At 47.5% G+C, this 1,153,433-nt stretch overlaps 1 protein-coding gene across 2 annotated transcripts; it reads left to right on the top strand.

Annotated features, from left to right (window-relative positions):
• The first annotated feature begins 201,926 nt into the window (after positions 1–201,926).
• Positions 201,927–920,384, top strand: BRD7 (bromodomain containing 7). Of its 2 annotated transcripts, none has more exons than XM_069604773.1 (16): positions 201,927–202,047; positions 262,609–262,874; positions 284,910–285,030; positions 313,667–313,721; positions 326,279–326,423; positions 373,354–373,464; positions 425,031–425,218; positions 465,938–466,064; positions 500,477–500,549; positions 574,515–574,622; positions 627,858–627,993; positions 657,909–658,020; positions 744,415–744,544; positions 814,811–814,954; positions 816,749–816,892; positions 920,167–920,384. In XM_069604773.1, exons 1-16 carry the CDS (start codon positions 201,984–201,986, stop codon positions 920,208–920,210), a joined length of 1,968 nt encoding a protein of 655 aa, XP_069460874.1. In that variant the 5' UTR covers positions 201,927–201,983; the 3' UTR covers positions 920,211–920,384. The 2 variants fall into 2 exon arrangements, with proteins under 2 accessions (XP_069460874.1, XP_069460875.1); XM_069604774.1 differs by lacking the exon at positions 920,167–920,384 and adding an exon at positions 831,232–831,770.
• The last annotated feature ends 233,049 nt before the right edge of the window (positions 920,385–1,153,433 follow it).

Raw genomic sequence — 1,153,433 nt, 5'->3', positions numbered from 1 at the left:
AGCAATCTAGAGAGGAATATATTGCTGTGTTATAAGACTGCTGACTGGCAACATGGGGGCAGTTGCTGGGAGGCCCCCTGGGGCTTGCGGCCTCTTTGAACTGAAAATCTTCAAAGGGCCTGATGCCATCCCTGCGGGGTGGGGGCGCAGAGGGGGTGACTCGGGATATTTTTCGGGATCCCAGACCCCATAAATAAACATTTATATTTCAGGACATTAATTCATATATTGTTAACCACTGGAAACTAACCCAACAAAAGAGGAGCTTTTCCATGTTGCAAGCAAATTATAAATTATAAATTATTATCCGCACAGTAGAATGTTATGAGGCATATTCACAAGGGTTCTAGTGGGTAAGTCTCTCGAGTTTGGTTCTGATTACCTGAATTCGAGTTTCAGTTTCAGCAGCAAAAGCAGATCAATTACTTGAAAGGGCGCAAGGAGATTTCCCGGACCTGCGATCTGGGGAGGGAACCCGGAAAATCCGGCCCATTGGCCAGCACAGCAGCACGCATACATGCAAAGAAAATATTGCAGTGCCCGGATATAGAAGTTACACGTGCACAGAACCAAATGACAGTCTCGCACGAACGCAGAAAGAAATAACAGGACATCCACAAAGCTCACGACAAAAAACAGCAGGAAAGGCAATAACAGCCGAAATAGTGTGGCCAGAAATGTGGTTCAACGCCAGCCTCGATCTCGTGCTCGACCACGGGCCCCTTGTTTGCAGGCCGTTATGTCACATGGTTGAGTCGCGTGCGAAGTGCGTGCATGAGGGTCTGTGACACGTTGGCTCAACGGGAGCGGACAAAGAACACAGAGGTGCGGCTTCACGCACATTTCATTCTATGTTGCAATGAAACCTAAGTTAACACAGCTCAGTTATCTGACTTGTGGTGTTGTGGTTCAGAGTCTCAGGTCTCTCAGAAATTGTGACATAAACAAATGAACAGGGACAATGAACCCAAGGCACACGCTTCGGTTAATTTTTACACAGTATTTTGCTTTTCAAATGATTTAAAGCACAACCTTAACTGTGTCTACATAAAAACATATTTTCAGGACACTGATCGATTCACAGAAAGTATCTACATATGATCCATTAGTGATAGTCTCAGGAATTGTGAGCGCAAAACATTTTGGCGCGAGTGATGAGATGCAGGCTTCCGGGGGTCCCGAACGCTTCCTCTTATCACTATTCGCTGTTGGTTCTGGGGTACCGGACCCTGCTTCTTATCAGTGTGCAGTAATAAAATCAGGGCAAAAAAAGTCGCTGTCCGAAGCTCTCTTGGTTGCACAGTTCGTAGTCCCCTGTTGCGCCTTCTGGCTTGCATTTACTGACTACTTACCCATTGCCAACCTCACCTGTTTCACAGATTTGGATGTGTCTTCCGCATTAACTTTGGTCACCGCCTGCATAACTACGACCTCGGCCTGTTCCACGGCCTGAGTTTGCCTGCCGCTCTTACCAATAAGCATTGTCTGCATTACGCTGACTTCGGCCCGCGTTGTGGGCTATAATTGCTCGCCAGAACTGCTCCAGAAACAGTTCACTCCTCTTGACTAACCATCTGCTCCTGGAATCCATCATCCATGTGCACTACTTCCTCCTTTACAAATTGAATGAACAACAAAGCCGAATAAACCCTTCTGCACAGGACTTTGGACGCAATGCTGATAACAACTATCTGTGCATCAACCCGTCACTAGTGAGTTCCTGGTGCCGCAAGGGTTTAGCCCCGTACTAACCCTTCCTTCCCTCGTCTCCTTTCCCGTCCTCATCCATCTACGCAGCCTACACTACTGGACGTCCCGAGCAGTTATTTGGAGGAAGATCAAGGCTGGGGACGCACGTGATACAACTATAGAAGACTTTACTGTCCAGGTTTGTGTTCGGTACTATAGTGGTTGGCTTGTGGTTGATTCCTTACGTAGTACTGACTCGTACTCCTCTCCTATTGTTACAGCCTGGTGCATCAACAATGTTTTGGATCCCTTGCTCTTTTAAGTGATTTGCTCCTCTAGCTCTCCTAATTATTATCGGCTAGTGGGGTATATCATTGGGAAGATCTCCCTCTTGTGAGGAGTCTTGAACCTATCTGGTCCAGGTTGTACTACACGGCAGAGCCCAGTCTGAAGTACCCCTCATTGTTCCCGGGTGAGTACAAATAGATAGACTCATTGTCCTCTGGTGAATACTGATATACACCTGAGTGTGCAGTCCTCTGGCTGTAGAAGCCTGAGTCCATAGGTCAAGGGTAACCTCAAAGGTAACCACCCCAGCACAGGTTGCCTTACGAAGGTACAAAAAAAGGATAGTCTGCAGGAGCCTGAACTAGTTGGCGCGAAGTGGAGAAAACTACTGGTAGGGACATAGTCACAGTGCACCCATCCGAGGAAAGCACAAAGAAGAAAGGAAAGAACTTCAAGGTGCATACTAATTGCAGAAAGCAACAGTTCTAAGAAGAAGAAGAACTAACACCAGCTGGATCCCATCAGAAAATAAAGGTAGCAGGCATGGCCAAAGTGGAGTCACAGCCAATCAGCAGGGCCCTGATTAACAGAGCAGCCAGACCTGGGCCACTACAGGCGTGTACAGAATCAAAGAGAGAAGTGAGCGTGGAACAGGATACCAGATGCCAAGGTTCCTGAAGAATCCACCTCAACTAATTTACCAACGTAAACAGAAGCAAGTTACAAAGTGCCAACACAAAAGGGTTATTCGAGTCCACAAGCCGATGAAACAAGCTGGTTCACATCACACCTGGCAGAAACAGTATCAATGGGCAATTCAAATGCAGGTCCAGGAGAAAACAGTGCCAGAGAGGTGCAGGAAAATCCCCAGAAAATCGGTGCAAGGTACATGCTACTCTAAACAGCTATAAAGCCATGCTGTGAAGCAGCGCAGTTCCAGGACCTACATTTTTGATGGTGCATCATTGGTTTGTGGGGTGTGCAGTTTGCTGGCTTCATACTGTGCCAAGCAGTAAAAGGAAAGGTTTGTTTGTTTGTTTGTTTATTTATTTGTTTGGTAATGCGCACCAAGCCCTTAGGTAGACGGGCACAACAGAAACAAGAAGTCTTAAAACATAGTTACAATGCAAAGGTAGCAATACATAGAGCAGTGATTGCAATAGGAGCAAGATACAGGTACAGGATACATTAAATACAAAGCAATGGTCTTGGTAAGTCAAGGAGGCATTGTCATGAATATCAGTATATGCACACATACATATATCTATATACAACCTTACATGTGTACATTATCGTATATCCATATTGCATGCAGATATGACAGAGCAGGCAACCTGCTGTTAACCAGACTACAGTGTAGTTGGTGGAAGCAAGGTCGTGTCGGGGCTAGAGAGATAGGGGTGTGGTTCATCAGTTAGGTGTCATTGGTGTGTAGCCAGTTGAGTATTTTATGTCTAAATTTGGGGTAAGGTTGTTCTAGCCCGAGGTCAAATGGTAATTTGTTCCAACATTGTGCAGCTTTAACAGGGAAACTAGTTCCTCCTGCTGTCGAACGTTTGAACCTAGGGATCTCCAACATAAATGAGTTGGCAGATCTCGTAGGGCGGGTGGCTGTGCTCCTAGTAATTTTATCCATAAGGTATGGAGGTGCTAGGTTGTTCAGGCATTTGGAGGTGAGGGAAGCTGTTTTGAGGAGAATTCAGTCCGTTATTTTCAACCAGTTTACCTCTTTCCTGAATTCGGTAATATGCTCTCTGTAGGGGATGTTCAATGCTGCCCTCAGGGCGTTATTCTGCAGTCTTTGGATTTTGTCTGTAATATATTTATTGGCTCCTGAGTACAGGGCATTACAGTAATCTAATCTCGACATAATAAGAGCATTGGCTAATGTGGTACAGCTCGCTCTCGAAAGGTATGGTTTGGAGGCTCTGATGAGTTTGCAAGCATACGTTGTAGATGAGGCGAGGGAGTTAACTTGCTTTTTGAGAGTGAGAGAGGAGTCCAAGTAGAATCCTAGGGTTTTAACTACAGACATCACCTTGATGGGATTGTTATCAATGTTAAAGGATGTGTAGTTTGGGCTGAGTTTTTGGATATTAGCTTCGGAGCCTAAGATTAGTAGCTCTGTTTTTTCATCATTCAGGCAGAGGCCATAGGATGCCATCCATGCCTGAATGAGGGTGTATATTTTGTTCACCAAGGCTGAGTCCGCCTCAAAGTTGCCGAAAGGGGTATGAGGATCTGTGTGTCATCTGCATAGTTAGTGTAGGTGACACCCAGTCTATCCAACTTGTCAAACAGAGGTGAAGATATTATACATAGTGGGGGATACGCAGAAACCTTGTGGGACCCCACAGGTTATTTTGATAGGGTCGGCAGAAGCTGAAGTAGAAAAGACTCTCATGGTCCTGTTGGCTAAGAAGGATTGGACCCAAGCTGTTGCATCATTAGTGAAGTTGGCGGCAGATTGGAGGTGGTTGCATAACACTACATGGTCCACCAAGTCGAACGCTGCCTACAGGTCCAGTAGAAGTAGCAAAGCTATTTTACCATTATCCTTTATTCTTACATTTGTGTATTAAGGTCTAGCAGCACTGTTTCAGTGCCATGGAGAGGACGGAAGCCCGATTGTAGTGAGCCGAGTAGGTAGTTGACCTCCAGATAGTCCTGAATTTGTATGTAGGCAGCTCTATCTAAAATTTTAAGAAGAAATGGCACAGTGGTGATGGGTTTGTAATTGGTAGGGATGGTGGGGTCCAGAGTTTGTTTTTTAAGTAGTAGTAGAACCCAAGATTCTTTAAGGTTTGCCGGTACTGTATTGGTTTTAAATGAAGAGTTTATCAATTTGGAGATAAAAGGGGCTAGGTCCCTAGCTGCATCCTTTATTATCTGTGCTGGGCACGTATCGCCTTTACAATTGGAAGGTTTGAGGGAGAGTATTATTTTTTTCTGTTTCAGCTATGGAAATGGTTTTGAATCTAAAGGGTGTGGTTATCCTAGTCACCGGGGATTGACCAGTTTGTTGGTCAGAGAGTGGTAGTGAGGCCTTTGTTTAAGCAATTTTACATTGTAGGGACACGATTTTATTCGATAGAGCATGTCATGATACCTGCCCCCGGAGCACCAGGACCGGCCCAGCACCCCCGGAAGCAGGCATCATGCCCTCGGGAGGAGTCTCAGCAGCCCCAAGTAGGGGCCCTGTGGACTCAGTCCTGGCGCCTTTGGCGCCAGGCTCATATTGGACAACAGTCCTGGCGCCGAAGGCGCCAGGCTCAAAAAAGATGACTTTGTGTTTAAAGGTGCTTGGTGTAAACTTACCTGATCCAGACCATGCTGCAACAGCCGGGCCATCTTGAGGCCAGAACTACTTTTCCTGTGGGACTCTTTTACCACCGGGTGTGGTCGGGGAAGGATACATACCTGATTGGAGGAAGGACACATTCCAGGAACTTCTTCCAAGGCTATTTAAACCACACCCGATCAGCCACACGTGCTTCGCGTTGTTCTGCATCTAGCAGCTGGACGCTCACCGTGTCTGCTCCTGCATCTTGACTTCTTCCACGCCTGCCAGCATCCTGATCACCTGCAGAGGAATAGAACAAGAGAACAGAAGAAGGAAAAGACCTTACCTGTTAAATCTGCAACCTGGAGACATTTCGCCAACGATCCTGAAAAGGAAGACATTTATTTTAAAAACTCATCGCATTGACTGCTGCAGCGCTGCATTTACTCACCTTTACAGGGCGCCTCCATCAGCAGCGACCATCCGGATCCACAGTCGCTCCCCAGCACCTAGGGAGAAAAAGACAAGAACAAAGGTGAGAGAAAGAAGGGAGAAGGGAAGCTAAGACTCCATGTTAAGACTTACCTGTTGGGTCATTCCCTTTTCATTTCGGGTCCGCGCCGCATCCAGGCAGTTCCAGACCCCGGCCCCTAAGGGGAAAAAGACATCAGCGTTAATGGGAAAATGAAAAGACATTATCAAAACGCTCATTAAAGACTTACCTGATTTCCACAAGGATTTCACCTTTCATCTCGGGTCGGTGCCTGTTCCCCGGCATTCCGTACCCCGGCCCCTATGGGGAAAAAGACATTAGCGTTAGAACATTAACACATGGACACAAGGGGAACCATTAATCAAAAAACTTACCTGGAAGCCAAGCAAGTTTGCTTCTCACCAATCGGAAAATCCAGTGAAGCAACTGGATATCTACGCGCCCCTGCATCAGAGGCAGGATGGAGAGCTCGCCCTTCCAGACCCTAAGGTGAGCTGTTGCGCTGAATCACAGAGGGGTGTCAAGGAGAGTGAGAGGGGAAAGAGGGAGACCGATTACTTACCCTGCACACCCTTAATCCCCTATTTTCGCCTACAGAAGGGTACTTCAGCGAGCCAGGCAAGCAAGAGTTGGGGGGCCTGGTCCAGTCCATCTTCCGAGTCCTGCGCACCACCCTGGAAGAGGCCACCGCAGCGCAAACCAGGCCGGCGCCTCCGTGGGAGTCAGGTGAGCGTTACAGAACGCGAAGCCTTCCTACAAAATCCCACCCAGGCGCTATGGACATGTCTGAGACTGATCAGTTGGCCCAATTACTGGGGGAATTACGGGCCGAAGTACATGCCTCTCGGCAGGAGACTAATGCCCTCAGAAGGGAACTAATAGTATCAAAAGAAAGAACTGATGACCTGGCCAGACAGCTTTTGCAGAGTCAAGCTGGACAGACTCCTCTACCCGGTTCCGGAGGGAACCCCGCTCCTGTGGTTTCCAGTAATCCTGTGCAGATAAATCTACCTGGAAACATGCCGCTGGCCCCACCCGAACGCTTTGCTGGGGACCCTAAACGATTCGCCGTATTCATGAATCAGTGTCGTTTGCACTTCCTGTGCAAACCTGGGGCCTTCCCTAATGATCAGACCAAGGTAGCCTTTGTTTTGTCATATCTCAGCGGCTGCGCTGCCGACTGGTCAGTTCCACTGGTTACTCGAGATGACCCAATTCTCCGTGATTTTCAGGGATTTCAAGCAAGCATGGAAAGGTTATTTGCTCGACACTTACAGGGGCAGGCCCTGGATGACGAACATCTCTCCCTGCGACAGGGCAATCAGGACCTCCTATCCTATATTGCAACCTTTAATAGACTGATTATGGAATCGGGATGGCCTGAGGATAAAAGGGTCACGTTATTTTATCGAGGTCTACGTGGAGAACTTAAAGATGTCTTGGCCCAAGTTGTAAATCCGCCTCAAGAGTGCACAGAGTATATAGACTTAGTGGTCCAATTGGATCACAGACTTCAAAACAGGAAAGCAGATCGGTCCAGGTTAGAAAACCGGGTGTTGGTCAAGACCCACGCTAACCCCAAGGGTGTTGATGTCTCTGAGCCTATGCAAATTGGAGGGGTTAAAGGACCTTTAACTCAAAAGGAACGTGAAAGGAGGCGACAGTTAAAATTATGTCTTTATTGTGGGAACTCAGAACACTTCCTACGAGACTGCCCGGCAAAACCGCCCAGAAAGGCGGTGGGAGCCGCTGATAAAAACCTCGAAGACTCTGTTTCGGGAAACGCCTCTGCCCGACAAGCGTAGGTGTCCGCTTGCCGAGCTTGAAAACTAACTCTCAGACCTTGCATTTCATCGTGCCAATGGTCCTCGTAGATCCGGAACAGCCTAAGCGCATGCATGCAATTAAGGCATACATCGATAGTGGGGCTATTGGAAACTATGTGGATCGAGAATTGGTCTCTAGGATAAACCTCCCACTCCGTCCTAAAACCAGCAAAGATGTCATCACCACAGTCGATGGAACTGAAATTGCCTCTGGACCGGTAACTCACTCCACTACTGAGGTGACTCTTATTGGTCCTGACGGCCATCGGGAGGCAGTTGTGTTTGATGTAATCAAGGCTCCACAGTTTCAGGTTATTCGGCCATCGGGAGGCAGTTGTGTTTGATGTAATCAAGGCTCCACAGTTTCAGGTTATTCTTGGAATCCCTTGGTTAGAGACACATAATCCTCGAATTGATTGGCGAGCTAAGAGAATAACTTTCCCGGAGTGTGCACAAACCTGTTACCCAGAAAACCCGAAGATTCATTTAGCATCTATAACCTCTGCCTCCATGCAATTACCTCCGGAATACCAGGACTTTCAGGACGTCTTCCAAAAGGAACAGGCAAATACTTTACCTCCTCACCGATCGTACGATTGCCAAATCGATCTGGTGCCAGGTGCACAGCTCCCTTGTAGCAGGATTTATGCCCTTACCGAACCTGAGAACCTGCATTTGAGACAATATTTGGATCAATACCTAGCCAATGGTTTTATTCGCCCGTCAAAGTCCCCGGCATCCTCGTCTTTGTTCTTCGTGCCGAAAAAAGAAGGCGACCTTAGAACTTGCATCGACTACCGCGCATTAAACCAGATAACGGTCAAAAACCGTTACCCTTTGCCTCTGATCCCTGAACTCCTTGACCAAGTGAAGGACGCCTGCATATACTCCAAGTTAGATCTCCGGGGGGCTTACCATCTGGTACGAGTAAAGGAAGGCGACGAATGGAAAACCGCCTTCCGCACAAAATACGGACTATTCGAATACCAGGTGATGCCTTTCGGGTTGTGCAACGCGCCTGCAGCTTTCCAGTTCTTCATGAACGATGTCCTCCGGGAACTCATCGATGTTTGTGTTGTCGTATATATCGATGACATTCTGGTGTACTCCTCTTCGGAATCTGATCACAAAAAGCATGTCCGTGCCGTCCTTGAGAAATTACGCCAGCATAAACTGTTTGCTAAGCTGGAAAAGTGTGTTTTCCATACCACCGAGGTTGAGTTTCTCGGATTCATCCTGACGCCAAAAGGGGTCCAAATGGACTCAAGAAAGGTGGAGGCCATCCTTAAATGGCTATCTCCTAGTTCGGTGAAAGGGGTCCAAAGCATGCTTGGTTTTGCCAATTTTTATCGCAGATTTATCCCGGAATTTTCGCATGTGGTACAACCCATCACAACACTCTTACGGAAAAATAAACGTTTCGAATGGACCAAGGAAGCGGAACAGGCCTTCCAGGAATTAAAAGCAAAATTCACCTCTGCACCTATTTTGAAGAACCCGCGTCCCGATCTCCCATACATAGTGGAAACTGATGCATCCAGTTTAGCCATGGGAGCTGTACTGTCTCAGAGAGACCCTGAAACCAACCAACTACATCCTGTAGCATTCTGGTCCAGAAAGTTCTCACCGCCTGAGGTAAATTATGCAATTACCGATAAGGAATTATTGGCCATTAAGTCCGCCTTTAAGGCTTGGCGGCACACCGGAACTTACAATACTTGAAGACTGCCAAAGCACAATCGTCACGTCAGCTCCGATGGGTGTTGTTCTTTGCTGAGTTTGATTTCGTAATCACTTACCGTCCCGGCAGTAAGAATGGCAAAGCGGATGCTCTATCTCGAATTGGAATGGGAGAATTGGACACTACTTCAGAACCTGTACCAATCATTCCCGAGCAAAGAATTTTGGGATTAACCTCACTACAAACCTTCAAGGACATTCAAGCACGTGTAAAAGAACTCATGGACGCTACCGCAGTACAGGATTGGATCCAAAAGGGGTCTTACTTTTCGGTCAACAATGGCCTACCTTACTTCCAAGGACGTTTATTTCTACCAGAAAAAGAATTGCAAGACCTCGTTATTTCCCGTCACCATGATGCCCTGATGGAAGGACACCCTGGCATTGCCAAGACGGAGGAAAAAATTAAACGACAATTTTGGTGGCCTTCCTGGCGCAAGGATATTTAGTCTTTTGTGATGTCCTGTGGAGTTTGTGCCCAAAACAAAGGCCAAAAGACAAAACCCGCCGGCCTTCTTCAGCCTTTAGACATTCCACCAGCGCCTTGGCACACTTTATCACTAGATTTTATCACGGACCTGCCCCCTTGTAACGGATACAATACCATTCTGGTTGTGGTGGACCTATTTTCAAAAATGGCTCATTTTATCCCGTTGAGAGGGTTACCTTCAGCTGCGGTCCTTGCCAAAGAATTCCTCGAAAATGTTATCCGTTTCCATGGATTCCCGTCCATATTAGTCTCCGACCGGGGAAGCCAGTTTATTTCCCATTTTTGGAAAAAGTGTTGTCAACTAGCACAAATCGACGTGAGACTCTCAACCAGCCACCACCCACAGACCGATGGTCAAACGGAGAGAACGAACCAGACCCTTGAACAATACCTACGGTGTATGTTGCACCAATCAGAGGGTAACTGGAAGGATTTGTTATGGGTGGCTGAATATGCGTACAATAACTCGGTGCACTCTGGAACTGGGCAAAGCCCCTTTTACACACTATATGGACACCACCCTAGTACTTCAGACCTGGACTCTCCTTCGAGTCTTGAAATGCCTGCAGTAGACTACTTGCATTCTACTATAACTCAAGCCTTCAAGAATGCAACTGCTCATTTGCAACACGCAAAAGAGAAATACAAGAAAAATGCTGATCTGCATCGAAAAGAGGCGCCTTCGTACCAAATTGGAGATCAGGTATGGTTGGCCACAAAACATTTATCGCTAAAGGGACCTCGAACTTTTAATCCAAGATACCTAGGCCCTTATTCGATCAAAGCTATCATTAATCCAGTGGCAGTCAAGCTCGAGTTACCAGCTAACATGCGGATTCATCCTGTTTTTCATGTGTCACTTTTGAAACCAGTGCAACCAGGAACCAGATTAATAAAGCCACCAGAACCAATTCAGGTAGATGGGGAGCCTGAATTCGAGATAAAGAACATTTTGGACTCCAAAATCTCTAAGTCAAAACTTTTCTATCTAATAGACTGGAAAGGGTATGGGCCTCAGGAAAGGTCTTGGGAACCCAGCAACCACGTTCATGCACCTCGGCTGGTGAAAAGGTTTCATCGGAATTTCCCAAATAAACCTAAGCCTCCAGAAAGAACAACCTTGGGAGGGGCCTTGGGGGGGAGTGCTGTCATGATACCTGCCCCTGGATCACCAGGACCGGCCCAGCACCCCCGGAAGCAGGCATCATGCCCTCGGGAGGAGTCTCAGAAGCCCCAAGTAGGGGCCCTGTGGACTCAGTCCTGGCGCCTTTGGCGCCAGGCTCATATTGGACAACAGTCCTGGCGCCGAAGGCGCCAGGCTCATAAAAGATGACTTTGTGTTTAAAGGTGCTTGGTGTAAACTTACCTGATCCAGACCATGCTGCAACAGCCGGGCCATCTTGAGGCCAGAACTACTTTTCCTGTGGGACTCTTTTACCACCGGGTGTGGTCGGGGAAGGATACATACCTGATTGGAGGAAGGACACATTCCAGGAACTTCTTCCAAGGCTATTTAAACCACACCCGATCAGCCACACGTGCTTCGCGTTGTTCTGCATCTAGCAGCTGGACGCTCACCGTGTCTGCTCCTGCATCTTGACTTCTTCCACGCCTGCCAGCATCCTGATCACCTGCAGAGGAATAGAACAAGAGAACAGAAGAAGGAAAAGACCTTACCTGTTAAATCTGCAACCTGGAGACATTTCGCCAACAATCCTGAAAAGGAAGACATTTATTTTAAAAACTCATCGCATTGACTGCTGCAGCGCTGCATTTACTCACCTTTACAGGGCGCCTCCATCAGCAGCGACCATCCGGATCCACAGTCGCTCCCCAGCACCTAGGGAGAAAAAGACAAGAACAAAGGTGAGAGAAAGAAGGGAGAAGGGAAGCTAAGACTCCATGTTAAGACTTACCTGTTGGGTCATTCCCTTTTCATTTCGGGTCCGCGCCGCATCCAGGCAGTTCCAGACCCCGGCCCCTAAGGGGAAAAAGACATCAGCGTTAATGGGCAAATGAAAAGACATTATCAAAACGCTCATTAAAGACTTACCTGATTTCCACAAGGATTTCACCTTTCATCTCGGGTCGGTGCCTGTTCTCCGGCATTCCGTACCCCGGCCCCTATGGGGAAAAAGACATTAGCGTTAGAACATTAACGCATGGACACAAGGGGAACCATTAATCAAAAAACTTACCTGGAAGCCAAGCAAGTTTGCTTCTCACCAATCCGAAAATCCAGTGAAGCAACTGGATATCTACGCGCCCCTGCATCAGAGGCAGGATGGAGAGCTCGCCTTTCCAGACCCTAAGGTGAGCTGTTGCGCTGAATCACAGAGGGGTGTCAAGGAGAGTGAGAGGGGAAAGAGGGAGACCGATTACTTACCCTGCACACCCTTAATCCCCTATTTTCGCCTACAGAAGGGTACTTCAGCGAGCCAGGCAAGCAAGAGTTGGGGGGCCTGGTCCAGTCCATCTTCCGAGTCCTGCGCACCACCCTGGAAGAGGCCACCGCAGCGCAAACCAGGCCGGCGCCTCCGTGGGAGTCAGGTGAGCGTTACAGAGCATTTTTTATGTTAGTACACCATGCTTTATCCTTTGGGGCATTGCCTATCGGTTGGATTGGGGATTCTAGTTCTCGGACGATGGAGAATAATTCTTTAGTGTTAGATTTAGCTTTCTCAATCCTGTCATTGAAGGTGTTCTTTTTGGCTTTGGTTATTTCTTTTTTGTACATTTTTGCAAATTCCGTTATTTTTGTTATTTTCAGAAGGTGAGTGGCGCCAAATAGACTGGAGTTTCCTTTTCTGTAATCTTAAGGATTTAAGTTGAGGGGTGAAACAGGCATTCAGGCGTGCTACTTGCCTAGCTTTGCGCAGTTTAGCAGGTAATCTGCAAAGGCGGGAAGTCTGCACTGTGCATACAACAAATGAAGGGAATCGCACTTGTGAGATCTCCATCACGCTCCTCCACTTTTATATCAGCTTACTAATCTTCTCTGCCAACTTACTGTTCTACTCTACCAACTTCTTGATTTCTCCTACCAACCTCCTGTTGTTCTCCCCCAACCTCCTGTTCTATTCCACCAACCACCTGTTGCATTGCACCACCCTCCCAGCCTTTTACACAAAAATATTTTTCTGTTCCACTAATCTCCTGATTCTCTCCACCAGCTCCTTCTGTATCGCAACTGCCCTTTACTGTCACCAATCTGCGTCTCCACCTCTTGTCTCAACACTCTCCACCAACCTCCTCCAAAGATATTCTGTGTTCACCAGTCTGCTCTGAACTCCTTTCTAGAGCTCTGGGTCCACTCTCTGAACTTCTTTCCAGCCAGACTGAGCTTGTGGGATTGGATTCCCCTGTGCTCCCTCTCCTTGGGCTGGGCTTTGTGTGAAGGTCTGCAAATATGACCCGGAATTTGGAGAAATGAAATGACTGACTGCTTTTCGCAGGCTCACCTTTACTTACTCTGGGGCTTAGATGCCAGACAAAACCGGCTGTGTGCCATATTGGAATCCACTTTCCATTCCCTGTTAGCGCACAGCACTGTTCAGTAAGAATACTACTCCCCTGCTTCACCAGCCCATGAGCCTGAGACTTAGAACTCCTCTGGCAGCCTTTTTAATACCACTGATTGTGAAAAGAATGCTTGCCCAATGTAAGATTGGAATTTTATATTGCTAGTAGACAGAGGGTTGATAAGTTCTATCCTTTTTGTGTAAAGAATACTGCCAGAAAACTGTGAACTGGCAATACCTTATCATGTGCAGGGGCTCAGGGAGAATCTTGCTCGGCCTCTGAAGTGGGTTATTCTCTAGGGCAGAATCTTTAGCAAGAGTAAAACAGTGATCTGTGTTTGGTTTTTTTCTCAGGACTTTAGGCCTGACTAGTTGAACCTTTAGGTTCTTTCATCAGGGGAGTGGCTCCAAATTGACTTCTCCTGTGCTTGTCCCCCGCCTCAATAAGGGGACGAAGGAATGGTGGTCAGGGGCTTGTCCCCATATTACCGCTCGGTCCATCATCTGCTAGCTTGTGGAGCTAACTAGCCCCCCGGGTTACCATCCTTGAGGACCTCAGAGCTAGGCAGAGGACATTGTCATATAGCTACCCTTCTTCTCCTGGCCCATTCCTTATCTAGACACAGAGCAAGGAGTGTAGGCTTGCTTTGCAGGAAATACTTTTCTTAGTTGGGAAATCCCAGGACACTCCAGAACCAATGGAGTTTCTCCCAACAAACCAATCAAATCCTTCTCCGTTACTAATACTTCATCCACCTCAGGCATCTTTAACCATCCGTTGAATTGGAGCGGACCATTGTCCAAGATCGCCTCTTCTGAGAGACCTGTGAGGACAGCCATCCCATCTTCGCTCTATCCCCCGCCCATTTTGAATTTTACGTGGGCCTTGGGATAGAAGTTGCAGTCCCCATAAACACAGGCAACCAGTCTCAGGAGAAGAGGACTGATCTGTTCTGCCAGGATGAAGTCTGAACAGATTGCCGTTTGGTGACGTGCTGAGTCCAGCATAGCAGAATCTGGTGTGCTGCCAACACAACGGGTATACAATAGGACCATCCATTCTTCCCAAAGCCACGACAGCTACCTCCTCAGTGGTATGGGTAGTATGTTACTCTGGCTCCATCGACAAGTTATGATCAAACTCTAGGGTCTTTTCTGGGACATACCTGTTCCATGTGCTCTGGTGGTGGGAGGGTTTGACAGGATCAAGTCAAGTGATGAGGTTGTTTGCATGCATAACACAATTGGTTGTGTAGTCATGGGAAATATCGGTTTCTTTGACTCACTGGGGCTGACCAGTTGTATTGGAAGGGCTGGCTGGATGCTGACACATGTTTTGGCATCTTCTGCAAACTTGTGTCATTCAGTATCACCCAGATAACCCCTGGGTAGACTCAGGCCTAGTTTCCTTGGTGTCCTTGGATGGGCTTGATGAACTCCTATGCAGTCCCTACGGCATCTTCGGGGTTAGGCTGATGGAGCTGTCAGACATGCTGCTGCAGATGTACCGCAAAGTGGTAATAAATTGTTACAGCATAAGCTCTGTCTTGATTTTCCCAAGACTCTTCCACCCAGCCACTACCCAACCAGAAACCGTATCCTGTAGGGCATCTGGCATGATATATCTTGGGCAAGTAGTCTGGTCTCTTCCAGGTATTGTTGGTGATATTCTGCATCCCTTCCCAGCTGCTCGAGGATGCCAAAATGCAAGGTGCCATAGTTTATGTAGCTGTCAGCATTTAATACTTGATAAGCAGTCACAACTGTCACAGGATGGACAAAAATAATAAATAGGGAAAGAAAAAACTCAAAATATGTTTGCCACTCAACGGTACCCCTTCCTTGGTTTGGGCTTTCCACCCACTCTCTCACACCTTTCCCCTGAGTGGGCTTGATTCACATTTCAATGTGGGGTCCAGGGTTCGCAAACCATTCTTATCACTATCTGTTGCATGCTGCTCTGCTGCCAGATTGAGCTTTATTGGCTTTTAAAGCTCAGTGCTCTGTCTCCTTCGGCTGGCCTCCTCCTTAATATCACCAATCACCTCCTTCTCCCCAAACGCTTCCATTCCCTTTTATCCCTCTCCATTGATCATTTATGCTTGCCACTCTGCTCTAAGCTCCTTTCCACTGCTCTATCCTGGCTCCAAACTACTTCCTTCAAACACCCACAATGCTACACTGAGCTTGTGAGATTGTACAACCTTGTGCTGCCTCCTCTTGAAGTGGGCTCTGTATAAGGGTCTGCACTTACTGAATTTCATAGTTTTTTATTAGTGCAACTTAACCATAAAGTCTACGAACATCTGACTTCATTGCAGTCCTTCCAGACAGTGCCACATGATCATATGCTGACGCGCGTGATGATGACATGTCCGAGAAGCCGTACGCACTTCACGATAAGTTCTGTGCTTTCAACTTCAAAATTTCCCTTGCACAGCTCCAACACCTATTCCTACTCATCCATTAACAATCTAGTACACAATACATACTTTTAGCAAAACTGCTATTTATCTTAAAATGGCATCAGCTAAAGCCATCCCTCATCCCAAGAGACACCACCACTGCTGTAATCAAGGAGCATGAGAAACACTGCCCCCTACCTTAGAAATAACACATGCGCAACATTTTCTCCTGTCCACCTGCCCCTCCATATTAGTGGTTGGTGTCTCTTCCCTCATTTCCCTCCCCACCCTTCGTTCTTAGCTCTCCTGCCAAAAAAAAAAAATACATCCAAAAACAACAAAAGAAATGTTTCTTTCGGAACCACCTTTCACAGTTAAAACATAGAATAAAAAAAAACATATAGACTCCATCTACTTTATATTTCTCGTTAAAGTACATAGACTCAATAAGATTTTCCAACATTTCCATTTGCATTTTGTGTTATACTAATGGCAATATTGGGGCGTTCATCCTCCGTTCCAGGGACTGGAATGATGGATACCGGCCTAGCAGCCCAAGTTATCAGCCCAAGCGAAGCAAGGGTGGATAACGAGGTCTCTGGACCATAATCCCCCCATTCCAGCCCCTGAAATGGGGGATGAGCACCATTAGCAGCCTAGGTTCCCAAAGCAGGAACCCGTGATTCTAAAAAAGAGGATTTTTCGTCCTATAGGAAGGAAAATCCTTTTTCAAGATGGCCACCATGTAAAGGGAAGGCGGGGGTTCCATACAGTGCCCCTCTTCGCTTTCCATGGCAGCCTGCAGATGGCAAAAAGAACACCCTATGACCATATTACCATGAGTTCATTTTTCTTCCCTTTCAAATCTATCCTAATTTCGAATAACCTTACCACAAAGCCAGTCCCAGGTCGACATGACCACTTTAATCCTATGTTTTGTCCCTTCTGGTCATGGCAGTAGCCAGATTCTCCGGATCATGAACCGGACATTCTGGCCACTGCCCATGGCCACAGGCTACCCCTCAGTCACTAAAGCTATACCGCTATTTTTTTAAACTACCTTATGACACTTGTCAAATAAGAAAACACTGCCACATTTGCAAAACCATGCTTGTAGATCCTTGCCAATGCGCCTTACGCAAGTTTGCTGGAAATCCACCCACGTTTTATTTTTGCAAAAGTGCCAAATGAATGCATATACAATCGTCATATGAGCTACCCCCTCTGCACAAAATCCCAACAAACTTTGTAAACTCATTCGAAATCAGCTCAGAAATATCCCACCCATCGTCATCAACCCTCACCTCCCCAGACATTATTTCATAAGTTTCACAAGTGCAATGTTCAGAAAATATTATTGTCCAGAGGGTTCGGCCATGTATTTTTATACATACGTTGATCTATCGCAAACATTTCCAATTCACCTAACCTCACTTTTCCTCTTTTAAAAACATACGAAATCTGGCAGCAGGGCGCGTCTATCTTCTACTATTCTTATGCATTGCTGTATCTGCCTAAGGTAAACTGGCCTGACGTCACTAAATCATATGCCCCGCCCCTGAACCTCACATCACCAAACCTAGTGATATTCTACACCTTTCTCTGTGACGTTCCTCATCAGCGTAGCCAAACATGCCCATAATCACCTACGTGACGTGACGCAGAACCCGAAAATCAACACACATCGACTAACAACACAGCACGTCACAATTCTGAATATTAAACTGTACTTTAAAAGGAAACCATAACACTGTACAATTTGTGAACTACTTTTATTTCACAATAAACGCTCCGAGAACATCCGACTATTGCCATATTCAATCAAATTGCAAATTTGTTTCTTCACTCGCGATCCAAAATGTTTATCGTGAGGCACACGTTGTTGTTTTTGTGTACACAAGGTGTTCGTTTTCGGTAAAAGAACTGCTTGGGTCGCATAGTGAATTCCAGGGCTTCTACATCAACTTGGGGCTAGACCACCGTAAAGGATGTTATGTTGCTCCTAATCGCTAGTACAGCGTAAGGGCATATGGGCACTGGGTGATCATCCCAAAAAAGAGTCACTGTGATCCAGGCATTGACAGCTACGTTCAGCTGCCGATTGAAGAAGCCGTCAGTTGGCATCTGGAATCTATGACAATCACAGAAAGGCAGAATATATCTGTTTCGAAAACATAACAGAAAATGTGTCTTAATACCCAAACTTTATTACAATGTATCTATTGACTTATTAATTTGGCATAGAGTTTAAACTAACGATTAGCACAGACATCAAACAATCTCAACAAAGAGAAAACAACGTGGAAACTGATACACAATTCTATATGGTTATACATGACATTTTAATGAAATATTAGCATTGAACCTGGGTGAACCTAGTGGTGATCTACATGCACCTCGATGCTGCACTCCCCATAACCACATAAAAAAGACAACTACACACAAAGGTAGTACTTGCGTTTCATTTCAATAAGCAACACAGAACAGACGAATAGAATATAATTCAAAAATAATCTTCAGATAATAATAAGTTAATGCTTGTTCCGGTATACAATCGTCAAAAATCAAAGTTACAATATATTCACCATTTCCATTCTCTTGGCGTAAGTCAGACCGTAACGCTCACTGCGTTTGCACCAAAGATTCTTCATAAACTGAATTTACATGTTCCTTACACACTTTTGGAATGCATCACCTTATCAAATCTTCATTATTACAAACCTTCTCTCATTGCATTCCTTACGGAATGGTCCCTTTCTCTCAAGGTCAAAAAACAATTGAACCTTATACTGTTTGTCCCATGCGTGGGCTTCCTTAGCTCGCAACCAAAAATTCAAAGCTGGTGACCTTCAATCAGAATCATAATACATTCTCACTTTGCAACAACTTGGCTCACCGCATCCATGACAACTCTTATTCTCAACCACGTCCATCAGACACTGCAGGTGGCTGCCTCAGATGCCAGACTCTAGGCGGCGCAAGTCTGACTCCATTATTATTTTAATTACATTTTAACACAGACACATTAGTCCTTTATTTGCCGCGCTCTGGTTGTAACACCAGCACATCAATTTATAAACATCAAGCGTTTTAATTAAGAGTGTAAAATAACCCGAAATTGCTTCTATTTAATATTAATAAATATTCGGCAACCAATATAAACAATATAGAGTAACGGGCATTCGGAATGTAGTATTACTCTGTAATACCACAAGATAAAGTTGGGTTGCAGACTACAGAGGCAACAATCTATATTTACAAATCCACAATTCCATGATTATACATCTCCATCCCTTGAATGCCAAAATGCAATCTCTTTCGCCTGTACTTTAGGCACATTATATTGTGGAACACCTCCAAATGTACCTTGTGACTTTCGTGACAAAAAAACACCAGTTTTTTGCTTTTTGCAGCCATATCCCATCCCATCCTCATCAACCCTCACCTACCCAGAGATTATTTGATAAGTTTAACAAGTGCAATGTTGTGTTTTTTAATATGTTTTTGCTACAATGTCCGTGGACACTAAAACACGGATCCAAGATGGAGGGCGCATTGGAACAATCTGATGCACTTCACGCTCTTCACCATCCAATCAGCGAACGTGTCACATGTCCGCGGACATGACGCGAGTGATTAGCCAATCGATATCCTGTCCATGGATCGAACAGGGAAGTGTGTCTGCAGAGCAGACATAGATATCACTAATTTTTTTAGACCTACTTTTTGATCGTTTAAAAAAAAACATGGTACGGATTTTCACCAAATTTACAAAAGCATGCTTTCGGGACCAAGCCACTGCTCCTGCCGCAAATTTGGTGAAAATCCGCCCAGAGGTTTGGGCTGTATTCACTCTATGGGAAAGAAAATAAATGTTGGGACCCCCCTATAACTTTGCCCCGCCCTTGAACCAAACCTCACCAAACTTTGCAAAAGAATTCAGAGTGGGCCATTTACTTTTTTTGCATAGTTTGGTGAGGATTCGTCCAGGGGGCGCGAGGTTATAAGCTGCCCAAAAAGTGCTCTTCCTATGGGAATAGCAACTTAACCATAACTACACAGCCACTACCATGGCTGTGTAATATATATTAAACTTATGTGTGATTTGAATATTAAATACATAAATAAATATTTACCTTTACAAACTAGCCTGATTCCTGGTTCAGTGTGACCTGGGGGGTATTTTGAGACGGCTGTGATATGAGTGGTATATCATTCAGAATAGAAGCAAGTTACAAAGTGCCAAAACAAAAGGGTTATTGGAGTCCACAATCCGATGAAACAGGCTGGGTTCACATCACACCTGGCAGAAACAGTATCAATGGGAAATTCAAATGAGTACTGAATAGGTGCCTGCAGAGTTGAAGGGGAAAGGCTGAGGACTCTTCTCCATATTAAGGCTTCAAGATATCGGAGATAATCCAAAACAGATGGATCATAGATCTCTATCCCATAAAGTAGTTTAGGGACCACTTTTCCTTCATAAAAATGATTGGATGGTATTACGGAACATTTCCCACATTTTGAGTCTACCCTCTGAAGCTTTCTTGTGTTTGAGAGCTGATGACCTAATTAACATGGATGATGGTTTAGAGCTAATCTTGAAGACAAGATAATTTCGAGAATCAATCCCCTCTACCGGATTCAACTCCACATGCCACTTAAAACTAGTCTGTTTCCTATGATTTGCCAGGTTCATGACCTTTGTCTTGGCTGCATTAATGGTTAACGAGTTTGCCTTAGCAAAGGCTAAAAATCTGTTCAAAATTCTTTGGAGGCCAATGGGAGTGTTGTCAAATACAATGAAATCATCGGCGTATCCTGTCCACATCAACCTAATGTTTCCAATTTTGGGAGTTGCTGTCATGAACCGTCACCTGCGTCCCTTTTGGACCTCCTGGTCCCTGACCCATAGAGCTCTGAATGCAGTAACGCTCCCAGCATGGCCGTCGTATACGAAACGTAACTTGCCAGCCTTTACATTCCGCGCTTCACACACTGTTAAACAGACACACCCCCGCGGCGCTGCGCATCTCAACGCTGCTGTTTGCCGTACCTGGACGTGTGCTGCCGGAGTTCGCTCAGGGCTATCCTCTTGAATTTCCCCTTTCCCGGTTCCTTGATTCCTCCTCCTTTCCTTACATCCTCTAAACTTACCCAACTTCCTGGATTTTCACCGCGCTCGAGTCACGGCTGCCGTGCCTCCGTGCGCAGACATTGTTCCTTCCTGGTCCCATCCCGGACAGTCTGAACGAAGCACGCTGGAATCCGAAGACCCGCGCACAGCTCTATACAAATCCTGGACTGTGCAGAAGAAGTCACGAACGAAGGTCGCAAGCCAACAGAAAAGACAGGTGAGAAGGGGAGAGACTTGCGACAGATTGAGACGCCCAAAAGTCAATATGGATACAGGGATGGAAGCCGCAGTTCAAGACTTCATGGGAGGCATGCAGGGACTTACCACCGAAGTTCAAAACCTTAAAGCTGAGAACGCTGCCTTAAAACAAGGAAAGTGTGTTATTAGGAGGAGTGGTGGACAAATATGATGCCTCTTCAAAGACCCTTTGTGCCTTCCTAGATTCATGCCTAGTGCATTTCACCTTCAAGCCCTACTACTTTTCCACCCCTAGAGCAAAAGTAGGGTTTATGATATCACACCTCACTGGCAACGCATTAACCTGGGCTACTCCCCTAGTCAATTCGGGCGACGCCCTCGTGGACGACTACAATGGATTCGTGGAAGCCCTAAAGGCCATGTTTGATCGTCCTGAGCAGGTCTATAGCGCTCAAGAACGTCTACTTGATTTTATACAAGGATCCCAGGATATTCTTACCTATGTCACCCGTTTCAAACAACTTATGAAGGAAGCCGATTGGTCCCAAGAGGCTAGCTTCACCCTCTTTAGCAGAGGGTTGAATGAAGAAATAAAGGACGAGCTAGAAAGGATAGCTCGCCCTAATTCTTTCCAGGCCCTCTTGAATCTTTCCTTACAAATTGATTTTCGAATCCAGGAAAGAAAGGCGGAGAAAAAGAAGTCGAAATCATCATTCCCAAAGACTGTCATCGATCATCCTACTAGTCCTGAATCCGCAGTTTCTCCGACCTCAGACCCAGAACCTATGCAACTGGAGGCCTTCCATATACCCATTACCCCACAAGAAAGGATGCGCCGTATTCACACTGGTCTCTGGTCTCTGCATGTATTGCGCCTCCGATAAACACCTTGTGTGAGAGTGCCCTATTGCTCCTCCACGGCGTTCAGGAAACACCAGCTCCCGATCCGAGATGGGGCACAGTTTCAGGAGAATGATGTCTGCTCCACATCAATTCCTTCCTTGAAATCTCCTGGACAAAATAACCTTGTGATTCAAAAGGCCTTTCTATCGCCTTCCAAGAAAGAATCCTACCCCATCCTGGCATTAGTGGATAGCAGAGCCATGGGCATATTCATAGACCAGGATTGGGTCACAACTCATTGTATCCCATGTGAAACACAAGAGATTATGCAACCTGTTGAAGCAATCGATAGAAGACCCCTTTCTTCAGGACCCATAACCCTTCAAACCAAGGAGCTTCTTCTCTCCATAAACCACCATCAAGATAAGGTTAAATTTGATGTTATAAGATCCGCCCACTATCCAATGGTATTAGGTATGCCTTGGTTACAGAAGCATAACCCCTACATCAATTGGGCAGCAGGCTCCTTGTTTCTTGGTTCGGAACATTGTATGTCCAGTGCCTTGGTGTAAGGCGCTCTATAAACAAATCAATCAATCAATCAATTGTTTGTCCCTGAACACCTTACCAAAAGCCTCTGAAGACTTCCCAAAGAATCAACAAATACCAATCACCGTCTCTAACGTCATCCTGATTCCCAGGGCCTATCAGGCGTACTCAGATGTGTTTTCAACTGCCATAGTTCAAGCTTTACCACCCCACAGACTGAAGATTGTGCCATCGATACTGAACCTTCAGCTGTAATTCCGTTTGGAAGAATGTTTATCTTGTCAGAACCTGAAAAGAGGGCCCCCCGGGAATACCTGGATACCAATCTGGAAAACTGAACTATTCGTCCATCCAAGTCCCCAGCGGGCACCTCCCTGTCTCGATTACCGTGGCCTTAATCAATGCACTCTTAAGGACCGTTATCCACTGACATCCTGGAAGCCGTCAGAGGTGCTGTCATCTTCACTAAACTAGACCTCAGGGGCGCCTACCATCTTATTCGTATAAAGGAAGGTGACGAATGGAAGACAGCCTTTAGAACACCCTTCAGCCATTTTGAGTATTTAGTTATGCCCTTTGGACTTGCTAATGCCCCAGCAGTTTTCCAACGCTTCATGGACTGGGTATTTTCTGATATGTTGTTCCTCTTCGTCATTGTATATCTAGAAGACATACTGATCTACTCCAAGGACCATCAAAAACATCAAGAACACATAAAGGCAGTCTTACAACGTTTACGGGAACATAAACTCCTGGCCAAACCCGAGAAATGCCTCTTTCACGTGTTCACTATCTCGGATTTGTTCTTAGCCAAAAAGGGATTGGAATGAATTCTTCGAAGGTTGACTCCATTCTATCTTGGCCTGTTCCCACTAGCGTTAAGCAAATTCAATCCTTCCATGGGCTTGCTAACTTCTACAGAAAGTTTATTCCAGCATTTTCGGAAATTGTTCATCTAATTGTCACGTTGTTAAAAAGGACACCCCCTTTCATTGGACCTCAGTCCAAGATTCAGTGTTTCAGCGATTAAAATCAGAGTTTACACAAGCCCCCATTCTTGCTCAACCTGACACAAACAAACCCTTCATTGTCGAAACTGATGCTTCCAACTACGCCAATGGGGCAGTCTTGAAACAGGATCTTGGAGACAAACTAGAACATCCCATCGCCTATCTCTCCCGCACCTTGACTCCCAGTGAAACCCATTATTCCGTCCTGGAGAAGGAATTGTTAGCCATCCGTCATCTCCTTCTGGGAGCAAAACACACAGTTCAAGTTCGCACAGACCATCAGAATCTCCAAGTATTACAATCCCTAGAATGCAGAAACAGTCGCCAAGCTCGCTGGGCCTTCTTTTTTGCCCAATACCAATTCCAAATCCATCATTTCCCTGGAACACATAACGTCATAGCCGATGCTTTATCCAGGCGTCTCGACTATGAGCCCCTTGAGGATCGTACCTTCCTAAGATGTTTCCCCACACAATATTTGTTGCCCAAGCAATCACCCTCTTGGAGGATATTCGAATTCAAACCCAGTCCTCTGAACTATGGAAGGAGTTTAAAAGAAACAATCGATGGAATCTCAAAACAAAGGACGGATACCTGTTCAAGGACAATCGCTTGGTCATTCCCACTCCTGGATTGAGACAAAGAATCACAAGCCTATGTCATGATACTTTCCATTCAGGGCACCGTGGCATCACCAACACTCTCCATCTAATACAAAGACAGTTTTGTTGGCCAAAGATGAAGGATGATTTCAAGATCCATATCCAGATGTGTGCAGTCTGCAATCAGAACAAACACAATAACAAAAAAAACAGCAGGTCTCCTGCTTCAACCGGTGATACCAACAAGACCCTGGGAAATCATTGCCACGGATTTCATAGTGGAACTACCCTCTTCCAGGGGCTACACAACTATAATGGTTACCATTGATTTGTTCACTCATATGGCTCATTTTACATCTATATCCAAACTGCCATCCTCATCTGAGCTTGCTGGAATTTTCCTGGAACACATATTCCGGCTTCATGGGCTACCTTCCAAGATCATTTCTGATAGAGGGCCCCAATACATATCCCAGTTCTGGAAACAGTTATTTCGTATACTGGAAATCCAGCATGCCTTGTCTTCAGGATATCACCCACAGACCAATGGAGCTACTGAGTGTGTTAACCAAAATTTAGAACAATATCTTCATTGCTTCGCCACCAAGGTCCAGGATGATTGGTCACTCTTAATACCTGTGGCCGAGTTTGCATACAATAATTCGGATCATTTAGCTATCAAAACCAGTCCTTCGTTTCTGTAGTCAAGGATTGCATCCTTCAGTCCTACCGTCCATTCTTCCACATCCAACCCCAGTTCCTAAGGTTGATTCTTGGATTGAAACAATAATCAATGTACATAAGGAAGCTAAAGAAAACATGGAAAAGGCTCGAAGAGACGTGAAACTTTATGCTGACTCCAAAAGAAGACCAGGACCTTCATATTCAATAGGTGATAAAGTCTAGATATCCTCAAAACTCCTTGCACGTCACTTACGTCCAAATAAATTGGCACCCAGGTATTACGGTCCCTTTACTATAAAAGAAATCATCAATCCAGTGGCCTTTCGACTCCAACTACCTGAATCTTGGAAAAGGATCCACCCAGTTTTCCATACCTCTCTGTTAAAGCCATATGTCCACCCCTCTCGAACTGCTCCAAGAGCTACGCCAGTGATTGTCAATGACCAACTCGAATATGAGGTCTCCAGAATATGTGATTCCAGGTACCGACGTGGTCAGCTGCAGTACTTGGTCAAATGGAAAGGATATCCACCTAGTGAGCAAACCTGGGAACCCCTTTCAAACATGAATGCCCCCAGGTTGATTCGAAGATACCACCTTATCCATCCAGGCAAACCCGGAGGAGCTGGGCTTCAGAGGAGGCATGCTGTCATGAACCGTCGCCTGCGTCCCTTTTGGACCTCCTGGTCCCTGACCCATAGAGCTCTGAATGCAGTAACCCTCCCAACATGGCCGTCATATACGAAACGTAGCTTGCCAGCCTTTACATTCCGTGCTTCACACACTATTAAAAAGACACACCCCTGCAGCGCTGCGCGTCTCAACGCTGCTGTTCGCCATAGCTGGATGTGTGCTGCCGCAGTTCGCTCGGGGCTATCCTCTTGAATTTCCCCTTCCCGATTCCTTGATTCCTCCTCCTTTCCTTACATCCTCTAAACTTACCCAACTTCCTGGATTTTCACTGTGCTCGAGTCACGGCTGCCGTGCCTCTGTGCGCGGACATTGTTCCTTCCTGGTTCCATCCCGGACAGTCTGAACGAAGCACGCTGGAATCTGAAGACCCGCGCACAGCTCTATACAAATCTCGGACTGTGCGGAAGAAGTCACGAACGAAGGTCGCAAGCCAACAGAAAAGACAGGTGAGAAGGGGAGACACTTGCGACAGTTGCTAGAGCCCTACATTGTAAATATGGTTCCAGGTCGACCATATAAAGAGTGTAAACAAAGGGGGCCAAAATGCATCCCTGCCTAACACCTCTAAATGTTTTTACCGGGCGTGACAGGTGACCTTCCTGATTTAATGATAATTGAATAGAAGAATTAGTGTGACGTGCTACCAACAGACTGAGCAACCCCAAAGGGATATCCCATTTCTTGAGTTTTGACCACAGCAGTGCACAATCAACTGTGTCAAAAGCTGCTGCCAGATCGATTGAGGAAAAGAAAACCTGATTCCCTCCCTTTGCCCAAGCCTGTCCCTGGATGCATTTCAACAATAGACCATTCAGTTGGGTGCCCATTCCCTTTCCAAAGCCAGTCTGCCATTTTGATATTAGGTTTTGGCTACTGGCCCAAGACTCCAAATGTTCCAGTAGCAAATATGAAAACATTTTAGAGTCTGCCTCCAGAATAGCAATTGGTTGGTAATTCATTTGGCTGGGACCTATACCCTTTTTATAGATTGGAATAATATGTGCCCGCTCCCAGGAAGGAGGATATTTTACCTTCTCGATGATATCTCCAAACAGAATAGGCAAAATGTCTCCCCACAATTCTGGTTTTGGCTTGAAAGTTAGATTTGTTAATCATTTTGGACCAGGGGCCCTCAAGTTACCAATGGCACCAATCAACTTCACAAGTCTCTCCTGTGACATAACAAGAACCAAAGGTACATCATGCAACATTTCTCTATACAGGTTATCTTTTCTTCTTATATCAGGTAGGGCATACAATGCCTCAAAATGGTCTATCCAATCCTTCTCTGCTACTACATTGACCAATTTACCCACTTTGACATTCCCAGAGGCATTAATCAATGACCAAAAGGTTCTAGAGTCTTTGTCCACCAAAGCATCTAATATGTGTTCCTCATCTGACTGAAGTCTTTGCATTTTAGACCCTTGCAATCAGTTTTTATAGTCTTGCTCAAGTTTCTTAATGTGAGTTATTTTGTCTCGGGAGGAAATGGAAGGGTCTTTGTTGAATTAGCCTCCTTCCAGCTCTCAATTTTCTTTGTCTAAGGACCAGTTCCCTATTGTACACATGTACATGGGAGGACGTCATAGACACTAGTCGACCCTTGCTGGTAATATTCGGTTCGATAACACTGGAGATAAAACATCCAAAATGATCTACCATATGGTCTGATTTAATTCCTGTGTGATTTTCTCCCAAATTGCTCCCAAAAATGATAGATTTATAGTGGCACCTTCAAGGTTTCATCCAAATGCAGAGACTGGAGGAGTGCCATTTTCATCACAATACACAATGTCACAGAGGGCAGAATAGTTACCTCAAGTCCTAGAGATGTTTCAAGGGACATTATTTTCTTCTTTGTGGATCAATAGCCATCATCTCTCTCTCATCTTGATAAGACACCCCACATTAACCCAGGCATCCATAACCCCTGATTTATGTTATTGAATATTGATCGCTACTATGTAAAATGCTAGTTTCTAACTATCCCTACTCTAACCAGAGATTAGTGTTCTAATGGGAATTTGGGATAGTGCCTCACAATCACACTGTTGAATCCAGGTAATTTCTACCATGCCCATGCTTGATGCCTTCCTTCTATTCTCAATTGCTCACCCCTCCAGCGGATTCCTCCCACCAATCTCACAGCTTACAATGTTTCACTACTCTGAGCAATCACCTCCAACCTTTGAAGTTACTCCTCATCTTTAACTACTTCCTCTACACTCCTACTCCTGCCTCTACAATACGACTACTCCTTCACACCACTACTCCCTCCTTCACATTACTACTCCCTCCTCCACACTACTACCTCCTCCTCCACACCACTACTCCATCCTACACACCACTACTCCTGCCTCCACATCACTATTCTCTCCTTCGCACTACTACTACTCCCTCCAACATACTACACCCCTCACCAAACCAGTATTCAAGCACTCTCCTTGTACTCAGATACAATCACTTCACAGTCCCTCCCTACACTACTTCCTCTAAACATTTGCCGCACAAACACATGTACGCAAAACGCAGTATTGCTTTAATTCTCTAGCCAATACCAGCTTCACAATCCAACTCCACAGTACACTGCTCCTTCCTCCCTCCTGTTGATCTCTTGGTCGTCCTCCACCTCCAACCCTGACCTAACCATGGTAACCCACACTTCCTGCCCCTTGCTTATACCTCCATGTCTATCCCAGGATTGGATAGCATTCCCCAGCTAATTTAGCCCTAACCTGCCCACCAGGGGCTTGTGTGTGTATCAGCAAGTCTTCAAAGCCCCACCCACTTTCTCTGCATGGGATTACCACATGTCAAAGATGGCTGCCATGGAGGGCCAATGTTTATGTTTGTGTTCCAGGACCCCTTTCCAGAGGCTCACAAAGTAAGTCTGTTTGGGAGGATCCTGCTACCACTTTTGTCCTTGGTTGTCTAGGGGAGCTTTAGATTCTTGTGCAAGCTCATCTGCCGGGGGTGGGAACTCTGGGTTGTTGGGCCATATGGGCGTCTCTCTCTTTCTCTCTCTCTCTCTCTCTCTCTCTCTCTCTCTCTGTTGCGGATCCTGGTTTATGTTGGCTGTGGTGCGGTGACTGTGTTCCTCTGGTGCAGTGCTCTAACTTCAGGTGGCTGGTCATAATTCTGCATGCAGGATTATGATGCTCTCTTCTTCTGCCCTATGACTTCTACCCTTTTGCCTTTTGATACTGGTGGGATGTCTCTACAAGAAATGAAGTAAACTGGCAAGTAACTTGCACAGGCATGGCATGCATTTGCAGTGGTCTGCAGACAAACATTTCAGTGCAAGGGGGGCAAGGAAGTGAGGCCCTCTCTGCTGCCACCGTCCATCCCAGGGGTAGGACTGGCATTGGATTTCTCCTTACATCTTTCACCACCCATGAAAAGAGGTTCCCAACCCCTTTTGACAATGACAAGGAAAAGGACTGGGCTTTGTCCCAAAACACATGCCTACATGTCCTTGCAGCTATTGTGGATCTTTGGTGATGGGACAGGAATATCCTGGGTATTCAGTAGCTCACTTGAATTCCAGTTTGATGTTTGAGCCTTAAGTGAGAATAGGCATTGTGATGAAATCCCCTTACTGATTCTGGGGATTTCTAGTGTGGTGAACAAGAAGGCAGGGTATCTCCCCAAGATAGCTCATGATGTGCACAGGGGAGAGAGGCAGAAGACCCCCTTGTTACAACCATTTGACCCTTATCATAGGGGAGGTGACAGTCACAGAGATGGCTACAATGACACTGGCCTAAAAGTCACACCATACAGGCACTCTGGTTCATGTAAGATCAGCAACCCATTTCAAGCATCCAAGCAATTCCAGTGCCAAGCAATCCGTCCCTTCCACAAAGCATCATCTTAGCGAAAATGTCAGTTTAGGAAACGGAGGCTCCAATTGAACCCAGCAAAATATAAAGTACATTGTGCAAGAAATGACTGTCCCATACCTTATTTAACTACATCATATGGGGACCTTTCAGGAACTCTGTGTGACCTTTCTCACTGACTCGTGCACACACAAGGAGTTCGCAGAAATCACTTGCATGGCACAGAGTGAATTTGTGTAGGATCACAGACTCAGTGCCCAGTATAACGCTTACCTCTGGGGCCCTGCAGGAGTGCCAGGTCCAGGTCGCTGGGAGTGTGTTTCGCAAGATGAGGTGATGAGGCCCCTGGAACAAGATGCAAGTCCAAGCCACTCCATACACACTGTTTCGCTGAAAGGCTACTGCCCAGCGTGCAATGCAGTTGGGAGTGGTTTGGCTAAATTTCCCAATGTTGTTAGGACGGATGACGAAACTTCTAGTTGAGCCTAGAGGCAAACAAGTGAAGTGTGTTTTTGCCTGCTGACCTACACCTTCCCCCCCACCTCCCTTCCACTACCCCTTACGTTTTACTGATTGAAGGGGGAATCAGGGCTCACCTTCATATTGCAGGTAGACTTGCAAGGGGTCAGGATAACATCTGGTCCAGTTCCGTCACTAGATGGCAGTGGCCCAGTCCTGCTCCGGTGCACAAGATGCTTCCTGTAGGTAAATCTTTAATTGCAATGTCTTTTGCTGCTTTGCCGCAATGCAGAGTTCTTTAATGTCTTTTGAATGTTCTCAATGCCTTTAGAATAGTGCTAAAGACACGTGATGCGTGCGTTATAAATTGCTGAGTACTTATCCCTCTTTGTCATTTTCCCTTCAGCCTGCCGAGATTCTGGAATTAGCCTTCAGCTGTGAGACGCCGCGGAATTTCGTTTTCAGGTAAGCAGAGTTTTAAGGGGGTTCAGGGGTGTGGAATGCTACGTTCTCAGGACTTTATGCCAGAATTCCCCTAAAAACTGTTGACCCCGTAGTGCAGAAGAAAATTCTTCCCACTACTGTACCTCTCTGGATGAGAAAACTAACATGCAGCGAGATCAATTAATTGAAAGACCGGATCCAAACGAGACAGCAATGGCTGCAAAGAAAGGCAATAGAATAAATTCACAATACACAGTCTCCTAAGAACCAGACCAACCTGTGCCAAGCTAGATGGAAGCTCAAAGAGTTCAGGAGTACAAAAAGCACAGCGACAATCGGTAGCAGGAGGAAGTCTGCAAATTACATAAAGACAGATAAGCACCAGAAAATAGCAAGACTGAAATAATAGTGTAGAGAGGAACGGTTCTTACCGTACAGGATCCTTATGAGTTCCTGGTTTTGAGTCGTGAATGAAAGCAGGTAGAATCCAAAATGCCCATACCGCTGGCACAAGGACGCCCAAGTTCCAGCCTATCACGACGGCACGAGGACGCCTACGTTGAAGCACACAAGGAAGTCTCTAGTTCGTGTGCTGTGAGACAAGCTGGTTAGTCCTGCAAGGATTGACGTCCAGCAATCCTTGGGGGGTTGATACCATGAGTCCGGTGTCGTAGAAGGTAAGCAGCAGTCTTTCAAGTGGAAGAGGCGTTAGTTAAACGCGATGCGGAAGGAGGACGTAGCAATCCGTTATGCAATCCGTGTCGGCAGGAGTCGAGTGATGTGAAGGTATCAGACGTTAACACAGCAGTCCAGTGGGCGGTCCAGGTCGGCAGGTATCGGTTGATGAGAAGGTACCAAACGTTAGCAGAGCAGTCCAGAGGGTGGTCCGGGTCGGCAGGAATCCGGTGTATACAAGACAAGAACGAGAGCAAGGCAGTCCAAGAAACGGTCCGGGTCGTAATGGTAACAGGTACATTTATTCAAAAGCAAAGCAAGAATTCACCAAGGCAGACAAGGATTAGGCGAGAGACAAGGTCGTAGCAGAGTGCCAAATGGGTTGGCAACATGAATAGCAAACAAAAAGATTTTTAGCGTAATTCAGAAGCAGCGCAGTTTGCATAGGAGGAGCTAATAAACACTAAGTCACATGGCCATTTCCCAGACACGACGTTCGGTCCATGTGCAGAAGACGCTATTGTTTCCATGGTAACCGTCAACAACCATGGAGCCTGAGATAGCCTGTATGTTTATTGAAACGGGAAGCGGCGGGAATCTGCAACCAGGATTTATGCCGCCTAGTGCTAGATGTAGTTGCCTCCCTCCCCAGTTTCCTCCTTTATGTAGATTTCCCACAAGACCCACCTGGGATCCTGACACTAAATGTATTGTCTTTCTTTGCAGATGCAGAGAGACGCTGCAGTGGTTTCAAATGAGCGTTCAACTCCGATGCGTGTGCGAGTAAGTATGAGAGCCGGCGTTGCTGCAGATGATCAAGGAAGCGATTGCTCCGGGTAAGTATTTAGGTCAGCTGAGTCCCGGGAGAACAAGCGGACTGCAGAGGGTCTGGAATCAGGTAAGCTGAACAGAGCTGGGAAAACCAGAGTCCTCTGGCACATGGAGCCAGAATAACGGCAAGCGTTACACCACTTGCAACTGGCTGGGAAAAAAACACTAAGCACTGGGTGTGGCCCAAGGTGGGGTTTTTATAGCCCTGGACTGCACCTTCCCACTAGACCACCAAGGATACTGTCAGTATGAGCTGCTTGGGGGCCATCTTGGTTCCCGAGTTGAGTCCTAACTTGGCGGCCATCTTTGAAGGGGCTATTAATGTTTGCAAATAGGCGCCCATGCCAGCCAGCAACCCTCACTGTCCATTGCTTACCAGTGTTGGCAAATCGTCCCTGGTGGTTGTGTGAATGAGTGGCTGGTGTTCTGCTAGGGATCATGACACCCAGATAGTGCTGGGAGCTCTTACTTCTCAAGTAGAACAACTATAACAGAAGCGGGAAACATTAAACAAATTACCCCATGTTTACAAACCTTTCCAAGTGTCAGCCTCAGTAGAGTATCATGTCATACGTTCCAAAGTTCCAAGTAGACCCTCACAATGACACATATGAAATCCAAGATGACAGGCCAGCCATTTAAAAAACTGCTCACCCACCACAGTCAGCCTCAGACAATCCCACTCCCTCATCAATTTGTCATCAAAGTGAGTCTGGCCCAGGGAGAAGGCTACAGGGCCATATAAACCCAGCCTCTCAGTCAGACAGTGTGTGTGTTTGATGATGGTTGAGGCAGGTGCTTGAAGAGAGTTGGCAATAATGGAAGGACGTGGTGACAGGAGTTTGGAGAGAAGGTTGCTGAGAAGAGGGAAAGAAGGAGGGGGCAGGAGAAGATAAGAAGGAAGTTGGTTAACATCAGAAGGAGGAGGTATGTAAACTTCAGGAGAAGGTGGTAAAGTATGGAAGAAGATGGAGAAGAACAGAATGAGCAAGCAGACAGAATAGTAATGTTTGAGGAGGCCACTTGAGCCCAAGTCAAGGGAAAGAGGAAAGACCCTGATCTGAAGGGGTTGGACCTACAGTAGACGAAGGAACAATCACATGGTGGAATGTCGAGGAAGGAAAAGGAAAATAATGAGAGTAGAAATGTGCTAAGAAGGGCAAAGGGCCACAGAAGGACCTCTCCAAGAAGTTCCCTTTATACCTGCAACTGACAGGAGATATCCAGCAACATCATTAGGAGCAGTCTAAGGGTGAGAGTAACCACAGAGAAAAGGTTGCAGGCAGCCGATAAGCCCAATACTGAGAGTAGAGCTAAGACAGACTGACAGAGGAGGATGTAGAAACCCATTAAGCCCAACACTGATAGGAGAGACAAGAAGGACACAACAAAGCCGGGTGTGGGAAACCATTAAGCCTGAGACTGATCAGATATTGTAAGTCATAGGAAGACTGCTTGGGGGTGGTTTGAAGAGGCTTGTAAATAACATCCTGTTGAGCCACCCTTCAGGTGTACTGGTCTTTTATTGACTATAGGATTGAATAATGAGACCTACCTACTTGAGGGAAAAACTTAGGCAGAAGTTACTGGGGTTATACACATGTCTCTGTCATGCACAAGCATGGGCAGGATCACAGTGAGGCTTCCCCATCGTGAGGTTGCTGCTCAGCTCCTTGTCATTATTGCTTATCATCAGACTACTGCTTCTTTTGATTGCGGATTCCTTGTTCTGGATAGACGCAGTTCCCAGGCCTAGACTTGCTGTCGAGTACAGGAGCAGTTAGTCAAGAACACAAGTTAGCATGGTGGGTCATTATAGGAGCACTGCAATGTAGAAGTTGCTGAGGCTGTGGATTGAATTTTGTAACTCGCACAAGTGCGCATAGGATCTTTGTCCTTATCAGAGTCTGCAGAAGCCTCCCCCTGTGTCTCCTCACCTGTGACTTCCGGTGTAAGAATTATGGTAGACTCTCTGTCTCTCCTTCTTTCTTTTCTGCATACCTCTTCACTCTTCTCCGCCTTCTTTCCCTTCCTTCTTTCGTAGAGAAAAGGACGCTCTCCACCTGAGGCCACCTTGACAATGTTTTGAGAATCGTCAGGCGGACCCAAGGGAGCTCGCCCCCAAATTCAGGGAAAAAGCCTGGTAAGGCGCAAAAAACCCTGAGCGGAATCAGCATGTAGATGCAGGTCTTGCTTCGGAAGAAAGGTCCAAATCCTTAACTGGAGTATGCAGTGGGACCCAGGACAGCTACGGCGTAATGGCGTAATGACTGTGGCTCCTGGAAGAGGCACAATCCAGAGAGCACGGAGTCCAATAGGTTCTGAAGGTAGGTTCCAACCAGGATGACAGGACAGCCTCCTATGCAGGTAAGATATGGGGAGCTCGAAAGCAAAGGCTAACAGAAAAGGTGGACGATAGGAAGGTAAGAAAGACAGTATCAGAAGGCAAAGCCAGCAAGGTGCAAGAGTGGAGGAAGTAAAGAAAATAAGAACAGAAGGGAAATAAACACCTGAAAGCACGGAACGAAGGAGGAAGGAAACGCTGGCGTGCGAAGCAGTCAATCAGCGAGAGGGGAAAGAGAGAAGGAAAGGCAAACACGGTACGCGGAAGGACGCGACCGTAAGAAGAAAAAAGGAATTAGAGCAAATAATCTTGACCGGAACAGGGAAAAGGCAAAATTAAGCAAGGAAAGAAGTAAGGTAAGGTAAGAGGGCTAAAAGCGTAGGGACGGAGAAAAAACCACAGGGAGGAAGAACCGGGCGGTCCGACGCGGGCAGTTCAAAAGAGTTGCAGCGCGTCTGGTAAGGGGGCGTGTCAGCCTATGTAAACAAAGGCACGTTGAACACTAGTATGCTGCTGCTGATTCCGCGGTGGCCTAATGAAGCCGCCATTTATTCCATATCTTCCACGGTCGAACCGTGACAGCCCTGCTCTATGTTCCCCTCTTTGGGACATCACATGTAATTTCTGTTTCTATTCCCTTTCTGGTCCTTTTATGGCCACTGGACAGTCACCGGTTTCTGTGCCAGCTGAATCTCTTCCAACCTCTTGCCTCCGCATTGGTGGTTTACTCGCTGCTCAGTTAGCCTAACCGTGTCCTCATCTAGGTGACGACCACCTATTACTTCCTGCAGTCTTTGAGATGTTTGCCTTTCAGCTTTGGTCTCCTTTGTCACGATTCGCCCACTTTGCCTCTCATTCCCACTACTTGGGACCTCGCTATCAAGGCCCACCAGCTTTGAGGCGTGTCCCCTATTTATGTGCCATATCCACTGCCTTTACCACTCTACATACATTGAGCCTCATTATAAGTTTGGTGGTAATTTAGCAATAAATCTGCTGAATTACAACCAAAATTGATTGCCGTTGCTGCCACTTGTCATGTGGGTTTACCACAGGTTTACAAGTGGTTTGGGGAGGTGTAATTCCCCATTTTTGAAATCAATAGGACACACAGGGACTTTTGGGGGATTTGCCACTGGCAGATTTACAGTGCGGTAAATCAGCTAATTTGGAGGTAAAGTGACAGATAAAATCTCCACATACCCTCCAAATTGTATAAATCAACGATGCTGGAAAAATAACAGTAATTCTGTTACCAACACAAAAAGTGGCGGTAAAGGAATTACCACCACTTTTTTTCTGCGCTGCCGAACTTGTGAGAAGGCCGATTATCTGCTGCTTCTTTGCCCCTTATAAATTTACATTGAACGTCTTTAATCAGGAAAGGAAGCAAATTATCAATTAGCTAGTATTTTTGCATACATCTTTGCGTCAATATTTAGCGAAACTATGGATCTATAGGAAGCGCATCATTCTAGGTCCTTCCCTGATTACGGCAATACAGTTATTGTAGCTCCCCCATGGTTGTTGTGACCTCTTTTTATCTAATTATTTTGTTGAATAAATCAGTCATGGGAGTCAGTGGCACCCTCTACAGTTTCTTATAGAGTAGGGAATATACCTGTCTGCTCTAGGGCATTTCCCCAATTTCGATGTCTTAATCACAACTATGACCTCTTCTTTACCTATTGGAAGGTCCAATTGCCTTTTCTGCTGATCAGAGAGTGTCGGCATATTAACCCTCCCAAGAAAGCTTTCTATTTCTAGTGGCTTCACGGCCTCACTTGCATAGATGAATTTTTTTACAGAAAAAAATCTTGCAAGAGGACATGCATCACAATCTCATTTTCTTCCAATGTGTTGGTGCAGTTTCTAAGCATTGCTATCCTGTTTGCCTTTATTCTTGCCTTTAGTTGATAAGCCAGCAATCTATTGGGTTTATTCCCAGACTCATAATAATATTGCAGTCTTGCCTAGCGGGAATCCTGCACTATTTATTTTTTATCACAGGTGATTATTTTCGTACCAGCTGAACCTAACTATGTACCATATAGGATCCCAACCTTCTATGAGCGCCTTCAAGGCTTTTAATTGTCTGCATAATTAACACCCAAGTCCTATTAGTTACAAATACACTACTGAACATGGGTTTTGCTCAGCATATTACATCACCTACACATGCTAAAGGAAAGATATTGGACTGGGTTCTGACTCAGAACCTCATTCTAGAAAATGGAGGCTGCAATGCTTGCCCTTGGTCTGTGCACTATCTTGTGGATTGGAGTCTGTCGATACCCATGTACCACAGAAATAGACCAGAAACGGGTTGGTCTTCCCACAGGAATCTCCGTAAACTGACCCCTGCCGCCATGTCCCCATTTATTCTGGATGTATTCGGTCTGCCCACGAACGCTTTGTTCGCGGGCAGACTGCCTGCATTAAAACTGCTCGGGCCCCCGTTTTTACCATTCATTGGAAACGGCGTCTTGAGCAATTTGTGTCCCCCGCCTTCATTGTTAAGGATGCAGGCGACATGGCCCTGCTCCTCATGTTCAAGTAATAAGGTCAAAAAGAAATACGGTCAGAAGTAAGACCTATAATTAGGTCAAAATGACCAAACAACCAAATATAAATGGTCAGATTGGGTAATTCATTTTATTCTAACTACGATTAAAAACCTACCAATCTTGAACACATCCAATGAGCCGGCCGCGGCATATTCCAACACTCTTGAGAGTGCCATTAATCACCTGGCCCCAATGAAATCACGCTTGTCGAGAATCCAGCCTAATAAAAAATGGTATTCCACTGATATTCATATGCTGAAAACTAATAAGATCAAAGCTTTGAAACAATGGAAATAAGCGTACTCCACTGAAGACAAAATACTTACTCCATAGCAGCTAAAACACACATGGAAGCCATTTCAAATGCTAAAAAATGCTTTTACGATCAGAGAATTTCAGGAGCAACCTCCAGTTCTAGGGAACTGTTTAATATCCTTAAAGAACTGGAGGACCCATGTCCGCCTGCTTTACAGGTTATAACATATTCTACATGGTGTCTAGCCAAGAAGCCATGATTAACAAGGTGCAAGATATTCAAAAAGATATGGGCCTCATTACGAGTTTGGAGGTAGCCATGGTGGTATTAGCTCCATGGCTGCCTCCAAAATCCGTTCCTTGAATGAAAAATTACCGGGTCATTCCAACCTTGGAGGACCCAGTAATTCCTCATTCAAAAAAACCCATCCCCATTCCCATTTGAGCCCCCATAGGGCTCAATGGGAATGGGGATGGAGCTAATAACGGGCCTGTTAATAACAGGCCCGTTATTAGCTCCCTGGTCCCCTTGCGGGACCTGCAAAGGACGTCTGGTCTGACCAGACGTTCTGAGCGGCTCCCGCAAGGGAACCTCGTAATAGGGCGGAATGGGTTTACCGGCACCGGCACCATTACCGGTGCCAATAAACCCATCCAGCCAACCTCGTAATGAGGCCCATTGCCGCCAAAGGAGGGATGAGAACGACATCCGCTGTGGATTAAGCACCCACAAATACAAAGGACAATTGTCCCAGATTTGAGTTTCAGCCCATTAGCGAGCAACATCTGGCTAAAGTCCTGGAGAAATTAAAGCCTACGAATTGCAAGGGGGACACATGCCCAGCCCTCACGATCAAATCATGTGCCCCACAGTTGGTCCTCCTGATCACCAAATTCATAAATGCTTCTTTTAGGGAAAGTTCTGTCCCAGCAGACATTAAACATGCTTGGGTCTCCCCAATGATTAAAAAAACCCTCCCTGGATGCTAGCATACCAGGAAACAATCAGCCAATCACTAATGTTCCTTATCACTTAAAAATCCTAGATAAAGCAGTGCAACTACAAATTGAGGAGTTCCTGTATCATTATGATATATTGGGACAAAAGCAATCTGGTTTTCGAGGTGCCCATAGCACAGAGTCAACCCTTCTTGATTTGAAAACCAACATATTTAACACCATTGGGAAGAGGAAACAGCTATGCTTATGCTACTGGATCTGTCAGTGGCGTTTGATCTCGTTGATCACTCCTATAATAGCAGACAGATTAGGTGATATAGCGTACTTCTCCACCTCAGATAAAGGGCCTCATTACAAGTCTGGCGGTAGCCGTGCCGGAAGACTTGAAATACCATTCCACCTCTGTGATTGCCGGAATCACCAGAGCATTACAACCCCGGTGACCCAGTAATTCCAGAAGCGGAATTCCGTAAATCCACATTCCCATGGAGTCCCATTGGACTGCATGGGGATGGGGACAATGGAAACACTGGTTCCGTCTAAACAGAGCCAGTGTTTCCATTTCCGCTTGCAGGCAGGTGGCGTTACTCCCGTAAGTCTTCTTTCAGGATTCCATGGCAGAGGAGTTCTCAGTTACTTGCGGGGATCCTCAAGGCTCGTGTGTCTCTCCGATACTTTTTAACTGCTGCTTTCTGGGGCCATGGCTCAGACTCCGACACTGTCAATCGTACCCACGGTCAGATCCAAATATGGATGTGAGCTAATAAACTTGCTCTTAACGACTCTAAAACTGAGCTCATGGTTGTGGGAACCACTGCACAACTACGGAAGCATATCAGCAGTTTGATATTGCAGGTTGTTCCATCAAGACCCAGTCCAAGGTCAAAACTCTGGGAGTCACTCTGGACCAAGATCTTTCCATGAAAGTGCAGGTCAATAGTTTGTTTTCCAGTACTTCATACCATCTGAAAATGTGGGCCCAGCTTTGTCCCTTTCTTGATATCACCAAATGTGCCACCATCGCACTTGCTGTTATAGGGGCCAAGCTAGATTACTGTGCCAGTCTTTTGTTGGGCATCACCAAGGGGGAGCTCTTCCAGCTCCAGATCGTCCAGAATAATGCTGTGCACATTGTGGAAGGACTGCAGAGAACAGACCACGGGCCTCATTAAGACTCCTGGCTAAACCATGGTGCTATTAGCACCATGGTCCATGCCGGAGTCCGCCATGGCGGAATGGGGAATTACCACCCCATTCCGAGGTTGGTGGGGCCGTAATTCCCCATGCCGCCATGGCCCTTCCTCAGTCCCATGTTTGCCCCATTGGGCTGAATTGGAATGGGGAAGGCGCTAATTACGGTACCGCAAATTGCGGTATCGTAATTAGCACCAAGGTCCCTTTGCGGGTCCCTACTTTAACGGCTGGTAAAACCAGCCGTTAAGGTCGGGTCCCACAAAGGGACCTCGTAATTAGGCGCTAGGTGTTTAACGGCGCTGCAGCCTTTTACGGCGCCGTTAAACACTTAGCGCCTGGGTCATAATGAGGCCCCATGTCCCTGCAGCAAGAAGAGCCCTGCACTGGCTCCCCGTGAGTAGTAGGATTCAGTGTCGCGTTCACTGCATCACACATAGATGCTTGTATGGGCAAGGGCCCAAGTACTTGACCAACTGTACTTCGTGGTTACCAGTGCGCAGAACACTGCAATCTAATAACACTTTCCTTTTGGCAACCTCACGGAGAAAACTGGCATGCGTGGCACAGGGGTCCTACCCCTATGTAGCCCCTGGACTCTGGAATGCTCTACCTGTGAACTATTTCCCATCTTGAAACGAGGGTTGAAAACTATTCTGTTCTGCTAGATCATCGACTTCCAGCCTAATCGGTCCCTCATCGTTTATGTTTGATTGGTGTTTCCTCCAGTTCAGCGCCCCTACGCTGCCGGGCTCCTGTACTGCGGTATAGAAATAAAATTAAAAATTAAATAAACTAAAGTGTATTTTCTTCCTTTGCTCTAACATTTTAAAGAAAGGCAGATTTGGCGATAAATGACCCCCTTATAGTCGCCTTCAAAATGTCCCAGCAGATTAGTGGTGACGTATTACCAGTTCTGTTATTTTTTAAGAACTCCCCAATCGCACTCTCAATTTCAGAGAGACACATGGGATCTAGTAATAGTTTTAGGGAGAGTTTTTTTTTTCTGGGATACTCTGCTGGGCGTTCAATGTTACAGATGTAAGGGCGCAGAAGTACGAGTGTTGACACAGTTGTGGTAGTTTAAGCAGTTTAATAAAAAGGCATGTAAAAACGGTTTTTGGTTAGTACTTTGCAATAAGTAATAATTAATATGCGTACTAATGTAATTATGCCTCTAGGTGGCTAACACAGAACAGCAAGCTCCTGACCTGGAATCATCTAAGCCAAATGCAACAGAGGGGAAGAACGCATTATAAACCTTAATGGTTAACTGATTAACAGTGTACGACAATCGGTGAGTGAAATGACGACCCGGTTATATCATTGTTAGCCATTCTGGTTGCCCTCTGCCCTCTACTGCATATCCTACCGTGCCCTTACACTAGAGCATGTTGATACCCTCTCCCTACAAGGTGGTATCCTTTACTAACTAGGCTGATTGCTGAATTACTAATCTGCCTTGTCCATTGCGTATTCTGTGTTGTTGCATCCAGCCGATGTTGCATCCCCCTCTGCCTCTGTACCTGCATGCACCTATCATCTGCTGCAGCCACCAGCCTCCTTTTCTCTTGCTCAAACAATAACTAAATTGTGTATATTTCTAGCTGCATCAGACCCAAGTCCGTCCCTATTAACTCTGCATCTAGCCATTCATGCATCACACCCAAGTCCGTCCCTATTAACTCTGCATCTAGCTATTCATGCATCACACCCAAGACCGTTCCAATTAACTCTGCATCTAGCTAGTCATGCATCAGACCCAAGTCCGTCCCTATTAACTCTGCATCTAGCTAGTCATGCATCACATCCAAGTCCGTCCCTATTAACTCTGCATCTAGCTATTCATGCATCACACCCAAGACCGTTCCAATTAACTCTGCATCTAGCTAGTCATGCATCAGACCCAAGTCCGTCCCTATTAACTCTGCATCTAGCTAGTCATGCATCAGATCCAAGTCCGTCCCTATTAACTCTGCATCTAGCTATTCATGCATCACACCCAAGACCGTCCCTATTAACTCTGCATCTAGCTATTCATGCATCACACCCAAGACCGTCCCTATTAACTCTGCATCTAGCTAGTCATGCATCACACCCAAGTCCGTCTCTATTAACTCTGCATCTAGCTAGTCATGCATCACACCCAAGTCCGTCCCTATTAACTCTGCATCTAGCTATTCATGCATCACACCCAAGACCGTTCCAATTAACTCTGCATCTAGCTAGTCATGCATCAGACCCAAGTCCGTCCCTATTAACTCTGCATCTAGCTAGTCATGCATCACATCCAAGTCCGTCCCTATTAACTCTGCATCTAGCTATTCATGCATCACACCCAAGACCGTCCCTATTAACTCTGCATCTAGCTATTCATGCATCACTCCCAAGACCGTCCCTATTAACTCTGCATCTAGCTAGTCATGCATCACATTCAAGTCCGTCCCTATTAACTCTGCATCTAGCTATTCATGCATCACACCCAAGACCGTCCCTATTAACTCTGCATCTAGCTATTCATGCATCACACCCAAGACCGTCCCTATTAACTCTGCATCTAGCTAGTCATGCATCACACCCAAGTCCGTCTCTATTAACTCTGCATCTAGCTAGTCATGCATCACACCCAAGTCCGTCCCTATTAACTCTGCATCTAGCTATTCATGCATCACACCCAAGACCGTTCCAATTAACTCTGCATCTAGCTAGTCATGCATCAGACCCAAGTCCGTCCCTATTAACTCTGCATCTAGCTAGTCATGCATCACATCCAAGTCCGTCCCTATTAACTCTGCATCTAGCTATTCATGCATCACACCCAAGACCGTCCCTATTAACTCTGCATCTAGCTATTCATGCATCACTCCCAAGACCGTCCCTATTAACTCTGCATCTAGCTAGTCATGCATCACATTCAAGTCCGTCCCTATTAACTCTGCATCTAGCTAGTCATGCATCACACCCAAGTCCGTCCCTATTAACTCTGCTTCTAGCTAGTCATGCATCACACCCAAGTCCGTCCCTATTAACTCCGCATCTCGCTATTCATGCCCTTTTACAGGTGCCTGTGAATGCTGATGCACTCATTGACTCTGCTCCCAGTTGCCCCTTTAATGTTAACGCATTCTGCTCCTAGCTGTTCCTTTAATGTAGCTGCATGCACTGCTTCTGAATATTATTGCTCTTGATATACTGTCACTAGCCACTCTCGTTATATGTCAATAGCCTCTGAATGTTCTAACTGCCTGAGCCTTTGCTATGACATGTCCCACTAGGCTCGCACGAATGCTGTTGTTCCTAACACTGCAACTACTAGCCCAACTCAACCACCATCAGCAGAAACGTCCACGCCTCAGTCCTGCTATGGTCATTTCCACTAGAAAGGACATGCCCTGCACAGCAGGCGCCAATATACAGTTAGGAATAGGCCTAGCTCGCCTGCGGTGTGACCGCCACCACCCTATCCCTTGGCTACGCCTTACCTTAATACAATATCACCCTTCCTGGACACCCCCATCCTACCTAATAGCCCCCCCTTCACAAATGACATGGCAGGGCCATACACCTATTTCAATGCCTATCCCCTAAATACCCTTCCACCAGACAGACTGACAAGATCACACCATCTATCTGAGTGTACAGCCCAGAGATACTCCCATACTTCCATAGTCCACTCACCTCCGGCCCGCCCCACGCATAAAATTGGGCCATATGACTCACAAATTACTGCACATCCTACACCGAAAACTATGCATATGACTCACATACTACTACCCCACAACCATCTTCACGTCCTAATGCAGGATTCATTCGAAGATTTAGACTATCCTCACGCTGCTATCAACAGATCAACAAGTCACAAACACCAGTCACCCTCAACCAACAAAAGCCAAAGGCTCACAGTTATCCTTGTGCAGCGCTAGCCTTGCACCTCAACAACAATCCAGTTATACATAAAGAACCCTCCACCCCTACTTCAATCCAAACAATGCCTCACTTATCAGAGAACTCAAAACACATTACAGATGCTCTCCCACATGCTAAGGTCCCAGCCAATGCTAATGAGACCCTTCTAAAAGGTGCGCTCATCAACGCCAGATCCATCACCGCACATGCACTGTATATTGCAGACGTCATTAAAACAAACGACCTTGATTTCATAGCAGTCATCGAAACGTGGCTCCACGCTGCCTCTAGCCCTCATCTCGCCCACGCCATCCCGGAGTGGTATACCATCTTCAGGAAGGATAGAATAACATCAAAAGGAGGCGGAGTAGCCTTATTAGCCAAGGAAGCCCTGAACATAAGAATCTCTACTGAATTACCTTTCGTGGCAGGTGAAATCGTCACACTAAAAATCTCCCTTTACACATACCTGCACTCTCACACTACACATCATTTACAGGCCCACAGGCACCATTTCCACCTTCGAAGACGACATTACATCTCTCCTGGCACATAACATGAAACCCCACTTAAAAGTCATCATTATGGGCGATTTCAACCTAGACCTGAACGACCCACTGGATACCCATGCTGGCCAACCTGCCAATTCCATGAAAGCCCAAGGCTTTACTCAAAGAATCTGCTCACCCACCCATGAAAAAGAACTTACGCTAGACTGGTTAGCGGACACCAATTGCATCACTGACATCCTCTCTAAAACCCCACGCCCTTGTCTGACCATAACACAATAATCTTCAGAAATCCTATTACTACTAAAACAGCCAAACATTCCATACCTGCACCTACAGCACCATCTAGAAGTATGAAAAATATTAACCGAGACAATATTCTGCCACCCCTAACACCTTTACTGGACCCCTCTCTTTTTGACAATGACCCCTGAATATTGGTCAGCAATTACAATAAAGTCATGCTGACAGCTATTGATAAAGTAGCCCCTTTGAAAAGTAAAAAAGCCAAACCCACCGCACATATTAACTCTTGGTTTACTCCTGAACTCCATACTATGCGTGCAACCAAAAGGACTGCAGAAAACAACTGGCAAAAGCTGCCAACATTTGCGAATAAAGCCCACTTCCAGACTCTAGCGAAAAACTACAAAAAGGAAATCATTAAAGTAAAGAGTGAAGTATACAACCAAATAATTTTGAACGCCCAGTCCAATGCTAGAGAGCTATTTACAATTCTCAGAGAACTGGAATCACCAGCTACAACCCCAGACCATACCATCAAAAATGAACAATGGTGTTCCAATATCCAATAGTCCTAGCAGACAGTAACTTTACTACAACAAAAAATAGCCCAAAAAAATGTAAACTCAACCTCAATCCCCCTCCCCAACGACACCTCCTTCATCGGAACTCCTTAAGGATAATACATTTGCCTTCACGCCACTGACAATCTCAGACACCATTAATATTATCAAAGGCCTAAAACCTTCTAGATGCAAGGGCGACATTTGCCCTGCAACCTTGGTAAAAGAGTGTGTGTCTGAACTTGGCCCCTCCTCTACCAGCCTGATCAATAACTCATTTGCCACTAACACAATCCCGAAAGATCTAAAAATGGCCTGGGTTCTACCATTACTCAAAAAACCTACACTAGACGCTAACATCCTTATGAATTTCCACCCTATCACCACGGTACCATTTTTACAAAAAATTCTGGACCGTGTGGCCTATCTGCAGATCCATAATCCCTGGAATGTAACAATCTCTTGGGCTTAAGACAATCAGGCTTTAGACCAGGTCATGGAACGGAAACAGGATTACAAGATTTGAAAACACAGATGGACCAATATAAAGACAAAGGCGACCTATGTATCCTCCTTCTGCTAGACCTCTCTGCAGCTTTTGACTTGGTTAATCACGACATCCTGTGCCAACACCTTGAAACTGTGACTCATTTCTCTCCTGAAGCCATTAAATGAATAAAAGCATTTATTTCCAATTGGACCATGAGGGTCTTTTCACATACGTCAACAGCACCCCCTGTTTCGGTGACATGCAGCGTACCTCAAGGATCTTGTGTGTCGCCGACACTATACAACGCATTCACTAAGATTTTATTTGACAAACTTGACAAAATGGGTATCACGTACACAAACTACGTGGCTGATACACGAATACTCATTCCAATCACTGGATGTTATGACAGACTCAAAATACTTAAACAAATGCTACGTTGCAATTCAGGCCTGGATGGCTCTCAACAAATTGTGCCTCAATGACGACAAGTCAGAGTTGATCCTAATCGGAAACAAAACTAAACTAAGCAATCTCCCACAAGAGTATAAATCATTCAACATCGATGGCAACACCATCATGGTCGCCAATTAAATAAAAACCCTTAGGGTCTATATTGATTCATGCCTCACCTTAAATAGACAGGTCAACGCCATAGTATCCTCTGCTGCTTATACAGCCAAACTGATAAGAGCGAGCAGGCCATTCCTTTCCCAGGTAAACTCCATCACTGTGGCCAGAGCATTGATACTCTCCAGGATTGACTATTGTAACTCGCTATTTGCTGGAACAAGCATTAGAAATATCACAAAACTATAAACCGTACAAAACAATGCCATAAGAGCAGCTCTGAATATCCCCATCAACGAACACATCTCGCCCACCAGGAGAAATAACCATTGGCTACCAGTCTATGACAGATTCAAATTTAAAATTCTCATGCTTACACACAATTGTATCTCGAACAAGGCGCCTGCCTACCTTAGTAACCTAATCAGCAAAACTCATTCCAATAGACCTACTCGGTTAACCTGCTTATCACCCCGAGATATAGAAGGAAAAAAGCGGGAGGCTCCAGCTTTCCGGTGATCGCACCCAAACTATAGTACCCAGCCTGCTTTTTGACACAGACACAGGGATATAGTACCTAGCATGCTCTTGACTCTCAAAGACAGCCTCACGGATATAGCATCCAGCACTTTCTGTCTTCCAATCCCAGTCACAAATGCTATGCTCAGCTAGCTATTTGTAATCCTTTTAGCAGTGGCAGCTGGTGAATTGTTTCATTGAGGTGCTGTACATATTTCCCACAAATATACCAGAACAACCAAGCAAAGCGAAGGGGTATTCATGGTCCCCCCTTGAGAAACGTTTTAAATATTGGGTTCAAATGGTGCATTATAAAGCACACTTTCTCTGAAAAACTGGGTAAAAAGCATGACAGTTTGCATTTGGTTTCATAGGGTAACTCCAATCACAAAATGCAATCGATGCAAGTCACCAACAATGCACAGGAGCATTTCCAAGCTCATTTTCATCACGCCTTTGCCCACAACATATGCCAGTATAAATACATTTTCACACTGGTGGTGCTCATACATTTCCATGCTGACTGCACCAATATATGGCAGAATTCAAATATAAGAACATAAACATTTTTGCTTTGCACATAATGGCAGAAATTACATTATAAGAAAACATGTCCAGATTGTCTCTGCCAATATTTGCAGTATCCCCACACAAGAACCTACTTCTGTTGGCTTTGCCTTTAAAAATGCCACGCCACAATAAGAAAACATTTCCAAACAGGCTGCAAAAAATAGTCCAGTCTAGACACGTAATAAGACTTATCATGTTTGCTTTATCCTTGATTTCTAGTTAAAGCTTCCATGCCAAAAAAAACTATAGCTAGACAGGCTGCACCAAAATGCCAGTCTAGCCACAAAGTAACACTTAAAATGTTTGCTTTATCTTAGATTCCTAGAATAAACTACCATGCCACAGTAACAAAGGGCTATCCTGATTGCCCCAAAATGCCAGTCTAGCCCAGTAATAACTAATACCATGCTTGGTTTGTCATAGATGCCCAGTAAAAAACCTCATGCCACTGTAAGAAATGGCTAAGCTGGCTGCCCTAAAATGCCAGTCTAGCCAAGTAATACTAGTTAACATGCTTGCTTTCTCATAGATATCTTGTAATAAATGTCATGCCACAGTAAGAAATAGCTTGACTGGCTATCCCGAAATGCCTGTCTAGCTACGCAATAACACATCCTCCTTACTTTTATCAACTTGCAGTTGATAAAAGAAAAGATGATAATTTTTACTAGGAATCTATGATAGATGCCCAGTAAAAAATGTGTTGATTCTTTTGATGGGCTTATCAAAGCCTTTACCTCCTCCAGTCATGCAACCAGATTAGGTGCCCTAGATAATACTCCCAACAGTGATTCCTCAAGAATATCTTGACTTTTGTTCATTCGTTCGTAACTGCTGCCTGAAACTAACCTCCACAGGCCTCATGTAGGCCATGCCTCTGCGCTGGCTGTGTTCACTCCCTGGTATTTTTTAGTAATGGTTTGATCTCCATCATCCACTTTTGCTAGCCCTAACTACCTCCTTGTTAAATAGATCTCTTCTGCAGCTCTTCAGTGTTGCTCAGAGGCTGTAGTAGCACTGGTGGCCGCCTTGGGATCAGCTGGAAGTCCTGCCCTGCCACCCTGTCTTTGTAGCACATCTCTGCATTCTCCCTGCATTCTCCCTGCTCCTGCACCAATCATCTCCTAGTTGTCTCTGGTCTTTCCAGCTCACCTTTTCTGCCACCATGGATCCCATGTGATTATGGATCCTGCGGGAAAGGCTGATACACCACCTCCAGCCTTGGCAGTGTGCCTCCTCTACAAGCAAAGCCACCTGAGGATCCCATCTGACATAAGGAACCAGCAATTTGGGCAGACTGGTATCTTGTTGTTATAATCTTCCAAAATCTATATTCTCCTAGCAGCATGTCTGTGAGGTTCCCATCTGGCACAAGTGACCCGGCAGACTGGGTTTACTGGTTTCTTGTATGTAGGTGTAGTCTTTCATGTCTCACGCTCTGAAACACATGTGTATGAGCGCTATATACATAATATATCAATATCAATGCCTGCTTTTCTCCTGGTGGTATGTTTGCCACTAGCATACTGAACCACTCAGGCTGCAAATGGCTCTGACTTTGATAATTCCACAATGGGAATAGGCTCTATGACGCCGTAGGATTCTGCTTTTATCCCTCTTGATATGGGATCCCTGCCACGGATCTCATGTACAATTGGCATGATGGCTGTTAGAGTAGGACTCTGTATCCCACAGGAAGCCACTTTCCTGCGGGAGTGCCTGCTTTAACCTGATGACAGGGTATAGACTAGGTGGTGGACCATGGTGGCTGGCTTTCCATGTTACAGAGTCCCTAGCATGCCCTGGGATGGGGTCACCATCCTGGCCTTGTCTTAGCATCAACCATTGAAGATCTTCATACACCTTGAATCCAAAACAATCAGGTTGCTGTATCATAGACCCTTCCTGAGATGGTATCCTCTCAAATGCTGCAAAGCTGCCCTGTGCAAAGAATATGGGAAGGTAGCATAAAGACTGAGAGTATAACTATCACTTTCCCTGCTCACCTCAAAGGGAAGGACTCCTTTCACAACCGCTTCCATGCCTTCCATACCAGCTTCACCTTTTCTGTTGTAAGTTGGAGATTCTTTCTCTACATACAACACCAAACCGAAGAAATATATTCTGTGGACTGGCACAATCGCTAAACCTTTGCTGAGCACAGTGGAGTCAAAGGCTGTCCCATGATTGAATGTTAATTTTCTCCACCAACCTCTAGCAATCTTTCATACAATGAAAACATTGGGCCTCATTACAACCCTATCGGTCCGGTAACAACGGTGTCAGTAGGCTTACCTGCACAGTTGTTAGCGGACCGGCAGAGTACAGGTTTGCGGGCCGGATGCCCTCCCGCCCGCCTCGCAGACTTTTATGGTAGCGCCGGCACCAGTGAGTCCTATGGGACCGACTCGAATGGGAATGGAGAGTTACATTTTCCGGCTGTAATGCCCCAGTGATTCCCCAAAGCCAGGCACGGGAAAATAAACACAACTCCGGCAGCAATCTGCTGTTTTTACCGACACGGCTACCGCCAGAGTTATAATGAGGCCCATTGGCTATATAAATAATGACGCAGACACTTCGCACCCTCGATGATGCAACCTTTAGTCTTAAATGGTCCATTCACCATTTTGAAATCAGGTGAAAGATAAAAATAAACTCTGTAGCAAGGTTTCTTGCTGCTCATTTACTGCTGGACAGCAGCAGTACAGGAGTGTCATGTTTCTCAAGCTGCAAGTGTGAAATACCCAGAATTTTATACCCAGAACAGGACTGTTAGAACCCTCTAGAATGCTGTGGATTTCAGAAGGCCAAAATGTGTAAGGAACTCCCCAATCCTACTGCAGTCTCCACTTCTCCTCTACCATCCCAAGCCCTCTGTACTGCACTGGCCGCTCATTTCACTACCAAAACTCAGGACATCCTGTTCTCACTCTTCTCTACTCCCCTCCCTACACCCCTACCTGCTCTCAGGCCTCCCTCGGCCCCCTCTCCTCCTCCCCCTTACTCTCCTCCTTTTCACCCATAGCACTGGATGAGGTCTCTAAAGTTTTCTGCACTATGAAAGTCTCCTCCAAACAAGTGCTCCCCTGCTCCTCCAGAACTATCAAGGACAACATTTCCTCACTTGCTTCTGCCTTGACTCATTTCTGCATTCACTCATTTGTCACTGGCTCCTTTCCACTACCCCTCAAGCACTCCCTTGTGAACCCCCTCCTAAAAATGCTGTCTGCCGACCCTTCCTGCCCAGCTAACTATCAGCCTATCTCCACCACTCCTTTCCTGGGCAAACTCTTGGAAAAGTTGGTCATCTCCCAACTGATCCACCACACTGAATCTGTTGGCTGTCTCTGTGACCACCAGTGTGGCTTCAGAGCATCCAGAGGCATGGAAACTGTTCTCTTGAACACCCATGAAGACCTGCTCCCAAACCTCGATTCCAACTCTCCTTCCGTTCTCATTCTCCTTGAGCTTTTCTCTGCCTTTGACATGGTCAACAATGCCACCCCCATATATATCGGCTCTGTGATACCCTTGGCATCATGGAACTGGCACTGTATTGGCTGACCTCCTTCCTATCTAATCGACTATCCCAGGTGCAACTGGGCCCTTTCCTCTACTCCACTTCATTCTCTACCTGCAGCGTCCCTCAGGGCTTTATCCTATCGCTGTGGCTCTTCAACATCTACCATGCCCCTTTGACACACTTGATCTCCTCCTCTGGAAACTTCCAGTGTTACACTGATGACACACAGCTCTCCTTCAAGCTTCCCTCTACCACCTCTTCTTCCTCCTCTCTCATTCCTGAATGTCTCACTGCTAATCAGGCATGGTGGTCGGCTAACGATCTCTGTCTTAATTCCAGTAAGACCAAGATCCTTTTCATAGGGACCCCTGCTCCCTGCTTCCCCTCTACTCTCTGGCCACCCTCCTTGAGTCCTCTCCCCTAACCATCCTGTGAGGCTAAAAATCGAAAAAATCTTCCTGTCTTCTTCGACTCCTCTCGCTCCTTCTCCCCTCACATCACAGACCTTGCCAAGAAGGCCCACTTTCAACTTCACCTCCTCAGAGGCATTCTCTTCTTCCTCACCTTTCCTCAGAAACCCAATGTTTGCAGAGCTCTGATTCTCCCTCGGCTGGACTACTGCAACAGCCTCTTCCTCAATCTGCCCCTTTCCTCTCTTTGCCCCCTTCAACTAATCCAGAATAGGACTGCAAGACTTATTTTTGGCCTCAAGCCCAGAGACACCATCTCTGAAGCCCTAAAACCTCTCCACTGGCAGTAAGGATAAAAATCAAGACCATCTGCATCATCCACAAGGCGTTCTGGGGCCTGGTACCCTGCTACATTCAACTATATCTCCCTAAATACCTCAATGCTAGAGCTCTTTGGTCCTCTAGCCCCAATTTTCTGCATATCAGTCGTTTCTCCAAGCAGAGAGTGGGGCGTAGATCTTACTCTTCAGCCAGTGCCTCCCTCTGGAATGGCCTCCCTGCCCCTCTCAGACTTGAGCCGGATCTCCTTGAGTTCCATAATCTTCTCAAGACGCTGCATTTCTCCACTTCCTTCCTTCACGCCCTCTCTTGTTAATGCCCCCATCTGCCGCTGCTCCTGGCGGCCTGGACCCTTATGAGTCTTACAAGGTACTAGGCCCCCTTGGCCAGTCTTACCAACACCCCTCCATACCAGCACAACTCTCCTGGGCACCCCTCCCTGACTAGTCTGGTTGGGCTGGGCATCCCTCTTGAGTCTGGTCCTTGCACTTGAACTGTGATCCTTGCTACCGGCATCCCCTGGCACTTGCCTCCTGCCCCCTTGGCTCCCCTCAGAACTTGCACCCCCCTGCGCTTTTGTTACTGCGCTTGCACGATCTGAATGTCACAAGGCCTAGTAGGACTGTTATTGTTACTTATCTCCCTTGCCCCCCCCCCTTTTTGTCTTGTGGTGCCTTATAAATGTTCAATACATTAATAAAATAGACACAACAGACTAAGCACCGGAGAGCATTTATTTTTATTTTTTTATTAAAAATGCATTTGGTTTACATCTTAAACCTTACATTTATGATTCACATCAATTTACATTGGCTTTTTAAAAAATACTTTGACTTTACTATTCTTCTTTGCTGCTACTGCTTTCCAACATAATGGTTTCCCAGAAGTGAATTATGGTAGCGACCATCTTTCTGTTATTTCCCATCAGGATTTGGCTCCATCTTTCTTCTTTTTCCATTTCTACCGGGGCACTTAGATATTTCTCGCTGAAAAGCAGTCTTTTTTGATTGAGTGCCTCACATTCCATAATTACATGGTATAAGGTTTCTGTTTTTCCCACTGTTAGACAGAATCTGCAATCTTTATTTGCATTTTTGTTTTGGCTCCATTTCCCTTGGACTTCTTTTGTTGGAAGTAGGTTCAATCTTAATCTTAAAAACATATCTCTAATTCTTCGGTCTGGATATAGATTTAGATAGTGTGGTAGTTGGTTAAGTATTCGTGCCTCTCCATTGCACTTTAGCGTCAGTTTATATCGGTCTTTCTGCTCTTGTGTCTCAATCCAATCTTTTCGGCTCAACTTCTTTTTTACAATTTGCGGCATCTTCGTCAATGTCTCTAACGCAATTCCTTTTTTGTTACATATGCTCATTGTCGCTTGTTTCCATTTGTTTAATATTGTATCATTAACGTGTAAGTGTAAGGTTCTTAATATTTCCAAAGCCGGTATCTTTCCTTTGCTGTTCAATTTTCTGAGAGCAATGTATCCATCAGGCAGTACGGACTAAGCTTCCCACAGTTTTTAGAGTTAGGTGACAAGAGGCCATTTTTCGAATCTAAATATCTGTATCAGACTCCACCCTTGAGTGCCCTGTTACTTGAAATCCTAAATCCTCATGAGAGCTTACCTTTTCTGCTTACTCCACTTGGTTCTTTTCTGGATAGATCTGTTACGCTCACCTGGCTCCCACAGGGGCGTCGATCTGAACTGGACAGCTGCGGTCTCCACCAAAGTGACGCGTAGTGCCGAGATGACGGACTGGACTGGCCCACCTAGCTTCGTTTGCTTGGCCCGTAGGAATATTCTTCTGCAAATGGAGAAAGGGAATTAACCACCCGTGGAGTTGAGCGTTAACCCCCCCCAGTCCCGCTGTTCTCCTTCTCCCCACTGATCACCTTTGATATCCCCTCTTATAGTCTCACCTGATGGCTTGGAAAGATGAGCTCTCCATCCTGAATTGAGCGCAGGGGCGCGTAGATAACCAGTTGCTTCACTGGCTCGAAGGAATTGGTGAGTTCCAGAACTTTATTGACTCTGAGATTCCCGGCAAGACGCCGTAAGTATGTAGTTCGTAAGAGTTCAAATGTCTGACTTTCACTCTTGTCTGATTCCTTGTAGGTTGCAGCTTGACCCTAGCGAAGAGTTCCTCGTGGCAACCGGTAATATTCAGGTAAGGATTTGTATTATCCAACACAGTTCGATGAAATAATGTCAATATGTAACCTGTTGCTTTCTCCCTTATTCAGGCGCTGAGAGAAAGTATGAAGTCTCGGGGAATAATGCCTCCGGCGGTAAAATCAGGTAAGTCTATTGTGGTGAGGAAGTTTCCCCTTGTTTGTCCCTTTGTTTCACGTTGCTGTCCTTTTGTTTCCCCTTAGGGGCCGGGGTTCGGCGAGGATGCAGTGGAAGCTGCGCCGACCCGTGAAGAGGAATAGTACCCCCAGTGGTAAAATCAGGTAAGTCTATGGGGGGTAACTAATATTGCCTCTGTGTATTCCCTTGGCTCACCTTGCTGTTCTTGTCTTTCCCTTAGGTGCCGGAGTGCAGCGGGAACTTGCAGAAGAATGCGTTGGAATGTGAAGATAATGCAAAGGCCGGTGAGTTCAGCGCGGTGGTGCAGCAGGTGAGGCGATGCGCATAAAATAACTTCTTTCTTCCAGCTCGAAGGCGCGATGGATCAGGAATTCAGGTAAGGATCAAAGGTATTGCTCTTGTTCTAGCCTTTTCTCCTTCTTTCTCCCTTTTTCTAGGAGCTCCAGACTCGAGGCGGGCGTGGCAGAAGACTGGATGCAGACTTGCAGGCACGGTGAGCTTTACACTGCTGGATGCAGAATAATGCGAAGCGTGTGCTGCTCTTCGGGCGTGGTTTAAATAGCCTCCAAAGTAGTCCCAGGTAAGTATTCCTCCCCAGCCCCACCCGAGTAAAAAATTGTCCCTAGGTAAAGTAGTCCCTTCCAAGCCTATTTTGGCTTGGAGCTCTTGCAGCATGGTCTGCATCAGGTAAGTTTGCAGCATGGTCTGCATCAGGTAAGTGTTAATGTATGAGCCTGGCGCCTATGGCGCCAGGACTGACTCTCCATATGAGCCTGACACCATGGACGCCAGGACTGCACCCAAATAGCCCCTAGCAGGGGTTGTTGGGCTTGCTTGGAATAACTTGATGCCTGCTTCCGGGGTTGCTGGACTTGGTCTGGGTCCCCGGGGGTAGGCATCATGACAGCACTCCCCCCCAAGGCCCCTCCTAAAGTCGTTCTTCCCTGTGGTTTCGGTTTGTGTGGGAAATTTCGGTGGAATTTTTTCACCAATCGGGGTGCATGAACGTGGTCACTAGGTTCCCATGACCTTTCCTGTGGTCCGTAACCTTTCCAGTTGATTAAATAAAAAAGTTTTGACTTTATCAGCTTGGAGTCCAGGATGTTCTTAACTTCAAATTCGGGTTCCCCGTCTACAAGGATGGGGTCTGGTGGCTTGGTTAGTCTTTTCCCTGGTTGCACTGGCTTCAAAAGTGACACATGAAAGACGGGGTGAATTCGCATATTAGCAGGTAAGTCCAGCTTGACAGCCACCGGGTTGATAATGGCCTTAATAGAGTAAGGTCCCAAATATCTGGGGTTAAAGGTCCGTGTTACCTTTAGAGGTATATGTTTTGTGGCTAACCATACTTGGTCTCCTATCTGGTATTGTGGAGTATCACTTACATGCCGATCAGCATCTTTCTTGTATTTTTCTTTCACCTGTTTTAAATGTGCAGTTGCTTCCTTAAAAGCTTGTGTAATCGTAGCGTGCAGATGGTCCACTGCGGGCATTTCTAAGTGTTGGGGTGAGTCAAGGTCTGAGGTTCGAGGATGGTGCCCAAATAAGGTATAAAAGGGGCTTTGTCCAGTTCCAGAATGTACTGAATTATGGTATGCATATTCGGCGATCCAAAGAATGTCTTTCCAATTACTCTCAGTCTGATGTAACATACAACGCAGGTATTGTTCAAGAGTCTGGTTGGTCCTCTCCGTTTGACCATCGGTTTGGGGGTGGTGACTGGTCGATAACCTCACATCGATTTGCGCCAGTTGACAACATTTTTTCCAAAAATGTGAAATGAATTGACTGCCCCGGTCAGAGACCAATACAGATGAAAATCTGTGTATGCGAACTATGTTTTTGAGGAACTCCTTGGCCAGGATTGAGGCTGAAGGTAATCCCTTTAAAGGAATAAAGTGGGCCATCTTGGAAAAAAGATCCACAATAACTAGAATGGTGTTAAATCCATTGCATGGGGGTAGATCAGTAATAAAGTCTAACAATAAGGTGTGCCATGGTGTAGGCAGAATGTCTAAAGGTTGTAAGAGTCCAGCTGTTTTTTTCTTTTGACTTTTGTTTTGGGCGCAAATGCCACAAGACATCACAAATGATTTAATATCCTTTCGCCAGGTGGGCCACCAGAATTGTCTCTTAATTTTAGCTTCAGTTTTTGCAATACCTGGGTGCCCCTCCATTAGGGTATCATGATGACGGGAAATGACTAGCTCTTGTAGTTCCTTGTGTGGCAGAAATAGCCGCCCTTGGTAATAAGGCAGGTCATTGATGACAGAGTAGTCTGGGCCTTTCTTTACCCAGTCCTGCAGGGCTGTAGGATCAAAGAGTTGCTGGATCTTTACCTGAATGTCCTCTAGTGTCTGTAGAGTAGTCATGCGAAGAATCCTTTGTTCGGAAATTATAGGTACTGGTTCTGGGTTCACTTCTGCCTCTCCCATCCCTATTCGGGATAAGGTGCCTGCTTTACCATTCTTACAACCTGGTCGATAGGTTATCACGAAGTCGAACTCGGCAAAGAACAATGCCCATCGGAGTTGGCATGACGATTGGGCCTTGGCTGTCTTTAAATACTGTAAGTTCCGGTGATCGGTGATTACAGTAATGGTATGCCTGGCACTGAGAAGATAGTGCCGCCAAGCCTTGAAGGTGGATTTAATGGCTAATAACTCCTTGTCGGTAACCGCATAGTTTAACTCGGGTGCCGAGAATTTTCTGGACCAAAATGCTACTGGGTGAAGCTGGCCAGTTTCAGGGTCCTTTTGAGACAGGACAGCTCCCATGGCTAGACTGGATGCATCAGTTTCCACTATGTATGGAAGTTCAGGGCGCGGGTGCTTTAATACAGGTGCACACGTGAATTTCGCTTTCAGCTCTTGGAAGGCATTTTCAGCTTCTTCAGTCCACATAAAACGTTTATTTTTTCGCAAGAGTGCTGTGATGGGATGTACAACATGTGAAAAATCCGGGATGAATCTGCGGTGGAAATTGGCAAAGCCGAGCATGCTTTGTACTCATTTAACTGAACTTGGTGATGGCCACTTAAGGATTGCATCCACCTTTCGTGAGTCCATTCGGACTCCTCTTGGGGTCAGGATAAACCCAAGGAATTCAACTTCTGTAGCATGAAAAATGCATTTTTCCAGTTTTGCAAATAGTTTGTGCTGGCTTAATTTATCAAAAACTGCTCGGACGTGCTTCACATGGTCAGATTCTGAAGAGGAGTATACTAGAATATCATCGATATGAACGACAACACAAACTTCAATGAGTTCACGAAGGACATTGTTCATGAAGTATTGGAAGGCTGCTGGTGCATTGCACAACCCGAAAGGCATCACCTAGTATTCGAATAACCCATACTTAGTGCGAAAAGCAGTCTTCCATTCGTCGCCCTCTTTTACACATACCAGATTGTATGCCCCCTGGAGATCTAACTTAGTGTATATGCAAGCGTCCTTCACTTGGTCTAGTAGTTCAGGGATCAGAGGCAATGGGTATCGGTTCTTAATGGTTATATGGTTCAATGCACGGTAGCCTATGCACGTTCTGAGGTCACCTTCCTTTTTGGGCACGAAGAACAAAGCTGAAGATGCAGGGGACTTGGATGGGCGAATGAAGCCATTAGCAAGGTACTGGTCTAAGTATTGTCGTAGGTGAAGGTTCTCTGGTTCCGTAAGGGCGTAGATCCTGCTACAAGGGGGTTGTGCACCAGGTATGAGATCGATTTGACAATCGTACGACCTGTGAGGTGGTAAGGTGTTTGCCTGATCTTTTTGGAAGACATCCTGGAATTCTTGGTATTCTGGAGGTAGTTGCACAACTGCTGTGGTCACTGTGGCCAGGCCTGCGTTCAGATTTTTCTTTGGGTAACAGGTTTGTGCACAAACCGGGAAGGTTATTCTCTTCTCTCGCCAATCAATACAAGGATTATGTGTTTCCAACCAAGGTATCCCCAGTATTATTTGGAACTGTGGGGCTTTGATTAGATCAAACACAATAGTCTCTCGATGCCCAACCTGACCCAATAGTGTCATCTCTGCGATGGAATGAGTTACAGGCCCAGAGGCAATTTCAATTCCATAAACTGTGGTGATGACATCTGAGGTGGTTTTTCGGCAGAGAGGTAGATTCATCCTGGAAGCCAATTCGTAGTCCACATAGTTTCCTATGGCCCCGCTATCAATGTATGCCCTTACTGCGTGCATACGCGATGGCTGCCTTGGATCTACGAGGACCATTGGTATGATGAAATGCGAGGTCTGAGTATCCTTCTTCAAGCTCGGCAAGCGGACCTCTACGCTTGTCAGGCGTGGTTGTTTCCTGAGTCTGACTCCATATGGCTTTTATCAGCAGCTCCTACCACCTTCTTGGGTGGTTTTACAGGGCAATCCCGTAGAAAATGCCCAGAAGTTCCACACTATAGACACAATTGCATTTGCCGTCCTTTAACCCCTCCGATTTGCATGGGTTCTGAAGCATCTGCTCCTTTGGGGTTAGCGTGGGTTTTGACCAACACCCGATTCTCAAACTTGGCTCGATCAGCCTTTCTGTTCTGAAGTCTGTGATCTAACTGGACCACTAAGTCTATATATTCAGCGCAGTCTTGAGTTGGGTTCACGACTTGAGCCAATACATCCTTGAGTTCTTCTCGAAGCCCTCGATGAAATAACGTGATTCGCTTTACCTCAGGCCATCCAGTTTCCACTATAAACCTATTAAAGGTCGTGATGTAGGATAAAAGGTCCTGGTTACCCTGTCGTAGGGACAAAAGTTTGTTATCCAGGGCCTGTCCTTGGGAGTGCCAGGCAAATAGTCTTTCCATGCTCATTTGAAAGTCCTGAAAATCCCGAAGAATTGGGTCATCCTGAGTAACTAGTGGAATTGACCAATCAGATGCACTGCTGCTGAGATATGACAATACAAAGACTACCTAGGCTTGATTGTTTGGGAAGGCTCCAGATCTGCATAAAAAGTGCAAGAGGCATTGGTTCATAAACACGGCAAACCTTTTGGGATCTCCGACAAAGCATTCGGGCGGAGCTAATGGAATATTTCCTGGTAGGTTTATTTGCACTGGGTTACTCGATGACGCAGGAGCTGGATTCCCCCGGGACCTGATAGGGGTGCTTGTCCAGCCTGGCTTTGCAGTAGTTGCCTAGCAAGATCATCAGTTCGCTCCTTTGACAAAATCAGTTCTCTCCTAAGAGCATTGGTTTCTTGACGGGCGGAATGCACTTCAGCCCTCAGTTCCCGTAGTAATTGGGCCAATTGGTCAGTTTCTGAGGTATCCATAACGCCCATGTGGGAATTTGTGGGTAGGCTTTGCGTTTACCTGGCTCCCACAGGGGCGTCAATCTGAACTGGACAGCTGCGGTCTCCACCAAAGTGACCCGTAGTGCCGAGATGACGGACTGGACTGGCCCACCTAGCTTCGTTTGCTTGGCCCGTAGGAATATTCTTCTGCAAATGGAGAAAGGGAATTAACCACCCGTGGAGTTGAGCGTTAACCCCCCCCACTCCCGCTGTTCTCCTTCTCCCCACTGATCACCTTTGATGTCCCCTCTTATAGTCTCACCTGATGGTTTGGAAAGATGAGCTCTCCATCCTGAATTGAGCGCAGGGGCGCGTAGATAACCAGTTGCTTCACTGGCTCGAAGGAATTGGTGAGTTCCAGAACTATGTTGACTCTGAGATTCCCGGCAAGCGCCGTAAGTATGTAGTTCATAAGAGTTCAAATGTCTGACTTTCACTCTTGTCCGATTCCTTGTAGGTTGCAACTTGACCCTAGCGAAGAGTTCCTCGTGGCAACCGGTAATATTCAGGTAAGGATTTGTATTATCCAACACAGTTCGATGAAATAATGTCAATATGTAACCTGTTGCTTTCTCCCTTATTCAGGCGCTGAGAGAAAGCATGAAGTCTCGGGGAATAATGCCTCCGGCGGTAAAATCAGGTAAGTCTATTTTGGTGAGGAGGCTTCCCCTTGTTTGTCCCTTTGTTTCACCTTGCTATCCTTTTGTTTCCCCTTCGGGGCCGGAGTTCGACGAGGATGCAGTTGAAGCTGCGACGACCCGTGAAGAGGAATAGTACCCCCGGTGGTAAAATCAGGTAAGTCTATGGGGGTAACTAATATTGCCTCTGTGTATTCCCTTGGCTCACCTTGCTGTTCGTGTCTTCCCCCTTAGTTGCTGGAGTGCGCCGGGAACATGCAGAAGAATGCGGTGGAATGTGAAGATGCTGCGAAGGCCGGTGAGTTTCTTCCAGCTCGAAGGCACGATGGATCGGGAATTCAGTAAGGATCAAAGGTATTACTCTTGTTCTAACCTTTTCTCCTTCTTTCTCCCTTTTTCTAGGAGCTCCAGACTCGAGGCGGGCGTGGCAGACGACTGGATGCAGACTTGCAGGCACAGTGAGCGTTACGCTGCTGGATGCAGAATAACGCGAAGCGTGTGATGCTCTTCGGGCATGGTTTAAATAGCCTCCAAAGTAGTCCCAGGTAAGTATTCCTCCCCAGCCCCACCCGAGTAAAAAATAGAGCCTAGGTAAAGTAGTCCCTTCCAAGCCTCTTTTGGCTTGGAGCTCTTGCAGCATGGTCTGCATCAGGTAAGTTTGCAGCATGGTCTGCATCAGGTAAGTTTTAATCTATGAGCCTGGTGCCTATGGCGCCATGACTGACTCTCCATATGAGCCTGGTGCCATAGACGCCAGGACTGCACCCAAATAGCCCCTAGCAGGGGTTGTTGGGCTTGCTTGGAATAACTTGATGCCTGCTTCCGGGGTTGATGGACTTGGTCTGGGTCCCCGGGGCTAGGCACCATGACAAGACCTCCACACTCAGCGTTCCTTGGATTCCCTGCAAACAGAAGAGGATAAGTATAACATAAGGCAGTGGCTCTGTGCAATTTCCTGTGTGCTGACTCCCAACCATGTACACTGTGGCGCCTTCAGAACCATACCTGACATGCTCTAAGCCTCCACACTCTTTGGGCTCTCCTTCCACAATTCATTAACATTCGCTATGGCCTGGGAATATCTCAATGTTTTTGGGACTCTATGTACAAGTGCAAAAGTCTCACCGGATAGTGTACTTTCTACCAATCTAATCTAATCCTTTTCCTTAACATTTCAGATACCCAAGTGATCAGTACCCCAGAGACCCATCGTTCCACTGCGTTGAAGCAGGCTGTGAGATCCTTGCTACAGCTCTCTTCTCTTCTTACCCTGTGTCTAACCAGGTGGGCTTTATCATTAACTCCCATAGATAGCACTGGGGCATTGGGCACAAACAACGCTGGCAAACCCAAAGTAGAAACAATCAAAGAGTGCTGTGATGTCCTTGGAGGTAAATGTTTATGGTGTCACAGGGAGCTAGATGCATGCATTAATTTCTTCATCATTATAATGCTTTTATTCAACAAGTTGTCATTTGGCATACATACAAAATATGCATATTAGAAATGATAAACATCATTATACTTAGATGATGCAATTCATTTCACATACCAATTTACAAATCATGTTGAAATAACACGTTTTAAAACATTTTAAAAAGTTTAAAACATGCAACCCCGTCGCTAAAAAGCCTCTTGGTCCAAGATATGTATTTATTTGTATTTGTAAATATGCATCGTTTATTAGTTTGTTCAACAAACTTTTACAACTTTTAAAATTTAGCAACTTTTCATATAGTACAGAACAAAACTTTAAAATAGTTACATTTTGATATTCCAAACATTTCATAAAGAGCATCACATCACATCATTTATTTGTATTTGTACAGCGCACTAGCAGCCCAAAGGCATCGAGGCGCTGTTACAGGAAATTGTATGTGAGCTTGATGCAAGGGTTACGTAACATAGGACAACAAAAGGGTCTCTTGGTTGCAGATACATTGGTAATAAACAGTAGTGAGAAGACAGGTTTCATTGTTAGCATATGATACATTACATTAATGGGGGAGATTGTTCTTAAAGGGTGCTAGCATCCGGCCACAATACAGCGAGATGAGCAGATAGGAGCCGGTACAGAGTCAAACAATCAGGCAAATAGCCTCTTTTTAATAGCTTTGCGGAATGCTAAAGGCCTCATTACACGGTCGGCGGTAAGGGTTTTTGCAGTACCGTAATTAGCCCCTTCCCCATTCCCATTGAGCCCTATGGGGCAAACATGGGAAAAATGGGAAAGGGGAAGGGCCATGGAGGAAGGGGGAATTACCGCCCCGCCAACCTTGGAATGGGGTGGTAATTCCCCTTTTCTCCATGGTGGTACCGGCATGGTACCGGCGGCAACCATGGTGCTAATAGCACCATGGTTTACTGCCTACCATGTAATGAGGCCCTAAGTATTATTAAATGCATAACTTACATCATTAGACGTGCAATCATGAAGCTTGAAAATTTTCGCTCTTATACGCCAAGAGCTATGCACATATGTTGCCAAATTATGCTCAAGTGTTGTATCCTATGTTTGCCTGACAAGAAACAAGGCCTGTTCAATGTGACGGTTAAAGACGGCATTAAGAAATGATCTCAAATATCTGGCCCGAGGTATCCTATAATTAATACATAAAAACATAAAATGAACCAATGTTTACTTTCCCAAGCCACATGCTGGACAATCATCAGTGCCTTCATCATTCCATTTGCAAGTAACACTCGCGATATTAAGAGTGTTAAATCTCAGCTTTAAGAAGAATGTACGTGCAAAACGTGGATGCCTTTAGGCTAAATATGTCTCAAAACCCACAATTAGCTTCCCTGAGATGTAAGTTGTGCCTATAGACAATCTACGGCATGCATTCAACAAATTCCTCCCAGACAACTCAACAGCCAACTTTTTCGCTGTCATTGCACTTGTCTTAGTGATAGATCCAGGGTCATTCCACAGGATGTCAAGGTTCAGTAGCTGCAAGTATCCTTTTACATGAGTAACCCAGTGCAATGACCTCCCTCCCTCTAAACTTAATACATGGGAGATTGATTCCCTATAATCAATTAGACCCAGGCCCAGGGGAGTTGCTAGGTCTGGAAAAGACCCGGGGCTAAACTGATGTCGGAACTGCTGGGACTGGGGGCTAGCTAGTCTTTTTGCTGTAGCTCCTGAGATTCTATCCGGGGCTACAACCAAAGGATCAGGGGCTATAGCCCCCTTAGCCCCCCCTAGCAACGCCCCTGCCCAGGCCACTGAATGTGAAATCCAGGAAATTCGAAATTGAAAATTCGAAATCCAGGAATCCAGGAACAAGAAACAAGGAACTACAACTAAAAACTATGTATAAATAACCAGGAACAATGGATCAGCCACAAACAGGAACACTGCAAGGGGACCAGTTATGAACTGAAGCAAACTGAGGCTTTCAAAGCTGGATAACGATCACATGCCTCAGGTGTGATGCTTGCTAGCACCTGCCAGCCACAGGTGTTCCTTATCATCCACCCAACCTTGTCCTGCAAGTGTGGAGATGAAACAGTGGGCAAGGAATACTGGGAAGCATAATCCTTTCTTAAAAGCATACTGGATGCCAAAAACCCCGAAATGGATCCGCAAGGGAAGTGCAATGGAAAATCTGGTTTCAGAGCTCTCAAATCACCACAATACTGAGTCGTTTGGAAGGTAAGTCCAACAGGGAACAGACCCAAAATCATTTGACCGGGTTGAGTGGGATACGTATGAGTGGTTCTCCAGGCAGTGGGTATAGAAGGTAGATTTCAGGACGCTATAATGGCAATTTATACAGCCCCATCTTCGACTTTTAGGGCTAGCTGACATACTTTGCAACCATTCTGATCAGGGAGGGGTATGCCACATCAGTACCCTATGTCACTGGTGCTATTTGCCCAGGAAATAAAGCCACTTGCCAAATATATCAGGGAGCACAGAGGAATCCAAGGGCTTAAGTATGAAGGGAGATTACACAGGATAACGCTGTTGGCAGATGATTGTTTTACTAGTCCTGTCTGACCCAACAGATTCCCTTGCTATTTTGCAGGTGGCTCTCCCTGAGTTTGCAAAAACCCCTGGGTTTAAAGTGAATTTAGAAATATATATATAAATCTCAATATAGAGTACTGAGAAGATCTTTCCCATCTGCCCCCCATTGTCAAGGCACAAAGCAAGTTGAAATAACTAGGAATAAATATTGCATCAAAAGTAACTGATCTGTTTGGAGCCAATATAATGGCTTTGTTGGCTGCAATCAAGGAAGATTTGGGGTCCTGGAATTGGTTAAAAGTATCAAGGCTGGGTAGCCTGCATTCGTTTATGATTCATTTCCTCTCTCGTCCGTTGTAAATGTTCCAAACTTTGCCCATAATGGTTCCTTGCAAGATATTGGTAGACATACAAAAAGACATTTTGAAATTCATATGGCTAGGAAAAGCTCCTGGAATCTTGCAGAAAGTCCTTTTCTTATCTCAAGTGCGTGGTGGGTTGGCTTGCCACTGCATACAAAAACTATCAGCCAGCATAGTTAAGAATTTTAGGCAACTGGATGAATCCTGGACCTAGAAGATCTTGGGTCACTCTGGAGAATGATGTGGTGGGCACTCCCCTTACTTAGTCAGGCTATGAGGGCCCTCATAGGGCAGACTGCTGGCCGTTTATGAAATTACACTCGATTGCGGTTGCAATGAGGGTGTGGGATAATTTAGCAGTGTGTAGCCATCTTACCATCTTCCCTGAAAGTATTGCTAGACATTTCTTTGTGGGAGAAACTATTACATATTTTGATACTTGCAAAAAAGAGTTTGTGGTAAGCAGTAATGAACATTTGCACTACATGCAACGTAGACATTTACTCATGCACAGAAAGGTGATGTGGTTAAATATAGTGATGTGAGACCATGTACCAGAATTGAAAAACATTTATTTTCTCTCCCCTCATCGAAAAAGCTGATTTAAAAAATGTATGAGCTGTTAACAACCTCAAGCACTTGGCAGGAGGTCGCTCCTAGCAAAGCATGGCACAGAGATTTAGGATGCACACTTTAACCTGAGCAGTGGGTGAGGATTGGATCTATGGCGCATGGGGCTTCCGCATGCACTCTATGCAAGATACAGCGTAACAAAATGCTCTTTCGGTGCTATAGAACAACTGACCTGCTAAAACATTATGTCCATGGGCAATCAGGCCTATGTTGGAGGGGTTGTGGATGTCCGGGTACCTTTCTACACATTTGGTGGTCATGCCCTAAGCAACCCAAATACTACAGACAGATTATAGCAATTGTCAGTCCAGAAATACTAAACACCACTTGGGCGGAAGGAAATGCATGATTACTTGGTTGGCCGAAGACCAATCGCCTCATTTACAGTGTTAAGAATATATACTCATTAGTTATGACGTAGCTATCAGTTCAACTAGAGTGAGGCCATTTTAAGATAACCAGAATCGCCATTTTGTTTTCTCTCTGCTCTCTCTAACGTTGCCACTTTGCCTCATGTAAAACTGCTTTACTGTAGATATTATTTCGCTTCAATGATCCAAGGCTAAGAAACATGTTGAAACATTACACTGGAAAGCCAGACAGAAATGCCCAATTCCCTCCCTCACATATCCTTGAAGGCAGGCAGCAAGGCATTTTAATCAGTACACGAACGCCAGCAAGTCTCCTGAAAGAATAGCAATGTATGAAACTAGTATTTAAAGAATTGAATTATGTTCTTCTTTACGGCCCCCCTTTCTGAACACAATGAGGCCCAGGAGAGCGGGCTGACCTCTAGAGCGAGAATTGAAACTAAGAGATAGTGAGGCCTGGTATGTTCCAGTCTCCTACGCGCAGCTTTCCCATGAAAACAGAAACTCTGTGTTCTCGCAAATAAAGAATGGTGTCTGTAAAATTGGAGATTGCAAACCGTTACTAAATATGGTGGTCTAAGGTGTCATATTTGTCACAATGGTCAATCATCGCCTCTAATTCAAAGGGAAATGAATTGAGGGCGGCATTGAATGTGTCATACTGTGTCATTGCTGATTGTAAGGTGCTCCTTTTGTATATATGTAACGGATGTACGTCTCTCATTCTCTTGTGTCCCCCGAGGTCTGTTAGACACAAGTCACGGGACGTGGGACCATTTGGCCAACTGGGACTATTTTGTATTGCAATAAACCCTAGATTTTGGGAACAGAACCTCGTGTCTGGCGTATCCATTAGTGTGTGGTGATTGTGCCTTGTTTCCACATCTGAGGGTCCCTCAGGGGCCCCTTCAAGATGGCGCCCGAATAGGTACCCTCCCACACTTGTTCCATCGTGTACGTTGCAAATAAGGAAGGCGGTAAGAACAGCGAGGATGGGAGTGATCGAGCCGGGATCAAGAGGTGTTAGGGGCGCCCCTGCAAAAGTGATGAGAGACTCCTTTGCAGATCTGCACACAGCTGATCCCTGATCGATGTCCCTGGCCAGCGAACAAGGGGGCGAGGGTCCCGAAACGAGGAAGAGCGAGATACGCAGACACAACCTCAATGGTTGCGTCAGTATACGGACGAATTGTGTCTTGAAAAGACAAATTGGCTAATCAGGTGAGTCATGCCCCGATTCGTAAGTAATCCTGATATTGGTTGAGAGTTGATTTTGCAAAATCAAACACCCAGAGTAAGTTTGATTAGCCATGGGTAAGGTTAAAACATGCCTGGGGTATTGTCCACCTTAGCGGGATTTTTCCGCTGTGGCGAACAATCTTTGGAAACTGGCCAGGTAGCTCCTCCAGGGGGAACGCCGGCTTATGATATGTATATAAAGTATGGTATGGGAGCGATAATGTTTTGTGAAACTTGGCATAAGCAAACCAGAAAGCAGACAGACCTTCAGTGGCCAAGGAATGGGAGTTTTGAGATGGTCCGGATAGATAACCTGGAAAAGGTTTTGATAAGTAAGAGAGCATGCCCTGGGGCACTTGATATCCTTAGGGACTGGAAGAGGGAAGCAATGCTCCAATTTAGAAGTAGAGAGAGAAGGAGGAGGAGGAGTGAAGTAATAGTTTGAGAAAGACAAGGCAGCGCGATGAATTAAACATAGAAAAAATATATCCACAAAGAGAGCTACACTCATCAGACGAATTAATAAACAAAATTTTAACTGAAACAAAACAGGGCCCGAGGAGTGAGACTAAAAAGACTACGTCAGTAGCTGCCGCTCAAACCCCTCCCGTTGCTCAGCTCCTCCCAACCACAGCACAGCTACAGGCTACATCAATAACTGCACTGCCCGCTAGCCAGCCATCCCCAAGTGTTTCACAATTACCAAAGCCCCAACAGATATCTCCCACTCTCACTGCCCCCTCCACACATCCCGACCAAGAGGGTGCCATTGTTCTGACCGCCCCTCCCATGAGTGGAATTGAGCAAAATGAATGTATGAGAGTGACTCGCAGCGCGATCAGCAAGGAGAGAAAGCGTGAGCTGCAAGAGCAGGCGGAAATGTATATAGACGAGAATGATGGGGCATCCACGCTAGCGTCACTATATGACTTCAGAAGGAACAATGAAAGACAGGTATTGTTGGAATGCATGGGGGAATATTTGTCGGGACAATGGAAAAAGTTAATTGGGAAGTTACCACCGCAACGATTGTTGGACTTAAATGCATTAGCCCGTTGTAGGGGGAGAGATGAGGAAATAGAAGAACATGTGAAGCGACTGTTTGAAATAAAGAATGAACTGGATGAAGAATATTCTGAAGTACTCGCCACACCGGGCAATAGGAGAAAAAATATTGAGAGGGGTAGACAGCAGCGATTCTCGTCACCAGCAGCGCAAACTAGTGCAGAGCTAAAAGTATGTATGCGGGAGGCACTAAAATGGATTTCAGATCCCAGTATTCCCACAATGGAAATACATGGAATATTTGATGAATACACTTTATCAATGAAAAGGAGAGAGTTAGAGACAATGGTTGAATATTTGATAAACAAAGATATAAGCGAGGAAAAGGTGAACCCTCCTGAATTGTTGGCGGTATACAAGAGAGCAATGGAACGGGGAACAGGAGAGACAGCTTTATCCCTCTGTCACACAGGTCAAGAATAGTAACACCAATAAAGGATACCAGAATTCAAAGGATACACGTAAAGTCTTCCTAAGCTGATTCGGAATACAGTGCCAGTTGAATTCAGAAATTCCAACTGATGTCACTCTTCGACTAAGTAATATTCAGTCAAAAGAGAGGAATCAGTGGAAAGGCCGTGTTATTGAAAGGAGCCGCCAGCCTGCTGGATAAAGCACAATAAGGAGTTTTAGGAACTGATTCAAGTTAATTGGGATAAATGGGGCTGAATGAATAACACTAACCTGTGGAATAGAAAAGTCACTCAGGAACTCCACACAAAATAACAAACTTAAGACCAGGGAAAGGAAGGTTAGTAAAGAGACTAACACGAACGGAATGAGGGCCACACTAGATCCGGGATGGTGCCCACAGGAGAGCGTCCAAAAGTCTAGTGCACTGAATCCTGTTGCCTTGGTTTGAAAGGAGTGGAAGTACAAATAATCTGGAGGAGTTTGTAGTTCAAGAAGTTCAAAATTAATGCAGAAACTGGTTGGGTCATTTAGGTGGAATGGGACTGATTTGGTGTAATAAACAAGGAGAACAGAAATGCTGAAGATTGCTGCTCTCACCTTATTCAGTTGTACAGGATAGCTCTTTGAATGAAGATGGTCAGGAGCAGGTGCCAGTAGATGGACGGCTGTGGCTTAAAACACTCCTCTTGGCAATGTCGGAACAGGAGCGTCTGCAGTAAGGATAAGCCGTTGCCGAAGTGCACAACCGTAGAATGCAGCTCTGAAAGCCAAAGAGAAAGGCTTTCCGATGGTGAATACAGGCCGCAAAGTAATGCGGTAGAAAGTCTCCACACTCCTTCGAAGAGGGCGGAGCGAGAGCGGACTGCTGCCGAGACAGGACTCCGCTGAGGAGCTCAGCAATGCGGCGACATAAGTGGCAGCTAAAGAAAGCAATGAGAACGGCTTTCTCCTCTGGTGGATGGGTACGCGAGGAACGCGGCTGGGCTTGAGCTGCTTGAAGACTGGACAGCTGACAAGAATTCCGCTAGGAAAGCGGGAAGGAGTTTTTTAGCAGCAGTTCCAGAACGTAGAAAAGTAAACGACGATCAGAAGCACCGAATCCCGGAAGCGCCGGATTTAAATACATGTCAGCTAATGATAACAGGTAGCATGTGATGACGTTACATCAGCTGACATTAGTATGCCTCGGAATCGACAGTATGCCTCTGCTGAATGCTGAATGGACGTTGTGCGCAATAAGGCAAAGGATTGCAACGTCCCTTAAAGCGTAAGGCGCCTGTAATTGTTTTAATGCAATTGTTTGCCTAAGAGGCGTCAGTGCGTAAAGAACGGCCTGGCTGTCCTCTGGGCTGTGCGAGTAGGCGTAGGATAGAGACCAGTTCTAGCAGGCATGACACCCTCGACCCTGGAATATTGTTGCATATGAGGGAAGGGGGAGGAATAGTGAGTGTGGCTTTCCCCATGAGAGAAGTGCCCCCTACTTTTGTACCGAAGGTAGAGACTCCCGCAGTAGTCAGTGCGCCACCTGTGGTAATCCCAGCACATTACACAGCCCAATATGTGCATGTTACCTTCTCTAGATAGGAAGTGAATAATATAAAACAAACAATCCCTGACATAAGGAAAAAATCCATCAGGTTTTTATAAAGAAGTGGAGTCTTTATTACAGTCCTCGGTGTTCACTATGGGTGACAGAGATCTAATATTCCCAGTGATTTTGCCAGCGGACATATGGAAACGAATAAGAAAGGTAGATGATGAGACAGCATATGGCGCCACGTGGGCAAATTTAATACTGGAGGATAAAAATAAAGAGGTGGGTGCACAGCCAGGGGCGAATATGTTAGCATTACCGACACAAATAGTACAGAAATTGAAAGAATTGGTCCCAGAGAAAAGAATTCAATGGGACAAGATGACTGCATGTGTTCAAGGTAAAGACGAGTTGGCCACAGATTATTTCAACAGATTTGAAGAAGTATTTACAGATTTCAGTGGACAGGATGTGAGTACGGAAGCAGGAAAAGGTTATTTGTGGATAAATATGTGAGGGGATTAATACTCCTGTTTCAAAATTTGATAATGACATCAGAAAGTGCATGGCAAGCAAAAACGCTAGGAGAAGTATTACATATGGCCCAATATTATGAGAACCGGGTAAATACCGAGAATGAAAGAGAAGCGAAGGACAGAACAAATTTAAAAACACGGGTGTTACTCACGCAGGTAGCAGGACACAACAGGGGAAGGGGAAATGCACAAAGCAGGGAAAATTCGTATATGCATGGAGGACCTTTGTGATTAAACCAATGTGCATATTGCAGAGAGGAAGGACACTGGTGGGCACAATGTCCACATTTGCAAAATAGAGGCGGATATAGTCAGAGAAGGCCTCACAGAGGGCACCCGGGAACAAATGATCACAACAGAAATCAGATGTCACAACACCAAAGTAATCAAGGGAATAGTGCACAGAATCAAGGTCAGGCTCTGAATCAAATTACTCCTACTCAAAGTCAAAATCAGCAGGGTATACAAACTGTAAATAGAGGAAGAAGGGGGAACATTTTTGATACTCAGACAGGTGCATACTATAATAACAGTGGTGATTACACATCAGAAGATGTGTTGTTACCTGTCATGATGCCTACCTCCAAGGAGCCAGGCCCAGCCCAGCAACCCCAGAGGCAGACATCATTTTCCCCAAGGACGTCTCAGCAGGCCCAAGTTGGGGCCTTTTGGACGCAGTCCTTGCGCCTTTGGCGCCAGGCTCATTCTGGACCCCAGTCCTGGCGCCTTAGGCGCCAGGCTCATAAAGCAAGACATGTGTGTAAGTGTTTTAATGTGCACTTACCTGAAGCAGACCGTGCTGCTACATCCAGGCCCTCTTGAGGACTGAATGGGACTACTTTATCTTTTGGACTACTTTATCACTCGGGTGTGGTCTGAGGAAGAATACATATCTGAGTGGAAGGATACATACCTGGAACTACTTTACAGGCTATTTAAACCACACCCGAAGAGCAGCACATGCTTCGCGTTGTTCTGCATCTAGCAGCTGGACGCTCACCGTGTTTGCTCCTGCATTCGGACTTCTGCCACGCCTGCCAGCATCCTGATCACCTACAAAGGAAGAGAAAGAGAGAATAGGAGAAGAAAAAGACTTTACCTGCAAGATCCGCATTCCGGAGTCAGCTCGCCGACGATCCTGCAAAGGAAGACACTTAATTTAAAAGCACATCGCATCGACCGCCGCAGCGCCGCATCCCACTCACCTTCACAGAGCGCCTCCATGTTCAGCAGCGATCACCCGGATTCGCAGCCACGCTTCCACGCCTAGGGAGAAAAAGACAAGAGCAAAGGTGAGAGAGAGAAGGGAATGAGGAAACCTAAACCTCCATGTTAAGACTTACCTGTTGGGTCATTCCCTTTTCATTTCGGGTCCGCGCCGCATCCAGGCGTTTCCGGACCCCGGCCCCTATGGGGAAAAAGACATTAGCGTCAATGAGCGAATGAAAAGACATTACCCAAAAACGCTCATCAAGACTTACCTGATTTCTACAGGGATTGCACCTCGCATCTCGGGTCGGTGCCTTTTCCCCGGCATTCCGTACCCCGGCCCTTATGGGGAAAAAGACATTGACATTAGCATATTGATGCAAGGACAAAAGGGGAACCTTTCAAGGAATTTACCTGGAAGCCAAGCAAGTTTGGTTCTCATAAAACCAAGAATCCAGTGAAGTAACTGGATACCAACGCGCCCCTGCATCAGAAGTAGGAAGGAGAGCTCGCGCTTCAAGACCCTAAGGTGAGACGCCACGGGAAGCACAGAAGGGTTTCGAGGAGGGTGAGAGGGGAAAGGGGGAGGCTGGTAGCATTCCCCGCAGACAGTTAATCCCTTATTCTCGCCTACAGAAGGATACTTTTGCAAGCCGGACAAGCAGGAGTTGGGAGTCCGGTCCAGTCCATCTTCTGAGCCCCGCGCAACACCTTAGAAGAGGTCACAGCAGCACGATCCTGGCCAGCGCCTCCGTGGGAGTCAGGTGAGCGTAACAGAACGTGAAGCCTACCCACAATTTCCCACCCGGGCGCTATGGAGACTTCTGAGACAGACCAGCTGGCCCAGCTGTTGGGGGAATTAATGGCAGAGGTACACTCAGCTCGCCAAGAGACTAATGCCCTCAAAAGAGAACTCATTCTCTCCAAGGAACAAACTGATGACCTGGCCAAACGATTGCTACAGAGTCAGGCTGGACAAATTCCTTTACCTAGTCCCGGGGGAATTTCCACTTCGTTGGGTTCGAGTAACCCTGTTCAGATAAATCTGCCGGGATCCATGACTTTAGCACCGCCTGAACGTTTTGCGGGGGACCCAAAGAAATATGCCATTTTTATGAACCAATGTCGCTTACATTTTATATGCAGACCAGGAGCCTTCCCTGATGATAGGACCAAAGTGGCCTTCGTGTTATCGTACCTAAGTGGCTGTGCTGCCGATTGGTCTGTTCCCTTGGTGAACCAGAACGATCCAATTCTCCAGGATTTTCAGGGATTTCAGGCCAGCATGGAAAGGTTGTTTGCTCGACACTCGCAGGGACAGGCCCTTGACAACAAACTGCTATCTCTACGACAAGGTAGTCAATATCTTTTGTCTTATATAGCCTCCTTTAACAGACTGGTGGTGGAAACCGGATGGCCTGAAAATAAAAGGATCACTTTATTTCACCGGGGTCTGCGCCAAGAGCTAAAAGACATTCTGGCCCAAGTAGTGAATCCACCCCAGGGCTGCGCAGAATATATTGACTTTGTGGTACAACTGGATCACAGACTTCAGAATAGGAAAGCAGATCGGTCCAAGTTTGAAACCCGAGTACCGATCAGAACCCTCGTAAACCCCAGGAATACCGAAGCTTCGGAACCTATGCAAATAGGGGGAGTTAAGGGGCCGTTAACTCAGAAGGAACGCGAGAGAAGGCGACAAAAGCAACTAGGCCTCTATTGCGGGGCTTCCGGTCACTTTCTTCGTGATTGTCCGGTAAAACCACCTAGGAAGGTGGTTGGTGCCTCTGACAACAACTTAATGGAACGTGTTTCGGGAAACGACCTGGCTCGACAAGCGTAGAGGTCCGCTTGCCGAGCTTGAAAACAAACTCTCTGACCTCGCATTTTGTCTTGCCAATGGTGCTCGTGGATCCAAAAAAGCCCCAACGGTTGCATGCCATCAAAGCATACGTCGACAGCGGAGCTATCGGAAACTACGTGGACCGCGAATTGGCCTCCAGGATGAACCTTCCTCTGCATCCAAAAATAAACCAGGATGTCATTACTACGGTTGATGGTACCGAAATAGCCTCTGGGCCGGTAACGCATTCCACCACAGAAGTGACACTTGTGAGTCAGGATGGACATCGGGAAGCAATAGTGTTTGATATAATCAAGGCTCCACAATTTCAAGTAATCCTCGGAATTCCTTGGTTAGAAACACACAATCCTCGAATAGACTGGCGAGCAAAGAGAATAACTTTTCCAGATTGTGGTCCCACTTGTTATCCTAGAAATCCAGCTATTGGTTTAGCCACAGTAACCCCCGCCACTGTTCAACTACCGGCAGAATACCTTGAATACCAGGACGTTTTTCAGAAAGAACAGGCTAACACGCTACCCCCTCATCGTTCTTACGATTGCCAGATCGATCTAGTTCCCAATGCTCAACCGCCGTGTAGTAGGATTTATGCTCTCACTGAACCTGAAAACCAGCATTTGCGTCAGTATTTGGATCAGTACCTTGCCAATGGCTTTATTCGCCCATCAAAGTCCCCGGTCTCTTCCGCTTTGTTCTTCGTGCCTAAAAAAGAAGGAGACCTTAGAACTTGTATTGACTACCGCGCTTTAAATCAGATAACGATAAAGAATCGTTATCCCCTGCCTCTGATCCCTGAACTTCTTGATCAAGTAAAAGATGCTCGTATATACACCAAGTTAGATCTCCGGGGAGCTTATCACCTAGTGCGAATAAAAGAAGGTGACGAGTGGAAGACAGCTTTCTGCACCAAATACGGGCTCTTCGAATATCAGGTTATGCCCTTTGGTTTGTGCAACGCGCCTGCAGCTTTTCAATTCTTCATGAACGATGTTCTGCGAGAATTTATCGATGTTTGTGTCATCGTATACATCGACGACATCCTGGTGTACTCATCTTCTGAGTCAGATCATCGAAAACATGTTCGAGCAGTTCTAGAGAAATTGCGCCAGCACAAACTATTTGCCAAGCTGGAAAAGTGTGTCTTTGATACCACTGAGGTTGAATTCCTCGGATTTGTTCTGACTCCTAAAGGAATTCGAATGGATTCACGAAAGGTGGACGCCATCCTCAAATGGCCATCTCCCGGATCAGTGAAAGGGGTTCAGAGTATGCTTGGCTTTGCCAACTTCTATCGAAGATTCATCCCGGAGTTTTCACGAATAGTCCAACCCATTACTGCTCTTTTACGTAAGAATAAACATTTTGAATGGACTCCAGAGGCCGAACAAGCCTTTCAAGACCTAAAGACCAAATTCACTTCCGCACCTGTGTTGAAGCACCCGCGTCCTGATCTCCCGTATATTGTTGAAACTGACACATCCAGTTTAGCCATGGGAGCTGTCCTGTCGCAAAGAGATCCGAAAACTAACCAGCTACACCCTGTAGCCTTTTGGTCCAGGAAATTCTCAGCTCCTGAAATTAATTACGCAATTACCGACAAAGAGTTACTGGCCATTAAATCTGCTTTTAAGGCTTGGCGTCATTACCTCCTCGGTGCAAGACACACCATCACTGTAATTACGGATCACAGAAATTTGCAGTATTTAAAGACGGCCAAAGCCCAATCTTCACGACAACTCCGATGGGCTTTATTCTTTGCAGAATTTGATTTTATAATTACCTATCGCCCTGGCTGCAAGAATGGCAAAGCGGACGCCTTATCCCGGATTGGCATGGAAGAACCCAATTCGTGTTTAGAACCTGTGCCGATAATACCTGAACAAAGAATCTTAGGTTTGACTTCATTGCAAACCATCGAGGACGTTGAAACTCGAGTCAAACTACTTTTTGACCCTTCAGCCTTACTGGAATGGACTCAAAAGGATCCCCACTTCACCGTTAAGGACAACTTACCGTATTTCCAAGAGCGGTTATTTCTGCCAAGTAAGGAATTGCAAGAACTAGTTATTGCTCATTATCATCAATCGTTAATGAAAGGACACCCTGGTATCGCTAAAACGGAAGAAAAGATCAAACGCCAATTCTGGTGGCCTTCTTGGAGAAAAGACATTAAGTCTTTTGTGATGTCTTGCGGAGTTTGCGCCCAAAATAAAGGTCAAAGGAACAGGCCAGCCGGCCTACTTCAACCCTTGGAGATTCCACCGGCACCTTGGCACACCTTGTCTATGGACTTCATTACGGACCTGCCTCCGTGTGGTGGTTACAACACTATCCTAGTAATCGTGGATCTGTTCTCCAAAATGGCCCACTTTATCCCTCTAAAAGGATTGCCTTCAGCTTCCATCCTGGCCAAGGAATTCCTGGAGAATATAGTTCAAATACATGGTTTCCCTTCCGTACTAGTCTCAGATCGTGGAAGTCAATTCATTTCCCATTTTTGGAGTAACTGTTGCCAACTAGCACAAATAGATGTGCGATTATCCACCAGCCACCACCCCCAGACCGACGGACAAACCGAGAGGACAAATCAGATTCTCGAGCAATATCTTCGGTGCATGTTGCACCAATCCAAGTACAATTGGAAAGACATTCTTTGGATCGCAGAATATGCATACAACAATTCTATGCATTCCGGAACCGGTCAAACTCCTTTTTAAACTATGTATGGTCACCATCCTCGAACCTCTGACCTAGATCCACCTCTGACCCTGGAAATGCCCGCAGTAAATCATCTGCATTCCACAATAACCCGAGCCTTCAAAGAAGCTACAACTCATTTACAGCAAGCCAAGAAAAAGTACAAAGAAAACGCTGATTTGCACCGAAGTAAAACACCTCCTTACCAAGTAGGAGACCAGGTTTGGCTAGCAACTAGACATTTATCTCTCCAGGGGCCACGGACTTTCAATCCCAGATTCATTGGGCCTTACCCCATCAAAGCCATAATCAACCCAGTGACCTTTAAACTGGATTTGCCTTCCAACATGCGTATTCATCCCGTTTTTCACGCATCACTTTTGAAACCGGTACAACCAGGAACCCGACTGTCCAAGCCTCCATATCCTATTCAAATTGATGGGGAATTAGAATTCGAAGTGAAAGACATTTTAGACTCCAAAATGTTAAAGTCAAAACTCTTCTATCTTGTTGACTGGAAGGGTTATGGACCTCATGAGAGATCGTGGGAGCCTAGTAACCATATTCACGCACATCGATTATTACGAAGGTTCCACCGTAGATTCCCGAACAAGCCAAAACCCCTGGAGGAAACAACCTTGGGAGGGGCCCCTTGTGGGAGCCAGGCCCAGCCCAGCAACCCCAGAGGCAGACATCATTTTCCCCAAGGACGTCTCAGCAGGCCCAAGTTGGGGCCTTTTGGACGCAGTCCTGGTGCCTTTGGCGCCAGGCTCATTCTGGACCCCAGTCCTGGCGCCTTAGGCGCCAGGCTCATAAAGCAAGACATGTGTGTAAGTGTTTTAATGTGCACTTACCTGAAGCAGACCGTGCTGCTACATCCAGGCCCTCTTGAGGACTGAATGGGACTACTTTATCTTTTGGACTACTTTATCACTCGGGTGTGGTCTGAGGAAGAATACATATCTGAGTGGAAGGATACATACCTGGAACTACTTTACAGGCTATTTAAACCACACCCGAAGAGCAGCACATGCTTCGAGTTGTTCTGCATCTAGCAGCTGGACGCTCACCGTGTTTGCTCCTGCATTCGGACTTCTGCTACGCCTGCCAGCATCCTGATCACCTACAAAGGAAGAGAAAGAGAGAATAGGAGAAGGAAAAGACTTTACCTGCAAGACCCGCATTCCGGAGTCAGCTCGCCGACGATCCTGCAAAGGAAGACACTTAATTTAAAAGCACATCGCATCGACCGCCGCAGCGCCGCATTCCACTCACCTTCACAGGGCGCCTCCATGTTCAGCAGCGATCACCCGGATTCGCAGCCACGCTTCCACGCCTAGGGAGAAAAAGACAAGAGCAAAGGTGAGAGAGAGAAGGGAATGAGGAAACCTAAACCTCCATGTTAAGACTTACCTGTTGGGTCATTCCCTTTTCATTTCGGGTCCGCGCCGCATCCAGGCGTTTCCGGACCCCGGCCCCTATGGGGAAAAAGACATTAGCGTCAATGAGCGAATGAAAAGACATTACCCAAAAACGCTCATCAAGACTTACCTGATTTCTACAGGGATTGCACCTCGCATCTCGGGTCGGTGCCTTTTCCCCGGCATTCCGTACCCCGGCCCCTATGGGGAAAAAGACATTGACATTAGCATATTGATGCAAGGACAAAAGGGGAACCTTTCAAGGAACTTACCTGGAAGCCAAGCAAGTTTGGTTCTCATAAAACCAAGAATCCAGTGAAGTAACTGGATACCAACGCGCCCCTGCATCAGAAGCAGGAAGGAGAGCTCGCCCTTCAAGACCCTAAGGTGAGACGCCACGGGAAGCACAGAAGGGTTTCGAGGAGGGTGAGAGGGGAAAGGGGGAGGCTGGTAGCATTCCCCGCAGACAGTTAATCCCTTATTCTCGCCTACAGAAGGATACTTTTGCAAGCCGGACAAGCAGGAGTTGGGAGTCCCATGAATCAGAAAGGACCCTACGTAGAGATGAAAATCGGGAATGAAGAGCATAGATTCCTCGTAGACGCGGGGGCACAAAAGTGCTCGATAGATCATCACTTGGTTCCAGACATACCTCTGTCAGGGCGACAGAATATCTCAGTAGGGTTCGCAGGTACCCCAGTAATAAACCCTGAGTCCAAATCAGTAGCAGTGACAATAGGGCCTTTTACTGGACATTGTCCATTTCTTTTAACAGAGCATTGTGGGGAAAATCTTTTAGGATTAAATCTATTGAAAAAACTAAGCGCAGTTATCTATTGTACACCAGATGGGGTATTTTTGACTATTTCTCCCCAGACTAGACTGACTTCTGAATTTGTGACGAAACCTTTAATAGGGGAATTGAGTGAGGTACCAACTTGTGTTTGGGCCGTGAATGACAATGATGTGGGATGCTTGAAAATAGACTAGAACAGAAATTGAGTCAAAGTTAAATGTTGTTTTAAGTGATAAAACATTTAGACAAGGCTAAATGTTTTATCACTTAAAACAACATTTGTAGAAAACTGTGTTTCTTCACTCTGCATACTGACCCACAAATATGCATACCCCGATGTACTCTTTATGCATATTTTTAGCGCCACGGCGCAGTTTGTAAAAATAGTTTTTGTTTCTTTGTTAGAGTAAAATAAAACCCTGATTTTGTTACTTTCACCTCTTCAGGTGCTTTTTGTCTATTAGAGCTAGTAGCTATCTAGTTCTACTGCAAACCTCGGTGACCCTATGTCACGCCATTGGTCAGGGTAGCTTTGACTCAATTTCTGTTCTGGTGTACCCATCACCCTCCCGAGTCAAGCCCCGATACAAAAAGAAGGTTCGGCCACCTATCTCTCATGCTTGAAAAATGAACCAAGGTTTACTTTCCCAAGCCACATGCTGGACAATCATTAGTGCCTTCATCATTCCATTTGCAAGTAACACTCGCAATATTAAGAGTGTTAAATCTCAGCTTTAAGAAGAGTGTACGTGCAAAACGTGGATGCCTTTAGGCTAAATATTCTCAAAACCCACAATTAGCTTCCCTGAGTTGTAAGTTGGGCCTATAGACAATCTACGGCATGTATTCAACAAATTCCTCCCAGACAACTCAACAGCCAACTTTTTCGCTGTCATTGCACTTGTCTTAGCGATAGATCCAGGGTCATTCCACAGGATGTCAAGGTTCAGTAGCTGCAAGCATCCTTTTACATGAGTAACCCAGTGCAATGACCTCCCTCCCTCTAAACTTAATACATGGGAGATTGATTCCCTATAATCAATTAGACCCAGGCCACTGAATGTGAAATCCAGGAAATTCGAAATTGAAAATTCGAAATCCAGGAATCCGGGAACAAGAAACAAGGAACTACAGATAAAAACTAAGTATAAAGAACCAGGAACAATGGATCAGCCACAAACAGGAACACTGCAAGAGGACCAGCGCTGAACTGAAGCAAACTGAGGCTTTTAAAGCTGGATAACGATCACATGGCTCAGGTGTGATGCTTGCTAGCGCCTGCCAGCCACAGGTGTTCCTTATCATCCACCCAACCTTGTCCCGTAAGTGTGGAGATGAAACAGTGGGCAAGGAATACTGGGAAGCATAATCCTTTCTTAAAAGCATACTGGATGACAAAAACCCCGAAATGGATCCGCAAGGGAAGTGCAATGGAAAATCTGCTTTCAGAGCTCTCAAATCACCACAGTACTGAGTCGTAGGGTTTGGAAGGTAAGTCCAACAGGGAACAGACCCAAAATCATTTGACCGGGTTTAGTGGGATACGTATGAGAGGTTCTCCAGGCAGTGGGTATAGAAGGTAGGTTTCAGGACGCTATAATGGCAATTTATACAGCCCCATCTTCGACTTTTAGGGCTAGCTGACATACTTTGCAACCATTCTGATTAGGGAGGGGTATGCCACAGCAGTACCCTATGTCACTGCTGCTATTTGCCCAAGTAATAAAGCCACTCGCCAAACATATCAGGGAGCACAGAGGAATTCAAGGGCTTAAGTATGAAGGGAGATTATACAGGATAACGCTGTTGGCAGATGATGTTTTACTAGTCCTGTCTGACCCAACAGATTCCCTTGCTATTTTGCAGGTGGCCCTCCCTGAGTTTGCAAAAACCTCTGGGTTTAAAGTGAATTTAGAAATATATATATATAAATCTCAATATAGAGTACTGAGAAGATATTTCCCATCTGCCCCCCATTGTCAAGGCACAAAGCAAGTTGAAATAACTAGGAATAAATATTGCATCAAAAGTAACTGATCTGTTTGGAGCCAATATAATGGCTTTGTTGGCTGCAATCAAGGAAGATTTGGGGTCCTGGAATTGGTTAAAAGTATCAAGGCTGGGTAACCTGCATTCGTTTACGATTCATTTCCTCTCTCATCCGTTGTAAATGTTCCAAACTTTGCCCATAATGGTTCCTTGCAAGATATTGGGGGACATACAAAAATAAATTTTGCAATTCATATGGCTAGGCAAAGCTCCTGGAATCTTGCAGAAAGTCCTTTTCTTATCTCGAGTGCGTGGTGGGTTGGCTTGCCACTGCATACAAAAACTATCAGCCAGCATAGTTAAGAATTTTAGGCAACTGGATGAATCCTGGACCTAGAAGATCTTGGGTCACTCTGGAGAATGATGTGGTGGGCACTCCCCTTACTTAGTCAGGCTATGAGGGCCCTTATAGGGCAGACTGCTGGCCGTTTATGAAATTACACTCGATTGCGGTTGCAATGAGGGTGTGGGATAATTTAGCAGTGTGTAGCCATTTTACCATCTTACCTGTGCCAACAACCCCATTACACAATGATCCACAATGTACTCCTGCATTAAGAAACAATAGCTTTAGGAAATAGAAACAAGCGGGGTTGAAAGTATTGCTAGACATTTCTTTGTGGGAGAAACTATTACATATTTTGATACTTGAAAAAAAGAGTTTGTGGTAAGCAGTAATGAACATTTGCACTACATGCAACGTAGACATTTGCTCATGCACAGAAAGGTGATGTGGTTAAATATAGTGATGTGAGACCCTGTACCAGAATTGAAAAACATTTATTTTCTCTCCCCTCATCGAAAAAGCTGATTTAAAAAATGTATGAGCTGTTAACAACCTCAAGCACTTGGCAGGAGGTCGCTCCTAGCAAAGCATGGCACAGAGATTTAGGATGCACACTTTAACCTGAGCAGTGGGTGAGGATTGGATCTATGGCGCATGGGGCTTCCGCATGCACTCTGCGCAAGATACATCGTAACAAAATGCTCTTTCGGTGCTATAGAACAACTGACCTGCTAAAACATTATGTCCATGTGCAATCAGACCTATGTTGGAGTGGTTGCGGATATTCGAGTACCTTTCTACACATTTGGTGGTCATGCCCTAAGCAACCCAAATACTACAGACAGATTATAGCAATTGTCAGTCCAGAAATACTAAACACCACTTGGCCGGAAGGAAATGCATGATTAATTGGTTGGCCGAAGACCAATCGCCTCATTTACAGTGTTAAGAATATATACTCATTAGTTATGACATAGCTATCAGTTCAACTAGAGTGAGGCCATTTTAAGATGACCAGAATCGCCATTTTGTTTTCTCTCTGCTCTCTCTAACGTTGCCACTTTGCCTCATGTAAAACTGCTTTGCTGTAGATATTATTTCGCTTCAATGATCCAAGGCTAAGAAACATGTTGAAACATTACACTGGAAAGCCAGACAGAAATGCCCTATTCCCTCCCTCACATATCCTTGAAGGCAGGGAGCAAGGCATTTTAATCAGTACACGAATGCCAGCGAGTCTCCTGAAAGAATAGCAATGTATGAAACTAGCATTTAAAGAATTGAATTATGTTCTTCTTTACGGCCCCCCTTTCTGAGCACAATGAGGCCCCGGAGAGCGGGCTGACCTCTAGAGCGAGAATCGAAACCAAGAGATAGTGAGGCCTGGTATGTTCCAGTATCCTACGCGCAGCTTTCCCATGAAAACAGAAACGCTGTGTTCTCGCAAATAAAGAATGGTGTCTGTAAAATTGGAGATTACAAACCTTTACTAAATATGGTGGTCTAAGGTGTCATATTTGTCACAATGGTCAATCATCGCCTCTAATTCAAAGGGAAATTAATTGGGGGCGGCATCGAATGTGTCATACTGTGTCATTGCTGATTGTAAGGTACTCCTTTTGTATATATGTAACTGATGTACGTCTCTCATTCTCTTGTGTCCCCCGAGGTCTGTTAGACACACGTCACGGGGCGTGGGACCATTTGGCCAACTGGGACTATTTTGTATTGCAATAAACCCTAGATTTTGGGAACAGAGCCTCGTGTCTGGCGTATCCATTCGTGTGTGGTGATTGTGCCTTGTTTCCACATCCGAGGGTCCCTCAGGGGCTCCTTCAAGATGGCGCCCGAATAGGGACCCTCCCCCACTTGTTCCATCGTGTACATTGCAAAATAAGGAAGGTGGTAAGAACGGCGAGGGTGGGAGCGATCGAGCAGGGATCAAGAGGTGTTTGGGGCGCCCCTGCGAAAGTGATGAGAGACTCCTTTGCAGATCTGCACACAGCTGATCCCTGATCGATGTCCCTGGCCAGCGAACAGGGGGGCGAAGGTCCCGAAACGAGGCAGAGCGAGATACGCAGACACAACCTCATTGCTTGCGTCAGTATACCGACGAATTGTGTCTTGAAAAGACAAATTGACTAATCAGGTGAGTCGTGCCCCGATTCGTAAGTAATCCTGATATTGGTTGAGAGTTGATTTTTGCAAAATCAAACACCCTAGTAAGTTTGATTAGCCAAGGGTAAGGTTAAAACATGCCTGGGGTATTGTCCACCTTAGCGGGATTTTTCCGCTGCGGCAAACAATCTTTGGAAACTGGCCAGGTAGCGCCTCCACGGGGAACGCCGGCTTATGATATGTATATAAAGTATGGTATGGGAGCGATACTGTTTTGTGAAACTTGGCATTAGCAAACCAGAAAGCAGACAGACCTTCAGTGGCCGAGGAATGGGAGTTTTGAGATGGACCGGGTAGATAACCTGGAAAAGGTTTTGATAAGTAAGAGAGCACACCCTGGGGCACTTGATATCCTTAGGGACTGGAGGAGGGAAGCAATGCTCTGATTTAGAAGAAGAGAGAGAAGGAGGAGGAGGAGTGGAGTAATAGTTTGAGAAAGACAAGGCGGCGCGATGAATTAAACATAGAAAAAATATATCCACAAAGAGAGATACACTCATCAGACGAATTAATAAACAAAATTTTAACTGAAACAAAACAGGGCCTGAGGAGTGAGACTAAAAAGACTACGTCAGTAGCTGCTGCTCAACCCCCTCCCGTTGCTCAGCTCCTCCCAACCCCAGCACAGCCACAGGCTATATCAATAACTGCATTGCCCACTAGCCAGCCAGCCCCGAGTGTTTCGCAATTACCACAGCCCCAACAGATATCTCCCACTCTCACTGCCCCCTCCGCACCTCCCGACCAAGAGGGTGCCACTGTACCGACCGCCCCTCCCATGAGTGGAATTGAGCAAAATTAATGTATGAGAGTGACTCACAGCGCGATAAGCAAGGAGAGAAAGCGTGAGCTGCAAGAGCAGGCGGAAATTTATATAGACGAGAATGATGGGGCATCCACGCTAGCGTCACTATATGACTTCAGAAGGAACAATGAAAGACAGGTATTGTTGGAATGCATGGGGGAATATTTGTCGGGACAATGGAAAAAGTTAATTGAGAAGTTACCACCGCAACGATTGTTGGACTTAAATGCATTAGCCCGTTGTAGAGGGAGAGATGAGGAAATAGAAGAACATGTGAAGCGACTGTTTGAAATAAAGAATGAACTGGATGAAGAATATTCTGAAGTACTCGCCACACCGGGGAATAGGAGAAAAAATATTGAGAGGGGTAGACAGCAGCGATTCTCGTCACCAGCAGCGCAAATTAGTGCAGAGCTAAAAGTATGTATGCGGGAGGCCCAAAATGGATTTCAGATCCCAGTATTCCCACAATGGAAATACATGGAATATTTGATGAATACACTTTATCAATGAAAAGGAGAGCGTTACAGACAATGGTTGAATATTTGATAAACAAAGATATAAGCGAGGAAAGGGTGAGCCCTCCTGAATTGTTGGCAGTATATAATAGAGCAATGGAACGGGGAACAGGAGAGACAGCTTTATCCCTCTGTCACACAGGTCAAGAATAGTAACACCAATAAAGGATACCATAATTCAAAGGATACACGTAGAGTGTTCCTAAACTGATTCGGAATACAGCGCCAGTTGAATTCAGACCTTCCAACTGATGTCACTCTTCGACTAAGTAATATTCAGTCAAAAGAGAGGAATCAGTGGAAAGGGCGTGTTATTGAAAAGGAGCCGCCAGCCTGCTGGATAAAGCACAATAAGGAGTTTTAGGAACTGATTCAAGTTAATTGGGATAAATGGGGCTGAATGAATAACACTAACCTGTGGAATAGAAAAGTCACTCAGGAACTCCACACAAAATAAGAAACCAACGACCAGGGAAAGGAAGGTTAGTAAAGAGACTAACCCGAACGGAATGAGGGCAACACTAGATCCGGGATGGTGCACACAGGAGAGCGTCTACAAGTCTAGTGCACTGAATCATGTTGCCTTGGTTTGAAAGGAGTGGAAGTACAAATAATCTGGAGGAGTTTGTAGTTCAAGAAGTTCAAAATTAATGCAGAAACTGGTTGGGTCCTTACGGTGAATGGGACTGATTTGGTGTAATAAACAAGGAGAACAGAAATGCTGAAGATTGCTGCTCTCACCTTATTCAGTTGTACAGGATAGCTCTTTGAATGAAGATAGTCAGGGGCAGGTGCCAGTAGATGGACGGCTGTGGCTTAAAACACTCCTCTTGGCAATGTCGGAACAGGAGCGTCTGCAGGAAGGATAAGCTGTCGCCGAAGTGCACAACCGTAGAATGCAGCTCTGAAAGCCAAAGAGAAAGGCTTTCCGATGGTGAATACAGGCCGCAAAGTAATGCGGTAGAAAGTCTCCACACTCTGTTGAAGAGGGCGGAGCGAGAGCGGACTGCTGCCGAGACAGGACGCCGCTGAGGAGCTCAGCAATGCGGCGACGTAAGTGGCAGCTAAAGAAAGCAATGAGAACGTCTTTCTCCTCTGGTGGATGGGTACCGCGAGGAACGCGGCTGGGCTTCAGCTGCTTGAAGACTGGACAGCTGGCAAGAATTCCGCTAGGAAAGCGGGTAGGAGTTCTTTAACATCAGCTCCGGAACGTAGAAAAGTAAACGACGATCAGAAGCGCCGAATCCCGGAAACGCCGGATTTAAATACTTGTCAGCTAATGATAACGTGTAGCACATGATGACGTTACATCAGCTGACATTTGTATGCCTCGGAATCGACAGTACGCATCTGCTGAATGCTGAATGGACGTTGTGTGCAATAAGGCAAAAGATTGCAACGTCCCTTAAAGCGTAAGGCGCCTGTAATTGTTTTAATGCAATCGTTTGCCTAAGAGGCGCCAGTGCGTAAAGAACGGCCTCGCTGTCCTCTGGGCTGTGCGAGAAGGCGTCGGATAGAGACCAGTTCTGGCAGGCATGACACCCTCGACCTGGGAATATTGTTGCATATGAGGGAAGGGGGAGGAATAGTGAGTGTGGCTTTCCCCATGAGAGAAGTGCCCCCTACTTTTGTACCGAAGGTAGAGACTCCCGCAGTAGGCAGTGCGCCACCTGTGGTAATCCCAGCACATTACGCAGCCCAATATGTGCATGTTCCCTTCTCTAGACAGGAAGTGAATAATATAAAACAAACAATCCCTGACAATCGAAAAAATCCATCGGGTTTTTATAAAGAAGTGGTGTCTTTATTACAGTCCTCGGTGTTCACTATGGGTGACAGAGATCTAATATTCCCCGTTATTTTGCCAGCGGACATATGAAAACGAATAAGAAAGGTAGATGATGAGACAGCCTATGGCGCCATGTGTGCAAATTTAATACTGGAGGATAAAAATAAAGAGGTGGGTGCACAGCCAGGGGCGAATATGTTAGCATTACCGACACGAATAGTACAGAAATTGAAAGAATTGGTCCCAGAGAAAAGAATTCAATGGGATAAGATGACTGTGTGTGTTCAAGGTAAAAACGAGTTGGCCACAGATTATTTCAACAGATTTGAAGAAGTATTTACAGATTTCAGTGGGCAGGATGTGAGTACGGAAGCAGGAAAAAGGTTATTTGTGGATAAATATGTGAGGGGATTAATACTCCTGATTCAAAATTTGATAATGACATCAGAAAGTGCATGGTAAACAAAAACGCTAGGAGAAGTATTACATATGGCCCAATATTATGAGAACCGGGTAAATACCGAGAAGAAAAGAGAAGCGAAGGACAGAACAAATTTGAAAACACAGGAGTTACTCCAGCAGGTAGCAGGACACAACAGGGGAAGGGGAAATGCACAAAGCAGGGGAAATTCAAAGATGCATGGAGGACCTTTGGGATTAAACCAATGTGCATATTGCAGAGAGGAAGGACACTGCTTGGCACAATGTCCGGATTTGCAAAATAGAGGCGGATATAGTCAGAGAAGGCCTCACAGAGGGCACCCGGGAACAAATGGTCACAACAGAAATCAGATGTCACAACACCAAAGTAATCAAGGGAATAGTACACAGAATCAAGGTCAGGCTCAGAATCAAATTACTCCTACTCAAAGTGAAAATCAGCAGGGTATACAAACTGAAAATAGAGGAAGAAGGGGGAACATTTTTGATACTCAGCCAGGTGCATACTATAATAACAGTGGTGATTACACATCAGATGATGTGTTTTTACCCCAATAGGACAGCCCAGAACAGGGGTCGGAACCAGTGTCAATTCCCATGAATCAGAAAGGACCCAACGTAGAGATGAAAATCGGGAATGAAGAGCATAGATTCCTCGTAGACGTGGGGGCACAAAAGTGCTCGATAGATCATCACTTGGTTCTAGACATACCTCTGTCAGGGCGACAGAATATCTCAGTAGGGTTCGCAGGTACCCCAGTAATAAACCCTGAGTCCAAATCAGTAGCAGTGACAATAGGGCCTTTTACTGAACATTGTCCATTTCTTTTAACAGAGCATTGTGGGGAAAATCTTTTAGGATTAAATCTATTGAAAAACTAAGCGCAATTATCCAATGTACACCAGATGGGGTATTTTTGACTATTTCTCCCCAGACTAGGCCGACTTCTGAATTTGTGACGAAACCTTTAACAGGGAAATTGAGTGAGGTACCAACTTGCATTTCGGCCGTAAATGACAATGATGTGGGAAGCTTGAAAATAGACTAGAACAGAAATTGAGTCAAAGTTAAATGTTGTTTTAAGAGATAAAACATTTAGACAAGGCTAAATGTTTTATCACTTAAAACAACATTTGTAGAAAACTGTGTTTCTTCACTCTGCATACAAACCCACAAATATGCATACCCCGATGTACTCTCTACGCATATTTTTAGCGCCACGGCGCAGTTTGTAAAAGTTGTTTTTGTTTCTTTGTTAGAGTAAATGTTAGGCAGAAACCTGTGCAGTTCCCTCTGGGACCACTGCAAAAGATTTAAGACTACAGGTGTTGGCAGTAAACCCACTTGGTAGCAGTCTGCACCACACAGATTCACTGTGGTAGCTGTGGCTGAGCAGCCAGACTTCCCTCAAGAAGAGTTAGGCAGTATACAGAGAATACAGAATAGGTACAGAGGCACAGTAGCACAAGCAAACATTAACCAGAGCTAGGTGTAAAAGTATAAACTTATTTATTAAAGGTACACTCATAAATTACACTAGCACACTAGAAAAGATAAGAAAGTCAAACACAGTTACTATTACTCATATGTACATCCCTAATCATTTATTGGACAATTCTAAGTTAACACCACTTATTTCCTAACAGAGGTGAGCGCTTAACGTTAGATGACACTCCAACAAGTATTACCAAAAGGGAGGGAAAAGGCAGAAATAAAGAGAGCAGTAAGGTAAAACACTTTTCACATAAGGTTAGCAAAGGCAGTCAATGGTGGAACAAGGAGAATTAGTTCGGGGCCCGCTTTAGAGGGAGCCAGGCGAAAAATGTGCCCAAGATCACACAATGTCATCAGTCTTTGCAGGTGAGAGAAAAAGGTTTTACTATGGTTCTGAAAAGTTTAGTTAGGGTGACCCAGGCCTACCCAGGTTCGAGAGCCGAGGGCTAAATCTACCCCGTACAATCGGTGGCAAGGGAGGCCGGGCGGATCACAGTACCTTTAAACGTGGAAAGATTCCTCCAGCGGTGGTAGTCGTTCCTGGTAGTGGGTGCAAGTCGCGGCATCGTCCCGAGGAAGAGGTGATCTCGACGGGGAGGAAGGCTGCAGGTCGTTGCACTACCAGGGATGAGGCCAGCCGTGGAGTTCTCCGGTCACAAAGGATTTTTACCCCTCTTTCGCGTTTGAGGTAAAAAGTGGTATCCCGGTTGCCGGGGTGCTTGGCACAGGCAAGGCGGCCACGAGATGCTTCGGGACGGCGAAAAGAAGGCAGCAACTGGTTGTCCCCACCAGTTAAGGGAAGAAGACTCTCCGGCGGGAGATCTCCTCTGTCGTCGGAAAAAGTGGTGAGACGGTACTGCAGGGCTTCACCGGTGGTGTCGTCTTGGCAGGTCGGCTCGGCTTCTCCCTCTTCGGCTTCTTAGGTCCTGTGGCGACTTCTGAAGTTCCAGTCCCCAAAGCCCTGCTTTTATGCAGCAAACCCCCATTCACCCAGCCTAGCTGTCACTCAAACATGCTAAGTGGTGAGCTGGCCGGCTCACCACTTGGGCCAATCAGGACGGAGTGCGACTTGAGTTACCAAGGTAACTCAGTCCAGGGTGCCTAAATCCCCCTCCACCCCTCCTAAGTACCCCAGACAGAGTGGCACCACTTTGGAGGGCTTCTGTGGAGAAGCCCGCCAAAAGTGGAACAAAGGGCTCCACTTTGGGTCAGAGTTACAGAGGTGAACACCAACGCCATTTTAGAATCAAGTTTTGGCAAAAAATACCAACCGGAGTTATAATAATAAAGAAATAACCCGGCGGTATGTTCAAGGCTACCATAAATAAATAGATAAAGGTATTAGCCTAAAACAATGGGAAATCCCATAGGAAAATATTCGCGGTCGAATATAAAAAGTAGTTTCCACTGCCACCAGCCAAAACTCGATGAGGGGGGACGGAGACGTGCCCCCCTCGACTAACAGACCCCGGGGCAATGGAATTGCCCCGGCCAGTACGTCCACAATATGATGGTTTGTACTGGTTCTGTTCAGGATTTGAGACTAGTAAAGTCAATGGGGACTTTACAGACCCTGGGAGACAGTAGTCAGTCCCAGGGTATGGAGTCTATGTTGGGGGGTCCCTAGGACACCCCTGGGTTACGGCACTGAGGGTGCTGTGTAACCCATTTCACAAAAACACGTGAGGCCCTATGGAGTACAAGACCCCATAGCCCATTCAACACAAGGCAAACCAAAGAAACACACTTCAAACATGTCCAAGAGTGAGGGTAAAAGAGTCTCACTCTTGGCAGGAGAGAAAAAATAAACCCAGAAAATCCAGCAAAGCTGCTGGGGGACTCAATAGGTTAGGAAATTCAGCCTAAACAGAGAATTCTTCCTAACACTCGCCCCCCCCCAGACTAAGGGACAGGAGGATTTAATCCACTCCTGGATGAACCTCATACCTCTAGTCGATGACATACATCCTAGAGAGTCCATCAGCATTTTGATGGTGACACCCTGACCTATGTTTAATGGGTAACCCAAAGGCTTTCCTTTGTAAGCTATAGGACCTACAAACCCTTTGAGGAACATCAGTCTTTTTAATGTTATAGGGGACCTGGTTGACCCGTCCCTCAGAAGTTGGTACAACTCCTGAACCTGTGTTAGGTGTTTTCAAAGGGTCCTTATAAAGGATTCCCTTAGATCTAAGGGGCCTCCAAGGTTCCTCACCACCTCTCTTGAGGGAGCAGGTTGGGTCTTAGGCCTCTTGGTTGGAGGGGTTGGGGTTAGGCAATGTACCTGCTTCCCCTTCCTCTTAGATCTAACCTTACCTACTTTAGGAGTTTCGCTCCCAATACTAGGATTTGGGTTGGGGTCTTCAGTAGAAGGTCCAACAGTTTGAAGGTTTTTGGCCTTAGACTTTTCTTTTCTGGTTTTCCACCAGCACTGAGAATTACCAGTCCTCTCAGGTCCAGATAGGGGCCTAGTTGGTCTATCCACCTCTTCCTCAGAAGCAGGGGAGTCAGAGACTCTGAAACTAGGGGAACAATGATTGAGCTTGGTTGGGGCTCCCATTTCCCTATTGCACTAGCCTGAAATGTGCCTGGATTAGAAGTCAACTTACTAACCCCAGGGCTTGTAGTGGGGGTCTCAGTAGAGGGTCCCACAGGCTTAGAAGGGTCCTTCAAGGTAGCCTCTCTAGCCAATTTGGTTAAGTTCTGCTTCTCCATCCTGGGAGGCCTGGGGGTATGTGACACTACTCCTAGAGTTCTTAGGTCATTCCCCAACAGGACTTTCCCAGGTACCTCAGTCTGAACACTGACAGGGATCCTCACTGTCATGTTGTTACACTGAATGAGGGCTGGTAGAATAGGAACCATTTGGACAGGGCCTCCAGACATCTTAGTGGGACCTTTGGGTGCTTTGGCCACATCCTCAGGTTGAAAGAAGCTTTCATCCACTACTGTTCTGCTGGCCCCAGTGTCCCTCCTGGCAGGAGTATCCTGGCCATTGACAAGAACACTGTCCACATAGTACACTTTCGAGTTAGCAGGTAGGGAGTTATACACTACCCTATTCTGGGAGCTAACCAGATCCATGGACTCTATAGATACAGTTGCTTGAAGTCCCAAGGTATCTTCAGCAAAGAGTTCAAAGTGAGCACTAGACATCTGTACTTCATCCTCAGGAGTGAAGGCTAAGGAGACTGTGCTGATCCCCGCAGGTTTACCCTTGCACCTGGGATCTCCTTTGATATGGTCAGTACCCTGACAGATATAGCATTTTCCAAAGGCTCTCTGAAAGGGTGGCTGGTTCTGACCTCCTTCTGGTTTGGGCCCAGAAGGTATACTAGCCTGACTGGGTTTCCCATGTGGCTTACCCTGGTTATTCTGTGGTTTGGGGCCCTCTTTGGAATAGGAATTATCAGAATTCTCTTTGGAGTCTTTCTTAGGCTGTCTTCCCTCATCCTTCTTCTGAGTTACCCCAGAATCCTTGTGAGTAGCCCTGTTGGCAACCCACAAGTCAGCAGCCTTAGCTAGTTTCCTAGGATCTAATTCCTGTGAATCAGCCAAGTGTTGTCTGAGCTCAGGAGAGCAGGCATCATAAATTGACTCCATCATTACAAGATTTCTCATTCCTTCATAAGTGTTCACCTTGTAACCCTTAATCCATCCCTCTAAGTTTTTCAACCCTTCACACACCCACGTAGCCCAAGGGGTACCATCATGCTTTTTGAGGCTCCTAAACCTCTTAAGATACTGGGAAGGGGTCTTCCCAAACCTAGCTATCAAAGCTAGTTTCACACATTCATACTCTTTCCTATCCTCCTCCCCCAACTCCATTACCACATCAGTTGCAACAGGGGGAAGCCTAGAGAACAACCAGGTGAGTAACTCATTACCTGTGATGTTCTGGAGCCCATGATTATACTCAAACATAGACAACCAATCCAACACATCCAACTTAGGCTCATACATACCAATCAATTCCTTAGGCATCCGGGGTCTTTTAGGACTGGAACTTCTAGAGGAGCCAGAGAGAGAAGCATTCTCAACAGACAATTTCTTCATTTCTAGCTCATACTTGAGCTCCATTTCCCTTAGTCTTAGTTCTTTGTCAGTTTGAGCATTAAGTTTCTTGTACTCTAATTCAAGTTTCATTCTCTCTAGTTCAAAGTTTTGAGGGCTAAATGTGGGACCTGGCAAAGGTCCAGTAGGTACAGCTGGTAGAGCAGACAGAGGCCTAGAGGGACTATCTACAACAGTTTCATCCTCCTCTTCTGGTTCTGACCCAAGATCATCAATACTTTGTGCCATTTCAAGATCATTGCTGCTTTCTACATTTGCTGGAGTGATAGGTCCCTCTGGACCATCCTCCAGACTTTGGTTTTCTAACAACCTTTCTATTAGCTCTATTTTTTTTCCTTTAGTCATGAGATTCTTATGCTTACAGAGAAGTCTTAGACAATAAGCAGTTTTTGTAGCAAGGGACTCTTGACTATAACTTTCCATAGTAGACAGGTTAAAAAATGACGTTTTCTTTCTTGTGCTTAAGCTTTGTGGTTAGTTGCACTAAGGTATCTCAAAAGTACTCTAAAGTGTATACTCAATACAGATCCCACCGCTGTACACCAGTGTTAGACAGAAACCTGTGCAGTTCCCTCTGGGACCACTGCAAAAGATTTAAGACTACAGGTGTTGGCAGTAAACCCACTTGGTAGCAGTCTGCACCGCACAGATTCACTGTGGTAGCTGTGGCTGAGCAGCCAGACTTCCCTCAAGAAGAGTTAGGCAGTATACAGAGAATACAGAATAGGTACAGAGGCACAGTAGCACAAGCAAACACTAACCAGAGCTAGGTGTAAAAGTATAAACTTATTTATTAAAGGTACACTCATAAATTACACTAGCACACTAGAAAAGATAAGAAAGTCAAACACAGTTACTATTACTCATATGTACATCCCTAATCATTTGTTGGACAATTCTAAGTTAACACCACTTATTTCCAAACAGAGGTGAGCGCTTAACGTTAGATGACACTCCAACAAGTATTACCAAAAGGGAGGGAAAAGGCAGAAATAAAGAGAGCAGTAAGGTAAAACACTTTTCACATAAGGTTAGCAAAGGCAGTCAATGGTGGAACAAGGAGAATTAGTTCGGGGCCCGCTTTAGAGGGAGCCAGGCGAAAAATGTGCCCAAGATCACACAATGTCATCAGTCTTTGCAGGTGAGAGAAAAAGGTTTTACTACGGTTCTGAAAAGTTTAGTTAGGGTGACCCAGGCCTACCCAGGTTCGAGAGCCGAGGGCTAAATCTACCCCGTACAATCGGTGGCAAGGGAGGCCGGGCGGATCACAGTACCTTTAAACGTGGAAAGATTCCTCCAGCGGTGGTAGTCGTTCCTGGTAGTGGGTGCAAGTCGCGGCGTCGTCCCGAGGAAGAGGTGATCTCGACGGGGAGGAAGGCTGCAGGTCGTTGCACTACCAGGGATGAAGCCAGCCGTGGAGTTCTCCGGTCACAAAGGATATTTACCCCTCTTTCGCGGTTGAGGTAAAAAGTGGTATCCCGGTTGCCGGGGTGCTTGGCACAGGCAAGGCGGCCACGAGATGCTTCGGGACGGCGAAAAGAAGGCAGCAACTGGTTGTCCCCACCAGTTAAGGGAAGAAGACTCTCCGGCGGGAGATCTCCTCTGTCGTCGGAAAAAGTGGTGAGACGGTACTGCAGGGCTTCACCGGTGGTGTCGTCTTGGCAGGTCGGCTCGGCTTCTCCCTCTTCGGCTTCTTAGGTCCTGTGGCGACTTCTGAAGTTCCAGTCCCCAAAGCCCTGCTTTTATGCAGCAAACCCCCATTCACCCAGCCTAGCTGTCACTCAAACATGCTAAGTGGTGAGCTGGCCGGCTCACCACTTGGGCCAATCAGGACGGAGTGCGACTTGAGTTACCAAGGTAACTCAGTCCAGGGTGCCTAAATCCCCCTCCACCCCTCCTAAGTACCCCAGACAGAGTGGCACCACTTTGGAGGGCTTCTGTGGAGAAGCCCGCCAAAAGTGGAACAAAGGGCTCCACTTTGGGTCAGAGTTACAGAGGTGAACACCAACGCCATTTTAGAATCAAGTTTTGGCAAAAAATACCAACCGGAGTTATAATAATAAAGAAATAACCCGGCGGTATGTTCAAGGCTACCGTAAATAAATAAATAAAGGTATTAGCCTAAAACAATGGGAAATCCCATAGGAAAATATTCGCGGTCGAATATAAAAAGTAGTTTCCACTGCCACCAGCCAAAACTCGATGAGGGGGGACGGAGACGTGCCCCCCTCGACTAACAGACCCCGGGGCAATGGAATTGCCCCGGCCAGTACGTCCACAATATGATGGTTTGTACTGGTTCTGTTCAGGATTTGAGACTAGTAAAGTCAATGGGGACTTTACAGACCCTGGGAGACAGTAGTCAGTCCCAGGGTATGGAGTCTATGTTGGGGGGTCCCTAGGACACCCCTGGGTTACGGCACTGAGGGTGCTGTGTAACCCATTTCACAAAAACACGTGAGGCCCTATGGAGTACAAGACCCCATAGCCCATTCAACACAAGGCAAACCAAAGAAACACACTTCAAACATGTCCAAGAGTGAGGGTAAAAGAGTCTCACTCTTGGCAGGAGAGAAAAAATAAACCCAGAAAATCCAGCAAAGCTGCTGGGGGACTCAATAGGTTAGGAAATTCAGCCTAAACAGAGAATTCTTCCTAACACTCGCCCCCCCCAGACTAAGGGACAGGAGGATTTAATCCACTCCTGGATGAACCTCATACCTCTAGTCGATGACATACATCCTAGAGAGTCCATCAGCATTTTGATGGTGACACCCTGACCTATGTTTAATGGGTAACCCAAAGGCTTTCCTTTGTAAGCTATAGGACCTACAAACCCTTTGAGGAACATCAGTCTTTTTAATGTTATAGGGGACCTGGTTGACCCGTCCCTCAGAAGTTGGTACAACTCCTGAACCTGTGTTAGGCGTTTTCAAAGGGTCCTTATAAAGGATTCCCTTAGATCTAGAGGGGCCTCCAAGGTTCCTCACCACCTCTCTTGAGGGAGCAGGTTGGGTCTTAGGCCTCTTGGTTGGAGGGGTTGGGGTTAGGCAATGTACCTGCTTCCCCTTCCTCTTAGATCTAACCTTACCTACTTTAGGAGTTTCGCTCCCAATACTAGGATTTGGGTTGGGGTCTTCAGTAGAAGGTCCAACAGTCTGAAGGTTTTTGGCCTTAGACTTTTCTTTTCTGGTTTTCCACCAGCACTGAGAATTACCAGTCCTCTCAGGTCCAGATAGGGGCCTAGTTGGTCTATCCACCTCTTCCTCAGAAGCAGGGGGAGTCAGAGACTCTGAAACTAGGGGAACAATGATTGAGCTTGGTTGGGGCTCCCATTTCCCTATTGCACTAGCCTGAAATGTGCCTGGGTTAGAAGTCAACTTACTAACCCCAGGGCTTGTAGTGGGGGTCTCAGTAGAGGGTCCCACAGGCTTAGAAGGGTCCTTCAAGGTAGCCTCTCTAGCCAATTTGGTTAAGTTCTGCTTCTCCATCCTGGGAGGCCTGGGGGTATGTGACACTACTCCTAGAGTTCTTAGGTCATTCCCCAACAGGACTTTCCCAGGTACCTCAGTCTGAACACTGACAGGGATCCTCACTGTCATGTTGTTACACTGAATGAGGGCTGGTAGAATAGGAACCATTTGGACAGGGCCTCCAGACATCTTAGTGGGACCTTTGGGTGCTTTGGCCACATCCTCAGGTTGAAAGAAGCTTTCATCCACTACTGTTCTGCTGGCCCCAGTGTCCCTCCTGGCAGGAGTATCCTGGCCATTGACAAGAACACTGTCCACATAGTACACTTTCGAGTTAGCAGGTAGGGAGTTATACACTACCCTATTCTGGGAGCTAACCAGATCCATGGACTCTATAGATACAGTTGCTTGAAGTCCCAAGGGATCTTCAGCAAAGAGTTCAAAGTGAGCACTAGACATCTGTACTTCATTCTCAGGAGTGAAGGCTAAGGAGACTGTGCTGATCCCCGCAGGTTTACCCTTGCACCTGGGATCTCCTTTGATATGGTCAGTACCCTGACAGATATAGCATTTTCCAAAGGCTCTCTGAAAGGGTGGCTGGTTCTGACCTCCTTCTGGTTTGGGCCCAGAAGGTATACTAGCCTGACTGGGTTTCCCATGTGGCTTACCCTGGTTATTCTGTGGTTTGGGGCCCTCTTTGGAATAGGAATTATCAGAATTCTCTTTGGAGTCTTTCTTAGGCTGTCTTCCCTCATCCTTCTTCTGAGTTACCCCAGAATCCTTGTGAGTAGCCCTGTTGGCAACCCACAAGTCAGCAGCCTTAGCTAGTTTCCTAGGATCTAATTCCTGTGAATCAGCCAAGTGTTGTCTGAGCTCAGGAGAGCAGGCATCATAAATTGACTCCATCATTACAAGATTTCTCATTCCTTCATAAGTGTTCACCTTGTAACCCTTAATCCATCCCTCTAAGTTTTTCAACCCTTCACACACCCAGGTAGCCCAAGGGGTACCATCATGCTTTTTGAGGCTCCTAAACCTCTTAAGATACTGGGAAGGGGTCTTCCCAAACCTAGCTATCAAAGCTAGTTTCACACATTCATACTCTTTCCTATCCTCCTCCCCCAACTCCATTACCACATCAGTTGCAACAGGGGGAAGCCTAGAGAACAACCAGGTGAGTAACTCATTACCTGTGATGTTCTGGAGCCCATGATTATACTCAAACATAGACAACCAATCCAACACATCCAACTTAGGCTCATACATACCAATCAATTCCTTAGGCATCCGGGGTCTTTTAGGACTGGAACTTCTAGAGGAGCCAGAGAGAGAAGCATTCTCAACAGACAATTTCTTCATTTCTAGCTCATACTTGAGCTCCATTTCCCTTAGTCTTAGTTCTTTGTCAGTTTGAGCATTAAGTTTCTTGTACTCTAATTCAAGTTTCATTCTCTCTAGTTCAAAGTTTTGAGGGCTAAATGTGGGACCTGGCAAAGGTCCAGTAGGTACAGCTGGTAGAGCAGACAGAGGCCTAGAGGGACTATCTACAACAGTTTCATCCTCCTCTTCTGGTTCTGACCCAAGATCATCAATACTTTGTGCCATATCAAGATCATTGCTGCTTTCTACATTTGCTGGAGTGATAGGTCCCTCTGGACCATCCTCCAGACTTTGGTTTTCTAACAACCTTTCTATTAGCTCTATTTTTTTTCCTTTAGTCATGAGATTCTTATGCTTACAGAGAAGTCTTAGACAATCAGCAGTTTTTGTAGCAAGGGACTCTTGACTATAACTTTCCATAGTAGACAGGTTAAAAAATGACTTTTTCTTTCTTGTGCTTAAGCTTTGTGGTTAGTTGCACTAAGGTATCTCAAAAGTACTCTAAAGTGTATACTCAATACAGATCCCACCGCTGTACACCAGTGTTAGACAGAAACCTCTGCAGTTCCCTCTGGGACCACTGCAAAAGATTTAAGACTACAGGTGTTGGCAGTAAACCCACTTGGTAGCAGTCTGCACCGCACAGATTCACTGTGGTAGCTGTGGCTGAGCAGCCAGACTTCCCTCAAGAAGAGTTAGGCAGTATACAGAGAATACAGAATAGGTACAGAGGCACAGTAGCACAAGCAAACACTAACCAGAGCTAGGTGTAAAAGTATAAACTTATTTATTAAAGGTACACTCATAAATTACACTAGCACACTAGAAAAGATAAGAAAGTCAAACACAGTTACTATTACTCATATGTACATCCCTAATCATTTGTTGGACAATTCTAAGTTAACACCACTTATTTCCAAACAGAGGTGAGCGCTTAACGTTAGATGACACTCCAACAAGTATTACCAAAAGGGAGGGAAAAGGCAGAAATAAAGAGAGCAGTAAGGTAAAACACTTTTCACATAAGGTTAGCAAAGGCAGTCAATGGTGGAACAAGGAGAATTAGTTCGGGGCCCGCTTTAGAGGGAGCCAGGCGAAAAATGTGCCCAAGATCACATAATGTCATCAGTCTTTGCAGGTGAGAGAAAAAGGTTTTACTACGGTTCTGAAAAGTTTAGTTAGGGTGACCCAGGCCTACCCAGGTTCGAGAGCCGAGGGCTAAATCTACCCCGTACAATCGGTGGCAAGGGAGGCCGGGCGGATCACAGTACCTTTAAACGTGGAAAGATTCCTCCAGCGGTGGTAGTCGTTCCTGGTAGTGGGTGCAAGTCGCGGCGTTGTCCCGAGGAAGAGGTGATCTCGACGGGGAGGAAGGCTGCAGGTCGTTGCACTACCAGGGATGAAGCCAGCCGTGGAGTTCTCCGGGCACAAAGGATTTTTACCCCTCTTTCGCGGTTGAGGTAAAAAGTGGTATCCCGGTTGCCGGGGTGCTTGGCACAGGCAAGGCGGCCACGAGATGCTTCGGGACGGCGAAAAGAAGGCAGCAACTGGTTGTCCCCACCAGTTAAGGGAAGAAGACTCTCCGGCGGGAGATCTCCTCTGTCGTCGGAAAAAGTGGTGAGACGGTACTGCAGGGCTTCACCGGTGGTGTCGTCTTGGCAGATCGGCTCGGCTTCTCCCTCTTCGGCTTCTTAGGTCCTGTGGCGACTTCTGAAGTTCCAGTCCCCAAAGCCCTGCTTTTATGCAGCAAACCCCCATTCACCCAGCCTAGCTGTCACTCAAACATGCTAAGTGGTGAGCTGGCCGGCTCACCACTTGGGCCAATCAGGACGGAGTGCGACTTGAGTTACCAAGGTAACTCAGTCCAGGGTGCGTAAATCCCCCTCCACCCCTCCTAAGTACCCCAGACAGAGTGGCACCACTTTGGAGGGCTTCTGTGGAGAAGCCCGCCAAAAGTGGAACAAAGGGCTCCACTTTGGGTCAGAGTTACAGAGGTGAACACCAACGCCATTTTAAAATCAAGTTTTGGCAAAAAATACCAACCGGAGTTATAATAATAAAGAAATAACCCGGCGGTATGTTCAAGGCTACCGTAAATAAATAAATAAAGGTATTAGCCTAAAACAATGGGAAATCCCATAGGAAAATATTCGCGGTCGAATATAAAAAGTAGTTTCCACTGCCACCAGCCAAAACTCGATGAGGGGGGACGGAGACGTACCCCCCTCGACTAACAGACCCCGGGGCAATGGAATTGCCCCGGCCAGTACGTCCACAATATGATGGTTTGTACTGGTTCTGTTCAGGATTTGAGACTAGTAAAGTCAATGGGGACTTTACAGACCCTGGGAGACAGTAGTCAGTCCCAGGGTATGGAGTCTATGTTGGGGGGTCCCTAGGACACCCCTGGGTTACGGCACTGAGGGTGCTGTGTAACCCATTTCACAAAAACACGTGAGGCCCTATGGAGTACAAGACCCCATAGCCCATTCAACACAAGGCAAACCAAAGAAACACACTTCAAACATGTCCAAGAGTGAGGGTAAAAGAGTCTCACTCTTGGCAGGAGAGAAAAAATAAACCCAGAAAATCCAGCAAAGCTGCTGGGGGACTCAATAGGTTAGGAAATTCAGCCTAAACAGAGAATTCTTCCTAACAGTAAAATAAAACCCTGATTTTGTTACTTTCACCTCTTCAGGTGCTTTTTGTCTATTAGAGCTAGTAGCTATCTAGTTCTACTGCAAACCTCAGTGACCCTATGTCACGCCATTGGTCAGGGTAGCTTTGACTCAATTTCTGTTCTAGTGTACCCATCACCCTCCTGAGTCAAGCCCCCATACAAAAAGAGGGTTCGCCCAATATTGAATATAGAAAATAGAGCCAGTACAAATTGCGTTAAACGAAGGAGTAACGCTACCGCGTATTCCGCAGTATAAAATTTCAGCAGAAGGAGAAAAAGGATTGAAAAGTATTGTTTCTGATTTGGTAAAATTGGGAGAGATTGAAAAAATTACAGGTAGTGTATGTAACAGCCCTATTCTTCCAGTGTACAAGAAAGGGGGTAATGAGGTACCGTACCATTTCATAATTGATCTCCGTGCACTGAACAAAGTAGTAGATCCCCAATTCCCATTAGTGCCAGACGTCACTACGATTTTGACAATGATCCCTGCTTCGGCAGAATATTTTAGCGTTATTGATTTGAAGAATGCTTTCTTCAGCATTCCAATACATAAGGAAAGCAGGTATTTATTTGCTTTCACTCTAGGAGGGCGATCATTCACATTCACACTCATTCCACAAGGCTATACTGAAAGTCCAAGCTTATACAGTAGAGCATTGAAAGAACAGCTGGGCATTTTAGAATTACCAGCAGACTGTATGTTGTTACAATACATTGATGATTTACTAATCACTGCTGACACGGAAGAGATTTGTAAAAAAGGTACTGTTCTGTTATTGACTCATCTGGCTACGCATGGACATAAAACACGCCTAAAGAAATTCCAGTACTGTCAGAAGGAAGTAGCTTATTTGGGTTACCTACTTTCAAAGGAAGGGATAAGATTTACACCAGAGAGGATAGAGAGTATTTCTGGTATGTCTATTCCAACGACACAGAAAGGAGTGAGAGCGATAATAGGTATGGCTTCATATTGCCGTCAATGGATTATAAACTTCGCTTTGATTGTGAAACCAATGGAGGAATTGACAAAAAAAGGATGCTGTGATGCCTTTGCAGTGGAATGAAGAATGTCAGAAAGCATTTGATTCGCTAAAAACCATTTTGAGTTCTGCTCCAGTTTTGGGCACACCGAATTATGAAAAGATATTTAGGCTATTTGTGCATGAGAACGAAGGATGCGCGTTGTCTTTTTTAACACACGAACAAGGTGGAAGAAATAGGGCGTGCAGTTATTTTTCTTCTGCGCTGGACCCTATAGTGCGCACACTACCACGATGTTTGCGAGCTGTTGCAGCGGCTCCTGCGTCAGTGAAACACACAGAAGGGATGGTATTGGGGCACACTTTAATTTTAATGGTGCCACATGCAATCGATGTTCTACTCAATAGAACGCAGACGCAACACCTCACTTCTGCTAGATTGACTAGATATGAAATTGTATTGTTCGCGCCCCACATCCAAATTATGAGGTGTGACGCTTTGAATCCAGCAGAATTAATGCCAACGGCAGGGGAAAACATTGGTGGGACTGAATTGCCTCCCCATGATTACTTAATGGTTACTGAGGAAGAAACAAAAGGGAGAATTGATCTAAGTGCTATACCCCTAAAACAACCAGAAGGGGAACTGTTTTGTGACGGCTCCTGTTTTAAACTACCTGATGGCACATCAACTGTCGCATACGCTGTTACGACATTAGAAAGTGTTGTGGAGAGTAAAATCATTCCTTATAACTCTGCCCAAGCAGCAGAGATAATTGCTTTAACAAGAGCTTGTGAAATTTTGGAGAACTTTACAGATATCCAGTACGCCTTTGGCGTAGTTCATAATTTTGGCCGATTATGGGCCGAGAGAGGTTTCTTAACATCCCAAAGCCTAAAATTCAACATGGCCCTCTGATTGTACGATTACTGTCTGCACTTACGTGTCCAAAGCACCTGGCAATAGTGAAATGCGAGGCGCATAAAAAGGTGACATGTAAAGTGTGAGAAGGAAAACGCATTTGCAGACAAAATTGCTAAACAGACTGCCACTGATTTGAATACAAAAATGTTGACAGTACTATCAGAGGAAGTGCCCTGCATGATAGACAACAGAATTGTAACTGTTAAAGAGATGCAGGCGGAAGCTACCGCCGACGAAATACAGGGATGGACCAAGGGCTCTGCAGAACTGGACTTGGAGGGTTGTTGGGTGGACAAGAAAAGCGGGAATTGGATGCTGTCAAATGCTTATGTAAACGCAATGGTTACAATGGCTCACAGTCCCACACACATCTGTGCGAAGAAAATAGTCCAACATTTAGCCACAGTCTGGGAAAATCCACTCATAAAAAAGAATGCCGAAAGGCTGGTACAAAACTGCATTAAATGCCTACAGCACAATGTGGGAAAGGGAACAGTGACTCCAACAGGAAGTTTTGGACCTCCCTCTATGCCATTCAAAGTAATTCACTTTGACTTCATAGAAATGGAGAGATGCCAAAATCTGAAGTATGTTCTGGTGATCATATGTGCATTCAGCAAATGGGTGGAAGCATATCCATTGAAAGACTGCACAGCCATTAGCACGGCGAAAGTAATGCTAAAAGAGTATTTCTCTCGCTTGGGTCTGCCCAGTGTCATATGGTCCGACAATGGTCCGCATTTTGTAGGTGCAGTTATACTGCAGATTTGTGCAGGATTACATATCGATACACAATTCCATTGTTCGAGACATCCGATGTCGGCCGGTCTTATTGAACGCCACAACGGAATCTTGAGGTCCAAAATCAGTAGGATCTGTGCAGGCAGCAAATTAAGTTGGGTAGATGCATTACCAATAGCGTTACTGTGTATGCAAACATCAGTGCAGGACAGAACTGGGCCCTCCCCATATAAAATCATAATGGGGAGACCGGCGAATGTGTGGTGCGCACCTCATCCGGATAGAATGAGAGAGGTAGAATACCCTGTACTCAGCATTTATTGTAATCTGTTAGTAAAAAAACTGTTTGATTCATCAGCAGGTGCAGGAGGCATTACTGGTGTGTTATACTGGCTCAGGACATGCATTGGAGCCAGGAACCTGGGTGCTGATCAGAAACTACGAACGGAAAACATCGCTGGCACCCAGGTGGCGTGGGCCGTACCAAATTCTCCTTACCACTCAGACAGCGATACGCGTGGGTGGACGGAAGGCGTGGATTCATGCCACGCACGGCAAGAAAGTCCCATCACCATTTGACACATCAACTGATCGGAACAAAGATCAGAAAGAGACAGCAGCAGTTCCAGAAACAAAAAATGCCATTGCCAGTCCCTTGCCACAGAAGCTGCCTGATCCTGAAACAAAGCCTGATGAGATTGCCATAAAAGCGGAAGGGCAAAGAGTGCCTCAACGTTGTCCAGCAGATTCTACACCCCTGATGGCGGACATCAAGCGCATACCTCTGTGGCGCCCACCATCTTCTGTTGCGCCACAGCCTGCATTGTCGCCTGGGTAGCCATCATCATCTGCCATTGTGCCCCAGGCTGATTCCAAGCTTGAGACCGGAAGTGCACCCGCACTATTTGTCGATCACACGATACCAGGAGCAAATCGGTACAACCTGCGGAGCAGGAAAAAGGAGTGATCACATTTTCATCTCTTTGTGATTTTCTTGCCTCTGTTTCCTATTTTCGGATGAAGTGGGAACCAGAGGCCTAGAGGAGGGTGGCGTAAGAGTTGTGCAAGTCAGACAGCTCACCAAACGCAACTCCTCGGTGCTAAATCCATGTGTCAGGAACCCGAGCGAACAAGCGGGGCACACGTGGTACAAAGGCAGCTGCTCTGAAATTCTAGAGCAATGTGCAAAATGCACGGAGGTCTTGCCAAATGAATAAGCAATCCAGGCAGATAGCAAACTGGCAAAGAAAGACTGGAGACATTGATTGAACTCTTTCAACATCCTGAGAAGCACATGAACAAAAGATATTCACGACGAGCACAGCAGAAGAAGAAGGACGAGAGAAGAATATGTCATGCTGCGCGGCACTTGGCACCTGTGGAACCGCTGGCGGCGCGGACATTATCCTGCCGTGCACGCTGGTAGCCTGTCACGCCCACCTGCAGCTCCGCCCGTGCGTATGCGCGCTTACGCGGCCTGGAGTATAAATACAGCTCCATCCGGGTTGTGTACGCGTTGCAACGCTTCCGGTTTCCTCCGTTAGTGCTGTCTGCCTTTTTGCCTGCTCTTCCCTCGCTCGCACTCGCTGCTGTAGCACCCGATCTCTATCGGGTCCTTGTCCTATTCCCCTTGTCTTGCCTACTGCCCCTTTTTTCCTTCTACTATTTTCCCTTCCTCTCTCCTCGCACCCTCCTTCTCCCGTCCCTTCTCTGTTTCCGTCCTTCCTCCTTAATTTTCCCCTTCCTGTTTTTTTCTCCTTCTGCCTGCCTCCTTGTGTACCAGACCTAGGCCTGTTTTCTTGGATTGCTGTTTCTTCTGATTCAGATACCTTCCTCTGTGATCTCCCATGTACCAGATCCCGGCCTGTTTAAGGACTGCCTATTCATTTGTGCTTCACCTATGGACTTGGTTCTCCTTGTGAGATTCCGTACTACTTACTGTCTACTTTCCTCCGGAGCCTCATCCTTTCTACCACGGAGTTCAGCTTCAGCCACTGCATTCTCCCAGCATACCAGCTCATTCCTTAGGAGAGTCACGCAGGTCGCTTAGGGGTTTTTTGTGCCTTTTGGCTTTTTCCCCTTCCCGGCGTTCCCGGGAGGAGGCACCGGAAACCCTTTTTGGGTGACACGGTGGCTTCCTTCCGTGGGCGCCCCTACCTACATTAAAAAAAGGAGCGACCAAGAAGTAAAGGAAAGAAGGGTACAGGAAGAAGAGACGAAGGTGAGGAGTTAGGGGAGGGTGGTGAATCGGATTCTACGTTCTCTGGCGAGGATATCACCGATCCTGGTGACAGTTTGCAACGCCAAATTGAAGTTGAAATGGCTACGCCACAGCAAGTACAGGAACTTGTAGCAGCAGTCCAGAGCTTAAATGTTGAAATGCAGAATCCCAAGGCTGCCAATGCCACCCTACAGCAACGGATAACGGAGAGAGAACGACCTTCCACCGATCTTCCACCGCTCCCCCTTGTGTCGGGCAAGTTTGATGGCACTCCAAAAAAGGTAAAAGAGTTTTTGGATGCGTGCCATTTACACTTCTCATTCCGCCCTCAGACCTTTTCCTCGGACCATGCCAAGGTGGGGTTTATGATAACACACATGTCAGGTAATGCCCTGGCATGGGCCACTCCGTTGGTGAACCTGCCGGATCCAGTCTTACAGGATTATGATGCTTTCAAGGGTTTGATGCAACAAACCTTTCTACGTACCGAAAGCACCTACTTGGCTTCAGAAGATCTGCTGGACATCCGTCAAGGGAATTCGGATCTGCTAACCTACATTACAACATTCAAACAGGTGGCAGCTGAAGCTGGGTGGCAGGAGCAGACTCAATATGCAATCTTTCGGCGGGTTCTGAGAGAAGACTTAAAGGATGAACTAGCCAGGATAGAAAGACCTGTATCCTTTGCAGAACTTCTTACGGCTACCCTCAGGATAGATTTCCGCCTGACCGAACGACGGATGGAAAGAAGAAAGACCAAGACAAATGCTCCCCCTCTCCTGGAAACACACCCATCTCCTTCTGTACCCTTCTCACGCTCCTCCAAAGAGGAGCCCATGCAAATTGAGACAGCGCCTGCTCCGCTCACCCCTGAGGAACGCAAACGGCGCAGGGACGGCTGCCTGTGCATGTATTGCGGAGCTTCTACTCATATGTTACGAGACTGTCCGGAGGTTCCACCCAGAAGGCCGGGAAACGCTCGCCCTCGGTAAGTGTTGGGACTCACTACCGAGGGGCTGGTCCAAGTCCTTACGCTTCTCTATCTGTGTCATCTCCCGAAATCCCTGAAGACTCTCGTCTTATGGTGCTCACTGTTACCCTCAAACTAGAATCTACAGAAGTGACCACATTAGCTCTACTGGATTGTGGTGCTGCCGGCAACTTCATCGACACTCACTGGGCCAAACAAAAAGGTCTTAAAAGGATTGCCAAACAGGAAGACCAGAAGGTTGATGGAGTGGATGGTGAGCCCTTGAGCCCAGGCATGATCACCCACACCACCGAGGAACTCACCTTGTCAATACAACAGCACACAGAAAGAATTATATTTGACATCATCAGAGCCGCGCACTTCCCCATCATTCTGGGAATCTGCTGGCTACGCAAGCACAACCCCAGCATTGACTGGTCTAAAAATCTATTGAATTTTCAATCTTCATTCTGTAGAGCTGAGTGTTTACCCGAGCCAAGATTCAAAACTGTCAAGACATCTAATAGTTGTGAGACCAAGTCTGTCCATTGCTTGCCCCATTACCTAAGGGAGTTCTCAGAGGTTGTGACAGAAAAGATACCTATTGAACTACCTCCACACCGGCCTGACGACTGTTGCATCAAACTAACTCCGGGAGCTTTAGTACCATTCGGCAGAATGTTTCCTCTGTCACTGGAGGAAAAGCAATTTCTCAGAGGTTATCTGGACGGTAACATGGCTAATGGGCTGATCCGACCTTCAAAGTCTCCTGCTGGAGCTTCCTTGTTTTTCGTTTCCAAAAAAGATTCGAAGGACCTAAGACCTTCCATTGATTATCGAGGCTTAAATAAAGTCACTGTTAAGGATCGTTATCCGATGCCTTTGATAACTGAGATCTTACAAGCCGTCCACGGTGTAACAACGTTTACCAAGCTTGATTTAAGGAACGCCTACCACCTTCTCCGAGTACAGAAAGGAGATGAATGGAAGACTGCCTTCCGGACTCCGTTCGGGCTCTTTGAGTATCAGGTCATGCCATTTGGGTTGGTTAATGCCCCTTCTATTTTTCAACGGTTTATGGACAGACTGTTCTCCGATTTGTTGTGCCAAACAACTCTAGTGTATCTTGACGATATTCTAGTATTTTAAAACAATGCCAAAGAACACGAGGAACATGTCAAGGAAGTTTTCTGTAGGCTTAAGAACAATCACTTATCAGTCAAACTTTCTAAATGTGTGTTCTCCGCTTCATCCATACCTTATCTGGGTTATATCTTGTCCAGTCAGGGTATCTCAATGGACCCCCATAAGGTGTCATCCATCCTAGAATGGCCTTCACCCTCTTCAGTGAAAGAAATTCAAAGATTCCTGGGTCTGGCGAACTTCTATCGTAGGTTCATTCCCAATTTCTCCCAGAAGATCCTGCCCATCACTACTCTACTCAAGAAATCTTCTGAGCCGTTCAGATGGTCGGCTGAGGCCGAGGATAGCTTTGGGGATCTTAAGAACGCCTTTTGTGCTGCACCCATACTACTACAGCCTGACCAGGAGCTGCCCTTCATCCTGGAGACCGACGCCTCTGCTGCTGCCATAAGAGCTGTCCTTCTCCAAGAGGTTCGGGGAGTAGAGCATCCTGTCGCCTACTTCTCGAAGACATTTAACGCCAGTCAAAGAAACTACTCTGTCATTGAACGAGAATTACTAGCAATGAAATCGGCTTGTGTGGAATGGCGGCATCTCCTTCAGGGAGGCAGGTATCCATTTACAATCCGGACTGATCACAAGAACCTGCAAGTACTGAGGCAATTTGAGTGCTACAACACCCGACAGGCCCGATGGGCTCACTTCTTCGCCCAATTTGATTTTCACATCACTTATATCCCAGGAAAGATGAATGTGTTGGCTGACTCCCTTTCACGGCGTTGTGATTACCTACCCGATTCCGAGTCTCCTCGTGAACACATGTTTCCCCGATCCAGAAGTATCGGAATGGTTTCGACGTTCCTCAGTCAGGTAAAAGATGAATCGGGAGGGCGCTTTGAAGTAGAGAGACATCCCAAAGGCTTGGCGTACGAAATTAGAGATGGTCTTTATCCGGTCAAGGGTAGACTCTGCCTACCCACGCCTGCCTTTCGCAAGATGGTCTTGAACTGGTGTCACGACACAAAACTTGCTGGTCATCGGGGCGGTACAGGCACCCTGGAATTCCTTCGTCGTCACTTCTACTGGCCTAAAATGAGGGAGGACGTGGATCGTTATGTTCAATCCTGTATCATCTGCCTCCGAAGTAAATCCCCTCGTCAATGACCTATTGGATTACTCGAACCATGTGCTGTGCCTGACGGCCCCTGGAGCTCAAACTCTACTGATTTAATTGTGGATCTCCCCATCTCACAGGGGTGCACATGTATAATGGTGGTGGTTGATTCATTTACTAAAATGGCTCACTTTTCCCCTTTGCCCGAAGTTCCCACTGCAGCCAACATGGCCGAAGTATTTCTCCAAGACATCTTTAGACTGCACGGTATGCCCTCTAAGATCATCTCTGACAGGGGAAGTCAGTACACCTCTCACTTTTGGAAGGCTCTGTGTGAGTGGCTGGGGATTGAAAGAGCTCTCACGTCAGGGTTTCACCCCCAGTCTAATGGACAAACTGAACGGCTAAATGGAACTCTAGAACAATACTTAAGGTGTTTTATTAATTCCCAACAAGACAACTGGCACTCGTTATTGGCTCTGGCCGAATTCTCCTAAAACAATTCTGTGCACTCAGCTCTAGGGGTTAGTCCATTTTTCTGTAATTATGGCTACCATCCCCGGTCTATTCTTCTTGTCTCCTGTCTTTCTACTAATATACCATCTGTAGATTCCTCACTCACCCGTCTTAGAGAGATACACAAGAAGGCTAGGGAAAGCCTTCAGGCAGCACAGGAACGCTATAGGTCCCAAGCCAACAGACATTGTCAACCAGTACCAGGTTGGGAGGTTGGTTCCAGAGTAATGCTTTCTACAAGATACTTACCTCATTGGGCCCATCCATCCAAGCTATCCTGAAGTTTTTAGGGCCTTATAAGATTGTACAAAGGATCAACACTGTGGCTTTCCGTCTTAAACTCCCTGCCAGCTTGAACAGAGTTCATCCTGTCTTCCATGCGTCTCAGCTTAAGCCCTTTCATGTTGATACCTGGAGGCGTCAAGCTGAGAGAGTTATATTCCTCAGGATTCCACTCTGGAAGAATACGAGGTGGCTCAAATATGCGACTCCAGGTATCGTAGAGGCAAACTATAATACCTTGTACGATGGAAGGGCTTCCCCTTCTCTGAGAATTCCTGGGAACCCATCTCCCATATTTCTGCCCCTACACTGTTGCGCAAGTTCCACTTTTACCATCCAGGCAAACCAGGGGGAGGGTCCCTTGGGAGGGGGCATACTGTCATGCTGCGCGGCGCCTGTGGAACCGCTGGCGGTGCGGACATTATCCTGCCGTGCACACTGGTAGCCTGTCACGCCCACCTGCAGCTCCGCCCATGCATATGCGCGCTTACGCGGCCCGGAGTATAAATACAGCTCCTTCCGGGTTGTGTACGTGTTGCAACGCTTCCGGTTTCCTCCGTTAGTGCTGTCTGCCTTTTTGCCTGCTCTTCCCTCGCTCGCACTCGCTGCTGTAGTACCCGATCTCTATCGGTTTCTTGTCCTCTTCCCCTTGTCTTGCCTACTGCCCCTTTTTTCCTTCTACTATTTTCCCTTCCTCTCTCCTCGCACCCTCCTTCTCCCGTCCCTTCTCTGTTTCCGTCCTTCCTCCTTAATTTTCCCCTTCCTATTTTTTTCTCCTTCTACCTGCCTCCTTGTGTACCAGACCTAGGCCTGTTTTCTTGGATTGCTGTTTCTTCTGATTCGGATACCTTCCTCTGTGATCTCCCGTGTACCAGATCCCGGCCTGTTTAAGGACTGCCTATTCATTTGTGCTTCACCTATGAACTTGGTTCTCCTTGTGAGATTCCGTACTACTTACTGTCTACTTTCCTCCAGAGCCTCATCCTTTCTACCACAGAGTTCAGCTTCAGCCAACTGCATTCTCCCAGCATACCAGCTCATTCCTTAGGAGAGTCACGCAGGTCGCTTAGGGGTTTTTTGTGCCTTTTGGCTTTTTCCCCTTCCCGGCGTTCCCGGGAGGAGGCACCGGAAACCCTTTTTGGGTGACACGGTGGCTTCCTTCCATGGGTGTCCCTACCTACATAAAAAAAAAGGAGCGACCAAGAAGTAAAGGAAAGAAGGGTACAGGAAGAAGAGACGAAGGTGAGGAGTTAGGGGAGGGTGGTGAATCGGATTCTACGTTCTCTGGCGAGGATATCACCGATCCTGGTGACAGAATATCAGAACCAGCGAATGCCCCCTCCTGCACCAATGCTGATAGAGAGTTAAACGCAGTACATAGTAAGGTGAAAAAAGGACATGGTCCAAAGAATTGTATGTTGGGTCTAATCATAATAATGTGTATAATGAGTATATTAGCCCCAATATTGATCATATCAGTATTATGGTACCTAGAAGAAACGCACCCTCTTGAAGTACTTTTGCCTATTGTGAACATTTCCACAACGGAAAGCCCAGTCCATGTGATTTTCTATACCTTGTCCCCAATGGAAGAGAAACATAGGGAGGGATATGGGAACAACACATTGCTATTAATAATGAATATGACACACTCAATCCTAAGAAAAAACAATTGTTGGGTTTGTGCCCACTTGCCTCAACATGGTGGCAAAGGAATAAGATGGTATGTACAGCCCCTGCCATTGACTTCCGCATGCTATGCCTCTCTAAGTGCTTTATACTATGGGAAATGGAACGAAAGTGAAACTGGTCAATTAGACAAAATAAACATGAATGAATTCGAGGAAGTGATTATGAAACCGGTGGGTTGCTCTATATATCATAAAAGACGATTAATTACACCAGCAATAATGCCACAGGATAGATTGTCTGTACCTTATAAAACTTCTGTGATCACGTTCCACATGAATCCTCAGGGGGATAATGATGCAGAACCCCCTTCATATACAGTGAATTATAACCCTCATTCTGTCCCATTCTGTTTAAAGAAAAAGGGTTCTTTCCAGGTAGGAACATTTACCAGATGCAGGAACATAGCATTCCTTGATAAAGAAGTGGAACCAATATATGTGGGAGATCCTGTGTATTTCATATGTGGAGAAAAAGCATATCCTTGGTTATCTAGGAACTGGGGAGGCACATGTTATTTGGGATTTCTGTTTCCTGGGGTGTTTCTTTTAAAAACATCAGATATAACCAGATTGACCAGGTCACGACCTCGCTGGAAAATTGAAAACGGGTTGATTGTAGGGGACATAGCAAAATCATTCATACCATTTTGGGGCCAGGCAATAAACTCTTATAATATAAGACGACTGTCTAGGATATTGGAAGAAACAATAAATGGAACCACTGATATATTATATAATATGTCAACCACGCCATCCTCATAAAGAGATTAGAAGGACTAGGGATAACAGACACTGCCCTACTATGGATCAAATCCTTCCTAACAAACAGAACAGAAACAATATGGATGAAACCTTGTAAATCCAAACCCAGAGTCGCAACGTGCGGAGTACCACAAGGATCATCCTTCTCCCCACTTCTATTCAACATCTACATGTACCTATTAATCAAACTCATCAAAAAACACGGCCTCACATGCTACAACTACGCCGACAATACTCAAATTATCTTCAACATACAAGACACCCGAGAAGAAAACACCACACTAGAGAATTACCTTCGTGACATATTCAACTGGATGAACCTCAACCATCTCAAAATCAACCTGAACAAAACAGAGATAATGTTTGTCTCAAAAAAGGGAGGAGGCATCAACTACATCCCCTGGCCAAGAGAGCTCGGCACCACACCAGAACCGTCATCAACTGTAAAAAACCTAGGGGTCCTGATGGATAACAACCTCACTCTGGAGGCGCAAGTAAACTCGGTAATCAAGAAATGTTTCTTCCTCCTGCGAGCAGCAAAAAGCATCCTACCGTTCCTGTCATTCGCCAACAAAACACTTACCATCATCGCTCTGATCATGTCCAGAGTGGACTATGCCAATAGCCTATACCCGGGCATGCACGAACGACCTCTAAAAAAACTGCAATGCATACAAAATGCAGCAGCCAGACTCCTCCTCAAGCAACCCAGAAGAGAACACATCACACCAGTGCTAAAAATACTACACTGGCTACCACTGAAACAACGAATATGCCTACACCAACCGACAAGAACACTAAGATCAAGCACCGACATACGCCTGGAACCAAAACCCTAAAAAAAGAAAAAAACTCGGAGGATCGTCTTTCTCTCACCAGGCACCCAAAACATGGAATGACCTACCCAAGAATATACGGAATACAACAAACCACCTAGCATTCGGGAAGCTCCTCAAATCATGGCTCTTCAAAGCGTAACCACGACAGAGACGCACTATAATGCCCAGACATTAAAACGATGACAAAATATCTCCAACCTCGACTACTCTCAAATTGGACAAACACCAAATAACCAACCAGTCGACAGAGCATAAGACATCATGGAAAATAGCCAATAAGGAAGGCAGCAGAGACTGACCACAGACCTAGACCCAGACAAAGGCCCCAAGTGACTCCCTCACTCATACGTACCAGACGAACACATCCAGACTGGCAGACGCATCTAGACAGACGTTGGCCTGCGTCGCATCTGGATAGGATCGTTTGAAGGATACAATGCCCGTGCCCAGAAAAACATGAATGCTAGCATGTGCCACGCCTGAATTGTGAACACCGGCCTGCGTGGCGCTCGGATGCAGTTGTGAATGCTAGCATGCCCAGACCTGAACGGGTCTCTAGACACTAGCCTGCTCAGCATCTGGATGGGTGTGATGGTAGGCACGACCACACCTGGATGAAGTTCTAAACATTGGCCAGCGCTGCGTCTGGATGGGAGTGTGGGGGCCAGTGGGTGTCACAATTGGACAGAGTCATGAATGTTAACATGGTAAAGATCAGGTAACCTACTAACCAATATAAGCTCAAACTCTGCATACTTATCTCTCTCAAAAAACTCACACAACCATCTCTCACACAACAAGCCACACGCACTTCACAACAATGCAACAACACATAAGCCAGAACAACAGCACACGTGGACTGACTCCGATCCGATACCCACACCAAAGCTCAGCACCCGGTGTATACTGAGCTGAAGCTGCCAACAGAACACCACTCCTCTCACTATCCTACTCCCTTCTTCACCTTACTAACCCATCCCACCTTTACCGTTTACAGATCCGCCTGGGGACCAATCCCGCTGGTGACGGTGCGCGGTACAAATACCTTTAACATTTAACATTTAACAATATGACTCTTGAAGAGAAAAGAAATAGATTGATGTCACTGCAAAAAAGAATGGCCCTTGATATAATCTTAGTTGATCGCGGCGGTGTTTGCAAAATCGTGGGATCAGCGTGTTGCGTATTTGTAAGTGACTCCTCCCCCACGATTTTTGAGGCGATAAGAAAATTGCATGTAGTAAGCTCGGATCTCCACCCCCCTGAAGGAGGCTGGGAATCGAACATAAGATCCTGGTTTTGGGAAGTGTTACGATCCTGGGGATGGAAGCTATTTGCAATCCTAGTAGCAATCCTAGGAATATTCGTGACATGTTGTTGTTGCATACATTGTCTCCCTATAGTATGTACTGAAATTACTGAAGAATGTGTACAAATGATGGAACGAAAAAACATTACTAAATCAAGCACTCACAATAGTAATGAATCTGAAACCATTAAAGAATTCAGCGCAATCAACATTGATAATAATAAGGAGGAGACAACAAGTGTATATGATAATTAATTGGTTGGAGGAGGATGCAATGTATGGATGAGGCATTTGGCATATGGCCAAGAGGAGGGTTTGTCAGTCCAGAAATACCAAACACCCCTTGGGCGGAAGGAAATGCATGATTAATTGGTTGGCCGAAGACCAGTCGCCTCATTTACAGTGTTAAGAATATATACTCATTAGTTATTGCGTAGCTATCAGTTCAACTAGAGTGAGGCCATTTTAAGATGACCATAATCGCCATTTTGTTTTCTCTCTGCTCTCTTTAACGTTGCCACTTTGCCTCATGTAAAACTGCTTTGCTGTAGATATTATTTCACTTCAATGATCCAAGGCTAAGAAACATGTTGAAACATTACACTGGAAAGCCAGACAGAAATGCCCGATTCCCTCCCTCACATATCCTTGAAGGCAGGGAGCAAGGCATTTTTATCAGTACACGCATGCCAGCGAGTCCCATGAAAGAATAGCAATGTATGAGACCAGCATTTAAAGAGTTGAATTAGGTTCTTCTTTACGGCCCCCCTTTCTGAGCACAGTGAGGCCCCGGAGAGAGGGCTGACCTCTAGATCGAGAATCGAAACTAAGAGATAGTGAGGCCTGGTATGTGCCAGTCTCCTACGCGCAGCTTGCCCATGAAAACAGAAACGCTTTGTTCTCGCAAATAAAGAATGGTGTCTGTAAAATTGGAGATTGCAAACCGTTACTAAATATGGTGGTCTAAGGTGTCATATTTGTCACAATGGTCAATCATCGCCTCTAATTCAAAGGGAAATGAATTTGGGGCGGCATCGAATGTGTCATACTGTGTCATTGCTGATTGTAAGGTGCTCCTTTTGTATACATGTAACTGATGTACGTCTCTCACTCTCTTGCGTCCCCCGAGGTCTGTTAGGCACACGTCGCAGGGCGTGGGACCATTTGGCCAACTGGGACTATTTTGTATTGCAATAAACCCTAGATTTTGGGAACAGAACCTTGTGTCTGGCGTATCCATTCGTGTGTGGTGATTGGGCCTTGTTTCCACATCCGAGGGTCCCTCAGCGGCCCCTTCACAATCACCCCCTTGTCAGTGGGATAGAGGTCACCGGGCCGATAACAAGAATCTTAAGGTAAGCATGCTTCAAATCCAGATGCACCTTCCAATCTACTTGACGAGGAACGCCATGAAGAGCAGTGTGACAGAGACATGGTCATGGCCCTAGCAGGGTAGGTGAGGGAGTTTGTGGAGCTCCTGTCCCTGCCAACCACTAATGTGCATTGTATGTGACCACTGGTATCACTGTGCCTTCCACAGTGCGTGTCAGCCTCTCTTCTAGCCAAAGTTCTCTTTTTGTCTTTTTCAGAACCAGAACTGCCAGAATGCATCTCAGCAATACCAAGAAGACCTGGACTGGAACACGAGTAACTGAATCAAGACCAAGCAGGGAATGGACTGGGGGTTTTCCAGCCCAACAGATATAAGACACCCAACACCTGACCCACCAAACCCAGACATCCCCCAGTGGAATGATAGAGCAACAGAACATGAACTAAAAGTGAGAAGAGACCTCAGGGAAGCAGGAACCTCACAGAAATCCTCACCAAACTGAGAAGGAATCAAAACTCACAAGCCCAGGAATAAAGTCACCAGGAAAACACGCAGCCTGAGCACATGGCTGTCACCACACAAATGAAGATTGGGAAGGGGCAGGAATAAAAGCCTTCCTACAGTCTTCAGGAAGAAGTCCCAACCCTCAGAGGGATAGCTTAGCAAGAGAGGCATGTGAACAGGAAGACCAATGGGAGCCAGGAGGAATATTGGAATGGGGTAAGCTGCACTCTAAAAGCTCACCCAGCACAGAGGAGATTGAAATGTGTTCAGCTGAGGTGAGGTTGAGCAGCAGTAAACCAAGAGAGTAAGTGGAGGGCAGGATAGTGTGGTAGTCACCCCACTATAGTTAAGTTGAGTATCAAGCTCCCTAGGAAACCTGAAAATTTAATTGCTAATTTCTTTTGGTATGCATGACGGATTTGGCTGATATTTTGCAAACAAAAGGTTTGGCACGGACCCCAACCCCCGCCCCCCATGACCCATGAACACCCCACTCTCATTCACCCTCTACCCCTCAGTGTGGACATTTTGAGAACGATTCATAAAAAAATGAAAAAGTTATTAAGAAAGCAAAAAAAAAGCTGTTTTCGGCCTACTCCTGTACATTTTCCCATAGAGAAAACGTTCACATTTGTGTGCCTTGCACAGCTAAAACAACTGGACGGAATTGGCCAGGTATGAAACAACTTGGGCCCGAAGCATTGTCTCAATTAACGGGAGGGGTATGGGGTTATTCCATCCAGTAGTTGTTAAAATATTTGACGGAGAAGGGAGTGCCCTCTTCTCGCAAACTTATAGCTATATTTGTGAACCACAATGCATTAGCTAGGCTTTTCAGAAATTAAAAAGCCGCCTTTATTTTGTTGCCAGATGTAAGAGATTACCACAGTAATTACCTGCAAAAATAGAAAGTGGAAAAAAAGCTATTTGGAAGAGGAAAAAGGATGAAATGGCATCAGGCCAGAGGTGGGGAGGGGTAAAGAGGACACCATGCGAATTTGGGAGTTGGAGGTTGTCTGGGAAGCCAGTTGCAGATCAAACATTTTCACATTATCGAGGTAATACCACAGTAATCCAGATTACCACAATAATTAATGCGGTAATGGTGGTGCAGTTATTTCACACTAAAGGGACTACAGCAATCAACAGTAATTGCTGTTAGATTATCGCTGTAATTACCGCAATACCTAGTTGGTGTTTCCATAGGAAGAGCACTTTTTGGGTGGCTTATAACTTTGCTCTCCCTGGACGAATCCTCACCAAACTTTGCAGAAAAAGTATTTGGGTCACTCTGAATTTTTTTGCAAAGGTTGGTGAGGATTCGTCCAGGGAGGGCAAAGTTATAGGGGGGTCCCAAAACTTTTTTTTTCCCATAGACCAAATCCCTGGACGGATTTTCACCAAATTTAGATCAGGAGCAGCGGCTTGGTCCCGAAAGAGTGCTTTTGCAAATTTGTTGAAAATCCGTCCAGTAGTTTTTTTTGAAATGACAGAAAAGTGGGTAACAAAAAATTAGCGATATCTGTGTTCGGTCCGCGGACACACTTCCCTGTTCGCTCCGCGGACAGTGTCCTGATTGGCCAATCGGCTTGCGTAATGTTCGCGGACATGCAACGTGTTCGCTGATTGGACGGCGTGGAACGTGAAGCGCGTCAGATTTTCGGTAGCGCCCGCCATCTTGGATTCACGGTCGTCCGCGGACAGCGCGGTGAAACTTTGTTCAAAATTTGTATTTAGTAGAGTGTGTTGGTGTGTAGGAGTGTTTGGGGAGGGTGGGAGTGTATGAGATAGGATGAAAGTTGTGTTTTTTTTATGTGTTAGACGTTCTTTTTGTGTTCGATTTGTCTGCGGACATCACGGGTGTTCTGAAATGTTCTAAATAAACTGAATGGGGGGTGTTCTGAGGACTCAATATGTGTCCGTTTTGTTCGCAAGCAAACTGAAACTGTTCTAAGAACACTCGCAGTGTCCTGAAATGTTCGCAAATAAACAAAATGGGGGTGTCCTGAGGACGCTGTCCGTATTTTTCGTTGTCAAGTTGAATGTGTTCTAAGAACACTCGCGGTGTCCTGAAATGTTCGCAAATAAACAAGATGGTGGTGTTCTGAAGACGCTTCTAAGAACACTCGCGGTGTCCGGGGAATGTTCGTAGGGGGTGTCCTGAGGACGCTGTCCGTATTGTTCTCTGTAAAGTTGAATGTGTTCTAAGAACACTCGCGGTGTCCTGAGATGTTCGCAAATAAACAAAATAGGAGTGTTCTGAAGATGTTTCTAAGAACACTCGTGGTGTCCTGAAATGTTCGTAGGGGGTGTCCTGAAGGCGTAGTCCGTATTGTTCGCTGGCAAGTTGAATGTGTTCTAAGAACACTCGCAGTGTCCTGAAATGTTCGCAAATAAACAAAATGGGGGTGTCCTGAGGACGCTGTCCGTATTGTTCTCTGTCAAGTTGAATGTGCTCTAAGAACTCTCGCGTTGTTCTGAAATGTTCGTAGGGGGTGTCCTGAAGATGCTGTTCAAGTTGAATATTCTTAGAACACTCATGGTGTCCTGAAATGTTCGCAAATAAACGAAATGGGGGTGTTCTGAGGACACTGTCCATATTGTTCGTTGTCAAGTTGAAAGTGTTCTAAGAACTATTGCGTTGTTCTGAAATGTTCATAGGGTGTCTCCTGAAAACGCTGTCCGTATTGTTCGCTGGCAAGTTGAAAGTGTTCTAAGAACACTCATAATGTCCGCGGACATTAAAAGTTTCCATAGACCTTAGTTGAAATGTTTGACTCTATGGATGTGATATGATGCGGTGGTTGTTGCCAGGGCATAGAGTCTTGGGTGCATGGCCATGGCCATTTGGCCATGCACCCAAGACTCTATGCCTTGGCAACAACCACCGCAGCATATCACATTCATATTTGCTTATAACTTTGGGTGAAAAACAAATGTATAAGGAACAAAGGTATTAGATACTATGGATGTGATATGCTGCTATGGTTCTCCTTATTACTGTATACCATGGGTGCACAACATACGGCCCGCGGGCCAGTTGCGGCCCGCCATGCCCTTTTGACCGGCTCGCGAGGCACAAAGACTTTCCTAATGGAGGGCGGCCCGCGGCCGGCCTCCATTAGGAAAGTCTTTGTTGTCTTCCGGGCCGGTGAAAACACTGGCCCTCATTGGCTCAGCACACACACGCATCACGTCGCTCCTACGAGCCACGTAATGCGTGTGTGCTGCACCAATGGAGGGCCAGCACTACGGCTGGCGTGGTCCATAAGGCTTGATGCCGGAAGGCATTTCAGCCTTGGACCACGCCAGCCGTAGTACGATTCCAGCAACTTCCAGCTTACCTGCTTTCCAGCACGTCTCCGGTAAGTGGTCTGTTTGTGTTTGTGTGTCGGGTTTGTTTTGCTTTATGTTTGTGTGTGTATGTTGCGGGGGGGGGGGTGTCGGATGTGTATGAATGTTTGTATTTGAATGTATTTTGTGTGTATGTTGAGATGCGGGGTGGGGGGGTGTGTCGGATGTGTGTGTTTGAATGTATTTCGTGTGTATGTTGAGATGCGGGGGTGGGGGTGTGTGTCGGATGTGTATGAATGTTTGTATTTGAATGTATTTTGTGTGTATGTTGAGATGCGGGGGTGGGGGGGTGTCGATGTATGAATGTTTGTGTTTGAATGTATTTTGTGTGTATGTTGAGATGCGGGGGGTGTCGGATGTGTATGAATGTTTGTGTTTGAATGTATTTTGTGTGTATGTTGAGATGCGGGGGGTGGGGGGGGGTGTCGGATGTGTATGAATGTATTTGAATGTATTTTGTGTGTATGTTGAGATGTGGGGGGGTGTGAATGTTTGTATTTGAATGTATTTTGTGTGTATGTTGAGATGTGGGGGGGTGTGTGAATGTTTGTATTTGAATGTATTTTGTGTGTATGTTGAGATGTGGGGGTGTGTGAATGTTTGTATTTGAATGTATTTTGTGTGTATGTTGAGATGCGGAGGTGGGGGGGTGTGTCGGATGTGTATGAATGTTTTGATTTGAATGTTTTTTGTGTGCTGAGTGGGGGTGGGGGTTCGGGTCTGTATGGGTGCTTGTTTGAGAGTTTGCTGATTTGGGGGGGTGGTGGGGTTCGGGTCTGTATGGGTGCATGTTTGTGTGTGTGCTGAGTTGGGGGGTGGGGTGTTCAGGTCTGTATAGGTGCATGTTTGTGTGCTGGGGTGGGGGGTTCGGGTCTGTATGGGTGTATGTTTGTGTGTGTGCTGAGTTGGGAGGTGGGGGTTCGGGTCTGTATTGGTGCATGTTTGTGTGTGTGCTGAGTTGGGGGGTTTGGATGGGGGTGAGGGGGCCATGGGGCATAGTGTTTGGTTGGGGGTGAGGAGGCCATGGGGCATAGTGTTTGGTTGGGGATGAGGGGGCCATGGGGGATAGTGTTTGGTTGGGGGTGAGGGACATGGGGCATAGTGTTTGGTTGGGGGTGAGGGGCCATGGGGCATAGTGTTTGGGTGGGGGTGAGGGGGCCATGGGGCATAGTGTTTGGTTGGGGGTGAGGGGGCCATGGGGCATAGTGTTTGGTTGGGGGTGAGGAGGCCATGGGGCATAGTGTTTGGTTGGGGGTGAGGGGGCCATGGGGCATAGTGTTTGGTTGGGGGTGAGGGGGCCATGGGGCATAGTGTTTGGTTGGGGGTGAGGGGGCCATGGGGGATAGTGTTTGGTTGGGGGTGAGGGGGCCATCGAGGATAGTGTTTGGTTGGGGGTGAGGGGGCCATGGGGGATAGTGTTTGGTTGGGGGTGAGGGGGCCATGGGGCATAGTGTTTGGTTGGGGCTGAGGGGCATGGGGCATAGTGTTTGGTTGGGGGTGAGGGGGCCATGGGGCATAGTGTTTGGTTGGGGGTGAGGGGGCCATGGGGCATAGTGTTTGGTTGCGGGTCAGGGGGCCATGGGGCATAGTGTTTGGTTGGGGGTGAGGGGGCCATGGGGCATAGTGTTTGGTTGGGGGTGAGGGGGCCATGGGGCATAGTGTTTGGTTGGGGATGAGGGGGCCATGGGGCATAGTGTTTGGTTGGGGGTGAGGGGGCCATGGGGGATAGTGTTTGGTTGGGGGTGAGGGGGCCATGGGGCATAGTGTTTGGTTGGGGGTGAGGGACATGGGGCATAGTGTTTGGTTGGGGGTGAGGGGGCCATGGGGCATAGTGTTTGGTTGGGGGTGAGGGGGCCATGGGGCATAGTGTTTGGTTGGGGGTGAGGGGGCCATGGGGCATAGTGTTTGGTTGGGGGTGAGGGACATGGGGCATAGTGTTTGGTTGGGGGTGAGGGGGCCATGGGGCATAGTGTTTGGTTGGGGGTGAGGGGGGCATGGGGCATAGTGTTTGGTTGGGGGTGAGGGGGCCATCGGGCATAGTGTTTGGTTGGGGGTGAGGGGGCCATGGAGCATAGTGTTTGGTTGGGGGCGAGGGGGCCATGGGGCATAGTGTTTGGTTGGGGGTGAGGGGGCCATGGGGCATAGTGTTTGATTGGGAGTGAGGGGGCCATGGGGCCTAGTGCTTGGTTGGGGATGAGGGACATGGGGCATAGTGTATGGGGCATAGTGTATCTAGGGTGAATAAAATATATATAAGTTAATTAAACAGGCGAGATACAGTAACTAAATAGAAATAAATTATAACAATGGAAAATGTGTAGTACAAAATGTAAGTTTGAAATGCAAATAAAAATCATTACCCCTCAAAAACATTCTTTTTCCATGTGTTTAGTACAAATTGGGGGTTTAAAAAGCCTCCTGCCACGCCCTGCCTACCGCCCCGCCCACATTTACTTTTCGGCCCACTATAGCCCTCATGTAAGGTACTTTCGGCCCTCTGTCAAAATCAGTTGTGCACCCCTGCTGTATACTTACTGTTTGGTCTAATAACCAGAGTACATGTATTTCTTGTTAATTTCTGTGATAAAAGAAAATAGCATGTTACTATTAGTATTTTGTAATGACTTATTACATTGTATAATCAATATACTTTTTTTTGGACCCTCATATTTAGTAGATTACAAATCAGAGTACTGTGCAATTTGCTCAGTTTCTGTATTTGTTGCTAAAGTCATTGGGTCTGTGGGAGAAAAAAAAATCCATGTTGGATTAAAAAAACATTTTCTGTTATGCTACAGTTTATTTGTTTGTTTGTTTTCAGTGTTCACTTGTTGTTTCTGGCTAATGCTTTATACTTTGGCTTGTTGTTTTTTCTTGGAGCAGTAACATATTATTTATTTGTTTTGATATTATAACATTTTGGAGCAGTTAGATACCAATTGGCGTATTCTGTCTATTTATTTGATATATTTTAGTGGTATTGATTTATCCATTTGGATATTGTTAAATTTTGGGACTGTTAGATACCAATTGGCGTATTCTAACTGTGTATTTTTTGGTCTAATTTAGTGGTATTCATTTATCTGATTAGTTATTGTAGAATTTTTGAGCAGTTAGATAACTTTTGGAGTATTCTAACAGTTTATATTTTTTAACACAAGTTTACTTAGGGTTTAAATACAGTTTAGTTATCAAATTTTGGTTTTAAGAACATCAAATAAGCGTTTGTAAGATTTCCTGGTAATCTCTGCTTTAGAGTAATGGTACTATCATTACATTCAAACCATCCACATTTCTTTTTTATATATGCAGTGTAGTGCCCTGAATTGGTTGTGGCTCCTGCGTGGTAGATTATACCTATTGTTGTGAAGGTTTTCTTACCAAATGATATTTGACCATGTGTGAATCCAGTCAGCTTGCAGTTGTTTTTGGTATCATATGCATTGTAACATAGAAGCATTAGTATTATGTATTTACTATGTGTTTGTATTACTAACGTGGAGTGATTATCTGAATTGCAGGTAGAGTATAATCTACCATGGTTTGCATTTTGTACAAGTCGCTGAAATGGAATGGATTCAGAATTTGGTATTGATATATATATGAAGCGTTCATTGGGGATTTCTTCTTGTGTCACATTGTTGCAGAGAGTGCAAGTATGTTTCCACATGTATGAAATCTGAAAGATTTCATTTATAGGTATGTTTTTGTTTTCCAGTACTTGTAGTAAGTACATTAGAAATTCTTGTGGATCTTCCTGTGAGTTTATAGTGAATTTCACCATTCCAGCACAGTAGTCCAATTGTTGTCTTATTCCATAAACACTATACGTGTTGTCAGGATTGTTTGCTGCATTTCTGTGAAGTACTAACATTTGCAAACACAATGGGTCTGTACTGTGTAAGTAAATGTTGTCAACAATTGGTGGTAATTGAAATAGAATATTCATTGCTACATTTGCGTAGCAACTTACACCAACTATATTTGTGAAATTAAATGGTCCAGATAGTTCTGTATCTAACTGCTTTTTTTGGAGTTTGTCTTCCTTCTTTAAAGAAGTACCTGGTTTACTTTCCCTAATTGATTCTTTTTTGCTTGTGGTACTTGATGAAGTATTAGTTTCTTTTACTCTCTTTGGAGGATTTGCAGTGACATCCTGTTGCATTTCTGTTTGATTTATTTTATTTTATAACGTTTTACTTTTTGTGGAACAGAATATGTGTTTAGGTGGGGGGTGTATAGTGAGCGAAGTCTATTGTATTCTAAAATGCAAGGAATATCAGTGTTTATTTTACTTGCATCAAAGTTGATTAGAAATAGACTGTCAAGTGTACATAAGCGTGATAGTGCTACATAGCTCATGCCTTCTTTAAATACTGTGTTACCAATATCTTTCATTGCTTTGTCTAGGGTAAGACCTTGAGATTTATGAATAGTGACTGCGTATGCAAGAGTTAGAGAAAATTGTTCTCTGCGTACATACATATCTTTGAAGAGAAGGAATCTAGCTGTTGAGCGTCCTATCCTTTTTACTTCTGAAAGTTTGTCAAAGAGTATATTGACAAACTGAATTTTGTTGTCGTGTGGGTATGTTTGAAAGCCAACAACTGTACCCAGTGCTCCATTAACTAGTCCTTGGTCCACGTCAAGGTTACGTTTAAGCATTACTCTGCAATTTAAGCATAATTTTAATATCTTTTCTAAGCCTGCTGTGTTTGAGATTGATTTTTCTAAACTATTTAGTCTTGTTGTGGCTTGGTCACACATGGGTAGTGTCATAACATGTACATCTAGTTTGTCTGTGGCGCTTATTTCCATGATTGGTTGCATTTCTTTACTTAGCATGATTTCATTGAATTTGAAACAGCTTTCAAGAGTTGGCATTAAGGCCATACAATTGACATTTTGTGGGCTAATTCTTCCATAACATCTGTAGCACATGCATTATCTCCATGAAGTGCATTAATGTGCCGGGTTTTCAATATTGCTTCGGCTTCTTTAGAAAGTATACCAACTCTGATACTTTTTAAAATGTTGGCATAAGTGAGATCTGCAGATTGCCGCATGTTTTCTGTTAATTGTCTGTATTGGAAATGTTGCCAAAGGTTGAAATTTCCAATGCTGCCAACAGTTTTACGGCAGAGTTTGTGTCCTAATGTTTTAAAAATAGGCTCACCTTTTACTGGTGTTAATTGAAGCAGATCTCCAAAAACAATAATGTGTTTTCCTACAAAGAGCTCTTCATAGTCTGTTTTGAGTACTTCTTGTAATCTGAGGTGAATCAAAGCTAACATCAGGTTGGAGACCATGCTCACTTCATCTATTAGTAGCATTTTCATTTGTTTCAATACTCTGCGTAATTCCATTGCAGCTTCTGCAGAAAGTTTGTAATAGTCTAATTTGTTCTGGTGTTCTACTGGTAATAGTAGTAATCGGTGTAATGTAACACCACCTATGTTATAGGCAGCTAAACCTGTGGGGGCAGTGACAACAGCTGACAGTTTGTTGTTTGTCAATTGTTAAAGGAACTTACTAATGATTTTGATTAGGAATGTTTTGCCAGAACCAGCTTCACCACTGACGTACAGTAGTATAGGTTTATAATTATGGCAGGACCATTCTTTATTTTCATGTTTTACACCATGTGCAATTTGTTTTGTTACTTCTTGAAAAATGCTACTTTGCTCATTGTTTAGTTTTGATTGTAGTATAGTGAAGTCTTCTTTATCTTCATACTGACACATGGTGTTTTCTACTTCTATCATAGCTAATTCTGCCTCATTTATTATTAGTGGTTCTCCCAGTGGTTCTTGGCTTCCTATTACAGAAGGTTGACTACTGTCAGGAGTGTCCTTATCTAGTTGGGCTTGGAGTTCTTCTTCGTGTTGCTGTACATTGTGCAACATTGTTTTCTACTGTGTAAAGTTTACATCATTTATAGTGCTTTCATTTGCTTTGAAAGCATCCTCATATGAGTCATAGTTATCTAATAATTGTTCTTCTTTTCTCCATGGTTTGAAGAGTTGTAGCAGGGACATGTAATATACTTATTTATGTTGAGGAGTCTTTAATGACAATTTGATATGATTAATTAAATTTGGTTTAATGAGTTTAACTAAGCTGCCTTCACAGTTTGTCACTCTATATTTACCTTTTTTTTATCAGTTTTCATATTATTTTTGCATGTGTAGTTTTGGGCTATGTGGTATAGACACATGTTTTCCAAAGTATTACTTTTGTTTGGGTAGTATGTGTCCAATAAATTGTTTTTTAAAATGTCTTGGCTGTTGGGATCATGTTTGGCTATTGTTTCTATATCTGCATATGATTTTAGAACTGTTTTTCTAGATTTAGATGGACCAAGACTTAGCTATACTATATTTTCAGATTTACCATACAATGCAGTACCAGTTAAACGGTCAGCTGCTTCATATGATCCACATTCTCTATGGGTGAGCATTTTTTTGCCCAAGCCGTATAATTTCTGAGATACTGTTTTATCTGATGACAGGTCATTCCAGAGGTCTTGGAGCTCTGTCTTTTCTGCTTTAGTTAAGTATGCTGTGACATATCGTGCAACTGCAGTAGAATTGTCTGCAATGTACTGCACATCTATGTTTGCATTCCATAAGTGGGAAACTATTGCATTATAATCAATGATATATTTTTCTTCTTCTTTTCTTTTTATGTAATATGTATTTTTAGGTGACTTACCTTTAACACTATGTCTAACTGAAGACATGAGGTTGTTCACTTGACCTGTATTTGTAACTGGTCTAGGGAAACCAAATCGGCATTTGGTGTAGTATTTCCCTTTGTTTTTGTATTTGCGACGACAATATTTTCCACATTTGCGTCTTTGGAATTGTAAAATTTGTGCATGAAGATCACTATTTGTGGATTCTGATGGAATTTCACAAGTGACATATTTTTCAATAAACTGTAAACAGTGGCATCACTGTCTTGATCAAATTTAGGAGCATCTTTAATCCATAAAAGCATGTGGATACGTGGTGCTCCTCTGGCTTGGTATTCTTTTCTCCAAAAGAAGTGTTGCACTTCTCCAAGGGGAGGAACAGTTTTAATACAAATAAAATGTAGCATAGCAATGAAGCGATGGTGAAAATATCTTGAAACATTAACAGGATCAAGAACAAAGTTCTCCAGGTGTTAGTATATCTATGTTTGTTTTGTTTTTATTTGATATGCATAGGAAATCATGTAAATCTTCCCATGCATATTCTGCACAACTTAATGTAACAAACCAAGTGGGTGGGCCAAGGTTTCTGATCATACAACGTACATCTCCATGACGTCGAAACCAGTACTCTTTAGTACCATGCATATTTGCTAATAGATTTGTAATATTTGATTGTAAAACCTCATCCTTTTGTTGCACTTTTTCTAATAATTGCGTAGCTGTCATATTTTGAAAGTGTGATCCTGATTTTAATATGTGTGCAACTCCGTAACAAAAAGTTGCTAGTTCACTTTCAAAGAGTAGGTGGAATATGTATTCGACATTTTGGCTAAATCTGGGATCTTCAGAATACATCCGTAATGAGCGGTATTCTGAAGCTGATATTTGAATAGGTCTATCATCATACCTTCCTCCTTTGCCAGTAGGAAAGAGTAGAGGAAAAGCATGTGCTTCTATACTTTTTTCCCATATTCTGATTGGCGATCCTTTTGTTTGACGCATTTGGTAAGTTTCCAGTACATCTTCTACGGTGTCATTACAGTGCAAAGGATGAATTGTATAAAGGTCTAAAGTATTTGATATTGTAGCAGGATCTAGTAGCTCAAATTGACCAGCTTCTTGTGTTTCTTGAATCATTTCAGTTGTATCATTCAAGTTTTCTTCAATATTAATTTCTTTGTAATATTCATTATTCTCTTTAAGATATTGGAAGGCTTGTCTAACTTTATATAAATCTACCAGCTGTTGCCATATTTTTTTGTCTTTTGTAGGTACTCCATTTACTAAGATAATTAAAGATTGCTGCATAGGACGTTGCACTCCTAGAGTATGCACATTTTCTTTCTACATCTAATGGTAAATAAACTACTTTTCCACAAATGCCTTTTACCAATTCAGAGGGAGGTAATTTTGCTGTTTTTGGTTGAAGGCGTATTATTGCTTGAAATGGGTGCACTGTTTGAATTATGATGCTCTCATATAAATTAAGTTGTTGTAGGGGTTTTGGTACTGGGTATAATTCCAAATTATTTGTGATGGCGCGTGAAGGAGTTTGGTTGTTGTCAAGTTTTGTAGTGCAGTAACTGCAAAGTATTAAGGGCTCAGTTATTTCGTATTTGTTTTCTGCTACAAGGTAGAGAGCTTATTCAAACCATTTAGAATCTTCATTGTCTTCTATTTTGTATGATAGGTCTACAGTTTTTGTGTTACTTTTATAAAAAGTTCTACGGCAACATACACATACATGGTTTGGTACTTCAGCTGATGTACTTTTAAATTTTAGTATTTATTTTTTGTATGTGTTTAGCAAAAGGTTGCCATGTGTAGAATTGTTGCTTAATTGGTTTAAAACTATTTCATTCTGTAAATGGCTTTCACTTCCAAAATATTTTTTCTGGATATAGTGAACTTCTTCAAGTAGGTCTTTTGCTGTACCATGTAGAAGGATGTTATTTAACTTTGCTAGTGCTAAAGCAGGACTTTTAGCATAGTACAGTTTATAGACTAGATTTCTTATAGTTGAATGATGTGTTGATATCCTTTTTATATCATGGAAAGTGGTTTTACAAGTAGGTCCTGTAATGCAGGCCAATTAATGTCTTTGTAGTCCTGTGTACTTGCGCACTGGACAGGTATTCATATTTTGCAGTAATTTAATTTTGATTTTGTCTTTGCTTTTTACATATTTATTGAGGAATTGGCGTAAAGATTTGAAACATTGTTTGGGAATGTTACACATTGACGTGCATAGCCATTTGTACACTAGACGTTCTGATTCAGTTGAATGGAGGGGTAATTCTAAGTTTTCAAGGCATATTTTTGTAAGGAGTACTTCTTGTTCCATTATGGTATTATTCACTTTTTCATAACCTCGACCACTGCTATGTATGGCAATTGTATTTGTTTGCTTTTGTTTGTACGCTTCTTCATTAAAATATGGTTCTGTGCTTGTAGAGTGATTCCATTCACCTCCGCAGATACTTAAGAAGTTCTTTCTGTTGACATTTCGCTTATTGAGAAGTCTTTTTTGTAATTTAGTTATTAATTTTGTTAGTGGTTTCATTTTATTTAACAGTAAAATAAATAACTTTCTTTTGAGAAGAATTGCACTGTCCATCAACGCTTCTAAGATTAATTTCCTACGATAGGTTTTAGGCATTGAACCTGATTTCGCTCCTGTTTTTATAAGATTTTGAAGGACTTTGTGACAGTACATTTTGGCTAAAACACTTTTCTTGGCATGCTTACTTTGCACTATATTAAAATTTGAAGAAGTAGTTTTATCTGTAGTGATAGCTGATTTTCTGTTAATTGATTTTTGGTTTATTTTACATTTTGATAGAGGAGGCAAAGTTTTTGTACTTGAAACTTCTTGTGTTTCACTAAATCACTGTATTAGCTGTTTTGTTTCAACTTTTTTTACAAATTCTGCTAGAGATGGATGCTTATGTTGGACACTTTTATTTTCATTTGCTCTACTTTTGCGTTGCTTTCTACGGACTTGACTTTTGGTAGGCATTCTTTAGGGTCTGTTGAAAAAATAAAGAAGATATGGGTTGGGGTGTTCTGGAATGTATGTGTGCTGTGTGCATGAGTGTTTGAGTAAGATGATAAAGATGTATGTAATGGTGTGTGATTGTGCATTGGGAACTACAACTAGTAGGGATAGGTATTCTTGAATTTATGTGTTACTAAACTGGGGTTCAGATGACAATAAAAAAGTAAGCTAGTGGTGTGGAAAAGTACAAATATTAAATCTAATGTATACAATTAAAACAGTTGTTTGTTCTATAATATGAAAATTGTAACGGTTCAGTTGGGTAATTTGTGTGTCCAAAAATAGGAATTTGTGGGCCATTCTGGCTGTAAATCGCTGTTTAAGACATGGTGATTTTTGGACAAAATGGTACACAATCTCTATTTTTAGGCACAGAAATAGCTTGTATTAACGTTATAGTATGTTTGAGTAATAATACAAATATTATGGTGATATTCTACTTACTTTTTTTCTTAAATTAACAGGTAACTTCTTAGTTCTTCTTTGTTCTTTGAATTCGGCTGCTTCTTTTCAGGAGACTGGTCTTCACTGCAATTGTAAAAGCTTCAAATTAGTAACTTTGTTTGTATATAGTGATGTTTTTAATTTAGATATTGATTTTTTTAATTGAAATCCTCAGTGCCTTCTTTAAAACCATTAAACTAATTTATTTACATAAGATACATTGCATCAGTTCAGTACATATGATATGTTCTTAATTAACAAATTGTATTGAATGACTAACTGTAGCAAAAAAATATCTTTTCTATGTCTTGTGAAATTTATAATATACCAGTGAATACCACTATTTCTGTAACTAAGCTGTTCTAGGTAATAGTGCCTCAATGTCATGTCTAAATTAAAGTAATTAAGTAAATAAATAAATAAAAACAAAAAAATATGAAATTGTATAAGTATTTGTTTTAAAGATTTAAACATAGATTGTGCTTGCATGCAATTTTGTTTGAATATATGTAGTCTATATATTTCATTTAAAAAATGTTAGTTTAACATGATGTGAGCGTGTGTGTATAAAGAAAGTAAATAGTATAAAGGTTTATAAGTGATAGTTGATTTTAGGAAATTGAAAAAAATACATTAAATTCATTTTACAGATTACACAAGTTAAAAGTCTGTTTGAAAATGTGTTTATCTACTGTACAGAAAATATGCATACCTGAAGTTTGTGTTCATGCATATGGATATGCATGGAGCTGCAAGTAGAAATCTTGGAGACTTGTACAGTATTTCTGGTAGATGGTGCTTGCCAATGATATGACACTTGTATTCAGAGAGATTCACAGTACATTTGCAGTGCTGATCTATGATGATGCAGTTAGATGTAGAGGTCTTGAATGTGATTGGTGCATGGTCATGTGATTTCTTAGCTACATCCAATGAGGGAATGGCAGAGAGAGTGAAGTGGAAATGGTAGAAGGGCTGTTCATGTTACGATATGTCTGCGGACATGGCATCCGGGGATTTTTGGGTTCAGAAGTCATGCAAATGAGAATGAGTACTAAAAGGGATTGGTCAGGAAAGTTTAGTGGGTGTGTTGTGCCAGAAGAGAGTTTCTCATATACTGTTTTTGCTGAGAGAACAACAGATAGCTATGTCTGTGTATTTTAGGAAAACGATTGTATGGAGTTTGGGAGATTCATGGATATATTGGTTGAAGGTGCATGCAGAAAGCTGTGGAGTAGCTGTAGATCTTGGATTCCCACATGTGGAAGTACACTGGCATGGAGTACGTGGAATGAAGTGGTTGGACTTGCTACCTCTCTGTGCTACTTTGGAGACAGAGCAACATCCAGACATAATTGTAATTCATTGTGGAGGGAACAGTTTAGGACATGTGACTGGAATTGTTTTGCAATTTGCTATGAAAGAAGGACTTGGGAAGGTTATGGACATGTTTCCTAATTCTCAAGTGATATTTTCACGGATTGCGCATAGACAAATGTGGCTTCGTTCTTCTTCATTTGGTCCACAAATGAAAAAAAGCAAGGCACAATGTTAATAAAGCTGTTTGTGCCTTTCTAAAAGATTTTGGCATGTCTTCTTTTCACAATGAAAATATTCTGTTTCGTAGTACAAACATTTTTCGCAAAGATGGAGTCCATCTTACTTATGGTGGCAATCAGATTTTTCTGAGAAATGTACAAAATGCATTGCAACCTTTTTTGGAATTACAACATCCATTTTGAAGTAGGTGTTAAGCATTTATAATTTTTGACTTACAAACACCCAAAGGCTCTTTTCAGAGCCACCACTTCCTCCCAGAGAAAATTGCAATGTTTGTGATGGGGTAGCAACCCAATTTTTTAAAAGTTTGCGAACTGTCCACAGACTTCTAAAAAATACAAAGGGCCCTGCTTCATTTATTTTCACTTCTATTTTTTAACTGTGAAAGGCGGCTCTGAAAAGAGCCTTATTTTTTTTTTGATTTTTGATATTTTGTATTTTTTTGTTTTTTTTATACACGACACACTAGGAGAGGAGGGGAAAGGAAGGTAAAGGGGGGACACCAACCACAGGGAAAAGAAAGGGCGAGCTGAGAGAGGAAGATGTAGAGTGGGTTTTATTTGGGTATTGAGCAGATCTTCTCGTGCTCTGAGACGATAGTCTCAAAAGCAGTACGAAGTCGCTCCCCCCTGCATAGTACTGTGTCACAGTACATACATATAACTGTGACCCTCGAAAGGTAAGGGTCATCAGCATTCTGTATGGCCTGTGAGGCAGCTTGAGGAAGACGCTGTCCCACAGAGGTGGTCCGTGTGGTGACAGGATCAGAAACAGAGGATGAAGTAGAGGAAATCAACCTGCTACGTTCTTCGCAAGGTACAACCCTGCGAATAGCCCCAGAGTGAAATGACCTCAAGTGTCGCTTCATAGTAGTGGTCCCAAAGCTGTACTTACCGTGCTTCCCGCGACTGAGTATCATTTTGCACTCATTGCAGGTAACACAGTTCGCACGAGGCTTAGGAACATTCCCATGAATGGTAAATAATCACCACACCCAAGACTCACGCCTAGTGCGGGTAGTAGGGTTTTCCTCTACCTCATTCTCATCATCCTCTTCTTCCTCCTCTGCATCCTCACTCCTGTTCCCCTCTTCAGGCCCTTGGGGAGGTGGGGGTGGTGGAGGGGGTGGGGGTGGTGCTAAAGCAGGTGCAGCACCGGGTGGCAGTTCACCAGCCAGGGATGCCATCTCGATGATGGTGTAATCTGCAGGTGGCAGCAAAAATCGCTGTGTTTCGAAGAATAGCCACAAACACAATGAGAATAAGATCTAGGGCGTGGTCTTTTATAGGGGTGCTTGTGCGTGGTCCGCGGACATGCGCGCTGTCCGCGGACAGATCGAACACTAAAAAAAGTTTGAAAGTTTCAAAAGGTATGTAGAAACTCAGGATTACTATGTGGGACTTGTGCCATGGTGAGATTTTATTGAAAAATATTATGGATTGATTGAAAATTTACTTTTAATTTGTTCGGGGACCCGAACAGTGTCCGCATTCAGAACACGCGATCAGCGTGGGCGCGGTCATATGATCCGTTTGCGAACAAGTCCGTGAAGGAAGCGCATGTCCGCAGGACACCAAATGCACAGAGATTGGCTAGCGCATGTGCGTTGATGTTCTACGGACACTGTTCGGGTCCTGAACTAATTAAAATTGCGTCGCACGTGAAACGAACATTTCAGGACACTGCGTGTGTTCTTAGAACAGTTTAAACTTACTAGCGAACACTAAGGACACATATAGTGTTCTTCAGGACACGTTCAATTTCGTTTATGTACGAACATTTCAGGACACAAATTGTGTTCTTAGAACATTTTCAACTTGCTAGTGAACAGTACGGACAGGTATAGTGTTCTTTAAGACACCTCCATTTTCGTTTCATTACGAACAATTCAGGATACTGCGTGTGTTCTTAGAACAGTTTGAACTTGCTAGCGAACACTACGAACAGGTATAGTGTTCTTCAGGACACCTCCATTTTTGTTTACGTACTGAAGGCAAGCGACCCCAGCCAGCACGATCCTCCCCGCAATGAGAGACAATGACGGACTCTCCCAAGTCGGGAATAAAGCCAAGACAGAGTGCGGGTGAGCTTAAATGGGAGTTTATCAATCAGAATAGGGCATGCAAAGAACTCTGCAACCTCCGAGAGCGCTCTGTCTGACAATAGCAAAGACAGGCGTATATATTTACAAAAAACGTCATCAGTACCTACATACTATAAGGGGCACAAGTTCAATGGGATTGGGTGGCGATGACTAGCTATAGGTGCTGCTGCGATGTGGTTGGCCTTGGCTGGAGGACGTCACTGGTCAGCCTCGTGGGTTGGGCTGGGCCTGGCAGGTCAGCTGAGTTCATCCGGGCGGTGTTGTTGTGCCATTGTGGCCAGTGTCAGAGATGAATGTCTTTTCCTGACTTATTTGCCCTATGCCATGCACACCGCAGTCATTCAGTCATTGCAATGTTATCTTCTTTAGTAAATCTATCAATAGGTTATTCTACAGGTTAATGCAACACAGGAGGAATGCACCTTGTGAGGGGTTTGATGGTGATTTATCCGTGCATGGTTACCAGTGTCCTGTTTGACCGGTACCATAGGTCGTGGGGCTAAGTCTCCGGGCATGGGACGGGCGGTACATGTCTTTCTGTCTCGTTAAAAGTTATTATGAATGGGCTGTTGTGTGTTGCCACAGTATTGGGTGTCTTCGTTGCACCGGGTCATAAGTCTGAGGTGTTCCGGGGGGTTGTGGGGTTTACGAGGGGGCGCCTTGGATTTGTGTATTCAAGCGGAGGTTTACTGCTGGGCTGTAAATAATGCAGGTGACAGGCCGTGGCCTTGGGTGCTGTAGCGGGGACTACAAATCTTTGAAGCGGCTCTAGCCTAGTTGGGGGAGGTGGAGCAGCGTGGCGCAGGCCTTAGCTCTCTTATTTGGCAGACTTTGCAGGGTGTGGGGGGGAAATGGCCTTGCACATATTCACAAAGGTATTTTTCTCGTGTTTTGCCGACTTTCGGTGAGAACATCATAAACATTTGAACATTCTTATAATACTCATTTGGATCACTTGAAAACATACATTTCAACTCACTACATGTCTCTCGAATATAGCCAGTCTGAGCACCTTACTAGTACATTATGTTTTAACAACTACAGCATTTAGTAATATGCATATATATTTGCATTACGTGAGGTAGTAATGTGGTTGGTGGAGCATAGAGAACGAGACCCACCATTGTACGCGGCGGTAATGGCATATAAGGGCATTAGATATGTACACATGACTGGCGCATTTGCCCACGTCTTTCCACATGAGCCTTATGCATAGTTGCATTCGTCCTCCCATGCACTCTAGCAGCATTAGTTCAGTTATGGCGCGGGACCGCGGGGTGTACGGTCTTCAATGATACATATAGAGAATAATCCCCCGGAATGCTTTTTATCATTTGCACACCCCTGCAGGGGTGTGGGTCCTTCATTGCTGGTGTCATGTAAACATGCGTTTCTTACAATAATTACACAATTTTACAGGTTTCTTTAGTAGAAGTAATTTTTATGGAAAGGATACACGTATTACAAGTAGTTTTTGACATTCGTATTTGGGTATTTTTCTGCTTTCATCGGATGACCATTCTACAGTTCTCCCCATCACCCAGGCCTCGCTGACCGGGTCATGCTGGGAGCAGTGATACACTGTGGACGGTGAAATGTTACAGTGTTAGTATCTTACACTAGCTCATGTCCGTCTTGTTCGTGGGAACGGGCTCACAGCGGATCTGCCAGGGTGCTGCAGCGACAGGGATAATTGAAACTCTCAGAGGGTGGGGGCCGCGCTACAGTGCGCTGAGCTCACACCATCTTTGATAGACAAAATGGTTTCTGGGCCTAGCTAAATTCAATACGTGTGGGCAATGTCTTCAGCAGGTGAACCCTCCACCACCTGGGCCCGGGTGGTCTGATGGGACGCCCAATGAGCCATGGCCCTCACCTGGGGAGGGGATGTAGGCAAGGAGGGTTTTTTGGACCACTCCTCCCCTACATTTCCCCCCTTTCGTTACTTAAGTAACGAATTCTTTAACTCAATCAATCTCCTACACTCTTCTTCGTCCATAATTGCCAATCCCATGCTGGTGTGCCTTTTATCGGCATCCAGGCTCTGCACACCCCCCCTAAGCTCTCACCCCTCCTAGCATATTCATCTGGGGTACAGGTTAGGTATATACATCCGCTCTCTCCTTCCAAGTCTACCCACACCTCCTGATACCATTCTAGTATACGGGGCTCTCTGATGGTGGTGTGCCATAATTTGTCTATGATATCCTTGTCATGATACCTAGGCACTAGTTGATACCTTGGTGTATCATCAGTTCCGGTTTGTACCTGCACTTCCTGCATAGTTTGCATTGTCCCACGGGTGCTGCCCATTGTCACCATCATCATTGCACCATTAGGTACTGCGTTAGCACAACATCGAAGACCCACCTGGCACATGCAAAAAATTAAAAGGACGAACACCACAGCTGGCATCAAAAATTTCACAGTCGTTCCAAGCCATGAGGGGACCCAGGAGAAGATGTTATCGAACCACGTACTGTCTTCTGCTCCACCTTCCATTTTCATTTTTTCTCCTAGGTTGTGTACTGCTTCGATCACATGGGACAGGGAGCCATTTTCTGCGTCTTCGGAAGGTACGAAAGTGCAGCAGGCACTTCCAATTTTTTCGGCAAACACCTCCATCCATCGCCATCAACAGGTCCAAGACATGCCTGTTTTGCATTGTCATCAGCCGTAAAGCCCTTAGTTCCACTTTTATTACGTTAAAACCTTCTTCAGTGTCATTTGCCAGCTGAATCAATTCCCAGCGTGTTATCTGGAGCCATTTTGCGTTTGCCCTTGCTTGGACACTTGAGATGAGTGAGGCAAAGAATGTTTCTGCTGAGCTGAATAATCGATATCTGTCTGGGATCTGAGCCAACAGTTCTGATGATGCCTTTGATATGTAGTTTGATGCTCGTCTGTTACGGGTCAACACCTCTCCCTTGCTCCCGGAAGACAGGACATACATTTGTGACTCTGCAGTTGGCTGGGCTGCACTCTGTTGTATGCGTTCCTGTGTCTTTTTGCTCCCATCGATGTGGCTTTCTGGTGTTACCATTAGGGCTGAGTGCAGAGTGGCCATTGAGCAGCTGCCCCTCCATGACGGGGGAAGGTGCAGGTATGCCTGGTTGCCGCATACCCAGTACGTGTCCATCAGGGCCGCTGTCCCTTTTCTCAGATCTGGGATGGTGAGGGTCTTGTTACAGTTCTTGTTTGTCCCCATGGAGGTTTTCCCCTCTCCTTTAAAACATAGTTCATAGTCTATTTCGTTCTGTAGTTTGAACGGTTTTTCAATGGCGGTTACCCAAGTTAGTTTTGAAATGTGTTCCTTCCATACTGGTGTGCATGTTTCTTCTATCCATTGCAATTTCTCTGGTGCCACACCTCTCAGTGCTTCAGCTTTACCCATTACTTCTTCATCCTTCCACTTGTTGTCCGAAAAAAGTGTACCTTGTATTACAAAAAATGGTTCCTCCAGACATACCACCCCTGCCGTCTTTGGATAGCAAGTTTTCTCGTTCTGCAGCATTCTAAAAGTAACTCCATGTGCCTGGAAGGTGTTCTTAATCCTGCATAACGTGAGATGAAGGAGACATTGGGCATCTATAATTGGCAACTCTTTGGGTAGCAATACTTTGGGTGTACCTGAAGCATGGGGAATGAGGGAGCAGACATAGCAGCTCTCGTTTGTTGTTTGTTTAGCTGTTGCACTCATATCCGCATACCATTTATTCGTCTGGTGGGGGTGTCGTGGGTCTTCCATTCTATCTAATCCTAACCCATAGTACTCATCATACTTCCTCCTTTCCGCTCCCCTTTTTCTTCTGTTATTTCTTTTCCTAATGTACTTCCCGGCTTCAAGGGTGATAGACACAGTAGACCCCCCTTTCTCCTTCCCGCCCCCCTTCACCCAATCATCATATAATATTTCATGTGTTGCTTTCATTCCTCCATTTTCTTCCATTCTAATATTTGACAATGTGTCTATAGCTATGGGGGCAGGTTGGCTGGTAGGGGTGTTATACAACCAGGATATGGCGGAGGGGTTTCGGTCGTTTAGACTGTGAGCATCGTAATTAGATATCTTTGGCGGGGACACTGTGTTATTTTGCATTTCACCCTGTAGCTCTTCGTTTTTTATCATGACAGCATTGGATGGTGTTGTATAATAACCCCATACAAGTTTCGTCCCGTCCCATACCAAGAAGTCACCTTCCTTAGTATTTACACTCGTGGTTGCATTACTTACAGTAGTGCTGTTAGTCCCTCCCCCCTTGTTTATCTCGATAGAGATGAACGCTATTAACCAGTATGTGACCAGGCCAAACATTAGTGTAAAAAACAATGTAATACACATTGATAGTCCACATTCATACGAATATCTGCATTTCTCAGTTAACCACTCTCTAACTCTAGTAAATGTATCCGTTGCAGGCTGCCCGTTAGATGCCATGGTAGTTCCTGTTCGAGATATAAAAGTGCATTAAGTGCATGAATGTAAACATTTTGTGGGCACTGCCAGTGCCAGTTATATATTGACGGGGAATGGAAGCGGGTAGGGTTGCAGGGAAGGGTATTCACAGACAAGGGTGTAAACACGTCATAATTTGATCACTTCATTAATTACATAGAAGTCCACAAGATAAAAAGAAAAAATGTTTTTTTTTCTTTTGAGCTTAAAAAGAATGCAAATATACTTATCAGTCATTTTCCCATTCAGGTCCATTACTGTCACACATACACAAGTTCATATTCAGACATTCTGCTCAGCTGCATCGTTTGCTGTTGTCTGTGCCTCCTCATCTACCTCCTCCTGCACATTACTATGTGCTTTTCGTACATCTGTCAAGTGTACCCAGTATTTTAGGCCCTTTACTTTTACTGCCGTGGGCGTGCAGAACACTACCTCGTATGGGCCATGGAACCGTGGTGCATTCCATCAACGCACAAAACTCCTGACATAAATGAATTCGCCCGGCATCAGCTGTAGCTGTTGCTCAGGCTCTGTGACAGACCCTGTTATGTTTCCCTCCTCTCTCGTGAAGGGTGGAGAGAGCTGCTTTGATATTGCGCGCGCTGCCCTTGTCAATTTCTTCAAATAGTCTGTGAACTCTTCTCCCAATATCGCGGCGCTTCTGTGTGCATCTGAGTGTTCGCGCAGTGGAGAGTGTGCTGTGTACATTCGTCTCCCAGTCACGATCTCGTGCGGGGACAAATGGTGGTCTTTGCTTGGCTGATTTCTGAGCTCAAATAGCGCAAGGGGCAGACAGTAAATTCAATTATTTTTCAATGAAAAGCATAGTTTTGATAACATGCCTTTTAACAGTCCGTTCATCTTTTCCACTACGCCATTACTTTGAGGATGATAAATCGAACACAATTTATGTTTTATTCCCAATAATGTAGTAACTTCCTTGAAAAGATCATTTACAAAGTGAGTGCCGTTATCTGAGCGAATAACGTCACAAATTCCCCAGCGCGGGAACACTTCCCTCACTAGGAACTTTGCAGCGCTTTTGGCATCAGGTCGTGCACATGGTCCTGCTTCCACCCACCTTGAGAATGGGCATACAACCACGATCATGTACCGTGCTCCATTACACCTTTTCCCCATGTCCGCATAATCAATATGTAGCTCTCTGAATGGGCCAACGGGTTTTGGAATTGTTCCCCGGAGCGTGCGTAATGTCATTCCTGAATTGTATATCTGACATGTTGTGCATTCCATCGCTAATCGAGATACGTGCTCCTGGGGACAGGGCACGAACCATTCTTCCTGTATTTCTGCTGCGATGTGCTGTTTGGTGTTGTGTGCAGGGAAGTGTAGTTGTTGAAACGCAATTTCCAATAACTTGATTGGCATTACCACTTTCCCTGAGTTGTTTTGCCGCCACAGTAAGTCTGTCGCCGACTTGCTGCACCCTCGTTTTGTCCACATTAATTTTTCGTCTGCACTAGCGCCTTCCTGTAATTCTAGTATTTGTGATACAGGCATCATGTTTTACCCTTCTGGGAGCTCTTCGTTTGTCTTGTGCTGCAACATGTACTCACCTGCTTCATATTTCTGAAACTAGGAAGCCTCCTTGGCGGCAGCGTCCGCTGCCGCGTTTCCCAAAGACACAACGCCTGTGTTGGATGTATGGGCTTGGCACTTCACTATTGCTACCGCAGTAGGGTTTTGTAGGGCCTCAATTAACTCTTTCAACAATTCTGCATGCTGTACTGGTGTTCCGTCTGCCCGTCGAAATCCCCTCCGCCCCCATCTCGCTAGACCTCCATGTACTGTCGTCGTCATGTAAGCTGAGTCTGTATATATTGTCACTGCGCAACCCTTTGCTGCATGTAGTGCTTCTATGAGCGCAATCAGTTCTGCTGCTTGTGCGGAGTAATGTGAAATGGAGGCGGTACTGTACTAGTGTTTCATACTCACCGTCTTCTAACCTCACCACTGCCATACCAACATGTTTTTCTCCCGTGTCCACATCAATCGATGCAGACCCATCCACGAAGTACACTTCCCCCTCGCTCAGAGCGTTCTCACACACCACTGTCCTCCCCTCGTTCTCCTGTGTAAGTTGCACAGTCGTGGTCCTGCATGTCCTCTAATGTGCATGCTTCTGTAATGAATGTTGCGGGGTTCACTGTCTTGCATCTCACCACATGGATATTGGCGCTAGACAATATGATCTCATAGGCTGTTGCCCGCTGTGTCGTCAGTGTGCTTTTTGACCTCTCAAGTATTGCAAATAGTGAATGTTCCACAAACAATGTCACAGGGCATCCCATTACTATTGTGGCACTTTTCTCAATCGCGAACGCGGCTGCAGCGAGTGATTGCTCGCACGCGAAATGGCCTTGCATCACGGCATCTAAAGTACCACTATAGTAAGCCAAAGGCTTGTGTCCTAGCGACGTCTTTTGTGTCAGAACAGCTGTCATGAGTGTTCCCTTGCAGTGTGAGAATAGGTAAAATTTGCGTCCATAATCAGGATTTGCTAGCACTGGAGCGCTTGAAATTAACTCTTTTAATGATTTGAATGACGCGCTCATTTCTTCTGACCATTCTATTTTTTTATTTTCCTGTTGTGCTTCTTTGAGTGCTTGTAGTAGGAGTCTCGTGTATGCTGCATAGTCTAATATCCATGCTCGGCAATAGTTGCACATTCCCAAGAACTTCTGCATGTTTTTCACTGTTGTGGGTTCTGCTACTGATCTTATCGCTTCTACCCTGTCGGGGATTATTCTTTTTCCATCTTTTGATATCAGCTGTCAGGCAGTACTGTAGCTTTTCATTGTCTACCTTGTACCCCTTATTGGCCAATAGAGTCAGGAGAGTTGTTGAATCCTTTCTACATGTTTCTTTGTCTTGTGCACACACTAGTAAATCGTCTACGTACTGAATGATCATACTCTCAACTGATAGGTTTCCCAAGTCTTCATGCAATATGCGGTTGAATATGCTTGGGCTCTCACAGTATCCCTGCAGTAATCTGCAGTGTTCATATCTCTTTCCCCCCAGTGTGAATGCTGTCAGGTATCTACTCTCTTCAGCCAGGGGGATTGAGAAAAATGTGTTTTTCAAGTCGACTACTGTGAAGTGTGATGCCGTTTTTGGGATGCTGCATAATATCGGTGCAGGGTTCGGGACCAAAGGGAACTCTTTCTGAATTACATCATTTAGGGGGCGTAAATCCTGTATCATCCTCCAAGGCCCTCCCTTTGCTTTTTTGATTGGATAAATACATGTGTTACATGGGGAGTTTGAAGGCACTATTATCCCTTGTGCTAGTAGTGCATCTATTGTCTCTTTTATCCCTTGTTCAGCTTCACGGGACAATGGATACTGTTTCACTCGGGGTAGAATTGCTCCTTGCTTTAGTTTTATTATCACAGGTTGTACTCCATGCAACAGCCCTACATCATGGGGGCCTGTTGTCCACAAATTATTTGGTACGAGTCTCATGTCATCATCAAAGAATGACGGCGGTGCTCCTACCACTGCCATCAGTTGAGCGGGGATTTCCCTAGCTTGAATCAAAATGTCACAGGGCATCGCTATTTCCATTACAATTTCACCATCCCCCTCTGCATCTGAAAAGAGATCCTCATCTGTTAAGTCTCTTAGGGCGATGTTGGCATTCGTGCACAGTACTGTACGCCACTCACATCCTTCCATATCTACTCCAATCACCGCAATCCTTTTCGCTGATACCTGTACAGCGTGCAAGTCTAATGATACCACTGACCCTGGTGCTGTGTCGGGGCACACTATGGGGCGGAAGAGGAACTCTAATGGAATCCTCCAATCCATCTTCCTCAGCTCTGGAATTATGAGGGCCAATGTCTTTAGCCCTTCAATAAACATTTCCTCGTTTTCCGGCAAACCTCGTATTTCTTGTGTGGTCGTGTGGGCTTGTACTACCAACATTGCACGCAATGGGCATATTCCGGGTGTTGAACACACTATACCTCTCTCAGTGAATGATATGGTCATGTTGAGTTTACTCAGGAGATCCCTCCCTAATAAATTTATTGATGAGTGTTCATAATATAGTAAGGGTGTCTTTACAGTCTTACCCCCCACTGTTACGTCCAATGCTTCTGTGTAAGGAACTTCAATTACAGCCCCAGAGAACCCCTGCGTCTCTAACTTCCGGTTAGATAACGGGAACCGGCCCTCCCTGATACATGATTTCTCCGCTCCCGAATCCACCATGAATATGAACTGCTTGTCTCCTATCTGCGCCCCTACCAATGGTTCCTCTGCTGCATCGTAGGTGATAGATAGAACTGGACACGCAAGTGTTCTCTGTGGGCTGTCCTATGCGGGGTGTCTCATCGCCCCCCCTTCATTAAAGACACTTCCTGAAACTACCGACATGCCGTTGTAAGGTGCTGGTGCGGGGGCCCCGTTTGCTGATGTTGCAAAAGGGTTGCCTGGCGTGTATTGCATATTGTCATTGTTTTGTGGGTGGTTCTGTGTTCTATACTGGTGCCCCTGTTGTTGCTCATTATTACCTTGGCCTGGGTTTCTCGGTTGCTGTTGTCCCATTGGAAGACCATATGGGCTCCCCGGGTGGGGATGGCCATACTGTTCTACCTCTTGGAACCCATTGTTGGGTCTGGCTCTGCACTCCCTAGAGTAATGCCCCCATCTTCCGCAGTTCCAGCAACTCCCTTGTGCACCTCTAGGGCCCTGCCATCCATTTCCTCCCATTCCCCCGTACCCCGGTCCACCTCCTCTTCGGCCCCTGTACCCACCTCGTCCCCCTCGAGGGGTCCACTCTTGCCACTGCGGAACTCCGCCTTGCTCCTGCTCGTTCCACTGCGGCTGTCCTGCTCCAGCCCAATTAGTTGCCATCCTTCCTTGTATTGCTACCAGCCCCTCCTCCTCCTCATCTCCCTCCCTGCTGTGGGGGAGTGCGGCTACAGCCGCTGCGACCTTCACCAATTTTGTCTGCACCAGTTTTGCTTCGTCTGCCAATCTCTTCTGCGCCACCTCCTTCTCCCTTTCCTTTATTCGCTTACAATGGTGTACTATTATGCTCTGAATCTCAGGCCATCCCTTCGCTTCAATACCTGCTATCTTGTCGAGCGCCTTTTGCACTTCCTTTGGGAGCCCTCTTTTTATAATGAAGTAAAATAAAGATGTCGATTGATACCAGGGCGTGTCCGTTTCTGCTCTCCACATCTCTTGGACCCGAAAAATGTAATCCATAGCCTCCTCCCCGTCATTCATTGTACACTGCATTACTGACTGTAAGTCTGGTGTATCTGGAAACGTTTCTCGCAAGGCATCCCACACCCTTGCACGCACTGTGTTAAAGGAGGCCCCGTCATGGCGGTCGCAGTCTAATGTTACTCCCGGAAAACCGGCCTTGACCCATACTCTATCAGCCTGATCCCCCACTGCTGATACAAGCAAGCTCTTCACATCTCCTATTGCTAGGGGTACCCTGGCAGTGTGTTTCTCAAAGGCGTATATCCACTTACTTGCCCCTCCCGATAACGGGGGCAATAGCTTTAATAAATTGGCTTTATCCATCTGAGCCCATGGGATATAATTCGGCCTCCCTCCTCCCCTATGTATCAATGGGAGCTGTAGCCTTCCTTTTGTCGTTGCATCTACACCCGTTTTGGCTGCTGATGTTCCCAGTGATGCCATTTTCCCCACCCTGTTCCTTAATCGCCCCGTCCACTCATCATCCAGTGTTCTCATTGAACATGTACCATCCACCCCTTCACTTCCCCCTCCCATTGCCATGCTCAACCTGTCGCTTTCTTCTAAATCGTCCCTTATATCACATAGTAGTTCCTCTCTGTCCCCTATAGGCCTTTCTTCATTATCAATACCTCCCTCTCGTGTCCCTACTTCGATTATTCACCTTTTTTCCACCCGTCTTCAAGTGTTCTATTCTCACTCGGCGCTCTAGACGTGCGCCCTGATCTTGCTGCATTAAGTGCTGTTTGTTCACATATGTCTTTTATCCTTGCGAGCTCATCTTTCGCTATTGAGAGTCTTGATTGTAAATCATCTGTTAGCTTTTCTATGTCCACCCTTTGTGTACATGCCTGGGCTCGCTCCCTTGTACTTTCATATGGCAGGGGTGCCGTTGGCCGGTGGGGTGTAGTAGTTGTCAGGGGAGGGACATAAGTGGGGTCACTGTACCCTTCTGCGGGCACAGGCTTGTTTAATATTGGGTACAAGCTTATTACCTCTATTGGTGGCTCTACATTTGACGATTTTTTAGCATCTTTCTGTATCATCAGTGGATTGTCAGTGGTGGATGGTAGGTCAGGATTTAATGCTGGTGCTTTAGGCGGTGGTATCTCTTCAAATAACCTCCAGAGATCTAATATTTCCCTCCTATTGTGCAACTGCTTCCCCTTGTATTTCAAACAAATGCATGTGGCCACCATGACCCCCCCTCGGGCCATATCTGGGGTAACCCCTCTCCCTTCAGCTCTGTTATCCATTGGTCATGATATTTCTTAATTCGCTCCGCGTACCCTGGTAGGTTCTTACAGATATGTGATAAGGGTGTTTCGGCCCCCATCTTTGTGTTTTCCTAGTACTTGTGTGTCTCTGTGTGTCCACAATTACAATGTAAACCTATTACCAATATGGGTTTCGTCTTCTACTTCACATTCAATAATGGGCTCCTTTGTGCTCTTCCCCCTGCCTGCGCAATACAAAACTGGCTGTACACAGTCTCTATTCTATTCTCTTTGGGGGGGGCACATACAAGAGCAAACCATCAGTGATTTTGACAATATTAACCCGGAAATCAAAAAGGTACACACTCACTTCACCTTGTCATTTTTGTCTTCAAGAAGCTTTATCCGGCCACACTTACCATGACCATTCAATTACTATACATTTATAACCATTTTACACACCCACAGCACCAAATTGTCTTCTGACGCATACGAGGTGCACACACCTCTCTCTAACACTCTATTCACAATTCACGCTGCCCTCCCTTTCCTCCCTAGCTGGCTGTCCCTGTCCGTTTTATTCAGATATATGGATGCGCATATATATATATATATTGGTCTGCTCTTCCCTCTTCTAGTAGTACTCTCTCTCTTTTATTTTCTCCCTAACGTTTTGTACTGATCTCACTTTTATTTTCCCCCAACCCTAAAGAAAAGAATAGAAAGAAGAAATAGCAGTCACTAATATATTTTCTGTGTCCCCCTTTGCCAGACACTTTTATCTTATTATCCACTTCTTCAGATATTCCCAGTACTAGTCAAGATAGCACTATGCGGCTCCGCCTTCCACCCCCTTTCGGAGCTAGGTTCCCGTCACTTTTATCTCTTATTCACCTCTTAATCCTAATGGCCATATGCAAAGAAAAAGCAAAGAAAGTTTAGGATGATCCTTAGTAGATCTGCGTACCCCCCTTTTCTACCCCTCTTCGTTCTCTGTCCTAAATTTCTTCCTCCAATCCCTTTATGATCGCTCGCACTCAATACTCACGTGCCCGTCTTGAACCGATAGTCTCCGAAACTGGGTCCGTCCAGGCAGTGTTGCCGTCCGCTCAACAGTCAGCCCCGGCTCTGGCGAGCGGTACTCAAAGGGGATTTTTCAACCGGGATCCCGTACCCTCTCTCTATTGAGTGCGCACTTCTTAGTGTACCGGTCGCCGTTGGCGGGCAGCCTCCTGGATCGGGCGCATCCCTTTTCGACCGGAGATTCTCGTGCCAAAAGGGGACGGTAATGTTAGGTCGGGAAAAAAAAATAATAATAATAATAAAAATCACGCTTTCGGGGTCACCACTGAAGGCAAGCGTCCCCAGCCAGCACGATCCTCCCCGCAATGAGAGACAATGACGGACTCTCCCAAGTCGGGAATAAAGCCAAGACAGAGTGCGGGTGAGCTTAAATGGGAGTTTATCAATCAGAATAGGGCATGCAAAGAACTCTGCAACCTCCGAGAGCGCTCTGTCTGACAATAGCAAAGACAGGCGTATATATTTACAAAAAACGTCATCAGTACCTACATACTATAAGGGGCACAAGTTCAATGGGATTGGGTGGCGATGACTAGCTATAGGTGCTGCTGCGATGTGGTTGGCCTTGGCTGGAGGACGTCACTGGTCAGCCTCGTGGGTTGGGCTGGGCCTGGCAGGTCAGCTGAGTTCATTCGGGCGGTGTTGTTGTGCCATTGTGGCCAGTGTCAGAGATGAATGTCTTTTCCTGACTTATTTGCCCTATGCCATGCACACCGCAGTCATTCAGTCATTGCAATGTTATCTTCTTTAGTAAATCTATCAATAGGTTATTCTACAGGTTAATGCAACACAGGAGGAATGCACCTTGTGAGGGGTTTGATGGTGATTTATCCGTGCATGGTTACCAGTGTCCTGTTTGACCGGTACCATAGGTCGTGGGGCTAAGTCTCCGGGCATGGGACGGGCGGTACATGCTTTCTGTCTCGTTAGAAGTTATTATGAATGGGCTGTTGTGTGTTGCCACAGTATTGGGTGTCTTCATTGCACCGGGTCATAAGTCTGAGGTGTTCCGGGGGGTTTTGGGGTTTACGAGGGGGCGCCTTGGATTTGTGTATTCAAGCGGAGGTTTACTGCTGGGCTGTAAATAATGCAGGTGGCAGGCCGTGGCCTTGGGTGCTGTAGCGGGGACTACAAATCTTTGAAGCGGCTCCAGCCTAGTTGGGGGAGGTGGAGCAGCGTGGCGCAGGCCTTAGCTCTCTTATTTGGCAGACTTTGCAGGGGGGGGGGGGAAATGGCCTTGCACATATTCACAAAGGTATTTTTCTCGTGTGTTGCCGACTTTCGGTGAGAACATCATAAACATTTGAACATTCTTATAATACTCATTTGGATCACTTGAAAACATACATTTCAACTCACTACATGTCTCTCGAATATAGCCAGTCTGAGCACCTTACTAGTACATTATGTTTTAACAACTACAGCATTTAGTAATATGCATATATATTTGCATTACGTGAGGTAGTAGTGTGGTTGGTGGAGCATAGAGAACGAGACCCGCCATTGTACGCGGCGGTAATGGCATATATGGGCTGTAGATATGTACACATGACTGGCGCATTTGCCCGCGTCTTTCCACACGAGCCTTATGTATAGTTGCATTCGTCCTCCCCTGCACTCTAGCAGCATTAGTTCAGTTATGGCGCGGGACCGCGGGGTGTACGGTCTTCAATGATAGATATAGAGAATAATCCCCTGGAATGCTTTTTATCATTTGCACACCCCTGCAGGGGTGTGGGTCGTTCATTGCTGGTGTCATGTAAACATGCGTTTCTTACAATAATTACACAATTTTACAGGTTTCTTTAGTAGAAGTAATTTTTATGGAAAGGATACACGTATTACAAGTAGTTTTTGACATTCGTATTTGGGTATTTTTCTGCTTTCATCGGATGACCATTCTACAGTTCTCCTCATCACCCAGGCCTCGCTGACCGGGTCATGCTGGGAGCAGTGATACACTGTGGACGGTGAAATGTTACAGTGTTAGTATCTTACACTAGCTCATGTCCGTCTTGTTCGTGGGAACGGGCTCACAGCAGATCTGCCAGGGTGCTGCGGCGACAGGGATAATTGAAACTCTCCGAGGGTGGGGGCCGCGCTACAGTGCGCTGAGCTCACACCATCTTTGATAGACAAAATGGTTTCTGGGCCTAGCTAAATTCAATACGTTTGGGCAATGTCTTCAGCAGGTGAACCCTCCACCACCTGGGCCTGGGTGGTCTGAGGGGACCCCCAATGAGCCATGGCCCTCACCTGGGGAGGGGATGTAGGCAAGGACACCAATTGTGTTCTTAGAAGAGTTTAAACTTGATAGTGAACACTACGGACAGCTATAGTGTTCTTTAGTACACTTTAATTATTTTTTTTATGAACATTTCAGGACACCGCGTGTGTTCTTAGAATAGTTTCATCTTGCTAGCGAACAGTACGAACAGGTTTAGTGTTCTTCAGGACACCTCCATTTTCGTTTATTTACGAACACTTCAGAACACCTGCACTGTCTGCGGACACCTACATTGTTTAAAAAAAAAAAAAAACTATTTACAACACAATATAAAAATTAAACTTTATTTAACATATATTAATAATTTATGGCAGAGAAGGTGAGGCAGAAACAGAAACAAAAACAGGAGAATTAGGGGTTTCAACATGATTGTTATTAGGTGAAGAAGGGATGGAAGTCTCATCAAAACGTTTTGGGTTATGGAGAGGGTTTGGGGATAATTGACTGGGATATGGTGAGGAGGGACAAGTACATGTGGGGCAATGGTACGAGGTTTTTGGTTTAAAATGATCTTCCACAAACGTTTTCATATTATTAAAATTAGTCAGCAATAAATCCATTTTTTCTTCTATACTGTGAAAGGTGTTATCCATAACAGGTTTTTCTGAAGTATTTTCTATTTTGGTATGCTCTGTACAAAAAAATATATATATATATGTTAAATGTATACAAAATAATAATAATTAAATGGTTTATATTATAAAGTGTTTACCATTAGTTTCACTATCTTGTGACATTTCTTCATGTGGGAAATGCTCCTCTAGCCATTCCAGAGTACTAGATATTTCTGTGAGAGAAAAAAAAAAGATAATATTTTTTGTATCTAATACGGAAAGTTTATAAATATATGAATACAATTAAGTACACTTACTATTTCAGGTAAGATATGTCCTATGTACTCAGTGGGTCTGCTCTTGTTCTCAGTTCTGTCGTGTTTGTGAGGTAATTATGTTGGAAGCCAATTTATTTTCTTGTGGTATATTCCATTTTAGAACATAGTGCATTTAAATGAATGGTTAGTGTGTTGTATATATGGGTTACAATTCCTATTTATTAGTACATAAAATGTGTTTGTGTGCTTCTTTTTGAATTTGTTAAATGTTCCTATGTTATGATATAACAATCAAACATACCCCCCCAGAGTATTTAGGTAGTGGTAATGTTCTTCGAACATGTCCGCGAACATTAAATGAGTTTGCGGACATCAAGTACAGTAGAAGAGATTCAGTCAGTTCCATATAATATGTATATAAAGTCAAAGGCCCTCATTACGACCCTGGCGGAATCCGAAAAACGATGGCGGAAATGCAATACCGCCATCGAATACCGCTCGGTGCGACTATGACCCGTCACCGCAAAGTACGAAGCCATTAGCGACACCGTAGTGAACGCCAACGCTAACTGCACCAAGTACGCGCGCGCGCGCCATGCCAAACCGTAAATACCACCATGGCGCAAGGGTACGCGAATTCCGACCCTAGCGGACATGTACCTAACGCCATCAAGCATGGCGGAAAGCACCAATCCGCCATGGTGAGAAGTACGGCATCGCGAATCAACCGTAAACGGCCCCAGTGAGTGCCTGTACACCGCTCCCTGCCCACAAAGTACAACTCCCCGTAGGTGCAATGAAGTCACAATGCAACCAGTGAAATGTACAAGTCACCCATGCATGCCAACGAACAAAAGAAACACAAGAGGGGCCAATGGGAGCTGCAGGGCACAGATGGCACGAATACAGAAGCCATTCCAATGGACATGACCACAGTCCCCCCCCCAGAAACGCACGCAAACACAGGCACCTGTGATCAGCAATATTCCGAAAATCACTGCGTGGCCTGTGACACCCCACCCACTATGGCACTTGTCCGCTGAAATGATCCTGTGGCCAAGAAGTGCAGTACATTGAGGACCTTTTCCAGGGGGCTGAGTGCTTGGGAGCGCAGGGTGGGTGATGTGAGGTCATCCTCCCACTCACTGACCAGTTCCAGTATTATGTGTGGTGGAAACCTGTACCTTCCATACACCTGGTCATCAGGCATCCCAAAAAGGCTGGTTCTGGGAGTGAAAATTCTGGCCCTCACTATCCTCCTCCTCCTCCTTTGGTAACCCACGGCCACTGCTGCTAGGAACGGTATATTCATCCTGGCGTATGAGCTTGTTTGTTGTTTGCTCGCACTTTTATGCTGCGCGGGTCGACGTACGCCTGCTTCATGCTGGCGTACGTGTTTCTGGATTGGACCATTTATTTTTTGGCACGTCGTAGGCGAACGTGTGAATCTTCCCGCCCACCCCAGGAATACACGTAGCACGCTATCCCAGGCCCAGTCGAGAGTAAATATTCCCGCCCACCCCTGGAATACACGTACCCCACTCTCACAGGCCCAGTCGCGTGTGGAAGTTCACGCGCACCCCGAAGTACACGTACCCAGGCCAATCGCGTGTGGAACTTCCCGCGCACCCCGTAGTACACGTACCCAGGCCAATCGCATGTGGAACTTCCCGCGCACCCCGTAGTACACGTACCCAGGCCAATCACGTGTGGAACTTCCCGCGCACCCCGAAGTACACGTACCCAGGACAATCGTGTGTGGAACTTCCCGCGCACCCCGTAGTACACGTACCCAGGCCAATCGCGTGTGGAACTTCCCGCGCACCCCGAAGTACAAGTACCCAGGCCAATCGCGTGTGGAACTTCCCGCGCACCTCATAGTACACGTACCCAGGCCAATCGCGTGTGGAACTTCCCGCGCATCCCGAAGTACACGTACCCAAGCAAATCGCACGGCTGGGGGGTGGGGGTGATGGGAGACATGAGTGGGGGCCTGGTGGAGGCTGCCCCTGCACTGCTGGGGGGTGGGGGTGATGGGAGACATGAGTGGGGGCCTGGTGGAGGCTGCCCCTGGTGGCTGGGGGTGGGGCTGCAGGGGGACATGTGTGGGAGCCTGGTGGAGGCTGCCCCTGCACTGCTGGGGGGTGGGGGTGATGGGAGATATGAGTGGGGGCCTGGTGGAGGCTGCCCCTGGTGGCTGGGGGGTGGGGGTGGTGGTGGACATTGGTGGGGGCCTGGTGGAGGCTGCCCCTGCACTGCTGGGGTGTGGGGGTGATGGGAGACATGAGTGGGGGCCTGGTGGAGGCTGCCCCTGGTGGCTGGAGGGTGGGGGCGCAGGGAGACCTGTGTGGGAGCCTGGTGGAGGATGCCCCTGGTGGCTGGGGGGTGGGGGTGATGGGAGACATGCGTGGGGGCCTGGTGGAGGCTGCCCCTGGTGGCTGGGGGTGGGGCTGCAGGGGGACATGTGTGGGAGCCTGGTGGAGGCTGCCCCTGCACTGCTGGGGGGTGGGGGTGATGGGAGACATGAGTGGGGGCCTGGTGGAGGCTGCCCCTGGTGGCTGGGGGGTGGGGGTGGTGGTGGACATGGGTGGGGGCCTGGTGGAGGCTGCCCCTGGTGGCTGGGGGGTGGGGGTGATAGGGGACATGAGTGTGGGCCTGGTGGAGGCTGCCCCTGGTGGGTGGGGGGTGGGGTGGTGGGAGACATGAGTGGGGGCCTGGTGGAGGCTGCCCCTGCACTGCTGGGGGTCGGGGGTGATAGAGGACATGAGTGGGGGCCTGGTGGAGGCTGCCCCTGGTGGCTGGGGGGTGGGGGTGATAGGGGACATGAGTGGGGGCCTGGTGGAGGCTGCCCCTGGTGGCTGGGGGGTGGGGGTGGTGGGAGACATGAGTGGGGCCTGGTGGAGGCTGCCCCTGGTGGCTGCGGGTGCCGGGGGACATGCGTTGGTGGGCAGTAGTGCAAGGTGACATGTGGGTTGGCTGGGGGGCATGGCCATGGTGGATGGGGTGCCTGCAGGACATGTGCAGGGTAGGCCCCTGTGGTGTGGGCCACCTGCAGGGGCCATGGAGGGTGTAGAGGGAACACCTGGGAGGACCCACACGTGCAATTCACGTGTGCTGCTCCCCGCGCACCCCTGTAATACACGTACCCTGATGGAATCGCATGTGATACTTCCCGCGCACCCCTGAAATACACGTACCCTGCTGATTTTGCGTGTGATACTTCCCACGCACCCCTGAAATACACGTACCCTGCTGCTTTTGCGTGTGATACTTCCTGTGCACCCCTGGAATACACGTACCCTGCTATTTTTGCGTGTGATACTTCCCGCGCACCCCTGGAATACACGTACCTTGATGGAATCGCGTGTGATACTTCCCGCGTACCCCTAAAATACACGTACACTGCTGCTTTTGCGTGTGATACTTCCTGCGCACCCCTGAAATACACGTACCCTGCTGTTTTTGCGTGTGATACTTCCTGCGCACCCATGGAATACACGTACAGTGATGGAATCGCGTGTGATACTTCCCGCGCACCCCTGAGATGCACGTACCCTGCTGCTTTTGCGTGTGATACGTCCCGTGCACCCCTGAAATACACGTACCCTGCTGCTTTTGCTTGTGATACTTCCCACGCACCCCTGAAATACATGTACCCTGCTGCTTTTGCGTGTGTTACTTCCCACGCACCCCTGATGCACACGTACACAGGACAATCGCGTGTGGAACTTCCCGCGAACCACTGAAATACACGTTCCCCGCTTGGCGTTTGCTGTTTGCCAGCCCTCTGAACTGGTCCAGGGTTAGCGCAGCCCTTTGCGATTATTTGGGGATTTTGAAGGCTTTTCCTTGCGCGAGGGCGTTCTTGGGGGCGTAACTGGCACTGCTGCAGGGTCGCTGCGCCACGCTGCGCCACGGCTGGTTTTGGATGCGAAAATCGATGAATACGCTGTGCACGGAAATCGATTTTAGCGCACGTGGCTGGCGCAGACATTTGCACGGGCACGCTGTGCGCCAGCCGCGTGCGCCACTTTTGTGCAAATTTCTATGAATTACCCTGTAAGTGCATTAAAAGAGAGGCTAAGTACACTCTAAAAGGGCTGCCTGCTTTGACAAATTGCGTCTGTAAGGACTTGCAAGGGGAAAAAGAGAGAACTTTTTGGGCAGAACCATAGAGATTGAGCCCATCTGTATTTAAAAGCACTGTATAACTCATTCATGTTTTATATGTGTACAAGCAACGGGAGCGTTGCGAAACGCGTCATATCATGTGATGCCTTTAATAAAGCTGGATATGGAACAACAATACTGGCTGATGATGGATTGATTTATTGGAAGGAGACATATGCTGACGTCCTGACCACCTCACGAGTGCCGCCCCTGTGTGGAGAAGTGCATCGACTTTTCCCTTTTCTTTGAAATATATATATATCTATATATATATTCAGTAAAACAACTTTGTTAAAGGGACGTTATGGTTCAAAGTAAAACCGAAAAACCCCTGAAATTCGGCAGTTATGGTAAGATAAGCAACCATAACTCGCGCCGCCACCGTGCACTGCTAAGACTAACACCCAGGACATCAAAGATGACATCACAAATGTCATTGATTGTAACATAATTGGTTTTAATTTTTTTCGTTTATATAAGTACTTACATACATTTATATAGGACAAGCAGACTATGACATTCACTCACTGTTACGTGCAAAAGCAGGCTATGACACATAGCTCTCAACTCACACGCTTTTGGCGGGTGTCACCCGCCTTGTAAAGGACTGACTCACCCGCCAAGCCTCCTGCACGCCCATTCATTCCAATGGGCGTCTCACCCGCCAAAAACAAAATCAGGTGATTTCACCCGCCTTTGCGACACACATGGTTGAGAGCTATGATGACAATGACTCACTATTACGTGGAAAAGCTTAGTTACAAGAATAGTGGTATACATTGGTAGATTATGAATTCCACAAACCATAGTAAAGATATTTTCTTTCCTACTCTTACTCATAATATAGTTTTAATGGTTTTCAGGAAGGCGCTGAGCATTTAAATTTTAAAAAATGTATGTCTAAAATGAAAACAGTGCTGTATAGCAACCAAATTACTAATTTCTTTCTTTTACAATTGCAGTGAAGCCCATTCTCCTGAATAGAAGCAGCCGATTTTGATTTACAAAGAACAACTAAGAAGCAAACTACTCATTTTTGAAAAAAAAGTAAGTAGATTGTTACCATAATATTTGATTTATAACACACACGCACTGTACAGTGCATTCATGGTATTTCTGTGCCTAAAAATAGAGATTTTGCACCATTCTGACCAAAAATCCCCCCCATCTTAAACAGTGATCTCCTGTCAGAATGGCCCTCAAATTCCATTTTCCGGCACACAAATTAACCAACTCAGCCGCTAGAATGTAGATGTTGTAGAACAAACAACTGGTTTAATTGTATAGCCTTACCTATATTATTTATTCTTCTCCACACCACCGCTTACTTTTTTCTGTCATCTGAACCCCAGTTTAGTAACACATTAATTGAAGAATACCCATCCCTGGTAGTTCAACTTCCCAATTCACAATCACACACCATTACATACATTTTTATCATCTTACTCAAACAATCATGCACACAACACACATGCATTGCAGAAAACCCCAACCCATACCTTCTGTATTTTTTTCAACAGACGCTACAGAATGCCCACCAAAAAGCAACTCCGTAGAAAGGGACGCAGAAGTAGAGCAAATGAAAAGAAAAGTCTCCAACATAAACACCCATTTATTGCAGAATTTGTAAAAAAACATTTGAACACAACAGCTAATACAGTCATGTTGTGAAACAGAAGAAGTTTCTAGTGCAAAAACTTTGCCTCCTCTATCACAAAGTAAAACGACCCAAAAAACTATAAACAGAAAATCAACTATCACTACAAATAAAACGTCTTCTATAAATCTTGATATAGTACAAAGTAAGCATATCAAGAAAAGTATATTAGTCAAAATGTTCCGTCACAAAGTCCTTCAAAATCTGATAAAAACAGGAGAGAAACCAGGTTCAACACTTCAAACCAATCGTAGGAAAGTAATCTTAGAAGCGTTGATAGACAGTGCAATTCTTCTCAAAAGAAACTTATTGATTGTTGTGTTAAACAGAATTAAACCACTAACAAAACTAATAACTAAACTTCGAAAAAGACTTCTCAATAAACGAAATGTGAACAGAAATAACTTCTTAAATATCTGTGGAGGTGAATGGAGTCACACTACAAGCACAGAACCATACTTTAATGAAGAAGCGTACAAACAAAAGCAAACAAATACAATTGCCATACATAGCAGTGGTCGAGGTTATGAAAAAGTTAATAATACCATAATGGAACAAGAAGTACTCCTTACAAAAATATGCCCTTAAAACTTAGATTTACCCCTCCATTCGACTGAATCAAAACATCTAATTTACACATGGCCATGCACGTCAATGTGTAACATTCCCAAAAAAATGTTCAAACCTTTACCCTATTCCTCAATCAATATGTGAAAAGCAAAGACAAAATCAAAATTAAAATACTGCATGTCCAGTACGCAAGCACACAGGACTGCAAGGACATTCGTTTGCCTGCATATCAGGAGCTACTTGCAAAACAACCTTCCATGATTTCAAAAGGATATCAACACATCATGCAAGTATAGGAAATCTAGTTTATAAACTATATTATGCAAAAAGTCCTGCTTTAGCACTAGCCAATTTAAATAACATTCTTCTACATGGTACACCAAAAGACCTACTAGAAGAAATCGAGTATATACAGAAAAAATATTTTGGAAATGAAACCCACTTACAAGATGAAATAGCTGTCAACCAACTTGCTAACAAATCTGCACATGGCAACCTTTCACTACACACATACAAAAAAGAAATACTAAAATTTCAAAGCACTTCAGCTGAAGTACCAAACCACGTGTGTGTATGTTGCCGCAGAACGTGTTATAAAAGTAACACAAAAACTATAGACCTTTCATACAAAATAGAAGACAATGAAGATTCTAAATGGTTTGAATTAGCTCTCTACCTTATAGCAGAAAACAAATACAATATAACTGACCCCATAATACTGCACTACCAAACTTGACAACAACCAAACTCCTTCACGTGCTATCTCAAATAACTTGGAATTACATCCACTACCAAAACTCCTTCAACAACTTAATTTATATGAGAGCATCATAATTCAAACAGTTCATTCATTTCAAGCAATAATACGCCTTCAACCAAAAACTGCAAAATTACCTCCCTCTGAATTAGGGAAAGGTATTCGTGGAAAAGTAGTGTATTTACCATTAGATCTAAAAGAAAATGTGCACACTCTAGGAGTGCAACGTCCAATGCAACAATCTTTAATTATCTTGGTAAATGGAGTACCTACAAAAGACAAAAAAATTTGGCAACAACTGGTAGATTTGCATAAGTTAGAGAAGCCCTGCAATATCTCAAGGAGAATAATGATTATTACAAAGAAATTAATATCGAAGAAAACTTGAAAGATACAACTGAAATAATTCAAGAGACACAAGAAACTGGTCAATTTGAGCTCCTAGATCCTGCTACAATAGCAAACACGTTAGACCATTATACAATTCACCCATTGCACTCTAATGACACCATGGAAGATGCACTGGAAACGTACCAAATGCGTCAAACAAAAGGATCACCAATCAGCATATGGGAAAAAAGTATAGAAGCACGTGCTTTTCCTCTACTCTTTCCTACTGGCAAAGGAGGAAGATACGATGATAGACCTGTTCAAATATCAGCATCAGAATATCGCTCATTACGAATGTATTGTGAAGATCCCAGATTTCGACAAAATGTGGAATACATATTCCACCTACTCTTTGAAAGTGAACTAGCAACTTTATGTTACGGAGTTGCACACATATTAAAATCAGGATCACACTTTCAAAATATGACAGCCACACAATTATTACAAAGAGTTCAACAAAAAGATGAGGTTTTACAGGCAAATCTTACAAATCTATTAGGAAATATGCGAGGTACTAAAGAGTACTAGTTTCGACGCCATGGAGATGTACGTTGTATGATCAGAAACCTTGGCCCACCCACTTGGTTTGTTACATTAAGTTGCGCAGAATATGCATGGGAAGATTTACATGCTTTCCCACGCATATCAAACAAAAACAAAACAAACATAGATATACTAACACCTGGAGAACTTTGTTCTCAGGATCCTGTTAATGTTTCTAGGTATTTTCACCATCGCTTCATTGCTATGCTACATTTTATTTGTAATAAAACTGTTCCTCCCCTTGGAGAAGTGCAACACTTCTTTTGGAGAAAAGAATACCAAGCCAGAGGAGCGCCACATGTCCACATGCTTTTATGGATTAAAGATGCTCCTAAATTTGGTCAAGACAGTGATGCCACTGTTTTACAGTTTATTGAAAAATATGTCAGTTGTGAAATTCCGTCAGAATCCACAAATAGTGATCTTCATGCAAGACACAAATGTGGCAAATATTGTCGTCACAAATACAAAAACAAAGGGAAATACTACACCAAATGCCGATTTGGTTTCCCTAGACCAGTTACAAATACAGGTCAAGTGAACAACCTCATGTCTTCAGTTAGACATAGTGTTAAAGGTAAGTCACCTAAAAATACATATTGCATAAAAAGAAAAGAAGAAGAAAAATATATCAATGATTACAATGCAATCATTGACCACTTGTGGAATGCAAACATAGATGTGCAGTACATTGCAGACAATTCTACTGCAGTTGCACGATATGTCACAGCATACTTAACCAAATCAGAAAAGACAGAGCTCCAAGACCTCTGGAATGACCTATCATCAGATAAAACAGTGTCTCAGAAATTATACAGCTTGGGCATAAAAATGCTGTCCCATAGAGAATGTGGATCCTATGAAGCAGCTGATCGATTAACTGGTACTGCATTGTATGGTAAATCTGCAAATATAGTATGGCTAAGTCTTGGTCCAGCTAAATCTAGAAAAAGAGTTCTAAAATCATACGAAGATATAGAAACAATAGCCAAACATGATCCCAACAGCCAAGACATTTTAAAAACCAATTTATTGGACACATACTACCCAAACAGGAGTACCACTTTGGAAACCATGTGTCTATACCACATAACCCAAAACTACACATACAAAAATAATATAAAACCTGATGAGCAAAACCGTAAATACAAAGTGACAAACTGTGATGGCAGCTTAGTAAAACTCACCAAACCAAATTTAATGAATCATATCAAATTGTCATTAAAGACTCCTCAACATAAAGAAATATATTACATGTCCCTGCTACAACTCTTCAAACCATGGAGAAAAGAGGAAGAAATACTAGATACCTATGACTCCGATGAAGACGCTTTCAAAGCCAATGAAAGCAGTATAACTGATGTAAACTTTGCACAGTACAAAACAATGTTGCACAATGAACAGCAACACGAAGAGGAACTCCAGGCCCAACTAGATAAGGACACTCCTGACAGTATTCAACCTTCTGTCACAGGAAGCCAAGAACCACTGGGAGAACCACTAATAACAAATGATGCAGAATTAGCTATGATAGAAGTAGAAAACACCATGTGTCACTATCAAGATAAAGAAGACTTAACTACACTACAATCAAAACTAAACAAAGGGCAATGTAGCATTTTTCAAGAAATAACAAAAGAAATTGCACATGGTGTGCAACATGAAAAAAAAAGAATGCACCTGCCAAAATTACAAACCTATACTATTGTATGTCAGTGGTGAAGCTGGTTCTGGCAAAACATTCCTAATCAAAATCATCAGTAAGTTCCTTCAACAACTGACAAACAACAAACTGTCAGCTGTTGTCACTGCCCCCACAGGTTTAGCTGCCTACAACATAGGTGGTGTCACTTTACACCGATTACTTCTCCTGCCAGTAGAACACCAAAACAAGTTAGATTATTACAAACTTTCTGCAGAAGCTGCAATGGAAGTACACAGAGTATTGAAACAAATGAAAATGCTACTAATAGATGAAGTGAGCATGGTGTCCAACCTAATGTTGGCTTTGATTCACCTCAGATTACAAGAAGTACTCAAAACAAACTATGAAGAGCTCTTTGCAGGAAAACACATTATTGTTTTTGGAGATCTTCTTCAATTGACACCTGTAAAAGGTGAGCCTATTTTTAAAACATTAGGACACAAACTCTGCCGTAAAACTGTTAGCAGCATTGGAAATGTCAACCTTTGGCAACATTTCCAATACAGAGAATTAACAGAAAACATGCGCCAATCTGCAGATCTCACTTATGCCAACATCTTAAAAAGTATCAGAGTTGGTATACTTTCTAGAGAGGCAGAAGCAATATTGAAAACCCGGCACATTCATGCACTTTATGGAGATAATGCATGTGCTACAGATGTTATGGAACAATTAGCCCACAAAAATGTCAATTGTCTGGCCGTAATGCCAACTCTTGCAAGCTGTTTCAAATTCAATGAAATAATGTTAAGCAAAGAAATGCAACCAATTATGGAAATTAGCGCCACAGACAAACTAGATGTACATGGTATGACACTACCCATGTGTGACCAAGCCACAGCAAGAATAAATAGTTTAGAAAAATCAATCTCAAACACAGCAGGCTTGGAAAAGATATTAAAATTATCCTTAAATTGCAGAGTATTGCTTAAACGTAACCTTGATGTGGACCAAGGACTAGTTAATGGAGCACTGGGTACAGTTGTTGGCTTTCAAACATACCCACGTGACAACAAAATTCAGTTTGTCAATATTCTCTTTGAAGTAAAAAGAATAGGACGCTCAACAGCTCGATTCCTTCTCTTCAAAGACATGTATGTACACAGAGAACAATTTTCTCTAACTCTTGCATACGCAGTCACCATTCATAAATCACAAGGTCTTACTCTAGACAAAGCAATGATAGACATTGGTAACACAGTCTTTAAAGAAGGCATGAGCTACGTAGCACTGTCACGCCTACGTACAACTGACGGTCTATTTCTAATAAACTTTGATGCAAGTAAAGTAAACGCTGATATTCCTTGCATTTTAGAATACAATAGACTTTGTTCACTATACACCCCCATCTACAAACATATCCTGTTCCACAAAAAGGAAAATTTTCTAAAAGAAAACTAAATCAAACAGAAATGCAACAGGATGTCACTGCAAATCCTCCAAAGAGACTAAAAGAAACTAAAACTTCATCAAGTACCACAAGCAAAAAAGAATCAATTAGGGAAAGTAAACCAGGTACTTCTTTGAAGAAGGAAGACAAACTCCAAAAAAAGCAGTTAGATACAGAACTACCTGGACCATTTAAATTCTCAAATATAGTTGGTGTAAGTTGCTATGCAAATGTAGCAATGAATATTCTATTTCAATTACCACCAATTGTTGACAACATTTACTTACACAGTACAGACCCATTGTGTTTGCAAATCTTAGTACTTCACAGAAATGCAGCAAACAATCCTGACAACACGTATAGTGTTTTTGGAATAAGACGACAATTGGACTACTGTGCTGGAATGGTGAAATTCACTATATATTCACAGGAAGATCCACAAGAATGTCTAATGTACTTACTATTAGTACTGGAAAACAAAAACATACCTATAAATGAAATCTTCCAGATTTCATGCATATGGAAACATACATGCACTCTCTGCAACAATGCGACACAAGGACAAATCCCCAATGAGCGCTTTGTCTATATATCAATACCTAATTGTGAATCCGTTCCATTTCAGCAACTTGTACAAAATGCAAACCACAGTAGATTATGTTCTACCTGCAAATCGGATAATCGCTCCACGTTACTAATACAAACACATAGTAAATACGTAATACTAATGCTTCTACGTTACAATGCAGATGGTACGAAAAACAACTGCAAGCTGACTGGATTCACACATGGTCAAATTTCACTTGGTGGGAAAACCTTCACAATAATAGGTATAATCTACCTAAAAAATGTGGATGGTTTGAATGTAATGATAGTACCGTTACTTTAAAGCAGAGATTACCAGCTAATCTTACAATCGCGTATTTAATGTTCTTAAAACCACAATTTGATAACTGAACTGTACTTAAACCTTAAGTACACTTGTAGTAAAAAAATATAAACTGTCACAATAATGCAAAAGCTATCTAACTGCCCAAAGATTCTACAACAACTAATCAGATAAATTAATACCACTCAAATAGAGCAAAAAATAGACAGTTAGAATACGCCAATTGGTATCTAACTGTCCCAAAATTTACAAATATGCAAACAGATAAATCAATACCACGAAATTATATCAAAACATAAACAGTTAGAATACGCCTACTGGTATCTAACTGGGCCAAAAGTTTACAATATCCAAACAAATACCTAATATCTTACTGCTCACAAAAACTGGAACAATCCAATGCATAAAGCATTAGGCAGAAAGAACAAGTAAAAGCGGAAAACAAACAAATAAATAAACTGTAGCATAACAGAAAAAGGTTTTTTTTTTTTAATCCAACATGGATTTTTTTTCTCCCACAGACCCAATGATTTTAGCAACAAACACAGAAACTTTGCACATTGCACAGTACTCTGGTTTGTAATCTACTAAATATGAGGGTCAATAAAAAGAAGAAATTGTTGATTGTACAATGTAATAAGTCATTATAAAATACTAATACTAACATGCTATTTTCTTTTATTACAGAAATGAACAGGAAAAACATGGACTCCCGTTACTAAACCAAATAGTACGTATAACAAGATAAATACAACCATCACAGCATATCACACCCATACAAGCTTATAACATTGTTCCTTATGAATTAGTTTTTGACCCAAAGTTAAAAGCCACTATGGGTGTGATATGCTGCGGTGGTTGTGGCCATGGCATACACTCTTGGGTGCATGGCCAAATGGCCATGTACCCAACATTCTATACCCTGGCCACAACCACCGCAGCATATCACACCCATAGATGCAAACATTGCAACCATTGTTATGTCCGCGGACAGGGGGAAGGTCCTAGGACACATTCAACTTGCCAGAGGACAATACAAACAGCATCCTCAGAACACCCCTATTTTCTTTATGTATGAACATTTCTGGACACCGCGATTGTTCTTAAAATATTTTCACCTTGCCAACGAACAATACAGACAACGTCTCCAGGACACCCCCTGCAAACATTCCAAGACCCCAAGAGTGTTCTTAGAACACTTTCAAGTTGACACCGAATCCATTCTGTTTATTTACGAACATTCCAGAACAGCCGTGTTGTCCGCAGACAAATCGAACACAACAAAAGCGTCTAGCAGATAAATAAAATACAACTTTGAACCTATCTCATACTCCCCCATCCTCCCCAAAGACTTCTACACACCAACACACTCTACTAAATACACATTTTGAACAAACTTTCACCGCGCTGTCCGCGGACGTCCGCAAATGCAAGATGGCGGGCGCGACAGAAGATCTGACACACATCGCGCATCACGCACCACGCCGCCCAATCAGTGAACACGTCACATGTCCGCGGGCATGACGCAAGCCGCTGGGCCAATCGGGGTGCTGGCCAAATGGCCATGTACCCAACATTCTATACCCTGGCCACAACCACCGCAGCATATCACACCCATAGATGCAAACATTGCAACCATTGTTATGTCCGCCGACAGGGGGAAGGTCCTAGGACACATTCAACTTGCCAGAGGACAATACAAACAGCATCCTCAGAACACCCCTATTTTCTTTATGTATGAACATTTCTGGACACCGCGATTGTTCTTAAAATATTTTCACCTTGCCAACGAACAATACAGACAACGTCTCCAGGACACCCCCTGCAAACATTCCAAGACCCCAAGAGTGTTCTTAGAACACTTTCAAGTTGACACCGAATCCATTCTGTTTATTTACGAACATTCCAGAACAGCCGTGTTTTCCGCAGACAAATCTAACCCAACAAAAGCGTCTAGCACATAAATAAAATACAACTTTGAACCTATCTCATACTCCCCCATCCTCCCCAAAGACTTCTACACACCAACACACTCTACTAAATACACATTTTGAACAAACTTTCACCCCGCTGTCCGCAGACGTCCGCAAATGCAAGATGGCAGGTGCGACAGAAGATCTGACACACATCGCGCATCACGCACCACGCCGCCCAATCAGTGAACACGTCGCATGTCCGCGGGCATGACGCAAGCCGCTGGGCCAATCGGGGTGCTGTCCGCGGAGCGAACAGGGAAGTCCGTCCGCGAGGCGAACACAGATATCACTGATTTTTTGGCCTTACATTTTGGTAATTTATTAAAAAACTACTGGACGGATTTACACCAAATTTGCAAAAGCACGCTTTCGGGACCAGGCCGCCGCTCCTGCCGCAAATTTGGTGTAAATCCGTCCAGCGGTTCGGGCTGTAGCCGTGCACAAAGTTTTTTCCCATTCAGTCTGTAGGGAAAAAAAAAAGTTTTGGGACCCCCCCCCCCTATAACCTTTCCCCCCCTGGACGAATCCTCACCAAACTTTGCAAAAAAATTCAGAGTGGGCCATATACTTTTTTTTGCAAAGTTTGGTGAGGATTCGTCCAGGTGGAGCTAAGTTATAAGCTGCCCGAAAAATGCTCTTCCTATGAAAACACCATCTTAACCATAACTACATGGCCGCTAGCGCGGCCATGTAATATTACATGATCACGTTAGTGGCCATGTAGTTATGGTTAAGTTTCTGTTTCCATAGGAAGAGCACTTTTTGGGCAGCTTATAACTCCGCTCCCCCTGGACGAATCCTCACCAAACTTTGCAAAAAAATTGTACGGGCCACTCTGAATTTCTTCGCAAAGTTCGGAGATGTTTGGGCCAGGGGGGGAAAACTTATAGGGGGGGTCCCAAAACGTCTTTTTTTCTCATAGACTGAATGGGGGAAAAACTTTGCACATGGCTACAGGTGAAACCGCTGGACGGATTTTGACGAAATCTGCGGCAGGTGTAGGGGCTTGGTCCAGAAAGCGTGCTTTTGTAAATTTGGTCACCATACCTGCAGTATGTTTCTTTATAATTATGAAAAAGTATGTCTGAAATAATTAGTGATATCTATGTTCGCTCCGCGGTCACACTTCCCTGTTTGGTCGACGAAGAAGATACTGATTGGCTAAGGGGCTGGCATCATGAGCGCGGACACGCAATGTCTCTGCTCATTGGCTGATGTGAGACGTGTTCTGCATCAGATGATTTGGATGCGCCCGACATCTTGGATACGCAGAAAGCGGAGCAACAACCAGCATACACATGCTTTTTTCATTAAACTATTTTGCTGTGCCACAGAGCATTGGGAAAGGTTCAGACAGTAAGAAATGGGTGACCTATGCATTTGTTCTTTGGTCGTCATGATGTAATTTCTATGGACACCTTGTACGTTCAGTAAATGTGGGGTGTAATAAGGATAGCACTTCAGTCCATGTAGTGGGCAGGAAATGTGTAACTGTTGAAAGCACACGCGTATAGGTAGGCAACAATGAAATTGACAACATGCCGTGAATGCATTATTTTTTCCAATGGCTATTATTATATTCATTAGTACACCGCCATGGGTGGCACATGCAATGGTGGTTGTGGCCAGGGCCTAGAGTCTTGGATGCATGGCCATCGGCCGAAGGCCAAAGGCCTTACTTCCAAGACTGTAGACTCTGGCCACAACCACTGCCGCATGTGCCACCCATGCATACACCCGTAGTGTTGCATTTTGATTGCCAAGTTGTGGGGAGTGCGTGCAGTGTCGGGTGCATGGCCAAAGGCCATGCACCCAAGAACAAAGTGGTTAGTATTAGATGAGGAAGACACTGCACATCCATCCCATGTAAGATCCACAGACATACAGCTAGGAGTGAAGCCTCTGGGCAGACGTACTGAAGGATAACACACCTACAGATTAACCCCCACTACCGAGGTGGTTGTGGAGGGACCCTGCACTCTTGGGTGCATGGCTAAAGCCCATGCACACAAGACTGAAGTCATAAGCAGTGGAGTTACAAGTAAATATGGGTGTGGTGGAATGTGGTAGTTGTGTTGATGCCCTAGTGTCTGAACGATACTCCTTGTAACTTGGTTGTAAGGCGTAGGTGGTAGGTTACGCACCGAAGATGGAAGGGCAGCCTACAGGTATTGCAGCATATTAGTACCATAGATTAGATGAGTAGATTCCCATGTGTAGAAAATGCCTGCCAATATACTTACTCCTTACTTTGTTCAGAATCCACATACTTTTTTTTTGTTGGATATCGAACTTGGCGGAAGTATCACTTTTTCCATTTCTGTGATGAAAGAAAAAGGTGTGTTAGTGTTTGCATTTTTTTTAATTTACTACATTGCATAATAGACAGTTAACTTTTGTTTTGGACCCTCATATTTAGTTTACAAACCAGTGTACTGTGCATTGCGCTCAGTTTCTGTGTTTGCTTTTCTAATCCTTGGGTCTGGGGAAAAAATCCATCTCGGATTAAAAAAACCCTTCATTTCTTATGGTAGCAAGTACTTCATTTTTTCCTTTCAGTGTTTCTTCATTTTTCTGATCAATGTTATGTTTGTTGCCTTCCTGGCCATTTTTAACAACAGTTAGATACCTGGAGGAGTATTCTAACTGTGCATTTGTTCCTACAGATTTGTGATGCTCATTAATTTGTGTCATTGTTATATCCTGTTTCCTTCATCTTTCCCATTAATGTTTTCTTTGTTGCCTTCCTGCCAATTTTTAACAACAGTTAGATACCTATAGGCGTATTCTACCTGTGCATTTGTTTCCAACGATCTGTGATAATCATTTATTTCTGTCATTCTTCCATCCTGTTGGGTAGTTAGATACCTGTGGGCGTATTCTAACTGTTTGCAGTCTTTCACATACTTTGTTGACAATCTTGAAGTACACATTATTTAGTATATTTATGCTTCAAGAAAATTAAATACGCATTTGTTAGGTTAGCTGGCAAGCTCTGCTTTAGAGTAATGGTGCTATCATTACATTCAAACCATTCAGAATTATTTTTAATGTATGCAGTGTAGTGACCTGCATTGGATGTATCTCCTGCATGATAGATTATTCTTACTGTTGTAAAGGTTTTCTTTCCAAGTGACACTTGACTGTGTGTGAATCCAGTCAGTTTGCAGTTGTTTTTGGTGCCATCTGCATTATAACGTAGAAGCATAAGTATTATGTAGGCACTATGTGATTGTATCAGTAAGGTGGAGCGATTGTCTGAATTGGAAATACTACATAATCTGCCATGGTTTGCATTTTGTACAAGTTGCTGAAATGGAATGCTGTCACTATTTGGTATGGAAACATACACAAATCCCTCATTTGGGATTTCTTCCTGTATCACTTTGCTACAGAGAGTGCATGTATGTTTCCACATGTACAATATTTGGAAGATTTCAATTACAGGTATGCTTTTGTTTTCCAATACTAATAGTATGTACATTAGAAATTCTTGTGGATCTTCTTGTGAGTTCATAGTGAAACTCACCATTCCAGCACAGTCGTCCAATTGTTGCCTTACTCCATGAACACTGTATGTGTTGTCAGGATTTCTTGTTGCATTTCTATGCAGCATTAACATTTGCAAACACAATTGGTCTGTACTGTGCAGGTAAATATTGTTAACAATTGGTGGCAATTGAAATAGGATATGCATTGCTACATTTGCATAGCAATTTACCCCATTTCCATTTGTAAATTTGAATGGGCCAGCAAGTTCTGTATCTGAGTGCATTTTTCGGTTTTTCTGTTGCTTCTTTGCCGACGTGCCTGGTTTAAATTCCCTAATAGGTTATTAAGGAATGTAATTTGCTGTTGCATTCTGTTGCATTTCTGTTTCATTTACTTTTCTTTTACCACGTTTCACTTTATCTGGAACAGGGTATTGTTTCAGATGAGGGGTGTACAGTGAACGCAATCGATTGTATTCTAGAATGCAAGGAATATCAGCTTTGACTTTACTTGAATCAAAGTTTATTAGCAATAGACCGTCAAGCGTACGTAAGCGTGATAATGCTACGTAGTTCATGCCTTCCTTAAATACTGTGTTTCCTATATCTATCAATGCTTTCTCTAGGATAAGATCTTGGGATTTATGAATGGTAACTGCATATGCAAGAGTTAGAGAAAATTGCTCTCTTCGTACATACATGCCTTTGAAGAGAAGGAATCGAGCAATTGAGCGCCCTATCCTTTTCACTTCTGAAAGTTTATCAAAGCGAATATTTACAAACTGAATGTTGCTATCACGTGGGTATGATTGAAAGCCAACAACTGTGCCCAGTGCTCCATTAAATAACCCTTGCTCTACGTCAAGGTTACGTTTAAGCATTACTGTACAATTTAACGATAATATTTTCCAACCCAGCTGTGTTGGAGATTGAATTTTCTAAACTATTTAGTCTTGTTGTGGCTTGTTCACACATGGGTACTGTCATACCATGTACGCCTAGTTTGTCTGTGGTGCTAATTTCTATTATTGCTTGCATTTCTTTCTTTAACATTGTTTCATTAAATTTGAAACAGCTTGCAAGAGTTGGCATTAAGGACATACAATTGACATTTTTGTGTGCTATTTGCTCCATAACATCAGTTGCACATGCATTATCGCCATAACGTGCATGTATATGCCGGTTTTTCAATACAGCTTGTGCTTCTTGTGATAATACACCAACTCTAATACTTTTTAAGATGTTGGCATAAGTGAGATCTGCAGATTGCCACATGTTCTCAGTTAATTCTCTGTATTGGAAATGTTGCCAAAGGTTAACATTACCTATGCTACCAACAGTTTTCCGGCAGAGTTTGTGGCCTAAGGTTTTAAAAATTGGTTCACCTTTCACTGGTATCAATTGTAGAAGATCTCTGAAAACGATAATGTGTTTCCCTGCAAAGAGATCTTCGTTATTATTTTTAAGTACTTCTTGCAATCTGAGATGAACCAAAGCCAACATTAGGTTGAAGACCATGCTCACTTCATCTATTAGTAGCATTTTCATTTGTTTCAATACTCAATGTAATTCCATTGCAGCTTCTGCAGAAAGTTTGTATTAGTCTAATTTATTTTGATGCTCTACTGGAAGCAGTAGTAATCGGTGTAAAGTCACACCGCCGATGTTGTAGGCAGCTAAACCTGTGGGGGCTGTTACAACAGCTGACAGTTTGTTGTTTGTCAATTGTTGAAGAAACTTGCTGATGATTTTGATTAAAAATATTTTCCCTGATCCAGCTTCACCACTGACGTACAGCAGTATAGGTTTGTAATTTTGGCAGGTGCATTCTTTATTTTTGTGTTGTACACCATGTACAATTTGTTTTGTTACGTCTTCAAAAATGGTGAGCTGATCGTTGTTAAGTTTTGCTTGTTGTACAGTTAAGTCTTCTCTATCTTCTTGATACTGATACATGGTGTTATCTACTTCTGCCATAGCTACTTCACCCTCATTTACTATTAGCGGTTGTCCTAATGGTGTCATGAACCATGGACATAGCCCCTTCTGGTCTTCCTGGTCCTGGTCCAGACGGAGAGTGTGGTCCTTGATACTTCCAACATGGCCGTGCCCAGTGCCGTGTTCTGTACTAGCCTGTACGTCGGACACGGCACGTTCTATAAATGGGCCACGCCCCCGCGCTTCCGCGCGTCTCAACGCTATCTCTAGGTAGTGTCTCAACGTGTGTGTGCTGCTCGGCGTTACCCTTCCAAGTTCCTGGCCAACTCCCTTATTCTTTCTTCCCTTTTCCCCTGTTTCCAGTATCTCTTACCTTTCTTCGATCCTCTTCCTGGACATCCTGGAACACGCGACTTCCTGGAACTTTGAACGTTCGCGCTGGAGTCAGACTCGACTCGCGCGCACTTATACAAGTCCCGGTCCGGCCAGGAGAAGGAGTCCTCTGCGGAACGCCACAAGAAGATAACTCAGGTGAGCCGGGGGGAAACTTTGACAGATTGAGACGCCAAACGATCAACACTGATACCGCTATGGAGAAAGCGGTCCAGGACCTCATGCGCGGCATGCAGGAGCTAACAACCGAGGTACAGAACTTAAAGGCAGAGAACGCAGCCTTGAAACAATTAGTGCTGTCACGTGACTCTGCCAATAAGGAAAGCGTGATACTGGGTGGAGTGGTAGACAAATACGATGGCTCGCCAAAATCCTTACGTGGATTTCTGGATTCCTGCTTGGTGCATTTTACATTCAAGCCCTATTATTTTTGAACTTCCAGGGCCAAGGTGGGCTTCATGATCTCCCATCTTACAGGGAATGCGTTATCTTGGGCCACTCCCCTAGTGAACTCTGGAGACGTCCTCCTGGACGATTATGATGCATTTATCCAGGCGCTCAAGTCTATGTTTGACCGCCCCGAACAAGTGTTCAGCGCCCAGGAACGCCTACTTGATTTTCGGCAAGGATCCCAGGATATGCTAACGTTCGTTACCAGATTCAAACAGCTGGTAAAGGAGGCTGATTGGGGTCCTGAAGCGAGTTTCACCTTATTTCGCAGGGGTCTAAATGACGATATCAAGGATGAATTAGCCAGAGTGGCTCGCCCCAGTTCGTTTCAGGCTTTGGTAGATCTAGCCTTACAAATAGACTTTCGTATCCAGGAAAGAAGGGCTAAAAGGAAAAAGGCTAAGACTGCCTTTCAACGAACCCCTCCGGAATCGACTGTGAAATCCGATCCTGTCTCAACCCCTGATAACGACTCCGAACCAATGCAAATAGGCGCCTTTAGCGGGCCAATTACTCCACAAGAAAGGATGAGAAGAATTCACACCGGCCTGTGTATGTATTGTGCCTCAGACAAGCATCTCGTTAGAGAATGTCCTTTAGCCCCTCCACGGCGTTCGGGAAATGCCAGCTCCCGGCCCTAGATGAAGCGAGGTGTAACGCTCACCTGATTCCCGTAGAGGCGCCGGTCTTGACTGGGCGTATACCGTATCTTCAAAGGTGATGTGTAACACACGGCTGGCTCTTTGGGCTGGACCTCTGTGCACTGTATGTCTGGCTCGAAGGGTAAGATGTCTGCAGATAGAAAATGTGGGATTAATGAACTGGGTTATTGAATGTCTCTCTCTTTTTCCCTTTCTCTTCTCCTGTAGAACCCCAAAGGTTAACGCTCTCACCTTAGGTAAGTGAACGCCGTGCTCTCCATCTGCCTCGAGGCAGGGTGCTGTAACCAGTTTCTTCACTGGATAAGGGGAGCAGGCCTCTTGACTTCAGAGGACTGCTGTCCGTCGTTTACTGCACGAACGGTAAGTTTCGAGTAATTCTAATGTCTTTAAAGTCTTTAGTAATGATGTCTCTTGTTTTGCAGGGTTCCGGCGATGGCGGATGGCGGGCTGAAGTGAGTTGAAGATGGAGCCCGTGTGATGAATAGAAGCGCCTGGAAGCACGTAAGTAAGCGCTTGTTGCCTGCTTCACGATGCGCTCTAACTGTCTTTTTATTTTGCAGGTACAAGTTCGGGGCGGCTGCAGGGTGCTGGAATACCCACTGGGTTAGATGTGGAAAGGAGTAATGGCACGTGAGTATTAAAGTTCCCCAATGTCTTTAAACGCACCTTGTTTTGTCTTTCAGATGCGGGATGCAGCGCAGAAGGCCTCCGGAGCGTGCAAAGAGTTGGTAAGCTTTTGTCTTTCAGATGCCGGAATGCAGTGTGAAGACCTCCGGAGCGCACGAAGAGTAGGTAAACCTTTGTCTTTCAGATGCCGGAATGCAGCGCGAGGCGTTGGTGACAGCCGATGGACCAGGTAAGTGAAGAGCTGTCACTGAAGACCGTAATGCTAACCTGTTCTTCCTTGTCTTTATAGGTGTTGCTGAAGACTGGATTCAGAATGGTAAGCCTTTTTCCTTAGGCCCAGGATCAGATGCAGAAGACACGATGAGCGTTCTGCTGCTGAGGATGCAGAATAACGCAAAGCAAGATTCATCCATCGGGTGTGGTTTAAATAGCCTCCTGTAGTGCTTAGGTGTCTCCTTCCACAGCCACGCCTAGGTAAGAAAAGAGTTCCTGCTTTCCAGAAGAGTTCCAGTGTTCTGAATCTAGGGAGTGGCTCCTGCCCCACGCAACAGGAAAAGTAGTTCCAAACAGAAGAGGATCAGAGACTCAACTGGCAGGCAAGTAAGCAGCATGGTCTGCTGCAGGTAAGTCCACCCAAGCATTATGAGCCCGGCGCTTCCAGCGCTGGGACTGGGCATATTTATGAGCCTGGTGCCACTGGCGCCAGGACTGGGTCCAAAAGGTCCCAATTGGGACTGGTTGGCACTCAGAACCTGGGTTATGGATCTGCTTCCAAGGGAGTTGGGAAAACCCTGACCTTTTGGAAGCAGAGATCATGACAGTACCCCCCCTCAAGGCCCCTCCCAAACCGGGCTTCTCCGGGGGTTTTGGCTTGTCAGGAAATGTTCGGTGAAATCTTTTGATTAGGCGAGGAGCGTGGACATATTCAGCAGGTTCCCAGGATCTCTCTTGGGGGCCGTAGCCTTTCCAGTCAATTAGGTAGAATAGTTTAGATTTGGAGATCTTGGAGTCCAGAATGCTTTTGACTTCAAACTCGAGTTCTCCATCAACTAGGATAGGTTTTGGAGATTTGGTTAGTCGGGTTTGAGGTTGCACGGGTTTTAATAGAGAGACGTGGAAGACCGGATGTATCTTCATGTGCGGGGCAAGTCCAACTTGACCGCTACTGGGTTTACTATGGTAGTGATGGAATAGGGACCAAGGTATCTTGGGTTGAATGTGCGTGGCCCTTTTAGAGGTAGATATTTGGTGGATAACCAGACTTGATCCCCTACTTGATATTGAGGGGCTTCCTTCCGATGTTGATCTGCTCCTTTCTTGTATTGTTCTTTAGCCCTTTGAAGGTGAGAAACAGCTTCCTTAAAGGCTTGGGTGATTGTAGAATGCAGGTAGTCTACTGATGGTGTTTCAGGATCTTGGAGGGGATCCAACTCCGAGGTTCGAGGGTGACTGCCGTACAAAAGAAAAAACGGGGTTTTCCCAGTTCCCGAATGGACAGAGTTATTGTAGGCATATTCGGCTATCCAAAGGATGTCTTTCCAAGTTTTTTCAGTTTGTTGCAGCATGCAGCGTAAATACTGTTCCAGAGTTTGATTGGTCCTCTCGGTTTGTCCGTCGGTCTGAGGGTGGTGACTGGTCGATAGTCTCACATCAATTTGAGCCGACCGACAGCAACTTCGCCAAAAATGAGAAATAAATTGACTACCTCGATCCGAAATTAGAACCAAAGGAAAACCGTGCAGTCGGACAATGTTTTCGAGAAATTCTCGGGCCAGAGTTGCTGCTGTTGGCAAGCCTTTGAGCGGAATGAAATGCGCCATCTTGGAGAATAAGTCCACGATTACTAGAATCGTATTGTATCCGGAGCATGGAGGTAGATCGGTGATGAAGTCCATAGAAAGCGTATGCCAAGGGCGAGGTGGGATGTCAATAGGGCGTAAGAGGCCTGCTGGTCTTTCCTTTTGACTCTTGTTTTGGGCGCATACTCCACAGGACATTATAAAGTCTCTGATATCTTTTTTCCAAGACGGCCACCAGAAGTAGCGCTTGATCTTTTCTGAGGTCTTGGCCATACCGGGATGTCCTTCCATTAAAGAATCGTGATAACAAGAGATTACTTTTTTCTGTAAATCTGTGCTGGGTAGGTATAATCGTTCTTGGAAATACAATAAGTTGTCCCTTACTGCAAAGTCCTTTCCCTGCAGATGCCAATTCAGTATGTCTGCTGGAGTTACAAGTTGCCTGGCTTTATCCTTAACTTCCTCTATGGATTCTGTGGCGATTACACCCAGAATTCATTGTTCGGGAATGATTGGTACAGGTTTAGGGTTGATCAAGTGTTCTTCCACTCCCATCCGAGAAAGGGCATCAGCTTTACCGTTTTTTGTACCAGGTCGATAGGTAATTATGAAGTCAAACTCGGCAAAGAATAATGCCCAACGGAGTTGTCTAGAGGATTGGGCTTTTGCGGTTTTCAAATACTGCAGGTTTCGGTGATCCGTAATCACAGTAACGGTGTGTCGGGCCCCCAGCAGATAATGCCGCCAAGCCTTAAAGGCAGACTTGATAGCCAGAAGTTCCTTGTCAGTAATCGTGTAATTGATTTCAGGAGGCGAGAATTTGCGGGACCAAAATGCCACGGGATGCAACTGATTGGTTACCGGGTCCTTTTGTGATAGAACTGCCCCCATGGCAAGGCTTGAAGCATCAGTTTCCATGATGTAGGGGAGTTCGGGGCGAGGGTGTTTTAAGATTGGTGCAGAGATAAATTTAGTCTTCAAATCCTGGAAAGCTTGTTCCACCTCGGTAGACCATTCAAAACGTTTGTTTTTCTTTAACAAGGCAGTGATGGGCTGGACTATTCGAGAGAATTCGGGGATAAACCTGCGGTAAAAGTTAGCGAAGCCTAACATGCTTTGCACACCTTTTACGGAGGACGGTGATGGCCATTTGAGAACTGCATCGACCTTCTTTGAATCCATACGCACTCCGCCAGGTGATAATATGAATCCCAAGAATTCAACTTCAGTCACGTTGAAAACACATTTTTCCAACTTAGCGAAAAGTTTGTGTTGACGCAATCTTTCGAGGACCATTTTCACGTGTTTCCGATGTTCAGATTCCGATGAAGAATAAACGAGGATGTCGTCAATGTAAACAACAACACCCACATCTATGAGCTCTCTGAGGACATCGTTCATAAAATATTGAAAGGCGGCCGGGGCATTACAAAGTCCGAAGGGCATGACCTGATATTCAAATAGCCCATACTTGGTGCAGAAGGCCGTCTTCCATTCATCGCCCTCTTTTACTCGTACCAAGTGGTAAGCTCCTCTAAGATCCAGCTTTGTATATATGCATGCTTTTCTGACTTGGTCCAGGAGTTCAGGGATCAAAGGTAACGGATATCTATTCTTAACGGTGATCTGGTTCAGGGAGCGATAATCTATACAAGTTCTAAGGTCTCCTTCCTTTTTTGGAACGAAGAACAAAGCTGAAGAAGCAGGGGACTTGGAAGGACGAATAAACCCATTTGCCAGGTATTGATCCAGGTATTGTCGAAGGTGAAGGTTCTCAGGCTCGGTGAGGGCATAAATTCTACTACAAGGAGGAGTAGATCCAGGTATCAGGTCGATCTGGCAGTCATAAGACCTATGAGGAGGTAGAGAGTTAGCCTGATCCTTCCGGAAAACATCTTGGTATTCTAGGTATTCGGGAGGTAACTGGGGAGTCTCTGAAGAAATTGCTGCCAGTGCAACACCAGGTGGAGGGTGACAAGTAGAGACACATTCTGGAAACTGGACCGTTCTTGCTCGCCAATCGATCAGAGGATTGTGTTTCTCTAACCAAGGTATTCCTAGAATAATCTGAAACTGAGGGGCCTTGATCACATCGAACACGATCTTCTCATGGTGTCCATCTTGACTTACTAGCGTCACTTCTTGAGTGGTATGCGTTACTGGGCCGGAGGCTATCTCCGTACCATCCACAGTCGTAATGACGTCCTTTACAGCCTTGGGACAAAGAGTTAGATTCATCCTCAAAACCATTTCATGATCCACATAATTGCTGATGGCACCGCTGTCGACGTAAGCTTCAATTGCATGTAATCGATCCGGATTATCAGGGCTAATGAGGACCATAGGTATCATGAAATGCGAGGTCACGGAACTGGTTTTCACGCTCGGCAAGAGGACCTCTATTCTTGTCGGGCGAGGTCGTTTCCCTGCTCAGAGTTTGTAACTTTGGTAACTGCAGCTCCTACTGCCTTCTTGGCAGGTTTCACCGGACAGTCTCGAAGAAAGTGCCCTGAGTTTCCGCAATAGAGGCATAATTGCAACTGTTTTCTCCTTTCCCGCTCCTTTTGTGTTAGAGGACCTTTCAGACCCCCTATTTGCATGGGTTCCCCGGAGTCTACTCCTTTGGAAGGAGTTGGCGGTTTGGAAAATACTCGAGCATCAAACTTGGAACGATCGGCCTTCCTGTTCTGCAGTCTGTGATCTATTTGAACGACTAAGTCTATATAGTCCAAACAATCTTGTGGGGGATTCACTACTTGGGCTAACACATCTTTGAGCTCTCCGCGTAGACCTCTATAAAACAGCGTAATCCTTTTGTCCTCAGGCCAGTGAGTTTCCACTATCAGTCTGTTGAAAGACGCAATATAAGCCAAAAGGTCTTGATTACCTTGTCGCAACGAAAGAAGCTTATTGTCCAAGGCCTGCCCCTGTGAATGTCTTGCGAACAGTTTTTCCATACTGAGCTGAAAAGCTTGAAAATCATGGAGGACCGGATCATCTTGATTTACTAGAGGGATCGACCAGTCTGCCGCATTGCCACTAAGGTACGAAAGCACGAAAGCTACTTTAGCTTGATCAGTTGGAAAGGCTGCTGGCCGGCATAAGAAATGCAACCGGCACTGATTGATAAATACTGCAAACCTCTTTGGGTCACCAGAAAATCGTTCGGGCGGAGCCAGAGGTACATTCCCAGGTAGGTTGATCTGCACTGGATTCATAGAGGATGTAGAAGGAAGATTTCCCCCAGATGCGGGTAACGGGGTCTGTCCGGCTTGTGACTGTAGCAATTGTCTAGCGAGATCATCTGTTCGCTCCTTGGAAATAATCAGTTCCCTTCTTAGAGCGTTCGTTTCCTGACGGGCTGCATGCACTTCTGCCCTTAGTTCCCCAAGTAACTGGGCTAGCTGGTCGGTATCCGAGGTTTCCATAGCGCCTGGACGGGAGTTTTGTGGTAGGCTTTGCGTTCTGTAACGCTCACCTGATTCCCGTAGAGGCGCCGGTCTTGACTGGGCGTATACCGTATCTTCAAAGGTGATGTGTAACACACGGCTGGCTCTTTGGGCTGGACCTCTGTGCACTGTATGTCTGGCTCGAAGGGTAAGATGTCTGCAGATAGAAAATGTGGGACTAATGAACTGGGTTATTGAATGTCTCTCTCTTCTTCCCTTTCTCTTCTCCTGTAGAACCCCAAAGGTAAACGCTCTCACCTTAGGTAAGTGAACGCCGTGCTCTCCATCTGCCTCGAGGCAGGGTGCTGTAACCAGTTTCTTCACTGGATAAGGGGAGCAGGCCTCTTGACTTCAGAGGACTGCTGTCCGTCGTTTACTGCACGAACGGTAAGTTTCGAGTAATTCTAATGTCTTTAAAGTCTTTAGTAATGATGTCTCTTGTTTTGCAGGGTTCCGGCGATGGCGGATGGCGGGCTGAAGTGAGTTGAAGATGGAGCCCGTGTGATGAATAGAAGCGCCTGGAAGCACGTAAGTAAGCGCTTGTTGCCTGCTTCACGATGAGCTCTAACTGTCTTTTTATTTTGCAGGTACAAGTTCGGGGCGGCTGCAGGGTGCCGGAATACCCACTGGGTTAGATGTGGAAAGGAGTAATGGCACGTGAGTATTAAAGTTCCCCAATGTCTTTAAACGCACCTTGTTTTGTCTTTCAGATGCGGGATGCAGCGCAGAAGGCCTCCGGAGCGTGCGAAGAGTTGGTAAGATTTTGTCTTTCAGATGCCGGAATGCAGTGTGAAGACCTCCGGAGCGCACGAAGAGTAGGTAAGCCTTTGTCTTTCAGATGCCGGAATGCAGCGCGAGGCGTTGGTGACAGCCGATGGACCAGGTAAGTGAAGAGCTGTCACTGAAGACCGTAATGCTAACCTGTTCTTTCTTGTCTTTATAGGTGTTGCTGAAGACTGGATTCAGAATGGTAAGCCTTTTTCCTTAGGCCCAGGATCAGATGCAGAAGACACGATGAGCGTTCTGCTGCTGAGGATGCAGAATAACGCAAAGCAAGATTCATCCATCGGGTGTGGTTTAAATAGCCTCCTGTAGTGCTTAGGTGTCTCCTTCCACAGCCACGCCTAGGTAAGAAAAGAGTTCCTGCTTTCCAGAAGAGTTCCAGTGTTCTGAATCTAGGGAGTGGCTCCTGCCCCACCCAACAGGAAAAGTAGTTCCAAACAGAAGAGGATCAGAGACTCAACTGGCAGGCAAGTAAGCAGCATGGTCTGCTGCAGGTAAGTCCACCCAAGCATTATGAGCCCGGCGCTTCCAGCGCTGGGACTGGGCATATTTATGAGCCTGGTGCCACTGGCGCCAGGACTGGGTCCAAAAGGTCCCAATTGGGACTGGTTGGCACTCGGAACCTGGGTTATGGATCTGCTTCCAAGGGAGTTGGGAAAACCCTGACCTTTTGGAAGCAGAGATCATGACACGAGGTTTCGGGAGAAAGATGTCTGCTCCACATCAATCACATCCTTGAACTCTCCTGGACAGAATAAACTGGTGGTGCTACAGGCCTTTCTATCGCCCTCCAAGCACAAGACCTATCCCATACTGGCCCTGGTGGACTGTGGAGCTATGGGAATTTTCATTGATCAAGACTGGGTTATCAGACATAAAATACCATATGAGTCACGGAACATTAAACAGCCGGTAGAAGCAATTGATGGGAGACCTCTCTCTTCAGGACCCATAACCCTACAGACAAAAGAGGTCCGTCTCTCCATAAACCACCACCAAGAGCAGATTACATTCGACATCATCAAATCAGCCCATTTCCCAATGGTTCTGGGTATTCCCTGGCTTCAAAGACGTAATCCGTACATTAATTGGACAGCAGGGTCATTGTTTCTGGGCTCTGAGTTTTGTATGTCCCACTGTTTATCCCTGGATCTCTCCTTAACACCAGCTATTGAACATTCAGGAGAGCAAAAAACCTCACTCATGGTTTCCAACATTGTACAAGTCCCAGAGGTCTACCAAAGATATACTGATGTCTTTTCGACTGCCATAGTCCAGGCTTTACCCTCTCACAGACCCGAAGATTGTGGCATTGAGACAGATCCCTCGGCAGTAATTCCCTTTGACAGAATGTTTATCCTTTCAGAACCTGCGAAAAAGGCCCTCCGAGAATACCTGGACATCAATTTGGAAAATGGCACCATAAGAGCCTCAAAATCTCCAGCGGGTGCCTCATTGTTCTTCGTTCCTAAGAAGGATTCCAAGGAACTCAGACCCTGCCTCGACTACCGTGGTCTAAATCAATGCACCCTCAAAGATCGGTACCCTCTGCCTCTGCCTTTCAGATATCCTGGAAGCTGTCAGAGGTGCCGTAATATTCACGAAGTTGGACCTCCGGGGTGCCTATCACTTAATCCGTATCCGGGAAGGGGACAAATGGAAGAGGGGAACGCCCTTTGGTCACTTTGAATATCTAGTCATGCCCTTTGGATTAGCTAATGCCCCTGCAGTTTTTCAACGTTTCATGGATAGGGTGTTTTCTGACATGCTTTTTCTCTTTGTAATTGTCTATCTAGACGACATTTTGATTTATTCCAAGGATCCCTTGAAACATGAAGAACATGTCATGGCGGTACTACAACGGCTCCGTGAAAACAAGCTCTTGGTCAAACCTGAGAAATGTCTTTTTCACGTGACTTCAGTTCATTACCTTGGATTCATCCTCAGCCCAGAAGGAGTTGGAATGGACCCTTCAAAGGTAAAGGCCATACTGGCCTGGCCTGCTCCTACATCGGTGAAACAGGTTCAGTCTTTCTTGGGACTTGCTAACTTTTATCGAAAGTTCATTCCTACCTTTTCTGAGCTTGTCCAACCGATCGTTGCCCTGCTGAAGTAGGATGTTCCCTTCATCTGGTCTTCCTCGCAAGAGAAGGCTTTTCAACGCTTGAAGACAAGATTCACGCAAGCCCCCGTCCTGGCTCAGCCTGACTTAGATCGCCCTTTCATAGTGGAAACGGATGCCTCCAACCATGCCATAGGAGCAGTCTTGAAACAGGTGCTTGAGGACAAGATGGACCTCTCAGTGGCTTACCTCTGTAGAACCCTAACAACCAGCGAAACCCATTACTCCGTCCTGGAAAAGGAGCTGTTGGCAATCCGCCAAGCCTTCACAGAATGGCGACATTTACTCCTGGTTGCTAGAAATCCAGTCCAGGTCCGTACGGACCATCGAAATCTACAAATTCTCCAATCTATGGAGTGCAGGAACAGTCGTCAGGCGCGTTGGGCCTACTTCTTCGCCCAGTACCAATTCCAAATCACTCATGTTCCTGGATCACAAAACGTGATTGCGGACGCCTTGTCCCGACGTCCTGACTATTTAACCACTGAAGTGAGGACCTATCCTACAATGTTTCCCAACACAATCTTTATAGTTCAAGCGATCAACCTCTTGGAAGAGATTCGAGCCAAAACCCAGTCCTCCGACCTCTGGAAGGACGTCTCTAAGAAGAATCCCTGGAACTTAAGAATCAAGGAAGGATACTTATTCAAGGACAATGCCACGGTCATTCCCACACCGAAACTTCAACATAAAATAATAACTCTCTGCCATGATACTTTTCATTCTGGACATCGTGGTGTAACCAACACGCTCCGTCTTATACAAAGACAGTTTTGGTGGCCGGAAATGAAATGCAACGTACAAGAGTACATCAAGACCTGTACTGTCTGCAGACAGAATAAGCACGACAATAAGAGACCAGCGGGCCTTCTATTGCAACCTACACTGCCAACAAGACCATGGGAATGTATAGCTACAGACTTCATCGTGGAATTACCACATTCCCGGGGTTACACGACCATCATGGTAACCATAGACTTGTTTACTCATATGGCACATTTCACGCCTCTCTATAAACTTCCTTCCTCTTCAGAGCTCGCAGGAATTTTCCTAGAACACATTTTCCGTCTTCATGGACTCCCTTCCAAGATCATATTGGACCGAGGACCACAATATATTTCACAATTCTGGAAACATCTCTGTCGTGTTCTAGGGATTCAACGCGCTCTTTCATATGGATATCACCCACAGACCAACGGGGGCACAGAATGTGTTAATCAAACCCTGGAGCAATATCTTCGTTGTTTCGCAACCAAGGTACAGGATGATTGGTCCCTCCTTATACCCTTGGCCGAATTTGCCTATAACAATTCAGGGTTACCAGTCAAATGGTCGAAAACATTTGGTCGACAGACAATTTGGTCGACACCATTTGGTCGAATGCCAAATGGTCGAATTTTTATTTTTTTTTTTTTACCCATTTTTTGTTTTTTTTTGGGGGGGTCCCCCCCCAACCCCCTTTTTTTTCTTTTTTATTTTTTTTCCCCACACGAAAACCCACAAAACACATATATATATATATATATATAAAAAAAAAAATTCGACCATTTGGCATTCAACCAAATGGTGTCGACCAAATTGCAGTCGACCAGTTTGTTGTCGACCAGTTGACTGGACACCACAATTCAGATCACTCAGCGATCAACGTTAGCCCCTTCTATTGAAGTCAAGGTTTTCATCCCTCCGAGTTGCCTTCAGTTCTACCACATCCAACTCCAGTACCTTCACTTCATTCCTGGATTGAAACTCTCCTCAATATCCACAAGGAAGCCAAGGAACAATTGGGAAAGGTCCAGATTCACACTAAACGATATGCTGATTCCAAAAGAAGACCAGCAGCCTCCTATTCTATTGGTGACCAGGTCTGGTTGTCCTTGAAACTATTACCACGACATCTACACCCTAACAAGTTAGCCCCCCGATATTATGGTCCATTTTCCATAAAAGAAATCATCAATCCTGTTTCTTATCGGCTCAAGCTACCAGACTCCTGGAAGAGAATACACCCAGTTTTTCACACTTCTCTACTCAAACCCTACATCCACTCCACCTGGAAAACCGGCAGACCCAGTTTTGTGATTGTGGACAATCAGCTGGAATATGAAGTATCCAGAATATGTGACTCCAGGTACAAACGGGGTCGGCTTCAATACCTGGTCGAGTGGAAAGGCTATCCTCCTAGCAAGAGAACATGGGAACCACTATCCAACCTAAACATCCCTCGATTGCTGAGAAGATTCCATCTCATACACCCTGGCAAGCCTGGTGGGACGGGGTTTCGGAGGAGGCATGCTGTCATGAACCATGGACATAGACCCTTCTGGTCTTCCTGGTCCTGGTCCAGATGGAGAGTGTGCTCCTTGATACTTCCAACATGGCCGTGCCCAGTGCCGTGTTCCGTACTAGCCTGTATGTCGGACACGGCACGGTCTATAAATGGGCCACGCCCCCGCGCCTCCGCGCGTCTCAACGCTATCTCCAGGTAGTGTCTCGACGTGTGTGTGCTGCTCGGCGTTACCCTTCCAAGTTCCTGGCCAACTCCCTTATTCTTTCTTCCCTTTTCCCCTGTTTCCAGTATCTCTTACCTTTCTTCGATCCTCTTCCTGGACGTCCTGGAACACGCGACTTCCTGGAACTTTGAACGCTCGCGCTGGAGTCAGACTCGACTCGCGCGCACTTATACAAGTCCCGGTCCGGCCGGGAGAAGGAGTCCTCCGCGGAACGCCACAAGAAGAGAACACAGGTGAGCCGGGGAGAAACCTTTGACAAATGGTTCTTGACTTCCTGTTACAGAAGGTTGACTAGTGTCGGAAGAGTCTTTATCTAGTTGGGCCTGAAGTTCTTCTTCCTCTTGCTGCTCATTATGTAACATTGTTTTGTACTGTATATAGTTCACATCGGTGATAGTGTTTTCATTTGCTTTGAAAGCATCTTCATAGCACTCATAATTATCTAGTATGTCTTCCTCTTTTCTCCATGGTTTGAAAGGTTGTTAAAGGCAATTTCACATGATTAATTAAGCTTCGTTTGTTAAGTTTCACGAAGCTCCCTTCACAATTGGTCACTCTATATCTACATTTGCTTTCATTGGGTTTTACATTATTTTTGTATGCAAAGTGTTGCGCTATGTGGTATAGACACATGCTTTCCAGAGTGGTACTCCTGTTCAGATAGTATGTGTCCAGTAAATTATTTTTTAGAATGTCTTGGCTGTTGGGATCATTTTTGGCAATTGTTTCTATGTCCTCATATGATTTTAGCACTCTTTTTCTAGATTTTGCAGGACCAAGACTGAGCCATACTATGTTGTCTGATTTTCCATACAAAGCAGTGCCGGTTAAACAATCTGCTGCTTCATAGGCCCCACATTCTCTATGAGAGAGCATTTTTATGCCTAGGCTGTACAATTTCTGTGATAATGTTTTGTCTGATGCTAGGTCCTCCCAGAGGTCTTGAAGCTCTGTTTTTTCTGCCTTTGTTAAGTAGGCAGTAACATATGGTGCAACAGCAGTTGAATTGTCTGCAATGTACTGCACATCTATGTTTGCATTCCATAATAGGGCAATGATTGCATTGTAATCATTGATATATTTTGTATCATCCCTTCCTTTTATGTAATACTAGTTTTTTTCAGTGATTTACCTTTAACACTATGTCGAACCGAAGACATGAAGTTGTTTACTTCACCTGTTTCTGTAACTAGTCTAGGGAAACCAAAGCAACATTTGGTGTGGTATGTATCTTTCTTTTTGTATTTGTGGAGACAATATTTGCCACATTTGTGTCTTTGAAATTGTAAAATCTGCCCATGCAGCTCACTATGTGTCTGTTGTGAAGGGATTTCATATGTGACATATTTTTGGATAAACTGCAAAACAGTGCTATCACTGTTGTGCCCAAATTTCGGTGCACCTTTGATCCATAACAGAATGTGAATATGTGGTGCTCTCGCTTGATATTCTTTTCTCCAAAAGAAGTGTTGCACTTCTCCAAGGGGAGGAACAGTTTTGATGCAAATAAAGTGTAGCATTGCAATGAAACGATGATGGAAATATCTTGAGATATGAACTGGATCTAGAGAGCAAAGTTCTCCAGGTGTTAATATATCTATGTTGTTTTTGTTGCTGTTTGTTATGCATAGGAACTCATGTACTCCTTCCCATGCATATTCTGCACAACTTAGCGTAACAAACCAAGTTGGTGGTCCAAGGTTTCTGATCATGCAATGCATGTCTCCGTGCCATCTGAACCAGTATTCCTTTGTACCACGCATGTTTGCAAAGAAATTTGTTATACTTGATTGTAACACCTCATCTTTTTCTTGTACTTTTTGTATTAACTGCGTAGCTGACATATTTTGAAAGTGCGTTCCAGATTTAAGAATGTGTGCAACTCCATAACATAGGGCCTCATTACACTGTAGGCGGTGGAGCAAGGTGCTAAGAGCACCTTGGTCCATGCCGGTAAAATACCGGCACTGCCTTGGTGGAAAGGGGAATTACCGCCCTATTCCAAGGTTGGCGGGGCGGTAATTACCCCTTCCCCCATTGCCCTTCCCCATTCCCATTTTTGCCCCATAGGGCATAATGGGAATGGGGAAGGTGCTAATTACGGTACCGCAAATTGCGGTACCGTAATTAGCACCCTGGTCCCTTAGCGGGTTGGTTTTTAACACCTGCAAAAAGCAGGCGTTAAATTCTCCAACCTGCTAAGGGACCTCGTAGTAAGGCGGTAAGGGTTAACAGTCACCGGTACCATTACCGGTGACCGTTAACCCTTACCGCCTACCGTGTAATGAGGCCCATAGTGTTGATAATTCACTTTCATACAGTAGGTGAATATGTATTCAACATTTTGTCTAAATCTGGGATCTTGCGAATACATTCGTAATGAGCGGTATTCTGATGCCCCAATCTGAGTGGGTCTATCATCGTATCTTCCACCTTTGCCAGTAGGAAATAGCAGTGGAAAAGCACGTGCATCTATACTTTTTTCCCAAATACTCATTGGTGACCCTTTGGTTTGTCGCTTTTGGTAAATTTCTAGTGCATCATCTATGTTTTCATTGGAATGCAATGGATGAATTGCTTAATGGTCCAAAAGAGTGGATACTGTAGCTGTATCCAGAAGTTCAAATTGTCCTGTTTCTGATGGCTCTTGAATTATTTCAGTTGTTTGCCTTAAGCTTTCATCAATATTTATTTCCTTGTAGTACTCATTATTGTCTTTTAGATATTGCAATGCTTGTCTAACTTTGTGTAAGTCCACCAATTGTTGCCAAATTTTTGTGTCCTTTTTTGGTACTCCATTTACCAAGACTATTAAAGAATGCTCTATTGAACGTTCCACTCCTAGAGTGTGTACATTTTCTGTTAGATCTAATGGCAAGTAAACTACTTTGCCACAAATGCCTTTCACCAATTCAGAGGAAGGTAATTTTGCTGTTTTTGGATGAAGGCATATAATTGCTTGAAATGGGTGAACTGTTTGAATTATTATGCTCGCTGACATGACTGCTGGCAGCTGGCGAGTCTGGCGGAGGTGGAAACTCCGACGCCATTAGACTGTTCCGCCACGTTTCCTCGAAACACTATCCCGCGGTCTAGTCTTTTCCAACATGGCCGCCCGTCGAGTATTTCACCATTCGTTACTCGGCGGCTCAGCGCGTTGCAACTGTGCTTCCCGTGTTGCGTGCACTCATTTTCTGAGTTTCCTTCTGCGGTCTTAGTCCGCTTCATTTCCCTCTCCCTTGCCTTCTATTTTTCCTTATTTGCTACCAGTGTACCCGTTTTGACCCGGCCTCTTTCTTCCTGGTTCCCTGTCTCTCCTACTTCTGCTATGTTCTGCCTCCTTCGTGGCAGTTGTTGTTTGCATCTTACACCCGTCTTGGAGTGCCACTCCGGAAATATCTGCTTCAGTAACGGCAAGTTAACTCTCATCGGATCAGCCTATCGACATCCTCTTCAGTGCATTGTGGGGGTTTTTTGTGCCCTAGTGGCTTTTTACCCTGAAACATATCTGGCTGTCGCGGAGAGGAGTCATTGTGAATTTATCTATATAGAGTCACAGTGGCTTCCTTTCGAGGCAGACCATATCTGCTCACAAAGAAGAAGTCTCCAGGGCGACACCCCCGAAGAAAGAAGCTGAACTATTCTACCTCATCAGGTGAGGAGGAGGAAGGGACTCTGGGGGTGTGCAGTAATTCTAGCAGTGAGGAGGAGATAGCAGATTCCGTGGTCAATCCAGTAAGACAGTCTGATAGTCTTGACAATCTCATACAAATTGAGCTGTTGCAGGATTTTTGGTAATGGAAACAATTCCAAATTATTTGTAATAGCACGTGAAGGAGTGTGGTTGTTGTCTAATTTTGCAGTACAGTTTCTGCAACATATTAGGCATTCCATTATTTCATATTTGTTTTCAGCTAAAAGGTACAAAGCTAATTCAAACCATTTAGAGTCTTCATTGTTTTCTATTTTGTATGCTATGTCCACATTTTTTGTGTTCCTTTTGTAAAATGTTCTGTGGCAACACACACACACATGGTTTGGTACTTCAGCCGATGACCTTTTAAATTTTACTATTTCTTTTCTGTATGTGTGTAATAGAAGGTTGCTATGTGCAGAATTGTCGCTCCTATGTTCTAAAACTGTTGCATTTTCTACGTGGCTCTCACTTCCAAAATACTTTTTCTGAATACGGTCCATTTCTTCTTGTAAGTATTTGGGTGTACCGTGCAGAAGAGTGGTATTTAAATTGTCTAATTCTGAAGCTGGACTTTTTGCATAGTCTATTTTATACACTAAATTTCTTACTTTGGAATGATATACTGATATTCTTTTGATATCATGGAAGGTACTTTTGCAAATAGGCCCAGAAATACAGGCTAATGAATGTCCTTTTAGTCCTGTGTCTTTACGCACTGCACAAATATCCATATTTTGCAGCACTTTCATTTTACTTTTGTCTTTACCTTTTACATATTGATTGAGGAACTGCCGTAAAGATTTGAAAGCTTTGTTTGGAATGGCACACATTGATGTGCACGGCCATTTGTATACTGGACGGCATGGTTCTGCTGAATCGAGAGGTAATTCTGAGTTTTCAGGAGATAGTTTTGTAAGCAGTGTTTCTTGTTCCATGATGGTAGTATTGATTTTCGCATACCCTCGTCTACTGGTATGGATGGCAATTGTATTTGTTTGATTTTGTTTGTATGCTTCTTCATTAAAATATGGCTATGTGGTTGTTGTGTGACTACATTCACCACCACAAACATGCAAGAAATTATTTTTGTTCACATTCCGTTTATTGCTGAGTTTCTTTTGTAGTTTGGTAGTTAGTTTTGTTAGGGCTTTCATCGTCTTTAACACTAATATGAACAACTTCCTTTTGAGAAGGAGTGCACTGTCCGCGAGTGCTTGTAGAATTAACATTCTACGGTACGTTTTAAGGGGTGAGGATGATTTTGGTCCTCTTCTTAGTAGATTCTGAAGGACTCTGTGATGAAACATTTTTGCTAAAATCCTTTTTTTACTATGGGTTCTTCTGGCACTATCAGGATTATTAGGAACATTGTTAGCTGCACTGGCAGACATTTTTTTGACAACATTTCTGTGTTTTGTGACACTTTTTGATGGAAGAGGTACAGTTTCGGTAGTTGAGACTTCCTTTATTATGTTACCCAACTGCATTAGCTGGTTTGTACCAAGATTCTCTACAAACTCTACAACAGGTGCATGCTTACATTGGGCTCCTTTATTTTTATTTGCTCTAATTCTGCGTTCCTTTCTACGGAGTTGCTTTTTGGTAGGCATTCTTTGGTGTCTGTTGAGAAAAAAAATATTATTTGATCTGTTGTCCAACGTATGTGTGAGGTGTTTATGTGTGCATAAGTTTGATGGGGAAGCTCTTTGGCATGGTGTATCAATGTCCAGTGAACTGTAACAATTATTTGGTAAAGCTACTTTACTGTTTGTATTCTACTACAATGTGCTTCGGATAAGAGTACGTACAAAGTGGCCTACTTGTGAGGAGAACCATTATTAATAACCGAAATGCCAAAAACTTGGTACAGTAACTTCTTTTCACAATCTGACCTTCTAAGGATTACCGATGTTATTTCAGTACCAAACAAACAGGGATTTGTCAGCCATTCTGCCTGTTATTCTTTGTTCAATAAATGGATATTTGTAGGTAGAATGGTTTACAAATCAATGCTTGCTTCGGTGCCCAAAATAAAGAAATAACCTGTGCAGCCTCTTTAAGGAGTAGTTACAATATAAAGGTTGTACTGTACTTACTTTTTTGTGCAAGATGACCAGGTTTCTTCGGATATGTCGTCTGCAGTGTAGATGCTGTTGAATCTCAGGACAGTAGTCTTCACTGCAAATTAAAAAAACAATATCAATTACTTTGTGTGTTTGCAGCAGTGATGATACTGCAGACATTACGTGTGCTTCTTTCGTCAGAGGATTGAACTTTCATATTTCAACCCAGTGCACGTGCACATTTCACTTCACTCTGTGCAGTCTCTGCCTAGTAGTTTCAATATGGTACTTGAAAGTCCTTCAAAATAACTAAATCTTTTAAGGGTATGGAAATGCCTTGTTCTTTACAAAGTGTACTATGCATAGGAGAGAGGTTTGTAAGCAATAGGGTAAGGTACTAGATGGGGAAACATTTTGTACTTGTTAATGAAAAGCACAATGTCAAAAAATCGGGAGACCCTCAGAAGGACATGTCAGCACTACAATCGGGAACTCTTACTATTCTCATACGATCACATTGCAAGTAGCATTACTGTAGCCAGTACAGAGTACAGAACTCTGACATTTTCACATACAAAATTGAGGTCTGCCCTAAATAGGCATGCTTGCAATGTATGTACAGGTTATGCGGATGACAGTAAGCAGTTGTGCGATTTTTGAATGACAAATCGGCAATCTTGCACTTTAAAGGGGGAGCGTTGTTATGTATTCCCCATGGACATTTAGCGGCATTATTTTTTCTATTTTAAATCATAAGGCTTCCACATGTTCTCTGATTAAAATATACATATCTGTACTCTATACTGATGCATCTGGACATGTATGGAGCTGTATGTAGAAATGTGCAATCCTTGCACAGTAGCTTGTATGCGATTTCCATTAAGAATCATCAACAGTAATTTTGAAGTGCGCAATGCTGATGACGGAGTTGAAATTAGCGATGTTCTATGTGATTAGTGGATAATTGCTTAGTTGTGTCCAATGAGGGACTCGCTTTGGTACCCCTGTAGAAAGGGTGGAAGGATTGGGTAAGAGTTACGTGACGCACATAGCCAACTCTTGTCCGCTGGTAGGGCGTGTCACATACGGGTTTCTACAGCAAATCCTGCATGGAAAGGCGACTGTAGGCATCAGCCAATCAGATAATCACATTACTCTTTTGCGTCGAAAGACGGTGCGCACACTGAAGATGGCAGAGGTGGAGAGGGTCAGAGTTTTGATGCTTGGAGACATTTTTGTACTAGACCTACAACCCTGTGCAGAGAGTAGGCATGTGGTGCACCATTTCGATGTGCGAGGAGTGGAGGTGGTGTGGAGCGCTGACACTGATGCCAATGCTGCGGCAGTTCTGCAAGTTTGCAGAGATATGCGTAGAATGACCACTCCTCATGTGGTAATTTTGCACTATGGTGCTTGCCATTTGGGATACCTGATTTCACGTACTTTGTTGGCAGATTTGGCACAGTTGGTTGAAGCACTCATGACCATCTTCCCAACAACGAAAGTAATTTTTTCTGCTTTACTCCCGAGAGTACAATGGAACAACACTTGTTTTCTGTCGAGATCAAAGCATCGGGAGGTGTATCATCAATCGCGGCATGCGTGCATTCATGCTACGCGTTGGTATGTTTTTTTGTAGCCACGATAACATTGTTCCAAGCAATGCGCTTTACTTTGAAGGAGATGGTGTTGCGCTATCTTCTTTGGGAAATGCGATGTTCTTTTGGAACGTAAGGCGTGCTTTAGAGAAGGTTCTGTAATGTTTGCAAGAGTAAAGCAAGGACAAAAAATACAAAAAAATACATAAAATACCAGACGTCTGTCCGGTATCTGGCCAAAAATTTTAAAAATGACTTTTTTCAGAGCCTACCTTAAAGGGGGAGAAGGGGAATAGTACTTTAATGTACTGTCGTCACGCTCTGATCCTGTACATGTCGCGAACATGGCGGTAGTTAGCAGCCAGCACATATGACCACTGGGTACTCAAGGGTGGAGGCGCATGTAAATGAGAATGAGCGGAGCTAGGGATTGGTCCATAAAGTTCAGTAGGTGTGTTCTGACCGACATACTTTAGTAAGACCGTCTTCACCCTCAAAGGAGACCACACAGCCATGGCTTTCCATGCTCGAAAACAGATTATCTGGATTTTGGGAGACTCATGGATACATTGGTTGAAGGTGCATGCAAAAAGCTACAGTTTATCTACAAATCTAGGATTTCCACATGCGGAAGTGCACTGGCATGGCGTTCGTGGCATGAGATGGCTGGACTTGGTACCTCTTTGTGTTACTTTACTGACAGAGCGTCCTCCAGATATACTGATCATTCACTGTGGAGGAAACAGTTTAGGCCATGTGTCTGGAATTTCTTTGCATTTTGCAATGAAGGAAGGATTCGCGAAGCTCATGGACATGTTTCCAAATTGTCAAATACTTTTTTCCCATATTGCCCAAAGACAAATATGGCTGCTTTTTTCTACATTTGGTCCACAAATGGAGAAAGCGAGACGCAATGTGAATAAGGATGTGTGTGCATTTTTAAGAGATGTTGGCATGTCCTCTTTCCACAATGAAAACATTTCATTTCGCAGCACTTTCATTTTCCGCAGAGATGGAGTCCACCTCACATATGCTGGCAATCAGATTTTTCTTAGCAATGTCCAAAATGCATTGCGACCTCTTTTGCAATCACACTAACCTATCCGACAATCTGTTTTCCCCAATCCACTATTTTTGACCAACACAACACACCACGAAAGGCTCTTTTCAGAGCCGCCACTTACTCCCAACGTACACTTTATTGTGTTTGCTCCACTTGCACCCTCACTTTTTTCCTCCACGACTGTCCGCAAACTTTTTCAGAACTCCTCAGGGGTCTACGGCCGGCACTTCATAGTTCTATTGTTATACTGAGAAAAGCGGCTCTGAAAAGAGCCTTTTCTGTAATTTGTGTTGTTTTTATTTTCATTGTTTAACAGCACACGACACACTAGGAGAAGAGGCGAAAGGAGTGTAAGGAAGGGACACCAGCCACGGGGATTAGAAAGGGCAACTGAACAGAGAAAAATTTAGGGTGAGCTTTATTTAGGTAAGGAGCAGATCTTCTGGTGCTTGGTGACTGCAGCCTCAAAAGCACTTCGAAAACTCTCCCCCCTGCAGAGTACTGCATCACAATACGTGCACACTACTGTCACCTTTGAAAGGTAAGGGTCAACAGCATTGTGAATGGCTTGTTAGACAGCTGCAGGAAGGCGCTCCCCCACAGGAGTGTCTCTTGTGGTGGGAGGATCGGATACTGAGGATGCTGTGGAGTAACTCAAACGACTACGCTATTCACATGGCACCACCTTGCGAATGTCCGCAGTGTAAAACGAAGTGAGGTGTCGCTTCATGGTTGTCGTACCAAAACTGTACGCTCCAAATCTCCTGCGACTCAACACCACCTCGCACTGGTTACACTTCACCAGGTTTGCACATGCTTTTGTTATGTTCCCATAAACGGAAAACAACCGCCACACCCACGACTCCCGCCAAGTGTTCCTAGTGCGGAGTTCCTCCACTTCATTCTCTTCCTCCTCTTCTTCCTCGATCTGTACATCCTCACCCATATATCTCTCTGCAGGCCCACTGAGGTGGTGGTGGTGGCAGGTTTGGGGGTGGTTCAGAGGCTAATGACCCAACCGCAGCCATGGAAGCCATACTGATTAGTTTCCTTTTGGTCACTACAGCAGTAAATGCAACACACCTCAATCTGCTATAGCTACAAGGACAATGAATATGCGCTCGGGGTGTGGCCTTTTGTAAGGGTGCAGGGGTGTGCCTCGTGACTGTCTTCATCCCTACAAAGCGGTACACAAATTTTACACAGCAACTCCTTAAGTGGCCTATTGTTTGGGATGTGTCCAATTACATTTTTACACTCTACAATACTTTGCCTTGTGTCTACAACTTCACTTTTATCATTGCAGAAGCATACCAACCACGGAAATTAGTCCCCACGCTCAGCGTAGGTGTGGTCACATGATGACGTCCTCAACACATCCGCCCCAGTAATGAAAGTCTCCTGGACAGCAAATGCAAAGAATCAAACGTGCACATGCGCACAAGTGTCCTACGGACAGTGTTCGGGTTCTCAAACTAATTCAAAGTGCGACACAAGTGAGACGGACAGTTAGGAACAGGCGCGATGTTCACAATACTTACGTTTCTACTGCGCATGTGCACGCATGCTATGTTCACTGTACGGACAGTTCCAGTGTCCTTAGGACAACTCCATTTTCTTTGCCTACGAACTTGCCGGCCACCGAGCCTGTTCTATGGACGGCACCATTTTGGCTGCGCCCGATACGGACCGCTATGCTGTCCTTCACACACTCCTATTTTCCTCATTTACACCCATTCCAGACATCTGGTGTGCTCTACGAACATGTATTATCTCGTTTCCAAGCAGTACGTCGAGGTACTATATCCTTTGGACACCAATTTCTGTTTATGTGCGCACACTTTCAACAGATGTGCAGTCACACATCACATCCGTCTTACTTAACATTACACAGCACCCACATTCCATTGCTTGCGGATAGGTCGAACAGGCGCGCTGTTCACAAACATTTTACGTCTTTTTAAAAAGAATTTTACACACAAACTCTTTCTCTACAACTACTGTACAAAAACATTTCTCGCACACACACACACACATCAATCTAAAGAAATAGTGGGGGAAGCCGACACTGAAACAAATATGGGGGAATTAGGATTCAACACGGGCTGGTTATGAGGAGAAGATTTGTGAGGGGAAGACGGGATGGATATTTCATCAAAACGTCTATTTTCCTGTTCAAGGTTTGCGGATGGTTCACTAGGGAATGGAGAAGCAGGGCAGGTGCAGGTGGGGCAATGATAACAAACTTTTCCTCTCACACAGTCCTCCACAAACTCCCGTAAACATTGAAAATTGTCGTTCAATATGTCCATTTTCTGCTCTATCCTTTTTATCCTGTCTTCTGTCTCATTTGTTGCCGTTTCTTCTTTTCTTTCCTGGTCTGTTAAAACAAAAAAATACATAAGTTGAATGCCTCTAAAGTACTGGTCACCATTTTCCTTATGCAGAGCAATGTGTACCATTCTTGTCGCTGTCTTCAGCCATTTCCTCATGCGGGAAATACTCCTCCAGCCACTCCAAAGTACTAGCCATTTCGGAGTGAAAATAACAGAAATAAATGATTATTTCTGCACCACATACCACAAAAAACCATCATCCATATCAAAAAATGAACTGCACTCATTCTTTTGCTGTAATGTCCCTTCGTCATATTGCGCCCGTCCACTGTCGTTCCAGGCTGCCAAGTTTCTGTGAAGTGATTATGCTGGAGGCATCCTTTCTTTTTTATGGTACCATCCACTTTATTCTACATGGTTACAAAATGTGTTGTTTTCTTTTCCCAGCTTCAGGTTTCCATATTTACTTATTACTACTTATAATACCTTTATGTCCTTCTTCTACGTTGCACATTTTTTGTGTAAAACAGTAGTACATTTTCAGCTACCCCCCGCCTCTTTGTGGTCATGTTGATCCTGTCCAACCCCGTCCGCAAACAAGCGTACAGTCTGTCCCTTTCAAATATCAAGAGGGAGGGAGTTCTGTATGTTCTATGTTAAATATATGTCAAGTATGTACATTATACTATATATCTCTCAAAATCACATGATTACAATGCACATTCTGCTCAACAACTTCATTGCCACAATTTCATGCTTAAGCTCCACCTTCCAAAAACCTATAAAATTCCCTACAAAAAAAACTTTGTTACGGGGACATTACGGTTAAGTTGCCCTCCCAAACACCAGTGAAATTCACTACAAAAAAAATGTGTTGAGGGGACGTTATGGTTAAGTTGCCCTAACAAAAACATGTACACTTCACTAAAAAAAAGCTTTTCTCCTCCCCTTTATGCTTCACATTAAAACCGAAAGCCCCCTGAAATTCGACAGTTATGGTAAACTAATCCCCCAACCCTGCCACCGCTCCTGTGCACTACTGTTAGGGAGAATTCTCTGTTTAGGCTGAATTTCCTAACCTAGTGACTCCCCCAGCAGCTTTGCTGGATTTCTGGAGTTTGTTTTTTTCCATCCTGCCAAGAGTGAGGCTCTTTTTCTCCCACTCGTGGACATGAGTGTGTGTAATTCCTTTAAATGGCAATGTGTTCTATGGGCTATGGGGTCTTTTACTCCATAGGGTCTCATATGTTTTGCTATGTGTGTTACAATGCACCCTCCGTGCCGTAACACTGGGGCGTCCTAGCGGACCTCCACCATAGACTCCATACCCGGGGACTGACTACTGTCTCCCGGGCATGTAAAGTCACCATTGGCTTTACTAGACCTAAATTTTCTAACAGAACTAGTACAAACCATCCTATTGTGGACGTACTAGTAGGGGTAATTCGATTACTCCTGGGTCTGTTATTCGAGGGGGCACTGTCCCGTCCCCCCTCATCGAGTTTTGGCTGGTGGCAGTGGAAACTACTTGTTATATTCGACCCCGAATATAACTCTATGAGATTCTTCCTATTGTTGGAGGTTAATAAACTTTCCTCGTTAATCTCTAACATACCACCGGTTTATTTATCCTAAATGAATCTATCGGTTGGTATTTTCTGCCAGAACTCGGTTTTTAAAATGGCGTCTGTGTTCTGTGACTCCTAAACCAAAGGTTGAGCCCTTTGTTCCACTTTTGGCGGGCCTCTACACAGAGGCCCTCCAAAGTGGTGCCATTCTGTCTGGGTACCACAGGGGGTGTGGGAGGGGGTTTAGGCACCCTGGACTGAGTTGCCTTGCCAACTCAGGTCGCACTCTGGTGTGATTGGCCCAAGTGGTGAGCCACCCCGCGTGTTTTGATTGACAGATAGGCTGAATGAATGGGGGTTTTCTGCATAAAAGCAGTGCTTTTGGGACTGGATCTTCAGAAGTCGCAACAGGACCTAAGAATCCAACGAGGGTAAAGCTGAGCCGACCTGCAACGACTACACCTCCGGTGGAGCCCTGCTGAACCGACTCACCACTTCCCGACGACAGAGGAGATCTCCCTGCGGAGAGTCTCTTCCCCTGACTGGTGGGAACAACCAGTCCCCTTTGCTTTTTCTTCGCTCCAGGACGCAGTGGTCGAATTGCCCGTGCAGAGCACCTCAGCAACCGGATAGCCACTCTCCCTGTACCGCGACCAAAAGGTGGTGCCTTGTGACGGAGCACTCCGTGGCTGGTCTCTTTCCTGGTGGTGCAACGATCTTCAACTTTCCTTCGACGACGAGATCATCTCTTCTCTTGGCAAAGACCCGACGTGCATCCACCACCAGGAACAACTGCCCCCGCCGGAGCTGTCTCTCCACAAACAATGTACCGTGTCCGCCTGGCTTCCCTTTCTGCCAGATAGAGTGAGGTGTCTTAATCCTCGCCTCTCCATTGGGTCGCCTCCAAGCTTTCTTAACTTTCTGTTCTGAACTGGTCCAATCTTTCGATAACAATTTGCGACAAAGACTCGAAGTGCATTTCCACTGTGATACTTTTTGTTTTGGGACACAACGCCTTGCCTCTCTCTGAGTGGGCCTGGCCTCTGAACTTTGCGATCTACAGTAGACCCTGCCTTACTTGCCTTGCATTTGTTCGTAAAAGTATTGGTACCGAGTTGATTTCATAACCTGCCTTATTTTTCTCTCCCGTCCTAACGAATACTAGAGTGCCATCTAGGTTAAAGCATACACCTCTGTCTGCAAATAAGTGATGCTGTTGAACCTAGACTTGTCGAACTATTGTTAGGGGGTTTGATCTTTTTCTTATAGTAATTATGATTGAAGTTGTTTGCCGTATTAGTGCCCGAGTGTTTTTCATAGATGTGTTTTTATAAATAAATAACTATATATCTTTACACCAAAGCCTTGTTCCGTGTTTACTGGTTCTACTGTGTAAATTGCCCCATTTTGTATACTCCACATACTGCCTAACTCTTCTTGAGGGAAGTCTGACTGCTCAGCCACAGCTACCAAGTGAATCTGTGTGGTACACACTGCTACCAAGTGGGTTTACTGCCAAACACCTGTAGTCCTAAATCTTTTGCAGTGGTCCCAGAGGGAACTGCACAGGTTTCCGCCTAACAACTACTAACACTAACACCCAGACCATGAAAGATGTCATCTCAAATGTCAATGATGACATCCATGATGACATCACTTGTTTAGCCCCTTTCTTTTCCTTCCCTGCCATACATACATATGTGCATTCAGTACAAACATGTCACTAAAAGAATGTTATACTTCACAGTGCAACCAAACACCACTGCACATTCCCGCATTATAATAAGCTAAGCAACCGTAACTCGCACCATCTACGTGCATTGCTAAGACTAACACCCAGGACATCACAAATATCATTGATGACATCACTGATGACATCACATGTGTGTCTCACTTATTTTGGTGCATTGAAAAATGTAAGCTAGGTGGTTTTATTCACTGACCAGCACAATATGAAAATTGAAAAGGTGCTGTATACCAAAACGTTACCCTTGTCGTGTGTTCTTAAAGCACTTTCCTTAGGGTCTGGTGTCAGCTCATGATGCACATGCATGGGGCAATGGCAGGCCTCAAGCACACAATTAATTTGTATACCGGAAGATAAACTGTGGAATGCTGCTAGTTCTTTCTACCCTACTTCAGTTTCCCTGTATGTGCCGCTCAGTTAGATGCATTGGGTTGGCATATGTATTGTTTGTATTAGCACAAGTGTGTATTATGTGTACATTTGTGAGCTAGTTATTACATGTGTAACATTACACAATCACCCCTGACATCTTGCTACCAACATAATTGAAAGAACCCCTTGTAGACAGGGACTTTTTAGGGATATCAATTTCACATATGATGTCATCAGTGATGTCATCAATGATATTTGTGATGTCATCTTTGATATCCTGGGTGTTAGTCTTAGCAATGCACGTAGAGGGTGTGAGTTATGGTTGCTTAGCTTATTATAATGGGGGAATGTGCAGTGGTGTTTGGGTGCACTGTGAAGCATAACATTCTTTTAGTGAAATGTTTGTACTGAATACACATATGTATGTATGGCAGGGAAGGAAAAGAAAGGCGCTAAACAAGGGATGTCATCATTCATGTCATCATTGACATTTGAGATGACATCTTTCATGGTCTGGGTGTTAGTGTTAGTAGTGCAGAGGAGCGGTGGCAGGGTTGGGGGCTTAGTTTACCATAACTGTCGAATTTCAGGGTTTTTTCGGTTTTAATGTGAAGCATAAAGGGGAGAAGGATTTTTTTTTTTTAGTGACGTGTACAGGTTTTTGTTAGGGCAACTTAACCATAACGTCCCCTCAACAAAGTTCTTTTTTGTAGTGAATATATATATATAGAGTGAAAAAACTTTGTTAAAGGAACGTTATGGTTCCAAGTAAAACCGAAAAACCCTTGAAATTCGCCAGTTATGGTAAGCTAAGCAATCATAACTCACGCCACCACCGTGCACTGCTAAGCCTAACACTCAGGATATCAAAGATGACATCACAAATGTCATTGATGACATCACTGAAGACATCACATGTGCATTTACCTTTCATGAAAAGTCTGTACAAGGGATTCTTAGTGTAATGTTAATAAAAAAAGTGTCAAAGATTATTGGAATAAATATCAAGTTCTAATCAGTGCATTAAGCTATGCATTGATATAAATAGCATTCTATTATTAACTTCAATCCAGTATACTAAGGTACTCATGTAGAAACATAGGCATTGTGTGCAGCATACATGATGGAGGTGCAATATTCATAAGCTTGCCATGTTGAATAGTGAAATGATAACTGTTTTCATACTAGAGTTTTGCGTGCAGTGAAACTTGTGATAAGTAGGTAATAAAACCCACTTACTACATAATTGCATTATTATAGACAAATCACGAAGAGACAACACCACATACAAATATGAATATATACAAGGGGATTGAAGTAAGAAAAAAAACAGCAATAGTAGCAGAAAGTGTTCATAACCTAACTGATTACCTTTATGCAGAGAAATGATTGCTCTGTTTCAAAGCTGTTACTTACCCTATATATATATATATATATCACATGATGTGTCTGGACCCTAAGGAAAATAGGGTGAGTACAACATATAAAAATATGAGCATATACAGGGAAAGTACAGTAATAAAAAAACATCAAAAGTATCAGAAAGTGCTGATAAATCTACTGATAATTTTAATGCACAAAAAAGGCATGCTGTCTTTCAAGGTTCTGTCTTCCCCTATGTATATGTTTCATATGATATGACTGGACCCTAAGGGAATTATTGTAAGAACATACTTGAAGGATAAGTCTACGAATATAGTACATTTACAAATTTTAGTTCCTGACTGTTACTGAAGAAAATCATGTGGCCTAGATATGTCATGAAAGGAAAAAAGGGGGAGTCAGACATGTGATGTCATCAATGACATTTGTGATGTCATCTTTGATGTCCTGGGTGTTAGGCTTAGCAGTGCACGGTAGTGGCGCGAGTTATGGTTGCTTAACTTACCATAACTGGCGAATTTCAAGGGTTTTTCGGTTTTACCATAACGTCCCTTTAACAAAGTTTTTTCACTGAATTTCATAGGTTTTTAGTAGCACAACTTAACCATGACGTCCCTTTAACAACGTTTTTTCACTGAATTTCATAGGTTTTTAATAGCGCAACTTAACCACAAGGTCCCTTTAACAAAGTTTTTTTTACTGAATTTCATAGGTTTTTAGTAGCACAACTTAACCATAACGTCCCTTTAACAACGTTTTTTTACTGAATTTCATATGTTTTTATTAGTGCAATTTAACCATAAAGTCACTTTAACACATTTTTTTTAACTGAATTTCATAGTTTTTTATTAGTGCAACGTAACCATAACATGCTTTTCAATGGAGGAAGACCACTAGCATCCTATGTTCTCAAAGTGGGAACCCGGGGTGGTAAAAAAAAGATTTTTCTTCCCAAAGCGGGACGCCACAGGCAGGCGTCCCGGTGTAGGAAGGAAAATCTTTTACCAAGATGGACACCAGGGAAAGGGAAGGCGGGGTGCATAAAGAGAACACAACAGGGCATCGGTGAGGGGTCGGGAAGACCAGGAGAGAGACACGGGGCATGAGTGGGGGGTAACACGATGGAGACACGGGGCATGAGCGGGGGTGGGGGGGAGAAGGAAGACACGGCGCATGAGCGGGGGGGAGAAGGGAGACATGGGGCATGAGCAGGGGGGAGAAGGGAGACACGGGGCATGAGCGGGCGGGTGGGGGGGAAGAAGGGAGACACGGGCATGAGCAGGGGGTGGGGGGTACAGGAGGGAGACACGGGGCATGAGCGTGGGTGGGGGGTACAGGAGGGAGACACAGGGCATGAGCGGGGGTGGGGGGAACAGGGCAGACACGGGGCATGAGCGGGGGTGGGGGAGGAAGAAGGGAGACACGGGGCATGAGCGGGGGTGGGGGAGAACAAGGGAGACACGGGGCGTGAGCGAGGGGTGGGGGGAAAGAAGGGAGACACTGATCATGAGCGGGGGGTGGGGGGGAACGAAGGGAGACATGGGGCATGAGCGGGGAGTGGGGGGTGCAGGAGGGAGACACGGGGCATGAGCGGGGGGTGGGGGGGAAGAAGGGAGACACGGGGAATGAGCGGGGGGTGGGGGGAAAGAAGGGAGACACGGGGCATGAGTGGGGGGTGGAGGGTACAGGAGGGAGACATGGGGCATGAGCGGGGGGTGGGGGGAACAGGGCAGACACGGGGCATGAGCGAGGGTGGGGGAGGAAGAAGGGAGACACGGGGCATGAGCGGGGGTGGGGGGAACAAGGGAGACACGGGGCATGAGCGAGGGTTGGGGGGAAAGAAGGGAGACACTGGGCATGAGCGGGGGGTGGGGGGAAAGAAGGGAGACAGGGGGCAAAAGCGGGGGATGGGGGTACAGGAGGGAGACACAGGGCATGAGCGGGGGGAGATGGGGAAGAAGGGAGACACGGGGCATGAGCGGGAGGTGGGGGGGAAAGAAGGGAGACACGGGGCATGAGCGGGGGTGGGGGGAAGAAGGGAGACACAGGGCATGAGCGGGTGGGGGGAAAGATGGAAGACACAGGGCATGAGCGGGGGTGTGGAAAAGGAAGACATGGGGCATGAGCGGGGGGTGGGGGAAAGAAGTGAGACACAGGGCATGAGCGGGGGGTACAGGAGGGAGACACGGGGCATGAGCAGGGGGTGGGGGAACAGGGCAGACAGGGGGCATGAGCAGGGGGTGGGGGGATCAGGGGAGAGACACACGGCATGAGCGGGGGGTGGGGGGAGGGGAGAGACACACGGGGCATGAGCGGGGGCTGGGGGGAGGGGAGAGACACACGGGGCATGAGCGGGGGGTGGGGGAGGGGAGAGACACACAGGGCATGATCGGGGGTGGGGGGGTGGGGAGAGACACACAGGGCATGAGCGGGGGGTGGGGGGAAGGGGAGACATGGGGCATGAACAGGGTGTGGGGGGAACAGGGGAGACACGGGGCATGAGCAGGGGGTGGGGGAACAGGGGAGAGACACGCGGGGCATGAGCAGGGGGTGGGGGAACAGGGCAGACACGGGGCATGAGCAGGGGGTGGGGGAACAGGGGAGAGACACACGGGGCATGAGCGGGGTGTGGGGGGGAGGGGGAGAGACACACGGGGCATGAGTGGGGGGTGGGGGGGAGAGGGAGAGACACACGGGGCTTGAGCACGGGGTGGGGGGAGGGGAGAGACACACGGGGCATGAGCGTGGGGTGGGGGGAAGGGGAGAGACACACGGGGCATGAGCGGGGGGTTGGGGGGAAGGGGAGAGACACACGGGGCATGAGCAGGGGGTGGGGGGTAACAGGGGAGACAGGTCATGAGCAGGGGGTAGGGGGAGGGGAGAGACACACGGGGCATGAGCGGGGGTTGGGGGATAGACACACAGGGCATGAGCGGGGGGTGGAGGGGAGAGACACACGGGGCATGAGCGGGGGTGGGGGGAAGGGGAGAGACACACGGGGCATGAGCGGGAGGTGGGGGAAGGGGAGAGACACACGGGGCATGAGCAGGGGGTAGGGGGGAAGGGGAGAGACATATGGGCATGAGCGGGGAGTGGGGGGCACAGGGGAGGCACGGGCATGAGCAGGGGTGGGGGGGATCGTGAGGGAGACATGGTGGATGAGCGGAGGGTGGGGGGGACAGAGGAGACACAGGGATGAGCGGAGACATGAGCGGAGGTGGGGGGGAACAGGGGAGACACGGGGGTTGAGCGGGGGGTGGGGGGGAGGAAGACACGGGGCCTGAGCTAACTGTGCAGGCGGCAGATCCCACTCCTCGGCCCTCCGCAGGCCACCGTGTGCCGATGGCGTGAGCGGGTGCTGGAGGAACAGGGGAGATACGGGGGTGGGGGTGGGGGGACAGGAAGGATACATGGACATGAGCGAGGGGTGGAGGGAACGGGAGAAAGACACGGGCATGAGCAGGGGTGGGGGGAACGGAAGGAAGACACTTACTATCCGGGCTCTCACTGCAAACCACAAACAAAGATGGCGGGCGTCTTGAAAATACGACGCACTGCACGCTGCAGTGCAGCCAATGGGAAAGCACGTAACATGTCCGCGGACACGACGCGACCGGAAGGGCTCCAGCAAACGCAGCTTTTAAGGCAGCGCTGCAAAGTGCAGATTTAAAGACCCATAATGAAAGAAATTAATATATTGCCTGTACCATCGGGGAAAGCTGGGAATTGTAGTCATGGTGGGGGCGGAACCTCAGGAGAGGGGTGGGAAGTGATGTAGCAGAAACATGTGAAAGAGTTCTTTGGAAGCTGTTGGTGAATAACATAGGTCTCAACCATTTCTGTTGCAAAGTTGGGTGAAAACACCCGATTTTGTTTTTGGCGGGTGAGATCGAGCCCATTGAAATGAATAGGCGTGCAGGAGGCTTGGCGGGTGAGTCAGCTCTTTACAAGGCGGGTGACACCCGCCAAAAGCGTGTGAGTTGAGAGCTATGGAATAAAGAAGGTTGTCCCCGTTACCCCGTCTTATTGAGGGAGACGCTGTGCAGAGTTCCCAATTCTAGGACATCCCCCATTGGTCCTCACAATGCTGTGTTATATGCATAGCTCTCAACTTTTCATGGCCTTTGTATTTGGCGGATGTTGCATGTCACCCCTGCCGGGGGGGGGGAGACATGGTATCCTACAGTGTGTGTCATGTTCACATGGCTTCTGTTAGGAATCACGGCGCTACAATGTCCAGTTCCAAAATACCTGCGGAGAGAATTGTGCCGACACGTCCGACGCTCAAACGGAAATCCCTGGGACTTCGTTTTTACACTCCCGACGACACCCTAGGCTGCAACAGCAAGCTTCGTTTCTTGCTTGTTACCGGTTACCCTGACAATGTAGGGAACACTTCTGGCGTAGGCATGCAGCCGTCACCACGTCACGTGACTTGGCACGTGACTTACACAGAATAAAGCCAGCCCACAGACTACGGCACAACGCTTCTGATTGAAGTGTTTTGGAATTCTCCGCGTATCTTGGAACTCTTGTTTTCTGGACCCGTGTTTTGCCTCTTGCTTTTTGATTCTTCCTGATCCCTGCATATTGCCTTCCTGCTTACTTCCGTTCCTGTTTCTGGGCTGCGCTCTTGTTGCTTTTGTCTTGCTTTTCGAACTTTTGTTTGTCCTGGTCATTGCCGAACCTGCTCTGCACCTTGGACTACTTTCAACTCACGATTTGATCTTGCACTGCCTGCACATTGCCGAGCCTGCCTTTCCCCGGATTGCCTCTGCCTCGTGATTTTTTTTTGGCTAGCCTGCTCGTTGCTGAACCTGTTTTGCATCCCGTACTGTCTTTGCCTAGTGATTCTGTCTACTTTGCCCGCACGTTGCCGAACCTGTCTTGCGCAATGGACTGTCTCTGCTTTGCAATTTAATTGTCTCCTGCCTGATCATACATCCTACAAAGTTGGTCCTTCTGCCTTCCCAGCACCATCCTGTCTACAGAAGAACATTTCCATCTGGACTCCCTATAGGAACTCTTCAAACTCCACCTCTTGGGATCTCAAGGACTAGAGACTTCTTTTGTTTTCGGCGTCCTCGTGCCGTCGGGGTAATCTTGGACATTGGATTGTTGGGACTTCTAGGCGTCCTCGTGCGGTCGGGATAGAACCTGGGACCTGGATCATCAACTGGGACTTCCGATAAACTTCAAAACACTGAATGGTAAGAACCATTTCTACTTTCATGTTCTATTACCTGAACCCTCCCTTTGCTTAGATTCCTCATTAGTTCTTGCTTTGTTCTTGTGTTGATTGGCTTAGGAACTCCCAGGCTACTGAGGAAACTTCACTTCCCGTCTATAACATCAACGCCGTGTACCATCATTCAGGTTGGTGTAGTTGGTATTCTGGTACTTTCAGTTTTACTAAGACCACAAAAAATACTGATTCTGATATTCTTTCTATTGCTCCTAGTTGGTGCAATCGGGTGTGTGTGTCTCCTCTTCCGACTATTAGATCCCTCTGTCTGTAAACCTTACACAGCAAAGGGTTACAATTGTAGGAAGAATTCTTCAGCGACTCCGAAATCTTCTGCGATCAAGCTCCTACCGTCCTTGTTACCTGGTGGTGAGTTCTAACAGTTTCCCATGTGACCATGTTAATAAAAGGGACGAGCTGCTTCCGGCTCGTCAGTCACAACGGAAACTGACTCAAAAGGGGGTGGGAAATGTAACTCGATGCATGACAGTGGGAGACAGCACCTCGAGTACCCTGCCACACAGCAGGCATCCAGCCCACCAGCATCCCTCAAGGGGGCCTGGAGTGTCCCAGCCCCAAGACAAGGAGAAGGGGGGCAAAGAGCCCGGCAACGCCTGCGCGCCCTGCCTCCCCCATGGCAGGAGGGGTCAGATGTGAGGGCCTGCACTCAGTGTGGCCCACAGAGCACTGGCCTGTGCCCCAGCGATCAACAAAGGGGGCGCAGGGCAAGAAGGGCAACTCCGCTAAGCCCACCACGAGGGACAGGCATGGAAGGTCCCCATGCCCAACAGGCGGAGGGGGCCGCTCATCCCACCCGGAAGAGGCTGCTGTGATCGCCCAGCCATAGGGTAGCGGCTCCCAAAGGGAGTGCTTGTGTGCCCTCAACTCAGACCGGCCAATGGGGCCACGCTGATGAGAGGGCAGGTTGCCCCGGGTGAAAAGGAAAGGAGTGGGTGTGAGTTACCCGGTGCGGTTATGCTGGCACCCCCCCTTTTTGGATTCTGGGGAGAAGAAGCGGAACGACGGGCCTGCTGCCAAGGTGCCAGTGAATGATCGCAGGCGCTCCCGACTATGGACCTGCCCGATGTGGCCCCTGGGCCTCCCCAGGTGCGGCTTTGCCGGCCCCTCTTTGACTCTGGTGAACGCGAGGGAGGACACAGACGGTGTCCAGATACAGAGGTGCAGAAGATGGACGTCATCACCAACGTCCTCGATGAACACTCCGGGCCTGCAGAGACAGACTGGTGTGAACTGGTTTGGTGGGTGGGAAGTGTGGTATGGTGCACATGTGAACACGCTGTATGCCTCAAATGGTGCCAGTAGTTTTAGTATTGTGTGATGATAGAATCACTCAGCCAGGTTAATAAAGGGTGTGACAATTAGCAGAGTGGTTTGGATAATAGTAGTTGTGTTTGTGTTGGGATTGTTGGGGTTTTGTTTTGTCGTTATGGAAAAGGAGGAGTGTTGCATGTCACCCCTGCCGGGGGGGGACATGGTATCCTCCAGTGTGTGTCATGGTCACATGGCTTCCCATGTGACCATGTTAATAAAAGGGACGAGCTGCTTCCGGCTCGTCAGTCACGACGGAAACTGACTCTGGTGTCGTTCTTGTGGGGGAAGCACCATGTTGGTGCTGCACCGTGCGTGCTGGGCCCAAGGACGGGGCCCAGCTTGAGGACGGTGCCCCTGCTGGGCAACGCCGTCCGGACGGTGCCCCTCCCGGGCAACGCCGTCCTTGTGTGTCCCCCAGCCCTGTGAGGCGGGCTGAGGAGGCGACCCCGGCCTGGGTGCCCCCAGAGCCGAGGCCGCGGTGAGCCGGGTGCCCCCTGGCCACGTGTGCGGAGCTCCGGTGATTCGGAGCGGGTGAGGTGTCCTCCCCCACCCTTGTGTGTGCAGCGTGAGCGCTGTACTGGCGTGCGCCGTCGGGCGTTCCCCAACATGAGCAATGGGGCTGCCCGGTGACTCGGGGCATCCCCCAACAGCGGATGAAAGTCCATTGATTCCTATGGGAGTGTTGGGAGCTTGGAGGGTGAGAGAGCTGCTTAAGTGCCGGGTGATATCCGCTAAAAGCGTGTGAGTTGAAAAGTATGGTTATATGACTGCTGACTGGCAACATGGGGGTAGTTGCTGCCCCCCTCCCTTGAGGGCCCTTTCATATGAAAATGTTAAAAGGCCCTGACGCCGTCCTTCTGAACCGATTTACTACATGGACGTTGTGCTTTAATATTACCAGTAGAAATGAAGTGGCGCTCGAGGTATGAATGGAACACAGACTCGGAGGCAACAGTAAGGAGAGATGAGTACAAGTCCGTGAGCACTAAACTCCAATAATAAGTAAATACAGCGAGCGATTTGGAAATAAAAGTTGTGCTAGGAAACAAGAAGAAATGCAGTATGTGGTTCGTATATATAAATTATTATTTTTTAAATAAATGTAAGAGAAATGTATACTACATTCATGCACTACTATATGGACTATGAATGTATTAGAGTCTTAATGACAACGAGAAATATACACTCCAAGATGGCTTCCTCGCTCACCTGCGCCCGTCTTCTGTTTCCTTACAAAATCGGTTATGACGACGGCCGGACAAGTGGGAAGCGCGACTGTTATCAGGCTGTTTTTTCCCCTCTGACCTGACGATGGCGCTGTTCTTCAGAGCAATGGTTCCAAGGCTTACAATGTCAGTAGCTCCAGTCTGCGCATGCGTAGTTTTCTTCTTTCACCTTACCGGCCACAGGATGGGAAAAAAGCACAAGAAACACCGGGGGGAGAAGGGTCCGGAGCCTGGCTTGGCAGGAGGAGGTACCTTTGGGAAAGGGGCAGGAGCACGGCCGGGAGGAGGAGGTACCGGTGGGGACCATGGCAGGGTTCTGTTTACGGGGGGAAGATGGATTTAAAAACCGGCTATAGGGGGATGAGTGAGGGCAGGCATTGAGCGCTCACACTGCTCATACAGAAACTTTAAGGGACAATGGATGTGTACCTCTTACGGCAAGGTGGACAGGTGAGGGATGGGGAGTTCATAGCCGGTGTAGAGGATCAGGAGTATGTGGCATGTGGAGTTGTATCTGTGTAGTGCTCACAGGCGATGATAATAGTGACCATGAAGATGGCAATCAGTGATGGGGCAGAGGCATATAAGTTAGGTCGTTAAAGCGAGCGACCATTACCTTGGAGGTGGAATATGTATAACCTGGGGGATATGGTGATCAGTAAGGGCCAACAGTGAACAGCGGAAGGGTTTATTTTAGGGGTGATCGGGTTCAGTGAGGTAGCACACTGTAGTGGGTAGTAGAGCATATATGTCCAGGTGTAAAATACTGGATCTGTTATGGCTTGCGATCTGATGTGCCATTGACGGGACTTTGACAGTGGTGAGGAGGGCCAGCACAAGGAATTCTACCACTTTTGGCGTGGTACCCTTTTGTTTGTATGACAAATATCCCCCTTCTTGATGAAGGCGCCCTATGCAAATACTCAGAAATGCCTTGCGGTATCACTGGTCCTGTAGTGCAGAGATATTATTGTGGTTGGTGGATTAGGGCTGGGTAGGCAGGAGGTTGAATCAGTCGTAGAGGGCTGCTCAGTGAAGCTGTTATGAGTGAGTAAGGCAGCTAAATTAGCTGGAAGCAATAGTATTAGTCACTATTGATCATTGAATGGTAGAGCAACTTAAAGACGCATGAGAAGGGATCAGTAATGGTCCGGCACAAGTATTGAGAGAAGCAGTGACTAGTGGTGTGGTATAGAGGAGAAACAGCAAGGCACTTTAGTGAGTGGGAGCTCAGAAAAATCTGTGCTGAATTGATTGATATTTTATTTCTATCACGCTCGTACACAAGTGTTTCAGAGCGCGACAAGGCAAGGGAGGGGAACAGGGGAGAACAAAACAGAGATCTTACTAGGCCCAGTAACATTGAGAACGCGCAAGTGCGTGGGAGAGGGGAAAAGAGCATGAAGGGGGGAGAGGTGGAAGGTGCGAAGCAGAGGAGAAACATAAATAACAATAAATAAATAATAAAGACAACAAACAGTGGTAATGCAGCCAGCAATTTGCAAATGCTAGGTTTAAGGCAGCAGACAGGATAGGTCTGATAAGTGCAGGAAGAAAAAGGGGGGGCTGTATGGGTACAGATACAGACCCCAGTGCAAGGGGTGGCCCGGAGGCAGTGCGGGAGGGTGGCAGGATGAGCAGGTACCTGGGCTCAAAAGACAGAGGGTGGCCAGGTGCACGGTGCCAAGAGAGAACAGATCAGCAGAGGAGAGGGGGCGCGAAGGCAGAAGAAAAGAGGAAGGTCTTGAGGTGTTTCCTGAACCGGAGATGGTTCTCCTCAAGTTTTAGAATGGCAGGGAGGCTGTTCCAGAGAGAGGCCCCAGCCGAAGATAGAGATCTACCGCCAGCTAGTTTCTTAGGAAACGACTGACCCTGAGTGAGTTGGAGGTAGAGGAGCGAAGAGCTCGCAGGGGAGGTATTTGCGGAGGGATAGCTGAAGGTATTTTGGACCCAGGCCCCAGAAAGCCTTGTGGACAATGCAGAGGGTTTTGAATTTAATCCTTGCATCCACTGGGAGCCAGTGGAGAGATTTCAGAGCTGGAGATACGATCCCAGGGCTTGAGGCCAAGGACAAGTCTTGCAGTCCTGTTCTGGATTAGTTGCAGAGGGTGGAGACTAGAGGCAGGTAGATTTAGATAGAGGCTGTTATAATAGTCCAAGCTAGAGCGAACCAGAGCTTGAGGTACCATGAGCTTCTGGGGGAAGGAGAGGAAAGGCAGAGTACCTCTGAGGAGGTGCAGTCGGAAATTTGACTTTTAGAGACCTCAGAGATGTGGGGCGGAGAAGGAAAGGGTGGAGTCAAAGATGACCCCGAGGTTCTTAGCCTCGCAGGTGGGGGTAGGAGGAGGGCCAAGGGAGGCCGGCCAGAGAGTGAGGGGAAAGGATGGTGAAGGTGTGCCGATGAGGAGGATCTCCGTCTTGCTGGCATTCAGACAAAGATCATTGGTGGCACACCAATCTTGAATAGCAGTTAGGCAATCAGAGATGGGAGAGGAGGTGGCAGAGGGCAGCCTGAAAATGAGTTGTCGTCAGCTTAGCACTAGAAATTTGAGCAGAAAAGGGCAATGCAATGGGCGAGAGTTGCCAGGTATTGGTTATTAATTCATGAAGGAGGAGATGCGTGAAGAACAGTATGAGTCGCAAGTGTGAAAAAAATACTAAACCAATAAATCCGGGAGTAGGAAGCGATGGGTAGATCAGAAAGATAGCGTAAAGGTGTAATGAGTTGGATTATAGAGTTATGAGTGGAATTTTGTGATTTGGCAGATCGGCGAGTGGGAAACAAATTGGGATTTCGGACAGCCTAGAAAGACTTAAACATTTTGCTAGCTCAGCCTTTTGTGATCAGTTGATGGATTAATTCCTAATTCAAAGATTGTTAAAAAATAATTGTTAGCTTCTGAGTGTATTGCCACGATCAAAAGAATGCGCAATTACAAAATGAATTCCTCTTTTTTTTTTTTGTGGTTGACAAGTCATTGGGCACTTTACCATTTTAATTTTGCAGGTTGCTGAGTGCCTACTGGCGAAATCAATTCCTGCGGTTTAGATTAAACCTATTGGACACTAGAGAGGTGCTCTCAGTGTGTCAAAACAATGAGGCCCTACCTAAGTATTGTGATTTATGTCTAAATCTGGATGAGGTGAAATAATTAAAGCATATTCTAGTCTTGTGTGAAGCATTACAGGAAATTAGGCTGCAAATGTGTGGGTGATTTGTTGACCGTATTGACTGGAGGAATACAGAAGCATACTGGCATAGACTTTGTTCAAGAGGGAGACTTTGTTTACAATAGATGTTTTAAAATGTTTAAGTAACGTTAATATCAGATGGTAATGAAATGGCTACTTAATGGCATCAAACTGATTAAGATATGATATAGATTTTTCTGATTGTGACTTTTGATGGATTCATTTATTATGAATGTTTTTATCCTCTAATCATGATGGTATGTTTATAATCGTCTGCCTTGAATTTTGTTTTATGTATTTACTATGATTATCTTTATTCATGTATGTTTTTTCCTTGGTTTTATCAACCAAACACAATAATAAAAAAAACAGAAATTGTCGATTGGTTGCATATCATTGGATTCATGTTATTATAACTGGGTGTTATGTGCACTCCTGCCACTTGAATGGTGGTCTGGTAATCGGGCTGATCTGAAAGTGATAGGTGTGGCTTAGGTTAGCCGGAGCGAGGGGGAAAAATGCGTGATAGCTTTGCTGTTATGTTGATCAGTGCTTCAAAGCCATAGTAATGGCAGTAGGCGCTTTACAAATATTAAATAACATATATATGCATTTCAGAAGTATCTGGGTACTCTGTGCAAATCTGATCCAGTGAATCAGTTGGATTGCAGACCTACCTTAAAAGTCCCCTAAATGAATTGTGACTGCTTCTTGAATTGTTCATGCTGTTACACACACAATTATCTCTCGGGCTAACTCAACCCACTTTGCTGTTGCTCCCATTCATATGAACAAATGCTCCGATCAATCTGTTAATTATTTTCCAAAAGAAAATGATTGTCACTGGACAAATTATTTGACACCCGAACAGAGAGAAGAATACAAATTCTGCCTTTTTTATCAGAAGACCTGCCATATAGCACCTTAGACAAATCCTTAAGATAGTAACTTTCTAAGTGGTTCTAATCTTGTGCTGAAAGTCTTTGTGATGACCATCTCCCCAACCACCGCATCTCCTTTAAACTGGGTCTCCCCCATAACGACCAAATTATCTTTCAGCCACTGCTTGAGAGAATCCCTGTTCTGGTGAAAAACTTTTACAAAAAGTCAAAGAAGAGTTTGCAGAGCAACTCCAACAGCGTTTATACCAGAATTATCTGTAAAACACTACCAAGAGCATTTTGCGTTTTGCAAAGTATTGCCACGTCACATACCACATCCTTCTGAGCCTTAGAATTCTTCAGTTAACATGGACCAATCTATTCTGTTGGACAGTCTGGGCCTGGTGGTCGGTCCGAATGTTTCAAAGTATCATCCGTTTTTGAAGTAATCTTCTCCAAAAATGGTGATGCCAGGGCAGGATTTCTTATTTCCAGGCCCTTTCCATCCATTTATCAATACCAAAATTGCTGCGCTCTGCAGTTTCTATTCCATTAATCAGGCAAGTGTAGACTATGATTGGTCTGTGGTGCTATCAAAAGGAAGATGTTTGCCCCCATAAAGTAAGTAGTGTCTCCAAAAATGGAAGAGGCAATGCATTGGTTTTAAACCATTGGTTAATATCTCTATCCAGTTCACTAGCCCATACAAAAATGTGCTTAGTCTTCAATTTACCTTTTTTTAAAGATAGTGTCATAATTCCTAGTGCTCTTTTGAGATGTATGAGTTTTAAAAAAAAAATTGGAACGACTGAACCTCACATTAGTTTTCTTTGGTAATCCTGTAAATACAGTGCAATCTTCTTTGCTGTATAGTTTTTCTCAAACTGTTTGCTTAAACTGAAGTTTCCCTAGCAAAGTGCACTTTAATATCAGCTTGTACATATGCTTTATGCTTACTGTGAAATGTTGTTATTGTCAAACAAGTAGTGGTAATTCCTGTATGTTGAGCATAGTGTTTGTAAACGGATCTGTTTAAAAAAAAAAGCTTTTGTTTAAGAATGGTATTTGTGGAGTGAGATCACCTGGAATGTTTTCTAATGAAAGGGAGAGGACGGTTCTAAGTTGTGACCTCTATGTAGCCTGAATTTTGCCATGGTGACAAGGTTGGTGAAGGACTTGATTATCTCGCAGGGTCCTCCACATCATCGAAGCAGCAGACCATAAACTGTAATGCAAGTCAATGACACGGGCATGCTGTTACTCCTTTGATAATCAGCCTTGCTCAAATCCATATTTTGGATCTAGAGAAGTTGCCTGTGGAGTAGCTTAGTCTCTTACAATTTTATCTGAGTCTAAGCCCCATGAAACTCTTTAGAGAGAGTCCTTGTGATTTCATGTAGGTTCCAATCGTTGATTCATTGTTGAGCAGAGCCTACATTTGAGGAATGTGCGTTGGTGAGCAGTTAGGCTATGGCCACACGGGATGATTGCCTTACTACATTACGCTGGACTGGGGTATTGGATTTTAATCTATAGCTTGCTTGACTTTCTCTTTGTTGTGAGCTTAGTAAATTCACAATTCATATGAGCAAAAGTGAATGAAAGCGCACATGCTGCACTTAAGGGGAAATTGACCCCTCGGCTGAGAGGAAGTCTCACAGTGAACATGTTTTTTCTGCTGACCGAGAATGTAGCTTCTTAAAGTAGCAATGCCAAAAGGAGTGTTTGGATGCTCTGAGTCTAGTAAATTGTCACATAATAGTTTGTTAGTACTTGCTACCACTGCTGACAGTTATGTAAATGTGAAATCTGGGGAAACGATCACATGTTTTCTTTACACACATAAAAAAACAAAGAGGTGGCTGGAAGGCTTAGAATGATTCTTAACCTCTGGCATTGCTCTGGGCAACCCTCCAGACCATCGTTCTTCGTCTGCCAAGCCATTACAGAAGGGAAAAGACCGGTTGCAAATCAGGCTTGGTCCCACCCCAAAAGGGGCAGTCCAGCCCGAACTGCTAGGCCACATCCCTTCTGCACAAGACCACAAGCATCCCCAGACATGTTTCAGTCTTGTTGGGTCTAATCCGTGAGCAGTAGCTTGGGTGTATAGGCCCAGCAGGCATGGGACCCACGTCTGGGCATACCCATCCCACTCGAGGTAACAAAGCAAAAACAGAGGTGATGGCTGGAAGGTTTAGAATGATAACCCTCCAGACCTGCCAAGCCATTACAGAAGGGAAAGAGGCCTAGAGACCCAAGCTACTCCTCACCGAGGACGCCAGCACCTCCTTTTCTTTCTTTGCACGCATGACGCACATGTTTGGCAAACTTTCTGTATATCTGAGTTCTTGGACATCAATGGGGGATTATTATGGAATGTCACAATGGAACTCGGAACCTTATAAGAAATTGCTAATTCCACTTATGTAAATGGAACTATAATGGTTCAAGCTACCCATGGCAATCTTTAGGCATCTGCTATAACTTGCCCCCTGTCCAGCACCATCTGCACCTCAGGCCCATCTGGCTCTGCTGCCTCCCATCTGACGATACCTTTACCACCAGACTGACAGGGCTTCATAAAATGCTCCCACTCCAAACCTTAGAGCTGTTATCGTTCCAAAAACACCTGTCTAACCCAGTGGGTTCCTGAACAGTGGAACGTTAAATGCAAGATCAGCAAAGCAAACCTGCCACCAACATCCACGAGCTTCTGGAAGAACTCTATATTGACTTCCTGGGTGTAACGTAGTCTTGGTTTACTGATGGTATTTCCTTCTTGGTTAATGCCTTATTGCCAACTGGATAGAAGATCCATTTTAGCAATAACATAATTAATTCAGGAGGTGGGTTATTCCTCATCTTTCCTACCTATGACAGTACAATATCGCAGTAATTACAAATGATGCCACGTCCTTCGAAAGTCTGGCTTTCAAATATCTGCAGAATGTTGATCTACAGACTACCAGGCTACTCCCACTTTTTTCTTCCACTGCAAAATAGATCACCAACATATAAACCATTTCAAAAGCAATATATATTGTTTGTGATTTCAATATGTTCTTTTACTTCCCTGCTAACATCTGCCTGTTTCCTCGCTACTGTGACCTCACCACAGTTACACTGTGGCCTTCCTCTCCCACGCACAAAGGGGTCTCGCACTTAATGCGCTTGTGTTCCACACACAGTGAGGGGCACTCACTGAATGCTTTTCAGTCTCTCATACAAGGGGGTCACACACTTAAATGATTTTCTCTCTTCCAACCTATCTCTGCCATATGTGCAAATGTACGCTGCCTTTTGCCCTGCACATTTGCATTCCGAAGTGCAAATGATAAAAATTTGCTGGCAGGAGGCCGTCTACATTAGTGTTAAATGCCGTCAAATTACATGAAGGAGAAAATTGTGCTCTTATGAGCTACAGATGCCCTAAACTGAACTTTACTGAAAATCATGGAGACAATGCATCATCTTAGAGTAGAAATAGTGTAATTATGCACATGTAACAACTCACATTTTTAGGAATAGAATTGCAGGTCTCTTTTAAAAAAAAATAAATAAATAAAAAGAATAAAGTTGACACATACAGAGAATAGTTAGCATAGTAAACGTATCATCCATATTACTTCTGGTTTGCAATTTTTAGAAAAATAACTTTCCTTTGCTAGCACTTCCACACAGGCGTTTGGCACTTTTAAGAGTGGTGGAAATGATAACTGCTGTACTTTGTAGCCTTTTGCCCCTTTCAACTTACAGTGAACAGAGAAAAGAAGGTGTGGAGAGCCCGGAGGAGGGCAAGAGAGGACTGAGTGAGCTGTGTTTTCATTAAACTGGGTAATTTAAATTGCCAGCTGTGCTATACAAGTGTCAATGTAATTAGCAAACGTACAGAATTGCATAGCAATCTTCTATGCAACACAGCTTATTTTATGCCTTGCAGTTGAAGTGGGTCGAGTGGCAAAAATTGCTGATTCAGTCCAAGACCTATCCAGATGTTAGGCATTATTTCTGGGGCATTGAGCATGAAAGTGGTTGGCAGTTCTGTAATCTTGATCTGTCAGACATCGGAATGTATGATTCCATCCCAGATACACCCTATCCATGGACCAGGAAATATCAGACTGGTAGGGGCCCACACTCCTTTGACGGACTCACTACCTTGAAAGGAGCTGTGTGGTCGCTGACTTCTCCAACTGCTGAATTTCCAGCGCAATCACCATCAAATTTCAGGAGGAGTCTCTACTCTTGTGCAAGTTCTCTGGGTCAAACGTGGTGTTGCATATTTTCCCAAATTCCTAGCAGCTGCTTGTTGAGAGAATCTTCTACTGCCGCACAGGCAATGTCCCATTCTATTGTTTCACCATTCCTGGTGACATACTAAATCAGGCTTTTCAGGAGTTCCTTGCTGACGGTGTGTAAATCTGAGATCATTTGGAGCTCCTCAATGTTCGCATCAACATTTTACATCTTTGCCCTAGTAATAATAAGACTAGCAGCTTTTACTAATGACCCGACCCGTCATCTACTGACTGGCCCCTGTAAAAGTGACAAGCTGCAATTACAGTATTTGCCCCATTTCAGACATGATCTTCTGTATCCAGATAACTTCTTGTGATGAACAACACTTTCAGCTGTGCCAGTTGTATAACTGCACCTTTGGAGCCAATCGACTACTGGAGAGTCAACTGCAAGGTAGATGGAGGCAATGAGAAATTGCTAGTGCCTAATGGGACATTTATAAATGACAGCCTGTTTCCTGGCTTGTCCTTTCTAGATGCTTTCTCATATCCAGCTCTTGGTTTACATGGTAATAACACCCTTCTATTCTTTTAGACTCTTTAACATAAGAGACTAAAAACTGCATGATAGAAAGACACATCAGGTCACATGTGCAATATAGGCTCTGTCTGTCAGAGCATACTCTATGTGGGCTGGTTTATTTTCCTTCAATAATCGTGTTAATAAGAAATAATAGGGTCAATTCACATTATCTATGTCCCTTTCTGCATTACAATAACCGCGCACTCATAGCGTATAGCAAGTTATTAGCACAATGAGAGTAAATTGGTCATACGAGGGGTTGGGCCAGATGACTTCATTAGCTTCAGTGGGTGCCATTTCAGAAACAGCAACAGCAGCAGCATTGTTAGTGAGAATGACCTGTGCGGCAGCAGTTTAGGGTTTTACAATGGTGGCAGTCATCGTTTTAACACTCTCTTCATCTGAAACCCCTTTTGGAAGTTGATTGGCAAGGAGGACTGGCCTTGTCCTCTGCATTGTGCTGAAGAGGCAAAAAAACCAAGACCCAATCTACTCCAATTTCAGCTTCCCATAAATCAGCAATTTCCTCCCTGTCATACTATCAAATTTCAGTTATTTTCACTGCGGCCAGCTTCTCACTTCGGCCATGGTGATATTACTCATATGACCACTTTTTGCCATATGTTTTAAATTGCTTTAATTTAAGTCACTAATACGAGTTAAGAGATAAAGAGAAAATAGCATAATACTTGTTGGCCTCAGTCCATGCTTAACTACGGAATTAGTTGTAATTAGGACCTGAAAGGGGCCCGTCCGCTTGGGCAGTAGCGACTTCGTCCTCTAGTGCACCTTGACATATACAGTCCCCTGGCTTCAAAGAAATGCACGTCTCTTCTGGTTCTTTCAGTAAGGCTTGTATCACCTAGATGAGGAGAAACCTTAAACTGGAGGTGAGCTTTAGGCACTATTCAAGACGCATATCGACAGTAAGGTGTATGTTCTAGTAAGCACCCTTCAGCATGGGCGACGAGAGAGTCGCGAAGGGTGCCCCCATTAATATTTCATGAGGACATGGTCCAATTTTCTGGTTGTTAGTGCTTTAATTGGGGGAGAAAGTACTAAAGGAAAGGCATCTGGTAATCTTAAACCGTTTTAGCACATTTCATGATCAACTTAGTCTTACTAGGTGGTGTGGGCAATGTAGATTCTGGTGTATGTGTAGCACTGTACATAAGTCTTTGATAACTTGTCCCTTGAAGTGCGTGTCCCTTTCACTGTTTATACTCACTGGCACCATAAAAGGAGTCACAAAATCCCCGAGTAGAAATGTAGCCTCTGTTACTTTCAGCTTTACCCATTCCATGCCTCATGTAAATGTGCCTGCTACAATGAATACATACTTGAATCCATTGCATTTCTGGAGCTCAAAGAAGGCCATCTGCAGAATTACAAAAGGGGCACTGATTAGAGGATGGGTGGCTATTCAGCCATACCCATATTAGGGCAAACGCTCGCAGATAACACATTGTTTGAAATAAGCTTGGTCTTTTGAAGAAAAGTCTTGTGTGTACCAATCTTGGTTGAGGGTAGCTATCGCACCCCCTGTGCCTACATGGATGAGTGCTTGCAATTGCTTGTTGGTTCAAGTCGTAGTTAGAACAAGTCTAAAAGTTAGGATTTCAGTTGGGGTTAAAGTGATCCCATACACAGCTTAACATCAGCTGAGGCCTCGAATGGATTGCGGGTTAGTGTTTGGACTTTGAACAAAAGGAACACTAAATAGTGACTGTTGTTACCAGGAATAATATGGTTGGCTGAAAACTGACACAGAATTTTATGAATATGGGTAACCATGCACTTTTATTTATTTATTTTTTAAGAGTCAGTTGTACCACACAGTCTAGCCGCTCAAAAATGATCTGTGTCTTATTGCATAACAGTGGTTGTAGAGGCATGAAGGAGTTACCGGCCGCTGCCTACTCTTTGCTCAATATACACTCCTTAAAATGGGTGGCAGGGCCATTCATGAATATAAATGAGCCAGGAGTTGGCAGTCTTCAAGCTAACTATACTTTTTGGTCAACAATTTACCTAACTATTTTGATGTCCAACATTGGATTAACTCCTCTCTCCCCGCCCCGAGGGAGAGGCATGGTACTTAGTGGTCACAAAAGCAGAGGATGTTATGGTAAAGGGGAAGTTCTCTCAGGAATTTTATTGGCCAAAATGGGATGGGGAATGTATTTTTGAGCATATATTGATCAGAAGTTTTTTACCAATGCATCATACCTTTTGATTTTCTGACATGTGAACCTCACGGGTCGTAAACTGTCATCTTGTGATCTTGTCCGCTGATCAATTGCTATAATTCAAGTGCCTTGGCGGCAGTAAATGCAGATGATTGCCATGACACACACCTTTATAGGACGTAACTATGTACATTTAACAAGGAAAAATATATTTTGGTACCTATTGTCAAAATAAATCAGTTAACTACATTTAAATAAAACAAACTTTCCATGTATACGTTCTATTTTAATTTTAAAACTTTTTTGTTTGCGTCAATTTGAAGATCAATGTAGCACATTACATTGTTTTGCGTCAAGCACACATTCGCATAAATATTATAATACTGATAACGCAACTTAAAGGAATTACTGCGTTTTCATTCTTGCAATGTAAAATACAGGTCGTTCTCTTTCGACAGCTCTTATGAATAGAAACTTGAATTTCAACCATTGTTTTTTTAAACTTTTTTATTTTTTTTATTTACTTGTGTATAATCAATATTAAAATGATTTTTACAAGAAGTTGTTAATAGCAGTTAATATACGTCAAAAAGAAGAGTACACAAGGAAAAATCTCAAAGTATCAAATTAAAAAAATGTTCACAAAAATGGCCATTGAAGATCCAAGACCGGCCGGTCGCTTTAAGTTACGCCACCAAGTTTGAGGAAGGCTGCTTCCAATATTTTAGCCGTGACTACCGCCCATCGGGACTTTTCGCCAGATATCAAACGGCACCACCAACTATACTCATCGATCTGTACCGAGTCAAGCCAAAGCGGTGTCAAAAATGGGGCACGAATTTCTTTCAAAGCCGGGCAGTTTAGGAGAAGGTGTCGAATGTTCTCCACAGAATCGGGGTCATTACACAGTCTGCATGCGGTTGAGCTGACCAGCCGTCTTCTCCCTAAGATTTCTCGAGTGTGGAGCAGGTTTAAACGAGCCCTTAAAAATATTGAGCGCAATTTTTTATCTGGAAATCTCAGACAGTATGCCATAGGAAGTTTCAATTTATTATAGGTTGGTGGGAGATGGTTTAAGCACTTGAAGGAAGCTGCTTTGTCAATAGTAGTGATCCAATCCTGCAGTTTTAGTTTTTCACTTACTCTTTGTGGGTTAGTTATCAAGTCGTTGAGTGAACATTGCAGGTCTTCCAATTTGGTTTTTTGACAGTGAACCCATTTTAGGACCGTCTTGGTGTTGGTTGATTTTAATTTCCTGCCCAATAGTTTGAAGGATTGGCAAGCTGTCTTTAATTAAGGTTTTCCTGAATAGGGCGAGTGCGGCCCCACTGACGGTGGCGCTTAGCGACAGGAGACCCAACTCTCGTCTGATCACTTCAATAGGAATAGCATTTGGAAGGCCTAAAAGAGACTTCCATATATAGGCCTCTAGTTTACGCCATAGTTGGAGGGGTACGCTGAACATGGCATTATATTTCATCCTTGGAGTTTTTACTATGAGGGATTCAGGGCCAGCTTACAATGAGCCTCTTCTTTCACTGTTGACAATTCCAAGGTCCCCTTTGCTTTTGATTTTTCCTTTACCGCAGAAATAAAACATATTATGTTCCTCTTTCAATTTTGACCTCTACATAAAAAAAATAAGACTTTTTTTGTCTCTTCACCAGAACATAATATTTACTTCAAATTTTACTATTAGTGCACAGATCCTTAATCTAACAAGGCTACATGCACACGCGGGAGGTTTTTGTAGTTTTATTTCTGGTCTGCCACTTTTACATTGCAAAGAGGTTTTCCCAGTCAAAAATATTGGGGTAAAATGAATAACTAATAACTTCTGTGAGCACAATTGAAACGGTGCCCTTTACTAACAACAAGAATTCAATAGCATTTTTACTGTTATTTGAATAAAATAGTAACGTATCACAAAATGATAATCTTGGTCTACAATTGCAAAAACAGAGTACTCTCTTACACAGTGTCGTCTCTAGGATAGGACCAAGGAGCGCCCTTGCATCACCTAAAAAATGTTGTGCCTCCCCTTGTGCCCAGCACACTCCCGCCCTGGCGGCAGTTGTGGGCCCGAGTTGCTATTCTGGCACCCTCTCTATAGATAAAGCCAGCACAGAATAGAAAGGGAATGCACTTCAGGGCTGAGAACACAGGACCAATATAATGAGGGCATTTAACCAGCAGTGCCCACAGCCGCTCCGTTCTTTGGGTAGTGGGGTTTCTACTGTTGGGGAGTGGGAGGCAGGGGCCAGGTATGGGACTTGCATTCTTGGTGGTAGGGCAGAATACCAGCTATGTGGCTTGTGCTTTGTGTAGTGGGAGCAGGACACCAGCTATGGGACTTGTGCTATGTGTAGTGGGTGGCAGGATGCCAGCTGTGGGGATAGTGCTCTGGGTAGTCGGGACATGATGGTGAAACAAGAAGTCCAGTCTATGGACTCTCCCGTTCCCCGCACACTTTAATGCTGAAAATCAGCCAAACTTTTAATGCATAATTTATACCTCCTAATTCAAAGCTCAATCAAATAATAAATAACACAGTACAAATAATCAAAAGACTGCCAGTAATTTATTGCTTCTGGTTTCCTGCAGAGGCCAAACAATCTAAGTTGTGCTCGACGTGTTTCGGGTAAGGTACCCCTTCTTCAAGAGTAAATCCTACTGAAAAGAAAGATCCAAACTAATATATAACAATTGCACAATGTCCAATGTATGTACATATATAATCTCAATCCAATTAATATCGTTAAACTACATGTTTAAACTTGACTCTCAATGCAATGTTCAAGAAAATACAGACATTTCTACTGATACACCATTGAACCAAAAGTTGTGACCATGTGGTTGTCCAAACGGACATTTAAGGTAAGCTCCATTTCCTTGACCCCTCTGCCGTGTTATGTACCAGACCCATGCACACCGTGAGTGAGCCTAATAGAAACCTGACAGGCAGGGGCCTACATGGCCTCAGTCTCAATCGCTTAAAATCCAGAAATGCAGTACTTTCTTATTTCTATGGAATTCCAAAAACAAGGAAAAGTAGACATTGGACTCTAGTCCCATATCGTCCATAACAATATAAAGTGGGTTGCAAAAGATGAATCGCTTACCCTAGCCACTCGTATTATGGGAAATCAACAAGGAAATCCTTGACTGAGTGTTGTACGCTGTATGCTCAAAAACGTATCTGTCTCAACACCCTCTCAATCAACCCCATCAGCTGCTTCGTGGAAGGGGACCGCTTCTGAGGGATGGAACGGCAATGCATATATCTTGTCACATATAAGAAATAACCTAAAAAAAAACACTGAAGCCTAGACTCGCAATGTGGTATTGTACGTTGGTCTGACCTGTTCAAAGTTATATCTAGCCTGTGGCAAAGAGTTCTCCTTTAGACAAACTCCTCCTGTACGGTGCAGAACTCCACGCCGTAGATACTCTTTATTTCGAGACGCCGTGGGTAAACTGGCAGTGAGTCACATGAGAGACTCGATGGTAACACGACCACGCATTGCACGGCAAGGAATGAAATGTTAAATAGCTGAGCCTGGTGCCATCTTGAGAGGGAGTCAGATGCCCATAAACACTGCCTTTCAAATGGCTAACCCAATATACTGGCTGTGGGTAAATGCAACCCCACTCTAAAAATCCTGAATATTCAATTAAATGTTCTCGTATATGCTAACATTCAACATGCCACCGTTGGTTCAATGTGTATCTTATAGTGTGAGCTTCATCAATCTAATAATTCCTGTACAGTCTTACTTCCATTACTACATTCAACGATCTTCTGTATAACATAACAATTCAAAACTGGTAAATTGCCACAATTGTACAATATTTTCTCCAAGTCCCCTTATGGCATGGAATTGATTAGTGGATAATCGATATCAGGTAATATTGGGTCGTCTGGAACGGCCATAGGCAATAGTATTAGTGGGGATAATTTCTGGGGTAAATGGGAGCAAAGGTTGCAGGGGGTGTCCCCTTCTCCCTTTAAAATAATATGGGGTTTGCAGGAGTGTCTCCCGCAGCTTCAGTGGGTTAATATTGCAGCAAAAATATAGGGCCATTCTTGTATGGCGATATTGTTGCGCGGATATGAACACATGGAACCTGTTAAGGATTTCAATCGGGCGACACACACCGGACCATGACTTTTGCCCTTAGCCTTGGATGTAGCGCGCAATTGGAATGCTTTCTCTTTATTTTCTGCGAATTCAATTTGAGATGGCACACAACCCGTCTCACACCCCCTTTTACAAATACCCCAGGTCACAATGGACCATGAACCAGGCCGGCGGGTGAGAATGTAATATTTATTTATTTTAAAATTCAAAGGAAATCGTACAATTTTAATATTGGGCAGCGATCACTAATGGGTGATAATTACAATGAAAACCACTGAAATACACTTGGGTAACCTTCTACAAGAACATATTGAAAGCACAAATGCATAGGAGCACTTTTTCAATTAGGATAGATAGCACCTAAGTTAAGGTTTCCCCCTGCAATGTTCCCTCAACCCACAATTACTCGTGGATAGAAAGAAGCAGCAGGTAGTCAGGGATATGAAGCAGCAAACAGAATGAAAACCTTCCCTCACAAAATAAGAGGCATAATCCGAGGCAAATCTGATTTCTCACAATAGCAGGAGTGTATAACCACAAGACAAGGTATCAACAAAAGGCATACAGTTCAAAATCAAGCTGAAAGTAAGAACACAATTCAGCCGAATCACACGTTGGAAAGTTACATATTTCTCAATTGCAGTTTTAAATGTGAAAAACGGTTTTTAAGAGGGCACACGCTGCAGAACTGGGGCCCCACCCCTCCCTGGGTGTGGTGGTCACATCTCCTCAGTCAGCTGGGGGTATGTGTCTCAGCCTGGGGGTTTGCAAAATTCTGGTTTATGGTGGGTTCCCAACACCACCAATGTTATTACTGAACAATGGTTGATGCAGCAGGCCCTGCAGGTGTGCGACCAGGTGTAGGGGCGCGTCTGCCTCAGTCATCCTGCCTTGGACTGGACCAGAAAGTAAACTGGTGGGACTCCACCCTTTGTGTCCGTCAGGCAATGAGGCTGTGTGAAGTGGTGCAGGAGCCGATAGGTCTCAGGCTGGGCTACAAAATGGTTGACTCCCCTCTCTGTGGTCACTGTGTGGGTCCTCAGGTGGGCTCACTCCACCGTGTTCTTCATGTTTGCGGGTTTACTACCTCAGGGCAAGTGTATGCCCTGGTGCATTAATTATTCAAGTCCTCCCGTGGACCCACAACCGGCAGCACCTGCACCGCCAAGGTTCTGTCTCCCCCTCTTCTGGGGCCTGTGATGGGAGTCGCACCCTTTTCAGCTCCCTTGCGGAATGGGTCACTGCCTCCAGGCACAGTGTATTTCCATGAGGGTCCTCCTGTGGGAGAGGGCCCTGATTTGGCTGTTCTTATTGCTTGCCAGTATATAGCGGGTGGGCCTCCGCTCACACCCCCACCGGATGGTGACTCCACGCTGTGGGCCCTTTCTTCGCACTCAGGTAGGCAAAGTTCCCTAGGTCCCTCCAGACGCTGACCTTTGTCGGGTGGCGAGGGGGCGTGCATGCCAACTGTTGCTGCCCACCCAGCTGGTTGGGGTGAACTCCTCACCTTCGGGGCTGCTGGGTGGATGTTGTTCGCCAATGACGCCGGCACACCAGGGATCCTTTCAGGCTCCACAGTATAGCTCGCCAGCCCCCGCCTCTCCTTGGGGTTGGCCAGCAACAGGTGCGCCTGAGCTCCGGGTGCCCAGCCGGGGTCCCACTAATATCTCTATAGCAGGGGAGCGGTCGGAGCAGCAGGGCCTCGCTCCAGCACTGTCCTGCCACCACGGATCATCACTCTGCCCAATGGATGTCTTTGACGCCACTCCTCGCCCCCATGCGTTTCTTCTTCGCACAGGTATTCTACTTTTGTTTTCGCCGCTGTGCGTGGCAGCCGTATCTCAGCAAATGCGGGGTAGATTCTCTGCCCTTGGAACAGTGGGTGCAAGCGAAGCTTGCACACCACATTTTCCACTATGTTAAGGGATGCAGGGGTTAAAGTGGAGGCTGAAACCACTTATTAGGACCGTTGGGCCGGCAAGCTTATTAGGTCCAGTAGACCCTTCCTTTCCACCAACAGCTGCCTCACGCTTGCCAAAGCCCTCATACAGTCTAAACTAGACTACTGCAATAGTCTGTACCTAGGTGCTAACCAAACCATAATTAACAAACTACAGGTACTACAAAACAACGCCCTTCGCGCAGCACTCAACATTCCCAGACAAGAGCACATTTCCAATACTAGGAAATCATGCAAATGGCTCTCCATTCGACAAAAAATAGACCTGAAAACCATCTGCCTTACATATAAGGCTCTAAACCACCTAGCCCCCCGCCTATCTCTCCAACAAATTTACCTTAAAAAACCTGCCACAAGAACCACCAGATCATCCAACACCCTATGCTTAACAGTACCCAGATTCTCATTAAAAAGAGCAGGAGGAACCAGTTTCACAGTACTTCCCTCCCAACTCTGGAACACCCTACCCCTTAACATAAAAACCATTGAGTCCTTCCAGGTTTTTAGGAAAAATGTTATCGGTTGGCTCCTGAACAAAGAGTAATACCCAGTTAGGAAGGCACACATCCCTTTACCTAACCATGTCTGCAAAATTTGCTCTGCAAATTGTTTACTTCACAACTGTATATATCACAATATGTAACTGCTGTATCCTGATTTTCTAAAATTGTTTTATTTTGCAATTGTATACTTCAAAATGTAACCTTCTTCTTTAAGCGCCCCTCTACCCCCGGGTCTGGAGCGCTATACAAATAACAAACAAACAAAAAAAGGCTTACGCAGTGGCTACCTGCATCTGGCACGCACCTTATTCTGAACGCCTCTTTTCAATCAGAATCTCGTGGAACCCTCAAGTTTTTGAACACCACCATAGATGGCTGCTGATGGACTGCAACCATTTTAAAATTTCTTCTGCCTTTTTACCACCAGCAGTGATTTATTTTGTGGATATTGATCTGACGACGTGCCATACAGCAAATTGATGTTTTATTTGCAGGAACTGCTCTTGCATGACCTTTGCTTATTCCCACATGCCTGTCCATGGCTATCAATTATATTTGCAATCCCCTTGATTGCAGAAGTTCAATAGATTTAATGAAATCCTATTCCTCCATTGAAACGGAGGATGCACATTCTGATAGGTGCACCACGACAGAACTCACTATTTTTCTGTGTCCATGTTCTAGAAGTGGTAAGTGCAGTACTTCACCGGAAATCCAGGACTGTCGCACTGTCCATCACCAGCAAGCATGACCCTTTCGCCTGCAAGAACATTGTCTATGGTTATCTGTTGGATATTCCATGCCTGACTAATAGCAGGGCACAAGAACAAAGCTATTTTTCAGCAGGTACTTTTCCAAGAATGGGTTGGGCGGACCACAAAAACAAATGGTCGTGCACACAGCGCTCCATGATCTTCAAGTTGGTGCCTTTGCCTTCTCAAGTAAACTTCACCAATGGCTCCCCTCAAATCTTCCCACGTGTCCCATAGATGCATGTAATCATTTTGATCATCTGTATCGAGCAGCTGTCAAAAACAATGTATTTTGGTTCACTTAATAGGCAATCGTCCTGAGATATAGTGGTTTGAGATTCTATGGTGATGGATAAGTCCTCCTCACTTCCCATGGTGTAGTCAGGGTCGTGCACGTTGTCATCGATGAATTCCGAAGATGCCTCAGTGATTTCAATCTGTGATATTTCTAGATTTTCAGAATGTTTTGGGGAAACAGGGTTAGGTCTTTCTTTGACAGAAATTGTTTTGAAGGTGTGGATTGGGTGAGAGGATCGACAACTAATGATAAAGCATCTTCTGTGTTGTTTGTCAGTTCTGGTTGACATGTGCAGTAACAATGACCCATCATTACTTTCCATTGCTCGCTGGTGATATTCAGTTCAAATTCCGTTCACTGAACATTGGTATCCCGATTCTGAACCTTGGGACGAGCACGCGCAACCTCAAACATTAGTTGCTCGCAAGTGACATCGGTTTGGCAAACAACATCATTTGTTAGTGGTGTGAGTCTTCCTGTTCTTCCTAGGCTTCTAATAGATCGAAAAACAAGCATTATTTCTTTCACACTTATAAAACATATGATTAATGGTGGCACTAGATATGAAGTTCTCTTGGCACACTTCTCATCCTTTAGGTGCATCATCAATGGAACAGTCATGGCCCACGGTTCTCAACCCATTCTTCTCCTTCTTTACCAGCGCCTGCCCTCTCTCATTAACTTCCTCCTTTCTCCTGCTGCTACTTCTTCCTCCTCTCTAAACTCTCCACCGTAACCAGTGGGAGTACCACGCCCCTGTACCCCTCTGCGGAAAACTTTCAAAGGTATTAATCGGCTTTACTTGGCTCCTTTTAAATGCTTGTTCTGTTGTCAAACACTCCTCTGACATCTGGAAATCTGGTCCTATCCCTCTCTTACTCTTTGAATGGGCAGACCTCACCTCCCTCTTGACCTCTACTTCCGAGCTCCACCTCCTCAGTGACTTCAACATCCATCTCGACTCTCCTGAATCAGACACTTCACAGTTCTATGACCTCTGTGACTCCCTCTCTTACCATTCTTCCTTCCGGTCTGACCCACTCGCCCTACAAACTTTGGATGACCTCATCTTTGACAAAATCCCTATCTCTAACGCGGTCACGACCCCCCCCTCTACTGGTCCGAACACCCTCTCCTCTCTTCTTTTGTCTGCTTCTCACTGAGAGTGAGGTCCTGTTTCCACCCTCCTGGCCATCTGTTGTTCTCCTGCACATGTGGAGTTTGTGCCTGGCTGCTGACCATTCCATTAAGTAGGTGCACTTTCTGTGCATTACTGCACCTCCTGGGGAATTATTGAACCTAAAAAATCGAAATTTGAAAATAAAAAAAGAGGAAATTTGCATAAAATTGTTGGAAAGGACTGTTTTATTTGGTATTTTCATCGTGCAGCCATTTTTTGAGCTTTTTAATACCTGGAGCTGCCTTGCTATTTTGAAAGCACAAGTTTTTCCCTACTATTGCTGCTTATTTGACTGTTTTTTGGCCCTTCCAAGATGGCCGCCGTGGTTTTCTTTGTTGTGTAGGCAGGCTGTGCTGAACCACATTTCCCTGTGCTGCACTCCCATTGGTTGCTGAGTGTTTTCTTCCATCCATCAGGGTCCGGCAGGCTTCAGCCGGCCCTCTCAGCAAGGGCCCACTTCTAAGGCCCCTGTCTGCTCCCTGTCCTCTTCCGGAACGCTAATTGGGGTCCTCCCTGCACCTTAACCACAATGATTCTGCCACCTCACTCCTCTACGAAATCCGGACTGCCTTGACTTTGCCACCTCCAGAACTATGGGTTAGTTCCCTCCTTATGGACTCCCTCCCACTGCCTTTGACGATCACTGTTCTTTCTGCTTGTTACTCCCATGTTGTCATCCTGCTGCGCAGTGCTTCCTAAAACCCTTTGCTAACATCCGATTCCAATATTGGAAAAAGTCAAATCTTGCTGTTTTTGCTTTGTGCTTAAAAGTCAAATCTTGCTGCCCATTGCAAAATTCTCTGTATTTTGCTTGTATACTGTTTCTTCTCTGTAACTTGCCAGCCCAGTGACCTCACCACTCTCTTTTGTCCCACACCTACCTGCCTTAGCCCCCCCAGTATCTCCATCCTCTCCTCACTTCCACTCCAATGGCGCTTTCTGTTTCTCCTACCTTTTCCAATTGCTTCTCCATTGACTATCCTTCCCTTCTCACTAAGTCTGGTAGGAAGAAGTTCAGAAATGATATCTTGGCCTCTAACCCTGGTCTTCCTATCGCCGATACCAATTCCAATGCTTCCGCCAGACAGACCCTTACCGACATCCTCTTTGTCGTTCCTTCGCCAGATCTATGGACTCCTCATATGGTCTCTGTGCTCTGCCCTATCTCCTCCTCTCCCATTAATGGTGGCAATCGCTGGGAAGTTCTCATGGTTTCCTTCGACTCCTCTAAAGTCATCATTAATGTCTACCTAAATGGCACGGTCATGGTCCAAGGCCCTCGGGCCAATCTCCTCTTTGATAGGCGTTTCCCTCGCCTCATCAATTTCCTCTCATCTCCTGCTGTCCCCTCCTCTTTCCCCTTGGCTACCTTGCCCTCTCTCTCCTCTGCCCCTCCTAGGGCTCTTTCTCCTCCGCAGGGCGTACCTCTGATCTGTACCCCTCCCCGGAAGGTCTTTAAGGCTGGCAACCTTCTTCATATTGCCACTCTCAACTCTCGCTCTGCTGTCAAACACTCCTCTGACATCTGCCACCTCCTTGAAGAACTATACCTTGATGTCCTTGGTCTTACTGAGACATGGTTCAAGGCCAGCTCTGTCACGAGCTTTGACACTCTCCTCCCTGATGGCTACAAGATCTTCTCAGCACCCAGATCCTCCCAGTCCAGTGGGAGGGGTAGCCCTGATCGTTCCTGAGTGGATTCCTGCCTCTATCATTCCCACTCAGACCTACTCCTCTTTTGAATGCCTTGTCTGTAGGCTTTCTCTCTCGCCTACCCATTCTATTACTGTGGTTGCCATCTACTGGCCTCCTGGTCAAATCACCTCATTTCTCTGAGTGGGCAGACCTCTCCTCCTCCCTCCTGGCCTCTACCACTCAACTCCTCCTCCTCGGTGACCTAACTATACATTTAAACTCTCCTTGCTCCTCACTCTTCAGTGACCTCTGCGACTCCCTCTCCCTGTCCATCCTCCCCTCTGGCCCGACTCACTCTGCAGGGCACACACTCGATGTCTTGATCTCCTCTGACCTCCCCCTCTCCATCCCTCTGACCACTCCACTCTCCTGGAGCAATCACTCCCTCCTCTCATCTTCCCTCCCCCCCCCCCCGCCCCCCAAGCCAGCACTATCCCAACACTGCCACCTACCTTCTCGGACATCCAGCCCATGAAGCGTTTGTCAGTTGAGGCTTTTGCCGCCACTTTCTCTCTCCCCCCTGCCCCCCCCACCTTTGGCTGTCTCACATCCTGACACAGCCCTGTCTCTGCTCTACTCTTCAATTTCTGATACGCTTGATGCTCTTGCCCCTGTCATGAGGATCCGTTTGAAGTCCAAAGCCAAGTGCAATTCCTGCAATGACTCTGACCTAGCTACACTCAAACGTAAGTGTAGGCCAGCTGAGAGGAAATGGAGGACTTCCTGTTCATCCTCTTACTGGCCTGTCACCTGCTACAAAGGCAATACCGACTCTGTCCTCACCAAGAATAGAGTCCACATTCAAGCTCATGTCTCTGTGGCCTCTAACAACTCGGCCGAACTCTTTAAAATCTGCAAGGAGCTGGCCAACCCTGCTGCAGTCTCTACCCCTCCTGTTGCCTCCCAGGCTCTTTGCAATGCCCTTGCCTCCCACGTCATTTAAAAAACCCAGGACATCCTGTCCACCCTCTCGACCCACACCCCTCCTCTCCCCTCTCCATCTGTGCTTGGTGACCCTCCTTTAGCCACCCTCCCACCATCCTTCTCGTCCTTTCCTCTTTTCACCCCTGACGAGGTCGCCAGACCAGTCCGATCTATGAAAGCCTCGTCAAAACAGGTTCATCCCTGTTCTTCTAAAACCATCAAGGACCACATTGACACCCTTGCTCCGGCCCTTGCTGATTTTTGCAACCACTCCTTTGCCTTGGGATCCTTCGCCTCCCCTCTGAAGCACTGATTTGTGCATCCTCTTCTCATGAAACCCACAGCTGATCCTTCTCGTCCAGCTAACTATCGCCCAATTTCCATTACTCCCTTTCTTGGCAAACTCCTGGAAAAGTTGACCATCTCATTCTAATTCTGTTGGCTGTCTCCATGACCACCAGTCTGGCTTCAGAGCTGCCAGAAGCACGGAAACTGCTCTCCTGAACATCCGTGAAGATCTGCTCTCCAACCTTGACTCTAACATTCCCTCTGTCCTCATCCTCCTTGATCTCTCTTCTGCCTTCGACACGGTCAACCATACCCTCCTGCTCAACCGTCTCCGTGAAAACCTGGGTGTCACTGATCAGGCTCTGGCCTGGCTGACCTCTTTCCTCTCAGATCGACCCTCCCAGGTCCAACTTGGGTCCTTCCTTTCATCTATCTTCCTCTCTACCTGTGGGGTTCCCCAGGGGTCTAACCTCTCGCCCTGGCCTTTCAACCAATACCTGGCAACTCTCGCCCGCTGCATTGCCACTTTCTGCTGAAATTTCCAGTGCTACGCTGACGACACTCAACTCATTTTCAGGTTGCCCTCTGTCACATCCTCTCTCTCTCTCATCTCTGATTGCCTAACTGCCATTCAAGATTGGTGTTCCGCCAATGATCTTTGTCTGAATGCCAGCAAGACGGAGATCCTCCTCATCGGCACAACTTCACCATTCTTTCCCCTCACTCTCTGGCCGGCCTCCCTTGGCCCTCCTCCTACCCCCACCTGCGAGGTTAAGAACCTCGGGGTCATCTTTGACTCCACCCTTTCGTTCTCCGCCCACATCTCTGAGGTCTCTAAAAAGTCAAATATCCGACTGCACCTCCTCAGAGGTACTCTGCCTTTCCTCTACTTCCCCCAGAAGCTCATGGTATCCCAAGCTCTGGTTCTCTCTAGCTTGGACTATTGTAACAGCCTCTTTCTAAATCTACCTGCCTCTGCTCTCCGCCCTCGGCAACTAATCCAGAACAGGACTGCGAGACTTGCCTTGGGATCGTATCTCTCCAGCTCTGAAATCTCTCCACTGGCTCCCAGTGGATGCAAGGGTTAAATTCAAAATTCTCTGCATTGCCCTCAAGGCTTTCTGGAGCCTGGGTCCAAAATACCTTCAGCTATCGCTCCGCAAATACCTCCCCTCTCAAGCTCTTCGCTGCTCTACCTCCAACTCACTCAGGGTAGTCATTTTTCAAAGAAACGAGCTGGGGGTAGATCTGTCTTCGGCTGGGGCCTCCCTCTGGAACAGCCTCCCTGCCACTCTAAAACTTGAGAACCATCTCCAGTTCCGGAAGCACCTCCTATTTTTTCTTCTGCCTTCGCTCCCCCTCTCCCCTGCTGATCTGTTCTCTCTTGGCACTGTGCACCTGGCCACCCTCTGTCCTTCGGGCCCAGGTAGCTGCTCACTCTGCCACCCTCCCGCACTGCCTCCGGGCCACCCCTTGCACTGGGGTCTGTATCTGTACCCATACAGCCCCCCCTTTTTCTTCCTGCACTTATCAGACCTACCCTGTCTGCTGCCTTAAACCTAGCACTTGGAAATTGCTGGCTGCATTACCACTGTTGCCTTTATTATTTTATTGTTATTTATCTGTTTCTCCTCTGCTTCGCACTATCCACTTCTCCCTCCTCCCATGCACTTTTCCCTTCCCCCTCTCCCATGCACTTGCGCGTTCTCATTGTCACTGGGCCTAGTAAGATCGCTGTTTTGTTCTCCCCATGTTCCCCTCCCTTGCCTTGTCGCGCTCTGAAACACTTGTGTACGAGCGCGATAGAAATAAAAAATCAATCAATCTTCCCACTTGGGGACCCTCGGCCCTCTGTCCAAACCGCCTCTCGCACTGCCAGCCTCCTTCGCCGTCATTTGACTGATGAAGCGACTGTCAGTCGCTGCTTTTGCCTCCAGTTTCATGCCCCTTCCACCTCTGCTTCTGACTCCCCCTCTGACTCTGTCCTCGCTAACCTTCATCTAACACTCTTGACATCCTTGCCTCGTCATGAGGATCCGCCTGAAGCCTGCCTCCAAGTGCAACGGATGGTCTGACTCACATCCAGCCTCTTGAGACGTAAGTGCAGAGTTGTTGAACGGAAGTGGCAGACCTCAGGCTCATCCTTCGACAAACTGGCTTGTCTCCTGCTCCAAAGGCAATATTGTTTTGCTATCCGCTCCAGAAGAGAGCCCACATCCAAGCCTGCATCTCTCGAGCCACTAATAACATGGCTGAAGTTTTCAAAATATGCAACGAACTCTCCAATCAAGCTGCATTCTCCACCTCTTTCCTTTTGTCCCAGGCTCTCTGCACCACTTTGGCCTCCCATTTCAAATCTAAAACTCAGGACATCCTGTCCTTGTTCTCCACCACCCCCATCTCCCCTCCCGCTCCCCTGCCTCTATTGGCTCCCCTCCTTCCACCCCCTGCTCTCTCCTTCCTCCTGCCGTTAGCACCTCATGAGGTCTCTAAAGTTGTCCGCTCTATGAAGGTTAACCACAAAGCCGAAGCGAGAGAGTCCCGATTTGGTCTTTGTAACTAAGTACTCGACACAGAGTCGACAAATAAAGGACAGCATTCTCAAGAGATAGACCATATTACAGAATGACAACAGAACAAAGGAACTTTTTACAAACCCGCCTGTGTTTGCCTATCAGAAAAGTAATAACCTACGGAACTTGTTAGTCGACACGCATAACAAAAAAGGTGGCAAATTAGGAACACCAGATAAACATCCAGGCACATATCCGTGCATGAGTTGCAGTAACTGCAACAATGTAATTAAAGGAGCCTACATATCCCATCCCAGAACAGTAGAGCAGATCAAATTGAAATGTCATGCCACATGTTTATCAGAGAATGTGATTTACGCCATCAAGTGCCCCTGTGCCCAGTACTATGTCAGAGAAACCGCACGCAAGGTGCGTGTCCGCATGAATGAGCATAAATCCTTTATCAGACTGAACAACAGAACATCATCAGTGGCAAGACATTTTCACTATTATGGACAGTTGCCCAGCTTAAATTTGCAGTGTTGGAAGTTATACCAGCTAAAGGCCAAACCTGCAATATGAAAAAACTGAGAGCTCAGAAAGAAGCACAATGGATATAAAGAATGGGATCCAATGCTCCAGAAGGGATGAACGAAGAGCTGGATCTGAGTTGTTTTTTTTATGAACCCCACAACCGGTTCTCAGGCGGTTTGTCCCTGTGACGTAGTCAAGTATTGATGTGCTTTCACATCATCACTACGATCTGCAGGACTATTTGTCAGTGTGTCGATTTTTATCATTTCTCTTATTATTATTTTTGTTGTATTTGTTTTTTTTTTCTCATGCAAATATTTTGTGCAGCCATTTGATATTGTTGTATTTGTCACTGTTTTCCTAATTTATTCTTGTCATTTTTCATGGATGTGTTTGTACGTGTTCACATTTACTTTGCATTGGTAACATATCCGGAGGTAATTCGCCCGGGTAAATCATGATTTTTTCATGTAATTGAGAAGTTATTAGGATCCACGGTTTTATATACAACAGGTCTGCAGACAGTATATCAGATAGTATTCACTTTTTGTGCCATGCTAGCATGGCTGCCCGATTTAGCTTTGTGCCATTCATTGAGTTTACACGTTGCAAAATGGCTGACGCGTACTGAGCAATGGTCGCCTAGGCAACCTTACAACAACATAGCAGGGACTCTGAGGGGGACGCGCATGATCGCATTCAGCATCGGAAGAGTGCCAGCATTTAGAACTCAAGTAAGTGCATTCTCGCTATGATGTGAGCCGTAGCATACTGACTTACATTAAGGCACTTCTTTATCTAATATACGCGGTTGATCTCTCAACAGAGATTTCAGCCGATTGCACTTCAGTCCCGCAGTTTCAACCGCTAGAGAGAATCTATGTTGGTTTTTTCTACCACATGATTTACAGGTTAGTGATGCAGTTCTAGCTAACTGCTTACACATTGCATGGAGTACGTATGATATTTGGGAATATAATACATGACGGTATAATGCATTGACGTTTTTGTGCACTTCTTCTTTTTGTTATTTTTTTCTCTTTTCTTTGTTTCTCTTTTTCTTTTTTGACCTTTACATATCTACGTGACTTGTGTTACACACAACACTTGATTGAAACTTTGGTAACGTATTACATTATACTTACTACATGTCGTTTGGATATGCCTTGAACACGCTTATGTGTTTTTTTATTTTGCCATGTGGTATGATGACCTTGATAATTTTGCTTTGAAAATCTGAATTAATGTCTGTATTTACAATGTGATGATTGTGACCAATTCATATAAATAGGTTTAATCACAGGCCCTGAGGCAGCGTTTCAACCCGAAATGCATAGGCAATCCGTGTGATTTTTATTTTTTATTTATTTATTTATTTATTTTTCTGCCATAATAATTCATTTTGGAAACTAGCATATTTTGCTAATCAAATCTAATTGAATAATAATAATACGTTTTTTTGAAAAAGGAACCAAGCTTGAAGAAACACATCTTTATTTGAATTATACCACTTCAGTGGTTTCAGGGTGTGCAGCCTGCACCGCTGGCCTCACGGCCAAGGTCTCTTCATTGCATTGCTTATTTGGTGCCAAATCACGGAGGCACTTCTTACAGTTGGTTTGCACCCCAAGTTTGACAAATAACTGACACAATTGAACAAAAACATGTTTTATAATTAGAGGAGTGCCCTACTCACCAGCAATTTTTCGCTCTATGAAGGTCTCACCCAAACAGGTGCTCCCCTACTCTTCTAGAGCCATAAAGGACAACATCTCCTCTCTCGCCCGCTCTTACTGGCCTCTGCAACCACTCCTTCTCCACTGGCTCTTTCACTCTATCCCTCAAGCACTTCCTTGTGCACCCTCTCCTAAAAAGAAATCTGCTGACCCCTCCTGCCCAGCTAACTATCGCCCTATGTCCACCACCGCCTTCCTGGCCAAACTCTTGGAGAAGCTGGTTTCCTCCCCACCTGACACTCCACACTGAACTTGTTGGTTGCCTCCATGACAATCAATCTGGATTCCGGACATCCAGAGGCATGGAAAACTGCTCTCCTGAACACCTGTGAAGACATGCTTGCAAATCTTGACTCTCCTGCTGTTCTCATTCTCCTTGATCTCTCCTCTGCCTTTTGACGCGGTCAACCATTCTACCCTCATAAAACAACTCTGTGATACCCTCGGCATCACGGACCGGGCACTGGAATCGCTGACCTCTTTCCACACTAACTGCCCTTCCCAGTTGCAACTGGGCCCTTTCTCCTCCACCACCAGACTCTCTCTACCTGCTGTGTTTTCCAGGGCTTTATCCTATTGCTGTGGCTTTCAATATCTATCTCGCCCCTCTTCCTCTCCTTCTCCTCATTTCCAGTATTATGCTGATGACACACAGTTTCCTTCAAACTTCCCTCTACTTCCTCCTCTTCCGTCCCCGATTGTCTGACTGCCGTCCAAGCATGTTGTACAGCTAACGATCTCTGCCTTGCTGCCATTAAGATGGAGATCCTTCTCATTGGGACACCTCTGTCCTGTTTTTCTCTTATTCTGTGGCTGCCCTCCTTGGGCCCTCTTACACTCATCGTCCCGTGAGGCCAAGAACCTCTGGGTCATCTTCGACTCCTCGCTATCCTTCACCCCTCACATCTTGGACCTTGCCAAGAAGACACACTTCCAGCTTCACCTTCTTAAGAGGCATTCTCCTTTTCCTCACCTTCCCCCAGAAGCTCAATGTCTCCAGCACTCTGTTCCTCTCTAGGCTGGACTACTGCAACAGCCTCTTTCTCAATCTCCCCCCTTTCCTCCCTACGACCCCTTCAGCTAATCCAGAATTGGGCAACAAGACTTATCCTTGGCCTCAAGCCCAGGGACCGTATCTTTCCAGTCCTAAAATCTCTCCATTGACTCTCGGGGGCTGCAAGGATCAAATTCAAGAACCTCTGCATCATCCACAAGGCTTTCTTGGGCCTGGCACCATGCTATCTCCAACTTTCCCTCCCTAAATACTCCCCTGCTAGAGCCCTGCGCTCCTTTAACTCCAACTCTGTTTGTCAAACACTTCTCCAAGCAGAGAGTGGGGTGCAGGTCTCCATCTTCGGCTGGCACCTCCCTCTGGAACAGCCTCCCTACCCCTCTGACTTGAGCCAGACCTCCTTAAGTTCCAACAACTTCTCAAAAGGCTGCTTTTCTCTACCTCTTTTGCTTCCTTGCCATTCACCCCACTGCTGCTGAGACTGGTGGCCTGGTCCTCATGAATCTCGCAGGATACCAGGCCCTCTACCCAGCAACACCAGCATGTCCCCCCTCCTGCACCTCCCTCAGCATGGCCTCATACGGGCCCTCTGCCTGACAGCTGTGCACTCCGCCCTTGGGATTCGTCTGTCCTAGAACCTAGCCTGAGGCCTCCTCCCTTGGCTCCTCTTGGCACTTGCCTCCCAGGCCCCCATCAGCACTTGTCCATTCCTGGATCCGCCCCCCCATCCCTAACTCCTGCACTTCTCTTCACTGCACTTGCACATCCGAATGTCACAAGGCCTAGTAGTACCACGATTGTATATTTACTGTTTTTGCCAATGTTATTTACTCCCCTTCTTCCCTCCCCATTTTGCCTTGTGATGCCAGGAAACACCTTTCTGTTGTTTAGGTGCCTAACAAATGCTCAATAATTAAATATCAATCTTACAATCTAACCCAAATGAACACATTTCCAAATAACCACTTTGAAAAAGAATTTAAAGCCTGGATGATATTTTCCCTGGTTTTCCGAGTGCGTTCTGATACAATCCATCTTGAACATCCTAGTTCATCTACCATCTGTAACAGAACAATTACAATACGTTGGAAACGACTAACTATTTTCAATTTCAAGAAACATAAATAAAATTGCAACAAGTCAACTATTTCCCTTTGATAAATACTTTACACAATGACCTGATGATGACTGTCGCTATTATGTATATACCTGTGGTCCTTTTGTCTTTTAACTCAACCGCTTCAGTAATAGACTCCTTGTACATAAAAACACATGCAATACACATTAAGCTGGTCAAGTGGCACAGCGAGTAGAGTGCTCGCTTTGACATCTGTGCAGAGCCTGCTAACGCAGGTTCGAATCCCGGCAGGGCCAAACTCAGCCTTTCATCCTTCCGAGGTCGATAAATGAGCACCACACACCGTGGGCAATAATAAGTGGCGCTCAGACACCTGAGGGTTCGTGGCACTATATAAATGCCAAATAATAATAATTATTATTATTATTATTATTGGATAATAATTAGCCAAACTAATGTTAACTTGTTTGATAACAAAGATTACGTCTTTATAAGTGATGTTGAAATTCATCAAGAATACAAGTAATGCCAAAGAAAAGGTAAATATATTGAAAGAAACTTTTTTTTATAATTGAAAATTCATTTATTTTTTATAAAGTTAAAGTCGACCATTATAACTTAACATTTTAATAAAAATTGATTTTGAAATGTACCTGTTAAACTTCACTGGTGTCATAGGGATTTGGCATTGGAGTTGGCACAATACTCCAATCCTTTAAAAGAAAATGAGAGCAGAATCTGCTGCAGAGTCTTTCGGTAACTGACAGAGGAAGTCTCTGTATTTGTGCTCCAGTACCCTTTGAGAGGCACACTAGCCTTTTTTGTCCTCTTTCTATTGCCACTGTTCAACTCTTCAAAATACCCAGGAAGCCGCGGAGTCAGCTGCAGAGTCTTTCGGTCTTTAGGCTCTACGGCGCCGCTCCGAGCCCAAGGTCTTCTCCAAAGCATCACATTGTGAAAGACACCTGGCGCCTGGTCCTTGGCACCTGTCTGTCTCAAACTTCTTTTTGGGACCTCTTCAAGCCCTTACGGGGAGTGCCAAGACACGGGATCCACGAGAAACAGAACACATCAAGAATACTCGGCTCCCTTGAAGCACAGGAGACTGTCGGGGCCACCTCCCCTTTGATCCTGTCCAGCACTACACAACTAGCTCTGCAACAAGCATCTCGGGAGCCAAAAGAGACAATACTCAACACAAGAACACTCGGATTCATCAGAGTACAGGAGACTGCAGGGGCTTTTTCCCCTTTGATCCTGCTCAGTACTATACAAATATCTCTGACACAGGAGATCAAACACGCCACAGTACTTTCTGAAACAACCAACATAATCCAGTGAAGACTGCTCAAGCCAAACTGAGCATAGGAGACTGCTGGGGACCCCCACTTTTTGATCCAACGCTCAGATAGAACCATGATACCAAGAGATCGCGAGGACCACACAACCTGAATCTCGCCCCAGAGAAACCCAAAACGTGCCATCCAAACTCCAAAACAGAGTATAACATCATGGTTTGGATAAAGCCTGCATCGACTGGAATATAAAAAAGACGACGGGCCAAAATACAAGACTAAGAGGGAAACTCGGTACAGACTCGTTGCAACCAACGATGGAACAAGCATTCCAAAAGAAGAAGTTAAACAACCCCGTCTCCGAAAATCGATCCTTTCAAAACAAATTGAAAATAAACTCAACAAAGCATCAACCCTCCAAACAACTTGCCGAGCTGGAAACGATAAGCCCTCAAAAATCACATAAAGCCCATATTCCAACTGAATGGGATCCAACGAAAAACCCAGACCCAGCAAACCAGAGTGAAACAATTCCTGAGCTGGAAAGGACAAGCATTCCGGAATCGCAGACCCCAATCAAATGGGACCCAATCGAAAACCCACAACCACTAAACGGGGGCGATTCAAGTGATAATAATCATTAAAGTTCACATAGACAAAAATCAGAACCAATCCGTGGACTACCAGACCAATAACCAACCTGAAACATCAAATGCAATTAATCACTACAACGGGATACCAACAGAATCAAACCTGGCAAAAACCCTCACAAATCCATCATCGCTAGCTATAAAAGAGCTCTGCAATGATCAAGGAACTAAACCAAAAACAGGCAATCCAACTCCTGATTCAACATCAAGAAACCTGCAGCAAAATACAAACCCTCTATCTGAGAAATTGCTGAATCCGCCAAGCCCAACCCAGACCACAAGACTGTCAACAGCCGGGATGACAAAGAGAGAAAAAGCAAAATTAGCAAAGCTATAATGGCTCCAAACCCATGCAGCTCAAAAACTATTCAAAGAATCCTTACCTCACCAACGTAAAGCAACAACATGCAAGGCCGCGCACTTATCATTAGACGTTACTGAAATAGAATCCATCATGAACAGTGCGGAAAGAAGGAAAGAAATCTTTGGCGATTCAATAAAATCAGTCAAATCGAATTGTACCTCCACGCCGTTGTTTAAAAACACCAACCCTCAGAACTGCGACAAACGTTAAAACAGAGACCCACCACATCCATTGATTAAAAAAGGAACAGATAACGACACAATTTACCTATGACACCGAAGAATCCCTCCATACCCCAGCACAGAACAGTGACAGCAAGTGCCCAAGACCCATAACAGAAGCCCCTAAACAGAATAGTGGCATAAATGATGACATCCATAACCAGAGACTACCAACAACAATGCTATAACTTCAAAAGATGCTACTGGCAGTGGTCTCCCAATCCATGATACCATTTCTCAAACTACATGAAACAACTAAAGACAACATACGAGATCAAGAAACACTATTGGCAATGATACATTCTAAACAAGTAAACACAGAAGACTTCATAACAACTATAGAAAAGCGCCTAGACTTAGAAGCCGAACAATCTCACATCTGGCAACAAAGACTCTTCGAGATTGCAAGAGGAGACAGAGAGGAGAAAACCCAATTAACCAAGGAACTCATGGCATGGCTCAAAAGCCAACAACAACAAAACACCTACAACACAGAATCTGGTAAAAGAACAAACGGATAACTCTATCCCTGTTTGCTTGGTACCAGAAAAACTGAACCTCGACCGACAGACGCACCCCATCAACAGCACCTGCCTCCTCACCAAACCAAATTGCAAACTTCTCAATTGTCCACAAAGCCAAAACAAGTACAACAGATGCCCTGGAAAAAACAACCACAAAAGACAATTTCCAGATCTTTGTCCCGGGAAAGAAAACTTCCAAAGAATCTGCCAAAAAGACAAACATATGGCAAAACAAACTGGCTCAAGAGCATTTCTATGAAACCTCACAATCCCGAAACGCACCGCAGAAAACGCACCAAAAAACCAAGCGAAGAATGCCACACTGAATCAGATGACACAATCGGTGTCAGCCACAAAAAATACATCTAAAAAACCAACAACGGCCCCAGCTACAAATTATAAAGAACTTATCCCAACATTAGACGATCTACTCAACCTAACGCACAAGGATCAACCAACACAAGAAGCCACGAAAACAAAAAGCCAAATAAATGATTCAAGTCTATTAATAATCGATGAATACAAACCGAGCCAATCTGTCAGCTCCATCCTTTCGTGTGAAGAAATTACAGACGGATCAATGACTTAGTCAAACAACGACACAAAAGATCACGTAACATACGATGAAATCTCCACAATTTCACTGTCTCATGAAACAAGGAATACTACTGGATCCATATATTCTGTAGTTCGACCAGTGCAAGAAAGAACCGGCATGAAAAATCAAAGAGAACCCATACAACTATCACAACTAATATTCACGAATCCATTTCGACAAACAGAAAACCACGGTGTGCAGATACAAAAATATCATTCACAGACCCACACCATTGGTGCTGAACAGAGCAAACATTTTAATACTCTTCCAAGCAATTCCGAATCTGAAACAAATACGCTCCAGAGACGTGGAGCTGGTTACCTTTGAAGACGAACTATGCAATGATAAAATATCATTGACTATGCAAGAAAACAAGCATGGAAAAGATACTAACATCGAAAGAGACATTATATAAACTTGGTTTCAGATGCAGTCTCAGTTCGAAATCCAAAAAAGAAGAAACTGACAAATCTGAAAAACAAACTTGGTCCGCTACATCAATACAAAGAGAAACGCACTCCACGAAGGGACCAAAGTCGCAAGACACCGATACAAACACTGATCGTCCAACCACATCACCTGGACACAATCCTCAGCCAATCAGGCACAACTTTGAAAGAGAATACACCAAAAACAGCAACCCTGAGAACGATCACCCGAATCGGGCACGAATATGAATCGGAAGACAGTGTAGATAACTCAATTGAAACAAACATGAGCAACCTCTCATAACCATCAACCAAGCCCAAGAAGACATGGACCTTGTGCTCTTGGAACACCAGGGGCAATGCCCATCTCTTTAACGATCCATCACCTGAACTTGAAACGCACCAGATCATCTGTCTTCAAGAAACTTGGCTGTCTCATACCCCATGCTGTGACGGCTTTCTAGCTTTCCTCAACCCAGCACCCTCAAGATCCAAAGGAAGACCAACATCAGGCTTACTCAAGATCGACCCGACATGGTCCATAATTCAATCTGCAAAAATCAACTTGTGGACACAAAACACTATCATAAAAATAAAAGGAAGCCTAAACTCCACCTGTCCAAACCAACCGCAAGAAAGAATAATCTCATGAATCTCTACCGGAACCCTGTGGCAATAAACACCAAAACCTTTCTTGACGGTGTCTTCTTAACAATAGACAAACTCATCAACAAGTACATAACAATTGAATTTATGATTTGCAGAGATCTAAACTTTCACTTATGGCACTCAGATGGACAAGTCATTCCACCCAAAGATCTGACAACACGCGTCAAAAGATGGACAAAAGAAATCATCATCCGTAACCTCTCACTCATCGATTACCCCACGGACGAAACGAATAAGATACTACCAACTTGGTCCTGTGGAAAATCGTCTGCTGTTATTGACTACATGTACCTTTCCAAAGAACTAAGATTCAGTAGAAAAAGTTAGCATAGTCAAAACATCAAAAAGTTACCACAACCAGCTCGTTATACATGGTCGAAACATGCTGCAACAACTACAGCCTCACCATACTATCCCACTGAAGTTTGCACAGCGGGAAGAAAACTATGCATAACCCAACAAGCAACGACTATGCTCACAAAGCAATTTCGCCAACACTGCCTGATGTCCAGAAACTAAACTATCAATGGCTACTAATTCCCTACGACAAGCAGACGACACAACAACCCGAGAAAACGCACCTTCACTCCTACAACAAGGAGCTTGCTGAGAAGTAAAAGATATTGAGAAACACCCTGCGACATTTAAAGAAAATGAAAGATAAAGAGTAATTCATAAAAATCAAAGCGGCAAAACAAAACTACAACAACTGGACTAAATCCCATTGTATGACTCTTCTACAAGCCGACGCAGTAGCCATCCTAGAAACATACAAAACCTACAACCTCAGAGAGTTATGGAACATACTGAACAACAACTCAACTAATCAACACAAACTCACTGGAAACGTGACAGAACAACGATGGATCCAACAATACTCGAACATATATAAAGCACGACACTCAAACCGACAACAAACCTCAGACTAAGAAGACAAAGTGGACGGTACTCTGCGACCATCCAGACATACTGGATATGATACAAAAACTAAACCTATTCCGCGCTCCAGGCCCCAATGGGACCTCAAATGCAATAATTAAGAAAGACCCACAATCGTGGGCCAACCTTATGAGCAACATCCTGTTACTAATAAACAATCTCAACCAGATACCCTTGTCGTGGAAAACCGCAACAATAGTACCCATCTACAAACAAGGACCAAGAGACGACCCAGCAAACTTTCGCCCAATCGCACTACTAGATCCTCTGGGGAAGCTGTTTGCATCCATTCTTCTACAAAAACTCAAGCAATGGGCAACCGTGACACACCAGTTTGCAACCAGACAAACTTGCTTCACTCCAAACGTTGGCACAAACGTCAGCTTACTTTTGCTGATTGAAGCAATCGAAAACAAAACAACCATATATGCGGCCTTCATAGATCTGCACATGGCCTTCGATGGTATCTCCAGGCAAAAACTATGGGACAAACTCGAAATATGGAAATGCCCAAACGACATCTTGGGACCAATCAAGCAACTCTATTCAAACACCTCAGTAACAATAAGACTTACAAGAGAAGGACAAACATCGAAGATCCCCACCTCTAATGGTCTAAAACAGGGCTGTCCCCTAGCAGCCACGCTCTATAACCTTTTCACAGCAGATCTCGAGACCCACTTCCAACAAGATGCCTTGAATCCTCCAAAGATCAACTCGACACCAGTGAAAATCATGATGTATGCGGATGACATCCTACTGGATAAGACAACTTGTGGCCTTCAAAATAGTCTCACAACTAGGCCTATACATGGATCTCAACGAACTCGCAATCAATACAAAGAAAATGAAAGTCATGCAACTTACCAAAATACACTACAAAAAGGATAAACAACTAAGAATCCGACTAAAGGCTAACCAGCTAGACGAAGTATCGACATTCAAATATTTGGGAATCAACATAAACCAATCAAAATCGGAAAGGAATGGACCACAAAATTGGAAGAAAAAATCCAATCACTAGTGAGACAAGGATGTGTAATACAGCGAAAGTACGGAAAATACTCATTCAAACCCATAACAACATACTACAAGCAAAAAGTGATCCCAACCATTTTCTATGGAACCGAAGCAATGATGAATGCCACCTCTTATGATTGGACAAAACTAGAAGCTTGCTTCTAGCGCAAGATCCTCCAACTCTCACCTTCATTCCCAATTCCCAGAATAAGATATGAAGTAGCAGTGCAATCAATCAGCTCAATCGTCCTATGGAAACGCCTTGATCTATACCGTAAGCTGCTAGCGGACAAAAAAACACCGGCAATCCAAATCTTAAAATCTCACCGAGCGCAGTGAACAACACAATCCTCTGCAAATGGAAAGACAATCTTGAACGACTTATGATAACCGAAGAGATCTCCCACGAAATGCTTACGTTGCGCCCTCAACATGGAAAAATAAAGCTGATGAGAAATGATTGGATAAAAACTAACAATCAAAAAATAAAATACAGCCTGAATATACAATGCAAAACGGATATAAGAGCAATCGACTAGCTTCCAGCCTATCTGACCATCTTCCCTGATAACCAGATCTTAGCAATATACCTGAAAATATGGATGAACACCATACCTACCCGCTTCTACTTAGCAAAAACAAGGCAAATCCTGTCTACAGATCAATTTTGCCGATTCTGTCCAGGGAGACAGATACCAGAAACATTATACCATCTCCTATTGGATTGCGACAACCTTTCAGCACAAAGACTCAATTTTGGCGCTTTCTACAAGATCGCAGAGCAAAACATGGAGGCAGAAGAAAGATGGACGATGATGCTCAACGTCAAATCAAACAAACTGATCTTCGAGATATGCCAATTTCTTCAAGAAATACTAAAGCTAGACAAAGACACCATAAACTAGAAATCCATAAAACGGAAAATCCGTAGAAACGGTGACAAATGAAAAGTTTAAAAATTAAACTATACCATTTAAATAAAAAAAATGTTTTACACCAGAAATGTGTAGTTTCAGTGCTCCAGATTAGAATTTGAGGTGGGAGTATTTTTAAACTTTGAGAGTATATGTGATTTCAAGAGAGTAAAAAGGACCAGCTGACGTGTGAAAAAACTGTATGGAATTCTGTTCTTGGTCCTCAGCGTTCTGACCATTCTCACTGGGTGACTTTCCTATTCCAGTGACTGTAGTTAAAAATCCTGGGTTCTATCTCTCTGCTTCTCTATCCATGGCATCACAGGTGAGTGCAGTGTGCCAGACTGGCCACTTCTTACTGAGGGTCCTTCGGAAGATCCTTCACTTTCTTCCTCCTTCTCTTCCAGTTGTGGCTTCTCTTATTTACAGCAGGCTGCACTATTGTAATGCTCTCTGCCTGGCCCAGCCCTCTGGCCTAATCCATCGCCTGCAACTGCTGCAGAATCTGGCTGCTCGGACAGCCACAGCCACCCCTTATGGTTCCCACATTAGCCCAGTGCTACGTTCTTTGCACTGGCTCCCAGTGAAACAAAGAATAGTCTGCTTGGTGAACAAGACAGTGATTTAAAGACTAACAGGCTGGTGCCGATTTCTTGTTGGATAAATTCACTCCTTGTATTCCTGGCCGCCCTCTTTGATCAAGCAGTGACTGTCTGGTCGTTGTCCCCCCGATTCGTCTTCAAAGAGAGGGCGGTCAAACCTTTTTCGGTGGCCGCTAGTAAGTTATGGAATGGTCTCCCTTTAACTTTGTGGCTGACCACGAATCGCCTGCACTTGAAGAGACGTTTAGCAATAGGAATTTAAAAAAGAGAATTAGTACTGTCGTATGATTCTATACTCTAAATATTGTCATAAAGATAAACAATGATGATCAATTTGCTAAAAGTGTAACTTGACCTTGCACATCTATAGTATACTTGCAGGCAAATTTAGAATTGAAAAAATATTCCTTTCTGTTGGCTTCAGAATAGTTGTCAGAATAGTTGTCGATGATGAAGCTTGATCCTTTAGTCAGTTGATATTTATTTATGTTCACATTTATTGTAGCACACTTAACCTGGAGGCATGTAGGCAGTAGTTACAGTTACAGAAGGTTACTGTCAAGTACACGATATGAAGCTTAAATCTATCAAGACATGAAAGACATTCTTTCAAGACCTGCCCTGCTTACTGGGTCCATACTAAAGCACAATTGGCGTGCAGGATCACAGCCAAGCATATTTGGGGACCAGTAACCTAATAGGCAGCATAGGGCTGTTATTTCACTAGTCCAGAATTTGATATAGAGTTCACGGATTGAAGATGGCCACGGTGGAGCCAGGGGCCACATCGGCTGCGCGGGGGCATTGGAGGCTGTGCTTGGAGAATGTTGAGGTCTCCTCAAAGCATTTTTGCTGGTGGCAAAGGTGATGGAGATCCATGGCGAGCAGCACTTGGGCCACTGGTCGCCAAGCTGTGCGCCCGCCCCACCAGCTGGTTCAGTAAGCACGGTGCATGGTTACACTAGGGTGAGCAGCAGTATTGGCCCAGCTGTGGGCATTTAGCTTGGTCACCTTCGCCATCTCTCAGCTGCCGCTACGGCTGAAGTTTCTCCCAATCCAAAATTCACAGCGAGTCTTTTCATTGGGTCGATTGTATCGTGCCTGTTGTGTTGCTGTTGTACTAGTTAGTGGGTAAGGCTATCACTGCCTTGTGAGAGTAATTGGCACCTACCTAAAATCATTACCCTGGAGAGTTGAGGCGTCTGACCCTAGTACCTAGGGATCATCCTCAGGCATCCCTGCTGATTTAAATGCTCCCGGGCCTTACTAAAAGTAGCTGTTTGCCGAGGCTCATTGTTGTGAGCGGCCATAGATGTCAAGATGGACCCTTTCCCCAATGTGTAACCAGCGTGGCCTCTCTATCCCAGCACCACGGCGGACTCTGCAAAGTGCCACCCTTCCATGTCCTGGTGCAGGCAGGGCCAGTCAGCTCACCAGCAAGGCTGTCCAGAACTGTGCTGCAGCGTGGGTGTCCAGTCACTCGCAAGAGCCCAGGAGCCAGGTTCTGCTGATCGCAACAGAAGCCGAAGCAGGGCAGGGCAGGGTTGGGGGGGGGGGGTACAAATCAAGCGCACCCAGTGCCGACTGCTATCTTCGTTCCTGGATCACAAGCCCCACCAGGCAGCCCCAATCGAGAAGGCGGATCCTGATCCCAGGGGGCCTGCAGTTATCTACCATGGCAGGATCGCCTCTGGCCGGGACCCAGTGGAGCCCCGGTGTCACCACGGTCAGGCTCCGTCACATGGAAGGCTGCTCCAACGGCTCTAAGGCCAGTCTGCCTCGCTCACTTTCCTGCGCTGGTTCAAGTCTTGAAACATCACCGGATGGTACCCGATGGCATCAACTAGGGGTAAAACTCTTATTTTGCCGAGGGTCATAATTGTCGCCAGCCCTTCTTCCCTATACTCTCCGGAGGCACACAAGACGATGCTGGCCTGAGGCCAAGCCCATGGTCAATAGGAAAGATATATTATTTCTAAAACATAGACATTTTAATACACTATATACCAATTTCTGTGCATGTCAGTAAGGCTCACCGTTTGGTTATTGGAAGTGTCTGTCGTTTCCTCAGAAGTAACAATCTGTACTTCCATCAGTGTGGTCTACCTAATGACAGACATTTTAATGAATACATTCTACCAATAAGCAAAGTACAGATACTGCTGTTAACTTTTCGGAAAGGCTCACATCACATTGACATTTTTGTGTACACAAAAATGATGTAGATATCCAGTGTAAAATGTAAAAACAAGTGTAAAAAGAAACATAATGAATATTGCCCAAGCTTACAGCGCGGGAAGGAGTGCTCCAGATAAGATTTTGAGGTGGGAGTATTTTACTCCCTATTTTTAAACTTTGAAAGTAAATGTGATTTTAAGAGAGTAAAAATGACTTTTCTCCTTTGCAAGAGAGTAAAATGTATGTGACATCCAGCCGACGTGTGCAAACACTGTATGGAAATCATTACTATGCGGCAGCTTTCGCCATTGTGACAGAATACACATTTCAATATTTCTGTAAGTTCTGGCCATTTGAATTCTCCTGTATATATTTAAATGTTGAAAACACAAAAACCCAGCCAATTACATAGTAAAGCAAACCTGAATTCTATTGTGCGTTTCGAGGTATGATGATAGAATTGTCTTCTGATGTTTAATGAAAGTCTACATTTCTTGGAGCCATTACTACATAATGGTATGCCAATGTTATGATACAACAGTTCTTGGAGGCAAGGACTCCATGCTAAATTATATATCTAATCTCATGGTCAAATGTTCATTTATATAGTGCTTTTGGCAAAGCGCTGTACATAGAGCATATATATCACAATTATCACCAAACTGAAGTCGGTACTCCTTTATCGACCTCGAAAGGATGAAAGGCTGAGTTGGTCTTGCTGGGATTCGAAACCTGCAACCTACAGACCGCAGCAATGAGGGCTCAACCGGCTGAGCTATCCTATTGGCTAACATCCTTCAGAGGTCGGTTAAGTGAGTATCGACTGAGGTATAATAATCACAGTGCCTAGATGTTGGACGAACCATTTATGAAGTGCTACATAAAGTTAAATACTTATCTGAATTATCACAGGGACAGGTTTTGCTGAGTTTCTAATTCAATTACAAATGTAACTTTAATTTGTTTTTAACAGTGCTTGCACTTCCTGGAGAGTCAGGTTTTGGATGTTTTAATTGTAGTCTTGAAGATTTGAGAGGCTAGAACACCAGTGATTGGTATAATGCCAATCACTCACCCTTGAGTAATGACTCTGCTGCCACTGACCATTTATAGTAATGTACCCCATTGACTGCAAGGTTGAATGGATGTAAACTAGACTGTGCATAGTCCTAATTTTACACACTGTTTTAATAATTGGAGTGTAAATTAAAAGTGTAAACATTATCTACCTCTGCATGATTATGCACACAGCACAGGAACTCTGAAAAATACAATTGTGAAATACTGGTTTGCTTTCACTGGAAAAAATGTTAAATTCTTAATTGGAACTTATTTTTCCATTTTATTAATCATACAATCCTAAAATGCTAGGAAACTAAATATGCACAGTGCTTCTGTTTGCTCCATGAGCATTAATACAGCAGAATCTGAATGGAAATACACCATTCCTTTAATCACAGTGTGCAGTTTCTTTTTTTGAAAGGCTTCAGAGAAATACATTCTGTTTGAGAGGCTTTTAATCAATGGCTTGCAATTGCATCCATGTAGATAACAATCAAAAGAAGTGTTCTGGTTTGGGTCAAGTAACCTGACCTTTGCACTGCCCTCTGCTCTAAATATGTGTGTAAATGTACACAGGAAAATAATAAAGCTGTCGTATTTACAAAATTTTCATGCGTAAAAGTCCTGGTACACCTTATCTGGAGACCTGGCGGCAAGTGTTGATTCTATTAAAGACACGGAGGTGAGCATTACGCTTAAACCTTTTTAATTACTGCTGCCTTTAAAAAAAAACCTTTTATTTTATTTATTTATTTATTTTTTAAATCAGCCACTGGTTGTATAGCAAAAAATCAGTTTTGAAACAAAAAGGGAGGAGAAACATACACATCCCCATGTTTCTCTCCTTCTTCGTAGTACTGAGGTGCTCTCTTGCTCTACTCCAATCAGGACACCCTTCATAGTACATAACATGTCCCCACTAGGTCCTTCCTCTTCTTTTGGATGCTCTTCTCAGGGATCTTGATCAACACTCTATTGAACCAAATAGGAAACTTCTTTTGACGTCTTCTGAGTTTTGATTTTGAATATTATAACGTGCTCAAGACGCACCTAACCGTTTAAAGGCGCAGTTGCAACAAAACACTTATAGCGCAAGAGTAAAGGAGGATAGGAAGTCACAAATGTGTATTCTGTTTGGTGCTGTTCCAAATGTAGTTTCCACATTTACTAAATTGATACCTGTACAGGAATACATGCGGACTTCATGGGAGACATTGAGAATGAAGTGGGTGACTGAGTTGGGGAGTGATTTATCGGAAAGAGATTGGGATACTGCTTGGAAGGTGATGGTGAGAGATAAAATGGATTTGAATTTAAGATATACTCATCAGCGAATTTTAGGGTGCATTTATTGGACTCCAGTGAGGATGATGGCGAGGGGTTTAATAGATTCAGATTTGTGTTGGGGCTGTAATCATTTAAGAGGAACTTATTTACATATGTTGTGGGAATGTGTAAGAGTGCTTGCTTTTTGGAAGGATGTTCTGGATCGAGTAGATCTAGTGTTGGGTGATTAATTTCCTACCTAGAACTTTTGAATCTGTGATTTTCCTCTCAAATGAAAGTAGAAGTCTGAGGATTTGTGGTGCTTCTGATTGGATAAATAGGGCCTTGGTGGTAGCTGTAAAACATATTATGAAGGTTTGGAAATCATGGAAAAAAAAACACATATTGATGGTTTGTTGGTTGATATGCGCATACTATCGAGACATGAAAAATCTCGTGCTTATCGGCTTCATCGGGAGGCTGAATATTGTGAAAGTTGGGAATCCTTCAATGATGTATTTGGGTAAAGTGTAAGTTTATCGATTTGGCTAATAACTGGGATAGGGTGGGAGTGGGTGGTGTGGTGTTGTGTTGTTGTGTTTGTGTGTGTGTATATGTTGTGCGTATCTTTCTTATGTTTTGGATTTAGGGTGGGAGTTCTGGATGAGGTTTCTTTGCTATGTAGTTGATATCTTGTATTTTATGAATTGTTGGAATATTGTTACTTTTGTGATTCTCACTATTGTAGTTATTCTTATATATGAGTTATAATTAAATAAAGATGATAAAAAAAATTTAAAAAAGGAAGTCACCAGGTAAGCTGGCCTGTTACTATTTGAACAGGAAGGTTTTTAGGGCCTTTCGAAACTGCACAAGTGTCTGACAGTCCCTAATCTCCAGTGGTAAACTATTCCAGAGTCTAGGACCGAAGACAGCAAATCTTTTGTCGCCTCTGGAGTCAAATACCGAGCGGGGACTGCTCAGCAGCAGCTGACCCCTTAAATGGAGTGTCCTCAAGGGGTTGGGAGTACAGATTTTAGTGCTTAGGTTCTCCGGGGCCAATCCCTTTACACACTTAAAAATCAAACATGCCTCCTTAAATATGATACAGTCCTCTACTGCCAACCGGTGCAGTGTTCTGCAAAGAGTGGAAACATGGGCCGATCTACCAAGCCGGCAAATCAGTCTGACTGCTGCGTTTTGGGCCTTCTGAAGCCTGTACAATTGTTTGGCAGGTATGCCCATCAGTATTACAATAGTCCAAATGGGGGTGTGTCATGGCCCCCAACACTGCTTCATGATCCTCCTCGGGAATGAATGGTAAAAACCCAAGGAGCATCTGCAGGGAGTAGTAGACTGACTGAACCTTAGCCCCAATCTGAGCTCCGCTGCCCAGGTTCTCCTGCCATAAGCAGCCTAAGTTCTTGATGTTAGTAGCAAATTGATGCTCCTCAATGAGGATACGTGGGGCAAAAGATTCAGAACCTGTTTCCCAGGTCCAAACATGATAAGCTCATTTTTGGCTGCATTCAACTTAAACTAGTTTTCTGACATCCGTTTGTTTTTCTTCCAGACAACGATTAACCCTCATGAAGACCTCCGCGATGTTATCAGTTTTAATAAAAAATGTGTGTCTCATCGGCATACGAGTGGTAACTCAAGCCATGACTTTCACAATGTTCAGCACGATCGTTCTTCTGACGAACTAACTTCTTATCCTCTGATGATCGGCTATGCTCCGTGTTCCAATTGTCTACAGTCACTCACAAGTGTTCGTCTGGTAATCACCGGCATTAATAGAGATACGTACTGTTAGGGAGGGGAATATACTATCAACTAATCCATGATATACTGTATAACGAGACATTGCGTATTCGCTGGGTGGGATAATGCTCGCGTCTGTGTCTTTAATAGAATCAAGACTCCCTGGACTGTGAGCTTGGGCAATCTTCATTCTATGACAAGACTGGAGGCAAGCATTATGCTTGCTCAAAGCTTTCTACGACAGCCAAAGCAATAGCTGAAATCAGCTTAAAGTAGAAAGTTCTGAACATGGAGTCACTAGACCAGTTTGCTGCTTTCATGATCTCCTGCAGCGGGAATCCCATTGTAAAAGCCTTGGAAGCCATAGCGCCTCTTGCGGAATGAGCTCCGCAATGATATGTCAATGTCTGCTAAGGTCATTATCTCTCTCACCCATCTTGCTTAGCTGTTGCTACCGCGTGATATGGTTTCCTGCGTGCTATCAATGATTCATTGGGCTACGCTCTGCCGCCGTACCCCTGCTGTTGCGGATTCGTAACTTTTAATGCACTGGGCTATGCATAACTTGCTCTTATTTGGAAAATAGGGGTACAAGATGACTGCCGAGCCGATCTTTGTGCACTGCGCAATACTAAACGCCACTCCTGGCTAAAAAACCTTCTTGTTAATCACTAATGCTTTTATGTCTGACACATGTCTACAGATACTAGACAAAGTAGGGTCGCTAGCTTCCCTGATTGCTGTTTTGTTGACAGGAGGTCGTTATTCGGCTATTGTTAAAAAGGTTTAGCAGCAAGTTCACATCCCACAAGGAATAATACATCGGCTGAGGAGGTTCGCTTACTTTCACTCCCTTAATTAATCTTGCTACAGCTGGATGCTCTTCTAATTGTGCACCATCGACTAACTCGTGTCCGGCCGAGAAGGCTGATATTTATACTCCTACTGTCCTGAAAGCTCTTCCTTGGCTGGGCAGGCTCGCTAGAAAGTTCATCAACTGCACTATAGGGGCTGAAAAAGGAGGAAAACCTTCCGACCCCCCACCGTACCATATCTCCCAGGCTTGCCTAGCGGTACTATAGTTCCTAATGGTGGACGGAGCCTAGGACACTCCGATGAGCTCTGTAGCTTCTTTTGAAAGTCCTGGCAAATGCCATCTGCACCTGAAACTCTGCATGCGATCAAGGCTAGGGTTTGCTCCTGCACTAGTGGATGTTCCGACCTTGACAGATTCGGTAGGAGATCCGCTTGCTGCGGAATCCTCTAGGGGAAATCTGAAGAAAGTTCCATCAGAACTGGAAACCATGCTTGCGATCTCCATTTTGGTGTCACTATCACTATTTCTGCTCTGTCGCTGCATACATTTGTTAGTACCCTCGCCAGTATCGCGAATGGGGGAAAAAGCAGAATGGACTTGATCTGCCAGTTGTGTAGGAAGGCGTCTGTTCCGAGTGTCTCTGGATCCAGCCTCCAGCTGAAGTACTGAGGCTGCTGGGTGTTGAGTCTCGATACGAAGTGGTCTGTACTTGATGGTCCCCACACCTGCTGTAATCTCGCAAATACAGACTTGCGTAGTTTCCAGTCGCTTGAGTCCTGCAGATATTGGGAGTTCCTATACGCTACTGTGTTCTGTTCCAAGCTTCCATGTTGTGAAGCCACCATAGCAGTTCTGATTTGCTGTCTTTGTCTAGCAGCACCAATTGATGGTAGCGCATACCTTTCGGGAGGCATTTGATCTTGAGCCTCTGAAGGGCTCGGTAGTGTAGGGGTCCAGGAATGATTGTTTAAATAGAGGCCGCGAGTAGATCCGCTTCTCTGGCTAGATTCCAAAGCGATATAACCGGACTCTTGAGAGCACTCTCGGATCCTTCTTTATCGCTCTAATTTTGGGTACGGGGAGTTCTAAAGTCGCCTTCTGGGTATCCATCACAAATCCTAGGAATTCTGTCCTCTTGCTGGGGGCTAGGGCAGAGTTTTCTTTGTTTACTAGGAAACCTAATCCTGTTATGGTCCAGATTGCCCACTATCATTTCTTGGTTAGCCTTTCTCTGTCACTTGCCATGAGCAGGATGTCGTTGAAGTATACATTCGAATTCCTTGTTCTCGGCTGATACTGGCCTCCTCAGTTTGGTAAAGGTCCATGGAACTGTAGCGAGGCTGAAGGGAAGACTCCTGAACTGCCAGGCTTGTCTCCTCCAGATGAACCTCAAGAAAGGTCGGTGCTCTGCTGCTATGGTTACCATAAGGTATGCGTCTTTTAGTTCTAGTTTGCTATCCAGTCATAATTCCTGAGCATGTCCCCTCGAAGATGGATCCCCTCCATCTTGAAATGCCTATAAAGCAGCCAACTGTTTGGTTCTTTCAGATTTATCACTGGGCGTACTTTGTCCTTGCGATTAACTAAGAACTAACAGAACGCTTTCTGTTTGCGATGTGTATGAGCGGGGGAGGACGCGATTGCTTGGGAGTCGCCATACATTTTAGCCGGAACCCCACTATGGTTTGCAGAACCCACGTGTCGCAAGACAGCTCACGCCAATTGGCTCACAAAAAGCCTTGTCCACCACCCTACTGGATGGTAGTGTGTTTTGCGCACTCTTACCTGAGGGGATCCCTTGCTGCCTGTAATATCCGCAACCCCTGCGTCCTCTATATCCTCGACGTCTGTGGGGGGGGGAAAGCATCTTATTGACTAGTTACCAATATTGTGCTCTCAGGCCTTGGGGCCTTCTTTGTGAGTTGAAACGGCCAGTTGGCTGGCCCCTGTGTCGGCCCGCTCCTGCAAAAACTCTCCTGGGAAATACTTTCAGTATGGAGGTTGGGGATTTTTCAAGTGCTGTGAATGTTCCTACAAATTTGTTCATCTCAGTTGGGGAAAATTCTCTGTTGAGGCTAATTTCCCAAACCTAGTGAGTCCCCCCAGCAGCGTTGCTGGATTTTTGGGGTTTATTTTTTTCTCCTGCTAAGAGTGAGACTCCTTTTCTCCCACTCTTAGGCATGATTTGAGAATGTCCTTTGACTGTAAATGTGTTTTATGGGCTATGGGGTCTTTTACGCCATAGGGCTTCATGTGTTTTTGGTATGTGTGTTACACAGCACCCTCAGTGCAGTAACACAGGAGTGTCTCAGTGACCCCCAAACATAGACTCCATACCCTGGGGCTGACTTCTGTCTCCCAGGGCATGTAAAGTCACCATTGGCTTTACTAGTTTCAAATTGTGAACAGAACCAGTACAAACCAGCATATTGTGGAAATACTGGTAGGGGTAATTCGATTGCCCCTGGGTCTGTTTTCCAAGGGCCAGTCCCCCCCTTGTCAAGTTTCTGGCTGGTGGCAGTGGATGCCACGCGAAATATTCCACCGGAATATTTCTTATGGGATTTTCACATTGATTTTAAACGCACCACTTTTTGGTGCAATGTTCAAGATACCGCCAGGTTATTTATTTAATATTTATTCCCCGGTTGGGTCTTTTTGCCAGGACACGGTTTTAAAATGGCGTTTGTGTTCGCCTCTGAAACTCTAACCCAAGTCGAGCCCTTTGTTCCACTTTTTGGCGGGCTTCTCCACAGAAGCACTCCAAATGGTACCACTCTGTCTGGGGTCTACAGGATGTGTGGGAGCGGGATTAGGCACCCTGGACTGAGTTGTCTTGGCAACTCAAGTCGCACTCTTCTGTGATTGTCCCAGTGGTGAGCCGCCCGGCTCACCACTTAGCATGTTTGAGTGACAGCTAGGCTGTTGAATGGGAGTTTTTCTGCATAAAAGCAGCACCTTGGGGACTGGAACTTGAGAAGTCGCCACAGGACCTAAAGAATCCGAAGAGGGGAGAAGCTGAGCCATCTACGACGACGACGCCACCGGTGGAGCCCTGCTGTACGAACTTACCACTTCCCTGACGACAGAGGAGATCTTCTTCCAGGAGAGTCTGCTTCCCTTTGAGCTGGTGGGACCAACCAGTTTGCCTTTTTCGCCTTCCTGGAACGTCTCGTGGTCGAATCGCCCGTGCCAAGCACCCAGGCGGCCGGATAGCCATGCTTCACCACTACCGCGAATAAAAGGGTCGTACCTTTTTAATCGGGAACTCCGCGGCTGGTTTCTTCCCTGGCAGTGCCACGACCTCCAGCTTTCTTCCTCGTCGAGATCATCTCTTCCCCTGGACGAAGCCACGACTTGCACCCGCTGCCAGGAACAACTGCCACCGCTGGAGCTTTCTCACCATTTCAGGTACTGTCCCGCCTGGTCTCCCTTGCAACAGATTGTCCAAGGTGTCCCGCAAATCCTTGACTTTCTAACTGGGTTGACCTCAGATCTGCTAAACTTTGCCTTTCTGAACTGATTCAACCTCTTTAACTTTTCTGCAAAGACTTTGAGTGCATTTTCACTGTGTGATCTTGGGCACGTTCTGCCTTGCTCTCTCCAAGAGTGGGCCTGGCCTATGAACTTTTTGCTCTACAGTAGACCCTGCCTTTCTTGATTTGCTGTGGTTTCTTAAAAGTCTTGGTACTGTGTTATTTTCCTACTCTGCTTTTTCTCTCCCTTTTTAAACAAATTATTAGAGTGCCATCTACGGTTACGCGCTCACCTCTGTTTTGCTAAATAAGTGGTGTCTTAACCTAGACTTGTCGAATAATTAATTGGGGAGGTGTATATACGTATAGTGACAGTGTTGGAACTTGCTTGATATATTAGTGCCAGTGTATTTTCATAAGTGTGTTTTTAAATAAATAATTCTATACTTTTATACCAAAGCTCTGGTCAGTGTTTGGTTGTTCTACTGTATTTTTAGCCCTATTGTGTATACGCTGTATACTGCCTAAATCTTCTTGAGAGAAGTCTGACTGCTCAGCCACAGCTACCAGGTAAATCTGGGGGGTGCAGACTGCTACCAATTGGGTTTACTGCTTACTCCTGTGGTCTTAAACTTTTTGCAGTGGTCCCTAAGGGAACTGCACAGGTTTCTGAATAACAATCTCTTTCATGAAGGCTTTGCCGAAAAGCAACCCTTGGGCTCTTTCGCCTGCTTCGTAGGATGCTAGGTCACCTAATTTATTGTCTATTTTCAGGGGCATGCTTCTGCGCCTCTCGGATGAAATTGCGCAATTCAGCTCTCTAGAACTTGAGGTCCAGTGGTTCTCCTGTATTTCTTGCCCTGCCTGCGAGGTCCATAATTTTCGCTATGGGCTCTGCCAGGTCTAATATTTTGTCTTGTCAGGATTTCCATGCTTGATCTATTCCTTTTCTGGCGTCTTTTCCTGCCTTAATCACGAAGGTGAGCATCTTTGGCTCGAGCTCTGGCGTATCTGCTACTTTCCTGCCAGCTCTGGTCTAGGACACTCCACTCTTAGGCAGAATCTGGTCTCTTTTTCTAGTGGTTTGCGCATTTTCTGTTCCATGTAAAGGGCTGCCCTTGGTGAAGGGGCCCAGTCTGTTGACTTTGGGTGCCTACGCGTGTCGACATCTCTTCTTCATCCTGAGGTACGTCCACACTGTTGGCTTCAGGCTCGCAGGTAGCTACTCCCTGCGTGTCGTTGCTTGCATCATCATCATCATCTTCTTCATCGTATTGATCGTCCTCATCTGTGGACGTCTCTGCTTTCCCTGTATTTTCTGCACCTGCGGTGGGAGTTTCGAGGCTGGACATGGCTGATTTCAGCAATAAAGCGTTCTTAAGTCTATTGAAAGCATGAGCCGCCTCCTGGGGCTTCTTTTTTTATCCCCATCATTGTGCCCGGGGGAGTAGAAGAGGCTTTTGTCTTCTGGGCAGTTTTTGCTCCCCTTATCACCCTCTTTTATGGGTTCTTTTGTGGAAGGTCCTCACCTGGGTAGTCTTTTTTGCCTGCTCTGTTGCCCAATATGTCTTCCAGGACTTGTAGCCTGTCCTGAAGGGGTTTAACATCTTGCCCGACTGCTTGTACTAAGGAGTCCCCTAGTACTTTCTTGAAACTCTGGGAGAGGTCTGCCTCCTCTTCCTCTGTCTTGCTTGCTGTCTTCGCCCCATCTCTAGTCCCCCTGTCACAGGCCATGGCCGCTTTATGGGCAGGCAAAGGTGGGGTGGTTAATGGTCTCTCACTTCCTTTGCGAGGGGTTGTGTGCTTTGCAGCCTTATTTTCCAAGACGAAGAGTATACCATGTTGTAAAATTGATTTAAAAAGAATACATTTATGATGCCTGAGGGGGCGTGTTGCAAGCGTTTTGAATTCCTGGCTTCGTAGGACTGTAGAAACGCTGGAAAAGGCTAGCGTTCTATGAGGAGCTCTTTGTCGGCTCCTTCGTAAGATATACCATTAATGCGCATTACATATTGTGTACTTCGCATCAGCCTTCATCCCAGGGGGCTGCGCACGCTGCTGTAGCCAACCTCTGAAGAGGAAAAGAGGTATGCCCAATCGAAATGAGTGTGCAGACCGGAGCCCTCAGGTGAGTGAGTTCACTCGCGGGCCCGGTCTGCTTCACTATGTTATTCAAGTCCTTTCCTATTGAGGTCGCTCGCCGTGACTATGAGGCACAAAATTAATGCGCTGACTATTCTAGTGAAAAGAACAGTGCGCTACAATTGATGTAACTCGTACTCTTACGTTTGTTAAGCTAATAAAAGGCAAATCAACACTATATAGTGTATGTCATAGGGAATCAAATAAAGGAGCACGTAGCTGTCAGAGAGCAGCAAAAAAGAAGAGGAAAGGACCTAGTGGGGGCATGTTATGTACTATGAAGGGTGTCCTGATTGGAGGAGTGCAAGAGAGCGCCTCAAGACTACCAAGGAGGAGAGGATCATGGGGATTCAATATTTCTCCTCTCTTGTTGTTTAAAACAGATTTTTCATTCTACAGCCAGTGGCAAATGTTAAAAAAATAAATTTAAAAAAAAGAGCATAAAAAAATGTAAGAGTTTTAAAAAGCTGTTGGAAGCAGTAATTAAAGAAGTAAGCACAATGCTTGCCTCCGGTCTTGACATAGAATTGAAAAATTGACGGTAAAATATAAATACCAATATTCCCCCAAAACCTCTAGCCTACAATCCCATTAGCAATTGGCACACACATTCAAGAGATTGTGTGATCAATATTAATCATTCATGTTTACTACTCACCTGACACTTTGTGTGATGATACAGTTGGAAGACCATTTTTAGTGAACTTTAATGTTTTGCACATATCTTCTGCAGACGTGGAATAGATTTCCTCTCAGTCTTCGAAGACATCCTTGGCTCTGCTGTCAATCTCCGATACTGGAAAGCCACAATTGAACAACCAAGTTCGTATCAACCACATATCTGGTATGCCGATAAGATAGCGCAGTGGGTTGAGCGCTTGCCGCTGCGATCTGAGTGTGATCTGCAGGTCGCAGGTTTGAATACGGCAAAGCCAACTCGGCCTTTCATCCTTCCGAGGTCGATAAAGTACCAATTTCAGTTGGGTGATATTGTATGTAAATAAAGCGCTTTGGATTAAGGCGCTATATAAATAACACATCATTATATCCTTTGGGAAAATGTGCATTACTTTGCCAGGAGTCTTATCATGGCAGATATTAGGGCACCCCAAAACAATACAAGGCATTGTTTTTTACTCTGGAAGATCTAGCAAAAACATTTTTAAAAAGATAACTATTAAAGTATGACAGTGATTGATTTCCCCAATAAAAACCTCGGAAAGACAAAGCGCATTTCAGTTTGGCAACTGCCCTGTAAGGTAGTCTGACCCAATAGACTAACCACGTTTATGTCAGTGGTCTGCCACACGAACCAACATATTACTGGTACTTTGATCATCAATTGTGCCAAAAAAAGATATGGGCGATGAAAAAACATTAGATATTTAAAAAAAGACCATATCATTTAATGTTGGAATTCAAGATCCACTAATACATTGAATACATTGAAAGATTGAAAATGGAGAAGTAATTAAGATATCGGAAAAGAAAATGTGGATGCAAATTGAGTAAAAAGCACTATAAATGTATCAATTTGAAAAAGATAATAGTGTAATAACCAAGAGTTCAATTCCCTGTAGCTGTGAAAATCTACGAGGAGATTCAGCAACAAAGAGAACAAGCCTTGCCATGATATCCGTAGTAGACTGCAGATATATTTTCTTGTTAAGGATTTGAAGTACTTTATAAACACTTTGAAAAGTGGGTGTGCATTTGAATTTGTTTGAACTTAAATTCAATTGGTATTTTTTTATTTTTTTTATTTAAATGGACGTGATATACTATCTGGAAAGCCATGTTTTGGGGGTATGTGTAAAGACTGAAAAGGTGAAGGATTGATGTTGTAAAATTTCATAAAGGAACTTGGGCACATACCAATGACTATTGCGAGTGCATACCCCAAGTGAGAACTGCCTTTTTAAGGGAGTGGGGTGGATGTGGAAGTAGCGAGCGCAGTAGGCCTGGCACATAGTCAAAGACCAGAGAGATATGTTGATTGCTGGGACAGGGTCTTCAAAGGGGAGTGTGGAGACACCGGGTCTGGGGTGAACATGTGGCCAATGATGCATAGTTGAAAGACCAATTTGCGTTGTACATAGTATTCGGCACCTTGTGCGTTCCCATCCACACAGCCCCGTTGCAAGCACAGGTCCCAAGTGGTAAGGGAGGGAGATGGATCTGGACATAGCAAGCGGAATAGGCATGGCACCTTGTTAAAGGTCACACTGATATGTTGATTTCAGGGATGGGGTCTTTTAAGGGGATATGTAGACACCAGGTCTTAGGTGGATAATTATTTCCTTTGACTGTCAAAGCGTGATGATTTGTTTTAAAAGACTTGTGTATTCCTAAATTGAATGTAATGAAGTTCAGAGCAACATGTGAAGACATAATAAAAATAAGAAATGCAATCCCCCTTATAATGCAAGTACTGAGTATTTTGTATTTTGACTTTAGGGTTTGTGCCTTGTTGCGGAACATATAAGAGAACCTCAAATTTGCAAGGAAAACAGCTTGAAATAATGAAAATAAACAGTGGCAAATTATTAGACTTATATATTTTCTATTGAAATTAAAATAGTTTAATGAAAACTGCATTTAAAAACAAAGGTTGTTGGTATATAGTAATGATCTGGTAGTGGTACTGTCTGTAAGAATTCATTGTATTGTCTGAAGGCACTAGGAAATTGTTCATGGATGGCTCGAATCACACAGGCAGGTATGGCACGTCGAAGATAATTTGGTCGTATTTTATAATTCACAAACATTATTTTGTTGACTCTCAAAATAGAAGATGGAATCATTTAGCATGAACAAAGAACAATACATTGTTCAGTATCTCAAGATATATATTGTGACTGAACCCTTGACATCGCAATGGGCTAGGAGAACCGCATAAAAGGCTATAGTGAAAGGTTGTCCCGGATAACGCGGATAGACAGAATACTTACTCATTACTAGGGCGAACAGTTGCTATAAGTTTGTGCATCTGAATCAACATTCTCAACAGGGATCTTGTAAGGCAGACAGCCCTCAAGTCATTCAGCTGGACAACATGTTGGTGCAGATGGTTCTTTGGCTAAGTAGGCCAAACAGCCAGAGTTTTCTTTGCAACAGCGGTTCTCCAGCAAAGTTGTCATTACCTCACATCGATGGCATGTACACCAAGTGGAAACATCTTCCATGCAACGAGGATCAGGATCCTGCAACTAATTGTCACGACTTTCATTCGATTTAACATCCTTTCACCGACTTTCTCTGTCACGCATTTCCTCTTCAGTATACTCGGGCTTTTGAAGGTATGGTTGAAGTGATGCCATAATTGAGGATTGAAAAAGTAGAAAATCAACTATGGGAGAAAACCAACATTTAGTACGTATAAAATGATGCATTGATGTTTTATTTTAAAATTGCACGTATAAGAAAATGATGAGGCGAAGAAATAGACACTTTATAAAAACTCATAGTCCAAATACAGCAGAAATAAGCACAAAGTTGGAAAGTTCTTTGGTGCTTGTAAAAAACAAATTATGTAAATATACAATTTAATATCTGGTTTAGCAAAGACATTTATCAATGATGTAGTAATATTGAAAGTGAACGCTTGTAGAGAAAAGTCATAAGAGGTAGTGTAAGTACCATTTTTGGTTCTATTCATCGTAGTTGTTAGGGAGCGGAACAGAGCAAAAAGGAGTCGTGGGGGCTCAGAATTAAATAGATGGACAAAAAGGTAGGAGAAACTCCCAGTGTTGTCTGATCAACAAACCCCTTATGATACAATATTTATCAAGCAAAGAGGCTGTTTTGGTCTCCCAAGTCTCGGTGCTTTTATATATAATATGTGTTTCCCCAATGCACAAAATAAACAGGAAGGCAGTTTGGAACACAAGAACTCGCTCTCTCATTTAGATTATAAACTAGCGCTTATCTGGCCGTTTATTAACTCAAATGTTACAGAATAAAATTACAGAATATAAGAAAGGATTACATCACTGTTAGTCTTTGTTTGCACCACTTCATCTTTTTCCAAGAACTTCACTGGAACCCTGGGTTGGCAAAGGGACGCTCACCACGGGAACAGACTGGATAAGAAGAGGTATCCCTACAAAATATCCCACCAAAAATATTCGCCATACATATGGCCGTTTGTCTCGCCATAGGCAATATTTTTGGGGAGGATATTTTGTGGAAGCAGGGTTTGCAGTGGTGTCCCCCCTCACATTTTAAAATAATGTGCAGGTTGCAGGGGTGTCCCCCGCAGGGCCCATAGGTTAATATTGCCGCAAAAATATGGCATATTTTTGTATCACGATATTTTTGCAGGGATATTAACACATTGAGCAATAAGAAGATACGTCTACCTTCTTTCAATCCAGCAGAAGCAAAAGAAGTGACATTCTTTTCCCAGCCTTGTCAGATATTTCCCACTCTGATGTACACAATTAAATCTCAGTACTTTTCCAGAGAAGTCTAATGCCAATACAATGCTGCAACTACCCGGCCGGTGTAGGCTGCAGAATTCCACTGACACCCTCTGTTTCACATGGAAGCCGAAATAACTTGCTCTTCGGCTCCTTGCGGGATGCAAAAGCAATTTTTTTCTCTTGCTTCAGCAAATGCAAACGGTTTCCAGAAATGAGCTTTCACTCGGGCTTGGAGTCAAATATTCACGCATAGCGCATAGAGGACGTTTGAATGAGACGTGCACTGGTGTGGTGACAACGGAGCACAAGCTTAAAGTTGGCGTCTGCTGATGTCAGCTTGAGGTGGGAGGGTGTTATGATTTACTGCGGCCAGGGCACTTTAACTTGGGGCGATTGTTCAACGGTTAAGATTGGCTGTTTACGACCCGTGAGGTTTGCATGTCTAAATGTCAGAAAATCAAAGGTAAACTGCAATGGAAAAAGAATTTGGCTCTATCAATATGCTGGAAAAATGGGTATGGTTGGTTAGTGAGGGAGAGATCGATAGGATAGATGTTGTGCTCATCTGTTGATACATGCAGAATCAGTACCAACTGGCGTATATGGTGCGAGTTTTCTGGATGTGCTTTGGTTTGTGCACTGGGCTTGTTTGGGCCAGAAGGGCGGCGTCCAATGTTTGAGTTGTTTGTTGTCTCAGGGGTTGTTGGGTTTGCAGCTTGGTTACTCTGATGTGCGGTTTGCGTGTTTTGGTGTGTTCATTCACTAACCCGCTGGGAGTATGTTATGAGGAGTGTGGCTTGAGTGTTAAAGAAGATGTGGTTAATGGGTTTTTCGGAGATCTCTGGTTATTTGTAGCTTTGCTGTTGTTTCCCATTCTAAATGTATCCCATCTTTTCCTTGTTTAGGGTTTGTAGAGGGAGGGATCGTATGGCTTGTGCAGTCTGTTCATGGAGTGATTAGTGGTTGATTGGCGTTTATATTGGCGAGTTGAAAAGCCAGGTTTTTAGACTTTTCCAGAAAGTGGGGCGGTCTTCCATCGGGATCAAAATCCACATTTTGGCTATAAGACGGGAAAAGTTATTTCCTCCGAATGTTGTTGTCTTGTAGTGTCTTGTTTCTATTTGGAGGTCGGTGCTGGATCTTGAGCCTCTCGGCTGGTATCTAGTGATTTTCGTTTGGATGAGTTTGGCTCCTTCGTGTAGTGATTTATGGGTAATGCAGAGGGCTTTGAAGTTGATGTGTTTCTTTATTGGTGGCCAGTGTAGACTTCTTAGGGCCGTTGCGATGTGGTCTCTTCTATTTAGTCTCAGGAGTAGTCTTGCTGCAGTATTTTCTATGCTTTGTAGTTTTCTGGGGAGGCGTTCGGGCATTCCCAGGTATAGATTTGAGTAGTCTATCCTTGATAGACTGGAGATGATTGTGAGGGTTCTGTGTGCAAAGTAGATGAAAGGGAGGATTCCTTTTCTTAATCGGAGGAGGTAAAACGTTTTTTTTTTTTTTTTTTTTTAAGCTCTTGCGTTGACTTGTGGTTCCAAGGTAAGGCCTTTATCCATGACGATTCCCAGATTTGTATCGCCGTTGACGTCTCCGGTGGGGTTCCCATGGTCGGGCGCCATGTGAGGGATGTCTCTGTTGGATTGTTTTCTTGTGGGTTGATTAATATTTCTGTTTTGGCTGGGTTTAGTTTGAGGTTGTTGTTTGCCAGCCAGGTGTTTGTCCGTGAGGCATTTATTGAGGCGTTGTCTGGGTCATTGTCGTTCGTTATCTTGAAGATGAGTTGGGTGTTGGCCATGTAGTTGTAGGCTGTCCGTCAATGGATTTGAATGAGTTTTGTTAGAGGGTTGTCGTATAGATCTTGAAGAGGACTAGGGAGAGGCGTGATCCTTGTGGTACATGTGATATTTTTTGTGCTCGATGTGACTGGTGGAATGTTCGGTCAGTGAGGATCGATTTCAGCCAACGTAGTGCAAAGCTTTGAATGCCGGATTGTCCCAGTCTCTTGATTAGGATTGTGTGCCTGATCGTATGAAAGTGCCGATTGGATGTTGTTTGTGTTAATTTTATGTCATCCGTATGGAGAGGAGTGCCGATTTTGTTCCTCCCCCCCCCCCCACCCCATGGGTCTGAAACTGACCTGGGATTGGTCAAGTATCCCGTTGCTTTCTCTCTGATTGAGTAGTTCTTTATAGACGTGGTTCTCCAGGATTTTCGCTGGGAATGGTAGGTTTGATATGGGCCTTTATTTAGTCGGGTCATTTGTATTTCTTGTCTCATCTATTAGGAGAGGTTTGATGTACCCTGATTTGAATTACTTTGGTACTATTCCAGTGTTTAGAGATGGGTTCGTTAGGAGGCGGATGTAGAGGGCTGGTGTTTTGTGAGAGGGTAGTTTTTTGTAGATATCCGGTGGGTCACTGGGAGATCCGGCTATGTTGGTATCTTTAAATAGATTGTCGAAGATTTCCTTGCTTATAGGTTCAAATCGATTGCGTGTTTTGTTGGCTGTTGTGGTGCTCGTTTCTGGGAGGGTGTTTGTGTTACTGCGGGATGTGGCAATGACCTGTTGTATTCTATTTTTTTTGATGCAAGGCTACAAATTTGTTGCATGAAGTTGTTTTTTTTTTTTAATTTCCTTAGTGATTTTAAGTATTTTTTTTTTTTTTTGTGGGTCTGACCCCTCCCACCTCTGTACCCGGACATATACCGGCTCGAACTTAGCCACGCTAACAGGGCTCTTAATTAACATTGGCTAAGCAGGAGCTAAAAGCAGCTCTTGGGTATCCAGCATTAACCAGTGACCAGGAGCTACCACAGGCGCTAGCACACAGTGTTCAGAGAATCTAACTTCCTCATAAGATGGAAACATAGAATATTGTTATTATAATCCCTTTATGCTTAAAATGTCCTATAGATTTGTGCTAATGTGTATTTATAGATTGTCCCAAACGCACAGAGTAAACTTCACATAAGCGTGTTCATTTGGCATCGGTTGGCCTGAGTAGCCAAAAATAGCTCCTTGTAGCTGTTGCTTTTAAGCTAACCAGGCTCTCCTAGAAGCAATAGCTAAATAGGTCCCAGCAAATCTGAACCCTGCATTGCCAAATATATAATCCATCACCAGTCAGTGCTCAAAATGTATACTTGCCATTAGCCAATGGGTAGTGATAATTGAATCTTGTCGAGAAAGAAATGGTGTGCTGTGTGTTTTTGTAGAATTCAGGTGGTAAGTGACTTGTTATGCCTGGCTTGTAATTTTGCCACTTGCATCACCTGTATGTAGAGAAACGGAGCGAGGGTGAGGCGCGCACTCTAGTTCCCAATGTTGAATACCTGCTGCATTTCAAGTTGCTGTTCTCCTCCAAGTGCTTTCATGTCTCTAACAATCTTCAGGGAGGCTGTCTTTTCAGGTGTTACAGATTAGTCTCAATTGGTCTCAAGGAATTCTGGTAGCTGTTTTTGGTAACCAGGAACCAACTCCCCTCCAAAAGCTCAATTTTTTTTTCCTGGTGTGGGGAGGGGGGGGAAAACCAATAATGTGGTTCTCCTGGGTAGGGCATGGTGACCCCGGTGCCGCTGCCTCTAAAGCCCTGGACTTCTGAACCAATATGTAGAGAGGAGAACAGCAACTTGAAATGCAGTAGGTATTCAACACTGGGAACTAGAGTGCACGTCTCACCCGCCCTCTGTTTCTTTAAAGTCCCACCCCCTTAGGAGGAGCAGAAGGTGAAAAGCCAAGCAGTCGGCATGGACCGAAGGATTCCCATGGCACGCTGCCTATTACGCGACCTATGGGTGAAGATGCTGCATACTGTGGCAGAAGTGGTACCGACCTCCTGCTCCTCCAGCACCAGCGGAGAGGACCAAGACAAAGCAACCGACACACAGTCCAAAGCCAAGACAAGAGCATAGGTCAGCGCCAGTGATAATGCCACCACAACGGAGCACCGCCACTCGAGCGAAGACATTGCCAGGATAGTGGGGTGCTGATGACCAGAATACCCCAGGAGGTGGGTAAGCAAAACCACAAACATAGCAGGGACCCACAAGCTCATATCCCTCAAAGGGCTGATACCAAGAAGACCCTGAAGGGTTGAGAGAAACCGCACCCACAGCGTGCCTAGCATACCCATAGACCATCCAGGGGTGATGACCAGAAAAACCCAGAAGAGGACGAGAGAGACTACAAACCAAACAGGGGCAAGCAGGCCTGTAGCACACATGGGGCTGATACTCGGGAGAGCCCAGAAGGGGGTAAGAGAAACTAAGACAAAAGCCAGAATCAAAGTTGGGCTAAGCAAGCCCGCAGCCTACTCCAAATCTGAAAGTAGGAGTATCCAATCAAGGACAAGATGAGTGGTGTTTTGTAATTTCCTATAGCCACACACGCGAAGAATGTATTTGGCTTAATATATCCACTGTATTGGGTAAATCAAGAACTGTTCGGACTAGCTGATAAAGCTGTAGGTATGGCTAACATTTCCTTTTTGTGTTGTTGTTTGTTCATTAGAATTCATAGAGTTCATTAGAATTCCTAGAGTAAATTTTGGAAAAGTCACTTTTGTTGGTTCAGTGAAACTATTAAACCAGAGAACTGGAAGTCTTTGGTGTGGTTCAGAAAAACGAGCCATCACCGATAAATGCTGAGCTATATGTATTTGTATGCAAATAGGACGAGCATAATAATCCCCAGCACTTAAGTGGTTAACTTGGGGGCGTGGGGGTGAGGAAAACTGTTAGTCTTTCTGTCTTTTTATAGTGGTAGGACTGCGTTTAGGATAGCTTGGGTTTGACAGGGGACTGAGTTTATTTTTTCATCCTCCTCACAAGCACCCATTTGGTGCTTTAAGGGAACTCCTTGCCTAGAGAAGGTTTTCTTTGACTTAAATAAAAGTGGTGTTGAAACATGTCCTCTTGTAAATCTCCTGTATCTGACCCACCACAGTTGTTAGTCGAGTAGTGGGAGAGGCAGACGCGAAACCTGTGGTGTTGATGGGTGCATGTTGGTAGTACCCAATTCTGTGTGTCGGTGTGCTTCTTCGGGATTGAGTAGTCACTTAGGAGTATGATATCACGAGTGGCCTCTCATGGACTGAAAGTGTAACAAGTGCATTGGCAGGTGTTGGCTGCTAATGTTAGGGAGTGTGATAGAGCTGAAACTTGGACCAAAAGCCATAGTTTGGTAGTCTTCCTATGATGTAGACTAGGCCTTTGATTGCAGTAAGTTGGCGTTTGAATGTGTTTTAAGGTGAAAGGGTGACATTTTTCGAGTATGGTCGGTCAGTTGGTGGGCAGAAAAATCGTTGGGGTGGAACTAGAAATATGGGTAAGTGTAGATATAAATGTAAAGGTGTAGTATGTGCCTGCTGGTGAAGCGGTTAGGTGCTTGTTGAATGTTGGTGGTCGTTGTTGGGTTCCCTTTTGATGGCATGTTGTGGGATTCTTGTAGGGTTCGTTATAGCTGGTGTGTCGCTAAGCCAGAGAGTGAGGACTGCTTTTTTCTGATGCCAGTTAAGCATTGATCTTAGATTTACGAAAGCAACAGAAAAGAGCAGTAGCCTTTGCAAACCTGTTTGAACATAATATTGAAACTATTTTAAAATCGTATGCAAAATGCCTGTTAAAACTACAAAGAAACTCATTTTTCAATTGCCTGGGTGGGTCATTGCTTTGTGTTGATATAGTCCTTGGCTATCATCTTGAATTACTGCAGAATATTTACTTTTCTCGGATACTTATTGTTCTCTTATGTTTTTCTAAGAATATATTGAAAAGCCTCTGAAACTGGTGCTTAAAGTGGGTGGCGGTGAAGTCAAAGAACTCTCTGCTTCAAGACTAGGGCATGATCCAAGCTTCTATGAGGATCGGCTGGAGCACGAAAAGCATAAAGACAAGAAGAAGAAGAAGAAAAAGAAAGAAGATAAGCTTGTTGTTGAGGATAAAAAGAAAGTAGACAAAATAAAGATGGAGAAAAAGAAAGATGGTAAAAAGAAGGAAGACCGAAAGAAAGAAGACAAAAAGAAGAAGGTATGGATTTAATTTTCAACATTGCTAAGTTTTATCCTTTTTGTTTCTTTAGAGCATTACTGTTTAGCATCCTTGTCTATAAGAATGAAGGTCTGTGCTAAATGTTATGACCAGATATCCACTAATCTTAGCTTAAAGTACTTCAATTGTGAAACTTAAAAAGTTGTTGTACTCTAGATTCTGCTTATGCGGTCTGGATGCAACTCGGACATGTCATGTGACTGTGGTTAGAGGTTATGTTTGTATTTTCGTTTTCTTAAGAAAATGGCAAGCACTTAGATGATCATTTCTGTAAATAGGGAAAATGACAGAGTGCAGAGCAGTCTCTATGCAGGGTGCTTACAACAAGGGTTAGTGATATGTTAACAAGACAGGTGCCTGGTCGTGGAGTAGTAAAATGCATTCTAAAGTTACATATATTTTTAGCCTTGGAGGCGGGATGTTGGATGGAAGGCAGAGGGTTAAGGTGGGGGGGGGCTGATGCCACTGTGCTTCTCTTGCACCCCTCTTGTGCCCCTTTTTCTGGATAGGTGATTTTTTAGAGCAGTCTTAAAGTCGTGTGTTGTGGCTATGTTTTTTTATATTTGAAAAAGGGTGTTGCAGTGGTAGGTAAAAGGAACAGAAGTGAGGGGCAGCACATTGGGACAGGATATTGACAGATTAAGTAAGGCTGTAAACTGCGGTGTGCTCGTTTGGCATTAAACATAGGTCTTAGCCAGAGAGGGAAGCAGACAGTGAATTGATTTGAAAACATAGGGGCAGTATTTAAAGAAGGTGAGGTATTGGAGTACTACTGCGCATGAAGGTGATAGACAGAGGTGGTGGGGGGGAGAAATGTGGGAAATCGTAGAAAGCGTAAATTGTAAAGGACTAAAGAGTAATGCTGAAGGTGGAGGAGGAGGTCAGAGCAGTAGTCATGAAGGCTGAGGACAAAAAAGTGGAAATTAATTTTTAATAGTGTATTAGATGAGGTGGATCCAGATTTTTGAGTTTATTTAATAAGTTTTTCCTGGCAGTGGTAACGGTAGACTAGATGATGAATTATTGACTTTTCTGTCAGAGGACCCCAAAGATAAAGCCATCTGCATCGAGGGAAGGTAATCTGGGTGAGGGAGAACGTTGGGGGAGAGGGTAGCAGTCCGTGGGCACGAGTTGAGAGCTCGGAGGTAGATAACTTTATTCTTAGAAGTGATGAGCATTAGGCACTGTGATTGCATTACTAGCAGATGTAATGTAAAGTGGTCTTATACAGCGCTCTTCTGCCAATAACGTTTGCCTCGCTGCACATGGCTCTATAAGAAAGGAGGGACGGAAGTAGCCTGTTGCCCGTGTGTCGATATGAAAATCTCTTAAGTTGTTTGTGGTTGGTACCGACTGGGCAGGTTAGCCATATGGGCATCCCCTCGATTGTGGAGTGCAAACATTGACAGCATGGTTGTTGGGAGAAGATGGATAGGGTCTGAATCTGTTCAGTACACTAGACCTAGTCTTCTGTAGGAGTGTGGGAAATGTAAGCATGCGCGATTTTAGTAGTGAGGAGTTGGTTGAGGGAGGACTGGCTGGTGATTGGCTACTAGGGTGTTGTCACTTCCTTGCTCTTTGTGGTAGATTACACTGGGATTAAAGGTGTGGACCAGTGATAGATATGCATGTTTGTAGTATAAAAAGCCATAAAAGTGTAATGATTCAAAGTAGCTCCATGTTGTGTGTATGTTCACGCCAACAAAGTCTTAATGGTTATGTGCTTGGTATGCAGGCTATTGCAGAGTGAAATTCAGCTGTGTGTTAGGTATGCAGTTGCACTATGGTGAGAAGCGAAGTTGCTGTGATGTCTAACTCCATGGTTAGCGGTTTATGTGTTATGTATGCATGGGGCAACTGTTGGCTGTGCAGATTGAGTCTTAGATAGTTGCTAGCCATACAGGCTAAGCACAACAAGTTGAAGATTTGTACCTGTAATTTCAGGCAAAAAACAGTCTGTCTACCTGTGTGTTATGGGGTCAATGGTATGATGAGCTATCTAGATGTATTGGTTGCTAGACATATTCACTCTGGATAAATGCTAGTCTAAACACAACATAATTGCTATTCTAGATTATAGTTTGAATTTCGGGGAAAAAGAGGGTCATTCTAGCTTTGTTATGGGGTTAGCATTATAGTGAGCTATACAGATGATGCAGATGTAATGGATGCTAAAACACAAAGATTAATTCTTGATAATTGCTAGTTGTGTGGTTTAACACAATGGGTCAAATATTTTATTGCTAGGATTTCCGACAAAAAAGAAACTATCTAGTTATGTGGTTTGCAGTATAGTTAGCTGTACCAATTAAAAATTGTTGTGTAGGCTAAGACAATGAGTCTATGCAACGTAGCGCTAGGTGTTCAAGGGCAAATATTAAAAGTTCAACAGTTGTGGTGTGCATACACAAACCAAGGAGTCTAAAAAGGCTATGTATAAGGTATACAGCAAAAAACACAGTGAGCCAGACCAGTGTGTGCGTTTGATGCGTTCTGTAGCGTAATTAACTATACACTTGTGGCTAGCATAGGAATTATTCTAGCTGCGTGCTAAGGTATTAAGGCATAGATATCAGGATCCAAACAGATTTACTTGTACAGATGCAGTAGATTCAGACAATTATGTGCTAGGAATGTGGGAGAAACTTTTAAGTGTCGATTCACCTTACCTGTATGATGTTTTTCGATGCTCAAACTGTCGTGGCACTATGAACAGGGCTAGGGCCGAAGGCCAACAGGCTAACGGGAGACACCCTTTGTCACTGCCCTTGGTCTGGCTCCCATAGAAGCAGTGCTTAAAAGATGGGAGTTTGGGTGGGAAAGGGAAAAAAAGCAGAAACTAACAAAGGACGACTTGGGGCCCCAAACACAGTGCCTTCTAGGAGCAGTCCAGTTAAAAAAGACAGATGACGGAGACAGTTGGCTATAGTGGAGTATAGCATGCATGTTTTGTTAAGATGTTGATTCTTGTGCTGATCCTGTTGATTAGATTGTATTTAATTATTTAATTCCATGTAGCCATACATTATGCTGGTGGCATGTTTGGCGTGCCTTAAAACTGGAACTGCAACTCCTAGTTACGTGCATGTCGGAGTTGTTGAACTAAGTCTTCTTTCTCACTGTGCACCAAGTGCCTTAATATTGAACATGGAAATGACAAATACTGAGCTGTTTTGTAAAGGTATGTATTAAGACTAAGATTTAAACACTATCTATTAGAATTCTTTGTTAAATAACCAATCATATTTTAAACAATAGACGATGATTATGGCAAATCCCAAATTTTTAAGTTAATCGAACATTAGTGAAATATTAGCTGACACATTGCCCATGTTTAGCACTTTGGCACTTTCTCTTGGCTGAATTTAAATTGCATGGAAATCAAAGTGGTATTTAATTTGTGAGGGAACTGAACAAACATGTATATTTGTACAGACCCATTTAGATAAATGGAAAAAGACAGCACAAAGAAAAATGTTCGTACTTTGCAAATATTATGAGATTAAAAGGTCAAGATCACAAAAGCAATTAAGTTCCCCTCAAACTTAAATATGAAATACATTGGGAAATCTTTCTGGAGGATATATCTTATCCATGTCGTCTTGTTGCATACAATTACAAGCCTTGCAAATTCTTAAAAATGTCACTAGCACGAAAGGGCTAGTTTTGTACTTCACCTACTGACCCCAAAAAATGATCTTGCCTCTCCAAAAATGTATTCAAAGAAAATCCAAGTTTATTTGTTAAATGGTGCACAGTGACCAGCCCTGCACAGTCAAATATTTATTTTCTGTATACTGCAAAGAACATAGCAATAAAGTTCCTACATCCCTGTACTTTCTGTGAAGGGCAAGGCCAATGCAAAATTGTCCTCACTCGCCCTAAAATCTCCTTGCCTTTGCGATTTTCCAAGACCTAACTATTCAAAAGATTTTTTTACATGCTTTTTCTGAACAGATTCGACTATTCATGTCATTTTGGCCTTTTTACCGCAGCAGCATGTATTATGCATTTTTCATGGTATCACAAGTCTGACACTGACACGAAATGTACAATTTGTAACATCTTTATACAGTTTTCAGGGGCTTGGAAAAACTCCTATTTTGCCCTATAGCTAGGATGGGATTAGTCTCTACCATCAAATAAATAAAACAGTCTTGGTTCCGTCCGTCAAATCAAAATGGCCTACACTAGCAAAACCTAATGCTTGCCCTATCTCTGTTACAAAAAGTGTTCAAAGGAGAATATGGATGCAAAGGAAAATCAGTGTTAGAATATCAAAAATAAATGTGGCCGAGTCGGCTCTCCTCCCCACTTTAAACAGCACAGAGTAAGGCGGTCCTCGTAGACAAGATGACACTCTCTGGCTCAGGTTCTCAAAACAAAAGCGGTTAAATAAAAGTTAATGTAGGTCTCCCTCAGTCGGGCTCGGACCTTTCAAACGCAACACTTGCACGGATTCCATTCCTCAAGTTTAATTCGCATCCTTTAGGGGTTCCCTTCTCCTAATTTATCACACTTCCCCTCTTCCTCAGTCGGGCTCAGACCTTTTCCTGATGTCGAAGACTTTGGAATGTGCGCGGCTTATACTATAGACCTCCGTAGGACAACTTTGACTTTCCCTTCGACTCACTCTATTGTGTTATTTGACCCAGTGTCTCTTGTTCTGAGTAGTTCGATGGCATAAACGCAAAAGTTCAACGTTCCCCTTTTTACTCCGCCCCTCCGCCCCCCCTTTCCCGGCTTCATTTTCATCGGTTTGCTTCTCTGTATCGCTGGTTTCACAGCTATCAGTACTTCAAAGTTCATCACAGGTCTGCCTTCTTTTGCATCTCATCCACACGTGTGCAGCGTTTACTTGTGCGATACACTATTGCAGCTTCAATCTTTCCTTCACACACACCGGTCTTTCATGTTGCTTGCCAACTCCCCGGCTGTGTGCATTTCTTTCTTGTCTTGGCAGTTTTTAATTCATGAGTCAAGGTTAATACCACAGCCTTGGCCTCGCCTCCCCAACTCTGCCGTTCACCCGGGAGGGTCGCTGGCGTCCTTGAAACACAATGCTGTCTTCTTGTCTGGGATTTGGGTTTTTCCACGTGTCTTTCGCAGTATTTTGGAAGCAAAGACCTCCTGCAGGGAACTTCTGGGGTACTCTACGCTTTGCTCCCGCCCCTCAGTCTGTCGCTCTGCTCCAGTATGTTCGTCTTTGCCCCAGAAGTTCTGCTCTTGCTCATGTTCTATGTTGCTCAGAGTGTCTCTTTGTTCCACCTTTTATCCGTGTGAGGAGAACTCATTGGTATCAGATGTATGCACTTAAAGTGAAGTGCCTGACTTTGCCTGACCCGATTAGCGGGACATGTCCGATGAGATATGTAAGGGTTAGCCTCTTTACTCTGTCGCCCTCTTCCTCGGCCCAGTGTTTGTGTAAAAAGTGGGGGGGGGGAGGGAGTTGGGGCATTGGAGAATCCTATAAAATAGAATGGGTCATGTGTACAGGAAAGGGGGAAATACTGCGTCTCACCCCCCACTACCGAAGACCTTTCACCGAAGTGATCTTCCTGCACTGGTCCACTCCCAGGGTCTTCTGGATCCAAAGGCGATGGCCGTGCCCTGGCCACCAGAGAGTGAGTGAGGGAGAGAGAGGGAGAGAAATCGATCCCCGGGTACTAGTAGGTGAGACACCCTTTGGTTTCTCACACATACCAAAGTTTCTCTTACATTTTTCAGTAATCCCAACATACAAGGAAGATTTTGTGACTACGAAATTAGGATGCTTCCTGCAAATGCCGCAATACAACAGTGCAATCTTTTTTTGGACCCATCTCCGGATCATACCCAGTTACCTATGTCTCAAAAGCAGCCCACTTAAAATCTTCGACCCATGCACAAGCCTCTGCCTCTTGGTTTTGTTGTATTTATTTTGCTTCTGATGGATTTCATCCAATGACTTCCTTTTTCCAACTGCTTGACTACTATCATCAACATCATTTGATTGTTTTTTGTCTGTGGGGCTTCCAAACCAGAGTCTCTCTGGTGTCTGCCATTATTTTGCTGATGCAGCCTGTCCATCCACAGTTTCTAAACCTTGCAAAAGGAACATAATTGGATTCAGTCAGAAGACTCATTTCATCCCGAATAATTTTGTGGAAGGTCAATTGTGCACTTAACAGCATAATGACATGTTTCGTTTTGTTGACTTTAAGTCATGAAATGAAACTGCCAAACCCCAGAGGAGACATATTTAGGCTTGTATTACTCTGTGAAAGTGTGTGTCCGGCTGGATACTTCAGGCATTGCCGAGGTGGCTGCTCCCAAGCTTTACTATGCAACAGGTCTGCTTATCATTTATTTCGTGTTTGGGCTATTAGGTGTTGCTTGTGAAACCGAAACGATTGCATTGGAGTACAGGTAGGGAGAAATGACATACGACAAGGGACACAATCTGTAGGTGTTGTTTGGTGGCCACCCATTGCCTACCAATAGCCATGCTAATCCTTACAGCCATCCCCACCTGTTCTGAGTTCTGCCCAACCAAAAACACTTCCTCATGGGTCCTCTGTAAGCTCGCTTTAATCAAGCCTTACCATCAGGCTTTGCATTCGAAGTGTCTGCCAGTGTTCGTTCAAAGCAATCTTCTGAAAGTTAATGACTTGTAAACATGCTTCTGGTGTAACAAAAATGCCTTACCCGGCCTGATTTTAGCCATTTGATTTATAAGCACTCTGCATGTCCTTCACTTTGTCCTGTTGAAAAAATAAATGGCAAAGCCAACATTTTTGGCTTGTGCATAGGTTTTAAGCTTTTGCCAGGCACTGCTATTCGATTCTCGTAGACTCTCAACATTTTGCACCCGCTACCAACAATGGGTAGTTAATACCACTAGAGCTGTGCCTGGCAAATGCCTTTCACATGCTTACTCAAAATCTCAAACTGTTGGCATTGCCAATGCTTGTTCTATCATACTCCCAAAATGTGAATCTGGTCGAGTGTTCATGCAAGTAGTGGCAAACTGTGATCTTCATTTTCTGTTTTCATGTAATGGCACAAATGAAGGATTGCATGCAGGTCTGTTGGGATTCTAACACCTGTATGCCACACATTGCATCTGGGCGAGAGCAGCACAGCCTGAATGCGGTTTGCTTTGAGACTACAGAGAAAGTTGGTGCAGGAAAGAGGATGGGGCATGGTGGGATGTGTCGTGCACAAGGCGTAAGGGATGGATAAAAAAAGATTACATTTTGAGTAAGGCAGCACGGACACTGAAAGACTGCAGAAGATTCTTGATCGATTTTTGTGAGGGAGGACAGACTCTCCAGTCCGACTGGCTGCTGCCTGAGAATTACACGGACAGTCTCCACTGTGAATACATCTGTTCATGATGAAAGGTTCATTGTGACAAGTAGTACATGATTATATTTTGGGATTCGACTGTCATGTCAGTGGATTCTCACAGCACCTTCGTGTACCTTGTTATGGGAAGGAACTTCAGCTCTGACTAGCTGGATAACCATTTCTTTGTGCGACTATCGCAGACATATGAGAGCTTTATCTACCGGCCCCAGTGCTAGTTATGTGGTGGAAATTGATGTGACCTCGAAAGCTATTTGAGAGTAGTCGCTTTATTTTTTTACTGAAAGCACAAATTCATAATTTGCACATCTTAAATCAATCAAATTCATCCTCACTGGAGTAGTCCGGCCAGTGAGGATTAATGAAATTTGACTTAAAACGTGTGTGCACATTGTGAAATTGTGTTTTTTACTAAACAGTATTTACTCAAAGCACAATTTGCACAAATAAAAATGTGATGCTCCAGCTGAATTAAGTTATTCAAAAGCTGACTCAACAGGTGCGAGGAGGATTGAACCTGCACTTTACAGTTATGCATCTATTCATGATGTCACCCCGCACTGATTGCCAAAGCGACTTATCACTGCCCTCCAAAACAAATGAGCGTATTAAGGTAAGTAAAGGAAAAATGGCTTAGTTCCACAGGTCAGGTCAATTGAAAACAGCAGCAAAAAATATGGAACGAGGGTCCCCATAAATGTCTACAGAGCGAAAGCAGCAAAAAGAAAATATTTCCTTACACAGGGCAAGTTGCAGGACCCGGTCACCCAGGAGCTTGCAAACCATACAAGACTACCCAGACAATCCAAAAGAATGATTGGCTTGCTATGAGACTGGCCCACCAGATGGGAGCCAAAGCAAAGACAAAGACACTTGGAGGGCATAGGAACCTGACCACCACATGCAAGCAACTAGGAGTGCAGCAGCTAGCTAGAAGAAACCGGTCCCACGAGGGGAAACAGCAGTGACCCCAGACTGCCCAGACGAAAAGAAAAGGCAGGGTATCACCCTCCTTCTAGACTACAACCCTCCTTCTAGACTATTAAGGCTTCCTACCTGCTAAGATGACTCAATGGGTTAAGCGTTTCTTCTGTGTTAGGGAAGATTTTGTAGAGTCCAACTGGTGTGGGACTTTACAAGACATATGAGTTTGGTATTGGTGACGCAACTTTTAACATAGGCCTGTACTACACAAGTCGGTAGAGTGGCTGAGCAGCCAGGCTGATTTTAGTGGTACTATCTTGGTGGTACTGTGAGCTGTAGAGCAGTACAATGAAATCAGTAAATGCAAGTATTCAAGTAAACACACCCTTAAAAGTTATATTACATTATTTTTTATATATACACAAAGCAAATTAATCACACTAAATATGTAGCAACTAATGGTAACATTCAATAGAATTTTAGAATCAAGTTATTCAAGCAGCAATAACGTAGGTGAGCAATTTCATTTTGTACTAAAACATTTACAGCACACAGAGTGACATCAATCAAGGTCAGTAGTGTAAAGAAGGCATGGTATCAACATTAAGACAGCCACAAGTGACCACAGTTTAAGGATGTTTATTGAACTTAAACAATTGTGTGGTAAACGCCTATCTAATCCTGAATCTACAGATGGGAGCCAGCTACGACCATCAAATAACAATAATGCAGTCCTATGGGGGCTTGTCAAAGTAAAATGGCCTATACTAAAAGAAAAACGATTGCCAATCCTTACTGCTGAATACAAATAGTGTGGGGTAGTGTTCATGAAAAAGAAAAGTGTGTACAAAATTATATGTCGGGATGTTTCAGGCCGTTGGCCTCCCTTCCACACATTTTCAGCACGGAACAAGGCGGTTCGCTCGTACAAAGCACACTCCATTTCCAGCATCAGGGCCTTCTGTGCCCAAGTCACTTTGATTCAAAGTCTCTTAATTCAGAGGGCCTGATGTATGAAAAGAAAACACAAAATTCCTTTCCTCTTATAGTACTCAATTTATGCATTCACCCTGGTTCCCCCTCAGTTGGGCTCAGATCCGCCTCTTACACAACTAGTCTCCCTCAGTTGGGCTGGGACCAATTTCTGTTCACATTAAACTATTGAAGACTTTCGAATGTGCCCAGGTTTAGCTTGCCCATTGCAGGACCACTTCGATCTCAAAATTCCCATTTCACAGCTGCCAACCAGTTGGATACCTAACAGAGCACCCATGTGGCGTCGGACCACTATCTCTACATTATCTTTCTTGGCCTCCAAAAGTTCATTCACTCCTGGTTTTCAATTCTATTTGTGTCGCTGGTTAAACACTTTTCACATACTGTTCTTTTTAGATTTCTTCAGACAATGTTGCTGCTTGCAATCTTGGTTCTAACACAGGCTGGTATGGTATCAGTCTCTCCGACTCACCGGCTGTGCTGTCTTTACTGGCGTTGCTTTGTTGTAGGAGCCAATGACAGTACCACAGTGGCAACCGTTCCTCCCTGCCATGGTTATCGGCATGGGAGAGCCCCGGGTACCTCCGACACACAATACAGGTTTGTTTAGCTTTCGTCCCCAGTCTTAGGTTTCTTATTTTCCAAGGTTTCACGAACGTAACGGTCCGAAAAGGTCAAGGGCACTTCCCTCCTTGCAACCCTCTCTGGTCTTGCTGTCTTTCACCTAGTATTAAAAACTGTCATCTTGGAACTTCTGCTCCTTGTGTGCCTTGCCTTGCTCAGTGTGTGCTTTTGTGCTCGCCCTTTTTTCTGTGTGGGGAAATGTGATGGAAGTCAGGCATGAGTAATGATCAGTAATTGCCTGACCTTGCCTGACCATGGTATTGGGACATGTCGGGTATAAAGCTCTGGTGTTAGTCCATTTTTGCTCACGTTGGGATGTCCGTGAGAAAGTGTTTGTGTCGGGAAAGAGGGTGGGGGGGCTGAGTTCCTAATTATGCTACCTGGTAGGATGGGGAAAAGGTGTTATAGGGAAGGGGATACCGCATCTCGCCATCCGGTGTCCCACTTCAACTCCCTGAAGACCCCTCACCCAGGTGATCCTCCTGCACTGGTCCACCCCACAAAAACTGGATCCAAAAGCGATGGCCGTGTCCTGGCCACCTGGATGACCGATACACAGGGACTAGCGGGTGAGACTCCTTCAGGTTTCTCAAAGCGGTAGCACTTATGTTTCACCATACAATGTTGAGTTTGGGGGAAGGAGAGTAGAATAGAACACTGTAGCACTGTAGCAATAGTCCTTTCTTCCAGAGGGATGTAGGAGGTCTTTTCCACAAGCAATAAGAGTGTAAAACAATTAAAACCTTTATAGGGAACAAACACTGCCAAAGCCAGTAGGGTTCAGAAAGGATGCCTTTAGGCAGCCAGGACAGCCAAAGTCAATAGGACAGTTGTAGTTAAGATGCAATCTTCTTAGAAAGCGTTAGTTGAACAGTCCATAGTTCTTTGAAGAAAAATCCAGGAGCTCAAGAGAGTCTACCTGATGTGCATAAGCTGTTAGGCCTGAACAAGTGAATTGAAGTAATTCAAAAGGATAGAAAGAAGCACTCATCAAGCTAGGAAGCTCTAGATTTGGCTAAAGGTGGTTAAACCTAAAGCCCCACAGTACCTCAGAATTGAAGCTCATGTTCCAGCTGACTTCCTCCTTGATGCAGTGTTACCGTTTATTATACGGTCACACGCAAGTCCGGGGTCTCCTTCCCCTACAATGAATGTGGCACACAATAAAAAACACTTGTATTTATATCATTCAGGTCCTTTTTGGTAAGGCCTCCAACCCTTCTCGCACACAACCCCAACAAATACCCGGTGCCACAATGGACTAGGAACCAGGACAGTGTGTGTTAATAAGATATTTATTTATTTATTTATTTATTTATTTATTTATTTATTTAAGTCAAATTAGAACAGATTACATCAGCCACCAATGTTGTGGCAACACAAAAACAAAACCACCTTTTCTAAAGTACAAACACAGATAACCCTAGAATATGTAATCGCAATAGTTTCCTTTGACATCACCTGCCAGTACAAGCAAAGAACAGTTCAAAGCTCAGAATGGAAATTAGTGCAAACAGGGTTATACTTTTGTCCCAGCAACCCTCACCCTCCAAACATCCACTAGGTTTGACTCTTTTGATTGGAAGGCAGTGGCAGGGAGTGAGAACAAGATGTGAAAATCGGAGTTTGTGGTATGATTCACAGAAACAATATGACTGGAAGAAATGTAAGGCGAAAATGTGTTTTGCTGCACCTGGCACAGGATTTTGGTCCGAACAGCATGGAAAAATCGGTTTTAAATTACACAGTTGAAATGGGAAATTCATTTTTGTTAAACCAAAAGGGCAGGCAAGACTTTGGGGTATATTAGCACACAACTGGAAAAATCGGTTTTGGGTTGGGATGACAGATGCAATATGAGAAATAAGTGCAAAGGGACAATTTCATTTTTACCTTGCACAATGGACACGGGGACAATTTCGTTTTTACCTTGCACAATGGGAACACACGCGGAAACATGGCTTTTTGGGATTCATTCTTTTGGCAACTCTTTATGACTATACCGGCTCACGACACGCTGTAAAGATTGTTGGTTTCGAATGCCAACAATACAGATCCCATGAATTCATTAATTTATGCTAAAAATCTACACCGGCAAACTGGATTTTTCAAAGGGGAAATAACTAAAACAATGCTAAAAGCATACAGGGCTTATACAATCTATGGCTTGGGGTAGCTCTACTTACAGGAGAGGTTTGGAGTGAGCATTAGGGAGCGTCTAGGCACACTGCTGGGACAGCCAAAAGGGGTCAGTCAAGGGGTCTCCTCTTTTTCCTGCAAAGAGCCCCAATCAGCTTCTCTGTCTCCTGGCTTCACTGCAGGGTTTGGCCTCTTTCTGCTGGGATGATCACACCAGATTTCGGTAGCAGGTCGCCTCATGGAATTGGTGGGAGAGCACCAGCTATGAGGCAAGCTGGCTTGGTTATAGGGCAGATGACATCAATAATGTGTCATGATTCTTACCAAAGGGTTTGGCTAGCCTCCCCTACCCCACTTCCACCTGTGTGCTGATAGGACAAGGGGATGGGGAAGTGCTTTGGGACAGCCAGGGGAGGAGAGGGCTTTATCATCTCATTTTGACAGATGGGCTCGGCATGCTTTGAGAACATAGAAATCTCACTACATGGCAAGAACCCATAATCTCTAAAACCTAGCATGTATGAATACTTTTTTTTACATCTACATTTTAATGCAAATCAGATGAGACTAGTCGGAAGTCTGTATGTCATTCCTGTGCAGAAATACAGTTTTTCTTCATTTACTCAAATCATATCAGTGAAAAATGTGCCATTTTACGGGAATCATATGAATCATAATTGGCATACTTTTAATAACTTTCACATCTCTGAGAATCACGAGAAAGCCCAAATCACATTTTCATTTATAACTTCAGTTGTCTTTATCTCACCAAAATCGTTTTTGCATGGTTAGAAGGGGTTAACTTTCACCTTTAATGAAATCCTATAATTACCCATGTGAGATTTACACTGTCCAATGTACATGATACAATGCATTTCTCCCATTGAAGAGCAATGTGCAGTTCCACCATTTGCTTATACCCTCACCTTCTTTTTTTTGTTTTGTTTTTAAAGTTTAATTTCCCCTCTTCAGGCCTAATGTCAGCAGAGGGATCTGTGTTTAGATTAGCCTGCCCCTTCATGGGCTAATGACTAGGCTAATGCACATTTTATGGGAATTGTGACACAGAGGTTACCAGTGCTGCCAGAACAGACCCAATCTTATCTGGTCCACACCATGTTTCAGATCTAAGAGAATATTATTTCTTGTATTTAGGCTTGGATTTTTAAGACCTAGTTCTGATTGATGACACCCCAGGCCTGTCTTCAGCACAGCAAAGGGGAGGTCCTGGAGTTTGGTTTCATGTTAGGAGAATCACAGTCCCTCTTTCCTGCAGCAAATGGCCTTTAAACTCTCACCTAATTTGCAATTTTAAATGACCTCGATCTATGGCACACAGTTTCAACTATATGTGCATATTGATTCTGAATGGTACATGTACATGAGAACACCATGCCCAGGCTTGCAAGTCTGGTGGGCATTTTGCTGAGCATATTAGTCTAGAGGGAAAAAATAAATTACACCATTTTATTTAATATCCATGAAAGAGAAAGCTCCATTTCCCTGCAGCTGCTTGGGCACACAATTCCGGTATTCTCTTTAAGATACTGTGGACTGTGGTTTCATGGAATATCCGCACAGCTCTTCATGGCTTTGTCAAAATATCCTTGCCACATGCCTTTCCTTCATGAGAGGTATTGCACACATTTTTGCATCTTCAGATATTTTGGCCCACTTTCTTTCCTTTTTGCTTGTGTTCCATAGGCCTTATGTTGGCCATCATTTCTGCGCTGGCCTTTTATTTTCTGGCATCCAGGGGCTAGTTTACCCCACAGCAGCGATGCAGACCTTTGTTCCTCGACCTTGGTCGTGGTGATGAACGTCTTGCGGGATTTTGGGGCAGCACTCTCGAGAGGGACTCTGTAGCAATAGATACCACTCATTTCAGCGGCTCTTTGTGGTTTTGGCGCCATTTTCTCAGTGCCAAAGTAGAATAAATAGCTCTGGTTGTAGTTTCCTTGGTCCTTCGGCCCTGGACGGGTCTGCTTGCTGAAGTTCCATTAAGCACAGGTGTGATCTTGAAAACAGATGTCTTGCGCCATGTTCGTCAGCACCCAGTGTTGTTCCATTTGTTGATCCTTCCTAGGTCTGTCTCTGATGCATAAGTGGCTTTGCAAGCTTGTTTTGATTGGGCTTGCGAGGGGTTGTGTGAATTAAAAATTGTTAACTTAAAATTCATGCCTCCCCATCAAGGTCCTCGGGTCCGTGAACACTCGTGGCAGCTGGTCCATGGCCCGCTGATGCCAAAATATTGCGCCTCATTACGAGTATGCTGGTCTGGAATTAATATGCCGGTAATTCCATTTACCAGTATGTTTGCAGACCGACATACTCTGAGTTTGCTGGTGCGGTGGCTGGATTTACCTGCAGCTCCAAGCACCAAATCTCCCCCCACCTCCCATGGAGCCCTATTGGATTATGCCCTATGGGGCAAAAATGGGAATGGGGAAGGGCCATGGAGGAAGGGGGAATTACCGCCCGGCCAAACTTGGAATGGGGTGGTAATTCCCCTTTCCTCCATGGTGGTACCGGTATGGTACCATGGTTTACCGCCTACTGTGGAATGAGGCCCATAGTCTGTACCCGGAAAGTAAGATTTTGGATACTATTGTCCCGCAAAAAGTTATTTCAGGACCTGGCTACGTTACTCATATGTGGTAGCACATTCACAAACCATATGTAAAAAATCAGCATTAGGATAAGGCCATCTAGTACAGGGCCTGGATTTGTCTGGTACGATCCCATGTACTTTCATTGGGGGCATGTAGGTTCTGTGTAAATTGTCAATTTGAATCATGCATTTATGGAAACCTCTTTTGTGTGGTGACACATAGACGCCCACTCAATGTCTGCTAACGTCTCTGCCAAGTCACCACCCCATTCACATCTGCTTTTCAAATGTACCTCACTGGCATGTGGACCAAAAGCTTGGTCTTCTTCCTGAATCCATCTACCACCATTCATTAGCACTTTAAGTGCAACAGCTACAGCATGTTCAGGTGGTACATCAGGGAAACCCGAGCAGGTCTTATGAATGAAAGTGGCCTATGTGGATTTGTTTTTCAGCATGAAAGTCCTAAAAAGTCAGTAATTTGCTATCCCTATAAAGAACCCCCTGCTGTACACTCCCACCTTATCCATGAAAGTCTTCCAGATGCAGGTGGGGAGCCTCAGAATTGCAGTCAACTCATACCAGAATGTCTAAAGCAAATACGGTGGCCATAACCCTGTGCAGAGCCGTGTGGCCCAAACATAAAGTAAGGTCCTAAAAGGATCTGATAACATCACCATTATACTATTAGTCTTCTCGCAAAGTGTCTCAGTGCATGGCATTGCAAATCCTTTCCCTGGTAAGTTAAGATGAGCACCACCCCTCCCCATGAGGCTGCATGTTGGGGTTGGGCTGAGCAATAGTTGAAAAGTTCTAGAGCAGCCAGCCCTCTGAGTGCATATGGCAGTTTTGTGTACTTGTTATGCCGAGAGTACCACCCTTTCAGAACAGCCAAAGAAGCAGTCCATCCAGCTTCTTGAAGAAAGACATTGGCACAAAAGTGGGGGCTCACCTGCAACAAGAATAACAGTTTAGGAACAATAACAATTTTAGCCACTGATATTTTCCCTGTTAATGGCGAGAGGAGTACAGCCCAACTTCTTACTGCTAGTAGCCTCCACAATCCGCACCACTGTCCTTTCCACTGCCTGGTCTTTGTGTGGGTTTTCCTCCTCCTCCTCCTGCCTTCACTTCACCCGAACAACGCACACTTTCCCTTCTGTTCGTCCCTTTTTATCCTGCTCCCCATTCCATTGGTTCACTGGCTCATCTGGTACCCCGCCCAATCTCCACATTGTTCCCCACCAGGGGTCGGGTTACACACTGTGTAAAGACATGAAGCACCTTGGAAGTGCTGCCCCCTTTCTGAACGCGGGTCTGCTGATGTTTTGCAATGGCGGGCTGGTACGGTCAATATCCATGTCAGACTTAGCGGTTTACCTAGCAGAAGTGTATAGATGGCCAGTCCGTAGCAAGCAACGTGCTGTCTGCTCTGTGATTGCCACTGCACCTCTTACCGGTGGGTTGCATTTTCAATCTTCCGTTGCAAGGGTTTCTGGTCTTGGGAGTTCTGCAACAGTGGAGAGAAAACTCTGGCCACCATAATGTATTGCAGGAATGGGATGAGAAGAGGTGTTCTTCTCACATGCAGTAAGGCACATTCAGGGGAACGGAGACCGGGGCTCTCCCAATTCCCTCATCCCACTACTGCCCCAAGTTGAAAGCGTTCCCCATTCAACCTTGAAAGGGTTAGGTCCTTGATATTGTCAAACCTTTCGATTTCTTAGATTCTTCCCAGTCCACATAGCTAGCTAGAATGAGGTGGGGAGTCAACCTGGCCTGGATGAGTGGTGGTTCACTGCTTCTCCAGCATGGGGTCTGCCATGGATTCACATGCTCATGAATATTCCCTGTCGTCAGGCTGGGAATCCTCGGTAAAGAAAAAATCAGTATCAGTTTCGTTTCTGATCTGTCTTTCTTAGAAGTAACCAATCACTGATCTCTGGGTCATACTGTCCCCAGCCAATGACTGCCCTCTCCCTAAGCCCCTCCCCTGGCAGCCATCCTCAGATTTTTACCACACGTTCAAGTGTTGGGAGTCCTTGTGCTATAGCTCTCGAGCTTTTTTCTGCGTTTCGTGCTTTCCAAAGAGATTTATCAAATTTTTCGGTTAAATCGAGCCTCGAGCTCCACCGGTTCTACTTCCGTTCAACGCTGACCCGTTTCGGAATTTTCTACGCCCCACAAGGGTGAAGTTTTCGTTGAGCTACGCTTCTTGGAGGATTTCAGAAGTTTCTGAAGTCTACCTCGTGGACCTGGCCCAGGAGAAAGGGAGCTCGACACCGGGCAAGCCGTTCAGGAACTGCCCTGGATGCAAGCTACAGAATCTGTTCAAGGAGGACGAGCACTCGAAATGCTTCTACTGCCTTCACGAAGACAAAACGCACGTGGAGAAGGACTGTGCGTTTTGCAGGAACATGTCGGAACGGACCATGAGGGATCGTCGGACCCGTCTCGGCAACTGGCTGGAAAGAAGAAGTCCGAGCGGTCTTCTAAGTCCAGTGAGGGTTCCCCCGGCGACGGGGGCCCAACAGAAGGCAAAGCACCGCGAGTCCGTGGGCACCGGGAGCGCCGAACGGTCGGGCTCCTCGGCTGCCATCGACCACGAGCCAACGCTCTGGCTCGGGGAAGAGAAAGGCAGAGAACTCGGCTAAGCTTCTGGAGAGGCCCTGGTCGATCTCGAAGGAACCGGCCGAAGGGGAGCGAGGCGGTGACCCTCCCCCTAAGGTGAAGGAGTCGCTGCGGCCATGGCGAATCCTGTGGAGGCTACCCCAGTGGAGGTGACCTCGGGGCCCAGAGTTTCCATGCCTCCGCGGAGGGAATCCTCTTTTAAGCCCATTGAGAAGACCCCCATGAGGACCCCGGTGGAAAAAGAGGGGGGGGCCGGTGGCCATTACGGACACGGACACAACCTCCGAGGAGGAGCTGGTCGAAGTCGAAGAGGGACTCAACAAGAATTTGGAAGAGGCCCGTTCCCACGGGAGAGATCCTGACGAGGGGGACGAGGAGAGCGAGGGTGGCGACGACGAGGCTCCCGTGGAGGAGGAGCAACTGTCACAGCCCGAGCCACAGGACAACTCGGCATCCATTTTGACAGCAATCCAAGCCTTATGCACAGAGATAAGGATGAGATTGCCCCTACCCCCGACAGAACAAACAAACAAGAGGAGGATTCATCCAACCCCGCCTTTTCAGCCCTCACGGCCCTCTCAGCCTTTGTCTCCTTCCCCGATCCCAAGGGAGAACACGGGAACAGATACGGCCATGACGGGGACAGATGACGACGGTGGTGACGACGGGACTGACCTCCCGTCGCCAATTCCTTGAGCATCCCCGCCCCACGAAATTGGCTCGTTTCACGCCATGATTGCCAGGGCGTCCGGGCTTTTCCAGCTCTGCCCCGAAGAGAAGAAGGAAGGCTTTCTCTACCAACGGCGCAAGACCAAGAGGAAGACGGTCCTCGCTCTGCCGTTTCTGGAGGACTTATGGGACGAGAGACTTGCTCTCCTGAAGAACCCGTCCACGACGCCTGCCAAGAGGGACCGGTACGAGAAAAAGTACTGGGTCCCCGACGCCGCCCCTTTGTGCCTTTTTAGAGCACAACCGACCCCGGATTCGGTCGTCTCGGCAGCGGCCAAGAAGAAAGCGGGGGGGGGCATCGACTTCTACTTCCCCGCCGGACGGCGAGGGAAAGAAACTAGATGCCATGGGACGAGTCATCTCGTCTGCGGTGACGATGATTAAGATGGCCAACGCCCTAGCGATCGTGGCCCGCTACGACAGGGAGTTGTGGTACAAGATCGCCCCCCTGTTGGATTTCCTCCCGGAGGACAAGAGAGCAGAGGCCCTGGCGATCCTGCAGGAGGTTGAGGTGGCGTCGGACCACGCCATAACGGTGGCCACGGGCATTGTTGACACCGGTTTCCGCCAATTCGGCACCGTTGAAGTTCCTGTCCTGGAAAACAGCATTTCTTGTGGCCATCACCTCCGCACGGCGTGTGGGAGAGATCCATGCCCTATCCCGCAAGCCTCCATACTTGACTTTTCACGACACAAGAGTAGTGCTGAGGACGCACCCCTCCTTCATGCCCAAGGTGCCGTCGGACTTCCATCTCAACAAGCCCTTGGTGTTACCAGTTTTCTTCCCGTCGCCTTTGTCGCGGGCCGAGAGGACTTTGCACTCGCTGGATGTGGCTAGAGCGCTGAAGTTCTACGTGGACCGCACAAATAGTTTTCGGAAGACGTCACAGCTGTTTGTGAACTCTGGACCTGTGAACCAAGGGAAGGCTCTCTCGAAGGCTTCCATTTCCAGATGGCTCTCCGGGTGCATCATACACTGTCACCGGTTGGCAAACCGGCCGTTGCCCGGCCGTCCGAGAGCCCATTCGACCTGAGCGATCGCTGCTACCACGGCGTTCCTATCTGGTGTGTGCCTGCTGGACATCTGCAGGGCTGCTACATGGAGGTCAACGCACACCTTCACGAGATTCTACTGCGTCGACCGGGATTCCAGGGAGGAGTCCAGAGTTGGCCAAGCAGTACTGCGCAACCTGTTCGCCTGAAGGTGGGCCTGGTGAGGAGGTAAGGGTTGCTTAATATTGAGTTTATGTAATGCTTAATGTTGAGCCTTTGCCACCTCCCGTGGTTGTGCATGTGTGTACTGCTATGTATTCTTATATTCATGAGCATGTGAATCCATGCCAGACCCCATGCTGGAGAAGGAACAAGTTACTTACCTGTAACTGTTGTTCTCCAGCATGGGTCTGGCATGGATTCACATGCGAACCCTCCCCCCTTCCCCTCTGCGGCTCTTCACTTGGTTATAATGCAACTGTACATGCTACCAAATCTGAGGATGGCTGCCAGGGGAGGGGCTTAGGGAGAGGGAAGTCATTGGCTGGGGACAGTATGACCCAGAGATCAGTGATTGGTTACTACTAAGAAAGACAGATCAGAAACAAAACTGATACTGATTTTTTCTTTACCGAGGATTCCCAGCCTGACGATGGGGAATATTCATGAGCATGTGAATCCATGGCAGACCCCATGCTGGAGAACAACAGTTACAGGTAAGTAACTTGTTCCTACTCCGCCTTAGCTCCATCTTGGGCCATCTTGGGTCACCTTCAGCCATTGCTCCTGTTGTGGGACTGATCCTGAAACCTTGGCCAGGTTTCTCAGTCTTCCTGGTGCTGTAGATGCTGCTGCTTATGCCTGGGTTATTCCTCCTTTAAGTTGTTTGAGTTGTCACTGGGCCAGAGTTCAAGTCCCTTAGTACACTAGCTTCTCTGAACCTGTAAAGCACCCACCATGCTTACTGAGTTCTTCCACCATTACTAGCCAAATTCGCAGTAACTGGAACTCTGAATGTTAATCCCTGGGGTCCTGATATATTCCCTGAAGTCTTGTAGTGGTGATTTGCACATACCCTCTACCGCATATCATTTGACTTTCTTTCTTCGAAATCCTTCTCTGCATCCATCCTTCTCTGTCTGGCAGGGTCTCAAGATTGAAGCTTTATCCTATCACCATGGGTTCCTGTGGACATTGTCCCTTTTTGTTTTTTCTTTGGCGAAAACATTTACACATGTATGAACTCAAAAAGGGCTTAACTGTACTTCGATATTGGTCATGGGCTCCCACTTGGGTCTCTGGAGTACCACACCAAAGACTAGATTGTTAGGGTTCCCTGTGATAATGTAGCTGGGGAAAAAGTCGCCGGGTAGGTGACTTTTTTTTTCTTTTTTTCTTTTTTTCTTTCTGGCCCCTAAAATCCTTTCCCCAAATACTCATGAACGGTGAGGTCTGGTGTCATTTTGCATGGAATATTTGTATTTCATTGCCAAATTAATGCTACTATTTCTGGCTCAATAGGTCATCCCGTTCCCGAGATAATTAATATTTTTGTTTTTTTGGCACAACGTTTTGTGGGGTTACACCGCCATCTACTGGTCATTTGTAGAAAGTGCTAATCATCGCACATCAAAGCTGAAAGATGATCAACATTCTGAAGAAGGAAGATCTCAAGACCATGAAGCTGATTAAATTCAACATTCTTTGAGACAGAACAATGAAAGTTCTGAAAAACCTGAAGTAAGATTTACTAATCAGAGAATTCATGCTGCTAAAAAACAAAGCAACGTAACTGCTGAAGAAACAGAAACACGACTTGCTGCGAAGAGAATTTGGTGCTGCTGAACAACGAAAGAATGAAACTGCTAAACAAACTCAAGCCACACTTACTGATCTGAGAATTTGTGCTGCTAAAGAATGAAGCAATGAAACTGCTGAAGAAACTGAAGTGAGACTTACCGATCAGAGTTATAAAAATCTGAGATTTGAAATCCCCGGCAAAGCCGGGTAGTTAAGCTACTTTTTATATATTGCCTCGAATTCTAGAATATTTGGGGAAAGTGTTTGATTTTTTTAAGGGAAGTAATCCGAGGGAAATGTCACCACCTGGCAGCTATTTCCTCGCACGTTATCACTGGATATTAATTTTAGCAAGTCATTTGATTTATTAGATACTTTGATGTAATAAATGACTGCTGCTCACACCTTTCCTTACAAAACAATGGTGCTACAAAAACTATTTTTGTTCTTTTGGGTTCCACCTGTTTCTCGAGTACACTGGCACCATACAGGGCTACATCCGAGACTTGATTCTATTGTGCTTTCAGTGGCCACCATCAGGGATTTTTAAGATCTGTTTTTAACCACCTCACTCACTGTAGGTGTTAAATATGTAGCAGATGTTCCTGTGCGGATTCTCTATACATATGTAAGTGTGTGTGTGTGTGTGTGTGTGTGTACTTGTGCGTTGTTTCAGTATGACTGCCTAGTGTTGTTGCTGTGTAATCTAGGGAACCTTTTTGTACTTCCCTACCAGCTGTCTGCCCTCCTCCAAGCAAAGCCAACACTGTTCTGCCACGCTACCAGTAAAGAGTTTGGACTGTCTTTGCTGGACACCCTGTATTCCTACACACATCCATCAGAGGTCTGTGGGGAAAAACACCCTAATAGAATTATTTCTATCGAGTAGAAGTGGCCTGTAGACTGCTCATCTGCAGGGCTGGTATGGATTTCCCACCTGTCACTCATTGGCTGCCATGCCAAAGTATGGCTGGGGCATATGTAGTTAGTGGCAAAAGAGCTGAAAGAAAGACCTATATTCGAAACGTATGCACTACACCATGTGAAAAGAGAGAAGATTGGGGAAAGCCTGATTTAAATATCTCGTTCACAGTTCGCACAGTTAGCTTCTAAATTAGATGCTTTACAGCTACCTAGTGAGATGTTTGTACAGTATATTCTACTTTACTTGGCATTTAAACATTAATTGCTGCCATTTTAATCACGTTTTTTCTTAGACAAAGTCTGAGAAAAAGAAGAAGGATCGAGGTTACCCTGATAGTGAGGGCGATACAGATTTGATGCTTCACAGTCCACTGAGATTGGATTCCCCACATCTGAAACTTTCAAAACCAGAAGGTAGGAATAACTCTAAATATTCTTTTGCTTTAACATGATGGATTCCTTCACCTTTTTATAAACCATAGCCTTTTGCCATTTGGTTGTTTGCAGCTATGATTGTCCTTCTTTAGTTAATGGGCCTCATTAGAAGTTTGCCGGTCCTGAAACAAGGGTGCCAGTAAGCTCACCGGCACCCTTGTTTCCGGGTCAGCAAACTCAGTCTGCCTTCAGTCGCCGCTGTGCCCAACAGGTCTAACCCTGCTGGGCGCAGTGGCCAAGGTAGGCAGACCGGTCAAGGAAGCACCAGCACTGTTGGCAACGGTGCCGGTGCTTCCGTGTCCCCACCCCCATAGAATCCGGTGGGACTCTATGCGAATGGGGACTTACAATTTACCGGCGCCTGACTTCCCGGGCTGCTGGACTCGTGATCAACAGGTGGCACCGGGAAGCCAGGTGCCGGTTAAAAAAAAAAAAGCAAAGGGATGGGTGTCCCCTAAACCGTGGACCAGGGGAACAATATATCTAAGAAAACAGGGAAAGGAGTCACACGGATCAATACAAAAATTATTCAATTAATAATTGACTCTGGTAGGTGTAGGGGGGAAGAGAGACTAGTCAGGTAAACAATTAAATTACGGGTCCAGTGGCAGCCTGCAGGCAGCATTGGAAGGGTTACCGCCAGAGCCATAATGATGCCCAATGTCTTTTTAATCTTTAGCGGATGCATATTTGGCTTTGGCAGGACCAATCTGTTGTGAAATATGTTGTTTATTCCCTAAGGGTAATAGAAAACTAATTATAATTTCTATTACAGAACCATTGTACAAATTACCACCATGAAGATCTCCCATGATATGTTGGATGTATGTAAAAAATAAAAACATGCATTTCTAATGTTTCCATTTAAAAAGATATAAACAATGTAAAATGAAATTGCATTTATTTCCATATTCTTGCCCTGCATGCACTTTTAACATTGTGGGTTAAATCAAAATGAATATTCTAACGCTCCAAAATCACCCTCCCATTTGTTTTCCGACAGTTTAATTGAAGAAAAAATATGTAAAAGAAGAATTTGCTGCCACTTCTATACATTCATATGTATAGTAATCCTTTGTTCTTGTAATTATCATGCCAGGACTCTCCTAACTCCTTTACCACTTGGACTCTCCAAGACTGTCCTCATGAAAACTTCCAACTACCCAACCGATATTTGTTTGTTCTGCACATATTTTTTTTTATCCTATCCCGAGCCTCCTCTGGGATGTTGACAACATTCATGTGGTGTGCAATCTACCTTAAGAAGCAGTGACAAACAGCAATCAGTCATTTGGCTCTCTAAAAATGTCTACTTGCATAATAAGGGTATTTCTGAGAGATGGGGAAATACAGAAAAATGATATTCTTTTCCCACTACCCATTCCATAATTGTACAATCAGCCATTAGTTTCACCATTTATGATCTATTAGTCAATTGTCTTTAGGTATTTAGAGCATTAACATATTGTGAAGTTGCATGCTTTCATAATTTCAATATCCAACTTTTTCTTCATAACAAAAACCTTCATTCAAATGAATAGTAATCACTTACTTCCCCCAATATAGAATCAAAAATACTCCATTCTCTTTTCTCTATATGCGCATATGATTTGGTTTACCATGATTGCGGCAATCATCGGGTAATTCCCCTGCAATTCCAGTAGAAATCAGTAAAGTTTCTAATTCCATGATTCCTCCCAGGGGTGTCCAGGACTTGCTGTGGGTGCATACATGCCTTGTTATCAGACTGCAAAGCTAACACTGCAAGTAACTGCTAATACATTTGGTTTTACACAAAGAATATCCTTAATTATTCATGGTGGTTATGAAGGAGATACCTACCTGCTCATATCTCCGCCTAAATGTAGTCCAATATACCTTTCTAATTATTCTCAATGAATTGCTAATCGAGATTGCTTGCTGCTAAATTTTTATATCATAATCAATCACCCAAGTCTGTTTCTGTCATATATGGGGAGAAGTGAATTATGTTATTACAGCTGTGATCTGAAGCTTATTCCCATTTTATCAACCTTAATACAATTACCAAACCAATATTTTGCTCTAACCTATGATAAAGCATTTACAGTATGGTCAGGAACGAACCTATTTCCTGTCATTAGCAGTTGCTGTAATAGCCAACTCTTGATCTAATCATAAAGCCATTCCAAAGCCCCCTGTAACAGGATCCCTCAAGCAATGTATTTTTTTCCCCAATAGTGTTTTTATTGAAATCTCAATGAACATGGCGTTTAGTCAACATCGACAATTGCTTACAGTAAGAGCATTGACATTTTGTTCTGTTTCTTATTTTCATATCCACCCCCCAAATTAAATTATAAATCAAATTAACAAGTATATGAGCATAATAAATATTATAAGGGTTGGTTCCATTGGTTGTCATGGCCTGCTTACTGCCTCCTCCTCGATGTCTCAGGTCTGCCTTCCTCTGCAACGTGCACCTCTGTCCTGAGTGTCTTTTTTGTTTTTGTTGTGCAGATCGCTAATCTTGTAACAGGTGTTTTCAATATTTGTGGCCTGAAAAACAGATGTTCCTTTTCCTGGACGAACTCGAAAAAAGGGGCCCAAATGTGTGAGAATCGTGTCACGGTCCCCGTCATACGTGCCGTCAGTTTTTTTTCTATAGCTACGATTTCCCAAATCTTAACCCACCAGTAGGACAAGATTCGTCCCTCGTTGGTTTTCCAGAAGCGTGCACGGGGTCATCTGTGTGGACAGAAGCCGCTTTGCTGTGAGCTCCGCTCTAGGGCATGATACGGGGTATGTGCCATCCTTGGGTACATCCCCTAGTAACACGGTGCACAGGCATTTTGGGAGAGAGACCCCGGTGATATCTTTGATCTTAGATTTAATTTCTTGCCAGTATGTATGTATTTTGGGACATTGCCACCACATATATATGAAGTTCCCCCAGTTGACCGCATCCGTGCCAGCAGCGATCTGAGTATTCTGGTGGTGATACTACTACTTGCCTGCTGAGATGAATGCTGATTCCTGTGGCTACTGTAACTTATAAGGATAAAAGTGCCTCCTTTACAATTGTACAGCTGTCTCCTGAGTGCTTGGACCTCAATCACTACATAACATTAGTGAGGAGTCTAACCATGAACTGGCGTGTGTTATGTCTGTGCCTGACCATGTTGCATCTGTCGCATGTACTGTCTTCCTGACCGGCAGATGCCTCGCTAATGCGTTTACCTAACTGTTCCTGCCAGGTGTGATGTGTTCTTGCCAAGCCTTTCTACCACAGTAAATCTACTTCTACCTCCCCTCTTGTTAACCTCGTCTCTGGCCCAGATAAACGGTGCTATGTGGGGATTAGCGGGTGCTTGCTGCATTCACCGCACTGGGCCCCATAGACTGTTTCCCAGAATATGTGCTACCTGCCCTTGTCAAATGGCCTGTGTCCTTAATCTGCACTTTGGGCCGCTGGTGAAGTAACCGTGAGGGAAGGATAAACTGCATTAGTTTCGGGAGAGCTTCTTATTGGCTTTGGAGCTCTGTGCCAGAGTCTAAATGATGTCACAAACGCTGAGTAGCAGAGCGTTCCCTCCTTCCCAAGTAGTTATGGGTGTTACACACTTGTTCCCCTGTGAGGAAACCTAGACTAGAAAGTCCTGCCGACTGGACCAATTGTTAGTGTGGTCTCCCCATGATCGCTGAGGACGTGCAGCATGCATGTACATTATCCTACACGAGCAGTGTGTTAAGTTTTGAGAGTGGTGCCAATCCAGGTGCTTCAGTAAATGTTCTAGTTTTGCACAGCTTCAATGAATGGCCAATGGCCAACTAAATGGCTTCAAAGCCGATGATGGGCCTGTGCCACACATATGAAGGCACTTGGGGAATCAATGGCCCTGGTTAAGAGAGATCTTCTTGTGTACTGGAGGGCCCACAACTCTGCCAATGTTGTGACTTGAACAAATTGGACATTTTAGAGATTGGACTATTTCAAATACATGAAATGTTGTGTTTTTTTGTGTCTTTAGACTGTTATGTGTATGTTTATATTATTCTTTTTTTAAAGGTTGGTATTTTTTGTTATGGGTATGTTGCATATGTGTTTTTTCTATGCAGATGTACCGTAGTATAATTATAATACTGATGTTTCAACCTTCTTCCCATATATTTTATTTTGTACAAGTTTCATTAAATAAATTATGACCTCGTAGGGAGGTTATTTTGCATTGATGAAGTTGTCTTGGGACTGTTTGCGGCTCTAGAAACGTTTTCCCATTGTGATGCATGCTTAGTCATGGGGCTAGCTGAAACCTCCCATTCCTTGGTCTCCTGATTTTAGTTTTATTTCTACTGGAGCTCTGGTTGGCATTTACAGTTATGATGATGGTGTGCATGTCCTCGTCCTCTCTTAGTTAGGATTGTTACAATGTTATATTTGGTTGTTCCTTGCACAAATATTCCCCCTACAGATTCTGGTCTTTTTGAGTCGACGTGAATTATTGGACTCCAAGATCTTGCTTTAACTAACCTGTGTCTGCAGTTAACTGAAACGTGCACCTCCTTATTACCTTGAGTCTTATGGAATAGTGTATACTAGCTATAGTACCCGGTGTTGCCCGTGTCCTGATCGAGTGGTGTCTCGTGCCCTGTAGGATGTTGCTCTTGTCCTCTGGTTGGCAAGCTGTGCTGCTGTTTGTTGTGTTTCTGAAGCTCTTGATTTTCGCTTTGCATCAGATGCAGCATTTCCAAGTGGTTTGTTTTTTGTGCTGCATTTTATAGTCACTGAATGGCTTCAGCACATTTAAGAAAATGTCCAAGAAAGATTGCTCTCTTCTTGTGAATGAACTCAAGTAAACTGTAACCTTGCCATTTCCCATGTTTGGAGTACTGTGATGAAAACAAATTTAAATTCTTTTTTTTTAAATTCCCTTTAAAAATGCTTTGATAAACACTTTCAAACTGTATACAGTAGTAATACATCTCAAAGGAATAATCAACACATCGAACATTTTGCTTCAGACACCTTTCCAATTGTGCCTCCTAGTACCTACTGTAGTGAAACAGGGTGAGCCTCAGTAAATGACGGTGTCTACGGAGTGAATTCTTTGCATCCAAGCATAGACTACAATCTTGCCCCAGACAAAAGAGGAATCCATGCCAAATTTGGTAGATGTGGTTTCAACGGTGTGGATTTGTGTAGCAGGACAAACATACACTCATATGTACATTCAGCTTGATATATAAAGATATGCATGTATATCTGACGCTTGTGGATCTGCTTAGAATCACATGCTTTGCATAGGCTGACATCTAGTGGTAGGTGCAGAGTATTGCATGACTGGTTTTCGAAGATTGAAAAGGGACATTGAAAGGGTGTGTTTTGTAATACTATCCTTAGTGTGATGTGTACTGTACCCATGATCCTTCACGCGTCAAGGTCCTTGGATTGTTTTGCTCCGCTATTGTGGTCGGTCTCACTTATGCAGATTTCGTAGTTCTAGCTACTTTTAGATTTTTTTTAATTATATTTTATAAATTTTTATTGATTCGTCTTTCAACGGATGCATCTTAGATGCCTGTCCCAATGAGCGGTTTTCATCAACAAACGTTCAAGTGACTGATGACTGAAGACTATACTCTCCTCTGGCTTCGACCTACACCAGGCTTCAGCCCTTGCAGTAGGGTTTGACAATTTTTCAATTCTCTTTAAAGAAGGACTCTTCTCACTTTTCCCTTTTCTTGCTACTGCCTGGTTTCCTTTATTAAGTAAATATGGAAAGAACGCCCTTTAAGTTCTGCCCTTCATGCAATCGTGAATTTCCGTGGAAAGACCCACATATCTTGTGTAACCAGTCTTCTCGGGATCATTCAGTGAAGCGCTGCGCAGTGTGTAAAGTCTTTCAGCTTAAAACGCTTAGAGAGATGCATTAAGTGGTGGATGGCCTACGCCATGCAGGCGTGTCTGATTCCCTACCAGCGCTTATGAAACGGAGGAGTTAGATGAAGGTAGCAACAGCACCTTTTTGGATGCTGAAGACATGGAAGAGGAGTCGATGGACTTCTGCGTGCCAATCGCCAGCCCCGTAGGGCAGGTCCCACACTCTGCTTTGGGGACAATTCTGTTGAAAGTGCCACACAGCCGCAGAGGGTACTTCGGGGTCTTGTAGCTCGACGTGTCCAAAGTCTGCTGCGCTTACAGCTCTGCATTTAGCGCATGGCTCTAAAGATAAAAAGATGCCGAGCGTTCCAAATGCTTTGCATAAAACAGCAACTGACCATGTTTTGCATTCGCCTTCATCAAAACAGGCGTTGAAACATAGTCAAACACAAAATACACCCAAAGACACAATATAAATTGAAAGACACATCTAAAACAGTATATGCTACCAATTTAACATCTACCCTGATCTTAAAGTTTGGGAAGACTCCTGCACAATACTTGAATAGATTCAGGGATTACACAAAACGAGAAGGTAGTACTTGGGTCACATATGTAACTGAATCTTTAAAGAACTTGACTGGTTGGGTGGAAGGTGATAAGGTTGCCACTTTTTGAAGGCATAATTAGTTTGGTCATGCAGGAACATATTTTTGCCTCATGTTCCCGTGATCCTAAGCAGCATCTGGCTGACTCCAAGGAGATGGATCCAAAGAAGTTAGCCACTGCAGCTGATTTATGGGTGTCCCATATGGACAATCCTGCTTCTGGTAAGCAGTAAGAGGGGAGGAAGCAGAAAGAGGAGGGTGGTTGCACTGAAAAGGTTTGATCCCAACAGGGCCATAAATGGTTTAAAAAGGGTAAGTCACATGACCATGTACAGGGTAGTGTCACTATTCATCCCAAGGACAACTCTGGTTATGCTAAGCCAACCTATGTCCCAAAACCCAGTTGATCTTGTGTGGCTTGTGGAGCAAACTACTATGTGAAGGGGTACCCCAGATGTAAGGTCAACACCTTGGACGTCCACTCTGTGAATCTAGCCTTGCACCATGAGGAGGTAGAAATACTTGTAGGGGCATCCTTCTCTTCTGACTCCTTCCACTCTGGGATAAGATCAGAAGTAGTCTTAGTGTCCTTGGAATCCTGGGAACCTAGCGTGTCTGAGGCATAGGCCTCGATCCCTGAAAAAAACAAGCATTATTTAAAGGATGGTGTAGAAACCTCTGCCATCAGGCACACTGAGGCCAGAAGACCTGCAGTGGATTCCACTTTGGTAAACTCAGAGGAGGTGGCCAGAGCCCCTCTGATGCCCACTAAGTTGGCTGATGGTCCCCCTTGCAGGTTTCCAGTTATGCCTGTAAATCTAGCTTTGAATGGTTCAATATGAAGGGATACCTGTAGGTGTTCAGAAGCAAGTAACTGGGAGAGTAATGCTGGGAAAGGATCTCGGAGACTCTGGTCTTGTGGCTGATACAGTAGAGAGACCATTCACGAAGTCTCAAACAAAGGCTGCCTTGGCCAAGTCCAAGGCTGAGCCAAAGGAAAAACCCAAGGCTAAAGGAGTAAAAAAGCAAAAGAGAGGGAAAGAATATCCCCCCCCCAACTCCTCTACCACTGAGGCAGTTGGCCAAGCTCCTGAACCTGACTAGGAAGAGGAGCTGCCTGAAGTATTTGACACCCATGACCATCCTGAGTTGCATAGTTTACTTGCAGAAGGTAATCCTAGAAGGGAAGAATTCAGTAAGGGCCAATGTGAGTGCCCATCTTTGGGAGGCCTTAGGAGACAGGCCTGTTCCCAGCTTGATGGTGAACCTCCTGGGAAACACGGAATGTATTGGGAAGGTGGGATACTATATAATGAGCCCACAGTGTCCACTAAAGCAGACCATAGGAGGTTGGTGCCCCCCCCTTCAAGTGAGACCATTCCTCCTGCAGTTGGCACATGAGGTCCCCCTTGCATGTCATCTTGCTATCAAGAAGACTAAGGAGAGGTTGTCCATGCACTTCTACTGGCCTAGATGGGGGTCAAGGTAGAAGGTCACTGCAGGAGTTGTGCTACTTGACAAATCTCTTGTAAAAGTGGTACAACAATTCAGGCTCTGTTGTTACCACTGCATGTGGCGGGTTTATCATTTGAGAGGGTAGGGATTGATATTGCTAGTCCCCTTGACCCTCCAATATCCTGTGGCAGCAGGTTTATTCTGGTGTTCGTTGACCATGCCACCAGATACCCTGAAGCTATCCCACTGAAGACAGTAACTGCCAGGTCAGTTGCTAAGGCTTTATTTGGCATATTCATTAGGGTTGGCTTCCTTAAAGTAGTTGTGTCTGACAGAGGCAGCAACTTCTTGTGCAAGTACATACAAGCCATGTGGAAGAAGTATGGGGTCTCCTGTAAGTTTTCATCAGCTTATCATCCACAAACAAATGGCTTAGTTGAGAGATTTAACAGAACTCTCAAACACATGCTTGGAGCAAGTGGGTTCTCCTTTTACACTGCTTACTCCTTGCCTACAGAGAGGTCCCTCAGCAAGGGGTTGGTTTTAGTCCCTTTTGAACTTCTCTTTGGTTGCCCTGTCAGGGGACCTCTAGCTATAGTTAAGGAAGGTTGGGTGCTCCCCACTCCTCCTGTCACTACAAATGTAGAGGACTGTGTGCTGGGATTGAGAAAGAGAATGGCCTTACTGATGGCTCAGGCCAGTGATGAGTTGATGGCTGGTCAGGCATTGGTCAAATATTTGTGTCACCAGAAGGCTTCACTTGTACACTTTCCCCCTTGCCAAGAAGTCTTGATCATGAACCCCGTAAGGCCTACGGCCCTACAGGATAAGTGGTCAGCCCCTTACAATTTGTGGAGCAACTTGTTGAGGTGAACTACTTGGAAGGCCTGGCCAAGCCCCAAAAGTGTCCCATGTAAATAGGCTGAAGGCATTCTTCCCTAGGGTGGAAATGGCTGCTCTTCTCTTGGCATCTGACAGATTGGAAGATGAATCTGAACGCCTCCCTGACATGTTCCAAGGCAGTCCTTCAGATGGCTCCTCTGAGGATGTCAATTTGGCCCCTCAGCTGTCTCATTAAGGAAGAGATCTTTTGAGGCACACTAGTCCTGAATCGCGGATAGACAGTCTGGAATGTGCAAGAGAGGAGAGGAGGCTGTAGGGAGCCAGAAAGAGCTGCATGTCATCCACATAACACCGAATGTTAGAGCAGAAAATTGAGATAAGGTGGGCCAGCAGGGCCACATAGAAATTGAAGAGCCAAGGTGAGAGGTTGAAGTCCTGTTATGGAGAATTCTCAAAAATGTGCTAATTCCCTTCACCTTAGAGACCCCCAGCAACTTTGCTGGATTTTGAGGACTTGATTTTTTTTACCTGGAGAGAGTGTGACACTTTTTCCCACTCTCTCATGTATTTTGATGTTTTACCTGCTGTTTTCTATGGTTATGGAGTCTAACCAACTCCATAGGCATCATCTTTTACGATTGTGTCACAAAGCACCCTCAGTGCAGGGACACAGGGAAGCCTTTCAGGCGTTCCCAATCTTTAAATACCTTCTCTGGGATAAACTACTTTTTCCCAGAGTAAGTAAAGTGAAATTGACTTTACTAGTCTTTTAAATTCCTAGACCCAGCACAAAGTATCTTACAATAGAGTGCTGGAGGGATTACTTAGTATCCCCTGTGTCTAGATACTCATGTAGCACAAATGCTACCCTTTCCTCTTAGAATGGATGGTGGCAGTGGTTTTACAACAAACTACCATGATTGTTCCCGACCGCAAACTATTCGTAGCTCCGGTAGCGTTAAATCGCGGGAGCCATGTTTTTCAGATGGCGTCTGAACCTCCTTTGTTAAAACATGTCCTGGGCTTCTTTTTTCGCCATTTCTTTTTGGAACAGTCCTTCTAGAGTTTTTCTCTGCGCGCCAAACCAGGTTTGGTCTCTTTGTCCATTCGCCTTTGGCGGGCTTCAGGAGTGAAGACCGCCTCTGGCGCCTGTCTGTCTGTGGTGGGCAGCAAGTGAGGGAGGTGCCAGAAACTCCCTGTGCTTAGTCTCCTAGGAGACCCAAATACACTCTCTTGATTGGCTGGCTAACTGTCCGGCAAGTACAGCCACCCTGCTGGGTGAGTCGCAGCTAGGCTGGAATGAATGGGAGAGAACTGAATAAAAGGCGAGTCTCTTGGCATGGAAGGCAGAGTCGACCACTGGAACAAAGGAACCGAAAAAGAGCTTGAAGAGGACGGCTGCTGCAACTCCTGGACCAACTCCTGGACTGTTGGTTTGCCCGGTGAAGCCCTGCTGCAGGTCCGAATCGCCAAGTTTGCATCGACAGAGAAACCCCTGCAAGGGCGACTTCTCCCTTTGAGTTGGTGGGACCAATCAACTCACCAGTAAGCCACCTGGATGCTTATCTCGGAGCTGGTTGAATTTCCTCAGAGTGCTTCAGGAAACCGTCGAACCAGGGAGAGACACCAGTTTGTGTGCTTTACTTACAGTCACCGGAATCGAAGTTTGGCAGTTGCAAGCTTTTGACTGTCCCAGTGCAGTGCAGGAGTCCCCCGACATCCTCCCTCTTGTCCCCACGACTCAGGTCCAGGAACAGCGAGATCTGTAGGAACTGCCAGGAACAGAAGTCATCAGCTGCCTCTTTCTTCATTTGTAAGGTACTGTAAAACCAGACTGAGAGTACTTACCTCTCGCGGTTGAAGTGCTTGAAACTTTTGCAACTCGCAGGCCTAATCCACTTGTGACCCAACATATGATTCTTCTTGCTACAAACTACTTCTGAGAACTTTGGCAAAGACTTTTCCGTTTACTTAACAGAACTGCTTTATCCTATACAAGGCTTTAGCCCAATGACTTTGGCCTAGCCTATTGAATTGAATTGAATCTTCTGGTGAACTCAAAATATGTGCACTGTCTAAGAATAATTGTAACCTTTCATGTTCTAATATTCTTTGCCTTTTACTCTTTAAAAAGTATTCTGAATGCCAATAGTAAGATATGCATATCCCCAGCCGCCTTGTTACTAAAGTTGCCTGTGATTGTAGGCTGTCTGTGTGCCATCCCCAAAAGGGTCCTATCTGATTCAGAAACTTAGTGTACAGTATTGAAGTATATTTGTGTGTTATATATAATTGCCTCATTCTAGTGAATGTTTTATAACTGATTGATAAATAAATTAATATTTAATCAAGAAACCTTGAGTGTAAGAGTTTAGTTGAACACCTGTGATTGTAGACCTCTGTAACATCATTACTGCTCACATTTCCCCTCTTGAGATGAGCCTGGCTGCTCAACATGCTACCAAAACTGTGTAGTACAGACTTATACGAAAGGTTGGTTTGCTAACTCCTGTAGTCGTAGTTGCTTGTAGTGTTCCCAGAGGGTACTGCATTCAAACTTTGCCTAACAAACGCCACATGTGGGGAGAGAGTTGATGGAGAGAAAGGACCCAAGTTGGACCTGGGACGGTCGATCCAGGAGGAAAGAGGTCAGCCACTCCAGGGCCTGATCTGTGATGCCCAGGTTCCATGGAGTCTGTTTATCAGGATGGTGTGATTGACCCTGTCGAAAGCAAAGGAAAATTCGAGGAGGATGAAGATAGATGGGGTGCTGCTGTCGAGATTGGAGAGCAGATCTTCACAGGTGTTCAGGAGAGCAGTTTCTGTGCCTCTGGCTGCTCTGAAGCCAAACTGGTGGTCTTGGAGACAGCCAACCGTGTCCGTGTGGAGAGTAAGCTGGGAGATGGCCAGCTTTTCCAGAGATTTGCCAAGGAAAGGAGTGATAAAGATCGGGTGATAGTTAGCCAGACAGGTAGGCTCGGCCAAAGGCTTTTTATGGAGTGGGTGCACACAGCAATGCTTGAGGAGAGTGGGGAAAGCGCCAGTGGTGAAAGAGTGATTTCAGAAATCGGCCAAGGCTGGAGCGTGGGTGTCAATGTGGTCCTTGATAGTTCTGGAGGAGCAGGGGAGCACCTGTGTGTGTACGACCCTTTCATAGATCGAACTTGTCTAGAGACCTAGTCGGTTGTTATCAGAGAGAAAGAGGAGAAAGGAGGAGTAGAGGGAGAGGGGTCGAGAGCAGTGGATGGAGAGGTAGAGGAGAGCGGGGACAGGATGGCCTGAGTTTTAGTAGTGAAGTGAGAAGCCAGGGCCATACAGAAGGCCTGGGTGGAAACGGGAGAGGTAGAGACTGCAGTAGGATTGGCAAGCTCCTTGCAGATTCTGACGTGTTCGGCTGTGTTGTTGGAGGCCGCAGAAACACAGGCTTGGATGTGAACTCTGTTCTTGGACACAACAGAGAGTCTGTATTGCCTCTGCAGCAGGCTGCAGAGCAGCTTATCAGAGGATGCACCCAAAGCCCTTTGCATCCTCTCAGCCACCCTGGACTTGTGTTTCAGGGCGGCGAGGTCGATTCATACCAAGGGTTGCACTTGGAGGTAGGTTTTAGACAGATTCTCATGACAATGACAATGGCTAGGGTGTCCGGAGTGTTGGAAATGGCAAGATGCAGATTATAGAGGGCTGTTTCAGGGTGTAGTCAGCCGCAGAGAAGGTGGAGGCAAAGTGTCAACTGGCACACATTTCATGGCTCGAATGACTGAGAAGGTAGGTGGCAGTGCCAGGGGGACAGAGTGTGTCAGGTAAGAAGAAAGTGCTCAGTCCAAGAGAGGAGTAGTGAGCGGGTAAGAGAGGGATGTCTGAGGAGATGAGAACATCCGGAAGTGTGTGTCGGACCAGAGGGTAGAATGGAGAGAGTTGCAGAAGAGCCCTGTGGAGGGACCAGAAGCATCCAGTTGAATGTTAAGGTCTCCGAGGAGGAGAAGTTGAGGTAGAGGCAAGGAGAGAAGAGGAGAGGGCAGCCTGGCCTGGTGGCCTATAAATGGTGGCCACAGTTAGAGAGAGGTCAGGAGAGATTAAGAGCCTGCAGACCAGGCATTCAAAGTAGGAGTAGACCTGCATAGGAATGACCGAGGCAGGGACCCACTCCGGAAAGATGAGTGTCTCCCCCTCCAGGTCGGTTGGTTCTGGACACATAGAGGATCTTGTAGTCATCAGGGAGGAGAGTGTGAAAACTTGTGAAGGAGGTTGCCGTGAACCATGTCTCAGTGAGAGCGAGTACATCCAGGTCAAGCTCTTAAAGGTGGTGGCAGATGTCATAGGAGTGTTTGACAGCGGAGCGAGAGTTGAGAGTGGCAACGTGGAGCAGGTCGCTACGTTTGAAAGACTTCCGGGGAGGGGTAAAGGCTTGAGGTGCACCCGGGGGAAGTGGTAGAGGTGCCCAAGAGTTGGCAGAGGGCATGACAGGTAGTGGCAGGGTAGCCAGAGCGAAGGAGGAAGGTGCCAAATAGGAGCCGGAGAAAGGAGGTGGCAGAGGGGCCAGAAAGGTGCAGGTAGGAATAACGGGCGAAGGAACGAAGTTGATAAGACGCAGGAGTCTCCTATCAAAAAGGACGAGATTGGGCTGAGGGCCCTGGACCAAGATTGTGCAATTCAAGTAGACATTAATTATGGTCTTGGAGGAGTAGAAGGCCACCCCACCATCCCACCGAGTACCAGCATTAATGGGAGAGGACCAGGAGAGAGAGTGGAAACCATATGAGGGGTCCATTGGTCTGGTGAGGGAACAACAAAGAGGATGTCGATGAGTGTCTGGAGGATTCACTGATGTAGGTATCAGCGATAGCCAGAGCAGGGTTGGCAACCAGGATGTCCCTCTTGAAGTTCTTCCTTCCAGACTTGGTGAGAGAGATAGGATAGGGGAGAGGATAGGAGATAGAGTGGCAGTTAGAGTGGCAGTTAGAGTGGCAGTTAGAGTGGCAGTTAGAGTGGCAGTTAGAGTGGCAGTTAGAGTGGCAGTTAGAGTGGCAGTTAGAGTGGCAGTTAGAGTGGCAGTTAGAGTGGCAGTTAGAGTGGCAGTTAGAGTGGCAGTTAGAGTGGCAGTTAGAGTAGCAGTTAGAGTAGCAGTTAGAGTAGCAGTTAGAGAAGATGGGAGAAACGGAGAGCCCCATAGAGGGTGCAGAAGGAGGAAGGTGGGAGGAGAAGGGCACAAGAGAAGAGTGAAAGACGCACAACCCAGTGCCTCACAGTACAGGATGCGCAGAGGAGGGAGGGCGGAGTCAACAAAGGAAAGACACAGGTGAAGAAGACAAGAGACTCGCAACATTATAACTGCACCCCTTTCGGGGGCAGGAGGTATCAAGAGGTGGGAGAGAGCCTAATGTGATGCGCTGCGGAGGGAAGAGGGTGGAGGTTGGAGGGGGGGGGGGTCAAAGTAGGCAACGCGCGTAAGTAGCAGACAGGCACACTCGGTAGTACAAAGGTACTCCCCCGGGGTGGGGTCCAGGAGAGCCTAAAGAGTCAGATAACAGTAACAGTTACCAGAATGCGCAACACCGATTCAACTTTCCTAGGGAGGGGCGAAAAGGCCTTGTTTTTAAACGCAGCAACGATGCAAAACACACAATCAACTTTGAGAACTTTGCTGAGGCAATTCTCCCCCTTGTTTTCACTCACTCCAGGTTTGACACTGTAGTGCAAACATGATATTAACACTAGAGATGGTGTGCCTACCAAAAGTAGGAGCTAGAGGATGTCAGACAAAGTTAGGTCCCACATGAAGTCTGAGGTCAATAAGATGTTGGCTCTTGGGGTGATTGGACCCTCCAGTAGCCCATGGTCCAGTCCTGTGGTTCTGGTGCCAAAGGAAGGTACCTTTTGTGTTAAAGTTCTGTGTGAATTACACAGCTCTGATTACTGCCACCAAGACAGATGCTCACCCCCTACGGTTCTATGTGATTTTAACTAAATAAAAAAAGAAAAAATAATTTTCACTGAAGCAAAAACAACAAAAAGAATCTCAAATTATGTTTGGCTTGGCCCCCCTACCCTAATCCCCCCCATTTCCCCATGTTTAAAACCTCACCTCAACCCCCTCCCCACCAGATTTAACCCTGTACCCCACCCCCACATATATATTGTTTTTAATTGGCATTTTGCTGTTGTTTTGGTTTCGTTACAAATTCATTCTTTTTTGTATTTGTTAAAATCACTGGATACCACCCCCTGCCAATAACAGACACATTGGTAGACAGGCTAGGTGCTGCAAAGTACCTGAGCACCTTTGAACTCACTGCAGGGTATTTTGAAAATATCCCTGACAGAAAAAGCCAAGGAGGAGACTGCATTTTCAACTCCAGAAGGGCTTTACCAGTTCAGGATAATGCCATTTGGGTTGAAGAATGCACCTTGCACATTCCAGAGGTTGGTTAACCATGTTCTAAATGGGTTTGATGAATGCTGTATTGCATATCTGGATGATATAGCAGTCTTCAGCCCCACTTGGGAGGAACAAGTAAAACACCTTGGGATTGTGTTGCAGGCTCTTCAGAAGGCCCCCATAAATGCTAGCAAGTGTCAAATTGGTCAGAGTTATGTGGTCAACCTTGGGCATGAGTTTGGTGGAGGTAGAAAACCGCCTTTTCCCAGTAAAATACAAGCAGTGCTAGACTGGTCTACCCCCACAACCCAAACCCAAGTGCGAGCTTTCCTGTGTCTTACTGGGTACTACAGAAATTTCATGGCAGACTATGCTAACATAGCTGCCCCCCTGACTGCCCAAAGGAACCCAAGAAGGTCTCTTGGACTGAGGAGTGGGAGAAGGACTTTCAGGGTTTAAAGGACTCCTTGTGCCAGGCTCCGGTTCTCAGCGCTCCTATCAGAAATCTTTTATTGGGCAGACAGATTTCTCTGACTCTGGGATAGGTGCAGCTCTGTAACAGCTTGATGAGAAAGGCAGGGGACATCATATTGGATTAATCAGTCGCCAGCTTAAGGACAGAGAGCTCAGGTGGTCTACTGTAGAAAAATGTTATATTTATTGTGTGGGCCCGAAGGAAGCTGAGGCCCTACCTCCATGGGACCCACTTCACTGTGCAGACTGATCATAAGCCCTTAAAGTGGCTGATGAACATGAAGGGAGAGAATCCTAAATTGCCCAGGTGGTCCATTAGCCTCCAAGGCTCTGACTTCACTATTGAGCATAGGCCAGGTGTCCAACATAGCAATGTTGTTGGGTTGTCTAGATTGTTTAACCGACGTGAACATGACTCATCCAGTGGTGGATTAAGTCCCCCTTTCCTTAGTCTGGGAGGGGTGAGTGTTAGGTAAAATTTCACTTACTACTGTTTTACCTCTAAGTTTGTGGCCGCCACAACTTTTTGCTTTTGTTTCAGCCTCCTTTCCCGACTTTCTGCCAGTGAAGTACAGCCTTCGGCTGCGCTCCTGGGCTTTCACTCATTGTTATGGGGAAACAAACTCGTCCTTCTGACAGTCAGTACTGGGAAACATTGTTTCCCTTAGTCATATGACTTAGTTGCCACTTTTGGCAACTGTATTTCAGTGCTCAAAGTACATTACTGTACCATGCACTGGGGTCCTTTCATTTTCGGGCCCTAGACATTTCTTCAGGATTTTTTTTGGTAACTAGACAATGTGCCTAGGAGTAGACTTATGACAGCAGAAGCCTTCATGTATTTTTATTAACTTTTACTGAGCCTTACTGTGTGTGGCTCATGACTGTGGCTAGTGTCCGTCGTGTCCGTGCCACAAGGTCTTTTGTCTTCTCCTTTGGGCATTTTGTCTGTTGGCCTTTCCCTTGCTCTTTGTGACCCTGGGGTCCTTATTTGTGCATGCTTTCTCCCACGAAATCCAGTGCTTTTCACAGGCTAATGCATGTCACATGGGTGGTTACCGTGGAAGAGGGCTCGGACTGTCTGGTCCCAATCCACACCACAGGTGCTTGAATGTCTGGTGTGACTGTGTATGTGAGAGCTGCAGTAGTCCCTGATTGGACTACTGTTGGCGGCATTAGTGGCCAGATCTCCTCATTGACCAGCTGGGTGCAAGCCCGCCCTGGACTTTTAGGCTTTGAGGAGGGGTTCTGAGGGCAGACCCGCAGATCACCCCAGAGAAGCAAAGCAGATCCAAGGACTGTCGGGAACCATGCAGAGAATGTTTGGCACCCTTTGCCTGCTGTTGCCCCTTTAGAGCCCTGATTTGTGCTTTAACTTCCAACCTGCAAAGGTGCTTCAACCCTTTTGAATGGTCGAACCAATCGCTCTCGACGCCTCCTTGGTGCCCTGCAAACAAGCCTTCCCGGACGTGTCCTTGGGCCCTCTAGTGGACTGACCAGCTTGTACCTTGGCGCCCGTGCTGGAGCATTGCTATATCGAGTTTCGGCTTGAGTTTTGGGAGAACCCTAGTTTGCACTGCAAAGCTCCTGTGTCACTGTGCGAAAGTGGCAGTTGCTGCTGGCGACTTTCCCGCCTTTCTTCAAGTGTCTTGAAACCAGCTGCATTGGTGCATTCTTTGTCCTACATTTGTGACAAGAGATCCAGCTCCAGATGTATATTGGACCCGCACCCACAGCGCCTGTGCTGTTTGAAGTGTAACCGAGGGGATTTGGTAGTGCAAGCAAATTTCTTCAAACCAGCATAGTTTTGACCCAGAGTGAGCTAAGGGTGGTGAGGAATCCTACCACTTACCGGTGGCCCTAGTTCATCCATCTGGTTTTTACGCACTAAGTATCCCTTGTGGTCCTTGTCTTGACTTGTGTGGCTCTTGATTCCTATAGTCTGAATGGTGTTGACGGCTTTTTTTTCTGTAGCAGACCCACCTCTGACTCTTGGAAGCAAATTCCTCACAGTCCAGTGCCCTCTGAAGGTTTTCCTTTGTGAGCTTTACGCATCAACAAGTGTTTTTGCACACAGACCTAACATTGAGCGTATGGCTCCAATCTTCGTAGGGCTGGACTCTGGAGTAGGCCATTGTGTTAAAGTTTGTTTGCTTTCCCTCCTCACAGGTTTTGGTGGGAATCCATACTTTACCGCATTTTGTTTCTTCTGGGCTTAATAAATTGTGTATTTTTGATATACTGCTGTCTAAGGGTAATTCTTATTGGCCTACTGTGTGTGCTCATCCAAGACCTCAGATCACCCCCACTACTCCTGAGACTTTGCCTTGACTGCTCTCCAAACTACCTTGAATTGTCTTGGCTAACTTCGCCGAAGTGTTCCCGATCTCACTAAACACTGGTGGCCTCCTGAACATCTGTTCACCAGAGCAGAGTTCAGAAATCCATTCTAACAGGGGCTAAGGCAGCAAGTGCCAGGGGGAATTGAGGGGGAAGGGAAGATGAGTGCAGTGGACAGGGAGGACCAGGTTAAGGCTAGTCCGGGGAAGGGAGCCCTTGTGCAAGTGCTGGCAAAGGATGCTGGGTGGACTGGTAGGGGGGTGATGGTCTGGCCCCTGTGTAAATTTGAAGGGACAAGGACCCAGTCGCAGCGGTAGAGGGAACGTTAGCACGGGAGGGGGAGAGGGAAGGAAGAGGAGAAAAGGAACGTCTTGAGAAGTTTCCGGAAACTTAAGAAGATTCGACTCCAGTCTGAGGGGGGCAGGGAGGCTGTTCCAGAGGGAGGTACCAGCCAAGGAAAGGGCTCTATCTCCCACTCTCGTTTGATCTGCAGAGAGTTGGAGCCAGAGGACCGAGTTATTTAGGAAGGGAAAGCTGGATGTAGAGAGGTCCTAGGCCCCAGACACCCTTGTGGATAATGCAAAGGGTCTTGAATTTGATCTTTGCGGTCACCGGGAGCCAGTGGAAATATTTTAGGGCTGGAGAGATGCAGTCCCTGGACTTAAGGCCAAGGATACGTCTTGCAGTTCTATTCTGGATTAGTTGAAGGGGGCGAACAGAGGAAAGAGGCAGATTTAGGAAGAGGCTGTTGCAGTAGTCCAGCCTAGAGAGAACCAGGGCTCTGGAGATGTTAAGCTTCTGGGGGAAGTTGAGGAAAGGCAGAATGCCCCTAAAGAGGTGAAGCGGAACGTTGGACTTCTTTGCAAGGTCTGTGATGTGTGGAGAGAAGGAGAGAGAGAGTCTAAGATGATCCCAAGATAATCCCAATGTTTTTTGTCTCACAAGGGGGTGAGGGGAGGGGACCCACGGAGGCTGGCCAGAGAGTGGGGGGAAACGAGGAGCAGGCGTCCCAATGAGAATCTCCTTCTTACTGGCATTAAGGTAGAGATTATTGGCAGAGCATCATGCCTGAATAGCAATCGGGCAGTCTGGTATGAGGTAATAATCTATTTTGCGCTGTGTTCCACTTCATTTCTGAACTCCAGATAAAATGGAACAATCTGCCTCGCGAACTACAAGACCCAAGGATCTTCTAGTTCTTTGCCCTATTTCTCCTCGGACCAGGCGCGTGAGCACCGGCGCATGAGGAGCAAGTCGGTCTGTGCCCGGACCGTGATCTAGATACGACATCTAACCGTGCATATAGGGCCCACAACGGTAGCATAAGAATACTGGAGGTACTAGAAGCCATCAAGGCAGCGAGAGACAGACTCGAAACGAATAGCCTCGCATTTTCACACCAAGGTAGGACTGGCACAACGGAAAAGGGCACAGAGCGAATACCCTCCGAGGGCTGGGCTAGGGCTAGTGTGGCAAAGAAAAACCTCACTCCTTAATCCCCACTCATAACATCCAACATCACGCTTTCAAGGCCCATGGGGAGGAAGTGCTGAGAGTTGGGAATGGAGAGCTTCAAGAAGCTCAAGAGCAAGGGGAGAAAGAGCGCCACCAGAATAGATAGCCCTACCCGATCCCAGCATGTAGTTCCGCACAGCGCCATTTTCCTTCCATCACTCGTTGGTATCAAATCTTTCGTCCCCCTTGAGGTTGCTTTCAAGGCCCATGGGGAGAAAGGGTTGACAGTTGGGAAAGGAAAGGGTCAATATCTAATCCAAAGGGTCAATCTGTCCAATGTGCGGCACCATACCCCAATAACATGAATGTAAACAGGGGTGAACTCCAGCCTGGCCATAGCAGGGAACAACAGTAATGGACCTGACTCAACTCTATCTAGCACCCTAAAAATACTGCTATTAAATAATAATGCTATTAAATACCAGGTCCCTGATTAAGCATGCCCTGGAGGTAGCCATGCACATCGAGGAGGAGAATATAGACATATGTGCACTCACAGAAATATGGAGCCACGAAGCAGCTAGGGCTGGCCTTTCCCTTGGGCTACAGTATCATGAGAACTGACAGAAAGGAGGCCAGGGGAGGAGTCGCCGCCCTCATATTCAGAGCGGAGTTCAAAATTTGGGAAACCAAAGTTAATGACCTACCAGGTTTGGAACTCCTGGTAATCAAAATTGGGATTAGCCCAGAAACTACCCTTAATTTATTGTTTATCTATAGAGCTCCTGGTGTGGCGACTGACTTCCTGGACCACTTCTGTAACCAAGTATTGCCATTACTTAAATCCAATACAACATTTTTAATCCTAGGGAATTTCAATCTTTGGCGGAAGAATGAGACAGATGCCACAGCGGGGACCTTAGAGACCACATTCTCCTCCCATCGGTTTTCACCATATAGTGAAAACTCCCAAACACATAAAAGGTAACACCCTGGATTGGGTGGCAGCCCACAATGTGATGACGTCAGAACCAGAGGTTTTATCATGCCCTTGGTCAGACCATTCTTGTATTTACTTTCATATCACTAATTAATTCTTAAGAAAAAAGGATAACAGTAAAGCCCTGAACCTAGCCAGAAACTACAAGAAACTAACAGCCGAAAACCTTAAACCTTGGTTTATGTCCCTGTCATCAGAGATCGGTCAATCAGAGACTCTGGATGGGATGACCAATTCATTTCTTAATGCTTTCCAAAATATTGCAGAAACACTAGCCCCTATAAAGAGGAAGTATTGCAAGGAGGGACAGAAGTGTAACAAATGGTTCTCGGCAGCGATCCAGGGACCCAAAACTTGTAAAATCAAGCACTTCTATGCGTGGAAGAAGTGCCGGGAGAGCTCCAATCTACGGCTCTACGAGAAATCATCTAGAATCTATAAAACAGCAATCCTACAAGCCAAAGAATAAATGCTCAATGATAGAAGCCAGGTCAACGTCTGACATGAAATAATTATTTAAAATCCTGAGAAAACAGGAAGTCCGTAGGGGACATAATAAAGAACTACTTGTGAAAAATGAGGCCTGGTGCACCTCTATTCAAGAGTCAATGGCAAATACATTGGCACTTATTAAAAAGGGTATTGAAGTGAAAAATGTTACCCTCAATCAGCTAAACCTAGAGCACACTCAGATTACAGATAACGCGAGTACCTCACAGCAATTCCACTTCTCACCGAACAAGAGTTGGCAGAGGACATTAAGAAAATGAAAGCTACCAGCTGCAAAGGAGACCCCTGATCGGCAATGATTATTAATGAGTGCCCTGATATTATTCTACCAGCGCTCACTCAATTCGTAAATACATCCTTTGAGGAAAATCATGTTCCCCAAGGACTTCAACAAGCATGGATCACACCCCTTCTAAAAAAGACGAGTCTCTGTCCAGTTACCCCTACTAACTACAGACCAATTACTAACACACCCTTCCTTCTCAAGATCCTGGATAGGGTGGCATACAACCAAATTGCACTACATCCTAACAGAGCCATTCCATCCTCATTAAGTTCCAGTTATGGTTTGGGCAATTTCATGGGACCAAGACTTTGCTCTTTGATCTGAAGTCCAAGCTATTGGAAAGAATGGATAGGGGTCATGTATCGCTACTAATGATCTTGGACCTGTCCGCTGCCTTTGACCTGGTGGACAATGACATTCTGACAACCAAGTTGAAAAAGGTTTCCCTATTTTCAGATCAGGCAACACAGTGGATTACTTCTTTCCTAAGTGAGAGACAATGCAGAGTGGCTAGCGGGGAAGCTGAAGCAAATCCAGTAGTGCTGCCTTTTGGAGTGCCGCAGGGGGCATGTGTTTCGCCAACCCTATATAACCTCTTTATGTTCCCATTCTTCGCTCTTCAGGCACAAAATAATATCACTTTTACAAACTATGCTGACGACACGCAGTGTCATCCCACTAACCGGTTCTCAGTCTGGATGAAAACTGCATTAACCAAGTCTATGGATAGTACAAAATGGCATGGCTCTCAATAACGAAAAAACTGAGCTCATGGTGGTCGGCAAGGAAAACAAATTGGCTAAGCTAGACCCCATGTTTAACAGATTCACCATTGCCAATGATAAGTTAGACGTACAGAAAAAAAGTTAAAAACTCTAGGTATAACACTGGACCAAAACTTAAACATGAAAGCACAAGTGAGTAGTATGGTCTCGGCGTCTACCTATTAATGTGCAGAGGTGTGCAAGCAATTCTACAGGCCTTGTGTGTGCCTCCAGGATGTGGGCTGGGATGTCTTGTCCCAATACACATCCTGGGTGCCAGAGAGTCTAGGGTGGTGTGAATGCCTGGGACCACCGTGGTCCGTGATAGGTCCACGTATGGTGTGAGTGTTGATGAGCGGATCTCCCATTGGGTCCCCTCCGTTTTGGCGCAAAGGGAACCGTGGATGAGAGGGGGCTGGAAACACCACTACCATGTCGATCTCCTGAGTTCTCACGAACAAAGGAATACAGGAGCCAAGTATCCTGCAACCAAGAGGCTGAACCGAGGAATCGCTGGTGACCTGCTGAAGGACTGCTCCTCTGCACTGCTGTCACCTTGTGAAACCCTTTTTACCTTTGATCGAACCAGAAGGCCTGTACTGGTACTTCGACCCTTGGAATAGCGGGAACAGCTATTCTTGGCATCTTCACCATCTCCTGCTCGTAAGCCTTCGGAAGTGTCTCTGGGCCATCCAGCAGACTGACGAGCCTACACAGGAGTCTTGCTCTGTAACCGCCGCCAGGTTGTGTAGTATTTCTAGTCCTTGTCACTCTCACACGATTCGTACACTTGGCGTTCCCAGGTCTGAAGTGAGTAGTGTACATTTAACTGAGATACACACGGCCTCTCCGTTGCCCTGCTGTGGTAACAAACTGTGCGGGTTCACTTCGTTTGGGACATCTTTAACTCAACTCTGCTGCTGCAGAATCAACACGACGACGAGACGTCCCCTGCTCTCCTGAACCTGCCAGCGACTGAAACTGACGCGGAGAAGCCTGGGTCTGCTTGCATCGGGGACCGGTGAGTAGCATAGCTAGGAACTGGTCGCCCTCCTGCAGGAGCCCATAGCTTTTCCCAGCTGTCAAAACAGCACGCCTTTCCGTACTCGCGCTCTGCTTCTGCCCACAGTGGAGGCTGCGCTTGAGTCGCGGAACTGTTCTTCATTTGTGCACTAAACTGAACTGCCTGATTTCCCTCGAAGAGACTCCCCTTTTTGCCTGTTGGCACCAGCGTGTGCAGGTACTTTTGAGCACAAGGCTCCACTCTTCGTAGGGCTCGGACTTCCTTTTAGTTAGGTGCCTCTGAAGGCGGACTGGGTCTAAGCATTATTTCGCACTGCCTGTTTTCCTTCCCTTTTAGGTGGACTACACATTTCGTGCATCTAACGCTTGAGACTTGTTTGTATTTGTATATATATTGTATTGGTATGGTATGTGTTGGTTTACTAGAGTTGTATTGTGATTTCTCGCTACGGTCATTGTTTTAAAGGCCTTGGAATAAATGTGTATATATTTTTAATATAACACCTGTTTGGAGTAGTTTGTAAGTGTCCTTGCTTTGTGTGCTCATTGCGGGCTTTCAGTCACCCTCACCCCTCTTGAGACCTAGTCTTGACCGCCGCGATCGCTACCCTGATTGGTTGAACTTGTCCAGAGGTTACCCTGTTCCAAGTAATTAGGTTGGCCTTCTGAACTTCTGCACCACCAGGACAGAGTTCAGAAATCCGTCTTAACACTGATTACTCATGAATGTACCTTGGGGTTAATGCCAGTATATCTAAGGGAATGCCTACTGGAGAAGCAGAACCAGAGGCATTCGAGATCAAATAATACATCCCAACTAAAGTTATGTCATTGTAAAACCAGTAAAGTGCTCAAAGGAGCTTTTAGCATAGCCGCACCAATAGCATGGGACAGACTGGAATATAAGAGAAATCAAATCGACCAGCATGTTTAAGAAAAAAATTGAAAACTTCTTTTCTGCTAAATTCTTGAAACTGCTCCCAACCAGATCGTCGCAGGGACTAAAACCGCCCCTGACATAGTGTATGTCCAATCCGTTATATGTGCGCCCTTAAACCCACGGGTAACTGGTTGCGCAGTATAAATTCGAAAGTAAAGGTAGGATCAGGGAGAAGGTAGAGGATGGTAGGCTGAAGGAGAGCTGTGTGTCGTCTGCATAGCACTGGAAATGGGGGAAGGTGGAGATCAGGAGGGCCAGAGGGCCCAGGTAAATGCTGAAGAGCCATGGCAAGAGGATAGAGCCCTGGGGGACACCACAGGTAGGGTGAGGTGGAGGAGAGAAAAGGACCCATTTGTTCTTGGGATGAGCAGGGTTAGTTGAAGTTGCACGAGTTGGTCTAATGTTTGCTACTAAGTATTAATAGTTTCCTTAACTTTGTGCTACTTTTTAGCTGATTTAAATGGTGCTACCTTTTATTCTGTGATTTGAAGTGCGATATCTTTTATCGCACTGTGAATTATTGTTTGAGTAGTATTTACTTACCTTACTTTTACAACCTTAGTGTATATAAGATAAATCACTGTTTTTATATAACTTCTAATGTGTCAATGTTTCATTGAGCTAAGTGTATGCTCGAAGTACTGTGTGCCTTTACTACAGCCATTCTCCCTCTTTAGATCAAGTCTGATTGCTCAGTCATAGCTACCAAACCTTTGGGTAGAACAGGCCTAAACTAAGAGGTGCAACCCCCCTCACCTAAGGTGGACTTTCCCACGTTCTGTACCAGACTTCTTGTTTAACCATTATGATATGTTGTTTTGGTTCTATGTTTATAGGCAGCGCACAAAAGGTCCCACCCGTGATGGCAGCACAGAAGGTTGCATTCCGCATGGTGCAACCTTTTGTGCACGGGCCTCTCTCAGTCCCTGCCAAGGGGAAGGGGTGCCCCCCCCCCCCTGAACTCCCTGTGCTACGCACTACCCTCTGCCCGCTCCCAACCCCACTTACCTGCCACGGGAGCCGGCCTCCCGCTCCCTGCGTCTGTGTTCCTTCTGCGCTCTGGAGAGCGATGTGCCGGAAGCCCGCAGCACAGCATAGCATTCTTGTGTGCGCAACCTTTTGTGCCCCAGGCTTCTGGCGCCACGCTCTGCAGACTGCGAGCAGCTTTTTTAGTAGTAGTCTACGGCTGAATAGGAACTTTTGCCACTACTCGAGCAGGAGTATTTTCAACAGTCACTTTCTGTGTCTTCCTACTTGGTTTCTGTGTCCTTAGGGGAAGAGAGGTTGTCCTGTGATATTATTCTTTGCTCTTTTGTATCCTGTGCTGCACGCTTGCTTGACTATATTATGTGAGTATTCTTGTATGAGCTGCCTAAATGTTTTTAGAGTGAGAGGCCGGCTGTGAGGTTAGATGTTCGTTGGTTGTGCCTATATACTGCTTATGTGCTGATCTTAATGCCGATTCTTACTGCTGCTGTATTGTAGAAGAATAAAAGGGCTTCCTTTTCTAGGGGTGTCTCCTGAGTCCTTGGCCATACATCACTACATAACTTTGGCCCAAGACCACTGTCCATTTTAAAAACGTAAACATTATTCTGAATACTTTTGCAAAATGTTCCCTGCAACACTTTGATTAACCCGTTCTACCTCCTCATAGCAGTGTAGCTTCCAAGCGCTATGTCTACCTAATCCCAATTGACTCATTAAGCTTGCTGGCTGCTGCGATAGTGGTGATCAATGCTGATCTTCTTTAGTCTTCACATAAGTGGCATGATTTTTTTCCCTGAGGTTTTATTTGATTTAGGTGCTGCAACAACGTTGGCTGGGTGAAGTGTTATGTCCTTTAATAACATGTTCCACCCATCGTTTAACTCTTGAAGCCCTGTTTTGCGGGTGATTCTGAGTAAGGCAGCTAAGGTCACGCATTCTAGCCACATTCAGACCGGACAGATGCAGTTCAACATGCTGTGGCATTACACAGCACCCTCCCACTAGTATGCCATTAAAGCTCACCCAAACATTAGACTTTTCTCATACCCGTGGTTCATAGTGTCACAATTCAGTTAACATCACAGCACCTCTAACCCTCCTCTGTCAGGATCTTGGGGGTGGCGGTCTTACTCCAGTGCCTCCTCTCATAGATTATCGGGTTATACAAATGTGTATCTCCAGGCCTCCTCACACAGCATCCTAGAATGAGGCAAACCCTCCAAGCATGCAGGATGAGACAGATCTACAGATCATATAGGTTATAGAAACCAACAAGCACACAGTTCAAGCCCTCCTCACAGAGGATCCTTTTTGCGAGGCACCCACAACTCCAACCCCATCTCATATATTCACAACAGAGGGGTGTCTGGGAAACTCTCTACCAGTACGAACACAGCCCATTGACTTGTTTTTGGGTGGAAATTTCTTCTCTGTGAACGGGACAGTGAGCTAAAGACTTGGTAGAGTCTCTCCCAGGAGTTATTCACCCAAGAACAGGTAATTGGGTTGTGTTCGTGCTGGAGAGATTGCCCGACCCCCCTTTGACACATTTGCATATCCAGCACCTCTTCACTCTGACTTGCAGTGGATACACAGACACACTGCTCAATTCCTCCTCCTCCTTGCATGGGTTCTGGAATAAAGAGTGTGCAGCTCAAATCCTTGCTTCACGCATTGGTGTTTAGACTCGCTCATTCACTGCCCTCCACTATGCACTGTCTCTGGTAGGAGGGAAAATGGATTCAACTGCAAACATCCCTTGCCAAGAATACGGTGATACAATCTCGAATCTTAAATTACTATGGACAGATCCATTGTCAGCAGGACAACAGCTAGGAGCAAGTATGCAACCATGGATCCCTGAACGGGAACCCTCCTCTGCAGGGAAACACCGAGTGCACCTTGGCTGTTGGAAGACATTGATTTTTCAACCCTAACAGTATTTGGAGTCTCACCTCATAGGCCGATCATGGAGATAAAGCTTGGAAATCGCTTTTCCTTGAGGATCTCTTTATCCAACAACTTTTCTATGAGGTGCTGTCTCTTAAAGGCTGATGCAGTGTATCTTATTCACCGTGCATCTCTTTTCAGCATACAGCTTTACTGGACCCTCTTCACACAGGGTAGTTTCTATCTGCCAGTGTTTCTGAATGTTTTTAAGCACTTTGTCCAGCTCTTGTGATGCGCTCTTCAGTGAACGGTGATGGGCCACAGAGAGACACTTTATTTCTCTACACCCCAAATATCCTTTCTTTATGGAGCAATGTCTTCATCACTTTTTCTCTCTATCCTTCTGTGACTGACTGCCTTGATTCCTTGCCAGCCTCATCAACACTATCCCTGTTACTTGCTATACTCTAACCCATCATACCACCTCAGCCTCACGATTCAATCAAGCCCCTGCATTAGTGCAGTTTACCAATAACAATACAAGCACATGGACACTAATGAGAAGTGCACAGCTTCTATAATGTTCCATTCTCTTATCATGCACTGTAGGCAGGGCCTTGTCCAGCCTGGCAACATCCTCTAAGGGTTACACTCTGACCAACAGGTGCACACCCAAGCATACCTTCAAACCCTCTCTGTAATGCCTCTCCTCTCAAAATGGACCCTGTCCCCTGTCCCATATCCCACCCAGGAAACACTGAAGAGCTTAATAAAATACTCGGTGTTGCGAAATGTGACACCCTAAGTCAAGAACCATAGGTCGGTGGCTTAAATGTTGATGTATTTATTGGACTCGCCAAGATATATTGGTATATAGTTTAGCGGTTTTCCTGCAATAAAAAGAGAATAATGTGGCTCTAAACTACAAAATAACATTTTGGAGGTCCTTCTGATTGGCAAATTCATCTGACGCAGGGGGCGCATGATTTACTCATGTCTAAACATTGTGGGCGCTGGTGCTTACTGCGTCAGATATCAATTGACATCGATCTGTCCGTCAGAAAAATCACAAAGGACTACATTTGATGCCTACAATTCTAATTTGTGTACTTTTCTAGCAACGTGTTTTACATTTGGCAGCACTTTTCAAAGTTACATATTTCATTTTTTGCGAATGCAAAATTTCTATAAGCTTTATGGTCTCATTCGAGATAGGATTTTGTAGTGGGAAATACTCCTTTTTGAGTACTATTCATTTCTATCTTTATGCATTCCTAATGTCTGTTGGTATTCCTTAATAATCGTGGTGAAAAGGACCGAAGTCATTAAAGTCACTTACTAGCATCAAGTTATCAGCACAAATGGGCTGCAGCTTTATCCATGTGTTTGCATAGTTTTGTGGTACTCATTGCAACCCGTTGCAGATATACCCCACCTATTTGCATTCTCCCAGTGTCGGCTGTGTATTCTTTAAAATGTGGATGCATCTACAAAATTCACAGCAAACCTAAATTTATCCTGATGAGCATATTGTAAGTCCTTGTTGCTGGTCTCCATTGTTTGGAATACTGAAAATGCAAGTGATGATACGTCCCGTATTCCTTTTAGCTTTGCATTTCTCTTCAAATGCTGCTAGCACGAAATATCCTACAAAGGTTTACAGGTTTGACAAAGTTCTAGCAGTTTTATACTACAATTAATGCATGACTACCTTTCAGAAGATTGTTTTATGTAAAATTCTTACTCCAAGCTGTGCTTTTGATTGTCATGTGTTTTTATTTTTTTATCTTTGCTTTTAAAGAGGAGCCAACTCCGCTCCAGGAAGCCTTGAATCAGCTAATGAGACAGCTGCAGAGGTGAGTGCCTGCTGTAACATTTCTTAAAATTAACTTTGACAACTGAACCTCTTGAATCGGGATTGGCTCTACTGTAGAAATGTCACGTAGGCTCCTAAGCATGTTCGTATAACATCTTTTTATCAGAATTATTTTTATGTAGGCGTGCAATATTTTGGGGCAAACTGTGTTGACAACTTTGGTTTAACTGACACCATGCACAAATTACTTCAGAAATAAAGAGCCTTTCAGCATCTGAAAATTGCATGAAAGTCACACACAGTGTGTTTCAAACAGCAAGATCACTTTTCAAGGGATTACTGAGACGCCATTTATAACTTTTAACCATAATGCAACTCAACTTGTTTTTACCATTTCAGGTATTGATAGAACATTAAGTTAATTGCTCAATTAACTTCATGTTATTTATTCATAATTTCCAGTTCAGTGAGATACAAATAGAAAGGTTTAGAGAAATAACAAAAAGTAATGCATAATTTGTAACCGCTTATGTAAATCCAATATACATTTTGCATAGCTGCAGTCTGTGCCTTACATTACTCGTTTAGTAGTGATGGTTTAACAACTTACTTCGTGCTATGCCTTATTGATTTAGATACATGTACAAACCTTGTTAAAAATTCATATGTTGCAGAGCCGTCGGTTTTAAACGAAATACTCCTTTGTACGCTAACCTTTTCAGCTTGAGCCCTCCGCTACCTTGACAGATGTGTTTAAGAAATAAATGCATTTTTTATCGTGTTTTGGCAACCAGGTAACCTTCCACAAAATAACCATCAATTCCAGTCAAAAAGAGAAAAAAGGCATAACTTCCTACATAATTCTTTCTCCAAAAACATAAAAGTAACGTAGGCAAAATGTACATCTGTACAATTTATTCCAATAACATATTTACTCCTAAAATGAGAGATTTGTCTTCGGAGTGATATCCTCAAACAAAAAGCAAACTGATTTAAAGAGGACACAAGCCCCTGCATCCGTTCATGGATCCTGCTACCATGTAGACCTGTCTGCAACATTCAAAACCTTACTTGCTAGAACCAGAGACTCCAGGCCAGCTTCCTCCTTTTGACCTTGAACCATCACATATAAGCCCACAAGAGACTTTTCAATTTCCCCTTGCTGAGACTCCTTGGGAAGCAGAAGACCATACATTACTCTCGAATCATGACATTTACAAATCGACTGATTTTTTTTTTTTCTTTTTCATTGGATTATGCAAGCCCTTTTTGTTGGTAATCTTGTATTAGATATAATTACGTCTATTGGTTTTCTTATTCTGGAGTTTACACAAGTTAACTGGTGATTTTTCTTTAGTCCACTTTTGCGAGCCAGAAGGACAGACATATATTTTCCATTCTATTGACTTTATTCAACAAAAATAAGAAAACTCCTGACTATCCCTAAGCTATGGGTGTCCCCTATCTGACACAAAACTAACTAGGGTGCTCGTCAGTCGTTGGGGAGTCAAAAGAAAGATTCTGTCCTCTGTCCAAAGCGAAGCGATTCTGTCCCTACCACTATCCAAAAGAACCTAGACACAGGAGAATAATTCCCTTCTCCTGTGGTCTGCTTTTCAGCACTGTCAATTTATTATCTTAAGGGTAGAAAGCTCTTGGTAACTATTTTGATCAGTTCATACAGTTCAGAAATAGGGCTCTTCAATTTCTCTCTCGTTTCTTTGACACCTTGTTTAACTCTTCTGAAGTTATTCCTCTCTTGCTCTTTTCAATACAGTTGATGCTTCTATAGACAATGTCCTGCTCGGCCAGTTATAAGGATTCTTACATGATCTCTCACTTTTCTCTTTATCTCGACAGTTATTGGGGCTAGTACATATGTTCCAATAATGATTCGGTTCCAAAGAGCCACGGTAATAGGTGGCTCTTTGGAATGTCTCCACCCATCCGCTTTCTCCACAGCTTTCTGCCGTTCGCCCAGTTAAAGGCAGTGGCGAAGTCTGCAAAGGACAGAAGTTCACTTTCCCTTAGCACATTTCTTCATCAGGAAGACAAGAGCCAGCTATTTGCTCAAAGTGATTGGCCACTTCAAAACCCGCTTGTGATGCCAGTTGCACATGATTATTAGAGTTCCCTTGGGATGTCAAATGCGCAAGGAGACATTTGGTGAATAGTTTTCTGGCACATCAGGAAAGTGGATCATGCTGTAGTTACTTGTTATACAATGGGGTTTTCTTATATATTTTGGATTGCATTGCTCTGCAAAGTACCTGGGGGGCTTTTACGGTGGTGACTTGAGTTGATGGGGGCTGGCAATCCAATACAGAATTTGAAAAAGGTTATCGTGTGGACACCTACCTACTAGCACAAGGCCCAAATGATTGGAATCCATTTTAAACTGTTGGCTGTTAAAGCGAAGAGAAGAAAAATGTATTAACTTCATGTTTTGTATTATACCACATTTGCACAATTGGAATTGTAGACTGTTTACACACCATGAACCTGAAGAGGGTGGAAACTGATTAGTCCTCCCTGCTTTTGATAGTTTTCAAGGACGGGCTTCAAAGTCATCATTGACCTTGCACTGAGTTTGTGTGTATCCACTAACTAGGTATCCTGTATGATCACAAATGTATAAAAGGATCGACCTTGACACAGGGTTCCAAATTGATCAGAGCTATTTAGCTCCTGCTTCTAGCCAAAGAGAGTCTGGTTAACTCGTCACCAACCGATACTAGGAGCTGCAGTTGGCTCCCAAGGCCAACTGGTGGAATACAAGCATACCTACGTCACATTAACTTTGTGTTCAGGAATGTGTATAACGATGCATTCAAACACATCTAGAACACATTTGAAACCTAATAATGAATTATATGGTGGACAAAATGTTAAAGATTGCATTTCGTGTACAAGTCAGAATTTCGGCATGCTATGTACTCGTTCCTGGTTCCCAAGAAGAAGATCAAGCTTACTGGGTGATGCCAAACACCCCATAGCTGGTTTCAGCAACCTGCTTGTCGCATCTTTAATTCAAACCCTGTAAAAAGGTTGAGCTTACTCGTTTATGTACAGGGATCAGTGGGTTTTAAGTTTGTCTCCCGCACGCTAAGGAAAATAAAGTTTATACAGAAGTATTCTGACCCAAAACAATCGGTGTTTTATTTACGTGACATGAGTGCTGGCATGAGCTACATTGCTAGTGCGAGCTAAGGTAGGTGGCCTATTCGCTGCTGTGAGTTTTAATGCTTGGGGTGGATGGGCTGCTTTGGTGAACTTGGGGGGGTGGGGGGGATTGGCAGGGCACGGAGCTATGTTACAGTCAGTGGGTGAGGTGCTTGGATGATCTTGGATAGGTGTTGTGCTGATGTAATATGGGGGTGGAAAGTGTTTTCAGTTGAGCCAGGTTGCCTGAATGAGGTGCTGGTCTAAGCTATGGTGGTCAGGGTGATGTCAGCCATTGGTGATGGGATGGGTGGGAAAACATGGAGGTAGTGTAGTGTATGCAAGGACAGGGTGGATGATGTGAGATGAAGTGCTGTAGAATAAATCGGGTGGTACAAGAGGGAAAGTGGTGATGTTCGGTTGGCTGGGCGGGGGGGGTGCCGCAGTGAGTCTGTGCCGCAGTGAGTCTGTGCCGCAGTGAGGTTTGGTGGTGAAGTGAAGTCTGGAGATACAGTGGGGTAATGTTGGGTTGTGCATTGAGTTTCGGTGAGATAGTGGTGTGAGATTCAGTGTGGGGTGGATGAGGTGGGACGTTGAAGTTGTTGAACTTTAGTTCGTTAAGTGGTCAGATGTTGGGGTGAGGTGATAGGATACAGTTTGTTGGGATGGGATGACAGGTTGAAGTGAGGTGTAATGCTAGGCTGGGATTTGGCGATGTGAGCAGCTACTGGGCAGAGGGTCACTGGGTGGGTGTTGTCTGTGGTGAAGGAGGTTGATGTGTTGACATGAGTGGGTGTGTGAGATGGTTGGTTGGCGTGAGGATTGGTTGAGTGGAGTGAGGATGGTTGATTAGAGAGCTGCTTTGTGGGGGTGCTATAGTGAAGTACATGGCTTGAATGAGCTGTGGTTATGTGGGTCCGTTAGGTGTTGAGTGGTGCTTGGGGAAGAATGGGGGTGGAATGGTGGGTGAGGTCATGGGGTGGTATGAGGTGCTTGGGAAAGGTGTGCGTTGAGTGAGGTACTGGAGTGAAGGTGAGTGGGGTGGTGATATGCTGGAGATGAGGGTTTAATGTGCTTTGGTGCGGTTGTGTGGTTGAGATGCTCAGGTGAGTGGGTGGATAAGGTGGTGCTGTACGCAGGTTTGAATGAATGCCCTGGGGTGGTGAGGTGCGGGGATGAAGCGAGATTGGGTGAGGTGCTGGGGTGGGATGGTGGGTGAGGTGCTGAGGGGATTTTTGGGTGGGGCGAGGTGTGGGGGTGAGACATTTTAGCAGTGGAGCGACTGAAACCTTTTTTGGACGTTCCCATGATCCCCGTCTTCAGCATGCCAACCCTCTGTCTATAGCAATTGTGGTAGGTCAGAATCAGGACTCGGACACTGAGGCTTTGTAATGGTTTTCTTTTTTTATCTAATTCACTTAATCTTACCCGATATATTCCATAAAAGAAAGTCCAATGGGTGCTTGTCAGGAAGTCTGTAAATTAACCAAGTTCTCTTTCCAGATTCCTATTGTAACCTAAAAACTTTCCCCACTCTGCCAAAAGAAAACAAAAGAATCAAAGAAAGACGTTGTAGAACTATTACTCTGGAAGCGATGGCTTCTAACTCCAACCCTGTTCCTTTTTAGTAAATGTCTTTACCCATAGTTTTTTTTTTTAAATTAAATTTGTTTTATTAAAGTTTTACAAATGCAATTAAAAAATAGTCGATCATCTTCCACATGTTTTGCATCTCTTGGTTCTTCTTCCTGTCATCCGCTCAGTGGAGTTTGTTCTACTGTTTCCGTGTCTGCCAGCCAGCTTCCTACATGTTGGAGTTGGCCTGCTAAATAATAATCTTCAAAATGTGGGAGGCGCACGCCGCCTTCTGCATAGTCTTTACATAGTATTTCCATGGCTACTCTTTTTCGGCCCCTTCTCCATATAAAGCTGCTTAGCACTGTGTTTAGGTTTTTGAAGAATGTCTTGGGTATAAGATACGGTACATTTATCAAGTGGTAAAATAGTCTGGGAAGGGCTATCATTTTTATCAGCGATATCCACCCTATCACTGACATGGGGAGTTGCTCCCAGAATTTTATGGATGCTACTAGGCCTTTTTTTGCCCCCAGTGTGTTGGACAGGTGGGTGTCTTGCATGCTGTGGCATGTATTTCTGTTCAGGTAGCAGAACGTGTGGGGGTTCCATCAGATGTCAAGGCTGGGGAGTTGGTGTTCTGTTATGCCTGCCCATCCTGCTATAGTTCTTGCTTATGGAGATTCCTGATAATTGTGCGAAGTTGTCTAGCACTTCTAGATACATCTCCAGGTTGTCCTCTGGGTGGTTCATATACAGTAATGTATCATCAGCATAGAGGGATATGATGTGTGTGGTACCGTCTGTGCTATCCTGTGTCTATAAATGATTCTCGTATGTAAATCGCTAGGGGTTCTAGTGCTAGGATATACAATAGGGGTGACAGCGGGCAGCCCTGTTTGATGCCTCTAGGGATCAGAAAAGGGTCTGCGATATGTTTACCTGTGCGGATTCTCGCCGATGTTTGTGAGTAAAGAATGCAGATCTATCTCATGTATCCATGTCCTATCCCATAGTGTTCTAGGGTAGCAAACAGCCATTCCCATTGCATTGAGTCAAACGCCTTAATGGCGTCTAGTGCTGCTACCGCGCAACCTTAAGGTCTAGCATGTGTCCCATCAATGACTGCCTGGAGTCGCCTCAGGTTTGTTGTTGTGGCCCTAATGGGGACATGCCCCGTCTGGTCTAGGTGGATCAGCGTAGTGATTACTTTGTCGTTCTGCCAATATCGCTGTGAGGATTTAAGTGTCCTGATTTATCAAGGCGATTGGCCTATAGGATTCGCACAACTTTCCATCTTTGCCTGGTTTTAGGATAGGAAGTATCGGGGCACGTTCCATTGTGTCTGGGAGGGCACGCGTTTTGTATGCTTCTTCCAGAACCTGTAGTAATTGTGGGGCTAATAAATCTGTGTATTCTTTATAAAATTCACTTATAAAACATCGCTACTTGACGTTTTCCCCGTGGGTAGTGAGGTGATAACTCCTTGTATTTCTTCTAAGGTGAGGGGGCTACCTAGCATTTCTCGTTGTTCTATTATTAATGTGGATAGTCCTATATCTTCTAGGGTTTCTTTTATTTCTGTTTCTCTGGATTGTGTGTTACCTTCATAGAGCTTGCTGTAAAAATGTCTAAAGGTGTGGTTGATCTCCATTTGTGATCACCATGTGTGTCCGCACTCACTTGCTATTTCTACTACCCCTTCTCTGGGATCTAAGCCTCGGACCAACCAGGCTAGGTGTCTGCCTGGTTTCTCACCTTGACCGTGTATTTCTTCTGTATACTTTGCAAAGCTGAAGTTGCCCCATTTTCCCCATTGTTTCTTGCATTTTTGTCTCAATGCCATAAGAGTATGTCCCTTACTCTCACCCGTTGAGTCATTAGTCTCTAATTCTTCAATCTCCTTCTACTTTTGATATTTCGTTTTCCAGTTCTTTTCAGACCCCTCTCGCTGTAGCTATAGTGGCCCCCCGTATGACCACCTTGTAGGCCTCCCACACTGTTTGTTTATTTTTGACACTTCCCAGATTGTGCTCAAAGAACTGCTTCATTTAGGATCTCGGATCTTCTCTGAAGCTGCTATCTTGCAGTAATTCTGCCCGCAGCTTCCATGTGGGGATAGTTGCTGGGCAGTCCGCAAGGGCCCACTGTACTATCATGGGTGAGTGATCAGACAGGGTGCTGCCCTCATATGTGGCTCCAACTACACTTCCTAGATGTTCCCCTCCAGTGAAGACAATCAATTCTTGTATATATTTTGTGCACTCCCGAATAAAACCAGAATTCTTGCTTATCTTGGTGTAGCCAACGCCATATTTCCTGGAGCTCCAGGTCTCTTACTAAAGTTTTCAGTGCTTTGGAAGAGTGGGGGGAGTGGACAGTGTAAATGTACTGATCTGTCTAGAGCCATGTCTAGTATACAATTAAAATGTCCTCCCCAGAGCCAATAGGTGCCCCTGTACGGGGATAGGACGGAGTACGAGTCCTAGAACGTCGCTGCATTTTGATTAGGCGCATATGTATTGAGTATGTATAATTATTTTGTATCTTTGTATCCATGCAATAGTATGAATTTGAGTGCGTGTGTAGTATTCAATGTGGTGCTCCTGGGCAATCCATATGAGTACCCCTCTCGCGTAATTGGAATATGCTGAGCCATATCCCTTACCTCTCCATTTACTAAATATATTGAACTGTTTGTCGGGCATCAGGTGGTTTTCCTGCAATAATGCAATTTGGATGGCTTTCCTGCGCAGTAGGACATTACTCTCTTCCTTTTAACGTAGTTATTTAGACCACGTACATTCCACGTAATCATTCTCAGTGCGTTTGCCATTCGGTATGTGTTGTTCGTATAATGTCACCTCCGTCAGATGTTGAGTTCCTTGCGCTGTTGTCCTCTGCTGCTTTGGGGCATATTTGTTTGTTCTTGTGTTTATTCTCAGCTGCTCGGCTATGTTCAGTTCCCATACTACGCTTCATTTCTGTAGCCTGTTTTTTTTCCCCGTCATGCTGTAACTTTTTCTTTGAGTGTTCTTTGTGACTGTGACCCATGATTTATTTGCAACTTGCTGCTGCAGTGGCGGCCTTGTCCGTGGTTTGTCGTGGTTTGTGATTTTAACAACTGAACTATAACATAACATTGAATTTGGTGCCCTCTGATGTAATTCCGTAGAGGCTTCTCCACCATCTTCCTACGGGTTCCCGGGAAGTGGGTGGTCGAGTACTCCAAGGTACTCATAGTCCATTGAGGTTTGGGTGTGGAGACTGGTGCCCTAGCCGGTCGAAAGAGGGAGTTGGAGACAGAGGAAGTGTTGTTTTTTATTCCCTTCTGTGGATCAATTTGGGACTTTTAGCAGGAGCGTATTGGTGTTATGGTTCCAAGTTCCCGCTTACCTTCATCTCCATTTCGGTGTGCTAGCAGTGTCCAGGGTTTAGTTGTTGCTGTTTTTTGGTTCATTTGTTGTGGCGGTTCATGTCTACTTGTTTCTCTAGGGTCTGGCCCAGATTTTGTTCATCTATCCAGTCGTTCGTTGCATCAGGTGTCTCGAAGAATAGCGATTTCCCTTTATAGAGTACTTTCAATTTTGCGAGGTAAAGGAGCATGTATTTGATTCCTTGGCGTCGTCTTTCTTTGGTGGGTACAAACTGTGTTCGCCTTTTTTCGGCTTGGATTGTATAATCTGGATATATCGCCAGAGTTGCTGAGTCTCTTTTGGATCATTCTGCCCGTTCTGGAGAAGGCCAGGATTTTTTTTTTCTTTGTCTCGGTAATTGAGTTTTTGCGATAATCGACCTTGGAGGGATCCTGGAGGGGGTTTCCTTGTGAGAGCACGGTGGGCTCTTTCTACCATTAACCCTTGGGACGGTCCCGTCTCTTGGAGGAGCAAGTTTTCGACATAGTATGTGGGGTCTCTCCCCTCTGCGCCTTCGGGCAGTCCTAGTATTCTAATGTTACTACTTCGCGCCCTTCCTTCTGCATCTTCTGCCCTTTCTTGGAGCATTTTAAGTTTGGTCGTCAACTCTTGGACTGTCACTTAATTCTTTGGTAGTAGATGCTGTCTCATTCATTCATTTTTTGTTCCGTTTCCCCCACTCTGCTAGCTAGATCACGCACGTCCTGGCGTAGGAGTCTCACATCGCATTTGATCTCCCCAACATGAGTTTCCATAGAGCTGCGCATAGCAGCAATTGCCTCCAGGATCTTATTTTCATTTGCTTTTTCTCGAGTTTCTTAATTAATCACTGCTCTTCTGTTTTTACCCTTGGTTTGTGGGGTCCGTCTTTGGTTAATTATTTTCTTTACATAGGTGTCCATTGTTGCCTGTTTAGATTGCGCCGCCGTCTTTCGTCTACCGTCTGTCATTTGGCATGGGTTATGCTTCCTGTTTCTGGTGTCGCAGCTGGTTGTCACTGCTGTGGGTGTTGTATCGTTTATGGGGGAGCCTACTTCGGTACTGATTACACAGAGGTTGTATTCCTAGTTTTTCAGATCATGCACCTGTTAGATGCTTCAGTCCTTGGAGTCCGTATTCCTGTTCTTCTGATTTGGAGAATGCCAGGCTTCTCCTGCTTCGCTTGTGATGTCATCCACTATAGCTCAGCTTTGGGTGTCTCATCAGAGTGGTGCCTTTTCTTGGTAGTGTCCAGCGTCTGTATGAGCCACGCATGTGGTTCTGGTATTTGTGAGGTTTCGCTCCCTTTTGCTGCCTTTCAGCGTTGTTTTGTTTTTGGGGGTCTTTTAAGTAAATACTCTTCTTCAAGTCTATGATGTATATTGTTTTGTTACACTACTGGCATGCTTTTTGTAGCCCTCTGTGTACTGGGCTGTGCAACAATCTAGGGTCCTACTGATTTTCGCCTTGTTACGACCTCTTCTCGTTCCGTGACTTGTTATCTCTTGTTGCCTTGTGTGTGGCGTCTGGTCTTGCTGCAGCACGTACGTTCTCCCAGCCGGTGGCTGTGAGGGGTTACTCACACTGTATCTGAAGGGCCTTCACAGCCCACATCTTAGTTTGCCAGGTCTTCTCCCTCCTGTGTGTGTGCGCTCCTTTGTTTGTGTGCTTGTTGGCGGGGCGGATTGAAGAGTCGCTGGATCGCGGTTGCATCCGCTGTATAATGGAGCACCATGGCTGCAGAGTTCCTAGTCTACTTGCCCGGCGTGTTTTTGATGGTCTCGCGCAGAGGGCAGGCATCGCTTTCCAAGCCTCTGCCCCTGCTTTGCTTTTTAGAATCAGTATATAACGCGTGGAGCCAGGGACTGCCGCAAGCTATAGGCTATTACTGGCGCTTCGCTACCGCGTAGTTTTTCTCTACGCACTACGCGGTTGCTGCCACTGTTGCGGTCTGCCTTTTCGCTCTTACCGCTCTCCTTCACTGTTGGTACTGCTACAGGTACTGCTACAGGTCTTCTTCAAATCACTTGCGGGCTGATACATGGGTCCGTCTGGGCTTTGATTGCTGCCCGGTGAGTGTTCCGTCTTCCTGATCACACGGGGCTCCTCGGCGCCATTTTGCAGGGCTCTTCTTCGCGTTTGCAGCAGGCACTCCTCCCGGATATTTCTTCCTTCCTTCCACAAAAGTTAGCAGCGTGTGCTACTTACATGCAGCTGAAAGCTCAGGGATCACTTTTGCTTTCGGTAGATCTAATCTGCTTTGCAGAGGATCACAGTATTTCGGATCGAGCAGGTGAGCTTGCTAGAGACACGTCCGCTCTACATGCCGGCTGGCCATGCCCCGTCTTTACCCATAGTTAAAGTTGAAGAAAGAGAGTTCTTGGTGTGCTAGGTATTCCAGCCCAGGCCTCTCTATCTTCTTTTTCTTTTTCTTCCTCCCCACTCTGGAACTCTTCTCCGTCTCCCTCCCGACTCTGAGGTGTTCAGTCTCTCACCACTCTGAGGCTCTTCTTACTCTCCCTTCCAACTCTGGGGGGCTCGCACACTGTCCCCAATTTGGGGCTCTTCCAGTTTCTCCCTCCTCTGGGCCTTTTCACCTTCTCGCTCCCCTCCTTGGGGTTGTTCTTTGTCTTTCCTCAATCTGGGCTTTTTTCTTTCTCTCTCCTCCACCCGCCACCCTCTCTACTGGAGGCACTGCATACTCGAGTGTCTCAATCAATGTTCCTCAGGACTGCTGTTGAGTCTTGCTAGTTTTTCCGGTCGTCAGGGAGCAGCAACCTTTCGGCCAGCTCTGTGTCGGCCCTCAGATCTTCTTCTTTCTTGGTCTTGCAGTTCGGTTCATGCAGAATCACTTAAATGACTTCTCAGCTGGGCTCTGTGTTGGCCTGCAGAGACACAGACTCAGCTCGGTTGGGGCATATTTTCCTATGCAGGTTTTCCACTGGGTTCTGTTCCGTCGGCTTGGTTGGTGCGGGTCGCTTATGCAGCTTCTCCACTGATCAGTTCTACCTAGACTCACGATCTTTCTCGCAGTTCGATTGGGTCAGAATCGCTTATGCAGCTTCTCCGCTGGTTTCTGCGCTTTCCTACCGAGACATTCTCTCGGCCTCCATGGGCTGCTCCAGCCAGCCACGCTACTCCAGTTGGCTCTCATTAGTCTTCACAGGAGATTGGGCATATGTAGGATTAGAAGGGAAGTCACCCATGTGCATGGTCATCACAAAATGCAACCCCTAAATATCCTATAAATGTGTTAGTTCCTGTGAGAGGAGGGATGGGGACTTATCCACCTGACGGAATCTCTATCCTCGAATGGGGAGACACCTCCAGAGGGTTACCACTTACCCTGTCCCCTGGGGGGTGTTACACATAGCAGGCTCACTTTCCTAGTCCCAAAGGGTGTGGTTCCCCCTTGGGGAGAGGGGACAATCTCTCTGGAATCGTCACACACTGCTTTGTTCCATGAGTCTGAGCCAAAACAAAAAAATAAAAGAATTACAAGGCACAGCTGAATATCGGATATTATTGAAAGGGGGATTTGTTTTCTTCTAATAAACTGTTTGTTCTGCATGGCTCCGGTGGCTTCCAGTGCACACTCCTTTTGACCTTCGGCACCTTGGAAATTTTATATGACCGCTTGTAGCCTCCAGACGAAAGATGAATCTCATGAGAATGGCTAGAGGTCACCTTGTTACGTTTATCTTTTTCTCTGGCTCTGTAAAAGGTTTTGGTTTTTACCTTCAAAGGGTGAAAGACGCAATAAAAAATCAGCTAAACTAAGCTTGATTAACTTTTTTGTTCTGTGAATAGTTTTGGATGTTATTTTTTCTTGCCCTTCCTTGATTTGTATTTCCATTGGAGAACTGCAATGCTATTTTGCCAATTCATTAATGGCTTATTTAATTTATTTTCCAAACCTTTACATGTTACACTTTTCCACCAAGGAGCGTGTTTCTATTTGCTTTACTCTACATGCTGTAAAGGCTGCATCCAGTGTCAAGTCGCCTTATTCTGCCCCCACTGGGGTTTTGCATGGCCGTACTCTGAGGCACACTTACCAAGTAAGCTATGTAGTAGATCCCACTGACGCTGCTAGGGAAAGCGAAGCAAGGAATTTAAGGTTTGGTGCTTGTGGTGTTTAACCCACGTTCTAAAAGCCAAATGACAGATTACCAAAGGCAAATGCAAGTTGAAATGAGGAGTAAAATGTATTTTAGGAGTGGTTTGGAGGGAAAGCCAAGGTTTTGTGTTTACCAAATTTACAGTTGTCTTTAAACAGCCCGATGGTGGGGTTGAAAGTTCTGTTTGAGGAACAGATCTGACTAAAGAATGAAACAAAACAAGAAAAGTGCATGAAACTATGATCTTCAAATCACTGACCTTTACTATCTCTGAACAATGATGTTTTAAAACCTAGCAGATTAAATAGGTGCCAACCTACGGCATTCTTTTTATCTTTTACTAGGAAGGACCCATCTGCTTTCTTTTCGTTTCCTGTGACAGACTTTATTGCTCCTGGATATTCCATGATCATTAAAAACCCCATGGATTTTAGTACCATTCGGGAGAAGATCCGAAACAACGAATACCAATCAATTGAAGAACTGAAGGTATGTTGAGGTTCTACTTGTTTTTTGGTCTTTACTTTGCAGTTGGAATTGAGGCAGCGGCCTATGCCTTGTCATTTAGAGTCTTTTGATAATTCCTGTGGTCTATGGGTGCTATTGGTGTGGGTTTCCCAATGTCTCATAAATTGAGTTCAATATTTGTTACAGGCTAGTCTTTTACATCCGTGTTTTTTTTTTTCTTCTGACTTTGGGAGACCGTTCAGAAAATGCATACTTTACAATTTCTTTTCTACAATTCACCTCCGTGAATGTCATGGCCTACCTGTACTGAAAGAGCAAGTTGCAGCGTCGCAAAGTTCAATGCTTCCAATGTGGTGCTGATCTCATACTGCCTGCAGTGGGATTTTGGAATTGTTTGTTCTACGTACGTTTCCAAAACAATGTCTGCATCCCTTTAATATTCGGTCTCGTCCTCCTGTCTCTATACTTATGGCAGTCCCTGCATGCAGGGACGGGACCGGAGCCATTTTTCAGTATCAAGAGAAATTCCTCAATTTAAGATGGCTAAGGTAATTAAGGTGTGTCCACTTATGCCCCCAGCCTCGCTCAACCAGTCCTTTTCTCTGTGACAAATGTGAAGGAGCCCTCTGTGCTAGCACGTCGTCCTTCTCTCTTTTTTTTTTTTCTCCATCATATTTATTTTTGTTCAATTTATTTTCTTTGCTCCTGCACCTGACAGCCCTTAGGTCCCTCACTTATACCAGATAAAGCCATTTACCTGGCCTGTGCATGCTGCGAAAAAGGATGTTCCTGCCTTAGACCTTCACTTGCTCCTGTTTTGAGTGTCTCCACCAAGAGGATTGTTGGAACCACTGCTAGTGCTGCAATGTGCTCTCGGTTTGCCCATTCGCTCATCTTTGCAGCTGTGAGAAGAGCAGTTTTCCAGGCCTCCTCCCCAATAGCCACAAGACTTCATTGAAAGAACAGCAAGAGGTGAGTTCTCTTCCTCCAGGGAGCTCTGACCACTGGCCAGGGAACTCTTTCTCAAGGGTTCTCCTGCTGAGAGGGATCCCTATGACCATTTAGCATCAAGATATTCCCTGTTCAGGGACTATTTCCATAGATGATCAAGATGTTACCCCTGCTGGGGCTAAACCTGAACACACTCCCAAGGTTCCCCGCTCAGGGGCTAAAACTGGACAGAAATGAGAGGATTTCCTGTCTCTCGGCTGAAGCCAGGGCAATGCCTGAGGGATCCCTCCAAGATGGCTAAGAAGGGCCTACATTGGCCAATTCCTCCAATTGGGTCGTGCCAGATAAAGATTCCAGCAATCGTGCTGTGGTTCCCTGCCTATCGTCAGACAAAGCTTGAACAGTTTTTCCCCTTCAAAGCCACAGGAAGCAGCCTGGAAAGATGGCAGACATGCTAAAAGCCATGATCTGGTAGCCAGCGCAGGAGGGACATCTGTGACACATTAACCCAAGGACCATGAGGTCTCTGGTCTGTTCAGGAAAAGGCATCAGAAGCTATGATGCTCCCCAAGTCGGCTACCCCCTTGATTACCTCCTTATCTCCTGCACCAGTTAGTACTCTGTGACACTCCTCTACATTGGGTGGCCTCCTTATTTTGGGTTCCCCACCTCCTCCTACCAGGTGCCCATGTCTCTGGCCCTGGTGCAATCTACTTTTCTGCTCTGGAAACTCATCCCACTCTGATGGATTCCCCCTAGTAGATACTGATCTTGTGGATCCCGATGATGAAATTGAGAAAGAACTTCTGTTATTAGCAAGGCCTTCCATGAAAGGGTCACTAGCCTACTGAGTTTCTCGACGTACCAATACCTGTAGCCCTTCCTGCAGGGACTGGGGCAATGGCTGCAGTACTGTCTTCCCATAGCTCAGATAAATTGAGGGTTCTTATGCAAAAGGATATTGTGGGCAAAGCCCTGAACATCTGGCAGAAGCTACTCTGTCGGTTGTAAACAGCAGGGTGTATATGCTTTGCCTTAATCAACCCTCTGAAACTTCTTGCTTTGCTTCTCAACCTCTGTGATCTGTTGTGGCTGCTGCCACTCTATATCCTAAGTCTACAGCTGGTAGTCCAGCTGTTCTGATTTGAGGGAGTAGGATAAATAATTCTGGACACCATTGGGCCCAAATCTATCCAAAGTCAGCTTTACATCTTTTCCAAGCCAACTGGACCATGAGGTCTCGGGCCTGTTCAAGAACAGGCATTGGAAGCTCTGATGGTCTACTTTGAAGACACTGTGGAAATGCATCACCAACAGGAGTAAGGCATCTGAGTCCCTCCAGCAGTTCACCGCATTGCAGGAGGAGGTAGATGCTGAAATTCACATGTCATTAACGGAGCACAAGCTCTCCTTGAAGATGGCCGCCACCAGCAGCCCATTACCACTGAGTCCGCAGCATGATGCAGCCTGCGACGCACCTCATCCTGATGCTGCATCTATAGCAGCTGTGCAACCCTCCGATTGGAGGAATACAAAAGAAAAGGACAGTTTTATATCAAGCCGGTAGGCTTGGCCAGCGCCGCCCACAGAAGACCCCATGAAAGGCCCATGCCTTTATGGGCCTGTCTGTACATGGCAGACCTGGAGGACCTCCCACCAGCTGTCCTACAATCACTTACCTCCGAACACTACAGCTGCATCATCTCCGAATCTCATTGCTGCTGCATTTCCAGAGATAAGAGCACCCCCAACTCGGAGAACTATAACATTGACTTTCCGATCACAATGGCTCTCGCTTCCGCACTCGCCAGCATCCAGACTACTCTACCCATGCACTCTGACACCACTCCTCCTCCACTCACAACAATGCCTCTTGATGCGGGGGGGGTGGTTTGGACAGCCATGGAATAGGCTGTGAGCCCCGTGTGCTCTGTGATCCGACATCCTGATCCGTTCAACAAACCCATGTATTCTACTTGAATCTGGAAGCAAAACACACACAAGCGTGTGGGAAGGTGCCGGGAAGAGCGTGAGCGGCTCGCGGGAGACTGGAGAACTGCCAAAAGGACACATTGTATCCTGGGGCGCGGCCGCGGACGAAAACACCAAAATGGCGGCGCCCCCAGAGAACAAAGGGATCTAGCAGGACGCGGCGGCGAAACGAAAATGCCGGCCCCCTGATGCAGTTACTGTATCGGGCGAAGGCCAAGGATTGAAGGGAAGACATTTGCAGCCGCGCTCGGCTGCTGACATGGCTGAGACATGCGAGTGTGTAACACACAATTACCAGGACATACCCCAGTCTGGCAAAACCTGCATGTGACTAGGCCATTGCGAAGGAGGTGAGCAGCTGTTGTGTTCTGTGTGGCACCTCGAAGTACATTAATGGTGCATGGATGATTGTGTGCAGCAGGAATACATGGGAGAAGACAGCCCATTTTAATACACTGCCGCGCTCTATAGCACAACGCAACCCGCCGCAACTAGCGCCCTAGAGTTTGAAGGACCTGAGCACGACACAACAGCATCGCAGTGTGGGGACCAGATACGATAGGGAACCGCAAGATGTCTGTGAAAGGACTGAGAGCCAAATCCAAACAATCCACAATGGAGGTCTTTGCGAAAACGCAGCGGACCCCCACGACGACGACGGCGGCGCAAAGCACGGAGGCGGCCTCCTCAGATGGTGCCGCAGAAGGAGATAACTGTCAGGTCCTGGCAGCCATAACGGATTTGAGCACCAAATGGGGCACAGTGATGGCGGACTTGCGGACGACCCTGGAGAATAAAATTGACGCTGTGGGAATCAAAGTTACCCTGCTGCGTCAAGATGTCCGTGCGTTGGCGGAGAGAACAAGTGGCCTAGAAAGCGCAGTGAAAATCAACACGGAGGTCAGCACGAGCAATGCAAAGGAGGTCCATGTTCTAAAACAGGTCGCCAACCTTGAAAATCGAGTGGAGGAGGCGGAGGGAAGAGCTTCTGTACCCGGCAAGGCTAAAGGTGCTGCATAAGAGCAAGGTGCTTTTTTTCGACACTCAGGAGGAGGCGGCGTCGTGGCTGGACCTGCAGGGCTGCCCGGAACAGGAGGCTGACTGAGATCGCCTCGAGCGTGACAAGTGAGGAGTCGGTGCCATGGACATTAAGGGGATAAGTGGGAAGGTGGACTTGTTTCGGGTACACGAAAGATTAGAGTGAATTTTTGTAGCCCTTGGACCTTGTGCTCTGGCCGGACTGGAATATAGAGTATCAACTGCATGCTGGAGCTGAATAGCATTAACATCATGCGTGATAGTATGGATAGAAGGAGCAATGGGATGATAGCAACCTACCCCCAAGAATTGGTAGTTAAGTAGTAGGGCGACTTTACCCTGCTGAGCCCTGAGTATAGACTTGCTAGGCAGGGCTAGATGTGGGGGTGCCTGAGATCTAGGGATGGAGCTGGGCAACGGTTGGGGAGGGTGTTGTTGGGTGTGGGTGGAGAGGTGGGTGGGGGGGAGGAGGGGAAGTTTGTGGTGTATATAGTTTGGGGGAGTTTTAGTTTGTGTATGAGCCTACAGGGAATGACGAACAAATCAATGGCATCGGGTAATCTCAGAATTGTGACATGGAATGTGCGGGGCCTTAATAGCTATCTAAAACGTAACAAGGTGATGATGTACCTAAAGAGGATGCGGATTGACATAGCTCTGCTACAAGAAACCCACCTCACCAAGGAGGAGTTGGAGGTGATTAGGAGGAAATGGAGGGGTACTGTCATAGGGGCCACATATTCGGCATATGCAAGAGGGGTGATTACATGGGTGGCACCGTATATGCCATTTCAGCTGCTTAGCTCGACAATAGACTCAGAAGGCAGAATGGTGGTGGTGGCAGGACTCCTGGAGAACAGAGAAGTGAATATCATAAATTTGTATGCCCCTAACCATGATACAGCGGTTTATATTAGGTCTTTATATAGTCCCTGGCGGGTGGCACGATGGTGTGGGGAGGGGACTTTAATTGCCCTCTGAACCCCAGGATAGATAGGTCCGATGACAAATCAGAAAAGCCGGCGCCAGCGGCCAAAGCGCTGAGGACACTGTTGATGGACCTCGGCCTAGAGGATGTGTGGAGGAGGCTACACCCAATGGATAGGCAATATTCGCACTATGCAGCACCACACGACCTGCACACAAGGCTAGATTACGTGTTCGCATCTGCCGAGAGAGTGGGAGAAATGGTGGGGGCGGAATACAAGGCCCGGGTACTTTCCGACCATTCGCCTTTGGTCATAGAGTGGCGACATCAACCCCCCAGAGCACGGATCCCGACGTGGAGGCACAGGACCGAGGCTCTACAGGATGCGGGCTTTCGAGAGGATCTGAGGGAGGCCATTGAGGAATACTTTGAGATTAATACGGGCAGTGTAAGTTCTGTGGGGACAGTATGGGAGGCATTCAAGGTGGTGGTGCAGGGAGTAGCAATATCTAAATCCAAAGGGCTCCAAGGGGGTATTGAGAGGGAACTGCAAGAGACAGAAAGAGAGCTAGAGGACCCGATACGAAATGAGGGGACCACCTGTGCGAACCGGGTTAAGATAAAGGACTTACAGCTAGCTTACAGTGAACTTTGGGACAGATTATGCAAACTGAACTATAAGAAATACACTGAGAGGCTGCATGCTGCGGGGGATAAGCCGGGTAGGTTATTGGCTTGGTTATACAAGAATGAGACCCCCCGCTCGGTGATCAGAGAGGTCAGGGACGCGGAGGGTCAAATCCATAATATCCAGGAGAGGGTAAATGAGGAGTTCCTCAAGTATTACGGGCGATTATACGAGGACACAGGAGAGGACATGAGTCAGGATATACTAGACACGATAGAGGACATAGGGCTGCGCACCTTGGATGACCTAGAAAGAGCGGACCTAGATGCCCCCATTATCGTGGACGAACTGGAGGCAGTGATCCAACACCTGCCCACATGTAAAGCGCCCGGGGCGGATAGGTTATCCAGCGAGTTTTATAAAAACGTATAAGCAGGAGCTACTCCAGCCGCTGCTGGCCATGTTTAATGAAGCATATGAGCGGGGGGAACTGCTGGCGTCCCTCCGCGAGGCAGTGATCATTCCGCTCCTGAAACCAGGCAAACCGGACACAGAATGCGGATCCTACAGGCCCTTGTCTATGCTCAATCAGGATAGCAAGATACTCACAGCAGTGCTGGCCAATAGGTTGAAGAGGGTAATTGGCAAATTGATACACCCAGACCAAACGGGTTATGTCCCCGGTAGAAATATTACAGACGACCACAGGAGGTTACACCATATCATTGACCAAACTGAGGGAGACTCGAGCGAGCTGTCTATCGTGTCGTTGGACGCGGTGAAAGCGACTCTGAAGGGATACGGGATGGGACCAGGATATATTAGATGGGTCCAGATGCTATATAGTACCCCGATGGCGAGAGTCAAAACCGGAACCACAATCTCAGATAAATGGCACCATAGCAGGGGGACCAGACAGCGATGCCCCTGGTCACCGATGTTATACATCCTGGCATTAGAGCCGCTGGCAATATGCCTGCGGCAACAATACGGGGAGGTGGGGATCCGCACGACGGGGGGCACACACCTGATATCATTGTATGCAGACGATGTGCTTCTCTACTTGCGCTACCCGGAGGAGAACCTGCAATATGTGTTGGAGGTGATGGGTCGTTACGCCACCCTCTCGGGCATATCGGTGAATCCCAGGAAGTCCAGTTTGTTCCCCCTGGGAAGGTATAAGAGCACCCCATTGGAGAGGCTGCCCGTCTTGCAGATACCCTGGCAGACCGTGACATTCAGGTATCTGGGCGTAAATGTTTACCACAAAATAGAGACAGAGCACAAACATAACACAGAGAGGGCGATGGAGGGAGTTAAAATAGCATGGTGTTCTGGTCTAAATTACCCCTAGCCATGATGGGGAGAGCAGCTTTACTCAAAATGGTGGTCTTGCCCAGACTCTTGCACTTTTTTGTGAATGTCCCGTAGTTGATCCCCAAACGCTTTTTTGTGAAACTTCATGGCATGTGCAGGGGCTTCATATGGGGCAACTCCAGGAATAGGGTGTCCCTGCGGAAACTACAGAACACATGTGATAAGGGGGGCATAAACCTACCGAATTTTGAGCTGTATTACCTGGCAGGACAGTTGTTGTATGTGGCTAGATGGTTGTCTGCAGAAGACTCGGCAGAAGCTAGGCTTTTGCAAGGTGAATCAGCTCCTTACTTCTTGAGGGAGACAGTATGGCTGCACAAAACTAAAATAGCGCGGATGGGGAGATTATTGAAGCTGGGCTGGGAAGTATGGCGCAGGACTTGGAGAACGGTGGGTGACCCAGATCCACTTTCCCGCAGGCCCCGCTGGCGGTGCTATGCGGGGACGACTCCCAATTGTTTGAAGCGGTCCGTAGATACTGGGAACCAGTGGGTTTGGCCACCCTTGGAGACATATTGCAGGAAGGGGAGGCGTTGGGATTCTAGAGGCTGCAGGATGAGACGGGGGTGCATAGAGGCCAATTTATCACTTATACGAGGCTCATGAAAAAGGTGAGAGAGAGGAGGCCAGAGACTGTGCTAGAGGAAGAGCCCGATGCCTCCCTAGAAACGATGTATGATGTCTCGGAGTGTGGGCACGAAATATCTAGGATATATGAGCTCCTGAGGGCGAAGGCGGGGAAGGAGCTGCTCCAATTGAGGCATGACTGGGAGGAGGAGGAGGAGGAGGAGGAGGAGGAGGAGGAGGAGGAGGAGGTGGTGGTGGGGGAACCCATGACAGAGGGACAGTGGGATAGAGCCCAAAGGTACCATAAAAAGGTGTCCCGGAATGCGAGACTCCAGCAGATCCAGCTGTATGTCACTCTCAGAGCTTACCTGACTCCCAGTAGAATAGCTAGGTTTGGAGGCTCGGCTGTACAAAAATGCCCCAGGTGCGGGGAGGAGGAGGCAGGACTACTGCACATGTTCTGGGCCTGCCCTCAGGTGCACAGATTCTGGGAGGAAATAAAGATGAAAATGGCTGGTGGGGGAGTGGTACTGGACGTAGGATCGGCTTGGGCTTGCATGATTGGGAATTTGCCTTCGAAGCATGTCAGTAAAATGAAGGACCTGGCCTATATTTTAGCCAAACGCAGAATCGCAATGTGTTGGAAAGCGGCCCACAGACCCAGAGTGGAGATATGGTGGGCGGACTTCTTGAGATGGGTGGAAGCAGAAACTGTGGTATGGTTTGAAGCGGTCACCAAGGGGGGAGAGGAGGAAGCGGACCCCCTGATAGCCTGGAGGCAGCTGGTGACCTCAATGGCAAGCCCCCACTAGGTCAATCATGATACAGAAGACTCAGATGAGTCAACGAACACAGAGATACCCGAAAATGCTCATGTAGATGATGAGGCTGAAATGGTTCATGTTTGTGGGGAGGACGGAAAATAACACTGTATAATGTGATGTTCTAATATTGATTATGTATGTCCTAAAAAGTTACCATGGTTGACGTGTTTGTTATAAAATAATAAAAATTGTTTAAAAACAGAAAAAAAACAATGCCTCTTGATGCCATTCTTTGCATCTCGCCCATTACGCCACTACCCACGGGGTGGGGAGAGAGGGGGTTCACCCTGCTTGGTACACAGCACCCATAACTAATATCCCTCACCTCCTGTTGCTACATGCCTTTGTTAAGGAACCTGCCGGTGGAATTCGCCTGGCACACCGTAACATGACGGAGGATCCTGCCTCTACATGATTCATGCCCGATGCATATGCCCAAGCCACTCATCCTGGAGGATGTCTTGCCTGCATGCAAACTTCAATTGGATGTTGCTGCTGTACAATATTTGACTGCATGCGCAGATCGTATGATCTATGCTCCATTGCAAAACCTGCCTGCATGTTTAAATGCCTTGAATTATGCTCCTATAGTATGTGTGCCCCTATGTTTAAATGCCCTGGATGATTCTCCTTTATAGAAGTAAGCTTTCCCGCTCGAAATGTTATTGCTAAAAATATGCCCGCCCTTTATGCTTTTAGAGGCGCTGCCATGGAAATATGTCTGCCTGTCTACAATTCCCCTAGAGTGTTGCCTATCCAACATGCCCGCTCCCTTGTAAGGCTCATGTGGATGCTGCCACGGCCCAATGCTTGCCTGGTTATACTGGTCCTGAGGATATCACTGTGAAAAGATATTTGTGGGCCCAATCTGCCACTGGAAGAGCTCCCAGTGAAGTATGCATGCCCAACCAACTACATGTTACAAAGTACGGAACAGCAGTGCCTCACCCACCTAAGCTGTATCACTCCACTGCACCATCCCTGCAAGAGATGCTCCTGATTCAGTTTACCTCGCCATCACCCCCACCTTTATCCCGCTCTGCGTATGCCCACCTTCATCTCCCTGTCCTACACCCTTCCTCCCACACTTAAAAATCACCAGCCCCCCCTCACCCAGCACATCGTATCACATACCTAGGAGAAACCCAGCCATGTTTGGGTTCATCACGGCTCTCCAGATTAAGAGCCAAAACAGCCTCTGTCACACTCCCCTCAGGGAGGAAGGATAGCTTTGGGGCAATGTGTTTGTCTTGGAAGGAAGACAACGCAGCGCAACAACGGTTCGAATACCGATCCCGCGCTTAGAAACCACTCATTGGTATTAAGCACGTTATAAAAGAAAAATTATAATTGTAATCAATGTTCGAATGGATTGTGTCCTCCCACGTATTCCTTATCTTTGATATATCCAAGCCTGCTTGCAGTTTGCTTCAGAATTATTTTTTCATAGGGTGGAGCCTTGTGTGGCGTTGAGTCATGGCCCTCAGCGGCCTCCATAACGTCCCTCGCTGTGACGTCGACGCTGGTATAGGAAGCATGCACAGTGACCATTACCTCAGTTCGTTTTTTCTTCATGCTGGCATGCTTTGGAGCTATCGCGTCAGCTATATTTCTATTGCGTTTTCACTTCAGAGCAAGTCGATAACCTATTCACTCGACATATCCTCAACATCGAAGAATGGATTGAAGTGGTGTGCAGACGGGCAAAGATGTCCATCACAGACCTGCACCATGTATGTCTGTGGTTATTGGGGATTGACCACAAGGTGGACGACTGTGACTTATGTCAATCCATGAGTGTCAAGGCCTTGCAGGAAAGAAAGGGGAAGCTTGAAGCAAGTAAGCCCTCTCCCAAATCCCCATCCACTAAGAAAGTCGTCCTCCGACTCAAGGGATATATCCCCTGATAAAAACGCATCCTAAACATCGAAGACGCTCAAGGTCGAGATTGTGACGCTCGTCTTAGTCTCAGAAAAAGAGTAAGAAGTGATGCCACAGATCCTCAACGTCTTCTTCCTCCTCTCCCGATAGTCTTTCCCTAAAAAATCTCTGAATTCTGCGGAATGGGAAGATTTCCGTTTAAAAATGCTTGACATTTCAGAGACTGGCTACTCAGTGTCCCCCTCTCAAGGAATTGGAGAAATCAAGCCACCCCTCTGTGTCTAAAAAGACCAGTAGATAGTCTTGTGTGTCTCCTCCTTGCGCACCTAAAAGCCTGGGAAGAGAGGCTCCTCGAACAAGACCAAGGAGTCTTCTTCGGCACATGAGAAAAAATCGACACCTTCTTCGAAGGAAAAAGATTCCGGGCTTTCATCTCCGGTCTCAAAGCTTTCATTAAAATTGTCAAAGCCGTTGAGTACATCGCCTGAACCGTCGAGGCCCATAATCAAATGTAAGCCTCTGAAGCATTTAAAGCCGTCGGCTCATTCACTGATCGCTTCTGCAAAGTCGTCGAGACCCTCGACGCCTTTGACACCATCGGGGCATTCTGTGATATGATATGGCATTTGTAACGCGCCTATACACAAGTGTTTCAAGGCGCGACGAGGCAGGGGGGAACAAGGGGAGACAGACAACGATCTTACTAGGCCAGGTGTCATTCAGATCGTGCAAGTGCAAAGGTTAGAGGGAAAGGGAAAAGTGCAAGGGGGAAAGGGAGAGGGGAAAGTGCAGTACAGGGTTAATAGCATACAGCAAACAGGATAAATAACAAGGGCCAGCTGGTGGCAATTGCGAAGTAAGTGCAATCAAGTGCTGGGAAGGGGGGCTGTAGGGATACAGACAGTCCCATAGTGCAGGGGTTGCCATGGAGGCAGTGCAGGGGAGAGTGGCTGGGCCAAGGACCGAGAACGGTGAGTGGCCCAGTTGCAGATTCAGTGCAGTTTCAGTAGTATTAGCAGGGGAGAGGGGAAGAGAAAGCGGAGGCAAAGAGGAAGGTTTTGAGGTGCTTCCGGAACCGGAGATGGTTCTCCTCAAGTTTCAGGGAGGCAGGAAGGCTGTTCCAGAGGGAGGCCCCTGCAGCGGAGAGAGATCGGCCCCCAACTCGTTGTTTGGAGAAGCGGCTGACCCTGAGGGAGTTGGAGGCGGATGAGCGAAGAGCTCGAGAAGGAAGATATTTAGGAAGAGAGAGTTGAAGGTATTTTGGCCCAATGCCCCAGATGGCCTTGTGGACAATACAGAGGGTTTTGAACTTGATCCTCGCAGTCACTGGGAGCCAGTGCAGTGATTTCAGTCCTGGAGAGATACGGTCCCTGGGCTTGAGGCCAAGGACCAGTCTCGCAGTCCTGTTCTGGATGAGTTGCAAAGGGCGGAGAGTAGAGGCGGGCAGATTTAGATAGAGGCTGTTACAGTAGTCCAGCTTCGAGAGAACCAGGGCTCTAGAGACAGTGAGCTTCTGGGAGAGGAAAGGAAGGATACCTCTGAGGAGGTGTAGCTGGTAGTGTGACTTCTTAGAGACGTCGGATATGTGAGGAGAGAAGGAGAGTGTGGAGTCGAAGATGACCCCAAGGTTTTTTGCCTTGCAGGAAGAGGGCCAAGAGAGGCCGGCCAGAGAGCTGCAGGGTTGGAGGGAGTGGGTGTGCCGATGAGTAGAATCTCAGACTTACTGGCATTAAGGCAGAGGTCGTTGGCGGCACACCATTCCTGGATAGCAGAAAGACAGTCAGAGATGAGGGAAGAAGAAGAGGCGGTCGAGGGTAGCCTGAAAATGAGCTGTGTATCATCCGCATAGCACTGAAAGTTGGGGCAGAGAGCAGCGATGCGGTGGGCGAGAAGTGCCAGATACTGGTAGAACAGCCAGGGAGAGAGGTTAGATCCCTGGGGGACACCACAGGTAGAGAAAAAGATGTCAGAGAGGAAAGACCCCAGTTTGACCTGGGAGGGTCAATTGGAGAGGAAAGAGGTCTGCCACGCCAGAGCCTGACCAGTGATACCCAGGTTATCACGGAGACGGTTGAGCAGGATGATATGGTTGACAGTATCAAAGGCAGAAGAGAGATCAAGCAAAATGAGAACACATGGAATGTTGGTCAAGGTTCGAGAGCAGGTCCTCACGGATGTTCAGGAGAGCAGTTTCCGTGCTTCTGGCAGCTCTGAAGCCAGACTGATGGTCATGAAGACTACCAACAGATTCAGCATGGAGATTGAGCTGGGAGATGGCCAGTTTCTCCAGGAGCTTGCCCAGGAAGGGGGTGATAGAGATTGGGCGATAGTTAGCCGGGCAGGAAGGGTCGGAAGAGACATTGTTGACTCGACAATGTCTTTCAAACCCCCACCTCAACCAGATTTCTTTAGGTCTTTGGGTTCCATCTTCGAGGAGGATGAAGAGGATGACCAAGCTCCATTTGGGTATGAGTTAGGAACGCCCAATGTCCTAGAGGAGCTTATATCTCCAGAATCAAAAATGCTAAATCTGGAGACACTAAAAGAGACCAGCAGTTAGGTGACCACTCTGGAAATTGACGGAAACTGACTTTGGGAGCCCAGAGTTGGCTGGATATTCAGATCCTTCCTATAGGTCAGTAATAAGTAAAGTTTCTGAATATCTCGGGTGGTCAAAACACGCTGCAATTGTGGAAACTGATGACCTTTCTGATATTTTAGATAGTGGACCAGTAAAGGAAGCTGTATTACCTTTTTCATGCTACTTTGAGTGAGGGTAATGGAACATTTGTTGAAGGCAGATTATATACCTCCTGTTCATAAGCTGTGGACAAAGAAGTAAAGAACAGCTTCTATAGGCCCTGCCTTCCTCAGCAGGCATCCAACACCAGAGAGCCTTGTGGTTCAAGAGGCAACAGTATGCTCTAGGTCCTTGGCTTACCCTTCAACTCCTGCTGACAAGGACGATATGAAAGTTGATTAATTGGGAAAGAGAATGTTTAGTGCAGGAAGCATGGCATTGAAATCGGCCTTAGCGAAGTACACACTCTCTTTGGGGCATAGCTGGCCTTGCAGCAAACCACATACCGGAAGGAGAAGAAAAGGATGGGTTTTTAAACCTAATCCAAGATGGAAAGGATACAATGAGGCAATCTTTACAGTCTAGTCTGGATACTGCACATTCTGTGAGTAGATCTATGGCTGCCAGTACTGTGCTGAGACGCATGTCATGGCTCAGTCAGGATGTTCGGCAGATGTCCAAGCACGTTTGCTGGACAAGCCCTTTGATGGAACTTTAGTTTTTTCGGTGAGAAGGCTGATAAAAGCTTGGAGAAACTGCAGGCCTCAAGAGCAGCAGCTAAATCTTTAGGAGCAGTAATCGTAGAACCAGTACAACTGTCACGACAAGGGTGGAAAGGACGCCCTTTTTGTTTCTATTTTTCCATCTCTAGAGGAAGTGGACAGTTCTCACAAAGGGGCCAGAGAAGAGGTCCTCGTGGAGGCAGAGGAGGTAGAACGCCTTGTGCAACATTCACTGAACTGCTCCTAGCTGCAACTTGTGCAGCAAAATGACTCTCTCACCCAGAAGTCTGTGGTAGGAGGCAGATTGTCACAAGATCTCCGGAGTTGTGAAGCATAACTTCGGATGCATAGGTGCTACAAATGGTAGCCAACAGTTACTGCCTCCCATTCGTAAAGAAACCCCCAGATTCCCCCCCGAAAGCCAAATCTACCTTGGTTCCAGATCCGCTTCTCCAACAGTTTATTCTCATCTTGTTGGAGGAAGGTGCAATAGAGCTTGTAGCTGCAGTGGAGGGAAACCAGGGTTGGTATTCTCCCTATTCCCTAATCCCCAAGAAGGACAGAGGAGTGCGACCCATCTTCTCAGGAAGGACAAGTTCAAGATGGTGACTCTCTCGCAGATCCTTCAGACCCTTCGACTACAGGATTTGTTGGTCTCATTGGACCTTCAGAATGCTTACTTTCATACATCAGAAGCACAGAAAATACCAGAGTTTGGCGGTTCTCATGATCAGTTTCATGTTCTGCCATTCGGACTCACCTTAGCTCCGAGAGTATTCACCAAGCTTATGGTAGTGGTGGCAGCAAGTCTGAGGGAGGGGATTCACATCTACCCATACCTGGACAACTGGTTAATCGGGGCTTGTTCTCCTAAACAGTCTGAGTCATCTCACTTGCACCTGCCACTTCCTCCACGAGCTGGGCTTCTCCTTGAACTTCAAGAAGTCCCACTTGACACCTTCACAGAAGCTTCAATTTATTGGAGCAGTCCTGGATTCAGCCTCGAGCAAAGCTTCGCCACCTAAGTTGAGGGCTCAACATCTCTCGCAGATGGTCCAGAAATCCTATCCCAACCTTTGACTTACTAAGGTTGCTCGGCCTCATGGCATCCTGCATATTTCTAGTGCCTGAAGCCAGCCTGAGAATGAGATCCCTTTAGTGGGCTCTCGGATCCCAGTGGTCTCAATTCTCCGGTAGAATGACAGACCTTTTTCAGGTCCTGACAAAGGCCGCTCAGGATCTCCTGTGGTGGACCAGCCGAGACAGATTAGGTTTAGCGGTCACACAACAAACAATTTCCAGATGGATTGTCATGTCTATAACAGAATGCTAATCTGGCAGGCAAAGATTCACCCAAGGGTTTGAGGGTGCATTCCACTAGAGTAGGGGCTGCTTCCTGGCTCTGGAAAGAGGAGTGCCAGTGCAGGGCATCTGCAGAGCGGCGTCCTGGGCGTCCCTTCATACTTTCTATACATTTTACTGTATAGATTATTTATCAGGTGAGGAGGCCATATTTGGCAAGGCTGTCCCCCATAATCTTGAATAGAAATTATTAGCACCCTCTTCACGCAAACTGCTATTGGAGTGTACCAAAGATGAGGAATACGTGGGAGGACACCATCCATTTGAAGAACAAGTTACATACCCGTAGTAACGTTCTTTCGACTGGATGTTCCTCCCATATATTCCTCATGACCCTCCCATCCCCCGATTCTCCCCCATGCTTTTATTTATTTATTTATTTATTTATTATATAGCGCCAACACCCGCAGGCATCATTGCTTGCCTAGAAGTACCATGTTTTACACCATCCTTTCTTGAAATGTGGAAAAAATCTCCTCCTATGGCAGAGCATGCAGATAAAAAGAAAAAAATAGAACCGAGGAAACGATCACACTGCGTGCTTCATATACCAGCATCGACATTGCAGCGGCAGTCAAGGGCCATGACGACGCTTCACGACCCCCAACCCTATGAAGAAAATAAAATCAAAGCAAGCTGAAAGCAGACTTGGCTATATCAAAAATGAGGAATACCTGAGAGGAACATCCAGTTGAAAGAACGTTACCACGGCAGCCACTGACTGAACAATCCTGACAGCCTTAAATGTGCCTTCAATGTGCTCTGATGATCGTAGTAACTGGGAGCCCCAAGAAATGGATATATATGACCTCATATTAGAGCACAAACTTTACTTTTAGCTATCATGGACTCCTGACTCCACAACGCCTCAGGGCCGCTCCTTTCCCTGGCAACCCCACCTAACTACATGCTTAGGGCTGACCGCCTGAATGCCATAGGGGGTGTGAGGGTCACACTCCTAGCCAAATCCCCCATGCAGGTCAGAGCCCCAGCCCTACCACTTCCGGATACGAAATGCTCCTATTAAAACTGTCAGACTGTCAACCAACCCAAAGACCACCTTTTAACATCCTCCTCCTCATCTATCATCAACCTAATAATACCAATCACCCTTACTTGGACATCCCATTACTGATCACGCCACTTTTGAAACCGGACACCAAATTCATTATTCTAGGTGACCTTAAGCTAGGATATAATGACATCGCTGACCCTAAAGCAATTGGCCTTAGAAGATATGAACTTCATCCTACAAATTAACTCCCCTACTCACCAAAGGCTGAACTCCTGATTGACCTCTCAACACCAATGTTACAGTTGACATCACACCCATCAACGAAATCCCTTGGTCCAATCACTTTTTGATCCTCTTCAACCTAATACTACTCCTATCACTGCCCAGACTCCCAAGCTCAGTCCCATATTTGTCAGAAACACCAGTAAACTAATGCATGAGGATTTGAAGCCCTCCCTGACGGCCATACTGGAATCGAGCCCATGCTCAAACATAAACCCCCATGACATTTTGAACCAGTATCACGACTGTCTGTGCACCACCATCGACGAGCACGCCCCCATCCGCGCAACAAACCCCAAACCATTCAAACCTAATAACTGGTTTAATGAGGACCTCATCTCCCTGCGCAGGGAAATAAGGGCCCTTGAACATCTTTGTGAAAAGAAACACTCTCTGGGCATTTGCAATGCCCTCTCCATAGCCTCACACACTACAAGTCTGCGGTTATCTCCATCAAAGCAAGCTCGTATAATGCCTGCATCAATAACGCAGGTTCCAACACAACACTCTTCTCTGTCCTGAGAGAGGTTGAGAGTCCCATTCCCACTACTTCTCCCACCTTTGCATACAAAACCTGGTGTACTACCATTCAAGACGCCCTAGCACACGAAACCACTACCCTTCATGTGAAAATGAGTGCCAAGAAAGCCAGTCTTGCCACTAAAGCACCTACACCCACCCCACTCACCCCCCCCCCCCATTGAGGCCCACCCCACCACTATTACCCACGTTTAATCTTTCATTAAAATCATCACATTTCAAAGGTGACTGCTGTCCATATTGTGAAACTCTGCTCCTACCCTCTCACCTATTAGCATAGAATTCATGAAAGCCTCATTCTTATCAGATGAAGTCCCATCCAACATTAAATCAGCATGGATCGCCCCACTCTTAAAAAACCTTCTCTCGACCCATCTAGTCCTACTAACTACCGTCCCATCACCACAGTCCCATTTCTCCTAAAGATTCTAGATCGAATTGCCTATACACAAGTCCAAAACTTTGCCTCCTTCCAAGCAGATGATTGAGCTATGCAATCAGGTTTCCACCCTGAACATAGCCCAGAAACAGCCCTCCTGATTTAAAAAAACCAAATGGATACCATTAGGGACTTGGGAAACTTAGGCATTCTTCTATTACTAGATCGATCTGCCGTCTTCGACTTAGTCGACTACGGCATCCTCTTTCAGCATCTAAGCCAGCATTGCCACTTCTCTCCTGACACCACTGCCTGGACACACTCCTTCCTCAGTGACTGGACCACTAGAGTCTTCATCGTAGAGGCTGCTGCTTATCCTATCCCCGCCTCACTAGGAGTACCACAGGGATCCTGTCTCACCCACACTATACAATACATATACCAAACCTCTCTTCGACTTTCTTGACTCTTTGGGTGTAATCTACACTAATTTTGCAGATGAAACCGGGAATATCGGGATATCTGGTGCTGTTCTTGCTTGGTTTACTTTGTTTCTTTTGGATCGCACACAGACCCTTGCTATGCCACCGTTTCTTTCCCCTTCCTGTTTTCTCACTTGTGGTGTCCCTCAGGGATCCTCTTTATCGCCAATTCTGTTTAACATTTAGGCCCTGATTTGTCTCATCCGCTCTTATGGGCTTAATTGTTAATCATATGCGGATGATGCTCAAATCCTGATCCGTCTGGATCAGGATCAGTCTGAGGCCTCTGTTTGCCTCCACGATTGCCTTAAGGCAGTCGGGATTTGGATGGATCAGAATTGGCTAAAGTTAAATGGTGATAAGACGGGGGTACTGTTGGTAGGCTGCCCCCCTAACCCCTCCTTGTGGACCCCTGCTTTTTGGCCCTCTGCCTTGGGCCCGTTACCCAATCCAGTTAGTAAAGTAAAGAATTTAGGAGTTATCCTTTCCGCTTCTTTGTCGATGTCTAACCAGGTCACGGCCGTGTGCCAGTCCACCCACCACCAGATTCGAATCCTCAAGAGGGTCATGCCCTTGATCCCGGAAGCCCTCCGCCCCCCTGTAGTGGCCGTGTTAGTCCTCACACGACTGGACAATTGCAATTCGCTCTATCTGTCTCAACCTATCGGCCTTATACACCGCCTTCAGCGTATGCAGAACCTTGCTGCTAGGCTGGCCACTGGCTCCCCTTATGGTGCCCACATCACGCCAGTGCTTCGCCAACTGCATTGGCTCCCGGTGAACCAGCGAATTCATTTTAAATCTCTGTGCATTGTCCATCGGGCAATTCATGGTCAGGGAGCCGAATTTTTGCAGCTTAAATTTACCCGATACCGTCCGGACAGGGACCTCTGCTCTGCTACTTCTAACCTGCTTACTATCCCTAGGTTTAACCGGGCAAGGCTCGGAGGTACAGCCTTTTCTGTCACCGCGGCCAAACTTTGGAACAGCCTCCCTGTATCTCTTAGGGCCACTGTTAACCATCTTGGATTCAGAAGAGCGTTGAAAACTAATCTGTTCTAAGCCTGATTACTCCATTGGTCTTCTTTGATTGGGTAGCTTCCTTTCCAGCGCCATGATGCCTTTGTGCGAACGTGCGCTTTACAAATGTTAATAACATAACATAACACCCAAATACTAATTCCCATTACGGGAAACTTCGCCCAGGACAGCAACACAATCGACTCCACTTACAGCACTGTACAAAATTGGATGGTGACTCACAACTTGTGCTTGAACGACAAAAAAACAGAGCTCCTCAATGTAGGCTTCCCTTTCCACCTAAAAAACTTGGACCCCTCTTTCACCTCCCTCTGCATCAATGGTACCATCATTTTCTTTTCTTTCGGGTGGTGGTCAATTGCTTTCTCTTTCTCCTTTCCTGTCAGTATCTCACGCTCTATCGTGTGGTGTTCCCCAGGGTTCTGCCCTGTCCCCCCCCTCCTATTTAATATCTACGTTCAGCTGCTGGTTGCCCTGATCCGCTCTCGCGGCTTCAGATGCTATGCCTATGCGGACAACACAGAGATCCTGATGCGGCTGGACCTCGACCAGGCTGAGGTGTCGTTGTTGGGGAGAATTTTCATTTCTGTGCCAGTTCCCTTTAACCTTAGAGACCGCCAACTCTTTTGCTGGACTCTGGGCTTTTTAATTTTAACTCCTGAGTGAGTGGGACTTTTTTCTCGCTCCCTCATGTGTGTTCCTGACTAAGAATGTCTATGTTCCTTACTGTTTTATGGAGTCTGGTAAACTCCATAGGCATCTGCTTTTGCATTGTGACACAGCACCTTTTGTGCAGTGCCACTGAGAAGTCCTTTGGTCTTCTCTTAATGTTTAACTACATTTTCTCAGGTGAACTACTGTTCCCAAGAATAGTAAAATGACCCCCGTCTTACTTATCTTTGCTTTATGGGTCCAGCACACACCACCCTATCTGGAGTGCTGGGGGGGGTTTACATAGTAACTCCTTTAACCCATTACTCATGTAACATTTTGTTACACTAACTCACTTGAATGGCTGGTGGCAGTGGTTTCTTTTTTACTACCTAGTGACATGTATCTGCAGGCTGATACTTGAGCTGCAGTGCTGCACCTAAAGGTGACCATTTTCACAAAATGGCCTGTCTTCTTTTTTTGCCATTTCTTGTTAGTTAGTTTCTTCTCGACCTTTACTCTGTTGTTTGCATCAGGTTTGAGTCCTTTGTGTGTTTTGCCTTTGGTGGGTGTCAGCCCTGAAGCCCTCCCAGGCTCCAGAGTGGCTGGAAAGGCAGGAAGTGACGTAGGGTACTGAAACCTTTTAGTCCTTGTAGGCACCGGAGTCCTCGCGTCGCAACGTATTTGGTCACATACTAGGAGTCCATCGGAAGCCTAATGATGAGGTTTCTCTGAGAATTCCGATATAGACCAGAGATCGCCGTTTCCTTGTGTTAATATCACCGCAAAAATATGGCCATACAAGAATATTGCCATATTTCTCCAGCATGGGGTCTGGCATGGATTCACATGCTCATGAATATTCCCCGTCGTCAGGCTGGGAATCCTCGGTAAAGAAAAAACCAGTATCAGTTTCGTTTCTGATCTGTCTTTCGTAGTAATAACCAATCACTGGTCTCTGCGTCATACTGACCACAGCCAATGACTGCCCTCTACCTAAGCACCGCCTCTGGCAGCCATCTTCAGATTTTTACCGCACGTTCATGTGTTGGGATCCTCGTGCTATTGCTCTCGAGCGTTAGTGCTATTTTTTCACGTTTTTTCTCAAAAACTTCGTTTTTTCGGTCAAAAGAGCCTCAAGCTCCACCGACTCTCCATCCGATCAACGGGGACCCGTGTCGGATTCGTCTGCGCCCCTCAAGGGTGAAGATTTCGTCGAGCTACGCTTTTGGAGGACTCCAGAAGTTTCTCAGGCCCGGACATGGCCCAGGAGAAGGGAAGCTCGACGCCCGGAAAGCTGTTCAGGATCTGCCCTGGATGCCAGCTGCAGAACGTCTTTAAGGAGGACGAACACTCCTTTTGTCTCTACTGCTTACATGAGGACAAGACGCACGTGGAGAAGGACTGTGCGTTTTGCGGCAATATGTCGGAGCGGACCATGAAGGACCGCCATCAACGTCTCGCCAACTGGCTGGAAGGGAAGAGCCCGTCAGGCGAGAAGAAGAGGAAGAAATCCGAGCGGTCTTCTAAGACCTTTGAGGACGCCCCGGCGACGGGGGTCCAACACAAGGCCAAGCACCGCGAGTCCGCTGGCACCGGGAGCGCCGAACGGTCGGGCTCTACGGGCGCCAGGCAGGGCGCACCCTCCCCGGCACCTTCAGCCACGAGCCAACGCTCTGGGTCGGGTAAGAGGAAGGGCGAGCACCCGGCGAAGTTCCTGGAGAGGCCCCGGTCGAGCTCGAAGGCCCCATCGGAGGGGGAGCGAGGCAGTGTCCCCCCCCTCAAGGATAAGGCGGTGAGCGCACCTAAGGTGGTGAAGGCCTTAATCCATCCGGCCAAGCCCTCTATCGATACTGTCGCGGCGGCCCTGGCTCAGCCTGTGGAGGCTACACCAGTGGTGGCGACCTCGGGGCTCAGAGTCTCCCTGCCACCTCAGAGGGAGTCCTCTTTTGTGCCCATCGATAGGACCCCCGTGAAATCCCCGGCGGGGAAGAAAAAGGGGGGGCAGGGCGTCGTCGTAGATTCGGCCTCAACCTCGGAGGAAGAGCTGATTGAGGTCTTAAGCCACGGCCTTGGCGTGGAAGAAGACCGGCCCGTCGGGATGGATCCCGACGCAGGTGACGACGACATCGTCGAGGGTGCCGACGGGGCCCCTGATCGCCCGTCGGATTCCCCTCTGCCAGCGCCGCAAGACAACTCGGCGGCCATTTTGTTGGCTATACAGTCCTTATGTTCAGAGATAAGGAAGAGACTACCGTTGCCGACGGAGGAACCTCTCCCGTCGGGGGATCCTGAACCGGGACCTTCTGGTGCTCCCCCGCCCAAGAAAAGAAGGATTCACCCTCCACCTCCTTTTCAGCCGTCGCGCCCCGTCCAGCCCTCCTCCCCGTCCACCCGAGGGGATGATACGGGGACTGACACGGCAGCGACGGGTACGGACGACGAGGATCTACCGTCGTCCCCTCCCACCAGGGCTTCTCCGCCCGACGAGATTGGATCGTTCCACTCCATGATCGCCAGGGCATCCGAGCTTTTCCAACTCTGCCCTGAGGAGAAGAAAAAGGAAGGATTCCTTTATCAATGGCGCGAGGCCAAGAGGAAGACGGTCCTCGCGGTGCCTCTACTGGACGACATTTGGGATGAGGGCCTCGCCCTCCTCAAGAACCCTTCCACGACGCCAGCTAGAAGAGACCGGTACGAGAAGAAGTACCGGGTCCCGGACGCGGCCCCCCTGTGCCTCCGGGCGCAGCCTACCCCGGACTCCGTCGTCTCCGCGGCGGCCAGGAAGAAAGCGGGGGGGGGTGCGGGGCCTCAACATCGACTTCCCCACCGGACGGCGAGGGAAAGAAATTGGACGCTATGGGACGCAGGGTCATCTCGTCTGCAGCGACGACGATTAAAGCGGCCAACGCCTTGGCTATCGTGGCCCGCTACGACAGGGAGCTATGGTACAAACTGGCTCCCCTGCTGGACTTCCTACCGGACGACAAGAGGGCGGATGCCCTGGAGATCCTACAGGAAGGTGAGGTGGCGTCGGATCACGCCATCACTATTGCGACGGACATCGCCGACACTGGGTTTCGCCAGTTGGGCAACGGCGTGTGCCTTAGGCGGCCTGGATGGCTCAAGGCTACGGACTTCCGTCAAGACGTACAGACCAGAGTCCTGGACATGCCGTTCGATGGGAACAACCTGTTTGGGAAAACAGTGGACGATTCCCTTCAGGCCATTAAAGCGGACACTGAGATGGCCCGGGCCCTTGGGGTTCTGCAGCAACGACGGACGCCCTTTCGGAGCAGCGGAGGCAAGGGCGCCTCCAAAGGTTCCGGCGGCGGTTTCTCCACCTACCGTCAAGCGGCCCGCTCGTCGTCTCAGGAGGCCTACAGAGGACGAGGCAAGTCTGGCGGACCCCGCCGTCGTCGCCAAGGAGGTCAAGGCGGCAAAGCCTCGTCGAAACAGGATTGAACCGGCCGTGGGGTTGGGCCCCCACCGAAGCACCCCGGTGGGAGGCCGGCTGGCGAGCTTCGTCAGCGTGTGGGAGTCCATCTCCACCGACCGTTGGGTGCTGGACGCCTTAGCCCGGGGCCACGCGCTCGAGTTTCAAAGAAGGTGCCCGCGCGTCCCCCCTGTGGCCAGGAAAGAGCTTCACGTCCCTCAGCTTCTCCTGGAGGTAACGGCGATGCTCAGGAAGGGCGCCATCGAACTCGTCCCAAAGAGGCTTCGGGGCTCTGGAGTTTACTCGAGATACTTCCTTGTGAAGAAGACGACGGGAGGATGGCGCCCCATCCTAGACCTGCGACGTCTGAACAAGGTCATCAAGGCGCAGAAGTTCCGGATGGTCACCCTCCAGCACGTCCTGGGGCAGCTGGAGGAAGGAGACTTCCTGTCGTCGTTGGATTTGGAGGATGCCTACTTCCATATTCCCATCCTAAAGGGGCACCGAAAATTCCTCAGGTTTGTGGTCCAAGGGCGTCACTACCAGTTCAAAGCCCGCCCCTTCGGACTACGGTCGGCACCCAGGGTATTCACCAAGTGCCTTGCACCGGTGGCGGCGCAGCTGCGCCGCGCGGGGATCCACGTCTACCCCTACCTGGACGACTGGCTCATCCGAGCCAAGACGAGGGAGCTCGCCGTGGAGCACACGGCAAGGACCGTCCAACTTCTCACGGACCTGGGATTCTCCGTGAACTACGCCAAGTCCCACCTGGTACCCGCGCAAAACGCACTGTTTCTGGGAGCGAAGCTCCACACAGTGTCCCTTCTGGCCTCCCCGTCGGAGGAAAGGACCAGGTCCATCCTGGGCAAGGTACAGCGGATGTTGGTTTCCGACGCGGCCAAGGTGAGGTCCATCAAGTCCCTCCTCGGAATGATGTCTTCTTGCATCTACCTCATTCCCATGTGCAGGCTCCGGATGCGCCCGTTGCAGGAGTTCCTGGACGCGCGCTGGATCCAAACGACGGGCGGCTTCGAGGAGAGGATCACACTCGACGAGAGTTTCCGCCGAGCGGTCCGGTGGTGGGGCAACCGCGCGCATCTGACGGCGGGCACGGACTTCCAGACCCCAGACCACCAGGAGACAGTGACCACGGATGCCTCCCTGGAAGGGTGGGGAGCGCACACCGAAAATCTGCACGCGAGAGGCCTTTGGCTCCCGACGGAGAAGTCCCTCCATATCAACGTCCTGGAGCTCTGTGCAGTGTTCTGGGCCCTCAGGTCCTTCCTTCCGTCCCTCAAGGGCAAGGTGGTGAGGATCTTCACCGACAACACCACCACCACCATGTTTTACATCAGGAAACAGGGCGGAACCAGGTCCCCAGCGCTGTCCAAGGAGGCGCAGGACCTGTGGCATTGGGCCGTCGCCCAAAGGATGTTTCTGGTGCCGTTTCATCTGGCAGGGATAAAAAACACCATCGCCGACTCACTCAGCAGGGAGCTGCGCTCGTGCCACGAGTGGGAACTACGGCAGGATCTAGTGGATCGCCTCTTCCGACGGTGGGGCACACCCCAGATCGACCTGTTCGCGACGGCGACGAACTCCAAGTGCCGGAGGTTCGCCAGCAGGTTTCCCCAGGCGAGGGGCATGGGTGATGCTTTCTCGTTCCCCTGGGAGGGCCTGTTCCTCTACGCGTTCCCTCCTTTGCCACTGCTAATCCGGCTCGTCAACCAGCTCAAGAGGTCACGGTGCAGGATGATCCTCGTCGCACCTGCGTGGCCGAGGCAGATATGGTTCCCGGACCTTCTGGACTTGTCAGCGTCCCCGCCAATCAAGCTGCCGGTGGACGCGGATCTACTCTCCAGGGAAGGAGGCGCCATCCTCCACCACGACCCGAAATCGCTGAACTTGCAGGCCTGGCTCCTGCAGCGCTACAGTTTGGAGGATACGACATACCGGCCGACTGCAGAGAGGTTCTTGCAAAGGCCAGGGCATCCTCGACTCTTAAATGCTACGGACACAAGTGGAAGAGGTTCTCTGTCTGGTGCCACGCACAGAAGATTAACCCTCTACGGATTACGGCTCCCCAGGTACTGCCGTACCTGCTGACGCTGGCCAAAGCTGGACTGGCACACGCGTCCATCAAGATTCATCTTGCTGCGATCGCCTGATACACCAGAACCACGGGCCGGACGTCCTTGTGGTCTCATCGTCTGGTGAAAGAGTTCATGAAGGGACTGTTCAGATCGTTCCCGCCGGTGAAGGCGCCGGCCCTGGCGTGGGAGCTCAACGTGGTGCTGACCAAGCTCATGGGACCTCCGTTCGAGCCTCTGCACTCGGCCCCGTTGAAGTTTCTGTCGTGGAAAACAGCGTTTCTTGTGGCCATCACCTCCGCACGACGGGTGGGAGAGATCCAGGCCCTTTCCTGCAAGGCCCCGTACTTGACTTTTCACGACACGAGGGTAGTGCTCAGGACGCACCCCTCCTTCATGCCCAAGGTACCGTCGGACTTCCATCTCAACGAACCCTTGGTGTTGCCTGTGTTCTTCCCGTCGCCTTCGTCGCCGGCTGAGAGGACTTTGCACTCGCTGGATGTGGCTAGAGCGCTGAAATTCTACGTGGACCGCATGAAGTGTTTTCGGAAGACGTCACAACTCTTTGTGAACTTTGGACCTGTCAATCAGGGGAAGGCTCTCTCGAAGGCTTCCATTTCCAGATGGCTCTCCGGCTGTATCATGTACTGTCATCGGTTAGCAAACCGACCGCTGCCTGGCCGTCCGAGAGCCCATTCCACCAGAGCGATCGCAGCTACCACGGCGTTCCTTTCTGGTGTGCCCCTGCTGGACATATGCAGGGCTGCTACGTGGAGGTCGACGCACACCTTCACGAAATTCTACTGCGTCGATCGGGATTCCAGGGAGGAGTCCAGGGTCGGCCAAGCAGTGCTGCGCAACCTGTTCGCCTGAGGTGAGCCTGGTGAGGAGGTAAGATGCTTAATGTTGAGTTTGCTGTACTGCTTAATGTTGAGCCTTTGCCACCTCCCGTGGTTGTGCATGTGTGTACTGCTATGTATTCTTTATTCATGAGCATGTGAATCCATGCCAGACCCCATGCTGGAGAAGGAACAAGTTACTTACCTGTAACTGTTGTTCTCCAGCATGGGTCTGGCATGGATTCACATGCGAACCCTCCCGCCTACCCCTCTGCGGCTCTTCACTTGGTCATACTGCCACTTCACGTGCTTCCAAATCTGAAGATGGCTGCCAGAGGCGGTGCTTAGGTAGAGGGCAGTCATTGGCTGTGGTCAGTATGACGCAGAGACTAGTGATTGGTTATTACTACGAAAGACAGATCAGAAACGAAACTGATACTGGTTTTTTCTTTACCGAGGATTCCCAGCCTGACGACGGGGAATATTCATGAGCATGTGAATCCATGCCAGACCCATGCTGGAGAACAACAGTTACAGGTAAGTAACTTGTTCCTTTTGCGCCAATATTAAGGCATGGAACCTGCAGGGTTCACCCCTGCATTATTTTTAAAGGAGCGAGGGACACCCCTGCTCCCAAAGCCCCTCAAAATAAACCCCCCCAAAAATATTGACTATGGCCGTTCCAGACGACCATATATACTGCAATAGTTTTGGTGGGGATAATATGTAGTGATACCAGATTGCCTGGATGAAGGACTGACGTTGGCCTCTATTATATTTAAAGCAAATGAAGATTAAAAGGAAGATTTTCATACAGTATTTGTTTTCTTGAAGATCATTGTTCTATTCTAAATATGTACCAAATGAGGAAAGTTTTAAGTTACCGATAGTAGTGTTTTCTACCCCTCCCCCCCCCCTCCCCTTGGCGTCAATAGGTCTGGTGAGAGATTAATCAGTTAATCAGGACAACTTTTTTGCTTCAGGTTCCTGAAACTTCCCTGTCCTTTGTCTGTCGGTGTGGCTGAGTGAAACCAGTTCCAATTGGCCGGCTGGCTGTCCTGGAGGACAGCCACCCTGCTGTGTGATTGACAGCCTAGGGCTGTGAATGAATGGGAACTTGCATAAAAAGCGAGGTTTTTGGGACTAAGAGAAGAGTTGACCACTGGAGGACAGCATCCGAAGCAGAAGACAAGAGAAGATGCCAGCAACACTCTCCTGGACCGCAAAGTGCCAGGTGAAGCCCTGCAGCTGTGCTGACCCTTTTTTCGAATCGACTGGGAAGATCTGTAAAGGATGACTTCCTCCCTTAGGATGGGGGGACCAACTATCCTCGAGACAAACTCTATTTTGGTGCAACCCCCAACTTTATGGGACTTTCCAAGGCTGCAGAAGGCCAAATCCCAGGGTACCTCAACTATCTGTGAGTGCATTGTCTGCCGAAGTGTGAATCTAGCCAAATCTTGATGGGCATCCAGAGGACCCTACAGAAGCAAGAAATCCGCGTCCAGAGTCCAGGACCGAGGGACTAAGGAACTTCTAACCAGACTTTTTCATTCTTCTTTGATGCTGAGAAAAAGGTGCCAAAACCACAAAAAGCCGCTGAATCGATGGAAATTTGTTGCTGCTGAGTCCCTCTCTCTAGTGCTGCCGCAGGAGCCCGCCAGATGTCCTCCCTTTCGTCACCAAGACCAAGGACCAGGAACAAGGGTCTGCTGCATTGCATCCAGCTGGAACAACTTTATTTCAAAGTCTGACCCTCTCTGGGCTTGTGAACTAGTTTGCATTACTATTTTGTCGTTGTGCGATTAAAAACAGAGTTTCTTCCTTTAAACTCTGCACGCACGCGCTTTGTAGCCATAAACTACAATTCCCTGCTGCTTTGTAGTTTTGCAGCTTATTTAGCTTGATACCTGGCGCAAACGTGCCCGCCGGTCTGTGCTGGTCCGTGCAGTACCAGAAGGGCGGAAGGCGTCAGACCTCTTATGTACACTGCTGCCATGGGTTTAGCAGAAGTATTGGCTGTAATAGCTGCTGCCAGAAACATTTTTGCCGTTCAGGAGTCCATGCGGAGGTTCCATTGTCTGGTAAGTTAAGAAAGGTGCTCTTTGGCCAATCCCTATCCCCAAAAGTACAGGACTTCCAAACTGCTCTTTATAGCCTCAGAAATAATATCTCAACTGACACAATTACACAATTACCTCAGGGCATACTTCTAGTTCATGTTCAAGGTCCCTTATGAAAATTTCAGATCTAGTGGTTGACACTCAGAACATGGTAACATCTATCTCACCTAGAGACTTGAGTGAAGCCCTTGCTGGATCCCAGGGTACTAACAGCGTTGCGTTATGCCTGCAATTGTCAGTTTCTACGACTCAAGATGCACAGGGGGTGCTTTGGGTGGCCGGAAAGGCAATTTCTGCGTATCTCCAGTACATAACCTGGCTTGCTTTCTTCTTAACACTAGATCTTGAGTTAAACATGCCCCAGAGCTTGCTGCTTATATAGAATATAGGAATATTGACCTATACGCAATCACCAAAACATGGACTCATACGGCAGCCGATCTGCTACTCAACCTGGCCTTGATCTATAAGTCCTTTTTGAAAGTTTGGGAAAAAACTGGGACTATAATGAATGGCATTGAATCTTTACAGGTAAAAATAGGTCTCAACACCGACCGAAGCTACCTTAAACCTACTTCTTGTTTATAGACCCCCCCTCCTTGTGTGAAGATTTTACGTCGGCTTTGACCAACCATCTATTATCCTTTCTTAAACCTCATTCTAATGTCCAACTGCTGGGTGATTTTAACTTTTGGCTGGGCCATAGGGAAGATTCTAGGGGCGTAGAGTTGGAGATGGACTTCGCTAACTTAGGTTTGGAACAGAAAAACTGGCTACCCACTCACATCTTGGGTCATACGCTGGACTGGATCTCTGCTACTAATGTCATTACAAAAAATATTCAGGTTTCTCCCTGTCCCTGGTCTCACCATTTGTTTGTACATTTTGATATCCAGGCTGATTTCCCCAAAAACTTAGAAATAAACTAATTCCGGATAATATGGGAAGAAATTCTAAGCTAATTACGTGGACTAGAATCTAACCTCTGAGTTCCGATATAAACTTCTCCTCCAAGGTACTGGTAGTAGTGATGACTAAAGTATTGACCTCCAATCTGGAAGACATCACTAATAAATTATCTCTGTTGAAACACAAAAAAATTCGGATGAAGGTAAAAAGTAAACTTCGTTCTCCCCTAACTTGCAAAAGTTAAAATCTAAAATTAGGAAACTCTTTTATGAATGGAAAACTAACCCTGCGCCTAGGTTTTTTTTAATACAAGGATTGTAAATGCCAAATCTGAAGTTAAAACTTTTTAAATTACTGAAAGAGCAGGAATCCACCACCCATCCAGACGCTGGATATGTTGTGAAGGATGGGGATTGGTGCCAGAATATACAAGATGCCTTGGTCAACAAATTGAAGGGCATCAAGTCTAATATCTTGTGAAAAAAAAGATGCCTCCTCGTTCGATCAGAGCAAGCATTGCACTGAGCGCTACAAAATATGCTCGTCCATTCCTCAGTTCAACTTTTCCCCTATTACTGTGGATGAATTGTCGGTGATGCACCTTAAAACTACCAGATGCAAAAGCGATCCTTGTTTGGCTGTGATCATAAAAACCTGCCCCCCCGACCTTACTCGCAGCAATTTGTAAATTGGTGAATGCCTCGCTGATTGAGGGTCACATTCCGGCCAATATCAAACTATCCTGGGTTACTCCAATCCTTAAAAAAACATGTCTACCTATGAATGAGCCATTAAACTTCAGGTCCATCACTAATACGCCTTTCCTTCTTAAAATTCTCTATCGAGTGGCATACAGTCTTATTGCCCAACACTTAAACACATACCCCGTACTGAACAGTCGACAATCCGGATTTAGAGTAGGATACGGCGCTGAGACTGCCTTACTGGAATTGAAATATAGGCAGCTAGATCGAATGGACAAAGGATTTTTATCCATGCTCATGCTTCTGAACTTATCGGTCGCGTTCGACCTGGTAGACTGTGTAACATTGGTCTCCAGTTTAGGAGAAGTGGCACATTTTTCCACAGCTGCTGCTGGTTTTCCTCCTTTCTTATTAACAGAGAAAGCCGAATGTGCTCGAAGGTGGCCGAGCCTATCTCCGTACCATTGGAATACGGTGTCCCGCAGAGGGCCTGCATATCTCCGTGCATACACAACATTTTTGTGGCGCCATTCTTTGCATTGTTGGAACAGGGAGTGATTTTATTTACCAACTATGCCGATGATACGCAGTGTGTTGTCCCCCTATTGGGATCCTATGACTCAAACGAAGAAGAATTGAATAGGGTCTACGCTCTCATTGAAAACTGGATGTTGTGGAATGACTTGTCCCTGAATAGGTCTAAAACTGAACTATTGATTGCTGGCTCACAACCTATGCTGTCCAAACTTGGCTGTGATTATGATGTCTTCCAACTGGGGAATGATGCGATAACCCCTCTTAAGAAAGTTAAAACATTGGGTGTTACTTTCGACCAGTGTCTTACTATGAGGGCCGCATAGGGAGCTTAGCCTCGGGGGGCCGCGTATTACATCAAACTTCTTGCTTATCTCTGATAACACAGGCCAATGCAGAGACTATAGCAAGAGAAATAATCAGTGCCAAATTGGATTATTGTTGTAGTCTCCTAGCTGGTCTTAGTAAAGCAGATACAAACAGATTGCAAGTGATTCAGAACGGTGCTGTGAGGGTTGTTATGGGCCTCGCTAGATGTGACCATGTCTCGGAGGCCAGAAAAGATTTGCATTGGCTTCCGGTGGAGGCTCGAATACGCTATTGCCTCCTAGTGCTCACGTTCAAAGGCACCCTTGGCATCATGCCAAGTTACTTGCAGGTTCTCATTGAGGATAATGTCGCTAGTAGATCTCTCAGATCTAATAATCAAAAATTATTAATGATCGCAAGATGTAGAACTAGGAAAACAGAAAAAGGAGCTTTCTCTATCGCTGCTCCTAAGGCGTGGAATGATCTTCCACTTGACCTTAGATCTCAGAACACGCTTAAACCATTTAAGCGAAAATTAAAAACATGGCTATTTGTATAATCTCTACCCTTCCTTTGTTCTCCACAGCATTCTGCCTGAATTAATTTCTCTCCTCTGAGCTTTTTTTGTTTGCCAGCGCTTTCATGCCTAAGGGTTCAAGGTTTGCACTATATAAATAAAGTAAAGTAAATGTACTGTAAAAGCACTGCGAGCTGCACTCTGGCTAAAGCGTTCTGGACATATCTTAACTAAGAGACGCGAGGCCCATTGGCTGCCAATTAAAGCACAAATTGAATTTAAAACCCTATCTCTTGCCCACAAGTGCATCTATAAAGAGGGTACCCACTTGCCTCAATGACACGCTCTCGGAGAAACTGCCAGGTCGAGTACTTTAATCAAGCTCCATTATCTCCTTGGTCAACCCCCCCACAAAACCCTCCACTTTAGTTTCAAAAGGGCGGGAGGCACTAGTTTTGGGGTCACTGCACCTTCCCTCTTGAACAACCTCCATGTGGATATTGGAAATGAAAAATCGTATACTGCTTTCAAAAAACTTGGCTCTTCAACAAGTATGAATAAGGTATTCGGTCAAGAGACCTTTAAAGAAAATCGATTTTAAAAATAAAAAAAACTATTTAGAAAGACTGCTCCGTGACCGCAAAGAGCTGTCTTTCTAAATCGAACTGTCATGCCCCTGCCGCACACGAGTGCGCACAGGGGCTGACGGCCACGCCTGGACCCGGAATGGGTCATGTGGTGGAGATGTGGGGGCGAGGGAATGTCATTTTTTTCGCTTTTTGTAGGCTGCCTAAAATCGCCCAAAAAAAAACAATCTTTTTGTTAGGTGACATACAAAAAGTGAAATTGTGACATAGAACTATGATTAATGTTTCACTATCGTTGTAACCTTTCTTCCTTCCTCTCTGTAACAAACGCTGTGATACCCCAGGGTTTGGGCCTTCTAAGCCATCCTCATGGTGGCAAATCAAAAGTTTTGGAAGGGGTTAGCGGAGCTTGAGAATCTACTTTCAAGAAGGAGGCCTTCAGCTCTAGCCTGACTGTAGTGAAGCAGGGTCACTCAAGGCCTCTTGCGGGTTGCAGTCGCCCATATAGATTCATCTGCGATTGGCATTTCAGTGGGGGTTGATGATGGGCGTTGGGCCTATGCGACAGCCACTAAATCCTATTCTGATGTACAGGACAAGATCCTGGCCCTACCCTTTGAGGGCTCAGGTCTATTCCATTCATCCACCGATGAGGAAATAGTCAAGGAAAACACCAGCACCCAAATGCAAAATCCCTTGCAGTCTTGGCCTAACTGGTGCAAAAGCCCTTTTCCTTGTCTCCGAGACCCTCTCATTCATTGTCACACTCCTTCATGTACTATAGGGGTTTTCGTGTTAGGTGGGCAGGGCCAGCTGACTGTTCTCTCTCTCGGCAAAGAAGCAGAAACTAGCAACCCTCAGAGGCTTCTTCAAGCGGCCTCTCCTTCTCCCCATCTCTCAGCAGAAACAATGATGGACTGGTGTGCCCTCATTCTTCCCTTGGCATGGGTGGAGAAGGAACTCTTTCCACCTGGAGTATGGAGGGCAAATGTTTTTGACCTGTGCGTCCTGTTGCTAGCCCGGTCCGGCTTCCTCCTTATCCCCCAACAAGGCGCTCTTGGCTTCCAACATCCAGAAGCTGCTAGAATCCAGACAGTAGAGGAGGATCCCCCTCCAAGAAGAGGGCAGTGTACATGTCCGGACTGCTCACAGCACCAAAGAAATAAAACAGGCTGGCATGCACACTGTTCTGGATCTGTCCGTCTTCAACTTTTTCCTTGCACTGGATCGATTCACGATAATCATGCCAGCCTGGATCCAGTCTACCCTCTGTCAGGGAGATTGGCTCTGTCTGGTGGATCTGAAGGATGCACACCACACTGTTCCCCCATCTGGGAGTCAAATTTCTACTTTGTGCATTTCTCGCTGGGAAAATGGTAGTTCCTGTTTCCAGTTCACCCTATTGGCCTGAATACAGCCCCCAGTCTTTACAAAGAAATCAGCAGTGGCAGTATTCCCCATGCAGGAAGGCATACACATTTACACTTACCCGGATGACTGGTGTGTCTGGGTACCAAGTCCTTAAAAGGTGGTATCAACGCTACAGGTTCCTTTGGACCTTCTTCTCTGTGTTGGTGGATGCAGATAAGGTATTCTTGATGCCTTTTCATAGGCTTTCATTGGCTTTGACTTGAACACCTGTCAGGCCATGTTTTTTCTTACGGAGGACACAGTACAGGATTTCATCACACTGCAATTTTTTCCTGAAGCACATTGCTATGACAACCTGGTGGTTTCAGAGGTGGCTGGGGCTCGTGGCATCCTGTGTTCTATCAATTCCACAAGCTACGCTCAAAATTAGAAGAACACCGCTCATGCTTATCTGGCTTTGTCTACAGTCCAACTCTCCTTTACCAGTCTGTGATTTGGGATTCCTTCCTTTCTGAAAGTGGATCTTATTTGGTGGGGCGAACATACCAACTTGAAGGGTGTACAATTCTAAGCTTTTCTTTACTCTCACCAATACTAGTGGCATCCTTACGACTTGGTTGGGGAAGCGACACTGAGCGACTTGCTGGTTAATCACCTGTGGGCACCCCAAGAATGACTTGATATCAGTGGGTTGGAACTTTAAGCCACTGTTAGGGAGAGTTATCATTTGCATGCTTCATCCCCTCGCCTAGTAAGACCTACAGCACATTTTGCTGGACTTCTGGACCTTTTTCTTTCAAACATAAATTAGTGGAGCCTTTTCCCACTCATTAATTCTTGTGGGCTCTGTCAGTTGGAACTCTATTCTTTGTATTCTACCTGTAATAAGCGGTCTATCTGCTCCATAGCTGTTATAGGCGTCTGTTTTACTACTACAGCACACAGCTCCTTATGGACAGTGTTGCTGGGGACCCTTGGGGTCCTCCTTTAAGAGTTTTTTTTCTCTATCCTAAAGTAAATACACTTCTTAGCATCTCTCCCAAAACTCTAGTCTGAGGGATTGGCACACATCACCTTCAGTGGAGTGCCACAGGGATACCTAGTATCCCCCTTCTCTATGCTCCCGTGACTTTTTAGTCACATAGACAATCTCCTAGTTATGGCTGGTGGCAGTGGACGTGTTATACCATCTATTGTGTCGTTTTTATACGGCAGGCTATGTCCATATCCTCGGTAGTGCACAATAGGGGCACCCAAGTACCAACTTGGGGCCTCCCTTCTTTTTTCACCATTACTAGCGTGGTGGTTCTTTGTTAGCCGTTCTTCTACCATTCTCGGAGGGCGAGGTGCGTGTGTTGCGTTGCCTTTGGCGAGAACCCTGCCTAGGCTCCAGAGTGTCTGGGCAGGCAGGAAGTGGGGGAGGAGTCTTCCACCCCTCCGTCATTTGTCTGGTCAGAGTGCCTGAATAGGACTAGCTCTCACAGGGGGTGTCAGTCCTGATTGGACAGCCAAACGCCCCTTTCTGTAAAATGCTGTGAGAGATTGCAGAGGAATGTGTGCTGGAACTGTATAAAAGGTGAGGCCCCTGGATTGAAAAGCAAGTTGACTACTGGAAGCTGAAGTAACCAAAGAAGAAAACGGCCAGAGACACCTGCCCCTTTGCAAAACCATGACGCAACCACTTCTGTCCTGACTCAGTTTTCTGTGCGACAGAGGAGCTCCAAAGAGGACACCTTCTTTCCTTTGGCTGGTGGGAACAACAAGCCCCAAGACGAACTCTGAATTGAGCCATCTCCCAAGGTCCTAAGAGTTGCCAGCGCTGCGGAGCCCCAATACAAGGAGACCTGCTGCCCGTTTCGAGTGCATCGTTGTTGAAAGGCTGAATTTGTCCAAATCTTTGCTAAACCCGTAAGGACACCCCAGAGATCCAATCCAACTTGCCCAGACCCCCTCATCAGAGTGTGGGACTGCAGGAAACGAAGATTGACCAGGGGATTGATTTCCTTTGTTGGTGCTGCAGAAAATGCACCAAAACTGCATAGTGAACCAAGAAGTTGCTGAAAGTAGTGTCCTAGGTCCTCCCTCGAGACTGCTACTGAGAGACCCCCGTCCATTGTCCTGCCTTCAGTCATCAGATGAAGGAATCTGGAGATTGTGTCCAGAGTTGGAACATTGCAGAGCATCCAGTACGAACATTTTCTTTTAACTTATGGTACTTTGGGGAAAAAGGTATTGCTTACCTGATTCCACGAAGTTGCTCCATAGCGTTGGAGTGCACCTAGAGGTGTCCAGGGTCACCCCCCTCTTACCTCAGACTCGAGCAGCTGCTTGTGTCCCTTTATTGAGTCTCTCACAAGGTCTCCCTTGTTAGTTGTTAACTTGCTGCTTCTATAACACTAGAGACTGGAAGAAATCCTCAGGAACTTTTCGTATTCTGCTGCTTGGAAAGACTTTGTGCCCTCTCCGAACTGCCTTTAGCTAGGGTTGCGTTTTGGGACATAAGACTTACTGGGCGAAGAAAACCCCTCTAGAACCTTGAACGAGGCTAATTTTACACTAACCATTTTCCTCCCTTTAAGTGACTTTACTATATGTGTGTGCAGAGTAAATGTATTACCATATGAACTGTTAGAATCTACAGGTGCATGTAGTAACCAATAATACAATAACGTTGTCTTTTCCCTTTCTACAAATGTAACCGCAAACAAACACAAAAGTGAAAGTACACTTTGATGTGTATTCTCATGTTTTCCAAAGTGTTCTAGTGTAAACGTCTAAAGTATTTAAAGTGATTCTGGTGTACACATAATAAGTATATAATTGTATATAAATTTGAGTGTAAGAGTTTCTTTGGTGTGCATATCTAACGAAGATTCAGTGTACTTACCTACACCTCACATCTTCCTTTTAAGATAAGCCTGACTGCTCTGCCACTCTTCCAAGGTCCTGAGTTATTACAGACTGATACTAAGAGTTGGAGAGCTACAAAACCACTAATATAGCTTACTAAAGTCTTAATACCAGTAGGAAAACTCTGCTAACCGCCACCTTCAGTGTCTTTAAAAGCCTTTGTCTCAGTCATCAAGAGTCGCTAAGTCCAGGTGCTGACTGACAATACCACAGCAATATTTTACCGAAAAGCGGGTTCTACCAGGTCTCCTCAGCTGGCCAGGTTGGCGGTTGAGTGCTGCGTGTGGGCCATTGCTCGGGATATTTGACTGCAGGTGCTGCATCTGCCTGGAGAGTCCAATCCAGTGGCGGATACGCTTAGCACATTGAAGGTGACAATTCATTAGTAGGATCTCCATTCCTTGGTTCTGCATGAGCTGTTTTCAAGGTGGGGCTTTCTGCTAGTGGACATACCTCCCCATTGAATGCAAGAAGTCCTTGGTTTGCTTCCTGGAAGGGCAAGTATCAAAGTTTATGTCAATGCCATCATGCAGCATGATCCGTATCATCCTGTGGTGGCCAGCCAGGTTTTAGTTTTCGACTAAAGAAGCTGACTGACCCTATCCCAGCCTGCTTTCCCTGAAACTGGACTTGCTCTGACAGGTGTGTGTGGGAATTGGCATCCCTCATCTCAATTTTCAGTTATCAGCATGTTTCCCGACATCTGACATTTGGCCTGTCTAAGGAGAGTCTTGGGATAATTATGGCTGCCCATAAACCTTCTGCTAGGACCCATTCGAAAAGTAGATGGTTCCGCTTTTGTCATTAGTGCCTTCTTAGGCAACTTAATCCCATGACCTGTGGCTTAGACTTGTTCCTAAGGTTTATGCCGGACTCAGTTTGGGCATCTCTATCAAATTCTGTCGCACCTATCACTCAGCAGTGGCAGTATATACAATTGTAGACTCGGTTTTCTTCCCCCTTTCGAGTGTAGTAATAAAACAGCACTTAAGTCAAAACAGTTGCTTGAGGCCCTCAGTCAGGGGGCCTCACCCAGCTAAGACCTCATTGTTGTTCTCCCTGCTCTGGCACACAAGCCATTGTAGCCCACCTATTGCAATGGCAGACATTAGGTGTACGTCTTGGAAAGCTGCTTTTTTGATCACCATTACTTAGCTCTCATGGTCGGTGAGCTCCAGGCCCTTTCGCCTCTAAATGTTTGCTACTATCCATAAGGGAGGTGGTTGTGCTTCGGCGAAACCTTCGTTATTGTCCAAGATTGGGTTACATTTCCATAGAATGCAGCTGCATGTTGAGTATAGCCACTGTGTTGAATTAAGCTGTGCTTAGATTTTTGCCACTGTGTTGACTTCAGCTGCATTTTGAACGTTGCCACTTTTTTAACTTGGATACTGATGTTGAGCTTAGCCTCTCTGTTGAACTCTGATACAAACCAAGAAACCAACCAGGAGATGCTGGGAAGTATCACACTCCATGCTTATGGAAGATGGCTGAAGGCAGGGACACCCACCCACCCTTACGCATCCACTATCATACACTACTCGAAGACTCATCGTACAATACCTTTGTCATAAGAATGCAGCCATCCTTCACGAAAAGAATTCGGTCTAGCTGGACATATGAGTCTCCTGCACTCGCATACTCTCCAGACTACCGACTTTGGTCCTGTGAGGGCGTTCAACCAACAGCGCTTTGAGGCCATACTAATGGAAAAAGGCGCTGTACAAATGAAACATTACATTACAAATAAACCCGGAGATCTCCTGACCGGTTTTCTTCCCTGACCTGTGTTGGAGTGGTAAAGGGCTTTGCGCAACACGGATATCCATAGGGCCATTGTTTTCTTTGGACAGGACCCACAAGTTCATGTACTCTGAGACTTTGTCCTTTATAGAGGCCATTCCCATGGTCAGCTGGCTTCGAAGACCACCTTAGCCAGGTGGGTCGTTTCTTGCACATGTCCCAAGGGTTGACTCTTTCTGAAGACCTCAATGTAAATGTCCTTAGAGTGAAGGTTGCGTCTTGTGCTTTCCTCAGGTAGTACTGCAGAACCTTTTTGCTAAGTTAGGTCCACCTCCTTCTGAGTGTCCCTACTTTGTAATCTCCCATAGGTATGGAGGAAAGGTGATGTGAGTTTGGAGTAAGTTACTCATGGCAGTGACTACTTTACCCCTAGTCCATAGTCCCCTTTCCCCCATACACCCACCCAAGACATCAGTCAAATACAGCCTAGACGATGGAAGAAGACTGGCAAGCTGAGGCTGGGGGTGGTGCCTGGAAGGGCATTCTCATGTAAGTAGGCAGCTGTGCTATCCATTCAAATTGATGATGTTTCCTTGATGCTGAAAAATTTCTCTGGTCCCATCATATACAGGGAATCCCATAAATATGTAGGCAGCGGACTATGGACTAGGAGTACAGTAGTCACTATGGCGAGTAACTTTTAGTTGATGAAGGTGTTTGTAACTGCCTCACTTTTGCTTTGTATTATCCATTTGGTTAGCATTACGGGTGCGTGCGTGTGTTTTGTGTGTGTGTTTTAATGTTTTTCAGCTGATGACATCAGACTTGGTTTAGGAAATTAGAAAATAACTTTATAAATCACTGACCCATTTTAAATCTCAGAGGTGGACCTCTGGCTCAACCATCCCACAGCTTTTAGGGTTTCCAGAATAATTGACTTTGTTCTCTGTGGGTAATGTATTTTTATTCATTAGCAATGGGAGCTTTAATTGTCAAGGCAGCATCACTACATCATGGCCTCGGAAGTTCACTTGCTTCAAAATCAATCGTAGTCACTGTTGTTAATCTACACTCTCCCGACCATGCATCTATTTCACGCAAAATAGGATTGTTCTAGCAGAGTTTTTGCTGAGTTGAGGCAGTCTGGTAGTCGCTGAGCCAGTGTATTTTCTGTTTCCATTGATTTCGAAGGAGGTGCCTGCAACAAAAACCATCCCGCAACGTGGTGTGTTCGCTGAGTTTTTGCTTAGTTGAAGCAGTCTGGCAGTCTGTGGCGGGCTGGGGCCAGGGACCATAAGAAAAGCAGTGCAGCCTTATGCGTTGTCGTCCCTGCATGACAGCGCCTCCTTCCTTTACCTCGCACCCACAGAGCTGACGTCGGTCCTCCAAGCACCCAGGATTTATCCAGAGCCTTTCCCGTTCAAAAGCAAAGATAGCAAGGTGAGTGCTGTCGGTGGTGAAAGCAGCGTAATGGATGACACTGCCTCTTTCCCCTATCGACACTGATGCCGAGCTCAACCTAACCCCATGTCAACAAATTGATGGACCTATGAGCAACGGGGACAGGGAGAAGTCTCCAACACGCCCACAATTGCTGCCTGCTCGTTCAACATTGAATTTGAGATTACCTCTTGCACGGTACACCATGATTACAGTATGGATGAGACATCCCTCTCCCAAAAGGACAGAGCCACTGGGGAAAAGGATAGTTTACCTTCACAACGGTCCTCCACCGTTACCGCCTCAGACTGCAACCTTTCTATCGAGGTCTACAGAGTTCCTGCTGAGGCTAAGTCCTCTGCCATCTTGCCATCTCCTTTTGGTACAGTTTCAAATCCTGATCATCCATCCATTCGGCCTCCATCGAATAATCCTTCAACGGCTGAACCACACCTGACTCAATCCCTTGCTGCTAAGTGGAGTGCGGGGAAACAATCACCAAGCATTTTAACTGAGAAGGCCTCTAACATCAGCATAGTGCACAGATCGGCTTGTACCTCGGATAATGCTCTGTACTCACTGGGAGGAAAGGGCGGACAGTGCCGGAAAGCAGGGCAGGTCCCCTATGGAGACTGCAGCAAGGAATGTAACCCCTGTCTGGCAAATACTTCCAGCCCTCTGGAAAGTACCAGTAAAACATGTGTTTGGTTCTCTAAACACCAGGACGGCCCAGCAGTTTCCTTCTTCATCTGATAGAAACAAACTGATCTCAAATTTGAACAATCCTTTGATGAGTGCACTTGGGAAGCTAACGGCTAAAAATAATCAATCCACGGACTATGGTTCTAACAGCAAAGACTAAATAGAAGGAATTGTACTGTAACTAAATCTATTCGGCAGCCCCATGGACTAACCTCCAATAACTTGCTAGCTAATCAGTGTTTCTTTTACAGGGGATCCTCCCCGGGTAAAATCCCCAAAACGCCCTCCCACATCAACCATCATATGAAAGATCGGAGTGAGGTATCGGACTACGTTTTATTGGAAAGTATTGCAAACCTGGAGGCGGACAACTTAACCCTTGAGGCTTCCAATGTAACAATACAGTATGCTTTGCCAATGAATGTCCTTTAGTGCACCCGGTGGATCAACCACCCCTGGCTGCAATTTCTAACTATCGGGGGCTACGCCCTCCAGAGGAGTATCTGTGATCTACCTTGCATCAGGAAAAAAGCAACCCTCTTCATGTGACTGAGAGAAGTGCGGCAAAGGCCCAAATTCCAGCACCTGTCCCACCACGTAACACTTGTGACAAACTTTCAGTAAGGGCCCTCGACTAATTTCAAATTACAGGGATGCGGCTAGTGCCCCCTGTACTGAGGAGGCATTTCCTCGCTCCTACAAGCCCACACCCCAGTCTCCTAATTGGTCCAAAGCTCATGACTACACCTGCCCAAGAGTCAACTGTAAATCGGCATCAGGCCTTGATAGTAACATGATGGCGGCCTTATCAGTCACCTTGGCCCCTTTAATGACACTTTGAGAGTGTGAGTGACTAACTAAAAGACAATGGTCCTCGCAATGTTACACTACAAAGTTATTTTTGTTGAATGCTTCATTAGTTATTCAAGACAAATGGGACCAGAACACAGCACAGAGTACGAGCCTTCTTCACAGCATTCTGGACCCAATTATCCTAGCAAAGGACAAAAGGAGATTGGAAAGCTCTTCATTACCCATGGTTTCTCAGCAGGAACCAACTGTGAGCAGTCATTTGGAATACTCAACTTTTGAACAACCCAACCAACCTAAATCAAAAATCTCCCTGTCGGATTTGACTAACAAGAATACAATCCAAGGTGACCGTAATGATTTTCCAATGATCCAGCCAGTGTCGACTCTAAACCATGAGTCTACTGAAACCTCAAAATGCCTTGATGCCAGCGAGGCGGAATTCGACATTCTGTCAAATGGCAGCATAATCGAGGTTGATCTAGATGTTCCCGACGAACGGGTGGAGGCTATGAATATATCCACTATGGGCGAAATTGAATTTGTCCAAATCGTCACCGCACCTGCTTCCAAACCAGCACTCAAAGGACTATGATGTATTCTCTAAGAAATCGGAAGCACCAAAGGGATGTTCAGGTGATACACTACCAGTCAACCCTTGTGCGAATTCTAAGAAGGATGTGGCAGGGCAGAAAACGGAAGTGAAAGATGAAATAAGGAAGAAAACAAAGAATGCAAAACCGCCACTTAAACCAAGATCAAACATAAGCAAATCCTTTGTCAAAAATGTGCCCCAGCAAAGATTGGAACATCTGCTATTCTTAAGGGTCTTCCCCCAAGGCCGGTACTATTGTGCTTGGCCTCTGGGGCCATCGGACTCCTCAAGTCAGATGCGGATATTGAGCCTTTGTCACTAAGAAGCCCAGACATTGCTGAAGATTTAATGAATGTATCCACCTATTCAGTGTCTGAAATGAAGACCTGGGGGGTAATATTAGTTACCCAACCCCTGGCAAACGTGAGAAGTTTCGAGGGCTGCCAACCAATCACCTGAAGCATCCCTTGAACCCTTGAAGCGCAGAGACCGTGTCTGCCTCCCCTATACCCCCCCACACCCCCCCCCACCCCGTCTGCCCCTGCAGTCATGGGTGTATTCCCGGGCAACCCTCTGGCTATTTGTGCCATGAAATTTGAATCCCCGTTCCTGATCAAGGATGACTCTCATTTGAGAAACATAAGAAGAGCTCCGGGGGACTTTCCAAGTACACAAGCACTAAGCAACCCTATACTGGAAGACCAGAGTAAGCGACCTCCACAGATTGATAGGCAACTGCTTCATAATAAACTCTTTCAAGAACCAATAATGACGGGCGCTACAGCATCGAAAGTGGGCAACCTGGAAGTCTTAACGGAGCAAGAGAAAATGGACTATAAAGCTAACCCACAACAAAACATCAAATCTTGTCCGTGCTCAGCTCTGGTGGGGCCTCCACCCGCCAGAATAGTTACTAGTCGATATGTGTCTCTTAATGAGGATGAGCAGGTGAGGCCCTCAAATCCCCCTAATAATGTTAATCTTTAAAACACTACAGGAAAGGCGAATGGCACTTCTACAAAGTGGCCAAAAATCCAGAGCAGCACCGCTAGACAAAAGAAACCATCTGGCTGTTGAACACCCAGCTAAAAGTAACAAGCCTCCCGTAAGGCCCTGTGAGGAATTCTGCTTGCTACTAGAACGGCTACTCCACATAATCGACGTGCTGATAATGAACTGTGCAGATGTATTGAGGTTTAAAGTGATTGCATCGAATGCCTTAGCATCTAAAAAATAAAAAGCAACGAAAAAGAAAAAATCAAATGCATTTTTTTTAAATATTTTAATGGGGGGGGTCCCCCAACCCCTGTTTTTTTTTTTACCCCTTCAAATCCATTATAATTAAAATAAAACCTTTTACCTTTGAAAAAAATGCATTCAATGCTTTTTTTCGATGCTTTCTTTTCACAATGCTTTGTCATTCAATGCTTTGTATTCGATGCAATGACTGGATACCTGTATTGAGGCTGCAGGCTGCTGCACAATCTTCCTAACCTACATCTGGTCACAACTAACAACCTGAAAACTATTGACTTTCCTGAAGACCGTTTGGACTTGGTGATCATCCACCTGCCTTCTAAGTTTCTCAAAATCCAACTCCTAGACGAGGCTCCAGGCCTGTTAAGGATGGGTTTTGACTTAGGGAGTTAACCCCTGTGGGGGAAGACAGGCCTGTAGGCCCTCTGTGGAGCTCTGGTGTTCCCTCAGTGGGTAAGGAAGGATAAAGACTGACACACAAGGATAAGGTGGAACAGCCAGTGTTACTGTCCCATAACGATAACCAAATAAGGGCTCATATGAAGCCCGGCGACCTGTCGGTCCCGGTTTTGCTGGTTAAGTCCTAGTCAGTCATAGCACCTATCCCCAGGGTAATGAAAGGAGAGATACTCCTGATGAAAAAACTAGAGCTAGTTGGCTGGGGCCTTGGCAACCAAAACCAACAGAGCATAACGGCTCAAAAGAACAGAAATTAAGAACCTCGTTATAGGAAGCTGGAACACAAGAGGGTTCAAACACATATTTGGGGCTGGTGATGTGAACATCAAAGCCTATGACATTATTTGGTACCAGGAAACATGGATGAGGAATGCTCCTATACTAGCAGGTTTTACAGTGTACTTTAATCCCTCCGTGAAAGGCCAGAAGGAGAGGCCGATGGCTGGTTTACTAATAGCCCTGAAACATGAAGCAAACCATACTAACCCGTACATCCAGGTCCTTATGATGTGGTAAAGGGGTCTGTCTATACACTCCAACACCTTGATTCTATTTAACCTTTATTGGAACATATGTGCCCAAGAGTGTGTTCAGTTTTCGGAATCAATAATGGACATTTTGGACGGCACATCAGAATTATGGTTGGATCCACATATCATAATTTGTGGGGACCTAAATATTCATTGCTTCAACAAAAGGAAATGCATTATTGAAGATTTCAACTCAGCAATAACTGAAACCGAAACAAGAGGCCTCAGGTTGTGTGAGGAGCTGTCATTAAGGAACATTCACATGCTAAATGCAAGCCCTAAGGGCGATATCCTGGCTAGTGTAACTTGGGGGAAATGGACCAGACGGTAAGACTCTAGACTACTTCTTTGTTTCACCTAACATGCTAAAGTGTGTGCAACAACAGCTTGTGGTTATGGAAACGAAGCAGAGTGACCATAATATGTTGGAATTAGTCTGTAAGGCCCAGAACTCGAAAATCCTCGAACAATACCCAATAGCATTGGGTGTGACTGCGGGGAGAAATAGACTCATTATCAATTCAGCAAGAATTGATCAGTTGACTACGAGATTTAAAGCCAGGTGAACATGGATCGAGCCCTCTCCATCGAGCGATTGGTGATGGACTTTGTTGAACTTAGGAAACAAGATCCTAGACGATCATTTGCTCAATTGCATAGCTTTGATAAAGCTGTGGCTAATAAGAAAAAGATCCTAAGCTCCAAACTGAGGCGGCTAAAATAAAAAGTGGAAACTAATGAAGCTAGAATGAGCTGTAAGAAATTGAAGCAAACCTGTTGAAACTGGTTTAGTTCTCGCAAACATGAGTTGCTTCAGCGAGACGCAGAAAATATGCGAAGGAGTATTGTGTCAAAAAATATAAGTGAGATTTGGCCGTGGATCATTGGCGCAAGTGCCCCTCAGGAGGCGTTATTGTCTAATGCAGTTTCAGCTAGAGCCTGGGAGGAACACTTCACTATTCCAGATGGTTGAGCCTGCCATCTGGACCACACACACTCTAAAAGGGGGAGGCTGGATCTTTGCAACCACAAGAGATGACATCCTTTCCCTCATTAACAAAGCAAGCTACTCTAGTGCCCCTGGCCCAGATGGGATATCTAATGCCATGTTAAAAAGGGATCCTGAGCAGTGGGCCTCTTTTCTGTGGGTCCTATTCGATCAAATCAAAAAAGTAAGGCGAGTACCCTTCTCGTGGAAAACATCAATCATTGTTACCATCTTTAAAAAGGGAAACTGGACGATCCCCTCAACTATAGGCCTATAGCCTTGTTGGACGTCGCTGGGAAGATCTTCGCCTCATTAATATTGCAGGGCCTCTCAAAATGGAGCATGACCAGTGGACATTATGACATCAGGCAATCTGGCTTTGTTAAAGGAGCGGGCACAGCCCTCAATGTATTTTTGCTTAACATTCTAAAAAGTCGTACAAAGGAGAAAGGCACTAAATTCTGAATGGCCTTCATAGATCTCGTCCAGGCCTTCGACACAATTGACTGCACAATTGTGGTCGACGCTTGAACAGTGGAATTGTCCAGAAGATCTGGCTGAAGCCATAAAAGACCTCTACTCAGAGACCTCCTTAAGAGCGAGGCTGGATGGAAGGGCCTGCTTTCAGATCCCATTAGGTCCATGAAGGGTCTCAAGCAAGGGTGCTCTCTAGCTCCAGCACTCTTTAATTTGTTAATTTCAGACATCTATAACGCATTGAAGAGTGCAAGACGCTTTTGCCCAAAATTGGCTGGCATTCACCTGGACCGGCTCCTTTATGCTGACGACCTTGTCCTCATTGAGCAGACCCCGGTCGGCCGACAAAGACAATTAGACGCTTTACAAGTTTACGTTCAAGTCAACAGGCTAAAGAGCAACGCAAAACAATCTTGCATATTAATCTTGGAACCAGGGGGAAGCAGAGGAGGGAATAAAATCTTGGTATATGAATGGCCAGAAGCTCTCTCAAGTAAGCTTGATGACTTATTTGGGAATGTGTTTAAACACAGTCCAATCAATGCTCCAAGAACGATCATCTTGCGAAGTAAAATAAAGATGCTAGCTGCTAAGGCCTGAGTAATCATGAAAAAATAGAGTCCCCTACTACTATTCTACCGAATGAAGGTCGTACTGAATGTCACCTATGGTGCAGAAGCCGCCTTTGCCCTCCCGGCAACAGGCCCCTCTTGGAGGGACTATTTTGGAAAAAGGTTCTAAACCTCCCAAGGGAACCCCTATCCGAGATATAAGCATGGAGTTGGGTTTAAACTCCCTTTATGCAATGATGGTTTGGAAGTCCTTGGCTCTGTCAGAAGTGCAGAATACCATCACCACCCATGGGCTTTGAACTTTTGCAAAAGGTGATCTCGGAAGGGGCAGAAGGTGTTGCGTGAATGGAGGGACATTAGTGCTGCAATTTTGAAGGACCTTGATTCCTCGGAGGAAAGCTTAGTTAGCAACCCGTGCAAAGTAAAACGGAAATTGTGGACCCTTGACTGGATTCAAACACAGCAGGAAAGATCGAGATTTAAATGCTACGGGAAAGCCCTCCTTGAAGCCTGTTAACTTCAACTCCTTGCCCAGATACCTGTCAAAATTACTGAGCAGCTTTCTTTGCACTAAGTTTATTCGTTTTCGGCTAAACTTGTTTCCAATCTGAGAGATCTTGAGCGTGGGATGAGGGGGGCGAGGGATGAAGTCGAAGCTGAATTAAGTTGCATACTTGTTGCTGCAAAGCCTCTATCGAATCACATCTTCTCCTTATCTGCCCGTCTGTAACAGAAGTGAGAACAAAATGGCTGGCCACCCCGTCATTATCGGCAGAGCAGTGTTGGAATTGCCTGATCCAGGGGGAAAGACTGTCATTAACCCTGGCCCTACTAAAAAAAAAATGTGAAGACATTGTCCATCTAATAGAAGGTACTGAAACTGTAATGAATGTATAACGGCTGTAAACCGCCTTCTTTCTATTTTTATCAGCTCTAATAGATTGGGGAACGTTGATGCTAACGTTTGTAACGGAACAACGGAACATATTTTCTTTTTAATTGACGTTTGTAAAATGTAATAGATGGAAATTCTGTTAATTAAATTATATTTGGTAAAAGGTTTTATTTGAACCTAATAATATTTAATTTTTAAAAAAATCGTTCTAGCAATGCAGTGCTGAAAGCTTAGTAGAAGCTTTGGTGACATGTCATCAAGGCCTAACTAGTCCGCATACAGGGTTCTAAAGTGCGGTTTTCTTGATGTATGTCCTACTTACCCTCTGAGTTACATATTTGGGCAAGTACTTTCCTTCATGTTAGCCCACAGCAGTGTACCTTGCTTGTCCCCTCTCTTAGCATTGAATGAAAGGATTCCACTCTTCTTGAATAACATTTGAAGTGAGCGACTGGTTCATCTGAGACTTCAAGAGATAAGAGACGTATATATCCTGTAGGATCACAAGAGTCTTACAACGTGCCCACTGAACAAGTTAGCTCGCCCTCCCCAATTGGCTTTGGGAGGCAGCGATTGAATAAGGGTGTAGTTTTTAAATTTTAATTACGTTATGGCCAGATAAATTATTGGTAAAGTTACATTGTGGTTTAGATTTCAGTAGTGTTTTATTTTTGTTTTAATGCATTCACTGCTTTCAGGCTACCCATCCCTGTCAAGAAAGGTGTCATGAATACAATGCTTTGTTTTCATCCATTCAGATGGTTGTGCAAAAAGTGATCGCGCTTTGCCATCTTCCAAGTAAAGCACATTTGTAACGCTGTATTTCAATGAAATGTACTCCAAAGGAGGCAATGAAGTGGATAACACTAATGACTTTGTATCTTTTTTCATTTTTGAATGTTTCTTTTGACAGGATAACTTCAAACAGATATGCCACAACGCTATGATTTACAATAAGCCTGAAACTATCTACCATAAGGCAGCAAAAAAGCTGCTCAACTCTGGCATGAAAATACTCAGCCAGGTGAGCATTTTTGTTTATTTTTGACAAAAAACAAAGTTTAAAATGTACTACAGTGCAAGAATACACTAAGAAAAATGTTTTTCAAACCCATTAGCCTAGCACTAGGCTAAAACACAATTCTGTTGATCATTTGTGTGTTCTTTCACAATCAAAGGGCATGACCACATTCGTTCTTTAACAATCTGACTGGAAAGATGCTGTGACCTCTGCTTGCAATAGCACTCTTTTTCTGGACATTTTGCAACTGAAAAGTGTTTAATGGTTGCAAAAGGTTCCATGAGTTTTTACCGCTCTCTTTTTCAGTAAAAAAAATGTAATTTGTATATTTTCAGTTTTTTAATTTCAGTGCAGCAACTTCCCTTTATTCCCCAATGTTACCCATGAACCCAAATACACCATTATCCCCTTTCCCTAAGCACTGTCTGTACCCCTTTTACAGATATATGTATAGTTGGTGAAAGTCTTTGAAGAGTTTTTGTGACTGAAAAATGTGTGCAGTGAATATACTACACTTGCATCACTGTTAGGACAGAATTCAAATGTGGGGTCTGCTGTCCTATTGTTTGGAATGCTGGGGGAGTCTGAGTGACAGAAAACCAATATGCCACTTACAATGCTTAAGTGATGTTAGTTTTGTTGTCTGGTTCATTCATACAAATAAGGCTTTAAACTGCGCATTCTCATCCTTCAGGTCTCTCTTAGTTGTCGCCTGGCAGTCCTAGTAGCCCCAGGTATATACGTTTCTGGTCTGTCCTCTCCTGTTTCCTACATTGAAGTGAAGACAGTGAAACAACTGGCGTGTGGGGCTGGTCCCCTTTTTTTAATTCCCTCATTTTTCCAAGTTCCCTTCCTGGTTGGTTGAAGAGGGGTATAACCCTCCACCTCTAGCGTCTGATTGTCCTTTTGGTCTGGGTTCCTTCCCTTTCTTCGTGCTGTGGCTGCCATCCCCTAGTGATGCTGTGCAGATCATAGGGATTGTAGGTGTCTGGCCTTATTCTTGAGGCATGCCCCAGCAGGCTTCCTCAGGACGCTTGTTCTCCACAGGTAAGGCCTGTTTATCCCTGGCATGAATCTATATTTGGTTTGCGGGATGTCATGACCGAATTCCCTCGCTTTCTGAGGTGGGGCAATCAAAGCATTTCCATTGTTTGTGAAATCTGTTGACTGGCACTGGGCCTCATCACGAGTTGGGCGATAGCCCTTAAATGCGACGGAATTACCGCCTCATTTAGGGGCTGTCCCTATCACAAGTCTGGCTTATTTACCCCCAGCTCGGACCGGGGTGGATACATCTGCCGAAACAATTTCCATTTTTCGGCGCAGTTACCACTGGTTTTTGCACCAAAAATTCCCCATTGGGCCCACAGGATTCAATGGGGATTAACAGTTGGCGCCCAACCCGTGATATTAGCTAATATAGTTGGGCAGTATCCCAGTCGGGAACCCCCCCCCCGACCCCCTAACTCATGATCAAGCCCACTGTCTGCAGTGTGGGTTTTTCTCTTGTCAGCAGTCTTCCCTGAAACCAAAAAAGTGATGGGTGGAAGGTTTCGAGTTGATCTAAACCACTGGCATTGCTCTGGGCAACCGTCCACACTACTGTTTTTAGGTCGTCTGCGCCATTGCAAAAGGGGCCCAGCCACATGCAATTAGTTGGGTACTGCCACCAATGGGAGCAGCCCTGCCCAAAATGCTAGGCCAGGTCCCCTCTGCACAGAAATACAAGCAACCCCAGACATGTTTCGGGCTTGTTGGGCCTCCTCAGTGAGGTGCAGCTTGGTTCCCTATGGCGGAGGAAGGTTGCCCAGAGTAATGCCACTGGTTTAGATGAATTAAAAACCTTGCATCCATCACTTTTCTGGTTTCAGCAGCTTTCCCTGAAGCAGTGTTCCCTGCTTGATCCTCTTTCTGTGGACTACAGCTTTAGCTGTGTTGCCCAGCCCTTGGTCATAAGAGCCTTGATTGTCTTTCTCTGTAGACTCTGCATCCTCCTGTAGGCTTGGTGGGGGTCCTTTGGTGGTTCTTCCACTCTGTGCACCCCGTCCCGGCACTCAACCACTCCTAGTTTTGCCCGAAATAAGGCCCCTATCCGTGGGTCTGTACAATTCTGCATAGCTTTACAGCAACCCTGGTCGACGCTCTGAAGAGAGCGGTCTCCACTCGTGCTACATATGCCGGTCCCTCGCATCCGCTGTTGAGTCCTTTGCCCACTCACCGGCCCTCTAAACATTTTGTAATTGATGTTGGTTTTTCTGTATATTTGACTTTATATTTGTGGTTAGAATGACTTCAAGTGAAGACCCCTGCATTATTTCTTTGTGCTGTATTATGGTAGCCCCTATGTCTCCTAGGAGAGGGGTGCTTTTTAAGCACTCTTGGTACGAGCAGACTTTAATCACCTTACATGTGTTGTGTATTTATGTTAGGTTTTCTTATACTGTGCACCGTTACCATTGGCATTGTCTCCAGGTGCTCACGTGGTTCTGTAAAAGAGTAGGTTGGGTAGGTTTGTGAGGGAGTAGGATAGAGGTTGTACTTTTCTGTTGGTGCTTGTAGAACCAGGAGGAACTGGCTTCTAGTGCGGGTCTGGTTTCTAGGTGTGTTTGGGTTGTGCACTCTAGGGCGGTTGTGTCCTGATGGGCACCCTCCAGTGATGGTGTTTGTTTGCGGCACTTCATTTTGTGGTGGATGTGTGAGTTGTGTGTTTTTGTTGTGAATTAGACTGATCCAAGGATTGTGTGAGGTAAGTGTGGGTATGCTGGAGAGGAGTTGAAAACGGGGGTTAATAGTCGGTGGCTTTCCTTCGGTCTCATTGGTATTGCTGGCATTGTCCATTTTGTGCTGGTCATTGGGAGTTGAATAGCCATGTTTTCAGTTGTTTTCTGAATGTGAGGTGGTCTTCTGTCGTCCTAATTTCCTTTGTTATTGTGTTCCATAGATTATCAATTAGATGTGAGAATGTGGTTCCTCTGAATTTCCTTTTTTTGTATTGTTTCGATTTGGAGGCCGTTGCTTGATCTTGGGTCTCTTCCTAGTTGGTAGCGGTTGATCTTTGCTTGGAGGGATTTGGCTCCTTGGCTGTCTAATGATTTGTGGGCATTGCAGAGGGCTTTGAATTTAATGCGCTTTTTTACTGGAAGCCAATGTATGCTTCTCGGAGCTGGTGTGATGTGTTCTCTTCAGTTTAGTCTCAGGAGTTTCCTTGCTGCAGTGTTTTGAAAGCGTGGATGTTTTTTGGTGAGCCGTTCTGACATTGCAAGGAAGAGGCTGTTTGCAAAGTCGATTAGTTGATTCATTTTTTTTTTTAATCATTTAATTTATCATTTTGAGAATAAAACATAAGAGAAAAGTTACATAGTCGATTCTTGATAATACTAGGTAGATGATTGCGAGGGTTCTATGTGGGAAGGCAAGGTAGGGGAGCATTCCTATAAGTAGTCTTAGGATGTAGAAGCATTTCTTTGTAGCGTTGGTTTGTGATTCCAGTAAGAGTCTGTTCTCCATGAGTATTCCTAGGGTTTTTACAAAGTTTGATATCTCAGGTTGGGTTCCCATGCCAGGTGGCCAGTTCAGTTGTGAGTCTGTTGTGCTGTCCTCTGGGGACAGAGAATTTCAGTTTCGGCTGGGTTTAATTTGAGGTTCTTCGTTGTCATCAAACTGTTTGTCGGTGAGGCAATTGTTGAGGGTGTTGCTTGGGTCTTGGGACGTGGCTATCTTAACCGTGTGTCATCTGCGTAGTTGTAGGTGGTCAGTCCATGGTTTTGAATGATTTTTTTTTATCAACGGCGACATGTAAATGTTGAAGAGGGAAGAGGCTAGAGTTTGTGGCACCCCACAGGAGATGTTTTTGGTGTTTGAGGTAAAAGGCGGTAAGTAGGCTCTTTCGAGGGGATTGGGTCCTCTGACGTATTCCATATCTATGACAGTAATCACCAGAGCTGTGCTGCTTCGGAAATTTTTTGGCGTCTGCGTCCTGCCTCGATGACGTCGATGCGCCGTCCTCGAGGACGACCTCCGACGGCCGATGTCACTGGATGTTATAAGTAGGACGCACGACACTCGTAGCCTCAGTTGCGTTTTCTCTGCGAACATGTTCGCTTCGTGAATCTCGGTACGCCTCGACTCTTTGAAGTTTGTTGTTCATCTCAGTTCTTCGAACCTGTTCGTTTGCGAAGTTATTCTTCGTGAAGATGTCTACCTCGTCTTCCACACCGCGTCTGGGCTTTAAGAAGTGCGGGGACTGTTGGTCCAAGATGTCGGTCACGGACTCGCCCAATGCCTGCCTCTGGTGCTTCGGGGAGGACCGTGACACGGATGACTGTGTCGACTGCCAGTCGCTCACGTCGAAAGCCTTGCAGGAGCGCAAGAAGAAGTTATCGATAGGTAAGGTGTCCAAGCCCCGGAAGTCGAGGTCTGCGGAGCTTTCGACGTACGACTCGAAGGGCGACTCTCTGCATCGTCGTCAGAAGTCCAGTGGGTCTTGATCCCAGAGTCGGTCTCGCCACTCCTCTGCCTCTTCGAGGCACACCCGGAAGCGCTGTCATCGGTCGCCTTCCCAGTCCTCATCCGAGGACTCCGCCCGTCGGCGGGTCGCTTACCCCACCAAGCATGCGACACCGGAGGATTGGGCTTCCTTCGGGAAAAAAATGTTGGCGATTCTCGAATCGCAGGGCACTGGTCCGTCCGCGCCTCCGAGTGGGGTCGGTCGTGATCAGCCGAGAGACGCCGCTCGCATGCCTTCGGGCTCGGGTGGTCGTCATGATTCGTGGGAAAGGTCCAGCTCGGACAAGGGGAATTGTTCTCGGCATGCCCGGTCCAGGTCCCGGTCCTCGACGCGCTCGAGACCGCGTGAACCTGTGAAGTCTTCGAAGAAGACATCGACGCCTGTGGCGCCGAGGTCGTCGACGGACTCCCTCGAGGCTCTGCCTCCGAGGAGGTCGTAGGCGCCCAGAAGGTCGAGGGACACGCTCGGGGCTCCTCCCTCGAGGCCTGTGTTGACGCCGTCGATGCTGTTGTCGACGCCTATTCTCTCGACGTCGGCGCCGATTCACTCGACGCCTTTCGGGGCTGTGTCGACGGGGGTACCCCGTGGCTTGGGGGAACCACCTAGGAAGGCTCTGGCCAAGGTCAAGCATGGCTTTGGTTCCAGTTCTGTGCCTTCTTACTACCATCTGGAATTCATTTCAGAGGTGGATGAGGGCTCTGATGATGGCATGGTGTCTGACACGGTGCCTGATGAGATTCTCTCGGGCCGTAGCCAGTTTGAGGACCTGAGGCAGTCCCTGCATGATGCTAGTGGGCTGGACACCTCTCCGGAGGTGGAGTTTTGTAGGCCTGAGCCTGGCACTCATGGTGATTCTTCATACCGGCGCCTTATGTCACGGGTCACCGAGTACTTTGGATGGTCTGCTCCCCCAGGGAAGTTTGTTCAGGATGACCGTATGGATATCCTCGACATTGGTCCGCCAACTGACCCGGTACTGCCATTCCATATGGCTCTGCAAAGAAGGGTGGCAGCGGCTTGGACTGCTCCGGAGAGTCTCCCGGCAGTGAGCAAGTCTTTGCTGCGAAAATACCGCCCAGCCAGTAGGGGCCCCTGCTACTTGTCCAAGCACCCTACCCCGGAGAGTTAGGTGGTGCAGGCGGCTACGGCACCGGCAAAGCAGGCGTCGTACCCTACCATCCCTCCTGATGGGGACGACAAGCGGTTTGACGGCTGGGGCGAAGAAAGTGTTTTCTGCTGGGGGTATGGCGCTTCAGGCGGCCAACTCCATTTGTGCCTTGTCTCGTTTCACGCACACTCTGTGGAACTGTGTTTCCTTGGCGGCTGAACATATTCCCGAAGGGGATGAACGGGATGGTTTCCTTGCCATGGTTCAGGATGGCAGGGATGCTATGTGTGAGGCCGTTCAGTCGGGTTTGGACATGGCGGATTGCGTCAGCCGGTCCATGGCGGCGAGCACTGTGATACGCAGGTTTGCGTGGTTGCGGAAGTCGGGTTTGCTGCTGATGTGCAGGCCGGGCTCCTCAACATGCCCTTTGACAGGGAACATCTTTTTGGCAGCAGGGCTGACGAGAGCATTGAGAGGTTGAAGACCTCCAAAGCTGCAGCAAAGTCGTTGGGCGCTGCAGTTCGACAACCTCTGCCTTTTCGTCCTAGGGGACAGCAATGGAGGGGAGGTTCCTTTTGTTATTACTCATCCTTTGGTAAAGTGAGAGAAGCTGCCAGTCAAAGGGGCCACCGTAGGAGTGCCAGAGGTGGATAACAAGGTACTCGAGGTGCCAAGGCCGCTCGGGCAGTTGCCTCTTTGCCCTCGGGCAACGCCGCAGCCGCTTCGACTCAGTTATGAGGACATGTCCCATGGTTCGCCGGTTGGGGGAAGGCTGGCGCAGCATCTTGCAGAGTGGCGCGCCATTACTTCAGATGTGTGGGTTCTGGAGATCATAACCCACGGCTACTGTCTTCCTTTCCGGCAGAGGCCTCGAGACAATCCACTGGGGAATCTCTCTTTGAAGAGTCCGGATCCGCTCCTTGTGCAGGAAATTCAATCCCTGCTGGAGAAAGCGCCATAGAACTGGTGCCTGTAGCGGAGAGGAACAAGGGATGGTATTCCCCTTATTTTTTGATTTCCAAGAAAGACGGGGGATTGAGACCCATCATGGACTTGCGCGGTTTGAACAAACTCCTCAGGAAGGACAAGTTCATGATGGTTACTCTCTCTCAAGTCCTCCAGGCCCTTCAACTTCAGGACTGGTTGGTGTGTCTCGACCTCAAGGACGCTTATTTTCATGTGCCGATCCATCCAAAGCACAAGAAGTACCTGAGGTTGGCGACTTGCACTTTCAGTTTCGGGTCCTGCCGTTCGGATTGACCTCCGCCGAGGGTCTTCACCAAGCTCATGGTAGTGGTGGCAGCGCACCTCAGGAAAGGGGGGATTCACGTCTACCCCTACCTGGACGATTGGTTGATGAGGGCGCGCTCTCCGGAGTAAGTCCTGGATAATCTGTCAGTCACCTGCCACAGATGCAGCGCCTCCAGAATCGGCGGCGTCGACACAGCCCTCGAGGTCGGAGCCCCGAGCGTGTCCCTCGACAACACAGTGGCCATGCACTACCTCAACAAAAGGGGGGGGGGGCAGGGTCACTTCCTCTGTGCAGAGAGGCGATGCAGCTCGAGTTCTGGGCCATCCAGCAGGAAGTTTCGATCTCGGCAGTTCATCTGGCCGGAGCCGAAAACGTGACGGCGGATGCTCTGAGCAGGCAGAGCGCGATCTCTCACGAGTGGGAGTTGGCTCAGGAGATTCTCCTGGAGATCTTCGCCCTTTGGGGGACCCCTCAAGTGGATCTCTTCGCCTCCAGTGTCAACCGGAAGTGCGAAAGGTTTTGCTTGCGGGAATTTCCTCCAGAAGGAGCCTTAGGAGACGCGTTCGTGGTGGAGTGGTCATTCCCGCTGCTGTACGCGTTTCCTCCAGTCCCCGTCATCCCGTCATCCCGCAAGTGCTGCGGAGGTTACGGAAGTTCGGTTCCCGGATGATCATCATTGCCCCGGCGTGGGCTCGGAGGACGTGGTACCCGGACCTTCTCGACTTATCCATCTGCCCTCCACGTCGTCTTCCCTAACGAGACGATCTGCTCTCACGGGAGGGGGGTCAGGTTCTCCATCCAGAGGTCAGATCCCTCAACCTTCACGCTTGGCTTCTGAAAGGTTGAGGTATAAGGATTGGGACCTCCCTGAGGACGTGATGGAGGTGTTGCTTTCGGCCCGAAGGCCGGCAACAAAGTCTCTGTACCGTTGCCGTTGGCGTAAGTTCTGCGACTGGTGCAGAGTTCAGAATGTGGATCCTTTTGCATGTGACATCCCCATGGTTCTGTCCTTTTTGCTTTCTTTGGCCCACAGGGGCTTGCAAGTGGGTACCGTTAAGGGTTACCTGGCGGCGCTGTCCATCTTTAAGCGCTCGTCTGAAGAGTGTTCTTACTTTAAAATCCCTTTGATTTCACAGTTCCTGAAAGGGCTCACTAATGTGTTCCCTCCGTCACCTTTCCTGGTGCCCGGTTGGGATTTAAACCTGGTTCTTAAGTTTCTTATGGGTGCTCCGTTTGAGCCTTTACATTCTTGCCCTTTGAGGCTGTTAACTCTGAAAACTGTGTTTTTAGTTGCGGTTACTTCCGCTCGCAGAGTGAGTGAGTTACAGGCACTTTCAGTTAAGCCTCCCTTCACTGTATTTCACAAGGACAGGGTTGTCCTTAGAGTTCGTCCTTCTTTTCTTCCGAAGGTAGTGACGGAATTTCATTTGGCCCAGAAGGTTGTTCTTCCGGCATTCTATCCTCCTCCGCATCCTGGTAAGGAAGAGGAGAGGCTCCATAGGCTTGATCCTAGGAGAGCTTTAAGCTTTTATGTTTCACGCATGTCCCGGGTCAGAGTGGATGATCAACTCTTTATTGGTTACGCTGGAAAGCGTTTGGGGCAAGCTGTGACGAAACAGACTTTGTCTCGCTGGATTATTTTGGCCATCTCGGAGTGCTACCGTTTGGCGGGTAAGGACCCACCGGCTGGCTTGCGGGCCCATTCTACCAGGGGTATGGCTGCGTCTACTGCCCTGCAGAGGGGTGTTCCTATTCGCAACATCTGTGATGCAGCCACCTGGGCTTCAGTACATACATTTGTACGTCACTATTCCCTTGATTCCATCCGAGCACAGGATCTGGCCTTTGGCAAGGCGGTCCTTTGCTCTGCTATTTGATTGGCTATTCTACATTTTGATTCTAAATTCTTTCCCTCCTCCTTGCTTTGGTACTGCTTTGGGAGTCTGTCATAGATATGGAATACGTCGGAGGACCCAATCCCCTCGAAGAACAAGTTACTTTCTTACCTGGTAACGTTCTTTCGATGGGATGGTCCGACGACGTATTCCATATCGCTCCCGCCCTGCCTTCCCCGCTTCAGAATTTCTTTTGCGATTGCAGCTTACGTTCCGCAAGGCTTTGTGTCTGACTGGCAGTTGACTTATGTCACACGTTCTGGGGGAAAAAACTATAACTGAGGCTATGGGCGTCGTGCGTCCTACTTATCACATCGGATGACGTCGGACGTCGGAGGAGGTCCTCGACGACGGCGCATCGACGTCATCGACGCAGGACGCAGACGCCGAAAAAGTTTCCGAAGCAGCACAGCTGTGGTGATTACATGTCATAGATATGGAATACGTCGTCGGACCATCCCATCGAAAGAACGTTACCAGGTAAGAAAGTAACTTGTTCTTTTAGTTGCGGTCACTTCCGCTCGCAGAGTGAGTGAGCTACAGGCACTTTAAGTTAAGCCACCCTTCACTGTGTTTCATAAGCACAGGGTTGTCCTTAGAGTTTGTCCTTCTTTTCTTCCGAAGGTGGAATTTCATTTAGGCCAGAAGGTTGTTGTTCCGGCGTTTTATCCTCCTCCGCATCCTGGTAAGGAAGAGGAGAGGCTCCATAGGCTTGATCCTAGGAGAGCATTAAGTTTTTATATTTCACGTATGTTCCGGGTCAGAGTGGACGATCAGCTCTTTATTGGTTACGCTGGTAAGTGTTTGGGACAGGCTGTGACGAAACAGACTTTGTCTTGTTGGATTATTATGGCTATTTCTGAGTGTTACCGCTTGGCGGATAAGGACCCACCGGTCGGGTTACGGGCCCATTCTACCAGGGGTATGGCTGCCTCTACTGCCCTGCAGAGGGGTGTTCCTATTCGCAACATCTGTGATGCAGCCACCTGGGCTTCGGTACATACTTTTGTACGTCACTATTCCCTCAATTCCATCCGGGGGCAGGATCTGGCCTTTGACAAGGCGGTCCTTTACTCCGCAATTTGATTGGGCATGCTAAATTTCTGTTTTCTAAATTCTTTTCCCTCCTCCTTGCATTGGTACTGCTTTGGGAGTCTGTCATAGATATGGAATACGTTGGAGGACCCAATCCCCTCCAAGAACAAGTTACTCTCTTACCTGGTAACGTTCTTTCGATGGGATGGTCCGACGACGTATTCCATGTCGCTCCCTCCCTACCTTCCCCGCTACAGAATTTCTTATGCGATTACAGCTTACGTTTCCGCAAGGCTTTGTGTGTCAGACTGGCAGAAGACTGGTGGCAAACGTTCTGGGGAAAAAACAACTGAGGCTACGGGCGTCGTGCTTTCTACTTACAACATCCAGTGACGTCGGCCGTCGGAGGAGGTCCTCGAGGACGGCGCATCGACGTCATCGAAGCAGGACGCAGACGCCGAAAATTTTCCGAAGCAGCACAGCTGTGGTAATTACTCTCATAGATATGGAACACGTCGTCGGACCATCCCATCGAAAGAACGTTACCAGGTAAGAGTAACTTGTTCTGGATTTAGCCATTTTAAGGCAGTCTTTTACACTGCATTCCTCCAGTATTTCGATTAGTGTTGAGTGACTAATTTTGTCGAACACTGCTGATATGTCCAGTATGAGGGCAGATTGAGTGCTTTTGTCTGCATTTATTCTTAAGTCGTCCCATATGGATAGGAGTGCTGATTCCGTTCCTCTCATGGGTTTGAAGCCGACTTGCAAGTGGTTAAGTTTTCCGTTTGTTTGTGCGTAGGTAAGAAGAATTTTGTTTACATCGTCCTCCAGTATTTTCATTGGGTAGGGCAGGTTGGCTATAGGCTTGTAATTACTGGGGTCTTCCGCGCTTTACGTTTTGTTTTTTATCAGAGGCTTGTTGTAAGCCGGTTTGAATGATTTTGGTACTATTTGTTTGTTTAGGGATGGGTTCATCAATAGCCGGAATTGTGATGTTGGGGTGGTGTGGTTGAGGACTTATTTGTAGATGCCCGGGGGAAGGGTCGCTTGGCGATACAGCGAGGTTGGTGTCCTTTATTAGTCTGGAGAAAACTTTGTCTATTGGTTCAAATTGGACGAATGTTGCTGGGGTTGGTGGAACGCCAGTTGTCATTGGTTCTGTGGTTGTGTTTATAGTTGCGTGGCTTGCTTCAATGGTCTGTTGGATTGTTTCCATTTTTGTTCTAAGGTAGTTGATGTTGTCACATAGTGCTCGTGATGCGATGACTTCTTTATGCAGATTTGTTGCCGATTGAGTTCTTGTGGCGTAGTAGGTTTTTGGAGGACTGCCCATTTGTATATTCAGAGTTGTCTTTGGAATTTTATTTTGTCTGGTTGATTGTAATGGTTTCTCCATATTTTTTAGCGGTTTGTTTTTTTTGAGTTCTCTCAGCTCTAAAGTGAACCACCTTGCCATCTTTTTTGCTGTCTTTGAATGGTTTTGTTGTAGCGAGCTGGTGACAGCTGCGATTCAATTTTGGCTTCACTAGGGGTGCAGCCGTTTTAGTGCATTAGTAGCCCAATGCACAAGTATGGTAGCCTTTGGGATCCTAACAGGGTTTGAAATTGATGGGAGCTATTTAGCTCCTCGATATAGCATTGTAGAGCCTGGATGGCTTGCAACCGACCATTACCAGGAGCTACCTTTGACTGCCCAAGCCACCTGGTGCTGTACAGACATCCCTATATGACATTAGCTCTGTGTATTTGGGAATTTGTATGAATGGACACTAGGATATATCTAGAAGACATTTACAGGATAATGGGCGTTATATAATGGACAAAATGTTATCATTTACAGCATGCCATATACCAACTCCTTGTTCCCAAGAAGTAGCTCCTGCTTACTCTTACGTCCCGTCCCCTTTCCTCCGTACTGTATGGACGTCCCTTCCACGGGACGGGAGACGGAACCTTTTTCATCAGAAAAATCTTCTTCCCCTTTAAATTTTAGAGGCGCAGTCCAGGGAGCATGCGCTTGCTTGACTCCGCCCACTGGCGCTACTCCCCATTCCCCTTTCCCGCATCAACGGGAACGGGCCGATTTCACCTGCGCTCCTGGGTTTGGCTTCGGCCATGTAATACCACACGCTCTTGCCCGGATATTCTTCTATGTTTGTCTTTTTTCTTTTAGATACTTGATCCTCTGACACCACGCTCCTCCCTGGCGCATGTCGACTTCAGTGGGCTTCAGCAGGTGTCCAGCCTGCGAGGGGCTCTTCACCACTTCAGACCCCCACGCCCTTTCCCTCCGCTGACTTGGCCCCGACCACGGCTGGGAGGGTTGTTCCGCTTGCAACGCCTTGACACCACGGCACTGAAGAACAGGCTAACTAGGTGAAGGAAGCTCTTCCAGAAGTCCCCTCCGAGGACCTAAAGGACTTCGTCAAACATTGCTCGAGGCCAAAGGCAAGGCCTCTATTCATTATTGCACCCCGCAAGAGCGATCCTTTTCAAGGAAGCGCCCGAACAGGAGGAATCTCCCGGGTTCTAGCACCAGCACACATACCGAGGCTAGTCTAGCTACCGGCCTCACGGCCGAGGGGTCTCCGGATCATTCCGTTATCAGTGCTGAGGGACCGCAAGGTTCTTCTACCAGGATTACCCCTGAGGGGCACCGCCCTAGTACCGGCATCATGTCCAAGAGGGCGCCTTCATGCAGCACAACCGACAGCTCTGCCAAGGGCAATACACCTTCCAGGCCCCGGCCTGAGGTGCGGGATAGGCCTTTTGTTCAAACACCAATCGTCTTGGACGGGTCTGGTTCCAGCGAGCCAGGCACCATGAATTTGGCACATGGCACGCAGCTCGACAAAATGGCTGCTGCGCCAGACAAGATGGCCAACGTCCAATACCTCCTCTAGCAGAGCGGGTGGAGGAACGAGTCACAAGGTGGGACTGGTGTCAACCAGGTACGTGCCTACAGCTTATCCATCAGCAGTGCAGGGCATGTTCCCCCTGCACCCCAGGGAGAGTTTGCCCCGGCCCCAGCAGCCCGTAGCCACTCCATCAATATCTCCTGCCAACTCTTCAGCCTCCAATGACGGGTTCTTTGAAAGGTTTCTGGTGCTGATGCGAACACCCCAGATGGGGTTTATCCTTCGGGATACTATCAGGGACATGCTCCCTCAGGTCACACCACCGGTACCCATAGTCATTTCTCCAATGGCTCCGGTGCCACAGGCCGCAGCGCTGTCCACGCGGCCCTTGCCGGCTCCTATTCTGGCTCCCCTGCCTCTGGCAGTACAGTCGGTTCCACACTAGCCTCCGCAACAGCCTCCGGCTCTGGTCTCCACACTGCAGCCCACGGCGCCCATTACCCCTCCGCAAGTTCTGGACCCTCTGAGCACTCAGGTGGACACAGACGAGGAGGAGGACCCCGACACGCCATCTTCAGCGAAGGCCTTCCACGAACGCCTAATACCTGGCCCTTCCTCAGCCCGAGGTCTAACAGCCCGAGGAGGGGGTTTTGGCAGAAGTCCTCACCCTAAGGCCGCCCTTCAAAATGGAGATCCCGATGCAGAAGGACGTTGTTCCTCTGGCCAAGAAAGGGTGGCTCAAGCCGCACTCGGCCCAACCTGTCAATAGGCGCCTCAACGGCAAGTACAGGCAGTTGGAAGGGGATACACTCTTGCTTTTGATTCATTCTCAGCCTCACTCATTGGTGATCGCTGCAGCGTCACTCTATTCTAAGCCTCAGTCATCCTCTGCCACCTCGTCCTCGGCGCTGCTACGCAAGGAGGAGATCTTGGAGGTGTACTCCAACACCTCCCTGTACCTGCGTCAAGCCAACGCTGATACCATGCTGGCAGCCGTTCACCAAAGGCTCTGGCGGGAAATTGTGGACTTCCTCCCGGAACTTCTGCCACAAAACCAGGCTCGCTTCAAAGCTGGATTAGGAGAAGCCAGGCTGGTAGCGCAGGACATCATGGAGTCCGCAGTGGCCCATACCTCTGGCCGGGCCATCTGCATTGCCACGGACATGAGAAAGATGGCTTGGCTCTGGGCTACCAAGTTTAACCCGGATGTCCAGGAACGCATATTGGACCTTCCATTCGAGGGTAGTGACCTCTTCAACTCCACCATGGATGAATGATTAGATAAAAAGAACAGCTCATGAATCGCTAAGTCTTTATCTATTCCTACGAAGGCCACGCCCAAAGTGTACACCCACTCCAATCAATGCTCCGACAAGGAGCGGGCATCTGGAGGGTTCTGAGGCTTCCGAGAACAGAGGTCCAGTCAACCTGACCGTTCCCCGAGTCGGCATCGGAGGAAACAACAAAAGGGTGGGCTGGGGGGGGGGGGGGGTGCAAGGGCTTTTTCCAGTCCCCCCCCTCTACAACAGCTTTGGAAGGGAAAGAAGGCATAACCTGCCCCTCCGGGTGTTTCTCCAAATTGGCAGTTTCTCCAAATTGGCAGACAAAACACCCAAAGAATGATAAAACCTTATTTTCCAATTTGGATTTCTTCATCAACGAGAAAAAAATCAAGTCTAATTTCCAACCAAATAAAACAATTTCTGGGAGCCATTTTAAAGACAAAAGAGGAACTGGCTTTGCGGTCAAATGGGTGCTTACAAAACATGTTGCAAGTACCTCATTACAAGGCTGAGCGCCAGATAACTGTATGCAATGCAATGCGCTTGCTTGGGATGATGGTCTCATGCATTCACTTGGTTCTACACGCGCGTCTGCAACCACTGCAGGAGTGGTTAGCGAAACAATGGTCTCAGGCAAGCGGTCAGTGGGACGATAGTGTTTTTTTTTTTTTTTTCACTAACCCTGCTACTGGCTCTTCGTTGGTGTTCCAGGGACAACCTGCTTAAAGGAAAACCCTTTTGCGTTCCACCAACATTAGCGATCCTAACTACAGACGCCTCACTCGCCGGTAGGGGAGCCTACTTCCTCCATCACACAGCCCACTGCCAGTGGACATACACCACAGCCCAAAATCACATCAATTTCATAGAACTTCTGGCAGTTCTCAAGGCTCTACAAGCCTTTCAGCAACATTTTACAGGTCACAGTGCAAGTCCTCACAGACGGCACCACTGTAATGTTCTATATAAACAAGCAGGGAGGCAAACACTCCAAGTGTGTCCAAGCTATCACAGAAAATATGGAAGTGGACAATCAGGCAGAACATATTCCTAACCTCTGAATGCATTCCAGTGGAATTCAATGCTCTGGCAGACACCATGATCAGATACCCTCTACCAGAAGAACATGAGTGGCAACTCAATAGGGAAATTCTAGATAGAATCTTCTCCCAACGGGGGCATCCTCCCTTAGACTTGTTTGCCCCAAGCCTAAACACACAATGCCCATACTTTGCATCCAGATTTCCCCTACCAGGGTCCAAGGGTAACGCGCCATGGATGAACTGGTCAGGGAAATTTGCTTACGCTCTCCCCCCCCCCCCTCCCCACACGTCAACACCACTTCTGAGCAGAGTAGTGCACAAGATGCACCAGGAAGAAGCTACTCTAATCCTGGTTGCTCTAACATTTCAAAAAAAGGTAGCAGGCGCTCCTCTCCAGAAGGAACATGGCATGATAACCTGTTTGAAGATGAGAGTTTGCAGCACACGCTTTTTGCTCACTGTACCTTTCACAGATGGGAAATGTCCATTTGCATATCAGTCTTTGTCCCACCCACATGGGCAAACCAGCACCGAAATGCTATGGTGAAGCTGCGAAACAACCTTGGTTTCTATATCTGTTCAAAGTGGCGATGTGCAACCCGATCAAGCTCCTGTGCCCTTACAACATGCTAACTCAACACAAGGGAGCATCTCCACATCCTCGTCCTCAATCTATGAACTTGGCAGCCTGGCTCCTGAAGTCAGAGTTCAGCCACTTAAATCTTAAACAACGGTGTATGGATATCCTAAAAGAGGCACCGAAGCCCAACCGCAGACACTGCTATCTCAACAAGTGTAAGCGATTTGTGATACAGTGCAGGTCACAATCCATAAACCCAATTGAATGTTCCCCAGCTAACATTCTGCATTACGTGCTTTACCTACTAGATTCCGGCCTAGTATCCAACTCCATCGAAGTACACCTGGCGGCTCTGTCAGCTTACTCCACTTCACAGAACAAAGTGTCCTGGTGGAAAGTTCCTATCATTAAAGCATTCATGAAATGGGGATGGGATCTTAAAATTGTGCTCTCCAGCGTCTTGGGTCTGCCCTTTGAGGCTATGCACAAGGCCAGCCTAAACATTTGACTTACAAAACTGTATTCCTAGTAGCCATCAACTCTATAAGACAAGTCAGTGATCTACAGGCTTTGTCGGTGCAAGACCCCTTCTTCATAATACACTAGGTCTTGTACTATGTGAACAAAACTAAACCCCTAAGAAAAACACACCAAATCTTTGTTTCCATAGCACCTGGGAGAGAAGGCGATCATATATCAAAAAACGCCATCTCCATATGGATAGTCAAGTTCATAAAGCTCTGATATTCCCTATCCAAGAGTTTTACCTCTCCCTTCCAGGGCGCTCTGTACCAGAGGTACCGGAGCTACCTTGGCATTCATTGCAAACATCCCTCTAGATGCCATTTGAAAAGCAGCTACATGGAGTTCCATTCATACTTCCACACAGCATTATTGTATTGACACTCGCTCTAAAGCAGATTCACAGGTGGGACAAGCAGTTATAAAACATCTATTTACTGCTGTACCTTCTCATTCCCACCTCCTCCAGATACTGCTGGCTAATCTATGCAGAGCATGTGATCTATGCAGATCCACAAGCCTCAGAAGGGATACATTACTCACCATAATCGTATTTATGATGCTTGTATCTGCTTAGATTCACATGCGCCCACCTTTCCTCCCATTCTGGAGTCGAAAATGCATAGATTCTTTTTTTTTTTCTGGTCTATCACGATTTCTGCTTTCACGTCTGTACCCACGCTACACTTCATGCAACCTTCCGTGAGAAACAATCTGGGGGACTTCGACACATGAAGGACCATGGGTACAGTACACATCACACTATTTATTTTTGTTGCTTGTATAGTCCACCAAGCCCAAAGGCATCTGTGTGCTTCCTTACATAGGAAATCTTAGTTGTTGCACAGGTTACATCATGTAGTGGTTGCACAGGATAGAAATATACAGCCATATTTAAATTATATTGTTGCACAGGATGCAAACATAAATACTGACATTATTTTACAATTCTGTATTTTTACAGAATACATTTTAAAGTATACAGAATTGTACAGGTGATTGCATTTCAGAAACACAGTTGCTATGTGAAGAGGTGAGTTTTGAGCTGTTTTCAGACAATCCAAAAGGATTCCTGGGCTCTAAGGTGGACTGGTAGAGCGTTCGAGTTTGCTATCCATGATGGGGAAGCTGCTGCCCTATGCCTTTTTGTAGGTTGAATTTGGGGGTGACGAGGCAATGCTTATATACTGTTCCTATGGGTCTGGTGGAGTGTGGTTTGGATATTTTTTCTGCCAGGTAGGCCGGGGTTACCAAGTGAAGACATTTGTGAGTAAGCATGAGTGTTTTGAACCAAATCCTTTCTTGGATGGGTAGCCAGTGCAGATTCAGCCTGGTGTCTGAGATGTGTTCTGACCCAGGGATGTTCAGCGTTGCTCTGATGGCGTTGTTTTGAAGGATCTGGAGTGTGTTGCTGGAGTCTAGCCGGGACAGAACTAGGCCTCTGGCTAACATGGTACAGCTGTTGGGAGAGGGAAAGGGTTGCAGGAGTTGATGAGTTTGCATGTGTAGGAGGTGGCTGAGGCTGTGCCGTTCACCTGTTTAGCTAAGGTGAGGGATGAGTCTAAATAAAAACCCAGTGTTTTGACCTGGTTGGATACTGGGATGTTGTTGCCATCGATATTAAATGATTGAAATTCTGATCTGAGTTTGGCAAGCCTAACTTGAGATCCTAAGATGAGCAGCTCAGTCTTATCGTCGTTAAGACACAACCCGTGGTGTGCCATCCATGCCTGTATGGTAAGGAAAATTGTGTTAAGTGTGATGGTGTCGGAGGCATGGTCTCCTGTGATGGGTACGAGGACCTGGGTGTCATCTGCATAGTTGGTGTAGGTGACGCACCAGGCCATTGAGACAGTCAAACAGGCTTTGTAAATAGGTTATACAATGTGGGAGACACGCAGGAGCCCTGCGATATTCCGCAGGTAACAAAGGTAGGTGGTGCCTCTGCCTTTGGTTAGAAAACCCTCATGGTTCTGTCAGTGAGTAAGGATTTTATCCATAGGGTGGCATTGGGTGAGAATTGTGCGACGGTGCTGAGGTGGTTGCATAGGATATTGTGATCCACCAAGTCAAAGGCCGCCGAGATCCAGTAGGAGGAGGAGGGCCAGCCTCCCTTTATCTTTCAAATCGTCCATTTGGACTTTTAGGTCTAAAAGGGCTGTTTCTGTCCCGTGTCTCGGGCGGAAGCCAGATTGTCGGAGTCCCAAAATGTTGTTTTCCTCCAGGTATTTCTGAATTTGGAGGTAGGCAACTCTGTCTAGTATTTTTTAGTAGAAATGGGACGGCAGTGATGGGGTGCTAATTAGTGGGAATGCTGGGGTCAAGGAAGTTTTTTTTTAATAATGGTAGAACCCATGCATTTTTTAGGTCCGTTTGGACAGTTATTTCGGAATGAGGCATTGATCAGATTGGTGATGAACGGGGTAAGTTGGGGCGCGCAGTCTTTGATGACAGACGGAGGACATGGATGCCCTTTGCATTTGGAGGGTTTTGGACTAGAGATGATTTGTAGAACCTCCGAGTTAGTGACTGAGGAGAATTCAAAGGGAGGCATTTCTGAGCTGATGGCGGGAATGGGTGGATGGTGAATGACTGTGGCAGAGGGATTATCTAATGTTTGCTTCTTAGCAGAAAGTTTGGCCTACAGTTGCTTGATTTTTCCCAGAAGGGCATTCTGGATGTCCTGGCACCAGTTAGCATTTTTATTGCAGTTGTCTACAGGGGTGATGGGGGTTTCTAATTCTCTCATGATAGAGAATAATTCCTTAGATTTAGAGTTGACTTTAGCGATTGTCATTGTACAATGTGCTTTTGGTTTGGAGGACTTGTAATTTATAACCTTTAGCTGCTTTGAGGAAGGCTGTTTTTTTAATTTGTGTGGGTGATTTTGTTCCATGCGGCTTCAGCATTTCTTTTCGTTTTTTCTGAAGGTGTGGAGATGCGCAGGCTGTTTGGCTTTCCGAAGAACAAGAGGGACCAGTTGGTCTATGGCTGCCAGAATGGTGTAATTGTATTGTTTGGTCATGGTGGTCGGATCGTGGTTGTTCTGGATTTGGTCGCTAAGAAGGGTTGCAGTAATGGCAGTAAATTGTCAGCTGTTATGTTTCGTTTATTTATGGTTGGGGCTTCTGGTGCAAGTTTCGGGTTGAGATTCCTATTGGCGAGTGTTTCGGTCTTGAAGGTTATGAGGTGGTGATCTGACCACGGACAGGGTGCCTTGGAAGAAATGGTGGAAACGCAGTTTGTCTGCAAGTGCAAGCCAATCAAGAGTACGGCCTTTCACATGTGTGGGATCATGGATCCGTTGTGATCGGGCAGACATGGTGTTGGCTAGGACTATGGCGTTTTTGTCTAAGTTGTCACGGTATCCTAGATTAAAGTCACCCAGAATTATGGTTTTAGATTTGGGTTTGGAGTTAGAGGATACAATTTGGGTAACATTGTTTTCGAATGACAGGACTGGCCCTGGTGGTCTGTAGATACAATGGATGTTAAGAGTGGTGTTGGCATTCAGAGACAATTTGACTGTGAGGTGTTCACCAGAGGTAAAGGGGTAGTGGGTTCTTCTCTCAAGTTTAGAGGTTTTGGCTATGATGGCCACTCCTCCGCCTTTGGCTTTGGGTCGGTCTTTTCTGCAGATTGAGTAGCTGTCTGGCACGGCTACAGACAAGGCAGGGCCAGCTGCTCCATGCAGCCATGTTTCAGTTATTGCAATGAAGTCAAGTTTGTGGGTCGTAATGATATCTGAGCTGTCCAGTGCGTGGGCTGGCAGGGACCTGGTGTTGTTAAGGGCTCCTTGAATATTAGTAGATGGCGCTGGTGAGTGGGCATGCGGGATAATGCGATGTCCAGTGAGGCTTTGTGCAGTTGTTAAGGTGAGGAGTGAATTTCTTTTAGGGACGGAGGGGGTGCTGGACGAGGTATTGTCGTGGAAGAACTTGGTTCTGGATGCAAGGTTATTGTTTCTGAGAGCTGTGTGTTGTTGGATGTTAGTGGATGTGATGTTGCTCTGGGGCGAGATCTGGCGTACCAATGTAGGAGCTATGGCAGGGCTAATCTGAGGCCATGCATGGTGGAGGATTTGCTGAGATGATTGAGACTTGAGATAGCCATGTTGTGGTTTAGGGTTGAGGGAAGCCCAATGGGCACTAGTGTGACCTATGGATGCATTGTCTGTTCAGTTGTGCATGGGCACATGGGCTCTGTAATATTGAGTTAGGACAGAGCAATGCAGTGGCAGGAGCGCTCTGGCAAATGATGGCACAGTGTAATATGCTAGGCATGCAGTAGCGCGGTTGTAGGAGCACTGTAGGGGGGGAGCTAGATGTGTCCCATTTCAATGATGCAGCAGCATCATGTATTTGTGGGTTACTAGATCAGTTATGATGCAGAGCAGTTCATTAGCACTGTGCTGTAATGGGATTGCTGGGCCCGCTACGATGCAGAGCAGTAGAGTCGTACAGTGCAGTGGGGGTACTGGACTCGTTGAAGTGCTGGACAATATAAAGCAAAGCAGCCGCACTAGTGGGTGTACTGGTCAAGTTATAGCGCAAGATAATGGCTAAAAATCAAGGATTAAAGCAATGCAGTCATGGGGGTTCTAGATCGTTAAATGCAAACGATGCGAGACAGAGTAGCTGCACAAAGCAGGTGTACTGGACCAGTTGCAGGTCAAAATGACGGACACAATACAGTAGTGGGTGTACTCGGTCCGAGTTATGCAGAACAGCGCAGGACAATGGAGCAGCGTAATTCAGAGGTGGTGCTCGGTCATTGAAATTCAATACAGTGAAATACAGTGGAGCAATGACATTCAGAAGTGGAGCTCGGTCATTGAAGTGTAATACATTGCAGGACAGTGGGGTAGCACAGTACGATGATGGGGGTGCTGGTCTGGTAAGGATATAGATAGTGCAGCAGCACAATACTGGTTGAATACTGGTACGGGCCTCAGGGCATAGGGAAATAGATGATTAGTAGTGCTGGTTTATGCTGCATGCAGACGGTGGTTGAGATAGGGGGTCGCTCCTTCATGCAGTGCAGCATACACAAGAAGAGTACATAGGCTCATGGAAATTTTCTCAAGCAGTACTGCAATCGATACGCGGCGGCGCGCAGGGTTATGACCCCCTATGGCGAGGTGGCTGAGGAGGGGGGGTGAGCGATAATTAGTGCGCTGTGCGGATATGAAGAGCTCGCTGGTGAATCAGTTAAGTCGTAGCGCTGGGATCTTACCGCAGATTACAGCTATAATTGGTGGCCACTTGTCCGCCTCGGTCAAGCTCAGTCAAGAGCCTTATTAGTGCGCCTTGTGGGTGGGCCGGCTTCGCCTGCCGTCATCCCCTGATTGGGGAGTTATGCTGCTGTGCAGCCAAACTGGTCTCAGCTGGCCATGTTCGTGGCATGGGTGCTTCGAATTGTGGCGCCGGCCATCTTGGGATGGGTTTACCTTTGTGGTGTGGGATTGGAATTGTATCAATGTCGGCTTGGGCACATGGTTCCTCCTTTGTATTGGGCAGGATTAACGGCACAAAATAATAGCGCAGAGCTGCAGGATGCAGATAACAGCTGATGCAGCTGAGAAGCTGGATTAAACCCAGGGGTTTACCTTCACCTCGGATCACGGTCCGGAGGTGATGGTGGCGCTTCTCTGCAGCGCCAGTGAAGGGAGAGTTCCTGCTCGAAGATTCTTTGTATTACTAACACGCCCTGTCGACGTTTGTTTTTGAGTTTCGAAAACGAAAGCTGGGCGGAAAAAAATAATCTGAGGGACCTCGACGCGTGAGGGATTGTGGGTACACCGCACGTCACTATAGGGATAGTGTTACAGACACGCCTTGTCGACGTCCCCTTTACGACTACGAAAAACAAAATGCAATACTCCGCAGTGACCACTGGATGTCGGACCTATGCACAGCATGTGAATCTAAGCAGATACAACCATCAGAAATGCTTTTACGGTAAGTAATGCATTGTCTTCAGGCATGGATGGCCATCCACGGCCTCTGTCTGAATGACAAAGACTGAGCTACTCCTCATAGGATCTCAGAGCCACCTAAATAAGCTAGACAACTTATTCAAAACTTTTAATATTGATGGCAACATCATCAAAGTTTCGAAGGTAGTCGAAACACTCAGCATCTATCTTGACTCTACACTCTCACTTAACAAGCAAGTTAATGCAACGGCATCAGCAACAGACTACACTTCTAAATTGATCAATGCCTGCAGACCATTTTTGTCCACCAACTACTGCATTACTTTGGCGAGAGCACTTATATTATCAAAATTTGACTACTGTAACGCATTATACCTAGGTACTAATAAACGCAATGTGAAAAAATTACAAGTGATTCAAAACCACGCTCTTGGAGTGGCTTTGAACATTCCAACAGCCAACCACATCTCCTCAGCTAGACGCAACGCCCATTGGCTCCCAGTGCAGGATAGAATCATCTTCAAAACATTAGCCATTATTCACAAATGCCTGTCTAACTCTGCTCCTAAATACCTAGTAGACAAATTCGCCAGAAATCAATCCAATAGGCCTACTGGGTCCTCTCACACAAACACTTTAAATATTCCCAGATTCAAGCTTCAAAAAGCAGGGGGCAACAGTTTCCCAGTACTAGCAGCCAAACCTTGGAACTCCCTGCCCACAGCCATAAGAGCAGAACCCTCCTTCTGGATGTTTAGGACAAAAGTGCAAACTTGGCTTTTGTACAGGACCATTAAGGTGCCTCTGAATCACATTTGCTGTTGTTTCCTTACAAAATGTTTGCCTATGTACAAATACTCGCTTGAGTCTTTATTTTATTGTAACCAGACTGTTTGTAATTACGCTATATTCGTAAGTAATGCGCCCAGATACCTTTTGGGTTAGGTGCACTATATAAATAAATATATACACACAAAACACGTGCAATACCAAACTTTAAATAAATTAGGCAACTTCGTACAGCATATTAATATGTTGATCTCTGTGGCACCAAGTAGAGGTATGCATATCACCACAGTCCATTCATTCCTCCACACAAACTCAAAATCATTATAAATGCAGGGAATTAGGGGGCTTGGGTGGGGACAGCCACAAATAAATAAAACATCTAATTCTGTATTTTGTTTTGTTAAATGTTTACACATAAATGTTGTTTGTTATTTTGTCTTCGTTAAAATCACCTATAACCATAAATGCCATTCACTATACAGTCACTACTGTAGGATGGTGTCACAGATTAGGGACAATGGCCATGAGCCTTTTTCAGTTTGGTGAAGAAGGGAAGGGCAATGCAAAGACAGATTGCATAATGTACAGTGCTCTGGACACAGACATGCTGGCTTATTAGGCACCAAGTTGAACAAAACATGCTCATCACAATTTACGTACAAAGCACTTGCAATACCAAACTTTAAACATTCAAATACATTAGGCAACTTTGTACAGCATATTAACTTTTAACTGCCATGGGTCACCCTCCCCCAGCCCCCCCCCCCCAGTGCCAAGGCCTTTTTTGGTGATTTCAGTATTTCACCATGCAAAGCCTTCTAACATTTTCTCCTTCATTAACCCCTTAAGTGCCAAGGACAAGCTATCTCGTCCTTGGCACTGGGGAGGTAATCCCAAGGACGAGATACCTCGTCCTTGGCACTAAAAGGGTTAATATTCTGCACAAAGTTAACTCATTTGTTTGAATGTTTAAAGTTTGGTATTGCATGTGTTTTGTATGTATATATATATTCACTGAAAAAACATTGTTAAAGGGATGTTATGGTTACAAGTAAAACCGAAAAAACCTTAATTCTTGCCACCACTGTGCACTGCTAAGACTAACACCCAGGACATCAAAGTGACATCACAAATTTCATTGATGACATCACTTATGAAATTAACTTTGATGAAAAGTGCCTAGAAGGGGTTGTGTTTATAATGTTGGTAACAAGATGTCAGGGGTGATCGGAGACCTATCATGAACTATTTAATCTATTAAAGAATGTACTCATTTAAACAAATACAGTGTTGTTGTTAATACAGGAACCTATTCCTACATAAACATAGGCAATGACTGCAGCATACAGCATACACCATAGAAGTACAATATTTATAATCGTGTAATTTTGTATAGTAAAACAATGAATGCTACCTTATCAGAGTTTGGAGTAATGTTAAACATGTAATAACTAGCCAACAATTCAAGAGTTACTACACACTAGTGCTAGTACAACCAATACATATGAAGACCTACAATGCATACAAATGAGGCACTTACAGAGAAACTAAAGTAAGGAAGAAAGAAACGGCATCACCAGAAAATGTGAGTAATATTAAAGTGAATCTTCATGTATACAAATAAATTGTGTGTTTGGAGCCTGCTTATTGCCCCATGTGTGTGCACCATGAACTCAGACCAAACCCATAGGAAAGTGCTTTAAGAACATATAAAAAGGTTAATGTGTAGATATATAGCACTTTTTAAACTTTGGAAATTCTCATTGTCAGTCAAAACAAAAAACTAGCCTAATCATGTCAGTAAACAAAAACAAGTGGCCCAGATATGTGATGTCCTGGGTGTTAGTCTTAGCAGTGCACGGTGGTGGCACGAGTTATGGTTGCCTAGCTTACCATAACTGGCGAATTTCTGAGGTTTTTCGGTTTTACTTGTAACCATAACGTCCCTTTAACAAAGTTTTTTCTTAGGTTTTTACCGGTGCATGCTAATTTCCTACAACTTACTAATATCATACTGAGCCCAATATAGCAACATTTCTATCCAATTGACAAAGTTTCATCTTAAAATTCTGCCATTTTGGCATTTACCACCTAGCATCATTTTTAACACTTCTATAAACTTTTTGCAACTTCTTCCACTGTTTTTGTGTCCGTCAACGTTCGCGGACATCTGACATCATCACGGTCCTTCCGGACAGTGTCACATGACCATGGGCTTGCGCGCGGCATGACATGTCCACGAATGAATCTGCACTTTGCGATCGGGTCTGTGCTTCGTGGGACAGTTGGGAACTGCACTTTCTACTGATCTAGCAACTTTGAACCTCAGAATGTACCCTCGCACAGCTCCTACACCTATTCTTACTCATTATCCACTAACAATCTAGCACACAGCACATCCTTGGAAGAATATTAGCAAAACTGCTATTTATCTTAAAAATTGCATCATCTGCTGCCATCCCTCTTCCCCAAGAGCCACCATCGCCACTACCAACTGCGGGACGAGCACAACAAAAAAAAACGCTGCACTTCCAAAGATAAAGAAGAGGACCAAGAAAATGAGGTAGAGGAAGTGCCTACCTCTACCACCAAGAGTCAATCATGGGTGTGGCAGTTCTTTACCACTGTTGGGAATGTACCAAAGGCTAAAGCTACCAAAGTGAAATGCACCAAGTGCAACGTTGTTCCCAGCCGCGGTCTACTTGGACAATACTCCTACGGGACCACATCCATGCGCCGCCACACCCAATCCAACCACCAAAATGCTCTCAAAGGCTGTTCTCTTCTCAGCAAGTAGTAGCCCATCTTCATCAACCAGTACTATAACTACACAGCTTAGTTCTGTGGGACATAAAATTCCACCAGCGACCTTGCAAGCAATTAAATAGGCTGTTGATCCATATCTTTCGAAGACAACAGTCCTCTGTATATACTGCAACACGCCACTCTGCAGGGGGGAGCAATTTCAAAGTCCTTTTTGAAGCTGTAATCAATGAGCATGAAAAGCACTGCCCCTACCTTAGATGTAACACACGTGCAACATCTTCCTCTGTCCACTTGCACCTCCATATTATTGTTTGTGCCTATTCCCTCATTTCCAACCCCATCTTACACTGAGACCTTTCGTGAAAAAAAAAAACGAAAAAATAAACGTTACGGTTCAATCATATCATTCTTACCTCTTTGTCTCGGGAGTATAGCTCAGGGTCAATGTGCTCACTTTGGAAGCAAGACGACAGGGAGCAACACAGGTTCGATCCCCGGGTCCGCGCTTAGAAAACTCTGGGTATTAAGCGCTTTATAAATAACCTATCATATCATAACCACCTCTCACAGTTAAAAAATGGAACTAAAGAAGTAATCTTATATAATTAATCTACTTTGCATGTTCAATAAAATATATAACCTCAATAAGATTCTAGAAGTAATCTTATATAATTAATCTACTTTGCATGTTCAATAAAATATATAACCTCAATAAGATTCTATCAGCCACACTTCAAAGAGCCGCTCAGCAGTGATTACATTCGCCCGCCCCTAACGCTAACATCACTATACACTCAAAATGAGCTCCTCCTACTTCAATGATGTTAGTGGGCAGCATAGCCAAAGGTACACGGTCATCACCAACATCAAAGTTATGTTACGCAGAACAAGGAAGTTAAACACAAACATCCACAACAAATCCAAAACCTTGGTCTTTTTACAGAAATTATAGAAACATTTTATTTTGAAGAAAACAGTAGTGGGGACCGTAAAAAATACTTTTAATTTAATTTTAAACGATGAAAACGTTCACTTAAGTCCACAAAAAGTTTAACTTTTTTTAACACAGTTCACAATTACCGAATATCGCAGCATTTAGATTTTCACTCAAACTAACAATTGTAATCATCTACTGCCAAATCCAATCATCGATCCATCAATGCAAGTCTTTCTTTTCTCCACCAAAAATTATTTTCCATAAGCAACAAATAATCTGTGCACATGCCGCTCCATTACGCAGGACAAAGTACTGCTTTCAAATTGAAATAAATGCAATACTTTCACATCCGTACTTTTCTAGAACCTATATGGGACCATGTTGCTTCTTGTTACTGCAACGGCAAAAGCACACATTGTTGTCTGGCGATCATCCCACACAATGTTTGACACATTCGTTGTTGATTATTCACTGTTGAAAAAAAACCATCGACAGAACCCATGACTAGCACACAGTGGGAGTATATAACTATGTGAAATAGAGGACAGAAAAACATATTTCAGCAACCACTTTACAATTCAGTATACAAATATGTTCATATGTTGGCGATAAATTAAAGTTTCTCGTAACATGCACTACGTCTACTGTGCAGCAAATTCAACATTCATGCGTCACAGCGTTGATCATATGGCATACTGTTCTTTTCCACACTTCAATAGCTTTCAAATAAAATGTTGACTACATTGCGTTTTGCAAATCAATTTTTCCAATGTTGTACACAACTGACCGCTTCACAGCACAGTTCTCTAAAATACAAACTTTACTTTCCAATGTCTGCTTTTAATACAGTGAATCTTATAATTTTGTTTGCAGATTGTCGACACATTTACTCCCACAAATTATTAATCCACTGTTTTGAAGGTCACATAACAATGCCACCCTTCATGTACCGTTCACAGCATGCCCAAGTCAGTTTCTTTTCTGGAAACACATGTCACACAGCCTTGTCAATAATACAATGATCTTCAATTTCATCCTTAAAGCAACCACCAAGGCCGCCTGCACAGTACAATTGCTCTGCACACGTTCAGCTTCTAGATAAAGGTTAGAGGACTATAACAAGGATCAGTGCCCCGAAATAAGGGCACCATATGTAGCTGAAAGATGGGAACATAAGCAGGGGCTGCAGTGTCCCATAGGGCGAGTACAGCAGCGATGAAGCTGTACAATATTAGTACAGCACAATAAGTACAGAAAGTACAGAACACAGACAGTGGTTGTTATCCCCCATTTTGCTGCCTAAGTTCCTGTGGTTTTCTTTTGTCTTCCCCTCTGCTTTCCTTTAGCCACAATACAAAAAGGGGACCACCGGGGGAACCAAAAGGCAAGTTCGGATCTCACCCCATGGTGCCAAAAGGGACCAGATGTCACTCTGCAGAACAAGAAGGGAAGGGAAGATTCAGAAGTGGAGCTCGGTCATTGAAGTGTAATACATTGCAGGACAGTGGGGTAGCACAGTACGATGATGGGGGTGCTGGTCTGGTAAGGATATAGATAGTGCAGCAGCACAATACTGGTTGAATACTGGTACGGGCCTCAGGGCATAGGGAAATAGATGATTAGTAGTGCTGGTTTATGCTGCATGCAGACGGTGGTTGAGATAGGGGGTCGCTCCTTCATGCAGTGCAGCATACACAAGAAGAGTACATAGGCTCATGGAAATTTTCTCAAGCAGTACTGCAATCGATACGCGGCGGCGCGCAGGGTTATGACCCCCTATGGCGAGGTGGCTGAGGAGGAGGGTGAGCGATAATTAGTGCGCTGTGCGGATATGAAGAGCTCGCTGGTGAATCAGTTAAGTCGTAGCGCTGGGATCTTACCGCAGATTACAGCTATAATTGGTGGCCACTTGTCCGCCTCGGTCAAGCTCAGTCAAGAGCCTTATTAGTGCGCCTTGTGGGTGGGCCGGCTTCGCCTGCCGTCATCCCCTGATTGGGGAGTTATGCTGCTGTGCAGCCAAACTGGTCTCAGCTGGCCATGTTCGTGGCATGGGTGCTTCGAATTGTGGCGCCGGCCATCTTGGGATGGGTTTACCTTTTGTGGTGTGGGATTGGAATTGTATCAATGTCGGTTTGGGCACATGGTTCCTCCTTTGTATTGGGCAGGATTAACGGCACAAAATAATAGCGCAGAGCTGCAGGATGCAGATAACAGCTGATGCAGCTGAGAAGCTGGATTAAACCCAGGGGTTTACCTTCACTTCGGATCACGGTCCGGAGGTGATGGTGGCGCTTCTCTGCAGCGCCAGTGAAGGGAGAGTTCCTGCTCGAAGATTAAAGGTGTCCCATAGGGCGAGTACAGCAGCGATGAAGCTGTACAATATTAGTACAGCACAATAAGTACAGAAAGTACAGAACACAGACAGTGGTTGTTATCCCCCATTTTGCTGCCTAAGTTCCTGTGGTTTTTTTTTGTCTTCCCCTCTGCTTTCCTTTAGCCACAATACAAAAAGGGGACCACCGGGGGAACCAAAAGGCAAGTTCGGATCTCACCCCATGGTGCCAAAAGGGACCAGATGTCACTCTGCAGAACAAGAAGGGAAGGGAAGAAACTGCGGCATAGGTGGATGGGGGGGCGGGGTTAACATACGCTTATGCAAAGTTTTTGGCGCCAGCAAGATGCCAAGAGCAGCAAGGCCACAACCAAACGAATGGCCTAAGGCCACAAAAAGCAGATAAAAGGAGCCCTGCCAGCAAGGGTTTCCAATTCGCCCATCACTCCAAATGCAGCGCAAAGAAGCCATTCTTTTTCACCCAATCCACCCAGAAAAATGAGAATAAAAAACAAAACACGGACACAAAAAGAATGACCGTACAACAAACGTTGTCACACAGTTGTGGGTAAAGAAAGCGGCACGGGCCAGGTGTACACCCACTGCCCTCGTGCACGAAAGGACTTTTTCATGTTTTTAATGCGAAATGTTATCAATTAAATTTTATTATGATATATGTAATTGTGCAGTAAAAACCCAGAGCCTTTTATTGCCAACACTACCTACAATGTGTCAGACAAACAACCCAACAAGGTTGGGAGTCGGAGGTAACAACATAAGAGGCTCAGGGGGCATCGCTGCTCCTCAGCTTATAGGGTAAGCGCAATTGGCCTGGGACAACATTCAATGGACTCGTACATATGTTTATTGCAGGAACAAGGTCTTCCAAGGAGAGTCTGCACACACCAGCACTGCAGTGTCCATTTCCACAATAGTCAAGTGCATAGGATACCTTTCTGGTTCACATGGCTCAGCGTCCATCTGCCCTTTTGAGCACACCATCACAGCTGCCAACTGCCATTGATACTAGACGGGGGGGGGTGGGTTTATGTAACGGTAAGGCGAGTGTCATAGACAATGCATGTGTTATTGCACACCACTATGTAACAAAATACAGAAGTGTGTGACAACTGTTTACCTGCACTCCCACTACATTACCTATAATTAAAATATACATACTACAACTGTAGTCATTGTCCCCAGTGCACATATTCTAGAGGCGCCATGCCCCCAGAATCTAGCCACTAACCACAACATAATTACCTGCATACCAAGTATGTATCGTACACGGTGAACTAATGAAACTCACCCCCACCCCCTTGCAATCAAAATATCTGTGAGATGTTTGTGGATATCGGAGAAAAAACACACCTGTTTTTTTACTTTTAAAGGCCTCACGCTCTTCACCATCCAATCAGCTAGTACATCCAATCTCCGCAGACATCACGCCCGCCGCTTGGCCATTCGGGCGCCCGTCTGTGGACCGAAGAGGGAAGTCAGTGTGTCAGGCCCTGTAATATATATATTTTATTCAAAATGTGTATTGCCTTTTATGAGAAACCATTACACAAATCAACATAAAATAACATAGTCAGTGAGACATTTTAACAAAACACAACTTGAATCATAGTCATATGCTCAGCCAAGCAGGTTGGACACCAGCCCATAAACCGCTTGTGAATTTTAGTCCCAGATCTCCCTCCATGCCTCTTCCTCCTCTGACATTGTATTTTTTCAAAACCACAATAATTCCCTCTAAAAACGTTGTCGGGGCACGCGTTAATGCCTCATTCGTAGTGAGCATCAGCCTTTCCCAAAGATTATCAGTAAGAACCATGGTTGGCAAGTGTACAAAGCCTCCCAATAAACTAATTCTGTCTTGCAGAAAGAAAGTGTTAAATGAGCCAGTGATTCAATTGGGTCCATACCACACGCACGACATCCAAACTGTATATTTGGTGTTACTTGCCTTGTAGTTCTGAACTTGCATACATATATTTTTCAGTATATACTATCTAGACAAACTTTTACTTGGTCTCTTTTGTATATGAACTGTACTCTGTACCAGTGCGTACCCCTAGTACTGCTTAACTTCTCGTTCACGCTACCAGTGCTACCAGCAAGAGATGGTCTAAATTTTGGTGGCCTTTATCACAGAATGGTCTCTTAACCTCATCCCAGTGGCCTTGTAGGACACCTCTCCTAACAAAGATCGTCTGTTGTTAGTGTTTCTTTGTGTATGTTGCCAATGGTTATTTTGTTTGAGCGTGTGCACGCACTGCCTTTCATTATGCTGCCATCCGTTGTTTTGAGGTAGGTAGGTAGGTGGGTGTGTGTGTGTTGGTATCCATTTAGCTGTGTAGGTTTGTGATGCCATACTGTATGTGTGTTTACTGACATCTCCTAGTGTGTGTTGCCATCCATTGTTGTATCTGTGTGTTTGTGTGCTGTGGGGGAGGGTGCGTACCTTGTCTGTGCTGGCATCCATTGTAATGGGTATATGTTGCAGGCCATTGGATGTAGGTGTGCTGCATACTGTGTGGTCTGCGTGTGCTCCCATTTGTTCTTTTGTGCATGAGGGCACGCTTTACACTGGGGCCAGAACTTGCACAGACATTCGTTGTCTATGGTATATAAAATTACAGGATAGAATACATCCTAAATTGTGGTCAAATAGTTCTTTACCCCCTTAAACATATAGAGCCTTGGCATTGAGATTTTCTGAGGGCATGCACTCAAAAGATTAAAGGGAGCAAGAAGGTCACACATATGAACACCTTCAAATGGAACATTTTCTACTGGTGGTTTCTGCCACAAGGTGGCCCAAGATCCCAGAAGAGAATCCTAATTGTCTTCCTATTTTAGTAAAATCTTTCACTATTTACAGATCTTAAAAGCATACAGAAGAATTCCTCCTCCAAAGGAATTGCTTCATTCTTCACTATCCAGTAATTTTTGAAAGTTGTGTTTTTAAAAGGTTTAAAAAGAACGAATTCACCAATGGGAAGCTTCAATTCCTGCCTTGTATGGTTTCTTTCTTAGTATTTATTATATTGACCCGAGCGAGTAACACATTCTGTGCTACTTAGGAATGGTCCGTTCCTGCATTTTGACCTTATTGCTATTTAAATTATTTGCCCACAGTCTTGGAGGCTTTTACACAAGGTCATCCTTGGTTGGCCCAACATGAACTTACCATTTTACTTTACAAGGGTGATGATGTAGTGATGGCTAGACCTCTAAAGGTGTTCTACAGATGCGTCTAAATCAGGGGGTGGGGGTCTGCAACCTTTCGCTCTGAAGAGTTTTGGAACTACAACCAGCAGCCCTAGCTAGCATAGTCAATGGTGAGGGGGCATGGGAGTTGTAGTCAAAAACTTCTAAAGAGCCAACCTAAAGGTTACAGATCCATGGTGAAAGTTTTCACACACTTTGTGTGGCTCACCATGGTTTTGTATGGATTTTTCAGAACCTACTGCGAAGCTAACCTAAAGGTGCAACCTGTTTCACACTAAAGTCTTTGACCTAGGTGACTGAGCGCTACGGCTTGCGCTCAGGAGGGGATGGGCTTGCTGTGAAGTACCGTTAGCAAGAGCAGAGTGTGCTAAGGAACATACGCCCATACAGCTAAGTATAAAACAATACTGTTTAATAAACATCAGCAAGCAGTAAATTCAACACAATATTGGTAAGTAAAAACAGTACAAAACACATAAGCACCACACTTTGGTAACAAGAAATGGGTTACCTATCACTTTAGAATTCAACACAATCCTAACAATATACACTGTAAATGGCTAAAATGGGATTAGAATGTAGTTTCACAAGTCTTAAAATGGCTAATATACCTCAACACTTCTGAATAATGGTTAGGAAATCCATGCCTATCCTGAGTTCAGTCTTTTTACATGAAGGTGATTTTATTAGGCAGGTTTCTGTAAATGTCACCACAACAAGGTACCAGTTAGGTCTCCAGTTATAAAAAGGGTAGACTACCAATTCCCAGGCCCCATGTGATGAAATGGACAACTCCCGACCCAGTGTCCACTGCCTTTGGCCTAGCAAGGCAGCTACTTTTATTTTAAGGGCTTTCAATGCAAGTCAATTGGAAACGGGCTGCATAGAGCAGCATAGAGACCCTTGGGAGCAATGCAATGACTTTTGCAGACCTCTTTTATGTGATAAGAGATTGCAGCAGCAAGTTGGTGAAAATCCTAGTAGAGCTGTGTGGATGCCAGTGCAGCATACTGAAGGTGTTCACTCAAAAGCCCCCCAAAGGAACATCATGTAGCTCCATCTACGGGGCTCCAAAGTAAAATATTTTCCCCAAATGTTCTAGGATTGCAGTTGCAATAGTATATTCTGCCCTCCTAGAATATATATCTAGGAGGATAGGACTAACCTGTTTCCAGAGTTTTTTCATTTACTCTTCTTACTAAAGTTTTAAAACATTTTACAATGCGGCTGGAATATGCCTCCCATAGTGCCAAGTTGCCCTCGGGCAATAGTGAGAGAACACTTGGGTACAAAGTTTTCAGTGAAGAAGCAAGAAAGCGCCTGCGCACACATGCGTTACCATTTCCTGGAGGTGCAGGCTGAATGCAAACTGAACGATGACTGTTACCATGGAAAAGCAATGGATGCAGAGCTGGGCTTCATACTCGTTGCGCTACCAGTCCAGAGGAGGAAGGCATCCAGTTCAGGCCTTCCTAGTCGATTTGAATGCAGATGTCTGAAATGCATTGTTTGACTTGGTTTGGATCTTGTGGTTCCTCTATTTATTCTGAATTTGGGCCAGGAGTCTGTCTCAGCCTACATATCAAAGGTACATGCGAAATCAAACAGCTGGAGGATGTCCAACCAGGGAATGCCTGCCACCTCACATTCTGCTCAGCAACAGGACATATCTGGCTGAAATGTGGATTGGGACCAGACAATCCCAGAACAAGTTTCACCCAATCCACACACACACACTAAATACTGACTTGTCTCTAAAGTACATGCCCTTGTACTGACCTGAAAAGGAACGAAGATGGCCAACCAAGAATATGGCACAAAGGGGGGAAGGGCTTGTACCATGAACAGCCATTTTGAATATATTGTACTCAAAAGACATTGCTGCATTAAAAATAATGGTGCTAGTCTGTGCTTGGGTAAAAGATAAAGCATGGTTCACTGCCAACAGCCGGTTCAATAATCATCACAATAGTAACCTAACTGTTGCTTAAAGAAGAATTAAAGGGATGCAAAGTGTCCCTGTAGCCCTCCGCTTAAGGAGGTTTGTGCTACACTGACTATTGCACCCCAAACGAAATGCGAGAAGCACATGGGTGAGGCAAAAGGATCTTGCTCACTGCAAAAATAAGTAGGGGGTCAAGACAAAAACGCAAATCTACTGGAGGAAGTAAGTAGAGGAAAATCTTTGCTAACACACAACCTTACAGTTAACTTTTCAAAATGAAAGCCTGCTTACAGATGAAATAGTTGCTATGATTCTCACCTTGCCTCGCTGAAAAGCAAGTGCCGAGTTGCTTAACAGAAGCAGTTGGCTTCTAGCACATCCTCTGACAAACTAGCCTGTCGCCTGCTCCAAAGGCAATACAGATTCTCCATTCGCTCCAAGAAGCAGGCCCATATCCAAGATTGCATATCTGGGGCCACCAACAACACAGCTGAACATTTCAAAATCTGTAAGGAACTTGCCAATCCTTCTGCAGTCTCCCCTTCTCTTCCTTTCCAGGCCCTCTGCCCAGCCTTGAGCCTCTCATTTCACATCCAAAACCCAGCACATCCTGTCCTCACTCTCCTCTACCTCCTTCTCTCCTCCCCACATACTCTCAGGCCTCACTTGGCCTCCTCCCTCCCTCCCACCTACTCTCTGCCTTCTCACCCACAGCATCCCTCCCTGTGTGGATGTTTGTGCTACTTATTCACTTCCCTCGACATAGGCAGCAAGCGATTTGGGATTCTTAAAGCGGACTCAGACTACCGCTGACCCTCCTCCTCAGCCTGACATTGTGCTGTCTGACATGCTAGCGCCAGAAACTGTTATTACTACATCAGAGCTTGTGAAACGCGTTGTCAAATCGGCCACTAAATTAGCATGCCTGCTCCTAAATACTAGATCCCTGATCAAACATGCTCAGGAGGTCTGTGATTATTTGGAACATAATGGCATTGATATTGCAGCACTCACTGAAACATGGGATACCAATACTGCTGGCCCTGCCTTAGATCTAGCTATTCCTGAGGGCTACTTCATGTCTTGCTCTGACAGACCAGAAGGGAGAGGTGGGGGCGGTGTTGCCTTCATATATAAAGCTAGCCTCACCATTTGGCCAGTACATTGCCATATCATGGACTGCATAGAAGCCATGCACATAAAAGTGGGTCTCAATGCAGAATTGACAGTTAATCTTCTTTTAATATAGGCCTCCCTCTCTAACAGAAAACTTCATTTTAGCACTGTCTAATTATCTGCTAGCAACTCTTAAGCCTAATTCTCGCTGCGTCCTGCTAGGCGATTTTAATTACTGGCTTGGCCACGAAGATGACACACTGGCAGCAGAATTAGAGCTGTCTCTCATGAATTTTGGGTTTGAGCAAAAAATCTGTGTCCTCACCCACCAACTGGGCCACATATTAGATTGGGTCTCAATGAAAAACGTTGATAGCCAGGACATTCTGGTTACCCCCTGTCCTTGGTCCGACTATGTCTTTTTGTGCACTTTTTCGATTTTGGCTACGCTCCCTTTAAAAGTCAAAACAGCCCCATACCACGCTGGTGAGGAACTTGAAATTGCTCACCCTTGAAAAAATGGAACCCTTAATCGGCTCTAATACCCTCTTTGGGGACTCCACACCTGTGTCTGATATGTCTAAAATTCATATTGATAACCTAGATGCCATTACCAGTTCTCCGGCCCCTCTGAAACCCAGAAACAACCTGGAAGGGCAGAAAAGCAAACCCTGGTTCTCACCAGACCTGCAAAAACTGAAATAGTCGTCTCTTAACCCTTTTTTGGTGATTTCGGATTTCGGTATTGGCCATTCAATGCTTGTAACTTTTTTGTTACATGAGATCTTTTTTTCCACATGTATGCGGTCGTAACGCCACCCAGGAATCCTAGGTTGCTGTAGGGGGGGTGAGAGAAAATAACCAAAAAGGGCGAAAATGTTGTGTTTTTTCATGAAATGCAAATAAAATGATGTACAAAGAAGCCTGTGGTTTTTTCTTGTAAGAGCTAGGAACAAATGGTTTGCTGTGCTGAATTCCCCAATTTCCTGGCTTTCAAGAACAGGTTGAGTGGAAACGAAAAAACATTATTTTGATGTGGTTATCAACCGTTTTGTGAGAGGTAGGCGATTTTGGCCATTTTTGCCAATTGGACATGCATGGACGGAATGGAAGAAAAGGGTAGGAAAGCCGAATTGGAGGACAGAAAGGTATACATTTCTGAAAAGTTGACAAAATTCCAAGTTTAGGAAGGGGTGATTTGCGTAGGTCGGGCAACAACTAGGTAGGGGAAAATGCCATAGATTGGGGAAAAAGCGGGAAAATGACCGAAAAAAAGGTATGTGGTGGACATGGTTGGCTTGGTATGGCAATGACTTCTATATATTTTGAGAAAAACAATGCTCCGCTACATTCCCCCCGACTCTTGCAGTTAGGAAAGTACACATTGTTTGTAGTGTTTCACAAAACGAGCAATACCACAAGCCAAACACTGAGCCATGGTACACATAGGAGTTTTATGCTTACGGCCTGAACAGACCTACTTAGCATGTTTAAATCAGGAAAAACAATGTGGTGAGGAATGGCAAGCATACAAGGCTGACCTTTTCAAGGGTAGGTGACTTGAGCAGGTTACAAAAGTGTATGGTGCCTAAAGCAGCGACTAAATGGGCACCATCAAATGGGTCAAAACGTTATGAAAACCACACGAACACAATAAATGTCATACCTTTCCGCGTTCCCACGGGTGTCCCGATGAAAACGGTACCTCGCATGTGTGGGTGCGCCTACCTGGGCGCCAAGGGCAAAGCCTAAAAGACCCCTACCCCAAGTCAGTTCAGACAACTGAATTTCACCCTTTTTCCAAGACGGGCACACCATACAGATATGGGGCTCGGGTGTCCAACCCACCAAGGAAAACGGGGAACCCCATGCCTTTCTGAAAAGACACCCGTGGGAAACCACAGAGGTCTGCCTTGTGCAAATTGCCCCAGTTTTTATTAGCCACAATCCCTGACAAAGTGTGATATTTGGTGGGGGAAAAACACAGTGTTCATTTTATCTGGGGTTCTGGGTAATACATTCTGCGCCGCTTCGCGCAAGTCAGACCTCTGTGCATTCCCATGGGTGTCCTCTTTTTGGAAATGCATGGGGTTCCCAGTTTTCCTTGCTGGTTTCCGACACCCTAGGTCCAAATCTGTAGGTTGCTCACATGAACAAAATGTGCTGTGCCGAAAGGCTTGGGGTTACTAGTGGGTTACCCTTTTCCCTTTGCGCCCCGGTAGAGGCACCCACACATGTGAGGTACCATTTTCGTTGGGACACCTGTGGGAACGTGAGAAGGAATGACCTCTGTTGTTGGCGATGTGTTTCGGTGAGTAGACACAGGGAAATATCTCTGAAATTGGCTGGAAATGAAGACAATTCTCAGACATTTCGCTCTGGCCACCCACCGGAACACATCGCCAACAACACATGGTCTACCTTCCCACGTCCCCACACGTGTCCCGATGAAACAGTACCTCACATGTGTGGGTGCACCTACCGGGAAAGCAAAAGGAAAAGGGTAACCCACTGGTAACCCCAAGCCTTTCGGCACTGCACATTTTGTTCATGTGGGCAACCTATAGATTTGGGCCTAGGGTGTTGAAGCCAGCAAGGAAAACGGGGAACCCCATGCATTTCTGAAAAGAAGACACTCAAGGGAATACACAGAGGTCTGACTTGCGCAAATCGGCCCTGAATTTATTACCCAGAACCCCCAGCAAAGACCCACATGGAGAAGGGTGCCCAAGGCCAGGGATATTACCGCCGACTTTGCTGGAGCCCTGGCTGCCCTGCGTTACAGCTTCTCCCCACCAGGGAGTCCCAACAGTGTGCCAATACCTCCCTGAAGGGAAAAGCTGTAATGCAGCCCAGCCGAAACTCCAGGACGGTTGGAGGTGATGTCCCTGGCCTTGGACATCCATGCACCATGTGGGTGTACCGTCCCCTAACCACAGCAGCAGCTGCAGGTAGCCCCGGCAGGATCCCCATTCCTCCCCGGAGGTGACCTCTGTAACATAGCACAGCCAGAGGTGGAGCCTGGGCTTTCAGACGGACAACCCACATGGGAGGGATTCGCGCCCAGGGAAACACCAATGTTCTGCTGGCATGGGGGGCAATTTGTGGCCTGCCCCTGCAATTGTGTCCCAGCCCACCAACATATCTGCCCAGATGGCCCATTCCTACCCACACCACCAACAATCCAGCCCCAGTCTCACCCACTCCACTGACAGTGGGCCCTAACCATAGAATAATAAAAAACAGTACTCGCATAACGTTGCAGCTGCTCGTGTAGAAAAAGCTGTAAACAAAACAAAAAACGTGTTACCCACGGTCACACCAGCAAAAACAAATGAATCATTTTCAAAGATGCCCCCCCCCCCTTTGCAAGCCATCCCTGGTGGTCTACTGAACCTCACCACCCCCGTGAAACCCCATTTGCCCTTTCCTACGGGCAGATATCTGCCTCCAGGCAGGCCTGCATGAGGTACCACTGCCACCTATTTTGGGTGAGGGGGGCAAGGGCCCTCAAAAATTGTGGGGCAGTGAGGTTTAGGCACCAGGGGCCAGATTGGCACACCAATGTGCCACTCTGCGCCAAGGCAAGTTTAGTAAACAAAGAAAATAATTAAAAATGGCAGGCTGCGCTTTAGTGGGGGCTGAGGGGCCCCCTACACCGCTGGGGAATTTTATAATGTGAAGGGGGTGCACCTCTCCACCCCAACCCCAATTGGAGGGGCGGCGCATCTCATGTAGCCCTCCCTGGGGGAAGTAAAGGGGGGGCTGTCTTGCACTCCTCCCTGGGCTCAGGCGTCTCTTCCTAGGAGCAGATATCTGGTCCCAGGGAGGGCTGCATGACATGGCACCCACTCCATTGTGGGTGGGGGGTTCTAGGGGTCAGCGCCCCATCCCATTAGAGAATTCCCCATCCCTTTGGTGTGCCCCATAGCCCCCCTAAAATGCGTTCCACCATTTTCACTTTTTTCCTTTGGTAACCCAAATACCCTTGGGCGCAGAGGGGCACATTGGTGTGCCAATCAGGCCCCGGTGTGCCCAAACCTTACCGCCCCACCCACTGGGGGGCCTGTCCCACAATTTTTGGGGACCCTCTCCCCCCAAATGGGTGGCGTTGGCACCTCATGCAGGCCTCCCTGGGCATCGTACAAACGGCCGAGTGAGGTACACCCACCTCCATTTTGGGTGGGGGGAGACGGCCCCCAGAAATTGTGGGACAGGCCCCCCAGTGGGTGTGGCAGTAAGGTTTGGGCGCCCCAGGGCCAGATTGGCACACCAGTGTGCCCCTCTGCGCCAAGGCAAGTTCACTAAACAAAGAAAATAATTCAAAATGGTACACTACACTTTAGCGGGGGTTGAGGGGCACCCTACACCGCTGGGGAATTTTCTAATGTAATGGGGGTGACCCTCTCCCCCCCCCACACCAAATGCGGGGGGGGCATCTCATTCAGCCCTCCCTGGGGTCAGATGCCCCTTTCTAGGAGCAGATATCTGCCCCCAGGGAGGGCTACAAGGGGTGCCCCCATTTCCCCTTGAGGTGAAGGGGAGAGGGCCACCCCCCTTTTCTGTAAAATAAATCCCTGGTGGCTAGTGGCCCCCCCACTCCCACCCAAAATTCCCTTTTTGTGTTTTTTTATTTTTTTATTTTGCCCCCTTCCCTGGGGGCAGATGATCAGCTATCTGCCCCTAGGGGGGCCCTAACCTGCATGCCCCAACCTTTGGGGGGCCTGCACACTTATTCCCCCCAACCCCCAATTGGATGGGGGGGGGCACCTCATGTACTCCTGCCTGGGGGCATAAATCTGTCCCCAGGGAGGGCTACAAAGGATGGCCCCCTTTCCACTTGGTGTGGGAGGGGGAGGGCCACCACCATTTGAGGGGGGGGGGGCAAAACAAATCCCGGGGCCCCCACCCCCCATCCCCGTTACATTAGATTTTTTTTTTGCCCCTTTCCCTGGGGGCAGATGATCAGCTATCTGCCCCAGGGTTGTGCACATGTGCCCCCATGCTTTGGGGGCCGAGGCAGGAGAGGGTGGCATACTGTAAGCAGCCTCCCTTCCCCCCACGTCACAAACGCATCTCTGGTGGTCCAGTGGCATTGCTGGGCTCGGATTGAGGGCTCTGCGCCAGATCCGTGCCCAGCAATGCTGTCACAAAGGGTGTCGTTGGAAAGGGGAGAATCTCCCCTTTCCAACGACACCTCCCTCGATCTCCGGCTTGAAATACAGCCGGAGATCCAGGGGGAGAAAGATGAAGACTCACCTTCTATTGTCACCGCAGCAGCTCGAACTAGCTGCTGCAGTGAAAATTACTTTCACGTCGCTGTGCTTTACGCAGGCCGACGTAAAACTGAAGGTAATCCAGCCCCCTGGCAGTGAGGGGGGACCGCCCCCTCACATAGCCCGGGGGTTGGATTACAGTTTTGAGCGATCCCTGCTCTGCAGGGATCGCTCAAAACAGGTTGCCAAAAAGGGCGAGCTATCTCATCCTTGACACTGTGAAAGTAATTCCAAGGACGAGATAGCTCGTCCTTGGCACTAAAGGGGTTAAGCTCTTCTATTTGTGGAAAGCCAATCCATGTCCCCAATCTCTGGCGGTTTACAAAGCAGCTGCTAAAGTGTATAAATCGGAGATTGTGGCAGCCAAGAAAAACTTTCACAACTCAAGAATTCAGAACGCCAAGTCTGTGAAAGAATTATTTCAAATAGTGCAGGAACAGGAGAACATTTCCCATCCGTTAGCTAATTCCTGATGTCAAAAAATTCAAGGCGAGATGCAAAACAAGCTACGGCATTAGGTTGGACATTGTTTCAAAAAATACAAAAAAACACTGCTGGTCTACTCCGACAGATGTCAGGCGGGAGTCTTTTGTTAGATGCCCCTCCATTCCCTAATTTAATTTTACACCTATCGGGGTTGAGGACCTGGCTACAGTTGTAGAAAAGCTGAAAGCTACCAGGTGCAAAGGAGACCCATGCTCTTCAATGATGATTAAATCCTGTCCCCCCAACCCCCGTCCTCCTGGATGCTATCTGCAAATGTGTCAACTCTTCCTTATCAGAAGGGTCAGTTCCAGTGGATATAAAAAATCCTCGGTCAGCCCCATACTGAAAAAGTCTGGCCTTCATCCGGAGGTTCCCTTAACTATAGACCCATATCTAATACGCCGTTCTTATTGAAAATCCTTGACTGCATTTTGAAAACACCTCTACGAATTCCCCATCTTGAACCCCTATCAATCAGGTTTCAGAAGGGGTTTTGGAACTGAGACGTCATTACTGGAATTGAAATCAAGACTTTGAGAGCGATTGGCTAAAGGATCTCCGTCTCTTTTAATACCATTGGATTTGTCCGCTGCATTTGACCTGGTTGACCACATCATTCTGGTTTCCAGAATGGTGGAGGTGAGCAATCTTTCACCTCTCGCAGCTCAATAGATAGGGTCTTTTTTAGCCAATAGAGAAAGTAGGGTTTCTGTGGATGAGATAGAGGCTACGCCGGTGCCAATTGACTTCGGGGTGCCACAGGGGGCCTGCCTCTCCCCATGCTTTTATAACATCTTCATGGCTCCCTTCTTTGCCCTTTTGGAGCAGGAGGGAGTCATATTCTCTAACTATGTGGATGACACTCAATGTGTCATCCCGCTGACTGGCTTTCATGCCGCATATGAAGGTGAACTTAATAGAGTCTACTCTCTGAGAATTGGATCAACGGCAATAATCTCTCACTCAACGGAAGTAAAACTGAGTTGATGGCTGTTGGCACTGCATCGATGTTAGCGTAGTTGCACCCTGCATATTGCTGCTGTATGCTTGGTGAAGTGATACCTTATCCACAGGCAAAATTAAAAATCCTAGTGGTTACTGTTGATCAACTATTGAATATGAGGTCTCACGTGGCTTGCCTTGTCTCAGCAGATGTTTATTATGTGAAGCTGCTGGCACACCCGAGACCTTTTTGTTTCCCAGGATAATGCTGCAACCTTACTGAGAGCTATTATCTGTTCTAAGATAGATTATTGTAGTAGTACTCTGGTGGGCCTACGTAAAGCGGACATCAACAGACTCCAGGTGGACCAGAATGGAGCACTCTGAGTCGTAATTGGTCTCTCCCGTCTTGACCATCTCTGTGTCTAGGTGGGCTCTGCATTGGCTCCCGGTGGAAGCTCTAATCCGCTTCCGCCTTTTGGTCATTATATTTAAATGCAGACCCAGCCTTCTGCCCCTGTACTTACGATACCTCATCCGTAAAAAGGTTAATCGCAGATCCCTTCAGTTCAGTAATCAAGATCTGCTGGTCACACCTAGATGTTTTTCATGAAGAAATGTCGCCTTCATCGAATCCTTCCACACCGAAGACGGGATTTAAAAAATGTCTAAAATGTGGAAAGAAAATGTCTTTAACTGATCCACATAAAAATTGCCTCTGGTGCCTCGGTTCCGACCACCGAATTGAAGACTGCGGTTCGTGGCAGTCGATGACCCATAAGGCCTTAAAAGAACGCAGAGGTAAACTGGCAATAGGGGAGGGTTCATCAAAGTCTACTTCGAAGGGGAAAGACTCGGCCGAGTCTTCGGTGAAGCATCATAAAAAACATCGATCGAGGAGTAGATCCGGGAAGTCTTTTTCTTCCTCCAAAAAGACAAAGAAAAGACTGTACCGATCTCCCTCTTCAACTTGTTCCTCAACGTCATCTGAGGAAGTGATAACATGCCCTTCGAAACATGACTCCCCGAGTAATTGGGAAGCATTTAGAGTTTCCATGTTAAACTTTTTTGAGAACGCGGCCCAGACCCCCTCAAAAAAGTCTAAAGAAGACCATGCCCCTGCTCACGAGAAACGTGACAGGGGAAGATCCAAAACAAGAAAGTCTGACAAAGAGTTGTCGAGGGTTTCACCCAGGGACTCTTCCCGGTCACCTCATGAAAAAGACCTGCCGGTGCATAAATCGGAGGTAGAAGGAAATAAGATGGCGTCAAGCTCTCATACGTCATTGAGGTCGACATCAAAAACGCCCTCGAAGTCATCGAAGACAATCGAGTACAAGGCGTCGACAACTCATTCTAAAAAATTTACGTCGAGTATACAGTCGCATCTTCGAAGGCTTCTTGGACAGTGTCGATGGTTTCCACAATTCCCTCGACGATTCCTTCGAGGACATCGAAGGCTCCCCCGACAATATCGAAGGTTCTTGTGACAGCATCGACGCCATCACCGTTTTCGTTAACGCCCAAGCCTATACCAAGGGAAAAACTTGCATTACCTGAAAAGGTTTTTCATCCTGAAAGTAGACATGATTTCGTCAGGACCATGTCATCAATTTACGAAGGAGAGTCATCAGCAGATGAAAAAATTACCTCTGCTGGGGTTAAATTTGGCACAAGACCTGTTCCAGAGGAGTTAGTTGATCCTCAATCTAAAATACAAGATTTACAGGAATGCTTGCAATCAGCAAGTGGTCTGGATACCTCTCCAGAGTACGAATTTGATAAACCAGACCCAGCAGAACACGCTGATGCGGACTACAGAAAATGAATGAATAGAGTCACTGAGTTTATGGGATGGGGTAGAAATTCACCAGTCTTACCAATATGATATGAACGATATCCTTTCAGGAGCACCTCAGCAAGACCCCATGCTTCCATTTCATATTGCCTTACAAAGGATTGCTAATTCTGCATGGGAACACCCTGAAACCATTCCAGCAATTAATAAAAAGTTTGTGTCCAAATATAGACCCTGTAATTCTGACCCAGAATACTTAAGCAAACTCCCATCTCCAGAAACTCTGGTAGTCCAAGCAGCTACCTCTACTAGAAATGCTGCATACCCCACAATCCCTCCGGATAGGGACGATAAAAAGGTTGATGCATGGTCCAGGAAGATTTTTACGTCCGAGTATGGCTTTAAAATCCACTAATATAACCTGCACCCTGGCAAGGTTTATATATACCCTGTGGGACTGCATGTCAGCAGCAGCTGAACACATCCCAGAAGGTGAGGAACGTGATGGCTTTCTAGCCATAATAAGGGATGAAAAGGAGGCTTCCGGAAAATGCCTTCAATTAGGTTTGGACACAGCTTACAGTATCAGTAGGTCCATGGCGTCTAGCACGGTGCTACATAGGTTTATGTGGCTAAGAAAGTCGGGTTTTGCACTGGATGTGCAATCCAGACTTCTTAATATTCCATTTGACGGCTCGAGGTTGTTTGGCAGCAATGCGGATGAAAGTTTGGAGAAGCTGCAGACCTCGAAAGCGGCGGCAAAATCACTAAGTGCCGCCATAAGACAACCTCAACAATGCCCCTACACAGGCTCATCTTCCTGGAGGGGTCATCCTTTTCGTTTTTATTCCTCAATTGGAAGAGGAAGAGGATAGGCCAGTCAGAGAGGTCAACGAAAATTTCCTCAGGGGCGAGGAAGAGGTGCTAGACCTGTACCTTCAGCCGCTGCTGCAGCTGCTGCAAAACCACTCTGAGGTTTTGACCCACAAGACCCCAGTGGGAGGCAGGATCTCTCAGCATCTAGAAGAATGGCGGGGCATTACTTCAGATGCTTGGGCACTGGAAACAGTATCCCAAGGTTACTGCCTTCCTTTTCAAAGGAAACCTCAGAATCGCCCACCGAGATGCAACTCTGTCAAACATCCGGATCCGCTCCTGTTGCGGGAAGTCTTAACCCTGCTACAGAAAGGTGCAATAGGTGCAACAAATATGCACCTGTAACGGAGAGGAACAAGGGTTGGTATTCTCCATATTTCCTTATCCCAAAGAAAGACAGAGGACTGAGACCCATCTTGGACTTGAGAAACTTGAACGAGTTCCTAAGGAAGGACAAATTCAAGATGGTCACACTTTCTCAGATCCTTCAGGCTCTCCAACTCCAGGATTGGTTGGTATCATTTATACCTTCAGGATGCTTACTTTCATGTGCCAATCCATCTCAAGCACAGAAAGTACCTGAGGTTTGCGATTGGCAATTCTCACCATCAGTTTCGAGTTCCTCCATTCGGGTTAACCTCTGCCCCAAGAGTTTTCACCAAGTTGATGGCGGTAGTGGCAGCGAGTCTCAGGAGAGGGGGGGGATTCATGTCTACCCCTATCTGGATGATTGGATGATCAGGGCACGTTCTCCAGAACAAGCCCAGGATCATCTGTCCAAGACTTGTCACTTTCTTCACAAACTAGGGTTTTCTCTGAATTTAAAAAAGTCAAAGATGATACCCTAACAGAAACTACAGTTTATTGGAGCAGGTCTGGATACTTGCTCGGGCAAAGCCTCGCCTCCCGAAGAGAGAGCTCACCACATTCTGCAGATTGTAACAACATTCCAGAATGCCCAGTATCTTCCGGCCTTCGATTTTCTCAGGTTGCTCGGTCTGATGGCATCCTGCATTTTTCTGGTGCCAGAAGCCAGATTGAGAATGAGATCCCTTCATTGGGCTCTCAGGACTCCATGGTCCCAATTCTCAGGGGAAATGTCAGATCTGTTGCAGGTTCAAGCCAAAGTAGCACAGGATCTACAATGGTGGGCTTGCAGACATTATATCCTGAGAGGAGAATCTTTTTGGCAACCATGGCCGGAGATAACGGTAGTAATGGACGCCTCACTCACGGGGTGGGGATCTCACACCAGCGGGTTGACAATCAGCGGTCGCTGGTCTCCATCAGAGTCCAAACTACACATCAACCTTTTGGAGCTGAGGGCAATCGGACTAGCGCTGAAGGCCTTGCTGCCCTCTGTAGGCGGAAAGAATGCCCTAATAATGACGGACAACACGGTGGCCATGTACTACCTCAACAAGAGGGGAGGAGTGGGGTCACTACCACTGTGCAGAGAGGCGATGCAGCTCTGGTTCTGGGCAATACAAGAGGGGATTTCTTTATCGGCAATTCATCTAGCCGGAGAGCAAAACACAGCAGCGGACGCTCTGAGCAGGCAGAGCACAGTCTCCTATGAGTGGGAGCTAGCTCAGGAAGTCGTTCAAGAGATCTACACCCTTTGGGGAACCCGTGATGTGGATCTGTTCGCGACCGGTACCAACCGGAAGTGCGAACTGTATTGCTCAAGGGAATTTCCCCCCCGAGAGGAGCTCTAGGGGACGTGTTTGTGGTGGATTGGGAGTTTCCACTTCTGTACGCATTCCTTCCAGTCCCTGTGATCCCTCAAGTAATAAGAAGGTTGAGAAAGTTCAGGAAAACCATGATCCTAATTGCCCCAGATTGGGCCAGAAGAACGTGGTACCCGGACCTTCTAGACATGTCCATCTGCCCTCCAATACGTCTTCCAAGAACAGAGGATCTTCTCTCGCGAGAGGAAGGTCATGTTCTCCATCCAGAGGTCAACACACTCAAACTTCACGCATGGTTTCTGAGAGGTTGAGATATAAGGATTGGGACCTTTTGGATGACGTGATGGAGATTTTGCTTTCGGGCAGACCAGCAACCAAATCTCTGTATCGGTGTTGTTGGAACAAGTTCAGTAACTGGTGCAGAGAAAAGAATGTGGACCCATTTCAATGTAATATTCCCACAATTTTATCTTTTCTATTGCATTTAGCTAATCTGGGGCTCCAGGTTGGTACGATAAAGGGATACTTAGCAGCGCTGTCCATTTTCAAGCGCTCCTCAGAGGAAGAATCTTACTTTAAGATACCTTTTTAATAATTCAATTTTTAAAAGGTCTAAATAATGTGTTTCCACCAATACCTCTTCAAGTTACTGTGTGGGATTTGAACTTGGTTCTGAAATTCCTCACATGCATTTCATTTGAGCCTTTACACTTTTGTCCGCTAAGGCTCCTTACTTTAAAAACAATACGTCTTGTAGCATTGGCATCAGCCCGCAGGGTAAGTGATTTACAGGCGCTTTCTAGCGCTCCTCTTCACACCTTCTTTCATAAAGACAAAGTAGTACTTAGAGTTAAACCATCATTTTTGGCAAAAATTGTTTCAGATTTTCACCTGTCATTAAAAATAACATTGCCTATTTTTTATCTTCCTCCTCACGCAAGTAAGGAAGAGGAACGGCTACATAGACAAGATCCCAGAAGAGCTCTTAGCTTCTATATTTCAAGATTGGCAAAAATACGTCGGTGTGATCAACTTTTTGTGGGGTACACTGGCCGCAAATTGGGACTTGCTGTAACTAAACAAACATTATCTAGATGGATCATTTTAGCTATAACAGAATGCTATAGATTGGCTGGGAAAGAACCACCAGATGGGCTGAGAGTTCATTCGACCCGGGGCATGGCAACCTCAACAGCACTAAAAAGGGGTGTCCCTGTGCAAGATATTTGTGCAGAAGCAACATGGTCATCCATGCATACTTTTATAAAACATTATGCTCTAGACTCGACAACTTCTCATGGAGGTCTGTTTGCTAAATCTGTACTCCATTCTGTACATGACTAGAAAAAATTCTGTACTCCAACCTCCAAAACAAAACTGCTTTTGGAGTCAATCTAAGATGAGGAATACGTGGGAGGACACAATCCATTTGAAGAACAAGTTACTTGACCAACTGTAACGTACTTTCGATTGGATGTTCCTCCCATGTATTCCTCATCGACCCTCCCAGCCAACCCCACAGTACAGTTTACGTGATTTACACTCTAAATTGTTTTAAGGCTTGGGTCAAAAGAGGCACGCCATAAACTACAATACATGGGCTACAATATACGAAAAAACAGAACTGAAGCCAAGTGGCGCGCTCGAGGCATTTATACAGCGGATGACGTCGGTGCTCGATGGATGCCGCCGAGGGACATCGACGCCGCGACCTCGAGAGGAGCGCCCTCTGGTGGAGAGAGAGAAAAAACATTCCGAAGCAGCAAAGCTGAAGGTAAGGACATATCTAAGATGAGGAATATGAGTGGCATTGGGGTGGTTGTACAGGGGTTAACTGATTTTGTTCTTTTAGAAAAGAGGGGTGGAGGATAAACAGTGTAGGTTCCTTCTTCAGTTTGTGCTGGAAACTGGGGAGTGGGAAGAGATCTACTGGTGTCGGTTGACTGATTGGTGCATATTTTGTCGAACATCATCTAGTTAGATGGAAATCTCTGGATCCGGACTCCTGGACTCACCCCAAGAAGAAGACGACGACGAAGACTTGAGCTGAATCTCCTTAAGTTACGGAAGCTCTTCAAGACCTTCCTTTTCTCCTCCTCGTCCTCCCTTTCCTTATCCATTGCTAATGCCTCCTGCCTTTGTGACTGGTTCCTGATCTTTTGAGTCTTACTGAGACCAGGCCCTACTCAACCAGTTTCCCCCCGCCCCTCCACCCCCCCAACTCCCGTCTAGCCAGCACTTGCCCTCTGGCACCGTTCCCTGACTAGCCTACTCGGTCTGACCCACCCCCCTACCCGCACTAGTTGACCCCCACCCTGTTCCCGTGGCACTTGCCAGGCCCCTTGGGCCCCCTCTCCCCACTCCCTTATCCACCCCCCCCTCCTCCCCTTGCACTTCCTACTTTGCACTTTCATGATCCGAATGTCACAAGGCCTAGTAGGACTGTTATTGTGTTTCTCCTCTGTCCCCCTCAGCTTTGTGGCACCTGGAAACACCTTGGTTGTAGAGGTGCCATACAAATGCTCAATCAATACATAAATGGAGACTATCTTGGCCTAATGTAAACATTTGGCATACTTACACATCCACTTTTGAGTGCTCTCCTAGTCTGCTCATCTTGCCAGACAAGCTATGGTGATGCTGCACACTGGTGGAACTAGCCTTAGATTGTAAGCCAGACATTTGGTCATGTGGTTTAATCTAGTTGGCCAAGGTTTATTTGCCTTTCACTTCTTCCAGGCAACTACATTCTTTGTGGTATGGATGTATCAATTTAAACCTAAAATCATGCTTTAACACTGTTGTGGCAGAATTTTTCTTTGTGGGGTTCTGGCTCGCTGACTTCCTGGGTTCCCTCAAACTTTGTCTGCCTTCCTTGGTTTTTCAAATTAAATTTTGTAGTCAAAAGAATTTCTTTTGAAGTTCCCCTCCCCGCTTCAAACGGGTTTCTGGTGCACTGCCCTTAGTAGCTCATTCAACTATTTGGTTGGAGATGCTTTTTAAGCATTGCATTTTCCCATTTTCCTTCCAGGATGATTTATCACCCTCAAAAGTAGCTGCAAAGTAGGCTGGTGGCAGCTGTGATTTTAGTTTTTGCTACTCAAGGGGTGTAGTCACTAGTGCTACCTTTGCAATCAAGTGAATCGTATATGATGGCCATTGATGACTACTTCATTTTTTAAGTACGGCTACCGGCCATTTGGTTTTCGCCAATCCTTTTTCTATGTGCAATTTGAGACATGGCCAAAAAGACAGTTGTGCTGACGTGAGCTCATCATGAGCACACACATGCTCTCAATCTTACTTTTAAACTGCTTTTTATTTCCCGAGCTACATCCTATGTGGGTAAGCCAATGTGTTAAGCGTTTTATTTATTTTATTATTTTTAGCCAGCCTAATTGGCTGGTAGCCCAAAACATTTGTATACTTGCCTGTCACATGATTGGACAGCCCCTGTGCGAGTGTATCATCACTGGGAGACCATATGCATTCCACAGATTCTGTGCCTGAAGTCCAGGACAGCAGCTGTTGAAGGTGGGCTGCTGCAGAGAATGTGGCCATTCTGACTGAGCCGTGGCACCTTTCTCCTGGTTAGTTCTCTGCTGGAGGTATCCTATCCTGGACTCTTTCTTAGCTTCCTGGCTTCATTCTAGCCGTCTGCATTGACTCACCCTTAGCAATAAAACAAGAACAAGTTGATGAACTCCGTTTTTCTTTCCGCGTTTTTTGTTTACCACTTAAACAGTTGTCTTGACTTTAAAATGGTCGGGCTTTAAATATTGCCAACCAGTTTTTTTCCATATTGAGAATACACAAAATATTTGCCTGCTTAGCGATAGAAGCGCATTGGTTTAAGTTCAAAGATAATTAATCATTTTGAGAAAAAAAACAAAAAATTCGGGAAATTCTCCATAAAACCGGTGATTAACTTTTACATACAAAAAGCAATACCGACCATGATTTATGGTGCCGAAAATATGTTTGGCTGCTCACATGAGCTATGGAACACACTTGAAAACAACTTCTGGACAAGAGCGTTACATATCGCTAAAGGATGTCCGACCAGCAACGTAAGATTCGAACTAGGATTGACTTCCATACAAGCGAAAGTTTGCTGGAACGCTCTAACTCTATATAGGAAATCACAACTTACCAACGCAGCTCCCCCATTTAAAATAATCCATAAAACAGATCTAGAGCCCGAATACACAATGTTGGCTAAATGGAATCGACATTGCACTGAAATTCTGGATGCAAATAATATTAATATTACAACTTTACTCGAAAATCCAGAGATGGCCAAACGAAAATTACGGAGTGCGGACTGGCATCAAACTTGTAACGAGAGATCCAGCTCACGTCTTTTAAGAGAAGCACCACCAGAGGCAAGAGAGCTAGACAAATTACAACCTTATCTGATGCAATTTCCCGACCAAATTTCAAGATCAATATATCTGCACTTTCGGCTCAATCTGTTCATGACTAAAGATCGCACAAGCACTTGGCTAAACAAGAAACCTGGCGACTTAACATGTCGCTTCTGTAAATGCTCGACAGAGACACTAAAACACTTGACGCTATTCTGTCCGGAATTTCGATCTTTGCGAACTAAGCTATTTGGACCGTTATTTATGACACGAAGCACCTATACTGCTGATGATTGGTGGAAAGCTATGTTTGAGGGTGTTGATCGTAAAATCATGTTTAGTCTAGTTCAATTGTTGAAAGAACTGAAAATACGGCTAAAAGAACCGATCGAGACAGTAGGAGGAGTGGTCCGTGAAAGTGTTTAGAACAACACACTGTTGACGAAAGAAGTGGAAAGAAATGTCTCTCGTGATTTGTTTTAAAGGTTTTTCTTTTTAAACCATATAAAACCAATAAACAATAAAAAAAAGAAAATTGGAAAGGATTCTAGCTTTAACGTTCAACATGTTTCATGTTTGTTCTTAAATTTGTTTACTTTGAACATCTTCAGAACTGCAGTTTGCTTTTATGGTTGGTGCTGTATTCTCCTCCCTCAGTGTGACAGCATTTTTTAGATCACATGTGGTTTTGGCATATAACAGACATCTGTCTTTGTGCTATTACATCTTTGTCAATGTCCAGGTTAAAGAATCTCTATTATCTTAAACCTTATGTATTGATCTCCTTTGCCTCTTTCCTGTAGCAGTATGATATGAATTGTGTTTAATGAGCTGGTATTACTTTTTAATGAGGGTTTATGAAATATATGTATTGTTTTATCACATTTTATATGGAAACTGTGAATGGTGTCTGACAGTTTGTAAAGTAAATACATTTTAGCTGTAAATGGTCATTTGTTGATAAACAGGAGGTTATCTTGGTTGCAGGAACGAATCCAAAGTCTGAAACAAAGCATAGATTTTATGTTGGGTGTGCCGACGAACGGGAAGCCAAAGGACCCTAATGAAACACAGGTCATGGGAGATGCCAAGAATGATGCAACGAATTTCAAAGAAGAGTCAGTTGAAACAGAGGATGTCAAATCCTTTAAGATTCACTCAAAGGATCACAAAAGGTATTGTTGTACTCTGTAAACATTGCTATTCTCGTGGTTTAATCATTGAAAGTGCTATTTGTAATGGATTGTGTCCTCCAACAGATTCCTCATCTTTGATATACCGATATCCTGCTTGCAATCTTGGAAACATTTTGGACAGCAGAGGGCGTATCTGCAGCATCGAGTCGATGTTTCTCGATTTCCATTCCCATGTCCGGACGTGATGTCAATGATAGTATAAATAGCATGTACTGTGCCAGTTGGTTCAGTTCCGTTTCTCCACATGCACAGCACGCTATTGGAACGGGTTGACTCACCTCAGTGGTTCTTTGCATTTCTTTTTGAATCTTCAATTGTGTCTACGACAAAGACGGGCTTTAAGTGATGTGCAGACTGTTACTCGAAGATGTCGATCTGGAGTAGCGTCAGCAGTGTCGATCACTGGAACATCATCAAAGCCAAAGGCTTCAGCCGCTTCTTTGACTCGACGTCGTAGGGCCTTTCTACGTCGATCTCGGATCCAACTGCAAGTTTTAAACCGCAATCAAAAGATTTTAAAAAAAAAAACCTTTGGATCCATTTTGAGGAGGATGAAGAAGATGACTATGTTGTTCCCAGAGGGTACGAACATTTTGGCACTTCTAATGTCCCAGACGAGTTGATCGCTGATCAGTCTCGTTTAGAGGACGTAGCTGCTTGCCTTAACGAAGCCAGTGACTTGGCCACCTCCCCTGGGGTGGAATTTGACACATCTGACATTACTGTTTACCCTAATGCGGCATACAGAACAGTTATGGCTAAAGTCGCAGAATATTTGGGTTGGAGGAATCCTGCAAAGGACCTAGTTTAGGATAACTTTACAGATATCCTTAACAAGGGCCCACCAAAGGAACCTGTGCTTCCTTTTAATTCAGCTCTCAGAATCCCCATATTAGTGATTCGGCAAAAAACAGAGACCCCTCCTGTTGTGACTAAGGAGTTGGTAAGCAAATGCAGACCCTCATCCATTTACCCAGACTTTCTCTCCAGGCATCCTACTTCAGAAGGTTTGGGTATTCTCTGCAGGGGGGGCATAGCTCTCAAGGCCACTACTGCATCCTGTGCCTTGATAAAATACACATAAACTCTTTGGAATGTTATTTGCCAGCCAGAAGAAAATATACCTCAAGGAGAGATGAGGGAGGGTTTCAATAACATCATCAGTGATGGTAAGGAGACTTCATGCCATCCCTCTGATCAGGGCTTAATGCATCAGACTGCGTTGGCTGATATATGGACTGCAGTGCAGTAATACAGAGGTTTGCATGGTTACGCAAATCCGGATTTGCTCCTGATGTCCAGTCAAGATTGCTGGAGATACCCTTTGATGGGTCCAACCATTTTGAGCCAAAAACTGACAGCTTGTAGAAGCTTTAGGCTACTAAGGCGGCTGCACCTTTAGGGGCAGCCATTCATCAGCCACAACAGCAACATCCGCCTATGCAAGATTGGAGAGGACGGTCCTTTCCTTACTGCTTATTTTTTGGACAAAAACGTCAGGCTAACCAAAGAGGACACATGAGATGCTCACGTGCCCCGAGAGGAGGAAAAATTGCACAGCCACCCACCTCTTCACTGCCCTCTGCCACAGCTGCAGCCCCAAAACCTCTCTGAGCACTTTGCTCACAGAACCCCAGTGGGAGGCAGGAAGACCCAGCATCTTGAAGAATGAGGTTGAATTACATTGGATACATAGGCCCTTCAGACAGTAGCGCAGGATACTCCCTCATTTCTGGAAAGGCCCCTGGATTGTCCTCAGAGCAAACAATCTCTTTGGGAAACAGATCTGCTCCTTCTACAGGACATTCTTTCGAAGAAAGGTGCAGTGCAAAGGGTACCTCTGCGGAGCAATATCAAGGTTGATACTGCACTAATTTCCGGTTCCCAAGAAAGACTGAGGACTGTGACCCATCTTGGACCGGAGACTCTTGAACAAGTTTCTCAGGAAGGACAGATTTAAGATGGTCACTCTTTTGCAGATCCTCCAGGCCCTCCAGCTCCAGGATTGTATGGCCTTGCTTGATCTTCAGGATGTTTATTTTCATGTGCTGATACATCCCAAGCTCCGAAAATATCTGAGGTTCGTCCATTGGCAGTTCTCACTATCAGTTTCGAGTTCCCCTTTTCAGGCTCACCTCTGCTGCAGGTTTTCAGCAAGTTAATAGTGGTGGTGGTGGCAGCAAATCTAAGGAGGGGAGGGATTCACATGTTTCCTTAACTAGACGATTGGCTGATCAGCACTCGTTCTCCCGAACAGGCTTTGGAACACATCAACAGAACCTGCCATTCTCTCTACAAATTGGGCTTCTCTCTTGATTTCAAGAAGTTCCAGGATGACACCTTCTCAGAAGCTGTAGTTCATTGGAGCAGTCCTGGACTCTACCTCTGGGAAGGCTTCCCTCCCTAGTTGAGCATATCTTGCAGATGGTAACGAGATTTTCAGAACACCCAACGTCTTCCGGCATTCGACTTTCTGAAGTTGCTGGGTCTCATGGCATCTTGCATTTTTCTGGTGCCAGAAGACCACCCAAGGATGAGGTACCTCAAGTGGGCCTTCAGATCCCACTGGTCACAGTTCTCAGGCAGGATGACAGACCTTTTACAGGTCCTGAGCAAGGTTTCACAGGATCTCCTGTGGTGGGCCTGCAAGGAGAATGTGATGGTGGGGGAACCTTTTTGGCAGCCCTAGCCTTAGATGACCATAGTAACAGATTCTTCCCTCGCAGGATGGGGGCCTACAAGAGCCATCTCACAATCAGCAGACTTTGGTCCCCATCAGAATCCAGACTACACATAAACCTTTTAGAGCTGAGGGCAATCACACTGGTGCTGATAGCCTTTTTGCCTTCCATACAAGGGAAGAAAATTCTGATAATGACAGACAACACATTGGCCATGCATTACCTCAACAAGAGAAGGTGGTGTTAGGGTCCCGACCACTGTGCAGGGAGGTAATGCAGGTCTGGGTTTGGGCACTGCAAAACAGAATCTCTTTCGGCTGTTCACCTAGCCGTAGAAGACAACACGACAGCGGACGCTCTGAGCAGGCAGAGCACAGTCTCCCACGAGTTGGCTATGGAATTCCTCCTAGAAATCTTCACCCTTTGGGGAACCCCTCAAGTGGATCTGTTCTCATCCAGTATCAACAGGAAATGTGACCTGTTCTGCTCCAGTGAATTTCCTCAGAGGAGCTCTGTGGGATGCGTTCGTAGTGGACTGGGAATTTCCACTCCTGTACGCGTTCACGCCAGTCCTAGTCATTCCTCATGTCATCCTTATGTTGATGAAGTTCAGAAAGTCCATGGTCCTAATTGCTCCGGATTGGGCCAGGACGACGTGGTGCTCAGACCTTCTAGACATGTCCATCTGCCCTCCATTCCGTCTTCCCCAGAGAGTGGACCTACTCTCACAAGAATGAGGCCATCTTCTTCACCCAGAAATCAGGACTCTGGAACTACTACAACTGAACTCTGTGGTAATGCTTGTTCCAAGACTCTCCACACCAGTATCTTAAGTGAGGAGATTTGAACAACTGCTTGCTTTATAGTCCCTTGATAAAGTGGGTTCTAGCTCTTCCCAAATTGACATTCCATAAAATGGAAGTTGCTCTGTATTCTTTGACTGCCTTTTTCTTGTAGGCAATACAGGTTACACTTCTCTCCCCATGGGCTTTGCTCCTTCAGCTTTTATTTTATGCTTATGCAACCTCTTGGCTGCTGGCAATTTGGGCTACAATTGAACCCTAATTGGTATCCCTTGTTAGGAGAGTTGTGCCCTGTTTGCCTTGATATCACTCTTCTGCAGCATTGGCCATGTGGGTTACAATTTTCTCCCAACTGGTATGCCTTGTTACAAGAGTTGCACCCAGTTTGCCTTAATTCATTAGTTTGGTATTCACAACCCTCAATCTTATTCACAGTGCCCCGGGGTCCCCTGCTTCAGGGCCACTCACTGGTATGCCTTGGCGTCTCTCCTTCTGACTTGTGGGTGCTGTTGCGGAGCACTTCGGGTCACTCTACGCTTCTGGCTGCTGCAGTACGTGCAGCCCTTCAAGGGAGCTCTGACTGCTCAGTGTGATCTACAGTTCAACCTCAGCAACGGACGAGTTCAAAGCGTGTCAGGAGCTCATATCCCACATGGCGTAGCTTGCTTCAGAGTCGCTTCCAGCTGCGCTTTCTCTCCACGGCCATGCTCCCTCTGCTTCCACAGCTTCTCCCGCCCATAGTCCTGCTGCCGTCACTACTACACCATCAACTTCTCCTTCGTCTCTTCCCTTGCACCCGAAACTCATTTATACATTTAAAGGTCCCGCTCATTGGCTTTCTACCACAACTGGACCGCTTGTTAAACTTCAAGTCCCTCGTCCCAGTACCACAGGCATTATGGGACTTGAAGTCCATAATGTTTTTGGTCTTTTTATGTTTGGTTAATTTAAGCTGTTTTGTGAACTGAGTGTTGTCACATTGATGGGAGGTTAAGAGTTGGTGATTTACCGTTGGGTTTTAGACCCCTAATATAAGGTGAATTTATAACAATTAGAAGTAGTGATATTAACTTCCTGAACCCCCAATGTACCACTTTTATTCTGGTTAACAGTTTTGTATTCTGAGCTTTGGGTTTTGCTAGAAGAGAGAACCGTACATTGACAACATGCAATGAATGCAGCATCTATTCTAGAGGAGTCGCCACTTCCACTTGACCGCCATCTGCTCCCTTGTGGTTCTCCATCATGTGACCACCCCCAGGGTTCAAAACCGGTAGTGGCTGCCTTCCCCAGGCTAAATGGGAGGAGACTTTAGACTGGGATTTAGTGATGACTAGGATTCATCACAGTACTCTGTACCTTTGCAGAGTAAATAGTCTTATCGCAATCTTCTGAGTGGTTTCCGTTTCTTTCTATCTTCAGTATAATGTTATAAATTGTAATAAGCACTTTTATAAACTAGTTGATCACAGTGATGACAGTAGAAAGACCAAGCGAAATACTTTTTTTTTACTTATGTCTTGAATGAAACTGTGACTAACATAAGACTGAACAGCATAATTGTCACATATCCACATTTTTTTTAAGCTATTGGATTAGTTACAAACATGCAAAGCAAGGGGCTTAACTCAGTGTGTCGAGCAGAAGATGCCATTGGTCACGCATTAGTTTCCTTCACCAGGTGCCATTTGCTTCCCAAGTTTAATTTGTTTTCTTGTACAATCCGTTAATTGGATGAGAAGCCAGTTAAACAATGCATTGCAGAATGACAACTAATGTCAGCCTCTGATTGTCTTTGCCTAACCGAAGAATAAACTTGCTACCAGGGTAAAATCTTTTTTTTCATTTTATTGTTGCCTCAGGACATGAGGGAGAGTAACAGCTCTACTTTTTGGTGCAGAGAGGGGCACAACAACAGACAAGAGTTCCTCACATTTCACAACTCTCTGCCATTGAGAGACCTGTCTGACTGCGCCTATAAGCAGTGCCTTCATCTACCATACTGAATGGCTGGTAGGAGCTGTAGAAAGTGACCACTAAATTAAATGACAATTTCCCTTGACAACACTTATAAAACCTTGATAATCATTAATAAGAATAAAACCTTGATAATCATTAATAAGAAACTACACCAAGTCAACACTCCTCTAACATGCATGTCAGATATTTTATTATATGCCATGCTTTAAAATTACTGTGCTCAAACTATATACAAAACTGGATGCAGAAATCATTGTTGGCTCATAAATTCATTAGTGTTTTGACAGAAACTGCTATGCTCCAGCCGGCATGACTTCAGGGGTCAGTTGCAGAAATGTTTTAAATGAATGAGAATAACCTGAAAGTGAGTAGTGTCCCGCCAAGCTGGCTGAAATAAAACATAGGAACAAAACAGAGAGGCACTCCATTACTTCTGGAACAGCACGACTACACCCCCAGTGCTTATGGGCAGTAGGCAAAGCGTCAGAGGGGGACCACAGGGCCAATTCCTTCCCTACATTCACACAGCTGAAGGGGGCACCGGAGCAACACCTTAGATTGATTTACACATACACATTGCATCTGGGGCTCTTACATTTACACTTGAGCATTGTATGAGGCAACTGAGAATACCTGATAACAACAACGTACCGGCGCCTGCGGGGCACCTCTGAAGTGATATCTGGCATTACATGAGTGGAAGGACCCTCAACCTCCCTAATATTTCTTCTGATTGTGTCACTGCTAAACCCCTCAAACTCTCAGAATATTGTAAATTACATAAATGAATCAATACTTTGACATAACGATATTGAGTTCTAGAACTCTCAACCATGTTGACCGTGTAATAAGGGAGTGCTTAGGGGGTTGCAAAACAATCACCCTCAGAAAACGCATCAATCATGGGGGAGTTGGGAAAAGAGTACAGCGTCCTCACTGTACGAGAGCATTATTTTGAGGAGATGCTGCACAGGCTGTAGAAGCCTCACCCTGTTAGAATAGAGCAACTACTTTATTATGCTTCGTTCAGCGTCTGATTATGACATTTCCTATTTATTCCTCCTGCCTCTTAGTCTGTCCTGTTATGTGTGATTGGGTAAGGGACCTCATCCTATCAAGGCGGTCTGGACCTATCTCAACATGGAGCAGAAGGCTTACCAGGGTATTTGTCAGTTTCAGTCCTGCCCCAGGACTGAACTGCATGGTTACAATTGAGAGGTACTACTAACGATCACCCTTGCACCTTATCCTATGCTGCCCAATGTTTTCTCTTCTCCCTATAGGAACTACCAAGCTCAGAAATCCTTGAAGTGAAGAAAGGAATATTCAATGTACCGTCAAGATGTGTGGCGACAAACACCAGAGCATGCAAAGCATTGCTCGCTTCAGACCGCCAATCGGGACCCTCCATTACAACAGTCACGTTTATCGTGTATGACTACTAAATGTGGCTAGTGCCCTAAAACAGCTGTCCACAAGATTTTAGCTTGTTCTTTTGCCATATTGTAGTTTGGCTGTCTTACTGCCTTCCCAGGTCAGGAAATTCTATGTAAGTTCCTTCACTTGTTTGCGGAAAGCTGCTGCTCTCGCAGCTTTCAGCTCCAGTTTTGGATAAGAGGAAGACTCGTGCATCAATTCTTCAGATCTACGTTGAAGCCAAGAATCCTTTGAAGCCCCTTGATTACCGAGGACTACTTCTGCAGTGAACAAGCATTTCCTCCAGTGATGTCCCCAGCGAAGCCCTGCTCCTCTGCTTGATCGCCAAAGACCCCTGGCTGTGCTTCAGCCCTTACACTAATAGGACCAACTAGTTGCAATGTCTTCTTTAGGTTGTATGCCCAAGAGCCTTTGAAAGTGTGCCTGAACTGCTCGGTGGACTGACCAGCTTTCTCACAGACTACCTTGCCAAAATCTGCGCTGTTCTGCATTCAAACCCGCAACTTTGGTGGTCACCAGCTTGTGCCATATATTTCTTTCTCCCTGAATTTCAGCTTCCTATCTTCAAGGGAACCTGTCCTGGAGCTGCTTCTTTGACCACAACTGAATAATGCCTGTCACCTGCAAACAGAGTTAGTTGCTGGGACTCTCCATCCTTTGAAGTGTCCTGAAGAGGTCTGCATAGTGAAAGTCTGTAATTCTACATTGACTGGGCTTGCATCTTGCAGTTGCACCTGGCCGGAAGAGCACTCAAACGTCTCACCCGAACAAAGGATGGAAGACTGCGCTCCTAGTGACCAGTGATCCATCCTGACCCCAGGGAAAATCTGAGTCAGGGGTGTGGGGGTAAATAAGCATACCTGTGCCTGTGTCTCCCCCTGCCCTACATAGGATGACATTCATTAACTACAAAGCCCTTTGTTTCCCATCTCCCTCTCCCTTACCTTTTGTCGTTGGACCTGGGTCATGTATCCTTCACATGGGTTAGCCTTTGGTCTGGAAGAAAGGAGAGAACTTAACTATCTTTTGGTTAATAGTAGTTGAACTTTCAAATCGTTTGAAACTATTTTGAATCCCTACCACAAGGCCATTGCATCCCTTTAGAGAACATCTTCCTGTGAGAAACCTTGCATGGAACCTGTGACATTTGGGCACTAGGCCCCATACATCTTAGGTTTGGACTTCTAAAGTATATGAGCTATAAGTTATTTATAACACGCTTAATACCCAGAGGTTTCTAAGTGCGGACCCGGGGCACGAACCTGTGTTTCTCTGTGTCGTCTTGCTTCTAAGGCGAGCACGTTGCCCCTGAGCTATCCTCCCGAGACATTTGTACTTGTGACTTGCTCTCATAATTTTACCTACACCTGCTGGTTCCCCAGGGTAGTTATTCACTTTTTTATTGTAAGTGAACCTACTGATGTATAAATGTGGGTTAACTACTTTTCTAGTTTCATTTGTTTAGTGTGTTCTAAAGACCTAAATAAATAACTATATTTGAGGCTTGTGGAATCTGCTTAGATCACATGCTGTGCATAGGCCGACATCTAGTGGAAGCTGTAGAGTATTAGTTTGTTTTTCGAAACTCGAAAAAGGGCGTCGAACTAGGGCATGCCAGTAATACTATCCCTAGTGTGACGTCCACTGTACCCATGATAACTCATGCGTGTAGGACCTTCAAATAGTTTTTTTCCGCCATACTGTCAGACGCATATTGCGGAGTTCTCTTGGCATTTGCCAATTATACCTGAAATATTGTTAAAGAATTTTCCTCGTTCTCTTCCATCCTATGCCGAAGATCGACATCAGTGAAGATTGAGGGAACCAGCCATCGAAAACTACACGACGGACCTTGGGCCTTGGAAGGCCTCTGGCCTCGGCCCTCTACAAGTATGGAGAGTGGGGGGTGGTCAGAACTTTCCCACATTTATTTCCTACATATACACAGCTCGCTGCCAGATTTACACATATGGGGAGTACTCCTTTCAAATTCTACCCTAAGTGTAAAGCCAAAAACACTTAAGGACTGCTCGACGAAGTGCTGGGCCCACTACGCCAGGCAGCTAGATGCCATGGACGTCGAAGGGTCGTTCAGCGATGGCAGCAACGCCGCCGTATCAGACGGCGAGGGGAGGGGGTTGACTTCAGACACCCACGCGCAAGCCCCCGACCTCGGAGGACTGGCCAGCGGCCCAGTTATGGGGACATTGTTAGGGAGAATTCTCTCTTTAGGCTGAATTTCCTAACCTAGTGAGTCCCCCAGCAGCTTTGCTGGATTTCTGGAGTTTGTTTTTTTCTCCTGCCAAGAGTGAGACTCTTTTTCTCCCACTCTTGGACATGATTTATGGTGTTCCTTTGACTGTTAATGTGTTTTATGGGCTATGGGGTCCTTTACTCCATAGGGTCTCATGTGTTTTTACTATGTGTGTTACACAGCACCCTCCGTACAGTGACACAGGGGTGTCATAGTGACACCCCACCATAGGCTCCATACCCTGGGACTGACTACTGTCTCCCAGGGCATGTAAAGTCACCATTGGCTTTACTAGTCCCAAATTATGAACAGAAACCAGTACAAACCATCATATTGTGGACGTACTGGTCGGGGCAAATTGATTGCGCCGGGGTCTGTTAGTCGAGGGGGCACGTCTCCATCCCCCCTGATCGAGTTTTGGCTGGTGGCAGTGGATACTACTTTTTATATTCGACCACGAATATATCCCTATGGGATTTTCCCATTGTTCGAGGCTACCAACTTTAATTATTTAATTCTCATAGCCTCGAACATACCGCCGGTTTATTTAATTAATATTAATTCGCCGGTTGGTATTTTTTGCCAGGACTCGATTCTAAAATGGCGTTTGTGTTCTCTTCTGTGACTCCAACCCAAGTCGAGCCCTTTGTTCCACTTTTTGGCGGGCTTCTCCACAGAAGCCTCCAAAAGTGGTGCCACTCTGTCTGGGTACCACAGGGGGTGTGGGAGGGGGTTTAGGCACCCTGGACTGAGAGTTACCTTGGTAACTCAAGTTGCACTCTTGCGTGATTGGCCCAAGTGGTGAGTCGGCCGGCTCACCACTTAGCATGTTTGATTGACAGCTAGGCTGAGTGAATGGGGGTGTGCTGCATAAAAGCAGGGCTTTGGGGACTGGAACTTCAGAAGTCGCCACAGGACCTGAGAATCCGACTAGGGAGAAGCTGAGCCGACCTACCACGACGACGCTACCGGTGGAGCCCTGCGGAACCGACTCACCACTTCCCGACGACAGAGAAGATCTCCCGGCTGGTGAGGCTTCTTCCCCTGACTGGTGGGCACAACCAGTTTACCTTCTTTTCCTCGCATCCCAGGACGTCTTGTGGTCGAATTGCCCGTGCCAAGCAACCCGGCAACCGGATAGCCACTTACCACTGGACCATGAATAAAAGGACCGCTCCTTTTACCTGAGAACTCCGCGGCTGGTTTCTTCCCTGGCAGTGCAACGGACTCCTGTCTTCCTCCCCGACGAGATCCTCTCTTCCCCCGGACAAAGCACCGACTTACATCCGCTGCCAGGAACAACTGCCCCCGCTGGAGTATTCTCACCACTTTAAGGTACCGTGTCCGCCAGGCCTCCCGTTCTAAAGATTGCTACAAGGTAATAATAATCCCTTAACCTTCTTGACTGGGCTGGCCGCCTTGACCATGTAACTGGTCCCTTTCTTTGGTCCAACTCTTTTTTGAACCCTTTCAGGACTTTTGTGCACTGCAACCGTGTGACCTTGGACACATTTCGTTCTGATCCTCTTAAAGTGGATCCGGACGTCTGAACTCTAACTTCACGGTTTTACTTTGCCTTCCTCTCTTGTTGTGTTCGTGTGAAAGTGTTGGGATCTGTTTCAAATGATACTCTGCTTTTCTCTCCCTTTTTAAAAGGAATTATTAGAGTGCCATCTGCGTTAAGCGCTCACCGCTGTCTGAAAATAAGTGGGGCTTTACTTAAGACTTGTCTAATATTCTTTTAAGGGAGTGTATATCTTTTAGTGACCGTGTTTCTTAACTGCTTAACCTTAGTGCCTGTGTGTTTTACTAGATGTGGTTTTAAATAAATATATCTCTTTTACACCAAGCTCTGGTCAGTGTTTACTTGTTCTACTGTGCTCTTTTGACCTATTGTGAATACTCTGTATACTGCCTAACTCTTCTTGAGGGAAGTCTGACTGCTCAGCCACAGCTACCAAGTGAATCTGTGTGGTGCAGACTGCTACCAAGTGGGTTTACTGCCAACACCTGTAGTCTTAAATCTTTTGCAGTGGTCCCAGAGGGAACTGCACAGGTTTCTGCCTAACGGACATCACCCGGCGGCAGAAGCGCAACCCACACCACTTCCTCTAAACCCATCAGCCCCAGTCAAGACTCGACACGCGTGTCGATCGATCAGCAGTGGAAGGCACCGAGAGCGGTCCAACGATTGTGTCCTCTGGGCGTTCCTATTTGCGATTGCCACATGACAAAGACCAACCGTCCGCGGTTGAAAAAGATGCTGCACTCCCAATAGTCAAAGCGTGTAGCGTCTACTCCTAAGAGTCGGCATCCTCCATCTACTACCTCTGAATCTTGACGCGAAGCGTCGAAACCCTCGGAAACCCCTTAAACCTCCGGAAAACATTCCTCTAGTCACAAGAAGGGGGATAAACAACACAAGAAAGCTTCAGAACACCATAAGGAAAAACAGAAATCAAAGGTCCCTGACGCTACTCCTAAGAGTAAAATTGTCCCTCCCACTCCACATGATATGGGCATGGAGGAGGAACCAGAACAGGAGAGGTTTATTCCCAGTTCCAGGGAATGGAACTCAGCTGATATTGATAGGGTGATGAGAAGGATGTAATTTATGGCAGACTTCTATGAGAAAGACCCTAACTATTTTCTTAGTTATGCTAAAACCCCCGCTACCTGTGCCCCTTTAGGGTCTAAGGACTCTCAGCCCCCTACTAAAAGACTCCGCTCTGAGGTACACTCACAGAGTTTGGTCACAGACCCTTTGGTGGTTGAATCTTACCACCCCGAATCATACTGCGAGGAGACAGAACCACAAATGGTGGATGACCAGACATGGGTCTCTTATTATGGGGATGACCAGGACCAGGAGGAGGAGGATGAGGCTGAAGCCTACAATCTCGACTCCCCTATACCTCAAGACACTCCGGTGCATGATTCACTGGTAGATAACCAGCCACTCCTCAACAAGGTACTAGCTAAGGCATCAGCCCATTTCCTTATCGACACAGAGGGTGTGCAAGAAGATAGTGATTTCGCTGAAGAGATCCTAGGAGACAAAAGAGCCATTACCCAGGCTATTCCTATATTAAAATCTATCCAACGTAAGATTGATCCCTCTCTGGTAACCCCAAATCTGACTCGTGTGGTTAATCCACGAGTCGAAAAATTATTTTGTGCTGCACCCTCTAATACTATGTACATTAGGGGTCAATTAAAACCAGACTTCCTGGTAGTTACAACCACCAGAAAGAGGGCATGTACACCTCTTGCTTCTTCTGAAGCACCCCCAGATAGAGAGCAAAAAAATGTACTCTCCAGGTAGGAAAGTGACTTTCACTTCAGCCTATCTGGCACGCATCGCCAACAGTGCCACTCTTTTGGCAAGCTATAACTGTCATCAATGGGAAGAGGTTGCTGCCTTAGTATCATCCGCACCTGAGCCCCTAAAAGGCCAGTTGGCCCAAATTACAGCCGACGGAAGGTCTGTATCTGGATGCATCCTTAAAACACATTTTGATGCAGCAGAAAATGCTGGAAGATTGATAGCAGAAGGCAAAGTAATAAAACGCCACGCTTGGCTAAGGCAGTCAGGGTTCAAACCCGAGACCCAAGCCTTATAGACATGCCGGTAGAACCAAACGTTCTGTTCATCAAGGCAGTGGAAGAGGCACTAAAGACAGCTAAAGATGAGTACAAGACCCTAAAATCTCTCGACCAACTCACAAATAAACCCTCAGGTCAGAGGGGAAATAATAATTTTCATTGCTTTCGCGGCCAAGGCTGCCAGAGGGGTTCCAACTACAACCAAAATCAAGGAAGCTCATGGGGTAACAATCAGTTCCAGACATCACAGGGATTCACCAGGGGCCGCACTAGGAGTAAAGGCAGCCCCGCCAGAGGTGGCACGCCACCCAGTAAACAGTGACGTTCCGCTTCGGGTCCCCTCCCATGCATCCCCAGTAGGGGGGCACATTTCCACCTTAACCCACACATGGGAGGGGATCACTTCGGACAGATGGTGCTGTCCGCAGGATACTGTATAGAACTATTAGCGCGCCCCACGACCATCCTCCAAGACAAAAGGTACACTCGTTGCAGCACCAGAAAATCCTTCTCGAGGAGATTGCCACTCTACTTGCAAAGGACGCCATAGAACTCGTCCCAGGCAACCAGGTAAACGGGGGTATTTATTCAACCTACTTCGTTGTGCCAAAAAAAGATGTAACAATGCGCCGAGTATTAGATTTGTGCCCTGCCACAAAAATTCTGCATGACTACACTCCAAGAGGTAATCCCACTACTAAAAAGGGGATTACATGGCAACATTGGATATGAAAGATGCCTATTTTCATATTTCAATGTTCCCAGCGCACAGAAGATTCTTCCGTTTTCAAAATAAACAACCAGCACTACCAGTTCAAGGTGCTGCCCTTCGGTATAACCTCGGCTCCAAGGGTATTCACCAAGGTACTGGCGGTGGTGGTGGCGCACCTACGCAGGGAGACAATCCCAGTGTACCCTTACCTGGATGACTGGCTCATCACAAGGGAAATCCCAGTAATTTGCAGACTAAGCATTCAAAGAACAATCAACCTCTTCCAATTGCGCTTCTCGATCAACGAGAAAAAAATCAAGCTTGGTGCCAAGCACCTCAAAACAGTTCCTAGGAGCTGTCCTAAACACCCAAGAGGGGTTGGCCTTTCCATCAGAGGAAAGAATTCGGAATCTGTTGCTGCAAATTCCTCAATATCAGTCCGGTCGCCAAATAAGGGTGCGCAAAGCGATGCGTTTGCTAGGCATTATGGCATCTTGCATTTACTGGTTCCCCACGTGTGCCTGCGCATGGGACCGGTGCAGGAATGGTTAGCGAAGCAGTGGTCTCGAGCAAATGGTCAGTGGGACGATCTAGTGGTCGTTTCGGCAACACTAGTACAGAGTCTTCGCAGGTAGACAAGAGAGAATCTTATGAAGGGGAAACCCTTCTTCGATCCAGAGATACAGGCCGTTGTCACAACAGATGCCTCCCTAGCAGGGTGGGGAGCCCACTACCTGCACCATACAGCTCAGGGTCTCTGGTCTCACACAGTGGCTCATAACCACATCAATCTGCTAGAACATCTGGCATTCTTAAGAGCGCTTTGAGCATTCAAACCCCTCCTATCCAACCTGTCAGTGCAGATCCTAACAGACAGCACAACAGCAATGTTTTACTTAAACAAACAAGGGGGCACTCGTTCGCCAAATCTGTCCAAGCTTGCCCAGAAAATGTGGAGATGGGCACTCAAACGGAACATTTACCAGTTATCCCAACATGTTCAACTCGCTAGCGGATGCTCTGAGCAGGGATCCCCTCCCAGAAGAACACGAGAGGACACTACACAAAGAGGTCGTAGGAGACCTCTTCTCTTAGTGGGGTTTCCCCACTATAGACCTATTCCCCACAAACAAAAACAGGCAATGCCCAGACTTCGCATCCAGGTTCCCCCAGTCAGGCTCCAAGGGGAATGCCCTATGGATGAATTGGTCAGGGATGTTTGCCTATGCTTTTCCACCAACCCCTCTGATGAGGAAGGCGGTGAACAAAATCCACAGGGAACGGATGACACTCATCCTAGTTGCTCCTATGTGGGCAAGACAACCGTGGTATCCACACCTACGCAAGCTGGCGTTGTGTGACCCCATCAAACTCCCGCGCCGGTGTAACCTACTCTCCTAGCACGAGGGTCTAACAGTGCATCCTCAGCCCAACTCAATGAACTTGGCAGCATGGCTCCTGAAGTCATAGTTTGGACACCTCAGTTTACCCCAGAGATGTATGGATATCTTGTGAGTCAAGGAAACCTAGCACTAGGCACTGTTACTATGACAAATAGAAACAATTTGTTATTTGGTGCCCAAATAAGCAAATCAACCCATTTGAATTGTACTCCTTTTAATGTTGTCACCTATATGCTCCACCTATTGGATGCAGGGTTAGTATTTAACTCAAAGTGCACCTGGCAGCTTTATCAGCCTACACCACTTCCCATAACAAGGTGTCATGGTGGAAAGTGCCAGTTGTCAAAACATTTATGGAAGGGGTAAAGAGACGCCACCCTCCAATTTCTAACCCACCACCAGGTTGGGACCTTACTGTGGTACTTGCTAAGCTCATGGGCCCCCCCTTTTAACACATTCTCAAATCTAGTCTCAAACACCTGACTTATAAAACTGCCTTCTTAGTAGCCATCTCCTCCATATGAAGAGTCAGTGAAATTCAAGCTCTGTCAGTGCAGGATCCTTTCTTTACTATTCATAAGGATAAACTGGTTTTACACACTCACCCTAGGTTTGCACCTAAGTTCATTTCCAAATTCCATGTTAACCAGTCTATTGAGCTACAAGTCTTTTTCCAAGAACCCAAAAGCTCTGCTGCGGTGAAACTCCACACACTAGATGTGAGGAGGGCGTCCTCTACTATGTAGACAAGACCAGACCACTAAGAAAAACAGATCAGCTGTTCGTCTCCATAGCTCCAGGCAGAGAGGGAGATCGCATCTCTAAGAATGCCATCTCAAAATGGATAGTCAGATGTATCCAACTGTGCTATTCCCTGTCAGATAAAACATTGCCTTTTACGCCAAGGGCCTACTCTACAAGAGGTACTGGAGCCACTGTAGCTTTCATTGCAAATGTACCCCTTGACAGCATTTGCAAAGCAGCTACATGGAGCTCTATTCATGTAACGCTCACCTGATTCCCACGGAGGCGCTGATCCCGGCTGGGCTGCTATCGTTTCTTCAATTGAGAAGCGTAGAGCCCGGACGACTCTCAGGACTGGGCTTCCTCTTATCGAATGTCTGACTTGCAGGGTAAGTTTTCTGCAGGTGGAAGAAAAAGGGTTAATCACCGTTTGATGGGATTCCTTCTCCCACCAATCGCCAGTTTCTCCCACAGCCTAGCTTTCTACTTGTCTCGGCGAGCTCTCACCTTAGGCGTATAAATGCTGAGCTCTCCATCCCGCGTCTGGTGCAGGGGTGCGTGGATTCCAGTTACGTCACTGGATGAGTTCAGTGTTGAGGCTCAAGTCTTTTGCGGCCTTAGTTGTGGCACTGGTGCTGGGATGCCGAAGAGCGATGCCGCCATTACTGCACGAGCGGATGCCTGTAAGCATACTGTAGTCTTTAGGCTTTAAAAGATGGGCACCTCAATAATGTCCCTTTTCCTTTGTTTCAGGCCTCGGGATGCTGTGGGTGTAGTTTTCCGTTGCCGCTGCACGTGCCGATGCACGTAAGTATAATATTCGTTGGCCGCTTTTAATGGCACCTCTAATAATGTCCTTTTTCTAGTTTTCAGGTGCCGGGATGCTGCTGGCTTTATATCCGTTGCCACTCCACGTGCCGATGCACGTAAGTATAATGATCGTTGGCCGCTTTTAATGGCACCTCTAATAATGTCCTTTTTCTAGTTTTCAGGTGCCGGGATGCTGCAGTTGATGCGGCCGCTTCTGCGCGTGCAAAAACTGGTAAGTTAAGATGAATGCGACTGCCTTCACCCGAACCCCTTTTTAATTATGTCCTTTGTCTTTCAGGTGCAGAGAAGCTGCCGAAGAGAAGGCCACGGTTAGCTCCGTTGCAATCACGGATGGATCAGGTAAGCGGGCCGGGCTGCGAGCGAGTTGCACTTTTCTAACCTTATGTTTATTCTTTGCAGGTTTTGCCGGTGACTGGATTCCGGGATCTGGTAAGTATTGTTCTGTGTCTTTCTTCATCCACAGGTTGCTGCGCAGAAGCTGAAGATGACTCTGGACCTGGAATGCAGGAGCCGACTCGGTGAGCGTCCTGCTGCTGCTGCTGCAGAATAACACGAAGCACGTGTTTTCCATCGGGCGTGGTTTAAATAGCAGAGAAGTGCTTCCAGTGTGTGTTCTTCCACCGGTTCCACCCAGGTAAGAAAAGAGTTCCTGAATGGAGAGAATAGTTCCTCCCAGCCCTGATGGCTGGGGACTTCAACCAGACTGGATTGTTCTGGGTAAATATGCAGCATGGTCTGCCTCAGGTAAGTCCACCCAAGCATTATTACACTGTTTATCAATATGAGCCCGGCGCCTATGGCGCCGGGACTGAAACCCTTCATGAGCCTGGCGCCAAAGGCGCCAGGACACGGTCCAAAGGGCCCCTGTAGGGGTCTGCTGGGTCCGGAGTAGTGGAAGACGGGTCTGCTTCCGAGGGCGCTGGGCCAGTCCTGGCCCCTCGGGAGTAGCGCCCATGACAATTCACACATTTACTCAGCACTACTGCGCTCACACTCATTCCAAGACAGATACTCAAGTGGGACAAGCGGTTCTAAGACATTTGTTCGCTCATGACCCTTCTGACATCCCACCTCCTCCTCCTAACACTGCTCGCTAATCTATGCACAGCATGTTATCTAAGCAGATTCCACAAGCCTCAGAAGGGATAAAATACTCACCATAATCGTATTTCTGATGCTTGTATCTGCTTAGATTCACATGCGCCCGCCCTTAATCCCCTCTGAGAGAAGGCGCATGGATGCTTGTAGTCTTATCTGCTTGGATACTTTGTACTCACGCTACTCCTCATGCTACCTCATGTCAGAAAAAATACAATCTGAGGGTCCTACACGCGTGAGGGTTCATGGGTACAGTGGACGTCATACTAGGGATAGTATTATTGGCACGCCCTAGTTCGACGTCCCTTTTCGAGTTTCGAAAAACAAACTGTAATACTCTGCAGCTTCCACTAGACGTCAGCCTATACACAGCATGTGAATCTAAGCAGATACAAGCATCAGAAATACAATTACGGTGAGTCATGTATCACTTTTATAACTGACTGTCGAGGCTGAAGTGTTGGGTGTTGTTATTCTGTGTGGATGTGTTGAGGGTCCCTGATCCCACTCACACTCTCCTGAGACTAATCCTTGACTGCTCTCCATTGCTACTTTGATTTGGTGTCCATGTCTCCCTGTTCACCGTAACTAGGGTGGCCTCCTAAAATCTGTCCACCAGGGTTGATTTTAGAAATCCATCTTAACAGTGAGTTTTTGGGTGAGGTCATGTGAAGAGAAGGCAGACCAAGAGACCAGGCAGTGGTAGGACAATATAGCATGGAGGAGACTAATAGAGAGCATGTGCAAGATGTTCTATTGGTTGGTGACCTAATGTTGTACTTGAGTGGGAGAGTGTATGTGTGTGATGAGTGAGACTAAGTGGGATAGTAAGGAAGTAAGTGAGAAAGGGTATTGGGGCGAGTGAAAGGAAGGTGAGTGTCAAGGATGGGTGGAGGGTAGGAATAGACAACATTGGATGGACAGATGAGGGGGAGTTGGCGAGAAAACAGACTGGGAGAGTAGAAATGAGGAAAAAGGATAGAACGGTGTGGGGAATAAGAGCAAATAAGACGTGGGTGCTGCAAAGGCACCATTTCCTGTTTGAAGGCCATCCTAGCCATTGTGGGACCGCAGGCTAGGATCTACTTAGAAGATCCCAGAGGGAGTAGGATATAAGGCTGATGCCTTTAGGCCCTTCACTTTAGCCAGCTAGATTTTATATGGGGGGAAAGTCTTGCACCACCTGAAGAGAGTCCTAGTTCCAGGAAAATAGACTTCATCCTGTCACCCATGGAAGACCTGTTAAGGGCTGTGGTAGAAAGCCAACTGGCTAGTATGCGTCAACCTCAAGAAACACTCATTGCCCTCTGGGGAGCTGTCACTGCAAGAAGGTAACACCCGGCTGTGCCACCCACGGTTTACAGAAATTGAGTAATAGGGGAAACCCAACCACCTTCTTCATTAACTTTAAACAAGTTGCTGAGACCTTAGACTGCCACTGAGAACGATGGGCCTGGTATATTGCCCAGCGTGCTTTTCAGACATTAAACCACGAAGAGGCACCCCATACGAAGATCTGAAGTGGGGTATTCTGGAGAGAATGGGGCACAATCGGGAGAACTGTAGGATCCAACATCGACATCTATGACTAAGCCAAAGTTAAACTCCCCGCCAGATGTCATTTAGAGTGAAGGACCTATGAAAGAAAAAATAGTTGAACCAAAGAAATGCTTGTCTTAAAACTGTTTGTGGATTCCTTGCCTCATATCTGCAAAAAGTAGTTCACCAGCTACATGGACCCTCGTTAAAAGAAGCCACCCAGACAGCTAATTCGCACCAGAGATCTGTGTACTCTTGGGAACTAGTTAGGGGCTGTTAGGGAGAATTCACTGTTTGGGCTGAATTTCCTAACCTAGTGAGTCCCCCAGCAGCTTTGCTGGATTTCTGGAGTTTGTTTTTTTCTCCTGCCAAGAGTGAGACTCTTTTTCTCCCACTCTTGGGCATGATTTGTGGTGTTCCTTTGACTGTTAATGTGTTTGATGGGCTATGGGGTCCTTTACTCCATAGGGTATCATGTGTTTTTACTATGTGTGTTACACAGCACCCTCCGTGCAGTGACACCGGGGTGTCATAGTGACACGCCACCATAGACTCCATACCCTGGGACTGACTACTGTCTCCCAGGGCATGTAAAGTCACCATTGGCTTTACTAGTCCCAAATTATGAACAGAAACCAGTACAAACCATCATATTGTGGACGCACTGGTCGGGGCAATTCGATTGCCCCGGGGTCTGTTAGTCGAGGGGGCACGTCTCCGTCCCCCCTGATCGAGTTTTGGCTGGTGGCAGTGGATACTACTTTTTATATTCGACCGCGAATATATCTTTATGGGATTTTCGCATTGTTCGAGGCTACCAACTTTTATTATTTAATTCTCATAGCCTCGAACATACCGCCGGTTTATTTATTTAATATTAATTCGCCGGTTGGTATTTTTTGCCAGAACTCGATTCTAAAATGGCGTTTGTGTCCTCTTCTGTGACTCCAACCCAAGTCGAGCCCTTTGTTCCAATTTTTGGCAGGCTTCTCCACAGAAGCCTCCAAAAGTGGTGCCACTCTGTCTGGGTACCACAGGGGGTGTGGGAGAGGGGTTAGGCACCCTGGACTGAGTTACCTTGGTAACTCAAGTCGCACTCTTGTGTGATTGGCCCAAGTGGTGAGCCGGCCGGCACACCACTTAGCATGTTTGATTGACAGCTAGGCTGAGTGAATGGGGGTGTGCTGCATAAAAGCAGGGCTTTTGGGACTGGAACTTCAGAAGTCGCCACAGGACCTGAGAATCCGACGAGGGAGAAGCTGAGCCGACCTGCTACGACGACACCACCGGTGGAGCCCTGTGGAACCGACTCACCACTTCCCGACGACAGAGAAGATCTCCCGGCTGGAGAGTCTTCTTCCCCTGACTGGTGGGCACAACCAGTTTACCTTTTCCTCGCATCCCAGGACGTCTTGTGGTCGAATTGCCCGTGTCAAGCACCCCGGCAACCGGATAGCCACTTACCACTGGACCGCGAATAAAAGGACCGCTCCTTTTTAACTGAGAACTCCGCGGCTGGTTTCTTCCCTGGCAGTGCAACGGACTCCTGTCTTCCTCCCCGACGAGATCCTCTCTTCCCCCGGACAAAGCACCGACCTGTATCCGCTGCCAGGAACAACTGCCCCCGCTGGAGTATTCTCACCACTTTAAGGTACCGTGTCCGCCAGGCCTCCCTTTCTAAAGATTGCTACAAGGTAATAATAATCCCTTAACCTTCTGGACTGGGCTGGCCGCCTTGACCATCTAACTGGTCCCTTTCTATTGGTCCAACTCTTTCTGAACCTTTTCGAGACTTTTGTGCACTTTTCAACCGTGTGACCTTGGACACATTTCGTTCTGAGCCTCTTAAAGTGTATCCGAATTTCTGAACTCTAACTTCACGGTTTGACTCTGCCTTCCTCTCTTGCTGTGTTCTTTTGAAAGTGTTGGGATCTGTTTCAATTTATGCTCTGCCTTTCTCTCCCTTTTAAACCGAATTATTAGAGTGCCATCTACGTTAAATGCTCACCGCTGTCTGAAAATAAGTGGGGCTTTACTTAAGACTTGTCTAATATTCTTTTAAGGGAGTGTATATCTTTTAGTGACCGTGTTGTTGAACTGCTTAATCTTAGTGGCTGTGTGTTTTATTAGATGTGGTTTTAAATAAATAATTATATCTCTTTTACACCAAGCTCTGGTCAGTGTTTGCTTGTTCTACTGTGTTCTTGTGACCTATTGTGAATACTTTGTATACTGCCTAACTCTTCTTGAGTGAAGTCTGACTGCTCAGCCACAGCTACCAAGTGAATCTGTGTGGTACAGACTGCTACCAAGTGGGTTTACTGCCAAACACCTGTAGTCTTAAATCTTTTGCAGTGGTCCCAGAGGGAACTGCACAGGTTTCTGCCTAACAGGGGCCTAAGAAAACCGGTGAAGCAAAGTCTGGCATTTCTTATCAAAGAGTTGGCATTCCTTACCAGCTGGAGAAAACCCTGTCCACGTCCAAAGGTGATAAAATGTTATGCCTTCGTAAATCCCAGACATAAAGCCAAACTCTGCCCAGAAGTACAAAATGTAAAACCCATGGAGATCGGGGTCCTGAACCCTGGTCTACAAGAAGAAAAACACTACAAAATATTACCGGAATGTGAGACACCTTCAAAAGATCCAAAATATCCTCCTGATCTGTTCCTGTACTAGGAAGATGTTACGAAATGTCCAGCCTGGACAGTCTGTACCACAGGCGAGGCCGATTGGAAATTGCATCGTCTTGTGATGGTTCAGGGGAGAACGGTCAGAGTATTGTTCGACTCAGGAAGCCGAAGGACTGCCATTCTGTCGGACCTAATAACCTCAAGAGCTTAAGCCAGGGCCCCTGTCCCAAATGTGTACCTGGAGACACAAACCGATAGTCGCAAGTAACAGTGGGTATTCAGGTATTGGTGGAACATCTCCATGTCCGTAATAGTAAAGGCATTGCTCCCTGATGAGGTTCTCCTAGGGACAGACCCCCTGTAATGCACCCATGCCAGCCAGACGCCAGTCATCACACACACCGTGCCACAAACCCTTGCAATATATGCCCAGTGTCTCGACACACACTGCATGCACACACACTTACCTGCACCGTCCATCCTGGAGCATGTATCCCCTGTGATGCCTACACTCAGGATGGCGAAAATTGCATCAGGAGTCTCATGCCGCAGGAGTATTTAAACTCCTTGCTACACTTCCCAGGCACATCTTATTGCGCTCCAGCTGCAACCTAAGTTGCTGCCTTCCTGCTTCCAGCTAATTGGTTATTTCTCCAGCATGGGGTCTGGCATGGATTCACATGCTCATTAATATTCCCCGTCGTCAGGCTGGGAATCCTCGGTAAAGAAAAATCAGTATCAGTTTTGTTTCTGATCTGTCGTTCGTAGTAGTAACCAATCACTGATCTCTGCGTCATACTGACCACAGCCAATGACTGCCATCTCCCTAAGCCCCGCCTCTGGCAGCCATCTTCAGATTTTTACTGCACGTTCAAGTGTTGGGATCCTCGTGCTATTGCTCTCTCGGTCAAAAGAGCCTCAAGCTCCACCGTTTCTTTATCCGATCAACGGGGACCCGTGTCGGATTCTTCTACGCCCCTCAAGGGTGAAGATTTCGTCGAGCCACGCTTTTGGAGGACTCCAGAAGTTTCTCGGGCCCTTCTCGAGCATGGCCCAGGAGAAGGGAAGCTCGACGCCCGGAAAGCTGTTCAGGGTCTGCCCTGGATGCCAGCTTCAGAATGTCTTTAAGGAGGACGAACACTCCCTTTGCCTTTACTGCCTGCATGAAGACAAGACCCACGTGGAGAAGGACTGTGCGTTTTGCGGCAATATGTCGGAGCGGACCATGAAGGGCCGCCATCAGCGTCTCGCCAACTGGCTGGAAGGTAAGAGCCCATCAGGCGAGAAGAAGAAGTCCGAGCGGTCTTCTAAGACCTTTGAGGGCGCCCCGGCGACGGGAGTCCAACAGAAGGCAAAGCACCGCGAGTCTGCTGGCACCGGGAGTGCCGAACGGTCAGGCTCTACGGGCGCCAGGCAGGGCGCATCCTCCCCGGCGCCATCAACCACGAGCCAACGCTCTGGCTCGGGTAAGAGGAAGGCCGAGCACCCGGCGAAGCTCCTGGAGAGACCCCGGTCGTGCTCGAAGGCCCCATCGGAGGGGGAGCGAGGTGGTGACCCTCCCCCCAAGGAGAAGGCGGTGAGCGCACCTAAGGTGGTGAAAGCCTTGATCCATCCGGCCAAGGCCTCTAACGAGACAGTCGCGGCGGCCCTGGCTCAGCCTGTGGAGGCTACACCAGTGGTGGCGACCTCGGGGCCCAGAATCTCCCTGCCACCGCGGAGGGAGTTCTCTTTCATGCCCATCGACAGGACCCCTGTGAAACCTCCGACGGAGAAGAAAAAGGGGGGGCAGGAGGTCGTCGTGGATTCGTCCTCAACCTCTGAGGAGGAGCTGATCGAAGTCTTAGGCCACAGCGCTGGCGTGGAAGAAGACCATCCTGTCGGGAGGGACCCCGACGTGGGAGACGACGAGAACGTCGAGGGTGCCGACGGGGCTCCTGATCGCCCATCGGAACCCCCTCAACCAGTGCCGCAAGACAACTCGGCGGCCATTTTGTTGGCTATACAGTCCTTATGCTCGGAGATAAGGACGAGACTGCCGTTACCACCAACGGAGGAACCGCTCCCGACGGGGGACCCGGAGCCAGGCCCTTCTGGGAGCCCTCCTCTTAAGAGAAGAAGGATTCATCCTCCACCTCCTTTTCAACCATCGCGCCCTGCTCAGCCCTCCTCCCCGTCCACGACACGTGGGGACGATACGGGGACTGATACGGCCGCGACGGGTACAGACGACGAGGTTTACGACGAGGATCTCCCGTCGTCACCTTCCACCCGGGCTTCCCCGCCCAACGAGATTGGATCGTTTCACGCTATGATCGCCAGGGCATCCGAGCTTTTCCAGCTCTGCCCGGAAGAGAAGAAGGAAGGTTTCCTTTATCAACGGCGCGAGACCAAGAGGAAGACGGTCCTCGCTGTACCTCTACTGGACGATATCTGGGATGAGGGTCTCTCCCTCCTCAAGAACCCATCCACAACGCTGGCTAGAAGGGATCGGTACGAGAAGAAGTACCGGGTCCCGGACGCGGCCCCCTTGTGCCTTCGGGCACAGCCGACCCCGGACTCGGTCGTCTCCACGGCGGCCAGGAAGAAAGCGGGGGGCGCGGCCTCTACGTCAACCTCCCCGCCGGACGGCGAGGGAAAGAAATTGGACACGATGGGACGCAGAGTCATCTCATCGGCAGCAACGACGATTAAGGCTACCAACGCCTTGGCTATCGTAGCCCGCTACGACAAGGAGTTGTGGTACAAACTCGCCCCCCTGCTGGACTTCCTACCAGACGACAAGAGGGCGGAGGCCCTAGAGATCTTGCAGGAAGGAGAAGTAGCGTCGGACCACGCCATTACGATAGCGACGGACATTGCTGACACTGGATTTCGCCATTTGGGCAACGGCGTGTGCCTTAGGCGGCATGGATGGCTCAAGGCTACTGACTTCCTTCAGGACGTGCAGACCAGAGTCTTGGACATGCCGTTCGACGGGAGCAACCTGTTTGGGAAAACAGTGGACGATTCCCTACAAGCCATCAAGGCGGACACGGAGACGGCCCGGGCTCTTGGTGTTCTCCAGCAACGACGGCCGGCCTTTCGGAGCGGCGGAGGCAACAGTTTGCCTCCAAAGGTTCCAGCGGCAGATTTTCCACCTATCGTCAAGCGGCCCGTTCGTCGTCACAGGAAGCCTACAGGGGACGAGGCAAGTCGGGCGGACCCCGCCGTCGTCGCCAAGGAGGACAAGGCGGCAAAGCCTCGTCGAAGCAGGACTGACCCGGCCGTGGGGTCGGGGCCCCCACCGAAGCACCCCGGTGGGAGGCCGGCTGGCGAGCTTCGTCAGCGTGTGGGAGTCCATCTCCACCGACCGTTGGGTGCTGGACGCCCTGGCTCAGGGTCACGCGCTCGAGTTTCTAAAGAGGTGCCCGCGCGTCCCCCCTGTGGCCAGGAAGGAACATCACGTCCCTCAACTTCTCTTGGAGGTAAAGGCGATGCTCAGGAAGGGCGCCATCGAGCTCGTCCCAAAGAGGCCTGGGGCTCCGGAGTTTACTCAAGATACTTCCTCGTGAAGAAGAAGACGGGAGGATGGCGTCCCATCCTGGACCTACGACGACTGAACAAATTCATCAAGGCACAGAAGTTCCAGATGGTCACCCTCCAACACGTCCTGGGTCAACTGGAGGAGGGCGATTTCCTGTCGTCGTTGGATTTGGAGGATGCCTACTTCCATACCCCCATCCTAAAGGGACACCGAAAGTTTCTCAGATTCGTGGTCCAAGGGCGTCACTACCAGTTCAGAGCCCTTCCCTTCAGATTGAGGTCGGCAGCCAGGGTGTTCACCAAGTGCCTCGCACCGGTGGCGGCACGGCTGCGCCTAGAGGGGATCCACGTGTACCCCTACCTGGACGACTGGCTCATCCGAGCAAAGTCGAAGGAGCTCGCCGTGGAGCACACGGCAAGGACCGTCCAACTACTCACGGACCTGGGATTCTCCATAAACTACGCCAAGTCCCACCTGGTGCCCGCGCAAGACGCACTGTTTCTGGGAGCGAAGCTCGACACAGTGTCGCTTCTGGCCTCTCCGTCGGAGGAAAGGACGAGGGCCATCTTGGGCAAGGTGCAGCGGATGCTGGTTGCGGACGCGGCCAGGGTGAGGTCCATCAAATCCCTCCTCGGAATGATGTCTTCTTGCATTTATCTCATCCGCCTGTGCAGGCTCCGGATGCGCCCGTTGCAGGAGTTCCTGGACGTGCTCTGGATCCAGACGACGGGAAGCTTCGAGGAGAGGATCACACTCGACGAGAGTTTCCGACGAGCGATCCGGTGGTGGGGCACCCACGCGCATCTGACGGCGGGCATGGACTTCCAGACCCCGGGCCACCAGAAGACAGTGACCACGGATGCCTCCCTGGAGGGGTGGGGAGCGCACACCGAAAACCTGCACGCGAGGGGTCTTTGGCTGCCGGCGGAGAGGTCCCTCCATATCAACGTCCTGGAACTCCGTGCAGTGTTTTGGGCCCTCAGGTCCTTTCTTCCGTCCCTCAAGGGCAAGGTGGTGAGGATCTTCACCGACCACACCACCACCATGTTCTACATCAGGAAGCAGGGCGGTACCAGATCCCCAGCCCTGTCCAAGGAGGCACCGGATCTGTGGCATTGGGCCGTCGCCCAAGGGATGTTTCTGGTGCCTTTTCATCTGGCAGGAATAAAAAACACCATCGCCGACTCGCTCAGCAGAGAGCTGCGCTCGTGCCACGAGTGGGAACTACGACAGGATCTAGTGGACCGCCTCTTCCGACAGTGGGGCACATCCCAGATCGACCTGTTCGCGACGGCGACGAACTCCAAGTGCCGGAGGTTCGCCAGCAGGTTTCCCCAGCCGAGGAGCATGGGCGATACTTTCTCGTTCCCCTGGGAGGGCCTGTTCCTATATGCGTTCCCTCCATTGCCGCTGCTGATCCGGCTCATCAACCAGCTCAAGAGGTCACGGTGCAGGATGATCCTCGTCGCACCTGCGTGGCCGAGGCAGATATGGTTCCCGGACCTTCTGGACATGTCAGCGTCCCCGTCAATCAAACTGCCAGTGGACGCTGATCTTCTCTCCAGCGAAGGAGGCGCCATCCTCCATCACGACCCGAAGTCGCTGAACTTGCAGGCCTGGCTCCTGCAGCGTTAGAGTTTGGACGTTACGACATACCGGCCGACTGCAGAGAGGTTCTTGCAAAGGCCAGGGCGTCCTCAACTCTTAAATGCTACGGACACAAATGGAAGAGGTTCTCTGTCTGGTGCCACGCACCGAAGATTAACCCTCTACGGATTACGGCTCCCCAAGTACTGCCGTACCTGCTGACGCTGGCCAAGGCTGGACTGGCGCACGCTTCCATCAAGATTCATCTTGCTGCGATCTCCCGATACACCAGAACCACGGGACGGTCGTCTTTGTGGTCTCCTCGTCTGGTGAAAGAATTCATGAATGGACTGTTCAGATCGTTCCCGCCGGTGAAGGCCCCGGCCCCGGCGTGGGAGCTCAACGTGGTGCTGACCAAGCTCATGGGACCTCCGTTCGAGCCTCTGCACTCGGCTCCGTTGATGTTCTTGTCGTGGAAAACAGCGTTTCTTGTGGCCATCACCTCCGCACGACGGGTGGGGGAGATCCAGGCCCTTTCCTGCAAGCCCCCGTACTTGACGAGGGTAGTGCTCAGGATGCACCCCTCCTTCATGCCCAAGGTGCCGTCGGACTGCCACCTCAACGAACCCTTGGTGTTGCCTGTTTTCTTCCCGTCGCCTTCGTCGCCGGCTGAAAGGACTTTGCACTCGCTGGATGTGGCTAGAGCGCTGAAGTTCTACGTGGACCGCACAAAGTGTTTTCGGAAGACGTCACAACTTTTTGTGAACTTTGGACCTGTCAATCAGGGGAAGGCTCTCTCGAAGGCTTCCATTTCCAGATGGCTCTCCGGCTGTATCATGTACTGCCATCGGTTGGCGAACCGACCGCTGCCTGGCCGTCCGAGAGCCCATTCCACCAGAGCGATCGCAGCTACCACGGCGTTCCTATCTGGTGTGCCCTTGCTGGACATCTGCAGGGCTGCTACGTGGAGGTCGACGCACACCTTCACGAAATTCTACTGCGTCGATCGGGATTCCAGGGAGGAGTCCAGGGTGGGCCAAGCAGTGCTGCGCAACCTGTTCGCCTAAGGTGAGCCTGGTGAGGAGGTAAGAATTGCTTAATGTTGAGTTTTGATGTAATGCTTAATGTTGAGCCTTTGCCACCTCCCGTGGTTGTGCATGTGTGTACTGCTATGTATTCTTTTATTCATGAGCATGTGAATCCATGCCAGACCCATGCTGGAGAACAACAGTTACAGGTAAGTAACTTGTTCCTCATTTTCCTTGACCTGCTACCCAGTCTGTTTCTTGTTCCTGCAAGCCCTTTCTTACTTTGGTCTTCCTTACTTCTCCTTCATCCTTTTGGTTGCCTGCCTTGTCCTCTTGTCTACCTGGTCCTTCTCCGTTCCCTCATTGTCAGCCTGTTAAGCTTGCGTCTTCTTGATTCTTGCTGCCCTTCCTTCAGCCTGCTCCTAATTGTCTTTTCGGGATGCCTCAAGAATCCTATGCCCAAAACAGAGCCTTGTCTCCCATGTCAGTGTTGGCAATGTTTGCACATCATGAAAAAACAGGGGAGGATGCCCTTACGTGGTGCGGGGAGCTGGGGCGACCACTCCAGGTCTCCACTTTCTTGGGGTGTGTAAAGCTGGTTCCCCGCACTGCATCATGCCACTTCACGTACAACCCAGTCACAACTGACAACTCAGCAAGACCAGCGTCTGTGGGACGTGGCCCTTGACACCCCCCTCTTTTATCAATGCCTAAAAAGGTTACAATTGGGTAATTATCACACATATACTTTCTTTTCTAGGGCCCACAGGTAGCCAGCTACCCCAGGGAAGATGAGGACTTGCGAGAAAGGGTGGAGTGTGGGACTGGGTCAGGGACTTTATCCTGTCAAGGTGGGGGATGGAGATCCCCCACACCCTCAACCTGGGACAGGAGGCATACCAGGGTGTTTGCCAGAGTCAGTCCTGCCAAGATGGCAGGTGAAGGAGTTTGGAGGGCCCCCGTCTCTGTCCCCTTCACATCTGCCTGGTTACAATGAAGTACCACTGACAATCTCTCACCCCCCAAACCCCACCCCCCCATACCTACCTTATCTTATGCTGGTTAGTGTTTTCCCTATTTCCTTTCAGACTGGACGATAGAGCCTTCCTGTGAAGGAAGGAACATTCAACCCTCTGGTGAGAGATTCAATGACGAACACAGAACCAGTAAAGCTTGCTCGTTGCGGACCAGCTATCCGGATGATCCGTTACAGCGGACTGCTAACTCTGACATTGATCATTGCTGTACCAAGGCTGCAATTATGAAGCACGGCTGAACCGTGTACAGGCGCGTTATAAATGCCACATCATATCGTATCATATACCGTGTTCGAAATGGGGGTGGGGCTTGAAGGCCATAAGGACATTTTGTTGTCTCTGAACTGTAAAACCCAGCTCCTGGGGAAAAGCAAGGTAGTGATTGGCCCAGAGAACCAGGTGTGCACACGAAACAATGGAACGGGGAGCAGGAGAATAAAAAGGAACAATCTGAACAGAAGGGTGTTGGTGGTTTGGCTGCGGTCAAGGGAAGAGAAGGCAGACCAAGAGATGCGCAGTTGAAGGTCTGTGGAGCAGAACGTGGAAGAGACAAATGGAGAGCATGTGCAAGGGGAGGTATTGTTTGGTCAGACAAAGTGCTACTTGGTTGGGAGTGCATGTATTGTTTGTAAGGTGAGTGAGAATAAGTCGGGGAGTAGTGAAATAGAGACCGAGATACTACAGGTTGCTGGGAGAGTAAAAGGAGGGTGAGAGAACGACAGGGTTGAGCATAGTGGAGTGGAGGAGTAGGTAACCTTGGAAGGACATATTAAAGAGAGCGCAATGAAAATAGAGTATGACGAGAAGGAAGAGAGGAATGGAAATGAAGGAAAGAACATCAGGGTGAGGAACATAATAGCGCAAGAGGGGTAAGAGCAAAGTAGACTTGGACGTTTGGAAGGTACCTTTTTCTGTTTGAATATTGGGACATCATGCTAGGATCCACCCAGGATAGTGGATAGTGGGGGAAGGGATACCGATCTCTATTGACCATCTTGGTCATTAGCAAAGTCTATGTTGGGGTGGAGGAAGCCCACATTAGGGTGGAAGAAGCCCACAGGCAGATGTGAAAGCGAAGGACGGCACATTGTTGGACCCCCATCTGTAGCATATACCTATACCTCACAGCTCAGTGTCGCCAGCGGCCCTACATGGCCCTTATCTGAGCTGAACCACTCCTACTTTCTGTTGGTTGTCTTAATTCTGAGGCTGTGAGCAATGCAATACAGAAAAAGATCTGCCATTATTTAAGGGGCTCCCGCCTCACCTCTAAAATACTTTGCTACTTTGACAGTTAGAAAGTTTAATGTTGAAAAATCCTTCACTAATTTGAGGCAAGTTTTGTGATAAAGTCCCATGTCCTTGGGCAAAGAAGAGTCACAGGACGTCGGCCTTGATACTCCAGCAGGGTCTCAAGAGGTGCCAAGACTCCGGAATAAGGTTGCACCCAGGGTAAAGACCCCTATATGATAGAGGGATCCTGAAGCTCCCATGTAAAGGACACCAACTCCCCGCATAGGGTAAGACCCCTTTACCTTTAAAAAAAAAATAGCAGAAAATATTCCTAAATCTCTGCTGAGGAATGGGGCCAATGTTTTCCTTTCACATCAGTGTCAAAGGTATATTGCCCATTGTGAGTCATAACTGTGAAGACTCGAGGTCCTGCAGATACCAATTGTCAAGTAGAGAGCGAGAAACCTCCTTGCTTTGAACATCAGAAACTGAAAACAAGCATACCTTGTCTTGCTCATGTGAAGAAAAAAAAGCTCATTCTCCATGGAGAACAGGTTGCAAATAAAACCCTTAGCTTATCACGCTTACCAAAAGTTTTCCTGACCATTATTTCACTCACAATATGGGAAGCAGAGCCACACAGGAATATGGGAGCAGGGACTCCAGGGGAGGAATACTCCCACAGGTTCAGGTCATCACTAGAAGCCAAACTGGTGGCAGGTCTTAATGTAAGTTTGTCAGCCCCTGTCCAACCCACCTGGCACCAAGCACATCGTCTAATCAACGGACAGCCCAACGGCAGACACTAGCCCTGAGCACCGCCCCAGTGGAGGACAGACTGGCATTTAAAAAGCAGCCAGCGTAGTGAAAAGTAAGAGCTGGAAGGAAAAGGACAGTAGACTCTGATCTTGCATTTTATGTTTGTTCTTTATTAAAAGAAAAGTGAAATCTCCTGACTTTCCCTAAACTACAGGTTTTCCCTACCTAACAAAACTAACAAGCATGCTTGTCAGTGAATCCAAAAGGAAGATCTGTCCATGACCCAAACTAATCTAACATGACCCTACCACTTATCCTTGGATGTCGTGGTATTGCCCAATGTGTTCGAATTTAATTGAACGCATGGTAGATTTTTCCGAATTCGGCCAGTACCAGATTAAATCCGAACAAATTGGGTATTCAATACCAAACATGGGGAGCAGGGGGAGCAGGGGTGTCCCCCGCTCACCATGTTTGGTAGCGATTGCCTTGGGTGGTGGCTTCCTGACGACTGGAGGTGGGGGAAAGGAACAAATAAAAAAGAGAAAAGCGGACGCTACGGCATGGGATCTGACCCGCCTAAGAGGGTCAGAACCGACGCCGCAGGATCAGATTCAAGCGAGGAAGCAAAAGGTAAGTGGGGGGGGTCAAGGTTTTACCGTATTTGGCCGAGTCAAAATTGTATTCAAGGCGAAATTGACCACGGTCAATTTCGCCGTGAACAATTCTGCCACAATCGAATCACGTATATCCAATGTCGTCATTTACCCCGAGGGGGAGCCCCTTCCCATGAGGCCAGGGAGGTGAGGCAGCTACCTCATAGTCTCCCTGGGGGTGGTAAATAGCGGGAGGATCTCCTGGGGAGATACTGCCCCTCTGGGGACATGGACGACCATCCAAGGAGAACACAGTATAGTAGTCTCCAAACACCACACCCATCCTACACCCTGATTCCATACATGGATGTATACCAGCAGAGCCAGTAACCTTATAGGGACTGAGACGAGGGAGAACCCGAAATACCCACTAGGAACTGGTAGTATAAGTACTGGGACAAAGAAGAGGCGCGAGCAATGCAGAACACCACACGGAACCAAGGTGAGCATTCTATTCAAAAAGAACAACGTATGAACACCTCAGACATAAAAAGGAAAGAAGGACTCTGTACGGCGGTCAGCCCTCCCTGGAGGAGCCGCAAGCAGAATGGCGGGGAGAAACGAGGCAAACCAAGACGCTGGGCAAAAGGGCAAGTTGTCTCTACAGGGTTGGAAGCAGAGGGACCCTTTTCCTGACTGGCGACAAGCTGCAGTACCAGAGGGAGAAGGAGGAGTATGCGGTTGCGTTGGAAGAGAAGCCCAGAGGGAACCAACAGATGCAGAGCTGCCGTAGCTGTAACAGACCACGAGGAAGAGACCGAAGGCAACGTTCCCGAAAGGTAGGAACCGATTTGGGCCGGCTGGTTGGGACGTCATGGAGACAGGCGGTCCTGATGAGAAGGGCAGATATACCCTGGGAGTAAGAGCTAGGTGAATAGTCCTGGGAAGAGACTATGAAAAAGCTAAGAGGAGTGAAGTAATGGTCTGGGACCCACACCCAAGAGAGGACAGAGTCACAAGTCCTCTTCTTCATGGTAGTACCTGGCTAGAGAGTGGACAAGGTCTGCCAAAAGCAAGCTGTGAGAAGATATGGGTCTGGGATCCACACCCAGAAGAAGAAATAGTTCATAAGACATTTTCTTTGTGGCAGTGCCTGGCAGGAAAGATAACCAGGCCTGCCAGAAGCAAGATTCAGAGGCAAACGGGTCAGTAGTTTCAAGGAACCTGGGGAAGAGAAGCATTCCCCCTGGTCTTGGAGTCTTCAGCTTTTGTTTATATTTTGTGGACACTCTATCCTGGAGAAGGGAGTATTTCCCCACAGGTTGTTAAAACTATCTGTGACATGTCAGGAGGAGGGGAAGCATCCTCCTGACATCGAGCCAGGGGAAGGGAGTCATTCCCTCTGGTGTTGGAAAACCAAGGAACAAGATATGCAGAGAAGGGCGGCATTCTCCAGGAACTCAAAAATGAAGAGGCAACCATGGGCAATAAGGAATGTGAACTGGAACATTACCTTTTTAATTAGAATTAAGAACTTTGCTGCTTTTTGGCTTGGAAAGGGATTAAGACCTGGGGAAGGGAGTCATTACCTCAGGTAAAACTCACTCCTAAAAACTGGAACTGTGTTCCACTGTCCAGAAGAAGGGAGCCATTCTTCTGGACTAAGAAGCTCCACTGCCTCATTAGTCTAGTTAAAAATGTGAGGGACAGAAGTAGGTTTTCACACAGGATGGTGAACTCTTTAATTTGGACGGACTTTCTGATAACACCCGTAGTATTTATTTGAGGAAAGGAAACCCCTCTTGGAGGTAGGGAAAGTTAGGTTGTCACTTTATTTTCATTACTAATAAACGTTTATATCAACAGCAATGACACCTGTGTGCCGCTCTCCTCCTCCTGCGCCCTTGCACACTACAAAAACCACTAAGCCACAGGAGAATGACTCCCCTTCCCCCCCCCCCCCGTGTGCTGGTTTCCCAATAATTTACTTCAATTAAGTATTCCTAGGTAGTACTTAGTGATGACTTTTATCAAATCATATAGTTCAGCTACTCGATTTCTTTTACTTACTGGTTCTGTTTTTGCTTTTTGTTCTCCTCTCGTGATCTTCATTTGTTGCCCCCTTTTTCCTTGGGATAGTTGTGTTCCTTCCTTGGTAGTAAAGCTTAAGACTTTCTCTTTACTCAGTGTCCAATCCTTCTCTTGACTGGGACTAAAGCGATTGTTCCCATAATGATTCTCCTTCTCTCTATTGACTTTTATCATGTTGTCTTGTCTGGGACAAGAATGAGTGTTCCAATTATTTTTCTCCCTTCCTACACTTGGTCTCTACTGGGACTAGTATGAACGTTCCAGTCGTTCTGATCGGTTCCCCACCCGAGTCTTCTGCTCTCCCCGTTACCTTTGTATCTCGGGGGTAACATTACCAGGACTTCAGTCGGGAAGAGATCCTCTTTTATGAATATCAGGCTGGCTTCTCGGCTCTTCACTTCTCCTGCGCTCAGGATGCTCTGCAGTGCCTTCAGACAAGTGGTGTCGACTACCAAGGTCACCGGGGTTCGGTCATGCCACCATTTCTTACTTGGTTGCTCCTCTGATACTGTGCTGGTATCTCAGCTTCTCTCGCCTTAAGGTTTTCTGAGTGCCACACGCTAGGATTCACACTCCAGCTGCCTCCCAGCATCGGATGCTCTGCGTCCCTGTTTTTCAGCTTCTTTCTCACCGCTGATTTGAAACTGCTAAGCTTCTCTCTCTCCCAGGAAGGGGCGGCTGGCCTATGAGGGCAGCATGGGCACAGCCCTACCAAAAAGCCACCCCCACCATGTCGTGGGTGATGGCAGTATCTTCCTAGCGTCAATCAACATGGTAGATGCACTGTAAATTTACAGCGGGGAGGGCTCTGACGAAACAGCCACACTGCATATGCCCAGTGCAGTTTGGGCTACAGCCATGTTCAGAGGCTTTTTTTTGGTCTGTCTGACAGGCCATTCTCTCCAAGCGGGAAAGTCTGTTCGCTGGGTGCTTCATTTAGCACTTGCCGGCTCTTGTGCGCAGCTGCGCCTCCGCTCCATGGCAGCGCCTGCTGCCCGCCTTCCCTTCCGAGTCTTCTCTGTCCTGCACAGTCTCACCAGCAGGACTCTGGGGATCCTGGTCGGTGTCTCGGCTTCTCCCGCTCCCGCACAGCTCCTTCTGCTGTGTCTTCCTCTCCCCTGCTGCTCTCATGTGCTTCTGCATTCAACCTCTTATACACCTGTGGTGTATTACATCAATTAATGCTGCCCGGCTCTGATTGCATCTTTGTCGTCCCAGTACCAAAATGGTGAGAGTAAGTGTTCTCTCTTACTCTCGGTTTCTTTTTTTCCTCATCTCAGTACTAGAGTGAGGAAAGTGTGTAATGTTTATAACTCAGTTGTTTCTTCCTCGTCTCAGTACTGTTAGTTACCCCAAGAGGGGAATAAAGGGGAACTGCCTTATAATGACCCATAAAGGTCTGTGAGAGTTATTTGATTATAACGAGGATAATGGGGATACCATGTCTCACCTAAAGGTACCTCACTCCCAATCCCCAAGGATCCTCCACCCAGGTGATCCTCCCTCGCTTGTCCACCCCCAGGGTCAGGATCCAATAGCGATGGCCTTTTCCTGGCCACCTGTATTAAGACTGTTTTCCTAAATTCCTACTGGCAGTAGGACTTTAGTAAGCTATCCCAGTGGTTTTTAGATCCCCAACTCTTGGTATCAGTCTGTACTTGCCCGAGACCTTGGTAGTGTGGCAGAGCAGTCAGGCTCATCTTAAAAGGAAGATGTGAGCTGTAGGTAAGTACTCTGATCTTCGTTAGACAGGCACAACAAAGAATCACTTACACATATAGTTATATAATATATATATATATTTATTATATTTACACCAGAGTCCCTTTAAATACTTCAGACGTTTATGGTAGAACACTTAGGAATACTAGACAATACACTTCAAAGGGCACTTTCACTTTTGTTTTTGTTTGCTGTTACATTTGTAGCAATGTTAGAAAGGGAAAAGACAAGGTTATCGTATTATCGGTAATTGCGCACTCATGAAGTTATGAACAAGTCATACAGTAATTCATTTACTCTGCAAACACATAGCAAAGTCACTTAAGGGAAGAAAAATAAGTGGTTCGTGCAACATGAGCAAGGTTTTAGAGACGGTTTCTTTGCCTACCAAGTCTTTTAAGTCCAAAAAAGCAACCCTAGATGAAAGCAGTTCGGAGAGGGCTTGAAGTCTTGGCAAACAGGCAATAATGAAGAGTGCCTGTGGCTTCTTCCAGTGTCTAAAGTTATTGAAGCAGCAAGTAGAGAACTAACAAAGGAGACTTAAAAACGGACTCAAGAAGGGGACACAAGCAGCAGCTTGGGTAAGAGGGGGTTGCCCTGGACACCTCTACGTGCACATCAACACTCTGGAGTGACTTCTTGGAATATTTTCCTCCACAGTACCTTTGGTTTGAAGAAAGTGTTTGTGTTGGCTCCTCCGCGATGTGTCCGCTCTGGACCCGACCTCCCAGATTCCTTGGTCTAGTGACGAAAGGCAAGAGAATGAATGGTGTCTCTCAGCAGAAGTCTTGAGGGAGGACCTGTAGCAAATCTTTCAGCAACTTCTTGATTCACGCTGGCTGGCGCATTTTCAGCAGCACCAACAGAGGACATGGATCGCCCGGTCAATCCTCTTCGCTTCCTGCAATCCCACACTCTGGTGAGGGGGTCTGGGCGAGTTGGACCAGAGCTCTGAACTGTCCTCACGGGCTCAGCACAGATTTGGACGGATGCACGCGAAATGGCCAACAGGTCTACTGGTATTGGGCTTCCGCAGCTCTGGAAGCTCCTAGAATCTCAGCAGATGGCTTGTTTCAAAGTTGATCTTGGGACTGGTTGTTCCAACCAGCCAAAGGGAAGGGGGTTGTCCTCTTCAGTGCTCCTCTGTCGCATAGAACACTGGGTCAGGACAGCAGTGGTCGCTTAGTCTTGCAAAGGGTTTGCAGGTGTCTCTGGTCGTCGTCTTCTTCGGTTACTTCCTTTTCCTGTGGTCGACTTGCTGTACACTCCAGAAGCCTCACCTTCTATGCAGTTCCAGCACACACTCCTCTGCAATCACTCTCAGTATTTTACAGAAAGGTGCGTTTGACTGTCCAGTCAGGACAGCCAGGCCCCCCGTGGGAGCTGGACCTATTCAGGCACTCTGGCAGACAAAGGACAGGGGGGTGGAAGACTCCTCCCCAACTTCCTGCCTGTGCATACACTCTGGAGCCTAGGCGGGGATACCTACTGGTTCCGACCGAAGGCAAAACACACATAGACCTCCCCCTTCCAGAATGGTAGATGAAGGGCTAACAAAAAACAACCATGCTAGTAGTGGCGAAATAAGAAGGGATGCACCAAGTTGGTACTCGGGTGCCCCTTTTGTGCACTACCAAGGCTATGCACATAGCCTGCGATATAAAAATACACAATAGTTGGTAGAACACGTCCACTGCCACCAGCCATAACTAGGTGATTGTCTTCAAGAGAGAAGGGGGATACTAAGTATGGCACTCAACTGAAGGTGGGGTGTGCCAATCTCTCAGTCTATAGAGTTTAGGGAGCGACACTAAGTAAGAGCTGTAGTTACTTAAGGATATAGAAAGAGTCTTAAAGGAGTACCCAAGGGGTCCCCAGCAAAGCTGCCCATACGGAGCTGCGCCCTGCAGTAGTTAAACAGAGATGCCCTTAAGAGCTATGGAGCAGACAGACTCCATAGTACAGGTAGATTACAAAGAATAGAGTTCCAAAAGACAAAGCCCACAAGAACGAATGAGTGGAAAACGGTATCTGGTCAATCCATCGAATACTAATGCACCGAGCACCATACCATTGAATTATAAGCAATAAAATGCCATTCCATCGAATGTCCATTTATTTGAATATAATTCGATGGATCCATCCAAATTAGTAACCTAAAACTGTGGGTTAGATTAGGGTTTGGGTTAGGGTTAGGGGTTAGTGTTGGGGCTAGGGTTAAATTTAGGGTTTGAGGTTAGGGTTGGGGCTAGGGTTAGATTAAGGTTTACATTAGGGTTAGGGGTTGGGGCTAGGGTTAGATTAAGGGTTGGGTTAGGGTTTGAGGTTAGGGTTGGGGCTAGGGTTAGATTAAGGTTTTACATTAGGGTTAGGGTTAGATTGGGGTTTGGGTTAGGGTAAGGGGAGGTGGGCGTGACGGTTAGGGGGCCCAAAACATTAACACGTTACACAGAGCAGGCCAGTGCCGAAAACTTAGCACTGGACAGCTCCATGTAACGTTTTAACGTTACAAAAAAATGCTATCCTTTACATGTAAAAGTGCATTTCCATTGAAACCAGTCCATGTATATTTATATCGGAGGCCTACTCTGACTGCGACAGCTGTGTCCCCTCCTGTCACCGTTCATAGGTTACTTTTGTCGAGACCGGCTTTCCCGCCTCGAGTTGAATGCCTAGAGGAGTGCTGCATTAGTGTGAGTTGCATTCATCAACACAAACAGGTCTGAATCCAACCAGGACATCTCTTGCACCCCCAACTCCTGGGCTCTGGTGACCGGAACCAACAACTGGTGAACCAATCTCTATCAACCCTCTGATGACCGGCCAAGTCTGAAGAGAAACCGGAGTAAGGGCGAAGGGGACTGAGTTACAGCAGAACTTAACCTCAACCCCCATCCCCTCCTGTAAAAGTTTTGAATACTTTTGAAAAGTTTTATATTGATTTGGCTTTGGCAATACTTGTTGCCAAAATAAAGCTGCCAACAGTTGTATTCACTAGACTACATCCTATGCTGACTTTTGGAACGATTTACATCCACAAGAAACTTGTAACTTTTTCCCAGTTCCCAAAATGTCTGGAAACTTTGTGACCCTTTAGGGCTGAATGCCCAGTTAAATTAGGGTTGGACTTTCTACGTTGGGGTTGAACTCTTGTGGACTGTCATTGCAATTACTGGTACGACGTCCTTTCATCCCGGGATGTTTTTTCGCAGGACTTTTTACCGCATTTGTTTGCCGAAAAAACTCATCACATTTTTGGGGGGGGGTGGGAGGGTGGGTTGGAAAAATATATATATATTGGGTGTGGGTCTTCAGGGATCTATACAAAATTAAAGGGGTTGGGGGGGAATACAAAAATAAAAATGTTTTATATCAATATAAAGGTACAGATATTAAGTTTATGAAAGGAGATCATTTTTTGGGAGTGTGGGTCTGGGGTTGAGAGTGAAAGGGAGTTGGACCCCCCATGCATTTGCTGCTGGTTTGAATTATTTAAGAAAAGATGACATTAAAAAGACTCTCCAAATTTGTTTGCGTAAGCAGTGGTGTTGACCTTTGGATACATGAGGTATTCTATATTGGGATCCCCCTATTACTCCTCCCTGCCTCATCTAGTTGCAATGGTAAAACAGAAAGCAATTAGAATGGAGCAGAGCCTTGAGATAGTGAGTATGCTCTCCACTCACTCGCACCTTACGCAGGTCTATGCGTTGCCCCGCGGTTTGGAGGCGCAATATTCTGTATCAAATCTAGCGCATGCAGGATGTTAGTGTTGATGATTAGGTTGAATTTGCTGCTCCTGAATGACAGGAAAGGTGTGGGATAAGAGTGTATTAAAAGAACTGTCATTGCAACACTGGAATGGTGGAGAATGAGGCATTTTCTATTGCTTTGCACACGTTGCTCAGACTAGCATAGGAATTTTTTTAATTCTTGTTTTAAAGTTATTAATCTTAGGTCGAGATGCACTCTTTTTATTAATGAATTATAACACTGTTTTTCTGTATAATGTATATACTTTTGTCTCCAGAGCTCTCTCAAGGCAAGCTACTGATCTGTATAGTGTGCAATTTTAGCTTTCTCCTTTATTTAATTGCTCTGTTATTTATTAATGGAGAAATTCGAATTCAATCAAGTATTAATTCATTCACATTAAAAAATCATGACTAGGGGATGAGAAAATCAGAGGTAAAACACATGGAATCGACAATAGAGATAATTCTTATAGAGTTTCAGAAAAGCTGCAGAGGGTGCAACCTTGAGACTGGTGAGGGTAGAGGATTCCAGCAGCAGCATTCCAGACCCAGGTTCGATGGCCAGATGCCGGGAAAAGGAATATTGCACAGTAGAATTTGGAATACAGTGCGAGTCATGGTTAGTGGCCCTGGGAAAAATGCCTTCATCCACAGCCCTAAGGCACAAAAAATTTGAACCTTGACAAAGTTGAGGCCCAAACATGCAAAGGATTTGGAAAAGGCTGCTGAAGAAACAGTTTAAGGATACAGAGTTGAATTTATTGAGTTTCCTGCAGGTAGCAGTGGTCGAAGTGTAAGAAAAGTAGTAGTGGAGCTATGTTCCCTACAGGCCTGCCCCGCTCCTCACAAACCCTATTCCCCTGCCCCCTCCGACAAAAAATACAAACCCCCAAACACATTGGCCTGCTGTTTAAGGGAATGTTCAGTGCAGTGCACTGAAAGTGCAAGTTTCAACTTCTTCCTACACTGTTATTATAAAACGAATCCGTTCCGGAACGGTTTCTTTTTAAAATAAAAGTATAGGAGCTGTAAAACTTAATTTAAAAAAGTAGAGGAGCACTGCTCCCAACCGCTCCTGCTCACTTCGACCACTGACAGGTAGCAGTTTTAATTCCTGATCCAAGGAATGTACGTGAAGTTCCTGGGTCCAGAAGGATGGATCAAGTGCTACAGTTAATAGTAACTTAACTCTAGCCATGAAGCATCCCGACATATAATTTTTGTAGGTTAGTTATTTCATCCCTGCCTACACCTAACCTTTCAGATTGCTCAATGTTTGTAATTCGGAAATGAGGAGAGCTGATGCAGCATTTAGAATAGTCACCATGGAAGGGTGGGCCTAATGTGTATGCATTCTACTTAACTGCTTGTGTACTAGTAATAGTCGCTAAAGTGAGGACAGGACTGAAGGATCCTAGAACTTTGAGTTTCACATACCTTCTACTGGGGTGTTACAGCTTGCGAGGTGGGAGATATAAACACTGATAATCTGCATACACTTTGGGTCGAAGAAATTAATAGTTAACTCACTTAATCGTTTAGTTTATGATCTACATGTCGACTTCTATGGCATTTTAATATTACTTTACCACATGATGGTCTTTTGAAAGTATACAGCATGATAATTGCCCGATTTCTTTCCACAGGAAAGAGAAAGATCCACTTGAAGAAAAATTGAGAAACGATCTTCTGGCAGCAAGGGAGCAGGAGTTAATCGATCTCATCATACGACAGTCTGCTGGGAAGTTAACGAGAAGAGTCGTAAACAGTGAGGTAAAACATAGGAACATCATCATCATTTTAACTTAAGATTTCTCAAAATATCTGTTAGGGATGAATTCTCATTTCTGTGCTAATTTCCTTCAACTTTAGAAACACCCAGTTCTCTTGCTGGACTTAGGACTTTTTTTATAATTTTAACCATGGCGTGAGTGAGACCTTTTTCTGATTTGGATTTTGTGTGTTCACTGTTTTTGGAGTCTGACAAATTTCATAGGCATCTACTTTTTGTGTGGTGACACACAGCACCTTCAGTGTGGTGTCACAGAGAAATCCTTTTAGATTTCTCTTACGGTTTAACTACGTGTTATTGTGTGAACTACAGTTCCCAAGAATAGTAAAGTGAAATTGACTTACTTGCCTTTTCTCTTTGTAGATCCAGCACACACCATTTTATGTGGAGTGCTGGGGGTTACCCAGTAGCCCCTTATCATACTCTCTCATGTAACATTTTCATGTTACCTTCACTACTTTAAATGGCTGGTGGCAGTAGTTTAATTTTTCCTACCATTGCGCTTTTCTACCGCAGGCTGAACCCTCAGCTGCAGTACAGCACCCATGGGTGACCGTTTTGTCAAAATGGCCTCTTCTTTTTTCACCATTTTCTGTTTGTGAGGTCTTTCTTGGGTTTTACTATGTGCGTTGAGGCAGTTTTGAAGCCCTTTGTTTGACTTGCTTTTGGTGGGCTTCAGCCCTGAAGCCCGCCTCTGGCTCCAGTGTGTCTCGAAGGACAGGATGTGAGGGAGGGTCCTGAAACGCCCCTGTCCTTCGTCTCTAGGAATGCCTGAATGCAACTAGTCCTGATTGGCTGGCTGTCCTTTTAGAGGACAGCCATCCTGCTGTGTGATTGACAGCCTAGGTTGTGCATGAATGGAAGAAACCCGCTTAAAAGGCAAGGGTTTTGGGACTATAGGCAGAGTCGACAACTGGGAGAAACACCCGACTGAGAAACTGAGCGAAGCTTGCTGCAACCTCCTGGACCTTTGAATTGCCCGGTGAAGCCCTGCTGCTGTGCTGAACTCCTTTTTCACCTCGACAGAGAAGCTCCGGACAGAACGACTTCTCCCCTTGGGTTAGTGGGACCAACTAACCCCGAGACGATCACCACTGGACCACCATCCCAGACTGTCTCTGCTTCTTCGTTGCTGTAAGAATCTAATGCCAGGGGTCGAGTGTCTGTAGTCGAGTGCAACGTCTGCCATGAACAAATCCGGCTAGAAGCTCCTGGCGACGACGCCTAGGTACCATCCCGAAGCAGGACCTCTAGCTCCAGAGTCCCCTCACCAGAGTGCAGGACTGAGGTAGCAAAGAATCCAACCGGTATCCAATATCCATCACAGTGCTGTTTGCTAAGCGCTGAAATCGCTAAGTGCTGCTGAACCGAAAAGAACCCGTAGCTGCTGACGACCTCCCAAGTACCGCCGCAGGAGCCCTCCAGACGTCCTCTCTCTTGTCCCCACAATGGCGGCTCAGGAACAAGGGTATGCACCGCTGTAGCAAGACAGAATCCAGCTGGACCACTCTTCTTCAAACCATAGGTACTGTTTTGGGCTTGGGGTACTTGCCTTATTGCCTTGTTTTGCTGTGTTCTTCTGATTTGGGAGTTGCATTGGCTTATATTGGAGAGTTGATACCAACTCTCCTCTCGCAGGCTTAACAGCTTATGACCCTACAAGTGATTTTCTTCAAACTATCTAACTTTGTGCAAGACTTTGATTTAAGAAGTGCAACAGATCCATAGACTGTGTCACAATTGACTGTGGCTGTCCTCCCTGAAGACTCTTGTAGTCCATTGACTTTGATACTATTTGTCCCATAGGTGGTATCTTAGTGTATACTGTTACTTTTGGGAAAGGCTTATCTAGATTTCATTGGAAAATGTAGTTGTCCTCCCATATACTTAGAAGCTGTCTAAACGTTTTCCTTCCCTAACCTTTCCTTTCTGCAACCTCAGAGTATAACTAGTGTGATATATACATTCCATTACTATCCTTGTGATTGAAGTCAACTCAGGGTGTAGGAATTGTGTATGAAGCATATCCAAAGATTATCCACTAACTTGTTTTGATTCTGAAAAGTAATTTTAAAGTAGATTTACATGGTTACACGAATTGCCTTTTTTAAAGAATGCATATACAGTGAAGCTGTATGCTGCCTACAACTGTTTTTCAGTTTCGCAAACGAAAGTAAACATTCTGGGAGTGGTTTTTGACCAGCTGCTGAACATGAATTCCCATGTTGGTATCTTTGTTTTGGCAGCAGTCTACTATGTTAAACTGCTGGCGCATCTTAGACCCATTATCCAAGGTCAATGCTGAAAGCATTGCGAGAGCAATTATCGGGGCAAAGATTGATTACTGTAGTAGTCTCCTGGTCGGACTTTGCAAAGCGGATACCAATACAAAATGGAGCGGTCAGAGTGGTCATGGGCCTATCTTGCCGAGACCATGTCTCGGCAGCCAGATGCTCCCTGCACTGGCTTCCCGTGTAGGCAAGAGCTAGGTTTAGACTGTTGGTTATCACTTTTAAATGCAGACTGGGTCTTATACCCTCTTATCTGCAAGACCTTATTATTGAAAAGGTTAATAGCAGGACCCTCATGTCTAGTAATCAGAATTACTTGTTTCTCCCCAGATGCAGAACTAAGAGGGTAGAGAATGGAGCCTTCTTTACTGCTGCCCCTAAGGCTTGGAACTTGTTGCCGCCGGCGTTACGAGGTCAGGTCTCCTTAGTTCTCTTTAAAGGAATAGTGTGCTCAAAAATGTTATTGTCCCGATCGTTCGGGCATGTGGTTTTAAGCAAACTGCGATCGATCGTAAAAACATTTCCTATGCACCTTACCTTAGTTTTCCGCACTTTTACAAATGCAAAACCAGGCAGCGGGGCGTGGCCATCTTGTGCTAATCTTATCCGTTGCCGCATCTCCCTAAATTGAACTGCCCTCGCGGCACTAAATCATATCCCCCGCCCCTGAAGCTGACATCACTATTCCTAGCAATATTCTCCACCTATTCTCATGACGTTAGTGTGCAGCGTAGCCAAACCCGCCCAGTCATCACCTTAACGTTAGTAGACGCAGCACCCGGAATATCAACAAACACACATCCTCTTACAGCACAGCGCGTACCAAATCTGAATAGAAAACACCATTTTTAAAGGAAACACCAATACTCTGAAATTTATAATGTGCTTTTATTTCACAATAAACGCTCTGAGAACATCCGCCAATTTCCATATTCAACCACATTTTTAATTTCGTTGTTTTTTAACATCAAATCTTTGGGGGCGTGGCCTGAGCTCATGGCGTGAGGCTGCGTACGCTCTGAGCTCTTGCCGAGATCCTGAAATCTTTCACAATTGAGAAATAAAGCTGATCTAAGCAGAAACAAGAACACCGCTAGACGCGGGAACCGTTACCCCGACCCCGGAGCGAGGAAGTTTTGAAAACCGGTAAAGGACAACTGAAGGAGGAGACGCCAAAGAGGACCCCCTTGCGACTCCAAGATGGCGCCCCGGCAGTGAGAGAAGAGCTACTGCGGAGGCGCGGAACAGAGCAGGGAACCCAGCTGCAGAGAGACCACGGCGGCTGGAGGCGAGGTCACACGTCGGACCCAGTGAAGTGATCATCGGGTCGCCTCACACCTGACGGCGGGCCCAGAACCCAAGAAGAAGCAGAGAAGGAGGGGGCAGAACCAGGTCCTTGGGTAAAACATCAAGGAGACCAGCCAGCGTTTGACGGGGCTGACAGAGAAGCAAGGTGACCGGAGGAAGCAGAACGCGGGAACACTTACCCGACTGCGTGAACAATTCAGTGGGTAGTCTGGAGCTACCAACCGGCACAGCGGGACGTAAGGAAGGAGTGCGGGTCAACCGTTGGACAGTGGCGGTGCGTGCGGGCTGCTGTGAACTGACCCTGCGACACCAAGGTACCGCAAGCATACGTAAGATGGAGTAGGCTGCCCGCAGAATACGCCGAGCCAGGAGACACAAGGAAGGACTGCGATGACTGGAGCAGAGCGGCCCACCCTGGACCAGCGGAGCAATGGAGGGCGAATCCAGGTACGGGAGGGGGCCCGAAATGTAGACCGATGCGGCAGATTTCAGGACCGCAACAGCACCACACTGCCCCCCTCCTCCCCCTACAAAGGCACGGCCCTAACTGGTGGGAAGTTAGGCACCCCCAGAGACACCAATTGGCCCGGGTAGGAGCACCAAGGCCAGCAGCACTGAGGTACCCACGAGCTAATAGCGACGCAGCACTGGGCAAGACACAAGCAGCACCAGCAAACACGGTGTGACCCGGCACAGTAGGGCTGCGGCCCCGGACCACCAGCCAGAAGCAAGAAAGCACGGGCCCAAGACACAAGCAAGTAACCCGGCAGCAAGGCGAAATTAGAACTGTGGCTCCCGCACACGGGGGAAGCAGCAGCAGCGCTATCTAGCTACGCAACCATAGCCGGGAAGGGTGGAGTGATGGGCGCTCACGGTAATGCTGACCAAGGCGGAGAAAAGGTGAACCAAGTCACGCAACGCGCTACCACTCGCAATGCAATAGCAGCACAACAAGGCACATGATATAAGCAGTGCTGGTAAAATGTGCCACAACACCAAATGAAGAATAGTAACCCCCACAACTTTGCGACCAAGCATGAAAAGAAAATCAATACAAAGACACACAAATTGCAGCCTGTCAGAGGGGGTGTTTAACGGATCTGAGGGACCCCCACACGGGAGGGACAGCAACGCAAACCAGGGCACGCCACAGACAGGCCAGATAGGCGAGGAGTCGGGTGGTCACAGGGACGCAGACTGGGGGTGAAGGAGATGATACAGGGCCCACAACACTACGGCACCTGCCACGCAACAACAACCTAGAGTGATAAGAGGCTCACGCAACGCAGACAAGGTGGGCAGCGACAGTGCGCAGCAGGACGGAGACCCTGAACCTTGAGACTAGAATCCAAGAACAAGCACAAGAGCACACAATCAACATATTTCATAAACGGGCGCTGGACAGATCTGAGCAAACCTGCAAGGGAGTGACAGCAGCGCGAACTGGAAGCACGCACACCACCAACACTGTACTCTAAACACAACCAGATGATAGCAAATTATGCCTACAACAAAGAATAAGAAAGACGCCACAAACTTGGACTCCTTTAATGCCGCCAAGAGGAAAGGGCAGCCGTACAGCAATCAAGCAGCACCAACAACGCAGCCGAGCAAGGAAACCGCCACTAATGATGGCCAAGTGCTGGAAGCAATTACAGCACTCAGAGCTTTCATAGACACCAAGGTAGAGGAGGTCAAATCAATGTGCAGCTGATGAGGCAAGATGTCCACAAACTCACTGAAAGGGTCACAACGGCCAAAACGGAACTGAGGGAGACAACAGAAACCACCAAAGAACTAGAAAAGCGGCTGACAGAACTAGAAAGGAAGAACTCAACACTAGAAGCCCGGGCGGAGGATGCAGAAGGGCACGCCCGGCGCAACAACATACGCCTGCTGGGGATCCTGGAAAACATGATCCTAGAGGAAATAGGGGCAGAATCATTGTCGCAAGGATTTGCGGTAGAAAGGGCACACAGGTCCCTGCAAAAGAGACCGCCACCGGGCTCACATCTCCGCCCCATGATAGCAAATATACTGAACATTCGTGACAGAGATACTATTTTAAAATTCTCCAGAGAAGGAGGGGAGATCCGTCGAGACAATGCCAGCGTAGCTATATACCAGGACTACACACCCGCAGTGCAAAGGGCAAATAACTAATTTGTGCCAATCAAGTTTAAACTCAGGAAACTGAATCTCAAATACATGCTAATGTATCAGGCCAGGCTCAAGGTGCTCTACAAAGGACAGGCCATTTTCCTGGAGACACCAGCGGCGGCCATAATGTGGCTGTAACATAACCTGGAAGATGGCCAAGAGGCTAACACATGAAACAGTTGGCCCAAGGGAAGAATGGGGTGCAGGTGGGACTAGCGAGCAGCAAATTTGATTGTGAGTGACACTGAACAATTAAACATTTTGTATCATCAAACGGCGGGAGCAGGACCAGACTCTCGAACAGAGCGAACGGCCAGTTGCTGACATACCACAGCCTGCACGCTGAAGCCCGGATGGGCCAAGCAGATGCAGGGGCCCTCAAGCGCCACGCTTGGAAAGTGGCAGCTGAGCGCACTTTGTTAGTTTTAGTTTGGTTTGGAAGTTGTTACGTTTGGAACCCTACACGGAGCAAGGTATGTGTCAATAAACGTGTGACTGTGGTTTTGCACAGTGGGGCGGGGGCCGGGGCCACCCGGGGAATGAAGCAATCAGTGAAGTTGGGGAGAGCAACTAGAGACCAAGGGGGCGGGGCACGCACTGAAATGGCCAATGAAATCAGAGTGATAAAATGGAATGTTCGAGGTCTGGGAACATATATGCGTAGGAATCTGGTGAAATCCTTCATTAACAGGAAGAGGGTGGCCATTGCATTGTTGGAGGAGACCCACCTGACTAAGAAAATTATGGCCGCAGTAACAGAACACTGGGACGGGCAGTGCTATGGTGCCCCCTACTCCAAATACGCCAGAGGGGTGCTCATCTGGATAAGCCTGGGAATTCCATTTAAGCTATTGAATTGGGAGGCAGACCCGGAAGGCAGGAACCTAATAGTAAGAATGTGCATTGAGCTGGTGGAGTTATGTATAATAAACTCATACTTCCCCAACCACGGGATTCCAAAACACATAGACACACTAAGGGCCAAAAAGGCCAAATTAGCCCAATGCCGAGAGAGCTTCTTCATATGGGGAGGGGGCCTCAATTGTTTCAGGGATTGGGAGCGGGACAGGTCGAAACCAACGGCAATTAAAAACGACACAGCGACAGGGGCGCTAAACACATTAGTAGAAGCCCTAGATCTGGTGGATGTGTGGAGGGAGCTGCATCCCACAGACCAGGGTTACTCTTACTACTCATCACCACACTCCCTGCACACGAGAATTGACTACTTATTTGTGGCCAAGGAACACCAAACACAAATGGAATCGGCACAGTACTTAGGTAGGTCAATATCAGACCAATCACCACTGCTGATTAATTGGAAAATACAGGGGCCTAGATCGCCCATACCGCAATGGCGCATGGCACCAGACTCCCTAACAGATCCGGCCTTTATGGAAGAGCTGTGAGAACGTAGGTAGCGTGGAAAGATGGGGCACAGCCTGGGAAGCAATGAAGGTAGTGGTGACGGGCGAGGCTATCGCGGCAGCCTGGGGCATACGGAGAACACAGAGCCGAATTTGAGAAACTGGAGGAAGAGATAAAACAGTCAAACACAAGGGGGAACGAGGGAGGAGGAGGTGGAACTAGCAACGATAGGAGGGGATTGCCAAGACGCATGGGGAAGGCTCGCCAAATTCGATTACTCTGTTCCTCCGATAAAGGTCCTTGTGCACATTGGTGAAAATGTTAGTTTTCTGTCCATGAGTGAACGTTGGAACAGTGGTGCATCAATGATTGCGATTTTGCAAGTAGAATTTCCACAGACCCATCACAAGTTTTGGAGATGGTTGCTGAAAGACTGGGACCACTGTAAAATATTTTCAGAACCCTTTTATTGATTGATTTGGCATTGTGCCATACATCAAATTGATGGTGAATGTTTGAAATTGCTCTCGCATGGCCTTGGCTATTGAAACATGTCTGTCAGTGGCTATGAGGTCTAATTGCATTCCCCTCGATTGAAGATGTTCGAGGGATTTTATGAAAGCATGTTTCTCCATGGCCACTGAGGATTTACATTCAGACACCTGCACAACCTCCGAACTAAATTTTTTTTAGTTTCCATGTCCTGAAAGTGGTATGTGCAGTACTTCGCTGAAAATCGGGGGCTGTCACACTGGCCATCGCCAGCTAGCCTGAACCGTTTGCCACAGAATGTCCTTTCAATTGACATTTGTTCAATTTTCTAGGCTTGACTAATAACAATTCTCTTTGATATTTGTAGTACTGCGTTTTAGCAAGGTACTGAAGTCCCACAAATGGACAGAAACTGGACAACTTACTAAAAGTAGAGCCACTGAAAAGTAGAGCTACTGAACACTGTAGGTTTCCAGCTGTCACTTTGCCCAGCATCGGTTGAGCGGACCATGAAAATGTATCATGGGGGTGGGCACAGGTGGCTTGGATTTTCAGGTTAGTGCTTTGTAATACACGAGTCACAATCACCAATGGCTCCCCGCATATTTTCCCCCTCACTGGATGCACACATTTCAGCATCAGTATAATCTCTACCAGGCAGCTATCGAATACAATGTATTTCTGCTCCTTTATTAGCCAATCATCCTCCATGATTGTGGCTTGTGACTGAACTGTGGTGGACAAATCGGACAAACTAGAAACCATCAACATCGATTGTTTATTTGGTGGGCCTTTTTTTACGGGTGTAGATTGTGTCAAGTGGTCAGCGAGGAATTCAAAAGCATCTTCATTATATTCAGTTTCATCTTCATCTTGTCGAGTTTTCACATTGTAGCAAGGGACCAACAACACTTTGCTGGCTTCGCTGGTCACATTTAATTAATTTTCTGGCCAGTGGACTTACGCATCTCAGTCTGCTTATTGACTGGACCATGATGTGCCTCAAATAGAAGTTGCTCCATGGTGAAATCTGTTTGGCAAGCAGCATCTTTGGTTTCATTTGTTGTCTGTGTCTTAACACTTCTTTTCCTTCTGGGCCTCTAGGAGATGAGTTGTAAAAACGTGTTCAATGTAAATCGCACATACAGTAGATAGCACTTTTAATAATAAAGCTTATATACATTTCCCCTCGTAAACAGTGTACGTCATTTAGTCAAAATATACATTTTGAATTTCACCTGATTGATGGAAAGTGTACTTGTTCAGAGATCACCGTGTAAAACATAATGATTGTAATTTTGCCCTCAAACATTTTGCAATGTATTCTGCATTAGGGAGAAATTGTAACAGAACTGAAATGATAAAAGTTTGAAACACTGCACGTTTATAAGACTGTCACTGTCTAATAGTATCCTATGTAGGATTTACTTTTTCATTTAAGGGAACTGTACGCATACCTCCTACTCCTCCAAAGGATGATGTAATTGTAGTCAAACTACTAGCATCCACCTGTAACAAAGTACTTGTTTTAGTATGGATGAAAGCAGCAAAATGGAACAGAGACAATGGGATGCATACACTGGTACATACAAAGAAAAACCCTTAAATGACAGATAAGGTAAACAACCAACAGGATACATAAACAATTTTACATTATTTGAAATTCCAAGCACAATACATTCTCGTAATTGAAAAGTGAAATAAAATTACCTGATAGGCGCTAGAAGTTGTTGTTGACTCCGGAAAAGAAATGGATTCAGAATCTTGGTCCTTCATTTTCAGTGCATTGTCACAAAGTGGTAAAAGGGAAAATTAGATTTGCATTAGATATGTGGGAAGATCGAACTCTTGATAATATGAACTTCTGCAAGTCGGTAGGGCTCACCATTGGTATACTGGATGTGTCGGTGGTGTTGTCACTTGCTAATGTCTGTGCTCCAGTCAGTATGCTCTCCTTAATAAAGGCACATGTCAAGCACACTATTACGAAAAGATTATGCTTCTTTTGTAGGGCACTATGGCATTATTTTCTATGGTCATATTTACTTTTTATGATGCTCCATAAACCAGGGACAGATGTGTAGTAAAATGTGGTATAGTTAAAAAGTAATACAATCTGGTAAATATGCAATTCATCATCCGGGACTCGCCTGAGGCAGCGTGTGCACGAATAGAGTTGGAATTGCATTTGGAAGCAATTTACGAAACTTTCGGAGTCAATGCTGTTTTGTGTACTGCGATTGGTCGTACATATCCGAGGTAAAGTGCAGGCTGCAGATGCAGAATCGATTGGCCCTCGAGTCTCTAAAGACAGCCTCGACTCTACTTTCAAGCTCATCCACATTGTTGAACCCATTCTCTTATTAAATCAATATTCGTCAGGATTTTATGCATGATATTGCCCATACATTTGACATGGATCCTAGAACGGCAACCGAAAACCTTACATACAGACATTCTTGAAAACTCTGCATTAAAAAAGTACACATTTTTACAAAAAAATTCTACTGAATGCATGAGATTGATGGGATTATATCAGTTTTCTATGCAATGTTTATTTTGGTCAAAGAAGCAAAACCTGTGTAGCGTAGTCTAATATACACCGGGTAACTTTAGTACAGAATTGATTGCTGTGACGTAAATCGTAACGTGTTACTCGTCCGTTGAATGTACTTTCATGCATCAAAAGGAAACATGCTTATAGACATGGTTCGAGAAAGATGCAATTCTATCACAATTGACACTGATGAAATTTGCTATGTATCGCGATCAAAACACTTTAATCGGTAGACAATGGTAAAGTCATTGAGATGAATGAACATTACACTACTAGGTACATTCGTTCAAAATAGATAGACATTTTGAGATCAGAAAGAGATGATTAGGTGACCTGCCCTTACCTTGACTAAAAAACAATTGGATTCAGCAAGCAGGGTAGTTAGTAGCAGGAGAACAGGTAGCATGATCACAAGTTGACTGCCGGTACTCACAGATGTTCTCAGGATAACTATCAATGGGTTTATAAAGAATTAGAAAAGTGGGTGTGTATGTGATGCAGAGAAGGGCCGGAACACTGCTGAATGGAGACACACTTATGTGGATTGCAGGGGCGTGGCCTGCTTCAGGGGAGCCTGCCTGGAGACACTGGGTCTGGCTAAGCCATGTGAGCAATAGCCCCTGCGTTGAAGATGCCTTTTGAAGTGCACATGGTCTTTAGCACCTTGGCCGTTCCCACCCTGCTAGCCCCCTTGGGAGGGCACGGCCACAGGTGCGAACTGCCATTAATACTGGTGGGGGGGTGGAGGGGCATGAGGCATGCAGAAAAGTGCCAGAACACTGCTCAATGGAGACACACTTATGTGGATTTCAGGTACGCGGCCTGCAACAGGGGAGCCTGCCTTGAGACACTGGGTCTGGCTAGCCCATGTGAACAATGCCCCCTGCGCGGAAGATACCTTTGAAGCGTCCATGGTGTTTGGCACCTTGGCCGTTCCCACCCTGCCAGGACAAGTGAGCGTGTCCTTGATTCAATGAAAAATTGAAACAACTATTCATAAAAGATGATTTATATTTTGTTGCTGATGTTGATGGCATAAATGTACTACAAATTGTATACTTCGGGTTGCAGCACGGTGTGGGAAAATCCCCTGTACTGACCGCTGTCACTGGGAAATTTGGCTCCAATGGCACCAATGACACAGGCGGGGAGTGTTAGGGAGAATTCTCTCTTTAGGCTGAATTTCCTAACCTAGTGAGTCCCCCAGCAGCTTTGCTGGATTTCTGGAGTTTGTTTTTTTTCTCCTGCCAAGAGTGAGACTCTTTTTCTCCCACTCTTGGACACGATGTATGGTGTTCCTTTGACTGTTAATGTGTTTTATGGGCTATGGGGTCCTTTACTCCATAGGGTCTCACGTGTTTTTACTATGTGTGTTACACAGCACCCTCCGTGCAGTGACACAGGGGTGTCATAGTGACACCCCACCATAGACTCCATACCCTGGGACTGACTACTGTGTCCCAGGGCATGTAAAGTCACCATTGGCTTTACTAGTCCCAAATTATTAACAGAAACCGGTACAAACCATCATATTGTGTATGTACTGGTCGGGGCAATTCGATTGCCCCGGGGTCTGTTAGTCGAGGGGGCACGTCTCCGTCCCCCCTGATCGAGTTTTGGCTGGTGGCAGTGGATACTACTTTTTATATTCGACCGCAAATATATCCCTATGGGATTTTCCCATTGTTCGAGGCTACCAACTTTAATTATTTAATTCTCATAGCCTCGAACATACCGCCGGTTTATTTAATTAATATTAATTCGCCGGTTGGTATTTTTTGCCAGGACTCGATTCTAAAATGGCGTTTGTGTTCTCTTCTGTGACTCCAACCCAAGTCGAGCCCTTTGTTCCACTTTTTGGCAGGCTTCTCCACAGAAGAACTCTAACTTCACGGTTCTACTTGCCTCCCTCTCTTGTTTTGTTCTTATGAAAAGGGTTGGGATCTGTTTCATATTATACTCTGCTTTTCTCTCCCTTTTAAAACAAATGATTACAGTGCCATCTGCGTTAAGCGCTCACCGCTGTCTGAAAATAAGTGGGGCTTTACTTAAGACTTGTCTAAAATTCCTCTAAGGGAGTGTATATCTTTTAGTGACCGTGTTTTTGAATTGCTTACTATTAGTGCCTGTGTGTTTTTCTAGATGTGGTTTTAAATAAATAATTATATCTCTTTTACACCAAGCTCTGGTCAGTGTTTACTTGTTCTACTGTGCTCTTCTGACCTATTGTGAATACTCTGTATACTGCCTAACTCTTCTTGAGGGAAGTCTGACTGCTCAGCCACAGCTACCAAGTGAATCTGTGTGGTACAGACTGCTACCAAGTGGGTTTACTGCCAAACACCTGTAGTCTTAAATCTTTTGCAGTGGTCCCAGAGGGAACTGCACAGGTTTCTGCCTAACAGGTATTACTCGTCGAACGCAGTATCCAAGCCTCCCATGAAGCCACCATGTAAACGAACCATGGGCCTCCAGCCTGTATCACCTGTGAAAGAGAAACGTACAAACTGTATTTAAATGAACATGATAAGTGTAGAAACCTTAGTTGAAAATGCAATCTTCTATCCCATGGCATAGTTGCCAGTAGGGGTGTCACGGTATTAGTTTTATGACGGTACAATAACCTTCTTGCCAAATGACGGTATATCATGGTTATCGCGGTATAGCAGGTGGAGTTAACTAATCTTAACAAATATTTTCTAAAAGGTCATACATTGTCAGATTATTCATCACAAACAAAACCAGGCACTCAGGGCCAGAATTGGGCTTTTCAACATACTTTCCACTGAAATGCCACCCCTGGCTTCCACCATACACAAACACACGTGTGGGGAGGAGGAGGAGGGGTGGGGGGGGAGCCCTGCTGCGACTGGCAAAGCAAACTGATAGGTTTTCTTAAGTGGTCATTTAGGCTTTTAGCTCCCCCACTGGCTACTGGTGAAGATGAACATGTTGCCATCTTGATAACCTGCATGCCACAGATCAATGGAGTCTGATGGTAGTATACGCTTGTGCGCATGCACACACACTCTCTCTTTACATTACAGCCTTTAGTTTACTTCCGGGCCACAAGGTGTTCAGTAATCACGGACACGTTACCCTTTGGTATGGCAGCAGGGAACACCTACATAGATGATTAAATTTCGCAGTGTGACTTATTATATGTAAATTCAATGATAGAACCAGGGAAATCCCCCATTGTCATATGTTTAGAAAACATTATCCATTATAAATATATAAACTCCAAAGCCGCCAACCCAAAGTCCCGGGAGGATAGCTCAGCGGCAACGTGCGCGCCTTGGAAGCAAAACAACACGAAGCAACACAGGTTCGATCCCTGGGTCCGCGCTTATAAACCTCTGGGTGTTTAAGCGTGTTATAAATACGCAACTAAGACAAAAACAATTACACAACTAAATAAACAAAAACAATTTCTTTAACAGCGCCGCGATGCCTGCGGGCTGTGTGAGCGCTTTAAAAAAATATATAAATTTTAAAAAAAAAGCAAACCCCTTTCCTCCTTGGCACTGTATTTATTCTTCCTATTGCTAACATATTGATTTTGTGTCAGGCACGTGTGGTTTATGGAATGGCATTAAAAATTGCTCAAACTGAAACTAGTTGGCAGACGGCACATCCAACAGTGCAAGACCAAGATTGCGTAGCACTTGCTTACTGCAGCCTTTCCAAATCAGATTGAAAAGCACACTTAACGTTATGAACGGTATACCGGTATAAACAATGTGACGGTTATTATTGTTCAATTAATTGGTTCACGGTATCTTTAACGGTATACCGTAATACCGTTACATCCCTAGTTACCAGTACAAATGTTACTTCATGGATAAATCAACTTGGGCTTTAAAGTGTAGACACATTACAAAAGTGAACACCCATGCAATCCATTCGCGCTCTGAAACACTTGTGTACGAGCGCGACAGAAATACAATATCAATATCAATAGCATAACGTTTGGGGGACAGAGAAATATTGTTTCTTGGTTGTACGTGAAAGACACATAAGATGACCTCTATGATTTCCCCAAATCGCGAGAGATGTATTGAATTGCCAGACTACATTCATTTGGCAGGGATAGATCAAAGTTACGACAATATAGGAGACAAATATGAAATGTTAGTGGCCTCAGTGGTCAAAATGACATCACATCTAGAGTACACTTACTCGTTACTTGGATTGCGAGGGCGAACTGTTGCGTGAAGTCCATCATAATCCTCAACACGGACCTTGTGTGGCAGGCTGCCCTGAAGTCCTGCAGCTCGGTAACGCATTGCGACCGTGTCCCGTCTTCCGATATGTGGGCCAAGCATTTAGAGTTTTCTTTGCAGCAGCCGTTCTCCTCCTTGGTTGGCATGACCTCACACCGATTACAGGTACACCAGGTGGAGACGTCTGCCATGTGACTAGGCTCTGGATCAGGATCCGGTGATTCCTCCTCCCAACTGTCGTCCGAAGCCCCATCGTTTCCGCATCTTTCCCTTTCAACTAATCCCGCCTCGGAATACTCCGGCTCGTACTGGTAGGGTTGTATTGTTAACATTATACGACAAAATTAAAATTGATAGTAATGATAGTACTAGTATCTGTTTCCACGGGCTACGAGCAACGAAGATAGCTGAAGAGAGCAGAAACGAGTCAGTCACAGGCTATACAAAAAAAGACAGTGAAACGATGTGATGTTGTCTGATGAGAAGCGGTCTGTTTATACTTATTGAGGAAAGAGGCACCTGCCATTTACATGGAGACACGTCTTTAGCTGGGGCTCATAGAACATTGACACAAGACGTGCCTTTGCATTGTGAAATGGTGCATAAGCGTCTAGTGATGTCAGCTTCAGGGGCGGGTGATATTATTTAGTGCCGGAGGGGCAGTTGGACTTAGGGCGATGGATCAACGGTTAAGATTAGTACAAGATGGGCGCGTCCCGCTTGTTGATTTCACATGTGTAAAAGTGCGGAAAACTAAGGTAAGGTGCATAGGAAATGTTTTTACGATTGATCAGTTTGCTTAAAACCACATGCCCGAACGATCGGGACAATAACATTTTTGAGCGCACTATTCCTTTAAGAAAGAACTGAAAACTTGGTTGTTCTCTTGAATCTGTGTTTTGGAGCTGACTGATGATTTCAGATGTTGACTACCGACTGGCTTCACTTGTTATGTTTTGTCTCGTTCGCGCCCTAACGCATACGAGTCCATGTCTGCACTATATAAATAACTTAAAGTATTTAAAAATGTATGTTAATGAAATAACTATTTAAAACAGAAACCTTGAGAGTAAGTGTTACTTGGCTACTTATATTTACGAATTTCATTTGTACAGCTCTACAGCTCACATTTACCCCTCTTGTGTAGTACAGACCTATACCAAAAGGTGGGTTACCGAATACCAAGCAGATAAGTGTTGTGTAGTCTCACACCGTGTGACTGCATCAATTCTTACCTAACAATATTCCATGCCAGGCGTGAGGCGCCCGAAGCGTTTGCTTTTTTTATTTCAGCAAAAAGTTTGTAAATGTTATGTTAACTTATTTTTGCATTTATATAGCGCCTTATGTACCATTGGTATGATCTCAAGGCGCTGGACGGTTGAACGCCCTCGGGAACCATAGTTCAAGTCAGTAGAGAGAGAAGGAGAGAGTCATAAGGTGCGTGTGAGCACCGGATATGTGTGCAGCAGGTGTGGCACCCGTATGATAGTTGCTGCTTAGCGGTAGGTGTGGTGGTTGGGAGATCAGGAGTATGTGTTTGTTCTGGCAGGGTGATACCAGACTGATTCTGGCTGCGTTAGGCCTGAGGAGAACGCCTAGGCTGGCGGGAGTGCAGCCAGCTGTGTTTAGTTTGGATGATGGGGAGTATGCGGCAGGTGTTGGTATGAGAACAGCTATACCGAATGTGTAATAGTATCGCTGTGTTCTAGTTGAGTGGTGATGTATAGAAGAGAGTAAGCGTGGTGATGTGATATGGTGGTTTTCAGTTGGTGCTTGAGATCGAGTGCAAATCTGAACCATTTATTCTATCTGTTTTATTCACTGTCTGTTCAGGCGGCTTCGTCTGTTCAACTCCATCCGTTGAGTCCACGCTATCTGTAGTGATTACTCCATGCACTCCAGCCGTTCCATGCACTCCAGCCGTTCCATGCACTCCAGCCGTTCCATGCTCTCCATTTGTTTTATGCCTTTCTTCCGTCCCCAGTATGCCAATTCCAAAAGGCATCCGACACCACGGCTCTAGAGACCAAGCGCACTTTTGCACCAATCCTTCTGAGCATGTCCATTGCATGAACCCCTCCCAATGCAAGGTCTCTTTTGCAGATTGTCTACAAAAGGGGCATTTTTTTCAGATCAGTATGACCGGGTCAACCTCAACCGTGGGATTGGACCCATAAATGAAATGTAAACCGATTTGGCTTGTGCTGGGTTATTAAACAGCAGTGCTGTATTAAATGCATAAACTCTTTGATCGTTTTGTTTTTTTGCCTTGCTTGTGCCGCTTGTATGGGTGCAGAAGGTGGAGACTGACAAACAGGTGGCATAGTGATTGCCATAGACTTTTATTCAGTAGAAAAATAAAGAGAAAACCTATATGTATGTGGGGTTTCCCTGCCTGAGCTAACATGCTAATGAGTCTGTCAGGATATCTTTATAACTCCACCATCCTGTGTCAAAATGTCCCTATCTCTGTCCCCTACACTTATAACTGAACTAAAATATTGCACCAATGTTCTTGGTCTTGTTACGTTAGCTAAATTTTTTTAAAGCGCACGTTCAACCGGTGCCATCTTGCCGCTGAATGGAGCAGGAGTTGCAGCAGCAGGATAACCTAATTCAAATAGGTCTTTAGAGCCCCGCGGAACGACAGATGATTATCGATAGCACGGAGAGGCAGTGGAAGACTGTTCCAAGTTTTTGCGGCAATCACAGAAAAGGCGCACCCGCCAATGCTGGAGAGTCTAACTCGAGGAATAGAGATCAGTAGAGCTGACTGAGAGCGCAGAGAACAAGATGGCACATAACGGGGACATTTTGCCTGAATGTATTCTGTGCCCTGTTTATAGAAGGCGCGGTGTACTATACGCTTTTCGAAAGGCAGCCAATGCAGTTGCCTGAGGAGCGGGGTCATGTGGACACGGGGGACTGATCACCGCCCGGGGAGCAGCGTTTTGAAGCAGTTGGAGGTGTTTGGTAAGGTAGCCTGGCTGACCTAAGTAAAGAGAGTTACAATCGTCCGTGGTGCTCAGGACTAAAGCAGCAACCACGGGGTGTGATGTTTAGCCGGAACGTAAGGGAGCACCTTACGTAGTATCCGCAATTTAAAGTGCCCAGACTTACATACGTAGGCGACTTGGAGTGCCATGGAAAGAGAAGATGATAACGTCACACCCAAGTTTTTAACTGTTTGACTCTCTCCTCCTGTACTGGATGTCACAGTTCTGGTTGCAAGTTTTTCACCAGGGGAATGACTCCCTTACCTTGGTTATGATACTTCACAAATAAAAGGCTTGCTGGTCCTTTAACACTCTGCATCAAACGGTTTATTATTTATTTACTGCAGGGGTAACGACTCCTTTCCCCTGGATCACTGGTTTGGTCCTCCTTGCCAGCTCAACTACTAGGAGAATGACTCCAGGTCCTCCTCGACTCTATCAGGAGAATGACCCCCTTCTCCTGGCTCTTTTTGGTTTTCTTCTCACAGTTCACAACACCAGGTGGAATGACTGCCTTCCCCGGCTTTATTTCACAGTTCACAAAGCAAGGGGGAATGTCTCTCTTCCCTAGCCTTTCTCAGGCTTACTTCACAGTTCACAAAAACAGGGGGAATGTCTCCCTTCCTCAGGCCTTTCTTATACCTGCTTTCACAATTCAACCCTCTGCTGGTTTCTTCTGGCAGACCTTGTTCACTCTCCTGCCAGGTATTGCCCCGAAGATTACTTATATTGATCTTCCCTTGTGGGTGCGGCTCCCAGACCTGTATCTCTCCACTACTTTGATTTGGCATACCGGGTTGCTTTCCTGCCACGTGCTGCCACGAGAAAGGTGACTTGTGTTATGTTTCTGTTCTTGGGTTCTCGACCCTTCCATGTTGGTCAGTGGCTTTACTTGACCCCCAGCACGAGGGAGGCTCCCTCCGATAGTCTCTGGGTTTCTGTGCGGCTCCGAGACCCTTCTCTAGTGGTCAGTGGTATCTCTGTTCCCATTGGGACGATTGAGTTTTTCCTTGAGGCTATGCTTGGCTCTCCACTCCACGCCGCCGAGTCTCCCGCATTCCTCATTACCTGCTTTCCAAACGGGACACGTCGCTGGCTCTTCCAGGGTTTATAGTTGTTCATGCAAGCCTTGCTGGTCCTATTCTGTTCTGACCAGCCTTCTCCAGCCGCTCCTTGACCCCCTCCAACTTCAAACTGTTTTGGTACCTTCACTAGAGTTGATGGTCCACTTTCCCGCAAGTATGAGACTGTCACTGCTTCGACATTCACGGTATGAGTCGGGCTCCTGCCGACTCCTCTACTGTTTCGGCGACGTCTCACCCTCTTGCTCCCTTCTCGGGAACAGTGCTTGACTGGACCACTTCAGCACAGGTGTGAAGTGGACTGGAGTGGCAGTCAACTTCACCACAGGTGTGGGACTGCCACTTCTTCGGCAGTTCTGGTAGGGGTCTGCCTCCTGCCGGCTCCCCTGCAACTTCGGCGTCCGCAACGTCTCGCCCTCCTTCACCTGGCTCGTAGCTCCCAGTTAGCTGTCAGAGACTCCTGACTTCCGCAGTAGACTACACTAAGTCCTTCTTCAGTTTCCTTATTATAGGGTTTGTGCCGCCCTTGCGCAACATCAGTCCTTGTTGTTAATGGCTCTGTGGTATTCATCATGCTTCTTGTGAGCCACCTCATCTCAGTAGTTGAGTCAGTCTTCCAGGTGCAGGTGACAGTTTCCAGGAATCGAGAAAGCTGTGGAGCGACAATGATTTCCATAAGCTTCATAAGTAAGTAAATGTAGCAAGGAAATAGGGCAGTAGTTGTCCGGAAGTGCTGGGTTAAGTAGAGGCTTTTTCAAGAGGGGAGAAACAATGGCATGATTAAGTGGACCCGGAATAGTACCCTTTGTAAAGGAATGCTCTAAGGCAGCTGTGAAGAAAGGGGCACATTCTACAGCCACAGCTTGAACCAGATGCAGAGGCAAGGGGTCTCCAGGGAAGGCCGATTTTAGTTTAATGGCTTTAATCACAATCTCATCTGTAACCGGTTCTAAAAGTTAAGTGGATATTAGAGGAGCACTTGGAGCCCCAGACGACAGGGGCACAGTCCGAAGACTGTCCGTACTGGTCTCTGCTTTGGAATTCCTAAGCTTAATGATCTTATCATGGAAGAAAACACTAATTTGATCACACAGTGCCTGTGAGCGGGAAGGATCAATCCTAGAACGAGGAGGCATGGATAGCTCCTTAGCTATTTTGAACAGTTTCCCCGAGGAGCAGGCAGCCAAGGTGATACGATTGGCAAAGTAAAGGGATTTGGCCAGTTTAATGGCTTTCTGGTATTCATGAAGAACTTGTATATTATTTGCACTACTCTTCGGGTTAGGGGTAAGATGCCACTTACGTTCAGCCCTTCGGGAAGTCTACTTGAGGAGCTGGATTTCGGGAGTACACAGAGCGAAGGGCTTTGAGCAGCAGAGACCTAATTTCATAGGGGGCAGTTTATCAGCCGTAATGGTCATTGCAGTAACGAGAGCAGTGCAAGGGTCCATAGAACCACCATTTGGTTCATGAGATTATATATGTTGTTTGTGAGACGGACGGCAACTTGCGCTGGGGTGATTTTTGCCGATACACGCCGATAGGCTTGAACTTGACATTGATGTCCCCTGAAGTATCCTGTATACTTGCTGTGCCTTCTGCAACAAAAAATAAATATCCAGTTGTCATTATGTCAGGTGTGTGTGGAGTAAAGCAAGGATACTCTTGGGATTTCTGTGTTTTAGCAGCTTCCCTTAAGTTGGTTGCTGTACGTTATAGGTTTGTTTTTCTTAAAGAAAAAGTGGTATTTGATTAGAATATAGTGAGAGCATCCCATCCCCACGTTTTGTGAAAGTACAGATAGTGACCCTGTCTCCCATCTGGAATGGCCGTCACAAATAATACAAAATGAGACTCTTCCAGCACAAAGAAGGTAATAGCCATGCATTGACTGGGCTTTGAAGGACAGGAGGCCTGACGGCATCTGCTGCCAATCCTGGATGACCAGGGATCAATGTCTATGATGAGCTAGGTGCCCACATGGAGAAACAATTTTGCAAAAAGAACAGTGTCCTCTTAGAGAGGCATGCCTTCTTCACTGGAGAGCAATTGCCCAGTGAAACAATAGACTAATAACTAGCACGTTCATCATAGAGAGAGCTTCCAATTTTGTTAAATTTCGGGATGACTCAAGTACTATGCAACCACCTGATGGCACATACAGCACATAACCAAATAAGTGAAAGGATGTGGAAGGAATAGGATCTTTCACTTGTACAAGTTATTAATTTTGCCAGAAGTATGGAGTGTGCAGAAAATGGAAGATGTTGATGCAGGAGAAGAGGCAATTAGATAAATCCAATTCTGCACCTCTAAAAGCCGTACCATTAAACCAGATGAGAGCTCTGCTGAAACCAGTAGGTTCCGGTGTGGAGAAACTTGACATATAGTGATTAACAAGAAATATCCCACATTGGGGACGAAATACAAAGCCTGTGGATGCCTGGGATACTTCTCCAAATGTTGCTGAGCAAAAGAGAAGAGAGAGGCGCCAAGCCACCCCGGAGAAGATCTGTAGCAGTTGTTAGAGAGTACCGTAAAGGTACAAAGTAAGAAGGCCTGAAAGAAGGCTCCAAACTTCTTACCATGTAGAGGAGAAATGTACCTATCTCTGATAAAGAGGAAAACCCCAGGGATTATTAACCCCAGGGATTATTCTTTCATTAAGAGTCAATAGCAGGAACTGAAACGGAACCAATCATTGATTTTGAGTTCTCACAGGTGATCATCCTAGATTTCATTTGCATCGAAGCAATCCAGGAGAGAGTGGAATCTCTCAAACCCATGCTCTCTTCATCGCAGAGGATTGCTCGGGTCACTCAATTTAATGGGATGGTTTGTCACCCACATTCAATATAAGGATTTGCAGACGGTGGGAAAAGTCAATGACTTCACCAAGCAGAGGTTGGCATGAAGCTCAAAGACTGTGCATCTGAGGAGGTACTCCTTCTCGAAGACCTGGGGGATAGCAGAGAAAATTGTGATAATATTTTTGCATGTATTCATGGACAGAAGCGGAACACTAACAGGGTGTTGGATCGTAAAGTGCAAAGTCAGCAAGGCACCTTTTTTTCTTTTTTGTTGTATTTATTTATAGTGTGATACAGTTTAAAAAACATTTCACACTGTTAATCAAAGCAGTCAACAAAGTTAAAAGGACTCATCCAATTACATATATCATCAATAACCTTAATTCATAATGAGATGGGCATTTATACAATCACATCTATATACACATTAATAAAAATAGGAATAAACTTCTCTGTAGTTAAGACTGTTATAGCAATATTTAAAATTATAAAATCAGCTCTAAACATCGCCGGCATAAGTGATGTAATGTATTTCATATAATCTCATTATAATTATCTCTTACCAACGTCGCTTCAATTTTGTACCAGCGATTAATGATGACATGACATAAGATTAAGGAGGCGCCCATTAAACATCCATTCCGTTAAAAGATGTTGTATTGTTTCTATAGTACAGCCTTTACATAGCAGCAGGTTCTGTCCTGTTCAGGTAAACCCAGACGAGGGCCTAATGATGATACAACAGTTAATTTATTGAGCCTGATTAACATAAATGTTCTTTTATGCCTAGGTGAGGAAGATCTAAGAATATGATTTAGGTATGCAGTAGCTGAGTATCGGGGTGGGAAAAAACAGCTGAAGTTTTTAATTTTGTAATAGGTTCCTAATTCCTTCATCAATCGCATTTTTTCACCCAGTAAGTTGTTCCTTGAGTACATGAAATTTGAGGGTCCAATCACTTACATAATCGACGTAATTACAGAACATTTCGTTATCTATTTTGAATTGAGTTGGGCTATATAATTTCCCTCCTATCAAGGCCTCTCCCAAAACCAATAGCAAATGGCATGACGGTGTAGTACATGATTTTTGATAAAGATAAACTACAAGTGATGTTTGCTTTGGGCTACAGATAAAATGCTGTGCCGGACCTTCAACTCCAATATATCTAGCCGTGTGGTCACACTATCACATTCGGCCCCCAGTCCATATAATATGCTCAGTATCCCATACGACTCCATTGGCCATTAGAAAAAACCCTACAGAACATGTGTCATGCCGCCGTCCTTTGGTGGCCGCTGGCGGTTATGGAAGGCTTGGCGTTGGCGGCGCCATTAGTTGTTCCGTGTGTTTTTTCTTTTCACTTCCTGGTTTGGCGGTCTAGTCTTTTTCTTCTGTGTTGCTTTTCCTTCCGCTTCCTGGTTTATCGGTCTAGCCTTTTCTCTTGTTTCCGTATTTAACCACGCCCCTCTCTGGGCTCTGTGCGTTGCAACTTGTTTCTTTCGCTTTGTTGCCGTGCTACTCTGTTTCCATTACTTTCCCTATTACCTAGTTTACTCAGTAACTATAGCAGTGATTCTTTCTACTGCTTCTTCCCTCCCTTTTTTGCCTGTTTACTCCATACTATTGATTTCCCGTGCCTTTCGGGGCTCCTCTATCCCTTCCTGTTTTCCGGATCTCGTTCCGGTATCTGGCAGTGGTGTGTTTTCCTACATCCCGGGTTCCCCGGGCTTCTCATGCTACAACTACAAATACTACAGCTTGACAGCTTCGGAAAGACTTTCCTGCCTTTCACCTGCACTCCGGACTCTCCAGTCAACTCCTCCAGCACGCCTTTGTTATCATCAACATCCGGCGAGAGGTTTTTTAAGCGGCTGCTTTTTTCCTCTCTTCCTGGCATCTTCGGGACGGGGCCGGCTGTTTTCCTGTTTATCAGGGAATCAGGGTGGCTTCTTCCCGCGGACGACCTTATCTCTTCACAAAGAAGAAAAGACCAAGAGACAAGTCCTACAGACGAGGAAATTTTCTGGAAGAAACAGGTGAGGAGAAAGGGGAGGAGGACATAGACTTATCTGATTTGGAGGAATCTCCGTTATATCCCAGCATTTGTGACAACATGATTGATGAGGGCATCATCATAGAAACGAAGTCTTCTCAGTGAGTAGCTCTGATTGTGATCACAACCAAGGCAGACCAGAGCCTCCGCCTGGGTAGATTATAGAGGTCTCAACTCCAACATAGTCATAGACTAAATTCCCTTCCCAACATAGGCGGGATGGTAAATCGGAATGTAAACCCCTTGCCACTTTCATTGCCCCCTTGTTCAGGCTCAACAAGATACCCTTTGGCATGTGTTGGAACAGAATTCCTTTTTTTGGAGGTTCTGCAGTCTCATTTTATGGGACACAGATTCTTTTTGTCCCCTCCACCCCCCTTTATTTTATTTTATTGGGGTTCTGATTAATTTTGGTGATCAGAGTGACTTCTACTAAAATCCCACTGCCACAACATTCCTTTTTACCTTACTTGTATTTTATTTAATTTGTAGAGCTTTTTATGCCACAGTGCAATCAAATGGAGATAACAATGATTCAATTAGGAGGGCAGAAGGTTAGGCTTTAAGGTGATAGCCGAGAGAAAGACGAAACGCATTTCTATGCTTCGGTGCGGGTAGGGAAAATTAGCAAAAAAACTGGATGGTGCAAGGAGCAGCGAAAAGAAAAAAGGAAATGAAATGAGTGAAGAAAGATAGGGTGGAGCCAGGTTGTGATCACTTGAAGACCAGATGGAGAAAGTTGAAGAGATCCGAAAGAAAGCCAGCGAAGAGACAGCAAGGCCGTAGGAACGGAATTACAAGAGAATGGGGAGAAAAGAAGATGTATGGATGAGATGTAAACAGAACAAAGGGGGGGGGGCAAATGAGTTGCAGGAAAACCAAGGAAGAGACTTGAACAATAAAATAAGTGGGAGGAAATGAGGGATGATGCAAGAGACTTTGTAGCATAAATAGAAAGGAAGGGCCTAGTCTTCTGAATATTAAAAAGATGAAAATGGCAGGATCGAGATATAGCAAAGATCTGAGAGGAGAAAGTGGGGGGAATCGATGATGACACTGAGGTTACGGGAAGAGAAGCAGAATGAAATGAGTTGGAGGATAGTGGGAGAGGCAGAGGAATAGTACTAGCTGAAAAGACAAGAAACTCAGTCTTGAAGAAATTAAGATGGAGAAAATGATCAGAGATCCAAGACTGAATAACTAGAAGGCAAGTGGTAAGTGTGTCCTGGATAGATGGGGTAGAGGAAGAGAAAGACAGAAAAAAACGGCAAATCCTCTACATAAAAGTGATGAGAAAGGCCAAAAGAAATGTTAATAGATGCTAAGGGGATTGTGCAAATAGAGAAAAGAAGAGGACCTCAGGCCGAGCCCTGAGGGATCTCGTATTGAAGTGGGAATAAAAGGGAACGGGGGGGGTTTGGTCTGCCCATGAAACGGAGAAGTGCGATTTGAAAGGCAAGAACAGAATCATTGCAGTACAGAACCCCTAAAGCCAAGACAAAAAAGGTATATGGTAATGAGTCGCCCATAAGATGACCAGCACGCCCTTTTTGGTCTAGGTTAATTTTATCTCTACATTGCTTTTAGGGGTAGGGTGGTTGCAGCTAATATTACGTTTTGCAAGCCGATTTACTGCATTATTAGCCCAATATGCCTTTATTGTAGACATCGAAGAACTAATGGGTTTATAAGTCCTACTCTCAGCCTTTTTGTTTTTAAGGGCTTCCTTTGTTCAGACTCCATGAGGCGCAGGCCTTGCAATGGCCATTATGCTCACGTGGGAACTTTGTGATCCCGAGATGGCAACTTTCATAGTGTGGTGGACTGGTTTAGACCAGTTATTGGCCCTTGGTAGGCTACTACACTCCCTGTGTGGGTGAGCCTGGGCTTTTGCCGTTTTTTGGTTCCAATCTGATGGTTTGGCTGCCAAAATGGGATTGGTGGGCTGACAGAAGCTATCCCCTGGTAGTGAAGGTGTGCAGTCTCTGCTTGGACCATAGTCAATGAGCTATGCTCTGTTTGTGAAATTGGTAGGAGAGGAGGATGTTTTCAAATCAGATGACTTCCCAAGAGGCTGGCTACCTCATCTAGGACAACAGTGCTGGGGACAAGTCAATTACATGTCTGGCCGCACAAGATGCAGCTGATGTGGCTGCGGGTGCTGTGCATCGAGACTGTCGACTTGATGTCCCTCGAGGGCCTCCCTCTCGGTTCATATAATTGTTGAGTACATAAAGCACATGCAGTGCCCGTTGGCTTCAGTTTGGTTTTTCCGCAAATGCGATTGCTTTGAGAATTACGGTGCACTTCAGTTTTCTATGAAAACTTTCAGAAAATGGTCTCGTCTTCAGCTCTGAATACTCCAAAGACAAGCTTCAAAAATTGGCTAAAATGTGTCACCAGGATGTCCATCACGGACCCGCATAAAATATGCATCTGGTGCCTCGGCGACGAGCATGTAAACGCTGACTGACGATCCTGTCAATTCATGACAAGTAAGGCCTTAAAGTGTAAAGCTAAACTATCAGTGGGTATTATTGTCCCGTAATCCCTGTCCACTCCTTCGAAATGTGGGTCATCCCACGAGTCGAGAGATTCCTCTCCTCACAAAAAAAAAAAAGATTTAAAAAATGATCCCACTCGAGGAGCAGACACTTCTCGTCATCAAAAAAATCGAAGAGAAGACATAGATCACCTTCTTCTTCCTCTTCTTCTGCCTCAGTGGGAACTCTTTTGGAAGACAATGTTTGAGGAACAATGCTCAACCTCCTCTAAAGATAAGAAAACTGGCCATGCTACGGTCGGTGACAAGTATAAGGCCAAGACAAAACCCTGTGTGCCCTCAAGCACGGGTCATAAGCTTAAGACTTCTCGCAAGTCTTCGAGTACTCGACAAGACGAGAAATCGTTAAAGAAACCATCGATTTGAGGGCTGAGTCCCTCGAAGCACAAGTGCAAAGCCAAATCGTCGATTCCATGGACGCCACCGACGTCCATACCGTTGACACAGATACAAAAAACATTGTATATTCATCTGTGCCTTTGCCACAAAAAGGTCAGAAAATGGTTTTTAAGCCTCTACCAAAAAAGGATTTTTTCAGGTCCTTGACGTCCATATATGAAGGCTATGAAACGGATGAAACCCCTCCATGTGGTCTTTAATTGGATACCCCTAGTATTCATAAGAAAACTAATGTCACTGAATGTTTCATTTCAGAAGAGACCAGGGTGTTGGGACTTGATGGTCGTGTAGATGATGAAACCTCCGTCCCCAAGTACCACACGCGCAAAATAGTAATATTACTGCTCGCGCAATCTTTGTGGCCAGGTGTAGAGTACCGTCAGCCTGGAACAAGGAATGCCGGAAGGACCCCCCTGACCACTGTAAGGCAAGCAACCAGGTTAGACAATGGAAGAAATCCCAATCAGAGCAATACAATATCACTACAGAAGGCTTACCCAATGCAGGTGACAGGGTACCCAGGATAAGGTGAATTGGCAGGGGTCTGCAGTAGTCGACGGCGGTAGGCGACAGTTGTCACACAGGATGGCACTCTAGTTGGGTGGTAATAACACCTGATGCAGGAGAAAAAACATGAGCCAAAGGCGGAACCAGGAGAGTCGAAAATCAGTCCGGTAAACAATCCAAGGTCAAAGTACCAAGAGATAATGTCAAATGCAGAAGAAAATCCAATAACAATTCCAATGGAAGGCTGAGGTCAAAAATCCAAGTAAGTCGCCAGAGCAAATGCAGAAGTACCAAAGGAAGGTGAAGAGGAATCCAGGAAGCAGTCCGTGGTCAAGATAATCAAGAACAACAAAATCAGTGAGAACGCCAAACAGTACTAAGTCAGCTGTGAAGCGCTGAATGTGAGTCAGTACGTTCCTTTTGAATACGAAGGTGATCACATGATTCAGTCACTTGATCATGCTCTGTGCACCGTGGATTGTTTCTTTACGTGCAGCTCCTTGACACGTGATGTGTGCTCCGCGTCTCACTGCTCCGACCAGGTCCCTTCCTGGTCACGTGGCGAATCACGTGACGAGCCCAGTGGTGCCGGTGCCTCGGGCACCCGGTGGCAAGCCGCCACGGCAGTCGCCAATGTAGAAAAGGGGACCGCACCGGGCGCGCTGGACGCATGTCCTTCTGAGAGTGCCAAGTGCCGTCGCCCACTCGCCGTCGGCAGACCTGCATAGGTAAGTGGGACCTAGTCTGCCTAGGAAACTGAAGTGTTTGTTGTTTTGCTAACGGGGCCACTAACAAGGGCGTGCCACAGGGTTAGGGAGCTACATGCTGTCCTAAAGACTCCTAGTGTGGTAGACGCCTCCCCAAGCTAGATCTTGGGGAAACCGGACCCAGCTGATCATGCAGATGCATCATACAGAAGCCTAATGTCCAGAGTGGTAGAATTCCTAGGATGGAGTCGACCAGCTCCTTCATTTGAGCAAGACGACCTTAGACATATTAGACAAAGGTCCTCAATATGACCCCATAATACCATTTCATGGGGCACTCCAAAAAAGGGTTACCAAAAACTGTGTGGGTTCAGCCCTCCAGTAAATAAAAATCTGACAAAAAATACAGGCCATACAGTAGTGACCCTGGCTACCTGTCAATACATCAGGCTCTGGAAAGTCTAGTAGTGCAAGCAGCTACATCTGCCTCCAAGCAAGCTGCATACCCAACCTTACCCCTGATGGGGATGTTGACTCACGGGCAAAGAAAGTCTTTTCAGCTAGCAGCATGGCTTTAAAGTCTGCTAATTCTACATGTGCACTTGCAAAGTTCACATTCGCCCTGTGGGACTGCTTAGTGATGGCGGCTGATCACATCCCTGAAGGTGAGGAAAGAGATGGCTTCATGAATCTGATAAGGGTTGGAAAGGAGCCCATGTGTGTGTGTCTCTGCAATCAGGTCTGGACACTGCTGACAGCATCAGCAGGGCCATGGCGGCAAGCACCGTCCTACGTAGATTTGCATGGTTGGGAAAATAAGAATTTGCACCTGATGTACAATCCAGACTCCTTAACATGCCCATTGACGGCTCCCATTTATTTGGTAATAAGGCTGCCGAAAGCCTTGAAACGTTGCAGACCGCAAAGGCGGCAGCCAAGTCCTTATCTGCCGCCATCAGGCAGCCACAGCCTTTTCACCCCAGAGGTTCATCTTGGAGGAGTATATCTTTTCGCTATTACTCCTCAGTTGGAAGAGCGAGAGGACAGGCCGGACAAAGAGGACAAAGAAGATTCCATCGTGGTGAACGGGGCAGACGTGCAAAGCCTGCCCAATTAGCTGTGTCTTTACCATGAGCCCCTGCTTCAGCCACCTCAAAACCACTGAGGTCTTGACTTGTGATACCCTGGTGGGAGGCAGACTGTCAACACATCTGAAAGAATGGCAAGGTTTTACTTTGGATGCATGGGCACTAGAAACAGTAGCCCAGGGTTACTGCCTCCCCTTTATACAGAGACCTCAGGATCATCCATCGGGAAGCCATTAGCTAAATGTTCCAGATCCATTCCTGTTGCAGGACATTTTGACCCTGCTAGAGAAAGGTGCTATAGAACCAGTTCCTGTGATGGAGAACAGACAATTGTATTCCATATTTCCTAAACCCCAAGATGGACGGAGGACTGAACCCTATCTTGGACTTGGGATACTTGAGCAAGTTCCTCAGGAAGGACAAGTTCAAGATGGTCACACTTTCTGAGATCCTTCAGGCCCTCCAGCTCCAGGATTGGATGGCATCATTGACTCTTCAGGATGCTTACTTTCATGTGCCAATCCATCGCAAACACAGGAAGTACCTAGGGTTCACCGTTGGCGGTTCTCATGATCAGTTTCGAGTTCTGCAATTCGGGCTGACCTGTGCTGGAGGGTTTTCACCAAGTTGATGGTGGTGGTGGCAGCAAGTCTCAGGAGAGGGCTGATCAGGGCACGTTCACCCGAACCGGCCAGGGAACATCTCAGTATCACCTGCCTCTCCCTCCACAGACTGGGCTTCTCCCTCAGTTACAAGAAGTCCCACATGATACCATCTCAGAGACACCAGTTAATAGGAGCAGTCCTGGATGCATCCTTGGAAAAAGCCTCGCCACCCGAGGTGAGGGCTCAACACATTTTGCAGATGGTCACCAAGTTTCAGAGTGCCCAGTGTCTTCCGGCCTTCGACTTTTTGAGGTTTCTCTGCTTCATGGCATTGTGCATTTCTTCTGGTGCCAGAGGTCCTCCTGAGAATGAGATCCCTTCAATGGACCCTCAGGACACAATGGTCTCAATTCTCGGGCAACATGTTAGACCCACTTCGTTTTCCAAACAGGGTTGCACAGGAACTCCTGTGATGGGCCTGCGAGGACAAAATTTTGAAGGGAGAACCCTTTTGGAAACCATTGGCAGAGATAACAGTAGTGACGGACGTCTCACGGGGTGGGGAGCCCACGCCAACGATCAGACAATTAGCGGTCGTTGGTCTCCATCAGAGTCCAAACTACACAACAACCTTTTAGTGCCGAGGGATATCAGACTTGCGCTGAAGGTCTTTCTGCCCTCTTTATGGGGAAAGAATGTCCTGATAATGATGGACAACACAGTGGCTGTGTACTACCTCAACAAGAGAGCATGTGTAGGGTCACTACCACTGTGCAGAGAAGCAATGCAGCTCTGTTTCTGGGCTATTCATGAAGGAATCTCTCTATTAGCAGTTATCCGAGCCGGAGAAGAGAACATGGCGGCGGACGCTCTGAGCAGGAAGAGCACAGTCTCCCATGAGTGGGAACTAGCTCAGGAAGTCCTTCAAGAGATCTTCACCATTTGGGGAACCCCTCAAGTGGATCTGTTTGTGACCAGTGTCAGCCGCAATTGCGAACTGTTCTGCTCCAGGGAATTCCACCCAAGAGGAGCTTTAGGAGACTTGTTTGTGGTGGACTGGGAGTTTCCATCCTTCTACACGTTTCCTCCAGTCACCGTCATTCCTCACATGATCAGGAGGTTGGGAAATCCATGATCCTAGTTGCCCCGGATTGGGCCAGAAGGACGTGGTACCCGGACCTTCTGGACATGTCCATCTGCCCTCTAATACGTCTTCCATAAAGAGAGGACCTTCTCTTACGAGAGGAGGGCCAGGTTCTCCATCCAGAGGTCAAGACACTCAGCCTTCACGCATGGTTTCTTAGAGGCTGAGATACAAGGATTGGGACCTTCCGGATAAAGTAATGGAGATTTTGCTTTCGGCCAGAAGGCCAGCAACAAAATCCTTATAACGCTGCCGTTGGAACAAGTTCTGCAGCTGGTGTAGGGAGAAAGATGTGGACCCTTTTCAATGCGATACACCTATGGTGTTATCGTTTCTACTACGTTTGGCAAATCTGGGGCTCCAGATAGGAATAATCAAGGGTTATCTAGCAGCGCTTTCCATATTCAAGCGCACCTCGGAAGAGGAACCCTACTTCAAAATACCCTTAACTCAATTTCTTAAAGGACTCACAAATGAGTTTGCTCCTACACCTTTCCAAATCCCAGTTTGGGACCTTAATGTGGTTTTAAAGTTTTTGACTTGTGCTTCTTTCGATCCACTCCATTCCTGCCTTTTAAGGTTACTAACTTACAAAACTATTTTGTTAGTAGCAATAACAAACATAGCAGGGTGTGTGAGTTGCAGGCATTATCCTGTAAACCACAGTTTACCACCTTTTACAAAGATAAGGTTGTCCTTAAGGTCAAACCCTCTTTTCTACCAAAATTGTATCTGATTACCATTCATTCTAACCACCACCTCATCCTGGCAAGGAAGAGGAAAGATTTCATAGAGAGGAGAGCTCTAAGCTTTCATGTTTCAAGAATGACAAAAGTACGTTGGCATGACCAACTCTTCATTGGGTATGCAGGACATAAACTAGGTCTGTCAGTTATCAAACAAACCTTATCCAGATGGATAATACTGGGTACTCCTTTGGTCACAACAAATGGATGGGTGCCGCGATTAATTTCCTAAAAGAAATTTTAGATACTTGTGAAAGGGCAATATGATCAATGCGATAGGTATTCCTGTATTCTGGTTATGTTTCCCCCTCTCATGGTTTGCTATTTTATATAATTCTTTCTTGTTTGGTTTCTTTTTAATGTACGTTATATGCTGCTTTTCTATTCTTTTACATTTTTATACGATTTATTAACTTGTAATTTGTATTTGAAATGAGATGTTGCTTGTAAATGTTCTTGTGTTTGTTAAAGGTTACTTGTTAACCAAGTAACAATAAAATAAAAAATAAAATGAATATTGGCTGTTTCAGAGTCTTACAGGCTAGCTGGAAAAGCTCCCTCAGTAGGCTTGAGGGCTCAATCTACTAGGAGTATGGCAACTTCCTGTGCCCTTCAGAGGGGAGATCCGATAAAGAATATCTGTGAGGCAGCTAACTGGTCTACCATCCACACGGTTAGAAAACATTATTGGTTAGATACTTCTAACAGTGAGGGAAGATTTGGGAAAGCAGTTCTATGCTCCATTCTTGAAAAGTGATAACATTCAAAATTCTTACATCCTCCTCCAAAAAATGTTATACTGCTTTGGGAGTCCATTATAAGATGAGGAATACGTGGGAGGACACAATCCATCCCACAAACAGGTTACTTACCTGTGGTAACATTCTTTCGATTGGATAGTCCTCCCACGTATTCCTGATCGACCCTCCCAACCTACCCAGCTGTAGAATTTCAAGGCATTAAACCTTACGCTCTTTTAAAGTCTGATAAGTTGAAGGCATTTAATAATGTTGGTAATTCTGCGTATGTGTGGTGTAAAAACAGAACTGAAGCCAACGGGTGCTGCACGTGGTATATATACTCGACTATGACGTCAACCGAGATGGAAGCCCTCGAGGGATATCAGGTCGACCGTGTCAATGCACAGCGCCCTCTACCAAGACCTTTTTTTCCGAAGCAGCTGACGCTGGAAACGAGGATATCGTAAGATGAGAAATACATGGCGGGAACATCCAATTGAAAGAACATTACCACCGGTTAGCAACTTGTTCTTTTGTTCATTACTTATGACCACTTGTGCTTTGAATGTCATGTAGATATGTCCTAATGTGTATTCACAGACCGTTCCGAATGCACACAGTTAAAATCACACAGGTGTGCCTGCTCGGCATCCGTTGGCCTTTGGAGCCAAAAGTAGTTCCTGGAGGTTGTTTGTGTTAAGCTAACCAGGCTCTTCTAGGCTACAAACAGGAGCATAAATAGCTCCCAGCACCACACAATTTCGAACCCTGTACGGTAAACCCTTTCTTGGGGAAAGTGCCAACATTTATGGGCAAATTGTCGGTCTGTGTGTGTGGCCTGATGTGGGAGCTGGGTTTGTCTGGACCCAGTCGACATTGTGCCAGAGTGTCTGTTGCTTGGCAGAAGCAATGGCTAGAGGTTGTCCAGGCTTGGTAAGCCCCTGATAGGTTTGAATGTTGCAGATCGGTGTGCAACCATTCTTCAGGTCATCATTGGAGCTAAGACTCCTATGAAGGAGAGCAGCCTGCTAAAGATCCGTATATCGTGGTTGGAAGCTAGCTGGCCACACTTTCTTCAGTTGCCTGGTAAAGCCCTGCCTCTCTGCAGATGTACTGAAGACCTACATCAGTGCTTCGACCCCTGGACCGGTGCGAAAAACCAGTCCTGACCTTCACTCAAAGATCCAGCCATTGAAAGCAATTTGGAAGAGCCTTGCTGGGCTACTTCTCTTCACCAGTCGTCGTTCTGAGTTAAACCTTGGGACACCACCTATCCTCAGCTTAAGGAACAAGAAGCATCTCCCTGAAGTTTCAGCTCTACACAACATAGAGGGACCGTGCAGGACCAGTTTCTTTGTTTCCGTCACAAGGGTTGTTTTCTGCCATTTTCTTCAAATGACTTTTTCTGATTGCAGTCTGCATTGTCATGGTGTAGTCCTCGTAGGCCGTCTCTAGAGTGGTGGTCCAGTAGTCAGTGTGTCCTGTGTGTCCAGCTGTTCAGAGCCCAGAAATGATCCATTGAAGCACAGAACTGCAAACTTGCCAGACCCAAAAAACACAATGCTTTAAGTGACCTCTGCACCACAGGCCACTAGACTTCCTTCAGTGGAACCAACACACGAATCCAGAAGGCCAAGTGAGTTCAGAAACTCCTATGGTTGTCCCTGAGTGAATCGGAGTACAGGGGGTGATTACACATACCTGTTTTGACCTGTCTCTATAGGGTTATATGGGTAAGCAGTCCTGACCTTGAGTAGCCTTGAACAGTTTTGTTCTGGTCAGGGATCCTCTCCTGGGTCTCCAGTAAGGTGGTTGGATTGGGAGGGGGGTCTGCTAAGAACGTTCCACCTTGTTCTTTCTGTATTTTAGAACACTTGCAAGCTAGCTGTTGGATGAAGCCAACACTTGTCCAACTTCCTAAGGAGACTGCTGGCCTCCTGAAAAGACTTACCATGGGGCCTGTGACTCTAAGGACACTAGGCCCCTTCTTTTCAATCCCGGGAAGGCCTTTTTAAGAATAGTAGCCGAGCGTTCCAGGTTTTGTATGGTGCTTCTTGCTCCTTAATTTTCAGCATATTAGTTCTCTATTGATTATTCGCCCGTTGTTTTTTAACTTGCTTTTCTATGTTTACAGTATTCTGAAAACTGATTATAACTTTGTGAAGTGTTCGTGCCCTTAGCAGAGCCCACCAAGGTGACTGTGTATATAATAGTAGTGAATGTTTAAGTGGGTTTCTTAACCGCGAGTTCATTGCCAAGAGGTTGTCTAAGGCCTAAATAAATTGCTCTATATGTATTGATTCTGCCTAACTTCTATTAAGAGTGCTCTCTGTGTTCTTAACTGAACCATTCAACACTCTCGCACCCTCCTAGTCTAAGCCGTGCTTCTCAGTCACACTACCTAAATAGAGTTTGTCTAGACATTAGTGTTTGTGACTGTTTATAATAATAATAGGCTGGCCTCTCTGAGCCTGTACACAGGTCTAATTCTGAAAATCAATCTAAACAGTAAGGATCCGTTTTAAAATGTTTTTTCCCTCCCCAGTTGGAATTTGAACGAAGGCGGTCAGATGGAACAACAACATTGGGTGTCATCATTTCATCAGATCCTGTTTCCGGTAAAGACGTTTATTTCATCATGTGTTCATGTTTATCTATACAGTGGTTTCTATGTTATTCTGATCTTCCTCCTTGCAAAATGCTCAAGAACTTCTGCTATCTGCTGGCATGTTCTAATAAGCTATATACAAAATATGAGCTGTAACTTTGCTCTAGAGTGCCGGGTCCTGCCTGCATGAATCTTTCTGTGGCTAACCCTATTTTATCTGTCTTTGGGTGAGTCAGGAAACATGCTCCTTTGGAACAGTTTTTTGTTGTTGCTTCCTATTCCTTGCAGGTGTGTTACTTGTTCATTGGTTTAGAGACATTCGTTTTAATTTGTCATTGCTTGTTATGTCTATTTAAAGTCAGAAAATCATGTTTGACTCTCCTTTTGAGTACTCTGTTGGTCCCCTAAATTGTGTTGCTGGCTTTTGGAATGCTGACTGGAAACCTTCTAATGAGTTCTCCCTGAAACCTTCGGCTTTCCATGGGGTTGGTGGGGAAACATGGGTGTATGTTATGCACGTGGAAGAGCCCAAGATCTGATGGTCAACAGTGATTTGAGTCTGGTTGTAGGTTTTACTGTGCTGGCATAAGTAGCCTATATGGCTACAAGGGCAGGTGTACCACAAACCTGCCCCAATTTGTCTCATGGTCTGTCTCCTCACCCGAAAAGTCTGTTAGTGTTGCAGGATGGCAGCAGCGATATACTTTTATCTCTGTATACCTTTGAGGCTGAAAACCTCTGGAGACTAGTGTGTGAGACACTTCAAATTCAAGAACTTCAGAAAAGACTCAAATTCTCCCAAATGGAAGCTTATAGGGTAGAGAAGGACAGGGGGAGAGAGCACACTTGGCATCCTCCAAGTCCCAAGAGTTGTAAGATAATGAGACAGAAAATAATTCCCAGTTGAAACTCAAGGAACTTGAAGGACAGATTGTAAGAAATACTGGTTCTGGTGGGTACGATTCCCTTCTCAGGTTCCCAAAGGATCTGCCATGTATGTGACGTGAAAGAGGATATTGAGTATTTAAGGGCTTTTGAATTTGCTTGTAATTTTCATAGTCCAATTACATTGTTGATTAGCAGATGTTAAGGTGGATTTTCAAAACCAGCTTTGTGATAGGGTTTTGATAGGCCACCCTAGTTAGTGAACAGGGCTTTTGACCTTTGGGTCTATCCAAACTCTATTAAGGTAACAATCTGAGCAGTAGGGCGGACGTCGGGAGATATGGGGGTGGTAATTGTACAGTTACTAAAACAAAATCAAAAGTTGATGGCTGGAAGGTTTTGAACAAATCAAAACCACTGGCACAGCACTGGCCAACCCTCCAGACCATTCTTTTTCAGCCTGCTGAGCCATTACAGATGGAGAAAGACCATATGCAAATCAGGCTTGGTCCCACCCCAAAAGGGGCAGTCCAGCCCAAACTGCTAGGTCACATCCCTTCTGCACGAGACCCCAAGCATCCTCAAAAATGGTTTGGCCTTGTTGGGCATTATCAGTGAGGAATAGTTTTGGTCTCTAGGGTGCAGTACAGTTAACCCCACACAATAAGTCTAGCAATACAGGAGCACAAAAAAGACTTTGTTGGCCTTGTCCAGAACTCCACCAATCACGACCAAGCAAGGGATAGGTGAGGAGTTAAATTCACGTCCAAGCAATCCCTATTGCAGGAGTGGGCAGGGCCAGAAACCAGCATGAAGGTTATCTCCCGAATTTCCATTTTCTGAGTTAGCACTGTGGGGAGTCAGAAATGCGAGACAGGCACACAGGTAGAGGTTTCTCACAAGTTGCCATTTTATTAAATAAAAGGGCCGAGACAAATGCCTATCTTTCCCTAGCCTAAGAAGGATGTCCCTGTCTAACAAACTAAGACTAAAGAAACAAGACCTAGTGTCCAAAAAGTATGTGACCCTCACACTAATATATACAACAAAATTATACAAGGTTTGTTTGGCTGTCTTAAGTTCCACAAAATAGCATATCAATTCAAACTCAAAAGCTTTAGAAAGTACTCCTTGTGACCTTGAGCAAAGTTCAGATTCAAGAAAGTTCTCTGCAATAACAAAGTTCCATTCAACGTAGCACAAAAGGTCTTTTCCTTTCAATATATCCTTCAACTTGGCAAAGTGAATATCTCTCTTCCAAAGGCTTGTTCAAAAATCAAAGGAACTGTGATTTTACCACAGTCTCTTGCTTGGCGAAACAAAAAGTATTTTCCTCAAAACACAAGTTCATAACCGAGTGCAATTGTTAATTTCTCAAAGGCCAAGCAATTGTTAGCACATCATCCTTCTTCAAAATACACACTTTAGTCAGAATAGCTTAATATTTATACTTCTTCAAAAGAACCACTTTCTGAAATGCAACAGTTCATCAGGACAAGGTGATTAAGTAAACACTTCTTTTCCAACACTCCTTTTTTACCAAAAACACAGTACTTTAATTCATCTTCTTCTTTCCTGATATACTCGCCTGCCAGTACTTACTACTATTGGTCCCTTTCCTGGTTTAGCCACCTGCCGGGATAAAACTCCTACTACTACAATTGTACTATGTGGTAATGTTTGTTCCAAAACTCGCCACACCAGGATTCTAAGTGAGGAGGTTTTTACAACAGCTGCTTCTTTTTATAGGCTCTTGACCCTTGACAAAATGGGTTATAGTTCTTCCCAAATTGATATTCCATAAAAGGGAAGTTGCTTTCTTGCTGTGTCTGTGTATTAGTCTTTTACTGCCTTTTGATCTAGGCAATACAGGTTACAGCTCTCTTTCACCTTGATCTCTCATACAAGTAGGGCTTTACTTCTGCCGTCTTTGTTTAATGCTTATGCAACATCTTGGCTCCTGGCAATGTGGGTTACAATTGTGCCCTTATTGATATCCCTTGTTAGGAGAGTTGCAGCCCGTCTGGCTTGTTATTGCTTTTCTTAGGCTTTGGCAATGCAGGTTACATTTCTCTCCCAACTGGTATCCCTGGTTAGAAGAGTTGCACCCAGTTTGCCTTATTACATTTGTTCGGTATTCAAAATCATCAAATTGACCTAGCAGTCTTTTTCAAAGCGCCTAAGCGGCATCTACTGCAGGCCAACTCACCATTATGCTTTGTCTGCTTCTGACTCGTGTGTGCTTTTGCAGAGCTCTTTGGTCCCTCTACGCTCTGCCAGCTCTGGTCAGACTGCCGCAGTACATACATCCTTCAGGGGAGCTCTGACCGCTCTGTGTGATCTCACTCAGCGTAGCTTTCTTCAGAGCCACTTCCAGCTGTGCACTCTCTGCAGGGCCACATTTCGTCTGCTTCCACAGCGTCTCCAACACCTAGTTTTGTTGCAGCCATTACTACACCAACAGCTTCACCTGCCTCTCCCTTCTGCTGAACCTGATACTAATGTATACATTTAAAGGCCTCACTCAGGTGCTTTCTACCACAACAACTAGACCGTTCCTTATACTTCAACTGAGAGTCCCTTCTCCTCGTCCCACTACCACAAGCATTATGGGACTTGAAGTCCATAATGTTTGTTCTTTTTATGATGAGTTAACTTAAACTGATTTGTTAAGTGAGAGTTGTCAAGTTTAGGGGAGGTTATTAAGAGTTGTTGGTTTACCCTTGGGGTTTGGACCTCTATATAAGGCAGAATCATAACTATTAGAAGTTGTGATATTAACTTCCCGATCCCCCAATGTACCATTTTTATGCTGATTAAGAGTTTTCATATTCTGTGCTTTGGGTGTTTCTAGAAGAGGGAACTGTACATTGACAGCATTCCATTTAGATATGTAGGTATTAGGGGAATCTCATCCTCAGAAGAGGATGAATACTGCATCTCTCCTAGTGCAGTTACCACTTCCCCTTGACGGCCATCTCCTCTGATGTGATCCTACCTCGTGTTACTACCCCCAGGGTTAGGACCAGGTAGCGTCTGCCTTCCCCATGCCACATGGGAGAAGACTTTAGGCTGGGGTTTAGTGATGACTCTGCAGGATTGATCACATCACTTCTGGAGTACTCAATCATTGGGGCCATTTACTTCTGCAATTGGTCCAGTTGCAGTGGGCCAAGGGCTGCGGATGCACTGACAGAAGTTGGAGTCAGGATTTGTTCCGGTTAGATGGAGGTACAATACTCTAGAGTTCTTCCAGCAGGACGGCCCAGGCATTAAGGGCAGTAACCACAGCAGGTCCCACGAAGATAGAAGACCCCCACAGGTTACGGCAGAGATGGGCAGCAGCGAAGTTCACCCCGATCAGGGGGTGGGTGTGAGCGAGACATGTGGGAGCAAGGAAGACTCAACTCCTGGAAGGCCCGTCATTGTTCTGCAGAACACCAGCAGCTGTTTTGGAGGTTTTCTGGCACAAGTCATCAACATGCAGAGTCCCGAGCTCCAGCTCAGCGCGGTGACTGGTGCAGCAGAGCCGCCTTGTCAGCAGCTGAACAGCCCGAAGGAGGTTCCTGCGGTCCTTGCGACCGCTTATGGCAGTGAGCTTCATAAGCACAGATTCGTACTGGTTGGTCTCACCAGTCGAAGCACTGACTAGTAAAATCTGGGATCGCATTAAGACAGTAAGAGAAGCAGGGTTTTACCAGAACTTGACTTTGGCATTGTTGGTCAAACTTAGCAGCAGTCTTCTGGGTCTTCAGCACAGGCTCCCCTGCTTCAGAGACTTGGCTGGGATGCTGAATTTAAGAAACAGCTGCAGAGATCCACCCTTTGTCTCAAATTTGGGCTGGTGGCTGCCCCAGCCCACCATTGGCAAGGATCTGCACCATTCAAACTTGTAGGAGCTGTCCAATCAGGTACTGGCCCAAATTCCACATCTGCCCAGCAGCATACAGTCCCACGCATCCAGCCCCTGCCCCCTTCAGCCTGGTCACGCATGCATCCACTTTACCCAGGCATCCCAGCTAGATCCTGTGAAGTGCATGCCTCATATGTCTTCTGCTTTTGATAAGGAAGGTAGAAGTCCAAAGAACAAGATGCCAAAGGATAGGGCGAAAACCACTTGGCACTTTCATTTTTAGTAGATGGTGCTTAAAATGGCTTTATGCAGTAAAAAATAAACCTGCATCGAAACAATGGTAGAACCTAATCTGCTGCCACCATGCCGTTCTGGATACATCAAAAAAGTGAGTACAAAAAGAGATACAAATTAACCCTTCAACACTTCACTGTAGGGTGATGTGTGCTACAGTAAAATATTACATGAATCTCTCACAAGGGACAGAATTGCACAGGGGACAGAGCCTCCCTGCACTGGTAACCATATGGGCTGACAAGTGAGTCAAGGAAAGGAAGTAAAGCAAACTGACTTTACCTACAAAAGTAAGTTCATGGTTCAAGCCATAACAAATATTTTGGGGTTCCATTGATGTCCATGGAAGGAAAGTTGCAAACAGAAAAATATTTTCTGACAATGTCATCCCCCAGAGTGGTTGTAATGCCCTGCTAGAATGGAGTGCTGCTCATTTGAATGATTATGCAAAACTGAAGAATGCTCTCACACAAGTTTGGGAAGATTCCTTCCCAAAATGTAGAAGAATGTTAGAGACCATAAAAAGGAGCACTGTGTAACATGAATTTACTTTGCGAATTACTCCCTCATAAATGTGCGTTGGTGGGTTAAAGGCTATTGTAGTGAAAAAGGGTGCAAGCACCATTTTGGGACCAGCCCACACACTATAGCACATCTCCCACCTCCCACTAACAGGTCGACTCTGCGCGACAGCCATGAACACACAACTGGGGAGATGACACTTTCGGCATAAACGAAACATTAATTTGACAGAAAGGCAAATTATAAGAGTCATTTTAGCAGCAATTGGGTATAAAATTGTAAGTTAAGCAAATCACAAATAATTAGAACACAGCCTCACGTTCCTTGTATATTATTGCTGGGGGACCCTGGTCATCTTAAACAAACTGCTGCCCATCACCAGATGTCATTCTTCAGCCAGCCCTTTAGATGACTGCGCCACAAGGAGCCACAGGGGCACATCACGCTGCGGGCACTTGCTTGATGCGAGTACACAGAAGTGCTATAATGATTTAAGCACTCAAATACAGGTCTCTATTAGCTACTAAACGTGGGCCTCTGCCCTGCCTTTGCAAGTTATGAATGTAACCTTCCACCCCTTTGGCACATTCAATGTAGCTCACTATGCTTAGTATATAGGCGCTACTAAATCATTACTAATCCATCTATAAAGGTCTGTTTCAGCATTTAGTACACACTTTGAATAAGCTGTTAGTCATAGCTGTTAATGCAGCCATCTAAGGACCTAATATGTAATTCGGTTAGCTCAACAGGCTAATGCATCCGCAAAAATCTATCTTCCTTCACGCTACAGCTATAAAGTAACCTTTTTGCATATGTTCAATATGCCCATGCATGAACATATTTATAATTGGTGTTCCTCCAAGTTAAGTTGAAGCAGCACTTTGCGGACTCCAAGGAGTTAGAAACAATGTGTTGCTAGTAGCTGCTGACTTGTGGATGTCCCGGAGGGTATCTTGTAGGGAGAATGTGATCTCCCTGAAGCATGAGGGAGGGAAAGAATCAAAAGGATTGGTGGTAGTGATATCAACCTAATAAGGACCATAAAAACCATCAGGGGGAGTTAAGTCTTAGGATGGCCATGGTAAAGGTAGTGGGATCCTAGTTCCAAACAGAAATCTGGTAAGAGTATGTTTTTTATTTAAATCATTTGGTTGGTACTCATGTGATTTGTGAACAACAGACTCTTAAAGATTTTCTTATTGCACCTTTCCCGCCATAGATTCCTATGGGACCCCCATTCTTTTTTGTTTTGGACACTGTCCTGACTTTTGAAGGTCAGTAAAGCCGTCTGCTTTACTTCCCCTTGTCCGTTTAGCTCTTTCCTGTGGGAAAACTGACTAGTCTCTGAGACTGTACTGAGAGACTGTCTCCCTTTATGAATTATTGTATTCACTTTTTATAGAATGGCTTTTTGGTTACTTTGACAATGTGCCTAAAGCAAGTTGGTGGCAGCTGTGATTTCTTTTTATTTTTTTCATTTTACCCTTGCACTATGGGATTGGGATGGCTACTAAAGGGTGGCTAGCACCCTGAGATGACTGTGCCACGAGATGTCTCTCTTGTTCTGTAGCCATATTGTAGTTTGGCCTTCTTCATGCCCTCTCAATGGCTGGAAGGTCCATATAAGGTCATGTGCTTGTCCCGGAAAGCCGCTGCTTTCGTGGGCCATGTGAACCTGTGTGTGTGTCTGGCCCAGGCAGGGGGCTGTGACTGTTTAGTCCCAGTCTACTACTTAAATGATGCAGATCCTTACCATTGGTGGGCTTGGACTTGCCTCCAGCTCGAATTGTGTATAAACGGAGGACTTCTGCAGCTATTCTTCAGATCTACGTGGGAGCCAAGAATCCCTTTAAGAGCAGCCAGCTGAAGATCTGAAGACAACTCCTGAAGTGGCCCAGCATCTCTACCAGTATACAGCCCGGTGAAGCCCTGCTCCTCTTCCTGATCTTCGAAGACAGACCCTGAGTGGTGCTTCAGCCCTTGGACTAGTGGGACTGCCCAAGAACAGTTATGGTCCAACCAGGAGGGTAATGATCCAGGAACATGTGATCAATCTGAAACGGATCCAACTGAAGACACTTTCAGTAATCCGGAACTGGACGAAGGAAAGAGGGTTCCATGTGTTAATATCCCCACAAAAATATTGCCATACAAAAATATTGCCATATTGTTGCGGCAATATTAAGGCATGGAACCTGTAGGAGACATCCCCGCAACCCCTGCTCCCAAAAACCCCAAAAATGATCTTACCCCCCCCACCCCAAAATATCGCCTATGGCCGTTTCAGACAACCATATATACAGGAGATAATTTTGGTGGGGATAATATGTAGTGATACCGGAGAGAGGCAGGAAAGAGAGTCTAGGACTGCAGGGGACAGGAGAGGAAAGAAGAAGGCTGGAGGTTGGACAAGGGCACAAGAAACAAGATCGCAAGGATCTCGCTAGAGGAGTAAGCCTCTGAAGCGGAAGGCTTTCACAAAGTTGAAACACACTGGCTGCCTTCCGAACCTGGAAGTTATACAACCAAGCACATAAGAAAGAAACTAGACTGTGGCTCGCGCTATGCCAAATTCATGGCATGCTTCTTGTAATGTCGGCGAGTGCTGCGGCCCGTAGTCGGTACTTGCGTGGACAGCCTCCAATGATGCCAGAAAGAGGTATCTGACACATGGACTAACTCGCCAGAACAGTCGCAGTTCCGCAATAGTCTGGAACCTTTGGTGGTTGGGAGCTTGTTTTACAAGTCACCTTCCCCCCGAAGTCCAACTTCCCACCTTCAAGGGAACCTGTCCTTGAGCAGGTGCTGTGACCGTGACTGGCAAAATGCCTTTCGTCGCCTGCTAACCATGATCCTCGCTGGAACTCTCCTTGTTCCATGCTGAGAGAGGCCACGAAAGACACGTGGAGAAGGGCAGATCCCAAAGCAGAAGTCTGCATTCTGTTTCAAGGATTCCAGCGACCCTCCCAGGTGAACAGCCGAGTTGGGGAGGCGAGGCCAAGCCTGTGGTTCTAACCTTGACTCGTGAATTGGAAATCGTAAAACTAAGAAAGAAACGCACACAGCCGGTGAGTTGGCAAGCAACCTGACAAACCGGTCTGTGTGTTAAAGAAAGATTGAAGTGGCAACATTACATCGCAAGTGAAGGCTGCACGCATGTGGATGAGACACGAAGAAAGGCAGACCTGTGAATGAACTTTGAAGTAAGGACAGTGGTGAAAACAGCGATACTGAGTAATGGAGTGGTCCAGCAAAAGGAAGTAGCCCACTCAAAGTCTCTGTGAAAGGTGCATTATTCGTAGCGATCAAGTGAATGAACTGCAAAAGCAGAGTGATCAAAATTAACCCTGAGAGAAGCGGAGAGTAAAAGCGAAACATTAAACTCTGAGTCGAAGTGTTCCTGCTGGTCTGTAAAGAAAGCCATGCACAATCGAAACTCTTTGACATCCGAAAACGGTCTGAGCCGCACTGAGGGAGACACAAAGTGTAATAAGTTTGGGGAAGAGAACCCCCTGCAAGTATTGTTGAACTTTGTTGTGAAAGGTCTGAGCCTGACCGAGGGGGACCGACGTGAACATTTAGTTGAAACCTTATTTGAAAGACCGAAAGAGAGACTTTATCGTGAAAGGCTAGACGAGCCTCTATCCACGTTTTGAACTGTTTTGTGTTAAAAACCTGAGCCAGAATGTGTCATTCGAAGGGATTGTGTCCTCTGACGTATTCCTTATCTTAGATATCTCCTTCCAGCTCTGCTGGCCTCGGAAAATTTTTCTCTAGAGGGCGCTGCGCGTTGACGTCGGCCGAGTCGATGTCCCTCGACAGCCGCTGTATCGACGTCATCCTGCCTATAAAGGCCGCGCGCAGCGTCCGTTGCTCAGTTCTGTTTTTCCGCGCTTACTCAGTGCCTCGGAATACCGTTGCTCAGTTTTGTAGACAATTTATCCTATTTACCTCGAGATATTCGATCCGTACTCGATGGCTTCCTCGTCGGAACCGACGACCCCTCGGTCCGGCTTCAAAAAATGCCGAGATTGTGGGAAAAAGATGTCGCTGACGGACCCTGACCGGACATTCGCGCTCTAGGTCTCGGAGTGGGTCCATTCACTCCTCGAGATCGAAGCACTCGAAGAGGAGACGTCGAAGATCCCCTTCTCCATCCTCCTCTTCCTCTGTTTTTCCAAAAAGAATCCCTTGCCCCACGAAACATAGTTCCCGGGCTGAATGGGAGGAATTCCGCAATAATATGATGAGAGTCTTCGAGAAAGCGGCCTCGACCCCCTCGAAGACTGCCGAGAGCGATGCTCTGGTCGAAAGACCCGAAGGTCAAAAACGCCACGAGTCGCAGTACCCGGCGAAGGAAGCTTTTCGAGCGCGTCACGAACCCTCGAGTAAAGCTATGACCTCAAAACCTTCTTCGAAGGTTCCGTCGACGCCGAGGTCGGTGTCTTTGACGCCGTTGTCGAAGGGACCTTCGACACACGGGTCTGTCGACTCGACGCCATCTTCGACACCGGCGTCAACGCCAAGGAAAGTCATGGTTACGACGCACACAGTGGCTATCCCCAGGTCCTTGATGACGATGGCGTCGAGATTGCCGACTTCCTCGAGCAGAATCCCAATTCTATCGAGGTCCTCGAGGCCTCCGCCTTTGTTTTCGACGCCACGCCCGAAGCCTTCGACGTCGTTGTTGACGACATCGACGTTTTCGAGGCCGATTGTGACAAGTTTGGCACCCTCTGCCTTGGAGATGGGTTTTACACCCTTTGTGAGTTCAGAACAATTGAGAACTATGTCCTCAATTATGGAAGAGGGTGAACTATCTGAACAGGAAGACACATTTGAGTTGCAGGGACCTGCAACCCCAGTTAGAGAGGAGTTATCCTCAGAAGAACGCAGGTTAAAGGATCTTCATGATTCCTTACATGAGGCAAGTGGGTTAGACACTTCCCCTGAGGTGGAGTTTGCAATGGCCAGACCCGGGGGAGCATGCTGAAACCCCCTATAGAGCCTTAATGGCCAGGATCACAGAATTTATGGGGTGGTCAACACCTTCACAGGCTTTCCAACAAGATGACCTCACGGATATTCTTGACAAAGGTCCACAGGAGGATCCTGTAGTGCCCTTTCATAAAGCTCTTCAGAGGAAGATTATGACGAACTGGGAAACCCCAGATGTCGTCCCGGCAGTAAATAAAAAACTGTCTACAAAATACAGGGTATCTTCTGCAGACCCGGAGTTTTTGTCAAAGCACCCATCCCCAGAAAGTCTGGTGGTACAGGCAGCATCTTCTACTGACGTCAAGACTGCTTACCCTACCGTCCCACAGGACAGGGACGATAAGAAATATGATGCTATGGCAAAGAAAGTTTTTTCGGCATGTAGCATGGCGTTAAAATCTGTTAATGCTACTTGCACCCTTGCTAGATTCAGCCATACACTTTGGGAGTGTGCTTCTACAGCGGCTGACTGCATCCCGGAGGGAGAAGAAAGGAAGGCGTTCCTAAATATCATACAGGACGGTAAAGACGCTATGTGTGAATCCCTCCAGACGGGCATTGATTCGGCTGACAGTATCAGGAGAGCAATGGCGGCAAGTACAACAACCAGGAGATTCGCTTGGTTGAGAAAGTCTGGTTTTGCCCCAGATGTGCAAGCCAGGCTCTTGAACATGCCATTCGATGGCTCTTCTTTGTTTGGGAAAAAGGCGGATGACAGTTTAGAAAAACTGCAAACATCAAAAGCAGCAGCAAAATTCCTAGGCGCTGCAATCCATCAGACACCTTTTCGTCCCACAGGAACCTCTGCGAGGGGCAAGTCCTTTCGCTTCTACTCCGCATTCGGGAGAGGTAGAGGACGACCGGCTCAAAGGGGACAAAGAAGAACTACCCGAGGTGGACGGGGTAGATATTCAAAAGCCGCAGCAACAGCAGGTGCCTCTTTACCATCGGCATCTGCATCAGCCGCCCCAAAACCACTCTGAGGACTTCCCTCACAGGACACCTGTAGGAGGCAGGTTAACTCAACATCTGGCGGAATGGCAGGCTATCACGTCAGATGCTTGGGCATTGGAAACAGTTGCCCAAGGTTACTGCCTGCCTCTCCTACGCATACCTCAGAGTCATCCACCGGGGATCAGCTCTCAGAAAGCTCCAGATCCGCTCCTCTTGCAGGAAATTTTGGACCTGCTAGAGAAAGGTGCCATAGAACCGGTACTTGTAGCGGAGCGGAACAAGGGCTGGTACTCCCCTTACTTTCTCATTCCAAAGAAAGACGGAGGACTGAGACCCATCTTGGACTTGCGAGAATTGAACAAATTCCTCAGGAAAGACAAATTCAAGATGATAACTCTTTCTCAGATCCTTCAGGCCCTTCAGTTCCAGGACTGGTTGGTATCTCTGGACTTTCAGGACGCTTATTTCCATGTGCCTATCCATCTCAAACACAGGAAATACCTGAGGTTCGCAATTGGCAACTCTCATTATCAATTTCGAGTGCTGCCATTTGGGCTGACCTCCGCCCGAGGGTCTTCATCAAGTTAATGTCGGTAGTGGCGGCAAGTCTAAGGAGGGAAGGGATTCACGTCTACCCCTACCTGGACGATTGGTTGATCAGGGCTATATCTTCGGAACAAGCTCAGATCCAGCTAAATCACGTTTGCCACTCCCTTCACAGACTGGGCTTCTCCCTCAATTTAAAGAAGTCACAAATGATACCATCGCAGAGACTCCAGTTCATCGGAGCGATCCTGGACACTTCCCTGGGAAAAGCCTCGCCACCAGAAATGAGGGCTCAAGATATTCTACAGATGGTTACCAAGTTCCAAAATGCCCAACGTCTCCCAGCCTTCGACTTTTTGAGGTTGCTAGGCCTCATGGCATCCTGCATTTTCCTAGTGCCAGAGGCTCGCCTGAGAATGAGATCCCTCCAGTGGGCACTGAGGACTCAGTGGTCACAATTCTCAGGAAGAATGACAGATCTTCTTCAGGTTCCCGACAGGGTGGCTCGAGACCTTCAGTGGTGGGCCTGTCAGGAGAACATTCTGAAAGGAGAACAGTTTTGGCAACCCTGGCCGGAGATAACAATAGTCACGGATGCCTCACTCGGGGTGGGGAGCCCACGCCAACGACTTGACCATCAGCGGTCGTTGGTCTCCATCAGAGTCCAGACTACATATCAACCTGTTAGAGCTGAGGGCGACCAGACTTGCGCTGAAGGCGTTCCTGCCAGCTGTACAAGGGAAGAATGTCCTGATAATGACGGACAACAAAGTGGCGATGCATTACCTCAACAAAAGAGGAGGCGTAGGATCACTACCCCTGTGCAGAGAGGCGATGCAGCTCTGGTTTTGGGCAATCCAAGAAGGAATCTCTCTATCGTCAGTTCACCTAGCCGGAGAGAAGAACTTGACAGCGGACGCTCTGAGCAGGTAGAACACAGTCTCCCACGAGTGGGAACTAGCTCAGGAAGTCCTTCAAGAGATCTTCGCCCTTTGGGGAACCCCTCAGGTGGATCTGTTTGCCACGAGTGTCAACAGGAAGTGCGATCTGTTCTGCTCAAGGGAATTTCCCCCAAGAGGAGCTCTGGGAGACGCGTTCATAGTGGACTGGGAGTTTCCGCTTCTGTACGCGTTCCCACCGGTCCCTGTCATTCCTCAAATGATCAGGAGGTTGAGAAGATTCCGGAAAACCATGATCCTAATTGCCCCGGATTGGGCCAGGAGAACGTGGTACCCGGACCTTCTAGACTTGTCCATCTGCCCTCCAATTCGACTTCCACTCAGAGAGAACCTACTCTCACAGAAGGGAGGTCAGGTTCTCCATCCAGACATCAAAACCCTCAACCTTCACGCTTGGCTTCTGAAAGGCTGAGGTACAAGGATTGGGACCTCCCTGATGATGTTATTGAGGTGTTGCTTTCGGCAAGGAGGCCACCAACAAAGTCTTTATACCGCTGCCGTTGGAACAGATTTTGCAGCTGGTGTAGAGAAAAGAATATCAACCCCATTTCATGTAGTACACCAATGGTTTTGTCCTTCCTACTCTATTTGGCGAATTCAGGCCTTCAAGTTGGCACCATTAAGGGCTATCTCGCAGCGCTATCCATCTTTAAGCGCACTGCGGAAGAACCATCCTATTTGAAGTTACCCTTGGTAATACAGTTTCTAAAGGGGTTAACCAACGTTTATCCCCCAAGACCATTCCAGGTTCCCCTATGGGATTTAAACTTAGTCCTAACTTTCCTGATGGGCACACCTTTCGAACCACTCCATTCTTGTTCGTTAAGATTTCTTACCCTTAAAACTGTTTTATTAATAGCACTTACATCTGCTAGAAGGGTGAGCGAGTTACAAGCTCTTTCTTGTAAACCCCCTCATACAATCTTTCACAAAGACAAAGTTGTCCTGCAAGTGAAGCCTAATTTCCTCCCAAAGTTGGTTTCTGAATTCCATATCACTCAGAAGATTACCCTGCCATCTTTCTATCCTCCTCCTCCTCCTCATCCGGGGAAAGAGGAAGAGAGGTTACATAGGCTGGACCCTAGAAGGGCTTTAAGTTTTTACATCAGTAGACTGGCCAGGATAGGACAAGCAGACCAGCTGTTTGTAGGCTACACAGGTCACAAGCTGGGGTTACCAATAACTAAGCAGACCATTTCCAGATGGATCATTCTAGCCATTTTGGAATGTTATAAACTGGCAGGAAAAGAGCCCCCTCAAAACCTTAGGGCTCATTCGACCAGAGGTATTGCAGCTTCATCGGCCCTCAAAAGAGGAGTGCCGGTTAAAGACATTTGTGCGGCCGCCACATGGTCGTCCGTCCATACCTTTACAAGATTTTACAACTTGGATTCCTCCTCCAGTCAAGAGACTAGGTTTGAAAGGGCTGTATTGCACTCTATTCATCAATAGAAGGCAGCATGAAGTCAGTACTCCCACCTCCAATAATTGAATACTGCTATGGGAGCCTATCTAAGATAAGGAATACGTCGGAAGACACAATCCCTTCGAAGAACAAGTTACTTCTTACCTTGTAACATTTTTTCGATGGGATGTTCCTCCGACGTATTCCTTATCGACCCTCCTATCCATCCCCGCAGTTCTACTTCCCTTGTTGTTGCAGCTTATGCTCCTTCAGGGTGATTAGTCTAGTCCAGACAGAAATACTGTGGGCTACAAAACGGAACTGAGCAACGGACGCTGCGCGCGGCCTTTATAGGCAGGATGACGTCAGCGTTGATACGGCGGCTGTCGAGGGACATCGACTCGCCGGACGTCGACGTGCAGCGCCCTCTAGAGAAAAATTTTCCGAGGCCAGCAGAGCTGGAAGGAGATATCTAAGATAAGGAATACGTCGGAGGAACATCCCATCGAAAGAACGTTACAAGGTAAGAAGTAACTTGTTCTTCTGCCTATGAGGGCTTCCTTACTCCATGCTGTCGGACGTGGGGAGGAGAGCTTATTCGGCCACATTTGGTCTTTTGAACGCTGATTTTCCTTCACATACATATCTCCTTTATAAACCTTTTGTACAGGAGACAGGGCAGGCATTAGGTTTTGTTAGCATATGCTATTTTGAATTGACAGACTCCACTAGGACTGTTTTGTTTATCGTTTGGTGGTTGAAACTACTCTCATGTTAGCTATAGGGCAAAGTAGGAATTTTTCCAAACCAGAATCTTTAATAAAGGTTTTACAAATTGTACATTTTGTGTCAGTGTCATACTTGGGATACATGCCTTCATTACACCACTCTCAGACTTTTCCTGAGACTAAGCCTTGACGACTGCTTTACTACCTTAACTTGATTGTTTTTTGGTTAACCTCTCAATGTTTTCACCGTTTACCACAAATAGGGTGGCCTTCCAAAATCCTCCTACCAGGGCTGATTTTGGATATCCATCTGAACACAGACCTAGTCACAGGGGACTGCAGTTGTGACAGTAAGATCTTGGAGTCTACTGTGGGAATCTGGTATTCTCTCGGGGAAGAGGAAGCATTCTTAACGTAGCATACTTTTCTTCAGCTCACATGCCCGTGGGTGCCAGAACTGAAGTTGTGCTACTGCCCGGTCAAGACGTAGGTTACCGCATGGACTAAAGTACCTCCGTCCCCAAGCACCCGCCAGGGAGATGATATCTTCTCGCTGACCAGTTATTGGGGCCACAGGTGGCTGGAACAACAGCACTGGGTCTCCAGGTAGCTGCAAAGGAGACAGTGCAGGTTAGTGATAATACAGTGAGCCGCTAAAGGTATACAGAACCAGGGAAATCTCCTACCCATATGAAGACTGTGAAAGACACGTCTAGGCATATCTTGGTTAGATTCTTCTGTTCTGAGCCAGTTTTTCATATTAGTTTTAACGGATCTATGTGATTATTGCGACGGCCGAAAAAGTCTACTTTTTTTTTTTAACCCTTTACACCACATATATATGCGGGGGGAGACCCCTCCCCCCTGCAAACTCCCCCCCGCCCCCATATTAATATTATACTCTAAACCGACCCCACATATATATGTGGTGTAAGGGGGGGGGCTAAAAAAAATATCAGATTTTTTGGCCGTCACAATTCCCAGGTCGACATTTTTGTACGATTCCGTTTTAACCTCTTGTGTTGTATTTTGCTGTTAGGGATTTTAGGTGCATAGTAGTGTAATGCAATTTAGCAGGATAACAAGATAGTTGGTTATTTTAAGAGAAAGAAAATGTCAGGAATTGCTGTGGCTTCTGCCTTATTAAATCTTTTTGAAAAGGTGAGAATTGTCTGTGTGCGCTGCAAAATATCTGAACGCCACCCCGAAGGAAGCTGGGCAAGCGCACATGCGCACAGCTTAGAGGGAACATTGGTGTAGATGACCGGCAGGGTCCAGCAGCCAGTAAGGAATCCCAGTGGAAAAAGATACAGAAGAGCGAGCCCACCAGAGTAGCCATGTAGGTAACCACAGAAATCCAGGAAAAAACCAAAAGGAAGTTCAGTTCGAGGCACAATGGGGAATAATCCAAAGGCAGTCCAAGATGCAATCCAAAGGTCAAGCGCCGAAGTTATCAGGCGGTGAATTCAGGCAGGTCCAACAAAATAATCCAGAAGGATATTGCCAAAGGTCAGGTACCAAGAAATCTGAAGAACCGCAAAAGCACAAAGGAACGCCACACGCCGGCCAGAAACACAGCTGAGATGCAATGGGTACTGTGCGTTTGTTTATATTCGTTCCCCAGGTAACTAGCCACGTGACTCCTTCTGTGTCATGTCAGCACAGGCAAGCGTTCGTGCATCAGTCACCAAGGCAACTGCCATCGAGGCGGGGGTCTGAACCGCAATATATGTGTCTTCAATAAAAGACCAGTACCCCCACCACAAAGAGGAACGGGGGCGGAGGATAATGGTTGACCACCACGCCCCTGTAGCGATGAAGGTGCCGGATCAGGACGAATACTGAGTCGGCGGGAAGCCGGATGGCTGGGGGAAAGCCGATTCCGCAGCTGGGAAGTAGATGGATGCGTGACATGCCCTTTGGGTCCTGGGAGCATCGTTTGTGTTACTTATTTATGCCTCTATCCCTTTCAATAGTAAATCCTACTTTGAGGACAATGTTCTCATCAATGGCCAAGAATCTGTTCACATCAGAGACCCGGGACCAACAGGATGTTTGTAGATTCAACCTTGGTGGAACCAGAGAGGTTTGGCAGAGCTTGTCTGAGACCACACCAAATTGGCCAATGGCCATAATATGCTGTTCCCAGTAATGCTTGTAGTCCTCTCTGTAAAGGGATGGCTTTAACTGTATCTATGAGCAACCAGAAGCAAGTTCCAGGAAGGGTGCTGCTAGGTAACAACCTTACAACAACAGCCTTGCGGGTGATACTGTAGACCCTCTCTCCAGAACAAGTTTTCAAACAAAGAAGGATGCTGCCTTAGCCACGACTAAGCCTAAGGCCCCAGGGCCAACAAGGTGAAGAAGTAGCCTTCCCCTAAAACACCCATATAAAGCACTTCTAACTTTAGTTGAGGTGCCCAAACCTACTCCTGTTCCTGACAGAAAGAAAGAGACCTGGAGATGTTCACTGAGAATCCTAACCCCATAGACCACAGAGAGCTGCAAAGTTTACTTGCAGTGTTGACCCCTCTTGGGAAGAACTTGGTATGAGTCAAAACTAGTGTCCCTTTCTTGGAGGTCTTAGAAGGCAGATATATCCCCAGTTGGAGAGTGAGCCCCTTGAGAAGCACTGCATCTATTAGGAAGATGGAGTCCTCTTTTTAAACCCATAAAACCTACAACAGGTAACCATAGGACGTAGCTTGGTGGTGCTTCAATTTCTAAGACCCTTCCTTCTACAAGTGCTGCATGAAGGTCCCCCTTAGACAGAGATGTTATCCTTTCTACTTCAATGAGGGGCGTGGCCACAAGCCATGTTGGGAGGTCGGCTTTACTGTGAGCTCCCACTCGATCCAAAAAGATTTGCGCTTCATAAATTAAACTTGCCAAAATATGAGGAAAGTGACCAGGAACGTTGCATGATGAGTGAGGAGGGCTGGTGGGGCGATGACCATTACGGGGTGCCAAGAGTGCTGCAGGAGCGAGGTTCCGAGCAGAGGAGCCCCTGCAGAAAGCATTGTTGGCCACCTTGAGACGCAGTGACTGCTGAGGGAGCCATCATAGCCTATGCCCACCTGTGGGACGCATCGGAGGCTGCAGCCTCCAGACCCAACTTTGCAGCGGAAAACGAGGTAGGTAGCTTCGGGGATCTGGTTTACCTCTGTAGACACGCCGCCGCCTCAGATCCGAAGACTGCGGGTGGGCTGATGAAAACATGCAACATAATGCATGGGCCCTGTTGGAGGTGCGGGATCTGAAAATGAGTGTAATGGCGCTGGAGAACAGAGCTGAGGGTGCCGAAGGAAGGATGCAATGAGACAAAATACGGATCTTGGGCCTACCAGAACGGGCATAAGGAAAAGACCCCACGACATGTGGAAAACATGTTGCTGCACGAAGCTGGGCTGGGTACCCTGTCGCAAGGCTTTATGGTGGAGCACGATTATTGGTCCTTAACCAGAAAACCTCCACCAGGGGCCGCTGATCGCGAAGATCCTACACTACAGGGACAGGGAAACAATGATTGCATTTTCCAGATGAGGTGGAATCATTGAGAGGGGATCAGCTAAGATAGCTGTGTATCCAGTTACACGCTGGAAGTGCAGAAGCAAAGGGCTGCGTATGGTCCCGCAAAGGAGAGACTACGGCAAGCAGGCCTGAAATGCATGAAGATTTAGCCTGCCAGGCTAAAAGTCCTTCTCAATGGCACATCTAATTTTTTCGATAATACGGATAGCATCCACGCTTGGATGGACACGATGGGGCGGCCCGACAGACTTGAGTGACAGTGGAGGCGCTGGTGTGACTTAGCCCCAAGGGGACAAGCAGTAGGGCATCACGTAATTTGTATATGGCGGAGGGGAGAAATGTACCTCACGGGAAGGCCAGTATGGTGACAGGCTGACCTTGTGATTGTGGTGCGGGGCGGCTCCTCTGCCATCGCTGCACCCCCTTTTTCTTCAGTTCTTGCCTTTTATTTTGGATGGCAGTTATAGGTACCCAGCTGCAGCATGCAAGACCGGCAAACAGGGGAGTGGAGAACCAGTTGAGTGTGAGAAGCGGCTGAGCCCAAACCAGCTGGGAGCCGTTGGGCAGTTGTTGGGGCTATTGGGGGTTTGGGTTGAGTTGCATGCTGTACTGTCCTGCCACCCTGCCTGACATGCTGTCGCGCTGTGCCCACATGCCTGAAGAAATCCCTGGATGGAGGCGGGGGACGATGTTGGGTGGTAATACGAAGGTGGCTCCAGTGTTGGATAGAGGCTGGCTGTTCGTTGCGCCACTGTGCAATAGCGCAGGGGGAGGGTGTGGGAGTGGGGTGGTGAGTGGGATACCTGGGAACGTGGGAGCTGCATAGCTGGGATGAGTAACATTACGGTTGTCACCTGGAATGTCATGGGGCTTGATAGCTTTATCAAGCAGAACAAGGGTGCATACATACCTGAGGGGAAAAGGGGCACACATAGCCCTCTTGCAGGAGACACATCTGTCTTGCTTTTGGCTTTTTCGGGCACATGTAGGGACCTCAAACTTACGCCCCTCCCACTCCCAGAACCCAGCAAGACAAGTTATGGATGCAGGGAGGCAAACAAAACACACATGAATCAGTGGTTATATGAATATACAAGTGGCTCGATATAGGCCCTTTATTCACTCTTTATACGCACATATAACATCTATTCTATTACATGTAATCAAAAGAAAAATGTCTTCACCGTTAGACTGGTTGCAGAAGACCCCTTCATCTCGACCTGCACAACACGGCTTAGTCACAGAACAGGTAGGCAGAAAGATCACTCGTACTAATGGAGTCTGGAGCGGAGCGTCCTCCCTCTCAGTGAGACTGCATCACCCGGGGTCCAAATCTATCTGCTCTCCCAGGAGGAATACCTCTTCTGTTTATGGGGGGAATCCCTGGCCCGCAATGGTTACCAGACTGCCCTCGGCCAAAGAGCAGACAATAAGCATGAGGTGCCAAGAGTGGACATTTCCAGCTAGAAGTGGAAAAACCTGGCTTCTTGTTCCTTGCCGTCTTTCCCAGTCCCCTTTTCACTGCACCTGCAGAATCCTCCGACTCCCCTTTTGGCTCGTCCTTCAGTGGACAATACAACAACTATTCTCCACAGTTAGTTCAAATAACATTATGTGACCTTGCCTCTGCTGCAAAAATGCACTTCGAATGGATTGTGTCCTCGCACGTATTCCTCATATTAGAAATATTCCTCAGCTTGCTGCTTCTTTTGGAATTTTTTTTGCCAGAGGGCGCTGTGCTCGAGGCCGCGTAGCTTGGTCCTTCGAAGGCCGCTGTCGAGCGTCGTCATCCGTTGTATAAATGGCTCGAGCCGATCCCGTTGGTTCAGTTCCGTTTTTCGGAGCTTCTGCTTTGTGTATCGAAAACGGCGCGTCAGTTTTTCTCATCGAGAAATTTCTTCTTCCTCAACCCCGACAACACCCAAGACAGGTTTTAAAAAGTGTCTGAAATGCGGAAGGAAGATGTCCGTTACGGATCCTTACCGCAACTGTCTTTGGTGCCTTAGTCCTGATCAGAGTCGACGAGTGCGGGTCGTGTCAGGCGATTTCGAACAAGGCTCTTAATGAATGCCAAGGTAAGCTAGCGGTGGGGCGGAAGAGTTTCAAGTCTGCTAAAAGACTAGACAGAATCGAGATCTAAATCTCGTCATGAGTCGAGGCGATCGAGGTCGAAAAGTCGGTTGAGGAAGTCCTCTTCCTCGCCATCGAAAAATCAAAAAAGCGACGTCATAGATCTTCGTCCTCTTCTTCCTCGCCTGACAGAAGGTTAATTTCTTGTCCTTCGAAGCATGATTCCCCAAAGAAATGGGAGGCCTTTAGGGCTTCAATGCTAAAAAATGTTGAGAAGGCGGCCCGACCCCCTCAAAGCTGCGTGAAGAGCATGCCTCTGTCCACTCTAAAGGTGACGGAGGGAAATCCAAAACGTCTTGCGCTAAATCTGACAAAAAGTCAAGGGCGTCCTCGGACGATGATTCTCCAACACCTCATGAGACTGTACAGAAACCTTCGGTGCAAAAATTGAGGTTGCCTGAGGACAAAAGGGCATCCTCATCGTCAAAGTCAGCTATCAACTCGACGCGTCCTTCGACGACGGTGTCGAAGCGAAAAATGGCATCGATACCTTAGGCCTCGGCATCGAAGCCTTACTCGACATCGAAGCCATCCTCGATGACCTCAGGTATTCCTTTTGAGTAAATCGAAGACGGTGTCGATTCCGTTGAGGCCTTTGTCTGGGAAATCTTTCATACCAGTTCCCAAGATGACAACTATGGCTAAGGCTAGGTCTGTTCCACCTTTACCAGAAAAAATGTTCCACCCTCAGCCCAGGCAAGAATTTTTTTAATCTATGTCTGCTATTTTTGAAGAACAAACCTCTGATGTGGAAATTACATCAGCTGGTGTTCGATTTGGGACAAGAGAAGTCCCTGAGGAACTGGTAGATCTTAATTTAAAAATGTCAGACCTTTATGGCTGCATACAATCGGGCAGTGGCCTAGATACCTTACCTGAGGTAGATTTTGAAAGGCCTGACCCCACAGACCAGGCTGATGTAACGCTCACCTGATTCCCACGGAGGCGCTGGTCTAGGTAGGAAGGAGTCTGTAACTCGAAAAGTGATGTACAGGACTCGATTGGCTTCTGGGGCTGAGCCTCTTCGCACTGTGTGTCGAACTTGAAGGGTGAGATTTCTGCAGACGAAAGAATATATGGGGTTAAAGATCTGGGCAATTGAGTGTCCTTCTCTCTCTCTCTCTCTCTCTCTCTCTCTCGTCTAAGCTTCTCCGTAGAGCCCCCAGGTCAACGTGCTCACCTTAGATAGGTGAATGCTGGGCTCTCCATCTGCGTCTGGTGCAGGGTGCCTTTGCCAGTTCCTTCACTGGGTGAAACGTAGGCCTCTTAACATCAGAGGATCGAAACCGCCGTTAACAGCACGAGCGGTGAGTTTCCGGACACCTTTTAGTCCATATAGTCTTTAGGTGCGTGGACACGTAAGTATTGAACAGGGCTCGGAATAATGCTTTCTTCTATTTGTTTTGCAGGGCTCTAGCGTTAGAAGATGGAATGAAGAGAGCCAAAACTGGAGCCAGAACCTTGGAAAGAAGCGCTTGGAAATGCGTGAGTAAATGCAAGCGCTTTAACTGTCTCTTTCCTTCACAGCTGTGAGTTCATGCTGAAGAGGTGCTGGAAAACGCCGGAGTAGTTGCAGGCGCTCTATTGTGGAGAGCGCGATGGGCGTAAGTAAATACCTGTTTAATGTCTCTTCTTTTGTCTTTCAGATGCTGGGTTGCAGTGTTGAAAACATCCGGAATTCGCGGATTGCCGGTAAGTAATAACTATGCTTTTGTCTCCACAGGCGGAGGTGCGGCGTGAATAAATGGTCGCTGCCGATGGACCAGGTAAGGAATGCGTTACATGTGAAGTCGTCGTGCTAACCTGTTGTTTCTTGTCTTTTACAGGCGCTGCTGAAGACTGGATACTGGAATGGTAAGTATTGTTCTTGCAGGTACAGGATCGGAAGAAGAAAAGCTGGAACAGACTCGGTGAGCGTTCTGCTGCAGATGCAGAATAACGCGAAGCACGCTTCATCAATCGGGTGTGGTTTAAATAGCCTAGGAGTGATGAGGCGTCATCCTCCACGGCCCCGCCTAGGTAAGAAAAGAGTTCCTGTTCCAGAAGAGTTCCAGTGTTGTATCCAGGGCGTGGATCTTGCCCCACCCAGGTAAGAAAATAGTTCCGGCTTACAGAGGATTCCTATGTAGCTGGTAAGTAAGCAGCATGGTCTGCTGCAGGTAAGTCCACCCAAGCATCTCCACACATATTATGAGCCCGGCGCTTCCTCTGCCGGGACCGATGGCTTTGATGAGCCTGGTGCCACCGACGCCAGGACAAGGTCCAAAAGGTCCCAGTAGGGACCGGCTGGTGCCTAGGCTTAGGATTAGGGGCCTGCTTCCAAGGACGTTGGGCTGGTCCTGGCTCCTTGGAAGCAGTGATCATGACAGCACCCCCCCCTCAAGGCCCCTCCTAAGCGTGTCTTCTCCGGGGGTTTTGGCTTGTCGGGGTGATTCAGATCGAATCTCTTGACCAGACTAGGTGCGTGGACATATTCTGAGGGTTCCAAAGACCTTTCCTGGGGGCCGTATCCTTTCCAATCAATCGGGTAATATAATTTAGATTTGGAGATTTTGGAGTCTAGGATGTTCTTTACTTCGAATTCAAGTTCTCCTTCTACCAAAACAGGTTCTGGGAGTTTAGTCAATCGGGTTTCTGGTTGTACTGGTTTTAATAAGGAGACATGAAAGACTGGATGTATTTTCATATGCGCAGGTAATTCCAATTTGACAACCACCGGATTAACTATGGCAGAGATGAGATAGGGTCCAAGGTATCTTGGGATGAAGGTGCGGGGTCCTTTTAGAGGCAGGTGCTTAGTGGATAACCAGACCTGGTCTCCTACTGCGTAGTGAGGGGCCTCTTTACGGTGTCGATCTGCTCCTTTTTTGAATTGAGCTTTAGCTCTTTGCAGATGGGCAGTGGCTTCCTTAAAAGCACGAGTGATCTCTGAGTGCAAGTAATCCACAGCAGGTGTTTCGAATTCTTGGGGAGGATCCAGGTTAGAGGTTCTAGGATGGTGTCCGTATAATAGGAAGAAGGGAGTCTTCCCGGTTCCAGAATGAGTCGAATTGTTGTAAGCGTATTCAGCGATCCAAAGAATATCCTTCCAAGGGTTTTCAGTTTGTTGGAGCATGCAACGTAGATATTGCTCTAAAGTCTGATTTGTCCTCTCGGTTTGTCCGTCAGTTTGGGGATGGTGACTGGTTGAAAGTCTTACATCAATTTGGGCTAGACGACAGCAACTTCGCCAAAAGTGGGAGATGAATTGACTTCCCCTATCGGAGACCAAAACCGAGGGAAAACCGTGTAACCGAACGATGTTTTCTAAGAATTCTCGGGCCAATATTGAAGCTGAAGGTAGGCCCTTCAGGGGAATGAAGTGAGCCATCTTGGAGAATAGATCCACGACTACTAAAATGGTATTATACCCTGAGTATGGAGGTAAGTCCGTGATGAAATCCATGGACAGGGTATGCCATGGACAGGGAGGGATGTCTAATGGGTGTAATAGGCCGGCTGGTTTCTCCTTCTGACTTTTATTCTGGGCACACACACCGCAGGAGATTACAAAGTCTCTAATATCCTTCTTCCATGATGGCCACCAGAAATGTCTTTTGATCTTTTCCATGGTTTTGGTAATGCCAGGGTGACCCTCCATTAGGGAGTCGTGATAACAGGAGATTACTTGTTTTTGTATTTTCTCACAGGGCAAGTACAATCGTCCTCGGAAATATGGTAGGTCTTGATCCACTGAGAATTCTTTTCCCTTTAATTGCCAGTCCTGCAAATCGGCCGGGTTTAGGAGTGATTTGACTGTAGTCTTGATGTCTTCAAAGGATTGAGCGCTGACCAAACCCAAAATCCTTTGTTCTGGGATTATGGGTATTGGTTCTGGATTGGTCAAATGTTCATCTACTCCCATCCGGGGGAGAGCATCTGCTTTTCCGTTTTTACTGCCTGGTCGATAAGTAATTATAAAGTCAAACTCAGCCAGAAACAGAGCCCAGCGAAGCTGTCTGGAAGACTGAGCTTTGGCTGTCTTCAGATATTGTAAATTGCGGTGATCAGTCATTACGGTGACTGTGTGTCTGGCTCCCAAAAGATAATGCCACCAGGCTTTAAAGGCCGATCTGATGGCTAAAAGTTCCTTGTCTGTAATTGAATAGTTGATCTCGGGAGCCGAGAATTTGCGGGACCAAAAGGCTACAGGATGTAATTGGTGTGCGACTGGATCTCTTTGTGATAAAACTGCCCCCATAGCAAGACTAGAAGCATCCGTTTCCACGATGTAGGGGAGTTCTGGGCGAGGATGTTTTAGAACAGGTGCAGAAATGAATTTAGCTTTTAAGTCCTGAAAAGCTTGTTCTGCTTCAGTAGACCACTCAAAACGTTTGTTCTTCTTTAACAGAGCGGTGATGGGCTGTACTATCCGAGAGAATTCAGGAATGAATCTGCGGTAAAAGTTAGCGAAGCCTAACATGCTTTGAACTCCTTTTACAGAGGTTGGTGATGGCCACTTAATGATTGCATCGACTTTCTTTGAATCCATATGGACTCCATCAGGTGACAAAATGAATCCCAGGAACTCAACTTCAGTTACGTTGAAAACGCATTTTTCAAGCTTAGCAAAAAGGTTATGTTGACGCAATCTCTCGAGAACCTCTTTGACGTGTCTCTGGTGTTCCTCTTCAGATGATGAATAGACGAGGATGTCATCAATGTAGACAACAACACACACATCTATGAGTTCTCTAAGGACATCGTTCATAAAATACTGGAAAGCGGCAGGAGCGTTACAAAGTCCAAAGGGCATCACTTGATATTCGAACAGCCCATACTTGGTGCGGAATGCCGTCTTCCATTCATTGCCCTCTTTTATTCGTACCAAGTGGTAGGCTCCTCTGAGATCCAACTTTGTATAAATACATGCGTCTTTGACTTGGTCCAGGAGTTCAGGGATCAAAGGTAACGGGTATCTGTTTTTAACGGTGATTTGATTCAGGGCGCGGTAATCTATGCAAGTCCTAAGGTCTCCTTCCTTTTTCGGAACGAAGAACAAAGCCGAGGAAGCTGGAGAATTTGAAGGACGGATAAACCCGTTAGCTAGGTATTGGTCCAGATATTGTCTGAGGTGAAGATTCTCTGGCTCGGTGAGGGAATAAATCCTACTGCAAGGAGGAGTTGTTCCGGGTATCAGGGCTATTTGACAGTCGTAGGACCTATGAGGAGGCAGGGTGTTAGCTTGGTCCTTCCGAAAGACGTCTTGGAATTCCTGGTATTCGGGAGGTAATTTGGGAACCTCGGAAGAGATCGCTGCCAGTAAAACATCAGGCCGAGGATAACAAGTGGTGAAACATTCTGGAAACTGAACCGTCTTTGCTCGCCAATCGATCTGAGGATTGTGCTTCTCTAACCAAGGAATTCCCAGAATGATCTGGAACTGAGGTGCCTTGATCACATCGAACACGATTTTCTCCCGGTGTCCATCTTGGCTCACTAACGTCACTTCTTGGGTGGCATGCGTTACTGGTCCAGAGGCTATCTCCGTGCCATCCACTGTAGTAATGACGTCTTTTACTGCCTTAGGGACAAGAGGTAAATTCATCCTTGATACCATTTCACGGTCCACATAATTACCGATTGCTCCGCTGTCGATGTAAGCTTCAATTGCATGCAAACGATCCGGACGTTCTGGGCTAATGAGGACCATAGGCACCACGAAATGCGAGGTCACGGGACAGATTTTAACGCTCGGCAAGAGGACCTCTACACTTGTCGGGCTAGGTCGTTTCCCTGCTCAGAATTTTGGGTACAGGTATCTGCGGCTCCTACAGCCTTCTTAGCTGGCTTCACTGGGCAGTCTCGAAGAAAGTGCCCCGAGTTTCCGCAATAGAGGCATAATTGCAGCTGTCTTCTTCTTTCCCGCTCCTTTTGAGTTAAAGGTCCTTTCATGCCCCCTAGTTGCATGGGTTCCACGGTGTCGGCTCCCCTAGTAGAGGTCTGTGGTTTAGAAAATACTCGGGTATCAAATTTGGAATGATCAGCCTTCCTGTTCTGTAATCGGTGGTCTAATTGGACAACTAAGTCGATATAGTCTGAGCATTCTTGTGGAGGATTCACAATTTGAGCTAACACATCCTTGAGCTCTCCACGCAGGCCTCTGTAGAAAAGCGTTATTCTTTTATCCTCTGGCCATTGAGTTTCCACTATAAGTCTATTGAATGAGGCAATATAAGTCAAGAGGTCTTCATTACCCTGTCGTAACGAAAGGAGTTCATTGTCCAAGGCCTGCCCTTGGGCATGTCTTGCGAACAGTTTCTCCATGCTGGACTGGAAGGCCTGAAAATCGTGAAGGACCGGATCATCCTGAGTGACCAAAGGGATCGACCAATCTGCGGCACTGCCACTGAGATAAGAAAGCACGAAAGCCACCTTGGTCTGGTCTGTTGGAAAGGCAGCTGGGCGACATAAGAAGTGTAGGCGGCACTGGTTGATAAACACTGCAAATTTCTTTGGGTCACCAGAAAAGCGTTCGGGTGGAGCCAAAGGCACATTACCGGATAGATTGATTTGCACTGGATTTGAGGATGCTGAAGGGTAACTTACTCCTGGAGCGGGCAAAGGAGTCTGTCCTGCCTGCGTTTGTAGTAATTGCCTAGCGAGGTCCTCCGTTCGCTCCTTGGATATTATCAGCTCTCTTCTCAAAGAGTTTGTTTCCTGACGAGCTGCATGTACCTCTGCTCTTAGTTCCCCAAGCAATCGGGCCAGTTGGTCTGTATCCGAGGTTTCCATTGCGCCTGGGTAGGAGTTTTGTGGTGGGCTTTGCGTTCTGTAACGCTCACCTGATTCCCACGGAGGCGCTGGTCTAGGCAGGAAGGAGTCTGTAACTCGAAAAGTGATGTGCAGGACTCGATTGGCTTCTGGGGCTGAGCCTCTTCGCACTGTGTGTCGAACTCGAAGGGTGAGTTTTCTGCAGATGAAAGAATATATGGGGTTAAAGATCTGGGCAATTGAGTGTCCTCTCTCTCTCTCTCTCGTCTAAGCTTCTCCGTAGAGCCCCCAAGTCAACGTGCTCACCTTAGATAGGTGAATGCTGGGCTCTCCATCTGCGTCTGGTGCAGGGTGCCGTTGCCAGTTCCTTCACTGGGTGAAACGTAGGCCTCTTAACATCAGAGGATCGAAACCGCCGTTAACAGCACGAGCGGTGAGTTTCCGGACACCTTTTAGTCCATATAGTCTTTAGGTGCGTGGACACGTAAGTATTGAACAGGGCTCGGAATAATGCTTTCTTCTATTTGTTTTGCAGGGCTCTAGCGTTAGAAGATGGAATGAAGAGAGCCAAAACTGGAGCCAGAACCTTGGAAAGAAGCGCTTGGAAATGCATGAGTAAATGCAAGCGCTTTAACTGTCTTTCCTTCACAGCTGTGAGTTCGTGCTGAAGAGGTGCTGGAAAAGGCCGGAGTAGTTGCAGGCGCTCTATTGTGGAGAGCGCGATGGGCGTAAGTAAATACCTGTTTAATGTCTCTTCTTTTGTCTTTCAGATGCTGGGTTGCAGTGTTGAAAACATCCGGAATTCGCGGATTGCCGGTAAGTAATAACTATGCTTTTGTCTCCACAGGCGGAGGTGCGGCGTGAAGAAATGGTCGCTGCCGATGGACCAGGTAAGGAATGCGTTGCATGTGAAGTCGTCGTGCTAACCTGTTGTTTCTTGTCTTTTACAGGCGCTGCTGAAGACTGGATACTGGAATGGTAAGTATTGTTCTTGCAGGTACAGGATCGGAAGAAGAAAAGCTGGAACAGACTCGGTGAGCGTTCTGCTGCAGATGCAGAATAACGCGAAGCACGCTTCATCAATCGGGTGTGGTTTAAATAGCCTAGGAGTGATGAGACGTCTTCCTCCACTGCCCCGCCTAGGTAAGAAAAGAGTTCCTCTTCCAGAAGAGTTCCAGTGTTGTATCCAGAGCGTGGATCTTGCCCCACCCAGGTAAGAAAATAGTTCCGGCTTACAGAGGATTCCTATGTAGCTGGTAAGTAAGCAGCATGGTCTGCTGCAGGTAAGTCCACCCAAGCATCTCCACACATATTATGAGCCCGGCGCTTCCTGTGCCGGGACCGATGGATTTGATGAGCCTGGTGCCACCGGCGCCAGGACAAGGTCCAAAAGGTCCCAGTAGGGACCGGCTGGTGCCTAGGCTTAGGATTAGGGGCCTGCTTCCAAGGACGTTGGGCTGGTCCTGGCTCCTTGGAAGCAGTGATCATGACAGCTGAACCGTGGTATAGGAACCTCATGGATAGAGTGATAGATTTTATGGGGTGGAAGTCAGTATCCCCAAGATATGACCAGGATGACTTAACAGACATTATTGATGAAGGACCTCAGAAAGATCCAGTCCTTGCCTTCCACAAAGCTCTTCAAAAGAGAATTATGACAAATTGGGAGACACCTGAATCTCCACCAGCTGTAAATAAGAAATTTGTAAGAAAGTATAGACCTGCTCCCTCAGATCCAAAATATTTATCTAAGCATCCTTCGCCTGAAAGTTTGGTAATTCAAGCTGCGACTGTGAATAGACAGTCGGCTTATCCCTCTATGCCCACTGACAGGGACAATAAAAAGATTGATGCCTGGGCGAGGAAGGCTTTTACTTCTGGTAGTATGGCCCTTAAGTCTACTAATGTGACTTGTACATTAGCTAGGTTCACTTACACCCTGTGGAGCTGTTTAGATGCAGCGGCTGATCACATCCCGGAGGGTGAGGAGCAGGATGGTTTCCTGGCGATAGTAAAGAATGGGAATGAGGCCATGGAGGAGTGCCTCAAGTCAGGCCTGGATACTGCAGAGAGTATAAGCAGATCCATGGCATCTAGCACAGTCTTGCGTAGATTAGCATGGCTAATAAAATCTGGTTTCGCATCTGATGTACAATCCATATTAGTTAATATGCCCTTTGACAGCTTGAGGTTGTTTGGCAGCAAGGCAGACGAGAGCTTGGAGAAGCTGCAGATCTCGAAAGCGGCAGCAAAATCACCCAGCGCCGCTATAAGGCAACCTCAATAGCACTCTTACACAGGGTCATCTTCCTGGAAGAGTCACCCTTTTCGCTTCTATTCCTCTTTTGGAAAAGGGAAAGGGCAGGCCCGTCAAAGGGGACAACAAAGAAAACCCTTTTGTGGTGGAAAAGGGAGAGGTGCTAGATCAGCCACAGCAGTGGCTAATACCTCCTCAGCCACTGCAAAGCCACTTTGAGGCCTTAACCCACAAGACCCCGGTGGGAGGCAGAATCACTCAGTGCCTGGACGAATGGTGGGGCATTACGTCAGATGCCTGGGCAATAGAGATAGTGACCCATGGTTCCTGTCTTCCTTTTCATCAAAGGCCTCAAGATGATCCACCGGGAGCCAACTCTGTAAAAATTCCAGACCCGCTCCTTGTGCAGGAGATTTTAACCCTGCTAGAGAAAGGTGCAATAGAACATGTACCTGTAGCGGAGAGGAACAAGGGTTGGTACTCCCCTTATTTTCTCAATCCCAAAAAGGACGGAGGATTGAGGCCCATCTTGGACTTGAGAAATTTGAACAAATTCCTCAGGAAGGACAAGTTGAAGATGGTGACCCTTTCTCAGATCCTTCCGGCTCTTCAGCTTCAGGACTGGCTGGTTTCATTGGACCTTCAGGATGCTTACTTTCATGTGCCAATCCATCTCAAACACAGAAAGTACCTGAGGTTCGCAATTGGCGAATCTCACTATCAGTTTCGAGTTCTGCCATTTGGGCTGACCTCTGCCCCGAGGGTCTTCACCAAACTAATGGCGGTAGTGGCAGTGAGCCTCAGAAGGGAGGGGATTCACATCTACCCTTATCTGGATGATTGGCTAATCAGGGCAAGTTCACCCGAACTAGCACAGGGACATCTGGCCATGACCTGTCACTTCCTACACAAATTGGGCTTCTCCCTGAATTACAAGATGCCACAAATGATTCCGAGCCAAAGACTCCAATTCATAGTGCGGTCCTGGACACCACCTCAGGGAAAGCCTCGCCTCCCGAGGAAAGTGCTCACCACATTCTGCAGATGGTAACAAAATTTCAGAATGCCCAACATCTACCGGCGTTCAACTTCCTAAGGTTGCTAGGCCTCATGGCATCCTACATTTTTATGGTGTTGGAGGCTTGACTGAGGATGAGAGCCCTTCAATTGACCCTCAGGATTCAATGGTCCCAGTTTTCAGGGGAGATGTCAGATCTTCTACAAGTCCCGTCCAAGGTGGCTCAAGATCTCCTTTGGTGGGCTCACAAGGAAAATATCCTCAGAGGGGAACCTTTTTGGCAACCATGGCCGGAGATAACTGTAGTGACGGACGCCTCACTCACAGGGTTGGGAGCCCCCACCAACGATCTGACAATCAGCGGTCGTTGGTCTCCATCAGAGTCCAAACTACACATCAACCTTTTGGAGCTGAGGGCAATCAGACTAGCGCTGAAGGCCTTTCTGCCCTCTGTACAGGGAAAGACTGTCCTGATAATTACGGACAACAAAGTGGCCATGTACTACCTCAATAAACGAGCAGGCGTAGGATCACTCCCACTGTGCAGAGAGGCAATGCAGCTCTGGTTCTGGGCAATGCAAGAAGGAATCTCTCTGTCGGCAGTTCACCTAGCCGGAGAGCTGAACACGGCGGCTGACGCTCTGAGCAGGCAGTGCAGTCTCCCCCTAGTGGGAGTTAGCTCAGGAAGTCCTTCAAGAGATCTTTGCCCTTTGGGGAACCCCTGAAGTGGATCTGTTCGCAACCGGGGCAAACCAGAAGTGCGATCTGTATTGCTCAAGGGAATTTCCCCCCCGAGAGGAGCTCTAGGGGACGTGTTCGTAGTGGACTGGGTATATCCACTCCTTTACATGTTTCCTCTAGTCCCTGTGATTCCTCATGTAATCAGGAGGTTGAGAAAGTTCAGGAGAACCATGATCCTATTTGCCCCGGACTGGGCCAGGAGGATGTGGTACCCGGACCTTCTGGGCATGTTCATCTGCCCTCCAATATGTCTTCCACAAAGAGAGGATCTTCTCTCGCAAGAGGAAGGTCGGGTTCTCCATCCAGAGGTCAAGACACTCAACCTTCACGCCTGGCTTCTGAGAGGTTGAGATATAAGGATTGGGACCTCCTGGATGACGTTATGGAGATTTTGCTTTTGGCCAGAAGGCCAGCAACAAAATCCTTATACCGGTGTCGTTGGAAGAAATTCAATAACTGGTGCAGGGATAAGAATGTGGATCCTTTTCAGTGTACCACTTGCATGGTGCTTTCCTTTCTATTACATTTAGCCAACTCGGGGCTCCAAGTTGGAACTATTAAAGGATATTTGGCAGCGCTATCTACCTTCAAGCACTCCTCAGAAGAAGTTTCATATTTCAAAATGCCTTTGGTTATTCAATTTCTTAAAGGGTTAACAAATACTTTTCCCCCCCTACACCATTCCAAGTTCCCATTTGGGATTTAAATTTAGTTTTAAAGTTTCTTATGTGTGCCCCTTTTAAGCCTTTACATTCTTGTCCTTTAAGGCTCCTAACTTTAAAAACGGTTCTACTAGTGGCTCTAACTTCAGCCCGCAGGGTGAGTGAGTTGCAGGCGCTCTCTTGCAAGCCTCCTCACACGGTTTTCCATAAAGATAAACATTTTTAAAGGTCCAGCCTTTTTTCCTACCTAAAATAGTTTCGGATTTACATCTGTCACAGAAAATCACTTTACCGTCTTTTTTATCCTCCTCTGCACGCTAGTAAAGAGGAGGAACGATTTCACAGACTAGACCCTAAAAGGGCTCTTAGTTTCTACATATCTAGACTGGAAAGATTTAGACAAACAGATCAGTTGTTTGTCGGTTATACTGGACACAAATTGGGCCTTGGTGTGTCCAAACAAACTATATCCAGATGGATTATCCTAGTAATATCTGAATGTTACACATTGACTGGGAAGGAGCCTCCAGATGGTTTAAGGGCTCATTCATCCAGGGGCATAGCAACTTCCACAGCTCTTCAGAGGGGTGTCCCAGTGCAAGACATTTGTGCTGCTGCCACTTGGTCATTAATGCACACTTTTGCAAAACATTATTGTTTAGACACCACTTCTTACAAAGGAGGCCTTTTTGCAAAAGCCGTCCTTCATTCTGTGCATAATTGAAGAACTATGGTACTTACCTCCTCCTCTAAATTACAACTGCTGTGGGAGTCTATCTAAAATGAGGAATACGTGGAAGGACACAATCCATTCAAAGAACAAGTTACTTGCCAACTGTAACGTTCTTTCGACTGGATGTTCCTCCCACGCATTCCTCATCGACCCTCCCAACCTACCCCTCCATACAGTTCTTACGCTTGTTGCACTTGTACTTCCTTAAGTGCCTGACATCTGCTGACACAAAATACAACTGATGCAACCATTAACATCGAAAAAACAGAACTGAACCAACGGGCGCAGCTCGAGCCATTTATACGACGGATGACGTTGACGCTCGATGGCGGCCTTCGAGGCACCAAGCAACGCGGGCTCGAGCACAGCGCCCTCTGGTGAAAACATTTCCGAAAGATGCAGCAAGCTGAGGAATATATCTAAGATGAGGAATATGTGGGAGGAACATCCAGTCGAAAGAACACAGTTGGTAAGTAACTTGTTCGTCTACTTACTGGGCCCACGAGAACGTAGGCGTTCATTGCGGATATGGAATTGAGGGTCCAAAATGGCAGCCCCTCAGCACCATGTTCTTTTTGTTTGCTCATTTTCTGCACATGCACTTCACTCCATGCCTTGGACAATCAACTACCATAACCCAATGGTCGAAAAGACGTTTTCTAAAACCTATGAAACATCTTCCACAAATTTGGAATACAAGAAATGCAACAGCAACAAATCAAAATAACAAACTCCAATAATCCAAATAAAAACAGAACGCAATGCTCCAGAAATCCATGCAAAAACTGGCTCAACCAACTCCCACCCTGATCTTGAGTCACTTGGGCAATAAGATCTTTTAGCTCACCAATATGTTTTTCAATAGAACGGGAGTGATCTTCCAAATTAAAACACATTCCTTCTTACTGCATTACAACCTAAATTGTGCTTCAAAAGCAAATAATCGATGGCAGCTCTATTCTGCAAAATAGCCTTCCTAAAATGATCTAATAATAATTCTGTTAAAGCCTGCGAGGTTTCATTAAGCCCTTTCACTACGAAGCAAGCAAGTTTAATTATTGTTTTATATCCTCCAGCAGCCAGACCCCAGATCCCTATTAAAGAGATAGCCAAGGCTAATACTTCAGCTTCTGACAACAAATGTACATCTGAATTACAATCAGGTGACAGTGTGGTATAATGAAAAGCTTGTGTAGACCGTCGAATAGCAGGTTTGCAGAGGAAACATCATTAAACCAAGACTTGTTAAAGCACAAGGGCAACCAGAAATGTTAGCAGGGATATATGAGTAAGTATAGTTCCCATAGGAGAATAACCACCCTGTAAGGAGTTTCACATGATACAGGTGACTGGCCGACAAAACAGTATGGTTACACATGTTATTAGATACATCAAAACACACACTTGTTGGTCGTGCACATAAGCGCTGCTCAAAGTTTGATCTTTCCACATCCTTGTTCAAACTTAAAGGAATAGTTTGCTGAGAAATATTATTGTCCCGAGGGTTCTGGCATGTGTTTTTAAGCATACGCTGATCAATCGTACAAACATTTCCTATGCACCTTACCGTAGTTTTTCACGTTTGTACACATGCGAAATCGGGCAGCAGGGCGCGGCCATTTTGTGATAATCTGATCCGTTGCTGCATCGCCCAAGCAGGACTGCGCTGGCGGCACTAAATCATGTCCCCCGCCCCTGTGTCATGCATGCTGGACGCTACGCTCGTAGAACAGCTAGACCGTTCTACTCCAAATGGAGGTTATTCGATACGTTACCGGGAAAACGACGTTTGCACTTTTCACGTCGCTAACTTCACGTGACTTCATCACGTGAACTACGGTATTACGTATTTAAGCAGCGTAGAAGCTTCACTCGCTGCTTCTGATCGTCTCTATTGGCGTTGTGTAGCTGAACCTCTGATCTGCATCCTGGCATATTTCTACAGCTACTTTTGGGCCTTCGATAGCGTGTGTTCCGCCACACGCTGATTCCTGGAGCTATCCCTTCGCGTGATAATTCACACGCGTTCTCTGTCTTCAAGCGTGGCTGGTCCGGACTGCGGGAATCCTGCCCGCGTGTAATTCCACATGCTCACGCTGTCTCTAAACGCGGCTGTTCCGGACTGCGGGAACACCGCCCGCGTGTTATTCCACACGCGCTCTCTGTCTTCAAGCGCGCCTGGCTAAGGCTGCGTAAATCCTGCCCGCGTGTAAAATCCACACGCGCTCTTTGTCTTCAAGTGCGGCTGGCCAAGGCTGCGTGAATCCTGCCCGCGTGTAAAATCCACACGCGCTCTTTGTCTTCAAGTGCGGCTGGCCAAGGCTGCGTAAATCCTGCCCGCGTGTAAAATCCACACGCGCTCTTTGTCTTCAAGTGCGGCTGGCCAAGGCTGCGTGAATCCTGCCCGCGTGTAAAATCCACACGCGCTCTTTGTCTTCAAGTGCGGCTGGCCAAGGCTGCGTGAATCCTGCCCGCGTGTAAATCCACACGCGCTCTTTGTCTTCAAGTGCGGCTGGCCAAGGCTGCGTGAATCCTGCCCGCGTGTAAAATCCACACGCGCTCTTTGTCTTCAAGTGCGGCTGGCCAAGGCTGCGTGAATCCTGCCCGCGTGTAAAAACCACACGCGCTCTCTGTCTTCATACGCGGCTGGCCCGGACTGCGTAAATCCTGCCCGCGTGTAAATCCACACGCGCACGTTGTCTTCACACGCGGCTGGCCCAGACTGCGCGAATCCTGCCCGCGTGTAAAATCCACACGCGCACGTTGTCTTCAAACGTTATTTTCTTTGCGGCTGTTTATAACCACGTGTACTTCTAACTCCTGCATCTGTGGAATTAACAGAAGGATTGATCCCTATAGTGGGAAGGAAGCCTTTCAAGGATTATTGGAAGGTGACATTGAACTGAACTTTGGACGCTATCCTGTGGTGAATTCAACCCGTATCTAGCGTGAGCCTCGTTCCGTTCGGGATAAGTCTCCCTTACTAATTTTCCCTTCCTTGTCGTTTGTTCTTCATTCAAATCCATCAAGAGACTTCTGGATTATTCTACCCAAATCTAAAGGTCAGTGTGAACATTCCTGTCATTATCTAATTCATCATACTCAGATTGGAGCAGTTATTCATGATACTTTAATTTGTCCTAGGCTGGATTACTATACCTTACCCACGCCCTTTCCAGTGATCCATCGCTCTGCCTGTTTTATCAGCCAGAGGGTTGTATCATTTGGAAGGTCTTTTATTGACTTCACGACTATCAAATCGTGTGAACAGGGATCCGGAAGACCCTACCTCCTGTATCCTTTTGAGTATTGTATCCTTTTCAGTTAATACTTTGGTACATTCTGACACCCTGACATCACCAAACCTAGGGATATTCTCTGTGTTTCGCCATGACGTTACTTGGCAGCGTAGCCAAACGTGCCCAGTCATCACCTATGTGATGCAGAACCCGGAAATCAACACACATAGTCTCACAACACAGCGCATCACAATTCGGAATATAAAACTGTACTTTAAAATGAAATAGCAAGACTGTACAATTTTTAAAGTACTTTTATTTCACAATAAACTCTCCGAGAATATCCGGCGATTGCAATATTCAATCAAATGGGTAATTTATTTTCTCGTCCTCAAATGTTTCTCGTGAGTCGCACAGTGTTCCTTTTGGGGTACACAAGGTGTTTGATTTGGGTAAAAAGAAGCACTTTCGTCGCACAGTAAATTGTAAGGCTTGTGCATCAACTTAGCGCTAGACCACCGTAAAGGATGTTATGTTGCTCCTAATTGCTGGTCCCGCGTAAGGGCATATCGGCCCTTGGCGATCGTCCCAAAAAAGGGCCAAATATATCCAGCTATTGACGTGTATCTGCAGCTGCCGGTTGAAAAAGCCATCAGTTGGTATATGGAATCGATGACAATCGCAGAATGGCAGGATGTACCTATTTGGAAAACATAATCGAAATGTGTCTCAGTAGCCGCTCTTTTACAATTTATCATTTTACTTATTAATTCGCCGTCGGGTTAAAACTAACTAGTAACAATGTGAACAGAGAAAACAGCATGGAAAGTACTCCACAATTTGCTTCGGAGGATAGTGCTATCGAGTATGTTCAGTTCTAAACGGGATGCGGAAGCTGACGCTACAATTCGAGGTGCACATAGATGGCATTTTAATGAATTATTAGCGTTGAACCTGGGGAACAGAATGGTGGTCTACATGCATCTCTATGCTGGACTGCCCATGTGCACGTTAGAAAGACCAGTACACACAAAGGATGTACTTGCGTTTCATTGCAATATGCCACACAGAACAAACCAGTACAATGTAACCCAGCAATAACAGTCAGCTAATAAGTTGACTCGTTCGGGTATAAAAGCGTCAAAAGTCAAACTTTCATTATATTCGGCATTTCCATTCTCTTGGCGTAACGCAGACCATAATGCAGACTCAGTTCAGATCAACGATTTTTCACTAACTGAAATTACATGTTCCTTTTGACCAGTTTATGAATGGTGAACCTTATCATACACCCCTCCCTTAATTCAATTCCTTTCGGAATGGTCCCTTTCTCTCAGGTCAAAAAAACTATTGAACCTTATACTGTGTGTGATGCGTGGGCTTCCTCAGCTCGCAAGCAAAAATTCAAAGCTGAGACCTTCACTCAGAATGAAGATACATTCTTAGTTTGCAACATCTTGTCTCACTGCATCCATGAGAACTGGAATTGTGAAGCACAGGCACCGGAGGTGTAGCCTAGGTCTCATCCCTTTTGTGGGACGAGCAGTTATTCAGCTATTTGGGTAACTGTATGGTAAGGCAACTGCCGAACACCAAAGTTTCTTTCACACTGTAACCCATCTGGCCCGGCCACGATTAGTGAAGGTCCCACGGTAGCTCGATGAAACTGTGAACTGTCAAAGCACAGCGTTGCATTGTATGGCAATCGTAAAAATGGTACTATTTGGAAAAAAAATTGACAAAGCGGATACATTTTAAAAGACAAATTGGATGCTTTATTTGGACACTTCATAAAAACATTGTTGATAAAAAAAAAATTAAAAAAAACAGATGGTAATCATTTGTACCTGGAAGTGAACTGTTCCACAAGCTCTGTTTTAGGTGGACAGGGCACTTTGGCAATGTTTTGTGGCAATGTATTTGTACTCTGAACAAAATCGCTCGCAATTCCGTGATTATGCATCTCCAAAACATTAATAGTAAGATCTATCACAAAATCAAATTCCATTTCCTCATATACTGGCTTCACCACCCATTTTTCGCTTATTTTCCATAGATTAGCGAAGCATCCCAAAGTTTCTTGCAGTTCTCGATTGTTCATGGCCTACATTCTCGTTATGCGCTAATATCGCTAGTAATGTCCTATATTTCATCCCTTCTTTGCCGAAATGCAATCTCTTTGGCCTGTACTTTAGGCACATATTGTGGAACACCTCCAAATCTCCCGTGTGACAGATTTCTGTGAGTCCCTTCAGATCTCTTGATAGTTTTATGAAACACAATCTTCTGAAGGGCTTTGTGTGGAGGTGAAGATGGAATCGACCACTTCTTCTTCCGTATCTGCTCTGGCGACAAAGGACCATGTTCACATTGGTGGAAATGTTGGTTTTCTGTCCAAGAGTGAACGTTGGAACAGTGGTGCATTAGTGACCGCCATTTTTCTAGTAAAATTTCCACAGACCCATCACAAGTTTTGGAAATCCACGAAAGATGGTTGCTGAAAGACTGGGACCACTGTGAAATACTTTCAGAACCTTTTTTTTTCCCTGCAGCTGAGATTTTTTTATTGATGGATTTGGCAACGTGCCATACATCAAATTGATGGCGAATATTTGGAAACTTTGGAAACTGCTCTCTTTGTCTTGGCTATTGAAACATGTCTGTTCGTGGCTATGAGGTCGATTTGCATTCCCCTCGATTGTAGATCTTCCAGTGAATTTCTAAAACCAAGTTTCTCCATGGCCACTGAGGATTTACACTCGGGCACCTGCACGACCACCAAACTCACAATTTTTTTACTTTCCATGTCCTGAAAGTGGTATGTGCAGTACTTTGCTGAAAATCCGGGGCTGTCACACTGTCCATCGCCAGCTAGCCTCAACCATTTTTCAGAGAATGTACTTTGAATAGACAATTGTTCAATTTTCCAAGCTTGGCTAATGGCAGGGAATAGATATTGATGTTGATATTTGTAGTACTGCATTTTAGAAATGAAATGGAGTCCCACAAATTGACAGAAACTGGACAACTTAATGAAACTAGAGCCACTGAAAAGTAAAGCTGCTGCACACAGCTTGCCAGCTGGCAGTTTCCCCAGCATCGGTTCAGCGGACCATGAACATGTTACATGGAACATTTCACAGGTGGCATGTATTTTGAGGTTACTGCCTTGTGATACACGAGTCACATTCACTATGTCGAATACTATGTATTTGGCCTACTTTATTAGACTGTCATCCTGCATTAATGTTGTTTCTGACTGAACTGTGGTTGACATATCAGCCAAACTGCACAGATCTTTGTCTAGTTCCTCGGTCAATTGTATTGATGCTTCAGTCTGTCATTTCAGCATCTGTTACTTGAACGTGAATCGGAGAAATCATCAATGTCGTTTGATTTTTGGGTGGCCCTTTTTTGGCGGGTGTCGATTGTATGAAGTGGTCTGCGACTAATTCAAAAGCATCTTCAATACATTCAGTTTCATCTTCATCTGGTGGAACAGTCGCATTTTAGCAATGGTCCAAAAACACTTTGCTGGCTTCGCCGGTCACATTAAATTCATTTTCTGGCCTTTGGGCAAAATCATCTCGAGTCTGCTTATCGATTTGAACACGCTGCGCCTCAATTAATAGTTGCTTCATGGTAAAATCAGTTTGGCAAGCAGCATCTCCCATTTCTGTTGCTATCTGTGTCTGCATAGTTCGTACACCATCGGGCAACTAGAAGACTGGTTGGAAAAAGATGTTCAATGTAAATCCAACATACAGCATTGGACAATTTACATTAAGAAAAAGCATGTTATGAAGGCGCCAGCACAAAACACTGTTTAAAAATGAAATTGTTTGTAAATTACCTTATCTTTCTTGCTTTTCTTTGAAACCTTCTTTACTGTAACGTCAACAGAAAGCTGGTCCACCGACTCGGATCCACGCGCCTGCTCTTCTATATCCCAATCTTGTATGCATCCCTAGAAGAGTATCTATTTAAAATAAGTCATTTGTATTAGAAATCAAATTATTCCTTCGCACACATGGTTTACACAGATAAACTCGTACATCGTGTACGTCATTTAGTCAAAATATACATTTCGAATTTCACCTGATTGATGGCTAGTTTACTCGATCAAAGTTGACTGTTTCAAATGTTGCAATAGTATCAGATCTAGGACTGACTTTCTTTCATTCGAGGGAACTGTCAGTACGCATACCTCTGGCTCTGAATCAACTACAAGGGATGATGTCATTGTAGTCGAAGCTTCAGCATCTCCCTGTAACACAGTACTTGTATTGGTATGGATGAAAACATTTGAAATGTAACACACACAATGTGACGGAAACAATGGTACATATCAATAGCAAACCACGAATGAAAAATTGTGTAAACAAATGACATGATACGTAAATATGATCAGCTTATCTCAAATTCCATGCATAAAACAATTCCGGAAGTGTATAGCTAAGTAAGACCACCTGATACGCGCTCAAAGTGGTTGTTGACTCCAGGTAAGACATGGATGCTGAATCTTGCTCCTCATATTCAGTGCATAGTCATGGAGTTGTAAAGGGACCATTTTATTTGATTTAGAAATGCTAATCTTAAAAATTGGCATGTAAGGAGACACTATAGCATAGTTATCTGTGCCCATAAATCGTTTTCTATGATGCCTCTTAAAACCTGAGGACAGATGTTTACCAAAATGGTCTTTATTTAAAAAGCAATACAATCTTGTAAATATGAAAAGTATTATAAGGCACATTTACACCTAAACACCCATCTGTCTAGTTACCTGTTCACTACACCAAGGGCTACAGATAAATCCAGAAACATGACTCGCCTGAGGCGGCATGTGAACGAATAGAGCCGGAATTGCATTTGGGAGCTATTTACGAGTCGTTCTGAGTCGATTCTTTTTTGTGTACATGGATGGGTCGTACATATTCTGGGTAAAGTGCAGGCTGCAGATGCGGAATCGATCACCCTTCGTATCATGCACGACTTCTTTGACTCTACTTTCAAGCTCTGCCGGCGCATATCTGCAATATCTGACCAATTCTCTTATTAGAGCTATAGTGCATAGATCTATAGTCTTTGGGAATACATGCATTGTAGTGCCTTCAGATTTCTCATGGGTCTTGGAAGGGCAACCGAAAATTGCACATGCAGGCATTGTTGGAAATTCTGCAAAAAAAAGTCTACATTATTCTGAAATTACTTTGCATAAAAACATGAGAAAGAAGGAATTATACCATACATTCTTCTACGCAAGGTATGTTTTGGAGACAACAGCAAAACCAGTGTAGCATGGCCGGCTGTATTATAGGATAACTTTCATAAATAATTCATTGATGTGACGAAAATCCAAACATGTTACTCGTCACTTGAATGTACTATCGTGCATCAAAAGGACACATGCTTATATTATGGACACGGTCCGCGAAGGATGCAATTTGATCCCAATTGACACTGAGGACAGTTGATATATATCGATAACATAACAAATTAAAATCAAGCCAATGGCAATGAGACGAATGAAGATAACACCACAAGGTACGTTTGTTCGAAATAGATAGAAATGTAGAGATCAAGGAGATATGATTAGGTGACCTGCCCTTACCTTGACCACAAACCGATTCAGCAAGCAGGGTAGTTAGTGGCAGGAGAACAGGGAGATGTTCACAGGTAGCACGACGACAAGCAGATTTGCAGTCGTCACCAAAGTTGTCAGGTAGCACATTCACGAGTTGACTTGCAGTGCTAAAAGATGTTCTCATGATAAATATCAAGTGGTTTATAAAGAATTAGAAAATGGGATGTGTATGTGAATGGATGACGTGTATATGTCGTGGTCTTATGTGGAGTGCAGGGGTGCGGCCTGCTTAAGGGGATCCGGCCTGGAGACATGGGGTCTGTGGAGGGCATGTGAACAATGACCCCTGCGCGTAAGATACCTTTGAAGTGTACATGGTGTTTGGCACCTTGGCCATTCCCACCCTTGACAGCACCCCTTAGCAGCGAACAGCCACTGGTGCCAACTGCCTTTTGATAATGGAGAGGGGATGGACAGGCCTGAGGCATGCAGACAAGGCCCGGAACACTGCTGAATGGAGACACACTTGATTTACTGAAAAACTGAAACAACCATTGATAAAAGTTCTGTTGTTTTTTATTTTGTTTCTTATTTTGAATGCACAAATGTACTACACAATATAAAGTTCTGGTTGCATCACAGTGAGGGAAAATCCCCTGTACTGACCGCTGTCACCCGGGAAAGTTTCTCTAATGGCACCAACGACACAGGTGGGTATTACTCGTCGAACGCGGTGTCCAAGCCTCCCATGAAGCCACCATGTAGACGAGCGATAGGCCACCAGCCTGTACCACCTGTGAAAGAGAAAGATACAAACTGTTTTTAAATGAACAAGATAAGTCTATTAAACCTTAGTTGCCAATGAGAATTTTTGTATCCAATGGAATTGTTGCCCGTACAAATGCTACCTAGACACTGTACAATATTGAACGACTATTATATGACTATTACTAGAGAATTGCAAGACTAAATTCGTTTGAGATTGATATATTGCAGTTACGACAATATAGGAGACCACCATGAAATATTAGTGGCCTAAGTGACATCACAACTAAAGTACACTTACTTGCTACTGTTGCGCGAAGTTCGATATGTAGGACAAGCATCCAGAGTTTTCTCGGCAGCAGCAGTTCTCCTCAGTTGGCATTAGCGCGCAGCGATTGCAGGCGCACCAGGTGGAAACGCCATCCATGCGACTATGCCCAGGCTCTTGATCTGTAGAATCATCCTCCCAACTGTCGTCCGAAGCCCCATCGTTTCCGCATCTATCTCTTTTGAGTAATTCCTCCTTGGAATATTCCGGCTCGTACTGTTAGGGCTGTATTGTTGCCATAGTAATGGTACTGGTATCTGTTCTCACGGGCTACAAGCAACGAAGGTAGCTGACCAGAGCACAGAAACGAGGCACAGAATGCTCAAAAAAAGACAGTGAGAACAATGGAAAAGAAAATCTGTTGTCTGTTGTGAAGCGGTCTGTTTATACTTATTGAGGAAAGAGGCGTCCCGCCATTTCCATGCCGACACGTCAGCAGCTGAAGCGCAGAGAACGTTGACACGAGACATGCTTTGGCGTTGTGAAATGGGCGGTACGCGTCTAGTGATCTCAGGGGCGGGGGATAAGATTTAGTGCCGCCAGGGCAGTCCTGCTTGGCCGATGCGGCAACAGATCAGATTATCACAAAATGGCTGCGCCCTGCTGCCTGATTTCGCATGTGTACAAACGTGAAAAACTACGTTAAGGTGCATAGGAAATGTTAGTACGATCGATCAGCGTTTGCTTAAAAACGCATGCCCGAACCCTCGGGACAATAATATTTCTGAGCAAATTATTCCTTTAATTGCTGGCATTTACCAATATAATACGGATCGCAAGTCATTTGATAACAAGTGTCAGCTGGAGCGATATCATAAATGATACTAGTCATGTTTTTCCATTTGCGATCCGTGTCCACGCAGAACTTAAAATACTGATAAACAGAAAAAGAATTCTGCACGTCAAAGTCCTCCACCAAGGAATCTTTGTGCAACACCCCGAGTAGATGACGCAATATCGGGGTAGGTGTTAGTATAGTCACAAGGCAAGTAGAAATCAGATTTGCGGAACTGTGTACATCCACCAGACAGAAATGTGAAATATTCAACACTTGTCTTGCCAAATAAACCCATATATTCTCAGGTTGTCGAATAATGGCTGAATAACCATGCTGCACAAAGGACATAGAGACTGGAGAGGAGGGTGCAGCATCACACCTGTGTCCTCGTCGTTTCATTAGTGCACCGCGGTATGCTACAATGGACGCATTATCCATTGCAAAGGTGGTAGCAGACTTATCGGTCTGCAGCCAGAAAGGAGACATTGAGCCACCTCTTCTCGTATGTCCCCGGACCCTCCCAAAAACGGTCCACTCCTCTCCACACAAACAACCAGCATGCTCAGAATCTACAAAAAATATCAGAATATACAAACGAGATATCAGTGGGGTACATTACTCGCGTAAATGACATTTGTCAGCAGGAAAACGGGTCCATTTTCTTTTTCCCGGTCCCATTACAAGAACCACCTAATCCTTCCCTGATGCAATCGCATCCGCCGGGACAGGCAGACCATTGGGCTTCTCTACCTACACTTTCGCACCCGGAATCTTTGTATCTAATGAGCCAAAACCTCTGTCCCCATGAGTTGTCTCTATGGTGGGCCGCTCGCCCTTCTTCTCTAGGGATAATTTCATAGGTACTATTTTCAGCTGTGCCACCCTATCTCCCTTATGGATGGGCAGCATATTTTCTCCGCTATTCATAAGAATTATCTTGATTTCTCTTTGATAATCTGCACCCACAATCCCTCCCAACACCTGAATACCTTGAAGGGCTAGCCCAGATCTGGGAGCGATAGTCCCATATGATTCGGTGGAATTTGTATTCCAATCCCTGTTTCAGCAAGAAGCCGTTTCATTCACATCCAGTGTGTCATCTAGATTCGTTTTGCGCCCAAGCGCTCATATTGCAGGGAAATTGCCACTTCCACCATTGGAACACACGAGATGCTCCAAATTCCAAGATGGCTGCCACCACCAAGGCACCTTGTCCTCTCCCCTGCCTGCCTCCCCACAGCTCGTAACCTCAAGCCGATGGCCAGGTATCCTTCCAAACCTGCCACAATTCGCCGGCAGGTGAGGGAGCCGGCCCACGAGGTAAGGCTCATGAGAATAGGCTCTGACTGAGCTGACCGAGCGCTACCGGCGCCAGGTGACCTCCTTATGCCCAAATTGCAGCAATTCATCACGTCTCAGTGCCCCTCCTGCCCATCCAACCAGCGGTGCCTGTCTACTTGCAACGCAAGGTAATCCCCGCCACCCGCACCACCTTAATGTACATTATTGACTTTGTGCTATGGCGCTCTGCTCACCGTCTACAGTGCACGCCCCAGTTTGCTACCAACGCTTTTATCTGTAGCACCCCAATGCTTAAGTTCTTACTGTACTCGTCCAGCCGAGTAGAACACTACCCATACTGCTTATGCTTACTTGCTATGTTCCCCTGTTGCGCCTACCTACAGACTGATGTGCGCCATCTCTAAGTTGGCTTCCTTATTTTCTGCAATGTCCAAACCTGTTGCGCCCCATAATCTGATCTGTTTCCTATGTATGTTACATTGCTCTTTGCCTGATAATGCTCGATGTGCAATGCCCAGCCTGATGCGCCACACATTTTGAACTGTGCCTTGTGGACGCTGCACTGCTCCTTACCTGATATGCCTACAATTGTTACAAGCTGTAGTGTATCTGCATTGCCCAACTTGGTGCGCCACACAATTGATTTGTGCCCATGTATGCTGCATTGCTCTTCGCCCGATATGCCCACACTTGTTGCAAGCCTTACTTTATCTGCATAGCCCAACTTGCTGCGCCTCACAATTGATTTGCGCCCATGTATGCTGCATTGCTCTTGTCTCGATATGCCCACATCTGTTGCAAGCCCTGGTATCTGCATTGCCTTTTGTACTTTTGATTTGGATGTGCCCCTACTGCCTAGCCTGCTGCATTGATACAACTGAATCCCAGTCTTAACCTGTCTGCCTGTTGTACCCTTCTCTTACAAGTAATTTAACCTGTGAGCTCGCACTGCTTAGCCAAGTAGCTCTTGCAGCTTCAGCCAGCGACTCCTACACAGACCTCGTGCCCCACTACCACTCTAACGCTGATAACATGTTACCTCGCCTGTCCGCCCTAAGGTCTTTGCTCTCCTTACTACGAGTACCACTTTTAGTGTGGGTATCTACCTGGACGCTCTACCTTTCATCAACTAACTTAGCTGCATTCAGCACCTTGCACACTACATCCATGGCCTCCACCTACAGACTTGCTGATACCCATTCAGGTACTGTACATCAGAACCACAACATCTATCTCAATGCTCCGGCCTTATGGCTTGACCATTTCACCAAAAAACCTACTCCTAGCCAACCTTGCTCCATCGCCCTAAGAAACAAAAGACTAGGCTCTAGACTTATGGGCAAGAAGGGTCACCCTATGTACCCGAGCCTACACTTGAAAACCGCGCTTAGCCCGCCCCCCCAAATGTTCACCTCACCTACGCCCCAATGCCTTCAGACCATCCTTGCTTCAACAAGCAACGTCGGCTTAAGACCGCTCTGATCAACGCAAGGTCCTTAGCTGCCATGCTCTGGACATTGCTGATCTTATCAAGACTCAGGAACTTGACTTCATTGCCATCTCTGAGACTTGGCTACGTGCGGCATCAGGCCCTGCACTCTCTCTGGCTATTCCCACAGATTACTCCATCATCAGATGTGACCGCACTTCGAGAGGTGGAGGAATTGCATTTATCTATAGAAACTCACTAGGACTTAGAACCATTCCAAGCATCAATGTGGAATTACTCTCCGTCAAACTCCAACTTTCAGCCAAGCAAACGGTCGCCATCCACCTAATATACAGACCCCCTGGTCCTCCTACATCCTTTGTGGATGACATCTCCACCTTAGTACTTGATAAAGCGAAATCTAACTCTCAAACCATCATTCTTGGTGACTTCAATCTAGGCTACCAAGACCCTAATGACTACGCGGTCCTCGACCTCGCCAACACCCTAACAGATTGAGGATTCTCACACCATATACAGGAACCCACCCACATCAAAGGGCGGTCCCTTGACTGGCTCAGTGACACCAACTGCAATATCCGCGTACTCTCAAACGCCCCTTGCATCTGGTCTGATCACCACATCATCACCTTCAGTCTTGAAGCAGCCTCTCTACCCACGCCTCCTGTCGCCCCAACCACCCTCACTAGAAATAAAAAGAACATAACCACGGAAAAACTACTCCCCCTCCCCCCCTCATCCTTCCCACCCTTAATAATGCTTCTGACACTTGTTCGGACCCTACCATCTTAGCCGACATTTACAACCAGTCAGTGCTTGCAGCCATCAACTCTATTGCCCGCTCAAATTTAGGAGACCCAAACAACGCGCTCACCTCAATTCGTGGTTCACTTCCCAGCTCAGAGTGTTACGCAAAGAGAAACGTAGTGCAGAGTCACGTTGGAAAAGTCACCCTTCTGACGCCCATAAGGACGGTCTTCTGTTAGCCACCCTTAACTATAAATAAGCCTTACTCTAGGCTAAAAAAGATTCCTACAACAACCGTGTTGTGTCAGCCCAGTCTAACACCAAGGAACTATTCAAAATTCAAATTCTTAAGGAACTTGAGACACCTGCAGCCCCCCTGACTCGTGTACCAAAGATAGTACTTGGTGCACGAATATTCAGACAGCACTCCTGGGTAAAATTGCCACCCTCCAAACCAAAATTAGAGATAAACAAAAATCCCTACAGTCTGACCAACCAATGACCACACCTACACTTAATACTCACCAAGCCAATCCCTCTCACAAACCTTTCTCTTTCTCCCCGCTCACCACCCTGAAGTAGAAGGAATCATAAACAACCTCAAACCGTCCAACTGCCAAGGTGACCATTGCCCGGCACCTATCATCAAGGAAGCATCTCCCCTTTCATCACAGCATTCATAAATGCCTCCTTCAAGACGGGTATAGTCCCGGATAACCTCAAGGATGCGTGGGTAATCCCACTTCTCAAAAAACCTTCCCTTGACCCTAACATCCCAACTAATTTTAGACCAATCCCTATTGTCCCCTTCCTGCTTAAGATCCTGGATCAAGACTACCTCGAATCCAACAATCTTCTGGGGTTAAGACAATCAGGATTCCGTCCTAAACACGGCACTGAATCAGCCCCGATTGATCTGAAAACTCAGATGGAGACACTAAAGGACAATGGGAAGTTAGCACTACTCCTTCTCCTTGACCTCTCCGCGGCATTCGATATGGTGAACCACCAAATACTCTGCCAACATCTTAAATCCGCGACCCACTTCTCCGATTCTGCCTGGATCCACTCATTCCTGAGCAACAGATCCATTAGGGTCTTCTCACCTACAGCATTGGCAGACCCCTCCTCCATTCACTGTGGCGTTCCTCAAGGCGTTTGTGTGTCCCCTACGTTGTGCAACGTAATCACCAAGCCCCTCTTCGATGTGCTTGACTATCTGGGTGTCTCCTACACCAACTACGCGGACGACACCCAGATACTCATTCCTATCACTGGTGATTACACAGCCGACACCAAAGCCTTGAATGATGTCTACCTAGTCATTCAGGCCTCGATGTCACATCACGAACTTTGCCTTAACGATGAAAAAGACTGAGCTCTTACGACTAGGATCAAGCCATCGTCTTAACAAATTAGATCAAACTTACACGTCCTTCACCATTGGTGGCAATGATATCAAGGTCTCTAAAGACACTAAAACTTTAGGCGTCTATCTGGATTCCACGCTCTCCTTGAATAGACAAACAAACGCAGTTAGGTCGGCATCAGCCTATACTTGCAAACTTATCACCGCCTGCAGACCCTTTATAAACTCTCTTAACTGCATCACCCTCGCCAGAACACTCGTTATGGCCAAAATTGACTACTGTAGTGCTCTCTCAGTCCAACCTCAATAAATCACAAACCGTACAAAACAATGCCATAAGGGCAGCCTTAAACATCCCGAGACGTTCCCATATCTCCACCGTCAGATCTGACCTACGATGGCTCCCGGGAAAACAAAGAATTGCCCTTAAAACGCTAGCCTTGACCCACAAATGCCTGAATAACAATGCCCCACCCTACCTCTCCTCTCGCCTTACACTCCACACTTCCTCTCGACCCACTAGATCAGCCCAGACTCACAGCCTCACCCTGCCTAGATTCAAGCTCCAAAAAGCGGGTGGTGTGAGCTTCCCTGTCCTAGCTTCCAAACTTTGGAACACTCTGCCTACTCCCAATAGAACTGAACCATCGTTCCAAACCTTCAAGAACAACGCCAAATCTTGGCTGTTCTCTCACGATTTATGAGGCTCCTCACTCAGTCCTGCCTTCCACGTGTAATATAGGTTATGTGTATATACACCTCTTATTGTACTTGTATTATAATCTGCTAATGGTATTTTTCTGTATATTGTGTTTATTTGTCTAAATTTATTATGTACTTACTGATTATTGTAACCTGTTTTCAAGAGTATGCGCCCGGTTGCCCCTGGGCCTGGTTTGCGCTTTACAAATAAACTAAACTTCAAACAATAATGCCCTGAGTTCAAGTCCGATCGCTTCCATTGCATGCAAATCCACCCCGGCAGATTCAGGGGTGGCTCGATAAGGAGCCAGTGCACCAGGGGACATTTCCCAATACAAAAGTGTTTCCGTAACATTGTTAGGTCTGGCTTGCAAGGTCGGTGTTAACATACGCATCAATGTAGTCTCACCATTCGCCACAGGGTGATTATTCAGGATCCGAAACACATCCAACACTCGCTCCCGCCACCCTTTCTAGTAGCCCTCTCCAGTTTTATGCAGCTGTTCTTTCAACAATCCATCCATTCATTCTCTCAATTAGCTCCGAAGCCTCGGGGTGATATGGGACATGGAATATCCTCTCAATACCTTTTTCTTGACAATAATCTAGCTCCAGCTTTCCTTTGAAATGTGACCCATTGTCACTCTGAATCTGCATGGGTACTCCATAGTACACACCCACCTGATCCAACAATTTGATTGTATTCAATTGCGTGGCTCTTTTACATGGCACCACTATTAAATAGCCATTTTACATGGCACCACCATTAAATAGCCAGAATACGTGTCCGCAGTTGTACTCGCATATTGAAATCCTCGGCTAAGGGCAGGGGACCGAAATAATCGATCTGCCAAATATGTCCAGGTAATTTACCCCATTTCAATGTACCGTGAATTATATGTGGGATAGATCTTTGTCTTTGATGTTGACACACTGGACATTGTAAAAATTATAGTTTTTACCATTTCTAAGGAAATACAAATACCTGCCTTGCGCCCACCTGATAGTAGCCTTTTCTCTGAGATGCTCCCTCTTCTGGTGGGCCTACTTAGCAATCCCCTCCAGATCATCTTCCCCAGCCCTTGTGTCCACGACCGAAATCTGGGCATGTTCATCTGCAACAGAATTAAACCACTGTTCTAATGAAGCCGTTGCACAATGTGCGTCAACATGATACAGTTACTGCAGTATGCATCAACATTTCTGCTATGTGTTGCCATAACTCTTTTCCCCATATCTCTTTGGCATGAATTTTGCATCCATTATTTTGCCAAGTAGGCAGCCACCGAACCAGTCCATTCTCAATCGACCATGAGTCGTTATAGATGTAACACCCAGCTGACTCTTGCTTTAAGGTCTGATAAACTGCATACAATTCCGCAAATTGACTACTCTTCCCCTTGCCAGAAGTAGTTAGTACCTTTTTTGTCTTGGGATTGTATGCAACAGCTTTCCACTGTTGCTCACTTCCCACCTATTTAGTTGAACCATCAGTAAACCAGGCATGATTAATCTGCTTATTCGTTAATTCTCCATAGGGAATTCCCCATTTCACTGGAGATTAATCAGTATTCCTAGTCTCCTAGGGCTCCAAATCCATTAACGGAACCCCTTCCACCTGCTCATGTAATTTCGCCACTCCACCCTTTCCAGTTTTGGCACGATCCTAAATGTACCATTTCCATTTGATAGTACTGGCTTCTTGTACATGCCCTATTTGATGTGTTTTTGGGGAAGCTCAGTACCCACTGCATAATCTGTATTTCCGGTCTGATTATTACATCATGACCCAATGTCATCTGTTCAGTATCCACAAGAGCCCAATAGCAAGCTAACAATTGTTTCTCAAAAGGAGTATATCGGTCACCCGCATCGGGCAGCTTCCTACTCCAAAATCCTAAAGGCATCCACTTCCTGTCTTTTTTTTGCCACAAACTCCAATTCCCATTGGTGTCCTGTATCGATCTATTCAGTTCCACCTCCCCATCGCTCAATGGCCATAAATCAAGCACTTTTTGTATAGTGTCTTTAGCTAATTGGAATGCTCTGTTGTTCTTCACCCCAATCAAACTCATATTTTATGCATATCACTTTGTAAAGAGGTGCCAAAATGCCCCAAATGTGGGATATGTTGTCTCCAGAATCCAAATAACCCAATAAACTGCTGAGCTTGCTTTTTCGTTCTCGGAGTGGGAAACTCAAGAATGTTTTGCTTCACTTTTGGCACCATTTCATGATGTCCATTGTGCCACTGAATTCCCAGAATGATCACAGTCTCTGCCGGACGGATCTTTTGTTTTGGTCTCATTAATCTCCCTCCCTTCATTCCGGAGTCCTTCCATAAAAGTGCACTCGTACACTATTCTCATTTTTTCCCTGTATCAAAATGTCGTCAATGTCTAATGCACAATTTGTACATCTGGTTTACATGGAATTTTATCTGGGTGTTCTGCCACCAGCCGGTGACAGATTGTTGGGCTATGCATGTATCCCATAGGCAGGCGTTGAAACGTATACTGCCTCGCATTCCAGGAAAATGCAAACTGCTCTTGACATTCATCGGCAATCGGTACAGTGAAGAAGGCATTAGCCAAACCTAACACTGCGTACCAGGTTCCCTCAAACTTCTGTACATTTTCAGTCAGTCACTGCATCAGGTACTGCAGGTATTAATGAAGGAGTGGATTTATTTTACTTGCGATAATCAACACTCATACGGTAGCTTCCATCCGGATTCTTGACAGGCTAGATCGGATTATTCCACGCCGTGATTACAGGGTGTAATAAACCAGCTTCTACATACCCTTTAATGGTGTCTGTAATTTCCTTATGCACCCCAGGAATTTGATATCGTTTCATGGATACTCGTTTGGTGGCTATTGGAACCTAAACCGTGGGCATTTTTTATTTTCCTACCATCACTGGAGTTCAGGTTAAAGCACTCAATCCAAACTAATATAGTTTTCCTCCCGGCCCGAGGGTTAATCCCTCTAGGATGTCAAACCAATAATATATTCGGGAATAGGAACCACCAATACCTGATAGGTGTCCCTTTTCAAATTTCCGATCTTCATAGTTTAATCTGAACGGCAGGGGTCTCTTTTAGCCCCAAACCTGTGATCATAAAAAGTCTTCCCTTGAACCTCAAAGGATTTCCATGTATTAATGAGGCTTCCGCCCTGGTATCAAGTAAGGCGCGTACCTCTTAAATGTTTCCTGACTGCCTAAATAACTTCGCCTTTACATGAAGTCGTCTGTCTTCCTTAATATGGGAAGTTGTTTCCGGAGTTTGACCACAATCCTATTCATACTTTGAGTGCATGTGTTTAGACTCCATCTCCACCATCACACTCCCCATTTTCCTAAAATCCGCATAAGTCAGTTGGGAAAGGAGAGACGCACCCGAAGACTCATCCTCTCCCTCCTCAAGGGGCCGAGGGGGGGGGGGGGGCAGAAGGCACCTCATCCCTCCTGGGCTTATATACTTCTGTCGCTTCACCTGTTTGTAACGCTCTTTCCAATCTAATCCTCGCTTTGTATACAGTCGATACATTTCCGACGTCTCAATTCCATCAATATCTTCCCTCGGCACTCTATCTTTTAGTAGTGCCAAAAGCATATCTCTCTCTCTCTCTCTGTCTCTGTCTCTGTCTCTCTCTTTCTCTTTCTCTCTCTTTTGAGGTTTCTCCTCATTCTCCTCCCATTCCCCTGAATTTGACAGTTGCTTAATGGCCTCCACAACCTCCTCAGTCATTTTTCCAGTCATACCTGCCAACAATGTCATGATTACGTTTTTACATGCCAGAGGTGCCGTTGGAATTAAAATATTTCTGGCTGACCCCGACAATTCCACAATCCCCATATGATCGGGAGCATCAATATGAATGGCCTCCTTCATGAAGTGTTGCTGTAATTTTTGAATTGCCTCTCGCAACATATACCATTTTTTCTCCCCACTCGGCCAGTCTGAAATTACTGGATACTTCCGATTACACCCTTGAGTCATTAAGTGTAAAATCCAAACTTGTTGATCCACCCCTTGACCCTCAGCCAGTGGTCCTTCACGCAAGGCTTCCTGGATATGGGTTTCACGAGACAGGGGGCAGGAACCTATGGAAATCCATCTGGTCTACCATTAAACCTGCAACCCCTCCATCATATAACCTGACCATCCACTCAGTAACGGTTCACTGTTTCGCTGCTTCAACCGATTATTTTCCCAATTTCTTGTGTATAATCCTCTAGCCTACTCATATCAACCATGCCGCCTCTGGGATTACTCGGATGCGGTCCCGCCCTCCGGCGTAAAATCGGGTTCACGTTCACTCTCTTCCCATCACGCTCGGGCTTCGATGGTGCCTCCCACTCCAACCCGCTACATCAACTAGTACTGTCAAATACATCTCCATCCCACTGATCGGGGTCCCAATCAACTCCTGCGTAAGCAATCAAAGTTACCACTTTACGGGAATTCACTCTCCCTCTTCTCTTTTGATATTTGTAACGTGTCACCCTCACGGCAGCTCGCTCAGATACTGCATGATATTTGTCAGCCTTATGATACTATTTCATTTGGAGCTGCTGCATTAACGCAATCTGTTTTTCAGACGACAGCTCCTGTTCCAATCTCAGGACATTCGCCTGTAATTCCACATTTTGTTGATGCGCCTTTCAGAAGCATGCAACAGAATTCAACCCCTTCTACATAGGGCCGAACCCTCCTTTCCATTTTCTACAGGCACCTGCTACAGGCAGCCCACCACTACAGCCGGATTCGCCTCTCCTATACTGGTGTCCCATGACTCGCTTAAGCCTGCATCACAGGCCCTGGTCTGAGTCACTTTGTCATGTGGACCCTTAGTCCACCTTGGGATAGCTACTTCAGGACAGTCTCCGCCTATGGGGCTTCCTTTTTTCCTAAATAGGGAACTCGTGTTATCGAATGGATATCCCACGTCCCTATCGTCAATACCTCACCAGACACCTTTTCTCCTTTCAAACTAGTGCCTCTCTGAGTGCAAAACTATTAAGGTTCTCAAATTAGCAGGACAATTTGGCAACAATATCGGCACAACGAACCCTGCTCACAGCGCCAACATGTCTTGCTTTTGGCTTTTTTGGGCATGTGTAGGGACCTCAAACTTATGCCCCTCCCCCTCCCAAAGCCCAGCAAGACAAGTTATTGGAGGCAAACAAAACACACATGAATCACTGGTTATATGTATAAACAAGTGGCTTGATATAGGCCCTTTATTCACTCTTTATACATACACACATATAACATCTATTTTAATACATGTAATCAAAAGAAAAATAGCTTCACCGTTAGACTGGTTGCAGAAGACACTTTCATCTCGGCCCACGCAACACTGCTTAGTCCCAGAGCAGTGAGGCCGAGAGATCACTCGTACTAACGGGGTCTGGAGCGGAGTGTCTCACTGAGACTGCATTACCCAGGGTCCAAATGTATCTACTCTCCCAAAAGGAATCTCTTCTCTTTATGGGGGAAATCCCCGCCCCTCAATGGTTACCGGACTGCCTGCGGCCAAAGAGCAGACAATAAGCATGAGGTGCCAAGAGTGGAAATTTCCAGCTAGAAGTTGAAAACCCCGCTTTTTGTCCTTTGCCATCTTTCACAGTCCCCTTATCACTGCACCTTGCGAATGCTTCGACTTCCCTTCTGGCTCGTACTTCAGCGGCCAATACAACAACTGTTCTCCACAGTTAGTTCAAATATCATCATTAGGTGACCTTGCCTCTGCTGAAAAAATGCACGTCTACTTACTGGGCCCATGAGAACATAGGCTTTCATTGCGGTAATGGAAGGGAGTGTCCAAAATGGCAGCGCCTCAGCGTCATGTTCTTTTTTTGCTCATTTTTCGCACACGCACTACGTCTTACTGCTGCTAGGCAGGCCACGATCATTAAGAAGTAGGGGGACACTCGTATGGATCTGGCTACTCGGCGTATGCCAGGAATACCCTCATATGGGTAGCCCCTTCGGTACCCTTGTACCCTTCAAGCTGCTTGAATTTAAGTCTGAAAATGAGGGCAGGATGGTTATTGTGCATGGGTTCCTAGAAAAACGGGAGATTTCTATTCTGAACACAAACGCCCCCAACCAAGATGCCACCACATTTTTCAAGTCCCTTTACCCGTTTGGCATCATACAGGGGATCCTTGTGGATGTGGGGGGAGGGGATTTGAATTGTACTCTTGACCCGGTGCTGGATAGTTTGGATGATAGACATTGGAAACTGGCACCACCGGCGAAGGCACTGGACACCCTGCTGCGGGAGTTGGAGCTTGGTGACATTTAGAGGTAGCTGCATGGGGACAGGAGGGACTATTCTTATTATTCTATCCCGCACGGGGTGCGTAAGCACATTGACTACATGCTCACGTGCCCCCATTCCTTGGGTGAATTTGTCACAGCAGAGTATAAAGCCAGGGTTTTCTCAGATCATGCGCCTTCGGTTGTGATGTGGCAGAGAGCTGTGTATAGACGCCCAGTCCCGATGTGAAGACTGAGAGCAGAAGCACTGCTCAATGAGCCGTTCAGAGCCCATATAGGAGAGAAGATAAAGGAGTTTTTCCCCTGAACTCTGGGAGTGTGGACAGTGCGGGGACACTGTGGGAATCCTTCAAGGTAGTGATGAGGGTTGAGGCGATTGGCAAAATGGGTGGCATACGGAGGGACCTGTTGCACAGCATTTCTTGTGCAGAGTCACAGATGGAGGAATTGGTGGATGGGATGGGGCAACCGGCAGGGCACGAGAGGAAGTTTACCGAGGTTAGACAGACATGCATAGCAGACTGGGAGCGACTGAGTAAATAAAATTATGCTAAATACATAGAGACTCCACGAAAGTGGGGACAAACCTGGGAGAGTACTGGCTTGGCTGTGCCCTGCTGAGGAGAAGAGGGAAATGATTAGCTCCATCAAGGATGAGTGTGGGGAAGAATGGCGGGCCCAGCTTTCTATCAGCAGTTATCGTGCACAGATCACAAAGGCAGTACTAGGGACAAAGAAAACGCCCTGTCGCAGATTATGTTGCCCAGATTACAGCAAGACCAGGTGGAGATGGTCAACGCCCCGCTCACCGAAGACTAACTGAAAGCAACCATACTCTCGCTGCCTACTGGTAAAACGCCAGGGGCTGATGGCCTCCCGGCGGAATTCTTCAAGGATGCAGATGCCGAAGGTGGCATTTGAGGCAGGTTCTGCAGCCCGCAAAACTGCGGGAGTCCACTATAGTGCCGATACTTAAGCTTGGCAAGCCATCGCTTGAGTGTGGCTCCTACAGACCACTTTCAATGATTATTCAGGATCACCTTATCCTTGCTGCGCTCCTGGCGAACAGGCTGCGAAACGTGATCAGTGCCCTCATACATCCTGGCCAAACAGGTAATGTTCCGGGCAGGAACACGTCCTGGAATCTGCACAGATTACATCCTTTGATATACTGGGGTGGAGGGGAGAGGGCAGAGTCAGAATATGCAGTGGCTTCACTTGACACGATTAAAGCGTTTGACAGCAATGGGTTTGGCTACAAGCCGCCTTAAAGTGCTTTGGGGTTAGTCCGCGATTCCTGCAATAGGTGCCCTTGATATATTAGAAGCTGACAACTTGAATAAGGACAGGGAAACGTATCTCAGATGCGTGGGAATTGTGTAAGGGAACCAAGCAGGGGTGCCCGCTCTCTCCTATGCTGTTTATCCTAGCTCTGGAACCCCTGACGGCCCTCCTCCAACCGGACTTCAGAGAGGCGGGCATGCACGTAGGAGACTGCACACATGTGGTCTCAATATACACATACAATATGTTACTCTGCGTTCAGAACCCGGAGTTCGCCTTAGCATGAATGCTTGAATTTCTGAGTGGCTTTGCGAAGCTTTCTGGCATAACAATAAAAATGTGAAATAGAGGGTCTTCCCTCTGGCGAGCCTGGAGCAAAGGTGTCTGCTGAATCTGGGGCTGCAGTGGGCTGTGGGCACCTTTTGTATCTGGTGGTGGATGTTTACCATGATCCCAAGAAGGAGCATAAAATGAACATGTTGAGGGTACTTCAGGGGATTGAGAAATCCATGGATTTCTGCCATAGGCTTCCACTCTCAATTATGGCCCGAGTGGCACCCCTGAAGATGGTTGTGCTGTTGTGTCTATTGTAACACTTATACCCTATGACATCCCGGGCTGTTCTTCCATAAACTTGACTTCTTGGTGATGGGGTTTATCTGGGGGTAGAGGGGGTAAGAGGTCCATAATCTCGTTTGTCACACTATGTAGGGACTTTAAGACGGTGGAATCAGACATGCCTCATTTTGAAGCATATTATCTCGCAGGACAGCTGCAGTTCGTCATGACCTGGCTGGCAGGTGGGGCCACGCTGGACTCCGGGCAATTGCAGGAAGAGGCTAGACCACACTTCTTGAAGTAAGTTCTTTGGGTGGGTGATGCTAGCTTGCAGGGAATGTCCATGCTAATGACACTGGGTTGGAAAATATGGCATAGACTGGAAGCTGTGGCAAGGCAGGATCCATACTCCTCCAACATACCTTTGACTGCAAAATCTGGGAGGTCCGCAACTTCAGACTCCACTGGGAACTTGTTAAGTAGTGAGCCGGAGACACCAGAGGATTTTGACAAATGATATTTATTTTTATAGCACTTCAAGTTGCAAAAAGGGAGGTTATGCAAAAAGTCTCAATTCGAAATTAAAGTGCCAACCAGGCTTCTCAGACTTGCTTTTTCAGAATGTGACTGTAATCATAGGTTCAGGTTTACCTCCAAGAAAACTATATCATACCATGAAGGAATACAATGGATCGGTATGTTTAAACCGGCAGTTCGTCACGGCCATTCAACTATTTCCACTTTTTCCCCCCCTCAGTTTATACCGTGACCTCACGGGTTAAAGTCCTCCGTTAGTACCTTCGTTTGTGCCGTGCTGAGCGGTTTCCTTCACACGCTCGTCTGAGCACCCGCGGTAGAGAGAGAGATCTAGCCTTTGATTGCGATCTGGCATGTAAAGTTCCTCCAGTATTCTTGCCGTCCTTGAAGTGAAAGAACAAACTCAAAACTCCAGTATCTTTTTATCACCTTGTGAACAGTCCCTCTCGTGGTGACTGTGCTCTGCTCCGCGCACAGTGTTGCCTGCCGTCTCGATAAGGGTTCGTCCTGCGGAGTTCCCTTCTTCCTCTAATAAGCCCACAGGTGTTGTGAGCTGGTCTCTTCCCACTTGGAATCCACGCCGGCCGTCGCCTTCCACTCCTGAAAAATGAGACACACGTTGAGGCGTTTAGTGCAGCTTTAAATCCGTGTGCCCCTCTTCCTCCCCAGCAATTAATCACAGGTGCTGCCTCTGGGCGCAGTACAGCCGATGCTAATTCCCCCTCCTTCCTGCTCCATACACGCGGAATCAGCGTTAGTTTTCACCCTTAACTGGGAGAGTCTATTCATATAAGGAAATGTGGATTCTCGCCTTCTTTCCCTGTTTTCTTTTCCCCGTTGTTGGCTTTTATTTAAAGAATGCCTCTATTGAGGCATTCTGGGAGTTGTAGTCCGTGTCGTTACTGTAGCAATCATTCCGCCTGCTGTGATGTGTGAGGTCTGCCCCTTTGTACCGTTTTGTTCTTTATCATTTCCCGATAACCTGTCCGCTGCTACAGGTTCTCCATCACAGAACCGAACAGGATAATCACTTAGGGGGACTAGTACCAAGATGGCATATTGATTGGTTTCCCTGAACTGACAGAGATACGATATCCCCATGGGCCAGTTTTTGACAAAGCACAGGGTATTAAGGCAATTGAGGACAGATGGCCTTAAATGAGGATGGGCATGGAGGGGGACGCCATGCTGGACTTTCTTTACGACTCAACAGAGGGAGGCCATGCGATCTCCAGGCTCTACAAGATGCTAGTGGACTAACTCAACATCAGAACTCATATGGGCCAAGTTGGAGGAGGATGTAGGACTGGTCTTCACAGATGGGGAGTGGGCCAAGGCATTGATATACTCACAGAAAATGTCCAGAAATGCTAGATTTAAATTGACGCAACTATATGTCAGACATAGGGCGTTGTGAGACAAGCTTGGTATGATGAGAGACACAGACACAAAGGTGTTTGTTTCAAAACCTTTATTTAATAAGGTTCCTGAGTTGGTTTAATGCCTAACTGGCTCTAACACTAAAGGGATGGTTCCCTTAACTGATGTTTCTAAAGGCTGTCTATGTCTGTGTCCAAACCTATACGTGCCCTCACTCTTTACAAACATGTGATAGGAAGTCTTAAAAAAAGGAAAATCAGTGTTCAACAGAAAATAGGAAACCAAGATTGGTTTCAAGTGGTCTTCTCACCAAGTGTAGTTTGGTCAATGTCACAAAAATGAGTTCAATCAAAGAGGGCTGTTTGTAAGACTTTCTCGATAAAGCCCTTGGAATACTCTCAAATGCTTTGTGTCTTTGGTTCCCTTCCCCAAGCTTCAACTTTTTCAAGTTCCAAACACCACAAAAGAAATATAACGTAGTTCCTTTTGAAGCTTCTCAGGGTTCCCTTCCCCAAGCTTCAATCATTTCAACACTGCAAAAAACAATACGTCTCCAACTTGGTTGACCCTCTGAGAGTTCCCTTCCCCAAGCTCAGGCCCCTTTCAGTTTCAAGCACAGTTTCAACTTGCCAGGATGTACCTACAGTTTTTCTTATATGCAATCCTTTCATGGGGTAGAATCAGAGCGCGGCCACTCTGATCATGTGCCCCTCTCTTTATTTCATACACTTGCTTTCCTTTGTACTTTTTATCTTCATGTGCTTCCTGCAACCCTGCCATCTATCTGTGTTCCTTTCACTTTGTTGTGCACACTTGCACCTGTCCATTTCCTATCGTGCCTCTTGCACACTTCTTTCACTCTTCCCATGCTCACCTACACTTGTGTCCTTCCTTGCGGGTCGATCGCATCCTTTTCTTTTACTCTGGAGTTACTACGCCACTAGTGTGCCTTTTCCTTCTTTCTGTGCCACAAGCGCGCCTCTTTCCTTGTTCCTTCTTTTTTACTTTGTTTATTTAAACTGTCATTCAAATGGATTGTGTCCTCCAAAGTATTCCACATCTTTGACATGTAATGTCCACAGCTGTGAACTTTGGAAACTTTTTCGGCAGCGGGCATTCTGCGTCGATGGGGTTGGGTCGATGTCCCTCGAAGGCCCCCGTCGAGGGAGACGTCACCAGATGTTATAAATAGGACGCTAGGCGCCCGTAGCCTCAGCTCCGTTTTTTCAGCAAACGTGTTTGCTTCGGAGACTCAGCACGCCTCGTGAATATGTCTTCTTCGACCCCTCTGACTCCGCGGTCTGGCTTCAGGACTTGCCGGGACTGCAAGTCTAAGTTGTCGATTACCGATCTGCATCGCATTTGTTTGTGGTGCTTGGGCGAAAGTCACGACACACTGTTCCAAATGCCAGTTGCTGACTGCTAAGGCCTTGCGGGAGCCTAAGGGGAAGCAGGCAGGGGTTCTAAACCCAGTAAGTCCTGTAAAACTAAGTCTTAGGGGATGTCCACTGACTATTCGAGGGGCGACTCTCTTCATCGGAAGGAGTCCCCGGGGGTCTCGGTCCCGGAGTGGTTCCCACCATTCGTCGTCCTCGTCTCGGCATTCTAGGAGGCGCCGTCACCGGTCGCCTTCCCTGTCCTCCTTGGAGGATGGAGCCGCGAGGAAAGTGGCTTGTCCAACAAAGTCTTCGACTCCAGAGAAATGGGCTGCCTTCAGGGAGCAGATGCTGGCGATTTTCCAATCGCATGGCATAGTTCCGTCCGCACCTTCTGATGAAGCTGGCAAGGAACGGTCTCGATCCGTGGCTCGTGCGTCTTCGGGCTTGGGTCCTCGGCACAATCCTCATCGGGAACCTTTGAGGTCCCGTTCGGACAAGGCTCAGGATGGTCGCAGGTCTCGGTCCTCGTCCCCAGCGAGACCGCAGAAGCCTGCTAAGAGCTCGCGGGCGGTGTCAACTCCATCTGCACGGTATCCGTCAGATATGGACGTCGAAGCTTTGCCTTCGTACCGGCCCTCTGCGCCGTTGACAACGCAGAAGCCGTCAGTGCTCTCCACGTCAAAGTCATCAACGCCTTTGGGGCCTTTTGGCCAGGATTTGCCGTCGGAGATCCCTGGTACTGTGGATCCTCCAAGGAAGGCTACTTCCAAGTCTGTAAGGCCTGTTAAGGACCCCAGACCTTCGGCTGTCCCGAGACAGGATTTATACCTCCCTCTGGATGCCATCTATGAGGAGGAGGAGGAGGAGAGGTCAGATTTAGATTTTTACCCTGTTGAGTCTGATGTGACTCCTGTCTTTTCTGGGGATAGTCAATTGGAAGAGTTAAGGCAATCTCTTCATGGTGCCAGTGGTTTAGACACTTCTCCTCCTGATGTGGAGTTTGGCAGGCCTAAGCCTGGGGCTCATGCTGAGTAGTCCTACAGGAGAAGGTTTTGTTCAGGGTCACCTGACGGATATTTTTGATCAAGGTCCGTCCTCTGACCCGGTGTTACCTTTTCATTTGACCTTGCAGAAAAGGGTAGCGGCTGCTTGGCAGACCCCGGAATCTCTTCCGGCAGTTAACTAATCGTTAACTAAAAAATACTACCCTTCCGGTAGCGTCCCCAGCTACCTTTCATCTCACCCCCACTCCCGAGAGTTTGGTGGTTAAGGCGGCTACGGCCACCTCGATGCAGGCGGCGTACCCTACCATCCCTCCTGATAGGGACGACAAACGTTTCGACGGTTGTGCACGCAAGGTGTTTTCTGCAGGGATTATGGTGCTAAAATCAGCCAACACAAGTTGTGCCTTGGCAAGATTTTCACACACTCTGTGTAATTGTGTTTCGCTTGCCGCTGAGCATATTCCTGAGGGGGAAGAAAGGGATGGCTTCCTTGCTCTCAATGCCATGTGTGAATCCCTTCAGTCGGGTTTGGGCATGGCCGACGGCGTTATCCTGTCCATGGCTCGCGCTCTGAAACACTTTTGTATGAGCACAATATAAATATAATATATCATGGCTGCGAGCACCGTTATACGCAGATTTGTGTGGTTGCGGAAGTCATGTTTTGCTCCGGATGTACAAGCCCGTCTTTTGAACATGCCTTTGATGGCGCGCATTTGTTTGGAAGCAAGGCTGACAAGAGCCTTGAGAGGTTGCAGACCTCAAAAGCTGCAGCGAAATCTTTAAGCGGAGCTGTGCGTCAACCTCTGCCTTTTCGTCCTAAGGGACAGCAGTGGAGGGGAGGTTCTTTTTGTTATTACTCCTCCTTTGTAGAACGAGGAACCGCCAGTCAAAGGGGTCAGTGTAAATTTACCCGTGGTGGTCTGGGAAATAGAGGTGCCAAAGCTGCTCAGGCAGCTGCCTCTTTGCCTTCAGGCGCTGCTGCAGCCGCTTCAAAACAGTCATGAGGCCATGTCCCATGGTTCGCCGGTTGGGGGCAGACTGTCTCAGCATCTCGAAGAATGGCAAGCTATTACTTAGGATGCATGGGTTCTGGATACAATAGCCCGCGGCTACTGCCTTTCCTTCCTACAGTGGCCTCATGACAATCCACCGGGGAATTGCTCTTTGAAGCTTCCAGATCCGCTCCTTGTGCAGGAAATCTTGACCCTGCTAGAGAAAGGCGATATAGAACTGGTGCCTGTAGCGGAGAGCAACCAAGGGATGGTATTCCCCATATTTTTTGATTCCAAAGAAAGACTGGGGATTAAGACCCATCCTGGATTTGTATTGGTTTAACAAACTTCTCCGGAAGTACAAGTTCAAGATGGTCACTCTTGAGTCCTCCAGGAACTTCAACTTCAGGATTGGTTGGCGTCTCTGGACCTACAGGAGGCTTACTTTCATGTGCTGATTCAACCCAAGCACAGGAAGTACCTGAGGTTTGCGGCTAGCGACTCACACTTTCAGTTTTGGGTCCTGCCATTCAGATTGACCTCCGCCCCGAGGGTCTTCACCAAGCTAATGGTGGTGGTGGTAGCGTATCTCAGGCGAGGGGGGGGGGATTCACGTCTACCCCTACCTGGACGACTGGCTAATCCATGCGCGTTCTCCGGAGCAAGCAGTGGATCACCTCGATCTCACCTGCCGCTTCCTCTACAAGCTGGGCTTCTCCATCAATTTCAAGAAGTCGCATCTGACACCATCCCGACAGCTCCAGTACATAGGATTGTGTTGGACACGTCCTAGGGGAAGTGCTCGCCTCCCAAGGTAAGGGCTCATCACATTGTGCATATGGTGGACAAGTTTCAACATGCCTAGAGTCTCCCGGCTTTTGAATTCTTAAGGTTGCTTGGCCTCATGGGATCCTCCATTTTTCTGGTGCCAGAGGCCAGGCTGAGGATGAGATCCCTCAAGATGTTGGATCCCATTCAGATTCCAATCTCAGTCGCCCAGGATCTTCTGTGGTTGGCCATTGACTGGAACCTGATGAAGGGGGAGCCGTTTTGGCAACCGTGGTCAGAGGTGATTGTACTGGCGCACGCTTCCCTCATGGGGATGGGGAGTTCATGCCAAAGACTCGTTGGTCTCTGTCGGAGTCCAAACTCCACATCAACCTGTTAGAGTTGAGGGCATGAAGGCTTTTCTGTCGTCTGTGCGGGGGAAGAGTGTCCTGATCATGACGGACAACACAGTAGCCATGCATTACCTCAACAAAAAAAGGGGCAGGGGGTAGGGTCACTCCTGTTATGCAGAGAGGCAATACAGCTCTGGTTCTGGGCAATCCAGCAGGGAATTTCGCTCTCGGCAGTTCATCTGGCCATAGATGACAATGCGGCGGCGGACGCTCTGAGCAGGCAGAGCACGATCTCTCACGAGTCGGAGTTGGCTCAGGAAGTCCTTCTGGAGATCCTCGCCCTTTGGGGAACCCCATAAGTGGATCTCTTCGCCACCAGTGCCAACCGGAAGTGCAAGAGATTCTGCTCAAGAGAATTTCCTCTGAGAAGAGCCTTCGGAGATGCATTTGTAGTGGATGGATCATTCCCACTGCTGTACGCGTTTCCTCTAGTCCCCTTCATTCCTCAAGTGTTAAGGAGGTTACAGAGACTCGGATCCCACATGATCCTCATTGCTCTGGACTGTGCCAGGAGAGCGTGGTACCCAGACCTTCTAGAAATGTCCATCTGCCCTCCACGCCGTCTTCACTACCGAGAGGATCCTCTCTTGCATGCGCATCCTCGCTTGCGCGTGAGCGCATCCTCTCTTGCGCGAGCGCAATCTCTCTTGCACGTGCACGCACGCGCATCCTCTCTTGCGCGCGCAAGCGCATACTCTCTTGCGCGTGCGCGCATGCGAGAGCACATCCTCTTGCGCGAGCGCATCTTCTCTTGCGCGCACGCACGCATGCGCGAGCGCATCGTCTCTTGCGCGTGCGCGCGCATCCTCTGTTGCACGCACGCACGCACGCACGCACGCACGCGAGAGCGCATCCTCTGTTGCGCGCGCGAGAGCGCATCCTCTGATGCGCGCGGGCCAATCCATGCGTATCCTCTTCAATACCTTCTGGAAATACTGGATACGCCATTTTCATCTCACGAGGTCGACTGCATTCAAGAACCGCAGTTTAACATCGTCCCAGGGTTTTTCAGCTTTGCTTTTCCCTGGTCGTAGGGCGGTCCCACTGGAAGCCCCCACTGCCGGGCTGGCTGCTAGTAGGCAGGGTGGCCTCCGGCAGAGCTCTTCCTAAGACTCGTCCAAAAAAGCCGGAGCACGCCTGGAGAAGCCAGAGGGAGAGATCTTCAGAAGACTCATCCAAGGAATCAGACAGGTGAGGAGGAAGGGGAATCTGGGTCAGAAGAATTGTTCTTGGATAGTTTACCCCACATTCCTGAGAGTTTGCAACGCCAAGAGATGGCCAGTTTAGAACAATACCAAGAGCTTGTTAAAGCCATACAAGGTATTACAGTCGAACTACAGACTTTGAAAACAGAGAACAATGCTTTGAAGGCAGACAATGCTGCATTAAGACAACAGTTCTTACGTAGAGAAGAAGATCGGGGGGATCTCCCACCAGTATCTTTACCATGCGGCAAATACGACAGGAATCCCAAAAGACTTAAAGAATTTCTGGACGCCTGTCAAATTTACTTCACTTTTCGCCCCGAGATGTTTGAAGTAGACCGGACCAAAGTCGGATTTGTTGTCTCAAACTTAACGGGTAATGCCCTGGCCTTGGCAACCCGGCTGGTCACCGATGCCGATCCAGCCCTCACTGTTTATGGAACTTTTATCCAACAGTTCCGGACCAGGTTCGAAAGACCAGAGGTGTTACCTTCTTATGAAAACCTCTTAGACACCAAACAAGGCACATCTGATGTTCAGACATATGTGAAAAATTTCCAGAGGATAGCCCAGGAGACTGGATGGCCAGACTCTGCAAGACAGACTTTATTCAGAAGGGGTTTACAAGAGGAGATAAAGGACGAACTGTCAAGAATTGCTAGACCTGCATCATTTCAGGAGCTGATTTCCCTAGCTCTACAAATTGAATTCCGACTGTCGGAGCACCAGGCAGAAAGAAGACGACCCAGGTTGCTTGCTCCTCACCTTCCTTCTCCCAGTGTGCAGACTACCCCAGAAAGGAATAAACCTTCAACAGAAGAACCCATGCAAATCGGAACTACCAGAGGACCACTAACGGCTGCAGAGAGAAAACGGCGAAAGGACTTGAGCCTGTGCCTGTATTGCGGATCTGACAAGCATCTCCTGAGGGATTGTCCTGAGGTCCCTCCTAGGAGGTCGGGGAAACGAACAACCCCGTCCGTGAACAGGGACACGGAAGGGATCTATCGGGCCAATCCGTGTCTTTCAAAAAACCCCATAGTAGAAGTATCACACCAGCGCATGATCCTCAAAGTGGTATTAGAATGGAAGAAGAACTGTAAGGTGGAATGCCTGGCCATGCTAGACTGCGGAGCAGCTGGCAATGTCATGCACGATGAATGGGCAACAAAGCATGCCATACCTAGAAGAAGTAAGCATCTACCAATACCTGTGGGAAGGGGTAGATGGCTCTCCCCTAACCTCGGGTCCCATCAAACAAGAGACTCATGAATTAATAGTGAGGATGAACACCCATCGAGAAAGAATTGCATTTGACTTGATAAGGACGGCCCACTTCCCAGTGATCCTGGGAATCCCTTGGCTAAGGAGACACAATCCAGGTATTGACTGGAGCGCAAATATGCTGGAATTCCGCTCTGACCTCGGTTTACACAATTGTTTGTCTCAAGAGACTGAGCCGATTCAAGCTAATAGCACGATGCCCATCAAGAGCGTGATTGGTATCCCGGAAGAATACCAGAAGTATTCAGATGTTTTTTCCGACATCCAACCCAAGCCTCTCCCACCTCACAGAACAGAAGACTGTAGAATTGAATTAAAACCAGAGGCACAGGTTCCGTTCGGAAGAATGTTCCCGTTGTCCCTACCAGAGAAAGATGTCCTGAGGAAATATCTAGCCACCAATCTACAGAATGGTCTCATCCGAGAATCAACCTCTTCTGCAGGGGCTTCTCTGTTCTTTATCCCTAAGAAGGGTACCACGGAGCTCAGGCCCTGTATCGACTATCGAGGTCTGAACAGTCAGACAATCAGAGACCGCTACCCGATGCCTCTTATCAAGGACATTCTGGAGGCTGTGCAAGTAGAAAAATGGTTTGCAAAATTGGATCTCAGGGGTGCTTATCATTTACTAAGAATACATAAAGGAGACGAATGGAAGACGGCTTTTCGTATACCCATGGGTCACTTTGAGTACAGAGTAATGCCTTTTGGCTTAGTTAATGCTCCCGCTCAATTCCAAAGATTTATGGACAATATTTTCTCTTATTTGTTTTTCAGCAAGGTGGTAGTGTATCTGGACGATATATTGTATATTGGTCTTCTCAAAGACTCTTGAGCAGCATCGTCTGGATGTAAAGGAAGTCTTGGAATGGCTAAGACATAATCATCTCTTCGCTAAACCTGAAAAGAGCCAGTTTGAAGCCTCTTCTGTTCCTTATCTGGGATTTATACTTTCGGAAGACCAACTGACTATGGATCCGAACAAGGTCAAGGCAATATCCCAGTGGCCCACTCCCGCTTCAGTCAAGGATGTTCAACGATTTTTAGGCTTAGCCAATTTTTACCGGAAATTCATCACCGGGTTTTCCAACATTGTCCTCCCAATAACCGCCCTGTTAAAAAAAGGTGTAAAGTTCACATGGTCATTCGAAGCCGATCAAGCCTTCCATCAACTAAAAGAAGCTTTTACCACCGCTCCAATACTTAGCCAACCTGACCAGACACAGCCTTTTATCATTGTCACTGACGCTTCGTATGGGGCTCTCGGAGCTGCTCTTTTACAGAAAAAGGAAGACTAGTTGGAACACCCAATTGCTTACTATTCAAGAACCATCAATTCTAGTGAGAAGAATTACTCGGTGATCGAAAAGGAACTCCTTGCCATTCGACAAGCCTGCGAGGAGTGGAGACATCTTCTGCAGGGAGCAAGGTTTCCTTTTCAAGTCTGCACGGATCATAGAAACCTTAGCATCCTACAACAAATGGAATGCAGGAATTCCCGCCATGCCAGATGGGCATATTACTTTTCCCAATTTGACTTCGAACTGACCTATCTAGCAGGGAAGGAAAATCATTTAGCCGATGCTCTTTCTAGAAGTCATGGGGAAGAATCTGGAACTACTCGGGTCACGAATACTTACTGCAGGGTAAAACCTTTATCAACTCCATAAACACTTTCTTACAAGATGTTCTTGAAGCTCAGAAAGACCCATCCACCACCCTTATTCCTCTCTTGACTCAAAGACGGAACCTTTGGTTTCGGGAGGAACGATTGTATCTTCCAACTCAGGAGCTCCGGACCAAGGCACTTACATGATGCCATGATATACCTACCGCAGGCAAACAAGGGTCAGTCTGCCACTCTGGAACTATTACGTCGACATTTCTGGTGGCCGAGGATGGCTAAAGATACCAAGGAGTACGCCTCCTCATGTCCCACCTGTGCAAGAAACAAATATAATACAGCAAAGCCCTTGGGACTTCTTCAACAAGACGGTCCTCCTTCGGGACCCTGGCAACACCTCTCGATGGATTTCATTGTAGAATTACCAGACTCGGCAGGATACACGGCAATCATGGTGGTAGCCGATTCCTTTAGCAAATTGGCTCATTTCACTCCTATGAGGGGCACTCCGTCAGCATCGGAGACGGTCCTTGCCTTTCTCAGAGACATTGTGCGTCTACATGGAATTCCGTTTACCATAGTTTCTGACAGAGGTACCCAATTCTGGACTGCTCTTTGCAAACAACTTCAGATCCAAAGAGCTTTATCTTCAGGTTTCCATCCTGAGTCCAATGGACAAACGGAGCGTTTTAACGCTACTCTCGAGCAATACATAAGATATTTTTGTCATCAAACACAGGATGATTGGCATCAGCTATTACCGGTGGCTGAGTTTTCTTATAACACAGTACACTCGGCAATCGGAATGAGTCCATTCAAGTGCACCTATGGATACCATCCTCGTCACATCCCTTTTTCTACCATGCAACCCACCTCGTTACCTACCATTGATCAGCTGCTGCACACACAGACATGCACAAGGAGGTTCAAGAGAATCTGTCGGACAGCCTCCAGAAGAACAAAAGATGGGCCGACAAGGGTAGAAGACCCAATCCTAAATGGAAAGTCGGTGATAAAGTGTGGTTGTCAACCAAGCATCTTCCAAGATGGGTTCATCCTGTGAAGTTTGCCCAAGATATATTGGTCCTTACTCAATTGAAAAATGTGTCAATCCGGTAGCCTTCCGACTCTCTTTGCCATCTTCCTTACGAAGAGTCCACCCTGTATTTCACACATCCCTGCTCAAGGAATACAAATTCGAGCCGTATAAAAGGCGACTTAGAAAGAAGACACCGACTCCAGAAGACACCGACTCCAGAAGACACCCAGGAATATGAGGTCTCCCAAATACTAGACTCCAGGTACAAACAAGGCAGAGTCCAATACCTCATACTCTGGAAAGGGTATCCCTGGTCCGAAAGATCATGGGAACCTGAAAGGAATGTGAAGGCTCCCAGGCTTCTACGTCAGTTTCATAGAAATCATCCAGGCAAACCAGGAGGGGTGCCCATAAGAAGGGGTCATACTGTCACGATATGCCGTCCCTGGAAACTATGGTGGAAATGGAAGAAGGGCTACGGAGTGGAAACTTATGCAGCGCTCTAGTTGTTTACGGCGCGTCACGTACAAATACGCGTCACGCCTAAGCGACGATGCGTTGCAACCCTCCTTTGGGTATACACGTTTGTTCTCCGTCCACTCTTCTGGTGGTTCCCGCTGCCTTCCCGCCTTCCTTGCTTTGTCTTCTCCGTACCTCCTTCCTCACTTTCTCCTAGCTGTTCGTTCTGTTCTACCGACTGCCATTTTGCCCCTCCTCTGCGCTCCGCTTTCCTTCGGAGCCTTCTTCCACTCCGAGCCTTCTCAGAGTTTTCTCCCTTACTCTTACCTTGTGTTCCTTCAACGCATATGTTAACCCGCATTTGCGTATCCTCTTCAATACCTTCTGGAAAGACTGGATACGCCATTTACGTCTCACGAAGTCGACTGCATTCAAGAACCGCAGTTTAACATCGTCCCAGGGTTTTTCAACTTTGCTTTTCCCTGGTCGTGGGGCGGTCCCCCTGGAGGCCCCCACTGCCGGGCTGGCTGTTAGTAGGCAGGGTGGCCTCCGGCGGGGCACTTCCTAAGACTCGTCCAAAAAAGCCGGAGCACGCCTGGAGAAGCCGGAGGGAGATATCTTCAGAAGACTCATCCGAGGAATCACGGACAGGTGAGGAGGAAGGGGAACCTGGGTCAGAAGAATTGTTCTGGGATAGTTTACCCCACATTCCTGAGACTATCTTGGGTTAGGGACAATGGGATCTGCATAACCCATAAAGGCTTCTGGGATCTCTTCATCCATCATCCTATTGGAATCTCTCCTAGGATACTCTCCTGAGTGCAATCCGGACTCCCCTACACAGGTGATCCTCCCTCGCTTCTCCACTCCCTCGGTTGGTATCCAAAAGCGATGGCCATCCCCTGGCCACCTGAATAGTGGATTCTCTGGGTCTACATGGGAGAATACCCCAAGGTTTCTCAGTGATCATTCTGTCAGCAGTTAGTTGCTGTTACCTGGTGTTTATTGGGTGTTGTTTATATCGATATAACTTATTGTGAATATAATATACATCAACCGTGCCCCTCACACAAACATCAGATCCACTATGCACCTTCCCAGCCAGGCACTCAAATAATCATAACATCCCGTCACCCTTTAAAATATTAGCACAACACTAGCACACACCATTCAATAATATTGTGGCAGTATCCACACTGCTTGAACCATAAAGTATATACATCTTTTACATTTAAAACCGCACTAACTGCACAATCGGTTGCATCACAGTCGTAACTCTGTAGTCCATGAATTGCACGTTGTTTGTTTATTTATTTCTAATGCGCGCCAAACCCGTGGGTATCGGGGCGCAACAGCAAGACAATGCAGGGCTTATAGAGTTACAGGGTAAGGTCAGGGTAATACATATATACAGAGTGTAAACAGTTAGAATACATAATCATAGTAAACCAGTGTTACAATAAATTTTAGTGGAGTATACAGATACGTCCTAAGTATAAATAATACAACAATCAGTCCTAAGGATCAGTGAATTTGAGTAGGTTATTGTAATTACGTCTAAAGTTCAGGTAAGGTTGATCTTCTCTAAGGGGGTGTGGCAAGGAGTTCCAGAGTTTGGCTGCTTTCACTGGAAAGATACTACCGCCAGCCTTGGTAAGTCTGAATCTTGGTACAGTAAGGCAATTGGCGTTGCTGGCTCTCATAGGTCTGATGGATGTTCTTCTGTGTAGTCTATCTACGAGATAGCTCGGGGCAGCATTATTTAGTGCTTTGTGAGTAAGGCATGCCGTTTTTAGTATTTTATGAGTTGAGAGCCAGTTATTTTGGCGTCTGGTCCCAGAGATGTGTACTCTTTAGTTCACACCTAGAGCTGCATTATTTTGGAGGATTTGTATCCTCTGGATAATGTCTTTGTTGGCGCCAATGTAAAGAGCATTACAGTAATCTAGCCTAGAAAGTATTAGAGCTTTGGCCAAGATCATGCAACTGTCATTCCATAGGAAGTGTTTGCCGGTCCTGATGAGCTTGCACGTGTGAGCAGTAGCGGAGGCCATTGATTTCACTTGTTTATCAAAGGAAAGGATGGAGTGAAGATAGAAACCAAGGGTTTTTACTTCCTTGGCTACCTTAATGAGGTTCCCATCAATGGAGAATGATGAATATTCCTGGCCTAATTTCTTAAGGTTTGGATGGGTGCCCAGGATGATGAGCTCCGTCTTGTCGTCATTCAGGCATAGACCGTGAGTGGCCATCCATACCTGGATGATGAGATACTCTATTCACCAGTGCCAAATCCTTGTTGTAATCCCCAGAAAGTGGGAGGAGAATCTGAGTATCATCTGCATAGTTAGTGTAGGTGATACCCAGAAGGTCCAGATCGTCGAACAGGGGATTGGTGAATATATTGTATAATGTAGGGGAGACACAAGAGCCCTGGGGGAGACCGCACGTGATGGGGGCAGGGTCAGCCGCTGCCGAGGGGGAGAATACCCTCATAGTTCTATCACTAAAGAATGATTCTATCAATCTGATAGCCCTTGTAGAAAAGTGGGCTGCTGAGTCCAGGTGGCCATATAAGACTATGTGATCCACCAGGTCAAAAGCGGCTGAGAGGTCTAGCAGTAGGAGGATGGCTGTTTTTTACCTTTGTCTCTTAACTCATCGACCTGATTGTTTAGGTCGATGAGAGCAGTTTCCGTTCCATGTAAGGGGCTGAATCCAGATTGTCTTGCTCCCAAAAGCTTATGGAGTTCCAGATATTTTTGGATCTGGGTATAGGCAACCTTGTCAAGTATTTTGAGCAAGAATGGTACCGTCGTGATGGGACGGTAATTGGTGGGAATAAGAGGGTCTAGGGTTTGTTTCTTGAGCAGTGGGAGTACCCAGGATTGCTTCAGGTTGATGGGAATGGTGCCGGATGAAAAGGAGGCATTAATCAATTTAGAGATAAAAGGGGCAAGATCTCTTGCAGCATCTTTTATAATCTGAGTTGGGCACAGGTCGCCTTGGCAGTTGGAAGGCTTAAGTGAAAGAATAACTTTTTCTACCTCGAGTATGGATGTTTTAGTAAAATGGAACCTGGCGGGACGGACAGGTGGTATTTCACTAGTGGGGGGGTTAAGGTTGTTTAATTGAGGAGGCGTGTTGAGGGAGGCTTTTTTAAGAGCTATTTTGTTCTAGAGGGTGGCTACTTTATTGGATAGTGCCTGTTGAATGTCTGAGCACCATGTTTTATTTTTAGTACAAATGTCTGGTGTGGGGATAGGGGACTCTAGCTCTTTTAGTATGGTGAATAATTCCCTCATACTGGAATTGGCGTTGGAGATACCTTCGTTGTATGAGTTTCATTTTGCCAGGCAGATTTCATTTTTATATTGTGAAGAGATTTTAGTTAACTTGGTTTTGTTATCGTCTGAAGGGAGTAGTCTCCAAGTGGTTTCACATTTCCTTTATAGGAGTCGTAGGTCCTTTAGCTGGCGGTGAACCACTTGTTTAGATGAGATTTGGGTTTGGTGGGTCTGAGTTTGAGTGGAGCAATTTTGTCAAAAGCAGTAAGCATCATTTTATTATACTCGTGGAGCAGTGTACCTGGATCAAGGTTGTCAGCCAGTGAATTGAGGGTGGGAAGAATTGCCGGGATCACTTTGTCCACTGTAATATTCTTTTTGTTCCTTGTTAAGCAAGGTGGGCGGTGGGTGATACCATCGGGAGTGGTCTGGTAGTGGCTAGAGTGAAAGACACCGGAAAATGGTCTGTCCACAGTTGCGGAGAGATGGAGGTGATGGCAGCAGAGCAGTTATAATCAGCTAACCAGTCTAAGATTCTCCCTTTATTGTTGAAAAGTAACTGCAGCAAACACGTACATCATAACAGTGCCTTTTGTGCTTTCATTCATGCGGAAAGCATTACTAGTGCCCCCACATGTATTAATGTATGGTAAGGAATTGGCTGTTCTGGCCTTCTGGTCTATAGGCTGTGATTCACTTGTGGGTTTAATCTCACAGGCATTTCACTGCTAAGTGCTAATTTGGACAGGCAAACTGAGAAATCTCAGAAACCACATCCTGAGGTACACATAGACGCATGTATTGAGACCCCTTTGTGAGGGTTCCTTGGAGGGTATGCACTCCAGATTTAACAAAACCGTGGAGCATTAGACAGAGCTTTCCCTGAAGCAGCATGTTGCTCCTTTTATCTAACACCTATTATCACTTAAGTTTTGAAACCAAGAATTTGATAGCACATAAGATAGAACTCCATCTAAATTTCCTTTTAAAGATGGGACTGTTTTTTTATTATCAAGATTAGGTGGGTTGAGTATGTACTGAATGCATATCGGGTATTGCTTTAACTATTGACTATTTTCAGCTGTGCCTTTGTGAAAAATATTCCAATTTTGGAAGAAAATATCTGCAATGTATTTTTGTCAAATACTATATTTTCTTTAGATGATGAGCAAATGCTTTTGCAATAATGTGCAATGTTTGACTTCTGCATTGTGTTGTCCTACAGATTTTGGTTGTGGTCTCCCGAAGATAGGAATAACAGCTGGAAAACTCCACTCTGGTGTGAACACGCTGCAAGGTTTCAAGGAAGACAAAAGGAACAAAGTTACTCCAGGTAGGGAGTCGAAGTGAGGCGTTCCAAAAGATGGTCACAATTATTGGTTTTAACGATGTTGTGATTTGCTAGTCTTCGTCTACAGAAACAGAGCTTGTTAGTAATTATTCAGTGTTTTTGTTGGTGATGAGAAACTTTCGGCTTCACTTCATTGCTGTTAATAAATTGTCATCGATGGCTTTAAAAATATGTGGACCAGAATATAAATAGCAGGTGTTTTTACTAAACTTTCCAAGATTTGGGAGTTAGGATGACTTGGAAAGGCCAGGCTAAGAGGTTTCTTACTTTAACCCTTGTGTACTCTCTCCACCCTAGCCCAGATGTCCCTACATTTCCATAAAAGATCTCAAATGAAACAATAGCAACAGCGAACTCCTACTGTCTGAATCTATTCTAGTCTCAAGGGAGGGACTAAAGTGCCTTTTCTGTCTGACCCCCTTTGGGTATTCCTAAGGGATTCGTAACTTCCCTCACAGTGCTTGTAATGTCTTGTGATGTGTTCTCCACACACACACTCTCTCTCACTACCTCTTTACTATCATCTCCATGTTCTCCCTCTTCTAGTCTATCTACTCAGTTTCTTCTCCTCTGTCCATTCTCCTTCTACCCTCCCTTCTCCCCCTATGAGCTTTGAGGTCCTCTGTATCTCTCTTCCCTGCAAATTGTCTCTCTCCATCCATGGCCTCTTCTCCTCCTTTTTCTCTCGATTTGCTTACTTTCTTCTTTCTCTCCTCCTACTCCTTTGGATCTTCTCACAAACCTTTTTCACTCCTTTGTCTTGCTCCTCTCCACCTACTAATATCCATGTGCTAACACATTCTACTATCTCCTCGATCCTAGCAACCTCCTCTCTTTTACTCTTCCCTCTCACACTCTAATGCTCTAACTTTCCATTTACTTCTCCCCTTTGTACTCTTACACTCCCCCTCTCCCTATCAATCAATGTTATGCACGCACGCCACAATACACTCCCAAAATAGGCACACTCTCTCACATGCCTTACACTGCCCCAAATGCCACAGTATTCCTTCCCTCCTCCTGCTTTTCTGCCACCTGGTCTTTTTGTCCTAAAACTGTCCACCTGAACTTGCCCGAACACCTTTCATCCATCTGCGTGAGTACATGGTTTTTATACTTCTCCTTATCTTGATTTACCCTGCCTCCCGGTTCCATTACTTCCTTACACCACCTGATTTCTAGGGTCAATCTTTCACTACACTTTCTCTTGGCGGTGGGACTGGGGGAGGGGGTTTATGGGTTTAATTTCCAGAGTGCTTAAAGTCCCTGTTAGGCCCTTTTTCACGTCCACATCACAATCCTTCATTACTCTTCCCCCTGCATCGCTTATTGTCGTTGCAGTCTCTCATTACGCATGCATCCCTCCTAGTCTCTGTCCATCATTGTCCCTAGCACCCTCATCTGTCCCTCATTACACCCACAATCTTTATCCTCATCAGTCCCTCATTGCCCCCTTTCTCTTCACAGTCTGTCATTACCACCATACCCCTCATCTTTGTAACAGTTCCTCATTAGCTCTGCGCCCCTCATCCTCGTTAGTCCCTGAATACTGCCACATCTGCCATCCTCTTCACAGTCCCTCATTTCCTTCAGATTCCCTACCTCATTACAGATCTCCATTACCTTTACCCTGGCATACCTACTAATTGTCATACCCTTCACTCTGCTTCCCCCATCCTCGTCACAATCCCTCACTAGCCTCGTATCCCCCATCCGCGTCACTAGAATATTCATTTCAATGTGGATGCTTAATGTGCATTCAACTCATCAAAATTTTATGATCAATTATTATATTATTTTTATCAACAACGAAAAACCTTTGTTATCAAGCCATCAAGAAAATATAGGTGGGATTTTTTGTTCACGTTCTTGCTATGTTCCTTGCGTAGTCCATCCTGTGTTTGAATATATATATTTTCAAACGTCTTTGCCATTTACCAATTTAGCAATTTGGTTGGTTAGTTTTGAATTTATCCATTCGTTCATATTGTTTTAGGGTGTTTCTTTGCTGTAACTTCGTAATTAATTTTTGTATCCACGTAATATTGTTGTTGAATACAGTGATGTCTTAATATTTCAAATTATCCTCATTTAATTTCCTAATGCACCAATTGATCCTTTCTTTAAATCATTATAAGATGGTTATTTTTTTAAGCAGTAATTCATTTATATTCTACTGTATCATCTCAGTAATTCCAGTTGATTCTCAATAGATTGTGAGAAACCTGAAGTTTCTCACCCGCTAGTCCCCGGAGATCGGTCATCAAGGTGGCCAGGACAGGACCATCGCTATTGGATACAGTTCCTGGGGGTGGACCAGTGGGGACCGGGGGGGGATCACCTGGATTGGGGTTCTTCAGGGAGTGGAAGTTGGACACTGACGGGCGAGACGCAGTACCCCCTTCCTTCTACCCTTTCTTCCCCATCATACCCCATAGGATACTTAGACGCTCTAACCCCCTCCCCCCTTTTCTGACACAAACCCTTCCCAACACCCTAAAAGGCAATGGACTAACACCAGAGCCGTTTGCCTGACATGTCCCAACACAAGGATCAGGTAATTGACAATAACTATGCACACCCGATGGCCCTTTCCCTTCCCCACAGGGCTAAAAGGCAGAGCACGAGAGCACACTTTGAGCAAGGCTGAATGCACAAGGAAGCAGTTACACCGGACAGGCAGTTCAAACTGAGGAGAAAGGCAGCGAGACCTGGAGGGACGACGAAGAGGGAACTGCCTTTGCCCTTTCAACTCGGACACGCGAAGCCGCCGAAAGAGAAATCATAAGACGGGGAAGTCCAGCTGGCGTGTGGTGTGACAGGTGTCAACGGCACGCGGGGCTCCCCCGCGCTGATAGCCAAAGCAGGAGGAAGTGCTTGCCGCTGTGGTGCCGTCCTTGACTTCAGAGATAAGAAAACTGACAGTTTAGCACAGCCAGTGAGTCGAAGAAGACGGATAGTAAAATCAAACTTTGCTGGGCCCTTGTTGAACAAAGAATTTGTGTAATTGATCTTTAAAGAAACCCCAGTAAAGAGTTCAGAAGCAGAGTGGTCCAGGGCCACGGGGGCGCTCATTCGAAGGACTCTGACTGAAGCCTTTTTGGGTTATATTATTTTGTTGAAATTACGAGAGCCAAGAGGCGTAGGAGAGGCCGGTGGAAAGTGTCAAAGGGGTCCTACGAGTGTCAAGCAAAACCACTCGTATACTCGAAAGTCTTTGACACATTGGAGAAAACTGATTGAACTGTGACAGTGGCAAATGTGAACCCAACAGAGGGATGCCTGCAAATTAAGGGTAAACGGGGATATAGCCATCAGCATTGTGACAAGTGTGAACCGAGCTGAGGGATGTCCTCAATGGATAGTTGGTCAAAAGGACATTGAGACTGTTGAATGATACGTTTTGAGTGAAAGGCCGTAGTGAACCCGATTGAGGGAGGCTGACATTGCAAGAAGGATCAGAGCCCAGCTGAGGGGAATCCAAAGGGGTGACGAGCAATCGTCCAACTTGAAAAGAGTACCAAAATATCTTTTGTTTTGTTTATTGTTTATGGTACAGCAGGCCTTTTAAGGCAAGAGACTTTGCAGGAAAGAGACTTGGCCCCAGAAGATAAAGGAACTGTAACTCGTGCTGGCGAGGCCCAGGAGTGTGCTGTGCTCAAAGGTCCTGCCTTATCCCGTGCTAAAAAAGTGGGGAATGGAGACTACAGCCCTACATCATTTGGTGAACACTTCTTTCTTTTTTTGTGAACATTATCCCTCACTACTTTGTAATTTACTTGTAAGGATTGGCAATAGTTTTTTTAAAAAAAAATGTAATAGAGGCCCTTTTTATTTGACTAGACGACACTAGGACTGCCTTATTATTATTTGATGATCGTAGCTTGCTCCCATCTTAGATTAGGCGTTTTTCCTACGCATTATAGAGTTCAATAAACACCCTTGAACTGTGATCACTTGTCTGTCTTTACTGTTGCCACCATGAATTCCTTACAATTGCCACACCTAGATGGAACTTGAATGTTAGCATGTGCCACACTTAGAATTGAGAACATTAGCCTGCGCTAAACCTAGATAGGATTGTGAAGGTTAGCGAGTGCCACACTTAGACAGAACTGTGAATGCTTGCATGTTAAATGTCATATGACCCACTAACCAATATAAACTCAAACTCCCTGCATACTCATCTAAAAAAAAACTCACAAAACCATCTCTGGCACAACAAGCTGCATGCACTTCACCACACTGCAACAACACACAACCCTCACCAACAGCACACGCGGACTGACACCGATGCAATACTCGCACCAAAGCTCAGCACCCGGTGTCTACCGAGTTGAAGCTGCCAACAGTACACCACTCCTCTCACTATCCTACTCCCTCTTCACCTTACTAACCCATCCCACCTTCTCGTTTACAGATCCGCCAGAGCGCCTGTGGACCAATTCCGTTGGTGACGGTGCGCTATATAAGTACCTTTAACATAACATAACAATTATCACAGTGATTCCAGTTAATCCTCCACACGTGTTTCGCTATAAATGTAGCTCTTCAGGAGGTAATGAATGCAACTTTTTATTTAATACTGCATTCCTTTTTCATTGTTCTTGAGAAATTAATGAATCTCAGTTGTGGTAATTTTTTTATATAGATATTGTTTAATTTTGTTCCAATATTGTTGCCCTTTTGAATCCGGTCATGCCTGCATATTCTCTCTCGCACTAGTGCTTAATTTGCGCTTGTTAGGACATCCTCGTCAGTCACATTTGGGTTATGATATGTATGACAGGAAGAAGGCATTTCAAAATGTTGGGTACAGTGCATTAATTATGGTACAGTGCGATGTTATGAAACATCCTTAGTTATCAAAACTGAAACACCCAATCTAAACCATAATGTCCTTTTAGTTTTTAAAAGCCATGTTAATCGAGGGAAAACCTTTTTTGAGGGACTTTACAGTTAAGTAATGTTCGTAGATGTGATGGTCAGTGCAGCAACAATGAGATTCATTTAGTTAAAAAAAAAGCTTTGAAATTGTACATCAGGTTATACTATAAAACCCACGCAAATTCACTGAAAAACTGTTATAAAGACATTTTGGTCACAGTGCAAAATCTAAAAACCATAGGAAATTGACGGTTATGATAGCTACACAATCATAACTTGTTACCTGCCATACATTGCTCATACCACAGGTAGAGCTTCAAAGGTCTTCAACGGTACCTAAGCTGCTGGGGCATTTCTTCATTTTTGTGTAGACTGCCCAAAACAATATAATTAAAAAAAACTGGTCTTGTTCGGAGCCAGCTCTGTGGGAGGCTTCTGAGACTCCTTCCTGGTTAGTGAACAATGTAATTGACAGTTAGATTTAGCCAAACTCTATAAAAGTGTTACAGTTCTCCAGCATGGGGTCTGGCATTGACTCACATGCCCATGAATATTCCCCATCGTCGGTCCAGGAATCCTCGGTAAATGAAAAAAGAGTTTCAATTTCACTTGCAAACTGTCTTTCTCTTATAAACCAATCCCTGAGCTCTGGGTCATACTGCCCTCTCCCTAAGCCCCTCCTCTGGCAGTCATCTTCATATTATTTGTCTATTAGAGCCTGTGTGCTCTTTCGTTTCTTTGACCGGCAAGCAGGGATCCGCTTGTCGGCGTCTTCATCCCCTCTCAAGGGCAAGAATCGTTGAGTTTTCATTGAAGCTTCCAGAAGGCCATCGGGCCGACACCGCACGCCGGACCATGTCGGAGTAGAAGGACAGAGGCTCTCTCTTCAAGCTCTGCTGCGGATTGAGAAATGTGTTTGTGGAGGACAAACACTCCCAGTGCCTCTACTGTCTCCATCCGGATCACAAGGAAGCGGCTTGCGAAATGTGCCTGGTATTCACCAAACGCACCATCAAGGATTGGCACATTAGATTGGTGGCGTTGCTCAATGCCAAGAAATCTACCCTGTGCAGCAAGCAGGGGCATGCCTCACCCAGGACCGGCCTGTCCGAGGAGTTGGCTTCTAAGTCCTTTTGAGGGCGATCCATCTATGGGGGCCCAAGAGAAGGCCAAGCACTGCAAGTCAGTTTCCGTCAGGGTCACTGCACAGGAGGACAATGACAGTGGAATCGTCAAGGGGGATGACGACGTAGGCGCTGGGCCCAGCAAGCCTACTCCCCCACCACCTCCCAGGGATGTGACGCTGAACATCCTGTCCACTCTCCACACGCTGGTGTTGGAGATACAGAGGAGGATGCCAACGACCTCCCCGGCTGCGGTGGCACCGGCCCCCCCTGCCGGCAAAGAGGAAACTGCATCCCACGCCTCCTCCTCAACCGCCTCATATGCCCTCCCCCTCGGCCTCCCTAGGTATACAGGGATGATACAGCAACGTAGGACACGTCTTCTCCACCGGACGAAGTGGGATCGTTCCACTCCATGGTCGCCCGTGCGTCGAAGCTCCTCCAGCTGACGTCAGTAGAGACCAAGAAGGAGGGTTTCCTTTACCAGTGCCGAGAGGCGAAGAGGAAGACCATTCTGGCACTGCCTCTCCTGGACGATGTTTGGGATGAGGGCCTGGCACGGATGAGGAATCCCGCCTCAGCGAAAAGAGACGGGCTGGAAAAGAAATACTGGGAGCCACAGTATGCCCCTAAGTGCCTGCGTTCACAGCCCTTCCCAGTCTCGGTGGCTGCGAGGAAGAAGTCCTGCCTCCATTCTCCCCAGACAGCGTGGGGAAGAAGTTGGATGCCATGGGTAGAAAGGTGATCTACTCGGCGGCGACGACGGTCAAGGCAGCGAATGCTCTCTGGCCATGTACGACAGGGAGCTGTGGTACAAGATGGCCCCCACTGCTCGAATTTCACCCCGACGACTAACTAGTTGAGGCGCTGGAAATTCTCCAGTAGGGTGAGGTGGCATCGGACCATGCCATCACCGTGGCCCTGGACATCGCGGACACAGGGTTCCAACAGATAGGGAACAGTGCTTGCCTCCGTAGTCGTGGCTGGTTAAAAGCCACCAATTTTCGATAGGCAGTTCAGGCAAAGGGTCCTGGACATCCCTTTCGACTGAGACAATCTCTTTGGGAAGGCCGTCGACGAGTCATTGCAAGCTATCAAAACTGACACTGAGATGGCCTGAGCCCTATGCATGCTTCAGCAGCATCGACCTTCCTTTTGTGCCTCGGGAGGAAAGTCTGGAAGTCGTCAAAGGGTTTCGGTGGGGGATCATCCTCGTTCCGCCAACCCTCCCGTTCCATGACCCAAGAGGCCTAAAAGGGTCGTTCCAAGGCGGCCGCCATCGTCATCGCTCCCAAGACGGCATGCAGGCCCCGAAGCCGGATTGAATCAGCCAGGACATCGGGTCCCCACCCATGCACCCCAGTGGGAGGCCGGCTGGCGGGCTTCGTCAGCGAGTGGGAAAAGATCTCCACCGACCGATGGGTGCTCGATGCTCTCGCCCACGGACACACAAAGTTCCAGCAGAAGTTTCTGCGGATACTACTGGTGGCCCGGCAGGAGCAGCACATCCCTCAGCTCCTGCAGGAAGTACGGGCCATGCTAAGGAAAGGGGCGATAGAGCTGGTTCCAAAACGACTCCGGGGTCTACTCCAGATACTTCTTAGTAAGAAAGAAGACCAGGAGTTGGAGGCACATTCTCGACCTGCGGCGTCTAAACAAGTTCCTAATGTCCCAAAAATGCAGGATGGTCACGTTGCAACACATGCTCGGCCAACTGGAGGAAGGGGAGGGATTTCCTGACGTCGCTGGACCTAGAGGAAGCTTACTTCTGTGTCCCCATTCACGAGAAGCATTGGAAGTTCCTGCACTTTGTCTTACAGGGAAAGCACTACCAATTCAAGGCACTCCCTTTCAGACTGAAGTCGGCGCCCCGGGTGTTTACAAAGTGCCTGGCACCAGTGATGGCCCATCTATGGCTGCAAGGGATTCATGCGTAACCGTACCTCGACGACTGACTCATCTGGGCCAAGTCAAGGGAGATCGCCGTCGAGTACACGGACAGGACCGTCCGGCTGCTGACTGATCTGGGATTCTCGGTGAACTATCCAAAGTCCTGCTGATTCCATCGCAGAACGCGCTGTTCGTGGGGGCCAAGCTCAACACGTTAAGCTGGTTGGCGCCCCCTTGAGAGTATAACAGCCATTTTGGGAAAGGTGCAATGGCTGTTGGCACTGAAGATTGCCACGTTACGGACCATCAAGTCCTTGCTCGGCATGATGTCATTGTGTATATACCTGATCAGGCTCTGCAGGTTGCGGATGTGGCCCCTTGAGGAGTTCCTGGACGCTCGGTGGATCCAGGTGTCCGAAAGCTTCGCAGACAGGATGGTGCTCGACGAGGAGTTCTATCGAGTGATAAGGTGGTGGGGCGTGCGCTCCAACCTCTCCGGGGGCACAGATTTCCAGAGTCCCTTTACCAAGAGACGGACACCACGGACAGGGAGGTCACACCGAACGTCTCCACGCCAGAGGCCTGTGGCTACCAGAGGAGAGTGATCTCTACATCAATGTCCTGGAACGGCGAGCAGTGTTCTGGCCCCTAAAGTCATTCCTTCTGTCTCTCAAGGGCAAGTTGGTGAGGGTCTTCACGGACAATACTACCACAATGTTTTACATCAGGAAGCAGGGGGGACCAGATCCCCGGTACTCTCCAAAGAGGCGCAGGCCTTTTGGCACTGGGCCGTCGCCCAAGGAATGTTCCTCGTTCCTTTCCACCTAAGTCAAGAACACCATCGCCTACTCCCTCAGCAGGGAACTGTGCTCTTGCCATGAGTGGGAGTTTCGACAGGATCAAGTGGATAGCCTCTTCCTCGAATGGGACACACCCCAGATCGATCTGTTTGCGACAGTGACGAATTCCAAATGCCCGTAATTTTCCAGCATGGGGGATACATTTTCCTTCCCATGGTACGGCCTCTTCCTGTACGCGTTGTCCCCTAACCCCCATTGCAACGCCTGCTGCGAGTCATCAATCTGAAACTGAGCCGATGCAGGATGATCCTCGTCACCCCGGCGTGGCCAAGGCAGATTTAGTTCAGCATGTCAGAGTTGCCCCCTTTGGTCACGGATCTGCTCGCTGGATGTGGCTCGTGCTTTGAAGTTCTATGTGCCACACACCAAGAGTTTCCGGAAGACTATTCAACTTTTCACGAACTTTGGTCCTGTGAACCATGGAAAGGCCTTGTCCAAGGCTTCCATCTCCAGGTGGCTCTCCGGGTGTCCATTGTCACTGGTTGGCAAACTGACTGCTGCCCAGCTGTCCGAGAGCCCATTCTACCAGAGTGATCGCTGCCACAACAGCGTTCCTATCTGGTGTGCCCCTGCTGGACATCTCTGCAGGGCTTCTACATGGAGGTCCAGACATACCTTCATGAGATTCTATTGCGTCGACAGGGATTCCCGAGAGGGGTCAAGGGTCGGCCAAGCAGTGCTATACAACCTGTTTACTTGAAGGTGGGACTGGTCCGGAGGTAAGAGTAATTGCTTCTGTCGAGCCTGGTCACCTCCCGTGGTTGTGTATTGATATATACTGCTATGTGTTTTTTATTCATGAGCATGTGAATCCATGCCAGATCCCATGCTGGAGAATGACTAAATTACTTACCTGTAACTGTTGTTCTCAAGCATGGGTCTGGCATGGATTCACATGCAAACCCTCCCTCCTGCCCCTCTGTGGCTCTTCTTGGTCATACTGCCACGTTACGTGCTGCCATATCTGAAGATGACTGCCAGAGGAGGGGCTTAGGGAGAGGGCAGTCATTGGCTGGGGGCAGTATGACCCAGAGCTCAGTGATTGGTTTATAGGAGAAAGACAGTTTGTAAGTGAAATTGAAACAGTTTTTTCGTTTACTGAGGATTGCCGGCCTGAAGTCTGGGAACATTCATGAGCATGTGAATCAATGCCGAGACCCATGCTGCAGAACAACAGTTACAGGTAAGTAATTTGTTCCTTATCCCTTCTTCTCTTATCAGTTCTAGTCTCATTACCAGGTAGCATTCTGTTGATCAGCACATGGTTGGATCCATTGATACCGCCACTCCTGTAAAATTATTGTCCTGAAACGTGGCTAGTTAGGCATCAAGCACGAGTCACATGATGTTAGTACCTTATACATTTCCTTTATGGTGTCACTGCTCCATGAGACTTGGGAAATTGATCCCCTGTCTTTCCACTAAACATCACCTCATTATCGTTGGTGTATCGACATTCCCTCTCCAATCACTTCTCAGAAATCTGAACTTGAGTCTTTTCTTAGTGACCACACTCTCCACTCTGTAACGTACCTGCCCACACCGGGGGTAACTCTTTGGATCTCTTATTCGTCTCTACCTCCCTCCCAGACACTAATAATACTACTATCACACCATTCATATCTGATCACTCCATTGTTTACACAACCTTCTCCTTTCCACCATCTGACTTCTCCTTACCACTTGCCTCACCTATTGCTGAAAGAAATGTAAACCTCCTGCCATTCCTTCCTTCTCTCGGACCTGCAGTTTTCACTCACCTCATTCACACTTAATGCCTCTTCCACTAACAATGCCTTCTCAGCTTTCAATCCTTATATAGGACTTCTTCTCTCACTTCCCATTGCTAACTTCCGCCCCTGGGTCCCAGTATCCTCATGGCTCACACCATTCATACGCTGTCTCTTCACAGACCTAATGACCTAGCTGAATACCTGGCTGCAAAATTTTCAAAAATTAGAAACTCTCATGGCCTGCCTCACACACCCTCCTCCTACATTCTAAACTCTGCCTCCTCTACCATCATCCTCTGCCTCCTCTAACATCATCCTTTGCCTCTATCTCGCGCTTGTTAAGGATTTCAATCAGGCGACACGCACACCTTGGTCTCAGCCTAGTATGTAGCGCCTAACTGAGGTGTTTTTCTCCTTATTTATGTGGATTCAGTTTTGGGATGATACACCACTCATATCACACACCCTTTTCAAATTCAAATACCCCGGGTCACAATGGACCATGAAGCAGGCTGGTTGGTCAAATGTAATATTTATTTATTTTAAAATTCAAAAGAAATCACACACTTTTTAATATGGGGCAGCAATCACCAATGGGGTGATAGTTACAATGCGAATGTGAGCAATGCACTGGGTTTGACTTTTTAGTGGAGCATATACACAGCACAACAGAATAGGAGCAATTTTGTATTTAGGACAGGCAGCACCCAAGTTAGGATTTCCCCCTTCATGTTCCCTCAACACACAAATAATCAATTCTGAGTGGATACAAAGATGCAGCAGGTACTCTGGAATAAACTGGAAACGGAATCTAAATCTGATCTTCCCTCGACAAATAAGAGCGAAAACGGATTTGAAACCCTTTGCAATGTTGTGAAATGTCACTCTGAAATGGACGAATAAATAATGAATGTGTGTTAAAAACCTTGAAGCAAATACAATTCCTTACTAAAGCAACAATGTAGAGATGCTAACATTCACAAAGAATGGATCACCAAAAGCATACAGTTCACAAATGAGTGGAAAGTTCAAAATAGCTTGTAGTCAAATAACACGTTTAAAATGTACACTTTTGCAATTCCTGCCTAAAATTACCCAAACTGTTTTTAAGAAAAACAGGTGAAATACACTGATTTGGAGTGTTTTTTATGTTGGGGAATATATATATCTCACAGGTATAAAATGGAATTGAAAGCAAGTCTCTAGCTGGTAAATGGAACGAGTTATGCAAGATAGGAGGCGCGCTTTGAGTAAAATGAAGGGTCAAATTGGAAAAGAAATCAGTTTGTGAAAAGAACAGTTTTACTTTAAACTAGATTTAATGAATAAAGAAAAGAACGCCACCCGTGAATTCTCTAAGTTATGCTGCAGTTGTAACCCTTTTCTTTAAGGCAAATTATTTTATTTAATCAAAATATTGCTAATGACATATGATCTATGCGAGACAGAAATGAAAAGAAAAGTAGCACTAATACTTGGAGATTAATGACAAAATGCACAGAGAATTCTGACGGTTGGACAAGTTATCAGGATCAGGATAAGGATAGGATGGCTTATAGAGTGGGATAAGGACAAGGTATACTATGGATTTCTATGTGGTGATGAAATACTCGCAATCCACTTTTTAGTTTGGGGCTTTTGGACAGTCAGCTGGGTCTGGTCACTACATGGCAGAGCACCTGGCAAACAGCTGTGCAGTTCTGGTCACCGGCTGGCAAGGACTGGACGGGCAATTCTGGTCACTGGATCCTGAAGGTCATCAAAGTAGCAGGATTGCAGCAGCATGCAGTGAGTGGCAGCAAGTCAGGCTGGATCATGATGCCAAAGGTACCACAGCTTTCCCCTTGTTAATGGGAGATTTAGTGGGTTTTTAGATTTGAGACTTTGCTGGGAATGGGATCAGCACTGCTTGGGTTTTGCAGTGGGCCCTGGAGTAGGATCAGCAATGCTTGGCCTTGTAGTTGGAGTCTGGATCTGGAAGATGACAGGTACAGGAACGTAGCACAGGAAATCAAGAAGAGTCTGTGTCAAGAGTCTTGTCGGGGACCCTTATTTATAATGCCTTGTGACATCATCAAAGTATAAGCTGGGCAGGGTTAACTAAGCACGCCTCTAAACTACTTGGATTGGACAGGGGTACTAGTCTCCGCCTCGCTCTCAGCTGGTTGGATTTCCAAGGGAATGATGTCAGATTTATGATGGGAGTTTTACAATGTCCAAAAACTCCCACAATTACTTAACTTAAAATACGATTTTGCCAAAAACATATATTTATACAATTGCAATCTCTTAGCAAATTATATACACAGATTACATATTTTGTGCAGCACATATCAGTCCAATCCTCCAGTCCGTGGGACCTTGTTTTGCCCTTCTGATGCATTTTGGTAATTTTGAGCATGAAAGATTCGGCCTAAAATTCCATAACTTTATACACAGATGTGAATTATCCCAAGGGATATTTGTACAAAAATGTATGTTTGCAACATTGGTGTCAGTGACTTGTACCATTTCTCAAAAGAAAGCACAAAAAATCACTTTTAAACTGCGAAATGTTTACACTTTTTCAGAAGTCTTGCTGCATAGATAAAAAGTCTTTAAAGTTGATTAATGAAATAGTCTTTGGGAACAAATGGCAGTCCCTTTGTCCCTGGGTCAATTTTTTTCTTTCCTTCAACTGCTGTCATTTCCTTCAGAGCATGGTGGGGGTTTGTCCCTTGATTGAAATTGTATTGCCCATTCACACAAAAGTCTGTTCAACCCTGTAATTATCAGGGGTTGTCAGTATCTGCTGAGATAGCCCTCCTTTTGGTGCCACCCCTCCAAGCAGAAAACCTGTTTTTCAACTTGCAACTCCAGCCACCATAGTTTTAACCTTTATTTTCTGATCTTTGATCCAGAATTAAAACCAGCCTGTTGCATAGAATAACCCATGTTATATAGTTTCACCAGCAACAAACCTCTTCATATTGCTAAAGACTGGCAGGCTTTCATTCCCCAGTGTACTGTACAATACACAGGCATTTGTTTTTCTTTAATTTGCAAAGGCCCATTTTTTTTTTTTTTTTTTTTTTTTTTTTTTTACACGTGGTGCAGCAGGCCTTCCTTCTTAAATTCAACTTTTCATCTCCAGCAGATTCACACACTGTCTTGCAGCTATAGTTATTCTCTTGAATGATAGTCTTAAGCGCAGACACATTGAAACAGACATGTCTCAGCTAGTTAGTGTCTCTCTCTGAACAGCTCAGTTTTGGATACTTTTGCAAAGAAAATGAACGTGTTTCCCGTGTAAGTAAAAGTAAAGTTCCTGGTTGATATTTATTTTTTTGTTTATTTTTATTTTTATTTTTTTTTAGAGTTGGTTTGACAGGGCTTGTCAATTCAGAATCATGCCTGGTTTTGCTGAGGCACAGTGAGACACACAGGGCTTGGTAGGGCTTATTGATCACAGTGGCTTTAAGGAACAGAGGGAATTAGCGTCACAGCAGCATTTTATTTAAAGGTGAAAAAGGGTTTCTTTTCAATGGAGGTTTTGGCTTTTGCAGCAAAGCAACGCTGCTTTTTCCACTTTCTTCCTTTTGTTTGTCGGAACACACTGGCAATCTCCTTCAATGTGACCCCTGTTTCCCCAGCCGCAGTTTTGAGCCAGGGCGCGCACAGGAGCCAGCGCAACCATTTTGTGGTTTCTGCTCAACTGCATCTTGGTAATGTGGGGAATACTGTTGAGTGGGTCAATAAATCCCACATGCTTTAGTCCCAATAATATTCCTATCTCTACTGATGAAGGCTAACCCCTCCTGTGCCCCATCAGACCCTCTTGCTCCTCAGCTAGTCATTCCCCTTTAGTGGCCTCACCTCACTGTACTCTTCAACCCTTCCTTCAACTCTGCTTGCTTTCCCTTTATTAGTCTTATACATTTCATAGGCATCCACAACCTTCAACATCCTCTACAAGCCGGTTTCTGCTCCTGTCAATCCACTGAAACTGCTCTCATGAATGTCTCCAACTTCATTGTCTCTGCTAAGCAATCCAACCTATGCTGTATCCTAATTCTTGATTCCTTAAGCTGTCTGCTGCCTTTGACGCTTTCGATCAGTCTGATCTCTTTAATAATCTTTCTTCTTGGTTCATGCGATTGAGGCCTTGCATAGGTTTAATCCTACCTGGCACCTCTCATATTCTCTGTCTGCAGCAACACCACCTGTCAACTCACTCCTCGTAAGGCTCTCGCTTGGGTCCCCTCCTATTTACACTATGCACCTCTGCTCTTGGGGTGCTAATCTCCTCATGTGGGTGCTAATACCATCTCTTCACAGATGAAACCCACATAATCTTATTTTTTCCTGAACTCTCCTCTGATCTCTGTATCAAAACTTGCAACTCTCTCTCCGACATTAAATAGTGGACGGCTTTGCACTCTCTGATGTTAAACTCTACCAAAACAGAGGTGCTTTTCTTCCCTTCTCTCATCTCTTTCCTAGCCTTTCCGTTTCCCACCTGACACACTCCCCTACTCTCCTCCAGCTAGAAACCTCTTCGTCATCTATGACCCTTTTCACTCCTTATCTACTTTCTTCTTCAAAACTGCAACAGCGGCTTGTCTTAACCTTCATTAGGAAAATGGAGCACCTCCTTCCTTTCAACACTGCCAAACATCTCTTAACCACTCTTGTCTTCTCTAACCTGGACTACTGTGCCAGCATCCCCTTTATTCTCCCCAAATATGCTTCTGTCCTCTCTACAAGTTAATTTATTTATTAGCATTTGTAGAGCGCGCAGCAGCCCTTGGGCATCGTGGCGCTTGTTACAGAGGTGAAAACATGCTGGTTACAAGACAGCGTATTTATAGTTAAACAGATTGTAAGTGAAAGACAGAACTTGATTACATGTTCCTTGTGCAATTCACAGCGTGATCATAAACATAGCTTAGTTACAGTGCAGGACGTAGAAGGGAAAAAGGATGTGAAGGCTAATTGAACAGGGTGGTTTTAAGGGTTTTGCGAAAGGCAGAGAGAGAGGGTACAACTCTGAGGGGATTGGTTAGTGCGTTTCATAGTTTTAGGAGCAATGTGTGGGAAGCTAATGCCTCCCGCTTTCATTCTTTTGATGGGTGGGACGCAGAGTTGATTAGCGTGTGGCAAGGTCTCTGGTAATGGTGTCTGCCAGGTAAGATGGAGCAGAGAGATTAATGCATTTGTGTGTCAGGGTGAGTATCTTAAAATTGATCCTGTCTTTGACAGGGAGCCAGTGGGCTGCGTGTCTAGCCTGGGTGATGTGGTCCCTTTTAGGGATGCTGAGGGCGGCTCAGAGTGTGTTATTTTTTACTGTTTGTAGTTTGTGAAGGTTGAGATTTGAGGTGCCTGCAAGGAGGGCATTGCAATAGTCTAGTTTCGCTCTTATTTTGGCTCTGGCTATGGAAAGGCAGTTTTGGGTGGTAAGAAACAGCTTTATGGCATTTAGGATTTTGGCGGTATGGGCGGATGCTGATGCAATGGCGTTGACCTGTCTGGTCATTGACAGTGTCGAGCCAAGATAGACTCCTAAAGTTTTGACAGTGTTGGAGACCGGTATGATGGAGTTGTCAATGGTGACATTTTCATATTCTGTGTCCAGTTTGGGTAAAATTTCCCTGGGGCCTAGGAGGATGATCTCGGTTTTATCCCCGTTTAAACAGATTCCATTGGTTGCCATCCATGTTTGAATGGTAGTGTATATTTGAAGGAGGGCTGTAGCATCCTGATCGTAGGTGCCAGTGAGGGGAAGAAGGACTTGCGTGTCGTCGGCATAGTTCGTATAGGCTATGCCGAGCGAATCAAGTTTGTCGAAGAGAGGTTTCGTGAAGAGATTGTAGAGGGTAGGTCCGGTGTATGAACCCTGTGGCACTCCACAGTGGATGGTGGTGGGGGGGGTGCGCATTTGCCAGATCGGAGTACACTTTCATGGCTCTGCCTTCTAGAAATGAGGTTATCCATGATGTGGCTGTATTAGAGAATTGGGCTGCGTTGGAGAGATGGGAGGTAAGGATGTTATGGTCAACCAGATCAAACACGGAGGAGAGATCTAGGAGTAACAGCAATGCAGGTTTGCCTTTGTCCATTATCTTGGTGATTTGGTTTTTCAAATCCAGAAGGGCAGTTTCCGTGCCGTGCCCTTTGCGGAAGCCTGATTTTTTTTTGCCTAATATAGCATAGAACTCTTTTGAGCTTCCTCACTTCACTACTGCTTCTTGATCGTCACCAGGCTGGATAGTTTTCGATGCAAAACAGGGCCAGATTTAAATGTCGTCTCCTGGTGAACAAATGTATCAATGGTAAGGCACCACTGTATCTCTCCTCCTCTACAAGCCTCCTCACAATCTCCACTCTGCCTCCTCGATTACCCTTGTGGCACTTTGCCTTCCCTGTATGCCATCTCGCTTCCGTTCTTTCTGTCTTTTTGCTCCACTTTACATGGAATTCTCTTCCCCTGGACATCTGAGAAACGGTCTCCACACCAATTTATTCAAACCCAAACTAAAAGCCTACCTCCTCACCTCAGTTACCCTCTTAACCTACCTCTCATCTGCCTTCTAGCTAACATTATTTCTCCAGCTCCAACTTGTCTCTGTCCCACACTTTCTCCGCCTCCACTCTAGCACTTTATCCATCATGGTCCTACACAGTTGACTGTACCACTAAATGTCCAATGGTGATTTACCTTAATCTTTGTTAATCCACCCATGTATTGTCCCCGGTGACAGTTCCATTTACTCCCCTCCACAACCTGCTCAGAATGTCACTCAGACTCCACCCCATTGTATGAAGCTCACTCCTTCCTGTCAAACCGGATTTCTTATCTATTGTGATAAAGAGTATTGTTCCTTCCTGTATATAAATAGATAGCTTTCTCATAGTTAGCAGTTTCTTGAATGTTCCAGGGACATTCACTTATGTGATGAATCCTGTGGGTCATCACCGATTCCCCGGCAATGACCTTCTCCCACATGCTCAGGGGAGGGCAGCCGCTACATGATCATAACCCTGGGGGTGGTGCTATGAGGGAGGATCATGGGGAGTGGACAACTGCAGAGAGAAGATGGCTCCATTGGGATTATGAAGAAAATCCTATGACCTGAACTTTTGATGGCATACTGTCATTCTAGACAAAATACCATTGATGCCTCTAAAACACACATAACACACACCTAACATCTCCTGTTTCTAATGTTTTTTTTTAATTAAAGTCCTAAACAATATCACTTTAGAAATCCTATGGACTCCAACTCACATAAAGCCTCAAGTATGGAGATGAGGAAGATGGAGGAGATGATGCATATTAAAAGAAACATCAAGTTCAACATGCATGTTAGTTTTGGAGAAGCACAGGTGTGTGCAACATTTAAAATTGGTGTCCGCAGTCGAATGGCCTATTCCTGGAAGCAACACTAAAGAAAATAGGACTTGGCCCGACACTCCTGCGAAGAATTAAAGCAGGTATACACCTCACTCCAAGCATCTGTAACAGTTAACTCACAGTACTCCTGATGGTTCCCACTGAGTAGAGGTACGAGGCAAGGATGTCCGCTCTTGGCAATATTGTTCGCACTATCCCTGGAACCCCTAGCACAGACGCTTAGAGCAGACAAAGGAGTGGAGGGCTTGCGTGTACAGGGAAGGGAATACAAACTGGCCCTATATGCAGACGATCTTCTACTCCATGTGCAGAACCCTATGACATCAATACCATGCGCCATACAACTAATCGAAGAATATGGCTCGCTATCGGGCCTCAAAATCAGTAGAACCAAGTCCATCATCTTCGCACTACATGAGCCCACCACGCATCAGCTATCTGAATTCACCCAACTAGGCCTCCCCATCGGAGGGCCGGCACTCTGCTACCTGGGCATCAATGTGACGAGAAGTATTACTGACCTATACAAAGCCAACTTTGCCCATCTCCTCTCCGCACTCAATGCCGACATTGCGAGATGGCAACCCCTCACGATCTCATGGATGGGCCGTCTCAACGCCATCAAGATGGTTAGTCTCCCACGCTTCCTATACCCATTCTAAGTCCTCCCTATGAAGATCCAGGAGGACTTCTTCAAACAAGTGAAAAAGGCAATAATTAGATTCCTGTGGGATGGGGGAAAAAGCCTAGAATACCATACGGAACTCTCATTCTCCAGCATGGGGTCTGGCATGGATTCACATGCTCATGAATATTCCCCGTCGTCATGCTGGGAATCCTCGGTAAAGAAAAAATCAGTATCAGTTTCGTTTCTGATCTGTCTTTCTTAGTAGTAAACAATCACTGATCTCTGGGTCATACTGCCCCCAGCCAATGACTGCCCTCTCCCTAAGCCCCGCCTCTGGCAGCCATCCTCAGATTTGGTTGCACGCCAAGTGGCAGTATGACCAAGTGAAAGCCGCAGAGGGGTAGGTGGGAGGGTTCGCATGTGAATCCATGCCAGACCCATGCTGGAGAACAACAGTTACAGGCAAGTAACTTGTTCCTTCTCCAGCATGGGGTCTGGCATGGACTCACATGCTCATGAATAAAAGAATACATAGCAGCATACACATGCACAACCACGGTAGGTGGCAACAGGCTCAACATTAAGCAATACAACTCAACATTAAGCATCTCTTACCTCCTGACCAGGCTCACCTTAAGCGAACAGGTTGCGCAGCACTGCTTGGCCAACCCTGGATTCCTCCCTGGAGTCCCGATCGACGCAGTAGAATCTTGTGAAGGTGTGCGTCGACCTCCACGTAGCAGCCCTGCAGATGTCCAGCAGGGGCACACCAGACGGGAACGCCGTGGTAGCAGCGATCGCTCTGGTCGAATGGGCTCTCGGACGGCCGGGCAGCGGTCGGTTTGCCAACCGGTGACAATGCATGATGCAGCCGGAAACCCATCTGGAAATGGAAGTCTTCGAGAGAGCCTTCCCTTGATTCACAGACCCAAAGTTCACAAATAGTTGTGACGTCTTCCGAAAACTCTTAGTGCGGTCCACGTAGAACTTCAGCGAATGCAAAGTCCTCTCGGCCGGCGTCGAAGGCGACGGGAAGAAAACTGGTAACACCAAGGGCTCGTTGAGGTGGAAGTCCGACGGCACCTTGGGCATGAAGGAGGGGTGCGTCCTCAGCACCACCCTCGTGTCATGAAAAGTCAAGTATGGAGGCTTGCAAGATGGGGCCTGAATCTCTCCCACTCGTCGTGCAGATGTGATGGCCACGAGGAACGCTGTCTTCCATGACAGGAACTTCAAAGGCGCTGAATGCATAGGCTCGAATGGGGCTCCCATGAGCCTGGTCAGCACCACATTAAGCTCCCACGCCGGGGCAGGGGCCTTCACCGGCGGGAATGATCTGAATAGTCCCTTCATAAATTCCTTTACCAGGCGATGAGACCACAAGGACGTCCGTCCCGTAGTCCTGGTATATCGGGAGATGGCAGCCAGATGTATTTTTATGGAGGCGTGAGCCAGTCCAGCTTTGGCCAGCGACAGTAGGTACGGCAGCATTTCAGGGGCCGTAATCCGCAGAGGGTTAATCTTCTGTGCACGGCACCAGACAGAGAACCTCTTCCATTTATGACCGTAACACTTGAGAGTTGAGGACGCCCTGGCCTTTGCAAGAACCTCTCTGCAATCAGCCGGGATATCGTACCCTCCAAACTCTAGTGCTGCAGGAGCCAGGCCTGCAAGTTCAGCGACTGTGGGTCGTGGTGTAGAATGGCGCCTCCTTCTCTGGAGAGAAGATCCGTGTCCGCCTGCAGCCTGACGGGCGGGGACGTTGACAAGTCCAGAAGGTCCGGGAACCAGACCTGCCTCGGCCACGCCGGTGCGACGAGGATCATCCTGCACCTGGACGTCTTGAGCTGGCTGATGAGGCGGAGCAGCAACGGCAATGGAGGGAACGCGTATAGAAACAGGCCGTCCCAAGGGAACGAGAAAGCATCGCTCATGCTCCCCGGCTGTGGGTACCTGCTGGCGAACCTCTGGCACTTGGAGTTTGTCGCCGTCGCAAACAGGTCGATCTGGGGTTTGCCCCATCGTTGGAAGAGTCGATCCACTTTATCCTGGCGCAGTTCCCACTTGTGGCACGAGCGAGCCTGACGACGGGGAATATTCATGAGCATATGAATCCATGCCAGACCCATGCTGGAGAACAACAGTTACAGGTAAGTAACTTGTTCCTACTACCCAAAGAACAAGGCGGGGTCGGCCTCCCAGACGTAGAGCCATACTACCAGGTGGTCCAGCTACGAGTCCTCATCCCCCACTCAAGAGACAGAAAAGACTTACAATGGGTCCAACTGGACAATGATAACTTGACCCCGGCGACACTCTCGGAATGGCTGTGGGTCCCAAGACCAAAGCTCACTCAAACTGCGCGACCACCCCATTCTGGGCACGATATGGGACATATGGAAAGAGGGTAAAGCAATGACAGGCAAAACAACCTGGCCGTCCCCCCTGAGTCACCTATGGTCTCCGGGAATCAGAGAGGAAATCCCCGAGCACGCCAGATAACAAACTTGGTTTGATGCGGGGCTTGAAAGAGGTGGACAACTATGGAGAGAAGGCAAATTCATAGCAATCTCAGAACTGGAGGAAGCCCTCCAACTGCACCCAATACCGATTCTCCTCTACCTACGCCTAAAAGGCATCCTATCCAAACAGGAATGGCATGCCAATATACGCAGAGAACTCAACACATTTGAGAAAATCCTCAACGCGACCACCACGAGTAAAGGTCTAATATCATGCATGTATAGCGCCCTGATCAACAAAAATCAAGACTCCTCCTCAAGCCTCAGAGACAAGTGGGAAAAGGACTTTAATAGAAAATTCGACCAATACGCCTGTGATACTATATGTAAAACACCATCTCAAATATCAATCGCTGCACAATACAAGCTCCACGCTGTAAAGTTACGCCATAGATGGCAATATGACCCCCATAGACTTTCCAAAATGTACCAGACTAATACGCCAAAATGCTGGAGGGAATGCAGAACGGATGCCAACTACTGGCACATGTGGTAGGACTGCCCCAGGGTACGCATATATTGGAACGAGGTGCTGGAATGGATTAAACCGATAGATGGCGTCAAGAGGAAAGCAACACCCCTCCTGACGTTATTTGGCCTAGAAGAAGATGAAGAGGAATTAGTCAGGATAAAGGGACTAGCATCCCTGCTGCTACTGGCAGCGAGAGCAGGTCTAGTCATCAAATGGAAATCCCCACATCTCCCAACGAAAAAGGAATGGATAAGTATTGCAACGAATATATACACGATGGAGAAAATTACAGCGATGCTCCATGGAAAAGCAGCACGTAATGAAGAAATATGGTGTGACTTTGCTGCACTACACGTCCCAAACCCAGGACGAAAGTGAACCAATGACTCAGAGACTCTGTCAATTTACACGACGGAGGAAGGCCTGTACACCACCCACTCACTGCAGGTAAAGGGGCCTGCCACAAGCCAAGAAGAAATGCGACCAAATTATGACAATTGTCCCAATCTCTATGTAGTATACGTCTCTGCCAACGAACTGCGCAAAAATAGTTGACTGTCTTGGGAGGGCGGGGGCCGGGAAAGGGTCATAGTAACGAAATTGGGGAGGGAAAGGTTAATATTGACAGTTGTATAGTTTTGTTGAAACGTTTTGCTGAAGCGGGGTAACATTATGATGATAATGAAAGTGTACCTGTTCTTGTTACTTGTATGTATCAAAAATCAATAAAATTCAAATTGAAAAAAAAAATTGTTGTTTGCGCTCTTGAAGACGGCAGAGCCAGAGAAGGAAGCAGTACGAGGAAGAACTGTGCTGGAGGAGGAGGCAGGCAATTCCAGACAGCCGCTCACAACTACAGTAGTTAGATGGCGTGATGCCAGAGAGACACAGCAGACATTGTGGGAGGCCCGTCGGAGCAACGGCAGCAGCACTACCAGGGCACACAGTCGTACCCAGAAACAACAGTCTTTAGTCCCAGACACGGAGAGAAGCCAGCGGGTGAGTGCAGAGCTACATGGAGTGCTGGAGGAAGGTCTGCAGTTCGATGGGTGCCGTCCCAGAGAGGAAGCTTCATCACAACGGCGTGCCACGGGTCAGGAACGCTGCAAGACACCGGTGAGTCTGCCCAGAGCTATTGACCCCGGAGCGTACAGAGGGGCATGTAAGCAAATAAACCAAACAAGAATATTTGCATATCGATCAAAGAAAGTACAAGGGCAAAACTTGGACAAGTCCTCATGTATGAGATGTCAATGTGGGGGAAGTTGGAGCAAGTGTTACCCTAAGCAAATAAATATTAAAGAAACAGATATAGTGGCAGAACTTTGAGTCTACATGTATGAGATGTCAATGTTGGGAAAGTTGGATCAAGTAGAACCTTAAGCCAATAGTAGAAACAGAGTCAAGTAATACAACTGTGCTATACTAAAGGACAGTGTAAGTCCTGGTGAAAGGAGCACATCAGGCAATGAATATTTGGGACAAGATACCTGACAGAGAACTATACCAGGGGATCTGAAGACTTGCAGGAAAGTATACCAGGAAAGCCATTAAAACTGTAACCTGGAAATTTAGTGTAGAAGTTCTCGTGTTTGAATAAGATCCTTTTTTGTGAACTCAGTGCAAAGAAACCTATGAAGAGCTCTGTTATATAACAGAATTGTTTGCACCGGATTTTTCTTAACTTGGCATAGAGAACCGAAGTAATTGTTATTTGAAAGAGTCACTTTTGCCATCCTCAAGGAACTGTTTGGAAGAGGCACTTTTTGCCATCCTACCTAAATATCTGGGGGAATGGAACCACCCTCTGGATCCAAGGATTTCACCATAGAAAAACTGTTTCTGTTGGATTTATCTACTTCCTTTAATTATGAAGACTTTTGCCGAACATAACTCATTTCCTTGCACCCTTAGTTGTTCATTTCTAGTGTGAGGATCAGATTAGTATGTTTTGGACACAAGGACAGTTTTATAAATTTGACGACTTGACACAGACTAATCTTTAGTTTTTGTTTCCTAGGTAGGGAAACTCTCTTTAGGATAGGGTCAGAGAGGCCCTCATCCAACCATTTTTCTTTTAATGAAGATGTCTGATAATGAAAATATTACAACTTTGTGTCCGCCTCTCATTTCTGACCCCTCAGTTGCTTGAATGTCTAGCAGACAAACATTCTAGTTGCAGATCCGACGCGTCTGAGAAACACATTCTAACAAACTGAGTAAAGCGAGGAACCAGCAATCCCTTCCCATGAGCCAGTGGGCACACAAAATCTCCCTGAAAATTCTTCCCTCCGTAGACACTACACAAAGATGTGAAAGCACGAGACACTGAGAGTGAAGACAACCAAAATAAATAGACACATGGGTTTCTTCCTCCAGAACTAGATCAGAATGAACATCCATTCCAGTCTATCCTTATCTAGACGACAGGTATATTACAGGAGGCACACCTCAAGTGTGTTTCAAGAACACCCAAGATACCATCAACCTACTGTTCCAGCTAGGGTTCTCAATCAACGAGAACAAAAGCAAGTCTTGTGCCCAGTCAAGTGAAACAAATCCTTGGAGCTTTAATTCTGGCAGAAGGCAGTCTTATCTTCCCCTCAGAGAGGGTCCAAAACATGTAATTTTAAATTCCACAATATATAGCCGGTTGTCGGATAACCGTACGCAAGGACATGCGCCTGCTCGGAATGTTGGCTTCCTGCACCTACGTAGTACCTCACGCCCGATACAAGAGTGGCTCGTAAGACAACGGTCGCAAGCAAGCGGTCATTGGGATGATCTAGTGGTTGTCTCAGTCTTTGGTTATGTCTCTGCAGTGGTGGTCAAGGGAAAAACCTCTAAAAGGGAAATCATTCACTACACCGCCAATAGAGGCCACTCTTAACACAGACGCTTCCCTATCAGGGTGGGGGGTGCATTATATCCCTCGTACAGCGCACGGCGTGTAGATAAAGGAGTATCTGAGATCTTGAGCTTTGGAGGAGCACTCTCACATCCACATAGTGAGTTCTTCTCTGCAGTGATTATTTCCCAATATAGTGTGATTAGTTTCCAATCTGCACGACACCCCAGAGATACTAGGCCCAATTTAAATCATAAGCTCCAGATTGAAGTACACATCGGGAGACCCAAAGCTCTTTTCCAGAGAAGACACTCCAGTTTGTTCCAATTTGTGTGCCAAAGCAACAGCTTTGCTTCCAGACCATAAAGTAGGACTGGGATTGCTTTGGCCATATAAAATCTAATTAGTGCTAAGATGCAAAACCTACAATACTTAGCACTTAATATTTTCATTTGAGGTGTTATTTGTGCAACTTTCTCCATGATTTCATGATGTCAACTTTATATTTAGAAGGAGAGGCATAGATCTTGTATCCCAGATACACTAGCTCATCAATCCGAGGGATGGTCTCCCACCCCCCAAAACCCAATTTCCATAACCAGTTTTCTTATGCGGATGCTTAACTAAGATTTTGGATTTAAGTGAGTTAATTGAGAGCCCGTTTAAACTTGCATACTCCCCCAGCTTGGTTAGGAGATGTTGCAAACGGACTGCCGACCTGTCCAGGAGCACTATATTGTCCGCGTATGCCAGCCAGTGAATCCTCCCATTTATCACTGGACTGGCCAACGCGGAGGAGTACAGAAATGCTCCCAGATCTGACAGAAAAAGGTTGAAAAATAATGGTGCACCTAGGCAACCTTGTCTCACCCCTCTCAAAACGTGCATTAATTCAGATATATGCCCATGTGCATCCAAACGTAGTCCTATAGTAGTACTTCTATGCAGGTCGATTAACATTGCCAGCAGTGATTCGGGAATCCCTCAACTGTGTAGTTTTCTGCAGAGCAGGGGTCTATTGTTACGCTCACTTGATATCCCCGGGGGCGTCTGGAAGGCTCTGAGATCTGGAACCCTGGATGCGTAGTTGCCCAGTGCTGAATAATGAATCTGCAATTACAGAAGGGAGGATTTGTGATAACTGTCTCTAATGGGTGAATCTCCCACCTCCCTCTGACCGATCCCCTTCACACTGGGTCTTTCTCACCTTAGTTATTTGTAGGGTGAGCTAGCCGTCCTGCGTTTCTTGTGCAGGGGCGCTTGACGTTTGTTGGCAAGCTGCCCGAGTTGCTTCACTGGTCTAGTGCGCCTTCCTTGGGCCGAGGCCTGCTGTGACCTCAAATCTGCTGATATGCAGGTAGGTTTGTTAATTGTAAGTCTTTGTTCTGTTTATGGTGGGAATTTATTAATGTCTTTATCTCCTTCTTTTCAGGTGTGAAGGTCTTGATGCTAACGTGCCGGATGGAGAGGCACGTTTTTAGGTAAGAGAAAGCGCGAATCACGGCGCCTTTATTGTCTTTTAAAGCTCACCTGTGTTTTCTTCTTCTTCTCCTCACAGGCCGCTGTGGTGCTGCGAGTGGATGAGAGCGCAATGAAAAACTGGCCTCCCGGAATCCATTAAGGTAAGTAAAGCGTTGTGCGGTTGTTGTATATTGAAAGCGAACCTGAATATGTCTCCTTTTCCTTTGCAGGATGTTGCTGTGGTGCTCCGGATGGAAGCGCGGCGTAGCGCGATGCAATTCAGATGAGGCTGGTGGAATTCGATATTTTGGAAGCATGCGCGCGCTCTAATATTTTTCCTTTTCTCGTTATTGCAGGTCGCGATGTTCGAGCAGCAGCTGTGGTAGCGGTTCGCCGGTAGTCTTTAAGCTAGTACTCACAGGTGAATGATGTTTCTTCTTCTCTCGGTTTCCACAGGTGGCAAGCCCGGTTGAGATGCTGAGTGCTGGATGGTGTATTCTCAGGTAAAACCGAATAATGTTGTTCTTGTTCTTGCAGGACTACAGGAAGATGCTGAAGACCAGGAGCTGGACACGGTGAGCGTCGCGCTGCTAGTTGCAGAATAACGCGAAGCGTGTTCTGCAGTCAGGGTGTGGTTTATATAGCCCAGGTAAAGTAGTACCAGGGAAAGTAGTTCCAGGCCTGCCACACCCAAAACACTAGACCGCATGGCTTGGTTCTTAAGAACTAGGCTGTGTGGTTGCTTCCATGTTGGATTTAAAGACCCATGTAGTCCATTGAAAGTAAGCCTGGTAAGTATCTCCTTACAGTATATGGCCTGGTGCCAGATGCGCCAGGACTGGCTCCAGGAGCCTTTTTGCAGAAGTCTTGAGGCCCTTAGAGTAATTGTGGGAGCTTGCTTGTGGCCCAGCTTGTGGCCCCTGACAGTGGTCATGACATCTATCCACATGATCAAAAGCTTTGGATAGATCTACCCATGCCCCGTAGAGGGGGATGTCCACTTTCTCCTTTGACTTCCCACTTACCAGGTTTAAAATAAAACCATTGAGGCTAGTGGACAAACCCTGTCTAAACCCTGTTTGATGGCACGTAAGAATCTGCCTTGTCGCCACCCATTGTGTTAATTCTCTCAGTAGTAGCTTCATGAAGACCTTGCTGTCAATATCAAGGAGAGCGATCGGCTGATAATTTACTGGATTTAGTTGGTCGCCCCTCTTGAAAATTGAATCACCAGCGTGGTCTTCCAGGATGGTGGGAATGTACGATTCTTCAATATTTAATGAAAAAGATAGTTTTGTATCTTAGCCCAGAGTTTTGGGTTATTTCTCAGGACCTGGTAGGTCAGGCCATTTGATCCTGCTGCTTTTGATGTAGATGATTTTGATATTATTTCGAGAATAACTTGCTCATCAAAGCAAAGGTGCCACGGGACATCTATAACCATGTTATCTTCTATTACCCCGGAGCCTTTGAAATTTTCTGAAAGGTATTCTACCCATTTTGCCTCTGGGACTAGATTACACAGGGAGCTATTTGTACTCATTTCTAATTGTCCCACCACAGCCCAGAAATTCCTGGAGTTATTCTGTTTTTGGGGTCTCCTCATGAAAATTATGGAAATGTTGTTGCTTCATATTGGTGCCTATCTTGCTCGGGGGGTGCATGGACCAGATGAACTTTTCAAACTTTTCTGGATGGCACTTTTCCCTCCACGTCACATTCTGTATTTCTCTTAATTTCTCGTTCAAGATTTTTCCACCTTGTTTATACTTTGACACTCTTAACTTCCCTTTGAACCCCTCCAAATACTGCTCATTAATAGCATATGGGGTACCTTTTAGATCAGGAAAGAACAGTTCCAGCCTTGCATGGTCGCTCCCCCTTTTGTGCTTTATGTCTAAGCTTGAACGTAGGCATGAAAGGCCTGACAACACAAAGATATAGTCCAGAGTGTGGAGGCTGAGTTCCCCCGACGCCAGGGTGCTGGAGCCTTTTCTCCCCTAAAGGCCTCCCCCTGCATCATCTCTAGGTCCCAAGAGGTCAAAAATTCCAGCCAAATTTGCCCTTTTCTTGGGATTTTTCTCCTTGATTGGTACAACTTGTGACTATCATGGAGATTTATTCCCCCAAAGTTAGTCTTTATCTTTGTCAATAAAACGCACAATTCTATCAGAAAATGCTTGAGTTCTGAACTAGCGGGGTTCCAGTAAAGGTTGACGATTACCATTTCAGGGTGGGGTATATCTATTTTCCGGTCAATTTTACAGGCTTGTTATCCCTATGGCATTGTTGCAGAGTGGCGTAACTGATTTTAAAATGCTATTTTTATCATACTGGGAATTGGTGGGATTGGTTGTTGTCTTGTATTCCAGATGTTGGAGGAACTGTGTTACGCCTTTGCTTGTACATGTGTGATTGTTATTATAATTTTGTGTTGTTGTATTCAATGTATTTCTAGCTTAGTTATGATATTTTGTCCGTTTCAGAAGCTGACTTTAGTGCCACTGAGTTATGCAAGTCAAATGTCCAAGGGTGGATTGTAATGCTTTTAACTAAAACATGGCTCGTGTGTGCAGTGCATTTTGGGTGCTCCCAGAGGCATAATGGACGATTTCTCCAGGTCTCAGTGAAATCTGCACTATGTAAGGAAGACCAGGAGCTGGACACGGTGAGCGTCGCTCATAAGTATGACACTGACGCATAGAAATAACATTGTAAAACCTTTATTAGATTTGAGGAGTTTGGAAAAACTCCTACTTTGCTCTATAGCTATGATGGGAGTAGTCTCTACCATCAAATAATAGTGAAAACACAGTCCTAGTCAGTCTGTCAAATAAAAATGGCCTATACTAACAAAACCTAATGCCTGCCCTATCTCTTATACAAAAAGTGTGTAATGGGGAATATGTATGCAAGGTAAAGTCAGTGTTATAACATTAAGATGGCTGATTCAACCCTCCTTCCCACGTTGGGCAGCACAGAATAAGGCACCCACCCACATAGGCAGGATGACACTCTGGCTTAGGTTATCAAGAAGCAGTTCAAAATATGGGTCGAGTCCCGCTTGGCCTTCCATATTTAAGTTACTGGTTTTCCAGTCTTTCACAGTTCAATAAAAAGTTCACATAGATCTCCCTCAGCCTGGCTTGGACCTCGCAATCGCAGCATGTGCAGGGGTTCCCTTCCCCAAGCTTTATTCAGATTTGTTAGGGATTCCCTTCTACTAACTTTATTTTAAATTCCAGGTCTGCCTCAGTCAGGCTTGGCCATCTCACCGATGTCGAAGACATTCGGATGTGCAAGGCTTTTCGAATGGACCTCCGCAGGACCACTTCGACATTCACTTTGACTCTCCTTTTGTGTTATTTGCCCCAGTGTCTCCTGGCCTTGGTAGTTCTGTACGACAAGCAAGCAATGTTCAAAGAAATATTGCCCTTCAAGCATTCACCTTTTCACTTCCTTTTTGCCGGGGTTAATCTTAATCCTTATGCATTTCAGAGTTCATTCACATTGCTGCTTCAATTCAGGAGTTAAGGTTAATACCACAGGCTTGTCCTCTCCTCCCCAACTCTGTCGTTCACTTGGGAGGGTTGCAGGCATCCTTGAAACACAATGCCATCGTCTCTGGTCTCTTGCAGTCATTCTGCTCCAGTGGGTTTGCTTTTGCCCGAGAAGTTCTGCTCCTTCACGTGTTCCACCCTGCTCCAATTCTCATGGGTCTCCCTCAGTTGGGCGCAGACCCCTCCTTTAGCTTCTCACACGGGTCTCCCTCAGTCGGGCTCAGACCCTCTTGCTTTGTACAAAAGTTCAATAACAGAAAAACATGTCTCTATACTTCAAGGTTCATAATGCATCAGTCTCTATTTTGCTCCCACTTCGCCAGATCACCAAAACGGCATTCTGCAGGTTTGGGGAGTTGTGGGGTTTCAATGGGGCTTTTCTGGGGTCAGTATGGTCCCATCTGCCCCTCAGAGGCCTGGGTTTGTGTTACACCCAAGGGACGAGCCTTGGCTTGGGTCCTGCCAGATAGCTCCAGTTGCCCCTGGTCTGGCTGCCTCGCAGAACAGCTCTCTTGCTACACTGCAGCCTCTCCTGAACTCACAGGCCTGTGACTTGGCAGCCTGTCCTTCTTCTCAAGGTTCTTTCAGCTTCTCTTTGGCTCCTCTGGACAGCAGGATCCTCTCAGCCTCCCCAGTTCGCTCAGAGTGTGCCTGTGTGCTCTGCCTTTTATACTGACTGGGATGTTTAACAGATTTCAGGTGGGAATTATTGTAAAGGGAGGCCTGACTTGCCTGGCCTCATTAACAGAGCAAAATGGAGACTGCCCATGGGAACTCATGGTACAATGGTTCCTATGGGTTATCTTTGTGGCTCTGGTTTGTTTATTTCTCATCCGAGTGATTTTAGGAAAAAGCAGTGTGGAGGGATTATGGGAGTTGTAGTTTTTCCGAGGTATCATCCAAAATCTATGTGGGTTTTTGTCACGGTGAAGGGGCTAAGTGTGTGATGGTGGGTAATTGTAGTGGTGTGGACAAATGAGTTTTTGACACTAATATCCCATAATGACAGAGGGGATGTCGGGTAATCTTGTACTGGAACGGGGGGAATACTGTGTCCCCTTCCCAGGTGATCCTCCCTCGCCTGTCCGCCCCCACGGTTGGATCCAAGAGCGATTGCCCTTCCCTGGCCACCTGAGTCAGGGATCCCTGGGAATAGCATGGGAGAAACACCTCAGGTTTCTCAAAACTTGATGTGAACTTATAACGCTGTGCGTATTATTTCACTGGCAAACATGTATCCAAGAAGGCTCATTGCTTATGTTAGTCTGCATTGCTTCAAGGACTGTTTTGAAGAAGGCGCCATTCCGTACCTGATAACCTTGCGAGAGAATCTTTCAAAGCTGAAGAAAACTTTTATGTAGCTGTTTTCGCGCTTTCATGACAAAGGGAAGAGTTTTGCCTCTTGAGGTTACCATGAGTCACTCTGGCCAGGGGCCCATGTGAGCTGTCAACAGGTGTAAACTTTGAGAGCCAACCCGCATTTGAGGGAGGCTTAAAATGAGGGGCACCGGGACGGGCAGGCAGAAAGCTTTATTGGAAGAGTGACGCACTGCTTCCAGACCCCTTGATGCCAAGATCTCTCTGCCTGCCTGTTTTGGAGCTTTTCAGCGCATTTCGGGCGAGATGAGGATTTGTTTTGCTGTGGATTCAACAGTGAAGTATTTTTAGACTTTTTACATTCTTTATATGTGTAATAATTATTCATTAATTTATTATTTTCATTCATGTATGCTATTTATGAACAATAGCCCATAAAAGAGCAATTCTTTGCAGTTTAGCCGAGTGTCTGTTTGAATAATTGCCCGTCAGCGTCCAATTTTCTTCATTCATTGTGCTGGGCCAATGAAATATATCTGTGCACTTTAGAAGCAAAAGACCAGGTTACAAGGATAAATGATTCTACAGTTCATGTGTGAATCTAATTATTAGTTTGTTGAGTTTGAATGGCCATATGATACCTATCTACCTTGTTAGGTTAGGTAAAGCGAGGCGTTTATCACACCCATATAATTTAATAAAATGGCTACTTGTGAAAAACCTTTATCAAGTTGTCCGCATTGCATTTCTGACCACTCACACGGTGTTAAGACATCTTTTTGCCTCTGTACCTTTTAACATCCCACCACCACCACCATCTCCGAGTACTGCTCGCTAGTCTATGCACAGCATGTGATTCCAAGCAGATCCAAAAGCCTCAGAAGGCCTACCGTAATCGTATTTCGAAGGGATTGTGTCCTCCGACGTATTCCTTATCTTTGATAATACGTTTCCAGCTTGCTGGCTTCGGACTCGGAATTTATTTCTGTAGAGGGCGCTGCGCGTCGACGTCCGCCGAGTCGATGTCCCTCGACGGCCACCGTATCGGCCCCGACGTCATCATGCCCATAAATAGCCATGCGCTGCGTTCGTTGCTCAGTTCCGTTTTGCCGCGCTTCGTGGGGCCTCGGAACGTCGTTGCTCAGTTCAGTCAGGATAAATAACTATATCTACTTGAATATACCTTATCGTTCTCGATGGCTTCTTCATCGGAACGGACGACGCCGCGATCCGGCTTCAAGAAATGTCGAGACTGCGGTAAAAAAATGTCGATAACGGATCCACACAGGATCTGCTTGTGGTGCTTGGGATCCGAGCACCATTGTTCGGAGTGTGAGGTCTGCATGTCCATGACGGCGAAAGCCTTGAAGGAGCGCAAGGGGAAGCTCGAGAGAGAGGTAAGTCAGTCAAAACCTCCTAGAAAGTTTCGTCGGCTGAGTCGAGGCATTCGTCTCCTCGCCGTCGAAAACATTCTCATTCTAGATCTCGAAGTAGCTCCCACCATTCGTCGAGATCAAGACACTCAAAAAAGAGACGTCGAAGGTCCCCTCCCTCGTCTTCTGTGTTACCAGAAAGGGTCTCCTGTCCCACTAAACACAGTTCTCAAGCTGAGTGGGAGGAATTCAGAAAGAAAATGTTAAGCGTCTTCGAGAACGCGGCCTCGACCCACTCGAAGACAGCTCAGGGTGATACCCTGGGTGAAAAACCCAAGAAATCAAAATGCCGCGGGTCGCAGCACCCGGCGAAACATTCTACCCGAGAGCGCCATGAGCCATCGGGTAAGAAGGCACCATCTTCGGCGCCGTCGTCGAAGATTCCTTCGACGCACGGATCGGCGCCATCGACGCCGTTGTCGAAGGGTTCCTCGACGCATCGGTCGATCGACTCGACGCCATCGTCGACGCCGATGAAAGAGAGGACCAAGGCCACTCCACAGCCAACGGTGATTCCAAGGGCCTCCGGCACGACGCCGAGACCGTCGTCGATGCCCTCGAGTAGGATCCCGATCCTCTCGAGTTCTTCGAGGACCCTTCCATTTTTTTCGGCGCCTTCCAAGCCTGTTACATCGGCGTCGACGACATCAACGTTTTCTCGCCCAATAACTACGAGTTTGGCTCCTTCTGCCTTAGAGATGGGTTTTACACCATTTCAGAGGTCAGAGTACCCTGGACTCTCTTCAATTTATGAAGAGGGGGAAGATTCTGACCAGGAAACATTCGGGTTACAGAGGACCACACTGCCTATTTCAGAGGATTTCACCTCTGAGGAAAGAAGGCTGAAGGACCTACAGGAGTCACTACATGAGGCAAGTGGGGTGGACACTTCCCCAGAAGTGGAATTTGTTAAGCCAGACCCAGGGGAACATGCCGAAACACCCTATAGAACCCTGATGGCAAGAATTATTGAATTTATGGGTTGGTCTGCGCCTTCACCTATTTTTCAACAGGATGACCGAACAGATATATTAGACAAAGGCCCACAGGAGGACCCGGTGGCCCCCTTCCATGCAGCCTTACAAAGGAAAATTGCATCTAATTGGGAAACTCCTGAAGTTATCCCTGCGGTCAATAAAAGATCATCAGCCAAGTATAGGGTAGCGGCTGCTGACCCTGAATACTTATCAAAACACCCGACCCCAGAGAGCCTGGTGGTTCAAGCGGCAACTTCATCTAGCAGTAGGACGCTTACCCTACTGTCCCACAGGATAGAGATGACAAGAGGTACGACTCTATGGCGAAGAAAGTCTTCCCTGCCTGTAGTATGGCGTTAAAGTCCATCAACGCCACCTGTACGCTCACCAGGTTCAGTCACACACTATGGGAGCGTGCTTCATCAGCGGCTGACTGCATACCCGAAGGAGAGGAAAAGGAAGCCTTCCTTAACATTATTAAAGATGGCAAAGATGCCATGTGCGAATCACTTCAAACTGGCATTGATTCCGCTGACAGTATCAGCAGGGCCATGGTGGCAAGTACAACAATCCGCAGGCATGCGTGGTTGCGAAAGTCTGGCTTTGCTCCAGATGTACAGGCCAGACTTTTGAATATGCCCTTTGACGGCTCTTCACTATTCGGGAAAAAGGCTGATGACAGTCTGAAAAAGTTACAGACTTCTAAAGCAGCAGCAAAATCTTCAGGAGCTGCTATCCGCCAAACTCCTTTTCGCCCCTCAGGAACCTCTGGGAGAGGAAAGTCGTTTCGCTATTATTCCGTATTCGTGAATGGCAGAGGACAGCCGGCTCAAAGAGGCCAAAGGAGATCCACCCGAGGTGGACGGGTCAAAAGTACTAAGACCGCAGCAGCAGCAGGTGCCTCTTTACCCTCGGCACCTGCATCAGCCGCCCCCAAACCACTCTGAGGCCTTCCCACACAATACACCTGTAGGGGGCAGGGTAACTCACCATCTGACGGAATGGCAGGCTATAACGTCAGATGCTTGGGCATTGGAGACAGTTGCCCAAGGTTACTGCCTACCCTTTCTACACATTCCTCAGAGTCATCCACCGGGGAACAGCTCTCTAAAAGTTCCAGATCTGCTCCTCTTGCAGGAAATTATAGACTTGCTAGAGAAAGGTGCCATAGAGCCAGTACCTGTAGCGGACAGGAACAAGGGCTGATACTCCCCCCTACTTTCTCATACCAAAGAAGGACGGAGGACTGAGACCCATCCTGGACTTACGAGAATTGAACAAGTTCCTCAGGAAGGACAAGTTCAAGATGGTAACTCTCTCTCAGATCCTTCAGGCCCTCCAGCTCCAGGACTGGCTGGTATCTCTGGACCTTCAGGATGCTTATTTCCATGTGCCAATCCATCTCAAACACAGGAAATACCTGAGGTTTGCAATTGGCGACTCTCATTATCAATTTCGAGTTCTGCCATTTGGGCTGACCTCCGCCCCGAGGGTCTTCACCAAGCTGATGTCGGTAGTGGCGGCGAGACTAAGGAGGGAAGGGATCCACGTCTACTCCTACCTGGACGATTGGCTGATCAGGGCTGTATCTTCGGAAAAGGCCCAGGCCCAGCTAGATTATGTCTGCCACTTCCTTCACAGACTGGGCTTCTCCCTCAATTTAAAGAAGTCACAGATGATACCATCACAGAGACTCCAGTTCATTGGACCGGTCCTGGACACTTCCCTGGGAAAAGCCTCGCCACCAGAGGTGAGGGTTCAAGATATTCTACAGATTGTCGCCAAGTTTCAAAATGCCCAACGTCTCCCAGCCTTCGACTTTTTGAGGGTGCTAGGCCTCATGGCATCCTGCATCTTCCTTGTGCCAGAGGCTCGCCTGAGAATGAGATCTCTTCAGTGGGCACTGAGAAGTCAGTGGTTGCAATTCTCAGGGAGAATGACAGATCTCCTCCGGATTCCGGACAAGGTAGCCCGCGACCTTCAATGGTGGGCCTATCCAGAGAACATCTTGAAAGGAGAACTGTTTTGGCAACCATGGCCAGAGATAACAGTAGTCACAGACGCCTCATTCACGGGGTGGGGAGCCCATGCCAACGACTTGACCATCAGCGGTCTTTGGTCTCCATCGGAGTCCAGACTACACATCAACCTATTAGAGCTGAGAGCCATCAGACTAACGCTGAAAGCTTTCCTGCCATCAGTACAGGGGAGAAATGTCCTGATAATAACGGACAACACGTGGCCGTGCACTACCTCAACAAAAGAGGAGCCGTAGGATCACTACCACTATGCAGAGAGGCGATGCAGCTCTGGTTTTGGGCAATCCAAGAAGGAATCTCTCTATCGGCAGTCCACCTAGCCGGAGAGAAGAACTTGACAGCGGACGCTCTGAGCAGGCAGAGCACAGTCTCCCACGAGTGGGAGCTAGCTCAGGAAGTCCTTCAAGAGATCCTCGCCCTTTGGGGAACCCCTCAGGTGGATCTGTTCGCCACAAGCACCAACAGAAAGTGCGATCTGTTCTGTTCAAGGGAATTTCCCCCGAGAGGGGATGCGTTTGTAGGAGATGCGTTTGTAGTGGACTGAGAGTTTCCACTCCTTTACGCGTTCCCACCAGTCCCTGTTATTCCTCAAATGATCAGGAGGTTGAGAAGATTCCGGAAAACCATGATCCTAATTGCCCCGGATTGGGCCAGGAGAACGTGGTACCCGGACCTTCTAGATTTGTCCATCTGTCCTCCAATCCATCTTCCACTCAAAGAGAATCTTCTCTCGCAGAAGGGAGGTCAAGTTCTCCATGCAGACACCAGAACCCTCAACCTTCACGCTTGGCTTCTGAAAGGGTGAGGTACAAGGATTGGGATCTCCCTGATGACGTCATGGAGGTGTTACTTTCGGCCAGAAGACCGGCAACAAAGTTTTTATACCGCTGCCGTTGGAACAAATTTTGCAGCTGGTGTAGGGAAGAGAATATCGACCCTTTTTCATGTGGTACACCAACGGTTTCTACTCTACTTGGCAAACTCAGGCCTTCAAGTTGGCACTGTAAAAGGCTATCTCGCAGCGCTTTCTATCTTCAAGCGCACTGCGGAGGAACCATCGTATTTCAAACTTCCACTAGTGGTACAATTTCTCAAGGGACTAACTAATGTTTACCCTCCAAAACCATTCCAGGTTCCCTTATGGGACTTAAATTTAGTCTTAAACTTCCTAATGGGCTCTCCAATCGAACCACTTCACTCTTGCGCGCTGAGATTTCTCACGCTTAAAACTGTCCTATTGGTAGCACTAACATCTGCTAGGAGGGTGAGCGAGCTACAAGCGCTCTCCTGTAAACCCCCACATACAATCTTCCACAAGGACAAAGTTGTCCTACAGGAGAAGCCTAATTTCCTCCCAAAGGTGGTTTCTGAATTTCATATTACTCAGAAAATTACCTTACCTTCGTTCTACCCTCCTCCCCATCCGGGGAAAGAGGAGGAAAGGCTACATAGGCTGGACCCAAGGCGAGCTCTCAGCTTTTACATCAGCAGAATGGCTAGGATCAGGCAAGCAGACCAACTGTTTGTAGGATACTCAGGTCACAAGTTGGGACTACGCATAACAAAACAAACCATCTCCAGGTGGATTATTTTGGCCATCCTGGAATGTTACAGACTGGCAGGGAAAGAGCCACCCCAAAATCTCAGGGCTCATTCAACCAGGGGTATCGCAGCCTCTTCGGCTCTCCAAAGAGGGGTTCCGGTCCGGGACATGTGTGCGGCTGCCACATGGTCGTCCGCACATACATACACAAAATTTTACAATCTGGATTCCTCCACTGCTCAAGAGACCAGATTTGGCAAGGCCGTATTACATTTGGTCCATCCCTAAAGGGATACATAACATTCTCGCTCCCACCTCCAATTACATGCCACTGCTATGGGAGTCTATCAAAGATAAGGAATACGTCGGAGGACACAATCCCTTCGAAGAACAAGTTACTTCTTACCTGGTAATGTTCTTTCGACGGGATGTTCCTCCGACGTATTCCTTATCGCCCCTCCCAACCATCCCCGCAGTGATACTTCCCTTGTGGTTGCAGCTTACGCTCCTTCAAGGTCAATAACCAATTCAGGCATGACTTTTCTTATGTTACAAAACGGAACTGAGCAACGGACGCAGCGCGTGGCTATTTATGGGCATGATGACGTCGGCGCCGATACGGTGGCCGTCGAGGGACATCGACTCGGTGGACGTCGACACCCAGCGCCCTCTACAGAAAAAATTTCCGAGGCCAGCAAGCTGGAAACGTATTATCAAAGATAATTAATACGTCGGAGGAACATCCCGTCGAAAGAACGTTACCAGGTAAGAAGTAACTTGTTCTTCTGATGCTTGTATCTGCTCACATTCACATGCGCCAGCCCTTCCTCACTTCTTGGAGTTGAAGGTACATAGACTTCTTAAACCTTCTTTATCTTCTGTATTCATGCATTACTTCATGCACCCTCTTGTCAAACAAAATAACCGGAGTGACCTCGACGCGTGAAGGATCATGGGTAGAATACACATCACACGTGGATAGTATTACAAGCACGCCCAGTCGGTGTCCCTTTTCTAAACTCTAAAAAAGAATGCAATACTATGCACCTACCACTAGATGTCGGAGTATGCGCAGCATGTAAATCTAAGTAGATGCAAGCATCAGAAATATGATTGTGGTAAATAATGTATGACATATACAATCACCAGTATGGTCACTTAATATACTTCATCAAATAACTCAACCAAATGATGCTGCTAAGTAATACAGATGCAGTAATATGATGGGAACTAATCACAAGTACAATATCCTAACTTTAGAAGTCCAAGCACTAAAATGAATGGGGCCTTATACCCAAATGTCACAGGGCCCAACACAGTGTTTCTCACAGGTATGAGTTCTCTTAAAAAAGGGTACAATAGGCTTGTGGTGGGAAATAGTTTCAAACTAATAAAAAGTTCAAAAACAATTTACCATTGGACAGGTACGTTTTCTCCCTATTTCCAGACCCAAGGCTAACCCAGGGGCAGGTCATCCGACCCAGGTTCCACAACCAGAGGTGAGTGGAAGGGAGGTAGGAGACAACGCGACTTGTTCCCAGTGTTAGCCTATGGAGGACAGGGGGAACAGGCACAGGTATGCTTATTTACCCCCTGACTCAGATTTTTCCAGATGTTGCGATGGATCATCTGGTGGTTGCTGGGGGCATGATCTTCCTACCTTTGTTTCCGGTGATTGGTGCCCAGGTGTCCAAGGTTCTGGGATTCTTTCAGTCTGGTGCAACTGCAAGACCCAATCCCTGTCAGCAATGAAATGCTGAATCCAACAATGCAGACCTCTTCAGGACACTTCACAGGATGGAGAAAGGCGAGTTCCATCGACGTTTATCGTTTGAAGTTGACAACAGGCGTCCTTCCAGTCAGTCACAATAGCTGCTCCAGGACAGGTTCCCTTGAAGATAAGAAGCTGGAATTTGGAGAAAAGGCGACTTGTGGCACAATCTAGTTCTGGCGCGGTAGCCGACGAGAGAGCTGGTCAGTCCATCAGGCAGTCCAGGGACACTTCCCAAGGCTCTGAACGGCTGGATCCTTGAGAAGGCATTGAGACTTGTAATCTCACTAGTCCAAGTGCTGAAGCACTACACGGTCTTCGGAGATCAGGCAGAGGTGCAGTGCTTGACCGTGGCGGAGAGGTCATGAACGGTCTGCTCTTCTTGAAGGGTTTCCTGGCTCCAACATAGATCTTAAGAAATGGCTACAGGAGTCCTCATTTTATCCAAACCCTGAGCTGTAAGCAAGCTCACCAATGCTAAGGATCTGCACCATTCAAACATCCAGTATTTGTCCTAACAGTACAGTATCTGGTTCCCTGCATGGTTCGCTTTCTCCCCCCCTCCCCTATTGACCTGTTATGTATCTCCGACATTCTTAACGTCAGCACAATAATGGAGTGGTCAATGAAATCAGTACAGCACACCTCTAAAGCCTCTACATTCACCACACAGGGAAGAAGTAATCCAAAGTGGCCAGCTTTTTTCTCAGACGCCAAGTGCACTGTCCCGGGAAATCCCCAAGTGTTCTGCCATTAACACTAATCAGTCCCCACTCTTAAGAAATCCACCCACTACCTACCCTTTCTATTCCCACTCTTCTTAACTATCGCACTGTCTGCCTTTACATTCTTTTAGCTAGCACATTTGTCAGTATCCCTGCAGCCAGTCTTAAGGTCACCCCCTAATAAAATAGATGTGTGTCCCGGGGTAGACATCCACGATGTAGAGTCTATACAGTCATGTATATCGTCCAGATTTAAAACATCAGGGGTACGTATACAATAATCAACAACATGGCAGTAAGCTCAGCATCCCCTTTTCCATTAACCTCAAAGGCCAGTACATTTCTATTGTTGGTAATCAGTCTCATACTACGTGTTGGTGTCTTATTCCAATAATTAGGCCACCGCACGGACGCCCTCTTGCACCCTTCTCGGCCAATTTTTGGAATAAAAGGTAACCATCCATATGTCTATGGGAGGTAAGCCGAGTCGCTTATAAGAAAATGTCATATTCAAGTACAAGAGGAAGGCAGCCTTTATCTTCTCCAGCATGGGGTCTGGCATGGATTCACATGCTCATGAATATTCCCTGTCGTCAGGCTGGGAATCCTCGGTAAAGAAAAAAATCAGTTTCAGTTTTGTTTCTGAACTGTCTTTCTCCTAATAACCAAACTGTCTTTCTCCTAATAACCAATCACTGGTCTCTGGGTCATACTGCCCCCAGCCAATGACTGCCCTCTACCTAAGCCCCTCCTCTTGCAGCCATCTTCAGATTTTTACTGCACGTTCCGGAGTCCTCGTGCTATAGCTCTCGAGCTTTTACTGCGTTTTGCGATTTTTCAAAGAGTTTAACCTCTTTTTTTCGGTCAATCGAGCCTCAAGCTCCACCATTTCTACTTCCGATCAACGGGGCCCCGTTTCGGAATTTTCTACGCCCCTCAAGGGTGAAGTTTTCATTGAGTTTCGCTTCTTGGAGGATTCCGGAAGATCTTTGAGGCCTTCCCCAGGTGGACATGGCCCAGGACATGGAAACACGACGCCTGGATCCAAGCTGTTCAGGAGCTGCCCTGGATGTGGATTGCAGAATGTCCTCAAGGAGGATGAGCATTCTAGATGTCTCTACTGCCTTCACGAAGACAAAAGGCACATGGAGAAGGACTGTGTGTTTTTCAAGAACATGTCCGAACGGACTGTGAAGGATCGGCGTATCCGGCTCACCAATTGGCTGGAAGGGAAGAGCCCAGCAGCAGGTGAGAAGAAGTCCGAGCGGCCTTCTAAGACCTTTGAGGGCGCTCCGGCGACGGGGGCCCAACAAAAGGCAAAGCACAGCGAGTCCGCGGGCACCGGGAGCGCCGATCGGTCAGGCTCCTTGGCTGCCAGGCAGGGCGCACTTTCACCGACGCCATCAACCACGAGCCAACGCTCTGGCTCGGGGAAGAGGGAATCAGAGAACCCGGGTAAGCTTCAGGAGAAGCCCCGGTCGATCCCGACGGAGACAGCCCAGGGGGAGCGTGGCGGTGACCCTCCCCCCCCAAGGTGAAGGCCTCAAGCACGCCCAAAGTCGCAAAGGCCCTGATTCACCCGGCTAAGGCCTCTATCGAAGGAGTCATGGCAGCCCTGGCAAAGCCTGAGGAGGCTACCCCAGTGGAGGCGACCTCGGGGCCTAGAGTTTTCCTGCCACCGTGGAGGGAACCCTCTTTTCAGCCCATCGATAAGACCCCCATGAAACCCCGGGTGGAAAAAGAGGGGTGGGGGGCGGTGGCCATCACCCACACAGATACCACTTCTGAAGAGGAGCTGGCTGGAGTCGCGAAGATCCTGAACAAAAAGTTCGAGGAGGTCCGGTCCCACGGGAAGGATCCCGACGAGGCGGACGAAGAAAGCGATGGCGGTGCAGACGAGGAGCCCGTGGAGGCGGAGGATTCCACTCCCCAGCCGTCGGGAGCAATCTTGATGGCGATCCAGGCCTTGTGCACGGAGATAAGGACAAGGTTGCCCTTACCCCCAGCGGACGATCCGGCAGAGCCTGGACCGTCGGGAAGCCCTCCAAGCAAGCAAAGAAGAATTCATCCCCCCCCTCCCTTCCAGCCTTCTTGGCCTTCGCAGCCTTCATCTCCTTCTCCTGATCCGAGGGATGATACGGGAGCAGAGACGGCCACGACGGGGACAGATGAAGACGGTGGCGTCGACGGGATGGGCCTTCCATCACCACCTCATAGGGCCTCCCCGCCCAACGAAATTGGCTCCTTCTACGCCATGATCGCCAGAGCATCCAAGCTCTTCCAGCTCTGCCCCGAAGAACAGAAGAAGGAAGGTTTCCTCTATCAATGGCGTGAGGCCAAGAGTAAGACGGTCCTCTCAGTTCCATTGCTAGACGACATCTGGGACGAGGGGCTGTCGCTCCTGAAGAACCTGTCCACGACTCCTGCCAAGAGAGACTGGTACGAGAAGAAGTACCGGGTCCCGCATTCTGCCCCCATGTGCCTTGGGATGCAGCCGACCCTGGATTCAGTCGTCTCCGCGGCGGCCAAGAAGAAAGCGGCGGGGGCGACGGCTTAAACTTCGACCTCCCCGCCGGACGGCGAGTAGAAGAAACTGGATGCCATGGGACGGGGGGGTCATCTCGTCGGCAGCGACGACAATTAAAGCGGCCAACGCCGTCGCGATTGTGGCTCGCTATGACCGGGAGCTCTGGTTTAAGATCAATCCCCTGCTGGACTTCCTCCCGGCCGACAAGAGGGCTGAGGCCCTGGAAATCCTACAGGAAGGCCAGGTGGCGTCGGACCACGCCATAACGGTGGCCACGGACATTGCTGACACCGGTTATCGCCAGATGGGCAACAGCTTTTGCTTTCGCCGGCGTGGTTGGCTCAAGGCAACTGATTTCTGCCAAGACGTGCAGACCAGGGTTCTGGACATGCCTTTCGACGGGAACAACCTGTTTGGCAAGACAGTGGACGATTCACTGCAGGCCATCAAGGCCGACACAGAGACGTTCAACAGAGTTGTTCAACAACGACAGCCGCCCTTTCGGAACGCCGAGGCAAGCAGGGTGCCTCCAAAGGATTCGGCGGCGGCTCCTTGACGTAGCGCCAGGCGGCCCGCTCCTCATTGCAGGAGGCCTACAGAGGACGCGGCAAGACAGGAGGATCTCGTCATCGTCGCCAAGAAGGCCAAGGCGGCAAGGCCGCTGCCAAGCAGGACTGAACCGGCCGTAGCGTCGGCCCCCGCTTGAGCACCCCGGTGGGAGGCCGACTGGCAAAGTTTGTGAGCGTGTGGGAGTCCATCTCCACCGACCGTTGGGTGCTGGATTCCCATGGACCACGGGTACACACACTCTCGAGTTTCTAAGGAAGTGTCCCCGCATTCCACCCGTGGCCAGGAAGGAAAACCACGTCCCTCAACTGCTGCTGGAAGTAAGAGCGATGCTGAAGAAAGGAGCCATCGAGCTTGTCCCAAAGAGGCTCCGGGGCTCCGGAGTGTACTAACGATACTTCCTCGTAAGAAAGAAGACCGGCAGCTGGCGACCCATCCTGGACCTTTGTCGTCTGAACAACTACATCAAGTCCCAGAAGTTCCGGATGGTCACTCTCCAGCACGTACTGGGACTGCTTAAGGAAGGCGACTTCGTATCGTCGCTGGACTTGGAGGATGCCTACTTTCACATCCCCATTCTAAAAGGATATCGAAAGTTCCTGCAATTCGTGGTCCAAGGGCGACACTATCAGTTCAAGGTCCTTCCCTTCGGATTGAAGTCGGCGCCCAGCGTGTTCAGCAAGTGCCTAGCACCAGTGGCAGCGCGGCTGCGCCTGCAGGGGATCCATGTCTACCCCTACCTGGATGATTGGCTCATCCGAGCAAAGACAAGAGAACTCGCCGTCGTGCACACAGCAAAGACCGCCCAACTGCTCACGGATCTGAGATTCTCAATCAACTTCGCGAAATCCTACTTGGTACCTACGCAGCAAGTCGCCCTGTTCCTGGGAGTCAGGCTCGACACAGTGGCGCGATTGGCTTCTCCTTCGGAGGAAAGGACGAAGGCCATCCTGGGCAAGGAGCAACGGCTGTCGACCATGGACGTGGCCAGGGTGAGGTCCATCAAGTCGGTGCTCGGCATGATGTCCTCGTGCGTCCATCTCGTGCGCCTGTGCAGGCTGCGGATGCGTCCACTGCAAGAGTTCCTCGACGCCCGTTGGATGCAAGCAGCGCGCAGCTTCGAAAACAGGATCTCGCTCAACAATACCTTCCGCAAAGCGATCTGGTGGTGGGGCACCCACGCGCATCTGGCGGTGGGTATGGTCTTCCAGACCCCGGCACATCAGGAGACGTTGACAACAGATGCCTCCCTGGAGGGATGGGGAGCGCACACCGGAGATCTCCACGGAAGATGTCTTTGGCTCCCAGAGGAGAGGTTACTACACATCAATGTCCTGGAGCTCCGAGCTATGTTCTGGGCCCTCAGGGCGTACCTTTTGTCCCTCAACGGCAAGGTGGTAAGGATCGTCACCGACAACACCACCACGATGTTCTACATCCGGAAGCAAGGAGGCACCAGATCCCCAGCCCTATCCAAGGAAGCCCAGGATCTGTTGCACTGGGCTGTCGCCCAAGGGATGTTTCTGGTACCCTTCCATCTGGCAGGAATAAAGAACACCATCGCCGACTCACTCAGCAGGGTGCTGCGCTCGTGCCACGAGTGGGAACTGCAGCAGGATCAAATGCATCTACTATTCCAGCGATGGGGCAATCCCCAGATTGACATATTCGCGACAGCGACGAACACCAAGTGCCGGAGGTTTGCCAGCACGTTTCCCCAGCCGGGGAGCATGGGCGATGCCTTCTCATTCCCCTGGGATGGCCTGTTCCTGTATGCGTTCCCACCGTTGCCGTTGCAACTCATCAATCAACTCAAGACGGTCCAGGTGCAGGATGATCCTCGTCGCACCGGCATGACCGAGACAGATCTGGCTCCCCCCCCCCCCCCCCCAGTCAAACTGCCGACGGACGCGGATCTTCTCGCCAGAGAAGGAGGCTCCATCCGCCACCACGACCCAGGGTCGCTGAACTTGCAGGCCTGGCTCCTGCAGCACTACAGTCTGGAAGGTATGATATCCCGGTGGACTGCAAGGAGATGCTTGCAAAGGCCAGGGCGTCCTCGACTCTCAAGTGCTATGGACACAATGGAAGAGGTTCTCGGTCTGGTGCCGTGCACAGAAAATTAACCCTCTGTGGATTACGGCCTCTCAAGTGCTGCCATACCTACTGTCGCTGGCCAAGACGCGCAGCTAGCTCATGCCTCCATCGAGATACATCAAGTGGCAGTTTCGCGCTACACCAGAACTCCGGGGCGATCATCTCTGTGGTCTCATCGCCTGGTGAAGGAGTTTATGAAAAAACTGTTCTGATTATTCCCGCCAGTGAAGGCTCCGGTCCCGGCGTGGGAGCTCAACGTGGTGCTGAGCAGGCTCATGGGGCCGCCATTCGAGCCTCTGCATTCGGCACCGTTGAAGTTCCTATTGTGGAAGACAGCGTTTCTTGTGGCCATCATCTCTGCACGATGAGTGGGAGAGATCCAGGTCCTTTCCTGTAAACCACCCTACCTGACGTTCCACGAGACGAGGGTGGTGCTGCGGACGCACCCCTCCTTCATGCCCAAGGTGCCATCGGACCTCCATCTCAACAAGCCCTTGGTGTTACCCGTTTTCTTACCGTCGCCTTTGTCGCCGGCCGAGAGGACTTTGCACTCGCTGGATGTGGCGAGAGCGCTGAAGTTCTACGTGGACCGCACGAAGAGCCTTCGGAAGACATCACAGCTGTTTGTGAACTTTGGACCTTTGAACCAAGGGAAGGCCCTCTTGAAGGCTTCCATTTCCAGATGGCTCTCCGGCTGCATCATGCACTGTCACCGGTTGGCAAACCGACCGTTGCCCGGCCGTTCGAGAGCCCATTCAACCAGAGCAATCGCTGTTACCACGGCGTTCCTGTTTGGTGTGCCCTTGCTGGACTTCTGCAGGGCTGCTACGTGGAGGTCGACGTACACCTTCACGAGATTCTACTGCGTCGACCGGGATTCCAGGGAGGAGTCCAGAGTCAGCCAGGCAGTGCTGCGCGACCTGTTCGCCTGAAAGTAGGCCTGGTGAGGGGGTTAGAGATGCTTAATGTTGAGTTGATGTAAATGCTTAATGTTGAGCCTTGCCACCTCCCGTGGTTGTGCATGTCTGTACTGCTATGTATTCTTGTATTCATGAGCATGTGGATCCATGCCAGACCCCATGCTTGAGAAGGAACAAGTTACTTACCTGTAACTGTTGTTCTCCAGCATGGGTCTGGCATGGATTCACATGCAAACCCTCCCTCCTACCCCTCTGCGGCTCTTCTCTTGGTCCTACTGCCACTTTACGTGCTACCAAATCTGAAGATGGCTGCCAGAGGAGGGACTTGGGTAGAGGGCAGTCATTGGTTGGGGGCAGTATGACCCAGAGACCAGTGATTGATTATTAGGAGAAAGACAGTTCAGAAACGAAACTGAAACTGATTTTTTCTTTACCGAGGATTCCCAGCCTGACGGGGAATATTCACGAGCATGTGAATCCATGCCAGACCCATTCTAGAGAACAACAGTTACAGGTAAGTAAAATGTTCCTTCCAAAGAATGTTCATGGCCCCTGGTGTTACTGGTGTTCCAACTCGCAAGCTTCCAAATTCACTTACTTTCAGACAGTGGCTTCCATTCCCACCCTAATGTATTTTAGGACAATCCCCCGGCAACAGTACAGTCCCGGGTTTGACAACAGGCACTGCTCTGTTCATATTTGTGGGCTGTAAAGATTGAATTGTGCTGACTTTAATCGGTGACAAATGTGAGATAGACCATCTACTGCATAACCCGCACTGAGTATAGAAGCCTGATGGGCATGGTTAAGTAATGGTACTTCTGATGTAGCACAGTGGACTCTCAAAGTTTCCACCGTTAAATGCCCATGGGTTCCACCAAACTTAAGTCACTTGTGGACAAAACTCTGAAAGCAGGAACCTTTTTGCAAAGGCTTAATAGGTCCGATCTGTTGGTCCGTTTCTCTATAAATGTCAGGGGACCCCAGCCAGTCAAAGATATTTGGATCCATATCAGGTACCTTGGCTTCAACAAGTACCTGATTAGGGACTAGACCAGTTGCTGCCCCCTGAGATGTTGACCACACTGGTTCACCCACATCTTCCATTTGGGGGACTGTGGTCATTTTTCACTTCTCAGATGCCGCCAACTCCCCGTCCCTAACTAACCAACTGGTTAAGAGTAACGGCTGTTCTAAGCATTTTTTTCCTCCTGTGGGTGGCTTTTTTCTTTACTTATGTTTTTGTTGCTCGATGACTATGGACGTTGAGTTTAGTGGCTCAATGGAGGGTGGGTTAGACGGGGGGGTGACTTTTACTGCTAGCCACTGCCCCTCGTTGTTTTGCACGTTTTGTCAGGCACCTTTCATCCTAATCATATAAATGGATAGGTCCGCATTGGATTCTTCAAAAACCTTACAGTCCTGCAAGGCATTGGCTTCATTCTGGCTATTTTGAGCATTGCTGGGAGCACCATTCGCCTAAGTTACTTGGTTGGCCAGACACAGACCAGTTAACCCTGTACCTTGTAACCGACAGACAATTGATGAAATGGCCCTACCCTGCTTCTATACTTATTCCAGAATAACCCTTCCACTCCTGAGGACGTTTTAGTGGTATTTGGGGGGCCCGTTTCCCCTCTACTAGTGGTGCTCCCTTGCTGGCTATCTTCGCTGGTTTCAACCCCCACACTTGAGTCTGGGTGTACGTTTGTGCAAGCTGAAAGACGCTGCCTCAATCCTTGGATGCATGTGGGGCCAGGATGGGCTAAGGGCAGTATTTCCTCCTTAAGGGTACTCTGGATCTCAGTACTTCCAGCTGCGAGGGCTTTAGCCAAACTTGCTGCTGCAGCTCCCTGTAATGTGTAACACAGTGCCAGGAGAGAGTTATCGTCATTGTCTCCAAGGTCGGAGAGCAGCTGTTCACTCTTTTCACAAACATTAACAATATTAGTGCCCTCGTGCTCCAGTAGAAAGATCAGGTAGAAAGAAAGCAGTTATTTTTCCTAATGCTGGTACTTTTGGTTGTTTACTTAAAGCTTCTCCTTCCTCAGGGGTTGTAAGTTTATTTACATTGTCCGTGCAGCCTTTTGCAAAACCTCCGCTATGAGTGCCTGCTTTCCCGTACGGGTTGCCTTTTCTTAGGTTGTTGTTTCTGGTCTTGTTTACTACTTTAGATACAAAAGGGGTTATAAGCCCTGGTCAAGGAGTCTAATGCCTTGATTTCCACTAATTCAGCCATTCCAGCCTTTAAGGGACACGGCACAGCCACCCTCAGACCCCTTTGTGCCTACAAGTTTTAAAAGGTACCCCCACTACACCACGCTGTATACAGTTGTGTGTAGTGCGATATCAGTAATGATGATTATTAGACCAATAATGTTCACAGCTCGACTTCAAGCAATAATTGAGTGACACAGACAGCCCAGTGATTGTGCAAGATGGTGTACAACATTCGGGTCATATGAATCGTCTCTTCTTGGTAACCGGAATGCAGGCAACTAATCCAAGAAAACACAGTTCGAGTTACCTTGTGTTAGCATTGCCACTATTGCGATCACAGAATCCTCTAAAATGACGAATTTTAGCCATTCAACAATTCCGAGCGGCTGAAAAGTTTGACTATATCCCCCATTCAGTAGCAGGGGCTGCGGGGGTGTCCCCCGCACCCTTGCTCAGTATATTGTGAGTGGGGGCTGCAGGGGTGCTGGTTCTCGATCACGGAAGTGAAAGAACAGGCATCGCAGGAACACAAGTTGGTGGCCGCAGGGTGTAAGTAGGGGAGTGTGGGTGGGGGCCACGGCCAAGTTGGAAATGTTCAGGGGAGAAAAGACTGGAGGATATTTCAGAAACTTTTTGTTGGTCTTTTCTCCCTAAAACATTTCTTTCACAAGCTTTCCACCCCCCGATCCGTGATCACAGCTTTTCCAGTTTCTGCAGCGCTGCCGCTCTAAGCCTCCAAACACCAAAACACTTAATGCCAACACTTTGCACTTGCGCTTCATGTAGGCTTCTGGTTATATAGAGCTCCCAGAGGATTTAAAGGACCAGCTGCAACGATTGAATGAAAGCAATCCAGGAAAGAATTAAAGATAATCAGCTCATGTCTTCACCAAAACACTTTATGACAACACTTCATTATAGTGAGTGATCTTTCTTTTCTGTGATGGGTTATCCCAAAGAAGGCTTTAACATTAATGTACACTTCCAAACGTTTTAGTGGAGCATAGATATGATGGTGCTTCTTGTGTGCCCCTTTTCAGACCCTTTCCTGTCTCTGCTTGGCCTGGGTCTCTCAGTCCTTCAGAGGCTTCTTGATGCTTATGGGTTTTCATTAGTCTTGTTTTCACAGCTCCCTCTGGACTCTTTCGCTCCACGAGAATACACTCTTTCGCTCCACGAGAATACAGTGTATGAAACTTCTCTTGCTTACTTTTATGATGCTCAGGGATGTGCCTCCTCTTCACAGAATGACATGTCTTACTCTCATGCTCTCGGCCACTGGATAATTTTTTCCATCACTGCACTTTTTGAATCCACCAGAGTTTTATCAGCGTTTCTTTTGCTTATAGATTCTTGGAGTCGCTGGTGTTGAACTCCCTCTCCCAATTATTATCTGGATCTTTTTTCTCATTGTGACCTTCCCCATGGGTTCTCCAGCGTCATGCCACTTGTCATTGTCCCTGTGGATCGACTCTTAATGATGTGCAGGCCGTTTCTTGGAACCAACACCCTGTATCTGCTGCCTTCATGTCTGGTTCCTCTCTGGCTCCGCTGCCCCTCCTTGGTCTCTTGGGTTGGAAAGATCAGTCTTACTCCTGTGCTCTGGGGTTCTCCTGTACCAGACTCGCCTCTGGTTTTCCTCTGCTCCCACATTGGCCTTGATTTTGCAAGCTCCCTCAGCAGATGGGGCTTCTCCTTAGTTGCAGAGCTTGGTTGAGTCGCTCTGGGCTAGCTCAGTTGACTCCTGAAGCAGCGTTTCTGCCCTTCCAGCCTAAGGGACGGCTCTTATGTCTCCTTCTGAGATCTGGCTCGGCTGTAGTTCTCTTCAGTCTTAGTTCTAGTCTCCGATACAGTGTCCGTTATACGGCATTTGGTCTTGCGGACTGTAAAGACTGGAGGGGGGTGTCTGTACTTCCGCTCTCTATATGGTAGAGGAGAGGCACAGAGGACCCCAGCCAAGATTCTCTATTATTGGTAACGTAGTCGAGCAATCAAGGCCTAGCTTCTCAGGAGGTGATGCAGGCTGGTTCTTAAGTACAGTGTAGTCCCCGAACCCCCACAAAGGAATGTCCACACTGTATTACTGAAAACACCGTCTTTATATTATTAATATTCAAAGGTATGTACACGATCACAATAACGCACTTTGTACTCGGAAATCAACAATGATAAATATATACAATTCTAAAGTGGTACCACCAATGTTATCAATTCTCATTAAAGTGCATCAACTGTACGGTTAAAATGTCACACAGATCAATAACGAGGAAACCAGCAATAGAGATAGGAAGGAACGTAAGATGGTTGAAACAATAGGCAGAATACCGGCCCCTACCGATCGACACATTTCTGTGTGGAGATCCCCCCCACCTGGGCAACCTGTAAAATAAAGATATATAGCACAAACCCAGTCCATATATTGTTCAATAGCCTGATTTCCTCCTATTAAGGTTTTACCCCCCCAATGTACCTGGTGGAGTAGAGTTCTTCTAAGACGCGTCGAAGGATCCTTCTTGAGTGACTCCCTTTAAAGCAGGAGCCACGGATCGTCGAGAGGCATCGAAGATGGTGAACTTGTCATCGGCGGCGATGAGAAGTTCAAGGGTGCCGAGACCCCGATGTCGATCCAGGTGGTGCTCGTCAGCGACGTCCTGCGAGGATGAGTTGTGCGGGGTACCTCGGCAATGGATTGTTCAGGACCGCAAAGAGTTTCAGAAGAACTGTGGCCCAACAAGGGCGTCGAGTCGTCGAAGTCTTTGTGGCCTTCAGGTGGCGGGAAACCCACCGGCAGATTCTCCTCGGCGCGTTGGTCGTTCTCGACTTTCTCCGGCGGGACAAAGCGGTCGACGTTGCGGACAAGGGAGTCCTTGGATTCAAATATTCTTAGGCAAAGTAGCGGGCGGCTCCGGTCGTCGGCGGCACAGCGTCAAGTGGTCCCCACGGCTGGGCAACACAACTTTGACGGGCCTCCAGTGGTTACACAAAGCTGCGAACCCTGGTCGACGGCAATAGTCTTCGACACCGGCAAAGTCCGGGTGCTTTGCTTCGTTCTCCTCAGCGGTCCTGTCTCGGGTCGGCAGCCTTTCGAGGGTCTGACTTCCAGGGAGCTTTCGGCGAAGGTTAGCGGTGCTCGATGGTCCCTCGGAACACGGGAAGAGGGCGCCTTACCAGGTCCTCTCTCGGATCAGTCCTTGACGAATTCGGCAGCTTTCAGATCAGGTCGAAGCAAATGCAATAGCAAGTCTTCTTCCAGCTGGGCGTCGAGGATCAGCAGTTCCAGTTACTCTTCAAGTGTAGACACAGCTTCTGAACAATTTCTAGTGGGGAGAGGTCCCCAGATATACTATCTTGTCTCATCCACACTGCTGGGTCACTCTCAGCAGCCAATCATACAGAAGGGCATTCATGCAGTCAGTCAGCCAATCAGGCACACAGTGCATTCAGGCCATCCTCCTCCCTCTCAGACACTCACAACAAGGAATGTGGATTGGGACAAGTACCCAGCCATTCAACACTACACACTGCATTCAGGCCATTTTCGGGCAGGGCTGTCTCAGTCTTTGTCTCTCATCCCAGAAACCAGACAGCCACAACAAGAAGTGCATATTGGTCACACCCTCCATTCACCCCGGTCCCACCCACAGGGCATACCCACAACATACAGTCACTGGGAAGGCTCCAGTCAGTCTGGACTGGGCTTCACAACAACACCATATATGGAACTTCCACCCAACAGCCAGTCAGGGGGAAGGGACAGAGTCTGGGCTTCCCAGGACTTTGGGAAAACAAGGTAACAGGTAATAGAAAGCAAGAGGCCACATGGGCCATCTTGTTTTCCATCAGGAATCAACTGATTCCAATGGCAGGGCCTGGGGATCCCAAAATGGAGGATACTCAGCGCACCTGTCAAAGTCAGCAGGAAGCTGCCACCAGCCCATACCCTGCTCTGCGGGCCACCCACAGGTGCCCAAAGACATACACTAGGGGCACAGGGTTGTACCCCCACCCATGGGTGCCGTAAGGGTATCCCACGGGTCTGTTCACCAAACCAAAAGAGAGCGCTGCACCGCCAGGAGGCCCACATGAACTCCTGCGTGGAAAACAGTAAAGGACAAGGATACAGAGGCCCTGTTCCTCCGATGCATTTCCAGCATCACACGGACCCCCTCCCCCACTGGATGCTTATCAGTCGACAACTCCTTGACAGGAAAAGAAGCGCTCCTGTTTTTTCATTCCTGTTCTACCCAGCACTCTTCATTTCCTCCTTCCTCGCTCACCTGCATAGGTACATTCTCCTAACCACAGTGCTGTGTGCTTCTTCTGACAAAAAGGAAGAGGTCTACTCTTTCCAAAGTCTGTTTTCTGCTACAAGTTTTGGAAACATTGGTATTGTCTGGTGCACTTAGCCACCTTTCTTTGAAATTAAATAGCACTGTGCATTGGAAAAAGCAGCAGTCCTACCCTTTGTCTTGCTTCTCTTGTCTCAGTGAAAAGGAAACAAATGTTTGGCATTTGAGTGTAAATTTTATTTGAAGATTTTTTTTTTGTATTTTTTTTTTTCTGTGTAAATCAAAAACTTTGCCAAAATAAATTGACTTGCAGCAGTGTAACCTTTTCTTTGCATTATTTGTTTGTAACCCATGCTTTAGATGTAGAAAGAGCTGTTGACGTCTTCCACATTGTCACATTGAGTCCCAATGTGATCCACAGTCCATTTAACTGTTCACACCCCATTTACAACAACCCCAGGAGTCCTCTCCATGCAAACCCCTCTTAGGATCTGTCTTAGGACCGGTCTCCTCTTGCCACATTTGTGGAGCTTACCCCAGCAGCCCTGAATTATTGTCAAAGGCACCTCCAGACAAGATTTTAAGGCAGGCATATTTTGTTCCTGACTTTGGAAGTTGGAAGCAAACATGATTTTTATTCTGCAGTAAAAAGCATTTTTTTTAATTATTGACACTGGTATTTTCTTATATATTTTAGAGATATCATACAAGCTCTCTTTAAAGTCCCTATATAGAGATCTGGGGACAGGCATGGTGAATAATAACTGTTCTTCATGTAGTATAATGTCACTCTTCTGAATTATGGGATTCTTCAGTAGCTTGTCTGCCTTAAAGTGACAAGACGTTTTCTTTTCTTTGATTACATCGATGCCTAGCTGTTTTTTTTATTTTTTTTCCTTTTCTTTTTCAAAAAGTAGTTGGAAAATAGCAATGGGCTATGTTTTAGCAGTAAACTAAAAGGGAAAAGCCAGACACTTAGTCTATTTCGAAAGCAACATGTGTTCACTCTATTTAAATGTGTCCAGAGATTCTGCTTATAGGTGACTACATTATTTGGTAACTAGTTTAGTTGAGATTGCCAATTTAGACAACTAGTGTTGCAAGTAAGTAACTTTCCCTGCTATGTAATTTATTTTTATCCAAAAGGGGCTAAATGACAACATTAGATTTTTAAAGTTCCAAGTTTAACTCTGCTCTCTTCTAACCAAGTATTATTCTTTTCAACAGTAAATCTGTGGCTATGCCCTCCTTTTCATTCATCCAAATTCCTTCAACTATAAACGATGCCTTGTCTTTTTTCAACCTTCATAACACATTTAAAATTTAGAGAAACACCAATTAGTTTTATGTTTGACAATGTGATCTTTTAAACAATAATTTCCATGTATACATTGCGTCTTTCCTTTCTCAATAGTTTCTTACTTGAATTATGGACCGTTCAGTACATATGCTCCAGACTATGACTCGACATTTGCAAACATCGGCAAGGATGATTCTGATTTAATCTACACAACCTATGGAGAAGAACCAAATCTTCAAGATGATCTCAGGTGAGGTCCTAAGTAGTTTAAAGCATAGCTTCCTAAATGGTAGGTCCAGGATGTAGACATAAAATGTTACTTTGAACATCCGATTGGAATCTTGAGATTGGAATTCTGTGTCTGTGTTCGTCTGTGTCCGCATAAGAAGAGAAATTACTTGCGCAAAAGACTATCACAAAACTGTAAGTGAAGTAGCCTGTACTTCTAAAGTACTTTTCATCTCCAAGAAACTTTCTTGCATGATATTCCCTTATGATTGGGATGTCTTAACATAATGTAAATGCTTTATCCCTAAAGATGAATGCAATTACCCATTTTTGAACATGAATGAACAAACTTGACCCCATGCTTATCTGTGGTTATCATAGTTGTATATCACAGCCCGCATTGGTCATACCCCAGTTAAATGGAATATGGTTAATTCTAGATGAAACTAATACTACACCATTTTAAGGTGTTGTATCCGAGAGAAAGCAGTTATGACTAAAAGGTGCTTTCGTCATCAGAATTGGGTTTTGATCAACAGTGTATGCATAGTATATCATCTGTTTATTGGCCTATAATATTAAAATCTGCATGAGCATTCCTGTAAAAGTATTAACTTAATTATGTCTACAGACTACACACAATGTTCCTTTCAGCCTTCCTCTCATTATTTTTTCCACACCCGTTTCAGTTGCACTGAAGAGCGGAGGAAAAGAGAATGTTGCAAATGCCTTTGACTAGTGATCAGAGGATGTGTTTTAGTAACAGTATGAGGGATGGGTTATAAGAAAATGTAATTGTTTTGATAGTTTCAAAGTCATGAGGTTTTTCCGCATCTAGGCCGCTTGAAACATTCTCCCCGTAAGTTTTGCCCACGGTGCAGCCACAATTTCCTGTGAATTGATAACCATAGAGTGTGTAATAGTTAACCTCCCTATCGATCTGCCAAGCTTGCAAACATTTTTAAGGCAGAAACACTTAAAAGTCTGAAGGAGAAACATTGGGCCGCCTATGCTGTGGATTACGATATGGCCAAAACCCACCAAGGTGTTACAGACAGAGGAGCCTGAAGACCTAGAGTGCCAGATGGATTTGGAGATAGAAGTGGCCTGTAATGAGCTAAACTGAAGAGTCTCTAAAATTAGGGGCTAGGCGATCAACCGCATATATATTTTGAAAATCACAAGTCGCCATGACAATTCAGTCAGTGCTCCTTCGAAATCAAACCCATGCTCCACAGTGGCTCATAGTAATGCCCAGACAAAAACAGATGGTGTCAGTAAGGCTGTATTTGCAAGATCACAAAAGTTGCTTCCGCACTGAAAGGCATGCCTACGCAGGAGACCCAGAAACATGCTGTGGAAAGCAGACCAATGTACACAGTGCTGAAAAGGCAGTGATTGTGAGCTGAGAATGTGGCAGAGAAAGGAATCTCTGTGCAGTTCACTAGGAAAACCTATATAGAAACTGAACTGAAGACATGCTGCTTCTCATACTTGTGGGTCATCAAAGACTCGCTGCACCATACTCGGGTGGTATACTGTGTGCAAAATAATATAAACCAGTGTTTGCAAGCTACCATGAAGGATGCAAAACAGCATATGATGCCAAAAGAAATATTAGCCTGTTGACACCAAAACAACTGAATAGCAAAACTTTCAGTGAAAGACAAGAGTGTTTACCAGTCAAGTAGATTCTGACAGACTTTACTGCACCCAGTACATTAATGAAAGAATTATGTTTAAGCCAACTTTGAAAAACGGTCAACTCCTGATCAAAGAGAAAAATGCTATTTTAAATACAGTATAGGAATCCATCAAAAAGCACTTTCAGCGTACCATGTTAGACCCAGTAGCAGCTAGGTGTTGAGGAGATTTTTCATATTTATGCCGAATCCCCTCTACCTGTGAGACCCCCAAATCATTTTGCTGGACTCCTGGATCTTTTTATGTGTTCTCTTGATCGAGTGGAGCCTTTTTCCCTGCATTCATTCTTTTGATTCGACCATGGAAACCCCTTTGTTCATTGTTTTTACTTTATTTTATGGAGTGTGAGAAACCGGAGGGCATTCTCACAAATACAACTAGAGGATCCTTTTTTCAGGTGGCCAGGAGAGGGCCATCGCTCTTGGATCCCAACCATGGGGGCGGACAAGCGAGGAAGGATCACCTCGGCAGGGGATCCTTGGGGACTGAGGGAAGAGCGCCTGAAGACGAGACATGGTATTTCCCCATACCTTGCCCCAATCCATCCTACCTTCCCTCTACTTTCATGGGATATTGTCATCCAGACCCCGTCTTACTCGATGACTTTACCTCAAAACCTAGACGTCAGTCTGTAACCCAATTTTCTCCTTCCCGGTCATCTTCCTCTAATAAGACTCTAAGGGCCTCATTACAAGTCTGCCGGTCTGGAATTAAGGGTACCGGGAGCAACGTAGAAGCAACCATTCCGGACCGGCAGACTACAACTGTGCCTGCCAGGGCCTCTGCGAATGGCAGGGTCTGACCTGTCTGGCGCATCGGGCCCGGTAGCAGTTTTCACAGAAGCACTGACACTGTTAGGGACTTACAAATTCCGCCGCCTGAGATCCTGGACCTCTGGGACTTGTAATGTCCCGGTGGAACCGGGATCTCAGGCGTCGGAAACAGTGTTATGGGGTTACTGCCAACCTTGTAATGAGGCCCTGAGACAAGGGCAACTGGAACAAACGCCCATTCATTACAACTACCCCTACTCTCAATCAGAAGACATTAGAAACACAACTCATTCAATATCTTACATCATCACACTCTCCCTCAGCCTTTAGGGTGTATTTTTCGATATCACCTTGTTCCCTCCTCCCTCCCTACGCCGCCCCCCGCCGCCATACCCAATCCCCATTTCCAACATGTACTAGGACAAGGAAGAGGCGATCAGCAGCAATTAAGATTACCCATAGGAACAACATGGAGATGCAAAAAGAGGCCTGCTACATACCACCATTAGGCTGTCCCATTAATGGTCAGGCAAGTTCAGGCACCTGACTACAACTGTGCACACCTGACTCTGCTTGACTCTCCCGTAATGATTATCATAAAGAAAGAGCAGGGAAGGAAAAGGAACACTGCCCCCTTAAGAATTCACTTACTCAGGACTTAAGGACAGGCATGTCCTGTTCATTGGAGTATTGGGGGTCAAGCAAACCCAGACCTGACCACACACCTGCAGCCCATTGATACAACACATGTATAAAAGGAGACTGCTAAGAGAGCAGCGTGAGAAGCAGTTGGGAGAGCAGAAGTGAGGATGCGTGGCTGAGTCCAGCAGGGGATCCCTTCTCAGTCCCAAGGCACGTTCTGCGAGAATCGTTCAGCGACCTGGAGTTGTTGCCGGACCAGGAGAGCCAAAGAGCAGAGAGCGGCAGTGGGAGAAGCCTGGAGAGTCTGGAGGAGAGCAATGTACTGAGACGCTGGCCCGGTGTGTTTGAGGGGCTGCAGCGTGGCTAGGGAGCCGTATCTCCAGAGAGCTGGAGTGAGGCAGACTGTGACCTGCTGGCCGAGTCCAGAAAAATGCTTGTTCCCTTGGACCGTGTGCCTGTCCCAAGCGTGTCTGAGGGGCAGGTGGTGAGTCCCTGACCTCGACCCAATGTATCCCGAGGAGACTGCTCGCCAGAGCTGCGCTTTCCGGTGAATTTTGTGAAGTGAAGATAGAAACTTTGCTGTGTGCAGGTGGCTGGAGTGGGAGTGGAAAAAGACGAGATTTGTATGCATCACGAAGGTAAAGAAAGCGGAAAGAAAGAACGAGAGAAAGTAAAGAAAGCGAAAAGCAAGAGAAAGAAAAGCCTAAAGAAAGATGAGCTAGCTGCGTGGAAGTAAAGAGAGGAAAATGAAAAGGGTGCGAGCGACCCAAAAGACTGTAAAAGGTAAAGTGCAAGAGGCACATCAAAGGGAAAGGAAGGTGCAAGGATGCACAACCAAAGGAACAGAGTGTGCCAGGGGCACAATAAAGACGAGAGGAGTGTGCATGAGGCACACTAAAGTGAGAAGAAGGTGCAGGTGTGCACAGCAAAATGAAAGAAAGGCGAAGGAGAAGAAAACCCAGAGTGGAAAGGGCACACGAGGGAAAGGTGCCAGAAGAAAGATACAAAGTCCAAAGAGAGGGGTCAGAAGTCGGAGGTTGCGCAGGGGAAGAGCCAAAGCCTGGCGTTTTCGAGTCTGACATTACCTCATGGAAAGAACTGTGTGTTTAAAACTGTACATCCTGACAAGAGGAACTTTTTTTGTTTGTTGAACTTTGTGAAGAGAGCTCTAAAATTGGGGAAGGGATCCCTGAGAGGCCTAACAAGAACAGTACAGTGAAAGATGCATCCTAACAGGAGAACTTTGAGGATAAAAGCGGCCTACATTTGGGGAAGGGAACCCTGAGAGACCCACAAGGACATTGTGAACTTTACAGGAGAGGTCTAGACCAGTGAATCCTCAGTTGAGTTGTAAAGTAAGAAACTGTGAATCTTTTGAGCGTTGAGAGGCCTGGAAAGAACGGACTTTTTGTTTTGAAGCCAGAGTCCTCCGAGCTTGGGGAAGGGATGCCCAAAAGACCCACAGACATTGTGAACTCTATTGATAAGAGCCCTGCGTGGAAAGTTCCAAGAGCAACCCTTTGGAGTTGAAATATTTTGAACTGGCAGAACTACACCTATTGGTAAGACTACCTGAAACCAGTTGTGGTTTACATTTCCTTTTTAACCACAATGTTTCCTTTAAGAAGGCCCCCTATCCCATTTGGTTTAAGAGTGAGGGCAAGCATAGGTTTGGACACAGACAGACTTTTGTTTGGTTGTTTTTATTCACTTTTTATGCGCAGCAGACCCATGGGTAGCAGGGCGCAGCAATAAGAAAATGCAAGGCTTACATGGTTACAACATAGAATGATATGCAATATACAATAAAAGTCTCTAGAGCACAAATAATTACAATATTCAGGTATAGTCAATCGGAATTACAGAAATATACAGTATAGTTTGCCGGGTGTGCCGCGAATAATTACAATAGGAGGTAAGTGACACAGGTAAGCTAAAGGTCGGTGGAGGTAAGGAGTTGAATGACGTTTTTCTGAAGCGAAGGTAAGGCAGATCCCCTCTCAGGTCTTGTGGCAGTAAGTTCCACGTCTTGGCAGCCTTTACAGGGAAGCTATTTCCACCAATCGTAGTGAGTCTGAAGTTAGGTATTATCAAACTGTTAGAATTGACAGCTCTGGTCGGTCTGAGAGAGGTTCTCCTGTGAAATTTGTCTATCAAGTATCTGGGGGCAGAGTTATTGAGGGCTTTATGGGTCAGAGATAGCGTCTTGAGTTGTATTTTGTTGTCTGTGGTTAGCCATTTGTGATGGCGTCTGACGGAGGAGATATGGGTTCTTTTGTTTATGCCCAGTGCTGCTTCCAAGGCATTATTTTGTAATGTTTGTAGTCTTTGAATTATGGTTTTATTGGCTCCAGAATATAGTGCATTACAGTAATCAATTCTGGAGAGTATTAAGGCTCTGGCCAGGATTAAACAACTGTTATTAGAAAGGAACGGTTTACTGGCTCTTATCAACTTGCAGGTGTAGGCTGTAGAGGAGGCAAGGGATTTTACCTGATTATCAATTGATAGGGTTGAGTCAAGATAGAATCCAAGAGTTTTTACTTCCTTGGACACTTGGATGGAATTCCCATCTATATTGGTGGAGGAAAATTCCTGGCCTAGTTTTTTAATATTGGCGTGGGTGCCCAAGATTATCAACTCAGTCTTATCATCGTTCAGACAGAGGCCATGAGTGGCCATCCATGCCTGGATGATAAGATATACCTTGTTCACCAATTCCGTGTCCTTCACGTGATCCCCAGAAAGCGGGAGGAGAATCTGTGTATCATCTGCATAGTTAGTGTAGGTGATACCTAGATGGTCCAGATCATCAAACAGGGGCTTGGTGAAGATGTTATAAAGAGTTGGGGAGACACAAGAGCCTTGGGGGACACCACACGAGATAGGTGTGGGATCTGCAGCTGCTGAGGGAGAGAAGAGACTCATGGTTCTTTCGCTCAGGAATGACTCAAACCATCTGATGGCCTCTGGGGAGAAGTGGGCAGCAGAGTCCAGGTGACTACAGAGGACTTTATGATCCACTAAATCAAAGGCCGCTGAGAGGTGCAGAAGTAGCAGGAGTACTGTCCTTCCTTTCTCTCTCAGCTTGTCAATTTGGGATTTCAAATCAATTAGGTCAGTTTCTATTCCGTGTAAAGGATGGAAGCCCGGTTGTCTCTCTCCTAAGAGGTTGTGTAGCTCTAGATGCTTTTGAATTTGGTTGTATGCAGCTTTGTGCAGTATTTTAAGAATAAATGATACCGTGGTAATGGGTGGTAATTGGTAGGGATGAGGGGGTCTAAGGTCTGCTTTTTAAGGAGGGGGAGCACCCAGGACTGTTTAAGGTTGGCAGGGATAGTGCCTGAGGCAAAGGAGGCGTTAATCAATTTAGTGATAAAGGGAGATAATTCTCTGGCAGCGTCTTTTATTAGTTGTGCTGGGCAGATGTCACCTTTACAAGTGGAAGGTTTGAGTGAACGGATGATTTTTTCTACTTCCAGGGTAGTCATTTTGGAGAAGTGAAACGCATTGCTATGCGCCAGAGATTTTTAGTGTGGGCCATTGAGGCACTTTGGTTTTGGACTTGCGGACATCGATGGCCCTTAGAAGCATCAGTTGAGGGAACAATGGGCCAGGTAGGCATTACACCAACCCCACAAAGTTTGATAATAAAGGTTTTCAAACTGTTAGTTTGAGTCTGTGTCTCTCTTGATACCATGCCTGTCTCACAGGAGTCATGCTTTCCACAATATTTTTGAAGGCATCTGTGATTCACTTTTGCAGCACACATCACCTTTTGTGCAGTGTTGCTAGGTGCTTTCCTTTCCATCCTCTTAATTTACCTTGTGAGAACTACTGTTCCCAAGGTTAGGGGATAATTTGTATCCCTCTTACCTTTTCTTTTGTGAGATCAGCATGCAGTACCTTATGTGGAGTGATGAGGGGTGACATAGTATCCCCTTTCTCACTGCTCCTGTAATATGTCTGTTAAAGTGACAAGCATACCTGAATGGCTGGTGGTGGTGGATGTGGTCCAACAACCTTTGTGGGCTGCAAACGGCCAATAGCCTGGAACCTTGAACCTAAGTGCAGTGCAGAGGTCCCTCGTATCAGCATGAATACTATACAAATGACCCACTGCATAAGCTGTAATGTAATGACCAATTGCATAAGCTGTAAGTATAGAATTATGTCTGTAGTATTTATAATGTACCAACGACTGCTACCATTCCTGTACCTCTAACTAAGCTCTTACAAGTAACAGCGCCTCAATGCCCCTGGTCTGTTTGCACGCTATATAAATTTAAATAAATAAATCCTCTTGCTCTGAACAAACGCTCCCGAAACTTTGGTGTACTCCTTCCAGGCCTCCAGAGGCAAGACCCCCTCCTCAAAGTCCCCTCACCAGAGTGCAGGACCGATCAAGCAAGGTGAATCGTTCAGATGAGAACCATTCTTCATTGTGGTCTGTGAAAAAGCACCAAAACCACAGGCCTGCGTTGGAGCACAAAGAATCCCTTGCTGGGAACCCCTTCTCTCTACTGCTGCAAAATCCCTTCCAGAGTCCCTCCTTTTGTCACCATGACAAAGGAACAGGAGTCTGGGTCCCCTCTGCTGCATCGTGAAGGCGTCCAGCTGAGATTTCTTCATCACTTTTGAGGTACTATGGGGCTCAGGGTAATGCTCTTGAGTCTTTCTGTCGCTCCATTGTTTCTGAACGTTGGTTTTTATAAATATTTTCATGCAGGAAAAGATGCCAGACTCATGAAAGATGGCAGAGATCGTCCCAATTAATAAAAGGGGAGATAGGTTGATAGTTCAGGGAGTATTCCCCATCTCCCTTTTGGACCTAACAGGGAAGATGTTTGCAAAGATTAATGTACAAGAATGGGTTGAAAGGGAATCTCTGCTTAGTCACCTGTAGGCAGGCTTTAGATCAGGCTTGAGTACGGTGGATCAGGGGTTTCACCTCTGCGTTGGCCCAGAAATATCTGTCTCTAACTAAAATAAAGTTTTATGCAGTATTTGTTGATTTAAGAACTGCATTTGACAGTGTTTTTTGAGGAAATCACTTTGGGAGGTATTAGTGGCCAAGAAGATACCGGAGGCTTTGTTAACCCCAATTAGATAGTTAAATTCTAGCAACTCTGCTACGGTACGGTAGAGTTTGGCTGGTGATGCTATGTTCCCATTCCCGGTGGACATAGGGGTTTGCCAGGGGTGTCCATTGACTCCCCTTTTATTTTCCATTCATATTAATACTGTTATAAAATAATGGTGTCTAAATAACTTAGTTTCTCTGTGGCTGGGGAAGGACAAATTTCCAGCATTATTTTTTCCTGATGACACCATTCCCCTCTCTACCACCCCTTCCGGCTTAAAACTCTGTGCTGTTTTCATAAGAAATGTGTGGAGATAGTCCTGAAAGTATATGTTGGAAAAACAAAGACCACAGTCTTCTCCCCTAAGAACTTCCAAAACAAACCTTTATCTGTTATAGTAGGAAGGACAAGGTTAGAGGAACAAATCCAGGCTTTTCTGAATATGCATTGCTTATTTGGTCCTAAGCAATCAGGTTTCTGGAGCTTTCATAGCACCGAATCCACACTATTGGATCTTAAAACCAACATTTTATTACACATGGAGAAAGGCAAAGCTTCACTACAGATGCTCTTAGACCTCATGCCTGCCTTCGATCTAGTGGATCACTCCATTTTAGCAGTTTATGTGACAGGGCTCTGGGTACTGCCTTTCCTCTCAGACCGCACAGCTAGGGTCTACCATCAAGAGGCCATGTCAGGTGGTTTCGCTCTGGACTGCAGAGTGTTGCAGGGCTCCTGTCTGTCACCCACGATTTTCAACCTATTCATGCTGGCCTTGTTTGATCAATTGGATTGGGAGTACCTGGTATTCGAACTATGCTGATGACACTCAGCGTCTTTTGCCACTTACTGGGAACTACATCAAATACACTGAGGTCATCATTGCAACCTACAATAACATTCAATATTGGATGTTGCTCAATGGCCTGGCACTGAATAACTCCAAAACGGAGCTCATCATTCTGGGCACTCCTCCTAAGCTGCGTCAACTAGACCAAGCCTACTCCTCTATACAAATCGCTGATTGTGTGCTACCCACCCTTAAGAAGATGAAGACCCTGGGAGTTACCATCGAAAAATAGTTACCTCTGAGGGCTCACATAAGCGTTCTTGAGTCCAACTGCTCTTATTACATCAAGCTACTGGCTCAGCTGAGACCATATCTAGCAATGACCAGCTGTGTCGCTCTGGCCAGAGCGATTATATGCAGTCCCCTGGACTACTGTGCTAGTATCATACTTTGGGTAGGTAAGGGAGAGATTAACCATCTACAAGTTGTCCAGAATAACGCAGTCAAGGTAGTAGCTGGCTTGAGAAAAACTGACTACGTGTCGGCAACCAGGAGATCACTACACTGGCTTCCGGTAGCAAAGAGGGTTATGTTTCGCACTCTGCGCCTTGCACACTCCTGTCTCCGTGGCAAAAGGTCCTATATAATCTGACGGCTAATCTTAAATGGGTTCAGGACAGATGTAGTCTCAGGTCAAACACCGGCCTAATGCAATCACTGATGGCAAAGCTGTCCCTAGTGGAAAAAGGATGTTTCCCTTTCTTGACTCCACACCTTTGGAATACTATGCCGCCTGACTTGAGACTGTGTCACTGTCTCGTTAGCTTCAGGCTGATTCTGAAAAAGCTTTTTTTTTTTTTTTTTTTAAGACCATCTGATCAAATTTCCTACATTTCTAGCTTCTCTCTGCTTTCCCTGTTTTTTTTTTTTTTCCCTGTTATGTCTGTCTCAGTGCTTCTGTGCCTCCGGGCTCTTGCCCATCGCTTCACAAATAAATTAAATAAATAAATAAAGGAAGTCACTTGGTATGACTACCGTGGAATCCATTTCGCCGCAAATGTTTGCTGGTCTCTCCACGGGGACAGGGTTGCTCGAGGCTTGGGCAAAAATTGCGGCTCATTGCAGTTGGTCCAGTTTTGGAAGTTTGTAAGGCACAAGCAAAAGCAGCGGTACTATATGGTGTGAGAATTTGGGGGTTGTTTAGGGTAAGACTGTCAATATAATTGAAAATAATTTTGGCAAAAGCATTTTGCTTTTGCCCCAAGGCACCCTGACGGCCCTGGTCCATATGGAATGCAATCTCTGCTGTTTGGAATCCGAGCTGGGCATAAAACCTGCATTTTATTGGTTTCGAATTTGGGGGAACCCAGCACTTATTCAATTTTGCAAGGCTGTCACGCAGGTGACGAAGCTGGAAGGGGGGGTGTCTCCCATGGTTTACCCATGTCAAAAATTGTTTGCCAGCCCTAGATCTTACATGCTATTGGTTGAATCCTGATTTGATTACCAGAACCTCGAAATTGGAGATGAAAAAAGCTTGGGTATCATTGAGAACCAACAATATGAGGGTAAGATGTTTTGTCTTTGTCTCGGGGTCTGGATTACTACTATTTAGACGTGATTGCCCCAAATTATGCCCGGGCTCTTTATATAGAAATTAGAACAGGTTATTTGAGGGTACGAGAATACACAAACAAATTGAAAGACGCAACGGGGGCCACCTGCCTATTATGTGGTGCAATTAAGGAAGGCACTATGCACTTTGTTTATATGTGAAGGGTTAAAAGACCTAAGGATTAAATATCTCAAACCACTACTTGAATTGCACGACCATCTCACCTGAGGCTATTCAGTTTGTTAGAAAATGTAGTGGTTTATTTTATGGCTAAATATATGAATCGAGTCTTGATAAGGAAACGCTCATTGTTACACTTTAAAACCAAGGTTGCCACACTAGTTATTTTGCTGATCTATCTCTACCATATGATGTCACCATCAGATTGTTTTATAATATTCCTATGTAATGTTATAGGTAATCTTACAGATAATGTTTTCTACCTCCTATTTTAAAATTCCACAATCAGATTGTTTTACAATTCTCATATGTAATTTAACTGCAGCCCTTTAATTGCTAGCTATGCCGAATTGGAAATACGGTTTTCATTCTTGGATTTTATTTGAGGCCAATTATTTTTTAATTTTTCGTATGTAAATTTACAGGTCAATAGCTATTTATATGGAAATGAGACGAGGAGTTGATTAGTGATACTGTTGTAAGAACAGAATGTGATTTTTTTAAGAAATGCAATGTTTTTTTCATAACATTTTATTGGGTTTTACAGTTATACACAACATCAGCAACATTGCAATATTAGATAATCGTTCCAATACAACAATGCAGTTCACACCAGGGGATAGGCTATGTAGTGGTTAGTGCTCTGTCCATATTTGTCCATGTCCATGCCTTTTCACTGTGCCAGGGCGGGCCCCCGTGCTCTGGGTCATCCCCTCCTGTTTCGTTAGCTCAGTAAAGCGGGCTGCCTTGGAGCCATCTGGTCAGTGGAGGTCTTCTAGTGAGAGCTGGAAACTTAGCTGCGTAGTCCATAAATGGATCCCAGATATTTAGGGCTCTGTTCAGGAAGTCTGCTCGAATTGCCGTGACCTTTTCAGCAATGGCTATGTCCCAGCATTTGGACCACCATAATGCTACTGAGGGTCCATCTTCGTTTTTCCATAGCCGGGCCATTGCAATTTTTGCTGCCAGGAGTAGGTGCGTGCACAGGCGAGGGATGTGGCCTGAGATCGGGAACGCCCCTCCTCCTGTTTCACCCAAAAGGATTATCCCGTGGTCCCAGGGGATGGATAGTCCGGTGATTTCCTTGATGTGGCTTTTTACCTCTTTCCAATATGCCTCTGCTTTTGGGCAGGTCCAGACCATGTGGAATAGTGTGCCATGGGTGGGACATCCACTCGCCAACATGTCGCGGGGATGTCCGGATTAGCCTTGTTTAGCAGAGCTGGAGTAACATAATACCTATAGCAGAGTTTTTAGCCCCCATCCCTGTTCGTGATGCACCAAGAGCTCTTGTGCAGTCTAGTCCAGATTTTCTCTCATTCCCAATCTTTATTTCCCGGCCCAGGTCCTTCTCCCATTCAAGCATATATCTTTCTTTTTTGGAGGGCTCTGACCTGTCTAGGAGTCGGTAAAGTGCCGGGCTTCTCCCTCTTGTAGTTAGGGTTGTTGGAGACAGTGTCAATGCCGTTAACTCTCTGGTGCATTTTTCCCGGACTTCTCTGTGGGACAGCCAATGCCGAATTTGAGTATAGTGGAATCTTTCCCGCTCGCCCACTCCGAATTTTATCTTGCACCTCTCGAACGGTATGGGCATTCCCTCTTCCAGGAAGTCGCTCGTTTTTAGTAATCCTCCATCCTTCCAGGGCTCGAAGCCAAGCGGGGGATTGCCTGGTGAGAATTTGGGTTTTTCCAGATGGGGGTCAGAGGACCCAGTGCACCCTGGACACCCCATTTCCGGGCTGCGGCTTTCCAACTGCGAACAATTGTGATTGTTGTGGAAAGGGGACCACTATTTGCTTGGGGTTTTATGTTTGGCAGTTGTGGAAGCTCTGATGGGGTGACCGGGCACCAGGCCTCTTCTAATGGATTCCACTTCGGGGGGTCCGTCTCCTGGACCTAGGAGTATGCATGTGACAGCTGCGCCGCTAGGGCATATCTGGCAACATCGGGTACCCCCAGCCCCCCTTGCGCTTCCCCCCCATCATGATTCTTCTTCCGATTCGTGGCTCCCCCCATCCCCGACGAATTCCTGTATTTTCTTTTTCAATTATGCCAAGACGGGACCCGGGATGTGAGTCGGTAATGCTGTACAATAGTACAGCCACCTGGGGATTATATCCATTTTTATGGCTGTGATCCGCCCAAACCAGGAGATTTCTTGGGCCTTCCATCGCTTTGTCATTTTGGAATTCATTGATTAACTGCGGGAAGTTGCTTGAGTACAAGCGTGATGGGTCTTTAGTGATGTGTACCCCGAGGTATTCAATTGCTCCTTTCGCCCATGCTATCGGCATTAGGGGGCTAAAGCTGATTCTTTCCTGCTTGGGGAGATTAATTGCTAGGGCTGTGGATTTGTCCAAATTGACCCTGAACCCGGAGAGCGCTCCGAATTCTTTGACTTTCTCCCATAGGGCCCCCAGAGACGACGCCAGGTTTGATGCTGTTATTAGCACGTCGTCTGCATATAAAGCGATTTTATATTCGTGATCTCCCATGGTGATCCCCTTTATCCTCATGTTCTGCCTAATTCTCGCTGTGAAAGGCTCCATGGATAGAGTAAAAATCAGGGGCGAGAGTGGGCAGCCCTGCCTAGTGCCCCTGGATATGCGTATTGCCTCGGACCTGGTGCCGTTGACCTGTAATTGTGTGATGGGGGTTTGATAATTGGCCATCACCCAGGTGATAAAGTTTGGGCCGAAGCCGTAGTGCTCCAGCACAGCCCGGATGTACCCCCCAGTCCACCAAATCGAAGGTTTTATGTGCGTACAAGGATATGACTGCCATTCCCACGCCCAGCCTGTGAGCGCTTTCAATGATGTTTATCGTCCGCCTTCTATTGTCATGGGTCCCCATCCCTGGAATAAATCCCATTTGATCGCGGTCTATCAGGCTCGGAAGAGTCGCTGCCAGTCTGCTGGCTAGGACCTTAGCGAAAATGTTCCCGTCATTGTTCAGTAGTGAGATCGGGCGGTAGGAGGCAGCCAACTTGGGGTCTTTCCCAGCTTTGTTTAGTAGCACTGTGAGCAACTCCACCATTGACCTGGTGACCGATTTCGATGACAGGAAGCAGTTGTACAGGGTTGACATTTCTGGTGCAAGTATGCTCGTATATTTTTTATAGAAGTTTGCGGATAGATCGTCTGGGCCCGTTGCAGTGGTTTTGAGGGATTTAATGGCTTCAGTGATTTCTTTGGTCGTGATAGGGGATTCTAGGGATTCTAGCTGGGCTTCGTTTTGAGGGCGGATATTTCGCAAGTATTCTGGCAAGCTGTCTAGCGGTGTGGGTTGCCCTGACATTATAGCTTTATGATGCCTCACTAGTTCGCTGATTTTATCCGCTTCAGAGTAGTGTATTTTACCGTCGGCTCCTGCCAGTTTGTGGATATTGTTCCTACTATGGATCTTTTTCAGTTTTTGCGCCAGCCCTCTGTTCGCCTTATTCCCTTTGCTATAATAGAACTGTCTCGTGAAGGCTAATGATTTGGCTGTCCGGTCGGCCCAGTGCATTTCTAGTGCTATTTTGGCTTTCCTTAGGGCTCTTTCTGTTTTCCTGGAGCTGAGATTTCAACTCCGCCTCCCAATGTTTTACCTTTTCCACCAGCTTGGCTGCATCGATGTTCGAAATCCGTTTCTGATTGCCCCTGCGCTGATTAGGGACCCTCTGACCCCTGCTTTCATAGCATCCCAGATCATATTGATGGGGGGGGGGGGGGGAGTCATTAGTCGTGTTCTCCTTGCAATAATTGGTTATTGTTTCCCCAGTTTCCGTTCTGATGCACTCGTCTAGCAATAGGGAATCGTTCAATTTCCAATGTCTGAGTGGGGTGCTTTGGTTCGATATGACAAGGTTTGCGGAGACTGGGGCCTGATCGGATATCATGCATGTGTGGATTTCTGCTTTATTTAAACAAGGTTATAGCACCCCGGAGATTAGTAGGTCTATTCTTGAGAACCCTTTATGTACACAGGAGTAGTGGGTGCAGTCCCTTGATGTTCTGTTGAATAGCCTCCAAGCATTGACAGATTCCGTTTCCCTGAGCAGCTTTGCCAGGGATAGTGCTTGCGCAACGTCTGCATTTGTGGGTGGCAGAGTTTTGTCCACTTTGGGGTTTGACATAATATTGAAATCCCCGCCCATAATCGGGTGCCCCTCCTAAAAAGATAAGGTGGTCGGAATTAAGTCGGAGATAAATTTGGTTTGGGACGTGTTTTTTGGGCCATAGATTGTAATAATAGTGATAGGGAGTTCCTCAAATAGTCCCTTAAGTAGGAGGAAACAGCCTCCCGGGTCTCTTCTCACCGTGATCTTTGATAATGGGACCCTGTCACTCAGCAATATTGCCACCCCTCTTTTCTTCTCTCCAGACGTGGCGATGTAAGCTTTTTTATATCTGCTGAATCAAAGTCGGTGTTAATCTTCCTGTAGCAAATGAGTTTCTTGGAGAAGAACGATGTCTCCGGCTAATTGTCCCAGCCTATGTTCAACTGATCTGCGCTTCCTTGGTGAGTTCAGGCCTTGGACGTTCCATGAGAGGATTACTACCTCGCTGTCATGACCCACATCCAGAAACCCCCCTGGCAAGCCCATGGGCCAGGAGGGGTCTTGGCTCGGGTCTCCAACAAACTTAGGCAACCTTTGCCTAGGCCCTCTTGGGGCCAGGCTCATACTTAATAAAGACTTGTGTTTAGGGAACTACTTTATTTCAAGTGCCAGCCAACATGGAGGCATCCACATAGCTTGGCTCCTTGGAACCAAGCTATGCAGTATAGTGTTTTCATTGTGGTAGCCTAGGAACTTCTTTACCTGGACTACTTTCTTGAAGCTATTTAAACCACACCCGACTTGGTTAACACACTTCGCGTTACTTTGCAATCCTGCAACGTGACGCTCATCGTGTTCAGCTACCCGCGAACCTCGGAAGAACAGCATCTGTAAAGAGACAAAAGGACATCGTTAACAGCAGTAGCTTACCTGTAATTTCATCGTTAGCTGCCCACAGCTCCTGTGAACAGCATCCTAGGATCAGCACGTCTCCCGGACCGGCAGATCTGCAAAAAAGGAAGAAACGAGGCATTAAACACTTTTACAACATAACTAACTGTGCCGAAAAGCTTACCTCGCAAGTCGCCCCTCGACCAACATCGCCTCGGGATTTCATACACCGTGTGAGCACCGCAATCTATGGGAAAGAAAAGACAACAGGTTAGCAAAGGCAAGGCATCATAGTGCTTCGCATAGCGCCTACTTACCGCATCAAAGCGCTCTTTATACGCCATCATTTACTGGCGAGACCCAATTTAGCCAATGCAGCGCATTGAACTTCCGCGCACCTAAGGAAGAGAAAAAGACATTATTCAAACCAAGAAAGGCATGCAAGAATAACAACAATATACAACAGCAATAAGACCTACCTGAAAGACTCAAAACGGGCCGGCATTAGTGAAGTAACTAGATCGCATTCGCCCACAAAGGACAACGCGCCCCTGGCAAGAAGGCAGGATGGAGAGCACACCTGAACTAACAACAAGGTGAGGAGAGGTCCAGAGGGGCTGCGGGCATACGGGGTGGTGGGGGGTTGCTAACCCCTGTTGCCCAGTCTTGAACATTGCCCACCTGTATTCCAGGCAGAACTTCCCCCGCTGGTCACACCTGGGAACCGCAGAGAAGGATACCAGAGTCCCTACAGCTGGGTGGCGTCCCCGTGGATACCAGGTAAGCGTAACACTCGCTTGTGTCAGCCATCCCCTCGCTCTTCTACATTGGCTATGGTAAGCTCTTTGTCCCATGGTGACTCCTGCTTCTTTGAGTGCGGGGCAAGGCCGCTGTATTGGCATAACGCAGGCAATGATGTCGATGTAACGTGTTGTGATGTTGGCCGAGAGGACGGACCATGTGCGTCCCGACTCTCAGTGCTTTGAACTTGTCCCTCTGTGTCCCTCTCCAGTTGTCCTGTGGGTACCGCGCAGGGCCTCGCCTCCGGTGGGGCCGCGATGAGGAGCCAGCGGCCGTTGTTGTCTTGCTGCAGGCGGAGGGGCAGCGCACACTGGAGGCGAGAGAGTGAGAGTATATACCAGCCAGGTGCCCGCCGTCCCTCGCAAGGACGCTATGCCCCGGGGCACCTCTCGATTTACAACCAGGCTCTCCCAAGCCCCTGATGAGTTCCAGACGGTCCGCGTTTATTCAGACCAGTATGTGTGCAGTGTGCTGGGTCTGCAGGTCGGGATGGGCCATGGCAACGTCACAGGCGCCCGGCTCCTCCACTCCTCCCTATTCCGATTGCCCGTGTGTACCCTGAGAGGTAGGGAGTCGAGGTGCTGGATTGCTTGAGGCAATGCGAGCGAGCTGGTCTTGTCTGGCGGCCCGGGCTGCTTTAGCGCGCCTGCACCTCCCCCTCAGATCTGGTCGTCGTGGTCCTTGGTGGCGGCCGCCATCTTTTTGCCGCTTGGGTCCAGGCTGGAGTTTCGGGCCGCATCATGGTGGTTCGGCCACGGAGCGGGGTGCAACTTGAGCAGTGTCTGCAGCATATGTTCCCCCAGCTTATGTTTCAATTGCGGGCATAAACAGAGTTCAGATCTGGTGCTATTAGCTGCGGTGCACTGTGCCGAGCAGGAGCTCCTAAGAAGCCATGCCAATCGCGGCAGCTCCGCGCCACGCCCCCCAGAAATGCAATGTTTTTACTGTATTTGCCTGATGACTTTATAGGCGAATAAAGGAATATCAATCAATTAGGCCAACTCACCTGTCTGCGTTCATGTTTCCGCTTTCAAGGTTGTTGCTGCGGTGGACTCCTTACACCCTCCCTGCTCTCTCGCCAGCTTCCACGTACCCCCAGCCAACCGCTCTGCTCTTCTCCGGAGCTCTGCCAGCTCTGTGGGTCCTTCACTTTTTCCCGCACATTGAAGCGCCACTCATCAGGCTGGGAGCACATCCCCCCTTCGGTTGGCCTTCTCCCCCCGATGCTGCTTCCTATTGCACGCACATTGCAATGTTGCACGCTTGCACTTCTGGTGTCGGCATCAGCAGGCTCTTGTTTTTCTACTTCTGCAGCAATCCCAGCATTTTGGACGGCCTATGCTTCAGCACCCCTTGCGCATCTTCGTTCACATACAACTAATTCCTGAGTTTAAATGTCCCACTCGGGTGTCGTGCTTCATAACAACTAGACTGCGCATAATGGTTAATGGCATCTTGGATCCTTACTAACTCCTTTTCCTCGTTCCATTACCACAGGCATTATGGATCTTGAACTCCATATTGGATTGCATAGCATTTACATTAATTTGCTCTATTTTACAGCATGCCCTCAATGCTTCAGGAAGAACAGGGGAATCATGAGGTAGTGGGGTCACCAATCCCCCCCTGATTTGGGTCCCTTCCCATGCGATTCTCCTTCCCCGGGGCCAGAATCAGGTAGCGGCTGCCTTCCCCTGGCCACATGAGAGGAGACCCCTACCAGGGTTGCATTGATAATCTCACTAGATTCATCACAGGACCCTGAAAAGAGCATCTCAAACCAAGTGTACCTTTATTTCTGAACGTTGGGGTTTGATTTGCAAATCTGAGTGTAGTTCAGAATTTATTGTTGAAGATAATTTGGAGTTAGTCCATGAATACATTTGAAGGATTGACAGAGAGGTTAACTGACATGTTAGCCAAACCGAAGGACCATCTAACATCTGTAATAGACTGCAATTACTTCATGTCAAATATCAAACGGATGTCGGCCTTCGTGAGAGATTAAACACACTAATTATGCTGGCTAATTTGTTTTTTTTATTCTTTGATTTTTCCTTGCAATTTAAGAACTTTTTCCGCTCCACTTGCCACAGTGGGCTGCGTTCACAGCTGCAGTAAAGCACCCATTGTTGCCATTTTTGTCAAAATGGCCCCGGTCTTCTTTTTTCGCCATTTCTTGTTTTGGTCCTTCTTGGGATTTACTCTGTGCCAAACCAGGTTTTGTCCCTTTGTTCATTGTCTTTGGCGGGCTTCACAAGTGAAACCCGCCTCTGGCTCCAGAGTGTCTTGTGGGGGCAGGAAGTGAAGGAGGTGCCTGTGCTTAGTTTCCTAGGAGACCCAAATGCACTCTGTGATGATTGGCCGGCTGGCTGTCCGGCAAGGACAGCCACCCTGCTGGGTGATTGACAGCTAGGCTGGAATTAATAGGTGAAACCTTTATGAAAGGTGAGGCTTTTTAGCTGTAAGGGAGTCGACCACTGTACAAAGGAATCCGAAGAAGAACTTGAAGAGGACGCCTGCTGCAACTCCTGGACGGTTGGTTTGCCCTGTGAAGCCCTGCTGCTGTGCTGAAGCGCCAAGTTCGCCTCGACCGAGAAGCCCCGCAAGGACTTCTCCCCTTGAGTTGGTGGGACCAATCAACTCCAAAGTAAGCCACCTTGACATCCATCTTGGAGCTGGTTGAAATGTCCACAGAGTGCTGCTGGAAACCGTATAGCCAGGGAGAGGAACACCAGTTTGTGTGTGTTGCTTTTAAGTTGGCAAAGAGCTCAAGGAAGATCCTCCAGACTCCCAGGAAGCAGGACTGACCGAGCCTGAGCACCGTCAACAGAGTGCAGGACCCCAGAAGCAAGGAAGGCCCATCTCGACAGCCAGGAACCGCGGTGTTGCTATTTGCGGTAGTCGCGAGAAGCTGAAACACCGAAGTGCCACTTGTTTGAGAATTTGCTGGTTGCGGTCAGTGTCCGTCCCGTTGTGGTGCAGTGGTCCTCAGAAGTCCTCCCTCTTGTCCCCACGACTGAGGCCCAGGAACAACAGGATCTGCAGAGCTGCACAGGAACAGAGGTCATCAGCTGCATCTTTTCTTCAAACTTAAAAGTACTGTAAAGTCTGGGAGAACTTACCTCTCACTGTAGATTTGCTTGCTCTTCTACTTCACAAGTCTCCTGGCTGTGGCCTTACATTTGATTCTTCTTTGTTCATCAAAAAAACTTCTAAACACATTGTGCAAAGACTTTTACTCACATTCAAGAAGTGCTTCAGTTACAAAGGCTTTTGTCCAGTGACTTTGGCTTAGCCTGGTTCCTTGAAAGACTCTTCTCTCCTCCGTTATTGTGTTGCACCTGTCCTTCCAGGAAGGGGTTAACTTACTCTGCATTGGGGGGTTGAAAAGTATTTGCCTGCTTAAACAAATATTTGAGATTTCTTGTTTATTTTGCTCAACCTTTCTTTTTACACACTCTCTGCCTACTCTAAATGTAACAGTTCTATATTAATGACCACAAGTATCCTAGTTATTTATGTCACCTGAGGGTGTAGGAATTGTGTGTCATCCCCATTGGGAAGTTACTGAATTTAAGAAACCTAAGAATGCAGATTTCTGAAGTGTATTTTAGTGTTGCTTTTATATTGTTCCTTCTGAAGAAGGCGTGTTTTAAATGACTGGTAAATTAATAACTGTTTTATCAAGAAACCTTGAGTATCGGTGTTTATTTGAATACTTGTCACTGTGAATCTCCCTGTAACTACATTACTGCTCACATTGACCCCTCTTGAGATAAGCCTGCCTGCTAGGCCACACTACCAACCTGTGTAGTTCAGACTTATACCAAAGGTTGGGTCCCTTTTGCCAGGAGGCTATGGTTGTTGTAGTGCACCCTAAGGGTACTACCCCAAATCTTTACCTAACACAGTCCTTATGCCTAGCGTTCGAAAAGAGATCTGAAAAATCTATTAACCTTATGATCAAAACGTGTTATAAGGGCAACAATAATCTTCCAGATTGCTGGATATAAATCCTTTTCTGTAACATAATTTCTCATAAGAATTTGATATTGTTCAAACCGAGGGATTTATCACTTGACCAATCCAAAGAATTTACCATTATGGGAAACAAAACAGATTGTTTTATTGTGTTTACGGTTTAATGTAAACCGCACACAAAATGATTATGTATCAATCACATAAATATCAATTTCAACAATTCCTTCTTCTAAAGCTACATTTTACACCACTATGTATGATCAAACTCATTTTCAAATGCCCTCTTCTTTGAACTGCATTTCCATATTTATGGGCTAGGCTAACAGTCCAGCATACAGTGCGTATGTAGAGTACAGTTACACATTCTGTATTGCCCTACAACCAGGAAGTGGAATCGTTGGGCACAACAGACAAAGTTTACAAGAGCTAGCAAAGCTTAAAGAATGGACTGTTGACCACTAAAGATCGATGACTGTAAACCCAGATTAGGATCCCGCAGGTAGCATGCAGTTTTCCTTTTATAGGAAGATGTACTATTCCCAATTAACCTTGGGACTGTAAGTTTGGAGGAATTGTGGTGTGGGAACAACATGACCTTTGTGTTGGTAGTATTGAGGATCTGTACACTGTCCTTGCCGACCACCAAGATGATCTGAGATCAAGGAAAATGACACTTTGGGCCAATAACATGCCATCCACACAAAAATGTAAAATTAGGTTTTGCCCTCTTAGGAAGTCGTGAGTTGTCCAATGTATATAATTTAAAAAGTGGAGGTGGCTTACAAACAAACACACAGTCTAACCCGCTGAACTCTTTCTACCAAAATAAAACTTTAAATATACATCTTGGGTCACTTTATTTATTTAATTGTTTTTTATAACTCGCCTAATACCATACCGGAGTTTGGTTTCTAAGCGTGGATCTGGGATTCGAACCTCTGTTGCTGTGTGTGGTCTTGCTTCCAAGACCAGCGCATTGCCCCTGTGCTATCCTCCGCTATCCATTGCCTCCTTTGTGTATTATTTCCCTGCTGGGTCTCTGTACCTTCATGCTCCTCTGGGCTTACCTGTGGACCGGACTGGGTTCTTCCACACTCCTGTTGCTGTCTTCTTTGCTCCCATGTCTTCTGCCTCATCAGTCTTCACACCAGATGGCTTCTTTGTTGATGCTTCTTTGTCTGGTACCTTGTTGAATCATGAGGTCGAGTCACTCCATTTGGAGCTCCAACCATAGCTAGCCAGACCTAAATCTTAAATCCAACCTTACCGTTGCACTTACCATCCCTGGATTAAATTCGAAGTAACCAGCTCTGTGAGTGCCTGTCCCGTATCCTGTGGTCTTGCTTGCACGCTTGCCTCTGAGCACTGTAAAAGTGGAGGATGACTAGGCTACGTGGCACCAGAAAAGAGCTTCAAGCTCTTCTACTGGTTACCTAGCGCACAATCTCAGGCCATAAAATTGTTTTGTGGACACAGTCTCTGACTGCCAGTCAGACTAGTGCTGTAACTAAAGCCCTGAACAAGAGAAGCATCATGGAAAGATCAACGCTTAGAAAGGTTCTGCTGGGAAAGCTTATCTTATTGCTACTTTTACAGCCTTATTATTTGAGACCTCCAGCATATTTGCCGGCTAATTTGGTTTTCTAATACTTTTTTCCTGGCAAGTAAAGTACTTTTACCGCTCCATTTGCCACTACAACTCTGTTTTTGGGACAAGTGCTGCTGAGTCCCTAAGGCTACCCGTACAGAAGCAACCTCTCCTCCATTTACCTTTTTTTGTGGAGCACTCATACAGTCCTTATGCCTTGCGATCGAACCAAGGTCTGAATAATCTATTAACCTTGTGATCAGAAACGTGTTATAATGGCAACAATAATCTTAGATTACTGGATGTAAAGCCTTTTCTAGAACATCATTTCTCATAAGATTTTGATATTGTTCAAACCGAGGGATTTATCACTTGACCAATGCAAAGAATTTACCATTATGGGCAACAAAATAAATTATTTTTTTGTTGCGTTTACGATGTAATGTAAACCGCACACAAAATGATTATGGATCTATCACATACATATCAATTTAAACAATTCCTTCTTCTAAAGCTACATTTTACACCAGTATACATGATATATCACATTTTAAATGCCCTCTTCTTTGAAATGCATTTCCACATTTATGGCATAGAATGTTATGTCCCCCTTTTTAAAACCATTCGATAACCAAGGGGAGGGTGGGAGAACATATGATACAAATAGGAGCAGAAGATATCCTGTAGATACTTTTTAAAGAGCGACACAATAAGGATGCAGCCAAACTCCGATTTGTAAATCTTCACACAGTGGCTCCAACCCTCATTTCTTAAGTCTGCTTTCACACGTCTTCATATATTCAGCACATTCTCATTTCACTATTATCCCATCTTGTGCCCTATCTCCTCACCCTTAGTGGTACTCTCTCAGTTCTTCTGCCAACTTTCTAACTAATTTCTTTTGTCTATTATTTGCCATTGTGTACAGTATGGGCTTTTCAATCCAACTACCCATATATGCACCTACCCATCTGAAACGTCCTCACTTTTACAGGTACAAACAGTGCTCTGGTAAGATATTTTAAATGTATTATTGTGATATGGTTTTCAAAACCTTAATATATATAAAGATAATATATAAAGATATGAAAATGTCAACAAGAAAAGTGGGCACGGGGAGAAAAAGGAATAAAGTGCATTCATTCATTCATTATACGGAATACATTCATAACGAGACTTAAAAGGGTTAGTAAAAGCATGTCGCTCCACTAAAACCTTGCAAGTATGTCTCATCTAACATGCTGTGCGATACTTTTATGAAGTGAATAAGTGCAATAATGATAGAAGCTTGCCTTCCCAAAAACAGACGATTGCATAACGTTTTGCTCAGATTAGTTTTCATGTCCAATGTTTATTTACCCAAGCATTTGTTTCTGCATATAGTAGTCTGGGCAATCTAAAATAAGACGTTTTCATGTTTTGTTGCTACGATTACATACACACTCTGTCACAGGGCAGGATGCCTCTATGTGGGTCCCATTACATCTAGGGTACATAAAATATTCAATAGAAATATAAATAAGTAATATGTATCCTCCAATCAGGTTATATGGTCAAATGGTGGGGCAGGGTATTAACTAGTCTGCTGCATGATAATATTCATAGACCTTGTATCCCAAGAGTTTGTCATGCTGCTTTGCAGAGTTGAAGAAGATTACTTTAGCTTTGACCTTTTTTGCGTTACAAGTTGGCTCTACAGAACTTTAACCTAAAGTGTCTAGCGTTTTCAAACAACTCTTATACATATTGAATACAATAGAATGTATAGGAGGCAGTCAAGATTTTGTGAAATGTTATCAACTTCCTACATAGTATAATCGAATCAAGAATCTGCAGAGGCAGTGCAAGATGAGTACGGGTTATCAGGAGACATTGGGGGAAATGTAGGATTCTCTTCCAAAGATATCCCTCTGGTTTGTCAAGAGAGGTCTCAGCCGAATGTTAAGGATCTCATATCGAAAGAGGAGGGTCAGAATAATCTTTCCCCTGTAAATGTTTAGTACGGGTTTAATTGAATTGGTACAGTGTTTAGAATAGATTTTGACAATTTGTGCTGTCAACAGTACTAATTTTGCTTTCAACGTTTCCAGTATCAGCTTTGGTTTTCCTTTACTAATATAGGGGAAACCCTAGTAGATAAGATGATCTGTGACGGTCAATGGGATGTTATTTAAATACCATTGATACCGTGCACGTTTTTTGATATTCTTACAGATCATTACTGATGAAGATTTTGAAGTGGGACAATTTTACTCCCTATTTTTTAATAAGTTTTAACTGGAAAACAAATATGTTTTTGGAATGATTATTTCTTTGCACCTAGTTATTTGCTCATTAAAAGATACATGTGTACCTCTTCGGATCAGTCAGTGATAATAGTAGTTTCTTCCTGTGGTACTACATGCACTACTTTTCAAGACCTATCCATCGACCTGTGCAGGTGAAAGCAGGGGCACAAGGTCCAACGAGTGCATTTCCTATTTATTCTTGAGAGTATTCTTACTCCATAATTTTATTTAAGTATTCATACACCCCTTTTCTGTAGATGAGTGCAAATCCATCCATCAAGCAAACATAACCTGCTCATGTTCTCACCAATCCATCTATCCAACACTCTCACTTACTCTCGCTCAGTAATTCATCCATCTAACACCCTCTCGTGCAATATTCCATCTATACAGCACTCACCCTCTTGCTCACTACGTCACACATCAATCCATTAATTTGTCCAACACTCATCTTCTTCCTTGCCAATCTATCCAACCCTCGCCCTCTCTCGCTCTTTCATTGATCGTCTTTTCATCCATTACCATTACCCTGTCTGCTCACTTAGTCTCTCTCTCTTCCATTTATCCCTCATTCACACTTAGTCACACTGAAAGCAATCGTACATCTATCCAGCAATCGCACTGTCACCAACCCATTCAACACACATTCAGTCACTAATCCATCCATCACCCTCTCTCACCAGTCGTCCTACCCCATCATCACTCTTTCACAGTCCATTGATCTATCGATCCATCCCGCACCCACCAGTGCACCCTTCCAACAATCGTCCTCTCACTCACACTCTTACCGATCCATCCTACACTCACTCTCTCAACACATTGCTTTTAGCAGCTCGTGAGGAATGCTTTTCCAGCTCCTGAGACCGTCTCTTTATAAACTGCATCCCTCACACGTAGCATACAAGGCAGCTGTGAATTTCCCATTTAGTCTAATGGAAGGCAACTTTTCAACATCCATGGAATGAAACGAGTAGACTCCATAAACATAAGACGACCAACAGCAAACAAGCACACAGATGCCTAAGACCAGCATTGGTGCATATTTTAGACAGAACACAATAAATGCACTTCTTTCCAGAAGTAAGTCTGACTTGATTTTGACAAAAATTTGAATATCACTAATGCAAGTTATTAATAGTTTACACATAATTCAGGATTACTCTTCGCTTAATCATAAAAAGACAATTAAGTGGCGAGTTACTAACAGTAACGTATTTACAAATCGAATGGGTTTTTGCAAGTTTAAGTGAAGACTAAATCAGAGAGAGTGTTCCTAACATGAAACAAAAATATAAATGAACATTTTTGGTGCTTAAATTGTCATTGCTTTGATGATCTATTTCTCTGATTCACTACTAAGCACCTTTTATTTTTCCTGTGAGGATGTCTTTTGGCCACTGCAACTAGACGCTGATACCCAACACTATAGCCTTGTTTAGCACAATATTTGCCACGCGTAGTCTCCCCCAAGTCGTCTGTCTTGCCTGGAGTGACATGGTCTTCCTCTTGGAGGCACCTGGGGCTTGCTTGTATATATTTGCTCACTCCCATGTGACCATGTAATTCTTCACAGGGCGTGAAGTACTTACCTGCAGCCACCCTGTGCTTCACCTTTAGTAGTGGAACCAGGACATGCAACTCTTGTGTTTGGTCCCTCAGACTCTCCAGACAGGTGGCTTCCCTCCTATTCACAGGACTTTTGTAAGTACGGACTTGCCCTTTTTACCATAACCACACTTTGACTATTGACTAGCCCACAGGAATCCTCTGGGAGGATATTTGTAATACAGTTAAGGGGCCCTTAATTAACCTTGCCTCTTTCTTATCAGACTCTGGTTGTAACACTTTTTCTGAGGTTAGGGATGGACTTCTTAAACAATACCTAAACATTTAATTGTGGACTTGATATTTCTGAAGCATTAAGAACCTACCACTGTTTTCCTTACTCACTTTAACTTGCTACAATATTATTGTGTAACTCACAGTATAACATTGTAATTGGTTTAAACATTTCTTCGTGTCTGCTTTGTACACCATTACTGTTTCTGTGTCTCTATATTTTGTGTTCCTTACTTAGTGTTACTTTTGGCCTAATACACAGTAATATTGTTAAATAAATAATATATATGTTTTCAGTATATACACAAGTGGACAAACATTTACTTGGTATCCTTTGTGTTGCTGACCTGTATTTCAGTCTTCGAAGCGTGAAACCTTGCTTCTCAGCCACATTTATCAGTAAGTGTCTGGTCTAACTTCAAAGAAAAGCCCTGCATACTACTACAGTTCTCTTCCTTTACCCCGCATCAGTGGGCTTTGCAGAAACCCTCATAACAGGCAGACTGTATACTTTATAAAAGTGTTCATATTTCTTTTTTTTAATGTGTATTTAAGACACAATTGGTCTTTTCGCACACAAAATATAAAATATCAGTACACCAAACTGATCAGATTCAAAATTTAAAAAATTGGCGTAGCCCCTTAAGTATAAAGCATTCAGCACCCTGCAATTGGTCAGAACATGGCGTGCCGTTTCCACATGTGCAAGACAGAGCCGACAGAGGTAAGCATCCCTAATGATCCCCTTCCAGGCCCCTGTATAGGCTAGTACCGGTAGTAGGTCAAAACGTGAGTAGAGTATAAATCTTGTGAGCGACGCAAGATATTTGCGAGGGGTATGCCCAAAAAACCCATGTTGAGTGCGGAATGGCATACTTGCGTGTGTCTGCCAATCTGCTGAAGGATGAGATGCTGTCAAATATACAGGATTTGGCACTAAGCTTACTAAAAAATAAGGGGATGTCACTCTTATTATATCATGACAGTGAGTGCCCAACGTGGCCTCCAAATCCCTAAGCCATAGACTTTTTTGACTGTGATAATTGGGTTCTATTGTGGAGAATAGCAGCGAGGGCAACATCTGACATGGTGTCAGCCTTTTTGCCAATTTATCAGAGATTGTGGAAGTATTAGAAGGAGCCAGGCGTTCGTCTAATTATTTTCTGAACAGACAGTTTTCTGGTCATCCTGCTTCACTGCTTTATCTCCATGATAACTTGGATGCCCTTTTCAAATGTATTGCTCCACATATGGTCTTATCTTTTTTCAGAACCTTTGTGATGTTTCAAAATGTCTCACTTAGGCAGATGACGCCCAGTTGATGAACAAACTAACTAGGCCAGTGTCTAATATTAAATGGATCCAGACTAGTTATACCCTCAATTGTTTAGCACTCTTCATTGTCCAGGAAGCCAATCCGGTTGTTTAGATTGTGGGCATTGCCAACTGGCATGTACCTACTTTCTAAGCAGGCCACTCGTCAGTCCCTCTCACGCCGTAATTCCCTCTACCACCTGCTGCACCTAAATCTTGTTAAGATGTGTTAGAATGGATTTCTGAACTCTGCTCTGGGGAACAGATGTTCAGGGGGCCACCCTTGTTTAGTGAAACAGGAAACAATTCAAGGTAGCTTAGAGAGCAGTGAAGGCTAAGTCTGAGGAGTAGTGGGGGCGATCTCAGGTCTTGGATGAGAAAACACAGTAGGACGAGAATTACCCTTAGTACTATATACTGTCTAAGGGTAATTACCCTTATTACCAGTAATTACCAGTACTATATACTGTCTAAGGGTAATTACCCTTAGGTAAGTACTATATACTGTCTACGGGTAATTACCCTTTCGGTAAGTACTATATACTGTCTAAGGGTAATTACCCTTAGACAGTACTATATCAAACATAGTTCTCTTTAGCTTCCCCCTTCACTCCTAAATCCTTCTCTCGTCCTACTGTCTCACTTTCTCCTTACGCTCTACCTCTTCCTTCCTCATTCCCTCCTCTCCTTCACTTTAGTATGTAAGACAAAAGTGAGTGGAGGCCCAACTCCAGCCATGCTGCTTCCACAGGGACACAACTAGGAAGTTTCAGAAGGGACCGAAGAATCTTGGCCTCCAGTATCGGGAGCCATAAGAGGGCCTAATTAAGTGTTTCTAACCGTGCGTGTATATTTCAAATGTTGTGATGTGTGGGTGTTGGAAAGTTTGAATGAGTGCGCCTGTGTGCAAGTATGTATGCATGAGTGTGTAAGATCTAAATCTTCCCAATGCGCCAGACACCAAATATATAATTTACAGTTATTGCCAATTATTGAAATATTTGGCAATAGCTGTGAAGCTGTTCAGCAATTAATGACTCACTAGCCAATCTTGGTTGGAAAAGAACATACTACTTACAAAAAAAAAAAAAATTGTGATGGGAGTATTATATATTTGATATTTGGTGTCTGGCACATTAGGCTTGGCGTCACAATCTAAAAAGCCAATGCTGCCTGTAGATTCTGAAAGAATTTAGAGTTTAAACAAATTATAATTAGTCATTTTTTTCTTAAGTGTATGGTAGTGAGCACGGTGAAGTACAAAGCCTTTCCTAGTTTATGTACGAGTGTGATTGATGCATGTGTTTGGCGGCTAAGGAACGTTCTTGCACACCTGCATCGGCTGCATGATCGCTCCAGTGTCATGTATTGTGGGCACCATCATGCAAGTGTTTTACAGTGGTAGTACTGGCAAGCGTGTTATCAATGACCAAGTGTTTACAGGGTCATACTGGAAATTGTCAATAGAGGCATTCTGAACATGTACTTTTAGTAGCTGTGTGGGCCTCACTGAGAAAATGTTATACAGTGGTAATTAGAGGCTCAGGGATCATCAAAATGCTGCACAATGTTCATGTGAACTGTTGGTGACCTGGCATGGCACTCATTCATAATATCAAGTGTACATTTTCGCTTCGTTTTTCTAAACAATTGTGCTGTAGAATACTCCATAGCAGCCCATTATTTTGAGGGGAAAAGCCGCCTTTCCCACTGTCTGAACACCCCTACATTGCTTCATGCTCCCACTCTATGCTCAGCAGCTCGTACTTTTTCGTGATAAATATTAACTCGCTTCCAATGAGAAAAAAAAAACCTCCACCGCTGACCTTGATTTGTTTATAATGAAGGTAGCTCCCACACGATTCCTTCATCCAGTGGCTGCAAAAGCAGTTTCTACCACTGCAACCTAGGTAGGTATTTATCTTCCAGAAGCCTACGCATAGGGTCTCAGAAAATCTTTCATACAGTCCTTCTTCCCTCCCCGTCCAAAAACGACCCGATTTTAAACCCATATCCTTTGTATGAGGCATTTACATTGTCATTGTGTCAGGGTGCAGTGGAAACAATTTTATGGGAGTATCGCACACATGATGGAGAAATAGATGCGCACCAAATTGTACAGTTTTGCATAGACACAAACTTTCTTCTGTAGGCCACAAATCGGAAAACCTCTGCCTTGAAGGGTTTTCTTTTTCTATGCAATCATAGTTGACTACAAAATATTTTTTCAGGCTCACTTTAGCCATTGTTTTGTCTCCAGAAAAGTATTTTAGGCTTTGTTAGTCATTTGGCAGTAATGTTGGTTGTAGAATTAAATTATTATTATTGCAAGTGTCTAAAATGTGCCATTGGAATGCAAAAACTAATGTTGTATTATAAATCTTTTTGCAACCGTGTGCTAGTGTTGAAGAATTTTTGGCGAAGACACAGGATCATCCTTATGGAATGGCAGATTGCTTGCTAGATGCTTTTACCAAAGGGGGACATTCTAGGTCCTTACGACAGCTTGAAATGGTAAGTTTCTTATTTATCGCTGTTGTCAGTTTGGTTGCTGTATTACACAAGCTGACTAAGAAGCTTCCTCTGACAGCATTTGAATTGTTTTCTACGAGCCGGCGTATCCGGCAGAACGAGCCTTACCACTTAATTGGTTCTTGACTGTTTAAAAAAAAAAAAAAAAGTTTTATTGATTTTAATACACAAACACAACAAAAGAAACCAAACGGTGAATATCAATCGTAGCTTCCAAATGTCATGTACAGTATCGTATTATATCCACCGCTGTCCCATTACCCTCCCCATCCCGAGCTTACTCCCCATCACCACCTTTGACCACCGTATCTTGGGGTACCGCCCCCCCCCCCTCACCCTCTGAAGAGTCTTCATCATCATGGCTGGTCAGGGTCGACTCAAAGTGGTTCTGGACTTTCTGTCAGATTCTCCTCATTCAAAACATTCAGCAGTGACTGGCATTGGTGGACCCTAGATTCCCGTCTCCGTTACAGCTTAATGCACTCGTTCCATGCGGATTGCTACCATGGGTGCATGTTGGAGATCAGCAATGATAGCAGCCATTTAAAGCATGTTGGGCGTTGTTACATTGGAACCATATGTACTGCACATGCTCTTAAGCACTTGTAAAAACAGCAGGCATAGGCTGTAGGTAGGACTTCAGCTTCACCACAGGCATCAATACTGAACCCATGGAGAGGGTTGAGGTTTTCCTGCACAGTGTTGTAAACTCTGGATCAGCGCTTCCTCCCAGCTTTCCTGAACTATGCATGAAATCCGATGAGAATGGAATGGGTGCATGCAGAAAGTCATTGAATGCCTTTTTCTGTGCTGTGTACACACCTGTCACTACGAGAACACTTCTAAATGTGTTTTTGTTTTTCAGATTTTTATGAAGGCTTGAGATTAATCTCAGAAGTATAGTCATGTGCCTAAGTCAAAGTGCAGTAGTAGAACCAAAATATTATGTATGGAAGATTTTGAATCAATTCTCACCACTGGCATTGCTCAGGGCAACTCTTCATATTATCATTTTTAATTGCTGAAGAGAACAAGGCATATAAACATTAGTATTGGCCCTGCTAAAATGGGACCAGTCCAGCCCAAACTCGGTCTGTGCCCCCCCCCACACCCTTTCATGTAAACAGTAGCAATATCCAACATGGTTTCCGCCTTTTTGCCAAGAGATTGTGAGAGTATTAGAAGGAGCCAGGTGTTCTAATTATTTTCTGAACAGACAGTTTTCTGGTCAGCCTGCTTCACTGCCTTATCTCCATGATCACTTAGATGCCTTTTTCACATGTATTGCTCCACATATGGTCTTATCTCTTTTATGAACTTTTGTGATGTTTCAAAATGTCTATTTTAGGCAGATGACACCCAGTTGATGATCAAACTAACTAGGCCATTGTCTGTTAAATGGATCCAAACTACTTACTTGTTTAGCACTCTTCATTGTCCAGGAAGCCAATCCGGTTGCTTAGATCGTGGGCATTTCCAACTGGCATGTACCTACTTTCTAAGCTGCCCACTGCTCAGTCCCTCACACCCGGTAATGCCCTCTACCACCTGCTGCTCTTAAATCTTATTAAGATGCGTTAGAATGGATTTCTGAGCTCTGCTCTGGTGAACGGATGTTCAGGAGGCCACCCTTGTTTAGTGAAACAGAAAACACTTCTGCATAGTTTGCAGGACAATTCAAGGTAGCTTAGAGAGCAGTCAAGGCTAAGTCTGAGGAGTAGTGGGGGCGATCTCAGGTCTTGGATGAGCAAACACAGTAGGACGAGAATTACCCTTAGACAGTACTATATCAAACGTATACAATTTATTAGGCCCAGAACAAACGCAAGTGAAAAATGAAGAACACAGTAATACTACTTAAATACACACAATGTAAAATATATGTACCATCACTTTTCGGGCAATGCAGTAAAGTGCAGATTCCTGCCAAAACCTGTAAGCAGGGAAAGCAAACAAACTTGATCACAATGGCCAACTCCAGAAATGGATATCCCTAACTTAAGAAGTCCAGCCCTATGAAGATTGGAGTCTTGTGCTCAATGTACGTAAAAGCACTTGTTGATGTTTAAAGCTCACAAAGGAAAAACTTCAATGGGAAGGAAAAGAAAGAAGAGGACATTGGAGTGTGAGGAATTCGGCTCCAAGAGTCAGAGGTGAGTCTGCTACGAAGAACAAAGCTGTCCCCAACTTTCGGACGACTATAGGAAGCAAGAGCTACCCAAGTCAAAGATCACAAGGGATCCTTTGTGCGTAAAAACGGTAAGCATGAACTAGGGACCACCGGTAAATGGTATGATTACCCACCGCCCTTAGCTCACTCTGTGTTCAAACTTGGCAGGTTTGAAGGTTGCTTGAACTACGAAATCCCCTCCTTGGTTCCAATTCAAAGTGCACAGGTGCGGCAGATGCAGGTCCAATTTACATCTGGAGTTGGATCGCTTGTCATGAATGCAGGAAAAAGAAAGCACTGATGCAGCTGGTCTCGGGACACTTAAAGAAAGGCGGCAAAGTCACCAGCAGCAACCACCACTGTCGCACAGTGACGCAGGACCATCCGTCTTGCGGGCACTGACGCACACTTCTCTCGCACGGCCCAAAACAGAAGGAACGATGAGATTTAGCAAGAAGTGGCTTTGTAGGGCGAACTAGGCTTGACCCAAACCTCAAGCCGAAACTCGATGTAGCAACGCTCCAGCACGGGTGCCAAGGTACAAGCTGGTCAGTCCACTCAACGGTTTAAGGACACTTCCAAGAAGGCTCGTTTGCAGGGCAGGAAGGAGGCATTGCGAGTGATTGGTCAGTCCCACCACTCAAAAGGGTTGAAGCACCTTTGCAGGTCTTCGGAGATCGAACGCAAAGCATGGCTCTACCGGGACAACATCGGGCTCAGGGTGCCAAACCTTCTCTGCGTGGTTCCGGGCAATCTTTGGATCTGCTTCGCTTCTCAAGATACTTCGCTCTTTGAATAGGTCGATTCGGACCCAAGGGTGATCTGGGGGTCTACACTCAGAGCCCCTCCTCATAGCCTAAAAGTCCAGGGTGGGCTTGCACCTGGCTGGCCAATGATATCTGCCCACTCATACCTGCCAATAACCATCAAATCTGGGACTAATGTGGCTCTCACACACATAGGCACACCAGATGTTCTGGCAGCAGTAATGTGGATTGGGACCAGACAGTCCAGCTCACTTCCTGGGTAACCACCCATATGACATGCATTAGGCTGTGAAAAGCGCCGTCGTGTGTGCATTGTTTGACATGGATGCACAGAAGGGAGGCCATCCTGCAGCAGTGTGGTTTGGGTGCAGATCTATCTGCCCATAGAGTTCAGATTGCTCTATGTGGGGATTCCATTACTGTCAAGAGTTTTTTACAATCAAGTGCCAGTCTTTCTTCAATGTAAGGGCAAGCAACAACATTACAACAAAACCTAATTGTATCGCACCTGTACACGTCCAAGCCATCTCCTCGCTTCTCAAAAACCTGAATTTGAATACACACCATGGAAACAGGCTTTTCCACCTTGACCCCTAATACGACTTCAGTAATGTTGTCCATTCGTTAAATAATTTCACTGTTGGGGCTCTGCAACCAATTGCAACATTACTCAATGCACCGATTTTCCAACACCTGATAAGTATGCAATGCTGTTAGCTAACTAGCTATTCGCTAACCACCTTCATGTGCAGGTTAAAAACGCACAAACTCAATTCAGAAATCATATTGGACGTATAGAGATGGTTACAGTGTGAAATACAGATCTATAGATATAGATAGATGAAAAGTTGTGCGTTTAATATACAGAGATGGCATAGGGGTACCCGGAAGGGGGTCAAAAGGGTGATTGCCCACAAGGCTGGGTGGACTGTTGCTCCCAGGGCCACACATGCAAATTGCAACAAAAAAAAGAGAAAATCACTAAAATTCCAGCATGCCTAAAATGGCCTGAGTTTTTAAAGGCTTACGGTCTTCTGTGTAGTTCTAGTGCATCAATCATATTTATTTCTGCAATGTTGCAGGCGCGCCTGGGTGGCCTTCACATGTGGGTGAAAATGAACAAAGAAAAGGCCACAAGTGCATGTTCATATTGCGCATCTGCAAAGTATGCATTTAAATGTCATATTTCATCACACGTTGTTTGAATGTTGGCTAACACTGTGGCCTGTAAACCTCCTTTAACAAACATATTTTTGGTTAACGCATACTGATGTGTATCGTTATCAACAACGCATGCTGAAGATGCAAGTCATGGTTGAATTACCCAAGCCATGAGTCTTGACCATGACCGCAGCTCCATTATCCATTGCACCTACCCTGCATCCTAGTTCAGTGTCCACAGTACCCTCATAATGTTAGAAATGGCCAGTGCTCGTGGCTTGCAGCCATGGCCAGTCTCCAAAATCCATGGGACATGCCCCAATAAGAAAATAGGAGTAGACATTTGTCCTTGCTGAGGGCCAGGCCCACTACCCAGGCACCAAAGTTATATCACTTAATTTTGTACTTACATTAGGACACTTTAAAAAAAATAAAACATGGATGCATTTGCGAAACCATGCTGTCTGGTCCTTGCCAGTGCTCCTCGCACAAGTTTGCTGCAAATCCTTCCATGTTTTATTTTTTTTAAAGTGTCAAAATGTATGACAAAATCCATTCAAATTTTGCACAGGCATTCAAGGTTCAGTCTATAACATTTTTGCAAACTTTTGTGCACATTTGTCAATAGCACCAAATTATAAACCATCTAAAAATGTTGAAACCCCCGCCCTCTAATTTTGCGCCCTCTTGACAAAAACCCACCAAACTTTGCAAAAATATGCAAAGTTGGGTCTAAAATCTTTTTGCAAACTTCAAATGTCAAATGGCAGCAAATTTATAAGCCATTCAAACATTTTGGGACCCCTCCTCTAATGTTGCCCTCTTTTGGCGAAACAGCACCACTCTTTGCAGAACCATTCGGCGTATGGGTCTAAAATGATATTGGATTCAGTTTCATTGAGTGGCACCAAATTTATAAGCCATCCAAAAACTGCTTTTCTCCAACCTTCTAATGCAGAAATATGCATGGATGTTCTCAAACGTCTGTCAATATCCCATCCCATCCTCATTGCCCTTCACCTCCCCATAGATTGTTTAATTAGTTTGACAATTGTAATCTTGTGTTTTTTAATATGTTCTTACCACAATGTTTGCAGACTACGGGCGCAGTTCGCATCTCTAATATGGTGTCCGTTTCAAAGGTTTTGATGAACCTCATGTTTTTAATTGACCAATCAGCGGGCGCATATGATGTCCGCGAGTGTTACATGCTCTCTGATTCTTCATGAAGCGTCCGCGGACACGGAATCAGGAGCCGAGTCCGTGGACTGGAAGCAGATATCATACATTTTTTTCACCATATTTTTGGCCAGTTTAAAAAAAAAAAAACTACTAAACGGATTTACACCAAATTTGCAAGAGCATGCTTTTGGGACCAAGCCGTTCCTCGCGCAAGTTTGGTGCAAATCCGTTCAGCGGTTTGGGCTGTAGGCATGAGCAAATTATTTTTTGTCATTATGTCTGAGGATTTCGAATGTTTTGGGATCCCCTTATAATGTTGCCACCCCACACCTCCACGACGAAACCACACCAAACTTCATTTGGCGGTGGACATATACTTTCAAACCAAAATTTGGTGAGGATACGTCAAATGGCGCCAAAGTTATAATCTGCACAAAATCTGCTCTTTTTATGGGTTGAGCATCTTGACTATAACTACGGGCCGCTACCGCAGTGGGCGTTTACAGGAGAGTACCTGAAACACTATCCCTACTCTGACAAATGAGAGTATCCATGATCCTTCACGCATCGACATCTGCCGATTCTTCTTCTTTTTTTTTTTTTTTTTCTTCTCCCCATTAAGGTTTTTATGGTTAACGCTGACTCTCTGTAATTGCGAATAAAATCTGTTGAGCCATCAAGGTCAATCACTACATACCCAGACTCCGATATGATCGACAAGAGAGCCAGTGGGTCCCACGATTAATAGAATGCCTCTATTCACTCAAACATTTACTCATTTAGCCTCGCTCACCTTCTTGTCACATGGGGAACACGCCATTTATTTAAGTTGTGTCCATTGTGCAACGACAAGTTCCCTTTTGAAGAACACGCACTGCGTGTGTAACAGTTGCCTTCCAAGACCCAACAAGACGATGTAAAGCTTGTAAACTTTTTAAACCGAAAACGTTGAGAGCGTTGATCCAAACATTGGGCAGCCTACGCAGTGCAGGTGGTAAAGATGATGGCCAGGACTATCGCTACCGCAGAAGAGCTCAATGCTGAATAGGTGAGGAGAATGATAAGGAGGAAATGTATTGTTTTTGGGCAGCCGACCTCTGTTGGGCAGCCATCTGGTCGAGCTGTGGAGACTACCCTGTGGCATCCAATGGGGTGCTCACGAAAAATACAGACAAAGACAAAACTGGACGATACTCGCCCAAAGCATACGGCAGAAAAATCGTTCTTGATGCCACAGTCAGTCGAAAACCGCCTATCACTCGATGCATGCGTCAAAGACAAAGAGCCTGGAACATCGCTGGACGCAGAGTGCAAAAGAACATAGTATAAAAGGACACCTCGACCCGACAACACAAATCAAAATGTGCTCCTCTGTCTGTAGAAGGGAAGGGTACACTTTCTCCTGCTATGCAGAAAAAGGATTCTGTCTCAGCAGAGTCAGACGAAGAGTTGGAGGAAGGGGGCCACATCACATTCAGACACTGGGGAAACCATGATCAGATGAAAGATTTGTTTCTAATGGATTGTGTCCTCCCACGGATTCCTCATCTTAGATATAACTTCTGGCTCTGTAGAACTCTCAAACCTTTTCTCCCAGCAGTGTTTGCTGTGTCACTCTGTATCGAGAATGTTCGAGTTGTCTGCATTGTGAGCAAACTTTGCATTGACGCTGGTATAAATGGCACGCACAGCGCCGCGTGACCTCAGTTCCTTTTTTTCACATGCCCAGCACACTAGTCGGGAACATGTTGATCGCCTCCGAGAAATTCTCGGACACATTTTCAAAATGTTCGAATTCCTTCAGATTTCTTTTTTTATTCAGCCATGTCTACTCTGAAGCATTTGGGGTTCAAGAAATGCCATGATTGCTGCACTGAAACGTTTTTAACCAAAACGCACAATTTATCTGTGATGCCAAAAGCCCTAAATGAGAGAGACATCAAATTGACCCTGAGTCATTCGACATCAAAGTCGTGTAGTTTGACACCATTGAAATGAAAACCATGCAACGACAAAAGCTTGGCGGTCGAGAAATCGCGGGAGAGGGAGGCAAACGGTCAAAGAAGCACTGTAAAAGGTCCTCTTCGAGGAGAAACTCCCGTCTTTAGTCTTCTTCCTCATCCAAGGAGGAGGAGGAGGTTGCACTTGTCCACAGATTTGTCACTGGATAGGCAGGTACGGATTCCCTCGAAAACCACTTAGGCAGAAAAGTGGGAAATATTTTGAATTAAAATGATGCAGGTCTTCGAAAAATCGGGTCTGCCTGCTGCTGGCTCCTCCAGGAAAAAGACCTCTGAGCCCATAACTCTCGAAAAAGCCTGTAGGGTCTCAGTTCACTAACCTCCTCATGTCCTGAAGAGCCCGGCAGCAGTGACTTGACTAGGATTCGAGAGCTATCGATGCCATCAATGTCCTCATCTGCAACCACGTTCTTCGCTGCTACCTTGACCTCGAAGGACTTGGCATTGATGGTCGAAGAACCCTCGACTTCAAGGTTTGCGTCGAAGTCAGGAAGGGCACTTTGTCTTCCTTCTAGGGCATCTTCAAATAAGATGAGGACCCTCTTCCCTTAGGGTTCGAACCCCTGGTCTCTCAACAATCTGAGGATTTTCTGTCTGAAGAAAATAGGCTGGCTGAACGACCTTGCTTCCATCTTACAGGATGCAAGTGGTCTGGATACCTCCCCCAAATTGGAGTTTCCTCAAACTGACCCCCCAAGCTAACCCTAGTGTGGCATTTAGAAGAATGATGGCCAAGGTGGCCTATGACATAGGCTGCCCACCCCTGCAAGGGAAATTCGGGAATGTGATTCTCAGATATTTTGGACAAGGGCACACATGTCAAACCTGTCCTCTCTTTCCACAATGCCGTAGAAAATCCTCTATTAGAGCTGTGGAAAACTCCCTGCTCTGGCGCTAGCAGTTCATAAGGATTATACAACGAAATATAAGCCAACTTCCTCTGATCTGGAGTCCCTCACCAGACATCCGTCACATGACAGCCTGGTGGTGTAAGCAGATACTGTTGGCAATAAGGCAAAATACTACCCTTTGTAGCCCCCAAATGGGGACGATAAAACATATGATAATGCTTTTACAATAAAAGTATTTGCCTCAGGCAGCACAGCACTTAAAGCACTAACCGCCTCTTGTGCATTTGCCATGTACACACATACCTTATGGTCTGTTGTTGCAGAAGCAGCAGAGCACATCCCTAAGGGGGACATGAAGGTGTTTTTTTTTTTTTTTTTTAATATTGTGGAGGATGGAAAGGAGGCTGTGCACCAAGCCCTATGATCAGGATTTAATACAGCTGACTTTGTCGCAAGGTCTATGACGGCTAGTTCTGTTATGAGGAGATTCTCCTGGCTCCGTAAATCTGGTTCTACGCAGGATATGCAAGCAAAATTACTTGATATGCCTTCTGATGGGTCACGTGTGTTTGGACCAAAGGCAGGCAATAGTCTGGAGAAATTGAAGGTCTCCAAGGCCGCAGTAAGATCCCTAGGGGCCGCGGGTAGGCATCCTGCTCAAATATCCTTGCAGTGCAAGGGCAAGTTCTTTCGGTATCACAATTATGGCCAAAAGGGAAAACAAGTCATCGCCCTTCAAGGTCAGAGACAATCCTCAAGACTCAAGAGATGGTGGCAGTAAAACAAGACACACCCCTTCCACATCTTTCCCCTCCATTGCGGCCCCCACTGCAAAACGTCCTTGAGGACTTGTGCTCTTCCATTTCAGTTGGAGGGTGTGTGTCACACCATATTCAAGAATGGTGCAATACTACCACAGATGCATGGAGACGGCAGGTGGTTTCTCAGGGATACTTCCCCGAGGATAGCACAGCGGCAACGTGCTTGCCTTGGAAGCAAGATGACACAGAGCGATACAGGTTCGATCCCTGGGTCTGCGCTTAGAAACCTCTGAGTATTAAGTGTGTTATAAATAACCTATCCTATCCCTTTTTAAAGCATCCACCAGCCTGCCCCCCTCCTTCCAGACCACCTATTGTTCCAGACCTACTACAACTAAAAGGATTCCTCACTTCTGGAAAAGGGTACCATGTAACTGGTACCAGTACAGAAAAGGAACAGGGAAGGGTACTTCCTTTACTTTTTGATCTCAAGATAGGAGAGAGGTCTGTGACCCATCTTGGACCTGAGATGCTTTAACAATTTCCTCAGGAAGGGCACGGTCAAGTTGGTAACACACTCGCAGGTGTTGGATATTCAGGATTGGTTGGTGTCACTCTGCCGACAGGACGCTTACTTTCACGTGCCAATCCACTCAAAGCACAGGAAGGACCTGAGGTTTGTCATAGGCAAAACTCACTACCAGTTTTGAGTTCTGCCTTTCAGGCTTACCTCCGCTGCAAGGGTCCACACCAAGATGTTGGCAGTAGTGGCAGCAAGTCTTAAAGTGGGGGATTAACTTCTTTCCTTACCTGGATCATTGGTTAATCAGGGCGCGACCTCCAGGTCAAGCCTGAATCATCTCAATCGCACCTGCCACCTCCTTCACAGACATGACTTCCTCCTCAATTTAAAGAAGTTGTAACTCGCACCTTCTCTACACATCCAGCAGATGGTCACCAGATTCCCGAACGCCCAATACCTACCAGTCCTAGACTTCCTATGGTCTCTCTGCCTCGAGGTATTCTGCATCTTTCTGGTGCCAGAGGCTCGGCTGAGGATGAGATCGCTCCAATGGCTCTCAGATCTCAATGGTTGCAGTTTTCTGGCAGTATGGCAAATTTGATTCAAACCCGGCCAGTCGCCCAGGATCTCCTGTGGTGGACTTGAAGGGAGAACATGATGGCAGGAGAACCATTTTGGCAACCGTGTCCAGAGATGACAGTAGTAACAGACGTATCTCTGAAAGGCTGGGACGCTCACCTGATGTATAAAGTTTCTTAAATTAGTAGTAGGGTGCAGGGGAGAAAAACAACCCTGACACTAGGTTGTTTCAATAGTTAAACACAGCCAGCCCCCTGGTTTGGCAGACAACAGTGGTCATGCACAACATAAGCAAGAGAGGCAGTGTAAGGTAACGCCACCTGTGCAGAGAGGTGGTGCAGCTCTGGTTCTGGGTGTTACAGAAGATCTCCTTATCTGCAATTCACCTTACTGGGTAGGAGAATATAATGGCGGAAGCCCTGAGCAGGTTGGGCTGGGTCTCCCATGAATGGATGCTGTGGCAGGTGGTGCTTCTTTAGATCTTCATCCTCTGGGGAACCCCAAAAGTGGATCTGTTTGTGTCTAGTGTGAACTCTTCTGTTCTAGGGAATTTCCCCCAAGCAGAGCACGGGGATGCAGGCGTTTTGGACTGGAACCTCTAGCTCCTGTATGCGTTCCCTTCGACACCTGTCATTCCTCAAGTGATCAGGAGTTTGACGAAGTACGGAGCAACCATGATCCTAATTTCAAATGGATTGTGTCCTCCCACGTATTCCTCATCTTATGATATGATATCCTTCAGCTACTTTGGAAAAACATTTTGGCAGAGGGTGCTGTGCGTTGATGCAGTCAACTCGTTGTCCCTCGAGGGCCTCCGTCTCGCAATCTACATCATCGTCGGTATATATGGCACGCACAGCGCCCGTTGGCTTCAGTTCTGTTTTATCCGTGACAGCATTCGCTTTGAGAATTACAGCGCGCTTCCGTTTTTGTGAGGAATCTTTGTTCGAGCATTGGCCTTGTCTTCAGCTCCTTCAACTCCAAAGACCGTGTTCAAGATGTGCTGCAGCTGTGGTGCAAAGATGTCCCTCACGGACCCCCATTGGTTGCGTCTGTGGTGCCTTGGCGCTGACCATGAAACCGCAGACTGTCAATCCTGTCAGTCGATAACCAATAAGGCTCTGAAAGAGCGTAAAGGGACCCAAGAGCCTGGTAGGACCCCTACTAAATCCCCTTCGATGGCTCCATCAAGAAAAAGATTGACCAGCGAATCGAGAGATGGCTCTCCTCATTGAAAGAGATCAAAAGAAATGATCACGCTCCAGGAGCGGGTCACACCATTCGTCGTCGTCGCAGAGGAAGTTGAAGAAAAGGCATTACAGGTCACCCTCTTTGAGTTTGTCTGATTCTTCTCCGGAGAGAAGTATAGCCTGTCATTCTAAATCCTCTACTTTGACTGAGTGGGAACGTTTCAGACTGAAAATGATGAAAGTCTGTGAGAGAGAGAGGCCCAAACCCCCTCGAAGGAAAATGTATATCGTGCTACTGTTGAGCCGTATAAAACAGACAAGGAAAGACCAAAGACTACATTCTGCGTGCCCTCAAGCCTGGGAATGTAAGTCTGAGACCCTTCGAAATACTTCCAGATCTCGACACGATGAGAAATCGTCAAAGACTCTTTCGAGCCGAGGGTCAAGCCCTTTGAGGGCTTTGTCGAAGGAAAAATCAATGAAAAGGTCATTGAAGACGTTGACGCAGTTTGAATCCACACCGTTGCTGTCGTCAGTTTCCACGTCATCGACGCAGTTAGTGCTGAGGTCATCGACCCCTTTGTCGAAGCCATAGATGCATTTATCCACCAAACCAAAAGAAATTCAAAAATCTTATAAGCCACTACCAAAGAAATATTTCTTCAAGTCTTTATCCTCAGTCTATGAGGAATATGAGCCGTGAGATCCAGATACACCACCATTTTGATTGGATTTAAGCACACCTAACATTTCAGAAAACCTAGTTTCACAGGAATCCAGGCTAAAGGATTTATATGAGAATTTGCTAGCGTGTTAGTGGGGTCAACACTTCACCAGAGATGGAGTTTGGCCAGCCAGACCCGGCAGAACCTGCTGATGCTTCTATAGGCATCAGATAACTAGAGCAATTGACTTTATGGGATGGAGACGACCTAACAGATATTCTGGATAAAGGTCAACAAAAGGATCCCATACTTCCTATTCATGTAGCTCTACAGAAAAGGGTCAAGCAAATTGGAAGGTTTCAGAGGCGAACCCTGCAGTGAACAAGAATCTCACAAGAAATTATAGACCATCCAGTAGCGACCCTACCTACCGGTCGAAACATCCTAACCCTGAAACCCTAGTTGTTCAGGCAGCAATGTCAACCTCAAAACAGACTCCATACCCTACAATCCCACCAGATAGGGATGATGAGAGTTTCGACACTTGGGCAAGTATTTTCTGCAGGAAGTATGGTGCTCTAGTCTGCAAATTCCACTTTCACGTTAGCAAGATTTACATTCACCCTGTAGGACTGTGTAGTTATGGATGCTGATCATGTCCCTGAAGGGGAAGAGAGGCGGCTTCCTGAGCATTGTAAGAGACGACAGGGAGGCAATGTGCGTGTCTCTGCAGTCAGGATTGGACTCAGCTGATAGCATCCGCAGAGCAATGTCAGCAAGCACAGTAATACGCAGATTTGCGTGGTTGAGTAAGTCAGGAGCAGTCCAGGCTCCACATGCCATTTGATGGCACCCAGCTTTTTGGCAGCAAGGCTGACGAAAGCCTGGAAAATCTTCAGAGCTCAAAGGCAGCATCCAAGTCCCTTGGATCCGCTATCAGACAGCCTCAACCCTCTCATCCCAATGGACCATCCTGGAGGGGAAAGTCCTTTCGTGTCATGACCCACAGAACGCGCCCTTTCTGGACTTCCTGGTCCTTATCGCGACGGGGCTTGTATTCATTGTTTCTTCCAACATGGCCGTATCACATGACACGCCTCGCACCAGCCTTCACGGCGGACGTTGTACGTCCCATAAATGTGCCACGCCCCCGCGGCCCAGTGCGTGTCAATGCTATTACGAAGTAGCGACCAGACGTGTGCTCCATAGCTCGCGGTATTGTATCCTTGCTTCTTCCAGCTTACCCCATCCTAGTCCCTTTCCTTCCTTTCTTGGTTCCTGGACTCGTGTGCTTGTTGCGCACCCTATTACTTTCCCGGACTCCTGGATCCCTGCATCCCGGAACCTTGAACGCACGCTGGAGTCGGAAGAGACTCGTGCAGCCTTATTCAAGACTCGGATCAGTTTGCATGGTTACGAAGGCATCGACCAAGAAATCCAGCAAAGATCGAACTCAGGTGAGAAGGAGGGAACTCCTTGACATTTCGCTCCTATTCCTCAGTTGGAAGAGCGAGAGGACTGGCTGGTCAAAGGCGTCAGAGATGATTCCCCCGTGGTGGACGAGGAAGAGGTGCTAAGCCTGCCAAAGCAACGGCTACTTTATTATCAGCCGCTGCTTCAGCCACCTCAAAACCTTTGAGTCCTTAGCCCACAAGACCCCGGTGGGAGGCAGACTTTTTCACTGCATCTGCAAGAATGGTGCAGCATTACTTCAGATGCATGGGCATTGGAAACACTAGCCAAGGGTTACTGCCTCACCTTTCTAAAAAGGCCTCAGGACCATTCACCGGCAAGCCACTCTTTCAAGATTCCAGATCCTTTACATGTGCAGGAAATGTTTAGCCTGCTAGAGAAAGGTGCTATAGAGCCACTACCTGTGAGGGAAAGGAACAAAGGGTGGTACTCTCCTTATTTTCTAATCATCAAGGACCGAGGATTGAGACCCATCATGGACTTGAGATGCTTGAACAAGTTCCACAGGACGGATAAGTTCAAGATGGTCACACTTTCTCAGATCCTTCAGGTCCTCCTGCTCCAGGATTGAATAGTGTCATTGGACCTTCAGGATGCTTACTTTCATGTGCTGATCCAAGTTGATGGCGGTGGTGGCAGTGAGTCTCAGGAGAGGGAGGATTCACTTCTACCCCTACCTGAACAATTGGCTGATCTCCCGAACAAGCCCAGGAACATCTCTGCATCACCTGCTACTCTCTCCACAGACTGGGCTTCGCCCACAATTACAAGAAGTCCCACATGATACCATCTCAAAGACTCCAATTAATCGGAGGGATTTTGGATGCATTCCTGGGAAAAGCATCGCCACCCGAGGTGAGGGCTCAACACATTCTGCAGATGATCACCAAATTCCAGAGTGCCCAGCGTCTTTTGGCCTTCGACTTTTTGAGGTTGCTCAGCCATGGCATCCTGCATTTGCCTGGTGCCAGATCCCTTCACAGTGGTCTCAATTCTCGGGCAAGATGTCAGACCTACTTCAGGTGGATCTGCAAGGACAATATTCTGAAGGGAGAACCTTTTTGGCAACCACGGCTGGAGATAATAGTAGTGATGGACGCCTCACTAATCGGGTGGGGAGGCCACGCCAATGATCTGACAATCAGCGGCCATTTATCTCCATCAGAGTTCAAACTACATATCATTCTTTTGGAGCTGAGGGCCGATCAGACTTGCGCTGAAGGCTTTTCTGCCCTCTTTACGGGGAAAGAATGTCCTGATAATGAAGGAAAACACAGTAGCCATGTACTACCTCAACAAGAGAGAAGGTGAAGGATCACTTCTACTGTGCAGAGAGGCAATGCAGCTCTTGTTTTGGGCAATCAAAAAAGGAATCTCTCTATCTGCAGTTCACCTAGCTGGAGAGAACATGGTGGTGGACGCTTTGAGCAGGCAGAACAGTCTCCCACGAGTGGAAACTAGCTTAGGAAGTCCTTCAAGACCTCTTCACCCTTTGGGGAACCCCTCAAGTGGATTTGTTCATGACCAGTGTCAACCAGAAGTATGAACTGGTCTGCTCCAGGGAATTTCCCCCAAGAGGAGCTCTAGGGGATGTTTGTAGTGGACTGGGAGTTTCTACTCCTGTACGGGTTTCCCCCAGTCCCCGTCATTCCTCATGTGATCAGGAGGTTGAGAAAGTTCAGGAAAGCCATGATCCCAATTGCTCCAGATTGGGCCAGGAGGATGTGGTACCTGGACCTTCTGGAAATGTAGATCTTCCCTCCAATACGTTTTCCACAAAGAGAGGACCTTCTCTCATGAGAGGAGGATCGGGTTCTCCATCCACAGGTCAAGACACTCAACCTTCACAAAGGGTTTCTGAGAGGTTGAAATATAAGGACTGGGTACTCCTGGACAACGTAATGGAGATGCTGCTTTCGGCCAGCAACAAAACTCTTATACCGCTGCTGTTGGAACATATTCAGCAGCTGGTGTAGGGAAAAGGATGTGAACCCTTTTCAGTGCGATACACCTATGGTGTTGTCTTTTTTGTTACATTTGGCTAATCTGGGGCTCCAGATTGGAACCATTAAGTTATACTTGGCAGCGCTTTCTATCTTCAAGCGCACCTCGGAATAGGTATCTTATTTTAAAATGCCATTGATCATACAGTTTCTTTAGACCCCACTCATGTGTTCCCCGGAAGGTGTCTCCCCAGCTAGTCCCCGGGGGTCTGCCATCCAGGTGGCTAGGACACGACCATCACGATTGGATCCGGTTCCTGGGGGTGGACCAGTGAGGGAGGATAACCTAGATAGGGGGTGTCCTCAGGGAGTGGGAGCAGGACACCGACGGGTGAGACACGGTATCCACCTTCTTCCAGCACCTTTTCCCCATCCTACCAAGTAGGACATTCAGAACCACTGCCAATAGCCCCACCTTTTCCAACACAAACTCTTTCACACAACACACCAGAGTACGGACTAACACCAGAGCTGTTTATCTGACATGTCTCAATACAAGGTTCAGGCAGAGTTAGGCAATTGATAAGAATCACACACCTGGCGGCCCTTTCTCTTCTCCACAGGGCTAAAAGGTGGAGCAAGAGACCACAGTACAAGAAAGGCAGACCGCACGATGAGACACCTATCGAGGTTAGCCGTTCAAGAGGAAGAGAAAGGTGGGGAATATCGAGAGGCTGACAAGGAGAGACGTGACCTTGTCCTTTCCGATGCTTACCCGCAAAACCTCTGCAAAGGGAATCGTAAGACTGAGAACAATATCCCAAGTCAGTTGTACACAGAACAGGTCAATGCTGATAGGCGGGAGCGAGGGAAACTCCTGCTACCGTGGTACCAGCCTTGACTAAAGTGAAGAAGTAAGCCAAGCAGTTCGTCACAGCCGGTTAGTCGGGTGGAGAGCTGATCAGAACCGGGCTGTGGTAAATGAAAGTGGCAAAATTAACTAAGTTCAAAGAACTGCAAAGTGTTCAGGGGAGATCAGCTGCAGAGGGGACCTCCACCACATCGGTGCTAATTCAAGAGACTCTGGTCTTGAACTTGAGAAAGTAAGGGAAGTGAATCTTGCAAACGAATGTGTATGTGAAGTTGACAAGTGTAACCCAGAAGAGGGATACTGATGAAAAGGGGACAAAGTCTAAAGTCCCAGGAAACAGTGTGTTGACAAACGTGAACCCGGCCGATGGATGTCCACTGGAACTGCTTAAAAAGACTTTAAGATCTGGGAGAGAAGGAAAAGCTGTAGTGAACCCAGAGAAGGGAGGCTGGAAGTAAAGAAGGGTCTGCGCCCAGAAGAGGTGGGGACCCAGAAGTGAGGCATTATCACCCTGATCAAGTGAACCCGAGAAGGGGAGGTTCACAGTGTACTGTGTTTAAAAGACAGAGAAAGACGAGGAGAAGTGCACTGTCCCACTTTTCAGTTGGGGTCCGAGCCCAATTGAGGGGGAAACCAAGAGACATTGTAAAGCAAGAGCAAGTAAACTATCCCGCTTGTCATTTGGGGTCCGAACCTGGCCGAGTGAGATCCAGGGGTGAAAAGCCATCACCCAAAGTTTATGAAGGAATTATTTGATTTGTGGAGTATAATACGTGATGGGTCGGGCCCGGAAGAGGGGGTCCCAAGCTGGAAGCATCTCCCAACATCAATTGTTGAAGGAACTTTTGTTTTGTTATTTGAACACATCGGCCCTCAAAAGCAAGAGACTTTCAAAGAAACGAGACATGGCCATCAACGGTCCTGATAGCTGGGAGTGGAACTGTCGACTTGTGCTGGAGAAGCTTGTGTGTGCTGTGCTCCAAGATCCTACCTTACCCGTACTCAAAACATGGGGAGGGAAGACCCAGGCTAACACATACTGACATATTATTTATGAACACTCTTTGTCTTTTCTTAAGATCTATCCCACACCCTTTTGTATTAGTTGTAAGGTTTGGCAATAGGTTTCTTAGTATAGGCCCTCTTTATTTGACACAACGCCACTAGGACTGCATTGTTTTCATTTTATGGGCGATGCTTGCTCCCATCTTAGATTTCGGTTTAGATTAGGCGTTTTTCCAACCTGCATATAGTTTAATAAACACCGTTGAACTGTGATCACTTGTTTCTGTCTTTACTGTTGTCACCATGAGTTCCAGTTCCCTACACCTCGTACCCCTTTTCAAGTCCAAATTTGGGATCTTAATCTGGTAATAAAATTCCTGATGTGTGCTCCTTTTGAGCCACGTCACTCATGTCCATTAGGACTTCTTACATTTAAAAACATTCTGTTAGCTGTGTTAACATCAGTCAGCAGGATGAGTGAATTGCAGGCCCTATCTAGTAAGGCTCCGTCTACCAATTTTTTACAAGGTTAAGGTTGTCCTTGGGGTTAAACATTTTTTTTTTTAATACCAAAAATGGTATCAAATTTCCATTTAGCCCAGAAAATTGTGCTTCCAACTTTCTATCCACCACTTCATCCTAGCAAAGAAGACGAAAGGCTTCATAGGCTCCATTCAAGAAGAGCTTGAGCTTTTACATTTCTCAGATGACAAAGATACGTCAGCATGACCAACTTTTCATTGGCTATACTGGCCACAAACTGGGACTTCCAGTTACTAAACAAACTTTATCCAGATGGATAATACTTGCCATTTCTGAATGCTACAGATTGGCATGGAAAGATCCCCCAGAAGGCTTAAGAGCCCAATCTACGAGGGGCATGGTAGCATCTTCCACTCTCCAAAGAGGGGGTGCCTATAAAGGACATTTGTGCGGTAGCCCCTTGGTCTGCCCTCCACACTTTCACAAAGCAAGTGTCTGGGCGAATCCTCTAGCCAGGAATGAGGATTTGGGAAAACGGTCTTACACTCGATCCATGACAAATCTTGAAACTGAAAATTCGTACTCCCTCCTCCAAAACCTAACACTGCTTTGGGAGTCTATCCTAAGACGAGGAATACATGGAAGGACACAATCCATTCGAAGAATAAATTACTTAACCCTGGTAGCGTTCTTTCGATTGGATGTTCCTCCCACATATTCCTCATCGCCAATCCCTGCTGTAGAATTTGCAGGAATTACTCTTTACGCTCTTTAAGAGTCTATTATTGTCCAGGATTGACTAATACTGGTAATTCTGCATAAGGAAGGCGTAAATACAGAACTGAAGCCAACAGGCGCTGCGCGTGCCATTTATACCGTCGATGACGTCGCCTGAAAGACTGAGGCCCTCGAGGGACATCAAGTCTACTGCATCGACGCACAGCGCCCAATGTCAAAGATTTTCCAAAGCAGCTGAAGTATATCATATCATAAGATGATGAATACATGGGGAGGAACATCCAGTAGAAAGAACGTTACCACAGGTAAATAACTTGTTCTTCTCCGGACTGGTCCAGGAAAACGTGGTACCTGGGCCTTCTAGATATGGCCATCTGTCTGCCACTTCGTCTTCCTGGAGGCCAGACCTTCTTTCTCAGGAGAGGAGGCTGGTGCTTCAATGCTCAGCCTGCTCAACCTGCATGCTTGGTTTCTGAAAGGCTAATGTACAAGGATTGGGACCTTCCGGAAGACAGGATGGAGGTATTGCTTTCGGCCAGGAGGCCAGCAAGAAAGTCTTTGTACCGCTGCCATTGGAAAACATTCTGCAGCTGGTGCAGAGCACAGGATGTGACCCTTTTCTATGTGACATCTGAAAGGTGTTGTCTTTTTTACTTCATTTTGCAAGACAGGGTCTTTGGGTCGCCACCCTCAAAGGGCTATCTAGAGGCGCCTTCTATTTTTAAGCACACAACGGGGCAGGTTTTTTTTTTCTTTTTTTTTTAGCGATCCCTTTGGTGGTCCAATTCTTAAAAGGGTTAACAAATACTTTCCCTCTAACCCCCTTTGGGGTGCTGGCATGGGATATGAGCCTTGAGTTGACATTACTCATGACTTTTCCATTGAAGCCAATGCATTTGTGTCTTTTTCTTACCTGTAAGGCAGCTTTTTTGCTCACTATAGCCTTAATTCGAAGGGTGAGTGAATTGCAGGCTCTCTTGCAAGCAACCTTATATAATATTCATCAAAGACAAGGTGACTCTTCGGTTATGTCCTTGGTTTCTTCCTAAGGTCATATTTGAGCCTCCGTTGTTGCAAACAATTTGTTTGCCAGCTTTCTATCCACCTTCTCATCCATCTAAGGAGAAGGAGAGAATGCATAGACTCAACCCCAAAAAGACTCTGAACTTCTACCTTGCTAGGAGGAACCAATTCAGACTGGAAGACCTTTGATTCTAGGACAAAGTGTAGTAACCAGGATTACCCAATTCCACAGCTTACTCGAGGCCGAGAAGCTGAACTATTTGACATGGGATAACTATTGTTAGTTTCTAAAATAAATCCCTACCATAGTCTTACCCCCCTGGGCAAGCATGCACCGGTCTTAGACAATCTTAGACAATCTCCTGGGGGGGTGTGGATCACTATACCCCCCCTTGCATTTGTATCAAGAGGCCTTTGTGCACTGTGTTACTCCTATCTTACACCTAATAACATACACCTATCTTACTCCTATGGACACAAAACACAAGACACAAAGAAAACACATGAATCGATTCAATTCTAACAATGGAATACATTTATGTATGCACAGAAAAGCATAATGCAGACAATACTAAAACTCTAGCCAATATCGAATTTGCACCTTTTATGCTTCTGGTGCAAATCTACCATGCAATAACTATAAGCCTTTCAGGTTTCTAATGCAAGCCTGTGATGCAAGCCTGTGATTCTAATGCAGTCTAAATGCAAGCGTCAAACATCCAACAATCCTCTCCTTCATGCAGAATCAAACCTATCCAATCCATACCAATCCACACCATACTTCACACTCACTCTCTTAAGACAATCCCTGTCTGATCTCCCCTTTCTCCCAAACCCAAAGCTCTTGTGTGAGTCTGTTCTAATCATGGGCATAATTCTGGGGGGGGGGCAGGGATGCCCGTCCCCCCCACCTCCATGGCACACCATTCTGTCCCCACTCATTTGGCTCAGCCACCTCCTCTTCAGATGTCACGTCCTCCGCAAACCCATCAGCAAAGCCACCCCTTTGGTTCTAATCAATCAGTTTGTCTAGGTCATGAACAATACTTCCCATTTGCTTGTGCATCTCTCTGTCTCCAGCTCTGTCTTTCAGGGCCAGATCTCTCCTCTTCCCGCTACTCTGCAATCAGTCAGTCAGTCAGTGGTGGCAGGCCCCTCAAGATCTGGTCACACGACTGCCTCTGCCAAGCTCTCTCCCTCAGTCTCAGGACTGCATCCCAACGTCTTTCGATCGAGCTCTCAGAGAGCAACTCCATCCAAAACGAACTCCAACAGCAACTAGCTCGAACAAACTCCCATCAGTTTCTAACCCCATTCTCCAACAGCAACTACCTCGAACTAACTGCCCTCCTCTCTCTTCACCTTTGCTTATACTAATCCAATGACGCACCCATTCTCCATGGTTACTTACATTCTCTAAGCTAAGAATTTCTCTTACTCTGTCAGCATATAGCAATGCCTGCTAGTCTGTGTTATGCGTGTTCTGGTCACTACGTGTTCTGTCAGCGTGACATTGGACATCATATCTCTGCCTTGGCCTTCTGTGTCTGCGGTGCAAAACACCATCTATTGCATCTATTTCTCCATTCACTCCACTGTTGGCTCTGTCTGTCTTTATCACAAAATCCTCTCTTAGTGCCCGTGTTCAAAGCATCTCCTTGCCTGAAAAGGCTTCTCTCCCATCTCCCCATGTCGCTCCCTCCATGGCCCCAACCTTTGTTGTCTCCGCGGCACCAAGCCATGCCATGCTGATTAGCTTCCTTCGCTTTTCCCACTCGGACAAGAGTTTGTGCTATCTGCCAAGCAAATGTTTACAAATTCCTTCTTTCAGTGTACCATAACATCTCCGCACAGAGCCCAGTGGCGCTTCTGTGTCCATCAGAAATGGCTTCAAATGCCAGCTAAATGCTTTCTAACGTTTACGCTTTCTTCTCGCAGTGCAAGTGCTATCTATGTGCAAACTCATTCAAAGTGCACACTCTACATACATGGTGTCTCTACATGCATACATGTGTACATGTAACTGCAAAACATAACAATGTATAACGTGTCTCTACAAATATAACAATGTGTCATTCTAAATGGCTCTACATGGCATTTTCAAATATGACAATGTGTCATTCCAGGTCTCAGTCATTCTCTCTAGTGCCTAGCATGTTTCTCTCCTAATAGCAAGCGCTATAATCCAAACATATCATTCTAGTAGCATCTCTTTCTGTCATATATCAATACCATAACTAAGCTAACCCTTCATATAACGGGGCCTATTTCTCTCTTCAAATGCATAATGCAATGGCTCATACATACAGTGGCAGTCTAATATTGTGGATAGTATAATGATGCTACTTCTTCATGTACTACTAAACGGGATGCAATAATGGATAACTAAACATGATGCAATCATTCCTAAAGGGATAATACTAAATAATGTTTCTCTAACAATGGGTAATGGTTTTGTAACAAAGAGTACTGATTCTCTTATGATTCTCTGATAACAAATCCAGGCTTCCCCATTTTATCAGATTCTACACTATGAATCTTGTTGCCACTCTGAACACCAACTTATTGTTACTCGGAGAAGCTTTTCGAGGAGAATAGTTAGTCAGATCTATTTTATTTTCAACAATTAACCAGGACTGTAAAATAATCCAAAAGAAGACTGAAAGACATTTTTGGGATTGGTTGGTATTTGGATAATCACCATATTGGAGTAGAATTTGACTCCTCTTTGGTGGAGGTCAGAAAACCAGCCTCTACTCCGTTACTAAAAAGGGGAAGTAACCCTAGTCTGTTTAAGCTTAGACTTTCTTTTTCTTTCTTTTCTATATAGTGGTAGGACAGATGTTAAGCTAGAGTAGGTTTGGACTGAGTACAGTGATTCTTTTGAAAGACATTCTGATGAGCACCCATTTGTTGTTTCCTAGAATAGGGACACTGGCATAGAAATAGGGCTAAGTGAAGGTTTCATTATAATTTTGAAAACAGAACATCATTGAACCATGTCCATTTGGCAGTCTTCTATGTCTGACCTACCCCAGTTGATATGGTTCAAAACCATTCTTTCCCCTCTTCCTGGTGGTACTTAGTCCGGCAGGATCACAATCAGGGCGAGCTGGGTTATATTTTATACTTCGCCGTGAAGTGTTAATTAGAACATAGTTTTCACACATAACGCTACTTTGTGGGATCCACTATTGAGTGTGGAAGTTTTTCATTCCTTTTTTGCCATTTAATGTGTAGCCTCAGTGGTTGTTTCTTCTGGGGTATCCGCCATAGCATGTACAGGCTTCTGTCCTTCGGTGTGGGGTGATGGGTCTTCTGTCCGTCTAGGGATAGGGTTTAGGGGTGGTGGAGATCCTGTCCCTAATGTTGAAATTAATTGGCTGTTGACCACCTGCTGCTTGGTGATGATCGTTGCTTGTCAGTGTCTCAGAGGACATTGGGGCCACATTTCTAGGAGGAGCTATTTCCATGGGTCACGGGACCGTTATTCTTTTATTTATCTTCACAAGAAGTGTGTGGTCCCCAGGTCATAGATCACTTATTGATCAAAGTGTTCAAAATCTAATTTGTTTTTGTGGGCTCCTCTTGGTTATTTCAATGGATCCGGATGTGGTGTCCGGTATCTTCTTTTGATGGTCTAGTTTCTTGGAATAGTGCCACTCTATTCCAGTCTAGTTAAGGTGGTGGAGTCCACAGAGCAGCAGAATTTTAGGAGGGTCCTTCCTCCACAGATAACATTCAGTTTCTTAGTGGTATCCCAACTGGTTTATTGAGGTATCCCAGGTGAAAAAAGGGTCGACCGGTTTCGATGATAGTCATTAGTCATCTTCTTCAGGACCGTGTACTTAGGCCTGTCAAAATAGGATCAGGATGACGGTGAGATCAGAGAAGCCGTCATCCCATCTGCCTAAGGGGAGAGAGAACCGAAAAAGGGTTTTATATTCATAAGGTCATAGTTATTTTGAATCATTAAATGATAATGTATATTTGTTTGTTGATCATATATCTACTTTTCGTTTTTAAAAAAATACTGGTAAGTATAGACAGTCTTGGATTATCACTCGCCAAAGAGGCTCACTAATTTTACACATGGTTGTCGTCATTACCTTCTGCACAGGTACTTAGTCCGGACCTCCACCCAAATGTCCTTATCCTTTCTCCCTGGCACTCTGCCTGTTCGGCAGTTCAAACAATTCAAATCTCAAGTCTGTCCAATGTCTGTGTATATGCTCCTCGTCGGAGATAGCAGGTACTATGGGTCTGCCTTCCTTGTCTTTGACCGCCCAGCTTGGTGTACCTTGACCGCTACTTTTGTTCTTGGGTTTCTCACCCCCTGTTGGGTTATCTCGATACTTAGCCCGACTTGGGATAGCTGGCTCTTCAGCCCTTCTTGTGCTAGCATTCTTCCACCCCCTCATTGGGTGTCTTGGTTCTCAGCTCAGCATGGGCTATGTGGCTTTTCATGCCTTCTGAAGTTATCCATGCTCTCACCCTCTCATGGGCTATCTTGTTTCTCAGCCAGGCGTGGGCTATCTTGTGGCCAGACCTTGCATTCTTCAGTCTACACCGCGTACCTGGTTCTCAGTGGCAGCGCTCCTTGGGGGATGCAGTCTCACAAGCTTGCACAAAACTACGACTGCAACCTCTTTCTGTTCTTCACTGTCGGGTCTCTTGCAGCAGTTCCTCCTGTCTTCAGGAATGTCTGCTCAGGACGACGCAGTGTGCCACTTCTGGGACAGCTTTGACTCCCCACTCTTTGGTGGCTCAGAGTTCCTTAATCTACCTGCCTTCCTGGTATTAGCAGCACTCTGCGGTTCTACGTGTTCCTCCCCTTACCGTGCAGGCTCCTCCCAGAAAGGAGAAGTTTCCTCCTCTGCGCTCTTTAGCCAAGAGCGGCAACATTACATGTACATTATTGCCCTGCACAATTCCCATATAGCCAACAAACAAACACGTGATTCTGTGTTAAAGGGAGTTGGAGTAAAACCTTTCTTAGGGATTCCTTGTCCCCTAAGGACGGGTCACCCCCAGTAGGATCATGCCTGCCCTGTCCCCTAGGGGGTGTTAAGCATAGCAGGTTCACCTCCCTTTTCCCAAAGGGGGTGGATCCCCCTTGGGGGGGAAAAAAGATGAATTCCCTGAATTTTTCATTGAGCACAGTACACCTAAAGGGGTATGCAGTGATTCTAACGAATTCAATTACAGATAATTTGTAGTAACAAACCTTTTATAATGAAAAAATATCACATTTTTGTTTAAATTGTATATGGGGTGGGGTAAAGGGTTAAAACGGGTGTGGTGGTGGTTGGGTGGGTTTAAAAGCATAGGGAAACAGGGGAGTTTGGGGGGACCCGGCCAAATAAAAAATAAATGCATTAATTCGATATTTTTCGTTGTAACATTTTCGTTATTACTGCATTATCTGTAACTTAATTTGTTAAAATGACATGTAACCACTCAAAGGATACCTATTCCACATCGTAATTCATACGGGCCAGCTGGCGTACTTTTGGTTTGTGACTCAGTTATCACGGCAAGGTACTCCCTTTAACCCTAAATACTGTATCCTTAGGTGTACGCAAAACCCTGTCATTGCAAACTGTGCAAGTAATTAACTAGGCATTACACATCTACCCTTACTAGCATATATGCCTGAATTAGGGTGTCTTCTTGATAATCCTTGCACCCGTTACTGAAGAATATATACTCACTGAGGTTCATTGTGACCAGCCTAAGTTGTGCTTCCAAATGTTCATTGTGGTTGTCTAGACACAGGAGGGGCCTAATTCCTCAGCCATCGAAAGTAGCATACACCAACACACATTTGCTCTTCTTAAAAGGTCTTGTTTAATGTTTGATTTGTGTTGCTTCTGGGCAACAATAATCGCTCAGCTTTTTTTAAATATTACACTTATCTGAGGGATATACCAAAACAAATTCAGTGGGACAATATTGTGAATAAATTATTTACTGGATGTTAAAGGGACTGTGTATTAATGTGATTGTAGACGTGTGAGGCTATATTGTAAATCACAAGTATGAATCCAGCATGCCAATTCAGCCTTCACCCCTTTTGAGGTTGTTGTATGAGTATGTGGATCATAGAAGACTTTCTCTCGATGGAACAACGCCAGCATGACAGTAGCATTCCTCCTGAAGAAAGATGCAGCCCTAGCAATCTTCATATCAGAACGCTAGAACGTCAGTAGCCATGTGTTTGGGGTTGGCCCCCTAGATGCTCTGTTTCTGCCCAGGCCATCCACACCAGAAAGTCCCCCCGAACCCTAATACACCTCCCTCCGCAACAAGATACACATTTTGTGGGCTGCGCCTCTCCAACTGATGTGCGTGGATTTCTGTATTCCGGGAGTGTACCACCTACCGCTGGCATTCTGGGTAGGGTGGTATGCTGCACATCAACGTATGTCCAGTGGTTCTTTATGTGCCGGCATACTAGCGCTTCTATTCAGCCTTATTATGGAGTTTAGCGGTTTGTTTTTGCAAAACATTTCCATTAAGTTAATTTTCTTCTGTGCACCTGCTGTGCATGAGAAGTGCCATTTTAGTTAAGGGACCCGGGCACAATGAATCCTATTGAGGTGCGATTTATTATGTTTACTGGAGGTACGCTCTGGAAGGTATTCCTCACGCTCACCTTCATTCAAATCATGGTTAATAAAGGGGAACCGTACAGCTGTACAAATAACCTTGCCAGCTGCTGATGTTTGCATTATGCCTTAAAGCTGTCAGAAAAGTCAACAAGAAGGCAATTGGGTTTCAGATGTTTCAAGTGGTCTATGTTCAGCTGACAAATACCAGGTGACAGCAAGGGTTCTGTCTATGAAATTAAGAAATATGATTTTTTTTTTAAATTTATTTATTTATTTGGTTGGTTGAAATTAATCAACCTTTCAAATATAAAACGTTCATGAGTACAAATTTAAGCAACAACAAGTTTGAAATGAGTAAAAAACAAACAGTCACAAACATACAATTCACAACAACAAATGCAAATATAAGATAAATGAATAAACAGATAACCAAGTAAACAGAGGGCTAACGGTGCATAGAATCTAGCAACAAACAATTCAAGAAATTAACAGTAGTTATTTGTATTGCTGTGCACGAAGAGTTTAAAATTACAGCCCAACAGTCTTGCGGGTCTAGAAGACCTAGATAATGGCAGTATTTTGAAAAGTGTCTCTTTTACCACGGAGAGGCACACATTCAGTAATCAAATGAATGAGAGTTTCATGTGTATCTGGTGTCATACAAAATCAGCAAGTATTGCTTGATAAGGGCAGAAGTTTGCGTCTGACTTGTATGTCTCTTGTGAGGCATAGGTTAAATCTTAGGCGTAAAATGCCTACGCGGTATTTCGGGGAAGGCGATAGCAGCAAATATGTTGCAACTGTGCAAATTTTTTTATGAGGGAATCTTAGGCCATCCCCATCTTTATACTGCAGGCATAAATCCCTGGTCAGAAGCCAATCAGATTGATAGATGTTGTATTTGGCTCCGTCAGGGTTTGTTAATAAAGTGTCAATTGAGACCTCTGCAAATATAAGAATATGGTAAGCTTTAGTTAACCATGTGTGTATGAAAACATGTGTAACAGAGAACATGTAATAAGAGAGCAATTTCACTATAGAGGTGTGAGGAGTAGAAAGCAAACATTTTCTGAGTAGTGCGCAAATACGCCAATTATAAAGAGCTTGTAAAGAAACAAGGCCCAACTCAAACCTGATCCATGGGCAAGGAATGCATTGTGGTAAGTGTAACACTTTTCTCCAAAATTTGGCCTCCCAGAGTGTAAACAGCGGTGATAGATCGTCATGAAGGGTTTCCAGGCCATAAAGTAAAGTTGGAGTGACTTTCAAGTTCCAAAATTGGAGAGCCGGAGTGATAGAGAATTTTCCATACTTAAACATTATAAGAGAGGCCTGCGAGATAGCAGTCTTCAATTTGTTACCTACATGAACAATGTGATTGGAGGCGTGAGCCTTGCCCTCGAAAATCATCCCGAGGTAAGTATATTGAGAAACCACAGAGAGAGGGATCTGATTGATGTGCCAGAGATGGAGTAGAGGCCTGTGGTTTCGTGGACAGAATGAAACAATTTGAGTTTTGTTGGCATTAACTTGTAATTCATTGCAATTAATGTAATCGTTAAAGGATTTAAGAGATTATGTAGACCAGAAGGTGTTTTGGAAATGAGCACCAAATCATCAGCATACATTAATGCTTTGATTTGTTGGTTATTGAATTTGGGTGAATCTGAGATGACATTTTCGAAGGCACGTCTCACGTCTTGAATAAAGTAATTAAAGACAGCTGAGGCTAAGAGGCAGCCTTGTTTTAGACCGCGGGCCGTGGGGATGGTTGAGGACAGACGCCCGTCTAATGAAAGGCAAATTTGAATTGAAGTATTGGTATGTAAGGATGAGATTATGTCAAAAACAGTTGGTGGACAATGGTCATTGAGTAATTTGGCAAAAATAAGCGGTCTGCTGACAGAATCGAACGCGGCGTGCAGGTCTACAAAAGCAAAACAAATGTGCTGTTTGGTGGCATGGCACTGTGCTTTAAGGGCGTTTAAACAAATTAAATTAATGGAGGTGCTTAAGCCTGTAACAAAACCTGATTGCTGGGGGTCACGCAGATAAATGTTTTTGGTCCAATGGTTGAAGTCCCGTAGAATGAATTTGCAGAATAATTTACCCGGGGCATCCAGGAGGGCGATGGGGCGGTAATTGGATGGTAAGCTGCGATCGCCCTTTTTGAAAATTGGAATGATTAGTGAGGTCTTCCAAGAAGGAGGAATGGATTTGTGCCTTAGAATATTAAGGAAAATGGTGTGGAGGATATTGGCCCATTCAGACGGAAAAGCCTTCAGAATCATGTTAGAAAGGCCATCAGGGCCCGCATCTCGAGATGAGCTTGCTTTCATAATTTGTTCTTGGATGTCAGAGATGGTAAACTCGACTCTCCACGGGCCAGAGGTAAGGAATGGGAGGCTATTATTGGAAAACTCTTAGTCAGCGTACAAGGATGAGAAATGAGTTATCCAAGCTAAGTCTGATACCCATTGATTTGAAGGGCACCTTGCAAATTGGAAGTCAGGTTATGGGGTAGCTGCCACATGGTGCTAGAATTTTTGTTGTTCATGGCCCTAAACATCATTTTGCTGTCTTGTTGGTATAGTAGAGCTTTTTTGCTTCTGATCCAATTCTTATGTCTGCATTTAAGCGTAGATAAATCTGAGCTGAGAAAGAGAATTTGATCGAAGAATGGCTTTTCGAGCTCTGCGATAGCCTGCTTTAGCAGTTTGAATGTCCGGATCAAAAGCATGTGTATGACGACCAGTTAACCTTTTCGAAGAGGTCAATGTATTGGCAAATGGGCGCAATAAGTCAGAATAATGTGAGTGGTGGGACAGCTGAGCATAATAGTCCACACTGTTGCCAATTGATAGCAAAGATGAAAGGTTCCAGCGCACTCGAGATCCACCTGAGTTAACAAGTAGTTCAGTGGAGAGATGGTGTGTTGCTTCTGCAAGGGCAGGCCACTGAATCTTCAGAGAGAGTAAATTGTGATCACTATGTGGGAGAGTAGTGATGAAGAGGCTGTCTATGTGTTGAAACAATTTGGCATTCATGTAGATGTAATCCATGATACTTGAATTAGTTCCGTGATGCCATGTGCTTTGTGGCGGGAGATCGCCCGGGACAGCCCCATTTACCATGTGGAAATTGCGATACATCATAAACGCGGACCACATGGATGTTGCTTGATTTGAACAAGCTTGGTTCCAAGAATCGAGATTGATATCACCGAGAATGATTGTATGCGAAATGTGAGGAGTTTGTGAGACCACATCGAGGATGGAAGCCAGATCATCGTAAAAGGCTTCATCAGTTTGTGCAAGAGAATTACGATAGATATTGACAAGCGCAATGATGAAGGTATGATGTACAATCTTCACTAATTGGATGTGGGCTTGCAATGCTGCCCAGGGGAGAACAGAGAGGCCCAGCTGTGATTTGACTGCAACTAACAGGCCGGAAGAAGGTCGGCCTTTGGTTGGAAGGGCCGGGAGTAAAGTAAGGTCAAATCCATCTCAAACAGGGGGAATTAACAGCCAGGTTTCTTGCAAAGCTATGATGTGATGAGTAAGAGAAAGGGTGGACATGGAGATGTGTAAATGAGCATGGCCTCGAGTATTCCAACTAGCAAGATTCAAGGAAGAGGAGGATACAGTAGTTGGTGGTTAGGATGCACAGATCAAGAAAGATGTCGAACAATTGGGGAATTTATTCCCCAGCCCTTGATAGATGTTCACTTTTCAGTTTTTGATGGTAAAGTGGAATGCGAAGAAGATTCAGGATCCAGCGCTAAAATAAAACCCAACTCGAACAGTTGCATTTTGCAGCGCCAGATTGTGTTCCACACAACAGCCGAAGGGCTGCGAAGCCTGACCACAGAAAAGCAAGTGTCAGAAACAAATTCTATCTGATCTAGATCGTGGGTGGTAATGGCATTCAGGTCCTCGATGTCTCCAAATATGTTCAGGACACTTGCACGGTTTAGATCGTATGTAGGAAAGTTGCCATCTCGACATTTGAGAATAAAAGAGTGAAATGGGGGTCGTGAAGGTAGTGATGATTTAGAGAGGGACTTAATTGTCGAGCTTTGAGTATACCATTTTGGCGATGGGGCCACTGAGACTGGTCTAAGACACGAGCGTAAGATGCTTTCTTCCTCTTGCATGGTAAGTGTAGTCGGGCATTGTGGGGGCAGCTCAGAGGCATCATGCCCCAGTTGCGTGATGCTTAATCGCGAAGCTAGATATGCATCAACACTGGTTTTTAGGTCAGATAATGCAGAAGCAGAAGGAATGGAAGTCTGGGATAAAGTTGAAACGGAACGTTTTTGAAAGGGGACATTCTTAGTGATCAGAGGGGCAGTCTGTATGCTTGTCATTTGAGATTGCGTGATTGGAGTTGAGCCAGGCATCCTGGAGGATGCTAGGGGTGAAGGATCTGAGGGCAACCCCAAATTACACAATCGTGAGGCCAAATAAGCGTCAATGCTTGCTTTATATCAAAGCGAGTTTCCATGGAAGAAGGAAGAGGAGGATCAATTGGTGGGTTGGAAAAAGACTGGGATGGGCAGATCTGAGATTGTAACGGTGGGGGCAAAACAGCCGACTGGTGAGGTGGCTCAAGATGTTCAATTGATTGGACTAACTGACTAAGTGGAGAAAGAGAATCTGGATGAGATACTGAATTCGCTGCAACTGAACTTGCAGTAGGAGGCGCAGAGGAAGAATGCAGGTGAGGAACCACAGAAGAATTGATGGGCGGTGCTGTGGTTACTGAGCACTGCCTTAGGGCTTTAAAAAAAGCCATAAGGTGTGTTTGGAGTGCTTTGAGGCAGGCACAGTTTTAGATTTTTTTGCAGATTTTTTTGCAGCCACACGAAGTCTTCGGTTGAGAGGCTTAACAATGGGATTAGCATTTGTACCCATAATTGGTACAGGAGGAGAAACTGAGACACATTGTTTGGAGTTGGAAGACAGAGAGGGCGGTTGAGAGAGAGTATGTGAGGTTGGGTTTAGTGGGGAAATGAGGACTGATTCAGGAGGCAAGACAAGGGTAAGTGTAGGAACAGGTATGGGGAAGTGAGGAGGAAGTGAGGTTAAAGCAGGAAGGAAGGACCCAGGAGCAACAATGGGATGGATTGGCTCGCTGGATGCATCCTGAGAATTAGACACTGGTGGCAAGGGAGAGCAGTAATAGGTCTGATTATCGCCGGAATGGAAGGAAGATGACTCGTGACGGGAACGATGAAACAATCTGAGGATGATGGATTAGGTTCCTGCACATTCTCGACAATAGGATTAGATTGGTAGATGGAATGTGTTGGCGAGTTGTTGAAAGGAGGATTAGTAGGAGGAAGAGAACCGTAAGCATGCAGCCATTTCGCTAGCTCTTCGAACAAGGCAGATTGATTAGAGAGTTTATGGTCTATGTTGTCGTAGAGTTTACTCATAGTGGAGATAGCAAGATTGATAGAGGTGAAGGCAGCGTGAATGAATGCAAGTTGATGAGGCAAAGCAATAGGAGAGGGTGTTTGTGGGGCTCTGGGAGTAGGCATGGCAAAAGAGTCAATGGGCGCAGATGAACAGGTGACTGAGGAGTGGATAGTAATCTCAGCAGAGATTTCTTCATGGGGAGCTTTGATATTTGATGAAATAGATGTCGGACTTAGGTTGCAAAAATGGGAACTAAATAGGAGAGAGAGCCATGCCCTTACATTAAGGGTGGGAGTGAGGGTTGACTGAGTTAAGCATAGTAATGTCAGACAATGGCTGACTATTCGTACGTGCCGGGGGAGATTGATGAACAACTGGAGAGTTGTTAACAGTGGAAGAAAGGGCATTGGGTGTGGGGTTCATTGAGTTTAGAGGGTGGCTCAAGTGTGGCGTTTGAGGTGTTTCGCTGGGGGCTGGCAGAAAGGGAAACTTTGAAGGCAATCTTGAGCCAGTGATGCGAGGTGCTAAGAAGGGAGTCGGCGCAATGGCTGAGAAAAATCTAGGTGATTGGACTGGCACTTGATGACAATTGGTGAGATTAAGGAGAGCGCAAGCATTGTTAGGCATGTTTGTCGTAAGTTTGTAAAAATGAAACACCATTCAATGATCTATCATGCACAAAACCAAAATTGGTAGTATTAGAACGATAACATTAAAAAGAACGATAAAAATAGCAATGAAGGCTGAAAGCAACAGTAAAATTGTTTCCTTTTTCTTTACCTCGTTAGACAAATGACAAAATTAAAAAAGAAAGCAGAAAGAAATAGAAAAACAGAGAGAGTAATACAAATTATGCCAAAAAACACATTAAAACAAAAACAAGGGGAGGAAGACTAAAATAGAAAGAGAGAATCAGAGAGCAGAAATGCAGAGGATATAAATATATAAACCAAGAAGTTACATAAAAGAAAATCAGTAAATACCAAATAAATATTTGCAATCAAACTGCAAACGCAGACCGCAGGTAACGCGGGCAAAGCGGGAAAGCAGTACTTTAGCCGGTACTTTGCCCGTGTGCGCGCGCGCGAACAATATGTAGCTACAAGCTGCAATAGGCTAGCAACGGCAGCCAATCCCTGCAAAAGTGAGGTGGGATTACTGAGGAAGAAGTGTCAATCACTTTAAATGCAACGTTGAAAACGCTGAAATGAACGCTTTCCTTGATGAGTAGTGAAGCACAATCCAACAGCTTAACGTTGCAGGAGCTGGAGTACAAGCGGGAAAGCGGTACTTTAGTCGGTACTTTGCCCGTGTGATTATGAATTCCCTCCTTTTCAATATGGAGCTGGTCAGTCTGAGAAATAGCTCTGTAGATTGCAAAGCTTCAGCTTTAGAATTTTAGATTCTCCTTTTCCCACCCTACATAGGCATTCCTTAATGTGCCACGGGGCCCCACCTCATATATATTATGTGCGCAAGGACATCATCTGGACTGTGGAAGACTGATTGAGATAGGAACCTGAGTGCGCCCCTCACCCCCTTTGTTTGCAAAAATATTTCAGAGGTCCGGACTCCAGAGGGGCAGTACCGGGGTTACACATATCCCACTTTGGATAGCCACACTATTGGTTTACCCCCTAACCCCCACTGTGGGATTTACATTTTGTAATGGGAGGGGGAGTTGGTTCCTGGCTGCTTTCATTGGCTACAGCTACCAGAATTCCCTGTGGCCACAGTATTGTACTAAACCGCAACACATGTACAGTCTGCTTCCCTGCGAGTGCAAGGGGCATGAAAGCGCTTGGAGATCATCATCTGGACTGTGGGAGGCTGATTGAGTTTTTGAACCAGAGTGCTCTCCTCCCCCCTATATAGCTGATCAGGGCATTCATCATTTTAAATTTAGTTTTTGTTATCCCTTCAAAGTATTTTATTGTAAACGTGTTTTTCACTTGGTTTGGGAGGCTTTGTTTAACATGCTTTTTCTGGGTTTGAAAAGAAAAAGCTTTTGTTTTAATTCAAACTTCTGTCAATCCAATTGTATTAATCCCTTTACCACCAGGAGTTACATGCAGTATGTCGCTGGCTTTAAGTCATGTATTTGGTGCACAAGTGCCTTTATAGCAGCCGGTCTGCCGAGAACCTGTGCCACATGTTTGGGAAATCTCCATCCAGTACAGTCTTGTGCTTTCTTTGCGTGAATCGCCAGCTTCAGCATCAGAAGAGGACCATTAAGCCTCAGTGGGCATTGTGCACCCATACCATTTAGATCCAAGCGCAGTGCAACGGTCCGTTGTTACTACACACACATATGCCTGCTAAGGATGGTGATGTGCACAGTAGTGAGGAACATTTACAATCTGGACTAGTACAATGAAGTACCAAGGAGGGGCTGTAAGGCCTCAGCCCAGCTCTGAAGAGGTTTCTTCTGCCTGCCCTTGTGGTTTATCAAGTAATGATGATTCACCTGAAAAGGCTAGAATCATATCATAGGTACATCGTTTGGAAGTATAAAAAACCTGGTGGTACTTTTCTGATAAGCTTGGGTGGCTTAAAAAAAAAAAAATGGACGAGCTGCTCCTCCTTCCTGTATTTCAGATCAAGCACAAGCCCAAAGTTTCTTCTGTTGAATTTAGCGGACCTGGAATCTATTCCTTCTCCAAGTTAAGGAAACTGTAAGGAGAAAAAAAATAAAGCATTGTTAGTTCCTTCGTGGACCGCAGTTGTGAACTTGTTTTCCATCCTCTGTCTTGTGCTTTTCTTAAGCTATTTGTACAGTTGCTGCCTGGATAGGTGAAATTACTCAATATTTTTGTGTTTTTCTTGCAGATCATTGTTTATGATCTCTAACTGGAGATCCTGCTATTCCTGAGATTGTGCTTCCTCTGTACAATTTACTTAATGTGTTTTTGGCAATTGTGCAGTGTGCAACCCCTGTCAGTTTTAATGTACAGCAGATGCCTTCGGCTTCAATGCTGGTTCTGTCTGTACCACTTAGAGTGGTCACTTCATATTACTTCTTTGGTGGACTCTGTGTGTTAAACTGTGTATTTTGACTGATTTCCAGCAGTACGCTACAGGAGGCGAGGCCCATTTATCATGGGTTTTGATAAGAATTTTGAGATCTTTTTTTCATACAGGTTTTTGAATCTGTTGACTAATAAGAGTAGGGTTCTGCCTCCTATTCACTTTGGCATATTCCTAGAGCTAGCACCCATGGATGATACTCCAATGTTGCTTTTAGCTGTTCCTCTTATTCTAGAGCCTTTATTGCCTCTTTATGGGACAGTATAGCAGAGTACTACATCCATGCTGCCTTTGGTTATGGTACCGCCTGATGAACCCATTGCACACATGTGAGAAATCCTCTACGAAGAGTGAACAAAAGCTAGAATAGCTTGCTCTGTGGGGTGTAAACCACTTAGGAGGATATTAACAACGTTATACCACTCTGCCATACTGGAAACCATCTTCTATTTGTATTTCAATCAGATCCCAGCCCATAAAGGCAGTCCAGCGTAAATTGCCGGGCAAATCTTCTCTGATCAAGAGTACCAATAGCAAGGTCATACACACGTTTCTGTATCCTTGGGTGCCAACTCTGAAGTGTGTCTTGGGTTCAGCTATCTCTTTAGGCACGCAGAGTAAGGGGTCTACTTCTGGTTTTCCTTACTTAGGGTGAGATCCCACTTCATTCAGTTTTAGCCAGCAATGTGAGCAGTCCTGTACTGGAACAAGCAAAAACTATTTTAGCTTGTTCAATGGGCTGTAACCCACGTACGAGGCATTCACTCACCTGTTATAGCACAGAGAGCTGAAACAGTGTTATGTATGCATGAATCTGTTTTTGTTAAGAGTACACACTTTGCTTGTAAGCGCACAAGTGCTGTACAACAGGAAATTAAGTAATTGGGATATACTGTTAAGGGTACATTTAGAAGCCGCCCTCCAGCTAATCTGTGCACCTGCCTGCTTTCATGCCTGAAATTAGGCAACTACTTCTAATCTAAAAGAAACAAGTAACTGATATGCAGGTTTTTGCCTCTTGTCTGTGCCTGCAGTTCTGTGTTGACATACACAGACCCTAGACATCAGCAGTACATGCAGACAGACAACCTCCTACATTATAACTGAAAATTAATGACGGCTGTCTAGAAATTGTGGACAAATATGCATATTTGGGAGTAAAAGTAAGCAAAACCATTACAGAGTGCCCCTTGTGGGTTACACGTGAGATCAAGGCTTTACCTAGATTATGGATTTAGCCTAAAAGACGCACTAAAGATCTACAAACAGAGTCTGACGCCTTCTATCATATATGGTCTAGACTCTAGAGGCTTGTATTTCACCTGAATTGGACTGGCTGAATCAAATATAAGGTAGAATCTGGCGGTGCACTTGGGATTATACAACAGAGTGCCAACACAAACAATTAGAATGGAGTTTGGGGCTATGTCTCTCAATTCTTGCATGAAGACACTACAGGGCGTACTTTATCTTAAGATATAGCATTTCTCGAACAACGGTATGTGTATGGTTTTAGCTCAAACTATTAAGCAAGGACATTGCTATGCTTTGTATCTATTTCTTAGAAACATCGAAGACTTTGTTGCAAATAGAGTTTATCAACTTAAGGTCAAACTTCTGCACAGCAAAAACATTGCTATAAGGAAAGCTAAAATCTGGGGTGCTATACGGAATATAGACATTATTTCAGGTAAAAGTATTCTACAAGAAGGAATTACTTGGGCCTATGTACGTATGTGCCCACAGCCCTACTTGACAAAGTTTCCTTCGAGATTCCATAGGAGAATATTTCTGCTATCAAGATTTAACAAACTCCCATTGTATGATGGTAACACATGGTAGGATGCATATACCTAGAGAACAGAGAATATGCAGGTCATGTAAACAGCTGAGACAACCTGAAACCACCAGACATTTATTGTTGCATTGTACAGCATTATCCGATGAGAGAACTATCATTTTATTTACATTTGTCGACGATATTAGGACAGTGAGTACAATGCATATTTGGATATTGTGCTTAGTAGGTAGACAACAATTGTTAATGCTGGCTGTAACAAAACTATGGATAATTATTTAAAGGATGCCATCAGCATTATCAATTTGACAAATTTGCACAGAAGCTAGAATGAATGTAATTTTATCAGTTATGAAATGTAATGTTTCCAAAGCATTGATTTTAGCTTAAGAACTTGTATATATTATGTATATGGATGTGTGTAAGGTTTATATAAGCTACATCACACTTTATAATACAAATCTCTTTAAATTCATGATCATTCCTGGCAACAAAGGTGTTTTCCAACAGAAAATTAAGATATATTTGACATCTTAATTTAGCCTCAAATTGTCCCAGTTGACCATGAGACCTACTAGTTTTTTTTTTTAAATCCTTGCAAAATTCTTTTACTCCAAAACTTCAAAAGGTAGGAAGCAAACTATGTCCACCTGAAAATGTTAACTGCAGCACTGTTGAGAGAGTTATATGATATGATAGTTTATTTATATAGCGCCTATACACAATGTGTTTAAAAGCGCTTCAAGGCAAGGCAGGGAACAAGGAAAAGTACAATTACATTATTACAGGCAGTTAACAGTAAGGATTTGAAATTAACTATCGTACTTGGCCTGACAAAATTTTAGATAGTGCAAGAGCTAAGACATAGATAAGGAAGGGAGGGAGAGAGTGGGAAGGAAATGGAAACAGACATGTGACTACCGTACTAGGCCTGACGACATTTCTGGTAGAGCCGGAGAAAACAAAAGGTGAGGGAGAGGGGTTCAGAAAGGGAGGGGATGAACGAAACAAGTGACTATCGTACTAGGCCTGACATTTCAGGTAGTGCTGGAGGGGGTTAAGGGGGGAGAAGACAGTCGAGGTTGCGATCATACTAGGTCCAGGAACAATTCTGATAGAGTAAGTGCATAGAAGAAAGTAAGGGGCGGACGGTAGGAGATAGGAAAAGGGAGAGGAGGAGACAACAGAGAGTAAGCTGTCAAAAAGAGTGGAGAAGCAAGAGGGGAGAGTGAATACAATTGCAGAAGTCAGTAGTAACACAATGTTGCAAGCCAGGATACAAGATGAAGATGGGAACAGCATGATTCAGGGCCACCATCAGTACAAGATGCAAAGGAAGTCCGCATGAGAGTTGAGAAAGGGTGATGCACCGTGAATCCATTAAGTGGATAAAAGTCAAATTCAGCATTGGCCACAGGACTGTGATGGTGAAACCAGAATGCATCAGGACAGACTCCTGCAGAAGTAGGCTGGGGAGCGGGGGGGTAGCAGGGTAGAAGAATCAAGCAAAACAGGCAACATCTGTGGGTGCGAGAAGGATGGGAGGCACAACAGAACATCACAGGGTCACCAGAAGGGGTGGGGATGGCCTGTGGGGGACAGAGGGTGTAAACACATGTTGGTGCATACTTATCTGCTGTTCGAGCGGGGGTCGGGCCCTGGGTCCTCTTGGTCCAAACAGGGATTGCTCTTTTCTTCATCTGCCCTTCGCTTCGGACGCCCGGGAGAGAGATGCCCTTGATCTAAGAGTTAAGAGCAGGAAGGAAGAGGCAGGGCTAAGAAGGTGGGTGGTGCTTGGGCCAGGTGACCTAGATCCACTTGCACCTGCTCCCCATCTGCAAAGGAAAAGAGGCTGAAGCGCTCCTTAAGTAAGGAAAAAGAGCGGGAACCAGGAAGGCACCAGGTGGGCAGGGCTTTCTAAGTGGGGAAAAAGTGGCAACAAGGAAGGCACCAGGTGGGCGGGGCTTTCTAAGTGGGGGAAAAAAGAGCGGCAACCAGGAAGGCACCACGTGGACGGAGCTTAGGCCAGGTGACCTAGATCCACTAGCACCTGCTCCCCATCTGCCTTATAGGAAGGGAAGATAGTTGGGTGGGTTGAGGACCAAGTCTAGAACAGAATGTTCCACACATATTGTTCCATGAGATGTTATTTGAAGAGAAATCTTTGCCCTTTTCTTAATTGCAGCAGAGAGGGTGCCACTTTGGTGTCAGGCTAAATATTGTTCCATATTCTCTGTGTTCTGTGCACAAATTTAGAAGGCTCGCTTCTCGGTCTTTCTTTCTGCAAATGTCAGTTTACAATCTGGCAATGTCCAGTCTTGTGTTGCATTGGCCTCCACGGATGGCAAGATTGTGGGCTAGGTAAACACCACTTTCATATGTCTGATCCTGCACATCAAAGCCGTCCAGCCTGTGGTAGCAGACAAATCATAATTTGGCTTACTAGCCATAAACAACATAATGCGTGTATGGTTCTTACATGTGAGAAGTTAAGAATGGCATGACTGGTGCTTTTCTTTTTTGAGCAAGTTTCTTAGTTTATGCCTTTCCCACAATGCCAATAATTCACTCGGTTCTTCAGACTTTGAGGCACAAGGATGCTGGGGTGTTGCTAGGCCTGGAAAAGATATGGAGCTACACTAATGTTGGGACTGTCAGACTCTAGGCTAGCTAGCCTTTTGGTTGTAGCCCATTACCTTCTATCTGGTGCTACAACCAAAAGACCCGGGGCTATTGCCCCTTCTTTCCCCGCCCCCAGCAATGCTTCTGAAAGGCACAAGCAGAAGTCTAGTAAAGTTTTTGTAGAGTGGTGAGTAAGAAATTGATAGGGCAGTTCATTTGAGAACCAGTGGCAGTGAAGAATTGTTGCAGTTGGAGGTCACTATCAAAGTGGACCCTAGGTTGTGAGCCTAGGGTTGAGGGAGCAAGAAGGTTGGATATGAAGGAGAGGGGAGAGTAGAGATGGCATTGGGAGCTGTGAAAAAGGCATCCATTTTCAGCATGAAGCAGCAGAGGCATCCAATGATGTATTGCAGCAAGACAGTTGTATATAAAGAACTTGTCAAGCAGATGCATATACACATTGAATAGGGAGGGTGGGTCATTGCAAGGGTGGGTCATTGCAACTCTATGGGCCTTCGCAGGTCATTTCTCTTCAAGCATGATGCTAAAGAACCAAAGCATATTTGTCTTCTATTGTAGAGAAAGGAGTGAACTCTTTCTATTACAATGCTGGCCGCCTATGCCCAGTGTGTTAGTCTGTTCATCACTGCAGAGTGGTCACCTGTGTTGTATGCCACAGAAAGGTCAAGGAGGAGCAGGGCAGCTTGCTGGACCTCTTCCAAGGCTGAGAGTAGTTCCACACTCACATTAGCAGGTGTTGTCTGCATTACTCAGTTTCTTCATTGCTCAAGATCTCAGTTTTAAGATTTCAGCATCCTTGTCAGTGGATCCTCAGATTAATGCTGTTTGCCAGTCTGGCCTCTTTAAACTGAAAGTCCTTTGTAAAGTTCTTCCTTTCCTATTAGAATCTGTGCGGGCCCCTGTGGTCGCCTTGTTGATTTCTGGTATATTAGACTGCTGCAGTGCTCTCTATCTTGCACAGCCTGCGTATTTGATCAAGCGCCTTCAGATACTTCAGAACCTGGGAATTAGAGTTGTTACTCAATCATCGTACCGAGATCATGTTTCACCTCTTTTTTTTTTTTAAACTTTATTAATTGATTGTGATACACAACACTGCAACAACACAACATTCCTTACATTTCTATAACCGAGATGTCTGGTTCGGAATTATAGCAAGACATATGATATTTATAGAGCTGGCGCATTTCAGGGCCCCATGGGGCTACTACTAGCTGATCCCAAATCACATGAGTACACTCTCAACGGGGCCCAAATGTCCTTTGGTTTACATGTCTGCGGGAATGTCATTACATACTGTTCCTCACACTCATTGACATACGCAAGTTCTTTAAGGAAGTGATTTATGCGTGGCGTGTGCACACTCTTCCAGTTCTGTAGTATACACTTCTTGGCCACTAAGCACGCAATGTTAAACAGCCTTCTAGTCACTTCAGATATCTTCCCTATATCTCTGAACAGGTATTTTTGGGGTGTTAGGTCTGTTGGGACTTGTGTGATTTCTTCCAGAATTTTCGCCACTTCTCCCCAGAACCCATATATGAGTGGACAGCTCCAGTACATGTGAAATGAGTCGGCATGTTCGCTCCTGCATTTCTGGCACCTACCTGTCAGGTTTAGCGACCCACGTTCAAGTTATTATGCTGCAACATTTGGTGCTGTGGGCTTAGAAAATCCAAGATGGCTGAAAAGCCCACATTTGCGCCAGAATCCAGCTTACCGACCAGCTTCTTCTGGGGCAGTAGAACGTTACAACCGAACGATTGTGAGCATCTTAAAAAAGTTTGTGGCAGATTCTGGGCCAAGTTGGGATATTCGATTACCTCTTGTCCTAATGGCCATCAGATCTACCCCTTCATCTGCAACCAAAATGTCACCGTTTGAGCTGATGACTGGACGCAGGATGGTGCTTCCCCAGCATTTGCTTTACAGGACCCAAGAGCAGACATTGATCCATGCCTCCACAACTCATGAGTATGTTGAAAATTTAAGGAAACACCTCCAACATGCGTTTGCCTATGCTCAGCGAAACCTAGAAAGATCAGCCGATAGCGTGAAGACTCATTATGATTTGAAGACTACTAGGAAAGAATACAATGTGGGAGACCGGGTCTGTCTATACAATTTCCAAAGGAAGCAGGCCAAACAGTGGAAATTTCTGCCTACATGGAAGGGACCTTTTGAAATTGTATACAAGATCTCCCCAGTCGCCTACAAGATCCTCATCCCCAAGGGTAGTTTGGCGGAAGGGGAAGACAAGTGGGTTCATATAAATCAGCTAAAGTGTTGCCATCCCAGGCGCACTCTGCAGCAAGTGGAGGAGTCCTCTGCAATCCCAGAGGGGATCGCTCCAGATTAATACAAGTCCAACCCTAAAATATTCCACATATAGCCTATAAAATTGAATGCAAAGGTCTCCTGATGTATAAAATGTATATGTTCGCCCCACCATTAATAGTGGTGGAGAAATGTCTACGAATATGTTACTGCCGCTTTTGCATTGTCGTCCTAGGAGAGATGAAACCATGGAGACTGACCAAGGAGGACGACCCGGGGACCGGGAGCAAAGATCCGAGGGGCCCGGGGTACAGCCCAATACTCCCATCAGGACTGGCGAGGAGTACCGATCGATCCACCCTGATGGAGGAAAAGATGCTGAACTGTGCCATCTGTGGAATCGGAAGAAGATGATGCTGACATCCCAGCGCGTGGATCAAAACATCCTTTGCACCCGACTCCCCCTTGACTCGAAATCAAAGTGCAGTCAGGCGGGGGGGGGGGCTTGTCAGGTGTATCGACCCATGTTCAAGGTATTATGCTGCAACATTTGGTGCTGTGGGCTTAGAAAATCCAAGATCGGTGAAAAGCCCACATTTGCGCCAGAATCCAGGAAAACTGTGCAGTTTTTGCGCACACCAAAATGGTCGCCTGACCTGCCACCCACCAGTGCGAGCGTGATGGGCCAGAAGCGCCATGAGCGAAATCAGTGCAAAGGAATATTAATTAATGTCAAAAATTGCTAAAATCATGGCCAAAAAATCAACTTCTGGTTGGGTGTTCTACATTATTCTACTGCAGATTCCACATTAATACAATGTTAGCAAGGATCATATGCTATCAAGTAAAATCCCCTTTTTGAAATGTATTAATTCAAGACAGCTCCCAAAAATGGGTGCAGTACCAGCGCTTGACACTTACCGGCGCTAGCGATCTAAACTCTGACAGGAGACCGGTATTTCAGGAGCTGAGAAGGAACCTGAGTTAGCTGGAAACTTCAAAGCCTTGCTGGTCAATGGGGAAGCCTTCACACCTCAGAACTCCTCACAAGAAGGCAGTCTGATTCAATTAAAAGTTCAAGAGGCCTCTGTCCATGGGAAGCCTAGACACCTGCTCTTACCAGCAACAGCACAGGAGATCACATGGTCGTGTTAATCAGATGCAGATTGGCACCCTGGTCTGCTGACCTCAGTCAACACATAGACTCTTTCTACTGAATAGGATATACTGATTTGAGGTGTAATTGTCAACAGTTGCTCTGGGGGAAGGAAAGACATTTGATCTCTGAGTCAAGCCAAGTTCCCGAGGGGCGGGGACAAGCAAATGGGTTTACTGAAGGAGAGGCAAATGTATGTTTTATTAAATTGCTTATAAAATATTGTATGAAGCTGACAAAAATGTACAATTTGGAGATTCTTAATAAGAAAAATGTCCTACAATTCGAGACTAAACTCAACTCCGTACGATGTTCTGAGACCGAACCCCGGGATTTATCACTATTGCAGACACAGGGTTTATGCTAGAAAAATGAAAACTTACTGTAATATGCGTAGAGAGGGGGTGTACCTCCGTGGAAGATTTGATGAAAAACCAACATGGCAAAACCCACTAAAAGCGCAAATTGTTGTCGTTTCTGAACCCAAGCTCGCAGGAACATGAGGCTTGAACAGAGACCGGTCTTAATTCATCTGTGATGTGTACATGTATTATGAACCACTTGTATATTTGGGAAACATGTTTGATTATGTAAAATTGGGTTCTAAGTAAAAGCAAAGGGGCGTTTCGTCAATAGATGGTAAAAGGGTAGCATCACTCTGACTCACAACTCAGTTATCCAGTTAAAGGACAGAAAATCCTCTAGCCTATCAGGACCCTTAGTGGGTTCGGCATAGAAAGTTAGCCTTCCCACCCACTTTCAAAATACATAAAAAGAACCACTGAAAGCCAAATAGGGGCTGCTCTTTCCACTTTCTTGCGAAGCACTTTGACGGACGACTTCAAATTCAGGCAATATCCAGAGACCAGAACTTGGAAAACCAGACTCCAGATCCCAAAACTTTGAAGCAGAAGGCCTAATGCAAGCTAAAAGTATTCTCAGCTGGCCTTACAATTTTGCAAACTGATTTACCCCAGACTTCCAAGGGGCACATCAGGATAAAACAGCCGGGCTGTGCTGTTTGATTCTAGCCAAGAACTTTTGCCAGAACCAGACCCAGAGAGCAGTGCTGTATCCAGAACCGCAGACCAGACCGCTGTGCAGTGCCAAGAACTTTTGCCAGAACCAGAGATCCAGACCAGCAGAGCAGAGAGAACCGCAGCTAAACCTGTTGACCAGATCTGTGACGAGGCCCATTCCTTCCAAAATTAGGAGTGATTATCCAGCCAGAGCTGTGCAAAACCAATTTCTTAGCTTAAAATAATCTAATTCAAACCATTTCCACCTATATAGAACTGCATAGAAATCGTGTGTCCATTCTGTGATTTCAAACCTGTGAAAGTGTCATTTGTCATTTGAATCTTACTTTATTTCTGAGAATCTACCTCCACTAAATTGTCCGTATCTTTTGAACCGAACCCGTAATCGCGATCGACGCACTCGGAAAAAGTGCCGTGAATTGTAATTTGACTCAATTTCTCCACCTGTCAAAAATAGCTGTCTTTTGCTGCAACTGCTGAAATTCGTTTTCAACCTGACAATCCCTCATGAATCACTGATCGTGTTGACCTGAACCAATCTTAAGTAGCTATCACCTACCCTGAATCTCCTATAGGGAATTAAAATCATTTTTACATATTTTTCACTTCATTGCAAATCACATTTAAAAGTATTTCGGCCTGTTTTAAAGCATACCGGTTGCTCTAAGCTTGCTAGGGGGGAACTGGAATTTGTATTGCATTTGATTGTATTCCTAAAAACTGTGTGCTCTCCTTCCATCTCCTTATATTGCATAGGAGGGGGAGTGAATTGTCAAAAGAAAAAGTGATCATATTATCTCTTGTTGAAACCATATCGGTTTATTTCTGTGCTGCATTCTTTTCCATCATTGCATTTCCTTGAAACCATAAAAGTATTCTCTGCTACCTTATCCTTTCTATACCAACTCCTAAGTAATTAAAGAAGTGTGCTAGGGTAATATCCATTGTTGATCACTGTCATATTCATAAGTGTGCTATCAAATATTAATTTATTTATAAAAGTGTGATATATATATATATATATATATATATATATGTATATATATATATTTAACTTTTCCAATAAACCTTTTAAATTTGCAGAACAAACCTACTTCTTGGCTCAGTGAGGTCAGGGGGGGTTCAAAGAGAGGGGCGTTGTATAATATGAACTTGTCATAAAAATATATAACTAAGGGCTTCCCTTGGGCATCCCAGACTAGGCATTGACTTAGAGTGCTGAATTGAAGTCACTTTACATACCGGGGCAGTTTTGTGTAAATTTGGCAATTTTCTCAGGCGTGTAGTGCAGCTTATTCAATACTTTAAATTGGATCAGCTGGAGGCCTGCATTGATGGATACTGTGAACTGACCAAGAAGGTACCTCTCCCAGGATTTACCTGTTATGGTTGTCCCCAGGTCGGTTTCCCAGGGGGCTTTAATCGTATTTACTGTTGGCATGTGTGTCTGTCCAGCCGTGTAGAGCCCAGAAACACTGGCTCCCGTCCGGGTGGACAGAGCCACGAGGCATGGGTGTGAGGGAGGCTCGTCTGGGAACAGGGACCATCTAGCCTTGAAGGCCATTCGCATCCTATGATACTGTAGTATCTTCAGCTGGTCCCTCCCCATCCCAATCTTGAATTCTTCCAGTGTTATAAATTTACCATTGGAGAAAATGTCTCTAATTTTGAATTCCCCCTCTGGGTCCCAAGTCTTCTGAACATCAGGATCATATGAGGGTGCGATGCCGGGAAAGTTCCAGAAAGGCGCTTCTGAGTAGTATGGTGTTTCCAGTTTGAGCCTATGATAGATTTTGGACCATGCATGTACGGTTCTGACTGGGTCGAATGGACAGTCATCTTTGTTTTACTTTAAAGATGATGGATCTTAAATTGGTTGGCTGTGCTGCATGTTTCTCTATGCAGATGTGTGGTGAGGTGTCCAGATCATCGTACCATTATCTGACAAACTGAGCCTGCGCTACCAGATAATATAATTCGAAGTCCGGAGCTGCTATGCCCCCTTTGTTATATGGCTCCAGCATTTTTTCCCATTTCATTCTGACTGCTCCCCGTCGCCACAAAAACTCTACAACCATGGATCGAAGGGCATCGAAAAACTGTCTGCCAGGCCATATCGGGATGTTAGTAAAAATTATAATAGCTTTGGTAAAATAACCATTTTTAGTATGGCCACCCGGACAATAAGCGAGATAGGACGTTTTGCCCATAGTTTGGTAGAGATTGTGCCTAATAATAGTTCATGATTGTCTGAGTATAGCGAGGTTTTATCCCCCCGACACAATATTTCCCAGGTATCTTATTTTAGTGGGAGACCATTGCAGTCCTTGTGTGTTTGGGCATCTAGTGGCACGGGCTAGGGGAAAGATTTCGGATTTGGTTCTGTTGGTTCTATGACCTGAGTATTCAGCAAACTCATGTATGGTTTCCATTGCTGGCCCCAAGTGTATATCCGGTTCTCGGACATACAGCAATGTGTCGTCCGCGTATAATATTGACTGGGTTAGGCCGGCCATCCTTATACCCCTCTGTCCTTGGTGTTCCTAATAGCTGCTGCGACTGGTTCCATTGTGAGGGCGAACAGTATGGGGGAGAATGGGCATCCCTGTCTCGTGCCCCTGCCCAACCCAAACCAGTCAGACAATGTACGGTTAGTTAGTATCCTAGCTCACGAATTAAAGTATAGTAGCTTGACGCATCTTAGAAAGTATGGGCCTATCCCAAATTTCTCGAGTACTATAAATAGATACATCCATGACACTGAATCAAACTCCTTTTCAGCATAGAGGGATATGGCCACTGCCTGGGCTTCAGGTTTTATCTGGGCCATGACTCCAAACAATCTCTGGAGATTCAGTGCCGTTGACCTGGTGGGAATAAAGCCGCACTGATCCGGGTGTACCAGCGTGGACATATTGGGTAGGAGTCTCGTGGCCAGGATTTTAGCAAATATTTTTGCATCGCAATTTATTAGAGACAGGGGCCGGTAGGAGGACATCTCATTGGGTGTTCACCTAGGCTTCAAAAGCACTGTTATTATGGCCTCTCTCATGGATGGTGGCAGGGTCCCTAGTTCTATGGCTTCCTCCCACAGCGACAGTAGCACCGGGGCCAGCTCCTCATTGAGTTCCTTATACAACTCTGCTCCCAGTCCGTCTGAGCCTGGTGCTTTTCCATTGGCTAATGATTTTATTGCTTCAGTGATCTCATCAATCGTTGGGGGTTGGTCTAGCGCTAGTTTATACGCTCTAAGTGGAGTTGCCATATATAGTAGTTCCCTAGTTGCTAGTTTATTGAACTCTTGCAGACTGCTGTTAATGTCCGCGAGTGTTTCATCCTCATGCGTAACTGTGTATCGTGCTTCTAGCTTTCCCAAATGTTTCTCCACCCCCGCCAATTCTACCCTGACTGACTTCAACAGCCCCGTGGATTTAGAAATGAGGATCCCTCTCGCCCATACCTTAACGGTTTCCCAAAGGGTTGCGTTCTTATCAACTGATCCCCTATTGGTTTCAAGGAAGTGTTCCACCTCTATATGTAATGCGTTTGCTACTGCTGGGTCTTCGAGGATGTCGAGTGGCATCCTCCATCTCCTAACCAGGGGTTTTACATTCTCTAGTGTCATGTCCACTGTGATAGGGGAGTGAGCTGACAGGTTGCGGGGGAGTATCTCAGTTATTGATCTGGTTCATAAGGGATACGGATACCAACCAGTAATCTATCCGGGACTCAGTGTCATGCACTGAGGAGTAAAACGAGTATTGCCTTTTTTGTGGATCTTTCATGGATTCACATGCTTAGAATATTCCCCGTCGTCAGACTGGGACCCCTCGGTACACATATATATAGCCTTTTCCAATAGGAAAACTTCTGACACTTTTGTGTCCTATCTACGTCCTTTTAGGACCCGCCTACGCATGCTCCGTAGGCTGTCCCCGTATAAGAGGCCCGCCCCCGCGGTTCCCCTTCAGATTTCAACCGTCTCCAAAGTAGTGGGTTCTCCTCGCGTTGTCTTACTATTTTGTACAAGGTTGCATTACTGGAATTTGAGTACAGAAAATGTCCTCCGTGTCAGGAAAAGCGCTGTTCCGCCCATGCGCGACGTGCGGCTTGAAAAAAGTTTACGAGGGGGACGGACATATGGATTGTATATATTGCCTCCACCCTCATCATTCGGCGAATAACTGCGACATAAGCAAAAGGTTTTCTCAAAAAACCCTCAAAGACCGCAGTCGACGACTGGTGGCATGGCTGAATGATAGAGCGGGGGCATACCCCCCTTTGGAGGTAGGCTCCACACAATCGGCAAAAACATCAAGCCGCGCTACCTCGTCGGAACCACCGGCGAAAAAATCTCGACCGACGGAAAAAGAGTCGTCTGGAAGTCACTCAACTAGAGACTCCTCGTCAAAGAAATCATCTTCATCAAAAAAGCATGAAAAGGAAAGGAAATCCTCCTCGGGCGATCATCATAGATCGACCACGAGTCGAGAGTCGAGTAAAAGCAAGTCAAGTGTGGAAAAGGCGGGACCGCCAAAACCACCTGCTAAGTCACCGTCGTCGACGGCGGCCCAGTCATCGGCCTCCACCCTGCCACTTACGCAGGTGGCATCCACCGTCCCATCGACAACGACGTCGACGATGGCCTCGTCGACGGGGGTTCTACAGGAGGCCTGGAGGCCTGAAGTTTTTGATCCGATCCCCCCGGATACTTTACTACAAGGACATGCTGTGTTGCTGTCCTCGGAGGACGAGAATGAGAGAATAGCTGGCCCAGCAGACCTAGGGCTACGAGTGGCTGACAAGTCGTCGACGAGGGGATCCGTTATACCGGTATCTGCCCCTCTTCTCAATCCTCAATCTGTTTTGTCGTTGGAAATTCTGTCCACGCTTCAGCCGTTGTTACAGTCGTTGGACCAGAGACTACCTCAGGCAAACCTGCCAGAGTCACCCGTCGACGAGCCGGGCCCGTCCCGTCAACCGACGCACCTATGCACGCCAATCTCAGCACTGGCACAAGAGGAAGGTGAGCTGCCAGATTCGGAGTCTGACAGGGGAGCCTTGTCGGATATCTCATCATCCCCCTCCAGGGATCCAACCTGGGAGTCAGAGGTGGAGTTGGAAACCCCTAGAAGCCCAGCTCACCCGTCCCCTCCGGACGACATTGCGTCATTCCATTCTATGATGGAGAAGGCATGCAAAGAATTTGGTTTGTCCCAGGAAGAACAGAAAAAGGACTGTTTTTTGTTCGACCACATGGGTAAGAGAAGGAGGTCTGTGTTCTCGATACCAATACTAGACCATGTATGGAAGGAGGGGTTGCAGACAATGCGTCACCCGTTTTCAGAGCCGGCAGTGAAAGGACGCCTGGAAAAAAAGTTTAAGGCTCCAGAGTCTACCCCCAAGTGTTTATCCTCCCAACCAACGCCAGACTCGGTGGTGTCGGCGGCAGCGGCGAGGAAGGCGAAGGCCCAGCACAAGTGCACGACTCCTCCTGAGAACGAAGCGAGACGCCAAGATGCCTTTGGCAAAAAAGTGCTATCCGTGGGAGCGACCACAGTAAAGGCCGCAAACTCTCTGGCAATTTTTGCCAGATATGATAGGGAGATGTGGCACAGGCTAGCTCCGTTGCTTGATCATCTTCCCGAAGAGCATAGGAAGGCAGCGATGTTACTCGTCCGAGAAGGTGAGGAAGCCTCAAATCACGCAATAAACATTGCGGTGGACCTCGCTGAGTCAGGCTTCAAGCAAGTCAATAATGGGGTTGTTTTACGTCGACAGTCATGGCTTAAGTGTACCTACTTCAGGCCAGAAGTACAATACAAAGTTTTAGATATGCCCTTTGAGGGAGACCTTCTTTTCGGTGAGAAGGTGGGCGAAGCCCTAAAGGGAATGAAAGAGGACTCGGATACGGCACGTTCATTGGGTGCCCTCCAGAGTGGCAGAAACTACAAGTCTTTTCGTCCCTTTAGAGGGGCTTCAGGTAATTCAAGATTCTCTGCATCTGGAGACAGATCCTTTGGCAGATCAGCTTACCCCTCCCAGGGATACAGACGTGCCTCCCAAACGGCAAACCGTCGCCGGAACTTCCAGACTTCCAGGAAAAGACATCATATCCGTCGTCGTCGAGAGAGAAGCAAAATAAAGATCAGCAGTGACATACAACACACCGTTCTGGGGGGAAGAGTTTCAGCATATGTCGACGAATGGGAACGAATAACGACGGATCAATGGGTGCTGGATACTATAAGAAACGGACACTCTCTACAATTCAAACACAGCCCTCCGCAAATTCCACCTGCGTTCACCGCTCATTCCCATCTGAGGATACTGCAACAAGAGGTAACACTCATGTAGCAAAGGGTGTGATAGAATTAGTTCCAACATCACAGAGAGGTCAAGGAGTCTACTCAAGATATTTCGTCGTAAAAAAGCCGAATGGCAAATGGCGTCCCATTTTAGACTTACGCGATCTCAACAAGTCTTTAAAGAGCCTAAAATTCAAGATGCTCACTCTGCAGGAAGTGATCCGCGCCGTTCAAGAGGGGGATTTTCTAGCGTCCCTGGATTTACAGGACGCGTATTTCCATATTCCAATGTGTCGGAAACACAGGAAATTCCTAAGATTTGTAATAGGGCGGAATCACTACCAATTCACGGTTCTTCCTTTTGGGCTCAAGACCTCCCCCAGAACGTTCACGAAATGCCTGGCTCCAGTAGCGGCCTGGCTAAGGAAGCAAGGCCACCATGTATACCCATACCTCGACGACTGGCTGGTAAGGGGATGCCCCCAGCGTCGACCAACACAAGTTTACAAGCCACCATGCAGCTTCTACAACAGCTGGGATTCGCCATAAACTTCGAAAAATCCTCTCTGCAGCCATCGAGATCGCTGGTATTCCTGGGGGCACAGTTCGAGACCCAGTTAGGGCTAGTGAAACCTTCTCTCGACAGAACCTCAAGACTCAATCAACAAGCATGCCGACTACAGCGAAACACCAAGATCTCAGTGAGAAAATACGTTTCGGTCCTAGGGGCCATGGCATCCTGCATCCATCTGGTGGAAAACTGTCGACTATTCATGAGGCCAGTCCAGGAATTCCTCGCGGACCGATGGACGCAGGCTCAAGGATCGTTGTCAGACAAGATAACCATCGACGACGACAAGCTGCTTCGGACCCTTCAGTGGTGGCAGAGTTTCCACAATCTGAACAACGGCGTACCCCTACAGGAGCCGGAGTTTCAGCGAACCATAGTCACGGATGCGTCCCTAACCGGATGGGGAGCTCACATGGGTGCTCTCCAAACGCAAGGTCGCTGGTCTCCAACGGAGTCACTCCTACACATAAACGTGTTAGAGCTCAGAGCAGTACGATGGGCCTTGAAGGCATTCCTACCACACATCAAGGGCTCGCGAGTACGAATACTGACCGACAATACAACGGCCATGTTTTATCTGAGGAAACAAGGAGGGACGCGATCAAGAACTCTTTCCATAGAAGCCCAGAAAACATGGCATTGGGCATTAAAGCACAAAATTTCCATCGTGGCTCATCACCTTCCAGGAGTGAGGAACTCCCAAGCAGACTCCCTCAGCAGAAGCATGGCCCAGATACACGAGTGGGAAATGGACACAGTTCACCTGATGAAAGTGTTCGAGAAATGGGGTCACCCCCCTCTGGACTCCTTCGCGACCAAAGACAACAAGAAATGCGAGCAATTCGCAAGCAGATGGCCTCAAGAGGGCTCCAGGGGGGAGGCATTCTCCTTCCCATGGACGGACATGTTCCTCTATGCTTTTCCCCCGTTCCCCCTCATACGGAGGACAATACAGTGGATACGCAGATACAATTGCCGGGTAATTCTAGTGACACCATACTGGCCAAGGCAACCGTGGTTCTCCGACCTGCTTCACCTGTCGCTGGAACATCCCATAGGGTTTCCGAAAGTCCCGAACCTACTATCCCGGGACAAAGGCACGGTGTGGCATCACGACCCGGACAGTCTCAACCTTACAGCCTGGCTCCTGACTTTTCGGAGTTTGGTGCTTTAGACGTTTCGGAGGATTGTCAAAAAATTCTGCAGGCGGCTAGAGCCCCTTCTACAAACAAATCCTACTCCTATAAGTGGCGGAGGTTCTGTGAATGGTGTAGGGGACAACAGGGCCTACAACCGTTGTCGGTGACGCCGGAACAAGTTCTACCTTACCTGCTCCTCTTGGCGGAGAGCGGATTATCCTTCACATCGATAAAGGTGCACCTGGCGGCCATCTCGAGGTTCACAAGGAAAAGGCAGTCGTCTCCTCTATTTAGCGACAGACTTGTAAAACACTTCATGAGGGGTTTATTTCGAGCTTTTCCCCCGGAAAAACGTTTCCCCCCGACTTGGAGTCTCAACACTGTGTTGGCAGGCTTAATGAAACCGCCTTTTGAGCCTATGGCCACGTCCGACATAAAATTCATTTTGTGGAAGTTGGCATTCTTGATTGCTATCACATCAGCTAGAAGAATCTCAGAACTGCAAGCGCTGGTCGTAGACCCGCCATACCTAAGATTCTTTAAGGACAAAGTAGTCCTGGCAACTAATCCTATGTTCGTCCCAAAAGTTCCGACAGTGTATCACAAACACTCGTCCATTGTTCTCCCTACTTTCTTCGCCACACCATCATCGGCAGCAGAAAAAGCTCTTCATACCCTGGACGTTAAGAGGGCTCTGAAATTTTACCTACATCGTACACAGGAATTCAGGTCTACTAGACAACTGTTCGTCGCATATGGTCCGTCAACGAGAGGAGAAGCAATCTCTAAACAAGGATTGGCTCGATGGGTCTCATCGACGATTGCGTTTTGTCACTCTAAGGCCGGAAGGCCACTGCAAGGACATCCTAGAGCCCATTCTACAAGATCGATGTCCTCCTCAACAGCTTTATGGGCAGGAATTCCGTTGACGGACATATGCCAAGCTGCGGCATGGTCAGTGCCCCACACGTTTACCCGCCACTACTGCCTTGCCAGGCAGCATGCGGACGAGGTGCAGATGGGAAGAGCTGTCCTGCGCCATCTGTTTCAGTAAGGTAAGCTCCACGCTGTGGAGAATCTGTTGTCTACCTTTTTAATGACAGTTTATTTTATGTGGGTAAGGTTATATGAGGTAACTTATTCCTACTTTACATATGCATTATGTAGTATGTTGAGGGTATATTACATTACATTCTCACCGCCGTCTCAAGTGTTACTGCTGTACAATCTATTCTAAGCATGTGAATCCATGAAAGATCCAATGCTGGAGAAGGGAATAGTTTCTTACCTGTAACTCCACTTCTCCAGCATTGGTATCTTTCATGGATTCACATGCGCCCGCCAACCTCCCCGGAATGTAATGTATTTGATTGATAAATTTAACCCTTCCTACTTTGGAGGGGCCGAAATCTGAAGGGGAACCGCAGGGGCGGGCCTCTTATACGGGGACGGCCTACGGAGCATGCGTAGGCGGGTCCTAAAAGGACGTAGATAGGACACAAAAGTGTCGGAAGTTTTCCTATTGGAAAAGGCTATATATGTTTACCGAGGGGTCCCAGTCTGACGACGGGGAATATTCTAAGCATGTGAATCTATGAAAGATACCAATGCTGGAGAAATGGAGTTACAGGTAAGAAACTATTCCCTTTGTGGGTGAAGCGTTCTCCAGACGTCCCCTATTGTCAGTTGCAACATGGCGGATGTTTTTGTGGTATTTCGGTGTTTGGTGGTGGAGCGGTCTAGCATGATATCCAAGATGGTATTGAAATCACCCCCCCACAGTATCTGCTCATTCCCAGTGTAGCCTATTTCATGAACCACATCTGTGTAGAAATTGGGGTCATCCACATTTGGTCCATACGTATTTATTAACACCATCTCTTTCCCCGGAATACTGCCCCATACTATGACATAGCGACCCTGAGTGTCTATTTTGCTTTTTCCAAATCGAAAGCCTGCGGAGGGGTGGATCAAGGTAAGGACACCTCTTGCCTGTGAGGAGTACTCGGTGTAATACCTATGCTGCCCCCAGCTCTTCAAAAACTCAGTGTTTACCTTCCGGAGTGCATGTGTTTCTTGTAACATAATCACCTGGGGGTGGTTTTTGGTGACATAGGCTCCCATCATACTTGACTTAGTGCGGTTGTTCCTACCACGAACATTCCACGTAAGGACTTTAGCTTCAGCCCCTGAGCCATCGCCCTAGTGTGTGCCATGTCTGTATGCCTTTACTATGTCTTTTTTCTTAATATTGCTTGGTAGTGTGTCATATGCAGCGGTGCGACCACAAATTTTAACTTGTAGGACCCCTCCAACTGGGTCCTGAAACCTCGCCTCCCCTCCCTGATTCCCACATAGCTCAACATAGCTAAGTCTCATATGGCATTTTAACCCCCCCACCCGCATCATCTCCCCCAACTTGACGATGCTGCCCGTTAACTCTCGAAACCTTCCCCTTGGGCATTCCCTTGAACTGGTGGAGCTTTCCTGAGGGTCGCCTGTTGTGGCCATCCGGCTGACCCTGTCAGGGGTCTCACGGCTCGATTAATAATGAACCTTTGTCCAGGCCGTCCTGGTTATTGTTCCTTTATCCTTGTGACGGTGGGCAGGTGGCATGCCTCTGTCAGTCTGCCTGGTCTCGCCTCTCCTCTCCTGGCCATGGTCTGGCATTTTGATCGATCGCCCGATCCCTGGGAGGCAGCGGGATGGAGGCTTCCACATACACCATGGCTTATGCAGGATTCTCAAAGAAGTGGGCTCTTCCCCCATGTTGGATTCTCATTTTTGCCGAGAAGATGAGGACATATGGCACGTTGAGCCTCTGTAGCTGTTTCTTGAACAATTCATAGGACCTTCTCTGTGTTTGTATCTTAGCTGAGAAGGCCGGGTATATATGAATTCTATTTTGCTCATAGTGTAAAGTTCCTTTCTCTCTGGACAGTCGGAGTATAGCATCTCTGTCCCTGTAGTTAAGGAGACGTGCTATTATGGTGCGAGGTGGAGCCCCTGGCTTCGGAGGTGGTGCTAGAGTGCGGTGGGCCCTCTCGACGAGGAAGTGCTCCGAGAAGGACTCCGCTCCGAGGATATCTTTCAAGAGGTTTTCAACTTGTCGCTCCATGCTGCCCTTGCCAAAGGTTTCCGAAACCCCGACAATCCGGATGTTATTCCTCCGTGATCTTGATTCAAGATCTTCGCACTTGCTTTGGGTGTTGTGTAGTTCTGTTTTGAGTTGGGCTATGTCGCGGCCATGTTGTGAAATTGTCATCGTTCGTACTTATCCTATTCTCCGCTTCCGTGATGCGCGTGCTCTCCTTCTCCACTCGAGCTTTCAGGGATCCAATTGTCGCCACTATGTCGTCCAATTGACATTAACCGGCAAGAATCTGTTTTGTACCAGTGTTGCTAGGCGAGCTAAATGATCTTCCTCCTGTCTGTCTGGTGCCTGCGGTGCCACCCCAGCCGCTCCATGTGGCTGGGAGCTGGCAAAGGAGTCCATTGGGCCGGTCTTTTTCCCCTCCTATGCCCTTCTTCTCGGTGCGGCCCATGTGTTGTGGCTTATGGTTTGAGGGTGGACTGTGTTCTCCCACGTACCAATGTCACTCGTAATATTGTCTGACAGAAAGAAAAAGGAAAGTAGGGCTGTGTATTCTCTGTACCCTCTCCTTACACAGGGTGTTTTGTTCGCTTGTTGAGAGCGTTTTTGCTTCTTATGGCGCCTAAATCTCCCCCCAGGTGCACCCCAAAGTCTGTTTGCGATGTTGCCTTACTGTGTTTCCTTGCAGAGTGTACCTCTGCGTGTTTCTGGTATGCTTGGAGTAATGCCCGGGGGTGGGGGGGGTCACCTGGCTTCGCCCGCTGTATTAAGGATATCCTGAGGTTGCAGGCAGCTGTCCCACACTTAGGGTTTTATGGTAACCCAGGTACTGCTTTAACCTGAATCTGGGGGGGTGCAGACCACCGTGCCTCCTCGAATCCCACTCTGGGCTTATAATGTCCACTTGTGAGCCCCGTCAGCGACCTCCACTGCGGACCGCGTGTCAGGTGTTGTTTTCACGCTGCCGTTGAAATGTTAGCAGGGGCTCCTTCCCCGCCCTGCTTCACTTACTTGATATGCGGGAAGATGTCCGCCCTCTTCGCGTGCCTCTGTCTCCGGCTCGCGCTGCTCCTGGGCGGCCGCCGGCAGTTTGTCTCCGTGTGGGGAAGCAGAAGCCAGGCCCCTGCGGTGGCTGCGGCGCCACCAGCTGCGCACCCAGCGGGAGCGGCACACGGCCCCTCCGGCGTCGCCACCGGCTCTCCGTTCCCTCCTCCCTCTGCGGCTCACACCGTCTCAGCGCTCGGCGTCCTCCTCCGGTCGTGTGAGGCATTGGCTGGTGGTGGTGCAGCGCACCAGGATGGGGCGGCCACTCAGCGTTCTTTTCTGCCCCTGGGTGCTTCAGCCACGGTGCCGCCCCGCCCCCAATGCGGCCTGCTGTCGTCTGCCCCACCGGCTCACAGCCGAAGTCCTGTGGAGAAGCCGGGCGGCTATACCAACGCTTCCCGGCCGCCAAATGCCTCGGGCAGGATATCTCAGTGCTCCTCCAACTTGTGTGCACAATCACCGAAATCTTGCTTTTTAATGCATCTGGAACGGGGCTGGAAGGATTCATTTGGTTCAGGATTTCACTCGAGCTGGGGCTCACCTTTCAGGCAGCCATACTCGATGTGTGCAACAGCGCCCCCTCTGTTTCACCTCTTTTACGTCCGCTACACTGGCTGCCTGTTCAGAGCCGGATTGAGTTTGTCTCTTTGCTTGTTCCATCAGGCCTTTTATCGCTCTGGGCCAGAATATCTTTAATACAAATTCTGTCCTTATCTCCCTTTCCGTACTCTGCGTTTTCAAGATGCAGTTCTCTTTCTGGTTCAATGATATCGTCAGTCAAGAGTGGGTGGCTGTGCGTTCTGTTGCCGCAGCGACCTTATGGAATCGGCGGACTCGATCTCTCTGTGCGACAGAGGACTATCTCCAATTTCGTTGACTACTAAAAACGCATCTGTTCTAGGAAGGCCTTGCTATGCTGTTGTATCTGTCTTGGGTATATTTAGTGCCAAGTTGCTTTTGGGTGTAAGTTGCACTCTACAAATTTCCCTAACATAACATCAATGCCACAGACTCTTTAAAAATCTTGCGGGTCCAATCAAGGCCTAATTTAAGAAATTATTGCAAGAACCAATCGCTGCTCTCCGCCAACAACCAGATGATGATGGGAATGAAGATTCCAAGGAGGAATGGCCTGATTTGTATATAAGGGGCTGGAAAATGCACTCTGTGTCTTGGACTCGAAAGAAACCGAAGTAGCTACTGATGTTTCATGCTATAAGTGCAATCTTGTGGAGAAAAGACTGCTGTCTGGTGGGAGGAAGTACAAGCCTGGAGAGGCTGGAAACGACAGGTGAGCAGGTGCAAGTGGATCTAGGACACCTAGCCTAACCCCCACCAACCTTCTTAGCCCTGCCTCTTCCTTTCTGCTCTTAACTCTTAGATCAAGGGCATCTCTCACAAGGGTGTCTCTAGCCCGGGCCGCCGAAGTGAAGGGCAGATGAAGAAAAGGGCTATACCTGTTAGGACAGGGAGGCCTGAACTTCTGCTCGGACAACAGGTAAGCACGCGCTAGCAAAAACAAAGAGGTGATGGCTGGAAGGTTTAGAATTAATCTTAGCCACTGGCAATGCTCTGGGCAACCCTCCAGACCACCGTTCTTCGCCTGCCAAGCCATTACAGAAGGGAAAGACAATATGCAAATCAGGCTTGGCCCCACCCCAAAAGGGGCAGTCCAGCCCGAACTGCTAGGCCACATCCCTTCTGCACGAGACCACAAGCATCCCCAAACATGTTTCGCCCTTGTTGGGGCTCATCAGTGAGGAGTAGCTTGGGTCTCTAGGCCCAGCAGGCACGGGACCCACGTCTGGGCATACCCGTCCCACTCGGGGTGACATAGCAAAAACAAAGAGGTGATGGCTGGAAGGTTTAGAATTAATCTTAGCCACTGGCAATGCTCTGGGCAACCCTCCAGACCACCGTTCTTCGCCTGCCAAGCCATTACAGAAGGGAAAGACAATATGCAAATCAGGCTTGGCCCCACCCCAAAAGGGGCAGTCCAGCCCGAACTGCTAGGCCACATCCCTTCTGCACGAGACCACAAGCATCCCCAAACATGTTTCGCCCTTGTTGGGGCTCATCAGTGAGGAGTAGCTTGGGTCTCTAGGCCCAGCAGGCACGGGACCCACGTCTGGGCATACCCGTCCAACAAGGCTGAAACATGTCTGGGGATGCTTGTGGTCTCCTGCAGAAGGGATGTGACCTAGCAGTTCGGGCTGGACTGTCCCTTTTGGGGTAGGACCAAGACTGATTTGCATATGGTTTTCCCCTTCTGTAATGGCTTGGCAGGCTGAAAAACGATGGCCTGGAGGGTTGCCCAGAGCTTTGCCCGTGGTTATGATTAATTCAAAACCTTCCAGCCATCACCTTTCTGTTTTGGTAAGCACGCGCTGCCATATTTTCTCCCTCCGTCCTTACAAGCCATCCCCACCATCATCAGGCAATGACAGTGACATTCCCACTCCTCTACGGCAGGGATTCCGCAGTGCAGAAACCGCGCCCACATCAGCCCCAAAACCATCAGCACCTCCTCACCGTCCACAACACGGAAATTGATGCTTGCCAACTTCCACTCAGCTACCATCCATGCAAAAGACATGGCCAACCTCATCGCCACACAGGACTTTTATGCAATCTCCACCAAGATCTGTCTGACACCCAGCTCCACTCACATCCTAGACGTCCTTGTCCCCAACGGATACAGCAGCCAAAACAGAGACCGACTGAACAAGACAGGTGGCAGCCTCGCAGTCGTCCACAATTCCTTGTGGTCCTGCACCAGACTTGACGTTGATAACTTTGGCTCCTTTGAAGTCCTCTCCTGCCACTTCCTGCTCTCCCGACGGACAGTCACTTTACATCTTATCTGAAGACTACCCAAACTCAACACCGCCTTCATCTAGGACTTCACCTACCTGGTCACCACCATGTCCCTCACGCATGCCAACATCTTCCTAGGTCGACTTCCACCTCCCAGGAATCAAGGCTACTAAACCGATGAAGGAAGCTCTCTTCGACACCCTGAGCCTCACAGAGCACACTAAAGATGCAACACATGAGAAAGGTAACGTCCTCAACCTAATCCTCACTGTTTTCCCTCCACTACAGCTCTCCTCTCCCGCTTGACTGGACTGACCACTTAGACATGCCTTTCAATAACCTGCACACTACCCCAGGCAAGCACTCCCAGCAGAAACCCATCAGACAAACCTTTTGGTCCTTCAAGAACTTCCTAGTGGAAACCCTCGTGGAAGACCTCGCCAACCTCCACCTTACATGGACCGAACACCCCCCAACTGAATTGCGAGACTCTACTGGAAGCACTGAACACCAACCTTTCGGTCTGCATGGACCGAAACGCACCTCTGAAACACACCTGCAAACCGAAAGCATCCGCACCCTGGTACACGCAAGAACTCATCCTCAGAAAGAGTCATCTAGAAACATGAGAAAACCTGGTGCCGCTCCAGGACCGCATCCGACCTGGCACTCCTCAAGAAACACCATAGCAGAAGCCAACAACAAAAGCAGACCCATTTTCAAAGCGGTGAAGCACTGCGTCAATCCGCTACCCACCCCTGCCATACCACACTCCCATCAAAAAATCCACTGCCATCAACACCTTTAGCGACAAAATCAGAAAGATTTGCCAGCACATAGACACCAACTCTGCATGTACAGAGTCCCCTCACATCCCTCCTCGTGAAATCTCCACGCCCTAGACAACATTCAAGACACACTGGACAGAGGACCTGGTAGAAACCATGGCCGCCTTTAAAGGAATAGTGCCATCAAAAATTGTATTGGCTCAAAAGATGGGCCATGATCAAAAATATATATAAAACATATTCATTAAGAAAGTTCCTGTGTAAACTTTTGAGCAAATGAGGCTCAAAGTCACACATTTGAAGCACTAGAAGCATCCATTTTGTGAAATGGATGTGCCTCCTGTGCTTGTGTTGATTTCTGCCCTTGTGGCACTAATGAAGCAAAAGCCAGCCTGCTGTATAAACAAAAGCTACCAGCAGGTGGCTTTTGCTTCATTATTGCCGGAGAGCAGAGATTAACACAAGCGGCTCCTGGTAAATGCTTTAAATTTCATTCTTTTTTAAAAGCACTGCAAAATAAATGCTGTGGTTTTCTTTAGAACTTAGAAAGAAAACCGCAGCATTTATAAAGTTGTATTTGTTTGCTGTGGCTTCAGCTTTGAGTCTCCTGGGCTCCCCCGACCTTGGTCGGGGGAGCCCAGGAGACTCAAAGCTGAAGCCACAGCAAACATAAATACAACTTTGTTGTATTTAAATATGCTGCGGTTTTCTTTCTACGTTTCCCAGAGGCCAAGAAACGTAGAAAGAAAACCGCTGCATTTATACATACAACAACATTGTATTTCTGACTGCAGCGGCTTCAGCTTTGGGTCTCCTGGGCTCCCTGCGTCGGGGGAGCCCAGGAGACTGAAAGCTGAAGCCACAGCAAACCTAAATACAATGTTGTTGTATTTAAAAATGCTGCTGTTTTCTTTCTACGTTTCCCAGAGCCCGAGAAACGTAGAAACAAAACAGCAGCATTTACAAATACAAACCCGGGGAGCCCAGGAGACTCAAAGCGAAAGCCGCTGCAGTCAGAAAATACAACATTGTTGTATTTGTAAATACTGCAGCATTTACAAATACGACGTTGTATTTCTGACTGCGGCGGCTTTCAATTTGTCTTCTAGACTCCCCCGACCCGCTATACCTCAAGATCTAGTCTTGAATGTCCATAATTGAAGCTAAACCCCTCCAAGACCAAATTCCTACTCATCACCAACAATGAACACCCAGACATACAGACCTGCCTATCAACCATGTACTCTTGAGGGATTCATACCTCCTGCGCCACGTCCTTCGGATTCCACATCAACAAACGCCTCTCCTTAAAGACACTCATAGCTATGAAAAAAACTGACAGCTTGGTTTTGGCTCTCCCTCCTACAAAAGGTCAAGCCCTTCCTCCCTGCGGTCAGCTTTAGATCCACTGTTCAAGCACTGCTCTTGTCCCACCTGGATGAGGGCAATGCGCTCCTTGAAAGCCTCCCGTCAACCTCCCTTGAAAGCCTCCCGTCAACCTCCCTTGTGCCCCTGAGAAGTATCCTACACGCGACTGCATGTCTCATCAAGGGTCTGTGCAGATACAACCCCATCATCCCAGCCCTCATCGACATTAGCTGGCTCCCACTGCATGCACAACTCACCATAAAGTCTTGCTGCATCATCTATAAGGCAGTTGCCCTTAAGTTACCCAGCTACCTTTCAGAGAAACTCTGCATTTCCGGCGAACAGTGCACCAGCAGAAGCCAGGACGCATGCAGACTTGAAATCTGCTGCTGCAAAAAGGAAAGGACCAGAAAACAGGCCTTCTCTACCTACTCCTCAAGACTATGGAACCTCCTCCCCGTCAGCATCCGATTTGCTCCTACAATTCAGAAAAGAATTCAAAATTCGCCTCTTCAAGGCATTTCTCCGCCACAACACCTAGGCCATCACATTGCCCCTCACGCCACCTAACTCGCTAGATGCTGCCCGCCCCTCTGCTCCCTGCAACCCAGTACAGCTGTACTCCTCCTCTGTGCCCCTGTATTTCATCCCCGCTGTATATCTGTTCTGTTGTTAACTCTGAAAAGCGCTCTGTTATGCATCTGTACTGTTGTATACCTCTGTAGAGCGCTGTTATGTATCTGTATTGTTGTATACCTGTGTAAAGAGCTTGGTTGCTTCTCAAAGCCAGGTCCACACTCTGTAAATGTAATAATAATGATGGGTGTAGGGGTGCTAAACTCTGGAGGAGGAAGGCTAACGAGAATGGCACAACAGCCCCCCTCCACTCCTTGGTGGAACCGGAGAGCCAGAAACTGAGGCACTTCACCAGTGACCTCTGGGGAAACATAATAGAGGGTCCATACCTGTGGTAGGAGGAACCCAATTTAGAAAGAGTAGAAGAGTGAGTAGTGACTAAAGCACCTACTTCGCCCTCAAACTGCTACAAACAAAGAGTGATCCCACTCATAAAGGTAAAATAGGTGCAGTTGAGAGCTATACCGCCTCCACCTTTTGTGGTCCCGTTGTTTCGGGTGAAGGCTATACTCTAAAGAGCAGTGTGCAAAATCAAGGGAATATTCAATCAAGGTTCTATAAAAATAGTTTTACTTTAATTAAACACATCTGCAAAAATAACTAATAGAAAAACATTACACAAAAAACACCCGTAAAGAAAGATGGACCATGGGGGCAGTTAGCTGCGAATAATATCTTCTGTGATTCTTGGCAGTCCGACAGCATCAAACCAGATTTCTCAGTGTTGTTCGTGCAGTTCGATGAGGTTAGAGTACAGCAGTGACGTTGTTCTAGACTGGCAAGGGGGGAAACACGAGCTTGTTGTGTTTTCGATGGTGATGCTTGAATAAATGTGGATCATGTGGACCACCAGTATTGGTTCAATAGTTGTTTCGACTCAAGATGCTGGTGACTGGATGCACAGTTCTTACAGGATCAGTTTGATGAAATGTTCGAGGGGCTGCAGATCATAAGGGCCTCCACAGTCGATTTGACAGTCGTTTCGACGACAAAGATGCTGGAGGTGCAGTCTGGTTTGATTGGTTTCATGCGGTGCTCGAAGATCAGGGCTCAGTGATCCACTAGGGTCAGTTTGACTGGCGTTAAGGATCAGCAGCAAATATGCTGGCGGTGCGAACAGCAGTTTGAAGCCAGCAGATGTAGCAAAGTGCTTGTCGTTCATGCCAGGGCATTGACGTGCACAGCTAGCTTGGTGCAGTGGTGAACAAGTTTTAAAGCGTAGTTCAATGGTTGGAAGAGCGGGTGAGTGCCGAAGACATGAAGGTCCTGATGGGTCGATGCAACCGAACAGGCTCAAATCGCGGTTTACATTGGTTCTTTGGCAAAAACACAGGGACCCTGGATGCCATGGCTCTTTATTGCTGTGAGTCCCAAACTGAAGTATACGGTTTAGTCCTTGTTCTCATGCTCCGACGCACAGGGGAGGCTGGCCCACAACTGCAGGTCCTGGGTACTATTGTGGCTGGCAGAGAAGCAGGTCTTGTCCCAACTTCAGTTCACTCCCAATGGTCCCTTGGAATGGTTAGGGAATAGAGCTCACCTTAGACACTGAGTCTTCACCTCACGAGCAGATGACTTTAGGGAGATCAACTTCTACAACAGAGTTCCATTTAATTTGTCCTCTAGATTTTGTTCAAGAGTAATCAAAGAAGGGGTTGGGGACCCCATTTTTATTACGGCAAAGTTCCACAAGTGATTGAACTAAAGCTATGCTACTGTAGGGGTCCAAACCCTGTTCTTAGAACAGGAGGACCTACCTTCTGGCATCACACCTAAAGTTATTTGTGCTGTAGGAAGTGCAGGGGACAGGAAGGAAATATGGAGGCAGAGAGAAACAAGGTGGTGGAACATTCCTCCAGCTGTAAATAGCTGCCTCCGTCTACACTAACACACCCCCTCGCCTTCTCAATAGGATCAAATGCCCTTTTGGTGTTCAACACTCTGGTGTGAGGCTAAGCCGTTTGTGAATGGGTTTGCCCTTTGATTCCTTTTCCCAGTACAGGTTCCTGTGGAGTAGCTGCCTCTTTGGGGAGGGTGTTATGTGCCCTTATAAAGGAAAAAAGAGAGGCAACCCCCAAGGCTACATTGCTAGCAGCAGCAAGGACAGCCAGTTTGGGGGAGAATACCATTATCTTTTCACACCTGAATGGGGCTCACAAGGCTGGCACACGTGTGCTATCAAATTGATGTGGCTTGGAAAAATAGAGGTTCTGGCCATCATACCTTAAACTTGGGTATGGCTTCTATTTAAGGCATTACGTGCCACCAGAACAGCATACTTTATGTACTTTTCTTTAACGGGGGTGCATATCTTAAATGCAGCCTCTGCCCTGTAGACAATTGGCTCTCACTGCAGCTGTCAGATGGGCAGATGTGACCTCTGAACCTGATCTGTGCCACTAGAGAGCAGGTGCTACTGATTAGGCTACAGATACAGGAGGGCACAGGTCTACACTATGCAAAGGAGCTTATGAAAGGGGAATCGAATTAGTAGATTACCCTTTCAGAGATGGAATTACCCATATAATTGTATTAGTTTAATACAAATCGAAAATGCCAGGGCTTCTACACCCTTGCCAAATGACAATTTGTCACAGATTTGAGCTACAGTAGGCTTCTGAGATATAGAGATTGAAGCTGGCATTGGGGAAGGAAACCAGGATGTCTTAGCATGTTGGCAGAGAGGGAGGTTGTTGTGCGGGTGTGGTGTACCTGTGCATCTAAAGTAGAAGCTGGCATCTGCGGCTGGGGAGGGGGGGGGGTCATGGTCTAATTCTGACCATGTCAAACTGAGCTAGGCATGTAAGTGAATGGCAAATTTGGGCACAATAGGCTAATCCTGCCATGTGATGAGGGGGGGGTGTTTGCTGATTACTGGTATGTGGGTGTACTTACTGTACGTGGACCCCCTGCCAGCTAGCCTGTGTGAAGAGATGTGCTTTTTGAAGGTAACCCCATTGAAATGATTGGAGATTAATCATTTTCCCACTGGCAATACATGTTTGAGGCAAAAGAACCCACTAAAATCTATAGGGAGTATTTGATTTCTTTTGCAAGTGAAGAGGATACCAAAAATCTTGCCCCCTTCACCAGTGAACGTAAATTGAGAACTGTAAGAGCTGCAGTTGACTCGTGAGATCCTTTCATTGATGGAGCTGGCACTGGGTTTGGAAATAAAGGAATCTGGGCATATTTTCAGAGCCTGCCATGTGTGAGGAGGGGTTGATCTGTGCATGTGAGACTGAATCTGCAATAACCAAAATGGGTTTGGGTGGATTTGTCTAATGTTGAACCTGGCTTGGGGATACCTTGGTGAATCTGCCCATGTAAGACTAAGCAGGACCATTATGGAGTGGCAAATCTGGGCATATGAGGTTGAACCTGTCTTGGGGTGAGGGTGGTGTGAGTGGATTTCGACATGTGAGGCTGAACGTGGCAAGGTGGCAGTGGCCAAATCTGGACATGTGATGCCAAACTTGCATGGGGTAACGGATGACTGTGGTAAATCTGGATAGCTGAGGATGAACTATGCTTGTGTTGGAGGGGTAAACTGGTGCACGTGAGGCTGTTTTTTGGTATGCATGAGAGCTGTTTAATCTGGCAATATTTATTTTATTTATTGTTTGCTTGTTAAGCGCTTATACAATAAGAATATACTGTTTCAATGCGCCAACAGGAGGGAGAGTGGGAAATACAACACAACATTACAACACAATATTTAAGAGCAGTTGGGGAGAGGGAGGAGGGCAAACTTACTATGCCTTGTGAGTATTCAGAATGTGCAAGTGCAGAAAGAAAGAGGGGAAAGTGCTGGGGAGTCCGAGCCCGTGGGTGAGCCATAGACAAAGTGCTAGGATGAGTGCTACACAGCTTAGGCCACAGGAGGTGTAAGTGTGAGTCTCCAGAGTGGAGGGAGCACAGATGTAAAGTGCTGTGGAAAGACAGGAGCTGTGAAGAATTGGTTTGGGAGGTCAAGGCCCCAAAAATCAATAAAGGCCAAGGACACCGATTCAGCAACTGTGGGATTAGCAAAGGGAAGGAGGAGGATAAGAGGAAAGTCTTAAGGAGCTAGCAGAATTAGAGCAGAGCAGGGGGGCAGGCTGTTCCAAAGGAGGGAGCCCACAGAGGAGAGTGGGCGGCCCTCTGTTTAGCAAAATGCTTTATACACAATGAGTTGGTGCCAGAGGACCGAGGTGGTCTAGAGGCAGAGTATTTAGTAAGATAGAGCTGAAGATAGTGTGGTCCCTGGGCCCAGAAAGACTTGTGGATGATGCAGAGGGATTTGAATTTAATCCGTGCAGCAACCGGCAGCCAGTGAAGACTTTTTTGCAGGAGAAATGCGGTCCCTGGGCTTAAGGCCAAGGATAAGTCTCGTTGCCCTATTCTGGATAAGCTGCAGGGGACGCAGAGTGGAGGAAGGAAGATTCAGGAGAAGGCTGTTACAATAGTCAGGTCTAGAGAGAATCAGGGCTTGAGTCACATTGAGCCTCTGAGGGAAAGTCAGAAAAGGTAGAATTTCTTTGAGAAGGAAGAGCTAGCTGATGGTTGGACTTCTTGGCAATGTGCTAAGTGTGAGGGAGGAAGGAAGGAGAGGAGTCGAAGATGACTCGAGTTTCCTCGCTTCAGTTGAAGGCGCAGGGGTAGTGCCCAAGGAGGAAGGTCAGAGTGAAGGGAAGGAGGGAGCAGGGGACCCAGTGGGAAGGATCTCAGTTTTACAGGCATTGAGGCAGAGATCATAGGAGGCGCACCAGGACTGGATGGAAGATACGCAGTCATTGGTGATGGAGGGTGCAAGAGGGTCAGAAGGGAGTCTGAAGAAGAGATGTCTGCCATCTGCATAGCACTGGAAGTTGGAAGAGAAAGAGGAGATGAGGCAAGCAAGGGGTGCAAGGTAGATGCTAAAAGCCATGGGGAGAGTATAGAGCCCTGGGCACACCACAGGTGGAGATGGAAGTAGGATAGGAGAAGGGGCCTAGGATGACTTGGGAGGAGCAGTTAGTGAGGAAGGAGGACAGCCAGTCCAGTGCCCGTTCCAAGATACCAAGAGCATCATGGAGCCTTTGTACGTGGATGGAATAGTTAACTGTGTCAAATGCAGAGGAGAGATTGAGAAGGATAAGGACAACTGGGGAGTTGGAGTCCAGAGATGCGAGCAGTTCTTCATGGGTGTTCAGAAGAGCAATTTCCGTGCTTCTGGATGCTCGGAATCCAGACTGATGGTTATGGATGCCACCAACAAGTTTAGTGTGAGAGTTAAGTTGCGGCAAGGCCAGCTTCTCAATTAGTTTACCAAGGAAGGGGGTGATGGAGATAGGGCTATAGCTGACAGGGCAGTTGGGGTCAGAGGATGTTTTTTTCAGGAGTGGGCCCACAAGGGAGTGCTGAAGGGGGAGGGGAAGATCCAGTGAAAAAAGAATGATTGCAGAAATCAGCAAGAGAGGCAATGTCATCCTTTATGGTCCTAGATGAGCAAGGGGAGACCCTTTTAGAAGAGACCTGCATGGAGCGGACAACTCCTGGTAACTTCTTCAGGTGTGACAGGGGAGAAGGGAGGGGGGAGTCGTGGGGGGGGAGTGGGTTGAGTAGGGAGCGAGTGTAGAAAGGGTGGTCAAAATGCCCCGAGTTTTGGTGGAAAGTGTAAGGCCAGTGCATTGCAGAGGGCCTGGGAAGGAGGAGACTGCGGAGGGGTTGGCTAGTTCCTTGCAGATTTGGAAAAGTTCAGCCGTGTGATTGGATGCGCCGGATACCCATGCCTGAATGTGGGCTCTTTAATTTGCACGGATGGCTAATCTGTATTGCCTTTGGATCAGGCCGCAGGCCATTTTGTCAGAGGATGAGACTGAGGTTTGCCACTTCCGTTCTGCTGCTCTGCACTTTCGTTTCAGGGCTGCAAGTTTGGTGTCATACCAAGTGTTACGCTTTGAAGCAGGTTTCTTGGAGGAGAAGATCAACTGGACTGTGGAAGGTACACCAAGCTGGGCACCAGAGTGCACCCCTCACCCACTTTCTTTAAAAATGTTTTGGGAGTCCCGGGCTCTAGAGGTGGCGGCACCAGGGTGACACATGCCCCTACTAAGGAGTGCCACACGGCTGGTCCCCCCCCCCCATTGGGGATGTACACTGTGTAATTGGAGGGTGAGTTGGTTCCCTGATACCTGCATTGACTACAGCAACCAGAATTCCCTGAGGCCACAATTGGAACTAACCAGCAACACCTGAACAGACTGCCTCCCTGAAGATTGCAAGAGGCATGAAAGCGCTTGAAGGAGAAGATCAACTGGACTGTGGAAGGTACACCAAGCTGGGCACCAGAGTGCGCCCCTCACCCTCTTTCTTAAAAAAATAAAATATATATATATATAAAAATATATATTCAGTAAAAAACTTTGTTAAAGGGACGTTATGGTTAAGTTGCGCTACCAAAAACCTATGAAATTCAGAAAAAAAAACTGTTAAAGGGACGTTATGGTTCCAAGTAAAACCGACAAACCCCTGAAATTCGCCAGTTATGGTAAGCTAAGCAACCATAACTCGCGCCACCACTATGCACTGCTAAGACTAACACCCAGGACATCAAAGATGGTTTTACTTGGAACCATAACGTCCCTTTAACACAGTTTTTTTTCTGCATTTCATAGGTTTTCGGTAGCGCAAATTAACCATAATATCCCTGACTTTATATGCATGTAACATAGAACATACTGAACCCCCAGATAGTGATTTTGATGTCTGCGGACTCTGCGGATGTCCGTGGACAACAGCAACACTACCCAAAAACTCGGGGGGGTATCTTTAATTGTTATATCATGCCATATGATCACTGCACAAGTTCAAAAACCAGCACAAAAACACATTATATGTAGTAATAAATAAGAAGTGTAACCTATATATGCAACACATCAATCAATCATTTAAATACCATATGTACTAAAATGGAATATACCAAAAGAAGAAAGATAGGCTTCCAACATAATTATCTCACAGAAACTGTGCAACTAGTAGCAACAGCAGAGCTACAAACCAGTAAGAACACAACTTATCAGAAGCTAGTAAGTGCACTTCATTTTACTTATATATTTCTAAAATGTCTCTATTAGATACCAAAAAGTAATATATTTTTCTTTTCTCACAGAAATGTCCAGTACTTTGGAGTGGCTTGAGGAGAATTTCCCACGTGAGGAAATGTCTGAAGATAGTGAGCCTAATGTTAGACACTTCTCTATATAAGCCAATTAATAAGCATTACTTTATGTACACCTAACATATATATCATTTTTTACAGACCATACAAACATTGAAAATAGCACACCAAAAGATATATTGGATAAGACTCTCCAGCGCATGGAAAAAAAATGGACATGCGCATGGCAAATTTCAACAATTTGAAAAACTTTGTGGAGCACCACATAAAAGAAAAAAATAGATACCACTGTCCCACATGTACCTGTCCTCCCTCTCCATATCCCAGTCAATTATCCCCAAACCCTCTCCACGGAGAAAAAGTTTTGATGAGACTTCCATCCCTTCATCTCCTCCTATCAATCCTCTTGAAACCTCCAATTCTCCTGTGTTTGTCTCAGTTTCTGCTTCCCCTTCTCTTTCATAAATTTTACATCTATATATAATAAAGCAAAAGTATTGTGTCCTAATTCAGTTCTGTTTTGTGTTTTTTTTAAAAAAGGCTGTTGAGATGTCCACGGAGAGCGCGGGTGTCGGGGATGTCCGTAATCAAATGAAAATGGGGGCGTCCTAAGGACACTATACCTGTCCGTAATGTTCGCAGGCAAGTTGAAACTGTTCTAAGAACACACAAGGTGTCCGGGATGTTCGCAATTAACCAAAATGGAGGTGTCCTAAGGACACTATACCTGTCCATACTGCCTAAAGAACATCTACGCACATGCGCACCCCACCCGTAAGTTCTCCGAACATCGCGCCTGTCCGTTACTGTTAGCGTCGCTTGTGTCGCACTTTTAATTAATTTCAGGACCCAAACACTGTCCGTAGAACACCCGGCACATTCGCACAACCGTTCCCGTGCATTTGATGTCCTGCGGACACCCTTTTCCTTTGCGGACATGTTTGTGACGCCATCATGTGACCACACCCACGCTGAGCGTGTGTCCTGAATTGCGGACATTTTCTGGGTCCCCGAACATTTTAAAAGTACCTTTTCGGGCAATCCACAGTATTTTGTACTATAAATGCACCATAGCACATGTCCCAGACAATAACCCTGACTTTCTGCATACTTTTAATAATTTCTTTAGCCCTTTGTGGTGTTCGTTTTGTCCGCGGACAGCGCGGTTGTACGTGAACTGCGCACCAGCATCCCTATAAAAGACCACACCCCAGAGCTCATCCTCATTGTGTTTCTAGCTACCTTACAGAACATGGTGTATTTTGCTGCAAAACTTTCCAGATTTTGTTCTGAAACCTGATGGCATCCATGGCTCCTCTACTACCACCTGGTGCTACATCTGCCTCAACCCCACCCCCTACACCACCACCACCTCCCCAAGGGCCTGAAGAGGGGAACAGGCGTGAGGATGTAGAGGAGGATGAGGTAGTGGAAGTCCCTACTACCAGCACTCGCCGTGAGTCTTGGGTGTGGCAGTTATTTACCATTCATGGTAACGTATACAAGGCGCGTGCAAACAAAGTTACCTGCAACCAGTGCAAAATGGTGCTGAGTCGCGGAAAGCTTGGTTCGAACAGCTTTGGTACGACTACTATGAAGCGACACCTAAGGTCGTTCCACGGTGGGGCCGTTCGCAAGGTTGTACCTTGCGAAGAGCATAGTAGGTTGAGTTCCTCTACTTCATCCTCTGTTTCCGCTCCTCTCACCACAAGAGACACTCCTTTGGGAGAGCGCATCCCTTCAGCTGCCTCACAGGCCATTTACAATGCTGATGACCCTTACCTTTCGAGGGTCACAGTTTTGTGTATGTACTGTGACATAGGACTCTGCAGGGGGGAGAGACTTCGAAGTTCTTTTGAGACTCTGGTCTCGGAGCACAAGAAGACCTGCCTACTACCTAAATAAGGCCCACCCTACATCTTTCTCTCTCCACCCGCCCTCTTATCCCTGTGGTTGGTGTTCCCCCCCTTACCTCCTTTCCCCTCCTCTCCTAGTGTGTCGTGTGTGTAAAAACCAAAAAAACTATAAAACAACAAAAATCCCAAAAAAATGGCTCTTTTCAGAGCCGCCTTTCACAGTCTAAAAATAGAAGTGACAAATAAATGGCGCAGGGCCCTGTGCATTTTTCTTTTTTAGAAGTCTGCAGACAGTTCGCGAACATCTAATATTTTGGGGTGCTAGCCTATCAAAATCATTGCACTTTTCTCTGGGAGGAAGTGGTGGCTCTGAAAAGAGCCTTTTGGTGGTGTTTTTTTGTGTTTGAAAAACTTGAAATAGTAAACACCTACTGAAAAATAGATGGCTGTAACTCCACAAAAGGACGCAATGCATTTTGTACATTTCTCAAAAAAATGTCATTACCAACATAAGTAAGGTGGACTCCATCTCTGCGAAAAATGTATGTGCTACGAAACATAGTATTTTCATTGTGAAAAGAGGACATGCCAACATCTCCTAGAAAGGCAAAAACAGCCTTATTAACATTCCACCTTGCTTTCTCCATTTGTGGACCAAACAAAGAAGAACGCAGCCACATTTGTTTCTGCGCAATAAGAGAAAATATTACTTGAGAATGTGGAAACATTTCCATAACCTTCCCAAGTCCTTCTTTCATCGTAAATTGCAAAGAAATTCCTGACACATGTCCTAAACTGTTCCCTCCACAATGAATTATAATTATGTCTGGATGTAGCTCTGTCTCCAAACTAGCACAGAGTGGTACCAAGTCTAGCCACTTCATTCCACGCACTCCATGCCAGTGCACTTCCACATGAGGGAATCCAAGATCTGCAGCTACTCCACAGCGTTGTGCATGCACCTCCAACCAATGTATCCATGAGTCTCCCAAAATCCACACAATCTGTTTTCTGAAACACACAGCCATAGCAAACTGTCCTTCTCTCGGGAAAAAGACCTTCTGACAAACTCTCTCCTTACACAACACACCCACCAAACTTTACTGACCAATCAATTGCTCTGCTTATTCTCATTTGCATGCCTTACCACCCCAAAATCCCTGTATGTAATATGCGGTGTCCGCGGACTACCGCCATGTCCGCGGACATATCGTAACCTGGACAGCCCTTCTACCATTTCCACTTCACTCTCTGTGCCATTCCCTCATTGGATACAGCTAAACAGTCAAACAACCAGCCACCAATCACATCCAAGACCTCTACATCTAACTGCATCATCACAGTTCAGCACTTCAAATGTACTGTAGATTACTCTGAGTACAAGTCTCATATCATTGGAAAGCACCTACTACAAAAACTATGGTACAAATCTCCAAGATTTCTACTAGCAGCTGCATGCATATCCACATGCATGAATACAAACTACAGGTATGCATATTTCCTGCACAGTACATGTACAACTCTTGTAAAAGAATATAAACAGAGTAAGTGCCACTTAACCTGTATAGCCTATAAAATCTACTTATTGTCATTTTTTCCATCTACTATAATCAACTGTCACTTCCAAACCTATCTATTTTCTAAACATTTTTTACACACAACCGTATAATTGTAGAAAAACACTAAGTAGTGTATTATAAAATTACACACAGCCAGGATAAGGTAATGCGCCTTCATACACTCACACAGATAGACACTATCATTAAAAACTCCCAACTGCAATAATACCACTGCCTGTGAATCACATCCTTCTCATTAATTACCCACACCTTCACAAATGCATACATTCCATGTTTTCTATACAGTATCTGCCATTTACCTTATAAAAATTTCAAAATAAGTATATCATTATTTCTTCTTTCTTCTAACATTCAATAACACAGCCTTAAAAAACCAAGCGAGTTTCATACACTTCCTATTCTACTTATTAGCAAAGCATGTTGAACTAACATATTTAAAATAAAATATAAAGACTGCACATAGTCAAAGGAAATAGCATACTATCTGCACACAAAATTACTAACTTCTTTCCTTTACAATTCCAGTGAAGACCGCTCTCCTGGAAAGCAGCAGAATCTGAAGTGCAAACAACAACTCAGAAGAAACCTAATCATTCCACACAATAAAAGTACAATACTACCATAATATTCTTACTGTTACTCAAACACACTGTGCGGTTGATTCATGGTATTTGTGCACCCAAAAATAAATTAGTGCACCATTCTGCCCACAAATCCCCATTTGTAAAATGGGGATTTGCAAGCAGAATGCTGCACAAATCCCCATTTTTCAGTGCACAAATGACATAACACAGCCTCTAGAATCTTAGTATTGCAGAACAAGTAACTGTTTTAATTCTATATCATTAGATTTAGTATGTGTGCTTCTCCTCACCACTAGCTTACTTTCTACTGTCATCTGAACCCCAGTATAGTAACACACAAATACAAGAATAGCCTTCCCAACTAGTTGTAGCTGCCCAATGCACAATCACACACCATCACATACATATCTACCATCATACTCCGACACTCATGCACACATGCATCGCAGAACAGCCCAACCCATACCTTCTTTATTTTTTTTCAACAGACCCCAAAGAATGCCTACCAAAAAGCAAGTCCGTAAAAAACAACGTAGAAGTACAGCAAATGGAAAAAAGAAGTGTCCAAAATCAACATCCATCTCTAGCAGAATGTGTATAAAAAGTTCAAACAAAACAGCTAATACAGTCATTTAGCAAAACAAAACATGCTTCAAGTACAGAAATGTTGCCTCCTCTATCAAAATGTAAAACAAAACAGAAAACGATTATCAAGAATTCAGCTACCACTACTGCTAAAACTGCTCCTATAAATCTTGATATAGTGGCAAGTAAGCATACCAAAAATAGTATTTTAGCAAGAATGTTCCGCCACAAAGTCCTTCAGAATCTTATAAAAACAGGAGAGAAATCAGACATAACCCTTAAAGGAATGGTTCGCCCAAAACATTTTATTGGCCAAAAAGATGGGCAATAATAAAAAAAATATACTGGCACTTTTTTTTTTTTAGTCCCTATGTAAAGGTTTGAGCAAATGAAGCTCAAAATGTACAAAAGGAAGCACATGGGGGCATCCAATTTGTGAAATGGATGCCCCCATGTGCTTGCTTTTGCGGCACTAATGAAGGAAAAGCCAGCCACTTGTAGTAAACAAAAGCTACCACTGGGTTGCATTTTCCTTTATTGGTTTTTCCGAGCCAGAGGAGCCTGAGAAACTTAGAAAGAAAAACTGCAGCGTTTTCGAAACACAACCACGTTGTGTTTCTGCGTGCAGCTGCTTTCCCATCTGGGGCTCTCGGGCTCCCCACGGAGCCTATCTGGTCCATTCAAATGTTCAAATGTAACTGGTGTGAGTTGTTACGCAAATGTAGCAATGAATATTCTATTTCAATTGCCACCAATTGTTGACAATATTTACTTACACAGTACAGACCAATTCTGTTTGCATATGTTAGTCGTTCATAGAAACGCAACAAACAATCCTGACAACACGTATAGTGTTCACGGAATAAGACAAGAATTGGACTACTGTGCTGGAATGGTGAAATTCACTATAAACTCACAAGAAGAGCCACAAGAATTTCTAATGTTCTTACTACAAGTATTGGAAAACAAAAACATACCTATAAATGAAATATTCCAGATTTCATACATGTGGGAACATACCTGCACTCTCTGCAACAATGTTACACAAGAAGAAATCCCTAACGAGCGCTTCGTGTATGTATCCATACCAAATTGTGAATCCATTCCATTTCACCAACTTGTCCAACATGCAAACCATGGCAGATTATGTACTACCTGCAATTCAGATAATAACTCCACCTTACTAATACAAACACATAGTAATTACTTAATACTAATGCTTCTAGGTTACAATGCAGATGGTACCAAAAACAACTGCAAGCTGACTCGATTCACACACGGTCAAGTATCACTTGGTAAGAAAACCTTCACAACAATAGGTATAATCTACCATGTAGGAGCCACAACCAATGCAGGTCACTACACTGCATATATTAAAAAGAAATGTGGATGGTTCGAATGTAATGATAGTACCATTACTCTAAAGCAGAGATTAGCAGCAAATCTTACAAACGCTCATTTAATCTTCTTAAAACCAAAATTTAATAACTAATCTGTACTTCAACATTAACAAAAATGAAAATAAAAAACTATAAACAGAATACGCCAACAGGTATCTAACTGTCCAAGATTCTATAACAACCAAACAAATAAATGAATACCACTAAATTGTAACACAAAATAGACAGAATACGCCGACAGGAATCTAACTGCTTCAGAAATCTGCAACAATCCAACAGATAGAACATTAACAAGAAACAACAAGTAAACATTGAAAGGAAACAAACAAATAGACTGTAGCATAACAAAAAAAGTTTTTTTTAATCCGACAAGGATTTATTTTCCCCCACAGACCCAATGAAAAACAAACACAGAAACTGAGCAAAATGCACAGTACACTGGTTTGTAAACCAAATATGAGGGTAAAAAAAAGCTGAAATATCTATTATGCAATGTAATAGGTCTTTATAGAACGGCTTCAACTTGCCTGCGAACATTACAGACAGGTATAGTGTCCTTAGGACATCCCCATCTGGGTCGATTACGGACATCAATGACAGCACGACTGTCCGCAGACAGAACAAACACAACAGCGGTGCATACCACCTAAATAGATACAATATTTGAACCATCTCTTACCCCCCCACCATCCCCAAACAGTCTTACAGACCAACACACTTGTCAAAATTGTATTTCCCCACCATTTGTCACTGCGCTGCCCGTAGACGTCTGCGAATCCAAGATGGCGGGAGTTTCCAAAAATCTGACACACTTCATGCTCTTCACCATCCAATCAGCGAACACGTTGCATGTCCGCGGACATGACATAAGCCGATTAGCCAATCAGGACACTGTCCGCGGAACGAACGGGGAAGTGTGTCCGAGGACCGAACATAGATATCACACATTGTTTGTGACCTACTTTTTGTTATTTAAAAAAAAAACTACTGGACGGATTTTCGGGGACAAGCCGCTGCTCCTGGGTCAAATTTGGTGAAAATCCGTCCAGTGGTTTGGGCTGTAGGCGTGAGCAAAGTTTTTTTCCCCATTCAGTCTATGGGAAAAATAGACATTTTGGGACCCTCCCTATAACTTTGCCCCCACCTCGACCAAACCTCACCTAACTTTGCAAAAAGAATCAGAGTGGGCCATATACTTTATTTGAAAAGTTTGGTGAGGATTCGTCCAGGGAGAGCGAAGATATAAGCCGCCCAAAAAGTGCTCTTCCTATGGAAAGAGCAAGTTAACCATAACTGCACAGCCACTACTGTGGCTGTGTAATATATATATATATAACAGATTGTTGTTCTATGAAGGTAACCAGAGATTTAAGTATCTTTAAATTACCAGGCGTATAACCATGCAGGATTGATGCATGTTGAATCTGCCACAGGCAGGACACCTTTTGTTAAAATATAATTTTATTGCCCATGGTCCTTGCCATTATAGGGCCACCCTTTTGTTTCAATTGCAAACTAGTCTGTTACTGCTGATTATGAGTGGTGACAAGGTTGTGTAAATCCCATTTTTTTTAATCCATAAGACTCCTTGAAGGATTTTGGCAGATTTACTGCAAACGTAAATTCTGCCGCAGATGAATCCTCCACTTTACCCAATAAAGTCAGAATTCTGCAATGCAGAGGAGGTGGTAAAGGAATTATCGCACATTTTATTATTGCCTGGCTGAGCTTGTAATGAGGCCCAAAGTGTTACGTAACAATGCTGAGATATATAAGCCTCTGGCTGAATAGCAACATGTTTCGGGAGTATTGATGGCATATTACACGGCCCGCGGTAGCAGCCATGTAGTTATCGTTAGGTTTGCTAAACTCCTAGGAAGAGCACTTTTTTGGTGGCTTATAACTTCGCTCCACCTGGACAAATCTGCACCAAACTGCAAAAAAAAATACATAGGTGGCCTTCAATTTTTTCTCCAAGTTCTATGAGGTTTAGTGGGGCGTAGGGGCAAAGTTATAGGGGGGGTCCCAAAAAAATGTTTTTTCCCATAGAGTGAATTGGGAAAATGTTTCGGCTACAGGCTGAACGGCTGGACGGATTTTCGCCAAATCTGCGACAGGAGCGGGGGCTTGGGTCAGAAAGCGTGCTTTTGTGTGTTTGGTGGCAATGCAACCACTACTTTTTTTGGGAAGTACTGAAATGTACGTCCAAAACATTTGCGATATATGGGTGCGCTCCTCAAACACCTTTCCCAGTTTGCTCCGCGGACCGCAGTGTTCAATGGCCTGCGGTACGCCGCGCTGTCTGCAAACAGCAGACGCAGCCGGTGTTTGGCTGGAGGGAAGCGTGCTCTGCGTCAAAGTTTTTGGGAAACGCTGCCATGGTGCATCGGAGGACAGTGCAGCGGCGGAAGGGTGTAGAAAATGGACAGTACGGAACGGGTGGGGGAGTGAAAGGTGGGTAATGTGAAATGTGTGTACGTGGAAGAAGACGGAGGAGTGCCTGTAGTGATCGCGCTGTGAAGGATTCTAACCGGGCGTCGCACACCGGACCAGGACCTTCGCCTTCAGCCTTAGATGTAGCATGCGATTTGAATGCTTTTTATTTAATTTCAACTAATTTGAATTGAGCCGATACCCAATCCGTCTCACACCCCATTTTACAAATACCCCAGGTCACAATAGACCATGAACCAGGCCAGTGGGTGCTAACACAATATTTATTTTAATTTCAAAGAAAGTCACACAATTCTTATATGGGGCAGCAATCACCAATGGGGTGATAATTACAATGAAAACTACTGAAATACACTTGGGTAACCTTCTATAAGAACATATCGAAAGCACAAATGAATAGGAGCACTTTTTCAATTAGGATAGATCGCACCAGATTTACGATTTCCCCCTGCAATGTTCTCTCAGCCCACAATTAATCTAATTCTGAGTGGATAGCAAGAAGCAGCGGCTAGTCAAGGATAGGTGGCAGCAAACAGAATCAAAATCCGACCTTCCTCACAAAATAAGAGGCTTTTTAAACCCTTTGCAATACCCTAAAATGGCACTCGGATTTTTAACAAATAATTATATGTATAATTAAATAATGATGTACATATGTTTTATCACAGTGTCAGGGATGTCATATCACTAGCAACTATAATTTAAGGTATCACCAAAGGCATATAGTTCATAAAGCAGGTTGAAATGTATTTATTTATTTGCATTTGTTAAGCGCACTTGCAGCCCATAAGGCATTGAGGCGCTGTTACAGAGTATACGCAGACTTAAGATTACAGAGAGGTGCCAGGAGGGCTCTTAGTTACAGTAAATTGAAAACACTGCAGTCAAATCACACATGGAAAAGTTTCATTTTTTCTAGTTTGCAGTTTTAAATGTCAAAAACGTTTTTTTCAGAAAAACGGGTGAAATACTCTGAATTGGAATGCGGTTTTTGGGCTGGGGATAGAGGCACATCACAGGGACAATATAGAAGTGAAAGGATGGCTATAGTTGAAGAATGGAATGAGATTTTCAAGGTGGAATGAGGTTCGATGTTAAAAATTAAAATCGGTTTGGAAGGAAAGGAAAAGTTTTACTTAGACGAGATTTAATGGCTAGCAAAGAGGAACAACACCCGTGAATATAAAAGTTACACTGCAGTTGTAACCCTTCACACAGTGTACCCCTTTTCTTTAGGGAAAATTAATTTATTTAATCAAAATATTGCTAAGGAGTTACAAGATGGGTTGAATGAAAGAATGGCGCTAACACTAGAAAAACAAGAACAGGGTGCACAGAGAACAGTTTAGACAATTTATCAGGGTATATTGCTTAGAAAATGGGGCAAACACGAAGGGGTCAAGATGGGGTATGCTATGTGTTATGGGATGGGGGAAATACTCCCAATCAGTGCTGGAGTTTGGAATTTGGGACAGCCAACCGATTTCTGTACTCGAAAGGTTCTGGTTGCCAGATAGCGGGCTCTCCTGGCAAAAGACAGCTGGCCAAAGGTCTGGTCACGGCACAGCAACGCATCCGCTGGATGGAGCAGGTAAGCAGGGCAAGCAGGCGGCACTGGAGAATGCCAAAGCTAGCTCACCCACCTTTCCCCTTTTGTCCCTGAAGCTAGTGTGATTTTGTTATTGGGTTTTGGTGCTGAAGGGTGGTTCTCCCTGCATAGGAAGGCCTGGGTCTCTCCCTTTTCTGGCAGTGGGGTCTGGAATCTTGCAGAGTGAAGGTGGAATATCTGGATACGCAGGCGCTGGAAAATTCAGAATATCCTGTCCCGTCCCTGTGAGCTCCCACCCTTTATGTAAAAGTGGGTGACATCACTGGTTTATTGTTGGGCAGAACTGAGCCAGGCCTACCCCCAAGACCCGGATAGGTCAACCAATGTTGGTTGCCTCCTCTAGGAGGTGACTCAGTTTATGGGGTTGTACTTTATGATGTACAAAGCCTTCCCACAGTCCTTTTTGCCAAAAATAGATCTGGACATAATTTACACATTTGTACAGTTGTGGCATTTTAACAAAATACAGATTACATATTTTACGCAGAGCATGGCAGTGCAATTCTCACGTTTGCAGGACTTTGTTTCGTCCGTCTAATCGTTTTTTGATTAGACGGACGCTTCACCCAAAATGTGCATGGACAAAGGCCGTAGGCCATGCACTCAAGAGTCTAGGATACACACGGCACTAATGCATTTCGGAATGTGCAGTAGTTAGAAGCTGGTGAATGGATGCTGCCATTATGTAGAAGTGAGACTGTTCAAGGCGAAGGCGTAGACTGATGGGTGAATGGGCGAAGGAGGTAGCCCGTAGGGCGTGCACTCAAGAGGCTACAACTTTAGGACAGAGATGGTACTAATTAATTTTGCAATGTGCAGTACCTAGAGGCTGGTGACCTGTAAAAAAAGGGTGTGCAGCACATTTGAAACACAGTAGTTAGAAGCTGGTGAATGGATGGTGCCATTATGTCCAAGTGATACTGTTGAAGGCGTAAACTGTTCGGTGCATGGTGCTTGCACAGTACAGTGTGTGCAAATTGATTGCAGTAGGCTAGTGTTGTGCACTGATTGTGGCGACTTTGGCAGTGGCACTATAGTTTAGGAATGGAAGTGGGGACGGCTACAGTATGTGAATGAAAGTGCGCAGGGGAGAATGTTTTATTTGTACATTATGGTAAGTGGTGGTGTTTGCTGCTTTATAGGTACATGGCGGTGCGCAGGTTGGGTAGTAGTATTGGTGCTAGTGCTGTGTATGTGGATAGGTGAAGCTGGCCACATATTTGAATGGATAGTGCAATTAGTGATAGTGCTCAAGGTGTACACGGTTGGGTGCATGGCCCAAGGCCCTAGGCCATGGGCCATTCATTGAAGAAGCTAGGACTGTAGGACACACACAGCACTAATGCATTTCGGAATGTGCAGTAGTTACAAGTTGGTGAATGGATAGTGACAATATGTACAAATGAGACTGTTGAAGCCGTAGACTGTTGGGGGCATGGGCGAAGGCCGTGGGCCATGTACACAAGAGCGTAAACCTTTAGGATAGAGACAATACTAATGCTTTTTTGCAATGTGCAGTACGTAGATGGTGGTGAACTGTTAAAAAAGGGTGTGCCGCACATTTCAAATGAATTAGTTACAAGCTGGTGAATGGATGGTGTCATTACATGGAAGTGAGACTGTTGAAGGGGTAGACTTTTGGCTGCATGTCCAAAGGCCATGCACTCCAGAGACTAGAACTGTACGACAGATAGGGTACTAATGCATTTTGCAATGTGAAGTACGTATAGGGTGGTGACCTGTGTAAAAAAAAAAAAAAGGTGTGCAGCACATTTGAAACGCAATAAAGCAGAGCAAGTGAGCTGCCATGGCTGCATGTTTGGTTTTGGTGCTGAGGATCCTCTTTCAAAATGGAAAAGTATTTGATGTGTAGACCGTAGGGCATGCAGTGAAGGGCGTAGGCCTTTACCATATCTAGTGCAGTAAAGCAAGTGTGGGTGTACATCTGGTGCAGTATGGTGCTTGTGTAGTCCGGTGTGTAAATTTATTGTAGTAGGCTATTGTTGCGAACTGAATGTGGCAACGTTGGCAGTGGCACTACAGTTTGGGAATGAAAGTGGAGACACCCATATTATGTGAATGAAAGTGCATAGGGGTGTAGGACAGATTGTTTTCTTCGTACATTATGGTAAGTGGTGCAAATTGTAGCTGCATAGGTCCATGGTGATCCGCAGGTTGAGTAGTAGTGCTGGTGATACTGCTGTGTATGTGGATAGGCGACGGGGATGAAATGGATGATGGTATTACGTAGCAGTGACAGTCTTGAAGGTTTAGACTGTTGGGTGCATGGCTGAAGGGTGTAGGCAATGCACTGAAGAGGCTTGGACTTTGGAACACACACGGTAGTAAGGTATTTTAGAGGCTGCAACAGGCAGAGGATTGTGACCTGTAAGGACTGAGTGTGGAGCACATTTCAGACGCAATACAGCAGGAGAAGTGATTGCCATTACTGCTTGTGTGGTTTTGCTGGTGAGGACACTGTTACAACATGGTCAACTTTTTAATGTGTACTTGCGGATGGTGCTGTGAAAAGTGATGCAGTGGGTGCTGGGTTTGCATACTGTCACTATGTAATTGCGGTGCCTGTGTTGAAGGGGTAGCCTATTGGGTGTATGGCCGAAGGTGGAGGGTTGTAGGCCATGGATTGAAGAGCGTTGGACTTTGAAAAATCCACGCCACTAATGCAATGTTGACTGCATTTGGTAGACGGTGGTGACCTGTGAATAATGTTTGTGCACTACATTGAAGATGACCTAGAGCAGTAGAAATGAGCTGGCAGGAATGTATGTTTGGTTCCGCAGGTGAGGTGGATGGTAGAATATGGTACCGTTTTGGATGTGTGATTGGAGATGGTGCAATGAAAAGTCACGCAGTGTGCCCACTTGGTGCAGTGTGTGTATACTGGCAGTATGGCACAGAGTATGGTTGAAGTGCAGCTTAATTGGGTATTTACTATGATGTGTGCAGAATTGTTGAGGTAGGGCCAATGTTGTCACAATGGTGTGGTTAGGTTGGTAGTGGAACACTACTTTGTGATTGGTAGTGGGTAGGGGTGAGCAAGGCTATGGTGGATTGTGGTAATTGCGACCTGTTTTCGTCAATGGGTGCTTTATGGAGTGAGGGAGTTGGGTTGAAGTGCTACTATGTATGTTACGCTTGTGTACTATGTTAGCTGCCTGCATGGTCTTATGCATGCATTAATAGTGTTGTTGTGGGTGTGCGCCAGTGTGCTGTTGTGTGCATGGTGAAGGGTGTGCTGGGTGCCCGGAAGATTGTTGTGGATGGTGAAATAAGGCAGCGTGTAGGGAAAGTTTATGATGGAGGGGCTTTGGAAGTAAAGGGAACGTGTCCTCAGAGTTTTAAAGGGGACATATGGAGTTGTGTACAGTAATGGTAGTGTACATTGCAGATTTTCAGTATGTGGGTGGTGTAGGCGTTTTTGAAAATTGGATAGTTGTGAATAGGCGCCAGTAAGGGACCGTTGGAGAAATCGAGTGCAAAGGGAAGAAGTATTGTGTGTGCTTTTCTGGGGCCTGGCCCTAGCTGTAGCTGGGAAAGTGCACATGCCTTTATGAGGATGGAGCCTTAACACGTGGAATTGTGAGGATTATCCAATGAGGATTGGTGGGTGTGGTTTGACTGAAGGGGCGGTGACTTATTTACCGAAAGGTAGATGTACTGAGGTTGGCCGACATGGAGAGACAGCGCATGCTTATAGTTGGTGATAGCTTCGATACGGACTTTCAGTTGGAAGGAGTGCAGGCTTTCGTGCCACAGTTTGAGTGGGGTTTCGGCTGCATGGATATTCTTTGCAAATATGTGGCCTCTGTTGGTACTGTGGATGTGGTATTTGTGCATTTTGGTGGAGTACATTTGGGGCAAATGTCACGTTTGTTTTTGCTTCTTTATTTAAAGAGGTTGATAACAGCTGTGATGCAGATCTTTCCTACAGCAAAGGTGATTTTCTCAGTGTTCACACCGAGACGAAAATAGGAGCATGCCGGTGTCAGTTGTCCACAGCTAGAGGTTGAGCGACGTTGGATAAATAGAAGCATGTGTGACTTTATGTCCAGTGTTGGGATGTTCTGCACAGGCTATGACAGCATTAATAACCAGCAAGAGTTCCAGTGGTTCCAGGGAAATGGCATTTTTTTTACTTCCATGGGCAATGCTGTTGTGCTGTTGTTTTTTCTACTGTGCTTGAAGCTTTGCAGAGCATCCTGTAGAAGTGTTACATAACGGTTCGTCTTCAGTAGGAAAAATGAAATGAGGAGAAGCAAACAGAAACTGAGCAAAAGTGTCGGGATTGCTATCCGTGAAAGGACTCACTTAAAGTTCCTCACCTGAACTGGTGGTGTGTTCAGTCGGTACCCTCCGTCTTCCCTTGTTCTTGAAGACTCTTTTCTTTTTACACAAAATGACGCCACAGTGTTCCAGAGATGAACCAGGTGTCCTGTGGCCCCGTTTCCGCAGTTGACTGCAGGGGAAAAAAGCCAGAGGCGTAAAAAAAAACCCTGAGAAGGATGGTCCCAGTTCGTTGGTGTCTGTCTTCCACGATCCGGAATGAGGTAGAAGCTTGGCGGAGATGTTCCGGAATTCTAAAGTCTGGAGGGCTACAGAATGTCCGGAATGGTGGAATCCTCAAAAGGTAGGTGGGGTAGCCCGAGGGCAAGCAGACAAAAGAGGCCGGGCAGAGAGCGGACAGCTGCCAAGGCCTTCCTGAAGGATAATCCAAATGCAGAGCACAGGTAGGGAAGTGGAAGTATATGAGCACAGTAAAGAAATAGCGATCCTACAGTGGTAGCGCGAGTTATGGTTGCCTAGCGTACCATAACTTGTGAATTTCTGCGTGTTTTAGGTTTTACCTGTAACCATAACGTCCCTGTAGCAACGTTTTTCCATTGATTTTCATAGGTTTTGTAGTGGGGCAACTTAACCATAACATCACGTTAACAAGGTTTTTTGTTAGTGAATATTATGTATAGCCAGAATGGCAATGTTTTACAGCTGCAATACCAGCTGCATATATTGGGCAGAGCTACCATTCAAATGTGGATTTTACAGTGCCAATATTAGTTTAGGCACAGCTCCATGAACATGATTTACAGTAGCTGTATACTGCAATGCATTTGGTTCAGCCCCTGGAAGTTCGACTTTGTGTGCACGTTATGTTCATAGCAAAATAAGAGGTGATGGCTGGAAGGTTAAGAAGTCATCTTTGCCTCTGGCATTGCTCTGGTCCACCCTCCAAACCATAGTTCCTCGCCGGCCAAACCATTACAAAGGGGGAAAAAGACAATATGCCAATCAGGCTCACCCCACACGAAAAAGGTGAACATTGCTGATTCCTGCTGATTGCTTTGGTGCTGGGGAAGTTGAAGCAGAGTGGAACAATGGTCTTGATTGCTCTGCGTTGGACACTGATTAACTGGTACCCAGTCTTGCTGGACATGCTGCGGTGCCCTTCTTAAAGGATCGCCTAGAGTGAGGATTTACTTACTCAATCCTCCCCCCTCTTTATCCCCCACTCCCCCAACACACCCACACTTGATGGGCAGAGTCTTCAGATCCTTCCTGAATTGCAAGAGTGAGGGAGCCAGGTAGATGTTAGCAGGAAGGTTGTTCCAGAGCGTGAGAGCATGGCCAGACAATTGTTTTCTGGTCTTCTCCTTCATACACTTCTTGGATTCCAGTTTGGCAATATCTTGTGTGTGGAGTTGACCTCCTGAGATGGTTATCTTTTCAGTGAAATATGATTTCATCTTGGATATTATCTTTTATTATTACAGTATTTGAGTGCAGACTGAGCTTCGGGAAGCAACAGAGCACTTTGGACCTTTGTGGGTGATATAGGCTCTCTTGAAGGTGATGCAATCTTGGACGGGTGCGGTGTAGTCACCTGAGAGCGAGGGGGGAAAGTGGTTGTTTTTCTTCAGTCTTCCATTGGGGTGTTTTGGAGCATGCTAGACAGCTTTCAGAGGGGCAAGAGTAGGGGTTGGCGCACCCTCCAGGAGGGTGGTGCCCTCACACAGGCAGAGAGAGCACCAGGGCCTGGATGACAAGTCTGAGGTGGGATGAAGGGTTTGATTTGTTGCAGGAGTGAGAGCTGCCACCATGCTCTTTGTCTTCTTTGTAATGTATTCTTTGAAGGAGAGGTCTTAGAATAACCAGAAAGGATTCGAAATAATGGCCGTCGGCTAGTACCACGTGCAAACCATTTTGGTTTAAAAGGTCGTAAATAAAAAAACAAAAAGCTGAATGCGCGTTTAGTGCACATTTGGCTTGGTAAAATAAAATGAAGCCCAAAATGCTGAACAAGGGCAGCAGGGGTTGGGGGAGGCGTCCCCCACTTAGCTAGTTCGGCATTATGGTTTGCGGGGGTGTCACCCACATACATTAAATGTAAAGCGGGGAACAAATGTAGACGTTCTGAAAAGCTTGAGTTCCAAAATGTGAGCAAGTCGGCTTCGCTATTTTCTAACTCAAGCTTTTCGGAATGCGTTCTTTTAAGATAGATCCCTTACAAACACACACACATTGAGGTACTGCAGTACAGCCAGAGACTTAAACCCCCTTCATAACCAGCCGCCTCACACCCCATACACACCCTACGCGCACCCACATTTTCCATTCTACACCCACCCTCACATGCACAGATGTCCCCTCACAAACACAGAGCACCCCATGTACAAATTACCCTCAGACACATTGATAGGCACACAGCCCATGACAACCTGGTCACCCCTGCCCCATATTTCCACCTCAACTCTCAATGGCGAAGTCAGCAGGGAAGGTCCAGTTTTACTAAGTCTGAAGACATGAGGCATCTGAGTTGCCTTAGTCTGCAGATAGTCTTCCTGCTGCTTGGGTATGTTGAGGATGCAGGGTGACTGATGGTTGGAGGGTGGCAGTAGGTTGGTGCATATCCTGTGGACCAGGTAAGTTCAGAGCGGTAAGTACTAGGGATCTAATGATGGAGTGAATGCTATGGATCTGGAGAATAGTGTGATCAACTGCCCATTTCAAGAGTGGACAAGGGAAATTCTATGAATCCAGAGGTAATAGTTCTGGCAATCTGGGAGTAGAGAGGTGAACTGTATTTAGGAATGCAGGTGGTACGACAGGATTATTTATTTTGGCCTGGATGCTGGAAGTGTATTGGTGCAAGGTTATCTGCTGCGGTCTGGCCCAATGAGACTGGCACAGGCAGCACTGAAAGTTGCGGTGAAACGTCTAGCTTGCAGAATTGGGGTCATGACTCTGTTCAACCTTGAGTGCTGCTCCTGCTAGCTATTAAGGGATGTACCAGCGGAAGTAGGTCTAACGTCTAGAATGACCATAATGAGGCATCTGGCCTGTAATACAGACACAACAGTACACTATTGTAATTCCTTTTCCTTAGCCTACCATTTCATATGTGGTCATGTCTGTCTGTAATGCACACCCCAAACAAAATTGGGATAATCCAAAATCAATGATGGTTTTTACAGAAAGAGCAGATAAATCAAAGACCCTGCGTCATTGTTCGAAGCAGTGGCTGTACTGAGGTATGGGGTTCTTGGAATGCAGTCCATCCATGTTTGTGCATTGATTCTGCAACCTTTCTAATGCATGGATACTGAAAGTACCATGAGACTTGGTGTGCCGTGACTCTGTGTTCCAGCTGTTAAATATGTGCCTATTTAAACCGTTTTTGATTGTGTAATTTAATCAATCCATCCCCTAGGCCTTGATTTTAACCAAGCCATTTGTTAATTTGTGACAAACTACTAGTCTGCACTCCAGTGATTATATGCTCCACCAAGGTAGCACATCTTTCTACGGTTTACGTGTGGAACAAGAAGCTTGAAATTGGTTAGTTTTAACCTAGGTGGTTCCCAGTAATGTTAATTTCAGGAAAGCTTTATATACAATTGTTGCATGTGTTTTTAACATTTTCTGAAATTCTGTAGCTAGATGTTTACTAGCAAATATTTTATTAATTTGGAAACTCCTTTTTTTCAACTCCTTATTAGGTCATTGATACAGATACTGAACAGCTGCCTCTGAGCAGAAGGGACCCTTGCAGCAATAATAACGGCAGATTTGCATCACTCAGCACAGTCTCTGGTTTTGAGTTAGCCGGAGAACCACTTGGAACTGAAGGTGAGATAATTACTCAACTGGTTTTCATTTGTATTTGTGCTAAAACTGACTCTTCTAGATGCTACCATGAATGCATTTTGAGATGCATTTTCATGGATTGATTTTGCAGTATGATATCGTGTCTGAATAAGGACACCGGAACTATTAATTGGTGCGTGATTTGTATTGTCAGATATACCGACCTACTGGGATGCTGGCGGATGGGTGTGTGCAGATTCCTAGCAAGTATGATATTTTAATGATTAGGGGAAGCTGATGCTTTCTAAAGAGTGGTTGGGGGAAGTGATAGTTTGGAAATTAAAACATTGAGGTTTAACCACTTGAAGTAAAAGGGGCAGTGAAAGAGAAGGCAAGGATGTACTGAACATTTCACTAGGTTTTAGCAGAGGCCTGGAGTACAGTTGGAAAAGGGTAGAAAATAGATAATGAAAAAAGCAAAGGTGGTGACAACAGGCAGGTGGTAAAGGAGGGTATCAGGAACGAAGGAGAGGTGATAGCCCAGATGTTAAAAAGGAGAGGAGGAGAAGCAGTTATGGAGAGGAGCAGAGCAAGTGGTGAATCCCTTTTTATAATTTTTTTTAATAGAGTTCGAAGGCATTCCCTGCCCCCAATGGGATGACACAGAAGAGCTATATTGAATATGGGAACTATGCAAACAGGTTTCTCAAAGCTGTTGGCCCCACCTGGGCAATAGTTAAAGCATCCAATCCTTGCAGTAGTGCCTGAAAAAGGTTTCCACAGATCTCCATGTTGCTGCCTTACAGATGTCTGCCAGAAGAATCCTCTGGAACAACCCTGTTTTTGCTTACCCTCTGGTCAGTGCACTTGGAAAGGCCTTGCTTGCCTTTGGCAACACAGCCTATTACATTATTCAGCGAAGCAGTTCCTAGTTTGTTTATTCCACTCATTCTAACATGCTGATTACATTATAGAAAAACAGTGGCGTTTGAGACTCTAGGTCGAGATAATACGTTCTGTGCACTTTTTCTGAGCAGACTACTCGACCTGTGAAGTTTTAAGAATGTATGGGACAGATTCAGTAAGTCCGAGTACCAGAGTTGTCTGACCTATATTGTAGCCATTAGGATAATTGTCCAGTCACGTCACATGAGCAAGGGTTCCACTAATCACGGAAATGTGGGTAAAAGCTTTTTAGCAATCTCCTGCAATCTCTTTATTACACCAATTTATTATTTAAAAAAATAAAGGTGTTTAAGCTTCATATCTTTCTTGGTCATGTGGTTCCACTTAGTGATCAGCTAAACAGGCTCATGCCTTTTTCCTTGCTATTGACATTAGTTAATTGTGTTTAAATTGGTATTAATGTTTTGTTTTTTATTGGATATATCCAAGTAGCTTCTTAAGGACTCCAGGGCAGTTCCAGGCAGACTGCACCAAGGAGGCTGCTGGCCACGTGACCAGGCCTTGCCACTCAGTTTTCCTTGACTGTCCCATCTTGTCTATATAATGTCTCCGTATACTTTCAACATCCACTACCAGCATGCTTGTTCAGCCAATGTGATTGGCTTTGTAAAGTAGGTAGATGTGCTATCCGCTTTGTTTTCTAAATCCCACCAGAAATAAATCCTGTGTTCTCAATAATAAAATTCTCCCAATTAAATACTTTTGAGAACTTGTTTGCTGAAACAGCCTGATTCTCTGACTCTCTGGCCTGAAGTGATCACAACCAGGATTGCTAATCACGGTTGGATTTATGAAGGCGAATTCTGGGTCTCATTTGAGGTAAACACATTTTTAAAAGATACTATCCCACCTCTCACCAGATGGCGAGGTCATCTAACCAGATCTTTCTCCCAACTCTCCTCTGGAGTCTTACTAAACGACTCCTTGTTTATCTGAGTCTTAATACAATCTACTGTAAGATTCCGTTGCCCTTTGACGTTGTGAGATTGCCTGGGGCGGATGCAGTAAGTCTGAGTACCAGAGTTGTCTCATCTACATTGTAACCATTAGGATAATTGCCCAGTCACTTCACATGTGCAGAGGGTTCCACTAATCACAGAAATATGTGTAAATGTTTTTAGCAATGCCCTGCACTCGGTTCCTCCAGCCCACCACCTATTTAACAAGTCCTCTTTATGCATCCTCATCAATGGCATCTTCAGCAAAGGATGGACAAAGACGAGGAACTCTCAACGTTTGTGCCTGTTCTGGCATGATGGGGCCAAGGGCCATAACCGCAATCCTGCATTTCCCCTACAAAGTAGTCCCTACTGCTACTACTTGCCAAAAGTCATCACAATGTGTCTCCTCCCAGCTCAGCCTATCCCCACGCTGACTAGGGTTTCAGTGGCCAAGCGCTCGAGCAGCCTCTGCAAGCTACCCTAGCAAACCTCCAACACAAACTCCAAGCACCTGCACAGGCCCATCATGCTGATCAGTACTCGCTCAGCAGTTTCTCACGCCCCATAAATCGCTGACCTTCTCTCGTACAACAATCTTGACAAAGTCGTAGTCATCCCCTATGGTTTCAATGTTTCCTAACCTCAGGCTACTGCATCCAACATGCTGACAGGCCTGGAAGGGCAGGAGGCAGAGTGGCAATCATCCATAGGAGCGATTGGCAGTGCTCCATCATCCTCTCACTCAGAACAAGCTAGTTTGAATCGCGTGCCTGCCAGTTCCCTTTATCCCACAAGGAATCCATCACCTTCCACCTCATCTACAGACCACCTCTCGGGAGTGACTCTTTCGTTGACGACATCTCCAGCGTACTCTCCTCTGCCAAATTAGCACACACTATTAATGTCTTTCGCTAAGATTTTAACGTCCCAAAGGTTCTCCTCCACGCACAACCAAGGCAACACCATTGGCTCTTAGGGCCTCATTATGTGTTGGCTGGTATCCCAGCGATAAATCTGCGGAATACCGCCCAAGTGAATTACCGCTATTTGGTGCGGCGGAATGACTGCCGGATTACAAGTGGCGATGGTGGTGTAATTCCCCATTTTTTACTCCATTGTACTCAATGGGGGTTTGCATGATTTTTGCCAATGTTTCATCTGTGATTGGCAGAATTTACCTCCAAGATTTTCCTGGAGGTAAATCCTCCATTCCAGTCCTGACCTTATAATTTGGCCTAGTGATACAATTGTAATGAGGCCCTTATTCTTTACATCATCCCCCCCTCGTCACCTTGATCAGACCCTATCTAACTCAACTGTTCTAACAACGCCTCCCGCCCATTGGCGATCACCCAGTCAACCACGGCCCACAAAGGTCTGGGTAAATGCCCTCTCACTCAACACTGCTCGTTCAAAACCTTCCTGGTCAATGAGCTAAAACACACTTTGCAGAGTTCCCCACTGTAGGGAATTCCTCGGTCTTCCTAGAATTATCTGGTGAATTCTCGTGCCCCCCCCCTAAAAACCACCCGACTAAGCTCAAATAATCCACCTCCTGGTACACCCCAGAGCTCACCTCCAACATCACACAATCAGAGCTCTAGAGAACTGATGATGATCTCATCAACCTCAAATCTCGCTGTGCCAACCGTAGGATTCTAATTACCAAGGCAAAAGCTGCTTACTACTCCACCACCATTGCGGCAGCCTCTAACGGGAGCAAAGCCTTCAGTGAAGTAGTAAATCATTGTACCAAACCCTCACCCAAAGGTGTAGGCAACTCGAGAATCAACAACTATTTTTATTGAAAAAATAGACCTCCCATAACATTAAGCCTCATGCACTCCAGCACACACACTGTGCCTGTCTGGAATGAATTCACTACGCAATCTCACACAGACCTCCTAAAAACGATCCCCTCCATCAGACCGACTTCCTACTCTATCATCCCGGCCTCCATCATTAAACAATTGATGGGCCCGGCGATCAACTCCTCAGCATCACAGAAGGGTCATTCCCAGACGCCCTGAAGACGAAGGCAAATAAGGACACTGTTCTTATATGATCCTAGACCCACAAGACCTGGCCAACTACTGGCCCATTACGAACCTCCCATTTATTAGCAAAATCTTGAAAAAAGTACACTACGCACCAGAATCAAACAACTACTCCTCCTAACCGACTATAAGTCTGGGTTCCATCCCAAGTGTAGCATCGACACGGCCTCTATCCAGGTGGTAGAGGCTGCACTTCAAATCATGGATACAGGCGACTTGTAGCTAGTCATCCTCCTTGACCTCTCTGCTGCGTTTGACACAGTCGACCACTGCATCATCCGCAGTTTCCTCGCCAACAAGATGGGATTCTCTGGCACTGTCCTGAATTGGTTTACCCCCTACCTATTAGACACCAGGCTGTCAAGATGAACCCATTGAGTTCCAGCCGACGCCCATCCCTCGGCCTTGCACCAATGCTTTTAAAACTTTGCATGGAACCTTTGGGTACCATCCTCAAAGACTGATATAGCCATCCACCAATATGTGGATGATACTCATTTGTACATGGGAGTAAAATTCCCACAGGGCATCAATCGTCACTGCAACTACCTAGCCATCATCCAGTCCTGAATGTTGACGCCTTTCCTCCAACTTTACCCACCCAAGAACGAATAAGTCCTCAACGGTCCTCCCGCTAAAAACTTGTCCAACATGGCTCAATAATATGCACATAGAAGGATTTGATCCACAACTCTTGGATTCTAAAAAATCCTTAGGCTTCACCATTGACAGCAGCCTGTCCTTCCAGAAACACATAGCCAAGAAGGCACAAACAGCCTGGCTCCAAATCTCCACACATCGCAAAATCAAACCTTTCATTTTGCTGCATGATTTCTGGACCGTAGTGCAAATGTTTGTGATTTTGCACGTCTATGAGGGAAATGTCCTCCTGATAGGGCTTTCAGCTGCTCACTTGGATCCCCTAAAAGCAGCCCACCTTGCTGCAGCACATCTTATTACGGCAGCATGGACATTTGGCCGAATTACCCCCATCCTAGGCGAACTACATTGGCTTCTTCCCCAGCCTAGGATACTGTTCAAGATTGCATGTATCTACTGCAAAGCAGTCACAAGTAGCACACAGGGTACCTGTCCGCTAAGCTCCACATATCTGGTGGCACATGTTTCAGATGCAGCAAATCGACCAACTGGTTTGAATCACAACTAGTAGCTGATAGGAAAGATTTTCTTTTTTCTGCTTTTCTCCCACAGACTTCCTTTTTCCTTTGTTTAATCTTTTTGGGGCGTCAGTAAAGCCTTCTGCTTTCCTTCGCTTGTCTTTTTGCTCATTCTTTTGGGAAAACCGATTAGTCCATAAGGCTATCAGTACTGAATGTCTTGTATTGTTACAATAGCACACATGACCTTGTGAAAGTGTGGTTAGGATACTTTCTATCCTTATAACTTTTTATATAATGGCTTTTTGGTTACGTTTTCAATGTGCCTTGGATGAGCTGGTGGCAGCAGATATTTTTTCTACCATGTTTTATACTTTTTACCTGTGCACTTTTGCATTTACAGCAAAAGGCTACTAAAGGTGGCTATCACCTTAAGATGGCCGTGCCAGGAGGTTTTTGCTTGTCCTTTGGCCATATTGTTCTCTGGCCTTCTTCCTGCCTTCTCAGGTCAGAAAAAGGCATACATGGAATGCCCTCTCCCAGGGAAAGGTGCTGCATTGCTTGCATAGGGGTGGTTTGTGTGAAAGCCCGAATGTGGGACCTGCGGCTATCTTGTCCCAATACACATCCAGATGACTGAATGTCTGTTGCTGGCCATATGTGGTGGCCAGTGGTTATCTATGATTGGCCATTGTTCATATCACTGTTGGAGCCAAGCCTGATGAGCACCAAGCTGCAGTGAAGTCCTGTGAAGCCCTGGTCCTTTGCCTGATCTCAAGAAGACCCTTATTGGTGCTTCGACCCATAGACCGATTGGAACAACCAGTCCCGACCCCTGCTCGAGGATCCATATCTCCTGATCCTTCATTGGACCACCCAGTGGACTGAGCAGCTTTCTCCTGGGCTACCTTGCTACAGCGGCCATCGTTTCCAGTGCATCCTTGGAATTTGGACGTTCTTCAACTTGCAGAACAAGATGCATGCTCCTGCATTTTCATGTTTCTTGCATCTGCAGAGTTCATGCAGCACCTGATAGTTTGTTCGTCTCTGGAAGATTCCCTGCTGCCGCCTGACCATGGTGACCCCCGTTGCAATCAATCTTCTTCACACCTAGGCGTGACCTGAGGCTGCCTGCACCGCAGAAGTCTATCTTTTCCTTGTTTGGGTGTTTAGCTGGAAGGTGTCTGGAATCAATTCCTAAGCACTGTGATTAACTGAAAAAGTAACCTTTGCCCACGCAACCCCTGGCCCTTCCTCGACCACACCAAGCACAGATGATTGTGTCCCCAATGGATTCCGGAACCTCAGCAGTGGTCTCTGGAGAAATATGAGTCATGGGCCTAAGTTAACATACATGTTTCTCTTCTCTCCCCTCCACCTGTTCTACATGTGTGTAAAGTCCTGTCCCTAAACTACTCTTTCCTAACTTTGATCGGTGGAGACCTGCACAAGTATCTCTTCCTAGGCCTATCCTAGTGACTGGGATTGAGTTAGTTTACTTACCGGACCTTTCTCACCTTTTTGACTTTGTGATCATAACCACTGGCACCACCCAGATCTCTTAATGAACCTTAAGGCACAAGCGCCCCGCACCCCCAACCATCATAGGGTTGGACTCATTAAGTACTAGGGGAGCTATTCTGTGTTTAGTATCAGTGTCTATCCAGAATGTCATGCATACACGTACTTACCTATGTTGCACTGGTTATTAGTGTATATGCTTTCTTCTCTAAATGGTGACTGTTTATATCTGTCTAATAGTTAGGGTTTCTGATTTTTGGGTAATACTGAAAAAATCCAGTAAGTGACCACTGTGATTTTTATATTTCTCGGGTGACTCTGATAAACACTGTATTTTATATAATTTATTAAAACTGTATTTTATATAATTTATTGACACTGTATTTTATATAATTTAATCGCCATGCGGGAGTAGGAGTCATTGTCTTGTTTTCAAGACAAACACACTGCAAATCAGCTATCCTCCCATCCCTAGTTGTGCAGATCTTTTGGAACTATTACTATAAATATCCACCATGTGGTCAAATGACAGTGGTGTGTGCTCTTAGAACTTTGCTGTAAATTAACTTTTATTTTCAGCTACCAAAGGGTTTGCATCCATATGAACAGCTCAGGAGACAAAGAGCATGCTTCAGAGATATATTTGCAACTATGCTTGTTGCAAGATAACAGAACTAGTTTGTGGTTCTTTCTTTTAATTCATTGTAATATTATCCATATCAAATATACTCTTGTTGGAGAACTCCTTTAAAAAGATGGAGGTTGGTGTCATCCTTGGCTAATTCCTAACCTGCATGTTACACATATGGCTCTGCAGCAAGCACCCTAACCTATTAACACACTATTCTAACTATTCAAAAGAAAGCAACAGGAAGAAAAGTGCAAAGTGTTGCTGTGGCCATTTACATAATCTACAACATGAACAGAATTAACTCTTGGACCCTTTAACTTTGTTTCTATGGCCCAGGGGCATCGGCCTGTAATAAAATTGAACCTTTTAAGACTTCGAAACACTTTTTATATAATCAACCTCATTCTTCTGTCATCACATTTAAGAAGCTGAAATGTTCTGACAGTCACACTGGACTTGTGACTGATATCCAGGGTATTACTGGGCTTTCAGAAGTACCATTATGTCATGCAGTATCACCATTTTGTGCTATTGACGTTATTGATCCTCATATGTACATCCTCGGTAAGATGAACGTTGAGAAACATCTGATATGCTTCCGATTCGTCCCCAGATCTACCAGCATTTTGTAATTACAAGACCACCATGAACTCTTATCATTCAGTATGCTCAACCACAAGCATGGTATTCTTACAGAAGGCTGAAAGGCGAGGCCAGGCAGCTCTTGTGTGACTCAGTATGTCCCAGCATTACTGGGCTTTCTTGAAAACATTTCAATATTACCCATTTGAGTTATACTTACTTTCACATACCCCCCTACTCCCTAATGTATTGCAAGGATGCGCTAGGCACACTTGATGTGAAGCGTTCTGCACCAGATCTTTCACAGGTACTATTATTTCATGAAATCTCCCCATTTGATACAAAATTAACAAAATTCTACTCATTCCTTTGCCATTGGAAGGATGATACCTTAAGTCAGGGACACCCAACATGTGACTAATTCTGCTCCAGCTTAATGAGAGTCTCAATGTCGAGCCTCTAATTTAAAATTGTCCCCACTTTACATTACCCACTTTGATTGAAGCTATTTTATTGCCACCTTCAGAAGGATGAAGGGGGGAGTCAGTAACTCCTGACTGATACTGATTCAGCTCTACCAACTTTTGAAGTTAACAGACCATAACATCTCTCTTTTAAATAGCTTCCTCCTCCATGGTAATCATGTTATTGCCCTCAGAAGGGTGGAACAATTCCAATATATGCCAGTTCACCATAGTACACGGAGCATTTTAAAACCCACTTTCATGGTGGCTCTTTACAAAGAAAAACCATGTTTCAACAATGTTGGCCAGCATTGTTCTGCGAGACGGACACATTGTCATCCTAGCAGTGCCGAAACAATGCATTAATATTTGTGTTTACATTGAAAAAAAACAATTTTTCTTTTTAAGGGAGTAAATGGGAAAACACTGACAAACACAGATTCTGACCTTTTTTTTTAAACACTGGAATAACACCCCCGGAAGTAAAAACCATTTATAAAAAATTACCCTGAAACCAGGAAACCCTACTTATAGTACATGTGTGACAATATACGACTAGGGCTTTTACTTGGTTAGTGTGTATTTAAAAGCCCTCATAAATGATTTTATATTTTTGTACTACCCCTCTGACTTGAATTGTTAGGCAGTTTTTCCAGGAATTGTATAAGCAGGCTCCTCCAAGCCAGTTTGTTGTTCCGGAGTGGGATTTGAATTAAGTTTTGACTTTGCTTTTCGATGTACTGTTTGGAACTCTGCGTAAATGTTCATTAAGACTGCTCATCCTTAGTGATTTACCCGGTAGGATCACTTCCTCAAGACAGGTGAGTGGGTGCCATACTCTTTCTGTGAAACCTCCCTTGGTGTTCTCCAAGGAGAAGATAACTTTGAGAGCAAGACTGGCCTTCCTGCCCAAGTTCTGTCGTAACTTCATTTGTATCAGAATATCTATCTTCCTGTGTTTTGTTTCTCTGCATCACTCTTAAAAGATGGAGGTGAGGGTCCATCGGCTAGACCTTTTGTGGGCCCTCCGCAACTTTGCCGCTCCGACAAGGGACATTAGGAAAGATGAACAGCTTTTTGTCGGTTATGCTGGTGCTAATGTCTGCAGGGCTGTGACTACAAGGAACCTTTTCAGATGGATCACCCTCTCCATCACGCAATGCTACAATCTGGCTAGGAAAGATGTGCCTGAAGGTGTCAAGGCTTGTTCCACTAGATTCCTGGCTACCACCTCTGCCCACTTTCGACATCTGTCAAGCAGCCATGTGGGCTTTGCTACACACATTTGCAAAACATTACTGACTGGATTTCCTGCCGGGCTGTCCTCCAGAGTTTTCTGCTTACATCTCTGTAATGTTTTTTCTAATGAATTAGTACATCTTCTCAGATTCCTCATCCCTGCCCCAACCTGCCCCTCCTGGCTGATAATTAGTACACCATCTGTTCTGCGGTAAGCCAGGGGCTCAACCAGAAATTATTTTGCCCCAGCTGTGACCTGGAAAACAGTAATAAGTGAGACCAGTTAAACAGAATTAGAGGGTTGCCTACAAACAAAAGATCCCAGAACCAAGTACCTAGCCCTACTTAGAATTACACACAAAGTGTGGTCCCTGAACAGCTTGTAACCCCCAAAAAAGACTTACCTAATTTGCATGGAGTTGAAACGTTGGACCTTATCAACGAAAATGCATTAAAACTATGAAAAAGGGTTGCAAGGTAAGGGAAACGACTTTGCGAGAGACTTTGTGTCGTCCATAGAATGGCCAGATTGGTTACACAAATAATAAATTGCTATTTGGACCGTTGGATTCAAAACCTTGAATTGTCATTTGAAATTAAACATGTTTTGTTTGTAATCTATGTGCTCTCATGCTCTCAAAGGTAGTTGGAGTAGGGCTTTGTATGTGTAAATTCAATAAACGTTTGTTTGATGAAATATTTAATCATTTTCTGAATTGATCTACAGATTCTGTTTGGAACCTTTGTTATATTCACTGTTTCATCCAGCAGCTGGTTGACCCCTTTGGCACACTGCTTTTTGATCCGCTATTATTTTAGGCTGCTTTTTCATCCTGCACATAGCACCTGCTGTGCATTAAAATGCTACAACACACACTAACCCTCTTGTAATCAACGGTATGTCCTAGCCTTCAGCTCTGGAACCCAACAACAAACCACACTGGTCAGTTTGCACCCCTTATATTGCATCTTACTGGAAAAGAGGAACCTACATCACAATACAGTGGGATGTAAGATGCATGTTCAGATCTGCTATTCTGTACTGCTTAAATGGGCATTAAACACTTATACTGTACTGTGGTTCACATACTTTTTATTTATTGGTGCTTGGACTTTAAAGTCTTTCACCAGTAGAGAAAAAGAAAGAAAATAGAAAAGGAGAAGGGAAAGGAAAACAAGTCGAAAAACAATGGGAAATGACAAAAAAATATTGAAAAAAGAAAAAGAATCCTAAGAGGAAATTTCATGTTGAGAACAGCCAAGATCCACAATTTTTAAAAGCTAAGGAAAGGAAGGATATTATGGCCAGCGATTGTACCAAGAACAATTTCAAACGTCATTCTTCTGTCTTCATTCAGTTCTGCCTTTGTTGCCATTACTTAGTCCATTTTGATTAAGTCAAAGACTTTGGCAAAATAATGAACCTGAAATAATGAACCAGAGCAACAGTTAATTATATCCTTCTCCCCTGCATAAAAATGATCCACCATTCATCTGGGGTAAATGTTTTAAACTCTTAAAAAAATAAAAAATAAACAGCTTCTGGGACCTAAGTCCTGTCACAGCATTGCAACGAAGAAACAGATGTTTAAGTGTTTCTTTCTCTGATATTAACTTGCAAAACCTGCAGCTATTGTCTTTCCTTGGCTCTAGTCCTTGCTGATAGAACCTCTGATGTTGGGTATAAGTTTAGCTGAAATCTCATATTGAGATCTATAGAAGCTGTTTGGACACATTATCAAATATTTAGTTAAGGTGTTATAAGGTCTTTGTACTGGGGGCCCTTGGGAATAGAGTTTGAATCGGCTAGATTGCTCTTGCGTCTTAATCTAGTAAATCCTCCAGGTCTTTTTTTTTTTTTACTAACATTGGATTGGATAATAATTGTTCCTCGGTCGTATCCAAGTTTTCCAAGATGTTAATATAGTCCTTTCCCCAGTTCGTCAACCATGGGTCAGAGCCACTAAAAACACTCGTTTCAATATGCAGAATCCTCTTATTGGAGACTCCAGTCAACATTTTCTATCTAGTGCCAAGCTTCCATTTGACCAGCGAATAAAGGGAGATCAACCCAAGTTCTTGTCTTAACACCTGTATTGGCACACAGCTCGGTAATGACAGAACCATCTTCCAGAGCAAACTTTCAAGGATAGGCCAGATCTTAATCGGGAGTGAAAAGGAGGCTTCAGCTCCATGTGTCAATATTGGCACTATCTTCATTTCATAGAAGGTAACCACAGGGGCTATGGAACAATTGCCATATTTCATTTGTAGCAGTCTTCCCTGTGACACAAGCGCTTTTGTCTTGTTTCTCAGCATAGTTTCCCTCTCAGCATCCCTCAAAGCGTTGTTTATGCAACTTCCCAAATATGTAAAAGAGTTAATTCTCAACAGTCTTTCCTTAAACAAAAACCACAATGTTTTATTTGATTGTCCTTCCTTTAGCTGACTGGAGGATTAGGATTTTTGATTTCTCCACATTGATTTCTAGGCCACCATTGTCCTGTACATATTAATGTAATGCATTCAGTTGGCGTTGTAGTTTGACTGGGGTTTGGGCAATCAGGACCAAATCATCTGCCTTCACTAGATGGTGTAATGGCACACCCTCAATGTTAGGAGGGAAGCTTCTGGCATCTCTCAAGGTTTACGACAGATATGAGATGAACAGGTTGAACAAAGCAGGTGCCAACAGGCATCCCTGCTTCAAACTTTGATGTAAAGATGGGTCGTAAGAGTTGCCCCCCCTTGTCCATCTTAATTTTTAGTGATGTTCCAGAGTAAAGATCTTTAATGGCCGCCAAAATGTTGGTTGGGCAACCCCATTTCTTTAGCTTATTCCAGAGCAAACATCTTTCTACAGAATCAAAGGCCTTTAGACAAGTCAATAAAAACCAGGTAGGGTCTTAATGTTGTTCTTGCTAGTTTCAGGAGGTCAATTACCAAGACGATCAGGGAAGTTCCAATTGCTTTTACAAACCCTAACTGCCATGTGTCGAAGCGGCCCGTTTCCTGCGTCCAGTCTTCTAATCCTCTCACAGCCATTTTAGAGAATATTTTTCCGACTATGTCGAGTAAGGCGATAAGTCGGTAGTTTACAGGATCTGATTTATTGCCCTTCTTAAAACTACAGTGGAAGTCTTCCATGATAATGGTACTCGCCTAAACTTTTTGATTTTGGTAAACAGTAGCCCCAGAAACTTTGACCATGATTCCGGCTCTTCCTTTAGGGTGGAATTGGTCAAGCCATCAGGGCTAGGCGCCCTAGAGTTGCTAGCACTGTTAATGTGAAACCAAATGTCCTGTGTAGTTGAGAACGTGCATTCGGTTCCCGACTCATTCTCTTCCTTAGGACAACCTTCATTTTCTGTTTTAAACAGTTTAGTGAAGTGGTTTATCCGTGTCTTTTCTGGTGCTTCGTTTCATTGTAAGGCCTCCCTTGGGGTGTTTATTGAGTGTATCAATTTCCAGATGTCTCACATTTGTTTGCTTCAAATCTTCTGGCGCATTTGCTCTGCATCCTCTTGCCTCATTTTATAATTGCGCGCTTTGACACCGTTTTTGTAGCATTGTTTACGAGTTTTAATCAAGGCAACCCGTATTGTGTAGTCTTCTTTTTTTTTAGCTTTTTAAAGTCTGATCTTAACTGTTTCTTTTCAACCACTAATTCTGCATCATAGCAGTGTTTGTGTGTAAAATGTGGTTTCAGACCTGCTCTTCTTGTTTCCACAAATGCCATAAGAAGTTTTGGATAATCTACTACTTTAGGGTCTTTTCCTTCCTCAGTTATGCATTTATCGAAACAGTCAATCAATGATGATATTTTTGTAGCATCCATGGTAAGTCTGTTTCGGCCCTGCGAAATCTGAATCGGAAAGAGCAGATTTCACTCGAAGGTTTATCAATAGAGGTGCAAGTACATTTTACTATATTATGATCGCTTAATGTTAATAGCACCTCCGGTGTAGATACACAAGGCTTTAGATTTACTGAAACATAAAAGTATTCCAGAATCCTGTTTGTCCCCTCCAGCATTTTGGGCATGCTGGAATGTCTCCTCTGGTTTGGCCGTTTAGCCGATCTAACCCCTCGAAGGTTGGCTTCTTCTTCCCATCTTCGGCGCTTTTTTCAGATTCAGAGAGAGGCTCATTTTCCTCAAGACATGAGTTGGGGCTTTTCTTCATAGCAGTCCTGTTGAAATCACTGCAGATTATGATTATTTGATCTTTCAGGCTGAATTAATCATTCAGATCCACGATCCCCTTGATAAACCTCATGTCTGCAATTACTTTTGTATTCCAGTAGATGTTGCACAGAATCAACCATTCTTAATGCCTTGACCGTAGTCCTTAAATCCAAATTTTTGAGACCTGCATGTAGATATTTGGGTTCCATGTCTCAAAAAGTTCAGTCTCTTCGATTTCTTATTAGTGTAAGGAGCCCTTGTGTAGGTCTACCCCTTGTTCCCTTCGCAGCTGTATTCAAGTAAGTGGTAAAACCCGGTTAGTTCTCAACCAAGATTCCTGTAGGCAAACAATGTCATAGTATTCCCAAGTTATCAAATAATTGGAGAACAGATGCCCAAATCCTCTTGTGTTCCAACAGCCCATAGCCCAATTTTCTTGTGCTTGCATAGAAGCTAGTTATGGTGATTTCTTTTTAGACGCCAGGGTCTGAGCCAACCGGCACCAACAGTTACTTGATCGTCCTGTCGGTGAGGGATGGTATTATGATCTGTTGGTACAGGGGTGGGCCCCCCTTTCGTGGGCCATTAACTTGGGGTGAACAGGGATACCAATGGGCCGTGGGGGGCATGTAACCGGTGCCCGGGAGATGGTGGGGATTTAGGACCAGGTAGCTCGTAATTCATAGTCAGGCTGTGGCGGCCTCTTGACAAGGGGGAGGTGGATGCTTGAAGCGGGTCCAGCAAGATTGGGAGGGGAGGCGAGGCTGTGCTGTTCGAACACCAGCTATCCCCGGCGAACCTGGGAGGGAGGAGGGGGGAGACGACCTTGCAGCTCTGAGCCTGTCTCCCTGCACGGGGCAGTGTATCGTACCATTGGCAAGGGGCAAGTGGCAACACTTGGGGGCTTCTGGGTTGTGCACATATATTTACATTAGTGAGAATAAAAGCTGAGTGACTTTGTCATTTGGCACAATTTCATAACGGTTGACTTACGAACATGAGGTAGTGTTAGATTGGTTGGTGATCAAAAGAGGGCAACACATATTCTACCATGATACAGTCTGGCTCCAGTCCCTTGGTGGGCCTACATACATTTCAGCGGTTCATTATTGCACTATGTACAGGGGCTGTCAAAAAGCTATCACGTATCATACGGCCACTCTTTTACACAATAGCAGCAAACGTTAGTCAACGCGACAAATATCACAAAAATGGTTACCACACAATACAAGGTGCCTCGGGGGTGGGCGGAGGTGAGGGGCGCCACATAGTCCAACGTAGAGGGCTTGGTACAGGGTCAGGGCATGCAGGATTGGGCTGGTTTCGGTTGCTTCCTAATGAGCTTGGTCACGACTGGGACAATGATGTACTGCGGAAGGTAAAACGATAGTGTTTATTTTTTTGTTTGTTCATGTCTGGTTGCTCGTGAGAACGAGCTCTCAGCGGATCTACCATGAGGTGGAGGCCGGGGGTGGGAGTGCAGGCCTCTGTGAACGCGGTCAAGCAGGGGTCAGGCTGTAGCTTTCTATGTGTGCAAGTTGTTCTGCCTGTGTTAGGTTTTAGCGCCTTTGACAAAATGGAGTTATCTAGTACAAAATGGTGCCTGTGTTGTGCCATATATGTGGTTGTGCAGCCTCGCGTGTCGATCCGCAGCCACCTCGCCTCCCGGTCCCTGGGGCGCGGGGGCTGCCGACGAGTCATGAGTCTTCACCTGGGTAGGAGATGTAGGCTAGAGGGGGGTCCCATCGACCTGCCCTCCCCTACATTTCCCCCTTTCGTTACCGTAATTCCCCTAGCCGCTTGCATTCTTTTTCATCCATTACTGCCTCTTCCCATGCTGGTGTCCCCTGTCCCCTTTATTGGCATCCACGCTCTACATACTCCCCGGAGGCTTTCTCCCCTTCTAGCATTCTCGTCTGGCGTGCAGGTCATATATATACATCCCCCATCTCCCTCCAGGTCTACCCATACTTCTGTGTACCACTCTAGTTCCAGGGGCTCTTTTATTGTTGTATGATATAACCTATCTACTATATCCCCATCATAGTATATTGGCACCATTCTGAACTTTGGCTCAGAGTTCTCACCAGTCTGTACTTGTACCTCCTGTTGCGTTCGTGCCACTCCTCTAGCGTTGCGCATTGTCACCATCATCATTGCTCCTTCGGGGACTGCGCCTGCGCAGCAGCGAAGACCCAGCTGTCACACAAAAAAAATCACAAGAAAAAACACGATGAGGGGCATCAGCATTTTGACGGCGAGTCCCATCAAGGAAGGCACCCATGAAAAGATGTTGTCGAACCATGTGCTTGACTCCTCGCCGCCTTCTTTCTTCATGCGTTCCCCCAAGTTGTGCACTGTGGTGATAACGTGCGATAGTGTCCCATTATCTGCATCTTCAGAAGGCATGAATGTGCAACACACGCTCCCGATTTTTTGGTAAACACCTCCATCCATCGCCGTCAACAGGTCTAGGACATACCTGTTTTGCATTGTCATTAGTCTCAGGGTCCTTAGCTCCACCTTGATCACATTGAACCCTTCTTCAGTGTCGTTTGCCAGTTGGATCAACTCCCAGCGCGTGATCTGCAGCCACTTCGCGTTCGTTCGTGCCTGGATGCTCGTGACAAGGGAGGCGAAAAAGGTCTCTGCTGAACTGAATAACCTGTACCTGTCTGGGATCTGTGCCAACAGTTCTGAGGAGGCTTTTGATATATAGTTTGACGACCTTCGTTTCCGGGATATGCCCCCTTCGATGTGGCCCTCCGACAGGGCATACAGCGGTGGCTCCTCAGTGGGTGGGGCGTTGGCTGCTAATCGGACCGCTGTCCTACTTCCTTCTCCGATGTGGCTCTCCGGGATCACCATTAGGGTTGAGTGCAGCATTGCCAGGCAACACGTGCCCCTCCATGATGGTGGGAGGTGCATGTATGCCCATTTTCCACAGACCCAGTAAGTGTCCATCAGGGCGGCTGTCCCCTTTTTTCATGTCTGGTATCATGAGTGTTTTATTGCAGTTCGTGTTACTTCCCAGATCACTTTTTCCTTCTCCCAGGAAGCAAAGTTCATTTGAGATTTCTTTCTGCAGCTTGAACGGTTTTTCTATGGCGCTCACCCACGTCAGTTTGGCTATGTGTTCTGTCCAGATTGTGGTACAGGTTTTCTCGACCCATTGTAGTTTTTCGGTTGGCAACCCTCGCAGTGCTTCAGCCTTACACGTTATCACGTCGTCCTTCCACTTGTTTTCGGAGAATAGTGTTCCTTTTATGATGAAAAATGGTTCTTTCAAGCATACCACTCCTTTGGCTCTTGAGTAGCATGTCTTCTCATTTTGCATCATTTCGAACAATACCGTGTGTGCCTGGAAGGTGTTCTTAATTCTACACAGAGTGAGATGAAGGAGACATTGGGCTTTTGTGAGAGGCAGTTCTTGTGGCAGCAAGACCTTAAGTGTGCCTGAAGCATGGGGAATCAATGAGCACACATAGCAACTTTCATTAGTTGTTTGCTTAGCTGTGGAGCTCATGTCTGCATACCATTTATTTGATTGGTGTGGGTGTCTGGGATTTTCTATTGTGTCCAGCTCCAGGCCGGAGTATTCGTCATATTTTTTCCTACCCACTTCCCTCCTCCTTCTACTGCTTTTAAGGATTTTTTTTGCATTCCTGGCTGCTCGTAGTAGTGTATACCTTTTCCTACTCGTCATACAGGGTCATGAAGTTATTAGTCATTTCTGCATTTTCTTTCATTCTATCTGTGATGTAAACATTTTCTATATGTTGACTGGTTGCTGGGGTGGGCAGGGTAGCAGTGGTGTCATATAGCCATGATATAGCAGAGGGATTGCGATCATTTAAATCATATACACTGAAATGTTTTGCATTGAGTTGGGGCTTTGGGAGTGTAGTTGGGCTGTTCGTGGTAACATTATGCTGCTTAGCCTGGTCGGGGTGAGGGCTGTAACCCCATACCAGCTGGAAACCATCCCATATCAAATAATTACCCTCCTTAAACGGTTTTGTTGCATTCTCCACAATGGTTCCATTACCTCCCCCCTCATTTATCTCAATGGAGATAAATGCAATGGCCCAGTAAGTTACAAACCCAAACATGATAGTAAAAAATAGAATTGCACAAACAGTCAAACCACATTCATACAAATAAGTCCGCAAATCAAAAGTTACATTTCTATTCCTAAATTCCCTATCCCTATCCGTTGCAGGCTGCCTGTTCGTTGCCATGGTTTCTCCTATATGTTGAAACATAAAAACATATTATGCATACAGTTACATTGAAATTCACATTTCTCAATTTCTGATAGTACAGGTAAGGAGTGGAAGATGGAAAAAAAGAGTGAAAGAAAAGGAGCGAGAGAGATTTCATTTATTTCCTTTTCCTTTTAAATTTTGACACACGTTAAATGTACTTGTCATATATTGTCATTCAGTATTCTTGTACATCACGCGGAGACTTTCAGTGTGGCTATTTTGTCATTGTTCTACTCTTGTGCCTCTAGTACATTTTCACCTTCTGTGCTATTCACCTGTGTGACACTGTCATAAGCCCTTCGGACGTCTGTCAAATGTATCCAATACCTCAGGCCCTTCACCTTTACAGCCGTGGTTGTGCAAAACACCACCTCGTATGGGCCATGAAATCTTGGGGAATTCCACCTACGTACAAAGCTTCTGACATAAACCATGTCTCCTGGCTCTAGCTGCCCTGTTGGTATTTCTTTTTCTGTATTTGATGCGTCTGATTCTCCCTCGCCTGTGAATGGTGGTGCGAGCTGCCTTGCTATCATGTGGGCTACTTTAATAAGTTTTGTCAGATACTCATTAAATTCTTCCCCCAGTACAGTTGCGCTCCTGTGGGCGTCCGAATGCCTGCAAAGGGGTGAGTTTGCTGTGTGCATTCGTCTTCCTGTCACAATCTCATGGGGTGACAGATCGTGGTCCTTGCTGGGCTGATTTCTCAGCTCGAATAGGGCCAAGGGGAGACAGTGCACCCAATTATTTTTAAGAGTGAAGCAAAGCTTTGAGAGTCTCCCTTTCAACAGGCCGTTTATTTTTTCCACCACGCCGTTACTTTGCGGGTGATAAATCGAGCACAATTTGTGTTTTATGCCCAACATTGATTTTACTTCCTTAAAGAGTTCATTAACGAAGTACGTGCCATTGTCTGAGCGAATTACGTCGCAAATTCCCCAGCGGGGGAGTACCTCTCTCACCAGAAACTTTGCAGCACACTTCGCATCAGGACGTGCACATGGTCCTGCCTTGACCCACCTTGAGAATGGGCACACTAACATTATCATGTACCTAGCTCCATTGCACCTTTCCCCCATGTCTGCATAGTCAATATGCAGCTCTCTGAATGGGCCTATTAGCTTGGGTATTGTCCCTCTTAGTGTTCTTAGAGTCATGCCTGAATTGTATATCTGGCACGTTGTACATTCCATTGCCAATTTTGAAAGTTGTTCTTGCAACCCAGGGACAAACCAGTGTTCTTGTATTTCTGCAGCAATATATTTTGCATTGTGTGCGGGAAAATGCAATTGCTGGGATGCCACTTCTAATAATTTAGTGGGCATGACCACCTTCCCTGTGTTTTGTCGCCACAATAAATCAGTTGCTGACTGGCTGCATCCCCTCTTTTCCCAAAGTTTTTTCCTCTTCTGTTGCTCCTTCTTGCAGCTCTAATATTTGTGATATGGGCATAGTGATGTAACCGTCTGGGAGGTCCTCCACGGTTTCCTTCCTCACTAAGTACTCACCTGTCCTTTCTTTTACAAAATAGGATGCTTCCTTGGCGGCAGCGTCTGCTGCCGCGTTTCCCAAAGAGACGAAATCGTTGTTGGTAGTATGGGCTTGTCATTTCACTATTGCCACTGCAGTGGGATCCTTCAAGGCCTCCATAAATTCTTTCAGGAGTTCTGCATGTTGCACCAGGGACCCATCAGCCCTATTAAATCCCCTTCTCCCCCACCTTGCAAGTCCCCCATGTACCGTTGTGGTCATGTATGCTGAGTCTGTGTAGATTGTGACTGTACACCCCTTTGCAGCGCGCAGTGCTTCAATCAATGCTATGAGCTCTGCCGCTTGTGCTGAGAAATGGGAGGGCAGGCGCTGCTGTATTAGCACTTCGTACTCACCTTCTTCCAATCGCACGACAGCGACCCCTACATATTTTTCTTCTGTTTCTGAATTTATGGAGGCTGACCCGTCTATGAAAAATATTTCACCTTCAGCTAGTGCGTTTTCACTCACTATTGTTGCCCCACTTTCCTCTCCTTTGAATGTCGCACATACATGTGCTTGTATGTCCTCCACGGTGCAAGGTTCTGAAATAAATCTAGCAGGGTTGACCACCTTACATGTCACTACATGTATGTTGGCGCTAGATAGGATTACTTCATATGCGGTGGCTCTTTGTGTGGTCAGTGTGCTTTTGGATCCTTCTAGTATGACCAACAAGGAATGTTCCACGTACAATGTCACTGAACACCCCATTACTATTGTGGCACTTTTCTCAATGGCAAACGCGGCAGCTGCGAGGGCCTGTTCGCACGCGAAGTGTCCCTTCATTACTGCGTCTAGTGTTCCACTGTAGTATGCCAAGGGCTTGTGCCCCAATGATGTTTTTCGTGTTAAGACTGCTGTCATGAGCGTTCCTTTGCAGTGTGAGAACAGGTAGAACTTGCGTTCATAGTCTGGGTTCGCGAGTACTGGTGCAATTGATATGAGTTCTTTGAGTGAGGTGAATGCGTCGCACACTTCTGAGTCCCACTGGATCTCTGTATTTTCCTTCTGTGCTTCTTTGAGGGCCTGAAGCAAGGGGCGTGTGTATGACGCATAATCCAAAATCCATGCACGGCAGTAGTTGCACATCCTTAGGAATTTTTGCATGTCCTTCACTGTTTTTGGTCTTCCTACAGCTGAGATGGCTGCTACTCTGTCTGGAATTATCTTGCCATCCTTTGAAATCAATTGCCCCAGGTACAGCACTTCACGTTGACACTTTTCTCTGTCTACCTTGTACCCCTTTTGGGCTAGCAATGTCAAGGGGGCAATGGAGTCTTTTCTACATTCGGCTTTGTTTTTACTGCAGATCGGCAGATCATCCACGTACTGAATTATCGTGCTGTCTGCTGTCATGTTTCCAAGGTCTTCATGCAATATTCTGTTGAATATGCTGGGGCTCTCACAATAACCCTGGGGCAATCTGCAGTGTTCGTACCTCCTCCCCCCTAGGGTGAATGCTGTCGGGTATCTACACTCTTCTGCAAGTGGTATTGAAAAGAATACATTCTTCAAATCCACCATGGTGAAGTGAGATGCATCTTTTGGGATAGTGCATAGAATAGATGCAGGATTTGGGACAAAAGGGAACTCTTTCAGAATGACGTCATTAAGTGGGCGTAGATCTTGGATCATCCTACATGCCCCTCCTTTTGATTTTTTGATGGGGTAAATGCATGTGTTACATGGGGAGTTTGAGGGTAGTACTATTATCCCCTGTGTCAATAGTGCATTGATTGTTTCCTTTATCCCTTCTTCTGCTTCCCGGGACAGGGGGTATTGTTTTACCCTGGGCAGTATGGCTCCAGGCTTAAGGTTAATTTTCACTGGAGTGACCCCGTGTAGTAGCCCTACATCATGTGGACCTGCTGTCCATAACTGGCAGGGCACTGATTGTATGTCATCATTGAAAAATGATGGTGGGGCCCCCACTACCGCTATGAGCTGTACTGGCACCTGTCTTTGCTGTATCATTATTTCCCAAGGGATCGCTATCTCCATTATGATTTCTCCATCACTCTGAGTCTGTGAAAATTTCCTCGTCTGACAAATCTTGAAGTGCAATGTCGGCGTTTATGCACAACACTGTACACCACTCGCACCCGTGTATGTCCATTGCAATTACAGCTATTCTCTTGGCCGAGAGTTGTACTGCGTGTATGTCCAGTGACATGACCGTCCCTGGCACTATCTCTGGGCGGACTATTGGATGAAAAACAAATTCTGCTGGCACCCTCCACTCCAGCTTTTTTAACTCTGGGACCACCCGGGACAATGTTTTTAACCCATGGAGGAACATATCTGGGTCCACCGGTATGCCGCGCACCTCTGGGCATGTTGCTCATGAATATATCACCAGCATTACACGCATAGAGCACATCCCTGGGGTTGAGCAAACAATCACTCCTCTTTTGGTAAATGAAATAGTCATGTTAAGCTTGCTGAGGAGGTCCCTCCCCAGTAGGTTGACCGGGGATTGCTCATAATACAATAGAGGTGCCCTTACTTTTTTTCCCCCTACTGTTACATCCAAATCTTCTGTGTAAGGAACTTCGACCACCGCCCCAGAGAACCCCTGCGTCTCCAATTTATGATTAGATCGCAGAGTCCGGCCTTCACGTATGCATTACTTCTCGGCTCCGGAATCTACCATAAAGATGAATGTCCAATATTATTCCCGGGAAACCTCCTTTTGCCCATACGCAGTCTGATTGGTCACCTACTGCCGACACAAGTAAACTCTTGACATCTCCTATGGCCAGGGGTACTCCCGTGGTTTGCTTCTCGAAGGCATATATCCACTTACTGGCTCCTCCAGATAGCGGGGGCAATGATTTTAGTAAATTAGCCTTATCCATTTGTGCCCAGGGTATGAAATCTGGTCTTCCCACCCCCGATGTATCAGTGGGACCTGTAGGCATTCCTTGCTTCATCTCCCAAAACTCACCTTTGACCCTTTCTTTCCCACCAGGGCCATCCTTCCCATCCTGTTCCTTAATCTCCCTGTCCATTCTTGGTCCTTTGCTCTTCCCAATGGTGTCTCCCCAAACTCCAAAAATTCACCCCCTGTGGTCATCCCTAATCTCCCAGCTTCTTGCTCGTCCTCTTCTATATCGCACCATAGCTCTTCTCTCCCTTCGTCTGTCACTTCTTCCCCCTCTGCACTCCCTCCAAGGTTGTGTGCTCCCAGTTCTGCTATCCTTGTGGCTCCTCCTTTATCCTGAATAGTATCTCCCCCTTTTTCCACTCCTCCTCATTTGATTTATCTAGGGTGTGTGATTGGGACAATCGCTCTGATCTTGTCGTGCCTGGCTCACTTTGTTCACATATGCTTTGTATCCTTGATAGCTCTTCTCTAGCTATTGAGAGTCGTGTATCTAAGTCTTCTGTTAGTTTACATATGTTCACTGATGGCGTACTCACCTGCCCACTTGTTCGGGGGGAATCATATGGTGATGGTGCTGTTGGTCGTGCGGTGGGGGCAAGGGTGCTGATGGGCACTTTTGTGGGGTCACTATAACCTTCAGCAGGTGCAAGCTTATTCAAGAGTGGGTACAATCGGGTTACCTCTACCGATCCCTCTTTTCCCCCGTCCTCCTAACCACCTTCTGCTCTTGCTGATGGGGTGGCAGTGAGGGCAGGTTGATAGTGTGGTGTCTATTTTCTTCGGTGGGGGTATTTCCTCGAATAATCGCCACAGATCTAGTATTTCCCTTCTGTTATGAAAATGTTTTCCTTTGTATTTTAGGAATATGCAGGTGGCCACCATATCCAGAACGCTCTTATCAAAGGACCCTCCTTGTGGCCAAACCTGGGGGAGACCCTCCCCCTTCAGCTCCGTGACCCAATGGTCATGGTACTTGTTAGGGAGAATTCTCTGTTTAGGCTGAATTTCCTAACCTAGTGAGTCCCCCAGCAGCTTTGCTGGATTTTTGGGGTTTATTTTTTTCTCCTGCCAAGAGTGAGACTCTTTTACCCTCACTCTTGGCCATGATTTGAGTGTGTTTCTTTGACTCTAGATGTGTTTAATGGGCTATGGGGTCTTTTACTCCATAGGGCTTCATGTGTGTTTGTGATGTGTGTTACACAGCACCCTCAGTGCAGTAACACAGGGGTGTCATAGTGACCCCCCAGTATAGACTCCATACCCTGGGACTGACTACTGTCTCCCAGGGCATGTAAAGTCACCATTGACTTTACTAGTCTTGAATTCTGAACAGAACCAGTACAAACCATCATATTGTGGACATACTGGCTGGGGCAATTCAATTGCCCTCGGGTCTGTTAGTCGAGGGGGCACGTCTCCGTCCCCCCTGATCGAGTTTTGGCTGGTGGCAGTGGATACTACTTTTTATATTCAAACGCAAATATTTCTCTATGGGATTTTCCCATTGTTCGAGGCTATCTTTATTTATTTAATTACGATAGCCTCGAACATACCGCCGGTTTATTTATTTAATCTTAATTCTCCGGTTGGTATTTTTTTACCAAAACTCGGTTCTAAAATGGCGTTTGTGTTCTCTTCTGTGACTCCAACCCAAGTCGAGCCCTTTGTTCCACTTTTTGGCGGGCTTCTCCACAGAAGCCCTCCAAAGTGGTGCCACTCTGTCTGGGGTACTTAGGAGGAGTGGAGGGGGATTTAGGCACCCTGGACTGAGTTGCCTAGGCAACTCAAGTCGCACTCTGTCCTGATTGGCCCAAGTGGTGAGCCGGCCGGCTCACCACTTAGCATGTTTGAGTGACAGCTAGGCTGAGTGAATGGGGGTTTTCTGCATAAAAGCAGGGCTTTGGGGACTGGAACTTGAGAAGTCTCCACAGGACCTAAGAATCTGACGAGGGAGAAGCTGAGCCGACCTCCCACGATGACACCACCGGTGGAGCCCTGCTGGACCGTCTCACCACTTTTCCCAACGATAGAGGAGATCTCCCGACGGAGAGTCTTCTTCCTTTGACTGGTGGGGATAACCAGTTTCACTGTCTTTTCGCCTTCCCGACGTATCTCGTGGCCGCCTTGCCTGTGCCAAGCACCCCGGTAGCCGGGATACCACGTTTTACCATGACCGCGAAATAAAGGGTAATACCTTCAACCGGAAAACTCTGCGGCTGGTTTCTTCCCTGGCAGTGCAACGACCTTCATCTTTCCTCCAAGTCGAGATCTTCTCTTCCCCTGGACGACGATGAGACTTGCACCTGCTGCCAGGAACAACTGCCACCGCTGGAGGATCCTTCCCACTTAAGGTACCGTGTCCCGCCTGGCTTCCCTTGCCACCGACTGTACCGGGTAGATTTAGCCCCCGGCTTTCGAACCTGGGTTAGCCTGGGACACCCTGGCTAAACTTTCCTGAGCCTCTCTAAACTCTTTTCGAACTCTCTGCAAGACTTTCTAAGCCTAGTGTAACTGTGTGATCTTGGGCGCATTTGTGCTCTGCTCTCTCTAAGAGTGGGCCCAGCCTTTTGACTTTGGCTCAAAAGTGACTTTTGCTCTTCTGCCTTGCTAATAGTGTTCCTAAATCTTAGAGTGGTGTACCTTTCCATATTCTGTCTTTTTCCCTCCCTTCTTCATAAACTTATTGGAGTGCCATCTAAGCGCTCACCTATGTATGGAAATAAGTGGTGTTAACTAAGACTTATAAGGAATAAGGGTTGTATATATTATAATAGTAACTGTGTTTAGAGTGTTTCAATAAGAGTGTTTCAAACAGTGTGTTTTTAAATAAATAATTATATACTTTGATACCAAAGCTCTGGTCAGTGTTTGCTTGTATTATTGTGTCTGCCTTGCATACTGCCTAACTCTTCTTGAGGGAAGTCTGACTGCTCAGCCACAGCTACCAGGTAAATCTGGGTGGTATAGACTGCTACCAAGTGGGTTTACTGCTAACACCTGTTGTCAGGAATTGGAGGCTGTGGAAGCGCTGGAAGCTATCGATCACGCTCCAGTCCTCACCCAAGATGGCCGCCGACCCTTTATAGGCTGGCTCCTCCCACAAGCCGACGCGTTGTATCTGTTTACCAGCGCTCGGTTCGTGTGGAGATTCTCTCGTGTAATTCATCCGTTCCGACTTCCTACTTTCGCCTACTGTGTGATTCCTTTCTGTATTCTTCAGCCCAAATTCTACTGCACTGTACGCGGTATCGGCTTGCTCTGGGCCGTGCCGTGGTTACTTTACTCTTGCCTTCATTCTTTTGAGCACTATTGGTCTTTTCATTTCTTTTAGGTACCGGGGGTATACTGCTACCGGCGCCGTCACTCTGTTTTAGCGAGCGAAGCCTTGCTCACTAAGACCTTAATGAGCATTTCTTAACTGGTGAGTGGGTTTCTTTCACAGTACTTCTTCCTTTCTTCCTAACTGTTCGTCTTCGCGGTCTGCTCTGAATGGGTTCTTTCATTCTTTACCTACTTACCTTTTCTAGTACTTTTCTCTGTTATTCTGTTTAGTCTAAACCTCTGGCTCTAGTAGCTTTCTTATATCTCCTGTTCAAATATTCCACTTCTCCTGGATACACACTGAGCATTCATCAGCGGGGAGTTTGTTCTCAAGTCTAACGGACTTCCTTGCCTGCTGCATATGGAACTTTCATAACGGGAAGAGAGGAGTTCGAATTGCCGCCCAGCAGAACCCAATTGGGAACAGGGTTTTTTCTGCCTTAGTGCTTTTTCCCTGAATCTAGGACTGGCCCCCTGGGGATCCCCGCGGTCAGGGATTATCTCTGCCAAGGTGGCCTCCGGAGGGGACAGACCCTATCTGTACGATAAAAAGGCCCGAGCACCAAAGGACAAGACTCCCACAAGGAAGAGGGATCAGAAGAGATCAGAGGCTACTCTTACAGAACCCATTCCGGAAGAAACAGGTGAGGAGTTGGGGGAGGAAGCCTCGGTATCTGACACCTGTAGTCCTAAATCTTTTGCAGTGTTCCCAAAGGGAACTGCACAGGTTTCTGCCTAACAGTACTTAGTTATTCTTTCCGCATGTCCCAGTAAACTTTTACAAATGTGTGCTAAGGGTGTCTCCGCCCCCATTTTAGACCTGTTACTCTATTCTCTTGAGTCAATCTCCTCTATCACTATGTGTGTTGCTGTATATGTGGGGCTCTACTCACTGTCCGTTCCTAATGATCAACTTATACTATTACTCAAACAAAAACATTTCTTTGTCAAATCTTACCAGGTCACACTTAAATTGACCACATCACCTGGAAATCACTTAAATCAGTATTAATATATAGAGACAATTGATTGCAAAAAACCATAAACACACAATGTGCACAACATACGACACATTCATCATACTTCAGCATACACGCATAGCATTTACCCTCCCTGCCTGGCCCTTCGCCTTTCCCTGCGGCGACACCCCCTAACCCTCACACAGCTTCTTTTGTGTACATATATATTTTATTCCCTTATGCGGACCTTGTTTTACCCCAAATAAGAAGAAGAGAAAGAAAGGCTAGTTCTAAACTATTTACCGTGTCTCTTTACTTAGACACCCTCAATTTATTTTTCCATTGTTTTACTTATTCCCAGCACTAGTCGAGATAGCACTAAGCGGCGCCGCCTTCTACCCCCTTGCAGAGTTGGGTTCCCGTCCTCTTTTCCCTTTTTCACTTTTATATCGTAATGGCCATATTCAAAGAAAGAGAAAGTATTAGAAAGTATTAGAAATTGAAAGTCCCCTCTATGTCACCTTGTTCTCTCGATTATTTCCACTTTTAGTATCGCTCGCAATTAATGCTCACGTGCCTGTCTTGATCCGAGACTCTCCGGACTTGGTCCGTCCAAGCGGCGCGGCCTGGCACTCAATGGCCCCAACCAGCTCCGGCGAGCGGTACTAAGGGTTTTTTCAAACGGGACCCGTAACCTCTCGCCCTAACTGCGTGCGCACGTCTCTGCGTACCAGTTGCCGTAGGTGGGCGGCTCGGTTAGCGGGGGCGCCGTGCGTCTCCACTGCGACCGGGGCCGTCTCGTGCCAAGGAGACAATTATTAAAATATATCACGTCTATGGGGTCACCACTGAATGTAAGCGTCCCCCAAAAACGCACCCCCCTTAGTGAGAGGCAATGACGGACACACCCCAGGAGGGAATGAGACCAAGACCAAGTGCGGGTGAGATCAAAAGGGTTTTTATCTAAACCAATATAGGGCATGTAAAGGACTCTGCAGACTCAGAGAGCGCTCTGTCTGACAATAGCAAAGACAGTCCTACTTATTACAGAACTACGTCACTCATGACACAAGCTATAGGGGGCACATAGTCTTAAGGATTGGGTGGTGATGGCTAGGTGGTATACATTGTATACAGTTGCTTCTCCAGGATTGGCGGACGTCCGTGCGATGCCACGCGGGGTGGATGGGTCAGCTGGGCTCATCGGGGTGGAGTGCTGGGCCGGACATGACTTGTAGTGATAAGTGGCGATTCTGATACTTTGCCCTTGTGGTCAAACATTCACATTCATTCATCATGTTATACAATTTCAGTTGTCTTGTAACTCTTGCAATACATTGACCTCAGATCGAGAATGAGACCGGGACATTGATATATATAATAAGAAGTGCCCCAATACATCTGTTGTAAGGACACCTTAGGTTCAAACATGTTAATCCCATGAGTCCATGTGTGGGGTCAGGGCCACAGGAAGGGTTACTTGATCGTCCTGTCGGTGAGGGATGGTATTATGATCTGTTGTTCGAGGGCCATTAACTTGGGCTGAACGGGGATACCAATGGGCCATGGGGGGGCATGTAACCGGTGCCCGGGAGATGGTGGGATTTAGGACCAGGTAGCTCGTAATTCATAGTCAGGCTGTGGCGGCCTCTTGAAAAGGGGGAGGTGGATGCTTGAAGCGGGTCCAGCAAGATTGGGAGGGGAGGCAAGGCTGTGCTGTTCGAACACCAGCTATCCCTGGCAAGCCTGGGAGCGAGGAGGGGGGAGACGACCTTGCAGCTCTGAGCCTGTCTCCCTGCACGGGGCAGTGTATCATACCATTGTCAAGGGGCAGGTGGCAATACTTGGGGGGGGGGGGGGGATGGGTTTGAGGGAGGGCTTCTGGGTTGTGCACATATATTTACATTAGTGAGAATATAAGCTGGGTGTCTTTGTCATTTGGCACAATTTCATAACAGTTGACTTACGAACATGAGGTAGTGTTAGATTGGGCAACACATATTATACCATGATACAGTCTGGCTCCAGTCCCTTGGTGGGCCTACATACATTTCAGCGGTTTATTATTACATAATGTACAGGGGCTGTCAAAAAGCTATCACATATGATATGGCCACTCTTTTACACAATAGCAGCAAACGTTAGTCAACGCGACAAATATCACAAAAATGGTTACCACACAATACAAGGTGCCTCAGGGTGGGCGGGGGTGTGGGGCGCCACACAGTCCAACTTAGAGGGCTTGGTACAGGGTCAGGGCATGCAGGATTGGGCTGGTTTCGGTTGCTTCCTAATGAGCTTGGTCACGACTGGGACAATGATGTACTGCGGAAGGTAAAACAATAGTGTTTATTTTGTTTGTTTGTTTGTGTCTGGTTGCTCGTGAGAACAAGCTCTCATCGGATCTACCATGAGGTGGAGGCCGGGGGGGTGGGGAGGGGAGTGCAGGCCTCTGTGAACGCGGTCAAGCAGGGGTCAGGCTGTAGCTTTCTATGTGTGCAAGTTCTTCTGCCTGTGTTAGGTTTTAGCGCCTTTAACAAAATGGATTTATCTAGTACAAAATGGTGCTTGTGTTGTGCCATATATGTGGTCGTGCAGCCTCACGTGTTGATCCGCAGCCACCTCGCCTCCTGGTCCCTGGGGCGCGGGGGCTGCTGACGATTCATGAGTCTTCACCTGGGTAGGAGATGTAGGCTAGAGGGGGGGTCGTATCGACCTGCCCTCCCCTACAGACGCTAGTTGTAGAGTTTCCCTCTGGCTAACGCCTTATTAACTTCAGATTTCTCTTCTTTCCTTTCGATAGCCGTTATCACTGAAGATCTCAACGGTATCCAGTCAAAATCTCGGAAAAAAAAGTCGAATGACAATAATCTCGAAAAATAAATCTCGAAAAAAAAAAAAGTCGAATGCCCTCTTTTTTAATTATATATTTATTTTGGGGTCTGGGAATAAAAAAAATGGGTAAAACAAAAAAAAGAGGGGGGGTGGGGTTGGGGGATGGGAACCCCCCCATTTCGAATAAAAAAACGTCATAAAAAAAATTTGAGATTTTGACATTCCACTTTTTTAAATTCGACCTTTTCACTATAAACCGATCTCAACGGCTTTCGAGGATGGAAGCAGCGTCAACACTGGCATTTATCATCTCGACGGACTCTGACTGCGGGCTACACAGGCCTCACCGGGCCTCTGCCCTTCACAGAAGGGAAAGTGGGGGGAGGTGATATCTATCTTCTCTTTTGGAGAATGCCTAATAATTCACCCTATTTTCCTTTCCATCGCCGTGCTGCCATCACCCTGTATTATAGAAAATACATCTTTTTAAATTCAGTCCTTCCTGCAATTGGAGGTATCCCAGGAAAGACGCACATAAGGTGTGTAATCACTGTTTTCCTAGAGACACCCCGAAAAACACAGCATATCCTGCAAGTCGTTTCGGCCGAAAACCCTAAAGACCTGTAGAAAGAAATGCTGGGCCCACCACGCCATGCAGGCCTAAGCCGCCATTGACATGGAAGGAGGCTCCAGCGATGGCAGCGTCAGTGTCCTAAGTAATGCTGTGGGCGATCGGGACTCGAGACTCCCGGGTACAAGCCCTGACTCGCCAGCGGTTCTGTTTACGGAGATTACACCCAGCAGCTCAGGCACTCAACAAAGCACACACCCCACGGCCGACAGTGGACCGCATCGTCGACCGTTGAAGCCCACGCAGTGTCAAAGGGAAGGTCCTCCAAGTCAGCCCTGTCCTCTCTGCCATCGAGCTCGCCGCACGACAGGCCCCCGAAACAAATGTCTGATTCTGTTTCTGACACTGTGTCTAAGGCAGATCACACTTCAAGCGTGGAAGGAGGTGTGTCCAAAAGCGATTTGACAGCCCCTTCCAATATTTCCAAGATGAAAGAGCTCCTCAAAAAACATATGCCAGACAAAAAGTCCAAGGTGTCAAAATCTTCTAAATCTTTGACACCCCTACTGTCTCAATCTTCTTCTTGCCATAACAAGAACACTTCTCTCCCCAGGGACACACTCTCAGGGGCCATGCACCACAAACAGTCTTCACCAACAGAGGTTACCCCCTACTCCTCACACACAGGACACCCCTGTTCCCTCAGTGTTCCCTAGCTCCACCCATTGGACCCCATATAGTTTGACAGAGTGATGCAGAGAATGTCCTCCTTTGTGGGCAACTTTGACCGCCACCCTGATGCACTTACTAGCCTCAAAGGGCCCTCACAAGGGGAAGCAGCTAAAGATCAACCACCTGCCAAACATCATGATTATACACCACTCAAAAGAGAACCACTCAGGATGCCTTGCAGGATCTGCATTTCATAGACACCTCAGGTTCTCAAGGTCCTGGGTCTCAAGGGGACCAATATGATCCTGATCAGTATCGTGACAATTACGTCTGTCATCCTGTCACCCTGTCGCCGGACCATCAGGATCAGCCAGTGGCTGACTCCCCTGTAGATAACCAACTCCAGTACGAGTTCCTTCTCAAGGCTGCAGAACATTTTAAGATCGATTCTCAGGAGGCCCAGGTAGATAAGGACTTTGTGGGACACATTCTTGGGGACAAGAGGCCCACAACACAGTTCATTTCCCCCCTGCAATCCATTCAAATACTGATTCAGCCTTCTTTCCTCACTTCTAATCTTACAAGGGCATTGAAAACCTGTTCAGACCGACCCCCTATTCATCAGGGGTCAGTTAAAATAAAACTACACTATGGGCAGGAAAGTGGCTTCCTCGGCTGCCTACCAGGCAAGAATTGCCAATGGTACCTTCCTATTGGCCAACTACAATTGCCATAAGTGGGAGCAAGTACTACAGCAAATGGAAACATTCCGAGACATTCAAATAGCAGCTCCTGAACATGGTGTCTGAAGGTAAGCAAGTGGCCAACTACATCCTAAAGAACAAGTTGGATGCTGCAGATAATGCCGGCCGGTTAATAGCCGAAGGCACCTTAATTAAGCATCCTTTCTGGTTAAGACAATCGGGTTTCAAGCTTGAAACACAAGCCACCTTGCTAAACATGCTGATTTAACCTCATGCCCTGTTTGGGAAAGCGGTCGAGGACGCCCTTAAGAGTGCAAAGGAGGATGATGATACCCTAAAATCCCTTGGCTAACTATCAAACAAGCCCTTTGTGCAAAGAGTCGCTTTTAACGCAAGGCAGTCTTGTGGACAAAACTCACAACGCTCCTCCAACTATAATTAGGGTGGCCAATCGTCATCATGGGGTTCCTGGCAGGGACAGTCCTCCTCACAGATATTTCAAAGGGGCTACAAAAAGTCCAGAAGCAGAGGTAGGGCCTCTGTAGGCAGAGGCTCGCTCTACCCCACCAAAACAATGACGCCAGGTCCTCTCCCATGCCACTCCAGTAGGAGGTTGCAATTCACAATTTACCCACGCATAGGAGGGGGATCACCTCAGACAAGTGGATACTATCCACTGTAGCAAGCGGGTACAGTATAGAGCTTATACAAAGACCCTGCGCCAATACAAAGGAAAGCAATGCAAGAAGAACGGTGCATATTACTAGAGATGGTCAAGGCTCTGCTGGAGAAGGATGCCATAGAAATCGTCCCATAAATCATAGGTAAAAAGAGGTGTCGCTGTGCCGGGGGTTAAAACAGAGATGGGGGTCGTTTGGTTCCTGAAACTCCCCTGGTTAACCCAATGTTAAAGCAATAAATTCTACAGTATATTGTTTTTAAATCTAATCCTCTTGACAGGACATGTTAGATACCAAAAGAAGGCAAGTATCACAAAACATGTGTTTTTAATATATGTAAAACAATCAACAAGAGATGAATCAACAAGGAATAAAAGAAAGAAAAACAACAAAAACATATAAGTCTTAAATCACATAAAACAAATTGGTGTAGTGTGGCACACACCTGAACTTGATCTGTTATTTCATCACAGAAAAAGATGCATTTAAGTCAAAGCGGTGGTGTCCAGAAAATGACAGAGATGCAGAAAAGAAAAAGGTAAAGGGTGATAGGCTGAAAATATATAACCGGGAAAAGTACAGTCAGCGTTAGCAGCAAGACAGTAGGACCTGGGTGCATCTGCCTGTCCTACCACAATTTCAGGAATAAATCAAAGACGATCAACATTTTGTTGTGCTGCTATAGTCGGGAAGTGTGTCCTCAATGTTCCCAGTATAAAAGTCTGGAGAGGTGAATGCAAACAGAAGGAATCCTGATATTGCTGCTCAGGTATGTCGTCTGTTTCCAAAGTTTGCCAACGCAGTGGAGGAACCTGTTACAGTGGATTTATAAGAATGCGTGGGTAGGTGAAATGACCCCCACACTCCCCTCACGTTCTAGCGTTTCGGCGGAGGCCGGTCCCTTGTGAGCGAAGGACCAGTTTTAATATTCCGCCTTCATCAGGGCTGGTTAGTTCTGCAAAGAAATGAAGAGAAAAGGAATTTATGTGAAAAAAAGAGACTGTATAAAAGTGGGGTGTGCAGTCCCTACGATTAGTATCCTACTAGATGAGTCAGGGTTAGAATAAAGTATTGTGGAGAAAGGATGTGCTTGAGGCAGAAAGATAACAGGCGGACTCTCCACTATGGAAAACAAATATTATTGAAATAGGTGAGTCATGCAACACTTTCTCCTGTGTCAGGGAAGTGGTGGAAAAGAGGTGAACTAATTCTGATCCAACATGCTCCCCAAGAGTGGTGCCCGGCAGTCCGAGTGCTCCCCGCATCCTACCGAGATGAGACGGTCTAGAATAGGTACCTGGGTGTCTGCTGTAAGAGCAGATCCGTGAACAAGGAGGTAACGGAGACCTCTGTGTGGAAGGATTCCAACGACGACCCAGCTCTGTTGAGTTGTAGGATTCGCTGGAGTCTAGATAGCGTGCCGAAGCAAATGGATGGTAAGTGTCCAAACAAACCCCGTGTGGTGGGGTTGCAATCATGCACGACTATGTTGCACGGTTCCTTTAACCGGCTGCAGTGCGGGTGACTGTCAGCTGGGGTGGACCTAGAGAAAAGAAGAAGGGGTCCGTAAAGGAACAAAAAGTTGGAGGAGGAGACGGGGGGCCGGGTATGGATAGTGGGGGTCCGGAATGGTGAGAGAGAAGGCTCACCTGAGTTGTCCTCGCTTGGGTGCCGTGGACAGAGTAATCCGTTGACTCTGTGCCATGCAGGTCGAAGCCTGTCTGTGGAGGTAGATGCCGGACTGGAACTGTAAGCACAGTAGTGGGCGGGAGTGTAGAACGTGTCAGTCAACCATTGGCTCCTGGCGCCACACCCGCGGCGTCAGCAGAATCCGGCAAGCGAACGATCGCAGTGCCTCGTCCTGCTACCAAGGAGCGTGGCTCGGTTGCCGGGATACCCCTGGTATGTGTTTGCATGGCTGTGGGGTGTGGCCTCAAGCTACTGCGAGAATCACAGTGGATTGACTCGCAGAGCGGTGTGCGAGTGAAGTCAGGGTGTGCCCAGTTCCCAAGAACTGCGGTGAGTGTGGGCAGTGGGTTCCAACCAACATTGGGTGTTTCTGTTGGACGAGAAATGTAGGGTCGTGGCTCTGAGGGGGCAGACCCGCAAGGAGGTTAGTGACCTGGTGTGTGTATGCACGGAAATGGAGTGTGGCTTTGAGCTGCTGTGAAAATCACAGCGGATAAAATCGCAATACGGTGTGCGAGTGAAGTGGGGATGTGCCCAGTTCCAAAATTGCGGAGGTTGTGGGCAGTGAGCTCCATTCAGCACTGAGAGTCTCAGTGGATGAGACATGTGGGGTTGCGGCTCAGAGGTGGCAACCCCACGGGAAGGTTGGTCCCTTCTTCTCCAACTGAAGGGAGGGGGGGGGTTGTCGGCTGGCCAGCACCACAAGAGTGTCCGTGTCTGCCTGCGTAGGCAGAGCGGGTGGCTATGATCCGAGAGAATCATGCCGTGGGGGAGGTGGAGTGTGACATGCAGGGAGTCAAAGTGACTCTAACCTACACTCCCCATCACAGTGGGTGTGAAAGGGGATACGAGGGACGTTGTCAGAGTATCGTGTGCAACTAGAACTGGGGGTTGTGTAGTTCATTCAGACCATGTTCAAGGGTGTCCAATCTGTGGATCCATCTGTCTTCTAGGGTCAGAAGCCTGGTTAGGATATTTGGGCCTGATTCAACTTTTTCTAACACCCACCATAAGAGGTCATCTGGTTTGTGTCGGTTCTCTAGGTAGTGTGTTACCATAGGTGATGTTATAATTTTACAGCGGATCCTGGATCGATGTTCAGATATTCGGGTCCCCACCTTGCGTATGGTCTGGCCTACGTATCTGTGCCCACATGGGCACTGTATGCAATAAATCACCTGGCTGCTTTTGCAGTTCGTGTAGTGTTTCAGGGTCCTTGGTCTTCCTTTTATGTGAAAAGACTTGGTTTTCATGTTGAATTTGCATACTGAGCAAGATCCGCAAGGGTAATGTCCAGTAATTTTACGTAGGTTCCAGGGTGCAGTGGTAGGGATGTCCCGTGTGTGCATAGAGTGCACTAGATGTTCTCTGATACTCCTCCCACTCTTGAAAGCAAATCTGGGGAGTGGTTCCTCTGGTAGTTGTAGCCTTACTATAGGCCAATATTTTTGGATTGTCTTCTTGATTTGAAATGAGTTGGGGCCGTGTGTAGTGACACATGTAGTCCTATCTGGGGCCACCTGTTCTCGTGGTGGTTCAGATGCCAAAAGGCTATCCCGATGGCCTGTAGGTTTTCTGTAAGGTTGCATGAGAGTTTGTCTTCTATGTTGGATATTTCTAAGTCCAAAAAGTGGATGGTCTTGCGGTCATACTCCATTGTGAACTGGATATTACCATCACAAGAGTTGAGCCAGAGTAAGAAATTTCCAAGGGAGGATTCGTCCCCTGACCACAGTAAAATGATGTCGTCAATGTACGTCTGCCAGTTCTGTATGTGTGCAAGCCATAGATTAATTTGGTTGTACACGTACTTGTCTTCAAAAGATGCCATAAATATGATGGCCAGACTCGGGGCAAAGGTTGCCCCCATGGCCGTCCCCTCGATTTGTAGAAAGAATTCTTTATTAAAGGTAAAAAAGTTTTTGCTTAAAGCTAGTGTGAGGAGTTCAATAATGAATTCAGCCGGAACTCTAGACTGTGTGCTGTTATGGATGAGATATTCGTAAACACAATCTATGGCTGCTCCTTGAGGTATGGATGTGTACAGTGATTTAATGTCAAGGGTGACTAAATATTGGGATCTCGGGTCAAAAGGGAGGCCTTCAAACAGCTGAATAGTGTGGGTTGTGTCACGTAGATATGATCTGGTTCCAATGCTTATAGGTTTCAGAAAGTAGTCAATGAATCTACAGATGGGTTCTAATATTGAACCGCATCCCGACACGATGGGTCGTCCTGGTGGGTTCTGGATGTCTTTGTGCATCTTGGGTAGGGCGTACAGACATGGAGTACGCTCCTGGGAGGATGTCAAGAAGGATGCTTCTTTAGGTGTGATCCAGTCGCGGTCAGAAGCGAAAGTTACCATTTCTGCAATCTCAGTTTTTATTTCACAGGTGGGGTCTGATTGAAGTAGGCGGTAACTAGTCTGTTCCTTAAGTAGGTCCATGAAGATGTGGCAATATTGTTCGTTGGTCATAAGCACAATCCCGCCCCCCTTGTCAGCTGGTTTGATCACGATGTTGCTGTTCTCAGCTAATTGTTTTAAAGCTGTTCTTTCTTTCTTGGTGAGATTCTGACGTGTGAAATTGTTCTTTTTACTCATTTTTTTGATGTCCCTTAAGATGCACTTCTCAAAGGTAATCAGATCCTGTGGTATCTGACCCTCAGAGGGCGTAAAAGTGGAAGGTGGATGGAAACCGGTATCATTGTCGTCCTCCGTATTTTCGTGTTCGTTGAAAAAGACACAAAGTCTTAGGGTGCGAAAGAATCGTCTCATTTCGACTTCTGTTTTGTATCAATCGGTGTTGGCAGTGGGTACGAAGGATAGACCCTTTGTTAGGACAGAAATTTGTCCCGGGGTTAGATCAATTGCCGCCAGGTTGAAGATGGTTAGTGTGACATGCTGTGGAGTTACCGCTGGCGTCTCCGTTGTCTGGGATGTCTGCGTTGGCCCTGATACGGCATGTTCCAAGGTCCGGGGTGCATAGGTGGACCCCATCCTCCTCCTTGACCTCCTCTTCCTAAAAAAGGAAATTGTGGGGGTTGGGGACCTGGGAACTGTTGTGGGTCAAACTGGGGTGTGTATGGTGGACAACTGTAATTGGATCCGCTGCCTGATGAGCTACTACTGGATCCAGAAAGTCACTCTCCTTCTTCCTCCACGCCCTCTGGTGTTGGATGAGCCGCCTTGTTGTTTGTGCGAATTTATCTAGTCGGCTGTTGTGCAAGGATAAACAACTTCCGTATTAAACTCTTTGATGTCTTTTTGTAGTTTGTTGGTTTTCCTAGCAATGGTATTTGTTTTGAAGATGTCAAACTGTTTGTTGAGTTCGTTCAATAGTTCCTGGGCATTAGTGATGGCGGAATTATTTTTGAACTTTGATTCCTCGGTTTCTAAAGTTTTCTGTAGGTCATGACTGATCCGTTGTGCAGTAGTTATGGTCAGGACCATAAGGTCCCGACTGCACTTGGTAGCGATAAAGCTGAAGTTGGTCGTGTACTCTTTATCTTCTAGGAATAAACGTGGTTCATTTCTTACAATAAGGCCCTCCGGGATAATACTCGATCTCAAGTACTCCTGAAGGAAGTGCCCATGTAGTTCGGTTCTGAAAGTTTTCTTTTTCAGTTTTAGAATCTCTTCCGTAGTGTTGGCTGGAGCTCGAGGTTGGATCGGATCTATAGAGTCAAAAAAGGAAGGGCCTCTAATGAGTTCAGAGGGTTGTTCTTCTGAGTAGCTGAGTGTGGCGTTTTCTGCCATACTCTGTCTCAAAGGCAGTGCAGGGAGGTCGGTCGTAGGGCACCGGTATAGGGGGGCATAAGGCAGTGGAGAGTCAAGGTTCGCTAAGTATTGAAGCAGGCTTAAGAGTAGGCAGAAAAAAGGAAAGAATAAATGTGTTGGTATAGAGATAATCTCCAGATTGGGGAAGGAAATTAGAAATGTAGATGAGATCCCCGACGTGGAGTTCCCCAACCGAACAACAACAAGAGTTGTCAAAAACAAGGAATGAGAGACATGAACATCCCCCTAAAATGAGGGGGAAGGAGTTCGGTCTAGCCCTTGGGGAGGCACTTGCGACACAGGGCGTATGGAACTATAAATCATGGGGAAAAAGGGGTGTCGCTGTGCCGGGGTTAAAACAGAGATGGGGGTCATTTGGTTCCTGAAACTCCCCTGGTTAACCCAATGTTAAGGCAATAAATGCTACAGTATATTGTTTTTAAATCTAATCCTCTTGACAGGACATGTTAGATACCAAAAGAAGGCAAGTATCACAGAAAATGTGTTTTTAATATATGTAAAACAAAGAGATGAATCAACAAGGAATAAAACAAAGAAAAACAACAAAAACATATAAGTCTCAAATCACATAAAACAAATTGGTGTAGTGTGGCACACACTTGAACTTGATCTGTTATTTCATCACAGAAAAAGATGCATTTAAGTCAAAGCGTTGGTGTCCAGAAAATGACAGAAAAAGGTAAAGGGTGATAGGCTGAAAATATATAACCGGGAAAAGTACAGTCAGCGTTAGGAGCAAGACAGTCGGACCTGGGTGCATCTGCCTGTCCTACCACAATTTCAGGAATAAATCAAAGACAATGAACAGTTTGTTGTGCTGCTATAGTCGGGAAGTGTGTCCTCAATGTTCCCAGTAGTCCCAGAAATCGTCCCAGCAAACCAGGTAAACAAGGGTATCTATTCAACATACTTTCTTGCGCCAAAGAAGGACCTAACAATGTGCCCAATCGTAGACCTGCGACCAGCGAACACACGTCATGTCACAAAGGTTTCACATGACAAGGCTGCAGGAAGTAATCCCCCCCCCCTACTGAAACAAGGGGGCTACATGGCAACATTGGATATGAAAGATGCATACTTTCATATTTCAATGCTCCCAGCGCACAGAAAATACCTGCGATTCAAGATAGCGGAACAACACTACCAGTTCAAGGTGCTCCCCTCCGGCATAGCCTCAGCTCCAAAAGTTATTCACCAAGGTGCTGGCAGAAGTGGCGGCGCACTTACGCAGAGAATCAATCCCAGTGTAGCCTTATCTGGACGACTGGCTAATAACGGGGAAATCTCCTCAAATTTGCAACCACAACACCCAAATGATTATAAACCCCTGTTCCAATTTGGGTTCTCTATCAACGAGAAGAAATCAAGTCTCGTCCCCAGCCAAAAAAAATAATTTCTGGGAGCGATCATTATGACAAAGGAGGGGCTAGTCTTCCCCTCAAATGTAAGAGTTCAAAACATACTGTCGCAGATTCCTCACTACTTGGCTGCTCGCCATATAACTATACGCAAGGCAATGCACCTACTCGGGATGATGGCTGCTTGCATTGATCTAGTTCCAAAATGCACTGCTGCACATGCATCCAATGCGCAAGTGGTTAGCGAAGCAATGGTCTCAGGCAAGCATTCAGTGGGACAATCTACTGGTGGTTTTGCCAACACCAGTACAGGCTTTTCACTTATGGTCCAAAGAAAACTTGAAAAAGGAAAACCCTTTCACAATCCACCAGTTCAAGCGATACTTAGACGCCTCAATCTCTGGATGGGGAGCCCATTACCTTCACCACACAGCTCATGGACACTGGACTCTTACCAAATCCCAAAACCTTATCAACCTCCTGGAACTACTAGCAGTACTCACGGCCCTACAAGACTCAACTGCATCTAGTAAATCAGACAATACAAGTCCTCACAGACAGCACCACTGCCATGTTTTATATAAACCAGCAGGGAGGCACACACTCTCCAAGTCTGTCCAGACTATCCCAGAAAGTGAGCACTCAAGTGGAACATGTTCCTAGTCTCAACATGTTCCAGGGGAACTCAATGCTCTGGCAGACACTCTTAGCAGAAACCCTTTGCCCGTGGAGCACAAGTGGCAACTCAACAAAGAGATTCTAAACAAAATCTTCTGATGAATAGATTGTGTCCTCCAAAGTATCCCTCATCTTAGATGTATTCCATCCAGCTTTAGCTGCTTTGGAAAAATATTCTCGGCAAAGGGCGCTGTACGTTGATGTCGAGTCGAAGTCCCTCGAAGGCCTCCGTCGAGGGTGACGTCATCGGATATACAAGTAGCACACGCGGCGCCTCGAGTAGTTCTGTGACGCAGTTACTGTGAAGCGATATTCCAGATGTCCTCGTCGTCAAGCCCGACTACCCCGCGTTCAGGGTTCAAAAAGTGTAAATCCTGTGGTTCCAAAATGTCCATCACGGATCCGGACCGAGAATGACTGTGGTGCTTTGGTGAAGGCCACGACATGGAGGCCTGTACGAAGTGTCAGGCAATGATGGGGAAGGCCTTGCGAGAGAGGAAGGGAAAACTGCAGGTAGGTCGAAAACCGACCGAAAAGCTCCAAGCGTCGAGTCGAGGTCCCGTGAGGAGAAATCTCCTTGACGCGAAAGGCAAAAGCATCGGTCTAGGTCCCGAAGTGGTTCACACCACTCTTCGTCTTTGACGAAAAAGTCCAAAAAAAGACGCCATCGGTCCCCCTTCCACCTCGTCCTCGGACGAATCCCCCAAGAGAATGAAATGCCCCACAAAACATTCTTCCTCCTAAGAATGGTAAGCATTTAGAAATAAAATGATGGAGGTCTTTGAAAAGGCTAAGCCTCAATCCGTGCCTTCCTCGGAAGCCGGCTGGCAGCGTTACCTTTCCGACACTCGCGCGCCCTTGAGCCCGGGTGATCGAAGGAGAAAAGATCAGGAACCCTCCAGGACCCCGAGCGAAAAAGATCGCTCAAGTCGAGTCGACCGCTCGAGGTCAACAACGCCGTCTGGAACCTGACACACATCAAAGGGCGAGCCTTCGAAGAGCGCCTCGATGCCCTCAAAGCCAGCTCCGCCGACGACTACTATTTTGTCTGCGCCGTTGACCTCGAAGCCCTCGGCGCCAAATGTTTCAAAGGCTCCAATTCTAACAGAAACGGACAAAATAGCAGCAAAGGAAAAAACTGTTAAGCCTTCAGTTCCTACTGCTACACCTCCTCCAGAAAAAATGTATAAACCTCTACCAAGGAAAGAATATTTTAAATTCTTAACTTCAATTTTTGAAGAACAAGAGGTCTGAGGAGGAGGATGTTCTTTTCGGCCTAGAGTATGGCACCCCGAATGTCCCAGAATACCTGATTTCTGAGGAAAGCAGAATGAAAGATCTGGTGGAAACCTTGCATAATGCAAGTGGAATTGACACTTCACCGGAGACAGATTTTGGCAGGCCAGGACCAGGGGAACATGCCAGTCCCTCATAAAGGCAGCTAATGACAAATGTGGTCGATTATTTAGGATGGTCTAGACCACCAACTCAGTTCATCCAGGACAATCTGACTGATATATTGAATCATGGCCCCACCGAAGATCCGATTTTACCCTTCCATGTAGCCTTACAAAATAGGGTGGCCAAAAATTGGGAGACCACAGACTCAATTCCTCCGGTGAATAAGTCCCTCACTTCAAAATACCGCCCTTCCAGTAGCGACCACTGCTATCTGTCCAAACACTCTACTCTTGAGAGTCTGGTGGTCCAGGCAGCCAGAGCTTCAAATAAGGTGGCGTACCCTTCCATCCCTGCGGATAGGGACGACAAGCGTGTGGATGGTTGGGCGCACAAATATTTTCAGCTGGGAGTATGGCGTTAAAATCGGCCAACTCCACATGTGCCCTGCCAAAATGTTCGTACACTCTGTGGGAGTGCATTGCAATGGCGGCGGAGCACATAGCAGAAGGGGAAGAAAGGGAAGGATTCCTAGCCATTGTTAGAGATGGAAAGGAGGCCATGCAGGAATCCCTTCAGTCTGGATTGGACACTGCAGATACTGTGAGCAGGTCCATGGCCACTAGCACGCTGATGCGCAGATTTGCGTGGTTGCGAAAGTCGGGTTTTGCACCAGATGTGCAAAATAGTCTTTTGAACATGCCCTTTGACGGGTCTCTCCTTTTTGGCAACAAGACTGACAAGAGCCTTGAGAGGTTGCAGACCTCAAAAGCGGCTGCCAAATCTTTACGAGCTGCTATTAGGCAACCTCAGCCTTTTCGTGCATCAGGACAATCTTGGAGGGGACGATATTATTGTTACTACTCCTCATGTGGAAAGGCTAGAGGAATGGCCAGTCAAAGAGGTCAGAAAAAAGCCACTTGTGGTGGACAAGGAAAACGTGCAAAGCCAGCCCCTGCTACAGCCTCTTTACCATCAGCGGCCGCAGCATCCACCACAAAACCACTTTGAGCACTTGTATCACAAGACACCTGTGGGAGGCAGGCTGTCACAGCATCTGCAAGAATGGCGAGCCATTACTTGAGATGTTTGGGCTCTAGAAATAATAGCCCAAGGTTACTGCCTTCCTTTCCTACGCAACCTCTAAGCAATCCACCTGGGAGTCACTCTTTGAAGTTTCCAGACCCGCTCCTACAGCAGGAAGGTGCTATAGAACTAGTACATGTAGCAAAGAGGAACAAGGGTTGGTACTCACCATATTTTTTGATTCCCAAAAAGGACGGAGGACTGAGACCCATCTTGGACGTAAGCGGCTTGAACGAGGCTTGAACAAGCTCAGGAAGGACAAGTTCAAGATGGTCACTCTTTCTCAGATCCTTCAGGCCCTTCAACTTCAGGATTAGTTGGTGTCATTGGACCTCCAAGATGCTTATTTTCATGTGCCAATCCATCTCAAGCACAGAAAATACCTGAGGTTCGTAGTTGGTGACCCGCACTATCAGTTTGGAGTCCTGCCATTCGGGTTGACCTCCGCCCCGAGGGTCTTCACCAAGTTAATGGTAGTGGTGGCAGTGCACCTCAGGAGAGGGGGGAATTCACATCTACCTCTACCTGGACGATTGGTTGATCAGGGCACGTTCTGCCGAACAAGCCCTGCATCATCTGAAAGTCACCTGCCACTTCCTCCACAGACTGGACTTCTCCCTCAATTTCAAGAAGTCACAAATGACACCTTCCCAACGGCTCCAGTACACAGGGGCTGTATTAGACACATCCTTGGGAAAGAGTCGAGAACTCAAGACATTCTTCAGATGGTTTCCAAATTCCAAAATGCCCAAAATCTCCAGGCCTATGACTACTTAAGGTTGCTTGGCCTCATGGCATCCTGCATTTTCCTAGTGCCAGAAGCACGCCTGTGGATGAGATCCCTTCAACGGGCTCTAAAGACTCAATGGTCCCAGTTCTCAAATCAAATGACGGGTCTCCTTCAGATTCCGAACAAGGTTCGGCAGGATCTTCTGTGGTGGACTTGCACAGAGAACATCATAAAAGGAGAACACTTTTGGCAACCATGGCCGGAGATTACAGTAGTGACGGACGCCTCACTCATGGGGTGGGGCGCTCATGCCAACGATCTGACAATCGGTGGTTGTTGCTCTCCATCGGAGTCCAAACTACACATCAACCTTTTAGAGCCGAGAGCAATCAGACTAGCGCTGAAGGCTTTTCTGCCATCTGTCAAAGGAAAAAATGTCCTGATAATGACGGACAACACAGTGGCTATGCATTACCTAAACAAAAGAGGAGGTGTAGGGTCACTACCTCTGTGCAGAGAGGCAATGCGGCTCTGGTATTCGGCAATTCAAGAAGGAATCTCCTTAATGGCAGTTCATCTAGCCGGGGAGGAGAATATGACGGCGGACTCTCTGATCAGGCAGAGTACGGTGTCCCTTCGAGTGGGAACTGGCTCAGGAACTCCTTCAGGAGAACTTCACCCTTTGGGGAACCCCTCAAGTAGACTTGTTTGTGACCGGAATCAACCGGAAGTGAGAAAAGTATTGCTCAAGGGAATTTCCCCCGAGAGGAGCATTTGTGGTAGAGTGGAACTTCCCACTGCTATACGCATTCCCTCCGATTCCTGTCATTCCTCAACTTGTCAGGAGATTGAGACGGTTCGGAAACTGCATGATCCTAATTGCCCCGGATTGGGCCAGGAGAACATGGTACCCGGACCTTCTAGACCTGTCCATCTGCCCTCCGTTACGTCTTCCTCAGAGAGAGGACCTTCTTTCACAAATGGAGGGCCAGGTTCTCCATCCAGAGGTCAGGACTCTCAACCTTCATGCTTGGTATCTGAAAGGCTGAGATACAAGGATTGGGACCTTCCAGATGTTGTCATGGAGGTGTTGCTGTCGGCAAGAAGGCCAGCAACAAAATCTCTGTACCGTTGCCGTTAGAAGAAGTTTTGCAACTGGTGCAGGGAAAAGAATGTTGATCATTTTCTGTGTTCTATCCCAGAAGTGTTGTCTTTCCTCTTGTCCCTGGCACATGGAGGCCTCAATGTTGGGACCGTTAAAGGTTATCTTGCAGCGCTTTCCATTTTCAAGTGCTCTTCAGAAGAATGTTCCGACTTTAAAATTCCTTTGATAATACAATTCTTAAAGGGACTCACCAATGTGTTCCCTCCTTCTTCTTAATCTGGTTCTAAAGTTTTTAATCTGTGCCCCTTTTGAACCCTTGAACACTTGCCCATTAAGATTACTAACGTTTCAAAACCGTTTTCTTGGTTGCTTTAACATCTGCACGAAGAGTGAGCGAATTGCAGGCACTCTCTTCTGGGCCACCTATACTATGTTCCACAGAGACAGAGTTGTATTGAGGGTTAAACCTTCATTCTTACCTAAAGTTGTGTCTGATTTCCATTTATTTCAGAAAATTATACTGCCCGAGTTCCGTCCTCCACCTCATCCCAGTAAGGAGGAGGAAAGATTGTGCAGGCTGAACCCGAGAAGAGCTCTAAGCTTTTACGTTTTCTAGGCTTTCCAAGCTTAGATTGGCTAATCAACTTTTCATTAGCTACACCGGAAGGAAATTGGGTCAATCGGTGTCAAAACAAACCCTATCACGTTGGATTGTGGTTCGCATTTCAGAATGCTACAGATTGGCGGGCAAAGATCCACCAGAAGGCTTAAGGGCCCATTCTACCAGAGGCATAGCCTCTTCGACAGCCCTTCAAAGAGGTGTGCCCATAAAATCTATTTGTGAAGCAGAAACTTGGTCATCGCTGCACACTTTTTCTAAGTTCTAAAGTCTGGATGCTTCCCACTCTAAAGAGCTTGCTTTTGGTAAAGCAGTGTTATATTCAGCTATATAACATTAAAAATCTACTCCCTCCTCCAGAGAGTTTTCTACACTGCTTTGGGAGTCTATCTAAGATGAGGAATACGTTGGAGGACACAGTCCATTCGAAGAACAAGTTACTTACCAACTGGTAATGTTCTTTCAACGGGAAGTTCCTCCAACGTATTCCTCATCGCCCTCCCATCCTACCCCTCTGTAGATTTTCCGGTGTTATTACCACTCCAGCTCTCGCAAGGCTGACACCTGGCTATCTACACTATCTATACAGCAGAGCAAGAGGGGAAAAACAGAACTGAGGAGGCCAACCTCAATCCAAGGGGAACGCCCTGTATATGAGCTGAATGGGGAAATTTACCAATGCCCCACCCCCTCCTGCATCCCCACCCCGACACCACTCCTCACAAGATGCACCGGGAACAAGCCACGCTTATCCCGATAACCCCTATGTAGGTAAGACAACCATGGTTTCCAAATCTGCGCAAACTGGCGATGTGTAACCCGATTAAGCTTGTGTGCACCTACAACATGCTGTCCCAGCACGTGGGGGGACTACACTCCATCCACATCCTCAGTCTATAAACTTGACAGCCCAGCTCCTGAAGTCATAGAGTTTGGACATTTAAAATTACCTCAAATGTGTATGGATATCCTAAAGGAAGCGCGCAATCCCATCAACAGGCACTGCTACTTCAACAAGTGGAATAGATTTGTGGTATGGTGCCGATCACAAGCATTAAGTCCAATTGAATGTTCCCCAGCAAACATTCTTCACTACATAGTATATGATATGGCATTTATAAGGTACCTGTACACAAGTGTTTAAAGGCGCGACAACACAAGGAGGGGGGAAATAAAGGGAGGACAAAAATAATGATCTTACTAGGCCTTGTTTCATTCAGATCGTGCAAGTGCGGGGAAGAAGGAAGGGGAGAAGTGCCAGGGGGAGGGCAAGGGGGAAGTGCAGTTAATTCACAAGTGCAGTCAGCGTGTGGCTCATAAGTGCAGAGAGAAGGGACTGTAGGGTTGCAGATACAGACCCTTAAGTGCTGGGGAGCCCATGGGCAGTGTGAGGGCAACTGGACATATAGGCGCCTGGGCCTGAGTTTAGAGGGTGACCAGGTGGCCAGCAGGGGAGAGAAAGAGAGAAAGCGTAAATGAAAGGAAGGTCTTGAGTTACTTCCATAACTGGAGGTGGTTCTGCTCAATTTTGAGAGAGGCAGGGAGGCTGTTCCAAAGGAAGGCCCTAGCTGAGGAGATAGATCTGCCCCCAACTCTCTGCTTGGAGAAGCGTCTGACCCTCCGAGAGTTGAAGGTGGAGGAGCAGAGAGCTTGAAAAGGAAGATTTTTTGGAAGAGAACGTTGAGGTAGAGCGGTCCCAGGCCCCAGAAAGCATTGTGGACGATGCAGAGGATCTTGAACTTGATCCTTGCAGCCACAGGAATCCAATGAATTAGATTTCAGAGCTGGAGGGATACGATCCCTAGGCTTGAGGCCAAGGACAAGTCTTGCAGTCCTGTTCTGGATAAGTTGTAAAGGTCGAAGTGTAGAGGTAGGAAGATTTCGAGAGACGGTGTTGAAATATTCCAGCCTAGAGAGGACCAGAGCTCTGGAGACAGTGAGCTTGTGGGGGAAAGTGAAAAAAGGAAAAATACCTCCGAGGAGGTGCAGCTGATAGTTTGACTTCTTAGAGACGTCAGAGATTTGAGGAGAGAAGGAGAGGGTGGTGTTGAAGATGACACCAAGGTTCGTAGCCTCACAGGAAGGAGCAGGAAGAGGACCCAGAGTGTGGGGGGGGCAGAGAGAGAGGAAAGGAGCGAGCGTGTGTCCCAATGAGGAGGATCTCAGTTTACTGGCATTAAGGCAGCGATCATTGATGGACACCATTCCTGAATTGCGGCCAGACTGTCTGGTATGAGAGAAGAAGCAGGGGTGGGTGAGGGAAGCCTGAAAGAGGTAAGTGTCATCCGCATAACATTGAAAATTGGAGCAGAAAGTAGCGATGCAGTGGGCAAGAGATGCCAGGTAGTGATTGAAGAGCCAGGGAGAGAGGTTAGACCCCCTGGGGGGTGAGGGGGTGGCGGTGGGGGTGGGGTTTGGGGGTGGGGGCAGGGGCGGGGTGGGGTCGGGGGGGAGAGAGAAAAAAAGAGAGAGAGAAAAAAAGAAAGAAAGAGAAAAAGAAAGAGAAAGAAAAAAGCCCAGTTAGACCAGAGAAGGTTGTCGGTGAGAAAGGTGGTCAACCAGGCCAGGGTCTGATCAGTAATACCAAGGTTGTCGTGGAGATGATTGAGCAGGATGCCATGGTTGAACGTGTCATAAGCGAGGATAGATTGAGTAGGAGGAGGACAGAAGGGAGATTAGAGTCAAGATTGGACAGCAAGTCTTCACTGGTGTTAGGGAGAGCAATTTCTGTGCGACTGGTAGCTCTGCAGCCAGACTGGTGGTCATGGAGGCAACCAACAGATTTAGTATGTACAGGAGTGTTGGAGATCGGGCGATAGTTAGCCAGAGAGGAAGGATCTGCCCATGGCTTCTTTAGAAGGGGGTAAACCTACCTACTAGACTCAGGGCTAGTATTTAACTCCATCATGGTTCACCCAGCCGCTTTGGCCGTGTACACCACTTCGCAAAACAAGGTGTCTTGGTGGAAAGTTCCTGTTATTAAGGCTTTCATGGAGGGAGTAAAGAAACTTTACCCTGCCATTTCCTACCCTCCACAAGGTTGGGATCTTAATGTGGTACTCGCAAAGCTCATGGATCCACACTTTCAGCCTATGCATAAATCTAGCCTCAAACACCTAACTTAAAAAACTGCTTTCTTAGTAGCTGTCACTGCCGTTGTCAGTACACAATCCTTTCTTTGTTATCGACAAGGACACGGTAGTACTCAGAACACATTGTAGGTGTTCACCTAAATTCATATAAATTCATATCCAAGTTCCATGTCAGCCAGTCCATTGAACTATCCACTTATTTCAAAAATCCATCAACCTCAGCTGAAAAAAGCTTTCATACACTAGATGTAAGAAGGGCAGTTCTGTACTATGTGAATAAAACAAAGCCTCTAAGAAAACCAGATATGCTTTTTGTGTCCATAGCACCTGGCAGGGAGGGCGATCACGTTTCTAAAAACGCCATCTCCAAATGGATGGTTGTCATGCACCCATTGTCACAGCCCTCTCATGTGAAGACCCTTCCCATGGCCACTGTGCCCCAGGCTTTGCTCCACACAAGACACCAGATAGTACGCCCCTGTGGCCGTCACGTTACCCACCTGTAGCATCAGAAGCTCAGATGCGTGCCACCGAGTTCCCGGGCATCGTTTCTTCACGCTTGGCGGCTTCCGTGGCGGTTATGTACATCGCTGAGGAGGAGGCGGAGACCTGCCATCACAAAATACAGGAAGAACGTCTGGCACGAAAGTCAGTCACATGACATGGCTTCTCGGACTGCTTCACGTTATGCCTTCCCATTATGTGATGCCCGCACTGAGACGACGTGATCGCTCAGCCAGGAAATAAAACAGCTGCTCTCCCGGCGAGCATCGATTCTCAGCTGTTCATACGGCGGTTGGCGTTTTTGACTTTTCGGATTGTGTTTTGGGGTATTTTACGACTACGGACTGTGTTATTTGGACTTCCTTGCTTAATCTCTGTCTGCAATCTTGTATCCAGTGATTCCACGGCCTTCACCATGGATTCTTTCATGGGCTGTTTTTGGTTTTCCATTCCTTCATTCAGGTGCTGTTGGTGGGCTAACTGGGCCTTCCCCTCTCAGTTGTGGCCCCCTTTCCCTTCACCAGCATTCTTAGGGAACAGGACTACATACTGACACCCGACCCTCCATCAGATCCTCACTCTACTCTATCATCTGGTAGGAGGTTGTGTCTTACATCTCTTTGATACTGCAGGATATTGTTAACCCGTTTACCTAACTTGCCCATTTTTCTTACAGCAGCCACTCAGAGGACCTGGTGTTCCTGTTCCTACCACCACCTGTGGCCCTAATCCTCAAACAGCGAGTAACTTCTATTTCACTGTTTGTTGCTTAGGGACGGAGGTCCATTTACTCCATGCTACAATCAAGTCTTGACAGACTGAGAAGCCTTTTAGCTTGGAGTATGGATCCCTCCGCCGGGGGAACCGGTGGCTGCTCTGGTCCAAGCCAATGCGGTGCTTCGCTCCAATATGGCAGCCGCCACAGCGGCAGTCCAACGCTTGGACACTATTCAGAGTGAGCATCATGCATTACCTGCAGACCCTGAATTTGGTGATCCGTCACCCCAACCTAGCGCCCCCCAAGCCAGCCCTGCACTTGCCACACAGGTGTATGTCCCGACTCCCTGTGTTTTTACTCATTGTGTGATCTTGGGCACAGGAGCACACCACTCCAGGTGCCCCTGTTCTTGTATGGGTTACACAGCACCTTCAGTGTAGCAACCCAGGGTTGTCTTTCAGACTTCCCTCTGACTCCGTTTCGCTGGGGCTGACTACTGTCCCCCAGAGAAAGGTAGAGTTGCCATTCACTTTACATAGTCACTTTTACCACAGACCCAGTACACCCCATTCTACATGGAGTACTGGAAAGGGCTAATCTGTACCCCTTTTCTGTCTGTATCTCCCTGAGCATTGTTTCGCTCGTTTAACATTTAGGCTTGGCTGGTGGCAGTGGTATCTACCCTAACTTTTCTACCGCGATTATATTCGAATAAACGTGGTACTGTTCTTAGCTATTGTATTAGCCTCGAACATGAACCCGCTTGACCAAATCGTCTTTCTTTTGGCTCTGGTTGGGTTTATTCTCCATTTCTTTTTGTTAAAGTCCTTCTTGAGTTTTACTTTGCGCGGCAAGCTAGGTTCGCCTTCTTTGTTCACCGTCTTTTGGCGGGCTTCTTCAGAGAAGCCCTCCTCTTGGCGCCTGGGTGTCTAGGTAGGCTGAATGTGGGGAAGGGGTGTAGTCACCCCCTGCACAGGGTATCCTAGGAAACCCAAGTCGCACTTTGCCATGATTGGCTGAGGTTGTTGTCCCGGCTGGACAACCCCCCTGCTGCGTGATTGACAGCCAGGCTGTGTGAATGGGGGTTTTGCGTATAAAAGGCAGGTCTCTTGGGCTAGATGTCAGAGTCGCCACTGGAACTACAAGGAACCGAAGAGAAGCAGAGAGAACGACGACGGCTGCTGCAACTACCCCGTCCCGGTGAAGCCATGCTGCCGTCATGAGCTATCTACCCTTCAACGACTAAGAGAAGATCCAGTCCGGAGTCTTCTTCCCGTGAGCCTGGTGGGGATAACCAGCTCATCATCTTCAGCCAGAGATCTCCTTTCGTGGTCGAAATCGCTGCACATTGCTGTAGTGGTCCGGATAGCCACCCGACGAGCCTCTCCGGTTCTTAAGGAGCGCGTTATTCATTTGCCGGCTTCATCTCTGTGTGGTGCCGACCCCCTTCAGACGTCCTCCTTCACAACGAAGCCCCAGGAATCGTCGGTCTGCGGGAAACCAACAAGAACAACTGCCAGGGCATCAGCTGTACCATTGGAATACGGTACTGTGTTCTGCTTGGGGAAACTGGGTGAATCCCTTTTTCTTCATCTTCAAGGCTTGCCCTTGTCTTCCCTCCTTCTTATAACTTTTGTTTCCGAACATTGACAATATCAAAGTACTCTTGGCTACGCTGAATCGTGAACTGTCTAACGGTGTGATCTTCGTCAACAAGTCTCTGGTCTTACTCTAACCTGGCTCCGGCCCTTTGACTTTTGAACTCCTGTTTCCGAGTGTTTCTCGATTCTCTCTGCCTAACCAAAATATTGCTTGTGATTTTTTGCCTCCAACTCCTTCTGGGTATCTCAGGTGCTAAGTGTGTTTTTGCCCCGGTAGCATTTCATGTCACGGATACTCGTTTATTTAGTAGACTGAACTGTCAAAAAGTGATCGCAACCGTATCCACGGTATCTTGTTTTGTTCATAACACCGGTTCATTCAAACACAGGGTACTTACCTTGAGAAATAATGTACAAAGTGAATTGGTTAGTTGTATATTTAATGTTTGCTTTTGTTTAAAGTTTAATAGAAGTGTTGTTTTTATAACTGATGGTTTAAAAATAAATGTACTTATATTTTTCTACCTGAAACCTTGAGTCAGTGTTTGCTTGAGTCACAGTAATTGTGGTCCCTTTGTGTAATCTCTGCTACTGCTCATATACTCTTGAGATAAGCCTGGCTGCTCTGCCACTGCTACCACTCTGACATAGCGGTACAGGCTTGTACCAAAGGTAAAACTTGTATTGCCATCTGCAGTCTTAATTGTGTGTAGTGGTCCCTAAGGGCACTGCACAGGATTCTGCCTAACGGTCATCCCTCATTGAATACATCACCCGGTATAACCAGTTGGCTGTGGAAACAGCCTGGCCCGAAGATAGGAAAGCTGTGTTTTTTTACAAAGGCTTGAGTGAGGTCATGAAAGATGCCTTAGCTGTGGTCCCTTCTTTACCCGTCCAATACCACAAACTTGTGGACCTGGCGTTGCAGGTTGATTCTCAATGTTCTGAACGTAAGGCAGAAGCCAGTTTTATTCCCACCAGGTCCTTTTCGGTCAATGAACCACCAGGAGAACCCATGCAAATTTGGGCGGTTCGTAGCCCAATTACGGCCGTCGAGAGAGAACGAAGGTCAGCCAATGCTTGCTTCTATTGTGGTCTTAATGGGCACTACGTTAAAGAATGTCCCCGCCGGCCAAAACTCAAAACACCGGGTTTTCCGAAGGCCCGTGCCTAGACTCGGGGGCACTATCGGGCCAGGACTCGACCCCATGCAACCCACAACCACTTATTGCTCCATGAAACCTATATCAGTACAGGCTACCTTCTTTTCTTCACCTGACACGAAACATGAGGTTCTCCTAGTCATCGATTCCGGAGCAACTGGTAACTACATAGACATTTCTTTGGCGGCCACGCTCAATTTACCATTGCAGAACAAGAACCACCCAGAGCCTGTGTTGTCGGAACATCCCTCATATCGGGTCCCATAAGACAACAAACAGCACCCATGACTTTAGTGATTCAGGACACCCATCAGGAAACTATCTCCTTTGACTTGATAATCACACCCCAGTATGGTTTAATCCTCGGTATCCCTTGGTTACAGATCCATAACCCCATTGTAGACTGGACATTGGGTCATTTATATTTTGAGTCCCCCCACTGCCAGTCTGCATGCCTTACACATCCAGTCCATGCTGATTCTCCTTCCCAAGTGCTAGGTGCCATCGCTCAGCTCACACTCTCAATGAAACCAGCTCTATGGATCTCGATCCTCCTCAACACATAGTAGGAGCCATTGCAACGGGGGTCCCCTCAGAATACCAAGACTTCCAAGAGGTTTTCGTTAAAGGCTGTGCAGAAGCTCTTCCGCCCCACAGGCCCTACGATTGCCCGATAGATCTCCTGCCTGCCATCGCCATACCCTCAGGTAGGATTTACTCCCTCTCTCCTTCAAAGGATCTGGCCCTTAAAGAATACATACAGAATGCTTTACGCCTGGGCCACATCCGACCTTCTGTTTCACCCGCAGCCAGTCCTATCTTCTTTGTCCTTAAAACGAGAAGGGGACCTTCGCCCCTGTGTTGACTACAGGCGATTAAACACCATTACCATCAAAGATCGGTATCCCATTCCCCTCATTGGGCCCCTATTAGACCGTTTAACTCATGCTTCTGTGTATACTAAGTTGGATCTGAGAGGGGCATATAACCTGGTCTGAGTACGTAAGGGCGATGAATGGAAAACAGCCTGTTGTACTAGTTACGTGTTGTATGAATACTTGGTTATGCCATTCGGCCTGTGTAACGCACCCGCTACATTCCAACGATTTATGAATGACATCTTCGGTGACATCCTGGATACATTAGTTGTCGTCTACCTGGACGATATCTTGATATTTTCTCCGTCCATGCAAGAATACGTGGCCCATGTACGGGAGGTGCTGTCCCATCTTCGTACGCACGGCCTATTTGCAAAACCCGAAAAATGCTTATTCCATGTGGACCAAGTAGACTTCCTCGGTTTTCATATCACACCTAAGGGGTTGGCCATGAACACAGCTAAAATACGGGCTGTCTTAATCTGGCCAGTTCCTACCTCTGTTAAATCCCTTCAGTCATTTCTTGGTTTTGCCAATTTTTACAGGCGTTTCATATCGGGGTTCGTTTCAATTACGGCCCCGCTCACTAGTCCTCCGGTCCCTTACGTTTGGACTTCTGTACATCAATTGGCCTTTGATGCACTCAAAACGGCTTTCACATCAGCACACGTTCTACAACATCTAAACCCAGAAGTATCTTTTATTGTGGAAGTTGTCCTCATGGGTGCAGTTCTTTCCCAAGCCTGCCCCGACACATGTCAATTGCACCCAGTAGCCTTTCACTCTCGTAAATTTACTCCCGCAGAATTACACTATACAATCACAGAAAAAGAATTGTTAGCCATAAAGGAGGCCTTCCAGGTATGGAGGCATCGCCTCCTTGGAGCTGTTAATCGGACCACGGTCTACACAGACCATCGAAACCTACAAGACCTGGCATCAATGAAGTGCTCTAATAGCAGACAAGTACGCTGGCATTTGTTATTTTCTGCGTACGATTTCGTTGTTAAACATAGACCCAGCAGCTCCCACGGGAAAACTGACGCCTTATCCCGATCCCCGGGGGGTGTTTCTCTTCCAATCTACCCTGACGCACTACTGGACAAAAGACACTTTGTTTATGTACACTCCCACCCAACCTTCTCTCTTCCGTTCAAACCTGGGCTATCACCCATCCTAAACAACTGCTCGAACGGGACTTCGTGCTACATGATGGGTTGCCCTTTTTCCAGGAGAAACTGTTCCTCCCCACTCCAGACACACATACTCAGGCCTTAGAATGCTCCCATGACGCACCTATCAATGCACATCCTGGTCAGAAATGCACCTTGGCGCTACTCCAACCTTGGTGTTGGTGGCCGTCAATGCGCAGAGACGTAAGTCCTATGTCAATACCTGTTCAGTATGTGCTCAATTCAGAAATAGAAAGGGACGCCCTCTGGGCTTACTTCAGCCCTTGCCCATACCAACCAGACCATGGCATACAGTCTCTACGGACTTTGTTACGGAAAAACCTCGGGTCAAGTGTTTCGACACAGTGTGGGTTGTAGTGGACCCCTTCACAAAGATGGCCGGATTTGTTCCCTGTACAGGCATCCCCACGGCCCCCAGACTAGCAGGTATGTTTTTTAGGGAGGTGTACTTGGTTTTTGGGTTACCGTCGGTTCTCATCTCTGATCGGGGTTCACAAGTTCTGGTGGGCCCTAACCAAGTTACTCGGAATCGACGCCCGATTCTCTTCCTCACATCATCCAGAAACAGATGGACAAACCAAACGGGTAAAACGGGTTATGGAACAGTACCTGCGTTGTCTGTCTCTTCAGAACCAACACTCCTGGTATCGGTTGTTGCATCTTGCAGAGTTTGCCTATAATAATGCCCCACATTTCTCCACTGGTTTCTCTCCCTTCTATTCCTTGTATGGCCAACATCCATGCACCCTTCCCTGTTTTGCCTGTTTCCCAGACTCCCGCCGCTTCGGCTTGCATCAGGGATTTGTCCCTGATACATTTGCAGACACTCACTCGCCTGCGTGAAGCCCAAGAGGTGATGCTGCTGACGCTGCAGACATTCCCTGGCTCCTAGCTACACGACTGGGGATAGGGTTTGGTTGTCTACCCGACATCTCCACTTACCCGGTTGTCGGAAACTGCTTCCCAAGTTTGTTGGTCCCTACAAGATCACCAAGGTGGTAAATCCGGTTGCATTCCGCTTATCCCTTCCCATTTCTTGGCGGGTTCACACCGTGTTCCATACTTCTCTCCTCAAACCTTTCGTCAAGGCCACAAGAGTGATCCTACCTCCCAAACCTGTGGTTCAAGACGGCTCAGAGGGGTTTGAAGTCAGCTCTATCTTGGGTTCTCCTATCACCAACGGCCGCCTGTTCTAGCTCATTGACTGGTTGGGTTATGGCCCCAAGGAGAGGTCCTGGGAACCCGCTTCTGCTGTCCATGCCTCGCTCCTTGTTTCTCGTTTCCATCGGGAGAATCCATCCAGCCCACGGGGTTGTGGGCCCTTGGGGGGAGGGAGGGGTGGAGGGGGTTCTGTCATGCACCCATTGTCTCAGCCCTCTCATGTGAAGACCCTTCCCATGCCCGCTGTTCCCCAGGCTTTGCCCCACCAAGACACCAGAGAGTACGCCCCTGTGGCCGTCACGTTACCCACCTGCAGTATCAGAAACTCAGAGCACGCCGCCGAGTTCCCGGGCATCGTTTCTTCAGGCTTGTAGAATCTGCTTAGATCACATGCTATGCATAGGCTGACATCTAGTGGAAGCTGCAGAGTATTACAGTTTTTGTTTTCGAAACTCGAAAAGGGACGTCGACCGGGTGTGCCAGTAATACTATCCCTAATGTGACGTCCACTGTACCCATGGTCCTTCACGTGTCGAGGTCCCTCAGATCGTTTTTTTCCACGATTGCGACAGGCGCTTAATCGCGGAGTTCCTTTCGGCTGCTGCCATTTATTATTGTCAAATTAGAGTTAGATACTCTTTCTGTCCTTTCTCTACACCGACTTCGACATCATTGGAAACGACAAACGTCAATCAAAGTCCTTGATTTCACTGAGCCCTCCAGCCATGGAAGACCGCACCGGGCCTCGGCCCTAACAGTAGGGACAGTAGGGAGAGTGTAGAGAATGCATTTTCCCCTTTACACTCTTTTCTTGCCTGGCTGCCATATCTTTTAACTATGGAAAACACTCATTCATATTTTGCCCTAGGTGTAATACGAAGTTCCCCATGGTATAAAAGCACCAGGTATGCAATCTTTTTCTAGCACGGGACCACAACGAGGGTCATTGTCGAGCCTGCAACCTCTTCAAGCCAAAGACGCTCCGGGACAGAAAGACAAAGCGCTGGGCCCATCACGCCATGCAGGCCGAGGCCCCCATGGACGTGGAGGGAGCCTCCAGTGATGGCAGCATCAGTCTTTTCGGACGGTGAAGGTGACGGTGGATTGTTAGATTCCCAAGTGCTGGCCCCCAACCCCAATAGACAGGCCGGACTGCTCTGTTATGGTGATGACTCCCTGGCGGCGGTAGCACTCACACTACTCCCAGCACTAAGCACATAGCCAAGGGCCAAGAATCAACGCCAACGTCGACCAAATGCCCACACATGGTGTCAAGGCGGGGGGGTCCACCGAATCACTGTCCTCTGGGAATTCAATCTCCTGATCGCCACTCAACAGACCCTGTAAATCGAAAGACAAAATGGGCGTTGTGTCCAAACACTCTACCGAACGTCGGAAGATGAGGCTTCGGGCCGCTGCAACGCCGAAATTCGACAAACCACGTCGAAAACTGCCAAAGAACAAGAGCTTGGGATTAGCCCACTTGGCGCAAAAGCATGTCTTTGAAATCCTCCTTAAGGCAAAAAGTTCAAATAAACACTCCTTCAAGAGTCACTCTCACAAGGAGAAATCTAGCACACCTCACAGGGAAAAACACTGTTTCCCAGGAGGAGGGGACCTTAACAGAGACCTTGAAAAACAAGGGCCAGCCTACACCTCAGGTCCAGCCTTCACCTCAGAGACAGATTACACCTCAATACCCTGGAGTCATACCAAGTTCAGCGACATGGACTGCTGAAGACATTAACAGGTTTATGACAAGAATGACGTTTATGGCTAACTACTTTGAGAAGAACCCCTAAGCTATCCACAAATCCCAAAACCCGCCACAAACTACTGACGCTTCGTCCTCCCAGCCCCCAGCTAAGAGGCCATGTCCTGTCACCCTTCCTATATCACCTCAGGTGGACCCAGTCCATAGTGATCTATATGATCTAAATAGAGACACTGAGGACAATAATACTATGCAAGAAACAGACCATTATGATGATGATGAGGAAGAGGATGTGTACAACTTACCCTCTCCAGTTAACCAAAACGCACCAGTGGAAGATTCACCAGTTGACAATCAACCACTGTATAATTAAATGCTCATGAAGGCAGCTGAGCACTTTCAAATTCAGACCCAAGAGACTAAGCGGAATAAAGATTTTGTGGAAGATATATTAGGGGACAGGAAAGCCACCACCCAATTTATTCAAATCCTTCAGTCCATCCAAAGGAGAATACAACCTTCTCTGGAGACCCCGAACCAAATGCGGGCAGTCAACCCACCTGTTGAAAAACTGTACCGTCCTGCACCATAGGTCCCACTTTAGATCACGAGCCAGCAGAAACCGGACTCTCTTGTGGTAACCACAACCCGAAAGAGGGCCGGAACACCTTTTAGCCTCATCGGAAGCACCCCCCATAAGGAAAGTAAAAAACTCTACACTCTGGGGAGGAAGGTGGCCACTTCAGCACCCTTTCAAATGAGGATTGCGAATAACACAACACTACTGGCAAGCTACAACTGCCACAAGTGGGACGAGGTGGCAACACTAATAGCTTCAGCTCCTGAATCCCTCAAATTGCAACTGGCCCTTGTAGCAGCAGATTGTAAGGCAGTATCCAGCTGCATCTTAAAAAGCAATTTAGATGTGGCCGACAATGCAGGCAGGATCATTGCTGAAGGTACCATCATTAAACTCCATGCATGGCTACGCCAGTCTGGTTTCAAACATGAAACACAGGCAACACTCCTTAACATGCTGGTGGAACCCAACGTCTTGTTTGGGAAGGGCGTGGAGGATGCATTAAAATCCGCCAAGGAGGAGTATGATACTTTAAAATCTCTAGACCAGGTATGAGTAAGTTACCAGGCCAAAGAGGCGGAAGCAATTTCCATTCATTTCGTGGTCAAAGCTCCCAAAGCGTCTATCTCGTGGCCGGGGGAGGTCCTCCACTTCCAGAGGTGGAGCTACACCTTCAAATATTCCACATGACAACGCTACAAGAAGTAATCCCTCTGCTAAAACGGGGGGGGCTACATGGGAACAATGGATATGAAAGATGCCTATTTTCATATTTCACTGTTCCCAGCGCACAGAAAACTCTTGCGTTTCAAGATGGCAAACCAGCACTACCAATTCAAAGTGCTGTCTTCGGAATAGCCTCTGCTCCAAGCCTATTCACCAAGGTATTGGCAGTGGTGGCAGCGCACCTGCGCAAGGAGGCAATCCCAATGTACCCCTTCCTGGACGACTGGCTGATTACAGGGGAGTCACCCAAACGTTGCAGGCAAAACACTCAAAGAACCATAAACCTTCTCTTCCAATTGGGCTTCTCAATAAACGAGAAACAATCAAGCCTGGTACCATGCGCAACCAAACAGTTCAAAGGAGCGTTCATAAACACTGGAAGCAGGATTAGTCTTTCCATCGATGGAAAGAGTTCAAAACATGCTACGGCAAATACCTCAGTATCAAGCCAGTCGGCAGATAAGCGTACAAAAAGCAATGCCTTTGCTAGGCATGATGGCATTGTGCATTTACCTGGTTCCACACGCACGTTTGCCCATGCGTCCCATGCAGGAGTGGTTGGTGAAACAATGGTCTCAGGCAAGCGGACAGTGGAACGATCTAGTGATGGTTTCGCTAACACTAGTAGAAAACCTTCGTTGATGGACAAAGGAAAACCTGTTAAAGGGAAAACCCTTCCACGATCCAGCAGTGCAAGCAATCTTTAGAACAGACGCATCACTCTCCGGGTGGGGGTGGGGAGGCACATCACCTTCACCACACAGGACATGGTCTGTGGACTCGCATCACAGCGCAGAACCACATCAACCTGCTGGAACTTCTGGCAGTATTCAAAGCGCTTCAAGCATTCGAAGCTCAGCTGACAAATTAGTCAGTACAAATCCTAACTGACCGCACCACTGCAATGTTCTACATCAACAAACAGGGGGGCACGCACTCTCCAAATCTGTCCAAGCTACAGAAAGTATGGAAATGAGCACTCAGACGGGGGATGTTCCCATCTTCCCAACATGTTCCAGGGATACTCAACACTCTAGCAGACTGAGTAGAGATCCCCTACAAGAAGAACACGAGTGGCAACTAGACTCAGATGTCATAGACCACATATTTTCGCAGTGGGGGGTTCTCACCAAAATTAATTTCCAAATTCCATGTGGACCAATACATTGAGCTACCGGCCTTCTTCCAGAACCCCACAAGCTCAGCTGAGAAAAACGCCATACACTCGATGTAAGGAGGGCAGTCCTTTACTATGTAACCAAGATCAGACCGCTTAGGAAAACAGACCAACTGTTTGTGTCCGTAGCACCAGGCAGAGAAGGAAACTGCATTTCCAAAAATGCCATCTCCAGATGGATAGTCACATGCATACAACTATGTAATTCATTATCAAGCAAAACACTGCCTTTCACACCAAGAGCTCACTCCACAAGTGGTACAGGTACTTTGGCTTTTATCGCAAATGTCCCTCTAGACACCATTTGTAAAGCAGCTACATGGAGCTTAGTACACACTTTCACTCGGTACTACTGCAATGACACTCATTCCAAAGCAGATATACAGGTGGGACAAGCGGTTCAAAACATATGTTTGCCGCTGGACCTTCGCACAACCCACCACCTTCTCCTAACACTGCTCGCTAATCTATGCATAGCATGTGATCTAAGCAGATTCCATACGCCTCAGAAGGGATAAATTACTCACCATAATCGTATTTCTGATGCTTGTATCTGCTTAGATCCACATACGCCCACCATTCCTCCCCTTCGAGAGAAGGTGCATGCATGTTTTTAATTAGCTTTATCTGATCATATCTGCTTTAATACACCTGTATTCGTGCTACACTTCATGCTACCTCATGCCAGAAACAAAACAATCTGAGGGACCTCGACGTGTGAAGGACCATGGGTACAGTGGACGTTGCACTAGGGATAGTATTACTGGTACGCCCTGTCGACGTCCCTTTTCGAGTTTAGAAGACAACAACTGTAATACTCTGCAGCTTCCACTGGATGTCAGCCTATCCATAGCATGTGAATCTAAGCAGATACAAGCATCAGAAATACGATTAGAGTGAGTAATGTATCCCATATTTTTATTTGATTTTTTTTTTACATTTGTTAAGCGTACAAAAATCAAGGCGCTGTTACAAACAGTTACACTCAATTAGGCACAGGCAGGGGGGCATAGATGCACTTGGTTCAAAACCAGTTACACCGGTATGCAAATGCCAGATGGACTGGGAGTTGCAATATCAAGTGGGTTAGGTCCAGAGTCCGTTTTTCAGAGCTTTCCTAAATGGCCAGTAGGATTGTTCTGCGCTTAGACGAGTGGGGAGTGAGTTCCATAGGTGAGCTACCACTGATGGGAAGCTAGCACCCCCACTTTTTATCCCTTTGGATTTAGGCTGGATAAGCCTGTGCATAGGCCCATCTAGTGGGTCTAGAGGACTGGGACTTTGAGAATCTTTGAGAAAGGTAGGTCAGTGCAGAGTTGGATAGGTATTTGTGAGTGATGGGTAAGGTTTTAAAGAGGATGCTTTCCTTGATCGGGAGCCAGTGGATGCTGCTTCTTGCTTCAGTTGGGGATGTTGAGAGCAGCACGGATAGTATTGTTCTGGATCACTTGCAGTTTGTGGATGTTATGTGTGGCGGTGCCAGCGAAGAGGGCAATACAGTAGTCTAGCCTGGCTCCGATGATGGCTCTGGCAATGGTCAGACAGTTTGTAGGAGTGAGGAATGGTCTGGCAGCATTAATTAGCTTTGTAATGTAGGCGGCTGAGGTGGCAATAGCGTTGACCTGACGTGTCGGCGAAAGTGTGGAGTCAAGATAAATGCCTAGGGTCTTTACCGATGTTGAAGTTGGCTTATTGAAGATAATGTTTTTTGAGGCCAGCCAACCAACAGGATCGCTGTTTTATCATTTAAGCAGAGACCATTAGCAGCCATCCAGGCCTGGATCGTCGAGCAGATTACGTTAATTGTTTGTGATATATATATATAAATAAAGAAATACTTTGAGGGGGTCAGAAATGCGAGACAGACACAAAGGTATAGTTTTCTCACAAGTTGGCATTTTATAAAATAAAAAAGGGGTGAGACAAACGCCTATCTTTCCCAAACCTGACAAGTGTCCCTGCCTAACAAATTAAGGCTAAAGAAAAATATTTCGAGGAGATTAGGTTCTCCGACGTATACCATATCTATGACAGTAATCACCACAGCTGTGCTACTTCGGAAAATCTTTTGGCGTCTGCGTCCTGTGTCGATGACGTCGATACGCCGTCTTCCAGGACCTCCTTCGACGGCCGACGTCACGGGATGTTATAAGTAGGACTCATAACGCCTGTAGCCTCACCATCGTTTTTACCGCAAACGTGTTCGCTTTGGAGATCTCGGCGTGCCTCGACTCTTTGGAGTTTCTGTTCTTTCAGTTTTTCGAACCTGTTTGTTTGTGAAGTTATCGGGATGTCTTCCTCTTCTTCCACCCCGAGTCCGGGCTTCAAGAAGTGTGTGGACTGTGGGTCCAAGATGTCGGTGACGGACTCGCACGACACCTGCCTCTGGTGCCTCGGGGAGGCCCACGACACGGATGATTATGTCGACTGCCAGTTGCTTACGTCCAAGGCCTTGCGGGAGCGTAAGAAGAAGCTGTTGGTCGGTAAGGTGTCCAAGCCCCGGAAGTGGAGGTCCACTGGGTTTATGACGGACGTTTCGAGGGGCGACTCTCTGCATCGTCGTCATAAGTCTCGGTCCAGGAGTGGGTCCCGCCACTTCTCTGCCTCTTCGAGGCACTCACGGAAGCGCTGTCATCGGTCGCCTTCCCCGTCCTCGTCCGAGGACTCTGCCCGTCAGCGGGTTGCTTATCCCAACAAGCATGCAACTCCGGAGGAATGGGCTTCCTTTGGTAAGAAAATGTTGGCGATTCTTGAATCGCAGGTCACCGGTCCGTCCGCGCCTCTGAGTGGGGTCGGGCGTGACCGTACTAGAGACACTGCTTGTACGCCTTTGGGCTCGGGTGGTCGGCACGATTTGCGGGAAAGGTCCCGCTCGGACAAGGGGAATCGTTCTAGTCATGCCCGTTCCAGGTCCCGGTCCTCGACTCGCTCGAGCCCGTGTGCACCTGTGAAGTCTTGGAGGAAGACGACGCCTGTGACGCCGAGGTAGTCGAGGGACTCTCTCGAGGCTCCGCCTCAGAGGAAGTCGTCGACACCATCGGCGCCCAGGCTGTCGAAGGACACGCTCGGGGCTCCGTCCTCGAGACCTGTGTCGAAGCCGTCGATGCTGTCGGCGCAGTGCTCGATGTCAACGCTGATTCACTCGACGCCTTTCGAGGCTGTTTTGTCAGAGGTACCCCGTGGCACAGTGGAACCCCCTAGAAAGGCTCTGGCCAAGGCCAAACATGTCTTTGTTCCCCATTCTGTGCCCACTTTCCACAATCTGGATTATATTTCTGAGGTGGATGAGGGTTCTAAAGATGGATGGTTCCTGATATGGTACCAGACGAGATTATCTCTGGATATAGCCAGATTGAGGACCTGCGTCTGTCGCTGCACGACGCCAATGGTCTGGATACCTCTCTGGAGGTGGAGTTCTGTAGGCCTGAGCCTGGCATCCATGCCGAGATCTCGTACCGGCGCCCTATGTTGAGGGTCGCCGAGTACTTGGGGTGGTCTGCTCCACCAGGTGATTTTCTGCAGGATGACCTGATGGATATCCTCGACCAAGGTCCACCAACTGACCAGGTACTGCTGTTCCATATGGCCCTGCAAAGGAGGGTGGCGGCGGCTTGGACTGCTCTGGAGAGTCTCCTGGCAGTGGGCAAGTCTTTGCCGCGAAAATACCGCCCAGCCAGTAGCGACCCCTGCTACTTGACCATGCACCCCACTCCGGAGAGGTTGGTGGTGCAGGCAGCTACGGCCTCAGCAAAGCAGGCGTCATATCCTACCATCCCTCCTGATAGGGACGACAAGCGTTTTGATGGTTGGGCGAAGAAAGTGTTTTACTTCAGGGGGTATGTCTCTTCAGGCAGCCAACTCTGTATGTGCCTTGTCACGTTTCACGCACTCTCTTTGGAACTGTGTTTCCTTAGCGACTGAACATATTCCCAAAGGGGACGAACGGGATGGTTTTCTTGCTATGATACAGGATGGCAAGGATGCCATGTGTGAGGCCGTTCAGTCGGGTCTGGACATGGCAGATTGCGTCAGCCGGTCCATGGCAGCGAGCACCGTAATACGCAGGTTTGCGTGGTTGCAGAAGTCGGGGTTTGCTCCTGATGTGCAAGCCCAGCTCCTTAACATGCCCTTTGATGGTGTACATCTTTTTGACAGCAAGGCTGAGAGGTTGCATACCTCAAAAGCTGCAGCGAAGTCGTTGAGTGCTGCAGTTCGACGACCTCTGCCTTTTCGTCCTAGGGGACAGCAATGGAGGGGAGGTTCCTTTCGTTATTACTCATCCTTTAGTAAAGCAAGAGGAGCTGCTAGTCAAAGGGGCCACCGTAGGAGTGCCAGAGGTGGAAAACAAGGTACTCGAGGTGCCAAGGCCGCTCGGGCAGTTGCCTCTTTGCCCTCGGGCAACGCCGCAGCCGCTTCAGCTCAGTCATGAGGCCATATCCCATGTTTCGCCGGTTGGGGGAAGGCTGGCGCAGCATCTTGTAGAATGGCGTGCCATTACTTCAGATGTGTGGGTTCTGGAGATCATAGCCAACGGTTACTGGCGTCCTTTTCGGCAGAGGCCTCACGACAATCCACCAGGGAATCGCTCTATGAAGAGTCCGGATCCGCTCCTTGCGCAGGAAATTCAAGCCCTGCTGGAGAAAGGCGCCATAGAACTGGTGCCTATAGCGGAGAGGAACAAGGGATGGTATTCCCCTTATTTTTTGATTTCAAAGAAAGACGGGGGATTGAGACCCATCATGGACTTGCGCGGTTTGAACAAACTCCTCAGGAAGGACAAGTTCAAGATGGTTACTCTTTCTCAAGTCCTCCAGGCCCTTCAACTTCAGGACTTGTTGGTGTCTCTCGACCTCAAGTATGCTTATTTTCATGTGCCGATCCATCCAAAGCACAAGTAGTACCTGAGGTTCGCGGTTGGCGACTCGCACTTTCAGTTTCGGGTCCTGCCGTTCGGATAGACCTCCGCCCGAGGGTCTTCACCAAGCTCATGGTAGTGGTGGCAGCGCATCTCAGGAAAGCAGGGATTCACATCTACCCCTACTTGTACGATTGCTTGATCAGGGCGCGCTCTCCCGAGCAAGTCCTGTATCATCTGTCCATCACCTGCCACTCCCTCCACAAGCTGGGCTTCTCCCTCAACTTAAAGAAGTCCCACTTGACGCCAACACAGCAGCTTCAGTACATCGGAGCAGTGCTCGACGTGTCCCTGGGGCAGTGTTTTCCTCCCCAGGTGAGGGCTCATCACATTCAGCAGATGGTGCACAAGTTTCAACATGCCCAGAGTCTCCCAGCATTCGAGTTTTTGAGGTTGCTCGGCCTCATGGCATCCTGCATTCTTCTGGTGCCAGAGGCCAGGTTGCGGATGAGATCTTTGCAATGGGCTCTCAAACTCCAGTCGTCACAGTCCTCCGGCAGGATGTCAGACCCCGTTCAGGTGCTGCCCTCGGTCGCCCGGGACCTTCTGTGGTGGGCCGTCGAAGGCAATCTGATGAAGGAGGCTCCATTTTGGCTACCATGGCCGAAGGTGACGATCGTGACGGACGTATCCCTCACGGGATGGGGAGCTCATGTCAACTAACTGACAGTCAGCGGTCGTTGGTCTCCGTCGGAGTCCAGACTCCATATCAATCTGTTGGAGCTGAGGGCCGTCAGGCTTGCCCTGAAGGCTTTTCTGCCGACTGTGCGAGGAAAGAATGTCCTGATTCTGACGGACAACACAGTGGCCATGCACTACCTCAACAAAAAGCGGGGGGGCAGGGTCACTTCCTCTGTGCAGGGAGGCGATGCAGCTCTGGTTCTGGGCAATCCAGCAGGAAATTTCGATCTCGGCAGTTCATCTGTCCGGAGACGACAACGCAACGGCGGACGCTCTGAGCAGGCAGAGCGCGATCTCTCACGAGTGGGAGTTGGCTCAGGAGATTCTCCTGGAGATCTTCGCCCTTTGGGGGACCCCTCAAGTGGATCTCTTAGCCTCCAGTGTCAACCAAAAGTGCCAAAGGTTCTGCTCGCGTGAATTTCCTCCAAGAGGAGCCTTAGGAGACTCGTTTGTGGTGGAGTGGTCATTCCCACTGCTATACGCGTTTCCTAAGTGCCCCGTCATCCCGCAAGTGCTGCGGAGGTTACGGAGGTCCGGTTCCCGGATGATCCTCATTGCTCCAGCATGGGCCAGGAGGACGTGGTACCCGGACCTTCTCGACTTGTCCATCTGCCCTTCACGTCGTCTTCCCTACTGAGACAATCTGCTCTCACGGGAAGGGGGTCAGGCTCTCCATCCAGAGATCAGATCCCTCAACCTTCACGCTTGGCTTCTGAAAGGTTGAGGTATAGGGATTGGGACCTCCCTGAAGCCGTGATGGAGGTGTTGCTTTCGGCCAGACGGCCGGCGACAAAGTCCCTGTACCGTTGCCGTTGGAGAAAGTTCTGCGACTGGTGCAGGGTTAAGAATGTGGATCCTTTTTCATGTGACATTCCTGTGGTTCTTTTTTGCTTTCTTTAGCCCACAGGGGCTTGCAAGTGGGTACCGTTAAAGGTTACCTGGCGGCGCTGTCCATATTTAAGCGCTCGTCTGAGGAGTGTTCTTATTTTACAATTCATTTAATTTCACAGTTTCTAAAAGGGCTCACTAATGTGTTCCCTCCCTCACCTTTCCAGGTGCCCGGTTGGGATTTGAACCTTGTTCTCAGGTTTCTAATGGCTGCTCAGTTTGAGCCTTTACATTCTTGCCCTTTGAGACTGTTAACTCTTAAAACTGTATTTTTAGTTGCGGTCACTTCCGCTCGCAGAGTGAGTGAATTACAGGCACTTTCAGTTAAGCCACCCTTCACTGTGTTTCATAAGGACAGGGTTGTCCTTAGAGTTCGTCCTTCCTTTCTTCCGAAGGTGGTGTCGGAATTTGATTTAGGCCAGAAGGTTATTCTTCATCCTCCTCCGCATCCTGGTAAGGAAGAGGAGAGGCTCCATAGGCTGGATCCTAGGAGAGCTTTAAGCTTTTATATTTCACGCATGTCCCGGGTCAGAGTGGACGATCAACTCTTTATTGGTTACGCTGGAAGGCGTTTGGGACAAGCTGTTACGAAGCAGACTTTGTCTCGATGGATTATCTTGGCAATTTCTGAATGTTACCGCTTGGCGGGTAAGGACCCTCCGTTAGGCTTGTGGGCCCCTTCTACCAGGGGTATGGCTGCCTCTACTGCCCTACAGAGGGGTGTTCCTATTCGTAACATCTGTGATGCAGCCACCTGGGCTTCGGTCCATACTTTTGTATGTCACTAATCCCTCGATTCTATCCGTGAGCAGGATCTGGCCTTTGGCAAGGCGGTCCTTTACTCTGCAATCTGATTGGGCATTCTAAATTTCTATGTTCTAAATTCTTTTCCCACCTCCTTACATTGGTACTGCTTTGGGAGTCTATCATAGATATGCAATACGTCGGAGGACCCAATCCCCTCGAAGAACAAGTTACTCTCTTACCTGGTAACGTTCTTTCGATGGGATGGTCCGACGACGTATTGCATATCGCTCCCTCCCTGCCTTCCCCGCTACAGAATTTCTTATGCGATTTTAGCTTACGTTTCCGCAAGGCTTTCTGTTGTCATACTGGCAATAGCTTGGTGCCACACGTTCTGGGAAAAAAACTACAACTGAGGCTACGGGCGTCGTGCGTCCTACTTATAACATCCATTGATGTCAGCCGTTGGAGGAGGTCCTCGAAGATGGCGTATCGACGGAGGACACAGACGCCGAAAGATTTTCCGAAGCTGCACAGCTATGGTGATTACTGTCATAGATATGGAATACGTCGTCGGACCATCCCATCGAAAGAACGTTACCAGGTAAGACAGTAACTTGTTCATTGTGTCCTAAAAGTATCTGACCCTTGTACTAATATACACAACAAAATTATAGAAGATCTGTTTGGCTGTCTTAAATTTCACAAAACAACATATCAAGTCAAACTCAAAAGTCATAAACAGTAAACCTTGTGACCAGGGTTGGAACCCCTTCATCAATTCAGGAATATCTGGAATGAAGTTCAGTTTCAAGAATGTTCTGGTTAATAACAAAGTTTCATGGAATGTAGAATACGATATCTTTTTCATACAATATATCCCTTCACTTGGCAAAGTGAACATCTCTCTCGGAAAGGCTTGTTTACAAATCAAAGCAATTGTTAATTGTTCCACATCCTTCTGCTTGATAAAACAAACTTAAAGCATTCAGAGCAGAAGCTCTCTATTTTCTCCCCACCCGTATGGGAATCTCTTGCACCACTTCCGATCACTCAGTCTTTGGGTGATGAGAGTTTGTTTCCTGCTTTCTTGGCAGTGTCTTTCCAAGGCTTGAGTATGGCGAGTAGCCTTTCTCCAGGTCCTTCAAGGTGGGCATGGTTTGTGTTTGTGGCCTCCGTGCTAAAACTGGTGGTTGGAAATCAGTGTTTAATTAGCATCCAGAGGCGTTAACACGACTTTCCCAGACATTTCCTTAGCTTTCCTGTAGGGCTCTTGTCACCACTCCAGTGCACTCGCAAAACAGTCTGGGCACTCACTCTCCTGCTGGGTGCCCTGGCATCTGTATTTGTTGTTTGTAATAAAATCGATTTGTACATATAGTTTGTACATATAGTGTGTCAGAAGAATCTTTCCAAGCCCATAGCGAAGGTCAATTTTTGTTTATCACTGTATTGCTTACCTGGAGGACCTTTATTTATTATATTACAGGTACCCCTATATTATATACTCAAGCAGGGAGATGAAATGGATCAAACTATTGGCTGGGACAAAGAGCGGGAAAATGAAAGAAAATGGCAACAGAGACCAGCAGGGCTGGTCAGTGTTCCTCCCCAAGGTCTTTACATTGGCCCCAATGGACATGCAGAGTTGTACCTTGTCTGATAAAGTGCCATAAATGCACAAAGTGACCCAGTTACAGTGCAGATTGAATTCTGACTTGGTGGTTAACGGCAGGATAGAGAATACTTGGTGGTCCCAGAGCATTTATTTTAAATTGGTTTGTATTGCAGATTTCATAGCATTGACAGTCTACTGGGCATATATTGAGCATACAGATTTCAGTGTTACAATGGAGCAATGCCCATACGGGTAGGCAAGCAACAGCGCTATTAACAGTGGTTAAACAAACATTAAACCAATAACAGAGACTTTTGTGTTTCCATGTTCAACTTGGTGGTCATTCAGATCGCTGGCAGCCGGAACAAGGAAGTGTTCTTGTACAGCATAAGTGATCATAGTCTGACTTGCGGTAGGGGCACTGAGCTTAGATGTTTATCTGTTTCTTTAAAGGAGGTGTATTTGTTAGTGAGGCAGTGTTCTGGATGGCTTATCGTATGATGGGTGAAACATCGGTATAATGAGTATTCTCCACGCTTCAAGGTTAGTTGCAGGGTACCCTTCTTGTGTCTGTATCCCGCTAAGCCACGATTTGCTTTCGGCTTCGGACCAAGTCTCAGAATCCCTTCCCCATGCTTCATATCGTGGGCCTTATTTTGTTTTACGCGCCATGGCCGGTCGCCGCTTTGCGAGTGTTCAGGTAAGGTCCATGAGTTTGGTGACATGTTTGTGTTTGTTGGGTCTGGGGTAAGCACCCTGCAAGAATTCAAGAACAGTCCAATTGTATCGAACGGTTGCAGCCCTTGTGCATGCCTGTTTAACATGTAACCAGAGGGTGTGTGCTTTGTTACATTTCCACAGCATGTGTATTAAGTCAGCCTCTTCTGGTTACACCAGGGGCAGGCCGACGAAGCCTTGGTTTTGAATGTGGCAACTTTGCTGGGAGTCCTGTATGTGTAGTGAAGCATGTTAACCTTAAGTAATCGAAATCGTGCATTCCGGGCTATGTTTTTTGTGAAGGCGAAGGCCAGTTCCCACTGTTTGTCGGTAATGTCAGAGCCAATGTCAGTATCCCACTGTATCCTCAACTTAGTGTCCCGAACGCTGGTCTTTCCCAGCAGGCATTTGTACAGTCTAGAAACGGGCTTCCCGCCAACACCCAGGGCATACATCAGAGCTAAGAAAGTGTCCTCCTGTGGTTCCGCAGGCCAATCTACCCAGTTGGTCCTAGCCACCTTCATTACCCTCATGTTCCTCAGAAATTGTCCCTCAGGAAGACTCTTCCGTTTTGTTAGATGATCCAGGTCTCTGAACTTGCCATTCTCATACATGTAGCCCAAGATCTATACCCCCAGTGACTCCCAGTACCTTGCGATATCCAGATCTTCAGCTTGTCTCCATACATCGGCCAACAATGGGGTATTTGATGAGTAGGGGTGTGTCGTAAGTGTAATAGTTTGAGGGTTCTGGCCCATATTTGTGTGCCAGTATGCACCAAAAGGGGTTTGGGGGGGTCAATGCGGCTACCCAGGAGCCACAAGATCTCCTTGAGGTGTGCAGGTCTCACCAGTGTTTGGAGTACTAGAGTCTCAGATGTGTAGTCATCCGAGAGCCATTTGGCAACAAAGCTGAGCTGCGCAGCTAGGTAGTAGAGCTCCAGCTTGGGTAGTTGCACCCCACTTTCCTTATAGGGAAGGCACAGTGTGCTGAGTGCTGTCCTGCGTCTTTTAGCTCCCCATATAAAGTCTCGAAGGAGTCCCTCTATGGAGTGAAAAATGCGGGTGAAATGTAATAGTGAACATTTGCGAAGCTATACAGAAGTCTGGGAGGACTATAACTTTGACTAGTGCCACCCTCCCCATATAAGAGAACAGTAAGCGGCACCAGAACGTCATTGATTTAGTCACACCTTCAACCATCCTAAGTGTGTTGGTCCCAGAGCATAATACAGTAAATATGCTGTTATGGCATGTATTGATTGTGAAATTGCAGTGGTCTAAATATGCATTTCATTTTTTTCTGTAATAAAAAGGTTTGTAAACATAAACTACTAGAATGTTAAAAGGGCCGTTTCTGTGAATGAGTACGAGGAAAATCTATGAAAAGAAGAGAAAGTTGGAAGATCAGAGTACAAAGATATATGCATGGAGGGTAGTGTTGTAACAGGTTGTGCTTGGCTTTGTTATACACAGAGGTTTCAGGTTTGTGCTGGGAAGCAAAGTGGTTTTATGCCCATTGTATGTCTTGACCTACCTCTTGGGAGAGGACAGGGCTGAATGGGTAGGAAGAGGGGGAGAGCAAACCAATAAAAAATTAATGGAATTCAGATGTTCTAATATGTGTTTGTTTTTATTACAGCTGCACAAATTTTTCAGAGGAAACTTGACGAAACCACTTTGTTAATTCGAGAACTTCAAGGAGCCCAGAATGAACGTCTAAGTAGCAGACCACCTCCAAATACAGTTTGTCTCCTTGGACCGTCCTACAAGGAGATGCACTTGGGTAAGTGCAATTTTAGGGAAATGTAAATGACAACCTTTGATTAGGGTCATTGTGGATTGACATACTCTGTATGTACATCTTGTCCGGTTCACTTTTAATTTGTGTAAATATTACCAGGCTCTCGTGATTTTAAATTCATATTTTGAAGTTCACTGAAATCCATACCTTCAGCACTATTTTCTCTGAGTAATTTCTGACAGCTGTGAAATTACTCTTACGCCAATTCTGTTCCTTATGTCCATTTATTGCAAAGCTTTGGTGCTGCTTGTGCTTTCATTCTCTACTATATAAAAAAAATTCAAAGAGAAAAAAAGAAAAGCGTGTACTTGTTTGGTTTTGGGTGTCAGTCAGGCTATGTAAAAAGCTATATATAGTTCCAATAACCTTGAGTGATCTAATATTTGGCTAGTTTCTTCTGCAATGATCTATTTTAGAACTGTAATGGATTCAAGGGCAATAGCCACATAGTATTGTATCTCTCTTATGCTTTTTTTTCTTGCCATCATCTCCATGTAAAGAATGAAAGTTTCGAGGAGCAAATTTGCATTGGGAGAACTGGGTTTTCTCCCTTCCACCAAACTTTTCAATCACTTATGGCAGTTTTACATCTTCAGAGGGCTGAATGACCACAGTGTAGCTGCCACCACCATTTCTGACTTCACCATAACTGTGTGAATTTATGGGTAATTCCACGGGTGCTAAGAAACGTAAGGGGATGCTGATGAGTTCAAAACTGACCTAAGAGTTCTTTTTTAGATGTTTCATCAGGATGGAAATCGATGAAATTCTTTGCTCTGATGTTTTTGTTAAATGTACCTTAATACTGGCCCACACAACCGTAATTTAACTACCTTGTTCCTAAATAGCCACTGCCTAATGACCTTGGCTTAGAACTGCTTTACTTGAAGCACTCTTTTACAATCCTCTGCCAGGGCTTTACTCGATGCACACCACTCCTTTCCAGGTACCTACCCCACGACAGTTCATTATGCACAAAAATGAATGTACAAGCTAAGTAACTGAATACGGAGTCAAACAATATGCTACAACTTGGCTTCAGCCATAGTCTGTCTATGAAGAGGGCATTGAATCCTCCTATCTTGAGAGCACCTATTTTGACCTTCCTGCAAGCTGGTGGCGACCACAAGGAATGCTGAGTGGGTAATTGTTCAGACCTTCCCCTTTATCCATTTCTCTGTCCCATGGTTCTGGCAGAATGTACCTTGATCAGTGTCGGTCTTGTCCTTTAACTTGCGGTAGCCATACTTGAGGCCACTAGATTACTGTCTAAGTTGGTGTCGTAAGATGCCTCATGCGCTAATGCACCTCCTCTACCTTGTTGTATGAATACTACCATAAAGGACCCATACCTTGATCTAGAGGATGTATGAATGGGTATCAGTAGCTTAAAGGCAAGTGCTATGCAATAGGCTGCTAAATAGAGGCTTTGTGTTCCCCAGCTGAGACGTTTTTGGGCATGCATGGTGACGTCATTGTGTGTGTGACTCGTCGGGCTACCCACTACATTATGTTAACTGCCACCACCTGAAGACTTGAGAGGCAGAAACCTCCAAATGCCATAATTTGCCACAGGAATCCTCCACTGTAGATGCCTGTCTGGTTGGAGGTGCAAGAAGTGTTTTTCTTTCATGGTGGTTATTGGTCTCAACTGTTTAACATTCAACACAAAAATGTATGCTGATTCAATATTATTTATTTTCATTCTTTTGTTTCTGACACTTTTCAATCTTTACTCCCCATCAATACCATTTTGTTAATTTCTTATCTTTCTAGCTGATAGAGTAACCAGCAATCTGAAAGAACTTTCTCAGCAAGTCACTCCAGGTGACATTGTGAGTGTTCAGGGTTTGCGGAAAGCTATGGGCATATCTATTCCTTTCTCTGCATCGGAAGACAGTTTTATAGATTTGACAACTGGTAAGTATGCTTGACACCCTGCTGTTTTGAAATGGGTAAATTGAGCCACTTAAAATTTTAAAGCTTTAAATAATTATTTTGCTGACTGGTTTCAGGCTAATGCGCCGATTTACAATTTACTTGTCACTGGTACTGTTTTGTTCAGTCCATTGTGAAACATTACTACCTTTCACAAACTTAAGTATGTTTTTTGCAGGGCATCTTTTACACCCTTGAAGTCATACAAGAATCCAACCCAAAAGATTAGTCCAAGAATGCACATGGCAATCCACTTTTACTATTTATACATTTTATTGAAAATTGATAATTTCTTTAATATTTGATTGTAGTCCAGTGTAAATACACATATACCCCCAAGCCCTACTGCGTGTACACAGCGTCCTGAAGTCAAGTTAACTTGCAAATTGATTAGATTTATGGCTTGGACCACTTCGATGAAACGCAAGAGTTACAGAGTAGAGTATATATTTGACCCGTTTCTAGTGTCCTTCTGCGATCACTTATCAGTAATTCATTATCATCAGAGGAACTCATATGATCCTTTTTGTGAATTGTCGAAATCCCTTGACAAACATCTGCAGACGTTTGTCTTTTTATAGGTCATCACAGGAAAGCATACTATTCATTTGTGTAATTGATCAATTTTTTTTTTTTTTTTAACTTTGCCTTGCATTCTGATGGTTAATATGGGTAGAGCTAAAGGCGAATTCCTTGCATGGCAATTGCATTACACCAATGATAAACCCAAAGGGTAAAACAAGCCTGATGGATTGACCGTCTTTTAAAGATGTTGATTTGTATGACAGTCACTTTTAAAATTGAATGGTCTTTAGATTTACCATCTAAAGCAACAAGTTGGAGGTGAATGTGGCACTTTGCCTCTGAAAATCAGCTGCTTTTTAAAAAAAATTAAAAAAAAATGTATTTGTTTAATCAAACCTTTAAAAACAGCAGAAAAATGTCAATCTTGTTACATCTAACATTTTGACATCTTTTGTTACATTAACACCAGATTGTCAGTCATTTAGAGTTCATAGAACATTCTCATTAGTGGCCAATTTCAAGATTTGTACGCTCCTCATCAAGACATTCCTTTATGACCCGCACGAAAGTAGTTGGTGCAAACAACGCTGTTCTATCTGACCCATCAAACATTACTTTCCCCCAATCGTCGGCACTCGGTGATTGATGCTTATTAATCACAGGACCCAAGATTTGTGTTATTTTGTTTCGGAACGTAGAGCAAAACAGCGTTAAGTGCTTCAAAGTTTCCTTTTTTGCTCTGGAAAAGCGACATATAGGATCTAATTCCGCATATCGCGCCCAGATGCCTACGCGTTCTTTAGTCGTCAACACATTAAGCCTAAATTGCATGTACAAAAATCTCGTTTTCTGGTCTGGAAAGCGGGAAAAGTAGGCTTGCAGCTGACCATATGCTCTAGCTTCGCCAGGGTCCTCATTCATCAGTGTAGATTTTGACCTTAAGTCGCATGTCTGGCGCCAGTCAGATCTCCATAGCTTCGTTTTAGCCAAGTCCAGATTTTCAATAAGTGTTTTTATGGTAATGTCATGTTCTTTCAAGGGTTGAAGACATTGTTCATTCCACATTGGAAGTACAGTGTACACTTTGAACTTATCGGGGTTATTCAATATTTTTACTTGAGGGACTGGTATCGTTAGCATCATTCTCCTGAAAAAGGTTAATACTTTCCAACATACTCTAGCCTGGATTGAAATAAGGCCCAGTTCGTATCGTATGCAGACAGTCGAGGTTACCTTAGGTAATTGTAACACTCTGACCCAAAAGATATTTTCAAGTGTATTCCACAGATCGTGTGAACACCCAAAGGCGTTTTCCGCACCGTAGATTAGGGCCGGCATTACCTTTTGTTAAGAAATCAGCTGCTTTACCACGCAGTAAACCTGTAATGAGGCCCTTAGGAGACTGCTTGGAATGCCACTAGCATTTAGCTCCATTTTGCTGTTATGCCTTATACCCTGAAGGCCTCAGTCTTCAAACCCTCACAACTTGGAGGATTGTAGATTCTGCCAATCCATGCAGCCTAAGAACCTTTGGGTGGGAAGAGTATGCTGTCCTATGAAAAGGTAGATATTCAAGAGAAGGGGGTTACTCATATGAAAGATGAGAAGAAAAACAGCAGCAACATGAAGAGTTCCCACTCTGCGTGGCTCCAGACATCACTCTGCCTATTCCTCCACAAGGAAACCAGGTCCTCACTTCAATCCAAGGGACATTAATGAGACTGCAGAGGATTCATAACCTTCAAATACCTTTCCTCACAAAGTCTTCCTCTCTTGGACACCAGGAAGAATGCAGGCTCAACATGCTTGACATCTTTTTCAAGACCCCAGTAACTCCGATCTCTCTGCCAGTGGCATAGCCAGACCTCAACGTGCTTGATGAAGACAGCAGACATATCCCGGTTTCCCTAAACTGCTGGTTTGGTTCTGCCTCCTCCAGAGACTGCTCCACTCATGTATCGCTCATTTCCAACTTCAGGCCTTGATACCTCTGCAGAGGAAAGGGTTGACTGTTGTTTTCCTTGCGCCTGGCCTATAAAATAATATTCAGGCAGAATTTAAAATGTACCTATATGGAACTGCTCTAGTTATAAGGTCATGGCCTTCATCCCGATGCCATGTCGAATTAAGTACAAAAGAGACTTGGCCTAATAATAGGCACCCTAGGTAAGTATATAAACTAGAAAACTGCTAAAGTGCCATGCATAGTCACTAAAGAAAAATACATTTTTAAACAATAGAGACTACATTCAATTATTATCTGCTGAACCATTGTGCACAGGGGGAATAGACCTCCTTTTGGCCAAAATGTCAAACTGGGTGGGTACGAGCAGGAAAAACATTCCAGGGCACTGTCACCCTGACTTTTAAAATCTCTCGCTTAGCCCAAGAAATATTTGAAAGGGCAGCCACGAGAAACAGGGACGCTTTGACATAGGATTCCTCCCAATGGGCCTTTTCTACAAACTCCCCTGGATTATAGAAAATTGTTTACCATGGTCACACCCTAATTTCTCTGTGCTGTCTGTGCTGCTCACTGTTGTTGACGGCCTGACCAAGCCCCAAACATCTGGGAAGACTACACGTTTTCCTCTAACAGATATGCATGTTTAGAATCTTTAGAGGAGGTGGACTGGCTGGAAGTATCCCTCATTTTAACTCCTAATACGAATTACTCCTCTGGAGACTATTCTCTCTTTAACAGGACAGAGCATATAGATCATCGCTGTGGGAGGTGGTAACTTTAGGGGCAGCCATGCCACAAAATTCCATCAATAGGCAGGTAAGTGCGCTGGGGCACTGGTATTCTGAAGCTTCTGGTGTGGAATATTATGGGGCTCAGAGGAAGGATTAACAACCCTGATTGGTGGAAAACCTGGGCCATTAACCCCATCCAAATACAAGGGTTCACTCTGCACTCAGTCCCTGCCCTCAACATTAGCTCCAATGAAAGGTGGACTACGCAGATGATGCAGTGCTCCTGGCAACCACACTTAAGTCCCTTTACCTGCTTGTCGGCAAATGCACTGAATACATGTCTGCCAGCAGCTTCACTGTAAATCAAAAGAAATGCGTAATGTGTGTCTCAGGCAAGAGAAGGTTCAACCCCTGAATCTCTTTAAATGGCTACCCTTTGGGGGTTTTTGGCAATTTCGACAACCTGGGCCTCAGGTTTCACTAAGTTGGTGGCAAAAATGTGACAGAACCCGGGTTGCATTTTCAGATTTGCCTAAAACATTAGCCACCACTCTATAGAAGATATGCTGAAAATATGTAGCTGCAAAGCCATTCCGGCTGGGAGGTACGGCAGTGAAATATGTGCCTACGTGAACTCAGACTGCCTACTGACAGCAGTGAATCATTTTCTTCACAGATTATCATCAATCCTGCATTCTACTTCTGTCTATAGAACTCATTTGGAAACTGCTTTGACATTTTTGATTGGCCTGGTTTGTTCAAGACCAATCTTATATTTGCATAGTCTCTGGTCGGCAAGTGGGGTGAACCTAACCAAAACTTCTGGTTGCCAAACTACTGTAATTCAGTAGTTTGAATAAGGTTTGCTGGCTGTTAGGGAGAATTCTCATTTCAGTGCTAATCCCATTCAACCTTAGGGACCTTTTTCTCACTCTCTCGCGTGTTTTGACCTGATTTGGATTTTGTGTTTGAACTGTTTTTAGAGTGTGACAAACTCCATATGCATCTACTTTTTGTATGGTGACACACAGCACCTTCAGTGCAATATTGCAGAGAAATCCTTTAGATTTCTCATAAGGTTTAAATACCTTTTCTTGGGTGGACTACAGTTCCCAAGAATAGTAAAGTGAAGTTGACTTTACATACCTTTTCTCTTAGTAGGTCCATCCTATGTGGCATGCTGGGGGGTTACCTAGTAGTCCCTTAACCTACATTCGCGTGTAACATTTTTATGTTACCCTCACTACTTTAAATGTCTGGTGTCGGTGGTTGCATTTTTCCTACCATTGTGCTTTTCTACCGCAGGCTGAACCCTCAGCTGCAGTACAGCACCCATGGGTGACCATTTTGTCAAAATGCCCCCTGCCTACTTTTTTCACCATTTTCTGTTTGTGAGTTCTTTCTTGGGTTTTACTCTGTGTGTTGAGGCAAATTTGAGCCCTTTGTTTGTCTTGCATTTGGCAGGCTTCAGCCCTGAAGCCCGCCTCTGGTTCCAGAGTGTCTTGAAGGGCAGGATGTGAGGGAGGTTCCCGTAACTCCTTTGTCTCTAGGAATGACTGAATGCAACCAGTCCTGATCGGCTGGCTAGCTATCCTTTCAGGACAGCCACCCTGCTGTGTGATGATTGACAGCCTAGGCTGTGCATGAATGGGAGAAACCTGCTTAAAAGGCGAGGGTTTTGGGACTAGAGGCAGAGTGGACCACTGGGAGAAACACCCGACAAAGAAACCGTGAACAAAGCTTGCTGCATCCTCCTGGACCTTTGAATTGCCCGGTGAAGCCCTACTGCTGTGCTGAAACTCCTTTTTCATTTCGACAGAGCTTCGGAAAGGACGACTTCTCACCTTGGGTTAGTTGGACCAACTAACCCTGAGACGAACTCCACTGGACCATTTTCCCCGATTGGCTGTACTTCGTTGCTGTAAGAATCGAATGCTAGGGGTCGAGTAATCCGTAGTGGAGTGAAACGTCTGATCCAGTAACATATCCGGCTAGAATGCTCCAGGAGTCTCGTAAGGACCCTCCACAAGCAGGATGACAAGATCCTGAGTCCCTCAGCAGAGTGCAGGACCCAAGGAGTGAAGGAAGCCCAACTGGTATTCAAGACCTGCAACGGTGTTTGCTAAGCGCTGAAACCGCAAAGTGCTGCTGAACAGGAAAGATCTGTAGCTGCTGACAAAATCCCAAGTACCACTGCAGGAGCCCTTCAGATGTCCTCCCTCTTGTCCCCACGACTGAGGCTCAGGAACACAGGGTCTGCACGGCTGTAACAAGACAGAATCCAGTTGGACCACTCTTCTTCAAACCAGAGGTTCTGTTTAGGCTTGGGGTACTTACCTCATTGTCTTTTAGCTGTGCTTTTCTCAGTTGGAAATTGCAGTGGCTTACCTTTTTAAAGTTGATTCCAACTCTTCTTTCACAGGCTTAACAACTTGTGACCCTAGAAGTGATTTTTCTACAAACTGTCTAACTTTGTTTAAGACTTTGATTTAAGAAGTGCCTCAGATCCATAGACTGTGCTCCAATTGACTTTGGCTGTCCTGGCTCCCTGAAGACTCTTCTAGTCAATTGACTTTGATATTGTTTGTCCCTCATAGATGGTAGCTTGTTGTGAACTGATACTGCTGGGAAAGGCTTGTCTAGATTTAATTAGAAGATTTAGTTTTCCTCACATTTACTGAGAACCTTTTTAACCTTTTCCTTTCTTAAACCTTTCCTTTCTGCAACCTCAGAATCTGCAAAGTATAACTAGTGTGATATATAAATGTGATTACTGTCCTTGTGAGTGAAGTCACCTCAGGGTGTAGGAATTGTGTAAGAAGCATATCCAAAGATTATCCACTAACTTGTTCTGATTCTGAAAAGTAATTTAAAAGTATATTTACCTTGTTACATTAATTGCCTTTTTAAAGAATGCTGATTTAAAAATGTGTGTTAATTAAATAAATATTTATAACTCAAAACTTTTATTTGTACAGCTTTACAGCTCACATATACCCCTCTTGAGATAGGCCTGGCTGCTCAGTCACGCTACCAGCTTGTGTAGTACAGACCTATACCAAAAGGTGGGTTACCTAATACCAAGCAGATAAGTGTTGTGTAGTCTCACACAGTGTGACTGTGTCAATTCTTACCAAACACTGGCTTAACTACGGCAACTCTCTTCTACAAACTAGGCTTGGGAGCATGTTTCTTAGATCAGAAGCTGCTAGTTATGCTGCTAAAACCGATTCTGAAGCTTAAAATTGCACAGTACCTTGCATACATTAGGGAAGTTGAACTAGCTACTAGATCCCAAGTCGGATTATACTCCCTTTGCACACCTGTCAGAATTGCCAGGGTAGTTGTCATTTGTGACAAACATACACCATCGGGCCTTGCTGACCAGAGCCAGGCTACATGTCTTGCCGCTGGCAGCATGAACGCACAGATAGAAGGTGGAAGTCAGATGCTGTTGTGTCTGCAGAGCAGTAGGGTCTGGCACATTTTGTTATCTTCTGCCCTTCTTATGCTTATATAAGGAAGAGTTAATTGATGTGCATTTTAAGAGAAAGTGGCAAAAGGCATTACATATCTACACGCACCTTCTTACTACTCTGTTTGACGGTGAAAGTTCCCTTTGGTCTGTCTTCTTTCTTAAGCAGAAAAGAAGAACCAAACTGATGCCACTCTGTTTCGCTTAATCCTGCACATTCGTTTTGTACACCATATCGGGCTGCTATCTGTACCTCCTGCAACTTACCCGAGTATTTGATAGGCTGAGTCAGCCAGGGCTCACCCAACCACCCAATTTCATTTCATAAACCATGCACTTTTGCATTATTGCACATTCAATTTGACTGCGATTTGCCCTTTACATACCTCATTGAGTTTTAAGCATGCTGAGCTAATTCTTTATTTAATCCTTTTTACTTAAAATCTTCTATTTTCACCCGCTAATCTGACTTTAAAATTAAAAAGAGTGACAGAGAGCTGATTTAATTTGCCGCAGATGACCTAATTAACTGATATGTCACTGCTTGCAGTTTGCAGCCTTCTTAAGGTTCTTGTAGCTGCTAAGCCTCGGTTACTTTCATGTCACTTTTTTAATCCACTGAGAATTGTTAACACCATTTTGTATTCTTGTAGGATTCTGTGTGTAAGAACAGATTTTTGTTTCCCATTCCTCGTCTTATTCGGAATCTTTTATGGCAATAACGCTGAAATAAGAACTGGACTACTACTAGTGGTAGACCCCTTAATCTTTATGGTTTCATCAAAACCAGTATGTAATTCCATATTTGGACATCAAGGATTAGATTGTTTGTTCAAAAATTAAATAGCATGTCAATTTAAACATAGTGTCCATCATTAATATTTAAATTTTGAACAGGGCACAATAAGTTCCTCTATTGTCCATTGACATATAACCTAAGAAAACATTTGTTAATATGGTGACAACATGGCCATGCATTTCGCCCACCAGACTTTTTTATGCCTAGTACATGTAATAATTAGTAGTGGGCAAATTCCAACTTAAAATTGCTCTAAAACCAAAAATCATAAACAGAGTGTTAAAACAATCCCTCTGTTATGGGCTCCTGTAATCTTGAGTAGATGTATAAAGATATCGGATTTATGGGAATTTGTTATCCAGTTCTTTAGTGGCCATTCAATTGAAGTGATTGAAATACTTGATTGGGTGGTTTTACTTAGATCTGCGCCTAGAAACACATGTGTACAGGCGCGTTATAAATGCCATTTCTGATGCTTGTTAATCTGTTTAGAATCACATGCTGTGCATATGGTCCGACATCCAGTGGTAACCGCGGAGTATTGCATCTTGACTTTCGGGGAACCGAAAGGGGACGTCGGCATAGGCGTGTCTGAAACACTATCCCTATCGTGACGTGTGTAGTACCCAAAATCCCTCAGGCGCCGAGGTCCCTCAGATTGTTTTTTTCCGCCCAGATAACTGGTCGCCCTATAGCAGAGCTCTTCATGAGACATTGTTTATCTTACCGAATTGTCGGTTTAATCCCCGTTAAGTCACTTCGTCTATCAAGAACATCTTCGACGAAGACTACGGGGGAACCGCCTACGGCTGTGGATTCCGGCACCTAAAATCCGGCGTTCGGACCTCCACGTGGTCGGGCCTTCTGGCCGGCCTACACAGTAGGGAGAGTGTGATCGGGGTTTGTCATGCTGCTATAAGATGTCTTTCCTCTTTTCCACTTCTTTCCTTTTTGGTCTGGTCACCCTTCCCTTCTGCTATGGAAAGGACTCCATTTAGATTCTGCCCTCTGTGAAGGGTCAGATATCCTTGGAAAGACGAGCACACTTCGTGTACGCTTGTCTCCCCCTAGAGCACTAAAGCGGTGTTCGGCGTATAAACTCCTAAACCTAATCCCTTAAGGAGCGCTGGTTGAAGCGGTGGGCCGCATACGGGATGTCACGCGTGGAGCCTCCCTCCCCTGCCGCGACACCAGCCGAGAGTGACGGGGGTACATCGGATGACCAAACGTCCAACGCGGACGTTGTAGACCTTGAGGCGGACGATTCTAGAGCCGCCACGCCCGTCCCCGACCCTTCCAGGCTCGACTCTGGTCTTGCTACAGGGACCACACCCGGTGACAGGGGCGTACAATCGCACCACACAAAACACACAACCCAAGCGCCCTCCTCGACAACGTCGAATAAGGCTCAAGCGCCATCGGATCGATCTGATCCGAAGCCTTCCTCGCATCCGCAGCAGCGCATGACGACTGGGCTTAATAAACTTAAGAAAGGCGCTACTCCCCAAACTACACACGCTGAAGTTTCTGAACAAGAAACTTCGACGACTTTCAAGGTTTCCAAGGCCCGTGCAGGCCTGAAAACTATGAGTAGGCCTCTAACTAGGCCTCTACCCGGGAAGCCATCATCGGAGGCGTTGTCCCCCGAAGATTCGGTAACTATCAGTAAGAGCATCAACAGGATTGCTACGGCGGTGGACCTTGTACCGGTTTCGCACACAGTTATGGGCCAATCCGCCGAAAGGTTTTCCACGGTTTTGGAAGACGATCCTGAGGACTCTTACGAAGAGAGCCAGGTACCCCTCTCAAGCACCCTGAAGAGATCCTCTGAACGCCTTAGGGCGGAGGACCCGGGTCCTGCTCAGCTGGGTCCATTTGGGTCATCCAAGTGGACCACGGAGCAATTTGAGGGGTATATGGATCGGCTGCAGCAGGTTTTCGGTGCTTCTGATCAACCTCTGCCGAAAAAAGCTCGGGTAGACCCTAACCCTCGTACACAAGTTGCCCAACACCTAGATGTTAAACACTATGTTGATTATCAAGAACATGTCCAGAGGGACACGTATAGAGACATCTATACAGAAGAAGAGGAGACTTCTTTTCTGGACAATTATGGGGAAGATCAAGGCGCAACGGACAACTGGGAGGACACCCAGCAGGACGGTCACAATTCTGATATCGTTTGCCTCAACTCTCCCCCATCCACACTGGTTAGGCAGGCTCCCCCGGTGGATGATCAAATGGCTTTCAACAACACGTTGAAAAAAGCAACAGAATTCTTTAAAATTGCCACGATTGAGGCATTGCCTGAACAGGATTTCGTGGAAAACATTATTAATGACAAGCCTCCGGCTAGCCAGTCTATCCCTCTCTTGAGCTCTGTAAAGAGACGGCTGGCCCCTTCTTTACTCACACCCGCTCAGACGAGGGCTGTGAACCCAAGGGTCGAAAAACTCTTCCGGCCCTCCCCCACTGACCCGCTCTACATCAAAGGGCACGCAATCCCAGACTCGCTGGTGGTGACCAACACTCGCAAGAGAGCAGGGGTTCCCCTTGCCACGGGAGAGTCACCCCCGGACAAGGAGTCCAAAAGGTTGTATGCCTTAGGCAAACGGGTCACGTCGGCGGCTGCTTATACCTTCCGGATTGCCAATAAACACTACGTTACTGGCAAGCTACGTCGACACCCAATTGAACCTACTCCAGGAAGGCCTCCAGGAGGTTCCGGAACCATCCAGAGTCAAGCTTCTCGCCATTGTCTCAGAGGGTAAACTTGCCAATCAAAATGTTGGAAAGAATACCCTGGACTCCGCAGAGACAGCAGGCTGATCTCTCGCACAGGGTACTCTCCTAAAGAGACACGCGTGGCTGCGCACATCGGGTTTCAGGCCTCCATCATCAATAAACCCATAGAAGAGGCCAACCTCTTCGGGAAGGCGGTAGACGATGCGTTGGAGACAGCCAAGAAGGAGCATGAGACTATTAAGTCGCTGCACCAAATTTCCCAAAAACCCTCTTCACAGAGGGGCAGCAATTCTCGGCAGTCCTTTCGAGGACAAGCCCGCGCCACTCAAAATAATTTCGGCACGGGCAACTTCAACGCAAGTCAACCGGCTGCAAGCCCCACTTACTACTCCCAGAGGGGTCAGAAGCGCGGAAAAAATAGAGGCAGAGGCTCCAATTCCAGAGGTGCGTCAACCTCGGGTCAGAAATGACCACCAAGTTCAGGTCCCCTCCCATGTCTCCCCGGTCGGGGGGCGATTAACATCTTTCCTCAAGGCATGGGAGGGGATAACTTCAGACCAGTGGGTATTAAAGACGGTCACCCACGGTTATTGCGTGGAATTCGCCCGACCCCCACAGTTCAGACCGCCGAAACATCGACGACTTTCACCGGAACATCTGCAGATCCTGGTCCAAGAGGTGGAGGCGCTGCTGGGAAAGGACGCCATAGAAGCCGTCCCAATTCTTCAGGTAAATAAGGGTATTTATTCTATATACTTCCTTGTACCCAAAAAGGATCTCACCATGTGTCCTGTTCTAGACCTTCGCCCAGCGAACAAGTTCATAAAGCCCAGGAAGTTTCGCATGGTAACACTTCAAGAGGTGATCCCATTGCTACATTGCTAAAAAAGGGGACTTCATGACAACATTGGATATGAAAGATGCATACTTTCATATTTCAATGCTGCCAGCGCACCGAAAATTCCTAAGGTTTGTGATTCAGGACAAACACTACCAGTTCAAGGTACTCCCCTTCGGCATAGCCTCGGCGCCACGGCTGTTTACCAAGGTCCTGGCAGTGGCAGCAGCACACCTGCGCAGACTTTCAGTTCCAGTTTACCCTTACCTCGACGACTGGCTCATCATGGGGGACTCGTTTGACGTTTGTTTTTCGAACACCCAAAGGACAGTAGACCTACTGTTCAGCCTGGGATTTTCTATCAACGAAAAGAAATCCAGCTTAGTCCCCAGCCAAGTAAAACAGTTCCTGGGGGCTCTAATTCGCACGAAAGACGGTCTAGTCTTCCCTGCCAGCGAGAGGGTTCAGAACATGCTCTCTCAAGTTCCTCAGTATGTAGCCAGTCGGAAGGTGACGGTACGCAAAGCTATGCGTTTGCTAGGGATGATGGCGTCATGCATATACTTGGTCCCCCACACACGGCTGCGCATGCGTCCCATGCAGGAGTGGCTCAACAGCCAGTGGTGTCAGGCCAGCGGACAATGGGAAGATCTGTTAGTTGTCTCGCCAGCCCTCATTCTCTCTCTGCAGTGGTGGTCGAGGGAGAACCTCTTGAAGGGGAAATCCTTCACCACCCCTGCAGTGGAAGCCACTCTCACGACAGACCTATCTCTCACAGGGTGGGGGGCCTCACCTGCTTCAACAGACAGCGCACGGAGTGTGGTCCCCTCAGGTAGCATCCAACCATATAAACCTACTGGAGCTACCAGCAGTGTTCAAAGCATTGAAGGCCTTTCAGGAGCAACTGCAAGGTAAGACAGTGCTGGTCCTAACCGATAGCACAACAGCAATGTATTATCTGAACAAGCAGGGGGGCACTCACTCTCCAGGGCTATCCAAGCTGTCCCAAAACATCTGGATATGGGCTCTCAAACACAAGATGTTCCTGATATCCCAACATGTTCCAGGGGAACTCAATCTTCTGGCTGACATACTCAGCAGAGATTTTCCTCTGCCAGAAGAATACGAATGGCGTCTGCACAAAGACATTGTATCCCACGTCTTTGCAGAATGGGGGTTTCCAGAGATCGACTTGTTCGCTACTCAGGAGAACGCCCAATGCCCAGATTACGCCTCCAGGTAGCCCCAGAACCGATACAAGGGGAACGGTCTCTGGATAACTTGGTCTGGGAAATTTGTTTACGCTTTTCCCCCCGACTCCCCTTCTGAACAAGATAGTGCACAAGATGCACCAGGAACCAGTCACCATGATTCTGGTGGCTCCCATGTGGGCCCGCCAACCCTGGTTCGCGCACCTGATGGAAATGTCCCTCTCCCCACCAGTCAAGCTGCCCTGCCCGTACAACATGTTGTCTCAGGACAGGGGGGAGACTCTGCACCCATGCCCACAAACTCTGAACTTAGCAGCCTGGCTCCTGAAGTCATAGAGTTTGGACGTCTGCAACTCCCTCAAAGATGCATGGACATACTGAGGGAGGCAAGAAAGCCTAACACACGTTATTGCTATGCCAGCAAATGGAAACGTTTTGTTATTTGGTGCAGTTCCAAAGGCGTAGATCCCACCGATTGTTCGCCTTCACACATTGTGTTATATCTAACCCATCTGTTGGACTCTGGGTTAGTCTTCAATTCCTTAAAGGTTCACCTAGCGGCGTTGACAGCCTACACCACGTCACAGCAGAAGGTGTTGTGGTGGAAAATACCTGTGATTAAAGCCTTTGTGGAAGGGGTTAAAAGAAGTTATCCCCCCATCACTCACCCAGCCCCTGGGTGGGATCAAAATGTGGTTTTAACTAGGCTCATTGGACCCCCTTTTGAGCCTATGCATAAAGCTAGTCTGAAAGACCTGACTTACAAAACAGCCTTTCTAGTAGCTATCACTTCTATCAGAAGAGTTGGCGAACTACAGGCCCTCTCGGTCTTGGACCCCTTTGTTACAGTCCACAAAGATAAAGTAGTTCTGCGCACTTATCCCAGATTTGCGCCGAAATTTATTTCGACGTTCCATGTGAACCAGTCTATCGAACTACCCACGTTCTTCCAGAGACCTACTAACATGGCCGAAAGAAGCCTTCACACACTAGATGTGCGCAGGGCAGTCATGTTCTGCATGGATAGAACTAAACCACTGAGGAAAACTAAACAATTCTTTGTTTCAGTGGCAGCTGGTAGAGAAGGGGACCCTGTCTCTAAATCAGCAATATCAAGGTGGATTGTCAAATGCATCACACTATGTTACACTCTGGTAAAGAGAGAACTGCCCTTCAAGCCTAGAGCACATTCTACTCGAGGCACTGGGGCATCCATAGCATTCATTGCAAATGTTCCCCTAGAGTCCATTTGCAAAGCGGCAACCTGGAGTTCTGTACACACCTTTACAAAACACTATTGCCTAGACACTCATTCTAGGTCTGATTCTCAGGTGGGACAAGCAGTACTAAGACATTTTTTTTCTACTGTTCCTTCTCACAACCCACCTCCACCTCCGGGTACTGCTCGCTAGTCTATGCACAGCATGTGATTCTAAGCAGATTAACAAGCATTAGAAGACATGCATTACTTACCGTAAAAGCATTTCTGATGATTGTATCTGCTTAGATTCACATGCGCCCTCCCTGCCTCCCCGCTCGGGGTGGAAGGAACACAGACTTCTTACTACTTTCTCTCTTCATGTACTCACTCACTATTGCTTTGGGCTCCCTCATGGCAGAAAAAATACAATCGGAGGGACCTCGGCGCCGTGAGGGATTTTGGGTACTACACACGTCACGATAGGGATAGTGTTTCAGACACGCCTATGCCGACGTCCCCTTTCGGTCCCCCGAAAGACGAGATGCAATACTCCGCGGTTACCACTGGATGTCGGACCATATGCACAGCATGTGAATCTAAGCAGATACAATCATCAGAAATGCTTTTACGGTAAGTAATGCATGTCATATCAAGATATATTAATATTGAATAATAGCTCTCCCCGGCCACGTGTTGCTGTGGCTCAGTCTGGGTAAATGGAAAAGAAAGAAAAGAGAAAGCGCACGTTTCTAATATGTTAAATTTCTCAATGGCTCTGGCGGTTCTCCGGCGGGGCAACACATTCCTTTAATTTCTCCATTAAATTTCAGAGGCTTGCAATAAGGACCCACTTCAGTCATGGTGCTGATGAGAACATGCTGGCTCAAACTACAATCATCAGCTGGGTTGAACAGGAATGCAAGCGATTGTAATCGCGTGATTTGCTGAGCACCGAGTCGTGTGTGACGCTGATCTGCTGTTTCTCGTTGACGTCTTTCAACCACTTTAGCCTGTCACGTTCATTCCGTTGAGAACGAAGCAGATCTGAAGCTGCAGAATGCAATCGCCGTGCTCTCAACCGTGCATCCTGAAGCCTAGCTGCACGTCCCTCTGCTGCTTCCTCAGCACGTATTTGAACCACAGAAACATTGAAATGGAATCGTAAAATATTTAGTATAGCGTGTGTTGCTTTTATGTCCAACAGATGGCACTGTTTTTCAGAAAAAGTATGTTTTTTACCGGTCACAGGTGTGACATATATGTGTAGTAGATATATAAAAACACGCGCCTATTCGGATGCAACGTTGTGTCAAAATTTCAAAGCAATTGCTGAGCAACTCTCGGAGATTTAAGATTTTGAACAAACAAACATTTCCATTTTTTATTTATATAGATTTGTTCATTAATTCAGTTGGTATATTCAAGATTTGGAAGTAGCTTGCATCCGGCCGGGATTGGCAAAATCGAATGATGTATTTTTCTTTACTGACTATGAACGGCACTCTATCCATGTTCTAGTTTATATACTAACCTGGGGCTCCTATCATAAGGCCAACTCTGTTTTGTGCTTGCTGCCTCAGCACCTTGTACAGCCTCAGCGGTGCTGTCAGCACCTCACTGCAATACACTCCGGCTGTACAGAGTGAGATCTTACCAGATAGGTCAGTCACATCCCTTATGGGTTTGAGCACCCTAGATTCTGGTGAGGTGCAGGATTTTCCGGTGGTTTACAACTGGGACGCTGATCTGGCTTCCGGTTGAAGGGATGCCAGCGAGTTAAGCACCTCAGAGAGAGCGGTACGACGTTCATTCATTACTCAGTTTGCAGGGTTTTTTGCCAAAAAGTTTCTGTGGGGGGTTAAAGGCATATAAAGGGTAGGGGTGACGGGAGGATAGAGAATAATTAAAGGGGTTTAAGGGGTAGCCCTCGAATTAAAAAAAAAAAAAAAAAAAAAAAAAGGAAAGCAAGAAATTCAATGTTTTTTTCAGCAAAAACATTTTGGCATAAAACTCAGCAAACAAAAAAATCTGGGGATGAATGAACATAGACCCCTCAAAGCTACTTTTCTCAAACACTGACTTATAGCAAACCTTGTGTTTCTTTGTAAAAGACTGTGGTCAATGTGTTAGCCCTAAACCAGTAGTCCAATTTGAAGTGACCAATAGTTTGGGAGAGGGTTGTCCAAAAACGTAACTACTTACCTCCAGTCTTGCTGTGGCTGCGCCTCTTATGGCTGCATGGCAAAACCCAACCTCACTTCCTTTGGACAATTATCTTGCCAAGAAATGCACGCCAGCACTCTTTGGTCCAGGGTTTTTGTCAATACAGCCTATGCCTGAGAGCCCAGTGGTTCCAGCTTCCACTGTTGGATAAAAGTCTGCTTCCTTTCCTTCTTTACCTCCGGACAAGGAAAACAAACCGTTGATGCATGTGGCTTCAAAACTTCCCACTGACAGCATGTCAGATGCTACAATCCATTCTTGGCAGGGCATACTGTGTTGCCTGTGCTATAGGCACTGTGACTGTCGTATGCAATCACTCCTGGCTGAGGACTCAGGATTTACCCCTGATGTCCAGCCCAGATGTCTCCTTGGAATGGTTGAAGGTCTTAGTTTCACTTGTCCAGCAACCTGCTGAATCTGCATACAGGGGCCGTTCTTTAGACCCTTCCCCTCTTTCGTCCAATGTGGTGTGGGTCAAGTACTCTCTGGTAAGCATAGAGAGCAGAGTTTGCCTTACCCGTGTAGGGCTATAAGCTACCAAAGATGTGAAATTGCTGCCTTTGTTGCCTCCTCAGCAGCCTCTGGTCCAAAACCTCTTTAATTTTAATGGTGTCCATGTTTCTCTGGTTGAAGTGAGATTACCCCTGTTCATTGAGGATTGGCAACTGACCGCTTCTCATGCTTGCAGGTTCAGGATTACTGTCACGCTTTCTTTCGTCCATCAACCTCCCGACCTTGCTCCTTTTTGCCTGGTTTCCTTTCTGCACTCTCTCCTCTTGAAAAATGTAATCTGGTCAACAATTAGCAAAGAGTGCCATTCAGCTGATGCCTGCCTCAGAGAAGAGGAAGAGGTGATACTCTGTACTTTCTGGTGCCAAAGGTGGACAGCAGCCTATATGCCATTGTGGAACTGCGGCTTTTAAATTTTTATCTGAGAAGGACAATTTCAAGATGGTCACCTTTACCCACCTCCTCTAAGTCTTTGAGCTAGAGTACAGGCTGGAGGGACTGGACCTATCGGACGCTACTTCCATGTGCCGTTCCATCAGAAATACAAGAAGTACCTGAGATTTGTGATAGGGCAATGCCATTACTAGTTCAAGCCCAGCTTTACTTGGCATAGGGTTTCACCACATTGCTGGCTCAAGTGGTGCTTGTCTCTGAGGAGAGACGATTTAATGTCTACCCCAACATATCTGGAAGATTGGCTCTTCTCCCTGAACCTACAGTACCACCAGGTTTTGTTGGCCCAATCACTCCAGTTCTTCAGAGAAGCGGCGGACTCTTGCATGGGCAGAGCCTTTTCTCCCAAGCATAGAATGGCAAACATCTTGCAAATGGTAAACCTCTTTCTGTCTTCAGTGCCTGGGCCCACTTTCTGATTTTGTGCATCTTCTGTGCTTCACGCATCCTGTTGGTTGGTTGCTTGCACCCAATGGAGCAAACCAGGACTTTTTGCTATACAAGTCTCTACATAGATGGACCCCTGCAATTAAATGCTAGAACTACTTTCTGCATCTTTGAATCAGGAACTCTTTGTTTGAGTGACTACATAACAAAAAACCTTTATTCCTTCAAATGCACAATAAAAACCTATCCAATATAAACTATATTCTTTGATAAAACCTAACACAACATGATATTTGTGACCAGAGTAAACAACCTGGATTCACTGCTTTGAATAAGCATCCCCACCTTAACAAAACAAAATAAATCTGTGCCTATATTACTTCTTGGACATGAATTTCTCAATACACTAGTTTATATGCTCTTATCTCCACATCACACATGTTTCCAAGTTCAAGATTTAGGTGTCAAGGGCTTCTGCTTGCTTCAAGCCCACTTTTTTCTCAGCTTCAAAATGATTCAGCAGCTTCATGCTCTCAGATTCCAAGATCCTGCTTCTTCAAGGACCAATTTGAAAATGTTTCTCTGCTCATTTTATGCAACTTGGGATTCATCAGGTTAATAATCTGTGGTCCAAAAGTAGCACGATCATTAGTATTTTCCGGATTGAGATATTCTTGTCAAACATACCCACTATGTTTAATGAACACGTACCCCCTTCACATTGCTACAGAAGCCTTTGGTATGGACTTTCTCCAGCATCAAACAATTTAACAAGTACCTCAATCTGGAATACCTCGTGCACATTTTAATGTTCCTTCAATGACAAAGTTAATGTAAATTAGCAATTGCTGTGAACACGGTCATTGGTTAACTCTTCCTTCCCTACCACTCAACAATATTTTCACATTATTAATCCTTCATCCCCTGGACACTGACTTGGTTCTTGGTACCATTATTACTTTATACAACCATATAGAAATACTCCTATTTAGATCACATTCCTATGGTCACTATTTTTATAAGATTAACTAGCGTGCTTGTTCACTTATTACAACATTTTCACCCACCTCATACGAGACCCATGAAGGGTCAACTATTCTGAAATGCAGATAGATAATTCAACTCACCAATGTAGAGGTCTTCATGCACCATGTTCCTCATGACCGTAATGCAATGGCACGAAAACCAATGCTGCCATTTTGTTTATCAAGGTCTACAGGTTTTACATCATCCCATTCTTATGTCCTTTATTTTCAGTGTCACAACCGTGGAGACCCTTTTACAAAATATACCTTGCATCTAAACTTCATTAATGTTGTGTGAAGCATTTTTATCTACCACATATTTCGTTAAGGCCTGTAATAAGAGTACCAGTACTGAAAATTAGTTGCTGCTCATTTCTAAATATAATTATGGCTATGTCTTCTGGATTATTATGAATAACTTTCTGTAGTGCAGTCCATTGAAATGGAACCAATGGAGCTTGCCCGACCTAATTCCATATGCCTCCTCTGTTTATGAATCCTCATGTTTAGTTTGCCCCATGTACATATTTTTGCAAGGGCACAAAATGCATGAATAATGTGCAGTATTATAATTGGTGAATTGCGTCTGATGGAACTGTTTGTGCAAGCCAGTGTCAACCTCACTTGATCTTAGTGTATGGACAAGTTGCACATAGGCTACAAGGATGGTCCTGTATAACTTGTGCAGGGGCCATTTATTTGTGATTTAGATGGATTTCCAAAATTAGCCATGGTGGGAGAATTTTGGGAGGCCACCCTATTTATGGTTAACAGGGAAGACACTAAGAGGTTCAACAAAACCCATGCAAGATATGGTAGCTGAGCAGTCAAGGATTAGTCTCAAAAAAATTGAGCGAGTGATCTAGAGCTACCATGTGTCCACACAGAGCAACACCAGTAATTCAAGTTAGACAGAAAGTATATAAAATACAGAAATGTATGTAAAAATACAGAAGTGTATCCGGCCTTTAGTTGCACTATAATCCTATAAGAATCACAGGTCGGTATTGCGACATAAAACCATACATAACAAATATACACATTCACCAATAGGAGAATATAATTGCACATGATTTAAATACCAGTGCAATACAAGTGAGTAGTCGGATGCAAGGAAAAATCGGCAGAACTGTTCGGAGCCAACACAATAACAGCTTCCCTCAATCTTAATAAGTCCAACCCTAAAATCGTATGGGGCCTTTTATAGCTTCTTCAGGTAAATGTTTTTAGAAAGGTACACTGGGCTGTGGTGGTGATTTTAGAAAGTTTCCAAAGTTAGATAAGTGTTTTGAAAGATTCAGGTGAGTACTCAACTCAATCCGACACACCAGGCTAGGCCTAGGGAAGGATCCTTAACCCAGGTTCAACCACCAAAGGCTAGGTCAAAGTGAGTTAGGGTCAGGACTTTACACCCAATGTGACCCGATGGTGAACAGGTGGCCGGGGCAGAAGTAGTTGTTAACTTGCCCCTTAATTTGTTTCTTCCAGATACCCCTGCTACTCTTCCAGAATCCTTTGAGGACACAATCTTCTGTGCTTTGTTCGGGTGACAAACAACCAGAGGTGGCCGGTACAGAGGTCACTTTCCGGGTCAGGAGTCTGTCGCGTTGCACAGCAAACTGATCTAGTCGGCTTGTTGAAGACCCAAAACGAAGAAAGACAAGGACTTGGGTGCAGACCCCCTCAGGACACCTCACGGGATTGAAGGAGTGTTCCAATGAAGGTAACTGTAGTCGGGCGGGAACAGATGATCATACAGAGCCGAATACAGAAGCAGCCCAGGCACAGCTTCCCTTGAAGGGAGATTGCTGCAAATGCAGGAGTAGGCGACTTGCTGCATAAGCTGAAGATCTGCAAAGTTCCAAGGCCCTACTCTGAACGATGACTGCTGCAGCGAGGTAGCCCAGGAGAGAGCTGGTCAGCCCACCAGTTGGTCCAGGGACACTACCGGAGGCACAAATCCTCAATCAGAAGTTGAGACTGCTGTTCCCACTAGTCCAACAGTCAAAGCACAAACAAGGGACTTCTTGAGATCAGACAGAGGAGAGGGGCTTCACCGGGCCAAACACTGTAGTCAATGCTGGTCCGCTGCAGGAGGCATCCTCTGGTTGTCTGCTAGTCTTTGTAGAAGTCTTGGCTCCAGCGGTGCTCTGAAGAACAGTTGCAGTAGTCTCCTTTATCCCGGATTCAGGCTGGGAGCAAGCCCAAGCCACCAATGGTAAGGATCTGCACCACGCAAACAGCCAGGGGTTGCCCAATCCTGGGAAACCACTGGTCACCACGTCTACCTAGCAACAGACTTTCAGAAGCCAAAGATTGGGCATTGAGACTAAACATTCCAGGCCGCCTCCCTCCTCTAGCTCGCACACAAAAAAAAAACCTAAGCCTGCAAAAGCCACAGATTTCCGTGGGAAAGGGATTTCCATAAAGGGTATTTCCTGACCTGAGAAGCTAGGAAGGCCAAAGAACAATGGGGCCTAAGATCAAGTGAAAATTCTTGTGGCATGGCCATCGTAGGGTACTAGCCACCTTTAGTAGCCATTCACGGTAAATGCAAAAGTGCACAAACAAAATAATATTAAAACTGTAAAAATCACACTGCTACCACCAGCTTGTCTTAGATGCATTGTCAAAGTAACCAAAAAGCTGTTATATAAAAATATATAGGGATAGACAGTATCCTAACTGCACTTAGCTGTAAAGTGAAGTGTGCAATTGTAAAAATTCAAGCATTCATAAAGCGAGACGTAGTCTCTCAGTTCTGACCGTTTTATGGACTATTCCTAATCATCAACTTTATTCCGGGACATGCTCAATAATGTATACAATAAAAGGTATACAATAAATGTCATCACAATATATCATAAAAAGCCTTTGTTAAAAAATGATGACGGATAAAAAGGAGATATTTAAAACATGCTAAAAGTTCAAATCCAAACCAGTTGATAGACGGATAAAGCTTGATCTTCTTCACCAAGCTTTGGCAAAAAAAGTTGATATTGCGAACATGGCTTCATCATGAGTGGCCAGGTTACATATAGTAAGGACATTGTGAAGTCAGTTTGCCTCATATTTGTTTGTAATAGGAAAGAGCCACCTACATCCCAGGGTGGAATATTTTGGTCATTCCAGGAAAAAATGTGCAGTTGTTTCTTCAATTCTCTGGCAAAAGAAGCACTGCAGATCGCCTGTTGGTGACCAATTGTCACTAAAATCAGCTGTTGCAAACACATTCAGTTTGAATTTGAGATAATTTTAGCAGAAGTGGAGTTGATCGTGGCGGGACTCCCTCTCTCCTGCGCACCTCCTCTTTTCTTGTTGCCGTATTGGGCCAGCAGCCTGGATCCTGGTTTGTTAAGGAACCAACTCCGGGATTCCCAAAAATGTAAGAATTGTGGGGATGACAAACTCTGAATCAGTTGGGCGCTGGTAGGGTATGGTGGCCCAATGGTCGCTTGTTGAGCGATTAGATCAATTATATGGTCCAGTTAGGTCATAGTCATTAGTTTTTTATTTTTGGTTAGTTGGCACCAAAGAAAACATCATTGTAGAAATGAATGACAAGTTTTTGACATGGTAACTCGCTACACAGCCGACGCGCGTTTCAACCAATGTCTTTTTCAAGGTCAATTGAGTTGAGGGGTGGACTTCAATTGCTGTAAGCTGGTCCTCCCAGATAAGGGCACCAGATAGCCGATCGTTGGCCGGGTCCGGCGAATTCGTTGCATGCGAGCGTTCTCGGGAATCCGTGTGCAATTGAAGTCCACCCCTCAACTCAATTGGCCTTGAAAAAGACATTGGTTGAAACGCGCGTCGGCTGTGTAGCGAGTTACCATGTCAAAAACTTGTCATTCATTTCTACAATGTTTTCTTTGGTGCCAACTAACCAAAAATAAACTAACTAATGACTATGACCTGACTGGACCATATAATTGATCTAATCACTCAACAAGCGACCATTGGGCCACCATACCCTACCAGCGCCCAACTGATCCAGAGTTTGTCATCCCCACAATTCTTGAATTTGAGATAACTCTATTGTTAACCAGATAGATTTTGTTTACATATCGTTCTGCAGCTAGGTAGCCTAGAAAACTAGATTTGCGTATGGTTCCTGACAACTGGTTTTCTAATTTCAAAACATTGTTTCTCCAGCATGGGGTCTGGCATGGATTCACATGCTCATGAATATTCTCTGTCGTCAGGCTGGGAATCCTCTGTAAAAGAAAAAAACATTTCAGTTTTGTTTCTAAACTGCCTTTCTCCTATAAATCAATCACTGAGTTCTGGGTCATACTGCTCCCAGCCAATGACTGGCCTCTACCCAAGCCCCGCCTATGGCAGCCATCTCCAGATTTTTACAGCACGTTCAAGTGTTGCGTGTCCTTGCGTTTTGCTCTTCGAGCTTCTGTGTTTTTTCACTTTTGTGATAGGAAAATTCTATCCCGTGTGCTCAATCGCTTGTTCTTCCTTTTAACGTGGACCCGTTTTTCAGCATCTTTCATCGCCCCTCAAGGGCAGAAATTGTTGAGTGTTCTTCTTGGAAGCTTCCATAAGTTCTTCAGGCCTACACCGCACCGGATCATGTCGGTGGAGAAGGACGCAGCTTCCCTCTTGCTGTGTACCAGCTGCGGTTTGCGGAATGTTTATTCGGATGACAAGCATTCCCAGTGCCTGTATTGTCTACACCCGGCACATAAAGTAGATTATGAGATCTACCGTGGCTTCACCAAGCGCACGATTAAGGAACGACACGTTCGGTTGGTGGCGTGGCTCCAGGCCAGGGCCACTACCACTGGTGATTCGCAGGGGCATGCCTCTTCCGGATCCAGCCAACCTGAGCGGGCTTCTAAGTCTTTTGAGAGTGCTCCATCCGTGGGGGCCCAACACAAGGCCAAGCACCGCCAGTCCGCTTCCGTCGGGGGCGCCGCTCCAGCGGGTCTCGCTACGGTCAGGGCGCATTCATGGTCTCTATCTGCTTCGATCTCCAGCCACCACTCCAGCTCTTCGTCCAAGAGGAAGTCAGCTACCCCAGGGAAGCTGCGGGGAAAGGTTAAGGTGTCCGAACCGCCCGTGAAGGAGAAGACCAAGCAGGACAAGGTGTCTGAGCTGACCGTGAAGGAGAAGGCCAAGATGGCCGACCTGCCTGTGAAGGCCAGGTGGTCCAGGCCAAATCATCATCATCATCATCATCCTCGATCGAGACGGTGGTGGCTTCCCTTTCAAAGGCAAAAGGGGCTGACCCCATCCAGGGTGCCCCAGCAGCAGCCAGAGTGTTTTTGTTCAAGCCGATAGTAAAGACCCCCGAGACGAGGATGCCGGACCTCAGTCCGAGACTGACCCCTCCGGACCCGAAGAAAGGGGGGGGCAGAAGAACTCCAGGGCACGGAGATTTCTTCATCGGACGAAGAGGAGATACGTTCCGTCCACACCATCCACGGTGGTGATGATGATGGGAACGTCGAGGAGATGCCCGCCGGAGGTGGCGGTGGTGACGTTGATACCATCGATGGGGACGACATGGGCGCTGGGCCCAGTGACCCTGTTCCCCAGGTGCCCTATTTATCATAGGACATCCTCTCGACTCTCCACACGCTGGTGTCAGAGATTCAGAGGAGGTTGCCAACGACCCCACCAGCAACTGGGGCAGCCACCGGCAAAGAAGAGGCGGAGACACTCTATACCAGGCTTGTCCAACCTTTCTGAATGAGGGGCCGAAGCATTAACTTTTTGTCAGCCGGCGAGCCAAAAGGCAACAACCTCACCCAAAGCTGTATATTAAAAAGCGATGGTGTGTGACCTTTGACACAAGAGCATCACAGGCAGTGATAGCCATGCAGTTCCAAAGATAGCTTTTGGTGTCCGGGGCAGTGATCAAAGGTTAGTTTCTTGTGATTTCTACCAGTGTGTATGTGTTGATATTTTGCTGAAAAAGTGGGGGCAACCGAGCGTAGCGAGGGAGCTATAAGGATCTAGGGATGGTTTGGGGGGTCCCACCCACCCCCCCCCCTAAGATTTATTTTCCAAATATGGGGCTGGAATGGTGCATTTTAGAGCAGGAAAAGTGACCAAAAAGCCATAAGTTTACAATCAGTTATAAAGGGGAACATGTACATTCCATGTCACCAACAGCAGACGAGAACATTTTAGAACACAACACATTTTAATGATAACTGTGTCCACAGTGTAAGACAGCACTGTCACTGATGTAACACATTGGCATGCTGGTTGTGCCCAAAATATGCCTCTGTAACATGTCTATGCTGGCTGTTCCCAATTTAGGCCAGCATTGTCCTGTACAAAGCATGATTGATGCTGCCTGAGCATGTGCAGTGTGCCCAATACATATGCCAGCTTACCTCTGTAATACACATTAATTACTTCTGTGTTAATGGTGACGCCACTGCTGCCACGACCCGGTTAATGCATTTATTTCTGCAATGTTGGTTGGGTACCTGTATCTGACCAAAATTGCAGAAATAAATTAATCGGTTCGGTCTCCCCACAGGGACCTGGGCTGAACAGAATTGCTGAAGCCTGCCCTTCGTGGCACACTGGGCCTGTAGTGCTGGTGAAAGGGCAAAAAGGTCTGAAGGTAAAACCTGGCAGAGGCAACTGTGGATCCTCCACATTTCCCAACTCTAGAAGATGTGGGCAGCACCCGGTAACGCAAGAGTCCACACGACTGGCCTACGGCCACATGCCCTGTAAGAGGTACGGCCAGCCTCTGCTTACCCGACAGCATTTAGGGCCAGCGTCCCCATGTCCAGTCTCCACGTGGCCAGGAAAGGGCATGGGTAAGTTTGCAGCAGACCATGTTCGTAATGTTCCCTCTTGGGGTCTTTACCTGCAGTCAGACTTTCAGTTGGCCAAACCACAACAGGCCATCTCCTTCCTCTACCCATGTAACGCGGAGTGGCAAACCGGGCATAGTGTGTGGTTCACGATGGCTCCTCGCAGCCGACACAGAGTCAGGCATAAGACACGGGCCTGACAAACATTACCAAAATAAATAAATAAAACAGGCGGTGGCTGAGGCCTGTAACTGCCTCTGGTGCCCCCTTGCGGGAGTCACCAGAGGCAGTAACAGTCCTCCCTTCGTCCCGCTCCTCTGCCACAACCCGATTAATTCATTTCTGCAATGTTGGTCGGGTACCATACCCGACCAACATTGCAGAAATAAATAAATTAATCGGGTCCACGGACCCGACAAACATTGCCCAAATAAATAAATAAATCGGGCCATGGCTGACGCCTGTAACTGCCTCTGGTGCCCCCTTGCAGGGGTCACTAGAGGCAGTAACAGTCCTCCCCATGTCCCGCTCCTCTGCCACGGGGCGGTTTATTTATTTATTTCTGCAATGTTGGTCGAGTACCGTACTCGACCAACATTGCAGAAATAAATAAATGTATAGGGTCCACAGACTCTCTTGAGCCCCGCGGGCCACATCAAATGGCTTGGAGGGCCGCATTGTGGCCCGCGGGCCGTATGTTGGACAACCTTGCTCTATACCTTCATTTCAACTGTCACTGCCTCTGGGAACAGACACGGTGACGACGGATACAGACGATGACATAGGACTGGGAAACCCTGCATCACTGGTGCCGAGAGCCTCTCCACCGGACGAGGTAGGATCTTTTTATTCCATGATTGCCCGGCCGTCGGAGCTCTTCCAGCTCACCCCAGAGGAGAAGGAGGGCTTCCTGTACCAACATCGGGAGGCAAAGAGGAAGACTATCCTGTCGGTACTGCTCCTGGACGATGTCTGGAAATAGGGGCTGGTGCTGCTGAAGAATCCTGCTTCAGCGAAGATTGTCCGGCTTGAGAAAAAGTACTGGGTGCCGGAGTCTGCGCCCAAGTGTCTTTGCTCTCAACCGTCGCCGGACTCAGTGGCCGCCAGGAAGAAGTAGTCGAGTTCATCGTCCTCTTCATCCGTACCCCCAGAAAATGTGGGGAAGAAATTGGATTCCGTGGGTAGAAAGGTAATCTACTCGTCGGCGAAGATGGTGAAAGCGGCCAATGCCTTGGCGATCATGGTCAGATACGACCAGGAGATTTGGTTCAAGATGGCTCCACTCCTGGATTTCCTCCCAGATGACAAATGGGTTGAGGCTTTGGAGATCCTCCAGGAAGGCGAGGTGGCGTCGGACCACACCATCACAGTGGCACTGGACATTGCGGACACAGGTTTCCTCCAGATGGGCCACAGGGTTTGCCTTTGCCATCGTGGCTCAAGGCCACCAACTTCAGGCAGAAGGTCCAGACGCCCTTGTCCTGGACATGCCGTTCGACAGAGACAACCTGTTTGCAAAGACCATCGATGAATCCCTCCAGGCCATCAAGGCCGGCACGGAGATGGCCCGTGCCTTGGGCACCCTGCAACAACACAGGCTGTCGTTTCGTTCCTCAGAAAGTCTAGCAAGTCTTTGAAGGGTTTCGGTAGGGGCTCACCCTCTTACCACCAACCCTCCTGCTCCTCGACCCTGGAAGCCAACAGTGGTCGCTCCAAGGCCTTCATAGGTGGCCGTCATCATCGTCAAGGCTCCCAAGGTGGGGCACCGACCGCCAAGCAGGACTGAACTGGTCAAGACGTCAGGCCCCCAATGCTGCACACCGGTGGGAGGCCGGTTGGTGAACTTTGTTAGCGTGTGGGAGACCATCTCGACCGAGCTATGAGTGCTGGGCACTCTCGCCCACGTACACACCTTAGAGTTTCAACAAAAGTGTCCTCGGATACCACTGGTGGCCCAACAGAAACACATCCCTCAGTTACTGCTGGGGGTTCGGGCCATGTTAAGGAAAGGGGCGATAGAGCTGGTTCCAAAGAAACTCCAGGGCTCTGGAGTTTACTCAGTATACTTTCTCGTAAGAAAGAAGACTTGGGGGATGGAGGCCCATTCTCGATCTACGACGACTCAACAAGTACATAAAGTCCCAGAAGTTCAGGATGGTCACGCTGCAGCACGTCATTGTATCTAGAGGACGCATACTTCCATGTCCTGAAACACAAAGGCCACCGCAAGTATCTGCGCTATGTCGTTTAGGGGAGGCATTACCAGTTTAAGGCTCTTCCTTTTGGGGTGAAGTCAGCGCCCATAATCTTCACCAAGCGCCTAGCTCCGGCGGCAGCCCATCTACGACTGCAAGAGATCCATGTGTACACTTACCTGGACGACTGGCTCATCCGGACCAGATCAAGGGACATCGCCGTCGACCACACAGCGAAGACCGTCCGCCTGCTGACGGAACTGGGGTTCTCGCTGAATTAAGCAAAGTCCTGCTTAACTCCATCTCGGGACACGCTGTTCCTGGGATCCAGACTCCATAGGTGTCCTGCCTAGCGTAACCGTCGGAGGAGAGGATTTTGGCCATCCTAGGCAAAGTGCAACTGCTGTCGGCACTGAGGGTCACCACGGAGAGGACCATCAAGTCTCTACTCGGCATGATGTCGTCATGCATGTACCTGATTCGGCTCCGCTGGTTGTGGATGCGCCCTCTACAGTAGTTCCTCGACGCCAGTTGGGTCCAGGTGTCCGGAGGCTTCCAGGACAGGATCGCGCTTGACGAGGAGTTCCGTCAAGCGTAAGGTGGTGAGGTGTGCGCTCCTATATCACGGATTTCCAGAGACCCCCATACCAGTAGGCGGTCACGACGGAAGATTCCCTGGAAGGATGGGGAGCCCACACCGGACGTCTTCACGCCAGAGGCCTGTGGCTACCAGAGGAGAAGATGCTACACATCAACAGCCTGGAACTACGGGCTGTGTTTTGGGCCCTCAAGTCATTTCTGCCGTCCTTCAAGGGCAAGGTTGTGAGGGTCTTCACGGCCAATACCACCACAATGTTTTACATCCGGAAACAGGGGGCACCAGATCCCCAGCACTCTCCAAAGAGGCGCAGGACTTATGGCACTGGGCTGTCGCCCAGGGGATGGTCCTCATTCCGTTTCACCTGGCAGGAGTAAAGAACACTGCTGCCGACTCTCTCAGCAGGGAGCTACGATCTTACCACGAGTGGGAGCTTGGGCAGGACCAAGTGGACAACCTTTTCCTCAGGTGGGGCAGTCCCCAGATTGATCCGTTTGTGACGGCGACGAACACCAAGTGCCTGAGGTTCGCCAGCAGATTCCTCCAGCCAGGGAGCATGGGGGACGCATTCTTATTCCCTTGGCAAGGCCTGTTTCTGTATGCGTTCCCTCCTTTGCCATTATTGTTACTTCTGCGAGTCCTCAATCAACTCGGACGGTACTGATGCAGGATGATCCTCGTCGCACCAGCGTGGCCGGGACAGATCTGGTACCTGGACCAACTCAGCATGTCAGCGTCCCCTCCAGTGAAGCTGTCAGTGGTCGCGGATCATCTCGCCAGGGAAGGAGGTGCAATTCTGCCTCACAACCCAGGGTCGCTGAACCTGAAGGCCTGGCTCCTGCAGCATTAGAGTTTGGGGTCTACGATCTTCCGGTGGACTGCAAGGAGGTACTCACCAAGGCGTCCTATATTTTGAAGTGCTACGGACACAAATGGAAGCGCTTTGCGACTTGGTGCCAGTCGTAGAAGACCAACCCTCTGAGGGTCACGGCCCCTCAAGTACTAACGTATTTACTGTAATTGGCTAAATCGGGAATGGGTCACGCCTCCATTGAGGTAAATCTGACAGCTATCTCCCGCTACACCAGATCTCCGGGATGGTCTTCACTGTGGTCGCACCTTCTAGTTAAGGAGTTCATCAAGGGACTGTTCCGCACGTTCCCGCTGGTAAAGGCATGGGAACTCAATTTGGTGCTGAATACCCTCATGGGGGCTCCAGTCGAACCTATGCATTCAGCTCCGCTCATGTTTCTGTCGTGGAAGATAGCGTTCCTCGTGGCCCTCACCTCTGCAAGACGAGTAGGGGAGATCCAGGCCCTGTCAAGCAAGCAGCCGTACTTGACTTTTCACGAGACGAGGGTGTGCTGCAGACGCACCCCTTCTTCATGCCCAAGGTTCTGTTGGAATTTCATCTCAACAAGCCCTTGGTGTTACCTGTGTTTTTTCCGACGCATTTGTCGCCGGCTGAAAGGACTTTGCACTCGCTGGATGTGGCTAGACCGCTAAAGTTTTATGTGGCCCGCACAAAGGGTTTCTGAAAATCTTCTCCGCTTTTTGTGAACTTTGGTCCTGTTAACCATGGGAAGGCCCTGTCCAAGGCTTCCATTTCCAGTTGGCTCTCTGGCTGTATCACTCACTGTCACCGGTTGGCAAACCGACCGCTGCCTGGCCGTCCGAGAGCCCATTCTACCCGAGAGATCGCTGCTACAACAGCATTCCTGTCTGGTGTACCCCTGCTGGACATTTGCAGGGCTGCTACGTGGACGTCGATGCACACCTTCACGAAAATCTACTGCGTCGACAGGGATTCCAGGGAGGAGTCCAGAGTCGGCCAAGCAGTGCTGCGCAACCTGTTCACTTGAAGGTGAGCCTGGTGAGGAGGTAAGAGATTGCTTCTCTTGAGCCTTGCCACCTCCCATGGTTGTGCATGTATGTACTGCTATGTATTCTTTGTTCATGAGCATGTGAATCCATGCCAGACCCCATCCTGGAGAATGAGCAAGTTACTTACCTGTGACTGCTGTTCTCCAGCATGGGTCTGGCATGGATTCACATGCGAACCCTCCCGCCTGCCCCTCTGTGGCTCTTCTCTTGATCCTACTATCACTTTACGTGCTACCAAATCTGAAGATGGCTGCCAGAGGAGGGGCTTAGGTAGAGGGCAGTCATTGGCTGGGGGCAGTATGAGACAGAGCTCAGTGATTGGTTTATAGGAGAAAGACAGTTTAGAAACGAAACTGAAACTGTTTTTTCTTTTACCAAGGATTCCCAGCCTGCCGATGGGGAATATTCATGAGCATGTGAATCCATGCCAGACTCATGCTGGAGAACAGTTACAGGTAAGTAACTTGTTCCTTACTTTTTACTTCGGAAACAAGTCCAGGAGTAACTTTAACATCACAGCTTAGTAAACTAGTTAAGCCTAGGTTATCCAACAAAGTTTTGATGTGGTTAAAGCATTTCCAAGATTTTCCCCCCACAGAGTTAATGACATTTCACCCCATGTCTTTGTACCGTGACAGATGGTTAGATTCATGTATGTCGAGCCAGTAAAGGGGTTTACAAAGAGCGTCAAAAGCGATTGATTTAATCCCCACTTCCATGAAAGTGGAGATTGTGGGGGTGCTGGTTGCCAGTCCCAAGGCCTGTTTATCAAATGTATTTCCAGTTACACTTAAGGACTACACATTTTCCGTTCCCCACAGTTCACCCCCATATAGAGCAACAGGTAGGGCTTCGGCTTTATAAGTGTCTAGAACACAAAGGGGTAAGTGGAAAACTTGATTGTGATTTACGGTGCCCAATGCGCCCATGTGTAGTTTTAAAATCATTGCACTTTTTCACACTGGGAAACCCCATTTCGTATCATTGTGAAGTCCGATTGCAAGGTAGTCAAAGGAATCTACCTCTGAGCAGTTCAACTTCAAGTTTAATTTTGGCTTTAATCCTGCAAGAGGGATGATCAGCAGTAGTTAGTGTTTTTTATGGTTGACAGTTAATTTCTTATCTCTTCAGAAATCAAGAACAATCTCCAATTGTTTTAGCAGTCCCATTCTGATTTTGGAGGCCAGCACAGCGTCCTCGGCATATATGACTATGCCGATTTTATGATGTACGGTCCTGGGACTATCTGTTTCTGCAATAGAAATAAGCAGGGCAAACGCATTGATCCAGATTAAAGAGTAATGGGGAAAGAACAAAACCATGGCAGAAGCCGCTGGAGACAGGGAATCTGTTATTGCTTGCACTTTCTTGCCCATATCTAATGGCGGGTAAGTTATTTTCAGAGTCTCATTATTGGCTGAAGAATGTCAGTGGGAATTTAAGGGTTGATTAATGTATCCCAAAGGAAATTTTGATCCACAGTCGAATGCTTTTTGCAAATCGACAAATAGTTTCTCTTTTCTGACCATCAGTTGGTCCGAAGTAAGCAAAGGCAAATAGCCTGACCAGCGATGCTCTTTCCCGACCAAAAGCCTGCTTGGATTTCACAGATTAAATTTGAGTCGGTCACCCATTTTTCCAATTGACTCTGGAATATTTTACCTTAGACCTTTGAAAGGCTAATCAAGCAGGCTGATTGGTCTGTAATTCTTGTGAGATTTACAGTCGCCTTTTTAAAAAATGGGGACTATTTCAGCTGACTTCCAACTGGCAGGAACGAAATGTGTGTAATACAATTTGTTAAAGAGCCAGCACAATAATGGGATACAAAATTGTGGATCTGCCTTGAAAAGGTCAATTGAGATGTATTCGAGCCCAGAGCCTTTCCTGTTTTTTGGAAGTTTAGGGCATTTTCAAACTATCGTTCCGTTATCGCTATTGGTACAAATGCAGGAATATGATTAGTACAATTGGCCATTGAGGGAGAATACAGGTTGCTAAAATGTTCGAGCCATGCCTTCATGCCTTCTGAGAAATTACAGATTCGGTTTCATGATTTGTGGTAGGGTTATTAGGAGGATATTAGCCAAAAACCTGGTTGGTCTTTGTCCGATGAGGGTTGTTTTCTAGCTCTCTAGCATGGGGTCTGGCATGGATTCACATGCTCATGAATATTCCCCGTCGTCAGGCTGGGAATCCTCGGTAAAGAAAAAATCAGTATCAGTTTCGTTTCTGATCTGTCTTTCTTAGTAGTAACCAATCGCTGGTCTCTGGGTCATAATGTCCCCAGCCAATGACTGCCCTTTCCCTAAGCCCCGCCCCTGGCAACCATCCTCAGATTTTTACTGCATGTTCAAGTGTTGGGAGTCCTCGTGCTATAGCTCTCGAGCTTTTTACTGCGTTTTATTTCTCATTTTTCGGTTTAATCGAGCCTCAAGCTCCACTGTTTCTACTTCCGATCAACGGGGACCCGTGTCGGATTTATCTACGCCCCTGAAGGGTGAAGTTTTCGTTGAGTTACGCTTCTTGGAGGATTCCAGAAGTTTCTGAGGCCTACCTCGCGGACAAGAAGACCATTGCCCAGGAGAAAGGAAGCTCAACTCCCGGCAAACTGTTCAGGATCTGCCCTGGATGCAACCTACAAAATGTGTTCAAGGAGGACGAGCATTCAAAATGCCTTTACTGCCTCCACGAGGACAAAATGCACGTGGAGAAGGACTGTGCGTTTTGCATGAACATGTCGGATCGGACTATGAGGGATCGTCGGACTAGTCTCTCCAACTGGCTGGAAGGCAAGAGTCCAGCAGGTGAGAAGAAGAAGAAGTCCGAGCAGTCTTCTAAGTCCTGTGAGGGCGCCCGGGCGACGGTGACCCAACAGAAGGCAAAGCACCACAAGTCTGCGGGCACCGGGAGCGCCGAACTGTCGGGCTCCTCGGCTGCCAGGCAGGGTGCACCTTCACCGACGCCATCAACCACGAGCCAACGCTCTGGCTCAGGGAAGAGAAAATCCGAGAACCCGGCTCAGCTTCTGGAGAGGCCCTGGTCGATCTCGAAGGAACCGGCCGAAGGGGAGCGAGGTGGTGATCCTCCCCCTAAGGTGAAGGCCTCAAGCGCGCCCAAGGTGGTGAAGGCCTTGATTCACCCGGCTAAGGTCTCTATCGAGGGAGTCGCTGCGGCCCTGGCGAAGCCTGTGGAGGCGACCTCAGGGCCCAGAGTTTCCCTGCCTCCGCGGAGGGAATCCTCTTTTAAGCCCATCGAGAAGACCCCTGTGAAAACCCCGGTGGAAAAAGAGGGGGGGCGGTGGCCATTACAGACATGGACACAACCTCTGAGGAGGAGCTGACCGAGAATTTGGAAGAGGCCCGGCCCCACAGGGGGAATCCCGACAAGGGGGACGACGAGAGCGAGGGTGGCAACGACGAGGTTCCCGTGGATGAGGAACAACCGTTTTGCCAGTCACGCTCGTCGCAGCCCGAGCCACAGGACAACTCGGCGGCCATTTTGATGGCAATCCAAGCCTTATGCACGGAGATAAGGACGAGACTGCCCCTACCCCCGACGGACGACCCGGCTGAACTGGGTCTGTCGGGGAAGCCCTCCAAACAAGAGGAGGAGAATTCATCCAGCGCCCCTTCAGCCCCCACGGCCACGACGGGGATGGATGACGATGGCAGTGACGACCGGACTGACCTTCCGTCTCCGATTCCTCGGGCGTCCCCGCCCGACGAGATTGGCTCCTTCCACGCCATGATTGCCAGGGCATCCGAGATTTTTCAGCTCTGCCCCGAAGAGGAGAAGGAAGGCTTCCTCTACCAGTGGCGCAAGGCCAAAAGGAAGACTGTCCTCACGGTGCCGTTGCTGGATGACATCTGGGACGAGGGACTTGCCCTCCTCAAGAACCCGTCCACGACACCTGCCAAGCGGGACCGGTACGAGAAGAAGTACCGGGTCCCCGACGCCGCCCCGTTGTGTCTTAGGGCACAGCCAACCCCAGATTCGGTCGTCTCAGCAGCGGCCAAGAAGAAAGCGGGGGGGGGCGTCGGCTTCATCTTCAACTTCCCCACCGGACGGCGATGGAAAGAAGCTGGACGGCATGGGACGACGAGTCATCTCATCGGCGACGACGATTAAGGCAGACCACGCCCTAGCGATTGTGGCCCGCCACGACAGGGAATTGTGGTACAAGATCGCCCCCCCCCTGTTGGACTTCAAGGTGGCAGAGGCCCTGGCGCTCCTACAGGAGGGTGAGGTGGCGTCGGACCACGCCATAACTGTGGCCACGGACATTGCCAACACCGGTTTCCGCCAGTTGGGCAACAGCGTTTGCCTTCGACAGCGGGGGTGGCTCAGGCGACGGATTTCCGCCAAGACGTGCACGCCAAGTTTTTGGACACGCCCTTCGACGGGAACAATCTGTTTGGAAAGACAGTGGATGAGTTGCTGCAGGCCATCAAGACGGACACAGAGACGGCTCGGGCCTTGGGAGTTCTGCAGCAACGGCAGCCACCCTTCGGAACTCAGAGACAAGCAAGGTCCTCCAAAGGATTCTGCGGCGGCATCTCGACCTACCGTCAGGCGGCCCGTTCCTCATCGCAAGAAGCCTACAGAGGACGAAGCAAGTCAGGTGGATCTCGCTGATGTCGCCAGGGAAGCCAAGGAGGCAAGACCGCTTCCAAGCAAAACTGAACCGGCTGTGGCGTTGGGCCCCCACCGAAGCACCCCGGTGGGAGGCCGGCTGGCAAAGTTCGTCAGCGTGTGGAAGTCCATCTCCACTGACCGTTGGGTGCTGGATGCCCTGGCCCACGGGCACACTCTGGAATTCCTAAAGAAGTGCCCCCAAATTCCTCCAGTGGCCAGGAAGGAAAACCCCCTGTGGGGCCGGGCCTCAACTGCTGTTAAAGGTAAGGGCGATGCTCAAGAAAGGAGCCATCCAGCTTGTTCCAAAGAGGCTCCGGGGCTCCGGAGTATACTCAAGATACTTCCTCGTCAGGAAGAAGACAGGAGGTTGGCGTCCCATCTTGGACTTGCGTCGGCTAAACAAATAAATCAAGGCACAGAAGTTCCGGATGGCCACCCTCCAGCACGTGCTGGGCCAGCTGGAGGAAACCGGCTTCCTGTCGTTGTTGGATTTGGAGGATGTGTACTTTCACATCCCCATCCTAAAAGGACACAGAAAGTTTCTCAGGTTCGTAGTCCAAGTCGGCACTACCAGTTCAAGGCCCTCCAGTTCGGATTGAAGTCGGCGCCCAAGGTGTTCACCAAGTGCCTAGCACCAGTGGCGGCACAGCTGCGCCTGCAGGGGATCCACGTCTACCTCTACCTGGACGACTGGCTCATCCGAGCAGGGAAAAGGGAACTCGCCGTCGAGCACACAGCGAAGACCGTCCGGCTTCTCACGGACATGGGATTCTCCATCAACTTCCCCAAATTCCACCTGGCTCCGTCGCAGATTGCGCTGTTTCTGGGAGCCAAGCTCGATACAGTGGCGCGCTTGGCCTCGCCGTCGGAGGAAAGCATGCAGGCCATCCTGGGCAAGGTACAGCGTCTACTGGCCACGGACGTGGCCAGGGTGAGGTCCATCAAGTCCCTGCTCTGGATGATGTCCTCTTGCATCTATCTGGTGCGCCTGTGCAGGCTTCAGATGCGCCCTCTGCAGGAGTTCCTCGACGCCCGTTGGACGCAAGCGACGGGCAGCTTCGAGGACAAGATCTCGCTCAACGAAATATTCCACCAAGCAATTCGATGGTGGGCCACCCGCGCGCATCTCGCGGCGGGCACAGCCTTTCCGACCCCAGCATACCAGGCGACGGTGACGACGGATGCCTCCCTGGCGGGGTGGGGAGCGCACACCGGAGATCTTCACGCGAGGGGCCTGTGGCTCCTGGAGGAGAGGCCGCTCCACATCAACATACTGGAGCTCCGAGCGGTGTTCTGGGCCCTCAAGTCATTCCTCCCGTCCCTCGAGGGCAAAGTGGTGAGGATCTTCACCGACAACACCAACACGATGTTCTACATCCGGAAGCAGGGAGGAACCAGATCGCCAGCCCTGTCCAAGGAAGCCCAGGATCTGTGGCACTGGGCCGTTGCCCAGGGGATGTTTCTGGTACCTTTTCATCTAGCAGGGATAAAAAACACCATCGCCGACTCACTCAGCAGGGAGCTGCGCTCGTGCCACGAGTGGGAACTACGTCAGGATCAGGTGGATCAACTCTTCCGGCGATGGGGGCAAACCCCAAATCAACCTGTTCGCGATGGCAACGAACTCCAAGTGCCAGAGATTCGCCAGCAGGTTCCCCCAGCCGAGGAGCATGGGCGATGCTTTCTCGTTCCCCTTGGACGGCCTGTTCCTGTATGCGTTCCCTCCGTTGCCGCTGCCGCTCAGGCTCATCAACCAACTCAAGAGGTCCCGGTGCAGGATGATCCTCGTCGCACCAAGGTGGCCGAGACAGATATGGTTCCCGGACCTTCTGGACTTGTCAGTGTCCCCTCCAGTCAAACTGTCGAAGGACGCAGATCTTCTCTCCAGAGAAAGAGGCTCCATCTTTCATCACGAACCGGAGTCGCTGAACTTGCAGGCCTAGCTCCTGCAGCACTAGAGTTTGGAGGGTACGATATCCCGGCTGACTGCAGAGAGGTTCTTGCAAAGGCCATGGCATCCTCCACTCTCAAGTGCTACGGACACAAGTGGAAGAGGTTCTCTGTCTGGTGCCGTGCACAGAAGATTAACCCTCTACGGATTACAGCCCCTCAAGTGCTACCATACTTACTGTCGCTGGCCAAAGCTGGACTAGCTCATGCTTCCATCAAGATACACGTGGCAGCGATTTCCTGATACACCAGAACTGCAGGACGGTCATCCCTGTGGTCTCATCGCCTGGTGAAGTTTATGAAAGGACTGTTCCGATCGTTCCCGCCAGTGAAGGCTCCAGCCCCGGCGTGGGAGCTCAACGTGGTGCTGACCAGGCTCATGGGACGCCTTTCAAGCCCTTGCATTCGGCTATGTTGAAGTTCTTGTCGTGGAAGACCGCGTTCCTTGTGGCCATCACCTCCGCACAATGTGTGGGAGAGATTCAGGTCCTATCCTGCAAGCCTCCATACTTGACTTTCCACGAGATGAGGGTAGTGCTGAGGACGCACCCCTCCTTCATGCCCAAGGTGCCGTCGGACTTCCATCTCAACGAGCCCTTGGTGTTACCAGTCTTTTTCCTGTCGCCTTTGTCGCCGGCCGAGAGGACTTTGCACTCGCTGGATGTAGCTAGAGCGCTGAAGTTCTATGTGGACCGAACGAAGAGTTTTCGGAAGACATCACAGCTGTTTGTGAACTTTGGACCTGTGAACCAAGGGAAGGCTCTCTCCAAGGCATCCATTTCCAGATGGCTCTCCGGCTGCATCATGCACTGTCATCGGTTGGCAAACCGACCGTTGCCTGGCCGTCCGAGAGCCCATTCGACCAGAGCGATCGCTGCTACCACGGCGTTCTTGTCTGGTGTGCCCCTGCTGGACAACTGCAGGGCTGCTACGTGGAGGTCGACGCACACCTTCACGAGATTCTACTGCGTCAACCGGGATTCCAGGGAGGAGTCCAGAGTCGGCCAGGAAGTGCTGCGCAACCTGTTCGCTTAAGGTGAGCCTGGTGAGGAGGTAAGAGATGCTTAATGTTGAGTTTTATGTAATGCTTAATGTTGAGCCTTGCCACCTCCCGTGGTTGTGCATGTGTGTACTGCTATGTATTCTTCTATTCATGAGCATGTGAATCCATGCCAGACCCCATGCTGGAAAAGGAACAAGTTACTTACCTGTAACTGTTGTTCTCCAGCATGGGTCTGGCATGGATTCACATGCGAACCCTCCCTCCTTCCCTCTGCGGCTCTTCGCTTGGTCATACTGCCACTTTACGTGCTACTAAATCTGAGTTTGGCTGCCAGGGGTGGGGCTTAGGGCGAGGGCAGTCATTGCTGGGGACAGTATGACCCAGAGACTAGTGATTGGTTAATACTAAGAAAGACAGATCAGAAACGAAACTGATACTGATTTTTTTCTTTACCAAGGATTCCCAGACTGACGACGGGGAATATTCATGAGCATGTGAATCCATGCCAGACCCATGCTGGAGAACAACAGTTACAGGTAAGTAACTTGTTCCTTATTACGTTCAGATTCTTTTTTTTATGCAAATAGCTTCTTATAGGTTGCTCGGGCCAGAGATAGGGAATTTTAATCGTCTGGGTATTTAATTTCACAAAAGACTGCATTTGGTGCTGTACCAAGAGTTCCCGGGTTATGACATTTCCCTTTTTATTTGTTTAGTGGTTTTCGTCAACCCGGGGGCAATTGCACCAATAATGTATTGGTACATGGTTAACAAAGCCAGTGCGTTGAAGCACCCCTGTATGTAGTTTTCCTCAAATCAGACCCTCCAGAAAATTGCGGCATGAAATGGAAAATTTTGCGGCACAAAAAAGAAAGAAATTGCGGCACACAACTGCGTTTTTGCTGCATTTTCTAACGTTGAAAAATATATCATTTAACATCTTTTTTAGCCTAAAACCAAGTAATTGCAAGGCTTTTGTTAGTGAGGAACAAAATGTTGTGTTCTGTCTGGCCACGTTCTGTAGGACAGCCAGGTCTAGTCACCACAGCCTAACATTTTGGATTGTGATGGGGGATGGGGGATATTGCCTGATCAACTCCATGGAAATGGTGCTGCGCCACTACTTCCAGCAGACAAGTGGAAAGCAAATAAACAGATAGGCTTGAATTCAAAAGTGTAACCCTGGTTGAAGCCCATAGGTTTGCTTTTCACTTGTCCTATGACCCCAGGAGAGAGGGGGAACAACTCTACACTTCTCCATGGAAGGAATCCATGAGGCCCAAGACACAGGGGCAATGCAGTGGCAGTAAATGCAAGCCCATAATACCTAGCCAAACAATGAACTCTTGGGTGGTCATCATTCTTTGGTTATGCCACCCACACATGGTGACTTAACACACCCACAAACAGAAATGAAACATCACAACACTACCAGGGGTCAAGTCCTACAAATTAAAGTGGGGGGACTCATCAACAAATGCAATGGCATGTGATGTCATCAGAAACTAGCATATCAAGATGAAATATGCATATATCATTAAATTGGCTTTGCATAACCACCAAAATTGCACAGGACGAATGGCATTTGCCTTTCATAAATTTAAACACCCAATTTTGTGCGTAATTGGTGTCATACAGCCCAGCCTTGATTGAAGGCTGGGCTGCATGATTCCAATTGAAGACTCCCGTAGCTGTATTCGTTTCAAATTGCTTTACAATTATTGTAAAGCAATTGGTATCATGCAGCCCATGATACCAATTGTAGACGAGCGTCAGAAAGCATTAAGTTTATGCTTTCTTTTCCGGCACTCGACAGGAAAGTAATTTACTTTCCTGTCGAGCGCCAGTAATGAAAACAGTCCAGTGGCCTCTTTGGGTGCTCTGAGTTGGGGGCAGATGAGCGGACAGGCCAGTGCTTACCTGGCTACGCTTCACCAACTCTGTCAGCTCGGCAGGGTGGGCACTCAAAGAGCCTTGGAGGTGCCTGGGGTCAAAGCCAAATGCTGTGCATCTCCCAGGCCTTTGTGACCCTCCCCCAATCCTGGGCCTGCAACGCAGAGCCGGAGGTGTTAACCCTCAAGCTGCTGCAATTAGCAGTCAGCTGTGTTCGCTCTAAATCATTAAATGAGTGCGAAAAAAGACACACTAAGCTAACGTGTCTTTTTCGCGCTCATTTAATGATTTATAGCGGCAATTGCGGGAAATGGCAAATTTTGCGATTATTTTTTATTTTTACTTTTTTTTTTTTGCAAATCGCAAAATCGCCATAAGGTGGATGGTCTGTCAAATATGAGCAATGACTGAAAAGATCAGTGAAGCAGATTTGTGTCAATCGAAATTGGCCTAGTTAATCTGCCCTCTGTTGTTGGTCAAATTGATGTGTTCAACAGATGAACTAGTCTGTTTCCCCATAAGAATGAGCAAAATAGGTAAGTGAAGTAAAGTACAAGGCTTTGCTGACCTCCACAAAGTCAGGACAGGGTTCAAAACAAGCTAAAATAAATGGGGTCCTATAGAAATGTATGGAGGCAAAGGTGCAAAAAAGAAAATCTTTCCTAACAGTGATGGCATTATCTGATGATTGTGTTTTTCCACCCGATATTTCACTTATATGCAACTTAGTGTGAGGAGTCCGCAATGAAAGGCAGACACAAGGTGTTTGTTTTTAAATAAAGACATTTATTAAATGAAAAAGAGGTTGGGGAAATGCCATTCTAGCCCTATTCTAAAGAGGAATTTCCCTACGTAGAAAGCAAAACTAAGAATGTCTGTGTCAGGAAGTCTGTAACTGACAATCTGTCCTGGGGACCAAAACGTCCTATCCTGGCCCTCACAATATAAAATAACAAAGTGTGCAAGGAAATGTCATTTGTCTTGATGATGGCAAAGTTTTCAAAATCAAAAGTAATAACTACCAACGAAAATGTTCTCTTAAGGTAAAAGAACCTTGGACCCAAAGGATGTTTCCTTTTCCCAGATTCTCCTAGATTCTTCAAAATAGGATTGGAAAAGTGTTCTTTTAAGTAACAGTTCCTTTAGGCCTGCTTTGTCAATTCACAAAGTTCTTATTCAAACAAAAAGGTTCTGCTTCTGTGAAACATCATGTAGCTTTGTTGTATATTGCCTGGTATACTCCCTTGCCAGGATTCTTGTTTCAACTTCAATTGCTTGGTATACTCACCGGCCAGGAATCTATAAACACCTTCAATTGCCTGGTATACTTGCCTGCCAGGCACTTATTTTGTAGGTTTGCAGATTACCTGGTATACTCTCCTGCTAGGAATCTATACAGAGCTTCAATTGTCTGCTATATTCGCCTGCCAGGACGTCTTAAATATTTCTCAGTTCTTTAGTTATATCAAAATAGCATATACCGTAATCTTGTAATTTTCAAACGTCTGATCGTGCCGTGCTTGTTGGAAAGCCTGGGGTCCCCAGTTGCTTTGGGTAGACTCGGCGGGTTTTTCCAGTGTTTCCGATCGTGGCTGGGACTCTGCAGGACAGCCCCTTCAACCGCTTTCAACTGTGGTGAGTGCACACGCTCCTCCAGCATCCTCCACGGTTTCACACCGACTTCCCCTCTCGTTGCAGACTGAAGAGTGCAGCCTGACCCTCAAGAGCACCTTTGCGGCTCCCGGTGTCTCTGCAACCCTCTTGACTCGCCAGTGTCTTCTTCTCTGTTTTTGCAGCTTTTTCCATACCAGCAATCCTTCCGGTGTACTTCTCGTTTGTGGGCTACTGCCGGGAGTGTAGCATCCCCACCTGCATTGCCTCTTGAACTGCCTTCTGCATAGCAGTCTCTCGCAGCGTGGTAACCCGTTTTAAATGTCGTGCACACTGGAGGTTTGGGGCAACAACTAGTCTGTGTGTTGTAGTTCATGCTCCTGTCACCTTGCATACACTCCATATTCCTCCTCGTCTCAGTATCTGAGGAATGATGGGAATTGGAGTCCAGCGATGATATTGGCTTCTCAACTCCCATCTGGTTTTTCATCGGAATATCACACAAGGTACATTAAAATAAGGAGTTGTACATGTGTCAATTCCCAAGTGCTTTTTCTTAAGGTTCTCACACAAAGGTATATTAGAAAAAGATGGCATGTATGTGTGGACTCTTAGGTGGTTTTTCTTAGGGATTTTATATAAGGGCATACCTGAAACAAGGGATGTTATATGTGGGTTGTGAACGTTTGGGTGAAAGATGGAGTTCTGGCCAAAGATGTTTAGAGAAGTTTACTTTCTCCACAGTGGGGAATCATGAAGTGACAACAGGCCATTAAGGTCTTGGGTATCGAATGGCCTTCATGAGAAAGGGGGAAATACAGCGTCTTCTTCAGCGAAGTCCCCATATCTGCCCAGTAGTTTTCTCCTCTGTAAGGAGGGCAGGGATTCAACAATAGGACAGACCCAAGTGACAACAGTTCAATGGTGTTTATTGAACTTTCACAAGGGTGTGATGAACGCCTATCTAAGCCTAAATCTACAGATGGAAACAAGCTACAACCAAAAAATAATAATAATGCAGTCCTAGTGGAGTCTTGTCAAATAAAAGAGCCTATACTAAAAAAAACTATTGCAAAACCTTACCGCTAATTACAAATAGTGTGGGATAGTGTTCATAAAAAAGAAAAGTGTTCAAAAAGTGATGTATCGGGATGATTGGGCCATCGGTCTCCCTTCCCTGCGTTTTCAGCACGGGGCAAGGCGGTTCACTCGATCCAAGCACACACTCTGGCTTCTTCGACACAAGGATACAGTTCTATTTCCAGTATCACGGCCTTCTGTGCCCAAGTCTCTCTTCTCATCAGTCTCTTGATTCAGAGGGCCTGATGTACACAAATTAAGATACACAGTTCTTTTCTTCTTATATGTATTCAACTCGGGTGCTTCACCCTGGATCCCCCTCTTCTGGGCTCAGATGCCCTTGTTACAATGTTCAGAGAATATTCTTTCTCGGGTGACTCATGGTTCACCCTGGATCTCCCTCAGTCGGGCTCAGATCCCCTTATTTACTCAATTAGTCTCCCTCAACTGGGCTCGGACCAACTGCAATATAGTTCACCTTGGTTTATCGAAGACTTTCGAATGTGCACGTGATTTAGCTTGCCCCGTTGCCGGACAACTTTGATACAAACTTCTGTTTTACATTACAGTTGCCATTCAGTTGGAAACCTAACAGAGACCTTCCAAAGAGCACCCACGTGGGGCCGGACCACTCTGTACACAGTATCTTACTTGGCCTCCCAAAGTTCATGTTTCCATTTATATTCACGTTGCTCATCACACACGTTTCACACACTATCCTCTTTGGATTTTTTCATACAATGTTGTCGCTTGCATCCTTGGTTCAAACACAACCTAGTTTGGTATCAGTCTCTCCGACTGACTGGCTGTGCTGTCTTTACTGGTGCTGCTTTGTTGTAGGAGCCAAGGACGGTACCACAGCGGCAATTGCTCCTCCCTGCCTTGGTTATCAGCACAGGAGAGCCCCTGATACCTTAGATGCAGTGTAGGTTTGTTAGCCTTTAGTTCCCGGTCTTAGCCTCTTATTTTCTAGGGTTTGTTAAAGTAACAGTCTTCAAAAGGTCAAGGGCACTTCCCTCCTTGCAACCCTCTCTGGTCTCGCCATCTTTCTCCTTGTATTAAACTGCCATCTTGGAACTGCTGTTTCCTCGTGTGCTTTTCCTCACTCAGATTTCCTCTGCCTTTTATCAGTGTGTGGAAGGGTGATGGTAGTGAGGCATGTGTGTAATGATCAGTAATTGCCTGACATTGCCTAACCATTGTATTACTGGGACATGTCCGGTATACAGCTCTGGTGTTAGTCCGTTATCGCTCACGATGAACAGTCCAGTTTCATGTTGGGAAAGGGGTCGTGGGGTGGAGTTCCTGCATTTCCTACATGGTAGGATGGGGAAACTGGCCGGGGGATACCGCATCTCGCCCTGTGCGGGAGGATCACCTGGATGAGGGGTCTTTGGGGAGTGGAAGTCCCACTTCCACTCCCCAAAGACCCCTCATCCAGGTGATCCTCCCGCACTGGTCAACCCCCAGGAATTGGATCCAAAAGCAATGGCCATGTCCTGGCCACCTGGATGACAGATCCCCAGAGACTAGCAGATGAGATACCTTCAGTTTACTCCCATGTGATCCTCCCTCATATTACCGCCCCCAGGGTCAGCATCAGGTAGCGGCTGCCTTTCGTAAGGTATGCAGTCATTTGTTCCAATACAAGCCCATCAAGGCTTGTAAGAAATTCAAGCTAAATATTTTAAACAGCTAAAATCGGCAGCTTTGGGCAGCACATACTGTGGAGGTTGAGGACCAGGTGTGACAGGACATTTTTGAAGTCCCATCAGTGAGGAAAGGTGAGAGTAGATCCTTATCCTAGGAAACCGAGGCCAAAGAAACTCCAAACTTACAAACGGTCGTACTGTCCCTACAGATTGTGAAACAAACCAGTCTACACAGAATGCCACATAGGGACTCCAGAAAAATATGGCATGCAAAATACTGTGGCATTGGGCATCCTTTTGCCAAGGACACATGTGCCAAAGAGGCCCGAGGGTCCTGCTCCATCCCACCCATAAGTCCAGCATCGATGCCTCGGATTGCAAGGGATACAAAGAACCTGACGTAGAGTTGTTGGCATCAAAACTCAAGCTCACACCATCCCCACAAACATGGTGCCACGAAACAGACTCTTGACAAACATTGCACCAAAAGGTGCAGCACCCAGAGGTGCAGCACCCAGAAAAACGCTATTGAAATACTGGGTATCAAAAGGTGCACCACAAGAAAACCTGACACCAACTTTCAGCAGGTCCCTTTTTTGACACCAAAGGGACATAACATTGCAGAATAGAAAACATACCCTTACATTACACCAAAGTATACTGAGCTTACATGGTATACTGAGGAGTTCTTTTGGAAATTCACACCAACGGGACACATTTACTAGCTCCCTCTGCAGTGATTTGTCCCTGGGCACATTAACACAAGACATATTACTTCACACATTATTTCACATTGCTCAAGCCATCTGTAATGCACCTCACAGCCCTTCAACTGCTCTAAAATGTTCATTGATCAACTCTAGATCCATATTGGCGCAGGCCCCTGATAACTAGGACCTTATTACCTCAAACGACCTGGATATACTCACCATCACAGAGACCTGGCTTCACGCAGCTGCTGGCCCTGCCCTCTTGATCACTATCCCGCCAGGATACTCTATCCTATGCAACAACTGACTACCCAGCAAAGGTGGCAGTGTGACAGTGTCTATCCTCATCATAGCCATCACTACGAGCCCCCAACCCAATTGTGACCTGTACATGAAACTCTCATTAATCCACCATTTCTCTTCATATAGTCTACCGCACCCCAGCTCTTACCCGTTCTTTTGAAGAGGATCTCCTGTGGCTCCTTATTAGCGATCTCAAACCAAGATCCTGTCATGATGCCTACCTCTAAGGAGCCAGGTCCGACCCAGCAACCCCAGAGGCAGGCATAATTCCCCCCAGGGAAGTGCCAGCGGGCCCAAACTGGGGCCCTTTGGACACAGTCCTGGCGCCTTAGGCGCCAGGCTCATGTTGGACCCCTGTCCTGGCGCCTTAGGCGCCAGGCTCATAAAGCTAGACAAGTGTTCAAGTGTTTTAATGTGCGCTTACCTGATGCAGACCATGCTGCTACATCCAGGCCCTCTTGAGGCCTGAATGGAACTACTTTACCTGTGGGACTACTTTCCCCTGGGTGTGTCGGGGAAGGATACATACCTGGAACTTCTTCCAAAGCTATTTAAACCACGCCCGATCAGCAACTCACGCTTCGCGTTGTTCTGCTCCTCGCAGCTGGACGCTCACCGTGTCAGCTCCTGCATCTGGACTTCAGCCACGCCTGTCAGCATCCTGGGTCACCTGCTAAGAGAGAATTGGAGAGAAAGAAGACCTTACCTGCTAAAGCTGCATCACAGAGACATCACTCCGACAATCCTGAAAGGGAAGACATCATTTTAAAAGCATTTCGCTTCGATCGCTGCAGCGCTGCATTTCACTCACCTTTCCTGGGCACCTCCATCTTCAGCAGCGATCATCCGGATCCGCAGCCACTTCCGAGAGCCTAGAGAGAAAAAGTCAAGAACACAAGGTGAGAGAAGGAAGGGAATAGGAAAAGCTCAGTTTCCTTCTAAGACTTACCTGTTGGGTCATTCCCATTTCATTTCGGGCCCTTCCGCTTCCTGGCATTCCGGACCCCGGCCCCTATGGGGAAAAAAGACAAAGACATTGAATGAGCGAATGCAAAGACATTACCCGAACGCTTACCCAGAACTTACCTGTCATTTACTGGAACTGCACGTTTCACTTCGGGTCGGCGCCATATCTCTGGCATTCCGAACCCCGGCCCCTAAGGGGAAAAAGACATAAGCGTTAGCGCTTGCTGCAATAAGACAATGAACATTATTATTAAGCTTGAACTTTTGAACTTGCTACAGAACTCTTACAGCGCCTTACCTGAATAGTCAAGCTTATTTGAACTCCCATCAAACCTCAATCCAGTGAAGTAACTGGGTTTCAACGCGCCCCTGCATCAGAAGCAGGATGGAGAACTCATCCTTCCAGACCCTAAGGTGAGACTTCACAGGGAATCGAGGAAGGGTATCGTGGAGGGTTGGAAGGGAGTGGGAGGCTTGAGCATTATTCCGTCAGTGGGTAATACTCCCTTTTCACGCACAGGGGAATATTCCTGCGAGCCAGAGAGTCCATCTTCAGAGCCCTGCGCTTCACCATAGAAGAAGCATCAGCACTCGAAGCCAGACCTGCGCCTCTGTGGGAATCAGGTGAGCGTGACTGATCCAAACTCCTACTCCTTGTCAACGATATCACTGATAAAGTTGCCATCTCCTTAGCCAATGCCCACAATGCCCTCGGCTGCTCCCAGCGCATACTAGCTCCGTCCAGCATTCTGGGACACACACTCGACTGGCTTGCAGACCTCAACTGCAGCACCACGATTAGCTGGTTCCATGTAATATCCCTGCAAATATTTTGTCTGACAAAAATGTCGCCAGCAAATGGCTGCGGTTTGCAGGGTCATTATCACATTGTACATGCGGCGGACACCCCCCAAAAACATTTTTTTTTTTATTCATTTTTTTTCTTTCTCTCATGGGGAGCGGGGGACCCCCACATCCCCCGCTCCCCTTGACCCCATATATATGGTTACCATATATAAAGTCGCCAGAGCTTTTTCCTGGCAGACCATATTTATGGCGACCTATATGGGGATAATATTACCAGATACTGATTAGCTCTAACCTGCCTTGCACATGGTCTGACCACCACAACATCTCCTTTACCATCCCTACTGCTAACCTACTCACCTGTTCTCCTTATGCCTTGCCCCCCACATAATCACGCTGCACCTGCAACCTCACCAAAGACCGCCTTCTTCTACTGCTAGCCTCCGACCTCTTCCTCCATAACCTTTGATACCACCAACGCCACCTAACTTGTCGACCACTACAACATGGTCTTCCAAGCCTGAAACACTCTTGCCACCTTAAAACACAGCAAGGCTAAACCCTCGTCCCACAAAAACTCATGGTTCATCCCAGACTTCCAGACTATTCGGTCCAAAAACGAACGATGGAAGCGAAATGGTGGAAAACTCCTTCTGAATTTAATAAATCACGCTTCATCACCATTGCTAAAGAATACAAGCAGACCGTACATGAAGCTAAAGCCTCCATCTACAAAGATAAAATTGCCAGCGCCACATCAGATTCACGTGAGCTCTTTGCCATCCTACGAAAGCTTGAATCCCCAACGACACCACCGTCCAACTTCCGTAAAAATAATTCCTGGTCTGACAAAGTGCAACACGCCCTTATCGGCAAAATTGACACACTACATGACCAAATATCAACAACAACAAAAACAAGCTGCTATCCGCAACAAACCCCAGCTAATTGCACCCTCACAACCCAGCCCCCCACCCCGCACCCTCCCTTCTTTTCCCTCCCGCCTTTCAACTTTTGGCCATTCACCGAATCTGAAGTAGACCCCCTTATCAAACCATACCGCTGCAAAGACGACATTTGCCCAGCCCCACTCATTAAGGACTGCGCTGAAGCTCTAACGCCCATCTTCAGTGCCATCCTTAATGCCTCCTTTGCGTCCTGTTGTCCCAACCAATCTCAAGGCAGCCTGGATCTCACCTCTTACCAAAACAAAATCCACGCTTCACCCCTCTATTCCCACTAATTACTGACTCGTCACCACTGTCCCTGTCCTACTATAAATCTGGTAACGTGCATCTTATCTTCAAATCCAAGTCTATCTTGAGCGACACCACATCCTGAGCTCCCTCCCCCACCCCTCCCCAGTCTGGCTTTCTCCCAGGATACGGAGCCGAATACACCTGGCTGGACTTAAAGAAGCAACTTGACCACCTCAAAATCTCTGGCAAAACATGCTCTCCTTCTCCTACTCTACCTCTTTGCTGCTTTTGATCTTCTCAAACACCCAACCCTTTAACACCACATAACATCTCCTCTGACGCAACCAAATGGATCGCCTCCTGTGTCTTTGCTGGTAACTCCACAGAGCCTCCTGCATCAGTCTCCTGTGGCATCCCACAAGGAACCTGCGTATCCCCAACATCTTACAACATCTACACATGACTCCTCTTTGATCATTGGATTCCCTTGCCATCCCTTGCACTAATTATGCATATGAGGATGATGCACAAATCCTCCTTCCCCTCGCTGGCGACTACCTTCATGACACCATTACTCATCTGCAAAACCATCCAAACATGAATGCCATCCCATCTGCTCTGCCTAAATGACGGCAAAACTGAAATCCTTATTGTCGGTACCCAAGCCCTTCTCACTAAACTTTGCCCAGCCTACCAAACCTTCACGCTAGATGATTTCACTATCCCGGTCTCACCGACTGTAAAAACACTGGGTGTGTATACCTCGATTCCACTCTCAGCATGACCAGGCCGGTCAATGCCATTGCTTCATCCGCAGCCCATATCATGAAGCTCATAAACACCAGCAAACCATTCCTGTCCACAAATAATCCATGGATAAACCATTATTGGTTAAAAACTAGGCTACTGCAACGTTCTCCTTGCAGGCACTACTGAAAGAAACATTAGCAAGTTGCAAGTTATCCAGAACAATGCCCTCTGCCTCTCGAAGCGTGATCACATTGCAACTTCTAGGAGAAAAGTTCACTGACTCTCGATTCGAGAACACATCACTTTCAAAGTCCTTGCCATCACTCATCAATGCCTTTCTAACACAGCAACACCTACCTGTCACAAAGACTACCAAGAGCCACCTCTGCAAGACTCGCACGTTCCATCACACTCCCATTGCCTCATCATTTCTAGATTTAAGCACAGCAGAGCAGGAGACTCCAGCTTTCCGGTCATCGCCCCCATACTCTGGGATTCTCTACCGCTCCCCCTTCGCTCAGAACCCTCCTAATGGTTTTTCAGAAAACCTGTAAAAAACCTGGCTGTTCAACTAATTCCGACTACCTTCATACCAACCTCCTCCATGTATCTTCTCAACAGTTTCCTCTGCAACCAGCCCCTAGATGCCCCCGGGTTAAGTGCACTTAACAAATGCAAAAATAAATATAGGGGACTCCCTTTCCATATGACAAGGGAGACGAGTAAGATTGATATACCAGACAGAAGTCATAGAGACCCTTTTTCTCCCACACCTTATTGAGTTGGCAGGGATAACAGAATGGAGGATGTGTAAAACCAATGGTCGATCTAGACCTTATCGAGGAAAGTGAGGCCATGAGGAAATGTGTTTTTTCCGGCTTTGTAAAAGTACAACCAAGTGTTCAGTACACACTTTCACAAAACCATAATTTATGGATTTGCAAACCAGAACAAACTCGCAGCTCAACCAACTGGTGCTAAAACATTATTTTGTCTCTATACCAAGCACAAACAGCTTGCTAACTCACCTTTCCTCCCCCCTGCTGCCCCCTCCCAAATCCCCCTTCAAACCCCCCCTCAACCTCCCCCGGAACAACACTGCTTTCTAAATTATGCATGACGTGGAAACTGCATGCCACGGTTTGGAAGTGTCCAGCAGAATCTTTGATTCCTGACATCTGCTCGGGGTCTAGGATTGTGAAAGAAGCGCTCCATTGCTTTTCCCTGCTGGAGCTGATGCAAAGTGCAACTGTTTCTGCTTGAGAGTGTTTAAAAACAGCACACAATGCGTGAGGACTCACATGGAAAGTTCTTATCTGAGTGTGCTGTAGTTTGGCAGTGTTCGGCAGAATCTTTGATTCCTGACAGCTGCCCGGAGCTCGGAGTCCGGGATTTGTCAACCATCGCAGAGGAAGCGCTTCATTGCTTTTTTTCCCTGCTGGAGCCGACACGAAGGGCAACTGTTTCTGCTTGAGAGTGTTTAAAAAACAGATACAGCGTATGAGTGTGCGCGTGGAAAGTACATGGCTAAGTGTGCCGCAGTTTGGCAAGGAGGCGAAACGGAACCAAATTCCATGTCACCATAGTGAGTACTTATGTATTATTATTGGAAACCTTGGACGAGCTTGCGAATTTGGCAGATGACACCCCACCCTCAAGGGAAACTTTGGTGGCGCTTGTGAATTTGGTGGTTTCCACCTGCGCAAATGAGGAAGTCTATAATTCACCACCAGTAATGGCCCGAGGATCTAAATGAGGTTTGAAGACAGGGACGTCATTTAGGGGTCGCCAGAGGTCACAACTGCGACCCCTGAGGTCTCCCTTGCGACCTCTGTGGTCACCCTTGCAAGCTCTAGAAAAAAAAAAGGAAAAAAAAAAAGTTGTATTTTTATTGTTTTGTAATGCAAGCTCGTGGGCTGTGGCCAGCACCATGTGGCTCTTTAGTTCTGGAATAGCTGGCTTTCTTGTAAAAGCCCCTTAAAAAAAAGAAGAAAAAGAAGAAAAGGAGTGACACAAGTCTTAACACTTTCAGCACTGACCCTAAATAAGAAAGATTAGGAATACCAAATAATGTGTCTTTCTGGAATTCTATACAATAATTGCTAGACTCATTAAAGGTTTATTTCAGGCACACTTCAGGGGGTGAGTCACTGATTTAGTCTGTTCTTAAATGCTTCAATTCAGCCTTTCATCCTTCAGAGGTCGATAAATGAGTACCAACACAGGTTGGGTGATTTTGGGTGTATATTTTTTCTATATAAAGCGCTTAAGCGCAAGTGCTATATAACAACACATCATTATCATTTGGTCATGGACGTCTGCTTGCATTCACAGTAATTTGGTAATGTGGGCCTATATACACTGATCTTAACCATACATATGGCGATCCATTCTTGTATGAAATGTACATCACATTATAGTGATATAACCATATTTTTTGTAGTGTACAATGCTATGTGACAGCACTTCCTGTTTTGTCAACGGATGAAAGGACGCGTTCCATCGCATCCCGCGATATCACTTCGGGGTGGGGTCAAATGACATCACTTCCTGTGATGTCACCAGGAGGTCAAAGGTAGTGTGATGTCACTTCCGCTACCCCTGGCATTTTGGTGAAATGATGTCCCTGTTTGAAGATTTAAAGAAAGGTCAAATAAAACTCTGGCAGGGGTACGAAGAAAATGAAAAATCAGAAAAAAAGCAAACGGACGAATAAGAGTTCCTCTAGGAAGTTTTGCGTGCCCTTAAAACCCTTGAATCACCGGAAACATCGGTAATAGAAATGCCTGATCTTGGATCCTCTTTGGAGGAAGAAAGTGGCAGTAGAACAATTAATATTGCACCTGTTTTTTCTTTTAAAGCCAAAGAAACCCCCCAAAGAAAAGTCTATTCAGGACGCTCCAGGTGAAAAAAAGAGTCGGGCAACTAACCCGGATACTATCAATGGAAATAACTCACTTACAGAGCCTGCACCAACTGGCTCTAATGTAATGGCGCAAACAGACACAATGATTGCAGAAACAGTCTGAGATGAATCTATGATGATGGGAAAGTTGCAAAAACTGCCCCAAATTTCTGTGACTCAGTCAGGATTCCATGAGGATAAGTTTAGTGTTGCATGTGGTGCATCTTCACGGGATAGGCCAGTATGGGTTAGACCTTCCACCTCCTGTTATCCCTCGTATTGGCATGCACACGAGGCTTACCACACAGGAATTAATACAGAAGACCAATTTGGCTGCAGCACCGAAGAACCGAAAGTCAGAAAACTGCGATATTCCGAAACCAGACACCAAAAGTGACCTATGCACCCGTTGATGCCAGAAGTCATCGAAGGGTCCCAGGCGTCGTAGTTTCATCTGCCAAGCCTTTAAGGAGCTCACAGAAAGTTTTATCGTGCGAGGACTTATACAGTCGGAGAAACCGTCGACTGATGGAGAGCATCGTGATGAGCCAAACTACTGCACTTCAGAAATACGTTGGTTCCTTTTTATGCTTAGACTCAGCATCCAAGTGACTTCTTTTTCCAAAGGGGGTCCATCCCCAGAGGGAATATTCCAATAAAGCCGAGAAACTCTGCCACTTTGCCTGCCAAGGCACCAACGGTACTGTGACGAGGAAGAGCATCTTCTAGCCTCAGGAGTCCTACGGGGGTCCCAGATTCACATTGGATCCTGTTCTCCTGTGGCTTCTCGAGGACTTTGGGGTGGTAGAACCTTTTTAAAGAAAGTAGGTTATTGACATTATTGAACTGGGCTGTCAAAGACAACTCCCTAACCTTTCTATTACAGTTTGCCCAGATTGGGGGATATACTAACTCATAATGACTTGTCTAGTGAAAAGAAAGCATTCTGCCACTGTTCGTAACTAACCTGCATTTCTTCCCTATTCTATGCTGTTATACCTCACTTAAGAATTCTCATGCCCATTTAAAACTATCTGCAGTTAGTGCATTTCTTACTGAATTTAATTGTTGTGTGTAACCACATAGAGTGTATATAGTTGCTATTCTTTGAATAAGTATTCCAAGTACAAAGTGTCATGATTTATATGTATATTTGTTAGTGGTAGCAACCTTCTTTTATATAAAAAAAAAGCTGTGTTATCACCGAACATAGTGTGTGGACATTCCTTTGTGGGGGCTTTGAGGAAACACTGGACTTCAGAATCTGCCGGCATCACCTGCTGAAAGCTTAAGCCTGGTTGCTCGCCACGCTGTTCCAAATTGAGATCCTTGCTGGGGTGTTCTGTGCCTTTACCCTACCATATAGAGGGTCGAATACAAATACCCCTTGCTAGTCTTTACACTAAGCATTGAAGCAAGAGGTCACAAACTCTGTTAGTTATTTGTTCCACAGGAAATAATCGGGCTAGAAGAGTTACCATGACGGAAATGTCTCTCAGATGGAGGCAGCAGAGGAAGACTGATCCTGGATTGCAAACATTTTAACAGCTGGCAATCCAAAGGCAAGATCCAACAGACCTGGTTTTTATCATCTTCTCTGGGAATACACATGGTTTCTCCCACCTTACTCATCAGTCTGACAACGCCATTGCCAAATTAGACGAAGCAGACATTATGCTGCAGGAGACCTTTTTGCTAAAACCATTGGTATGAGATGGCTTCGTCGTAACTCAACACAAACTCTGGGGGGTCAATTGGGGAGACCACGTGGTGGATTTCTGGTTGCAGCAAATTCAAAAATAGCAACTAATTTGAAAGTTGTAGCAATTTTCCACATTTCATTCAGGCAGTAGACAATATGATTTTAATTGTCAATGCCTGCTGTAATGATGTGGAAATTTTGCACGCTGCTGTAATAGGAAATATTGAAAATATCTTAACAGATTGGTACAAAAAACAAGAAGTTAGTTCTGTAATAATAGCAGGCGATTTCAATGCAGACGGTTTGAAAACGAAGAAGGGAAACACGATTGCCCAAGCAGGACCCATGCATAAGTGCAAAAAAGGATTGGTTTGGTCAAAGTTTTTTAAACAATGGGACCTAGTCCCCTTGAATGGACAGGTCAAAGTGGACCTGGAGGATCAACATACCTAGCATTGTGGCACCCAATCCTCAAGAAATTCTTTGTCACAGAAAACCTGTTTCATTATTGTTAAAATGTTAAGATTAATGATGGGGCGCCCAGTGACCATCAGATTCTTATGGAATCCTTTTTTTGCCCAAGGCCACAGTATGTAGGAGGAGTATGCCCAAAGGTATTGGTTAATGAGGGGAAAAATCGGCTCATCTGGTCTGACAGCATAATTGAAAAATTTAGAGCACTGATTGGAGAACAGTGGCTGGAGGATGGAGAATCTGCAATGTGCAAAGTTTGTACGCCTTCCAGTTTGAGGTTCATTCATGAATCCTATTTGAGGTTCATTCATGAATCCCTAGTATATCTTAATATTGCTACTTCAATTTCTCAAAGGACTAAAAATACAATAAAGAAATCCACATATTTAAAAGAGAAATGAGAAATACAAGGAAAATTAAGAGCAAAAGTGGTTACGATTGGAATAAATTTCATTAAACAAGAAAAACAGAAATATAAAAAGTTCTCTCTCAATTGTCAATAACGTACCAACTGGAAGGTGAAGCTATCTTAGCTACTCATACAAAAATCAGATATCGGCTATTGGAAACTGGTAAATTCTGGTAAAAGTGTTCAATGCTGGGCCCAAAAAATTCCAATAGCTAAGAGCAGATGGTCGAGGACCTATATGCCCCTTGAAATACAAGCTATAATAGACCAAACAGAGTTAGAATGGTGTATTTGACACCCAGGATACCAGGTTATTGATATTGACGTTCAGCTGACTTCTAACCTATTTGGAGAAATACATAAAATGCCAGTGACTTGATCTACGGTAAACATCGTACCTATTTACAAGAAGGGAAATAAGTGTGACATGCTAAATTATTGACCTATTGCTCTGCTGTACGTTGACTCAAAATGATTGGCATCATTGATTTTGAGAGATCTACCTGCATGGGCAGAGTCCAGCTGAGCGATCAAAACCAATCAGATTGGGTTTTGAGCAGGGGTCGGCATCACCATGGCAGGGAATGTGATCGACGATCTCCAGCAGTTAACATGGCAGAGAGTGATCACAGTAATCCATGTGGTGAGTGTCGATCTGTCGCTAGCCTTCGGTAAGGTAGGCAGAAATTAGCAGTGGGGCAAACTTGCTATATGTGGAGTTCTGTGGAATGTACTTGGTGCCATCATACAACTCCACACAAATACTTTAAGAGTAATGAAGCTAGAGATACAACAAGAGCCATACACACTCATAATGGACTAAATCAAGGATGTGTCCAGGTGCCCCTCGTTTTCAATCTATATTTGTCATTCTTAGGAGAGGCCGTGGACAGGGCTGCTTTTCTCGCCAGTAGTATTTTCTGAAAATAATTTCATGGTTAACATACGCAGACAATATCCTGTTGTCAGACTGTACTAATGCGGGTATCCCCTGATTGTGGAAAGTTTTCACACACTATGCTAGCATAAATAACTTAGCCATAAATGTGTATGAAACAAAAATTCTGATCCTCGAAAAATCAAAAGTAAAGTCCAAGACTTGGGTCCATCATTGAGGTTTCAGAATTGAAATACCTTTGTTTTCAAATGTTTGCAAAGCCAGGAAAGCAATTGCTGATTCACTCCTTGCTGCGCAGAGTGAAACCATTGCTTTCTCAGATGAAACACTTTTTGAGTAGATTTGGGAAGTTTTTGTTGAAGTCACTGGTTACATTTTATGAAATGAAAATCGTTCAAAAAATCATATATGGATTAGAGATGAATCATCAGTTGGAGGACATTCATTTAGATGTAATTGAGGGAAAAATATGACAGGGCACTTTAGGGATTTCTCAATCGGTTCCAATCCTGCTATTACGTTACGAGCTTGGATTAACTTCACTGAATACAAAAATCTTATAAAAGAAAATCCAGCTCTGTGATAAATTCATGAAACCCCTGGCACCCTTTTTGTTTAGTGACTTCACTGTGAGCTCCTCTAAAATAACAAAATCAGTAACGGTTAGTAGTGATGTGCAGTCAGAGACAATGAACCTGAGCCGGTCAGAAATAGTGGAATCACTGGGTAGTATTAAAAGGAGCCTTTTGAAGCAAGATTGGTGCCTTACTTGTGATAAAGTCAATGGTTATAAGAGAAAAAGAGATTTGGTGAAATGTAATTGTAACCAGGGCCCCATAGCAACAGTCAATTCTCAGGTTTCAGTTAAATGTTACTGACTGCAGAAAATGCGTCTATCACCACAGACGCATCCTTGCACGGGTGGGGAGCACATATCCACACAGTTCATGCCAAGGGGCAGTGTACTTCCTTGAAGTAAAAAATGAATATCCGTATCCTTGAGCTCATAGCAATTTACAAAGCTCTTCTACGTTTTCAGAGTCAAATAGTAGCGTTCATCAGAACAGACAATACCAATGAAATGTTCTACATAAACAAGAAGGGAGGACCGCACAGGCAAGCACTCTCACAAGTAGCTCTGCCAATGTGGCACTGGTGTATCTCCACAATGGTGCATCACAGGATCCAAAATGTTCCAGGAATAGACCACTGCCTAGCAGACAACCTTAGCATACACACACACTCAGAAACATTAATGGGAGCTAAACACAGAAGTACACAAGCGGATCTTCCACAATTGGGGAATGACAGAGATAAGTCTATGTGCCACAAGTACCAACGCAAAATGCAAAAACGTTGCCTCCAGATACTCAGCCAGCACCAGTGAGCAATGTGTTATGGATGACTTGGTCAGGGATCTTTGCGTCATAAAATACCTTTATTTGACATATGTCATTAGGCATACAGCATTAAAACAGTTTTATAATAAATACAAGACCAAGAATGATTAACATTTCTAGCCCATGCTAAAACATTCTAAAATCAATTGGAACCATAATTAATAGATGATTAATGTATGTGTAATATGACGACCATTAACATTTCCTAATATTCGAATTTGCCTTCTGATCAGGTGGTTAGCTTTAACATTGCATTTCTCCAAGATAAATAAACATATTTTGCAACTTTTAACACATTGACATCGTCACTTATCCTTCTGCAGAGGTAATGGTGTCTGTTGACCTTATACCATACTGTAAAAACCTGTCTCTCGGGTACCTTTTACGGTATTGTGTATTCAAGGGGCATGCGAGGAGAAAGTGTTCATGTGACTCAATCCTAGCTTTGCTATATGTATGTTTATTTGACTTGCTTGAATCCCTTTTGTTGAGAAGGTGAGCAACTGGTAAAATTAGTTTAACATAGAGCAATCAAAAAAGGTTTGTTTATTCGACCTGTATGCATTCAGCATCTGACTCCTTCATAGTTGCTAGCCACCTCCACTGCACAATTATCGCTGTATTTTTGTTTCAGGGTTTCTAATGTTCATGAATCAATCCTCTTCGGGCGGTTCCATAGTTCAGCACACCCAATAGAAAGAAGGGTTCGTTTAACATGTTGGAACCATATTAATGGAGGGCCTCCCTCCTTGTTGAAAACATTGAAAGCGGTGTTCCCTGAAAATACTCAATTCTAGCGTAGTCAATAGACTCATGCAGAAAGCAAAGGGTTCAAAGGCCACCAATTGATTTTAGTATTGAAGGCCTCTTTTTTTTAGTGTATTAATGCAGTCGATGTGCTACGGGGAAGTCCCAGAATCCACTTTAAAATGTATATTTTCAATCATACTTAAATGTGTTATTCGCCACACAAAAAACAAATCGCCCCATACGAAGATACCTATCTTGCTTGCACCTTATAAGCTTCCAATGCCGGTTTTATAGCTCCATTTCCATGTTTATGTGCAAGTTTTGCCAAAGCTCCCGCATATCTTGAAAGAACTATACCCAACTTCTCCCTCTGAGAGTCCTATTTCCCAGTGTCTACAAACTTTACCCCTAAATAATGGAAGGCTTTAATCTGCTCTAAGCTGCTTCCTTCACCATCAGGTAGACCAAAACATTGTTTTTCTTTTTTCGAAAACCCCATAGCTTGGTTTTGCTGTAGTCAATTCTACACCATTCCTCGGGCAAAAGCTTTTAAAACAATTTAACTGCTTCTTTAAGTCAGAATGTGTAAGTGATGGGAGAATAGCATTGACTGCAAAGAAGAGAGCTGGGCACGTTTCTGAGGCTAGTGTGGGAGAGTCCAAGTGGACACCCAGCATGTTATTGATAGCTCCGTTAGTATACAGGGAAAATAATGTTTGGGCCAACACACATCCCTGCAGCACTCCTTTTTGCACCGTAAACGGCTCTGTGTTCTCCCCGCCTAGCCCCCATCTTATTACAGCCTTGTATAGAGCAACATAATTAGGGACAGAAGATCATTAGGAATTCCTTGCTCGGGTAGCATGTCTCACAACTTCGTCCATGGGATTCTATCAAAGGTTGTGCGGAGATCTATAAAGGATGCATACAAGTTCATCTTCCTTAGACAGATATATATCTCAACAATGAGAAACAGTCTAAAACATTGATCTGTCGTACTTTTAGATTCTTGGAATCCGACCTGCAGATGGTGTATTGATAAATCTTCCTTAATCCAGGCTTATAAGCGCACCAGCAAATCTCTCCCTAAACATTTTCCAGCCGTATCTAAGAGATAAAAAGAACAATTCAGCAGGTTTTCTCAACGAACTAGGGTCCTACTTGACTCAACCCATTACTGCGCAGAGGGGTCAATAATTACCTTAAAATCCATCAGATACTTTGGGGTCCTTACATCTAGTAATATGTAGTCTAAATGACTCCTCAGTCACCCATCACAAATGTAGGTTTTGTGGGCGAATTCCCCCTTCCCTCCCATTGCATGCTCTAAGGTACATGTTTATCCATATACCTGCCACATCAAGTGCATTTTTTTATGCTCTTTTCAGAAGTGCAGATATTAATTCTGGTATATCCCAATCCATGTCTTCTTCCTTCAACAGACCATTCACTCCTGGGAGATGCGCAAGCTGTAAATGTAGGTCACCTGCCACTACAACATGTGTTATGGCTCTCCTTTACGTTATTGTTCGCCATTCCCCCTCTTATCCTAGGTCTATTGTAAAAATTAAGCAATAATATTGCAGTCTGTTTGTCAAATTCCAGTTGGATTACCTGTACGTCTAGACTGTCACAAACTATTTCCTTCGACTTTACATTTAACAATGAAGCTATCCATGCCACTAACCCTCCACTCGGTCACCCTCTCCCCCCATTGCCCTGCACATCCAGTAATTCATATGAAAATATAAAATGTGATACTCCCTTATGAAGTTACACCATTCACTATCCCCCATATTCCTCACCAAGCCAGCAATGTTCCAGGATAGCATGCGCACGTCACGCGTTGCTGGGTCACCCACTCCTTCCAAAATTGTGGTTTGCCCAGAACATGCACTGCATGCCACTGGTCATTCAACATCTTCCATTGCTCCTGACCCAATGTTTCCCTGCAGCCGCAATTGCTCCAAGTTACTGCTGATGGCCAAACCCATGGCTTCACTACTTGAGCTGACGAATGTCACTGCAGTAGATCTCCCATTGTTCTTAATTCAATATTTACTCCCTGGGGGTGAAGGGACAGACATTCCATATTGCATAATCCTTCTACCAAGTGACTCCTATTCAGTTCAACTCTAATGTAGTTGTTTGTGTTGTCAGTCTGCGCTGGAAACTAAACACAGCCTATAATGGCCTCTCTAACAATGGAGCACCATGCCCTTCAATACCTGATCCAATGGATTACCTTATTCACTAAGGCATCCTTATTCTCAGTACTGATTTTATCTGTTTTTTTTCTTGTGTGCACATTAACCATGTATACAAAATAACTGTAATTCCAATCGGGTAAACTTCTTGTCCACCCATGTTGTTGTGGGATTTACATTGTTTATACCCTGACCTTGCCCAAAAGATACATTCGTATCTCTGTGGTTAGGGTGTCATCTTGGATATGCCGTTCTGAGTTCATGGCCTTCAATAGCTCTTTCTACTCTAATAAATCGTGAACTTACTGGGGGTGCAGTGCATTTCCTATCACTGTTCTATGCTGGTTTTGGTGCATTTCCTTCCAGCGTGGTGTTCCTAATCAATGTGGTGTCACCCCTCTTAAAGGTTCCTCTGCTTGTTAGCTGTCTGGTATAATCTCTTTTACCGGCAGCTTCCCTGGTTATATTTCTGCTGGGTGGTTTCCCTCCCGTGCATAGTATACAGTCCACTAGTGTAAGGAATCTGCCCTTTAATTCAACCACATCCCTTTGCATTCCCTTCACAAGCTTAGTTAGATCTCTCATTGCCTGCAGCATGCTGCTATTGTCATAATTACGGCACTCAGTGGGGGGTAAACAAAGCCATTCTGTCCCACCATTCAATTAAACAACCGACTTATCAATAGTCTTTCTGCCGACCCAAGCTGTACAGCTTCTGGAACAGGGCCCTCAACCGAGTTAGTATCAGGTATTGTGCTGATTGCTGGTTTGGCAGTATCAAAGAAACCCATTAAGGTTACTTGTTTTGCCTTTGGGATGGGGTACACCGACAAGCTGCCCCCGCCCCACCCCTAAGCTTATTACATGTGGATTTGTTGGGATGACCAGTGGTGCCTCCCCATCTATTGTGTTACAAAGTATTTCAAAAGTGATTGGAAGTGGGGAGTTTACTGACAAATTCTGGTTCCTCTTAAGCTACTATGGTATCATTCTCTACAATTGTGCAGTCAATGGCATAGGACGAGATATTAGTTGTGCAGACTACACCAGTAATGAGGGATGCGCCGAGGTGTACTTCTACTGGTATTTTGGAGTTCCTCCCACCCTCTTTCTATCCAATCTTGGGGTTTCAAATACATCCATGTCATTTCCCCTTTTTGGTAACCTACATGAGTTAATGACTGATTTCTCCTTCTCTGTTCTTTTCCCCACTCTCCTGTCTAACCTGCTAGCCTCTGGGGTTCTGTTGTAAATCTAATCTGCCTCCATTGCGGGTCTATTGGGTCCCTCAAAGGCTATACAGTTGGCAGCTGCCGTTTTTGGTTTTGTGCCACCGCTACTACCGCTCACCCTACTGTTGTCTAGAGCATACAACAGCCCCTCTATTTCGCTAATCAAAGTATTTGCATCCTCAACTAGTGCATTCCTTTTCACCATTGTGCTGTTTTATGCGAAACCTATGCTGCTATAAAATGCAGGAATACATCCCACTCCCTAGTGATGCCTTCATGTGAAGGATGTATGACATATATGACGAGGAGGGCGACCAGGTACCCATTGGGCTTGAACCTATGCATTCTAGGGAGGTGAGGGATTACCCAGAGGAATTCTACAGGGAAGGTAATGACATGATTGGCCAGGCAGCAGACCTGCAGGGGCCCAGTTACCTCGACACCTGCCCAGAGATGGATGTTTTGTCCAGCTCCCACCCCAGGGAATCCTCACACCACTGTCCAGTGCTTGGAGGCTAAGGTGGCCATTACTCTGGGGCTATCTGCTCTGTCCAGGTTCAAGATTCAGTACAAACCTTGTGATATTCTGGACGATTCCCCCAAAAAAGAGACTCTCCCGTCCCTTCCACTGGACAGGGAAAGCAAGAGGTTCAGTGCATGGGGCAAGAAGGTGTTTGTGTTGAGCAGTCTTGTACTGTGTGCCATGAATGCCTCTTGTGTCCTGGTGAAGTTCTCCTTCTGCCTTTGGGTTGTGGTGGCAAACTCGGATGAGTATGTCCTGTAGGGCGAGATGAGGGACAGCATCTTGTCTTTGGTCTCTGATGGCAAGAAGGCGGCACATCAGATTCGGCAGTCGGACTGGACACAGTGGACTGTGTGGGAACGGCCGTGGCCACTAGCACAGTGGTCAGGCGCCACTCGTGGCTGAGAGCATCAGGGTTTGGGGCTGATGGCCAGGCCAGGCCGTTGGATGTGCCATTCGATGGCCATAAACTTTTTGAAGCCAAGGCTGACGATGCCCTCCATAAGAGCCAGTCGTCCAAGGCAACTGCTAAGTCTTTGGGGGTATCGGTGCAACAGCCTTCCGTGCAGCCGTCTCCAAGCAGGGATTTTCACCCGTTTCCTGGCTTTGCCCAGAGAGGATATGGTCAGTCTGCCCCAGGAAGAGGGCAAGGCAGGCGCTTCCCGATGAGGAAGGGATGCCCAGCGAGGGGGTGTTGCAGCAGCCGCTGTCCGCACCGCACTCCAGGACGCCAAACATCAGTAACTTGCTTTGGCATTCGTCACCAGTGGTACAGATGTTTTCCTTGTTCAGCCAGGAATGGTCTAAGACCACGTCCGACGCTTGGGTCTTACAGGTCATCCGGCAGGGATATTGCCTTCCATTGCTTCAGCACCCCCCAGACCACGGCCCTCCGGCCTCTCCTTCATCTCGGACCCCCTTCTACTGGAGGAGGTCCATTAGCTTCTGTCAAAAAGCATGATCAAGCTAGTTTCACGCTCAGTACGAGCGAAGGGGTGGTAATCCACCCATTTTCTGGTGCTGAAGGAGGGCGGAGGCTTGGGCCCCATCTTGGATGTGCAGCTACTGAACTTATTTCTGCACAAGGACGAGTTCAAGATAGTTACTCTAGCCCAGATTCTACAAGCCCTCGGTCTGCAGGACTGGTTTGTTTCTCTGGACCTTGAGGATAACTGCTTTCATGTGCTGGTTCATCAAAAGCACAGGAAGTACCTAAGGTGCGTGGTGGGTCAACACCATTACCAGTTTAAGGTCCTGCTGTTCAGGCTTTCTTCTGCTCCCAGGGTTTTCACCAAGCTGCTAGCAGTGGTGACAGCTTGCCTCAGTCAGGAGGGCGGGCATTCTTGCCCTTCCCCACCTGGACGACTGCCTCGTTCAAGCTCACTCCCCAGATCTAGTCTCAGAGCACCTATTCCGCACATGCACTCTTTTGCACAGCTTGGGCTTTTCCCTGAACTTAAGGTCTCCTGTTTCTGCATCAATCTGCCTCCAATTTATCAGTGCATTCTTGGCAGGACCTTCCCACCCGAGTATCAAGTGGCGATCATTTTTCTGATGGTCCCAGCCTCGCCCTTCCTACGCTTTCTGGGCCTCGTGTTCTCCTGCATCCTAGTGGAGCCGTAGACGAGACTGCGCATGAGATCGCTTTAGTGCTTCTCCATTGCCAATGGTCACAGTTTCAGTGTTGCATGTCAGACCCATGGCATGTCTTGGACCAGGTGGCTCAGGATCTTGCGTGTTGGGCCATGCAAGACAACTTGCTGAAAGGCACGTTAGTTTTGTCAAGCTTGGCCCAAGGTGACGGTCGCCACAGCTGCATCTGACAGGTTGGAGTGCTCACCGGTCAGAACTAAAGGTGAGCGGACTGTGGTCTCCCGCTGAGTCCCTGGAACACATCAACTTGCTGGAGCTGAGGGTGATCAGGCTACCTTGGTTACTTTCCTCCCCTCTGTGAAACACAAGACTGTGCTGATATTGACGGACAACGCAGTGGCCATGCATTACCTCAACAGGCAAGGTGGTGTGGGATTCTTGCCTCTGTGCAGAAAAGCAATGCAACTGTGCTAATGCGCATTGAGAATGATGTCTCTCAGACAACAAGAGCTTGTCCCAGCGGATGCCTTGAGCAGACAGACCTTGGCCTCCCATGAGTGGTCGCTCAGTCAGGAAGTTCTGGAGGAAATCTTCGCCTTTTGTGGAACTCCTCAAGTGGGCCCCTTCGCTTCCAGTGTCAACAGGAAGTGCAAGTTGTTCTGCTCCAGGGAATATCCTTGTCAGGGAGCTCTGGGGGACACGCTGACGGTAGAGTGGACTTGTACCTTTTGTGCGTTCCCGCCGATCCCTGTCATTCCGCTGGTTCTCTGGAGCCACAATGATCCTGATCAGCCCAGACTGGTCCCAGAGACATGTCCATCTGCCCTCCCTGACCCCTCTGAGGACAGTCGACTTGCTCTCCCATTCGGAGGGGCAGGTCTTCCACTCAAACCTCAGCAGCCTGAACCTTCATGCTTCGCTATTAAGAGTCTGAGACAAAAGGAGTGAGACTTGTCCGACGATGTCCTCGATGTGCTCCTTTCAGCTCTGCGGACCACTTCAAAATCCATTTATGCTTGCAGGGGGTGTAAGTTTTCGATTTGATGCCGGCAGAGGGACCTGGATTGTGTATCCTGTCCTCTATCCCCCTTGTTGGAGCTTCTTCTGTCTTTGGCCCAGGCAGGCCTACAGATTTGTACCCTAAAGGGTTACCTCGCCTCTGTTTTGGTATTCAAGACGTCCCCAGTCGTAACCAGTTCCCTCCCCTGCCAGTTCGTAGTTCCGGCGTGGGTTATGTTTAGTTTTAACATTTCTTATGGGAGCTCCATTTGACCCGCTTCATTCCTGTTCTATTAGATTGCTCACCATTAAGGTTATTTTCCTGGCTACCATCACTTCCATGAGACGTGTGAGTGAGCATCAGGCATTGTCGGTTTTACCCCCCCTATTTGTTTTTTTTTCCAAAGCGAATGGGACGCGAGACCCTCCTTTCTGCTGAAGGTTGTCTTGATTTTCCATCTCTCTCTGAAGGATTCCATCGGCTGGACCTGGTACGGGCCCTTAAGTTCTAAACATCTCATACTAGGGAGGCTAGGAAAGATGACAGGCTTTTTGTGGTTTATGCTGGTGCTTATGCGGGTAGGGCTGTGTGACCAAACAAACCCTGTCCAAGTGGATCATTTTCTGCATGTTGGAATGCTACGATCTGGCTGGTACGGATGTACCTGAGGGTCTCAGAACTCATTCTACCAGGGAAGTGGCAGCAACTATCCCCACCTACTACAAATGGCAATGCAGCCACCAATCAATCACACCCTTCTATATGACCTAACAAAACAGTCTCAAGAGATAATACACCCACAGCCAGAAACTATGAACTTGTCAGCTTGTCTCCTCAAGTCATAGAATTTGGCCACTTAAAACTACCACTGCGGTGCATAGCCATCCTTTGAGATTTACGAAAATCTAATTCATGCACTGTTAGGAAAGATTTTCTTTTTCGCTGCTTTCGTTCTTTTTACTTTATTTGGACTCCTGACCTAACTTCATGGAGGCAATTTAAGCCTTATGCTTTACTTCCTTTGCCCCTTTGCTAATTCTGATGGGGAAACTGATCAGTCCATAAGACTATCAGTACTGAGAGACTTGTCTTCATTACAAGTTTGGTGGTCTGGAAAAAAGGGTGCCGGTAGCACCGTACCAGCACCCTTTATGGACGCCAAACTAAGAGTCTGCCAGTAGGGGCACGGAACTCCTGGCAAGCCTGACATGCTGGGAGGTCAGGCCCCTACCAGCAGGCTTTTCACTGGCACCGTTCCTAACATTACACACAGCCTACCTCCAGGGTTGATTTTGGAAATCCATCTGAACATGCATGTACTATTTGAACATGTGGAAAATGTTTATGCTCTGTGCAACAAACGTGGTATCAATCACATAAAGTGTACACACACTAACTTAGTTGCTTATGATATGGCAATTCTTCAGCATGGGGTCTGGCTTGGATTCACATGCTCATGAATATTCCCCGTCATCAGGCTGGTAATCCTCGATAAAGAAAAAATCAGTTTCAGTTTAGTTTCTGAACTGTCTTTCTACTAATAACCGATCACTGATCTCTGGGTCATACTGCCCCCAGCCAGTTACTGCCCTCTACCTAAGCCCCTCCTCTGGCAGCCATCTTCAGATTTTTACCGCACGTTCAAGTGCTTATCTCTTGAGCTTTTACTGTGTATTGCATTTTTTCAAAGAGTTACTCTTTATTTTTTCAATCAAATCGAGCCTCAAGCTCCACCGATTCATTTTCCAATTAACGGGGACCCGTTTTGGAAATTTCTATGGCCCTCAAGGGTGAATTTTCATCGAAGTTCATTTCTTGAAGGATTCCGGAAGATCTTTGAAGCCTACCCCGCGTGGACATGGCCCAAGACAAAGGAGACTTGACGCCCGTTGGATCCAAGCTGTTTAGGATCTGCCCAGGATGTGGACTACAGAACGTCTTCAAGGAGGATGAGCACTCCTGTTGTCTCTACTGCCTACACGACGACAAGTCGCATGTAGAGGAGGACTGTGCGTTCTGCAAGACCATGTCCGTCCGGACCATGAAGGACTGTCGCAAACGACTCGCTGACTGGCTGGAGGCGAAGAGCCCGGCAGCAGGTGAGAAGAAGCCTGAGCGGTCTTCTAAGACCTTTGAGGTTGCTCCGACGATGGGGGCCCAACATAAGGCAAAGCGCTGCGAGTCCGCAGGCACTAGGAGCGCTGTTGGTACGGGCTCCTCGGCTGCGAGGCTGGGCGCAGCATCACCAACGCCGTCAACCACGAGCCAATGCTCCAGCTTGACGAAAAGGAAGTCGGGCAACCCGGGTAAGCTTCGGGAGAAGCCGCGGCCGGCCCTGATGGAGTAAGCCAAGGGGGAGCGAGGTGGTGACCCCCCCTCCCCCACGGTGAAGGCCTCAGACGCGCCTACGGTCGTGAAGGCCCAGATTCACCTGGCTAATGCCTCGATTGAGGGAGTCGTGTCGTCCCTGGCGAAGCCCGCAGCGGCGACCCCAGTGGAGACTACCTCCAGGCCTAGAGTTTCCCTGCCATCCTGGAGGGAATCATCTTTTCAGCCCCTCGAAAAGACCCCTGTGAAGCCCCAGGCGGAGGAGGAGGGAGGGCGCGGTAGTCGTAGCGGACTCGGATATCTCCTCCGAGGACGAGCTGTCTGGCCTTAAGTCAGTCCTTGACAGGAGGTTCGTTGAGGTCGAGGCCTACGGGAAGGATCCCGACGAGGCGGACGTGGAGAGCGACAGTGGAGCCGACGAAGAACGCCAGGTCGACGAGGAACCGGAGAACACATGCCTCTGCTGATGCTCCCGTCGCAACCGATGCCACCGCCAACGGAAAGGTCGGAGGACATCTTGCTAGCACTGCACACCCTGTGCACAGGGATGAGGACAAGGATGCCCTTGCCTCCGGCGGATGATCCAGCAGCGCCTGGACCGTCGGAGTCCTCCAGCCAAGCGGAGGCAAGTCCATCCACCCCCATCCTTCCATCCTTCACCTCCATCCCCTCCGCCAAGGGATGAGACGGCAACGACGGGGACGGACGACGGTGGCGACGACAGAATATATCTCCCATCGCCCCCTCTCCGGGCTTCCCCTCCCGAAATTGGCTCGTTTCACGCCACGATCGCCAAGGCCTCAGAGCTTTTCCACCTATGCCCCAAAGAGCAGAAGAAAGAGGGATTCCTTTATAAAAGACAAGAGGCCAAGCGGAAGACCGTGCTCTCAGTCCCACTGTTGGATGACATCTGGGATGAAGAACTGTCCCTTCTGAAGAACCCATCCACGGCCCCTGCAAAGAGAGACCGGTACGAGAAGTAGTACTGGGTCCCAGACTCTGCTCCTATGTGCCTCAGGGCGCAGCTGTCCCCGGACTCAGTGGTCTCTGCAGCGGCCACAAAGAAATCGTCAGGGACGACGGCATAGACTTCCACTTCCCCGCCGGACAGCGAGGGGAAGAAGGTGGACGCCCTGGAACGTCGTGTCATCTCGTCCGCAGCGACGACCATTAAGGCGGGCAACGCTCTCGCTATCGTGGCCCGCTACAATAGGGAGCTGTGGTTTAAAATCGCCCCCCTCCTGGACTTCCTTCCAGATGATAAGAGGGCGCAAGTCGTTGAAATCCTGCAAGAGGGCGAGGTGGCTTCGGACCAAGCCATCATGGGTAGCCACGACATCACAGACACCGGGTTTGGACAGATGGGCAATGGCGTTTGCTTTCGCCGGCGTGGTTGGCTCAGGGCCAACGACTTCCGCCAGGACGTACAGACCAGGGTACTGGACATGCCCTTCGACGGGAACAACCTGTTCAGCAAGGCAGTGGACGAGTCGCTGCAGGCCATTAAGGCAAACACCGAGACGGCCCGTGCCTTGGGCACGCTCCATCAGCTATGGCCGTCCTTTTGGACCTCCGGAGGCAAGTCTCAAGGTGCCTCCAAAGGATTCGGCGGCAGCTCTTGGTCGTACCGTCAGGCAGCCCGTTATTCGTTGCAGGAAGCCTAAAGAGGCAGCAGAAAGGCCGGTTGACATCGTCGTCGTCACCAAGGGGCCCAAGGTGGCAAGGCCTCAGCGAAGCAGGACTGAACCGGCCGTGACGTCAGGCCCCCACCCAAGCATCCCAGTGGGAGACCGGCTGGCAAACTTTGTTGGCGTGTGGAAATCAATCTTCACCGACCGTTGGGTGCTGGATGCCCTGGCCCACGGACACACTCTGGAGTTCCAAAGGAAGTGTCCCCACTTTCCACCGGTGGCCAGGAAAGAAAACCACATTCTACAGCAACTTCTGGAGGTACGGACGATGCTGGAAAAGGGCGTGATAGAGCTCGTCCCGAAGAGGCTCAGGAGTATACTCGTGGTACTTCCTTGTCCGAAAAGACCGGCGGCTGGCGGCCCATCTTAGACCTCCGCCACCTCAACAAATACATAAAATCCCAAATATTCACGATGGTCGCCCGTCAGCATTTGCTGTGAGAGCTGGAAAAAGGGGACTTCCTGTTGTCACTGGACCTGGAGGATGCATACTTCAACATCCCCATGCACAAAGGACATCGAAGGTTTCTTCGCTTTGTGATCCAAGGACGGCAATATCAGTTCAAGGCACTGCCCTTCGGTTTGAAGTCAGCACCAAGGGTCTTCACCAAGTGCCTGGCACCAGTGGCTCCGCCTGCAGGGGATCCACGTCTACCCCTATCTGGACGATTGGCTCATCCAAGCGAAGTCAAGGGAACTCGCCGTCGACCACACAGTGAGGACCGTCTGCCTGCTCACAGAACTGGGGTTCTCGATAAACTATGCAAAGTCCTGCTAGGTGCCATTGCAGGATGCCCTATTCCTGGGAGCCAGGCTCAACATAGTTGGGGAGGAGAGGATAAAAGCCATCCTGGGCAAGGTACAACGGCTGTTGACCATGGAAGTTGCCAGGGTGAGGTCCATCAAGTCCCTGCTCAGCATGATGTCGTCATGCATCTACCTTGTGCGACTGTGCAGGTTGCGGATGCGGCCGCTGCTGCAGGAGTTCCTTAACGCCCGTTGGATACAAGTGGTGGGAAGCTTCGAAGACAATATCACCCTCAACGAGACTTTCCGTTCCGGTGGAGGGGCACCCGCGCAGATCTTGCGGCGGGCATGGACTTCCAAACCCCAACGCATCAGGAGATGGTGATGACAGACACCTCCCTGGAGGGATGGGACACGCACACCGGAGATCTCCACGCAAGAGGCCTGTGGCTCCCGGAGGAGAGGTTGCTGCACATCAACGTCCTGGAGCTCCGGGCATTGTTCTGGGCCCTCAGGTCCTTCCTTCCATCCCTCAAGGGCAAAGTGGTACGGGTCTTCACCGACAACAACACCACGATTTTCGACATACGGAAGCAGGGGGGCACCAGATCCCCGGCTCTCTCCAAGGAAGCACAGGATCTGTGGCTATCGCCCAGGGGATGTTCCTGGTACTTTTCCACCTGGCAGGGGTGAAGAACACTATCACCGACTCACTCAGCAGGGAGATGTGCTCTTGCCAGGAGTGGGAGCTTCGGCAAGATCAAGTAGATCTCCTATTCCGACGATGGGGCAAATCCGAGATCGATCTGTTCGCGACGGCGACCAACACCAAGTGCCGGAGGTTCGCCAGCAGGTTTTCCCAGCCGGGGAGCCTGGGGGGTGCATTCTCCTTCCCCTGGGACGGCCTGTTCCTCTATGCGTTCCCACCATTGCCGTTGCTTCTGTGACTCATCAGACGGTCCTGGTGCAGGATGATCCTCGTTGCACCGGTGTGGCCGAGACAGATATGATTCCTGGACCTTCTGGACATGTCAGCGTCCGCTCCAGTTAATCTGCCGACGGACGTGGATCTTCTTGCCAGGGAAGGAGGCGCAATCCTGCATCATGACCCAGGTGCGCTAGAGTTTGGAGGCTACGATATCCCGGCGGAATGCAAGGAGGTACTTGCCAAGGCCAGTGCTTCCTCGACTCTTGTGCTATGGACATAAATGGAAGAGGTTCTCTGTCTAGTGCCGTGCACAGAAGATCAACCCTCTACAGATTACGGCCCCTCAAGTGCTGCCGTACTTGCTATCGCTGGCCAAGGCGGAGCTGGCGCATGCCTCCATCAAAATTCATCGGGCGGCTATCTCCCGCTACACCAGAACTCCGGGGCAGTCGTTGCTGTGGTCTCACCGCCTGGTGAAAGAATTCATGAAAGGACTGTTCCGCTCATTCCTCCGGCTCCGGTGTGGGAGTTCAACGGGGTGCTGACCAGGCTCATGGGCCCGCCATTCGAGCCTTTGCATTCGGCGCCGCTGACATTCCTATTGTGGAAGACAGCGTTTCTTGTGGCCATCACCTCTGCACGACGAGTGGGAGAGAACCAGGCCCTCTCCTGTAAGCCGTCGTACTTGACATTCCACGAGACGAGGGTAGTGCTGAGGACAGCCACCTCCTTCATGCCCAAGTTGCCGTCGGACTTCCATCTCAACGAGCCCTTGGTGTTGCCTGTTTTCTTCCCGTCGCCTTTGTCAATGGATGAGAGGACTTTGCACTCGCTGGATGTGGCTAGAGTGCTGAAGTTCTACGTGGACCGCACAAAGAGTTTTCAGAGGACATCACAGCTGTTTGTGAACTTTGGCCCTGTGAACCAAGGGAAGGCCCTCTCCAAGGCTTCCATTTCCAGATGGCTCTCCGGCTGCATCATGCACTGTCACCGGTTGGCAAACCGATCGTTGCCCAGCCGTCCGAGAGCCCATTCGATCAGAGCAATCGATGCTACTACAGCGTTCCTGTCTGGTGTGCCCCTGCTGGACATCTGCAGGGATGCTACGTGGAGGTCGACGCACACCTTCATGAAATTCTACTGCGTCGACTGTGATTCCAGGGAGCAGTCCAGAGTCGGCCAAGCAGTGCTGCACAACCTGTTCGCTTGAAGGTGATCCTGGTGAGGAGGTAAGAGATGCTTAATGTTGAGTTGTTGAAATGCTTAATGTTAAGCCTTGCCACCTCCCGTGGTTGTGCATGTGTGTACTGCTATGTATTCTTGTATTCATGAGCATGTGAATCCATGCCAGACCCCATGCTGGAGAAAGAACAAGTTACTTACCTGTGACTGTTGTTCTCCAGCATGGGTCTGGCATGGATTCACATTCAAACCCTCCCGCCTGCCCCTCTGCGGCTCTTCTCTTGGTCCTACTACCACTTTACGTGCTACCAAATCTCGAGATGGCTGCCAGAGGAGGGGCTTATGTAGAGGGCAGTCATTGGCTGGGGGCAGTATGACCCAGAGATCAGTGATTAGTTATTAGTAGAAAGACAGTTCAGAAACAAAACTGATTTTTTCATTACCGAGGATTCCCAGCCTGACGACGGGAAATATTTATGAGCATGTGAATCCATGCCAGACCCATGCTGGAGAACAACAGTTACAGGTAAGTAACTGGTTCCTTTTAATGCACCTGTACACAAGTGTTTCTAGGTGCCACAAGACAAGGGAGGGAAGACATAGGGAGGACAAGACAAACAATCCTACTAGGCCTTGTGTCTTTTGGATCGTGCAAGTGTGACGACGTGAAGTGCAGGTGAAAGGGGAAGGGGGGGTGCAAGTGAGAGGAAAGGTGGAAGTGTGATCAGGGCAGCATGGCTATGAGTAAGTGCAGCCAGGCCAACGCGGCTCTGGGCAAGTGCAAGGAGCCAGGGGGCTGTAAGGGTTTCACCTCCTAAATGCTGCATTGATATATAGAAGCTTACACTACTTCACAACGCAACATTTTCTGGGTGGAAAATGCCAGTTGTTAAAGCATTCATGAAAGGTGTAAGAAGAGTACACCCACCGATGGCCAACCCGCCCCTTAAGCATGATCCCATTGTGGTGTTGCACAGATTAATGCTTCCACCTTTCGAACCATTACATAAAACTATTCTATACCGTCTGGCATAGAAAGTAGCCTTTCTGGTCGCTATCACTTCCATCAGAAGGGTGAGTGAGCTACAGCCGCTGTCATTTGTCAAACCATGTGTCACAATAGACGAGGACAAAATGGTCTTCCGGACACATCTGAGACTCTCATCTTAATTTATCACAAATTCCATGTCCATCAGTGCATCGAACTACAAGATTTCTTCCACAAATCAGGCAGAAAGATCTCTAGACAAAGTATATGCCAGAAAGGCTCTAGTACATTATCTAGACCGAAAAAAAGATTCACTCAAAACAAGTAAATTCTTTGGAGCTTTTCCAAGGCAATCCAACCATTGCCAGATGGATTTTATTCTGTATACAAGAGTGTTGCTTACAAGCTCACAAACACTTGCCTACAGTACCAAATGCAAGCGGAGCATTTAGAAATGGGGCCACTCTGGCTTTCTTAGCCATCGTTCCACATATGGCAGTCACATGGATGTTTAGGAGTGTGTTTAAGAAACATTCCTATATACATAACTGAAAAAATACGCAGGTTGGACTAGTAGTAGTAAGCTATCTGTTTGCTACCTTCTCTTAAACACACTCCCCTTCAAAATAACACTGCTTGCTAATCTATGCACAGTATGCTAATTATGCACAGGTTCACAAGCCCCAGAAAACGAATGCTATTTAGCCAGTAATAGTCTTTCTGCTGATTGTATGAATGTTGAATCAGTCGCCCTTCCAACCTCGCCAGACTTGGGCACATAAAACAGCAGCAGACTTCACACTATGTCCATCTTCTCATTTGCCTCACTGCTCCCAGGTACATGGAAAACAATCAATCTACGGGCATAGGAATTGAGGAGCTTTGTGGGTACGTCCACAAGTAGGGTAGGAATAATGCAACTGGAACGCACTGTCGATGCCTACTTTTAGTTTTGAAAATAAGATTGGAATACTCCAGACCAACCATTAGATGGCAGAATATGCACTGCATGTGATCCTAAATGGATACAAGCAACAGAAATACTATTACTGGCTAGGTATCATTTCTCATATATTTTTCTGAGACTTGTGAATCTGTTGAATCACATGGTTTGTATATGCTGCCATCTGGTGGTGGTTCTGGAGTATTGCAAGTCTTTCAATGCCAAAGTAAAAAGGGCATTCCTATCATACTATCTCTATCCTTTGTATGTAGGTACCTCAATCCCTTACTCTTCCAGTCAACTTCTGGAGCTGCAGTGAGTTTATTTCGGCACTCTTTGTGCTCTCGCCACGTTTTTCAATTTGGACTCCTTGTTTGGCTCATTGCTTTGCAGCCATTGCTGCCCCCGATCCCTTCCTCTTCCTTTTCCCCTCCTTTTTCACACCCCTCCCCAGAAATCTGATTGGGCGTGCTGCCCTGTTGGTCACCACCTCTGAGGGTGTAGTCTTGTTGCAGCGCGGCGCACTTGTAACTTCTGGAGCTGCAGTGAGTTTATTTCTCCGCCGTTTGTGCTCCCGCCACGTTTTTCAATTTGGATTCCTTGTTGGGCTAATTGCTTGCTGCTTCGTGGCCGTCGCTGCCCCCCGATCACTTCCTCCTCCCCTCCGTTCCCTCCCGCCTCCAACCCCTCCCCAGACCCTGATTGGGCGTGCTGCTCCTGTTTTCATGTACCCCTTCGTGCAGCCCCACTGCCCGTTGCAGCCCCATGTGGCTACGGATCCCAAGGCTAAGGACAGCTTCAGCAGTAGCCGCTCCATTTGGTGTCAGCCGGTGTTAGGCAGAAACCTGTGCAGTTCCCTCTGGGACCACTGCAAAAGATTTAAGACTACAGGTGTTTGGCAGTAAACACACTTGGTAGCAGTCTGTACCACACAGATTCACTTGGTAGCTGTGGCTGAGCAGTCAGACTTCCCTCAAGAAGAGTTAGGCAGTATACAGAGTATTCCCAATAGGTCAAGAGTAAACACTGACCAGGGCTTGGTGTAAAAGAGAGATCATTATTTATTTAAAACCACCTCTAGAAAAACACACAGGCACTAATAGTAAGCAATTCAAAAACACGGTCACTAAAAGATATACACTCCCTTAAAAGAATATTAGACAAGTCTTAAGTAAAGCCCCACTTATTTTCAGACAGCGGTGAGCACTTAACGTAGATGGCACTCTAATAATTCGTTTTAAAAAAAGGGAGAGAAAAAACAGAGAATAAATTGAAACAGATCCCAACACTTTTTCACGAACACAACAAGAGAGGAAGGCAAAGTAACACCATGAATTCAGAGTCAGTAGGCCGGATCCGCTTAAGAGGATCCAAACGAAATGTGTCCAAGGTCACACGGTTGCAGTGCACAAAAGTCTTGTAACGGTTCAAAAAGGAGTTGGATCAAAGAAAGGGACCAGTTAGAGGGTCAAGGCGGCCAGCCCAGTCCAGAAGGTTAAGGGGTTATTACCTTGTAGCAATCTTTAGAAAGGGAGGCCTGGCGGACACGGTACCTTAAAGTGGTGAGAACACTCCAGCGGGGGCAATTGTTCCTGGCAGCGGATGCAAGTCGGTGCTTCGTCCGGGGGAAGAGAGGATCTCGTGGGGGAGGAAGACAGGAGTCCGTTGCACTGCCAGGGAAGAAACCAGCCGCGGAGTTTCTCAGGTACAAGTAGCGGTCCGTTGATTCGCGGTTCAGTGGTAAGTGGCTATCCGGCCGCTGGGGTGCTTGGCACGGGCAGTTCGACCACAAACCGGTCTGGGGTGCGAAGAAAGAAGGTAAACTGGTTGTGCCCACCAGTCAGGGGAAGAAGCCTCTCCAGCCGGGAGATCTTCTCTGCCGTCGGGAAGTGGTGAGTCGGTTCCGCAGGGCTCCACCAGTGGTGTCGTCGTGGTAGGTCGGCTCAGCTTCTCCCTCGTCGGATTCTCAGGTCCTGTGGCGACTTCTGAAGTTCCAGTCCCAAAAGCCCTGCTTTTATGCAGCATACCCCCATTCACTCAGCCTAGCTGTCAATCAAACATGTTAAGTGGTGAGCCGGCCGGCTCATCACTTGGGCCAATCACACAAGAGTGCGACTTGAGTTACCAAGGTAACTCAGTCCAGGGTGCCTAAACCCCTTCCCACACCCCCTGTGGTGCCCAGACGGAGTGGCACCACTTTTGGAGGCTTCTGTGGAGAAGCCTGCCAAAAAGTGGAACAAAGGGCTTGACTTGTGTTGGAGTCACAGAAGAGAACACAAACGCCATTTTAGAATCGAGTCCTGGTGAAAAATACCAATCGGCAAATTAATATTAAATAAATAAACCGGCGCTGTGTTCGAGGCTATGAGAATTAAATAAAGTTGGTAGCCTCGAACAATGGGAAAATCCCATAGGGAAATATTCGCGGTCGAATATAAAAAGTAGTATCCACTGCCACCAGCCAAAACTCGATCAGGGGGGACGGAGAAATGCCCCCTCGACTAACAGACCCCGGGGCAATCGAATTGCCCCGACCAGTACGTCCACAATATGATGGTTTGTACTGGTTTCTGTTAATAATTTGGGACTAGTAAAGCCAATGTTGACTTTAAATGCCCTGGGAGACAGTAGTCAGTCCCAGGGTATGGAGTCTATGGTGGGGTGTCACTATGACACCCCTGTGTTACTGCACGGAGGGTGCTGTGTAACACACACAGTAAAAACACATAAGACCCTATGTAGTAAAGGACCCCATAGCCCATAAAACACGTTAACAGTCAAAGGAACACCATAAATCATGTCCAAGAATGGGAGAAAAAGATTCTCACTCTTGGCAGGAGAAAAAAAACAAACTCCAGCAATCCAGCAAAGCTGCTGGGGGACTCACTAGGTTAGGAAATTCAGCCTAAAGAGAGAATTCTCCCTAACAGCCGGGGAAGCATAAAGCCTGCAGCCATCAACCTGCTGCGACTGCTAATGTTAGTACGATGGGTCAGGGGGTGCAGCAATCGCTGCACCCCACTAAACTGACCCATCCCTCGAATTACTCTGTTGCTCCTATTGCACCACCCATAGCCTTTCAGTGAACTGTATTGCTTGGTCCTATCTCTAGGAAAGTTTGCTTTTCCTTTTTACATTGCTGTTGCATGAAACTAGGCCTTTTTCTCTATTACTAGGAAAGTCGAATGTGAGTGTTTCTACATTGCTGTTTGTGTTGAAACTAGGCCTTTTTCACTCTTTCTAGGAACGTCAAATCTGGGTGTTTTTTACAGTAGGGCCCCCCTGTCTTCCGTCCACACTTCTACTGCGTTCCCCTGTAGTTGCCTCCTGTGTGAACCCTCCCCTTTTTGCCTCCTGGGCTATCCTTTCCTCCCTCACGCTCCCTTCTTGCCTCCTTGCACCCTCTATGGTGCTCTCAATCGCTCCCATCTTCTCAAACTGCTACTCCTATCCCTCTCACCAAATCTGGTAGGAAAAAGTTTAAGGGGGATATCCTAGTCTCCAACCCTGGCCTCCTTATCGCTGATACCCACATCAGCGCTTCCTCCAGACAGACCCTAATCGACATCCTTGAATAGGGAGGGGGAAGCCTACCACCCCCTTCCCATCCTACCAAATTCATGACAAGGAAGAAGGCCAGAAAACACTGAAATCACCTATTCTATTTCAGACGAATTTTCAATGGACCCATGATGGACAAGTATGTTGAGAGGTATCCCCTCAGCCAGCCATACCGATCAAGGGACATACAGATCTACCAATGCGTGGATGAAGAGCCACAGGCTATGATCAAAAACACCTGTATGGACAGCACCAAAAAAAAGCCATGTTGCTGACATTGTTAGAGACACCACAACATAGCAGCGTTAGACATGAAGCACATGTGCCATCCGCACTACGGGACATAAACACGCACTCGAATACATGAAAAACACGAGCGTACCGTTATATAGTTAGAGGACAGATACATACGGTCATTGCTTTTATTATTTTTGCAATTAGCCAAACGCAGCAACATAGAAACCGCAAGCGATCCTGAGCAAAGCTTGCAGATGCTTAAATATGACCTAGCCCTATGGCACTGCAGGAGCACCTATGGGACCTGGCAGAGCCAAGTGTGACTAACCTGTGGGAATATAGCATAGCATGGACTCTGTAGAAACCGAATTATAAGGTTTAGGAAAATGGCAGCAGGCCTCAGGCCTCTGAGCAAAAGATGAGGTGAGCTGATTCAGGCCGAACAGAGAGCAAGACACGTGAGACAGGACCGCAGCCAAGGTCAAGAGAAACTGATTACATCCCAATCCCCAGACAACACAGGGACTAGCTGCAGAAAATACTAATCCTCATAATTCAGAGCTGCACAGCTCAAATTCGTGGTCTCTGAACACGTGACGTGGCCGAAGCAGACAATGGACAGCGATCGGCAGTGGAAAAGTAGAGCTGGTCCCAGGCAGTCAGACACGGACCGCAACAAATATGCAACAATATGGAACACGTGTTGCGCTGATCAGGAGTGTACTCTCATAAGCTAAGGTGGTACACACAAGTTACAATACAGGCACATAATCCTCCTTATTACCATGAAGAGGTACACAGTGAGCTGAGAACCTTTGCGGATCCCAGGTCTGGGGACGTCAGCTCTAGCTCTAGTCAATAGCAATGGGCAAGGACCAATGGTAAGTCCACAACACTGCAACAATGTTATAGTTAGTGACTTGGGGATGGGACAGGCCAGCCATCTAACATGCGAGGGTCAGTAGAATAACATCTATAATGTCCACTATAGGTGGTAGGATACTGAATACCCAATCCCTTGGCCCGATAGGTTTTCTGGAAAAGGGCCCAAGTTGTGATGTTGTGCGGACGTCATTTGGAAGTAAAACCGAGCTGCAAGCTGACGAAAAGCGAGATGTGCATGGATATTCTCTGTTCCTGTGCTGATCCCGGTTTGTTTTGCCTGTATTAAACCGCAGAACTTGCCATTAACCGAGTTCTCTGTGTATCCTGGGGGGAGGGAGTTGGGCCCTCCAAGTCTGCGGACTTCAAGTGTCCCTCTGGCATACCTGGGGATCCTCCCCAACATCCTCTGTTGTTCCCTCTCCAGACCCATGGACCCCTCATATGGTCTCGGCTCTCTCTCCTATCTCTTCCTCACAATAATGGTGGCACATGGTGGGAAGTCCTCTTGGCCTCCTTCCACTCCTCCAAGACCATCATTAATGGCTATCTGAATGGCACCGTCTTGGTCCTGGGCCCTCAGCCCAATATGCTCCTTTTCGATGGGTGTCTTTTGCGTCTTATCAATTTCTCCAGCATGGGGTCTGGCATGGATTCACATGCTCATGAATATTCCCCGTCGTCAGGCTGGGAATCCTCGGTAAAGAAAAAACCAGTATCAGTTTCGTTTCTGATCTGTCTTTCGTAGTAATAACCAATCACTGGTCTCTGCGTCATACTGACCACAGCCAATGACTGCCCTCTACCTAAGCACCGCCTCTGGCAGCCATCTTCAGATTTTTACCGCACGTTCATGTGTTGGGATCCTCGTGCTATTGCTCTCGAGCGTTAGTGCTATTTTTTCACGTTTTTTCTCAAAAACTTTGTTTTTTCGGTCAAAAGAGCCTCAAGCTCCACCGACTCTCCATCCGATCAACGGGGACCCGTGTCGGATTCGTCTGCGCCCCTCAAGGGTGAAGATTTCATCGAGCTACGCTTTTGGAAGACTCCAGAAGCTTCTCAGGCCCGGACATGGCCCCGGAGAAGGGAAGCTCGACGCCCGGAAAGCTGTTCAGGATCTGCCCTGGATGCCAGCTGCAGAACGTCTTTAAGGAGGACGAACACTCCTTTTGTCTCTACTGCTTACATGAGGACAAGACGCACGTGGAGAAGGACTGTGCGTTTTGCGGCAATATGTCGGAGCGGACCATGAAGGACCGCCATCAACGTCTCGCCAACTGGCTGGAAGGGAAGAGCCCGTCAGGCGAGAAGAAGAGGGAGAAATCCGAGCGGTCTTCTAAGACCTTTGAGGACGCCCCGGCGACGGGGGTCCAACACAAGGCCAAGCACCGCGAGTCCGCTGGCACCGGGAGCGCCGAACGATCGGACTCTACGGGCGCCAGGCAGGGCGCACCCTCCCCGGCACCATCAGCCACGAGCCAACGCTCTGGGTCGGGTAAGAGGAAGGGCGAGCACCCGGCGAAGCTCCTGGAGAGGCCCCGGTCGAGCTCGAAGGCCCCATCGGAGGGGGAGCGAGGCAGTGTCCCCCCCCCCTCAAGGATAAGGCGGTGAGCGCACCTAAGGTGGTGAAGGCCTTAATCCATCCGGCCAAGCCCTCTATCGATACTGTCGCAGCGGCCCTGGCTCAGCCTGTGGAGGCTACACCAGTGGTGGCGACCTCAGGGCTCAGAGTCTCCCTGCCACCTCGGAGGGAGTCCTCTTTTGTGCCCATCGATAGGACCCCCGTGAAATCCCCGGCGGGGAAGAAGAAGGGGGGGCAGGGCGTCGTCGTAGATTCGGCCTCAACCTCGGAGGAAGAGCTGATCGAGGTCTTAAGCCACGGCCTTGGCGTGGAAGAAGACCGGCCTGTCGGGATGGATCCCGACGCAGGTGACGACGACATCGTCGAGGGTGCCGACGGGGCCCCTGATCGCCCGTCGGATTCCCCTCTGCCAGCGCCGCAAGACAACTCGGCGGCCATTTTGTTGGCTATACAGTCCTTATGCTCAGAGATAAGGACGAGACTACCGTTGCCGACGGAGGAACCTCTCCCGTCGGGGGATCCTGAACCGGGACCTTCTGGTGTTCCCCCGCCCAAGAAAAGAAGGATTCACCCTCCACCTCCTTTTCAGCCGTCGCGCTCCATCCAGCCCTCCTCCCCGTCCACCCGAGGGGATGATACGGGGACTGACACGGCAGCGACGGGTACGGACGACGAGGTATACGACGAGGATCTACCGTCGTCCCCTCCCACCAGGGCTTCTCCGCCCGACGAGATTGGATCGTTCCACTCCATGATCGCCAGGGCATCCGAGCTTTTCCAACTCTGCCCTGAGGAGAAGAAAAAGGAAGGATTCCTTTATCAACGGCGCGAGGCCAAGAGGAAGACGGTCCTCGCGGTGCCTCTACTGGACGACATTTGGGAGGAGGGCCTCGCCCTCCTCAAGAACCCTTCCACGACGCCAGCTAGAAGAGACCGGTACGAGAAGAAGTACCGGGTCCCGGACGCGGCCCCCCTGTGCCTCCGGGCGCAGCCTACCCCGGACTCCGTCGTCTCCGCGGCGGCCAGGAAGAAAGCGGGGGGGGTGCGGCCTCCACATCGACTTCCCCACCGGACGGCGAGGGAAAGAAATTGGACTCTATGGGACGCAGGGTCATCTCGTCTGCAGCGACGACGATTAAAGCGGCCAACGCCTTGGCTATCGTGGCCCGCTACGACAGGGAGCTATGGTACAAACTGGCTCCCCTGCTGGACTTCCTACCGGACGACAAGAGGGCGGATGCCCTGGAGATCCTGCAGGAAGGTGAGGTGGCGTCGGACCACGCCATCACTATTGCGACGGACATCGCCGACACTGGGTTTCGCCAGTTGGGCAACGGCGTGTGCCTTAGGCGGCGTGGATGGCTCAAGGCTACGGACTTCCGTCAAGACGTACAGACCAGAGTCCTGGACATGCCGTTCGATGGGAACAACCTGTTTGGGAAAACAGTGGACGATTCCCTTCAGGCCATTAAAGCGGACACTGAGACGGCCCGGGCCCTTGGGGTTCTGCAGCAACGACGGACGCCCTTTCGGAGCAGCGGAGGCAAGGGCGCCTCCAAAGGTTCCGGCAGCGGTTTCTCCACCTACCGTCAAGCGGCCCGCTCGTCGTCTCAGGAGGCCTACAGAGGACGAGGCAAGTCTGGCGGACCCCGCCGTCGTCACCAAGGAGGTCAAGGCGGCAAAGCCTCGTCGAAACAGGATTGAACCGGCCGTGGGGTCGGGCCCCCACCGAAGCACCCCGGTGGGAGGCCGCCTGGCGAGCTTCGTCAGCGTGTGGGAGTCCATCTCCACCGAACGTTGGGTGCTGGACGCCTTAGCCCGGGGCCACGCGCTCGAGTTTCAAAGAAGGTGCCCGCGCGTCCCCCCCCGTGGCCAGGAAAGAGCTTCACGTCCCTCAGCTTCTCCTGGAGGTAAAGGCGATGCTCAGGAAGGGCGCCATCGAACTCGTCCCAAAGAGGCTTCGGGGCTCCGGAGTTTACTTGAGATACTTCCTCGTGAAGAAGAAGACGGGAGGATGGCGCCCCATCCTAGACCTGCGACGTCTGAACAAGTTCATCAAGGCGCAGAAGTTTCGGATGGTACCCTCCAGCACGTCCTGGGGCAGCTGGAGGAAGGAGACTTCCTGTCGTCGTTGGATTTGGAGGATGCCTACTTCCATATTCCCATCCTAAAGGGGCACCGAAAATTCCTCAGGTTTGTGGTCCAAGGGCGTCGCTACCAGTTCAAAGCCCTCCCCTTCGGACTACGGTCGGCACCCAGGGTATTCACCAAGTGCCTTGCACCGGTGGCGGCGCAGCTGCGCCGCGAGGGGATCCACGTCTACCCCTACCTGGACGACTGGCTCATCCGAGCCAAGACGAGGGAGCTCGCCGTGGAGCACACGGCAAGGACCGTCCAACTTCTCACGGACCTGGGATTCTCCGTGAACTACGCCAAGTCCCACCTGGTACCCACGCAAAACGCACTGTTTCTGGGAGCGAAGCTCGACACAGTGTCCCTTCTGGCCTCCCGGTCGGAGGAAAGGACCAGGTCCATCCTGGGCAAGGTACAGCGGATGTTGGTTTCCGACGCGGCCAAGGTGAGGTCCATCAAGTCCCTCCTCGGAATGATGTCTTCTTGCATCTACCTCATTCCCATGTGCAGGCTCCGGATGCGCCCGTTGCAGGAGTTCATGGACGCGCGCTGGATCCAAACGACGGGCGGCTTCGAGGAGAGGATCACACTCGACGAGAGTTTCCGCCGAGCGGTCCGGTGGTGGGGCAACCGCGCGCATCTGACGGCGGGCATGGACTTCCAGACCCCAGACCACCAGGAGACTGTGACCACGGATGCCTCCCTGGAAGGGTGGGGAGCGCACACCGAAAATCTGCACGCGAGAGGCCTTTGGCTCCCGACGGAGAAGTCCCTCCATATCAACGTCCTGGAGCTCCGTGCAGTGTTCTGGGCCCTCAGGTCCTTCCTTCCGTCCCTCAAGGGCAAGGTGGTGAGGATCTTCACCGACAACACCACCACCATGTTTTACATCAGGAAACAGGGCGGAACCAGGTCCCCAGCGCTGTCCAAGGAGGCGCCCAAAGGATGTTTCTGGTGCCGTTTCATCTGGCAGGGATAAAGAACACCATCGCCGACTCACTCAGCAGGGAGCTGCGCTCGTGCCACGAGTGGGAACTATGGCAGGATCTAGTGGATCGCCTCTTCCGACGGTGGGGCACACCCCAGATCGACCTGTTCGCGACGGCGACGAACTCCAAGTGCCGGAGGTTCGCCAGCAGGTTTCCCCAGGCGAGGAGCATGGGTGATGCTTTCTCGTTCCCCTGGGAGGGCCTGTTCCTCTACGCGTTCCCTCCTTTGCCACTGCTAATCCGGCTCGTCAACCAGCTCAAGAGGTCACGGTGCAGGATGATCCTCGTCGCACCTGCGTGGCCTGCGTGGCCGAGGCAGATATGGTTCCCGGACCTTCTGGACTTGTCAGCGTCCCCGCCAATCAAGCTGCCGGTGGACGCGGATCTACTCTCCAGGGAAGGAGGCGCCATCCTCCACCACGACCCGAAATCGCTGAACTTGCAGGCCTGGCTCCTGCAGCGCTAGAGTTTGGAGGATACGACATACCGGCCGACTGCAGAGAGGTTCTTGCAAAGGCCAGGGCGTCCTCGACTCTTAAATGCTACGGACACAAATGGAAGAGGTTCTCTGTCTGGTGCCACGCACAGAAGATTAACCCTCTACGTATTACGGCTCCCCAGGTACTGCCGTACCTGCTGACGCTGGCCAAAGCTGGACTGGCACACGCGTCCATCAAGATTCATCTTGCTGCGATCTCCCGATACACCAGAACCACGGGCCGGACGTCCTTGTGGTCTCATCGTCTGGTGAAAGAGTTCATGAAGGGACTGTTCAGATCGTTCCCGCCGGTGAAGGCTCCGGCCCCGGCGTGGGAGCTCAACGTGGTGCTGACCAAGCTCATGGGACCTCCGTTCGAGCCTCTGCACTCGGCCCTGTTGAAGTTTCTGTCGTGGAAAACAGCTTTTTTTGTGGCCATCACCTCCGCACGACGGGTGGGAGAGATCCAGGCCCTTTCCTGCAAGGCCCCGTACTTGACTTTTCACGACACAAGGGTAGTGCTCAGGACGCACCCCTCCTTCATGCCCAAGGTACCGTCGGACTTCCATCTCAATGAACCCTTGGTGTTGCCTGTGTTCTTCCCGTCGCCTTCGTCGCCGGCTGAGAGGACTTTGCACTCACTGGATGTGGCTAGAGCGCTGAAGTTCTACGTGGACCGCACGAAGTGTTTTCGGAAGACGTCACAACTCTTTGTGAACTTTGGACCTGTCAATCAGGGGAAGGCTCTCTCGAAGGCTTCCATTTCCAGATGGCTCTCCGGCTGTATCATGTACTGTCATCGGTTGGCAAACCGACCGTTGCCTGGCCGTCCGAGAGCCCATTCCACCAGAGCGATCGCAGCTACCACAGCGTTCCTTTCTGGTGTGCCCCTGCTGGACATATGCAGGGCTGCTACGTGGAGGTCGACGCACACCTTCAGGAAATTCTACTGCGTCGATCGGGATTCCAGGGAGGAGTCCAGGGTCGGCCAAGCAGTGCTGCGCAACCTGTTCGCCTGAGGTGAGCCTGGTGAGGAGGTAAGATGCTTAATGTTGAGTTTGAGGTACTGCTTAATGTTGAGCCTTTGACACCTCCCGTGGTTGTGCATGTGTGTACTGCTATGTATTCTTTATTCATGAGCATGTGAATCCATGCCAGACCCCATGCTGGAGAAGGAACAAGTTACTTACCTGTAACTGTTGTTCTCCAGCATGGGTCTGGCATGGATTCACATGCGAACCCTCCCGCCTACCCCTCTGCGGCTCTTCACTTGGTCATACTGCCACTTCACGTGCTTCCAAATCTGAAGATGGCTGCCAGAGGCGGTGCTTAGGTAGAGGGCAGTCATTGGCTGTGGTCAGTATGACGCAGAGACCAGTGATTGGTTATTACTACGAAAGACAGATCAGAAACGAAACTGATACTGGTTTTTTCTTTACCGAGGATTCCCAGCCTGACGACGGGGAATATTCATGAGCATGTGAATCCATGCCAGACCCATGCTGGAGAAGAACAGTTACAGGTAAGTAACTTGTTCCTTTCTTCCTTCTCCCGCTACTCCTACTAGCACCTCCCCGGCTTCTCTGCCACCTCCTCCTCCTCCTCCTCCTCCTTCTTCTGCTGCGTCTCTGGCAACTTGCTTCTCCTATGTGGCTTATATGCCACCTCCTGTTATCACCTCTGCCCACAATGGGGCCCCTCTTCCGCTGGGTGTACCTCAAGCATGTACCCCACCCGGAAGTCGCAACCTGCTCCACGTCGCTACTCTCAACTCCTGCTCTGCTGTCCAATACTCCTCTGATATCTGCCACCCCCTCGAAGAACTTGACCTGGATGTCCTCTCTCTCACCGAGACATGGTTCACGGGCAGCTCTGTCACGAGTTTTGACATTCTCCTCCCAGATGGCTACAAGATCCTCTCCAAGCCCAGAACCAACCGACCTGAAGGTGGAGTAGCACTGATCTTTCTGGAGTGGGTCCCTGCTTCTGTCATTCCTAATCAGGCCTACTCCTCCTTTAAATACCTGGTCTGTAGACTCTCTATCTCTCCTTCCCTCTCTCTGACTGTGGCCACAATCTACAGGCCACCGGTCCAGGTTGCCATCTTCCTCTTAGTGGGCTGACCTCTCCTCTTCTCTCCAGGCCTCTACTTCTCATCTTCTCCTACTCGTAGACCTCAACATCCACCTGGATGCTTCTAATCTCTCCTCTGGGCTCTTCCGCTATATATATATATATTTATATATATATCTATCTCCATCTCTATCTCTATGCCTGCACCTCTTGCTCCTGCGGCTCATCCACACTCTGACACAGCCCTCTCTAACCTGCATCTTTCTATCGCCAACACTCTGGACATCCTTGCCCCTGTCATGAGAATCCATCTAAAGTCTACCTCCAGGTGCAACTCTGGGTATAACCCCAACCTCGCCACCCTGAAACACAAGTGTAGGGTGGCTGAGAGGAAGTGGAGGGCTTCAGGCGCATCCTCTGACAATACAGACTCTGTCCTGTCCAAGAAGAGAGCTCACTTCCAAGCCCGCATCTTTGCGGCCTCCCACAACAAGGCTGAACGCCTTAAAATCTGCAAGGAGCTGGCCAACCCTTCACCAGTCTCCACCTCTTATTCCCTCCTAGGCCCTCTGTACAGCTCTGGCTTCTCACTTCACCACTAAAACTCAGAACATCCTGTCCTCGCTCTCCTCTTCCTCTCCCTATACCTCTCGGCCCCCCTCTGGCCGCATGCTCCTCTCCTCCTCCTTTCACCTCTTTCTCTCTGACATCACCTGACGATGTTTCTAGACAAGTCCGTTCTATGGAAGTGTCGTCCAAACGGGTGCTCCCCTGCTTCTCCAGAACCATCAAGGACCACATTGACACCCTCGCTCCAGCCTTGGCCGATTTCTGCAATCACTCTATTGCCACTGGTTCTTTACCCTCTCTCCTCAAGCACTTCCTTGTGCATCCCCTCCTTAAAAAGCCTTCTGCCGATCCTACCTGTCAGGCAAACTATCACCCAAATTCCTGGAAAAGCTGGCCATCTCCCAGCTTACTCTCCACATTGAATCTGTTGGTTGTCTCCATGACCATCAGTCTGGCTTCAGAGCAACCAAAGGCACAGAAACTGCTCTCCTGAACACCCGTGAAGATCTGCTCTCTAATCTTGACTCCAGCCTTCCTTCTATCCTCGTCCTCCTTGACCTTTCCTCTGCTTTTGACACCGTCAATCACGCCATCCTGATCAGTCGACTCTGTGAGAACCTGGTCATCACTGATCAGGCCCTGGACTGGTTGTCCTCCTGGACCGACCCTCTGAGGTCCAACTTGGGTCCTTTCACTCCACCACCTCTCTCTCCACATGTAGTGTTCCCCAGGGCTCTATCCTCTCACCCTGGCTCTTCAATGTCTACTTGGCCCCTTTGGCCGACCTGATCTATACCTTCTCTAACTTTCAGTGTTATGCAGATGACACTCTGCTCTCTTTCAGGCTCACCACAGCCTCCTCTCTCGCTCGTTCCTGACTGTCTATCCGCAATTCAGGATTGGTACGCCTTCAACGATCTCTGCCTTCATGCCATTAAGACGGAGATCCTTCTCTTTGGGAGCCATGCTCCCGCTTTCCTTGGGCCCTCTTCCTTAGCCTTCCTGTGAGGCAAAAAACCTTGGTGTCATCTACAACTCCACTCTCTCCTTGTCTCCTCGCATCACAGACCTTCCTTATCTCACTTTTCTTCCTTTTCCCCCACAAGCTTGCTGTCTCCAGAGCCTTGGTTCTCTTTAGGCTGGACTACAGCAACAGCCTCTTTCTCAATCTGCCTTCCTCTACTTTACGCCCTCTGCAACAAATTCAGAACAGTACTGCAAGACTTATCCTTGTCCTCAAGCCCAGGGACTGTATCTCTCCAGCCCTGAAATCTCTCCACTGGCTCCCGGATGCTGCAAGGGTCAAGTTCAAGACCCTCTGCATCATCCACAAGGCTTTCTGGGGCTGGGGCCCGCACTACATTCAACTCTCTTCCAAAATACCTTCCTTTTTGAGCCCTTCGCTCAGCCACCTCCAACTGTCTGAGGGTCAGACACTTCTCGTGGCAGAGAGTGGTGGGTAGATCGCTCTCCTCTGCAGGTTCATCCCTCTGGAATGGCCTCCCTGTCCCTCTCAGACTTGAGCTGGACCACCTGAAGTTCCAGGAAGAAGCTTAAGACCTTCCCTTTCTCCTCTGCTTTCTCCATCTCTCCCTCCCCTGCTGGCCTACCGGTCTTCTGCACCGACTGGTTGCATCGCTACCCTCAGAGTCTCACTGGGTACCAAGCGCTTCCTTGATCAGTCTCCCCTGCACTGCCTCAGGGCTTACCGCGCGCTTAGGGAATGTAACTTTAATCCATACAGTCCCCTGCCTCCTTGCATTTACCCAGAGCTGCGCTGCCGTGGCTGCACGTAAGTCAGATCATGCTGCCCTGATTGCACTTCCCTCTCCCTGGCACTCCCCTACCCCCACTCTCTTTTCCCTCTGCACTTTCGTTGGCGCACTTGCATGATCTGAATGACACAAGGCCTAGTAAGATCATTTGTCTTGTCCTCCCTCTGTCTGTCCTCCCTTGTCTTGTCGCGCTTAGAAACAAATATGTACAGGCGCGTTATAAATGACATATCATATCATGATGCTTTGTACGTCAATGTCCTCAGATTGTTTTTTTCCCACCAGTGGGGGGTGTAGAGGGCAGCAGAAAAAGAAATTAGACTTTGTACACACCTCAAGGCCAATCAGCACTGACACTCGACACCAATTGATGCAACTGCAGTTCACTTGAATATCTGTACAACATATGTGGTAAGTCGGACATAGGTGACGGACGAGAAGATATGTTTTAAAGTGTCTCACATGTATTAAAATAAAGAAAAGCCTTGTCTATCCCTGCTTCTACGATGAAGGTTTCTTATTCTACAAAATGGCAAACGGGTGCTCTTCAGGACGTCTTGAACAAATAAACCTTGTCCTCTGTCCAACTGACTGATCCTACCACAAACAATAAGTAAAACATAACTTAGTCTGATGAAGTGTTCTTACTCCTCCCTTTCTTGTATGTCTATTGTATGTAGACACATTTCGGATATAGGGTCATGCCCTTCAGGTTGTGTAACGCCCCATTGGTATTCCAGAGGTTCATGGATTTAGTGTTTGCAGACCTTCTCGGCCAAACTATGGGGGTGTACCTGGATGACATCTTGATTTATTCTGCTACTCTAGAGGAACACCAAAAAAATGTCTCACAGGTTTTACATCGCCTATAAACTAACCACCTGTATGCCAAGCCTACAAAATGTGTGTTTCATCAGATGAAAATGGATTTTCTATACAAAAGGGGACTCTGTGTCACGTTCCGTCATCACTTAACAGTGGGTTGCTGGGGTACTACATGGCACCACCGCTCTGTCACATGCAGTTGGAGGTTCTATCCGTGGTGGCGCTGGCAGCCAGTTGCCAATTTGCCATTCTCCTGGTGAAAGCAGGGGGCACCGCGACCGCTTGGAACGTCCACAGGAGCTGCCATGCAACGCACTTATGTCACAGCGTTGCCTTCTGATCTCAGGTCACGTGATGTTGGTTCACGGCGACGGCTTGTGGTTTCCCGGGCAATGACCCACACCGGCACATCTAGCTTCTGCTATAAAATGCTTACGGACTCGAGGGTCTGTACGTCTTAACGCTCCTGTTTATTCGTGTTTGGCTGAGCTCTGACCTGCGCACCTTTGTTCTTTCTTCAGGCTCCCTACTGGCTCTCTATTATAGCCCCTTCCCTTTCTACCCTCTTCTTGTGTATTTTCTGCCTTGTGCCCTTCCTTGCCTTGTTTTTTTACCACCTACTTCACTACAACCGGGGTGGTTCTCCAGCACTCTTTTGTCTTGTTTCCTACCTGGCCTTGGCCTTCTGCTACCTCCACCATTGCCATAGGGGTGGCTCCCTACTTGGCATCTTCTTGCCGTCGAACACCACCTCCCGGTTCAGTGGTTCCCACTGCCTTCACATCACGTTAATTCCGGGAGGTTAGCCCATGGTGTAGGGGAACCGGTCCCTAACCCTGCATGAGGTTACAGTCACTTACGAGGCAAGGGGGCTTGGTCCTCTGCCTGCATTGACCACAGCATCTTGGACATCGAGTGAGCCAGGGCCTCCAAGAAGATTGACGGATCACCTCATCTCTCCAATCAAAGATCCGGTAAGCAACGCCCCGGTGACCAGGCACTTGACACTCATGTCCCCCTCACCAAAGTCTTGCTGAGCTTAAAAGGTTTGTTCCTCAAATACAGCATTTAGGTCTGTGAGTCATTCAACTTTGCAACTTGTGTCTGTTGCTCACCCCTCCAGGGCGTTTCAGTTTCTTCTGAGCAATGGGTTTTCTTGGTCCAGCATGGACCTTTTGGCTCTACTGGCAGTCTTGACTCTAATTCTCCACCCTCCTGTACTAAAGGGTCTCATGAGCCCCTCATCAAAATCTTGCTTAACTAAGAAAGTGTGTCCCTTAAATGCAACACTTGGGGTTATAAATCATTCAACATTGTAGCTTGTATCTCTTGCTCTTCCCTCCAGGGTGTTTCGGGTTCTTTTAAGTAATGGGTTTTCTTGGTCAGCGTGGACCTTCTGGCTCTGCTGCCAGTCTCCTGCTTCTCATGTCTCTCCACCCTCTTGATTATCTGGTGGCTATTAAAACCTTGCTGGGTCTTTGTTTTGGGTTCACCTCTCCCAGGTGTTTATATTTCTTTTAGGTCTCTAATAGGCCATCCATCATATGGGCCCTCTGGCTCTTTAATCTGTCTGTTTGTCACTATTCTCCTGCCTCCATAAGCTACTGGATCGTTCCGCCCAGTGTGGGCTGTTCGCCCTCACTAGTCTTGTGGGTTGCGTACTGTCCTCGCCCCTTTGGGGTTTATTGGGTTCATCAGCCCTGCGTGGATAACCCGTCTTCACTGGCCGTATGGGCTCTGTGTTTTTGTCACCCCCTCGTGGAGTACTTCGGATCTATGCTATTTTCTGTTTCTGCAATAAGGTGTATATGTAGGTAGCACATTACGGGTACTTGGAGCAAGGACATGTGAGCCCCTCAGCATATTTCGGAATCCAAACCCAAAATTGCTGCTATCACAACATTGGTACCAGATGCATCAGTAGGATAACAAAAAGGCATTATTAGAGGAGGAGAATTGACAGTAAAAAGATTAGAGGCAAGGTACATCTATAAACTATGTGCAACAACTCTTGCCTTAAATACAGACAATGAATTGGATGATTTCCTTTAATATATTGCATATCAAGTTGAGAATGACATTCTGAGCTTACTTTTTTCTCTGTACTCTTCTTTCTTGCCAGCAATGTATTTGTAACAGATTTTGGGTTGCTAATAATAGGCTCATTACATAACGAACATTTTCATTACATTGCCATTCATGTTTAAATACATTTGGATTTTGTGAATTTGTAGTTCATAATATTTTTGAAAAGGAAAAAATTGTACAGAACATAATTTAAATACATATATACTGTCAAGTACACAGACTTAGAACATATAGCGACATTAATGGTATCATGCTTTTGTAAACACAATATTTTATTACATACAAATTAGGAATATCCTGCTCCACTACACAAAGTAAAGGACAGCAACATGCTCTGTATGACGAAACGAAATAAAATGGCGGCGTGTTATAAGACGCAAAATGGCACACTAGCTAGGCGGGTCTCATTCCTCATCCAACTAAAGGATGTAAATATTTTTCCTGTTAACATGGCTTGTAAAGTCCCAAATTACACTCTGGTTCTGGAGCCAGTTCAAACCGGACTCAATAACAGAAATGGACAAAGTGCAAGGCAAAACCCAGTTTTGGTAATAAAATAAAGCAAGGGCAACATACAAACATTGAATTCTTGGAGCTCTAGCTGGTTACATAAAAAAACAACGGTTTATATATTCAACATTTGTTATAACTGACCTAAAACTGTAATCTTAGTTACCAAAACCTACGGGGAAACGAGGATTGGTCAATAATGGTGATTGCATACACATTCCATAGGGGTTAATTTTCTAGTTGGGTAACACGTGTCTGATGGCTCCTCCTGCGACCACCTCCAAATTGATCAAAGTAAAAAGGCATAATTTCTACAATATGAAATTGGCTGGAACCTTGCTTCATGGACAGTGTAACATTGGAGATTGTCATTGGTTGGCTTCTTACTAACCAACCTTGGACAACTGACAAGTTGTCAAGACATGAGCCAGACAAGAGTAGGGGGAAGACGGGTCCACTGACTGCTTTCCTTTCAATTAAAGAAGACGCCATCCCTTATTTGTAGGTCATGAGCCAGGGTGATCTTTGTATTTAGCCTTGTGTGGCGTCTCGTCTGGGGATATGTGTAAGGAGTAAGGCAGGTGTCCTATCTATGTTCATTGCTAATGAATACTGTATTCTTCACTTATGGGTGAAGTGTGATGGTGTCATGATCTCTGCTTCCAAAAGGTCAGGGTTTTTCCAACTCCCTTGGAAGCAGATCCATAACCCAGGTTCCGAGTGCCAACCAGTCCCAATTGGGACCTTTTGGACCCAGTCCTGGCGCCAGTGGCACCAGGCTCATAAATATGCCCAGTCCCAGCGCTGGAAGCGCCGGGCTCATAATGCTTGGGTGGACTTACCTGCAGCAGACCATGCTGCTTACTTGCCTGCCAGTTGAGCCTCTGATCCTCTTCTGTTTGGAACTACTTTTCCTGTTGGGTGGGGCTGGAGCCACTCCCTAGATTCAGAACACTGGAACTCTTCTGGAAGGCAGGAACTCTTTTTTTACCAGGAACTCTTTTCTTACTTAGGCGTGGCTGTGGAAGGAGACACCTAAGCACTACAGGAGGCTATTTAAACCACACCCGGTGGATGAATCTTGCTTTGCGTTATTCTGCACCCTCTGCAGCAGAACGCTCATCGTGTCTTCTGCATCCGGTCCTGGGCCTAAGGAAAAAGGCTTACCATCCTGAATCCAGTCTTCAGCAACACCTATAAAGACAAGAAAGAACAGGTTAGCATTCCGGCATCTGAAAGGCAAAGGCTTACCTACTCTTCGTGCGCTCCGGAGGTCTTCACACTGCATTCCGGCATCTGAAAGACAAAAGCTTACCAACTCTTCGCACGCTCCGGAGGCCGTCGGCGCTGCATCTCGCATCTGAAAGACAAAAAAAGGTGCGTTTAAAGACATTGGGGAACTTTAATACTCACGTGCCATTACTCCTTTCCACATCTAACCCAGTGGGTATCCCGGCACCCTGCAGCCGCTCCGAACTTGTACCTGCAAAATAAAAAGACAGTTAGAGCGCTTCGTGAAGCTGGCAACAAGCGCTTACTTACGTGCTTCCAGGCGCTTCTATTCATCACACGGGCTCCATCTTCAACTCACTTCAGCCCGTCATCCGCCATCGCCGGAACCCTGCAAAACAAGAGACATCATTATTAAAGACTTTAAAGACATTTGAGTTACTCGAAACTTACCGTTCGTGCAGTAAACGACGGACAGCAGTCCTCTGAAGTCAAGAGGCCTGCGCTACCTAGCCAGTGAAGAAACTGGTTACAGCACCCTGCCCCGAGGCAGATGGAGAACTCGGCATTCACTTACCTAAGGTGAGAGCGTTAACCTGTGGGGGTCTACAGGAGAGGAGAAGAGGAAAGAGATAGGGACACCCCAATAACCCCAGTTCATTAACCCCGTATTTTCTATCTGCAGACATCTTACTCTGCACGTCAGGCATACAGGGCACAGAGGTCCAGCCCAAAGAGCCAACTGGGTGCTGCACATCACCTTTGAAGATACGGTAGTCGCCCAGTCAAGACCGGCGCCTCTGCGAGATTCAGGTGAGCGTTACAGAACGCAAAGCCTACCGTAAAACTCTCGCCCAGGCGCTATGGAAACCTCGGATACTGACCACCTAGCCCGGTTACTTGGGAAACTCAGGGCACTTTCTTCGAGACTGTCCGGTGAAACCTGCCAAGAAGGCAGTAGGAGCTGCAGTTACCACAGTTACAAACTCTGAGCAGGGAAACGACCTCGCCCGACAAGAATAGAGGTCCTCTTGCCGAGCGTGAAAACCAGTTCCGTGACCTCGCATTTCGTGATACCTATGGTCCTCATTAGCCCTGATAATCCGGGTCGATTACATGCAATTGAAGCTTACGTCGACAGCGGTGCCATCGGCAATTATGTGGATCATGAAATGGTTTTGAGGATGAATCTAACTCTTTGTCCCAAGGCTGTAAAGGACGTCATTACTACGGTGGATGGTACGGAGATAGCCTCCGGGCCAGTAACGCATACCACTCAAGAGGTGACGCTAGTAAGTCAAGATGGACACCATGAAAAGATCGTGTTCGATGTGATCAAGGCCCCTCAGTTCCAGATTATTCTAGGAATACCTTGGTTAGAGAAACACAATCCACTGATCGATTGGCGAGCAAGAACGGTCCAGTTTCCAGAATGTGTCTCTACGTGTCACCCTCCACCTGGTGTTGCACTGGCAGCAATTTCTTCAGAGACTCCCCAGTTACCTCCCGAATACCTAGAATACCAAGATGTTTTCCGGAAGGAGCAGGCTAACTCTCTACCTCCTCATAGGTCTTATGACTGCCAGATAGACCTGATACCTGGATCTACTCCTCCTTGTAGTAGAATTTATGCCCTCACCGAGCCTGAGAACCTTCACCTTCGACCATACCTGGATCAATACCTGGCAAATGGGTTTATTCGTCCCTCCAAGTCCCCTGCCTCTTCAGCTTTGTTCTTCGTTCCAAAAAAGGAAGGAGACCTTAGAACTTGTATCGATTATCGCTCCCTGAACCAGATCACCGTTAAGAATAGATATCCGTTACCTTTGATCCCTGAACTCCTGGACCAAGTCAGAAAAGCATGCATATATACAAAGCTGGATCTTAGAGGAGCTTACCACTTGGTACGAGTAAAAGAGGGCGATGAATGGAAGACGGCCTTCCGCACCAAGTATGGGCTATTTGAATATCGGGTCATGCCCTTCGGACTTTGCAATGCCCCGGCCGCCTTTCAATATTTTATGAACTATGTCCTCAGAGAGCTCATAGATGTGTGTGTTGTTGTTTACATCAACGACATTCTCGTTTATTCTTCATCGGAATCTGAACATCGGAAACACGTGAAAATGGTCCTCGAAAGATTGCGTCAACACAAACTTTTCGCTAAGTTGGAAAAATGTGTTTTCAACGTGACTGAAGTTGAATTCTTGGGATTCATATTATCACCTGGCGGAGTGCGTATGGATTCAAAGAAGGTCGATGCAGTTCTCAAATGGCCATCACCATCCTCCGTAAAAGGTGTGCAAAGCATGTTAGGCTTCGCTAACTTTTACCGCAGGTTTATCCCCGAGTTCTCTCGAATAGTCCAGCCCATCACTGCCTTGTTAAAGAAAAACAAACGTTTTGAATGGTCTACCGAGGCGGAACAAGCTTTCCAGGATTTGAAGACTAAATTTATCTCTGCACCAATCTTAAAACACCCTCGCCCGAACTCCCCTATATCGTGGAAACTGATGCTTCAAGCCTTGCCATGGGGGCAGTTCTATCACAAAAGGACCCGGTAACCAATCAGTTGCATCCCGTGGCATTTTGGTCCCGCAAATTCTCGCCTCCTGAAGTCAATTACACGATTACTGACAAGGAACTTCTGGCTATCAAGTCTGCCTTTAAGGCTTGGCGGCATTATCTGCTGGGGGCCCGACACACCGTTACTGTGATTACGGATCACCGAAACCTGCAATATTTGAAAACCGCAAAAGCCCAATCCTCTAGACAACTCCGTTGGGCATTATTCTTTGCCGAGTTTGACTTCATAATTACCTATCGACCTGGTACCAAGAACGGTAAAGCCGATGCCCTTTCTCGGATGGGAGTGGAAGAACACTTGATCAACCCTAAACCTGTACCAATCATTCCCGAACAAAGAATTCTGGGTGTAATCGCCACAGAATCCATAGAGGAAGTTAAGGATAAAGCCAGGCAACTTGTAATTCCAGCAGACATACAGAATTGGCATCTGCAGGGAAAGGACTTTGCAGTAAAGGACAACTTATTGTATTTCCAAGAACGATTATACCTACCCAGCACAGATTTACAGAAAAAAGTAATCTCTTGTTATCACGACTCTTTAATGGAAGGTCATCCCGGTATAGCCAAGACCTCAGAAAAGATCAAGCGCTACTTCTGGTGGCAGTCTTGGAAAAAAGATATCAGAGACTTTATAATGTCCTGTGGAGTATGCGCCCAAAACAAGAGTCAAAAGGAAAGACCAGCAGGCCTCTTACGCCCTATTGACATCCCACCTCGCCCTTGGCATACGCTTTCTATGGACTTCATCACCGATCTACCTCCATGCTCCGGATACAATACGATTCTAGTAATCGTGGACTTATTCTCCAAGATGGCGCATTTCATTCCGCTCAAAGGCTTGCCAACAGCAGCAACTCTGGCCCGAGAATTTCTCGAAAACATCGTCCGACTGCACGGTTTTCCTTCGGTTCTAATTTCGGATCGAGGTAGTCAATTTATTTCTCATTTTTGGCGAAGTTGCTGTCGGTCGGCGCAAATTGATGTGAGACTATCGACCAGTCACCACCCTCAGACCGACGGACAAACCGAGAGGACCAATCAAACTCTGGAACAGTATTTACGCTGCATGCTGCAACAAACTGAAAAAACTTGGAAAGATATCCTTTGGATAGCCGAGTATGCCTACAATAACTCTGTCCATTCGGGAACTGGGAAAACCCCGTTTTTTCTTTTGTACGGCAGTCACCCTCGAACCTCGGAGTTGGATCCCCTCCAAGATTTTGAAACACCAGCAGTAGACTACCTGCATTCTACAATCACCCAAGCCTTTAAGGAAGCTGTTTCTCACCTTCAAAGGGCTAAAGAACAATACAAGAAAGGAGCAGATCAACATTGGAAGGAAGCCCCTCACTATCAAGTAGGGGATCAAGTCTGGTTATCCACCAAATATCTATCTCTAAAAGGGCCACGCACATTCAACCCAAGATACCTTGGTCCCTATTCCATCACTACCATAGTAAACCCAGTAGCGGTCAAGTTGGACTTTCCCCCGCACATGAAGATACATCCGGTCTTCCACGTCTCTCTATTAAAACCCGTGCAACCTCAAACCCGACTAACCAAATCTCCAAAACCTATCCTAGTTGATGGAGAACTCGAGTTTGAAGTCAAAAGCATTCTGGACTCCAAGATCTCCAAATCTAAACTATTCTACCTAATTGACTGGAAAGGCTACGGCCCCCAAGAGAGATCCTGGGAACCTGCTGAATATGTCCACGCTCCTCGCCTAATCAAAAGATTTCACCGAACATTTCCTGACAAGCCAAAACCCCCGGAGAAGCCCGGTTTGGGAGGGGCCTTGAGGGGGGGTACTGTCATGATCTCTGCTTCCAAAAGGTCAGGGTTTTTCCAACTCCCTTGGAAGCAGATCCATAACCCAGGTTCCGAGTGCCAACCAGTCCCAATTGGGACCTTTTGGACCCAGTCCTGGCGCCAGTGGCACCAGGCTCATAAATATGCCCAGTCCCAGCGCTGGAAGCGCCGGGCTCATAATGCTTGGGTGGACTTACCTGCAGCAGACCATGCTGCTTACTTGCCTGCCAGTTGAGCCTCTGATCCTCTTCTGTTTGGAACTACTTTTCCTGTTGGGTGGGGCTGGAGCCACTCCCTAGATTCAGAACACTGGAACTCTTCTGGAAGGCAGGAACTCTTTTTTTACCAGGAACTCTTTTCTTACTTAGGCGTGGCTGTGGAAGGAGACACCTAAGCACTACAGGAGGCTATTTAAACCACACCCGGTGGATGAATCTTGCTTTGCGTTATTCTGCACCCTCTGCAGCAGAACGCTCATCGTGTCTTCTGCATCCGGTCCTGGGCCTAAGGAAAAAGGCTTACCATCCTGAATCCAGTCTTCAGCAACACCTATAAAGACAAGAAAGAACAGGTTAGCATTCCGGCATCTGAAAGGCAAAGGCTTACCTACTCTTCGTGCGCTCCGGAGGTCTTCACACTGCATTCCGGCATCTGAAAGACAAAAGCTTACCAACTCTTCGCACGCTCCGGAGGCCGTCGGCGCTGCATCTCGCATCTGAAAGACAAAACAAGGTGCGTTTAAAGACATTGGGGAACTTTAATACTCACGTGCCATTACTCCTTTCCACATCTAACCCAGTGGGTATCCCGGCACCCTGCAGCCGCTCCGAACTTGTACCTGCAAAATAAAAAGACAGTTAGAGCGCTTCGTGAAGCTGGCAACAAGCGCTTACTTACGTGCTTCCAGGCGCTTCTATTCATCACACGGCTCCATCTTCAACTCACTTCAGCCCGTCATCCGCCATCGCCGGAACCCGCAAAACAAGAGACATCATTATTAAAGACTTTAAAAACATTTGAGTTACTCGAAACTTACCGTTCGTGCAGTAAACGACGGACAGCAGTCCTCTGAAGTCAAGAGGCCTGCGCTACCTATCCAGTGAAGAAACTGGTTACAGCACCCTGCCCCGAGGCAGATGGAGAGCTCGGCATTCACTTACCTAAGGTGAGAGCGTTAACCTGTGGGGGTCTACAGGAGAGGAGAAGAGGAAAGAGATAGGGACACCCCAATAACCCCAGTTCATTAACCCCGTATTTTCTATCTGCAGACATCTTACTCTGCACGTCAGGCATACAGGGCACAGAGGTCCAGCCCAAAGAGCCAACTGGGTGCTGCACATCACCTTTGAAGATACGGTAGTCGCCCAGTCAAGACCGGCGCCTTTGCGAGAATCAGGTGAGCGTTACAGATGGGACCGTGTTAAGAATAATTTCACCCTTCATTTATTGGGAGTTTAGGTAATATTGATGGCGGCAGTGTTATGTTTTCTTATGCCAATGGGGACACTCAGTTATTCTTCATGGAGTCTTTTGGCTTATAGTTGTCCTGCACCTGGCTTTCAAAGGCTGGTTGTACTCGACTTTAATTGATCTGAGAGTATCCTTCTTGCCTCCTGGGGATTGCTATCTTATGCTTTCTGTGAGAAACCTGAGGGCATTCTCCCAAGGAAGCCCAGAGGATCCCTTATTCAGGTGGCCAGGGAAGGGTGGATGCTCTCAGATCCCAATCCTTGGTGTGAACGGGCGAGAGAGAGCACCTGGCTAGGGGAGCCCAGGGTTATGCTCGGGGTACTACCCCAGGTGAGGAGACGCTGTATTATACCTGGAGAAGGTGAGGACGACGGAGTCCCTGAGGCTTTTGTAGGCTGTACCACATCTACGTCCCTTACCTAAATCCAAAGACCCCTCCGTATACAGTAAATCCCCAAGGAACCCAAACCCCATTGCACTCAAACTACTTCTCCCAGAATCCCTGTTTTCCTGTGTCCGAATACTCCGTCATTCTCCTTCTCGTCCCTCTGATTATTTCCCGAATTCCCAGTCTGCCTTAAAAACACTATCTCTCCTATTCATTTCACAAACCTTACAAATCTCACCTTTTCAAATTCATCTACCCCCATAGGACGAAGAATATAATTTCTCATGACACCTTCTCCCCCATCCTACCCAGGATACTTGGAAACTCTAACCCCTGCGCCCCCCCCCCCCCATTCTGACTCAAAGACTTTCTCACACCCTGAAAGACAACGGGCTAACGCCACAGCCGTTTACCTGACATGTCCCCACATCAGGGTCAGGCAGAGTAAAGCAATTGACAAAAACTATACACACCTGACGGCCATTTCTCTTCACCATAAGGATAAAAGGTGGAGCACGAGAGCACACTACAAGCAAGGCAGACCGCATGACGAGACAGCTGTCCAGGACGGCAGTTCAAGAGGAGGAGAAAGGCGGCAAGAACCAAAGGGACGACAAGGAGAGAAGTGGCCTTGCCCCTTTCGACCAAGACCTGTGAAGCCTCTGTGAAAGGAATCGTAAAACTGTGAACAATAGCCAGCGTGTGCAGTAGCAGATATCAATGGTACACAGAGCCCTCCTACACTGATAACCAGGACTGGGAGAGATGCTTGCTACAATGGTACCATCCTTGACTCCAGAGACAAGAAAAGCCAAGCGGTTCATCACAGCCGGTGACTCGGAGGGAGAGCCGATAAGAAACCGAACTGTGTTGAGCAAAGGTTGCAGAGGGCAAAAAAAGGTGAATCAAAGAACTGTTAAAACTTCAGGGGAAAGGCCAGCTGCAGAGTGGTCCAGCGCCATGTGGGTGCTCACCCGAAACACTCAGGCTGGCCCCCTCACCCCCTTTTTGTTGAGACTACCAATACCAGAAGGCCCTAGGAGAGCCGCAAGGAAAAGGTCAAAGTGGTCCTAAAAAGGTCGAGTAAAACCCCCCTGTACAGTCGAAAGTCTTTGACCCGCAAATAATTGGAGAGCTAAGGGAAGTAAATCCTGTGTCGTGATAAAACAGAAGGAACTGTATAACAGGCAAATGTGAACCCGGCTGACGGATGCCTGCAGAACAAGGTGAAGCACGATCACCCCACAGACATTATTGTGACGAGAGTGAACCCGACTGAGGGATGTCCACAGTAGATTGTTCAAAAAGACATTGAGACTTGTGAATGCAGCAGGTGAAATCTTTTGAATAAAAGCCTTAGTGAACCCGATGGAGGGAGGCTAACATTCGAGAAGGGTCTGAACCTGGAAGAGTGGGATCCAGGGGTGAAAAGTCATCACCTAATGTACATATGGAAAGGAACTTTCTGTTTTGTTAATTTGAACGAATGAGGTCCTCGGAGGCAAGAGACTTTTTGTAGAAAAGAGACTTAACCACCGACGATCCTGATACCAGTGATGGAACTGTAGCCTCGTGCTGCGAAAGCCAGAGAGTGTGCTGTGCTCAGGAGTCCTGCCTTGTCCCGTGCTAATAAAACATGGGGAAGGGAGACCCCCTGCTAAAACATCCTGATTTATCATTTGCGAAAACTTTTTTGTTTTCTTGTGAACATCATCCAATACTTTTTTTGTACTGAGCTGCAAGGATTGGCAATAAGTTTTCTTTAGTATAGGCCCTTTTATTTCACAAGACACACTAGGAATGCCTTATCATTTTGATGGTTGTAGCTTGCTCCCATCTTAGAATTAGGTTTAGATTAGGCGTTTTTCCAAACCATTATACAATTTAATAAATACCCTTGAACTGTGATCACTTGTCTGTCTTGGCTGTTGCCACCATGAGATCCTTACATTTCACTTCAAAGTTCTGACCCTCCCTTAATTCGCGGTAACCTTGGCTGTGGTTGCCAGTTCCTGCCAGAGCTCTGCATGGACATGTATTTCTGTGGTTTCAGCATTTTGTGTTCGCGTGGAGCCTTGAGGCCTTTCGTTTGATTGGAAGCATGTTGAGGCTTCTACTTTGGAAAAGATGGCTTCCCATTACTGTTGCGTTTCTATTTTAGTGAGCTATATTCAGGTGTCGTTCATGTTGCATTCAGTTTATACATTGCTTATGTTAGCGTCCATAAGACATGAAGAATACTATGTTAATATTCTTCATGTTTAAGTGCATATGTTACCTAATGTACACTTTCTTCATGAGTGCACATTTGCTTTGTGTCTAATGCATGGAAATGTATTGTCACAACGTTAGCTTGGTTATTTATGCCATCTTCAGCTTAGATCATGTCAATCTCCTGATCTACCTCCATGGGATATGTGCGGTATGGTTGTCTTAGTAAGTAATGTTTCTCGCCTGTGCCGTATTGAGCTGGGGCGGGGGCAGAAGCTATGGATGATGTATTCATCTGCCTCTCAATACTTCTGATACAGGTATAGATTTGCACCACTCTTGACCATTTCCATCATATATCACACAGAAATATATGGAAAAGGACATGCACTCGAAAGTGCTGCTACGTCTGGATCCAAGTTCTTACATATAACATTGTGGCTAATTGAACATAATTTATTCCTTTCTCAGTAACCACCCAGATAACATTTAGTGTGGAACATCCTTAACACAACATGTATTATATTTTAAATACAGGAGGATTTAGACTGTTTAAATATTGAAATAATCTGTTTGCCCTTAATATAGTAACTTAATAGGAATATCCCGGAATTATCTATTGTGATAGACACAGATGAACTTTCTTCTAAGGCACATTTTATGAGGGCAAATTAATTTAATACACAGCTATCCATAAGTTACACTAATTGATTTTGTTTGTTTTTTCCTCTCACCATTCCTCTTGCATCTATGTTTCCTGTGTATTTAATCGACTTTTTGAAGAAGTATATTGGTATGAGAATTTCAATTAAAGGGATGGTTCGCCCAAAATGTTTTATTTCAAAAATAGATAGGCACTATTAAAAAAAATCGATTGGCAATGTTTTCTTTCCAAGTCCCTATGTAAAATTCTGAGCAAATCAAGCTCAAAGAAAGCACATAGGGGCATCCATTTTGTGAAATGGATGCCCGCTGCTGTGCTCGCTTTGGCTTTTGCGGCACTAATGAAGGAAAAGCCAGCCAGCTGTAGTAAACAAAAGCTACCACTGGGTGGATTTTCCTTCATTGGTGCTGTACGCGGAGGACGGGGACCGGAGACTACAGGCAGAAAAGCTGCAGCTGCATCTCAGTAAATGCTATTTTTTTTATAAAAATAAACACTAGCTGTGGTTTTTTTTTCTAAGTTTTCCGGGCTGGAGGAGCCCGGAAAACTTAGAAATAAAACCGCAGCTTTAAAAACGTGGTATTTATGTTTGCGGTAGCTTTTGAAGCGACCGCAAACATAAATACAACGTTATTGTGTTTGAAAACGCTGCTCTTTTTCTTTCTAAGTTTCTCAGGCTCCTCCGGCTCGGAGGAGCCTGAGAAACTCAGAAAGAAAAACCGCAATGTTTTCAAACAAAACCGCGTTGTGTTTCTGCCTGCCGTGGCTATCACTTTGGGTCTCCGGTGCTCCCCCAGAAGAGCAACGGAGACCCAAAGTGAAAGCCAAGGCAGGCAGAAACACAACACGGTTGTGTTTACATGCCGCAGTGTTTCTGCCTACAGCTAATTTCCCATTTGGGGCTCTCGGGCTCCCCACGGGGAGCCCTAGAGCCCCAAATGGGAAAGCAGATTTAGGCAGAAACACAACGCGGTTGTGTTTGAAAACGCTGAGGTTTTTCTAAGTTTCTCAGGCTCGGAGGATCCTGAGAAACTTAGAAAGAAAAACCACAGCGTTTTCAAACACAATAACGTTGTATTTATGTTTGCGGTCGCTTCAAAAGCGACAGCAAACATAAATACAACGTTTTTAAAGCTGCGGTTTTATTTCTAAGTTTTCCGGGCTCCTCCAGCCTGGAAAACTTAGAAGAAAAAACGCAGCTAGTGCTTATTTTTTAAAAGAAATAAATAGCACTTACCGAGATGCAGCTGCAGCTTTTCTGCCTGTAGTCTCCGGTCGGCGTCCTCTGAGTCCCGGCACCAATGAAGGAAAGGCCACCCAGTGATAGCTTTTGTTCACTAAAGCTGGCTGGCTTTTCTTTCATTAGTGCCGCAAAAGCAAAAGCCAGCACAGGCGGGCATCCAGTTCACAAAATGGATGTGCCCATGTGCTTGCTTTAGCAAATTTTGAGCTTGAATTGCTCAAAATTTTACATAGGGACTTGGAAAAAAAAATGCCAATCGTTTTTTAAAAAAAATATTGCCTATCTATTTTTGAAATAAAAAATGTTGGGCGAACCATCCCTTTAATACATAAGCAAGTAATGTGTCGAATTAGGATTGGATCACACATGAACTCTAATTACTGATGGAACTATGTTTGTGTATATGACAATATGAAATTGTTAGACACAGAAAGGGACTACATTTAATTGACTTGAAAAAGTCCAATGGGTGAAACTTATGGCCTTAGTCGGCTTGTTGATTTAGACATGGCTTGTTGATTAGACATACTTATCTAGACATGTTATTTCAAATGGGTTGCTGATTAGTCATATCTATGCAGATGTCATTTTGAATTCTTTGCAAATTATTGATGCTCTTGTGTTAATCAAATAACACTGGATTTTTTAAGACAAACTGGAGTTATTACATTATTGAAACATATGATTAGGGCGCATGGACCAAGGCATTTATGGTACATTAATTTTTCAATGGCATACAGTTGGTTTGCCATGACCCCTTTTCTATAGAAGCCCTTCTCTAATAATTGTATTCGTATTGCGGATTACTGGTAAATCTATATTCTGTGAGGTAGGGGCCCTGGAACAATAACTGTCAACCAAATTTTAGTTAAACTTTCCGCATAGCAGTAATTGCTTTAAGGAGACTAAGTGAACACCAAGCACTCTCAATAGATGAACCCTTTGTTGTAATGCACAAAGATAAGGTTCCGCTGGTCAAGCTATTTCAGAAAAAGAAACAATTTGAGGACATCAACCCATGAGGAATCATTAGCACCTGTACTTGTAGGATAGGGATAGGGTGACGGGATCACCCTTGTCAATGCTCTTTTTATTGTGGAAGTAAATACATTGCAATACTCCTAACCAACCACTATTGATTGTAAACGGGTGCAAGCCATGAAATGAATACTGAGTAAGTAACATTACTGTAAAATTATTTGGGTTTCCTATTGCCAGTTTTTTTTTTCCCCATTCCGGTGCTGTTTTTCAAGGGTTTTTCCTCCAAAATCTATATTAATCAGTTCTTACCCATTGTTTCCCTCAAACAATTTGCCAACAGGTGTGTTTTTTCAGTTTAATCAAAAATGTATCTTTTATGGTTGCATGTATATTATGCATAATTCTTTTGAAACGAAAGAAATCGCAGATTATGTTGATGCACCCTTGGTTACTTTGCATTTTTGGACCTGTTGTCCTGAATTTATAATGTAAACGGAAATGTACACATACAAAAAATCAAAGCATCACATGAGGTCTTGATAGGAGCTCAAATTAGTTTTACAGTGAACCCTAAGACATGCACTACCGAAAGTTATAATACCAGGAGATGGAGGAAGGGGAAGGCACATGGGGACAGAGACAGGTTCATATGTATATTTCTTATTAAATCTGCATAGTGATGTTACAATTTGTAATATGGAATTAATGCCCAGGGATTGTATATAGGTATTGCAGAAGAGTATAATGCATAGCCAACCACTTAGTTAAATATTAAATGCAGAAATATGAAGTATTTGGACATTTGAAGATGTACGTTTGCCTTAAATTAAAATACAATTTCAAACATGGTAACATGTACTCTCATTTACTCACTCCAGATACATACTGTGAAGTGCACTTCAGAATGTCTTCTGAAACGATGCATGTTTTTTTTTCCTCCTAGATTTTGAAGATTCGAGAAAAGTTGGTGTTTTAAATGGAAGTTGACATGCTCTAATTTGAACTCAAGCTTGCAAATATTGTCAAATGTTTACATGTTTTAGTCTTATTTATGACAAGAAATTTCAATGAACATTTGTACATTCTATTTTGTGCAAAGGTTTTTTATGTCATTAAACTACATTTTCTGACATTAAAGTTTTTAATTTTGTTACAAACAAATGTGTACTTCCTATGTCAGATGTTGAAAAGAAGCAAACTGCTAAATGTATTGGATGTAAATTAACTTAAATGCAGTCTTGACACATTATCTATCGCCTGTTTGGTACATGTAGTTCAGTGTGAAATCAGATGTTTGATCATCGGTACCCTGCAGCCTCTTTTCCATCTCCGGTACTCAAGATGTTCATTCCCTCCCTGAAATAAAATAAATTAAAGGACAGGAAGAGGACGCCCAATTCTCGAGCAAGGAAGACTCCCTGAATCATAGCCTTGGAATAATCCCTGGCACAAGGATTGTCCATGGAAATATCTACAATATACTGTAAGAAATATTAGTCCTTGTCTTGTCTTTTTTTAAAAAAAATAAAATCCATTCAAAATCAAATGTAAAACAAAATTGTACACAATAACCTAGGGAAGGGAGCAGGCCCCTTCAATATGCCCTAGAGCTAGTTGGTTTTCACACGTCCCCAATAATGCTCAGCACCCTTGTGCAGAGTCTGTCAGAGATGGGACCCAGACACCTTTTCCTTTTGTGTTCACATACATTTTCTTTTATTAAAATACACGTTTGTTCTTCCCCTTTGCCTATTTTTCCGACATCTTTCTCTGCATTCTCCTGCAGGCCTTAATTCATATTCTTTGCCCAGTGGGTGGCAAGCTATCGAGTGAGGATAGACACTGAAGCTGGCTGTATTGCCTGCCTCTTGACCCTGACACTTCATCTTGCAGATACTGCACTCGAAGGACTATCAGGTAATGCCTGTGTAAGCTCTTTTTTAGTCTTCATGAGAAGCAGCCCTGTGCCTATCCTATGCATTTGAAGGTTAAATAATGCAGTGCAGCCCCATCCCCAGAAATGTGTACAGTCTGTACAGCGGTCCACTTTCGCCACCTTGGAGTTGGCTTTACCAACACCTAGCCCAATCAGTTATTCCCAGCCAGAAATGCCAATCTTCTCCAAGGCTTCGGTCAATATGTTTCATGCTATGTTCTGTGCCAACCATTTTGCTGCCAAGATATCATTCAGTGCTGAGCAAAGACTATGTACTGATAGATAATTTGGTGCCTTTGACTTTGGAATTATAGGTATAAGGAGGTTTGTCCCCATCCTGCTTGATATCAAAGGACGAACCTTAGGCTATGGGAAGCATCATTGTGACCCCTTTTAATGCTTGGCTGACACTGAGTCGTATTTTGAGGACATGGTTGATGACATTCAGGGCCATTGCATGTCAGCTAGTAACAGGAGAAGTATGCAGAGGCTGCTGATGATTTTTGTTTTCCAAAGTCATGTCTTGAGGACACACTTACTTCTTTGAAAGGATACCACATAATTCTATGCAACATGCAAGTTCTTGCAGAACCTCTCCCTTTGACAATTCTGTGTTCCCAATGTTTCTGAAAAGGGATGCCGTCACAGGAGTAGAAGTTTGTGAATAGACCAACACATTTTTTCTGGCAATGGTGTCTTTTTAGGCCAGTCCCGTCAAGACAGGAAAGCAGCACTGGGCTTCAGCCTTAAATCGAGTTTTCTTAAGAGAGGTTCCACCTGTTGATATGGCGACTCCTCTCTAGTGACTGCAAAGAAAAGGATATTTTCAAGTGTTCAGGGATTAAATCCTTGTGTTCAGTGAAAGTAAGAAGCTGGAGCTTTTGTGCAAGAACCTGCACAATGGGTGTGGTGATAAAAGCCCCCAATGCCATCCTGGGCAGATTGGACCTCACCAAATGAAATATAATGCAAACTCTCAATGGGTTCCTACCTAATAAAGATAGACGTCAGGCTGAATGTATCCGATGCACGGGTGAAGCAGTCGCAAATCAAATATATAGTATTGGCAGACTTAGCTGAAAGAGAGGTTTTTTGTGTAGTGCGTGAGGTGCATTCCTTGTCTAGACTCTCAGGGCCGAGGCTAGAAACTCAAAGGATGCCAGACTTTCTTCTCATGGGCTAGACCCTATTTGGTCCTATCACTGATTAGATTCATAGGGTGAAGAGTAAGGTGGAAACAGTCTCCTCTTTTGTCCTGCAATATCAAAAAATCACATGACTTAGAGATTATAAGGCTATTTTCAACGCATATCTGTTCATCTGTTGCAAGCACCAGCCAGGCCTACAGACCATTGACTGAATTCCTGTAATGTAAGGGGCCTCCAATGTAAGTGCAGCAGAAAAATCCCTAGCAAAGCCAGAACATATTGTGAAAACTCTGAAATATCTCACCTCAGTGAGTGGGGCAATGTTCATCTGTTTCTACTTGTCTTGGAAGAAATTACCGCAATAGAATGGATGGTGGAGACAATAGCTTTTGGTAATTATTTCCAATACCTAGAGTCTCCACTAGCTATTCATCTTGTCAGGCGGCATTCTGAAATCAATAACCAGGCCAAGAAAGAAGTAATGGTTAAGTACAGGTCTTTATTTTTGGGAAGATCACAGGTTTGTCAAAATATCAAATGGGACAGTGAATCGCAGGTCATTTTTCTTCTAACTTGGGCCAACAAAAAGTGTAGATTTAAAGTGCTTCACGTACTGTGAGGTTGACCTCATGAAAGGAGACACAGACAACAGATCCAATGTAACAAAAATACCTTTATTAACTTAAAGGTCAGGATGGTCTAAGGCCTAACTTGCCCTATGCTAAGGTGGCATTTCCCTATCTAAAGAAGCTAAGGATAGTCTGTCAGTAAGTTCAACTTAAAAGTATGTCTGAGTCTAAACTCGCAACTAAAACAAAGCAATGTGTAGGGATGTGAACCATAAACTAAAAGTAAAGTTTAGAGCTATTTCCAGCTCTAACATATTCTTTAGCTCATCCTTCCAAAGTACCAACAAGTTCACCACAGTGTTCAAATGACCGTCTCTTGGATTTATGGTAATACAGCACCACCTTTTTAAATGTCAGGTTTCCCTTTCCCAAGTTCACTACAGTTTCATTGCAACAAGTCTCAGGGTTCTCTTCCCCAAGTTTAATGTAAAAATGGTCACAAAAGGAAGTATCCTGAGGCTCTGTCTTTAAAGTAGGTTCCAACAATGTTCACAGCTCAGGGTTCCCTTCTCCAAGCTTCACATGCACCAATAGTAGTTTTCCTTATGACACAATAGTAGGTTTCCTTGTCAACAAAAAGGGGTTCTCTGGTCTTTGCGCAGTTGTCAGACCACACGGCCCAACCATTACAGTTCACACAACCAGGAACCTTTAGTTCTTTTATCTGTTCGATATTCAACCAATATTCAACCAACAAGTAGTTTCAAAACCAAACAGTTTCTCAATATTGGCTTCACTGTGCAGTCAGAGTTCTTAAGTCAACTTATTTTACTATTTTCCTTCAGTACATGATTCATTGTTAGCAGGTTTATTATTTTCATTCAGTTCCTTATTCAATCTGGGCAGATTTGCTGTTTTCATTCAGTTTGTTATTCAATATTAGCAGATTTTATGTTTTCTTGCACCTCTTGCCTTTCTTTCATTCATATAACTTCACTGCTCCATCTGTAGCTGAAGCATTTATTCCCCTGGCGCTATTTACTACTTTCGCAACCTGCCTGGAGCGCCCCGGTGTCTGGGTAACTTCTCCAGCACTCACCTGTCGTGGGCGTCGTCTTCTGGTGGCTCTTGCTGCATCTCTCCTTCGTTGCTCTTGTTGTTGCCACGAGTTCCGCAAGCCCCGCTCGCGTTTAGACTGGAGCTCGGCTACAGGCAACTTTAATACTGCTGCCAGGCCGGACATGGCGTCCCCTTTGCTTTTGCCTCACCGCAGCTCTGTTTGCTCCCACTTAACACAGGAGGCTTCTCTCAGCTTGGAGATGTCGGACAACATCCCGTCCCCACGTCTGGTCCCACGGCTGCCTCCAGAGTCTCTCGGGGTTTCCTTCTGTCTCTCCTTGTATAACCCTGTGGTTCTTCAATAGGCTTCAGGTGTATTCCATTATTCAATTCTGCCTGACTCAAATTAAGAGGACATGTCTGACCTTCATAGCTTGCAGGCCTCTTCTTCGTCCCAGTACCTAATTGGTGAGTGTGTGTGGTGTTCATTACTGTCAGTGGTTTCTTCCTCGTCTCAGTACTGTCAGGTGTCCCAAGAGGGGATAGGAGCTGACGTATAATAGCCCATGAAGGTTGGGGAAGGGTTAGGTTGGTTGTCATTAGGATAAGGGGAACACCATGTCGCGCCTAAAGGCACCCCACTCTCAATCCCGAAGGGCCCTCCACCCAGGTGATCCTCCTTCGTTTGTCTACGCTAGGTCAGGATCTAAAAGTGATGGCCTTTCCCTGGTCACCTATGTAAAGGATCCAAGGGGAGTAGGAGTGAGAATGCCCTCAGGTTTCTCACAGTACCCTCTATTCCCCTTTTCCCTAAAGTGATCAGTTTGAAGAAAGGGTTTCCCACATGATGTGTTGCCTTTTCTTGAGGGGGATCGGAGTCTTTCTTGAGGGATTCCCACATCCTTCTTCTTTCAAGGCCTCCCCACCAGTGATCTCCAGTGAGTCTTCCTTTCTTGTCTTTCATTGAGCTTTTGAGACAGTAGGGGTTTTCTCCCTTGACTTTGCACAGAGCAGCGATTAATATGGCCTCCTTCACCTCCCTGCTCTAGGGTCCTCACACCTCCCCTCTTTGCCACCTTACAACTCCTGTGATGCTCCTTATCCTCCTGGCTGCTGCACCAGAAGCTTCTTCCTCCCCCAAACTGTGCGCTTTGACACCTTCATATTGGAGTTACAACCCTAAACCCTGTTATGGGCCAAACACACCCTCAAACACCTTCCTAAACTGACCGGCTAGGCTTTTTCTATGTCCCTCTTAGTGTTCCTTGACAAGCTTTCCTACCTTTCCTACTGTCTCATCTTGGTGTCCACCTTCTGCCATTTTCTGACAAACTCCACCTTCACCTTGACAATTTCCTCTTTTCACCTTCTGTTTGTGCCTTTCACCTCCAACTCTCCACTTCCTCCTGATGTCCCTTTATCACCACCTCCTTTTTTTATCTCCCGCTCTCCTGCATTCTCCTTCCTCACTGTCCAACCTTTTCCAAATTCTTTCCTAACTCGTCATCCTCCTCCAAACTATTTTCTTGCTCCCCAGTCTCATCCAGCCAACAGCTTCTACAGAGAATACCCACACTTCCTCACTGAACGGCTGAGCTTTTAAAGCCTTCTGACTGCTCCTCTGGGATTGGCCTCCTGCTGAGGGCTCTGAGCTATGGATGTGAATACGTGTGGTTGGTTAGCATTAAGTAGTTCCCCTGTGTTGTAGTTATTTGGGATTGGACCAAGCCTTTAAAAGCGGGTAGAATGGACATTTTGAATTTCACTTTTTGTGTTGGACTGTCTTGGAGCTGATATTTATGCTCTGTGGGAAAGGTCTCTACAGCTGAACAGATTGCTATTTGTTCATATTTGGTGCAGTCTCCAAATGTGGCATGGCCTCACTAATAGTTTGTGTGTGTTAGTGTGGCATGCTTCAATTTTTCTTGGCAAGTTAACTAAGTGAGCCCTATGAAAATGTGTGGCATGTCTTTGATGTTTAGTCAGGCCTGCGAAATGAGTGTCCTGAGAAAGTGTGCTGTTCCTCTGATTTTCCTGCACACCATCAACGTGCGGTCCTAATGTCGGATTGGTTTCTTTCTATCAGTTTTGAAGAATTTAATTTACCTAGCTATATAGTTCAGTAAAGGGGCAGAGCTCACAATTGTCCCTACTTCAGGAAGGCCTAGACTTTCCTTAACTTTACGGCAACCAAGATAACTTTGCTTTGTGTATGGGGGATGTATGCCTTTACTGACCCCTGGGAGTTCTAGCTTCTAAGTGTTGCAGTCTCCCTTAAAATGAAAGCACCACCTAGGTCAAAAAAGTATTCAAAGGTCTCTTTGTGTGTGGAATTTCCTAGATGGTATAGCTTGGGGGAGAAGTATCTTTTGGGGAGTATGGTACAGCTGTACCTGAGGGATGCCATGCTGAAAAACAGGGAGGAACACAGGAAGTGATTGTCCCCTGCTCAGTGAGAGGTTCTGAAGGAGGTTGACCATCCTCCTCATACCACCCCAAGTCCATCACACACTAGCTTGGGGAAGCCCCCAACTCCCATGGTCATCACATTATATATCCCAAGAGTCAAGCAGAGACTTTGCAACAGTGCGTGAAAGGGAATGTTGCCTTGAACATCTGTCATTGCTACAAGATATGTGTGCCCGCTTCTAAATGTTATACTGGTGGTACCACCTCATTAGAAAGGTGTAGAGGTATTTTAAATCTGCTACTTCTTAGTGTAACAAAAGAAATAACAGAACGGGAAAAGGATTATTTTAGATGTGCAGTTCATTGACTGGGTTCTGCATAGGGAGCTTTTCAAATGGCTAACACTGCAGTACATAGTCCATAGTAGCCCACCGACGTAGTCCTAGCTTTTATTTTGTTCTCTGGTGGAAGAACAATACAAATGAAATGTGCTGACATTTGGGTTAAATTCCGCACCCAGTGTATTCAAAAAGTGCCCAGTGGTAGTTCATCTACATTGCTAGATTTAGCACATCTTTTATTACCTACTTACCTAGACGACTGTCCAATCAATGGCCTGTCACAAGAAAATGCCAATTTGGCACTTAATGCCACAGTGGGCCTCTTTCATGAGCTGTTTTTCCCCACAGCTTGAAGTTGACCACCAAAGGATGTCTCTTCTTTTTTGTGGCAGGAGTCGTAGACAAAACAATCATTAGGATCTTTCTGTCAATGGAGAGGTACCTACCTTTTTTGAGGAGGACGATTTCAGAAGTCATGGAGGAGAGTTACTCTTCAGTCGGGCGTGTAACATTTTTGCTCCAGCTAATATCAAATGTGAATTTTCTTGATTCTGAATTTCAGGTTTCACACAAGATGGCTGAAAAACTTGTATGAAGCCGAATGGCCCACGCTTGGTAACAGATTTCAACTAATGAAGCACACAATCCATTCATGGTGAACGGTGGATCTATGTATTCCAATACTGTCCTCTCAAGCTGTTTATCATCAGGCCACGGTATTGCGAAAGTATCCTACAAGACGTTGAGAGATGCCTACAAATAAGGCGATGTCCCAGGGTAGTTGGTTACAAAGCAATATGTTTAACCAGATTAGCACGCTAGAATGGAAAATGATCTAGTTGTCTGTTCAGACCTCCTACCAAACCTTCGGAACAGTGTGACCTTAAGTCAAATAGATGACACACCAAGTATATAAATATGTACTGAGGGGATACTGCTTCCTTGATTATCTTGATGGAAGGTTTGTGTTCTTTGGCCCTATTTTAGAGCATAATTTTCTTTGTTTCACCATCTCCTCTAGGCTTGCAATGAATGGGTGGGTTGGGATCCCTAGGTAGGGAGTTTCCAATAGGTTGGTGCAGGACATTTTTGTAGACTTCCACCAACAATTTAATTTTCAATCTCCATGTTCATCCTCCACGCTTCAGGGTGGGATTTTTAGGTTTTGTATCTGGACAGTCTGTCTGGTGAACCAATGTTCAATCTTCCATTGAGACCAGGTCCAATCGGCAGGTGCAGAAGGTAAGTTTGAAGCAATGCCCTTCCCTGCTTTAACTTAACCGCTTCTCTCTTGGCCCTGCAGTACAAAGATGTAAATCTTCTTTTGGGCATATGAGCATTCATAAAGATTGTTGGCTGTTCAGAAAGTAGTGCTATTCTATAAAATTCACTTTCTGGTGTCTACCGTAAGGTCCTGACCCCATTGCATGGAGGAACAGGCACTTGCTTTGTACCGTTCACATTTATTTATTTGTAATATTCCTCTATCGAAATTCACTTACTGTGTTACAGCAGTTCTCGAGATCAGATATCCTTTTTGAAGATTCTAGTAATGCATGGTTTTACATTTTTCTCTGAGAGAAAGTGTCAGTCTTGTGGGGCTCCAGTACCATTTTAGAATCTCATTTTTCTGTCAAAGCTTATGTGGTGCCCTATTGAACCAATACTTCAGACCAATTTAGCCAGTTGAAACATTGGGTTTGGAAGTGGCATTCCTTATATTTATTGTGTTAAAGAGACGTTCCTGACATATGATGTGCCGGCTGACAAACACAAGTGGTTTTGAACGTATTCCTCCCGTCTTCTGAAGGTGGTGTTGGATTTCCATCTGATCCACTCTATTCACCTTCAAATATGTTGCCAAATCCTTTTCACAAAACGGAACAAAACTTGCATGCAGCATTCAGAAAATTACTTGCCAGTATTGCTCCTTCTATGGATTCTCCTCCCACAGACATCTGGATAGAAATCCTCTAATGCCAGCTGTACTTGAAAGATTTTGAGAGGGGCTTTACTGCTCCTCGACAAACATCTTTGTCAACTCGGTATACAGTGATGTCAACTAATTGACAATAACAAATCACTTTTACAACGAATTAAAAATAACGAAAAAAATATTGAATAGTTTGTTAAAAGTATATATGGGGGTGCGGGATGGGATAACAAGGGGTGGGGAGGGGTCTGCGCTCCAGTAATAAGGCTGGAGAAGCAGGGAGTTTGGGGAACCCCCAAATTGAAAAACAAAAAAAATCTATATTTCGAAGGGATTGTGTCCTCCGACGTATTCCTCATCTTAGATAGATATCTCCTTCCAGCTCTGCTGGCCTCGGAACAATTTTTCTCTCTAGAGGGCGCTGCGCGTCGACGTCCTCCGAGTCGATGTCCCTCGACAGCCGCCGTGTCGACGTCATCCTGCCTATAAAGGCCGCGCGCAGCGTCCGTTGCTCAGTTCCGTTTTTCCGCGCTTACTCAGTGCCTCGGAATACCGCTGCTCAGTTCTTAGTCAGATTAATCCTATTTACCTCGAGTCATTCGATCCGTACTCGATGGCTTCCTCGTCGGAACCGACAACTCCTCGATCCGGCTTCAAAAAATGCAGAGATTGTGGGAAAAAGATGTTGTTGACTGACCCTCACAGAGTTTGTCTGTGGTGTTTGGGAGCTGAACACCATTGTTCGGAATGCGAGGACTGTATGTCCATGACAGCTAAGGCCCTGAAGGAGCGTATGGGGAAGCTGGAGAAAGGTAAGACTTTTAAAGCTGCTTCTTCGTCGACGAAGTCGAGACACTCGTCTCCTCGTCACCATTCGCGCTCCAGGTCTCGGAGTGGGTCCCATCACTCGAGATCGAAGCACTCGAAGAGGAGACGTCGAAGATCCCCTTCTCCGTCTTCCTATTCCTCTGTTTCGCCAAAAAGAATCCCTTGCCCCACGAAACATAGTTCCCGGGCTGAATGGGAGGAATTCCGCAAAAATATGATGAGCATCTTCGAGAAAGCGGCCTTGACCCCCTCGAAGACTGCCGAGAGCGATACTCTGGTCGAAAGAACCGAAGGTCAAAAACGCCGCGAGTTGCTGTACCCGGCGAAGGAAACCTCTCGAGCGCGTCTCGAACCCTCGAGTAGGACTATGACCTCCAAACCATCCTCGAAGGTTCCGTCGACGCCGTCGACGAGGGTTCCGTCGACGCCGAGGTCGGTGTCTTCGACTCCGTTGTCGATGGGACCTTCGACACACGGGTCTGTCGACTCGACGCCAGCTTCGACACCGGTGTCGACGCCAAGAAAAGTCACAGTTACGACACACCCAGTGACTATCCCCAGGTCCTCGACGTCGAGGGCTTGGAGATTGTCGAGTAGAATTCCAATTCTGTCGAGGTCTTCGAGGCCTCCGCCTTTGTTTTCGATGCCACGTTCGAAGCCTTCGACGACATCGACGTTTTCGAGGCCGATAATGACAAGTTCGGCACCCTCTGCCTTGGAAATGGGATTTACTCCCTATATGAGTTCAGAACAATTGAGAACTATGTCCTCAATTTTGGAAGAGGGTGAATTGTCTGAACAGGAAGACACATCTGAGTTGCAGGGACCTGTAACCCCAATTAGAGAGGAATTTTCCTCTGAAGAACGCAGGTTAAAGGATCTTCATGATTCCTTACATGAGGCAAGTGCGTTAGACACTTCCCCTGAGGTGGAGTTTGCTAGGCCAGACCCGGGGGATCATGCTGAAACCCCCTATAGAGCCTTAATGGCCAGGATCACAGAGTTCATGGGATGGTCTGCACCTTCACAATCTTTCCAACAAGATGACCTCACGGATATTCTTGACAAAGGCCCACAGGAGGATCCTGTGGTACCTTTTCATAAAGCTCTTCAGAGGAAGATCATGACAAACTGGGAAACCCCAGATGTAGTACCAGCAGTAAATAAAAAACTGTCTACAAAGTACAGGGTATCTTCTACAGACCCGGAGTTTTTGTCTAAACACCCATCCCCAGAAAGTCTGGTGGTACAGGCAGCATCCTCTACCGATGTCAAGACGGCTTATCCTACCGTCCCACAGGACAGGGAGGATAAAAAATATGATGCTATGGCAAAGAAAGTCTTTTCAGCATGTAGCATGGCGTTAAAATCTGTTAATGCTACTTGCACCCTTGCTAGGTTCAGCCATACACTTTGGGAGTGTGCTTCTACAGCGGCTGACTGCATCCCGAAGGGAGAAGAAAGGGATGCGTTCCTGAATATTATACAGGACGGTAAAGACGCTATGTGCGAATCCCTCCAGACAGGCATTGATTCGGCTGACAGTATCAGCAGAGCAATGGCGGCAAGTACATCAACCACGAGATTCGCTTGGTTGAGAAAGTCTGGTTTTGCCCCAGATGTGCAAGCCAGGCTCTTGAACATGCCATTCGATGGCTCTTCTTTGTTCGGGAAAAAGGCGGATGACAGTTTAGAGAAACTGCAAACTTCAAAAGCAGCAGCAAAATCCCTAGGAGCTGCAATCCGTCAGACTCCCTTTCGTCCCACAGGAACCTCTGCGAGGGGCAAGTCCTTTCGCTTCTACTCCGCATTCGAAGAGGTAGAGGACGACCGGCTCAAAGGGGACAAAGAAGATCTACCCGAGGTGGACGGGGTAGATATTCAAAAGCCGCAGCAACAGCAGGTGCCTCTTTACCATCGGCATCTGCATCAGCCGCCCCAAAACCACTCTGAGGACTTCCCTCACAGGACACCTGTAGGAGGCAGGTTGACTCAACATCTGGCGGTATGGCAGGCTATCACGTCAGATGCTTGGGCATTGGAAACAGTTGCCCAAGGTTACTGCCTGCCTTTCCTACGTATACCTCAGAGTCATCCACCGGGGATCAGCTCTCAGAACGCTCCAGATCTGCTCCTCTTGCAGGAAATTTTGGACCTGCTAGAGAAAGGTGCCATAGAACCGGTACCTGTAGCGGAGAGGAACAAGGGCTGGTACTCCCCTTACTTTCTCATTCCAAAGAAAGACGGAGGACTGAGACCCATCTTGGACTTGCGAGAATTGAACAAATTCCTCAGAAAAGACAAATTCAAGATGGTCACTCTTTCTCAGATCCTCCAGGCCCTTCAGTTCCAGGACTGGTTGGTATCTCTGGACCTTCAGGACGCTTATTTCCATGTGCCTATCCATCTCAAACACAGGAAATACCTGAGGTTCGCAATTGGCAACTCTCACTATCAATTTCGAGTGCTGCCATTTGGGCTGACCTCCGCCCGAGGGTCTTCACCAAGTTAATGTCGGTAGTGGCTGCAAGTCTAAGGAGGGAAGGGATTCACGTCTACCCCTACCTGGACGATTGGTTGATCAGGGCTGTTTCTTCGGAACAAGCTCAGATCCAGCTAAATCACGTGTGCCACTCCCTTCACAGACTGGGCTTCTCCCTCAATTTAAAGAAGTCACAAATTATACCATCCCAGAGACTCCAGTTCATAGGAGCGATCCTGGACACTTCCCTGGGAAAAGCCTCGCCACCAGAGGTGAGGGCTCAAGATATTCTACAGATAGTTCCCAAGTTCCAACATGCCCAACGTCTCCCAGCCTTCGACTTTTTGAGGTTGCTAGGCCTCATGGCATCCTGCATTTTCCTAGTGCCAGAGGCTCGCCTGAGAATGAGATCCCTCCAGTGGGCACTGAGGACTCAATGGTCACAATTCTCAGGGAGAATGACAGATCTTCTTCAGGTTCCCGGCAGGGTGGCTCGAGACCTTCAGTGGTGGGCCTGTCAGGAGAACATTCTGAAAGGAGAACAGTTTTGGCAACCCTGGCCGGAGATAACAGTAGTCACGGATGCCTCACTCACGGGGTGGGGAGCCCACGCCAACGACTTGACCATCAGCGGTCGTTGGTCTCCATTGGAGTCCAGACTACATATCAACCTGTTAGAGCTGAGAGCCATCAGACTTGCGCTGAAGGCGTTCCTGCCAGCTGTACAAGGGAAGAACGTCCTGATAATGACGGACAACACGGTGGCCATGCATTACCTCAACAAAAGAGGAGGCGTAGGATCACTACCCCTGTGCAGAGAGGCGATGCAGCTCTGGTTTTGGGCAATCCAAGAAGGAATCTCTCTATCGGCAGTTCACCTTGCCGGAGAGAAGAACTTGACAGCGGACGCTCTGAGCAGGCAGAACACAGTCTCCCACGAGTGGGAGCTAGCTCAGGAAGTCCTTCAAGAGATCTTCGCCCTTTGGGGAACCCCTCAGGTAGATCTGTTCGCCACCAGCCTAAACAGGAAATGCGACCTGTTCTGCTCAAGGGAATTTCCCCCGAGAGGAGCTCTGGGAGACGCGTTCATAGTGGACTGGGAGTTTCCGCTTCTGTACGCGTTCCCACCGGTCCCTGTCATTCCTCAAATGATCAGGAGGTTGAGAAGATTCCGGAGAACCATGATCCTAATTGCCCCGGATTGGGCCAGGAGAACGTGGTACCCGGACCTTCTAGACTTGTCCATCTGCCCTCCAATTCGACTTCCACTCAGAGAGAACCTACTCTCACAGAAGGGAGGTCAGGTTCTCCATCCAGACATCAAAACCCTCAACCTTCACGCTTGGCTTCTGAAAGGCTGAGGTACAAGGATTGGGACCTCCCTGATGATGTTATGGAGGTGTTGCTTTCGGCAAGGAGGCCAGCAACAAAGTCTTTATACCGCTGCCGTTGGAACAGATTTTGCAGCTGGTGTAGAGAACAGAATATCGACCCTTTTTCATGTGGTACACCAATGGTTTTGTCCTTCCTACTATATTTGGCAAATTCAGGCCTTCAAGTTGGCACCATTAAGGGCTATCTCGCAGCGCTATCCATCTTTAAGCGTACTGCGGAAGAACCATCCTATTTCAAATTACCCTTGGTAATACAGTTTCTAAAGGGGTTAACCAATGTTTATCCCCCAGGACCATTCCAAGTTCCCCTATGGGATTTAAACTTAGTACTAACTTTCCTGATGGGCACACCTTTCGAACCTCTCCATTCTTGTTCGTTAAGATTCCTTACCCTTAAAACTGTTTTATTAATAGCACTTACATCTGCTAGAAGGGTGAGCGAATTACAAGCTCTTTCTTGTAAACCCCCTCACACAATATTTCACAAAGACAAAGTTGTCCTGCAAGTGAAGCCTAATTTCCTCCCAAAGGTGGTTTCTGAATTCCATATCACTCAGAAGATTACTCTACCATCTTTCTATCCTCCTCCTCACCCGGGGAAAGAGGAAGAGAGGTTACACAGGCTAGACCCTAGGAGGGCTTTAAGATTTACATCAGTAGACTAGCCAGGATAAGACAGGCAGACCAGCTGTTTGTAGGTTACGCAGGTCACAAGCTGGGGTTACCAATAACTAAGCAGACCATTTCCAGATGGATCATTCTAGCCATTCTGGAATGTTATAAACTGGCATGGAAAGAGCCCCCTCAAAACCTTAGGGCTCATTTGACCAGAGGTATTGCAGCTTCATCGGCCCTCAACAGAGGCGTGCCGGTTAAAGACATCTGTGCGGCCGCTACATGGTCATCTGTCCATACCTTTACACGTTTTTACAATTTGGACTCCTCCTCCAGTCAAGAGACTAGGTGTGGAAGGGCTGTACTGCATTCTATTCATCAATAGAAGACAGCGTGAAGTCAGTACTCCCTCCTCCGATAATAGAATACTGCTATGGGAGCCTATCTAAGATGAGGAATACGTCGGAGGACACAATCCCTTCGAAGAACAAGTTACTTCTTACCTTGTAACGTTCTTTCGACGGGATGTTCCTCCGACGTATTCCTCATCGACCCTCCCATCCATCCCCGCAGTTCTACTTCCCTTGTTGTTGCAGCTTACGCTCCTTCAGGGTGATTAGTTAGTCCAGAAAGTATTATTGTGGGCTACAAAACGGAACTGAGCAACGGACGCTGCGCGTGGCCTTTATAGGCAGGATGACGTCGATACGGCGGCTGTCGAGGGACATCGACTCGGAGGACGTCGACGAGCAGCGCCCTCTAGAGAGAAAAAAATTTCCGAGGCCAGCAGAGCTGGAAGGAGATATCTATCTAAGATGAGGAATACGTCGGAGGAACATCCCGTCGAAAGAACGTTACAAGGTAAGAAGTAACTTGTTCTTTGATGTTATTTTTAATTTGTTATAAATGTTTTCGTTATGTGGTGATTGGTTAACATCACATCGAACCCATCAACTCCTGTGCTCCTCGACTTCAGACAATGTTGGTACCCGCTAAATATAGTATGCACAATGCCACTGCACCTCAGTTCACTCCTTTGTTCCCCCTTGCTCAGCAGCCAAGGGGATAGTTTTCTCTGTGAAATCAACCGGAACATGAAAATAACCTTCTTTTTCATCTTTTTTTAGCAAGAAACTGCAACATCAAAATAATCACTGGAATTTAGAGGTAGCACTTTTATTTTTAACCAACTCTTCTTTTCACTCATCCACAAAAGCTTTCAGAAGCAGGGATAGATGGGAGGCTGTTGAGGAATCTGCAGGAGGAGTATCCATAGACAAAACATTGTCGTTAAGTAATTTTTTCTTAAATGGATTGCACCCTCCCACAGATTCGTCATCTGGATGGACCCCAAAGCATTGTAACGGAGAGAGGAGGACTGGGAGCTCTAAACTAAGAAACTTTGCTAAACTGCCCTGTCCAAACCTGGCATCTCTACCCATCAAAATCAAGCTGTAATGTTTTGCAAATGTATGAAGACACCCAGTGGTCGCCTGGCAATTTACTCTCAGCGATACCCTCTCCGCAGAGCCAATGAAGCGGCCAAACCTCTAGTCAAGTGACCGCAGAGCCCCAATTAACCCTCCTTCCCAGCTTTCTCATAGCACTGAGCTACACACAGCACAATCCAAAGTGATAACTTGGGCTTGGTAACTGCATGATTCAACCACAACTGTGAGAAAGACACCAACAATTGATCCTCGCCATGAAAAGACGCTGTTCTGGCCACATAGTAAATTGGCACCCTCTTTGAGTCCAACCTTTCTGCTTCTTTCGAAAAAACTATGGCTCTACCCAAAGAGTAACCTTCTTAATGAACTGAAGGAAAGGTGTCTTACATTACAAGGCCTGCGCCTAGCTGATGTAATAGCCACTAAGAACACAATCTTCAATGTGAGGAGTCCAGTTGAAGTGGAATGTAATGGCTCAATTGAAACCGCCATTAAGAAAACCAGAACAGGTTTAAGTCTGAAGTTGCATTCACAAATTGGACTGGAAGAAATATATTCACAAATCTCTTGAGAAATTGAATGACCAAAGGGACCAGAGTGAAAGAACCTTCATCAGGGGACCTCATGAACAAAGGCGAGGCCAAATACCCTTTCACCATGAAAGTTTGGTGTCCCTGCCTATCCAGGAACATAAAAGATATCAACACTACAGATGTGTGGGGCACAATAATGGCTCAACACCTCTCTCTCTACACCATTCCTCAAACTTCTTCCTTTGGCAGGCATAAATGGACCTTGTTGAGGGCGTGCGTGCAGCCAGCAGCACCTCCATAATCTAATCTGGGAGTTCCAGCTGTGAGAAAACAAAAGGTGTGTCACCCACTAGTCCCTGGGGATCTCTCAGATTTCCAGGGCACATCCATCACCTTTGGATCCAGAATCTGGGGGTGGACCAGTGCGGGAGTATTACCTGGGTGAAGGGTCTTCAGGGAGTGGGGGTGAGATGATCTATGGTGAGATGCGTTATTCCCATTTCCTGTATGGATGACCATCCTCTTTTATAGGATTCTCCAACGTACCAAATCCCCCCTCAAGCCCCGCTTTCTACACAAATACTGGGACGAGGAAGAGGGCGACTGAGAGTAAAGAGGCTAACCTTTACATATCACATTGGACGTGTCCTGCTAATCGGGTCAGGCACTTGACTTTAATGACATACATATGGTACCTATTAGCTCTCCCCACACGGATAAAAGGTGGAACATAGAGCCACACTCTGAGCAATGTCGGACAGGAGAAGGAGCAGAAGTTCCAGGGCGAAGGCAAACCGACTGGAGCAGAGCAACCGACAGAGGCACAAGAGCAAAGTGTACAGAAACCCAGGAGATCCCTGCAGGAGGCCGTTGCCTCTGAAGAGCCGTAAAAGATACGCGGAGAAGGCCAAATTCCAAACAAGAAGAAACGCAATGCAGTTAAGGGCGCTAGCGACCCTCTTGGGTGAACGACAGAGTTGGGGATGCGAGCCCATGCCTGCGGCATTAACCTTGACTCGTGAATTCAAGCCATAAAGGACAAGAAAGGAATGCACACAACCAGTGAGTTGGCGAGCGACATGAAAGGCCGGTGTGTATTAAAGAAAGATTGAAGTTGGAACAGTATATCTCGCAATTGAAGGCTGCACGCGTGTGGTTGAGATGCAGGGGTAGGCAGACCTGCGGGGAACGTTAAATTACCAACACTGAAACCATTGATACAGAGTAGCGTGGTGGTCCGGCGAAAGGAAGTAACCCACTCGAAAGTCTCAGCGAAGGTTAACATTTTTTGTTTTAAAGCGACAAAGTGAATGAACTCTAAAATGCGTAATGGTCAAGGTTAACCCTGGAGAAAGGGGAAGTGAAAAGGTGAATGTTGAACTATTGTGCTTATGATACCGAACTACCCAGACTAAGAGACATTGGGGCAAATAACATGAGTGTGATCTGAAAGGAAAGTTGAAGTGGTCCTGCGAAGGTCTATAGTAAAAGCCTTGCACAATCGAAAGTCTTCAACATCAGGAAGGTCTGAGCCCGACAGAGGGAGACCTAAAATCTGATAAGTTAGGGGAAGGGAACCCCTAAAGAATGTGAATTAAGCTTGGGGAAGGGAACCCCTGCAAGTGTTGTGATTGAAAGGTCCGAGCCCGACTGAGGGAGAACTGTGTGAACTTTTGTTGAACTGCGAAAGAACTGCTGGAATTAGTGACTTTAACGTGGAAGGCCAGGAGGGCCTAAAGCCATGTTTTTGAACTGCCTTTGTTTTGAAAACCTGCGCCAGAGTGCGTCATCCTGTCTACGGGGTCCACCTTTCTCTGTGCTGCCTAACGTGAGGAGGAGAGCTGACTTTCTGAATTCTTTATATTCTTACACTGATTTTCCTTTGCATACATATTTCCCTTTACACACTTTTTGTATAAGAGATAGGGCAGGCATTACGTTTTGTTAGTATAGGCCATCTTTGATTTGACAGACTGACTAGGACTGTTTTCTCTTTATTATTTGATGGTAGAAACTACCCCCATCATAGCTATAGGGGAAAGGAGAAGTTTTTCCAAACCCCGAAAATTGAATAAAGGTTTTACAGATTGTACCTCTTGTCAGTGTCGTACTTGTGATACCATGCCTCCCTTACATATGGTGGCAGATGTGTGCTATGACTCAATTGAGACAAATTGTGGGACCCTAACATTCCAGAAACTTAGTCATAGATCCTCAGACCCCTCTACCACCACAAAGGAATCCATAGACTTTGATATTCGTTGCAGAAGAGAAGCCACTATCCCTCTCGGGAAAAGAGGGATGATTCCCACTGACTTAGTTGTAATACCCCCTGCGGGTTGTTCTAGAAGGCTGGCCGCCAAATGTGGCCTAGCCTGGAAGTTTGGTCTAAATGTGCTAGCAGGCGTTGGAGATCCAGATTTTCGGGGAGACAGAAAAGTTCTCTTACAGAACCTTGGCGAGAACCCATTTGAAATACGTCCTGGGGATAAAATTGCACAGGGAATTCTTGAGAAAGCTCCATTTCCCTATTTTGAGGAAGTAATTGAACCAGAGGAAACTGAGAGAGGTAACTTAGGCTTTGGAGAGGCCGATGAGCTACATACGACAGAGGAAAAAAGGGAAGAGGAAACTATCATCCTTTCCGACCTGGCCTTCGCCCAGCGAAATTATCCTGTTCTCGCAGAAGCTTTCTTACAGTTGATTCCTGAGGGAGAAGGACAAGAAAAGGGAAGCCCCTTTTTCTTCCTGAAACAGGAATTACTATAGAGAAGGGAAACCTCAAGGGCAGGCGTAAGTAATACTCAATTAGTAATACCCAAAACCCACTGCAAGATCATGCTAGAGATTACACATACTCATTTGACAGGGGCACACTTGGGACAATCTAAAAGCCAAGCTCACATCAGTGGGAAATTCTATTGGCCGGGTATCTAAGCTGACATAAAGAACTTTATTCAGACATGCAAAATATGCCAAAAAAACTGCTCAAATATTCCCCTACCTGCCCCTCTTAACCCATTACCGATAACAGAAGTCCCTTTCTGTAGAATCGGGATGGATATCATTGGACCGTTGGAAACTTCTAAACTGGGCAATAAATATGTTATCGTAATTGTGGATTATGCTACCCAGAAGCCTTCCCCATGCGGAACAACACAACCCAGCAAAGTTTAAAACACCTATTGCCATTTTGTTCTAGGGTTGGTTTCCCCAAGGAAATTCTAATGGATCAGGGATCCAATTTCATGAGTAAGTTCATGGGTGAAGTTAAGGAATTACTACAAATTACCACCTTAAGAACCTCAGTTTACCACGTCCAAACGGGTATACTGGTAGAGAGATTTAATAAGACCCTCAAAGTGATTCTGAGAAAGTTAGTAGACGAGGATGGGAAGGACTGGGATCGTATGATCCTGTGGGCCCTATTTGCAATGAGAAAGTCCCCCCTCAGGCATCCACTGGTTTCTCCCCTTTCGAGTTACTCTAGGGTAGAGAACCAAGAGATGTCTTGGACATGCTAAGAGAGATCTGGGAAGAAAGAGCAGAGGCGCCAATCCCCCTCTCACAGACAGCTACCTGATTGCAAGAGAACATGAAACTTGTCCAAAGTCTAGTCGACACTCATATGGAGAAATATCAAGCCCAACAAAAATGTACCTATGATGAGAAGGTAAATCTGAGGTCATTTTCAGTAGGACAGAAAGTGCGAGTCCTTTTACATACCTCTGAAAATAACTTTTTTCAAAGTTGCATGGGCCCTATGAGGTACTAGAGCAAAAAGGAACCTGTACCTATAAAATAGCCCAACCGGATAGAAGGCAAATGACTCAACTCTACCACGTAAATCTCCTCAAAGAGTGTAAAGAAAATCCTTCCGCTACTACCTCCTCTATATCGTCTTGTTTGGTACCCGAGGAGATGGACAACTCCGAACTGATTCCCCAAGAACTATGTAAACATAAGCAAAAGTATTTGAACAACCTTATTATTGCATACCCCGATGTATTTTGTGAGAAACCAGGGAGAGCACATAGTACTTAGCACTATATCAGAACTCCAAAGGGGAAAATGGTCCATTTGAAGCCATACAGACTCCGAGAAGCACGAAAACAGGTAGTGATTGATGAGGTTAAATAAATGTAAAAGGCAAACATCCTCGAGCCCTTTTGAGTCCATGGTCCTCCCCTATTGTGTTGGTGACAAAAACCGACCACTCTTGGAGGTTTTGCATAGACTTTAGGCAGGTCAACGCCATCTCCGCCTTTGAGGCCTATCCTATGCCACATATCGATAAACTTGGAAATGCCACATTTTTGTCAAACCTAGATTTAACCAAGGGATATTGGCAGGTCCCTGTGCATGGACCTTATAAGGAAAAGACAGTTTTCTCAACGCCAATAGGACTATTCCAATTCAAAGGCCTCCCTTTTGGATTGCATGGGGCCCCAGCAATATTCCAATGACGTATGGACAGGATATTACAGCCTTACTCCGATTTCTGTGGGGCCTATATTGACGACAGTCATTTATAGTAAAACGTGGGAAGACCATCTTTTCTATCTTTCTACTATTATGAGAACCCTTTGAGAGGCCGGCTTAGCTGCCAATCCAACAAAATGTAAGCTGACTCAGTCAGCAATGAAATACTTAGGCTTCTTTGAAGGGAAGGGCAGGGTTTTTTCCAAACCCCGAAAATTGAATAAAGGTTATTCAGATTGTACCTCTTGTGTCAGTGTCATATTTGTGATACCATGCCTCCCTTACACAGCCCTCATAACATAGCCTCTCAAGAGCCATGCATAGAGACCCAGAGACTCTGGATTCGGGTGAAGCACGCAACCTTCTGACTGGGAGATAGAAATAAACCCTACGAGGAGGATGGTGAGGTGGAAAGATGGCAAGGTCCAGGCACCATGATGTTCTTGCCCAATGCGGGGCGATCAGAAACAGATGAGCCTGAAACACCCTCAACTTCTTGGGAACAAACAGGATATCTGGAATGGGAAGAAATGTTAGTAAAGTTCGATGGTACATTTAGTTAAGAATGCTTCCCCCAGATGTGCCCTTGGTTACAAATTACCTCGAACAGAACAGTCTATACTTGAGCTGGCTGTTGTTGCAACAGATCTGCTGCAATGGTTCCCCAAAGGTCGAAGATCTCTGCAAGGACCTCTGTGCAAATCTTACATACATTGCAGACTGAACCCTGTCTGATCAGGGCATCTGCCAACCTCTTCTGTCCCCACCAAGTGAGCAGCTGAGACCGAATGTTTTTCACCAACGCCCAGAACGAGAGCCGTGTGGCCTCCTTGCATAGGGGTAGGACCCACACACCACCTCTCTTGTTGGTGTATGGACCCTGTGTTGTCCGTAAGGATCAGGACTTTCTTCCCCCAAAGGGATGGCGGAAAAGCCGTTGGCGCTACTCCGATGGCTTGTAGCTCCAACAGATATGCCATTGGAGCTCTACCCAGGAACGAAGCCCATTCACCTGCAGATCTCTTCAGTGAGCACCCCAACCTTTCAGAGGGGCATCTGTGATAGCATGGGCCTCCAGCCAAAGCGTCCAAAATGGCTCACCCTCTAATCAAGTTCTCCTGACTCTACTATAGCAGGCTGTTGGCCAGTGACCTCGAAACCTGGAGTGCGTCCCACATATCGCCGGAAAACTGACCACTGACCGTGGAGCAGCCACTGCAGGGAACGCATCCTTAGAAAATGTATGAGGCCCAGGTGGTGGTGAAAGGCTGAAGCTAATCGCATGCAAAGCATGCCCATCCAGTAAATGCTGGTGACCCTCTTCCGGAATGAAGAACCTAGGTGTTGCGGTGGAAACCCCTTCCTCTAGTACCGAAGGCAAGAGAAAGATGGCGTGGGCTGATGGACATCCAAACCTAGGGATTTAGCGGTTATATTTGATTCTTTAAATCTTTCTAGGGACTCCTTGCCTTGGGGCCAAATAAATGTTCACCATTGCATGCCATATCTAGCAGCTTAGACTGCTTTGCAGGGGAAAACTCCAACATTCAGTGACAAAAAGAGGCTATGCGAATGACCGCTGACATCCCAGTAGAATGGTCGCTGCAGTTTGCTGCATCTAAGCAGGCTTCGACAGCTTGACATGCTGCCTCCTTTCCATAAATAACAATGTCGCGGATGCCATCTCTGAACTCCCCCTCCAGTAAGTGGACCGACGCCTCCAACATCACGTTCCACAAAATGAGAGAATTTAGCCAATGCACAAAAGGCTTTTATGGCCCTTTCATGCCCTGTTCCACAATGCAAGCATCTTTTTAGCTAGGGTGTCCATCCGTCTTCACCTTCCTATCCGGCAGAAGAGTTGACGACGACTGCTTCGAATTCACTGTAGTATCTTGAACTCTTAGCCCTTTAGTAGTCAGATGGTTCATGAGAAACACATGTATGCTGCGCAAAGCTTTATATTTTCTGGTCCGCTCTGTATGAACTCCCGGAGAAGAACAAGGTTGCTGCGACACCACCAAACGTGCTTCGGTAATCGTCAGATTGAATGGCAGGGCCATCTCTGACTGAGGACATTTATCTAAAATGTCCGTCAATTCGTACTAGGCATTCCTATGCTCAAGAGCAGTCACCATCTTCTCAATCACCTTTTGAAACTGCGAATTGGGGTGTGTGTGTATGGTGCCACTTGCTGCATTTTGATGTGTGGGGATGTATCGAGGCTGCTTGTGTCGTGGAGCCCCGATGCTAGCCCCATCAGCTCCACTTGGTCCTTCAGGAAATCTGGGAAGGGGTCTGGCCCTGCCTACGAAAGCAGATCAAAACTTTTTTTTTCTTGATTGTTTTGGTTTTTACAAACCTTTACAAAGTTTTTCAACAAGAAAATTGCAAAACTTAAAATAATTATTTTTTAAAAGAACTCATAAGTACAGAATTCATAAAACCTCATTTTTACAGCATGATTCAAAAGACATAGAACACAAGTACGTTTGGATACAAGCATTTGCTTAATCATTTCTACAATTATTATTCTATTTCACAGCTTTAACTTGTGACACATAGTTTACAATGCTGAGACAACAAACTTCAAAGTTGTGTTTGGTTCTATATCATGGTAGGAGCGTCCCAATTCAATCAGAACCTACAATTTTTACCTTCAGAGTCTATTGTACCTCTAATGCCTTGAATCTCATTTGTGTTCATTACATTGAACCTGAAGCGCATTGTCATATTCTGAAAATATCTCGAAGGATGTTTTACTATGCTATGCTTCAGGTCTAGGTGCCCATTTCCAAAATAATATTGCCTGAGAATATAGTCTGGAGTTCATTACCACTGCATTGTTTTCTAGCCAGTCATATGATTTTAAGGTTTCTTTAACCTTTGTTGGGTTTCCAACCAGCATTTTTAGGGAAAGGGCCATGCTTAACAATTATTTTTCACGTGTTGATTGCATAGAACACATGAAACTACCCTCCACTACTTCTTTCATATAATGATATATGGATTTTTAGTCTGCAATCAGACATTTTCTTAGTAGTGCGGTTTTCTTTGCAAACATGATGCTTTGCAAAGAGGGCAGTCCCAATTCATATCTGATTAGTTCTAATGGTATGCATTTGGGAATAAAAAACATTTTACGCCATATCATGGATTCCAAGTACCTTAGATACATTATTGAAGCCTCAGGAAGAAATTCTAGGCCATAAGTTAGTCTTGGAATGACTTTTAGGATGTAACATTTTATGCATGGAGTCGGCATAAATTTACCATATTTCCGTTCTATCGCCATCATTTGATTCAATGATTCTTTTGCCTTCTGTAGGAGTTTATTTGTTAGTGCTGTGTGAAAGCGTACACTAGTAAAGGTATATCCCAAAAAGCAGAGAATTGTTTGGCATTTGATTCTCATACCACTACAGCTCCATGAATAAGTTGAGATCTTTGCATTAGTACTACCAATGTGAAATATTGTAGTTTTTTTTGGGGTTAATTATCAATTTTCTTTCTGCAATAAAGCTTTCAAAGGTTGTAATCAGGCGTTGTAAGCCTATCTTTGTGCAGTCAAATAATACAAAAATCATCGGCATATGCGACCCATTTAACAGTTAAGCCTCCAGTCTTGGGTCCAACCAAGCCACTCGAGTCTAGAGACTTTCCTGCCTGAGAGAAATGCAGGTTGAAGAGGGTGGCTGCCAACCTGCAACCTTGCTTCAAACCATTTTTGGTTGGGATCTCATTTGAAAGTAGGCTTTCGGTGTTTAGTCTTACTTTCATGACAGTATCTGAATACATACATGTGTATAATTATATCTAAGAGCCCACTTTCAATCCCCAGAGATAGGAGCTTTTTTCAGAGGGTAGGCCTATCAACTAAGTCGAAGGCCATTGTCAAGTCCATTGATACTATAAATGAGTGTTCTAGTTTTTTTTAGTTTGACATGGCTTATTAGCTGTGATATTAATAATCCCCCTGCATCTGTTCCTGTTTGTCTCCGAAAACCAATTTGTCTGATGTCAAGGATGTCATTTTCCACCATCCATGTTGTTAATTTTTCTAGCACTGTAGCTGCAAAACATTTGGATTAAACATTAAGCAGTGTAATGGGGCGATAGTTGCTTGGATTTAGAAGGTCTCCTTTTTTCAAAATCAGAAAAACAAGGACATCTTCCATGATCTTGGTAATTGTTTTTGCAGCATATACCCTTAAATGGAGTATCTAACAGGTTAGTCCAGACAGTATTGTTACTCTTTAAGGTTACGTAAAACAGATGATTAGAACCAGGGGTAGATGAGGATTTAGCCTTTTTAATTGTCCTAGAGATGTTAGCAACTGAAATGTCCAGTGACCATGAGCCCTCATTTATGGGGCATTCTGACCAGACAACAGAAGAATTATTGTACAGAGTACCAAAGTACTCTGACCATGTCAATGCACCAATTGGATTGGTTTGCATGCTTATCTGCGAGGATTGTAAGTTGTTTATAATAGACCAATACCTGCGCGAATTCGTATCTCTCATCGCTTCAAGCATACTTTCCCCATCTTTCTGCGCTGTTAGTGCTCTCTGGCTTTTGGCCCAATTTTTGTAAACTTGTTTCCTTTGTCTGCTCTTGAGTAGTAATTCCCCTCCGCATAAGTTAATTTGTTTTAGGACACAAATGTCTTTCCTAAATTGGATTTTAGCATTTTTTATTGTTTCACCAAATACATGCTTGTGCCCTTTACTCAGCTCTTGGTGGGGAGTTATAAAGCCTTTAATGCGATGGAGAGTTGTGTCCAGATCATCTTCAAACTGATTAGTAGAGTACATTACAGTTTTAAACTCATTTGGGAAACAGGAGAAATCAAGTGATAATATGTAATTAAAATGGTTAAGTTTACCAGTAGTCCATTTCACTTTTCTGTTACTACTGATTTCAATTTGTACTGAAGAATACATTTCTTTCTCATTGATCTTTGTCCATGGGAGATCAAGACATAGTAATGCGTGGTCACTAATCAATGAGTATCTGAGTGTTAAAACTCGAAGGGACTGAGTCCCAGTCCTCCATAGCAACCTCGTAGATTGGAAAAACTGGTCCTTGGCTCTGGGGCATAGTACAAGGGCTTAGGAGCGACTGGCCGAACCCGTGATGGCAGTGGTCAAACTTTCTGAGCTGATGGCCACTGTTATGTTCATGTTTAGAGGGAGCCCATCTTGATGGTGTACAAACGGACACTGTCACCTTTTTACCGGCTCCCCAGCGTGGTAGATGGCTGCGCTGACAATGTCATAGACTGAGCCATATCGGTTTGTGGCCTTAAGAAATAGCTCTAGCGTTTTCCTGAAATCCCCCCACTCCTTTCTGGATTTTGCACTTGGACAGTGTTAGGCAGAAACCTGTGCAGTTCCCTTAGGGACCACTGCAAAAGATTTAGGACTACAGGTGGTTGGCAGTAAACCCAATTGGTAGCAGTCTGTACCACCCAGATTTACCTGGTAGCTGTGGCCGAGCAGTCAGACTTCTCTCAAGATGAGTTAGGCAGTATATAGAGTATGCACAATAGGTACAGAGATACAGTAGCACAAGCGAACACTGACCAGAGCTTTGGCGTAAAAGTATATAATAATTTATTTAAAGACACACTAGTAAATTACACTAGCACAAAGAGGTAAGTAAATTCAACACACAGTCACTATTCTATATATACAACCATAATTACTTATTAGACAAATCTTAATGAGAAACAACACTTATGTTCAGACAGAGGTGAGCGCTTAACATAAGATGGCACTCTAATAAGTTATTAAAAAGGGAGGGAAAAAGGCAGAGTTATGAAAGCACACAAATGTCAATACTTTTCAAATAACCACAGTGAGGCAGGTTAGGCAACGTCTACTGGAGAGCAAGGAAGTTCAAATGCCAGGCCCACTCTTAGAGAGAGCAAGCGAAATGTGTCCAGGATCACACAGTGGGGTTATGCCCAAAGAGTCGTCGTAGAAAGTTCATAAAAGATTGAGATCAAGTCAGGAAAAGTTAGTTAACAGGTCCCAGGCTAACCCAGGTTAGAAAGTCGAGGATTTAAGGTCACCCTGAACGATCTGTCGCAAGGGAAGCCAGGCGGGACACAGTACCTGAAAGTGGGAAGAACGCTCCAGCGGGGGCAGTTGTTCCTGGCAGCGGGTGCAAGTTGGTGTTTCGTCCAGAGGAAGAGGAGGTCTCGACGTGGAGGAAAGCTGAAGGTTGTTGCACTGCCAGGGAAGAAACCAGCTGCTGAGTTTCCCAGTTACAAGGTACTACCCTTTTCTTCGTGGTAGTGGTAAACCGTGGTATTCCGGTTGCCGGGGTGCTTGGCACGGGCAAGGCAGCCACGAGATGGTCCAGGAAGGCGAAAAGACGGGCAAACTGGTTATCCCCACCAGTCAAAGGAAGAAGACTCTCCGGACTGGAGATCTCCTCTGTCGTCGGGAAAAGTGGTGAGACGGTTCCACAGGGCTCCACCAGTGGTATTGTCATTGCAGGTCGGCTCGGCTTCTCCCTCCTCGGATTCTTTAGGTCCTGTGGTGACTTCTGAAGTTCCAGTCCCCAAAGCCCTGCTTTTATGCAGAAAACCCCCATTCATTCAGCCTAGCTGTCACTCAAAGTGCTAAGTGGTGAGCCGGGCGGCTCACCACTTGGGCCAATCACACAAGAGTGCGACTTGAGTTGCTGAGGCAACTCAGTCCAGGGTGCCTAAACCCCCTCCCACACCTCCTGTGGCTCCCCGGCAGAGTGGCACCATTTTTAGAGGCTTCTGTGGAGAAGCCCGCCAAAAAGTGGAACAAAGGGCTCGACTTGGGTTGGAGTCACAGAAGCGAACACAAACGCCATTTTGGAACCAAGTTTCGACAAAAAATACCAACCGGTGAATTTATATTAATTTAATAAACCGGCGGTATGTTTGAGGCTATTTTAAAAAGTGGTAGCCTCGAACAATGGGAAAATCCCATAGGAATATATTCGCTGTCGAATATAAAAAGTAGTATCCACTGCCACCAGCCAAAACTCGGTCGGCGGGTCTGGACAGTGCCCCCTCGAACAATAGACCCCGGGGCAATCGAATTGCCCCGACCAGTACGTCCACAATAGGATGGTTTGTACTGGTTCTGTTTTCAATTTCAGACTAGTAAAGCCAATGGTGACTTTACATGCCTTGGAAGACAGTAGTCTGTCCCAGGGTATGGAGTCTATGTTTGGGGGTCGCTACGACACCCCTGGGTTACAGCACGGAGGGTGCTGTGTAACCCATATACCAAAAACACATGAAGCCCTATGGGGTAAAGGACCCTATAGCCCATAAAACACATACAAAGTCAAAGGAACTCCTCAAATCATGTCTGAGTGGGAGGAAAAGAGTCTCACTCTTAGCAGGAGAACAAAATTAAACCCCAAAAATCCAGCAAAGCTGCTGGGGGACTCACTAGGTTTGGGAAATTAGCCTTTACAGAGAATTCGCCCTAACGGACAGGCAAGACTTAACACTTCCATCATCCGATGAGTCGCCAACATCCCTCCCAGATGTATGCTTCCTTTTTTTTCTTGTGGAAAAAAGGAAGAAGAGTAGTGGGGACCTCACCACGTGAGTAAGACTGTTCCTTAGACTTCTTATGATGCCTGCCCTCCCTCTCATTTGTCCCTGGAATCAAATCTGTCTGTTTCGGCCTCCAAGGATTTTGGAATCGAGTGGGCCAGTGACTTTGAAGGGGGACAGTGTAGCACCAATTTAGCTGCTCGTTCCCTCAAAGCCTTCATGCTCATAGATTGACACGAGACGCATTGCTCCATGTTGTGGACCATCCCCAGACACCACAAGCAAATATTGTGATGGTCATTTTTATTCATTTTATTTCTTATAAAGCGCCGCTCGCCCATAGGCCTCATGGCGCACATAAATCAATGACGAGACAGACAACAGAAATGAAGAAGGGGGGATGGCAGGGAAAGAGACAGACCAAGTTAGCAGGTTTCTTAACCTGGTTTGAGAATGAACACGTGGATCTTGATCAGTTTCTTGGAATGGCAGTCTCAGCAGTGCTTGAAACCCAAAGGCTTTTGGGTGACCCCGAAAGAAAAGTTGTAGACCCTCTGAAAGAACTTGCAAAAAAGGAACTATGCATGGGTTTCAGTGTCATGTCTGGAATCGAGGAGCAGAGGAGTAGAGCAGCATTCTACCCCCTGTTGACATTTTCAGACAACAGCTGTTGGAGGACAGCTATCCAGATGAGGAATCTGTATGAGAATGCAATCCATTGAAGTACACATTATACCACCTAGTGGGAATGAAGGCTCTGCAGTGGGTGACACGGCTAGTGTCTCATAATGTCCAGGCAACATTGGACAACCAGTTTCCAAGCATATGGTGACCATGCAGTCATCTTCATGTTTTAGTACGATTTTTCCAAATCTTCTGTTGAGGGGTGTAAAGCCATCTAACCCAATTCAAAGGCAGGGTTCCAAGTAAAAGGTAATCAAAAGTCCTTCACGGTAGCTATGGCAGAGCAGTCCAGTTTCACCCCAGGGAAGGAGGTAGGCTCTCAGTGAAGTACAGCTAGTCCCAATAGCCACCCCCAGAGATTTACACTGGTATAGTGAAAAACATGCACTTTATTATAAAATTGCACATGGTAATTGTAAGTTCAAATCAGTACTTTGGCAATCCCTACCCACTGTTAAGATAAATATATGCCTGATACTTGGTGGTAAGTACAGTACATACAAGGCTTTAGTGGGTGGTCTCACAGGTGGCCTCCGAAATCCACAGATAAAGATAATAGATTTAAGATGTATTTTTTAAATTGTTAGCAAAAATGTTTCGACAAGGCTTGGACAGTTGAAACTAGGGGGCCCTACAGCTCTCTCGACCTCCCTATGGACTCCATCCACACTGGCTCAGACGCTCTTAATCACTAGAATGTCCCCAACATATTCTAACGCAAGGCAACCCCTACGTCTGCCTCTCTCTCCCCCTTTCCCTTTCCCCCCTCTCCACCCGCCTCTCCCCCCAGGATTTTCCAACCCTGTCCCCCCCCTTTTCTGACTCCACCCTCTCCCCCTTTCTACCTGCCATCACTCCTCTTCCAAATCTTTTCTTCTATCTCTCTATGCTCTCCACTCTCCTCTTCTCTCCCTCTATGCTCTCAATCCACTATCCACTACTGATTCCTGATCTTCTCACTCTCTGCATGTCTCTCCCAGCTACCTCCCACCTACTTCACTCTGCCCTCTCCACTATGCCCTTGCTCTTTCATCACTCTAACATACGCTATTCTCTCCCTATCTCTTATCTTTTGCACTCCCTCACCATGCACCCACTCTCATACACAATAACTTAAATGCACTCTCAGAGCACTGCCACAAACTCTTCAGCACTCCACTATCAGCTTGGTCCACCACTGCTCCACCTGACCTCAACCGCACACCTTTCAGTCTCTTCAGTCTCTTCTGTGCAGGCTGTGCTTTTAAAGTCCAGCTTACCCCCTTCCAGTAACCCTCTCGGCTCTAATTGGTCTCTGTGGTCACATTTCCCATTGGCCAATCTCTAGCTAAGCTAGCCCACTGAGAGTTGGGACTTCCTCAGGGCGGCTTTATAAAGGCTTGTAGCCCCACCCCTGTTAAATCTCCATCTATGGGAAGCAGGCAAATGCTTAGGCTGCTAGTTTTCCTTGTGGTTTGCTTCAGGTGCTGGTGATGTTTGTTCCCAACTTGGTTTGGAGAGGACTTCTGCATCTGTCTTGCTCCCCTGGAGTCCCTTCTCGCTCTGTCTTTTTGATGCTCCACCATTCCCCTGAGGTCCACCTGGGGTTGGTTGGTCGGGTGTTTGCAGTCATCTCTTTTTGGCAGAAAATATGTCAGTCCGATCCATGCCAGCTCTCGATTCCATTCCTCTCGTTCCATTCCTCTCGTTCCATTCCTCTCTTGTTCCACCCATTTGCATTCTAGGGGTTGCGGTTCTAAAAGGCAAAAGAGAACTCTAGCCAAAAGAGATGCTTGCACATATTGTGGAAGAGACAGTGGTGCCACAAGTCCTATTCGATGCACACTAAAGGGGGGTTTTCCCGCCCCGACCACTCTTACTCTGCTTTCGGGGTAGACTGGCTCTGGTATACACCCTGGTAGGCTGCTTACCTTAAGGCCTGCAGAAGTCCCTGCCCCCACCCTCCTATAACAAGGTCTTGACCTTGACCCTATCACAGTGGGAATAAAAAGGTAACCCTATACAACTGTGAAGTACATTTACAGTCCTGACAGGGACCTAGAATGACAGCACATGAATAGTCACTGTGACCCCACAGCACCTCTAGTACTTTGCAGAATTAATGAAACAAAGGATGTACTCATTTAAGTGCAAGCATTTTCATCAACAAGGAGTTGGCGTTGAGCTTTCGACCCACTTCTGATACAAAGGTAGACCATATACTTCATTAGGAACCTGGAGGGAGAAAAGGGGGCTAACACTTGTCAAGAATACCCGTAAATCCACCAAAAGTTAGAATTGCTTTGGGCTCACAATACCTGACTTAGAGTCTAGACTAGGTTAAATGTGCATTGCATATGAATTTTTTAATTTATAAATGAACATTATTTTACTTATGTATTCAAAGTAATTTTATTCCAGAGGGTTCATATGTTGGATTTACTGTTTTCAAATAGGATTTCTTTTTTGTGCCTTATTTATATTTATTTAAACAAATATGATTTTATTTTGGAAATATACAAATATTGGGCCTCATTATGAGTTCGCAGGTGTGGCCAAAAACTATGCTAATGCATTAGGGCTGTATTAGATCCAGTTCCGTGAGGCGCGTCTGTTTTCTGTTTGACTCAAGAGAAAGCCCTTTAAATTCTCGTTTTATTGAGATTAGGGATCGAATGTCCCTCTTGTACATCTTACTCTCACAAACAGAAATAAAACCCAACCATGGTATTTTGCACCACAGGGAACCTGACGGCAGACTTCTAATAATTTCATGAGACAAGATGGCTTCTGAGTTTGTCCATATTCCAAGCCAGGGTCTGAGTGGCGCTGCATACCAATCATCCCCAATGTGAGGTATGCCTAGTTCTGCATGCACAGCATAGTTTGGGGCAGAACTAAGAAGCCCTATTATCTTTTTAAGGAAGTTGTTCTTCATAACCTCAATGGTCAATGTTTTCATTCCCACACAATGCTGCCCCATAATTGGTAGCTGCCTTTGCTTGTACTAGATACAATTCCATGATTAAATTGAGTGGTTGACCTTGACACATATTCGTGAATCGCAAAATACACTCCAGTGTCTGTTTCATTTTAATTCTTTGCCTCTGAACAGAGATACGGAGATATCCAGCAATGAGATTGGCCTGTAAGCCAGAGGGCTTCCAGGATCACCCCTTTTTTAAAAATAGGGTGGGTAATTGCACATTTCCAGGATTGCAGGTAAACACCTGTTTCCAAAAAGGAATTAGAACAAATGATCAAGAGAGGGACCTCCAAATCCAATTCACCCTTCTATAAATCTGCTGGGACTGCATCTGGTCCCAGGGCACGATTGTGTGATTGTTGGTTAATTGCCGTCTCCACCTCTTTCAAAGTCAGCCGTATTGACGAGTATCGGTCTCCACCACCGTCCGATCACCTGGCCCTGATATAGGGACTATAAGTGGTTGAACCAGGATTTGGCTGCAACATGATTTTCCCCGTGTCTTCACTCTTTGAAGACTGGCTTCCTGCAAAGAAGTCTCAGAATTTCTTGGAGTCCTTGTCAGAGACAGCGAACAGGAGTTATTCCCACGCTTCATTCTCATGGGATTCTTTCCGAAGTTGCACTGCCCTTTTGTAGTTAGCCCTTGCCTTGGCAACCTCTCCACTAGAGCAATCCGTTTTTCTCAAGATCCCCCTTAAGTAATTTGGCGCGGTTCTGCACAAGTCATCGAACCAACTAGTCCAACTAGGTGTCTAGTCAAAGGATCGAAAAAAAGATCGACACCAAAGGGTCGATAGGACAAAGGATCGCATTTTTTTTTAATTATATTTTTTTTTAGGTTTTCGTTTTGGAAAAAAAAGTGATTTTTAGCAAAAAAAGAGGGTTCGGCGGGGCCCCCCCCCCCCAAAAAAAAAATATGTAAAAAAAATAAAAATTCGATCCTTTGTCCTGTCGACCCTTTGGTGTCGATCCTTTGACCTGTCGACCCTTTCACTGTCGATCCTTTGACTGGCAACCGTCCAACTACTATTCCGTTGTTTAAAATCATGCTGAAGTGAATCCGTCAGAGACCTCCACAAATCCTCGAACCACAGAATGATCTGATTCGGGTAAGTGTCATGACCAAGGATAGACAAGATGTGCTCTAAGTTAATAGACACCACTTTGTTTTGGGTTATTATAGGATCGAGCTGTGCCCAGTTAACTCTGTTTGCAATGTGGATTGATTTCACATATATCCAGCTGTGGGTGAGCGACAGCAGGCAGTTTGAAGCAGTCCTGTTTTAAAACCAGCCTCAAACGGAAATGGTCGCTAAACATTTCTTGTACAACCCTAAAGTCCATGATTAACTTCCATTGTTGGACATGCATGCAGAAATAATCAATGGTGGATAACCCCTGGGCGTTTGGAAATGTCGTCTTACCAGGTGCATGCATCCATTCAGAGAACGCATTCCATAAGCCATATGCTCACTTGTAAACCCCTAGAATATACCCAGTCATCGGACATCTGCGGGCGCACAATCCCATAGGCAATGTCCTCACCCAAATCAACAAGGTCAGTTGGAATCCAATTACCCAATTTCCCGTCCCAGAACCAAGAACGTGTGCTGGTCCAGACAGTCAAGAATGGAGCACTCGAGCAGGTCTTTCAATGCCCCGAGCCGATTGACTTCCGAGGCATGGTGGCTATTATAAAAATTAACCAACCGTAGTTAATCTCCCTGCTCAGGCATCGCAGTGACGTATTGAATACAAGAGGTGTTGGTTTACCTTGCCCTTATGAAGTAGTTGAGGGATGATTTGATCCTAAATCGTCAGCCCCCCATAACAGCGAACTGTTTTGTTCTTCTGTGCTGGAGTGGAGAATGAGACAAACCCATCCAGCTGCACAGAATCCAGGGCCCAAGTTTCCTGTAAAAGGAGGGCGTCATATTGATTTATATATGCCACTACATCCATTCTCTCAAGTTTGTTCGCAGCCCCCTCGATTTTCCAGCTGAGAATAGTGACCACAACCTCTGCAGGGTGGTAAGACAATTATACATTCGGTTGGGAAGCCGCCTCAATCCCCAAAAGATTTAGAGTTCCTGCATCAGAAGCTCCTAGTTAGTCCAATTCTTCAATACCTGAGAGGGAGTCAAAACGATTTCATGTAAGCACTACCCCGCTCCCATTCCAGGCACCCCTCCCCCTTATACCTGCCCCCTACCATTCCTCCCACCACCTCCGAGTGATCCCGCTGTGAACATGGAGGAGCAATATCCGGGGGATAAAAGGCAGCCAAGGGAATACATTTGTTCACTCTATTTGAGCCCTTCATGTTGTACCGGCTAGGATCCAGGGCGGAGACAAAATAATACAGCATAGCTGGTGTTACTACTGTGACAATCACGCAATCGCCCTGTCCCAGTTTAACTGTGTTGCCAACCCGCAAAGCTCTTCTGGCCATCAAGATGCCCAGTGGATTGATCTTCATACCAGATAAGTGTGTGTTAATGCAATGAGTTGTTTATTAATGAAATGGTTGTCTCCACCCCTTCTGCCAAAATACGAACACCAGTTATGATGCCCACCAGTGGGGCGGCTTCAGGCGGGAGATCAATAACTACCTGGTTCGCCCGCAATGTAGCCGGACCTGAATATATTGCCGGTTTAATGAGGTTATTTTGTTTTGGTTCGTTAGACACTGTGGCCCATTCGCGGGCGTTCCAACACTCTTGGGGGAAATATACACAATGTTTGCTGGTCTCGTAGACTTGGCACTTACCTGAGGTTTGACCTGTGCCTCAATAACCGGTCCCAAGGCCAAGCCCCTGCCAATGACTGCTACTACCAGAGACCACCTACCTAAGATCCAGCAGGTCGTTCTTCATCCCTCTAATGAGATCGTCTAAAATGCTAAGGGAAATGTTAAGGACGTTTTTTAATAGTGAAATACCCTCCAATACCAGGCCAGTTTCTTATCCAAGACTTCTTCCAGAATCTTAGTCACTGGATACTGAGACCATACTGTCTTCCCCCTGTGAGTGTGTTACCTATCTCTGTAAGGCCATCGCTACTTTGAACAGGATCAGACAGTGTTTGGTTTAACAATAGGTCACATCCAGCACCAGGTGGGGGGCCACTCGAGTTTATACCAGGGGCCCCCCTGTGAGTGCTGGAGTTAAGACGTGATGAGACAGTTAATATACCCTCAAGATTGCCTGTGTGGTTGGCGGCTACTTCAATTGCCCTTTGGGTATTCAAAATTGGTTCCTCAATTTTCCCTGTCATGTGTATCAAATATTCATTCAAAGTGGGTTGTTGAGAGATGAAAGCGCCATGCGTATTGGTGCCATTTTGACTGCTTATTCGTTTTAGTTTTACTCTCAGCAGTCAACAAATCTCTTGCCTTGTGCTTGGTCATTGTGGGTCCCACTCTTAATACACACCCACCAAAATAAGCCAAGACAAATAAGGGCACCTATATAAAATTCTTGTGCACGGCCAGATTATTCTGGTCGGGCAGGAGTTAAACAAAATGTGCAATTGTGCAAATATGTGCAAATTAGCAGGCAATGCCAAGGCAATAAAAGCTGTGCCAAATATAGAATAAAATAAAAGTTCATAAATGTTCTGCATACTGGAAGATGAAATCAATATTACATTTCATTCAGTTGAGAAAAACAGAAATAAAATTAAAATGAATGCGGGCCCTCAGTGGCCAAGCCAAGTTGGTGGAATGTTGGGAATTTTCAAAAATGTTAGTCCCAGTATCGTTCAGAGGCAGGAAAGAGAAAAAAGAAAGTGATCAGTTCCCAAAGCACACCCTACCGACTTGAGGGGCTTACTTAGTCTCTCCCCCCCCAGTCACTTAACAGTCCAAGAGTCAAGTGCCTGAAAAACCTGAGGCCGGGGGACCACGGCCAAACCCAGTGAGCCCATCTCGCTCGAGGAGACCAGTTTCCAAATACCACTTACAGATTTTCTAGGCTCTCGGCGCCCAAGTATAATCTGTGGTCGATGGAGCCAATGTTCCACAGTTTTAAACTGATAAGAACCAGTTAAGCAGTTGAGCAGTTAAACTCCATTTAGGCGAGGGCTGCCTTCTACCACCGCCAGACTTCCAAAAAATGTTGACTCAGCACTCAGTCTACATTGGAGTAATATTGAAGTGACTTGCTTACCGGAGCTTCAGACAGTAGTCTCTCCCGTATAACCCGACTCCAAAAGACCACAAGAGATCACTTTCCTCCAAACTTGCTTAACGCGCAGCACTCCATGCTAGAATGGGAATTATTGGGTAAGCAGAGTCAGGTAGGTAACGGGCTCCTCCTCACCAGCAAATAGTAGAAACAGTGAAAATACTCCGGGGGAGAGTCACAAGAGACCACTTACCTCCCCACTTGCTTCCATTCCAGCGTCAGCTGCTCTGAAACTTTTTTTGACGGGGCATAGTACGACTTCATCAATACCTCATGACTCGAGTGTGCTATTTGTTGGCTCCGTGCCTGACGGCACCATATATACCATGTCATTATTCCCCCATGCCTCAGTACTTCACCTTTTTTCCCCTGAACTCAGCCGCCGCGGAGAAGAATCCACAGGATAATGAAAATAGCCTTTTTTTTTTTTAGGAACCGGACTGTACTGAAAGTCAGTTAGTGACAGCATTACAACAGCATGGCATCAAACTGTGCCTAACACAATTGTTCATAACCTCATCCCAGCAGAAGAGGACAACCGATTATAGGCTGCAGACCACTTTCATAGCAGGGCTGGATGGGAGGATGATGAGGAATCTGTGGGAGAAGGATCCATTGAAAGAACATTACCGGTAGGTAATGCCCCTTCAATGGATTGTATTCTCATGCAGATTCCTCATCAAATAGACTCCCAAAGCAGTACAGAGTGCGGAGGCGGGATGAAAGCCTTTAAAGAAGGAAGCTCTGCAAAACCGGCCGGCCGAATCGAGCATCCGAACCACGTGCCTCATCTAGGCAGTAATGCTTGGTGAACATGTAGAGCAATGAGCTCATTGCTGCTGGACATATTCCCCTTACTAGCACACCCCTCTGCAATGCAAATGATGCTGCCATACCTCTAGTGGAATGTGCCCTCATGCCTGGTGGCAGATCTTTAACTGCTCTCTGATAACATTCTGCAATGCAGAAGGTTATCCATCGAGAAATTGTCTATTTTGACATAGCCAGACACTTTTCTTATAGGGAGAAGGCCACAAAGTGTTGGTCATCATGCCTGAATTCCAAAGTTCTAGCCACATACAAACTGTGAGCCCTCTTCAGGTCCAGTCTGTGCAGCCTCTCGTCATCTTTGGAAGGTTGAAGTGGGGTGGATAGAAAATTGGCAGATCAATGCTCCGGAATGCTCACACATCTTTCTGACATGATTGCCAAAGAGGTGAGCCGATTGACAAGTTCAGGATTTCGGGGCTAACATGTTCTCCTTGCCCAATCAGGGATGATCAAGATCAAGGTTGTTGAAAACCTCCCACAGGATGACCGGTATCGGCGGCAAGGCATAGTGGAGGTTGAAGACCCACTCCACCGGAATGTATCCTGTAGTGCACATTTTTCTGAGAATTTCCTCAAGCAAAACTGTCTGCACTTTGAGTTGGACCTCGTAGCAAACAGATCTACTGTCGGGGTACCACACTGAGCGAAGATCTCCTCGAGTACTTCCTGGCACCCATCCCACTCATGTGAGACCATGCTTGGCCTGCTCAGGGCGCCTGCCAGCCCTTTCTTCATTCCTGCTGGATAGACAGCTGAAGCAGAGATCTGGTATTCCAGCAACCAGAACCATAGTTGCAGCGCCTCCTTGCATAGAGGCAGAGATCGAACAGCCCCTTGTTTGTTCGAGGTAGTGCATGGCCACTGTGTTGTCCGAAGGCGCAAAGGCCATCAGTACTAATCTGATCGCCCACAACTCCAGCCTGTTGATATGCCACTGGCATTCCATTGGTGACAAAGGCTGCTCACCTGTAGATCCCTGCAGTGAGCGTCCCAACCTTTCAAAGACACATCCGTGACCACCTGTGCTTGGGGCCACGGAGGCCAAAAGGGTTCCCCCATCCTCATGTTCTCTCTGCTGGACCCCCAAGATAGGTTGTTGGCCACTGACCATGATACCTTGAGAATGTCCTTTATGGCATAAAAGTACAGGGACCACTGATTCCCCCCCCCCCCCAGCAGCCATTGCAAAGACTGCATGTGCTGTCTGGCCTCTAGCACCATAACAATTCTGGAAGCAATGAGACCTAAGAGATGCAGGAAGGAAGCCGTTTTGCGGCTGTTGCGGCTCTGGAAGAGCTTTACTGTTTGCCTGACACTGGTGACTCTTTCTTCAGGGGGAAAAACCTTTGCAGTTGTCCAGGACTGCTCCAATGAACTGGAGCTTCTGCGTTGGTGTAAGTTGGGACGTCTGCAAGTTTAGGAAGAAGGGCCAACCTGTGAAGCAACCATCACATTTCCTCAAGCTGCATCAATACCTGCTCCAGGGACTTCCCTTAGATCAGCCAGTCGTCCAGGTATAGGAATACATGAACACCGGATCTCCTGAGGTGTGCCGCCACCGCTGCCATCAGCTTGGTGAATACACTGGCCACGGCGGTTAAGCCAAAGGTAAGCACCTTGAATTAATAATGGGTGCCCACGATGATGAATCTCAGGAAACGCCTGTGCTTCCAATGGATCAGCACATAAAAATAAGTTTCCTGAAGATCCAGCGACACAACCGGTCCTGAAGTTGCAGAGTCTGGAGAATTTCTTTCAATATCACCATCTCAAACTTGTCTTTCCTCAGGAACTTGTTCAAGACCCTGGGGTCCTGGATGGTATGTAGTCCTGCTTTCTTGAGTACCAAAAAGTAGTGAGAATACCAGCCCTATCTTCTCTGCTCAGGTGGCACGTTTCCCATGGCACGCTTCAATAACAGGGCTCTCAGTTCTTCCTGGAGCTCCTGTTCCAGTTGTAACATGGCGGGGGGTGGCCCTGTCAAATGGCTTGCCTAAAAGTGGTAGCCCATACTCCCATTCGACGAGCTGCAATACCCATGCGTCGCAGGTTATCTCCTTCCACCGAAGCAAGTGCTCAAAAATTCTGCCTCCAACTGGGGATATGAATAGGGAGAACTCAAAGCAGCTTAGTGGGTGCCGATGCCCCTGCCGCAGCTGCTGCTGTCCCCTACAGGCCCCTCTGCCCCACCTGGGATGTGAGAAACACCACTGCCCTAGCATAGCTTGTGGCAGCTATGCCCTTCTTCCAAACGGAATGTACCACCTGTAGTTTCTTCCCCTGGAGGAGAAGCCGAAGGACTGCTCCTAGACCGAGTGATTTTGCAGCTAGCTTAGAATCCTAGCTTGCACATTCGGCGAGAACCCCAAGTTGTGAAGATAGGCTGACCTTCTCAACACAGCAGAGGGTCCCATTGCCCGGCCCATGCAATCCGCCGTGTCCAGGCCCGACTGCAGTACTTGGCAATCCACCTCTTTGCGGTCATCAATGATCTGCAGAAACCCATCCCTTATCTCACCCGCTGGGATGAGCTCTGCTGCTTCCGCTATAAGCCTCGTCAGCCCATGGGAGTACTGTGTGGCAGACCTCCAGAAACCAGACTCAAAATAAATGCAACCCTCTAGGGAAAATAGCTCGGAACACCTTTCGCGAGGATAAAAAGGGGTTTTAATTCCAAAAAGGTAAATACATGTCAGCAGGAGCATTCACACCCTACCTGAGTGCCCTGATCAGTTCAATGCAAATAATACATTTTAAGGCACAACAACGTCATTCATGACGAAAACAATATACAGCATAATTTCTTCATTACTATTGGAGAGGCCCTTATGTACATACAGTCGACCACTCGTATCCTTATCGACACATGCATTGACTGGTGTTGCATGTGTCCATCTTCTTCCATGTTTATCTTGGCAGCGATAGGTTCACACCCTAGTAACTCAATTGGTTCATTAGATGAAAAGAACTTTCTTTTCACATTTAGACCACATGTGCGCCTGGTATTTTAGACATGAGCGCGGCAGATACCCTCAAGGTCAAGATATCCCTCAGACGTGTGAGAAGCTTAGCTCGAGCCCAGACACTCTGGTGCCCCCTCCATACTTCCCTATTGTTGGCCTAAATGTGTTATTCTCACCCTGTACACCTCAAATAACAAATCACAGGCCATGCTACTTGGGCGCCCACCTTGACAAGGAACCCCTCCCGGGATTGCCTGTTGCGGATACACTAATCAATCAATAGTTGAGGAATTAAGGACTTTAGATAGTGAGCCTCTGCTAGTTCAAAAATAATGACTGAAGGTTTGGGGGTGTAGGTACTTTAAATCTGGGATCCATGTTTTGGCAGCTTCAGACATCTGCCATGCTTCTCGTGAGATTGTCATTAAAAACCAGGTGCAACCCTACCCACGCTTCGCACATTCCTTTCAGATTACATGGGCCTACTGTGTGAGATAAGAAAGGGCTCTGTTCCTAATTGATAGAATAACCTTCTACGCTATCGCCTGAGATGGGAGTGAGGATAGGGGTGGGTATTCTTACTGAGGCCTACAGTTAATATTCCCTAGTGCTGGGCCCTGGCTGTGCGGGACCTGTATTCCAAAATGGCAGTGGTTCAGTATGTCTTTGTCATTTCAAAAACCTAACATCTACAATTTCTACATTTCCTGCAAGTTCTATTTTCCCTTCTTTACACCTCCCCTATCACAGCTTCGGTTTCCAGGCTCAGGAGTGGCACGAACCAGCCATCCCCTCCGCGGTCTGGGCGCCTGCAAGACAACGTTTACACAAGCCTCCGAGACCTCAGTGGGGAAGAGGGTTGGGAACACGATGGTTGGATGGGTACAGGCACAGAGGGTAACCTGTAATAGGGTCAGGAGAGGGGAAGTGGATAGGTAGGAGAACATAGGGTAACACAATTGAACACAGTCTCTTCACACACAGAGCATGCACTGTAGACACAACTAGGCTTAAGAGCCGGAAAAAGACTCATCTCTGGCGTGAGTGCAGGCCTCCTGCTTGCGCGCACTCGGGTCCGGTATCTGGAGCAATATCAATGCTGCAAAGAGAGCAGCAAGAGTTACTAATCTGTGTGGTTCAAACAGGCTCTGCTCATGCAAATGGTTAGTTACACCCGTCTGTGTGCTCTATGGGCCCTTAGTCTGCCTCTGCGTTAATGCGCATGCAACTACAAAAGGTTAAGCCATGCACATACGGATCTGAAGCCGCACGTGGCTCCACACTGCATTTCGTGCTGTTTGCTGCTGGTTGAGGCACCCTAAGCTGTTTGCCACCTGTGGCCAATGTTTCGTGCTGTCTGTCGCACGTGACAAGTTGCAGCTGTTCTAAGAGCCACGCTGGGCTAGCCACGACTCTGGTGTGAGCTGCTACACATGGTTAATTAGTATGCAGAGTACATGCGCTGCTCGGGTGCCTGTTGCCCAAACTAGGTTCTGCGCACGGGTCGGGTTCGCCACTGGGGACTTTATGACACGGGTGTAATGCACTTAGCTTCTCTGGAGCAGGGGGACGCGAGACCCTAGACAATGCCCCCTGCAAGTGCCCCTTGCTGTTTTCTGCGGGTTTGCCTGCTCCTCCTCGCTGCGATGCAGCATTGCGCTTGTTCCCCCCACGCTGCTTGGGCACCCCAGTGACAGCGGTACTTATCTCTTGTAGGCGAGGGGCCTGGGATGAGGTTCTCTGGGGCGTGGCCCCTCGTGCTGATCCCCGTGCTCAGAGCTCCAACAAACACGTCCTCTCAGGTCGAGCGTCTAAGCACAAGCCCCATGCTTTTGTTCGTGTGCGCCTCGCCCAACGTGGGCTTGATAAAGTAGTCTTTGGCCCGGGGATGCCTGGGAAATGTAGTTTGTTGGCCTTTCTTTCTGCAAAAGGCACACAAAAGCCTTCTATAAGGCTGGAATCCTTTGCTTTCAGCTTGTTTCTTCCTTTTACTTGCTGTCAATTTTCTATGGGCCCTAGCGGGGTCCTTTACACAGAGTCCCCCCAGCCCCCACCACCCCGCACCGAAGGACTTGGGTTTGGGTTTGTTCGGATAGTTATGATGGAATGCCTTGACCAACCTCCCAAGATCGGTCTTCTGGCCCATATCCCACCCAATCTATGAGATAGTAAAGCCCATCTTTTCGTTGTTGGGAATTCAGAATAGCTTGCACCTCATATTCAGGGTGGCCTTGTACTAATATGGGTGGTGGTTTTTCAGTATGGATGGAGGGTTGGGCCGGTTTAAGTAAAGACATGGAAGGTGGGATGAATCTTCATTTGACTGGGCAGAATTAGTCTCACTGCTACTGGGTTGACTATAGCGGATATGGTAAATGGGCCGAGGCATCGAGGTTGCAATTTATGGGGACCAGGCAGTTTAATATTACGTGTAGATAGCCAAACCCGGTCTCCTTTTTTGTACTGGGGGCTTTCATGCTATTTTTTGTCAGCATAAGTCTTATAGGCCTGTTTTGCGACCTTTAGGTTCTTTTGTATATGGGACCATACCTGTTGTGCATGGGAATGGTGCCCTATCAACGTGGGCAAGTTTACCTGAGGAGAGATAGCGGCTGTGGGCAAAACCCTTTTATGGAAACCGTATACACCAAAAAATGGGGTATACTTTGTGGAACTATGCAGTGTTATAGGCGACTTCCGCCAGCCAGACATATTGAACCCAAGACGTCTCAGCACCGGTGGTATAGCAACGTAGATATTGCTCTAAATCTTGGTTTACCTTTTTTGGTCTGGCCATCGGTTTCCGGGTGGTATCCCGAGGATAAACTCACCTCCATGCCAATCAACTGACAGAAGGCCCGCCAGAAGCGGTGTTAGGCAGAATCCTGTGCAGTTCCCTTAGGGAACACTGCAAAAAGATGAAGACTACAGGAGTAAGCAGTAAACCCAATTGGTAGCAGTCTGCACCACCCAGATTTACCTGGTAGCTGTGGCTGAGCAGTCAGACCTCTCTCAAGAAGAGTAGGGCAGTATGTAGAGTATACACAATAGGGCCAAAAACACAGTAGAGCAAACAAACACTGACCAGAGCTTTGTATAAAAAGTATATAATTATTTAAACACACTTTATGGTATATACTAGCACTCTCAATCAAAAGCAAATTAAAACACAGTCAGGTAAAGTATACACACCTCCCTTACTGATTATCAAACAAGTCTAGGTCAAAACACCACTATTTGTAAAAACAGATATGAGCGCGTAACCTAGATGGCACTCCAATAATTCAGTTAAAGGGAGAGAAAAAGGCAGAGCATAGAAATAAAACAGTTCCCAACACTTTTAAGAGTTCAGAGCAAGGGGAGAAAGGCAGGTTATACTGTAGAGCCAAAGTTCATAGGCCAGGCCCACTTTAAATGGTGCAAAGCGAAATGTGCCCAGGATCACACAGTTTAAAGTGCACTAAAAGTCTTTGCAGAGTGTTCAAAAGAGGTTGGGGTGATTCAAAAGATATAGTTAGAAGACCTGGAGCCAACCCAGTTTAGAAGCCAAGGATTTAAGGGTCACCTTTAGCAATCTGTATAAAGGGAGGCCAGGCAGGACACAGTACCTTAAAGAGAAAGGAAGCTCCAGCGGGGGCAGTTGTTCCTGGCAGTGGTTGAAGTTCGTGGTTCCGACCAGGGGAAGAGAAGATCTCGTCGAGGAGGAAACGTGGAGTCGTTGCACTGCACAGGGATGAAAGCAGCCGCGGAGTTCCCGGTTAAAAGGTGCGGTCCTTTTATTCGTGGTCAAAAGTGGTGAGCTTGGCTATCCGGTCGCTGGGGTCCTTGGCACAGGCGATTCGACCAAGAGACGTCTTTGGAAGGCGAAAAGGGCGAACTGGTTAATCCCACCAGCTCAGGGGAAGAAGAATCGTCCAGCAGAAGATCTTCTCGTCGTCAGGAAAGTGGTGAGGTGGCTGCAGCAGGGCTTATTTATTTATTTATTCACATTTGTTAAGCGCACAGGCAGCCCAGAGGGCATCGTGGTGCTTGTTACAGATATGAACATGACTTGTTATACATACAGAAAAGTCATTACTTAGTTGCAAGAGAAAAGTAGTAGCTACAGGAGGGGAGGAGAAGAGAGGAGAGGAGAGGAGGAGGAGGAGGAGAGGGTCAGAAGGCATGACGTTGGAGGAGTTAGTTGAGCAAGGTAGTTTTCAGTTTTTTCGGAAGGCAGTGAGAGAGTTTTCTGCTCTGAGCGTGCAAGGTAGTGCGTTCCATAGCTTATGGGCGATGTAGGGGAAGCTTATTCCACCTGCTCTAGCTCGTTTGATGCGTGGGACCCTAAGTTGGTTGGTGTGGCATTGTCTCGTAGGTCTAGTGGAGTGAGATCTGACTAGCTTGTCAGACAGGTATGAAGGTGCAGACAGGTTAATACATTTGTGTGCGGTGGTAAGTATTTTGAATGTAATGCGCTCTTTAACAGGTAGCCAGTGTGCTTCCCTTCTGGCTTGCGCGATGTGGTCCCTTTTAGGTATATTGAGGGCTGCTCTTAGTGCATTATTTTGTGTTGTTTGGTGTTTATTGAGATTGGAGTTGGCGGTGCCAGCCAATAGCGCATTACAATAATCTGGTTTGGCTCCAATGGTGGCTCTGGCAATGGATAGGCAATTATCTTTAGTTAGGAAAGGTTTGATTGCATTAATGAGCTTAGTGCTCAGGGCGGAGGCAGAGACAATGGAGTTGACTTGCTTGTCCATGGAGAGTGATGCGTCAATGTGGACTCCTAGTGTTTTAACAGAAGGTAGAACTGGGATGACACAATTGTCTATGCAGAAGTTGGTGAAGAGTGGGTCGAGGTTCGTGAGAGTGGATTTTTGGCCAAGGATGAGAATTTCGGTCTTATCTCCGTTAAGACATGGACCGTTTGTGGCCATCCATGCTTGGATGGTGGCGTATATATTCTGGAGGGTGGCTGCGTCCTGGTGGTAGAGTCCTGTCAGCGGGAGGAGTACTTGGGTATCGTCAGCGTAGTTGGTGTATGTGATTCCAAGTGCGTCCAGTTTATCGAAGAGAGGTTTGGTAAAAAGATTATAGAGGGTGGGAGCCGTACATGAGCCCTGAGGGACTTCATACCTGATGGTGGTAGGCTCTGCGTTGGCTGTATTGGAAAACACTTTCATCACTCTACCTTCGAGGAAGGAGGTGATCCAATTTGTGGCTTGTTTGGAGAAATGTGCGACCTGAGTGAGATGGTTCGTGAGGATGGCGTGATCGACTAAATCAAATGCCGCCGAGAGGTCTAGGAGGAGCAGAAGGGCCGGCTTGCCTTTGTCTAAGATCAGGGTAATTTGATTCTTCATATCTAGTAAGGCAGTTTCAGTGCCATGACCTTTGCGGAATCCGGACTGCCTTTTACCTAGGCCAGAGTTGTTTTCCAGGTAGGCCTGTATCTGCATGTGTGCAGCTTTATCTAGGACTTTTAGGAGAAATGGAACCGTAGTAATGGGCCAATAATTATTAGGTTGGGCAGGGTCCAGGGTTGGTTTCTTTAAGAGTGGGCGTACCCACGCCTCTTTAAGGCTGTCAGGGACTTTGCCCGTCTTGAATGAGGCGTTAATGAATGCTGTGATGATTGGTGCATCATCTTTAATGATGTTGGGGGGGCATATATCTCCTTTGCATTGAGATGGTTTGAGCTGTTTGAGGATGTGGAGAGTATCCGACTAGGTGATTGGGAAGAAATCGAATTTGGAGGTGTGCTTATCTTTGGCGGTATTGACGGAGAGGGTCTGTTGGGGGTGCAGAGCCTTAAAGTGTTCTGCTATTTTATTTTGAAGAAGGTCTATTTTATTTAACATTGCTGTTTGAATGTTATTGCACCAGGCCTCATCCTTAACAATCTCATCTGTGCAGATTGGGGGATAGTGAGCTCTTTAAAGATGGTGAAAAGCTCTTTTGAGTGGGAGTTGGCTTCCATGATACGTTTATTGTAGGTTTCTGATTTCGCCTTGAGTATGGCATTTTTGTATTTTTTGGAGATACTGAGGAAGTCTACTTTGGTGGAATCACATGGATTGGCCTGCCATGTTTTGAGGGCTTGGCGCTTGCATTGGCGAAGATTTAGTAAGTCCTCTGTGAACCATGAGTTGGAGTGAAACGATTTTTTTTCTTTTTTGTTTTCAAGAGGGGCTGCGGCGTTGATGGCATGGGTGAGGGTGTCTTTGAAGATCTCTGCTAGAATGCTGGGGTCGGAGGAGAACGGGGGTGCTAGGCAAGGGATGTTGAGAAGGGGACGTATATTGTCTGCTGTAAGTTTTTTGGCACTTCTGGCTAGCATGGCCGGTGCTGGTATAAGAGGTTTGGAGTAGGAGGATATGGGGATGCAGAATTGAAGGCAGTTGTGATCAGACCAAGGAAGGGCTGTGTTGGAGTTGAGGGTGGAGCCACAGTTGTGATCAGCCACCCAGTCTAAGATACAGCCTTTATTATGGGGCGGGGCAGTAACTATCTGTGTGAATCCTAGATCTGTGAGATTTCTGGCGAGAGTGGTGGCTTCTTTGTCAAGTTTATCATTATATCCAATGTTTGGGTCTCCTAGACACAATGTTTTGGAAGTTTGTTTGATTTTTTTTCCAAGAAGATGGTTGACTATGCCTTTGAAATTATTGGCGGGGCCTGGGGGTCTATATATGACATGAATGTTTACTGTGTCTTTGGGGGAGAGGGTAAGTTTGGCTGAGAGGATGTCAATGGAGTCTTCCCCTGTGGTGGGAGTCTGTCTTAAGGCTAGGGTGTCTTTAAAGATTAGTGCGACTCCACCTCCCATTTTAGTTAATCTGTCCTGTCTTAAAATCGAGTAACCTGATGGTACAGCTAAGCTGATAGTCGTGCCAGAGGCAGGGTGCAACCATGTGTCTGTTATGGCTAACATGTCTAGGTCTTGGTTGGTAATAATGTCATTGACTTCTAACGCGTGGGCGTTGAGTGAACGAACATTTAATAGAGCACATTTAAGGTGTTGGAGCTTTTTTGGTTGAGGTGGCTTGAGGTTGGTAATAGGGATAAGCGTTTTGGTAGCGTGAGTAGGCTTATTAGTCAAGTGATGTCTGACTTCACATTGGTCATGTGAGGTTGGAGCGAGCGTCGGAGACCTGTTAAGGTGCTTGCGGGTAATAGTGTATGGTGGGCAGCAGGTCTTAGCGTGAGTGCGAGAGCCTAGGCGTGAGTTCCTCGGTGTTACCTGCATGGGTGTGGAGAGGAAAGCTAGAGGGAGTGTGCGTGTTCTGAGTCTGTGCTGTCTGAGTATGATCTCGGGAGGAGTAGCGTGTGTGGTGGTGTGTCTGAGTTCCATGATATGGCTGTTGGGTTGCCCTGTGGGCACGGAGTAGTCAATAGTGCTAGTCAGTAAGGTGTAGACTAGACCTGTGAGGAGGTACAATGTGTGGCAGGTGTACATGTTGAGATAAGTTAGCTAGAGCTGGTGGGTTAAGGTCTCTAAGCGACCATAAGGAACTACACAATATCACAGTGGTCTCTAGGCGACCTTAAGGCACTACACAATATCACATTGGTCTCTAAGCGACCATAATGCACTACACAATATCACAGTGGTCTCTGGGCGACCATAAGGCACTACACAATATCACAGTGGTCTCTGGGCGACCATAAGGCACTACACAATATCACATTGGTCTCTAAGCGACCATAAGGCACTACACAATATCACAGTGGTCTCTGGGCGACCGTAATGCAGATGCAGTTATCAAGTGGCAGTATACAGCAAGGCAGGGCCAGGGCAGCAAACAGGTGAAAAAAAACATGTTGCTAATATGAGGCAAGAGTGGGTTGGGTACTTATGCTTGTGCAGTGCGAGAAGCCGCAGTGGAGGTTAATTATGGTTGCGCAGGAGTAGTGGATGGTAGGTGGTTAAGTAGATACACATTAAGCACTGAAACATTGTGTTGCAGTTCGAGAGCACAACGGTGCAAGTGGGACCTTGGACGTAGCAATGTTTGGAGGTGCATGTATGCCGGGTCCGTGATGGATGGGAACAGTTCATGGTCTCTGGCTAGAGGGTTAGGAGTAGGTTGTGGAAGGGGGGCAGTAAGCTTACCCTGTAAGCTGGAGGGCAAGGGGTCGTGGCTCTAGGCTCGACGCTGTAGACATGCTGGAGACAGGCACAGTGCCTTTGTGTGTGCCTTCGTTCACCGGTGGTGTCGTCATTGCAGATGACTCAGCGTCTTCCCTCTTTGGATTCTTGGGTCCTGTGGCGACTTCTGAAGTTCCAGTCCCAAACCCCCATTCATCAGCCTAGCTGTCAATCACACATGCTAAGTGGTGAGCCGGGCGGCTCACCACTGGGCCAATCAGAGTAGAGTGCGACTTGGGTTGCCGAGCCAACGCAGTCCAGGGTGCCAATTCCCCCCTCCACCCTTCCTGTGGAACCCAGACAGAGTGGCACCATTTGGAGGGCTTCTGTGGAGAAGCCCGCCAAAAAGTGGAACAAAGGGCTCGACCTTGGTCAGAGTTACAGAGACAGACACAAACGCCATTTTAGAATTGAGTTCTGGCAAAAAGACCCAACCGGTGATTTAATATTAAATAAATAACCTGGCGGTATCTTTAACATTGCACCAAAAAGTGGTGCGTTTAAAATCAATGGGAAAATCCCATAGAGAATATTCCGGTGGAATATTTCGCGTGGTAACCGCTGCCACCAGCCAGAAACTCGACAAGGGGGGACTGGACAGTGCCCCCTTGAAAACAGACCCACGGGCAATATAATTAACCCCTTCCAGTACTTCCACAATATGAAGGTTTGTACTGGTTCTGTTCACAATTTAAGACTAGTAAAGTCAATGGTGACTTTACATGCCCTGGGAGACAGTAGTCAGTCCCAGGGTATGGAGTCTATGTTTGGGGGTTACTATGACACCCCTGTGTTACTGCACTGAGGGTGCTGTGTAACACATACACCAAAAAAACAGATGATACTCTATGGATTAAAAGACCCCATAGCCCAAAATCACACAAACAGTCAGAGACATACCTCAAATCATGCCTAAGAGTGGGAGTAAAAGAGTCTCACTCTTAGCAGGAGAAAAAAACAAACCCCCAAAATCCAGCAAAGCTGCTGGGGGACTCACTAGGTTTGGGAAATTAGCCTTATAAGAGAATTCTCCCTAACAAGCGGGAGATAAATTGTGGACCGCTATCTGTGATAACACGAGTGGGTAACCCATGCAGTCGTACTACATTCTGTAGGAATAGCTCTGCCATTTCACCAGCCGTGGGAACCCCTTTACAAGGAACGAAGTGACTCATTTTGGTAAGTGAATCAACCGCTACCAGGATCGAGGTAAAGTTCTGGACGGTCAACAGGTCCACAATTAAATTCATGGTAACAGCATGCCAAGGGGTTGGCGGAGTGGGTAATGGTTGCAGTAACCCAGCGGGTTTCTGATGACTAGCCTTCAGTGTCCCACAAGTGCTACATTCTGATACGTATATCCTTACATCACGGTTCATGGTGGGCCACCAGTAATGTGGAGCCACATTATGTTGAGTCTTGGCTACCCGTGGATGGCCCGCTGTCGAGGCATCGTGGCACCACTGCATTACTTACTTCCCGAGTGTTGCGGTCGGTAGATACAAAGCCTTGGCGTAATATGGAAGACTGTTCACTAACGAGTACTGCAACCCTCTAGTGCACCAATCTTGTAATTCCTGAGCTGACATGCCCTTGAGTACGTCCTCGAAGATGTTAGGCTTGCCCACTACCCCGACGATATGTGTGGTGGGCACAATTGGACGAGGCTCTGTTGCCTCCTTGGTGTCGGTTTCCGGGTATCGTGACAGTATGTCCACTTTCTTGTTATCTGTTCCAGGGCAATAGGTAATGAGGAAATCGAAATCGGCAAAAAACAGTGCCCAGCGTAAACCCAGCGACTGAGGGTTTTCGCTCTCTTAATGAACTGCAGGTTCGGGTGGTCAGTGATCACTGTCACGGTGTGATGAGCCCCCAGAAGATAATGTTGCCATTCATCGAATGCCGCTTTTACCGCCAACAGCTCCCAGTCAGCTATAGTGTAATTGGCTTCTGCTGGAAGTAGCTTCTGGGAATAGTAAGCTACTGGGTGCAACAATCCTGTTTGAGGGTCTCGCTGCGATAGTACTGCTCCGAGGACATAGCTAGAGGCATCCGTCTCTACTACAAATGGCAGAGTTAGGTCCGGATGCTTCAATACCGATGCCGATGTGAAGGCTTGTTTCAACTGTTTAAAGCCTTGTTCAGCAGCCTCATGCCATTGATATGTTTTTCCCTTCTTAAGTAACACTGTGATAGGCGTCACTAGCTCGGAAATGTTTTTAATGAAGCGCCGGTAGAGGTTTGCGAATCCCAAGAAGGCTTGCACCTCCTTGAGGGACGTGGGAGCCGGCCAGTCTAATACTGCCTGCACCTTTCGTTGGTCCATTTGCACCCCGGCAGGTGTTAAGAAGTACCCTAAGAACTCCACTGTGGTACGGTGAAACTCAGATTTCTCAATCTTAGCAAACAGATGGTGCTCTCAAAGTCTTTGAAGCACTGCTTTGATGTGTCTCACATGATCGTGCATGTTCTGGGAATAGATCAGTATATCATCAATATATACTACCGCAAACACATCCAGGTATCCGCGCAGTACTTCATCAAGGAAGTGCTGGAAGGCCGCTGGATCATTACATAGACCAAACGGCATGACCTGTTACTCGTACAAGCCGAATTTAGTTCTAAATGCCGTTTTCCATTCATCACCGGCCCGCACTCGTACCAGGTGATATGCTCCTCGCAGGTCTAGCTTGGTATAGATCGCTTCACTGCGCACCTGATCCAACAACACTGGGATTGGGGGCAATGGATACCATTTTTGTATCGTGATACGGTTGACACCACAGTAATCAATACACATCCTCAAGTCCGCGGTCGTCTTCAGTATGAAAAAGAGGGGCGACGAGACGGATGAGTTAGAGTGCCTAATAAATCTGTTCTGCAAATTGTTATCTATGTAGTTCTTCTAGTGTACTGTCACGGCTTCGGTAAGTGCGTAAACTCGACTTCAGGGCATTACTGCCCCCGGTTCTAGGTCGATCCACCAATCGAACGACCTGATCAAGTAGTCCTTGGCCCAGGGATGCCTGGGAAATGTAGTTCGTAGGCCTTTCTTTCTGCAAAAGGGACACAAAAGCCTTCTATAAAACTGGAATCTTTTGCTTTCAGTTTTTCTTCATTTTATTTGCTGTCAATTGTCTATGGGCCCTAGCAGGGTCCTTTACATGGAGTCCCAAGCTTTGCCTCATAACATCCCCCCTGTCACCGCAAGCCATTAGGTGTGCGCAGTCTTGGCGTATTGCTCTGTCTAAACCACCTATGCAAACAGGGGAGCTGGGTATGCATCCCAACAGTACTTAGCAAACATGCAGGATGCATTCACTGCCTACAGGGCCATGGTGCCCGAGGCAGAAATATGTTTAGCTAGAGCATGAGTTCTTTTAGATTCCCTGTCTGTTGGCAAATTAGAGCTAGACGTGACTGGTCTGGAGCTCATCTTAGCAGCCTGTACCACTAGATAAGCTTGTATTTTTTGGCAAGCTCTGAATCCGCAGCTGGAATGGAGCAAGGTTCAGCCACAGAGCAGAAATGGGGTCTGCAGTGACAGCATTAAAGGGTAATGCCCTGTCCGTTTGTGGGCCATTGTCAAGGATGTCAATAGACAATAGGGGCTTCACAGGGACACCCAGGCCCAATGCCTCAACCACCCTCAACAGCTCTTCGGTACTGAGCAGTAGGGTCTCCATAGGGAGCGGCTTGCTGCATGTCAAGGTCAGGGGATTTTTTAAAACCACCTGCATTGTGGAGCTGTTCATCAAGGGCAACCAAATCTGCCTGATTGGCAAAATAATCATTTCCCCAGATACTTCACCCATAGACTCAAAGCCAAAAGGCACCTGGTCCATCTTGTCATCAAAAACCAACTGCATTGTGTCTGAAAACATACAGCGAGAATCTGGGACAAAGGAACGATTGGCTTTTGGCAATGATGTTGTTCCCACCTGGCTTAGCAGCGCTGGTAACTCAGGGCCTTTCGGCACTATGGCCGGTTTCCCGGTGGTCATGGTCGAGCATGAGGGTATCTGCCCTACTTGGCAACCGTGGCACCGAAACCTCCAGGTGCAACTGGTGACATAGGAGCCTGCAGCATTGTGACCAGAGTCATAGCAGCTGCAGCCGTCTTAAACATTTGGAGCATTTGCTTCTTGAAAACCTCCCACTCATCTGTCCATGCGCCCAGATTCAGGCAGGTCTTACCAACGAATTAGAGTCGTGCCTACATCGGTGGTGTTGCTTCTTCTTATGGGAAGACCAGGACGATGAATGGATTCAAAAATGCAACCTGTTACTTTGCCTTTTTCTGATGCCTGTTCTCTTTTTCGGGTGTGGGACCCTCTGTGTCTTGCCCTGACAGTCGAACGAGCTAGGGATTTTGCTAGTGCTAATTTAGCTGATCGCTCCCTCAACAACTTGGGATTCATTGGTTGACACCAGCCACAATACAGCTGTATTGCTTTTGTTGAAATGAAGCTGCTACTCAAACACATAAACATCTTACGACTGAGTGTTGTAAGCAAGACAATTTACGAACATTAATCTTGGGAAAATTTGTGAATCAGAATGAATGCTTGTTAGATGATTTTTGGTATCGCCTGACAAGTGGAAACAAAACACTTCTTACAATTTCTAATTTAAAATTTCAACAAAAAATTAAGATAATTGAGATTTGATGTTGAGCTGACTGTCATTCAAGGTTTGTCTTATTAAAAGGCATCTTCATAACATTTCTGTTTCAAATGTTTCATGTATATTTTAAGGGATTTATATTCTCTGTATAGTGACATAGTACTTTCAAATGTATTACTTTGGAATTGTTTTTGATAATTAATTGAATTGATTTTTTATAAATTGTTTAATTCTTTAAGTTAAAATTACATATCTATTTGTATATATATATATATATTACATGGACGCGGTAGCGTCCATGTAGTTATGGTTAAGTTGGTGTTTCCATAGGAAGAGCATTTTTTGGGTGGCTTATAACTTCGCTCCCTCTGGACGAATCCTCACCAATCTTTGCAAAAAAAAGTATATGGCCCACTCTGAATTTTTTTGCAAAGTTTGGTGAGGATTCGTCCAGGGGGGAAAAGTTATAGGGGGGTCCCAAAACTTGTGTTTTTTCCTATAGACATAATGGGAAAAAACTTTGCAAGGCCACAGGCCAAACCGCTGGACGGATTTACACCAAAGTTGCGGCAGGGGCTTGGTCCCGAAAGCGTGCTTTTGCAAATTTGGTGTAAATCCGTCCAGTAGTTTTTTATAAAATGACCAAAACGTAAGGCAAAAAAATTAGTGATATCTGTGTTCGCTTCGCGGACGGACTTCCCTGTTCGCTCCGCGGACAGCACCCCGATTGGCCCATGGCCTTGCGTCATGTCCGCGGACATGCGACTTGTTCGCTGATTGGACGGCGAGGGGCGTGGAGCGCATCAGATTTTCTGTGGCACCCGCCATCTTGTTTTCGCCGTCGACCGCGTACAGCGCAGTGAAACGTGGATAAAAAAATTGTATTTAGTGCCGTGTGTTGGTGTGTAAGAGTGTTTGGGGAGGGTGGGGGAGTATGAGATAGGTTCAATGTTTTTTTTTATGTGCTAGACGTTTTTGTTGCGTTCGATTTGTCCGCGGAGAACATGGCTGTTCTGACATTTTGTAAATAAACTAAATGGTGGGGTGTTTAGAGGACGGAGTATGTGTCATTTTTGTTCGCAAGGAAGGTAAAAATGAGCTATGAACACTCGTGGTGTACTTAATTGTTCGGAAATACACAAACTGGGGGTGTCCTCAGTACACTGTCCGTATTGTAATCTGTCTAGTTGAATGTGTTCTAAGAACACTCGCGGTGTCCCAAAATGGTTGCAATTACACAAAATGGGGGTGTTCTGAGAACGTTGTTTGTATTGTTCGTTGTCAGGGTGAAAGTGTTTTAAGACCACTCCTTTTGTCCGCTAATAGTACAATTTCCTATGGGCGTCAACCGACTTTTTGTCCACTAAAGAAACGATAAATCCGGCTGGTGTGCGCCGACATGTGATAATCCTATGACTGGCGCTATTGACCTGGCTGACTTGCTTTTGCAACACTAAATCATATCTCCCGCCCCTAAGCCTGATATTATCAAAGCATTCATATTCCCCGCCTCTCTCCGTGACGTTACAGGGTGCATCATCAAACGCGCCCAGTCCTCTGCAGTCCTAAGTGACTTTACACAGAACCCGGAAGACAACACACATTATGTCACAACACAGCGCGCCACAATTCGGAATATGAAACACTGATTTAAAAGCAAACAGCAAGATTGTACATTTTGTAAAGTACATTTATCTGACATCAAATGTTTAGAGAATATTCAGCAATTTGCATTTGTCTTTGTTGTTGATCCTCAAAAGTTCATGTTGAGGCACGCGATGTACCTTTGCGGTACAGAGGGTGTTAGATCAGCTTACAACTCAGTGCGCCACAATTCGGAATATGAAACTGTGGTTTAAAAGTAAACAGCAGGATTGTACATTTGGTAAAGTACATTTATTTCACATGAAATGTTTAGTGAATATTCAGCGATTTGCTATTGTCTCTGCTGTCGATCAGCAAAAGTTTATTTTGAGCCACGCGTTGTTCCTTTGCGGTAGATAGGCTGTTGGTTTATGATAAAAGCAGTAAATGGTCGCTCTTATAATCAGAAGGTTGCTCCAACAACGAGCCATTAGACCACCCTATTGGTTGGTATGTTGTTTGTAGCCGCTAGTACTGCGTAAGGGCATATTGGTCCTTGGCGATTGTCCCATAAAATGGTGAGGGTCATGAAGTTGCATATTTGGACCTGCACCTGGTAGTTGAAGACCCCATCCGCTGGAGTCTGTAAATCGTGACATAGGCAAAATGGGGCCACATACCTGTTTTAAAAAACATAAATTAGTCTCACCAGCCGATCTTCATTAAAAATCATCATTTTATTTATTAGGGCGTGAAACTATTTGCTATCGAAGATAGTGCAACGGAGTATGTTAATAATAAAATTATAATATTTTCCCATTCATATAGCGCTAAGAACCGTGAGGTATCTAAGCGGTGCTTATTAACAACCACGGTGTGTGGTGCTCATTTATCGACCACGGAAGGATGAAAGGCTGAGTTTGGCCTTGCCGGGATTCGAACTTGCATTAGCAAGCTGTGCACGGATGTCAAAGCGAGCGTTGTACTCGCTGTGCCACTTGACAGGCTACAGTGAAGTGGCACAGCGAGTAGAGCGCTTGACCGCCTATAGACCGGTTAAATTATTTCTATTAACCCACCCTGTGTTGCCTGCCTTTTTCGGAGCCCTCTAAACGACAGGGGATCAATTCGGCGGTGATAGTGCGCGGTAGAAAACATAATGCCACTTTCAACGAACAAGTTCAACTTGAGCGGTCTTTAATGCTGCGCTATTGTAATTATATTTGGTATAAAATAATCTAAAGGGTTACTTACAGGTCAATTGCAATTTCCATTGTCTACGAGTAGTGCAATCCCAAAATACGACTCCGTGTGTGCGAACGATCTTTCGCATAGTGATATAATATATAGAAGTGGTTTCGTTTCAGAAATTTCATCCTCATCTTCTCTTACGTTTTAGCAACACTCCTTCAAGAGAAGTCTTTCATCACAATCTCTGTCTGTCAAGGTCAAAACACAATACAACCTTATAGTCCGCTTCGTGAGCCTCTCCGGGGCCCGAGAAAAAAAATGGAAGCAGCTGACCTTCACTGTGAACGAGCATAAATTCTTACTTTGCAACATTCTGTGTAAAGCCATCTGTGAGAAGTTGGTTTTTGCACGCCATGTTTGTATATTGTTTGCGTGATATTAAAAAAAGTTTGTTTAAGGGACGTTATGGTTCTAAGTACAGCCGAAAGACCCCTGAAAATCGCAAGTTATGGTAAGCTATGAAAAATAACTTGCGCCACCACCGTGCACTGCTAAGACTAACACCCAGGACATCAAAGATGACATCGCAAATGTCATTGATGAAATCACTGTTGACATCACATGTGTATGTACTTTTCATGGAATTTGTGTACTAGGGATTTTTATTATAATGTTGCGAAAAAAGTGTCAAGGATATTGCAATAAATATCATACCGTTATTAGTGCTTTGAACGATGCATTGATATAAATAGCATTGTATTATGGGATTCTATCTAGTATACTGAGCTACTAATGGAGAAACATAGCATTGTGTGCAGAGTACAAGATGAAAGTATAATATTTGTAATGTTAATATGTTGAATAATGAAATGATAATTGTCCTGAAATGTTCGAAAATTCACAAAATGGGGGTGTTCTGAGGACGTTATTCGTATTGTGTGATTGCTTAGCTGTATGCAATGAGGGAATGGCACAGAGAGTAAAGTGGACGCCGTCCGCAGACACCGCGGCTGTTCGTGGACAGGGCGTGCTACATCCGGATTTTTCCAGGAAATCCAACATGGAAAGAAGACTGTACGGATCAGCCAATCAGATGTCGAGGTTGTGGATTTGTGTTGAAAGAGACTGTGTGTGGTGAAGATGGCGGAAGTAGAGAAAGTCAGGGTGTTGGTGCTTGGAGATATGTTTGTGTATGGTTTACAACAGTATGCTCAATGCAGGCATGTTGCAAAGAACTTTGAAGTGAAAGGAGTGGAGGTGGTGTGGAGCACTGTGCCTGATTGCAATGTACAGGGAATTGTACACGTTTGTGAGGATATGGCCACGATGAACAGTCCGCATGTGGTAGTTTTGCACTATGCTGCTTTCCATTTGGGCAACGTCAGTGCCCCTACTTTGTTGGCTGATTTGGAACGCTTGGTTCAAGCCGTAATGAAGATCCTTCCAAATGCGAAAGTAATTTTTTATGGATTACTACCTAGGGCAATATGGGAAAATTGTTCAGTTTTTTTGTCCTCAGCAAAACATTGCTAGGTGTGTCATCAACCGAGGCATGTGTGCCTTCATGCTTAGAGCTGGTATGTTCTTCTGTATTAATGAGAATATTGATGCCAGTAATGCTGTTAGTTTTAAAGAAGATGGCATTTCTTTATCTTTTACGGGAAATGCCTTTCTATTTTGGAATGTAAGGGTTGCTTTGGGGAAGGTTATGCAAAGATTTTAGGAGTAAAGTAAGAAAAAAAACAAGAAAAAAAATACAAAATAACAGGTGTCTGTCAAGCATCTGTAAAAAAAAACAAAAAAAACGCCTCTTTTCAGAGCCAACTTCAAAGGGGAAATGGGGCACACTATTTAAATTTACATTCACCACGCTCAGATTTTCGATATGTCCGCGGACATGGCGGTAGTCCGCGGACATGAAAATCACTACGAGGGGGTTAGTATGTTCTATGTTACATGTATATGAAGTCAGGGATATTATGGTTAAGTTGTGCTACTAAAAACCTATGAAATTCAGTGAAAAAACATTGTTAAAGGGACGTTATGGTTAAGTTGCGCTACTATAAACCAATGAAATTCAGTGAAAAAACTTTGTTAAAGGGACGTTATGGTTCAAAGTAAAACCGAAAAACCCCTGAAATTCGGCAGTTATGGTAACATAAGCAACCATAACTCGCGCCACCGTGCACTGCTAACACTAACACCCAGGACATCAAAGATGACATCACAAATGTCATTGATGACATCACTGATGACATCACATGGCTGGCTCTCCCTTTTTATCCTTTACTGACATATCGAAGCCACATAGTTTTCTTCAGTAACAGTCAGGAAGTAAAAATTGAAAAGGTACTATATTTGTAGACTTAGGGTCAAGTCACATCATATGAAACATATACATAGCGGAAGACACAGGCTTGAAAGAGAGCAATCCTTTCTGTGCATGAAGATAATCATTAGGGTTATCAGCACTTTCTCATAGTTTTATTTGTATTACTCTACCTTCCCTGTATATGCTCATATTTGTATACATTATACTCACTCTCCTTTGGGTGCAGTCCATCATGTGATACACATACATATGGTAAGTAGCAGCTTTGAAACAGAGCAATAGTTTCTCTGCATAAAGACAATCAGTTAGGTTATGAACTCTTTCTGCTACTACTTCTGCTTTTTTGTTTACTTCACTGTCCCTGTATATACTCATATTTGTATGTGTTGTTGTCTCTTTGTGTTTTGTCTGTAATAATTATGTATTAAGTGGGTTTTATTATCTACTTATTACATGTTTCACAGTACGCAAAACTCTAATAAGAAAGCAGTTATCATTTCAGTATTCAACATGGCAAGATTATGAATATGGCACCTTCATCATGTATGCTGCACACACTGCCTATGTTTCTGCATGAGTAGCTTAGTATACTGGATAGAACTTCATAATAGAATGCTTTTTATATCAATCCATTGCTTAATGCACTAATTAGCTCATGATATTTATCCCAATGATCCTTGACAGTTTTTGGTCAGCATTATAAGAATCCCTTGTACAGAGTTTTTATGAAAAGTAAATGCACATGTGATGTCATCAGTGATGTCATCAATGACATTTGTGATGTCATCTTTGATGTCCTGGGTTTTAGTGTTAGCAGTGCACGGTGACACGAGTTATGGTTGCTTATGTTACCATAACTGCCGAATTTCAGGGGTTTTTCGGTTTTACTTTGAACCATAACGTCCCTTTAACAAAGTTTTTTCACTGAATTTCATAGGTTTTTAGTAGCGCTACTTAACCATAACGTCCCTTTAACAAAGTTTTTTTACTGAATATATATATATATATATATATGTATATATATATATATACTTGATTTTCTGTTTTTTTGTGACTTTATTTAATGTATAATTTTGCTGGTTTGCTTGTTTTGTAGATTCCATTATGTTTTAAAGTAGTTAGATACCCATTAGCGTATTCTAAATGTAGCATTATAGAAAATGTATAGCAAAGGAGGTACACAGATAGGAACTCGCTCCTCATGATTGGTTAATGCACCAATGAAGAATCGGTGTGCTTGCATTATTACATACTCCAGATTTGCCTCAGCCCTAAAACGATTGATCCACAAACATTGGTGATCCTTGGAATTAGCCAAAATATCTGACTCTAAATTACTTTTTGCCCTGAAATGAGGACATAAACTCAAATACAAGCTGGTACAAGCTGACACCGGACATCCACATCAGAACCCACTATCCTCAGAGCACTTGGGTTTACTACAACTATCCCAGATGGACATGTTCCATGCGGCCATTGTGCTGCTTGTTGATTCACTGCGAATAGAGCAACATTCATGAATAATAATGTGCATTGGTCCCTGCAGCAGTTATGAAAATGCCAAACCAAGAACACTGCATTTGCAATTATTTGCCCTTGCGACCTGAAGCATGTAGGCATGACAACACGCATTACTGATTTCTGAACACAGATCCAAGATCCTTAACCAACACACACAAGCTGTTAGTTAAGCATTACCATGATCTTTCACATGATGTAAACAGCCTTAAATGGTTCATTATTGAAGCAGTGCATCCACACATAAGCAATTTCTCTGTATCTGGATCCATAGATTAAGCACACACAATTCTGTCTTGAATGATACTTTACACTGGGCCTATTACTACCCAGATTAATAAAAGTAAGGATCGGTTTCCAGGAACACATTCCTCTCTAATCTGGCTACTCGAACCTGCCGCCTTTGACTTGAGGTCCTCTTTATTTTTTTTATATCACCATCCTATGCCGTTCCCTCCCAACACGTCCGCCGCATCTCGCCCCATTCAACCTAAGGCATTTACAGATTAGATGTACACACAGACCATACAAGCTTATGCCCGCCACTATAGAACTACCTGTTTCCATACGTTAGCGTTGACCTGTGTTGGGCGGAAACCTGTGCAGTTCCCTCTGGGACCACTGCAAAAGATTTAGGACTACAGGTGTTTGGCAGTAAACCCACTTGGTAGCAGTCTGTACCACACAGATTCACTTGGTAGCTGTGGCTGAGCAGTCAGACTTCCCTCAAGAAGAGTTAGGCAGTATGTGGAGTATACAAAATAGGGCAATTTACACAGTAGGACAAGCAAACACGGAACAAGGCTTCGGTGTAAAGATATATAGTTATTTATTTATAAAAACACATCTATGGAAAACACTCTGGCACTAATACGACAAACAACTTCAATTACAATTACTATAAGTAAATCAATCCCACTAACAATAGTTCAACAAGTCTAGGTTCAACGGCACCACTTATTTGCAGACAGAGGTGAATGCTTTAACCTAGATGGCACTCTAGTATTCGTTAGGACGGGAGAGAAAAGGCAGGGTATGAAATCAACTCGGTACCAACACTTTTACGAACAAATGCAAGGCAAGTAAGGCAGGGTCTACTGTAGATCGCAAAGTTCAGAGGCCAGGCCCACTCGGAGAGAGGCAAGGCGATATGTCCCAAAAAGTATCACAGTGGAAATGCACTTCGAGTCTTTGTCGCAAATTGTTATAGAAAGATTGGACCAGTTCAGAACAGAAAGTTAAGAAGGCTTGGAGGTGACCCAATGGAGAGGCGAGGATTCAGACACCTCACGCTAACCGACACAAGGGAAGCCAGGCGGACACGGTGCCTTGTTTGTGGAGAGACAGCTCCGGCGGGGGCAGTTGTTCCTGGTGGTGGATGCACGTCGGGGCTTTGCCAAGAGAAGAGATGATCTCATTGTCGAAGGAAAGTTGAAGATCGTTGCACCACCAGGGAAGAGACCAGCCGCGGAGTGCTCCGTCACAAGACACCACCTTTTGGTCGCGGTACAGGGGTTAGTGGCTATCTGGTTGCCGGGGTGCTCTGCACGGGCAATTCAAACACTGCGTCCTGGAACGAAGAAAAAGCAAAGGGGACTGGTTGTTCCCACCAGTCAGGGGAAGAGACTTTCCGGCAGGGAGATCTCCTCTGTCGTTGGGAAGTGGTGAGTCGGTTCAGCAGGGCTCCACCGGAGGTGTCGTCGTTGCAGGTCGGCTCAGCTTTACCCTCATCAGATTCTTAGGTCCTGTGGCGACTTCTGAAGATCCAGTCCCAAAAGCCCTGCTTTTATGCAGAAAACCCCCATTCATTCAGCCTAGCTGTCAATCAAAACACGCTAAGTGGTGAGCGGGGTGGCTCACCACTTGGGCCAATCACACCAGAGTGCGACTTGAGTTGGCAAGGCAACTCAGTCCAGGGTACCTAAACCCCCTCCCACACCACCTGTGGTACCCAGACAGAATGGCACCACTTTGGAGGACTTCTGTGTAGAAGCCCGCCAAAAGTGGAACAAAGGGCTCAACCTTTGGTTTAGGAGTCATAGAGACGAACACAGACGCCATTTTAAAAATCGAGTTCTGGCAGAAAATACCAACCGATAGATTTATCTAAGATAAATAAACCGGTGGTATGTTAGAGATTAACGAGAAAAAGTATTAACCTCCAACAATGGGAAGAATCCCATAGGGTTATATTCGGGGTCGAATATAACAAGTAGTTTCCACTGCCACCAGCCAAAACTCGATGAGGGGGGACGGGACAGTGCCCCCTCGAATAACAGACCTAGGAGTAATCGAATTACCCCTACTAGTACGTCCATAATAGGATGGTTTGTACTAGTTCTGTTAGTAAATTTAGGTCTAGTAAAGCCAATGGTGACTTTACATGCCCGGGGAGACAGTAGTCAGTCCCCGGGTATGGAGTCTATGATGGGGATCCTCTAGGACGCCACTTTGTTACGGCACGGAGGGTGCGGTGTAACACACATAGCAAAACATATGAGACCCTATGGAGTAAAAGACCCCATAGCCCATAGAACACATTGACATTCAAAGGAATTAACCACATTCATGTCCAAGAGTGGGAGCAAAGGAGACTCACTATTGGCAGGATGGAAAAAAACAAACTCCAGAAATCCAGCAAAGCTGCTGGGGGACTCACTAGGTTAGGAAATTCAGCCCAAACAGAGAATTCTCCCTAACACTCGCCCCCCCCCCCCAGACTAAGGGAGAGGAGGATTTAATCCACTCCTGGATGAATCTCATACCTCTAGTCGATGACATACATCCTAGAGAGACCATCAGCGTTTTGGTGGTGACACCCTGACCTGTGCTCAATGGTGAAATCAAACCCTTGCAGGCAGATCGACCATCTCAGTAGTTTTGGGTTTTCCGCTTTCATTTGCATTAACCATCTCAAGGGTTGGTGGTCAGTCTGAATGACAAAAGTAGAACCATACAAGTATGACCTAAACTTCTTCAGAGCCCACACGATAGCAAAGCATTCTCTTTCGATTGTTGCCCACTTGTTTCAGGATCCTTCAGCTTGCGGCTGATGAAGCAAACGGGGTGCTCCCTACCTTTCCCAGCCAGTTGACTGAGTACAGCACCTATTCCTACATTTGAAGCATCTGTCTGCACAATGAAAGTTTGGCGGTAATCAGGAGCTCTGAGTACTGGGGCTTGGCAAAGAGCCTTTTTCAGGTTTTCAAAAGCCTGATTGCACTCCTCGTTCCATCTAACCTTTTTAGGAAATTTGGGCGAGGAGATGACATTCAGTGGAGAAACTATGGTCCCATAGTTCTCAATGAAATTCCTGTAATACCCAGTGAGGCCTAGGAAGGCTCTCAGTTGGGTCTGAGTAGTAGGTGTTGTCCAATTTTGCACAGCTTCAATCTCACTGAGCAAAGGCCTTATTTCTCCACCTCCTACCTCATGTCCAAGATAGACTACCTTACTCTGTCCAATTTGGCATTTACTCGCCTTTATGGTCAGATTGGCTCGTCCAAGAGCCTGCAAAACATCTCTCAGGTGGGTTACATGTTCTTCCCAGGAATTGCTGAACACTGCTATGTCATCCAAGTATGCCATGCAGAAGTCCTCCATCCCATTCAGAACCTGGTTTACCATCCGTTGAAATGTAGCAGTTGCATTCTTCAATCCGAAAGGCATTACCTTATACTGGTATAAGCCAACGGGGGTAGAAAATGCAGTTTTCTCCTTGGCATGGTCTGTCAAGGCTATTTGCCAATAGCCTGACGTCAAGTCAAATGTGCTGAGGAACTTGGCTGTGCCAAGTTTGTCCACCAACTCATCTGTTCTTGGCAAAGGGTGGGCATCAGTCTTGGTGACTGCATTAAGAGCTCTATAATCCATGCAGAATCTAAGTTCTTTAGATCCGGCCTTTGGTACTAACACAACTGGGCTAGACCATGGACTAGTAGAGGGCTCTATTACCCCGAGATCAAGCATCTTGCTGACCTCACCTTTGATGTGGGTTTGTACGTTTTCTGACATTCGGTATCCTCTGCTTTTGACTGGCAGACAGTCACCAGTGAGTATGTCATGCTGGCCCCAAGTGGTCAAGCCTGGTGAAAGCGAGAACAGAGAGGCAAACTGATTCAACATAGATTTGCACTCTTCTTGTTGCTCGGGTGTCAGATTGGAAGAGAGATTTACTCCTTCAATTTTTTCGTCTAAAGGTAAGTCTCTGGGGAGATCCGGAAGAGCTTCACTCTCTTCTTCTTCCTCGGATGATGCTAGAAGCAACGCTCCTACATCAGGTCTTGAGACATACGCTTTGAGTCGGTTGGTGTGGAAGACTGTCGGAGCCTCCTTGGGATTGCCCAAGTCCACCAGATAGTTGACCTTTCCGTGTTTACCCACAACTGTGAAGGGTCCCATCCATTTGTCTTGCAAGGCCCTCTGCCTTGTTGGGATCATAACGAGAACGAGCTGGTCTTGAGCGAACTCAACCATGTTAGCCTTTTGATCATGCCAGTGCTTGACCAATGCTTGTCCAGCTTTCAAGTTATCGCTTGCTTCTGTCATCATGTGCGACATTCTCCTCCGGTGACCTATCACGTAGTCAGTCACTATGACTGGCTTGGGGGAAGGAGCACTCTCCAACCCCTCCTTAATCAAGGCCAATGGACCTCTGACGGGATGACCATAGAGAAGCTCAAAGGGAGAATAACCTACTCCCTCCTGAGGGACTTCTCTATAAGAAAATAGAAGGCATGGCAGTAGAAGGTCCCACTTACGCTTAAGGGGTTCCTCTAAAGCACCTATCATGCTCTTCATGGTTCGGTTGAACCGTTCTACCAACCCATTGGTTTGTGGGTGGTACGCCGTTGAGAACTTGTAAGTAACTCCACAGGTTTTCCACATGGCTTTCATGCAGTGGGACATAAGGTTTGACCCCCTGTCAGAGATTACTTCCTTAGGAAACCCGACCCTGGTAAAAATACCAAGGAGGGCCTTAGCCACAGCCGGAGCTGTAACAGTCCTCATAGGAATTGCCTCAGGATACCTAGTAGCATGGTCTACTACAAGTATAAACCTGTTGCCTGAAGAGGTTGGAGGATCAAGGGGACCAACAATGTCAATCCCTACTCTCTCAAATGGGACTCCCACAACTGGGAGAGGCACTAAAGGTGCCACATTCTTGGAGCCAACCTTACCAGAGGTCTGGCAGGTGTGGCAGCTCCTGCAGTGTTTTTCTACTTCGGCCCCCATCTTTGGCCAATAAAAGTAGAGAGAGCCCCTTTCCATAGTCTTCTTGAAACTCAAGTGACCAGCCAAAGGAATCTCGTGGGCTAACTGCAAGAACTGTTGTCTGTTCTCTTGGGGTACTACAAGTCGTTTGTAGTCTCCAGGTGCAGAATCGGTCGGTTCACTGTAGAAGAGGCCATCTTCCCAGTGCAACCTGTATTTCCCAGGCTCTTGCCCTTCAGCCCGAGCTTCTGCCTGGTGGCGAAGACCTTCCAGAGTTGGACATTCTCTCTGTCACTTACTGAAGTCTGCCCTGCTGGGTCCACCTTCTGCCATTAAAGACTGCAGCTCAGGATGGTCAACAGGATCCAGATCTCCAATGAGTTCCTGGCCTTCCATTAGCTCTTCTTCAGAGTCTAATTCTACCACACAGGGTTGTACCTCCCTCTCAGCCTCAGCTGGAGGTGGAGTTACAGGTGTATCTTTGGACAACCGCGGGGAAGTCCTTAGTGGCTGCACTGAAATGCTGGCTGCTGGTTTCGGGGTAGAAGTCTTAGGTTTCCCTTTCGCTTCGGATCTCTTTGAGACAGCAGCAGACTATTCCAGTGGAGCAGGAGTGATTTCTTTCTTCATCATCTCCTGGGGAGTACCTTGCATGGTTCTCTCCCTTGCAGGTCTGGTTATCTCCTGTAACCGTTTACTAGGAGGTCTGGGGGTATGCGATACAACTCAGAGTTTTCAAATCGTTACCCAACAGAACGCGTCCTGGTACCTCACTCTGTATGCTGACAGGTATCTTCACAGTCATGTCGTTACACTGGATGAGAACTGGTAATTGGGGAAGCATCTGCACAGGCCCTCCAGCTAACTTGGTGAGGCGTTTGGGTGCATTAGCAACATCCTCGGCCTGAAAAAACGATTTATCCACCACAGTTATGCTGGCCCCAGTGTCCCTAATGGCAGGAGTCTCCTGACCATTCACCTGGACACTGTCCTTATAATACTCTTTAGTATTATCGGGGATAGAATTATAGACATCTAAATTCTGTTGTTCTCACAACCCCAGAGACACTAAAGAAACGCTGGCTGAGACTCCAATGGGTTCATCAGCCAGCAGTAGAAAGTTTCCACTTGCCATTTGGACTTCCTCCTCTGGAGCGAAGGCTAAGGAGACAAGCTGGACCCCTGAAGGTTTACCCTTACATCTGGGATCTCCTTTCACGTGGTCAGTCGAGCCACAAACAAAGCATTTACCGAATGCTTTCTGGAATGGTGGCTTGTTCTGGCCTCCTTCCGGTTTGGCACCAGAAGACACACTATTCTGCTGCGGTTTTCCTTGTGGCTTACCCTTCTGATTTTGTTTGGGGCCCTCTTTGGAATTTGAGTTATTTGAATTCTCTTTTGAGTCCTTCTTAGGCTGTTTTCCCTCATCCTTTTTCTGAGTTGCCCCAGAATCCTTATGAGTAGCCCTGTTGGCAACCCACAAGTCAGCAGCCTTAGCTAGCTTTCTGGAATCCAATTCCTTCGAATCAGCCAAGTGCTGTCTGAGCTCAGGAGAACAGGCATCATAAATAGACTCCAACATAAAAAGATTCTTCATACCCTCATAAGTGTTCACTTTGTGACCCTTAATACATCCCTCTAAGTTGTTCAACCCTTCACTCACCCAGGTAGCCCAAGGGGTACCATCATGCTTTTTGAGGGTTCTAAACCTCTTAAGATACTAGGAAGGGGTCTTCCCGAATCTAGCTATCAAAGCTAGTTTCACACTTTCGTAATCCTTCTTATCCGCCTCCCCCAAATCCATTACCACATCAGTCGCAACAGGGGGGAGCCTAGAGAACAACCAGGGAAGTAAATCATTCCCGGTGATGTCCTGGAGCCCATGATTGTACTCAAACAGTTTTAACCAATCCAAAACATCCAATCTCGGTTCATACATACCAACTAATTCCTTCGGCATCCGGGGTCTTTTGGGACTGGAGCTTCTTGAGGAACCAGAGGAGAGAGAAGCATTCTCCACAGACGACTTTTTCATCTCTAACTCGTGATTAAGTTCTATTTCTCTGAGTCTTAACTCAGCTTGCTTTTGCTCAGCCTGGGCATTCATCCGTCTGAACTCGAGCTCTTGGTTTCTTTCAGATTGAGCCAAGAACCGTTTGTATTCTAATTCGAGCTTAATTTTTTCAAGTTCAAAATAAGCAGGATTACATGTGGGACCCGGTATGGGCCCCGTAGGTACAGTAGGTAAGGCAGACAGAGGCTCAGAGTGGCTAACTTCATTAGGTTCACTTTCCTCTTCTGACTCATTATCAAGACTTTGATTTAGATCAATACCATTACTATTTTCGACATTTGCTGGAGACGTGGTTTCCTCTGAACCAGTACCGAGACTTTGGTTTTCCAGCAATCTCGCTATCAGTTCTACTTTCTTGCCTTTTACAGAAAGATTCTCTTGTCTACAGAGGGCTCGTAAACTCTCAGTATTTTCACCTGACAAGGATTCTTGACTGTAAACTTCCATAGTAGACAGGTTTTTGAAAGTTGCTTTTAGTGCTAAGCTTTGTGGTTAGTTATCCTAAAGTGTTGAAAAGCACTGTAAACTGTATAATCGATACAAATCCCACCGCTGTACACCAGTGTTAGGTAGAAACCTGTGCAGTTCCCTCTGGGACCACTGCAAAAGATTTAGGACTACAGGTGTTTGGCAGTAAACCCACTTGGTAGCAGTCTGTACCACACAGATTCACTTGGTAGCTGTGGCTGAGCAGTCAGACTTCCCTCAAGAAGAGTTAGGCAGTATATGGAGTATACAAAATAGGGCAACTTACACAGTAGGACAAGCAAACACGGAACAAGGCTTCGGTGTAAAGATATATAGTTATTTATTTATAAAAACACATCTATGGAAAAGCACTAATACGGCAAACAACTTCAATCACAATTACCATAAGTAAATCAATCCCACTAACAATAGTTCGACAAGCCTAGGTTCAACGGCACCACCTATTTGCAGACAGAGGTGTATGCTTTAACCTAGATGGCACTCTCGTATTCGTTAGGATGGGAGAGAAAAGGCAGGGTATGAAATCAACTCGGTACCAACACTTTTACGAACAAATGCAAGGCAAGTAAGGCAGGGTCTATTGTAGATCGCAAAGTTCAGAGGCCAGGCCCACTCGGAGAGAGGCAAGGCGATATGTCCAAAAAAGTATCACAGTGGAAATGCACTTCGAGTCTTTGTCGCAAATTGTTATAGAAAGATTGGACCAGTTCAGAACAGAAAGTTAAGAAGGCTTGGAGGCGACCCAATGGAGAGGCGAGGATTCAGACACCTCATGCTAACCGACACAAGGGAAGCCAGGCGGACACGGTACCTTGTTTGTGGAGAGATAGCTCCGGCGGGGGCAGTTGTTCCTGGTGGTGGATGCACGTCAGGGCTTTGCCAAGAGAAGAGATGTTCTTGTCGTCGAAGGAAAGTTGAAGATCGTTGCACCACCAGGGAAGAGACCAGCCGCGGAGTGCTCCGTCACAAGGCACCGCCTTTTGGTCACGGTACAGGAGTTAGTGGCTATCCGGTTGCCGGGGTGCTCTGCACGGGCAATTCGACCACTGGGTCCTAGAACGAAGAAAAAGCAAAGGGGACTGGTTGTTCCCACCAGTCAGGGGAAGAGACTCTCCGGCGGGGAGGTCTCCTCTGTCATCGGGAAGTGGTGAGTCGGTTCAGCAGGGCTCCACCGGAGGTGTTGTCGTTGCAGGTCGGCTCAGCTTTACCCTCGTCAGATTCTTCGGTCCTGTGGCGACTTCTGAAGATCCAGTCCCAAAAGCCCTGCTTTTATGCAGTAAACCCCCATTCATTCAGCCTAGCTGTCAATCAAAACACGCTAAGTGGTGAGCGGGGTGGCTCACCACTTGGGCCAATCACACCAGAGTGCGACTTGAGTTGGCAAGGCAACTCAGTCCAGGGTGCCTAAACCCCCCTCCCACACCCCCTGTGGTACCCAGACAGAATGGCACCACTTTGGAGGACTTCTGTGTAGAAGCCCACCAAAAGTGGAACAAAGGGCTCAACCTTTGGTTTAGGAGTCATAGAGACGAACACAGACGCCATTTTAAAAATTGAGTTCTGGCAGAAAATACCAACCGATAGATTTATCTAAGATAAATAAACCAGTGGTATGTTAGAGATTAACGAGAAAAAGTATTAACCTCCAACAATGGGAAGAATCCCATAGGGTTATATTCGGGGTCGAATATAACAAGTAGTTTCCACTGCCACCAGCCAAAACTCGACGAGGGGGGACGGGACAGTGCCCCCTCGAATAACAGACCTAGGAGTAATCGAATTACCCCTACTAGTACGTCCATAATAGGATGGTTTGTACTAGTTCTGTTAGTAAATTTAGGTCTAGTAAAGCCAATGGTGACTTTATATGCCCGGGGAGACAGTAGTCAGTCCCCGGGTATGGAGTCTATGATGGGGATCCTCTAGGACGCCCCAGTGTTACGGCACGGAGGGTGCGGTGTAACACACATAGCAAAACATATGAGACCCTATGGAGTAAAAGACCCCATAGCCCATAGAACACATTGACATTCAAAGGAATTAACCACATTCATGTCCAAGAGTGGGAGAAAAAGAGTCTCACTCTTAGCACGATGGAAAAAAACAAACTCCAGAAATCCAGCAAAGCTGCTGGGGGACTCACTAGGTTAGGAAATTCAGCCTAAACAGAGAATTCTCCCTAACAACCTGGTTAACTCAAGCAGGGCTTCACAACAGTCCGTAACTACGTGCATCAGCACCATGGCATATTAGAATTACTGCCAGGGCAGCATTGCTTTTGGACAATGAGAGACGCCAGAGGCACGATTCCAAATTGTATTAAGAGATGCTACGCTCCCCGCATATCAACACAGACCCCATGGACAAGTAGGATCTGTTAATATGACTCAATTTCAATACTAATTGTGGGATATATTTACCCACTCAGCAGTACTTCCCCACATCACCAAGCTGCACTTCAGCAGAACCAGCAAAATGGCTGTGCTGGCTCCTGTGAGCACCATTGCACCCAAACTGCGTTTGCAGCGACAAAAGGATGGCTGCACTGTTTTGTCAAAGCACCAATGGGCAAGATGGAGCAGGGAACACCCCAAGAAAGGTAACTAGGGTGTGTTCTTGTTTGTCTTAAAGAAATGGAGGGAAAAAGCAGCGCTGTTTTGCTGCAAGCCCAAAAGTCCCATTGAAAAAGGGAATATTTCACCTTTAAAATTATGCCGATCTGATACTATTTTTCCTTGTTTTCATCAAACTGCTTTTATCAAAAATACCCTGTCATGCCCAGCCATATTCACATTGTGCTCCATCAGAAAAAAAGCCTTATTCCTGAATGACAGGCTGTGCCAGCCAAACCTGAGAAAATCAACAAAAGCTTCCTTCAGCTACACAGGAAATGCTTAAATTTGGCTACAAAATGTCAAAAAATCACTGCTTTGAAAAGAGAATCATAGCTTTCTGTGCACATGTCAACTTCATGAAGACTTTTGCCTTGTGCAGACTGGTGTGTAAAACAAGCTGACTACAGCTACAAAACCATGTGGGAATCCAGATGGAAGAGCAAAAGCGAATTTGAAAGAAATCCCAGCAACATTTACCACGTGTCAAAATGGGCTTTTACAGACCAGAGAAAATAAAATGCATGTTTTAAAAAGTACAATGTTGAATGAAAGCTTATCCGTGCCTAGCAATGTAAAGGGGTTTGTCGCTGGGGAAACATATATGGGCTGTTTTATTCAACAGGCTTGTTTTGATTCAGGACAAAATAATAGAAAAATAAAACTGTTGAACTGCATGCGCTGGATTTTGCAAGCTCCCAAAACAGGTTATTCCAGTTGGTCAGAGCTAAGGCTTTCCCCCAAAAGAGAACCACAATAAACTTCCCGGACACCTGGATGATAATTGCTAGGTTGGAACACTTTAATTGACCAAGACAAAGAAAGTTCACATACTAATCAGATTTGGGTCTGGGCTCAGCCATCTTGCAATGGAATTTCTAGGACACGGATGTGCGAAGTGAAAAATCACACTTACTTGTGACTTTTACCAGAAGCTTCAAAGGAAATCTCTGTGACAACCCTGGGTTGAGGGGTAGCCTTGGAAAGGCATGCCCATATATGGGGAACAATACTGACATTTGCCTCCAATGACTATTAATAAAAATGTTAGACTTTTCTCTCTGCAGCAGGACTTTGCAAAAATGTGAAAAGTTAATTGTTTAAATGTGATTTTATGGGCTTTAATTTAAGATGTCATAGACTTCACTGACACATGGGGAATAGAAATGGCAGAGAATTGGGTATTATAAGGGAAGTATCCATGATGACATTACAAATTTGAATATTTACATGCCTGATGATAATCCAGACACGCGTGTAAAGTTACAGAATTTTAGGCCAGATATTTCATATTCAAAATGACTAAAAAGTATTAGAAGGGCGAAACAATGTCTTACAGATTGCAGAGTTGGACTGGTATGTTCACCATAAAATATGTAACCTGCTTATGTGATTTCTTAAGATACTTCAACTGTATAAATGTACCATTTGTGGCAAAATTGGATTTTAGCTAAAGTAACTGTGGGAGGTTTTGAACATTGTAAAACTCACATCATAAATCTGACATTCTGCCCTTGAAATCCAACCAGCTGAGAGCGAGGCAGGGACTATCACCCCTGACCAATCCAGTGGTTTAGAGGCGTGCTTAGCTAAGCCTGCCCTACCCTATACTTCTATGTCACTATGCATTATAAATAAGAGTCCCTGACAGGACTCTGGAAACAAACTCTCTCCTGAATTTCCTGCGGCTGCGTTCCTGATCTGCTCCATTCATCTTGCTGATTCCAGATTTCACTACAAGGCCAAACCATTGCTGACCCTACTCCAGCAAGACCAAAGCATTGCTCATCCTGTCCCAGCAAGGCCATTGATCCAGAAAAAAAACACTAAAATCCCATTTTTTTTAAAAAAGGGAAAAGCTGTGGTCCCTTTTGCATCCTGAAATCAGATCAGCTTGCTGCCCACTAACTGCATACCCGCTGCAACCCTGCCATCCAGCTTTCCTTGCCATCCGGTGACCAGAATTGCCCAGCTGTTTGCTGTAAGGCGCACCCGCCGTGTGGTGACCAGACCCAGTTGGCTATTGCAAAATTCCAAACCTAAGCGTGGAATGTGAGTATCTCCCCATCACGACCCTTTTGTTTGTATTACACTCTCTAAGCAATCATATCTATACAATGGTAACTTGTTAAAACTGAAAGAATTCTCTGTGCACCCTGTCCTTGATTTCTCAGTGCTAGCGCCCTCTCTCTTTTCATTTCTGTCTAGTGTAAATCCTAAGCCCTTAGTTATATTTTGAGTAATCAAACTAATTTCCAATTAAAGTTGAGCACTGGGGTGATAAGGTTGACTTCGCGAATCAACCTTGGAGTTTACTGTGTTCCTCTTTAACAATATAGTCTAGATAATTTAGTTTAAGTAACATTTGCCTTTCTTTCAAAACCAAAGTTTTCATTTTAACTGCTCTATTTTTCCTAAAACTGGACCCCATTCCACCCTGAGGATCTCATCCAAATCTTCAGCTATCACCATTCTTTCACTTTGATATTGTCCCTGTGATATACATCTGTCCCCCAGAGTAAAAACCGCATTGCGATTTTCAGTATTTCACAAGTTTTTATAAAAAAAACGTTTGGGTCATTTTAAACGGGATTTGAGAAAATTGCAACTTTCCAATGTGTCATTCGGCTGCAGCATGTTCTAACTTTCCACTCATTTTCGAATTGTATGCTTCTTGTTGATCCATTGCATTGCGATTGCTAGTGTTTCTGCATTCCTGTTGGGAGAAATCATATTTGCCTCACACATTTAACCGCACATTATTTATTTGTCCATTTCCGAGTGTAATTTCATGCCTTTGCAAAGGGTTTAAAATCATTCTGTGAGGGAAGGCCGGATTTTGATTCTGTTTTCTGCACCTTATTCCTGACTAGCTGCTTCGTCTTTCTAACCACTCAAAATCTGATTAATTGGGGGTTGAGGGAACGTTGCAGGGGGAAACCTTACCCTGGGTGCTATCTATCCTAATTTAAAAAGTGTTCCTATTCACTTGTGCTTTGTATATGTTCTAGGAGAAGGTTAACCAAGTGCATTGCTTCCATTTTCATTGTAATTATCACCCCATTGGTGATTGCTGCCCCATATTAAAATTGTATGATTTCCTTTGAATCTTAAAGTAAATAAAATATTGCATTTTCAACAACCAGCCTGGTTCATGGTCCATTGTGACCTGGGGTATTTCAAAAAGGGGGTGTGAGATGAGTTGTGTACCATGTCAAATTGAATCTGCATAAAATAAAGAGAAATGCATCTCAGTTGTGCGCTACATACTAGGCTGAGACCAAGGGGTGTGTCGCTCAAATGAAATCCTTGACAAATTGGACTCTTGTATCTCGTATACCACACAAACCTTTTCTACATGCCTTTCTCACTAAGGGCCCCAGCCATGAACCCTCCTCGACTGAACAACACCACAATTCAGCAGTATGCAACATTCAGCAGTAAGACACCTTGACACTGCTTTACTCAGATTACTGTATGTAAGTACTCCACCAGTGACCCTTTAATCTACCAACAACACCTTGTGCATCATACAGGCACGGTTAATTTCATTACTTCGATTATTACATTCTTTTTTGAATTCCCTCTACGGAGATGTTTTCCTACACCATCTTCTACGGCCACAGCTGTGTTGCTACCTCAAGTTTCTTCTCGACCCGATGAAGAATGGTCTCTCCCACTTCAATTACCCATTGAGCCGAAAGTCAAATTGCTTGAGTCGACGAATCATTCATAAGTTAACACACACCAATTTCTGTTTTATTGTTTTTTGTTAATTTGTTTATCCATTTCAATATGTTAGTTTACACTCATTTGTTGATGTAACATGAATAAGTTCTTACTCTGTTTTTAAGAATTACTTTCTCTATTTTTGTACATTTTCCTGAAGTAAATAATGTGTTGTAATTTGTTCATGCTTAATAACATCCTGATCCATTAGCTAGAAGCTGTACTTATTTATACAGGTAGAATTATGCCTGACATAATGGTTTGAATTGCACTTTTGTTCATAGTTCTTCTCTGTTTAACACATCAAATTAATAAAATAACGTTTCATGACTATGTATATGCATGTATAATTGCTTTAAATGCCGCAATTTGAATGAGGCAACTCCTTTGTTATATATTTTCGCTCACAATCCCCCATATTCCATACAAATTTGAGAGTTTTTATTCCTTCTGTTGTGCTACATTATAGAAAATATACATTTGATGTATTATTTAATTTTAGTTTAAGCAATACTAAGTTGGCAATCTGTAGGTTTGCAGGCAGTCTTTGTTTTTGTGTAACATAATTATTGTTAGATTCAAATCAACCATTTGTTTGTTTGACATATGCAGTATAGTGCACTGACGTGGTTCTGGAACCTGTGTGGTATATTAAGCCTACTGTGGTGAATGAAGTTGGTGAATTTACAGTAATTTTTTGTTACATATCTTAGAAGCAAAGTATGGCCATGTGTATCTATTTTTATTGTTGAAATTATGTCTGAATTGCAAAATGAGCACAGCATGCCATGATTTGCAATATGTAGAAGTAGTTCTGACCATACAAAATGATTGCATCTTCTGCAAAGTTAGAGTGGCCAGATCTTAAAAGATGATTAACTGTTGCCTCATGATGAGATAGCGCCCATCGCCCTCGATGCACTGAGCAACTGTTCTTTCGTGGTGTATGCGTATATTTTCATGATGATGTCCCAAAGTTGATCTCTTAGGCCCTGGCCAACAGGACCAACACCGTGTATTTTGCCCACAGTTCTCCCTGCTCTTGCAATCTCATGAGACATCTTCAACCATTTGAAGTGTCAGTGTTTTTTAAGGTTCGCTCCCTTGCATCCCTCGGCATACCTCGTATCCTCAAATGTTCGCAGTGATGATGGTTTTTCAAATCTTCAGTGGTGGTCTCCAACGGTTTCATAGTTTGTTTTGCATCAGCCAGTTTACCCCTAAAATTACTAACACCTTCCTGTAAGGATAGAACCAAGGACTCTACTTTGTTCACATGAGTTATCATGCATCTCAGATATTATCATACGTCTGGGAGGGATTTGTGAATCTCTGCTGTGGCATTTGGTATTTCTTGCTTAAGGGTTTGGGTCATATGCTCTTTGAGCAGGGCCCTGGAGATCTCCTTTTGAGAGGGAGCTGATTTCTCTGATATTGCCTCCCTTTTCTTGCTAGTCTGCTCTTGGTCATCCAGCTTGGCTGAGCCCTCCATTCTTCTAGTTTGAGGGTTTCCACAATCCAATATGCTGTAATATACCTGAAACTTCTAGAAGATGTTCATGAAGAGAATCTCAATGAAATCAGGTCTGTTATCTTCTGCTGTTTCAAGCCTTATACGTCTCCCCGCATCGATATGCAACTTGTTTTCCAGTAAGGCCTGATGAACTTGTTACAGACCATGCCGTTGTCTCATTAAGCAAGCCATGCACAGCGCACTTCAATATGGTAGATACTGATTTGTAGTATGGAATCATACATTGTATGCTGGATATTGCCTCAAAGCCACAGTGACCACACTTCCAAAAGTACAATACGTATGTGCAGATTTCCATGAAGCAACCATGTGGGCCAATAGCCTTTTACTGAAGGAGCCCTTGTGTGCATCACGCTCCTCAAAGCAGTGCATTATATTTAGAGACCCTTACTCAATGCTCACCAAGCTCCTCCATTAACTGCTGCAGAAACTCTTGACTGTGATGCTCCGGCTCTTCCCTGTCTTCAGTGCAGCATATCTTAATTACATGACATAGCATGTCTCTCTGAGGAACTGGATAACACCAAGTTCTAACTGTCGCAGCACACCCTTTAGAGCAAAAAAGAGCACCGGTGTCACTCTAGCAATAGCACTTTGTGAGGGGCTGGTTTATCCTCTTTGTTTTCAGCCCTTTTTGTCTATCAGCGTCTCCACAGATCCCACTGTCTTTCCACCCCAAACAGGGAATGGTCATGCGTAGGCCCTGATGCTCCCCACCACCCCCAGGGGGAAACACTGGTAGGCCACGCAGAGCGTCATCCCCCACATCACAGGTTCCGTCGTTTTACACAGCGTGCTATCCGGTATGGCCCTCTTCATTTTGCTGCTCAATCAATCACGTGACCCCAGGACAGCTTATCTTGGAGCTCCAGATCTACGCTGCATCTACGGGCCCTCAGCGCCAATCTGTGATGATGAAGAGGGCTTTCAGACATGGTAGAAGAGATTGTTAGGTGCTCCTCCCCGGCCGATGCGTCGTCGGGAGGAAGAGGATGCAGGGCCCTCTGGGCTAAGGCCCCGCTGCGCAGCACCAGCCAAATGAGACGCGGACACGCGTGGCGGGACATAAGGCGTACATAACATTCCTCCCTTTTTTCCAAACAAAACATTAACAAACATGGTATGTGCCAAACTGTGGTCAAACTGTGTGTTCTCACGCCACTATGTGCAGGGGTTCTACCACTCGTAGTCTTTTAGTGTTTCTGGAGGTTTTGGTGCAGTTCTTAAAGCATGGCGCCCTCCTCTGGGGGCTGTCCCCTGACTCTCATTTAGTTGTGGCTCACCTTCATTGTTTGGATATGTCTCCTCTGGTTCGCTCGGCAGCTCGTCCATTACACAGTTCATGGTCGCTTCCCCTTCACGATAATGGTACTCGTTCTCGATTTGCAAATCTGTCGCTTACAAGGGTTGCTGTTCTCCATCGGTCCACAGTTGTCGTGGCACCTTCTTGAACCATGAGGAGTTCCTGGTGACCTGTCTTAGCCCCTTTGTGGCTGTTATCATGGTCCCACATCTTTGGATTATGGTCCATGGGGCAGAGTCTTATTGAGTGTCCAGCTTTGACTTGGACGGGTTTTGTACCATTATTACATGATCGCCGACTCTGTGTTTGGACTTCCTGGCGTGTCTCTTATGCTCATGAGTTCGTTTGCCACAGTTGTTCTTTGGTGAGTGCGCGCACTGTCGTATGTGTATGCAACCCTGCTTGGGTGGTGTGGAATGGATTAATGTATTATCGTTCCATACATGACGTCTGCTGGTGGTAATCCTGTGGTGCTGTGGGGTGTCACCCTGTAGTTTCTTAAGAACCTGTATAGGTCCACCCTCCAGGGGCTTGAGTTTGCTGGGTGGGTGGTGTTAGGGAGAATTCTCATTTATGGCTAATTTCCCTCACCTAGTGAGTCCCCCAGCAGCTTTGCTGGACTTCTGGAGTTTATTTCTTTCCACTTGGTAAGAGTGAGAGCTTCCCCCCCCTCTTACCTGTGTTTTGCTATGTGTTTCTATCTGTTTTTGTGTTTGTGGACTCAGAAGTACACCACTTAAGTAGCCCCCTTCTTTTTGTATGTCACACAGCACCTTCAGTGCCGTGGCACAGGGTTGTCTTTGAGACTTCCCTCGACTCCATTTCTGAGGCGACTACTGTCCCCCAGAAAAGGGTAAAGTTACCATTAACTTTACTTAGTCAATCTACCACAGATCCAGTACACCCCATCTTCCATGGAGTACTGGAAAGGGTTAACTCGTATCCCTTTTTATCTGTACCTCCTAGAGCATTGTTTCTCTCTTAACATTTAGACTTGGCTGGTGGCAGTGGTATCTACCCTACCTTTTCTACCGCGATTATATTAGATGAACGTGGTACTGTTCATGGCTATTATATTAGCCTCGAACATAAACCCGCTTCACCAAATCGTCTTTCTTTTGGCTTCGGTTGGGTTTATTCGCCATTTCTTTTTGTTAACGTCCTTCTTGTGTTTTACTTTGCGTGGCAAACTAGGTTTGCCTTCTTTGTTCACTGTCTTTTGGCAGGCTTCTGCCCAGAAGCTCTCCTCAAGGGGCCTGAGTGTCTAGGTGGGCTGAATGTGAGGAAGGGGTGTAGTCACCCCCTGCACAGGGTATCCTAGGAAACCCAAGTCGCACTTTGTCATGATTGGCCAGGGTAGTTGTCCGGGCTGGACAACACCCCTGCTGGGTGATTGACAGCCAGGCTGCGTGAATGGGGGATTTTCGCATAAAAGGCATGTCTCTTGGGCTAGAAGTCAGAGAGAGTCGCCACTTGAACTACAAGGAACTGAAGAGAAGCGGATAGGATGACGGCTGATACAACTACCCCGTCCCGGTGAAGCCCTGCTGCAGTCCTGAGCTATCTGCCCTTCAACGAGATCCAGTCCGGAGTCTTCTTCCCTTGAGCTTGGTGGGGATAACCAGCTCATCTTCTACAGCCAGAGGATCCTCTTCCGTGGTCGAAATCGCTGCACACTGTTGTAGTGGTCCGGATAGCCACCTGAAGAGCCTCTCCTGTTTTTAAGGAGCGCACCTTTTATTCCGTGTCGCTGCTGCCGGCCTCATCCCTGTGTGGTGCAGACCCCCTTCAGACGTCCTCCTTCTCGACGAAGCTCCAGGAATTGTGGGTCTGCGGGAAACCAACAGGAACAACTGCCAGGGCACCAGCTGCACCATTGGAACAAGGTACTGTGTTCTGTTGAGGAAACTGGGTGAATCCCTGTCTTTTTCATTTCCAAGGCTTGCCCTTGTCTTCCCTCCTTCTTATAACATTTGCTTCCGAACATTGACAATATCGAAGTACTTTTGGCTATGTCGAATCGTGAACTGTCGGACCGTGTGATCTTCGGCAACTGGCCCGGTGTCTTTCGACCCTGGCTCCGGCCCTTTGACTTTTGAACTCCTGTCTCTGAGTGTTTCTTGATTCTGCCTGCCTAACCAAAATATTGCCTGTGATTTTTGCCTCCAACTCCCTCTGGGTACCTCAGGTGCTAAGTGTGTTTTTGCCCCGGTAGCATTTCATGTCACGGATACGCGTTTGTTTAGTAGACTGGACTGTCAGAAAGTGTTCGCAATCGTATTCGCGGTAACATGTTTTGTGCCTAACATCGGTTCATTCCAATACAGGGTACTTACCTTGAGACTTACTGTGCAAAGTGAATTGGTTAGTTGTAATATATTTAACATGTGGTTGTTATTGAAGTTTAATAGAAATGTTGTGTTTATAACGAATGGTTTAAAAATAAAGGTACTTATATTTTTCTACCTGAGACATTCGTGTTTGCTTGAGTCACAGTAATTGTGGTCCCTTTGTGTAATCTCTGCTCATATACTCTTGAGATACGCCTGGCTGCTCCGCCACTGCTACCACTCTGACATAGTAGTACTGGCATGTACCAAAGGTAAAACTTGTACCACCACCTGTAGTCTTAATTGTGTGTAGTGGTCCCTAAGGGCACTGCACAGGATTCTGCCTAACACCGCCTCCAATATCATGGTTTTGGCTGGCCCGCCTCCAATACCATGGTTTTGGCTGGCCCCGCCTCCAATACCATGGTTTTGGCTGGCCCCGCCTCCAATACCATGGTTTTGGCTGGCCCCGCCTCCAATACCATGGTTTTGGTTGGCCCCGCCTCCAGTTACATGGTTTTGGCTGGCCACCAGTTACATGGTTTAGGCTGGCCCTGCCTCCAGTTACATGGTTTTGGCTGGCCCCGCCTCCAATACCATGGTATTGGCTAACCCTGCTTCCAATACCATGGTATTGGCTGGCCCCGCCTCCAAGACCATGGTATTGGCTGGCCCCGCCTCCAATACTATGGTTTTGGCTGGCCCCGCCTCCAATACTATGGTTTTGGCTGGCCCCGCCTCCAATACTATGGTTTTGGCTGGCCCCGCCTCCAATACCATGGTTTTGGCTGGCCCCCAGTTACATGGTTTTGGCTGGCCCTCGCCTCCAATACCATGGTTTTGGCTGGCCCCGCCTCCAATACCATGGTTTTGGCTGGCCCCGCCTCCAATACCATGGTTTTGGCTGGCCCCGCCTCCAATACCATGGTTTTGGCTGACCCCGCCTCCAATACCATGGTTTTGGCTGACCCCGCCTCCAATACACATGGTTGTGCCTGGCCCCGCCTCCAATACCATGGTTTTGGCTGGCCCCGCCTCCAATACCATGGTTTTGTCTGGCCCTGCCTCCAGTTACGTGGTTTTGACTGGCCCCGCCTCCAATACCATGGTTTTGGCTGGCCCCGCCTCCAATACCATGGTTTTGGCGGCCCCGCCTCCAATACCATGGTTTTGGCTGGCCCCCGCCTCCAATACCATGGTTTTGGCTGGCCCCCGCCTCCAATACCATGGTTTTGGCTGGCCGCGCCTCCAATACCATGGTTTTGGCTGGCCCCGCCTCCAGTTACGTGGTTTTGACTGGCCCCGCCTCCAATACCATGGTTTTGGCTGGCCCCGCCTTCAGTTACATGGTTTTGGCTGGCCCCGCCTCCAATACCATGGTTTTGGCTGGCCCCGCCTCCAGTTACATGGTTTTGGCTGGCCCCGCCTCCAATACCATGGTTTTGGCTGGCCCCGCTGAAAGGGGCCCCTAGGGCTCCCTCGTGCTATGGAAACAAGGCAATGACCATACACGGAAAGATGCGCCAGACACGAGGTTTCAAATTCCCAATGCTAGGGTTTATTGCAAGCAAAAGATAGTATCAATTGGCCAATTCTGATCTCACGCCCCGCGACGTGAGTTTCCTAGACCTCGAGGGATGCAAGAGAGCGAATTACGTACATCAGTTACATATATACAAAATGCATATCATACAATCAGCAAAGTCATATTCAACACCCCTCTGTATTAAGTTCCTTTGAACTCGGGATGACGATGGACATATCTGACAAGTATGACGATTATAATGCTTTCGATGTCTATTCTAGTAACAATGTGCAATTTAGAAAGTGCGGAGGCATCTTTTAGAACATGGTGGTTCTGTTCTTGGAAGCAATGTGTACACGGGGGAAGAGCCACATTCCAAGCTTTGCTATCTATGAGGTACTATTCGTGTCCTGGGAGCCAACACGTTCTAAAGGGTTTTGCGAAGGGGGGCCGTAAGAGAAGCATAATTCAAGCCTTTAACTGTATTATTCTAACATATTCTACCATCATACGATACTGGCTGGCAGCTGTGAAGTGATTAAATGCCCTGCAGCTTCCTCCCAAGGCTACAGAGAGGGAGTGTGGGCATTCCTCTCTGAGCTACTCATGAGGAGTTTCAGCAAACTCTTCAGGCCCGCGACCTTGTCCTTTCATATTCAGACAACAATGTTAACAGTTGAGCAGAGTAAGCAGAATCCGCAAGAATTGCAAGCTGCAAAGCAGTTTTTAGACAGAAAGCAATGAGCAATGGTTAACAAGCAAAAATGGCGATTCTTAATACATTTAAAATGGCCGCTCATTGGTCAAGCATAGCAGTTCATATTTCTCCAATTCCGTGCATAAGACGGTTGGCCCACGGCCATCAAGTTACGTCTATCCTTCAAATGAAGGGTATTCATTTTTCCAGATTGACAAACCCTCCTTTTGGCCGTGTGCCAAACATCTTATTTATTCATTGTATCCTCCTCTTCTGAGGAGGAGTCTGGGGCATCTGAATCATTTCCATCATTAATGTCTATTGCCATGAATTGTTTTACTATTTTTGTTTCCTCAGTGTCTCTGTTATTCCGGCCATGTGTTTGTTTTCCTCTCAACACCATGTGCATACATCCCTTAGTACATCCATCAGTTATTTCAGTGCATATTATTGGTAAGCATTGTATGCAACAGCAGCATGTTATGAATATCCCAAGTTCCATCATTAGTATCGAAATTAACTTCCATCCCCAAGACCGCAATAATCCCCATAACCAGGATTCTATCCCCCAACCCCCTGCTTCAGTAGAGAGTGTGGAATTTATGACATGTAATTTCCGGATCGCTTTAAATATATATACACACAGCATGCAGTTTTTACGAGCTTGCAAACTCCCCCACGATCAACTAATATTATATCGAGAGCCATCCTGTTTTGGAGTGCCATCAGTCTTATTCCTTTTTCTTCTAACGTCATATTCAATAAAATATCCGTTGTGGAATCTATTGTTTTTTGTAATATCCCAGACAGTTTTCTTATATTGTAAGAGTTTTCTATTTGGGACAAGAACGGTATAAATGATTTGGCTATATCCATTGCTATCATTCCATCCTCACTACTCCTTTGAGTTATACCTTTTGTTCGTCTGGCTACTTCTGCTGTCTCCAAGAGGAACACTCCTGGAAACAGTAGACCTAGGTAGCATGTACCTCCCCAGTTCCTAGGTAACCATGGATATGCTTTTTCTCCACATATAAAATAAACAGGGTCTCCCACGTACACGGGTTCTATTTCATGTTTTAAAACCACTATGTTCAGGCAGTTGCTAAACGTTCCTACTTTATAGGAACCCTTTTTCTGTAGACATAGGGGAGCAGTTTTGGGGCTGTGATCCACTGCATAGGCAGGGGGCACAGCATCTCTGTTCCATTCATCCCTCATCCGAAATGTCATTATTGATGTTCTTTCTGCTGGCGGGGTTGGTCTATTCTGCCTATGTAATCTATCTAGTCTTGTTATTTTTTGTGTATTCTTTCTCACGGGTTCTAGTGCAAATACGCGAGCTTTTTGGAATATGGAACAACCCACAGGTCTCATGATTACTTCCTCAAATTCATTCATATTGGTCTCATCTAGCTGACCCGTATTACTCTTGTTCCATTTCCCAAAGAACATTGCACTTAACGTTACTTCACCGGAATAAATCAATGGCAATGGTTGTGCATACCAGCCTATCCCTTTCCCACCGTGCTGTGGTAAATGGGAGCAAACCCAGCAATCTTTTTTCTTTAACACCGCATGGGTCATGTTCATGATGAGCAACAATGTATTGTTGCCGTAACCTTCTCTATGTCTTTCTTCCATTGGAGGCAAAGTACCAGTGATTACATGAACCGGGCTTTCAGTAGCTGCTTTCGGCAAAAGTGTTTCTAATGGGTGTACGTACTCTAGGAACCATAGTGTAATAGCTGTTATTGTTGGTACTATCATACTTAAGAAACATTGGACCAATGTCCAAATCAGTACCTTATTCCTTTTACCATGCTTTTTCCCTAAATTTACAGTCTCTAAATCTATTATTTTTTTAGCAGGGGTGCAGGAGGAGGCTGAAACCGGTCTTGACTTGTTCTTCATCGTCCTTCTTCTTGCTGGCGAAGTTCGTCGTGAATGTCTCTTGTTCTTGATGCCAGAAAAGTTCAACGAAAAATGTCACAGTTCAATTCTCCCAGCCTTTTCACAGCCTGGATCATTTATCCACTCCCGAGCAAGATTAGTTGTTCTTTCTCCCACTGCTCAGACGATTTCTGAACAGTTCTTTATTGATAGAGTACCATGTGCATCCAGCTTGTCCCGCTCTGGCTTAGGACACATGTACTCTATCAGCCTTAGTACTTATGTGCGTCCAGCTTGTCCTGCTCTGGCTCCTGACGCATGTACTTTATAAGCGCACCGAGGAGCCGTGAGTTTTGAATTGTCCGACTTGCACAATTCTCACACTTCTCTCCTCTACGCCCCTGGTTCCTACTCCGTCCGTGAGTAGAACCAAAGGCAAAAAGAAAAGCACCAAAGATATGTGGATCACTTTGCCTGTCGAGGCCGCAGATTATATCGATTCGCTCCTACTATTGTATGATCCGTGAATAGTGCCCTTGCATTTCCAGTATCAGGCTCAGTGCCAGCCTGTGGCACAATGATGGGCAGCGATGGACGTCGTGGCAATGATGTAGTTTCTTTCTCTGGCTTTGGTGCATTCGCGAGAACTGGTGGGCGCCAAAGGGGTGACACGTTGTTTCTGCTCGTGTTTGCAACGCAGGGTTTGTGTCGTTCGGCAGTGATGTTGTTTCCGCTGAGCAACGTTGGGGCACTTTTCGCCCTTCCCCATTACTGGCAGCCTCCTCAGGCTCTGTTTCGAGTTTCACTTCTCGTTTGTGCTTTGTTTCAACTTTCACTTCTCGCTCAGGCTGATGCTGTGGCACTGGACTGGCAACAGTTTCTTTCGTTTCCGAGACCGTTGTCTTTTTCTCGTCGTCTGGATCAGGCAGAGTTTTCAGTGACGCTGGGAACCTTTTGGCATGGGTAGCATGGATCCATGCCTTGCGTCTGTCCACTCGGATGGCCGTCTGTGTTGCCAAAAGTACTTGATAGGGGCCGCGCCACCTGGGTGCTAATGCTGTCTTCCGTTCAAAGTTTCTGATTAGCACCCAGCTCCCAGGCTCCAGTGAGTGCCCCGGTCCTGTATATCGCATCGGCAACGCCTCCTGCACCTGCTGATGAATCAAACGCAACTTTTGTATTAAAAGTCCACAGTAAGTGCTTAACATAGGATGCTCGACCTCACATTATTTTCTGGGCTGCGGTGCGTACCATACATTTGCTGGTCTCCCCATTATAATCTCATAAGGGGAGAGCCCAGTCTTAGCCTGCACAGACGTGCGCATACACAACAGCGCTAGGGGTAATGCATCCACCCAACTCAACTTGCTCCCAGCGCAAATTTTCGCTATCTTTGACTTCAGGATTCCGTTGTGTCTCTCCACAAGCCCGGCAGAACTGGGATGCCTGGAACTGTGGAATCGCTTCTCTATTTGCAGACCTGCACAGATCTGTAGCACTACTGCGCCCACAAAGTGGGGGCCGTTGTCTGACCACAGGACACGAGGCAACCCAAACCGGGAGAAATACTCCTTCAGCATTACTTTTGCTGTGGACATGGCAGTACAGTCTTTTAAAGGATATGCCTCCACCCACTTGCTGAATGCACAGATTATCACTAACACGTACTTGTATTTCTGGCACCTTTCCATTTCTATGAAATCGAAATGTACCACCTCAAACGGCATAGAGGGTGGGTCGAAACTACCTGCTGGAGTCACGGTTCCCTTTCCTACATTGTGTTGCAGGCATGTGATACAATTCTGCACTAGCCTTTCTGCATTCTTTTTTATGTGCTCATTCTTCCATAATGTGGATAAATGCTGTACCATTTTCTTTGCGCAAATGTGGGTAGGGCTATGCGCCATTGTAACCATTGCAGTTACTTAACAATTTGGCAACATCCAGTTCTTTGTTTCCTTGTCCACCCAACAACCTTCCAAATCTAACTAAGCAGAGCCCTTAGCCCACCCCTGAATCTCTTCGGTCGTGGCCTCAGCCTGCATTTCTTTGACTTTTGCAACTCCATTCTCTATCATACAAGGTACTTCCTCAGTCTGTACTGTTATCATTTTATTCCCCAAATCTGTGGCTGTTTGCTTCGCAACCTCAAATTTTCATAAGCCACAATGATCCTCTTTTTAGGGGCTGAGTGGGTGAGGATGATTAAACACAAAATAAAAAGGATCCCACAAATCAGCTTCCTTCCCTTACCGCTCCGAGTGAGCTACCCTAGATGTATACATATTTAATCCTTTGCATCTTTTACCCCAAAACAAGGGCTCGTAACCATGTAATTGTTGAAAAAATATACATATTTTAATATTTATCACAACATATCATCAATTCAAATACACAAGGTTAAAACAACACATGAATTTGTTCAAAACACATACTTGACCACATATTATTGTGTGTGCATTTTCACTAGATGCATAAAAACAAACACGTCAGAAACCTTATTTATGCCTTTCTATGGTGTATTCTCCACAAGGAGCCACCGTTCTTGTTTATGCCCTTCCCAATTTATACGGGCAAAAAAGGAATGTGCCAACACTTGATACAACAATGTGTTTCTGGAACCAACATAGAAATATATCTCTTGAAAAATAGGCAAGGCAAATATTCCCTATTGCGTATCCTGTTGGTGCTATCCTCAGGGCACTCAGGTTTAGTTCATGTTCTGGTTTTCACACACTGAATGGTATACCACAATTTGCAATCTCTCTAAAAAACAAACAAACAACTAAACTTAAAAACATGGTTTTCAACTTTTTGTGCAAAAGAAGTGCTGTAAAACATCTATAACAACTTCATCTCTGTTATTTGTATAGGCAGCAGGGATATATTCATTCTTAAGTGGTATCATTATTGACCACTGTCACACTTTTCTATAACATTAGACATGATTCACTCTCTTTATATCCTGTGTCTGTAATTACACATTCTCCCTATCAGGTCTTCATTTCATTAGTCTGACATTCTTTGAACAAGAGAGACTTATCGCTCTAATCTATCAATGGGGGGACACTTATGATGTCATTTTAAACCTCCATTAATAAGGTGCCCCTCTATACTTGTTTCTCAATCATTTGTGAGTCACACATCCTGAATGCTCACCTCTTGTTGAATCTGCAACTTTTATGCCCTTATTAAAGTTACTTGTGTATCTGCCATACAGGCGGAGTTGCCTCCCAATTGTGTTCTTTGTCACAGGCCAAAGAAAACCGTCTTCTATTTAGTACACGGTCTTAGTCTGTAATAAAAACAAGGGTCTATGTTGTTTTACTGATTTACCAATGATCGCCTCAAAGATTCCAGCTGAAGAGACAGTATACGCCTTAAAATTCTATAATATTAGAATAAGGCTTACCCATGAGGTTCTTTCCACTATCTTCAAATTACTTCAGTGTATACGAGGAGAACTTCGTCTTTCCTCGCACTTAGCGTGGCTGTGCTGGGCGTGGTCTAAATCGTGACAGTAAACAAAAAAGGGAAGCAAAATTAAGTCTCCCTTCTAAATACCTCGTGACTGAACATGTGCATAATGCCTGTGTCTTACCTTAGAGGTTAAACTGCAACCTTCCGTCCCGCTCGCGGTTGATAACTGCTTCTCAGCAGTGTGGCGAGCCTACTAACGGATTAGTCCGTCTTTAATAGCAGACATAACAATGTCACATGGTACGCGCACGCATTCACATGCCGTCGTATCACGTGACTCGCGACCGTGTTGTTCTGAAGATGTCCTTTCTACAGAGTGATTAGTGCTGTATCGCCGCTATACGAGCATCTAATTTCATTTGTGTTTATTTATCATGTGTTCGTGATGTTATTTAATGATGCAACGCATGATCGCGTGCCACGATGGCACGTGACCCGTGGATATCTTATTGTGGGCATATCATTTAAAGATGTGGGAACCCCGAACGCTGGTTATTCATTTTTATGCATTCGATACCAAATAGCATATCTGCCTGCAATGATATTTACCAAAGTGTGTGTCATGTGCCACAATCACACGTAATCAGCGGCCATCTTACTATGGGCATGTCGTCCAAAGATGTAGTGCTGCAGTATTATAGGAAACTGAGTACCAAGTCTGTTATTCACTCATTTCCCAAATATAGCCCTACAGAAGATTTTTGCCTTATTTAACAGAGGGCTTATATTATGGTCAAACTAACAGCCCCTGTGTCTTATTTACTTTTTATGATGAGTGAAGAGAGACCATTCAATGGAAATATTTAGTCCATTCTTTACAGTGTCTAGGGAATATATCCATTTCTGTTCGGCTTGCCTTAGCTTCAGATCCCTGTTACCGCCTCTGGGTTGAGCCAGTATTACTTCTATGATGAACCGATAGATATCTTGCACTCCATGATGGGCATTTTTGAAATGTGCCACTACAGGTTTATCAGGTACCTGAACCTTGACACAGGATCTGTGTTCACAGATTCTCTGGCGGATTGGCCTCTTTGTTTTGCCAATATATAACAAGCCACATGGGCATTTAATCCCATAAACTACCCATTTTGAGTTACAATTCATAAAATGCTTTAGTTCCCATTTTCTCCCTTTCAGGTCTACATGTTTCATGTTAGATGTTAATTTGCAGACCGAGCATTTCCCGCATGGAAAGTGGCCGACTACCGGGGGTAAGTTCCACAACGTCAATTGACTGTTAGGTCTATCCTTGGTAGGTGCTCTGTATGTGTGTACGAGTTTGTCTCTCAAATTTGGCATGCGTCGAAATGCAAAACCCGTCTCGGCCAAAATTGTGAACCACGCCAAAGGCGTACTGGCTGTCAGTATAAATATTTACGTTCAGATTCTCAGAGTTCACAGGCTCGGGTCAGTGCTATTATTTCTGCGGCCTGTGCCGAATTGTAGGGGATCCTTCTGCTCTCTACAACTCTCTTTAGGGTAGTAATTGCATATGCAGCCGTTGATGTGCCATCAGGTAATTTAAAACAAGAGCCATCGCAAAATAACTCCCCATCTGGCTCTTTTTGTGGGATATCGCTCAAATCAATCCTTCCCTTTGTTTCTTCTTCAGTGATCATTAAACAATCATGGGGTGGTGATTCGTTGTCACCAATTTCTGCTATGGGCAGTGGCATTCATTCTGCAGGATTCAATGCGCTACACCTCATAATTTGGATGTGGGGTGCAAACAAGATGAGCTCATATCTTGTTAGTCTAGCTGAGGTGAGGTTCTGCGTCCTATTTAATAGAACGTCTATAGCATGTGGCACCATCAGAATTAAAGTGTGCCCCAATACCATTCCTTCCGTTTGTTTCACTGACGCAGCAGCCGCTGCGACGGATCGCAAACATCGTGGTAGTGCGCGCTACAGGGTCCAACGCGCAAGAAAAATAGCTGCACGGCCTATTTCTTCCACCTTGTTCCTGTGTCAAAACCGCGAATGCACATCCTTCACTCTCACTCACAAATAGTCTGAAGATCTTTTTATAGTTGGGAGTGCCTAAAACTGGCGCAACACACAATCCAACTTTCAATTGCTCAAACACTTTCTGACATTCCTCATCCCACTGCAAAGGCATCTCTGCATCCTTTTTAGTCAATTTTATCATCGGCTTCACAATCAACGCAAAATTACTGATCCACTGCCGACAATAAGAGGCCATGCCTATTACAGCTCTCACTCCTTTTTGAGTTTTTGGAATAGGCATACTAGAAATACTTTTTATGCGTTCTGGTGTTAATCTTCTCCCTTCTTTCGAAAGTAAGTATCCCAAATAAGACACCTCCTTTTGATTATACTGGAATTTCTTCAAACTTGCCTTATGACCATGGGTCGCTAGATGTGTCAAGAGTAATACAGTACTTTCTTTGCAGATCTCTTTCGTGTCAGCAGCTAATAACAAGTCATCTATGTACTGCAAGAGTATGCAACCTTTGGGTAGTTCTAGCATGTCTAGCTGCTCTTTCAGCGCTCTGCTGTAAATGCTCGGGCTTTCTGTATATCCTTGTGGAATGCGTGTGAATGTGAATGATCGACCTCCTAGAGTGAACGCGAACAGATATCTACTGCTTTTATCCACTGGGATGCTAAAGAATGCGTTCTTCAAATCAACTACACTAAAGTATTCTCCAGTGGCCGGTATCATTGTCAGTATTGTTGTGACATCTGGGCCAAAGGGAATTGCGTGTCTAGCACTTTGTTTAATGCATGCAGATCAATTATGAAACGTTAGGGTACTTCATTGCCTCCTTTCTTGTAAACTGGAAGAATCGGGCAGTTGCACATGCTTCCTGCAATTTCCTCAACCACCCCCAATCTCACCAGGTCAGTAACAATGCTTTTCAATCCCTTCTCACCTTCAACAGAAATTGTATACTGGGGAATTCGTGGTAGTGTTACACCTTCTTTCAAAGTTATTTTTGCTGGCTCTATTTTCAAGCATCCTACATCATTATCATGCATTGCCCACAGACAGGTTGGTATTCCACTTAACTCTTCTGGCAACTCTTTTGACATGAATTCCGTCACCGGTGTATCATGAGGCCACATTGTGAGGAACATCCCGTCTGCCGTACAATGTATGACTGCCCCCAATTTTCTCAACAAATTCAATCCTAGCAAGTTCTCTCCACAATTCTCTGTCAAAAGAAATGGACACTGCTCCATAAATGGTCCTATTGTAATTGGGACAGCTTCGGACATGGGGTTAATTACTGGTGTACCTGTGAACCCTACAGAAACATTCTTCTGACCCGACAGTGGTATCTCCGGAACCAAGTGGTGGTCTATCGAGCACTTCTGTGCCCCTGTATCTACAAGGAAACGGTGCTCCTTATTCCCGACTCTCATTTCTACGTAGGGTCCTCTCTGATTCACGGGAATAGACACTGGTTCCGACCCCTGTCGTGGGCTGTCCTATCGCGAAAATAACACATCGTCCGATGTGTAGTCACCGCTACTGCTATAATACGTGTTTGTTTGTGTATCAAAAATATTCCCATTTCCCCCTCGATGTCCTCCACTCTGATCATTTCTCTGTTGGCCCTGCCCACCCTGATTTTGGTTCGAAACACTTTGGTTCAATGTCTGGTTCTGTTGTGCTTGGTTTTGGCCATATGATTGGGTTTGAGTACCTCCATTGGTATATCCCTGCTGCTGCTGCATGTTACTTCTGCTTGGGCCGTTCGACTCCTGATGTCCTCTATGAGGCCTTCTCTGACCAAACCCACCTCTATTCTGTAGGTGCGGGCATTACGCTCGCCAGTGTCCTTCCTCCTTACAGTACGCACATTGATTTAATCCCAATGACACCCCATGCATATCATTCAAATTTCCCCGGCCTTGTGCATTACCTCTACCTCTATTGTATCCAAAGACCTGCTGCAGTAACACCCCTACTATCGTTTGCATCGCTTCCTTTCTCATCTCCAATGGGTACCCATTACATATCTCACTTACTTCTTTTACTGACGTTCTTTTGTTCGACATCCATCGCATTGTTTCCCCTACCCATACCTGCAATCTTTGTTTATCGCCTATCTGTCCCGGTACCGGCAAATGCTTTGTACCACCTGGAAAAACTCTCTGCCATGAATTTTTCATACTCAAACTTGACGCCTCCTTCCTACCTTTCTTAATAAACTCTCTACTATACTCGGGTGTAGCAAACATTTCAGCATATCTGTCTTCCATTTCATTTTTTACTTCAATCAGTTTGTGCACATGTTTTCTTACATCCTCATCTCTTTGCTCACTGCGTGCTAACTTATTCAAATCTAACAACCAGTGTGGCGGTAAATTCCCAAGTATCTTTTTCCATTCTCCCACCAGAATTTCCCCCATGCATTCCAACACTACCTGTCTCTCGTCTCTTCTTCGGTACCCATACAATGAGGCCAATGCTGCCGACTCATCATTTCCTTCTCAATCTTTCTCTCTTTGCTGATCGCGCTTCGTGTTACCCGTCCAAATCCTGTTCCTTCAGCCCCCCCTCTCGTCTCCCCAGTCTCAATCTCGACTTCGGGAGGGGCGGATGGTGCTGAATCTGTCTCTAGAGCGGGAGGTGCGGATGGGACAAGTGACACAGGTGGCATCTGTGAAGGGCCTTGCTGGGTGCTGGGAAATTGTGTGTCCGCGGTCTGCGCTTGTGGGAGTGCTCGCGCTGTGGGCAGGGCTTGGGTTAACGCGTGCGTGAGGGGAAGTGCTAGGGCTGCGGGAGGGGGTATGAGAGCTATTGATTGGGCCTGCGCAGTCACTGCTGGCGTGTTTGGTTTCGATTCTGGTTTTGGGCCTCGACCCGTGTTAGTTAACAAATGTTCCATTAATTCATCTGCTATGTGTAGTTCCCGCTGCGGGTATATTCTGTCTATGTTCATCTGGTCCCGTCTCCCTTCCCGTCTTAGACTCTCAGTCCACTCCTCCTCTTCCTTCTCTTCTGCTATCTCAAGCTTCGTTTTATGCCTACGCGCATGCTTCTCTCTACTCCTTAGTCAGAGCATCGCTTCCCTCCTCCAATCTTTGACGGTCTCAAAAGCTGCAGGTCGCGCTTTCTTTCTAATCGGCACCCTCTCTAGGTTATCTATCCTCCCCATCTCAAAACTACCATTAATCGGCCACTGATGGTCGGGTTGCTTTCTAGTTTGCCTATGCCAAATTTCACAAAATATTATCGCACCCACACCATATTTCGCATACATATCATAAGCCGGCGTTCCCCCAGGCGGTGCACTTTGGCCATATTCCAAGGACTGTCTACTGCAGCTGAAAAGCCACGCTAAAGTGGACAGTACTCCAGGCATGTTTCTTTAACCTTCCCCTTTGGTTAGCCACTTTTACATGGACGTTTGAGTTTGCAAAATAAACACTCTACCAAAAATCAGGTTTCTCTTTGAATCGGGGAATGACTCACCTGATAAAACAAGTCGCCTGTTCTAACGCAACCTCTCCCCACGTCGTGTCTGCGCTTCTCTGGCTTCTGCCTCATCTCGGGACCCTCACCTCCTTTGCCCTCTGGCCCGGTACGTCGATCAGGGATCAGATGTGTGCAGATCTGCGGAAGGAATCTCTCCTCTCTTCTACAGGGCGCCCCGTACACTTCTTGATCCCGGCTCGACCGTCCCGTCCTCGCCGTTCTTCCGCCTTTACGCCGTTACAACGTATACGATGGGGCAAGTGGGGGAGGGTCCCTATTTGGGTGCCATCTTGAAAGGGGCCCCTAGGGGTCCCTCGTGCTATGGAAACAAGGCAATGTCCATACACGAAAAGATGAGCCAGACACAAGGTTTCAAATTTCCAATGCTAGGGTTTATTGCAAGCAAAAGATAGTATCAATTGGCCAATTCTGATAATACGCCCCGCGACGTGAGTTTCCTAGACCTCGAGGGACGCAAGAGAGCGAATTACGTACATCAGTTACATATATACAAAATGCATATCATACAATCAGCAAAGACATGTTCAACATGCCTCTGTATTAAGTTCCTTTGAACTCGGGATGACGATGGACATATCCGACGAGTATGACGATTATAATGCTTTCGATGTCTATTCTAGTAACAATGTGCAATTTAGAAAGTGCGGAGGCATCTTTTAGTACATGGTGGTTCTGTTCTTGGAAGCAATCTGTACACGGGGGAAGAGCCACATTCCAAGCTTTGCTATCTATGAGGTACTATTTGTGTCCTGGGAGCCGACACAGTCTAAAGGGTTTTGCGAAGGGGGGCCGTAAGAGAAGCATAATTCAAGCCTTTAACTGTATTATTCTAACATATTCTACCATCGTACGAGACTGGCTGGCAGCTGTGAAGTGATTAAATGCCCTGCAGCTTCCTCCCAAGGCTACAGAGAGGGAGCGTGGGCATTCCTCTCTGGGCTACTCATGAGGAGTTTCAGCAAACTCTTCAGTCCTGCGACCTTGTCCTTTCATATTCAGACAACAATGTTAACAGTTGAGCAGAGTAAGCAGAATCCGCAAGAATTGCAAGCTGCAAAGCAGTTTTTAGACAGAAAGCAATGAGCAATGGTTAACAAGCAAAAATGGCGATTCTTACTACATTTAAAATGGCCACTCGTCGGTCAAGCATAGCAGTTCATATTTCTCCAATTCGGTGCATAAGACGGTTGACCCACAGCCATCAATTTACGTCTATCATTCAAATGAAGGGTATTCATTTTTCCAGATTGACACCGCCTCCAATACCATGGTTTTGGCTGGCCCCGCCTCCAATACCATGGTTTTGGCTGGCCCCGCCTCCAATACCATGGTTTTGGCTGGCCCCGCCTCCAATACCATGGTTTTGGCTGGCCCTGCCTCCAATACCATGGTTTTGGCTGGCCCCGCCCCCAATACCATGGTTTTGGCTGGCTCTGCCTTCAGTTACATGGTTTTGGCTGGCCCCGCCTCCAATACCATTGTTTTGGCTGGCCCCGCCTCCAATACCATGGTTTAGGCTGGCCCCGCCTCCAATACCATGGTTTAGGCTGGCCCCGCCTCCAATACCATGGTTTAGGCTGGCCCCGCCTCCAGTTACATGGTTTTGGAAGGCCTTGCCTCCAGTTACATGGTTTTGGCTGGCCCCGCCATTTATTTAAGAACACACTTTGTAATATACACTAACACTAATATGGCAAGCAAGTTCAAACACAGTCACTATTAATATATATACATCCCTGATTACTTATTGAACAAGTATTAGTTAAAACACCACTTATTTTCAGTCAGAGCTGAGCGCTTAACCTAAGATGGCACTCCAATAAGTTAGTTAAAAAGGGAGGGAAAAAGGCAGAATTAGGAAAATACACAATACCAACACTTTAAGAGAACCAGAGCATGTCAGAAAAGGCAGAGTATACTGAGGAGCAAGAAAGTCATAGGCCAGGCCCACTCTTGGAGAGAGCAAGGCGGAATGTGTCCAAGATATCACAGTTGAATAGTACTTTAAAGAGTCTTTGCAGATAGTTCAAAAAGGGTTGGATCAAGTCAGGAAAAGTTAGTTAGCAGGTCCCAAGTCACCACAGGATAGAAAGTCAAGGATTTACAGGACATCTTGAACGGTCTGTTGCAAGGGAGACCAGGCGGGACCCAGTACCAGAAATGGTGAGAAAGCTCCAGCGGGGGCAGTTAATCCTGGCAGCGGGTGCAAGTCGGTGCTTCGTCCAGGGGAAGAGAATATCTCAACGTGGAGGAAAGCTAGAGGTCGTTGCACTGCCAGGGAAGAAACTAGCTACGGAGTTTCCTGGTTAAAAGGTACTACCTTTTATTCGCGGTAGTGGTGAAGCGTGGCTATCCGGCCGCCGAGGTGCTTGGCACGGGCGATTCGACCACGAGATGATCCAGGAAGGCAAAAAAGAGGGCAAACTGGTTATCCCCACCAGTTCAGAGGAAGAAGACTTTCCGGGATGAAGAACTTCTCTGTCGTTGGGAAGTGGTGAGACGGTTCAGCAGGGCTCCACCGGTGGTGTCGTCATTGCAGGTTGGCTCAGCTTCTCCCTCTTTGGATTCTTTGGTCCTGTGGCGACTTCTGAAGTTCCAGGTCCCAAAGCCCTGCTTTTATGCAGAATACCCCCCTTCATCAGTCCTAGCTGTCACTCAAACATGGGCTCACCACTGGGCCAATCACACAAGAGTGCGACTTGAGTTGCCGAGGCAACTCAGTCCAGGGTGCTTAAACCTACCTCCCACACATCCTGTAGACCCAGACAGAGTGGCACCACTTTTGGGGGCTTCTGTGCAGAAGCCCGCCAAAAAGTGGAACAAAGGGCTCGACTTGGGTTGGAGTTACAGAGGCGAACACAAATGCCATTTTAAAACCGAGTCCTGGCAAAAAGACCCAACCGGGGAATAAATATTAAATAAATAATCCAGCGGTATCTTTAACATTGCACGAAAAAAAGTGGTGCGTTTAAAATGAATGGGAAAATCCCATAGGAAATATTCCGGTGGAATATTTCGCGTGGTTACCACTGCCACCAGCCAGAAACTCGACGAGGGGGGACTGCACAGTGCCCCCTCGAAAAACAGACCCAGGGGCAATCTAATTACCCCTACCAGTACTGACCCCGCCTCCAATATCATGGTTTTGGCTGGCCTGACCCCGCCTCCAATACCATGGTTGTGGCTGGCCCTGCCTCCAATACCATGGTTGTGGCTGGCCCTGCCTCCAATACCATGGTTGTGGCTGGCCCCGCCTCCAATACCATCGTTGTGGCTGGCCCTGCCTCCAATACCATGGTTTTGGCTGGCCCCGCCTCCAGTTACATGGTTTTGCCTGGCCCTGCCTCCAATACCATGGTTTTGCCTGGCCCCGCCTCCAATACCATGGTTTCGGCTGGACAGCCTCCAATACCATGGTTATGGCTGGCCCGGCCTCCAATACCATGGTTTTGGCTGGCCCGCTTCTAATACCATAGTTTTGGCTGGCCCCGCCTCCAATACCATGGCTGGCCCACCTCCAATACCATGGTTTTGGCTGGCCCCACCTCCAATACCATGGTTTTATACCATGGTTTTGTCTGACCCTGCCTTCAGTTCCATGGCTTTGGCTGTCCCCGCCTCCAATACCATGGTTGTGGCTGGACCTGCCTCCAATACCATGGTTGTGGCTGGCCCCGCCTCCAGTTGCCTGGTTTAGGCTGGCCCCGCCTCCAATCCCATGGTTTAGGCTCCCCCGCCTCCAATACCATGGTTTTGGCTGGCCCTGCCTCCAATACCATGTCTTTGGCTGTCCCCGCCTCCAATACCATGGTTGTGGCTGGCCCTGCCTCCAATACCATGGTTGTGGCTGGCCCCGCCTCCAGTTACATGGTTTTGGCTGACCCCGCCTCCAGTACCATGATTTTGGCTGGCCCCGCCTCCAATACCATGGTTTTGGCTGGCCCCGCCTCCAATACCATGGTTTTGGCTGGCCCCGCCTCCAATACCATGGTTTTGGCTGGCCCCGCCTCCAATACCATGGTTTTGGCTGGCCCCGCCTCCAGTAGCCTGGTTTAGGCTGGCCCCGCCTCCAATACCATGGTTTTGGCTGGCCCCGCCTCCAGTTACATGGTTTTGGCTGGCCTCGCCTCTAATACCATGGCTTTGGCTGGCCCGCCTCCAATACCATGGTTTTGGCTGGCCCCGCCTCCAATACCATGGTTTTGGCTGGCCCCGCCTCCAATACCATGGCTGGCCCCGCCTCCAATACCATGGCTGGCCACGCCTCCAATACCATGGTTTTATACCATGGTTTTGGCTGACCCCGCCTTCAGTTACATAGTTTTGCCTGGCCCCACCTCCAATACCATGGTTTTGGCTGGCTCCACCTCCAATACCATGGTTTTGGCTGGCTCCGCCTCCAATACCATGGTTTTGGCTGGACCTGCCTCCAGTTGCTTGGTTTAGGCTGGCCCCGCCTCCAGTCAAATGGTTTTGGCTGACGGCGCCTCCAATACCATGGTTTTAGCTGGCCCCGCCTCCAGTTACATGGTTTTGCCTGGCCCGCCTCCAATACCATGGTTTTGCCTGGCCCCGCCTCCAATACCATGGTTTTGCCTGGCCCCACCTCCAATAACATGGTTTTGCCTGACCCCGCCTCCAATACCATGGTTTTGGCTGGCTCTGCCTCCAATACCATGGTTTTGGCTGGCCCCACCTCCAGTTGCCTAGTTTATGCTGGCCCCGCCTCCAATACAATGGTTTTGGCTGGCCCCGCCTCCAATACCATGGTTTTGGCTGGCCCCGCCTCCAATACCATGGTTTTGGCTGGCCCCGCCTCCAATACCATGGTTTTGGCTGGCCCTGCCTCCAATACCATGGTTTTGGCTGGCCCCGACTCCAGTTGCCTGGTTTTGGCTGGCCCCGCCTCCAGTTGCCTGGTTTTGGCTGGCCCGCTTCCAATACCATGATTTAGGCTGGCCCCGCCTCCAATATCATGGTTTTGGCAGGCGCCGCCTCCAATACCATGGTTTGGATTGCCCCGCCTCCAGTTACATGGTTTTGACTGGCCCCGCCTCCAGTTACATGGTTTTGGCTGATCCCGCCTTCAGTTACATGGTTTTGCCTGGCCCCGCCTCCAATACCATGGTTTTGCCTGGCCCGGCCTCCAATACCATGTTTTTTTTTCTGGCCCTGCCTCCAATACCATGGTTTTATACCATGGTTTTGGCTGACTCCGCCTTCAGTTACATGGTTTTGCCTGGCCCCACCTCCAATACCATGGTTTTAGCTGGCCCTGCCTCCAATACCATGGTTTTGGCTGGCCCCGCCTCCAGTTGCCTGGTTTAGGCTGGCCCCGCCTCCAATACCATGGTTTAGGCTCCCCCACCTCCAATACCATGGTTTTGGCTGGCCCTGCCTCCAATACAATGGTTTTGGCTGGCCCCGCCTCGAATACCATGGCTTTGGCTGGCCCCGACTCCAATACCATGGCTGGCCTGCCTCCAATACCATGGTTTTATACCATGGTTTTGGCTGACCCCGCCTTCAGTTACATGGTTTTGCCTGGCCCCGCCTCTAGTACCATGGTTTTGCCTGGCCCCGCCTCCAATACCATGGTTTTGCCTGGCCCCACCTCCAATACCATGGTTTTGGCTGGCCCCGCCTCCAATACCATGGTTTTGGCTGGCTCTGCCTCCAATACCATGGTTTTGGCTGGCCCCGCCTCCAGTTGCCTGGTTTAGGCTGGCCCTGCCTCCAATAGCATGGTTTTGGCTGGCCCCGCCTCCAATACTGGCCCCGCCTCCAATACCATGGCTGGCCCCGCCTTCAATACCATGGCTTTGGCTGGCCCCGACTCCAATACCATGGCTGGCCCCGACTCCAATACCATGGATTTATACCATGGTTTTGGCTGACCCCGCCTTCAGTTACATGGTTTTGCCTGGCCCCGCCTCTAATACCATGGTTTTGCCTGGCCCCGCCTCCAATACCATGGTTTTGCCTGGCCCCACCTCCAATAACATGGTTTTGGCTGGCTCCGCCTCCAATACCATGGTTTTGGCTGGCCCCGCCTCCAGTTGCCTGGTTTAGGGTGGCCCCGCCTCCAATAGCATGGTTTTGGCTGGCACCGCCTCCAATAACATGGTTTTGGCTGGCCCCGCCTCCAATACCATGGTTTTGGCTGGCCCCGCCTCCAATACCATGGTATTGGCTGGCCTGCTTCCAATACCATGGTTTTGGCTGGCCCCGCTTCCAATACCATGGTTTTGACTGGCCCCGCCTCCAATACCATGGTTTTGGCTGGCCCCGACTCCAGTTACATGGTTTTGGCTGGCCCCGCTTCCAATACCATGGTTTTGGCTGGCCCCGCCTCCAATACCATGGTTTTGGCTGGCCCCGCCTCCAATACCATGGCTGGCCCCGCCTCCAATACCATGGCTGGCCACGCCTCCAATACCATGGTTTTATACCATGGTTTTGGCTGACCCCGCCTTCAGTTACATAGTTTTGCCTGGCCCCACCTCCAATACCATGGTTTTAGCTGGCTCCACCTCCAATACCATGGTTTTGGCTGGCTCCGCCTCCAATACCATGGTTTTGGCTGGACCTGCCTCCAGTTGCCTGGTTTAGGCTGGCCCCGCCTCCAGTCAAATGGTTTTGGCTGACCGCGCCTCCAATACCATGGTTTTAGCTGGCCCCGCCTCCAGTTACATGGTTTTGCCTGGCCCGCCTCCAATACCATGGTTTTGCCTGGCCCCGCCTCCAATACCATGGTTTTGCCTGGCCCCACCTCCAATAACATGGTTTTGCCTGACCCCGCATCCAATACCATGGTTTTGGCTGGCTCTGCCTCCAATACCATGGTTTTGGCTGGCCCCACCTCCAGTTGCCTGGTTTAGGCTGGCCCCGCCTCCAATACAATGGTTTTGGCTGGCCCCGCCTCCAATACCATGGTTTTGGCTGGCCCTGCCTCCAATACCATGGTTTTGGCTGGCCCCGCCTCCGATACCATGGTTTTGGCTGGCCCCGCCTCCGATACCATGGTTTTGGCTGGCCCCGACTCCAGTTGCCTGGTTTTGGCTGGCCCCGCCTCCAGTTGCCTGGTTTTGGCTGGCCCGCTTCCAATACCATGATTTAGGCTGGCCCCGCCTCCAATATCATGGTTTTGGCAGGCGCCGCCTCCAATACCATGGTTTGGATTGCCCCGCCTCCAGTTACATGGTTTTGACTGGCCCCGCCTCCAGTTACATGGTTTTGGCTGATCCCGCCTTCAGTTACATGGTTTTGCCTGGCCCCGCCTCCAATACCATGGTTTTGCCTGGCCCCGCCTCCAATACCATGTTTTTTATTCTGGCCCTGCCTCCAATACCATGGTTTTATACCATGGTTTTGGCTGACTCCGCCTTCAGTTACATGGTTTTGCCTGGCCCCACCTCCAATACCATGGTTTTATCTGGCCCTGCCTCCAATACCATGGTTTTAGCTGGCCCCGCCTCCAATACCATGGTTTATGCTCCCCCACCTCCAATACCATGGTTTTGGCTGGCCCTGCCTCCAATACAATGGTTTTGGCTGGCCCCGCCTCCAATACCATGGCTTTGGCTGGCCCCGACTCCAATACCATGGCTGGCCTGCCTCCAATACCATGGTTTTATACCATGGTTTTGGCTGACCCCGCCTTCAGTTACATGGTTTTGCCTGGCCCCGCCTCTAGTACCATGGTTTTGCCTGGCCCCGCCTCCAATACCATGGTTTTGGCTGGCCCCGCCTCCAGTTGCCTGGTTTAGGCTGGCCCTGCCTCCAATAGCATGGTTTTGGCTGGCCCCGCCTCCAATACCATGGTTTTGGCTGGCCCCGCCTCCAATACCATGGCTGGCCCCGCCTTCAATACCATGGCTTTGGCTGGCCCCGACTCCAATACCATGGCTGGCCCCGACTCCAATACCATGGATTTATACCATGGTTTTGGCTGGCCCCGCCTCTAATACCATGGTTTTGCCTGGCCCCGCCTCTAATACCATGGTTTTGCCTGGCCCCGCCTCCAATACCATGGTTTTGCCTGGCCCCACCTCCAATAACATGGTTTTGGCTGGCTCCGCCTCCAATACCATGGTTTTGGCTGGCCCCGCCTCCAGTTGCCTGGTTTAGGGTGGCCCCGCCTCCAATAGCATGGTTTTGGCTGGCCCCGCCTCCAATAACATGGTTTTGGCTGGCCCCGCCTCCAATACCATGGTTTTGTCTGGCCCCGCCTCCAATACCATGGTTTTGGCTGGCCCCGCCTCCAATACCATGGTATTGGCTGGCCTGCTTCCAATACCATGGTTTTGGCTGGCCCCGCTTCCAATACCATGGTTTTGACTGGCCCCGCCTCCAATACCATGGTTTTGGCTGGCCCCGACTCCAGTTACATGGTTTTGGCTGGCCCCGCTTCCAATACCATGGTTTTGGCTGGCCCCGCTTCCAATACCATGGTTTTGGCTGGCCCCGCCATTTATTTAAGAACACACTTTGTAATATACACTAACACTAATATGGCAAGCAAGTTCAAACACAGTCACTATTAATATATATACATCACTGATTACTTATTGAACAAGTATTAGTTAAAACACCACTTATTTTCAGACAGAGCTGAGCGCTTAACCTAAGATGGCACTCCAATAAGTTAGTTAAAAAGGGAGGGAAAAAGGCAGAATTAGGAAAATACACAATACCAACACTTTAAGAGAACCAGAGCATGTCAGAAAAGGCAGAGTATACTGAGGAGCAAGAAAGTCATAGGCCAGGCCCACTCTTGGAGAGAGCAAGGCGGAATGTGTCCAAGATATCACAGTTGAATAGTACTTTAAAGAGTCTTTGCAGATAGTTCAAAAAGGGTTGGATCAAGTCAGGAAAAGTTAGTTAGCAGGTCCCAAGTCACCACAGGATAGAAAGTCAAGGATTTACAGGACATCTTGAACGGTCTGTTGCAAGGGAGACCAGGCGGGACCCAGTACCAGAAATGGTGAGAAAGCTCCAGCGGGGGCAGTTAATCCTGGCAGCGGGTGCAAGTCGGTGCTTCGTCCAGGGGAAGAGAATATCTCAACGTGGAGGAAAGCTAGAGGTCGTTGCACTGCCAGGGAAGAAACTAGCTACGGAGTTTCCTGGTTAAAAGGTACTACCTTTTATTCGCGGTAGTGGTGAAGCGTGGCTATCCGGCCGCCGAGGTGCTTGGCACGGGCGATTCGACCACGAGACGATCCAGGAAGGCAAAAAAGAGGGCAAACTGGTTATCCCCACCAGTTCAGAGGAAGAAGACTTTCCGGGATGAAGAACTTCTCTGTCGTTGGGAAGTGGTGAGACGGTTCAGCAGGGCTCCACCGGTGGTGTCGTCATTGCAGGTTGGCTCAGCTTCTCCCTCTTTGGATTCTTTGGTCCTGTGGCGACTTCTGAAGTTCCAGGTCCCAAAGCCCTGCTTTTATGCAGAATACCCCCCTTCATCAGTCCTAGCTGTCACTCAAACATGGGCTCACCACTGGGCCAATCACACAAGAGTGCGACTTGAGTTGCCGAGGCAACTCAGTCCAGGGTGCTTAAACCTACCTCCCACACATCCTGTAGACCCAGACAGAGTGGCACCACTTTTGGGGGCTTCTGTGCAGAAGCCCGCCAAAAAGTGGAACAAAGGGCTCGACTTGGGTTGGAGTTACAGAGGCGAACACAAATGCCATTTTAAAACCGAGTCCTGGCAAAAAGACCCAACCGGGGAATAAATATTAAATAAATAATCCAGCGGTATCTTTAACATTGCACGAAAAAAAGTGGTGCGTTTAAAATGAATGGGAAAATCCCATAGGAAATATTCCGGTGGAATATTTCGCGTGGTTACCACTGCCACCAGCCAGAAACTCGACGAGGGGGGACTGCACAGTGCCCCCTCGAAAAACAGACCCAGGGGCAATCTAATTACCCCTACCAGTACTGACCCCGCCTCCAATATCATGGTTTTGGCTGGCCTGACCCCGCCTCCAATACCATGGTTGTGGCTGGCCCTGCCTCCAATACCATGGTTGTGGCTGGCCCTGCCTCCAATACCATGGTTGTGGCTGGCCCCGCCTCCAATACCATCGTTGTGGCTGGCCCTGCCTCCAATACCATGGTTTTGGCTGGCCCCGCCTCCAGTTACATGGTTTTGCCTGGCCCTGCCTCCAATACCATGGTTTTGCCTGGCCCCGCCTCCAATACCATGGTTTCGGCTGGACAGCCTCCAATACCATGGTTATGGCTGGCCCGGCCTCCAATACCATGGTTTTGGCTGGCCCGCTTCTAATACCATAGTTTTGGCTGGCCCCGCCTCCAATACCATGGCTGGCCCACCTCCAATACCATGGTTTTGGCTGGCCCCACCTCCAATACCATGGTTTTATACCATGGTTTTGTCTGACCCTGCCTTCAGCTCCATGGCTTTGGCTGTCCCCGCCTCCAATACCATGGTTGTGGCTGGACCTGCCTCCAATACCATGGTTGTGGCTGGCCCCGCCTCCAGTTGCCTGGTTTAGGCTGGCCCCGCCTCCAATCCCATGGTTTAGGCTCCCCCGCCTCCAATACCATGGTTTTGGCTGGCCCTGCCTCCAATACCATGTCTTTGGCTGTCCCCGCCTCCAATACCATGGTTGTGGCTGGCCCTGCCTCCAATACCATGGTTGTGGCTGGCCCCGCCTCCAGTTACATGGTTTTGGCTGACCGCGCCTCCAGTACCATGATTTTGGCTGGCCCCGCCTCCAATACCATGGTTTTGGCTGGCCCCGCCTCCAATACCATGGTTTTGGCTGGCCCCGCCTCCAATACCATGGTTTTGGCTGGCCCCGCCTCCAATACCATGGTTTTGGCTGGCCCCGCCTCCAGTAGCCTGGTTTAGGCTGGCCCCGCCTCCAATACCATGGTTTTGGCTGGCCCCGCCTCCAGTTACATGGTTTTGGCTGGCCTCGCCTCTAATACCATGGCTTTGGCTGGCCCGCCTCCAATACCATGGTTTTGGCTGGCCCCGCCTCCAATACCATGGTTTTGGCTGGCCCCGCCTCCAATACCATGGCTGGCCCCGCCTCCAATACCATGGCTGGCCACGCCTCCAATACCATGGTTTTATACCATGGTTTTGGCTGACCCCGCCTTCAGTTACATAGTTTTGCCTGGCCCCACCTCCAATACCATGGTTTTGGCTGGCTCCACCTCCAATACCATGGTTTTGGCTGGCTCCGCCTCCAATACCATGGTTTTGGCTGGACCTGCCTCCAGTTGCTTGGTTTAGGCTGGCCCCGCCTCCAGTCAAATGGTTTTGGCTGACGGCGCCTCCAATACCATGGTTTTAGCTGGCCCCGCCTCCAGTTACATGGTTTTGCCTGGCCCGCCTCCAATACCATGGTTTTGCCTGGCCCCGCCTCCAATACCATGGTTTTGCCTGGCCCCACCTCAAATAACATGGTTTTGCCTGACCCCGCCTCCAATACCATGGTTTTGGCTGGCTCTGCCTCCAATACCATGGTTTTGGCTGGCCCCACCTCCAGTTGCCTAGTTTATGCTGGCCCCGCCTCCAATACAATGGTTTTGGCTGGCCCCGCCTCCAATACCATGGTTTTGGCTGGCCCCGCCTCCAATACCATGGTTTTGGCTGGCCCCGCCTCCAATACCATGGTTTTGGCTGGCCCTGCCTCCAATACCATGGTTTTGGCTGGCCCCGACTCCAGTTGCCTGGTTTTGGCTGGCCCCGCCTCCAGTTGCCTGGTTTTGGCTGGCCCGCTTCCAATACCATGATTTAGGCTGGCCCCGCCTCCAATATCATGGTTTTGGCAGGCGCCGCCTCCAATACCATGGTTTGGATTGCCCCGCCTCCAGTTACATGGTTTTGACTGGCCCCGCCTCCAGTTACATGGTTTTGGCTGATCCCGCCTTCAGTTACATGGTTTTGCCTGGCCCCGCCTCCAATACCATGGTTTTGCCTGGCCCCGCCTCCAATACCATGTTTTTTTTTCTGGCCCTGCCTCCAATACCATGGTTTTATACCATGGTTTTGGCTGACTCCGCCTTCAGTTACATGGTTTTGCCTGGCCCCACCTCCAATACCATGGTTTTAGCTGGCCCTGCCTCCAATACCATGGTTTTGGCTGGCCCCGCCTCCAGTTGCCTGGTTTAGGCTGGCCCCGCCTCCAATACCATGGTTTAGGCTCCCCCACCTCCAATACCATGGTTTTGGCTGGCCCTGCCTCCAATACAATGGTTTTGGCTGGCCCCGCCTCGAATACCATGGCTTTGGCTGGCCCCGACTCCAATACCATGGCTGGCCTGCCTCCAATACCATGGTTTTATACCATGGTTTTGGCTGACCCCGCCTTCAGTTACATGGTTTTGCCTGGCCCCGCCTCTAGTACCATGGTTTTGCCTGGCCCCGCCTCCAATACCATGGTTTTGCCTGGCCCCACCTCCAATACCATGGTTTTGGCTGGCCCCGCCTCCAATACCATGGTTTTGGCTGGCTCTGCCTCCAATACCATGGTTTTGGCTGGCCCCGCCTCCAGTTGCCTGGTTTAGGCTGGCCCTGCCTCCAATAGCATGGTTTTGGCTGGCCCCGCCTCCAATACCATGGTTTTGGCTGGCCCCGCCTCCAATACCATGGCTGGCCCCGCCTTCAATACCATGGCTTTGGCTGGCCCCGACTCCAATACCATGGCTGGCCCCGACTCCAATACCATGGATTTATACCATGGTTTTGGCTGACCCCGCCTTCAGTTACATGGTTTTGCCTGGCCCCGCCTCTAATACCATGGTTTTGCCTGGCCCCGCCTCCAATACCATGGTTTTGCCTGGCCCCACCTCCAATAACATGGTTTTGGCTGGCTCCGCCTCCAATACCATGGTTTTGGCTGGCCCCGCCTCCAGTTGCCTGGTTTAGGGTGGCCCCGCCTCCAATAGCATGGTTTTGGCTGGCACCGCCTCCAATAACATGGTTTTGGCTGGCCCCGCCTCCAATACCATGGTTTTGGCTGGCCCCGCCTCCAATACCATGGTATTGGCTGGCCTGCTTCCAATACCATGGTTTTGGCTGGCCCCGCTTCCAATACCATGGTTTTGACTGGCCCCGCCTCCAATACCATGGTTTTGGCTGGCCCCGACTCCAGTTACATGGTTTTGGCTGGCCCCGCTTCCAATACCATGGTTTTGGCTGGCCCCGCCTCCAATACCATGGTTTTGGCTGGCCCCGCCTCCAATACCATGGCTGGCCCCGCCTCCAATACCATGGCTGGCCACGCCTCCAATACCATGGTTTTATACCATGGTTTTGGCTGACCCCGCCTTCAGTTACATAGTTTTGCCAGGCCCCACCTCCAATACCATGGTTTTAGCTGGCTCCACCTCCAATACCATGGTTTTGGCTGGCTCCGCCTCCAATACCATGGTTTTGGCTGGACCTGCCTCCAGTTGCCTGGTTTAGGCTGGCCCCGCCTCCAGTCAAATGGTTTTGGCTGACCGCGCCTCCAATACCATGGTTTTAGCTGGCCCCGCCTCCAGTTACATGGTTTTGCCTGGCCCGCCTCCAATACCATGGTTTTGCCTGGCCCCGCCTCCAATACCATGGTTTTGCCTGGCCCCACCTCCAATAACATGGTTTTGCCTGACCCCGCATCCAATACCATGGTTTTGGCTGGCTCTGCCTCCAATACCATGGTTTTGGCTGGCCCCACCTCCAGTTGCCTGGTTTAGGCTGGCCCCGCCTCCAATACAATGGTTTTGGCTGGCCCCGCCTCCAATACCATGGTTTTGGCTGGCCCTGCCTCCAATACCATGGTTTTGGCTGGCCCCGCCTCCGATACCATGGTTTTGGCTGGCCCCGCCTCCGATACCATGGTTTTGGCTGGCCCCGACTCCAGTTGCCTGGTTTTGGCTGGCCCCGCCTCCAGTTGCCTGGTTTTGGCTGGCCCGCTTCCAATACCATGATTTAGGCTGGCCCCGCCTCCAATATCATGGTTTTGGCAGGCGCCGCCTCCAATACCATGGTTTGGATTGCCCCGCCTCCAGTTACATGGTTTTGACTGGCCCCGCCTCCAGTTACATGGTTTTGGCTGATCCCGCCTTCAGTTACATGGTTTTGCCTGGCCCCGCCTCCAATACCATGGTTTTGCCTGGCCCCGCCTCCAATACCATGTTTTTTATTCTGGCCCTGCCTCCAATACCATGGTTTTATACCATGGTTTTGGCTGACTCCGCCTTCAGTTACATGGTTTTGCCTGGCCCCACCTCCAATACCATGGTTTTATCTGGCCCTGCCTCCAATACCATGGTTTTAGCTGGCCCCGCCTCCAATACCATGGTTTATGCTCCCCCACCTCCAATACCATGGTTTTGGCTGGCCCTGCCTCCAATACAATGGTTTTGGCTGGCCCCGCCTCCAATACCATGGCTTTGGCTGGCCCCGACTCCAATACCATGGCTGGCCTGCCTCCAATACCATGGTTTTATACCATGGTTTTGGCTGACCCCGCCTTCAGTTACATGGTTTTGCCTGGCCCCGCCTCTAGTACCATGGTTTTGCCTGGCCCCGCCTCCAATACCATGGTTTTGGCTTGCCCCGCCTCCAGTTGCCTGGTTTAGGCTGGCCCTGCCTCCAATAGCATGGTGTTGGCTGGCCCCGCCTCCAATACCATGGTTTTGGCTGGCCCCGCCTCCAATACCATGGCTGGCCCCGCCTTCAATACCATGGCTTTGGCTGGCCCCGACTCCAATACCATGGCTGGCCCCGACTCCAATACCATGGATTTATACCATGGTTTTGGCTGGCCCCGCCTCTAATACCATGGTTTTGCCTGGCCCCGCCTCTAATACCATGGTTTTGCCTGGCCCCGCCTCCAATACCATGGTTTTGCCTGGCCCCACCTCCAATAACATGGTTTTGGCTGGCTCCGCCTCCAATACCATGGTTTTGGCTGGCCCCGCCTCCAGTTGCCTGGTTTAGGGTGGCCCCGCCTCCAATAGCATGGTTTTGGCTGGCCCCGCCTCCAATAACATGGTTTTGGCTGGCCCCGCCTCCAATACCATGGTTTTGGCTGGCCCCGCCTCCAATACCATGGTTTTGGCTGGCCCCGCCTCCAATACCATGGTATTGGCTGGCCTGCTTCCAATACCATGGTTTTGGCTGGCCCCGCTTCCAATACCATGGTTTTGACTGGCCCCGCCTCCAATACCATGGTTTTGGCTGGCCCCGACTCCAGTTACATGGTTTTGGCTGGCCCCGCTTCCAATACCATGGTTTTGGCTGGCCCCGCTTCCAATACCATGGTTTTGGCTGGCCCCGCCATTTATTTAAGAACACACTTTGTAATATACACTAACACTAATATGGCAAGCAAGTTCAAACACAGTCACTATTAATATATATACATCACTGATTACTTATTGAACAAGTATTAGTTAAAACACCACTTATTTTCAGACAGAGCTGAGCGCTTAACCTAAGATGGCACTCCAATAAGTTAGTTAAAAAGGGAGGGAAAAAGGCAGAATTAGGAAAATACACAATACCAACACTTTAAGAGAACCAGAGCATGTCAGAAAAGGCAGAGTATACTGAGGAGCAAGAAAGTCATAGGCCAGGCCCACTCTTGGAGAGAGCAAGGCAGAATGTGTCCAAGATCACACAGTTGAATAGTACTTTAAAGAGTCTTTGCAGATAGTTCAAAAAGGGTTGGATCAAGTCAGGAAAAGTTAGTTAGCAGGTCCCAAGTCACCACAGGATAGAAAGTCAAGGATTTACAGGACATCTTGAACGGTCTGTTGCAAGGGAGAGCAGGCGGGACCCAGTACCAGAAATGGTGAGAAAGCTCCAGCGGGGGCAGTTAATCCTGGCAGCGGGTGCAAGTCGGTGCTTCGTCCAGGGGAAGAGAATATCTCAACGTGGAGGAAAGCTAGAGGTCGTTGCACTGCCAGGGAAGAAACTAGCTACGGAGTTTCCTGGTTAAAAGGTACTACCTTTTATTCGCGGTAGTGGTGAAGCGTGGCTATCCGGCCGCCGAGGTGCTTGGCACGGGCGATTCGACCACGAGACGATCCAGGAAGGCAAAAAAGAGGGCAAACTGGTTATCCCCACCAGTTCAGAGGAAGAAGACTTTCCGGGATGAAGAACTTCTCTGTCGTTGGGAAGTGGTGAGACGGTTCAGCAGGGCTCCACCGGTGGTGTCGTCATTGCAGGTTGGCTCAGCTTCTCCCTCTTTGGATTCTTTGGTCCTGTGGCGACTTCTGAAGTTCCAGGTCCCAAAGCCCTGCTTTTATGCAGAATACCCCCCTTCATCAGTCCTAGCTGTCACTCAAACATGGGCTCACCACTGGGCCAATCACACAAGAGTGCGACTTGAGTTGCCGAGGCAACTCAGTCCAGGGTGCTTAAACCTACCTCCCACACATCCTGTAGACCCAGACAGAGTGGCACCACTTTTGGGGGCTTTTGTGCAGAAGCCCGCCAAAAAGTGGAACAAAGGGCTCGACTTGGGTTGGAGTTACAGAGGCGAACACAAATGCCATTTTAAAACCGAGTCCTGGCAAAAAGACCCAACCGGGGAATAAATATTAAATAAATAATCCAGCGGTATCTTTAACATTGCACGAAAAAAAGTGGTGCGTTTAAAATGAATGGGAAAATCCCATAGGAAATATTCCGGTGGAATATTTCGCGTGGTTACCACTGCCACCAGCCAGAAACTCGACGAGGGGGGACTGCACAGTGCCCCCTCGAAAAACAGACCCAGGGGCAATCTAATTACCCCTACCAGTACTGACCCCGCCTCCAATACCATGGTTTTGGCGGGCCTGACCCCGCCTCCAATAACATGGTTGTGGCTGGCCCTGCCTCCAATACCATGGTTGTGGCTGGCCCTGCCTCCAATACCATGGTTGTGGCTGGCCCTGCCTCCAATACCATGGTTGTGGCTGGCCCCGCCTCCAATACCATCGTTGTGGCTGGCCCTGCCTCCAATACCATGGTTTTGGCTGGCCCCGCCTCCAGTTACATGGTTTTGCCTGGCCCTGCCTCCAATACCATGGTTTTGCCTGGCCCCGCCTCCAATACCATGGTTTCGGCTGGACAGCCTCCAATACCATGGTTATGGCTGGTCCGGCCTCCAATACCATGGTTTTGGCTGGCCCGCTTCTAATACCATAGTTTTGGCTGGCCCCGCCTCCAATACCATGGCTGGCCCACCTCCAATACCATGGTTTTGGCTGGCCCCACCTCCAATACCATGGTTTTATACCATGGTTTTGTCTGACCCTGCCTTCAGTTCCATGGCTTTGGCTGTCCCCGCCTCCAATACCATGGTTGTGGCTGGACCTGCCTCCAATACCATGGTTGTGGCTGGCCCCGCCTCCAGTTGCCTGGTTTAGGCTGGCCCCGCCTCCAATCCCATGGTTTAGGCTCCCCCGCCTCCAATACCATGGTTTTGGCTGGCCCTGCCTCCAATACCATGTCTTTGGCTGTCCCTGCCTCCAGTTACATGGTTTTGGCTGACCCCGCCTCCAGTTACATGGTTTTGGCTGGCCCCGCCTCCAATACCATGGTTTTGGCTGGCCCCGCCTCCAATACCATGGTTTTGGCTGGCCCCGCCTCCAATACCATGGTTTTGGCTGGCCCCGCCTCCAGTAGCCTGGTTTAGGCTGGCCCTGCCTCCAATACCATGGTTTTGGCTGGCCCCGCCTCCAGTTACATGGTTTTGGCTGGCCTCGCCTCTAATACCATGGCTTTGGCTGGCCCGCCTCCAATACCATGGTTTTGGCTGGCCCCGCCTCCAATACCATGGTTTTGGCTGGCCCCGCCTCCAATACCATGGCTGGCCACGCCTCCAATACCATGGCTGGCCACGCCTCCAATACCATGGTTTTATACCATGGTTTTGGCTGACCCCGCCTTCAGTTACATAGTTTTGCCTGGCCCCACCTCCAATACCATGGTTTTGGCTGGCTCCACCTCCAATACCATGGTTTTGGCTGGCTCCGCCTCCAATACCATGGTTTTGGCTGGACCTGCCTCCAGTTGCCTGGTTTAGGCTGGCCCCGCCTCCAGTCAAATGGTTTTGGCTGACCGCGCCTCCAATACCATGGTTTTAGCTGGCCCCGCCTCCAGTTACATGGTTTTGCCTGGCCGCCTCCAAAACCATGGTTTTGCCTGGCCCCACCTCCAATAACATGGTTTTGCCTGACCCCGCCTCCAATACCATGGTTTTGGCTGGCTCTGCCTCCAATACCATGGTTTTGGCTGGCCCCGCCTCCAGTTGCCTGGTTTAGGCTGGCCCCGCCTCCAATACAATGGTTTTGGCTGGCCCTGCCTCCAATACCATGGTTTTGGCTGGCCCCGCCTCCAATACCATGGTTTTGGCTGACCCCGCCTCCGATACCATGGTTTTGGCTGGCCCCGCCTCCAGTTGCCTGGTTTTGGCTGGCCCGCTTCCAATACCATGATTTATGCTGGCCCTGCCTCCAATATCATGGTTTTGGCAGGCGCCGCCTCCAGTTACATGGTTTTGGCTGATCCCGCCTTCAGTTACATGGTTTTGCCTGGCCCCGCCTCCAATACCATGGTTTTGCCTGGCCCCGCCTCCAATACCATGTTTTTTTTTCTGGCCCTGCCTCCAATACCATGGTTTTATACCATGGTTTTGGCTGACTCCGCGTTCAGTTACATGGTTTTGCCTGGCCCCACCTCCAATACCATGGTTTTAGCTGGCCCTGCCTCCAATACCATGGTTTTGGCTGGCCCCGCCTCCAGTTGCCTGGTTTAGGCTGGCCCCGCCTCCAATACCATGGTTTAGGCTCCCCCACCTCCAATACCATGGTTTTGACTGGCCCCACCTCCAATACCATGGTTTTGGCTGGCCCCGACTCCAGTTACATGGTTTTGGCTGGCGCTGCTTCCAATACCATGGTTTTGGCTGGCCCCGCTTCCAATACCATGGTTTTGGCAGGCCCCGCCTCCAATACCATGGTTTTGGCTGGCCCCGCCTTCAAGACCATGGTTTTGGCATGCCCCGCCTCCAAGACCATGGTTTTGGCTGGCCCCGCCTCCAATACCATGGTTTTGGCTGGCCCCGCCTCCAGTCCCATGGTTTTGGATGGCCACGCCTCCAGTTGCCTGATTTTGGCTGGCCCCGCCTCTGATACCATGGTTTTGGCAGGCCCCGCCTCCGATACCATGGTTTTGGCTGGCCCCGCCTCCAATACCATGGTTTTGGCTGGCCCCGCCTCCAGTCACATGGTTTTGGCTGGCCCCGCCTTCAGTTGCATGGTTTTGGCTGGCCCCCCCTCCAATACCATGGTTTTGGCTGGCCCCGCCTCCAATACCATGGTTTTGGCTGGCCCCGCCTCCAATACCTTGGTTTTGGCTCGCCCCGCCTCCAATACCATGGTATAGGCTGGCCCGACCTCCAGTACCATGGTTTTGGCTGGCCCCGCCTCCAATACCATGGTTTTGGCTGGCCCCGCCTCCAATACCATGGTTTTGGCTGGCCCCGCCTCCAATAGCATGGTTTTGGTTGGCCCCGCCTCCAGTTACATGGTTTTGGCTGGCCCTGCCTCTAACACCATGGTTTTGGCTGGCCCCGCCTCTAATACCATGGTTTTGGCTGGCCCCGCCTCCAATACCATGGTTTTGGCTGGCCCCGCGATTTGGCAGGCCCCGCCTCCAAAACCATGGTTTTGGCTGGCCCCGCCTCCAATACCATGGATTTGGCTGGCCCCGCTTCCAATACCATGGATTTGGCTGGCCCCGCCTCCAATACCATGGTTTTGGCAGGCCCCGCCTCCAATACCTTGGTTTTGGCTGGCTCCGCCTCCAGTTACATGGTTTTGGCTTTCCCCGCCTCCAGTTACATGGTTTTGGCTGGCCCTGCCTCTAATACCATGGTTTTGGCTGGCCCCGCCTCCATTTGCATCGTTTTGGCTGGCCCTGCCTCTAATACCATGGTTTTGGCTGGCCCCGCCTCCAAGACCATGGTTTTGGCTGGCCCCGCCTCCAAGACCATTGTTTTGGCTGGCCCCGCCTCCAAGACCATGGTTTTGGCTGGCCCCGCCTCCAAGACCATGGTTTTGGCTGGCCCCGCCTCCAAGACCATGGTTTTGGCTGGCCCAGCCTCCAAGACCATGGTTTTGGCTGGCCCCGCCTTCAGTTACATGGTTTTCGCTGGCCCCGCCTCCAATACCATGGTTTTCGCTGGCCCCGCCTCCAATACCATGATTTTGGCTGGCTCCGCCTCCAATACCATGGTTTTGGCTGGCCCCGCCTCCAAAGCCATGGTTTTGGCTGGTCCCGCCTCCAATGCCATGGTTTTGGCTGGTCCCGCCTCCAATACCATGGTTTAGGCTGGCCACGCCTCCAATACCATGGTTTAGGCTGGCCCCGCCTCCAGTTACATGGTTTTGGCTGGCCCAGCCTCCAGTTACATGGTTTTGGCTGGCCCAGCCTCCAGTTACATGGTTTTAACTGGCCCCGCCTCCAATACCATGGTTTTGTCTGGCCCCGCCTCCAAGACCATGGTTTTGGCTGGCCCCGCCTCCAAGACCATGGTTTTGGCTGGCTCTGCCTCCAATACCATGGTTTTGACTGGCCCCGCCTCCAATACCATGGTTTTGGATGGCCCCGCCTCCAATACCATGGATTTGGCTCGCCACGCGTCCAATACCATGGATTTGGCTGGCACCGCCTCCAATACCATGGATTTGGCTGGCACCGCCTCCAATACCATGGTTTTGGCTGGCCCCGCCTCCAATACCATGGTTTTGGCTGGCCCCGCCTCCAATACCATGGTTTTGGCTGGCCCTGCTTCCAATACCATGGTTTTGGCTGGCCCCGCCTCCAATACCATGGTTTTGATTGGCCCCGCCTCCAGTTACATGGTTTTGGCTGGCCCCGCTTCCAATACCATGGTTTTGCATGGCCCCGCTTCCAATACCATGGTTTTGGCTGGCCCCGCCTCCAATACCATGGTTTTGGCTGGCCCCGTCTTCAGTTACATGGTTTTGGCATGCCCCGCCTCCAAGACCATGGTTTTGGCTGGCCCCACCTCCAATACCATGGTTTTGGCTGGCCCCGCCTCCAATACCATGGTTTTGGCTGGCCCCGCCTTCAGTTACATGGTTTTGGCATGCCCCGCCTCCAATACCATGGTTTTGGCTGGCCCCGCCTCCAATACCATGGTTTTGGCTCGCCACGCGTCCAATACCATGGATTTGGCTGGCACCGCCTCCAATACCATGGTTTTGGCTGGCCCCGCCTCCAATACCATGGTTTTGGCTGGCCCCGCCTCCAATACCATGGTTTTGGCTGGCCCTGCCTCCAGTACCATGGTTTTGGCTGGCCCTGCTTCCAATACCATGGTTTTGATTGGCCCCGCCTCCAGTTACATGGTTTTGGCTGGCATTGCTTCCAATACCATGGTTTTGCATGGCCCCGCTTCCAATACCATGGTTTTGGCATGCCCCGCCTCCAAGACCATGGTTTTGGCATGCCCCGCCTTCAGTTACATGGTTTTGGCATGCCCCGCCTCCAATACCATGGTTTTGGCTGGCCCTGCTTCCAATACCATGGTTTTGGCTGGCCCCGCCTCCAATACCATGGTTTTGATTGGCCCCGCCTCCAGTTACATGGTTTTGGCTGGCCCCGCTTCCAATACCATGGTTTTGGCTGGCCCTGCTTCCAATACCATGGTTTTGGCTGGCCCCGCTTCCAATACCATGGTTTTGGCTGGCCCCGCCTCCAGTCCCATGGTTTTGGCTGGCCCCGCCTCCAGTCCCATGGTTTTGGCTGGCCCTGCCTCCAATACCATGGTTTTGGCTGGCCCAGCCTCCAGTCCCATGGTTTTGGATGGCCCCGCCTCCAGTTACATGGTTTTGGCTTTCCCCACCTCCAGTTACATGGTTTTGGCTGGCCCTGCCTCTAATACCATGGTTTTGGCTGGCCCCGCCTCCAGTTACATGGTTTTGGCTGGCCCTGCCTCCAAGACCATGGTTTTGGCTGGCCCCTGCCTCCAATACCATGGATTTGGCTGGCCCCGCCTCCAATTACTTGGTTTTGGCTGGCCCCGCCTCCAGTTACATCGTTTTGGCTGGCCCCGCCTCCAATACCATGGTTTTGGCTGCCCCCGCCTCCAAGACCATGGTTTTGGCAGGCCCCGCCTCCAAGACCATGGTTTTGGCTTGCCCCACCTCCAACACCATGGTTTTGGCTGGCCCCGCCTCCAAGACCATGGTTTTGGCTGGCCCCCTCCAATACCATGGTTTTTTCTGGCCCCGCCTCCAATACCATGGTTTTGGCTGGCCCCGCCTCCAATATCATGGTTTTGGCTGGCCCCGCCTCCAATACCATGGTTTTGGTTGGCCCCGCCTCCAAGACCATGGTTTTGGCTGGCCCCGCCTCCAAGACCATGGTTTTGGCTGGCCCCGCCTTCAGTTACATGGTTTTGGCTGGCCCCGCCTCCAAGACCATGGTTTTGGCTGGCCCCGCCTCTAAGACCATGGTTTTGGCTGGCCCCGCCTCCAAGACCACGGTTTTGGCTGGCCCGGCCTCCAAGACCATGGTTTTGGCTGGCCCTGCCTCCAAGACCATGGTTTTGGCTGGTCCTGCCTCCAATACCATGGTTTTGGCTGGCCCCGCCTCCAATACCATGGTTTTGGCTGGTCCCCAGTTACATGGTTTTGGCTGGCCCCGCCTCCAGTTACATGGTTTTGGCTGGCCCCGCCTCCAATACCATGGTTTTGGCTGGCCCCGCCTCCAAGACCATGGTTTTGGCTGGCCCCGCCTCCAAGACCATGGTTTTGGCTGGCCCCGCCTCCAATACCATGGTTTTGGCTGGCCCTCCCTCCAATACCTTGGTTTTGGCTGGCCCCGCCTCCAATACCTTGGTTTTGGCTGGCCCCGCCTCCAATACCATGGTTTTGGCTGGCCCTGCCTCAATACCATGATTGTGGCTTGCCCTGCCTCAAATACCATGGTTTTGGCTGGCCCTGCCTCCAATACCATGGTTTTGGCTGGCCCAGCCTCCAGTCCCATGGTTTTGGATGGCCCCGCCTCCAGTTACATGGTTTTGGCTTTCCCCACCTCCAGTTACATGGTTTTGGCTGGCCCTGCCTCTAATACCATGGTTTTGGCTGGCCCCGCCTCCAAGACCATGGTTTTGGCTGGCCCCGCCTCCAATACCATGGTTTTGGCTGGCCCTCCCTCCAATACCTTGGTTTTGGCTGGCCCTGCTTCCAATACCATGGTTTTGGCTGGCCCCGCTTCCAATACCATGGTTTTGGCTGGCCCCGCCTCCAGTCCCATGGTTTTGGCTGGCCCCGCCTCCAGTCCCATGGTTTTGGCTGGCCCTGCCTCCAATACCATGGTTTTGGCTGGCCCAGCCTCCAGTCCCATGGTTTTGGATGGCCCCGCCTCCAGTTACATGGTTTTGGCTTTCCCCACCTCCAGTTACATGGTTTTGGCTGGCCCTGCCTCTAATACCATGGTTTTGGCTGGCCCCGCCTCCAGTTACATGGTTTTGGCTGGCCCTGCCTCCAAGACCATGGTTTTGGCTGGCCCCTGCCTCCAATACCATGGATTTGGCTGGCCCCGCCTCCAATTACTTGGTTTTGGCTGGCCCCGCCTCCAGTTACATCGTTTTGGCTGGCCCCGCCTCCAATACCATGGTTTTGGCTGCCCCCGCCTCCAAGACCATGGTTTTGGCAGGCCCCGCCTCCAAGACCATGGTTTTGGCTTGCCCCACCTCCAACACCATGGTTTTGGCTGGCCCCGCCTCCAAGACCATGGTTTTGGCTGGCCCCCTCCAATACCATGGTTTTGGCTGGCCCCGCCTCCAATACCATGGTTTTGGCTGGCCCCGCCTCCAATACCATGGTTTTGGCTGGCCCCGCCTCCAATATCATGGTTTTGGCTGGCCCCGCCTCCAATACCATGGTTTTGGTTGGCCCCGCCTCCAATACCATGGTTTTGGCTGGCCCCGCCTCCAAGACCATGGTTTTGGCTGGCCCCGCCTTCAGTTACATGGTTTTGGCTGGCCCCGCCTCCAAGACCATGGTTTTGGCTGGCCCCGCCTCTAAGACCATGGTTTTGGCTGGCCCCGCCTCCAAGACCACGGTTTTGGCTGGCCCGGCCTCCAAGACCATGGTTTTGGCTGGCCCTGCCTCCAAGACCATGGTTTTGGCTGGTCCTGCCTCCAATACCATGGTTTTGGCTGGCCCCGCCTCCAATACCATGGTTTTGGCTGGTCCCCAGTTACATGGTTTTGGCTGGCCCCGCCTCCAGTTACATGGTTTTGGCTGGCCCCGCCTCCAATACCATGGTTTTGGCTGGCCCCGCCTCCAAGACCATGGTTTTGGCTGGCCCCGCCTCCAAGACCATGGTTTTGGCTGGCCCCGCCTCCAATACCATGGTTTTGGCTGGCCCTCCCTCCAATACCTTGGTTTTGGCTGGCCCCGCCTCCAATACCTTGGTTTTGGCTGGCCCCGCCTCCAATACCATGGTTTTGGCTGGCCCTGCCTCAATACCATGATTGTGGCTTGCCCTGCCTCAAATACCATGGTTTTGGCTTGCCCCGCCTCCAGTTACATGGTTTTTGCAGGCTCCGCCTCCAATACCATGGTTTTGGCTGGCCCCGCCTCCAATACCATTGTTTTGGTTGGCCCCGCCTCCAATACCATGATTTTGGCTGGCCCCGCCTCCACTGCCATGGTTTTAGCTGGCCCCGCCTCCAGTTACATGGTTTTGGCTGGTCCCAGTTACATGGTTTTAACTGGCCCTACCTTCAGTTACATGGTTTTGGCTGGCCCCGCCTCCAATACCATGGTTTTGGCTGGCCCCGCCTCCAATACCATGGTTTTGGCTGGCCCCGCCTCCATTGCATGGTTTTGGCTGGCCCCGCTTCCAAGACCATGGTTTTGGCTGGCCCCACATCCAAGACCATGGTTTTGTCTGGCCCCGCCTCCAATACCATGGTTTTGGCTGACCCCGCCTCCAATACCATGGTTTTGGCTGGCTCTGCCTCCAATACCATGGTTTTGGCTGGCCCCGCCTCCAATAACTTAGTTTTGGCAAGCCCGCCTCCAATAGCATGGTTTTGGCTGGCCCCGCCTCCAATACCATGGTTTTGGCTGGCCCCGCCTCCAATACCATGGTTTTGGCTGGCTCCGCCTCCAATACCATGGTTTTGGCTGGCCCCACCTCCAATACCATGGTTTTGGCTGGCCCCACCTCCAATACCATGGATTTGGCTGGCCCCACCTCCAATACCATGGTTTTGGCTGGCCCGCCTCCAATACCATGGTTTTGACTGGCCCCGCCTCCAAGACCATGGTTTTGGCTGGCCCCGCCTCCAAGACCATGGTTTTGGCTGGCCCCGCCTTCAGTTACATGGTATTGACTGGCCCCGCCTCTAAGACCATGGTTTTGGCTGGCCCCGCCTCCAAGACCACGGTTTTGGCTGGCCCTGCCTCCAATACCATGGTTTTGGCTGGCCCCGCCTCCAATACCATGGATTTGGCTGGTCCCCAGTTACATGGTTTTGGCTGGCCCCGCCTCCAGTTACATGGTTTTGGCTGGCCCCGCCTCCAATACCATGGTTTTGGCTGGCCCCGCCTCCAATACCATGGTTTTGGCTGGCCCCGCCTCCAATACCTTGGTTTTGGCTGGCCCCGCCTCCAATACCATGGTTTTGGCAGGCCCCGCCTCCAATACCTTGGTTTTGGCTGGCTCCGCCTCCAGTTACATGGTTTTGGCTTTCCCCGCCTCCAGTTACATGGTTTTGGCTGGCCCTGCCTCTAATACCATGGTTTTGGCTGGCCCCGCCTCCATTTGCATCGTTTTGGCTGGCCCTGCCTCTAATACCATGGTTTTGGCTGGCTCCGCCTCCATTTGCATCGTTTTGGCTGGCCCCGCCTCCAATACCATGGTTTTGGCTGGCCCACCGCCAGTACCATGGTTTTGACAAGCCCTGCCTCCAATACCATGGATTTGGCTGGCCCCGCCTCCAGTTACATGGTTTTGGCTGGCCCCGCCTCCAGTTACATGATTTTAACTGGCCCTGCCTCTAATACCATGGTTTTGGCTGGCCCCGCCTCCAATACCATGGTTTTGGCTGGCCCCGCATCCAAAACCATTGTTTTGGCTGGCCCCGCCTCCAAGACCATGGTTTTGGCTGGCCCCGCCTCCAGTTCCATGGTTTTGGCTGGCCCCGCCTCCAGTTCCATGGTTTTGGCTGGCCCTGCCTCCAGTTACATGGATTTGGCTGGCCCCGCCTCCAGTTACATGGCTTTGGCTGGCCCCGCCTCCAATACCATGGTTTTGGCTGGCCCCGCCTCCAATACCATGGTTTTGGCTGGCCTCGCCTCCAATACCATGGTTTTGGCTGGCCCCGCTTCCAATACCATGGTTTTGGCTGGCCCCGCCTTCAGTTACATGGTTTTGGCATGCCCCGCCTCCAAGACCATGGTTTTCGCTGGCCCCGCCTCCAATACCATGATTTTGGCTGGCCCCACCTCCAATACCTTGGTTTTGGCTGGCCCCGCCTCCAATACCATGGTTTTGGCTGGCCCCGCCTCCAATACCATGGTTTTGGCTGGCCTCGCCTCCAATACCATGGTTTTGGCTGGCCCCGCTTCCAATACCATGGTTTTGGCTGGCCCCGCCTTCAGTTACATGGTTTTTGCTGGCCCCGCCTCCAATACCATGGTTTTCGCTGGCCCCGCCTCCAATACCATGATTTTGGCTGGCCCCACCTCCAATACCTTGGTTTTGGCTGGCTCTGCCTCCAATACCATGGTTTTGGCTGGCCCCGCCTCCAATACCTTGGTTTTGGCTGGCCCTGCCTCCAAAGCCATGGTTTTGGCTGGCCCCGCCTCCAATGCCATGGTTTTTGCTGGCTCTCGCCTACAATGCCATGGTTTTGGCTGGCCCCGCCTCCAATACCATGATTTAGGCTGGCCCCGCCTCCAATACCATGATTTAGGCTGGCCCCGCCTCCAGTTACATGGTTTTGGCTGGCCCAGCCTCCAGTTACATGGTTTTAACTGGCCCCGCCTCCAAGACCATGGTTTTGGCTGGCCCCGCCTCCAAGACCATGGTTTTGGCTGGCTCTGCCTCCAATACCATGGTTTTGGAGGGCCCCGCCTCCAATACCATGGATTTGGCAGGCCCCGCCTCCAAAACCATGGATTTGGCAGGCCCCGCCTCCAAAACCATGGATTTGGCAGGCCCCGCCTCCAATACCATGGATTTGGCTGGCCCCGCCTCCAATACCATGGTTTTGGCTGGCCCCGCCTCCAATAGCATGGTTTTGGCTGGCCCTGCCTCCAATACCATGGTTTTGGCTGGCCCTGCTTCCAATACCATGGTTTTGGCTGGCCCCGCCTCCAATACCATGGTTTTGATTGGCCCCGCCTCCAGTTACATGGTTTTGGCTGGCCCCGCTTCCAATACCATGGTTTTGCATGGCCCCGCTTCCAATACCATGGTTTTGGCTGGCCCCGCCTCCAATACCATGGTTTTGGCTGGCCCCGTCTTCAGTTACATGGTTTTGGCATGCCCCGCCTCCAAGACCATGGTTCTGGCTGGCCCCACCTCCAATACCATGGTTTTGGCTGGCCCCGCCTCCAATACCATGGTTTTGGCTGGCCCCGCCTTCAGTTACATGGTTTTGGCATGCCCCGCCTCCAATACCATGGTTTTGGCTGGCCCTGCTTCCAATACCATGGTTTTGGCTGGCCCCGCCTCCAATACCATGGTTTTGATTGGCCCCGCCTCCAGTTACATGGTTTTGGCTGGCCCCGCTTCCAATACCATGGTTTTGGCTGGCCCCGCTTCCAATACCATGGTTTTGGCTGGCCCCGCTTCCAATACCATGGTTTTGGCTGGCCCCGCCTCCAATACCATGGTTTTGGCTGGCCCCGCCTCCAGTCCCATGGTTTTGGCTGGCCCTGCCTCCAATACCAAGGTTTTGGCTGGCCCAGCCTCCAGTCCCATGGTTTTGGATGGCCCCGCCTCCAGTCATATGGTTTTGGCTGGCCCCGCCTCCAGTTACATGGTTTTGGCTTTACCCACCTCCAGTTACATGGTTATGGCTGGCCCTGCCTCTAATACCATGGTTTTGGTTGGCCCCGCCTCTAATACCATGATTTTAGCTGACCCCGCCTCTAATACCATGGTTTTGGCTGGCCCCGCCTCCAATACCATGGTATTGGCTGGCCCCGTCTCCAGTTACATGGTTTTGGCTGGCCCAGCCTCCAGTTATATGGTTTTGGCTGGCCCCGCCTCCAGTTACTTGATTTTAACTGGCCCTGCCTCCAATACCATGGTTTTGGCTGGCCCTGCCTCCAAGACCATGGTTTTGGCAGGCCCCGCCTCCAAGAACATGGTTTTGGCTGGCTCCGCCTCCAAGACCATGGTTTTGGCTGGCCCCGCCTCCAATACCATGGTATTGGCTGACCCCGCCTCCAGTACCATGGTTTTGGCTGGCCCCGCCTCTAATACAATTTTTTTGGCTGGCCCTGCCTCCAATACCATGGATTTGGTTGGCCCCGCCTCCAATACCATGGTTTTGGCTGGCCCCGCCTCCAATACCATGGTTTTGGCTGGCCCCGGCTCCAGGTACATGGTTTTGGCTGGTCGCCAGTTACATGGTTTTAACTGGCCCTGCCTCCAGTTACATGGTTTTGGCTGGCCCCGCCTCCAATACCATGGTTTTGGCTGGCCCCGCCTCCTAGACCATGGTTTTGGCTGGCCCCGCCTCCAAGACCATGGTTTTGGCTGGCCCCGCCTCCAAGACCATGGTTTTGGCTGGCCCCGCCTCCAAGACCATGGTTTTGGCTGGCCCCGCCTCCAATACCATGGTTTTGGCTGGCCCCGCCTCCAATACCATGGTTTTGGCTGGTCCTCCCTCCAATACCTTGGTTTTGGCTGGACCCGCCTCCAATACCATGGTTTTTGCTGGCCCCGCCTCCAATACCATGGTTTTGGCTGACCCTGCCTCCAGTTACATGATTTTGGCTGGCCACGCCTCCAATACCATGGTTTCGGCTGGCCCTGCCTCCGCTACCATGGTTTTGGCTGGCCCAACCTCCAATACCATGGTTTTGGATGGACCCGCCTCCAGTTACATGGTTTTCGCTGGCCCTGCCTCCAATACCATGGTTTTGGCTGGCCCTGCCTCCAATACCATGGTTTTGGCTGGCCCTGCCTCAATACCATGGTTGTGGCTGGCCCTGCCTCAAATACCATGGTTTTGGCTTGCCCCACTTCCAGTTACATGGTTTTGGCTGGCCCCGCCTCCAATACCATGGATTTGGCAGGCTCCGCCTCCAATAGCATGGTTTTGGCTGGCCCCGCCTCCAGTTACATGGTTTGGCTGGCCCCGCCTCCAATACCATGGTTTTGGCTGGCCCCGGCTCCAGGTACATGGTTTTGGCTTTACCCACCTCCAGTTACATGGTTATGGCTGGCCCTGCCTCTAATACCATGGTTTTGGTTGGCCCCGCCTCTAATACCATGATTTTAGCTGACCCTGCCTCTAATACCATGGTTTTGGCTGGCCCTGCCTCTAATACCATGGTTTTGGCTGGCCCTGCCTCTAATACCATGGTTTTGGCTGGCCCCGCCTCCAATACCATGGTATTGGCTGGCCCCGTCTCCAGTTACATGGTTTTGGCTGGCCCAGCCTCCAGTTATATGGTTTTGGCTGGCCCCGCCTCCAGTTACTTGATTTTAACTGGCCCTGCCTCCAATACCATGGTTTTGGCTGGCCCCGCCTCCAAGACCATGGTTTTGGCTTGCCCCACCTCCAACACCATGGTTTTGGCTGGCCCCGCCTCCAAGACCATGGTTTTGGCTGGCCCCCTCCAATACCATGGTTTTGGCTGGCCCCGCCTCCAATACCATGGTTTTGGCTGGCCCCGCCTCCAATACCATGGTTTTGGCTGGCCCCGCCTCCAATATCATGGTTTTGGCTGGCCCCGCCTCCAATACCATGGTTTTGGTTGGCCCCGCCTCCAATACCATGGTTTTGGCTGGCCCCGCCTCCAAGACCATGGTTTTGGCTGGCCCCGCCTTCAGTTACATGGTTTTGGCTGGCCCCGCCTCCAAGACCATGGTTTTGGCTGGCCCCGCCTCTAAGACCATGGTTTTGGCTGGCCCCGCCTCCAAGACCACGGTTTTGGCTGGCCCGGCCTCCAAGACCATGGTTTTGGCTGGCCCTGCCTCCAAGACCATGGTTTTGGCTGGTCCTGCCTCCAATACCATGGTTTTGGCTGGCCCCGCCTCCAATACCATGGTTTTGGCTGGTCCCCAGTTACATGGTTTTGGCTGGCCCCGCCTCCAGTTACATGGTTTTGGCTGGCCCCGCCTCCAATACCATGGTTTTGGCTGGCCCCGCCTCCAAGACCATGGTTTTGGCTGGCCCCGCCTCCAAGACCATGGTTTTGGCTGGCCCCGCCTCCAATACCATGGTTTTGGCTGGCCCTCCCTCCAATACCTTGGTTTTGGCTGGCCCCGCCTCCAATACCTTGGTTTTGGCTGGCCCCGCCTCCAATACCATGGTTTTGGCTGGCCCTGCCTCAATACCATGATTGTGGCTTGCCCTGCCTCAAATACCATGGTTTTGGCTGGCCCTGCCTCCAATACCATGGTTTTGGCTGGCCCAGCCTCCAGTCCCATGGTTTTGGATGGCCCCGCCTCCAGTTACATGGTTTTGGCTTTCCCCACCTCCAGTTACATGGTTTTGGCTGGCCCTGCCTCTAATACCATGGTTTTGGCTGGCCCCGCCTCCAAGACCATGGTTTTGGCTGGCCCCGCCTCCAATACCATGGTTTTGGCTGGCCCTCCCTCCAATACCTTGGTTTTGGCTGGCCCTGCTTCCAATACCATGGTTTTGGCTGGCCCCGCTTCCAATACCATGGTTTTGGCTGGCCCCGCCTCCAGTCCCATGGTTTTGGCTGGCCCCGCCTCCAGTCCCATGGTTTTGGCTGGCCCTGCCTCCAATACCATGGTTTTGGCTGGCCCAGCCTCCAGTCCCATGGTTTTGGATGGCCCCGCCTCCAGTTACATGGTTTTGGCTTTCCCCACCTCCAGTTACATGGTTTTGGCTGGCCCTGCCTCTAATACCATGGTTTTGGCTGGCCCCGCCTCCAGTTACATGGTTTTGGCTGGCCCTGCCTCCAAGACCATGGTTTTGGCTGGCCCCTGCCTCCAATACCATGGATTTGGCTGGCCCCGCCTCCAATTACTTGGTTTTGGCTGGCCCCGCCTCCAGTTACATCGTTTTGGCTGGCCCCGCCTCCAATACCATGGTTTTGGCTGCCCCCGCCTCCAAGACCATGGTTTTGGCAGGCCCCGCCTCCAAGACCATGGTTTTGGCTTGCCCCACCTCCAACACCAGTGTTTTGGCTGGCCCCGCCTCCAAGACCATGGTTTTGGCTGGCCCCCTCCAATACCATGGTTTTGGCTGGCCCCGCCTCCAATACCATGGTTTTGGCTGGCCCCGCCTCCAATACCATGGTTTTGGCTGGCCCCGCCTCCAATATCATGGTTTTGGCTGGCCCCGCCTCCAATACCATGGTTTTGGTTGGCCCCGCCTCCAATACCATGGTTTTGGCTGGCCCCGCCTCCAAGACCATGGTTTTGGCTGGCCCCGCCTTCAGTTACATGGTTTTGGCTGGCCCCGCCTCCAAGACCATGGTTTTGGCTGGCCCCGCCTCTAAGACCATGGTTTTGGCTGGCCCCGCCTCCAAGACCACGGTTTTGGCTGGCCCGGCCTCCAAGACCATGGTTTTGGCTGGCCCGGCCTCCAAGACCATGGTTTTGGCTGGTCCTGCCTCCAATACCATGGTTTTGGCTGGCCCCGCCTCCAATACCATGGTTTTGGCTGGTCCCCAGTTACATGGTTTTGGCTGGCCCCGCCTCCAGTTACATGGTTTTGGCTGGCCCCGCCTCCAATACCATGGTTTTGGCTGGCCCCGCCTCCAAGACCATGGTTTTGGCTGGCCCCGCCTCCAAGACCATGGTTTTGGCTGGCCCCGCCTCCAATACCATGGTTTTGGCTGGCCCTCCCTCCAATACCTTGGTTTTGGCTGGCCCCGCCTCCAATACCTTGGTTTTGGCTGGCCCCGCCTCCAATACCATGGTTTTGGCTGGCCCTGCCTCAATACCATGATTGTGGCTTGCCCTGCCTCAAATACCATGGTTTTGGCTTGCCCCGCCTCCAGTTACATGGTTTTTGCAGGCTCCGCCTCCAATACCATGGTTTTGGCTGGCCCCGCCTCCAATACCATTGTTTTGGTTGGCCCCGCCTCCAATACCATGATTTTGGCTGGCCCCGCCTCCACTGCCATGGTTTTAGCTGGCCCCGCCTCCAGTTACATGGTTTTGGCTGGTCCCAGTTACATGGTTTTAACTGGCCCTACCTTCAGTTACATGGTTTTGGCTGGCCCCGCCTCCAATACCATGGTTTTGGCTGGCCCCGCCTCCAATACCATGGTTTTGGCTGGCCCCGCCTCCATTGCATGGTTTTGGCTGGCCCCGCTTCCAAGACCATGGTTTTGGCTGGCCCCACATCCAAGACCATGGTTTTGTCTGGCCCCGCCTCCAATACCATGGTTTTGGCTGACCCCGCCTCCAATACCATGGTTTTGGCTGGCTCTGCCTCCAATACCATGGTTTTGGCTGGCCCCGCCTCCAATACCTTAGTTTTGGCAAGCCCGCCTCCAATAGCATGGTTTTGGCTGGCCCCGCCTCCAATACCATGGTTTTGGCTGGCCCCGCCTCCAATACCATGGTTTTGGCTGGCTCCGCCTCCAATACCATGGTTTTGGCTGGCCCCACCTCCAATACCATGGTTTTGGCTGGCCCCACCTCCAATACCATGGATTTGGCTGGCCCCACCTCCAATACCATGGTTTTGGCTGGCCCGCCTCCAATACCATGGTTTTGACTGGCCCCGCCTCCAAGACCATGGTTTTGGCTGGCCCCGCCTCCAAGACCATGGTTTTGGCTGGCCCCGCCTTCAGTTACATGGTATTGACTGGCCCCGCCTCTAAGACCATGGTTTTGGCTGGCCCCGCCTCCAAGACCACGGTTTTGGCTGGCCCTGCCTCCAATACCATGGTTTTGGCTGGCCCCGCCTCCAATACCATGGATTTGGCTGGTCCCCAGTTACATGGTTTTGGCTGGCCCCGCCTCCAGTTACATGGTTTTGGCTGGCCCCGCCTCCAATACCATGGTTTTGGCTGGCCCCGCCTCCAATACCATGGTTTTGGCTGGCCCCGCCTCCAATACCTTGGTTTTGGCTGGCCCCGCCTCCAATACCATGGTTTTGGCAGGCCCCGCCTCCAATACCTTGGTTTTGGCTGGCTCCGCCTCCAGTTACATGGTTTTGGCTTTCCCCGCCTCCAGTTACATGGTTTTGGCTGGCCCTGCCTCTAATACCATGGTTTTGGCTGGCCCCGCCTCCATTTGCATCGTTTTGGCTGGCCCTGCCTCTAATACCATGGTTTTGGCTGGCTCCGCCTCCATTTGCATCGTTTTGGCTGGCCCCGCCTCCAATACCATGGTTTTGGCTGGCCCACCGCCAGTACCATGGTTTTGACAAGCCCTGCCTCCAATACCATGGATTTGGCTGGCCCCGCCTCCAGTTACATGGTTTTGGCTGGCCCCGCCTCCAGTTACATGATTTTAACTGGCCCTGCCTCTAATACCATGGTTTTGGCTGGCCCCGCCTCCAATACCATGGTTTTGGCTGGCCCCGCATCCAAAACCATTGTTTTGGCTGGCCCCGCCTCCAAGACCATGGTTTTGGCTGGCCCCGCCTCCAGTTCCATGGTTTTGGCTGGCCCCGCCTCCAGTTCCATGGTTTTGGCTGGCCCTGCCTCCAGTTACATGGATTTGGCTGGCCCCGCCTCCAGTTACATGGCTTTGGCTGGCCCCGCCTCCAATACCATGGTTTTGGCTGGCCCCGCCTCCAATACCATGGTTTTGGCTGGCCTCGCCTCCAATACCATGGTTTTGGCTGGCCCCGCTTCCAATACCATGGTTTTGGCTGGCCCCGCCTTCAGTTACATGGTTTTGGCATGCCCCGCCTCCAAGACCATGGTTTTCGCTGGCCCCGCCTCCAATACCATGATTTTGGCTGGCCCCACCTCCAATACCTTGGTTTTGGCTGGCCCCGCCTCCAATACCATGGTTTTGGCTGGCCCCGCCTCCAATACCATGGTTTTGGCTGGCCTCGCCTCCAATACCATGGTTTTGGCTGGCCCCGCTTCCAATACCATGGTTTTGGCTGGCCCCGCCTTCAGTTACATGGTTTTCGCTGGCCCCGCCGCCAATACCATGGTTTTCGCTGGCCCCGCCTCCAATACCATGATTTTGGCTGGCCCCACCTCCAATACCTTGGTTTTGGCTGGCTCTGCCTCCAATACCATGGTTTTGGCTGGCCCCGCCTCCAATACCTTGGTTTTGGCTGGCCCTGCCTCCAAAGCCATGGTTTTGGCTGGCCCCGCCTCCAATGCCATGGTTTTTGCTGGCTCTCGCCTACAATGCCATGGTTTTGGCTGGCCCCGCCTCCAATACCATGATTTAGGCTGGCCCCGCCTCCAATACCATGATTTAGGCTGGCCCCGCCTCCAGTTACATGGTTTTGGCTGGCCCAGCCTCCAGTTACATGGTTTTGGCTGGCCCAGCCTCCAGTTACATGGTTTTAACTGGCCCCGCCTCCAAGACCATGGTTTTGGCTGGCCCCGCCTCCAAGACCATGGTTTTGGCTGGCTCTGCCTCCAATACCATGGTTTTGGAGGGCCCCGCCTCCAAAACCATGGATTTGGCAGGCCCCGCCTCCAAAACCATGGATTTGGCAGGCCCCGCCTCCAATACCATGGATTTGGCTGGCCCCGCCTCCAATACCATGGTTTTGGCTGGCCCCGCCTCCAATAGCATGGTTTTGGCTGGCCCTGCCTCCAATACCATGGTTTTGGCTGGCCCTGCTTCCAATACCATGGTTTTGGCTGGCCCCGCCTCCAATACCATGGTTTTGATTGGCCCCGCCTCCAGTTACATGGTTTTGGCTGGCCCCGCTTCCAATACCATGGTTTTGCATGGCCCCGCTTCCAATACCATGGTTTTGGCTGGCCCCGCCTCCAATACCATGGTTTTGGCTGGCCCCGTCTTCAGTTACATGGTTTTGGCATGCCCCGCCTCCAAGACCATGGTTTTGGCTGGCCCCACCTCCAATACCATGGTTTTGGCTGGCCCCGCCTCCAATACCATGGTTTTGGCTGGCCCCGCCTTCAGTTACATGGTTTTGGCATGCCCCGCCTCCAATACCATGGTTTTGGCTGGCCCTGCTTCCAATACCATGGTTTTGGCTGGCCCCGCCTCCAATACCATGGTTTTGATTGGCCCCGCCTCCAGTTACATGGTTTTGGCTGGCCCCGCTTCCAATACCATGGTTTTGGCTGGCCCCGCTTCCAATACCATGGTTTTGGCTGGCCCCGCTTCCAATACCATGGTTTTGGCTGGCCCCGCCTCCAATACCATGGTTTTGGCTGGCCCCGCCTCCAGTCCCATGGTTTTGGCTGGCCCTGCCTCCAATACCAAGGTTTTGGCTGGCCCAGCCTCCAGTCCCATGGTTTTGGATGGCCCCGCCTCCAGTCATATGGTTTTGGCTGGCCCCGCCTCCAGTTACATGGTTTTGGCTTTACCCACCTCCAGTTACATGGTTATGGCTGGCCCTGCCTCTAATACCATGGTTTTGGTTGGCCCCGCCTCTAATACCATGATTTTAGCTGACCCCGCCTCTAATACCATGGTTTTGGCTGGCCCCGCCTCCAATACCATGGTATTGGCTGGCCCCGTCTCCAGTTACATGGTTTTGGCTGGCCCAGCCTCCAGTTATATGGTTTTGGCTGGCCCCGCCTCCAGTTACTTGATTTTAACTGGCCCTGCCTCCAATACCATGGTTTTGGCTGGCCCTGCCTCCAAGACCATGGTTTTGGCAGGCCCCGCCTCCAAGAACATGGTTTTGGCTGGCTCCGCCTCCAAGACCATGGTTTTGGCTGGCCCCGCCTCCAATACCATGGTATTGGCTGACCCCGCCTCCAGTACCATGGTTTTGGCTGGCCCCGCCTCTAATACAATTTTTTTGGCTGGCCCTGCCTCCAATACCATGGATTTGGTTGGCCCCGCCTCCAATACCATGGTTTTGGCTGGCCCCGCCTCCAATACCATGGTTTTGGCTGGCCCCGGCTCCAGGTACATGGTTTTGGCTGGTCGCCAGTTACATGGTTTTAACTGGCCCTGCCTCCAGTTACATGGTTTTGGCTGGCCCCGCCTCCAATACCATGGTTTTGGCTGGCCCCGCCTCCTAGACCATGGTTTTGGCTGGCCCCGCCTCCAAGACCATGGTTTTGGCTGGCCCCGCCTCCAAGACCATGGTTTTGGCTGGCCCCGCCTCCAAGACCATGGTTTTGGCTGGCCCCGCCTCCAATACCATGGTTTTGGCTGGCCCTGCCTCCAATACCATGGTTTTGGCTGGTCCTCCCTCCAATACCTTGGTTTTGGCTGGACCCGCCTCCAATACCATGGTTTTTGCTGGCCCCGCCTCCAATACCATGGTTTTGGCTGACCCTGCCTCCAGTTACATGATTTTGGCTGGCCACGCCTCCAATACCATGGTTTCGGCTGGCCCTGCCTCCGCTACCATGGTTTTGGCTGGCCCAACCTCCAATACCATGGTTTTGGATGGACCCGCCTCCAGTTACATGGTTTTCGCTGGCCCTGCCTCCAATACCATGGTTTTGGCTGGCCCTGCCTCCAATACCATGGTTTTGGCTGGCCCTGCCTCAATACCATGGTTGTGGCTGGCCCTGCCTCAAATACCATGGTTTTGGCTTGCCCCACTTCCAGTTACATGGTTTTGGCTGGCCCCGCCTCCAATACCATGGATTTGGCAGGCTCCGCCTCCAATAGCATGGTTTTGGCTGGCCCCGCCTCCAGTTACATGGTTTGGCTGGCCCCGCCTCCAATACCATGGTTTTGGCTGGCCCCGGCTCCAGGTACATGGTTTTGGCTTTACCCACCTCCAGTTACATGGTTATGGCTGGCCCTGCCTCTAATACCATGGTTTTGGTTGGCCCCGCCTCTAATACCATGATTTTAGCTGACCCTGCCTCTAATACCATGGTTTTGGCTGGCCCTGCCTCTAATACCATGGTTTTGGCTGGCCCTGCCTCTAATACCATGGTTTTGGCTGGCCCCGCCTCCAATACCATGGTATTGGCTGGCCCCGTCTCCAGTTACATGGTTTTGGCTGGCCCAGCCTCCAGTTATATGGTTTTGGCTGGCCCCGCCTCCAGTTACTTGATTTTAACTGGCCCTGCCTCCAATACCATGGTTTTGGCTGGCCCTGCCTCCAAGACCATGGTTTTGGCAGGCCCCGCCTCCAAGAACATGGTTTTGGCTGGCTCCGCCTCCAAGACCATGGTTTTGGCTGGCCCCGCCTCCAGTTACATGATTTTAACTGGCCCTGCCTCCAATACCATGGTTTTGGCTGGCCCCGCCTCCAATACCATGGTTTTGGCTGGCCCCGCATCCAAAACCATTGTTTTGGCTGGCCCCGCCTCCAAGACCATGGTTTTGGCTGGCCCCGCCTCCAGTTCCATGGTTTTGGCTGGCCCCGCCTCCAATACCATGGTTTTGGCTGGCCCTGCCTCCAGTTACATGGATTTGGCTGGCCCCGCCTCCAGTTACATGGCTTTGGCTGGCCACGCCTCCAATACCATGGTTTTGGCTGGCCCCGCCTCCAATACCATGGTTTTGGCTGGCCTCGCCTCCAATACCATGGTTTTGGCTGGCCCCGCTTCCAATACCATGGTTTTGGCTGGCCCCGCCTTCAGTTACATGGTTTTGGCATGCCCCGCCTCCAAGACCATGGTTTTCGCTGGCCCCGCCTCCAATACCATGATTTTGGCTGGCCCCACCTCCAATACCTTGGTTTTGGCTGGCTCCGCCTCCAATACCATGGTTTTGGCTGGCCCCGCCTCCAATACCATGGTTTTGGCTGGCCTCGCCTCCAATACCATGGTTTTGGCTGGCCCCGCTTCCAATACCATGGTTTTGGCTGGCCCCGCCTTCAGTTACATGGTTTTCGCTGGCCCCGCCTCCAATACCATGGTTTTCGCTGGCCCCGCCTCCAATACCATGATTTTGGCTGGCCCCACCTCCAATACCATGGTTTTGGCTGGCCCCGCCTCCAATACCTTGGTTTTGGCTGGCCCTGCCTCCAAAGCCATGGTTTTGGCTGGCCCCGCCTCCAATGCCATGGTTTTGGCTGGCTCCGCCTACAATGCCATGGTTTTGGCTGGCCCCGCCTCCAATACCATGATTTAGGCTGGCCCCGCCTCCAATACCATGATTTAGGCTGGCCCCGCCTCCAATACCATGATTTTGGCTGGCCCCGCCTCCAGTTACATGGTTTTGGCTGGCCCAGCCTCCAGTTACATGGTTTTAATTGGCCCCGCCTCCAAGACCATGGTTTTGGCTGGCCCCGCCTCCAAGACCATGGTTTTGGCTGGCTCTGCCTCCAATACCATGGTTTTGGCTGGCCCCGCCTCCAATACCATGGTTTTGGAGGGCCCCGCCTCCAATACCATGGATTTGGCAGGCCCCGCCTCCAAAACCATGGATTTGGCAGGCCCTGCCTCCAAAACCATGGATTTGGCAGGCCCCGCCTCCAATACCATGGATTTGGCTGGCCCCGCCTCCAATACCATGGTTTTGGCTGGCCCCGCCTCCAATACCATGGTTTTGGCTGGCCCCACCTCCAATAGCATGGTTTTGGCTGGCCCTGCCTCCAATACCATGGTTTTGGCTGGCCCTGCTTCCAATACCATGGTTTTGGCTGGCCCCGCCTCCAATACCATGGTTTTGATTGGCCCCGCCTCCAGTTACATGGTTTTGGCTGGCCCCGCTTCCAATACCATGGTTTTGCATGGCCCCGCTTCCAATACCATGGTTTTGGCTGGCCCCGCCTCCAATACCATGGTTTTGGCTGGCCCCGTCTTCAGTTACATGGTTTTGGCATGCCCCGCCTCCAAGACCATGGTTTTGGCTGGCCCCACCTCCAATACCATGGTTTTGGCTGGCCCCGCCTCCAATACCATGGTTTTGGCTGGCCCCGCCTTCAGTTACATGGTTTTGGCATGCCCCGCCTCCAATACCATGGTTTTGGCTGGCCCTGCTTCCAATACCATGGTTTTGGCTGGCCCCGCCTCCAATACCATGGTTTTGATTGGCCCCGCCTCCAGTTACATGGTTTTGGCTGGCCCCGCTTCCAATACCATGGTTTTGGCTGGCCCCGCTTCCAATACCATGGTTTTGGCTGGCCCCGCTTCCAATACCATGGTTTTGGCTGGCCCCGCCTCCAATACCATGGTTTTGGCTGGCCCCGCCTCCAGTCCCATGGTTTTGGCTGGCCCTGCCTCCAATACCATGGTTTTGGCTGGCCCAGCCTCCAGTCCCATGGTTTTGGATGGCCCCGCCTCCAGTCATATGGTTTTGGCTGGCCCCGCCTCCAGTTACATGGTTTTGGCTTTACCCACCTCCAGTTACATGGTTATGGCTGGCCCTGCCTCTAATACCATGGTTTTGGTTGGCCCCGCCTCTAATACCATGATTTTAGCTGACCCCGCCTCTAATACCATGGTTTTGGCTGGCCCCGCCTCCAATACCATGGTATTGGCTGGCCCCGTCTCCAGTTACATGGTTTTGGCTGGCCCAGCCTCCAGTTATATGGTTTTGGCTGGCCCCGCCTCCAGTTACTTGATTTTAACTGGCCCTGCCTCCAATACCATGGTTTTGGCTGGCCCTGCCTCCAAGACCATGGTTTTGGCAGGCCCCGCCTCCAAGACCATGGTTTTGGCAGGCCCCGCCTCCAAGAACATGGTTTTGGCTGGCTCCGCCTCCAAGAACATGGTTTTGGCTGGCTCCGCCTCCAAGACCATGGTTTTGGCTGGCCCCGCCTCCAATACCATGGTATTGGCTGACCCCGCCTCCAGTACCATGGTTTTGGCTGGCCCCGCCTCTAATACAATTTTTTTGGCTGGCCCCGCCTCCAATACCATGGATTTGGTTGGCCCCGCCTCCAATGCCATGGTTTTGGCTGGCCCCGCCTCCAATACCATGGTTTTGGCTGGCCCCGGCTCCAGGTACATGGTTTTGGCTGGTCGCCAGTTACATGGTTTTAACTGGCCCTGCCTCCAGTTACATGGTTTTGGCTGGCCCCGCCTCCAATACCATGGTTTTGGCTGGCCCCGCCTCCAAGACCATGGTTTTGGCTGGCCCCGCCTCCAAGACCATGGTTTTGGCTGGCCCCGCCTCCAAGACCATGGTTTTGGCTGGCCCCGCCTCCAAGACCATGGTTTTGGCTGGCCCCGCCTCCAAGACCATGGTTTTGGCTGGCCCTGCCTCCAATACCATGGTTTTGGCTGGCCCCGCCTCCAATACCATGGTTTTGGCTGGCCCTCCCTCCAATACCTTGGTTTTGGCTGGACCCACCTCCAATACCATGGTTTTTGCTGGCCCCGCCTCCAATACCATGGTTTTGGCTGACCCTGCCTCCAGTTACATGATTTTGGCTGGCCACGCCTCCAATACCATGGTTTCGGCTGGCCCTGCCTCCGCTACCATGGTTTTGGCTGGCCCAACCTCCAATACCATGGTTTTGGATGGACCCGCCTCCAGTTACATGGTTTTCGCTGGCCCTGCCTCCAATACCATGGTTTTGGCTGGCCCTGCCTCCAATACCATGGTTTTCGCTGGCCCTGCCTCCAATACCATGGATTTGGCAGGCTCCGCCTCCAATACCATGGTTTTGGCTGGCCCCGCCTCCAGTTACATGGTTTGGCTGGCCCCGCCTCCAATACCATGGTTTTGGCTGGCCCCGGCTCCAGGTACATGGTTTTGGCTTTACCCACCTCCAGTTACATGGTTATGGCTGGCCCTGCCTCTAATACCATGGTTTTGGTTGGCCCCGCCTCTAATACCATGATTTTAGCTGACCCTGCCTCTAATACCATGGTTTTGGCTGGCCCTGCCTCTAATACCATGGTTTTGGCTGGCCCCGCCTCCAATACCATGGTATTGGCTGGCCCCGTCTCCAATACCATGGTTTTGGCTGGCCCTGCCTCCAATACCATGGTTTTGGCTGGACCCGCCTCCAATACCATGGTTTTGGCTGGCCCCGCCTCCAATACCATGGTTTTGGCTGACCACGCCTCCAGTTACATGATTTTGGCTGGCCACGCCTCCAATACCATGGTTTCGGCTGGCCCTGCCTCCGCTACCATGGTTTTGGCTGGCCCAGCCTCCAATACCATGGTTTTGGCTTGCCCCACTTCCAGTTACATGGTTTTGGCTGGCCCCGCCTCCAATACCATGGATTTGGCAGGCTCCGCCTCCAATACCATGGTTTTGGCTGGCCCCGCCTCCAGTTACATGGTTTGGCTGGCCCCGCCTCCAATACCATGGTTTTGGCTGGCCCTGCCTCCAATACCATGGTTTTGGCTGGCCCCGCCTTCAGTTACATGGTTTTGGCTGGCCCCGCTTCCAAGACCATGGTTTTGGCTGGCCCCACATCCAAGACCATGGTTTTGTCTGGCCCCGCCTCCAATACCATGGTTTTGGCTGGCCCCGCCTCCAATACCATGGTTTTGGCTGGCTCTGCCTCCAATACCATGGTTTTGGCTGGCCCCGCCTCCAATACCATGGTTTTGGCTGGCCCGCTTCCAATACCATGGTTTTGGCTGGCCTGCTTCCAATACCATGGTTTTGGCTGGCCCCGCCTCCAATACCATGGTTTTGGCTGGCCCCGCCTCCAAAACCATGGTTTTGGCTGGCCCCGCCTCCAATACCATGGCTTTAGCTGGCCCTGCCTCCAATACCATGGTTTTGGGTGGCTCCGCTTCCAGTTACATGGTTTTGGCTGGCCCAGCCTCCATTTACATGGTTTTGGCTGACCCCGCCTCCAATACCATGGTTTTGCCATGCCCCGCCTCCAATACCATGGTTTTGGGTGGCCCTGCTTCCAGTTACATGGTTTTGGCAGGCCTCGCCTCCAAGACCATGGTTTTGGCTGGCCCCGCCTCCAAGACCATGGTTTTGGCTGGCCCCGCCTCCAATACCATGGTTTTGGCTGGACCCGCCTCCAATACCATGGTTTTGGCTGGCCCCGCCTCCAATACCATGGATTTGGCAGGCCCCGCCTCCAATACCATGGATTTGGCAGGCCCCGCCTCCAATATCATGGATTTGGCAGGCCCCGCCTCCAATACCATGGTTTTGGCAGGCCCCGCCTCCAATACCATGGTTTTGGCTGGCCCTGCCTCCAATACCATGGTTTTGGCTGGCCCCGCCTCCAGTTACATGGTTTTGGCTTTCCCCACCTCCAGTTACATGGTTTTGGCTGGCCCTGCCTCTAATACCATGGTTTTGGCTGGCCCCGCCTCCAGTTACATCGTTTTGGCTGGCCCTGCCTCCAAGACCATGGTTTTGGCTGGCCCCTGCCTCCAATACCATGGATTTGGCTGGCCCCGCCTCCAATTACATGGTTTTGGCTGGCCCCGCCTCCAGTTACATCGTTTTGGCTGGCCCCGCCTCCAATACCATGGTTTTGGCTGCCCCCGCCTCCAAGACCATGGTTTTGGCAGGCCCCGCCTCCAAGACCATGGTTTTGGCTTGCCCCACCTCCAACACCATGGTTTTGGCTGGCCCCGCCTCCAATACCATGGTTTTGGCTGGCCCCGCCTCCAATACCATGGTTTTGGCTGGCCCCGCCTCCAATATCATGGTTTTGGCTGGCCCCGCCTCCAATACCATGGTTTTGGTTGGCCCCGCCTCCAATACCATGGTTTTGGCTGGCCCCGCCTCCAAGACCATGGTTTTGGCTGGCCCCGCCTCCAAGACCATGGTTTTGGCTGGCCCCGCCTCTAAGACCATGGTTTTGGCTGGCCCCGCCTCCAAGACCATGGTTTTGGCTGGCCCCGCCTCCAAGACCATGGTTTTGGCTGGCCCTGCCTCCAAGACCATGGTTTTGGCTGGCCCTGCCTCCAATACCATGGTTTTGGCTGGCCCCGCCTCCAATACCATGGTTTTGGCTGGTCCCCAGTTACATGGTTTTGGCTGGCCCCGCCTCCAGTTACATGGTTTTGGCTGGCCCCGCCTCCAATACCATGGTTTTGGCTGGCCCCGCCTCCAAGACCATGGTTTTGGCTGGCCCCGCCTCCAAGACCATGGTTTTGGCTGGCCCTCCCTCCAATACCTTGGTTTTGGCTGGCCCCGCCTCCAATACCTTGGTTTTGGCTGGCCCCGCCTCCAATACCATGGTTTTGGCTGGCCCTGCCTCAATACCATGATTGTGGCTGGCCCTGCCTCAAATACCATGGTTTTGGGTTGCCCCGCCTCCAGTTACATGGTTTTTGCAGGCTCCGCCTCCAATACCATGGTTTTGGCTGGCCCCGCCTCCAATACCATTGTTTTGGTTGGCCCCGCCTCCAATACCATGATTTTGGCTGGCCCCGCCTCCACTGCCATGGTTTTAGCTGGCCCCGCCTCCAGTTACATGGTTTTGGCTGGTCCCAGTTACATGGTTTTAACTGGCCCTACCTTCAGTTACATGGTTTTGGCTGGCCCCGCCTCCAATACCATGGTTTTGGCTGGCCCCGCCTCCAATACCATGGTTTTGGCTGGCCCCGCCTCCATTGCATGGTTTTGGCTGGCCCCGCTTCCAAGACCATGGTTTTGGCTGGCCCCACATCCAAGACCATGGTTTTGTCTGGCCCCGCCTCCAATACCATGGTTTTGGCTGGCCCCGCCTCCAATACCATGGTTTTGGCTGGCTCTGCCTCCAATACCATGGTTTTGGCTGGCCCCGCCTCCAATACCTTAGTTTTGGCAAGCCCGCCTCCAATAGCATGGTTTTGGCTGGCCCCGCCTCCAATACCATGGTTTTGGCTGGCCCCGCCTCCAATACCATGGTTTTGGCTGGTCCCGCCTCCAATACCATGGTTTTGGCTGGCCCCGCCTCCAATACCATGGTTTTGGCTGGCCCCACCTCCAATACCATGGTTTTGGCTGGCCCCACCTCCAATACCATGGTTTTGGCTGGCCCGCCTCCAATACCATGGTTTTGGCTGGCCCCGCCTCCAAGACCACGGTTTTGGCTGGCCCTGCCTCCAATACCATGGTTTTGGCTGGCCCCGCCTCCAATACCATGGTTTTGGCTGGTCCCCAGTTACATGGTTTTGGCTGGCCCCGCCTCCAGTTACATGGTTTTGGCTGGCCCCGCCTCCAATACCATGGTTTTGGCTGGCCCCGCCTCCAATACCATGGTTTTGGCTGGCCCCGCCTCCAATACCTTGGTTTTGGCTGGCCCCGCCTCCAATACCATGGTTTTGGCAGGCCCCGCCTCCAATACCTTGGTTTTGGCTGGCTCCGCCTCCAGTTACATGGTTTTGGCTTTCCCCGCCTCCAGTTACATGGTTTTGGCTGGCCCTGCCTCTAATACCATGGTTTTGGCTGGCCCCGCCTCCATTTGCATCGTTTTGGCTGGCCCTGCCTCTAATACCATGGTTTTGGCTGGCCCCGCCTCCATTTGCATCGTTTTGGCTGGCCCCGCCTCCAATACCATGGTTTTGGCTGGCCCACCGCCAGTACCATGGTTTTGACAGGCCCTGCCTCCAATACCATAGATTTGGCTGGCCCCGCCTCCAGTTACATGGTTTTGGCTGGCCCCGCCTCCAGTTACATGATTTTAACTGGCCCTGCCTCTAATACCATGGTTTTGGCTGGCCCCGCCTCCAATACCATGGTTTTGGCTGGCCCCGCATCCAAAACCATTGTTTTGGCTGGCCCCGCCTCCAAGACCATGGTTTTGGCTGGCCCCGCCTCCAGTTCCATGGTTTTGGCTGGCCCCGCCTCCAGTTCCATGGTTTTGGCTGGCCCTGCCTCCAGTTACATGGATTTGGCTGGCCCCGCCTCCAGTTACATGGCTTTGGCTGGCCCCGCCTCCAATACCATGGTTTTGGCTGGCCCCGCCTCCAATACCATGGTTTTGGCTGGCCTCGCCTCCAATACCATGGTTTTGGCTGGCCCCGCTTCCAATACCATGGTTTTGGCTGGCCCCGCCTTCAGTTACATGGTTTTGGCATGCCCCGCCTCCAAGACCATGGTTTTCGCTGGCCCCGCCTCCAATACCATGATTTTGGCTGGCCCCACCTCCAATACCTTGGTTTTGGCTGGCTCCGCCTCCAATACCATGGTTTTGGCTGGCCCCGCCTCCAATACCATGGTTTTGGCTGGCCTCGCCTCCAATACCATGGTTTTGGCTGGCCCCGCTTCCAATACCATGGTTTTGGCTGGCCCCGCCTTCAGTTACATGGTTTTCGCTGGCCCCGCCTCCAATACCATGGTTTTCGCTGGCCCCGCCTCCAATACCATGATTTTGGCTGGCCCCACCTCCAATACCTTGGTTTTGGCTGGCTCTGCCTCCAATACCATGGTTTTGGCTGGCCCCGCCTCCAATACCTTGGTTTTGGCTGGCCCTGCCTCCAAAGCCATGGTTTTGGCTGGCCCCGCCTCCAATGCCATGGTTTTGACTGGCTCCGCCTACAATGCCATGGTTTTGGCTGGCCCCGCCTCCAATACCATGATTTAGGCTGGCCCAGCCTCCAATACCATGATTTAGGCTGGCCCCGCCTCCAGTTACATGGTTTTGGCTGGCCCAGCCTCCAGTTACATGGTTTTGGCTGGCCCAGCCTCCAGTTACATGGTTTTAACTGGCCCCGCCTCCAAGACCATGGTTTTGGCTGGCCCCGCCTCCAAGACCATGGTTTTGGCTGGCTCTGCCTCCAAAACCATGGTTTTGGAGGGCCCCGCCTCCAATACCATGGATTTGGCAGGCCCCGCCTCCAAAACCATGGATTTGGCAGGCCCCGCCTCCAAAACCATGGATTTGGCAGGCCCCGCCTCCAATACCATGGATTTGGCTGGCCCCGCCTCCAATACCATGGTTTTGGCTGGCCCCGCCTCCAATACCATGGTTTTGGCTGGCCCCGCCTCCAATAGCATAGTTTTGGCTGGCCCTGCCTCCAATACCATGGTTTTGGCTGGCCCTGCTTCCAATACCATGGTTTTGGCTGGCCCCGCCTCCAATACCATGGTTTTGATTGGCCCCGCCTCCAGTTACATGGTTTTGGCTGGCCCCGCTTCCAATACCATGGTTTTGCATGGCCCCGCTTCCAATACCATGGTTTTGGCTGGCCCCGCCTCCAATACCATGGTTTTGTCTGGCCCCGTCTTCAGTTACATGGTTTTGGCATGCCCCGCCTCCAAGACCATGGTTTTGGCTGGCCCCACCTCCAATACCATGGTTTTGGCTGGCCCCGCCTCCAATACCATGGTTTTGGCTGGCCCCGCCTTCAGTTACATGGTTTTGGCATGCCCCGCCTCCAATACCATGGTTTTGGCTGGCCCCGCCTCCAATACCATGGTTTTGATTGGCCCCGCCTCCAGTTACATGGTTTTGGCTGGCCCCGCTTCCAATACCATGGTTTTGGCTGGCTCCGCCTCCAACACCATGGTTTTGGCTGGCTCCGCCTCCAACACCATGGTTTTGGCTGGCCCCGCCTCCAATACCATGGTTTTGGCTGGCCCTGCCTCCAAGACCATGGTTTTGGCTGGCCCTGCCTCCAATACCATGGTTTTGGCTGGCCCCGCCTCCAATACCATGGTTTTGGCTGGTCCCCAGTTACATGGTTTTGGCTGGCCCCGCCTCCAGTTACATGGTTTTGGCTGGCCCCGCCTCCAATACCATGGTTTTGGCTGGCCCCGCCTCCAATACCATGGTTTTGGCTAGCCCTGCCTCCAATACCATGGTTTTGGCTGGCCCTGCCTCCAATAACATGGTTTTGGCTGGCCCCGCCTCCAGTTACATGGTATTGGCTGGCCCCGCCTCCAATACCATGGTTTTGGCTGGCCCCGCCTCCAATACCTTGGTTTTGGCTGGCTCCGCCTCCAATACCACCATGGTTTTGGCTGGCCCCACCTCCAATACCATGGTTTTGGCTGGCCCCGCCTTCAGTTACATGGTTTTGGCTGGCCCCGCCTCCAATACCATGGTTTTTACTGGCCCCGCCTCCAATACCATGCTTTTAGCTGGCCCCACCTTCAATACCATGGTTTTGGCTGGCCCCACCTCCAATACCATGGTTTTGGCTGGCCCCGCCTCCAATACCATGGTTTTGGCTGGCCCTGCCTGAAAATACTATGGTTTTGGCTGGCCCTGCCTCCAATACCATGGTTTTGGTTGGCCCCGCCTCTAGTTACATAGTTTTGGCTGGCCCCGCCTCCAATACCATGGTTTTGGCTGGCCCCGCCTCCAAAACCATGGTTTTGGCTGGTCCCGCCTTCAGTTACATGGTTTTGGCTGGCCCTGCCTCCAATACCATGGTTTTGGCTGGCCCCACCTCCAATAGCATGGTTTTGGCTGGCCCCGCCTCCAATAGCATGGTTTTGGCTGGCCCCGCCTCCAATACCATGGATTTGGCTGGCCCCGCCTCCAATACCATGGTTTTGGCTGGCCCTGCCTCCAATACCATGGTTTTGGCTGGCGCCCCGCCTCCAATACCATGGTTTTGGCATGCCCCGCCTCCACACCATGGATTTGGCTGGCCCCGCCTCCAAAACCATGGTTTTGGCTGGCTCTGCCTTCAGTTACATGGTTTTGGCTGGCCCTGCCTCCAGTTACATGGTTTGGGCTGGCTCCGCCTCCAATACCATGGTTTTGGCTGGCCCCACCTCCAATACCATGGTTTTGGCTGGCCCCGCCTCCAATACCATGGATTTAGCTGGCCCCGCCTCCAATACCATGGTTTTGGCTGGCCCTGCCTCCAATAGCATGGTTTTGGCGGGCCCCGCCTCCAATACCATGGTTTTGGCTGGCCCTGCCTCCAACACCATGGATTTGGCTGGCCCCGCCTCCAATACCATGGTTTTGGCTGGCCCTGCCTCCAATACCATGGTTTTGGCTGGCCCCGCCCCCAATACCATGGTTTTGGCTGGCTCTGCCTTCAGTTACATGGTTTTGGCTGGCCCCGCCTCCAATACCATTGTTTTGGCTGGCCCCGCCTCCAATACCATGGTTTAGGCTGGCCCCGCCTCCAATACCATGGTTTAGGCTGGCCCCGCCTCCAATACCATGGTTTAGGCTGGCCCCGCCTCCAGTTACATGGTTTTGGAAGGCCTTGCCTCCAGTTACATGGTTTTGGCTGGCCCCGCCATTTATTTAAGAACACACTTTGTAATATACACTAACACTAATATGGCAAGCAAGTTCAAACACAGTCACTATTAATATATATACATCCCTGATTACTTATTGAACAAGTATTAGTTAAAACACCACTTATTTTCAGTCAGAGCTGAGCGCTTAACCTAAGATGGCACTCCAATAAGTTAGTTAAAAAGGGAGGGAAAAAGGCAGAATTAGGAAAATACACAATACCAACACTTTAAGAGAACCAGAGCATGTCAGAAAAGGCAGAGTATACTGAGGAGCAAGAAAGTCATAGGCCAGGCCCACTCTTGGAGAGAGCAAGGCGGAATGTGTCCAAGATATCACAGTTGAATAGTACTTTAAAGAGTCTTTGCAGATAGTTCAAAAAGGGTTGGATCAAGTCAGGAAAAGTTAGTTAGCAGGTCCCAAGTCACCACAGGATAGAAAGTCAAGGATTTACAGGACATCTTGAACGGTCTGTTGCAAGGGAGACCAGGCGGGACCCAGTACCAGAAATGGTGAGAAAGCTCCAGCGGGGGCAGTTAATCCTGGCAGCGGGTGCAAGTCGGTGCTTCGTCCAGGGGAAGAGAATATCTCAACGTGGAGGAAAGCTAGAGGTCGTTGCACTGCCAGGGAAGAAACTAGCTACGGAGTTTCCTGGTTAAAAGGTACTACCTTTTATTCGCGGTAGTGGTGAAGCGTGGCTATCCGGCCGCCGAGGTGCTTGGCACGGGCGATTCGACCACGAGATGATCCAGGAAGGCAAAAAAGAGGGCAAACTGGTTATCCCCACCAGTTCAGAGGAAGAAGACTTTCCGGGATGAAGAACTTCTCTGTCGTTGGGAAGTGGTGAGACGGTTCAGCAGGGCTCCACCGGTGGTGTCGTCATTGCAGGTTGGCTCAGCTTCTCCCTCTTTGGATTCTTTGGTCCTGTGGCGACTTCTGAAGTTCCAGGTCCCAAAGCCCTGCTTTTATGCAGAATACCCCCCTTCATCAGTCCTAGCTGTCACTCAAACATGGGCTCACCACTGGGCCAATCACACAAGAGTGCGACTTGAGTTGCCGAGGCAACTCAGTCCAGGGTGCTTAAACCTACCTCCCACACATCCTGTAGACCCAGACAGAGTGGCACCACTTTTGGGGGCTTCTGTGCAGAAGCCCGCCAAAAAGTGGAACAAAGGGCTCGACTTGGGTTGGAGTTACAGAGGCGAACACAAATGCCATTTTAAAACCGAGTCCTGGCAAAAAGACCCAACCGGGGAATAAATATTAAATAAATAATCCAGCGGTATCTTTAACATTGCACGAAAAAAAGTGGTGCGTTTAAAATGAATGGGAAAATCCCATAGGAAATATTCCGGTGGAATATTTCGCGTGGTTACCACTGCCACCAGCCAGAAACTCGACGAGGGGGGACTGCACAGTGCCCCCTCGAAAAACAGACCCAGGGGCAATCTAATTACCCCTACCAGTACTGACCCCGCCTCCAATATCATGGTTTTGGCTGGCCTGACCCCGCCTCCAATACCATGGTTGTGGCTGGCCCTGCCTCCAATACCATGGTTGTGGCTGGCCCTGCCTCCAATACCATGGTTGTGGCTGGCCCCGCCTCCAATACCATCGTTGTGGCTGGCCCTGCCTCCAATACCATGGTTTTGGCTGGCCCCGCCTCCAGTTACATGGTTTTGCCTGGCCCTGCCTCCAATACCATGGTTTTGCCTGGCCCCGCCTCCAATACCATGGTTTCGGCTGGACAGCCTCCAATACCATGGTTATGGCTGGCCCGGCCTCCAATACCATGGTTTTGGCTGGCCCGCTTCTAATACCATAGTTTTGGCTGGCCCCGCCTCCAATACCATGGCTGGCCCACCTCCAATACCATGGTTTTGGCTGGCCCCACCTCCAATACCATGGTTTTATACCATGGTTTTGTCTGACCCTGCCTTCAGTTCCATGGCTTTGGCTGTCCCCGCCTCCAATACCATGGTTGTGGCTGGACCTGCCTCCAATACCATGGTTGTGGCTGGCCCCGCCTCCAGTTGCCTGGTTTAGGCTGGCCCCGCCTCCAATCCCATGGTTTAGGCTCCCCCGCCTCCAATACCATGGTTTTGGCTGGCCCTGCCTCCAATACCATGTCTTTGGCTGTCCCCGCCTCCAATACCATGGTTGTGGCTGGCCCTGCCTCCAATACCATGGTTGTGGCTGGCCCCGCCTCCAGTTACATGGTTTTGGCTGACCCCGCCTCCAGTACCATGATTTTGGCTGGCCCCGCCTCCAATACCATGGTTTTGGCTGGCCCCGCCTCCAATACCATGGTTTTGGCTGGCCCCGCCTCCAATACCATGGTTTTGGCTGGCCCCGCCTCCAATACCATGGTTTTGGCTGGCCCCGCCTCCAGTAGCCTGGTTTAGGCTGGCCCCGCCTCCAATACCATGGTTTTGGCTGGCCCCGCCTCCAGTTACATGGTTTTGGCTGGCCTCGCCTCTAATACCATGGCTTTGGCTGGCCCGCCTCCAATACCATGGTTTTGGCTGGCCCCGCCTCCAATACCATGGTTTTGGCTGGCCCCGCCTCCAATACCATGGCTGGCCCCGCCTCCAATACCATGGCTGGCCACGCCTCCAATACCATGGTTTTATACCATGGTTTTGGCTGACCCCGCCTTCAGTTACATAGTTTTGCCTGGCCCCACCTCCAATACCATGGTTTTGGCTGGCTCCACCTCCAATACCATGGTTTTGGCTGGCTCCGCCTCCAATACCATGGTTTTGGCTGGACCTGCCTCCAGTTGCTTGGTTTAGGCTGGCCCCGCCTCCAGTCAAATGGTTTTGGCTGACGGCGCCTCCAATACCATGGTTTTAGCTGGCCCCGCCTCCAGTTACATGGTTTTGCCTGGCCCGCCTCCAATACCATGGTTTTGCCTGGCCCCGCCTCCAATACCATGGTTTTGCCTGGCCCCACCTCCAATAACATGGTTTTGCCTGACCCCGCCTCCAATACCATGGTTTTGGCTGGCTCTGCCTCCAATACCATGGTTTTGGCTGGCCCCACCTCCAGTTGCCTAGTTTATGCTGGCCCCGCCTCCAATACAATGGTTTTGGCTGGCCCCGCCTCCAATACCATGGTTTTGGCTGGCCCCGCCTCCAATACCATGGTTTTGGCTGGCCCCGCCTCCAATACCATGGTTTTGGCTGGCCCTGCCTCCAATACCATGGTTTTGGCTGGCCCCGACTCCAGTTGCCTGGTTTTGGCTGGCCCCGCCTCCAGTTGCCTGGTTTTGGCTGGCCCGCTTCCAATACCATGATTTAGGCTGGCCCCGCCTCCAATATCATGGTTTTGGCAGGCGCCGCCTCCAATACCATGGTTTGGATTGCCCCGCCTCCAGTTACATGGTTTTGACTGGCCCCGCCTCCAGTTACATGGTTTTGGCTGATCCCGCCTTCAGTTACATGGTTTTGCCTGGCCCCGCCTCCAATACCATGGTTTTGCCTGGCCCGGCCTCCAATACCATGTTTTTTTTTCTGGCCCTGCCTCCAATACCATGGTTTTATACCATGGTTTTGGCTGACTCCGCCTTCAGTTACATGGTTTTGCCTGGCCCCACCTCCAATACCATGGTTTTAGCTGGCCCTGCCTCCAATACCATGGTTTTGGCTGGCCCCGCCTCCAGTTGCCTGGTTTAGGCTGGCCCCGCCTCCAATACCATGGTTTAGGCTCCCCCACCTCCAATACCATGGTTTTGGCTGGCCCTGCCTCCAATACAATGGTTTTGGCTGGCCCCGCCTCGAATACCATGGCTTTGGCTGGCCCCGACTCCAATACCATGGCTGGCCTGCCTCCAATACCATGGTTTTATACCATGGTTTTGGCTGACCCCGCCTTCAGTTACATGGTTTTGCCTGGCCCCGCCTCTAGTACCATGGTTTTGCCTGGCCCCGCCTCCAATACCATGGTTTTGCCTGGCCCCACCTCCAATACCATGGTTTTGGCTGGCCCCGCCTCCAATACCATGGTTTTGGCTGGCTCTGCCTCCAATACCATGGTTTTGGCTGGCCCCGCCTCCAGTTGCCTGGTTTAGGCTGGCCCTGCCTCCAATAGCATGGTTTTGGCTGGCCCCGCCTCCAATACTGGCCCCGCCTCCAATACCATGGCTGGCCCCGCCTTCAATACCATGGCTTTGGCTGGCCCCGACTCCAATACCATGGCTGGCCCCGACTCCAATACCATGGATTTATACCATGGTTTTGGCTGACCCCGCCTTCAGTTACATGGTTTTGCCTGGCCCCGCCTCTAATACCATGGTTTTGCCTGGCCCCGCCTCCAATACCATGGTTTTGCCTGGCCCCACCTCCAATAACATGGTTTTGGCTGGCTCCGCCTCCAATACCATGGTTTTGGCTGGCCCCGCCTCCAGTTGCCTGGTTTAGGGTGGCCCCGCCTCCAATAGCATGGTTTTGGCTGGCACCGCCTCCAATAACATGGTTTTGGCTGGCCCCGCCTCCAATACCATGGTTTTGGCTGGCCCCGCCTCCAATACCATGGTATTGGCTGGCCTGCTTCCAATACCATGGTTTTGGCTGGCCCCGCTTCCAATACCATGGTTTTGACTGGCCCCGCCTCCAATACCATGGTTTTGGCTGGCCCCGACTCCAGTTACATGGTTTTGGCTGGCCCCGCTTCCAATACCATGGTTTTGGCTGGCCCCGCCTCCAATACCATGGTTTTGGCTGGCCCCGCCTCCAATACCATGGCTGGCCCCGCCTCCAATACCATGGCTGGCCACGCCTCCAATACCATGGTTTTATACCATGGTTTTGGCTGACCCCGCCTTCAGTTACATAGTTTTGCCTGGCCCCACCTCCAATACCATGGTTTTAGCTGGCTCCACCTCCAATACCATGGTTTTGGCTGGCTCCGCCTCCAATACCATGGTTTTGGCTGGACCTGCCTCCAGTTGCCTGGTTTAGGCTGGCCCCGCCTCCAGTCAAATGGTTTTGGCTGACCGCGCCTCCAATACCATGGTTTTAGCTGGCCCCGCCTCCAGTTACATGGTTTTGCCTGGCCCGCCTCCAATACCATGGTTTTGCCTGGCCCCGCCTCCAATACCATGGTTTTGCCTGGCCCCACCTCCAATAACATGGTTTTGCCTGACCCCGCATCCAATACCATGGTTTTGGCTGGCTCTGCCTCCAATACCATGGTTTTGGCTGGCCCCACCTCCAGTTGCCTGGTTTAGGCTGGCCCCGCCTCCAATACAATGGTTTTGGCTGGCCCCGCCTCCAATACCATGGTTTTGGCTGGCCCTGCCTCCAATACCATGGTTTTGGCTGGCCCCGCCTCCGATACCATGGTTTTGGCTGGCCCCGCCTCCGATACCATGGTTTTGGCTGGCCCCGACTCCAGTTGCCTGGTTTTGGCTGGCCCCGCCTCCAGTTGCCTGGTTTTGGCTGGCCCGCTTCCAATACCATGATTTAGGCTGGCCCCGCCTCCAATATCATGGTTTTGGCAGGCGCCGCCTCCAATACCATGGTTTGGATTGCCCCGCCTCCAGTTACATGGTTTTGACTGGCCCCGCCTCCAGTTACATGGTTTTGGCTGATCCCGCCTTCAGTTACATGGTTTTGCCTGGCCCCGCCTCCAATACCATGGTTTTGCCTGGCCCCGCCTCCAATACCATGTTTTTTATTCTGGCCCTGCCTCCAATACCATGGTTTTATACCATGGTTTTGGCTGACTCCGCCTTCAGTTACATGGTTTTGCCTGGCCCCACCTCCAATACCATGGTTTTATCTGGCCCTGCCTCCAATACCATGGTTTTAGCTGGCCCCGCCTCCAATACCATGGTTTATGCTCCCCCACCTCCAATACCATGGTTTTGGCTGGCCCTGCCTCCAATACAATGGTTTTGGCTGGCCCCGCCTCCAATACCATGGCTTTGGCTGGCCCCGACTCCAATACCATGGCTGGCCTGCCTCCAATACCATGGTTTTATACCATGGTTTTGGCTGACCCCGCCTTCAGTTACATGGTTTTGCCTGGCCCCGCCTCTAGTACCATGGTTTTGCCTGGCCCCGCCTCCAATACCATGGTTTTGGCTGGCCCCGCCTCCAGTTGCCTGGTTTAGGCTGGCCCTGCCTCCAATAGCATGGTTTTGGCTGGCCCCGCCTCCAATACCATGGTTTTGGCTGGCCCCGCCTCCAATACCATGGCTGGCCCCGCCTTCAATACCATGGCTTTGGCTGGCCCCGACTCCAATACCATGGCTGGCCCCGACTCCAATACCATGGATTTATACCATGGTTTTGGCTGGCCCCGCCTCTAATACCATGGTTTTGCCTGGCCCCGCCTCTAATACCATGGTTTTGCCTGGCCCCGCCTCCAATACCATGGTTTTGCCTGGCCCCACCTCCAATAACATGGTTTTGGCTGGCTCCGCCTCCAATACCATGGTTTTGGCTGGCCCCGCCTCCAGTTGCCTGGTTTAGGGTGGCCCCGCCTCCAATAGCATGGTTTTGGCTGGCCCCGCCTCCAATAACATGGTTTTGGCTGGCCCCGCCTCCAATACCATGGTTTTGTCTGGCCCCGCCTCCAATACCATGGTTTTGGCTGGCCCCGCCTCCAATACCATGGTATTGGCTGGCCTGCTTCCAATACCATGGTTTTGGCTGGCCCCGCTTCCAATACCATGGTTTTGACTGGCCCCGCCTCCAATACCATGGTTTTGGCTGGCCCCGACTCCAGTTACATGGTTTTGGCTGGCCCCGCTTCCAATACCATGGTTTTGGCTGGCCCCGCTTCCAATACCATGGTTTTGGCTGGCCCCGCCATTTATTTAAGAACACACTTTGTAATATACACTAACACTAATATGGCAAGCAAGTTCAAACACAGTCACTATTAATATATATACATCACTGATTACTTATTGAACAAGTATTAGTTAAAACACCACTTATTTTCAGACAGAGCTGAGCGCTTAACCTAAGATGGCACTCCAATAAGTTAGTTAAAAAGGGAGGGAAAAAGGCAGAATTAGGAAAATACACAATACCAACACTTTAAGAGAACCAGAGCATGTCAGAAAAGGCAGAGTATACTGAGGAGCAAGAAAGTCATAGGCCAGGCCCACTCTTGGAGAGAGCAAGGCGGAATGTGTCCAAGATATCACAGTTGAATAGTACTTTAAAGAGTCTTTGCAGATAGTTCAAAAAGGGTTGGATCAAGTCAGGAAAAGTTAGTTAGCAGGTCCCAAGTCACCACAGGATAGAAAGTCAAGGATTTACAGGACATCTTGAACGGTCTGTTGCAAGGGAGACCAGGCGGGACCCAGTACCAGAAATGGTGAGAAAGCTCCAGCGGGGGCAGTTAATCCTGGCAGCGGGTGCAAGTCGGTGCTTCGTCCAGGGGAAGAGAATATCTCAACGTGGAGGAAAGCTAGAGGTCGTTGCACTGCCAGGGAAGAAACTAGCTACGGAGTTTCCTGGTTAAAAGGTACTACCTTTTATTCGCGGTAGTGGTGAAGCGTGGCTATCCGGCCGCCGAGGTGCTTGGCACGGGCGATTCGACCACGAGACGATCCAGGAAGGCAAAAAAGAGGGCAAACTGGTTATCCCCACCAGTTCAGAGGAAGAAGACTTTCCGGGATGAAGAACTTCTCTGTCGTTGGGAAGTGGTGAGACGGTTCAGCAGGGCTCCACCGGTGGTGTCATCATTGCAGGTTGGCTCAGCTTCTCCCTCTTTGGATTCTTTGGTCCTGTGGCGACTTCTGAAGTTCCAGGTCCCAAAGCCCTGCTTTTATGCAGAATACCCCCCTTCATCAGTCCTAGCTGTCACTCAAACATGGGCTCACCACTGGGCCAATCACACAAGAGTGCGACTTGAGTTGCCGAGGCAACTCAGTCCAGGGTGCTTAAACCTACCTCCCACACATCCTGTAGACCCAGACAGAGTGGCACCACTTTTGGGGGCTTCTGTGCAGAAGCCCGCCAAAAAGTGGAACAAAGGGCTCGACTTGGGTTGGAGTTACAGAGGCGAACACAAATGCCATTTTAAAACCGAGTCCTGGCAAAAAGACCCAACCGGGGAATAAATATTAAATAAATAATCCAGCGGTATCTTTAACATTGCACGAAAAAAAGTGGTGCGTTTAAAATGAATGGGAAAATCCCATAGGAAATATTCCGGTGGAATATTTCGCGTGGTTACCACTGCCACCAGCCAGAAACTCGACGAGGGGGGACTGCACAGTGCCCCCTCGAAAAACAGACCCAGGGGCAATCTAATTACCCCTACCAGTACTGACCCCGCCTCCAATATCATGGTTTTGGCTGGCCTGACCCCGCCTCCAATACCATGGTTGTGGCTGGCCCTGCCTCCAATACCATGGTTGTGGCTGGCCCTGCCTCCAATACCATGGTTGTGGCTGGCCCCGCCTCCAATACCATCGTTGTGGCTGGCCCTGCCTCCAATACCATGGTTTTGGCTGGCCCCGCCTCCAGTTACATGGTTTTGCCTGGCCCTGCCTCCAATACCATGGTTTTGCCTGGCCCCGCCTCCAATACCATGGTTTCGGCTGGACAGCCTCCAATACCATGGTTATGGCTGGCCCGGCCTCCAATACCATGGTTTTGGCTGGCCCGCTTCTAATACCATAGTTTTGGCTGGCCCCGCCTCCAATACCATGGCTGGCCCACCTCCAATACCATGGTTTTGGCTGGCCCCACCTCCAATACCATGGTTTTATACCATGGTTTTGTCTGACCCTGCCTTCAGCTCCATGGCTTTGGCTGTCCCCGCCTCCAATACCATGGTTGTGGCTGGACCTGCCTCCAATACCATGGTTGTGGCTGGCCCCGCCTCCAGTTGCCTGGTTTAGGCTGGCCCCGCCTCCAATCCCATGGTTTAGGCTCCCCCGCCTCCAATACCATGGTTTTGGCTGGCCCTGCCTCCAATACCATGTCTTTGGCTGTCCCCGCCTCCAATACCATGGTTGTGGCTGGCCCTGCCTCCAATACCATGGTTGTGGCTGGCCCCGCCTCCAGTTACATGGTTTTGGCTGACCGCGCCTCCAGTACCATGATTTTGGCTGGCCCCGCCTCCAATACCATGGTTTTGGCTGGCCCCGCCTCCAATACCATGGTTTTGGCTGGCCCCGCCTCCAATACCATGGTTTTGGCTGGCCCCGCCTCCAATACCATGGTTTTGGCTGGCCCCGCCTCCAGTAGCCTGGTTTAGGCTGGCCCCGCCTCCAATACCATGGTTTTGGCTGGCCCCGCCTCCAGTTACATGGTTTTGGCTGGCCTCGCCTCTAATACCATGGCTTTGGCTGGCCCGCCTCCAATACCATGGTTTTGGCTGGCCCCGCCTCCAATACCATGGTTTTGGCTGGCCCCGCCTCCAATACCATGGCTGGCCCCGCCTCCAATACCATGGCTGGCCACGCCTCCAATACCATGGTTTTATACCATGGTTTTGGCTGACCCCGCCTTCAGTTACATAGTTTTGCCTGGCCCCACCTCCAATACCATGGTTTTGGCTGGCTCCACCTCCAATACCATGGTTTTGGCTGGCTCCGCCTCCAATACCATGGTTTTGGCTGGACCTGCCTCCAGTTGCTTGGTTTAGGCTGGCCCCGCCTCCAGTCAAATGGTTTTGGCTGACGGCGCCTCCAATACCATGGTTTTAGCTGGCCCCGCCTCCAGTTACATGGTTTTGCCTGGCCCGCCTCCAATACCATGGTTTTGCCTGGCCCCGCCTCCAATACCATGGTTTTGCCTGGCCCCACCTCCAATAACATGGTTTTGCCTGACCCCGCCTCCAATACCATGGTTTTGGCTGGCTCTGCCTCCAATACCATGGTTTTGGCTGGCCCCACCTCCAGTTGCCTAGTTTATGCTGGCCCCGCCTCCAATACAATGGTTTTGGCTGGCCCCGCCTCCAATACCATGGTTTTGGCTGGCCCCGCCTCCAATACCATGGTTTTGGCTGGCCCCGCCTCCAATACCATGGTTTTGGCTGGCCCTGCCTCCAATACCATGGTTTTGGCTGGCCCCGACTCCAGTTGCCTGGTTTTGGCTGGCCCCGCCTCCAGTTGCCTGGTTTTGGCTGGCCCGCTTCCAATACCATGATTTAGGCTGGCCCCGCCTCCAATATCATGGTTTTGGCAGGCGCCGCCTCCAATACCATGGTTTGGATTGCCCCGCCTCCAGTTACATGGTTTTGACTGGCCCCGCCTCCAGTTACATGGTTTTGGCTGATCCCGCCTTCAGTTACATGGTTTTGCCTGGCCCCGCCTCCAATACCATGGTTTTGCCTGGCCCCGCCTCCAATACCATGTTTTTTTTTCTGGCCCTGCCTCCAATACCATGGTTTTATACCATGGTTTTGGCTGACTCCGCCTTCAGTTACATGGTTTTGCCTGGCCCCACCTCCAATACCATGGTTTTAGCTGGCCCTGCCTCCAATACCATGGTTTTGGCTGGCCCCGCCTCCAGTTGCCTGGTTTAGGCTGGCCCCGCCTCCAATACCATGGTTTAGGCTCCCCCACCTCCAATACCATGGTTTTGGCTGGCCCTGCCTCCAATACAATGGTTTTGGCTGGCCCCGCCTCGAATACCATGGCTTTGGCTGGCCCCGACTCCAATACCATGGCTGGCCTGCCTCCAATACCATGGTTTTATACCATGGTTTTGGCTGACCCCGCCTTCAGTTACATGGTTTTGCCTGGCCCCGCCTCTAGTACCATGGTTTTGCCTGGCCCCGCCTCCAATACCATGGTTTTGCCTGGCCCCACCTCCAATACCATGGTTTTGGCTGGCCCCGCCTCCAATACCATGGTTTTGGCTGGCTCTGCCTCCAATACCATGGTTTTGGCTGGCCCCGCCTCCAGTTGCCTGGTTTAGGCTGGCCCTGCCTCCAATAGCATGGTTTTGGCTGGCCCCGCCTCCAATACCATGGTTTTGGCTGGCCCCGCCTCCAATACCATGGCTGGCCCCGCCTTCAATACCATGGCTTTGGCTGGCCCCGACTCCAATACCATGGCTGGCCCCGACTCCAATACCATGGATTTATACCATGGTTTTGGCTGACCCCGCCTTCAGTTACATGGTTTTGCCTGGCCCCGCCTCTAATACCATGGTTTTGCCTGGCCCCGCCTCCAATACCATGGTTTTGCCTGGCCCCACCTCCAATAACATGGTTTTGGCTGGCTCCGCCTCCAATACCATGGTTTTGGCTGGCCCCGCCTCCAGTTGCCTGGTTTAGGGTGGCCCCGCCTCCAATAGCATGGTTTTGGCTGGCACCGCCTCCAATAACATGGTTTTGGCTGGCCCCGCCTCCAATACCATGGTTTTGGCTGGCCCCGCCTCCAATACCATGGTATTGGCTGGCCTGCTTCCAATACCATGGTTTTGGCTGGCCCCGCTTCCAATACCATGGTTTTGACTGGCCCCGCCTCCAATACCATGGTTTTGGCTGGCCCCGACTCCAGTTACATGGTTTTGGCTGGCCCCGCTTCCAATACCATGGTTTTGGCTGGCCCCGCCTCCAATACCATGGTTTTGGCTGGCCCCGCCTCCAATACCATGGCTGGCCCCGCCTCCAATACCATGGCTGGCCACGCCTCCAATACCATGGTTTTATACCATGGTTTTGGCTGACCCCGCCTTCAGTTACATAGTTTTGCCTGGCCCCACCTCCAATACCATGGTTTTAGCTGGCTCCACCTCCAATACCATGGTTTTGGCTGGCTCCGCCTCCAATACCATGGTTTTGGCTGGACCTGCCTCCAGTTGCCTGGTTTAGGCTGGCCCCGCCTCCAGTCAAATGGTTTTGGCTGACCGCGCCTCCAATACCATGGTTTTAGCTGGCCCCGCCTCCAGTTACATGGTTTTGCCTGGCCCGCCTCCAATACCATGGTTTTGCCTGGCCCCGCCTCCAATACCATGGTTTTGCCTGGCCCCACCTCCAATAACATGGTTTTGCCTGACCCCGCATCCAATACCATGGTTTTGGCTGGCTCTGCCTCCAATACCATGGTTTTGGCTGGCCCCACCTCCAGTTGCCTGGTTTAGGCTGGCCCCGCCTCCAATACAATGGTTTTGGCTGGCCCCGCCTCCAATACCATGGTTTTGGCTGGCCCTGCCTCCAATACCATGGTTTTGGCTGGCCCCGCCTCCGATACCATGGTTTTGGCTGGCCCCGCCTCCGATACCATGGTTTTGGCTGGCCCCGACTCCAGTTGCCTGGTTTTGGCTGGCCCCGCCTCCAGTTGCCTGGTTTTGGCTGGCCCGCTTCCAATACCATGATTTAGGCTGGCCCCGCCTCCAATATCATGGTTTTGGCAGGCGCCGCCTCCAATACCATGGTTTGGATTGCCCCGCCTCCAGTTACATGGTTTTGACTGGCCCCGCCTCCAGTTACATGGTTTTGGCTGATCCCGCCTTCAGTTACATGGTTTTGCCTGGCCCCGCCTCCAATACCATGGTTTTGCCTGGCCCCGCCTCCAATACCATGTTTTTTATTCTGGCCCTGCCTCCAATACCATGGTTTTATACCATGGTTTTGGCTGACTCCGCCTTCAGTTACATGGTTTTGCCTGGCCCCACCTCCAATACCATGGTTTTATCTGGCCCTGCCTCCAATACCATGGTTTTAGCTGGCCCCGCCTCCAATACCATGGTTTATGCTCCCCCACCTCCAATACCATGGTTTTGGCTGGCCCTGCCTCCAATACAATGGTTTTGGCTGGCCCCGCCTCCAATACCATGGCTTTGGCTGGCCCCGACTCCAATACCATGGCTGGCCTGCCTCCAATACCATGGTTTTATACCATGGTTTTGGCTGACCCCGCCTTCAGTTACATGGTTTTGCCTGGCCCCGCCTCTAGTACCATGGTTTTGCCTGGCCCCGCCTCCAATACCATGGTTTTGGCTTGCCCCGCCTCCAGTTGCCTGGTTTAGGCTGGCCCTGCCTCCAATAGCATGGTGTTGGCTGGCCCCGCCTCCAATACCATGGTTTTGGCTGGCCCCGCCTCCAATACCATGGCTGGCCCCGCCTTCAATACCATGGCTTTGGCTGGCCCCGACTCCAATACCATGGCTGGCCCCGACTCCAATACCATGGATTTATACCATGGTTTTGGCTGGCCCCGCCTCTAATACCATGGTTTTGCCTGGCCCCGCCTCTAATACCATGGTTTTGCCTGGCCCCGCCTCCAATACCATGGTTTTGCCTGGCCCCACCTCCAATAACATGGTTTTGGCTGGCTCCGCCTCCAATACCATGGTTTTGGCTGGCCCCGCCTCCAGTTGCCTGGTTTAGGGTGGCCCCGCCTCCAATAGCATGGTTTTGGCTGGCCCCGCCTCCAATAACATGGTTTTGGCTGGCCCCGCCTCCAATACCATGGTTTTGGCTGGCCCCGCCTCCAATACCATGGTTTTGGCTGGCCCCGCCTCCAATACCATGGTATTGGCTGGCCTGCTTCCAATACCATGGTTTTGGCTGGCCCCGCTTCCAATACCATGGTTTTGACTGGCCCCGCCTCCAATACCATGGTTTTGGCTGGCCCCGACTCCAGTTACATGGTTTTGGCTGGCCCCGCTTCCAATACCATGGTTTTGGCTGGCCCCGCTTCCAATACCATGGTTTTGGCTGGCCCCGCCATTTATTTAAGAACACACTTTGTAATATACACTAACACTAATATGGCAAGCAAGTTCAAACACAGTCACTATTAATATATATACATCACTGATTACTTATTGAACAAGTATTAGTTAAAACACCACTTATTTTCAGACAGAGCTGAGCGCTTAACCTAAGATGGCACTCCAATAAGTTAGTTAAAAAGGGAGGGAAAAAGGCAGAATTAGGAAAATACACAATACCAACACTTTAAGAGAACCAGAGCATGTCAGAAAAGGCAGAGTATACTGAGGAGCAAGAAAGTCATAGGCCAGGCCCACTCTTGGAGAGAGCAAGGCAGAATGTGTCCAAGATCACACAGTTGAATAGTACTTTAAAGAGTCTTTGCAGATAGTTCAAAAAGGGTTGGATCAAGTCAGGAAAAGTTAGTTAGCAGGTCCCAAGTCACCACAGGATAGAAAGTCAAGGATTTACAGGACATCTTGAACGGTCTGTTGCAAGGGAGAGCAGGCGGGACCCAGTACCAGAAATGGTGAGAAAGCTCCAGCGGGGGCAGTTAATCCTGGCAGCGGGTGCAAGTCGGTGCTTCGTCCAGGGGAAGAGAATATCTCAACGTGGAGGAAAGCTAGAGGTCGTTGCACTGCCAGGGAAGAAACTAGCTACGGAGTTTCCTGGTTAAAAGGTACTACCTTTTATTCGCGGTAGTGGTGAAGCGTGGCTATCCGGCCGCCGAGGTGCTTGGCACGGGCGATTCGACCACGAGACGATCCAGGAAGGCAAAAAAGAGGGCAAACTGGTTATCCCCACCAGTTCAGAGGAAGAAGACTTTCCGGGATGAAGAACTTCTCTGTCGTTGGGAAGTGGTGAGACGGTTCAGCAGGGCTCCACCGGTGGTGTCGTCATTGCAGGTTGGCTCAGCTTCTCCCTCTTTGGATTCTTTGGTCCTGTGGCGACTTCTGAAGTTCCAGGTCCCAAAGCCCTGCTTTTATGCAGAATACCCCCCTTCATCAGTCCTAGCTGTCACTCAAACATGGGCTCACCACTGGGCCAATCACACAAGAGTGCGACTTGAGTTGCCGAGGCAACTCAGTCCAGGGTGCTTAAACCTACCTCCCACACATCCTGTAGACCCAGACAGAGTGGCACCACTTTTGGGGGCTTTTGTGCAGAAGCCCGCCAAAAAGTGGAACAAAGGGCTCGACTTGGGTTGGAGTTACAGAGGCGAACACAAATGCCATTTTAAAACCGAGTCCTGGCAAAAAGACCCAACCGGGGAATAAATATTAAATAAATAATCCAGCGGTATCTTTAACATTGCACGAAAAAAAGTGGTGCGTTTAAAATGAATGGGAAAATCCCATAGGAAATATTCCGGTGGAATATTTCGCGTGGTTACCACTGCCACCAGCCAGAAACTCGACGAGGGGGGACTGCACAGTGCCCCCTCGAAAAACAGACCCAGGGGCAATCTAATTACCCCTACCAGTACTGACCCCGCCTCCAATACCATGGTTTTGGCGGGCCTGACCCCGCCTCCAATAACATGGTTGTGGCTGGCCCTGCCTCCAATACCATGGTTGTGGCTGGCCCTGCCTCCAATACCATGGTTGTGGCTGGCCCTGCCTCCAATACCATGGTTGTGGCTGGCCCCGCCTCCAATACCATCGTTGTGGCTGGCCCTGCCTCCAATACCATGGTTTTGGCTGGCCCCGCCTCCAGTTACATGGTTTTGCCTGGCCCTGCCTCCAATACCATGGTTTTGCCTGGCCCCGCCTCCAATACCATGGTTTCGGCTGGACAGCCTCCAATACCATGGTTATGGCTGGTCCGGCCTCCAATACCATGGTTTTGGCTGGCCCGCTTCTAATACCATAGTTTTGGCTGGCCCCGCCTCCAATACCATGGCTGGCCCACCTCCAATACCATGGTTTTGGCTGGCCCCACCTCCAATACCATGGTTTTATACCATGGTTTTGTCTGACCCTGCCTTCAGTTCCATGGCTTTGGCTGTCCCCGCCTCCAATACCATGGTTGTGGCTGGACCTGCCTCCAATACCATGGTTGTGGCTGGCCCCGCCTCCAGTTGCCTGGTTTAGGCTGGCCCCGCCTCCAATCCCATGGTTTAGGCTCCCCCGCCTCCAATACCATGGTTTTGGCTGGCCCTGCCTCCAATACCATGTCTTTGGCTGTCCCTGCCTCCAGTTACATGGTTTTGGCTGACCCCGCCTCCAGTTACATGGTTTTGGCTGGCCCCGCCTCCAATACCATGGTTTTGGCTGGCCCCGCCTCCAATACCATGGTTTTGGCTGGCCCCGCCTCCAATACCATGGTTTTGGCTGGCCCCGCCTCCAGTAGCCTGGTTTAGGCTGGCCCTGCCTCCAATACCATGGTTTTGGCTGGCCCCGCCTCCAGTTACATGGTTTTGGCTGGCCTCGCCTCTAATACCATGGCTTTGGCTGGCCCGCCTCCAATACCATGGTTTTGGCTGGCCCCGCCTCCAATACCATGGTTTTGGCTGGCCCCGCCTCCAATACCATGGCTGGCCACGCCTCCAATACCATGGCTGGCCACGCCTCCAATACCATGGTTTTATACCATGGTTTTGGCTGACCCCGCCTTCAGTTACATAGTTTTGCCTGGCCCCACCTCCAATACCATGGTTTTGGCTGGCTCCACCTCCAATACCATGGTTTTGGCTGGCTCCGCCTCCAATACCATGGTTTTGGCTGGACCTGCCTCCAGTTGCCTGGTTTAGGCTGGCCCCGCCTCCAGTCAAATGGTTTTGGCTGACCGCGCCTCCAATACCATGGTTTTAGCTGGCCCCGCCTCCAGTTACATGGTTTTGCCTGGCCGCCTCCAAAACCATGGTTTTGCCTGGCCCCACCTCCAATAACATGGTTTTGCCTGACCCCGCCTCCAATACCATGGTTTTGGCTGGCTCTGCCTCCAATACCATGGTTTTGGCTGGCCCCGCCTCCAGTTGCCTGGTTTAGGCTGGCCCCGCCTCCAATACAATGGTTTTGGCTGGCCCTGCCTCCAATACCATGGTTTTGGCTGGCCCCGCCTCCAATACCATGGTTTTGGCTGGCCCCGCCTCCGATACCATGGTTTTGGCTGGCCCCGCCTCCAGTTGCCTGGTTTTGGCTGGCCCGCTTCCAATACCATGATTTATGCTGGCCCTGCCTCCAATATCATGGTTTTGGCAGGCGCCGCCTCCAGTTACATGGTTTTGGCTGATCCCGCCTTCAGTTACATGGTTTTGCCTGGCCCCGCCTCCAATACCATGGTTTTGCCTGGCCCCGCCTCCAATACCATGTTTTTTTTTCTGGCCCTGCCTCCAATACCATGGTTTTATACCATGGTTTTGGCTGACTCCGCGTTCAGTTACATGGTTTTGCCTGGCCCCACCTCCAATACCATGGTTTTAGCTGGCCCTGCCTCCAATACCATGGTTTTGGCTGGCCCCGCCTCCAGTTGCCTGGTTTAGGCTGGCCCCGCCTCCAATACCATGGTTTAGGCTCCCCCACCTCCAATACCATGGTTTTGACTGGCCCCACCTCCAATACCATGGTTTTGGCTGGCCCCGACTCCAGTTACATGGTTTTGGCTGGCGCTGCTTCCAATACCATGGTTTTGGCTGGCCCCGCTTCCAATACCATGGTTTTGGCAGGCCCCGCCTCCAATACCATGGTTTTGGCTGGCCCCGCCTTCAAGACCATGGTTTTGGCATGCCCCGCCTCCAAGACCATGGTTTTGGCTGGCCCCGCCTCCAATACCATGGTTTTGGCTGGCCCCGCCTCCAGTCCCATGGTTTTGGATGGCCACGCCTCCAGTTGCCTGATTTTGGCTGGCCCCGCCTCTGATACCATGGTTTTGGCAGGCCCCGCCTCCGATACCATGGTTTTGGCTGGCCCCGCCTCCAATACCATGGTTTTGGCTGGCCCCGCCTCCAGTCACATGGTTTTGGCTGGCCCCGCCTTCAGTTGCATGGTTTTGGCTGGCCCCCCCTCCAATACCATGGTTTTGGCTGGCCCCGCCTCCAATACCATGGTTTTGGCTGGCCCCGCCTCCAATACCTTGGTTTTGGCTCGCCCCGCCTCCAATACCATGGTATAGGCTGGCCCGACCTCCAGTACCATGGTTTTGGCTGGCCCCGCCTCCAATACCATGGTTTTGGCTGGCCCCGCCTCCAATACCATGGTTTTGGCTGGCCCCGCCTCCAATAGCATGGTTTTGGTTGGCCCCGCCTCCAGTTACATGGTTTTGGCTGGCCCCGCCTCTAATACCATGGTTTTGGCTGGCCCCGCCTCCAATACCATGGTTTTGGCTGGCCCCGCGATTTGGCAGGCCCCGCCTCCAAAACCATGGTTTTGGCTGGCCCCGCCTCCAATACCATGGATTTGGCTGGCCCCGCTTCCAATACCATGGATTTGGCTGGCCCCGCCTCCAATACCATGGTTTTGGCAGGCCCCGCCTCCAATACCTTGGTTTTGGCTGGCTCCGCCTCCAGTTACATGGTTTTGGCTTTCCCCGCCTCCAGTTACATGGTTTTGGCTGGCCCTGCCTCTAATACCATGGTTTTGGCTGGCCCCGCCTCCATTTGCATCGTTTTGGCTGGCCCTGCCTCTAATACCATGGTTTTGGCTGGCCCCGCCTCCAAGACCATGGTTTTGGCTGGCCCCGCCTCCAAGACCATTGTTTTGGCTGGCCCCGCCTCCAAGACCATGGTTTTGGCTGGCCCCGCCTCCAAGACCATGGTTTTGGCTGGCCCCGCCTCCAAGACCATGGTTTTGGCTGGCCCAGCCTCCAAGACCATGGTTTTGGCTGGCCCCGCCTTCAGTTACATGGTTTTCGCTGGCCCCGCCTCCAATACCATGGTTTTCGCTGGCCCCGCCTCCAATACCATGATTTTGGCTGGCTCCGCCTCCAATACCATGGTTTTGGCTGGCCCCGCCTCCAAAGCCATGGTTTTGGCTGGTCCCGCCTCCAATGCCATGGTTTTGGCTGGTCCCGCCTCCAATACCATGGTTTAGGCTGGCCACGCCTCCAATACCATGGTTTAGGCTGGCCCCGCCTCCAGTTACATGGTTTTGGCTGGCCCAGCCTCCAGTTACATGGTTTTGGCTGGCCCAGCCTCCAGTTACATGGTTTTAACTGGCCCCGCCTCCAATACCATGGTTTTGTCTGGCCCCGCCTCCAAGACCATGGTTTTGGCTGGCCCCGCCTCCAAGACCATGGTTTTGGCTGGCTCTGCCTCCAATACCATGGTTTTGACTGGCCCCGCCTCCAATACCATGGTTTTGGATGGCCCCGCCTCCAATACCATGGATTTGGCTCGCCACGCGTCCAATACCATGGATTTGGCTGGCACCGCCTCCAATACCATGGATTTGGCTGGCACCGCCTCCAATACCATGGTTTTGGCTGGCCCCGCCTCCAATACCATGGTTTTGGCTGGCCCCGCCTCCAATACCATGGTTTTGGCTGGCCCTGCTTCCAATACCATGGTTTTGGCTGGCCCCGCCTCCAATACCATGGTTTTGATTGGCCCCGCCTCCAGTTACATGGTTTTGGCTGGCCCCGCTTCCAATACCATGGTTTTGCATGGCCCCGCTTCCAATACCATGGTTTTGGCTGGCCCCGCCTCCAATACCATGGTTTTGGCTGGCCCCGTCTTCAGTTACATGGTTTTGGCATGCCCCGCCTCCAAGACCATGGTTTTGGCTGGCCCCACCTCCAATACCATGGTTTTGGCTGGCCCCGCCTCCAATACCATGGTTTTGGCTGGCCCCGCCTTCAGTTACATGGTTTTGGCATGCCCCGCCTCCAATACCATGGTTTTGGCTGGCCCCGCCTCCAATACCATGGTTTTGGCTCGCCACGCGTCCAATACCATGGATTTGGCTGGCACCGCCTCCAATACCATGGTTTTGGCTGGCCCCGCCTCCAATACCATGGTTTTGGCTGGCCCCGCCTCCAATACCATGGTTTTGGCTGGCCCTGCCTCCAGTACCATGGTTTTGGCTGGCCCTGCTTCCAATACCATGGTTTTGATTGGCCCCGCCTCCAGTTACATGGTTTTGGCTGGCATTGCTTCCAATACCATGGTTTTGCATGGCCCCGCTTCCAATACCATGGTTTTGGCATGCCCCGCCTCCAAGACCATGGTTTTGGCATGCCCCGCCTTCAGTTACATGGTTTTGGCATGCCCCGCCTCCAATACCATGGTTTTGGCTGGCCCTGCTTCCAATACCATGGTTTTGGCTGGCCCCGCCTCCAATACCATGGTTTTGATTGGCCCCGCCTCCAGTTACATGGTTTTGGCTGGCCCCGCTTCCAATACCATGGTTTTGGCTGGCCCTGCTTCCAATACCATGGTTTTGGCTGGCCCCGCTTCCAATACCATGGTTTTGGCTGGCCCCGCCTCCAGTCCCATGGTTTTGGCTGGCCCCGCCTCCAGTCCCATGGTTTTGGCTGGCCCTGCCTCCAATACCATGGTTTTGGCTGGCCCAGCCTCCAGTCCCATGGTTTTGGATGGCCCCGCCTCCAGTTACATGGTTTTGGCTTTCCCCACCTCCAGTTACATGGTTTTGGCTGGCCCTGCCTCTAATACCATGGTTTTGGCTGGCCCCGCCTCCAGTTACATGGTTTTGGCTGGCCCTGCCTCCAAGACCATGGTTTTGGCTGGCCCCTGCCTCCAATACCATGGATTTGGCTGGCCCCGCCTCCAATTACTTGGTTTTGGCTGGCCCCGCCTCCAGTTACATCGTTTTGGCTGGCCCCGCCTCCAATACCATGGTTTTGGCTGCCCCCGCCTCCAAGACCATGGTTTTGGCAGGCCCCGCCTCCAAGACCATGGTTTTGGCTTGCCCCACCTCCAACACCATGGTTTTGGCTGGCCCCGCCTCCAAGACCATGGTTTTGGCTGGCCCCCTCCAATACCATGGTTTTGGCTGGCCCCGCCTCCAATACCATGGTTTTGGCTGGCCCCGCCTCCAATATCATGGTTTTGGCTGGCCCCGCCTCCAATACCATGGTTTTGGTTGGCCCCGCCTCCAAGACCATGGTTTTGGCTGGCCCCGCCTCCAAGACCATGGTTTTGGCTGGCCCCGCCTTCAGTTACATGGTTTTGGCTGGCCCCGCCTCCAAGACCATGGTTTTGGCTGGCCCCGCCTCTAAGACCATGGTTTTGGCTGGCCCCGCCTCCAAGACCACGGTTTTGGCTGGCCCGGCCTCCAAGACCATGGTTTTGGCTGGCCCTGCCTCCAAGACCATGGTTTTGGCTGGTCCTGCCTCCAATACCATGGTTTTGGCTGGCCCCGCCTCCAATACCATGGTTTTGGCTGGTCCCCAGTTACATGGTTTTGGCTGGCCCCGCCTCCAGTTACATAGTTTTGGCTGGCCCCGCCTCCAATACCATGGTTTGGCTGGCCCCGCCTCCAAGACCATGGTTTTGGCTGGCCCCGCCTCCAAGACCATGGTTTTGGCTGGCCCCGCCTCCAATACCATGGTTTTGGCTGGCCCTCCCTCCAATACCTTGGTTTTGGCTGGCCCCGCCTCCAATACCTTGGTTTTGGCTGGCCCCGCCTCCAATACCATGGTTTTGGCTGGCCCTGCCTCAATACCATGATTGTGGCTTGCCCTGCCTCAAATACCATGGTTTTGGCTGGCCCTGCCTCCAATACCATGGTTTTGGCTGGCCCAGCCTCCAGTCCCATGGTTTTGGATGGCCCCGCCTCCAGTTACATGGTTTTGGCTTTCCCCACCTCCAGTTACATGGTTTTGGCTGGCCCTGCCTCTAATACCATGGTTTTGGCTGGCCCCGCCTCCAAGACCATGGTTTTGGCTGGCCCCGCCTCCAATACCATGGTTTTGGCTGGCCCTCCCTCCAATACCTTGGTTTTGGCTGGCCCTGCTTCCAATACCATGGTTTTGGCTGGCCCCGCTTCCAATACCATGGTTTTGGCTGGCCCCGCCTCCAGTCCCATGGTTTTGGCTGGCCCCGCCTCCAGTCCCATGGTTTTGGCTGGCCCTGCCTCCAATACCATGGTTTTGGCTGGCCCAGCCTCCAGTCCCATGGTTTTGGATGGCCCCGCCTCCAGTTACATGGTTTTGGCTTTCCCCACCTCCAGTTACATGGTTTTGGCTGGCCCTGCCTCTAATACCATGGTTTTGGCTGGCCCCGCCTCCAGTTACATGGTTTTGGCTGGCCCTGCCTCCAAGACCATGGTTTTGGCTGGCCCCTGCCTCCAATACCATGGATTTGGCTGGCCCCGCCTCCAATTACTTGGTTTTGGCTGGCCCCGCCTCCAGTTACATCGTTTTGGCTGGCCCCGCCTCCAATACCATGGTTTTGGCTGCCCCCGCCTCCAAGACCATGGTTTTGGCAGGCCCCGCCTCCAAGACCATGGTTTTGGCTTGCCCCACCTCCAACACCATGGTTTTGGCTGGCCCCGCCTCCAAGACCATGGTTTTGGCTGGCCCCCTCCAATACCATGGTTTTGGCTGGCCCCGCCTCCAATACCATGGTTTTGGCTGGCCCCGCCTCCAATACCATGGTTTTGGCTGGCCCCGCCTCCAATATCATGGTTTTGGCTGGCCCCGCCTCCAATACCATGGTTTTGGTTGGCCCCGCCTCCAATACCATGGTTTTGGCTGGCCCCGCCTCCAAGACCATGGTTTTGGCTGGCCCCGCCTTCAGTTACATGGTTTTGGCTGGCCCCGCCTCCAAGACCATGGTTTTGGCTGGCCCCGCCTCTAAGACCATGGTTTTGGCTGGCCCCGCCTCCAAGACCACGGTTTTGGCTGGCCCGGCCTCCAAGACCATGGTTTTGGCTGGCCCTGCCTCCAAGACCATGGTTTTGGCTGGTCCTGCCTCCAATACCATGGTTTTGGCTGGCCCCGCCTCCAATACCATGGTTTTGGCTGGTCCCCAGTTACATGGTTTTGGCTGGCCCCGCCTCCAGTTACATGGTTTTGGCTGGCCCCGCCTCCAATACCATGGTTTTGGCTGGCCCCGCCTCCAAGACCATGGTTTTGGCTGGCCCCGCCTCCAAGACCATGGTTTTGGCTGGCCCCGCCTCCAATACCATGGTTTTGGCTGGCCCTCCCTCCAATACCTTGGTTTTGGCTGGCCCCGCCTCCAATACCTTGGTTTTGGCTGGCCCCGCCTCCAATACCATGGTTTTGGCTGGCCCTGCCTCAATACCATGATTGTGGCTTGCCCTGCCTCAAATACCATGGTTTTGGCTTGCCCCGCCTCCAGTTACATGGTTTTTGCAGGCTCCGCCTCCAATACCATGGTTTTGGCTGGCCCCGCCTCCAATACCATTGTTTTGGTTGGCCCCGCCTCCAATACCATGATTTTGGCTGGCCCCGCCTCCACTGCCATGGTTTTAGCTGGCCCCGCCTCCAGTTACATGGTTTTGGCTGGTCCCAGTTACATGGTTTTAACTGGCCCTACCTTCAGTTACATGGTTTTGGCTGGCCCCGCCTCCAATACCATGGTTTTGGCTGGCCCCGCCTCCAATACCATGGTTTTGGCTGGCCCCGCCTCCATTGCATGGTTTTGGCTGGCCCCGCTTCCAAGACCATGGTTTTGGCTGGCCCCACATCCAAGACCATGGTTTTGTCTGGCCCCGCCTCCAATACCATGGTTTTGGCTGACCCCGCCTCCAATACCATGGTTTTGGCTGGCTCTGCCTCCAATACCATGGTTTTGGCTGGCCCCGCCTCCAATACCTTAGTTTTGGCAAGCCCGCCTCCAATAGCATGGTTTTGGCTGGCCCCGCCTCCAATACCATGGTTTTGGCTGGCCCCGCCTCCAATACCATGGTTTTGGCTGGCTCCGCCTCCAATACCATGGTTTTGGCTGGCCCCACCTCCAATACCATGGTTTTGGCTGGCCCCACCTCCAATACCATGGATTTGGCTGGCCCCACCTCCAATACCATGGTTTTGGCTGGCCCGCCTCCAATACCATGGTTTTGACTGGCCCCGCCTCCAAGACCATGGTTTTGGCTGGCCCCGCCTCCAAGACCATGGTTTTGGCTGGCCCCGCCTTCAGTTACATGGTATTGACTGGCCCCGCCTCTAAGACCATGGTTTTGGCTGGCCCCGCCTCCAAGACCACGGTTTTGGCTGGCCCTGCCTCCAATACCATGGTTTTGACTGGCCCCGCCTCCAATACCATGGATTTGGCTGGTCCCCAGTTACATGGTTTTGGCTGGCCCCGCCTCCAGTTACATGGTTTTGGCTGGCCCCGCCTCCAATACCATGGTTTTGGCTGGCCCCGCCTCCAATACCATGGTTTTGGCTGGCCCCGCCTCCAATACCTTGGTTTTGGCTGGCCCCGCCTCCAATACCATGGTTTTGGCAGGCCCCGCCTCCAATACCTTGGTTTTGGCTGGCTCCGCCTCCAGTTACATGGTTTTGGCTTTCCCCGCCTCCAGTTACATGGTTTTGGCTGGCCCTGCCTCTAATACCATGGTTTTGGCTGGCCCCGCCTCCATTTGCATCGTTTTGGCTGGCCCTGCCTCTAATACCATGGTTTTGGCTGGCTCCGCCTCCATTTGCATCGTTTTGGCTGGCCCCGCCTCCAATACCATGGTTTTGGCTGGCCCACCGCCAGTACCATGGTTTTGACAAGCCCTGCCTCCAATACCATGGATTTGGCTGGCCCCGCCTCCAGTTACATGGTTTTGGCTGGCCCCGCCTCCAGTTACATGATTTTAACTGGCCCTGCCTCTAATACCATGGTTTTGGCTGGCCCCGCCTCCAATACCATGGTTTTGGCTGGCCCCGCATCCAAAACCATTGTTTTGGCTGGCCCCGCCTCCAAGACCATGGTTTTGGCTGGCCCCGCCTCCAGTTCCATGGTTTTGGCTGGCCCCGCCTCCAGTTCCATGGTTTTGGCTGGCCCTGCCTCCAGTTACATGGATTTGGCTGGCCCCGCCTCCAGTTACATGGCTTTGGCTGGCCCCGCCTCCAATACCATGGTTTTGGCTGGCCCCGCCTCCAATACCATGGTTTTGGCTGGCCTCGCCTCCAATACCATGGTTTTGGCTGGCCCCGCTTCCAATACCATGGTTTTGGCTGGCCCCGCCTTCAGTTACATGGTTTTGGCATGCCCCGCCTCCAAGACCATGGTTTTCGCTGGCCCCGCCTCCAATACCATGATTTTGGCTGGCCCCACCTCCAATACCTTGGTTTTGGCTGGCCCCGCCTCCAATACCATGGTTTTGGCTGGCCCCGCCTCCAATACCATGGTTTTGGCTGGCCTCGCCTCCAATACCATGGTTTTGGCTGGCCCCGCTTCCAATACCATGGTTTTGGCTGGCCCCGCCTTCAGTTACATGGTTTTTGCTGGCCCCGCCTCCAATACCATGGTTTTCGCTGGCCCCGCCTCCAATACCATGATTTTGGCTGGCCCCACCTCCAATACCTTGGTTTTGGCTGGCTCTGCCTCCAATACCATGGTTTTGGCTGGCCCCGCCTCCAATACCTTGGTTTTGGCTGGCCCTGCCTCCAAAGCCATGGTTTTGGCTGGCCCCGCCTCCAATGCCATGGTTTTTGCTGGCTCTCGCCTACAATGCCATGGTTTTGGCTGGCCCCGCCTCCAATACCATGATTTAGGCTGGCCCCGCCTCCAATACCATGATTTAGGCTGGCCCCGCCTCCAGTTACATGGTTTTGGCTGGCCCAGCCTCCAGTTACATGGTTTTGGCTGGCCCAGCCTCCAGTTACATGGTTTTAACTGGCCCCGCCTCCAAGACCATGGTTTTGGCTGGCCCCGCCTCCAAGACCATGGTTTTGGCTGGCTCTGCCTCCAATACCATGGTTTTGGAGGGCCCCGCCTCCAATACCATGGATTTGGCAGGCCCCGCCTCCAAAACCATGGATTTGGCAGGCCCCGCCTCCAAAACCATGGATTTGGCAGGCCCCGCCTCCAATACCATGGATTTGGCTGGCCCCGCCTCCAATACCATGGTTTTGGCTGGCCCCGCCTCCAATAGCATGGTTTTGGCTGGCCCTGCCTCCAATACCATGGTTTTGGCTGGCCCTGCTTCCAATACCATGGTTTTGGCTGGCCCCGCCTCCAATACCATGGTTTTGATTGGCCCCGCCTCCAGTTACATGGTTTTGGCTGGCCCCGCTTCCAATACCATGGTTTTGCATGGCCCCGCTTCCAATACCATGGTTTTGGCTGGCCCCGCCTCCAATACCATGGTTTTGGCTGGCCCCGTCTTCAGTTACATGGTTTTGGCATGCCCCGCCTCCAAGACCATGGTTCTGGCTGGCCCCACCTCCAATACCATGGTTTTGGCTGGCCCCGCCTCCAATACCATGGTTTTGGCTGGCCCCGCCTTCAGTTACATGGTTTTGGCATGCCCCGCCTCCAATACCATGGTTTTGGCTGGCCCTGCTTCCAATACCATGGTTTTGGCTGGCCCCGCCTCCAATACCATGGTTTTGATTGGCCCCGCCTCCAGTTACATGGTTTTGGCTGGCCCCGCTTCCAATACCATGGTTTTGGCTGGCCCCGCTTCCAATACCATGGTTTTGGCTGGCCCCGCTTCCAATACCATGGTTTTGGCTGGCCCCGCCTCCAATACCATGGTTTTGGCTGGCCCCGCCTCCAGTCCCATGGTTTTGGCTGGCCCTGCCTCCAATACCAAGGTTTTGGCTGGCCCAGCCTCCAGTCCCATGGTTTTGGATGGCCCCGCCTCCAGTCATATGGTTTTGGCTGGCCCCGCCTCCAGTTACATGGTTTTGGCTTTACCCACCTCCAGTTACATGGTTATGGCTGGCCCTGCCTCTAATACCATGGTTTTGGTTGGCCCCGCCTCTAATACCATGATTTTAGCTGACCCCGCCTCTAATACCATGGTTTTGGCTGGCCCCGCCTCCAATACCATGGTATTGGCTGGCCCCGTCTCCAGTTACATGGTTTTGGCTGGCCCAGCCTCCAGTTATATGGTTTTGGCTGGCCCCGCCTCCAGTTACTTGATTTTAACTGGCCCTGCCTCCAATACCATGGTTTTGGCTGGCCCTGCCTCCAAGACCATGGTTTTGGCAGGCCCCGCCTCCAAGAACATGGTTTTGGCTGGCTCCGCCTCCAAGACCATGGTTTTGGCTGGCCCCGCCTCCAATACCATGGTATTGGCTGACCCCGCCTCCAGTACCATGGTTTTGGCTGGCCCCGCCTCTAATACAATTTTTTTGGCTGGCCCTGCCTCCAATACCATGGATTTGGTTGGCCCCGCCTCCAATACCATGGTTTTGGCTGGCCCCGCCTCCAATACCATGGTTTTGGCTGGCCCCGGCTCCAGGTACATGGTTTTGGCTGGTCGCCAGTTACATGGTTTTAACTGGCCCTGCCTCCAGTTACATGGTTTTGGCTGGCCCCGCCTCCAATACCATGGTTTTGGCTGGCCCCGCCTCCTAGACCATGGTTTTGGCTGGCCCCGCCTCCAAGACCATGGTTTTGGCTGGCCCCGCCTCCAAGACCATGGTTTTGGCTGGCCCCGCCTCCAAGACCATGGTTTTGGCTGGCCCCGCCTCCAATACCATGGTTTTGGCTGGCCCCGCCTCCAATACCATGGTTTTGGCTGGTCCTCCCTCCAATACCTTGGTTTTGGCTGGACCCGCCTCCAATACCATGGTTTTTGCTGGCCCCGCCTCCAATACCATGGTTTTGGCTGACCCTGCCTCCAGTTACATGATTTTGGCTGGCCACGCCTCCAATACCATGGTTTCGGCTGGCCCTGCCTCCGCTACCATGGTTTTGGCTGGCCCAACCTCCAATACCATGGTTTTGGATGGACCCGCCTCCAGTTACATGGTTTTCGCTGGCCCTGCCTCCAATACCATGGTTTTGGCTGGCCCTGCCTCCAATACCATGGTTTTGGCTGGCCCTGCCTCAATACCATGGTTGTGGCTGGCCCTGCCTCAAATACCATGGTTTTGGCTTGCCCCACTTCCAGTTACATGGTTTTGGCTGGCCCCGCCTCCAATACCATGGATTTGGCAGGCTCCGCCTCCAATAGCATGGTTTTGGCTGGCCCCGCCTCCAGTTACATGGTTTGGCTGGCCCCGCCTCCAATACCATGGTTTTGGCTGGCCCCGGCTCCAGGTACATGGTTTTGGCTTTACCCACCTCCAGTTACATGGTTATGGCTGGCCCTGCCTCTAATACCATGGTTTTGGTTGGCCCCGCCTCTAATACCATGATTTTAGCTGACCCTGCCTCTAATACCATGGTTTTGGCTGGCCCTGCCTCTAATACCATGGTTTTGGCTGGCCCTGCCTCTAATACCATGGTTTTGGCTGGCCCCGCCTCCAATACCATGGTATTGGCTGGCCCCGTCTCCAGTTACATGGTTTTGGCTGGCCCAGCCTCCAGTTATATGGTTTTGGCTGGCCCCGCCTCCAGTTACTTGATTTTAACTGGCCCTGCCTCCAATACCATGGTTTTGGCTGGCCCCGCCTCCAAGACCATGGTTTTGGCTTGCCCCACCTCCAACACCATGGTTTTGGCTGGCCCCGCCTCCAAGACCATGGTTTTGGCTGGCCCCCTCCAATACCATGGTTTTGGCTGGCCCCGCCTCCAATACCATGGTTTTGGCTGGCCCCGCCTCCAATACCATGGTTTTGGCTGGCCCCGCCTCCAATATCATGGTTTTGGCTGGCCCCGCCTCCAATACCATGGTTTTGGTTGGCCCCGCCTCCAATACCATGGTTTTGGCTGGCCCCGCCTCCAAGACCATGGTTTTGGCTGGCCCCGCCTTCAGTTACATGGTTTTGGCTGGCCCCGCCTCCAAGACCATGGTTTTGGCTGGCCCCGCCTCTAAGACCATGGTTTTGGCTGGCCCCGCCTCCAAGACCACGGTTTTGGCTGGCCCGGCCTCCAAGACCATGGTTTTGGCTGGCCCTGCCTCCAAGACCATGGTTTTGGCTGGTCCTGCCTCCAATACCATGGTTTTGGCTGGCCCCGCCTCCAATACCATGGTTTTGGCTGGTCCCCAGTTACATGGTTTTGGCTGGCCCCGCCTCCAGTTACATGGTTTTGGCTGGCCCCGCCTCCAATACCATGGTTTTGGCTGGCCCCGCCTCCAAGACCATGGTTTTGGCTGGCCCCGCCTCCAAGACCATGGTTTTGGCTGGCCCCGCCTCCAATACCATGGTTTTGGCTGGCCCTCCCTCCAATACCTTGGTTTTGGCTGGCCCCGCCTCCAATACCTTGGTTTTGGCTGGCCCCGCCTCCAATACCATGGTTTTGGCTGGCCCTGCCTCAATACCATGATTGTGGCTTGCCCTGCCTCAAATACCATGGTTTTGGCTGGCCCTGCCTCCAATACCATGGTTTTGGCTGGCCCAGCCTCCAGTCCCATGGTTTTGGATGGCCCCGCCTCCAGTTACATGGTTTTGGCTTTCCCCACCTCCAGTTACATGGTTTTGGCTGGCCCTGCCTCTAATACCATGGTTTTGGCTGGCCCCGCCTCCAAGACCATGGTTTTGGCTGGCCCCGCCTCCAATACCATGGTTTTGGCTGGCCCTCCCTCCAATACCTTGGTTTTGGCTGGCCCTGCTTCCAATACCATGGTTTTGGCTGGCCCCGCTTCCAATACCATGGTTTTGGCTGGCCCCGCCTCCAGTCCCATGGTTTTGGCTGGCCCCGCCTCCAGTCCCATGGTTTTGGCTGGCCCTGCCTCCAATACCATGGTTTTGGCTGGCCCAGCCTCCAGTCCCATGGTTTTGGATGGCCCCGCCTCCAGTTACATGGTTTTGGCTTTCCCCACCTCCAGTTACATGGTTTTGGCTGGCCCTGCCTCTAATACCATGGTTTTGGCTGGCCCCGCCTCCAGTTACATGGTTTTGGCTGGCCCTGCCTCCAAGACCATGGTTTTGGCTGGCCCCTGCCTCCAATACCATGGATTTGGCTGGCCCCGCCTCCAATTACTTGGTTTTGGCTGGCCCCGCCTCCAGTTACATCGTTTTGGCTGGCCCCGCCTCCAATACCATGGTTTTGGCTGCCCCCGCCTCCAAGACCATGGTTTTGGCAGGCCCCGCCTCCAAGACCATGGTTTTGGCTTGCCCCACCTCCAACACCAGTGTTTTGGCTGGCCCCGCCTCCAAGACCATGGTTTTGGCTGGCCCCCTCCAATACCATGGTTTTGGCTGGCCCCGCCTCCAATACCATGGTTTTGGCTGGCCCCGCCTCCAATACCATGGTTTTGGCTGGCCCCGCCTCCAATATCATGGTTTTGGCTGGCCCCGCCTCCAATACCATGGTTTTGGTTGGCCCCGCCTCCAATACCATGGTTTTGGCTGGCCCCGCCTCCAAGACCATGGTTTTGGCTGGCCCCGCCTTCAGTTACATGGTTTTGGCTGGCCCCGCCTCCAAGACCATGGTTTTGGCTGGCCCCGCCTCTAAGACCATGGTTTTGGCTGGCCCCGCCTCCAAGACCACGGTTTTGGCTGGCCCGGCCTCCAAGACCATGGTTTTGGCTGGCCCGGCCTCCAAGACCATGGTTTTGGCTGGTCCTGCCTCCAATACCATGGTTTTGGCTGGCCCCGCCTCCAATACCATGGTTTTGGCTGGTCCCCAGTTACATGGTTTTGGCTGGCCCCGCCTCCAGTTACATGGTTTTGGCTGGCCCCGCCTCCAATACCATGGTTTTGGCTGGCCCCGCCTCCAAGACCATGGTTTTGGCTGGCCCCGCCTCCAAGACCATGGTTTTGGCTGGCCCCGCCTCCAATACCATGGTTTTGGCTGGCCCTCCCTCCAATACCTTGGTTTTGGCTGGCCCCGCCTCCAATACCTTGGTTTTGGCTGGCCCCGCCTCCAATACCATGGTTTTGGCTGGCCCTGCCTCAATACCATGATTGTGGCTTGCCCTGCCTCAAATACCATGGTTTTGGCTTGCCCCGCCTCCAGTTACATGGTTTTTGCAGGCTCCGCCTCCAATACCATGGTTTTGGCTGGCCCCGCCTCCAATACCATTGTTTTGGTTGGCCCCGCCTCCAATACCATGATTTTGGCTGGCCCCGCCTCCACTGCCATGGTTTTAGCTGGCCCCGCCTCCAGTTACATGGTTTTGGCTGGTCCCAGTTACATGGTTTTAACTGGCCCTACCTTCAGTTACATGGTTTTGGCTGGCCCCGCCTCCAATACCATGGTTTTGGCTGGCCCCGCCTCCAATACCATGGTTTTGGCTGGCCCCGCCTCCATTGCATGGTTTTGGCTGGCCCCGCTTCCAAGACCATGGTTTTGGCTGGCCCCACATCCAAGACCATGGTTTTGTCTGGCCCCGCCTCCAATACCATGGTTTTGGCTGACCCCGCCTCCAATACCATGGTTTTGGCTGGCTCTGCCTCCAATACCATGGTTTTGGCTGGCCCCGCCTCCAATACCTTAGTTTTGGCAAGCCCGCCTCCAATAGCATGGTTTTGGCTGGCCCCGCCTCCAATACCATGGTTTTGGCTGGCCCCGCCTCCAATACCATGGTTTTGGCTGGCTCCGCCTCCAATACCATGGTTTTGGCTGGCCCCACCTCCAATACCATGGTTTTGGCTGGCCCCACCTCCAATACCATGGATTTGGCTGGCCCCACCTCCAATACCATGGTTTTGGCTGGCCCGCCTCCAATACCATGGTTTTGACTGGCCCCGCCTCCAAGACCATGGTTTTGGCTGGCCCCGCCTCCAAGACCATGGTTTTGGCTGGCCCCGCCTTCAGTTACATGGTATTGACTGGCCCCGCCTCTAAGACCATGGTTTTGGCTGGCCCCGCCTCCAAGACCACGGTTTTGGCTGGCCCTGCCTCCAATACCATGGTTTTGGCTGGCCCCGCCTCCAATACCATGGATTTGGCTGGTCCCCAGTTACATGGTTTTGGCTGGCCCCGCCTCCAGTTACATGGTTTTGGCTGGCCCCGCCTCCAATACCATGGTTTTGGCTGGCCCCGCCTCCAATACCATGGTTTTGGCTGGCCCCGCCTCCAATACCTTGGTTTTGGCTGGCCCCGCCTCCAATACCATGGTTTTGGCAGGCCCCGCCTCCAATACCTTGGTTTTGGCTGGCTCCGCCTCCAGTTACATGGTTTTGGCTTTCCCCGCCTCCAGTTACATGGTTTTGGCTGGCCCTGCCTCTAATACCATGGTTTTGGCTGGCCCCGCCTCCATTTGCATCGTTTTGGCTGGCCCTGCCTCTAATACCATGGTTTTGGCTGGCTCCGCCTCCATTTGCATCGTTTTGGCTGGCCCCGCCTCCAATACCATGGTTTTGGCTGGCCCACCGCCAGTACCATGGTTTTGACAAGCCCTGCCTCCAATACCATGGATTTGGCTGGCCCCGCCTCCAGTTACATGGTTTTGGCTGGCCCCGCCTCCAGTTACATGATTTTAACTGGCCCTGCCTCTAATACCATGGTTTTGGCTGGCCCCGCCTCCAATACCATGGTTTTGGCTGGCCCCGCATCCAAAACCATTGTTTTGGCTGGCCCCGCCTCCAAGACCATGGTTTTGGCTGGCCCCGCCTCCAGTTCCATGGTTTTGGCTGGCCCCGCCTCCAGTTCCATGGTTTTGGCTGGCCCTGCCTCCAGTTACATGGATTTGGCTGGCCCCGCCTCCAGTTACATGGCTTTGGCTGGCCCCGCCTCCAATACCATGGTTTTGGCTGGCCCCGCCTCCAATACCATGGTTTTGGCTGGCCTCGCCTCCAATACCATGGTTTTGGCTGGCCCCGCTTCCAATACCATGGTTTTGGCTGGCCCCGCCTTCAGTTACATGGTTTTGGCATGCCCCGCCTCCAAGACCATGGTTTTCGCTGGCCCCGCCTCCAATACCATGATTTTGGCTGGCCCCACCTCCAATACCTTGGTTTTGGCTGGCCCCGCCTCCAATACCATGGTTTTGGCTGGCCCCGCCTCCAATACCATGGTTTTGGCTGGCCCCGCCTCCAGTCCCATGGTTTTGGCTGGCCCTGCCTCCAATACCAAGGTTTTGGCTGGCCCAGCCTCCAGTCCCATGGTTTTGGATGGCCCCGCCTCCAGTCATATGGTTTTGGCTGGCCCCGCCTCCAGTTACATGGTTTTGGCTTTACCCACCTCCAGTTACATGGTTATGGCTGGCCCTGCCTCTAATACCATGGTTTTGGTTGGCCCCGCCTCTAATACCATGATTTTAGCTGACCCCGCCTCTAATACCATGGTTTTGGCTGGCCCCGCCTCCAATACCATGGTATTGGCTGGCCCCGTCTCCAGTTACATGGTTTTGGCTGGCCCAGCCTCCAGTTATATGGTTTTGGCTGGCCCCGCCTCCAGTTACTTGATTTTAACTGGCCCTGCCTCCAATACCATGGTTTTGGCTGGCCCTGCCTCCAAGACCATGGTTTTGGCAGGCCCCGCCTCCAAGAACATGGTTTTGGCTGGCTCCGCCTCCAAGACCATGGTTTTGGCTGGCCCCGCCTCCAATACCATGGTATTGGCTGACCCCGCCTCCAGTACCATGGTTTTGGCTGGCCCCGCCTCTAATACAATTTTTTTGGCTGGCCCTGCCTCCAATACCATGGATTTGGTTGGCCCCGCCTCCAATACCATGGTTTTGGCTGGCCCCGCCTCCAATACCATGGTTTTGGCTGGCCCCGGCTCCAGGTACATGGTTTTGGCTGGTCGCCAGTTACATGGTTTTAACTGGCCCTGCCTCCAGTTACATGGTTTTGGCTGGCCCCGCCTCCAATACCATGGTTTTGGCTGGCCCCGCCTCCTAGACCATGGTTTTGGCTGGCCCCGCCTCCAAGACCATGGTTTTGGCTGGCCCCGCCTCCAAGACCATGGTTTTGGCTGGCCCCGCCTCCAAGACCATGGTTTTGGCTGGCCCCGCCTCCAATACCATGGTTTTGGCTGGCCCCGCCTCCAATACCATGGTTTTGGCTGGTCCTCCCTCCAATACCTTGGTTTTGGCTGGACCCGCCTCCAATACCATGGTTTTTGCTGGCCCCGCCTCCAATACCATGGTTTTGGCTGACCCTGCCTCCAGTTACATGATTTTGGCTGGCCACGCCTCCAATACCATGGTTTCGGCTGGCCCTGCCTCCGCTACCATGGTTTTGGCTGGCCCAACCTCCAATACCATGGTTTTGGATGGACCCGCCTCCAGTTACATGGTTTTCGCTGGCCCTGCCTCCAATACCATGGTTTTGGCTGGCCCTGCCTCCAATACCATGGTTTTGGCTGGCCCTGCCTCAATACCATGGTTGTGGCTGGCCCTGCCTCAAATACCATGGTTTTGGCTTGCCCCACTTCCAGTTACATGGTTTTGGCTGGCCCCGCCTCCAATACCATGGATTTGGCAGGCTCCGCCTCCAATAGCATGGTTTTGGCTGGCCCCGCCTCCAGTTACATGGTTTGGCTGGCCCCGCCTCCAATACCATGGTTTTGGCTGGCCCCGGCTCCAGGTACATGGTTTTGGCTTTACCCACCTCCAGTTACATGGTTATGGCTGGCCCTGCCTCTAATACCATGGTTTTGGTTGGCCCCGCCTCTAATACCATGATTTTAGCTGACCCTGCCTCTAATACCATGGTTTTGGCTGGCCCTGCCTCTAATACCATGGTTTTGGCTGGCCCTGCCTCTAATACCATGGTTTTGGCTGGCCCCGCCTCCAATACCATGGTATTGGCTGGCCCCGTCTCCAGTTACATGGTTTTGGCTGGCCCAGCCTCCAGTTATATGGTTTTGGCTGGCCCCGCCTCCAGTTACTTGATTTTAACTGGCCCTGCCTCCAATACCATGGTTTTGGCTGGCCCCGCCTCCAAGACCATGGTTTTGGCTTGCCCCACCTCCAACACCATGGTTTTGGCTGGCCCCGCCTCCAAGACCATGGTTTTGGCTGGCCCCCTCCAATACCATGGTTTTGGCTGGCCCCGCCTCCAATACCATGGTTTTGGCTGGCCCCGCCTCCAATACCATGGTTTTGGCTGGCCCCGCCTCCAATATCATGGTTTTGGCTGGCCCCGCCTCCAATACCATGGTTTTGGTTGGCCCCGCCTCCAATACCATGGTTTTGGCTGGCCCCGCCTCCAAGACCATGGTTTTGGCTGGCCCCGCCTTCAGTTACATGGTTTTGGCTGGCCCCGCCTCCAAGACCATGGTTTTGGCTGGCCCCGCCTCTAAGACCATGGTTTTGGCTGGCCCCGCCTCCAAGACCACGGTTTTGGCTGGCCCGGCCTCCAAGACCATGGTTTTGGCTGGCCCTGCCTCCAAGACCATGGTTTTGGCTGGTCCTGCCTCCAATACCATGGTTTTGGCTGGCCCCGCCTCCAATACCATGGTTTTGGCTGGTCCCCAGTTACATGGTTTTGGCTGGCCCCGCCTCCAGTTACATGGTTTTGGCTGGCCCCGCCTCCAATACCATGGTTTTGGCTGGCCCCGCCTCCAAGACCATGGTTTTGGCTGGCCCCGCCTCCAAGACCATGGTTTTGGCTGGCCCCGCCTCCAATACCATGGTTTTGGCTGGCCCTCCCTCCAATACCTTGGTTTTGGCTGGCCCCGCCTCCAATACCTTGGTTTTGGCTGGCCCCGCCTCCAATACCATGGTTTTGGCTGGCCCTGCCTCAATACCATGATTGTGGCTTGCCCTGCCTCAAATACCATGGTTTTGGCTGGCCCTGCCTCCAATACCATGGTTTTGGCTGGCCCAGCCTCCAGTCCCATGGTTTTGGATGGCCCCGCCTCCAGTTACATGGTTTTGGCTTTCCCCACCTCCAGTTACATGGTTTTGGCTGGCCCTGCCTCTAATACCATGGTTTTGGCTGGCCCCGCCTCCAAGACCATGGTTTTGGCTGGCCCCGCCTCCAATACCATGGTTTTGGCTGGCCCTCCCTCCAATACCTTGGTTTTGGCTGGCCCTGCTTCCAATACCATGGTTTTGGCTGGCCCCGCTTCCAATACCATGGTTTTGGCTGGCCCCGCCTCCAGTCCCATGGTTTTGGCTGGCCCCGCCTCCAGTCCCATGGTTTTGGCTGGCCCTGCCTCCAATACCATGGTTTTGGCTGGCCCAGCCTCCAGTCCCATGGTTTTGGATGGCCCCGCCTCCAGTTACATGGTTTTGGCTTTCCCCACCTCCAGTTACATGGTTTTGGCTGGCCCTGCCTCTAATACCATGGTTTTGGCTGGCCCCGCCTCCAGTTACATGGTTTTGGCTGGCCCTGCCTCCAAGACCATGGTTTTGGCTGGCCCCTGCCTCCAATACCATGGATTTGGCTGGCCCCGCCTCCAATTACTTGGTTTTGGCTGGCCCCGCCTCCAGTTACATCGTTTTGGCTGGCCCCGCCTCCAATACCATGGTTTTGGCTGCCCCCGCCTCCAAGACCATGGTTTTGGCAGGCCCCGCCTCCAAGACCATGGTTTTGGCTTGCCCCACCTCCAACACCAGTGTTTTGGCTGGCCCCGCCTCCAAGACCATGGTTTTGGCTGGCCCCCTCCAATACCATGGTTTTGGCTGGCCCCGCCTCCAATACCATGGTTTTGGCTGGCCCCGCCTCCAATACCATGGTTTTGGCTGGCCCCGCCTCCAATATCATGGTTTTGGCTGGCCCCGCCTCCAATACCATGGTTTTGGTTGGCCCCGCCTCCAATACCATGGTTTTGGCTGGCCCCGCCTCCAAGACCATGGTTTTGGCTGGCCCCGCCTTCAGTTACATGGTTTTGGCTGGCCCCGCCTCCAAGACCATGGTTTTGGCTGGCCCCGCCTCTAAGACCATGGTTTTGGCTGGCCCCGCCTCCAAGACCACGGTTTTGGCTGGCCCGGCCTCCAAGACCATGGTTTTGGCTGGCCCGGCCTCCAAGACCATGGTTTTGGCTGGTCCTGCCTCCAATACCATGGTTTTGGCTGGCCCCGCCTCCAATACCATGGTTTTGGCTGGTCCCCAGTTACATGGTTTTGGCTGGCCCCGCCTCCAGTTACATGGTTTTGGCTGGCCCCGCCTCCAATACCATGGTTTTGGCTGGCCCCGCCTCCAAGACCATGGTTTTGGCTGGCCCCGCCTCCAAGACCATGGTTTTGGCTGGCCCCGCCTCCAATACCATGGTTTTGGCTGGCCCTCCCTCCAATACCTTGGTTTTGGCTGGCCCCGCCTCCAATACCTTGGTTTTGGCTGGCCCCGCCTCCAATACCATGGTTTTGGCTGGCCCTGCCTCAATACCATGATTGTGGCTTGCCCTGCCTCAAATACCATGGTTTTGGCTTGCCCCGCCTCCAGTTACATGGTTTTTGCAGGCTCCGCCTCCAATACCATGGTTTTGGCTGGCCCCGCCTCCAATACCATTGTTTTGGTTGGCCCCGCCTCCAATACCATGATTTTGGCTGGCCCCGCCTCCACTGCCATGGTTTTAGCTGGCCCCGCCTCCAGTTACATGGTTTTGGCTGGTCCCAGTTACATGGTTTTAACTGGCCCTACCTTCAGTTACATGGTTTTGGCTGGCCCCGCCTCCAATACCATGGTTTTGGCTGGCCCCGCCTCCAATACCATGGTTTTGGCTGGCCCCGCCTCCATTGCATGGTTTTGGCTGGCCCCGCTTCCAAGACCATGGTTTTGGCTGGCCCCACATCCAAGACCATGGTTTTGTCTGGCCCCGCCTCCAATACCATGGTTTTGGCTGACCCCGCCTCCAATACCATGGTTTTGGCTGGCTCTGCCTCCAATACCATGGTTTTGGCTGGCCCCGCCTCCAATACCTTAGTTTTGGCAAGCCCGCCTCCAATAGCATGGTTTTGGCTGGCCCCGCCTCCAATACCATGGTTTTGGCTGGCCCCGCCTCCAATACCATGGTTTTGGCTGGCTCCGCCTCCAATACCATGGTTTTGGCTGGCCCCACCTCCAATACCATGGTTTTGGCTGGCCCCACCTCCAATACCATGGATTTGGCTGGCCCCACCTCCAATACCATGGTTTTGGCTGGCCCGCCTCCAATACCATGGTTTTGACTGGCCCCGCCTCCAAGACCATGGTTTTGGCTGGCCCCGCCTCCAAGACCATGGTTTTGGCTGGCCCCGCCTTCAGTTACATGGTATTGACTGGCCCCGCCTCTAAGACCATGGTTTTGGCTGGCCCCGCCTCCAAGACCACGGTTTTGGCTGGCCCTGCCTCCAATACCATGGTTTTGGCTGGCCCCGCCTCCAATACCATGGATTTGGCTGGTCCCCAGTTACATGGTTTTGGCTGGCCCCGCCTCCAGTTACATGGTTTTGGCTGGCCCCGCCTCCAATACCATGGTTTTGGCTGGCCCCGCCTCCAATACCATGGTTTTGGCTGGCCCCGCCTCCAATACCTTGGTTTTGGCTGGCCCCGCCTCCAATACCATGGTTTTGGCAGGCCCCGCCTCCAATACCTTGGTTTTGGCTGGCTCCGCCTCCAGTTACATGGTTTTGGCTTTCCCCGCCTCCAGTTACATGGTTTTGGCTGGCCCTGCCTCTAATACCATGGTTTTGGCTGGCCCCGCCTCCATTTGCATCGTTTTGGCTGGCCCTGCCTCTAATACCATGGTTTTGGCTGGCTCCGCCTCCATTTGCATCGTTTTGGCTGGCCCCGCCTCCAATACCATGGTTTTGGCTGGCCCACCGCCAGTACCATGGTTTTGACAAGCCCTGCCTCCAATACCATGGATTTGGCTGGCCCCGCCTCCAGTTACATGGTTTTGGCTGGCCCCGCCTCCAGTTACATGATTTTAACTGGCCCTGCCTCTAATACCATGGTTTTGGCTGGCCCCGCCTCCAATACCATGGTTTTGGCTGGCCCCGCATCCAAAACCATTGTTTTGGCTGGCCCCGCCTCCAAGACCATGGTTTTGGCTGGCCCCGCCTCCAGTTCCATGGTTTTGGCTGGCCCCGCCTCCAGTTCCATGGTTTTGGCTGGCCCTGCCTCCAGTTACATGGATTTGGCTGGCCCCGCCTCCAGTTACATGGCTTTGGCTGGCCCCGCCTCCAATACCATGGTTTTGGCTGGCCCCGCCTCCAATACCATGGTTTTGGCTGGCCTCGCCTCCAATACCATGGTTTTGGCTGGCCCCGCTTCCAATACCATGGTTTTGGCTGGCCCCGCCTTCAGTTACATGGTTTTGGCATGCCCCGCCTCCAAGACCATGGTTTTCGCTGGCCCCGCCTCCAATACCATGATTTTGGCTGGCCCCACCTCCAATACCTTGGTTTTGGCTGGCCCCGCCTCCAATACCATGGTTTTGGCTGGCCCCGCCTCCAATACCATGGTTTTGGCTGGCCTCGCCTCCAATACCATGGTTTTGGCTGGCCCCGCTTCCAATACCATGGTTTTGGCTGGCCCCGCCTTCAGTTACATGGTTTTCGCTGGCCCCGCCGCCAATACCATGGTTTTCGCTGGCCCCGCCTCCAATACCATGATTTTGGCTGGCCCCACCTCCAATACCTTGGTTTTGGCTGGCTCTGCCTCCAATACCATGGTTTTGGCTGGCCCCGCCTCCAATACCTTGGTTTTGGCTGGCCCTGCCTCCAAAGCCATGGTTTTGGCTGGCCCCGCCTCCAATGCCATGGTTTTTGCTGGCTCTCGCCTACAATGCCATGGTTTTGGCTGGCCCCGCCTCCAATACCATGATTTAGGCTGGCCCCGCCTCCAATACCATGATTTAGGCTGGCCCCGCCTCCAGTTACATGGTTTTGGCTGGCCCAGCCTCCAGTTACATGGTTTTGGCTGGCCCAGCCTCCAGTTACATGGTTTTAACTGGCCCCGCCTCCAAGACCATGGTTTTGGCTGGCCCCGCCTCCAAGACCATGGTTTTGGCTGGCTCTGCCTCCAATACCATGGTTTTGGAGGGCCCCGCCTCCAAAACCATGGATTTGGCAGGCCCCGCCTCCAAAACCATGGATTTGGCAGGCCCCGCCTCCAATACCATGGATTTGGCTGGCCCCGCCTCCAATACCATGGTTTTGGCTGGCCCCGCCTCCAATAGCATGGTTTTGGCTGGCCCTGCCTCCAATACCATGGTTTTGGCTGGCCCTGCTTCCAATACCATGGTTTTGGCTGGCCCCGCCTCCAATACCATGGTTTTGATTGGCCCCGCCTCCAGTTACATGGTTTTGGCTGGCCCCGCTTCCAATACCATGGTTTTGCATGGCCCCGCTTCCAATACCATGGTTTTGGCTGGCCCCGCCTCCAATACCATGGTTTTGGCTGGCCCCGTCTTCAGTTACATGGTTTTGGCATGCCCCGCCTCCAAGACCATGGTTTTGGCTGGCCCCACCTCCAATACCATGGTTTTGGCTGGCCCCGCCTCCAATACCATGGTTTTGGCTGGCCCCGCCTTCAGTTACATGGTTTTGGCATGCCCCGCCTCCAATACCATGGTTTTGGCTGGCCCTGCTTCCAATACCATGGTTTTGGCTGGCCCCGCCTCCAATACCATGGTTTTGATTGGCCCCGCCTCCAGTTACATGGTTTTGGCTGGCCCCGCTTCCAATACCATGGTTTTGGCTGGCCCCGCTTCCAATACCATGGTTTTGGCTGGCCCCGCTTCCAATACCATGGTTTTGGCTGGCCCCGCCTCCAATACCATGGTTTTGGCTGGCCCCGCCTCCAGTCCCATGGTTTTGGCTGGCCCTGCCTCCAATACCAAGGTTTTGGCTGGCCCAGCCTCCAGTCCCATGGTTTTGGATGGCCCCGCCTCCAGTCATATGGTTTTGGCTGGCCCCGCCTCCAGTTACATGGTTTTGGCTTTACCCACCTCCAGTTACATGGTTATGGCTGGCCCTGCCTCTAATACCATGGTTTTGGTTGGCCCCGCCTCTAATACCATGATTTTAGCTGACCCCGCCTCTAATACCATGGTTTTGGCTGGCCCCGCCTCCAATACCATGGTATTGGCTGGCCCCGTCTCCAGTTACATGGTTTTGGCTGGCCCAGCCTCCAGTTATATGGTTTTGGCTGGCCCCGCCTCCAGTTACTTGATTTTAACTGGCCCTGCCTCCAATACCATGGTTTTGGCTGGCCCTGCCTCCAAGACCATGGTTTTGGCAGGCCCCGCCTCCAAGAACATGGTTTTGGCTGGCTCCGCCTCCAAGACCATGGTTTTGGCTGGCCCCGCCTCCAATACCATGGTATTGGCTGACCCCGCCTCCAGTACCATGGTTTTGGCTGGCCCCGCCTCTAATACAATTTTTTTGGCTGGCCCTGCCTCCAATACCATGGATTTGGTTGGCCCCGCCTCCAATACCATGGTTTTGGCTGGCCCCGCCTCCAATACCATGGTTTTGGCTGGCCCCGGCTCCAGGTACATGGTTTTGGCTGGTCGCCAGTTACATGGTTTTAACTGGCCCTGCCTCCAGTTACATGGTTTTGGCTGGCCCCGCCTCCAATACCATGGTTTTGGCTGGCCCCGCCTCCTAGACCATGGTTTTGGCTGGCCCCGCCTCCAAGACCATGGTTTTGGCTGGCCCCGCCTCCAAGACCATGGTTTTGGCTGGCCCCGCCTCCAAGACCATGGTTTTGGCTGGCCCCGCCTCCAATACCATGGTTTTGGCTGGCCCTGCCTCCAATACCATGGTTTTGGCTCGTCCTCCCTCCAATACCTTGGTTTTGGCTGGACCCGCCTCCAATACCATGGTTTTTGCTGGCCCCGCCTCCAATACCATGGTTTTGGCTGACCCTGCCTCCAGTTACATGATTTTGGCTGGCCACGCCTCCAATACCATGGTTTCGGCTGGCCCTGCCTCCGCTACCATGGTTTTGGCTGGCCCAACCTCCAATACCATGGTTTTGGATGGACCCGCCTCCAGTTACATGGTTTTCGCTGGCCCTGCCTCCAATACCATGGTTTTGGCTGGCCCTGCCTCCAATACCATGGTTTTGGCTGGCCCTGCCTCAATACCATGGTTGTGGCTGGCCCTGCCTCAAATACCATGGTTTTGGCTTGCCCCACTTCCAGTTACATGGTTTTGGCTGGCCCCGCCTCCAATACCATGGATTTGGCAGGCTCCGCCTCCAATAGCATGGTTTTGGCTGGCCCCGCCTCCAGTTACATGGTTTGGCTGGCCCCGCCTCCAATACCATGGTTTTGGCTGGCCCCGGCTCCAGGTACATGGTTTTGGCTTTACCCACCTCCAGTTACATGGTTATGGCTGGCCCTGCCTCTAATACCATGGTTTTGGTTGGCCCCGCCTCTAATACCATGATTTTAGCTGACCCTGCCTCTAATACCATGGTTTTGGCTGGCCCTGCCTCTAATACCATGGTTTTGGCTGGCCCTGCCTCTAATACCATGGTTTTGGCTGGCCCCGCCTCCAATACCATGGTATTGGCTGGCCCCGTCTCCAGTTACATGGTTTTGGCTGGCCCAGCCTCCAGTTATATGGTTTTGGCTGGCCCCGCCTCCAGTTACTTGATTTTAACTGGCCCTGCCTCCAATACCATGGTTTTGGCTGGCCCTGCCTCCAAGACCATGGTTTTGGCAGGCCCCGCCTCCAAGAACATGGTTTTGGCTGGCTCCGCCTCCAAGACCATGGTTTTGGCTGGCCCCGCCTCCAGTTACATGATTTTAACTGGCCCTGCCTCCAATACCATGGTTTTGGCTGGCCCCGCCTCCAATACCATGGTTTTGGCTGGCCCCGCATCCAAAACCATTGTTTTGGCTGGCCCCGCCTCCAAGACCATGGTTTTGGCTGGCCCCGCCTCCAGTTCCATGGTTTTGGCTGGCCCCGCCTCCAATACCATGGTTTTGGCTGGCCCTGCCTCCAGTTACATGGATTTGGCTGGCCCCGCCTCCAGTTACATGGCTTTGGCTGGCCACGCCTCCAATACCATGGTTTTGGCTGGCCCCGCCTCCAATACCATGGTTTTGGCTGGCCTCGCCTCCAATACCATGGTTTTGGCTGGCCCCGCTTCCAATACCATGGTTTTGGCTGGCCCCGCCTTCAGTTACATGGTTTTGGCATGCCCCGCCTCCAAGACCATGGTTTTCGCTGGCCCCGCCTCCAATACCATGATTTTGGCTGGCCCCACCTCCAATACCTTGGTTTTGGCTGGCTCCGCCTCCAATACCATGGTTTTGGCTGGCCCCGCCTCCAATACCATGGTTTTGGCTGGCCTCGCCTCCAATACCATGGTTTTGGCTGGCCCCGCTTCCAATACCATGGTTTTGGCTGGCCCCGCCTTCAGTTACATGGTTTTCGCTGGCCCCGCCTCCAATACCATGGTTTTCGCTGGCCCCGCCTCCAATACCATGATTTTGGCTGGCCCCACCTCCAATACCATGGTTTTGGCTGGCCCCGCCTCCAATACCTTGGTTTTGGCTGGCCCTGCCTCCAAAGCCATGGTTTTGGCTGGCCCCGCCTCCAATGCCATGGTTTTGGCTGGCTCCGCCTACAATGCCATGGTTTTGGCTGGCCCCGCCTCCAATACCATGATTTAGGCTGGCCCCGCCTCCAATACCATGATTTAGGCTGGCCCCGCCTCCAATACCATGATTTTGGCTGGCCCCGCCTCCAGTTACATGGTTTTGGCTGGCCCAGCCTCCAGTTACATGGTTTTAATTGGCCCCGCCTCCAAGACCATGGTTTTGGCTGGCCCCGCCTCCAAGACCATGGTTTTGGCTGGCTCTGCCTCCAATACCATGGTTTTGGCTGGCCCCGCCTCCAATACCATGGTTTTGGAGGGCCCCGCCTCCAATACCATGGATTTGGCAGGCCCCGCCTCCAAAACCATGGATTTGGCAGGCCCTGCCTCCAAAACCATGGATTTGGCAGGCCCCGCCTCCAATACCATGGATTTGGCTGGCCCCGCCTCCAATACCATGGTTTTGGCTGGCCCCGCCTCCAATACCATGGTTTTGGCTGGCCCCACCTCCAATAGCATGGTTTTGGCTGGCCCTGCCTCCAATACCATGGTTTTGGCTGGCCCTGCTTCCAATACCATGGTTTTGGCTGGCCCCGCCTCCAATACCATGGTTTTGATTGGCCCCGCCTCCAGTTACATGGTTTTGGCTGGCCCCGCTTCCAATACCATGGTTTTGCATGGCCCCGCTTCCAATACCATGGTTTTGGCTGGCCCCGCCTCCAATACCATGGTTTTGGCTGGCCCCGTCTTCAGTTACATGGTTTTGGCATGCCCCGCCTCCAAGACCATGGTTTTGGCTGGCCCCACCTCCAATACCATGGTTTTGGCTGGCCCCGCCTCCAATACCATGGTTTTGGCTGGCCCCGCCTTCAGTTACATGGTTTTGGCATGCCCCGCCTCCAATACCATGGTTTTGGCTGGCCCTGCTTCCAATACCATGGTTTTGGCTGGCCCCGCCTCCAATACCATGGTTTTGATTGGCCCCGCCTCCAGTTACATGGTTTTGGCTGGCCCCGCTTCCAATACCATGGTTTTGGCTGGCCCCGCTTCCAATACCATGGTTTTGGCTGGCCCCGCTTCCAATACCATGGTTTTGGCTGGCCCCGCCTCCAATACCATGGTTTTGGCTGGCCCCGCCTCCAGTCCCATGGTTTTGGCTGGCCCTGCCTCCAATACCATGGTTTTGGCTGGCCCAGCCTCCAGTCCCATGGTTTTGGATGGCCCCGCCTCCAGTCATATGGTTTTGGCTGGCCCCGCCTCCAGTTACATGGTTTTGGCTTTACCCACCTCCAGTTACATGGTTATGGCTGGCCCTGCATCTAATACCATGGTTTTGGTTGGCCCCGCCTCTAATACCATGATTTTAGCTGACCCCGCCTCTAATACCATGGTTTTGGCTGGCCCCGCCTCCAATACCATGGTATTGGCTGGCCCCGTCTCCAGTTACATGGTTTTGGCTGGCCCAGCCTCCAGTTATATGGTTTTGGCTGGCCCCGCCTCCAGTTACTTGATTTTAACTGGCCCTGCCTCCAATACCATGGTTTTGGCTGGCCCTGCCTCCAAGACCATGGTTTTGGCAGGCCCCGCCTCCAAGACCATGGTTTTGGCAGGCCCCGCCTCCAAGAACATGGTTTTGGCTGGCTCCGCCTCCAAGAACATGGTTTTGGCTGGCTCCGCCTCCAAGACCATGGTTTTGGCTGGCCCCGCCTCCAATACCATGGTATTGGCTGACCCCGCCTCCAGTACCATGGTTTTGGCTGGCCCCGCCTCTAATACAATTTTTTTGGCTGGCCCCGCCTCCAATACCATGGATTTGGTTGGCCCCGCCTCCAATGCCATGGTTTTGGCTGGCCCCGGCTCCAGGTACATGGTTTTGGCTGGTCGCCAGTTACATGGTTTTAACTGGCCCTGCCTCCAGTTACATGGTTTTGGCTGGCCCCGCCTCCAATACCATGGTTTTGGCTGGCCCCGCCTCCAAGACCATGGTTTTGGCTGGCCCCGCCTCCAAGACCATGGTTTTGGCTGGCCCCGCCTCCAAGAACATGGTTTTGGCTGGCTCCGCCTCCAAGAACATGGTTTTGGCTGGCTCCGCCTCCAAGACCATGGTTTTGGCTGGCCCCGCCTCCAATACCATGGTATTGGCTGACCCCGCCTCCAGTACCATGGTTTTGGCTGGCCCCGCCTCTAATACAATTTTTTTGGCTGGCCCCGCCTCCAATACCATGGTTTTGGCTGGCCCCGCCTCCAATACCATGGTTTTGGCTGGCCCCGCCTCCAGTACCATGGTTTTGGCTGGTCGCCAGTTACATGGTTTTAACTGGCCCTGCCTCCAGTTACATGGTTTTGGCTGGCCCCGCCTCCAATACCATGGTTTTGGCTGGCCCCGCCTCCAAGACCATGGTTTTGGCTGGCCCCGCCTCCAAGACCATGGTTTTGGCTGGCCCCGCCTCCAAGACCATGGTTTTGGCTGGCCCCGCCTCCAAGACCATGGTTTTGGCTGGCCCCGCCTCCAAGACCATGGTTTTGGCTGGCCCTGCCTCCAATACCATGGTTTTGGCTGGCCCCGCCTCCAATACCATGGTTTTGGCTGGCCCTCCCTCCAATACCTTGGTTTTGGCTGGACCCACCTCCAATACCATGGTTTTTGCTGGCCCCGCCTCCAATACCATGGTTTTGGCTGACCCTGCCTCCAGTTACATGATTTTGGCTGGCCACGCCTCCAATACCATGGTTTCGGCTGGCCCTGCCTCCGCTACCATGGTTTTGGCTGGCCCAACCTCCAATACCATGGTTTTGGATGGACCCGCCTCCAGTTACATGGTTTTCGCTGGCCCTGCCTCCAATACCATGGTTTTGGCTGGCCCTGCCTCCAATACCATGGTTTTCGCTGGCCCTGCCTCCAATACCATGGATTTGGCAGGCTCCGCCTCCAATACCATGGTTTTGGCTGGCCCCGCCTCCAGTTACATCGTTTGGCTGGCCCCGCCTCCAATACCATGGTTTTGGCTGGCCCCGGCTCCAGGTACATGGTTTTGGCTTTACCCACCTCCAGTTACATGGTTATGGCTGGCCCTGCCTCTAATACCATGGTTTTGGTTGGCCCCGCCTCTAATACCATGATTTTAGCTGACCCTGCCTCTAATACCATGGTTTTGGCTGGCCCTGCCTCTAATACCATGGTTTTGGCTGGCCCCGCCTCCAATACCATGGTATTGGCTGGCCCCGTCTCCAATACCATGGTTTTGGCTGGCCCTGCCTCCAATACCATGGTTTTGGCTGGACCCGCCTCCAATACCATGGTTTTGGCTGGCCCCGCCTCCAATACCATGGTTTTGGCTGACCACGCCTCCAGTTACATGATTTTGGCTGGCCACGCCTCCAATACCATGGTTTCGGCTGGCCCTGCCTCCGCTACCATGGTTTTGGCTGGCCCAGCCTCCAATACCATGGTTTTGGCTTGCCCCACTTCCAGTTACATGGTTTTGGCTGGCCCCGCCTCCAATACCATGGATTTGGCAGGCTCCGCCTCCAATACCATGGTTTTGGCTGGCCCCGCCTCCAGTTACATGGTTTGGCTGGCCCCGCCTCCAATACCATGGTTTTGGCTGGCCCTGCCTCCAATACCATGGTTTTGGCTGGCCCCGCCTTCAGTTACATGGTTTTGGCTGGCCCCGCTTCCAAGACCATGGTTTTGGCTGGCCCCACATCCAAGACCATGGTTTTGTCTGGCCCCGCCTCCAATACCATGGTTTTGGCTGGCCCCGCCTCCAATACCATGGTTTTGGCTGGCTCTGCCTCCAATACCATGGTTTTGGCTGGCCCCGCCTCCAATACCATGGTTTTGGCTGGCCCGCTTCCAATACCATGGTTTTGGCTGGCCTGCTTCCAATACCATGGTTTTGGCTGGCCCCGCCTCCAATACCATGGTTTTGGCTGGCCCCGCCTCCAAAACCATGGTTTTGGCTGGCCCCGCCTCCAATACCATGGCTTTAGCTGGCCCTGCCTCCAATACCATGGTTTTGGGTGGCTCCGCTTCCAGTTACATGGTTTTGGCTGGCCCAGCCTCCATTTACATGGTTTTGGCTGACCCCGCCTCCAATACCATGGTTTTGCCATGCCCCGCCTCCAATACCATGGTTTTGGGTGGCCCTGCTTCCAGTTACATGGTTTTGGCAGGCCTCGCCTCCAAGACCATGGTTTTGGCTGGCCCCGCCTCCAAGACCATGGTTTTGGCTGGCCCCGCCTCCAATACCATGGTTTTGGCTGGACCCGCCTCCAATACCATGGTTTTGGCTGGCCCCGCCTCCAATACCATGGATTTGGCAGGCCCCGCCTCCAATACCATGGATTTGGCAGGCCCCGCCTCCAATATCATGGATTTGGCAGGCCCCGCCTCCAATACCATGGTTTTGGCAGGCCCCGCCTCCAATACCATGGTTTTGGCTGGCCCTGCCTCCAATACCATGGTTTTGGCTGGCCCCGCCTCCAGTTACATGGTTTTGGCTTTCCCCACCTCCAGTTACATGGTTTTGGCTGGCCCTGCCTCTAATACCATGGTTTTGGCTGGCCCCGCCTCCAGTTACATCGTTTTGGCTGGCCCTGCCTCCAAGACCATGGTTTTGGCTGGCCCCTGCCTCCAATACCATGGATTTGGCTGGCCCCGCCTCCAATTACATGGTTTTGGCTGGCCCCGCCTCCAGTTACATCGTTTTGGCTGGCCCCGCCTCCAATACCATGGTTTTGGCTGCCCCCGCCTCCAAGACCATGGTTTTGGCAGGCCCCGCCTCCAAGACCATGGTTTTGGCTTGCCCCACCTCCAACACCATGGTTTTGGCTGGCCCCGCCTCCAATACCATGGTTTTGGCTGGCCCCGCCTCCAATACCATGGTTTTGGCTGGCCCCGCCTCCAATATCATGGTTTTGGCTGGCCCCGCCTCCAATACCATGGTTTTGGTTGGCCCCGCCTCCAATACCATGGTTTTGGCTGGCCCCGCCTCCAAGACCATGGTTTTGGCTGGCCCCGCCTCCAAGACCATGGTTTTGGCTGGCCCCGCCTCTAAGACCATGGTTTTGGCTGGCCCCGCCTCCAAGACCATGGTTTTGGCTGGCCCCGCCTCCAAGACCATGGTTTTGGCTGGCCCTGCCTCCAAGACCATGGTTTTGGCTGGCCCTGCCTCCAATACCATGGTTTTGGCTGGCCCCGCCTCCAATACCATGGTTTTGGCTGGTCCCCAGTTACATGGTTTTGGCTGGCCCCGCCTCCAGTTACATGGTTTTGGCTGGCCCCGCCTCCAATACCATGGTTTTGGCTGGCCCCGCCTCCAAGACCATGGTTTTGGCTGGCCCCGCCTCCAAGACCATGGTTTTGGCTGGCCCTCCCTCCAATACCTTGGTTTTGGCTGGCCCCGCCTCCAATACCTTGGTTTTGGCTGGCCCCGCCTCCAATACCATGGTTTTGGCTGGCCCTGCCTGAATACCATGATTGTGGCTGGCCCTGCCTCAAATACCATGGTTTTGGGTTGCCCCGCCTCCAGTTACATGGTTTTTGCAGGCTCCGCCTCCAATACCATGGTTTTGGCTGGCCCCGCCTCCAATACCATTGTTTTGGTTGGCCCCGCCTCCAATACCATGATTTTGGCTGGCCCCGCCTCCACTGCCATGGTTTTAGCTGGCCCCGCCTCCAGTTACATGGTTTTGGCTGGTCCCAGTTACATGGTTTTAACTGGCCCTACCTTCAGTTACATGGTTTTGGCTGGCCCCGCCTCCAATACCATGGTTTTGGCTGGCCCCGCCTCCAATACCATGGTTTTGGCTGGCCCCGCCTCCATTGCATGGTTTTGGCTGGCCCCGCTTCCAAGACCATGGTTTTGGCTGGCCCCACATCCAAGACCATGGTTTTGTCTGGCCCCGCCTCCAATACCATGGTTTTGGCTGGCCCCGCCTCCAATACCATGGTTTTGGCTGGCTCTGCCTCCAATACCATGGTTTTGGCTGGCCCCGCCTCCAATACCTTAGTTTTGGCAAGCCCGCCTCCAATAGCATGGTTTTGGCTGGCCCCGCCTCCAATACCATGGTTTTGGCTGGCCCCGCCTCCAATACCATGGTTTTGGCTGGTCCCGCCTCCAATACCATGGTTTTGGCTGGCCCCGCCTCCAATACCATGGTTTTGGCTGGCCCCACCTCCAATACCATGGTTTTGGCTGGCCCCACCTCCAATACCATGGTTTTGGCTGGCCCGCCTCCAATACCATGGTTTTGGCTGGCCCCGCCTCCAAGACCACGGTTTTGGCTGGCCCTGCCTCCAATACCATGGTTTTGGCTGGCCCCGCCTCCAATACCATGGTTTTGGCTGGTCCCCAGTTACATGGTTTTGGCTGGCCCCGCCTCCAGTTACATGGTTTTGGCTGGCCCCGCATCCAATACCATGGTTTTGGCTGGCCCCGCCTCCAATACCATGGTTTTGGCTGGCCCCGCCTCCAATACCTTGGTTTTGGCTGGCCCCGCCTCCAATACCATGGTTTTGGCAGGCCCCGCCTCCAATACCTTGGTTTTGGCTGGCTCCGCCTCCAGTTACATGGTTTTGGCTTTCCCCGCCTCCAGTTACATGGTTTTGGCTGGCCCTGCCTCTAATACCATGGTTTTGGCTGGCCCCGCCTCCATTTGCATCGTTTTGGCTGGCCCTGCCTCTAATACCATGGTTTTGGCTGGCCCCGCCTCCATTTGCATCGTTTTGGCTGGCCCCGCCTCCAATACCATGGTTTTGGCTGGCCCACCGCCAGTACCATGGTTTTGACAGGCCCTGCCTCCAATACCATAGATTTGGCTGGCCCCGCCTCCAGTTACATGGTTTTGGCTGGCCCCGCCTCCAGTTACATGATTTTAACTGGCCCTGCCTCTAATACCATGGTTTTGGCTGGCCCCGCCTCCAATACCATGGTTTTGGCTGGCCCCGCATCCAAAACCATTGTTTTGGCTGGCCCCGCCTCCAAGACCATGGTTTTGGCTGGCCCCGCCTCCAGTTCCATGGTTTTGGCTGGCCCCGCCTCCAGTTCCATGGTTTTGGCTGGCCCTGCCTCCAGTTACATGGATTTGGCTGGCCCCGCCTCCAGTTACATGGCTTTGGCTGGCCCCGCCTCCAATACCATGGTTTTGGCTGGCCCCGCCTCCAATACCATGGTTTTGGCTGGCCTCGCCTCCAATACCATGGTTTTGCTGGCCCCGCTTCCAATACCATGGTTTTGGCTGGCCCCGCCTTCAGTTACATGGTTTTGGCATGCCCCGCCTCCAAGACCATGGTTATCGCTGGCCCCGCCTCCAATACCATGATTTTGGCTGGCCCCACCTCCAATACCTTGGTTTTGGCTGGCTCCGCCTCCAATACCATGGTTTTGGCTGGCCCCGCCTCCAATACCATGGTTTTGGCTGGCCTCGCCTCCAATACCATGGTTTTGGCTGGCCCCGCTTCCAATACCATGGTTTTGGCTGGCCCCGCCTTCAGTTACATGGTTTTCGCTGGCCCCGCCTCCAATACCATGGTTTTCGCTGGCCCCGCCTCCAATACCATGATTTTGGCTGGCCCCACCTCCAATACCTTGGTTTTGGCTGGCTCTGCCTCCAATACCATGGTTTTGGCTGGCCCCGCCTCCAATACCTTGGTTTTGGCTGGCCCTGCCTCCAAAGCCATGGTTTTGGCTGGCCCCGCCTCCAATGCCATGGTTTTGACTGGCTCCGCCTACAATGCCATGGTTTTGGCTGGCCCCGCCTCCAATACCATGATTTAGGCTGGCCCAGCCTCCAATACCATGATTTAGGCTGGCCCCGCCTCCAGTTACATGGTTTTGGCTGGCCCAGCCTCCAGTTACATGGTTTTGGCTGGCCCAGCCTCCAGTTACATGGTTTTAACTGGCCCCGCCTCCAAGACCATGGTTTTGGCTGGCCCCGCCTCCAAGACCATGGTTTTGGCTGGCTCTGCCTCCAAAACCATGGTTTTGGAGGGCCCCGCCTCCAATACCATGGATTTGGCAGGCCCCGCCTCCAAAACCATGGATTTGGCAGGCCCCGCCTCCAAAACCATGGATTTGGCAGGCCCCGCCTCCAATACCATGGATTTGGCTGGCCCCGCCTCCAATACCATGGTTTTGGCTGGCCCCGCCTCCAATACCATGGTTTTTGCTGGCCCCGCCTCCAATAGCATAGTTTTGGCTGGCCCTGCCTCCAATACCATGGTTTTGGCTGGCCCTGCTTCCAATACCATGGTTTTGGCTGGCCCCGCCTCCAATACCATGGTTTTGATTGGCCCCGCCTCCAGTTACATGGTTTTGGCTGGCCCCGCTTCCAATACCATGGTTTTGCATGGCCCCGCTTCCAATACCATGGTTTTGGCTGGCCCCGCCTCCAATACCATGGTTTTGTCTGGCCCCGTCTTCAGTTACATGGTTTTGGCATGCCCCGCCTCCAAGACCATGGTTTTGGCTGGCCCCACCTCCAATACCATGGTTTTGGCTGGCCCCGCCTCCAATACCATGGTTTTGGCTGGCCCCGCCTTCAGTTACATGGTTTTGGCATGCCCCGCCTCCAATACCATGGTTTTGGCTGGCCCCGCCTCCAATACCATGGTTTTGATTGGCCCCGCCTCCAGTTACATGGTTTTGGCTGGCCCCGCTTCCAATACCATGGTTTTGGCTGGCTCCGCCTCCAACACCATGGTTTTGGCTGGCTCCGCCTCCAACACCATGGTTTTGGCTGGCCCCGCCTCCAATACCATGGTTTTGGCTGGCCCTGCCTCCAAGACCATGGTTTTGGCTGGCCCTGCCTCCAATACCATGGTTTTGGCTGGCCCCGCCTCCAATACCATGGTTTTGGCTGGTCCCCAGTTACATGGTTTTGGCTGGCCCCGCCTCCAGTTACATGGTTTTGGCTGGCCCCGCCTCCAATACCATGGTTTTGGCTGGCCCCGCCTCCAATACCATGGTTTTGGCTAGCCCTGCCTCCAATACCATGGTTTTGGCTGGCCCTGCCTCCAATAACATGGTTTTGGCTGGCCCCGCCTCCAGTTACATGGTATTGGCTGGCCCCGCCTCCAATACCATGGTTTTGGCTGGCCCCGCCTCCAATACCTTGGTTTTGGCTGGCTCCGCCTCCAATACCACCATGGTTTTGGCTGGCCCCACCTCCAATACCATGGTTTTGGCTGGCCCCGCCTTCAGTTACATGGTTTTGGCTGGCCCCGCCTCCAATACCATGGTTTTTACTGGCCCCGCCTCCAATACCATGCTTTTAGCTGGCCCCACCTTCAATACCATGGTTTTGGCTGGCCCCACCTCCAATACCATGGTTTTGGCTGGCCCCGCCTCCAATACCATGGTTTTGGCTGGCCCTGCCTGAAAATACTATGGTTTTGGCTGGCCCTGCCTCCAATACCATGGTTTTGGTTGGCCCCGCCTCTAGTTACATAGTTTTGGCTGGCCCCGCCTCCAATACCATGGTTTTGGCTGGCCCCGCCTCCAAAACCATGGTTTTGGCTGGTCCCGCCTTCAGTTACATGGTTTTGGCTGGCCCTGCCTCCAATACCATGGTTTTGGCTGGCCCCACCTCCAATAGCATGGTTTTGGCTGGCCCCGCCTCCAATAGCATGGTTTTGGCTGGCCCCGCCTCCAATACCATGGATTTGGCTGGCCCCGCCTCCAATACCATGGTTTTGGCTGGCCCTGCCTCCAATACCATGGTTTTGGCTGGCGCCCCGCCTCCAATACCATGGTTTTGGCATGCCCCGCCTCCACACCATGGATTTGGCTGGCCCCGCCTCCAAAACCATGGTTTTGGCTGGCTCTGCCTTCAGTTACATGGTTTTGGCTGGCCCTGCCTCCAGTTACATGGTTTGGGCTGGCTCCGCCTCCAATACCATGGTTTTGGCTGGCCCCACCTCCAATACCATGGTTTTGGCTGGCCCCGCCTCCAATACCATGGATTTAGCTGGCCCCGCCTCCAATACCATGGTTTTGGCTGGCCCTGCCTCCAATAGCATGGTTTTGGCGGGCCCCGCCTCCAATACCATGGTTTTGGCTGGCCCTGCCTCCAACACCATGGATTTGGCTGGCCCCGCCTCCAAAACCATGGTTTTGGCTGGCCCCGCCTCCAATACCATGGTTTTGGCTGGCCCTACCTCCAATAGCATGGTTTTGGCTGGCCCGCCTCCAATACCATGGTTTTGGCTGGCCCGCCTCCAACACCATGGTTTTGGCTGGCCCCGCCTCCAAAACCATGGTTTTGGCTGGCTCTGCCTTCAGTTACATGGTTTTGGCTGGCCCTGCCTCCAGTTACATGGTTTTGGCTGGCCCCGCCTCCAATACCATGGTTTTGGCTGGCCCCGCCTCCAATACCACCATGGTTTTGGCTGGCCCCGCCTCCAATACCATGGTTTTGGCTGGCTCCTCCTCCAGTTACATGGTTTTGGCTGGCCCCGCCTCCAAAACCATGGTTTTAGCTGGCCCCACCCCCAATACCATGGTTTTGGCTGGCCCCACCTCCAATACCATGGTTTTGGCTGGCCCCGCCTCCAATACCATGGTTTTAGCTGGCCCCGCCTCCAATAGCATGGTTTTGGCGGGCCCCGCCTCCAATACCATGGTTTTGGCTGGCCCCGCCTCCAACACCATGGATTTGGCTGGCCCCGCCTCCAAAACCATGGTTTTGGCTGGCCCCACCTCCAATACCATGGTTTTGGCTGGCCCTACCTCCAATAGCATGGTTTTGGCTGGCCCCGCCTCCAATACCTTGGTTTTGGCTGGCTCCGTCTCCAATACCACCATGGTTTTGGCTGGCCCCGCCTCCAATACCTTGGTTTTGGCTGGCTCCGCCTCCAATACCACCATGGTTTTGGCTGGCCCCGCCTCCAATACCATGGATTTGGCTGGCCCCGCCTCCAATACCTTGGTTTTGGCTGGCCCCGACTCCAAAACCATGGTTTTGGCTAGCCCCGCCTCCAATACCATGGTTTTGGCTGGCCCCGCCTCCAATACAATGGTTTTGGCTGGCCCCGCCTCCAATACCATGGTTTTGGCTGGCCCCGCCTCCAATACCTTGGTTTTGGCTGGCTCCGCCTCCAATACCACCATGGTTTTGGCTGGCCCCGCCTCCAACACCATGGTTTTGGCTGGCCCCGCCTCCAAAACCATGGTTTTGGCTGGCCCTGCCTCCAGTTACATGGTTTGGGCTGGCCCCGCCTCCAATACCATGGTTTTGGCTGGCCCCGCCTCCCACACCATGGTTTTGGCTGGCCCCGCCTCCAATACCATGGTTTTGGCTGGCCCCACCTCCAATACCATGGTTTTGCCATGCCCCGCCTCCACACCATGGATTTGGCTGGCCCCACCCCCAAAACCATGGTTTTGGCTGGCTCTGCCTTCAGTTACATGGTTTTGGCTGGCCCTGCCTCCAGTTACATGGTTTGGGCTGGCTCCGCCTCCAATACCATGGTTTTGGCTGGCCCCGCCTCCAATACCATGGTTTTGGCTGGCCCCGCCTCCAATACCATGGTTTTGGCTGGCCCCGCCTCCAATACCATGGTTTTGGCTGGCCCCGCCTCCAATACCATGGATTTGGCTGGCCCCGCCTCCAATAGCATGATTTTGGCGGGCCCCGCCTCCAATGCCATGGTTTTGGCTGGCCCCGCTTCCAACACCATGGTTTTGGCTGGCCCCGCCTCCAAAACCATGGTTTTGGCTGGCCCTGCCTCCAATACCATGGTTTTGGCTGGCTCCGCCTCCAGTTACATGGTTTTGGCTGGCCCCGCCTCCAAAACCATGGTTTTGGCTGGCCCCGCCTCCAATACCATGGTTTTGGCTGGCCCCGCCTCCAATACCATGGTTTTGGCTGGCCCTGCCTCCAATAACATGGTTTTGGCTAGCCCCGCCTCCAGTTACATGGTATTGGCTGGCCCCGCCTCCAATACCATGGTTTTTACTGGCTCCGCCTCCAATACCATGGATTTGGCTGGCCCCGCCTCCAATACCATGGTTTTGGCTGGCCCCGCCTCCAATACCATGGTTTTGGCTGGCCCTGCCTCCAATAACATGGTTTTGGCTAGCCCCGCCTCCAGTTACATGGTATTGGCTGGCCCCGCCTCCAATACCATGGTTTTTACTGGCCCCGCCTCCAATACCATGGATTTGGCTGGCCCCGCCTCCAATACCATGGTTTTGGCTAGCCCCGCCTCCAATACCATGGTTTTGGCTGGCCCTGCCTCCAATAACATGGTTTTGGCTGGCCCCGCCTCCAGTTACATGGTATTGGCTGGCCCCGCCTCCAATACCATGGTTTTGGCTTGCCCCGCCTCCAATACCTTGGTTTTGGCTGGCTCCGCCTCCAATACCACCATGGTTTTGGCTGGCCCCACCTCCAATACCATGGTTTTGGCTGGCCCCGCCTTCAGTTACATGGTTTTGGCTGGCCCCGCCTCCAATACCATGGTTTTTACTGGCCCTGCCTCCAATACCATGGTTTTGGCTAGCCCTGCCTCCAATACCATGGTTTTGGCTGGCCCTGCCTCCAATAACATGGTTTTGGCTGGCCCTGCCTCCAGTTACATGGTATTGGCTGGCCCCGTCTCCAATACCATGGTTTTGGCTGGCCCCGCCTCCGATACCTTGGTTTTGGCTGGCTCCGCCACCAATACCTTGGTTTTGGCTGGCTCCGTCTCCAAAACCACCATGGTTTTGGCTGGCCCCACCTCCAATACCATGGTTTTGGCTGGCTCTGCCTCCAGTTACATGGTTTTGGCTGGCCCCGCCCCTAATACTATGGTTTTGGCTGTCCCCGCCTCCAATAGCATGGTTTTGGCTGGCCCCGCCTCCAATACCTTGGTTTTGGCTGGCTCCGCCTCCAATACCACCATGGTTTTTGCTGGCCCCGCCTCCAATACCATGGATTTGGCTGGCCCCGCCTCCAATACCTTGGTTTTGGCTGGCTCCGTCTCCAATACCACCATGGTTTTGGCTGGCCCTGCCTCCAATACAATGGTTTTGGCTGGCCCTGCCTCCAATACCATGGTTTTGGCTGGCCCCGCCTCCAATACCTTGGTTTTGGCTGGCTCCGCCTCCAATACCACCATGGTTTTGGCTGGCCCCGCCTCCAACACCATGGTTTTGGCTGGCCCCGCCTCCAAAACCATGGTTTTGGCTGGCCCTGCCTCCAGTTACATGGTTTGGGCTGGCCCCGCCTCCAATACCATGGGTTTGGCTGGCCCTGCCTCCAGTTACATGGTTTGGGCTGGCCCCGCCTCCAATACCATGGTTTTGGCTGGCCCCACCTCCCACACCATGGTTTTGGCTGGCCCCGCCTCCAACACCATGGTTTTGGCTGGCCCCGCCTCCAATACTATGGTTTTGGCTGGCCCTGCCTCCAATACCATGGTTTTGGCTGGCCCCGCCTCCAATACCATGGTTTTGGTTGGCCCCGCCTCCAGTTACATGGTTTTGCCTGGCCCCGCCTCCAATACCATGGTTTTGGCTGGCCCCGCCTCCAAAACCATGGTTTTGGCTGGCCCCGACTTCAGTTACATGGTTTTGGCTGGCCCTGCCTCCAATACCATGGTTTTGGCTGGCCCCGCCTCCAATACCATGGTTTTGGCTGGCCCCGCCTCCAATACCATGGATTTGGCTGGCCCCACCTCCAATACCATGGTTTTGGCTGGCCCCGCCTCCAATACCATGGTTTTGGCTGGCCCCACCCCAAAACCATGGTTTTGGCTGGCTCTGCCTTCAGTTACATGGTTTTGGCTGGCCCTGCCTCCAGTTACATGGTTTGGGCTGGCTCCGCTTCCAATACCATGGTTTTGGCTGGCCCCGCCTCCAATACCATGGTTTTGGCTGGCCCCGCCTCCAATACCATGGTTTTGGCTGGCCCGCCTCCAATACCATGGTTTTGGCTTGCCCCGCCTCCAATACCATGGATTTGGCTGGCCCCGCCTCCAATACCATGGTTTTGGCTGGCCCCGCCTCCAATACCTTGGTTTTCGCTGGCTCTGCCTTCAATACCACCATGGTTTTGGCTGGCCCCACCTCCAATACCATGGTTTTGGCTGGCCCCGCCTTCAGTTACATGGTTTTGGCTGGCCCAGCCTCCAATACCATGGTTTTTACTGGCCCCGCCTCCAATACCATGGTTTTGGCTGGCCCCGCCTCCAATACCTTGGTTTTGGCTGGCTCCGCCTCCAATACCACCATGGTTTTGGCTGGCCCCGCCTCCAATACCTTGGTTTTGGCTGGCTCCGCCTCCAATACCACCATGGTTTTGGCTGGCCCCACCTCCAATACCATGGTTTTGGCAGGCCCCGCCTTCAGTTACATGGTTTTGGCTGGCCCCGCCTCCAATACCATGGTTTTGGCTGGCCCCGCCTCTAATACCACCATGGTTTTGGCTGGCCCCGCCTCCAATACCATGGTTTTGGCTGGCTCCGCCTCCAGTTACATGGTTTTGGCTGGCCCCGCCTCCAAAACCATGGTTTTGGCAGGCCCCGCCTCCAATACCATGGTTTTTACTGGCCCCGCCTCCAATACCATTGTTTTGGCTGGCCCCGCCTCCAATACCATGGTTTTGGCTGGCCCCGCCTCCAATACCATGGTTTTGGCTGGCCCCGCCTCCAATACCATGGTTTTTGCTGGCCCCGCCTCCAATACCATGGTTTTGGTTGGCCCCGCCTCCAGTTACATGGTTTTGGCTGGCCCCGCCTCCAATACCATGGTTTTGGCTGGCCCCGCCTCCAATACCATGGTTTTGGCTGGCTCTGCCTCCAGTTACATGGTTTTGGCTGGCCCCGCCTCCAAAACCATGGTTTTGGCTGGCCCTGCCTCCAATACCTCGTTTTGGCTGGCCCCCGCCTCCAATACCATGGTTTTGGCTGGCCCGCCTCCAATACCATGGTTTTGGCTGGCCCCGCCTCCAATTACATGGTATTGGCTTGCCCCGCCTTCAATACCTTGGTTTTGCCTGGCCCCGCCTCCAATACCTTTGTTTTGGCTGGCTCCGCCTTCAATACCACCATGGTTTTGGCTGGCCCCGCCTCCAATACCATGGTTTTGGCTGGACCCACCTCCAATACCATGGTTTAGGCTGTCCCCGCCTCCAATACCATGGTTTTGGCTGGCCCTGCCTCCAATACCATGGATTTGGCTGGCCCCGCCTCCAATACCATGGTTTTGGCTGGCCCCGCCTCCAATAGCATGGTTTTGGCTGGCCCTGCCTCCAATTCCATGGTTTTGGCTGGCTCCGCCTCCAGTTACATGATTTTGGCTGGCCCCGCCTCCAAAACCATGGTTTTGGCTGGCCCGCCTTCAGTTACATGGTTTTGGCTGGCCTCGCCTCCAATACCATGGTTTTGGCTGGCCCCGCCTCCAATACCATGGGTTTGGTGGGGCAAGGCTCGAGTTACATGGTATTGGCTGGCCCTGCCTCCAATTCCATGGTTTTGGCTGGCCCCGCCTCCAATACCTTGGTTTTGGCTGGCCCCGCCTCCAAAACCATGGTTTTGGCTGACCCTGCCTCCAATACCATGGTTTTGGCTGGCCCCGCCTCCAATACCATGGTTTTGGCTGGACCCACCTCCAATACCATGGTTTTGGCTGTCCCCGCCTCCAATACCATGGTTTTGGCTGGCCCTGCCTCCAATACCATGGATTTGGCTGGCCCCGCCTCCAATACCATGGTTTTGGCTGGCCCCACCTCCAATAGCATGGTTTTGGCTGGCCCTGCCTCCAATTCCATGGTATTGGCTGGCTCCGCCTCCAGTTACATGATTTTGGCTGGCCCCGCCTCCAAAACCATGGTTTTGGCTGGCCCCGCCTCCAATACCATGGTTTTGGCTGGCCCCGCCTCCAATACCTTGGTTTTGGCTGGCCCCGCCTCCAATACCATGGTTTTGGCTGGCCCCGCCTTCAATACCTTGGTTTTGCCTGGCCCCGCCTTCAGTTACATGGTTTGGGCTGGCTCCGCCTCCAATACCATGGTTTTGGCTGGCCCTGCCTCCAACACCATGGATTTGTCTGGCCCCGCCTCCAAAACCATGGTTTTGGCTGGCCCTGCCTCCAATAGCATGGTTTTGGCTGGCCCCGCCTCCAATATCATGGTTTTGGCTTGCTCCGCCTCCAGTTACATGGTTTTGGCTGGCCCCGCCTCCAAAACCATGGTTTTGGCTGGCCCTGCCTCCAATACCATGGTTTTGGCTGGCCCCGCCTCCAATACCATGGTTTTGGCTGGCTCCACCTCCAATTCCATGGTTTTGGCTGGCTCCGCCTCCAGTTACATGGTTTTGGCTGGCCCTGCCTCCAATACCATGGTTTTGGCTGGCCCCGCCTCCAATACCATGGTTTTGGCTGGCTCTGCCTCCAATTCCATGGTTTTGGCTGGCTTCGCCTCCAGTTACATGGTTTTGGCTGGCCCCGCCTCCAATACCATGGTTTTGGCTCGCCCCGCCTTCAGTTACTTGGTTTGGGCTGGCTCCGCCTCCAATACCATGGTTTTGGCTGGCCCCGCCTCCAACACCATGGATTTGTCTGGCCCTGCCTCCAAAACCATGGTTTTGGCTGGCCCTGCCTCCAATAGCATGGTTTTGGCTGGCCCCGCCTCCAATATCATGGTTTTGGCTTGCTCCGCCTCCAGTTACATGGTTTTGGCTGGCCCTGCCTCCAAAACCATGGTTTTGGCTGGCCCTGTCTCCAATACCATTGTTTTGGCTGGCCCCGCCTTCAGTTACATGGTTTTGGCTGGCCCCGCCTCCAATACCATGGTTTTGGCTGGCTCCGCCTCCAATTCCATGGTTTTGGCTGGCTCCGCCTCCAGTTACATGGTTTTGGCTGGCCCTGCCTCCAATACCATGGTTTTGGCTGGCCCCGCCTCCAATACCATGGTTTTGGCTGGCTCTGCCTCCAATTCCATGGTTTTGGCTGGCTTCGCCTCCAGTTACATGGTTTTGGCTGGCCCCGCCTCCAATACCATGGTTTTGGCTCGCCCCGCCTTCAGTTACTTGGTTTGGGCTGGCTCCGCCTCCAATACCATGGTTTTGGCTGGCCCCGCCTCCAACACCATGGATTTGTCTGGCCCTGCCTCCAAAACCATGGTTTTGGCTGGCTCCGCCTCCAATACCATGGTTTTGGCTGGCCCCACCTGCAATACCATGGGTTTGGTGGGGCAAGGCTCCAGTTACATGGTATTGGCTGGCCCCGCCTCCAATACCATGGATTTGGCTGGCCCCGCCTCCAATACCATGGTTTTGGCTGGCCCCGCCTCCAATAGCATGGTTTTGGCTGGCCCCGCCTCCAATACCATGGTTTTGGCTGGCCCCGCCTCCAATACCATGGGTTTGGTGCGGCAAGGCTCCAGTTACATGGTATTGGCTGGCTCCGCCTCCAATTCCATGGTTTTGGCTGGCCCCGCCTCCAATACCATTGTTTTGGCTGGCCCCGCCTCCAAAACCATGGTTTTGGCTGGCCCCGCCTCCAATACCATGGTTTTGGCTGGCCCCGCCTCCAATACCTTGGTTTTGGCTGGCTCTGCCTCCAGTACCATGGTTTTGGCTGGCCCCGCCTCCAATACCATGGTTTTGGCTGGCCCCGCCTCCAATACCATTGTTTTGGCTGGCCCCACCTCCAAAACCATGGATTTGGCTGGCCCCGCCTCCAATAGCATGGTTTTGGCTGGCCCCGCCTCCAATACCATGGTTTTGGCTGGCCATGCCTCCAGTTACATGGTATTGGCTGGCCCTGCCTCCAATACCATGGTTTTGGCTGGCCCTGCCTCCAATACCATGGTTTTGGCTGGCCCCGCCAACAGTTACATGGTTTTGGCTGACCCCGCCTCCAATACCATGGTTTTGGCTGGCCCCGCCACCAATACCATGGTTTTGGCTGGCCCCGCCTCCAATACCATGGGTTTGGTGGGGCAAGGCTCCAGTTACATGGTATTTGCTGGCCCCGCCTCCAATTCCATGGTTTTGGCTGGCCCCGCCTCCAATACCATTATTTTGGCTGGCCCCGCCTCCAAAACCATGGTTTTGGCTGGCCCCGCCTCCAATACCATGGTTTTGGCTGGCCCCGCCTCCAATACCTTGGTTTTGGCTGGCTCTGCCTCCAGTACCATGGTTTTGGCTGGCTCCACCTTCAGTTACATGGTTTGGGCTGGCTCCGCCTCCAATATCATGGTTTTGGCTGGCCCCGCCTCCAATACCATGGATTTGTCAGGCCCCGCCTCCAAAACCATGGTTTTGGCTGGCCCCGCCTCCAATAGCACGGTTTCGGCTGGCCCCGCCTCCAAAACCATGGTTTTGGCTGGCCCTGCCTCCAATACCATGGTTTTGGCTGGTCCCGCCTCCAATACCATGGTTTTGGCTGGCTCCGCCTCCAATTCCATGGTTTTGGCTGGCTCTGCCTCCAGTTACGTTTTGGCTGGCCCCGCCTCCAAAACCATGGTTTTGGCTGGCCCCGCCTCCAAAACCATGGTTTTGGCTGGCCCTGCCTCCAATACCATGGTTTTGGCTGGCCCGCCTCCAATACCATGGTTTTGGCTGGCCCCGCCTCCAATTACATGGTATTGGCTGGCCCCGCCTTCAATACCTTGGTTTTGGCTGGCCCCGCCTCCAATACCTTGGTTTTGGCTGGCTCCGCCTCCAATACCACCATGGTTTTGGCTGGCCCCGCCTCCAATACCATGGTTTTGGCTGGCCCCACATCCAATACCATGGTTTTGGCTGTCCCCGCCTCCAATACCATGGTTTTGGCTGGCCCCCCCTCCAATAGCATGGATTTGGCTGGCCCCGCCTCCAATACCATGGTTTTGGCTGGCCCCGCCTCCAATAGCATGGTTTTGGCTGGCCCCGCCTCCAATACCATGGTTTTGGCTGGCCACGCCTCCAGTTACATGGTTTTGGCTGGCCCTGCCTCCAATACCATGGTTTTGGCTGGCCCTGCCTCCAATACCATGGTTTTGGCTGGCCCCGACTTCAGTTACATGGTTTTGGCTGACCCCGCCTCCAATACCATGGTTTTGGCTGGCCCCGCCACCAATACCATGGTTTTGGCTGGCCCCGCCTCCAATACCATGGGTTTGGTGGGGCAAGGCTCCAGTTACATGGTATTGGCTGGCCCCGCCTCCAATTCCATTGTTTTGGCTGGCCCCGCCTCCAAAACCATGGTTTTGGCTGGCCCCGCCTCCAATACCATGGTTTTGGCTGGCCCCGCCTCCAATACCTTGGTTTTGGCTGGCTCTGCCTCCAGTAGCATGGTTTTGGCTGGCCCCGCCTCCAATACCATGGATTTGGCTAGCCCCGCCTCCAATACCATGGTTTTGGCTGGCCCCGCCTCCAATAGCATGGTATTGGCTGGCCCTGCCTCCAATACCATGGTTTTGGCTGGCCCCGCCTTCAGTTACATGGTTTTGGCTGGCCCCGCCTTCAGTTACATGGTTTTGGCTGACCCCGCCTCCAATACCATGGTTTTGGCTGGCCCCGCCACCAATACCATGGTTTTGGCTGGCCCCGCCTCCAATACCATGGGTTTGGTGGGGCAAGGCTCCAGTTACATGGTATTGGCTGGCCCCGCCTCCAATTCCATGGTTTTGGCTGGCCCCGCCTCCAATACCATTGTTTTGGCTGGCCCCGCCTCCAAAACCATGGTTTTGGCTGGCCCCGCCTCCAATACCATGGTTTTGGCTGGCCCCGCCTCCAATACCTTGGTTTTGGCTGGCTCTGCCTCCAGTACCATGGTTTTGGCTGGCCCCGCCTCCAATACCATGGTTTTGGCTGGCCCCGCCTCCAATACCATTGTTTTGGCTGGCCCCACCTCCAAAACCATGGTTTTGGCTGGCTCCACCTCCAACACCATGGTTTTGGCTGGCCCCGCCTCCAATACCATGGTTTTGGCTGGCCCCGACTCCAATACCATGGTTTTGGCTGGCCCCGCCTCCAATACCTTGGTTTTGGCTGGCTCTGCCTCCAATACCACCATGGTTTTGTCTGGCCCCGCCTCCAATACCATGGTTTTGGCTGGCTCCGCCTCCAGTTACATGGTTTTGGCTGGCCCCGCCTCCAAAACCATGGTTTTGGCTGGCCCCGCCTCCAATACCATGGTTTTGGCTGGCCCCGCCTCCAGTTACATGGTTTGGGCTTTCTCCGCCTCCAATACCATGGTTTTGGCTGGCCCCGCCTCCAGTTACATGGTTTGGGCTTTCTCCGCCTCCAACACCATGGTTTTGGCTGGCCCCGCCTCCAACACCATGGATTTGGCTGGCCCCGCCTCCAAAACCATGGTTTTGGCTGGTCCCGTCTCTAATACCATGGATTTGGCTGGCCCCGCCTCCAATAGCATGGTTTTGGCTGGCCCCGCCTCCAATAGCATGGTTTTGGCTTGCTCCACCTCCAGTTACATGGTTTTGGCTGGCCCCGCCTCCAAAACCATGGTTTTGGCTGGCCCCGCCTCCAATACCATGGTTTTGGCTGGCTCCGCCTCCAATTCCATGGTTTTGGCTGGCTCTCCCTCCAGTTACATGGTTTTGGCTGGCCCCGCCTCCAAAACCATGGTTTTGGCTGGCCCTGCCTCCAATACCTCGTTTTGGCTGGCCCCCGCCTCCAATACCATGGTTTTGGCTGGCACCGCCTCCAATACCATGGTTTTGGCTGGCCCCGCCTCCAATTACATGGTATTGGCTGGCCCCGCCTTCAATACCTTGGTTTTGCCTGGCCCCGCCTCCAATACCTTGGTTTTGGCTGGCTCCGCCTCCAATACCACCATGGTTTTGGCTGGCCCCGCCTCCAATACCATGGTTTTGGCTGGACCCACCTCCAATACCATGGTTTTGGCTGGCCCCGCCTCCAATACCATGGTTTTGGCTGGCCCCGCCTCCAATAGCATGGTTTTGGCTGGCCCTGCCTCCAATTCCATGGTTTTGGCTGGCTCCGCCTCCAGTTACATGATTTTGGCTGGCCCCGCCTCCAAAACCATGGTTTTGGCTGGCCCCGCCTCCAATACCATGGTTTTGGCTGGCCCCGCCTCCAATACCTTGGTTTTGGCTGGCTCTGCCTCCAATACCACCATGGTTCTGGCTGGCCCCGCCTCCAATACAATGGTTTTGGCTGGCCCCGCCTCCAATACCATGGTTTTGGCTGGCCACGCCTCCAGTTACATGGTATTGGCTGGCCCTGCCTCCAATACCATGGTTTTGGCTGGCCCGGCCTCCAATACCATGGTTTTGGCTGGTCCGCCTTCAGTTACATGGTTTTGGCTGGCCTCGCCTCCAATACCATGGTTTTGGCTGGCCCCGCCTCCAATACCATGGGTTTGGTGGGGCAAGGCTCGAGTTACATGGTATTGGCTGGCCCTGCCTCCAATTCCATGGTTTTGGCTGGCCCCGCCTCCAATACCTTGGTTTTGGCTGGCCCCGCCTCCAAAACCATGGTTTTGGCTGACCCTGCCTCCAATACCATGGTTTTGGCTGGCCCCGCCTCCAATACCATGGTTTTGGCTGGCCCCGCCTCCAATACCTTGGTTTTGCCTGGCCCCGCCTCCAGTACCTTGGTTTTGGCTGGCTCCGCCTCCAATACCACCATGGTTTTGGCTGGCCCCGCCTCCAATACCATGGTTTTGGCTGGACCCACCTCCAATACCATGGTTTTGGCTGTCCCCGCCTCCAATACCATGGTTTTGGCTGGCCCTGCCTCCAATACCATGGATTTGGCTGGCCCTGCCTCCAATACCATGGTTTTGGCTGGCCCCACCTCCAATAGCATGGTTTTGGCTGGCCCTGCCTCCAATTCCATGGTATTGGCTGGCTCCGCCTCCAGTTACATGATTTTGGCTGGCCCCGCCTCCAAAACCATGGTTTTGGCTGGCCCCGCCTCCAATACCATGGTTTTGGCTGGCCCCGCCTCCAATACCTTGGTTTTGGCTGGCTCCGCCTCCAATACCACCATGGTTTTGGCTGGCCCCGCCTCCAATACCATGGTTTTGGCTGGCCCCGCCTCCAATACCATGGTTTTGGCTGGCCACGCTTCCAGTTACATGGTATTGGCTGGCCCTGCCTCCAATACCATGGTTTTGGCTGGCCCTGCCTCCAATACCTCGTTTTGGCTGGCCCCCGCCTCCAATACCATGGTTTTGGCTGGCACCGCCTCCAATACCATGGTTTTGGCTGGCCCCGCCTCCAATTACATGGTATTGGCTGGCCCCGCCTTCAATACCTTGGTTTTGCCTTGCCCCGCCTCCAATACCTTGGTTTTGGCTGGCTCCGCCTCCAATACCACCATGGTTTTGGCTGGCCCCGCCTCCAATACCATGGTTTTGGCTGGACCCACCTCCAATACCATGGTTTTGGCTGTCCCCGCCTCCAATACCATGGTTTTGGCTGGCCCTGCCTCCAATACCATGGATTTGGCTGGCCCCGCCTCCAATAGCATGGTTTTGGCTGGCCCTGCCTCCAATTCCATGGTTTTGGCTGGCTCCGCCTCCAGTTACATGATTTTGGCTGGCCCCGCCTCCAAAACCATGGTTTTGGCTGGCCCCGCCTCCAATACCATGGTTTTGGCTGGCCCCGCCTCCAATACCTTGGTTTTGGCTGGCTCTGCCTCCAATACCACCATGGTTTTGGCTGGCCCCGCCTCCAATACAATGGTTTTGGCTGGCCCCGCCTCCAATACCATGGTTTTGGCTGGCCACGCCTCCAGTTACATGGTATTGGCTGGCCCTGCCTCCAATACCATGGTTTTGGCTGGCCCTGCGTCCAATACCATGGTTTTGGCTGGCCCGCCTTCAGTTACATGGTTTTGGCTGGTGAAAGGAAGCGCCCCCAATTTCAGCACGATCCTCCCCTCAATGAGAGACAATAAGGGACTCTCCCGTAGTGGGAATAAGACCAAGACAGAGTGCGGGTGAGCGTAAGTGGGAGTTTATCCAAAGAATAGGGCATGCAAAGAACTCTGCAACCTCCGAGAGCGCTCTGTCTGACAATAGCAAAGACAGGCGTATTTCTAATACAAAAAACGTCATCAGAACCTACACACTATAGGGGGCACAAGTTAATTGGGATTGGGTGGCGTCGACTAACTATAGGTGTTGCTGCAGCGTGGTTGGTCTTGGCGTGAGGACGTCACTGGTCAGCCTCGTGGGTTGGGTTGGGCCTGGCAGGCCAGCTTGAGGTCATCCGAGCGGTGTTGGTATGCTGGGGCAGCCTGTGACAAAGATGAATACCTCTCCTGACTCGTTTGCCCTAGGCCATGCACACTGCAGTTATTCAAGAAACGACATCTAAGTTCATCAATAAATCGCTCGGCAGTTTGTCTTATACAATAAACGCAACGCATGAGGAATGCACCTCTTGAGAGGTCCGGTGATTGTCGGTTAGGGTGAGATTTACCTGTGTCCTATTGACCGGTATTTTAGGTCGAGGGGCTGAGTTCTGGGGCCTGAGCCGACTGGTACATGCCTGTCTGCCGCGTTAGAAGTTATTATATAAATGGGTCTCTGTGTCTTGTCCCAGTGATGGGGGTCGTTCTTGGGGTGGTCTAGGGGGAGGGTTGTGGACTTTACGAGAGGGTGCTGGTAGATCAGTGGATTCAAAACGTGGGTTTATTACCGTGCTGTAAATAACACAGGTGGTGGGCTGTGGCCTTGGGTGCGGTACCGGGGCCTCTGACTCTCTGAAGCGGTTCCAGCTTGGTTGGGGGAGGTGAGGGAGCGCGGCACAGGCCTTAGCTTCCTTATCTGGCAGGCTTGGCAGGGTGGGAGGGAGAATGGCCTTGCATATACTCACAGAGGTTTTTTCCTCGTGCGTTGCTAACTTTTGAATGCAGAACTTTTATAACGTTCCGCCTTATTTTGATGTTATTTAAACACACATATATATTTCCTTTTCGTTACACATTTCTTTAATACAGTCGGTCCGAGTACCTTTTCGTTACCTAACATTATATTTACTACATGATGTGATTATTTTGTGTACATTAAACGTTACACGAGGTCGTTCTAGGTTATGGCCTACAGAAATTGATGCTCGCTGCTTTAGGTGATTAAGAAAACATATATGAGTAAATAAAGGCTATACATTTGGTCGACATCTTTCTCTGTGGTTGTAGCAGCACTAGTCCAGACCTGGGGTGGTATCATGTAACGTTACATCTTTATGGTTTATTCACAGTTTACAGGATCTGTTTAAACCGAGGTAGTTCGTTAATACCAATACTTGAATTATTTTCTACTTTCTTCAGATAGTGATGCTTCAGCTTTTTTTCCCGTCACCCCGGCCTCGCGGACCAGGTCATGCAGGGTGCGATATTACGTTGTGGACGAGAATAATGTTACAGTGTTAGCATCTCGGGTTAGCTCATATCCGACTTTCTCATGGGAACGCGCTCGCAGCGGATCTACCAGGGCTACTGCGGCGGCAGAGATGCATGAAAGGTCCTCCAAAGGTGGGGGCCTCGTTACAGTGTGCTGAACTCACGCCATGTTTGCTAAACAAGATGGCTTCTAGGCCTAACTGAATTTAGGTATATGCAGGGAACGGATATGTGTGGGCAATGTCGTCGGCGGGTGACCCCTCCTCCACCTGGGCCCGGGTGGCATGAGGGGACGGCCACCGAGTCATGGTCCTCACCTGGGGAGAAGGCTGCAGGTGAGGAGGGCCTCGCGGCCAGTCCTCCCCTACATTTCCCCCCTTTCGTTACTAAAGTAACGAATTCTTTAGCTCTTCTAATCTTCTACATTCTTGCTCCTCTATCACTGCGTCATCCCATGCAGGTGTTCCTTTTCTAGGCATCCAGGCTCTGCATACCCCCCTCAAGTTCTCACCTCTTCTAGCATACTCATCTGGGGTACATGTTAAATATATACAGTCACCCGTCCCTTCCAAGTCTACCCAGACCTCCTCATACCATTCCAGTTCCACATCTCGGGGTTCTTTGATAGTGGTGTGCCATAGTTTATCTACTATGTACTTATCACGGCACATAGGCACTAACTGGTATCTGGGAGTGTTATCTGGTCCTGTCTGTACAGGTACTTCTTGTGTCGCCTTAATTGTACCACCAGAGTTGCCCATTGTCACCATCATCATCGCACCGTTAGGGACTGCGTTAGCACAACATCGAAGGCCCACCTGGCACAGGCAGAACACCACAAGGAGGACCACCGCAACTGGTATCAATAATTTCATCGTCATTCCAAGCCAGGAAGGAACCCAGGAGAAGATATTGTCGAACCATGAGCTGTCTTGAGCCCCACCTTCCAGCTTCATTTTCTTTCCCAGGTTATGGACTGCTTCAATGACGTGGGACAGGGACCCATTTTCTGCGTCTTCAGAAGGTACGAACGTGCAGCACGCACTTCCTATTTTTCGGCAAACACCTCCATCGATTGCTGTTAGCAGGTCCAGAACATACCTGTTCTGCATGGTCATTAGTCGCAGAGCTCGTAGTTCCACCTTTATTATGTTGAACCCTTCTTCAGTGTCATTGGCCAGCTGAATCAGTTCCCACCGTGTGATCTGAAGCCATTTTGCATTTGCTCTTGCTTGTACACTTGAAACCAGTGAGGCAAAAAATGTTTCCACAGAGCTGAACAGGCGATACTTGTCTGGGATCTGTGCCAATAAATCGGATGACGCTTGTGATATGTAGTTTGATGCTCGCTTGTTCCGTGATAGCTCCTCTTCTTTCCCTCCGGAGGACAGGACATAGAGGTGTGCTTCTGCAGTGGGAGACGTCTCGTCCTTGTTCATGTTTCCTTGCGTCCTTTTATTTTCGTCGACGTGGCTTTCTGGAATCACCATTAGGGCCGAATGCAAAGTGGCCATTGAGCAGCTGCCACTCCATGCCTGGGGAAGGTGCAAGTAGGCCTGATTCCCGCATACCCAGTATGTGTCCATTAGTGCTGCTGTTCCTTTTTTCATGTCTGGGATGGTGAGAGTTTTGTTACAGTTTTTGTTCGTTCCCATTGCCACTTTTCCTTCTCCCTTGAAACATAGTTCGTTTTGTATTTCACTTTGTAGCTTGAAGGGTTTCTCCATCGCTGTTACCCATGTTAGTTTAGAGATGTGTTCTTTCCATATTGGTAAGCACGTCTTTTCCATCCATCGCAGCTTGTCTGGTTGGACACCTCTCAGTGCTTCCGCTTTGCACAGTACTTCTTCATCTCTCCATTTGTTTTCTGAAAACAGCGTCCCTTGTATTGCAAAGAAAGGTTCTTTAGGACAGACCACTCCAGACGCTTTTGAATAGCACGTTTTGTTGTCCTGTATTATTTTGAAAGAGACATCGTGTGCTTGAAAGGTGTTCTTTATTCTACACAGTGTGAGATGAAGGAGACATTGGGCATCCACAATGGGCAATTCTCTTGGCAACAACACTTTGGGTGTACCTGATGCATGGGGGATGAGCGAACAGACATAGCAGCTTTCATTAGTTGTCTGTTTAGCTGTTGTACTCATATCTGCATACCATTTATTTGCTTGGTGGGGGTGTCGTGGGTCTTCCATCTTGTCTAATCCTAACCCATAATACTCATCATACCCCCTCCTGCTTGTCTCTCTTCTTCGCCTACTTCTCTCCCCCCTCCTATACCTTATAGTTTCGATAGGTGAAACAATAGGCCCCCCTTTCTCATTCCCTCCCCCCTTTTCCAATTCTTCATATAGGGACTTGTGTTCTGTCATTGTAATTACTTTTCCATTTTCCTCAATAAACAACAAATCGCTGTTTTGTATCGGGGCGGGAAGGGTAGTGGGGCTGTTATATATTTCAGGTAGGGACATTGTGTCATTTTCCATATCTTTATCTTTTGATCGTGACAGGGCAGCAGTGGGTGGTGCAGTGTAGTAGCCCCATACAAGGCGGGATCCATCCCAGATCAAAAAATCACCTTCTTTAATATTCATATTTGTAATTGAATTCGTGCCAGGGGCAAGGGTGGTGTTACTCCCCCCTCCCCCCTCGTTCATCTCAGTAGAGATGAACGCTATGACCCAATGTGTCATTAGGCAAAATATTGAGATGAAGAACACAATAACACACATTGATAAACCGCATTCATATGAATATGTCAATCTATCTACTAACATTTCTCTAAATCTAACAAATCTATTAGTTGCAGGCTGCCCATTCGATGCCATAGTAAATCCTGTTTGAGACATAAAAGTGCATTAAGTACAAGCATGTAAACATTTAGAACGTTGTGAAATTTTTCCGGCAAAGTATGGGAGTGGGTGAGGGAGGGGGTATGTCCACAGACAAGGTAACTTTACAAATATTACTATCAGTACATTATTTCATACATAAAGAGAAAAGTCGAGAGAGAGAGAGAGAGAGAGAGAGAAAAAAAACTTCTCCAAAACCCCAAAAGGACCAAAAAAACCTTTAAAAGTTGTAAAAAATTATATATATATGTATATACACAGGTTTATTTCAGTACACATGTCGTGCGCCATTCGCGTTCAGTGTTCATCACTTAATGCACACAAAAATTTCCATCATCCATTCTGCACAACTTCATTGTCCGCAGTTGTCTGTGCCTCGTCCTGTACCTCTCCTTCCACGGCGCTATAAGCTCTGCGTACGTCTGTCAAATGCACCCAGTATCGTAGGCCCTTCACCTTTACTGCTGTAGGTGTGCAAAACACTACCTCATAAGGGCCATGGAAACGTGGTGCATTCCACCTTCGCACAAAACTTCGGACATATATAAGGTCACCAGGCATTAGTTGTAATGGTTTTCCAGGCATTGTCTCTGTTTCTGTTGTGTTCCCCTCCTCCCTTGTAGAGGGGGGAGCTAGTTGCTTTGCAATTACGCGCGCTGCCCGTGTCAGTTTTCTCAAGTACTCTGTGAACTCCTCTCCTAATATCGCTGCACTTCTGTGTGCATCAGAACGTTCACGGAGAGGTGAATGCGCTGTGTGCATTCTCCTTCCCGTGACGATCTCATGCGGGGACAAGTGGTGGTCTTTACTTGGCTGATTTCGTAACTCGAACAAGGCCAAAGGCAGGCAGTACATCCAGCTCTTTTTAAGGGAAAAACACAGTTTTGACAATCTGCTTTTTAACAGACCGTTCATCTTTTCCACTACGCCATTACTTTGAGGATGATAAATCGAACATAATTTGTGCTTTATTCCCAATAGGGTAGTCACTTCCTTGAATAGTTCATTAACAAAATGCGTGCCGTTATCTGAGCCAATAACTTCGCAAATCCCCCAGCGCGGGAACACTTCCCGCACTAGGAACTTCGCGGCGCCCTTCGCATCAGGGCGCGCACAGGGGCCTGCCTCCACCCATCTCGAAAATGGACATACAACCACAATCATGTAGCGAGCCCCGTTACATCTTTCTCCCATGTCTACATAATCAATGTGGAGCTCTCTGAATGGGCCATTTGGTTTGGGTATCGTTCCTCTTAGTGTGCGCAATGTCATACCTGAGTTGTAAATCTGACATGTCGTGCATTCTAAAGCCAGTCTTGTGACGTGTTCATGGAGGCAAGGTGCAAACCAATCTTCTTGTATCTCTGCCATTATGTGTTGCTTTGCGTTATGTGCGGGAAAGTGTAGTTGTTGAAATGCTATTTCTAACAATGTGACTGGCATTACCGCTTTTCCTGAATTTTTTTGTCGCCACAACAAATCAGTCGGCGATTTGCTGCATCCCCTTTTAGTCCACAGCAATTTTTCTTCTGCACTAGCTCCCTCTTGCAGCTCTATTATTTCTTGTGTGGGCATCATGTTGTATCCTGTGGGGACCTCTTGGCTTGCTGTGTGGTGCAACATGTACTCTCCTACTACACCTTTCTGTAAATACGAAGCTTCTTTGGCAGCGGCGTCTGCTGCCGCGTTCCCCAAAGATATAAAATCTGTATTTGTGGTGTGGGCTTGGCATTTTACAATGGCCACTGCCGTGGGGTCTTGCAGAGCCTCAATCAGTTCTTTCAATAGTTCTGCATGCTGAACTGGTGTTCCATCTGCTCGTCGGAACCCTCTCCGTCCCCACCGTGCCAACCCGCCGTGTACTGTCGTTGTCATATATGCTGAGTCGGTATATATTGTCACTGCGCACCCCTTGGCGGCATGCAATGCTTCTATTAGCGCAATTAGCTCTGCTGCTTGGGCTGAATAGTGGGATGGGAGGCGGTGTTGCACTAGTGTCTCGTATTCATCTTCCTCTAATCGTACAACTGCCATACCCACGTGTTTCTCTCCTGTCTCCATATCTATTGATGCTGACCCGTCCACGAAATACACCTCTCCCTCGTTCAGGGCATTCTCAAAAATCACTTGATCCTGACCTTCGTCACCTGTGAACGTAGCGCAGTTGTGGTTTTGCATGTCCTCTACGGTGCACGCCTCTGTGATGAATGTGGCTGGGTTCACTGTTTTACATCTTACTATGTGGATGTTTGCGCTGGACAGTATTATTTCATATGCTGTGGCGCGTTGTGTTGTCAATGTGCTCTTTGATCGCTCTAATATTGCAAAGAGTGAGTGTTCCACAAACAGTGTCACAGGACAGCCCATCACTATCGTGGCACTTTTCTCAATCGCGAACGCGGCTGCAGCTAGAGATTGCTCGCACGCGAAATGACCTTGCATTACTGCGTCTAGGGTGCCACTATAGTAAGCCAGTGGTTTGTGCCCTAACGATGTCTTTTGTGTCAATACTGCTGTCATCAGTGTTCCTTTGCAGTGTGAAAATAAGAAGAATTCGCGCCCATAATCTGGATTTGCCAGTACTGGAGCGCTTGAGATCAGCTCTTTTAGTGAGTCAAATGCTGTGTTCATCTCTTCTGTCCATTCTATGTGTTTGTTTTCCTGCTGTGCCTCTTTTAGTGCCTGTAACAAGGGCCTCGTGTATGCTGCATAATCCAATATCCATGCTCGGCAATAGTTGCACATACCCAGAAATTTCTGCATCTCTTTTACTGTTTTGGGCTCCCCAACTGCTCTAATCGCCTGTGCCCTGTCTGGTATGATCCGCTTGCCATCCTTTGATATCAGCTGTCCCAAGTATAGGACCTCTGTCAGACAGTATTGTAACTTCCCCTTGTCCACCTTGTACCCTTTATTGGCCAATAATGTCAGGAGTGTTATTGAGTCCTTTCTACACTCTTCCTCAGTTTGTGAACAGATCAATAAATCATCAACGTACTGAATCACTGTGCTTTCTACAGACAAATTCCCCAGATCTTCATGTAGTACCCTGTTGAATATGCTTGGGCTCTCGCAATATCCTTGTGGTAGTCTGCAGTGTTCGAACCTCCTCCCCCCTAGTGTAAACGCAGTTAAGTACCTGCTCTCCTCTGCTAAGGGAATCGAGAAAAATGCATTTTTTAAGTCAATAACTGTGAAGTGGGATGCCGTTTTCGGAATGTTGCACAGTATTGTTGATGGGTTCGGCACTAAAGGGAACTCCTTCTGAATCACATCATTGAGTGGGCGTAAATCCTGTATCATCCTCCATGAACCTCCCTTTGCCTTTTTAATCGGGTAAATGCATGTGTTGCATGGGGAGTTTGAGGGCACTATTATTCCTTGTGCTAGCAGTGCATCTAGTGTCTCTCTGATCCCTTCTTCTGCTTCGCGTGACAACGGATATTGTTTTACCCGGGGTATAATTGCTCCCGGTTTCAGTTTTATTACCACAGGCTGAACCCCATGTAATAACCCCACGTCATGGGGGCCATTTGTCCATATGTTAGTGGGTACTAACCTCATGTCGTCATCAAAAAATGCATGTGGTGCTCCTACTACTGCCATTAATTCAACTTGAGTTTTTCTGGCTGTAATTACAATGTCACACGGCATTGCTAGTTCCATCACTATTTCGCCATCTGTCTCAGTGTCTGAAAATAGCTCCTCGTCCGAGAGCTCCCTCATTGGGATATTTGCATTTGTACACAGTACTGTCCGCCACTCACATCCTTCCATGTCAACGCCAATCACACATATTCTGTTTGCTGACACGTGTACTGCGTGTAAATCCAACGATATCACTGACCCGAGAGCAGTGTCGGGGCTTGCTATGGGGCGGAAGAGGAATTCGGCTGGAATCCTCCAATCCATCCTTTTTAGTTCTGGTACTATGAGAGCCAATGTTCTCATGCCCTCAACAAACATCTCCTCGTTTCTTGGTAACCCTCTGATCTCTTGCATGATTGTGTGGCCGTGTATTACTGCTAATATGCGGAGGGGGCATATGCCTGGCGTCGAACATACGATACCGCTCCCTGTGAATGATATTGTCATATTTAGTTTGCTTAAGAGATCTCTCCCCAGCAAATTAATGGGAGAGTGTTCATAGTACAGTAAGGGTGCTTTCACTGTTTTACCCCCCACTGTCACATCCAATGCTTCTGTGTAAGGAACTTCAATTACAGCCCCAGAGAACCCCTGCGTCTCTAACGTTCTATTAGATAACGGGAATCGGCCCTCTCTAATGCATGATTTCTCCGCTCCCGAATCCACCATGAATATGAACTGCTTGTCTCCTATCTGCGCTCCTATCAATGGTTCCTCTGATGCATTGTGGGTCGTAGATAGTACTGGACACGCAAGTGCTCTCTGTGGGCTGTCCTATGCGGGGTGTCTCATTGCCCCCCCCTGATCAAAAATGTTCCCCGAAACTACTGACACCCCGCTGTAAGGTGCGGGAGCAGGTGCTCCGTTAGCTACTGTGGCGAAAGTGTTACCTGGCGTGTATTGCATATTGTCATTATTCTGTGGGTGGTTTTGTGTCCTGTACTGATGTCCGTGTAGTTGTGCGTTACTTCTTTGTCCTACATTTTCTGGTTGTTGGTATTGTCCCATGGGGAGGCCGTAGGGGCTTCCTGGGTGGGGGTGACCGTACTGTTCTGTCTCCTGGAACCCGTTGTTTTGTCTGCTCCTGCACTCTCTTGAGTAGTGCCCCCATCTCCCACAGTTCCAGCAGCTCCCCTGTGGACCTCTGGGACCCTGCCACCCATTACCTCCCATTCCTCCATACCCTTGTCCTCCTCTTCGGCCCCGGTACCCACCTCTTCCCCCTCTTGGGGCCCACTCTTGCCACGTTGGACCTCCGTTCTGCTCCTGCTCAGTCCACTGTCGTTGTCCTTGTCCTGCCCAATTTGCTGCTATTCTTCCTTGTATTGCTATTTGCCCCTCCTCTCCTTCGTCTCCCTCCCTCATGAGTGGGAGTCCTGCTACCGCTGCTGCAACCTTCACTAGTTTTGATTGTACCAACTTTGCCTCGTCTGCCAACCTTTTCTGTGCTACTTCCCTCTCTCTCTCTTTGATCCTTTTGCAATGGTGCACTATTATACTTTGGATCTCTGGCCACCCCTTCGCCTCAACGCCCGCTATCTTATCGAGTGCCTTCTGCACCTCTTTTGGGAGCCCTCTCTTAATGATAAAATAAAATAGAGATGTGGATTGGTGCCAGGGCGTGCCCGTTTCCGCTCTCCACATCTCCTGCACCCGGAGAATGTAATCCATAGCATCCTCCCCGTCATTCATTGTACATTGCATTACTGACTGTAAATCAGGGGTATCTGGGAATGTCTCCCGCAGCGCGTCCCACACCCTTGCTCGTACTGTATTAAAGGAAGCCCCATCATGACGATCGCAATCTAACGTCACGGCCGGGAAACCAGCCTTAGCCCATACTCTGTCCGCTTGATCTCCTACTGCGGTTACTAGTAGGCTTTTCACATCGCCTACTGCCAACGGTATGCCGGCGGTATGTTTCTCAAATGCATATATCCACTTGCTCGCCCCTCCTGACAGCTGGGGCAATAATTTCATTAAATTAGCCTTATCCATCTGAGCCCATGGTATATAGTTTGGTCTCCCCCCCCCTCTGTGTATCAATGGAAGTTGTAACTTCCCTTTTGCAGTTGCACCCTCCCTTTCCTTAGTCGCTGCTGACTCCAATGACGCCATCTTCCCCACCCTATTTCTTAGTCGTCCCATCCATTCGTCGTCTATAGTCCCTAGTGAACATGCACCGTCCACTTCCTCGCTTTCCCCTCCCACTGCCATACTCAACCTATCACTGTCATCCAACCCTCCTCTGACATCACATAACAAGTCCTCTCTGATCCCTCCCTCTCGTGATACATCACCAATGCTCCCTTCTACTGCTCCTACCTCTATTATTCGTGTCGGCTCTTCCTCAATCCTGAACAGTATTTCCCCCTTTTTCCATCCTTCCTCAATCTGTCTACCTTCGCTCGACGCTCTAGACGTGCGTCCTGATTGTGTGGGGGCACACGCTGTGCGCTCACATATGTCTTTTATTCTTGAGAGTTCATCCCTTGCCACAGTAAGCCTCGACTCTAAGTCACTCGTTAGCTTCTCTATATCCACCCTCTGTGTGCTTCCCTGGGCGCGCTCTCTGGTGCTTTCGTATGGCGGGGGGGCTGTTGGTCTTTGTGGTGTACCAGTTGTGGGGGGAGGCACATACGTAGGGTCGCTATATCCTGCTGCGGGGGCTGGTTTAGGTAATATCGGGTACAAACTAATCACCTCCGCAGGTTGTGCTGTACTTAGCTGTTCCTTTTCCTCTCTTGGAATCATCAATGGATTATCTGTGGTGGAAGGTAGATCCATATTTGGTGCCGGAGCTCTGGGTGGGGGTACCTCCTCAAACAATCTCCAGAGGTCTAATATCTCCTTCCTATTTTGCCATTGTTTCCCCTTATACTTGAGGCTAATGCATGTTCGTACCATATCAAGAACGCTTTTGTCAAAAGACCCTCCCTCGGGCCAAATCTGGGGCAGACCCTCCCCCTTCAATTCTGTTACCCATTGATCGTGATATTTATTTATTCGTTCAGCGTATCCCGGTAAGCTCTTACAAATATGTGACAAGGGAGTTTCGGCCCCCATCCTCTAAATCACTAACACAGCCGTGTCCACCTTCTTTACTTTTAGTTAGGTGTAGATATGTGTATGTATACCTTTATGGCACAGACAAGAGCGGACGTCTCAAATATTATCACCCAAGTTTATTCACTGCGCAAATCCTTTCGCACTCACCATAGCTCATCTCCTTCCCATTCCCATACACTCTCATGTGATTCCGCTTGCAACTGATCAAGTACTAGTTATGGTCAACACTCTCTGGCGCCACCTCGCGGTCAACCGGTCGTCCCCAACACTCACACGGTGCGCGCACCCATCACAATGCCTTTCCACTCACACCTCGTCTTATTTCCTCCCTTTCCTCCCTGGCCAGCTGTCCCTGTTTTTCTGCTAAGGTTGCTATGTTCACGTCTGTACGTGCCACTACTTAGTCCCCACTCCTCAAAATGTGCTCCCTATATTATAGTTCTTCTACAAGTATATTTATCTTATACCCTTTTCGCTTTCTTCCCCTGCCCCGTGGAATGGAAAAAAGAAATAGAGAGAGTAGCAATCACTAAAACATATTCCCGGTGTCTCCTTTTGCCAGACACCAATAACTTATTTCTTACTTCTTCATATATTCCCAGTACTAGTTTAGATAGCACTATGCGGCGCCGCCTTCCACCCCCTTTCGGAGCTAGGTTTCCGTCACTTCTACCACTTCACTTATTTCTTACTCCTAATGGCCATATGCAAAGAAGAGATAAAGAAAGTTTCAAGACCCGTCTTTAGTAGACCCCCGTTATTCGTCTCCTCTACCTGTCCCCGTTCTCCTGTTCACAGTTTCCCCTCCCTTCCCCTTTACGATCGCTCGCACTCAGTACTCACGTGCCCGTCTTGAACCGATAGTCTCCGAAACTGGGTCCGTCCAGGCGGTGTCACCGGTAACTCAACGGTCAGCCCCTGGCTCCGGCGAGCGGCACTCAAAGGGGATTTTTTTCCAATCGGGATCCCGTACCCTTTCTCATTGAGTGCGCACTTCTTATTGTGCCGGTCGCCGTTGGCGGGCAGCCTCCCGGAGCCGGCTCACCGTGCGTATCCCTTCTCGACCGGAGATTCTCGTGCCACAAGGGGGTCGTTAGAAAGGAGTTAGGAAAAATAATTTGGAGATATCACGCTATCGGGGTCACCACTGAAAGGAAGCGCCCCCAATTTCAGCACGATCCTCCCCTCAATGAGAGACAATAAGGGACTCTCCCGTAGTGGGAATAAGACCAAGACAGAGTGCGGGTGAGCGTAAGTGGGAGTTTATCCAAAGAATAGGGCATGCAAAGAACTCTGCAACCTCCGAGAGCGCTCTGTCTGACAATAGCAAAGACAGGCGTATTTCTAATACAAAAAACGTCATCAGAACCTACACACTATAGGGGGCACAAGTTAATTGGGATTGGGTGGCGTCGACTAACTATAGGTGTTGCTGCAGCGTGGTTGGTCTTGGCGTGAGGACGTCACTGGTCAGCCTCGTGGGTTGGGTTGGGCCTGGCAGGCCAGCTTGAGGTCATCCGAGCGGTGTTGGTATGCTGGGGCAGCCTGTGACAAAGATGAATACCTCTCCTGACTCGTTTGCCCTAGGCCATGCACACTGCAGTTATTCAAGAAACGACATCTAAGTTCATCAATAAATCGCTCGGCAGTTTGTCTTATACAATAAACGCAACGCATGAGGAATGCACCTTTTGAGAGGTCCGGTGATTGTCGGTTAGGGTGAGATTTACCTGTGTCCTATTGACCGGTATTTTAGGTCGAGGGGCTGAGTTCTGGGGCCTGAGCCGACTGGTACATGCCTGTCTGCCGCGTTAGAAGTTATTATATAAATGGGTCTCTGTGTCTTGTCCCAGTGATGGGGGTCGTTCTTGGGGTGGTCTAGGGGGAGGGTTGTGGACTTTACGAGAGGGTGCTGGTAGATCAGTGGATTCAAAACGTGGGTTTATTACCGTGCTGTAAATAACACAGGTGGTGGGCTGTGGCCTTGGGTGCGGTACCGGGGCCTCTGACTCTCTGAAGCGGTTCCAGCTTGGTTGGGGGAGGTGAGGGAGCGCGGCACAGGCCTTAGCTTCCTTATCTGGCAGGCTTGGCAGGGTGGGAGGGAGAATGGCCTTGCATATACTCACAGAGGTTTTTTCCTCGTGCGTTGCTAACTTTTGAATGCAGAACTTTTATAACGTTCCGCCTTATTTTGATGTTATTTAAACACACATATATATTTCCATTTCGTTACACATTTCTTTAATACAGTCGGTCCGAGTACCTTTTCGTTACCTAACATTATATTTACTACATGATGTGATTATTTTGTGTACATTAAACGTTACACGAGGTCGTTCTAGGTTATGGCCTACAGAAATTGATGCTCGCTGCTTTAGGTGATTAAGAAAACATATATGAGTAAATAAAGGCTATACATTTGGTCGACATCTTTCTCTGTGGTTGTAGCAGCACTAGTCCAGACCTGGGGTGGTATCATGTAACGTTACATCTTTATGGTTTATTCACAGTTTACAGGATCTGTTTAAACCGAGGTAGTTCGTTAATACCAATACTTGAATTATTTTCTACTTTCTTCAGATAGTGATGCTTCAGCTTTTTTTCCCGTCACCCCGGCCTCGCGGACCAGGTCATGCAGGGTGCGATATTACGTTGTGGACGAGAATAATGTTACAGTGTTAGCATCTCGGGTTAGCTCATATCCGACTTTCTCATGGGAACGCGCTCGCAGCGGATCTACCAGGGCTACTGCGGCGGCAGAGATGCATGAAAGGTCCTCCAAAGGTGGGGGCCTCGTTACAGTGTGCTGAACTCACGCCATGTTTGCTAAACAAGATGGCTTCTAGGCCTAACTGAATTTAGGTATATGCAGGGAACGGATATGTGTGGGCAATGTCGTCGGCGGGTGACCCCTCCTCCACCTGGGCCCGGGTGGCATGAGGGGACGGCCACCGAGTCATGGTCCTCACCTGGGGAGAAGGCTGCAGGTGAGGAGGGCCTCGCGGCCAGTCCTCCCCTACACTGGCCTCGCCTCCAATACCATGGTTTTGGCTGGCCCTGCCTCCAATACCATGGGTTTGGTGGGGCAAGGCTCGAGTTACATGGTATTGGCTGGCCCTGCCTCCAATTCCATGGTTTTGGCTGGCCCCGCCTCCAATACCATGGTTTTGGCTGGCCCCGCCTCCAATACCTTGGTTTTGCCTGGCCCCGCCTCCAATACCTTGGTTTTGGCTGGCTCCGCCTCCAATACCACCATGGTTTTGGCTGGCCCCGCCTCCAATACCATGGTTTTGGCTGGACCCACCTCCAATACCATGGTTTTGGCTGTCCCCGCCTCCAATACCATGGTTTTGGCTGGCCCTGCCTCCAATACCATGGATTTGGCTGGCCCTGCCTCCAATACCATGGTTTTGGCTGGCCCCACCTCCAATAGCATGGTTTTGGCTGGCTCTGCCTCCAATTCCATGGTATTGGCTGGCTCCGCCTCCAGTTACATGATTTTGGCTGGCCCCGCCTCCAAAACCATGGTTTTGGCTGGCCCCGCCTCCAATACCATGGTTTTGGCTGGCCCCGCCTCCAATACCTTGGTTTTGGCTGGCTCCGCCTCCAATACCACCATGGTTTTGGCTGGCCCCGCCTCCAATACCATGGTTTTGGCTGGCCCCGCCTCCAATACCATGGTTTTGGCTGGCCACGCCTCCAGTTACATGGTATTGGCTGGCCCTGCCTCCAATACCGTGGTTTTGGCTGGCCCTGCCTCCAATACCATGGTTTTGGCTGGCCGCCTTCAGTTACATGGTTTTGGCTGGCCTCGCCTCCAATACCATGGTTTTGGCTGGCCCCGCCTCCAATACCATGGGTTTGGTGGGGCAAGGCTCGAGTTACATGGTATTGGCTGGCCCTGCCTCCAATTCCATGGTTTTGTCTGGCCCCGCCTCCAATACCTTGGTTTTGGCTGGCCCCGCCTCCAAAACCATGGTTTTGGCTGACCCTGCCTCCAATACAATGGTTTTGGCTGGCCCCGCCTCCAATACCATGGTTTTGGCTGGCCCCGCCTCCAATACCATGGTTTTGGCTGGCCCCGCCTCCAATACCATGGTTTTGGCTGGCCCCGCCTCCAGTTACATGGTTTTGGCTGGCCCCGACTCAAAAACCATGGTTTTGGCTGGCCCCGCCTCCAATACCATGGTTTTGGCTGGCCCCGCCTCCAATACCATGGTTTTGGTTGGCCCTGCCTCCAATACCATTGTTTTGGCTGGCCCCGCTTCCAATACCATGGTTTTGGCTGGCCCCGCCTCCAATACCATGGTTTTGGCTGGCCCCGCCTCCAATACCATGGTTTTGGCTGGCCACGCCTCCAATACCATGGTTTTGGCTGGCCACACCTCCAGTTACATGGTATTGGCTGGCCCTGCCTCCAATACCATGGTTTTGGCTGGCCCTGCCTTCAATACCATGGTTTTGGCTGGCCCCGCCTTCAGTTACATGGTTTTGGCTGGCCCCGCCTTCAGTTACATGGTGGTTTTGGCTGGCCCTGCCTCCAATACCATGGTTTTGGCTGGCCCCGCCTCCAATACCATGGTTTTGGCTGGCCCCGCCTCCAATACCATGGTTCTGGCTGGCCCCGCCTCCAATACCATGGTTCTGGCTGGCCACGCCTCGAATACCATGGTTTTGGCTGGCCCCGCCTCCAATACCATGGTTTTGGCTGGCTCCGCCTCCAACACCATGGTTTTGGCTGGCCCCGCCTCCAATACCATGGATTTTGCTGGCCCCGTCTCCAATAGCATGGTTTTGGCTGGCCCCGCCTCCAGTTACATGGTTTTGGCTGGCCCCGCCTCCAAAACCATGGTTTTGGCTGGCCACGCCTCCAGTTGCATGGTATTGACTGGCCCTGCCTCAAATACCATGGTTTTGGCTGGCCCTGCCTCCAATACCATGGTTTTGGATGGCCCCGCCTTCAGTTACATGGTTTTGGCTGGCCCCGCCTCCAATACCATGGTTTTGGCTGGCCCCGCCTCCAATACCATCGTTTTGGCTGGCCCCACCTCCAATACCATGGTTTTGACTGGCCCCGCCTCCAATACCATGGTTCTGGCTGGCCCCGCCTCCAATACCATGGTTTTGGCTGGCCCTGCCTCCAATACCATGGCTTTGGCTGGCCCCGCTTCCAATACCACGGGTTTGGTGGGGCAAGGCTCCAGTTACATGGTATTGGCTGGCCCCGCCTCCAAAACCATGGTTTTGGCTGGCCCCGCTCCAATACCATTGTTTTTGCTGGCTCCGCCTCCAAAACCATGGTTTTGGCTGGCCCCGCCTCCAATACCATGGTTTTGGCTGACCCTGCCTCCAATACCATGGTTTTGGCTGGCCCCGCCTCCAATACCATGGATTTGGCTGGCCCCCGCCTCCAATTACATGGTATTGGCTGGCCCTGCCTCCAATACCTTGGTTTTGGCTGGCCCGCCTCTAATACCTTGGTTTTGGCTGGCTCCGCCTCCAATACCACCATGGTTTTGGCTGGCCTCGCCTCCAATACCATGGTTTTGGCTGGACCCGCCTCCAATACCATGGTTTTGGCTGGCCCCGCTTCCAATACCATGGTTTTGGCTGGCCCCGCCTCCAATACCATGGTTTTGGCTATCCCCGCCTTCAGTTACATGGTTTTGGCTGGCCCTGCCTCCAATACCATGGTTTTGGCTGGCCCCGCCTCCAATACCATGGTTTTGGCTGGCCCCGCCTCCAATACCATGGTTTTGGCTGGCCCCGCCTCCAGTTACATGGTTTGGGCTGGCTCTGCCTCCAATACCATGGTTTTGGCTGGCCCCACCTCCAACACCATGGATTTGGCTGGCCCCGCCTCCAAAACCATGGTTTTGGCTGGCCCCACCTTCAATTACATGGTATTGGCTGGCCCTGCCTTCAATACCTTGGTTTTGGCTGGCCCCGCCTCTAATACCTTGGTTTTTGCTGGCTCCGCCTCCAATACCACCATGGTTTTGGCTGGTCCCGCCTCCAATACCATGGTTTTGGCTGGCCCTGCCTCCAATACCATGGTTTTGGCTGGCCCTGCCTCCAATACCATGGTTTTGGCTGGCCCCGCCTCCAATAGCATGGTTTTGGATGGCCCTGCCTCCAATTCCATGGTTTTGGCTGGCTCTGCCTCCAGTTACATGGTTTTGGCTGGCCCCGCCTCCAAAACCATGGTTTTGGCTGGCCCTGCATCCAATACCATGGTTTTGGCTGGCCCCGCCTCCAATACCATGGTTTTGGCTGGCCCTGCCTCCAATACCATGGTTTTGGCTGGCCCCGCTTCCAATACCATGGTTTTGGCTGGCCCCGCCTCCAATACCATGGTTTTGGCTGGCCCCGCCTCCAATTACATGGTATTGGCTGACCCCGCCTCCAATACCTTGATTTTGGCTGGCCCCGCCTCCAATACCTTGGTTTTGGCTGGCCCCGCCTCCAATACCTTGGTTTTGGCTGGCTCCGCCTCCAATACCACCATGGTTTTGGCTGGCCTCGCCTCCAATACCATGGTTTTGGCTGGCCCCGCCTCCAATACCATGGTTTTGGCTGGCCACGCCTCCAGTTACATGGTATTGGCTGGCCCTGCCTCCAATACCATGGTTTTGGCTGGCCCTGCCTTCAATACCATGGTTTTGGCTGGCCCCGCCTTCAGTTACATGGTTTTGGCTGGCCCCGCCTTCAGTTACATGGTGGTTTTGGCTGGCCCTGCCTCCAATACCATGGTTTTGGCTGGCCCCGCCTCCAATACCATGGTTTTGGCTGGCCCCGCCTCCAATACCATGGTTTTGGCTGGCCCCGCCTCCAATACCATGGTTCTGGCTGGCCCCGCCTCCAATACCATGGTTTTGGCTGGCCACGCCTCCAATACCATGGTTTTGGCTGGCCACGCCTCCAATACCATGGTTTTGGCTGGCTCCGCCTCCAACACCATGGTTTTGGCTGGCCCCGCCTCCAATACCATGGATTTTGCTGGCCCCGTCTCCAATAGCATGGTTTTGGCTGGCCCCGCCTCCAATATCATGGTTTTGGCTGGCTCCGCCTCCAGTTACATGGTTTTGGCTGGCCCCGCCTCCAAAACCATGGTTTTGGCTGGCCCCGCCTCCAACACCATGGTTTTGGCTGGCCCCGCCTCCAATACCATGGTTTTGGCTGGCCCCGCCTTCAGTTACATGGTTTTGGCTGGCCCCGCCTCCAATACCATGGTTTTAGCTGGCCCCGCCTTCAGTTACATGGTTTTGGCTGGCCCCACCTCCAATACCATGGTTTTGACTGGCCCCGCCTCCAATACCATGGTTCTGGCTGGCCCCGCCTCCAATACCATGGTTTTGGCTGGCCCCGCCTCCAATACCATGGTTTTGGCTGGCCCCGCCTCCAATACCATGGGTTTGGTGGGGAAAGGCTCCAGTTACATGGTATTGGCTGGCCCCGCCTCCAATACCATGGTTTTGGCTGGCCCCGCCTCCAAAACCATGGTTTTGGCTGGCCCCGCCTCCAAAACCATGGTTTTGGCTGGCCCCGCCTCCAATACCATGGTTTTGGCTGACCCCGCCTCCAATACCATGGTTTTGGCTGGCCCCGCCTCCAATACCATGGATTTGGCTGGCCCCCGCCTCCAATTACATGGTATTGGCTGGCCCTGCCTCCAATACCTTGGTTTTGGCTGGCCCCGCCTCTGATACCTTGGTTTTGGCTGGCTCCGCCTCCAATACCACCATGGTTTTGGCTGGCCCCGCCTCCAATACCATCGTTTTGGCTGGCCCCGCCTCCAATACCATGGTTTTGGCTGGCCCCGCCTCCAATACCATGGTTTTGGCTGGCCCCACCTCCAAAACCATGGTTTTGGCTGGCCCCGCCTCCAAAACCATGGTTTTGGCTGGCCCCGCCTCCAATACCATGGTTTTAACTGGCCCCACCTCCAATACCATGGTTTTCTCTGGCCCTGCCTCCAATGCCATGGTTTTGGCTGGCCCCGCCTCCAATACCATGGATTTGGCTGGCCCCCGCCTCCAATACCATGGTTTTGGCTGGCACCGCCTCCAGTTACATGGTTTGGGCTGGCTCCGCCTCCAATACCATGGTTTTGGCTGGCCCCGCCTCCAACACCATGGATTTGGCTGGCCCCGCCTCCAAAACCATGGTTTTGGCTGGCCCCACCTTCAATTACATGGTATTGGCTGGCCCTGCCTTCAATACCTTGGTTTTGGCTGGCCCCGCCTCTAATACCATGGTTTTGGCTGGCCCCGCCTCCAGTTACATGGTTTGGGCTGGCTCCGCCTCCAATACCATGGTTTTGGCTGGCCCCGTCTCCAACACCATGGATTTGGCTGGCCCCGCCTCCAAAACCATGGTTTTGGCTGGCCCCACCTTCAATTACATGGTATTGGCTGGCCCTGCCTTCAATACCTTGGTTTTGGCTGGCCCCGCCTCTAATACCTTGGTTTTTGCTGGCTCCGCCTCCAATACCACCATGGTTTTGGCTGGCCCCGCCTCCAATACCATGGTTTTGGCTGGCCCCGCCTCCAATACCATGGTTTTGGCTGGCCCCGCCTCCAATACCATGGATTTGGCTGGCCCTGCCTCCAATACCATGGTTTTGGCTGGCCCCGCCTCCAATAGCATGGTTTTGGATGGCCCTGCCTCCAATTCCATGGTTTTGGCTGGCTCTGCCTCCAGTTACATGGTTTTGGCTGGCCCCGCCTCCAAAACCATGGTTTTGGCTGGCCCTGCATCCAATACCATGGTTTTGGCTGGCCCCGCCTCCAATACCATGGTTTTGGCTGGCCCTGCCTCCAATACCATGGTTTTGGCTGGCCCCGCTTCCAATACCATGGTTTTGGCTGGCCCCGCCTCCAATACCATGGTTTTGGCTGGCCCCGCCTCCAATTACATGGTATTGGCTGACCCCGCCTCCAATACCTTGATTTTGGCTGGCCCCGCCTCCAATACCTTGGTTTTGGCTGGCCCCGCCTCCAATACCTTGGTTTTGGCTGGCTCTGCCTCCAATACCACCATGGTTTTGGCTGGCCTCGCCTCCAATACCATGGTTTTGGCTGGCCCCGCCTCCAATACCATGGTTTTGGCTGGCCACGCCTCCAGTTACATGGTATTGGCTGGCCCTGCCTCCAATACCATGGTTTTGGCTGGCCCTGCCTTCAATACCATGGTTTTGGCTGGCCCCGCCTTCAGTTACATGGTTTTGGCTGGCCCCGCCTTCAGTTACATGGTGGTTTTGGCTGGCCCTGCCTCCAATACCATGGTTTTGGCTGGCCCCGCCTCCAATACCATGGTTTTGGCTGGCCCCGCCTCCAATACCATGGTTTTGGCTGGCCCCGACTCCAATACCATGGTTCTGGCTGGCCCCGCCTCCAATACCATGGTTTTGGCTGGCCACGCCTCCAATACCATGGTTTTGGCTGGCTCCGCCTCCAACACCATGGTTTTGGCTGGCTCCGCCTCCAACACCATGGTTTTGGCTGGCCCCGCCTCCAATACCATGGATTTTGCTGCTCCGCCTCCAGTTACATGGTTTTGGCTGGCCCCGCCTCCAAAACCATGGTTTTGGCTGGCCCCGCCTCCAACACCATGGTTTTGGCTGGCCCCGCCTCCAATACCATGGTTTTGGCTGGCCCCGCCTCCAATACCATGGTTTTGGCTGGCCCCGCCTTCAGTTACATGGTTTTGGCTGGCCCTGCCTCCAATACCATGGTTTTAGCTGGCCCCGCCTTCAGTTACATGGTTTTGGCTGGCCCCACCTCCAATACCATGGTTCTGGCTGGCCCCGCCTCCAATACCATGGTTCTGGCTGGCCCCGCCTCCAATACCATGGTTTTGGCTGGCCCCGCCTCCAATACCATGGTTTTGGCTGGCCCCGCCTCCAATACCATGGGTTTGGTGGGGAAGGGCTCCAGTTACATGGTATTGGCTGGCCCCGCCTCCAATACCATGGTTTTGGCTGGCCCCGCCTCCAATACCATTGTTTTGGCTGGCCCCGCCTCCAAAACCATGGTTTTGGCTGGCCCCGCCTCCAATACCATGGTTTTGGCTGACCCCGCCTCCAATACCATGGTTTTGGCTGGCCCCGCCTCCAATACCATGGATTTGGCTGGCCCCCGCCTCCAATTACATGGTATTGGCTGGCCCTGCCTCCAATACCTTGGTTTTGGCTGGCCCCGCCTCTGATACCTTGGTTTTGGCTGGCTCCGCCTCCAATACCACCATGGTTTTGGCTGGCCCCGCCTCCAATACCATGGTTTTGGCTGGCCCCGCCTCCAATACCATGGTTTTGGCTGGCCCCGCCTCCAATACCATGGTTTTGGCTGGCCCCGCCTCCAAAACCATGGTTTTGGCTGGCCCCGCCTCCAATACCATGGTTTTAACCGGCCCCACCTCCAATACCATGGTTTTCTCTGGCCCTGCCTCCAATGCCATGGTTTTGGCTGGCCCCGCCTCCAATACCATGGATTTGTCTGGCCCCCGCCTCCAATACCATGGTTTTGGCTGGCACCGCCTCCAGTTACATGGTTTTGGCTGGACCCGCCTCCAAAATCATGCAATACCATGGTTTTGGTTGGCCCCGCCTCCAATACCATGGTTTTGGCTGGCCCCGCCCTCCAATACCATGGTTTTGGCTATCCCCGTCTCCAGTTACATGGTATTGGCTGGCCCCGCCTCCAATACCATGGTTTTGGCTGGCTTCGCCTCCAATACCATGGTTTTGGCTGGCCCCGCCTTCAGTTACATGGTTTTGGCTAGCCCTGCCTCCAATACCATGGTTTTGGCTGGCCCCGCCTCCAATACCATGGTTTTGGCTGGCCCCGCCTCCAATACCATGGTTTTGGCTGGCCCCGCCTCCAGTTACATGGTTTGGGCTGGCTCCGCCTCCAATACCATGGTTTTGGCTGGCCCCGCCTCCAATTACATGGTATTGGCTGGCCCCGCCTCCAATACCATGGTTTTGGCTGGCCCTGCCTCCAAAACCATCGTTTTGGCTGGCCCTGCCTCCAATACCATGGTTTTGGCTAGCCCCGCCTCCAATACCATGGTTTTGGCTGGCCCCGCCTCCAATACCATAGTTTTGGCTGGCCCCGCCTTCAGTTACATGGTTTTGGCTGGCCCCACCTCCAGTTACATGGGTTGGGCTGGCCCCGCCTCCAGTTACATGGTTTTGGCTGGCCTCGCCGCGAATATCATGGTTTTGGTTGGCCCCGCCTCCAATACCATGGTTTTGGCTGGCCCCGCCTCCAACACCATGGTTTTAGCTGGCCCCGCTTCCAGTTACATGGTTTTGGCTGGCCCCGCCTCCAATACCATGGTTTTGGATGGCCTTGCCTCCAGTTACATGGTTTTGGCTGGCCCCGCCTCCAATACCATGGTTTTGGCTATCCCCGCCTTCAGTTATATGGTTTTGGCTGACCCCGCCTTCAGTTAAATGGTTTTGGCTGGCCCCACCTCCAATACCATGGTTTTGGCTGGCCTCACCTCCAGTTACATAGTTTTGGCTGGCCCCGCCTCCAGTTTCATGGTTTTGGCTGGCCCCACCTCCAATACCATGGTTTTGCTTGGCCCCGCCTCCAATACCATGGTTTTGGCTGGCCCCCCCTCCAATACCATGGTTTTGGCTGGCCCACCTCCAATACCATGGTTTTGGCTGGCCCCGCCTCCAATACCATGGTTTTGGCTGGCCCTGCCTCCTGTTACATGGTTTTGGCTGACCCCGCCTTCAGTTAAATGGTTTTGGCTGGCCCCGCCTCCAATACCATGGTTTTGGCTGGCCCCGCCTCCAATACCATGGTTTTGGTTGGCCCCGCCTCCAATATCATGGTTTTGGCTGGCCCACCTCCAATACCATGGTTTTGGCTGGCCCCGCCTCCAATACCATAGTTTTGGCTGGCCCCGCCTCCAGTTACATGGTTTTGGCTGGCCCCGCCTCCAATACCATGGTTTTGGTTGGCCCCGCCTCCAATACCATGGTTTTGGCTGGCCCCCCCTCCAATACCATGGTTTTGGCTGGCCCACCTCCAATACCATGGTTTTGGCTGGCCCCGCCTCCAATACCATGCTTTTGGCTGGCCCTGCCTCCTGTTACATGGTTTTGGCTGACCCCGCCTTCAGTTAAATGGTTTTGGCGGGTCCCGCCTCCAATGCCATGGTTTTGGCTGGCCCCGCCTCCAATACCATGGTTTTGGCTGGCCCACCTCCAATACCATGGTTTTGGCTGGCCCTGTCTCCTGTTACATGGTTTTGGCTGACCCCGCCTTCAGTTAAATGGTTTTGGCTGGCCCCGCCTCCAATACCATGGTTTTGGCTGGCCTCACCTCCAGTTACATAGTTTTGGCTAGCCCTGCCTCCAGTTACATGGTTTTGGCTGGCCCTGCCTCCAATACCATGGTTTTGGCTGGCCCCGCCCCCTATACCATGGTTTTGGCTGGCCCCGCCTCCAATACCATGGTTTTGGTTGGCCCCGCCTCCAATACCATGGTTTTGGCTGGTCCCACCTCCAATACCATGGTTTTGGCTGGCCCCGCCTCCAGTTACATGGTTTTGGCTGGCCCCACCTCCAATATCATTGTTTTGGCTGGCCCCGCCTCCAATACCATGGTTTTAACTGGCCCTGCTTCCAGTTACATGGTTTGGCTAGCCACGCTTTTTACTGCAACCCCCTTCCAAGGTGAGTGCAGCATCGCCCCTGAGCCCCAGACAGCTTATAAAAATAATGGCCAGTTCTTCTAAAAGCACATAGTATGAGGCCATAGCGTCGTCTTTGCCGGGCCTTCCCGCTTCCTGGATTCACTTTTCCCCACTTCACAAGTGCCCTGATTGGCTCTCCGCACCCTCATCAAGGACACCCCAGAGCAGCCCCCTGCCCGGCAGCCCCAAGGCAAAGGGGCAGTAGCGACATAGGCGGCTCCAAGAAGTGTCTGCAGGTGTCCGCAGGGGAATCCAAGGAAGCTAAAAACTGTAAGCGTGGCATGGGTGGGGTGTTGAGCAATTACTCTACACCAGAAAGCCACTGCCACTCTACCTTACCTTTCCCATAACATAGTCTGCCATAGACTTAGCCCATGCATACTTAGAAAGTTGTGTGACCACCAGCCGGATATCAACCACGACATTGTTTGAAATGTTGCCTTGCACTGCATCCTAACATACCAGTCAATATTAACAAGTGTCACAACTGGTGGGAATTGTGGACGCTAGCCTATGTGGCATCTAGATAGGTTTGTGTATGTCGGCATCTGCCTACTTGGATGGAATTAGGAAGGCTTAGCATACACCACACTTGATAGAACTCCAATTGAACTGTTAGAAATGTGAATGTTGGCATGCACCACACTTAGAATTCCTAGCTCTGCCTCACTTCTAGATGGGATTATGAGTACTAGCAAGCAACATACTTAGAAGAAATTATAAATGTTAGCATGTGCCACACTTTGACGTAATTCCTGGCTCTGTCCTGCGTCGCATCTAGACAGGATTGTGAATGTTAGCAAATGCCACACCTAGATGGAACTTGAATGTTAGCATGTGCCACACTTAGAATTGAGAACATTAGCCTGTGCCGTATCTAGACAGGATTATGAATGTTAGCATGTGCCACACTTAGAATTGAGAACATTAGCCTGCGCCGTATCTAGGCAGGTTTATGAATGTTAGCATGTGCCACACTTAGAATTGAGAACATTAACCTGTGCCGTATCTAGACAGGATTATGAATGTTAGCATGTGCCACACTTAGAATTGAGAACATTAGCCTGTGCCGTATCTAGACAGGATTATGAATGTTAGCATGTGCAACACTTAGAATTGAGAACATTAGCCTGCGCCGTATCTAGACAGGATTGTGAATGTTAGCATGTACCACACTTAGACGTAATTCCTAACTTGGGCCTGCGTCGCATCTAGACAGGATTGTGAATGTTAGCATATGCCACACCTAGATGGAACTTGAATGTTAGCATCTGTCACACTTAGAATTGAGAACGTTGGCCTGTGTCGCACTTGGACGGGATTGTGGATGTTGGCATGTGCCACACCTGGATGGAACTTGAATCTTAGCATGTGCCACACTTGGAGTTGAGAACATTGGCCTACGCCGTATCTGGATGGGATTGTTGGATGTTAGCATGTGCCACACTTAGACGTAATTCTAACTTGGGCCTGCGTCGCATCTGGACAGGATTGTGAATGTTAGCATGTGCCACACCTAGATGGAACCTGAATGTTAGCATGTGCCACACTTAGAATTGAGAACATTGGCCTGCGCCGTATCTAGGCAGGATTGTGAATGTTAGCGTGTGCCGCACTTAGATGGATTTCCTAACTTCGCCCTACGCCGCATCTAGATAATATTGTGAAGGTTAGCGAGTGCCACACCTAGACGGAATTATGAAGATTACCAAGCACAACACTTAAATTGAAATTAGAATGTTAGCAAGTCCCGCACTTAGATAGAATTGTGAACATTGGCCTGTGTGGTACCTGAATAATATCGTGAAGATTGGTGAGTGCCACACTCAGACTGAATTGTGTAGGTCAGCGGGTGCTACACTTGGACAGAACTGTGAATGCTTGTATGTTAAATGTCACATAACCCACTAACCAATATAAACTCAAACTCTCTGCATACTAAAAAAAACGTGCACAACCATCTCCCGCACAACAAGCTGCATGCACTTCACCACACTGCAACAACACATAAATCGCACCAACAGCACACGCGGACTGACACCGAGCCAATACTCGCACCAAAGCTCAGCACCCGGTGTCTACCGAGTTGATGCTGCCAACAGTACACACTCCTCTCACTATCCTACTCCCTCTTCACCTTACAAACCCATCCCATCTTCTCATTTACAGATCCTCCAGAGCACCTCGGGATCAATTCCGTTGGTGACGGTGCGCTATATAAGTACTGTTAACATAACATAACATAACAATTCTATGGATACAGCTGGCCCCGCCTCCAGGTCCATGGTTACGATTGACCCCACCTCCAGTTCCATAGTTACAGCTGTCCCCGCCTCCAGTTCCATGGATACGGCGGGCCCGCCTCCAAATCCATGGATACAGCTGGCCCCGCCTCCAGTTCCATGGTTTTGGCTGGCCCTGCCTCCAATTCCATGGATACAGGTGGCCCTGCCTCGAATTCCATGAATACGGCTGGCCCTGCCTCCAGTTCCATGGTTTTGGCTGGCCTGGCCTCGAATTCCATGGAAACGGCTGGTCCCACCTCCAGTTCCATGGTTACGGTTGACCCCGCTGTTAGGGAGAATTCTCATTCTATGGCTAATTTCCCTTAGCTAGTGAGTCCCCCAGCAGCTTTGCTGGATTTCTGGAGTTTATTTTTTTTCCACTTGGTAAGAGTGTGAGCTTTTCCCCACTCTTACCTGTGTTTTGCCATGTGTATTTCATCTGTTTTTGTGATTGTGGACTCTGGAGTACACCACTTCAGTAGTCCCCTCTTTGTGTGTTACACAGCACCTTCAGTACAGTGACACAGGGTTGTCTTTTAGACTTTCCACCAACTCCATTTCTGGGGCTGACTACTGTCCCCCAGAAAAGCGTAAAGTTGCCATTAACTTTACATAGTCATTTAACCACAGATCCAGTACACCCCATCTTACATGCAGTATTGGAAAGAGTTCATTCCTAGCCCTTTTTATCTCTACCTCTCAGAGCCTTGCTTTGCTCTTGTAACATTTAGACTTGGCTGGTGGCAGTGGTATCTACCCTAACATTTCTACCGCGATTATCCTATATAAACGTGGTATTGTTTTAGGCTATTATATTAGCCTCGAACATAAACCTGCTTGACCAAATTTTTTTCTTTTGGCTCTGGTCGTGTTTATTCGCCATTTCTTTTTGTTAAAGTCCTTCTTGTGTTTTACTTTGTGCGGCAAACCAGGTTTGCCTTCTTTGTTCACCGTCTTTTGGCAGGCTTCTGCAGAGAAGCCCTCCTCCTGGCGCCTGGGTGTCTAGGTGGGATGAATGTGAGGGAGGGGTGTAGTCACCCCCTGCACAGGGTATCCTAGGAAACCCAAGTCGCACTTTGCCATGATTGGGCAAGGTGGTTGTCCGGGCTGGACAACCCCCCGGCTGCGTGATTGACATCAGGCTGTGTGAATGGGGGATTTTCGCAAAAAAGGCAGGACTCTTGTGCTGGAAGTCAGAGTCGCCACTGGAACTACAAGGAACCGAAGAGAAGCGGAGTAGATGACGACTGCTGCAACTAACCCGTCCCGGTGAAGCCTCGCTGCAGTCCTGAACTATCTACCCTTCGACGACCAGAGAAGATCCAGTCCGGAGTCTTCTTCCCTTGAGCTTGGTGGGGTCAACCAGCTCATCTTCCACAGCCAGAGGATCCTCTTCGTGGTCGAAATCGCTGCACACTGCTGTAGTGGTCCGGATAGCCCTCTGAAGAGCCTCTCCTGTTTTAAAGGAGTGCACCTTTTATTCACCGTCTCTGCTGCTGGCCTCATCCCTGCGTGGTGCAGACCCCTCCAGACGTCGTCCTTCTCGTCTCCATGACCGAAGCACCAGGAACCGTGGGTCTGAAGGAAACTACCAGGAACAACTGCTGTGGCACGAGCTTCTTCACGGAATAAGGTACTGTGTCCTGCTTCGAGGAACTAGGGTGAATCCCTGTTCTCCTCATCCAAGACTTGCCTTGTCTTCCCTCCTTCTTATAACTTTTGCTTCCTCTGCTGACAATATTCAAGTACTCCTGGCAAAGTTGAATCCTGAACTGTGTGACTGTGTGATCCTCGATAACAGGAACCCGGTTCCACTTGACACTGGCTCCGGCCTATTGACTTTTGTATTTTCTGTCAGTGAGTGGTCT

The sequence above is a fragment of the Ambystoma mexicanum genome, chromosome 1p, assembly GCF_040938575.1.
Source record: "Ambystoma mexicanum isolate Mex_15411 chromosome 1p, UKY_AmexF1_1, whole genome shotgun sequence".
NCBI lineage: Eukaryota > Metazoa > Chordata > Amphibia > Caudata > Ambystomatidae > Ambystoma > Ambystoma mexicanum.
This window is presented reverse-complemented; position numbering and strand designations above follow the sequence as displayed.

Coding starts and splice junctions, on each gene's coding strand:
- BRD7 (XM_069604773.1), top strand. CDS start 201,984: ATGGGAAAAAAGCACAAGAAACACCGGGGGGAGAAGGGTCCGGAGCCT. Junction 627,994..657,908: donor AATCTTCAAGATGATCTCAG/GTGAGGTCCTAA, acceptor ACCGTGTGCTAG/TGTTGAAGAATTTTTGGCGA. Junction 814,955..816,748: donor CTACAAGGAGATGCACTTGG/GTAAGTGCAATT, acceptor TTATCTTTCTAG/CTGATAGAGTAACCAGCAAT.